This window comes from Ambystoma mexicanum, chromosome 3q (genome assembly GCF_040938575.1).
Source record: "Ambystoma mexicanum isolate Mex_15411 chromosome 3q, UKY_AmexF1_1, whole genome shotgun sequence".
Lineage (NCBI taxonomy): Eukaryota > Metazoa > Chordata > Amphibia > Caudata > Ambystomatidae > Ambystoma > Ambystoma mexicanum.
This window is the reverse complement of record NC_090926.1, coordinates 353,817,900-354,971,332: the sequence shown is the minus strand read 5'-3', so window position 1 is coordinate 354,971,332 and position 1,153,433 is coordinate 353,817,900. Positions and strand designations below refer to the sequence as shown.

The following is a 1,153,433-nucleotide window of genomic DNA, read 5'->3' as shown; positions in this document are numbered from 1 at the left end:
TGCACACCCTAACCTACTCCAGGCGTCGGAAGCCAGTGTGACTGGCTTACAAGGTGAAGCAGTGCAATAAGACGGTTTAGGTAAACTGTACACTTTCAGCATGACTTCCAGTGGAACCCAATGAGGTTTACTTCTCCAGACCAAATATCCACCTCTCAAATCGTTCCTCGGTTGAGGTCAGGAAATGCTGGCCATGGCCTGCCTTCTGACATCACCACATGCCGCAGCTGGAATACGCAGTCACGATATCGAAACCGCTACTACTGCAGTGACTTTGTACTGAAATGCAGTGCTTCTCAGACCCCTGCATCCCATCATCCCATGAATGTCCCCCACCACTATTCCCTAATCCCACCGCCCCGTCAAGCCCTTCATTCTTTTGTTTATGTCTGCTTTGTGCTCCCCCAGTCCCCAGAGGGATTCCTTGGTTTTGCTTCATGTTTCATATAACTATGCCTCTCTATCGCTCGTGTTTCTTTGGGTGGGAGGCAGGGGGCGGGGGGAGAATCTGTTGCTATGCTATCTTTGCGGCTTATGTTGATTTAATTGCCATATTGTTTGCTTTGAGCATGTTGAATGTTTTTACTCTTGTTTTCAGAGAACAGGAAAACTACATGTTGAGGTTTCTTTGACCTATTTTGCATATTTCTGTAAGGTGCTTTTGAAAAGTTCATGAATGAGGCAGGAAACATTGTGCCTCATTATGAGTGTGCTGGTGTGGTGATAACATTCTGGTAACATGCCGCACGTTACTGCTCCGTCCCACTTAAAGTTTGGTGGTGGGGTGGCCGGCACCCCACCACCAAAGAATTCAGGCATTACCGGCACCACAGTTACCGGTGCCAGTAATAGCGGCAATTCCCCGTACTCCATGGAATGGGGAATTCCAGCACTTACCACTACTGTTAAACTGCCGGTAATTCTGGCTGGCCAAATGGCAGTAACAGTATTACAGTTTGGTGGAATCTTGCCAGATTTACCAGCGGGATACCACCAAACCTGCAATGAGGCCCATTGTGTCAATTCTCTGCATGTATATGCAAGGTTCTATGACTACCTGTGGGTGCAGATGTTATATAATGGCATGCTCTGTTGTGCTATGCTAGGCACTGTGTTTCATTCCACGCTCCGTTGCCATTTGCATGGTCTCCATGTGCTCCGGTGGATCTCAAAGAGCAGGGGTGTGTTAGATAGTGGAGATAGAGAAGGAACATGCAAGCTCACTCTGCTCTGGATCATGGGGCCCTGTTTGGATTTGTGCCTATGAAGACAATTCCCATTGGGCAACAAATGGTGTTTGGGAGCCATTCATCAGGCATTTAGGGCAGGTGCCAGAGTCTCATGTCACTTCCCCCAGATGTCTACTCCAGTGTTTCCTAAAGGCAGCAACCCCCTCTTACAGTGTACAAAGCCAAAGGCCAACTATGAACTTCCTATGAACTCCCACTGCCTTCCCTCCTTATGTGGTGGTGATCCACTTCCATAATTACATATTGAGTGATGCTGCAACCCAACAGGGGGTTCTTAATGTGGAAATCAATGAAATAAGGAGCAAGAAAGATAAAGCATGGTGTGCAGATTTCTCGAATTGCCCCACAATGCTGTGTGCACCATCCCTTCTCTGGAATGAAGCACCACAGTTCCTGACAGTAAATGAAAGTAGGTTTGTGAGGTTTCGGTGGGATTTGGGGGCTGGATGGCAATGCACCAATACTGCAAACTCGAATTTGCTCTGTAGCTGGCCCCAGAGTAGCTCATTGAAAGTTCTACACAGAAGCTAAAGAATGAATCATGGCACAACACACTAGGACAGGTGGTTCCTTCACAAACGAGAAAGATTGGTTACTCCAGAGTCCTGGAATGTGAAGGCTATCTTTCTGTGAGAGTCTCCTCGTGGGAGAATCTGGCATCCAAGCCTAACAACACAGTAGGCCAGTGAAGCTTGCCGCGGAAGCACGGTTCAAGGGTTGTTGAAAAGAGGTCCTGGTCATGAGTGGACTGGAAATTAGCAGATTAGACGTTTGGCTGGCTGGCCTGCAGCCTCTAGGCGGGGGTCTGCAACCTGTGGCTAGCCAGATGTTTTAAACTACAACTCCCATGATTGCTCACCATTAACTGTGCTGGCTAGTACTGATCTGAGTTGTAGTCCAAAATTTCTGGAGAGCAATAGGTTGCAGACCCCTGATCTAAGCCTTCAGGGCTAATCATTTTCTGGTTCAGGGAAGTCTTGCTGCATGAGATTTTCTCCATCAATTCAAGGGCTGCCCCAATAGAGAAAAAAACTATCTAATAAAGAGTTATTAGCATAATGTCATATCTACTGCGCACATTATGGCATGCCAACGTTCCACTTTGGAAAGCCATCACATGCACACTTGTTATGATAGTGACAGTTGGCTACAATTGTCATTTTCCAATCTGGACTTCCTGGTATTTAGACCTGTATGGGGTCTAGTTATCATATACACTTCCCAGGTGATGATGGATGGGGATGCTGTCCGGATGGTATAGGTGCATCTGAGTGACACACTTATCGTGTAAACTGGGTGCACCCAAAAGCGGAGGAGCTGGAGTGTGTGTTCCAGTGTTCCCCTCCTATACGAGGGCAGGTGCGCTCTTATGCAGTGCTCATCACCTGCAGATCAAGGAGGGCATTGCACATATTGGGCCTGCCCATAGAGCTTTAAGAGTAATGAGTCCAGCTGTAGGAGCGCATATATCGGGGCTCCGATTGGGGCTCTTAATCATAATTAAAATAAAATAACCATTGTCTAATGCCGGGTTTCAGATTCCCATTCAAGGCACATCCAAATAGTGTGCACTCAATCAGGGTTCCAGTCGGAGCCCACGGTGCAGGTTGGTGGTTGGTGATCCTCGGCATGTATGCAGAGGGAGGATTGTGGTTGGCGGTCGAGTCATGACTAATGTGATGAATCAACTTCCGGGGCACCAGTGGTCCAGGGATGAATATCGGTCTCTAAACCATCAATCAGCCCCACATCTCTAGTACACCATTAGGGATCGGAACAGATTGAAAACACGAGAAAATTATAAACATCCTTTTCCAATTTTGGTAACGTGGCCGGAACGGCAGGTTTATCTCTGCAAGGTCGTTGATCGCTGGTTGGTTGCAACACCGCGAAAATACAATTATTACCCAGTGATAAAAGGGACTTCCAGTCAAGTTTGTATACAAATATCTAATTTATTATTACTCAACAGCACTACAAAACTGTAAAGGGATGCAGAGGACAGACAGTTCAAGAAGAAAAAGGGATGCACTCTGGAGACTGACAGGAGGGTAATCAGTAAAGTAATTAATCACAATAGTTCAACGATACTTGGTTTCAGCACAAAGGGAGCAATGGCATATAATGTCAGTAGGGGCCTTTGTAGAAGGCCCAGGGGGGCAGAACCACAATATACCCTCTGCATGTAGACGTTATTGTTGCTCAACAGGGTCGAGTCAGTTTCAGGGCACTTTGCAGCTTCTGTGACAGAGTTCAAGATGGGAGACAGCTGCGGGTATCAGGGGGCATGTAGTTTGATGAGCGAGACTGGATGTAGGACTGTAGGCTGGCCTGCGCAGCGGCTCGGGCTCAGGAATCATTGTCTCAGTGCTGGTTGGTGGTTCTGAAGCACGGGTCAAGGCATCTTGGATGGCGTGAGTTACTGCAGTGTGACAACAGTTAGCGGTTCAGTCGATTGCAACTCGAGGGGGTTGATGTCCAAAAAATGTCCTGTAAGGTGGACACCAGTTGATACTTGTCGGTGCACTCCTCCTAAATTCTTCGCTGGGCTTGTGGTGTGTTTTAAGGTGGATGGCCCAAAGCTGAGGAGAGTGTTGGCTCTGGTCCTTCTTTTGGTTCAGAGACTCTCTGGCACTTTGCACATAGGAAGCTTGCTTGCAAAGCCTAGCAGGGCATGCTGTTTGCTGGCTGGGTACCGGTTTGACAGCTGCTAGAGGGTCCTCTGGATTCAGTATCTCTCTCTGTTCCCTGGAAGATGTTTAGGGGAGTGATTTTGCTTCCATCTTGGAAATCCTAGCATTCCTTTGCTGGCAGAAGATGTAAGGCAAATTGTACCTTCAGCATTGGTGCAAATTAGTTCTTCTTGTTACTTCTTGCAAAATATATAGATGATCTGCCAAAAGAGGGGCTCAAACCTATTTTAAAGCCAAATGCCCCAGTGAATGGGTCCACACCAACAATCTTCTGTTGTTCATGAGATCATAACCAGAGTGCTTTGCAACTGTCACGACCGCTGGGCACTGGCGGCTGTGGGAGAGGTGGAAGCGAGGCCGCCATTGATTGTGCCGCCACGTTTTCTCCTTGACAGTATTATCGGTCTAGTCTTTTTCAACATGGCCGCTGCCTATGCGTATTTACTTCCACACGCTAGGCAGCTCGGCGCGTTGCAACTTCGGATTTCCCTCTGTTGCTCTCGCTCCCTTATTGTTTTCTCCTTGGCGGTGCTCCGCCCTTGCTGTGTTGGGGCTCCCTGGCCCTAGTTGCTCTTTCCCTTGTGCGCTTTCTCTTCCAGCCTTTCCATTGTTTCTCTTCCCAGTTGGTATCCATAATTCTCTCCCTTTCCTGGCTGTCTCTTTCTCGGCTCCTTTCTCTTACTCAGCTGGTCCCTCGTGTACCCTCACTCTACCTTGGATATATTTCCGATTGTGCTCCCCGAGAGTCCCTGTTATCGGGTTCCTGTCTGCTCAAGTACTCCAGAGGGGTTTTTATGCCATTCGGGCTTTTCCCCTCTCTCCGTTGTTAGTCCGTCGCGGAGGGGGGTCACCGTGCCTCCTGTTATCGGAGCCGCGGTGGCTTCCTTTCGAGGCCGACCTTACCTGCTACAGAAGAAGAGTCTTCCCACTCTTCACGCCAGAAGAAAGAAGTTTAATTCGAGCTCAGGTGAGGAGGAAAGGGAACGGGAGTACGACCGGTGTCTTACTGATGAGGAAGACTTTATTGAACAATCTGATAATTTGGTTAGTCCGCCAGCCCATATTGACAGCAACAGGAAAGGTAAAGGAGTGAAACATGTACTACTAAGTTCCACCCACCTTCCTGTCTGTTGTGGATCAAAGGATCTCCATGTTTAATTGAGGTCTCTGTGGTTCCTGATTAAAGGCAGGTCTCCCTTGATGTTGTGGTGAGTACAGACTTTCCGTCTCCATCAAATCACATACTCCTACCCTCTGAATTGTGTCCCCCTGCTGGAGTTGCCTACTGTAAACACATATACCAGACATGACAGGTCACTGTCATTGATACTAAGAGGCGGGAGCTGGCTTCAGGTTGACAAAGATGCATATCAAAGGTGTTGGGGATTCCAGTCTTTTGTTAGCCCCGTGACCAGGCCTCTCCTGGACCTGCTTAAATTAACTCTCATCAGTATGTGCTGCCACCAGCAGAACTGACAATAGGCAGGGTATATCCATGGAGTCTTTGATAGTCAATTAGGCTGGCCACGGTGGGAGGAAGGTTTTGCCCTCCTCCTCTTGAGATGCCTTCCTGTACTCCTGGCTGTCATATTCCAACTAAATGGGCCGGGGGGGGTGGGGTGCACACCTGTAGGCTGTGTCCACCCAGAGTACACGAAAGTATGTGTTTGCTGTGCAGTGAGCATAGGCAAATGTGTACGGATTAGCCCCACACATTTTCTGAGGTTGATCTCCCATCATTCAATTTCTTGAAAAAATAACAAAAAAGGCCCAGACGAGTGCACACCCACTGTGCAGATGGTTGAATTCTTCACAACTAATCCACGTCCCTTCACATGCAATTTGCAGCGGGCTCAGTGGGATTTGGCAATATGTTGTGCTGATAATCTCCTTAGTTGGGATCCCTGTTTGAATTTTGCAGCTGATTGGGCTTTGAAGCCCAGGTTGTGGCTGGCGCCTAAACACATGTCGTAACGTGTGAGACAGGAAGTTTGACATACCGTGGGGGGCGGGGTTGTGGGGGGTGGAGCGACAGTGGATTAGTTGCTATTAAGGTTTTTTTTTTCTTCATTAAAACTGTTCCTCCCACAGTCAGGCGGCAGTGGAGGAGAGGCTGATGATTGCGTGGAGGAGGCATTGTACTTTCTTAACATGAGCATATTTTTCTGTATGCAAGTGAGTGTTTTAGACATTTTGAAGTGTCTGTCTCTGTGTGTTCACGTCACCTGGAGGCAATCCATTGTTCTTTCAATAGGTATGTCGGGTTGGACACAGGAACTTCACAGAACGTTTTTTGGAGGCAGGCAAAATTGTATTTAACATTTCATTGCAGATGATGTTTATGGACATTAATAGTAGCATTTTATATACTATTGTTATTTTCTCATGTACAATTTTTCTTTTTTCTGCATATGTTTCGTCATAATCACTATAATGTTGGGCTGCGCAGTGGATGTGTACACTGCATAGGATTTGATGGTGGGAAGTGTCACTCAAGGGGAATTTAAGTGGACAGTATTGGTTAGTACATCATATTATGTGTTGGGTGGTCACATGTCTAACTTTTGTTATTAAGTGTGATGCACATTTTTTGGGGGTTGGTCTTTCTCTTCTTAGTGCTGGCCCTTATAATATTGTATCAGTTTCCTAGGATTGGGGGGTACTGTCACTACACGTGCATTCACCATTTACTGGGGGGGTTTAGTGTTGTCGATATACGGGGAATGGAGAGGATACATCATTATATTTAAAGGTTCTTGCATTGGTTACCATGCAGAACCTAGACCCAAACCCAAAATGTTTAGCTATGCCATGGGAACCACCAGTTCCATAGGAGGACTGGAAAGAGTTCTTCAAATTGTATTTTGTAGCATCTGGATTCGAGAGATTCTCAGAATAAAGGACATTTTCTACTCGAATGTGTTGTGTGGGGGCAGTAAGGATAATTAAAAAGCTCCCGGATGTGCAAAGAGAGGATGGCGAGGATGGTGCGAGTGGGGATGGTGATGGGCTATATGGGAAAGCAATGAGAAAGTTTTAGGCTCAGTACGGAAAACAGGTAAATATTGTTTTGGAAAGGTATACATTCTTTTTGAGGAGGCAAGGGATTGGCGAGTCTGTAGATGCCTTTGTGGCAGACCTAAGAGGGTTATTGACTTTGTGTGAATTCACTGGAATGAAGGATGAATATATATGTAATTAACTAATGATGCACACATCTAATCCCAGCATTCAAGAATGGTTATGGCAAGCAAAAAACCTTCCATTACAGGAAGATTTAACATTGGGTAGGGGTATGGAGCTTATAAGTAGATGTTCGAAGAAGGTGAATGCAAAAACTCCCAAAGAGAATGTAAATATAGGAAAGGATAATGGGGGAGTAAAGGAATCTGTTGAAGAGGAGGAGAAAGTGTGTGCAGTTAGAGAGTTCAATAGACCAGGGGCAGTCACAATGCACAGCAAGGTATCAGAAAGGCACATTGCCCCAGATGTGGATTTGAAAAACACACTCTCAACCTTAAGGAATGCCCAGCTATGAGAGAGAAGTGCAGGAAGTATGGAAGATCGGGACACTTCACCAGGTTTTGGAAAAACAATGATATCATGTGTGAGGGTGTGTCCCGTGCAAACTGTGTTTTGGAAGAAAATAATGACGGGGCTAACAATTTGTGCACATCATGGGGGAGGTGGGAGATGAGAAAGAGGGAGAATACAACCCACCTGAGGTGGAATTTGAGCTGGTGGGGTGTCCAGTGAAAGCACTGGCAGATTCAGGGTTACCATACACTATTATTTCAGAGAATACATATTTAGAAATTTGGGGTGGCAAGAGTCATAAGTCACATTCATCTGATACACGACTCAAACCGTATGGTGGTGGGAAAATTGGTATACAAAGTTTTGTATGGTGTAATGTTACATACGGGGACAGACATAACCATGCTAAGGTGCATACTGCTGAAAAAGGTGATTGCTTATTTGGATGGAAACATTAAGGGAAGGTGGGAATGGAATTGCCCACAGGTTAAGAAATTCAAGTGAGAATGATTGGCAAAAATAAGTTGGAGACATTTCTGTAACAGTTGGAGAGGGTGTTTAACAATGTATTCTGTAAAGACATTGGAAAATTGTGTGGGTATTACCAGAAGATTCAGTGGTGGCCGGTGCGAGACTGTATGTACATAAAGTGAGGAATCTGCCATTTGGGGTCAGAGAGAAGGTGAGATTGGAGTTGCATGGTTTGTGCGAACAGGGGTCATGGAGCCCATTAAATGTAGCAAATAGTTATCCCCATTGTGGTAACACAACACCCATATGGTAGGATCATCCTTTGTGTAAATTTAAGAGACCTTAATCATAACATTTTGATCAATAGACACCCTTTACTGAGAGTAAATGAAATGTCCACAATGGAGGAGGCTGAGTACCTTTCTACTAAAGATCTATCGGCAGCCTGTCACCAGGTGGATTTACACCACACATCAAGGTCTCTTACTGTTTTCATCATGCCCATGGGGGCTTATCAGTTTAAAGAACTACCCTTTTGCTTAGCGTCAGCATCAGTTGATTTTCAGAAAATTATGGAAGATCTTTTGAGGGACATTCTGGGCACAAGATTCTTCCAAGATGATATTGTGGTAATGGCAAAAAAGAATTGGAGCATGATATGAGGGTGAAGGATGTTCTCAGAAGACTTGAAAAGGTGGGAATGAGTTTGAGGAAAGACAAATGCCAGTCTGAGGTACAGCATGTGTTATTTTTGGGCCATCATTTTTCTGGAAAGGGATTAGAAATTCGCCCAGAAATGGTGGATGCCATTTTGGAAATTAGTGCACCAACTTGCAAAGAGGAGCTAAAATCTTTCCTAGCACTGATTGAATTTTATGGCAAGTTTATTGAGAACTTCTCAGCCAAGTGTGCCATATTGAGGGATTTGTTCAAAGTAAGAGCAGAGTTCATATGGGGAGAGAATGAAGAGAGGTGAGTTAGCAAAGTGAAGAAGAAGGTGGCAAATGCACCCACATTACATAGGTTTGATCCGTTGGCAGATACAAAAATTACAGTTGACACATGTGCCCCCAGTTTAGATGCTGTTCTGAGTCAGAACAGAAAAGGGGTGGAAGTACTGGTTGCATTTGCATTGCAGGCCCTCACTCCCACTGAATCTAGGTACTTCACTATTGAACGCAAAGGTTTGGCTTGCTATTGGGCTTCAGATTATTTTAAGACGTATGTATGGGGCATTCCTTTTGTCATCAAAAGTGATCACAAGCACTTAGCCCATCTATTCACCACAAGGGGTTCAGATTTAGCCATGCCCAGAATTGGCAGATGGTCAACTGCTTTGCAGGATTTCACCTTTGTGGTCACATTTCTTCTGGGGAGTTGCAATCCTGTTGCTGATTGCTTATCAAGGTCCCCTAAGATGTGTTCTTTGGAGGTAGAATTGGAGGCTGATGAGTGTATCGCACAGGTTGTGAGTACTGTGGACTGTGCATTTTCAAAAGAGATCTGGTTGGATAGCATTGATAATGAAAGGCAGTTGAAGGATTCAACGTCCTGGACGGAGAGTGGATGGTGCCATGGTGAAGAGGTCAGTTCACCATTTTATAAGATTAGGGATGAGTTGAGTAGTTCTATGTGGGGAATGGTGAGAGAAGAGAAATTGGTTCCTCCCACATCGCTTAGGAGGGAATTGATCATGCAGGCACATAGAGGCCACATAGGAAAATGTTTGACCAAGCACAGATTGAGGGCAATATTTTGGGGGCCTGGTACGGATGACATGGTGGATGAAGTAGTGGGTGCTTGTCCTCCTTGTGGAGCGAGTGTTAAATCTCTTAAGACCCAGAAAATGGAGATTGGGAATTTGGACATACCAGAGCAGACTTGGGAGAAAATGGACATAAATTTCATAGGACCCATGAGTGTATCGGTTCAAGAAAACAGATTTGCTATTGGAATGGTTGATTATGTGGTTTGAGGTGGAGTTTGTTGAAAGCATTTCTACCAAATATGTAATTTATTTCATGGAAAAAGTATTTGCAAGAGAAGGATACACCAAGATCAGCATTTCTGACAATGGTGTGCAATCAATGTTTCGAGAGATGTGGGAATACTTGGAAGGAAATGGAATTGAAAATCACTGTACAGCATTGTACAATCCTAAGGCAAATTGTTCAGTTGAATGAACAAGTGGCATTATTAAGGAAACTATCCTACTAGCATTTGCAAATGGCTTGGATTGGGGGAGAAGTATACATTAGATAATGAGGGCATTTACAGACATGTCACATGTTTTGACTGGTGTCACAGTATTCGAAAAAATGAGGGGTAGGAAGATGCGCCCAGAATTTTATCCCCAATGGATTTTTGTGAACAGTGTGACGATGAGCAAAGATACTTGGAAGGGACTGGTGTGTGTGTGTGTGACATGTTACGGATTAAAAAAGCATTTAACATACCAAAAGGATGTTCCTGATAGTTTGAGCCCATTGAGGTGGTGATTGTGGACAAGAGGCATGTTGTCACAAGTGATGAGAGAAGGTGGAGTAAAGACTGTTTTGCCATTTTATGCCAGCCTCAAATGAGAGAGAGTGTTTCTGTGGAAAGAGATGATGATGTGTCATGAGAAGTGGAAGATGTTTGGTACAAAAGTGATAATGACAAACAATTTTTGGTTAGATGAACAAATGTCTACATCAGCTTGTGTAATGAATCCTGATGGGATCGGGATGGTTCACAGCAAGGGACACAAGAGTGGCACGAGTTGGTTGCAGAGCGTAATGTCAGGGAGTGAGGTCATGAGGGCACCAATTGCCATGTGAGAAGAAAACCAATGTAATTTAATGACTATGTGACATGATTGTGTTTTCTTTTCTCTATATGTATTCCAATGAGTTCCATTGTCATCCAATGTATAACTTTCAAATTGTTTATTCATGGACAGTTTTATTGTTATCTATTTCTACCATGTTTTACTGTCATTGTTCGCATATGCCAAATGTAAGAGGAAACATATGTCATATTGCCACGCACGCATTGACATGCCAACGTTCCACTTTGGAATGCCATCATCTGCGCACTTGTTATGATAGTGACAGTTGGCTCCAATTGTCATTTTTGTATCTGGACTTGCTGATATTTAGACGTGCATTTACTCTTGTTATCAAATAAACTTCTCTTAAATCTATATGTATCACTAATATGGTGTAGTTGCACTAGCAAAAACCTATGAAAGTCAATGGAAAAACAGTGTTACAGGGATGTTATGGTTACAGGTAAAACTGAAAACCCCCCGAAATTCGCCAGTTATGGTAAGCTAAGCAACCATAACTCGCGCCACCAGTGTGCACTGCAAGGACTAACACCCATGACATCAAAGATGCCATCACAAATCTCATTGATGACATCACATGTGTGGCTGCCCCTCTTTTGTTCACTGACATAAGTAGGCAGGGTGCTTTTCTTCACTAACAGTCAGGAAGTAACAATTCAAAAGTTTCTATCTTTGTGTACGGCACCCTTCTCACATGTTCTTGCACTACTTTCCTCAGGGTTCACTGAGATCATATCATACATATACATATAGGGGAAGAAGAAAGCATAAAACACAGCAATAATTTCTGTGCATGAAGATAATCAGTTATGTTATGAAGAGTTTCTGGTAATACTGCTCCTTTTTTGCTTACTGTAATTTCCCTGTATATGCTAATATTTGTATGCATTGTGGTGTCTTTATGTTTTCTGTGCAGCAGTGCAATTATATAGTTATTAAGGCAATGGTAGCTACCGCTTACATGTTTCACAGTACCCGAAACTCTAAAACAAAAGCGTTCATGATTTCACTATGTAACATGGGAAGATTTTCAAGATTACACTTCTATGGGGCATGGTGCAGACAATGGCTATGTGTCCACATGAGTTGGTCCATGTACTGCAAGGAAGTTTGTAATACAATGGTGTGTATAGCAATGCATTGCGCAATGAACTGCTTATCTCATGATAGTTCTTGCAACGATCTTTGATAGTTTTCTGCCACCATTACAATAACAATCCCTTGTGGAGGATTTCCATGAAAAGTAAATACACATGTGATGTCATCAGTGATGTCATCAATAAGATTTGTAATGGCATCTTTGATATCAAGGGTGTTAATCCTTGCAGTGCACACTAGTGGTGCAAGTTATGGTTGCTCAGCTTACAATAACTGGCAAATTTTGTTTTTCTTTCTGTTTTACCTGTAACAATAACGTCCCTGTAACAACGTTTTTCCATTGAATTTCATAGCTTTTTGCTAGTGCAACTTAACCATAATATCCCTTTAACAACGGTTTTTGTTAGTGAATTTCATAGGTTTTTAGTAGGGCACTGTAACGAGAACGTTGCTGTAGCATAGTTTTTTCAGTAAATGCAATCGTTTTTTAGTAGCGTAACTTAACCATAATGTCCCTTTAACAACGTGTTTTCAGAGAGTATGGACTGGAAAGTACCAAGACCAGAATGTTACTACAATGTAGTAAGCACACTGAAGTTTGTCTACTAATTGCATAGGTGCTGCAGTAAACAATAGTAGAAAAGCATAATGTCTCATGTCTTACGGAGCAGTGGCAAGCACCTTGAGTGGCTGGAAGAAAATTCCCCTCATGACGCAATGACTTACACAACAAACCCCATTGGTACGCACAATACTGTGAAGTGTACATTATGTAATATATATTGCTATATGTACAGTAAACATATTTTCTTATCTGTGAGAGAACATATTGGAAAGGAAAGGAAGGCAGCACAAGCGGCAACCCTTCCACAACAGCACACAGTCATAACAAGGGAAAGAAACTCTGCATAGCAAAAAGGACATGCTGCAAGCCAAAGTGGAAAAATTGGTGAAGAATTGTGCCGGCTGAAAGGTTGCGTACAAGGGTGTATTATTTACAAAATGAAGCAGCACTAGCAGACCTGCCCTTCCCCATGTCAAAGGTCGCCATTCCCTCATAATCCGTGTGATGGGAGACATTAAGGTGATACCTCAATGTCTTTCTCCCCTCACAACCAACTTGAGGAAATCCCCAACTCCCCACAATACGTATCCACTTATGCTACCCCTTCCCTTTGCTAATGGTGTGTATGACTGTGTACAAGTAAACGTTAATAAATGAAAGGTTGTTGCGTGCATATGTATTTTTATTGTTGATGCAGCGGCACACAGTCCCCGTTGGAATGACCGCAATTAAGGAAAAGGTAGGTGTCCTACGGACACTGCAGTTGCCTGGCCTGTCCACAATGATAATGGAGGTATCCGTATGACGGCAGCACACTCCGCATGTTTGCATGTTATCCTCCACCTACAATGACATGTGGGAGGGGACATTTGGTTGTTGTGCAAGTACATGCATGTGTATCTGTTCCTCTGTGTCCTGGTAATACTGCCAACGTGAAGCATATGAGAACGAATGTTGATTAGATTGCAGCGCCCACCCACGGCCTACAGGCACCTGTACAGGTAAACTTCCCACCTGCTATCCCCTAGTAACAGCCAGCATCTCCCAAAATGTTGGGCACACATATGTATTCAGTATAGAAGTGGCAACGGTATGCATATGCGCACAACGTATTCTGCACAAAATGCGTCCTGCGGACAGCAGTTCAAAAAGAGAGCAGTGGCGACGTCACCATGCGACTTCACCCACGCTGCCCGTGGGCCCTTATTTCGGTGACACGATTGGACCCATAAACAGCAGCAAAGTACAGTGTTGTGGAATGTAGGGAGTATTTTTCGGAAAGTACACGCTTACAATCACACCAAAATGGGCCGTTGTAAATGTATTTAGGTTTTTGAACAATGTAGGCCTGTTTTCCAGGTGCAAGTTCTCCCCAGCAGCTCTACAAAAGGCCACACCCCAGAGCTGCTCCGCAATCTGTTTGCAGCTTTTCAGAACACAGTAGCAGGCCACATAGGTTTGGTGTGTAAGTGATGTTGGACCAAAAGGGCTCTGCTTCATTGCGTTTGCAAGTAAATGCAACCATGTCAGTCCAGCTCACTGTGCACAGTGATGCAGAAAATTAAGAACGGCCCTTCCTGTGACCCACACCCGCAGGTGTGATAGTCCCCAATGTCCCAATGTCATGGGTAGCAAGCTGAAACTGGGAATATGTGCACATGCATTTCCCCAAGGACGGCGAGGCCCATGCCCCAATAAAGCTGAAACATTCCTTCTTCCCTTTCTAATGTCTTCTTTCCAGCACTCCGTCATTGTGTACTGTTAAAAAGTTGCACATGCATTCACCAATAACATTGAAGATCTCCCCTTGTAACAGTATCAGTTCTGACCAACAGTCCTCTGCGTACACAACACACCCAGAAACATTATTGCGCAATCCCTCTGCCTGCATAGTCCCCATTACCGCCATCCTGGATGTGGCTTTCATGCTGAGTGCAGGTGTGGGGTATACATTGCAACCAGTGTAGGGGTAATTTGTAGTGAGGGTCAGCTCTCAAGAGAGCTTTTTTTTGTAGATGCTTATAGAGAAAACCCTTTTTTTTGTTTTTTATTTGATTTTGTGTTTTTTTGTGCTCACATTATTACAGTAATCTCTTTAGCGCATCCTGTAGACGAGCAAAGAAAACTGCATTCCTAATGGACGACAACAAAATGCCATTTGCTTGGAACAACTCTGCATTCCATAACTGATGGGGTCATTGTTGCAGAAGAATATCCCACAATCGGACAAAAAAGTATACATGCTTCTGTTGAGACCCCTTCCAGCATCTAGCTGGTGACAGCAATCATTGGAATAGGTGCATGGTCATTTTGGTGGTATACATGAGAAAAGCACCTTGGCAGCAATAGCAAGCTGGGTAGGGGATTGGGTCTTCCATCGTAGATGTATAAAGGCTTTTTTTGGGGTGTTTTATGCGTGCAAATAACTTTTTCTAGTTTTTATCTTTATATGCGTGTCTGTTTGCCTCTCCTCACATTTTTACCATATTCTGGTTAATGCTTCTTGCACAGTGTAAAAGAAAACAGCATTGCCAATGGCCCTCAAATAAATGCCATTTCTACGGAACCACTGCATATTTTGCGACCTCATGATCTCATAGTGGGTGGAGAACATGCCAGCAGTCTGCATAAATTCACACATGCCTCTGTTTATACCACACCTTCCGACCTCTGGCTGGGGACAAATTACACTGTCATGGGCCCATACTCCACTTGGTGTTATGCATGAGAAAATTACCTTGGCAGTAGGAAAAATCCACATCATTGCGTTCAGCAACCTCTTCAGGTGACGGATTAAACGTCCATGCGACATGTAACCCAAATGTAGACTTCCATAGTGCACCACGACAAAGTCTACGTTCGTGATGGAGGCCACATATCTGCAAAGGCGAACCATCCCGCCGAAACTGCGGTCACTCTGACAGCCCCAGAAAGCGTCCACTCCTTCCAACCTGAAATTACCAGCGAGACCTCTTTGCACACAAGACCTGTGCAGATGGCGCACAAAGTGCGACTCTCCATCTCGACCAACCTCACCACACGGTATTTGGAAGAAATGATACCACCCCTTCCGGTCAACCACATCCTAAACACCTATGCCTATTTCCCACAATTCCATTTCCATGGCCACCATGCTCATAATGGCAGGTTGTGGCACGTGTACTTTCCCATCTACAGTGAGGGCCATGGGCCAGTAAAGCAGACACAATACTTCTTCCCTTTGCACTGGCATTTTTGCAGCACTCCCTCATTGGGTGCTGTCAAATTTTCATACATGCATGCAGTAAGCACCTACAAAACCTCTGCATTTCACACTATAATTTCTGTACACCACTCCATATTTACCATTAAACACTCAGTGCACGTTCCATTTGATTCCAAAGCCCCAGAAACTTCTGATAAAGAATGCATGATTGCAGAATCCACAAAGATCCTGAGGTGCAACGACCACACCTTTGGCCATGCACACAACGGTGCAGCCCTTGCCCACACCCACCATAACACTATGGATCCATGCATGCGACCATGTGGGCAGCTAACATTACACACATACGCAACATACGTAGCAGCACTTCTGCCCAACTCCCCACACTAAATAACACCCATTCATGAAAACGTGTCACAATTAGCAGAATCCACAAACATACCACAGGGTGCAGCACCCCTACCCACTGCCATTCACAAAAGTATTGTGTCACTGGCACCCTAAGCACAGCATCTTCACAACATTAGGCCTACTTCCATAAATCTGCACACAACAGAGTAACCAAGCACATGTAAGCTGCGCTTCAACCATACTCTCTTCCATACTCACATTATATAAACACTGCAAGCTGTGGCTACAACAAAAAACTTCTCACTGCACGTCTACAATGTGCTCCACATCCATTCTCCAAAGATCACCACCCTGTGCCTGCTGCACTGTCAAACCTGCATTGCTGCAGTGGGTGTGCTCCTTGCACACATTCCCCGTACCGTAATGCAACCATGCATGTCAGCATGTCACCAACTACCACTATGCACATATGCACCACTGGCACCAGCACTCCTACCCAACCTCTGCACCGCAAAGTAGCTATTCAGCATAACATGCAACAGTTACCATAATCTTCAAACATTACATCTCTGGCACCCCTATGCCCTTTCATTCACATACTATGGTCTTTCCCACTTCTACTCAGAAAGTATTGTGTCACTGCCAACCTAACCACAAAATGTTCACAACATTGCCCCTACTCCAAGCAACCTGCACACAGCACACGATCCAAGCACATATGAGCTGCACTTCAACCATAGTCTCTTCCATACTGACAGTACAAAAACACTGCACCCAGTGCCCACTGCATGACTTTTCACTGCACCATCTCCAACACACATGAAAAACGTTACCATGTTCTAACAGTGACCTCACCTGCGAGACCAAACATACACGCATGGCAGCTCACTTCTGCTGCTCTGTTGAGTCTACAAGGTACTCCACAACCATTCTGTACAAGTTACCACCCTCTAACTGATGCAGAGTGTAAAATGCATTACTGCTATGGGTGTGCTCAAGCCCTAGGCTCTTGAGTGCATGGCCTATGACCATGCACCCAATAGTCTAGGCCTTGAGCACACCCACTGCAATGTAATGCCACCATGCATGTCACCATATCAGCAACTACAACAATCCACATACACACCACTGCCACCAGCACTCCTACCAAACATGCACACCGTCATGGAACTATGCAGCAATAAATTGCAACAGTTACCACAATGTAGAAAGAAAACACTGTCTCCTGCACCCCTGTGCACTTTCATTCACATTCTATGTGTGTACCTACTTCCATTCACAAAGTACTTTGCCACTGGCAACCTACCAACATACTGTTCGCAACATTGGCCCTACTCCAACCAATCTGCACACACCACACTATGCAAGCACCACCCTCGACCAGATGCAGAGTCAGACATGCATTGCTGCGGTGGGTGTGCTGAAGCCCTAGGCATTTGAGTGCATGCCCTGCAGCCTACGGCCTTCGGCCATGCAACCAGTAGTCTAATCCTTCAACAGACCCACTGCTACTTCATGCACCCATGCATGCCACCATGTGCCCAACTACTGCAATCCATCCGCAGAGCACAGCCATCTGTGCTCCCACAAAACCTATGACAAGTGTAATTCACTCCCCTTCTGAAAGTCACCTGCCACCACTCACCACGGAAAGAGGTCACCGCAAACAGGTTGCAGCACAATCTATCAGGCAGTTATGACAGCTGCCTCCAATCACCACACAAAGTAGTCGGCTGTCTAGGTACCCGCAAAGTGGCGCAATACGCACAAATACTGCTGGCACTCCTCCGTCTTCTTCCACCTATTTACATATGTCACATGAACCACTTCTCACTCGCCCACCCTTTCCCTCCCTTCTTGCCGCCAACACATGGTGTACGGCAAATTTTTCAGACCCTTCCGGCTTCGCACTGTCCTACTACACAGCATGGCGGCGTTAGCCAAAAAATTTTGACATTCAGCACGCTTCCCTCCAGCTAACCACCAGCCCATCCAAAGTTCTCCGACAGCACGCCGTTCCGCAAGTCAATGACACGTCTGTCTGCGGAGCGAACAGGGAAATGGGCCCGTGCAGAGGACCCAGATATCACTACTTTTTAGCGACGTACATTTCAGTTGTTTGCAACAAAAGTACTGATCGGATTCCCACCAAACACACAAAAGCACGCTTTCTGGCCCAAGCCCCCACTCCTGCCGCTAATTTAGTGCAAACCCATCCAGCTGTTTAGGCTGTAGCCGTGCGCAAAATGTTTTCCCATTCAGTCTATAGAAAAAAATAACATTTTGGGACCCCCCTATAACTTTGCCCCCCCTGCACAAAACCTCAGCCAACTTGGCGAAAAAATTCAGAGCCGGTCATATGCCTGTTTTGCAATTTTTGGGGAGGATTTCTCCAGGAGGAGCGAAGTTATAAGCCACCAAAAAACTGGTCTTCCTATGAGTTTAGCACCTTTAACATAACTACACGGCCGCTACCGCGGGCCGTATAATACTCAGTGGTTTATGTGTATCACTTACCACACATTACCTGTGACCATTTCTGCATTATTATAAACAGTTTACTGGTCTTTAATATCTACTCAGCTCATGCCCACCGGCCGTACAGATGCTCACTCAGGGGCTCAATGCTGAGATCTGTTTACACACCGATCAAGTGCCAGAAGCACCATCTCAGTTTCTTTATCTTTCAGGGATAGATACATTGTGTACCATGGAAATGGTTAATAGCACTGATGCTAAGAAGCAGGGTATCAAGCACTATGTGAATAAATAAGTCGTCGGTTATGTTTCGTTTGACCATGGTCCATGCACAGTACCTTTTTGCCTAGTGACAGAGCCATTTTAGCAATCGGCGCAAGATGTTTCTTTTTTCTGCTGTAGAGCCTTTGAGTGCAGAAGCATTGATGGTGTGGAGGGGGATAGTTTAAGGTTTTCAAAACCAGCCTGTTGTCTACTATTGCCCACGCTCCCTGTGGCATCGCATTTTGCCACTGATCCTTGCAGAATGTGGCCATGCAAGCACGCGTTCCGCCACACACACAGCAGGCGTGTCCCGAGGCCTCTCAGAGTGTGGCCATGCAAGCATGGGTTCAGCCACACACATAACAGGAATGTCCGAGGCCTCTCAGATGTGGCCATGCAAGCATGGATTCAGCCACACACACAGCAGCCTTGTCCCGAGGCCTCTCAGAATCTCGCCATGCAAGCATGAGTTCAGCCACACACATAGCAGGAATGTCCGAGGCCTCTCAGATGTGGCCATGCAAGCATGAGTTCAACCACACACACAGCAGGCGTGTCCAAGGCCTCTCAGAGAATGTGGCCATGCAAGCATGAGTTCAGCCACACACACAACAGGCGTGTCCAAGGCCTCTCAGAGAATATGGCAATGCAAGCATGAGTTCAGCCACACACACAGCCAGCGTGTCCCAAGCCCTCTCAGAATGTGGTCATGCAAGCATGAGTTCAGCCACACACACAGCAGGCATGTCCGAGGCCTCTCAGAGAATGTGGCCATGCAAGCATGAGTTCAGCCACACACACAGCCAGCGTGTCCCAAGCCCTCTCAGAATGTGGCCATGCAAGCACGAGTTCAGCCACACACACAGCATGCGTGTGCCGAGGCTTCTCAGAGTGTAGCCATGCAAGCATGAGTTCAGCCACACACACAGCATGCGTGTGCCGATGCTTCTCAGGTTCTCTGCCTCATGGGCCCTGCGACTATTCGGTTGCGGACGATGGGATGAGCAGCAAAGGGATAGAGCCCACCAGGGGAAGGGTCTGTGGTGAAAACAAGTGACCGTGTGCGTGCCGTTAGCCTTTGTTGGGCAATAAGAATAGTGAGTGGCCTAAATTGAACTAGTGAAAGCCATTGCAAGACACCAGGAAGATGATGTCAATTCTCCCTCGCGCCCAAATGCACAGCCCACTGTGACTCTGTAAAGGTGAAAGATGTTTTCTTTAGCAGGCGTTGCCAATGGCATGACTTCACAGCACTGTATCCTTGTCAGAACGTGCAACAGCTGTATATCTCAGGTGTTCCACAGAACAAATCTGGTGTCTGCATGAATGCGGCCTTGGATACACGTGGCCTATATGTGATGAGTATCAGGTGCAAGGTGGACATGGATTATACCCAGTGCTTTAAGTGGGGTAAGAAATTGAGGGGGGGCCCTCATTTGGAGGCATGGCTTGCCTGATGGACGTGGCCTAAAACTTGAAGGCGTGGCCTAAAGAAGAGCATGTAAAAATGAATAGGGGTGGTCTCGTCTACTCTCGTCTACATAACTGAGCGCATACTGTAACACAGCTGGTACAACCAAAACGTGTGGTCCTAGGCAGATCATTTAATTTGACTGTTGAAGGTGAGGTTTTTTAAAAACAGAGAAAGTTGACTGCTTTTAATATAAAATACAAGCAGTCCTTGCATGTTGAGACGGGGGCCAACCAACAACTTTTTGACTCAGGGGGCTTGACATAAAAAAGTGTGCATATCACTGCCCTTCCCCAATGAGGCCAGGGCATGGTTGCAGAGCCCAGAACCTGCAAGTTTCCCAATCACTTGGGCATGATTGTTTTAATGTAATCTGGATTGATGCATGCTTGCTTCATTGGGTATTGCACAAGCAATACAGCTAATTCTAAATAGGTCTTTTAGCACCGGTGCAGACTTAATTGGCCGCAGATGGTGATGGATTACAGGAATGCTCGGTCTGAGGTGACCAACTGAGCTATCAAATCCCTCACCCTACAGAAGGACATTCATGGGCGTTGCGCGGCCCCCTGGTTAGGACCGATTTAAGGTCACCTCAAGACCTAATCTTCAGTTAATATGGAAAGCGCTCTGTGGACAATGAGCACTGCTCAGGACAAGGAGATACATTGAATGACCACTTGTTGAAGCTCATTCCAGCCTCTTGGAAAGGAGCATATATTAGCACAATAGCAGGTAAGTAAAACGGCTCAGAGAGTTAATGCACGTGTTCGAGAGAGAGCGATCTATGCTTAATTTGAGGATTCCACCTTTAAGTAACAGTAGGGTTTGCTTAGCCTTTTATTCTCAAGTGATTAATGAAATTGGTTTTCGAATTGGGTACTAGTAACATGAACGTGTATTATAAATCAGTGTGACCCAGGCTAAAGCCAAACTCTGCCCTTTGTTATGTTGTCCATGCTTTTTGGTATTAGGGAAGTGACGACAAGCCACATGTTCCAATTATGGAACACACATGGCCAAAAAGCTCCAGTCCAGGCTCAGGATGTACACCTCTCGGTAGATCGTCTTCATTGTGCACCCTTCTCGGGTGGAGGGGACAGGCACCCTTAATTTAAAACCCTCTGGGGACTCAACAACGTAAGCCGGAGTGTGCTGGTTTGTCTTTGCAAGAAATATGGGGTTAATGGGTCAAACATTAACACCCTTTTGTTTCCACTCCTGTTGTGCATGTTACTCTCAGCCCTACTCTGTAAAAGGCACAACAGGGTTTGGAGACAAAAGGGTTTTAATGGTGGGGATGTTGTGCATTTCCTGAGCTGTGACTAAACAAGTGCCAGCCATTGCAGCTTATTGCAAACTAGTTTGAGCGAAGCTGTGACTGCCCTGCACTTCTGTCAGTCACAGCTGCCTGACCTGATGATGGCGGGCTCATCTCCCATCGCGGCTGCGGCCATGGCGAGACAATGACCCTTTGTCAAGTGGTGGGACTGGAGGGCCCTGGCAGGGCCCCGGCTCGCCTCACTTTTTGGAGACTGCCGGGGCCCAGCCCCGTCTGGCCCTGGCCCACTTAAAGCACTGATTATACACAACCCAGTCTTTCAGCTGGGCTCTAGTGGCGCCACCTGACTGTCCTTGCACCCGCCTATCCAGCCCTGCGGTTGTGCTGCTAGAGCACCTCGAGCAGCAGCACTCCACCCCTCCTCAAGTGGCCCTACCTCATCTATCTCTAGGTAAAGAGGGGAATCGGAGAATTGCTTATATCGATGAAAACAGAAGTGCATTAAAAGAAGATGAAACAAAAAGCACCCTGCTAAAAGGAAAGCATGTAGAAACCACACACAATAAGCTCTCCCTTATCACCTGTTCTTTTGGTGCTTGTGATGAAGCCATTCGCAGCCACATTAGAAAGAGCACCGAGGTTGGGGGTAGCCAGTAGGCTAAGGTGTCTCCTGAACCCTGCTTGATTTTTATCCCTATGCTGTCGGACCCCCTTGTTAAGCTGTGCAATGGTATAGGTTGAGGTAGAAGTCAATTGCCGGGTCTTGGGATTCAGGGTGAAGACCGAATTGGACATATCAAATGTATTCTTCTCCAGAAGTGACGAGGAAGAGAAGTTCCTTTTGGGGATGAGATCATTCAGGTGGGCAGAAAGATTCCCTAAAGATCCGGGTATGCATCTCACATGAATACGCTTTCCTGGATAGAGCAAACTATCCAAATCATTTTGGGAGGATGCCGAATGATCAGTCTAAATGGAGGCAGAAAGTCTATCCAGGAGATGTAGTAGGGCTCAGAAGGAAACCTCTAAACAAGTGCCCAAACAAATGAGCCTCGGCTCATTCTTCACCAGCACATCGTAGACATCAGCTGGATCATGATACCATTTCAACCACCATCAAACCAAAGTTTATTTATTAAAGAACTGCAACCATTACAAAAAAACATTTTTCATTATCAAGGGTATTAACCTCATGTGCCAACTAACAGTGCCAACTAACAATAGATCGGAGTCTTAGTAATTCAAAGATCAGTCAATTGTTTTTCAATTTCTTCTCTCAATCTCTTTATTGTGTCCAGTTTCACAATTTATAATAGTTTCCAATTTTCACATTCAATTATTTCACATTGTAATTACATTTTCATCTTGGTTGATCTCATTTTTTCTTTCTCATTTTTACTCTCTACACGTGTTTCACCACCTTCATACAGTGGCTCTTCCAGGAGCGATTTCTAAAACAATAATCACAACACAATTCAACATCATAATGCTAGCAATAAGCCTTCTCATCATAGGGTCTTAGAAAGCTCTGAATATTTTATGAAACCTAAGGGTTAACCACTCACCCTTAATCCAATTCCAAATATAGCTTGTTCCTTTTTCAAAAGTGCGTTTCAAAAATGAGCTCTTTTCTGACATTTGTCATTCCTAATTTATACAAATGATTGCTGCAATGTACCCAAAGTAAAGAAGAACATAAAAGGAGATTAGTAGAGGTTTCACACATTGATCTTTCTCTCAGATCTTCTCAATAGATGCAAAAAACAACAGGATTCATCCAGGATGCAGCAAAGTGGAAACAACATTTTACACCCTAATCTGTTACTCAGATTTACTCAGATTGAAACAAGAAAATAGAAACATTATGCCACAACGCTCAACTGTGTCTGTTTTTGTCAGGTGTTTCATCCCAATTTTATTCGGGTCTTTACAAAAAAACGCTCACAAGTGGCGGCGTCTGAGATCGTTCTCTGGTGTGCGCCATATCTCAGGCCTGCTTCACTCTGGCAGTATGCTCCTCCCACGGCACGTGGTCATTTGTGCAGCCCTAAGTATTTTGACTGTACCCACATTGACAGGCTTAAATGCTGTTTGTTTCCCGTATAATATGTTTGTTTATTTAATATGTGTTTTTTATTTTTTATTTTGTGCAATCAAAAATCATAGAAGGAAACCGGGAGAACCACCCTGGGCCCCACTCTATTTCCTATAGTGAATAAGGTGCAGAACAAAGGGAGTGGCATTGAATGACTTATTAGTGCAAACCATCACAAGGCGGTGACAGAAGCATGGACCTTGAAAACGTTCCTCTTTAAACCCCACTCCCCTGAAGACCTGGCTGACTCCTGAATCCCACCTCAGACCACTCTGAAACAGTCACTGTTCCCTCTTCATCAGTTCCTCGTGTGTTCTTAGTGTCTTCTTGTCACGCTGCCTCTAATCCTTGCTTAACACCCTATAGATACCCCAAATACAGAGCATGCATTGGTCTTCTGGAATGTCTTATGTGAGTATTTGGGTGCAATTTAATACAAAGGAGAGCCGAGGCCATCCTATTGGAGGTTGAAATACGCAAGAAGCAAAGTCAAAAGAAATTGACATGAGACACATTCCTGACAATGATTGCGGGGGCTGCTGTTATCCTGCCCACAGCAACAAGGTATTAACATTCCCGTATAGACCGAGGGAGGGGTTCACATCGGGCCATATGTTGGGGAAGGGTCACTATCCCAAGAGATAATGACCCCTCCCAAGAACTGTAAGGCTAGTAGCACATATCACTAGTAGCAATACTTCTGCCACTACAACTACTTGGAGTTTTGGTGGTGAAGTAAAACATTTTAATTTAATAGTGAGTAAGACAAATAGACAAACTGACAGTCAATTAAATGTGGTTTTATTTTATAATATGTAATTAACAAGGTTGTCTTCAAAAGTTCATCATTTTAATTTCAAAATGCATTGCACTGAAACAGGTTTAAAATGAGCATTCATTAGGTGTCAAGTAAAAGTAAGTGTGTTTTCCATAACAAAGTGAAAGCATTTTCCCGTGTGTTAGCTTTCTCTCTCCTGTGATGAATCGCATGTTGTAGCAAGAAAAACATGTCCTCCCAGTGAGGAAGTGTCTTGTTGAAAGAAATCTAGCCTGTGAGTTGCAATGTTGCTTCCCTGTCTGCTTTTGAATCCAGAATCTTCAGAACGCAATCACTACCCGACGTTATTCATTGCAATCTGAACATGCTGGTTGGCTGAGAGGAGATCAACCTTGATTTCCATCTGCTAGTGCCAGGGGATCACAGTGATCCTTGGGCCATTCCAAGATGGTCCTTAGCATAGACTCTCTGGTGGGACTCTTTGGTAAAGAGTCTGGCAGCACAGGAGGGCGAAGCCTAACTTCAACCAGTGGACGCTGGCACGTAGGAAGCCATGTTCCACGCATGGGGAAATGTGGCTACCACCTGACTGGGTGGAAGTAAAAGAAGGACTGGCGGCTTGGCTGCGAGAACCAAATGCGAGCTCGACTCACGTACAGTCTGCCCTCTGCGTCTGTGCTTAAAAAGTGGGAAGCCCAGTTTAACGTTCCTTTCGCTGGAAGCCGATGATTTTATGCGCGAGGCAGTGGTGCCTGACCCATCCCAAAAAAAGAAGAGGAGATGAAAGAAATCCCATTACGATCAGGCGAGGTTTGCCAGCTGAGGCTGACTCGATTCCGAGCCTGATGAGCTGGGTATTGAGACAGGCTGCCAGGGGCTTGTCAAGCCACTGATCTGTGTCGTACCAAAGCCCAGTCCTCGCAGCCCCCTCTTGCAAAGAGGCACAGGATTCGCGTTATGGTATTCCCAGCGGGATTTGAAAACAGATCCTGCCCTCTGAATGGCATCGAGCTCTCAGAGGACTGGGGCAACACACTCTGTGTGGGTGGCATTACGCTGCACTATAACACCTATTATTATAGTGCCTAGAAGTGCGAGAAATCTGGCATGAAACACTATACGCAAATGCAAATTCATTATGATCATGATAATAATAATAATAATAATAATAATAATAATAAGCTGTATTTAATGTTATTATCATCATTATTATAGGTGTGCAGACCTGGCTGAAGATGTGTGGAGGCCCATTTTAACATGATGGTTGGAGGCCCCCGTTGCTTAGAGCAGAAAACAGTCTGAGGCACCTGTGGGGTGCATGCATTATAATGGGGACAAAGAAATGCAGCCGGGGGCTAATAGCTGTCGATCATCATGAGGCGACCAGCCAGCAGAGAGGTGAAACACTAAATGCTCCATGAAACACTATACATCCTTCTTTGTCAGCAAGCGGGTGATGTGGAGGAACTGGTGTTAAAAGGCAACAAGGTGATAGCACTTCTGATTACCCCGAGGGAAGTGATGGCCGGATGGGCTTCCGCAAACGCAGCTTATAAGGCGAGCACTGAGGAGTGCACATTTAAGGTGCCAGAATCAAAGTAATATAGAAAGGAATATACTGCTGTGTTATAAGACTGCCGACTGGCAACATGGGACAGTTGCTTGGGGCCCCCAGAGGCTTGAAGCCCTTTTCACATGAAAAACGTTGAAAGGCCCTGACACCGTCCCTGTAAGTGTGACTGCAGGAATATAAATAGCACTGCTATTTGCAAGCACCAGCAAAGAACTTGCCTGAGGCCTAGTCCTGATTGATGTCATTTGACAGGCATATACAAAATCTACTCCTCTGGCTATAGGCCAGTCCCCTCCCCTTCCTGCCCACAATTCCATATAACTGTGAATGGATGCACTGAATGGGGTTTGACTCTTTCAATGGACATACAATGGATTTACCAGGGGGATACCACCAAAACTGTAATGAGGCACATTAAATCCAAGTTTTGAATCTTTGGCACACAATTCAAGGGAAGCATTACCTCCTGCCCCAAAATATTGTGGTCTGATCAGAGATTCATTTCTAACAAAAAGCAGACACTACTTAGGCCCGGCTGATGTAGGAAGATATCTCTGGCTCCACCTGTAAGCTGCGAAGGGAGGGAATTTGTAAGGCAAGACCTCCAGACAACCAGGCAATAAAAAACACTCATCTAAGGAAAAGTCTCAGTGCACCTATTTGCAAGGAAAACAAGATTTATTTTGCCTACAAAAAGGAAAAATGTGACAGAAGGTCCCATAGAACTAAACTGACACAGAGCTCACTGTTAGTTCAAGGCACTTGTGACACAAACAATATACAGTGTTAACATCCCGCCCTCATTGGCTACCACCTATATACATACTACCAGTCCGCCCCTTTGTCCGTTGACCGATTGGCCACATCCTAATCTACCCCTGCCCACTAACATGTGGCCCCCTACTCCATCACCTTGGTTCCCGCTACTGGATTGACGGGTTACCAGGAATGTTAACCGCCCCATTGTCCTAGTCACATGTTGTGCACCTGGTCATTAATATGAGCTCAGTGGACAACTCTGAGGTCAAATTGGCTCCTTCAGATAATACTGCCTTTCTCTTGATACCAGACACACAGCTCTGGACTACATTTGTTGGCATCACCTCTTGCTCCTCATATCACAGATCACTGAATGTTCTACTCCTCACGCCTCCCTTTTCAGTTGCCCACCCGCGGTTCTCCTCCTTGCTCTCTCGAGGACCCCATTAATCAGCCCAATTATGATGGATTTAGGTGCTCTGTTTTCCAGCTCTCTGGCAGTTCAAATTGGACAGCCATTGTCCCGGGGGGTGAGAGTGCCCTAAATCTAGACTGATCATATTGGCAGCTCAAGATCTCTAACCTGTCTCCCATGAGATTATACGTCAGAATGGGCACAACCCTACCCTTGCTCTGCTGTTCACATTCCATTTTGATTTTGCAGACCAATAGCTGGATACAATGAAACCATTATCTGGTCAGCGTGAAGGACACATTTCTCAGCTTAACTCTTCAGTATGCCACACTGCTGCACCCTCCATCAGAGAATATGAAATACTAGGCCTCAATTCCAATATGGCAATGCTTCAGTGTTTCCCACACCCAGGCCCTATGTTTACATCCCTGTTATTACACATTATATTTCACTACTGCCACACAATATCACCCACATCCTATACCTGGGCCTACCAACACTTCTATGACTACTTGAAAAACAAATAGATTTGTTGTTTCCATTTGCACTCAGTACCCCCCCTGCAGCTGCACACATTCACTTTCTCTGTTTGTGTATATTGGTTTTTTGTGATAGGAGGGGCTATACATGCCCTTATTGAAGCCATCTTTATGGCACTGATTGGGAGAGTCTTAGTGCAGCATTGGAAACCATCTGGCCAAGTTGAGGCCCTGGAGAACATGACGTCAAACCAGTGGTCACCTTCCACTCCTGCTTCTGTTTCCATACCGGTCTTCACCTTGTGTGGTGCCCCTATTATGTGGGACAAGTACCCAATGTCTGCATCTGGGAGTAGTATGTGCAACATGACAATCCTATCTTCTTGCACACGCCTGCTTCCATACCCGGCAATAAGTCCAAGACATATGTATTCTGTAGGGTCACCAGCTTTAATCAGATTTAAACCCTGCATTGTATCATTCGCCAACTGGATCATTTCCCCCTGCACAATCTGCAACCACTTGGCATTGGCTGCAGCCTGGACACCTGGAAGTAACAAGGAGGCAAAGAACACTTCTGTCTTCTTATAAAGACAACATTTGTCTGGAATTGCTTTCAACAGTTTATTGGAGTCTTCAGACAGGTAGATAACCATTTCCGGTGCCTTTTCCTGATTGAGAGTTTATTTATTATTACTTGTGGAGGTTGGGTTGGTGCTGCTCGTGGCGTATTTACTATGGACAAATGTGCATCAGGAACCACTAAGAGGGCTAACTGCAGGGTAGTCAGTGAGCAAGTGCCTTTCCATGATGGCGGAAGATGCATGTATGCCTGTTGACCGCACGCTCAGAAAATGTCCATGAGAGCAGCTGTTCCATTGTTGAGATCAGGAATTAAAAACGTCTTATTACACTTGTTAATCCTTACTAGGATGGCAACATTTCCTCAAAAGCAAACCTCATATTCTGCTGCTGCGTGCACCGCGCTGGAGGCTCTTTTGCTTCAATCCATGTTGATTTCAACTCATACATACCCCATATGGAAAACCGTTCTTATTCACGTTCTGTATTCCTTGTTCGTCAAACCCCGCCAAACCCCCTACTGCACAGCTTACTACTGCCACCTCCTATTTGTTGGCCATGGACAACACTCCTTCCTTCTTTAGCAATGGGCATGTCTTGCATTGTGGGTGCTTTGTTTTTTTTTTCACATGCTTCATCATCTCTGTCCATACACAAAACCTGTGCTCTGTGCCTTTAGAACATACTTTGTACCCGGCACAGTGCCAAATGAACTAAACACTGGGCTACCAGAGGTGAGTTTTCTTGGGGTATTAAAATCTTGGGTGCCTCTGATGCATGAGGGATGAGAGAGCAAACATAACAGTTGCCATTTGACCTCTCCATATCCACTAAGCGCATGTGACTGTACCATATATTACTGAATTCTGGATGGTGTACATGGTCATTGTAACAAACACCACCCCTTTGTATTGGTTGTATTTCCTCTCCTCTTCAACACCCCATCCAATGAATTGTTTTTTAAACCATGTATTGTTGTCTGTTATTAGATTTCTTTTCATGTTAGCTACATCATTTTCTATATCAGGTTCTACAGACCATGTACACCCTCCTTTATATTCCCCCACCATAAAACCTGTCTCAAAGAATATAGGAAACTCCTACAACAAATCCTAAACAAATATACAATATAAACATTATTACACAACGCTTCTGATGGGACATCTGTAAGGGGCGAGAAGAATGAGACAACCATGCAGTGATTACAGATTTTTTTCCATGCTTTGGCGCATGAAGGCAAATCTGTTAAACCATTGAATGACTACAGCCCTGAGAGGAAAACACATGTTATATTGAGAATGTTTTTGAAAAAAGTATCGATTACTGTAAATCATATTTAAACAGTTATATCTTAATTTTGACACTTACAGTGAGTCTGGCAAAGGGGCAGTTATATGAGGTACCTTCCGCTATCATAAAGGTGAACCCAATACTACAACTCCTTTACCTTGGCAGTGGCGTAGACAACTGTAAATGTACTGTTGAATCTGGGTTGACTTCAACACTGTATGAAATTTCTGACATAGATGCTGCACCCTGGTATGAGCTGCAGTGGTAGGCTTGCTTCGTTGGGCGCCAAACCGGCCTCTGGATCTTCTCTTTTCTTTGCAATCTGTCAAGAGAGAACTTTTATGTATCTGGCTTACTGATACAAAACCCCATAAACTCCTCCCCCAAAATACTCACAGACCTGTGAGCATCAGATGCATGATATTTGGGTGAAAGTGGCATATGCATTCACCTCTCCATCACAATTTCGTCAGGCGAGAGGTGATGGTCTTTGCAAGGTTGCATTCTCTAACTGAATAACGCCAGTGGCCAAAAGTGGACCCAATTGTTTTTGAAGGTCCCAGACAATTAGGACAATTTCCCTTTAAGGAGTGTGTTCATCAGTTCAATTATTCCTTTGGACTAGTGCAACAGCCTCTTTCTAAATCTGCCTGCCTCTACTCTCCGCCCTGTGCAACTCATCCAAAACAGGACTGCAAGACTTGTCCTTGGCCTCAAGCCCAGGGATTGTATCTCTCCAGGACTGAAATCTGCACTGGCTCCCAGATTAGGTTCAGACCTCCCACCATTGTCCACAAGGCCTTTTGGGGCCTGGGACCTCAATACCTTCAACTCTCTCTTTCTAATTATCTTCCTTCTCGAGCTCTTCGCTCATCCGCCTCCAACTCCCCCAGGGTCAGTGGCTTATCCAAGTAACGAGTTGGTGATAGATCTCTTTCTTCGGCTGGGGCCTCCCTCTGGAACAGCCTCCCTGCCTCTCTGAAACTTGAGGAGAACATCACCAGTTCCAGAAGCACTTCAAGACCTTCCTCTTTGCTTCTGCTTTCTCTTCTCCTCTCCCCTGCTGATCTCCTGGCTGAGACTGAAATTGCACTGGTTACCTGGCTACCCTCGGCTCCCGGGCCTCCGTCCCCTCCCTGCCAGTTGCACACCTGCACTGCCCCCCTGGCAACCCCTGCACTTGGGGGCTGTTTCTCTATCCCTACAGCCCCCTACCAGTACTTGACACCTGATGTCTGCACTTGCACCTCCCATGACCCCACCTGTTGCCCAGCCCCAGTATCCACAGTATCAGCAGATATCCCCACCTGCATCCAATGGCATGCCGACATATGCCATAGTGTGTTCACTAATTACCAGGGGGCCCATGTGGTAGGGGGAATCCCTTCACATTTCCTGGGACAAATACATACCCAGATTAGGACAGCTCACAGAGGGCTTTAGTTTGCCCAGTCCTGTCAGTCAAGGCCAACCCAGAAGAGAAAACATTGGTGGCTGTGGAGATGGGAAATAAATCATTTGTTTTCATGGTAACACTGGAGCAACAGAGTTATGTATCAAGGAGGGGCGCTTCCCATTATCAGGTGAGGTAATGGATATGGAAGGGTTCTCTGGGGCAGTAAAATATGTTCCATTCACAGACAAATGACCCATTAAGGTAAGCAACAAAGAAGTATGAGCACCATTGTTGTTCTCAGCTACGTCCCCTGTGAATTTGTTGGGGATAGATGCGCTCAGCAAACTGAACATGATAATATAGTTCATGGAGGAAGGCACAATTTCTTTGACCCCAGGTATATGCTGTGTAAGGGCAATGGTCATTGTGCACGCATTAGGGAATGAGGGAACAACCCGAGGAGTTCCTGTGCACACAGACTTATTCATGTACGGGGTCACAGTTTTTCTTAATGCTATGCCAGGTGTGGCCAAGAGGCTGTGGAGGGTAGCATCCGAATTCTTGGCTGACCAGCATTGCCCCAAGACCATGAAGCAGGTCTCGTGGGTGGTGCACCATAGGGAACATTCAGAGGTGCCATGGTTTATGACTGTGGTAAGAGGCTGGCCCTCCTTGCACACATGGGGGCATGTGCGAGTAATATGCAGCTTCTGGTCTGCTTCTACACTCTCGCAAGAATTGGCCCATCTTGCCACATGTCCAACATTTCCCCACAATCCCACCTCTTGGGCTCATTCCTCCAAATCCTCCTCTGCACCTCATAATCCTGAAAATCGCGCCCCTTCCTCTGGAGTACCCACCTTGGGGCCCTCCTTGGTATTGCCCCTGATGCCCTCATACCAGTCAAACCCTCCTCCCCAGGATTTGCCAGCTATGCAACCATAACTCACACTGCTAAGACTAATACCCATGACATCAAAGACATCACTGAATTTGAGCGGTTATTCTTTAGCGCAACTTTACCATAACATCCCTTTAACAACATGTTTTCACTGAATTCAATAAGGTTTTAGTAGCGCAACGTAAACATAATGTCCCTTTAACAATGTTTTTTCACTGAATTTCATAGTTTTTAGTAGTGCAAATGAACCATAACGTCCCTTTAACAACTTTTTGTTCACTGAATTTCATGGGTTTTTACCAGGATACCCTTACTTTATGTAGATATACCATACAACATACTGAACCCCCTAGACCATGCTAATAGCCATGGGGACTGCGGACTATGCAACTGTCCGCAGACCTGGGCAACATCCACATTGTCCATATGCTCAGCGGGTATATTACATTCTTGTAGCATACAACAAAAACACTGAACATGTTCAAAGAGCAGCACATAAATGAATTACAAACAAAAATAAACTAGAAGTACAAAGTGTATACTTAAGAAACCAACAAGGCAGTTCTATAGGATATACAGCATAATGGATCATACCAAAAACAAAAGTAACCTATGTCTCCAGCACAATTACCTCACTGCTGCTTTATACAGAAAGTGCACAGCAAATATCAACAGCACACCTACAAAGCACTAACAGCAAAACTGAAAAACAAACTGGTAAGTACACTACATTAATTCCTATAGCTATACACTTTGTTTAGTAGGATACACTAAAACATAATGTATCTTTTTTTGCACAGAAATGGCTAGCACCCTTTCCCCGGGATGAAATGAGTGAAGACTGTGATACTACTGGTACACACTGCATTTTCCAAAGTAAGCCAATTAATGCACATTATTGCACATGTACCTAACACTTTCTTTTCTTTAACAGAACATACAGAAAATAACAACAATATTCCAAAAACAGTACATCATGTAGTACTCCAACAACATATGGAACAACATACTGACACTGGAAAATCATCTAGTGCATTTAGAATTAAAAATAAATATCAATTATTAAACAATTTCATTGATTTGAAAGACTTTGTGCAAAGACATATCATGGAGAAAATTAAATATCACTGCCCCACGTGCACCTGTACCCTGTACCCCTTTTCCCTGTCCCAGTCAACCATCCCCAAAAATTCCCCATCACCAAAAACATTACAATGAGACCTCAATCCCTTCTTCTCCTGACACCATACCTCTAGAAAACCCTGATTCCCTGTATATGTCTACCTTTCTGCTTCCCTCTCTCTTTCATAATTTGTTTATTTTTGCATATTAATAAAGCAATATGTATCCTGTTGCTGTATGTGTCTGCGTTTTTTTTTAAAGCACGTTTGAGAGTCCACGGACAGCGCGACTGTGCTGAATGTCCACAACTAACCAAAATGGGGGTGTCCTACGGACACTTAAACTGTCCGGTCTGCCCACAATCAAAATGGAGGTGTCCGTAGAACACATGCCCTGTCTGCATATCTGCAAAGTTGTGACGCACCTTTAATTAGTTCGGGGGCATTAGCCCTGTCCGGCGAACACTTGTGTGCATGCGCATCCCACCCTTGTCCAGAACTGTCTGCTGCACGTGTGTCACACTTTCAATTAGTTCTAGGACCCAAACCCTGTTGGTAAACACCCATACGCATGCGTGCAACCAATCCCGTGCAATAGCTGTCCTACGGACAGCCGTCCCATTCACGAACGTGTCTGCGATGTCATTATATGACCGCACCCATGCTGATAATGGGCCCTTGACTGCGGACACTGAAAAAGCACTTTTCCGAGCAATCCAAGAGGTTTTTCTATGAAACTTCACCCTTGTAGAGGTCCCAGACTATGCCCCTACCAATCTGGATACTTTTTGGAGGTTTTTTTTGTCCCTTTTGGTGTTCAAAGTGTCTGCTGAAGGTGCAATTGTCTGTGGAGTGCTCCCCAGAAACCCTATAAAAGGCCACTCCCCAGAGCTGCTCCTCATTCTGTCTTTGGATACCAGGACAAAGCATTGCTTCACATTGCTTTTGGCTTACATTGCTTTTCATACTGGACTGAACTACTTTTGGAAAACTTTCCAGATCAGATGGCAACCATGGCTACTCCTGCTGCTTCTGCCTCAGCACCATCCACATGCCCTCCACCACCACCACCTTCCCAAGGGCCTGGAGAGGGGAGCTAGCGTGGAGACGTAGAGAGGGATGAAGAGGAAGATGAGGATGAGGTAGTGGAAGTCCTTACTACTACCGGCCAGTGTGAGTCTTGGGTGTAGAGGCTCTTTACCACCATTGGAGGGGTACCCAATGCGCGTCCCACATTGAACTCGTCATGGCAAACCGGGTTTGTACAGCAACGGGACCACTTCCATGCAGCGACACCTGAAGTCGTACCACAAGGCAGCAGTTTGAAGGGTCATCCCCTTTGAACGAAGTAGTAGGTTGAGTTTCTCTAAAACATCCTCCAAATCTGCTCCTTCCCCCACAAGAGACACTCCTGGGGTACAGCGCATCCCTGAGCCAGCCTTGCAGGCCTTACGCGACACAGTAGACCCTTACCTTTCGAGGTTCACTGTATTGTGTATGTACTGCGATGCAGTACTCTGCAGGGGGGAACAATTTCTGAGTGCTTTCGGGGCTTCGGTCCGGGAGCATGAGAAAGAGTGCCACCTACCCAAGTGAAGCCCACCCAACATCTTCCTCTCTCCACTTGTCCTGGTTGGTGCCCCTACCTAACCTTCTCTTCCATTCCTTTCCTTATGAGTCATGTCTGAAAACCCCCAAAAAATACAAAGCTACAACCTCCCCCAAATAAGGCTCTTTTCAGAGCCACCTTTCACAGTTTAAAAATAGAAGTGCCAATGAAATGGTGCAGGGCCATTGGTATTTTTAGAAGTCTGCGGACAGTCCGCAGACTTTTAACATTTTTGGGGTGTTGTCAGTGGTGACACTGACAAGAGCCTTTTGTTGTGTTTTTTTGTGTTTTGAAAATATCAAGTGGTAAACACCTACTGGAAAAAGGATTGCTATACTTTCAAAAAGGGTTGCAATGCATTTTGTATATTTCACAGAAAAATCTGATTCTCAGCATCAGTAAAATGGACTGCATTTATGCAAAAAATGTTTGTGCTACGAAACATATATTTTCATTGTGAAAAGAGGACATGCCAACATCTCTCAAAAAAGCGTAAACAGCTTTGTTGACATTGCGCCTCGCTTTCTCCATTTGCGGACCAAATGAAGAAGATCCCAGCCACATTTGTCTCTGTGCAATACGAAAACAAATTACTCGGGAGTTTGGAAACATGTCCATGACTTTCCCAAGTCCTTCTTTCATTGCAAACTGCAAGGAGATTCCAGTAATATGTCCTAAACTGTTCCCTCCACAATGAATAATAATAATGTCTGGATGATAGTGTGTCATCAAAGTGGCACAAAGAGGAACTAAGTCTAGCCACTTCATTCCGTGCACTCCATGCCAGTGCACATCCGCATGAGAGAATCCAAGATGTGCAGCCACTCCACAGCGCTCTGCATGCAACTCCAAACAATTTATCCAGGAGTCGCCCAAAATCCAGACACTCTGCCTACTGAAAGACACAGCCATTGCCATCTGCTCTCCTCTCAGCAGACAAACCTTCTGCCAAAGTCTCTCCTTACATCACACCCAGTAAACCTTATCGACCAATCCCCTGGCCTGCACATTCGCATTTCCATGCTTGCCAGATTCAAAATCCCCAGATGTGGCATGTGTGCTCTGCAGACTACTGTGGTGTCCGCTGACATATTGTGCAATCTGTAAGGGTGGGGAAAGAAATTCCAACTAGGGTACTCCATTTCCTCGTTGATGGTGTCTCTGAAAAGAGCCTTTTTTCATTTTTTTTTCTTTTTAAAGGTGCTTCTAAAGAAACACCTTTCATTTTGTATTTATTTATTTTTTTCACTTATTTTCCTCCAGATTTCTTTACATTATCCTCTGTAAAGCATTCCTTATATTTTGAAATAACATGTAATTTCCCAGTATGGATAAAGAAATGCCATCTGCTTTGAAATAATGACCATTAATAGAATCAATATTCTCATGATTGCAAGACAGCATCCCAGCTCTAAACAGGAAAATAGACAGGCTTTTGTTAACCAAATACCTTGCACCATTTTGCTGGGGACAAAAAGCATTACAATTGTCCCATACTATTCTAGGTAGCATTTCAGAAAAACTAATCTTGGCACTTGGAAGAACCACCATCCCTGCCTGAACCAATTTTTCAAGAGCACTCAACAAAGTAGGAGCACTGATGTATCCCAAATGGACAGCACCCCAATGCAGTACCACTACATCTGGACTGTTCCACATGGACATACTCCTACAAACTCCAACAACTGCCTGCATATTGAAGCCAGGCACAGTTGACTACAAATCCTCCACTCCTTCAAACCAAAATTAGCAGCCATATCTTTAGACTTAGTATACCTCTCTAAATCATTTACAAACAGATATCCAACTACCAACACCCTCACTTTCTTCACCTGTGCATTCCTCAATACACACAGCCTCTCTTCCTACAAAGAACAACTTTAAAACCTGTCCGTGGACTACTGCGGTGTCTGTGGACCCCGTAACACAGGGGCAGCCCTTTTTCCCTTTCCACATCACTCTCTGCACCACTCCCTCATTGGCTACACATAAGCAGTCACACAACCTTCAACCAATCACATCCAAGAACTCTAAATATAACTCTGTCATTATAATTCAGCACTTTAGATGTATTGTTTGTCACTCTGAGTACAAGTCTCCAGTGATTGCAAAGCATTTACAGCAAAAACTACTGTAAAACCCTCCAGGATTTCTCCTTCTAGATTCATCCACATCTACATACATCAACACAAACTACAGGTATGACTATTGTGTGCGCAGTACACTTCCAACTCCTTTATAAATGCATTTGAACAGGGCACCTGCCACTTCTCCTGCATAATCTGCAAAAAAACATGCTGTCATTTCTCCCATCTCCTATAATCAAGTTCACTTGCAAATCTGTCTGCTTTCCAGGTTTTCATGTACCCCTATCACTCATTGTAATGTCCAAACTATTATTCTTTTATTTCCTTCTGTCATTTTCACAACCACTTCTCCCTTAACACACTGTTAAGAAATTCCTAGAATGCACACAAAACATGAAACCACATTGTATCTTACCAAAGCATTGCAAGTACATATATTGCATGCATTTCAACAGAGTGCCTGCCACTTGCCATTCTTGTAAAACCAAACAAAAATATGTGTGTACATTCAGAACAGTGCTAATTGAAATGTGGATAAGTAAATCAAATAACTGAAAGGTTTCCTCCACTCATGTTGCAAGCATCTATGTGCAGAAGAATTAATGGAATTCCACACACAACAAAATCTCTTTTCCAATCTGTACATCTTTCCAAGCTTTTTTCTCGCCCTACTACAACTTCCACCAATCCATTTCCACACTAAATAGTGCAACAGCAACACATACACATTCAAAAGCGCACCTCATAGGACACACTTATAAATACTCCACTAACCCCGTTAGCAATGATGTGGATGCTCCAAAATCCCCATTCATATACAAAACTGTGTAATTTAACACATACAGTACCTCTTCCTGGAATGAAATCCTTCTGGAAATGTAACTAATCTATTCTTCAAGTGAAATTACTGTGCCATTTACACACCTTTGTACTTACTTCCTTCTTTCACAATTGCAGTGAAGACCACACTCCTGAAAGCCAGTAGCACCTCAGGTACAAAACAGAACCTAGAAGAAACCTACTCTTTGCATCCAACCAAGTAAGTGCAATACTGTTGTAGTGTTCTGACTGTTACTCAAACGGTGTAGTGTTCTTGTATTGTACAACAAACAATTGTATCAACCCTACAGCATTAGATTCCGTATTACTGATTGCACCTCAGCTGGTGCACACTTAGTATTGTCATCTGAACACCAGTATAGCAACACACATATACAAGTAAAGCCTTCCCAACCTGAAGTAACAGCCCATTCCACAATCACACACCTCTACATGTATGCCTACCGTCATACTCAGACACTCATGTACAGTTCACAAATACATTGCACAACCTCCCAACCCACACTTTCTTTTTTCTCCAAAAGACACCAAATAATGCCTACCAAAAAGCAACTCCGTAGAAAGCAACTCAGAAATAGAGCAAATCAAACTAAAAGTGTACAAAATAGGCATCCGCCTCTAGCAGAATGTATACAAAAAGTTCAAACAAAACAGCTAATACAGTCACTAAGCCAAACTAAAGCAGCTTGCAGGAAAGAAACTTTGACTCCTCTTTCAAAGTGTAAAACTAAACAGAAATATGCTGAGAGGACTGCAACTACCACTAGTGCTAACACTGCACCTATACATCTTGATGTAGCCACAGTAAGCATACCAAAATAATTATTTTACAAATAATGTTCCACCACAGAACCCTTCAGAACCTTATAAAAACTGGGGACAAATCATGCTGAACCCTTAAAACCTACCGCAGAAAACGAATCCTGGAAGCTCTGATAGACAGTGTAATCCTTCTCAAAAGGAATTTATTTATATTAGTTTAAAACAGAATGAAACCACTAACAAAACTCATTACTAAACTACAGAAAGGATTTCTGAAAAAAACGGAATATCAACAAAGATAGCTTTGCAAACATCTGTGCAGGTGAGAGGAGTCACACCACCAGCACAGAGCCATATTTCAATGAAGAAGCATACAAACAAAAGCAAAGAAACCCATTTGCCATACATAGCAGTGGACAAGGGAATGAAAAGGTTAACAATACCATCATATAACAAGAAACGCTGCTCACAAATATATCCCCAGCAAACTTAGCATCAAATGGCCTTGCACGTCAATCTGTAACATACGCAAAACAGATTACAAATAAGTATGACACCAATAATGGTATACTTACTGTTTGTTTGTATTGTTGAGGGTCTATGCAGTTTTGAAATAGTATGTCTAGAATAGGGTACAGGACCTTAGGTGGTTCTCTTATTGGATTGAAGAGTGTGCTGACTGGTTGTACGTACTGGAATACTATGTGTACAGAAGTGGACAGGGCCTCAGGTGGTTGGCTCATGTGTGTGGGTTATGGCAGTGTATAGATTGTTGGCTGCATGGCTGTATTATCCTGTGGTGATTGTGACCAGCTACTAGACTCTTGGGTGTATGGCTTGAGGCCATGTACCAAAGGGTTTGTGCATTGCCTGTAAGTAGTGTGATATTATGTGTACAAGAGTGGACAGGGTGTGTGTCAGGTGGTTTGTTGGACTGTCTCGAGATTTTTGGGTGTACGATACTGTATGCAGTGGCATGTAATTGTGGCCAGCTACTATAGTTTTGGGTGTACGGCTGCAGGTGATACGCTCAAGAGATCAAGAGTGTGTCCACAGATTGAAGTACTGTAATGGTATGTGTAGAAAAGTGGACAGGGCCTCAGGCGGCTGCGTTATTGGAGTCAAGAGTGCAGGATTAAAAAAAATCCCTTGTACGTTTATTTGTTGTTATGTTGCACAGTCCATTTTAGTGACATGTGCACTAGTTATAGCAATGTTTAAGGTGCACTGTTGCAGTAGGAGGAATTGAAATGGTGTATGATTTTCCTTTTGGGAGTGGTAGTAGTATGGTTGCAGTTAGACACCATTTGGTGTATTTTAACAGTTTCAAGTTTTGTAAGTACTGTGGAGCACAGTAATATTGCAGAATTGTGGGGGGTGTTAGGTACCTGTTGGCGTATTCTAACTGTTAATAGTTTACACGTTGTTGAGGGTATGTTTGTAGCACTGTGATTGATGAAGGTTCAGTTTGGCATTTTGACTGCTGCAAGTAATATTAAAGTATTATGGTTACAGTTAGATACCAGTTGGCTTACTCTAACTGTTTATAGTTTCTCATTTTCGCAGAGTATATTTTCAAACACGTTTATTCTTGTTGGTACATTTACAGTTTTCTGAATAAGTGCCTACGCTCAATGTGGGTGCAGTCACATGGTGATGTCGCGGATGCTCGTGGATGGGACAGCTGTCTGCAGGACACTTATTACGTGGGATACTTTGTGCGCATGAGCATAGGTGTCCTGCGGACAGAGTTCGGCTCCCCAAACTAATTAAAGTGTGACACACGTGTGGCGGACATTTGCGAACAGGTGCTGTGTTTGTAGAACCCAGGAGGTAGTATGCGCATGTGCCCAGGTTACTGCTGGACATGGGTGGGCTCCCTAAACTAATCAAGGTACGTCATCACTTTGCGGACATGCTGGACAGGGGATATGTTCACAGGATCCATGAAATGCCATGTGTCCAGGTGTCCGCCAGACATGAGTGTGCTCCCCAAACTAATGAAAGTACGTCGCCCCTTTTTCCGGACATGCCGGACAGGGACGGTGTTCGCAGGACCCAGGGAATCAGATATGTATGCGCCAGGTGTCCGGCAGACATGCGTAGGCTCCCCAAACTAATTAAAGGTGTGTCACAACTTTGCAGACTTGCGGACAGGCGCTGTGTCCTATGGACACCTCCATTTTGATTGCGGAAAGACGCGGTGTCTGTAGGACTCCTCTATTTTGATTAATTACAGACATCCTGGACAGACATGCGCTCCGCAGACCTTTAACAGGCTTTATAAAAAAGAAAGATACACACAGGAACAGTATACATATAGAATTTTATTTATACACATAAATACACAAAATTAGGAAAGGGGTAGCAGAAATGGAGACATATACAGGGGAATTTGGGTTTTCCACTGGGTGGGTATCAGGGGAAGAAGGGATTGAGGTATCATCATAACGTCTTTGCTTACAGGGAATTTGTGGGGATGGTTGGCTGGGAAAGGGGCAAGGGGTACAGGTGCAGGTGCATGTGGAGCAGTGGTATTTAATTGTCCATGATATGTCTTTGTACAAAATCTTTTAAATCAGCGAAAGTGTTCATTAATTAATAATTTTTTTCTTCTAAGTTCAATAGGTGATTTTGTATGATGTTACTTAGCTTTTCTATGTGGTCATGGACTTGTGGATGAGCTACTGCTTCTGGGGCATTCCCTTTTTTTCTGTATGTACTGTTAATGAAAAAAATATTTGTGAGGTACATGTGAAGCAATGTGCATTAATTGTCTTACTTTTTACACTGTACTGTGTACCAATAGTATCACTGTGTTCACTAATTTCATCCCAAGGAAAATTGTCTTCAAGCCACTCCAGGGTGCTTGCCATTTCTGTGTAAAAAAAGAGAAATTATTTTTCAGTATTGCACATTGAAGAAACTGCACATTTATAGGAAACAATGTGCCTCATTACACGGCAGGCGGTAACCATGGCGCTATTAGCACCATGGTTGCCACCGGTATTTTACCGTGTCCGCCTTGGTGGATGGCGGAATTACCGCCCTACTCCAAGGTGAGAGGGGGCGGTAATTCCCCATTCACCAAGGCACTTCCCCATTCCGATTTTTTGCCCCCATAGGGCATAATGGGAATGGGGAAGGAGCTAATTAGGGTACCGCAAATTGCGGTACCGTAATTAGCTCCAAGGTCCATTTGCGGTACCCTACTTTAACGGCTGATAAAACCAGCCGTTAAGGTCGGGTCCCGCGAAGGGAACTCGTAGTAAGGCGGTAAGGGTTTAACAGTACCATTGCCCTTACCGGTACCGGTAAACCCTTACCGCCTAACATGTAATGAGGCCCAATGTAGTGCACTTACCAGTTTGTAGTTCAGTTGTGCTGTCAGTACTTTGCGTTTGTCCTGCTGACAGATGCTTTTTAGTTTTGGTGTAAAGCAGCACTGAGGTAATACTGCTGGAAGCACAGTTGGTTTTTGTTATTGGGGCATTCCATTATGTTGCATACCCTATGCAATTGCACTGTTGCTTTCTTAAGTATAGAGTTTGTACACCTACTTCATTTTCCTTTGTAATTTACTTATGTGCTGCTCGTTCACCATGTTGAGTGCCTTTGTTACACGGTACAACATTGTAAGAGAACCCCTGAGCTTTTGCCCAGTGTTGATGCTACCTGAGGTCCGCGGACAGTTGCATGGTCCATGGACCCTGTGGTTATAAGCATAGGGCAGGGGGTTCCATATGTTGTATGGTACAAGTATAGAAACTAAGGGTATCCTGGTAAAAACCTATGCAATTCAGGGAAAAAACTTTGCTAAAGGAGTTGCGCTACTAAAAACCTATCAAATGCAGTGAAAAAACTTTGTTAAAGGGACGTTATGGTTAAGTTGCGGTACTAAAAACCTATTAAATTCAGTGAAAAATCTTTGTAAAATGGACATTTTGGTTAAATTGCACTACTAAAACCCTATCAAATTCAGTGAAAAAATGGTGTTAAAGGGACGTTTTGGTTCAGTTGCCTTAGGAAAAACTTATCAAGTTCAGTGCAAAATCTTTTTTAAAGGGACATTATAGTTATTTTGCACTAATAACAATGTATCCATAGAATGTTTTTTACAAATAAAACAGAGGAAAAAAAAACAGAAATTCACCAGTTATGGTAAAATAAGCAGCCATAACTCATGCCACCACCGTGCACTGCTAAGTCTAGCACCCATGACATCAAAGATGACATCACAAATGCCATTGATGACATCACATGTGCATTTACTTTTCATGAAAAGTCTCTACAAGGGATTCTTATAGTAATGCTGACAAAAGTGTCAAGGATCATTGGCATAAATATGAGCTATGTAGTGCATTAAGCAATGCATTGATATAAATATATAAATAGCATTGTATTATGAATTTCTTTCCAGTATACTAAGCTACTCATGTAGAAACATAGGCATTGTGTGCAACATACACGATGGAGGTGCAATATTCATAATCTTGCCATGTTGAATGGTGAAATGAAAAATGCTTTCGGATTAGAGTGTGGGTACTGTGAAACATGTAATAAGTAGCTAATAAAACCCACTTACTACACGATTGCATTACTACAAACAAAATATAAAGAGACCACAATGCATACAAATATGAGCATATACAGGGAAAGTGAAGTAAGCAAAAAAGCAGCAGTACTACCATAAAGTGTTTATAACCTAACTCATTATCTTCATGCACAGAAATGATTGGTCTGTTTCCAGGCTGCTACTTCCTCTATGTATATGTATCATATGATGTGACTAGACCCTAAGGAAAGTAGTATGAGTACAATTTATACAAATGTGAGCATATACACGGAAAGTACAGTAAGAAAAAAAACTGCAGAACTATCAGAAAGTGTTAATAACCTTACTGATTATCTTTATGCGCAGAAATGATTCTTTCAAGCCTGCTTCTTCGTCTATGTATATATATCATATGATATAACTGGACCCAAAGGGATTTACTGTAAGAACTTATTTGAAGGATAAGTCTACAAATATAGTACCTTTTGAATTTTTAGATCCTGACTTACTGAAGAAAACCACATGGCCTAGATATGTCAGTAAAGGAAGGAAGAGGGAGCCAGACATGTGGTGTCATCAGTGATATCATCAATGACATTTGTGATGTCATCTTTGATGTCATGGGTGTTAGTTTTAGCAGTGTACGGTGGTGGCGTGAGTTATGGCTGTTTATATTACCATAACTGGCAAATTTCTGGGGGATTTCGGTTTTATTCGTAATAACCATTATATGGATACGTTATTAGTGCAAAATAACTATAATGTCCCTTTAAAAAAGTTTTTGCACTGAATTTGATAGGTTTTTCCTAGGGCAACTGAACCATAACGTCCCTTTAACAACGTTCTTTCACTGAATGTGATAGGTTTTTAGTAGCACAACTTAACCATAAAGTCCATTTAACAAAGTTTTTAGACTGATATATATATATATATATCTTTCTCCTACTGTAGTGTGTGACTTACCCCTGTATCAGCACATTCGTGTGCATGGTATTCTGGGCTGACCCAGAGTGTGGAGCGACCATTGATTTGTTCCCAAGCTGGGGGGGACCTCAGCATGGCTCGCAGGGGTGCCCATACATGTTGTGCTATGCCACTGATAACCTATAAAATAAGCAAATGTTAGACGAAACACTCTTAAGGGATGCTGTGCCAGGCCAGTCAAGCTTCACTCAAGGGAGGAGATGAGGTGGGTGGGTAGGTACAATTAGTCCCAAGCGATAACACAAGAGAATACACTACACAGTTATACTGGAAAATAGGCACTCTGTTATAGAAGTATGCATGCATTTTTATACATAAACAACACAGAGCTATTGGACTTTGCTGTTTGTGGCTTTACCAGCTAGCTTCACCAGAGCTTTAAAAGGCTGTGCCTATCCCAGCCGTGACCCGGTAAATCATGCCTTCACTATACTCAAGCCCCTCATTCATCCGGACTCAACATTTACAATTTCACTATTTCCACTCACTGGGCCTCATTACGACCCTGGTGCTCCCGTAATGACGGGTGCCGGTACGGGACCGGCACCGGTAATTACGGGTGCCTTATTATGAGGTCCCCTAGCGGGACCTGCACAGAACATCTGGTCAGACCAAACGTCCTTAGCGGGTCCCGCAGGGGGACCAAGGAGCTAATAACAGGCCGTTATTGCTCCATCCCCATTCTCATTGAGCCCTATGGGGGCTCAAATGGGAATGGGGATTGGTTTTGTGAATTGGGAATTTCCGGGTCTTCCAAGGTTGGAATGACCCGCTAATTCCTCATTCACAGAACCAGGAGCTGGAACCCAGTATGGAGGCCCACTGTCTTCCTCCTTTCTTCCTATCCTACTTTCGATGCTCCTCCATCCCAAAGTCTGCATTTTCATTTCCCTCCAACAGATTAAGTTCTGGTGACCCCTGGGTGGGGACACAATTCACCCTAAAATCTCAGACAAGGATAGGTGCTTTGAGACCACTACAGTGTTGATTCAAAGCAGTATAAAAGCTAATTCATTAATTAATTAATTAATAGTTAAATGAACACTCCAAAACCTTTTGTCTTAGATTTTAACCTAACCTTGTTAACGCTGAAGCTGCTCTGCCTTTCTACTGGGGATCTATTATGATCAAACAAGCACATGGTGTTCTCTCGAGTAGCACTGCTGATGTACACAGATGGAACGGAAGAGTTGCAAACTCGTCCAGATGGAATGGGCTGTATATTAACAAAATGTACAAGAGCTGTGAACTGTACAAGAAGCCCTGCAAAACATACTGCATGAAATGCACACTCTGCAGCAGGAACTGCAAAGTGTACAGTGGAAACTACAAAATGGGTAGCATGGCGTGTCTTAAATTGCAACTTTTACTGAAAGAACCCGAGAAGGTGAGCCATAAAATTGCCTTGGGAACAAGACGATGCTGTGCAATATGGGTTCAATCCCCAGTCTGGTGCTTAGGAGCTGGAGGAGCTGACAATGGCCCTCATTACAAGTCAGGCGGTGGACCATGGTGCTATTAGCACCATGGTCCATGCCGGATTCCGCCATGGTGGATGGCGGAATTACCGCCCCATTCCAAGGTGAGTGGGGCGGTAATTCCCCATTCACCATTTGCCCTTCCCCATTCCCATTTTTGCCCCATAGGGCATAATGGGGATGGGGAAGGCGCTAATTACGGCACAGTAAATTACGGTGCCGTAATTAGCACCAAGGTCGCTTAGCGTCTTGGACTTTAACGCCTGCAAAAAGCAGGCGTTAAAGTGTGAATCAGGCGTTAAGGGTTAACGGCGCCAACCCTTAACGCCTGACTTGTAATGAGGGCCAATAAGTGCAATATAAAAATAAGAACAATAATAGCAATAATATTGAAATTCAAAGGACAAGTAAGTATGCAAGAGGAACAAGAAAATGTACATCCAGAATTACACAACTTATAGAAAAAACGAAGGGACCAATTCATGGAATTTTTTGCACGATTAAGTGACTTTGCACTGCCGCCAGAAACCCTGATTCATGCAACCTTGCAAAATGTATTTTTGTTGTGAAACGTCTGTGCATAGTGTTTTTTGCAGTACAAAACGACTTTACACTGGCTTTGCACTGCAGAAATACAGTTTGCACCGTTCCATGAATCAGGGTTTGTGTCAGCAGTGGGTAGAGGAGGAGCCAAGTGCCTCTACCGGAAGTCCCGCCCCCATTCTGCCTATGTGTTAGAAACCAGAAATTGCGGCATGCATGACACCAATAATGGTCCCTATACTGCAAAGATCCTCGAAACAAGGTATCCATTGAGAAAAACCCTATATAATGTGCCCATAGAGAAATTACAGTCTTTCAAAGGAGGTTCTGGAAGAAGTGTGAAGATGAATGAAAGAGAAGACTGGTGACATCACATGAAGCAGAAATTACGCACCCAGAAGAGATGGCAACAAAGAGACTATATAGACCTTATAGAACCTGTTGGTGAAGTGAAGAATTGAAGAATATTTCATATGCGGAATGAAGATTGCACGTGCGGGGAGCAATGAAGAAAATGCATACCATTTTATAATTGTACAGATGCTGAAACGCAAGGAGACTAAGGCTGGCTAATCATAAGGCTGGCTATACGTAGTGAATAGACTGTAGGAAGTGCAGCCAATATTTAGAAGTGTGTATAGAATTTGGATGTTCCACAACTTATTTAGGCAAACTAGAGCCCCATGAACAGAAGGGCTGAAAGTATGGCGCAGTAGAAGAAAAACAGCTGACAATGAAGGAAGAGTCGAGAAAGGTTGCCTGGCCCAGTGTCAAGGGTTGGGGCAGCCAAGAAACTAGTTATCTATTCGAGAAGATACAATGAACGTGAGAAGCGAGGCGAGCTCCTGATGAGGTGTAATGGAAGTGCCAGGTTTGTTAAATTCGATGAAGGAGCTCAAAACACGGTCTCCTGTCACATGGTCGAGATGAAAATAGACTTTGGGCAATCTACACTGAGACTTGAAGATAAGACCATGCTCACACTCCCTTCTATACTCAGGCACAGTGATACTCGCAAGGCCAAGTTTGAAGACTAATTTGAATGGCAGAGAGCAGGAGTGATGATGGATGATGGGCTAATAGGGTGGGGAGGCATGGTCAAGTCAACCCTCCAGCACCTGGTGTACTAGCTTGTGTGCTGCTAGCGAGTGGAATATTCCAGAAGGGTACAATCATGCCAACCAATCATGGAGGGCTACGTAGTAAAGAGCCCTTTAGTTTGAAAGCCAATGAAACGTTGTCTATTTCATTACAGAGAAGATGACTTGCACTAGGGGTGGGCATAGCTGTCCACCTAACCTTAGAGATCCTATCACATTCCCATCCCCCATAGAAAGTATACCTATATATTCCCCTTAAGCCTATCACGATGTAACGTATGACGAGTTTATGCTATAAAAGTAATGTTTTTTTATGAAATGCGTTGAACCTATGCTGTTGGACGTCCGTTGACACCCGTTGTACTCCCTGTTTTAGATAACTGCAATTAAAAACAGTAATATTTTTGCCAACTTCCTGAGTCGGTCTTAATATTGGTGTAAGAGTAAAATCTGCATCTCCATCCATCCCATAGAGCGCTACCTCATTTAAAGGGCCTGCGGGTTCATGTGCAAAGTCACTTTTCTGCAGTGCAAAGTCACTTTGAACCGTGCAAAAAATTACATAAATCGGACCCTAAGTGTATAGTGTATGGCACAATGAACAGCAAGAATTTATGCAAATGTGCAATGAAATGGGAATGTCTGCATGCACTTTAGAAAATGCACAGTATGAAAGAACTGTGAAACATAGAGCTCAAAGTAGAAAATGTGCTAAAAGCACATGATAAGAATTATAAAATGTACAAGTAGGAAATTGACCTTTGCTCTCAGTACCACACCTGGGGGTGAGCCTAATCACCATCCCCAGACAAGTAGCTAGAAATTGCCCTTCTACACCAGCCAAAATTCCATGTATAGCTTACAAAATACATTCAGCCAAAAATCAGAAACCAGAAGTTTCTTGACGGGGCCAGAATCAGAAACTGTTCCTTATCCAAGACCCTGAATAAAATCCTCAGTCAAGAAACAATACAACCATTTCATTGCAATCAGAACACCTGGAGTCCAGAAAAACCTAGGGACATTGCGCATAAATAGAATCCTCTCTCTAGAGTGGACTTCAGCATCAAACGTCTAGAAATGTTTCTTGATGAAGGCCATGAACCTAGTATTCTCTACCATGGCACAACAACTGTTGAACAATCACCACCCATCCTCTTCAAGACACAACTAGGAACTACGCTTTCTCTACCACAGCTGCCAAATTCCGGAGTAGAGGTGGATGTAGAACAGCATTTTAGGGCTGCATTAAGCCTTGTAATCTGGTGGTATTTATGCTGGGGCAATATACTGCCAGCCCCGTAATGCTGTGGGTGTGGAAAAGATGACATTTGTACAATACTGCACGTTTTATAGTTCCGATCATACCTGTAATATGGCCAAGTCACTTTATAGATTATATGGTCAGGAACCATCGCTTTGCGTGATTGACATCCAGTGTAATTGCTGGGTTCGGGAGTCTGCTGTTTTTTGTTGTTCATATGTCTCATACAGAATCTGTGTTCTTTAGACCCTGTTACCTGAGCATTCCTATAGCTGCAGATATGTCAATCTTACCTCCCACTCTATCAAGGCACATTATATGCTTAATATTTGCTACGCCAAGATGCTGGACCTGGCATAGGCATCGCTTGGGGGTTCGGGGAGCTATAGCCCCAGGTATTTTGGTTGTAGCCTGAGTCCGGACATTAGCGTAGCTCCGGATCTTTTCCAGACCTAGCAACACCCCTGGTGCCTGGTAGTTTGTCCAACATGAATGGCTTCATGATTTTGCGCCCTGAGGCCTTCGGCGTGTGGCGCGGTATATACAAATTCAAATAAATAAATAAATATGGACCTATTGCCTCCGAATGGGAGAAATTCGTTTTTAATGTGCTAGAGCATGTGAGTGAAAGGCTACTTTTTTCCATACACTCTCCCAATCCCCAGAATTCCTAATTATAAAGCCGAAAGTTTCAAAATAGCTCACCTACTCAATGACCTCAGTGCCTATATTTATTACAGTTTTTTTTGTTTGCTTGGTCCTTCAAACCATCATTTTTGTGTTGTTACTCTTGATCTCGAGGCCCCCACAGTTGCAGAACTCACGGTACATCACTCCTTTATTTTTTTTCAGGCCCACTGGCATTGTTTTAGATTAAAACTGCATCATCTGTGTAGAGTAGACTACCAATCTCCTGGCTGTTCAGCTGGAGTGCATATGCTTTACGACTCAAGCTAGCATCAGCTATCTCCTTCATAAATAGATGAAATAACCAATGGGACAGCGGGCAACCCTGGCGGACTCCTTTGTCTCTCCTCCCATCCCCCATCTCAGGCGAGGTCTGTTTTCCAGAGTACATGTCCCTGATGCTCACCCGGAGTGAACGGGCTATGCTAATTGATAAGAGATCATTCCATAGCATCACCCAACGGATGCTGCCAAAGGAAGCCCTTAGATCTAAAATCAGTCAATACAAACAAGTCTTCCATACAACAGCATATATGTGAATTGGTAAAAAGAGTCTAAGGCAGTGATCTGTAGTACCAAGGGCCTTTGGAAACCCAATTATCATTTACTCAAAACGTATTGTACTCCACCCATGATTCTAGTCTATCTAATGTTCCCATACATATTACTTCTGGAATCTATAAATGATATTGGAAAGTAATTTGCCAGGTCAACACTCACACCCTTTTTATTAATAGAAACAATTGGTGCTATTTTGCAATATTTATGGATTAAATGCCATGTCATGGTTGAATGGGAGAGTGAAGTATGAGATCCATATCACAGGCTGATCTCTATAGAGACAGACGGGGATACTCCCAGCTCCTGGGGATTTTCCTCAAACTAATTGTTCTTCATTTATCAAAAAGCTTTCCAGATTAGGGGCTGTTTCTAGTAAATCTATGAGCAATGTGTTGCTATTAATGGACGGTGTCCTGTCCTCTTTCTAAAGTCTGTGGAATGACAAAACAACCCATTGTCGTGCTACAGCAATCTCAACCACAACTGGGCATTGGGCCTGCTGGTATTCCTTGAGGAAACTACAATATTTAGGAAACTTCTCTTATCTTCTGCATGAATGTGCTTCTTATGGTCTAGTAGCTTTTTTTGTTAAAAGTGGCCCACCACAGCTGCCATCTTACCTTTACCCAGACTGTGTTTCAGCAGAAAGAGGAGTTTACCTTTGACTTCTTAACATTCTGTGTCGAGCCAATTGCTCTTCTGGTTTGTATACCCCGGTTGTGGACCAATCAGAGATTTTGCGGTTAGAGGTTGAACTATCTCAACCATTCACTTGAACATAAAAAAAACACAATAATGAATAGCTCTCTAACAGAACGGTTCGTGGTTGATTGCAAAATGGGAGGACTGAGCTACAAAGTGTGGGAAGGATTATCTTTCTTTCTAGATCACGCCATTTTATTTGTCTATGATTTATTGATGGAAAATGTGGGACGACAGAATTATTCCTGTTATTAGGTGTCTCCGTCCTTATGACTTCAAATAACAGGCTCATGATCACGTTCCAGTCGTCCCCCTACCTAGCAATGCTCAGCCCTCCCCCAGGCACTTGCAGCAACCAATATATAATATATTACATATCTTTTACCCTCGACCTTAAATCTTCCCTTGGCCGGGATGTGCCCTTCTACCCTGCCACTGCACGGAAGAAGCCCGCGTTTAATGCGTAACGTTGTCGCAGAATAAACCTATTTCATGGCTTCTTTTAGCTCAGCAATTATTTCACATTGTATATATTTCTGAATATACAAAAAGATGCCAACCCATACGCTGGCTGCCCACCCCCTGTAGAGCGCTCCGCTGCTCTCGAGCTAGGTCCTTGCTTTAAACAATCAAATAAAAAGAAACAAAACATACCGATTTCAGTAGAAATATGGGAGACCATGGATCGGGTTTACAAGGTGTAGTGGTCAGATTTGTACTTGACAAGTGTTGCATTTGATTATTTAGCAACGGTTTTGATGGACATATTTGGGAACACTATTGCCTGGGTTCCATGCCCATCATACACTCATATGACTAATAGAAAGGTATCTCGGAATGTTTCTCCATGTAAATCCCCCTAACAGCTCCAGTATGAGGCTTGGAAATCTGGCCAGGCCCATCCCCCCTTCTTGAAGCTGTGCCTTAGCTTCTTCTAGACCATTCTGCGTCATTTAGCATTCTAGGCACAATTGCTTCCAATGCCCTGTAAGGCTGTTACCTTCTTTTAAATACAATCACACATGGAGGAGATACATTTGAGTTATTGTTAATTCTGATTATTAACAGTAATGACTACTGTGCAATGTTTGTATGTCTTTCTTCAGCTGGATGGACCCGTTATTGCAATTAATATTAAGAATGTCAATCCTATTATTACATATCAGAATGCCTGAATATCAAAACCATGCACATCTTTTACCCTTCATTGTTCCGTTTGATCACCTCTGTTTTTTTTCTGGATTGAGTTTATTCCTTGACATTTCTCAAACCCTAAGCTATTTCATCACTATCCCTCAAAGAGCCGTGAACATGTAATATGTCCCTTTATAAGGTGCCATTTGCACTGGGGCCATCATTTTGCTGTAATTGTATACCAAGAAAGAGAGACAAATATCGACTCATTCTTATCTTTTTTTGCCATGGGTTTGATGAATAAGTGGCCAATATGTGTGACAATGGGACCCATGTCAGGCTCCCCTTCTTACTTGCATTGTTAATGGTGTGTTATGTATGTATTCATTTATTTTAAAAAAACATTTTTATTGGTTTAACTACAAACCTTTAAAATAAGACACATCATAACAAACCCCATTTCCAGATGTACACACTTGTTTTTCCTGGTTCTCATAGTCCATACATTCTTAGTGAATTTTACATACATTTGAAGTCAATTGGGGCAGGTCCACCAATTTTCAATTAACGCCAGGAAAGATGTTAAAGGCAATACTAGTTTCATGTCCATTCCATTAAACATTTGTTGCCACCAGTCCTCAGCACAAAAAGAAGGGTGTATCAAGCTCCATGGGCCCAAGTATTGTGTTCTTTCTGTTCGTAGGTCACTGCAAAATAACACCAAATGTTTGAGCGTTTCCTTCTGCCCAACATATATATATCTTTCGCCAAAGCGCTTTGTATCCAACATATTTACATACAATATCATCCAACCGAGGTTGGCACTCATTTATCGACATCAGAAGGATGAAAGGCTGAGTTGGCCATGCCAGAATCTGAACCTGAGACCTGCAGATCACACACATATCGCAGCAGCGAACGCTCAAACTGCTGAGCTACCTTACCAGCATTGAAGATTTATATTATTCTAAAGCATTTGCTAACTTGTCTCCAAACCCAAATTGTCGCATTACCATCCCATGATACCTCTTGCCCTGCCAAATGCGTTTTCCTGTGTCTACTGATATGGTATGGGGAGGGAGCTGGAGCGTTTGGGTGCCATGTATTTTAGAAATCACAGGTGTCGTCGTGGGATAAAACATGTCTGGTGGGATTAGAGCAATGTAAAGATACATATATGAATTCATATGATAATGTAGAGTGCTGAAACAGTATGTAATAAGCTAGCTGGAGACTACGTGAATCCTCGCCTTCAAGTTGCAGGTTCTACAACCACCTTTCAGACGGGCACCAGCTAACACGCATGCAACACTCACCCCAGCTTCCCATCCACAGGCATCCATCACCACTGCATACAGGCCAGGTCACCGCATCTCTTCTCTGCATAGACACGCAAGGCAGGGCGCCCCAATCACTATGTAGAGGAGACATGGGGAAAAGGCAAAGAGGGGAACCCTAAAAGTTAGCTGAAGCAAAACCATAACGGCACCTGTTCTTTCTTCGTCATACGATGAAACTCTCAGACACACTCATACCTACTCAGACACTATAATGAGGCCTCTCGAGAGGGCAACGTGAAACACATTCAACTTCACACCGTTTGAATAGAGGAAACCATGGCTTCAGGTGGGCCCGGGGTAGTCTGGGCAGAGCCTTGGCAGTCTCCAAGAACCACCTATGAGCCGGGGATTCCTCCATAAGTAAATACCCTCGCACGATTTTAAGTGAGTTCATGTCAAGAGGTTGAGAGTGCACAAAGGTGACTCAACCTAGGGACAGATTGTGTGAATAACATGTTGAGACAATGAAATATGTGCACAGAAAGCCATCAGCCAATAACCGACTCCTGAAAGCTGAGGCTGGCCAAATGTCTATATATGATTTATGGTTTGCAGTCATATTACTGTTTCGATATTACCATAAATGAAAAAAGTAGGCAGGGAAGCGTGCACTATGTACTCAGAATGGCTCCAGGCTTGAATCACTGAGCCTCATTACAACTTCGGTCATGAATTTACCGGTCCCTGGGAATGGCCGCGGCAGACCCAGTAATTGCCCATTCTCGGGTGCCGGTAAATATTAGTCCCCATTCCCATTGGAGTCCCATTGGGTCCCATTGGACCCCATTGGACTCAATGGGAATGGGGAAGCAGGATGCTCCAGCTCCATTCGTGAATGCTGCCAGTGCATCCGCCATTGTCTGCGAGCGGGTGCCGCTCCGCCCGGCAGGTCAGACCTGCTGGGCTGAAAGGCACCTCCTTGCAGACCTCGTGGTTTGCTGGTCCGGTAACAATGGTACCGGCAAGCTTACTGGTACCTTGTAATGAGGCCCACTGTCACAAATATGTCCTATATAAAAATGTGTTGTTCTTATGTTTGCAGATTTTATGTAAAGCAGCAAGTAGCTGACATTGGTTATATAGTTCACCCTCCTCTTTCACATGTGTGATTTCAGGATCAGCTGTGGTCAGTGTGTGGTCCATTTCAAAATGATGTCTGGAGATCCCCTAAACACCTTCTGAGGCAGCTGTGTAGTGCCTCAGGTTATAATAGAGATCTTTCCTAATGCATATATCAAGGAGTGGTTTCCCTACGTTTATCATTGGGGGTGCAGAATATGAACCCGGCCTTGAATTTCATTATTTCCAAACATTTTCCTTACCCCACACCAAATAACTGTTTGCAGGGCCTCATGATGTATTGTTTGGCACAAGTAGTCCTTTCCTAAGCCACCTGCCGCTCCTTTGTCCGACCCCAGCACTATTTAGCCATTCACCCTTTCTAGATACCTCCTCAATTTCGAATCCCACTTAAAGCATTGAAGAAAACCATGCACTTCTACCAATGTAGAACGTCTCTGTACACTCAGCCATACACCTTACACCCTGAAAATGCAAATTTTCAATGAACTCTAGCACAGACACCCTTGCATGCACCTGGCCCCAGGTGCAAACTTGGGTACACCAATTAATCAAGAGGCAATTGTTGGGAATCAGGTGTGATCCCACGCCCCCAAGAGGTTTTGAATGTGCAGAGGCCCAAGTCTGTGTTGTAGATGTCTGGGGAGGGTATAGGGGGGCACCAATAGAAGATGCATTAGGGGGTAGAATACAGTGAAACTGGGGGTGTAGACTGCACTAGACACAGAATGCCATCTTGGAGAGTTGCAACCATCGTTTTTGAGGCCTGGCTTAAAGCTGCAGCAACAGCGGTAAACCCAAACACAGAAAATATGGGAACGCGTAGCAGTCTGGCGGGTAGTGGGGACGGCCAAATTATCAAGGACCCATAAACCTTTCATAGTTTTATATTATTAGCACATGTAACCAAAATGGAATGTGCCCTACAAGGTCATGGGGGGCCATGAGCTCCCTGCAAACAGTTATCCCCAGAAAGAGGGCACAAGCTTCCAACCTGGTTCGGCCCAAACACAAAGTTATAGTGACCAGATGCCCCCATCCCAAGACCCTAACATTCCAGAATACGAGCCAGCCCAAGACCCCAGACCATAAATCTGTTCTAAAGAACATTTCTTTTGTTCTAAAGATCACAACTGAATATTGAAGGCCTTGTGATTTGTGCTGCGAGGTGCCAGGGAGGGAAAGGAACACATTTAACATTCAGGGTTGGAAGGCCTGGAACGGTGCTGATGCTTCTGGGATCGAGTTGGGGTTTGTAAAGTTAACATGACCTCGAATATAGCCGGTGCGCCCATGTCTGCCGTACCAGGTGCACATTAGAGCGCTGATAGGGAATGCTACGAGTTGCACACTTAATTGCTAGTTATCGAGCCTGGCACTTGATGACTCATTGAAAAGAAGATGGACAGGAGGAGCTGGGACCAATAATCTGGCATCCCATATGGAGCAGGCCACCTATGTATAGGGTCACACCAGCCAACTATATGGATTGGTACCCTATGTAATATACATCAGTTGTGATGCTTTTCGCCCTTATAAGCTGCCGTCCATGTTGCATTCTTTAGAGCGCTCTGCGGCAGCATAGTTCTTTACTATTGCGTACTTGACTTTTATGAGAATCCTTGTTCTCCTTGCAAGTGGTGTGCTGGGTCTTTTTCCCTAGTGCATTGTATGTGTCTGGTGTGAACAATGAGGGGCTTCTCTACACAATGAAAAGTGTATTCTGACATGCACCCGTGCACACTTTATGGCGCAACCCCAATCTTAAGCAGGTCTGACCCAATAATAATATCACTTGGTCCACCATGAACACAATTGAACTGCAGAAGGCACATACAGGTGGTGAAATGCATGCATGTGACTGTGAGGAATTCGACCATGCACACCGTGGGTGTGCGCTCGCCTGGGTTTTTCGAAATTTTAGGTTGGATATGACAGCCAGGAGTACACCATGTCGTCACAGAAGAGGGAGGGCCAAACCTTCCCCCTGCCATGGCCAGCCTAATTAAGTAACAAATGATCCATGGATCTGCATTGTCCTTTTGTTGGGCCCAGCAGCTTGTGCCAGCAATTAACATAATTAGCATACTAATAGAGTATACTTCAAACAGGCCCACATGGGGCCTGGCTTCAGAGGTTAACAAAGGATACAGGAAATCCCAACAACCTTTCATATGGGCTGTGTCAACCTGAAGCCAGCTTCTGCCATTAGTATTGCTTGACAGTGAAATGTCATGTCGGGGACTGCATGTTTAAAGTAGTTATCCCCACAGGGGGACCCCATTCAGAAGTGTGCGGATTATCGATGCCAGAAAGTCTGGTCTTGCCGCAGCTTCAAGGGAGACCTGCTGCTTTTTTCCATGGAACCACAGAGAGCTCCATTGACCAGAGAGATGCTTTCATACACAAAAGAAAGAAGATGGGTGGGACTTAGTATTCCATTTTTTCACCCCTTTAACTTTTCGGTTGCAAAGAACTCTGGTTATAACTTTATGCATACAGGAGATTGTTGGTGGGGACCCAGCATTGGTTAATTAAGTTAGGCTTAGCCTACACCAATCCCTGTCGTCCATTTGGCTTTAAAAGATGGTTGAGCCCCTCTTTTGGGAAGATCATTTGTATTTTTATTTTATTTGGGTTTTATATAGCGCTGTACATAAAATAAAAAATTTGGACAATAAATGAAGAGTAGTAAAACATAATGTCAATTTAACCAAAGTGAAGTAAATGGGATCTCTGAGAGTAACGAAACACAGAATGAGGCGAGACTAGAAAGAGAGCCAGCCAAGAGGCGAAAGAGAAGAAGAGATAGAGCCACGGGGGTACAAGACAGAGTAGACGAATAGCAGAATTAAAGACAGATTTAAGAGGAGCTAGATGAGCAGGGCCATCGTAAGCACTTTTGGGGCCCTGGGCATGAACATCTTTGGGGCCCCCCTCCACCAAACCAAAGGAATTAAGTGATCAAGAATATCTGCCCTGCCACCCCACCGCCGAAATCACAACCCATAGGTTGATATGTTGCCTCATAGCATTAAAAATAAGGATGTTTACTCCCTTTAAGTCCCCTTACCCTCTTCATTATTGCTCTAATCAGAATGATGAAAAAGTACCATTTGAAGGCCAACATTATCAGTTTATGAAGAGGTTACCTCTTTTCTAGCATAGATTCAGGAGACTTTTTATCAATAGAATCCAGAAAGTTATGGGCCTGTAGTATTAATGCAGGACTGTATGTAAAAGGTACATGTAACCCAGACTAGACAGAGAACTCACATTTTCTGCCTCACAGAATGCAGACGTACTCAAGCATGGATAGAGGAGACCAATAGGTAGGAAGGAAAAAGCTACACAAAGCATGGATAGTGGATTCAGATTAGAAGCTACCAGGAAGGTGTCTGCATCCAGACAGACAGAGATTATAAATTGGACATGGTTTTCAAATCGTGTTGCCCAGGGCTCAAGTCGAGGGTACATGCGGGGGGACGGAGTCCACCCACTTTTTTCAGAGGGTGAACTCAGTCCCCCCCAGCTAAAATGAGAAACATTGAATGTCCTCTTTTAATGTATGCATTAAGGTTGACCACGGTGATCGAACCACAGTCTGAGTTGTAGGCTTCACCACTGCACTATATAACCTGATGAAGAATAACAAACAACTAAAGATACTTTGTCCCAATGTGGTACTGCACGTCTCAGGGAAACATTTCTATTGGTTCTTAGAGTTTAAAACATGCACATCTTTTAACATTTTCAAAAACACTATTTGAAGAAAATATCCTCTCTTGGTTTTATGTGTGTGTTGTTTTTATGAAAGGCAAATGCCATTTGTCCTGTGCAATTTGGGTGGTTATGCAAAGCAAATTTAATGAAATGTGCATATTTTACCATGATCTGCTAATTTCTGGTGACATCACATCCCATTGCATTTGAAATCAAGAGTCTGGTGGATTCAAATGTCAAAAATGAATGAGTCTCACGGATATTGTACAAATAAAAGTGGCAGGCACGTGAGGACAGAGAAATGTGATGCTTAAACGAGAGGTATGAATCAAAGTAAAGCCCAAGATTATGAGCAGTAGAGGGGATAACTAGTTGAGTAGGGCGAAACGAGACAAAAGCGGGATGAAGAGGAGGGGGTATAGTGTTAGCAAAAAAAGAAAATTACTTAACTTTTAGTAGTGTTGATTGTCAAGGATGGCACTCTGTCAAGAGTGGCACAGGGCCCCCAGGTATGGTTTGGGTGGCTGTATTGATGTAAGGTGACAGATAAGTACACACACAGCAGGAAACTCATCAAGAAAGAAAAGTAGGCAACTGTAGTTGTGAACAGAAAGGGACAGGAAATACAAAGATACAAACAAACTGGATTCCCTCTTGGGGTGTATGGAGATATGGAAAAAAGAGTGTTCCACGGACCTTTGGAAACTCCAGCCTTCTGCACGGATTACTATTACAGAGGCCCACTCTGTCTGCTCATGGCTGGGAACAACAGCTGTGGGTGTCTGTTAAACAGAAAACGCGACAAGGGAAGGGGCAGAGGTTGCCTGCCGGAAACCAACAGTCAAGCTCTGTACAAAGGATCAACATAGGACACAAGAGAGACAAGAACAGAAATAACCAGGGACAAGGAAGTCTAAGGGAAATCTAGCAGAAGGCAATGAAGGAAGAAACAGTACAATAGAAATGGGTAAACTAAAGGGGAGGACAGAGGAGTCAAGGAAGAGAAGGACAGGGATCAAGAACAAGGGGTTGCAACAAGGAAGAGAGCAAGGGAGCTGCAGCCAGGAAAAAGGGGGGCTGCAAACAAGGAAGCAGGGCTGTAGTACCAAATGGTACAAGGGACAGAAAAACTGTAGTGGATTGCAGAGGACTGTAGTAGGCTGCTAGGCAGAGAGTCCAAAGGAGCAGGACTGAGAGCTGTAGTAGGCGGCAGACAGAGAGCCCAGAGGAGTAGGGCAGCAAGGAACGAACCCAAAGGAACAGGGCGTAGAGACAGAGAGACCCGAGGGTCAGGGCTGAAAGCAGAAGAGAGTAGCAGGCTGCAAGGCAGGGAGCCCAGCGGAGCAGAGCAGCAAGGAGCAAGCTCCAAGGAGCAGAGCAGCGAGGCAGGGAGCCCGGAAGGCTATGGCTGTAGGCAGCGGAGTGTAACAGGCTGCAAGGCAGGAAGCCCAGAGGAGCAGGGTTATGAGGCAGGGAGCCCAAAAGGCTAGGGCTGCAGGCAGCAGGGTGTAGCAGGCTGCAAGGCAGGAAGCCCAGAGGAGCAGGGCTGTGAGGCAAGGAGCCCAAAAGGCTATGGCTGTAGGCAGCAGGGTGTAGCAGGCTGCAAGGCAGGAAGCCCAGCGGAGCAGGGCTGTGAGGCAGGGAGCCCAAAAGGCTAGGGCTGTAGGCAGCAGGGTGTAGCAGGCTGCAAGGCAGGAAGCCCAGCGGAGCAGGGCTGTGAGGCAGGGAGCCCAAAAGGCTAGGGCTGTAGGCAGCAGGGTGTAGCAGGCTGCAAGGCAGGAAGCCCAGAAAGAGCACTGGAACAAAAGCAGGAAAATGCAGCAGCAGGAACAGCATACAAATTCGAGACAAAAGGCAAAAAGGGGCTGGGAGGACTCTTGATGCAAGAGACTGAGCTCCTGCAGGCAGCTGCTTAAATACCGCCCTGACCTGTACTGAGGCAGGCTAATTGGCAGCACCTGGAGCAGCACACCTGAAAACAATCTGCCTCCTCCCTCTCTGGTCCTGAGATGGTGGAAGCAGCACTGATCCCTAGGGCTTCTGGGGATTGTCGTTCCAATGCCGACGAATGGGAATGGCCAGGAATTGATAGCTGTAGCAAGGTGCATTGTGGTACATGTAGTTAGTTGAGTTATATAAGAAGGCACCAAAGTCACGCAAATGGGAATTAAGTACCAAAGTGTGAATAGGGATTGTTCCAAGAGTATTCTGAAGATAAATGAATTACAAATAGTCCATGATGGTTGCCAATGTGTGCGCCCATGGCGCAGGCATGACATTGATAACCAGAAAGTGAGCTGACATCCATAATTGAATAGCCAAAAGACAAGTACAACGTTTGCTATGAATCTCGGGGGAGAAAGATGAAAAAGATAGAAACAACTGAGTATCATTGACATAGTAGTTATGGGAAAGACCCAAAGCAGAAATAATACCAGCTAAAGAAGAGGTGAAAAGGGTAAATAGGAAATGTCTTCTGAGGCGGAGCCTTGGGGGACACCATACGTAAGGTAGAGTATGACATTACTAATGAAATTATTCCTGAAGAAACAGGAGTGGGGAAGGTAGCAGAAAGATGAGAGGTGGAAGATTCAATAGCAGAGCGAAGCAAGGCCACCTTGGAAAAGAAAAATTGGCCAAAAGCAGAAGCTGATAAGGAGATAGAAGATGAGTTTGAAATAGACATCTGGGGAGGGCAGACTCTGCACGTAAAAGATCAAAGAAATAGGAATGTTTAGCTAAGAGAAATAAATTATCATAGAGAACATGATATCAATAATAACTGTTTTTATCCTCAGTCTTGGATTTCAGCCAGTGTCGCTCAAGGCACTGGAGACCGCATTGCATTGCAGGAAGACAGGAAGAAAGCCATGGCTGAGGAGGTTTACGAGAAGGGTTAAAAAAAGAGGCAGGATAGTGGATGTCAAGTGAGTAAGAAAGTGAATAAGAAAGAAGAGATGCAGCTTTGTCGGCTGAAAGGGAGGTGAAAGAAGAATGAGCAGGAAGAGTAGAGATACAGGATGAAATAAAATGAGGAGTATTAAAGTTGCGCAAGTAACTCCAGGAGTAGAATGAAGAGGCAGGAGGAGGAGTGACTGGTGGCGCTTGGAGGATTGAGGCAGAGGGCCTCATTACAAGCCTGCCAGTAAATGATTGGAATTACCAGCATGCCGGTGCTACCGAGTCCGTGATGCATCGCTGCCGGAATCAACGGGTGATTCTGAGTCAGCATGCACAGGCATTCCAGCATTCCAGAAATGGTAGCACCGGCATGCCGGTAATACCATCAAAAGGCCCCAAAAAAACATACCAGCATCCTCGCTGACGCTGCCTCTGATTCCGGCTTCGCGTACACGAGAATACCGGCACCACTGTTACCGGTACTGTTATTACCATGACCAGAAATAATGTTATCGCCGGAACAAGAAATGGACCGGCGAACATTAAAAACACAATCCATTGCAATCCTCAGTGCACAGGAGTCAGAGGCACAGTCTGGGCACTGAAAAACATACAGAGACATGTCCTCAAGACAACTTGCCATACAGAGACGCAAGCCAATATTCATTGAGCCAGAACCAAACATGTTGGCGGACACGCTGGTTGAGAACTCTGCAGAATTCTTCTGCAAGGACCTACAGCGCCAAACACAAATCAGGAAGAAGGGCATCTGGGAGGAGGTTGCCCAGAAGGTGTCAGCGGTGGGGACAACCCCCAGAACAGTTAGGGACTGCAAAAAGAGGTGGGACTATCTACGTCACTGTGTGCATAACCTCCTTGCTGCAGAGCATGCCCAGGGCACGGCCAAAGGAGTGGGACCGCCATCTCCAAAAAAACTGCAGGCCTGGGTGGAAACCTGCAGCAGTATAATTCACATGGAGGTGATAGAGGGAGTCGGAGATGCGGAGGCTGGAGATGTGACATCCAATGAGGCTGCTGAGTCCCTGTAAGGCCAATGTCACATCACAAACTTTGTAACCCCAATGCCAATGGGTGGGCCAATATGTCAAGTATGTCGTACCCGAGGACAGTATAGCCCTGCTGGCATTCCACCCACCGTCAACCTCATAGCACTCATGCACATCCTACTTGCCTGCAACCCACACCCATACACCACTCACACATCACACAGGTCCCCTGTATTGCCACCACAAGTTGCATCTGCAGGCACTCAGACACACATCCCCCAGACAATGCACAACTGCTGTCGTCACTGCCATGCTACCACATGCCCAAAGTCACCTTAGTGTCACGTGCCCCCACCACTAGCAGATGACAAGATGCACACATCAATGATACATGTGGCACACTTGTCCAACCCACCATGTTCCATCCCCCTAAATCACCATCAACGCAACAACTGCCATAGGCAGCAGTCACACGTGAAACACATCCGTGTCACAAACAGACACAACACCATGTCCACAGCTTGTGTGGCACACCCATAACACCCAAAGTGGGAAACACCAGTACCCCAGGCAACAGACACTGCTCACACCATGGCCGCACACCACACATGCACCCACACAGCATCCCCAACACATGCATGTGTGCACCATGCCATGGCCGCAACCATGTCCATGACAATAGACATACATTGGAAAGTACTAGCATTTATGTCTGTCTGATGAATCCACACCCATCACTGAAGCCCTGCCTTACTGTCCCACACAGGCACATCATCGGGCAATGACGGTGAACAGCAAAACACATCCAGGGCCAACAGGCCATGGCCCCGCCACCGGACAACCACCACCTCCAGCCAGGATACCAACGCATCCACCGTAGCAGGCAAATACTCCTGCCAGCCACCCATACCTCCAGCAGGAGGCACCTGCCACCCACCCACCCCTCCAGGAGGAGGCACCTGCCACCCAGCCACCCCCCCAGCAGGATGAACCTGCACCCCTTCCACAAGCGGGTGGACCGGACAAAAGTAGAGTCGACAATATACTCAGTGACCAGAGCTATGCGGATGCTGCTGGATTCAGTCCTGTGCGACCTTGGAGCCCCCAACCAAGACAACCACCACCCCTACGCAAATACACGTGACATCGAGGGGTGCCTCTCTAGGATGGAAGAATGACAGAAAGCCATGCACACAATGGTGCAACAATACCTTGCTCAGGCCCGGCTAATGCGGCAGACACTGCAGGACACCTCCAGGAACACTGCGCTGATTCTGGGCAGAGCCAAAGAGGGAGTTTGCTATCTGGGACGGCTTGTGAGGGAGGGGAATAGAGGAATTTTAACCCTGGTAGAGTCCATTGCCGTGTTGGTGCAGGCAGTTGCGGAACAACTGCACATAGCCACTGGCACCATCCTCCTGTACCACTCCCACAAGTTCCTTGCAAAGCAGCCCTTTGCGTAGAGCACAGCGGCTGACTCGCCCTGCAGAAGGGCGCACCCCTCTGACTAAAATGGGACATAAATAGGACAAGGATTGGGTGTGTGTGGGGAGGGATAGTTGGGAGGGTGCATGCGGATAGTTGGGGAGGGGTGCAGGGATACTTGGGGAGGTGGTGTTGTTAAATGGGACATCATATTGTGCCTCCTTTTGTAATATATATTGGCCTAAGCCCAGTCGCTCTGCGAAGAAAACCGTGTTTCAAAAGTTCCGATTTTAGATCAACTTCACTGCCATTTTAGGTTCATCCGCCATTCTGATTTCTGTTCAAATGTAACTTTGTGTTCTAAAATGGTGGACTGTGTTTCCCGCTTGTAACCGAGCCTTCCCGAACCTTGCACCATAGTTAATGTTAGACTGTCCGTTGGCCGAATGGTTAGGCTGAGTAAAGAGACCTTGTCCCATGCCTGACTTGTGGTTTAGGGCTGTCTGCACCAATAAGTCTGATCCGCGAACATACATCGAAACAATGTGAAGTAAATATCGAAACTGCATTGTGAGGGACATGTGCTAAGGCTTACTGCTAAATCTGGGAATACACTGTTGCCATTGTAACTTGTTTGTACGTAAACCAAAGATGATCCGTGTGCATATTATTGTATAAGCCATAAGTGAACTCGGCACGAACTCTAGACCATGGATTATTAACTTGCAGAGGGGCTAGATATTATTTCTAAAATGTATAAAATGCACAAATGTCTAGATGTCCAGTACCTCTCACTTCTCACACTGAAGGACTGGTATTCACTGTGATATACCGAGGGCCAGATAGCTATCTGTTTTGTTTCTTTGTAATTGCGCAGTAATAGAATAAAGATCTGTGAATCTTCATAAGGCCGTGTTTGGTGTATTTCCTTTTGTGGTATTCAGCCTCGATATGTCCTTGCTTTTACAGTGTGGGGAGGGATAGTTTGGGAGTGGGTGTGGGGAGGGATAGTTGGGGAGGGGGATGGGGAGGGATAGTTGGGGAGGGGGTTCTGGGGATAGTTGGAAGGGATCTTATAGGTAGTTAAGGCCAATCACAATTGTACATAGTTATTCTTGTCAAAATATATCTGGTGTTGCAAAAAGAAACATGACTGGACATTGATCTTTCAGTTTGAGTGCATCTATTCATGTCCAGTGCCCAGTGTGATCCATGTCCAGTGCCCAATATGCTTGTTGTCCAGTGCTGTGTGTTAATAGGTGCCCAAAAGTAGTGGTGTATAAGTTCTCACTATGTGGCACGTCCATCATTGCCATTGTGGCGCAGTGCATGATCCTCCTCCTCATCATTCTCGTCCTCATCCTCTGGTGGCAGCATGTCCATGTCAGGGGCAGGAGGATGTTGAGCCGGATGCACATGCTGTGCAACATGGCACATGCTAGCACAATTTTGCCCACCTTCTCTGTGCTGTACATGAGGGCTCCCCCAGATCTACTGAGGCAGCGGAACCTGGACTTCAACAGGCCAAAAGTCTGCTCAATGGAGCAGCGAGTGCGTTCATGGGCACGGTTGTACGCCTGTTCGTGCCTGCTGTGGGGTTGCCTGATGGGGGTCATTAGCCATGGCATCAGGGGATACCCAGCATCACCTGCATGGGAGCAAGAGAAAGAGTACATGTCAATTTCCTGGGCATTTCATGAAGGCACAGGCTGTATAGTGTTAATTTGAGAATACTAACATGCAGAGGCAAAAATTTGTTTACATTGCATATTTTCTTTTTCGTGTACTCCAAAGGAGATTTGTCAGGATGCATGTGGAGGGGGTGTATTGTGCAGTTGCATTCACATGGAACATTCACAGACAACTTGACCTCTAAGTATTTCCATACAACTGACACAAATGGATGTAAATGTCATTAATGTGTCACAAATGAAAATTAACTGTCCCTGTACAACGCTACTTTGAGCATTTAATTGAATTTAATTTGTGATTTAGTGGTAGTAACGGTATGCAGTCTTTATTGACAATCCTTCATCTAGACATCCTTATATATCGTAACCCATATGATGAAAACACATATTGATCAAATATGTGTGTGAGGGGTAAAGGGTTACATAATTTCAATAAGGGGTGGGGGTGAATTTAGGGATGGTAAATGCTGAATTCAGTGACGCCACCACCTTCAAATCATGTATTAGTGGTAGCCAAGAATTTTCTAAATTTGAAACATTTGGTCTAAAAGCATTCAATTTAAAGGTGTTCCTTAAGGTGACATGACACAGGTACTAACAGGCAGTGTACCTGTGAAATGTGTGTGCACTCCCAAAAAATGTTTATGCGGCCGCTTCTGGAATCTTGGCTGAGCATCATGGCTTGTGTGTTTCCTTGACTGTGTTATTGCTTGTAATTTATTCTGGTGCATGTGGGTATGGTTTATTGCTGGCCCAAATAGATGTAGTCATGTATGCACTGTACGTATTACATACATGGAGACACATTGTCAAGGCTTTGCGCTTTGGCATACTACTACTGTGTTGCACCTTCAGTTACACCACACAGTTGCACATTTCATGCCCTCATAACGCTGAGTAGGGTCATGTCCTGTTCTATGTGTGAGGTTTGTTATTGTGCAGATTGTGGGTAATAAGGTTCCTTGCTCTTATTCCTCATCTACCTTTACCTTTTAATGACCTATCCGGCCTCTGTGCACTTTCACAGAGGTTTGGTAAAGGTTAGCGGAAATTTCAGTAGGAGTAATGATGGATGAATGCATTCAGTGTGCACATACACTGGTTATGCATCTCATACTGGGCCATATTTCAACAGTCCACATGGTTTTGTAGACAGACTCAGCCAGGTTGGCTATGCTGATTTCTGCCCCCGCCCCAATTCAACAGTCCACTTGGCGTTGTAGCCAGACTCAGCCAGCAGCCAGGTTGGCTATGCTGATTACTGCGCCCCCCCAATTCAACAGTCCACATGGCCTTGTAGTTAGACTCACCCAGCAGCCAGGTACGATTTCCAGCATGTCGTGCCATGTAGCGGGCCAGCGTGGAGTTCTGCAGCACCATGGAGTCATGTGTAGAGCCGGGGAATCTTGCACAGCATTTTGTGATGAGTTGGTGGGCATCACACACCATCTGTACGTTAAGGTAATGGTACAGCTTCCTGTTGTGGTACACTACCTCCCCAGTATGCCTGACCACCAGTTCCACATGTGTGCACTCAAGGGCACCAATTACATTAGGCATGCCTGCAACTGCATGGAATGCTATTTTTGTGGCATTCACCTCATCTGCAGTCCATGGTAAGACAATGTAGTCACGTGGGACAGGAGTGCATCTAGCACCTGGAAGAGCACACGCGAGAAACAGGGTTGGGAGATACCATGCAGCTGCCCCAATGTGTGCTCATATGTGCCTGTGGCAAGGAAATGTGGCACAGACACTACCTTCAGCAAGGTGGGGATGGCTGCCCGGATATTTATGGGGCTTACTAGGTCATCATGTATCAGGTCCACTATAGTGGTAATGTTGTCCCTGTCTAGTCGGTACAGAGTGTTGATCTGAGCGGGGGTGTGATTAAATGGGGTGGCCCTTAGGCAAGAGATTGGTGGCTGCCTGCAGGGTACAACATGCTGCACATTGGGGACTTGCTGGGCCATGATGACTCTCCTTCTCCTCATGCGCCTCCGCTGAATCCTCCGCCTCACTGCCTCTTCAATCAGTAGCTCTGCAGGAATGTCCTCAAGCTCCAGTACTGCTTGTGTTAATGGTAGCATTGTGGTTTTGGAAGGGGTGTGGGGTGTGGGAGTGGTCCTTTTGTGCTGGAGCACAGCCCATTGGGTCCACCTGTGCTGATTTTGAGCACCTGTTGCAACACCAGAATCCACTTAAAGCCTGGTCCACGGTGCCTGGTGTTTCCGGCATCATTTTCACGTTGTTACCGGCATGTCCATGCCAGTGGTTGTGTGTCTGTGCACCTCTGAATTTGAACGTACTTACGCCATGTCGATATCACTGGCACAGCTGCCGCGTGTCTCCGTAGATACCGGCAACGGTGTTGCGTGGTGCGGCGGGTCCCTGGCAAGTATGGCTTTACCAGCGTCGCTACTCGGACTACACCAGTCTGGAAAAAAATGCCGGTATGGATATACTGGCAAAGCTATTTCCTGACCGCCATGCTTGTAATGAGGCCCAGAGAGAAGAAAGTGATCAGAGAGATAGATAGGTAGTGACATCACAGGGGAGGTAGAAAGGGAAGATGTAAAAATAAGGTCGAGACAAGAACCAGAGGTGTGTGAAGGGGGAGTAGAGTGAGGGGAAAGAAAGTAGGAATCAAGAATTGCAAGAGGGGAACAGAAGCATGAGTGGAAGAGAGATGGAGATTAAAGTCTCCCAAAAGTATAAAGGGAACTGCAGAGGCAAGAATAGAGAAAATAAGAGTAGCAAAATCTTCGCAAAATTTCCCAATGAAACCCGGGGGACAATAAATAAGCAGAAACTATTGGAAACAGCTTCAAGAAAACCATATGTGAGAATTCAAAGGAAGAGAAAGACGGAAGATTAGAGATAGAAGGAGAGGGCACAAAAGTTGAGCAATAGACAACACCAACCCTGCCGCCAAGGCGGGAAGGACGTGGAGTGTGAATAAAAGAGGTAAGGGACATGAGAAGAGAGAGCCGGAATAGTTGTGTTAAATGTGGGAATCCAAATCTCAGTGATACAGAGGAAGTGCAAGTTTACCCTTAAGAATAGATCGAGTACAGAGGAAGATTTGTTACATAAGATTTTTGCATTCCAAAGGCCCAGGTTAATAACACTGGGATTTGCAGTACAGGGTTGCTAAATTAGATTTGCAAAGTTCCGAGAATGGGAGCTATGTAGATTAGTACATAAGGGGCACAATGACATAGGCCCCAACTAGTGATCAAAGAGTGAGATGGCAACTAGGAGGATAGATCGACCAAGCTCAAAGGTGGTAACAGCAGGATAATCAACAGATTGAGTAGCTGGGTGTGTCGGAGTTGGGAGAAGAGGATCGGCTGTCAGGAAATGCATTGGCGTCACTAGGGACGGAGTCTCTCATGGTGAAGGAGTAGACTGCTGGAGCTGCTTCTTGCCGCGGACAACCGCAGACAATGGGGTCAGACCTCTCCTTCATCTGAAGACTTTGCTAGGTGTAGCATGAAGAACTCAGCATTGGACCTTGGCTGAAGGTACAGTCTGCCTTACATCTTCCGACAGTGAAGGAGGGCCCATACCTCCAAAGAGGGAAGCAAGATCCCTCCCCTAAAAATCTCCCAGGGAACACAGGGAGATACTGAATCCAGGGGACCCTCACCAGCTCCAGAACAGCTACCCAGCCAGCACACAGCATGCCCTGGTAGGCTCTGCAACAAGCTTCCTAAGTGGGAAGTGCCAGAGTTTCCCTGCACCAAACCAAGGACAAGGCAGACGCCTGCAACACTCTCCTCAGCTTTGGGCCATCCGGCTTAAAGGACGATGTGAGCCCAGTGAAAAAGCTAGGAGGAGTGCATCGACAAGCATCTACCAACGTCCGCCTGAAAGGACATTTTTAAGCCAGTCGAGCCACTCGAGTTACAACCGACTGCACTGCTGACTGTTGTTACGCTGCAGTCGCTAAAGCCACCCGAGATGCATTTAGCAGTGTTTCAGAAACGCCAACCAGCACTGAGACTACAATTCCTGACCCTGAGCTGCCGTGTATGCCAGCTTGCAGTCATCCGTCCAGCTTCACTCGCCGAACTGCCTGCTACCTGATTCCAAAGTTGCCTCCCATATTGAAATCTCTTGCAGAAGGTGCAAAGTGCCCTGAAACCACCTCGACCCTGTCAAGCACCAAGACCTCCTACAGCACAAGATATATTGTGTTTCTGTCCCACTGGTCCTACTCAGAAGGCCCCTAGTGAAATGTTATGACCCATTGCTCCCTTTGTGTTAAAACCAAGTATTCTTGAACTATTGTGATTATTTACTATACCGACTACCCTCCTGTCAGTATCTAGAGCGCATCCCTTTTCCTTCTTTGAAACTGTCTGGCTGCTGCATTCCTTAAAGGGTGTACTGTATTTCGCAGTGTGCTAGAAATGTCTGTTGTCATAATAATAAAGTAGATATTTGTATACAACCTTGACTGGACAATCCCTTTTATCATTGGGTAATAATGGTATTTTCACTGTGTTACAACTCATCAACGATCCATACCTTTCAGAGATAAGCCTGCCGTTCTGTCCACATTACCAAAATTGGACAAGGAGGTTTATAATTTACTTGTGTTTCCAAACTTTTCCGATTCCTTCTGGTGTACTAGAAGTGTGGGGCTGATTCATGGTTTAGAAACCGAGATTAACCCCTGGACCACTAGTGCCCCAGAAGTTGATTCGTCACAGTGACCCCATGCACAAGATGGGGCGAAGCATTAACAAGCAGTGAGTTAATGCACCCGAACATGCGACACACACCTACATACCCCTCAACTGGCTGTTATTATCCACCGGATGCATTAAGCAGTGGATTCTGAAGTGGCAACTCGCACATGACAACTAGACGCTGATTTTACCATTGGCAACACATCAGCAATGCACAATGCATCTTTGAATCGAGCTAACCACCCGGCATGTCACCTCGATACTGTTATTTAGGAAACATGATATGAAAATTGCCTGAATCATTTGCTCAACTATCTGCGCCGTGCGGGCACAACATGGTGACTCACTGACTCCCTCCATTCTTATTCCCACCCACTCCTGTAAACATAGATGCAGTTCCATGCCGCATGAATGCCCCTCTGTATTGATGAACCCCCACAATCACATGTCAAATAACGAGCAGCGACACAGCAAATGGCAAGCCATGAAACAACTTCGACCCTAAATTTTCTCCCTGGTCCTTAAAGGCCTGAGGCCCTCGTGAAGAACCAAGCGGATCATGGTCGTGATGGAAGGATTAGGTTGGTTAGTTGTGCTTGTTATGAAGATAAGCAGTATACATTGTAATTGAATAATAAGTGTTACAATCTGCACTGGATGTAAAAGGCATCGTTTAAAATGTAAATAAACAAAAATAAAATAATTTTAAAAACCTTCAACCCTCTCTAGTCCCTACTCTACACATGGCGTATCAAAGGTACACACCCTCTACAGGAGTGCCTGGGAAGCCGTGATGGAGCCTTACTGGTATGTGGGTATATGGAATCTGTACATTAGCCAGACACCCCTGGCAAAAAGGCAGACATACACCTAAATGGCAAGCGAGCTGCACACATCTTTGCCAGTTGAGCTGCATACACTTTTATCTGCTGACACCCAAATTGCATCCAGGACAAAGAATAGATGCTGACTTGGTCAAGATGGGCTGCATACATTCACACTGGACCTGCAGGGAAGCCATCACAGACTGGGCAGACAAGAGTGAATATGACAGCTCCCCCACCCCCCGCGGCGTTCCTGAAGCGGACCTGAGTGGAAGCTGCACCGTTCACCAGTTGTACTATTCACCGCCACATATGCGATGCCTCTATCCGTGGGATCTTATCGTCAAAATGATCAAAATGATCGTAAATGTGTGGAGCAATGCAGATAGTGGTTGCCATGGTTGCCATGGTTCCCATAAGAATTGAATTTTTGAAGAATTTTAAGACCATGCGGATTGATTGTGCTGCCAGCCGGTTTCCTTCCCTGAATTTTGGTGACACTAAAAACAGTCTCTATGCCTTCCATGTCTGCAACTCCACAGGTCAGCCCAGCAGCGTCCCTGCCCCAGTGCAAAAAATGGACCGGAACAAGACGGAGCGGAGCTCTGGAAAAAACCCAGAGAGTTCCAGACATATCCTGTCTGCGCTTCATCCCACCTGCACACAACCCATTTTTCGTGCGTTCAGAACACTGCACACAGAAACTGACAAAGGTCGCAAACAGTCGTGGAACTGTTCAAACGGGTATATATGTCCTGGTTTTTACAGAAATCTCTTTATTAGGGTGAGTATTGTGACTTATTAAAACAGAAGCGTTCATTATTTGCTTTAAAGGTTTTCTTAATGAATCACTATAAGACATGTTTAACATTTTATATTGTTAACATTATGTTGTTCCCATAATGCTTTTTGCTTTTATGCACATTGACAGGATTGAGTTCTATATAGAGGTACTGTGTTGTGCAACTTGGCTGGGGTCCACGTCCCTTGGCCCCGCCCCTCCATCCCAAAGCCCTGCCCCTCCTAAGAAGTGAGGTTCCCCCAATAAATGTTCTCCCTATCCAGCACTGCCTGTGACTGGTGCCGTGAGCACAAGCGGAGCTGGATTCAACATTTTTGGAGGGGGCCGAGTGACAGTTTTGAAAGCTGGTCCTGAGGGGGTCCAAGAACTCATTGGGCGCCCCTCCCCCATCCTCAGAACCATAGCCGTTATGCTGACCTTTGGCCCATATGATGCATCTTTCCTGCCAATTCAGAGGATATTTAGTTTCACAAAGCAATACTAATCATTGGAGATGTGGACCATCTAAAAGGAGAGGCCAGCAGGTAAGCCTTTCACTTCATCAAAGGATGTATACTGATATCGCCTGGGCAGACTTATGCCCTCTGGCTACTGCTGCCACGTAAATGATAAACACTCTGCTGTCCCAGGTAAGAATTTGACAGGCTCCTGCTGTAGCGCCCCTTTCCAGTCATTGCCCAGGGCTGAGAGTCACAGCAGAGGGCTGCCTTCTGCCTCCGTCCTCCTCATTGTGGGAGGCCAGAAGTGAGCACCACCCCTGGCCGCGCCTTCCATGCAGGGCCTCCTGGGTTGTCTTGCACCAGTCTGAATGCACAGTTCATTCAATAGTCTTGTTCTCCTGCGCCACGACTGTACTAGGCGGGAGTCAGAAGAGGTGTTTCTTTGTGGTTGGAGGGCTCTCCAACAGATGTGGAGATGTGACCTGCTTCCCACAGCAGCAGCGTGTCGTCCACTGTTTCCGGTATGGCAGCAGAATATATCTAACTAGACCCGCCTCTACAGCGGCTTCATGAAAGGTTCGAAGTGTGCCATAGCACACGGCTGCAGGAGCACGATTAAACACCAATACAGAACATGTAGGGGAGGGCAGAAACAGTGCCCGAAGTGTACGAAAAGAAGTAGTGGAACTATGTTCCCGCTTGGCCTGCCCCAGCTCCCTACAAATCCCATTGGCGCCCCCCTACCACGCACAATCCAAACCCCCAAACAAACACACCTGCTGTTTAAGGGGAACATTCAGTATAATGCACTGAAATGCAAGTTTCGACTTCTTCCTACACTTCTGTATTAAATCAAAGCCATTCTGGAAAGCTTCTTTTTAAAATAAAAGTATAGGAATAGTAAAACCTAATTTAAAAAATAGATGGGGGACGCTGTTGCGCACACGAGAAATGGCTGCCTGAATGAGCTGCTCCGACTTGAGCAACATCCTGAGACCCGACAAATCCTTAATGGTGCCCCGTTAAGCACAGTGAGACAAAGGAACTGGTGCCTGATAGCATTGTGCTCAAGCTGCCAATACGCCGCCTCCCGCATTGGAGCAGAAACAGAGATATTCCCCTTGATTTGGCCGCCGACTGCACCCTGACTTGGGCTTCCACCGACTGGACAGGCGCTGCTGTTATGGCCTTATTGGGGGGAGGAGCCTCATCTCCTCTGTGGTCCGGACTGCAGAACCTCTTCTGAGGTGCCATGTCAGCTCGGACTTCACTTTCCAGACCACTGATCCTTGGAGCGGGGAGCTGCCTGGTGGTTCCCTGCAGCGACCCGTTCAACGTGGCTGCGAGTCTCATGTGCCCTTGATCCGGCTGCTGCGCCGACCGCTGGGCTTCCCCCACCCAACTAGCCTTTGATAATAGTCCTAATGCTGCCCACATATGGGACGCCTTGCCCCAGCCCAGCACGACCCACATGGCCATCCAGGTTGCAGGGGGCCCCAGCGACCCTATGAGGGATAGCGGCCGTGCAGACAGGAGTCAGCCTGTGCATTTGGAGTGCAGGGACTGGACTTTCACTTCACCTCGCCGGCCCTACGAGGAGATCTCTGGGGGTTTGCATGGTCCCAGACAGTTATCTCCTATCTGGGTCTAGTAGTCACCAGTGACCGGATCCCTTTTTATGATCTCAACTTTGGGAACTACCTCACCTCTCCTACCTGAAAAATGCCTGATTAGACTAAATTGCCGATCACACTAGCCGGGAGGGTGGCTGTCCTCAAAATGATTGTCTTACCACAACTCCTGTATAGATCCCAAAATATAAAACTCTGGCCAGGTCAGGAGTTCTTTAAATCACTGACCCGGACCGTTAACGCCTTCTTGTGGCACTCCAGGGCTATTCGCCTAAAATATGAAACATTAACTTCTCCAACTGCGCAGGGTGGGTTTGGTGCCCCCAACTTTGAGGGCTACTGGATCACTGCGCAAGCCCACTTTGCAGCATTCTGGTTTGATTCATTCTGATGGATCCCCCCATGTCAAATTCAGGTGGTGAGCGGCTGGAGAGCTGGACGTTTTCTTCTTGGTTCTCCCTTCCCTAGGTCTCAAGCTAGACCCTATGGACTCTACCGGTTATACAATGATGGCATGGAACAAACTCTGGAAAAATATAGGCATCCCACGCCCATTTCACAGTAACTTTTCCTCGTGGAACTATCTCCCTGATTCCCCACGTGTAGATTCCACCACGGTTCACCACTGGGTCACTGAAGGCTCTGCCACCCTTTAGGATACGCTCACCTTGGGGACCTTCACTGAATGGCCAGCCTTACCTGCATCCTTATGTGGAAGCCCTTGCCGCTGGCTTCAATATGGGGGGCTCTGCCGGTCCCTCAAGAGCAGATGGCCTGTATTACCCTCGATTCCTCCTGACGATTCCCTGCTAGCCGAGATCATGATGGCTAGTGCCTCCAAGGGGAGAGTCTCCAGACCGTACAGCCTCCTTCAGGGCAAAATGGTCCATTGGTGCGAGGGTGATGAACGCTAGGAGTGTATGTGTGCCCATATCCAAGAAGTCTCCTTCAACTCTAGAGTTAAATTAATCCAGTCAAAAATACTCTGCAGATACCAATAAACCACAGTCAGGCTACACTGCATGCCAGCTGATCATCCCTCCGACTGGCCCAGGTGCAGAGGGGCCAATGCAGATTACATACATATGCTCTGGTCCTGCCTGAATCTTTCACCACATCCCCATCGGCCTGCTTCTTTCATGAGTTTCCTCGTATGGGTCGCAATCGCAAGAAACTGGCTGGATTGTGCATGCTGCTTGCGGCTCGTTGTATTCTGCTGCTCTGGCTGTGCCCTAGAACTCCCACACTCACCCAATGGCTTCTGGCTGTCACCTGGGCTTCTGACACTGAGATGCGCTTGGCGAGCTTGCAGCCGGCAGTAAGCAGACCATGGAATATCTGGATCCCCTTTTGTTCATATTTACTTTCTTCTTCCAGTGAAGATGACGACGATATTGATGACCCCTCGTCCCCTTAACATAACCTCACTTAAATCGTTTGTCTCCTCCTTAGATGCATACCTCACCCAATGTAAGATACATAAGTGTTGTTTGCATGGTCCTGCGAGGCAACAGTAATTGACTATTTACTTTCCTGTGAAATGCTGATTGCTCATGAGCTACTTGTTGTTCTCTGTTGCATTATGAAGCAAACCAAATGTTTTGAATTTTTTAAAAGGAGAGGAGCACCGCTCAAAACGGCTCCTGTCCACTTCAACCACTGGGCAGAAATCGCACCCCCATTCCCTAATTTCTCCTTTCATTCTACTACCCTGGATCCAGGCCCTCATGCTCCCTGTTATCTACTTGGTTGGGTGCTGGTGGCCCCTGGCCCCTGAGGTCTGGAGGACTCAGAACTTCCTAGACACATGAAGTACAGCCCAATTGGCCCTTCAATACAGACAGTATACCCGAGCACATGGGTGTTGCTAGGTCTGGAATAGATCCAAGGCTACGCTAATGTTTGGACTGCCAGGACTCAGGGTGAGCAAGCCTTTTAGTTGTAGCCCCTGAGCTTCTATCTGGGGCTACAACCAAAAGACCTGGGGCTATAGCCCTCTCAGCTCCACCCACCCCAGCAACGCCTCTGCCCGAGAACCTTGCTCGGCTGGGTGATTGATGGAGCACAAACCCTCAACCTTGCAGGGTAGTGGAGAGTGGGGACTCTGTAGTGAACCATCCCTTGATACTTACCCGAGTCGCCAGTGAATTCCTCACTGCCTGTCTGCCCCAGAGTCCTCCTCCAGTGTGTTGGATGCATTCTGTCCAGTTTTTAGAGTGCCAGTGCAGGTTTTCATAAGCATACTAAAACCTTGTATTCTCATCTTCAATCTGCATTTTACACAGAACAAGACAGACGAGGGAGCACTGGCTGGTTGATACGCCATTTTCTGACACCAGCACCAATTAATGTACATGCAACACTCACCCTAGCTACACTCATGACATTCTACAATGCAACACAGCACAGCATGTTACAGGAGTACAGTACACGCAGGGCATCACATCTCTGCTCTTCACAGACACGCAAGGCAGGACACCAGGAATTTGCTAAGAGTATACCAATAACCTTTACGTAGTATTTAGGACTCAGGTTCGGTTGTAGGGTATGAATTGGGTCAGAACTGTATCTGGCATAAGGACTGGCATTATTGTATCCCATCCGTATGCATCTGCATACTGCATCTTGAAAAAGAGCATTTGTAGGTGACGTAATTCTGGGGCTGATTAAATGCATGAAATGGTGTTCAAGCTCTTTTAATTCTTCCATTGACATCTAATGCTTTTCTCTGGGAAGTCTCAAACTTAAGATGTTCAAATACAAAGGGATTGTGAGATGATAATAACAGATTTCATAGGAATCTCTCTTTGTCAAGCATCTTCCGATAGATCATTTTAGGTAGAACCTCATAAATAGCTCCTGAAAGCTTTCTGCTGTCCCATGGTGAAGGTAGGCACTATCCTGGTTCTTAGAAACCATATAATGTCTTTATACTTATAGCATGTATCGTTCTTTGTTTACCAATCAAGCACCCTGACTCACCTTTCTCCAGCCTCAAAGATATTAATTTTATAATGTGTATAATCGTTTTCCCTTGTGTGTAGAATCCATCTCATGGAATGTTTCTATTAAGGAATAACTTAACTGTAGATGGGTACCATAACCCCCCCCCCCTCAACTGAGCACAAATAACATGATAGGTTGATCAATGGTTCCAGTATTGCAAAAATCAGAATTATAGTGTTGATAGAAGGTGTATGTGAGGTGACACATTTTTTGCGGTCAGAAGGACTCAGGAAGTAACGGGTGTCTGCAGTATTACTCACATACCATGAATATATTAAAATATTATCTGAAAACTGGATAGAAAAGGAGTTATGCTCAAAGGTAAATAACTCAATTCGTAGCTGAACATCTAGGCTGAACAGACTGAGATAGATTTTAAAATGGATGCCAAATACAAAATGGTGTCTTGGGAGCAGCTGTCAAAAGGCCTGAATCATGCTGATGATGAATATTTTTTGGCAGCAGTTCACTGCGAGATAAAGCACGTGTGGGATGGTATATTTAGAACATTTGGCAAGGAAAGCAGACAATGATTGATAGTAGATAAGATAAAGGAATGGGAAAGCTATCAATTAGACAGATTAGCTTCTTACTTGGCAACAACTAAAATGAGCTCATGGAGCTTTTCACAGTATGAGATGCCAAGTAAATTTGGCAGGAACTCGAGAACCAGATAAAGATTGGTTCTTGACAGGAGTTGAAGGATAGGTAATTAGGTCAGGCTGGGTCGCAAGTAAGCTTATCAGTCTATGTGACAGTCAACCAGTGCTTGTCAAAATGTGGGCTTTGTGGGTGACAGATAAGCCATCCCATCAAAAGGAAAGGAGGGCTTATATTAAAGCATTATGTCATTCGAAAAAAGCCTATAAAAGCAAGCTGAATGTAATAGTTCTGTGTGCCCTCAAGAATGTCTTTTTAAACCATTATTAAAGACTGTGAACTCGCATCTGGACGTCAGTGTCATGCACCCGGGTGCATGGACACTATGGCATAGGTAGAAGAGGGGACGCCACCATTGAAGCTTCCCACCACGTTTCTTATGTTCCTTCTGCGTGCGGTCTAGTTGCTCTGTGTCAGCGCCGCCGGAGGTATGTATTCACTTCTGTGTCTGCAGCTGACGCGTTACAACTGCAGATCTTCTGTTCCTGCTACCGTGACGCTAAGTGTTTCTCTCGTTCTCGTCCACTTACGTGGACTTTTCTCCTTTCCTTTTGCCCTTGTTTTTGTTTGTAGCCGACTTTCTGCCTTCTTTGGCTTTCCCGTCTCCACTTTCCGCTTTCGCAAAGTTATTTGCTTCTTTCCCCGCTCTGCTTTTTTTCCTCCCATTCTGTCTTGCCTGACTTTGTTTCTCCTTGCATGGCATCCTATTGTCCTGCTTCCTTTTATTTTTGGACAGTTCTATTGTGGACCTCAAAATCTCAGTGATCATTGCTTTAATGCTCCTCTCCATATACTCACCCTGGTTTCTCCTTCTCCGGTCACCTGGAACCCATCCTGCTGTTGTGTACCAAGGCTCTTGGATTCCATCTCTACTTACCAACAGGGTTTTTTTATGCTGATTGGCTTTTTCCCCTACAGGCTGTTCCGGAAGGGGGCCACATTACCTTAGTCTGTCAACAGACGGTGACAGTGGCTTCCTCTCAATTTCAGTACTTGGAGGAGAACCCTAAAGAAAACCTACAGTACAGACTCAACGGACACAGGTGAGGAGGAGGAGGTTGGGAAATTAGGGGAAGAAAGACCATCAGTTGACAGATTGCAACACCAAAAAAGAAACATGGCCTCTGCGGAGCAAGTTCAGGAGCTCGTGGGAGCCATTCAAGTATTGAACCTAGAGATGCAGAACATAAAGGCAGAAAATGCTGTACTAAGACAATTGGTTACTACCAGAGATAGACAACCCAAGGAGTTACCCCCAATGCCTTTGTCTTCAGGTAAATACAATGGCATTCCTAAGAAACTCAAAGAGTTTCTGGATGCTTGTACAATATATTTCAAGTTCAGGACCACGACTTATACTTCCGACCATGCACAAGTCAGATTAATGATCTCAAACCTAACTGGAAATGCTTTAGCATGGGCTACTCCTTTGGTGACATGCTCTAGTCCTTTGTTACAAGATTATGAGGGCTTTGTCGCTCACCTCAAACAGGCTTTTGTATGACCAGAGATCACATACCCCACGTGCGAAGAATTGCTGGATGTACGCCAAGGGTCCTCAGACCTTTTTTCTTATATTACTACTTTCAAGAGATTGGCAATCACGGTGGGTTGGCCGGAACCAGCACAGTATTCCTTATTTTGCAGAGGTTTGAAGGAGGAAATAAAGGATGAACTAGTAAGAATTCCTCGGCCTCCTACCTTCTATGACTTGTTGTCCTCACCGCTACAAATAGAGTACAGAATACAAGAACGGCGTCAGGAAAGAAGACCCCACTGAGGCTTCCTTCCTGCTACGGATCTTCCTTCTCTGGCCTCGGTACCACTACAGCCTAGAGAAGAACTGATGCAAATAGACGTCACAAGATCCCCACCCAAACCAGAAGAAAGAAAACATAGAGGAGACCTAGGCCTGTATGCGTACTGTGGTTCTGATCGACATCTTCTTCGTGATTGCCCTGAAGTACCTCCTAGACATTCGGGAAACGTCAGACCTCGGCCTTAGGAGGGACGGGTTACCGAGGTGAGATTTCCAGTCCCTATGTTACTCTGACTGCGTCTTCATCTACGATTCCGGAGGATGCCAGACTCATAGTAGTTACCGTACAGGTGTACTGAGGTGATAAGAGAATTGAAGCCTTAGCACTTCTGGACTGTGGTGCCACAGGCACTTTTGTTGATACTGTTTGGGCAGAAGAGATGGGATTCCACCGCATACCAAGACCTGAAGGACAGAGGGTGGAAGGGGTTGATGGTACCCCACTCAGCTCAGGACCCATAACCCAAACCACCGAGAAGTTCCGAGTAACTATTTTGCAACATTCTGAGGTACTTTCCTTTGACATTATAAGGGCAGCCCATTTTCCCATCATCTTAGGGATCACCTGGTTAAGGAAGCACAATCCCCATATTGACTGTGGCCGGAACCATTTGACGTTCAACTCAAGTTATTGTAAAGAACATTGTCTCAGTGTAGCTCAGTATAGCACTGTACGTGCCCTCACGCCAAACCCAGAGAAGGTGGTGGGTGTTCACCATATACCCACGGAATTGAATATTTTCAGGCAGGTTTTTTTGGAAAAGATCCCCCAAGTACTTCCACCCCACAGACCGGAAGATTGTTCTATTGACCTTATACCTGCGTCGCTGGTTCCTTTCGGCAGGATGTTTTCCCTTTCTCTCACTGAGAAGGCAGTCTTGAGATCTTATCTGGACGCCAACCTAGAAAATGGCCTAATTAGACCTTCTCATTCCCCTAGAGGGGCATCTTGGTTTTTGTTCCAAAAAGGTATTCATCTGAGCTTCGTCCATGCATTGACTACCAAGGGCTTAACAAGGTGACCATATGTGATCGGTATCCCATGCCCCTTATTACCGATATACTCAAAGCTTTCAAAGGGGCAATAGTTTTCACCAAACTAGATCTCTACAGTGCCTACCATCTCCTGTGAGTCCGCTCAAGCGACAAATGGAAAACAGCCTTTTGTCCTCTGTTTGGATTATTTGAGTACCAAGTCATGCCATTCGGTCTAGTCAATGCCCCTGCAATATTTCAAAGATTTAAGGACCGCATCTTCTCAGACCTTTTGTTTCTATCTGTCATAATATAGTTGGATGACATTTTGATCTATTCCTTCACCCTTCAGGAACACATGAAACACCTACACCAAGCGATGGAATGGCTTCAGTCTAATCACCTCCTGGCTAAACCAGAAAAGTGCTTATTTTGTGTTACCTCAGTTCCATATTTTGGATTTATCCGTTCACTTAAGGGCATCCAAATGGACAAGAGGAAGGTTTCGGCCATCCTTGACTGGCCAGCGCCATCATGCATTAAGGAAGTTCAATGATTCTTGGGGCTGGCCAATTTTTATCGCCAGTTTATTCCCCTGTTTTCAGAAGTGGCCCTACCCATACCTGCTCTGTTGAAAAAGTCTGCCAAACCATTTAAGTGGAGCTCCCAAGCCGAAAATAGCTTCAAACACCTGAAGGATCTCTTCTGTACAGCCCCAATACTCGTGCAACCAGATCAGTCTATGGGCCTCATTCCGAGTATGGCGGTAAGGGATACCGGTCACCGTTAGCGAGACCGGTGCCGGTAATCCCTTACCGCCACATTCCGAGCTCCCTTTGCGCCCTCATCCTTAACGCCTGCTTTTAGCAGGCCTTAGGGACGAGGGAGCAAAGGGGCTTTTTAGCCAATTACGGTGACCGTAAAGTACGGTCATCGTTATTTGCAATTTCCCAATTCCCATTGAGTCCTATGGGGGCTGGGAAATTACCGCCCTGGTCAACTCGGAATAGGGCGGTAATTTCCCATTCCACCAGGGCGGTGCCGGTACGGGTCCGGTGCCGACCAAGGCGCTACTACCGCCATTGGTTAGCGCCGGACTCGGAATGAGGCCCTATGCCTTTTATCCTGGAGACAGACGCCTCCGACTCAGCGATAGGAGCAGTGTTGTTACAACAACATAAGAACTTGGTAAACCCTGTAGCCTATCTATCTAAGACCCTTACGTCAAGTCAAAGAAATTATTGAATTATCGAAAAAGAGTTACTCGCCATGAAACTGGCTTGCGAAGAGTGGAGACATCTCCTCCATGGCAGAGTACATCCTTTTACTATATGCACCGACCACAGGAACCTTCAAGTCCTTCAAACAATGGACTGCGTCAATTCACGCCAGGCCAGATGGGCGCATTTATTTTCCCAATATGACTTTCAAGTGACTTATCTGCTGGGCAGACTCAACTTACTAGCAGACACCCTCTCTCTTAAATACCCCAAGGAGACCACGGTACAAGCAGAAAGGATTATTCCCCACAATCGTATTGTGATTCATGTTGCCTCTTTCATTCAGGAGATCAGACAAGCTACCTTTCAGGAAAGAGGCACTTTGCCTACTAATATCTCTTCCCACTTAACTGATAAAGACGTTTCACTGTTCTATGGTTCTCGTCTTTTCATACCAGCCGACAAACTGCATAGAAAGATTCTAAGTTGGTGTCATGATAACAAGACAGGCAGACACCGGGGTGAGTTTGGAACTACGGAATTGGTGGCTCGGTTTTTCTACTGGCCTCGGACGAAACAGGGGGCCTCATTACAACCCAGGCGTTAAGGGTTTAACGGCGCCGTCGGCACCATTAACCCTTAACGCCTGATTACCATTTTAACGCCTGCTTTTAGCAGGCGTTAAAATGTTTGGCGCTAACCCGCCTTGGTGCTAATTACGGCACCGTAATTTACGGTGCCGTAATTAGCGCCTTCCCCACTCCCATTATGCCCTATGGGGCAAAAATGGGAATGGGGAAGGGTAAATGGGGAATGGGGATTTACCGCCCCACTCACCTTGGAATGGGGTGGTAAATCCGCCATCCACCATGGTGTAAACAGAGTTTACACCATGGTGGTAAAGTAGGGAACTTACCCCCTGGGTTGTAATGAGGTCCCGGGTGTCCAAAACTATGTTTGTTCATGCCCAACATGCTCTAAAAGTAAATCCAGATCTACAAAGCCTTTGGGATTGTTACATCAAGAAACCGTACCCACTAGACCATGGGGAACCATCTCCACAGACTTTATTGTGGACTTGCCTGTTTCACAATCATGCACCTGCATCATGGTTATTGCGGATTTGTTCACTAAGATGGCGCACTTTTCTCCATTACTCAAGATACCTTCTGCTACTGAGATGGCTGGAGTTTTTCTGACAGTTATTTTCCGTCTACATGGTCTTCCCGACAAAATAATATTGGGTAGGGGAAGTCAATACACATCTAAATTCTGGCAGGTTCTATGTGAGAGGCTGGGTATCAAACGGGCTTTGTCATCAGGTTTCCATCCTCAAACAAATGGACAAGTTGAACGTTTAAACTATACTCTGGAACAATATTTAAGATGTTATGCTAACCAACAAGAAGACAACTGGGTGGATCTCTTAACTACTACAGAATTCACATACAACAACTCTCTACACTCTGCCACAGGTATAACCCCCTTTTTTGCTACATTTGGGTGTCATCCTCGGAGCATCTTCCCTCCGAATATTACATCTACTAAAGTTCCCACCATTGATACTCTGCTCTCCAATATCTCAGATGCACATCAGAAATTCAGAAAGAACTTGGAAGACAGCCTTCGGAGGTATAAAGTACAAGCCGATAAACATCGCAAAAGGAACCCCGACTGGGAAGTGGGCGATAGGGTATGGCTCTCTACTAAATACCTGCCTAGGTTGGTTAGACCTTCCAAATTATCGCTTAGATTCATAGGTCCTTTTGTCATCAATTCTAAGGTCAATGTAGTGGTATTCCGGCTGTCTTTACCTTCCTATCTCAAACGTATACATCCTGTGTTCCATGCCTCCCTACTACAAAAGACGGCGTTTGACCCATTGTTCAGAAAGGTTCCCAGATTCTGGATCACTCAACCCCTTTTACCTGATGAATACAAAGTATCCCATATAAGGGACTCCAGATACCACAGAGGCAGACTTGAATATCTAGTGGGGTGGAAGGGCTATCCACGCTCGGAAGAGCATGTGAACCTGCTACTCATGTCAATGCCCCACGTTTGGTTCACAAATTCCATTGCTTTCATCCAGGTAAACAGGGATGCCCTAGGAGTAGGAGGGGGCATTGACACTATAGCATAGATGGAAGAGAGGACACCACCATTGAAGCTTCCCACCACGTTTCTTACATTCCTTCTGCATGCGGTCTAGTTGTTCTGTTTCAGCGCTGCCAGAGGTATGTATTCACTTCCGTGTCTGCAGCTGATGCTTTGCAACTGCAGATCTTCCGTTCCTGCTACTGTGATGCTAAGTGTTTCTCTCATTCTCGTCCACTTATGTGGACTTTCTCCCTTTCCTTTTGCCCTTGTTTTTGTTTGAAGCTGACTTTCTGCCTGCTTCGGCTTTCCCGTGTCCTCTTTCCGCTTTCACAGAGTTCTTTGCTTCTTTACCCCGTCCGCTTTTTTTCCACCCATTCTGATTTTCCTGACTTTGTTTCTCCTTGCATGGCATCCTATTGTCCTGCTTCCTTCTATTTTTGGGCAGTTCTATTGTGGACCTCAAAATCTCAGTGACCATTGCTTTACTGCTCCTCTCCGTATACTCATCCTGGTTTCTCCTTCTCCGGTCAGACAGACGACAGTGACGGTGGCTTCCTCTCAAGGCAGACCATTGGTCTTAAAAAAAAGATGAGATTTCAGTACTTGGAGGAGAATCCTAAAGGAAACCTACAGTACAGACTCAACGGACACAGGTGAGGAGGAGGAGGTTGGGAAATTAGGGGAAGAAAGACCATAGGTTGACAGTCAGATCCTTTGTTCTTGATCCAATGCCAGAGTCTACAGATGTCAAAGCTGATGAAGCACAGAGGGTTCCCCTTTACATATGGTGACCATACGAAGGGACCCTTAAAAATCTTTCAGGGACAAGAACCCAGGCTTCATGCTGACATGCTGACAGAGATGGGGAGATACCTGGGGAAAGTGACAGGGTAGTTGAATGAATATGCTGTGTGCCCTCATTTTGCCAGAGAGTGTCTTCCCATGACTGTCAGCATATGATGATGCCACACTTTGACGTCTGTGGAGTATGTTATTTATTACAAGGGGACAAGGGCAAGGGAAAACATTATAAAACATATTATGTATAAAGGGAAAAGCAACAGGGTAGTTTAGATAATGAATAGGGTGTATAAAAGTAACAGGGACCTAGAAAATAGTGTAGAAAAGATAAATGAGTGGCTGTTTTACTGTATATAGACAAGAGATAAGGAGATAAGAGGCCCAGAGAGTTCAGGTCCAAGGAATTACAGAAGAAGTCATTATACACTTCAATTGAAGTAAGCCTAGGAGATGCAGAGGACAGGTCCCTGTAAAATAAGGACTTATGCCCCTGTCATGGTACATTTAAGGGCAGAGATAAAGCAAAGAGGGCTGAGGATTAATGTGAAGAGTCAACTAGTTTGTCTGTCTGTCTATGTGTCTGTTTTTAAATGAAGGTGTCGAAGAACAACAATGAGTTGTATAAAGTGAGATGAAGTCAAGAACTTACGTGACTTATTTAGAGGAGATGCTTTACACCAACCCAGAAATAGACAGAAAATAGTGAAAAAGGAAGCGGTTTGAGCAAACTGTTGATGGACATGCTCATATGCTCTGTCTGAAATGTTATGAAGAAAAAACCAGAGGAAATAATAAAAATGAAAGTCAGAATTGTGACTCACTTTGCACCCTTGAGGCGAATGAGTGGAGGTAGCTAGTGGGTTAAATTATATATACTTGTACAGATAACATCCTTAAGAAGCCCAAACGTTTTGTATGGTAGAAATCTGTCAAGTATATCATAGAAACGAAGGAAGGATAAGACATGACGTAAGAGAAATTAGTCTTGCTTCAGAAATGGAAATACACAGTTACAAAGAAGGGATAAATAGGGGTTTTAAATTAAATTGACAATACATCCAATACCAGATTCCTTTCCTGCTTGGGAAAGTGAAGCTAGTGAGATGTATGGCTGTAGTGATACACGAAATTGCAACCTTGCCAATCAGGGCTTTAGATGACAGCATTAGCCGCTGAAAGCCAATAGTGTATTCAAAGTATGTGCTAAAAATGCTGACAGTAGTCTGTTGTAGCACTTCCATTATGCAGTAGTGAGCTACAAGGAATATGCAGGCCTAGTATGAAATAGGTCAAATTAAGCATTGTTGATAGACAGGCAGGGAGGGCCCCTAGCTATGTAGCTAATAGGTATTTTTGGAGTGTTTGGAACATCATGGCACCTATATAGCGCTTAGATAGCCAGTCTTAAGCGCTATAAACACTAAGCTATGAGTGCATGCCTTTTAGAGCTTGCAGATGGGGTTAATACATCCCTGCTTCCCTTAGAATATTCAGCCTCACTAACGGTAGGCCTGGCTCCAAGCTAATCTTCCTTTTCTCTGGGAAGGTACTGATAAGACATTCCTCAGCCAGCGCAGATGGGAACAAGGGAGGGGGTAGGAGCGAGCAGGGAGCATCTCAGAGAGAGCTGGGTTTTTTCCATGAACCAGCCTCACAGAGAAAGTTCTGGAACTATGCGTCATGGTGACTGACAGCAAGAGATTATAAAACATCCATGCACACATGGGATCAGGGGGAGATCGCCTGTGGACTTGATTCGTGCAGAAACAGGTGCCCGGCATTGGCTCATACGGTGTCCTTCAGCATTGTCCTCTGAGCGGGGCTTGTTTACAGCTAGCTTATGAGGGCCCAAGGTCTCCCCAGTGCTGCTTAAAGGGACGTAAGACTGTGTTTCTCTATGTTTCTCTATATTTCTCTATGTTTCTCTATGTTTATCTAAGTTCCATGTTTCACTATATTTTGCATTGCTCTTTGTTTTATGCTTTGTAATATTCTCTAACTTGAATCCCAAATGTATATGAAATTCACTGCTTAGAATAAATATGCTAAAGCTTTGAGGGTGTCATTTGTCACTAGCATGAGATCACTGCTCAGCACAATAGAACCTGTATTTTGGGCTGAATTGGGTATTTTTGCTCTCAAAGGGCTGGCCCCGAGGAAGATTTTGCCCAATATCAAGACATTTGGTGGCAGCTTTGTGGGATTTGTGAAGAGCAGTGCCATGACATGACAAATGGTGTGAGAGAACACAGTGTAGAGTGGGGAGCAGGCTGTCGCATTTCCTTGATGGTCTCACTGCAGCTCTGAGACTTCAAAAGGCAGCAATGTTGTGTCGGCTTGCCGTGGCCGATAGCTTGTGTGGTTAAGACTCCCTTCAGTAAATCAGTCGTGACTGACTTATTGCATGGGATTGGTGCCAGGGAGTACAAGGCAATAAACGAGCGGGAAATGGCTTTGTTTAAAGCACTCCGATGAATGGTTAAGAAAGATGTATGCTCAATTAGAAAAAGAATTTTATCATGTGGTTTCCCAAGTTTAAAGTTGTAATTTGGAATGCATAATGAGACGGAGTTCTCATCTCTATTCTGTCATGAGGGCAGGAAAAAATAAATAATTGCAGGGATTTGACATGCAAATTGTGAATAGTGATTTAACCATTGACTCAGCCCCAGTGTGCTAGCGAGTGGGGGCTGTAATGTTCGGAGGCGAAGGTTCGTCTTTTTTGATATATGCTTTTGAAGGGTTGGCATTCCTGAATAATGAGGAAGGGGAATGAGCCATGCTTAGGAGAATGAGTAACATCTGTGCTGAGAGCCTAAAGAGTTTTTTCTTTCTTTTGGCAACTGTAAAATTCCATGTGCTAATGGTGGCAAATTCTGTTTAAAGGAAACACACTAAAATGGTTATATTGCATTTTAGGCTGTGCCATGCTTATATTGGGTGAGAGACTCACTTAAAAGGAAAGTGAGTGAATGTTATTTGGATTTTCGATTTTTGTGTACTGATTTGAAATTGCAGAATCAGCTTGCAATGGTTGGGGAGAAAAACAATTTATATTTTTCTAAATTGCCCCTGGAGTATTTTTGACTGTCCCCATGCTATGCCATGGATTTGTGCTGTTGCCTTATAAGTGATGTATGCTTTGGAAATAGTGACCTGTTGACTGTGATACATGGGGAAAAATGTTGTTGACACATTAAACAGCCCACAAGCAATAGAGTGTGGGTTGTTCTTGCAGAAAAAAAAACGTGCAGGGAGCTGCACTAAATATGGCATTTTTATTTTTTAAATGCACTGAAATGAGTGGTTATAGTTTGGCAATGGTACAACAGAATGAAACATCTGTGTGTGATAAGATAGCACAAAGATTTAATGGGTTGTGAGTTCTCTTGAAAGATCGCACATTACAAGAAAAAAAAGACGCTTTGACATTTTGCAAAATTACATGGAGTAGAAAAATGACAAGAAAAGTGCCGCTTTTGAAAAACAAGAGTCTTGCTGTGTGTGCAGAGCTTGTGCCTTGAAGCTGTCTTGGGCGAGGTGTGTGAAGGCAAACAAAAGCAGAAACAGTACAAGAAAGAGTTAATTTGGATGAACTGTCTGAAACGAGTGAAGCCGCCACAGTATAAGAGTTATAGGCAAAAGAGATAAGCTGCGTGCTAATGGCGCTGCCAGGTGCACACGAAAGATAAACATGCCTGCATTCCTGAGGAAGGGGGAGCAAAAACAGAGAGCTGTTCAAAAAGTAAAGAATTTGCCCAGTAAACTGTGGTACGGAGCAAAGGCTTCATGCAGGATGGCAGACGGGCACATCACATCTGAACATTTACCTATGCATCTGTGAATGGGCCAAGAAAAGACAGCTGCCCATTCCAACAGACATTACTGTGCAAACCGCATTCCCATGTGATGTGATGTGAAGTGAAGTAAAGCGCTATTGCTGTGCAAGCTGCATTCCAATGCTCCATGTGATGTGAACTGAAGTAAAGCGCTGTGCACTGGAGAAGAAACCTCTAGGCGCTTTGAGAAGAGAAAATACACATCTGGCAAACTGCAAGCTACATTGCCAGGGGATGGAGTAACTGACAAAGACATTATGGCATTCCAGATGGAAGCAAAACTGACAAAAGTGCTTAGCCGGTTTGCAAGAGACAACATGCAGAGCGGGGCTTTGAAGTACAACATGAACACTGCACATTAGCCATGATCCAGAAGCCACACGGCTTAGTGCAAGAATGAATGATTTGTTGAAGCAACAAAAGAAACTGACTCAGACTATCGCACTCAAAGGAGTGGTTCAAAAACAGCAAACGCCCTTTGAAAAAATGACAAGTGAAAAAACCAGAGGCTTGAAAAGACACTGCTAAGAAAAGAAAGATAAATAAACAAAGCTGCTCGTACAACTGCAAGCGGTATTGGACTGAAAGACTTTACCTTTGAAAAATGGAGTGATGCCAGCAGGGCAAACTGAACCAAGATCATGAGACACTGGAAGCAAGTTGGCGCCTGGCATTGGTGATCGCTTTGGTGAAAAAGAAAAGCATTGTGCGACCTGGGTACTTACTATATGGCTTTGTAAAAGCACAGATCAGTCTGAGGTACCATTGACCAGCTATGATTGCATTGCACAAATGAGTTTGTGATTAGGCAGTTACACCCCGTATGGTTGAGTGTAAATAAGCCCCCAGAAACATGCAGAAAGGTGATAAATAATTGCAGTAGCAATGACAAAGTGTGTAGTTACCTGATGAGACTTTTTGAAGATGGGGGTGGTATTATGGGAAGGGGTGGATAACGCTGATATTGAAGTTTTGATGACATCCTAACATTTCTGTTTGTATTTTGCCTAGGCAAAGCACAACAAGACATTTTACAATATCAGGAAGTTAATATGCAGTTTGTGGGTGACACTGATCAAAGAAGGGTCAGACGCATTCTCAGAGAAAGCGAGCCACTGCGACATGCTATTTCAACTTTAACGTGCCCTGCACCGCACTCAATGCTGTAACCTGCGAATAGTGTCCAACAGAGTAATAACTTTTGCTGAACTGGCACGATGCAGACTTGGCTAATTATCAAGTATTTGATGCTACACATTTAAATGACATGTTTTGCCCTTTCTTGTTTAAAGGACTATGGACAATGAATTGTGGACTGTAACATCAGGCACCACATACAGCTGTGTGACACAGCAATTGAATGCTAACACATTGAAAAATGGTTTTTAAATGCACTGTTGAGATGAATCTGAAAAAAAAAACCAAATGGTTTTACTCTTCCAACTGAATGGCTTTAACCAGAGATGTTTTGTTTTTTGAAAAAAAAAAATATTCTACATTGCACGTAGGCAGGAGAATGATTTATGAACTGTTGGGGCAGCAGAATTATGCAAGCAGGAGCGTAATTTATTTTGAGATAAGATGAGTGCGCACATCAAAGTCACCTGTGCGTAGGTTAAGATTCTTAATTGAAGTAATGCTGCCAAGTGTATGAGCTATAATTTGAAATGGTAATCTTTGAAACACTGGATACTTTTACAGCCAGCTTAAGGCAGGTAAATGAAACCATGACTGACTTGATGTTTGATTTTATGACACAGAGTGTGACACGGTTTTTTGTTAAACCAACCAGTTTCATGTTTTTGTGGGGACAGCTGTCTCCAGCACACTAATGCAAAGAGTCACCTTTTGATTGTAAACATTTGGAATAATTCTTTGGAAAAGCGCTACAAATGAGTATCCACATGGAATTGCTAGTGTACTGGCCTGGCACATTGTCAGGCATCTTTTGTCACTGAATGGATACCATTTGTTTAATTTGTCTAATGTGATGTTTTTCTGACCAAGAACTGCAGCGAGTGTTCTCGCCAAGATTTAATGAACTATAACTTGACTAAATGAATTTTTTCCATGGTGTGATGAAACAGCCACTGCCGGATAGTAGTATGGTGTTTGTGGCTAAAGTTATTATTGTATATGGTAGATATCCCACTTGAAGAAGGGTATTCTCCAAGTCACAGAAGGTAGACACTGTGAACCTGTTAGATTTTCCAGTAGTAAGACAACATGTAAATTGTAGACTGGTAATGCACACCTTCATTATTACAGTGCTACACTTAGACATAGATTTATCATGAGGCAATGTTTCCTTAGTACTACCAAGCTGCTACAAATGGAGTCCATTTCTATGGCCCATCACTAGAGTGCGCGTAGCTAGGGAGCTAGATTCATTAATTGCAGGAGCTTTATATGCTTGTGACATAGAAACTGTGCACAATAAGCTAGCCACTATGGGTTCTGATGCCAGCTCTGCTATAGAACTCCTGGCCTAGTGGGGCCCATTGATATGCCCAGCACTGCTACAAGTATTGACAGCCAATTGAAGATGACAGAATTTTAGACATGAAGACATTTTTGTCTGCCATAGGGCAGGTCAACAAGACTGCTAAATACACACAATGCATTGTATGGCAAACATTGTTAAATCAGCAGGTGTTGGCTTTTTACTGGGTGGGGGCAACCATCCTCCACACACTGGCACGCAGAGCTACAGTTACCAGCATACATATGGATTGAATTGCTTGCTTTTTGATTGCATGAATAACACATGCCATGCTTTGATGTAAATTAGTAGAATTGTTTTTATTTAGACAACCTGGTGCCCATGGGTTCACCTTGTTCACGAAATTAGATGGTCTCTGGTTGGGTTCCACCTACCTGGGGGAAGTGTCTAGTCACACAGCCCATAGTCACGCTTGAATGCCCTGGGATCAGGGGGAGGGTAGGCCCTTAGGGTGAAAGGCTGCCAGGTTTTAGAATTGGTAACCATACATAAATGCAATAGTGCATTGTAGATTAGACTACACTGGATTGCCTTGACATTTTAACTGCATGCTGCTTTTTAACTGACAATCAGTTATACAATATTGATTTAGGTATTTTTGTGTAGGCCAGGTTTTGGCTAGAGTAAATGTCCATGTTCACTTGGCGTAGGTATTTTTGTGTAGGCCAGGTTTTGGCAAGGGTATATGTCACTGTTCACTTTGTGTACATTTTTGTTTAGGTAGTGTTTTACCTTGCATGCCACGCTAACTAACCGCTAGAAGATAGTTTGCTTAAACCTCTTGCAAAGCCCCAAGGTCTTTATCACTGCACTAAATACTATATTGATAGGTATTAGTCAGCATTTTGTCGCACAAACGTTGAATAGGGGTGGAATGTAGTGATACACGAAATTGCAACCTTGCCAATCAGGGCTTTAGATGACAGCATTAGCCGCTGAAAGCCAATAGTGTATTCAAAGTATGTGCTAAAAATGCTGACAGTAGTCTGTTGTAGCACTTCCATTATGCAGTAGTGAGCTACAAGGAATATGCAGGCCTAGTATGAAATAGGTCAAATTAAGCATTGTTGATAGACAGGCAGGGAGGGCCCCTAGCTATGTAGCTAATAGGTATTTTTGGAGTGTTTGGAACATCATGGCACCTATATAGCGCTTAGATAGCCAGTCTTAAGCGCTATAAACACTAAGCTATGAGTGCATGCCTTTTAGAGCTTGCAGATGGGGTTAATACATCCCTGCTTCCCTTAGAATATTCAGCCTCACTAACGGTAGGCCTGGCTCCAAGCTAATCTTCCTTTTCTCTGGGAAGGTACTGATAAGACATTCCTCAGCCAGCGCAGATGGGAACAAGGGAGGGGGTAGGAGCGAGCAGGGAGCATCTCAGAGAGAGCTGGGTTTTTTCCATGAACCAGCCTCACAGAGAAAGTTCTGGAACTATGCGTCATGGTGACTGACAGCAAGAGATTATAAAACATCCATGCACACATGGGATCAGGGGGAGATCGCCTGTGGACTTGATTCGTGCAGAAACAGGTGCCCGGCATTGGCTCATACGGTGTCCTTCAGCATTGTCCTCTGAGCGGGGCTTGTTTACAGCTAGCTTATGAGGGCCCAAGGTCTCCCCAGTGCTGCTTAAAGGGACGTAAGACTGTGTTTCTCTATGTTTCTCTATATTTCTCTATGTTTCTCTATGTTTATCTAAGTTCCATGTTTCACTATATTTTGCATTGCTCTTTGTTTTATGCTTTGTAATATTCTCTAACTTGAATCCCAAATGTATATGAAATTCACTGCTTAGAATAAATATGCTAAAGCTTTGAGGGTGTCATTTGTCACTAGCATGAGATCACTGCTCAGCACAATAGAACCTGTATTTTGGGCTGAATTGGGTATTTTTGCTCTCAAAGGGCTGGCCCCGAGGAAGATTTTGCCCAATATCAAGACAATGGCATGTTTTAAAAATGAAATTACACAGAGATATTACCACTTTTGTACGCGATGAGTAGTTGGCGGAAAGCCAGCACTGACATACACAAGTGAAATATGTTCAAATGCACGCTGCTGGGAGCAGCCAGAATGTCTTTTCAAAGCATGAGATAACAGTGAAGCAGCCAAAAGGAATGATTCATGGTTGCAGGAAAAAAACAGAACTGTTTTACAGTTAGAAGCAGGGATTGTTCTGTGAGTTAATGCAGCTGAACCAGCTTGCACAGAGAAACAACAATATGCAGTTGGCAAATATTTTTAGCGAAGCCATGGGAAAATTAGGAAAACATATATATGAGTATTCCTGTTGTAAACAGGAAAATATATAAAGAGGAATGGACAGGTGATTGAAGCAAGTAGCAACTAGCAAAGATGGAGCTAATATGTGTATACATGTGTAAGGAACATGTTTAGTGATTTGGTTGTGCAGTTTAAAAAAATTCTGAGTAAACTGACAAATGAGTAGGCTTTGAGAAACAACATTTTTTTATAACATTAGTGCGTGATTATTAAAATCAGATGCTAAGAGAAGGGCTGGATTGGATTAATAGGTTGTGGGGTAATTAAACTCCCTGGTTGTTTAGTTAAGCGAGGGTGTATATTTTGAAGAAATTGTACATTTTTGAAAGGAAAATTATATATGGTTGAACTTTATTTTTAAACATACTATTTTTGAATGAGAGGCTACTCCCAGTTATTGTATGTGTGTGAGCTGGAGATACCCCATTGAGTCATTGTTTAAGGTCATTCAGATCACTTCCCATTTTTAGGGGGTTGGATGGTCATTTAGTGGGGTTAGCGCTGGATGCTTTCTTTGTTGTGAACACATTGGATCACCCCTGATTTGTTGATTTTATGTTGGGCAAATAGCAGTTTTTTGTTGGGAATTGAAGGGACATTTCTGAAAGAGTATAGCTCATAAGACATGCATGTGCAAATTGCCCACATTAGAACAAGAGGGAAAATGTTTTGCTTAGGGTTTTTCAGTGCGCTATGAAAAAAATAGACAGATTGCATATGAAAGCACAGGAGAGTGATGTGGGTGATCAGAATGGTCAACTATTGGTAATTGCGAATAAAGAGAAGGCATGGGATATGCACTACAATATAATGTAGATTCATGGGATTATTTAGGAATGTGCAAACGGGCCAGAGCAGATTGGACAGGCGTCAAGAGGGGGGACAGTGGTTTTCCCACAACACAAGTACAACTACGTAATATAGGGGCATTTGAAGAAGAAAGAGAAAACATATGTCCAGGATCACACAAATTGTGAAGCATGGCGCTGAGAGTAAAAATGCAATTATGAGTGCAAATTCCATACAAAGATAGGTTGATGTAATAATGGATGACATTAAACTAAGCACAGTGAATATTTATGGGGGACAGCAAGAATACCTGAAACAAAAACACCTTTTTTGGGATAAATATCAGAAGAGCATGTATGGATGCAACAGTTTGTATTTAGAATGAGGAAGCAGTGGGTGATGAGGGGAAGTGCTCGCAAAGCGCACCAGGACTAAGGTCACACACAATATCGGCAATGGGCATGATATATTTAAACAGTTGCATTGAGGAGATACCTCAGTAAATAAGTAGGAGATAATGTGCACTAGTTTTAAGGATCAGGATATATTTTTAAAAGGTCTGAGCATATAAAGCAGTATTTTTTACAGAAGTACAACATGAATTATTATTATATATGATGAATTGATTTACCAGGGAAAATAGAGATGATTAAGGTTAGAATCTCTGTCATGGTATGCTTATAAGGAGAGGAGGAGTGACATGCATACATACACATACACATGCGCACACACATGCATACATGCACACACACACACATGCACATACGCCTACATGCAGACACACACATGCGCACATGCACATGTATAGACGCACACACATGCACACACACACAAACACATGCATGCATGCACACACACATGCACAGGCACACATACACATGTAAACATCATCTTGTGGAAGTGCAGGCAATCAATGGATTGCAGGTTCAATGCACACAAAAAACACACATAGGTAGTCAGAAGAAGGAATTCAATATTTCAATAGGAACACACACACATACATACAGGATGCTTTCACTTTATATTGGGAACGCCAGTTAGGGATATCATGTTGTGCTAAAAATATAATATATATAATAATATATAATATATATATAATATAAAAGATGTTTTATTTTTTGAAGACTATAAGTTAAAAAAAATGAACATCCGCTTGTTTATATTCAAGAGAACTGAACTCTTGAAGAGCGTGAACAGGGGTGAAAACAGTGGCAGTATTTTACCACATTTTATGTCAGGGATTGCCTGGGTAGGTACAGAGGCACTTGGGAAGCAAGTGGGAATGGAAGTGAAATCATGGCTTGAGATACAAGTTGACTATAGTGCATCACTGTTGGCTGTTGCAGGAGAGAACCAGGAACAAAGACAATGTTAGAAAACTTGAGGAAGTCAAGTTAGTTCAGAAGAAATTGTCAAAGTGTGCCACAAAAGGGGTGGTAGTGACAAAGCGGAGAAGGACTGGGAATGCAGCAAGCAGTGGGTACATCACAGGCGAATTATCAGCGCCAAATGGATCAAGGAGGGAATGGGTTTGTGCCACAAGGCAGAGGAGTGGGAAATAGAGAAAGAGGTGGTTTGCAGAATAACCAAGGCAGTTTTCAGAATATGCAGAATAATAATCTGAATGCGCAAGGACCATTTAACCAAAGGGGACTAGTCAGAAGGGCTCCTCCTCTGTATTGGTCATATGGGTTGACAGGGCACAATGCTCGCACATGCAGGAGCCAAGAATATGTACAAAATTGACAATTCTCAAGAGGAGGGACAGCTTATCCTCCATCATATAGCCCACAAGTTAGGGAAGGGTTTGCCCAGGATCAGACATTGTATCAGACGCAAGCGTTGAGAGTACGACAGGTACAGCAGCTTGAGCAAGTACAAAATGTATTCACTACAGGGGCGATTACAGCAAGGCCCATGCAGATTTAACTGTATGCAAACACAGGATAGGTATTGACACCCAGTATAGGAGGTGCCACTATGGTTGGAGGAAATCCTCTCACAGGAACAGGGGTATGAATGCACCCACAATAGGACAGTTCACAGGACGACTTGATGTGTCCTGAATTTTCAGTGATATTAAGAGGAGCCAAGGTTTAATGTGATGGTAGGAGGCAAAACCTTTGCTTTATTAGCAAACACTGGGACTGCACATCCACAAATGAAGAAGGAAAAGTATTTAATGGTGGGAATTGCCATAAATGATTAAGCCACAGGTTGAGTTCATTTTTATGATGAATTATTAGTCTCTATAGGAGAATGTGACGTGACGGATCTTTTGTTATATTTGCGACAGACAGCAGTCAATATTTTGGGAAGGGATTTAATGACAACACTTAATATGATGATTTTATTTATTGACCAAGGGATAGGGTGTTCCGTTCTTGGAATACACTATTTAAATGTGGCAAATTCATTCTGGCACTCACAGGGCAAGTAGCTCTGTATGATGTTCCAGTTGAGTTGGAGGTTTTTCTCTTTTTGGGGTGAACAGTATGTTAACATGGATATCTGGTCTAGTGGAGAAAATGGTGAGAATACGTGATGAATTTGTGTTTAAATTCATAGATATTTATGGCTGAAGAGGGGGTATAAACAATCTTTGAAGAAGTAAATACAGCCACAGTGCGAGGGGAAATGGCAATGTGCAAATGAATGGACAATGAAAGTAAACCATGGATGACAGTAATAGCTCTTGCAGAAGGGTCTAGGTTGCTTGACATCATGGATGATGACATATTTAGAGAAGACCAAACACATGTTGAAGTGGTATTTCTTTAGGAGCATCACACATTGAAAGAGAAAATAGAAATCTTATAGCGTAGGGCAATGATGCAGCAGCGCTCAGTATATTTTCAGGAAGACTTGGAGAAAGTGTCAAATGTTCTGTGAGACCACATGCCCTTATGACATGGGTCTATTGAAATGAACAGGGGAACAAAATAAAAGTATGAACATGTACGGGATTATACATTGAAACATATGAGGTTTTGCATTGTAATTAGACTAATTAATGTAAGATAATCACAAATAGATAAGGATAAAAGTGCAGAGGTAAGAAGTTCAAAATTAAGAGATTGAAGACAATTCAGGGGTGAAATAAATGATGAATGAATGAATGAATGAATGAATGAATGAATGAATGAATGAATGAATGAATGAATATTGAATCAGCGAAAAGCACAAGTGGATAAGATATCCACATTTGTAAACAATGAGTACAATGGATGGTACAATTGAATAGTGTAGTGTATTTTATTAAAAATTAAATATGATTAATGAAAGGCCAAAGGAGTGTGTATGGCCGAGATTGATCTAACAAATATGAGAAAAACCTTTTGTGGAACTGCATGAAAGAACATAAGCGTAAGTAACAAAAACATTGTCTGTAGTCAATTTATGTTTTATAGATGGAAAATATTGTCATTTTTGGAAAATGGGAAGTATATGTACATGGCCTTAGTGGAAAATAGCAATATAATGGGAAGAGACATTATATTACGACAGAGGTAAGTGCTAGTGGACAAGTAGAGATAAAATAGGTAAGTGTAAAGGAGGAAACAGGCAGCCAGGGATATGGAACTAAAGCAGCCTTTATTCAGGAAAAAGGAAATGATAATATAGCTCGGGGTTCCAATATAGCTTTCCTCTTCTGTCTGTAGTAAGGATGTGCCTTGGAAAAGTGACGACTAGTCTTCATAGGCTCAGAGCGTCTCAGGTCCAGCTCTCCCTCTCTCTTCTCCAATATTCTGCAAGAGATCGGAAAAGACACACACAGTCGTCATTCGTTTCACCCTTATATAGGGGCTGGAGTCGGCTGGACCAATCAGGAAGACTATGTTCTGTTTCTCTATACATATCCCCATAAACCCCGCCCCATTTCTCTTTGATCAAAGGTTGCCACACTGTCTCACCCGTCAATGCTGGAAGACCGCGGGGAACCCCCGTCTCGAAGGAAGCTGGCACCGCCAAGGCTCCCGGAGCACTGCAGCTCCCCAAGGAAGGTGAGTGATAGGTGGGAAACCAGGAAAAGTTACTGTTTCTAAATGTCTGCTGTGTTTTCCTGCTGTGTAGGAAGGCGTACGACATGGGATGCACCTGGAGGGCACGCGGGTGCATGTACAGCACTGTTACCCTTGGTCCTGTCTTCCCGTTTGTCGGGAATGATGTTCAAGTGATGTGTAGAAAACAGGGGAGCGGGTACAGCCGGGGCACTCTCATTCGGGTCTCCTGTGACCTCGGCTCCAGGTGTCTCACCGTCGTCAGCCGCATGTTGTTTAGTCCCAGGAAGCCAAAGACATCATTGTTTTTCCCACTCTCTGTGTTTCGCACTGAGCAGGCACTCAAATGGTTTCCCTTTGCTATCGCGGTGTTCCAACTTCGGCAGCGCCTGCGTCTGTCCTTTTTCCTTGCACTTCTCCATGTTCACTTCTTTCCGTTCACAATAAGTATCACTTCACTCAGCACGTGTATGAAACAAACTATTGATCATTATTGGAGTACTAGGCCCCAGATGAGTACAGAAGAAAGGCAGTAAGGGATATAGGGCCTCATTACGAGTTTGGAGGTAAGTAACGGCCCTTACCGGCATGGCGCAAATAGCGTGTCCGTGTAGTCAATAGCCCGCTAATACAGGGCTATTACGACTTTACGGGCACAAGCTTTGCGCCATGCCGATAAGGGCATTACCGCCATGCCGTTAAAGGCACAAAAAATGACCTTAGTGGCATTATGCATAGCGCAGATAGCACTATCGGCATGAACCAATGCAGCATTAGCGGTGACCGTAAATAAGCGGAACCGGAAGACGCGTCATCGTACAGGAACGGGAAGGAGCAGGGCGGCCATCTTTAAAAACACATTGCATTGCCATCCTCAGCACACAGGACCTGTGGGACTCTGCTGTTTGTTTGAAAACCTTCATCCAACACACCACAATAAGAAGGGAGCTGCCTGCCAGCGCAAGGAGCGCTTGAATGAGGACGAGTTGGAGAGGCTAGCCGGGACACTACAGGAACATGCTGAGATTGTTTTCGCCAAACAGCATGAAGAGGGAGGCCATCATAAAGAAAAAAGAGATATGGGCACTTGTGGAGCAGAAGGTGAGTGCAGTCGGAAACACCCCACGCACCACAAAAGACTTCCGGAAGCGCTGGGACGACTTGCAGCTCAGAGTAAGGAACATACTCTCCGTCAACAGGAGCCAGGCAATGGCAACAGGAGGTGCCAGCTCCCCCATCAAGCTGACCCCATGGGAGATAATCTGCGCCAGAATGATTGGCAGGGAGGGAATAAATGGTGTCGGTGACATGGAGTGTGGCGCCACAACATCGGCCGGTGCACGTGAGTGTCCTAAGAAAACACTGTAATGCAGAGTCTGATGAAAGTCAACCAATATGTCCGTCCAAAGAGGCAAGCCATGGCCCAACACACACACACACTCCCAGCAAAGTAGCCAGACGCATCACAGACACATGCATATGCCTGCAGCAAGGCAATACCGTACCTGACACATACCACACAAAACGTAAATGCCATATGTCATACAGCATGCAGTCCCCAACAAATACACATGTCACATAGCATAGGTCTTGGCCAACATGAGTGACCCTGAAGTATGCCTGCATAACCCACCCATGTATCAAACAACGTGATCATCCAAACTCAAATGCCTATTACCCTGGATTGTGTGGATGATCAATTGTACAAATGTATGTATGATGCCTATCAAAACATCACTCATGCCGTCCCTCTCTTCGACCCCCACAAGCTCTGACCATGACAGCAATGCCCAGGAACCAACCGCCGTGAAAACCACACCCCAGAAGAGGTCCCGGGATGAGGCCAAACGGCCGTCCACCTCGAAGGGCCAACCCAAGGGCTGCCGTGCACCACCAGTGAAGACACCCCAGGTTACCAGTGCACCGGTGCTGCCAAGGGCCGTAGAGGCGGAAGTGCAAACACCCATTGGCCAGCCAGAGAAATCAGCTGAGGCACCACACTCGGAGGAGTCAAGTTTAGCTGGGGAGGAGGCAGCCACAGCGCCCCAGGCTTTGGAGGCGGCACAGGATGATGTATGGGTGCCCGTTGAGGACGATTCCTCAGAACTGCTCTGCACGACCAGTCCACAGGCATCCCCCCAAATCTCATCCCTTGAGACAGACCACGTCACCACCCCGGAGCAGTCTAGATGGGAGCTAATTGAAGGGCCCTTTAGTCCGATAGTGGCGAGTAGTGAGGCCGAGCAAGACACCCAGGAACCGTCGACCTCCACAGATGCACCCGCAGGGCTGCAGCGTGCTAAGCAGCTGACTGCCCTTGTGCTGCAGTTTGTTGAGGACAATGCACAGGCTAGGCAGCAGTGGTCAGAGAACATTGCCTCTCTAAGCAGGACCATCTCGGACAACACTGCCTCCATGGGCAAAATATTTGCGGAGAACACTAGCCACCTCTGCGAGGAGGTATCCACCCTGCGCCAGGTACTAAGCCACATAGCCGATGCCATGGAGTCAGGGCGTCCGGCACACCAATTCGAACAGGTGGGCACACCATCCTCATCTATCTCTACCCAGATGAGCCCACTCCACAGGTCATCATGCATCCTGCGCGGGCCAGACATGCCGCCACCAAGTCCAGGGACTGCTAATTAATAGTCTGGCAGCCTGATGTAGGCATTAGAGACTTGATGGGACATGTGTGGGGGAGTTGTGGGGGGAGAGGGAGTGGGGTGAGGGTATGTGGGGGAGTTGTGGGGGGTGGCGGAGAGGGTGAGGGTGTGTGGGGGAGTTGAATTTAATACACCCGTTGTGTCAAAAGCAAGACCTGAGTGGACATTCATCATTGCGCATGTGTCATTTATTCATATACAGTGCATAGTGTGCATGTACCCACACACCCATGGCCTCTGTCAAAATATCATGTCACCCTCTGCAGCCATGTGTGTCAGTAATATTGTGAAATCACTGACTGACGCACAGCACGTCCCTCCTGTGCATCGGCACTGCAATGATGTGCAGCCACTTCTTCTTCATTCCCTTCATTATCACCAGGTAGTTGCAGTTCAATGTCAGGGGGCAGGGGCACGATGCGTCGGATACACATGTTGTGCAGCATGACACATGCCATAATGATCTTGGCCACCTTCTCATGGCTGTAGAGGAGTGGCCCACCTGATGGGCTAAGGCAGCGAAACCAGGCACTCAACAGGCCAAAGGTGTGCTCAATGACCACACGGGTACGGGTGTGGGATTGATTGTAGTCCTCCTCATGCCTGTTCTGTGTGTTTCGGACAGGGGTGATGAGCCATGGCATCAAGGGATAGCCACTGTCACCTGCATGGGAGGCATAACAAGCTATATGTCAGTCGATTGATGATGGACAGCTGTACTAGTCACACATGCCGGCAGATTATCGTTGGTCACATGCACATGTCCCTGGTTGTATGCACGCCATTTTTAGGCCCTCAATGTGTCCTGTGCCATGGAATAATGGTGTGGGTTGCATCTTCAAGATGAAACACGGAGTGCTCTGCCGTCTTGTAGCTCATGCATTGTGTACGCATACAGCTGTGTGTGTGTCATTTTAGTGATGTGTTGTGTTCTGTAGGATTTCCTGATGAGGAGCATTGGCTCTGCAATGTTAGGCATTCTGCGCTGATTTTTGACATGGTGACATGCAGCATTCCTGTGGTTGATCCGGGATATCGGGCACAACAATGTGTTATGATCTTGCTTGCGTCGCCTTCCATCTGCACCTGTTTGGAGTGGTATTGCTTGCGATTGCGGTAAACCACCTCCATGGCATGGGGCCACCTGTTGTTTCAAGAATCTCCTGGGGAGTCCGTGGTAGGGATATGTATTCTGTTGTGTGCTTGAGGAGGGCATCCAGCACTTGCTTCATAATGCGAGTGAATAAGGGTGGTGATATGCCATGCATGTGCCCCACTGTGTGCTGGTAGGTGGCTGTGGAAAGGTAGTGGAGCACCATCACTACCTTCACTAGAGGGGGGATGGCAGTGCGTATTTCTATGAGTCTAACAATTGTTTATCATGTACAGACGGTACAGGGTGTGGTTGTGCTCCGGGGTTGGGTTGGAGGGACTCTGATGTTTGGAGTTGGGGGCTACATGCGTGGTTACGCTGGCTGCACTGGTGGGGCATGCTGTGCCTGTCTCACCCTCCTTCTCCTGCTGTGTCTCCTCTGAGGTGCCTGCTGTTGGTGTTGGTGTTGTTTCTGGTGTTGCAATGCATGCATGTCCTCCAGCTGAAGTGTTGATGCTACTATTGGATTAATCTTGGTGTGGAAAGGGGTGTGGTGTGTGGGTGTGCTCCTTTTGTTCAGGCCCAGACTCCATTGCCTCTACCTGTGCTGATGGTGTGCACCTGTGGCAGTTGGGAACACTGCACATGGCATTTAACGGTTGGTCAGAGATGCCAGTATTTACGGCATGCTGGAATCCACTTTTAGCGCCTTCATGATGCCTGTATTTGCATGCCCGCTTCACTTGTGATGTCCTCCAGTTTATGGCATGCCGCTATTGCCAGTATGATGGTCCGCGTGCCCGCGCCAATGCCACTATTAGAGGCACCGTTATTTACGGTGCCGCTAATAGCGGTTTGGCTGGTCGGAATAGCCCGGAGCGGTAAGCGATGCCGGTAATCCTTTACCGGCATCGTTTATCCCTTACCTTGAACCTCGGAATGACCCCCATAGTCTTTCAAATAGATAGCATTTTCCCAAGAAAGGTGCAAACTGGTGTGAGCACAGGATAGCATATAAAATATACAAGTATGGCCATATCTAACGACGAAAATGAAGAAGAATTTGGATAGGGGTCTAGCAATTGTTTCGTCATTCTGGTAACAAAGAAATGCCAAATAGGCGCATTTGGCAAATGCATACAGTTTTGAGGATCGACAAAACGATATATGCCTAGATGTTATACTTGCATGCACTTAGAATCAATGCTGGGTTCCAAATAACATGGGTACGCAAGATAAGAGTAGATAGGACGATGATAAATTATAATTATGTCTCAACAGAATAAACACAACAAAGAAAGAAGAAGACTGTGGTTCCACGCCAGCAGGAGGAGGACTTGAAAAGTACAGAGAACATTTTCAGTGTGGTAGAAAAAACTAAAGAAAGATAGGCCTGATTGCTACATAATGACAGGTCATTTAAAAAGTGCACCAAAAAAATGTTTAACTTTACAGAAGAGCAGCTTATAGTTCAATGGGCTGAGAATGTTATGTTTGTTATGTTATACAAATGTGTAGAGCGCACAAACGCCCGAAGGCACCCTTGTGCTAAAGTGTGAACAGAGCAGGAGACAGCCAGATTTAAAACACAAATGTTTTTAGCCGACGGTGAAAGGCCAGGTGGTCAGTGATCATGCGCAGCACCAGAGGAGGGGCCTTCCAAGCCTTAGCGGCAGCCACCGAAAAAGCATGTCCGCCAGTGCGCATCAATCTGAACCAAGGAACCACAACAAGAAATACAGATTGGGATCAACAGTGAAATTTATCCTGAATATATTCAGGTCCATGGACATTAAAGGCATGATGAACCATACACAGAGACTTAAACAAAATACGCTTTTCCACCGAAAGTCAATGGAGCTGCCTCAGCAATGGAGTCATATGGCTGACAAAAGGGGGACGTAGAACAGCTCTAGCAGCAGTATTTTGCAGCAGCTGAAGGCTGTTAACCAAGTAGCATGGCTGAGCCAGATAGAGTGAGTTACAATAATCCAAGCCGCTCTTAACAAGTGTGGCTACCACCGGGAGTGGACATCTTTCAGGCACAAATGGGATGACATTCCTAAGTATACAAAGTTTAAAATGGCCGTTCTTACAGACAGCCGTCACCTGACCATCCATGGCAAGGGAGGAAGAAATAGTGACCCCCCAGATTCTTCACTGATAAAACAGGTGCCAGAAGAAGCTCGAGGGAAATAGGCCACCCGTTGTTAGTCCAGAACAGAAGAGGCGAGGTAGTACCAACCACCATCACCTCGGTCTTACTGCCATTTAGTTTCAACCAGTTGGATGTCATCCATTCCCCTACCTCCTGAAGACATATACTAAACCGACTGGCCGTGTCAGCCTGATTTAAATCGAGATGGACCAAAATGTGCGTATCGTCAGCGTGGGAATAAAAGCGGAAACCATGGGACTGGATGAGAAACAGAAGATGTCTAATATAGAGATTAAATGAGATAGGGGAAAGGGCATATCCCTGTGGGATGCCACATGAAAGTGAAACCTGGTTAGAGTGAAAGGGAGCAAGTGAGACCGATTGTGAGTGATCGGCAAGAAAGGAAATTAACCAGTCCAGAACTTTGCACGAAAGCCAGACAGTGGACAGCCTGGAGATCATGGTAGTATGATCAACCGTGTCAAACACCACCAACAGGTCTAATAAATAATAAAACAACTGCGTCAACACCCCCCTGATCCACCAGGCAAGCCAGATCATCCAGCACTGAATTAAGGACTGATCCAGTTCCACTTCCAGGCCCAAAACCATACTGAAAAGGGTAACAATAGGAAGAGGATTCGAGAAAAGTAGACAACAGAGGAGAGACCAAGGCTTCCAACAATTTCATGAGAAAGGGGTGTAAGGAAATGGGGCGGTAGTTGGCCAAATCCTCTGGATCTTACAAAGGTTTCTTTAATAGCAGAATCACAAAGGCATGTTTAAGTGTGGGAAGAATCACTCCAACAGCAAAAGGAGGCATTAACCTCTACGGTAATCTGCGAAATAATAGCCCTCAAGTTTTCCTTCAGCAGTGCCAAGAGGATGGCACCAGTTGGGGAGGCAGATTTCAGGTGCTGAATAGAAGCCGGAATGTCAGATTCTAAAAAAGTAGGAAATGAGGACCACGTCCCCTCCACTGAAGGGCACTGAAAGTGCTACTCCATTATTGATATAAGCACGAATGGAGGAAATGTTGGATACAAAAAAGAGGAAAGAGAGTCACAGAGGGCTTGTGATGGAGTAGCATGCGTGCTGGCTGCAACAGTGGTAGATAGCAATTGAACAAGCTGAACGAGAGCCATACGCTGAATAAAGGCACCTTCGATCTTGGAGGAGCATCAATAACTGATTTATGGTAAGCAGTAAGCAAGTGACGAAAGGCAGACTTGGCTTGCGCGGAATAGTCAACCCTCCATTTTCTTTCGGCCTGTCGATATTGTAACTTCTCAGCTCTAAGTTGTTCAGTATACCATGGCTCAGAAAGGCAGGCTTTCTGCTTGCACACCTTAAGAGGAGCTAACTGGTCTGCAGTAGCAGAAAAGGCAGCCTCAGTGCAGACAAGAAGCAATTAGTACTATGAGTAGAATGCCAAACAGATGATCTCAGTGATATTATTTTGAGAGGAAATAATTGAACGCTTTGTCAGCTAAAACATGACTGTGCCTCTATTTTGGTTTTCTACAGAGAGCAGGAACCCACACCAGCATCTTCTTCTTCAGCTACGGATGCACCAAAAAGAAAGAAGGGGAACAATTGAAGGAGACAAATGCTTTTTCAAACAAAATGTGGTTTTGAATTTGAATTTGTTATGTTGTCTGTATTGTTGTTTATCATTTTTATCATGAGGAAGGAGTCTGCATGACTCTTTGGTTTGAGAATGTCAAACAGAGAGGAAATGGTTCCTTCAGTGCAGTATGCAGTTGTGGAAAAAGAAAGAAGTCCATGAAAAACAGGGCAATGCAGAACAATTAAAGAAATGTATATCTATTATGACCTCAGATCATAGCCAAATCCTGGTATCAGCCAGTATGTATTAAGTCTAAAGTAACACCAAAATGTGCGAAAAGAGAGAAACGAGCAGCCATCCTATTATTTTAAGAAAAAAGGAGAAAACGCAGTAGAAATTGTTTAAGAGGCAGGAGTGTTTAAAATAAACACATAGGTGTTTTAAGGGTTGGGTTTCAGGAGGCAGTACAGACGATAAAGACATATTTATTTTTCAAAAGAGACTCATTCAGTTTTATATTACAGATGGACGAGCGATATCTACACACCAGGTGATTGACGGCAACCGATCCTGAGACCAGGGAGAAAAACTCAGTATGAAAAGGGTTTCGAGGGACTCAGCCAGATGCTCAGTTGCAAACGTGTTTGTGAAGGTTTGTCCCTAAGAGACTCCGCCATCCTTGTGTTCCCCATAAACAATTGAATGCCCACCCCCTTTTCTAACTTTGAATCAGAAGATTGAGAATTTGAGTACTTTATGATGAAATGAACAATGAACCCAAAAGGACTGGCCTAAGAACTAAGGGGCTCTAAAACTTTCTGCAAGGCCGCCCAAAGGACAAATAAAATGGACTGATCATCAAAAAGGTCAGTGGATGTGGAATAATATAAAACAAGATGAATCGGGTGGAAGATGTACTGATGGAAGAAAATGTGTATGGGGAGAAAGCAGGAAACAAGGACATTTTGTGGGGTGAGAGGAAGGAAAAAGTGTACAGTAAAAGTTGCATATGGACGGAACAGAAAAGAAATGGGCTGGTGGGTCCCCTCAAGGAATGATTTATCTTGATTCTCATGGTGGCCAAAAGGAAATAGCCTGTTATGTACGATATGTCTACAATTAATTGGGTAATATGGGTGTGTTCCAAGTAGGAACAAATACAATTATCCTTTAAGGATATGAGTAAGTAAAAGTCAAGAGGGCAAAACATTGCAATTTATTTTTAGCAAAAGGAGATACTTGTATGTTTTAAATTAAGAGAGTACAAAATGATTAAAGTCAATGTTGATTCTGTAGAAATGTGTTTTTTATGAAACCTCCCATGTGGAGATAAAGCACCACAATGAGGGGGGGACTGGGACAAGTAGGCATAGGTACACTGTACATGGGGAGGGTGGACACTGGGCGTATTGCTCGTGTATTGAACAGTGGTCAAATACCGACCAGAGGGGGTGTGCAGTGGGGTACCAGAACCCCTCCTGCCTCAAACTGAGCACAGATAACATGACAGGTTGATCAATGGTTTCATATAGATCTTTCAATTTTAGGTAAAAGGTGTATGTGAGGTGACACTTTTTGGGTCAGAATGATTCAGGAAGTAAAGGGTGTCTCCAGTATTACTTACATATCATGAATATGTAAACGTATAATCTGAAAACTGAATAGAAAAGGAGTTATGCTCAAAAGTAAATAACAACTCACCGTTGGTAGCCAAACACATAGACTGAACAGACTGAGATAGATTCTAAAAGGGATGCCAAATACAAAATTGTGTCTTGGGAGCAGGTGTCAAAAGGCCTGAATCATGCTGATGATGAATTTCCCTAGGCAGCTGTAAGGCAGAATCACATTCAGTACCCTTTGGGAACACTACATGCTATTAAGACTATAAGTGTCAGTACAATTTCACCTTTGGCACAAGCCTGTACTACACAGTATTGTGGTAGCAGTGGCTGAGCAGACAGACTTATCTCAAGAGTAAAGTGAGCAGTACAAGGGGTTGCACAAAGGACCAGCAATCAAACCAACACTTACTCAAGGTTTCTTGGTAAAATAATATACATTTATTTACACAATCATTTGGAAAACATTCCACTAGCAAGAGCAGCTCAATATCATACACTAATATACTACAATACACAACCAATAAGTTACTCAAAAAGTTCAGCTCCCCTGAAGTGGGAGCAAAATGGCACTTCAGTTACTTTTAAAAGGGGTAAAAAGACAAGGTTAAAAGAAATCAAGGCACAAATACTTTCATAGGGAGGGCAAAAGGTTTCAGTTCACTGCAACCAACAATTCAATTCAATAGGCTTGGGCCAAAGTCAATGGTTCAGAGTCTTGTATAGGATAGCACAGTTCTGGTAATAAACAGTTAAGTCTTCGCCACAGATTATACGAGTAGTTGGTCAGACGAAAACGTAGATGTTGGTTTAGGGAAGGACAAGCCTTCAAAGTTGAGAAAGTTGCACAAATTTTCACTTCGGCTGAAAAGATTTCCTGACCGCTTTTGCACAATATGTTTAATGTGAAGAAGAGATGTAGCTGAGGCAGTTGTTGCTGGCAGTTCCTCAGACCTTGCTGTTCCTGAGCTTCAATCATGGGGACAAGAAGGAGGACATCGGGAGGTTTCTGCACTGCCCATGGAAGAGGCCACAAGCTTGGCAAAACGTTGGTTTTAGGTGTTAGTGCCTTAAAGACCACGAACTGGCATCATTCCCACAGGCTATCCGGTTTTCCACAGCACTCTGCAGAAAATTCGACCAGGATGGGAATGGTGTCCAGGCCGCTTACGAGTTGATTGTTCCCACCAAACTCAAGGGAAGAAGTTATCCTTGAAGGGCTTCTCTGTTGATGGAGTTTCAGACCATTCAGACCTGCATCAGGGCTTCACCGGTGGACCAGGAGTTGCAGCACTTGTCTTCCTTCAGCTCGTCTTTGGTTCTCTAATTCAAGTGGTCAACTCTGCTTTCCAAGTCCCAGAAGCCTGCTTTTAAACAGTTTTCCCCCATTCATTCCAGCCTAGCTGTCACTCACACAGCAGGGTGGCTGTCCTTGCCAGACAGCCAGCCGGCCAATCACGCCAGAGTGCATTCAGGTCTCCTAGCACAGGGAGTTTCGGGCACCTCACTCGTATCCTGTCCACCCCAGACACTCAGGCACCAGAGGAGGGTTTCAGCATTGAAGCCTGCCAAAGGCCAACAAACGAAGGGACCAAATCTGGTTTGGCGTGCAGAGTTGGACACTAGAAGGACCTTTCCTAAAAGAAACGGCAAAAAAAGTTGACCGGAGTCTGTTTTTACAGATAGGTCTTGGGCGCCATGTTGGAAAATATGGCTGACCCGATTTTTAGCTACCGGTGTTCGCGGTCAGGAAAAATCATGGTAGTTTCTTTAAAACCACTACCACCAGCCATTTCAAGTAGGAAAGGGTAACATTTGACTGTTATATGAGTCTTTAGACTCAGGGGATGCTAGGCAACCCTTCCAGCACTCTATAGGAATACAGTATGTGCTGGGTCTGCAAATGTCAAATGACTAGTAAAGTCAATTTAACTTTACATGCTCTGGGACAGTAGTCAGTTTCAGAGAAGGTATTTAAACCTTGCAGAGTTTGAAAGACACCCTTGTGCCACTGCACTAAAGGTGCTGTGTGACACATAAGAAAAAGATGATGCCAATGGAGTTGTTTTAAAACTCCATAACCAAAGAACACAAAAGTAGAACACACATCAAAATACATGAAAGAGTGGGGAAAAAAGGCTCACACTCTTTCCAGGTAAGAAAACAAATCCTAGAAATCCAGCAAAGTTGCTGGGGGTTTCAAAAGGTGAAGGAAATTAGCACATGTTGAGAATTGTCCCTAACAGCAGCAGTTCACTGTGAGATAAAGCACGTCTGGGATGGTATATTTAGAAATGTTGGCAAGGAAATCAGACAATGATTGATAGTAGATCAGATAGAAGGCATGGGAAAGCTACCCATTAAACAGAACAGCTGCTTACTTGACAACAAATAAGATGAGCTCATGGAGTTTTTCACAGTATGAGCTGCCATGTAAATTTGGCAGGGCTTCGAGAACCAGATAAAGATTGGTTCTTGCCTTTTAGTGGGCTTGGAATCGGCAGAGAATCTATAGCTCCAATTAGTTCACAGAAAGCTTCTAGTTCTATTTTGTGTGCCTCGAGTTTCTTCTTCAAATGGTAGAGGTCTATTAGTTGTCTAAAGTATAATGTTTTCATTTATTCTGCGCCCTTCCTTCTCATCTCAGCTGTGTGATTATCAGAGAATTTCATCACCTTTTTTGGGTCTTTTCATTGGCAGTTATAGGCTCTTATGAAAAAAACATAGTAACTTTTGTATCTGAGGTCTACCAAAAGGAATATTTCCTACCAAGGAGGTAAAAGAATGCATACTTGAAATACTGAATAACACAAGAACTAGTTGGCATGGAAGACATGGATTTGGCAACCAAGATCCAAAACCTACTTGTATGTGTAACTACAGGATACACATAGGGAGCCACTGCATAGAACTCCAATCAGAAAGGAACTGAGAAGAGTGTTAGTACATTTCCGAGGATACCCAGATAGCAACCATCGTATAGCTCATATCGGCTGGTAGATTCACCTTCATGCAATGGTAGCTGCCACCTTATACGCAGGATTGACAACAGCTGTTGGGCAAACCTGCAAATCATTTTGAGAGGTGTGCCACTGACCACATGATAGAGTTTCAACAAAACTAAAGGCACTGTTAGATAGCAGAATGTGTCTTCTTAAAACTGTGGAGAGGAAAACATGTCTTGCTCGAATAAAATAAAGATGAAGACAAAGCTAAATGAATTAACCTATGCTTAAATATTTCTCTCAGGAAAGAGATATCTAAGGAGGGCTGCATAAAACACCACATAGAGAGGATGAAAGGGACCACTTGTGGGATTGGAAGGAAGACGAGAAGGAACTGATTGTGGGAACATGGAGGGAAACAATATGCACATTGGCATCTAGGAGCGTTTGCTGTTTCCTCTTATGTGTTCCTTTTTGTAGGGTTAATACATGAGTTAGGCATCAAAATAGAAAAAGGTATATAAAGGGAGATATTAGAAATGTATACTGATGGATCATTTTTATGAATATTTAGGCTGAGACCAGAGTAATAAAGCAAATTTCAATTGATGGCTATTGACATGTGAAAGGTGTGTCTTGGAAAATAAGTGATGCATTAAAAGGAATGCGTTGTTAGAATGTATCACCTGAATGGAACACAAAGTTTTAATGATCGGAGTGCCTAAATCTACACTTTAACTTTAGTACACAGCTTGCCTTTTGCTGCATGCCTGATCGGTGGAGCTAGAACATTTAGTCACAAATCTTGCATGCTCAGTGGGCTTCATTGGCTGCTGTAAGCAAGGTTGTCTTGCCGTCAAAGCCTTTGATATGATTTAGCCCACCTATTTGGATGAAACACTGATTTCCCTCCGTGGCTCCATGTCTGCCTGTAATAGGATTGTGGTCTGCCTGGATGGCCTTGTGTGACAAATCAACTTCTGGGGTACCAGAGGTCCACAGGTGATTATCGTTTTTTAAACCATCTGTCATCCCCACATCTCTAATACACCAGAAGGGATCTGAACAGATTTGAATTACAAGCAAATGAAAAACCCCCTTGTCCAATTTTGGTAGCGTGGACGGAACAGCAGGCTTATCCCCGAAAGGTTGTGGATTGTTCGTTAGTTGCAACACAGCAAAAATACCATTATTACCCAATGATAAAAGAGACTGTCGAGTCAAAGTTGTATCAATAATATCTAATATATTCATATCACAACAGACAATTCTAGCAACAATATGAAATACAACCCACCCAGTAAAGCAATGCAGAGGAGAGACAGTTTCAAAGAAGGAAAAGCTATACACTCTGGATACAGACAGAAGGGGAGTCAGCATGGTTAATAACCACAATAGTTTGTTAAGATATCTTGGCTTTGGCACAAAGGGAGCAATGAGTCATAACCTGTCTCTAGGGGCCATCTGGAAAGGACCAAGGGGACAGAACCACATTTTACCTTGTGCTGTAAATGTTCTTGATGCTGAAAAGGGTTGATTCAGTTTCAGGGAGCATGGCAGGCTTCTGCAACAGAGTTCGAGACAAGAGTAAGTTGCAGGTATCAGGCGGCAACATGGTTCGGTGAGCGAACGTCTGCCGGCTAGCATACACAGCGGTTCAGGTTCAGGAATCATTTTCTCAGTGCTGATTGGCAGTTCTGAAGCACTGGACAAGACATCTCAGATGTCTTTAAGCAATGGCCACCTGACATCAGTCAGCATTGTTGTCAGTTGCAGATCGAGGAACGCAACTGGGTCGAAAAGTCAGACGTCAGTAGATGTTCATTGAGGCACTTCTCCCAGCTTTTTCAAATGGCTTGTGTTCTCCTTTAAGGTAGATGGCCTACAGCTGTGGATTGTGTTGCAGGCAGCTGTCTTGTCTTTGGTTGTAGGGACAAAGACCTTCTGGCACTTCCTATCCAGGAGGCATGCTGCAGAGCCTAATAGGGCACTCTGTGTGCTGCCTGGGTATTGGTTCTGGAGCGACTGAAGGGTCCTCTGTTCCCTGGAAGATGTTTAGGAGAGGGATATTGCTTCCCACTTTGGAGATCCTGGACTTCCTTCACTGGCAGAAGGTGTAAGGCAGACTGTACCTTCAGCCAGGGCCCAAGGCTTAGTTCTTCTTGATGCTTCTTGCAAAGTCTTCAGATGCTCAGCCAAAAGAGGGGTCCACAGTGAATGGTGTAGGCTAAGTGTACCTTATTTAATCAATCCACGGATCCCTACTAACAAAGCAGTGTATGTGTAATGTCATATCCACAGTGATTTGCAGTAGGAAAGGTAAAGGGGTGGAACTGCGGCAACTAACAACATGGCCAAACCTTTCAAAATCTGCAAGGAACTGACCAATCCTGCTGCATTCTCTACCTCTCCTGTTCCCTCCCAGGCCCTCTGCACGGCCCTGGCCTTTCATTTCACTAGTAAAACTCAAGACATCTGTCCACCTTCTCTTCCTCTGCCTCCTTTTCCTCCTCCTCTACCACCCCTGGCCCGTCTGAGGCATCTCACCTCATCCTTTCTCCTCCTTTTCCCTGTTCACCCCTGGCAATGTTTCTAGACAAGTCCGATCTATGAAAGTCTCATCAAAGCAGGTTCTCCCCTTCTCATCCAGAACAATCAAGGACCACATTGACACACTTGCTTCAGCCTTGGCCAATTTCTGCAATCACTCCTTTGCCACTGGAAATTTCCCCTCCCACTTAAGCACTCTCTTGTGCACCCCCTGTAAAGAAGCCCTCAGCTGATCCTTCCTCTCCGGCTAACTATCACCCGATCTCCAGCACTCCTTTCCTGGGCAAACTCTTGGAAAAGCTAACCATCTCCCTTCTTCATTTACATACTGAATCTGTTGGTTTCCTCCATGACCAACAGTCTGGCTCAGAGCTGCCAGAAGCATGTAAACTGCTCTGCTGAACACCCGTGAAGACTTGCTCTTCCGATCTTGACTCTAATCTCCATTCTGTCCTCATTCTGCTCAATCTATCCTCTTCTTTTGACAAGGTCAACCATTCCATCCTGCTCAATTGTTACTGTGACAACCTTGGTATTACTAATCAGCCCCTGGCCTAGTTGACCACCTTTCTCACCGACCGACCCTATCAGGTCCAACGGGAGTCTTTCCTCTCTTCTATCTCTCCCTCTCTCTACTTGTGGTGTTCCCAGGGGTCTAACCTCTCTCCGTGGCTCTTCAACCATTTCCTGGCACCTCTTGCCCACTGCATCGCTATTTTCTGCTCCAATTTTCAGTTTTATATGGATGACACTCAGCTCTCTTTCAGGCTCCCCTCAGCCGCCTCTGCGTCTTCTCTCATAGCATACTGTCTGCCCACAATTCAGAATGTTGTGCCACCAATGATCTCTGCCTTAATGCCAGTAAGATGGAGATCCTCCTCATTAGAACACCCGCTCCATCCTTTCTTCTCTCTCTCTGGCTGCCCACTCTGGGACCTTTTCCTACTCCTTCCTGTGAGGCTAAGAACCTTGGTGTCATCTTCGGCTCCACCCTCTCTTTCTCTCCTCACATCTCTGATGTCTCTAAGAAGTCAAAGTATCAGCTGCACTTCCTCAGAGGTATTCTTCCATTTCTCACTTCCCCAGAAGCTCACTGTCTCCAGAACTCTGGTCCTCTCTAGGCTGGACTTTTGCAACAGCCTCTTTCTAAATCTTCCTGCCTCTACTCTTTGACCTTTACAACATATCCAGAACAGGTCTGTGAGAGCTCTGAAATCTCTTCACTCGCTGCCCGTGGCTGCAAGAATCAACTTCAAGAACCTCTGCATCATCCATAATAATTTTTGGGGGCTGGGACATTCTACCTCCAACTTCTCTTCCGAAACATCTTCTTGCTCGAGCTCTCTGCTCATCTACCGACAAATCTCTGAGGGTCAGATGCTTCCCCAAGCAGAGAGTTGGAGGCAGAACTTTCTCCTCGGATGGGGCCTCCCTCTGGAACAGCCTCCCTGCCTCTCTCAAACTTGAGCAGAATCACCTCTGGTTCCGGAAGCAACTCTATACCTTCCTTTTTGCTTCCGCTTTCTCTCTTCCTCTTCCCTGCTGATGCACCTGACTGCTCCATGCACTGCTCTCCTGGTCAACCTCTGAACTCGGGCCCAGGCTCCTGCATGCCCAGTTGCCCTTGCACTACCTCCAGGCTCCCCAGCACTTAAGGGTCTGTATCTGCAACCCTACAGTCCCTTCTCTCTGCACTTAGGGCCACCTGCTGGTGGCACTGGTGAGTTAACTGCACTTCGCCCTTCAATTCCCCCCTGGCACTTCTCCCCTTCACTCTTCCCCACACTTGCGCGATCTGAATTACGCAAGGCCTAGTAAGATCATTATTTTGTCCTCCCTTTGTTTCATATCATATCATATCATATCATTACAGGAACAAGGTGTGCCCCAGTACTATAATGGCAAAACCTTTTCTCAACAGAAAGCTCTGGCCACACTCCCTTGTGACACTAAGTCCCACTCATCTTCCTGTATGTTGTGTTCAAAGAGTCTCTATGGCTAATGGCCCTCTCTATGTCGTACCTCTTAAAGCAGTAGGTCTCCTTTGAAGCTGCAGCAAGACTAGACTCTCTGCCTCCTGGAAACCACATTCTTGTACCTTATGAATGGGGTCCTAATAGTGGGGTGGCTTACTGTAAACAGAAGTCCCAGACATGAAAGCTAACTGTCATTGAAATTGAGGACAGGATGTGGCTTCAGGTTGACAAAATTACATATGACAGGTTGTTGGGTTTCGTATCTCCATTGTTAACCTCTGCAGCCAGGCCCTATGTGGGGCTGTTTAAAGTACCCTCTAATGGTATGTTAATCATTGCAACCAGCTGCAGGGCCTAACAAAAGAGCAGAGCAGATCCATGGAGCCTTCACTAGTCAATCAGGCTGGCCATGGCAGGGGGAACGATTGGTCCTACCCCTTCCTGGATATGAAATAGTGCACTCCTGGCTGTCAGATTCCAACTAAATATGACAGGGCAGAATGTGCCTGTAGTGCTGTGTCCGCCTAACTAGAGTACATGGGTCTATGTGTTTGTCATGGTGTGAGCATAGGAAAATGTGTGGGGATTAGCCCCACACATTTTTCTGAGGTTGGTCTACCATCATTCCATTTAATTAAACATTTCAAAAAGCCCAAAGGGAACGCCCATCCACCATGCAGATGGTCGTATTCCTCACATGCCCCTAAGCCTCAACATGTGAACCACCACCCTACTGAGGATCTGGTTTGTCATCCAGGGCTGTACTGTAGCAATCACACCTACATCAGGGGTAAGTACATGGCTGGTAATGGCCTGTTAGCCCGAGCCTCTGCAACTGGGAGGGGTTACCTGTTGCCTCCCCACAATCAAGATGGCAACACCCAGAGAAGGGTAATGAGTGGATGGAGAAATGCAACACTTTGTGTTCTCGCCTGTATTTCCAACCCCCTGATTGAGTGAGTAATCGTGCCCAGGGGCGAATTTATATTCAAGCAAATACTGGACACTTCTGGTCTTTATGGAGTAGTTTGAAAAAAGTATGCCTATATACTTATTTAGCAGCGAACATTAAAAAAGAAACTAACTATCCTTCTACACTGCAAAATTCAATACAATGTAACAGTCAATTAATGTATCATTTTTGAACAAAAATCATGCAATTTATTGTATTTATTTTGTTTTATTGTGCATTTGTGATGTGCTTACACATCTAGTAAATCGCGGTTCCAAGCGCCCACAGGGCAACAAGGTTGAAACATGGGAATGAAAATCAGATAAAAACAATGAAAGGAAGAGGCAGACCTACTGGGCCTTGTGAGCATTCAGAACGTGCAAGTGCAAGGAGAGAAAGAAGGGATGAGAGAGTAGAGTAAGTGCTAGGTGTTCTAACCCTTGTGGACCAGGAGCCCACCTTTTGTTGAATCTAAAGTGCAGTTATTCTTAAACTGGTAGTAGGCTGCAGGGGAGAAAGACAACCCTGACACTAGGTTGTGTTAATAATTATACAAAAAACAGATGTCCACAACTTTGTGGAACACTCGTGTCCCCTGCACACCGAGTTTTAATATAGTCCAATCAATATTTAGATTTTTGATCATGCAACTTTCTGTAGTCACTTTCTTCTACAATTTATAAATCAACAGTTAAAATTGTTCTAAAAAAATGCATTAACATCCGATTATCATTTCTTAAATATATAATTATATTTTTAGTTATCTTTCAAACTAAACTGAAAATACTTAAATCAACAATTCATAAGTCATCAATATAAAAATCACATGCTCTACACATTTAGGGAAATTCCTTCTCTTCTTCAGGAGGCATTATTGATACTTAGTGTTAAAATCCATACATAACCTTGCTCTATATGTACATCAAGTAGTCAATATCTATCTATCATTATGTTTGTTAATAATCATCTGGTGTCAGCCTGTTGAGCCCTATTCAATCTGTGAGCAGTATGTTCAGAAAGTATTATTACAGCTGGTAAAGTTGCCCAGCATATCCAGTAATCCCTAATTAGTAGAAAACAAACTGGAAGCTACATGGTCTGATATGACTAGTGGTCCTTCTTAGTTACCAAACCCATTAAAATCCTCCACTAACATAGGACTTCTCTCACATAGATGGCCCGTTCTAAATGGTAAGTTGAATCAGACCAATAAGGCTAATGGTGCAACTGTACTGCAATGGGAAATTAAAATATAATGTAAATAAGGATATGTTTACCTTATGCTCCTTCGTGGTATTGTTTCAAATCTTCTGGTACCTGTATACCTCCCACAAACAATTAGAGCTGGATAAATCTCAGGCAGGTCCTAATCGCCTGTCGGTGTAAAAAGGTATGCTGAATGTACTGTATTTCTCATACAATGCATAACAATGCATTTATAGTGTGTCAGAAATACTATATCGCACAGACTATAACTACTTTATGAGAACTACTTAATCTCTGCATCCACTCATGTCTGTTTGGATTGCTGACTGAGTCTCAGCCGATTTAAAAACGGCTGCTATATGCCACGTGAAGTCATCACGTCGTGGCGTGATGACGTTATGTGCGTTACTTGTTTCGGGATGCTCAGAGCGTTGTATGTTTGTTCCTGAATGTGTATCATATAATATACTACGATTCCCAATGTTCCTTTGTCAAGGGAACCTCCAATATCTGAGTATCTTACTGGGGAGAAGTGCCAATCTACTGCCTAAAATCTGGATGTTATGAAAATAGCTCAACCTGACGTAAGGTCATTAGAGTGGTTGTTGAGTACACCAACTTGCCTGTATGTCGAGAAGGGAATTATATTTCACATCATAATTCAGAAGAAAGTAATTTTAGTGATGTTGACCTCTCCTTGTGTAATATTAATGAAACACCAGGCTTCCATTCTCATATTTTTGTTGTTATACCCAATATCATAGTGGGATATAGACATAGTATTCTCAACTACCCTAGGTCAACATTTAAATTTGTAGATTTTTCAATCTCCTTATACTCACTAATTATTCTACTAAATGCATTCAAGTTTCCAGTCTATGCCAAAATAATTCCTTCATACTGGTCCAGGGTATTTAACATTCAACCTATAGTCATAGAAGTCTGTGGGCCCTGTAGTTTTGCTCTTCACTGGTATAAATGTATTCAATTATGCTACATGTTCACTACATATATCAGAGTGTCTTTATTTGGCAACGCTAAACTAGTTTATCTCTGAATTAGACCTTATTAGTCACCACATATAATGTGGATTGTTGTTCAATCTGATGTGAGCCTATGTAGATGTCTGCTATAGATGTATATCAGGTTAGTTTCACAGAAAGGCCCCCAAATAGAAATCTTCATTCATCCCTCCCAGAGTTAAACTGTTAAGTTTTTCTATCCAATTTCTTCTCCATCTTTCCTCCCCTTTGTGGTTTCTATACCACTTCCAATATGATAGCTTTGATTTGGGCCACTGTGCGTCTTTGTTCTGTGAAATGTCTGGCTACTGGGGAACATATATTTTTGGTTCTTATGTTGCTTTTATGTTCATTCCACCTTTCCTTTGCTTTCCTTATTGTCTGCCTCACATAGAAAATCCCACATGTGCAACTAAGACATAGATGATTGATTGTGAATCACAGGTAGCAAAGTCCGCGGATGTCTTACTGTACTCTCCCTCATGATATTATTAAACTTATTGCAATTGAGGCACGGGAATGTGACAGTCTTTCTTTTCTGGAGTGTCCGTTGTTGGTTTACTCTCGGTTTCTCAGCCCTCACAAGATGATCTCTGAAATTGCGACCTCTTTTGTATGTGATGATGGGGTGGTTTCGAAAATAGTGTCTGTAACTGTGGATCCAATTGTATAGGTTTCAACTTTTTCTTGATGAGCCTTGTTACATGACAACTTTGGCTGGAATACCTTAGAGCATACAAAAATGGTATTTCTTTATCTTTATTTTTTGGCATGATGAAATCCTCTCATTTTAATGTGCTTACTTTTGTCTGGGCTGTTTAGACTATCCTCTCTGGATAACCTTTTTGAATGTATTTCTGGGTCATTTTGGCATTCTCTGTTGTCAATGTTTCATGTTCGGATACTATACAATTCACCCTAAGAAACTGATTGTAACGATGGTTGATTTTCAAATGGAGAGGGTGGTCACTGTGGTAATGCAAAGAATTATTTACATCAGTTAGTTTGTGGAAGATGTTTGTTATTAAATTGCCTTCTCTTAGCTCTAACTCGACATCCAAAAAGTGCAGTTTGGGCATGCCTACTTCCATGGTAAATTGATTGTGCTCATGTATAGTATTCAGGTATTTTAAGAACTCACCTAATTCTGTTAAATTTATCGTCCATATGACAAAAACATCATTATTATAATTATAATTGATTATTTATAACGCACTTAATACCAGAAGTTTTTTTAAGTGTGTACCCAGGGATCGCATCTGTGTTGCTCCGCGTTGTCTTGCTTCCAAAGCGAGCGCGTTGCCCCTGAACTATCCTCCGAGACAAATCTATGTATCATTCCCATGCCCTCAGTTTCAATGACCAATCTGGATGATTTAATGCATGTTCACACTCTAGATTATACATAAACACATTTGCATAGGATGGTGCCATTGATGACCTCATACGTGTGCTAACACCTGAAGGTAGAACTGAATTTGGTAGCAGAAAGCATTGTTACATAGTATGATTTTTGTAAATTCAAGTGTGAAGATCTTGTTTGTCTTACAATTCTCCTCTCGTAGTAATGACCACTCCAGTGCTTCATGTCCATCATGGTGGGGAATTGATGAATATAGGCTTTGTACATGAAAGGATACCAGTATGTAATCCTGTTGCAGACCTTCTATTTCTTTCAAAGTATTAAGGAAGTGTGACATATCTCTTAAATACAGAACTGTTCTTTGTACTGTTGGTTGTGGTACTTTATAAACATAAACTGCCAGAGGATTGAAGATATTTTCAGTCCCCGCTAAAATTGGTCTGAACAGTGGATTTCTCACATTCTTATGTATTTTTGGGAGACCATAAAATACAGCAGTGATAGGATGGTCTTTAGTAAGACATCTCTTTGTTATTGCATTAATCCAGTCATTCTCCAGTGCTTTCTCTGAAGTGTCATGGATAAGTGTTGCTATAAAATTGATTGGATCATGAACAATTCTAACATAAGTGTTAGTGTCATTCAATGAGCACACACATTGTGAGTCATAGACGGTGGCTTTTGGAGGGGGTCTGCTATACTGATAATGCTTCTGCCAGGTATAAACTATATCTTGTGAATAGCCTAGTGTATCTCTTCTGAATCTACTTACTTTCCTTTATTTAATGTCCTTTTGTACCCTTCCAATGTGGTATGTATATCAGTAAGAATTGTCTGTAATTCTTCTCCACTTTTAAATGGCGCTAACTGCTCCGTTAATTCCTTAATCTCTATATCCAAATTTAGTACTGATTTTGAGAGTTCCTCAGTGGTTACTTTTATAAGATCTAGTGAACATTTATTCAAAATATACTCCCATCTCTTTACAAATTCTGGATTGTCTTTGCAGAGTGTAGGTCGTAAGTACACCCTCAAGCCTCTCAGGATTCTCTGTGCCCTGTAGTATTGGCCAAGTGTGGTTGCATGCAGTTTCTGTGAATTGTCGCTCCTAATATATTTTTTCTAATTGAAATATGATACAATCAGGTTTGGTTGCTGTTGGTATACTTGTTTCTATGTCTTTTATCAGTCCAAGAATATGTGTTGCTTCATTCTTATCAAACGCACACGTATTTGCCTGTTTTTCTGTGATTGTGTTGATTTTAGAAAAATATATATCACGTGTAGTGTCGTGCAGGGTGTACCTTGCCTTATGTGTCACACCCTGTCTTGAGGGGAAACCTAATAATACTAATCCCTATGGACCAAGGGTACACCTTTTGTTGAATCTAAAGTGCAAACCACTAGTCTCAATGCCTTGCAGAGGACCCTGCCCTTCTGAGCCTTTAGAAGTGTGCCTGGACTGCCCAGTCGACTGACCAGTTTTATTGTATGCTACCTTGCTAGAAGTGTCACTGTTCATTGTTGAAGCCCAGAACTTCCGTGGTCGACAGCTTCTGCCACTAGTCACCTTCTGCATTTCAGGGTCCCAGCATCAAGGGATCTTGTCTTGGAGCAGCTTCTGTGGCCATGACTGGAAGGACACCTGTCATTGCCTGTGTCTGGAGACCATCGCTGGAACTCACCTTTCTTCATCTTGTGATGAGTCCTGGTGAGGTCTGCATCAGTGTTTCTTGCATTTCTTCATCGACAGAGGTTGCATCTTGCAGCTGCACCCGATCAGAAGAATCCTCGAGCCCACAGATCCTGGGCACCTCTCACCAGAACCAACAGCAGGAGAGCAAGCCCACAGCACCCCCAGATGATCTGAAAAGTCATCTGAGAAAATCAGAGTCAGGAGGGTAAGTAAACTCAGTTTATCTATCCCCTCTGTCCTCCAAAGGATAACATTGGGAATAGGTCCCTTTGGCTCCTGCATTCCATTCCACTCACCTTTTGGTCATCCAACCTGGATAGAGTGACCTGAAATATAAGAACACATTTACTTACCCTTAGTAAAATTGTTTAATAACTTCTTTGAACTATCACCAACTCAAGTAAATCAAAACTTACCTACAGAGACTGCCTTCAGGGGAGGAACACAGCGGTTCCTGTGACTTCTGAGCAGGAGGCCCCATTTTTCATAAGGGTTGGAATGCTCAGATGGTTTATGGTGACCTATATTAAAACTTTTCTAAAACTCATTATTCAGCTTGTGGTGGGTACTTGAAATTCAGCTACATCCCTATTTTAAAACAAGCGTTGGCAACGCCAACCGTTTGTGTTTTAATGTAGGCATGGAAAAGGCACTTGCCAGGCACCGCCACAGTGGTATTAGGTACCCTCTAATGGTAGAAGCTGCAAAATGGTGCAAGTACCTGGACATTTAATGGCAGTGCCTGGCAAACACTTGCCATTGCTGTTTTTTAGCAGGACTTCAGTGAAGGAAATGCAAAGTGCTAATAGAGTGGCTAAAGGCATCCCTGGAAAAGACATTTGTATTACACGAGTAGTATGTTCCCAGCTCCAATTAAGTTATTAACTACATATGGCTTTGTAGTATGATATGATATGATATGATATGACATTTATAACCCGCCTATACACAAGTGTTTCAAGGCACGACGAGGCAAGGGAGGGGTAACAGAGGAAAGACAGAAAAAATCCTACTAGGCCAGGTGTCATTCAGATCGTGCAAGTGCATGGGAAGGGGAAGGTGGAAAGTGCGGAGGGGGTGCGGGAGGGGACAGTGCAGCACATGGGATAATAAGATAAATAAAAAAAGTAAAAGTAAGGCCAGCAGGTGGAAAATACAAGGGTAAGTGCAGACAACAGGTGTCAAGTGCTGGTAGTAGGAATGTAGGTATACAGAAAACAGTCGCGAAGTGCGGGGGTTGCCAGGAAGGCAGTGCAGGAGTGCGTCTGGCGGAGGAGGGGACCTGGGTCCGAGATCAGAGGGTGCCAGGTAACCAGTGCAGTTTCAGTATGAGCTAGGAAGTCAGCAGGAGAGAGGAGGAGAAAAAGCAGAAGCAAAGAGAACGGTTTCGAGGTGCTTCCGGAACCGGAGATGATTCTCCTCAAATTTCAGGGAGGCAGGGAGGCTGTTCCAGAGGGAGGCCCCAGCCAAAGAAAGAGAACTACCACCAACTCGTTGCTTGGAGGAGCGTTTGATCCTGAGGGAGTTGGAGGGAGTTGGAGGCGGATGATCAAAGAGCTTGAGAAGGAAGATATTTTGGAAGAGAGAGTTGATTGTATTGAGGCCCCAGGCCCCAGAAGGCCTTATGGACAATGTAGAGGATTTTCAATGTAATCCTCACAGTCACTGGGAGCCAATGCAGAAATTTCAGTCCTGGAGAGATACGATCCATGGGCTTGAGGCCAAGGACAAGTCTCGCAGTCCTGTTCTGGATGAGTTGCAGAGGGCGGAGAGTAGCAGGCAGATTTAGAAAGAGGCTGTTGCAACAGTCCAGCCTAGAGAGAACCAGAGCTCTGGGGGAAGGAGAGAAATGGAAGAATACCTCTGAGGAGGTGCAGCTGGTAGTGAGACTTCTTAGAGACGTCAGAGATGTGAGGAGAGACGGAGAGTGTGGAGTCGAAGATCATGCCGAGGTTTTTGGCCTCACAGGTGGGAGCAGAAAGAGGGCCAAGAGAGGCCGGCCAGAGAGTGACCGGAAAGGAGAGAACGGGTGTACCAATGATGCAAATCTCGGTCTTACTGGCATTAAGGCAGATATCATTGGCGGCACATCACTCCTGTATGGCGAGCAGATAGTCAGAGATGAGAGAGGGAGAAGAGGTGGATGAGGGTAGCCTGAAAGTGATCTGAGTGTCATCCGCATAGCATAGCACTGGAAGTTGGGGCAGAGCGTGGCAATGCGGTGGGCATTAAGTGGCAGGTATTGGTTGAACAGCTAGGGAGCGAGGTTAGACCCCTGGGGAACACCACATGTAGAGATAGAGGCAGAGATAGAGTAGAGGAAGGACCCAAGTTGACCCTGGGAGGGTCGATCAGAGAGGAAAGAAGTCAGCCACGCCAGGGCCTGACCGGTGATCCACAGGTTATCACGGAGGCAGTTGGGTAGGATGGCTTGGTTGACTGTATCAAAGGCAGAAGAGAGATCAAGTAAGATGAGGACACAGGGGGTGTTGGAATCAAGGTCGGAGAGCAGGTCTTCACAGATGTTCAGGAGAGCAGTTTCTGTGCTTCTGGCGGCTCTGAAGCCACACTGATGATCATGGAGACAACCAACACATTCAGTGTGAAGATTGAGCTGGGAGATGGCCAGCTTTTCCAAGAGTTTGCCCAGGAAAGGAGTGATGGAGATTGGGCGATAGTTAGCCGGGCAAGACGGGTTGGCAGAGGGTTTCTTAAGGAGAGGGTGCACAAGGGAGTGCTTCAGGGTTGAAGGGAAGACTCCAGTGGTGAAGGAGAGGTTGCAGAAGTCGGCCAGGGCAGGAGTCAGGGAGTCAATGTGCTCCTTGATGGCTTTGTAGGAACAGGGATGAGCCTGTTGTGATGAGACTTTCATAGATTGGACTTGTCTTGAAACCTTGTCTGGGGAGAACAGGGGAAAGGCAGAGAAGGAGGGGGAGAGGTGGCCGAAGAAGGGTCAGATTGAAGAGAAGGGAGTAGAGGGAGGAAGAGGAGAAGAGGAGTTTTAGAGATGAAATGAGAAGCCAGTGCCGTGCCGTGCAAACATCCCTAAGTCAATGGCTTTATCCTAACCCGAAGCACATCCTATGCCATTTCTGCCCTACACCATTCTCCCTGTGTTCTAGTCTTTCCTGAACCCCTCTCTCCCCTGGACACACTGGTCACCCCGTGCTGCAAACCATCCCCATCTTTCATCTGCACTCCGTTCTTGTTCCCATCTCTCCCCTCCCTTGCTCCTCTCTTTTTCTGTCCTCTGCAGCCTTTCTACCCTTTTTGACTTTGCATTCCCCTACTCTACTGCACCCAGTCCCTCACTTCCCATTCCCCCATGGACAGAACCCCACCACTCTCATCTGTACACTTACTCAGCACGTTCTCCTCAGTCTTCAGAGCACCCTCGATATCCTTGGGCGCTTTTCTATAACTATTAGTCATGCTCCATTGTCGTACCTCATTTTGGGGTCTTCTCCAGGTCACTGTCGAGGCAAGGCCCAGCCAGTGCTGTGCACACATGCTTGTATTTATTATTTACACTACAATGCTGTTTGCCGCTTGTCGCTTGCCGGATGATGCCCCCCCATACCGGCCTACACCGCACTGGTCTGAGACCACATGTTTGCCTCGCCTGCCTCACCTGCAATGTATGCAGTGTCAGTATACATACACTCATCGCTCTGTGGTGATGAAGTCTGGGTATGGACCCAGCAGGAGGTTGAGAGGGGCAAGTGGGTAATGGGGATTATAAGCCACTTGAACTTCCATGAGCTAGTGCACTGTTCTGGATGTGCTAAGGGAATGGAAGGGAAGATGGCAACATGCTTCTTCTCATAGCAACAGCATTAATACTGCATATACCATAGGGACCCCTGCGAGCTCTGGGAGGCAAACACACAACACAAGGGAAAGGAAACTGCAACGGAGAATGGACAGGAATGTGCACTGGCACCAGGTCCATGGGGGAAAGAGGCCCGCTAACAAGGCCATACAGTGTTGTATTGGATCACTGTCGCTTATTTTCGGGGTGTTGAGCATTGGGGTCTGGTCTTTGTAGTATTTATTGTAGCATCTGCAGTGCAGGTCTAAGTAATTTCTAATGTCTGCATTCATGTAATACAGACTATTCTTTGAAGTCGACACGATTTCCAAACGGTCATCTACCTATCATGGCTTTTTAATTCCCTCAAGGCGCAGGTGGCATGGCGGGGGTGGTGGTGCTCTGACCTCACACTACACTTATGGTTCCTAAATCTGAATTCGAGCTCTGCAGAACCTAAACAAGCTCCCCCCTAGTCCCGGGCCAACTGCTCCCTGCGTTGCACACCTCCCTTCAGCCACAGCCACCTCAGTACCGTAGTTGGGTTCAACTTCTTCAAATGAATCCACAGATGTGTGAGCACATCCCTTTGCCCCGGGTACATGCTGAGGCAACTTGCATTTCACACCCACTTTTGTGGTCCTCACAATGAGAATGCCCTCATTATTGGGAAGACCACACTGCACAATGCACCCCATTATGAGCTTCAACATAAACAAATAGCTTAATTTTCCAAACAATTGAGACCTTCCAAGATTAGCGCACCAGTGTATGTGCTCCAGGTATGTTACCACAAACCAGTTTGCCTGCGGCGACCTACAAAGAGTTCAACCAGCGGGTAAAAATCGGTAAATATTGAATCCCTCTGAGCTGGGGGCTTTTTTCTGAAGTCGCATAGTTTTGCGATGCACTCGTGAGCACGTTGCGCAACACAGGGGTCTTGGGTGTTGATTTATCATTTATGTTCTGTAATGGGGCTATGCCAAACCTGAACAGTGCATGCAACACCTCAGGGACGTATATATTTTGCTCATCATTTAATAGTGCACATTGCATACACAGAACAGCCCAATTTAGCACTTGCGTGCTGTTGGGTCACCTGCATGCAATTTGAAACATTCACGAGGCATGGGGCAAAGCCTGTCTTTTCCTGTTATCATGAAATAAAATGAGGGTTCCACCTTCAGGTTTTTCAATTCATGATGAAACATTAGGAGGCCAGGATTCCCTGATCAGTTTGCAACGCGCTGCACATGTTTAGAAACTGTATAAATATGACTTAGGCACATTCCCCCTAATAAATTCTCCCTATGCCGGCCTGCACTGCACCTGGGAGAGGGGGCCATTTGATTTACCTTAAGTACGGTAGCTGAGGTCTCAAGAGGTTGAGTCGCAGTCAGAGTCTCACTCTGTCTCCCTCGATATCAACACACTTTGTCAGTCAGTCACTCTCAGCAGGAGCACGCGTCGCTGCATGGCTTCTCCTTCATTCTGGAAGCTGAGGCTGGGCAGCAGTGTACTGCGCAGGTGCACGTGCAGTTAGCCGGCTTGTGCACATTCCAAATGCACAGGCACGGGGCACGCATGAGCAAGCAGCAGAAGTTCTTGTTTTAGCCCGCTGCAGCAGACAGTCTGAAGTTAACTTGTACTTTTGCATGGATGACCAGGGATGTCATTGCACCAAAATGCCAGGGGTAGTGGAAGTGACATCACACAACCCTTGACCTCTGATGACATCACAGGAGGTGATGTCATTTGACCCCACCCCGAAGTGATATCGCGAGAAGTGATGGAACTCAACCTTTCACCCCTTGACAAAACAGGAAGTGGCATCACATAGCATTAGTCCTAAGTACACCGTGAAAATTATGTTTACAATATCACTATAATGTGATGTACATTTCATACAAGAATGGATTGCCATTTGTATCGTTAGGATCAGTGTGTATAGACTCATATTACCAAATTACTGTGAATGCAAGCAGACGTCCATGGCCAAATGATAATGATGTGTTATTATATAGCACTTACGCTTAAGCGCTTTATATAGAAAAAATATATACCCAATATCACCCAACCTATGTTGGTACTCATTAATAGACCTCAGAAGGAAGAAAGGCTGAGTTGAGGTATTTAAGAACAGAGAAAATCAGTGATTCACCCTCTGAAGTGTGCCTGAAATGAACCTTTATTGAATCTAGCAATTATTGTATAGAATTCCAGAAAGACACATTATTTGGTTTTCCTATTCTTTCTCATTTAGGGTCAGTGCTGAAAGTGTTATACTTGTGGCACCCCTGTTATTTTTGTTAGAGGCCTGAACAAGAAAGCCAGCCACTCCAGAAGTAAAGAGCCACAGCCCAGGAGCTTGAATTACAAAAACAAAAAACAAAAATGTTTTTTCTTCCATTTTTTTTAGGGGTAGCAAGGGAGACCACAGGGGTAGTAAGGGAGACCTCAGAGGTCACAGTTGTGACCTCTGGCGAACCCTAAATGACGTCCCTGGGCATGACATCTGCAGCCTGCAGTGCAGACTGCAGACGTATTTTACAGGTTGAAGTGACACAAATGCTGGTGGGGGATAAATGACATTATATCTCCCCACTTAAAATTGTGGGGGGGGGTTTGTCCCCCCTGCCTTCCCCCATGTGCTACGCCCATGAGATGTGTTACACACTGTGTAGTGCCTAATTATACAGGAGCAGCAGAGAGAAAGAATGTGAGCGAGGGTGCATCACAGAAAAAGAGGAGTCAGCAAAGATAAAATAGTTTTGGCAGGGACAAATTAATACAGAAACAGATGTAGCAGCAGAGTTAAGAATCAGCAGCACAGATAGGTAACGACTAAATCTAAAATAGCAGCAAGAGGGAAGAACTGACAAACAAATGTAAAAAAAAGGAAAGCAAATTAAAGAGAACGTAAAAACTGAAGACTTGTAAAGCAATAGGACAAGAGACAGAGGATTCAACAGAAACAGTCAGCAATACAGTACAAGACATAGGAAGAGGAGTTCAAGCAATGTGCATTTTTGGGTGCATGCCTCAGCATGACCAAAAAAAGAAAGTCCCACTGTCTTTCAGACACGCCGTTCATGAGGCAGAACTTTAACAGCCCCTGTGCCTCAATGAGTAACTCCTGCTCGGAGGAAAATCTTGACATCCAGGAGCTAATTCCAGCTCAAGGTCCATGAATCCCAATTTTGACCCCTGACATATATATTTGTATCATAGAATATTGTGCTTACCTGTTAGATGCATTGTTTAGTGTATCCAGAAAGCTTATAATACATACCTGCATGTTTTATACTTACTGTCTAAATTGAATCATTTTTAAAGTCTTTTTCTTTATTGGGGGATATTTATAATGCGCCTATACAGTAAATGATGTCTCAAGACAAAGAGAGAGGAGTAGAAGGGAAGAAGAAAAACAAAACCAGTTCCACTCAGCTTTGTGTCATTCGGATCATTTAAGTGCAGTAACAAGAATTGCGGTGGAGAGAAGAGGAAGGGAAGTGCCGGTCAGAGCAGGAGGGAAATCAAGTGAAAGGTTGGGGGGGTAAGTGGGGACAAGGGCCCATGGGTTAGGCGAGTGCTAAGGTGAGTCCAGGTGGACAAGTAACAGGTGAATGCAGAGAGTGCAGGAGAAGAAGGTCCACGTACAAGTGTGAGGAGCGAGGCTGGATGGGCTCAAGGAGTGCAGGCCCAGCCAGGCTAATTCAGAGGAGGGAGGGATCCTGGGAGGGCAAGTACAGGCTGTGGGGAGGGGGCAGGGAAGACCATGTACAGGGGTAGACTGGTCAAGGAGGGCTTGGTGCCCTGTAGGAATAGGAATGAGCCAGGGAGCCAGTCAAAAAGAGACAGAGGGGGACATTAGCAGGGGATGGGAGAGGGAAGGAGACAGAGAAAAGGAAGGTTTCAAGAAGCTTCCAGAACCTAAGGAGATCTGTCTCAAGTTTGAGAGGGGCAGGGAGGCCATTCCAGAGGGAGGCACCTGTGGAAAAGAGAGATCTACCCCCCCACTCTCTGCTTGGAAAAGTGTATGATTTTCAGAGAGTTGGAGCTAGAAGATCGAAGGGCTCTTGCAGGGGGGATTTAGGGAGAGAGAGTTGGGTGTGGCAGGGTCCCAGACCCCAGAAAGCCTTGTGGATGATGCAGAGGGTCTTGAACGTGATCCTTGCAGCAAACTGGATCCAGTGGAGAGATTTTAGAGCTGGAGAGATGTGGTCCCTGAGCTTGAGGCCAAGGATAAGTCTTGCAGTCCTACTCTGGATTAGTTGAAGCGGCAGATTGAGGAAGAGGCTGTCCAGCCTAGAGATGACCAGAGCTCTGGAGACATTGAGTTTCTGGGAGAAGGTGAGGAAAAGGAGAATGCCTCTGAGGAGGCAACTTGAAGTGGGCCTTCTTGGCAAGGTATGTGATGTGAGTAGAGAAGGAGAGAGAGGAGTCAAAGATGGCACCAAGGTTTTTTGCCTCACAGGAGGGTGTGGTGCGAGGCCGATGGAGTGAGGCCAGAGAGTATGAGGGAAGGGAGGAGCAGGGGTCCCAGTGAGAAGAATCCCAGTTTTACCAGCATTACGGCAAAGATTGTTTACAGCACACCATGCCTGAATAGCAGTCAGACAGTTGGGAATGAGAGAGGAAGAAGAGGAGGCAGTGAAGGAAGCTTGAAGGAGAGCTGTGTGTCAACTGCATAACACTGGAAGTAAGGAGAGAAGGCAGAAATCAAATGGGCTAGAGGGGCAAGGTAGATGTTGAAGAGCCATGGTGAAAGGATAGAGTCCTGAGGGACGCTGCAGGTGAAGAGTGTAATGGGGGAGAGAAAAGGGCTGAGTTGAACCTGGTATGGTCGGTCATTGAGGAAGGCGGTCAACTAGTACAGTGCCAGGTTTGTGATGCCAAGGGTATCATGGAGCCGGTTGATAAGGGTGACATGATTGACCATATCAAAGGCAGAGGAAAGGTCAAGAAGGATGAGAACTGAGGGAGAGTCTTCAGGGGTGTTCAGGAGTGCAGTTTCCATGCCTCTGGCTGCTCTAAAGCCAGACTGGGGGTCGTGGAGACAACCAACAGATTCAGAGTGGTGGATCAGCTGAGAGATGACTAGCTTCTCCAAGAGTTTGCCCAGGAAGGGGGTAATGGAAATAGGGTGGTAGGAGGGGTTGGCAGAAGGCTTTTTGAGGAAAGGGTGCACAGGGGAGTGCTTGAGGAGTGGAGGAGGGAGCCAGTAGCAAAGGATTGATTGCAGAAATCAGTCAAGGCTGGAGCAAGGGAGGTAATGTTGTCCTTGATAGTTCTGGAGGAGCGGGGGACCACCTGTTTGGAGGAGACTTTCATAGAGAGGACTTGTCTAGAGACCTCATCTGGTGATATGGGCAGGAAAGAGGAAAGTAGGAGGGAAGGGGAGAGGTATTATTGTGTGCCATACTGTGTGGATTCATTAAGGGCCCCTGATCCCATTAACACTCTCCTGAGAATAAGCCTTGACTGCTCATCCACATACCTCGATTGTGTTTAGGCAAATCTCTCAGAGTCCCCTCTTAACTATTGGGGAGGAAGGATAGGCCAAGGGCAACATGTTTGTCTTGGAAGCAAGACAACGCAGAGCAACACAGGTTTGAATCCCGATCGCACGCTTAGAAACCACTTTTTGATATTAAGTGCGTTATAAAAGAACAATTATACTAATTATAACTAGGGTGGCCTCCTACATTCTGTCCACCAGCCAGATTCTAAAAATTCATCTTAACACTCAGGGAGCTCTGACCTCACATCTGGCATTCAATCTCTACCTCCAACCAGTGATCAGTATTATTTACACTATTGACAAAGCTTGCTATAGCTATGCTGACATCTGCTAAATTCTCCTTCATCTGGGTGGAAACTCCTTTTCCCCCATTCTGACCTACTTTGGGAGTGGCAGATGCCATAGCACCTTACAATGTTTGTAATGTTGTTGTCACCATTGACAGCCAGATAACTTTAAACCAGCAGAAAACTGGTAAGATCATGTTTTATGCAGATAAAGCAGCCCAGACAACTGCATTCACTCTCTTTTCCCACCAAATTCGAAAAGGGAAAGAATTAATCTCTTCCAGAACGGATGTTTGTATTGCACTCTACCAGGACTATTCAAGTAACTAATATGCAGACTACAGAATGTGAAGTATGCAACCTGTGTCATGAACATGTCTTGAGTGAAAAAGTGGATCCTCTTTGAAGCTCTGTAGGGCTTTCTGCAATGTAGGGCTAACATCTCCTCCACAGATATTAATCTGATTGCTGTTCCAAAAATATGTTATGTTAAATGGGGACATCACTTCTTTTCAGTCCAAGACTTTTCACCTAGGAACTTGATATCAAATTCTTTAAGGAAAGAATAATAGAATACAATATTCAGGAGAATAATTAAAACTTTCCTTATCTACTTGAAAAGCAGAGCCTTTTGACTCCTAAGAATGAATTTCACATCTGAATCATCTAGCAACAAGGTGGCCAATTGGGCGCAATCTGCACTTCATAAGCACGCACCCATTCCACCTCTCCAGATTATGCCATGTGAGGGTAGTGTGATGAACCATGAATGTGACGTTGACAGTAATGTTCATTGCTATAGACTTTTATTCAAATAATAAGAGGGTTGGAAAATGCCTTGCTGTCCCTGCTCTAAGAGGTGTTTCCCTAACTCAACCAAACCAAAGGGTCTGTCGGGTGTCAAACTTTCCTGTGGCCGAAATCCTGTTCTGGTCCTCACATTCTAAAAGTAACTCTTTGGCTTGCAAAGTGCACAAATGTTCAAGTTCAACAGAAATATAAGATTCCAACAAAAAGGCTTCCAATTAGATGGTGTTCACAAGTCCTGGGAATGTGTCCCTTCCCCAGGTTTCATTCCAGAAAAAACTAAAGTTCCAAAATGTAATAAAATTATTTATAACTCAAGAAGATAACTTCCTCTTCCTGATTTCACTCCACAGACTTGCACAATCCCAAGGGCATGGATTCTTCCTCAGGATCCTTTTCACACAATTGACATTGCCTGGTATACTTCCTTGCCAGCACTTTCTTACACAGTTCACTTGATTCACAATCCCATTGCATGGGTCTGCCTTAGGATTATTTTCACACAATTGACGTTACCTGGTACACTCACTTGCCAGGACTTTCTTACACAGGTTGCTTTATTCACAATCCCAAGGGCATGGGTCTTCCTTAGGATTCTTTCAAACAATTGGCTTTGCCTGGAATACTCCCCAGCCAGGATTTTCTTACACAGTTCAATTGATTCACAATTGTGGGTCTTAAACTTATATTTAGTTGCAGGCTTCAGCCTTTGCCATGCTTCTGATATGCAGTTAGTCAGTGACCCTTACTTAATCATGTTTACTATAGCCCTTTCCCATAGTGTGGAGTACTTGCAGTGAAGCGCCCCAGCCTCCCAACATTCCCAGCACAGCTCACCGATTATCTCGCCCGCACTGGTGTACTTCGTGGACTTTCGTGGTTGCTGCAGCACTCCAGTAGGTATGGAGAGCATCTCGTCTCTTCTACGCTGTTCGCATGGCTTGCGCGGGCTGGAGGCAGTGTTCTTCTGTCACTGCACAGGCAACGTGAAGTCCCCCGTTCTCACTCTTTTCCTTCTTGGCAGGACCGGGAGTCCTTCCACGTCACGCAGATCTCTGTCTGCTCCTCCCTCCTCTGTGGGCCTTGCAAGCAGCTGGGCTCTCGCTAAGCTGTTTCTCCATCCAAAGGGAGACACCTTCTTCTGTCAGCATCTCGCTTGACCTCAACAGCTGTTGGAGATTTAAAGCTCCCATCACAGTGCCACTCCTTCCAACAAATGGAGCGCGAAGCAGGCTTGCATGCTGTAGTGATCTTCATAACTCCATTCCTCCTCTTCATCCCGGTTTCTTTAAAGGACTGATACCTATGAAATGGATAGTCAGTCTTTGTCATTACAGGATTTGGTTGGAGGCCATCAGCAAGTCTTGTGGGATGTTGGGGTGATTACCACAATATGCCATTAAGGTCGGAGGAATGGGTGGGACATCTCTAAAGGAGAAAGTGGAATGCCATGTGACGCCATCATCCCCCCAGGAGGGTCACTTCCCCTCTCGAGGACCTCCCTCAAACAGCCACCCCCAGGGTCAGGATCCACCCCCTTGCACATGAGGAGAGACTACCCCCGGGAAAGAAGTGATGGCATAATCAGATTCATCACCATAGTCATGTGATCTGAGAGTGCTTTTGGAACACTGCAACCACCCACCCCCCGCCAATGGAAGCTTAGAACGTATGGGAGCACATCTACTACTGCTGTTCTTCTAACTGTTCCTGTCATTCTTTCAGGTCCAGGAGGATCAGAGGTCACAGGCATGATCTTTGTCAAGGCCCAAACAGTCTATTTAATTTAGACTGGACAAGCCAGGCATGAATCATTGTCATCCCAACATAGATAGCCAAACACTGTCAAAGCTCATTGAACAGCTACATGCATGGAATCCACATAGTATTCAGGGACTAGACCCATTACCATTTTAACTCCACCCATATGCTATTTGGGGAAATGCACAAACAAGTGGGATTTGGAAACACATTGAAACTGCAGTTGAGTTCCCAGACTACCACTACCACTAGTGAATCCATGCCCAATTCCATGCACGCTGAAGATGCAGAATCATATTGGAACACGTTAGAGCCTTATAGCACATATAAGATGCTTTATACCACACAAAGCCAATGCAGTGTGCATGGAATTAGAGCCACCACCTTTCTCTTCATAACCATGAATACTCATATATTGGACGCAGAGTCAAAGACAATGTTGCAATATTGTTTCAATTTAAAAAAGAATGTAAGCCCACAACGTAGAATGATTAAAGTTATAGCCTTTAACTGTTTTGGAAAAGCCCCTGAATAGGTAAACACTTGTTCTCACCGCTACCGAAGCTGGTGGCAATCTCAAAGAAGTGAGTGGGTGCATTGTGCAAAGGTCTTTGCCCTTTAATAGCTCATAAATGAGTAGTGTGCTTGCCTTTTGTTGTTTTTCCACCAATAACATCACTCTTAAAGGTCATATGTGAGCCTGCTCTCACAAAGCTTTGCAAGATCAAGAAACTACACAATGACATTGGAAACATTTCTTAAGTCAAGATTTCTTCAGAGAAGTGATCATGTCAGGTTCAAAACAAATTAAATAAAACAGCCCCTCAGCTCCCTTCCCAAGAGGTGTTGTTGCTTCTCACGAATGCATAAAAACATCTTCAGTTTGGGAGGTGAGGGTTTCACGTGGCAAAACACTCTGTGTGTCACGATACTAAATTCCGGAAGCCTTCCTAGGATCTTCTTTACTTTCAGTCATTAACAGTACCGGGGGTTTAAGTGTCCTCAAATGCCTTTCTTGCCTGCTGGTTCCACTGGTTTGATCCTCTGTGTCTCATCCTGGATGTCTTGAAGATCCCTGTAGCCGAGTCTCTAGTCCCATCACATACTTTCACATTAGGCATAGAGAGCAGTGGAAGGTGGGACTTGTTATGTCCAGCAACGACTCATAGCTTCTGCCAGATGCTGACCACCTGTGTTTATCTACAGGCTACGTCAAGCTACATACTCCTTCCTCTAATCTCCAACACCCCGCCCTCACCTACCTCTTCGATAAATAATAAAAGTCTCATGATTAACAAGGCCTCTCATCTCCATTGTACTCCTTTCTTAACTCCTTTTACACCTCTGAAATGTTTTACCATGTGCCTTCGTCCCTCCTCAGCACTCGCCTTCCAGGCTTGCATCACACCTTCTCCTTCACCCTAACTTTTTCAAGCTCCCCCTGATGTCTCGTCATTCCTCCTGCTCCTTCTCTCTTACTTAGAATGGTCCACCTTGCCTCCCCTGAGGTCTTGATCAGACTCCTCCAGACTACCCACCTTTATGTTCTTTCTCCCTACTTTCCTCTCAGCAGTCTTCCACCAGTCACATCAGTCCCTTTTCTGTTCCTCCTCCTCTCTCCCCAGAACCCACCTTATTGTGGTATCCTGGATGTTATGTTATTGCATGTGTGAGTGCTCAGGCAGGAGGCACGATACATCACTTATCCTTGTTTGTCACCACCTCTTTGCTGCCCACACACTCCTTAATCTTTCCCATCTCCTTAGCCTCCATTCCCATCTCATTCTTCACCACATCCTGGATCTTCACCACTCCTTTGCCATTTGCAGGCTCTTTGCGTTCCACTTATCCTGTGATCGTCATCCTATTTTTATTCTTGGCCACCTTTGTGCTCTCCCCTACTTCCTTCACCACATCCTTTCTTTACACCTCTTCTTACTCTCCACTCTTTCTAAAATGCTCATATGCTCTTCGGGCTTCTCCGTACAGCCCTCTTCCCCCTGTTCCACCTTATCATGATCCTCCTGTTCCAGGCTCCAGAACTCTTCACAACCTTTATTACTTGCACCCCAAGCACCCCAACTACTAGCACATGCCACAGTTTCCATCTGTGTGCCAACTGACAAAATCGGGGTTTGCCTGCCTCTCTTCATGGAAGAAGTGTGCGTATCACCATCACAGCAAATGTTATCACTGCATTGAACATGCATCCCCTCACAGTGGATGTCAGCTGACCCATATAGTGATCCACAGCCCCAACGCGTGGCCAACTCCGGTGTTGCACCCAGTTATCTTACCATTGTGATGCCAAGTCACCTCCAGCTCCACCACTGTGATGTCACAAGACAAATACAAACTATTACCAGTTCTAGCAGCATATCATTCAGGCACCACCCAGGCCACGTCTGGCCCATTATCTACGACCAACAGAGCACACAAAAGACTGTATCAAATTTTATAATCGACCATCCCCACACTTGCTTGCATCTAGCTCGACCCTTCAACAGCAACATGTAGCCAATGGAAACTGCTCTGAAGTTCCTGCTAACATCAGAGCAGCCCAAAATATCCTGGAAATAATGGTAAGATGTATAGTTATTTTCCACAGGCTCCTCCTGTCTGCAACTGCACAGGTACAAATACACACTAATGCACAGATTAGGTACAGCAGCCTTCCATTCACTATCACCCTCCTTGCTGATGCTGTGGAAATACATCACTTTTATCTAAGATCAAAAGGAAGGAAAAGCTACTGGACAATGTTTGGGTGTCCTCAGACCGTTGGCACTGTTATGTGACTTTGGGAAATTCCTCAACATGCTCTGAAGAGATCAATTATTGGCACATGTATGGGACAGACAAATAAGTGAATGACTGTGGATGAGCCATGGGGTGAACTGCAACCTGTATCAAGCCATGTATTAGGCGAAAAGTATGATGAGCTAGCTTGCGACTTGCCAAGGACCTTGTTTGGAACAATTGAGAGTAAGTCAAGGTGCACTTTATTACGGGATCACCATTTACCATCGTAGGAAGACATATTTATTAAAGTCAACTCAAAGGATAAGTACGCCTTCTATAAGCATAGAACATCCCAGAGACTACACAAGGAAAGGAATAACCATTTTGGGCTACTGCATTACTAAACAACAAAACAAAGACAGACATGCCCAAGTCAAAATATACTTTGCCAACAAATGAGCGTCTCTACTAGGGTGGTGCCTTGAAGCCATCCTAAAAGTGAAAATAGATCCAGCTGGGACCCATGATATAATGCAAGTGCAAGCAAAAAAGTACAAGCTTACAAGTACAAGAACCTGCGAGAGACATAGTCAGTATTTTCCCGGAGATCTTTACAAACAAACTGTGCTGTCTTGAGAACTTTAAACAGATTGAAAGAAGGGGGCATCACCATTAAGCACAAGACTTCTCTCGCTCCCAGTCTTAAAAGAGGAAAAGTAAAATGCATGATGCAAGAATGATTACAGGCCAAGACAATGGAAGAGTGTGAATGAGCAAAGTTGGTGGCTCCAATTGTTCTGGTGAAAAAACTCAATGGTGATATGGGCATATGTGTTGACCTGCCCAGCTTCAGTAGCAACATCATTTCTGATGGCCACCCCCTCTCACAAATCAGAGTACCTCTGGATCTCATGAGTGGAAAAGCTTGGCATTCCACCCAGGATTTATGTTCAGCCTACCATCAAGTCCCACCTCATGACAAAAGAAAATACTTTGTCATGTTTGTCACTTCTGAAAGTGTACTATTTCATCAGAATGCCTTGCTGGCTGGCATCAGTGGCCATCATTTCCAAAGTATAATTTACAAGACCTATGAAGGGTGGCAAGCATGTCAAGTTTTTAATTTGACTTAGTGGTGTTCTCCCCCAACCGGAAGATGCAGGTGACTCATCTGACCAAGGTACTTAAGCTATTGAAGGAAAATGCCTTACTCTCAAAACTGAATAGCGCAAATTGTTTATTTGAATTGTATTTCATTGCTTATAGTGCAAGCCCAGCTCAAAGACACCAGAGCGCTTTACAACAGAATTGTACCAGAAATTGTCTTGGCATTTTATATGGTAACGCAGTACTGTGGTTGGAGGGAGAAACAGATTTGTATTCCTTCATAAAGGACGAAGAACATTTGGGAAGTATGATTTCTGCAGAGTGAGGCTTCTTTAAAGCACTGTATATGTACCATTAATGCAGCACCAACACCTGATAATAAAGAGCAGCTAATGTCATTCATGTGGCTATGTGAGTACTGTTCAAACGTTGTGAACAACTTCACCATCATCATGAGGCCTCTTACAGTGCTGATGAGAACGGGGGGCATATTCGAATGGGGCCCAGAACAAAAGAGTAGTTTCATGGTCATCACGACAAGATTGTAAATTGCCCTGTGCTACAGTCCTACAACACCAGATGCCAAAGCATACTAACTGTCCATACAAGTGCTTATGGACTTATGGACTGGGTTCCATATTCACCCAGTCCCAAGAAACTGGATGTGGCATTTACCTTTAAGGTCCTAAGGATGACAACATTAATTGCTCAGTCATCTAAAGGGAAACCCCGGTTTGCTTATGGGCAGTAGGGAAGTTCAGACAATGTCTGTGCAAGGGAGACTGCCTTCTGAGTACATCAGATTAGTGGATGTACTATCCAACCCACCCCCTTGAGAGAAATTGTCCCCATGCATGACGAGACTCAGCTCTAGGCTTCAGCAATATACATTTCAAGTGATGCCCCTGATGACCAAAATGAATGTTTATGACGAGCGCTTACTATATCTACCATGTATGATGGTGTGACTGCGATATTGATGTTTGACTTGGACGTACATGGCATGTGTGAGAAAAGCAGTGCGTGATTATCATGGAGGCAATTTACTGAGAGAGACTTAGCCCAAGCAGAGGGGGCTGAGCCTGTCCTCTGCAATGTACAAAGGTGCACACAGGACGGTTGGCATTGGGCAAAGTCTGCAAAGTGGGGTTAAATCTGTACCAATAGGTCAAGAACGAGTTATCAATTGTAGGAATGTTGTATTCTGGGGCCAAGTTATAGTACCACCAGAAGCATTAAGAGCGTAGATCATCAACATGGCACCTGGCAGAGACATGTTTACTCAGAAGCCACTTATGATGGCCTTGGATGTACAGAGGAATTGATCAAGTGGTGAGGCAGGGCGCAGTGTCTAGGGGTAGTGATAAAGTATTGAGATCCAGAGTGCCCCCTACTTCTTGTTGAGTTTCCAGGTACAGTATGGGATTAAGTGGGCATGGGCATTGTGGGGCAAATGAGGAATGTGCCAATGCATTAGCACAATGCCATTGTAGCCATTGAATATTTCAGCAATTGTACTGAAGTATGCTACTTGGACACCCTCACCACACCAGTGCTATATTTCTTTTCCAGGCTGGTTTCAGTCAGGAGTTTACAAAGTTCATGGTTATGGACAATGGTGTACAACTCTGCTCACATTATCAGGCCAATTCATGTATTTCCTCTCAAAAGTGTCGCACGCAGCTGGCGTACAGCGTGCCCGTGCGAATGTCTGCGCCAGCCGCGTGCGATAAAATCAATTTCCGCGCACAGCGTATTCATGGATTCTCGCCTCCAAAAGCAGACGTGGCGCAGAGTGGCGGAGCGACCCTGCAGCAGCGCCAGTTACGCCCCCAAGAACGCCCTTGCGCAAGGAAAAGCCATCAAGATCGCAAAACCATCGCAAAGGACCGAGCCAACCCTGTACCAGTTTACCAGACTGGCAAACAGCAAACGCAAAGCGGGGAACGCGTATTACGGGTTTCGGGAACACGCGTGCGCTAGAAGTTTCACACGCGATCTGGCCTGGGGGAGCGTTTGCGTGTATTTCAGGGGTGCGCAAGAAGTTCCACACGCGATCGGGCCTGGGGGAGCGTGTGCGTGTATTTCAGAGGTGCGCGAGAAGTCCCACACGCGATTGGCCTGGGTGCGTGTAGTCCAGAGGTGCGCAAGAAGTTCCACATGCGATCGGGCCTGGGGGAGCGTGTGCGTGTATTTCAGAGGTGCGCGAGAAGTCCCACATGCGATCGGGCCTGGGGGAGCAGGGTATGTGTATTTCAGGGGCTCGCGGGTGGTTCTACACGCGTTCGGGCCTGGGGGAGCGGGGTACGTGTATTTCAGGGGTGCGCGAGAAGTTCCACACGCGATCGGGCCTGGGGGAGCTTGTACATGTATTTCAGGGGTGCGCGAGAAGTTCCACACGCGATTGGCCTGGGCGCGTGTAGTTCAGAGGTGCGCGAGAAGTTCCACACGCGATTGGCCTGGGCGTGTGTAGTTCAGAGGTGCGTGAGAAGTTCCACACGCGATCGGGCCTGGGGGAGCGTGTGCATGTATTTCAGGGGTGCGCGAGAAGTTCCACACGCGATTGGCCTGGGTGCGTGTAGTCCAGAGGTGCGCGAGAAGTTCCACACGCGATCGGGCCTGGGGGAGCGTGTGCGTGTATTTCAGAGGTGCGCGAGAAATTCCACACGCGATCGGGCCTGGGGGAGCATGTGCCTGTATTTCAGAGGTGCGCGAGAAGTTCCACACGCGATTGGCCTGGGTGCGTGTAGTCCAGAGGTGCGTGAGAAGTTCCACACGCGATCTGGCCTGGGGGAGCGTGTGCGTGTATTTCAGAGGTGCGCGAGAAGTTCCACACGCGATCGGGCCTGGGGGAGCGTGTGCGTGTATTTCAGAGGTGCGCGAGAAGTACCACATGCGATCGGGCCTGGGGGAGCGGGGTACGTGTATTTCAGGGGCTCGCGGGTGGTTTTACATGCGATCGGGCCTGGGGGAGCGGGGTACGTGTATTTCAGGGGTGCGCGAGAAGTTCCACATGCGATCGGGCCTGGGGGAGCGTGTGCGTGTATTTCAGGGGTGCGTGAGAAGTTCCACACGCGATTGGGCTGGGTGCGGGTATTCCAGGGCTGCGCGGGAAGTTTAACACGCTCGCCTACAACACGTATTCATGGAAACGAACGTGGCCAATCCGGAAACACGTGCGCCAGCAGGAAGTAGGCGTACGTCCACCCGCACAGCATAAAAGTGCACGCAAACAACAAACAAGCTCAGACGCCAGGATGAACATACCGTTCCTAGCAGCAGTGGCCGTGGGATACCGCAGGAGGAGGAGAAGGATAGTCCGGGCCAGAAATTTTACACCCAGAACCAGCCTATTTGGGATGCCTGATGACCATGTGTATGGGAGGTACAGGTTTCCACCTCACATAATACTCGACCTGGTCAGTGAGTGGGAGGATGACCTCACATCAACCACCCTGTGCTCCCAAGCACTCAGCCCCCTGGAGAAGGTCCTCAATGTACTGCACTTCCTGTTCACTGGATCATTTCAGCGGAAAAGTGCCATAGTGGGGGGGGTGTCACAGGCCACGCAGTCACGCTGCCTACACCAGGTCTTGGCCATCATCACTGCACGCCCATCAGTCCGCAGGCACATATACCTGCCCAGAACACCTGCAGAAAGGCAGGCTGTTGCCCAGGATTTCTACAGGGTGGCACAATTCCCCAAAGTGCTAGGTACCATTGATTGCACCCATGTGGCTCGACGTCCCCCCAGGGCAACTGAGCACATCTATAGAAACCGCAAGAACTGGCATTCCATCAAAGCCCAGGTAGTATGTGATGCCAAGGGAATCATCACCTCAGTATACGCCAACTATCCAGGCTCCACCCACAACAGTTTCATCTACAGAATGTCTACCCTAAACCGGGACATAGAAGCTGGGTGGCATGGCGATACATGGCTGCTCGGTGAGTATAAATGCCACTGCGCATGTATGCATGTCAGATACTGAGTAATGTCACAACCCCACTTATGATACCCATCGCCACCTCCCCAGGGAACAGTGCCTACCCTCTCAGCACCCACATGATGACGCCAATTCGGAACACCACCACGCCACCCCAGGTAAGATACAACACAGCCCACATTGTAACCCGGGGCATCGTGGAGCGCATATTCGGAGTGCTCAAGTCACGCTTCCGCTCCCTTGACCGTTCTGGCGGGCAGCTGTTATACGCTCCCCCAGTAGTGTGCAGGATCATAGTGGCAGCATGTGTCCTGCACAACATTGCAACACGCCGGGGCCTGGCCATGGGCATGGTGGTGCCCCCACATCCCCAACCACATGCATGCCCACTGCGCATGGGAGGGGAAAGGGCATGGGGTGAGACAGCCCGTACGCAGCTCGTGGCTAATTACTTCACATAAAATCACACCCCTGTGGAGTGCACACAGCCCTGGCACATACCAGCTGACAATCAATGATGATTGTAACTGACAATTATGATGTGTCAATGGACAGTCAACTGTCACAACCATACCAGCCTGTGATTGTACATCTGGAAGAGTTCCATTGTGTGCTTCCCTACCTACACAAACACCACCAATGCTGTGTTCAAAAGACACGCTTCTATGCTGCTAAAATCATTACCCCCTTGCAAGACACAACATGACAACAGTGCCATGTCACCCAACCCCTCCCCAGCACCGCCACCCAACACACCATGGCATGATATGCCATGTGAGAGCAAACAAAGTCATCCCTCAAACATGACACGTGCCACAAAGTACAGTGTCCCTAATGGAAACTGGCCACACACAATATGCACACATAAATGTAGAAACAACAACACACATGATCAAATACTTACCACAATACAATCGACATAGCATAAACATGACAGTACTAAGGCAAAGGATACGTAGTCTTACAACATGAGAATGCCAGCACATCCACCACCTCCAACTGTACAGTGTTGTTGCCATGCACATCTGGAAGTCCACTGCTCACAACATGAGCTCCATCTCCAAAGTGGACGGCCTTGTGAAGACATGAGGAATGAACCTGCAAATTAGGAGGGAGACATGGATGCACAAGCACACATCAATACACCATGCAGTGCACAATACAACAACAACATGCACTAGGAATGTATACACATTATTGACAACAGACTGCCCACACAGCTCATGGGAGTCCAACGTCACTGTGTAATTCACTGTCACTTAGGCACACCCTTTGCAAGCCCATGGAAACGGGAAGCAGGAGGGGTGTGTGTCTCACGAACCCAAGCATCTAACCCAAACTCAGGACAAGCCTGCATGTGCCCAGCCGGAATACAGTGGATGCCCACCGGAGCCACACAAGGCAACACACTGCAACTAAAAATCAAAAATCAAAAATGGCCATATGTGGGGGTGGAGAAGGCCACCCAGGAGGTCCGAGGACAGGGTGCCCACTAACAGCCACCTGCGTGAATGTTGCAAAAAAAAACACCTCCATGGGCTCATGGCCTGCACGGCTACTAAATAGTGGGAGATTCACTGCTGGATTCGCTCTCCTCAACCTCTGCTGCTGCTGCTGCTGCCACAGGAGGTGGTGGTGCTATGGGAGGCAGCCCACGCGAAGCCCTAGTTTGGTCCTCCATGGCAGCAAGCATGCGGGTCTGGAAGGCCTCGTTCTGGAGGGATATGGTGCAGAGATCCCCATGCAACACCCGACGTGTTGCCCGGACCTCCGCCCGAGTTGCCTGCATCTCTGCTGAGAGCGTACGGGTGACGCGCTCCAGCAGCTGTTCCGTCCTGGTGACAGTGGAAGCCTCAAGGTCCACAAGAGTCTGCCTGAGGTGCCGGACCTCTCCTCTCAGGGCTTCCCTCTGTCCCTGGGCATCTATAGAAATTGATTCCCTCAGATTGTCCAGGGCCGCCTGTCTGTCCCCCGTTGGATGCCAACATGTCCTTCCTGACTGATTGGCAAATGGAGTCTGTTGCCTGCTGTAGTAGCTCCATCTGCCTTTCTGGGGGGACAATGGAAGTGGCCACCCTCTCCATGGCTTGAGCAATCATTTCTGATGATGCTGCCTGTTGGTTGGCCATACCGTAAATGGATTGCTCCCATGCGGTATTGCCTGGTGGCGGACGGCCACCGCATTGGTGGGCACCACACCTGTCTGGGGCAAGGCGAACTGCGCCTTGCTGTGTCGGCACTGCCTGAGACTGCAGGACTGCATTTCCCCTCTGAACTGCTGGCCCAGGAACAGGATCAGATGTTGCGGAGTGTGGCCCTGCATCCGTAACCACCACAGGCGCACCTACCAACACTGACATCCCCATAGTGGGCTCTACCCCTGGTGCAGGTGGGTCGGACAGAACAGTATCCCTTCCATGAACACATACCTGCGAATCCACATAGGCCTCATCCGAATCAACACCTGAAAAGAGTTCTGGGGAGGTGCAGCCAGGGAGACCCCTGGACAGTATGGCCTGCAGCAAGAGAGGGTTCTCCCCCACCACCAAACCACGTCCCCCACTGGTGCCTGGTCGTGCTTCAGATCCCTCCTGGGCCTGCACCATCTCCTCCCCCTCAACAGCATCAGGTGCGTCATCCTCTGCAAAAAACATGAAAGACAAAAAATGGGAACAGGCATTAGCACCATGGCACGCTATTAGGCCAGACAAGCTACAGTACCAGTACTTTATTTACACATGTCCCACATGACTATAACCCTCCCACGCATGCACTGTCCACGAGTTGGAAGGGGAGGAAAATGTCAGACACTGATGACACCAAGATGGGAGAGCAACACATCAGCTGCATGCTGGCTAGCAGTGCCATCACACATTGGCCTGTGAGTGGCATGTCCAATACACATACATGAAACATGCCATCACACAGATGGCATGTCCCATAGGCATGTCGTATATGTGACAATAGGGCAGAGTGATGCGCAGTAGAACCAGGTGAATTCCTACAATCAGCCTGAATGAACACAGCTAAATACGGAACAATGTTGTAGCAAGATGCCACTTCAAGGGCAACTGGCGCGATGTAGTGCAAAACGCCTACTGTGGCCAGAAGGGATACTGTAATACCCAAATCCCGGGGCGCCAAATGCATTGGATGAAGCACATGGGTGGGCCAAAACACTCAGGTATGCACACCCTGACCTGGCACTCAACCAGAACCCTCCCACAAACAACATACACATGGATCACACACACATGCATGTGCACTCACTGGACAATGTCTCGTAATCTGGCAGTTCTCCCACACCTTGGATCTGCTCCTCTGTGACGTAGGTCCCAGCAACATGCTCATGTAGAGTGAGTTCTATGTCCTCTTGTGGAGACCCACCTCCAGTCACCAGAGTTGCGGCATGACTTGAGGCCAGCTTTTTCTTAGCCCTACGCTTAAGGTCGTTCCAGCGCTTGTAGCACTCACCAGCTGTGCGCTTCATAAACCCAAGGGCACTTATGCTGTCCGCGATGGACTGCCAGTGTGCCTGACGTCGAGCAGGTGTAATCCTACACCCTGAAGTGACCAACATTTCGGCGTCATGTTCGGACACATACTGCACAAGTGCATCCAGTTCGGCACCATTGAAGCTAGGCTTCCTTGCCGTGCCGGACCATGTAGCAGTGTCGGGGTCATCAGCCTGTACTGGACGAGCACTCTTCCTCTTTCTTTTTGTGGGTGGTAGGGATCCGGAGTGCCCTACGCCGCTCTGGACACTAGAGGCAGGAGCACCGGTGGACTGTGTAGTAGTAGTGTGCGATGGCACACTGACCACATGACTTTCTGCAGGCATTAGCTGAAGTGTGATGATGGCAGGGGGAACCTCAGTCTGATGTACCGGGACCAACACTGTCCTTGCTGGGGGAGTCAGAGCTGGGGTGGACGGAGCTGCAGCTGCCCCTGCAGCCTCCCCACCCCGCCTACTCGGGGCAGCATATGACATGGCTGCCCCTGTACCACGTGGCCTGGTGACACTGGCTTGCGCCGCCACCCGTGGCCTAGACTTGGCGACCTGGAAGTCATCCTGGGAGTCACCCTGTGCTAGGTCAGGTGCCATAACGGGCCGGTCCAACAAGGGCTGAGCAGGGATGGTGTCAGCCACGTTTCCCTCAACCATGGGGGGGGATGTGTGTCCCTGACTGGTCCTCCACATGTGGGGGGCTAGGGGGAGTCTGCAAATCCTGGCCATGTCCCCTACCGCGCCCACCACGCCCACCTCTTGAGGCTCGGCCACCTTTGCCACCCTTACCACTTGCTCGCCTCCCAGCCATGGCACTGATGGAGTTGTGCGTATGGGAGTTGCAGTGGACAATTGTCCTGGGCAATTGGGGGTCAAAGGGGTAGGGTAATAGATGGAATTCATACCCAAGTGCTCTAGCAAGGCTGTATGGAACCGCTGCTGTATGGAACCCCTGGGGAAAGATGACGGGTCACGCAACGCACAGGCACCCCTAAAACAGAAAATGACGTACACGGACCCCTCGTAGACCACGTGCGTGGGAAAAGGGACCTGCACTACGCTGTGGCACCCAGAAACACAAAAATGAACGTATGCGTGTCACACGCAGCCTACAATGACCTCTGAAAGGGTACGCTACACACGGGGCTAGCACAGTTGGTAAATACGTGCGCGACTCACCGTCTGCCTGGGAAAAGAGCGTGAAAAATATGCGCGTGTGCGCATTGGCAACACCCCCGCCAAAAGAAGAATTGTACACTGTCTGAGGAGACAGGACAAAAGGAGAAGTCAACGCTGTTTGAGGAAACAGGTCGAAGAGAAAATCAGAAAAATACTGACAGAGGTAACAGGGAGTACGAACTAGAAACGCTGTGAAGTAAATCGCGTGTGAACCGACAAGAAGTACAGATTTCACCCACTCGCTCTCCACAGGAAGCACATACAAGGAAATGACGTACTACACGCACCTTTTAAACCGCACCACACGTCCAATGTCACTTCCGCGTATACGCACTGAGGCACTATCCTCCAATTACGCGGGCTGACACTCGGACGTGCAGTTTTTGGTCTTGTAACATTCCCCCGGGTACATGGACACGCCCGCGCGTGTCACGTCACAGACGCGCCTGCGCTGTCAGGGCCTTTGGTCCAATGGAAACGCGTACACAGGCAAATCACGTGTGGAACTTCTCGCGCACCCCTGAAATACACGCGCCCAGGCCAATCGCGTGTGGAACTTCTCACGCACCTCTGAAATACACACGCCCAGGAAAATCACGTGTGGAACTTCTCGCACACGTCAGAAATACACGCACACGCTCCCCCAGGCCCGATCGCATGTGGAACTTCTCGCACACCCCTGCAATACACGCGCCCAGGCCAATCGTGTGTGGAACTTCTCGCGCACCCCTGAAATACACGCGCCCAGGCAAATCGGGTGTGGAACTTCTCGCGCACCCCTGAAATACACGCACATGCTCCCCCAGGCCCGATCGCGTGTGGGCCGTCTCGCGCGTGTAGGACTTTGGCGCACATTTTTTTCCTACGCAGGGATGCTACCGCCTGCTTTCGTGTGGCGGACATGTATGGGCCTGTGCGCGTCTTTGGCCGTGCGCTGTTTTTCCCTATTCGATTCCATGAATACGTGTTGTAGGTGAGCGTGTGGGCGTTCTGCGCACTTGCCTCCTATACTTCCCCCGTGATGCCCACATTTTCACGAGTTGTTCCCCATTCTGCATGTGACGCCCCGTGTTACGCCTACTTTTGTTATGTGCGCCGCGCTATGTGCGAATTCGCTGTGGCCTTATCGCACGGCGTTCGATGACCTGTGCGCCAGCGTGCGCCAGCGTGCGCCGCGCACTTTTTCAGCACACATCCCACATTTTCGCGCGTGCACGGACTTCCATGAATTGATGTGCGATGTTTTCTGTGCGATAATCGCACTTGCACTGCGATTTTTGCTATTTCACTGTGAATCGCACGTTTTGGCACGCGTGGGCCGTTTTTCGGTGCACATTAATTCCATGAATCGGCTTGTATATGTGTGTACCTTGCTTGGGAATGTATGCCATTATGGGATCTATGTGAAGATACTGCATCCACTGTGGATGCGAAAATATCTTATTTTTATAACGGAATTATGCAAAACTAAATACGGGGGAGACCCCGGTACACCGCCCCAGATCCCCTCACTTTAATGAATATTTTCGCATTTGTAGTGATGGTCTACGCAGTAATGGTGTGATATCCTATTATTCATTACAGAGCACCCCTGTGCCACCCCACATGCAATTGACTTGCAGAAGGATTCAATTCAACTGGGTTCTGAAGGAATCCATGCAGCTGAGTACTTGGAATCGTACCAAAATGTCGACCTGACAATTGCGACGGCCGAATAAGGTGACTTTTTTTTTACCCCCCTTACACCACATATATATATGTTGGGGGTATAGAATATAATATTAATATGGGGAGGCTGTGGGGGTCTCCCCCCGCATATATATATGTGGTGTAAAGAGTTAAAAAAAAGTCGCCATTTTCGGCCATCACAATAATCACGTAGATCCCCTGCAAGAAGGTTTTCCGTGGGAGAAGCGGGTGCAAGAGATGATATGATATGATAAGGGATGATTTGGGTACGTCTCGCAGTTGAGCATTCAGTCACTGGCCTTCCGTGGGAGAAGTAGGTGCAAGAGATGATTTGGGTCGATCTCGCAGTTGGGCATTCAGTCACTGGCACATCTCCCTTTGAACTCATGCAAAGCCGCACTGCTGGCACCAAACTACACCCTGGGTGGGTGTTTGGTGCTACTGGCAAATACAAGGAGCCACCATTTCCAGAAAGAGAGAAAGGGTCAAAGTGGCACAAGAGATAAGCAAAAGGCAACATGATGGCACCAAGGGAGGTGTTCTGCAACCCAAGCTCTTTGATAACTAAGACTGAAACTTTCTGAGGTGAGGAGAGGGGGGTACTCGAGGTACCCCCCTCCCGCTCAGTGTTTTTAATATGCCTGGTAGTAGCAGGACCACATAGGTTGGGCTCAAGTAATTGAGCAACCAGGGTGCATGTGCCAGGGATGACGAACTTGCAGCCCTTCTATGGCTGAGTGGTGGAGTTAGTGAACACAACCCTTTGACAAACCAGCCCTGCAGTGCAGAACATCAGGTTGCTAGTCAGTCCACTGGGGAGCCTTCTGTGGCAAGCATAGTGTTAGCATGCAGAAGAGTGGTTTGAAACCCCATCAGGGTCGCCAAGCCCCATTTTCTCCTTGACTGGTGTTTTTTATGTTGTCTGCTTTACATTGATATAGGGACTAGAGAGGTGTGACGTGGTGTTGTAAGCATGCTTGCTATGGGGCACATGGGCATCAAAGCATGAGTTACAACATAGAGTGCCGCTACCCCCAGCTTCAAAATGTCCAGCAATTCAAGGGAAGACCACTGGAGGCAAGCAGCAACTCTACAGACCCTGCTGCTAGAGAGACATACCTTCTAACAAGCTTGCCTACAGTGCCTTCTTCGCTGAGATCACAACGTACTGCCTACTGCCATGAGCAACATTCTTAACACAAGGGATATAACATTGGCAATGAGTTTATTAAACCAAAGTCCTGAGATATATTTGAGGAACCCAACTTCCTCCCAGACATTGCTATCCACAGATAACATGAGCTATTGCCTGCAAGCAGTGTCTGTCCATTTATAGGCAGTGTTGCAGGCCAGCTAGAACATGTTATGCAACATGGTTGCTGATTGATGGCATCAGAGCTGGTTTTGCCTGTCCCGAATGTGGCCAATGTTGCAAGAGGTAGCTAACTTTATTGTGGAACCCAAGCCCGACTTGATAACCCCGTAGCATGCACCTTCGTTGATGTCTATGATAATAAGTTCAGCCATTGGTGCGTCACAGATGGTGGTCAACCCCAGTGTAGCACACAGCCAGCGGTGTGTTTCAGCAGCCTCCCAAGATGGCGGTTTTACACACTGATGGTAATGCTATTTCACTGAGCACTCACTCATTGGAACACGAGGACTTGGCTTGGCAGAGCTGTGTGCTTTGACCCTGTGTTCCTGCAATGATTAACTGGATCTCTGCAGTAGGGCGCTGACATTGGAGTATGCAAGAATGCAATCTCCCCATGAAATGGGCTTCAGAGTGTTCTGGCGATGGGGACTTGATAATCGCTGCACAGGTGTTGAGAGCTGCTGAGAGAGGCGGATTAATTGAACTACTAACAGGTGTCTGTAATGCAACTGTAAAATAGGCCATTCTTATCTCTGAAAACATGTAATGGGCGATATTGTATGCAACAACCTTACTTCCAGCTGCTTTGTGTCTATCCTAAAGAGCTATTGCTTTTAGTTAACACCCTGTGGTTTGCAGTGAAATTCTGTGGTAATATTTGGCAAGTTTGTATTGGAGCGTTTCTGTCTCTAAATTCAAAGCCCTGTAGTTAAGTAATTATAACACATCCCAAAACGTGGTAAAGCCCCTTTGCCCAGGTTAAAGGCCCAAGAAAAGCAAGGGCATTTAACAAGAGACATTAACACCTGGTAATGGCCCAAAAAGGGGGGCATTATTGATATTTGAAAATTCCACCCAATATGAGTAGTATTTTCTGTTTAAAACTAGGCGAGGCAAAGGAGAAACATTGGAATGTTGGGACAATGGAATTATACCAGCCATTATTGCCCTCGGACAGTGCATTGTTTGCAAAGAAACTGCCAAAATTCCAATGTTCTTATGTGGCGTTAAGCCCCTGTTCCAATGGCTGGAACAGGGGGTAATGGCCTGGCAGCTCAAGTTAACGGCCCGAGCGAACCTTGGGCTACCAAAGCGGTAACCTGGGTTGCTAAAAAAATAGTATTTTGAATCATTGAACGGGACGCCTTATGCATCCAGTTCAATGACTGAAAATACTGTGCTAAGATGGCCACCATGGAAAGAGAAGGCTGGGCTCCATACAGAGGCTCTCTGCCCTTTCCATAGGGGCTGGATAAGCTGCCGCAACAAACAGGTAAGTGGAGTTGGGGAGGGGCATGGTAAATGGAAAAAAAAAATAAGGCAATGCAGGGTGGAAGGAAGATGGGGTGGGTGGGGGAACCAGCCATCAGGTGGCTTGAAACACGGGCTGAGATTGTAGGTTTCAGCCTCGTTTCTAGTCACCTGATTGGCTGGATTCCATGTGCCGGGTGCTAATGCAATTAATGAAACCATCTCAATGTCTCAGATGAAACTTTGATGTCGAGCTTGTGCTTTTCGTTCATCTTTAATGGTGATGTGCTTCAGTTAGCATAGACGCGTGTGCTGGAGAAGATTTTTTTTAGTTTATGTTATGAATGACAGCTTTACATGATTATTGGGGAGTTGCCAGCTTCATTTGTAAAGAAGGGAACATAAAGGACAGCATAGAATGTGATGATTGAGGTGACTTTCTTTACAAGCCAACCCCAGAATACTTAGCTGTGGAGAGTGAGCACTATGTGTGTGTGTTCCATACACACAAAGGACACGAGTTAACTTTATAACTATCAAATAAGCCCTGTGGCCCAGTGCATAGTGTTAAAGAAAAAGTCTAAGCCCTATGTGTGGGGTGGGTTAAACCCCGGGTCGCAGATCTTGTTGTCTCCATTGAGACTTTGCCGGGGATAGTCATGTGGGGTGTGTGCCCTATTTGGCACCCAGTTAATGCAGTGTGTTTATTTGAAGTGGCACATAGTTTGTTTCCTGTCTTGCTAACACTGTGTGCTAAGTTGAAGTGAGACACGTGTTGATACTTTTCAGTACACCGTCCAAAACATATTCTATGACAAGACAGGAGGCTCATATTATGCATTACAATCTTTACTCTGAAACCACAGCAGCAAAGAATAAAACTTTTACAAACAAAAAAAGTTGTAAAGAACAGAACTAAAAAGAGTTCAATGTCAATGGGCCTCATTACGAATCAGGCGTTAAGGGGTTAACGGCGCCATAAATGGCGCCGACCCTTAACGCCTGATTCCGAGGTCCCTTTGCGCCATGGTGAGTTTAACGGCTGCTTTTTGCAGGCGTTAAAATCCATGGCGCTAAGGGACCATGGTGCTAATTACGCCACCGTAATTTACGGTGGCGTAATTAGCGCCTTCCCCACTCCCATTATGCCCTATGGGGCAAAAATGGGAATGGGGAAGGGTAAAATGGGAAATGGGGATTTACCACCCCACTCACCTTGGAATGGGGCGGTAAATCCGCCATCCACCATGGTGTAAATGTAGTTTACACCATGGTGGTAAGGGTACGACCCAGGCGGTAACTTACCGCCTGGGTCGTAATGAGGCCCAATGTAAGGGAGCTCCCCAATCCATCATGGAGGACAGGTCATGCCCTGCAGGAGACTAATGAGCAGGGACCCCTCCTTATATAAGTTCATTACTCTAAACCCAATTCCTCTTTCTTTGCTGCTGACACCACAGCTAAGTCACGCCTTTCAGTTTGTGCTTGCATGTTGTCAGTAGTAGGCCTTAAGGCTTTAAGTAATATTGTAAATAATTTTGTAAATACATGTGTAACTATAGGTTAAGTTACCTTTATTATAAAAGAGGTTTTTTTGCTGGATTCATGGTGTTTGGGAAGCCGCGTGCGGCCGTTGCTTTTGTTATGGTGTTTTTTGTTTGAAAAGATTTATTACGTGTGTGGCTCATGTTTCATGGACATTGAGTAATAATGCATGATGAAAACACTTGCATGTGTAGTGTTACGCGCTGTTCATGCAGATTTGAAAGTCTTTGAACTTGTACGCGCCGGTCGAGCTGAAGCCTCTGCTTCCCTCTCCCGGCGCACGCAAGCATAGTGGATTAGTATTGAATGGGCGTTTCGCCCTTTCGATTCCTGTGAGCGCCGGTCGGGAAGAAGCAACAGCCGTTGCTTCAGTTCGGGGCGCGCATGGGTTTCTGCATTGAACTCGGACCCCGGGGGGGGTTTTACAGTTGCCTGGGAATTACAGGTGCGGCCGGATGTCGGGCGGGCTCTGCCCTCTATGGCCTTATGTTTAGAAACCATGCTCGTTGCATGTAGGTGTAACAAAGCCTCTGCTTCTGGTCAGAGACAGGATAGCTCAATGATAGAGCTGCAAGTCTTCCATGCGGGAAGACCCGGGTTCACTTCCTGCCAGATACAGCGCATATTAATTTATTTTCGTTTTATTTATTTTTTATGTAATAGGTATTATTTTAAGATATTTTAAACAATTCTATTTTACAATGTAGGTATTTTGATTCAGTGGCACCTTTTTGGATCAGAGTTTTGAGCATGAATTGCCTAATGGGGTTGTTGATTCAAAATCTTCGTTAAGGATTTATAGTACAGAGGCAACCCGCTGGTCTGGGAAGCAGCCTATGCAGAACAAATAGGGTTTGAATTCCGGATACTCCTTAGGAATGGACATATTTATATTAATCATGTTGTTCTGTCTAAATGTTTGGTATTTTGTAATACTGGGGACACAATGACATTTGCTGTCCTTTAGTGCTGGGGGAAACAAATTGTATACTGATGCTCTGTGTGTTCGTTAGGTTAAAAAAATGTTGACCCACCAGAGCTACAGCTGGATGCGCTGCCAGCCTGCAATTTTGGAAGTGCTGTAAATGGATAGGTCATTACCTTCAATTTAAGTGTGCCATACCTGCTTGGTGGCAGGTTTGCCTATGTTCTAGTGCAGAGTGGCCCCTCGGGTACGGCTGGTTGCCACACCCTGCTGGGGTGTGCCGTTGAAGTGCACTTGCTCAGTGTATTATTTGTTTGAATTTGGCAGGTTTGTTGATATGGCATAGGTCGTTACCTTCTCTGTAAGTATGCCATAACCTACTCGGTTTCAGGTTTTGCCTGAGTTCTAATGCGAGGCTACTCCTCGTGTACTGCTGGTTGCTACACCCTGCTAGGGTGAGCAGTTTGAGGTGCACTTGCTCAGTGTATTCCTCACTTAAGTTGGAAGCGTTGTTTAAGTGCTGCTTTTGTCATGGGTCATTTCCTTCCCTGTAAGTGTGCCATAACCTGCTCAGTTTCAGGTTTGCAGGAGTTCTATTGCGAGGTTACCCCCTTGTGTACCGCTGGTTACCACACCCTGCCAGGGTGAGCAATTTGAGGTGCACTTGCTCAGTGTATTCCTCACTTAAAGTCGGCATTTTTGTTAGGTGCTGCACAGGGCAGTTGTCATTGTTTTCCTGTAAGCGTGCCGTAACCTGCTCGGTTACAGGCGTGGCCTGGATTCTACGGCGAGGTGCTCCCTCGTGTACTGCTGGTTGACACACCCTGATGGGGTGAGCAGTTTCCTGTAAGCGTGCTGTAACCTGCTCAGTTACAGGCTTGGCCTGGATTCTACTGCGACGTGCTCCCTCGTGTACTGCTGGTTGACACACCCTGCTGGGGTGAGCAGTTCAGGTGCACTTGCTCAGTGCACTCTTTTGCTAAACAATATGTTTTAATGTTGACTGGAACACATTTGCGTTTTTCAGAATGGTCAGTAGCCCGGATAGCTCAGTAAGTATCAGCTTCCATAAGGGCCGGGGGTTCGGACCCCTGTGAGGGCGTAACCCCTCTTCTTTGGATGTTTTTTATATATTTTATATATTTTATAATATTTATTTATTACGTACTTTAAAGAAAAGAGTGTGAGGAGGGAGTTATAAACATACTCATGTGGGGGTTGTACCTTCCCCCTTTAGCCATCACTATGGTGTTAACCTTCGTCTTTTAGTTAAAATTCTGGTGCCCGTTACCTTAGTTAGTTTCAGGACAACTCAGTCCTTCCTTAGGTTTTTGCTTTCCCCAATAACAATTGCTCCACCATATACCCGGGCTGATTCAGCTGCAGAAATGTTCTCTCGACATGAGGAAGACACAATTATGCTTTATGCCCCTATTGAGGTCTGCAGGGCTTGAGGCTCTCTTTAATGGGGAGGTGTTTCCCTTACTATTTGTCCCATTTTGACATTCTTTTTACTATTGAACTACTGGTGGAGGCAAGGTCAGCTTGAGCGTAACTGTTCAGTTTTGTTGCAAGGCACGTTGGCAGCCATGTTCTGCTTGGATGGAGTGTTTGGAAACACTTGCTGGTATCAGATGGACGAGTTTCCAAATAATAACTTTCTAGTGCCTGCCCCTTGGGTTCCCTCCCAAAGTTTTGCCTATTGTTCAGCTAATTGTCTAGCAGTGTGTTGCAATTTCTCCTCTGCTCGAGGAGTACAAGCAGGCTTCGGTATTCTCAAGGGAGTTGTTTAGCCTTCTTTCGTTTTATATATATATATATATATAATTTTCTACAGTGCAGCGAATAGAGTGCTGGCTTTCACAGCTCTGCAGAGCCTACTGATGCAGGTTCCTAACTTGGAATAGTCTCGATCAGTCTTTTATCCTGCTGCAATCGATAAGTAAACACCTCACACCACACACTGTTGGTAGTAGTGATGTGCAACACTAGTATACCTGAGGGTTCGTAGCACTATACAAGTGCTATTTTTGCTATGAGCAATGTGCTTAATATTTTTTCCTTTCCCTGATCCCCTTAGTGGCCAGTTCAGCCTCACACGCATACAGAGACTCTGACCTCAGGGTTTGAGGGGACTGTGGCCCCAGTTTTCCTTCACAACCTTTTCATTTACGGGACATGATAATTACCCCTGTGTCCTTTCCCCCCTCATTTCCCCGCCATCCTTGTGCCCCTTCCACGGTCAGGGGGTTGGTTAGAAGTGGAAGAGTATAGTTATTTATTTTAAGGGTGTAAAGCAGGGCTTTAGCGAGGTCCTCAGGGTAGCCTTCTTCTGGGTTGCAAGGTTTTCCTTAGATAAGTGGGGGAGGGTTCTCCTCCTTTGGGAAGGCTCAATCGCCCTCGGTGGGATAGATGAGTTTGGGGAGCGCTATTGATCTCCCATACAAGTTTTACCACCCTCTTATCACAATGCGTTCCAGCGTCCCTACATTAACTATCAGAAGGTGTCTGCCAGTACGATTCCCAGAGGGCTTGGATATATATTTAGTTAATGACTTAATTCTCCTAGTCACCTGCATGACAGGTGGACCTTTGGGTTCTCACAAGAGTTTGTTTTTGCAATAAGGTGCCAGCTCAGTGTGCTGTGAGCTTCAAGGATCTTCAAATTGGCTGAAATAGAGGTTAGACCTCTTCTGGTGTGCAACTTCAGTTTAACTGTTTAGTATCAGTTCTTTGCAGTTTAGAGTCTTGCTAAGTCTTTGGAATTAGGTGTCCTCCTTCGGTTAGTTTTTGATCATCTAGGGGATTTATCACCCAGGGAAGAGGGAACAAGGTTCAAGCACCGGGCACATCTATAAGGGGGTTCAAATATCACTATGGTAATAATGGTAGCGATTGGATGTAAGATACATTTTTTCTCCTTGCCAAGTTTGGCCTCTTAAGTATCAGGTTTGTAAACATCTGCCTTTTGTCATGGTAGCAGAGTCCTTCTTCAAGAGTTCGGGAGGTCTGAAGGTCTCCATGTTGACGGTTTGACAGGTTTACCTTCTCAGATGGGCCAACTCTCTTCCATTCTGCTTCTGCCTCCAGAAGACATCCCTCCTTAGTATACACATATGTCTGAAGACAATTGTGAGTTAAGTTTATTGCTTTTCAGCTCCGCTCAGGATGGTTCGTCCTATTCCAAATTAATAAAATGACTTTTTACTCTCATTTTACCTTTTTTGAAGATTTGTCTTTCCCACTTGGCTCCCCGGTGTAGTTATGTGGCATGCCCTGTTTCTAATGCGATATCTTCCTTTAATGCATGGGTTGGTCCATACAAGTCTTTCAACCCTATGGGGTATACCTTTTCTTTATCTCCAGGAGAGCTAGGTGCTTCTTTTCTTTAGTTGCTATCTAGGTTCCCAAAGATGGTATGAATTGAAGTATTTTAAATGTTTGATTGGACAACGGAGGCGTTTATTTCAGATGAGTTTTTTCCTAACCTATAAGTATAGGAAAACTTTGTTCAATGTTTTTCCCATCTTTTAAACAGTTGGTTTTTGTGGCCTGTAAGGAACGCTGGAATTGGCACATTTTCCTGTTGTCTTTCTTGCAGTGGATTGACTATGCCTTCTAAGACAATTATTCAGGCAGCCTAGACTTGGGCAATTCTCTTGCGGTCAGCTGATTGATTTAATGAAAACATTTAAAACATTTTCTTTCCTATTATTTTATTATATTATTTTCTTATATTGTCTCTATTGTATTGATCATGTTGTACTAATGGGATGCAAGGGCTTTGAACTTGCATAATATGAGCCTCCTGTCTTGTCATAGAATGGCTAATCCCCCCCGCTAACGTGAGATGGGGGTTTAGATTCTATTAAAGACAAGGAGGCGATTATTATCCCACCCACCCACCCTGGATATGATATGATATGACAGTTATGACACGCATATACACAAGTGGTTCAGGAAAGAATATTCTTTGGTTTGTTGTTCTTCCCAACCACCCACCCTTCTTGCTTGTTGTTCTTATAGCTGCGTGTTGAGGCTCTGATCAGGAGTGTGGCTTGCAGTTACAAGTTATGGAGTGCGTGGTGCGAGAGCTTCGCTGGATTTACCTTCATCGTTTATCATCTGATCTGTGCAGTGGACGTCTGGTTCAAGACAGCTACAGATAGAGGAATTGGGTTTAGAGTAATGGACTTATATAAGGAAGGGTCCCTGCTCATTGGTCTCCTGCAGGGCATGACTTGTCCTCCATGATGGATTGGGGAGCTCCCTCACATTGACATTGAACTCTTTTTAGTTCTGTTCTTTACAACTTTTTTTGTTTGTAAAAGTTTTATTCTTTGCTGCTGTGGTTTCAGAGTAAAGATTGTAATGCATAATAATCGCCTCCTTGTCTTTAATAGAATCTAAACCCCCATCTCACGTTAGTGTGGGGGATTATCCATTGTGCCCTTTTGGTTAGAACTGAGCACGGTGGGGGTGTGGCCGAGCGGCTTTGAAGATGGCCACGTAGCTGGGGAGCTCCAGAGCAGGAGGATTTTATTTTTACCAAAAACACACGTTATTACAACTGTGTATCATTTTCGATACCTGCATTCAACTCCAGAACAACACTATGACTGGCAAACTGGTTTTTAAGTAAGGCGCTCGCTACGGGCTTCGTAACACACAAGCTTGTGCATAGGAGACTTTTTACCTCAGGGACAAGCTTGCTTCTCTACAACAGGATTTATCTGCTTCGGTAGGCAACCGTGTGGACCCCAGTGTGCTGTAGCTGTATTCTCTCAATGCCATCCCTCTTCTGCTTTGTGTTCTTTGAGTTCCAAGTCAACGCTGAATGGAACGTTGAGGAGGCCCTCAGCAGCAACGTCGAGTACATGGCCACCCGACTCGTTTAGTCAGCTGATCGGCAAGACGCGCTGAGTAGTTACCACTCAACACCGGATACGAACATTCCACATAACAAGGTACTGCTGATGCATTTTGAAAAACGGGCTTCTTCTGCTTAAAACAGCTTCATCTAAAAACGGAAAACGAACCTTGTATTATTGAATACATGTTAAATAATTGAAATAAATAAATGGAGCCCCTGAAGTGTTCATTAACACTGAATTCATTTTAAAGTCACTACGTTGTTGCTGCACTTCAAAGCATGCTGTATGGACTCCATTTTAAATGATCTCAGAGATTTTCTTTTATGAAGACAAGAAACCATTATTTTCCTGCTCGCTGCAACAGGATATATTTAACTTTTAATCACTTTTCTATTCACTACTGGAGATACCTGGACTAGTATAGTCTCAATCTTACTTTCACAACTTCAGCCACAAATTGGTATTCATGTAAGGAGCATTTCCATCACATTGCAAACCACATGATCTCTAATTTGAACCAAATATATTGTGGATCATTGCTTATTCACTCCTTTTCGCAATTACACTCACATTTGCCCTGTTTTAGTGTTTTTCTTACGTGCTAGTACATCTTCGATATTTATAAAGCATCACATTTAGCAACTTATTGCCTAAAGTATCTCACTACAAGTGTGCCATTACTTGGTATCACAGGAACCAACGTGAGCTTCTACTGGCTCAATCTTCACACGTTAGCAACTGCATTTGGCTCACAATTCATCTATTCTACTTTTTATGATTTAAGTAAAGTAGACCTATTCCATTTACATCAATATACATTTCAACTATTTGTTAAGAATCTTAGACATTTACATACAATGTCATCCTCAGAGATTCCACCTTTCAATGCTTGTATGGAAAAGATCTTGGAAGAAATCAGCAACATATGTTCTTCTATCTCCACACTTGACTCCCGTTCATCTTCCATTCAAGAAGAACTCAAAGGATTCAAAAATGACATTAAACTCTTTTCTGGAAGACTTGACGAAGTAGAGGAGAGAGTCAGTACTGCAGAAGACAGAGGAGAAGAATTAGAAGGTGAAGGTACGGAATTGGATGACACAAATAGGAGGGACAACTTATGTTTCTATGGAATTCCTGAAAAATCTGAAGGTGATGATCCTATCAGCTTTCTAACTAACTGGATCCCTCCTATCCTTGGTATCACCTTCTCACCACCACTAGAACTTCAACGGGCCTATAGAATAAGACATCGTTTTACCAGCACTGACTCTTCACAAAGACCTTTCATCACTTCTTTTCTTCATCATCAACAGGCTTAGCAAATTCTACAAGCGACCAAGAAGAAATCTCCTATTCTCTTCCAAAACAAAAGAAGTTCATATCTCCAGACTTTCCCAGTGCTACTCAAGTGAAAAGGAAAAGATTCCTAGACATGAGGGCTACTCTCAAATCGCTCAACATTAGATATGGTTTACTTGACCCCGCAAAAATGATCATCACAATTCCTGATGGACCCACCAAAGAGTTCACAAATCCTGACAAACTATATAACTTACTCCAAGCCTTACAAACTACTATGATGGATACCTCATTACTTAAATCGACAGCTAATCCTTCAGCAGAATCACAAATATCTATACCTAATTTCAGAATGCCCAAGAACCAACATATAAAATATACTACGAAGCGCAACAGATCGACTTCATCAATCCCTTTGGAGTTGCCTTCCACCTCAAGTCATCTTAGAGATAAATATAGATCAATTAAAACTTTGAAACTCTCTTTTACTCCTGGATAACATTGTTTCTTTTGCATATTAATGTCTTTCCTTAGATAAATTATAATATCAGCTTATATACTTGCTTAAGCATTATCTCTTTTCATAACTCAACAGATTCTCTGTTGTGTTTAAATTCTTTCTATCACTTTGTTATTCCCTCTTTGCTCCTATCTTCTTCAGTTGCTTCTGCTACATCCTCTGACAAACTGGCCTGCCACCTGCTCCAAAGGCATTACCGGCTCTCTGTCTTCGCCAAGAAGAGAACTCACATCCAAGCCCGCGTCTCTGCGGCTTCTAACAACTCAGCTGAACTCTTTAAAATCTGCAAGGAACTGGCTAATCTCTACTTCTCCTGTCCCTTCCCAGGCCCTCTGGACGGCACTAGCTTCTCATTTCATCTAAAATACTCAGGACATCCTTTCCTCTCTCTCCTCCTCTACCCTTCCTCCCTCTACTCCCTGCTCTTTCTCTGGCCCTTCCTCAGCCACCTCTCCACCCTCCTTCTCTGCCTTTCCCCTGTTCTCCCCAGATGAGGTTTCTAGACAAGTCCGATCTATGAAAGTCTCGTCAAAACAGGTTCATCCCTGTTCCTCCAAAACCAACAAGGACCACATTGACTCCCTGGCTCCTGCTCTGGCTGATTTATGCAACCACTCCTTCACTACTGGTATCTCCCACCCCCCCGAAGCACTCCCTTGTGCAACCTCTTCTTAAGAAACGCTCGGCCGAACCGTCCTGTCCGGCTAACTATCGCCCAATCTCCATCACACCTTTCCTGGGCAAACTAACCATCTCCCAGCTCAATCTTGACACTGAGGCCCTCATTATGAGTTTGGCGGTAGCCATGCTGCTATTGGGTGCATGGCTTCTGCCGAAATCGCGTCCGGGTCCTCAGAATGAGAAATTACTGGGCCATTCCGAGTTCGGAAGGCCAGGTAATTCCTCCCTCCAAGGACCCGGACCCGGTCCTTTCCCATTCCCATTTCAGCCCCCATAGGGCTGAATGGGAATGGGAGAGGGAGCAAACAACGGGCCATTACGAGTTGGCCAGTTGTTTGCTCCCTCTTCCCCTCGTGGGACCCGGTAAGCACACCTGGTTTGACCAGGCGTTGCTTCCTGGGTCCCGCGAGGGGACCTCATAATGAGGTGGTATGGGGTAAACGGCACCAGCACTTTTTACAGCGCTGTTTACCCCGTACCGCCAGGGTCGTAATGAGGCCCTGAATCTGTTGGTTGTCTCCATGATCACCAGTCTGGCTTCAGAGCTGCCAGAAGCACAGAAACTGCTCTCCTGAACATCCGTGAGAACCTGCTCTCCAACCTGGATTCCAACACCCCCTGTGTCCTCATCTTACTTGATCTCTCTTCTGCCTTTGACACGGTCAACCATGCCATCCGGCTCAACCGTCTCTGTGATAACCTGGGTATCACGGTCAGGCAGTGACATGGCTGACCTCTTTCCTCTCTGATCGACCCTCCCAGGTTCAACTTAGGTCCTTCCTCTCCTCTATGTCTATTTCTACCTGTGGTGTTCCCCAGGGGTCTAACCTCTCTCCCTGGCTGTTCAACCAATACCTGGCACTCCTTGCTCACCGCATTGCCGCGCTCTGCCCTAACTTCCAGTGCTATGCGGATGACACTCAGCTCATGTTCAGGCTACCTTCAGCCACCTCTTCGCCTTCTCTCATCTCTGACTGTCTATCTGCCATCCAGGAGTGGTCTGTCGCCAATGATCTCTGCCTTAATGCCAGTAAGACTGAGATTCTCCTCATCGGCACACCCGCTCCCTCCTTTCCAGTCAATCTATGGCTGGCCTTTTTTGGCCCTCTTCCTGCTGCCTCCTGTGAGGCTAAAAACCTTGGGGTCATCTTCGACTCCATGCTCTCCTTCTCTTCTCACATCTCTGACATCTCTAAGAAGTCACACTACCAGCTGCACCTCCTCAGAGGTATTCTTCCATTCCTCTCCTTCCCCCAGAAGCTCACTGTCTGCAGAGCTCTGGTTCTCTCTAGGCTGGACTATTCCAACAGCCTCTTTCTAAATCTGCCTGCTTCGACTCTGCGCCCTCTGCAGCTTATCCAGAACAGGACTGTGAGACTTGTCCTTGCCCTCAAGCCCAGGGATCGTATCTCTCCAGGAATGAAATCCCTGCACTGGCTCCCAGCGGCTGCGAGGATTATGTTCAAAACCCTATGCATTGTCCACAAAGCATTCTGGGGCCTGGGGCCTCAATACCTTCAACTTTCTCTTCCTAAATATCTTCCTTCTCGAGCTATCTGCTCATCCACCTCCAACTCTCTCAGGGTCAGTCGCTTCTCCAAGCAGTGAGTTGGTGGTAGTGTCACGCTTACCTGGGTCTCTGCAGGAGCAATGGAGTCCCCTGGTTCTTCTCCTGTTCTACATCTCCCTTCTGATAATGGAAGTCTGGCCTGCCAAAAGAGTGAATTGTTAGGGGTTGGCTCAAAGGGATTACTACCCTCCTCCGTCCCAACCCACCTAGGATGTCTGAGTGCCCTGGTTCGTGCCTCACCTGTGTGTTTAATGTGGTGCGCCCTCTATCCTGCTCTTGCACAGGTGCTATTTCCTGGAAGCTGCTGCTCAATGCACTGCCTTAGCTCCAAGAATTCGATTACCCAGTTTCTGCACTGGGCCTCCAGTTCAGGCAAGTTTGCAGGTAAGTTCAGGTAAGCAAAAGTCTCTATGTTTGTAACTGCCCAGTTACCTCACTGAGCAATTCTGGTGTTTCCTTTCCACCGCAGTGCTATGTGTCAGTTCACGGCACTGGCCTGTAGCTACTGTGGTAACAGAGATGGCGGAAGAAACTAATGTCTTTTCTCTTTCTTTTGCAGGTTTCCCAAGGTGGGTCATAGCTGCTCGTAATGAAGATCAGAGGGTTCTGCTGCAGCGACTATCTTTTCTCTTTCCTTGTACGATACCCAAGGTGGGCCGTATGTGCGTGAGCTGAAGAACAGCTGTTTCTGATGCCAGCGATTTTCGAGGTTTGAAGGAGACCCTCTGACCCGTAATCATGACAGGTAGATCTCTTTTATTCGGATGGGACCTCCCTCTGGAACAGGTTCCCTGACTCCCTGAAACTTGAGGAGAATCATCTCCGGTTCCGGAAGCACCTCAAAACCTTTCTCTTTGCTTCTGCTTCCTCTCCTCCTCTCCCCTGTTAATTTTTCTGCTGAAACTGAAACTGCACTGGTCACCTGGCCACCCTCTGATCTCGGGCCCAGGTCCCCTCCCCAGCCAGTCACACACCTGCACTGCCTTCCTGGCAAACCCTGCACTTGGTGACTGTTTCTATATCCCTACAGTTCCACTACCAGCACCTGACTCCTGATGTCTGCACTTACCCTTGCACTCGCCACCAGCTACCCGTGCTTTTACATATTGTTTATTTGTTCTTTTTATCCCATGTACTGCACTGTCCCCTTCCCCATCCCCCCGCACTTTACCCTTCCCCCCTTCCCATGCACTTGCACAATCTGAATGAAACCTGGCCTAGTAGGATCATTATCTCATCTTCCCTCTGTTTCCCCTCCCCTGCCTCGTCACGCCTTGAAACACTTGTTTATAGGCACGTTATAAATGCCATATAATATCATATCATTTATGTTCTGACCAAGAGAATCTCAAGATTAAAGCCCCTTGTACTAGTCACACATTTTTTGCTAATGCTCTAGATAAGAAATCAGACATTTCTATTTTGATCAATAAACGTGTACATTTCTCTCTTGTCAATCAGGAAAAAGATCCAGAAGGTAGATGGATCATTTTAGAATGTATCATTAATAATGTGTCTACAACTATTACTAATGTATATAGCCCCAACACTCCTAACCCTTCTTACTGGTCCTCTTTACTAAGCAAACTTGTTCAGAAAACTTCAGAGATATGAATCAGATAGTAGATTATGTCCTCAAGCATAAATCCTCAACTAACTTTATTAACTCCAAATCCAGATACAGTTTTCAAAATCTAATACAAGATCTAAGCCTATTAGATACTTGGCATTTTTGCCACCCTGAAACAATTTACTTTACATTTTACTCCCCACCTCATCAATCATTTTCTAGATTACATTTTTGTAAACTCATCATTAGCTCCTTCTATTCTAAATTCTGAAATTGATCCTATAACAGTTTCCGATCATGCCCCAGTTTCCACTATTATTGAATGGTCCCCTATCAATAAACTCTCACCTAGACGGAAATTCAATACATACCTCCTCAAAGATCAATCCTTTATAGATAAAACCAACTCCTTTGTTAAATAATATTTCTTCAACAATCTTCCTCAACATACTTTGGTACACAATAATTGGGATGCCTTTAAAGCTTCCCTACGGGGATTCATAATCCAGTACGTTGCTATAAAAAAAGACAATCTGATTCAACACATAATTCTTTCTTAACTTCAATAAAAGAACTTGAAAAATCTTACTATGCAAAACCAGACCCAGATAAATTAAAAACTCTTTTAAACAAATGCCTAGAATTTAATACATTTTGCACAGCAGCCAATTCTATCCTCAGATCTAAGACAAAATGCTATAACAACTCTAATAATGCAGGTAAAATGCTAGCATCATATTTCAAAAAGAAAAAAGAAAAATTGTTTATTTCCCACATACAAACTCCAGAAGGAAATAGACTAACAAATCAAAAAAATGTAAATGATGCATTCATTCACTTCTATTCTCATTTATATTCAGAAGTCTCCTCCATTAACTCTGATAACAATAAATCTTTCTTCCTAGCTAACAAAAACACTAATACACAGAACAAAATAAAATGTTCTCCAATTAACTCCCCTATTTCTATTTCCGTTTAAAAAAGCTATACTTGACATTAAACCTAAAAAAGCCTCGGGCCCTGATGGATTCACTCTTGATTTTTACAAAACCTTTGTTGATTCTCTAGCCTCTAAATTGTGTAAATTATGTTCACATTTTATCAATATAGGACCAAGTCCTGGATCCTTTAGTGAAGCCCCTCTTATTCTTTTTCCTAAAGATCCCTCGTTGATCATTATCGTCCCATCTCTCTTTTTAATTCGGACTCAAAAATCTATGCAAAACTTCTGGCCAAACTTTTAGAAACCTTTCTCCCGAATCTTACACTTCCTGATCAATTGTGGATTCATTAAAGGATGCCATGCCTCTTCTAATAAGAGACTATTATTGAACATTCTAGCACACTCCCAAAACTCAAGTGAACCCTCTACACTTGTAGCCTTAGATGCTGAAAAAGCTTTTGACGGCGTCTCCTGGCTTTCTTGATCCAATCTCTAACTTGGCATGTACTCCCTACCTATTTCATTAACTTAGTCAAAATTTTATATTTCCCACCCACAACTTGTATCCTCATTAATAATTCTCTTTCATACTCACTTAGAATTGAAAGAGGCAGTTGTAAATGATGACCTATATCTCCATTATTATTCAATCTTGCTCTTGAGCCACTTCTTCAAACCATCAGACTAAACGCATATATCAAAGGAATATCTATAAATAATATCGAAACTAAGCTCTCAGCCTATGCTGATATTCTTATATATCTTTATAATCCTGCTTCCTCTATACCACATTTAATTTCCATTATCAATAATTTTTCTGATGTTTCGGTTTATAAATTAAACTTTGATAAATCAGAAGTCATGCACTCGTGTACACTTGTAATAAGAATAACAATCCTTTATGAGGTCTTTAATGGCAATCGTCTCACATTAAATATATAGGACTTTTAGTATCTAATGACAGTTTTACCACTTTTAATCTAAATACTAATTAATTATTTGAAAAAATCATTGATATGACTGAAAAAGTCACCCCTTTTTCTCTCTTGGTGGGGGCATTTAGACACTATCAAAATGATGATAAGTCCCATTATCCTTTATTTGCTTTCCATGATCCCAGTCAAAATGAATTCCTCCTTTTTCAAAAGAATTGACTCACTACTACTAAACTTTCTCTAGAATCATAAGACTCCTCACATTGCTGCTAACAAACTGAAACTTCTTAGGTCCTCAGGTGTAGTTAAATTCCTGAACGTTTGTTAAGTATTTAAATCAGGCGATACCCCCTGGTCTCAGCCTAGTATGCAGCGCACAACTGAAATGCCTATTTTGTTATATATATGGATTCAATATTTGAGAGATACACCACTCATATCACACCCCTTTTTCAAATACCCTGGGTCACAATGGACCAGGAACCAGGCTGGTTGGTAAAGGCAACATTTATTTATTTATTTAAAATTCAAAGAAATCATACACTTGTTAATATGGGGCAGTCACCAATAATCACCAATGTGATTATAATACAATAGGATTGTAGCCAATGCACTTAAATTAACCCTTTAGCAACACAGATAGAAAACACCAGAGAATAGAGACACTTTTGAATTTTGGGAAAGATAGCACTCAAGTTAGGATTTCCCCCTGCAATATTCCTCAACCCACAAATAAGCAATTATAAATAGATATAAGGAAGCAGCAGGTAATCAGGAATAAGGAATAAGAAACCAAATTCAAATCCAACCTTCCCTCCCCAAACAAGAGAGAAAAACAAATCTGAAACCCTTGCAATGTTAAAGTGGCACTCGGAAATGACTGAAGAAAACAATGAATGTGTGCAAAATATCTAAATCAGTGCAATTCTCTATGGGAGCAACACTGGAAAGTTACAAGCAATCATGAGCAATAGATTGAGCAAAAGCATACAATTCGAAAATGAATGGAATGTTTAAAACAATTTATAGTAAAAATAACATGTGTAAAAATGCTCATTCCCGCCTGAAATTAACCAAATGGTTTTTTATGAAAACGGGTGAAATATCTGGATGTGTTTTTTTGGTTGGGGGTAGCTATAGATCCTAGGTACAATATGAAAGTGGAATGAGGTCTATAGCTGTTAAATTGAGTGAGTTATGCCAGATAGAATGAGGTGCGTTTTTGCAAAAATAAAGGCGCGAAAAAGGAACAGAAATCAATTTTGACAAGGACAATTTTACTTTACGCTCGGGCATTCAGGCTAGGCTACCAGCTTGAGACACAGTAAGCTCCAGAGTTGATCCGCAGGATCAACCCTAGCACCTCCGCACCCGCCCTGGCGGACCCATTCCGATCACCCGAGGGAGGACTAAGGGTTTAGGATTTCTCAAGATAAAATTATTAAAGAAGTTAGCACTAGCTCAAGGAATCAAAGGCAGGGTTTCAGGAATGGTTGTGACAATATTACAGTTATCAGGATAAGGATTGAATGACTTAGAGATTGGGATGGAACAAAGTAAGGCAAGGTTTGGTTAGTATGTATGGTTCCTATTGATACTCACAGTCCACTTTTAGTTTGGATTGTGGACAGTCAGCAGCTCTGGTTGCCACACGGGTCTGGTCTAACACAGGGCAGCTGGACAATCTCAGCTGGACAGAGTCAGTTTGGCAGGGACTGGATACCAAAGGATAGTTCTTCTGGGCTGGCAGTTCTGGTTACTGGATCATATAGGGCATCAGGATAGCAGGATAGCAGTGAGTGGCAGCAAGCCAGGTAAATTCAGGATGCTTCCCCAAAACGCCACAGCGCTTCCCTTGGTTATGGGGATTATTTTAGAATGGAGGCCTAGCTGAAGCAGGATCAGCAATTGTTTGGCCTTGTGGTTGGGATCTGGAGTTTAGATGGATAGATGCAAGATGAAGACAGGAACAGACAGGAACAGGACGCCGGCGTAGGAATCAGGAATCAGTGTCTGTCATTTTTTTCTTCCCAGCTAATACCAACTGCCAGTTTCTTCCAAGCAGGATGGGGGCCCTCTCTCTTAATTGAAGGTTTTATTGCCCTTCACACTTGACAGGTGAGTGTCCCAGGACTGCTATTGTCCCAGCCTGGAGCAAAGACGAATGTCTGATGAGCATGTGAACTGTCATTGTCCTATCCCATTCAAAGGTTTTCAAGCTGGGACTTCGCACCTAAGTGTCCTGCATTTAGGGTGTATCTCCCTTCCTATGAGGAGTTTCATAGCTGGTAACTGGAATTACAGGTTTCTGAGCGCTTGCAAATCCAGCCTATGGGGGTCATTACGACCCTGGCGTTAAGGGTTTAACGGCGCGTAAAAGGTGTCGGCGCCGTTAAACCCAACAGCTTTTACGCGTCGTTAAACCCTTAATGCCTGATTACGAGGGCCCTTTGCGGCTCCCGACCTTAACGGCTGGTCTGCACCAGCCGTTAAAGTAGGGACCCGCAAAGGGAGTTCCGAGGTAATTACGGTACCGCAATCTGCGGTACCGTAATTACCGCCTTCCCCAGTCCCATTGAGCCCTATGGGGAAAAAATGGGAATGGGGAAAGGCCAATGGTAAATGGGGAATTACCGCCCTGCCAACCTTGGAATGGGGTGGTATTTCCCCATTTACCATTGGCGGACTTGTTACAATACCGGCAGCAACCATGGTGCTAATTGCGCCATTGGTTACCGCCGGTGTTGTAATGAGGGCCTATGTGTTTTAAACTGTTTATTTTCTTACTTTGTCTTGAATTACACCATCCTATGACAGAAGCCACCCTATGTGTGTATTGTAACCACTAACATAACTCCTTTACATTGCTAAGTAAGCAGGCTTTTATTAACAATTGAGTTTTAAACAGTTGTTTTTTTCTCTTCAGTCAGCACATCCCATTTTTCCACATGTGTCAAAAACTGCTATCATTTCTTTCTTTAATTCGGCTTGCAGCTCCTCCGATTGCCACTGTCTAAAATATATATACAATTCTCCTTGACCTGGCTCAGAGTGTATAAAGTCTCTTCGGACTGCTGCGCCTGGATACATTATGTCAAGAAATAAACGCGTGTTTCCTGTGCGAGTGAAAATGAAGTTGCTTTTGATTTCTCTGAGAGTTGGTTTTAACTGGACCTTTTTACTCACAGTGGTTTCTGAATGACAGATGAAGTTGGCATCAAAGCAGCATTTTGAAAAGGTGAAAATGGTTTCATTTTGAAGGAGATTTTGGCTTTTGCATCAATGGCAGGCTTTCCTTTTCACTTGATTCCATATATGTTTCAGAGCACACTGGCATATTTTCCAGTGTGCCCCCTTGTTCCATTTTGCCCGAAGTGTGTGAGGCAAAATGGTGCAGCCATTTTTCTGTTGGTGCTGCCAAAAGCAGTTTTGAGGTCTTGGTGCGCACAGGAGCCAGCGCAGCCAGGTCACTGTTTCTTGCGCACAGGCAGCTCAGTGACGTAAGGCAATGCTGTTGAGGGGGTCAATATATCCCACATGTTCAACACTATAACAAAGCCTTTTCTTTAAAACAACTTACCTTTTTTAATTACCATGAATCCCACTTAAACAAAGCCCCTCTTTGGATCACCATTGAAGCTAACATTATTTCACCACTATCACTTTCCCATTTTCTAAGGACATCCTCCTGGCCCAATATTACATCATATCCTTCACTACATTTCTTAAAGAACATTTCAAACAAACTTCCTGTCAATTCCTTTAATAAAACCAATCTGGCAGAAATGCTTTTATGGTTTAATAAACAAAATTCGACCAAATCTAGCATTATAACCCTACATAGATGGTATACCTTAGGGATAAAATACATCAGACAACTAATTCAAAATGAAACAGTAATCCCCTTTCCAATAATCTCTGAGCAGTACAAAATTCCGTTGTCGGATCTTTCTTTCGACACGTCACTAATCAAATCTATTACTAAATCTCTATCTGTATGTATGTCTACAAAAATCACCATCTCTTTCTCTAAAATGTTTTATTAATAATCCTTTGATTAAAGCTGCAAAGTGGTATATACATATCTGAATGACCCTCCCTCTTCTAATTCACTTAATCTCACTACTATCCGACATTGGGAAAATTATTGGAATCTTCAGTATTCCCCAGATATCTGGACAAAAACTTGGAAAATTGGCATTCCACATCACCTGCTTCTAAACTCACCCAAACCTATTTTTTAAATTTTCACAGAGCTTATCTCACTCCTTCCCATATTGTAAAATGTTTAGTTGATGCTTCCAATAAATGTTGGTCATGTAACAAACCTAATAATCTTCAAATGTACATATGTTTATGCTTTTTGGTCTAAAGTTTGGTATCAGATGCAATACAAGTTTTACTTTTCCGAACCGTTAACATTAGCTAATTTAATGATCAGACCCTTGATCAATCCTTTATAAGTCAAATCGATTCTATATTACTGTTTTACCCGTTTATTAACATTGTTTTTTATAATATTACTAGCAACTGGAAAAATGCAATCTCTGGTGGAATTCAATATGCTCAATTCATCGACTAGAACGATGCCATTATTTGATTATTTACATAAAAACAATAAGAAATGGAATAGATAAATACAATATTTGAATACTAAGGCACAATAAACAAGTTTTTCTAATCATTTATCCTTCCCCTTCTTTTCCCTTACAGTTTGTGTCTGTCGTTGTGTCTAAACTCCCCCTAATATTATTACCATTTTAATTTTTTCTTTATTATGTATTATCATAGCAAATTAATAATAATCCTAGCAATTGATGTATGTGCTTCACATATACAATTTTGAATGTACTAAGGTTATGTATTTTCTTGAAATCATTATTAACTTTGTTTGTAATTTTGACTTTATCTATTATTAATAAAAATGTCTAAACATAAAAAACTGAGCACAGTGAAATTACATGGGCACAGGAGCACAGCTCATTTGATGCTCTTTGATGAACATTTAATATGTTGCAATCCATTGAATGTAACGTAATGTGGCACCTTGTTTTTACAAATGTTAATGTTGTCTGTGTAAACTAGCTAATTAGCTGTGATGTGTTATACTCACTGGATGGGATAGATGTGTGTGCATGTGTGTGCACACACATATGTGTGTTGTGTGGATGGAGGTATGTAATGTCCTGTCTTGAATGCATGCACTTGTATGATTTACAGCAAAAGTGAGGTGACAGTGCTGATGATGAGTAGAGCCCTGGGTGTCGGCAGTGGTGAACATGGAAACAATTTGAAGGGGGATCCCACAAGGGCCGGGTTGGGGGTGAAGTTTGGAGTTCTGAGGAGGCGGTGGTAGCAGTGAACTCCAATCAAAGGAAATGCTCAAAATATGACTTTTAAAAAGGTGCCAATTCTTTCATGCTGCGTCTTTCCAATGACTTCGATTAAAAAGGTCTAAAAGGTGCTTGCTTTTTAAACCCAGCAATCTATAGTGCAATATTCCCATGAAAACAAAATATCCAAATATGAGACATGTACTTTGATGACAATTTTATTTGGTCTTGTGGGTAAGTGTCACCACTTGGAATGTGACATCCTGGGTGAAATCCTGGTAGTCAAACACTTGAGAAAGCTAGCCAGCCTAAAAAACACCCAAGCAGCGCTTAGTCTGCCCTCATGTATCCATTCTTTCTTCCCTGAAAAGTAGCACAGGGCCACAATCAGGAAAAATATCTGCTCCAGTTTCCAGGATTGCAAACTCTCTTGCCACATCCTGGGAAAATATTCACAACTCACTTGCAGTCTCATCATTTCCCCTCCTCATGCCCGTTTGGCTTTCAACAATACTCTGCTTAATAAAGATGACGTGCATCCGAAGTGCCGATGAAGTGTGGTGTTGTGATGCCATGCCGCTCTGTCCTCTTTGTTTTCTGTGGACCATTGTGCAAGGAAGCAAACCCTGTAAGGAGAGGAGGAAGGCCAAGCTGAGCTGCGCAAGCGAAACTCGCATCATATCTGGACTCGTAATACCAAAATACACCGCTGTATTGACCCGCCCCCGACCTCCCAGAATACACTTTTACACCGGTGCATGCGCATCTGTGCATCTGCAGATGCATCAGAAGTGCAGACGAAGTGTGGTGTTGTGGTGCCATGCCGCTCTGTCCTCTTTGTTTTCTGTGGACCATTGTGTGAGGTAGCGAACCTTGTAAGGAGAACAGAAGGGCAAGATGAGCTGCGCAAGCGAATCTCGCATCGTATTTGGACTCGTAATACCAAAGTATGTTGAATCACTACCCTGTTGGTTGGCCTTTATTGTTGTGGGCTGGTCTTACAATTGGAAGCTACAATGTAGTTACAACGTAGTGGGTTGGGCTCTGTAGAGTGCATCCATCTTCTGGGTTTTTGTGCTACGTTAACTGGATAGGCTTTTGTGTCACTCCCTGTGTTTGTGTGTTTCTCATTTAGATACACTGCAGTATTGACCCACCCCCCCGACTTCCCAGAATACTTAGACACCGGTGCACGTGGATCTGCGCGCGCATCTGAAGTGCCGACGAAGTGTGGTGTTGTGGTGTTTGGGTGTGCAGGTGTGCGGTTAGTGAGTAACCGTTTTTGATGTTAATGATACGCTAAAAAATATAGATATAAAGAAACCATGGGAAAAACTAACTTAGTCGGAATGGCAAGCGGTTGAGGAGTGGGCGGTGTACCGGTATGGCGTCCTCACAATGGATGCTGGAAATGTTGCTGGCGGCGCCATAGGTGTATTGGAGGGTACTGGTATGAATGTAAATAACTTCGATCTGATGGATGTACAGTTGTCAGGCTGAGTTTCTGGTCTTGCGTCTGCGGAAGCTGCTGAACCCCCGACAATCCACCTAAAATGTAGCACTCAGAGCTCTGGACAAATTACTGCTCAGTTTGCCACACTTCAAGGGGAAAGGGGGAAAGGGACAAATTAACAAACTCCAGGCTGGAAGCTATCGACTAGCTGGTTCATCACCTGTAGTTGAAACATAAGCATATAAAAACTCCTCAATTTCTCATTGAGTCACTGACCTTAAAATACTATATCCTTTACTAAAAAGTTGTAAAGACCACACCTGGTACTTCTCTTCAAAATGCCCAGAGAAGTGATTTAGTAGAATAGACTTCCTTACTAGTTTCCATGAAACTCAATGATCATTCTGCCTTCTTTGTTAGGTCCTTGAATGCATTAGAAGTCTTTTCCTGTAACTTCGTATTCTTCTATTTACTTAAACAAAGTCTTAAAGTTTTCTATGAAGTAAAGGAAGTTCCAATGAAAACCAATTTTGTATTTTCTTCTTTTTTTTATGTAAAGATAGTCTTTAAAAAATGAAGAGCTTGAAACTTGCCATGAAAAATTCACGTGGTGAAATTCATGCACAAGCGCTAAAATCCAAGTTGCGAAAAAACATGCATACGCGCTATTAATCCAAGACGCGGAAAACACGCACACGCGCTAAAGTCCCATGTAGAAAAAACACACATACGCGCTTTAGTTTCACGTAGCAATGTTCTCGCACACGCACAGTAGAATCCACGTAGCAATATACTTGCGCACGTGCGGTTAATTCACGTAGCAATGTTCTCGCACGCGTGCAGTAGAATTCACGTAACAATATTCTCGTGCACACGCGGTTAGTTCCACGTAGCTCAAAGTTCACGCTCACGCTAACACACAAACGCGCTGAAGCTTATTAACGACTCGAGCATGCGCTAGCTTTGAAAAGACACGTAGCTTATGAAAACATGCGCTCGCGCTTCAGTTTGTGCATTTGTAAGAAGATCGTGTTCGTGCTCTTGAACCTTTAAACACAATTTAACCTTTTTACAAAAAATTAGTAGAAAACGAGTTCAGAACTAAAGTAATCTTCCACTTTGAAATAATTTAAAGGCACTTATCTCTTGAAAGAGTCTTGAATAAGTTCTTCTCTCAGGAAAATTGAATTTTCGCACTCCTGTCCTGTCCCATGCAACTCCAAACTCAATTCCTGTTATTTTCTCAAAGAAGCCGCTCGACCGCTTGAAACTTGAAGCCCCTGATCAAGTTAAGCAGGAGCAGCTTAGCACACATCCTCTCAGCTGGGCTACGACGATGAAAGGCAGTTTAGAATGTTCACTGTCCTCTCTATAAACAATCACCAGCCAATCAGAATTTAGGCTGAGAACTTCCATCTTGGCTTGGGGCATTTTCCATAGTCTGCAATTAAGGTTAAGGCCAAATTGTCTGTTTCAAAATAAAAACCCATCATAACTCACCCAAACCATTCCATACTATATATGTGTCACACCTGACCCAATGTATGTGAAAATATGTCACTGTATGTAATTTCAATGTATGCAACACCTGACCAATGTATGTATGTAACACCTAACCCAGAGTATATAAGGATATGTCAACCTGACAACAGTTTGCTGATACGGATCGATAACGTTTAATTGAGAATGGCGTAGCTTCGTATAAGGATGAGAAAGATAGCATGACTGACATTATGGCAAAACTAAATAGATTGGATGGCTTTGTGATGGCACAGGAAGGTGCGATGAATTGGCAATCTCCTGCTGAAATTATGAAAATAATAATTACCCATGAGCAAGCCAACCAATCAAATGATGCACAAATTACAGATATATGTAATGAAGAGTGAAATGTTAGATACCTTGATGAAGGAGATTGGGATGATTAACATTTCCATATTGGACCTTAGAAAAGATTTTGGCCATATCAATGTTAATGACTGTGTACCCACGAGGGAGGTGCTAGTAGATAGTCCTTCAGCATTTGACAAATATCATTGAACAGCAACTAAATGGGGAACTACCTGTAGAAGTTGACACAAACTATTCAGGATTTAATTCACAATGTTGCCGTAAAAAACAACAACGTGCAGTGAAACGTGCAGAAAAAAAGAAATCTAATAACTTAAAAAAGGCATAAATCAAAAAATAAAAATTCTATCACTGGTTATGAAAAAAAGATTACCCTACTGTTGCTAGTGGTGGGGAGGAAGATGTGGTGGATGTTGATCAACTTTCTTGGTACAAAAGGTGGGAAGGTGAAAATATCAAATGAAGTTAACTCTAAGGTACTTAATTGAAGTGGTGATTTAGTGACAACTGCAGAGAATCATGAATTATGTATTGCCACTTTGACGAAAATGAAATCTAAATGTGCTCCTATTGTTCAAAACGAATCAGTAGGCGATGTGTTGAAAATCCAAAAAACCCTTCCCAACTACTTCCAAAGTGATGGAGGAAATGTACTTGTCCCAAGGGAATTCTATCTCAATGATTGATTTAAATAATACAAGTATATGCTGCCAACCTAGATGTACTGTGGGAAACTCTGAAAAGGGTCAATTAGCTTTATATAATCCGAAATTTGCAGTCAACCGAAAAAAATGGACACAAATTCACGTGAAATAATCCCCAATGATACCATTGTGTTGACGGGGTGGGTAAATGTAAGAAACTGGGATCTGTGATGACAATGGGAGCTCATGCTCAATCTAAAAGCTCTGGTGTTAATGGTACGGCCTCCTCAAAATTGGTTATATGGTCAACCTAAAGTGCAATACAGTTCAAGATTTAACAGGTGGTTCAGTGGTTACTACGATTAGTAGTTCCGATATAGGAATGAAAAGGAATATGGTACAATCAAAGTGCTATGACCGTGAGGCCCTTGAGAAGGCCCTAAAAAACAGTACTTTTTCGCTGGAAACTGTAAATAAATCAGTTAATAAATCCAACGTCAATAGGTAATTTGGTAAGTAAGCAGCACCGGACTGCGCAGTCATTGGCAAAATGTCATAATGAGGCTACAAGAAACCAAGAGAGCCTTATAACCTTGGGTGAAATACCTAAGGGAGGAATATATCCAGTAACAAACTATCAATCTATCAGTATTGGTGGGGATTCAAAAGCTACCTCTAATACTCAAGAGGTGTAGGCAGTTAAAGCATGTACGAATGGTATTAATATGATAGGGTTGGCGGGTCAAAAGGAAATTCTGGGTAAATTATGAATCAATCGTAGTACCTCCTAGATCTACTTTATACTATGCCTCCCCTAAGATTTTGTCCTCCAATGATTTTGACAACATCTCTCTAGCCTTTACTAATAACTATCGAATTACATGTCATTTATATTCTGTACATGTATTGAAGTTAATATGGTCACATAGAAATGAATTGGCAGACATGGGATGTTCGCTTTCTACTTTTAATGATGTAAAAATGGCTGATTAATTTCTTTACTATAATCACATGACAAATATCCCAGAATGCGCCCAAGGGCAGGGTGAGTCTAATAATTTGAATATGGAAACATTATCAGGCCGATTCATGGAATAATTAGCGCGGCGCAAGTGGACAAAAACGTGCGAATCGCAGTGGAATAGCGAAAATCGCAGTGAAAGTGCGAAAATCGCACGAAAAGCAGCGCACGTCGATTCATGGAAGTCCGTGCGCGAGAAAACCAGCGGATGTGCGATAAAAAGTGCGCCGCGCATGTTGGCGCACAGGCCATCTAACAGCGTGCGCCAGGTCACAGCGAAAATCGCACAGGCCACAGCGAAATTCGCACATAGCGCGGCGCACGCAACAAAAGTAGGCGGAACACGGGCGTAACACTCGGAATGGGGAACAACTTGCAAAAACGTGGGCGTCACGGGGGAAGTACAGGGCACAAGTGCGCGGAACGCCCACACGCTCGCCTACAACACGTATTCATGGAATAGAATAGGGCAAAAAAGCACACGCTCAAACCAGCGCACAGGCACAAACACGACCGCCACAAGAAAGCAGGCGGTAGCGTCTCTGCGGCTGTAAGAAATGTGTGCCAAAAGGTGCGCCAACAAATAGCACCCATATACTGCCATGATGAATGTCCTATACTGTGGCCCTCCTGGACAAATGACGTGCAAAGGGGTACCCACAAACACGGACACGCTGACAAAAAATACGTGTGCGTGTATACCGGGGTGCGCGGGAAGTCTCACACGCGATTTGGCCGGGTACGTGGATTTCAGGGGTGCGCGGGAAGTTCCACACGCGATTCCATCAGGGTAGGTGTATTTCAGGGGTGCGCGGGAAGTTCCACACGCGATTCCATCAGGGTACGTGTATTTCAGGGGTGCGCGGGAAGTCCCACACGCGATTACAGCAGGGTACGTGTATTTCAGGGGTGCGCGGGAAGTTCCACACGCGAATAGCCTGGGCGCGTGTATTTCAGGGGTGCGCGGGAAGTTCCACACGCGAATAGCCTGGGCGCGTGTATTTCAGGGGTGCGCGGGAAGTTCCACACGCGAATAGCCTGGGCGCGTGTATTTCAGGGGTGCGCGGGAAGTCCCACACGCGATTACAGCAGGGTACGTGTATTTCAGGGGTGTGCGGGAATTTCCACACGCGAATAGCCTGGGCGCGTGTATTTCAGGGGTGCGCAGGAAGTCCCACACGCGATTACAGCAGGGTACGTGTATTTCAGGGGTGCGCGGGAATTATCACACGCGATTTGGCTTGGTATGGTATTACAGGGGTGCGTGGGAAGTTACACACGCGATTAGGCTGGGTGGGTCCTCATAGGTGTTCCCTGTACACCCTCCACGGCCCCTGCAGGCAGCCCACAAAACAGGGGACTACCCTGCACACCTGCTCATGTCTACCACCACCCCCACCCCCCACCATCCAGGGGCACCCTCCACCAGGCCCCCACTCATGTCTCCCACCACCCCCACCCCCCCAGACACCAGGGGCAGCCTCCACCAGGCCCCCACTGATGTCTCCCACCACCCCCACCCCCCAGCAGTGCAGGGGCAGCCTCCACCAGGCCCCCACCCATGTCTCCCACCACCCCCACCCCCCAGCAGTGCAGGTGCAGCCCCCACCAGGCCCCCACTCATGTCCCCTATCACCCCCACCCCCCCAGTCACCAGGGGCACCCTCCACCAGGCCCCCACTCATGTCTCCCACCACCCCCACCCCCCCAGTCAACAGGGGCACCCTCCACCAGGCTCCCACTCATGTCTCCCACCACCCCCACCCCCCAGCAGTGCAGGGGCAGCCTCCACCAGGCACCCACTCATGTCCCCTATCACCCCCACCCCCCGCCACCAGGGGCACCCTCCACCAGGCCCCCACTCATGTCTCCCACCACCCCCACCCCCCAGCAGTGCAGGGGCACCCTCCACCAGGCCCCCACTCATGTCCCCTATCACCCCCACCCCCCCAGTCACCAGGGGCACCCTCCACCAGGCCCCCACTCATGTCTCCCACCACCCCCACCCCCCAGTCACCAGGGGCACCCTCCACCAGGCCCCCACTCATGTCTCCCACCACCCCCACCCCCCAGCAGTGCAGGGGCAGCCTCCACCAGGCACCCACTCATGTACCCTATCACCCCCACCCCCCCGCCACCAGGGGCACCCTCCACCAGGCCCCCACTCATGTCTCCCACCACCCCCACCCCCCAGCAGTGCAGGGGCACCCTCCACCAGGCCCCCACTCATGTCCCCTATCACCCCCACCCCCCCGTCACCAGGGGCACCCTCCACCAGGCCCCCACTCATGTCTCCCACCACCCCCACCCCCCCAGTCACCAGGGGCACCCTCCACCAGGCCCCCACTCATGTCTCCCACCACCCCCACCCCCCAGCAGTGCAGGGGCAGCCTCCACCAGGCACCCACTCATGTCCCCTTTCACCCCCACCCCCCCGCCACCAGGGGCACCCTCCACCAGGCCCCCACTCATGTCTCCCACCACCCCCACCCCCCAGTCACCAGGGGCACCCTCCACCAGGCCCCCACTCATGTCTCCCACCACCCCCACCCCCCCAGTCACCAGGGGCACCCTCCACCAGGCCCCCACTCATGTCTCCCACCACCCCCACCCCCCACCATCCAGGGGCACCCTCCACCAGGCCCCCACTCATGTCTCCCACCACCCACACCCCCCCAGTCACCAGGGGCAGCCTCCACCAGGCCCCGACTCATGTCACCCACCACCCCCACCCCCCAGCACTGTGGGGCACCTGCCAGCAGGCCCCCACCCTTGTCACCCACCACCCCCACCCCCCAGCCACCAGGGGCACCCTCCACCAGGCCCCCACCCATGTCACCCACCACCCCCACCCCCCAGCATCCAGGGGCAGCCCCCACCAGGCCCCCACTCATGTCCCCTATCACCCCCACCCCCCCGCCACCAGGGGCACCCTCCACCAGGCCCCCACTCATGTCTCCCACCACCCCCACCCCCCCAGTCACCAGGGGCAGCCTCCACCAGGCCCCCACTCATGTCTCCCACCACCCCCACCCCCCACCATCCAGGGGCACCCTCCACCAGGCCCCCACTCATGTCTCCCACCACCCCCACCCCCCCAGTCACCAGGGGCAGCCTCCACCAGGCCCCCACTCATGTCTCCCACCACCCCCACCCCCCCCCAGTCACCAGGGGCACCCTCCACCAGGCCCCCACTCATGTCTCCCACCACCCCCACCCCCCACCATCCAGGGGCACCCTCCACCAGGCCCCCACTCATGTCTCCCACCACACCCACCCCCCAGTCACCAGGGGCAGCCTCCACCAGGCCCCCACTCATGTCTCCCACCACCCCCACCCCCCAGCACTGTGGGGCACCTGCCAGCAGGCCCCCACCCATGTCACCCACCACCCCCACCCCCCAGCCACCAGGGGCACCCTCCCCCAGGCCCCCACTCATGTCTCCCACCACCCCCACCCCCCAGCAGTGCAGGGGCACCCTCCACCAGGCCCCCACTCATGTCCCCTATCACCCCCACCCCCCCAGTCACCAGGGGCACCCTCCACCAGGCCCCCACTCATGTCTCCCACCACCCCCACCCCCCCCCCAGTCACCAGGGGCACCCTCCACCAGGCCCCCACTCATGTCTCCCACCACCCCCACCCCCCAGCAGTGCAGGGGCAGCCTCCACCAGGCACCCACTCATGTCCCCTATCACCCCCACCCCCCCAGTCACCAGGGGCACCCTCCACCAGGCCCCCACTCATGTCTCCCACCACCCCCACCCCCCCCCCAGTCACCAGGGGCACCCTCCACCAGGCCCCCACTCATGTACCCCACCACCCCCACCCCCCAGCAGTGCAGGGGCACCCACCACCAGGCCCCCACTCATGTCTCCCACCACCCCCACCCCCCCAGTCACCAGGGGCACCCTCCACCAGGCCCCCACTCATGTCTCCCACCACCCCCACCCCCCACCATCCAGGGGCACCCTCCACCAGGCCCCCACTCATGTCTCCCACCACCCCCACCCCCCCAGTCACCAGGGGCAGCCTCCACCAGGCCCCCACTCATGTCTCCCACCACCCCCACCCCCCAGCACTGTGGGGCACCTGCCAGCAGGCCCCCACCCATGTCACCCACCACCCCCACCCCCCAGCCACAAGGGGCACCCTCCACCAGGCCCCCACCCATGTCACCCACCATCCCCACCCCCCAGCATCCAGGGGCAGCCCCCACCAGGCCCCCAGTCATGTCCCCTATCACCCCCACCCCCCCGCCACCAGGGGCACCCTCCACCAGGCCCCCACTCATGTCTTCCACCACCCCCACCCCCCCCCAGTCACCAGGGGCAGCCTCCACCAGGCCCCCACTCATGTCTCCCACCACCCCCACCTCCCAGCAGTGCAGGGGCAGCCTCCACCAGGCCCCCACCCATGTCCAACCCATGTCTCCCACCACCCCCACCTCCCAGCAGTGCAGGGGCAGCCTCCACCAGCCCCCACCCATGTCCAACCCATGTCTCCCACCACCCCCACCCCCCAGCACTGTGGGGCACCTGCCAGCAGGCCCCCACCCATGTCACCCACCACCCCCACCCCCCAGCATCCAGGGGCAGCCCCCACCAGGCCCCCACTCATGTCCCCTATCACCCCCACCCCCCCGCCACCAGGGGCACCCTCCACCAGGCCCCCACTCATGTCTCCCACACCCTCACCCCCCCCAGTCACCAGGGGCAGCCTCCACCAGGCCCCCACTCATGTCTCCCACCACCCCCACCTCCCAGCATTGCAGGGGCAGCCTCCACCAGGCCCCCACCCATGTCCAACCCATGTCTCCCACCACCCCCACCTCCCAGCAGTGCAGAGACAGCCTCCACCAGGCCCCCACCCATGTCCAACCCATGTCTCCCACCACCCCCACCCCCCAGCAATGTGGGGCACCTGCCAGCAGGCCCCCACCCATGTCACCCACCACCCCCACCCCCCAGCACTGTGGGGCACCTGCCAGCAGGCCCCCATCCATGTCACCCACCACCCCCACCCCCCAGCCACCAGGGGCAACCTCCACCAGGCCCCCACCCATGTCACCCACCACCCCCACCCCCCAGAACTGTGGGGCACCTGCCAGCAGGCCCCCACCCATGTCACCCACCACCCCCACCCCCAGCCACCAGGGGCAGCCCCCACCAGGCCCCCACTCATGTCACCCACCACCCCCACCCCCCCGCCACCAGGGGCACCCTCCACCAGGCCCCCACTCATGTCTCCCACCACCCCCACCCCCCCAGTCACCAGGGGCAGCCTCCACCAGGCCCCCACCCATGTCACCCACCACCCCCACCCCCCAGCCACCAGGGGCAACCTCCACCAGGCCCCCACTCATGTCTCCCACCACCCCCACCCCCCCAGTCACCAGGGGCACCCTCCACCAGGCCCCCACTCATGTCTCCCACAACCCCCACCCCCCAGCAGTGCAGGGGCAGCCTCCACCAGGCACCCACTCATGTCCCCTATCACCCCAACCCCCCCGCCACCAGGGGCACCCTCCACCAGGCCCCCACTCATGTCTCCCACCACCCCCACCCCCAGCCGTGCAGGGGCACCCTCCACCAGGCCCCCACTCATGTCCCCTATCACCCCCACCCCCCCAGTCACCAGGGGCACCCTCCACCAGGCCCCCACTCATGTCTCCCACCACCCCCACCCCCCCCAGTCACCAGGGGCACCCTCCACCAGGCCCCCACTCATGTCTCCCACCACCCCCACCCCCCAGCAGTGCAGGGGCAGCCTCCACCAGGCACCCACTCATGTCCCCTATCACCCCCACCCCCCGCCACCAGGGGCACCCTCCACCAGGCCCCCACTCATGTCTCCCACCACCCCCACCCCCCCAGTCACCAGGGGCACCCTCCACCAGGCCCCCACTCATGTCTCCCACCACCCCCACCCCCCACCATCCAGGGGCACCCTCCACCAGGCCCCCACTCATGTCTCCCACCACCCCCACCCCCCACCATCCAGGGGCACCCTCCACCAGGCCCCCACTCATGTCTCCCACCACCCCCACCCCCCCAGTCACCAGGGGCAGCCTCCACCAGGCCCCGACTCATGTCACCCACCACCCCCACCCCCCAGCACTGTGGGGCACCTGCCAGCAGGCCCCCACCCATGTCACCCACCACCCCCACCCCCCAGCCACCAGGGGCACCCTCCACCAGGCCCCCACCCATGTCACCCACCACCCCCACCCCCCAGCATCCAGGGGCAGCCCCCACCAGGCCCCCACTCATGTCCCCTATCACCCCCACCCCCCCCCCGCCACCAGGGGCACCCTCCACCAGGCCCCCACTCATGTCTCCCACCACCCCCACCCCCAAAGTCACCAGGGGCAGCCTCCACCAGGCCCCCACTCATGTCTCCCACCACCCCCACCCCCCACCATCCAGGGGCACCCTCCACCAGGCCCCCACTCATGTCTCCCACCACCCCCACCCCCCCCAGTCACCAGGGGCAGCCTCCACCAGGCCCCCACTCATGTCTCCCACCACCCCCACCCCCCCAGTCACCAGGGGCACCCTCCACCAGGCCCCCACTCATGTCTCCCACCACCCCCACCCCCCACCATCCAGGGGCACCCTCCACCAGGCCCCCACTCATGTCTCCCACCACCCCCACCCCCCAGTCACCAGGGGCAGCCTCCACCAGGCCCCCACTCATGTCTCCCACCACCCCCACCCCCCAGCACTGTGGGGCACCTGCCAGCAGGCCCCCACCCATGTCACCCACCACCCCCACCCCCCAGCCACCAGGGGCACCCTCCCCCAGGCCCCCATCCATGTCTCCCACCACCCCCACCCCCCAGCAGTGCAGGGGCACCCTCCACCAGGCCCCCACTCATGTCCCCTATCACCCCCACCCCCCCAGTCACCAGGGGCACCCTCCACCAGGCCCCCACTCATGTCTCCCACCACCCCCACCCCCCAGTCACCAGGGGCACCCTCCACCAGGCCCCCACTCATGTCTCCCACCACCCCCACCCCCCAGCAGTGCAGGGGCAGCCTCCACCAGGCACCCACTCATGTCCCCTATCACCCCCACCCCCCCCCGCCACCAGGGGCACCCTCCACCAGGCCCCCACTCATGTCTCCCACCACCCCCACCCCCCAGCAGTGCAGGGGCACCCACCACCAGGCCCCCACTCATGTCCCCTATCACCCCCACCCCCCCAGTCACCAGGGGCAGCCTCCACCAGGCCCCCACTCATGTCTCCCACCACCCCCACCCCCCCAGTCACCAGGGGCACCCTCCACCAGGCCCCCACTCATGTCTCCCACCACCCCCACCACCCACCATCCAGGGGCACCCTCCACCAGGCCCCCACTCATGTCTCCCACCACCCCCACCCCCCCAGTCACCAGGGGCAGCCTCCACCAGGCCCCCACTCATGTCTCCCACCACCCCCACCCCCCAGCACTGTGGGGCACCTGCCAGCAGGCCCCCACCCATGTCACCCACCACCCCCACCCCCCAGCCACAAGGGGCACCCTCCACCAGGCCCCCACCCATGTCACCCACCACCCCCACCCCCCAGCATCCAGGGGCAGCCCCCACCAGGCCCCCAGTCATGTCCCCTATCACCCCCACCCCCCCGCCACCAGGGGCACCCTCCACCAGGCCCCCACTCATGTCTCCCACCACCCCCACCCCCCCCAGTCACCAGGGGCAGCCTCCACCAGGCCCCCACTCATGTCTCCCACCACCCCCACCTCCCAGCAGTGCAGGGGCAGCCTCCACCAGGCCCCCACCCATGTCCAACCCATGTCTCCCACGACCCCCACCTCCCAGCAGTGCAGGGGCAGCCTCCACCAGGCCCCCACCCATGTCCAACCCATGTCTCCCACCACCCCCACCCCCCAGCACTGTGGGGCACCTGCCAGCAGGCCCCCACCCATGTCACCCACCACCCCCACCCCCCAGCATCCAGGGGCAGCCCCCACCAGGCCCCCACTCATGTCCCCTATCACCCCCACCCCCCCGCCACCAGGGGCACCCTCCACCAGGCCCCCACTCATGTCTCCCACCACCCTCACCCCCCCCAGTCACCAGGGGCAGCCTCCACCAGGCCCCCACTCATGTTTCCCACCACCCCCACCTCCCAGCAGTGCAGGGGCAGCCTCCACCAGGCCCCCACCCATGTCCAACCCATGTCTCCCACCACCCCCACCTCCCAGCAGTGCAGAGGCAGCCTCCACCAGGCCCCCACCCATGTCCAACCCATGTCTCCCACCACCCCCACCCCCCAGCAATGTGGGGCACCTGCCAGCAGGCCCCCACCCATGTCACCCACCACCCCCACCCCCCAGCACTGTGGGGCACCTGCCAGCAGGCCCCCATCCATGTCACCCACCACCCCCACCCCCCAGCCACCAGGGGCAACCTCCACCAGGCCCCCACCCATGTCACCCACCACCCCCACCCCCCAGAACTGTGGGGCACCTGCCAGCAGGCCCCCACCCATGTCACCCACCACCCCCACCCCCAGCCACCAGGGGCAGCCCCCACCAGGCCCCCACTCATGTCACCCACCACCCCCACCCCCCCGCCACCAGGGGCACCCTCCACCAGGCCCCCACTCATGTCTCCCACCACCCCCACCCCCCCAGTCACCAGGGGCAGCCTCCACCAGGCCCCCACCCATGTCACCCACCACCCCCACCCCCCAGCCACCAGGGGCAACCTCCACCAGGCCCCCACTCATGTCTCCCACCACCCCCACCCCCCCAGTCACCAGGGGCACCCTCCACCAGGCCCCCACTCATGTCTCCCACCACCCCCACCCCCCAGCAGTGCAGGGGCAGCCTCCACCAGGCACCCACTCATGTCCCCTATCACCCCAACCCCCCTGCCACCAGGGGCACCCTCCACCAGGCCCCCACTCATGTCTCCCACCACCCCCACCCCCAGCCGTGCAGGGGCACCCTCCACCAGGCCCCCACTCATGTCCCCTATCACCCCCACCCCCCCAGTCACCAGGGGCACCCTCCACCAGGCCCCCACTCATGTCTCCCACCACCCCCACCCCCCCAGTCACCAGGGGCACCCTCCACCAGGCCCCCACTCATGTCTCCCACCACCCCCACCCCCCAGCAGTGCAGGGGCAGCCTCCACCAGGCACCCACTCATGTCCCCTATCACCCCCACCCCCCGCCACCAGGGGCACCCTCCACCAGGCCCCCACTCATGTCTCCCACCACCCCCACCCCCCCAGTCACCAGGGGCACCCTCCACCAGGCCCCCACTCATGTCTCCCACCACCCCCACCCCCCACCATCCAGGGGCACCCTCCACCAGGCCCCCACTCATGTCTCCCACCACCCCCACCCCCCCAGTCACCAGGGGCACCCTCCACCAGGCCCCCACTCATGTCTCCCACCACCCCCACCCCCCCAGTCACCAGGGGCACCCTCCACCAGGCCCCCACTCATGTCTCCCACCACCCCCACCCCCCCAGTCACCAGGGGCACCCTCCACCAGGCCCCCACTCATGTCTCCCACCACCCCCACCCCCCAGTCACCAGGGGCAGCCTCCACCAGGCCCCCACTCATGTCACCCACCACCCCCACCCCCCAGCACTGTGGGGCACCTGCCAGCAGGCCCCCATCCATGTCACCCACCACCCCCAACCCCCAGCCACCAGGGGCACCCTCCACCAGGCCCCCACCCATGTCACCCACCACCCCCACCCCCCAGCATCCAGGGGCAGCCTCCACCAGGCCCCCACCCATGTCTCCCACCCCCCTCACCCCCAGCAACCAGGGGCAGCCTCCACCAGGCCCCCACCGATGTCCCCCTGCCCCCAGGTCCTGACGATACACAATCATGGCAGTAATGGGCAGCCTACCCAGCACAAACACCCAGGCAAGGATTGCATCCACCCACATAGTGAATGCAATTACATGACACAACCCCAATGGCAAGTATGTAAATGAACACATGTCCGTCAAACACACATACACAATGGCTGCAAGTGAATGTCAAAACCCATATCATGACATGTATGAAACCAAAGACAAAATAACACAAGTGGAAGTAAAAATAAAAATGTATTAAAGATCAAAAATAAGTAAACAAATCAAACATACACCTATGTGGATAACAAAATAAATGGTCCATGTCGGAGAACAAAAGTAAAAATCAAAAAATGAAAAAGGAATACAAAAACAAATGTTGACCAAAGCAATATCAAGTAGAAGGAAAAGAATGAAAAACCATTTCCACATGGTGAACACAATAATGAAAAAAAGAAAATGTTCCTTCAAAAAACAAACTAAATACAGGAATGTACCAGGGTCCATGAGCCCAACACCATAAAGGAAACCTACTACTACCTAATGAAAAAAATATATACAAAAAAGTGGCCATTGTACGAGCGGTCCAAAATAATAAAAACAAATAAAGGAAACCTAACACTAACTAACTATATAACTATATACAAAGGCAGCGGGCAAGTCCTGCGGCTCACTTGTTGATGTTGCTGGCCAGGGCATCATCGAACTCCATGTCGATGTCGTGGAGGCGGGACTCTGTCCTGGCCCCGAGGTCTCGCAGGGATAACCTCATGTTCAGCTCAAACTCCCTGCGAGCTTCCTCGAGGCACTCAGCCCACCTCAACGCCCGACGCATGGAGAACTCCGCCCTGACCATGGCGAGCCGCTCCTCTTCCGCCCGCTGCCGCTCCGCACCTATCCGCTGGACCAACTGCTCCCACACGGAAGACACCACCATCCCAGGGTTGCCCTGCCCTCCGGCCGATGCCTGCCCCTCTGATCTTGATGGCCCCGAGCCATGATGCCTCCCACGTCGAGCCCGCTGCTGCCTCCGACGCCACTGCCTCTGCCAGCACGACGGCATCCAGGCTGATGCAAACCACCGACGCCGTCGTGCACATGCCCTGCCTGATGATGCTGTCACATCTTCCATCTGCTGGGGTCCAGTTGCTGTGTTGTCCACCCCTGCTGGACCTCCGACTCCCAACTGTGGCAGGGATGGGATCCCCACCGAGCTGGCTGCATTGGTCGGGGCAGGTCCACAGGGGGCCCTGGTAGCATCTGGGCTGGAAGACGGCAAGGAGAACGACTGGTGTATAGCCTGCACAGAGGAGGAGAGGGCCGCCACATTGGCCAACACATGCAGGAAACCCCCGAACATGGCCGATCCCAATTGGGCCACGTCGGCACGGTGCACTTCGTGATGACGTGCGTGCTCCTCCCGGGAAGCACGCATGGCATCACGAATCACAGCCGTGCGCATCGCGACCCCAATCAGGACCTTCTCCGCACGGCCAGGGGTTCCCACGTCCGCAGGTGGAGGGGAGTCAGGTGACATGGACATCCCCTCTACCTGCGGACGGGCCTGGGACGGGGCATCCCTGCTGGTGCATGGTGGTGCACTCACAGGGTCAGGGACAGCGACATGCACAGGCCCCTCCAAGGTGACCTGTGCTGCCTCCTGCCCCTGGCCCTGGACTGCACCACTTGCACCAGCAGGGATGCCCCCACCAGGCCCCATGTGTGCCCCAGTGGCGGCCTCCTCCTCCTCTGTGCAAACCACCAACCTGGATGGCTCCTCACCGTCTCCCACCGTAGCAGGCCCCTGTGGGGGCTCACCCACCCCTTCCGCTGCAGCCGTGGGGGCATCCCCGCCGCTTTGCTCCACAGCGCCGTCTCCGCCCTCTTCTTCACTAGCCGCTGCGTAGAGGGAGACAAAGAACACAAGCATCAGGGTACTGTACAATGGTCCCCTAGACAGGAAGCAATAGCAGATGACCACCATTGTCAAAGTACACTTCCATCATGTCCCTCCACAACACATGGGTCAGTCCAGGCAAAACACACACAGTAACAGGCATGCTGCATGCCATGGACATTTCCATGCATGTCCAATGGACTCTTGAAACATTCAATGATATGGAACTCACATGCATCATGGATCATGCCTTTCACATGCACACACTTCACCTCAGTCACATCCATCTGGCCCCAAACACAACAAACACAGCGGATACAAGGGCAATTTGGCTGCTTCACTGAATCTGTGCATTGTCACACACATGTGTCATGCATCCATGGCATGCACAAGTCACAGACACGCAGGTCAGCCACACAGACATGGCTACCACATATGTACCGGGCATCAGCACCCATCCCTCACCCCCACCCATGTCCCGGTACAGAGACTGGCATGCTCTCATGTCCAAAATCTGCATAGGGGTCCCCATGCGGCATTTGAACACATGCAACAACCATGTGGGTCACACATCACTGGTTGCACATGCATTACCATGATGTCCATGCACACATACATGCATACATGGCCTATGGCACACATACAGGCAAGTATCATAGACCCAGCACACAGCAACATGCCCTGTGTCACACAGTAATGCTTGGACACTTACCGCTCAACTCCAGACGGGCCTCCCTCTCAAGGATCTTGGCGTGGAGCGCTGGGCGTACGCGTTCCAGGACCCTCATCTGGATGGAACTCATGCGGCCCCGGCCCCCCTCCACGAGGCGCCGGGCCTTCACAAGGCTCCTGGACCTCAAGTCCTCCCAGCGCTTCTTGATCTTCTGGACGTTGCGGGTTGCCACCCCCTCCGCGTTGATGGCAACCACACAGTCGGCCCAGATCCTCTCCCGTCCATCCTTGCTGGCGTGGGACGATCCAAAGAGGGCATCATACTGCCCCAGGACATGCTCCACCAGGACACCAACTTCGGTGGCAGTGAAGCTGGTGCCCCTCTGCCCCTCTGGCCTGGGGTTGCCACTGGTGCCAGATGTGGAAGTGCCCGACATGGCAACCCCAGAGGCAGGTGTGGGTGGGCAACTGGGTCCTGGGGCTGGGCTGTGGAGCGATGTAATCCCAGTCGGGAGTCTTCAGTTCCAGCAGGGGTGGACACAGCAACTGGACCCCTGCAGATGGCTGATGTGCAGGCACCAAATGGCAGGGCACGTTGGCAGCAGGCAGGCAGGCAGGCAGGCAGCAGCAGATGGCACGTGGGAGGCTGCTCGGGGCACGGGGGGCAGTAACTCGGCCTTCTGGGCAGGAGCGTGGTCTTCTGTGTGTTTTCGCGTGGCCAGCTTGATACGGAGTGATTTGGCACGTGAAAATTCGGCACGTCAGCGTGAAATCCGAGGAAAGGCCCTTAGCGCGTAAGCGCGTAAGCACGCATACGCGATTCTATTGGTCCAGAGTCCCTCAGCGCGTAAGCACGTATGTGACGTGCCCCGCACGGGTGTTCCCCACCCAGCACGTGATGACGGAGCACACGTGTAAATACTGCACGTCAGAGTGTCATCGCGTGTAATTGGACAAAAGTGCGCATACACGCGATTGGCCTATGTATGTGTATTTCAGGGGTGCGCGGGCACTTACACACGCAAGTGCGTCAGCGCACCTGTATCCCGTTTTGCGTGTGAATTTCCACACGCTATTGGACTGGGAACTGGATTCCAGGGGTGCGCGGGTCACACGCTCGCCTAGAACACGCGCAAAGCATGAATTTGCGCACTTTAACAATAACAAGCCAGACGCCAGGATGAACATACCGTTCCTAGCAGCAGTGGCAGTGGGCTACCAAAGGAGGAGGAGGAGGATAGTCAGGGCCAGAATATTCACACCCAGAACCAGCCTTTTCGGGATGCCTGATGACCAGGTGTATGGAAGGTACAGGTTTCCACCACACATAATACTGGACCTGGTGAGTGAGTGGGAGGATGACCTCACATCACCCACCCTGTGCTCCCAAGCACTCAGCCCCCTGGAGAAGGTCCTCAATGTACTGCACTTCTTAGCCACTGGATCATTTCAGCGGACAAGTGCCATAGTGGGTGGGGTGTCACAGGCCACCCAGTCACGCTGCCTACACCAGGTCTTGAACATCATCACTGCACGCCCATCAGTCCGCAGGCACATATACCTGCCCAGAACACCTGCAGAAAGGCATGCTGCCGCCCTGGATTTTTACGGTGTGGCACGATTCCCCAAAGTGCTAGGTGCCATCGACTGCACCCATGTGGCTCTACGTCCCCCCAGGGCATCTGAGCACATCTATAGGAACCGCAAGCACTGGCATTCCATCAACGTGCAGGTAGTATGTAATGCCAAGGGAATCATCACCTCAGTATATGCCAACTATCCTGGCTCCACCCACGACAGCTTCATTTACCGAATGTCCACCCTATGCCGGGACCTAGATGCTGGGCGGCATGGCGATACATGGCTGCTTGGTGAGTATGTATGCCACTGCACATGCATGCATGTTGGATACTGAGCAAGGTCACAACCCCACCAATGATACCAATCACCACCTCCACAGGGGACAGTGCCTACCCTCTCAGCCCCCACATGATGACGCCAATTCGGAACACCACCACGCCACCCGAGGTAAGATATAACACAGCCCACATTACAACCCGGGGCATAGTGGAGCGCACATTCGGAGTGCTAAAGTCACGCTTTCGCTCCCTTGACCGTTCTGGCGGGCAGCTGTTATACGCTCCCCCAGTAGTGTGCAGGATCATAGTGGCAGCATGTGTCCTGCACAGCATTGCAACACGCCGGGGCCTGGCCGTGGACATGGTGGTGGCCCCACATCCCCAACCACATGCACAGCCGCTGCGCATGGGAGGGGAAAGGGCACGTGGGGAGGCAGCCCGTACTCAGCTAGTGGCTAATTACTTCACATAGAAATCACACCCCTGTGGAGTGCACACTGCCCTGGCACATTCCATCTGACAATCAATGATGACTCAACCTGACACTGATCCTGAATGTCTGGAGAATGAACCGTGAATACCATATCAGCCTGAGATTGTTCACCTGGAAGTGTCACAATGTGTGCATCCCTACCCACACAGACACCACCAATGCAGTTTTGTGGAGTTACACATTCAAGCAGCTAAAAAGAATATCCACTTGCAAAATGCAACTAGAGGACAGTGCCATGTCAGCCAACCCAACCCCAGCACCGCCACACGACACACCGTGCCATGTCATGCTATTTGCAGGTAAACAAAGTAATCCCCACAACATGACACTAGTGTCACTATGTACAGTGTCCCTATTAGAAACCTGCAACACCTGAAATGCTCACAGCAATGCCGGACCAACAACATACTTGAGCACGTACTACCATTAACATGACATCACAAATTTTACATATTAGTAGTCTCACCACCTGGAAATGCCTGCACTCCCACCACCACCAACTGTGCAGTGTTGGCGCCATGTAGAGTTGTAGGTGCACTGCTGCCAACATGGACCCCATCTCCAGACTAGAGGTCCTTGTGTAGACATGAGGAAGGGACCTGCAAATTGGGAGGTAGACACAGAAGATGAGTTACACATCAATGCAACATGCAGTGTACAACACAACAGCAATATGCACTAGGAATGTATACACAGTATTGACTACAGACTGCCCACACAGCTCATGGGAGTCCAACGTCACTGTGTAATTCACTGTCACTTGGGCACACCCTTTGCAAGCCCATGGAAACGGGAAGCAGGAGGGGTGTGTGTGACTCAAACCCAAGCATCTGAACCAAATACATTACAAGCCTGCATGTGCCCAGCCACAATGCAGCGTATGCCCACAGGAACCACGGAAGCCAACAAATCGTCCCAAAAAAATAGGGAATAAAATAAATAACAATAAAAATAAAAATAAGAAACAATCAAAAATGGCCATTGATGGGCCCGGGGGGGTTGGGGAGGCCACCCAGGAGGTCCGAGGACAGGATGCACACCAGAACCCACCTGCGTGGATCCTGGGAAAATAAAACACCTCCATGGGCTCATGGCCCACACGGCTACCCTGTTGTGGGAGTATCACTGCTGTCGCTATTATCACCCTGTGCAGCTGCATCCGGAGGTGGTTGCACTATGGGAGGCAGCCCACACAAGGCCCTAGTCTGCTCCTCCATGGTTGCAAGCATGCGGGTGTGGTAGGTCTGGTTCTGGAGGATGAGTGTGCGGAGGTCCCCATGCAACAACTCACGGGATGCCCGGACCTCCGCCCTCGTTGCCTGCATCTCAGCTGAGAGCGTACGGGTGAGACGCTCCAGCTGCTGTTCTGTCCTTTGGTGTGTTGAAGCCTCAAGCTCAACAAGAGTCGTCCTGAGGTGAAGGAGCTCCTGCCTCAGGGCTTCCCTGTGGCCCTGGGACTCAATGGAGATGGCCTCCTGCAGAGTCGCCAGTGCCGCCCGCCTGTCCCTGTTGGACCCCAACATGTCCTCCCTGTGTAAATGGCAGATGGAGTCGGTTGCCTGCTCTAGTCGCTCCATCAGCCTTTCTGGGGGAACAATGGAAGTGGCCACCCTATCCATGGCCTGAGCCATCATCTCGGATGATGCAGCCTGTTGGGTTGCCATACCGTAAATGGATTGCTCCCATGCGGTATTGCCAGGTGGCGTACGGCCACCACGTCGGCGGGCACCACACCTGTCTGGGGCAAGGTGAACTGCGCCTTGCTGTGCTGGCACTGCCTGAGGCTGCAGGACTGCATTCCCCCTCTGATCTGCTGGCCCAGGAACAGGATCAGATGTCGCGGAGTGTGACCCTGCATCCGTAACCACCAAAGGCGTAGCTGCCAACACTGACATCCCCATGGAGGGTTCTGACCCTGGTGCAGGTGGGTGAGACAGAACAGAATCCCTCCCTGGAACACTCACCTGCGACGGCACGTAGGTCTCATCCGAATCAACACCTGAGTACAGCTCGGGGGAGGTGCAGCCAGAGACACCCCTTGAGAGCACGACCTGCAGCACTTGTGGGTTCTCCCCCACCACTACACCACGTCCCTCACTGGTGGTTGGTCGGCCCTCGGACCCCTCCTGGGTCTGCACCATCTCCACAACCCCAGCAGTATCAGGTGCGTCTTCCCCTGCAAAGACATGAAAACAAAGAAATGGAAACAGGCATTAGCACCATGGCACACAATGAGGGCTGAGAAGCAAGAGAACCAGTACTTGTTTGACACATGTCCCACATGACTAAAACCCTCCCATGCATGCACCCTCACTGCGTATGAAGTGCAGGCAAATGGCACACACTGATGACACCAAGATGGAAAATGAACACATTTTCTGCATGCTGCCTGGCAGTGGCATCACACATTGGCCTGTGATTGCCAGGTGAAACACACATGCCATCACACAGATGGCATGTACCATTGCTATTGAGTGAAGATGGAGAGGAGGGCAGCACCTATTCATTCAGTCCAGTTCCCGCATGTAATTGCTTTTCTAATTCTAACAGGTCAGATTTTTCACCTGGAGCTGCCAGTCTGAAATGGTCCAATTGCACAGGGACATGTGTGTACAAATGATATCCAGGTAAGAAAGTCACTCCACTTTACCATAGCCATGTCAGACATGTGACTAGTGGACAGCGACATGGCTAGTAAAAGTGGGGGAATGCAAACAATCTGACTGAATGAACAGTGAAAAATAAGCAACAATGTTGTGGCAAGGTGACACTTCAAGGGCAACTGGCGTGCAGTTGGGCTAGATGTCTACTGTTGGCAGAAGGGATACTGCTATGGCCAAATGCAGCTGTGCAGGAAGTATTGCATGAAGCACATGGCTGACCCATACGACTCAGGCGCACACACTCTCACCTGGCACACAAACAGAAGCCCTCACACACACACCATGCACATGGATGACACACACATGCATGTGCACTCACCGGACAATGCCTCGTAATCAGCCAGATCTCCCACGCCTTGGATCTGTTCCTCCGTGATGTAGGTCCCAGCGACTGACTCATGTGGAGTGAGTTCCATGTCTACTACTGGAGACCCACCTCCAGTCACTAGAGTTGCGGCATGACTTGAGGCCAGCTTACTCTTTGCCCTGCGCTTTAGGTCATTCCAGCGCTTATAGCAATCATTGGCTGTGCGCCTCACGATTCCAAGGGCACTTACGATGTCCGCAACGGTCTGCCAGTGTGCCTGGCGTTGTGCAGGTGTGGTCTTGGATCCTGCAACAATGACCATCTCGTTGTCATGTCCGGACACATACTCGACAAGTGCATTCAGTTCGTCATCCGTGAAGCTGGGCTTCCTGGACGGGCCGGACTGTGTAGCCGTGTCTGGGGCATCAGCCTGTGCCGGACGAGCACTCTTCCTCTTCCGCTTGGAAGGTGGTGGTGATCCTGAGTGTCCTGCGCCGCTCTGGACACTAGGGGCAGGAGCCCTGGTGGACTCTGTATCAGGAGTGTGGGATTGCACACTCAGCATGGGAGTTGGTGCAGGCATTGGCTCTAGTGTGATGGTGTCAGGGGGAATGTCAGCAGCATGGACTAGGACCGACACTGTCCTGGCTGGGTGTGTGAGGGCTGGGGTGGATGGAGCCGCAGCTGCCCCTGCAGCCTCTCCGCCCTGCCTCCTTGGTGCAGCAGATGACCTTGCTGCCCCAGATCCACGTGGCATGATGGCATCAACGTGCACCAGCGCACGTGTCGTAGCCCTGCTGACCTGGAAGTCAGCCATGGAGTCAGCCAGGTCTGGTGCCACAATGGGCTGGTCCAACAAAGGCTGAGCATGGATGGTGTCAGCCACATCAGCCTCAACGGGAGGGGGGGAGGGAGGGGGGATTATGGGTGCCCGTGACTGGTCCTCCACACATGGGGGGACAGGCTCACCCTGCAAGTTACGACAACGTCCCCTACCGGATCCACCACGGCCACCACTTGTGGCTCTTCCACCTTTGCCACCCTTACGGAATCCTCGCCTCCCAGCCATGGCACTGATGTTAATGTGCGTATGGGAGTGGATGTAGACTATTGTCCTGGGCAATTGGGGGTCAAAGGGGTTGGGTACCAGATGGTAATTGTACCCTAGTGCTCTAGCAAGGCTGAATGTAACCCCTGGGGAAAGATGACGGGTCACGCAACGCACAGGAGGCCCAAAAAAGGGAGATGACGTGCACGCAACCCCTCCTAGACCACGTGTGCAGAAAGAAAAACCTGCACTACGCTGTGGCACCCAGTAACACAAGAATGAACGTATGCGTGTCACACGCAGCCTAGAATGACCTCTGAAGGGGTAGGCTACACACGGGGCAAGCACAGATGTTAGATACGTGCGTGACTCACCGTCTGCCTGGTAAACGAGCGTGTAAAAGGAGCACGTTTGGTTGGCAACACCCCCGCCAAAAGAAGATTTGTACGCTGTCTGAGGAGACAGGACAACAGTAGAAGGGAACACTGTTTGAGGGAACAGGCCCAGGTAAACCAGTAAAAGAGAAAAAAGAGAAAAAGCTGTCAGAGGTAACAGGGAATACGAACTTGAAACGCCGTGAAGTAAATCGCGTGTGAAACGACAAGAAGTACAGAATTCACCCACTCGCTCTCCACGAAAAGCACGTACAAGGAAAACGTGTTCTACACGTACCTTTTATACAGGCCCACACGTCCAGCGTCACTTACGCGGCGTGTACGCGCTAGAGCCATTTCCACCAATTACATGCTTTGTCACTTCTGCGTGTAGGGCCATTTCCACCAATCACACGCGATTGCACTCTGACGTGCAGTCTTTCCACGTGTGCTCTGTCATCACGTGCTGTGTGGGAAACACCTGTGCGGGTCACGTCACAGACGCGCTTATGCGCTGAGGGCCTTTCCTCGGTTTTCACGCTGACGTGCAGGATTTTCACGTGCCAAATCACTCCGTACCAAGCTGGCCACGCGTACGCACACGGAATACCACGCTCCTGCCCGGAAGGCCTAACTACTGCCCCCCAGAGCCCCGAGCACGCTCCCACCTGCTGCTGCCTGACTGCCTGCTGCCCCTGCACTGCTGGGGGGTGGGGGTGGTGGGAGACATGGGTGGGGGCCTGGTGGAGGCTGCCCCTGGTGGCTGGCGGGTGGGGGTGGTGGGAGACATGAGTGGGGGCCTGGTGGAGGATGCCCCTGCACTGCTGGGGGGTGGGGGTGGTGGGAGACATGGGTGGGGGCCTGGTGGAGGCTGCCCCTGGTGGCTGGGGGGTGGGGGGGTGGGAGACATGAGTGGGGGCCTGGTGGAGGCTGCCCCTGCACTGCTGGGGGGTGGGGGTGATGGGAGACATGGGTGGGGGCCTGGTGGAGGATGCCCCTGCACTGCTGGGGGTTGGGGGTGGTGGGAGACATGGGTGGGGGCCTGGTGGAGGCTGCCCCTGCACTGCTGGGGGGTGGGGGTGGTGGGAGACATGGGTGGGGGCCTGGTGGAGGCTGCCTCTGCACTGCTGGGGGGTGGGGTGCAGGGGGACATGAGCAGGTGTGCAGGGTAGTCCCCTGTTTTGTGGGCTGCCTGCAGGGGCCATGGAGGGTGTACAGGGAACACCTGTGAGGACCCACCCAGCCTAATCGCGTGTGTAACTTCCCACGCACCCCTGTAATACACGTACCAAGCCAAATCGCGTGTGAGAATTCCCGCGCACCCCTGAAATACACGTACCCTGCTGAAATCGCATGTAAAACTTCCCGCGCACCCCTGAAATGCATGCGGCCAGGCTATTCGCGTGTGGAACTTCCCGCGCACCCCTGAAATACACGCGCCCAGGCTATTCGCGAATGGAACTTCCCGCGCACCCCTGAAATACACGTAGCACGCTGGGAGACATGAGTGGGGGCCTGGTGGAGGGTGCCCCTGGTGGCGGGGGGGTGGGGGTGATAGGGGACATGAGTGTGGGCCTGGTGGAGGCTGCCCCTGCACTGCTGGGGGGTGGGGGTGGTGGGTGACATGGGTGGGGGCCTGGTGGAGGCTGCCCCTGCACTGCTGGGGGGTGGGGGTGGTAGGAGACATGGGTGGGGGCCTGGTGGTGGGTGCCCCTGGTGGCTGGGGGGTGGGGGTGGTGGGTGACATGGGTGGGGGCCTGCTGGCAGGTGCCCCACAGTGCTGGGGGGTGGGGGTGGTGGGAGACATGAGTCGGGTATGAGTGGGGGCCTGGTGGAGGCTGCCCCTGGTGGCTGGGGGGTGGGGGTGGTGGGAGACATGAGCGGGGGCCTGGTGGAGGCTGCCCCTGCACTGCTGGGGGGTGGGGGTGGTGGGAGACATGGGTGGGGGCCTGGTGGAGGCTGCCCCTGGTGGCTGGGGGGTGGGGGTGGGGGGAGACATGAGTGGGGGCCTGGTGGAGGCTGCCCCTGCACTGCTGGGGGGTGGGGGTGGTGGGTGACATGGGTGGGGGCCTGCTGGCAGGTGCCCCACAGTGCTGGGGGGTGGGGGTGGTGGGAGACATGGGTGGGGGCCTGGTGGAGGCTGCCCCTGGTGGCTGGGGGGTGGGGGTGGTGGGAGACATGAGTGGGGGCCTGGTGGAGGATGCCCCTGCACTGCTGGGGGGTGGGGGTGGTGGGTGACATGGGTGGGGGCCTGCTGGCAGGTGCCCCACAGTGCTGGGGGGTGGGGGTGGTGGGAGACATGGGTGGGGGCCTGGTGGAGGATGCCCCTGCACTGCTGGGGGGTGGGTGTGGTGGGTGACATGGGTGGGGGCCTGGTGGAGGATGCCCCTGCACTGCTGGGGGTGGGGGTGGTGGGAGGCATGAGTCGGGCATGAGTGGGGGCCTGGTGGAGGGTGCCCCTGGTGGCCGGGGGGTGGGGGTGGTGGGAGACATGAGTGGGGGCCTGGTGGAGGCTGCCCCTGCACTGCTGGGGGGTGGGGGTGGTGGGTGACATGGGTGGGGGCCTGCTGGCAGGTGCCCCACAGTGCTGGGGGGTGGGGGTGGTGGGAGACATGGGTGGGGGCCTGGTGGAGGCTGCCCCTGGTGGCTGGGGGTGGGGGGGGTGGGAGACATGAGTGGGGGCCTGGTGGAGGCTGCCCCTGCACTGCTGGGGGGTGGGTGGTGGGAGACATGGGTGGGGGCCTGGTGGAGGATGCCCCTGCACTGCTGGGGGGTGGGGGTGGTGGGAGACATGGGTGGGGGCCTGGTGGAGGCTGCCCCTGCACTGCTGGGGGGTGGGGGTGGTGGGAGACATGGGTGGGGGCCTGGTGGAGGCTGCCCCTGCACTGCTGGGGGGTGGGGGTGCAGGGGGACATGAGCAGGTGTGCAGGGTAGTCCCCTGTTTTGTGGGCTGCCTGCAGGGGCCGTGGAGGGTGTCCAGGGAACACCTGTGAGGACCCACCCAGCCTAATCGCGTGTGTAACTTCCCACGCACCCCTGTAATACACGTACCAAGCCAAATCGCGTGTGAGAATTCCCGCGCACCCCTGAAATACACGTACCCTGCTGAAATCGCGTGTAAAACTTCCCGCGCACCCCTGAAATGCATGCGCCCAGGCTATTCGCGTGTGGAACTTCCCGCGCACCCCTGAAATACACGCGCCCAGGCTATTCGCGAGTGGAACTTCCCGCGCACCCCTGAAATACACGTAGCACGCTGGGAGACATGAGTGGGGGCCTGGTGGAGGGTGCCCCTGGTGGCGGGGGGGTGGGGGTGATAGGGGACATGAGTGTGGGCCTGGTGGAGGCTGCCCCTGCACTGCTGGGGGGTGGGGGTGGTGGGTGACATGGGTGGGGGCCTGGTGGAGGCTGCCCCTGCACTGCTGGGGGGTGGGGGTGGTAGGAGACATGGGTGGGGGCCTGGTGGTGGGTGCCCCTGGTGGCTGGGGGGTGGGGGTGGTGGGTGACATGGGTGGGGGCCTGCTGGCAGGTGCCCCACAGTGCTGGGGGGTGGGGGTGGTGGGAGACATGAGTCGGGTATGAGTGGGGGCCTGGTGGAGGCTGCCCCTGGTGGCTGGGGGTGGGGGTGGTGGGAGACATGAGTGGGGGCCTGGTGGAGGCTGCCCCTGCACTGCTGGGGGGTGGGGGTGGTGGGAGACATGGGTGGGGGCCTGGTGGAGGCTGCCCCTGGTGGCTGGGGGGTGGGGGTGGTGGGAGACATGAGTGGGGGCCTGGTGGAGGCTGCCCCTGCACTGCTGGGGGGTGGGGGTGGTGGGTGACATGGGTGGGGGCCTGCTGGCAGTTGCCCCACAGTGCTGGGGGGTGGGGGTGGTGGGAGACATGGGTGGGGGCCTGGTGGAGGCTGCCCCTGGTGGCTGGGGGGTGGGGGTGGTGGGAGACATGAGTGGGGGCCTGGTGGAGGATGCCCCTGCACTGCTGGGGGGTGGGGGTGGTGGGTGACATGGGTGGGGGCCTGCTGGCAGGTGCCCCACAGTGCTGGGGGGTGGGGGTGGTGGGAGACATGGGTGGGGGCCTGGTGGAGGATGCCCCTGCACTGCTGGGGGGTGGGTGTGGTAGGTGACATGGGTGGGGGCCTGGTGGAGGATGCCCCTGCACTGCTGGGGGTGGGGGTGGTGGGAGACATGAGTCGGGCATGAGTGGGGGCCTGGTGGAGGGTGCCCCTGGTGGCCGGGGGGTGGGGGTGGTGGGAGACATGAGTGGGGGCCTGGTGGAGGCTGCCCCTGCACTGCTGGGGGGTGGGGGTGGTGGGTGACATGGGTGGGGGCCTGCTGGCAGGTGCCCCACAGTGCTGGGGGGTGGGGGTGGTGGGAGACATGGGTGGGGGCCTGGTGGAGGCTGCCCCTGGTGGCTGGGGGGTAGGGGGGGTGGGAGACATGAGTGGGGGCCTGGTGGAGGCTGCCCCTGCACTGCTGGGGGGTGGGTGGTGGGAGACATGGGTGGGGGCCTGGTGGAGGATGCCCCTGCACTGCTGGGGGGTGGGGGTGGTGGGAGACATGGGTGGGGGCCTGGTGGAGGCTGCCCCTGCACTGCTGGGGGGTGGGGGTGGTGGGAGACATGGGTGGGGGCCTGGTGGAGGCTGCCCCTGCACTGCTGGGGGGTGGGGGTGCAGGGGGACATGAGCAGGTGTGCAGGGTAGTCCCCTGTTTTGTGGGCTGCCTGCAGGGGCCGTGGAGGGTGTACAGGGAACACCTGTGAGGACCCACCCAGCCTAATCGCGTGTGTAACTTCCCACGCACCCCTGTAATACACGTACCAAGCCAAATCGCGTGTGAGAATTCCCGCGCACCCCTGAAATACACGTACCCTGCTGAAATCGCGTGTAAAACTTCCCGCGCACCCCTGAAATGCATGCGCCCAGGCTATTCGCGTGTGGAACTTCCCGCGCACCCCTGAAATACACGCGCCCAGGCTATTCGCGAGTGGAACTTCCCGCGCACCCCTGAAATACACGTAGCACGCTGGGAGACATGAGTGGGGGCCTTGTGGAGAGTGCCCCTGGTGGCGGGGGGGTGGGGGTGATAGGGGACATGAGTGTGGGCCTGGTGGAGGCTGCCCCTGCACTGCTGGGGGGTGGGGGTGGTGGGTGACATGGGTGGGGGCCTGGTGGAGGCTGCCCCTGCACTGCTGGGGGGTGGGGGTGGTAGGAGACATGGGTGGTGGGTGCCCCTGGTGGCTGGGGGGTGGGGGTGGTGGGTGACATGGGTGGGGGCCTGCTGGCAGGTGCCCCACAGTGCTGGGGGGTGGGGGTGGTGGGAGACATGAGTCGGGCATGAGTGGGGGCCTGGTGGAGGCTGCCCCTGGTGGCTGGGGGGTGGGGGTGGTGGGAGACATGAGTGGGGGCCTGGTGGAGGATGCCCCTGCACTGCTGGGGGGTGGGGGTGGTGGGTGACATGGGTGGGGGCCTGCTGGCAGGTGCCCCACAGTGCTGGGTGGTGGGGGTGGTGGGAGACATGGGTGGGGGCCTGGTGGAGGATGCCCCTGCACTGCTGGGGGGTGGGGGTGGTGGGTGACATGGGTTGGGGCCTGCTGGCAGGTGCCCCACAGTGCTGGGGGGTGGGGGTGGTGGGAGACATGAGTGGGGGCCTGGTGGAGGCTGCCCCTGCACTGCTGGGGGGTGGGGGTGGTAGGAGAAATGGGTGGGGGCCTGGTGGTGGGTGCCCCTGGTGGCTGGGCAGTGGGGGTGCAGGGGGATATGAGCAGGTGTGCAGGGTAGTCCCCTGTTTTGTGGGCTGCCTGCAGGGGCCGTGGAGGGTGTACAGGGAACACCTGTGAGGACCCACATAGCCTAATCACGTGTGATAATTCCCACGCACCCCTGTAATACACGTACCCAGCAAAATGGCGTGTGATAATTCCCACGCACCCCTGTAATTCACGTACCCTGCCAAATCGCGTGTGATAATTCCCGTGTACCCCTGTTTTACACGTGCCCTGGCTAATCGCATGTAAGACTTCCCGCGTACCCCTGTAATACACGTTCCCTGGACAATCGCGTGTTGAACTTCCCGCGTACCCCTGTAAAACACGTTCCCTGGACTATCGCGTGTTGAACTTCCCGCGTACCCCTGTAATACACGTACCCTGGCTAATCGCGTGTAAAACTTCCCGCGTACTCCTGATATGAAGGTTGCCCGCTTTGCGTTCCTTGTTTGGCAGCCCTGTAAAGTGGTCCAGTGTTAGCGCAGCCCTTTGCGATGATTTAGCGATGTTGATGGCTTTTCCTTGCGCGAGGGCGTTCTTGGGGGCATTACTGGCGCTGCTGCAGGGTCGCTGCGATTCTCTGCGCCACGGCTGATTTGGGAGCATGTAATCCATGAATACGCTGTGCGCGGAAATCGGTTTTAGCGCACGTGCCTGGCGCACACAATCGCACGCGGACACTCTGCGCCAGCCGCTTGCGACACTTTTCTGCGAAATTCTATGAATTACCCTGTATGTGTTTTCGCAATTTCTCTCTATAGCACGCAACAATAATCAAATGTCATGGATTGAACCATTAATAAAAACAATATTTGCTGCCAATCCAGGTCTAACCACTTCATAAACTAATGTGAAGCCATCAGCCAATATCTATTCATGGAATTCATGTGGATTCTATAACATCCCAATATGGATCTCATCATTTGCCTATAATGATCGACCTGCTGTTATTCTTTTCAGGAAACTATGAAATTAGACTTGCTCATTATTCCTGAATACTGTACTTGTTGTTCGCTTACTATTAAAGGAGTTGAGAGACGGCCGTTTGGAGGGATTGCAATTTCTATTAATAATGCCCTGGATTGTCAGCCAATGTTTGTTTATTCATCAGTACATGTACTGGCTTACATGCACTGGCAGTCACTATGAACATGAATAGGATGGGTACTAAACCTATATTGGTTATTAGTTTATATGTGGAATACCCTGAAATTTAAATTATGTGAAATACTTGACGATATTGACTTATGTCTGGATCATGCTTTTAATTTTAATCCCTATTTTGAAGTTATAGTGGGGGGTGATTTTAATTCACTCTGCCAAGAATGATGTGCATGCCTCAATACTAGTAAAGCTTATATGGGAAGGATTAGCTGCAGGAGGGGTGCTGAATGGTGAGCCTATTTTTCTAATTGGGAGATGTCCTTTGTAAGATTTAATGAACTTTCACCACTATATACATGGAAGCGAGGTATGGCTAGCTCCATGATAGACTTCTTTTGCATAACTGATTCATTGTTATTGATAAAAGTAATGGCGAGTATTGATGAAATTAAGTATAGTGACCATGCACCTATCCACATATCGCTTCCTATCTTTTTGAATATTTTGAAGGTTGATCATATCCTGCAGGAAATTGAGACCAGACAGAGTAAAATATCCTTATGATGGAATCCGCTGTTATGTAAGCGTTTAGCAGAAAAGGTGACGGCTGAATTACAATGTAGAGTAAACCTTAGAGTCCCAGAGGTATATTCTGTGCACTATCTGGATCACATTATTACTATGTTGGTTGCGGATGCCCTTGAATATTTTCAGACCAAGCAAAAATGATATGTGTCAAATAATAAACATATATTTGATTACAATATCAAAAATATGAAACGTCAAACAATAGAGGTATAAGAAAGCTATATAAGGATCAGCTGAATGTAGCACAATTTGTGGACATAAAAAAATGTATTATCCAATCTTATAAGAATAGAATTAAAGGTATTCATATTGAACAAAACAATAAACAAAACTGCGAAATTATCAGAGCAATTTGCAGACATAATACTCAGGCAATCTGGACTGCAATTAAGAATCCTAATACACATAATCAACATCATCCTAACAAGGTTATTCAAACTGAAACATGGATGGCCTTTATTAGGAGTAAATATGCATTACCCCTGCGATTTGCCCAAATGTGATATCATGTGTTGCTCCGTATAAGCAATTTGTATGGCCCGTTATTGACATCGAATGGGTTATTAAGAGATTATCAAATTTGCATGCGTCAGGGCCAGATTGTATTCCATCTTGCGTCTACAAGGCAGAATCTGTATTTTGGGTTACGATTTTAAAAAGCAAGTTTGATAATATTCTAACTTTGGGATAGTTCCTCAGTCGTGGGCCACCTCTATTTTGATTCCTATTTATAAAAAAGGTGATCCCACTATGCCAGAAAATTATAGACCAATTTCCCTACCAGATGCAGCAGCCAAAGTTTTCTCAATCCTGCTAATAGCAGAATTGGAAAAATACCTCGCCAACCACAACATCTACTCTAAATTTCAAGTTGGTTTTAGACGAGGGATGAGTACTACTTTGAATGCCACAATTATGGCGCATCTATTAGATGGGACAAAAAAGAGTGAACTTAGCACATTATATATTGTGTTGATAGATTTGTCATCAGCTTTTGATACAGTTGTCCATAATATATTATGGGCTAAAATGTATAAAATGGGTATCCCTGAACACCTAATATATTGGATTGTAAAATTTCAATCTAACACATCCTATAAAATTCGACTCACTCAAGGTGGAGCCATTACGGATCCCGTACAATCATTTGTAGGGCTTAATCAAGGATGCAATTTTGCTGCAATATTGTTTAATATATATCTATCCGACATTGACGAGATTTGGAAATCAACTTATTCTTTTGCAGCAAGGCTATGTTCTTTACGGTTGCATTGGCTGGCCTTCATTCACGATATTATCCTCTTTAATGTGACACCAATAGGCTTGCAAACAAAATGAAAGTTCTCAGAATTTGCATATCAGCATAATTTGAAACCTAATTCATCTATAACTAACATTATGGTATTCAATGCTGGCAAAACCCAAAAAATGTACTTGGAATATTGATGGTGAATTGATTCATCAAAATCATGAAATTGCATATCATGGTTACCGTTTGAGTAATCTATCATCAATAAAGTTGTGGGTAGACTACTTACATTTGAAAGTAAGGCCCCTACGAAGTCAGATAAAATTTAATTTCCCAAAATATTGTAAATCTTCTTTAATTCCACTACTAGAATTTTTTACTCTAAAGGTGAAACCACTTCTTTTGTATGCTCTAGATATTTGTGTATGTAATTTGAAAAAGCAACTTGATTCTATGCAGGGAAGTTTGCTGAAATCTGCTTTGCATATTTCCTCTGCTATCCCCAATTGTATTGTACGACATGAGATGGGACTGATTTCTTTATCATGTAGATTGGTATGGTGAGCTCTTGCAAATTATAGTAAAATTTTAAATCCAACTGGCAACTCATTGTACCAAGACTTATTACTACTGACGAAGGGATGTACTTCTAGCTCGCTTATGTCATATAATCTTAGTATGCTTAAAATATTGGAGGAGCTTGGTGTTGACCAGGATGATTTATATATTTGCCCAGGCTACGTGAAACGTAAAATTTTTGAATTTGATAGTTGCAGGACCTTAGAAGAAATTAAATCACGGAGTACTAATAAGGAATATGCCAGGTTTACGCGTAAAAGGGATGGCTGCTGTGCGTATCTCGCAATATTTCCCTGCAATATTGTGCGTATGTATTATCTAAGGTTCAAACTAAATCAGTTTGATACAAGGGAAAGGACAAGGCATTGGGGGAATTTGCAAGATAGCTATGTTACAATGAAATGGCGATTTCCCAATTGTGATGATGCTAATGAAACCCTAAAGCATTTAATTTTAGAATGTCCATATTTTAGAGATGCTTGAACCAATTTCTTGATGAGATTTGTGAATTTTGAATACATTGATTGTATGGAGTCGTTATGGAATCGGATGATGCAAGGGCAAGGTAGAGCCTTCATTTTTGCGCTAGTGGGGTTCTTAAGAATAATTGAAAAGTAGATTTCCTTACTGTAATTACTTTCTCTTTGTTTTAAAGATTGTTAGTGTTTGTTGATTAATACGCTTTAGTATCACACTCTTTTAATGATGAAATGTTGTATTAAGAACGGGGATGTAACTTGTAAGTCTTATGTATCATTTATGAAGTCGATTTGGAAAATGTATTTGTATTAATTGTATTATATATGTGTAAGTATTTACATTATGCTTTTCTTTTTTGTAAAGGTTTGTAATAACCATAAAACAAATTAAACAAAAAAGAAAAAAGAAAAGATGGCTTGAAAAGGTGTGTGAGGGGGCTGGGGCCTGAGAAGAGTTCAAGAGGCTGGGGGCCAAGAAGAGAGCTGCTAGGGGGGCTGGGATTTGTCTCAAAGCGGGATTATCTAGATTGCAATTTTTCAATTTCTATTCCTGCCACTTTAGGAGACCTGCCCCCTCACACATGGAACTATGACCTGAGTCTTGACAGTGGTCAGCTGCCATTTTGAAATGCATGCTCATGCAAATGGTGGCCTTGATTGGTGCAGTAGGGCCTGGTGATCCATGTACAGAAGTGGAGTTTTTCTCCCATTTATATTGGTTAGACACCTGATTTTGTGTTTAATTTTGCCCCGAAACAGGATTACGTGTTTCCACAGCTTGCTTGTATTTCTTGGATTATAATGCTTCTGAAAGAATTACAATCCCAACTTCCCTGGCCACCATAAGGTTGTCATGCCAGAGGTAATGACTCCCATCTTTGAAGAGTGTAGCCTGACTTTGGCTATCATTATCAAAAGGCAGGTGAAGGAGTTATATTGTTCACTTTCTACCTGTGTTTCCTTCATGACGGCTGAGACACTGTTTGGCCCAGTTGTAGTAGAGGTTTGAGCATAGTGCTTCAAAGAGCTTGCTGCCACCCACTCCAAAACTCTCTTGTATCTTGATCAATGCCAGATACATTGTTGCCCATTCCGTGGACATCCATGACCTCATCGCATCCAACACCACTGCCATCCTCGCCATCACAGAAACATGGTTCAACCCAACAGTGGGCCGAGCCCGATCCATTGCATTGGCACCTGGGTATGTCATTATCCGAGAAGACAGACTTACTGGCAATGGAGGAGGAGTCCCCTTTATTTATAAAAACTCCCTTTCCCTCTGGCCCACAGTCCTATCCCCTATTCCACATTGCAAACTCATCTGTGATAAACTAGTTTGCTCACCTAACTCAGACATTGCATTTCACCTCATCTACTGAGCGCAAGGCCCCCTATTATCATTTGAAGATGACCTCATCCAGCTTTTATCAGCCACTTTGAAAACCTCTAGCCAGCTCATCATCCTAGCTGACTTCAATGTGGGATACAACGACCCCACTGACTCAGAGGCAGGAGCCCTTGCAAAAAGTATGAATGCTTCTAGCTGCAGCCAACTGATCCTTGACTCCACCCGCGTACATGGCCAGACACTTGACATGGTCCTAGACAACCATTGTAACATCTCAATTCTGTCTAACACACCCTGCCCTTGGACCGACCACCACTTTATTAGCTTCATCATCCTCATTCCCACCAGCCACCTGAAAGGCCCACCCTGATGCCCTTTACCATAGCATGCAGCTCTAGCAACCTGACCAAAGAGTGCCTACTACACTTACTCAGCCTCCACACACTGAATAACTTAGATACCAACACACTAGTTACACATTACAATTCCATGCTACAATTCCATGCTAACCCGAGGCCTTTGATATCCTTACCCCTCTTAATCCCTGGAAATCTAAGAGTCCCAGGCACAGAAATGATTGGTTCACAGCCAAACTAGAACTGCTTGCACAAAAACGGGCAGGAGAAGTTGCCAGTCAGAAATTCCCTACTAGCCTCAATAAAGCACATTTCAGAGATGTATCAGGAGAATATTTAAAAAAAACATCCACAAGTCTAAAACCACAGCCCACAAGAGGATCACTGAAGCTGCATCAAACTCCCAAAAATTGTTCTCCATCCTTCGCACACTATAATCCCTCATCACTCCACCTTCTAATGTCCTAAAGGACACCACTTGGTGTGACAAAATCCAAGAAGCATTGATCAACAAAGTCACACAACTACAGGACAAAATCAAATCTAAAGCTGCTGCCCACCCTTCAAATTGGTCAGGTCATTCCTAGACCAACTTGACCCCCATCACCCAACCCTTCACGTTTCAACCCATCTCAGTGACAGACCTAGCTACCATCATCAATACTCTCAAGCCAAGGGTGACATTTGCCCAGCCACATTGTTAAAGGAATGCATGGACCCTCTGATCCAAATCATCACCACCATTGTCAACTCCTCATTTGACTCCTGTTCCATCCTGACTTGTCTTAAAGAGCTGTGGATCATCCCCTCCTCAAGAAGCCCTTTTCTGGACCCTACAATCCACACTAACTATAGACCTATCACTACAATGCCATTCGTCCTGGAAATCATTGATAGAGTGGCATTCATCCAAATTCAGGCCTTCCTGGAAACCCAACACATCTTCAAATCGCCAGAGTCCAGCTGCCATCCCCACCATGGGACAGTAACAGCACTCCTTGACTTGAGGAATCAACTCGACAAAGCCAATGACGCAGGAGAGCTATCTCCCCTTCTTCTCCTGGACCTATCAGTGGCTTCCGACTTGGTCAACCACCAAACCCTCTGTAGCCATTTCACCAAGGTTGCAGACTTCTCCCCCGGAGCAGCCAACTGGATTGCATCCTTCCTCGACAATAGAACTTCCAGAGTCTTCATTGATGAAGCAGCAGCTAACCATATTACTTTATCCTGTGTTGTACCCCAGGTTTCCTGTTTCCCCCCCACCCTACACAACATTTACATAAAACCTCTCTTTGACCACCTAGACTCTGTCCAGTGCGACTGCTGGTCAAAGGACCTGCTTTGCTTTTGACTCGTGTGCTGGGAGGCGCTGATCCTACATTGAATAGCACGGTTGGAAAATAGGCACTTGTGCCTTTAACAAAGAGGGACGCTGTGTGAGCGAGAAGGGCTCCACCCCCTCTCTTTCATCAAAACCCTACGGGACCGTGAACCGGCTGCGAAGTGGGTAACAAGTTGACTGCAGTCAGGCAGTCAAGCAGGCTACATGTGAGGGAGAGCTTCTCTTAATTATTCTTATTGGTTATCCATCCACTTTGAGGGAGATTTCACGCTCAGAGAGTACTTTAATATTCAGTATTCAACACTTTAAATAAATTGCCTCTCGTTCACCTTACAAGTGGACGGAGGTGCTGTGTGCAAAACAGCTAGACTCCTTGCCTTGCCTGATGATCATAGACAAACCTTAAACTTGGCTAACTGTTGGCACAGACTTTACTCGCAAGCACTGGTAAGCACTGCATGGAAACTGTGGGGCATAGACCCTTTGATCTGCTTGCATTCAAACAAGTACGGAAAGTGAGCATTGGAACCGAAAAGCACATTTCATCTTATTTGACACTGCAAATTCTTTGGTAAAAATTGTATCTACAAACATGGGTGAGATGGTTGAAACTGAAGAATCAACAAACATTCATGCCTCACCGTCGAAGAAGGATCACACTCCCTGTCCAATAGACATACGGGTGGAAATCGGGTTGAAGACAAATTCTCCCTGGAACATTTTAGAGTGTCCTCTTGACAGTGACGCCTCACATTCACCGGCAATTACATCTGAAGTGACATCCAGTAATAACACAGAGTGGCCTCCTCGATCCACGGAAGTCCCAACATCCCAGATACAACTCAAAGGGCACAATAATAGTGACATCACACCATGTCATTATTGGAGGATAACAATCCTTTGTGTAAAGAAGGGTTTGCGTAGCAAGAAGCAGCTCCAAAGTTATACACATTTGGAGCCTTGGCCTAAAACAAGCTAAAGAAATCTTATTACCATACATCTGGACCAACAGCCTGGAAACCAAGGTGCTTTACAGGAAAAGCAACATTTTTTCTATACACGCCCGCATTCTGCATCAACATCTAATGGCATGATTGGTTCATTAGGCAATAATTCCTCTATGACCTGTGCAAGTTTGACACATCAGGGGACAATGCTCTTAGAGAAGAAGAGAGGACGACTCTCCATGAAGGACAAACGGGGACCCCTCCTCTTGAGCGGAGCAGTCTGCAGGTGCACCAAACAAATACATCATCCATTGAGCTACTGATGGGGATGGAGCAGAATGCCAGCTTTACGCTGGACAAAGCAGTGGGTAGTGTGTTGACTACTTTAACAAGGGCCCTTGAAGTCGCCGATGGTAGTGAAACCACGTAAAAACAACTAAATAATAGGTTGACTTCTGAAACAATCGCTAGGACTACAGACTAATCATAAGGCCCGGATTGCCACACTCAAGACCCTTGGGATGGCTGAACACTGCTACTAAGCACCTCAGATTAACAACTTGTACGGATGATCCAAATGCACCTGAGGCTACAACCATGTCAGATGAAGACCTGTTATTAGATTTCGTTGCATCACAAGTTGAGGAAAAAACTATGCCCACACCTATTATAGATGCCAGCATGATTGCAGCCTTTCTCTTACAATGGCTCCCTTTATGAAGCTTCATGAAAATGTCTCAGAACAGCTCAAGGACCAAACTACTATTTTAGAGATGTTACACTCGAAAATGGTCTTTGTTGAAGGCTTCATTTCAGTATTACCCTCATTGTTTGTTTACAATTGTTTGAATGATACAATTGTTCGAATAAAAGAGGTCCGAATTGACCTTCTGCACAATTGACTTTATGGTCATTTTTATATATATTATGGGTTGGGTTGGGGTAATAATAATATAAGGGGATTGGATGAGGGGTTGGGGTGGAGGTTGGATTGGGTGGAGGGTGCGGGGGGTTTCCACCTGTATATATATCCTAATTGACGGTTTAAATTCGGTCAATTGTGCAGAAGGTCAATTGTTATTCGAACAATTGTCATTCTTACAATTCGTATACAACCTTCATTTTGGCACTACAGGGAAATATGGACAAAAACTCAGAGCATATAACAAATTTCTTAAAGAGTATTCTGGACCCCATAATAAAAGAAAAAGACAAAAGCAGGTCTTCTTTGCTAGTAAACCAACGGAAAGCCCCCCTCTTGACAAAATAAACAAATGAAAACAACATCCCTGTACAAACTGACAAGGACATGCTAATTGTGGATGACACCACTATCCATTTTGAAGAGGACAAACACAATGGTAATAACCTGGACAACAAAGAAGACACGGACAGTTTTAAACCATTAAAAGCTAGGAATGTCAAAGGAACCAGACCTAAAGGATGTTCAAGCACGACTGTGTCAAAAATAGAGACACAAAATGGATTGATCAACAGGAGACACAAACTGGGGTAGCCCCTATAAATTCAATGGCCAATTTCCATATCAGTGTAGAAACCGAATGTGAAGTTCAAAGCCCAATTAACGGAATGCAGATATTGGTAACAACGAGGGAATGCTGTGACATGTCACAAAAGGAGGCACCAAGCTTGTCTGAGGGCTTGATTAACCTCTCTACTTACTCGGATGACTGGGACAAAGCTTGACCAACTAGCGAATCATTAGCAGAACACTTGGTTGTCCTGAAATCTAATAGTCGGCCTAGAGTTCAGACAAACAACACAATAGATGAAGTAAGCTTTTACGAACAAGAAGATGAACTTGAGTGGCAGGTGGACAACTGTGACACATTAAAGTGTATCTCTTCACTGACTCTGAATTTGAGTCCCAGAGAAAAGGTCAGAGTGAGCTCAATGGTCCATATTTGTAAGTTCAATCCAGCAGACAAGCGAGAAACATCACCAAAGAATTTGAGGGGATGTTACAGGACGTTAGAAGAAAGAAGTTGGGAACTTAAAGGGCAAGCCCATTGGTCAGACAAAGGGAAACCCTCATGGATGCCCAGAGAAGATAGAAAATTTGACCAATTGAATCGTTTGAACCAGGTTGCAGAAACAAAAGGAACAGACACAACTAGAATGCAACTTGAAAGAATACTGCACATAAAAGATGATTTGATCCTGAATGGAGCATATGTTCTAAGACTTGTCCAGAGTGTACCATCATTAACTGCTATTCATTCTAAGGACCTTCATTTGATCGACTTTGAAAAGACAAGGTGTTCATTTACTTCTCATCGGCTAAAATTAAGCAACTTTTAGAGAGGGACACCTCTCAACTTACTAGAATGGGCTTCTACATTAAAAAGGTAGACCTACCTGAGTTAAGGGATATTGGAGAAGCAGAAGATTTTACCCGAAGATCATTGAAAGTACAACAACAACTGAAGAGTAGATCTAACAGCCTGGGGGAAAAAGATACTAAATGGAATGTAACCGCTATTGAACGATTTTGCGAATATTTGCTGATGCAACCGAACAATTTCCAGATTGTGATAGACAAATCCAACTTCTCACGGGATAAGAGGAACCCTCAAGTAGGAATGCAGAAGGTAGAGGATGAAGAAGGATGGGGTTGGCTAGCATGTGCCCTAGCGTCCAATTCATAAAGTACAAAGCTTAGGATGGAGGGGGGACAGCAAGATTTCACACAATGTTGCTGGAATACCAGAGACTTTAAGCACCTGTTTGGTGAAGGGAATCCGCAGTTTGAGGGGTTTGATGTAGTCTGCCTACAGGAGACTTTACTAAGAGATACACCTCATCTCGAAAGATTTGTGACACATCTAAACCCAGCTACAAAAGGGTCGAAGGGACGACCCATGGCAGGCTTCCTAATACTAATAAAAAATACCAGTGGCTTGACGGTAACCAGGGTGAGGAATTTTCCCCTCTAATTCAAACTGCATTACTGGAAAGAAAAAGTCAACAAGATGATACAGTAGGGCCGATGCTAATCTGTATTCTGTTTTGGAATCTAAAATCAAAAATACCTAAGAACTTCGTCCAAAAAGTTATGGATGAGATTGACAATGCCAGGGTGATAAGGCCTGACCTAGACATCATCCTTTGTGACAACCTTAATATCCACTGCTTTAATAACAAACTAACTCTGATAGAGAATCCTGCACTTAAATCTGAGGAAGCCGTACTAAGAGGCCTGACGTGGAGAAAGGAGCTATGCTTAAGAAATATTGTATTAATTGATGGATCAGCAGTGGGAGACACACCACCTACCCTGAACTGGAAGAGGGGCAGTGAGATTCAGATACTGGATACATCTTTCTCTTGGATAACCTCCATGAAAACGTAAAGGACATGGTGGTTATTCATACCACGCTCAGTGACCACAACATCTTGAAGATGCGAATCTCAGGCAGGTCAATCAAAGGGCCTCCATTGAGGATGGTAGGCCTTGGCATACATCCCGGGAAGGAATAGATTAAGGCTGATGCATGAAAATGTCATCACCCTAACAGCAGCCCTTACCACCCCCTCAAGGCATGTTGACTTAGACTATTCAAGATACCTGTGCTTATACACATAAAGGAGAGCTACGTGTGGAGAAAAAAAACCTCAGCCATCGCCACAATTTGGATTTAGTCGTATCCATGAGGAAGAAACAGTTGAACTGTTAAAAAAAAGCCTATAGAAAATTACCGTCACCAGAAACTTTGGACGCCCTTTAGAAAGGCAAGCAAACTTATCAAACTGGCTAAAACCACATAAATATACTCTAAACCAACAAGATTGTGGAGTATATGTTGAAGCTTGTATCGACTAAAAACTCTGGTGAGATTTGGTGAATTTTCAAATCAATGGATGCCCCCCAGCAGTCCTTGTTGGCAAACCCAATTTCCGGCAGGAGAGAGGATAACACACTTTATTACTCTCTTCTGTAGCCCGATAGCAGACCGCGTTGACAGTGAGGAACTGCATCTGTCCCCATGGACCTTTGAGACAGGAAAGGAAGACATCAAAGAGCTAATCAAGAATTCTAGCAACTCGAGAGCAGCCGGACCAGATAGCCTGATGAATATGACTCTTAAGAAGAAACTTGAAAAATTGCAACCTTTATGTATGGCCTATTGAATCTAATAAAGTTCAGGAACAAAATACTGGCCTCTTGGACAACTTCAATCGTAGTCTCAATCTTTAAGAAAGGTGACAGTTCATTGCCAACAAACTGCAGTCCAATCGCCCATGTGATCGCTAAAATATCTGCAGCAATCATACTGAAACACCTTACTGCCTGGAGTAAGAAAGTGAATCATCATGATCGATGGCAGGTGGGCTTCAAAACAAGGAATTGGCACTGATCTGAATTCGTTCTTAATCAACCTCTTGAAGATGAGAACTACATTAAGGAATAGTACAAAGCTCTACTTAGCCTCAGTAGACTTGTCACAGGCTTTTGACTCAGTGAATCCACAAATCCTGTGGTCTAAGCTGAAAATTTGGGGCTGCCCTAACTATTTACGTGAAGCTATAGAGGCACTCCATACGGCCACTACAGTCTGAATAAGACTGAACAAACTGGGTGATTTGACAAACCATATCACGACAACAATTAGCCTTAAACAAGGTTGTCGCCTGGCACCAGCGATCTTCAATTTGTACACATCAGATATGGAAGATACATTTAAAAGCATTAGGTGCTTCCCACCGTGTGTAACTGGAGCACCAGCAAGCAGGCTTTTATATGCGGACGATGTGGCGATAATGGATGAAATGATTGGACTCCAATGAAAACTAGATGCACTCGCTTCATACTTTTCAGCAAATGACCTGCGGATAAACGCATCAAAATCTGGCGTTCTAATACTCAGCAGGACTTCAGGAAGAGAAGCAAAAATTACTGGTTGGTGCATAAATGGATATAAAATCCCAGAGATAACCCAGATGACATATTTGGGAGTATCAATAAATGACAGCTCTATAGATGCACCCACAGAGGCAATCTTGAGAAGGAAAATGAAAACCTTGCCAGTACAGGCAAAGATTATCAGAGTCTGATACTGCAAATTCTCATTTGTTCCAGTAATCAATTTTTACTGAATGAAAGTAATCCTCATCTTGACATACAGGGCAGAAGCATCACTCTCACTGAGTTGGAAAGTGTGGTCAATTATAGAGGGTCTCTTCTGGAGATATGTTCTTTCACTGCCAAACTCCATGCTTATAGTAAAAATCAGAAAAGAGTTGGGCCTAAGATCTTTGTTCATAGTAACAGTCTGGGAGACTCTCTCCTTTTACCGAAAGTGTTTATTACCACCATCTGACGGAGGATTAACCTTACTTAGTGAGGTTCTCCATGCAAGAAGGGAATGCACAGTTGTAGAATGCAGTGATAAATGTAAAGAAACACTAGAGACTATAGGCCTAACAGAGACAACATTGAAAGAAAACCCTGAGTATGTAAAGCGAAGACTTTATGAACAGGATTGGACTGAAACATTGGACGCAGTCATTGGTCTTAAACTTTATGGGAAGCACTGTATGGATCTCAAAAGGCAAGGAACAACTTTACCTTGTTTGATAAGATTGATAAGATGCCAATTGAACTACTCACAAAACCAATTTCTAAGACTCCATCTCAATTTGCTGCCATAAAAGATAAGGAACAGAGAGACTATCGCTGCAGACTTTGTAGCCACACAGCTGATTCCCCGCACTACTTGATTATGAGTTGTTCGGGTGTTGGTGACATTAGATCATATCCGATGGGGACATTTTTCAATGAAAACCGGACCTTAACAGAAAGGGTCATTTGGCTACAGTTGATGCAGGTAACTAGGATTTCGCTAACATTCGCCTTGCTGGAATTTGTGTCAATAATTTTTGGGAAAATTGAAGGAAATTGTCATCTGATTCAGTTTTGATCTGTATTTAATTAGTTAAGTCTAATTGATGTTTTATCATTTTATTTTTCGTAACGATTCTAATTGTTTGAACTGTAAAAGCTGAAAGGTTTCACTTGGAAATCATATGCTAATAAAACAAGAATTAAAAAAAAATAATGAAAACATGAACAGGTGCCAGGTCACACAAAACAATGCCCTGGCGGCAGCACTGGAACTAAGCAAGTTTGACCGTTTCTCTGAAGCCAGGAAATCAGTCCACTGGCTCCCTGTCACAGAAAGGCTTACTTTCAAAATCCTTTCAACCACTCACAAATGTTTGTCTAACAATGCTGCACCCTACCTTCCCCATAAAATCATTCCTCACACGTCTTCCAGACCTCTGAGATCTGCCCAGAGCCACTGTCTGCTCAAACCCAGATTCAGACACAAAAGAGCTGGGGGATCCATCTTCCCTGCCGTGGCAGCCATCCTCTGGAACAACCTACACCTGCACTCTGAACCATTCTACCTCTGCTTCCGAAAACCTTTAAAGACTCATCTGTTTAACTAAGCTTAATGCAACTGTACCTAACATGTCTGTAACCAGCGCATAGATGCCCCCGAGCTTTGCAGGCTCCTTAAATAGAAAATAAATAAAATCAATAAACTCATTGTGATATATGGGCTGCATGTTGATCCAGCCAAAGTAGTTGGCAGATCGGGACAGCAGAAATTAGGTGGATACGATCTGAGGTGTCTGAAAGAGAATGTCATATTTACAAGAGAGGAGTTTGGGAGAGGTAAATAATTCCCCCATAAAACATACTCCAAAATAGTAATTCTGGGGCTGCCAAGCCTGCTGATCAAGAGGGGCCGAGACAAGAATAGAAATGCAGGAAGTAACCCGAGCCTGATGGTTTGTAGCATTTTTCTCCCCTTCAAAGCGGCCATGCTACAGGTGAAGGCCAAGGTTGCAGATCTGGGAATGTCAGAGTGGTCTGCTTGAAGTGACTGTTCTCACTTGATTAGCCATGTCTGGCATGGCTGGAGCCTCCTGATCATGGTCCATCATAGCCTACCAATGGTCATTGAGCTTCTAAGTATGATGTTACCAGATGATCAAAAGGCATCCCTGAGTGTTCTTGTCTCCTTACCACCTGTGTGTATGTTCATGTCTTGTGCAGGCAGCTCTGTCCTTGAGTATCGTGGGCCACGCCGGTTCCTGTTCCCTTCCTGATCAGGTCTGGGTGTTCTTATCTCCTTCACGCCTGTGTGTACATGTCTTGTGCAGGCAGCTCTGCCTTTGTGTGTTGAGGGGGGTTCTGGTCCTTTTCACTTACTGGGTTTTCACTTACTGGGCATTCTTGGGTGCACATGTCTCCTCAACATGTAGGTATACATGTATTCTGTATTCAGCTCTCCCTTTGTGTGTTGTGGGCCACTCCAGGTCCTCTTCCTTTCATGGCATCCATGGGTGTTTGTATCTCCTTAACATCTATGTATACATGTATTGTGCAGTTAGCTCTGCCTTTGTGTATTGCGGACCGCTCTGGGTCTTGTTCCTTGCCTGGGCAGCTGTCAGTGTTTTGTTTCCCTACCACTTGTGTGTACATGTCTTATGCAGGCAGCTCTGCCCTTGTGTATCGTGGGCCACGCTGGGGCCTGTTCCCTTCTTCAGCTTGTCTGTGTGTTCTTTTCACCTTAACACCTGTGTGTACATGTATTGTGCAGGCAGCTCTGCCTTTGTTTATTGTAGGCCACTCCAGGTCCTGTTCCCTTCCTGGGTAGCACTAGATGTGCTTGTCTCCTTAACAACTGCGTGTTCATGCCTTGTGCAGGCAGCTCTGCATGTGTGTGTTGAGGGCCAATCGGGTCCTGTTCCCTTATTGGGAATCCTTGGGTGTTCTTGTCTCCTTAACATCTGTGTGTACTAGTATTCTGCAGGCAGCTCTGCCTTTGTGTGTTGTGGGCCACTCAAGGTCCAGTTCCCTTCATGACAGCCATGGGTGTTTCTAGCTCCTTAACACCTATGTGTACATGTATTGTGCAGGCAGCTCTGCCTTTGTGTATCATGGACTGCTCTGGGTCCTGTTCCTTTCCTGGGCAGCCCTGGGTGTTTCTGTTTCCCTTCCATCTGTGTGTACATGTCCTGTGCAGGCAGCTCTGCCTTTCTGTATCATGAGCCACTCTGGATAATTTTCTCTCCCTGGGCAGCCCTGGGTGTTCTTGTCTCATCAACACCTGTGTGTACACGCCTTGTGCATGCAGCTCTGCCTTTGTGTATCATGTGTTGCACCGAGTCCTGTTCCCATTATGGGCAGCCCTGGACGTCTGTTTCTCCTTAACACCTGTATGAACATGTCTTGTGCAGGAAGCTCTTCCTTTGTGTATCATGTGTTGCTCCGGGTCCTGTTCCCTTCCTGTGCAGCCGTGGGTGTTATTGTTACCTTAACAACTGTGTGTACAAGTATTGTGCAGGCATCTCTGCTCTGTGTACTGTGGGCCGCTGCAGGTTATGTGCCCTTCCTGTGCCCTGGGTGTTCTTGACTCCTTACCTCCTGTGTGTACTTGTCTTCTATTATTATTGTTATCATTATTATTAGGGTATTTATTGGCCGTGGACCAAGCTACAGGAAGCAACAGAGTGCTTTACAATCATAGGGGGAGGAATAAGGCTAGGGAGCATAGAAACAAGGGAGTGGGGTTCTAATGCCAGGGTAGGGAAGACAATAGTCAGCAATGTATCTACAAGTAACCAGGGGAGAAAACAGTGGGTATCAGATCACATAGTCCCAGGTAAGGTGGGAAATGGACGGTGTATGGACCAAGTAGTTAGGTGGGAGACATTCCTTGAAGAGGAGTATCTTGACCTAATTCCTGAACTTTAGTAGCAAGGATGCGAGTTGTATGTTGATTGGGAGGACAATCCAGAATCTTAGGGTGCAAACAGAGAAGTTCTGCCTTCCATTTTATCCTTCCTGCACTGGCACAGTTCAAGTCTGCACATGTATTTACATCTGGTAAATCATAAGGCTCCGGAGATGCTGAGTTTCTGTGGTGCTATGCGGTGTTTGAAGGAGAGGCATCTGTCAATGTTGAACCCAAGGGAATTGGCTCAGGTTACCAGCCCCCAGGGTGCATGGCAGAGAACCATATCTTGATGTATGGATATTCAGTGTTGTTGGTCAGCAGTAGGAATTCAGTCCTGGAGGGCTTGGGCTTTAGGAAAGCACTGGACATCCATGAAGGGATCAAAGCCTTGAGCCTGTAAATGTTTTCAATGGAGGATATATTGAAGTAAAACTGTGAGGCAGCTGTGTATTGCTGGATGTTGATGCTGTATTTAGCAATGAGGGATCCAAGTGGTTCCATGTTAAGATTGATGATCACAAGTGTAGAGGATGGATCCTTGCAGGACTCTACAGGGGATGGGTTGAGTTGGTGATCGGGAGGAATCCATTTGAACAAACTTGTGGTGATTAGCAAGGTAGGATTTGAACAAGCTAGGGATAGTTTTGCTGATCCCCATGCAGTGATGTAGATTGTTGAGTGTCTGATGGTCTACTGTGTCAAATTCTGCTGAGAGGTCAAAGAAACCAGGAGGCAAGGATGACCATCATCAAGGATTTCAAGAGCATTGTCCATCACATTAATGGTAGCTGTTTGTGTGCTGCATCTGGGTATAAAGCCAAATTGATAGCACTGAAGGACGTTGTTGACTTTGATGTGCTGAAGGAGTTGTGTGGCTATTGCTTTTCAAGGATCTTACCTAGGAAGGTAAAATGGGTGACAGGGCAATAGTTGCTCATGTCATCAGGGTTCAGTGTTGGTTTCTTGAAAAGCATGAGGATTTGTCAGATCTAGAATGTTGAGGGGAAGGTGCCTTGCGTACGGTAGCTGTTGATGATTGTCAGGTAAGGGAGGGGTACTTCAGTCAGAAGTGTCTTGAGTACGGAGGTATGGAGGATGTCATCCACATATGATGTGGCCTTGAGGGATACTACATTGGCAGTAAACTCTTCCATAGGGAATGTCTTAAAAGTTGTCCTGGTGGTTGTGGTTTTGCGAGATGGGATGTGTAGTGCACTTTTAGTTGTAACATTGGTGTATATGTGTTGACAGACCATGCTGATCTTTTTCAGGAAAGTGCAAGGGGAAGGGGAGGAGTGGGAAGTGCTGAACACATGATCAAAACAACAACAGGTAGTGCGGCCAGCAGGAGGCAAGTGCAAGATTCAAGCTCAAACAAGGGTGTCTAATAAGTGTGGGTAAGGGGACTGTAGGGTTGCAGATACAGACCAAAGTGCAAAGGGTTGCCAGGAGGCAGTACGGGTATGCAACTGGGTGGCCAGAGATCTGGGCCCGAATTCAGAGGGTAGCCAGGTGGCCAGTGCAGAAACAGACAGAGATCAGCAGGAGAGAGGAAGAGAAAAGGAGTTGGCTCAGAAGGATGGCATGGTTGACCATAAAAAAGGCAGAAGAGAGATTGAGTAGGATGAGGACAAAGGGGAGATTAGAATCAAGGTTATAAAGCAGGTCTTCACAGATGTTCAGGATAGTAGTTTCTGTGCTTCTCGCTACTTTGAAGCCAGACTGATGGTTATGCAGACAACCAACAGAATCAGTGTGGAGGTTAAGCTGGGAGTTAGCAGCTTTTCCAGGAGTTTGCCCAGGAAAGGAGTGATAGAGGTCGGGCAATAGTTAGCTGGGCAGGAGTGATCGGCTGTTGGTTTCTTGAAAAGAGGGTGCACACGAGAGTGCTTCAGAGGGGAGGGGAAGGCTCCAGTGGAAAAGGTGTGGTTGCAGAAGTTGGCCAGGACAGAAGCAAGGGTATCAATATGGTCCTTGATGGTTTTGGATGAACAGGGAGGAACCTGTTTCGACAAGACCTTTATAGATTGGACTTGTCTAGTAATCTCATCAGGGGTGAACAGAGGAAAGGAAGAGAAAGAGGGAGGCGAGGTGGCTGCAGGGTGGCCAGAGGTATCAGAGAAAGACGCTGGTAAAGGAGGAGAGAATGAGACGGTGGACAGGATGTCTTCGGTTTTAGAGATGAAATGAGAATCCAAGGTCGTGCAGAGGGCCTGGCAGGGTACAAGAGAAGTAGAGACTGCAGCAGGATTGGCCAGCTCCTTACAGATTTTAAATAGTTCGGCCGAGTGGTTAGATGCCGCAGAGACGGGGGCTTTCTTCTTAGTGTGGACAGAGAGCCGGTATTGCCTTTGGAGCAGGCGGCGAGTTTGTCAGGGGATGAACAAGATGTCAACCATTTCCTCTCAGCCGCCCTACACTTGCGTTTAAGGGTGGCGAGGTCAGAGTCGTACCAAGAGTTGCACTTGGCTTTGGACTTCAAGCAGATACTCTAGACAGGGGCAAGAACATCGAGAGTATCAGAGATATCAGAGTGGAGCTTGGAAAGGTCAGTGTTAGGATGAGAGTCAGCCAGAGGTGGAGGAGGGGGAGAGAAAGTGCCAGCAAAAGCCTCAACTAACGCATGATTCATGGGCCAGATGACCGAGAAGGTAGGTGGCGTTGCTGGAGCTGGTTCAGCCTGTAGGGTAGAGAGGGAGAGATGGAAGGAAAGGAGAAAGTGATCACTCTAGGAGAGAGGAGTGGTGTGAAGGTTAGAGTGGTGGAGGTCAGACGAGATGACAACATCCTGAGTGTGCCCTACAGAGTGAGTCGGGCCAAAGGGAAGAATAGAAAGAGAGAGAGAGTCACAGAGGTCATGAAAGAGTCCAGAGGAGGGACAGGAAGCACCCAGGAAGATGTTGAGGTCTCCAAGGAGGAGGCATTGAGGGGTCGAGGCCAGGAAGGAGGAGGAGAGGTCAGCCCACTCAGAGAGGAAAGAGGTAGTAGGACCTTGTGGCCGATAGATAGTAGCAATGGTGAGAGAGTGACCAGGAGAGCGAGAAAACATACAGACAAGGCATTCAAAGGAGAAGTAGGCATGCATAGGAATCACAGAGGCAGGAATCCACTTTGGGAAGATCAAGGCTACACTCCCCACTGGGACAGTTGGAGCTGGGCGCAGAGAGGATCTTGTAGCCATCAGGGAGGAGAGCATCAAAACTCATGACAGAGCTGGCCGTGAACCATGTCTCAGCGAGACCGAGAACATCGACGTCGAGTTCTTCCAGGAGGCGGCTGATGTCAGAGGAGTGTTTGACAGCCGAGCGAGAGTTGTGAGTGGCAAGATGGAGTAGGTTGCAAAATGATAAGTTCCCGGTTAGGGAACTCCCATCCCCTGCACACTGTCAAAGGCTAAGCAAGCTAAGTAATTTTAGTAGTAGTGTTGATGTAGTTCAGAATTCGTAGGAAAGGTTATAATCATAGTTACCATGTGTATCATCTATCATCTGGTTCTGGTGAGGGAATGACAAAAAGGATGTCAGTGAGGGTCTCTCCGGAGGAAGCGCTGGTGTAGGTGTCAGTGATAGGGAGATCAGGGTTAGAGACCAAGATATCCTTTTTGTACTTCTTCCTGCCTGACGTAGGAAGAAGGGCAGGATAGTCAATGGAAAAACAGTTGGAGAAGATAGGTGAAACTGAGAGAGCCATAGGTGATGCGGAGGAGGAAGAAGAGGAGAGCGAGTGGGGGTGGACATAAACCATTAGCCTATTATAGTGGGATGTTAAACCGAGTAATGGAAGGGCATTATTCTTGCAAACAAGCATTAGCTGCTGCTCCTTTCATTATTGAAAAGGCTGCAAGTATTACAATCGCTGCTCAATGACATTATTCATTGAACATTCTTTATTCGCCATTTTAGAGAAACCCAAAAGTTCAATTACTGCACAAAAGCATCAGGGTATGAAGTAATTATTTCAAAACCAGCAATCAGAATCGTAAGATGTAGAGTAGTGAATCTGGTGACATTCATAGCAGAACCAATAGGGAAGGAAAACTATGTACATGACTGCACAACGTATGAGTTCTATGACGATATTCTTCATGTTTGAGAAAATGCTCTGGGAGGGGGCGGGAGTTCTATTTTCTGATGTTTCTTCAAAAATTGACCAAAAATCAGGCAAACTACATACTGGATCAGCAGTAATGAAGTTAAAAGGTGATGGTTAATTTGAAGTAGTGACAAGTGCAAGTCTGCCTTCACTTTGCTCAGCACAGGCTGCAGAATAAGTGGCGCTTATCGCCGCACTCCAGAGATATGAGGATGAGGAAGTGACAGTGTACTCTGACTCTGCCTTTGTGACGTCAACCGTACATGCAGGATTGTCATGCTGGAAAATGAGGGGTTTTCTCTGTGCAGACGGCACATCAGTGCAACATGCGCCTCTATTGGATAATCTCATTAAGGCACTAAAGCTCACATTGGCTATCACTGTGGTGAAATGTGCAGCCCTTCCTAAGAGGGCAGGCATGAATTCACACAGTAATGATTCACACAGTAATTAAGACACAGAAATTGAAGCAAAAAGAGCAGCATATTTTCCAAATATTTCTGATTTTGAAGTAGAACTTGTTAAGCAAATGTCAGGGCGATGTATGATGGTGAAGGAAGGTTTTCATATGTTATCCATTATACTGCAATTGAGCAAATTGAGCTACAAGGTCGAACACCACAAGAAAAACAGGATTCATGGAAAAGACACTTTATCCCCCAATGTGGCTTAATGGAGACAGGACGGCACTGGAAAGCCAGTTATGCCTCCTGCATTATTGAAGGTGGTCCTGGAGCATATTCACTATCCAGTGCACACAACTAGAGAGAGTCTTGCCACCATGATTGCAGAAAATGGTTACCACCAAATTTCTTAGAACGCGTGGCACAGTTTATTATGAACTGTATCATATGTCAGAGGTTCACAGCAGGGCACTCCTTGTGAACTGTGTGAGGAGCAATCCCCAGACCCAATGGTCCTTTTCAGCATCTAGATTATGTGGATATATTATAAACAATCAATGGTTACAGATACATGTTAGTGGTAATATTTCCAATTCCAGATGGATTGAGGCAGGTCCATGTACGCACCCCAATGCTGCACGTGCTGCCAGGTTTCTCATATGTGAAGTGTTTCCTAGATGGGATGTGTGTGAAGTTCTGTGGTTGTATAATGGGCCGCATTTTGTAAATGACCTTGTCAAGGGAACTTCCCTCCTTGCGATCCCCTTCTGTTTTGCCGTTGTTCTTCTCTCATTATACTGGCATCTCGGAACTGCTGTTTCCTCATGTGCCTTACCGTGCTCAGAGTGTACTGTGCTGCTCTGCCTTTTATCCATGTGGGGAAGCTTAATGGAAGTCAGGTGTGTGTGATGGTCAGTAATTGCCTGACCTCCCCTGACCATTGTATTGGGACAAGTCAGTTATACTGCTCAGGTGTTAGTCTGTTTTCCTTCATAGCATGCTGTCCATGTGGAAGTGCTCATATAGTAAAAGGGGGGTGGAGTTCCTAAATATTTTACTTGGTAGGATAGGATAAACGTGTTACAGGGAATGGGATACCACGTCTTTCAATCTGTTGTCCCACTCTGCGACGACCCCTCATCCAGGTGATCCTCCCGCATTGGTCCACCCCCAGAAACTGGATCGCAAAGCAATGGCCATGTTCTGGCCAACTGGTTGACAGATCCCTGGAGGCTAGTGGGTGAGACACCTTCTGGTTTCTCACATGCCCTTCCCTTATGCGATGTAGACTGTAGACGCATCTGTTACACCGGAAAACCGACAAAGGAAATCGACGTTTCCCTGGTCTTTACCTTTTTGGTCCTCCACAGTGAAACAGTAGGGTTTCAGGTCTAGGAAATATTGCATGACTTGAGGGTTGGATTCCTTCCGCTGGCTGATCCACACTAATGGAGAATGATCCATGATGAGTGTGAACTTCCTTCCTAGGAGATATTATCTTAGATGGATGATGACCCATTTGATGGCAAAGGCCTCTAATTCTAACAAAGAGTCATTTTTTACACGTGAGAAGAGTTATTGACTAGTGAATGGGGTAGGGTGTTCTAATCCATCACAAACTTGTGACAAAACTGCTCCTAACCCTGTAAAGGAGGCGTCAGTTTGTAACACAAACTCCTTTGAAAAATCTACTATGTTTAGGATCGGGTTCTGGCACAGGGTTTGTTTTAAACTGTTGTAACATACATCGTCCTCCTCAGTCCAATGAATCTTCTAGGGTTCTGTGTTCTTTAATTTGTCTGTCAACCTAGCTGTTCTGTCGAAGAAAGTAGGGATAAACCTATGGTAATAACCGACTAACCATAAGAATGCTCTGAGGTATCTCTTGGTCTTAGATGTGGTGGTATCTAGAATGGCTTTCTTGTTGAGGCTGGGCACTGCCATTCCCTACAAAGAAGTTGGGTTATTTCATGGCTGATTGAGCCAGCTTACATTTGGATGGACTGGCAGTTAAGCCGGCTTCTATGAGGGCTCTCATAATAGTATAGAGATGGAAAGAAAGATGTCTCAAGTCTTACTATAAATGACTATGTTGTCAATATAGGCCCCACAGAAATCGGAGTAGGGCTGTAATATCCTGTCCATAAGCCGTTGGAAAGTGGCGCAAGCCCTGTTTAAGGGAGGACTTTGAACTGGAATAGTCCCTGGACATTGATAAAGCTGTCTTTTCCTTATCAGGTCCATGTACTGGGACCTACCAGTACCCCTTGGTTAAGTCTAGGGTTGATGCACGCCATAGGATAGGCATCGGAGTTGGAGATGGCATTGACTTGTCGGAAGTCGGTGCAAAACCAAACTGGTCAGTTTTTGTGACCATGACAATAGGGTAGGACCATGGGCTTGAAGATGGTTCGATAATATTTCCCTTAACATTTTGTTCACTTTCTCAATCATTATCTGTCTATGGGCTTCCGGGAGTCTATATGGTTTAAAATGGACCACTTTTCAATTTTGGAGTTTTGATATAATGATAAGTCTTGTGTGCTCTCCCTGATTTCTCAAAGAATACATTGGGGAATGTTGTAACTAAATCTTTTCAGTCTTCTTGTTCTTGACTTGATAGTTATTGGGGAATTGTTTCAAAATTTCAAAAGGAAGGATTTTCTTTTCACTCTTTTAAGAGATTTACATGGCAGTGGTGGGTCTTGTGTTTCCTGTCAGTTTGGGTGATTTCATAGGTATCGGTCCCTGTTTGGTCTAATACTTCATATGGCCCGTTCCACTTAGAGACAAGTTTATTTTCAGAGGTAGGTAAGAGTACTAATACCTTTTGTTCTACTGAAAAAGATCTTAAGTTTATCTTCTTATGGTATGTGGACTTTTGTTGTGCTTCGGCTTTTTCCATGTGAATATAGATTTTGAACCAGTTTCATATGCTCTCGCAATCAGGTAGCTGTTTGTGAGAGAGGAATATGTGCCTCTTCTCTTTTTTACCAGGTCTCCCAGAGCATGTCTAGGACATCTCTTAGTTCTCTACCATAAAGTAATTTGAAAGCAATGACTCTATTGGATGCTTGAGGGGACTTTCTTACTGCAAATAGGACCCAGGGAATCATGTGGTCCCAGTCCTTCCCGTCCTTTTCTACCAACTTTCTTAGTATCATCTTATCCGTTTTGTTAAACCTTTCTAACAAAATTGTCAGTTTGGGGTGGTAAACTGAGGTTCTTAAGGTAGAAATATGGAGCAATTCCTTGACTTCACCCATGAGTTTGCTCATAAAATTGGAGCCCTGATCCATTAGAATTTCCTTGGGGAAACCAACCCTGGAAAAGTATCATAATAGATATTTTAAAATGTGTTGGGTTGTGCTGTTCTGCATAGGAAACGCCTCAGGGTATTGGGTAGGATGTAGTTGGTACCCAGTCTAGATGTTTCCAACGGTCCAATGATATCTATCCCAATTTGGGAGAAAGGGATTTTTATTATTGGTAAAGGGTTTATAGGGACAGGCAAGGGAATGTGCGTACCGGTCTTCTGACATACTTCACATGTCTGTGGAATTTCTTTATATCAGCATGGATACCTGGCCCGTAAAACCTCCCACTGATATGTGCCTGGGTAATACATTGTCCTAAGTGTCCCCCTGTCGAAAGAGAATGTGCAATCTCTAGCATAATCTTATGATGGGTTTTGGGGATTAATACCTGAGTTTTACTTAGGCCTTCTCTGGAGGTTTCCTTTCTATACAGTAATCCCTGCTTTAGGAAGAAAAGGGAACTGCAATTCTCTGATGCTTCCCCCTCGGGAAGCACCTGCAAGACAGCCTCTGCGAGTGCTGGATCATTTTGCTGGGTGAAGACTAGATCGGGAAGGATGGTAGGTTCTTCTTCCCTCTTTGTCGCAGTGGTAGATGGTTCATCATCTTTCCCAAAGCCTAAGGTACCTCTCTTAGTTTTTTCTGGTTCACTCTCTATGAAATGGGAAAATAGAGCCCTTTCAAGCATTCCCTGTGCAATTGTGTCCCCACAATGTACTTGAAATGGAGTTTTGCCCTAGTTCTGTAGGAGACCCTTTATGTTGGGATCTATGACGCACACTAAGACATCCAGAATGAACTTCCAGGCCAAGCCAGATTTTGAAGCCAATCTTATATAACACCCAGAAGGTGGTATTAGAACTAAATCTGTGGGAATCATTCCTCTTTTCCCCAGAGGTAGAGTAGCTTTTCTGCTGCTACCTATATCAAAGCCTATGGATTCGTTCATGGTAATAGAAGGATCTGAGGCTCTATGACAACGTTTATGGAATTTTAGTGTTCCTCAATTTGTCTCAATTGAGTCGCATCAAGTGATCACAATTCAAGGGTGTTAACTGAACTTCAATTGGGTTTGGAAAACTCCTATCAAACCCTAAATCTAAATATGGGAGCAAGCTACGACCATCAAATAATAATAATGTAGTCCTAGTCGAGTCTGTCAAAATAAAAGGGCTTATACTAACAAACCTATGGCCTATCCTTACTTCTAAATACACATAGTGTGTGAAATGTTCTGCAAAAGAAAAGTGTGCAAGAAATGATATGTCATCATATACAAGCCATTGGCTTCCTTTCCTCATATTTTCAGTACGGGACAAGGCAACACACTCAAGCTTAACGCAATAGTTGGCTTCTCTAGCATGAGGATGCAGTTCAAAACCTCAGCATTAGGGCCTTCAGTGCCAAAGTCTCTTTGCCATTCAAAGTTTCTCATTTCGGAGGGCCAGATGCAATACAAAAAACATTAAAGTTCCTTGCTTCTTTGGATTTCACATGCGCAACTTCTTGAGTGATTTTCGATTCACCCCGGGACCCCTGCCAGGCACAGACCCACTTTAACAAAAAACCTTTTCAGGTGATTCACTGTTCACTCAGGATCCCTCTCTGCCGGGCTCAGACCCACTTTAACACAAAGCTTTCATTTGATCTCCCTCCGCTGGGCTCGGATCAACTTCATCTACTTTAAGCTTTCTTTACTTAAAAAATTGAAGACCTGCGCTGGACTTTGCTCAATCCATCACAGGACCACTTAGATTCACAATTACATGCTTCTTGCTATGATCTCTTTCTCACTTTCACTTTCCCAATTCTCAGATGGATACTCGGCTGGATACCTTACAGAGGCTTTAAACTGCGCACCCACGCAGTGACGGACCACTCTGTCAAAGGTATTGTATCTTGCTTTAAAAGTTCAATCACTCATCACCAGTTCAACTTTACTTGCGTCCTTTATCACACGCGATTTAACAATGTTCGCTCCAGCTCTCGTCATACAATGTTGCTGCCTGCAATGTTGGCTTCAACACAGATTGGTCTCCCAAACTCACCGGCTGTGTTGATTTCACAGACACTGCTTTGTTCTTGGAGCCAAGGACAGTACCATGTCAGATGGCGCTTCTCCTCACCTTCATTAGTGACGCGGGAGTGCCTCTAGTACCTCTAACACACAATGCAGGATTCTGCTGCCTGCTACCTGGTTTCCTGGTATTACGCTTTTTATTCTTGATGTTTCAAGAAAGTAACGGTTCTTTATCGAAAAGGTCAAGGGAACTTCTTGCAATCCCCTTCTGTTTTGCCGTCTTTCTTCTCTCGTTAAACTGCCATCTTGGAACTGATATAGTCTTGTGTGTGCTGCCTTGCTCAGAGTGTGCTCTTGTGCTCTGCCTTTTATCCGTGTGGGGAAGCTTAGTGGAAGTCAGGTGTGTGTGATGGTCAGTAATTGCCAGACTGCGCCTGACCATTATATTGGGACACGTCAGTTATACGGCTCGGGTGTTAGTCTATTTTTCCTCATAGTGGGCTGTCTGTGTGAAAGTGTTTATGTTGGAAAGGGGGAGTAGAGTTCCCAAATATCCTGGGGCAAAGGTATTAGAGGGAAGGGGATACAGCATCTCTCCATCCGGTGTGCCACTCCCACTCCACGAAGACCAATTCACCCAGTTGATCTTCCCGCACTGGTCCACCTTCAGGAACTAGGTGTTTTGAATTGCTGCTGTGTTTAAAAACTAGGCCCTTTTCCCTCTTTTTCGAAAAAGTTGAATCTGGGTGTTTTGCATTGCTGCTGTGTTCAAAACAGGGCCTTTTTTCCTCTTTTAGAAAAGTTGATTCTGGTTGTTTTGCATTGCTGACATGTTTAAAACTAGGCCTTTTCCCCATCTTTTTAGGAAAGTCAAAGCTGGTTTTGCATTGAGGTAACTGTGGTACTGTTAAGTGGGTCTCATTAGGCTCTCTCCCACTCTGTAGGTCCCCACCCCACCAAGGAGTACCTTGCACTGTTGTGTGTACCTGTCTGCTACTTCTGTGTGTTCCCTACTGTATGACCCCCCACCCCACCTGCGCATCCTGTGCTGTGTGGTGCTGGGTGGTGCATCCCTCCTCTTTCTTTAGCTCCCTCTTTTTCCTGCTTCCTCCTCGCATCTTCTCTAACTGCTACTCTATCTCCTATCCTATCCGTCTCACTAAGTCGGCAAGGAAGAATCTGGTCTCCAACCCAAGCCTCCCTATCATTGATAACTACATCAGCACTTCCTCCAGACAGACTCTCACCGACATCCTCTTCATTGTTCGTTTTCCAGACCTATGGACCTCTCGTATGGTCTCTGTTCTTTCTCCTTTCTCATCCTCTCTATTAATGGTGGCACTCGGTTTGGGGGTCCTCCTGGCCTCCTTCCACTCCTCCAAGACCACCGTTAATGTCCACCTTAATGGCACTGTCTTGTTCCAGGGCCCTCAGCCCAATCTCCTCCTTTTCAATAAGCATGTACTGCGTTTTATCATCTTCCTTCTTTTCTCCTGCTACTCCTACTAGCACCTCTCTGGCTCCTCCGCAGGCATCTCTGCCCTTGTTGTCATGAGCCACTGCAGGTTCTATCTTTCCTGGGCATCCTTTGGCGCTCTTGTCACCTTAGCACCTCTGTCGACATGTTTTGTGCAGGCATCTCTGCCTTTTCGTGTCGTGGGCTGCCCAGGTTCCTGTTCCATTACTGGGCAGGCTTGGGTGTTCTTGTCTCCTTAAAAACTGTGTGTACATGTCTTGTTAGGCTAGCTCTGGCTTTGTGTATTGTGGGCTGCTCCAGATCCTGTTCCCTTCATGACCATCTATGGGTGTTCTCGTCTCCTTAACACCTGTGTGTACATGTCTTGTGCAGGTAGCTCTGCATTTGTGCATCGTGGGCCACTCCAGGTCCTGTTCCCTTCCTGGACATCCTTGGGTATTCTTGTCTCCTTGACACCTTTGTGTACCTTTATCGTGCAGGCAGCTCTGCCTTTGTGTATTGTGGGCTGCTCCAAGTGCTGATCTATTCTGGGCAGCCCCAAGTGTTTTTTTCTCCTTAACACCTGTGTGTAAATGTCTTGTACAGGCAGCTTTGCCTTTGTGTATCGTGGTCTGCTCGGGTTGTGTTCTCGTCCTGGGCGTTCTTGTCTCTGTAAACCTTTTTGACCCTGATTTATGGAATATTCTTCGTGGAAAATTGGGACTTTACTTGCCATTCTGCCTGCAAAACCCTGTTCATCGATTCGTGGAATTGACTGTGCTGGACTTTTCCTGGCCTTGAAGGGAGTTTGCGCCGGGCCAGCACATCTCTACGAGTGGTCGAGTGCCTTGCGCGAGACTCAGAGCTCACTGTGGACCGGGCCTACGCAGTGACCCAAATAGGAGGCGAAACATGCAGAATGAGGAAGAACACGTGAAAATGTGGGCATGTTGAGGGACGGTCCATGGCTAAACAATCGCACACCCATTCCAGCACAAATCCAACCGATTTCATGGATTTCAACGAGGAACATAGCGTCACAAAAAAAAACATGCCACCCTATGATCTATCTGCCACACAATAGCAGGCGTAAGCTTCAACATGCACAGGAACCAATGCGAATAAAGCATGTAATGCACAACAAAGCATCTTCTACAGCCACAATGAACCCAGTAATAGTAGGAGTTAGCCTGCACGGACAAAGCAGGAGGAGGAGGATACCCAGACCCCGGATCTTCACACCACGCACCACGCTGTTTGGGATGCCGGATAACCAGGTAGATGCCAGGTCGAGGTCCCCCTCATATAATCTTACACCTTGTTAGGGAGTGTGGAGCTGGATTAGCATCACCCTCCATGTGCACCCTAGAAAACGTTCTGACTACACTCCATTTCATTGCAACTGGGTCCTTCCAGCGAACCATTGCAATAGTTGGTGGGATATCGTAGGCCATCTTATCCTGTTTTCTACACCAGGTATTGTCATGCATAACCGCACTTGCATGTGTGTGCAGGCACATATGCATGCCACAAACAGCAGCAGAAAGGCTGACAGTGATCCAGGAATTGTATGCAGTAGCACACTTCCCCAGCGTTTTAGGTGCAATTAACTGCACACATGTTGCGCTATGGCCACCTCGAATGACAGAGCACGTCTACCGGAAATGTAAGCACTGCCACTCCATTAGTGTGCAGGTAGTATGTGATGCCAGTAGAATCATCATGGAAGTGTATGCCAATTTGCCAGGCAGCACATATGATAGTTATATCTTCCGCCAGTGACCACTGCACCCTGGAATTTGGAAAACATGGAATGTATGGCTCAATGGTGAGTATGAACGGTCACGCACATGCCTGCATGTGACACACTGCACAATATACCCTGACAATAAATGACAAACAACCATGTACGCATTTACAGAGGACAGTGCCTACCCGCTGTCCACATTCGTGATGACACCAATCCGGAATCCCACAACACCAGCTGAGGTGAGATACAATACAGCACATGTAGCCACTAGGGCCATAGTGGAGCGCACATTCTGATTGCTGAAGTCACGGTTCCGCTCCCTTGACCACGCTGGTGGGGTGTTGCTATATGCACCACCGGTAGTATGTAAAATCATAGTGACTGCATGTGTACTGCACAATGTGGCCACACAACGTGGTGTACCAGTGGAAATTCAGGTGAGACACCGGCCGCAGCCACAGGCATAACCCTTGCCAATGGTTGGCCAAAGGGCACGTGGAGAGGCTGCAAACACACAGCTGGTGCAATCATACCTCACATAAAAAACAGCCCTGTGGAGCACACACTATGAAGCCACATCCAAAGTTGCAATCAATGATGAATTGTGACCTATCCTATGTCTCTACATTAACACCCTCAGAATGTGCCTCTGGGAGGGCAAAATTGTTTAGGTCCAACAGACATAAAACAACATGCCCAAACTGAGCCCCAGATAGGATTTGTAAGTGGGAGTATACACTCCAACTTTGCAAATTTGGGGGTAAAATTATTCTGGAGGCAGAATAAATTTACAAATGTGAAAAATACATAATCAAGTAAAAGCATGTTGGAACTGAAAAATGAATCAATTTGGCAACATTCAATTCTTAGTAACTAGTCATTCATGGCCATCAAAAGCAACATGTTCACTAAATCCAATCAGCCACTCAAAATATAATTGTGCACCTGTGGGAGTAATGCACTACAGGTTCAAACCTATCTATGTTGCTGTGAGCATGAAAGCAGTGGCACAAGATTCCACATGTTATAGACATACTGTGAATAGGGAGACTTAACACCTCATAGTAAAATGACTGCTGAGTATGAGCCAATGTGTAAGTGAGCAAAAGTGGATGATACACCCCAAGAGCCTGATTCACAGAATCATCAAATAATTAAGCAATCCCATAGGGAATCACTCTGTGGATCATGCCCCAATCTGTATGGCTGTGCAAAATTCACCAACACAGCAATTGAAACTTGAACCAACAGTGTCCATGTAGTACACCCAAAAGCACACAAAACAAGCAACAAAGTTCCTGACCACCATCACATGGACAACAACTGTTGTGCACATAGACACCAAACCACACATGAGACCACACATAGGAAAGCATAGACCAACATGGATGCAAACTACAAACACATGTGAGGGCAGTCCAGGACCCAGTATGTGTGTTCCGCAACAAGAAACAGGGTGAGTGGCCAACCCATTCCCAATAAAAACTATGCTCACAAAAAAACAGTCATATCAAAGCTGTCACGTAGATCCAGGAAAACTCAAGTGCACTGCAAGAAATATACACATCTCACCTTATCCCTTATGTGCCTGCACCAGCTTGACTGGGCAATCCATGGATGGCCCCCTCTGTCAGCCTGGAAACCGCCAATCAAGGATGCTGTGTCCTTTACACACATACAACAGCAACTCCACCTTCAATTGCAGCAACCATATTCACATGCAGAATGCCCTCCGTAGAGAAAGACAAAACAATGTGAGGGCAGGCAACACATCTATATGCCCAAACATACAGCAACATGTGCCTACCTGAATGACATGCAAAAAATGCAAACAAGAACTGACCCGCCACCCATCACCATGTGTCCTGGCACCCATGCAGCCAGATCTGCCCACACACAGCACAATGATGGAACGGACAAGGCATGTGCCTGTCAAGTATCAACTGACAGACACATACATGCCCCTCACACCAGACAAGTGTCTTAAAAAGTAAGTCGACTGACATACTTGAACATCTACCATGCATATGCATAGCATGTAATGCAGCCAGGCACACTCATTGCTACACATGATGTAAATGAAGTACCACATGTGTTATCTACAGCCATGTGATATTCATGTTGCAAGGATGCCGACCTCTGCATGAAAACCCAACATCATCTATTGTTCACCATATAGTGAATAGCGTTACCCCTTAATACACTCATTTGTATGAGCACCAACATCATGCCTGTAACTCGGGCTGTGTTCTGTGGGCACTTATGCACCTTCACTATGGGCACACCATAAGGCGTGGTGACAGACAGCTCAGATATGCATCATGACAAGGGATCCCATAGGAGCAGGTGACAAATGGAACATGCAACTCTTCATGACATGTTTTGATAGTTCAACATCGATCACATGCACCTGTGTAGAGGAACAGCTACATGCCTCTGCAGGAAGTCCCCCCCCCACTGCCTGTATGCTGGAAGACTGGGATCGTACCATGCTTGGTACCAGCAGTTGTGAACAGACCACAGTGAATATTCGAAAGAAAGCACCCACTGAGAAAACCCTATCAAATGTATCCCTGAAGAGATGGCAATCTGAGGGGGGAACTCCCCAAGGGGATATAAAAATGAGAGAAAAGAGGAGCTGGTGACGTCATGAATGACAAGCGTGATGTCCTGAGAATACTGGCTGAAGGAAATGCATAGATCATACAGAAACTGATGATGAAGTTAAGAATCGAGTAAACCTTCATATGCGAAAAGAAGAATACATATGCGAGAAGCACTGCAGAAAATGCAAGCTGTTCAATTAGTGTTCAGATGCTGAAGTAGACTAAGTAATCTTAGAAGCTGGCTATAAGTAGTCAATAGGCTGCAGGCAAAGCCACAATTTTATAGAAACAGGACATCAGTGTCATGAATTCAGTAAGCTCGGACCAATGGAGAGGAAAGGCTGAGAGCTGTGTGGCAGCAAGAATTAGATAAGATAGTGGACATGAATGGCGAGGCTGTCTGGCCTGATGTCAAAGCTGAATCAGCCAATGACTGGTTATCTATTCTTGAAGGAGGTGAACGTAAGAAGCTGAATCATTCCTTGTTAAGGTGGAAAGAAGGAATACCAAGCGTGTCAAGTTTTATTCATTTAAGACATTTAAATTCTGCAAAATGGACCAAATCGTGGTCTCCTGTTACATGAGCAAAAGATGGAAATAGAAATGAGCATGGAGTTCTAGAATAACGATAGTGTGTGCTCGCACTCCCTTATATTCCCAGAGACAAGAATACTCTGCAAGGCCAAGATCAAAGACAATCTTCATGGCAGAAGGCATGGGTGATGAGAGATGATGGGCTAATTGGGTGTGGAGGTGAAGTCAAGTCAACCTCCTGGCACCTGGGTTTGAGCTTATGTGCTGCTAAGGGAACCGAATGTTCCAGAATTGCACAAGCATGGCAACCAATTATAAATGGCCGTATAACAAAGGGCTTTATAGTTTGAGAGCCAGTGATATACCTTGTACTTGATAGTGTTGAAGATGGCATGTTGTTTGAGGTAGGCATAAGTTGTCCACCTGACAGTAGATATCCAATCACAATCCAACCCATTATAGAAAGTATAATTAGATGTTCCCCTTGAACCTATCACAACCCCTCATAGGTTTTTCTTATTTGCCATGTAGAATGATGTCACGGCTGATGTATTTTTTTGTATAAAAAGTTAATGTTATGAGAAGTGCGCTGAGAGACTCGAGCGAACATCCGTTGATGTCAGTTGTAATTCCCTGTTTTAGAGAATTGTTAATAAAACAGTAACCTTTGTCATCTTCCTGAGTTGATTTGATTATTTGGTGTCAGAGTTATTCTGCATCCCAACCACTGCATGCACGCTATCCAAACGGCCCTACCCTCCCGGGGTAGCACTGCGGATGGTTCAAGATGCAAACTAGTTTGTCTCCAGAGTTTCAGACGATTAGGCATACTCTGCCATTAGTTGGAAGATCGTGGGTTTCCTGTGGAGAGTCTGTCGATAGAAATAAACTTGCAAGAAGAAATGAGACGTTGGACAGGTAACCCTTTGAAGAAATACCTGCCCGATTTCCATGGACGCTCTGCATAGAGAAGGCGAAGTGGTCGGATTGAAGGAGGAGTTGATACCAAAGGCCTTGAGTCAATTAACAAATGAATGGTGAATGGACTAAGGGGAATGGCAAATTAAGAAGACAGGATTGTGATCATTTTTGAGTAACAGGAAATATTGTGTGAAGAGTAGAAAAGTGCCTAGAGTCCTAGCTCAAGGGAGTTCAGATGGAGACGTCTCAAACTCCAGAGGGAGTAGAGTGAAAAATATAATACGTGAACAGGTTTACGTAATGTGATGTCTCAAACCCTGTAAAGGGTATTTCAGTAAAGGTGAGAGAGAAAAAGGTGATCACTGTGTTTATTAATGTATAAAGTCGACTAGTCTGTATGTTGTTTGTTACATAAAAATATTGAAGAGCGATAAAACGTTGTGAAGAAACTGAACAAAAGTTGAGGAGTAATAGTGATTAAACCTAGCAGAGAGGTTGGTACCAATCCAAAGGTAGATATAGCTAATTGAGAAATTAGAGCCTTGAGCAGCGATTGATGGTGCATGCTCCTATTTTTTTGTTTTAAAGGCATTGAACAGAGTGGTGATTTAAGCAAAAGTATAAAGGTTATTTCATATGTCGGGTAAGTATTGACAGTCAATTGAGACTTGTCATTATGGGTGATACCCCTCTGAGGCACTTATGTAAGACTTTGCCAAAGCACATGCCCAAGCTCAAACGGTATAGTGCGGAATGGCTGACAGGCACAGCAGATCAAATATTCATGCCTTGGCCTCAATGGTGATCATTGTGAAAGGCGGTACTACAACACATGACTGCATATTTGCACGCTGCGTACACAGGGAACAAATTAGAGAAAAGGTTAGCAATTCTAGACCTATGGAAAATGTACCAGGAAGAGAGGGAAGATCCGCCACCTGAGGAGTGGATGCTTAGTCAGCATAAGGAGGAAGGTGGTGAGCCCTCAGCTCCCCTTACCTCGCCCGAATTAAAAGATGCAAGTGCAGAAGATATAGGGTTGTATCCTTTAAAGGAGTTGAAAGCAGTGATGGGGTGTAATATTCCAATATATGAACCTACCGCTCATAGCAGTGATGATAGTCCAAAGGAGAATAAGAGAGAAAAAGAGATCTTTAAGATCATACAAGACAAAGAAGAAAAGAGTGAGCAGTTGAATGTGTCAACAGAAATAGAAAGGGAGATTAAGAGATGAAAAGGAGAGAAGGATAAAGCTGACGAGATAGCGCTCGTGCTGAACAATTGTTGTGAGGACAGATATTACTTAGACTAGATGGGAAAAGCATTGAGGAAGTTAGGCAAAGGTGAAGAGAAGGATGAGCAAGACAAAAGACTACAGAGATGAAGAGAAGAAGAAATAGGAAGGGAAGGAGTAAGGCGAGAGGTACAAAGGCAAGAGGAAGAAAGAATTAGAAGGGAAGTGAGAAAGTGAAGAGAACTAGATGAAGAAATAGAACAAAGAAGTAGACAGCAGGGTTTTGATGCCAGTTGCATTTGCAATGAACCAATAGGACAAAGCCCAGAAATAGGATGGGACAGAGTAGAAGTTCCTTCCGATAAAGGAAGCAATGTCAGGGGCATCTAGAATAGTATTGAAAGAAAAAGAATGTTATGCATTGAGCATCGGAGAAAGGATCAATAAGGCGTATCAAGAATTAAAGGAAGGTAGCAAGTATAAAAGTCGAGGGAGGAGGGATCAATCCCTAGCATTTCAATCACAAAGCAAAGAAGAAATTCCGTTCAGTCATGAACGTAGAGCGTTGTCCTTAGGCAGACTGAACTTAGACAAAGTTGAGGAAGATCATAGTCACACTAGTTGTGGACAAGATATATCAGATGAGGAAAGAGAATCCTTCCTTGGGGAAGAAGGAGTGAGTGATGTGCCCCTGAAGGATGCCTGAAAATAGATAAAGAAGTAAGATGGTCAGATCTAAAACAACCTATGGATAGGATGCCAGATCCCATAGTGTATCCAGAGCATCCCTGAGGACAACTGTATAGTGAGAATGGAAAATCACTGCCATATGTGAGCAGGTTAAGGTCGCTACAGACAAGGAGATTGACAGGGACGATTGTCCCTGCAATGGATAGATTTATGATGGGAGCTGACTCTGGGGTGGGGCTAACACAGTTTCCCTTATTGGAAAAGGGGGAGCAAGACCACTGTATATTCCATGGCCATAGATGGACACAGATAATTTAAGATGTAAGCTCCCGAGTTTGACTTCGGGCGCTGGGAAATGGATATACGAATTAGAATAAAACGACAGGAAGACATAAAAGGTCTCCTGGCAGCTATTCTTGGGGAAAGGGCTGATGACACATGGAAGAGAGCAGGATATTCATGTATGACAGCATAAAAAAACAAAGTGCATGACGGATCGCCGTTTAATAATTCTAGAGCAAATGTTTGGAGGGCTCTCAGGGTACAGTACCCAACACGTCAGATATGGGTGAAATTATGACACTTAAGATGAAGGAAGATGAAGACCCTATTTCTTACATTCAGGACATTCAAGAGAAATGGCATGTTGAAACTCGCGAGCCGTGGGTGAAAAAAGTGGCATTTTTTACCACATCATATGTCAGGGGTTGCCTGAGCCAGTGCAGAGACAGATAAAGAAACAAGCAGTGATGGAAGCATGTGCGGGAGTCAAGGGAATGTACAGAATGCCATTTTTCAAAAGGGGGGACAGCTTATCCTCCACCATATAGCACACAAACTATGGATGGGTTCGCCCAAGACCAGACATTGTATCAGACACAAGTGTCATGAATGCAGAAGTTACAGCAAAAGAGCCAGTGTAAATTAATCCACCACAAGGGCAGTCATAACAAGCCCCTATATAGACGCAGCAGTATTCAAACACTGAGGACAATTGTATAGTGAGAATGGAGAATCATCGCCATATGTGAGCAGGTTATGGTCGCTACCGACAAGGAGATGGACAGGGAAGATTTTCCCTGCAATGGATAGATTCATGATGGGAGCCAATTCTGGGGTGGGAATTACGCAGTTTCCCTTAATGGAAAAAGGGGGAGCAAGACCACTGTATTTCCATGGCTACAGATGGACAAGGATAATTTAAGATGTAAGCTCCCGAATTTGACTTTGGGCATTGGGAAATGGATATATAAATTAGAAAAAATGACAGGAGGAAACACGCTGGCCATAGGGGACGTAAAAGGCCTCCTGGCAGCTATTCTTGGGAAAGGACTGATGACACATGGAGGAGAGCAGGATATTCAAGTGTGACAGCAAAAAACACAGCGCATGACGGAGCGCCATTTAATAATTGCAGAGCAGATGTTTGGAGGGCTCTCAGGGTACAGTACCCCAAAGATACGGGTGCAATTATGACACATAAGATAAAGGAAGATGAAGACCCTATTGTTTATATTCAGGAAAGTCAAGAGAAATGGCAACATGAAACTCACAAGCCGTGGGAGAAAAGTGTGGCATTATTTTACCAAATCATATGTCAGGGGTTGCCTGAGCCAGTGCAGAGACAGATCAAGAAACAAGTTGGGTTGGAAGCAAAACCATGGGCTGAGATACAGCTGACGATAGTTCATCACTGCCGGCTATTGCAAGAGAAAAATAAGAAGAAAGATAAGACTAGAAAAATCGAGGAAGCCAAGTTAGTTCAGAAAAAATGTACAACATTTGCCACAGAAGGGGCGGTTTGACGAGCGGAGAAGGACTGGGAATGCAGGAAGCAATGGCTACATCACAGGTGAATAATCTGCGCCCAATGGACCATGGTGGATATGGGTTTGTGCCACAAGGCAGAGGTATGGGCTATAGAGGAAGAGGTGGATTCCAAAATAAGGTGGGTTTCAGTATACACAGAATGAGAATCAGAGTACTCAGGGAGGATATAACCAAGGAGGACTTGTCAGATGGGCACACCCAATATGTTGGACTTGTGGGATGACAGGGCACATTGTGGAGACAAGGAATTGTACAGATTGGCCATTTTTTTCAAAAATGGGGATATCTTATCCTCCACCATATAAAACACAAACTAGAGATGGGTTTGCCCAAGATCAGACATTGCATCAGACACAAGCACCACGAGTGCAGCAGGTACAGCAACAGGAGCGAGTGCAAATTAATCCACCAGAAGGGCAGTCATAACAAGCCCCTATGCAGACGCAGCAGTATGTAAACACAGGACAACTGATGACACCCAGAATAGGAGGTGTCACTGTGGTAGGAGGAAGGCCATTTTCAGGGACGGGGTGAGCCTGCACCCACAATAGGACAGCTCACATGGTGACTTGATGTGTTCAGTACTACCAGTGACACCAGACCCCAAGAGGAACCAAGGGTCGTTGTGACCATAGGAGACACATCTTTTTCTTTTCTAGTAAACACTGGAGCTACTTGTTAATGTATACGAGAGGGAAAATATCCAATGTCGGGAATTGCTATGAATGCTCAAGGGTTCTCTGGAGCTACAAGTCGAGTTCATATTATTGAAGAATTACCAATCTCTAAAGCAGAGTGTGACATGTCTGTTCCTTTGTTGTATTCACGACAGACACTGGTTAATATTTTTGTGAAGAGATTTGATGACAAAACTAAATATGACAGTTTCATTTACTGATCAAGGAATAGTGTGCTCTACTCCGGGAATACACTATTTAGACGTGGGCAAATTTATACTAACATTCACAGGGCTAGTGGCTCTACGAGGTATTCCAGTGGAAACTGAGATCTATTTTTATGGTGTGAGTATTTATTATATAATGATTAATAAAGAGATAGAACACCAAACAAAAATGAACAGTTGTAGGTATCAAACTAGGAACACAGTTGCTTATATAGATGATGTACCGGTACTTTTATCTTGAAAAAAATAGATAAAGTACAACCAGATTATTCAAAAATATATAATTTATTGCACAAATAAAGGGACCCTAAAAAACACACACAACAGAAAATCGTATTAAATACAATTGCATTACTCAAATTTCATTAAAAAACCACACCTTAGACAAACACATGGACACAAATATAGCAGCATATCACAACATCACAAAACGAATGTGTCAAATAAAACATATATATTCCCGACATGTAGCATGTTTCAGTTCTTTGTGCCTTTGTGTGGCGGAACTTTCTTCAGGGGAAAATACTTCTGTTGCTTTAAAATTCCTTCAACATTGTGTGGTAGGGGTCCAAAAACCATCCGCCAACGGATGTAATGAATAAGCTGAAAATATAGAAAAAGCCTTCAGTTCCCAGTAGTACCATCCTAAAAACAAATTACACCCTCCACCACTACAATCATACCTAAGCCCAAAAAGTGATAGGGGTAAAAAACCCTGTCACCATGACAGATTCTACAAGAGTCTCCAAAGTCACCCTTGTAGATGGAAATAATTACAGAAAGGTAGTTACAAGGAGAGCCATTTATCACCACTTCGATTCATCTAGTAGTTTGTTCGCCTAACCACTAATATAGAGGTCCTTTTCATAAGTAAGGTGAGTGAATCACCAGGGATTAAAGAGAGGGGTGTGGAAACCACCACCGTAAGTACACACAAATCCATTAAAATCATGTTTGAAAAACCTGAAGTACACACAAATCCATTTAAAAGCATTTTTGAAATACATGAAAAGTCTCCAAAGATGGATACTAAACGGCACTCAGACGTGTGTATAAATACACCATTAATACCAAAAGCATCAACCTCGACACCCAAAATGGTCTGTAGTTCACTGACGCATTCGTAATCAATGGGTAAGACAAGAGATGACTGTCTGAAAAACAACAACGTGCCCCGTTAAGTGGTAGTACATTCATGGCATTAGCAGTGAACAGAGCGTACACAATAAGAGTCCTCCCCTGGGCATACATATAAAAATAAGTTAGAAATACCTGAAAAGTCGCCAAAGGTGGATAATAACAGACTCTCTAATGTGTGTAAGAATACACCATCAATCTCAAAAGCATCAACCTCAACACCCAAAATGGTCCATAGTCAACTGTAGCACTCGCTATCAGTAGGTAAGACAGGAGATGACTGTCTAAAAAAACACAATGTGCCCCATTTAGTGATAGTACATACATAGCATTAGCACTGAACAGAACATGCACGGTCAAAAGCCCTCTCATGGGTCTCATATTCTATGCCAGTGCAAAAAGCATCTATCTTACAATTGAAATCACTCAGTAAACAAACTGCCGATTAGTATTAGGAGCGGCTCGAACCTTTTAGGCTCCCAGCACTCCTAATGTATCTGGCTCCGTGCCTATGCAGTCACAACCCATAAGAAAAAGGCAAATAGTACTTACTCTACAGATGTGTCTTGAGTCGTCACCATGGGAAAACGCACTCCCCTCCTCAGACGGCACCTTTTTAAAGGTTTAGCTAGTACACTTCCTACAAATGCAGCAGTATAGAAAGAGGACTAGGTAGGTGAGCTGAATCAGTGCCTCGCCATATTGGATGTAAAAATGGCAATGCGCACCACCAAGCATTGCACTATTGCTAAAAAAGACGCCCTATGATGCACAATGTTGTCGAAATGCCTGAAGCACAAGGAATGCCATCCAATATAATATTATAATGTTCAAGTTATAATAGCACCAATGTTAATCTGAAAAATTAATTAACAGATGGATTTTGACACAATTGTAAATGTCACTGGACAAAATTATATATATATATGGCTCCATATGTTTGCTGAAGTAAAGTCAAACCTTACAGCAAGAAGACCGACAAGAATGCCCTGTTGCATTACAATAGCCATCATGACAACCATCTGAAATCCAATGTGCCTTTTGGGCAGTTTTTGAGGCTAAAATGAAACAGCAGCCTCAAAGAGGACTTTGTGTCTAGTGCCAACATCCTGTCTCAGAAACTGTTGGCAAAAGGATATCCTGTTAAACTGGTTAAAACCAGGAAAGGAATGGACAATGAGGGTAGACCATGGAGGACAGTAATAGCACTTGAGGAAGGGTACAGGTTGACTGACATCACTGATGACGACATGTTTAGGGAAGACCAAACAGATGATGAAGTGCTGTTCTTTAAGAGCATTGCATACTGTATAAGGATAAAGAAAATGGAAGTCCCACATCCAATGGCGATAATGCGGCAGTGCCCATCTTTTTTTCAGGAAGACTTGGAGAAGGTCCCAAGCGTCCTTTGGACCACAGGCCATTATGACGTTAGTTTACTAAAGGGCCTAGGGGAAGTCAAAATAAAGCTGAAGCAGGAGCGATTTTACCTCGAGCAAAACAGTACCCCGTGTCTCGAGAGGATGAAAAAGGTGTATTTCAGACTATTTCAACACTGAAGAAACAAGTGATTCTGGTGCCATCAGAATCGTCATGTTATACTGCGTTGTGTCCGATCAAAAAATCTACAGGAGGGTCATGGAGATTTATACAAGATATGAGACCGATTAAGCAAATTATAGATGCAGAGTTTCCTTTAGTTCCTAATACGGTGATGATACTATGCAGTATCACGACGGAAGATTGATACAGTGATCGATTTGAAGAATGAGTTTTCTTTCTATCCCATTGCAAAAAGACTCACAAGACTTGACTTCCTTTACGTTCCATCAGACTCAACTGAAGCATACTTGTTTGGCTCAGGGGTACTGTGAGTCCCCACCAATCTTTAATAGGGTCCTACAGATGGATTTAGGCAATATTGATCCAAAGAGTGCAGTGATTCAGTATGTAGATGACATGTTAATTTATAACACAACAGAAGATGAGTGCAGACAAGATTATATTCAGTTGATGACTATTCTAGCAGAGAAGGATTACGAAGTAGACAGGGAGATGTTACCATACTGCCAAGAAGAGGTGTTATACATAGGACAGCTGATTTCACATGAAGGAAAGAAGGTGACACCTGAAAGAGCTGAGGCGATCATGAAAACCTCAAAGCCAAATACAGTGAAACACAATCAACTGTTTTTGGGGATATGCAACTAAGTTAGAGCCTTGGTGTTTGATTACAGTACATACATGAGAGCCCTTATAGCAAGCTTTGAAGAAAGCACAAGTGGACAAAGTGAAAATAGAATGGACAGAGGAAGTGGAGGAAGGGTTTGAGGAGCTAAAGAAAGCAATTTGTACAGCCCCTGTTTTGGGAATTCCCAATTCTGCTGAGGAATTTTCATGTGTTTTCACACACAGATGGGTCAGCCATGACAGCAGTGCTTACACAGAGAACTACATTGGGGTACAAGCCTATAGCTTATTACAGTGGGATTTTAGGCCCTGCTATGAGAGGACACTTTCCTTGTGAACAGCCATTTGCATCTTCTGGGTTTGCAATTAAGAAATCTACAAGTATTGTTATGGGCTGCTCTATGACTCCATCAGTCTCCAGAAACCACAGGTTTCGACAAATACAACTGAACTTGCTGTATCGAACATATGTAACCCCGCTCAGGTTGGCAAAGTTTAAAAACTCAATACAATCTACCTGCATCTGGTGCAGTGCGGATGGGGCAGACTTGATTCACATGTTTTGGTCCTGCGCCAAAACACAGTCCTTCTGGACCATCATACGACAAACAGGTGAAAAGGCTGGGATGATTAGATACCATTGGACCCCAGTCGAATGCCTTTAGGGACATACCCCAGGCCGGCCAAACTTAAATATCTGGCCAAGCTAATGGACATTATATGTATCTTGGCAAAAAGGACAATTTCAATGTCCTGGAAGAAACCCGCCGGGCCACAACACAAGTTGTGGTACAGGGAGCTGGAATGATGGGTCCATGCCGAAATGAAGGCTTGGGAAAGCATTGTTGCCAAATCCACAGATGCCTTGAGCATGACTCTGGAAGCTTGGAAGGAACTCACAGGGTCGTTGTTCCACCCATCAGACGATAAGCCCCCATGAACAAGGGAAATTCCATGGACATCGGATAGTAACCCATAGTTGCAATACCACCGAGTTGAGTGATCCTAGATAAAGAGGATTCTGTTGTGGTGGACCCCCTGCCCCCCCTTGTCTGATCATCTATTCCATACATTTTGCAGCTGATACTGAACTGCTACACTTGAAGAAATATTCGGAGACAGTTAAAGTTAAATTGTTGTAAATGTTAATGTTGTTGTTTTACAATGCTCATCATCCTTGAATTTGAAGTGCATTTGATGCCATGTAAGCGTAAATAATGATGAATGCCAATAAACAAATTTAAAAATTAAATGACTCTCTTCATGGAGCATGTTCTGTTTGCCATTTAAGGGAGAAACCCAAGGGTACATTGACATCCCAAAGAGCTTCAGCATATGATTTTGAACCCAACAATTAAAATTGTAAGATGTAAATTAGTGAATCCTGCTACGTTTATAGCTGAGCCAATACCAGAAGGCGATCAGGTGCATGACTGTGCTAATTATGTTGAGTTTTATGATGATATACCCTGTGTGAAGGAAAATTCTTTGCAAGTAGGGAAAATTCTCTTTATTAATGGTTCTTGGAAAATTAATCAGACTACTGCGGAAAGGCATTCAGTCGCAGCGGTAGTGAGACACAGATTAAATGGAGAATTTGAAGTTGTAGCAAGTGGAAGACTACCGTCTCACTTTTCAGTGTAAGAAACAGAATTGGTAGCGCTTATTGTTGCGCTCGAGAAAAACAAAGGACAGGAAGTGATTGTGTACAGTGACTCCGCCTATTTGAAGTCAACCGTTCATGCAGGGTTAGCACATTGGAAAAGGAGGGGCTACCTCCGTGGGGACAACACTCCATTGCAGTATGCATCCTTATTGGACAGGCTTATTAAGGCACAACAACTTCCAGTAGCCATGGCGGTCATTAAATGTGCAGCTCATCCTAAGCGAACAGATTGAATTCTTGTGGAATGAAGACACAGATGAAGAAGCCAAGAGGGTTGTATATTCTCCTGATTTTTTGAGCTTTGATACTGAAAGGATAAAAAAAAGTAGTCACAACAATGATCATGCAAGAAGGGTTTAATAAAATGTCCTAACCCAACTAATGGAGATTCAAGGGAGTGCACCACAGAAAGAGCAGGAAATATGGAAGCAAAGGTGGTGTTCTTTATCCCCCACAGAAGCATTATGAACAGGACAGCACTCAGCACTGGAAAGCTGGTGATGCCAGTAGCGTTATTAAAGGTTGAGCTTGAACAGCTGCATTACCCCGTGCATGTAACTAGGGAGAGTCTTGCTGCAATGATTGCAGAAGACTGCTTCATTCAGAATGTGTTGGAGCATGTTGCACTATTTATAGTGAACTGCATCGTGTGTCAAAGGTTTACTTCTGGGCTTACACTGAGAACAAGTAGAGGGGTAATACCTGTGGGATATTTTGACGCATTCCAGTGTTTCTCACTACATCTCTTTACTGCAATGGTGAAGGAATCAGCCAAAAATGACAGCGCTGACTCCTGTGCACGCTAAAATCTTTAAAACTGCGTGTGCAGAAAAAGGCTGCACACCCTGCCACACACAGTTCAAGGAGGGGGGCGAAAACAGAGGCCTCACGGCAGGAGCATGCTAGTGGGATCTGCCACAGTCAACATGGAGAAAAGTGAATGAAACAGCATCATTGTGCTGAAAACCCGAAAATGCCTTTTAAAATGACATTTTCCTAATCTTAATAAGTGCTGTTTTCATGCAAAATCCATTCATTTCTACTGAATCATTGAGATTAAAGGGCCCTGCAATGCCAATGGTCATCCAGTGTGGCTCAGAGGAACCGGGCCTGATTGGAATGACAGCTCCTACAAAATGTATCTTTGAAAAAGCAACCCGGGAACCCTTGTTTTCATTTTCCATGGGAAAAATGTGGTTATTTCTTTGCAACAAATATCAAGAAACAGCTGTCCAGAGAAACTCTAAACAAAGGCATGATACATGTTTCCATGCTGCAAAAAACTCCAGCACTCAAGGGAAGAACTAGTGCTGACTAAAATGTGTATTTGCTTCAGATGAAAACCGGATTTAAAGAAATAAGTTTAATGTGATTTTTCATGAATGGAGAGCAAAATTGCCAGTTTTTAAAGTATATTCTTGTGTAAAGGCTTAATTAATTAAGAAATTGAAACTATTTGCTAATGTTAAAAACCCACCTGTAAGCTGTTTTAATTTTATATGTTTAAAGGAAAGATTTAAAATGTGAAATTTATGCTAAACCAAGTCTGAGTTAATCAACTATAAACAAATAAAACCCTACTCTGACAGTTATTAGCCCTGAGAAAGGTTGACACCTCCACTGCTGGCACAGGAAAGGCTAATTACTGCTGGGAGGCCTTGAATACCCATGAAAAAGGGACTTCATTACACATTCATCTTTGCCCCAGGCAAAGACAATAGCAGGCTTGGACACTCACCCTTCCAGTGGGAGGGGCAGAAAGCTCCACACTCAAGGGAGACGCCCCTCATTCAACTTCAAAGGATTTGACATTTGCTTACAGTTGAAAGAAAGAAGAAGAAACTGACATGTGAATTTTGGGTTTAAAATGCTTATTTTACTACTGAACTTCAAGACTTTTAACTTGGCAGCAAGAATGAGAACAAATGTGAAAAGTGCATACATCGAAATCTGATTGTATGTTATTCATTTGAAAACTTGGTAGGACTTCTCACTGCGTATGGAACAGAAGTTATAAAGAATGATTAATTGCGCAGAAACTATTAACATTGCAAACATAACATTGTGTACGCATATTCTAGGCGCAGATACGTACAAAACTGGGAAACGTTAGGCCAAACCTTTCCAGGTTCAAATTGAGAAACTTCATTCAACAGAAAGACTAAACCAAGTCCCGCAGACTGGGGATTTGGATTGAAATATGATCCACGAAATATGTAAACTGTGCATCTGATTTTCTCAGAGGTCATAACTACATAAATATGTATGTGTGGGAAAGTTAGATTTTGGTTCCAGTAGCTATGGGAGGTTTCCAGATCATCTCATAAAACATGACATTCCTTTCTGTCATCCAATCAGTGAAAAGTAAGGCAGAGATTATGCTTTTGCCCAATGCTAGCAGTAGGGGTGTGGACAGTAGGCTTGCCCCTGTCATAAACTTTAGTGATGTCATTTGGCATGATAAATAAGGAAACCTCACAGCACACAGACACACTGATTCCTGACTTCAAACTGCTTTCTGTGTGGCACCCTGTTCCTGAATTCTCCATCTTTGTTCCTGATTCCAGATTTCTTTCCAAAGTTAAGGCCTCTGCATTGCTGAACTCCTTCTTCAGCTAGACCCAAATTCTGAAGAAATCCCAAAAACCTAAGGGAAGAATTTTGATCCAGTTTGGCTTGCTACCACCAAATGCTTGCTTGCTCCAAACTCGCCATCCCACTGACCTCCGGTCTCCAGTACACAGTGCAGTCCAGTGCAGTCACCGGTCCGAGGTGCCAGTCCAGGTGACCAGAACTGCCCAGCTGATTCTATTCCATCAGATGTGCCCTGCTGTCCTGTGTTAGACCCGATCCGTGTGATGCCCAGAACCCTGGGCAGTCAAATATTTTAAATTAATGTTGATTGTAAGTATTAATAGGAATCATGGTAAACCATGGTATATCTTGCCGTGCCTTGTCCTATCCCAATCTCTCAACCATCCTATCTTTTTCTTAAGAACCTGTAATATTGTCACAACCATTTGTGCAACCCTGTCTGTGATTCCTAGTGTTAGCACTGATTTTCTCTTCATTTTTGTTTTACTAGACCATAAGCCATTAGTGATTTTGATTAAATAAAAAAATGTCCATAAAGAAACCAGGTAACCACCACGTGAAGGGTTACAACGGCCATGTAACTATAGAGATTCATGGTGGCATTCTCTTGTTCTTAGCCATTTAATCTAGTTTAAGTAAAATTAACCTGTCATTTTAAAACCGATTTTCTGTTTTCTCTGCTCTATTTTCTTAATAACACCTCTCATTCAACATTGCATAACTTCCTCAATTTAATAGCTAGAGACTTCATTTTAACTCTGACTTATACATAAGACCTGTAGCTACATCTCAACACAAACATCCACATCCAAAAACAACAGGGCCCACTCACCAAGGCAGAAAGGGAGAAAAGGAGACAGCAGCAGCTTTGTTTGTACTGTGGTAAGGCAGGTCACTATCTCTGAGAATGCCCGGTGAAACCACTCAGGAAAGCAGTTGGAGCAACTGACAAGGGTGAAGAAGAAGAACAGGACTCAGGAAACTCCAACGCCCAGCAAGTGTGGGGGTCCACTTGTCGAGCAGTGAAAAGGAACCTATACAGACCTCACATCTAGTCATCACTGAGCTCCTGGTAAACCACAAGCAACCATCGAAAATACATGCCTCGGAGGCATACATTGACAGTGGGGCTTTGGGAAATTACATGGACCAAGATCTGGCTACCCGGATAGGCCTTCCTCTCCGACAGAAGCAGGTTTCAGAAAACATCACAGCAGTTGATGGATCTCAGCTATCATCCGACCCAGTGACGCATTACACCGAGAAGGTCATGCTTCTGTGTCAGGACTTTCACCAAGAGGCCTCCCTCACCTTCAATCTCATCAGCACTCCTCAGTTCCCGATTACATTGGGAATGCCCTGGCTGGAGACCCACAATCCCAGGATTGACTGGCGTAAACGAGTTCTGACCTTTCCCTAAGACTGTGCCGACACCTGTTATAGCAAGGGATTCTCATTAAAAGGTCTTACCAACCCAAGTTTGTCGAAGAAAGAAACCATACTGGGCCTCACCAGTTCACTACCCCCTGAATACCTAGATTACCAAGATGTCTTTCAAAAAGAGCAAGTGAACACCCTACCTCTGCACAAACCGAATGACTGCCAAATTGATCTGGTACCTGGAGCTCAAGTTCCGTGCAGCCAGATTTACACCCTAACAGAACAGGAAAACCAGCATTTAAAAACCTACCTCGATCAGTATCTGGCTAATGGATTCATTCGTCTGTCCAAGTCCCCTGCATCCTCGCCCATCTTTTTTGTGCCTAAAAAGGAGGGAGACCTGAGAACTTGCATTGACTACAGAGCACTTAACCAGATCACGGTAAAAAAACGGTACCCATTACCGCTTATCCCCGAGCTCTTGGATCAAGTCAAAAACGCTCATATATATACAAAACTAGACTTACGAGGGGCCTACCATCTAGTAAGAGTCAAAAAAGGAGACGAGGGGAAGACGGCCTTTCACACAAATATGACCTTTATGAATATCAGGTTATGCCCTTTGGACTATGTAATGCCCCGGCGGCGTTCCAATTTTTCATGAATGATGTGCTCCACGATCTGTTGGATGTCTGCGCTTTTTTGTCTATATTGATGACATTCTTATCTTTTTGACCACCAAGGAGGCCCAAGTCAACCATGTCCAGGCAGTTTTGGAGAAACTGCAGCTACACCGGCTATATGCCAAATTGGAGAAATGCTTCTTTCATGTGACAGAGGTAAAATTCCTCGGCTTTATTCTCACACCATGGGGCGTACGCATGGACACGTGCAAGGTAGACGCTATCCTTAACTGGCCCTCACCGACATCCATAAAGGGAGTACAGAGTGTACTCGGGTTCACCAACTTTTATCGCCGGTTCATTCCAGGGTTCTCCCAGAACGTCGACCCAATCACCTCTTTACTACGGGAAAATAAACAATTTAATTGGTCTGCAAAGGCAGAGAAAGCCTTTTAGGAGCTAAAATAAGCCTTTACCACAGCATCAATTCTATGGCATCCTTGACCAGAACTACCATACGTGGTCGAAACTGATGCTTCCAGCATAGCAATGGGAGCAGTCCTGTTACAACGAGACCCCAAAACAGGTCAGTTGCATCCTGTGGCATTCTGGTCTCACACGTTTTCAGCCCCTGAATTGAATTATGCAATCACTGATAAAGAACTGCTAACAATTAGGCAGAGTTCAAAGCCTGGAGACATTATATTCTTGGAGCTAGACATATAGTCACTGTCGTCACGGATCATCACAATCTACAATATCTGAAGACTGCTAAAGCACAATCATCATGCCAACTACGCTAGGCTCCCTTGTTTGTAGAATACGACTTTGTCATCACCTATAGACCCACAGTCCGCAATGGAAAAGCGGACATCCTGTCTTGCATGAGAAAGGGAGAAGAGGCATTCACTACACCAGACCCCATGGCCATCATCCTGGAAGGACGAATCGAAGGCATGATTGCTGTAACCACCACTCTAGACAACTTAAAATCTGACCTGCAACACTTGATGAGACCACCAGCGCAACAGCAATGGCTAGGGAAGGGAGACAGTTATACAATCGTGGACAAACTACCATAATGTCATGATGCCCGCTCCCGGGGAGCCGGTTCAAGCCCTGCGTCCCCGAAAGCGGACACCCAGTCCCCAAGGAAGGACCCAGCAACCCCATATAGGAGCCCTTTGGACAGTGTCCTGGCGCCTATGACGCCAGGCTCATAAAAGACATCAGTCCTGGCGCCATAGGCGCCAGGCTCATTATGGGAGTGCTTGGGTGCACTTACCTGATGCAGACCATGCTGCAGGATCCCGGCCTCCTTGAGGCCTGAAAGGAACTACTTTACCTGTGGGACTAATTTACCCTCCGGGCGTGGTCGGGGAAGAATACATACCTGATTGGAGGAAGGATACATACCTGGAACTTCTTCCAAGGCTATTTAAACCCCACCCGAACAGCCACACGTGCTTCGCGTTGTCCTGCATCTAGCAGCTGGACGCTCACCGTGTCTGCTCCTGCATCCTGACTTCTGCCACGCCTGCCAGCATCCTGGATCACCTGCAAAGGAAGAGAAGAAGAGAACAGAAGAAGGAAAAGTCCTTACCTGCTAAATCCGCATCCCGGAGACATCTCGCCGACAATCCTGAAAAGGAAGACTTTTATTTAAAAGCTCATGGCGTCGATCGCTGCAGCGCCGCATTCCACTCACCTTTACAGGGCGCCTCCATGTTCAGCAGCGATCATCCGGATTCACAGTCACGCCCCAGCGCCTAGGGAGAAAAAGACAAGAACAAAAGGTGAGAGAGAGAAGGGAATAAGGAAAGCTAAATCTCCATGTTAAGACTTACCTGTTGATTCATTCCCTCTTCATTTCGGGTCCGCGCCGCATCCTGGCATTTCCGGACCCCGGCCCCTAAGGGGAAAAAGAGACATCAGCGTTAATGAGCGAATGAAAAGACATTACCAAAAAACGCTCATTAAAGACTTACCTGATTTCTACAAGGATTTCACCTCTCATTTCGGGTCGGTGCCTGTTCCCCGGCATTCCGTACCCCGGCCCCTATGGGGAAAAAGACACTAGCATTAGTACATTAATGCATGGACACAAGGGAACCTCTTATCAATAAAACTTACCTGGAAGCCAAGCAAGTTTGGTTCTCACCAATCCGAAAATCCAGTGAAGTAACTGGATACCAACGCGCCCCTGCATCAGAAGCAGGATGGAGAGCTCGTCCTTCCAGACCCTAAGGTGAGACGCTACGGGGAATCACAGGAGGGTTTCGAGGAGGGTGAGAGGGGAAAGTGGGAGGCCGATTGCATTACCCCGCAGAGAGTTAATCCCCTATTTTCGCCTACAGAAGGATACTTCTGCGAGCCAGACAAGCCAGATTTGGGGGCCCGGTCCAGTCCATCGTCCGAACCCTGCGCATCACATTAGAAGAGGTCACAGCAGCGCGAACCAGGCCAACGCCTCCGTGGGAGTCAGGTGAGCGTTACAGAATGCGAAGCCTTCCTACAAATTCCCACCCAGGCGCTATGGAAAGTTCTGAGACTGATCAGTTGGCCCAGTTACTGGGGGAATTACGGGCCGAAGTACATGCCGCTCGTCAAGAGACTAATGCCCTCAGGAGGGAATTAATAATATCAAAGGAAAGAACTGATGACCTGGCCAGTCAGCTTTTGCAACGTCAAGCTGGGCAAACTCCTCTACCCGGTTCCGGAGGGAACCCCGCTCCTGTGGTTTCCAGTAACCCTGTGCAGATTAATCTACCTGGAAACATGCCGCTGGCCACACCCGAACGCTTTGCTGGGGACCCCAAACGATTCGCCGTATTCATGAATCAGTGTCGTTTGCACTTCCTATGCAGACCGGGGGCCTTCCCTAATGATCAGACCAAGGTAGCCTTTGTATTGTCATATCTCAGCAGCTGCGCTGCCGATTGGTCAGTTCCACTGTTTACTCAAGATGACCCGATTCGCCGCGATTTTCAAGGGTTTCAAGCAAGCATGGAAAGGTTATTTGCTCGACACTCTCAGGGGCAGGCTCTGGATGATGAACTTCTATCCCTGCGACAGGGCAATCAGGACATCCTATCCTATATTGCAACCTTTAATAGACTAATTGTGGAAACGGGATGGCCAGAGGATAAAAGAGTCACGTTGTTTTATCGAGGCCTACGCGGAGAACTTAAAGATGTCTTGGCCCAAGTTGTAAATCCGCCCCAAGAATGCAAAGGAGTATATAGACTTAGTGGTCCAATTGGATCACAGACTTCAAAACAGAAAAGCAGATCGGTCCAGGTTTGAGACCCGGGTGTTGGTCAAGACCCATGCTAACCCCAAGGGAGTTAATGTATCTGAGCCTATGCAAATTGGAGTGGTTAAAGGACCCTTAACTCAAAAGGAACATGAAAGGAGGCGGCAGTTAAAATTATGTCTTTATTGTGGACATTCTGGACACTTTCTACGAGATTGCCCGGCAAATCCGCCCCGAAAGGCGGTAGGAGCCGCTGATAAAAACCATGAAGACTCTGTTTCGGGAAACGACTCCGCCCGACAAGCGTAGGGGTCCGCCTGCCGAGCTTGAAAACTAACTCTCAGACCTTGCATTTCATTGTGCCAATGGTTCTCGTAGATCCAGCACAGCCTAAGCGGTTGTATGCAATAAAGGCATACATTGATAGTGGGGCTATTGGAAACTATGTGGATCGTGAATTGGTCTCTAGGATTAACCTCCCTCTCCGTCCTAAAACCAGCAAAGATGTCATCACCACAGTCGATGGAACTGAAATTGCCTCTGGACCGGTAACACATTCCACTACTGAGGTGACTCTTATTGGTCCCGACGACCATCGGGAGGGTGTTGTGTTTGATGTAATCAAGGCTCCACAGTTTCAGGTTATTCTTGGAATCCCTTGGTTAGAGACACATAATCCTCAAATTGATTGGCATGCTAAGAGAATAACCTTCCCGGATTGTACACAAACCTGCTACCCAAAAAACCTGAAGATTTATCTAGCATCTGTAACCTCTGCCTCCATGCAACTACCTCCCGAATACCAAGACTTTCAGGACGTCTTCCAAAAGGAACAGGCCAACACGTTACCTCCTCACAGACCGTACGATTGCCAAATCGATCTGGTGCCCGGTGCACAACCCCCTTGTAGCAGGATTCATGTCCTTACCGAACCTGAGAACCTGCATTTGAGACAATATTTGGATCAATACCTAGCTAATGGTTTTATTCGCCCTTCAAAGTCCCCGGCATCCTCGGCTTTGTTCTTCGTGCCCAAAAAAGAAGGCGACCTTAGAACTTGTATCGATTACCGCGCATTGAACCAGATAACGGTTAAAAACCGTTATCCTCTGCCTCTGATCCCTGAACTCCTTGACCAGTTAAAGGACGCTTGCATATACACCAAGTTAGATCTCCGGGGGGCTTATCATCTGGTACGAGTTAAAGAAGGCGACGAATGGAAAACTGCCTTCCGTACTAAATACGGATTATTCGAGTACCAGGTGATGCCTTTCGGATTGTGTAACGCCCCGGCTGTCTTCCAATACTTCATGAATGATGTCCTTCGGGAACTCATCGATGTTTGTGTAGTCGTATATATCGATGATATTCTGGTGTACTCCTCTTCGGAATCTGATCACAGAAAACACGTCAGGGCAGTACTTGAAAAACTGCGCCAACACAAACTATTTGCTAAATTGGAGAAATGTGTTTTCCATACCACAGAAGTCGAGTTTCTAGGTTTCATCCTGACACCCAAAGGAGTCCGAATGGACTCAAGAAAAGTGGATGCCATCCTCAAATGGCCATCACCTAGCTCTGTAAAAGGGGTTAAAAGCATGCTCGGCTTTGCCAATTTCTATCGCAGGTTTATCCCGGAATTTTCACGTGTGGTACAACCCATTACTGCACTCTTGAGGAAAAATAAACGTTTTGAATGGTCTGAAGAAGCCGAGCAGGCCTTTCAGGATTTAAAAGCTAAGTTTACCTCCGCACCTATATTGAAACACCAGCGTCCAGATCTCCCTTATGTCGTCGAGACTGACGCATCCAGCCTAGCCATGGGAGCTGTCCTGTCCCAAAGAGATCCCGAAAACAACCAACTGCATCCCGTAGCATTTTGGTCCAGAAAATTCTCGGCACCCGAGGTTAATTATGCAATCACTGACAAAGAACTGTTAGCCATTAAGTCTGCTTTTAAAGCCTGGCGGCATTATCTGCTTGGCGCTCGACATACCATCACAGTGATCACTGATCACCGGAATTTACAGTATTTGAAAACCGCCAAGGCTCAGTCATCACGGCAGCTCCGATGGGCTTTGTTTTTCACTGAATTTGATTTCGTGATTACCTATCGACCTGGCTGCAAGAATGGCAAAGCAGACGCCTTATCCCGAATTGGAATGGGAGAATCTGATACAAACTCAGAACCAGTACCAATAATTCCCAAACAGAGGATTCTAGGCATGACTTCGTTACAGACGCTTGAAGACATTCAAGCCAGAGTGAAACAACTCCTGGACCCTACAACCTTACAGGATTGGATACAAAAGGGATCAGACTTTATCATAGATAATGGTTTACCTTATTTCCAAGGACGCTTATTCCTGCCACATAAGGAATTACACGAACTAGTTATTTCCGGTTATCATGATACATTAATAGAGGGACACCCCGGTATTCCCAAGACAGAGGAAAAGGTGAAACGACAATTTTGGTGGCCCTTTTGGTGAAAAGATGTTAAATCTTTTGTGATGTCCTGTGGTGTTTGCGCCCAAAATAAAAGTCAAAAGAGAAGACCAGCCAGTCTCCTTCAACCTCTAGACATACCGCCAGCACCCTGGCACACCCTATCAATGGATTTTATTACGGACCTGCCTCCTTGTTCGGGGTACAATACTATTCTGGTAATTGTGGATTTGTTTTCCAAAATGGCCCACTTTATTCCTTTGAAAGGTTTACCTTCGGCTTTTGTCCTAGCCAAAGAATTCCTCGAAAATATTGTTCGGCTACATGGATTCCCATCTATACTAATCTCTGACCGGGGAAGCCAATTCATTTCCCACTTCTGGCGCAAATGTTGTCAAATGGCGCTGATCGACGTAAGATTATCGACCAGTCACCACCCTCAGACCGATGGTCAGACCGAGAGGACAAATCAGACCCTTGAGCAGTACTTACGGTATATGTTACAGCAATCTGAAAGCAACTGGAAAGACATTCTTTGGATAGCCGAATACGCATATAATAATTCGGTACACTCTGGAACTGGCCACAGTCCTTTTTATAATTTGTTTGGGCATCACCCTCGAACCTCAAACCTTGACTCACCTCAGAACCTCGGAATGCCTGCAGTAGAACATCTGCATTCTACAATTATCCAAGCCTTCAAAGAGGCAACTACGCATTTACAACAAGCCAAGAGAAAATACAAGGAGAATGCTGATCTACATCGGAGTGAAGCACCTCCGTATCAGATTGGGGATCAAGTGTGGTTAGCTACCAGACATTTACCACTCAAAGGGCCTCGAACTTTTAACCCAAAATATCTGGGACCTAATTCTATTACGGCAATAATTAACCCAGTGGCTGTTAAACTTGATTTACCAGCTAGTATGCGAATTCACCCTGTTTTTCATGTGTCACTTCTGAAACCAGTGGTACCCGGAACCCGACTACTCAAACCTCCAGAACCTATTCTAATAGATGGGGAGCCCGAATTCGAAGTGAAGAACATTTTAGACTCAAAAATGTTTAGGTCAAAACTGTTCTACCTAATTGATTGGAAGGGGTACGGACCTCAGGAGAGGTCGTGGGAACCCAGCGACCATGTGCATGCACCTCGATTAGTCAGGAAATTCCACCGATTCTTCCCAGACAAACCAAAACCCCCGGAGGGAACAACCTTGGGAGGGGCCTTGGGGGGTAGTGCTGTCATGATGCCCGCTCCGGGGGAGCCGGTTCAAGCCCGGCGTCCCCGAAAGCGGACATCCAGTCCCCAAGGAAGGACCCAGCAACCCCATATAGGGGCCCTTTGGGCAGTGTCCTGGCGCCTATGGCGCCAAGCTCATAAAAGACATCAGTCCTGGCGCCATAGGCGCCATGCTCATTATGGGAGTGCTTGGGTGCACTTACCTGATGCAGACCATGCAACAGGATCCCGGCCTCCTTGAGGCCTGAAAGGGACTACTTTACCTGTGGGACTAATTTACCATCTGGGCGTGGTCGGGGAAGGATACATACCTGATCGGAGGAAGGATACATACCTGGAACTTCTTCCAAGGCTATTTAAACCCCACCCGAACAGCCACCCGTGCTTCGCGTTGTTCTGCATCTAGCAGCTGGACGCTCACCGTGTCTGCTCCTGCATCCTGACTTCTGCCACGCCTGCCAGCATCCTGGATCGCCTGCAAAGGAAGAAAAGAAGCGAACAGAAGAAGGAAAAGTCCTTACCTGCTAAATCCGCATCCCGGAGACATCTCGCCGACAATCCTGAAAAGGAAGACTTTTATTTAAAAGCTCATGGCGTCGATCGCTGCAGCGCCGCATTCCACTCACCTTTACAGGGCGCCTCCATGTTCAGCAGCGATCATCCGGATTCGCAGTCACGCCCCAGCGCCTAGGGAGAAAAAGACAAGAACAAAAGGTGAGAGAGAGAAGGGAATAAGGAAAGCTAAATCTCCATGTTAAGACTTACCTGTTGATTCATTCCCTCTTCATTTCGGGTCCGCGCCGCATCCTGGCATTTCCGGACCCCGGCCCGTAAGGGGAAAAAGAGACATCAGCGTTAATGAGCGAATGAAAAGACATTACCAAAAAACGCTCATTAAAGACTTACCTGATTTCTACAAGGATTTCACCTCTCATCTCGGGTCGGTGCCTGTTCCCCGGCATTGCGTACCCCGGCCCATATGGGGAAAAAGACACTAGCATTAGTACATTAATGCATGGACACAAGGGGAACCTCTTATCAAAATAATTTACCTGGAAGCCAAGCAAGTTTGGTTCTCACCAATCCGATAATCCAGTGAAGTAACTGGATACCAACGCGCCCCTGCATCAGAAGCAGGATGGAGAGCTAAGACCAGACCCTAAGGTGAGACGCTACGGGGAATCACAGGAGGGTTTCGAGGAGGGTGAGAGGGGAAAGTGGGAGGCCGATTGCATTACCCCGCAGACAGTTAATCCCCTATTTTCGCCTACAGAAGGATACTTCTGCGAGCCAGACAAGCCAGATTTGGGGCCCGGTCCAGTCCGTCTTCCGAACCCTGCGCATCACCTTAGAAGAGGTCACAGCAGCGCGAACCAGGACAGCGCCTCCGTGGGAGTCAGGTGAGCGTTACACATAATTCCAAGGACGATTGTACATCATGGATAAGAAATTACAGAATCAAATCATCACAAAATATCATGATTCATTGCACATGGGTGATGAGAGATGATGGGTTAATTGGGTGGGGAGGTGAAGTCAAGTCCACCTCCTGGCACCTGGGTTTGAGTTTACGTCTTGCTAAATTAACCGAATGTTTCAGAATGGCACCAGGGTGCCAACTAATTATAGAGGGCAATATAACGAAGGGCCTTATAGTTTGAGAGCCAATGATATACCTTGTACTTAAAAGTGTTGAAGATGACATGTTGTTAGAGCTAGGCCAAAATTGTAGACCTGACAGTAGATATCCAATCACAACCCAACCGCTTATAGAAAGTATACTTAGATGTTCTCCTTGAACCAATCACAACCCCTCATAGGTTTTTCTGATTTACCACGTAGTATGACGTCACATCTGATGTCTTTTTTGTATAAAAAGCTAATTTTACGAGAAGTGCGCTGACACACTTGAGCGAACGTCCATTGATGTCCGTTGTAACTCCATGTTTTACAATAATGTAGCACACAACGGTACATGTAGGTGTCTCATGGTGCTCAGGTACCAGGAGAGCATCCTGTGGGTGATGTGTATTGTAACACAGACATGTACCACACATGTCCACAACACAGGGTACTCACAATATGATGGCCATGTGACGAATCTGTATGTAAAAAAACATGCATTACCCAGGGATGTCACACAACTGCAGCCAGATGTGCCACTACACAAATAAGGTGGGTTTTTGGTAAGAACCCCATTCACCTGGGCGCTGGAATAGTGGTAATAATGGTTGTAGCTTGACTTAAATTGTCAAGCAATAAATGAGGATTCTTGTCACTTGTTTCTATGTAGTCTCCTCATTTATTGCTTGACAATTTAAGGCGTCTTCATGCAGTGTCAGCTGCTCCTCCTCTGGTGGCCCCCCTCCAGTTGCCAGTGTGGAGACCAGGTTGACGCTGAGCGTGGGCTTGGTGCAACGGGTGCGATCATTCCAGCGCTTCTGAACCTGTATAGTAGTGTGCATCTCCACCCCTAAGGCGTTGATCTGGTCAAAGAAATGGTACGCGATACACAGAGGCACACGTAGATTGACAAATTGCATACGTGACAAACCGGAGGCCTCAGAAAGTTCATAGAAAAATGCGCGTATGCGCAGAGGCAAACCCCCGCCCCAAAATAAATGTGGTACGCTGTACTGGAAGGGAAGGATTGCATAGCACCCCAATATACATCTGCGCAACTCGTCAGGATCGTAACCTTCATGCACACATCCAGTGATGTGTGTCACACGCCTTATATCACCCCATCATTGTCGTGAGCCGTGTAGGCGTGCTGCATAGGTGGGCTGCGTCACCGTGCACAGGACGTAACTTGCACGCTAAGGGCCTTTACTCTGCTATCGTCTGCTGCGGATGCAAGATGCACACCACTGTTCCTCCTGCCTATGTACTGCTGTGTTTACCTTCTCTGGCCCTGCTTTGCTTCACTCACTCCTATAGGGCTGCTGCCTGATTGAGAGTGAGTGCCTGCCTGCAACCAACACGGTCTTGGTGTGCTAGTTGCAACCAATTATGCCTGGACTTCTATAATCGGCCTGGGACTACCTTGCCTGTACTTGTCGGGACTTCCACCTCTGCCAACACCACCAAAGCTCATCAGTACCTACGAATGACTCAGGAAGCCCATACCTGCCTTGGGAGTGCTATGTCTGCCCCATCTACGTCATCTTAGGAGTGCAATACCCCCACATTGAGGCAGAGGGCTGACAACTTCACTGTCACCGAAGTTGGCATCCTGGTGGGTCAGGTCCTGTGCGCCGATGATGCCCTCTTCAACCCAGCTATGCAGCTGCGCAGCGACGTGTGGTTTAGAATCTTGGATGAGATCACAGCTGCCATCAATTTGAAGGAGGTGGCATTCCACCCCAGGAACACTGTCCAGAAACTTTGGGATGACCTCATAACCTGTAACCATACCAAGGTGGTGGCAGCCCTCGACATGGAACCCACCGTGTAGGTGTACCTTCCTGACTGCCACTGGTTCACCCAGAAGGGAGTGCCACTCCCTGATCTTGGCCTGGAGAAGACGTCTGGAGGTCGCTGGTGAGTAGCCATATGGGACAATACTGTATGGCATGCATGTTTGCATATGCCACATCCTGTTTGTGGCTTGTGTATGTTGTGAGACATAGCTGATTGTTGCCTCATGCCAATGCTGGGAATTTGTGGCATCATTGTATACTGGCATTTGCGAGAGTATTGGGAGACTGCGCATGAATGGCTTATTGTACTTGGGCACATGCAGTATGTGATCCTGGAGCAAGTGCTTGGACATGACAGATGTGGACATGCTATGTTGTGGGCATGTGAGTGACATACATGTTGTACGAGTCCATGTGTGGCACACCTCACAGTACATCAATGAAGTCACATCTGCTAATAGTGACACATATGCATTGATACCTGCATATGTGGAGCTGATGCATTGACGTCTCCGGGACTGGGATGTGACCTCTCATCCCACTGCATTTGTGACACATGTGTATGTGTGTGTACATACAGAATGTGTATGCTTGGCCATCTGACATGTGCAATTTGTTCACAGATATGTGTGCTAGTTGCTTGCTTGCAGGTCATGATGTTGAATATGCACATTGGTGACTGTGTTTGTGTGGGCAGGTGCCCTGGTAATGTACACATTCTCATGGCTGCATGTCATTCATGTGTTTGTTATTCATTGCTATGCTGGTGTTGCCTGTTTTTGGAGATGTGTTGCTGGCCACTGTAGAAAGAGGTTTGTTGACATGTGCATGTGTCATGACTGTGATGGGGCCTTCACGTAAAACTCGTGCAGCATTTGCATTGCAGTTATCCGGGACACGTACATGTGTGTGTCTGTGCATTGTTTTTGTGACAGTTCATGTTTGGTACATGTTGCATGATTGGTCATGTTTATTTTGTGTATGACACACATCCATTGATGGCGGTTACTGATGTCATTGCTTTTTTGTCCTAATTTTCAACAGTAGCTGCAGCTAGTGAAGAGGGCGGAGACATTGCTGTTCAGTGTAAAGGCATGGACAAAACCACCAGACATAAGCGCACACCCCGGCCAGCCCGACTTGACTCCACATCATCTGAGGGTGAGTTGCCTGGTGGAGCACAAGTTTTATCAGGCGCAGATGCTGGGGGTATGGCCCAGGAGGTTATTGTGGTGAGGGACTCCTCAGTGGCTGTGGGCCAGGGTGAGCAAACTAGGGACCATCCAGGGAGGAAGGCTCTCTGGAGTCATCTAGGGAGATGGAGGGGTGGTGAAAGAGGAGGCAGGTAAAAGCCAGCACACAGGTCCAGGTGGGAGCATCCAGGAGGCTCTTCAGGCTACACCCCTGTGCCAGGGACAGGAGGTTGTGCAGTGCAATGTGGAGGGACCTGCCCAATCTTCTGTACCTGTTCCATCTGATGCAGCAATGACCACCGCTGTGGATGCCTCCACCCAGACCGTGCCCGCCCTTGGGGCCACAGGAATCCCCTTGAGATGATGATATGATGTTGACCGGATTAGTATTGCCGGTCTGCTCAAAGGACCTATGTGGGTAAACCACTGCGTTATCTTAAAAATATCCGTGAATTATAAAAGTATGTTGAAAAAAGTTCTTGGATTGTCAAGGGTTTTGCCCCATTTTGAATCAATAGACTGGGTAGATGTTGGGATGAGCTGTCGCCGCCCATTATTCTATCCCAGAACAAACTAAATCAATAGACTGGGTGGATGTGGGGATGAGCTATCGCCGCCCACATTCACGCCAGAATAGGAGAATTGCGCAGGTGGCACAAGACCACTCTAAAGATACAACCTTCTTGTGGGGGGTTCCACATCACCACTCTACTGTAAGGATGCCATCAAAACAATGTTAAGCAAGGGTCCTATAATATCAAGCAAAAGACCACTCTATTGAAATGCAGTAATTCAAGACAACTCAAAAACGGATGCAGTACCGACAAATTCCCCAATGTGGCGCTAGCGGTCTAAACTCTGACAGGGAAACTGTATTTAGGAGTTGCAAGAGGGGCAGGGACTTCAAAGCTTGTTAGTAATTGAAAATCTAGCCACCTCCTGTTCCCAGAGGCCAAGAGGCTGGGAAACCTTAACACCTCAGAGATTCCACCCCAGGAGGCAGGATATCACATGACCCTGTTGATTGATTGAGGAGAGACTTCCAGGCAGCCTGCTGGAGCCCACACAAAAGGCTCTTTCTGTTGAATGGGGTATGTTAATTTTGAGTGTTTCCTGTCAACAGCCCTCTGCCAGCAAGGAGAGACATGTGATCACTGACCCACCCAGACTCCTGGAGGCGGACCTAAACACTTTGGGGGAGTTGAATTGCAACAAATATATATTTTATAAAAACAGTGATAGAAACAGTGATAATTTATTGTAACCAAATGACAGGAATGTACAACTTTGAGAGTCTTAGTTTGAAAAATGCCCTCACGATTTGAGTCCAAACTCCAATTTGTACCATGTTCTGGGGCAAAACCGCGCTAATTATGATTATTGTAGACAATGTGTTTAAGCTAGAGACATGGAAAGTTACTGGGATATATGTGGAAGGGAAATGTACCTTTGTATAATTTTTGATGAAAAACTAATGTTGCAAAACCCACTAAAATCGAAAATAAGTTGCCATTTTTTAATGCAAGCTCCTAGAAATGCCAGAGTCGGGACAGGGGCTATCTTTAGTAATATATGATGTGTGTATGTGATGTCAAACAACTGTGTACCTGGGAAATATGTATTTGGATCAGGAATAGATTTGTGTGAACATTGACCAGGGGAGTGTCATTTCTGCAGGTCATAAAAAGGACATCACTCTGACACACTATCCCTTCCCAAATCAGGGACCAAAGAATCTATTGACCTATCAAATCAAGAGAGGGGCAGGTTTAGGGATGCTAGCCTCTCCACCGACTTTTTAAAACACATAAAAAGACACTGCTGGAACAGGTAGGGACATTCAATTCCATTTGCTGCGGAGCATGCTGACCGACGACTTCACATCCAGAGATCCAGCGTTCAAATCCATCAATCTCCAGAACCTGTAGCAGAAATTAACTCCAGAATTTTTTAGCAGAGAGGCCTGAATCCACCAGCTGAATCCTCTTCAGCAGGCCTCAAAACCAACCAAACTATTCAACAGCCGGGCGAGCTGTTTGAATTTTTGCCGAGAATTTTTGCAAGAACCTGTAGCAGTACCCAGAAAGCAGTGTTACATCCAGAATCCAGAGAGGCTAGACCAGCAGAGCAGAGCTGACCCAGATTGCTGTGAGCAGAACCGGTGCCTGATTGACCCGCCGAGCGGACAGAACCACAGCCGGACGTGTCGAACCAATCTCTTAGTTAAAATAATCTGAAAGCTTAGAATCTAGGCTTTCCAACGAACCTAGAGCCGACTTCCTACTCCTTACACTTTTTCCGCAATCACGATTTACGCACTCGCGAAATTTACCGCGATTTGCGATTTTGGCTCAATTTCTCCACTTGTCAAAATAGCAGCTCCATTCTTTCTTTTGTTAAAATCCGTTTGCAACTTGGTAATAACTCATATAGCATTGCTAAAGTGAGCCTGAACTAATACCAACACGCATCTCCCACTCACCCTGAATCTCTAGAGGGAATTAAAATCAGTTGGCACATTTTCCCATCCATTGCCATCACATTTAAAAAGCATTTTGGGCCTGTGTTTCAAACTCCTACCTGTTACCTCTAAGCTTGCTGGGGGGGGAACTGAATTTCGTATTGTATTTGATTGCATTCCTGAGAACTGTGTGCTCCTCTTTCCATCTCCTTCCATTTCTTACATTGCATAGGGGAGGGGGGTGAATTGCCAGAGAAAAAGTGATTATCTTATCTTTTGCTAAAATCATATCAAGTATTTCTGTACTGCATTTTATTCCTCATTGCATTTCCTTGAAACCATAAAGCATTTTCAGCTACCTCATCCTCTATGCTACTCCTAAGTAATCAAGTGTACCACTGTAACATTACCCATTGTGGATCCACATCATATGTCTCAGTGTACTATCAGATATTAATATATTATAAAAGTGTGATAGATATATATTGTTGAATTGTCCAAATAAACCTTTTAATTTGCAAACCAAACCTACTTCCATGCTCAGTGGGGTCAGGGAGATTCTAAGGGGGGTGTTATACAAGGGTTGTCATCCAGAGTACTGAACTGGACATAAAAATACATCAATAAGGGTGTTCCTCAGCATCCCAGACTAGGCATTGACTTAGCTGTAGTGTTGATTGAATATCGCTTATAGGATTCGATGAAGTAAAATATATATGTATTTATTGTTGATACATCATCTTTGTAAGGGCGTTTGCAACTATTTTATTGTCCAATGCATTTCGGTCTATCCTAGACCTTCTTCAGGGACTGATAACAATAAAGAAAACAATAGAGAATGGTGAATAACTAAAATATTCATAAGTCTTATCATTCCAAATTATATGCATTTTATCTTGTGTATTTTCACTTCAATGCCATAACGTTTTATATACTTTTGCTTTAAAACCATAATATTGTACAATATAAATAAATGTACCTGTACCATGTTGCTTAATAACTTGAGCCTTGTTTATGTTTAACTTTCTTTTTGGATATATTCCAATTCCTGCTCCACCTGAGCATTCTTGCCTGGGTTTTGCTGGTGTGAAACCTCTCAAAGTCTTCTTGTGTGTTCTGGCAATCTAAGTTGTAACAAATGTAAATATAAGGTCTGAAGGGGAATTGTTATTAAATGGATGTTAAGTCAATATTCTAACTATTAGAACTTTGCCTCCCCGTGAGGGGATTCTTACCTGTGATTGGGCAGTATTGCAGCCGCAGAGCACCTCGCTCGTGTGGATACGCGTTGCTGGTAGCCCCGGCTGTTTATGGATTGAAAAAATGGCGCCGGCACGTACCGCGGTGACGTCATCAACGTGATGACGTCATCGCGAGCCGGCGGCCATTTTGAAGTGCTGTTCATTGTTGCTGCGGTGTTCGTGTATTGTTGGTAATGTGTAACCTTTGTAATAATACCAAACTCATAATTCTGGGCACACCATTCGTATTTCTCAGACAATAAGTGCCCATACACTGGGTCAACCTTATATGACTCGTGCTCAACAAAACGTGTTGTTCAACAAAACCTGTATATATTATAATACAATCTTTTATACTAAGGTAGTTCTGCTGATATACTTCACTTGTTGATATTGTTAGTTAAAGGTACATACACAAATGAGACAACTCTCATTGAAAATTACATAATGTACATATTAGATAATGAAGATATGTTGAATGCTCCATTGTGTACTGATGGACCTCATAATACACTCTAAGTACATTTCTTTCATAAACATCGACCTGTTATTCATATGGTAAGTCGTTTCACAAATACTTACCAACATTTTTTTTCTCTTTGGTTTAAGCTTTTTAAACTCATGAAATAATACAATAAGGATTAAAGAAAACATGCAAAATTACACTCTTCATTGAGACCACCTGACTGCATAGAGTTGAGCTTTTCAATCCAATACGTTTCTTTCTGATTTAACAGTCTGTTAATGTCCACATTAGTGCCACGGGTAACTTACAGTACGTCAAGGATTTGGAATTTCATCTGTGCCATTTGGTGTTGAGCTTCCTTGAAATATCTCGATACAGGCGATTTCATATTGCCTGTCCGGATATTGGATCGATGTTCGTTCCATCTCACTTTTGCTTTGCGAGTAGTTTGGCCCACGTAATATCTGCCGCATGGGCACTTGATGCTATATATAACATTCATGGTGTCGCAAGTAGCAAATTTCTTCAAGTAAATTTTTTGACCTGAATTTGGATGGAACACAATGTCTCCCTTCTGAACCATATTACAATTCGAATAGTTCAAACATGGGTAAGTTCCCTTTCTTTTTGGTCTTGGTTTCTGTACTTGAGTATCACTGAGTATTAGCATGTCCTTGATATTCCTGCTTGTTGTGTAGGCAAACATTGGTGGAATGGTATAGAGATGTCCCAGTATCCTGTCTTCTGCCAAGAAGTGCCAATGTTTCAAAACAATGTTTTTAATCTTGTTACTTTGTGTTGAATATTTGGTCACATAAATAAATGGAATTTCTTTAGTGTCCTTAGATTTAGTCAATATCACTTGTCTATCCATCGTAGCCACTTTAGCAATTGAATCTTCAATTTCTTGTGTCGAGTACCCTCTTTGTGCAAATCTCGTGGCCATTTCTTGTGTCTGTTTTTGACATTCAGCTTCTTCTTGCACTATTTTTTTAATCCTTAAGAGCTGACTATAAGGGAGACTTCTAAGAGTGTTTTGAGGATGAAAACTTAGACGATGTAAAAGGTTATTTCGATCACTAGGTTTGCGATACAAGGTTGTGACAAGCTTCAATTTTTTTTGCATCACCCTGAGATAACACACGCCCTGCTGGGTGGGATTGCATGGCGGGTGGCTTTGATTTGTGATGATGTGAGAGCTTTGCGTTCCAAGCACTCACAGAATCACGAATGAATCAATGGCCTTCTATCTGGGCCTTCTGGCACATGACCTGTTTTCGAGTGGTCCCTGTGTGCTGGCACATTCAGTTGCACCCTCCTCCGCTGCCTGCTCTGTACCCCCGTCATCCTCTGGGGGGCCTTCCTTGCCAATTTCCTTCACTGCCCCCTAAACTCTAATCCCACACACACCACCCAGTCTGGTGGTAAACATGTCACTGCCTCAAGTGGAAGTCCTGGCAAGTACAGAGGTGGTGGTCGCTGTGCCTGACCAGGCACCTGCATGGGAACAGGCATCGATGGGACAGCTGGCACATCAATACAATACTAATGCTGTACCCCTCCAAGATGGCAGGGGTACTTGTGCAGTGTATGCTTGGCCAGACAGCTGTAGTATAGGAGTGGCCTGGGGAAATCCTCTCAGGGCCCATCAACATCGAGGAGGCAAGCGGCACAGCAACATACAATCACCTGGCAGGAGGAGCACAGGCGCTTTCGCAAATTGGTGTGCGTCCGGATGGACTTCGGGATGCAGCTGATGGTGGAGAGGCAGCGGGCTAGGATGGCACAGGTTGCTAGTGCAATGGCAGAGGTGATGGAAGGAAGAACACAGAGGCGGTCGCCATACTGCTGGAGGCTTGCAGGGATACAAACGAGGCTGCTTGGAGGTTGAGTGAAAGCCTGCAACCCGTCCAGGACCAGACAGCAGCCCACCTTCAAGTGGAGGACAATGAATGTGACTCTGCCATGGAGGATTTCATGAGGGACTATTGAGCCTGCTGCCCGTGTATATAGTTCATTGTGTTGTTTTTATTTTTGGACTTTGTTACATTTTTACCCTTGTACATTTCCCCCTTCCACATAGTTTGTTGTCATAGTGTACATATTTTTAATACAGTTTTCTCTTTGTTCATCACAAAGTTGTTGTAGTCTGTTCATGTGCTGCATTTTGCATGCTTTCATTTCCTGATGCATTTGTACTGTGACTGTCACATGGGTTGGGTGCCTAACTGTGGATGTATGTCATGAACTAGTCAATTGTGAACTTGGGGGTGTTGCCTCCCAGTGCATGGCCACCAACCAACACACATCATGTAACAGCCAGTGGGTGCACTCATGTCCTGCTGCACATCTGCCACTGGAATGCTTCATCACATGTGAGTTAGTTTATATCTGGCCGTACACATCATCCATCTGCTTGGCTCACACACTGTCAGGCTTCCTTCGCATCACCCCGACACATGCCTGTTCAACTTGTGTTATATGCAGGGGCTTTGAATGCTATGCTTTCCTATCTGAGTCCCTTCAGTAATTCATTGTTGATTGCTACTTTGCCCTCACATTACATGTGACTCCATTCTGTCAGTGATGTCTTGAACTTCGGTCATTCACATACGGCACTTTGGGCCATTGCAATGGCACATGGGCACAATGATACATCACATTGAATTCCATGGCTTTATTGTGTCACATGCATATGGTACTTTCACTGTGTCGCTGTTACTACATTCTGTTGTCCTGTTGCTGTGCCACTGGTTGTGATGTTCCAGGGAGTCCTGTGATGAGCTACACACATGTATTCTGCATCAATGCCCCCAGTTGTTATGCCTTGGGTGGGTAAGTGGTCAGTGTGGCTCATGTTGGTGGCAAGGCAGTGGAGTTGAGGTAAACTGTTGTTCAACATTGGACTGTTAGGGGGTTACGTGGCAGGGCCAGGCTGGGGTGTCATCAGAGGTGAGAGGGGCTGGTGTGTGGTGGGTAGACCTGTGGCGCTGCTTGGCAGTGGTGGCAGAGGTCAGGGGGGCTGTGGGTGGTGTGTGGACCTGTGGGGCTTCCTGGGGGTGGTGGCATAGGTCAGGGGGTGGTGTCTTGATGGGGCTGCCTGGGGATGGTGACAGAGGTCAGCCGGGTGAGGAGGACGGGGTGTACTGTCAGGGGGCTGCCTGGGGTAGTGGCAGAGGTGAGGGGGCTGGTGGATGGTGTCTGTACTTGCGGGGGCTACCTCGGGTGGTGTTAGAGGTAAGGGTAGTTGGTGTGCAGTATCAGTACTTGAGGGGATTGTGTAGGGGTGGTGTCAGAGGTGAGAGGGGCTGGTGGTGGTGTGAGGACCCGTGGGGCTGCCTGGCAGTTGTGTCGAAGTTGAGGGGGGCTGGTGGGTGGTGTATGGACCTGTGGGGCTGCCTGGTGCTGGTACAGAGGTGAGAGGGGCTGGTGGGTGATGTCAGTACTTGGGGCTGCCTTGTGTTGGTGGAGGTCAGGGGTTGAGGGGAAGAGGTTGTACTGTCAGGGGGTAGCCTGGGGTAGTGGCAGATGTGGGTGGGCTGGTGGGTGGTGTCAGTACTTGAGGGGGCTGCCTAGGGTGGTGTGAAAGGTGTCGGGGGCTGGTAAGTGGTGTGAGGACCTGTGGGCCTGCCTGCGGGTGGTGTCGGAGGTGAGGGGGGCTGGTGTGTGGTGTGTGGACCTGTGGGGCTGCTTGGTGGGGGGGTGTTGGACGTGAGCATAGCTGGTGGGTAGTGTCTAGGATTGAGGTGCTGTTGTACATTCTGGGTATTTGTCAGCTATTTTGGTGCGTAGAGAGTAGGATGGAGGGTTTACAGGATCACAGGGGTGCAGCAGTTACATGGGGTGTTGAACAGATTGGATAGGGCGCTGCTGTTACTCATGTGGGAGCTTGGGCAGGTTTGCAGGGGTGCAGCCATTACTTGCGTGGGGTATCATGCAGATTGGATGGGGTGCTGACGTTCTTTACGGGGAGCTTCTCAGGTTTGCAGGGGTGCAGCCGTTGCTTACATGGGCCATCGCGCAGATTGGCTGAGGTGCTGATGTTACTTACGGGGACCTCATGCAGGTTGGCAGGGGTGCAGCCATTACTTGCATGGGCCATCTCACAGATTGGCTGGGGTGCTGACGTTTCTTTACGGAGCAGCTTGCGCCGGTTCGCAGGGCTGCAGCCGTTACTTGCGTGTGGTATCGTCCAGATTAAGTGGGGTGATGACGTAATTTACGGGGAGCTCGCTAAAGTTTGCAGGGGTGCAGCTATTGCTTACATGGAGCGCTGGGCAGATTGACTGGTGCTGACGTTATTTACGGGGGAAATCAGGCAGGTTTGCAGGGGTGCAGCAAATACTTGCATGGGCCATCGTGCAGATTGACTGGGGTGCTGAAATTACTTACAGGGAAGCTTGCGCAGGTTCACAGGGATTCAGCCATTAATTGGGTGGGGTAATGCTCAGATTGGCTCTGGTGCTGACGTTATTTACGGGGGAAATTGGGCAGGTTTGCAGGGGTGCAGCCAATACTTGCATGGGCCATCGTGCAGATTGACTGGGGTGCTGAAATTACTTACAGGGAAGCTTGCGCAGGTTCACAGGGATTCAGCCATTAATTGGGTGGGGTAATGCTCAGATTGGCTCTGGTGCTGACGTTATTTACGGGGGAAATCGGGCAGGTTTGCAGGGGTGCAGCCAATACTTGCATGGGCCATCGCGCAGATTGGCTGGGGTGCTAAAGTTACTTACTGAGGATCTTGCGCAGGTTCGCAGGGTTGCAGCCGTTACTTGCCTGGGTCCACGTGCAGATTGGCTGGGGTGCTGGGTGTTGAGTCAATGGTATATGTGGAGGTTTGCGGAATGGTTGGTCTATGGCTATGTTTTTGGTTTGTATGGGGGCATGTTGTGGGAATTCCTCGTGCAGCTCATTTTCATTTGCAAGTTGGGTTGAAATGCACTTTTGAATTAATGAATACATGAAGCACGCATTTTAAACTTTGCGCGTAAAGCCACTCAGAGTCGTTCTAGGCGCGCAGGCTTTGCGGGATCAATGCGCCCTTTTCCATGAATCGGGCCCTTTGTGTACATGTCTTATGCAGGCAGCTCTGCCTTTGTGTGTGGGGGGGCTGCTCCGGGTCCTGTTCTCTTTCTGAGCAGCAATAGATTCGAACTCCTAGTGTGCTTGGACGCATGAACTTTTGACCCAACACACCTTTTTTTAAGAACTGGACAAGCGTCAATGACAGCACAGTTTCCTTTCGTCTCCCTTGGATCCTCACGCAATGGCAGGCAGCCGGATTCCTGAAGAACTGAGAAAGGGAGGGAGGGGGCAGTCATGTATGTGGGAAACAGGGTTCATTTGGATGGCTAAACACTGTTGCTGTGGGGTAATGGTAGATGAGGGGCATAGGGTGCAACAGCTGTGCGGCAGGTGTAATGGGAGGGCAATGAGCATTCATGCAGAGCGAGCGGGCTCGAAATCACCGGTGGGGGGTAGTATTGTAGCACAAGAACATTGGACTGACTGGGCCCAAGCCTCCCCCCCGCCCCCTGAAATTTCGGGCTTTGTTGATACCTGGCTGGCCTAGAAAGCCGTGGCTGGACAGAAGAGGACACAGATGTTAAACCACACCTGGGCTTCTCTCTTGACAAAGGCCCACAATTACTAACGTATTGGTATGCATACATTTTTAGGCAATTGAATTCGTGATGTGGGGTTGGTACTTGTATGCCAGGGGAGTGATTGGGAGGATAGCGAGGGGGCACGCTTATTCTCACAGTAGCCCTTAAGTGGGGGCTTTCAGACTTAAAGGAGAGAGTTAACTGCGTGTAACATTGAAGCTGCACTAGAATGGTCTCATTAGAATGCGCAAATGCCCCCACACAAGTAAGTTTGCCCATCCCCCACAGTCTAAGGAGTGAGCACCTCTCCCAACATTTGAAGCTTTATCCCACTGTCCCCCACCCACCCACGCAATGTAGATTTCGTTGCGCTCCCCCTGGGTCAGTCCGCTGGGTGTACAAGTCTTTCCCGTGCGTTCTATCGTCTGTGTCTTCGCCATTTCAGTCTGTGATTGGATCGTGTTATTTTCCTTGTGTTTATTATTTCTCTGGTCTTTAATTTTCTTTGTCGTTCTAGTCACTCCTAATGTTTTTTCTCTTTCGAGCGTCCCAACTTTAACTACCCCCCTTCTGCGCTTTACGATGTTCTTGTGACTTCTCGTCTCTTTCTTTCTCTCGCGATCTTTCTGTCCTCCATTTCTCTTCTTTCCTCTCATGCTCTATTTCATTTTGTCTTTACCTCTCGTTTCTATATTTCACTCTTTCGTTCTCTGTTTTCTCTTCTATGTTCCATCGTTCGTTCTTTTTCCTTTTCTTTCAGTAGCTTCCTTTCCATGCTTACCTTTTTCTTTCTTTCCCTCGCGTTTTCTTCCCTCCTTTTCTTTGTTCATTTCTCCTGGTGGTTTCTTTCGTGCTCCTCGTCCCTTCGTTTCTTTCTCCTCCTCGTCATCTGCTTTTCTTGAGCCCTTTTTCTTTGTCGACGCTCTCATTCTCGCTAATGTGGCCATCTACTTCCCCTTGCCCTCTCCTCCTCTCCCCTGTGTCTACGGCCTCTGCCCCCTTCCCATCCTCCGCGCGCTCTCCCCCTGTCTCGCCGTCATCCTTCGCATTAGTCCCTTCCGTTTCTTCTGCAAACGGGGCGATAATTACCCAGGCACTATCTGCGCGGCCGCCGCTCTGCCAAGGGGGAGATGCTGGCAACAGGAGACTGGCATCTGGGCACCCATCGCTGCCGCTGATTTTTCTCGAGAAGGGTTAACGTTGGCAAAGCTAGGGTCCCCCAATAGCGCACGCAGGACACGGGGTTGGCGTGGAATCTGGGGGCTATGCGCCTGGCTTGGGAAAGGAAAGCGGATTATTAGCCCGGCGGAGTGCAGGAAGAGGGGGGAGCCTGTGAATGAGGAGGGCTCTCTCCTCCTCTCTCGCTCTCTCTCGCTCTCTCCCCCTGCCACAGTTAATCCTGCTGTCACTTGTGGTTAAGACGGCGTCTCAAGTGCTGGATGCAGAGAGGCAGAGGGGGGACACAGCAAGACCACGGGGAGCAACAAGCAGCACCCGGGAAAAAAAGCAGAGCCCCACCCCCGCCCTGGTACCCCGGACGGCTTCCCGCCCCCCCCCCAAGCAGCCGCTAAAAGGATCCGTGGGGGCGGGGGAGCAGCTCCCAAAGGGGGGAGCAGAGCCTATGGTGGGAGGCTGGGCGCCCTCTGCTTCGCCAATGCTAGAGGAAGGATGCAGCGGATCCTGGCCCTGCTCTGCACCAGCTTGATAGGCGCCGTGTGCGGGGTCAACTTCCCCAACAACATCCAGATCGGTGAGTGCGGCGGCGCCTGGCGGGGCGCAACAGGAGGGGCGCGGCGGGTCACCGGGCCGCGCGACGCCCCTCTCTGCACGCAGCATGCATGCGCGGTATGCATAGTACGGATTCTAAAGGTGGCTGTGTGGGGTGTGAGTGTGGGCATTCTCATTGCCCTCCTCTAATCGCCCCCTTTCCCCCATCGGACTCTTGCCACCACATCTGCATTGTGTAATACTGACTAGGATATATCATGGATGTGCGCATGGTGTGTGTGGTATGTTGTGCAGCACCCAGGGGTGCAGTAGTTTGGGCGTGGGGGGGGGGGGGGTGTGATCATTGAAGTCTTTTGGAACCTGCGCAGGCTGAGAGGCGATTTCCCCTGGCTGGCACGGGAACCCCCTACTTTTTGGCATCGTCAACCATTATGGCCAGAACCCCCCACCCAGGTCCGGCGAGCGGCAGAACCAGTGGGTGGGTGCCCGTGTGTCTTCTCGCCGTTCACGCTCGATGCGCACGGCGAGTGCTTACCGGAACATGAAGCTGCTGTCACTGTGTCTGTGTGTATGCGGGGGTCGGGGAGGGGGCGAGGAGGAGGGGGTCTGCTGTCTTCGGTGGTGGGGCCACGACTGAGGGGGGCTCGTGTTGTATCTTTCACCACTGCAATCTGCACAAAGACGCCTTGGTTTTCGGGTTGTATCAGTCAGGTGCAGCCCCCCTACCGCCACCAGCGGCTCTGCCTGCTGACATCCCTGCGTCGCCTTTCCCTGAATCCCCAAGTAGCCCCCCCCACCTCCGATTACCTAACTACCCCCCCCTCCCCGCCTCACCCTTATTCCCCTGCCCCCGCTGTCACCGATCACCCCCATGGCGTTCACTTCTCGATAACCGCTTGAGATGGAATCGGGTGGCAGCCGTTCCGGGGGCACCGCCGGAGCCTCGGCGATTATGAAAATGACAGTCCGAATAATGAGCTCGCGGATAGCGTTCTCCTCCCCCGGGACGCGCGCCCGGCTCACCCCCGCCCCGTCCTTCCTCGAGACACATTTGTGCATGCATGCCTGCCTGGTGCGCTTCACGTTTGCAGAGAAACTTGCACAGACCACCCTGTTGAATGGGAGGGGGAGGGGCAGCCGTTCTTGTCGCCAGTGGGGCTGGAAACCGCTTCTATAGTTTGCGATGGATCGCGTTTTACCGGGATTGCTGTTCCTATAGGATCGCCAGGCTCATAGCGTGGAGGGTGGGTGCTGCTGTCATAGGATGCGTTGGACAGGGGTGTCTTGCACGATGTAAAGGAGCGCCTTGTGTGGGAGTTGTTTTGTATGGAATAGTGCTGGATGCCGCTCTTGTCGCCTGATGGTGGCCACTAAAAGTTGTGATCATTTGGTTGGATAGAGATTGGAAGTCGTTTTCATTGGAAGACGGTGCGTTCTTCATTGTATGGGTTGGGGCACATGTAGGTTGTATAGGTTCGGGGTCCTGTCCCATCTTATAGGATGCGAGTGTGTGGGTCTCTTATAGGATGGGCTGGTGCCACCCCCATTCATGAGATATTGGGTGCCATGCATAGGTGATGAGGCTGGGCGTTGGTCCCATATGATGCAATATTACAGATGGAGAATGCAGGTTATTCTCAGTTGAAGGTGAGCGTGTAATCCTTATGGATGGACTTGTGTCATTCTTATACAATGAAGTTGGATTGTGCTTTTGTGGGGTTAGTTTGGACGCTGTTCTTATAGTTAGAGGGTTGTTGTCATATTTCTCGAAGGGGTGGGATTTGGTTCCTGTAAGATGCTGAGTTTAAGGGATGGACGTGGATTTAATGGGAGGAGACTGTATGCCACTCTTACAGAACGAGGCCGGATATGGCTTTTTATTGGATGGGAGCAGATGTCACTCTTATGGAATATGGTTGGACAATGTTTTCACGGGGTGCTGCCCGCCCAGGCTGTTCTTATTCAGTCAAGCCCTGATTCATAGAACGTTTTCCAAATGTGTGTTTCCATTATAACACGCTTCTGTGAATTAGGCCCTGAGATATGTGTGCCCTGAGATATGTGTGTTTCCATTATAACACGCTTCCGTGAATTAGGCCCTGAGATATGTGTGCCCTGAGATATGTGTGTTTCCATTATAACACGCTTCCGTGAATTAGGCCCTGAGATATGTGTGTTTCCATTATAACACGCTTCTGTGAATTAGGCCCTGAGAGTTCATGTTCCTCCTGTTGGATGGGGTGAGGTTACATGTAATTTTTGTTTGATCGGGTGAGTGCATGTCTAGCCTGTCCATGTTGTGGGTATTTCAGTCTTCCAGGATGTGGCCAGATCTCATTATTCATTACAGGACTGGAGTTCTTTTAGGATAGTGACTGCATAGTACTCTTGCTGAACTGGCAGTAACGGATGCCATTCTTGTTGAAAGAGGTATCCTCCCTCCCATGGCATGTGGGTGGGTCATTCTTATTGGAGGTTTGATATCATTCTTCCAGAATGGGGTTTGAGGTTGTTATGGTTATATGGTGGTTAAATGTCCCTGTTTCCAGACAAGGGAGTGCATTCTTATTCTTTGGTTGAGTTCATGTCTTTCTTTTTGGCTCCAACAGGAAGTCGTAAATCAAGGCAGGGTTGATGCTGTTCTTGGTGGATGGGGCCTGGATGTCCATCTTACTGGACGTGAGTGGAAGACGTTCCTCTGGCCTTGGTGTGGTTTTGGTGGAGGGGGTGGATGTCATTCTTATTGAATGCAAATGGAAGTCCGTCCTCTGGGGTTGATGCTGTTCTTGGTGGATGGGGCCTGGGTGTCATTCTTATTGGGTGAAAGTGAAAGTAATTCCTCAGGGGTGGCTGCAGCTCTTGGTGGAAGGGGCCTGGATATAATTGGTATTGTATTGGAGTAGAGGTCGTTTGAAGAGAAGGTCCCAGGAATGCCCCTCCCCACCCCCAGGTACATGATGGGATGGAGAGCCAGGATTGCTTGAACTCACCCATCTTATTTCGGACAAATCCCACCAATGGCTGACTTGCACACTGAACTGTACTCCCTCAACCAGCCATACAGACCAAATCCACTACATGTTTTTACAGGTATAGGGGACGAAACAGAGATTGTGGATGGAAATACCCTAATGGACAATCTGGGGAAGGGTGTTGGGCCCTTGGGAGTCAGGCGGACCCTCAGATGACCTCTGGCATACCCGGGAACCATCCCAACACGTTCCTCTGGGGTTGGTGCTGTTTTGGTGGATGGGGCCTGGATGTCATTGGTATTGTATGTAAGTAGAAGTCATTCTTCCTGGGTTGGTGCTGTTTTGGTGGGCAGGTGGATATCATTCTTATTGGATGCAAGTAGAAGTCGTTCCTCATTCTCATTGGATGTTAGTGGAAGTCGTTCCTGTGGGGTTAATGCTGTTCTTGGTGATTGTCATTCTTATTGGGTGTCAGTGGAAGTCATTCCTCTGGGGTTGGTGCTGTTTTGGTGGATGCGGCCTGGATGTCATTGGTATTCAATGCGAGTAGAAGTCGTTCCTCTGGGGTTGGTGCTGTTTTGGTTGATGAGGTGGCTGTCATTCTTATTGGATGCAAGTGCAATCATTCCTCAGTCTTAGTGGATGCTAGTGGAAGCCATTCCTTTGGGGCTGATGCTGTTCTTGGTGGGTGGGGCTTCGATATCCTTCTCAATGACTGCGGGTGGAAGTCAGTCATCTGGGGTTGATGCTGTTTTGGTGGATGGGGCTTGGATGTCCTTCTTACTGGTTGCGAGTGGAAGTCGTTCCTCTGGGATTGATGCTGTTTTGGTGGATGGGGTGGATAATTCTTATGGGGTGTGAGTGGAAGTCATTCCTCTGGGGTTGATGCTTGTTTTGGTGGATGGGGCCTGGATGTCATTCATATTGGATGCAAGTGGAAGTTGTTCATCTGGGGTTGATGTTGTTCTTGGTGAATGGGGCTTGGATGTCCTTCTCATTGCCTGCGAGTGAAACTCATTCTTCTGGGGTTGATGCTGTTTTGGTTGATGGGGCCTGGCTGTCCTTCATGTTGGGTAGTGGGGGTACAGTATTTATGGTAGATGGAGGTGGACATTATCATTTTCAGATAGGAGAAATGTATCAGATAGGCATAAGAAATGCCTGCTTGTAAAAATAGAGGGGCTCAATATCATTCTGGTCAGATGTGAGGATGTCATTTTTCTTAGGTGAGCGTAAGTTTGTTCTTGTTTGATGGGGAAGACATGATTTTTTCCCGCATCGGGGATACCATTCTTGTTAGATGGCTTTTTGATGACATCCTTGCCTAATGGGATAATGTTTCTCTGCGTCGATGAGGGATATGGAATTTGCCAGTGAGTGGATGACATCAATTTGATCAGAATGGAGCAAGTCACTCTTATTGGTTGTGCATGGTGTCATGCTTGCCAGATCGGTACATAATGTCATCATTCCAGTTGGATGGTTGAATATCATTCTGTTGGATGGGAAGAATACTACTTCTATTTGATGGGGTAGGTGTGGGTTTTGTCCGATTGAAGGAGGGCATCCTTCTTGTTGGGTATGGAGGATGGAATTTGTTCCGGATGGGTTTTTGCTGTCAGTGTCCAATGGGAAGATGCTACACTTTTTGGTAGGGGAGTATGGTTCTTGTTATTTGACAGGGTTAAATATGTTTGTCGTATGCCGTCAATGTTATTTAATTGGACGAGCATTTCATGCCATTCTTATCGAACTGATATATCAGCATTCTTGGTGTATTCCCATGATGCCATTGTTGCGAGATAGGCCGAAAGCCGTTCTTGTGCGTTGGGCTATTGTGCTCATTCTTGTCAGATTGGCATGTTGCAATTCTTGTTGGTTAGTTGCTTGAAATACTTCTTGTTGGCTTGACATGATGTCATGCTTGCTGGATGAGCAGAATGTCACTCTTGGTAGCTTGCCGCGTGATATCAATCTTGGTGATTTGTCATGAACCTATTGTTGTTAGGTGGGCTGCATGCAGACCTGTTAGCTTGCCGCTTGATGTCAAACTTGTTGATTTGTCATGAACCCATTATTGTCGCATGGGATGCATGCAGACTTGTTAGCTTGCAGCTTGATGTCAATCTTGTTGACTTTTCATGAACAAATTGTTGTCAGGTGGGCTGCATGCAGACTTGTTAGCTTGATGTCAATCTTGTTGATTTGTCATGACCCCATTGTTGTCAGGTGTGCTGCATGCAGACCTGTTAGCTTGCCGCTTGATGTCAATCTTGTTGACTTCTCATGACCCCATTGTTGTCAGGTGTGCTGCATGCAGACTTGTTCGCTGTCAGTCTTGATGGTGGTAAGTGGATTCATTGGTTACTCTAGAAAGCCCTGCGGGCAGTAGGCCTGCCCTATAGGCTGTTACACAGAAGACCTCTGTCATGCGTGTCAGCAAATTTTAAGATAGCTCAGCAGGTTAATGCTGATGAAATCTGCATGTGACATATTGTCAGTGAGTTCAAATGCTGACCCCAATAAGACGAGGCCATTGATTTGGGTAACTCAAACATGTATTATTGCATTGCTCCTATACCCAGACAGCATAAATCAGGCATCTGGTCACTATCTGAGCCGTCACAGCCAGGGATGACGATTTCCTTTGGCCCTTGCTCACTGTAGCCCCGGGCTGTTAGTGGGCCTGCACCGAGACAGCAGGTTCCGCTGCCGTGGAAGTTCATCCTTTATGCGTTGGAGGGAGGACTAGGGACTCCCTGGAGCACTCCCTCCTCAGTCCTGCCTCTGCAGACGCAGATTGTGAGCATCTTCATAGTAACTGCGAGTTGATTTCCCCAGCCTGATCATTAATGGGGGCGCAGTGTGCAGGAATCTGCATTAAGCTGCTCCTGAGAAGCTTTATGACCTGTGGTGGGCGGGATATGAATCTGAAGGCCCGCGGGATGGCGGAGGAGGGGGCTCGCTTCTTTGTGAATCTGTGTGTGATTCTGCATGGCGGTCCTTTTGTTTGTGTTTCACTTTGTGAGTGTGTTTAACTAGGTGAGTGTGCTTGTATGCTTTGGTTTCTTTCACTGTGCTGGTGCCCGTGTGCGTGCGTGGTTGCTTCCCAGTGTGGGCTGCAATTGACTGCATGCTCTGTGTTCTTCTTTAATCTGTGCATGTGTGCATGCCACCGTACCTGCTGTGGCCTGACCGACAGCATGGCCATCCTTCTGCCTGCGATGTGTCCCTAGCTGTCTTTTTTTCCTGGGAGGAGGTTTGTGTAATTATTTGATTCAGCCGTGTGTGTGTGTGCTTGCTGCTTCGTGTGTCTGTGTAAGAATAGCCGGGCACGCTGTGTTCGAGTCTGGGCTTTTGTTGCGTGTGGAAGGAAAACTGGTCGACTGTGTATGGTAGATGTCCGTGTGTGTGGCCATCTATGTGCATATTTCTATGTTTGTGTTTTGGAATGTGCTTGAGCATCAGTATGTGTTTCTGTGACTTTGTGTGTGTCAATTGGTCAATGTTCGTGTGACAGAGAGAGTGACAGCGAGAGAGAGAGAGAGAGAGAGAGAGAGGAGAAACAGCATGCTTTCATTTGTGTGCACATTTTGAGATATGGGTTTAAGCGTATGGCCACTTCTTTGTGTTTGCGTTTGGCGGCATTTGTGAATGTGTGTTTTATCTCAATGTGTTAGCTTGCAGTTATTGTTATTGTTGTTATTGTTATTTGGCATGTATATAACACTATATATATCATTGGTATGACCTCAAAGTGCTTGTAGGTTGAACGCCCTCGGGGACCGCAGTCCAGGTCAGTTGAGAGATTAGGGTAGAATACAGTGCTTGGGTGCACTCAATATGTGTGCTACCAGTGAGATTAGCGTGATGGAGGCAGCATCCTAACATTAGGTGTGGTGGTAGTGAGAGATCAGTCAAATGTGTGCAGTCAGGCGGTAGGTCTCTGGGACTGCATTCTGGCGGCATTAGGCCTGTGTAGGAAGTTTATGTGTGCAGCTAGGCCGAAATTGATCGAGGTATATAGCTGCATTCTATTGTTTGTTGGTGTAAAGTGGAGAATGAGCAGGATGATAGGAGAGGTGAGTGTCTGGAGTGGGTGGTGTACTTTTGAAGCTCCCTGGTCCTGCTTACTTCTGGGTCAGGTTGAGCTGGTAGTGATCATTCTCATGATTCGTGGTATAGGTACTCAAGGGTGGTTCCACAGGGTGGACTGATCTGTTTAATCAGAGGGTCATTATTCTGAGGGTCAGTGCTATGCTGAGGTATTCCTATCAATGAGTTATCCCTAGATGTGCTTCAGAGGGGCACTGATTTGCAGGTTTGTCTGTGGCTTAGTTTGTCTGAATATCAACATACTCTGAAATGTTGAGTATCTTTTATATACATGCGTGTCTGAAGATCTGTATGCTTGTGGGATTCTGTGGTTATGCTTGTGGTGTATATGTGCGCTGTGATGCTTGATACAGAGCTAATATGCTGTCTAATTTCCTCTTCCGAGCGCTGCCGAAAAGCACAAAAGAAAAATGTGGGGCAGGCAGCCGCATTAGACAGAAGAACTATTAGTGAACCATACAGAATGGCCTGGTTCCCAAGGAGACCCTCCACCCCTAATTACTCGCCAATACCTTCTTTTACAGACGGGATTATTCTACATGCCTCTAACTACACTCTCAAGTGGGGGTCTGAGTCAATGTGTTATTCCCCAGCTTACTTCAGTGCCATGTGCCTGCTCTACTCTCAGCCCTTCTTACACAGGTGGTCTCCTCTTGGGTTTACACTTGTGTGTACTGAAGATAGGCCCTCTCTGAAGGCAGTGCCTACTCCACTACCCTGCACCTGCTGTAGGCCCATACCATCTTCCCTGGTCAGCTTCCTTTGGGGTTTTCACTGATTTTAAGAAGATAGGTCCCCTCTAGCCATTGCTTACTCCACTGTCCCATGTCTGCTCTACTCACAGCCCTTCTTATCCTGCCAGTTCCCATTGGGGTTTTCACTGGTTTAGACGAGACATGTCCCATCTAAACCATTGCTAGAGTATTTCTGAAATGAGCTGCATAGACAATCCTTTCCCAGACTCCTACTCTATGATGCAGTTACCTCCTTTTTAGTTCGGGTTATTCAATGTTGCTAGCGACACTTATAATCTTAAACTATTACAAAGGAGTACATATAGGGAGGAATGACCTATGAGGAGGGACGCAGAGGAATGACATATGAGGAGGGAGACGCATTCGATAGCTGTTGTCTGTATATTTGCCCACCCATTGACTGCCAATGGCCATGCAAATCCCTATAGCCATTCCCACCCATTCCTGCCTCTCCTCGCCCCAAAACTCCTCCTCATGTGAGCTCTTTGAGCTTGCTTTAATCAAGCATTACCCTCAGACTTTGCACTCAAAGTGCCTGCCAGGGTTTTTTCAAAGCATTCTTCTGAGAGTTAATGACTCAATTGGAGTTGTAAATACGCTGCTGGTGTAATAAAAATTTCTTACGAGGCCGGCCTTCAGGCACTCGTTTTATAAGCACTCTGTGTGTCCTTCACTGAAGCCCTGTTAAAAAGCCAAAACCAGGGCTGGACAAGCAATGGCTGTATGGAATGGAAGTTCCACAGAGAAGCTCAGCCTTCATCGCTCCCACCACCATTATTTGGCTCATTCTGACACGTTGTGCTGGGCGCGGGCATCAGAAAACGATGATTGGGGCCTTCGTATCTACAGCTGTGAAAACCTGCCTGTATATATATGTTCATACTAAAAAGGCATTGATCTGGTGTAGTCTTAGGATTTTAAATGCAAAAGGGCAGTTGAAAAATGGTAAACCCGTTATTTGGGGCACAAGCAGTTTCAGTTGATGAGGTTGTTTTTTAAATCCCTTTCTGATCACAAAATCCATGTATCATAAGGAATGGGAAGAGTGAGTTCAGTGCAGCCCAGGTAAAGGGCTTGTGTTAGGGGAGGCAGCTGTGTGGTGCATAGATTATAATAGGAGAATATGTTTCCTAATGCAAATTGAATTCATGGTTTTCCTGGTTTCGATTTAAGGTTGGATAGCTTAATGAGTGCCACTGTTAACTTTATTAATTTCCCAGCATATCAGATACCCCACTCCAAAGAGCTAATAAAAGGGTGAAACATGTCTGTGATTACTGAACAGTTTTTTGAGTGGTCTGTCTTTGCTCAACAGTGCACAATTAAAGGGCACCAGCCTTCAATTGGTGAGGACAATTGTTTCTTTAGGGCATATCTGTATACCTTCCACTCCACCCTGTGACCTCATCCTTTGGCAAACCCCATAGGTAGCACTAGAGAGGACCCTGAAACAACTGATTATCACAGGACAGGTTTACTGTCTTCTGCATGGCAAAAGACATTTAAAAAAGGCAGCCAGCAGGCAAGCTTTAACCCCCAAATGACCACTTAAGAGTAGCTATTAAGCTTTCTTGTCAAATTTGAAGGGGCCCTCAAAAAGAGTAGAGCCCCATTCTAACTAAATAGCATGAACGGCCTTGATGCCAGGCCTGATTCTGAATTACCTTATTATCCCATTTTATAATCTTGAAACTCTGATTTCTAAAGTCTGTCAATTCATGGTGCACAGACCCAGAATCCATAGGCTTCCTCTCCAAGCTGAATGCTTGGTGACTGAGCATAACTGGTTTCTTGAAGTATTTCTAGATTTTGTAGTACAGCAGTGTCTCTTGCTCGTGCAGTAGAGTCTCTAGGAAGGGCTGGGCAGACCCCTTCCCCTCCCAGCACTGAGCAGCAGGAGGCCTGGTGCTGGGGACATGCAGAACACAGAAACTGTGTTTGTTACAGATTCAAGTAATGTGAAATGTGTGCACATTGCATTTAATGCAAGCAGCAGTTTGACATTCTCACACAATTCCCCTACCAGGAACCCTTTCATTTCATGTATGTTTTGGCTTCCTATCAGTGGCTAATGTGTTTTTTTGCAATGGTACAGGGAGAGATTAGGGGTTCTCTATTTAGGGCAGGCAGACTGGATACTGATGTTAAATTTGAGCAGTAACTAGTGTCTAATGACGCCACTGTTTTGGTGTGCCACAATGTAATTTGGTTTGAAGGCCCAGAGCATACAACATTGGACATATGGGCCACTGTTTGCGTTCATAGCTAATCGAATCAGATTGTTCTCAGTGCTATATTTATGAAGTTTCTGTCTAAGCCAACATTTACGCGACCTACATGTTAAGTCACTGTTTGTCTGTCTATACCCTTCAAACTATTTGTTGTGTATACTCAGTATCTTTCCAATGGTACCTATATTTACGCATAGATCTAGTTTGATAAAAGCCTGACAATAAATAACCATAATGGTTGCGTTCTCCAGATGTAGCAATCTTCCATAACACATGGCCACTCTGAAAATGAAGGCTGCAAAGCTGCACTTCAGATCAAATTCCAATAGTATGTACTCAACTGATAGTGTGTTTGGCGAGCTAAACAATTTCCGCAACATTTTCGCTTCAAATTTACGTATTTCACTACACAGAATATGGCCCCATACCTCAATGCCATACACCAGGACTGAGACAATCTTGGTGGTATATAAAAGTAAGATTGTCTCTAGAGAGCAGCCTCCATTTCTACCAATAAAGGCATTAATGCTGTTTACTATCTTTGTACATGTGTTATGTGTTTCTTCCCAGTGTGTTTGCCATTTAAGCTTATCATCAACCACCACTCCTAATTAGTATTTATAACGCCTTACTCGTTCCATGACATCACCATCCATCTTCCATACCAATTTATTATTACTTTCTTTTTACTAGTAAACACCATGGTCTTACTTTTTGGGATATTAACACGTAGGCCATTGTTTTTAGCATATATGTGCCCAAAGCAAATAGCATGTTTTGCAGGTCCTTGGGGGTGTGACCAAGGAGAAGTAGATCATCTGCACAACTCAACCAGCTGATTCTGCGAGTCCCCACTTTGATAGGGAAGTGGTCTATACTATCAAAGGCATTGACCAGGTCAGCTGTGTGGAATTACTACCAAATGTAATGCTACTCAATTTATCAACTTCAGACGGGTGAAGGGCTGATTAGGCGATGCCAAGATTTGAAATTGCAAAGTGCAGGGACAGTTCACAATTGAGCATTTAACTCACTGATCTATGCACTTAGTGCAGATGAAAAGAAACAGTTATCGTATTTGCCCCGCACCCTCTCCTGATCTCCCTTCCCCCAGTCCTTTTTCAATACAAAATATACCAGTAATATTATCTTATTTATAAGAAGTGTGCCGTGACATATGTGTCCTGATTCGAAGCACTGTTATAAAAAGTGAAATAATAGGTGTTATGTTAATAAAACATGTAATCCCCACAGTCAACGCCTTACCAAAAGTTGCGGGTATGCACATGTAAAGAGAAATGTCTAAATGTTAGCATCAATAATTCCATACAAAGGTTCAGAATCATGCTGCAGTCTTAAACCAGTGTTGTCAGTGTTGATTTAAGTGTGACTGCTGTGAGTCTTACTAAACTTCAAACATGCCCCTACAAAAATCATATCCCAAGCAGTTTTTTTGCTTCTATGAGATATGCACTAGTGTAATTACTTTAGGCTATTGGGTGGCACTTGCTGAAACGATTGCATTAGAGTGCAGATAGGAAGAAATGCACGGGAGGAGGGGCACACAGCTTGTAGGTGTTTTGTTATGTGCCCAACTATTGACTGTCCATGGCCATGCGAATCCCCATGGCCATTGCTGCTTAGTTCCTGTCCATTGCCACCCATAACACCTCCTCATGGAAACTCTTTGTGCTCACATTATTCACGCCTTACCATCAAACTTTAGACCTGAAGTGCCTGTTAGTGTTTTTCCAAAGCAGTCTTCTGAGAGTTAACAACTAAATTGGGGCTGTAAATGCGTTAGTGGTGTAATAAAATCTCATAACCAGGTATGCCATCAGCCACTCCATTTACAAGCACTATGTGTGTTCTGCACTAAAGTCCTGTTAAAAGCAAGTACTGGCAAAGCCAACTGTTTTGGCTTGTGCATAAGTATTTGGCATATGCCAGGCACTGCTATTAAATGCCCAGGTACTTGCACCATTTTGCAGCTGCTAACATCGTTGGCAAGTTAATAATGCCTGGCAATTGCTTTTCCTGTGCCTACAAAAAGCCCAAACTGTTGGTATCGCCAATGCTTGTTTTAAAAGGGGGCAGCAAGGTGATCACTAAAGGTTTTCTTAAGGAACTCGGAGTTGTTGAGAGCCCGATCTTTACTGGAAAAGATGCACAATTAAGTTGGTTTCAAGTCTGCTGGGGAGGCATGGGGCGAGACAAATAGAGTTAGCCAGTATTACTGCCATGTCTGAACAAAACCTGAAAATGCCTCAATTTGAGGGTTCTAAATGGATGTAATGGTTGCTCTATCGTGCTCCATCCTGATGTGACAAGAACTATAGCCGTTAAACCTGTGCTGGCGAATTGTGCTTAGCCTTAGAGAAGTCTGTTTCTCTTATGTCATGCAGTCAATTATTCAAATTGTGGTTTATTTTGCTTGCTAACGACAGCCAACACGTGTTTCGACACTTGGTCGTACACAAGGCTGTTAAATGCATTTAAAAATAATTATATAAAGTCATGTTGTTCACAAGATATGATTTAAACATTACAGTTCATATTGAAAAACAAGTGTTCAGAATGGTGTTACATATCAAAGACGTGCAGGTTGTTGGGACATAAAGGAAATAGACACGGTATGGTTTAGTTAGAGTCTGAATATAAGACATATTGTGGCTGATTCATGGAATTTGTGCGCCGAAAAACAGGGATTTGTGCGCTATTCTGCCCGCAAATCCCTGTTTAACAAATGGGGATTTGCGGACAGAATGGCACCCAAATAACCCATTTTTCGGCGCACAAATTCCATGACTCAGCCCCATTGTATATTAACAATATTTAACAGCATTAATTGATTCAGTGCTCATACATTCATTATTCGTGGTCCTCAGTTCTGCCAATGCAACCGGTTATTCAAATGTTGTTTGAATCTTTGCGTGGCACCCCATACAGTCTAAACCAGGTCATGTATACCTAGGTGTGTGTTCTAGTTGGCATATATCCAAATTGGTGGACAGGTGTTAAATGGTAAGCTATCATTCATACAGGTGACATGCAGTTTATTGTGTCACCCATTAACTCTGTGGCAGCGTGCATTAGTGCTCCGCGAGCAATAGAGATCTTACCAGCTATATCTGGGCGAGATTGCCTGTTGGTGTGCAAGATAACAAATGAATCCAGCCCACATTAGATTGCTGCTTCTGAATCGCACTAGATAAAGGACTCCATTGTAGTTGCAAATTGGGTCACTTACCTCTGATACATGCAAAATACGTGTTCACTGGTCCAGACTGGCTCGTGTGTCCATCTGGTGTTGTCAGTAAGTATCTTATTGCTTGACAGTGCGGCAACTAAGTACATTGTTTTGTATGGCCTGGAACTGTAGACTACATTATATACTGTTAGAGTGAGTTACTCAAATCTGAAATGTTGGGGAATTGCTTTTGCGCTTACCTACAGGCGTCCTCTTAGTTTCAGTGCCAGTCAAATAACTTAAATGGAGAATAGTTTCCTAGTAGCCCCTCAGACCTGTAAACTCTAATATCCCAATTAGGATGTTTCTTGGTGTGCCGCAGTGCCATGGGCAACCCTATGTTGCACCTGGGCAAGTTTCCTAGTTGTTTTCTGTTCCCATGCATACCCTCATAATAATATTATGTGATGGTTAGGCCTTCAGTGCCCTTACCTGATTCGGTGTAGACCTGTTCTGCAAGGTAGTTCCTGGGCACCGCAGTGAGATAGAGGCACGCCGGTGCCATTTTGATTTGGTGTTTATGTTTGGTATCTTGTGTTTGACATCACTTCATTGTGCTACGCTATGTTTACCCTGTACGGTCCCATCATTCTCGGGTTACTCCGGTAATGGTACGTCATCCATGTTTTGGTTGTGGGAATGTTAAACAATTCCCTCATTAAATATAACAATCTTGTGCCTCAAATTCTGGCCAAATCGGTATATTCTGCAACAATAATCCCCATCATGCTAAGTGCATTCCATAAGAGAAACCTTTACATAGGTGATCCTAATCCTAATAGATTAGGTTCTTCATAACTCTAAGTGCCTGACAATTCTGGAAGTCATTCGTAGTGCCTCGTGTATCCCGTACAGGATAATCATTGCGCTTTGAAACGTCAGTACATATCTTAATGTGTGTGATGGAAGCTATATGTGTGATGTCCAGGTCTGTCGAGCCTTGCTCTAGGTTATCTCCTGTCTGACTCCAATTGACGTGTGTTCATTAGTATTCATGAACACTAATCTTTACATCTGTTACTATTCTGCTCATGTGCCAGCTGGTGCATACCTGGCAAGGCTAATGGGGCGCCTGGGTGTCAGTCTCCGAGCAGTAAGCCTTTAAAATATCAGCATCTGGATACATGCATTCATTAGCATGGCATTCATAGGAATACGCTCATTTCATGATGGGAATTGAGTCTGAACTTCACACACCGCAAATAGCATATACATCTTGATTCCATTTGCCGCAGTTCTAGTTCCTGATCTTCTCCTCTTTTGTTAAGTTTGGCCCTCATGAGGCCTATGAATCTCAGATCTTCTTTTATCTGCCAGCTGATGGCATTCCTGCCAATGATTTGCCAATGGCAGTTAGTGATCTTGACTACTTAAGCTTGTCAGGTGTTCCCTGACTCTCATCCGGAATTGTCTGATGGTGCTTCCTATATACAACCTCTTGCATACACAGATGATAGCATAAACTACAACATGTGTTTTGCAATTCATGAACTCCTTAATCTTTATTGTTTTGCCTTCATTGTCAGTGTTTTCCCGGCGGTCTGGGTGTTCCTACCTGCACATGCTACAGGTACCACTTTTGTGAAAGCCGGTAGTGGGTTTTAACCAATCACTCCCACGTGTTGCGCTAATGTCCAAAAATGAGGGGCAGAGTTTATTCCTGATGGTCGGTGCCCCGGTGAATGCAGATTTCGTTTTTTTGTCCAGTTAGGGACATAGGTCTGGATCCATAAGTGATACGTCCCAGTGTCTTTGCACTATTGTGTGTAGTGTATGTGCATCCTTGGAGTATCCCGTCACAAGGTTAATGGAAGGGGGTACCCAACTAAGGTTATCACACAAGCACAACATCAAATTAGAGAACAGGAAAGATCCAATATGTTCAACATCACTAAAAAGGAGTGAAAACACAAAACAACACTGCCACTGCCTGGATACTCTAAGGCCCCATTAGCCTTGCCAGGTATGCACCAGCTGGCACATGAGCAGAATAGTAACAGATGTAAATATTAGTGTTCATGAATACTAATGAACACACGTCAATTGGAGTCGGACAGGAGATAACCTAGAGCAAGGCTCGACAGACCTGGACATCACACATATAGCTTCCATCACACACATTAAGATATGTACTGACGTTTCAAAGCGCAATGATTATCCTGTACGGGATACACGAGGCACTACGAATGACTTCCAGAATTGTCAGGCACTTAGAGTTATGAAGAACCTAATCTATTAGGATTAGGACCACCTATGTAAAGGTTTCTCTTATGGAATGCACTTAGCATGATGGGGATTATTGTTGCAGAATATACCGATTTGGCCAGCATTTGAGGCACAATATTGTTATATTTAATGAGGGACTGTTTAACATTCCCACAACCAAAACATGGATGACGTACCATTACCGGAGTAACCCGAGAATGATGGGACCGTACAGGGTAAACATAGCGTAGCACAATTAAGTGATGTCAAACACAAGATACCAAACATAAACACCAAATCAAAATGGCACCGGCGTGCCTCTATCTCACTGCGGTGCCCAGGAACTACCTTGCAGAACAGGTCTACACCGAATCAGGTAAGGGCACTGAAGGCCTAACCATCACATAATATTATTATGAGGGTATGCATGGGAACAGAAAACAACTAGGAAACTTGCCCAGGTGCAACATAGGGTTGCCCATGACACTGCGGCACACCAAGAAACATCCTAATTGGGATATTAGAGTTTACAGGTCTGAGGGGCTACTAGGAAACTATTCTCCATTTAAGTTATTTGACTGGCACTGAAACTAAGAGGACGCCTGTAGGTAAGCGCAAAAGCAATTCCCCAACATTTCAGATTTGAGTAACTCACTCTAACAGTATATAATGTAGTCTACAGTTCCAGGCCATACAAAACAATGTACTTAGTTGCCGCACTGTCAAGCAATAAGATACTTACTGACAACACCAGATGGACACACGAGCCAGTCTGGACCAGTGAACACATATTTTGCATGTATCAGAGGTAAGTGACCCAGTTTGAAACTATAATGGAGTCCTTTATCTAGTGCGATTCAGAAGCAGCAATCTAATGCAGGGCTGGATTCATTTGTTATCTTGCACACCAACAGGCAATCTCACCCAGATATAGCTGGTAAGATCTCTATTGCTCGCGGAGCACTAATGCACGCTGCCACAGAGTTAATGGGTGACACAATAAACTGCATGTCACCTGTATGAATGATAGCTTACCATTTAACACCTGGCCACCAATTTGGAACTATGCCAACTAGAATTCACACCTAGTTATACATGACCTGGTTTAGACTGTATGGGGTGCCACACAAAGATTCAAACAACATTTGAATAACTGGTTGCATTGGCACGACTGAGGACCACGAATAATGAATGTATGAGCACTGAATCAATTGATGCTGTTAATTATTGTTAATATACAATATGTCTTATATTCAGACTCTAACAAAACCATACCGTGTCTTTTTCCTTTATGTCCCAACAACCTGCCCGTCTTTGGTATGTAACACCATTCTGAACACTTGTTTTTTTTTTTTTTATATGAACTGTAATGTTTAAATCATATGTTGTGAACAACATAACCTTATATAATTTTTAAAAAATGCCTTTAGCAGCCTTGAGGATGACCCAGTGTCGAAACAAGTGTTGGCTGTCATTAGGAAGCAAAATAAACCAAAACTTTAATATATTGATTTGGTAATGTATTGCATGACATAGGAGAACAGACTTCTCTAAGACTCAGCGCAATTCTCCAGCACAAGTTTAACGGCTATAGACATTGGAAGGAGAGGTCACGGGGTATTCCTCTCAGTGCTGTCGATGCAGCTGACCAATAGCAATACCTAACGGCTAAAGAGCACCAAAACCACAGGTATACCCCAATCTAATTTCAGACCTGATGTGAGAAGGACTGTCTCTTTAGCCCAAATTTGAGGTGAACGTATGGGCATGAAGGCCCTGGCTATATATTGAGGGCCACTGTAAGTCTATGGTTTGAGTGATGTGCCGAGTTCTATGTGTCACCTTGTAGCTGCCCTGTGAATGGCGTTTGGGTGGACTTTGGGGCCGCAGTGATAAGCCACTGGACTGTCTGATGGGCCAATGGGTTAATTCATCTTGGACTGAAGGAGAGAAACCAGCACAGTGCTTCCAGACTGCTGAAGTCCTTTCGGAAGTATGTGGGTGTGTGAGGGTGGGTGGGGTGGTCTATTTCCGGTCCCCAACCAAGAGAAAGTTATGTGTTAGTTCCCTTCCATGCAAGAGCTGGGAGGGTTTAGATACTGCAACATGAGGTAAAATGAGACAAGAGGACATGACATAGCCTAGTAAAACACATTCAACTGCATATGACACCCCGGTAACTTAACATAACATAGAATACCATAGCATACCAAACGTATAAAACATAACATATCGAAACAAGGCCTTCAATAGCAACCATAGCACGAGTAACCTCATATAGAAGTTGGCATAGCAGAGCTTATCGAACATAGAAGGCCATGGATTTGATTAATAGACAAACACAAGAGGCCTATCCTAAATAAATGAACTATTAGAGTGTGTGCTAGAAGCAAGGAAGAGGGTGAGCTGCGCGTTCTGTTTGTGTGTGTGTTCTTGCATTTGTGCTCGCTCGTATTGTCTTCTTGTGTGTTGGAAAGTCAGTGTGTGGGTGTGAGTGGGGCTGTGTGTGAGCGCGCCCGCGTGCACGCGGGACAGCATACCCACCCCCATTCGATCACCTTCCTCTAGGATCACACCCACACCTTACTCCACCCCTGCCCCTCTGACCCCCCGCCCCCCACACTCTGCCCCGGGCGCCCATTGCTCTCGGGTGCCCCAAGGCCTGGGCAGTACACGCAGACCTGTGGGATGCACGGGAAAGCGCTGCTGTTCACCATATCTCTCATTTGGCCTCATCTCTGAAACTCTCACACGCGCGGCACGGGTTCAGTTCTGCTGCCAAGTCTTCAGCGGGGCATACGCCAGGGCGCCTACTAGCTGCACCAGTGTGTGCAGTGTTATAGGCGAGGGAAGGGGATTGGCATGGCCCTGCGCGATCAGCTGGTAACAATGGCACATGTTTGGGGGGCTACCGCCACGGGAATACGGGACGCTATATGGCTGTAGGGACATTCAGAAAATACACACAGACGCCCAGTATTGCCTGTGTATCGCGGTCCCTTACATTCTAGGTAGTCTTGAAACCTAGCACGCGAAACCACCACTGACTTGGCGAAGGCAAGATTTAATGTTCTTGGGATGGCCGTGGCTGTGGCTTCTTTTCGGAGCTTGTCGTCTGGCTGGAGTCGCGCGCTATGGCCCCGTGCATTCTGCAGCCATGTCACCGCTGCGTGCGAGGGTCGGTGCCCTGATGAGTCTGTGGAATTAGAAATCAACGCTAAGTCGCCGCCAGCGCATGAGCTAGTAAATCTCGTTATGATTGGATGCTTTGCGTGCACGGGGGTGATTGCACTGGGAGGTAGAGATTCAGCAGACTTTCAGGGAGCACACATTCGCTCATGGGAAAACCTAAAGCTTGGTGTGCAGAGGTATTTTGGGGCCGAAGGAGGGGGGAATTGGGAGTGGAGGGTGAGTGCATGTGTGAGGCTAGAGCAAAACCCTTTATTGCATCTAAAATAGAATCAAGATATAGTACAAGAACTACAGCCTGGCTTAAGGAATACAAGGACTACAGGCTATGTTAGGGAATGGAAGAACTGCAGGCTACCTCAAGGAATACACGAACTATAGGCTATCTTTAGGAAGACAAGAACTGCAGGCTAGCTTAAGGAATACAAGAACTATAGCCTCGCTTAAGGAATACAAGAACTACAGGCTATGTTAGGAATGCAAGAACTGCAGGCTAGTTTAAGGAATACAAGAACTACAGGCTAGATCAAGGAATACACAAACTACAGGCTATCTTTAGGAAGACAAGAACTGCAGGCTAGCTTAAGGAATACAAGAACGATAGCCTCGCTTAAGGAATATAAGAACTACAGGCTATGTTAGGGAATGCAAGAACTGCAGGCTAGTTTAAGGAATACAAGAACTACAGGCTAGCTCAAGGAATACAAGATCTACAGGCTATCTTTAGGAAGACAAGAACTGCAGGCTAGCTTAAGGAATACAAGAACGATAGCCTCACTTAAGGAAAACAAGAACTACAGGCTATGTTAGGGAATGCAAGAACTGCAGACTAGCCTTAAGGAATACAAGAACTAAAGGCTATTTTTAGAAATACAAGATCTGTTAGGCTAGTTTCAGGAATACAAGAGCTGTAGGTTAGTTTAAGGAATGCAAGAAGTGCAGGCTATTTCAAGGAATACAAGAAGTACAGGTTAGTTTAAGAAATACAAGAACTGCAGCCTAGCTTAAGGAATACAAGAACTACATGCTAGATTGAGGAATACAAGAACTGCAGCCTAGCTTAAGGAATACAAGAACTACATGCTAGATTGAGGAATACAAGAACTGCAGTCTAGTTTAAGGAATACAAGAACTACATGCTAGATTATGGAATATAAGAACTGCAGTCTAGCTTAAGGAATACAAGAACTACAGGTTAGTTTAAGAAATACAAGAACTGCAGCCTAGTTTAAGGAATACAAGAACTACATGCTAGATTGAGGAATACAAGAACTGCAGTCTAGCTTAAGGAATACAAGAACTACGTGCTAGATTGAGGAATACAAGAACTGCAGTCTAGCCTTAAGGTGAGCGTGCTTTGCTACAGCTGATATCGTTAAGACAGTGAGATAGCTCAGCAGGTTAATATGTTTGCTGCATAAACATGTGGACAATTCACACATATAAATCCCGAACGGAATGTGTCAGCATTTAATTCTTAGCAAATCGATTAAATTAGTGCACGAGTTTGGCAACTCTACCTTATGGTGACCAAATGTCAGGTTTTCCCGGGGCAGTCCAGGTGTTTCACACCATGTACACATTGTCCTACACACTTCTGTGAAACAATGAAGGGTCCCAGTGTTTTGAACAGGCTTTGGATTTGGGTGCTTATCAGAGTGCCTCAGTGAATCTCTGCGATAAAGAGTGATTCCAGGCCATGTGACCCCCTGGAACGAAAGCCTGTCTTACGGGAGAAACTGCACCTCGTATTGTTGCCAGAAGATGAGACAGCTCCTAAAAGAAAGAGAGGTATTGAGGCAAATGGCACGGAGAGATAAAGGAAGGAAGAGGCGGCAAGGAGCTGTGTAATGGAGAGGGGAGGTAACAGAAGGCCAAGTCAAGGAAATATGGATGTAGGGGAGAAGGCGGCCTTGAAATGCTAACGAACATATGTACACCCAGTGCTCCAGATAGGTCCAAGTAGGCCACAAGCAGAGAGTTTCTTATTAGTGCACTCAGGTACCCGGAAGAAAAACATCCCAAGCCTCCCTGAAAAAGAGGATACTGCGGAAGGTGCCTGCTAAAAGGGGTGCAGGGGGAGGTCAAATCTAGGTGGCGTGCACAGCTTTGATGTGCCTGTGATCCCAGCCCATCTGTTGGCTTGCCTGTTCTGGTGCTGCGTATAGTGCTCTGCCTTTTAGGTGTTTCTTCTATCTCTATTTTATTGGCTTTACACAATTGCTTTGCTTTCCATTTGCAAAATATGCCCACCCTGCTACAGCTAGGGACTACCCCCCTTTTTTTTACAATCCAATAAAGCAAAGTTAAGCCTGTGACTGGAAACACCAATTAAAAACCAATGGGTCCCATTACAAGTTTGGTGGTGTGGTAAAAAAGGGACAGCAATTAAATTACTGCACCTTTATTTGTTGGTAATGCAATTACCAAATGTTTACCACACCACCAAATTGTGAGTTTGATCTTGAAGTGAAGGATTTACCCCCCCAGTCATCAGCTAGAGGTAAATCCTCCAATTACAGGTAAAAAATAACAGAATTACTGCAGCGTAATTACCACTCATGGTAATTCCGCCTAATCCTTTGGACTCCAAAAATTGGGAGCTGCACAGCCCTCCCACCACTCATAATCCTTTGGTAACTCCACGGAACCAAGGCGTGGTAAACAAGTTTGGTGGTAATTCTGAGGATTTCCTGCAAGATTACCACCACACTTGTAACGAGGCGCAACGTGTTATCTGTTTTTTGCCTGTCTTCATTGAATGCTGCAGCCTTGCGGCTGCCACGGGCCCTATGCCACTGGTGGAGGGCGGGGAGCTGCACACTTTAGAATCAGCCAAGATGCACACTTGGTTTCCGTCGGGCTGATGCCATCACGTACGCCATGTGCAGGGCGAATAACTCCAAGCTTCGCCATTGGTATCCTGTTAATGTCAGGAAATCCGTGCGTGTGTGGACCTAACCAATTCAATGCCATGGGTCGTGAAAACATATGGCCCACAGCATGCGGTAAGCATAGTAGCAACCTCTCTAATGATCTACCCGCCAGACTCTCTCTGCAGACATCCCTCCTCTATTGTGATCTCACAATTCTTTTAGAAATTCAACCTTACACGATTTGCTTACCGTGTTTCTGTAAGGGTTCCTTATTTAATGTCCTGTGAATTTCTCAAACGATGGACGTTCTTGGTAAGGAAGTTGTATTTAACGCAAAGACACCATTTAGGTCTACAAAGACAACTGTGTTGGAAGCATTATGGCTTGTTGTGATTCCAGAGACCACCAAACCGTTTGATCCCGGGCATTTCATTTGACGTCACCATTCCGTAGTGTCTTCATTTGCCAAAGTTGGAAACACCTTGGAGTTGACAGTCGGCGCCATGTGTGCAGTGTGCTCCATTTGTACATTTACATTCATTTGTGCAAAAAGCCTTCTATGTGCATGTTTTAATGGTCTGAATTGTGTGACATCTATATTGAGTGCATTGGTTGAGGGTAGACATGTAGAAAGAGCACCTACAAAATGAGATGCTGACAGTATTTTATCTGTATCTTTGTGGAGTGACGTTTGGTAATCATGCATTGATCAAAATGTATCCATATACAAAATGACCATCCTAGTGTCTACTCATTGGCATCCATCTTTTTATCTTCATCTCTGTATTTGACCCGTAGTTGGTAAACAGGCCTCTGGAGGCCAAAAAGTGAACAGTACTCACCTCTTTCCCCACACTGGCTGAATGTGGTTACGTGGGGCGCTTTGTGGAAACCCAGTGGTTAGCATTTAGCTAGTCATGTATTGAGATGTCTTACACGTTGGCAACATGCTGCCTTTGGCTACTTAGGAGGGATATGGTGATCAGCACACATACATAAATAAATATATATATATATATATTTTTTTTTTTAAACAACTACAAAACTCAAGAAATGCAGCGAACACAGTTATTATTGTCTGGTGGCAGAGCTCAGGTGAGGGTGCTGTTGATGTTGTAACACACTACGGAAGTGTTGTGCTGCAGTGGTGCCCCTTTCCAGGGGCACAACGAAACCTACATTTCAAGGGAGGGGGGGGGCTAACTGGTGATTGGAGTGGCCAATTCAAAAACTGGGTGAGGCAAACTTGGCGGTTCCGTCCCCTCCGTCCTTGCCCAGGGGTGCCTAGCGTGGAGTGCAAATGGTACTTTTCAAGCGCAATATGCCAGTGAGAATGACCAAAGTGATTTAAGGATAACATACACATTTAGTTGCTTTGATCATTTTTATATCTAAAGTCCAGGTATCTGATCATGCATCATCCTCGGAGATAAGCAACCAGCAGGGGACGAGGCGGTAGTACAGTGTGCCACCCCCCCTCCCCACTAGTCCCTCTCCCACCCACCCTATGCACCCAGCGCCTACCCTCTGCCCACCAAAATGAGCTCCTCTGGCCAGCATTACACATAAGCACGCACACACACACATTTGCACATTCACTCACTCATTTAAGCATACCATTCACTCGTACCCCCATTCACCGTACACTCGCTCATTCACACACGCACCCAGTCCTCCGTTCATCATGCACTCCTTCACACACATATTACAGAATACATATACGCAATCCTTGCACACATGCATACATTCGTAATGAGCTAGCATGCAACAATGCTCCCCTACCCTCAATGGTGTTGCATGCCTGCCCCTCACATATACGACAACACCTACGGTATGGCTAAACTCTTGTCTAGAGGTTTAAGTTAGTTCAAGTCCAGTAGATGGTCGGATCTAGGTCAGGATCAGTGTCTTATTATTGTGTCCAGAGGGATAAGGCTAATGGATGTGTTGTTCAAATTGAATGAGTCCAAAAGATACAAGAACATCCTTTTGTTTCCTTCAGTAACAAAGTTGCATTTGATCACATAGAGCAACTGAGTGGGAATGCAAGGAGAGGGCGGAATTTATCGAGGGATTTAAGAACTCACCCTCTTTGGATCACGTTCAGAGAAGGGTCCTGCCTAAGCCCTCCTTCCTGTCCTTTCAATTTTCCAAAAATGTGTGCTGTCATGAATGAATGCACCATCTCTGATTGCTTCATTAATTCCACCCTCTGATTCACAGGAATAATGAAACATCACCCCGGGCAGTGCGGAATTCTCGCAGTCTCTTCCTGTGGTAGCTTCCCACAAGTGAACTGAACCCATGGGAAGAGGCCACCCCACGGCCTCCCTAGATGCTCTGCAAGGGCAACCATCATGGCCGTCAGCGTCTTCGGTAATGATTCCGTGCAAAGGTCTGTGGGCCCGTGTCTTAAGTTATGGAGAATTGATAAGTGTCTTAACTCCGCAGTCATCTCACACCATCTTCTAATAGTCAAGTATGAAGTTGGATACTCAGTCTGAGGAGACCTCCTTCGGCAAACCTGCTTGTGCGAATATACCCCACGGTGACTTGCCTACAACTGGGGCAGTCCTGCTCCTGAGAGGTACAGACTCTGGGCAATGCATGGCATAGTCCACTACACCAAGAATTAACTTGTTTCCAGAGGAGTAACATTCCAAGTGACGGAAAATGCCCTTGGCCAACCTCTCAAAAGGCACTTGCCCGAGCGTTAATGGAATAAGGGGTACCATTGTTCCCTCCTACCTACACAGGTGCTGGCAAACAAAGCAATTCCTGCAGGCAGGCTTGAAGTGCGGAAACATCCGCTGTCTTGTCTTCATCACACAGGCGTGTTTGGCTAAGTATACCTTGTGCGCCACCTGGGGCATAACCAGTCAACAGGGGTTCCCAGTTGCATGATTATGGGTTTTCTATACAGGCGAGCATCTTTCAACTACACTTGAAACAACTCGGGTGGCATCCCTTCTGAGAATGGCTCTGCCTTCTCAGGCCCTCCGAGGTGGCATGTTCATGTTCATGAAAGCCATGTGTGGGTAGCCACTGGTAGCGGATGCTACCCCTGGCTCTCCCTTTAGTCGCCTTGGTTCTGCTCTTGTGACCCCAGACTCAGAAGTCACAGACACAGTATCAGGAACAGAAACTAAGAACAGCTCTGGAAGAATTGCTGCAGCAGCAGTGCTTTGATTTACCATGCTGCTTCTAAATGTGAACAATGCCCCTATATAACCCAACGGCACAATAATAGGTGCACGACTATGAGGAATTTTACCATCTGCATGATGGATGTGCTCTCGCCTAGGCTTTTTTAAAATGTTTAAATAAATGAAATGATGGTAGACAGACCTCTGGAAAATGTGTGGGGATAATCCACACACATTTTCCTAAACTCACACCACAACAAAAGCATAGACTTGTGTACTCTGGCATGGACGCAGCCTACAGGCACAGTCCACCACATCATGTTTAGTTGGAATGTGACATCAGAGGAGGGCACAATGTCATTCCAAGGAGGGGGGAGGACAAATGTCTCCCTGCCATGGACAGCCTGATTAACTGACAAAGGCTCCACAGAACCGCCCTGCTCTTTTGTTAGGTCCTGCAGCTTGTGGCAGTGATTTACATACCAATAGAGGGCACTTCAAACAGTCCCTCACAGGGCCTGGCTGCAGAGAATAACATAGGAGGCAGGAAACCCAACAAACTTTCAAATGTAACTGTGTCAACCTGCAGCCAGCTCCAGCCCTCAGTATCAATGACAAGGTCGCAGCCAGCTCCAGCCCTCAGTATCAATGACAAGGTCACTGACATGTCTGGGTCTTTTGTTGCAGTAGGCCACCCCCACTAGGCGGACCCCCATTCAGAAGATACCAGAATGTGGTTTGCGGAAGCCAGACTGTATGGTCTATCAGCATCTTCAAGGGAGACCAGTCACTTTAAATAAGGAACCACAGGGAGATCCATTAACCAGAGAGACTCTTTGATCACAGAACACAGGCAGATGGGTGGGACCTAGTGGCACAAGGGAGTGAGCCTAAAGCTCTTTCTGTTGAGAAGAGGTTTCCACCATCTTGTTTCTTTGACAGCCCTGGTTCCCGATCCACCCATGTACCATTTCCTGTTGCAAAGCACTCTGGTTATCACCTTACACACATAGAAAATTGTTGGTAGGGACCCCAGGATTGGTTCGCTAAGGTTGGCAATACCTACACTAATCACTGTGTCCCACTTGGCTTTAAAAGAGAGCCGACGCCCCTCTTTAAGCAGATCATCTGAAGACTTCACCAGATTTACAAAGAAAAACTGAACCTTAGACACTCGCTGAAGGTACAGTTTGCCTTACATTTTCCACAAGTGAAGGAATGACCGGGTATCCAAAGAGGAATGCAAGATCCATCCACTAAACATCTCCAAGGCAACATAGGTAGATACAGTACTCAGAGGACCCTCCAGAACCGGTACCCAGCCGGCAAAAAGTAGGCCCTGCTATGCTCTTCAGCAAGCTTCCTGGATAGGAGGTGCCAGAAGGTCTCTGAACCTACAACCAAGGCAGCTGCCTGCAGCACACTCCACAGCTGTGGGTCATCCACCTTAAAAGACGACACAAGCCCATTGAAGAAGCTGGGAGAAGTGCCTCGACGAACATTTACCGACATCTGCCTTAAAGGACATTTTCGAGCCAGTCGAGTTCCTCGATCCGCAACCGACTCCAACACTTACTGTAGTCCAGCCAAAGCTGCTTATAGAACCTGAGATGTTTTCGATCAGTGCTTCATAACCGCTGGACAACACTGAGACAATGATTCCTGACCCCAAGCCGCAGTGTAGGCCAGCCAGCAGCCATTCATACAGCTTCACTTGCCGAACCGCCTTGCCGCCTGATACCCACAGCTGACTCCAGTCTCTGACTCTGTCGCAGAAGCTTGCAAAGCGCCCTGAAGCATACTCAATTCTGTTGAGCACCAAGAACACCTACAGCACCAGGTACATTGTGGTTCTGTCCCCCTGGTCCTTCCCAGAAGGCCTCTAGAGACATTTTGAAGACCCTTTACTCCCTTTGTGCTGAAGCCAAGAAACCTTAAACTATTGTGGTTATTAACCATACCGACTACCCTCCTGTCAGTATCTAGAATGCATCGCTTTTCCTTCTTTGAAACTGTCCGTCCTCTACATTCCTTTACAGGGTGGGTTATATTTCTTATTGTTGTTAGATTGTCTGCTTTGTTGGGTAAACATTGTATTTAAGCTGTGTTGCAACTAACCAACGATACTCAACCTTCAGGATATAAGCCTGCCGTTCTGTCTCCGTTACCAAAATTGGACAAAAACGTTTATAATAAGCTTATTATTCCAATCTGTTCAGATCCCTTCTGGTGTATTAGAGGTGTGGGGCTGATTGATGGTTTGGAAACCGATATTCATGCCTCAACCACTGGTGCCCCGGGAGTTGATTCATCACAACGAGACTGTCCGGTGCTGCAAGGGTGTGGGACCTGTGACCAAACAATTATTTTTTTTGTTATCCTCACTAATTTAAATGGCTGTTGGCAGTGGTTTAATTTCTACTACCAGTGTGCATTCTACTGCAGGCTGAACCCTCAAGTGCAGTACAGCACCCATGGGTGGCCATTTTGTCAAAATGGCCCCTTTCTTCTTTTTCTGCCATTTTCTGTTTGTGAGGTCTTTCAGGGCTTTTACTTTGTGCGTTGAGACATGTTTGAGCCCTTTGTGTGTTTTGCCTTTGGCAGGCTTCAGCCCTCAATCCCACCCCTAGCTTCAGTATGTCTGGAAGGACAGGATGTGAGGGAGGGTCCCGAAACGCCCCTATTCTTTGTCTTCAGGAGTGCCTGAACAAAACCAGTCCTGCACCCTGCTGTGTGATTGAGAGCCTAGGCTGTGAATGAATGGGAAGCTTGCTTAAAAGGCAAACGTTTTGGGAATAGAGGCAGACTTGACCACTGGAAGAAACATACAAAGCAGAAATCATGAAGAGAAGCCCGCTGCATCCTCATGGACTTTGAAGTACTGGTGAAGCCCTGCTGACCAACTAACCCCGAGATGTACTCCACTGTAGTGCAATCCCCGACTTGCTGTGCCTCTCTGTTGCTACAGAAGCCCAATGCCAGGGGTTAAGTGTCCATAACTGAGTGCAACATCTGCTGCGGAACAAATCTGGCTAAATGCTCCAGGTGCCTCCTAAGGGCATTCCAGAAGCAGGAAATCCTGATCCAGAGTCTCCTCACTAGAGTCCCAGACCGAGGGAGCAAGGAAAGTCAAACCAGAGATATTCAATCTGCATCAGTGCTGTTTGGGAGGCGCTGAAACCGCAAAGTGCCGCTGAATCGAAGAGAGCCCATAGCTGCCGAAGTCCTTGCCGAGTACCGCCGCAGAAGCCCTCCAGACGTCCTCCTTCTTGTCCCTATGACTGAGGCTCAGAAACCAGGGTCTGCTTGGGTGTAGCAAGACGACATTCAGCTGAAACATTTTTCTTGTAACCAGAGGTACTTTTTGGGTTTAGGGTACTTGCCTTCTTGCCTTAAGTCGTGCTCTCTCACTTGAGATTTTCACTTGAGATTTTCACTTGAGATTTTCACTTGCTTAACTTTCTGAATTGATTTCAACTCCCTTTTGCACATGCTTAACAGCTTGTGTCCTGCTGTGATTTTCTGAACTAACTGACTTTGTGAAAGACTTTTATCCAAGAAGTTCATCAGAACTATAAACTTTGTCCAATTGACTTTGGCTGTCCTGGCTCCCAAAAGGCACCTTTGTGAATCCATCGACTTTGGCAGTGCTTGTCCTTCAATAGGTTGTAATTTGTTGAACACTTTTAGTGCTGGGAAAAGCTTAACTAGATTTCATTGGGGGATTCAAACTGTCCCTACTTGATAAGAAAGTATGTTCTAACCTTTCTATGTTTCCTTAAACCTTCCTTTCTGAAACCGAGTCTACAAAGTATATTGGTGTTATATATAAATGCAGTACTGTCCTTGTTATTGAAGTCACTTCAGGGTTATAGGAGAAATGTATTAGCATATCCAAAGCCTGTTCACCAACTTTATTGATTTTGAAAAGTGATTCCAAAGTTTGCTTGACTGTTACAAACAATTGCCTTCTTAAAGAATGCTTAATTAAAACTTGATTTGTAAATAAATATATTTATAACAGCAACCTTGAGAGTAAGTGTTACTTAGTTACTTGTATTGACGGATTTCATCTGTACAGCTCTACAGCTCACATTTACCCCTCTTGAGATAGGCCTGGCTGCCCAATGACACTACCAATTTGTGTAGTACAGACCTATACCAAAAGGTGGGTTACCTAATACCAAACAGATAAGTCTTGTTTAGTCTCAGACAGTGTGACTGCACCTACTCTTACCTAACAATGGGCCTCATTACACGGACGGCAGTAACAATGGCGCTATTAGCGCCATGGTTACCGCCGGTATTTTACCGAGTCCGCCATGGTGAATGGCGGAATTACCGCCCTATTTCAAGGTGTGTGGGGGCGGTAATTCCCCATTCACCATGGCCCTTCCCCATTCCCATTTTTGCCCCCATAGGGCTCAATGGGAATGGGGAAGGCGGTAATTACGGTACCGCAAATTGTGGTGCCGTAATTACCTCCTAGGTCCCTTTGCGGGTCCCGTCCTTAACGGCTGGTGAAACCAGCCGTTAAGGTAGGGTCCCACAAAGGGACCTCGTAGTAAGGCGGTAAAGGTTTACCGGCACTGGTACCCTTACCGGTACCAGTAAACCCTTACCGCCGTCTGTGTAATGAGGCCCTATATGTTGTTAGATCCCTTGGACTGGTGGAGTCTGCAGGCATTCCTTTGGAATACAACGGATAGTGCGGTGGTCCTGTTTATGTCCTCCCATGTTATGCTGTTATGCTCTGAAGCTGTATGTACTGTGCCAAATACCACTACCGCGGTAGTAGGACTTTAAAAAATAATACTAACTTGCTTTTTGAATAGCACTTGTTACCACGGATCTAGCCATCTCATAGAACTGCAATTAACGGGTGCTACTAGCACCCAAACTAATGGTGCGTCGTTTGTCGATCCCTGTTGAACAAATGGTGGGATTAGCCGTGCTGTGCTGCTAACATGCAACATGAGCACGGGCAGGGTGGAACTGGGACATAAAATTGTCTCGGGCACCCCTGAAAGAGAGGCCCATAGTTACAAATGCTAATTCATTCCTTTTGTGAAAGACTATTTGAATAGTACCTAAGGGGGAGTTTTTTAAAAATAAAATCTAATGCAAATTGTGCAATTTGAAAATTATTTATGCAGCAACAATGGTCAAAACGACTAACCGCATAGTGAAGTAACTCATCAAACTGGCCCACGTTGGCGTTTTTGGTTTGGGCATTACCCTATTGCCCTGTAGGCTACTAGGTGCCTGAGCACAGGTCACTGTCCCGGGGTCACTCACATTTAACAAACTGTCCTATGTGACTGTGCCCGGCAGGGCCGGCCTTAGGAGTGGGCCACCCGGGCGACCGCCCGGGGCACCCTGCCATTAGTCCCCCACCACGCCAGCTCGGGGGCGCATTTAATAACAATAGGAAGCTGATGCAAAGCAAAAGCGATTATTGAAACATTTGGCGTTCTACTGCCCAGGGCGCTACGGACGCTAAGGCCGGCCCTGGTGCCCGGGGATCCGCTTCCGCTCTGGGATTATCACGAAAAGAAGGGGAGGTACATAGCAAACCGGAAACAGCCGTGTAGAAATTGCACACTTCAACTGACATTCAGTAGGAGGAGTCTGGAGGGCGTGACCCCATGAACGTGTTTCCTGTGCAATATTCCATGGCTGGATTGTTCGGTGTAATAACATTCCTGTCACGACCGTGCTTCGGTTCAACGTCACCAATCGCTTTCTCAGCACGTCACCTCTTTGTGCTGTGCCAACACACGCCTTCCGTTAGCGGCTGGCTGTTTGGTTGCCATAGTGATGGTGCTTGCATTCATTTCGTGTCGTTTTCCTATATGTCACATCACAGCCCCCGCCATTCAGAGAGCAACGTCTCTAAGCACTGTACACAATAACGACCGTGATATACTAATTCAGTGCAAACTAGATTCACCGTGCACAGTGCGCAGGATGTAGCGAATAAAATAGCCAGTGCACAAACGCAAGCAACAGTGAAACTCGGCGTGAACCCCGGAGTACCCTGCATGGCAGGAGGGGGGGGGGGGGGTGAATGGTACAGAGGTCCTACTTTTGTGGGCGTCTGAGACTCCCAATGTGTGGTCAATTAAGGTATTCGGACTTCACTGGGCACCTCCTTGGACTCATAGCCGACGACACCACTGTGCAAGGAGTCATCTTCGTGCCAACGGCTTAGTTCACAGCACTGAAAACATAAGCTACTATTGCCAAGTATATCGTCCGTAAACATCCGGAAAACATGGCGGCCACCATTAAAATACATTCCGACGGACTACGTCTGCTTTCTAGCATTCCTAAATCCTTGAGAATGCAGAATCGCAGCAGGCGTCAGGGCCTGGATCCCGGGCAGAGAGAGGCTTATGGATTTCCTGCCCAGAGTGGGACACCCGTTCAGAGTTTCCTCGCAGGGTTGCCGCTCCTTGTGGCCAATCCTACCAAAATGGGGCTGATCTGGAAGTAAGGCAGAATCGGCTTTCTTCGGATGTTTCTTCAGTACCTGTGTCCATCAAAGTAAAGGTGTAATCTCAAGTGCATAAGGATGAAAGGCAGCAAACTCATGCGAAGCATCTTCTGAGTATGCCCATTGTAAACGTCGCCCAATCAAGCACCATGCTCAAACCGCCAGCCACTTTTCTCACCTAACATCACAACTTCATTCATATTCTAGTTTCTCAAAACGGCGCTGACGTTTAATGCTAAAATAATGTCTTTCATTCATGGCCTTTTAGAGCATGCCATTTAGCATTCCTACACGCTTTATAAATATAGGACTTCAAGTACCAGAATGCAATATAGCGTGCCTAAAAGCTAGAAATGGTTGGTTATTTCAAAAGTGACTTGGCACGCGTTGTGATCTGTGTATTTTGCCCCATATGGCTTGCTATTTTCAAGGATTAGACACATCTCAAATGAGCCTTTGTGAGAAAGGCACCTATCTGCAGTCATTGTTTGGCGCCGGCATGCCTCTTTTGTGCATAACACATATACAAATCAAAGAAACAGCATTAATAAGTAACATACAGGAGCTGGGTATTTTTCATTGCCTGCCTCAGTCATTATTAAAAACGTGGCCGATAGCTAGTGGACTATCGGCGGCGGCCCAGCTGCCCATTCCGAAGGTTTGCAGCTAGCTTGCACCTTTAAGCCGGGATGTCCCCAATATATGACCCTCCGCTTTCCAGGTTTGGCGCCTGTGACTGAGAGGAAAAGGAGGGAACTTGACGTACTTAAGAATTCCTTTCTTGCTCGAGCCTTGAAAGAGGGGGTCCTTAGACCTGCTAAATTGAGAGTTACTCGGGAAGATATAGAATGTATTTGGGAGGACACGGAGAGAGCTGAAGAGCTGTTAAAATCGATCCCTGAGAAAGTCCTCACCAACATAGAAGTGGTGTTGGTATAGACGATGGTGAAGTTAAACATCATTTAAGGGGAGGCGCCTTTTATTCCTTTGTTTCTCAGCTTGCTCAGTCAGTCATTGGAACTATATGTCCTGCAGAGGAAATGGTAAACAAAAGAGAGGGTGTAGTAGCCAGACTTCTCGGAATCAGAGTTGGCCTGTACAGAATGTTTAATCTCAGAAATATGATTGTGTCTACTCACTCAGGCTCCAGCCGGCGGTGCTTCTGAGCACTAATAATCGTTGGGAAGTTTAGTTATCTATGGATCTTTAAGACTGCGACATAACATATGCAAAGGAATAAGATCTCTTGGTATTACCTTAATGGATTATACGCGGTTTGGGGACATGGCAACATGCATGACATACGCATGGCATAAAATCGCAATGTTTCAGAGATGATTTGTTCTCTATTGTTTCATCACCCCCGCGTGGTGTGCCAAACACATCCCTATAAGATGTCAGTGAAACCATTCCAAGTTACACTGCATGAGTCATGTTTGCTTAATTTTCTGAGGGTTTTTCTCATTACCCTTTGTTATTTATTGTCTATTTCTCTTCGTGATTGAAGTGATACAAACTTTGTGAGTCTAATTACTGTGTCCTTATGCCTGCCTTCGGGTGGCGTAGTGGTCTAGGGATTTGTGTGGCCATTTCTGTGCTGAAAAACTGCGTGGGTGGTTCCATGAATACTTGTCATTTGGTGCATTTGTGGGCGTGTGAGGGACTAACTGTGGGCCGTCCCTCGTAACACCCACTTTTTTGCATGTTCTTCCCCATGTTCTGTGTTCCCCCCCCCTTCACTGCCCTCTGAGCAAGCCATGCCCGTGCTCTGAATGATGTCTCGCACAAGGCACTCGGCTGCTTACAGCGACGTGCCGAGCCTGCGCAAAAATCCATGCATGTCCTGGAAAAGTCCCATGCATTTGATTCCATGAATCGACAAACAGGATTCTGCACGTAGTTTGGCGCACAAGTTCCCTATTTCCAACACAAATAATTCCATGAATCAGGCCCATTTTGTCTAAATAAAGAAAAATGACAAATTAGGTCCTGTGCTAACATAAGACACATCTAGGCAGCTGCACCGGACACTCTGGTGCTACAAGCAGCCGATCTGGCCCCTCTTTAAGGAGTCAAAGGGCCCCAAAAAGTCACTTTGTCGGTTGAGCCTAATTCTTTGCATCAACCAGTGCCTGAAGTGATAAAACACAGTGGCCAGCAGAACATACAACAATTTACATGTTTGCTCCTTCCATAAAGTATAGCGGGAGGCAGGATGGAAGGATTGGGGGAAGTCAGGCATTGGCTTTCCCAATGGCCTAAAGTCCCCTCATGTTTTCAGCTTTTCTGCTGTACTCACAGAGTCTACACTTGGCCGCCCTGAGATATTAGCCAATGAGAGAGTGGATTGGCGGGCTTAGGCACAGGGCTTACAGTATTGCGCAGCTGACTCAATACATGGGCGTTTATAGTAGCCCCCAACAAGGCAAATGCATTTTAGGCCATGCAGCCATTTAGGAGTTGCTCCACCCTTTCAGAAATCATAATCAAGTACTACATTGCCCACAATGCACAGTGCTGAGCCACTGGAAACCTGTTACTGGAATATGTATTTTTAATATGTTTAATGCTGTTGTACCTGGTGACTAAGAGGCAGACATCACATCTTCCAAGATATATTGTGTCGAGCTACTGGATGGCCTGGAACTGGATTGTGCTCTTTCCTACCTTCCTAATGCTGCCTGGGTGGTTACGTGCAGCCAGAAGCAGCATATGCCAGCACACACTCCGCTGAGCTACACGCAGCTGGATAGTGCATTGCTCAAGATGCATGGTGCTGAGCTACTGGAAGCCCCACAACCCATCCCTTTGAATCCTTCCTGATGTGGTAGTCATGGAAACCTTACACCAAAATGTGCATCTTACAAGATCCATTGTTCTGAAATGCTCACATACCCAGAACCAGCATTTGTGCTTTTCAAACGTCCTGATGTTGCACACCCGGAAGTCAGAACCTATAGAACATATACCTCTCACGATGCCTGTGGCAGGGCACAGCTGACGTCCTCACATCCAAAACATTGTAGAGTTGAGCTAAGACAGCATGAGCTTAGACATGGACAAGCATGCAACCCTTTGATTTATAGAAATAGATTGCTATCAGCACCCCACTTGTATACCCATGAGCTGTTAATAGCAGTAAACGCCCTTCTGCAGGGCTGCACGGGCTCTAACAGAGCCAGGGCCCGACATTAAGCCCTAGCTTCACTTGGGCCTATAACCTGGGAGGGACCCGGGCCGTTACCGGTCTGTGAAGCCATGCAGAGGGGTGAGTATTGCTAGATTCCTCACCTTGCTCTTCAGCAAGATCTTTTACACGATCTCCTTTGCCAATTGCAGAGGAAATAATGAGTGCAACTCCTCTGACAAGCCATTCTACTTTGAATGCATTTTCCCTGCAAGGATCTCTGTACAGTCTCTCTCATAGGTATTTTGGACAGACACCTCAATATGACGTCAAAGCTGTGTGGAGCCATCTAATAGGTTTCTGACCCATAGCCTATCCAAAGAGATACAGCGCGACCGCGCCATGACACATTTCTACAGCCGGTACGCGACTGTCATCTCAGTACGAGACTCAATTTATCTCCACTTCAAATTCCTTCATGCAGCAGCGATGCAAAAGACTTCTTCCGGAAAAAGTCATCTATATTGTCCTACTTTGCTCAGTTGGAGTTTTTGCATTCATTATTTTTGTAAAGGCAGATAAATTGGCATGCAACATTGGGAGGCTGGGCATTACAAAAGCGAGGATGGATGTGGTATGGTGTCCTTTCTGAAAGCGAGGATGCATGTGATATGGTGTCCTTTCTCAAAACGAAGATGGATGTGGTATGGTGTCCTTTCTCAAAGCAAGGATTGATGTGATATACTGTCCTTTCTTAAAGCGAGGATGGATGTGGTGTGGTGTCTTTTCTCAAAGCGAGGATTGATGTGGTATGTTGACCTTTCTCAAAGCGAGGATTATGTGGTATGGTGTCCTTTCTCAAAACTAGGATTGGTGTGGTATGGTGTCCTTTCTCAAAGCGAGGATGGATGTGGTATGGTGTCCTTTCTCAAAACGGGATGGATGTGGTATGGTGTCCTTGCTCAAAGCGAGGATGGATGTGGTATGCTGTCTTTTCTCAAAGCGAGATGGATGTGGTATGGTGCCCTTTCTGAAAGCAAGGATGTATGTGGTATGGTGTCCTTGCTCAAAGTGAGGATTTATGTGGTATGCTGTCCTTTCTCAAATCGGGATGGATGTGGTATGGCGTCCTTCCTCAAAGCGAGAATTGATGTAGTATGGTGTCCTTTCTTAAAGCGAGGATGGATGTGGTATGGTGTCCTTTCTCAAAGCAAGGATTGATGTGATATACTGTCCTTCCTCAAAGCGAGAATTGATGTAGTATGGTGTCCTTTCTCAAAGCTAGGATGGATGTGTTATGTGGTCCTTTCTCAAAGCTAGGATGGATGTGTTATGTGGTCCTTTCTCAAAGCTAGGATGGATGTGGTATGTGGTCCTTTCTCAAAGCGAGGATGGATCTGGTATGGTGTCCTTTCCGAGAAGGTGGAAACTTTGTAATTTGGCTTTTTTTAAATGTCAGCTTTTACGTGCAGTTCATAGAGGGTCAGAGGCTGAGAGTTGGTCTGTAAGCGTGCAAGAGACGCGGGGATGTCCACAAATGGTCCTCTTTAATCCAATTGTTTTCCTAAAATATATATTTTTTTAATCTGAAGGGATTTAAATAAGCTCCTGGTTCACCTTTTGTTAATGAGGCTGAATGCTTAGCTGGTACTCAAGCAGACAGGCGGATGGGTGAGCTCAGCTTAAAGCATTTAACAGAAATTCAATATCAATAAAGAAATATGTATATGGTAGCATACAGTATTATGACAATGCAACTGTTTATAGCTGGTGAAATATCACACAATTATGTATTAGAAACATTACAAATTGCAAAACACATCAGAATAGAAAAGCTGCATTTGTTCCTTAAACCACAGCAAACATAGGCAGTAAAATAGCGCAATGGGTTGAGCGCCTGCTGCTGTAATCTGTGTGTGATGTACATGTTGCACTATCTAATCCAGGCAAGGCAAACTCACCTTTTCCTCCTTCAGAGGTTGATAAATGAGTAACAACTTTGGTTGGGTAATATTGTCTGTAAATACGGTCTATGTAAACCACTTTGTTGAAAGCGCTATATAAACAACACAATATTATAGTTTTAAAATGAAAAGTGCAGGAATAGCATGTATATGCGTTCTGCTCATGATTGCAGTTGAACGTGTCTTTGCTGAACACTTGAAGCAATGATCTTTCTCTTGCTGGTCTCTAGTCGTGCTGGAGACCACCAATCCTTATTGCAGTCCAGCTTCTGTTGTGGATGCTCCCACGGCAACCAGATTGGTAATGTACCAATATTGGGTGCTCTCAGAGGTCTGCAACCTTTGGCTCTCTAGATGTGTTGGACTACAGCCATGTAGCTAGCTAGCATAGTCAATGACGTGGGATCATGGGAGTTGTAGTCCTGAACAGCCTGATTGGCCAGGGAAAGTCTTTCCCTTGCTCTCCCTTAGGGACCACTGCAGATTTTTTCCATGTATTCTGTCACACCTTGGTTAATGGATCCAACGTAATGTATGCAAAATTAAAGGGAGCATTCGTGCAGCCCACTGTGAAGTTCTCCTCAGCCACATAAGTGTTTAAGATATATTACCCAACTGTTCAAGTCAAATACTGGGGTGCATCTCTCCAGTTTCAGGTAGGGATATGACACATAATGGGGAGTCCGTAGCACTGTGGGGGGGGGGTCAGCTACTGTGTAGCGCCAGGCCTTGACCTGCAGGACTGTGCTGACTTTCTCCCCCACACGAAGAGCATCCGGAAGCATCTGGTGCTGGGGAGAACACGCTATGTACAGCAAACAGGTTAAGAGGATGTTCCCTCAAGCTTTGACCAATGGGCACCTCGTCCCAATAGCCAACACGCGTGGGAATGCCCGTGTACACAGAGGCTTGCGGGTTCATTGTTCTTGTAGGAGCTTCTACTGGACAGCTTGAGACACCTACTCTTCGCACTTGTATACCTACATCTCATGGTCCAGAAGGATTCCAGAAGCAAGGCGGCGCCAGTGGTAAGGGGAATGATCTGGCCAACATTGGGTGATGACCAGCCTCAGCTTTCAACAAAGCATAAGTGAGTAACTCCTGCCAGTCCAGGAAGAGTTGATAAATGCTTCTCAAGAGTGCCCATTTATGTAGTTCCAATGGTCACCCACGGCGACTCTGTCAGGAAACAGTGCACCATGCATGGGATTTTCCTAAAAAGCAATGCTGCTATATTTAATCTGACATTTCATTCAGGGTTGCCTGGAGTTTCTAATGACGCTCGAGAAACTCCCTGGCGTAGCTGTGGAATTGCCACTGAGTGCTGTCAAGCTGTGTTCAGCAGTCAGCGGTACAAGAGATTAGGTAACACAGAAAACAGTACAAATATGGGGTGTTTCTGAGCTTTTCAATAAAAAAAAAAGTATTGCACACCTCAATTACGCTTAATCAGGAGCAGTTGCCAATAGCTTCTGTTCAAAACTCTACACAGTATTAAGTCCCTGCCGACAAAGGGATGTTATTTTTCATATGCCTTCATTGCAAAAAACGGCGGTGACGATTTTTATGAAAACAATAATGTCTGTGACTTTTGAGAAGCCACTTGAGAAGGAATGACGTTACATTGTCATGAAGACATAACCTGTTGCCCTTCACTGAGTGATGCAGCAAATCCTAGGACTCAAGCACTTCCTCGCTATCAGGTGACTAGCCATGAAGCTGACAACAGAAACGATAGCGTTTAGTTACCTGGGCCCGAGGCTTGAGCACAGGCCATAGATGTTCTCGTTGATTGAAGACAGTCTTGTTGGATGTTCCGGCCTAAGCCTGAGGAAGAAAAGAATTTAAGTCTAATGCTTTTTCACGCAACCTCACTAACTGCCCCAGGTCATCATGGAATTACCCATCATCAAATGTGTTGAATCTGTCTGCCACCGTGACACAGCACCATTGAGCTCACCGGGCTGCAGTGCTCCCTGCCCCGCACCCCGAAATGTTGGGCTATGGTGACTTGGCCTGTCTGATCTAGAGAGCCTGGTTGGACTGAACAGGACACAGATGTAATACAGCACCTGGGCTTTGCTGCAAACAAAAACCTTGCAATTACTAACATGGAGCATTTCACTGTTAGCACCTGCATTCAAATGCATACATTTTTAGGCAATTGAAATCGTGATGTGGGTTTAGTACTTGCATGCCAGGGGAGTGATTGGAAGGGTGGAGAGCGGATAGGAGACCACTCATTCTCACAGCAGTCCTTAAGTGGGTGCTTTCAGATGTAAAGGAGAGAGCTAACTGCTTATAACATCGAAGCAGCACTTGAATAGTCTAATTATAATGTGCAAATAAGTTAGATGCCCCCACACAAATAAGTGTGCCCCTACCCCACAGTCTATGAAGTTAGTGCCTCTCCCAACCTTTGAAGAGCTGCCCCCCCCCCCTTGTTGCGCCCCTAGTCTGCAACATCCAAGGAGATTAATTCAAAAAAAGGTAGCAGGCGCTCCTCTTTTTTAAGTGGAGTTGTGCCTCTCTGAGCACTTTGAGCAGGGAGTTGTTTAGGGGGAGATTAAGCCGGCCTCCTCTTACCTGAACCGCTCTGGATATGCAGCTTCTCTGCTGGTCGATCGAAAACAGCAGAATCAGTGTTCAGCGAAGGATTGTCATCAGCCACTCCTCTTCTGGATATTCCTGGAGCTGATTCCTCAGCCCACCTTCCATGACACGGGAGGGAGGATAGTTGCAGCTCAATGCACAGGCGCTCCTATGCCTTGCAGCCAAGTACTGCGGCTGGGAACCCATGACACACAGCACATTAGGCACTTCAGCACGAGGACAGCTCCGCTGCATGGAGAGGCGCGTGCTTAATATAATACCTGCTTGAATTCTAAATAGGAGGGATAGCAATTGCACTTGGCCTGCGGTGCTTGCTGTGAGAGCAGTGTGCAAAACCGGCCTGCACCCGCAAAACTTCCTATTGGAATTGTGGCTGGGATGACCTATGAGGACTACGGAGGACCCACAGCCTCGACAGGTCACACCGTCTTGCATAGGAGTAACCACTTAGAGTCTTTAAAGATGACAAACTAGTTCACTGTGACTTTGCACCTTTTCCACGCCTTGCATAGAGCCCTGCGTGGGCCGAGGCATGAAAAACCACAATTCAGCAAAACAGTCACCCACCTGGGCAGAAACATGTGCCACTGGCTTTGTAGATGCAGTTGAGCTCTCTTCGGCGCCGAGAGTGCATTTATTTGTCAGGTTAAGACCCGCGTTATAATTTGCAGCATTTGAATAGCACCTGAGTTTGTGAAACACGTGCATTGTACAATTTCAGCACTTGGACAGCAACCTATCGGCTGGAAAAATGTGTCAGCGCTCGACATTTTAGCACACTAAAAGAAACACAGGCACTTCAGTACATCCTTAAATACTGTGTGGGTGTCTTTCCAAAGGCAGAATCCCCACTGAAGACCCCTCACTGAAAGGCTTCTCACTGAAAGACCCCTCACTGAAAGGCTTCTCACTGAAAGACCCCTCACTGAAAGGCTCCTCACTGAAAGGGGCCTCACTGAAAGGCCCCTCCCTGAAAGACACCTCAGTGAAAGACCCCTCACTGAAAGGCCCTCGTTGAAAGGCTCCTCACTCAAAGGCGCCTCACTGAAAGACACATATGTAGCTGTTTAGATTCTGTCACCCCCCGACCCCGCAAGGAGGCGAAATCTTCAATGACTGGTAGCTGATTAGTTCCTAGTTAATATCTCTGGGGGGAGGGAAAGACCCCCACTGTGCCTCAGGTGTGAGGGTTGTGCACATAACTCAGCACCTGAGAGCGCCCTTTCGGTGGCAATGCTGTGTAATATTTAAGTACTATACAAGATCTCCACATTGACAGTTAAACAATGCGCGAGTTTGGCGGTAGTCGCAGTACTAATACCCCCAATCTGAATTATTGTTACCGCCAATGCTAATGGTTATTTGCCTCCTCGTTATGGGTTTTGGTTACTGAACATTAGAGGTGGGCAAGCCTGGAGCCGGCCCTGGCAGAAACGGGGGCGGCAGCCCGACCCTCGCTTTGGGCCCGTGTCCTCGGACGCCTCGGGCCTACTAAGGGCCACACCATGGCTGCCCAGACCGATTCGGGTGAAAAAAGAAACGTGTAAGAAATACAAAAAAATGCATCCTACGCTGCCTGCTGGGTCCGGGTGTTGCTAGATCTGGAGAAGATCCGGGGCTACGCCAATGTGGGGCCTGTCAGCACTGGGGGCTAGCTAGCCTATTTGGTTGTAACCCCTGAGCTGATATCCAGGCTACAAGCAAAAGACCTGGGGCTATAGCCCCCTCAGCCGCCCCCTAGCAACGCCTCTGCGCCCACATATTAGAAAGCCATGACTCCCTGTCCTGCGCCCGCACAAGGGGGGAGGGGGCAGGGGCGGGGATTGGGGGGATGCAGAACCAACAAGTCGCTGGAGCAGCCTGAGAGCGGCTGATGGAAGACTTTCCCCATCAACTCTTTAAGGCTGTTTCCGGCGTGACAAAGGCAAGAAAATAAATGCAGCCCTGGGGCCTTCCCGGCACCCCGGCCGCCATTAATGTTCTTTCCTTTTCGTGCATTTATTTCCATTTTGCCCGCGCCGCTGCAATCCGGGAAGAGGGGACAGCTGCAGCGTGGGCAACATGGAAATAAATGTATAAAATGGAAAGACAAACTATGCGGCCCTGGTGCCCTCCTGGCACCCGGTCCTCCATGTATTTACTTTCCTTTTGGTGCATTTATTTAGAGGTTGCCTACAGCGCTTTTGTCCGGGAAGAGGGGACTGCAGCAGCGTGGGAAGAAAACAAGTAAGTCCACAAAAACAAAAGAAAATACTTGCGGGCCCGGCTGCGCCGCACATATTTTCATTTGTAGGCATTGATCTTGCCCATGCCGTTGCAGTGCCCTCTTCCTCCCGTGTATTCAATGGGCCGCCACCAATCCCATTCCACCGTGGAATGGTGGCAGCCTATTGCTGGGTTTTAAGACTGCTCTACTGGCAGTGGTACACCATTTATTTATTTATTTTAATGTTTATAAAGTGCCGCCCACTGAGCGCTAATGCACAGTAAACAAAACATAATACAAAGTCATATGGCAATATATAAGCAGATCCAAATCAGAAATAGAAAAAGGCAATTAACAAATCTAAATAATCCTGCGAGACACTAAAACAAAACATTACATCAAAAAATTAGACTTCCTTCAGATTGACTACTAGTCTGAGATTCAAGGAGACCCTCGGCAAATATTGGCGCATGCTTAAGAAAAATGGCAGACTAGTGGACCCACATCCCACACGAACACGGTCCCAGTTCTTCTGGGCACACCAGTCATCCAGCTCGAGCCTGCGTAGAACCTTCAGGTGAGAGGTTCTGATGATTCCTGGCCCAGTTCTCTGGTACAGCCAGGCCAGTACTTTGCTGCAGAGAGCCTCTCTAGTTTGCTTCCCAACAGGTTAGCAATAATAACATTTCACCGGTCCTTGAAGAGTCCTCCTTTATGGTTGTGTGCATTATCGTTGGCATTTGGGATTTACCCACCCGCAGACTTTGAAAAGTGGCAGAATTAGTCTTGCCACTCGCGAGGGCCATGAGGATCTTGATGCTGATTTGCAAGTGACAGTGGAAGGATGTGGAGTCGAAACCTGTGTTTGCTCTTTAGTTACTAATGATGAAGCTTGTCTCAAGTTATTAGGCGAATCCCAACGTGGACCCCTTGCTCACTATTCTTAGAAAGGCACAGCTCCACCTCACTGATCAGGTCCAACCAGACCGAAACACGTGTCTGGGGATGCTGTTGGCACTCTTGTTCAGAGAATTGCCTAGCATTTCGGTGCTGGACTGCCCCAGGGCAGGACAAAGACTGATATGTTTTGAATATTTTTCTTCTGTGAAAGATAGTGAGCTAAAGACTCTGGGTAAGTCTCTCGTAACCAGGACTAATGTCTGGCAGAGGCACTCGCAGGACCCCCCTTGTTAATATGCAGGTAATGTATAACTTCGAGTTCCTGGCAGCAATTTCCCGTTTGCGAAGGCTGGCCCATCCTATCAGGTTTAGGATCTGTTTGGCAAGAATTGTCCATTGTATCCAGATAGTAATGTGCTGCGCATTTATCCAGCAAGTCTACCCATTTGCTGAAATCGGAAAAGCTGTTACATAGGTTTTCCTTGTGGTTTTATACTGGCCATAACTCGCAGCTACTGTGCAGGGGTGATATGCTCTCTAGGAGGCATAGACTCCTCAAAACTTGCCCGGGGCCCCAACAAAGCCTGTAATGAGGGGGTTACCAGTGACTCTTGAGAAGCCTTCTCACTTTTTCCAAGAAGTGCATATGGCCATACAGGACGAAGCCAGGGAATCCCTGGTACTTCTTGATGGAGCTTCAATAATAGCCACCCCCAGCGCTTCCCCAATATTTGCCTGACAACTGGGTCAGTTGTTTCCAATTTCTTGCTTGCTGTAAGCATGTCTGAAACCAGGCCATAGAGGACCATATCTACGATGCCTGAGGAGATATCCACTCTCCGATGCTGGAGTCTCTGCCCCGTGCACCAACTGAGTGCCAGGACCTCAGACAGTGGGTTACTAATAGGTGTTGGGGAGGTGGCCTTAGCACCATGCACTTCAGATGTAGAGATGGGCGCATCCTTTGCCAGGTAAGTGGGTGACTTATTAGCTACATGGGATCTAGTAGTGGGCATATTGTACTATAAGCATCGCCCTTCCCAGTGATTTTAAATACAATCCAAAATGTCCATGGAGTGTGCCCTACTGCAGCGTGCATAAGTGCAGATAGTCTAGGAGGAAAAACACTCCTCAAGCGAAAGGGTTGGCGTGCGGCACAAACTGCAGTAGTTTATAATCCCACCCTCTGCAGAGGACACCGGCACACACTCATTGGATTCGGTAAAAAGAGCAGGGAGACCGTGGGCGCCGGAGCGCTAAGGTTCCGGTCATCAAGGAAGTCAAGGCCAACATGGCAGGGAGGACAACACAATCTTACTTGTCATGGTGAAGCGAAGCAGGAACACTGAAAAGGCTTACAGCATAGTGCAGATCGTGCTGTAGCCCTCCCCTGCGCCCCTAAAGGTTTAGGCTAGATTGACTCGACCTGGATGACCTACAGAGCAGTGGCCGGACAGAACAGGGCACAGAAGATAAAAGCATTTAATTGTTAATATCTGCTTACATTTTTAGGAAATGTAATGAGGCATTCGAATTTTCCATTCCAGGTATTCCATGTATTTATTTATTTATTTGGTATTTAGAATGCGCCTATACAGAAAATGGTGTTTCAAGGTGCTGCAAGACAAAAAGCATGGGGGTGGGGGATCAGGGATGAATAACAAAAAAACGGCCCTACTAGGCTTGCGTCATTTGAATCGTGCAAGTGCAGTAACAAGAAGCGCAGGGGGTTGTGGGGGCATATGAGGGTCCAAATGAGTGCGAGGATGGGGTTGGATCTGGCTAAGTTGGGGTGTGGGCCCTGCCAGGCTAGTACAGGGGGAGGGAGCCCAGTAGGACAACTGCAGGTTTGGGAATGAGTGGGATCTGTGGAGAACAAAGTGCTGAGGTAGACTGGGCGAGGAGGGCCTGGTGCCCTGTAAGACTCAGAAGGAACCAGGCAGCCAGTGAAAATGCGGCAGAGGGGCGGGGGAGAGGGAAGGAAGAAGAGGATGCATATTGCAGTGCTTTTGGCTGCGCCCAGGGTGGGCTCCTGGGGCCAGGCCTGACCCCCAAGCGTGGCCTCGGCCCTATCCATGAATTCCCTGGCTCCCCCAGCCCTACTCAACATGCTGCTGTCCCCAACCCAAGGGCTGTACTGGGGAGTGGCGGTATTACCACGGCAACAAAGAGAGAGAGAGTCATAGGCTACCCTAGACATAGGCGTGACTCGAGGTCATCACACAATTGCAGCGAGGCCAGGTGACTGCTGGCTCTCAGAAAGGAATATCACCGTAGACTACAGGAGTGATAAATGAACAAAGGTTTATTTTTAACTAACAAAAAGACATATATACAAAGGGTGCCGTAGCACGTGGAATATGCATGGTCAAGTATTTTGTGGTCTGCATATTTAGTGGGTTATTAGATAGAGTGACAACTTATTTGATTTCTTGCATTGTTTTACAGTAGCAATGCGATAACATTACCGTTGCGCCATTACCATCACTTTGAATCAGCGGTTGTATTGTTCCTATGTGTTGCGGAGCCCATAATCAGGTGCAGTAGTAACACGGGCGGAATTCAGGAATGCCACCCGTTTCTACCGTTACCACCACACTTGTAATCCAGCTCAAGGAGATATTGAGATGCCGTGGCGTGGGTGCTAGGGGGCCCCTCACTGGCAGGAAGACCCACCGACACAAATGCATCTTCCTGAGCTCTCTGCTGAAGATGTATTCCTTGGGCTGCATTCTTCAGGGCACGCATGGCATGGTGTACCCGGCCAATCGAGTCACGTACCTGACGGTCCTGCAGGGGCAGATGCTCAGGAAATCTGTCACGAGTAAGATGCGTACTCACCCCCCAAACCCTCCACGCCCGCCTCCTACACGCCTACAAAAATATGTTCAGTCATTCAACTTGCCGATTTTCTCTCGATTATCTGCGCTTTGCCGTCCCTGGCCTCTGAAAGTGCCAGTGGGTGGCACGCAGTGAAGTGCATAATTCATGTGGCATAATTTCACTCGCGCGCACGCTCGCACGCACGCGCTGAAGTAGCTGCTCGCGTACACGTGAGCCGTCGGCGAGTTCAGGAAGAGTGGATTCTGCGCGTGATTGCAGAAGCTGGCCCTGCGCGGTGCTGCGGCTCGTGTAGCCGTGTAGCTGTATTGCTGAGACCAATAGAACGTGTCCTAACTTTGTGATTATGTGGCTCTTGCAATAAACTCTCTGTCCCAGATTCAGGGAAGCTTTCAAGTCTGGGTCTGTTTAAATCGCACACTGGTTCTTGATTAGCTCCCTGCCCGTGCATTGCCACGGGGGAAACCTTGAGAATAGACTTCTGCCTCATATGTAATGGACTGCTGCTAACTGGGACAGCTTTGCTTATTTTCCTGCCAAATGTATAGTTTGCAGCTGTTGGAACCGGGAGTTTGTTTGTAAGCCTCAGGGCGATTTTGGAGGGAATCCGAAGAAATGATCGACTATAAAATAACGAATCGGAGAAATTACCGCATTTTTGTACCGAAACATTTCGCATCTTTTGGACAGTTTTGTGAAATATAGCTGTGGGTTAAGATTAATAGCTTAGGTAAGGCGAGAAGGGGCGGGGGTCTCCCCTGCATTAAGTAAAAAATAAAATGTGCTAATTTCTCCCATTCGTTTATTTCTCTGATTTGGAGAGCTCCATATGCACATAAATTCCATGATCATAAACAAGAAGCTTAGAAGAACACGTTCTTCACCATTTGGTAGTGAGGCTGAACGCTCAGGCTGTACGCAGTAAATGGTGGATTGCCTGGCTCATATTACAACATAGCGCAGAGATGTACTCTCAGTAACTAATTAGGGATAAGCAAAAATACAAACATTTGCAGAAACATTTCACATAATGTACTTTAGCTATACTGTGGATAATCGAAAGACATATGCATATTAACGGTGTCAATGGTCTGACAACAATAGCAAAGATGGGTTTCAATACAAAGACATGAGCATCTCTCGCCTCAATGAAGCTCAAGCAGTGGCCGCTGTCAATACCCTTTCTGAACACTCATGATGAGTCTCTGCAGATCAAGGCAGAATGCGCGGACTTGGTCCCACACCAAGAGAGAGAACTCCCAGTCCAGAGCTAAGGCTTTCCCAGCGAGCATCCATGGAGAAGTCAGCATCCTCGGGGCCTGGGGGTGGAGGGGACTTGCCGTGGAGATTCAGCAGCACCTCAGTCAATGCTTATAAACAGAACAGCGCCACAGCCATCCTCAAGTCTCTGAGCATCTCATCGACACACAGTTGGACCAGAGTCTGAATGGCTTGCGTGAAGCACTGAGCTCAGGTGGAGGCCTCTTGAACACGAGTTTGACTTTCAGGAACTTTGCATCACAAGGTATTGCACCAAAATACTGTAAAGAAAATGCTGAATACGTGTTTGTTGCGCATTCGGTCTTGCAGAAAATATTGAAGCCAAAAATGCCGAGCTAGGTCAGCAAAGGTTGCAGGGGGTACCCCTGCTTGCCTAGCTCGACATTTTTGGCTTTCGGGTTTGCAGGGATGTCCCCTGCATACATTAAATGTAGAGTGGGGGACATAAAATGAAATTACCAAAATCTTGAGTTACAAAATGCGAACAAGCCGGCTTCGAAATTTTGGGATTTGTTATTTTAACGGAGATCCGAAACACAAGTCTTCGCAGGCTGCGCATTGTCTAGGTTACAGGGCTGGCCTTGGCACTAGGAAAGATTCTAATACAAGTGGATCACGCACCAAGCAACAGACAGCGTGAGTGGGGAAATAAATACCCGAAGCCCAAACAATGCATATGGTGCTGCTAAACAGGGGGCACCTTGACACCAAGGCAACCTTGCAGGAATGGCGACTTTGAAGGTACTACTTATGCACAGCACTTTAAGGTGGGTGCCAAGCGATTACACTTCTTGTCCAAGATAAGCCACAGAAGACTTTGTATTCAGCAATCCTCTGAAAGGCATGGCCACTTGGTTCACAGCAAGAGTGGCTGGATCAATATTCTCACCAAACATCCTGCCAGCGTTGTCACTTCAAACACTTACTTACAGAGAAAATGAATGTGCTTGACTCCAATTCAGGATGCTGGCCATTCAGCACTGGACAGGTCTTATTGAAAAGTAACACATCCGCCTTGACCCGTTCCTAGTTCATGAGTACGCATATGTATAAACTACGGGTGGGTATATCCCGAAACTCATAGACACCTGGGGTCCACTATGAATGTTCTGATATTAGTCCATGATCTGTAGTACTTTGGGCCATTGTGATCAATTATGCATTTATTGTTATGTTATGTAATGTGATGTATCTAGTGCCAATTTCTGCACATGTATAATAACTGTAGGTGTTGTTTGTGATGCTGTATTTTGCACAAGAATCATGTTTACAGTGTTTATAGTGGGAGGGTGTTCATGACCCTTCTTAGCACTTTATCTTCTGTCTGTGTGTGCAGTATGTGATCCAGAAACTAGCTTTTAACAATGTGTTTCATGGTTTTCCATTAAATAGATAAATGCATTTAACATGACTTAAAAGTGATGTCCCCTAAGCCACCTTTCGGTTGCTCCTCCTGCTTCCTAGCAGATGAGTGATGTATCGATTATGCAGTTGACATCCTTATCTTGAATTGTTTTCTTCTTGTGCGACGCGTTACTATTGTTGTTGGCATATTTTATAATGGGGACATTAAAGCCTCACAGGCAGGCCAGCCTGTCACACACTGCTTTTGAAAAGAAATATTACATTGAACAATCCGATTTTTAAAGTAAAATAATCCCTACAGTTCTGATGCATCCTTCACTCAACTGTCATGTGTCATCTGTTTGTCTGGGCAGGGGAACTCCGCTAAGGCACCAGTAACACCACCTTCTGCCGGGATGGTGTTTGTTCTGGCACTTTCTAACACTTTTCTCCAAGTAGCTATTGCACACACCAGGACGGTGGCAAGGTATAGGAAGCTCTTTATGGGCAGAACAAAACTCAACCCAGTACTGGCCGAGGATGATCTTATGCCACTTGGACAGTGCATGGAAAATACAAATTGGCCGGCTTGGACTGACCGATAGGGCAATAGGTCCATGGGCAAACCAAAAACACAAAATGCTGGTGTAGGCCAGTTTTGTTGGTCAAAGTGGCCCACTTTTTTAGGCCAACGTGGGCCAGTTTCATTAGTTACTTCACTATGCGGCTAGTTCTTTTGACCAGTGTTGCTGAATAAACATTCTTTCGAATGCACAATTTGCATCACATTGTATCAAAAAACTCCCCTTTGGGTAATATTCAAACAGTGCACAAAAGGCATGAATAGCCATTTGCAACTGTGGGTCACCTTTCCATTGGTGCCTGAAACAATGTTATGGCACAGTCCGACCTTGCAAATTGGTAGTTCCCACTAACTTCAAAAGCGTGGGTGAGCTTGTTTCTTTATGAGTGAAATAATGTGTGATTTTACTTTGTTTCCGGGCACGGTCCTTGTTTCTGAGGTTCCTACAAGTGTTGTAACCTCATTAGGTAATCACTGCAACTTGTTTAAAACATCAGTTAAACTAAAATATCTGAATTGCAGCTTCCAATTTTATAGGAGACCATCTACAAGCAAATACAGCAGTCTCTGTGCAGCATTTCTCCCAAAGGTGCAGGGAAATAACTGACGATTGAACTAATTTTAAGGAAACACTGAATAAAGTTGGGGATTTATTCTTAAGTAAAATCAGCATCTCCAACAGCAAGGGTGAACGTTTACATATTGCCATCGCAAAATACGAAAAGGTGCAAAGTGGGAAAATGCATAACTGCTGTTTTGCGTTATCTGCTAGTTCAAATGATATGACTTTTTTCATCCCATCTGTCATGAATTCGAAAGCCTCAGCAACGAGGAATGGATAGCGAGTAAGGACAACAAGGTGCAAAATATTACAATGCTTCCGAAAAGTACAGTATTCCTGAACCAAGGGGCTGAGGCAGGCAGTCACTTCATCCCTTGGTGCTGAATCCCCAGGTGGTAGAGAACAATGGGGCATTGTTGGGCCATTAGTGTCTCAGCAGTGACTGAGAAAAATTCATGTCAATTCTCCAATCATATTTTAACCAAATTAAGCGTCCACCGGGTAAAGGCAACACAATGCACAGAGTGCAAGTAGTCTCCTTTACCAAGAACCACACCAGATATTGACTAACTTCTACCTTAGCTATGCACTGGTGTACCACAACCTGGCACTAGAATCCGTGGTGGATATGCTGCTACCCAGTGAAGGAGAGTCCTCTGGGAATAGCTTGACCATTTCCACATGTGTGAGTTGTGTGGGGTGAAATAGCTCCAGGATGTTAGAAAATAAAAGGCCAGCATCAGTTCTAAGGGCTCACCAAAATGAAAGGCCTGCGCATAAATGATGTTGGACATAAGGCCTAGTGAAGCCAAGCCAGAAGGAAAGGAAGTGGGCCTAAAAAATTCAAGATTCTAAAATGTGGGCAATACATTTCATAAAGGAAAGACATGTGGAAATATTTGACAAGTCGATGGAGAGCTGCACTGATATTTCCATAAAAACAGCAATGCACAGAACCCTCAATGGGATGTCAGAATTGTGTTCAGCTGCTCTGCAGTGAAACAGAGTTCATTTCATGTGTAAAATAAATAAAATGTCATCTCGTTTTTCCTCCAAAAGTGACAATCTACATAGCAAAATTTTCACCAAATCCACTAAAAGTCCGAATATGGAGTTTGTATCTACAGCTGTATGCAAGGGACAACTTAGTAGTGACACCTATATATATATGCTGAAACTGTGTGCCTTCTAAGAGCTTATTTAAAAGTAAAATGTGAGTTTAAAAGGCAATATGCAGCTGGGTGCGTGAAAGTTCAGTTGTTTTTTCAGAAATTAAACTGACCCCAGCATTCTTTCCCCTGCTGCCCTGAAGATCTGGCCTGGGTGTCACCATCGATCAAACCCAGTACTTGACTATATAGAAAGATACTACAAAAAAGGTAGCAGGCGCCCCTCTCTCGGAAGAACAAGGCATGATACCCTGTTCAGTGGTTATTAACCACATTGAGAGTTCGCAGCCATTGCTTTTTGCTCACTGTACCTTCACAGATGGGAAATATCCATTTGCATATCAGTCTTTGTCCCGCCCACAAGGGCAGTCCAGCACCGAAATGCTATGGCAATTCCTCTCTGAACAAGAGTACCATCAGCAACCCCATACACGTGTTTCAGCCTTGTTGGGCATCATCAGTGAGGTGAAGCTGAGCCTCTCTAAGCACAGTGAGCAGGGAGTCCACGTCTGGTTGCCCCCAGGTAACCTAGGGTGACCAACCCCAAGTTCCTTTCAAAATTACAAAAAAGGTAGCAGGCGCCCCTCTCTCGAAAGAACAAGGCATGATAACCTGTTCAGTGGTTATTAACCACATTGAGAGTTCGCAGCCATTGCTTTTTGCTCACTGTACCTTCACAGATGGGAAATATCCATTTGCATATCAGTCTTTGTCCCGCCCACAAGGGCAGTCCAGCACCGAAATGCTATGGCAATTCCTCTCTGAACAAGAGTACCATCAGCAACCCCATACACGTGTTTCAGCCTTGTTGGGCATCATCAGTGAGGTGAAGCTGAGCCTCTCTAAGCACAGTGAGCAGGGAGTCCACGTCTGGTTGCCCCCAGGTAACCTAGGGTGACCAACCCCAAGTTCCTTTCAAAATTACAAAAAAGGTAGCAGGCGCCCCTCTCTCGAAAGAACAATTCATGATAACCTGTTCAGTGGTTATTAACCACATTGAGAGTTCGCAGCCATTGCTTTTTGCTCACTGTACCTTCACAGATGGGAAATATCCATTTGCATATCAGTCTTTGTCCCGCCCACAAGGGCAGTCCAGCACCGAAATGCTATGGCAATTCCTCTCTGAACAAGAGTACCATCAGCAACCCCATACACGTGTTTCAGCCTTGTTGGGCATCATCAGTGAGGTGAAGCTGAGCCTCTCTAAGCACAGTGAGCAGGGAGTCCACGTCTGGTTGCCCCCAGGTAATAACCACTGAACAGGTTATCATGTCTGTTCTTGCGAGAGAGGGGCGCCCGCTACCTTTGTAAAACTATTTGTTAAGGAACCTGGGATTGGTAACCCTAGGTCTCCTGGGGGCAACCAGACGTGGTCTCCCTCTCACTGTGCTTAGAGAGGCATCAGCTTCACCTCACTGATGATCCCCAACAAGGGTGAAACACGTGTATGGGGTTGCTGGTGGTACTCTCGTTCAGATTGGAATTGCCATTGTATTTCGGTGCTGGACTGCCCCTGGGCAGGACAAAGACTGATATGCAAATGGATATTTCCCATCTGTGAAAGGCACAGTGAGTAAAAGCAGTGGCTGCGAACTCTCAAGTGGTTAATAACCACTGAACAGGTTATCATGTCTGTTCTTGCGAGAGAGGGGCGCCCGCTACCTTTGTAAAACTATTTGTTAAGGAACCTGGGATTGGTAACCCTAGGTCTCCTGGGGGCAACCAGACGTGGTCTCCCTCTCACTGTGCTTAGAGAGGCATCAGCTTCACATCACTGATGATCCCCAACAAGGGTGAAACACGTGTATGGGGTTGCTGGTGGTACTCTCGTTCAGATTGGAATTGCCATTGTATTTCGGTGCTGGACTGCCCCTGGGCAGGACAAAGACTGATATGCAAATGGATATTTCCCATCTGTGAAAGGCACAGTGAGTAAAAGCAGTGGCTGCGAACTCTCAAGTGGTTAATAACCACTGAACAGGTTATCATGTCTGTTCTTGCGAGAGAGGGGCGCCCGCTACCTTTGTAAAACTATATAGAAAGATATACAATGCTTTTAGATTGAAAATACGCTGGAGCCCTGATAAGCCCTGTCTGTTCTGGAAGAACTTGTGACCTCCAGATCACAAGTATTATAAAAAACGTCATTAGCTTAGCTATTAGCCCTTGAAGGGGTAGAGTAATATAAACACATATCCCTCTGCTCATGTCATACGCCTGAACAGGAGAATGCAAACTTTAGAAAAGGTGGGGGTCTAGCAAATGAGTAGGGAGGCTGTCCATTGCTTTTAAATGGGAGAAATGCAGTTTATCATGTGAAATAGATAATATACATTGCACAACAGTAATTCTAAGATTTTATTAAAGATGAAAGTTAACCCCTTCTAACCATTCTAAAATTTCAGAGATGTAAAAAGTTGATAAAAGCATGCCGATTATGATTCATATGACGTCCATAAAGTGCCATATTTTTCAGTGATATAGTTTCAGGGTAAATGAAGAAAAACGGTTCCTCTGCACAGGAATGACGTGCAGACTCATAAACTAGTTTCATTTGACTTGTATTAAAATGTAGTGCCCAAAAATGTATTCATACATATCAAGATGTGAAAATTAAAGGTACTTGCCATGTGGTGAGATTTTCAAGTCCAAATGCAGACCGAGCCCACCTGTCAAAGTGAGATGATGAAGTTCTCTCCTCCCCAAGCTGTCCCAAAGCACTCCCCCATCCCCTTGTCCTATCAGCACACAGGTGGGAGTGGGGTAGTGAACATTAACCAATCCCTTTTGCAGGAATTATGACAGGTTAGTGATGTCATTTGCCCTATAAAAAAGCCAGCGTGCCTCAGAGCTGGGCTTTTCCCACTAATTCCAAGAGGTGACCTGCTTCCGAAATCTGGCCAGAACATCCCAGCAGAGTGAGGGCTAATCTTGCTCTCCCTGTTGCCCAGTTCAGACCTCTCCTGTAAGTAGAACTACCCCAACCCATAGATTGTATAAGCCTTGTATTCTTTCAGCATTGTTTGAGTTATTTCCCCAGTGAAAAATCCCTGGTTTGCCTGTGTAGATCATCATCATATATATCAAAGTAAATCAATTAATTCCCCAATTTAATTCACGAGATCTGTATTGTTGTCATTCGAAACCAACAATCTTTTCCCAGTGTTTTGTGAGCCGTTATAGTCATAAAGATTTGCCAAAAGAAGTAATTCCAAAAAGTCCTACTTCCACATGCGTGTGCAGGGTGTAAGGTAAAAACAAAATTGTCCCTGTGTTCCCATTGTGCAAGGTAAAAATGAAATTCTCTGTGTTCCCATTGTGCAAGGTAAAATCGAAATTGTTCCTGTGTTCCCACTGTGATCTGCAAAATGAAATCATCCTTGCGTTCCCGTTGTGGTCTAAAAGACAAATTGCCATTTGCATTTTCTTTCTCCCATTGCAATTGTGCTAAACATCCCAAAATCAATGTTTCCATTCTGTTGTGATAATAACCCTAATGCCCTGTGTGTTATTTTCAGGTGTGGCAAAACCATTTTTCCCATTGTGTACTGACTAAAATCCCAAAGCCCTGCATATCCATTTTTAGGTGTAGAAATTTTTTTTCTATTCTTTTCCATAGCAGTTTTGCTAAACAATTCAAAATCGATTTTACCTTTGTGCTCTGCAAAACAATTTTTCTCATTACCTTTCTGTCTCCCATATTGTTTCTGTGAGCCCTACCCTAAAACCGATGTTCCCATTGTGTTTCCACTCCCTGCCACTGCCTTCCATTCAAAATAGTCAAACCTAGTGGATGTTTGGGGGGTGAGTGTTCCTGGGAGAAAAGTATAATCCTATTCATTTTCATTGTGTGCCTTGCTTGTATTGGGAGGTGATATATAAAAGACACTATTGTATCTGCATATTCTAGTGTTATCTCTGTGTTGGTATTTTACAAAAAGTTATTTTGTTTTTGTGTTGCCAAAACATTGGCGGCTGATGTAATTTGTTTGTCCTAATTTGACTTTAATTAATTAATCTTATTAATACACACCAGCCTTGTTCCTAGTCCATTGCAGCCCCAGGTATTTGTTGGGGTTGTGTACGAGACCGGTTGGAGGCCTTACCGTAGTGAAATCTTTTCACATAAATCAAAAGCGCTTTTATTGCGTGCCACATTCATTGTGGGGGAAGGAGATCCCTGACTTGAGTGTGACCGTGTAATAAACCGCCACTGTTGGGCTTTTGCCTGGGGACCTGGCTCTGAACACCGTCCTTGCAGATGCAGGACATTCATTCTTTGTTGCTCCATGCCAAGCGTGTACCGCTCCACACCCAATTCTCTGCAATGACCAATGGTGTGGATTACTGGCCTCACACATGGTCATTCCAGCGAATTACCTGGGCTGTGGGCAGCACAATAGATGCCCAAACATACCAGGGATAGATGGTGGGTCCACTCACAGAAAACTTGTTAGGTTTCTAAGGTGTGTGCACGTTATTTTACTGCATTTCACATTGCTGTGGAAACACTGCATATGGATCAAACACACACAAGGACTGGAGAAAGCGGGGGAAACGTTTTTTATGCATTTTTCTTCCCCTTCAGTCCACTACCTCGAGCATCAGTACCACAATGTCGAGTGATCTGCTGGGGTGGGGGGACAGGGATACTTCCCGGTGCTGCTGTGGTAAAGCATCCAGATCCCCGGAAGTTCAAGGGGATCATAGGTGGTCAGCCTCATGTTCTTGGCCGGATTCATGGTGCGTCTCCACTCCAGATTCCTCTTGATAACAACATGTGTGCTGTCCACATAGTAGCCCGGCTGAGGGATGCAGACATGCACTGTCATGTGCCTCGGTGTTGTGTGATTTTATTGGATCAAATGCATTGCTTTGGCGTCTTTGCAAGCTCGCATTTCAATGTGTATGAAAATAAAGTTAACACGGAAAGACAACAAGTGTTCACGTTCATTGCAGTGAGGGACAACAACTCAGTACAAAAAGGAATGATGTCTACGTGCAATCAAGACTCGTAAAACATATACCTCCCTTAACCTTCCATTGAAGGGGGCAGTCCCCAGTGTAACGTCCTTCCTCATCGCTCTCGCTTCTCCCGCCTCACCCGGCTGCATCATGGCCGTCTGCACAAAATACGCGCTGTTTCCTATAAAGAGCCAGAGGAAGGCCCATGGCTCTCAGCCCTGATGTCCCCAGCCCCAAAAGTTTGTGTGTAAAACCATATCTTTCCAGTGCCATTGGAAAAATAGAATTTGCTTGAGGTGAAGCACTCGTGTAATGAAATTGGCATGGAATGGAACTGACACCATCTAATTGTTCTGGGCTGAAATTGACACTACCTAAAGCCAAGTGCCTTACCCTCCCCATCTCAAAGACCGGATTCTGCCGAACAGTCTGGGCCAGAAGGCATGCACCAGCTATTACATGATAACTGCCAGCCTTTCTCTCTCATGCAAACTCTCTATATGGCATACATCCCATCACATTCGCTTTCCCTTGCCATCTCTCACTCGATCTTGCATTCTATCACCTTCCTTCCTTCCTTCCTTCCTTCCTCCCTCCCTCCCTCCCTCCCTCCCTCCCTCCCTCCCTCCCTCCCTCCCTCCCTTCCTTCCTTCCTTCCTTCCTTCCTTCCTTCCTTCCTTCCTTCCTTCCTTCCTTCCTTCCTCTCTCTCTTTCTCCCTCCCTCCCTCCCTCCCTCCCTCCCTCCCTCCCTCCCTCCCTCCCTCCCTTCCTTCCTTCCTTCCTTCCTTCCTTCCTTCCTTCCTTCCTTCCTTCCTTCCTTCCTTCCTTCCTTCCTTCCTTCCTTCCTTCCTTCCTTCCTTCCTTCCTTCCTTCCTTCCTTCCTTCCTTCCTTCCTTCCTTCCTTCCTTCCTTCCTTCCTTCCTTCCTTCCTTCCTCCCTCCCTCCCTCCCTCCCTTCCTTCCTTACTTCGTGTCTTCCTCTTTCCCTCCTTTCCTTCCTTCACTCCTGATCCACCCTTTCTAAATGGTAAATCAATGAGAACCAGCTCTATGGACGCACCCCAACCATGACCCTAATCCCACCGTACATTCCCAGTACTGGCGGATTGATAATCCCCTGCCAGTGCATTTCAATTCAGATCTGCCACACTGCACTGCTCCTAGTGATGGGATCCTGTGACTGGTAGTCCAGTGCTGATTTATGGAGGTTCAAAGATGACCCTCGTTAGTCCCCACGTGACCCCTGTATACAGAAATCTTAATCAAAAGTAAAATAATGGGTTCATAACAATACTCCAGTGCCCTTTAGTTAGCAAGAGACTGGACATTCCCGCAAGCATATACTACAGATGTTACCTAAAAAATATATAGTGTCCTAAAAAGTTATCCTGAAAATATAGCCGTCTATTCACATTCACATGTTTATACATGTCACGCAGTTATACTTAAAAAACATTAGAGCTCACGAAAGACCTCAGACCAGAAAATCAGTGTTCGTTCTTAAAATAATATGAACAATTGGTTTAGAAATCAGAGACAATGAATATCCCACTCCGTGACTCAGCTCAAGCTACGGTGGTTGGGAATGTCTTCCTCCGAAAGCTCTCGGCAAGGGCAAGCTCTTCTCCAGTCTCTCGCCTCGTGGCAGTGCAGAGCCATGTGTGAGTTATCCCACAGCCAGCTGATTGGTATGGTATCAATGGCATTTTATGGGCTGTGAGGTTCCCCTCGTGAAACAAACATCAAAGCGGCATGACCTTGATGCTCAAGTAAGATAGAGTTCATTACAGCTCTACAGTCCCTGGGTTGGCTATGATGCACAATAACAGTGTCCAGGTGCACTCAGAAGCAACAGGGACGATTTAGAACCAGCACCTCAACTACAAGATGGTGTCCAAGCGGCACATCTTCCATCACCACAGGTAAGGCTGCCACATGTGACCAGCACCTCACCTACAAGATGGTGTCCAAGCGGCACATCTTCCATCACCACAGGTAAGGCTGCCACATGTGACCAGCACCTCACCTACAAGATGGTGTCCAAGCGGCACATCTTCCATCACCACAGGTAAGGCTGCCACATGTGACCAGCACCTCACCTACAAGATGGTGTCCAAGCGGCACATCTTCCATCACCACAGGTAAGGCTGCCACATGTGACCAGCACCTCACCTACAAGATGGTGTCCAAGCGGCACATCTTCCATCACCACAGGTAAGGCTGCCACATGTGACCAGCACCTCACCTACAAGATGGTGTCCAAGCGGCACATCTTCCATCACCACAGGTAAGGCTGCCACATGTGACCAGCACCTCACCTACAAGATGGTGTCCAAGCGGCACATCTTCCATCACCACAGGTAAGGCTGCCACTTGTGACCAGCACCTCACCTACAAGATGGTGTCCAAGCGGCACATCTTCCATCACCACAGGTAAGGCTGCCACATGTGACCAGCACCTCACCTACAAGATGGTGTCCAAGCGGCACATCTTCCATCAACACAGGTAAGGCTGCCACATGTGACCAGCACCTCACCTACAAGATGGTGTCCAAGCGGCACATCTTCCATCACCACAGGTAAGGCTGCCACATGTGACCAGCACCTCACCTACAAGATGGTGTCCAAGCGGCACATCTTCCATCACCACAGGTAAGGCTGCCACATGTGACCAGATAACAGCAAGGCAGTGATTTAGGCGACATTCAGGCTGAGGGAATCCATTCAGAACCTGCAACAAAAACGGACCTGGTCCAAAACAACTTTCAAGGAACAACACTGCGTAGAAAAAAGAGCAGGGGTTTCCAGGAATCCCTTTCTTGAATTCCCAGGTTGAGACTGTGCCCAATTTTTCAGAACATGGTTTATTATATGAATGCCCTTTCTGATGACACGTGTTTCGGTCTATTATAGGACCTTTTTCAATTCAGGGCTAATTTTGTATATAGCCGAAAAATCATATAAGTATTTTCGGATTGAGCACGGACAATGAAATTGTGTCCTTCCTTTAGAGGACCTGTTTCCATCTCATAACTAAATCTGATTAAATGAACTAATAGGAATATACTATAATTTATGTAATTATCACTCTGGACAGGAAACAGGACGTATTTTTCAATATTGTAAATTTACTTGAGATTTGTAATGCTCACATTGGCCCTTTTAGAAAGTGACAATTGTCAAAATATCAATATCTGACAGCGCACCCTAGGTATTTATTTGTTCCATTAGTAATCAAACTATAGTACAATACAAGACTATACTGCATGTAACGCATATAACTTTACAATCATCAAATTTCAATTTGATACTATTGTTGAATTAATCCCTGAACAATGTAGCATACGACATAACAATTTTTAGTATTTTATACAACTTTATCAATAGCTATTGAGGACAAAATCCAATCTTTAACATGCACAAGAACTAACAGTGCAAGGTTAATAACACCATCTTAAAATGGCCGCCTTAATAACATAGGAAAACAGTTGCCACTCAATTAGAGAAGGGACTAGTGCTTGGATCTGTTCCCATTGCAACCTGAACACAATAATGAGGGAGAAGGCACCGTTCTACGCCCCCTCTGGATAATCAGCGGTACGCGATTAGGCGCGAGAACAGTGTTGGCAGGTAAGAGACCGTCCTTCAAGTGCAGCACACGCGGCCATTGTAGAAATGCCTGCCGCGAGTCCGTGTTTAAGACTGTAAACACTTGGAGGTTTTATTACTTTCTTGCCGTGCGCGGCTCTCACGCGCGCACTGATTTTTGCTTTGAACACTGACAGAAGCTTTAAAGCTCTGTCGGCACATACTAATCTGAAAACATGAATGAGCATTTCCCTAAAGCTTAAAAGGAATATAAAGGCAATACATAGGACTATACCTTTTCTGTTACGGATACAAAAATATTTGTAGGAAAACTATTGAATACATATATTTATAATGAAAGGTACAAAACTAATGGATACTTATAAACACCTTAATATATGGTTACGAGTCCAAAGAATCAACGTTACCATCAAAACGACCATCCCATAATAATATGAAACACTTGTGATGATTCTGCACACACAGCTAGAGATGACAATATGTTTGATTTACATTTTTTTTAAAGGGATCTAACCCGGGACTTGATGAGCGACTACTATTTGCTTTAACCCATTAAGGGGCAGTAGGTGAAAACAAGGTAAAACAGTCCAATTAAATTTATTTTTGATTAACAATGTGACAATACATCTAGCAGTGGCTAATGGAAATGTGTCTTGTTTATCTCTTGACCCCTAACATCCCTCCCTATCCCCCACTCCATTTTTTGCTAGCATTTTGGTTTATTTGATGCAATAACTATTATATTTTCTGTTTAAAAATTATTTTTTCTTATTATTTCAATGGTATCTTTTGTTAAATATGTGAATGAACATTTTTATCTTTAATTTTGCTTTTGTTGTGTTTGGAAAATACTTATATGATTTTTCGGCTATATACAAAATTAGCCCTGATTTCAAAAAGGTCCTATAAGGGACCGAAACACGTGTCATCAGAAAGGGCATTCATATAATAAACCATGTTCTGAAAAATTGGGCGCATTCTCAACCTGGGATTTCTTTCTTGCTTTAAACATTTTTGATGTGGTCTTCGCTTGGCTAAACCACTACCCAAGGGGACGCGACCGAAGGTTGAATTCAACGGAAAGAAAATAACATTCTCAATAATTACCAGAAGAAATATGTCACCATGCTAGACCTGACCAACATAGCCAAGTTCTTGTAAAACCTTTCTTGAATTCAACTGCATGCCGGGAGATAGTATTTATTCTTCAAAGTCCATTCACGCGCTCCACATGATGTTTGGGGTAATTTTTGAGGTAAGGCAGCATCTGTCAATGTGGGACATTGATCTGGGGTCGTGCCAACATGCGCGCATCAGTGTCTTCTCAAGACCATATTTAGACAAGCAGGTGATGTAACATAGCTTTGCAGCTATGGTTTTGGTAATCCCAATGCTAGTAGATCAACAATCCCACATATGATATAGCAGAGATCAGTGTCTCCCAATGCTCCACAGGATTGAGAAAGGCATGAGTTGGGCATCATACAGGCACGCATCCAATCACCCCACTCTACTCCGACAGGGAAACAGCATCATACAAGGAATTTTACCAGAAGAGGGAATCCCCACTGTAGAAACACTTGATTTCTGTCTTTACTATAGGTTCCACTATCAGGGAAGACTTTCCCATTTCATACTCTCAAGCACAGGTGCCATGCTGTATGTTGATTCAACTGCCAGCAGAACAAGACTAATCATGTAAGATGCGAAATCCCTGCCTGCAGGAAGTTTATTAAAACATTTCTCAGTCATGTGACCATTGTCAGTTGGCAATGGTTTTCTTGAGGGGTCTCTTATTTTCCTGCATTTATTTACAACACTTCATTCGTGTAGCTACGTGCTCTTGCTCTATGTCACTGCCACCAAATGTGGTTGCCTCTGTGTGATGAAATATCTAACTGAAATTAAGGCTGTGTTGAAAAGTGAATTTACTATTCTGCTGAATACCGAATAGTTGGTCCAAGTATTCGTTCGGGGCTGAATAGTGAGCCAAATAGTAATTATAAAAGACAAACAGATGGAGTCCGTGGGGGCAAGGCCTGGCAACCAATGCCACCCATCCCCAATTGTTGGGGGGCTTTAGTAGGGCTTGCCCTGGTGGCCTTCCTTATTGTTTTGCCTTTTAAAACTCTGTGCAACAGGGTCACAGGGTCCTGTCCTGACCAGTAGTACCCCCAGGGAAAGAGCCATTGAACCCCATCAATAATTGCCGGGGTCACCAGGTGTTGCCTTTGCTTCCCCCGCGGATGCATTTTTTTAAATGACTGGGGGCAGAGGAGGTTGCGAGGCCTTGGCTGGGTGGCTCCCAATGTTGCTTTTCCTTTTTTTAATGCAGCATTGGGGCTGCCAGGGCAAGGCCTGGTGACCCCCTCAACAACAATTTCGGGGGTCGCTGGGCCTTGCCTTGGTGGCCCCAATGATCATGCAGCTTCTATAGATGTCTTGGGGTTCTGCTAGGGCTAGGCCCAGTCACCCAGCAGGAACAATTACGGCGGTCACCGGGACTTGCCCTGGCAGCCACCCTGTTCATGCATTTCTTTTTAAATGGCCTGCAGTGCCGCCACGGCAAGTCCCGGCATCCCCCCACACAATAATTGGGGGGGATCAGTGGGCCTTGTCCTGGCGGCCTCAGATGCTGTTTTTTTAATGTATTTTTGTAAAAAAACGTAATGGGGGCTGCCAAGGCAAAGCCTGTCAAACCCTTAGCAACAGGGATCAAAGGGGATTACCTTGCGGCACCCAGAGGTGGGGGGGAGCAGGCTGCAGCAGACAATAAGGAAAGACCTCATTTGGCTTCTGCAACCTGACCCTGCATTCTATGATTGGCTATCCCTCTCAAATACAGACGTTCGGCTTTGAGTCAATACTATATGAGGGATTGTGCCGAAGCAGAATAGCTGGATTTTGGCAGAATTTTGGATCCAGGCGAAATTCGGTAGACCCCTAACAGAAGTCGCAATTGTTTATTTCAAATGGCACCAACAACAGCCCATTACAAAGGTCAGACAACCGTTCAAATTAGTTTTCCAGCTCTTCACATTGCGTTGAACGAGAACAACTAATGCATGCGCTGAATGTGTCAAACTTAATCTGGACTCATTGACACAAACAAAGCTGTAAATTCCCCTCTATCCTGATTGCCAGCTCCTGCCTATCTGACACTGGGCACCACTACAGATGCACCTAAATCCTGAAATATATCCACCCCTCCGAGTCAAGCATTGCTCCCCTCAGTTAGCTCACACAAAGCTTTGTCAATAGTGTCCTGCATCCATCTCCTGCTTGTAGTCCCTGCAACACATCCAGGCCAAAGTGTCACCTGCCATATATGTATTAGCATCAAATCCCAGCTCTGCATTTGAAACTCAGAGCAACTTATGCACTTTTATGTGTAGGGTCCACACACGACTCTGTTCTATTAGTCGAGGCCGGATCCTTGATTTGCAAACTATGAGCGTTCTCACCAGGCATGGCCACCACCTGGGGATGCTAAATTTTGACTTGGCTCCGTGGATGAAAAGCAGGCCCTGCCAACCTATAAACCAGCCGGTGCTCACTGTAGGCTTTGGAGTTATTGCGCTGACCAAGGCCCAGATGTTGGTCTGCTCGGCACTGTCCTCGCGAGGTCGGTCTCACTGGTCCGTGTATGGTGCAGTACGGTGGCGACAGAGGCTGGGGGTTGGCAGCAGGTTTCGGTGCAGACTCACTTCTTTAGGTGGCACACAGGCAGATGCAGGATCCATTGATCGGGAGTTCTTGTCCAAGTCTACCCAATTGAGAGGGAAGCAGACCTTTTTGGGAAGGTGCCTTTCAGGGATCCTTGTGGATCCCCAGCGCAGGTCTTCCGCAATCTACTGGCTCTGATCCTTCAGTATTTATCGAGACGTTGGCATTGGCAAGCTGATCACCGCCCATATTGATAACAAAGATGCATTGACATCTGATGGTCCGGGCAATTCGGGGCAAAGCGCATACCAGTTATGTGTTGCAATGCTTACACAGCAGCTTTCTGGTGTTATTATGTATGCAATGATAGGTTATTAATAAGGCACTTAATACCAAGAGGTTTCTGAGCGCGGACCCGGAGATCGAACCTGTGGTGCTCCGTGTCGTCCTGCTTCCAAGGAGAGCACGTTGCCCCTGAGCTATCCTCCTTTGCCAAAGGGATGAGCCATGGAAGCCAGGCTGAGAAAAACAACTCCTTCGATTGTTTCTGATACTGTTATGTGGCTTTTCTGATATGCAAATCTGGCTTGTTATCGTGCCACAGCATTGTGCTCTTTGGGTGTGCCCTGATGCGTGGCTCTGGGCTTCAAGTAAACACTAGTCGAACAATAGATGCCAAATGTCCATGGATAAAACACATGACATATTTTCAATGCACATGGGCAAGTCAAGGGACAGTGCCAAGAAGACAGGAACTTGTAAGAAAGGCTATGATTTTATATCATCAGTATTGCGATAACATAGAGTTAATACTTCATGAAGATATTGGAAATAGCCTAGTAATGCTGAACGTTGGGTTGTGCGGTGTGGCAGTGCGGTGTTTGGTAGGCGATGCCATTTGCTTGTGCGGGATGTGGCCAGAGGCATAGACGGGGTAGGGCTTGAGTGGACAAGGCCCTCTCAACACCTGTAAATGCCCAGTAAGCAGCGCTGTGTGAGCATTAACAGATGTTAATGTCACTGCGGTGGGCCCAGCTGCATTAGCTTCAGGCCACACTTGTTGGACAATCCTGGCTACTCCTCTGGATGTGGGAGTGGTAGGGTTGTTTTGTAACCTGGTGGAAGGTTGTGTGGTGGTGTGATTAGGTGTCCTTATGTTTGCGGAAGACAGTTGGAGTGAGAGGCCTGTCCCAGGTTCTGTGACGGTGCAGTCCCGAGGTGAAGGCCTCGCTTGGAACATACAAAGGAAGACGCCGTGGAACATGATCATTTAATCTGCATGAGGTTATATGGAAGAGTTGTGCCATTTGCGCTTGATCAATTGTTTAGCCCCAAGAGAGATGCGAATCCGAAATGCATTGGCTATAGGACACTGTGGCAAATTGGACTGCCTTCTTGAAGCAATTAAATGCGTTACAAAAATACCAACCAGAGGAGATGCGATTGAATTACTGAAATGTTTTCAAATGTTTAAACCTTTGCATTGAACTCGCGAAACGCCCTCGGATGAGACAAAGATGAAAGGCCGTGCAGGTTGAGATGAGAGAGAGAGAGAGAGAGAGAGAGAGAGAGAGAGAGAGAGAGAGAAAGAACAGCTGGGGACACGTGTGGTGCAATGGTCACAGTGGCAGTTTTGGCTGAGTGGTAAGGAGGAAGGCGGGATGGTGTTTTAGAGGCAGTGAGCAAGGACAGGATAGGATTTGGGCAGGAGCAAGGTTAAAGGAGGACGATGGAAAAGAGGGGCGCGAGGCATGGCAGAGCAGGGAGGCACATGAGTGGGTGGAAGTTGAGGTGATTGGGTGCAAGTGTGTCTCATTACACCATGGTTCCCAGTGCCCCTAGAGGGGCAATAGGAGGGCAATGCAGCTCTGCAGGACTGGCTAAAGGTGCTACACGTTATTAACCGTATGAGTGAGCTGCCATTGGGCCTCATTACGAGTTTGGAGGCAGCCATGCCCTTAATAAGGGCATGGCTGCCTCCAAACTCGGGTCCAGGTCCAGGTTCCCTGAAAGGGGAAATACCGGGCCATTCCGACCTTGGAGGGCCCGGTATTTCCCCATTCAGGGAACCCGGCCCCTGACCATCCCCATTTGAGCCCCCATAGGGCTCAATGGCAATGGGGAGCATGCTAACAACGGGCCCGTTAATAACAGGCCCGTTGTTCGCTCCCTGGTCCTCTCACCGGACCCGCTAAGGATGTCTGGTAAAAGCAGACGTCCAGAGCGGATCCCGCAAGGGGACCTCGTAATAGGGCGGTATGTGTTTAACGGCACCGGGACCTTTACCGGCCGGGTCGTAATGAGGCCCATAGTCTCATAATTCCAACAGCCGCATGGACGCAATGACGTCTGTGGATTGCAGGGTCAGGAAGAATTGTCTTGCTTTCCTTCTGTAGCAAGCGTTTCATCTGTAATAAATGCTAGTCTGCTTACCTTAATGATTGTTGCCGATGTGAGGGTTCGCTCGGGCACATTGCAGTGGGCTGCAGGCGCATGCCAGGCCTTCTTTGCAGCACGTGAAAAACAAAGGAAACTACACCTGAAACTGTTTGCACTGTGGCACCATGTTTACATGTTTAAAAGTGACAATATTTTACAATAGTCAGGGGGGCACATAAAAAGTCGTTAATGTCACATATGTTGATGGTGTACAGTGCGTAGAATTCCTGTAGATTCGTCCTATTTTCCCAGGTTCTGTTATTTTATTTTTCAACAGGAATTCGGCCAAAGTACTTTACTTCGCCTGATTTCTGATTTCCCATCAAGTTTATTTTTATTTTTATTTGCAGGCACCCCCCAAATCCCCCTTTTCCCTACACTAAGCCCCTCCCCACCCGTTTGAAGCCCTTACTCCTCGCCCCCATATAATATGCTGTATTTTTTGCAGCAGAATTCTGTCGAAGTAAAGACCTTCGGCAGAATTCCTATCGAAAAAAAATGACTTGATACCAATTTCCCATGCAGAAAATGTAAATACTCCATGGGGATTCCAGTTGCAAAGTTAGAGATGCGCTAAGATATTGGTGGTTCACCCGTAGCGTGCAGGAAAACACAGGCACGAGATGTTATGCTCCATGACCCTGCTGGATCCAGAAAAATAATCTAAAAGGGCATGGAAAAACAAAAATAAACAAACAGAGAGTTTGTTTCTGTTTGTCTGACGAATCTAATTCCAAGGTACCAGTTGTCCAGGGGTGAATATCGGTTTCCAAACCATAAATCAGCCCCACACCTCTAATGCACCATATGCATCTAAACAGATTGGATTACATAAGCATACAATTAAAATTATAAACCTCCTTGTCCAATGTTGGTAACGTGGATGGAACCGCAGTCTTATCTTCGAAAGGTTGTAGATCATATGTTATTTTTCGCCACACAGTGAAAATAAAATTATTACCCAATGATAAAAGGAGTGTCCAGTCAAGGTTGTATACAAATATCTACTTCATTATTATCACAACAGACAATCTAATAGCACTACTAAATAGAAGCTACCCTGTGCAGGAATGCAGAGGACAGACAGTTTCAAAGAAGGAAAAGGGATGGACTCTGGATACTGGCAGGAGGGTAGTTGGTATGATTAATAACCACAATGGTTTTTAAAAGGCTTCTTGGTGGCAGCAAAAAAGGAGACATTGTCTTCAAATGTCTGTAGGGGTCTTCTGTGAAGGACCAGGGAGACAGAGCCACAATGTACCACTTGCTGCAGTTCTTGGTGCTCGACATTGTTGAGTCGGCTTTAGGGTGCTTTTCAGGCTCCTGCGACAGAGTTCAAAAGAGGAGTCAGTGGTGGGTATCAGGCTGCAAGATGGTTTGGTGAGTAAAGCTTGGCCAACGGCTGCAAGCTGGCCTGCACCGCGACTCAGGGTCAGGAATCGTCGTCTCAGTGCTCATCAGCCATTCTGAAGCACTGGTCGAGACGTCGCGGGTTCATTCAGTGACTGCGGCTGGATGACTGGAGAATCTTCTAAGTTCTTTTCTCTCTCTTTTCCTTGGGAGATGTTATGGGGACAGAGCTTGCTTCCCTCTTTGGCTGTTCCTGGCCTTCCTTCATTGGCGGAAACTGTAAGGCAGACTGTACCTTCAGCCACAGTTTAAGGATGAGTTCTTCTTCATGCTTCAAGTGAATTATTCAGATGATATGCCCGAAAGAGGGGCTCCAACCCTCTCTAAAAAAACCAAGTGAGCCACAGTGATTGGTGTAGGCTGAGCCTACCTTAGTGAACCAATTCAGTGGTCCCTTCTCTATGTGTGAGGTCATAACCAGAGTGCTTTGCAATAGGAAAAGGTGAGGGGGTCCAGCAGGTACAAGGGGTGTCCCAGAACCAATGTGGCTGAAACCTTCTCTCAACAGAAGGATTTCTGGGCTCACTTCCCTGTGATACTAGGTCCCATCCACATTCTTGTCTGTTGTGATCAAAGAGTCCCTCTGGTTAATGGATCTTCCCGCGTGGTTCCTTTTTAAAGCAGCTGATCTCACTTGAAGATGCTGAGAGACCAGACTCTTTGGGTTCTGCAAAACACATGCTTGTATCTTTTGAATGAGATCCCCCTAGTGGGCATTGTCTACTGCAAAAAGACTTAGACATGTGAGTTCACTGAAATTGAGACTGAGGGATGGGAGCTGGCTTCAAGTTGACACAGTGAATGTTTTTGGGATTTCCTGTCTCTTTTGTTATCCTTTGCAGCCAGGCATCATGGGGGCCTGTTTGAAGTACCCTCTATTGTTATGTTAATCGCGGCCACCAGCAGTAGGCCTAACAAAAGAACAGGGTGGTTCCATGGAGCCCTTGTCAGTTAATCAGGCTGTCCATGGCAGCGGGAAACTCCCCCACACCCTCCTTGGGATGACATTGTGCTCTCATCTCCTGCCATATTAAAACTAAATATGACAGGAACAGACTGTACCCGTAGGCTTTGTCCAGGCCAGAGTACACAGGTCTATGCAGTTGTTGTGGTGTGAGCATAGGAAAATGTGTGTGGATTAGCCCCACACATTTTTGTGGGGCAGGTCTACCATCATCCATTTAATTAAAGGTTTCAAAAAGCCCAGGCAAGCCCACGCCTACCATGTGGATGGTCTAATTCCTCACAGCTTGTCTATTACGTTCTTGTCACATACGGCACAATCAAACTAGGCCCCTTAGAGTTAATAAAAAGAGAAGTGTTTAAGCTAATATGGAGGTTATTCTGTCAAGAGCTCAGTCAAGACATGCAAAGTTGTCATTTTGTGTAATTACACTTTCATCACCGATAACGACCACCCAACAAACTCAGAGCAGATCTGCACCCGACCAATGAGAATGTTTCCTGATTGTAGCATTATGAATGCCTAACTAATATTAAAGTGTAAACATAGCACAGGCCTCAAACTCTCTGCTGATCCACATAGTGAATCATGGCCTTCCAAACTCGAAGCATTTTCTGCCATAGATAGCAGAACCTCCGCCACCTATGCTCCAATGACATGGCCCTGTTTAATCCACCAAACTGCAGGAGGCTGGGGGGGGCCTGGAGGAAGGAGCTTGCACCCTGAAGGGGGCACGGGATGCCATTCTAGCCGTTGTCTGGTGTAAGCTAAGAAAGAAGACCTCTCCTAAGAGCCCTTCCCAATACACACCCTCTGCAGTCCTGCTGATCAGTGTTTCATTGTCTTCCATGTGCAGTATCTTCACAGTGCTCCACCCACAAGTGCCCTGAATAAGCGCTTCAAACACTTGGCGCTAGAAGGAACATGATAAGCACAAATTAGTAAACCAGTAGGATGTAAAGGCGGGGAGCGCAAAAAAGCCTAACGATTTATAATGGCCCAACCCCAGTGGAAAACGCTCTGTGAATCAGGTCCTCTAGTCGCTGGTACAGGTATTTTCTTTGTAGCTGGTGGCATGCGGTTGTTTCTAATGGATGTGTTGTACCTACAGCTGGCCATCCCTATTCCCAACATTCCGTCTATCTGTGCTCCTTGCAGGCCACCCATCTGATTATTTGGATGACATCTTTCTACATATATGAAAGCAAGACAAAATAATTGGATAATTGGGCGCTTCTCTGGGAAGGGCCGGGAGGATAGCTCATGGGCAACGTGTTTGACTTGGAAGCAGGACAGAACAGTTCGCATCCCGGTCTCGCGCTGGTATTAAGCACGTTATAAAAGAACAATCATAATTCAATTATTATAATTATACCCATTATACTAACTATCAAAGTATAGAAATGAAAAAAACACTAAATATGCTCCCTTGTAATAGTAAGACTTGTCGCAGTACTGATATAATGCAAAGTGTGAAGCGCTTATATAGTGCAGAGTACAGTGGATGCTGACAGTGCATAACCGTAGTAGAGCAAATATTACATCTTTAGAGAAACATGTAAAAAAAGCAATTAAACAGTTCCCAGTAATTAAGTAGCACATATTGCTTAGACAGAACATTGCACCGATACAGCACATTGTCCTTTCATAGCATGACGTTTTTACACAGCAATCTCATATACCAAATGTGTCTCTCTAGGCATTGAATACAGACGGCCTCGAGGCGTTCTTTACTATATAACATTACCTAAATAATTTGGTGTACAGTGGGCCTCATTACGTGGTTGGAGGTAGCCATGGCGCTATTAGCGCCATGGCTGCCTCCAAACTCGTTCCGACTCCGCACTGGCGAATGGAGCAATTACCGGTCCATTCCAAGGTTGGCGGGACAGGTAATTCCCCATTCACCAGGGCCCTTCCCCATTCCCATTTGAGCCCCGATATGGCTCAATGGGAATGGGGAAGACGCTAATAACTGTACCGCAAATTGCGGTACCGTTATTAGCTCCAGAGTCCTTTTGCGTGTCCCGTCCGTAACGCCTGGAAAAACCAGGCGTTAAGGGAGGACCCACAAAGGGAACTCGTAGTAGGGTGGTAAGGGATTACTGGCACCGGTGCCCTTACCGGTGCCAGTAGTCCCTTACCGCCCGCCTCGTAATGAGGCCCAGTGTTTGTAACTACAAGAATGAAAGGCCTAGCAGGCCGTGTCAAGATTCGAACACCTGAATTGTGGGTTCTCAAACAGAGCTCTGCAACAGGTGCAGGTCTCATTAGCAGCCAATGACAGAAAGAGTATAGAAAAGCGTGGTCCAATTTCATTACGAGTAGACTTCAGTTTTTTGGGACTCAGCTGGGGGTTGTGACGCACGGGACTGCACTGTCATGGGGCATCGTGTTGCAGGTTGGCTCAGCCGTCCTTATTTAATGATGTGACTGGTCTTTCTTTCTCTCCTCAGGGGGACTGTTTCCGAACCAGCAGTCGCAGGAACATGCCGCTTTCCGCTTTGCGCTCTCGCAGCTCATGGAACCCCCGAAGCTGCTGCCGCAGATCGACATCGTGAACATCAGCGACAGCTTCGAGATGACCTACACCTGTGAGTACCTGCCCTGGGGCAGCAGGGCGGAGGCTGGTCATTCAGCCACGTGTCCTGCCAGGGGACATGGAGGCCGGTTGGGAGTAGGTGGAATGGTGAGGTTGACAGCAAGCTCCTTGAGTGGCACAGCTCTGTGTGGCCTAGTGGGGAGTGAGGGGTGCCATGGGGCGCTGAAGCTCAGCATTGTGCCTTGACACGGAGGAGATCTTCTCATTGTCTGCGCTTCTTCAATGGTTTGGGAAAATGTGATGTAATGCTATGAAACGTACTTGAAATCAATAAGGACAAATGCTGTCCGACTTCTTGATGCTTAGTTGGTTCACATCCTCCAATATCGATCCTTTCTTCTCTGACTGCCTCAGTCCGCCATCTGTGTTTCTCATTTCCTTTCTAATCTGTCAACTCATTTACAAAGTTGCTATCTCTCTCTCTCTCTTGCTTTCTCTCTTGATTGATTGATTTTTGAATTGATATTGCGCATATCCACGTGGAGCCGAGCAATTAATTGCATCTGGGCGCATATGGGATTTAGCTAATAACTAGAATGCCAAATGTATCTTGAACATTTTAGGCAAAAAGGTAAGTCTTAAACTTTTTCCTGAATTCACAGTGAGATTCAATTCTCTGGAGTTCATAGAGCATGGAATTCCACAATCGTGGACCCACAACAGAAAATCGCCTATCACCCCAGGACACAGATGCAGATGGTGGGAGCATCAATAGATGATCTCCTGTGGATCGTAGACAGCGATCAGGCCGGTAGAAGGACATTTTAGAGCAAAGGTATTTAGACGCAGTCCCCTGAAGGCACTGAAAGACCAGACAAAGGGTCTTAAACCGGACCCTCTGCTGTACCCGCAGCCAATGACGGTCTCTCCGGAACTGCAAAATAGGCGAATATCTGGGCAGCGGGAAAAGCAGCCTAACTGCTGCATTTTGAGCTACCTGCAGGCGCTGGATTTGGCCCTTTGGCATCCCCATCTGTAGGGCATTACAAAAATCTAACCTCTAATTCACTAATGCACCAACTACTGATGTACGATCTTTGTCCAAAATAAGCAGCAGCAGGGGTTCTAGTAGTTTAAGCTGGTAACATACTGATTTGACAATTTCATTTATCTGTAGATTGCAGCTCAGATTTTTCTGCCAAGTGCATCCAAGGTTCTTTACTTTAGCTACAAATGGTGTTGTAACCTCAAAAAGTTCTGGACATGATAATTGTTGTGACATTTTAGCCAGTTCAGACTTTGATCCAAATAGTATGATCTCCATTTTATTTGGATGTAATTGGAGCTTGTTAGCCACCATCCAACTCTTTATCCTCTCAGCACATGCAAGTACTCTCTCCGTTGCTTCCACTGGTTCTTTTACCCGCAGGTAGATCTGGGTATCACCAGTGTAAGAATGGTATTGCAGCCCAATTTCCCCAAAAATTCGCAACAGGGACAAATATAAATGTTAAATAGTAAAGGAGACAAAGAAGACCCATGGGGCACACTGCATTTGACAAGTAGAAAATCAGAAACAAATGTACCCAATTTGACCTGTTGGGTTCGGTTGGGCAAGAAAGAAATGAACCACTGCAAGGATACATCTGACAGCTGAGCCATTGTGGAAAGTCTCGAGGCAAGAATCTCGAAATCGACCGTATCGATAAGTCCAGCATGACTAACATACGAATGTCACCCTCATCCGCAGCCCTCAAAATGTTGCCCTAAACTGACACAAGTGCCATCTCGGCCCCGTATCCAGGCCTAAACCTTGATTGATGAAGATCCAGTACCCCATGGATTTCTAGGAATTTCTGCAACTGCATTGTGATAATTGTTTTCAACATTTTCGATGGCCAAGATAGGACGATAATTGGCAAGTATCTTATAATCCAGTGTATTTTTCTTTAAAAGTGGTTTGAGGTATGACTTCTTCAGTTCCATTGGAAAATGCCCCTGCGTTTCTCTCTCTGTTCTCTCACTTTCTAACTCACTCCCGCTCTTTATACCTACATATACCATCCTCTCCTAGTCCATGTCTCTCGCTTGCTCTTTACCTGTCGCTCTCACTTTCTTTTGTTTTCTCTCTCGTTCTCTCTCTTTCTCTCTCTCTAAATATAACTCTTCCCTGTCCCCATCTCTCTCTCTTCCTATTACTCTCTCTCGCTCTCTTGCCCTTTCATTATCAGAGGCGTAGCCCGGATTATCTAACAAGTTGGGTCTAAAGCTAAAGTAGTTGGGCCGACAGCAGTGACATTAACATCTGTAAATGCCCACTCAGTGCTGCTGAATGGGCATTTACAGCTTTTGGGGGGGGGGCTTGCCCGCTCAGCCCTGCCCTGTCTACACCTCTACCCTCCTCTCTTCCTCCACCTCTCTCCCTCTCAAATCTATATACTCTCCCCTATATCTCTCTCTCCCCCAATTCTCTCTCTTTCTCTATGTTGGACCCTCTCTCACACCTACGCACCTGTACGCTGAGAGAGGCTCTTCCCTAGAACGTGGATGGCGCGTCGGCTGGGAGATTTGTATGCGGGCCGTGCACAGTACCCAGGTGAGAGACAGCACCCTTCTGGCACTCCCATCCTTCTCGCTTTACAGGGGTTAATTGCTTAACCCGGGAAGCAGTAACCTGGGGCTAAAGTCGCCCTCTTGAAAGAAGGCCAATATAACAGCAATAAAGAGCATGGACCACACCAGTTCATTATGAGGGTGATGGGGGGAGGAACGCATGTCCAAAAGGATAGTGCTGGCTTGCAAGGTTCCCTTGGCTCAGAGCAGAAAAAACACATTTAAAAGGAAATTATTTGCATTGATAACCATTAAAACAAATCATCATTGCTGCTGTGAAATTCCCATGTATGTAGAAGGGAGAAAGAGATAGAGAGAGAGAGAGAGAGAGAGAGAGAGAGAGAGAGAGAGAGAGAGAGAGAGAGAGAGAGGAAGAGATATAGAGATAGAGAGATAGAGACAGAGAGATAGAGAGACAGAGAGAGAGATAGAGAGCGAGAGAGCAACGGAGAGAGAGAGAGACACAGACACACACACAGACACTGGGGTCGTTCCATCCTCTACAGGGGACATGTGTGCAGGATGGCCATCATCACTTTGTAGGCATTTGGTTCTAGTAGTTGATTGGCTCTCAAGATGGCCCGAGGAAGGTGGCCCACAGATTGTTTTTTTTAAAAAGTGAAATCCCCAAACCTGTTCTAGGGTAAGTGACGTCAAAGCATCTCAGTTCACCAATGAATTTAGTATAAACTTCTTCACTCCAACCCCATTTACTAGAGGCAAAATGGGAGAATGCCTAAAAACTGGCTGGACGGCTGAGCAAATCATGTGTCCCATGTTCTGTCTGAACAAGTCTACAGGAACCCTTGGTGAATAAAAGCTCTCCTGGGCCTAGCGGCTCTGCTGGGAGCAGTGTGGCGATTAAGATGATCCCGTTACCTCTCGTTTGCTCTCTCTCAGTCTGTGCCACCGCTGCTTTGTTTTTGCTAAGTCCTATTGTGGTTCAGTCGTTATTACCTAATGTGAATTTCATAGGGAGTCATTACGAGTTAGGAGGTAACCATGCCGCTATTTCGGTATGGCTACCCCCTTACCGGGTCCGTGTTCCTTGAATGAGGAATTACCGGATCATTCCGACCTTGGAGGCCACAGTAATTCCTCATTCAATGAACCCATCCCCATTCACATTCAAGCCCCCATAGGACTCAATGGGAAAGGGGAGGGTGCTAACAAAGTAACGGGCCCGTTGTTAGCAACCTGGTCTGCTTGCGGTACCCGCTAAGGACTTCTGGTTTTCCCAGGCGGCCTTAGCGGGTCCCGCGAGCAGGATGCGTAATGAGGCGGTAAGGGGTTGACGGCTCCGGCACCTTTACCGGCACTGTTAACCCCTTACCGCCTAGGTCGTAATGACCTCCATAGTCTTTATCCGTCTCTCTACAGTGCTCTCTTTTTCTTTCCTTCTTCCTCTTTCTTTTTTTTATCTCTCTAGCTTCTTAGCTTTTTAAAATGTTCTTTCTTTCATTCAATTTTTTCGTTTCCATTTTCCTTCCTTCTTTTCTCTATTGCGGCATAAATGTTACCCTCGCTCACTCGTCCTGTTTGCCTTCTCTCACTATTCTTCCTCTTTCTCTGTCTCCTACTGCTCACCATGCCCAGCCTATTTCATTGTCTATTACCATCGGTCTGGCTTTTTTACCCCTTCCCCTCCCACATCAGTGTTGTGGCCTGTCCGATCTGGTTACTCTCTCGTGTGTTGCCTTTGTCTTCTTGGCCTCACTCGTGCCTTGTTCCCCGACTGCGAGTCATGCGCGTGAGTGGAAATTATCAGAATGTTTACATATGAGAAGGGTTAACGGCAAGGGGAAGTTGTAGGATGAAGAGAAGAAAAGGGGCGTGGCATGGGGCGGGGACAATGGGGGGACGGAGACAAACACGCGGATAAGAAAGGCCAAAAGAAAGGGAGGAAGGCAAAGGTGAGAGGGAGCAGCGAGTAGAGTATCAAACATCCACAGAGGAGACAGTTTTAAAGAGATGATGTGTGCAGAAGTGACTTCTCTCCTTGCTCTGGAAGTTGGGGGTTTTAGACCCACTTCTCAGGTGTTTTCATCAGGCAGATGCTGTGATTTCCCAATGCACACATCAGAGAGGCACATATGCAGTGACAAGCAGTGTATGCAAGTCAGTGATCCTTCCTGAAAAAAGCAAAATGGCGTATTCTCTTTGGCAAAACATGTTTTCACTATGGCCCCATGGTGCCTGCAAGAACCAGGCAATTTCAAACCTCCGGGAATCTATCTCTGTATGAAGATCCTGTCATATTCCGAAAGGCTGTGTGTCCCCTATCGGTAGTTCAGCTTTAGAACATTGTGCAACTGTTGTCTGCAGCAATGTTACATTGCAATTCATTTAACACAATATACACAATGCTTTTATATCAATCATGCCAATTCTGTCTTTCACTTCTTGTTCGCTATGGCGTTAATCCCCTGTTCCAAGGGCTAGAAGGAGGGGGAATGGCCCGACAGCCCAAGTTATCGGCCTGAGCAAAGCGAGGGCGGATAATGAGGTCCCCAGGCCATTACCCATGTTCCATCCATTGGAACAGGGGATTAAGGCTATTAGCACCCGGATGCCAAAGCGGTAACCTGGTGGGCTAAAAAAAAGCGTATTTTCCAAGATGGCCGCCATGAAAACGTTAGTGGAGCTCTGTATGGAGCCCCTCTTCCCTTTCCATGGCGGCTAGATGGACCTGGGGAGAAGGAGCGGCTGCAGCATCAGCACTCACCGCCACAGAAATAAGGTCAGCAGGGGTTGGGAGGGTGATGAAAAACAAACAAAAGATGACGGAGGGTGGGGGGAGTTTGGAGGGGGGGTGAGCTGGGCATCAGGCAGCATGGAACACAAGCTTTCACTGGTGGTTCAAGACCCTGTTCCTAGCCACCTCATCGGCTGGCTCCCCACGCCAGGGTGCCAAAATCTATTAACATTTGTCATGCAAAAATGCAGTATGTGTCAGTAAATCACTGGTCTGATGGTGACCCTCTTGGATGGGTGGCACTGTGGCATATTGCTCGGCGGGTGCCCTTGTAGGCAGGCACGCTGTGGTGTGCCTGTTTGCCTGCACCCATTCTTTTACTGGAGATCTGACACGCTCTCTCTCTCCCTCTCCCCCACTGGGGGCTGACGTGTCCCTTGGGCCAGTCTTCCAGCTCTACACACCTCTGAGGCCGGCTGAGCTGTGCTGCACTGTTAAGGGGTGGTTGTGACACTTCGATTGCTTCGAAAGATAGTTTATATCCATTGTGTTTCCCCTTGATGAATTGGTAGCAACTACTGCAGGGTGTCAGTGAGAGACATGAGGCCTGAGAGGTGCTTTATAATGGCACAATCCCATTGAAAAACGATCTGTGAATCTATTCGCAATGGGGGCACTGTTGCTAGGAATGCTGGACCGCCCTGAGCAGAGCCACTTCGGCGATGAAGTCCAGGCCCATGGATAATGCCTGCGTGTCGCTGGCGGCCACAGGACCATTCTTAGAACCGGCTCCACCTGGTCACCCAGCCAGCGCTTGAGCCAGAATGCCCAAGTAGGTGTACATTAAACTGTGTAAAGACGTGCGCAATACATACACGCAGTGTGCCTTACATTCTCGAAGAGGTTTCTGGTAATAAACATAGGCGTTTTTCTAGAAACCTGGGTGCAATTTAACAAAGCACATTTTCATTTAAGGTTTATAATGTGTCGATCATTTTCGAACGGGCATAACACAAGCAGCATTTAATGTCAGGCGCTCATTTAGTCCCACTGCTGCTTTTCCCGAGGAGCATTGAGGTTATTGCAGAGCAGGAGCTGCGGAGCGCTTCACCGGTTCTGCGGCTCTGGAGAGTTGTCCTCGGTTGTTGCTGGGGCAGCTGACCGATGTCTGACCCCCACTTCCATTCATGGGCAGACCTCGGCGTTGCCACAGTTTGGCTCCAGACAGATGTTACGCTTCCGACAGCCTATATCCTCAAGCGCGCAGCTGCACTGCTGAGTCACGCTAAGCAGGGACGGATGGGGCGTAGGACCGAAGAAAACGGAGGTCTCCCCAGTGACCAGCACGATTCACCAGTTAACATCCAAGTGTAAGTACGTATCCTGACAACACAAATCTACATTACACTTTCCTGGGAATCCGTTACGTCCCTGGTGTCAGGCAAATCGAGGTGAAACGTTCACGTTCTTAACGAAATAATCAGTGCAGGCAATTAAAGATGACTATGCTATTTCAAGTGACAGCATTATTAATAACATCCGGGTGAAAGGCTTCACTTCCATGTGACAATTCCTTGGTTTGATTGATTTCATTTATTGGGCATTTGTTACGCCCTTATATAATAAGTTAATTCTGTTTCAAAGCGCCCACAGGGCAGCAGGGTGGGAACATGGGATTGAAAAACATGAATAGAGTGGAAGATAAAGACAGACCTACTGTGCCGTGTGAGTATTCAAAACGTGCAAGTGCAGCAAGAAGAGAGGAAGTTGGGGGTGGCGTAAGTGCTGGAATGTCCATGCTCGTGGGTGGGCAGCAGATGAAGTGCATAGTATGGTAAGTGCTATGCAGCCTGGGACCACATTGGGTAGAAAGTGGAAGCCTACAGGATTGAGGATGGTGGGTGCCGAGGCAAGTGCTGAGAGGCAGGCAGAGGCTGCGGCGATTGGGTATGGGAGGCCAGATCCCCGAGGGATGCATAAGGCCCCTGGCCACCAATCACAGCGACTGGGAGATTAGCAGTGGTGGGAAGAAGGGAAGGAGGAAGTAAAGAGGAAAGTCTTGTGGAGCTTACAGAATTTGAGGAAGACCTGCTCACGATGAAGAGGAAGGGGGAGTCTGTTCCATAAGAGGGAGCCAGCTGAAGAAAGTGATTGGCATGCGGCCCTCTGTTTTGCGAAAATGCTTTACACACAGAGAGTTGGGGCCAGAGGACCTCAGAGGGCTAGAGGGAGAGAATTTAGTAAGAGAAAGTTACAGATAGTGTGGTCCCAGTCCCCAGACAGCGTTGTGGATGATACAGATGGATTTAAATTTAATCCATGCTGCAACCGAGAGCCAGTGAAGAGTTTTTACGGCAGGGGAGATGCAGTACGTGGGCTTAAGTCCAAGGATAAGTCTTGCTGCCCCATTCTTATTTAGCTGAAGTGGTTGTAGAGTGGAAGAAGGAGAAGGCTATTGCTTTAGTCAAGCCTCGGGAGAACCAGGGCTCGGGTAGCATTGAGCTTCTGAGGGAAAGTGAGAAAAGGGAGAATTCATTTGAGGACAAAGAGTTAAAAGTGGGACTTCTTGGCAATGTCCTGAGCGTGAGGGAGGAAGGAGAAAGAGGAGTCGAAGATGACTCCAAGGTTTCTGGCTTCTGAAGAAAGAGCAGCGGGAGAGCCCATGGAGGATGGCCAGAGTGAGAGTAAAAAACAGTCAGGGGTCCCAATGGGAATGATCTCAGTCTTGCTGGCATTGAGGCAGAGATCGCTGGAGGTACACCAGGATTGGATGGCAAATAGGCAGTCAGGGATGATGGAAGATGCAAGAGGGTCAGCAGGAAGTTTGAAAAAGAGTAGTGTGTCATCTGCGTAGCACTGGAAGTTGGCAGAGAAGGAGGAAATGAGGAGTGCTGGCTGAGCAAGATAGGTTTTGAAGAGCCAGGGGAAGAGATTTGAGCCCTGGGGGACATCACAGGTGGAGAAGGAAATAGGTGAGGAGAGGGTGCCCAAAATGACTTGGGACCAACGGTCAGTTAGGAAGGAGGTAAGCCAGTCCAGTGCCCATTTCCGAGATACCAAGGGTATCATGGTACTGTTTTATGAGGACAGAATGGTTAACCATATGGAAGGCAGAGGAGAGATCGAGTAGGATGAGGACAGCTGGAGAGTTAAAACCCAGAGAAACTAGCAGTTCTTCACAGGTGTTCAGAAGAGCAGTTTCCATGCCTCTCGATGCTCAGAATCCAGATTGATGGTCGTGGAGACCACCAAGTATGGTGTGTGAGGTAAGTTGTGGAAAGGCCAGCTTCTCCAGCAGTTTCCCAAGGAAGGCGGTGATAGAAATAGGGCGGTAGTTGGCTGGACAGGTGGTGTCTGCTGAAGGTTTTTTTCAGGAGGGGGCGCACAGGGAGTGCTTGAGGGAGGATGGGAAAGATGAAGTGGCAAAGGAGTAGTTGCAGAGATCAGCAAGTACAGGGGCGAGAGAATCAATGTTGTCCTTGATGGTTCTGGAGGAACAAGGGGAAACCTGTTTGGAAGAGACCATCATGGAGCGGACAACTCTGGTGACTTCTTCAAGTGTGACATCAGAGGAGGAGAGAGAGGACGAAGGAGGGGGAGAAGTTGTAGGAGGCAAGGGAGTGAGGAGGGGTTGGGTGGGAGGGTAGCAAAGGTGCTCAGGATGTCCAGAGTTTTAGTGGTGAAGTGTGTGGCCAGTGCATTGCAGAGGGTCTGGAACGGAAGAGGAGAGGAGGAGACTGCGGAAGGGTTGGCTAGTTCCCTGCAGATTTTCAAGAGTTCAGCCGTGTTCTTGGATGCAACCGATACTCGTGCCTGGATGTGGGCCCTTTTCTTGGTACGGATGAAGAGTCTGTATTGCCTTTGGAGCAGGCAGCAGGCCAGTTTGCCAGAGTGTGAGCCTGAGGTTTGCCACTTCCGTTCCGCAGCTCTGCTCAGTTCATACCAGGTGTTACGTTTGGAAGCATGTTTCAGGTGGTTACTCATGACTGGGGCAAGAATGTCAAAGGTGTTGGTAATCAGTGTCGGATTGGCCCCTCTGCCTTTCGGCCTGTGGCCGGGCTGAAATCGTCCCTGGGGAGTGGGAGCCGGTTTCTGGCCATGCCTGGGCCGGTTTGGAAGAAAAAAATGCAAAAAAAAGAAATTCTCTTTTTTCTAAAATTAATTTTTTCAAAAAGCCTTTCATCCTTCTTAGGTCGATAAATGAGTACCAACACAGGTTGGGTGATATTTTATGCATATTTGTTCTATAAAAAAGAGCTTCAGTGTAAGTGTTGTACAATAACATACTATCATTTGGCCTTGGTCGTCTGCTTGCATTCAGAGTAATTTGACAATATGGATCTATACACACAGATATTAATGATACATATGGTGATCCATTCTTGTATGAAATGTATATCACATTAGTGAAATCATAACCATATTTTTAGCTGTGTACTTAGGAACAATGCTATTTGATGCCACATCCTGTTTTTCAAGGGGCGAAAGGTTGTGTTTCATCACTTCCTGGGATGTCATTTTGGCGTGGGGTCAAATGACATCACTTCTGGTGATGTCATCAGAGGTCAAGGGTCGTGAATGCGAGGGGTGGGCCACTTTTTTGAGACAAGGGGTGGGCAACTTCTTTTAGGTGACTGGGCCCATTTCTTGTCCCAGTCCGACCCTGTTGGTAATGGCCAAATGGAGGTTGATGAGAGCAGAGTTGGTGGTAGATTGGCAGTGCTTTTGGAGGGGCGGTCAAAGGGTCGAGGGGACCCAGGTGCGAGGAGTACAGAGAATCGTTTGACCAGGAGAGTGGAGAGACCAGAAGGGGGTAGAGAGAGAGGTCAGAATGGATGAGGGCATCCAGAGCATGTCCAGGCAAGTGGGTTGGGCCGGAAAGGGAGAATGGAGGGGGATAGTGATGTGCAGAGGTTGAGGAAGAGAGTGGATGCTGTCACAGGGGAGTGCAATTGGATGTTGAAATAGCCCACGAACAGGAGATTAGAGTGGTTGAGACAAGGGAGGAAAAGAACTCAGCCCATTCAGAGAGGAACGGGGTGGTAGTGCCAGGTGGCCTGTAGATGGTAGCAATGGTCAGAGAGGAGGGAGAGATGACCGGCTTGCAGGCCAGGCTCTCAAAGGAAGAGTAGAGCTGGGTGCATAGGACAGAAGAAGGATCCCACTCAGGGAAGATTAAGGCAACCTCACCGCCAGCGCAGTGAGGTCGTGGCTTGGAGATGATCTTGAAGCCATCAGGGAGAAGGGAGTCAAAAGCAGGGACTGAGTTTGCATTGAACCATGTCTTGGTAAGAGCAAGAATGTCGAGGTCAGTGTCTTCAAGAAGGAGGCAGATATCGGCAGAGTGTTTGTTGGCTGAGTGGGCATTAAGAGTAGCCAGGTTAAGGCGGTCTCTGCCTTTGAAGGTTTTCTAAGGTGGAGTACAGGGGCGTTGTACACCAGTCAGAGGGGGAGGGGCAGAGAGAGTGATAGGTGGTGAGGTAGGTGGAGGAAGGCAGTTAATGAGGGACATCAGGTAGCAGTCAACGAGGAGGAGGTTGGGTTGAGGACCCTGAACGAAGATAGTGCCTGTGTGGTAGAAATTAAGGTTGCAGCGTAATGATGAGAAGCCAGCCAAGAGGACTTCCCATTTGATGCCACCATTAATGGGAGAGGATGTGAAAGGGAGGATTGTGGAGATGAAATGAAAAGTCCATAGATCTGGAGAAGGGACAGAGAAGAGGATATTAGAGAAGACCTGTCTCGAAAGTCTGCAATGGGTAGGCCAGGGTTCGTGGACAGGGTGTCTTTTTTTGTGCTTTTTCCTTCCAGACTTCATGAGAGAGGGAGGATAGGGGATATTGTAGCAGTTAGAGAAGATGGGGTGAGATGTGAGAGCCATGGGACGATAGAGGTTAGTAGAGGAATGAAAGAAGAGTGGCTGCACAGCACAGGTCTAGCTAAACTCACCAGTTGGAATAGTAGCTACAAAGGGCACAAATGCAATCCAAAAGGAAATTTGAATTTAAAAAATGGTGGCACAAATGCAATGCAAAGAGGGTGCAGAGGTGTAAAAGCACACACGCCCCAATTCGAATTTCAAAAATAGTGGCACAAATGCAACGCAAAGAGTGTGCAGGGATGTAAAAACACACACACTTACATTCCAATTAAAAAAAAATAGTGGCACAAAAGCAATGCAACGAGGGTGCAGAAATGTAAAAGCACACACACCTAAATTCAAATTTCAAAAATAGTGGCACAAAAGCAATGCAACAAGGGTGCAGAGCAGTAAATAGGCACAGTAATTGGTTCAGAAAGTTAGTGGAGGAGGCAATAGGAGAGTTCAGTCATCACTCACTGGTAGATCTGCAGGGAGCGTAGAGGTCCAGGGGTCCATGGTCATGGGGGTAGCAGTATGTAAGTCTGGAGGCCGAATCATAATTTGAGGATGGGGACAAAAGATGGAGGATATCCTGACCCTCCTCGCCCGGACAGGCTCAGACAGGGTCCTTAGGAGAAGGCCAGCTACCACCTGCGGGTGTTTGAATTAGCCTGATGAATGCTGCCCTGACCAATCAGGAAAAAGAAGGCAGGTCACAGTGAGGCTTCAGGTGCCTGGTTGCTGTGAATGTAATGTCAGGTGTCAGTAATTCACTATTGCTCATAAGGCAGGAGGGTGAGCATGTGCGTGGAAGTCTGGCAGTGCCAAAGACTGCATGATCCATGCCTCGTCTCGCTTTCGCTCCTTTTTCCCTACATTCCCCACTCCACTGAAATGCTCTCCCCCGGCCATTAAACCCATTTCTTCAGCAGGACTCTTCAAAAAGAGTCTGAAACTCGACCTTTTAGCAATGGATGTAGGCCCCAAACCTCTCCACCCTCCTATCCAAAGTAACCACCCAACCCACTTCTCCTGCATTATGCCCTCAAGACTACTCTATGTGATTTATAAATATGTACATTCTGTCCTCAGGCTCTCCATGTTAAAAAAGTTGCAATGTCCTCCAGTGCCGGTCCCTGTTTTATGTTCCATGTATGGGCATAGCGTTTGCTTGAGCGGTGGGGGGCATGGGGCATAGTTTTTGCTTGGGGGTCGGAGCCATTGGGCATAGTGTTTGGTTGAGGGGTGGGAGCCATGGGGCATAGTGTTTGCTTGAGGGGTGGGGGCCATGGGGCATAGTGTTTGCTTGAGGGGTGGGGGCCATGGGGCATAGTGTTTGGTTGGGAGTTGGAGCCATGGGGCATAGTGTTTGCTTCAGGGGTGGGGGCCATGGGGCAAAGTGTCTGGTTGAGGTGTGGGAGCCATGGGGCATAGTGTTTGGTTTTGGGTGGGAGCCATGGGGCATAGTGTTTGCTTGAAGGGTGGGGGGCATGGGGCATAGTGTTTGGCTGGGTGCAAGGGGGCCATGGGGCATAGTGTTTGGTTGGGGGTGGGAGCCATGGGGCATAGTGTTTGGTTGGGGGTGGGAGCCATGGGGCATAGTGTTTGGTTGAGGGGTGGGAGCCATGGGGCATAGTGTTTGGTTGGGGGTGGGAGCCACGGGGCATAGTGTTTGCTTGAGGGGTGTGGGCCAGGGGGCATAGTGTTTGCTTGAGGGGAGGGGACCATGGGGCATAGTGTTTGCTTGAGGGGTGGGAGCCATGGGGCATAGTGTTTGGTTGGGGGTGGGAGCCATAGGGCATAGTGTTTGCTTGAGGGATGGGGGCCATGGGCCATAGTGTTTGGTTGGGGGCAGGAGCCATGGGCCATAGTGTTTGCTTGAGGGGTGGGACCATGGGGCATAGTGTTTTGTTGGGAGTGGGGGGCATAGTGTTTGGTTGGGGGTGGGAGCCATGGGGCATAGTGTTTGTTTGGGGGTTGGAGCCACGGGGCATAGTGTTTGGTTGGGGGTGGGAGCCATGAGGCATAGTGTTTGGTTGAGGGGTGGTAGCCATGGGGCATAGTGTTTGCTTGAGGGGTGGGGGCCATGGGGCATAGTGTTTGGTTGGGGGTGGGAGCCATGGGGCATAGTGTTTACTTGAGGGGTGGGGGCCATGGGGCATAGTGTTTGGTTGGGAGTGGGAGGGATGGGGCATAGTGTTTGGTTGGGGGTGGGAGCCATGGGGCATAGTGTTTGGTTGGGGGTGGGAGCATTAGGGCATAGTGTTTTCTTGCGGGGTGGGAGCATGGGGCATAGTGTTGCACTCCAAGAGTGAACTCAATAATAAACCTAAAACAGGCACAGTTAGAAGATGTACATCTTTTGCTTTTTGAGGAAACCTGACTCAACGAAGGCCATACTCCTCTTGGGCAACCCAAACAGCAAAGTATAGCAGTACAAAATAACGGAATGTCCAATCAAGGGTCAATAAAATATATATAATTTAATTAAACAGACGAGATACAATAACTAAATAGAAATAAATAATAACAATGGAAAATGTTTAGTACAAAATGTAAGTTTGAAATACAAATAAAAATCATTACACCTCAAAAACGTATTCTGTTTCCATGTGTTTAATACAAATTGGGGGTTGAAAAAGCCTCCTGCCACGCCCCGCCTACAGCCCCACCCACATTTACTTTTTGGCCCACTATAGCCATCATGTAAGGTACTTTCATCCCTCTGTCAAAATCAGTTGTGCACCCCTGATGTAGTGATATGAAAGTTGCATGTAAAATGGTTGAATTGTTGGTTTGCGAGAAAATACTGATAACGAAGCAATGTGACCAGTGTTCCACGGTTTCATGTCACCGTAGCAATCAGCTAAGTAGCCATGATGCTGCATAGTCAAGAGTGGAGGCTCAGATCTGGTGTAACTCCACATGAGGATCAGGTCCAATGCAGTGGTAAAACATATAGAGAAAATCCGGGTGTCATGCAGGGTGTCCAAAACTGCAATACATTGGTGACGTCATACAATGTCACGCCCATCCCCATGTAAAACTCTGACCACCGGCCACTTCCATCCTCACCCAAAACTCCACACCCCTGCCCGCCCACATGTGTACAAAATGACTGTGCTGTTGACCGGGCCTGGTCATGTTGCCATATACAGGAGGAATTCCCTGCCCACACCTGCATGTGATTGGCGTGTTTGTAGCCAATGACATGGAGGCATGCGCAGATGCGGTAGCACTGCCAGGATTCCAGAGACTGCCGTCTCTTCCTCAGAGACCTGGGGGCATACCTGCCTAGTCTCCGGGTGTATCCTGGAGACTCATTTTTTACGCTCTTCTCTGGGTCTCTGAGGAAGAGTGTGGAGTCTCTGGGATTTCTGGCTCTTCCAGTAACTCTGCCCACACCTTGATGTGATTGGCTACAAACAGACCGATAGTAGCCAATCACATCGAAGTATGGGCAGTGAGCGTAAATATCGCTCAGATTGGTGTCATTTGATGTTGATTTTTGTTTTTAAAAATGTTGGTGCCGTGGGTGGTCTCGGGAAAAGGGGCGGGGCACCCAATGAAAAGTCATGGCATAACAGTGTGGGGGGTCACCTGCCTGCTCATTAGGCCAGGCCCCCTTGATGAGCCCCTTCTTAAAGGCCTACCGGCACCGCTGCCAGACAGCCCTTTGTACAGATCAGCACCCTCTCCCCTGTTGTGGGAGAGGGTGCTGATCTCTTCATTTATTAACAGCTTGTTGGAAGTCACAGCCTTTCTTCCTAAAGCTTGATGCTCCCGTGAATGAATGGGAGCTACAGGCTTTAGAAAAAAAGGCCTTGGCTTCCAGCAGCCTCACCTTTTAAGCCTTAATGGTGCTGCTGTCCATCCCCAGGTATGATGCCTAGCGAGGGGGAGCACCCCTATTAAGGCTGAAAAGGTGAGGTGCTGTCTCCTGCTAGGCAAGCTATTTTTTTCTGACGCCTGAGGATTTCACACATGAGTGAGAGCTTCAGGCTTTAGAAAAAAAAGCCTTGTCCTCTAGCGGCTGGAGCTTCCAGGGGACATTAGTGAGTCCCGGCAGTGCCCTGCTTCAGAACAATATTTCTGAGTGTGGCAGGGCCCTGTCCTAGTTATCCCCGGCTCACTTAAAGCCCTGGGCAGGTCTGATAGGAAGTAGAGCAAACTGGCAGACTGCATGAGCCCAGAACACATTCTCTTTATCCGGCTTTGGAATGACTCAGCCTCAGAGATAGAAAGCAGCCCGTAGAGTAGAGCATCGGTGATTCAGTGTCATGGCCTGCATCCACACACTGTCATTTCTTGGGTGAGGATTGGGCGGACAGAGCTGCTGGATGCATCTTCCACCCATCGCTTGTGGGATAGAGACTTCCCAGCCCAGGGCGGTGGTGCGCCTCGCCGTGCGCGAAGCCTGGCTGCGTAAACCCTTGAGTGCTCGTGGCGTCTGAATACCAATGGAAACGGCTGACTGCGTCCATTGTTGCAAGGCCCGAGCTCGACCAGAATCCATTGTGCTTTTTTTCTCTGTGAATCGTTGGATGGTAGCATTTAATGTGCTTTTTGGTGCCCGCTTTGCTTTTACAGCCTTGCTTTTGGAGGCTGTTTGCTCATCTGTTCAGGATTATGCGTTTGGGGGTGTTCCTATTGAGGGCGCCTCTATTGGGCAGGTTGAAATGTTTATTTGGGGGTCGAGGAACTTGAGGCCTATAGTAGGGCTTTAAGCCCCAGGGAGATTTGACCGGGCGAGTAATGATAATCAGTATGCATCACCTGGTCAGGGCTGGTCAGGGCTGGCAAAGATGGATCGTGGAGGTCAATTTCAACATGATGTTTGGGGGCCCCCTTGCCAGTGCAGGACAAAACAGGCCAGAGTGCCCATGGGGTGCATATATTATGGAGAAAATGAATTACAACCAGGGGGTTATTAGTTGCAGATCGTCATGAGACGGGCAGCCGGAGGTGGTGGGGTAGTGGCAAAACATCGAATGGCCACTGAAAAGCTATTAATCAGTCTTTGTCAGAAAGCGGTTAAAGGCAAAGAGGTGCTAAGAGCATTGCTGGCTACCACAGTGGCCTGCGGGAGGCGAGGCCTGGGAGCACCAGCAAATGCAGCTTGAAGTATCAGGACTGCAAAGCACACATGTAAAGTCCCAAATGAAAGGAGTAGCTTGCGGTTTTATAGGACTGCCAACATGGGGGCAGCTGCTGGAGGCCCCATTGAGACCTAGAACCCGTTTCAACTGAAAAAGCTGAAAGGCCCAGGCCACTCCCTCTCTGTCCCTGGTACACAAGCATATGCAGGCCTAAACGAAAAGTCAAAATGGCTTCCAAAAACACCTGCTAGCAGACTGAAGGCTCCCGCTGTACCCTGTGGTGGCATGAGATTACAGCTTCGCACAAGAAGTGAGTAGGCTCTTCGCAGGTTATATAATTTATTAAGAGAATAATATCAGGCAGTTATACTGTAGAAAATCTGTAGGCAATTAAAGCAATCCGAAAAGATACCCCTGTTTGTACATCATTAGCAAATACAGGCTCAGAATACAAAGTACAAGAATAGCTCTCCCCTGCCTTCTGCTCGAGCAGAAGCGGGTTTAACACTCGACACAATGACAGTCTGTATGCAAACAAGACGCCACGAATCATTGCAGCAAATTACTTCATTTGGGTGCACTGCCACCTCAACCCATTTAGCCTATACCCAGATGGGAGGGGCGTGCCGTGAAGAGGGTAAGGTATACACAGAGAGTCGGCCAATGGAAGTCAGGCGTTCGCTTACGTCATATCCGAGCTCTTGCCAGACGTGCCAGTGATGATGAAGCACCCGAGTCAATGGGTCCACAGTCATGCACCCGACAAAGCCGGACAGGGCACAGCTGTCACAAGGCTGCACAGGTCGCCTTAAAACACGAACAGCCCTCAAAGGTGCACACACCGACGCTTCACATAAAATGGGTGTTACACAGATCATCCTTAACATGGAGGCCCGTGACGTGCAAGATGGCCAAGGGACTTGTACACTCTCCAGGGCGACATCAAAGGCAATGCTGAACCATTTCGGCACCTTCGGGTTTCTGGCTCTGTTTTATTTTTTAAACACAAGCACAGCTTCGGGTGTGGCTGGCCTTGAAGACGAGGCTTTAGTTAACAGTCAGGGTTGGGGGATGGCTCTCGGAAATGTGCCACACAGAGACAGGAGGTCACAACTACCACGTAGAAGGCCAGCGAGGCCACGGTTCTTACACTAGGGACGGGCCCTGTTCTGGGGCCGGGGAGGTGAGCTGCTCCCAGTCCACTCCAAACATCAGGAATTAAGTCAACACGGTAAACTGTTCTTACATAGAGCCCAGCCTGCCATTCTTGTGGCCTCACTGCACGTGGAGAAAGGAGGAGGGGACTGGGGATGGGGGGTTGTTAATTGGATACAGGGAGAGGCAGGTGCGTGATAATGAGTGCCGATCTGACGCGCCCAGTTCTTGAATGTTGGTCTGGTTCTGTGTGTTTGACTGTGACACTTGGGAATATGTTTATCTGCAGGGGAGCTCCCAAAATCTGATCAATTGGAAATGCGGCTGAAGGGGTGAGTGTGGTCGAACTAAAGAGGCGAGCTTCATAGCAGCCAATCAATGTTACTGTGGTAGCACATAGGCCCGAGGTGGCCATGTGGGGGTTATGTGTGTAGTGTACGGTGGTGGGAGATTTTAGAGTGGAGCATGCCAGTCTGGGTGAAGAGGGTCTGGAAAAGGGCACACGAGGTGCAATATGGTTGATAACGGTTAGATTAGATATGGAACAACAGATCTGGAGAACCAAAAATTGAACTTGCTGTGAATAAAATCAATAAAAAAAATGCAACAATTAATCTACCTATCAACAAACAATCAGGGTGTGCAACGATCAATCGAGGTATACAGAAATAAGTGTGTGCGATATTTAACCTGGCTATGCAACAAATTAACAAAGTTATGGAAGAATTAAACCAGTGGTGAAACAAATAGAGTACCAAGAAAAGGAGTGCAATTAATCTGTCTTTGTATCTAAAATCAAGCTATGCAACTATAAATATCGAGGTGAAGCAATTCATCTGGTCAATCAGATCCCGACAATATAACGCAAAATAGTTAAGCTATGCAGCCAATAATTCAGGTATGCAATTAATGTAATTATGCAGGCAATAATATGGATGTGTTTCGATATATGTATGAAAAAATCAATATGCCTACCAATAAATAATCAAGGTATGCAACAATGACACTGGAAATGCAGAATGAATCTTATTATGCATCCATTAAGCCAGCTGTGCAACACATAAGATCGAATAGCTGTGTAAACCAGACACCATCGTTCATCTGGCAATGCAGCAATGCATCCAGCTATGCAACTATCAATCCAGGGCTATTAATCAATACCGTGGGGCACATTTCAATCCATGGCAAACAATTGTTCTTTCTAGGATATGAGGGAGCAAAACAGAGTAGGGCAAACCTGAATGCACGGCAAACAATACAGTTCTAGGGCAAACAAATGAATCTAGTATGGTACTGAGCAGAAAAGGATGGGGCAAAAAATACCTACAACACATAATTAATACAGCAGGGGGAGCAATTCATATGGGACAGACATTTCTACAGTCAGGCCAACAATTCATCTTGAACCACTAATTAATATAGTGGGGCAACAATGACTACAGTGGTGGCAACAATTAATGTAGGGCAACCAATTAATACAGTGGAGAGAACACCTATTCCCGGGAAGACAATACATACATTGGGGAAAACATTAATCTAGAGTAAACAAATAATGCAGTAGGTGGAATGGATTGTCATCTGTGCTCTTGCAAAAGTCCTATCTTTTGTTTTCATTAAGATAAAATGATGGGGGTAATTCTGTTTCTAAAGGGATATCTGCGAATCAGACCGCCTTGCATAAATGCCCCATGTCAAAATTATACTGCAAATATGTGCCATTTCTGAGATAGTCAACAGGCACCCTGTGCACACGACCTAAGAGCACAGGGCTGGTTTAGAGGGCACATGTGTATTCCTAGCAGCTTCTGGAACACAAAGTGACAGCAGGCTGAGCTGGCTTTTTAAATGTTTGCCAATGTTTCCAAACAGAATAATTGCATGCCTTAGTCAGGCTGGTGGCACACAAACCTGTAGTAAGCCACGCCTGGTTGTGACATGGTGACTACTCATAGAACCCAATTATACAGCCAGAGACATTTAATCTCACAATGGTATCAGCTCTGTGAGCAGAGCCCAGCTATGATATGACTGATTTATATTAGTGTCTGGTCTGACTACCTCCACTGCTATCAAGTGGAACAATGACCAGGATGCTGCCTCTGTGATCCCTGTGAAAGAAGGGCAACATCTTTTTCCCGGGCACAGCAACCCTCCACAGGAGATATTGGGGGAACTCTTGCCTCAATGGCAGCAGTGAGATAACAAGCCACATTGACAGCAAGGTGCTGGCCACAGGTGTCCCTTTGAAGTCTGCAGGCATGGCAAGGGGTTGGTGTTAGAGTAGCCAGAAGGGAGAGGGGGGCTGAGAGAAGGGTTCCACTGTCTTGGTTCAAGTTAGGGCTCTCTACCACTTCCTATACCCCAACCCCGATTTCCTGCAGGGCAAGGCAGCCTTGGTGTGATGTCAGAAGGCAAAGAGCATATGTTAAAACAGCCTAATTTGGCCCCTAGTAACAGGCTTGTTTTAGACCAATCCCCTGTGACATCTTGCCTTTATAAGGAAGAGCCATCCCCTCTTTCTTTGATTTATCTTTGGACTTTGAACGGAAAAGGAGTCATCTGAAAATCTGGGGATACAGTCTGTTCCAAATTCCTCTGCCATACAAATGAAGACAGGCACTTTCAAGGCAAAGGTAAGCCCTGCTCCCAACCCTCCCCAGGTATAAGTAGAGGTGACACTGTTGTTGGACCACGACTTATCTGTTGGCTTTGCACTGGAACCGGTTTCCTGCTCACTGTAGGTGTCAGACGATGTTATGGAGTGAAAGTGCAGAACTACAGACACACCAAGATCCATGTACACCCTGAATTGGGCCTCCCAGCAACCAAGAAGTCAAGGAAAAGCTCTGGACTGGATTCCCGCATTGAACCATGTGTGAACTACACTGACTCGCACACCTTCCTGTCCCAAGTTTCTTCGTGCCATGTGTTGTCGTTGATTGGACCACACCACGTGTTGGACCCAGCTGTCCAGTTCACCAGCCTGATGCCAAATCACCATCTCAGGATGCTCCTAGAAGCCTGGCTCGATGTTGTTGAGACCCCAAAGACAAAACAGCAAAGGTATCATGAAGAGAATCTCTCCACTTGTCCACTTTTTGCGACTTTTAATTTTCTTCCTTTTTTCTACAAAGACATATACTTGAACTATTGACATTTCAAAGCCTCTTAGTTACATGTGATTATGTGGAATCACAAAATAACTAATCCAATTAACAAATTCCTTCTTCGTTGTTTTTGGGGGTTCACCCCCAACACCCACCCTTTTTAGTGTCTAATACTTTTCCCAACCCCAAAATCACTATTCCCACTCCCAACCCCATTTTTTGGTTTTCCGAAATTCGTTATTTTGTATTTGTTGTAATTGGGTTCGTTATTTTGTGATTTCACATAATCACTACATACCAGTCTCATGCCTGACCCTGACCACTGCTGCTGATCAACCCGGAGTGCCCTTAAACAGCAAGTTCTGTATTTCCTTTACAGGACTGTGTCTGTACTGTTTTAAATTAGTTTGATGCATTGGTTGTTTTATATAACCTTGATTGGACATTCTTTTATTTTGGAGCCATTGTCCTAAACTTTTGGGGTTAGTATTGTTGTTACCTCACGACCCGCCTGAAAACATAGCTTGACCTCACCCTGTGCTACCTAAAGAGGCGGAGGAGGTATACCTGTCGGGCTGTGCCTGTTTCACCTTTTAGACCGGGATCTTTACAGGTTTCGTGATAGTGTGGCCTTGAGTAGAAGCATTAGCCACTGCTCATCCCTGAACCCATGCAGGGCAGTATCCATTTGTTCACAGTGGGGCATAATATTTAATATGGGTAAACAATGAACACAGCGGGAGCCACATCCAACTGGCACACAGCTTCTCTGACAGAAAACACCTCTTGCATGCAAAGACTTTACCAAATTGGGAAATCCTCACTAGAGTGAAGCTTGAATGTTTACTTCGGGCTCAATGATTGTTCAATGAGGGCTGTACATTCTGCTCACCCAGTTTCTGAAAAAGAAGGGAAAGCAGGTCAATAGGGTCATTGCAGCCAAATGCTCTGACAGCTCCCTAACAAAATCTATAGCAAAAACCACGTGTTCTTTTTATAATAGCAGTGGTCGAAGTGAGCGGGAACGGTCGGGAGCGATGTTCCACTACTTTTATTTTTTCCTGTTAACAGCTCTACTACTTTTTCCAACCATTTTCACCATCCCAGAACTGTTCTTTGTGAAGTTCAAGTCCACCTCTCCATTTTACCACTGGATATCAGTCACTGCTAAACTGAAATCTGTTTCAACTCAGTTGGCTGTCAAGCAGCATGCCTGCAACCCTTGAAAACGTGTTGCATGTTGCTCCCTTCCTTCCTACTCTGCCCCCCATTGTAGCCACAGTTCCACTACTTTGTAATAGCCACCACTACCCACTGTGGCTGTTTGACATAACAGTGCTATGCACTTTCAGGACTAATGCTGTCTGTAAATCTAACATCTCTACACTGGCACTCAAAAGGGGCATATGAAGTTCTAAGACGAATCAAAAAATATAATGTAGGCACTGCAGAGCAGACCCAGCATCTCATTACAACTTTATAATTGGTGTTATAAAATATATTTTTTTCGCGCTAGCGACAGATGAGCATAGTTATATGGAGGATGTGATATTTCTGATGCCATAGTGAGGTTATATTTTGAGGTATTTGTTATAAACAATTTGCGAATAGTTCACTTTGAAAATATATGCAACACTATGAATTGGTAATCAGCTAAAGATGAAATGATGGGGAGGTAAATTTGTAATTACCAACAGATGAAAGGATGATGAAAAATTGAACACATACGTTTGAAAAATATGTCTGTATAGGTTGCGGCAATGCTACCATAGGATTGTATGATTAATTGGAACTATCTGTGCAGGACGCAAATGATTGATCTTGATTTGATAACACATTTACTCTTAAAAACAATACATTTATTGTGTGCTGGTGCTGCATGTATTGTTGTCACATCTCATCACAACTGCAGAATAAAAACGAATGCAGCACAGGTGAGGTTTCATCTAGCCTTGCAGGGATGCTTTGTGATCGGGCATGCATTGTCAGAATATCAACGTGTGTCTGTCGTCGACGTTTTCTTCATTGGGTTGACTTTTCAGCGATAGAGTGAAATATCCACATTTGAGAGAAATGCCAGAATGATAACCCAGCCAATAGTGCAAAGCAAACCTTTGTCAACTGTAAAGACATGTCTGGAGACCAAGTAGTATCAGTAACTGTGAAGCGGAAGAAGGAATAGACAGATTGGGTCCAGCGTGATCCTTGTTAAGCATGAAATTCCCTTGTTTTTCTCAGTGTGTGTGACGTCATGACTTTGGGCAAATAGATTGTGAAACCACGTGTACCACTAAAGGCATCTTGGAAGGTAGGGACATCTGAAGAGAGTTGTGATTGGCTGATCACCGCCAGCCAGATGGATCCTGAAACTTCAGTGGGTACAAGGTTGCAAGCACCCCCTGGAAAGATTCCTGAAACTCTTTAAGAGGGGAAAAAGTTATTTACCTTTACTAATAATCCTCAAGTGAAGGTATCCACACCGCATTCATAATCTTAAAATTATCCCACACCATCAGATTGGATCTGAGAAATATTCAATATAAATGGTTCCTTTTCTATTAAAAGTAATATCTAATTCAGAGATAGAAAGATAACTAAGTCGCACGACATTCAACTTTTGAGCGACTTAAATGAACACTGACAACGTAAGAACCCAGGCTGTGTGGATTGTGAAAAACGGGTTTAATTACATCATGAGGTTGAGTGGCTCCATTATACAGAAATGGTTGAATTATAAAGGAGGATCTGGACGGTGCTCCTGAAAAATGTTTCATGAAAGAGAAAAACAGTCTATTTCATAAGCTCTGTTAATATTCTACATCTTAGGATGGTTCCAATTCCCCCCTTTTCCTCTTGTCCATTGAGTGCCTCAGGGCTCAGTTTTGGGTACCCTTTTCTCATCATTGTATACTGCTCCATCTCTGCTATTGCCTCTTCTTTTGGGCTGCTGGCACACTTCTATGTGGGCAACTCACAAATCTTAATTTCCTTTTCCTCATTTTGTGATTCTTTACATTCAAGGATCTGACTACTTAGTTGCCATCCAGACATGGATGCACACTCATGTTCTCCATTTTAATTCTTCTGAAATGGAAGTTCTCTTTTTTCCAGCCTCTACTGTTCCGCTCTCTCTCCACTTCTGTCAGCTTTCCACCTGTTCTTCTGGCCTTTTCCTCTTCTGCCCATAATCTAGGTGTTTTATTCCTCTCTTTCCTTCACGCGGCTGCATATCTCCAACACTGCACGATCTTGCCCTTTTCATCTCTTTAAAATTAAATAAGCGTGTTCCTTCCTCACTTTTCATGCTACTACCCTTGTTTTCTCCCACCTTGACTGTTGCTTCTGCCTTCTACTTGGTGTTCCTGATTCCCATCTGGCTCCCCTGCGCTCTACTTTTGTCTCTGCTCTCCGTACCCTTTGTTCTATCCCCCCCTCGTTCTTCTATCTCATCTGCTCTTCTTTTCTCCGGTGGTTATCCTTCAAAGCTCGTCTTCAATTTCACTTACTTTGCATTACGTTTGAATGTCTCCATTGGCTAGCATGGGGATAGCTATGCTCCTTGGTTTCTATGTATGTCCCTCTGCACCCTCCCCGTTCTCAAGCCCAGTTTCCTCTAGCTGTCCCTAAACCCCCTTGTGCTCAGTCTCGTTTCTGCTCTTTTGACCTCTTTGCTCCTAAATTCTGTAATGACCTACGGCTACACATTCAAGCTATCCACTCATGCACTCTTTTTCGCACTAGCCATAAAGCTCACCAGCTCTACTATGTTTAAACTCACCTACTTTTGGTGGAAATTTGTGTTGATACTACAAGTATTTCAACCGCTGCAATACGCTATGTATGACGCTTTGGCATACGCGCCTTATAAATCAAATAAATTACAAATTACATTGATTACAATAAAATCATGAAAGGATTCAAAGAAATTTCATGAACTGCCCCAGCTTTTCTAACAGGCTTTGCGTAACCTGTGAAAAATGTCTAACTGCGTATAGGCGTTTTTGCGCTTGGCAGCACAAAGGGGACGTCTATAGCAGAACAAACCTGCTGCCATGCAATTCGTGAAATCTCCCCTATGCACCATGACATTTCCCTCACAAAACCCCTTTCCCTCAGAATCCGTCTCCCTACGAGTAGCCATAATAGTTCCTTGTATCAAAATGACATTGGAACCTTTATAGACAGGAAATCGCATGCACAAGAGACGCGTGAAATCAATCCAAACTGACCATGAATTTTCCCACACAAGGCATGAAATTGTCTCTGTGAATAATTCAGAAGTATTCATGCACTCTTCAGAACTTTGGTGCCAAGAGAAAAGTGAATAATTACACTAACAAGGGCAGGAATTTAAATTGCAAGAGATAATGTAACTAAGGTGGTGCAGTTATCCAGGCAAGTTCCTTGCAGGGTGGTTGAAGGAGTGGGCATGTTTAGAGCAAGGCCACAATACCACGGGACGTGTTATTGGCCCCCGCAGGATACACGTGTTCATCTAGAATGTTCAGATCCTGCGTTCCTTCATTGTTTCAGCCTGCTGGCGTAGGGCAGATTGTCCCTGTAAAAGGTAGAGCAGAGAGAGACAGGAAGGGAGTAAGGACGTTTACAGGATATGCTGTAGGATTGTGGTGCGCAATGGCTCACAGGTTCAGAAGGGGGAGGCATTAACGCATAGGCTGAGCAGGGGGACGGTGAACAAGTTCTTGAATGGGACACTACACCAGCGCAGAATAGGGGGCAGTGCACTCGCTCATGAGTAAGGGACAGCCCACAGGCTCAGAATGGAAACACAGAGTCGGAACAGGAACTGGCTCGTAGCCTCAGAATGAAAAGCAGCGCAGCACCTCAGACTAGGCGGAGAACAGGCAGCGTTCACCGGTTCACAGAATTGAGGGTAGCAGGCAGGTGAGGTAAGTGGCAGCATGAAGGCTCACATTGGGGCAGGCACAGCTAGATTGTGGTGCAGGGTCTTGGATAAGGGCAGCCCAGGGTTTTAAATAGAGGGCAGAGCAGGGGCTCAGGTGAAGGGCGGAACAGGGTCTCAGGCAAAGGGCAGCACGGGGGCTCAGATAGGGTCATGATGATTTGCGTGTCCGTGTTGTCACAGTGCTCTCCTTGGTATGCTCAGCCTTCCTACGACTTATTAACAAATTGTCAATAAACCGGAAGTCTAAATCTCTGCCTGCTCTATTCAGTGCTGAAGGGGAAAGTGTCAGGATGGGGAGTCGTCGTAGTACACATGCTTTCCGTTTTAGCCATTCTTTGCTCACAAATATTGTGATTCCAAGAGGTTAGGGGGCACCGGAGTGATATTGGACATGATGCCGTGCTGCACTGGGTGCTAGATCAGATAGAGTGTCAATTCTGCATCAGGCAGAGGAAGTAGATAACTACCGGAGAGCCAAGTAAGGCCCATGTACAGTTTACAATGCAAATGCAATGCAGATGCAGAATTAAGATTCAAATAATCCACCGGGATCTTCCCAGGTTTAGTTTTCAGTCTAGGGAGGTACCAGGGTGGCATAGAAACAGGAAGCCCACCTGACAACTCAACCCTGCATATGAGGTCCTAATCTGCATTACCCCTGTTTTTGCAATGCTCCCTCATCTGGCGCTTGAGGCCAGAGGCTTCACATGCTCAGCGACGGCCATCCTGCCTCCTGGTTGTCTTCAACCTCTCAGCAGCGTTCGACACAGTAAACCACCGGACATCACTGGCATTTTACATCTCTGCATGGGGAGCAGTGTGACTGCCCTCAGCTGGCCAAATCCTACATTGCTAAATGCCACCAATTCGACCACTCCACCAACTCTACCCATTACCTCTGGAGTCCGGCAAGAATCCATCCTCTCCCCATTGATATTCAAACATTACATTAAACCACGCAGAACACTCCGCAATCCTCAACACATGCACACACACCAATACGCAGATGACATCCAGCTCTACCTCAAGGCATCCTCTATCAAAGACATCCACAGGCTCAAAGCATGCCTCACATTAATCCAGTCCTGGATGTCCAGTGCTTACCTGAAGCTCAACCCCTCCATGACCGAATTCCTATTGCTGACCAACAACACCAAACCCACTGACATCCAGAACTGACTCTCTACTGTGAACATTGAGGGATTTACACCACAGCTGGCCGCCTGCACCAATTCCATTGGGTTCTACATTGACAGGCACCTTTCTTCAAGGAGCACCTAGCAAGGAAGACAAAAATAGCTTTCTACCAATGTTCCCTCTTGCAGAAAATCAAGTCCTTCATCCCAGCAAGCAACTTTTGATCTGCTGGCCATGCCTTGGCCCTACCTGAGCGGGTGGTGGCAATGCCCTTCTGAAAAGGCCTTCCAGTGATCACCCTAGCACACCTGAGAGGTGTTCTGCATGCTGCAACACATCTAATCAATGGACTCTGAAAGTATGACCACACCAGCCTGATCCTGATCGTACTGCAATGGCTCCTGCTGACTGAAAGCACACACCATCTTCAAATCCTGCTGGATCGGGCCATCACCCTCAAGTCCTCAAGCTACCTCGCTGAGAAGCTCAGCATCTCCAGAGAAGTAAGGACATTTCAGATTTCTACTCTTCTGGTGCTGGAAGTAAAGAACCATGGCCCCAGACTCTAGAACCTCCTCCCCATCAGCACAAGACTTGCTCCTTCGCTTTTAGAGTTCATGGGAAGGAGCTGAAGAACCTTAGCCCCTCCCTACCACTGAGGTCCCCACGCCCTCCACTCTCCATTTAACCTGAGCCTGGGTGATCTGCTCCCTCCTGTTTCCTCCCCTGGTTGCTTGTAGATCACTTGCTGCCACATTGCCTACCCTCCCCCTGTTATAAACTCCCCACTGCCTTGTATCTCTGCTTCCCTGTGTACTTCCCCCTATGAATGATAAAGCACCCTATTGCTTACTGAGGCTCTGTCAGCACTCAAATACAATAGTAATAATAATAATAATAATAATAATAATAATAATAATAATAACAGGAGGGCTGACACTTAAAGTAACTTTTTGCATCAGGGATGGTATCTGCGATGTGGCTCAGTTGGCCGTGTGCTGATGTTCTACTCAACCCTCTTCCCTTCCCCCTTTATCAGTCATAAATTAGCACAGGAGCCCCAATTTTACTTATTTGCAAGGACTCTGGATGCCTCACTCACACACAGAGCATGCTTGGGTCTTGCACTTACTAATGCATTTTAAGGTTATCCTGTTCTTAGATACATTTGCCCATCCGTGTGATGAATGGAAATGTGCCAAGCACAAACTGAATAAACCAATTCTGGTTTTCTATTTCAAGCCTTTCGGTTCCAGGGGAAAGTGCTACTTATGCCCATTACATCACAAGGCGCATTATTCACAGATGGACGGGAATGATAAGAGTGTTGCCACAGTAACAGCACTTCATTAATTCCAAAGTATGATCAAGAGTCTGAAAGAGCTCCAAGGTCTAAATTCAGTGGCTTACCTGGAGCCTTTCCACACGGAGGGGCACCAGGAACGTCTTTTGACACTACTTTCTCATTGGCACATACAACTGTTCCAGTATCTTCTTTGAAATTAGTGAAGGGCGCAGCATCCTGCTCTATTTTCAGAGAGTTGCCATGCTCCGCACCATGATGTCAAAGAAATGTTCAGGTATGTATAGAAGCAGATGTGTACATTATTGATAGAACCCACCCCCTCATCTCCGACATACTGGATGCAGAATAAGAAGACACTGTTCGTGACACCAGGTATCATTCCAATACTGCAGCGGACGTCTGAGAGATGGAATGCACCCAGATAACCGCACCGTATGTATCCTCAAAGTAAAGTGGTAGCAGTAGATTTGCAAACACCACTGAACACTGAAGAGCTGAGCTGACAGGTGCAAAGTGATGTCATAAGGACAAGATACATTGATTCACTAAAACGATATGAGGATACTTAAAGAATAAAGTTGAAACTTAAGAAAAAAGAGTAAGCCTTCATACAAGTGAGAAGAAACCATATACATACAGAAGATAGGTAACCAGGTGTGTAGTAAATGTATATACGCAGAAACGCAAGGTAGATGAGTAACAGAGCAGCTTGATGCAGTAGAAAATATAACACGGGTAAAGCAGCCATGTTGAAAAGATGGACGTTGACTCTGAAAAATAGTGCCCAAAAAGCTTGAAGGAGAGAGACCAAGGTTGCAGACCTGACAAATGCTGAAAAACGGATTTGCATAGCAACAAAGGATCGTTCTTGGCCAAAGATCAAGGATGCCACAGCAAGAAGCAATTGCAGAGCACAGAGGGATAAGCGATATACACAGGACATATTTATCTTAGATTAAGTAAATGAGCCAACATTTTTGAATGCCAAGTATTGAGCAACTAAAGATGCAGAAAGCATATGTAAGATGGAACAACCAAGTGTCCAGAGGCTGAAGAGGGTAATGATACCTGACATAAATGAATCAAATAGCACTAAATAGAAAGCAGAGATGGACAAAACCATGCAGGCCGATTCATGGAATAATTAGCGCGGCACAAGTGGCCAAAAACGTGCGATTCGCAGTGGAATAGCAAAAATCGCAGTGCAAGTGCGAAAATCGCACAAAAAGCAGCGCACATCGATTCATGGAAGGCCGTGCGCGAGAAAACCATCGGATGTGCGCTAAAAAAGTGCGTGGCGCACGTTGGCGCACAGGCCATCTAACGGCGTGCGCCAGGTCACAGCGAAAATCGCACAGGCCACAGCGAAAATCGCACATAGTGCGGCGCACACAACAAAAGTAGGCGGAACACGGGGCGTAACACTCGGAATGGGGAACAACTTGCCAAAATGTGGGCGTCACGGGGGAAGTACAGGGTGCAAGTGCGCGGAACGCCCACACGCTTGCCTACAACACGTATTCATGGAATTGAATAGGGCAAAAAAGCGCACGGTCAAACCAGCACACAGGCACAAACACGACCGCCACAAGAAAGCAGGCGGTAGCGTCTCTGCGCCTGTAATAAATGTGCGCCAAAAGGTGCGCCAACAAATAGCACCTATATACAGCCATGATGAATGTCCTATACTGTGGCCCTCCAGGACAAATGACGTGCAAAGGGGTACCCACAAACACGGACACCCGCTGACTGAAAAATAACGTGTGCATGTATTCCGGGGTGCGCGGGAACTTTCACACGCGATTTGGCAGGGTATGTGGATTTCAGGGGTGCGTGGGAAGTTCCACACGCGATTTGACCGGGTACGTGCGCGGGAATTTCCACACGCGATTTGGCAGGGTACGTGGATCTCAGGGGTGCGCGGGAAGTCTCACACGCGATTTGGCAGGGTACGTGGATTTCAGGGGTGCGCGGGAAGTTCCACACGCGATTTGGCCGGGTACGTGCGCGGGAATTTCCACATGCGATTTGGCTGGGTACGTGGATCTCAGGGGTGCGTGGGAAGTCTCACACGTGATTTGGCAGGGTACGTGGATTTCAGGGGTGCGTGGGAAGTTCCAAACGCGATTTGGCCAGTTACGTGCACAGGAATTTCCACACGCAACTTGGCTGGGTACATGGATCTCAGGGGTGCGTGGGAAGTCCCACACGCGATTTGGCAGGGTACGTGGATTTCAGGGGTGAGCGGGAAGTTCCACACGCGATTTGGCCGGGTACGTGCGCAGGAATTTCCACACGCGACTTGGCTGGATACGTGGATCTCTGGGGTGCGCAGGAAGTCCCACACGCGATTTGGCAGTGTACGTGGACTTCAGGGGTGCGCGGGAAGTTCCACACGTGATTTGGCCGGGTACGTGCACGGGAATTTCCACACGCGACTTGGCTGGGTACGTGGATTTCAGGGGTGCTTGGGAAGTCCCACATGCGATTTGGCAGGGTACGTGGACTTCAGGGGTGCGCGGGAAGTTCCACACGCGATTTGGCTGGGTACGTGTATTTCAGGGGTACGCGGGAAATTCTACACGCAATTTGGCTGTGTGCTCCCAGGTATTCCCTGTACACCCTCCACGGCCCCTGCAGGCAGCCGACACCACAGGGGACTACCCTGCACACCTGCTCATGTCACCCAGCACCCCCACCCCCCAGCATCCAGGGGCACCCTCCAACAGGCTCCCACTCATGTCCAACTCATGTCCCCCTGCACCCCCACCCCCCAGCATCCAGGGGCACCCTCCACCAGACCCCCACTCATGGCCCCTATCACCCCCACCCCCCAGCAGTGCAGGGGCAGCACCACCAGGCCCCCACTCATGTCCCCCTGCACCCCCACCCCCAGCATCCAGGGGCACCCTCCACCAGGCCCCCACTCATGTCCCCCTGCACCCCCACCCCTCAGCATCCAGGGGCACCCTCCACCAGGCCCCCACTTATGGCTCCTATCACCCCCACCCCCCAGCAGTGCAGGGCAGCACCACCAGGCCCCCACCCATGGCCCCTATCACCCCCACCCCCCAGCATCCAGGGGCACCCTCCACCAGGCCCCCACTCATGGCCCCTATCACCCCCACCCCCCAGCAGTGCAGGGGCACCCTCCACCAGGCCCCCACTCATGTCCCCCTGCACCCCCACCCCCCAGCATCCAGGGGCACCCTCCACCAGGCCCCCACTCATGGCCCCTATCACCCCCACCCCCCAGCAGTGCAGGGGCACCCTCCACCAGGCCCCCACTCATGTCTTCCATCACCCCCACCCATCAGCAGTGCAGGGCACTCTCCACCAGGCCCCCACTCATGTCCCCCTGCACCCCCACCCCCCAGCATCCAGGGGCACCCTCCACCAGGCCCCCAACCATGGCCACTATCACCCCCACCCCCCATCAGTGCAGGGGCAGCACCACCAGGCCCCCACTCATGTCTCCCACCACCCCCAACCCCCAGCAGTGCAGGGGCACCCTCCACCAGGCCCCCACTCATGTCTCCCACCACCCCCACCCCCCAGCATCCAGGGGCACCCTCCACCAGGCCCCCACTCATGGCCCCTATCACGCCCCACCCCCCAGCAGTGCAGGGGCAGCACCACCAGGCCCCCACTCATGTCCAACTCATGTCTCCCACCACCCCCACGCCCAGCAGTGCAGGGGCACCATCCACCAGGCCCCCACTCATGTCCCCCTGCACCCCATCCCCCAGCATCCAGGGGCACCCTCCACCAGGCCCCTACTCATGGCCCCTATCACCCCCACCCCCCAGCAGTGCAGGGGCAGCACCACCAGGCCCCCACTCATGTCTCCCACCACCCCCACCCCCCAGCAGTGCAGGGGCACCCTCCACCAGGCCCCCACTCATGGCCCCTATCACCCCCACCCCCCAGCAGTGCAGGGGCAGAACAACCAGGCCCCCACTCATGTCTCCCAACACCCCCACCCCCCATCAGTGCAGGGGCACCCTCCACCAGGCCCCCACTCATGTCTCCCACCATCCCCACCCCTCAGCATCCAGGGGCACCCTCCACCAGGCCCCCACTCATGGCCCTTATCACCCCCACCCCCAGCAGTGCAGGGGCAGCACCACCAGGCCCCCACTCATGTCCCCCTGCACCCCCACCCCCCAGCATCCAGGGGCACCCTCCACCAGGCCCCCACTCATGTCCCCCTGCACCCCCACCCCCCAGCATCCAGGGGCACCCTCCACCAGGCCCCCACTTATGGCCCCTATCACCCCCACCCCCCAGCAGTGCAGGGGCAGCACCACCAGGCCCCCACTCATGGCCCCTATCACCCCCACCCCCCAGCAGTGCAGGGGCACCCTCCATCAGGCCCCCACTCATGTCCCCCTGCACCCCCACCCCCCAGCATCCAGGGACACCCTCCACCAGGCCCCCACTTATGGCCCCTATCACCCCCACCCCCCAGCAGTGCAGGGGCAGCACCACCAGGCCCCCACTCATGGCCCCTATCACCCCCACCCCCCAGCATCCAGGGGCACCCTCCACCAGGCCCCCACTCATGGCCCCTATCACCCCCACCCCCCAGCAGTGCAGGGGCACCCTCCACCAGGCCCCCACTCATGTCCCCCTGCACCCCCACCCCCCAGCATCCAGGGGCACCCTCCACCAGGCCCCCACTCATGGCCCCTATCACCCCCACCCCCCAGCAGTGCAGGGGCAGCACCACCAGGCCCCGACTCATGTCCAACTCATGTCTCCCACCACCCCCACCCCCCAGCAGTGCAGGGGAACCCTCCACCAGGCCCCCAGTCATGTCCCCCTGCACCCCACCCCCCAGCATCCAGGGGCACCCTCCACCAGGCCCCCACTCATGGCCCCTATCACCCCCACCCCCCAGCAGTGCAGGGGCAGCACCACCAGGCCCCCACTCATGTCCCCCTGCACCCCCACCCCCCAGCATCCAGGGGCACCCTCCACCAGGCCCCAACTCATGTCCCCCTGCACCCCCACCCCCCAGCATCCAGGGGCACCCTCCACCAGGCCCCCACTTATGGCCCCTATCACCCCCACCCCCCAGCAGTGCAGGGGCAGCACCACCAGGCCCCGACTCATGTCCAACTCATGTCTCCCACCACCCCCACCCCCCTGCAGTGCAGGGGAACCCTCCACCAGGCCCCCAGTCATGTCCCCCTGCACCCCCACCCCCCAGCATCCAGGGGCACCCTCCACCAGGCCCCCACTCATGGCCCCTATCACCCCCACCCCCCAGCAGTGCAGGGGCAGCACCACCAGGCCCCCACTCATGTCCCCCTGCACCCCCACCCCCCAGCATCCAGGGGCACCCTCCACCAGGCCCCAACTCATGTCCCCCTGCACCCCTACCCCCCAGCATCCAGGGGCATCCTCCACCAGGCCCCCACGTATGGCCCCTATCACCCCCACCCCCCCAGCAGTGCAGGGGCAGCACCACCAGGCCCCCACCCATGACCCCTATCACCCCCACCCCCCAGCATCCAGGGGCACCCTCCACCAGGCCCCCACTCATGTCCCCTATCACCCGCACCCCCCAGCAGTGCAGGGGCACCCTCCACCAGGCCCCCACTCATGTCCCCCTGCACTCCCACCCCCCAGCATCCAGGGGCACCCTCCACCAGGCCCCCACTCATGGCCCCTATTACCCCCACCCCCCAGCAGTGCAGGGGCACCCTCCACCAGGTCCCCACTCATGTCTCCCATCACCCCCACCCCCCAGCAGGGCACCCTACACCAGGCCCCCACTCATGTCCCCCTATCACCCCCACCCCCCAGCAGTGCAGGAGCAGCACCACCAGGCCCCCACTCATGTCCCCCTGCACCTCCACCCCCCAGCATCCAGGGGCACCCTCCACCAGGCCCCCATTCATGGCCCCTATCACCCCCACCCCCCAGCAGTGCAGGGGCAGCACCACCAGGCCCCCACTCATGTCCCCCTGCACCCCCACCCCCCAGCATCCAGGGGCACCCTCCACCAGGCCCCCACTCATGTCCCCCTGCACCCGCACCCCCCAGCATCCAGGGGCACCCTCCACCAGGCCCCCACTTATGGCCCCTATCACCCCAACCCCCCAGCAGTGCAGGGGCAGCACCACCAGGCCCCCACTCATGGCCCCTATCACCCCCACCCCCCAGCATCCAGGGGCACACTCCACCAGGCCTCCACTCATGGCCCCTATCACCCCCACCCCCCAGCAGTGCAGGGGCACCCTCCACCAGGCCCCCACTCATGTCCCCCTGCACCCCCACCCCCCAGCATCCAGGGGCACCCTCCACCAGGCCCCCACTCATGGCCCCTATCACCCCCACCCCCCAGCAGTGCAGGGGCAGCACCACCAGGCCCCCACTCATGTCCAACTCATGTCTCCCACCACCCCCACCCCCCAGCAGTGCAGGGGCACCCTCCACCAGGCCCCCACTCATGTCCCTCTGCACCCCCACCCCCCAGCATCCAGGGGCACCCTCCACCAGGCCCCCACTCATGGCCCCTAGCACCCCCACCCCCCAGCAGTGCAGGGGCAGCACCACCAGGCGCCCACTCATGTCCAACTCATGTCTCCCACCACCCCCACCCCCCAGCAGTGCAGGGGCACCCTCCACCAGGCCCGCACTCATGTCCCCCTGCACCCCCACCCCCCAGCATCCAGGGGCACCCTCCACCAGGCCCCCACTCATGGCCCCTATCACCCCCACCCCCAGCAGTGCCGGGGCAGCACCACCAGGCCCCCACTCATGTCTCCCACCACCCCCACCCCCCAGCAGTGCAGGGGCACCCTCCACCAGGCCCCCACTCATGTCTCCCACCACCCCCACCCCCCAGCATCCAGGGGTACCCTCCACCAGGCCCCCACTCATGGCCCCTATCACCCCCACCCGCCAGCAGTGCAGGAGCACCCTCCACCAGGCCCCCACTCATGTCCCCCTGCACCCAGGTCCTCACAATCCCCAATCATGTGCGTTATGGTCAGCCTCCACAGCCAAAAGGCCCTACCAAGTAACCCATTCACCCATATGGAAATGGAAATTACATGTTACACCCCCAATGTTCATAAAGCAAATGAACCCATGTCCGTCACACACAATGGTTGCAATTGAATGGGAAAACACCCAACATGACATGCATGAAACCAATGAGATGATACCACACAGTGAAGTATGAAAACAAAATTGTATTAAAAAAAATTGAATGCAAATGAAATGAAACAAACTACAATGGCAATGAAAAAAAGATAAGCTGCATGTCCGTCCAAAAAAATCAAAACTACTAATCCAAATCCAAAAAAATGTTGTCCAAAGTCACATTAAAAATAAAATCAATCCGAGAGAGAAAAATAAATGCAAAGACCATTGCTCCATGGTGAATAAATAAAAAAATAAAACAATCCAATGAAGAACTATGTACAAAACATCCAAGGGTCCATGAGCCCAACTGAACAAAGGAAACCTACAAAAAAACCTAACTTAAATGCAACTATATACAAAAAGTGGAGCAGTGTCGACTCCAAATCATAAGAAGAAACAAAGGAAACCTAAAACTAAAGAACTATATACAAAGGCGGCGGGCAAGTCCAGCGGCTCACTCCGTGGTGTTCCGGGCCAGGGCATCATCAAACTCCTCGTCTATGTCCCGGAGGCGGTCCTGTTCCATGGCCCCAGGGTCCGCGAGGACGACGCCATCTGCTCCTCCAACCCCCTGCGGATTGCCTCGAGGCACTCGGCCCGCCTCAGGGCCCTCCGCATGGAGTTCTCCGCCCTGACCATCGTGAGCCACGCCTCTTCTGCCCGGCGCCGCTCCGCACCTATCTGCTGGCCCAACCGCAGCCACACGGAAGACACTTCCTGTCCTGGGTCCTCCTGCCCTCCGGCCGATGCCTGCCCCTCCGATGTTGATGGCCCCGAGCCATGATGCCTCCCACGTTGACTCTGCTGCTGCCTCCGACGCAACTGCCTCTGCCAGCACGATGGCATCCAGGCTGATGGAATCCACTGCCTGATGATGCCGTGCCCTGCCTGATGATGCCGGCACATCCTCCATCTGCTGGGGTACAGTTGCTGTGATGTCCACCCCTGCTGGACCTCCGACTCCCGACTGTGGCAGGGATGGGATCCCCACCGAGCTGGCTGCATTGGTCAGGGCAGGCCCACAGGGGGCCCTGGTGGCATCTGGGCCGGAAGAAGGCAAGGAGAACGACCGGCGTATAGCCTCCACAGGGGAGGAGAGGGCGGCCAGATTGGCCGACACATGCAGGAAACCCCCGAACATGGAAGATCCCAATTGGGCCACGTCGGCACGGTGCTCTTCGTGATGACGTGCGTGCTCCTCCCAGGAAGCATGCACGTCATCCCGAATTGCACCCGCGTGCATCGCGACCCCAATCAGGACCTTCTCCATACGGCCACGGGTCCCCTCGTCCGCAGGTGGAGGGGAGTCAGGTGACATGGACATCCCCTCTACCTGCGGACGGGCCTGGGACGGGGCATCCCTGCTGGTGCATGGTGGTGCACTCACAGGGTCAGGGACAGCGACATGCACAGGCCCCTCCACGGTGACCTGTGCTGCCTCCTGCCCCTGCCCCTGGACTACACCACTTGCACCAGCAGGGATGCCCCCACCAGGCCCCATGTGTGCCTCAGTGGCAGCCTCCTCCTCCTCTGTGGAAACCACCAACCTGGATGGCTCCTCACCGTCTTCCGCCGTAGCAGGCCCCTGTGCGGACTCACCCACCCCTTCCGCTGCAGCCGTGGGGGCATCCCCGCCGCCTTATTCCACAGCGCCGTCTCCGCCCTCTTCTTCACTAGCCGCTGCGTAGAGGGAGACATAGAACACAAGCATCAGGGTACTGTTCAATGGTTCCCTAGACAGGAAGCAATAGCAGATGAGTACCACTGTCAAAGTACACTTCCATCATGTCCCTCCACAACACATGGGTCAGTCCAGGCAAAACACACACAGTAACAGGCATGGTGCATGCCATGGACATTTCCATACATGTCCAATGGACTCTTGAAACATACAATGATATGGAACTCACATGCATCATGGGTCATGCCTATCACATGCACACACTTCACCTCAGTCACATCCATCTGGCCTCATACACCCCAAACACAGCGGATACAAGGATAACTAGGCTGCATCAGTGAATCTGTGCATTGTCACACACATGTGTCATGCATCCATGGCATTCACAAGTCACAGACACGCAGGTCAGGCACACAGACATGGCTACCATATATGTACCTGGCATCAGCACCCATCCCTCACTCCCACCCATGTCCAGGAACAGAGACTGGCATGCTCTCATGTGTAAAATCTGCATAGGGCTCCCCATGTCGCATTTAAACACATGCAACAACCATGTGGTTCACACATCACTGGTTGCACATGCATTACCATGATGTCCCTGCACACATACATGCATACATGGCCTATGTCACACATACAGGCAAGTATCAGACAACCAGCACACCGCAACATGCCCTGTCTCACACAGCAATGCTTGGCCACTTACCGCTCAACTCCAGACGGGTCTCCCTCTCAAGGATCTGGGCGTGGAGTGCTGGGCGTACGCGTTCCAGGACCCTCATCTGGATGAACTCATGCGGCCCCGGCCCCCCTCCACGAGGCGCCGGGCCTTCACGAGGGTCCTGGACCTCAAGTCCTCCCAGCGCTTCTTGATCTTCTGGACGTCGCGGGTTGCCACCCCCTCCGCGTTGATGGCAACCACACAGTCGGCCCAGATCCTCTCCCGTCCTTCCTTGCTGGCGCGGGACGATCCAAAGAGGGCATCATACTGCCCCAGGACATGCTCCACCAGGACACCAACTTCGGTGGCAGTGAAGCTGGTGCCCCTCTGCCCCTCTGGCCTGGGGTTGCCACTGGTGCCAGATATGGAAGTGCCCGACATGGCAACCCCAGAGGCAGGAGTGGGTGGGCAACTGGGTCCTGGGGCTGTGCTGTGGAGAGATGTTATCCCAGTCGGTAGTCTTCTGTTCCAGCAGGAGTGGACACAGCAACTGGACCACTGCAGATGGCTGATGTGCAGGCACCAAATGGCAGGGCACGGTGGCAGCAGGCAGGCAGCAGCAGCAGATGGCACGTGGGAGGCTGCTCGGGGCACTGGGGGGCAGTAATTCGGCCTTCTGGGCAGGAGCATGGTCTTCCGTGTGTTTTCGCGTGGCCAGCTTGATACGGAGCCAAGTGAAAATCCTGCACGTCAGCGTGAAATTCGAGGAAAGGCCCTTAGCGCGTAAGCGCGTCAGCACGCATACGCGATTCTATTGGACCAAAGGCCCTCAGCGCGTAAGCGCGTCTGTTACGTGACCCGCACGGGTGTTTCCCTCATAGCACGTGATGACAGAGCACACGTGGAAAGTCTGCACGTCAGAGTGTCATCGCGTGTAATTGGACAAAAGTGCGCGTACACGCGATTGGCCTATGTACGTGTATTTCAGGGGTGCGCGGGCACTTACACACGCGAGTACATCAGCGCACGTGTATTCCAGGGTGCGCGGGAATTTCCACACGCTATTGGCCTGGGTACTGGATTTCAGGGGTGCGCGGGAAGTTTCACACGCTCGCCTACAACACGCGCAAAGAAACACATACGCCAGTAGGAAGCAGGCATACGTCGACCCGCGACGCATAAATTTGCGCGCAAAAAACTAACAAGCTCAGACGCCAGGATGAATATACCGTTCCTAGCAGCAGTGGCCATGGGCTAACAAAGGAGGAGGAGGAGGATAGTCAGGGCCAGAATATTCACACCCAGAACCAGCCTTTTCGGGATGCCTGATGACCAGGTGTATGGGAGGTACAGGTTTCCACCACACATAATACTGGACCTGGTAAGTGAGTGGGAGGATGACCTCACATCACCCACCCTGTGCTCCCAAGCACTCAGCCCCCTGGAGAAGGTCCTCAATGTACTGCACTTCTTGGCTACCGGATCATTTCAGCGGACAAGTGCCATAGTGGGGGGGGTGTCACAGGCCAAGCAGTCACGCTGCCTACACCAGGTCTTGAACATCAGCCCTGCACGCCCATCAGTCCGCAGGCACATATACCTGCCCAGAACACCTGCAGAAAGGCATGCTGCCGCCCTGGATTTTTACGGTGTGGCACGATTCCCCAAAGTGCTAGGTGCCATCGACTGCACCCATGTGGCTCTACGTCCCCCCAGGGCATCTGAGCACATCTATAGGAACCGCAAGCCTTGGCATTCCATCAACGTGCAGGTAGTATGTAAAGCCAAGGGAATCATCACCTCAGTATATGCCAACTATCCCGGTCCACCCACGACAGCTTCATTTACCGAATGTCCATCCTAAGCCGGGACCTAGAAGCTGGGCGGCATGTCGATACATGGCTGCTTGGTGAGCATGACTGCCACTGCACATGCATGCATGTCAGATACTGAGCAAGGTCACAACCCCACCAATGATACCAATCACCACCTCCACAGGGGAGAGTGCCTACCCTCTCAGCCCCCACATGATGACGCCAATTCGGAACCCCAACACGCCACCCGAGGTAAGATATAACACAGCCCACATTGCAACCCGGGGCATAGTGGAGCGCACATTCGGAGTGCTTAAGTCACGCTTTCGCTCCCTTGACCGTTCTGGCGGGCAGCTGTTATACGCTCCCCCAGTAGTGTGCAGGATCATAGTGGCAGCATGTGTCCTGCACAATGTTGCAACATGCCGGGGCCTGGCCGTGGACATGGTGGTGCCTCCACATCCCCAACCACATGCACGCCCGCTGCGCATGGGAGGGGACAGGGCACGGGGGAGGCAGCCCGTACACAGCTAGTGGCTAATTACTTCACATAGAAATCACACCCCTGTGGAGTGCACACTGCCCTGGCACATACCATCTGACAATCAATGATGACTCAACCTGAGACTGATCCTGAATGTCTGGAGAATCAACCGTCAAAACCATATCAGCCTGAGATTGTTCACCTGGAAGTGTTACAATGTGTGCATCCCTACCTACACAGACACCACGAATGCAGTTTCGTGAAAAAACACATTCATGCAGCTAAAATGAATACCCACTTGCAAAATGCAACATGAGGACAGTGCCATGTCACCCAACCCATCCCCAGCACCGCCACACGACACACCGTGCCATGTCATGCTATGTGCAGGTAAACAAAGTAATCCCCACAACATGACACAAGTGTCACAATGTACAGTGTCCCTAATTGAAACTCGCGACACCTGAAATGCTCACAGTAATGCAGGACCAACAGCACACTTGAGCAGGTATTTAGCAAAAACACTTATCAGCTACTGACCCTCAAAACTACCATTAACATGACATTACGAATGTAAGGAATTAGTAGTGTCACCACCTGGAAATGCCTGTACTCCCACCACTTCCAACTGTACAGTGTTGCCGCCATGTAGAGTTGTAGGTGCACTGCTGCCAACATGGACCCCATCTCCAAAGTAGAGGGCCTTGTGTAGACATGAGGAAAGGACCTGCAAATTAGGAGGTAGACAAGGATGATGAGTTACACATCAATGCAACATGCAGTGTACAACACAACAGCAATATGCACTAGGAATGTATACACAGTATTGACTAGACTACCCACACATGTAGTGGGAGTCCAATGACACCATGTACGTCAATGTCACTTGGGCACACCCTTTGCAAGCCCATGGAAACGGGAAGCAGGAGGGGTGTGTGTGACAAAAACCCAAGCATCTGAACCAAATACATGACAAGCCTGCATGTGCCCAGCCACAATGCAGCGTATGCCCACGGGAGCCACACAAGGCAACACATTGTCCAAAAAAAAAAAAACATCAAAAATGGCCATTAATGGGCCCGGGGGGGTTGGGGAGGCCACTCAGGAGGTCCGAGGACAGGGTGCACACCAAAACCCACCTGTGTGGATCTTGCGAAAAAAAAACACCTCCATGGGCTCATGGCCCACACGGCTACCCTATTGTGGGAGTATCACTGCTGTCGCTATTATCACCCTGTGCAGCTGCATCCAGAGGTGGTGGCACTATGGGAGGCAGCCCACGCAAGGCCCTAGTCTGTTCCTCCATGGCTGCAAGCATGCGGGTGTGGTAGGTCTCGTTCTGGAGGATGGGTTTGCGGAGGTCCCCATGCAACAACTCACGGGATGCCCGGACCTCCGCCCTAGTTGCCTGCATCTCAGCTGAGAGCGTACGGGTGAGACACTCCAGCTGCAGTTCTGTCCTTCGGTTTGTTGAAGCCTCAAGCTCAACAAGAGTCGTCCTGAGGTGAAGGAGTTCCAGCCTCAGGGCTTCCCTGTGGCCCTGGGACTCTTTGGAGATGGCTTCCTGCAGAGTCGCCAGTGCCGCCCGCCTGTCCCTGTTGGATGCCAACATGTCCTCCCTGTGTGACTGGCAGATGGAGTCGGTTGCCTGCTGTAGTCGCTCCATCAGCCTTTCGGGGGGGACAATGGAAGTGGCCACCCTATCCATGGCCTGAGCCATCATCTCTGATGATGCTGCCTGTTGGGTTGCCATACCGTAAATGGATTGCTCCCATGCGGTATTGCCAGGTGGCGTACGGCCACCACGTCGGCGGGCACCACACCTGTCTGGAGCAAGGCGAACTGCGCCGGCACTGCCTGAGGCTGCAGGACTGCATTCCCCCTCTGATCTGCTGGCCCAGGAACAGGATCAGATGTCACGGAGTGTGACCCTGCATCCTTAACCACCAAAGGCGTAGCTGCCAACACTGACATCCCCATTGAGGGTTCTGACCCTGGTGCAGGTGGGTGGGACAGAACAGAATCCCTCCCAGGAACACTCACCTGCGACCGCACGTAGGTCTCATCATCCGAATCAACACCTGAGTACAGCTCGGTGGAGGTGCAGCCAGAGACACCCCTTGAGAGCACGACCTGCAGCAGTTGTGGGTTCTCACCCACCACCACACCACGTCCCTCACTGGTGGTCGGTCGGCCCTCGGACCCCTCCTGGGTCTGCACCATCTCCACAACCCCAGCAGTATCAGGTGCGTCTTCCCCTGCAAAGACGTAAAAGCAAACAAATGGAAACAGGCATTAGCAGCATGGCACCCAATGAGGGCTGAGAAGCAACAGAACCAGTACTTGATTAACACATGTCCCACATGACTAAAACCCTCCCATGCATGCACCCTCGCTGCGTATGAAGGTTAGGCAAATGGCACACACTGATGACACCAAGATGGAAGATGAACACATTTTCTGCATGCTGCCTGGCAGTGGCATCACACATTGGCCTGTGATTGCCAGGTGAAATACACATGCCATCACACAGATGGCATGTACCATTGCTATTGAGTGAAGATGGGGAGGAGGGCAGCACTTATTCATTCAGTCCAGTTCCCTCATGTAATAGCTTTTCTAATTCAAACAGGTCTGATTTTTCACCTGGAGCTGCCAGTCCAAAATGGTCCGATTGCACAGGGACATGTCTAAACAAATGATATCCAGGTAACAAAGTCACTCCACTTTACCATAGCCATGTCAGACATGTGACTACAGGACTGAGAAATGCCTAGTAAAAGTGGTGGAATGCAAACAATCTGCCTGAATGAACAGAGAAAAATAAGCAACAATGTTGTGGCAAGGTGACACTTCAAGGACAACTGGCGTGCTGTTGGGCTAGATGTCTACTGTTGGCAGAAGGGATACTGCTATGGCCAAATGCTGCTGCGCAGAATGTATTGCATGAAGCACATGGGTAACCCAAACGACTCAGGCGCACACACCCTCACCTGGCACACAAACAGAAGCCCTCACACACACACACCATGCACATGGATGACACACACATGCATGTGCACTCACCGGACAATGCCTCATAATCAGGCAGATCTCCCACACCTTGGATCTGTTCCTCCGTGACGTAGGTCCCAGCGACTGACTCATGTGGAGTGAGTTCCATGTCTTCTACTGGAGACCCACCTCCAGTCACTAGAGTTGCGGCATGACTTGAGGCCAGCTTATTCTTTGCCCTGCGCTTTAGGTCATTCCAGCGCTTATAGCAATCATTGGCTGTGCGCCTCACGATTCCAAGGGCACTTACGATGTCCGCAACGGTCTGCCAGTGTGCCTGGCGTTGTGCAGGTGTGGTCTTGGATCCTGCAACAATGACCATCTCGTTATCATGTGCGGACACATACTCGACAAGTGCATTCAGTTCGGCATCCGTGAAGCTGGGCTTCCTCGACGGGCCAGACTGTGTAGCCGTGTCTGGGGTATCAGCCTGTGCCGGACGAGCACTCTTCCTCTTCCGCTTGGAAGGTGGTGGTGATCCTGAGTGTCCTACGCCGCTCTGGACACTAGGGGCAGGAGCCCTGGTGGACTCTGTATCAGGAGTGTGGGATTGCATGGGAGTTGGTGCAGGCATTGGCTCAAGTGTAATGGTGTCAGGGGGAATGTCAGCAGGATGGACTAGGACCGACTCTGTCCTGGCTGGGTGTGTGAGAGCTGAGGTGGATGGAGCCGCAGTTGCCCCTGCAGCCTCTCCACCCTGCCTACTTGGGGCAGCAGATGACCTTGCTGCCCCTTATCGACGTGGCCTGATGACATCAACGTGCACCAGTGCACGTGTCATAGGCCTGCTGACCTGGAAGTCAGCCATGGAGTCAGCCAGGTCTGGTGCCACAATGGGCTGGTCCAACAAGGGCTGAGCATGAATGGTGTCAGCCACATCAGCCTCAACCAGGGGGGGTGGGGGGGTATTATGGGTGCCCTTGACTGGTCCTCCACACATGGGGGGACAGGGTCACCCTGCAAGTAACGACCACGTCCCCTACCGGATCCACCACGGCCACCACTTGTGGCTCGTCCACCTTTGCCATCCTTACAGATTCCTCGCCTCCCAACCATGGCACTGATGTTAATGTGCGTATGGGAGTGGCTGTAAACTATTGTCCTGGGCAATTGGGGGTCAAAGGGGTTGGGTACCAGATGGTAATTGTACCCTAGTGCTCTAGCAAGGCTGAATGTGACCCCTGGGGAAAGATGACGGGTCACGCAACACACAGGAAGCCCAAAAAAGGGAGATGACGTGCACGCAACCCCTCCTAGACCACGTGTGCGGGAAAAAAACCTGCACTACGCTGTGGCACCCAGTAACATAAGAATGAACGTATGCGTGTCACACGCAGCCTAGAATGACTTCTGAAGGGGTAGGCTACACATGGGGCAAGCACAGATGTTAGATACGTGCGTGACTCACTGTCTGCCAGGAAAAAGAGCGTGAAAAAGAAGCGCGTTTGCGCGTTGGCAACACCCCCGCCAAAAGAAGAATTGTACGCTGTCTGAGGAGACAGGACAACAGTAGAAGGGAACGCTGTTTGAGGGAACAGGCCCAGGAAAACCAGAAAAAGAGAAAAAAGAGAAAAAGCTGTCAGAGGTAACAGGGAGTACGAACTTGAAACGCCGTGAAGTAAATCGCGTGTGAAACGACAAGAAGTACAGATTTCACCCACTCGCTCTCCACGAAAAGCACGTACAAGGAAAAGGTGTTCTACACGTACCTTTTATGCAGGCCCACACGTCCAGCGTCACTTCTGCGTGTACGCGCTAGGGCCATTTCCACCAATTACACGCTTTGTCACTTCCGCGTGTAGGGCCATTTCCACCAATTACACGCTTTGTCACTTCCGCGTGTACGCGCTAAGGCCATTTCCACCAATTACACGCTTTGACACTCGGACGTGTCTTTCATTTTTTAACACGCAACATTTCAAACGTGTGCCATATTCAACGTGCACGTGACTTCATAGACGCGCATACACTGGTGGCCTTTGGGCCAATGAATGTACAGACGTGTGCTGACGCGCTTACGCGCTAAGGGCCTTTCCTCGAATTACACGCAGACGTGCTGGATTTTCACGTGCAAAATCACTCCGTATCAAGCTGGCCACGCGTTCACACACGGAAGACCACGCTCCTGCCCAGAAGGCCGAATTACTGCCCCCCAGAGCCCTGAGCACGCTCCCACCTGCCATCTGCTGCTGCCTGACTGCCTGCTGCCCACGTGCCCTGCCATTTGCTGCCTGCACATCAGCCAGGGGTGCTGTTGCTGTGACCAACCCTGCTGGAACCGAAGACTCCCGACTGCTTTTCCATCGCCCCACAGCCCAGCCCCAGGACCCAGTTGCCCACCCACTCCTGCCTCTGGGGTTGCCATGTCGGGCACTGCAACATCTGGCACCAGTGGCAACCCCCGACCAAGGAGGCAGAGGGGCACCAGCTTCACTGCCACCGAAGTTGGTGTCCTGGTGGAGCATGTCCTGGGGCAGTATGATGCCCTCTTCGGAAGGTTGCGCGCCGACAAGGAAGGACGGACTCGGATCTGGATGGACATCGTGACTGCCATCAACGCGGAGGAGGTGGCAGTCCGCAACTACGAACGTGTCAGGAAGCGCTGGGAGGACTTCAGGTCCAGGACCCTCAACAAGGCCCGGCGCCTCCTGAAGGCAGCGGATGCTAAGGGGCGCCGGGGCTACTTGTCGGAAGATCAGATGAGGGTCCTGGCACACATATCCCCAGCGCTCCACGTCCAGGTCCTTGAGAGGCAGACCCTTCTGGAGTCGAGCGGTAAGTGTACATGCATACTGATTGTAAGCTGTGCGTGTGGTGTGCCAGGAGTGTGCAGGTTGAACATGTATTTTTATGTGGGCAAGTGGGGGGGGTGTACAGGGCCGTGAGGGTGACACATGCGAGGGGTCTCATGTGTGACACATGGATGGTGCTTGTGTGTGTGGGCTTGCATGGCACAGGATGTGGAGGAATGATTGTCAGGTGTGACATGGATGTCGATCGGAACATTGCGACAGTTGGCGGAGGTGTACACATGCATGCAAGTTTGGTGGTGTGTGTGCATGTGTAGTGTACTCCCTATGTTGCATGTGATGTGTGGATGACCTTTGGCTGCTCATGCTGTTGTATGTGAATGGATGGTGCTGGCTGTTGCAATATGCCTGTGGTATGGCTCATGTGCAAGTTGAAATGACATGTGTGTTGGGGATTGTGATGCCATGTCTGAGGTTTACCAATGCCACTCATGTATGACTGTCATGTGTGTATGAGTCCATTGGACAGTGCCCTGATGCCTATGTTTTCTTTCTCCCTGTCTGCAGCGTCAACTGATGAAGAGGGCGCAGAAGGTACTGTGGAGCACAGTGGCAGGGGTCGCACCACCAGCCGGAGACGCAAGGCCCGGATCCCCTCCCAGGTTCTGATCTCGTCGGGGAGTGAGGAGTCCGGTGCCGTGTCCCAGGCCGCAGCTGGCGAGGGGAGGTCCAAGAGGTGGAGGTTGGAGTTGGACTCCTCGGCAGCAGAAGGGGCAGCTGGGACCCCACAGGGCCGAACGGAGGAAGATGGCACGGAGTCATCCAGGTTGGTGGGGGGTTTGGAGGAGGAGGAGGCCGTGCAAGCGACAGAGGCGGGGTCTGGAGGTGGGGATTCCACTGGTGCTAGTGGTGCAGTGCAGGATCTGGGACAGGAGGCAGCACAGGCCGCCGCGGAGGTGCCTGTCTGCAATCCTGTCCCTGCTCCTGTCACTGCATCATCTTGCACCAGCGGGGATGCCTACCTCCAGACCCGTTCTCAGGGAGGGGATTGGCTTACAACACCTGGCCTTCCTCTCCCTGCGGATGTGGCTATCCTGCACCAGGTTGAGCCTGTCCAGGGTGGGGTGGCGTTGCGTCAACGGGCCATGCGAGCTGACCTGCACTCTTTTCATGATGAGTCTGCACGTCTTCTTGCATGGCTCGTTGACTGCGTTGACCCACTGGGACAGCTCACCAGGGCTGGATTCCTCCTTTTCCTGGACCTTGTTCCGACCCCCTCCTCCACGGAACCCCCTATGCCCCAGTCATCCTCCATGCCATTTTCCCACCCATGTGTAACCTGTGTGCCCTGTGGAGCTGCTTCCGACCGTGCGGCCAGGCTGGTGGACAACAGATCCCTGCCACAGTCGGGAGTCGGACGTCCAGCAGGGGTGGCCACATCAACGACTGCACCCCAGCTGGAGGAGGATGTGCAGGCACCATCGGACAGGGCACATGGACAGCAGCAGCTGCAGCAGCAGGAGGCTGTAGGTGGGAGCCACGATAGCTCGGGGCCTTCAACATCGGAGGGGCAGGCATCGGCCGGAGGGCAGGAGGACCCTGGACGGGAAGTGTCTTCAGTGTGGCAGCGGTTGGGCCACGCGATAGATGCGGAGCGGCGGCGGGCGGAAGGGGCGCGGCTCACGATGGTCAGGGCGGAGAACTCCATGCGGAGGGCCCTGAGGCGGGCCGAGTGCCTCGAGGCAATCCGCAGGGAGTTGGAGGTGAACATGTCGGCGTCCCTGCGGACCCTCGGGCCATGGAACAGGACTGCCTCCGGGACATAGACAAGGAGTTCGATGATGCCCTGGCCCGGAACACCACTAAGTGAGCCGCTGGACTGGCCCGCCGCCATTGTATATAGTTATTTAGTGATAGGTTTCCTTTATAGTTTATTTTTATTTGGAGTCGACGGACACTGCTCCACCTTTTGTATATAGTTCCATTTTAGTTTTTTGGTAGGTTTCATTTCTTCTGTTGGGATGATGGACCCTGAATACTTTGTACATAGTTGGACTTTGGATTTGGACATTTTTTTTACTATGAATATTTTTTCCCATGGAGCAATGTTTTTCTATTTCTTTTTTCCCTTCATTTCCTTTTTATGGACTTGCACTTTGGAAGACATTTTATTGGATTATCATTTATTGATTTTAATTTGAAAAGGGACAGCCAGCTTAATTTGTTTTTTTTTACTTGTGTATTTTGTTTAATTTTGATTGCCATTACTGTTGTTATGAATACATTATTTGGATTTTTTATTCTTCAATGTGTGGTTTCATCTCATTGTTTTCATGCATGTCATGATATGGGTTTTCAGGTTCACTTGCAACCATTGTGTGTGTTGATTTACATTGTTTCCATTGGAGTAGTATCATGGGCGCATGTAATACTTGGTTGTGTCTTTGGGCTGTGGTGGCTGGCCATGAGGCCCATGCTTGAGGATTGTCAGGGCCTGTGGGCAGGGGGACATGTGTGGGGGCCTGGTGGGGGCTGCCCCACACTGCTGGGGGGGTGTGGTGGTGGGAGACATGAGTGGGGGCCTGGTGGAGGCTGCCCATGGTGGCTGGGGGGTAGGGGTGGGTGGGAGACATGAGTGGGAGCCTGGTGGGGGCTGCCCATGGTGGCTGGGGGGTGGGAGTGGTGGGAGACATGGGTGGGGGCCTGGTGGAGGGCGCCCCACACTGCTGGGGGGTGGGGGTGATAGGGGACATGAGTGGGGGCCTGGTGGGGGCTGCCCATGGTGGCTGGGGGGTGGGGGTGGTGGGAGACATGGGTGGGGGCCTGGTGGAGGGTGCCCCACACTGCTGGGGGGATGGGGGTGGTGGGAGACATGAGTGGGGGCCTGGTGGGGGTTGCCCATGGTGGCTGGGGGGTGGGGGTGGTGGGAGACATGGGTGGGGGCCTGGTGGAGGGTGCCCCACACTGCTGGGGGGGTGGGGGTGGTGGGAGACATGAGTGGGGGCCTGGTTGGGGATGCCCATGGTGGCTGGGGGTTGGGGGTGGTGGGAGACATGGGTGGGGGCCTGGTGGAGGGTGCCCCACACTGCTGGGGGGTGGGGGTGGTGGCAGACATGAGTGGGGGCCTGGTGGGGGATGCCCATGGTGGCTGGGGGGTGGGGGTGGGTGGGAGACATGAGTGGGGGCCTGGTGGGGGCTGCCCATGGTGGCTGGGGGGTGGGGGTAGTGGGAGACATGGGTGGGGGCCTGGTGGAGGGTGCCCCACACTGCTGGGGGGTGGGGGTGGTGGGAGACATAAGTGGGGGCCTGGTGGAGGCTGCCCCTGCACTGCTAGGGGGGTGGGGGTGATAGGGGACATGAGTGGGGGGCCTGGTGGGGGCTGCCCATGGTGGCTGGGGGGTGGGGGTGGTGGGAGACATGGGTGGGGGCCTGGTGGGGGCTGCCCATGGTGGCTGGGGGGTGGGGGAGGTGGTAGACATGGGTGGGAGCCTGGTGGGGGCTGCCCATGGTGGCTGGGGGAGGTGTGGGTGGGAGACATGAGTGGGGGCCTGATGGGGGCTGCCCATGGTGGCTGGGGGGTGGGGGTGTGGGAGACATGAGTGGGGGCCTGGTGGGAGCTGCCCATGGGGGCTGGGGTTGGGGGTGGTGGGAGACATGGGTGGGGGCCTGGTGGAGGGTGCCCCCACACTGCTGGGGGGTGGGGGAGGTGGGAGACATGGGTGGGGCCTGGTGGAGGGTGCCCCACACTGCTGGGGGGGTGGGGGTGGTGGGAGACATGAGTGGGGCCTGGTGGAGGCTGTCCCTGGTGGCTGGGGGGTGGGGGTGGGTGGGAGACATGAGTGGGGGCCTGGTGGGGGCTGCCCATGGTGGCTGGGGGGTGGGGGTGGTGGGAGACATTGGTGGGGGCCTGGTGGAGGGTGCCCCACACTGCTGGGGGGTGGGGGTGATAGGGGACATGAGTGGGGACCTGGTGGGGGCTGCCCATGGTGGCTGGGGGGTGGGTGTGGTGGGAGACATGGCTGGGGCCTGGTGGGGATGCCCATGGTGGCTGGGGGCTGGGTGGTGGAAGACATGGGTGGGGGCCTGGTGGGGGATGCCCATGGTGGCTGGGGGGTGGGGGTGGTGGGAGACATGGGTGGGGCCTGGTGGAGGGTGCCCCACACTTCTGGGGGGTGGGGGTGGTGGGAGACATGAGTGGGGGGCCTGGTGGGGGATGCCCATGGTGGCTGGGCGGTGGGGGTGGTGGGAGACATGGGTGGGGGCCTGGTGGGAGGGTGCCCCACACTGCTGGGGGGGTGGGGGTGGTGGAGACATAAGTGGGGGCCTGGTGGAGGCTGCCCCTGCACTGCTAGGGGGTGGGGGTGATAGGGGACATGAGTGGGGGCCTGGTGGGGGCTGCCCATGGTGGCTGGGAGTGGGGTGGTGGGAGACCATGGGTGGGGGCCTGGTGGAGGGTGCCCCACACTGCTGGGGGGGTGGGGGTGGTGGGAGACATGGGTGGGAGCCTGGTGGGGGCTGCCCATGGTGGCTGGGGGGTGGGGGTGATAGGGGGACATGAGTGGGGGCCTGGTGGGGGCTGCCCATGGTGGCTGGGGGGTGGGGGAGGTGGTAGACATGGGGGGAGCCTGGTGGGGACTGCCCATGGTGGCTGGGGGGTGTGGGTGGGAGACATGAGTGGGGGCCTGGTGGGGGCTGCCCATGGGGGCTGGGGTTGGGGGTGGTGGGAGACATGTGTGGGGGCCTGGTTGGAGGGTGCCCCACACTGCTGGGGGGTGGGGGTGGTGGGAGACATCGGTGGGGGCCTGGTGGAGGGTGCCCCACACTGCTGGGGGGGGGGTGGGGGTGGTGGGAGACATGAGTGGGGGCCTGGTGGAGGCTGTCCATGGTGGCTGGGGGGTGGGGGTGGGTGGGAGACATGAGTGGGGCCTGGTGGGGGCTGCCCATGGTGGCTGGGGGTGGGGGTGGTGGGAGACATTGGTGGGGGCCTGGTGGAGGGTGCCCCACACTGCTGGGAGGTGGGGGTGATAGGGGACATGAGTGGGGTCCTGGTGGGGGCTGCCCATGGTGGCTGGGGGGTGGGTGTGGTGGGAGAGTGGTGGGAGACATGGCTGGGGCCTGGTGGGGGTGCCCATGGTGGCTGGGGGCTGGGGTGGTGGAGACATGGGTGGGGGCCTGGTGGGGGATGCCCATGGTGGCTGGGGGTGGGGGTGGTGGGAGACATGGGTGGGGGCCTGGGGGAGGGTGCCCCACACTGCTGGGGGGTGGGGGTGGTGGGAGACATGAGTGGGGGCCTGGTGGGGGATGCCCATGGTGGCTGGGGGGTGGGGGTCGGTGGGAGACATGAGTGGGGGCCTGGTGGGGGCTGCCCATGGTGGCTGGGATAGTGGGGGTGGTGATAGACATGGGTGGGGGCCTGGTGGAGGGTGCCCCACACTGCTGGGGGTGGTGGGGGTGGTGGGAGACATAAGTGGGGGCCTGGTGGAGGCTGCCCCTGCACTGCTAGGGGGTGGGGGTGATAGGGGACATGAGTGGGGGCCTGGTGGGGGCTGCCCATGGTGGCTGGGGGGTGGGGGTGGTGGGAGACATGGGTGGGGGCCTGGTGGAGGGTGCCCCACACTGCTAGGGGGTGGGGGTGGTGGAAGACATGAGTGGGAGCCTGGTGGGGGCTGCCCATGGTGGCTGGGGGGTGGGGGTAATAGGGGACATGAGTGGGGGCCTGCCCATGTTGACTGGGGGGTGGGGGGTGGTAGACATGGATGGGAGCCTGGTGGGGGCTGCCCATAGTGGCTGGGGGGTGGGGGGTGGTGGGAGACATGAGTGGGGGCCTGGTGGGGGCTGCCCATGGTGGCTGGGGTTGGGGGTGGTGGGAGACATGGGTGGGGGCCTGGTGGAGGGTGCCCCACACTGCTGGGGGGGTGGGGGTGGTGGGAGACATGGGTGGGGGCCTGGTGGAGGGTGCCCCCACACTGCTGGGGGGGTGGGGGTGGTGGGAGACATGGTGGGGGCCTGGTGGGGGCTGCCCCACACTGCTGAAGGGGTGGGGGTGGTGGGAGACATGAGTGGGGGCCTGGTGGAGGCTGCCCATGGTGGCTGGGGGGTGGGGGGTGGGTGGGAGACATGAGTGTGGGCCTGGTGGGGCTGCCCATAGTGGCTGCGGGTAGGGGTGGTGGGAGACATGGGGTGGGGGCCTGGTGGAGGGTGCCCCACACTGCTGGGGGGTGGGGGTGATAGGGGACATGAGTGGGGTCCTGGTGGGGGCTGCCCATGGTGGCTGGGGGTGGGTGTGGTGGGAGACATGGCTGGGGGCCTGGTGGGGGATGCCCATGGTGGCTGGGGGGTGGGGGTGGTGGGAGACATGAGTGGGGGCCTGGTGGGGGCTGCCCATGGTGGCTGGGGGTTGGGGGTGGGTGGGAGACATGAGTGGGGGCCTGGTGGGGGCTGCCCATGGTGGCTGGTGGTGGGGGTGGTGGGAGACATGGGTGAGGGCCTGGTGGAGGGTGCCCCACACTGCTGGGGGGTGGGGGTGGTGGGAGACATGAGTGGGGGCCTGGTGGGGGCTGCCCATGGTGGCGGGGGGGTGGGGGTGGTGGGAGACATGGATGGGGGCCTGGTGGAGGGTGCCCCACACTGCTGGGGGGTGGGGGTGGTGGGAGACATGAGTGGGGGCCTGGTGGAGGCTGCCCATGGTGGCTGGGGGGTGGGGGTGGTGGGAGACATGAGTGGGGGCCTGGTGGGGGCTGCCCATGGTGGCTGGGGGGTGCGGGTGGTGGGAGACATGGGTGGGGGCCTGGTGGAGGGTTCCCCACACTGCTGGGGGGTGGGGGTGGTGGGAGACATGAGTGGGGGCCTGGTAGAGGCTGCCCTGCACTGCTAGGGGGTGGGGGTGATAGGGAGGTGACATGAGTGGGGGCCTGGTGGGGGCTGCCCATGGTGGCTGGGGGTGGGGGGTGGGAGACCATGGGTGGGGGCCTGGTGGAGGGTGCCCCACACTGCTGGGGGGGTGGGGGGGTGGGAGACATGGGTGGGAGCCTGGTGGGGGCTGCCCATGGTGGCTGGGGGGTAGGGGTGATAGGGGACATGAGTGGGGGCCTGGTGGAGGCTGCCCATGGTGGCTGGGGGGTGGGGGGGTGGTAGACATGGGTGGGAAGCCTGGTGGGGGGCACCCATGGTGGCTGGGGGGGTGGGTGGGAGACATGAGTGGGGGCCTGGAGGGGGCTGCCCATGGTGGCTGGGGGGTGGGGTGGGTGGGAGACATGAGTGGGGGCCTGGTGGGGGCTGCCCATGGTGGCTGGGGGGTGGGGTGGTGGGAGACATGGGTGGGGGCCTGGTGGAGGGTGCCCCACACTGCTGGGGGTGGGGGTGGTGGGAGACATGAGTGGGGGCCTGGTGGAGGCTGCCCAGGTGGCTGGGGGGGGTGGGGGTGGTGGGAGACCTGAGTGGGGGCCTGGTGGGGGCTGCCCATGGTGGCTGGGGGTGGGTGTGGTCGGAGACATGGGTGGGGCCTGGTGGAGGGTTGCCCACACTGCTGGGGGGGTGGGGGTGGTGGGAGACATGAGTGGGGGCCTGGTGGAGGCTGCCCATGGTGGCTGGGGGTGGGGGTGGGTGGGAGACATGAGTGGGGGCCTGGAGGGGGCTGCCCATGGTGGCTGGGGGGTGGGGTGGGGGAGACATGAGTGGGGGCCTGGTGGGGGCTGCCCATGGTGGCTGGGGGGTGGGGGTGGTGGGAGACATGGGTGGGGGCCTGGTGGAGGGTGCCCCACACTGCTAGGCGGGTGGGGGTGGTGGGAGACAGGAGTGGGGGCCTGGTGGAGGCTGCCCATGGTGGCTGGGGGGTGGGGGTGGTGGGAGACATGGGTGGGGGCCTGGTGGAGGGTGCCCCACACTGCTAGGCGGGTGGGGGTGGTGGGAGACAGGAGTGGGGGCCTGGTGGAGGCTGCCCATGGTGGCTGGGGGGTGGGGGTGGGTGGGAGACATGAGTGGGGGCCTGGTGGGGGCTGCCCATGGTGGCTGGTGGTGGGGGTGGTGGGAGACATGGGTGAGGGCCTGGTGGAGGGTGCCCCACACTGCTGGGGGGTGGGGGTGGTGGGAGACATGAGTGGGGGCCTGGTGGGGGCTGCCCATGGTGGCGGGGGGGTGGGGGTGGTGGGAGACATGGATGGGGGCCTGGTGGAGGGTGCCCCACACTGCTGGGGGGTGGGGGTGGTGGGAGACATGAGTGGGGGCCTGGTGGAGGCTGCCCATGGTGGCTGGGGGGTGGGGGTGGTGGGAGACATGAGTGGGGGCCTGGTGGGGGCTGCCCATGGTGGCTGGGGGGTGCGGGTGGTGGGAGACATGGGTGGGGGCCTGGTGGAGGGTTCCCCACACTGCTGGGGGGTGGGGGTGGTGGGAGACATGAGTGGGGGCCTGGTAGAGGCTGCCCCTGCACTGCTAGGGGGTGGGGGTGATAGGGGACATGAGTGGGGGCCTGGTGGGGGCTGCCCATGGTGGCTGGGGGTGGGGGTGGTGGGAGACATGGGTGGGGGCCTGGTGGAGGGTGCCCCACACTGCTGGGGGGGTGGGGGGTGGGAGACATGGGTGGGAGCCTGGTGGGGGCTGCCCATGGTGGCTGGGGGGTAGGGGTGATAGGGGACATGAGTGGGGGCCTGGTGGAGGCTGCCCATGGTGGCTGGGGGGTGGGGGGGTGGTAGACATGGGTGGGAGCCTGGTGGGGGCACCCCTGGTGGCTGGGGGGGTGGGTGGGAGACATGAGTGGGGGCCTGGAGGGGGCTGCCCATGGTGGCTGGGGGGTGGGGTGGGTGGGAGACATGAGTGGGGGCCTGGTGGGGGCTGCCCATGGTGGCTGGGGGGTGGGGTGGTGGGAGACATGGGTGGGGGCCTGGTGGAGGGTGCCCCACACTGCTGGGGGTGGGGGTGGTGGGAGACATGAGTGGGGGCCTGGTGGAGGCTGCCCATGGTGGCTGGGGGGGGTGGGGGTGGTGGGAGACCTGAGTGGGGGCCTGGTGGGGGCTGCCCATGGTGGCTGGGGGTGGGTGTGGTCGGAGACATGGGTGGGGGCCTGGTGGAGGGTGCCCCACACTGCTGGGGGGGTGGGGGTGGTGGGAGACATGAGTGGGGGCCTGGTGGAGGCTGCCCATGGTGGCTGGGGGTGGGTGGGAGACATGAGTGGGGGCCTGGAGGGGGCTGCCCATGGTGGCTGGGGGGTGGGGTGGGTGGGAGACATGAGTGGGGGCCTGGTGGGGGCTGCCCATGGTGGCTGGGGGGTGGGGGTGGTGGGAGACATGGGTGGGGGCCTGGTGGAGGGTGCCCCACACTGCTAGGCGGGTGGGGGTGGTGGGAGACAGGAGTGGGGGCCTGGTGGAGGCTGCCCATGGTGGCTGGGGGGTGGGGGTGGTGGGAGACATGGGTGGGGGCCTGGTGGAGGGTGCCCCACACTGCTAGGCGGGTGGGGGTGGTGGGAGACAGGAGTGGGGGCCTGGTGGAGGCTGCCCATGGTGGCTGGGGGGTGGGGGTGGTGGGAGACATGAGTGGGGGCCTGGTGGAGGCTGCCCATGGTGGCTGTGGGGGGTGGGTGGGAGACATGAGTGAGGGCCTGGTGGGGGCTGCCCATGGTGGCTGGAGGGTGGGGGGTGGGTGGGAGACATGAGTGGGGGCCTGGTGGGGGCTGCCCATGGTGGCTGGGGGGTAGGGGTGGTGGGAGACATGGGTGGGGGCCTGGTGGAGGGTGCCCCACACTGCTGGGTAGGTGGGGGTGGTGGGAGACATGAGTGGGGGCCTGGTGGAGGATCCACCTGCATTGCTGGGGGTGGGGGTGATAGGGGACATGAGTGGGGGCCTGGTGGAGGCTGCCCATGGTGGCTGGGGGGTGGGGGTGGTGGGAGACATGAGTGGGGGCCTGGTGGAGGCTGCCCCTGCACTGCTGGGGGGTGGGGGTGATAGGGGACATGAGTGGGGGCCTGGTGGGGGCTGCCCATGGTGGATGGGGAGTGGGGGTGGTGGGAGACATGAGTGGGGGCCTGGTGGGGGCTGCCCATGGTGGCTGGGGGGTGGGGGTGGTGGGAGACATGGGTGGGGGCCTGGTGGAGGGTTCCCCACACTGCTGGAGGGGTGGGGGTGGTGGGAGACATGAGTGGGGGCCTGGTGGAGGCTGCCCATGGTGGCTGGGGGGTGATAGACATGGGTCGGAGCCTGGTGGGGGCAGCCCATGGTGGCTGGGGGGTGGGGGTGGTGGGAGACATGGGTGGGGGCCTGGTGGAGGGTGCCCCACACTGTTGGGGGGGGTGGGGGCTGGGACACATGAGCAGATGTGCAGGGTAGTCCCCTGTATTGTGGGCTGCCTGCAGGGGCCATGGAGGGTGTACAGGGTACACCTGTGAGGACCCACCCAGCCTAATTGCGTGTGATTATTCCCGCACACCCCTGTAATACACGTACCCAGCCAAATCGCGTGTGATAATTCCTGCACACCCCTGTAATACACGTACCCAGCCAAATCGCGTGTGATTATTCCCGCACACCTCTGTAATACACGTACCCTGGCTAATCGCGTGTAAAACTTCACGTGTACCCCTGTCATACACGTACCCAGCCAAATCGCGTGTGAAAATTCCCGCGCACCCATGTAATACACGTACACTGGCTAATCGCTTGTTTAACTTCACGCGTACCCCTGTCATACACGTACCCTGGCTAATCGCATGTAAAACTTCCCGCGTACCCCTGATATGAACGTTACCCGCTTTGCTAAACTGGTCCAGGGTTAGCGCAGCCCTTTGCGTTGATTTAGCGATTTTGATGGCTTTTCCTTGCACGAGGGCGTTCTTGGGGGCGTTACTGGCGCTGCTGCAGGGTCGCTGCGATACTCTGCGCCACGGCTGGTTTGGGGGCCTAAAATCCATGAATACGCTGTGCGTGGAAATCGGTTTTGGCGCACGCGCCTGGCGCAGACAATCACACGCGACACTCTGCGCCAGCCGCTTGCGACACTTTTTTGCGAAATTCTATGAATTACCCTGATGGTCTCTTCACGCTTGGTGCAAGACAAGAAAACAAGGCCTATTCACAAGCTCCAGACGAAGATAACAATGTACCTTAACTCTCCTTAAAGTTCCAGGGAAGAGTATTCAGCAAGGTCAAGTACAAAGAAGAAGCCTTGGCTGAAGGCTTGGCTGAAGAAAGATGGTGGACTAATTGGCAAGTGGGCAGTATTCTGACCTTGTTCTATGCACCTGGTTTTTGTTTTGCTTACGTGCTGCTAACAAGCCAAATGTCCAGGATTGGGAGAGAATGCCTACCAATTATGAGGGCCTATGCAATGGTGAGCATACATTGTTGCAGGGACCAATCCGCTGTTGTTATGCTACTATAATCTGTATTATACATCAAGGGAGGTTCAAGGTATGCTTGCCATGTGAGGGGTAGACAATTATGTTACTAACACCTAAATTATATATAAGTACATATGTTCCCCTAACCAATCCGTCTGTCTGATAGGTTTTATTATTTACCACGTAGAATTACATCATAGCTGACACACATTAAGGTGTAAAGGCTTTGTGTAACTGAAATGTAACTGAGAGTGTGTGAACTACGATTTGATGTTCGCCAGGTTTCCCTACTTTATTGAACTGATAATAAAGTAGTACTTTGCCATATTCTTTGAGTCTGTCTAGTTATTTGGGTCCGAGATCATTTATTATGGCAATCCCATTCTGCACATAAGGACGCCCAATGGTGCTACTGCACAGGTCACCCAGGGGTACAAAGTTTGGAATCTGCAAGGGAGACGAGGCTGCTGCCCTTAACCATAGTGTCCTCTACCATGATCATTAGTGCTGCAGGGGTCTACAAAGCCCCAGTAGGGAAGTTGACAAGTAAAACCCTTTTTCAGATGTCCAGTGCTCTTGCAGTGCTGTGGAGGGAAATCCATAGGTGCCAGTAAGGGATGGAGGGACCACAGAGGTAGAGAAAGGTGCTTGGTCATATCCCCAATGTTGACCCATCAGGATTCATGGGTCACTAAGCGTTTTGCACAGTGGCTCGGGAATCCTCAGGCCACTTTTGCCAAGGTTTGCCCAACCTTGTGGGGTACAACTTCTAGCCGACACCTGGAGAATCCCCCAGACCTCTGTTTACACTGGAGCCTGGGCCACCCTCCAGCCTTGTGCTATGATGAACACCTGAGACATCACATTGCTTCCCATATGCCGGACTCTGTGTGTAGCCATACACCTGGAAGAGTTCCATGACTTTTCCATTAAATTATAACCTGAAGCAGCTCTGTCTGTAGATGTTTACTAAGATGCTTACCATGTCTGTTTTTAAATATTCACCTAGAACAGTTTAGAGGTCTGGCTTCACATATGCACCTGCAGCAGCTCATGGCTCAGCCCATGGAGGAACACCTGGAGCAGCCCATGCTGCTGCCTTAAGATGGCCCCCAGGAACAGCTTCCCGTTGTGCTTCATGGTAGGGAGCGTTAAAGAGATTGCTCGTCTGTTGCCTTAGATGAGGCAAGTGAAGCCTCTACTGGACCTCGTCTTAGAGGAGCTTCTAAAACCTCCAGAGTCCTCCCTGGGAGTTTTTACTGGAACAGTGACCCCTTCTGCCTTTGCATGGACACCTGAAACAGTTGCTGACTCTACCTTCTGATGGGTAACCCGGACACTTGTGTTTCTGCCATAACGGAGAAACCTGGAACATCTCAAGACCTTAAATGTCGAGCAGCGACAGGCACAGTCTTAAAATCGGAATGTGGCACCTAGAACATTTAAACGCCTCACAGATCTAGATTCTAGGAGCAACTGGAACAGTTCCAGGTATTGCTCTCAGGAAGACCATGTGGAACTCCTCTTGGCTGTAAATCTGCACGTGTGATAGCACAAGGCGCTGCCTTGAGACGGGTGACTGCGGTGACTGCTGGCCATCACTTTTTGCAGACATTTGGTCAAGCTTTGAGCCATGTCTTCTGATGAGCTCAGTGGAACCCATGCCATGCCTGACAGTGTTGCATACATGTGGGACAGCACTACACGTGCTGACCTTCACTGGGCCTTGTGAGCTGTTGTCAGTTTTATCCCCAGAAGTGAAACTGGGGCAGCTTCCAGCCCTGTCTTTAGATGGAACAACTAAAACTGTTTCATGCATTGCAATCGCTTGGCCCTATGGAATACCCTTGCCTTTACATGGGAACCCACAACAGTTCTTGTTTCTGCCGTTAAACTGGCAACTAGAATAGCTCTTTGTTGTGTCTTCTGAGGGACCCTGGGGACAGCTACTGGTCCTATCTTTAGCAGGTCATCTGGGATCCACAACAGCCCCCACCCTTGTGTTAAGGGGGCACCTTAAACAGCTCCTCTCTCGGCTATCAAATGAGAAAATGGAACTGGTGAGCACTCTTTAGTGTATGACAAGTGGGACATTACAACCTACAAATCATCAATAATTAAATAAACAGGTGTGGACCCTGACTTTAGTGGGGAACCTGGATCATTGTATGATCCTCCCTTCAGACCGACTCCAGAACCTTTTAGCCCTGACTTTCGACAAGACCAGCTGAAAAGGTACAGATCCCCCCCTTATAAGAGGGACATCCGGAACAGCTATTATCCCCATCTTTAAATGGCACTTGTACCAGACTCTGGAACTACCTTAAGATGGAGACAAGGAACGGTTGGAGACCCTGCCTTTAAAGCCCCATGCACTTGCTTTATCTGGACATTGGAACTCCTCTAGCCCTCCGATTAGAGGGGCACCTGGAACATCTCCCAGGTCTACCTATGAACAGGAAGTTGAACATTAGAGGGCACGTGGGCAAGTACCTGGCCCTGTTTTTAGATGGATCCTGGGCCAGCTTTAGGAATTCCTTTGCAGAGAGGTCTGTGGAAAAGAAACAGTGTTGCCTTAAGACGGGTACCTGCAAAAGCTGCTGTCCCTGTCTTTAAATTGGCACCTTACTTGGGCACTTAGATAAATGCCTAGCCAACAATTTCAATGTATCTTAGGTCCATGTTTACCCTGCCTTGGGAAGAGACCTGTGCAAAATCCCCAGGTCTTGCCTTTTAGAGGGGCACCAGGAACAGCTCTCAGGTCTATCTATAAATCGATAGCTGTACATCAGATGGCATTTGGAAAGTGCCTGGCTGGGTTGTTAGATGGGTCAGCATTTGGCTCTTCCTCAAGGAGAGGTCTGTGGAAAAGGACAAGGCATTGCCTTTCGAGTGGTACTGGCAACACCTCCTGGTCCTGACATTCTTTTTTCACTTTGGAGAGACCCAACCCGGTGCATGGAAGAGTTCATGAGACTGAGCCAGGCGCTTACTTTGAATGAGCATTAGAGACATCGCCAGGCCCGTTTGGATGTCACATGGGACAGCCCTTGGTCATCTCCACATAAGATATACACACAGCTCCAGGCACGGTCTTCTGACACGCTAAGTTCAACTATGCCTCTGCATAATAACCAGAATCAGCTTATGACCATGCCTTAAGAGATCTCCACCTGCAACCACTCGATGGTCTGATTGTATCTGACATGATATGATACAATATAGCAATATGGGTTGTAGAGGTTGTAGATTTAGAAAGAGGCTGTTCTAGAAGTCCAGCATAGATAGGACCAGAGCTCTGGAGACAGTGAGCTTCTGGGGGAAGGAGAGGAAATAAGAATACCTCTGAGGAGGTGCAGCTGATAGTTTGACTTTGTAGAAATGTCAGATATGTGAGGAGAGAAAGAGAGGGTGTAGTCGAAGATGACACCAAAGTTCTTTGCCTCGCGGGTAGGAGCTGGAAGAGGGCCCAGAGTGGGTGGCCGGAGAGAGAGAGGAAAGGAGGGAGCTGGTGTTTCGATGAGGAGGATCTTGGTCTTGCTGGCATTAAGGCAGAGATCATTGGTGGCACACTATTCCTGAATTGCAGCCAGACAGTCTGGTATGAGTATGGTATGTGAGAAGGGGAAGCAGCGGCTGAGGGGAGCTTGAAAGAGAGCTGGGTGTCATTTGCATTACAATGAAAGTTGGAACAATAAGTAGCGATGCAGCGGGCAAGAGGTGCCAGGTAGTGGTTGAAAAGCCAGGGAGAAAGGTTAAACCCCTGAGGAACACCACAATTAGAGAGAGAGATAGAAGAGAGGAAAGACCCCAGTTGGACGTGAGCGGGTCGGTCAGTGAGAAAGGAGGTCAGCAAGGCCAGGGCCCGATCAGTGATACGAAACACTATCAACTTCTAAATATTTGAAAAAACTTTCAGCCTTGTATCAAAGGTGCCCTCCAACCACTCTCTTCCTCTATGTGTGTGCATAGGAAGAGACAAGTACCAGAAAATAAAATTAAAACGGTGTGTTTGTACTGAGGTGCACAGACATCCACCGGGTTATAGGTCCATTTATTGTCCCAGGGACTGTGTGTGAACAACAGACACCGAATTCTAAAACATGTGGCAAAAATGCTACAGTTCCGGATATGAATCCTCCGAACCTGTGCCTCTCAAACCACGTTAAGAGCAAAAGAACAAAAACAATCCATTTTACCTTATCCTAGTTTCACTGTTGTTCTGGTAGGTGGATAGTAATAGAAATTGCTCATTTATAGAAGATGGATTAGTGTCTATAAGTTGTAGCAATTGCTGTCTACCGGTTTCAGCGGCACTTTTTTATTCTGGCCACTTTCTTCAGGATAGTCTTTGTATATTGCCAACATGCAGGTAAGTAATTGATTAATCTACCAACACGTTGATTTTCTGGTAAGGAAAGTGGGTATTTAATACTTTACCACCTCCTTGGTGTACCCGAGCTGGGACAGACTGGTGACCTGTATCAAAAACAAATTGTATATACATCACCGTTGGTGACTCACTGTCAATCAATGACTAATGAATAGACAGTGTACTCAATGCTATTCATCTTCCATCACATACTACACAAAGCGTGTTGTAATTTACCTCATATCATACATATTACTTTGCTGCTTTTTAATCATGTCATATAGTTCACAATTATAACATGCTCCACTCAGTTTTTTAATAACCGGGTTATTTCCTGCATCGTATTGAGAGCTGACAGTATGTTTGTAGCTGTCCCAAGCTAGTAATGACCCAATAGTGTGATTCATATTGTGGCAGTACATATATTCACTAACCTGGATATAGAGGGACACTTGACCTGTTTGTCTCCTCATTTTACGGGCATTTAGTATCCCCCAGATCTCATGTAGCTGGAAACAGCTTCAGTATCCAGGTCCTAGTACAAAGATAAAGGAAAGAAAAAACACGCTATTTCCACTATTTTTATGGCATAATGTTAAAAGACAAGCCCCTGTTGAGATAGTAAATCACTTATATTTCACGGGGATTCAAAGTCGAATTTTGGCGGTGGGCATAACGGAATGCACTGTATTAGTAAAATAGAGTGTCTCGGTTGTTTGACTTACCGGACTGTTTTTCGGGAGATATCTTGGCCCCTGCTCGCTCCGGATCTCAGGTTTGTGTCGGAGTGTGCTAATAGCCTATTGTCGAGCACGTAACTAGTCACGTGATAGATATCGAGCACCTCACATGTGCGAGTACGTATCGTGTACGTGCGTTCTGAGAAATACGGAAGTCAGGCATCACTCTCGTTCGTAATTGTGACGTCCTCGGGTGTATCAATGAAATTATATTTGCCGAATGCGTCTAATGTCAGAAACTATCCATATGTCTCGGAATAGCACAGATGTAAAAGTGAGACCAGCCTTTCTAAATTATAAGATGTACTGATTGCCAATATGATATTCTTGGCACTCTGGGTATCATCCATAGTGATGAGAATATAGCCCAACTATATATCAGAAAAGCCATATATATTTTTCAGTGCTTATAGACACTAATCCATCTTCTACAATTGAGCAATTTCTATTACTATCCACCTACCAGAACAACAGTGAAACTAGGATAAGGTAAAGTGGATTGTTTTTTGGTCTTTTGCTCTTAACGTGGTTTGAGAGGCACCGGTTCGGAGGATTCATATCCGGAACTGTAGCGTTTTTGCCACATGTTTTAGAATTCGGTGTCTGTTGTTCACACACAGTTCTTGGGACAATAAATTGACATATAACCCGGTGGATGTCTGTGCACCTCAGTACAAACACACCGTTTTAATTTTATTTTCTGGTACTTGTCTCTTCCTATGCACACACATAGAGGAAGAGGGTGGTTGGAGGGCACCTTTGATACAAGGCTGAACGTTTTTTCAAATATTTAGAAGTTGATAGTGTTTCTTCTTATCCTGTCCCTTTTTGTAGGCGGCACAGCAGCGCTACATAGGGACAGATGAGGTATACAAGGCAGGGCCAATCTAGAATTCAATTCTATCCTTTTCCTGTTCTCCCTACACAGCCTTGTCACTGTGGGTGCTAAAACCCACAGCTAGCATCTTACTCTCTTGTAAAAATAAAAATAAAAATAAATGTGCCCTCAACCACGGTGGTTTTTAAGTTAACAAACAGGTGGATCACCTGGGGTGGGAAAACAGACTTGAGTTTGATTTCTTTCACTAAAATCACAATACAGTTGGCCATTGCCCTACCTGTTCGTGTTAAACAATTGATTAAATAAGGGCAATCCCTGTTAATTTACAGTTTAGCTCCCACAATTTTGATTAATGCCTGATCAGTGATAACCAGGATATCATGGAGGCGATTGAGCATACCTGCTACCGGCAACCGCAACCACTCCAGAGTGGCAAACGGAGGACTTCCCAGCCCTGCCTTTACATGGAGAATAGCAAAGGACCCAACTTGGTGCAAGTGGGAGACTTTCTGCTTCTACGAAGGGTGTGCTTGGAAGAATCGAGCATAAGTCTCATCACTCCCTCCCGTTGCTCCTGCCCTGACAGTAGGGAGAGATAATAAGTATTTGACGGGGGATCAGGCTGTTGCCTTTGCTTTATTAGAAACGTTTTCATGGCCGTGTAGACCAACAGGCATTCAACTGGCTGATAGCCACCAAATGTCCCCGACAGAACAGAATCTCCTCCCCTTTAAAGCGATTCCGACGAGAAGTGGCATGAATCTTCCCCACTGAAACATTTCTGGTGATTTGGCTGTCATGAGCACTCTGGGTAATCTTTGCAGCATATAATTATAGGCTGCGGAATGTCCATAATGGCCATGATTGGGTTGGCTGAGAAACGTTGGTTTTGCTTTGCAATCAGCGCAGGCCTTTGTGCAGGTGTGGTCCTCCGGCACCAGCAATGCCCGGGGACCGAGCAATCACTGCGGCATTGACTGGCAGTCGCGCCTTCTGTGCACGCGCTTTCACAGGCAATAACAGGCGGGGTGGACAGGCCAGCTGCAGCCGGGTGGACAAAATGGCAGACAAAAGAGTGCAGGGCCTACGAGTAGTGGGCATCTGCTAGCAACAGAGAGGTGGCAGGGAACCAGAAGGAAGCAAACATTAGAGTGAGATGCAGTCCTTTGTTTAAATCCGTCAACCACTCTTGGCGGTCACTGGCTGAGTTTAGTGTGGGTGTTATCCTCAGTGCCTTTGACCCACTGCCAACCAGGAGGAACTACCTGCCGCTGGACCAACTTTTAAAATGGACTATTTTAATCTGAGGAAATGTTTCTGCAATTTGCTGTATGCGTTCCTCAAGAGATGGCCTTGTCTGGCTAAACGAACTCCGTCCAGTCCTAGATTGTCGAACAAGCGACTGACCAGTGGAGCTCGGGTGCAGGCTATTTCTGAAAAAATACTTAACATAATTACTTCTTTCCTGGCCCAGTGCAAGGCAAGTGCCTCATGTGCAGCTGCACTTGGCTTTACGCTCATGGGGCCCCGCGCAGGAGGTGACTCTCTTTAGGGTCAGAATCTGAGCAGAGGCTTTGCCGCGGGTGGGGGACAGGGGAGCCGAGTACGTGGGTGCTTTGGGGCCCGGAAATAACCCCCACCCAGAAACGCTATTTTCATGAAAGCCCCTATTCTTAGAATGGGAAGTTTTTTTTTTGTTTTTGCCGCTGACTCCCCCTGGTAAAACCAAAAGTCAGCTCCCCTGACTGAGGGGGCTATAGGCCCAGATATTTTCCAGACCGAGCAACACCCTTGCCTCTGAGAATATCCAGCGCGGTAGTCAGTGTGGGATGCGGCTGCACGACCCTTTTTGCCCAATCCTGGCTTCTTTCATAACGGGAATGCACATCAAAAGAGGACGGGACTTTGGTTCTCATGTGTGTTTACATTGTGAAAGAAGCCAGGATAGGCCAAGAAGGGTCTTTAAGAAGAGGGGCGTGTGGCTTGGTGCCGAGGAGGATGGCAGGCTAGCCCTTGAGCTCCACTCAGGTGGAGCGCTTTTATATTTTCATACTAATTCACTTACCTTTATTTAGATCTTCTTACCTGCCATGTGTCCTCTGCTTCGGATCCCAGACGTCGGTGGAGGTTCGTGGATGTTCAGGCGGCCTTCCTGCATTGAATTCATCTTCCGGGAGGCTGGGCCCTCAAGCCGCGTCATCCCATTCGCGGCGCAGCCCACTCTTCTTGTCAGCTGTACGGCCGCGGTTACGGATGCGGTGGGCTGCTTTTCACGGGAACCCTGTTCACCTACAACATGGGAAAAGGAAAGAAAAAAAAAGGATTTTAAGAATTCTGCTTTGTTATTAATTGACTTTCCCTGCTGACTTATGGTTATAAAAAAAATAGGGGAAGAGAAAAAGGAAGGAAAAAGGGGACATACTGCTATTTTTCCTCCCTTCATAAAAAAAAAAAATGTGACTGTCCCATTTACCTCAGCCTGCATAACTCCAGCATTATTCACTTACATTATTGAATGAAATGAATGAAAAGTGAATGAAAAAGAGGGGTAAGAAAAGAGAAAGGAAGGAGGAAAGGGAGAAGAAAGGAGAGAAAAAAAGAGAAGAAAACCACATATCAGGATATAGAGTGCAAGAGACAAAGGAACAGAAAGAGAAAGTGAGAACAGGGAAGAGAAAAAGAAAAGCTGTGGAAAATTGCAGAACGATAAAATAAAGAGAGAAGTGAAGAGGGGAAAGAGAAAGTATATTGTATATCACTACACTATGGCAGCAAAGAAAGCACAATCTAAAGACGGGCCACCCTCATCATCTACTATGCTTAAAAGGCAAAAAAGTCAATCTCCTCCACCCATAGAGAACTTAACTGAGCTGATTATGCAAACTATATTATTAGAAATGAGAGCTCTTAAACCTTACATGGAAGACACTAATATTAAGTTACAGCAACTAGACAACAAGTGGTCTATCTTTGAGGCCAGGATGAATGGGGTGGAGAGGCGGGTTGGGAATACATAGGATACTTCTAATAAAGTCACCACACTTGAAGCCACGGTATTAGCTCTACAACAACAGACCGAAAAATATTGAAAATTGGAATAGAAGAAATAATCTTTGTATTATCGCCTTCCTGAGGGGATTGAAAAAGACAACCCTAGTGCCTTCCTATATATGTTTCTGCCTAGAGTTCTTAGCCTCTCAGCCTCAGTGCAACTAAATATCCAAAGAGCTCACCAAATCGGTCCTCTTAGACCCTCACAAAGTTGCAGGAACCCACCCAGGACCATAATACTAGCTCTCCTTGATTTTCCTCATGTCACTCTTATTATGGAAAAAGTTAGGCTAATCAAGAACTTGACATGGGAAGGAAAAATAATCTTTATAACTCAAGATTTAGCCAAAGCAACCGTAGCAAGAAGAAAAGAGTTCCTTGCCTTCAGGCCAGCCTTAAGGCAAATGAATGCTAGATATGGCATCATACACGATGCCTCTCTTAAAGTTACTCTAAATGGGCAAACTTCAACTTTTCAGATTTCAACGGATCTACGTAGATATGTCCAATCTCAGAAAAGGAATGACAGATTACATTACCTCCTATCACGTAAAGACTATGTAATCCACTTTTCTGTTCTCTTGTTTTCTTTTACTGTAGCATGGACTAGTGTGGCTGTTTTTTTGTCACCACCTTTTCTCCAATAACTCTTAAGTATTTGTCACTGTTGCCAAGCTCTATGCTTCTTCCTTCTGTTGTATCCCCTTCCTCATGTCTCTCCCCCTTTGTGTCTTCATCTGTTATGCTGGATACATTGTTACACAGCATACCAATTTGATATGTCATTTTATTCTATTAGTACCATAATGTCTGCCACTTTTACATTGCCTCTTCTTATATATACCTTATGATTAATGAACACATAGCCCCGCACTCGTGCCTCTAAATATAGTTTCTTGGAACATTAAAGGATTACATAATCCAATTAAGAGACAACAAATACTATCTCATCTAAATAGATTGAAAACTTCAGTTGCCTGCATCCAAGAGTCACATCTTTCCAATGAAGAAGCAGCTAAACTCAAAGGGCACTGGGTTGGTCAAGTATTCTCCAGTGCTGCAGGTGGAAAAATAAATGGTGTCATAACTTAAATTAACATATCTCTCAAATGTAACTTACAATCTAATGAATCTGATGATATGGGTAGATGGGTTTTGCTCAAACTATTGATAAACTCTAAAGAATATTCCATACTCAACATTCATAGCCCAACATCTCCTGATCCTAATTTTTGGAGGTTACGTAGAAATCACATGCTTCAGATAAACCCTCACAATTTGATCATTTGTGGTGACTGACTGTAATCAAGTTATAGCCCCTTTTTTAGATAGTAATACCAGTGTTTGTTTCACTAATAGAACATCCCATAAACAATTCATTGATTTTGTATCGGAACTGGGCCTTAGCGATGCATGGCGTCTGCTTCACCCCACTGATTCTGATTTTACTTTTTATTCTGCAACCCATAAATCATTTTCAAGACTAGATAAAAATGTTATTCCCAACACCATGGCTAGCCTTCTCCTAAAAGCCCAAATAGAGTCCATCACAATCTTTGATCATGCTCCCGTTCCCATTCAATTACAATCTCCCAGTAACTCTAAACCCTCAAATAGATGGCGACTTAACACTAGCATGCTGAATGATATCTTATTCACACCCTTTATTACCCTGCGACACAATAATTACTTTGCTGTAAATAAATATCAAGACACATCCACTTCAAACAACTGAGATTGATATAAAGCCGTTCTTAGAGGCAATATTATTTCATTTGTTGCCAATAAAAAGAAAAAACTAAAGCAGAAGTCTGATTCTATTCTTAAACAACTGAAACCCCTGGAAATTCGATTTGCTAGCACTGACTCCCTCACAATTTTTAAACAAGTTCTAAAGTTAAGATTTCAATATAATGAAATTGTAACCTAATATTCTTGTGTAAACATGCTCAAATATAAATAAAAAATCTCCAAACTTTTCAATAAGGCGGGCAAATATTTAGCATCCTGCCTTAAATTCAAAACAAGAAAAATCTAGATTTGTAACCCTGCAAGATCATTTAGGAAGTAGAAAGCACTCAGATACAGATATTCTTCAAATCTTTTCAAATGTCTACTCTAAGCTATACTCCTTTGAAACTCCTCCCAATAATACCTTTATTGATGACTTTTTGCACAATTTACCCAGGAACTCCTATCCCCCGTTAGATCTTGAATCTCTTAATGCTCCAATTACCCCTGCTGAAACTCTTCAAGCCATCAAACATCTTAAGAAAGGCAAAGCTCCCGGCCCTCATGGCTTTCCCACTGATTTCTACTCCCATTTTTCATATCTATTAGTTCCTAAACTTAGTGATCTTTACTCTCACTTCATCTCAGAAGGGAGAGCGCAAGGTTGTTTTCTTGATGCTATGATTATTGTCTTTCCCAAACCCAATAAAGACCCCAAACTCCCTCAAAGCTATCGCCCAATTTCCCTTATTAATACTGACTGGAAGATTTATGCGAAAATTCTAGCCAACAGACTCCTCCCTTTTCTTCCCAATCTCCTTAAACAAGATCAGGCTGGATACGTCAAAGGCAGAGTGTCCTCTTTCAACATTAGACTCTTTCTAGACATTATAGATTTAACACACCAATCCAAGGATTCCCATGCTGCAGTAGACCTAGATGCCGAAAATGCTTTTGACAGAGTTGAGTGGGATTTTACATTTAGAACCCTTAAATGGCATGATTTTGGTCCACCTTTTTTTTATCCCTGATCAGCATACTTTACTCAATGCCCAAATCTGCAATTTTTGTTAATGGTCAATTATCTGCTTTTTTCCCTCTCTCTAGAGGAATACGTCAAGGTTGCCCTCTTTCCCAATTCTTTTTATTTTAGCTCTGAACCTTTCTTAGAGACTATCAGACAAAATGACAATATATGAGGAATCTAGTGTAAACACCTGTATATTAAAACTACAGCCTATAGGGATGATTTTCTTCTCTTTCTGAAAAACCCAGAACAAAGTGGCCCAAATCTATTACAGGTTGTCTCAAATGTTTCTAAAGCATCTGGCTATAAGCTTAATATTGATAAATCGGAAATCCTTCCCATTAACATATATTGTACACCACATCATATGTTATCCTTTGGAATGAAATGGTGTCCTCAAGGCCTCAAATATCTTGGGATCCATATTTCTACTTCTGTTTATAATATGCAGAAAAACAACATAGATATAATTCTATCCAGAGTTAAAGAACGTGTCACTTCATGGTCACCCCAAAAGTCACCTGGTGGGGCCGGTTAGAATCCATCAAGATGAGGATCTCCCCCGTAATTCTATATCTTCTATATATGTTACCTATTCCCCTTCCTCTTTCCTTTTTTAAATCCTTAGATTCATGCCTAATTGGATTTTTATGGGGGAAAGGAAGACATAGAATATTGCTTAGTAAATTAAAAAAACCTCGCTCTATGGGTGGCGTCAACTTTCTAGATTTTAGAAAATATCACATGGCCTTTGTTATTAAGCAAGTACAGATGTGGTTTGTCCAAGAAGAAGTGGAATATATACCCAACTGGAAAGAGCCATGGCTTCCCCAATTCCCCTGTCGGATATTTACCTAATTAAAAACAAGAATAAACGCATGAAATATTCATGTATCTGCCAATCTGCACTTTATCTCAAACTATATATGTTTCCATCTTGAACCAACATTTCTGCTTTTACCTCCCCTCTTATCTGGCTTAATCCCCTAATTAAGGTAAAAGGCAAATGGATCTTGTGGAAGCCATGGCTATCTAGAATCATTAGGGGGGTAATTCATAGAATTTGGCACCCAAAGCCCATTTAGGCGCACAGCGTATTCATGTATTTATACATCCATAAGCAGCCGTGGTGCAGAGTGGTGCAGCGACCCTGCAGCAGCTCCATTTACACCCCCAACCCCACCCCATGCGCCAAAAACATTGCACAAATCCAGTACATGGCACAAAGTCCAGTGGACCAGCATACAGCCCCCCAACCACGAAAACGCGTGTAAAACTCCCCGCCTACCTCTCGCAATACACGTACCCCACTCACACCAGCGAAACCACATGTAAAACTCACTGTGCACCCTTCGGAATACACGCACCCCGCTCGCTCCAGCGAAAACACATGTAAAACTCCCTGCGCACCGCTCGGAATACACGTAACCCGCTCGAGCCAGTGAAATGGAGTGTAAAACTCACTGCTCACCCCTCGCAATGCACGCACCCCGCTCGCACCAGTGAAATCGCATGTAAAACTCCCTGCACACCCCGCGGAATACACATACCCGGCTCGCGCCGCTCGCGCCAGGCCTATCGCGTGTGAAACTCCACGCGCACCCCCGGAATTCACGTACCCTGCTCGCGCCAGCAAAATTGCATGTAAATCTCCCCGCGGACCCCTCGGAATACACGTACCCCGTTCGCACCAGCGAAAACACGTGGAAAAAGCCCCGCCTGTGGAGTGGGCTGCCTGCGGGGCATGCCCAGGGGTGATGGGCTGCCTGCGGGGCATGCCCAGGGATGATGGGCTGCCTGCGGGCTACGGAGTGGGGTGATGGGTTGCCTGCGGGGCATGGGGAGGGTGGATGGGCTGCCTGCGCATATTCCGGGTGTGTGTGTGAAGTTTTACACGCGATAGGCCTGGCGCAAGTGGGATACGTGTATTCCGAGGGGTGCGTGTGAAGTATTACATGCAATTTGGCAGTGTGTTCCCTCCTGGGTGTGGCCCCCTGGGCACCTTCCAGCAGGCCCTAACTTATGTCCCCCACCCAACACGTCAACACAATCCAGATCCATGGCCCTTATGGCCACCCAATTCCCACCACACGCCACCCCAGTCCAAAAACCCAACCAAGCATTCCATCCACTCCAAATTGAAATCCCCATATCATGATAGATCCCAAATAACCAGTGTGCACATGAGTACAAGTCCGTCAGACCCACACAATGGCGACACATGACTGAGAAAACCCACATCGTGACAAGCACAAAACCAATGAGAGAAGACCAAATGAAGTAAAAAATAAAAATGTATTATATACAAAAATGAATGAATGAAACGAAATTATACAAGAATAAAATGATGAATAAAAGGATGTCCGAAATGAAGGAAACATTATTAATGGTGAAATGAATAAAATGCAAAGAAAAATGCCTCCAAAGTGTCTGTCTATAACACCAAATCCAAAGTCAAAATAAATACCAAACCAAACCAAAAATATGTAAAATCAGGCCCATAACTATATACAATGTAAAATAATTCAAGGGTCCATGCGCCCAACAATCCAAAGGAAACCTAAGAAAAAACCTACCTAATAAATAACTATTAACAAAAAGGCGGGGCATAGTCCATGCGCCCCAAAGGAAAAAAAGAAATAAAGGAAACCTATGACTACATAACTATTTACAAAAGCGGCGGGCTAGTCCCATGGCTCACTGTTTGATGTTCCGGCCCATGGCATCATTGAAATCCATGTAGATGTTCCGGAGGCGGCCCTGTTCCCTGGACTCGAGGTTTCGCAGGGATGCAGCCATGGAATCCCTCAGCTCCCTGCGAGTTTCCTCGAGGCCCTCCGCCCACCTCATAGCCCAGTTCATGGAGTTCTCCGGCCTGACCCTCCTGAGCTGTGCCCTCTCCGCCCGCCATCTCTCCGCATCTATTTGCCGGCCCAACCACTGCCACATGGAAGACACTCCCAGTCCGGGGTCCTCCTGCCCCTGGGGTGTTGATGGCCCGAGCCATGATGCCTCCGACGCTGAGATTGTTGCTGCCTCCGACGCAACTGCCTCTGCCACCACGATGGCATTTGGGCTGAAGGAATCCCCCGCCGCCATCGTGCACGTGCCGTGCACGTGCCCGATGATGCCGGCACATCCTCCATCCGCTGGGGTCCAGTTGGTGGGGTGGCCACCCCTGTTGGACCTCCGACACCCGACTGCGGCAGGGATGGGTTCTCCACCTGGCTGGCTGCGTTGGTTGGGGCAGATCCAGAGGGGGCCCTGGTGGCATCTGGGCCAGAAGACAGCACGGAGAATGACTGGCGTATAGTGTGCACAGAGGAGGAGAGGGCCGCAAGACTGGCCGATACATGGAGGAAACTCCCGACCATAGACCCTACCAACTGGCCACGTTGGCACACAGCTCTTTGTGATGACGTGCGTGGTCCCCCCAGGAAGCACGCACGTCATCACAAATGTCACATGTGCACAATGCAACAGCAATCAGGACGGACTCCATCCGGTCACGGGTCCCCTCGTTCGCAGGTAGAGGAGTGCCAGATGACGTGGACCTCCCCCCTACCTGCGGATGGGCCTAGGACAGGGCATCCCTGCTGGTGCATGGTGATGCAGTCACATTGTCAGGGACAGAGACATGCACAGGCACCTCTGCGGCGACCTGTGGTGCCTCCTGCCTCTGGACTGCACCACTTGCACCAGTGGTACCAACCCCACCAGGCCCCATGTGCGGCTCTGTAGCAGCCTCCTCCTCCCCTATAGACACCATCAACCTGGATGGCTCTGCTCCGTCTTCCGCCATTGCAAGCCCCTGTGGGGGCTCATCCGCCCCTTCCGCTGCAGCCGTAGTGGCAGACGTGGCACCAGTCCCCTCGCTCCCGGATGATGGAATTTCCTGGGAGGGTGACTGGGCCTTGCATCGCCGGCTGATGGAGGCATCCCTGCTGCTTTCCTCCACAGCGCCATCTCCTCCCTCTTCTTCACTCGCCACTGTGTAAAGGGAGACATTAAACACAAGCATCAGGGTACTGTACGATAGTCCCCTAGACAGAAAGCAATAGCACATGAGTGGCACTGTCAAACGTCACTTACATCATGTCTCCCAACAACACATGGGTCAGTGCAGGCAACACACATGCAGGAACTGGCATGGCACATGCAACAAACATTTGCATCCATGTCCACTGCAACGTAGAAACATCCAATGGTGGGCTGAAACTTGCATGCATCATGGGACATGCTGATCACATGCACATGCATCACCGGAGGGTCATGCATATGGCCCTGTATGCCCACAGACACAGTGGATACAAGGGTGAGCAGGCTGTATCAGTGATTCAACACATCGTCATGGACATGTGTCATGCATCGATGGTGCACAGACTACTCAGACACACGGACATGTACATCATGCATGTCCATGACAGCAGCACACATCTCTCACACCCCTAAAATGTCAAAGTACAGACACAGGCATGCATACATGTGTGCATTCCGCATGCTGCTCCGCATGATGCATTGTAACACATACACCATTCATGTGGGTCATGCCTGACTGGACTCACATGCAGCACCATCATGTCCCTGCATACACACATCCATACATGACCTATGTCACGCATGCAGCCAAGTAGCTAACTACCAGCACACTGCAACATGCACTGTTTTAAACGTGAATGCATGGCCACTTACCCCTCGATTCCAGACGGGCCTGCATCCTGAGGATCTGGTGGTGAAGCACTGGGTGAATGCACTCCAGGACCCTCATCTGCTGGGTAGTAAACGGGGCCCGACGCCCCACTGCATCCGCTGTCTCCAAGAGGCGCCGGGCCTTTGTGAGGGTCCTGGACTTGTAGTCCTCCCAGCGCTTCTGGTTGTGTTTCATGTCGCGGGTGCCACCCCCTCCGCGTTGATGTCACCCACTATGTCCTTCCAGATCCTCTTCCGTCCTTCATTGTCGGCGCGTGATGGTGTGAAGAGGGCATCATAATGCCCCAGAACTTGCTCCACAAGGATACCAACTTCCTTTTCACTGAAGCTGGTAGCCCTCTGCCTCTGTGCTGGGGTGTTGCTACTGATGCCGGAAGGTGTTGTGTCGAACATGGCAACCACTGAGGCAGGTGTGGGTGGGCAACTGGGACCTGGGGCTGGGCTGTGGAGTGATGGAACACCAGACGGGAGTCTTCTGTTCCAGCAGGGCTGGTCACAGCAACTGGACCTCTGCAGATGGCAGATGTGCAGGCACCAAATGGCAGGGCATGGTGGCAGCAGACAGGCAGGCAGCAGCAGATGGCTCAGGGGAGGCTGCTCGGGGATCTGGGGGGCAGTAATTCGGCTTTCTGGGCAGGAGCGTGGTCTTCCATGTGTTGTCTTGTGGCCAGCTTGATACAGAGTGATTTGGCACGTGAAAAACAGCACGTGTGCGTGAATTCCGAGGAAAGGCCTTTAGCGCGTAAGCGCGTAGGTGACGTAACGTGCGCGCTGGCATTTCCCTGGCACGGGTTGAAGGTCCCACATGGGTTTCCATCGCTCTGTTTCGTGGAAAGCGGTGCGTGTGTTTTTCAGGCGTTGGGGTTCACACGTGATTACTTCACAGCGGCTACAGTGCGTGTTGGCTACGCATTCTTCTTCTACACGCAAGCAGACGGTGAGTCACACACACTATTTTTCATAATACGGGTGTCCCTGTTAGTCGTGCGCTCCTTTTTTTCTGGGCATACTAGCCTGCGTGTTGATCATGTATGTATTTTTTGTGTTCCTGGCTGCTACAGCGTACTGCGTATGTTTGTTTAACATGCACGAGGGCTACAGGGGTCACTTATCTATTTTTCTTGCTTTTTTGGGATGCCTGAGCGTTGCGTGACACGTCATTTCTCCTAGGGGGCCACAGAATGCGGCATTCATCATAGCTGTATATACGTGTTTGTTGCTTGTGCACACTTTTGTAATGCGCACGGATGCTACCGCCTGCCTTTGTGTGGCAGACGTGTTTAGGCATGTACGTGTCTTTGGCCGTGCGCGGGTTTCCCCTATTCGATTCCATGAATACATGTGGTTCGCGTGCGTGTGGGCGTTCCGTGTACTTCCCAGCAGTACATCCCCAGTTACGCCCTTATTTTCATGCGTTGTTCCCCATTCTGCACGTTCCGCCCCGTGTTCCGCCCCCTTTTTGGTGTGTGCGCTAACGTTGTGCGCTTTCGCTGTGGCGTTCTGGATGTTGCAATGATGTGTGCGCCCGTGTGTGCCATGATTTGGAGCACATCCTGGGGAAAACACGTGCGGGCCCTTCCATGAATCGCACGCTTTTTCATGCTTGCGCCAGCTTGCGCCACGATTTTCGGTGCACATTTGTTCCATGAATCGGCCCCTAAATATTGTAACCAATTTTTCTCTCAAAATGTTCCCATTACTTTTGGAGACTTTGCTATCAAATACCATTTGCTTGCCTCTGCAATGAAACAATATTTGATCATTACTGCTGCTCTCTTTGAAAATTATGAACTACTTATTCACAACTCTAGCACACCTGATGCACTAAGATTACTTTACATACTGAGGCCTAACAGTACTGCTTCTTTTTTCTATAAATACCTGACATCTACTCCAGCAGTTGATCTGCTACACAATGACTGTAAATATGATTGTACACTGCCAAATCCTCAATTTGATTGGCCTCCACAGTGGAAATGCATCTAGAAAATTACCTCATCAGCCAGCCTAACTCAAACCCTTTTTTTCTTTCGCCATAGAGCCTTTACTACTCATGTCTCCCTCTTCAAATGCGGCCTTCTACCTAACGACCTTTGCTGGAGCTGCTCACAAGTCCCAGGCTCTTTTAAGCATGTATTTGTAGAGTGTCAACATGTTAAACCTTTCTGGATCTCTGTATGGCAAACAATCAAACTCATTTGTAAAACCCAACAAGATTTTTGTTTTGATATTCTCATTTTTGGAAGCTCCCTCTTACAAACTGCAATAGCCAATGATCATACAAGATTGCTCTTTGATTTATGTGTCATAGTGGCACTCTAATCTATTTCTACCAATTGGAAAAATCGACATTGTAATTGTTGGTGGAATAATATTCGTAATATTCAAAGGTTAGAAAATTGTATAGCTTCCTCTCCTGCTCTACTATACAAACATACGTTGAAATGGCAACCTTTTCTTGACTTTTTATCTAATGCAGATTATTATTAATGTTATTACTATTTATCCCCCTATCCCCTCGCCGCCTTACCCTGTGTTTGTGTTATGTCCTGTCTGTCATGTCAGTTATATGTTTTGTTCGTTATTGTTATGTCACCCACTTCCCCTTATCTCTCAAGCTTACTAGATTCATTCATTTATACATGCTTGGCATTAATATAAGTCATCTCCACTTTCCTAAATAATCATGTTGATAATTCATGTATATTCTTTGACATTTGTTCTTGTTTATTATTCATAATTATCGATTGTCATGCATGTTAATTTCTCACGATAAAATCTTTTGAAACTCAAAACAAAAGAAAAGGAAGAAGCGAGTTCAGATGAAAATTGGAGAGAAGAGAAGAATCAAGAGATGGCTTATTAAGAATGCTAAGAATGGATGCATGTTTGAAGGAAGAGGGACAAATAGAGCAGGATAGGGATAGATTAAAGAGGGTGGTGAGATAGCCAATAATGGAGGGATAGGTAGCTAGAATTAGAGAAGAAGGAATGTAGTCACCAGGAGCAGAAGTAGGATGTGCTAGGACAAGAGAGGAAGAGACATTTGTTTTCAAAGTGAGTGAAAGGAAGTCATCAATGAACCTGGGGTAGGAACAGAAGGTGAGGAAGACAGGATGGAGTGATGAAGAAGAGAGATTGTGTAAGAAAAATAGTTGGCTAAATTAGCAGAAGACAGAGATGAAGAAGAGTCGTGGTTGGGGGAAAGAGAAAGCGCAAGTTTGAGGTTTTGGAAGAGACAATAAGAAGAGAGAGAATCAAAGCTAGTACTGAAATAGAGTTGCTTAGTGGACAGTATCATAGGATGATGTAGAAAAGACATAAAGGTCAAATCAGAAGCTGCCCTTGTCTTGAGCCAGCGCACCTCAGTCCAACACAGCTCAGCCCAACACAGACTCCGACAGGCCAAGCAGAGGGCAGGAGTTATCCAAGCTTGGGATGGTTTATATGACATGAAAAAGAGAGCAGGGGGATAGAGAAGGTCAAAAGTATTCATTAGGCTGCAAGAAAGCAGTAGGGTAACAGAATCAACGAAAAAGGAAGACAAGATATCAAACAAATGAAGGAGAGAGGAAATAGCGGACACAAAGGAAGTAATATTATATGCATGAAGATCCCGCCAAAGAAAGCCAGTGGGAGAGGAGGAAAGAAAAGAAGAGCAAGTGGTGGTCAGAGAACTGAAGATGTAACGCAGTGACAGAGGAAGAAGGAGAAATAGTAGAGAAAAGAAGATCCCGGGAGGAGCCAGAGATATGAGAAGGAGGAGTAGGTGAAAGGTGATATGAGTCTACGATCTAGAGGAGAGGATCAGAAGCCTGGGTCGAAGAGAGGTGAAGATTAAAGTCATCTAAAATAATCAAAGGATGGCCTAAAGGGAGCATGAGGGAAAGAAGTGAATCAAGACCATCGCAGAAATTAGAGACAGGGCCCAGAGGACGGTAGATAACCAGAAAAGTGAGCTGTGAGGGAGAAGAAAAGGAAGAACAATTATATTCAAAGGACAGAAAAGCAGCATGTTAGCAGATCAGGGAGGAGGGGCAGCATGAACAGCTGAATGAATACCCACACCACCCCCGCGACCGGAGGAGCGGAGTGTATGAGAGAAAAAGACGTTGAAGGTGGCCGAGCAGCAGGGGTGTCAGTATTAGATGGGGAGAGCCTGCCTTCAGTGGGTCATACCAAGTGTAACTGGAAGGGAGAAAACAGATCCAGAACAGATGGGCTTTCTTGCTAATGGAACAGGAGTTCCCAAAGGCCACATTAAAAGAAAAGGAAATAACAGCACTGGGGGATAAAGGAGGATATCATAGTTGTGAGGGGAGGAGTGAGCAGCGGAGTAGCAACTGGAATGGGGGTGGACATTGAAGGGAAAAATAAAGGGCAAGAGGAATTAGGGGAAATATTAGCCCCCACTTTTGTCCCCCACTTTTTAGGATTTGTGCCCTGAACCCCTGTGACAATGAAGCTTATTATTTGACTGCATAACTACTCTTCCGTCAATTCAACCTCCTTTGCTATGCAACATTTGGAAGAATGTACCCCTTTTTATGGGTAAACCTGGAACTCTACACACTGCTAATTTCGTATTCTCACTTGGATGGCACTGAATATATGTAGGTCCTCCCAAAGCCCATGCACTCAATTCACTCGTGTATAGGCTGGCTCTCTTGAACCCCTGATGATGAAGCAAGGCAAGCTTACTCTTTGAGCTTTACTTGCGGACAGATTTATATTATACTGCGTTAGACCCCAAAATCATAGGCGTGGAGGCAAAGACATAAAATGTGGCAAGTCGGCCAAGGGTACATCATGGCTGCCAACTGGCAGCTGATCTGTACGTCTGCGCTGCGCGTAAAGAATGCTTTAGGCTGATACAAATGTCCACTTTAATCCCTCAAGGCAGAACCACGGCTTGATTGATGATTGCTCCCACCTGAAAAATATATATTGTTGTCCTCTTTGCAGAGCTCACTCTCACTGAGCAGGCCTCGCACGGGGGGGCAAGGACGCAGCAACAGTGCAGGTCCACCACCCTCAGCTTAAATGCAACGTTCTGTGGGCAGGCAGCATTTGCATGTCTCAATTCAGATGTGCGCTTTCTGTGTTTGTACTGGCAAACATGCTGTTTTAATGTTACTGAAAGTGTCCTGACACTGTAAAATGCAATATAGTTTGATCCTCTCCATTGGTGTATGCATGCATATTGAAACATAGTTAGCATGCCATTACAATGTCACATTATTCCCATGGATCAAACCACCTCATGCACACTTGGCACATCATTACTAGTATTACATTATGTCTACTTTCCACATGACATCCAGTGTCTGCATCATGACCATTATCAATGAAGTTATTTTAACCCATCATTGCCTGGCCTTAAGTGCCCACTCTCAGTGGGTGTTGTCTTATGTTGCTGGGAATCAAATGATCCTCATGGCGGTCTAGGGCCTCATCAGAAAGTGAGGCGTCAGCCAATGGCGAATGCAGTAGTGTAGCCTGTGCCCAGGGCAGTTCTGCTATTTGCTTGCAAGCTGCCTGTGTTAGGATGGACTTCCATGGTCCTCGCACAACAGTCACTCTCAAAGCAGGTACAGTAGGTCTAGGTTTGGCCTCTGGCAATTCTTTTGCCTGGGTAAAGACAGTTTGTCACTGTTCCTAGTGCTGGAGGAGCTACTGGATTTGTGCAAGTTAGTGCTACTGAGAGTAAACGAGACGGCTGAGTTTTGCACTAGAGCAAGGCCAGGATTTCCACCGTTGGAAAATCCAGCAGCTCTCATCTATTTGTGCAAGAGTGAAGACAGTACCTGTTGAGTGATTGCATATATATTAATATTTTTAGCCCTATCAGAATTACCATATGTGGCTGGCGTTAGTCCTGGAGCAATGTTCATATTTGCTACAGTGGTTATTGCAGTGGTTATTGCACTAGGCTTCATTGTGCCAGTGCTAGTATGGTATCTGGTAATATTTTCCACATATATATGGTTGCCATGCATAATGTCGCCGGTAAAAGGTTGTGGCGACATTATATATGGTGACCATGTATATGGGGTCAAGGGGAGCAGAGTTTGCGGGGCTGTCCCCCAATCCGCTTGAAAAACATTTTTTTAATGTAATAATGTCCTTGCAAAAAACACCAATTTTGTGGTGTCTTTTTTGCCAGGTGACATTTCTGCAGGGACTTTATTACATGGAATCGCTAGTAAAACTCTGGCCATTGTTCTGGCACAACAAACAGCAATTCAGTCCTACCATAAAAGTAGTCCCAGACAAACCTGGCTAACTCCCAATTGTAAATGACATGTAACAATAATAGTATCATGTTTGTATATAGTGCTTCATGTCTGAATCCTTCCATTTCTAAACTTTGTAATACATGTATTATTGTTACCCAGTTTGCTGGTATCATTTTATTAACCTCATGAAGATGGTGGGCTGAGTGTGCTCTGCCATGATCAAAACCTGTGAATTTTAGGCTTGCCCCATGTCAGAGTGTGTGCATAACATCAAAGCCATTCATCATGACATGCCATGCCTTGCAATGAAATGAAACATCATACATGATATGACAAATCATGACATATCACGATATGTAATGTTATGATGTGGCACGATATGTCATGTCCTGTTATGCTACTTCATGTAATGATATGGCATGATAAACCAGTTTAGTGGATATGACTTTTGTTACCATGCTATGTTGTGTCATGATATGTATTGACATATCTGCAAAAGAGAGCCCTCTTTGACATATTTCTAGTTTGCCAGCATTTTCATTCGTTGTCTATTTCCTCGGGCTGCACCTTCCTTCGTCTTCTGTCATCCCTTGTTCCTGGACCCTTTATAGCTATGTGCAGCTCAATAGATTTGGCTGTGTCTTATATTGAGGATATCTAGTCATTTCTGGGCTTTAGTATTCCATGCTATGGCACTGAAGTCACCAATTCTCTGCAATATTCTCTGTGCAATATTCTTAGCATGCCCTTGAGGAAAAAGTACCTCTAGGTGTCCTCCATGTATGTCTTCTTGTTCCTCATCTATCAGTATTTCTCTTTAACCTATCTAATCATGTCATACCACAGTAGATCATTGTACTCCATACCTAACAGCAGTGGTTGTTTTTTTGTTCTTTAAATATTCGAAACTACTTATAATACTCTCGATTAGCATGTATTACTTTCAGATCATGTTATATTACTTTTAGATTACCTTAGAATGCATTAGATTACCCTGGATCATTTTTAGAGTACCTTAGATCACCTCTAAATTACCTTTGATTGCTTCCAATTACACTTAGAGTTCCTTGCATTACTTAGTAATTTTAGATTTGTTTTGCTTATCAATAGATTACTTTGTATTTCCCGACATTACTTTTATTTTAGCCCAGATTACATTGGGTTGATTTTAAATGATCTTTGATTACCTTCGACTGCCTTGTGTTACTTCTATTTTAGCATATACCTCCTTGTATTCTCTGGGAATACTTTTAGATAGTATTTTTGTATGCACTGGGTTTTTATTTAGCAGCAACCCAGCTGTCAAGCAGCCGAGCTCTATTCCACAAGGGATACAGTAATACAGCGAAACAGTGTGGATTAAATCAGAAGGATACACTCTTAAAGGTACACTTTTATTGTCTTTAAATAATCGTATATGTAATTAGGTTATTTCAGAATACATGTCTTTTATCTACTTTAGATTAATTTAGATTACATTGGATTACTTTGAATGCATTTTTGATTACATTTGGATTAACTTGATTTACCTTGGTTTACTTGTCAATTACATTAGAGTGGCATTGGTTACTTTCAGATTATATCAGATTACGTTTCAATGATGTTCACTTCCCTTAGATTACTTCCATATTACCCTGGATCACCTCATATTACTTTCAGTTTACCGTGGGTTGTTTTAAATGACTGAGCTACAAGAGGACCGAAGAGGATGTTCAGATTAGCCCAGATTACATTGGATTACATTGGATCATGTTTAGATGACCTTGGACTGATTTTAAAGTATTTTAGATTATATTAAATGACTTCAGATTACATTTAGATGGCCCTAAATTACCTCACATTATCTCCAGCCTGCTTTTAATAATGACTTTAAACGTTTCTACAGTTCACCCTGATACACAGCCACAAAGCCCCCTCCCTTTTTCCTTCTCACGCTTGTCTGCCCCTTCCTACCTTATTCCTAACACCACCCCCTCTGCTGTTCCCCTAAACCTGATATGTACATAAAACGTTCAATTTGACATTCCCAGTAAATGTGGCATTGCCAGTTAGCTCCCAGTTTGGTGTTCAGAGTAAACCCCTAGCTTGAAATTCCCAGAAAGCCACCACTTTGAAATTCTCTGTGAGTTTGTACTTCCTAACAAGCTTCTAGTTTCACATTAACAGTAAGCTAAACGTGGCAGTCCCAGAAGCTCTCAGTCAGCTTTACATTTCCACTAACCTCCCAGGCTGGCGTTCCCAGTGAGCCTCCGGGGTTGACATTCACAGTAAACTCCTTCTTTGGCATTCCCTATAAACTACCACTTTGTACAATTCCAATATACTGCACTGAGGAAACTCAAATCAACCCCAAATATCAAGCTTGTGCAGCAGAAGCCAAAACACACAACACATATCCCTGTATCCCATACACAATAGCATCAGGTAATGTGATAAGGCATGTGACCCATCACCCTGTAAAAAAGGCTTTCTAAATACTCTGAACAGAGTGAGTACCCAAGATGCTAGTAAGTTACAGCAACCTCCCGGTTAGTACCTAGAAGCTCAAAGTCTTTGTGCCCACATTTGTAACCTCAGTCACTTAAGATGATAGCAAACCAATAGCATTGCTCCCAAACTTGCAAAGCTGACGTCCTGGACCGCAAACATGAAAATGCTTGCCCAAGGGGTACCCTGGTGTGTACTTCCCATCGAAATGTATTGGGCTTGGTGTATATTTTAAAGGGACATGTCATTTAACTAAAAGTGAAGGTAAAATTAGGGTCAGGCCCCCAAAATGAAGGTCCATTTGTAACCATGAGTCTGTGGGTATGTGTTTGGATGCTTTATAAGGGTGGGAAAAGCGTTCCCTTTGTAGCTCAACTCTGCACTGGGAGCAGAGGTCAGAGGTCACCAAGCAAAGGGCCATAAAATGGACTAACTGATATAACGTGGTTGCAGACCCTTCCCAAAGAACATGTTATTTGATCCTAGTCTTTCTTGGTAAAGGGGCTCCCAGACCTCTTTTTTATGTTTAGGTACTTGGGGTTTCACCCTAAATTGCCCAGGGTAATCCAGACGTGGACCCATTGCTCACTGTGCTTAGAGAAACACAGCTTTACCTCACTGATGAGGCCCGACTAGGCCGAAACACGTGTCTGGGGTTGCTGTTGGTACTCTTGTTCAGAGGAGAATTACCTAGCATATCGGTGCTGGACTGGCCAAGTGGGTGGAACCAGACTGATATGCAAATGGGTATTTCTCCTCTGTGAAAGGTACAATGAACTAAAGTGTGGTTGCAGACCCTCGCGAGTGGGCACCTTCCCAAAGAACAGGTTATTTGGCCACGTTCGTTCTCAGTAGAGGGGCTCCCATACCTCTTTTTGTATGATATATTATATAGTGAGAACCTCAATCACCATCCTAAGAGTGAGCTTCTATGCAAAGAATCCAATCAGTTAAACATGCATTGGGCATGGAGGGGCATATCAGGTTTGTTAGGAAGGAAAGGGTTGTGCAAAGTTTCCACGTCCTTACCCTCAAGCCCTTACCAATGATGAAGAGGGCAGTGGAGGCAGTGGAGGATCTGGAGCCTTGACGTCATTGTTAAAGAGCTCACCCTTTGGTGGCGGAAATGATTTTCAAAGTGGCCCCATATTGCAACTTGTGCTACTTCCCATCCACTTTTTGAAGTGTTTGGTAGGGGTTCCCATAGGAAAATGTGGAAATAAAATGGGTAACCACACAAAGGAGGCCCAGGGTCCAGTGGCAAACCGGGAAATCTCCAGAGTTCCCTGTAGGCCTGTCCACCCCTGAGCCTGAGGTACCCTAGTCTTGCCCTAAGCACAACCTTTACTCACTTGTGTGTGGCACCTTCCATCAACACTTAAATAGGACACTAATTAGGCGTCAATTTAGTTTGCTAAGTGCAATTTAAAAAAATGATCACCCTCTATTTGAAGTTAACATTGCTGCATACTATTTCCAGCTAGTCCAACTTTCAGCCAGTCTAATAAAAGGTAAACCACTTTTATTATGCGTCAATTTAACAACAAAATCCAGAAGCACAACTGCCTAGTCAATGGTATCAGACAGAAGGGAATTCTCATGACTGGCCGGGGCCCCTATTACCTAGACTGTGATGGTCGACCCGTCCCTTGGGGCTTTGCAAGACTGACAGAAGATGCGGATGTACAGGCAAAGCAGATGAGTGAGTGGGCGAGCAGGGGACGATAATGAGGCACCAGACATCCCAAAAAACAAACCTGCCAGAGACGCAACAGTCTGCAAGAGAGCGTGGCAAAGGGAAAGCTTCCAGAGAAAGCACGGAGGCTGCGCAGTGGTGGCTAGGCAGGCACGGCCTATTTCAGTTCACCCTGGAAGCTCTACCTCCCAATCTAGACATTTGAAGGGGGACTAGTGACAGTCCCGTAGAGGAAAGCCAAGAGGGGCTCTTGATCAGCCACCAAAGAGTTCCTGAAAGAAGGTACTGTTCCTGTCTTTCAGTTTCAATGTTCCCTCGTGCACTTTGGGGTGTGTAATGAGGATCGCTGTCGCTCGTGACTTGTTTGTGGCTAGGGTGGCACTTGGGGTGATATCTGTGCTCGTAACCTTCAGGCTATGCATGGAACTCTGAAGTACTGAGTATCGTTAATGATGTGGACATGGCCTTGGTAGCCCTCCTGATTTGCTTGGTGTGCACATTGCTCGTGGCATGTGTACATAGCTAGGCTATCACTCGGCTAGTGATCAGTGCACTGCTATCGCTTGAGGTGTTAGCAAAGTGTGTGTATCCCTCAGGCCTTCCGCAGGGATCCAGTATCCCCCAGGGTATGTACGGAGAGCTGGGACCCCTCAGGGAATTTATAGAGCTCTGGTAATCTTCAGGGAGTGTGTAGAACTTTGGTGTATGGGGGAGTGTTGAAAGCTCTGGTCCATCTTGATTTGTTTAGTATTGCCCTTGGGTGTGTACATAGTTATGCTATCCCTCATGGCGTGAGCAATGCTCTGGTATCCCTGGGTGTGTTTATAGTGCCCCTGTACCATTCAGGGCTCTACTAAGATCCTATGTCCCTCAGGGCATTTACAGAGATCCTGTACGCCTCAGGGTGTCGGATAACCCTTTGGGTGTGTAGAGTTCTCCTGTATCCCTGTGTATATAATTTATCCCTCAAGGTATTTACAGAGCCATGTTAACCCTTGGGAGTGTAGAGAACTCTGATATTCTTCAGGGTTGTTGAGACCTATAGTATTCAATTCTAGAGGGTGTGTCCAGATATTAAGTATCTCTTCTGGGTTGTTCACTGATCTAATTGACCTAAGGGCATGTACAGAGATATACTAACCCTGCAGGATTAATAATTGCTCTGGTATCCCCTATAGTTTGTAAGGACCTCTGTTATCCATCTGGGTATGTACGGAGTTCTTGTATACCTCAGTGTGTGTCGATAGTTCCCTCTGTGTATATGCTTCCTAAGGGAATGCACAGTGATCCCGTAGCACTCAGGCCATTTCCACAGCAGCAGTATACCTTAGGGTGTGCATGGCAAACCTGTGTCCTTCAGCATATTTACATAGCTCCAGTATTCACCATCCAATCTCCATCACTCAGCGTGGAGACATAGCTCTTGTATCTCTCAGGATGTTATGTTATGTTATGTTACTAGGCTTTTATACTGCACCAAATCACCATTGTATTAATTTCAGAGCACCTAGGCCTGTCCTTGGACTGGTATACTCAGTGGTGTGGCTAGGTCTGGAAATGATCCAGGGCTACATTAATGTTGGCACTGTCGGGACTCGGGGCTAGCAAGCCTTTTAGTTGTAGTCCCTGAACCTCTATCCGGGGTTACAACGACACCCCCTAGCACCGCCTCCGGGTATACTGTAACCCCATCAGGGCTATACAGACCCTAGTCTGCCAGAGAAAAGAAAATAATTAGCAATGGGGAGATAAGTGGATGGCAACGTGGGAACTAGATATTATAAACAAAGAGCAGCAGTGATGTTTCAGTGTTTTGTGATAGCAGTGTTGAATGCCAGTCCTCTTAGGTTGGCCATAGTTCTGCAGAAGGGGGGAAGGATATGTCCTAAACTGTTGTTATAATTGCTTTATGTTACCAAGTCGTATTTGGAGAATTGTAAGTTAGTACACAATGTAATGCTGGATGCACAGCAGACTTGAGAGTGGGCTCAGGCAATCCTGGAAGTTTGGTGACTTATTTGGCCGTACATCTCTATACGTTGCGCACCAGGCCAAATGCAGAATGTTAATTCTGGGACTGCCGAGAGATACCTAGTCAACAATAGACTCTGTATAAAGGTGAATGTTGTTGGTAAAAGAGGGTAAAATAGAAAAAGCATTGCACCTTGATGTCAAAATTATTATTAGTAAGAATTTGTAATGTTAGAATTTTATTTTAGAGGTAGTTATCAAGTATACAAATATATACTAGTCCATAGTAAGAAAATATGTTGTTAGCTCTTAAGTAGGCTGCACTTAGATTCTTCAAAAGGCAGAAGTTGATGTGTGACAAACTGTTTAGACAGAGATGCAGTGATAGTATGACACCCTTTGTGTCAAATGGTTTAATGGTGTGAGTATGCCTTTGGTGGTCAGGCTTTTGCACCTTCCATGGCAACAGGGTACCATGTTGAGCCTGGGTGTGTCATAACCCTGCAAAAGGGAACTGAAGAGAAATTGACCTTCTACTTGTTCCTTATATGGAGGGAGTTCTACAGACAGGAAAAGGGGCGGAATTACAGGACCTTTTCACTGGTGGTGGGATTTGAACCGTGGCTCCTCTGGGAGCAAACCCTTGGACCAGGGTTCTTAGGAGTTCAAGAGGTTTGCTAGTACTTCAAGGGGATGGTTATAGTGATGTGGAAGGCAGATTTCCTCTTGGCCTGAGACTGGTCTCTTCTGGGAGTTAATCTGAATACTTTCACCTTGCCTACCCTTCTCAACTTGCACTGCAGTTACCTTGTCCTGTTAATAGAGGGCAGCATGTGGCCCTTTCAGGAACTTGGATGTTTTGTGGAGTTTTACCTATCCTCTTATGGCGGCTTTAAAGTGATCAACATTTGACTTTAATTTAAAATGACACAACGAAACATGACACATAACCTGATGTAACACAAACTACGCGGATTGCATAGCAAAACTGGCACCACGTCTCAAGAAATAAAATCAAAGTGTCAATAAATACATTTTACACAAAAATGCTGAATGCAAACGTCCTTAAAAAACTAAATATTTAAATTTGGTTATGAGATAACAATTGGGATGGGAGATTAGATGCAGACCTGAAAACAAAAGGAAACATGTACATCGAACGCAGAATTTCAAGGCAAACTGTTCTTGGCAAAGCTGAATTTGGGAATGCAACACACAGATATTAACAGACTAATATTGGACAAGTCTCTGCAGCTTAAACATGGTGTAGCATAACAAAGCATAACATACCAAACCAATGAGAGTATGGCAAAGTAGGGTAGAGCATAACAAAGATAGCACCACATAGCCACTTAACCAAAGCATGTCAAAGCGTAGCAAGTCAAACATACAACAATCTAGCCTAGCTGAACAGCACACACACGCACATACCCCTAGTTCCAGGCTCACAGCTTCTAGGTTTGAGATCTGCTGGAGAACAAGGCCCATAAATCAAAAGCAAGTGGACTCCACTCTTCATACGTTCCCTTCACCCCACCCTGAGCCAAATTGTTTTTTCTTTTCATTACAATATACATTGATGCGTTTGTATCTTATTCCTGAACTATGTTCCAGGATGTGGGTCTTTACAGCCCTTTGGGTCTGTCCCATGTCTCTTAGATGATATGGACATGAAATGCCATAAATAACCTCCTTAGTGTTGCAGACATGTGAGCTGTTTTAGTTCCCAGTTAATGGATGCATATATAAACTGCTTAACACAGTTTGCGTCAGAAGCAGCTGTAACGTTGCAGTATGGCTTGGCATGTCTTGATTATTCGAGGGTCCCTTCCTTTGATTTGTTCCATGCTGCTCAGACCCGCAATGTCCGGATGTGGAAACTAGCTCCGAAGGCTGATGCTGTAGCGTTCTGCTGCCAAATAGGTTTGCGGCTTGGTGTGCGGCTGTCGAGGCACCTGCTTACTCCTTAACATCTGGTACTGAGTTGGTGAAGCTTTCCAGCGTGGCCGGCTCTTGGGCGGCATACGTCTGATGAAACTAGTCTGCCGGTACCTCCGCCGTGTACGACTGAGTGTTATATCCCGGTATTTTTTTCTCCTGTAAGCAGCAGTGTTTTTTATGTAAAAATGTCTGCTGCGACTAACCCTGCTGCACAGACCTTGTTTAACTCTCTGGCTAAGGCCATCTGACTCTCTTAGAGCATGATACCATTACTCCCAATCTCGGGGTAATTTCAAACAATGATTGTCTGTCTGAGGATTTGGCATTAAGCTTGGACAGGAGGCTAAGACTCTGCACCAAGAGAATTGAGTTGCACTTTAACACCCGTGGTACCCATGACAGGGCCACTGACTTGTTTCTGGGGCTATCAATGTTGAACACCACTCAGAAAGTATTTATGGTTCTACAGTGTCCATAATACCTCCTAGTACAACATATTCTTTAGGTGAACAGAGACCTAAAGTCAGCTTTGATCGTACTCTGCAGTTGCTGTTGGATTTTGAGGAAAACACTGCTCCTGAGCATTGGAAGTATTCCAAGGCCAAAATAATTAATGAATTAAACAAGTGTGACAGTTTCTTTGATTTTGGGGTGTGGCTGGAATCAATGGATAATTTCGTTATGAAATGTCAATTGATCAAAACAGAAAAATGTTGTCAAACAGACCCCCAAGTATTAACTGTGGTATTCGCGGTTACTGATAAATAGTTCTTCTCAAACGGACCTTCCACGCGGAAAGTGGATAATCATTCACAAACAACCATATTGGATATGTCAGCCAGTTTGAATTTTATAGCAACATCTCCACTGAAAGTAATATTACCTTCACTCCCCATTATAAGAAGTGAGGGTTCACAGAACTATAATCTTTTATATTCTACTGTTACGGCCAAGGCTGAGACATTTCCGGATAGCACTCCTGGATCTGTGGATATCAGACCCAAACTGGCTGATCTTCAGAGTTTGCGATTAAGAAAGTCTCTTATGACAATGCCTGAGTATGACTCTATTAGAGACCTAGTTATGGATCATAGGAACCTTATGATCACTAATGTGGAAAAGCAGTGTGAGAGAGAACCCAGAGAAGCTTTAAAAAACAAAGTACTGTCATAACTTTGCTCAAGAACTGGTCCTGGGGTAGTTAGAAGTTCTGACTTGAAATACTTACACAAAATAGGACTTGATGATTGGTGCTCCCTGAAGAATAGGGATTGTATTCTGGTGGGATGTGGAATTAGCAACCTTCCCAGTTTACTAATTATGTGTAAACATCTGCACGTGGGTTGCCCGATTCTAAGACTTGTAGTCTGATATTTCAATTGTCATTGCTGAAAGATTTTTATTTTCAATCGGGATTACATATGGTTCCCTCCTTTTGATGCTTTTTTCCTATGTATTTCTTTGTTTACTTATTCTATTTGTTATTTTTATCAGTTTTGTTTTTTGTAGTGCCCTGAGGCCTATGGGCATTTAGCGCTTTATAAGAATTAAATAAATAAACAATTAAGTGATTGTGCAGGCAGCACACAAGCCACACGGAAAATTACCTAGTAACGGTTCTGTGGTAGTCATTCTGAGCTGTGCATCCACCATACAAGGACTGGTGTGATGGGAGTGAATTAACAGACCCCTCAAATCACGTCCTCTCTTAAATGCAAAGAAGTCTCAAACTCTTGTGATAATGGTCTTAGAATAGACTAATATTTGCAAATGGTTTGTCAGATTTTGTCGGATTTTGTTTGTATGGGGATTGAATGTGGTTGCGCACACCATTTTCTCTGGTAATGTTTCTTTCTTTCACCCTCTGGTTAACTAAAAGCTCTCGATTTGAGTATTTGGCTCTTTTGTCTGAAGACCCTAGTAACCTTTTGGGTATCCACCACGTTCCAGGAGTCTATGATCTAAGTGTGATGCTTAATGGCTGTAATCATCCGCAGATGAGCACATGCCTCTGATTCTAAGTCCTGGCCATGAGGTAGGTTATCTCGAAGCTCGCCGGTGATGCATGGGGTATTGTAATAAAGTATTTATGTCATTTGGTTTCCTAAACAGTGAAACATGGACTTTCCCTTCATGGTATGAAATGCGTAAATCCACAAATTCAATACTATCTGCATTGACAGACAAAGTAAATTGGATATGATGATTGATGGTATTAACCCACTCCAAAAATGGTCTTAATGTCAGTAAGTTAATTATTGGAGTGGCTTAATGGTATCATTTTTGTATGAAGTGTTGTGACTATCTGATTGATGATTTTGTGTATGCGTTTTGATTTACTGATAGCCTATTGACAGTCTTACACACTTTGGTTTTTTCTAATTTAGTGATGTTTACTGTATTTGTTTTGACTTGTTTATGGCTTATTGTCAGCACAGTACACCTTTTTGGAAATAATAATGCGTGTGTCTCTATGTACACATGTTTATATGGCTTTGTTTGATTTTGGTGTTATGAAGAATTTACAATACATCATGTTCTTAATTTTTAATTTATGGACTATTTTGATCTGTTCATTTGGGGTTGTCTCACAAAAGCTTTTAGAAGTTGTTTTCCCTGTTTAATATTTAGAGGAAGAGACATGTTGATGTATTTGTGTTTAGAATCCCAGCTCTAGTTCCCCATTAGGGAAGTAACCTTGAGTATAGTGACTGTTTGTCAACGGAGGCATGTCTGATCATTTGAAGGAAATGGTGGCTTTCATATTATGGTATTTTTTACGAGAGTGCAAGTGGTGAGTAGACACTCTATGTCATAGTGTTACATAGCTGCAGCCTCCCCTGTGGCGTGTGCAAAGGGCACGTAACCATGCGAGCACATGCAGAGGTTTTGTATCTCCCCAGGTATGTTCAGTGGCCCTGTACCCCTGTGGGTACATACAGCTGTAAAGGATAGGCAATGTTGTTTGACTAACACACCTGGGGCGAGATTACAGAAACTTTGCACTGGTGTAAGTGAAAAGTTGCACTGTATTAGCACTATGGAATAGTTTGCCCTAGTGAAAAATTGCATAGAAAATGCATGTTTTTTTCCACTGCGGCAATGTTTGCCCTAGTGCTTATACCATGAAAACATTGCAAATGTTTTCTAATATGGCCCAATGTTGTTTTGCAATAGGGCAAACTTCGCCCAGGTGCTAATACGCTGCAATTTAGCTCTTGCACCAGTGTAAAGCTTCTATAATCTGGCCCCTGACAGAACTTTCCTCGTGCTCTTCCCTCAGCCGCCTTCACTTTCACTCTCACAACTGATGGATGGAGACGACCCAAGCAGCGCAGCAATGATGATTAGTAACACTTCTATAAGCAGAGTGGGGAATGAAGCCTGCGCTGGGCATAACTGAAACAACTTGAATGAAAGACTTCAATGTAAACCCCACCAACCTGCAGATGAACCCCATAAGAGATTAATGGTGGCAATTAGTAGACCCCAGTGTTCTGAAGCATGGGTTTCTTATTTGCATGAAGGGGGGCATGCATTCACTCTGGCTCCTGTGGATAGCAGCCCGCCTTCCCCGTGTCAAATACAACCGAGGGAATAGCCAGGGAGGGTGGGGGGCAGTGGTCGAAGTGTATAAAAAGAAGTAGTGGAACTATGTTCTCTGCTGGCCTGCACCACTCCCCACGGACCCCTTTGGCGCGCCCCTTCCCATGCACAATACAAACCCGCGAACACATGCGCCTGCTGTTTAAGGGAACGTTCAGTGCAGTGCGGTGAAGTGAACGTTTCAACCTCTTCCTACACTTTTATTTTAAGAAGAAACCATTCCAGAACGGTTCTTTTAAAAAACAAAAGTATAGGAACAGTAAAACATAATAAAAAAAAGTATAGGAGCACCGCTCCCAACCGCTACCACCCACTTCGACCACTGGTGGGGGGAGCATGCAGTTGATGAGACACCGGAGTGCAATGGATGCCACCAGCCTTGCACAAGAGGAAAATGGGGGATTGGGGGTGGAAATAAGGACGTCTGTTTGCCGTTGTTACTCTGGGTGCCATGAAAGTTGCCAAGAAGGTGCCACTTTTGCCCGGGACGTCATTTCACCAAAATGCCAGGGGTAATGGAAGTGACACCACATGACCCTTGACCTCTGATGACATCACAGGAAGTGATGTCATTTGAGCCCACCCCGAAGTTATATCGTGGGGGACGATGTAATGCAACCTTTCACCCGTTGACAAAACAGGAAGTGGCATCACATAGCATTGATACTAAGAACACTACAAAAAATATGGTTACGATATAACTATAATGTGATATACATTACATACAAGAATGGATCACCATATGTATCGTTAAGATCAGTGTGTATAGACCATATTACCAAATGACTGTGATTGCAAGCAGATGCTCGTGGCCAAACGATAATGATGTGTTATTATATCGCACTCACGCTTAAGCGCTTTATATAGAAAAAATATACATACACTATCACCCACCCTGTGTTGCTATTCATTTATCGACCTCAGAAGGATGAAAGGCTGAGTTGAGGTTTATAAGAACAGACTAATTCAGTGACTCACTCCCTGAAGTGTGCCTGAAATAAATAATACAAACCTTTAATGAATCTAGCAATGATTGTATAGAATTCCAAAAATACATATTATTTGGTATTCCTATTATTTCTTATTTATGGTCACTGCTGAAAGTCTTAGATTTGTGGAACCCCTGTTCATTTTATTTTAAGAGGCCTGCACAAGAAAGCCAGCCACTCCAGAAGCTCTGGCCACAGCCCAGGAGCTTGCTTTAAAAACAAAAAAACATTTTAGGGGTAGCAAGGGAGACCATAGGGGTAGCAAGGGAGACCTCAGGGGTCACAGTTGCGACCCCTGGCGACCCTTAAATGACATCCCTGACTCTTGCCAAGTGATGTTGTGGGACAAAATAGAGCAAAGATTCAGTCATGAGTTGTTTTATGGCGTCTGAATCTTTCAATATGGGTTGCACTACTAAAGCTAGAAAAACGGCGTCTCGCGAGACCCTGCTTCAAAGTGCAATGCCCCACCTAGACGACTTAGTAACCCCAGACCTAACTTTTGAGTTGTCCCTCCTGACACCTTAAGGATTAAGCTGGACACGCTGGGACCTTGAGGCGTTCCCCCACCCCTACCCGCTGTGTTCTTGCTTTTGCTAATAGAAGTGCTGGACTTTGCATTGTGTTCTGTCCTCGGCTGATCCTTCGTCGCTGGGCTCACATATCCTGTAACGAATCATCAGGCAACGACCAAGAAGCTACCGCCAAATGATGGTCCTTATGTAACATCTGGTTCTGAGACTTGGCAAAAGGGAATTGGTGCACCCGGCGATGCTCCCACTGCAACAGCTCCCAGTTCTCTGGACCTAATTTTGAAACCACTTTGCATGACACATGGTTGATTTATTTATTTATTTATTCATTTGTAAAGTGCACCTAACCCAGAGGTATCTGGACGCATATTTGTTATCTTGGTATTTGGGCGCAGTTTGTTATCTACAGATCACGATGTTCATTAGGGATGAACTAACTCTGCAGTATCCCCTTCCTCAGTACAGGGTTGCATCCTGCATTAAATGGTATAATATTTATAATGCACACAAACCCAAATGGGTGAGAAGCCCAGATAAATGCAAGAAATGCAAAGAAGGGCATGACCGGCACTAAATGTCAGTGCCCCCAATCTGAGTATGCTGCCACCGCTCACTAGGTCCCATAACACAACTGCATAAAGCAACCCTTGAATATCTTAGTTCTCTGGGCAGCAGGGCTCCTAAATGTATGTTCTCCTACCCAGGGGCCCAGTCCTAACGCTGAGATAGGCTTGCCTTTATAAAGTCAGGCAGCATCGGGTGACAGTCCCTTAGTCTATGTCACTGACACACTATGTGGAGAGTTTGTACTTTAGTGATGTTGTTAGCAGTGCCTCTTTCCTCAGCCATCAGTTTTGGCTCCCTCCACTACGCATCGCTTCTTTTATCACTCCCTTCTCAGCGTACCCTCCCTGTATGTTCCCAGCTTCTCCATAAGTGCTGAGCTCTTTCTCGCATGCTTTCTGCCAACGTTGGGCCTCAGGCAGCAGAGTTTAGCATCACAAACCTGAGATGACTGGCCTCAGGACTTATGGTCCTGCCATGCCAGCGCAATGTGTGCTGTACCTACTATTCCTTCCGTTCATGTACACCACTGTTCTCGATGTTTTAGGCAGTGCACTGCTCAGGTGCACAACCAATAAACAGGGCACCTTTGACATTTTAGCGCATATGTAATTCTTAAGCAATAAGCCCCTAGCAGTGGGGGCATTACCACTTCAGGTAATGCCCACGAGCCCACAGTTACATGCCTGAGCGAAACGAGGGGCTTATTGCTGTTAGTACCCTGGGCCGTTAGACCGGATAATACTAAAAGCATGTTTTTTTCTGTTCTGAAACTTTCCAACCTTTTGGAACCGAAAATAAAATGGCCGCCAGGGAAACAAAAATGAAGTCTGTTTTCCCTTTCCATGCCAGCCGTTGAAAATAAGTTCACAAAAGTAAACTAACAAAATGGGACTACACTTCTCCCTTTCCATGGCAGTCATCAAAAAAACAGGGAAAAATGTAAACAAAAGAAATTGCCACCATGGAAAGGAGAGAAGGGACTACGTGAAGTCTTGGGAAAGACACCTAATTCCCTGGGAGGGGAGATGGCTGCTGCCAGCCCTGTGAAGGCTCAGGGCGGCAAGGTTACTGTCTGGCAACGCCTTCGTTCTGAGCCTCCCCATTGGCTCGGAGGCCACCACACCCCCCTCGCCGGGTACTAATTTCACATAGTGAACTCCCTGAAAATGCATGTAACACAGCATGTTTTCGTTCCCCGCTCTCTAATGTCTTTGGTTGAACAGCAGTAGAAGGGAGTGTATTTTGTGATAGGTGTGTTCATTGAAATACGTATACCACAATTTACCAACATGACAATTCTACCTTTTTTTCTACTTGCATGTCTCGTAATTTCTAGCAAAGATGGATTGTTGACTCTATCAAAGGATGTACATGTGATTGGTGACCACTGAGCGCTACTACTCTTCAGGGTTCTTTTGGTTTCACATTCTCTTTTCAGGATGGGGCATGTTAACTTCGAGTACTACACGGGAGTGAACAAGGCCTTTTTTCCACCGGGTTATTCAGGAAGATTTCCCGTCTCGGGGATACATTGAAATCCGCTTTAAGACTTTAAGAGATCTGTAATCTCACCTTCTGGTCCAATGCTCCATCTTATACGGGGTCACCACTTCCCAGATGATGCATCACATTTGAGGCCTCGTGGCACTCCTATTGACCTAAAGCAACTGGGACTCAACGTCTTATCAAGAGGTATGGCTTACAGATATCATACCCCCTCACTAAAATGAGTAGTCTTTACACGTATTCCTTCACCGCTAACTAAGACGTTTCATCTTATGATGGCTTTCATATTTGCATTAATCGTGGGCGTCATTACTCCTAAGTCTCTGACCAACCTAGCTATTAACATCACCCTCCAAGTGAATTCTCATTGCCGTCTCGCCGGGGCCCTTGCCCCATGACTCCTCGGCTTAATATATTCCATAGAAAGTCACTGGAGTCTCTTGGTTGCTGGCTACATTCATTGCTGTAAAGTCTTTGTTAAATGGCATCCATGAGACCCAATGATACCGGATAAGCAAATGTGTCATATAACCAAATGGCATGTACCTGGGTGGCAGAGAGCTGATTCACAGGGTGAAAAAGCTCGATAACAAAGCTTTGCGGCCATTTTGCTCTGCTAACGAACATTCTACCATCTGCTCATTCAGTGGTATGTTATTGGGAAATATTTGTTATATGGCTTTTTATTAACCAGACAACTCCATTGCTGACATAGAAGATGCTGGATAATGACTTGTGCCAGTAAATAAGTGCCAGATAACAAAGCTTTTGCTGTCCCAGAACATTTTCACACTAAGTGCCAGGCTTTTGCACATGTATTGGAATTTCAGTCATGCAATCAGAACAGGACCACCCCTCCCTTTTGTTATCCAGCTGCATTCAACTTGAACTCATGACTGGGCTTCTGTCTGCCTGGTGGTTTGGCTGCATAAAGCAACCCTTGAATATCCCAGGATTACTATTCCAGGGTTTGTCAATGGAAAATGTAAGGTAAACTAGGCAAAACGCCTTTGAACTTCAAGGGTTTGCTTGAGCATATCTCGGGTTCATAACACAAACACTACATGATAACAATTCTGTAGTGTTCTTTGAAACGCTCCACATGTATAAAGTCGCAATACCTATATTCACATTAGAATATACCTTTTTATTTTCTGCAACCCTTTCAAAGTTCAACACTAGCTGGATCATTAGCCCATAAGCTATCACAAAGCATGTCCCGTTTGCCTTCAACCTTCCTCTTGTTTTGTAGCATCTGCGCCATCTTCCCCTTCCTTCTTATCCTTATGCCCTGTTCTGTTCCCTCTGCAGACTAAGGTCAGGATATCTTCCTTACACAGGGTCTCAAAACGCCAATTCCCACACAAGCCTTGACCCTCTGAAGCCCCTATGCTAGTGATTTAGCACACATATCGTAGTTGTTCCTTTCCTTTTTGTCACAAATCAACTTATTATGCCATAATAACGTTCTCGGGAGGATAGCTCAGGGGCAATGTGCTTGCCTTGTAAGCAAGACAACACAGAACAACACTGGTTCAATCCCCGGGTCAGTAATTTTTCAAGAAGCATTTTTTGAGACAAATGTGGGGCAATTCACATTTTGCCACCTATTGTGGTGTTTTGACTAAAACCCAACTGGCTCGCTTTAGGACAAAGAAATATTGCTCACTCCTTTTCTGATTACAAACCCTTCTTTTGGGCTCAAAATGTCTTATAACAGGAGACCGTCCCTCAATATCTTCAACAGCTTTCACAACACCCTTTGCAGCCTTTAAGATCCCTTCCTCGTGGCAATTTTACTGTTAGGGCTTCCATTCACCTTCAAAGAAGAAGCCATAACTCCATGCAGTTATATTGTGAGGCCGTTGGGCCATTGCAAGTGATCAGCACGGCTCTATAAACCACTGCACTGCTCAGCTGTGCCCCCACATGCACGGAACCTTTGCTCCCTCCACTCAATGTGCATCTCATGATGATAACTAATCTTTGTCTATGCAATGCCCTGATTACTAAAGTTCCCTCGCCTACAATAAATAAAACTATGAAAAAATGAAAAACAGTATTAAGTCCCCCCAAAGTGCAGCACTCCTCGTGCTGAGGCGTTCACGCATTCCGCGGCTAACTCACCGCTTGCTCACAACGATTTGCCTTTTTTTCGTAAAGCCATTTAAAAACATGAGGGAAAGGCAGAGAGGAGGTGGAGGAGGCAAAATTTAGGCGGAAATAGAAAAAGGACCTTGTTTTCCTTTCACTTGAGCATTTTAAAACTTATATCGGCCATCTTAGCCTAGTATATTTCGATATTAAAATACTGTGTGTTTCCATTTGTTATTGGTGCTCTATCATACTTGCATACTAGTGTTTGCTTTTTCATGCATTTGTAGATGTAACTTCCATGCCTCCGTGCATAATGGAGCACCACTGTTGTGTAATTTATGAACAGTTGTACCCGCATACTGTGGATTATTATGATTCAAATGGTCAACTGGAACCCAAACTCTTTTTGTAACGTGCTTTTTAATATTCCATAAAGTGCTTATTGCATTAGCAGCATTACCTTTTAAATTTTAAGGTAACAATTGCAATAGCGCCATATTTCCTTAAAAGAGTAAAGTGCCAAGTGTAAACCAACAGATCAGCCTTTTTCAAGTGCTTCGTGCATTATCAGCATTACCTCTTAGATTAAAATGACAAGTGCCATGGCCGAATATTACGTTCGAGAATAGGGTGCTAGATGTGAATCTTCAAATTCAACTTTCCCCAGTAGCATATACCACAGTTACGTCATATTGGATGCCTAATGCCTATCCTTGACACATTTGTTCCGCATATTCAAAATCATTGCTGTATACACTTTGAACAATTCCAACCACTTAGTGCAAGGTCTGGTTATGGTAATCACCTGGAACCCATCTAAACTCTTTCTATGAGATGCCTACATAAAGTGCTTAGTGCATTAGCAGCATTTGCTCTTAAATCTAAAAAATGACATGATTAAGAGCAGTATGTTTAGTTCAGTATAGGGTGCCAGAGTAAATCTTGATAATCAAGAATTCTTCGATTATGTATACCATAATCCCATCATGTTTGGCCATCTATAAAAAAAGTCTCATTCAAATGTTATGCCACCTTTTTTTTAAATGTCCATACAAATGCAGAAAGTGTTCAGTAAAGTGCACAGTGCAAGTCTTAATGGTCAGGGTTTCTCCAATATTTCTTTTCATTAGCCCCATAGTCTCAGAGTTTGTCACATCAGCAATTCACAGCACAGTTTCTTCAAAAACGCCACAGCATTATTCCACTATTTGTCAACACTGACCACAATAAGTGGGTCTACGACCACTTTCAGTATACGCGTGACCTCCTACCCCTGATCTGTTTGCATCTAGCCCTCCTGCAAATTTTGTTGAATTTGTATTTCATTCACAAAAAGTGTATTAAAGCAACCACTAATACCCCATCATTTTTTTTTGGGTGAATTAAAACTATTAAAACAACAACTTATTTTTTTCATTTTTTTCCTCTCTCATTAGTCAAGATTAGACATTTTTTTACATTCGTCCATTATTTACAATTTGACCGATCAACATCAAAAACCTACGATGGATAGGATAAAGCTGATTACGTAGACACACATGATTACTGTCTCGAATTTTCTTAACATGATTGATTCTTGGACAGGGAACATAAGCATTTTGTTAGCAGCCCAGAAAGGTATACAATTCTTCGTCTATGTTATGCCCATTTGGCTGTTTACTTTCGAAGTCAAGTATACACCTAGTTTCTTTTTGTCTGAGCAGCTTCTCCTTGTCGCCTCCCATCGGGCCCATTTCTATTTTATATACACCAAAGAATCTGAAACTGTCTATTTCATTATTGTGAATTTCATTAAAATGTTTTGCCATTGGGTAGTTCACATCATTATGTAAAATGATACGCACATGCTGTTGTATGCAGATTTTTAACTTACACTTCGTGCTGCCAATATACCATTTCTGGCATGCACAGGTGAGGGCATATACTACATGATCAGTTTCGCAGGTGATCCACTGTGGGATCGTCACTGTATGTCCTGTCACCGGATATGTAAATGTTCCACAGTTGATAGCATACTAGTAGATATTACAGCGTGTGCACTTATGAAAGCCTTTCTTTTTTACTGATAGCCAGTTTGTCAGTGTCTTTTCTTGTTCCTGGGCCATAAAACGTTGGACCAGAATGTCTTTAAAGGATCCGTTTCTTCTAAAACTGATCTCCGGGTGTGTTTTAAGGCTTTTGGCCAAGTCTGGGTCAGCTAACAGGATATTCCAATGTTTCTGCAGAATATGTTTAATTGTTTTCGCTTGGCTATCAAACGTGAGTATAACTCTTGTACTGTTATCCACCTCTGATTTTTCTTTCTTACGATTGCCAGTTAATAAGGTTTGTCTTTCTATTAGTCTGGCTTTGAGGAAGGCTCTCTCAATGACTTTTTTGGGATACATCTGTCGTTTGAAACCTGCGGCAGTTATCTTGCTCTCTCGATCGTAGGACTCTAAGGTGGTGTTATTCCTTCTTAGTCTCACGAATTCCCCATAGGGGACACTGCAGATCAGATTTTTGGGGTGTCCACTAAATGCAATGGGGTGTTGGAGCCGATCTCTTTCCTATGCAGCTCGCAGGTTATTTCATCATTGACGATTCTGATATTCACATCTAGAAAGGTAATAAATATTCCTGGTTGGTACCATGCCTCTAGTTCTTCCCATGCACCCATCATCAGATTGGCATATGATTGGGGCAAAAGTCGTTCCCATTGCGGTCCCCTGTACCTGCTTGAAATACTCGTCATTAAAGAGGAAGACGTTGTTCGTTAGGCATAGATTAATCATTTTCATCACCATTTTAGTATGTTATAAAAAGTTTAATGATTTGGTATTTAGATAATGTAGACATGCTTTTTTGCCATCCTCATGTCCAATGGATGTTTATAGAGAAACAACATCCATTGTTGCCATTAAATATTCCGCTTCCCAGTGAATGTCCTCTATTTTGCACAAAACGTCTGTAGTGTCTTTAATGTATGAAGGAAGTACAGAAACAAAGGGAAACAATGCCTCATCGATGTATTTGGACACATTCTCCAATGCTGAGCCAATTAGGCAGACTATAGGTCTCCCAGGTGGTTTCTTTAAGTTCTTGTGGACCTTGGGTAAAAAATATATGGTCGGTGTTATGGCATTAGTGATACGTAGAAATTTAGTAGTGTCTTCTGATATAATGCCCATTTCTTCGTATTTCTCGAGAAAATATTTCACCGTCTGTTCTAGTTCTTTCATGGATTGGCTTTTAGTCTCTCATCACAATTAATGTCATTGAGTTGTTTGTATGCCTCCTTAATGTAATCATTTTTGTTTTGTAGGACAAAGTTACACCCCTTATATGAAGGTTTTATAATACAATTCTTCAGTTCCTGAAGGTCTTTCAGTGCTGTTCTTTCATTCATAGTCAGGTTATCTTTAGGCGTTTGATGTTTGGATCTTCTGCGTAGACTTTTAAGGTCCTCTATAACAAGGCTTTGAAACACCTCAATGTTGCTCCCGGTATTGGTCATCGGGTTAAACCTCGATTTAGATTTTAGGTTGCTTTTGGCCATCCAATCTGTGTTGATCCCTGCTTCTGTAAGATCGATAGGTGGGGTTTCTCGTCCTATGTCAGTTTCTTTCTCAAGTTCCATAAGATCTGTGAGTATGTCCAATTCCCTTATTGCAATTTCTGTTCTTCCTGTTTGTGCTTCCCTCTTATATATATATTAATTACACAGCCTGCGGTAGCGGCATGTAGTTATGGTTAAGTTGATCAACTCATAGAAAGAACACTTTTTGGGTGGCTTATAACTTTGGGCTAGAGGTGGGGGGATGGGCAGCTTGAGGGCACCAAGTGAAATTTGGCAGTAGGAGGGGATCTAGGGACTGAGATTGCAACACCAAGCTTTCCATCTCAAGGCAGAAACAATGTGTATTGTGGGGGGAAATGGAGAGTGCAGGCCATCTGGGGTGGGGAGCTGGCACAGATGAGGAGGGCATTTTTATTTATTTATTTATTTTATTTGTACCACGCTGGCAGACGCGCCCAGAGGCATAATAGCGCACTACTTAAACAGACAAACATACAAAAACAAAGAGATAACCACAGAGCAAACAGGCAGTAAGAGGGAAACTTCAGAACAAGGAGAGCAGAGTCAGATAAACATTGACCATTATTCAAAGAGATGTGTTTTCAAACTGCTCTTGAAAGGTTAAAGATTGGTATATGATCTCACATTTAGTGAAAGGATGTTCCACACCTGTGGAGCTGCATGTGGGAAAGATCTACACTCCACGTAAGCTAACTGTGCTCTTGCTGTTTCCCAAAGGCTACTAGAGTTAGACCTTAATACTCTACTTGCCGGCAGGTGCGAGATATGACTAGCCAAATACTTGGGTGCTTGCCCTGAGAGACAATTATGTGCGATACACATAGTACGATAGATGATCCAGCTGCGAATAGGGAGCCAAAGTAGAGCTTTCCTAGTTGATGAGGCAGGTGCTTTTAGTATCAAAAGTTCTGTCTTGGAGCTGTTCAAGGCTAGTTTGTTTACTTGCATCCCAGCCTGGAATATTTCACAGTGTTGCATGCATAATCACCAGTCAAGGGCACAAGACACTGAGTGTCGTCCGCATAGTTTGCGTACACCACACCCAATCTGTCAAGTTGCTCAAAGAGCAAAATCATGAAAATGTTAAAGAAGGTGGGTGCCATACATGAGCCCTGAGTAACCCCGCATAGAACAGAGAACTCCTCCGCCCTGATGTTGTCAGAAAAGACCCTAGCCCTACGATCAGCAAGAAAAGATTTTACCCATTCCATTGCTGGCTCAGAAAAATGTGCGGATGTCCGTAATCTCTCTGCCAGCACAGAGTGATCCACAAGATCAAATGCAGCAGTGAGATCTAACAGCATAACCATCGTGGTGTTGCCCTCTACCATCGTTTGCATTTTAGTTATCGTGAGCTCAAGTATGGTGGATTTGGTGCTGTGAGCTTTTCTAAAGCCTGATTGTTTAATCCCCAAGATGTCATAAGTGGCCAGAAAGGTTTCAATCTGTAGATGTGCCACCTTGTCTAAGATATTCAGCAGATAGGGCACGTTCGTGATGGGACGGTAATTGCCCGCTATACCAGGGTCAAGATATTGCTTCTTGATGATTGGAGAAATCCATGCTTACTTTATGTTTTTAGGAACAGCATTTTCCCTGAACGACGCATTAATAAACTTGATAATCAAAGGTACCAAATGTAAATCACAAGCTCTGATGGTAATTGCCAGGCAAATATCACCCCTACAGTTTGTAGGCTTGAGTTTGCCCAGAAACTCAAACAGATCCTGCTCCGAGATAGGCAAACAAAAACTCTGGAAAAGATTTGGGGGCTGCATGGTCTGGGGTAGCCTCCAATGGATAGTCCATATTTTTCTGCTTAATATGTTCCTGTATTTTGCCAAGCTTATCCAGCAAAGCTTCCTGTATATTATTGCACAATGCAACATCCTTTACCACATGACTAGGTGGTGATACAGGCGTTTCCAACTCCTTAAGGATCTGAAAAAGTTCCTTAGAGCTGGATGCTGCTCCAGAGATACGGCGGTTGTAATAGTTTCTTTTGGCACCCACAGTGGCCAACTTATAGGCTTTGGTGGCTTTCACATAGGTGAGTTTATCCTCATTCCTATTGGTGTTATCCCAAAGTTTTAGAGCCAAGCGTGCATTGTTTCTCAAAAGTCACATTTCATTTGCCATAGATGCGAAGAAAGGAGCCATAGCTGTCGGGTGAGCTTGCAGGTATTTCTAAAGGATGCCTAAAACCCTTCATTGGAGATTTTTTGGACTGGAAAGATGGTCACATTGCAGTCGAAAAGATGGTGATCTGACCATGGATATTGAATGTTATGCACATAATTGATGGTGCGCAAAGCATATTATTCTGTCCATTTTGATGATATTTACAGCTATATAAAAGATAGCCATGGGTAGGTGCACCCTTAGTTACAGTTTTGTTTTTATTTTTAAAGCTATAGTGATATCAGGCCAAAGGTCATGGCCAGTGACACAATTACCATGCAGGTCTCCCATTTATGTAGTACCCAGGATAGACCCTGTTTAGCTTCAAAGTGAGGAAGGAGCCAGCGTCCTCAGGCCATGTTGCCCAACAATTGAGCCAATGTTACAAGACCACTTAGAGAAACAGGCTGGCCCTTTCCTTGCTTTGAAGCTAAACAGGGTAAGTCCCAGTTATTGCATCAATGAGTGGCCGAATTGGCATCCAAATTATTTTATTTTGTTAAACCGTGTTACTGACAGTGCTCGAAAGTTTTGCACACAAAGACCATTTTTTGCATTTTGATGAATTGCATTCTGGTGTTTGTAGTCTCCCAGTCAATAATAAAAAAAAATAGATTTTTTCACAACCACAGTTACTTTGCGACCCCGGCAGTAACTGAGACAAACCCTGCTTATCTTCAAAGGAGGAAGGGGTCAGCCCCCCAAGGCCCTGTTGCCCAATATATGAGCTTTCTTTTTAAGACCACTTAGAGAAACATGGTCTAAGGAGGCTGGATCCTTCCTTGCTTTGAAAATAAGCAGGGTCAGTCTGGGTTACTGGATGTGTGGTACACAAGGAATAGTCCCGAAGGCTGTGAGTTTTCTTAGTTTTAAATATCTCATAACACACAGCATCCACATTAATTTTGTAAAACCAGCTACTGTCATACCGTGAAAGTTTTGCACTCATAGACCATGTTTTTGCCTTTTGCTGAATTGCATTCTGGCAGTTTCACCAGTAAAGGACACATGTGGGTGGACAGCGTAACTTTTTTTCTGAGGGCGGATGCAATCCCTTGGTTTTTTCTGAGGTTGGCAAGCTTGCTCCAATATTTGGCTACCAGGATTTTACTCAGCTTGTCATATTCCCAGTGCAGACGCTTACTCACAAGACCACAAGCACTTGTTTCATATTGGATTTTCGTTTTCCATGGAATATTTCACGACAGGTTGCTGGGTTTAAAAGATGAGCATCTTTTATACTTTGCCAAAACATTTCCTCTCTGAGGTTATTGTTCTGGTGTTCATTACTTTTTTTAAAAGTCTGATGCTATTTTCTCTTGCGCGCTTTCATCTAAGGAGTAGGTCTATTGAACTAGATGTATATTGTTATTGTTATTGTTATTTTGCACTTATATAGCGCCTTATATACCATTGGTATGGTCTGAAGGCGCTGGTAGGTTGAACGCCCTTGGGAACCGAAGTTCAGATCAGTAGAGAGAGTAGGGAGAGTCAAAAGGTGCGTGTGAGCACCGGATATGTGTGCAGCTTGTGCGGTACACGTGTAATAGCTGCTTCTTATCGGTAGGTGTGGTGGTTGAGAGATCAGGAGAATGTGTTCGTTCTGGCAGGATTTATCCGGAACGGATGTGGCTGCGTTAGGCCTGAGGAAAACGCCTGGCTGGGGGTGTGGGACCAGCAGTGTTTACATAGAATGATGTGTAGTAAGCGGTGGATGTTCGTATGAGAACAGTTATACCGAATGGTGTCATAGTATCTCTGTGTTCTAGTTGAGTGGTGATGTAAGGAGAGAGTAAGCGTGGGGTGTGGTGTGATGGGTTATATGCTCTTTCAGTGTGCAACTTCTAAATGCAATTTTCCCAGAGAGGGAACTGGGCGAACTTCTAAGTACAATTTTCCATACAGAGTCTATTGGGAATACTTCTAAATTAATTTCATCAGAGAAGGTATTGGACTCGTATCCGCAGTCATCCGCCCTCCGCAGTCATCCGCCCTCCGCAGCCATCCGCCCTCCGCAGCCGTCCGCCCTCCGCAGTCGTCCGCCCTCCGCAGTCGTCCGCCCTCCGCAGTCATCCGCCCTCTGCAGTCATCTGCCCTCTACAGTCATCTGCCCTCCATAGTCATCCGCCTTCCACGGTCAGCCGCCATCCACGCTCATCTTCCAAAGGTATCTGCCCTCCACAGTCGTCCGCCCTCCACAGTTATCCGCCCTCCACAGTCATCCGCCCTCCACAGTCATCCGCCCTCCACAGTCATCCGCCCTCCACAGTCATCCGCCCTCCACAGACAAACGCCCTCCACAGACAAACGCCCTCCACAGACATCCGCCTTGCACAGTCATCCGCCCTCTACGGTCATCCGCCCTCTATGGTCATCCGCCTGCCACACTTATCTTCCACAGGCATCCGCCCTCCACACACATCTTCCCCAGGCAACCGCTCTCCACAGTTTTCCTCCATCCATACCCCTTTTCCAAAGGCATTCGCCCTCCACAGTCGTCCGCCTTCCCCAGTTATCTGTCTTCCACGGTCATCCGCCCTCCACAGTCATCTGCCCTCCACAGTCATCTGCCCTCCACAGTCATCTGCCCTCCACAGTCAACTGCCCTCCACAGTCATCCGCCCTCCACAGTCATCCGCCCTCCACCGTCATCGGCCCTCCACCGTCATCCGTTTTCCACCGTCATCCGCTCTCCACAGATTACCGCTTTCCAGCGGACATCCGCTCTCCACAGTCATCTTCCACAGGCATACACCCTCCACAGGCACACACCCTCCGCAGTCATCCGCCCTGCCCAGTCGTCCGCCCTACCCAGTCACCCGCTCTCTACAGTCGTCCGCCCTCCACAGTCATCCGCCCTCCACAGTCATCCGCCCTCCACAGTCATCCGCCCTCCGCAGTCATCCGCCCTCCGCAGTCATCCGCCCTCCGCAGTCATCCGCCCTCCACAGTCATGCGCCCTCCACAGTCATCCGCCCTCCACAGTCACCCGCCCTCCACAGTCATCCGCCCTCCACAGTCATCCGCCCTCCACAGTCATCCTCCCTCCACAGTCATCCGTCCTCCACACATTCCGTAATCATCCGCCCTCCACAGTCATCCGCCCTCCACAGTCATCCGCCCTCCACAGTCATCCGCCCTCCACAGTCTCTACAGTCATCCGCCCTTCACAGTCACCCGCACTCCGTAATCATCCGCACTCCGTAGTCATCTGCCCTCCGCAATCATCCGCCCTCCACAGTCATCCGCCCTCCACAGTCATCCGCCCTCCACAGTCATCCGCCCTCTACCGTTAGCCGCCTTCCACAGTCATCCGCCTTCCACAGTCATCCGCCTTCCACAGTCATCCGCCATTCCACAGTCATCCGCCCTCCGTAGTCATCTGTCAGCAGCGTTCATCTTCCACGCGCATTCCACTCGTCGGTGCTCAGTCGGTCTCCCACTTCCGGCCTCTCACCCTACACATTCCTCTGCTTTCGACATTCTTCCGCTCTTCCACACCCTGTCGCTCCCCCATTCAGTCGCTGATACTTTTCTCTATTTATTATGCGCATCTGCTCTAGACGTTCTTCTGCTCTGTGTGCTCTCTTCGATCAACAAGCTCCTTCGCTCTGTGTGCTCTTCCAATTCTCCACCTTCCTCCACTTTCTACACATAGCCGCTCTTCATACTTGGACCGCTTTCTACAGTCAATTGGTTTACATACTCATCCCTCAACCCCATCGATTTTGCTCGTATTATTTATCGGGTCTCCAGACCCAACCGTCTGCCAGACGCACCGGTCAACCGCTTTCATCCTCCACATTCATTTATACTTGTCTAGAATCATCTTTATTCATTCGCCCTTCTCAATCATCCGTTCATCACACTCATCGTCTTTCCAAGCTCGTCCATGCTCTATTTTTCTTTTATCAGTGGTCAATTCGTGTTATTGACTTCACTGTTTACATCTTCACTTATATATATATATTTCACTTTAAGATATATGTTCACTTACTGTGCATATATTCCTGGTGCCAGCTTTTGATTTGCGCTATGGGAGCAAAAGTACCTCGGCATATGTTTTTTCCATTTTTACGTGCTGCTTAAATGCGGTTTGTTGGGGTTGTGCAACGCATGACAACAGTCACCAAGAGACCGGCCATAAAACAAGTGGCTTGTAGCACGCTGCTTAACTACATACAGTGTGTGATTGTCTGCAAATAATGTAATCACACAGAGCATTAACTAAAAACATTTGGAATTCTCAAAGCCTGAAATGTTTTATGCATAATAAAAAGAAAGATATTTTTACAACTACAGTTGTTTCGGGGGTGAAACATCACTGGTGACCCAGGGCTCCCGTCCATGCAGTAACCAGAACAGATTTTGCTTTGTTTCCAAGTGAAGGTAAGTGCAGCCCCCACAGGCCATGGTGCCTAACAAGTGAGGCAAGGTTACAAGACCACTTAGAGCAACATGGGAGACCAGCCCCTTCATCACTTTGAAGTAAAGCAGGACTGTGCGTATATTCATAGGTGCCAGCTTTTCATTTTCGCTATGGGTGCAGAAAGTACCTGGGCATATGTTATTCTTGCAGCCGGTCATTTTTTTCCCAGTTTCCGTGCTGCTTAAATGTGTTTAGTTGGAGTCATGCGATGTATCACAACAGTCACCAACAGTCACCAAGGGACCGGCTATAAAACAAGGGGCTTGGAGCACGGGACAGGACATTTTGGTGTGGCCAGTTACGCGCACGCAGCCAGTTGGGTGCAGGGACCTCTCGGCACAAGGATGTTTTTGTCACAAGAGGTCGCAAATGGCAAGGCATGAAGTTGCAGGCACTTTGCTTTTTGTAATATGGATTAAACATGAAAACCATTTATTTACTGCAACATTATAAAACAGAAAGGAACACATATTAGACCGTCTCTGGGCAACATTATAACACCGAAAAAAACACATTTGTGCTTAATGCTGTCTTCAAGAACCCTGATCAGCAGAAGTTCAAGACCCAGCACATAACCATTATGCTACAATGATATTATTGTTAGGATTCTAAAAAGATTCATACTTAGCCTTTTATAATTGGACATATCAAATTGTAGGCTAAGTATGAAATGTATGCACTGTGAAGCACTAAGCCATTGTTGTGTAGTGGTTGAATGCTGGTCCTTGAACTCTGCCAGATAAAACAGTATATTTTGGTAAACACTCTGTATTCTGGACTTTGTAGTCTTAACAGGCATGCCTTTGGTCCATATGGCCTCCTTCATGGAATCATTCATCCAATCACTGCATGATTTTAAGATGGTATTTTGAGCTGCACTACCAATGGGTTATCAGTAGTTGTGCATCTTCTATTGCACGTGAGCCAGCACAAACAAGATTTTCTTTGCAGCTCAAGGGGGGCTTTGCCCCACAGTCCCATTATTCCCTTAATAAATTGCGCTACTTTTAGACTTTGAAAATGGCGGGGGCAAGTAGACACAACTCCTCTGCAGCCCATTATTCTCACTTTCCCCAGCTAAGAAAAACATATTTTAATTTCCCCCCTCCTCTGATTCTACACTATGTACCTCCTCCCTCAACATCTTACAGCTCCCCTACTGCCATTCAACCCAAACAAATGGAGGTGCAGGAGAAATCGTGAATATAGCCAAGTTACATGTCTTATATATATTGTTATATGCCACACGTCCCTTGTTATTTGGAAGATGATCATTCAGATTTCCTTTTTTCTTTGCATTTTGGGACCTGTAGTACAGGACACTGGATGGACAAAACAAAAGTACAAGTCACAAAATGCAACAAAACAACAAGAACTGAATGGGCATCTTCCGAATTACATGGAGACACTCACACACACCCACACACTGACACTGAAAACTCACACTCAACGTGTCACAATGCTCACATACACACACTGGTGCACAAGTGTGCACACTACACTTGCATTCACCGAGAAAATGCACACTGCACGCACAATCCCTCACACATACCTTCACACCATGTACACACACACATGCTCACATCAAACACACACATATTGCATGAACACCCTCTTGGATGACATACACAACCTCAGACCACACATTCCCCCTTACACTGCACATACATCCAAAACGAGGACTGCATAGTCTCTGGGCAACATTATAAAATGGAAAAAAATTAATTTAAAAGAAATCACATTTATGCTGAACACTGCTGCCATCAGAGAACCGTGGCCTGCTGGTGTTTGAGATGCAGCACTTAACCACTATGCTACAATGATGTAATTGTCTGGATTCTCAAGAGTTTCATACCTGGCCTTTTATCATTGAACTTATTAAATTATAGGCTAAGTATGAAATGTATGAGATCTTTGATGTCATCATTGTGGTCATTGGCTGCGCAACAGATGGTGTGAAGGTAAGGTGGCTTCAGTGGTTTTGCTGTGTTAAGTTCTCACCTTAATGTCCCTGCAACTAAAGTTTTTCCCCCATAAATATATATATATATATATTTTTTCCATTTAGCATGATTTTGCCAACATGATGGCATTTGCTGAATTTCGTGCACAATTACACAAAATTGCATCCTTTCAGTCACCCCGAGATGCTACTTAGTTTTAAGCTGTTGTTGTCCCTTCTTTTGGGTCACCTGAAGAAGCAATGCAATCTCCTTTCTTTGTACAGGCTATGTAACTTGCTGTACCACATTGCTGGAGGCAGATGTTACAGTGCTTGCAACTTTTTCAAATTCACAATATTTTATTTACAATTTTTGTTACAGCATGAACCTTACCACAACTGTCAGACTGAGCGCTGTAAAAAGTGCAGTTCGAATAAAAACAGAATCCATGATTGAGATAGATATATACATTACACAAACTAAAACAGTAAGGAATCAAAACGATAGGAGAACGGGGGACTATCGGCAGTAACACAAACATTCAGCCAAGACGACATTCTCAAGATACTTGTGAAAAATAAAGTACGGTTTGTGAATGTTGGATGGCAACTGGTGGACAATTCTAAAGACAAGCTCACCCATCTTAAGACAAAATATGGCACTCCTTGGGCATCCAGTTAAGGTAGTAGATTTGGCAAAAGTTCCCAGTGCTGCTTGTCTCAGGAGGATAGTTCAGCAGCAACGTGATCGCCTTGGAAGCAAAACGACATGGAACAACACAGGTTTGATCACTGAGTCCGCGCATAGACAACCTCTGGGTATTAAGCGCGTTATGATATGATATATGATATGATAGTTTATTTATATAACTCCTATACACAATATGTTTCAAAGCGCTTCAAGACAAGGGAGGGAAAAAGGGAAAATACAATGACATTCTTACAGGCCATGAACAGTAAGGATGTGAAATTAACTATCGTACTCGGCCTGACAACATTTCAGATGCAAGTGCTAAGACATAGACAGGGAAGGGAGGTGGGAGAGTGAGAAGGAAATGGAAACAGACAGGTGACTACCGGACTAGGCCTGGTGACATTTCTGGTAGAGCCGTAGAAATACAAAAGGTGATAGAGAGGGGTGCAAAAAGGGAGGGGAGGGACAAAACAAGCCACTATCGTACTAGGCCTAACAACATTTCAGATAGTGCTGGAGGGAGGGGGAACAGGAAGGGGATGGTGTAGCAACAGATGAGATTGCTATCATACTAGGTCCAGGGACAATTCTGATAGAGTAAGTGCATAGATGAAAGTAAGGGGAGGAGGGGAGGAGATAGGAAATGGGAGAGGGGATGGGAGGAGAGAACAGAGAGTAAGCAGTCAAAAAGAGTGGAGAACTATATGGGTGACAGAATGAAGACCTGGAGTACCCCTTCCCCACAGAAGAGGTGAGGACCTTCATGAACCCGATCTGGATGCACTGAGTCTGTCCGGAGAGGAGAGATGTAGAACTTTCCCGGTCCACCCACTCCACCTCGATGTGGCCTGCTAACATGGTGGAAAGGAGCCCCCCATTTGTCCACTGTGTCAAAGACTGCAGAGAGAGCCAGACAAACTAACCAAAAAGCACCCCATTACTAATCTCACAAAGGAGCTCGCCCACCACCTGAATAACGTCTACCTCGCTGTCCTGCAAGGTAGGAAACTGCATTGGCATGGTCTAAATTAAGATGATAAAGATCTATATAAGAGATCTAACGTGGTGCATTGAAAGAATGCCAAATTAGCGTTTAATTATTATAAATTACCCAGAACAGTTTGGATGGGGCTTCTACTTGCAATGGGAGAGAATATGTAAATTGGGGATGTCATATCAATCCCTCAGTTAACAGATGGTGAAACACTCTCCCCATTATCATGATTTGACTGTGGAGGATTGCCTCTGGGGTGGAAGGCAAGGAGCAGTGGCAAACAAAGGCCTTCCTGTCCCAGCACAGGAACCTTTTGCCACCCCTCCCCAAAAGCCTGGCTGACCATAAACCCAGAATGGCCATGTGTGACACAAAAGGGAGCAAATGCTTGTCCGCGGTCGAGCGGCAGGGGCCATCTCAAGTGGCCTGCATTACTCTCTGGATCGGTCTGTAATGGAACTGCTGAACTCCAACATGTTGCCATCCTGCCAATGTGCCATGGGCGCTCACCAGCATCCCGAGCAAGTAGAGTGCCTTTGGGGTGAGTAAATGGCCTCTAAACCACCGTGGGGAGCCAAGAACACCTGAATGCGCCCCCCCCACCTGGGGAATAACTGAATTGAGCTTACGTCATACATCAGTAAATACAATCTGCTCTGCTTCCAGTGTCTCAAAAAGTGGTTGTTCTACATCAGAATCGTCGCAAATAAGGGCTGTGGCAACCTGAAAAGAAGCTTGAGGCCCCAACCCTATTTTGTCAGACCCTGGGGTATTCCTGAAGGAATGGGGAATTGCAATTCCACCAGTTTTGTTCAACCCAGGTCACATCTTCAACTTGAAAACCCAGAATGAGAAGTTTAAGGCGGGACTGGTCAAGTGTCTCCCTGTTGGATGTTGCCATCTATGTATGGGCCCACTGAGAAAGCTCAGCTCACGCCCTTCAGCCAGATACATTCCCTTCCTGACAGCCTTAAATGCACGTGATGGTCAAACTTCATCTCGCACGTACACATCTGAAACTTCCTGGAGAATATTGAAGCATGGCTAGCACTGCCCCACAGGTCCCTATGGCAGCAGTCAGCATAAACTAAGGTTGGCTACTGCCACCTGGTTGGCAGAGGGGGGTGGTCACTGCCATGAAAGGGGGATTGTGCACGTCCTGTTCTTCTAACCCCCTATTACTCTAATGGTTTTTATTATTTGGATCTGAGTGGGACATTCTATCCCACTTTGTCCAGCTTTACTCTTGTTAGTTTTGTTAGTTACTGTTATTTAAAAAAACACTTTTGAGCTGGACTCTGTCCCATTATATGGACTGGCTCCACTCGTTCTTAGGCAATATGTCACAAAGACCAGAAGGTTTGAATTATTCATACCATAAACTTGAACATAAACAGTCCCAGTCTTGCCACAGATCGGAGCAGTCTAGTCTGAACTACGGGACCGCGCACCATTCGGAAAAGGACACAAGCAAAGCCAACCATGTTTCACCTGTGTTCAGTTGGGTCTCATGGGTGGGATGCGGCTTGGTTACCTGTGGCGCAAAGCTTCGCCACCCATCACGATTCAGAGCTGCAAAGGCACTGTGAGTGCACGGGTCTCCCAAAGAGGTAGGCCGCCCGAGCTTGCTGCACCTCTGGTGATCGGAGCCCCAAGCGACACATCCCTCATGATGCCCAATGAGGCAACACATGCCTGGGCTTGATGGCGGTCCAGTGTAGAAGGGGTGTGACCAGCAGCCTTCTGGGGTGGGGCCAAGACTGATTTGCGTACGGAGACCCCCACCCAGTAACAGTCTAGCAGACAGACAAATGATGAGATTGTAGTTGCCCGGAGCAATGGCAGTACTTATGTTTGGAAAGCGTCTCCGTCCGTCTACTGCCGAGCACGCGCCCGCGCTAGATCACACTAATGAGAACTCATAGATCTGGGTGGGCACACAAGCTCGCCCATCTCATGCCGCAGGCCATGGTGGCATCGCAGCTCTGTCTTCCCCGTTTAATCAGACCCCCCTTGCAGACGTCCTTCCCTGTTCTCTGGCACAGTGCAGAGTGCTGGCAGCCTGGCACAGTGCCTTGAAACCATAATTTTATGAATAATGTGTGACAGATGGAAGTGCCGCACTTAAGCCGGGATTCATCCCTTGCAATTCACATGGCATCAAACAGCGAAACGTTTCACTGTCCATTATAAATCCTATCTCGCCTTGCGGTGACAAACTGGCGTGTGAGGAAGCAGTCCCCGAGTTTTCAGGGGCACTGGAAACTAATATGTTAAAGTCCCAGTCATGCCACATTTCTACTTTAAATTTTTCCTCTTCAATAGTTGCTTTCCCTGTTATTTATTAATGTTGCCTAATGACATATTTTGCTATTTCTTTCTTTGAGTTTTCATCAGTGCCAGTCATGCCATATTTTTAATTTCAAGTATTCCTCTACCATAGTTGCTTTGTCTATTATTTATTGCTTCTGCCTAATGACGTATTTTGCTATTTCTTTTCTTTGTATTTGTATTTGTATTTATTGTGCTTATATAGCACTTTAACCCAAAGCGCTTTACATTATAACAACAAGATACAAAGAAATTATAACAGTACAAGCAATTTACAAGACATGAATCAAACCAATAAAACAGTAGTTAGGGCAATTAACCTGTGAGGGTAAGTAAAGAAAGGAGGGGGGGTGAGGAAGAGAAGGAGGAGGGAACAGAGAGGGTGTTAGGATGAGGAGGTAAGGAGGGAGAGGTAAGGTTGAGGTAGGGGTGGCCTGGGAACTAAATGAGGCCCTGGAAATAATTACTGGGAACCAAAAGAGACCCTGGAAATAATGTTCAAAGTGGCCCCATATTCCACATTTTCAGCAAGCCTAATGCTTTTCCTATGAGAAAATTTAAAAATACCACATAAAAGAGGCCCAGGGTGCAGAGGCCCACCGGGAAATCTCCAGAGTTCCCTACAGGCCAGTCCATCCCTGGGTTGAGGGGAAAAAAGGAGCGGGTAGGGAGAGGTAAATAAGGGAAGAAGTGGGGGAAGAGAGAGAGAGATGAGGGGGGTAAAGGGTATCAGGCAGGGGAATGGAGAAGGAAAGATTTCAAGGAAGAACGGAAGGAGGTTTCTGTGAGTTTTCATCAGTGCCAGTCATGCCGTATTTCTGATTTCAAGTATTCCTCCTCCACAGTTGCTTTCTCTGTTTCTGTGTTCCTCTTGCTTAACGACGTATTTTGCTATTTCTTTTCTTTGAGTTTTCATCAGTGCCAGTCATGCCGTATTTCTGATTTCAAGTATTCCTCCTCCACAGTTGCTTTCTCTGTTTCTGTGTTCCTCTTGCTTAACGACGTATTTTGCTATTTCTTTTCTTTGAGTTTTCATCAGTGCCGGTCATGCCCTATTTTTAATTTCAAGTATGCCTCTTCCATAGGTGTGTTCCCTGTTATTTATTGCTGATGCTTAATTAAATATCTTGCTATTTCTTTTCAGTGAGTTTTCGTCAGTGCGAGTGACATCCTATTTCTAATTTCAAGTTTGCTTCTTCCATAGTTTCATTCTCTGTTACTTATTGCTGGTGCTTAATGACGTATTCTGCTATCTCTTTTCTGTGAGTTTTCATCAGGGCCAGTCACGCTCTATTGTCATGTCACCGTTTGATATACGATTACTGCAGTGACATCACAATCCCATGTTAGGTTTCTGAAGAAAGAACACCTTCTCAGGTCAGTTTCTATAAGCAATACCACTGTCTAGTGTCAGATTCCTGTAATGACCTTAGTGTTAGGTTCTGGAAGTTATGCCACTGTCACCAGCTGCTGGCTCCATTTGTAACATTGAAGTCAAAATGTAGAAGTGATGTCATAGCCATATGCAAAGAATAATGTCAGATTCTGATGTACAATTTCTAAACAGATGTCACACTCAGTAAGGTGTTCGGTTCAGGAGGTTATGGTACATTTTGAGGCCAGAATATTTTAGTGCTGGCGTTGTCCCGTGAAATGCTAATGAAATAATGACACAGTCGGATGTCAGAATGCAGGGATGATGTCACAGTCTAAGTTCAGCTTGCAGGGGTAATGGCAGGCTTGCCATCAGATCCCTGCAGTGATTTCGCATTCTCTGGCGTTGTTTGGCTGAAGGTGACCAGGATGTCACCCCTGCACTAACATAAAGAGACTCGAGGCCCAGCGGAGTTTAAGTCCACCGCATGGAAATGTATGGAGTATATATAGAACATGCTTTAAAGTTGAAAAAACAAGTGTGTGTTTTGCAGATGTAAAACACGTTTTTAAAAAAGAAAGAACTATAGCAAGCTAGCCAAACGTTCAGGAACTGCCCATTTTAAAAATCAAAACTGTTTCTGTAACGTGGGACATATCTTCCCGAAATCACAGAAACCCCGAACTTATAGGGCAGGAGTCCTGGGCACAACACTAGTAATGTAATGTAATGTAATGTAATGTAAAGCGGTCCTGCGTAGCACCCTTCTGTCACCTTGGTAGCCTGGCAGTTAGTGGGACAGAGGGGGAGGCAGAGGTCCATCCTGAAATGTTGGTGTGTGTAGGACGGAAGCTCTCGAGTCCTGAGCGACAGTACGGTTCTAGGTAGGTAGTGGCGGAGACACTTAGGTGTGTTCTTCTGCCATAGAGGAGAGCCCAAGTTCAATCCATTCAAAGTCAGCGGATTAATGGTGTGGCTGGCCCTGTGGTGTGTGATAGGACCAGGGAAGTGACCACCGGCAGTTCTCTGTTAATGTGACAGTGTTGTGTTTTGTATTTGGTTTATTTATAGAGTGCACTCAACCCTTAGGTATCTGTGTGCATTTCTTAGAGTTGTAGGAAGCTTGCTGATGTAGGCGGGAGTTGATATTGCTGGTAGTGTAAGGTGGTAAGAGAGAAGAACATGGGTTGCTTAGTTTGAGGTTAGGGGATGGGATTGGGTTCACAAGAATGAACCGTTTATTTCAAGATTATCATTCAAATAGCGTGGAGAGTTTGTCAGCTATCTCTTATGTTGACAAGTTCTTACCCCTCCAATTCTATTTAAAAGGAGAGCAGGGAGACCGACCCAAAGGAGTCCCGATTGCCAACATTCCTTGGCTGATGTAGTGTGCAGGCTTGTGGCACGTTGGTGTGAGTACACAAAGAATGTTCTGGCTGGTGGATGTCTCGGAGAGGGGGAAGCTTCCTGGTTCAGTATGTTGGAGGGTGATTAGGTTTGGTTCAGTCTTTATGGATGCCATGTCTGTGTGTCATTTCAATATCCATGTGTTCAGGGCTTTTCTGAAGACTAGATGGTTTTCCTCTGCATAGAGATGGTTGGGGATACATTTCCAAAGCTTGGTTGAGAGGAAAGAGAACCATGATCCTCCATGGCCATGATGATTGAATGTTAGCTCTGTTTCCCGAGCCGTATCGCTCAACCTGAGCGTTCTGGTAGGTCTGCAGGAGAAGAATGTCTTTGTGGTGGATTGCAGTCTGCCGCCACGGAAGGCATGATGCATAGGGATTTGAATGAATCATGGATTTGATCGGGAGCCAGTCGAGCACACTGTAGGTTGGCGTGATATATTCATGTCTATGAAGTCCCATAAGAAAGCTCCAGATGTTTCCAACTCAGGCGAGGTGCAGCTTGCAAGCAGGCACTCGTCAGTGTGGGAAACAGGCATATGGTTGAAAGATCTGTGCAGTCAGATGCAGATATAGGGCTGTATTTCCATTTCCCAGAAGGTTCCTCAATAATGCCTGCACTATCTCTGCATCTTGTTTGTCATACAAATCCACGCAATGTTTGGCCAGCATGAGGATTGACTTCCATGTTGCCGCCTTGCACCTCTCAGATATTGGGACATTTCTCAGCAGTGCACTGCTCTCCTTGTGGAGTGGGTGCTAGGCCTGCCAATCATTGATTTGTGTCACCAGCATGGTGGTGCCAATCTATTCCCACTGATTTCTGTGCACAGAGTTGTGCAGTCACACCTCTCAGCAAGAGAAGACTTCTGTATCTTGCAGTCACATACAGAGATCTCCCAGCTGGACCGTTTGAATGCTAAGGTACTGGGAATGCAGAGGACCAACTCTTCTAGAAAGGGCTTTCAGATGCCTAGGGCGCCAATGGAGGTAGGCTGCTTTGCCGACAGAGGTTTCAGGATTCCTCGGTATACCTGGCGGTGGTCAGGAGACCGGCATCTGTCCTACAGGATCCATTCAGCAACATAGTTCATTCCTGGAAGGAAGGTAAATAGCAGCCAAAGATCCTTTGGAGGCACTACACGCTCTACGTGTTCCAATAAGTGAGTTCCCAGCTTGACATTAAATAAATAATGACTGGATTGTAATTAGTGATTATTTCATCCTACCTCAATAGCCAACTTTGTACGACTCTTGCCCAGGTGACCACCCGGTGGTACAACGGATTGGAGGCACCTGGTGGCATCTAATATGACAAATGAGGGGATTCAAGGATTCCGGTGTAGAGGAGCAGTTACATTCCTCTGCAGGAAATCCCGCCCCCTTACCTCCTATATGTTGGAAGTCTGAGATCTTGCTGTGTTTGACACCAGCATTCATGCCAATATTACAGCCTATATTCGAAAGAAGATACCCATTGAGAAAATTGAGACAACCCTATCGAGACAACCCTATCGAGACAACCCTATCGAATGTATCCCCAATCTGAGGGAGGAACTCCCTGAAGGAATATGAAAAAGAGCAAAAAGAGAACCTAGTGATGTCACAGGGGACACGTGCGACATCCAGAGATATTGGCTGAAGAGGATGCATGGATCCTACAGAAAATAAAGACGAAGTAAAGAGTCAAGTGAACTTTCAAATATGAAAAAGAATATTGCATGTGCATCAAGTGCTGCAGAGAATCAACCGTTCGATAATTGTACAGACGCTGAAACGCAAGTAGACTAAGTCATCATAGCAGATGGCTATACATAGTGAATATAATGCAGGCAGAGCTGCCATTGTACCGGAGCTGGACATCGTTGTCATGAATTTAGTAAGCCAGGACCCATGAAGAGAAAGGGCGAGAATTGTGTCGCAGCAAGAATACGCTGAAATCATGGAGCTGCATGGTGGGGCTGTCTGGCCTGGTATCAAAACTGAAGCAGCCAAGGTCGTGTGGGATGTTTCAACCCACTGATCCAGGCCCTGCAACATTACTGTGCATTGCTTGCAGCAGAAACATCAAAATGACCGACGGAAAGCATGCTGCTCGCTAAAAATCACCAGAAAGTGCGCAGTAAAAATCTGAAAAATAGGCCGCCATCCACTTTTGCCTATCTCAGTGGTAACACAGGAGACCACTGCCAAAACCCATCATTTAGCTGCCCACAGAGCAAAATCATTGCAAAAGAAACACAGAGCTGTGTTAAAAATCTGTTTTCCCTGGCTGTCAAATTTGCAAAAATCATGGCTCACAAACCACCCAAAAAGATCCAACCTCCTTGTTGGGTGCTGAACATCATTCTACTTCGAGAATCCACATAAATACAATGTCCACAGAAGTATAGATTATCTGAACAAAGACCACTTTTGAGGATGGTTGAGCTGGAAGAAATCTGTAAAAAATGAGTGTAGTACCGTTACTCACCTCTGTCAGAAGCTGGCGATTTAAAACGTGTCATGTGTAAAGTTGTACGTTGACTCAAACTATGCCAAAGAAAGACTTGCTATCAGAAGCCTAAGAGATGGATACAATTCAAAACTATATTCTAAAAAGACTGGAAGTAAAGATATGTTTGCTTATTTTAAATTTATAAATGTAATGTTTTCACAAGGAATTATGTTACAATTGACCATAAGGTAACCTGATTTAGCTAAAACTTCCAAGAGGCTTTCTTTCCCTGAGAATCTCACACCTTGTTCATTCCCACCAAAAGGAGAGTATTTTGCACTGGCATGTTAATCAGAAGGGGAGGAGACTTCCTCTGCTGCCCTGAGCAAGAAACAATGGGTTCCTTGAACTGAATAGAAAATGCTAATTTGGGTGTGACTGACAACAACAGCTCTGGCAGGAAGGCAAGCCATGTGACCCTCTGACTCAGCCCAGCTTTGGAGGTGGGCCAGACTGGAAATGTGGATTGAAGATTGAAGTAAATGTATGTTTTATAGAAATGCTTATAGCAAAGTGTACTGAACTGACAAAAATATGAAACTTAGAGATTGTTAAAATGGAAAATTCACTCACAGTTTAAGACTAAGCTGGAATCTTAGCGATGTTCTGAGACTGAACCCCAGAAATTATTGATATTGTAGCCATGGTATTTATGTTAGGAACATGAAAAATTACAGGAATGTGCCCGGACGGGATGTGCATGCATGTATAAAAATTGGTGCAGAACTAACATTGAGAAACCCACCAAAAGCACAAAAAAGTTGTCATTTATGAACCAAAGCTCGTAGGAAAATGAGAGTTAGACAGAAATGTACCTTAGGCAATCTGTCATGTAATTATGTATTATGAACAACGTGTGTATCTTGGAAATATGTTTGTTGGGAAAAATAGAGTTTCTATGTAAAAGTAAAGGGAAGGGATTTCTTTTGGATCATAAACACAGTGTCACTCTGACTCATGATGACACACTGTTCTCTTCTCAAATCAGGGGACAGGGAATTCTCTGACCTATCAGATACTTAGAGGGTTGGGCATAGATAATCAGCCTCCCCACCCACTTTGGAAATGGATAAATAGGGACTGCTGAGGACAGACAAAACACACACTTTCCACACATCAACTGATTTCTTTGCGAAGCACCTTGCAGGAAGATCCAGGCTCCAGACATAGATCCAGAAACCAGACTCTAAAACTTTGAAGCAGAAAGGCCCAACCCAAAAGCTGAACTCTTCTCAGCTGGCCTTCAGAATCTTAAGCAACCTGATTTTAACCCCTAAACCTCCAAAGGGCACCACAAAATCCAACAGCCTGGCTGAGCTGGTTTGCTGTTCTAGGTAAGAACCTCATGCTAGAACCAAGATCCAGACCCGCACAGCAGAGCTGTAACCCAGAACCCGTCAGATCCAGTCCAAGAGGCTGCACAGACCAGAGGGCCTTGCTGAGAGCAGAACCCAGTGCCTGAGACCTGTCCGGTGGCGAGTGAAGTCCAAACCATTGACCAGATCTTTGACGGGCCTATTCCATTCCAAAGCCATAGGAGGGAGTATTTAGTAAAGAACTGTCCATAGTCATCTCCTAGCTTAAAGTAATCCTATTTAATCCATTTCAATCTATCCAGAACTGCATTATAGAATCTTGTGTCCATCCTGAATTCTTCTCATTATATAGTCTGTGATAACTGTAGCGATAATCATCCGTGCGCTGAAATTTCTGAAGAAAGTCAAGTGTCCTGGAGCACAGCAATCAGAGCGGAAGGTGCCCTGGTCTGGTGGTTGTCCCGTTGGGTATCTCGTACTTTCATAGCTCCTTAGTATAAGTCCATCTTGGTTCTGAATCTTTAAAGCACAATCTTTAATTTAGAAATCTTGACTCAGTTTCTGAAAAATCTACCTTCACAAAAGCCTCTGTAACTTTTGAACCGCCCGTACTAGAAACAAAATTTGGCTCAATTTCATTCTATGTAAAAATAGCTATTTCTCGCTTTCAACTGCTGAATTTCGTTTTCCATCTGCTAATCATTCTACAATCATTGCTAGTGTTGACCTGAACCAATCCAAAGCAACTCTCACTAGTTCTGAATCTTAGTTAGCGAATTAACATCATTTTTAGCATTTTTCCCATTTAATTCAAATCACATTTAAGAGCATTTTGACCTGTTTTTAAAGCATTCCTGTTCTCTCTAAGCTTACTGGGGGAAATGGGATTGAACTGCATTCTTTCATATCAGTTGTTCCTGAAACCTGTGTGGCCTCTTCCACCTCTTCATATTGCATACTGGGGGGAGTGAGTAATAACAGGGGGAAAGAGTGATCATATTGTCTTTTGATTGAAGTTATATCAAGTTTTATTTCTGTGTTGCATTCTTTCCTATCATTGCATTTCCTTGAATCTACACAAAGTATTCTCTGCTAAATAATTCTTCCTATTTCTACTCCTAATTGATTAAAGATATTATTGATATTGTAATATTACCCATTGCTGATCATTGTTCATATTCATAAGTGTGATATTCAGATATTATTCATATTCATAAAGGTGTAATATATATATTGTTTAATTCTTCAAATGAATCTTTTAATTTGCAAAACAAACCTATTTCTTGGTTCAGTGAGACCAGGGGAATTCAAAGAGAGGGGCGTTATATAAGGGTACATCATCCAGAATGAAAAGAACTTAGACATAAAAATATATAAATAAGGGTTTCTATTAGGCATCCCATACTAGGCCTTGACTTAGTTGGAGTGCTGGAATGAAATCACTTACAGTCGGTTATCTATTCTTGAAAGGAGTGAACGTGTAAAGGATGTTAAGGTGTAAAGAAAGAACACCAAGAGTGCCAGGTGTTATTCATTTAAGACATTTAGAACTTGCAAAATGGACCAAATCGTGGTCTCCTGTCACTTAAGCCAAGGATGAAAATAGAGTCAAACTTGGAGTCGTAAAACAGCGATAGTGAGTGCTTGCACTCCCATGTGTTCCCAGGGACATGGATACTTTGCAAGGCCAAATTCAAAGACAATCTTCATGGCAGAAGGCTTGGGTGTTGAGAGATGTTGGGCTAATTGGGTGGGGAGATAGGGTCGGCCCACCTCCTTGCACCTGGGTCTGGGCTTACTTGCTACTAAAGTGAACCAAATGTTCCAGACATGGCACAAGAGTGCCAACCAATTGTGGAGGTCCATATAACGAAGGTCCTTATAGTTTGAAGACCAATTGAAAACCTTGTACTTAATCGTTTTAAAGATAACATGTTTTAGAGGTAGACATATATTGTCCACCTGACAGTGGGCAGTCAGTCACAATTCTAGGTCCAACGTAATGCATACTTAGATGTTCCCCTTAAGGCTATCATAATCCCTAGTAGGTTTTCTATTATTTGCCATGTAGTATACATTACCTATTTTTACTATACAGTCTATTTTTTGTGAAAAGATCGCTGAGAGAAATTGAGCAAACGTCCGTTGATGTCTGTTGTAACTCCCTGTTTTAGATCATTGTTGATAAAATAGTACTTTCCCGTCTTCCCGAGTTGGTTCAGTTATTTGGACTCAGCGTTATTCTGTGAACCCATCCCTTGCATGAACGTTCCTAAAGGGCCCTAAGCTCACGTGGTAGCAGAGGATGGTTTAAAGATCCAAACTAGTTTGTCTCTAGATTTTCGGACGATTGTGCATCCTTCCCCCATTATCTGGAAGAATGTGGGGTTTCCTCTGGAAAGCTTCCGATAGAAATAAACTTGCAAGAAGAATCAAGACAGTGGGCAGGTCCCCCTTTGACGAAATCCCTGCCCGGTTTCAATGGGCGCTCTGCAGACGGAAGGCAAATTGGTTGTATTGAAGAAGGAGTCGATACCGAAAGCCTCGAGTCCATTAAAGAATGGTGAGCAGACAAAGGGGAATGGCAAATAAGGGGACGGGATTGTGATAATTTTTGTGTAACTGAAAAATATTGTGAAGAGAAGAGATAGCACCTAGAAGCCCTGACTCTCAAGGGAGTTAGAAGGAGACATCTCAATTCCCAGTAGAGGTAAAGTGAAATATAAAACACGTAATCAGGATTACGTAAGGTGATGTCTCAAACCCTTTATAGGGTATAAATTAAAGGCAAGAGAAAAGGCGATCACAGTGTTTATAAATGTGTAATGTCTAACTAGTCTAAATGCTGTTTGTTGAGAAAACTATCGAAGAGCGATAGAATAGTGGAAAAAAGTTGAGGAGCAACAGTGATTAAATATAGTAAAGCGATTGGCGCCAATCAAGAGAATTGACAATTCAAGTAAGAGAATAGATAGGTGTTGAAATAAAAGGATTGAGCAGCAATTGATGGTGCTTGCTCGAATTTTCTGTTTTACATTATTTTTATAAAAAAGGGGTGATTTAAGCCAAGGTTTTACATTTATTTAACAGTCTGGTAAGTATCAGCAGTCGATTGACACTTGTCATTATGGGGGATACTCATCTCATGCACCTATGCAAGACACTGCCAAAGCATATGCCCAAGCACAAACAGTATAGTGCGGAATGGGTGAAAGGCACAGCAGATAAAATGTTCATGCCGTGGCCACAGGGGGGATCATTGTCAAAAGTGGTATTACAGCACATTACCACATATTTGCATACTGCATACACAGGGAAGAAGTTAGAGAAAAGATTAGTGATTTTAGAGCTCTGGAAAATGTACCAAGGGGAAAGAGAAGACCCACCACCTGAGGAGTGGATACTTAGTCAGCATAAAGGAGAAGGCACTGAGCCCTCTGCTCCCCTAACCTCACCTGAAGCGAGTGTTACTACAGAAGAAATAGGGGTGTATCCTTTAAAGGAGTTGAAAGCAGCAACGGGGTACAGTAATCTGATATATGAACCCCCCATGTACAGTAGCGACGATAGTCCAGAGGAGAATAAGAGAAAGGAAGATATTTATAAGATCATACAAGACAAGGAAGAAAAGAGTGAATGGTCAAATTTGTTGACAGACATAGACTGGGAGATTACGAGATGGTAAGGAGAGAAGGATAAGGCTGACGAGATAGCACTTGTACAGAACAAATGCATCAGAGGACAGATATTACTCAAAATAGATGAGAAAAGTATCAAGGAAGTTAGGCAAAGAGAAGAAAGAAAAGATAAGGAACAAGAGAAGAGATTGAAAGAGGGTGAGCAGAAAAGGAAAAGCAGGGGGAAATAAGAGCAGATATATCAGGAGGAGCAAGAGAAAAAAGCAGAACGGGCAGAAGAACAAAGACAGTACTACAATGGACAGAGGGTGATAGAAGAAAGGTATAGAAAGGAAAGAAAGAGAGAGGAGGAAGAAGCACAAGGATTAAGAGATAAATGATTACAGAAACAAAGGGAAGACAAGGAGCGAAGAGAAGGAGTAAGGGGGTGAGAAGAACAAAGGCAAGAGGAAGACAAAATTAGATGGGACGTGAGAAAGTGAAGAGTAGAGAAAGACATATAACAGAAAAGGAGACAGTGAGGTTTCTATGATAGTCTCATGTGTAAAGAACAAATAAGGCAGGGCACAGAAATACGGTGGGACAGAGTGGAAGAGATTCTTCAGATAAAGGAAGTAACGCCAGCAGCATCTAGAGTAGTGCTAGGAGAAGAAAGATTTGATGCGGAAAGTATCGGAAAAGGATCGATAAGGTCTATCACCAGTTAAGGCGAGGGACGTGAGAAAGTGAAGAGTAGAGAAAGACATATAACAGAAAAGGAGACAGTGAGGTTTATATGATAGTCTCATGTGTAAAGAACAAATAAGGCAGGGCACAGAAATACGGTGGGACAGAGTGGAAGAGATTCTTCAGATAAAGGAAGTAACACCAGCAGCATCTAGAGTAGTGCTAGGAGAAGAAAGATTTGATGCGGAAAGTATTGGAAAAGGATCGATAAGGTCTATCACCAGTTAAGGCGAGGTAGCAAGTATGGAGCTCGAGGGAAGGATGATCGATCCCAGGTACCTCAATCACGAAGTGAGGAGGGAAACCTGTTCAATGATGAACGTCAGACATTGTCTTTGAGCAGACTGAACTTAGACAAAAATGAGGGGGATGATGGTCACACTAGTTGGGGACTAGGCGTGTCAAATGAGAAAAGAGAGTCCGGTCTTGGGGCAGAGGGAGGGAGTGCGTGCGCCCCTGAAGGAAGTCTGCAAATGGATTAGGAAGTGAGATGGTCAGATTTGGAACAACCTAAAGATGGAACGCCAGATCCCATAGCATATCCTGAAAGCTCCAGAGGACGATCATGTAGTGAGAAGGGAGAGTCGCCACCATATGTAAGCAGGTTAAGGTCATTACCCACAAGGAGACAGACAGGGACAATTATCCCTGCCATGTATAGACTAATAGTGGGATCCGACTAAGGGATGGGGTTAACACAGTTTCCCTTGTTAGGAAAAGGGGGAGCAAGACCATAATATATTCCATGGCCACAGATGAACAAGGATAACTTAAGATGCAAGCTCCCTAGTTTGACTTCGGGTGCCTGGGAATGGATATACGAATTAGAAAAAATGGCAGGAGGAAATACGCATGGCTATAAGGGACATAAAAGTTCTCCTGGCAGCTATCCTTGGAGAAAGGGCTGATGACATATGGAGGAGAGCAGGATATTCAAGTGTGACAGCTCAAAACACAGAGCCTGATGGACCGCTGTTTAATAATTGTACAGCATATGTTTGGGGGGCGCTCAGGGTATAATACCCAGACACATCAGATATGGGTGCAATTATGAAACGTAAGATGAAGGAAGATGAATACTCTATTGCTTAAGTTCAGGATATTCAGGAGAAATGGTAGCTTGAAACTCGTGAGCCATGGGGAAAGACGGTGGCATTATTTTACCACATTTTATGTCAAGGGCAGCCTGAGCCAGTACAAGGGCAGATGAAAAAACAAGTAGGGATGGAAGTGAAGCCATGGACTGTGATACAGCTAACAATAGTACATCATTTTCTATAATTGCAAGAAAAGAACACGAAAAAGGATGAGAATAGAAAATTGAAGAAGCTAAATTAGTTCAGATAAAATTGTCAACATTTGCCATAGAAGGGGCGGTATTGGCAAGCAGAGAAGAATTGTGAATGCAGGAAGCAATGGCTACAGCACAGGTAAACAATCTGCGCCCGATGGATCAATGTGGATATGGGTTCATACCACGAGGCATCCCAAAAATAATAAGGAACACCAAAGATCACCTCAAATTCAGAAAATTACTAAAAACCTGGCTCTTCAAAACCAGAGACTAAAACCGAAACAACAATAAGACAAATGACTCAACAAAAAGGACCTTGACACAGGGGTCCACCTGCGAGACCCAGGGAGACGGAGGCAACGACTCCAGCCAACCCTCACCATCCCCCATCACCCGTACAGCCACAACTAGGTACCACGAGCTGTGGAACGGACAAGACACAACTAATCACCACACAAACGGAAGTATGGACACTAGCAGCTGCGCTAGTCATGTGGGGGGGTGAGGAGCATGCAAAGTTATTAAGGGAGCGGGCGGAGGGGACAGCTAAATCCTCAAACGGCCTCGAATGGAGAAAAACAAAAAAAACGAGCACGTACCTCCTGAGGCACAGGGTGTACAAGCATCCCGTCGTGTAAGATTACACGAGCCCAACCGGCTCAATCCAGGATAGAGATGCCAACTAACCAATACCACTAACAACTTCCTTCTCTGCATACACCTCTCAAACTCCAAACCAAACACAACCACAAACCTCCAGCACAGCAAACCGCACGAACTTCACTACACTGCAACAACAAAACAAAAACACACATAGACTCGCACATCAGCACACGACGACTACCGGCCGCATACACCCCAGGCCCAGCCGACGGAACCACCGGGCTGAGGCTGCCAACAACACATCACTGCAATCTTGCACTTTTCCAGCCTCCACCCACTAACCCACCCCTCCCTCCCTCTTTAAGAGTCGCCAGAGCGCCAGGGGACCACTCCGGTGGTGATAGTGCGCGGTACAAATGACCTTTAACATTAACATTAACATTAACATTAACATGGGAATAGGAGGCGGATTTCAAAATAATCACGGTGGGTTTCGAGGTACACAGAATGAGAACCAGAATTTTCAGTGAGAATATAACCAAGGAGGGACTAATAGGAGAGTTCTTGCAGTATGTTGGAATTGTGAAATGAAAGGACACATTGCTTGGGTATGTGGGAACCAAGGGAATGTACAGAATGGACAGTTCTCAGGAGGGGGGACAACTTATCCTGCGCCATATAGTACACAGACCAGAGAAGGTTTTGCCCAAGATCACACATCTTATCAGAGACAAGCGCCACAGGTAAAGCAGGTACAACATCAGGGACAAGGGCAAATGAATCTGCCACAAGGGCAGTCAACCTTTACAGAATAATTCAAGCACATTATACTTTGAGGGATTTAGGTTCCTGAAATATGGTCCAATTCTAGTCCATCTCCCAACTGGCTAATCTGCATAGGAATTTGCCAGAACCCCTCTTGACTGTTGACAGCCACTGAATCTAACCTGCAAGAAAGGGGTATTTTCAACATTGAATAGCAACTGCATGTCTGAATTCCCAATAAGTAGCAATGAAGAGCAAAGAAGAGAAAAGGCCAAACCCAGACTGGGCAATCAGAGCATTGACCGCTTATCTGTCTTGAAGGCCACTAGCCAGTGGGTGTTCCACTTAGTCACAGTGGTGTAGTAAACCTCTGCATTTGAAGGGATTAAGCATCCCAAATTGAGGAAGTTGAAGGCGAAAGATTGCACTGTGCCATTAAGCGCAGCCCAGGGCTTGAATGGTGAAAGGAGCACTACATATAAAGCGTGTCAAAGGGCTGGCCAGTGGGAGCGGCCTGTCTAAATTTAAACAATCATTTGCATGCAACACCTACAGTGGCACAGGATAGACACCTGCACATATAAATATACCCACCCATGAGAAAGCCAAAGATTCTGCCCGGCTTTTACATGGCTACCACCTTTCAGTGATTACCATCTCTTTGTGAAACTAAATATTGTCTCAATTGGGGCAAAAGATGGATTGAATTGGTCAAAGGAAGGCATAATAGATATTCAGCCTCCTTGTCTGAGTAGAAGGGGACAGGTCCTCAACGCGATGGGTTAATGCACCTACTGCAGGTGTGTGTAACCCGCTGGCAACACACCCAGTTACTGTTGAGGTACTGAGACATGTGTGCTTGCTGTACTGGCATCTGTAGTAGTCTAACAGCACCTAGAGAATGTGCCCAGTTTTTATTCCCAACACATGTAACTTCTCAGCACTGACCCCATGCTTCAGGTTTTCCTCATTTCTTTCACACTCATGGCCCCACTTGCATCCACCGCCCACACCACATGTTTAGCCTGGCTCCACCTCTGCTTGGTTATGTAGGATTCTGTTTGGCACAGATTGTATTTGAGCAACCAGAATTCAGAATGTTAATATTTGGAAATGTTCGGTAGTGTAATTTATCCCAAAAGGCAGTGGATGTTACATTTGGAATTTGCCCACCATGAGTTTTTTGTGAGATCATGGGGCTGTGAGGGTGGAACCCATCTCCTGCTGCCTTCGCTCTAGCAGGTGCGTTTGCATGATCATAGAGGCGGCTAATGGGAATCATTTCATTTGGCTCCCAAGTTTCCATCTAAGAAGATGTGGCTTTACATATCATGGCCTCGTGCAGAAATCTCTTGGCTGGCGAAGGGCCGCGCGTGCCACATCCGCAGTCCCACAAACCTGGAGGAATTGATTTCACATACATTCGGATTCAAGGCCCTTTCTGAAGCTGCGGCCTAGGCTACCTCTCGCATCCTGTCGAAACGGCCGCCTGCCAGCTGTGGTGGTGTGCCACGTGCTCCCCTGCACGGCTCTGTGTGCCCTCGGAATTGGTATATTTGTGTTTTGTTTATGCAATGAGACATGACAGAGGGGGGTGGATCACTCTGGGCTTATTGTGTTCCAAGAAAGCGCCGCCATGTGACTTCTGCTGCTATCTCTATGGCAACGGTTCCCTTCGCTAGCGTTGACCTCACATAGTGCAGCTGCAAGGGTCTCTCCGCAGCCTGCAGCAGGAACAGAAATACCAGGGACACTGGTTAGACTCCTTCCACGCCGTTTCCTCCACAACCCCGGGAGAGAGAAAATGGTTGGTGTCGAGTCATCCACATGCCCGACTCAAAGAATTAGGAGGGCGTAGCCGTATGTGGCAGGCTTCAGCTTTCCTGAGCACAGCCCGCAAATGTGGCCTAATCAAGGAAAGAGTAGCAAGGAATGCACGTCCATAGATGACAGTCTCCATCTTTTCCATTGCAAGGCAACATTCCTGATTCCTCTCGCAGAGCAACTCCATTGTCACCTAACGTGACTACCGTCGGATAGCGCCTCTGAACTGGAAGGAGCTGTAGTGCCCATGTACAACTCCAGAGGAACCTGTTCAACATATGTAAAATAGGATTTGGCAAAGCTATTAGGTTAGGGCTGTCACATGTCAAGTGCAGCCTCAGCATCCCAAAGACATCATGGCAACACTAAAGGATAGCATTATATGGTTTCGCATTAAAAATGATGGTCATCCTTAAAGTGTATATGTAACACAAAAAAGCATACACGAAAAAGTAGAGCAAAGCACACACTGTTCTGTCAAGGCTCCATTATAGTGACAACAGGGGCAAGTGATTGTAACTGAGGCCCGCACAGAATATACCCATGTACACAGGAAAAAATGGCATATCGCAAAGATGGAAGCGTGTTCAGATGTCTACTGCTATCTGCTATCCATACCAACAGTTTGAGCTTCATTAGGTGTCATTAAATAGACAGAACCCCCAAAGAAGTAGGGATATCCGACATTCCACTTTTCTGGTTACCCTCCATTTCCTTATTACCCCTGTGTCGTCATGATGTTAAAGAAGGTGGTTGAATCTTGCACTACACAACCACTTCCTGACTCTCCCACGTGGTAAACATGAGGCGATTTTTGCTTTTGTATTGATTTATTTGTATTATTAATTTATAGAGCACTTCCACCAATGCGCTATGCCAGAATACAACGGTACAAAATCATGAAAAACCAATGTGCAAAACAAAGAGAAGATATTACATTTCTAAAGGAAGTGAATGAGTTTTGAGAGCAGAATGGAAAATATAAAGAGTGGGAGAAGAACAAATGGTAAGGGGAATAGCGTTCCAGTGCTTGGAGCTAACAATGAAAATGAGTGGAAGCGTGATTGCGCCCATGATGGTTTAGGGACCGTTAACAGAAAAAAGATTGAGAGCATACTGCGGGTGCTAGATAGGAAAGCTAAGGAGAGGCAATACCATATATGCATTTATAAACAACGCATACAAAATGGAAAGAAAAGTGTTAAAATTCAAAGGCGAGCCAATAATGGATTGAAGAGAAGTGGAGAAGGAAGTGTGCGTAGAAAGATTAAATGGAGTGCGGATGGAAGAATTGAAAATGGATCGTAAGGCAGGTAGCTACATGGTAGACAGGGAGGCCAATCAGAAGTGTTGAGCAACTGTCAAGTCATGAAAAGACTGAAGTAGAGATGAGGAGTTTGGTAGCTTGGAAGGAGAGAAAGGAGTGAGCTTTCTGAATATTACAAAGCTGTAGTCGACAAGAACGAGCAGTGTTGGAGACGTGAATAGAAAATGAACTTGAAGAATCAAAGGTAACACCAAGTTTGCAAGCACATAGAGATATATGGGAATAAAGGAAGGAGCAATTTCAATAGTAAAAGTGGGACAAAGGGATGGTGTGGTAGAAAAAGGCATCCGAGAGATCTAGTGTGATCAGTATGGAAGAGTGTTTAGCACGGTGGGCTGAAAACATAGAGCTAGCGACACTAAGGAGAGCGGCTTCAGTATAGAGGACGGAACTCAGATTGAAAAGACAAAGCAAAGGTCAAGATCAGTGGAGAGTTAGGTGTAGATCATTCATTGAATAATTTTTGAGAGATAGGGAGGACGAAAAATAGGATGAAAATTGTTCTGAGATAACAATTCAAGGAAAGGTTTTTTAAGAATAAGCTAAACCACAGCATGCTTAAAAGAGGAAAGGAAGCATGGTGTGAGCAGATAGATTAAAGATGGTAAATATAAAGGGGAGAAAGAAAAGAAAAACATTAGGAATACGAGAAGAGGGAATGGGATCAAGGTGAAAGGCAATAGGATGGAAATGAGCAATACATTGGTGTCAAGTTATGAAAGAAGAGAGAAAGATGAGAATGTGGATGTTACAGGAAAAGAAAACGATGGAGGAATATATGCTGATTGAGTGGAGGACCACAGAAGAATAACTTTGTCAGTAAAGAAATTAGCAAACTCAGAGGGCGTAGGAGATGAAGAAAGGGATGGCAGGGGGAGATATAATGTGATTCATAGTCTGGAATAGACCGTCTGGAAGAGGAGAGAGAGATAATAAGATGGCAATAGTATTGCTTCCTAACAAGAGTATTGCTTCCTAGGAATAGATGGAGAGGAATCATGAGTAGAATATAAAGAGAAGAGAGATTGATGGTCAGCAGATGACTGAGATGTTCTCCAATGTCTCAGCACAAAGATGTGAACAGTGTAGGAGCAAGAGGTGAGATGCTAACCAAGGTTGAGGAAGTTTACGAGACGGGTGAAAGGGTTGGGTAGGATGAACAATCTTTAGAGTAGTGTGGAGACCAGTGTTAAGAGAGGGTAAAGCAGAGTCCACAGAGAGTTGAGAAAATGCAGAGAGAAAGACGGGAGAGCACTTGTAAATGTTTGGACAAAGTAAGAGGTAGTAAACAAGGGGAAATTAGAGTAAGCAGGAAAGTGAGTCTGGGATAAGCGAGGGGTTTGTGATCGATGGTAAAGTGGAGAGTGAACTAAAGAGAAATGATAATAGAGAACTCTAGAGTATGACAGGAAAATATGAGATCAAGTGAGGATCCAGAAATATGAGACTGGGGATATGGATATTGGAGAAGAATATTCAATTGAAGTAAAGGGAGGAAGTATATTAATTAATTGTTGATAGATAGAGGTTAAAGTCACCAAAAAGAAAAACATGGGAGGCAAAGAGGTAAAACTGGAGGTAGGGGAGAGTCGAGGTCATCACAAAAGAGGAAAGAAGGCAAGGAGGGTGATACATAATCAAAATGGCCTGGGGCAATGGATGAATAGTACAAGAGAAATGGTACCCTAAGGAGGAAAACATGACAGGAGGAGAGGTGGGCTCGAGTCTAAAGGGAGAATGAAGCAAGTGTCTAGTGCAGGGATGAGGGATTACATCCTGCACTAGAGTAGGTAAGTGATGATCGGGTGGTACTGTCAGAAAGTGGAATCCAAGGTTCAGGTAGTCAAAGGAATTGTATGTTTCGCCAGAAGAAAGTATCAAAGACTAGGTGAGATTTATTGCAGATGGATCAGGCCTTGAGTAAGCCGATGGATACGGAGTGAGCGATTGAAGAACAGGCGACAGCAATAAGGGTAACTGTGTTGCGGAAACATATACCAGTATCTGGCTGTACACAAAGTGCAGTAGCTGGGGATCGGAATAGGCATGAATGAGAGAAACAAGACTGTAAGAATGATCAGAAATCTGACTAGAGAATGATAAACATGCTCCTAGATGTTAGAATTAAATTTAGAAGCCTGTATATGAATAGGCAGGCAGCAGCTTCGGTCGTTGAGGGATAGATTGTGAGAAAGGGCGCAGCGTCATGGAAGCTTAAGGGCGATGATTGCCATCAGATATAGATGTCCCAACAGTCCCAAAAAGGAACAAACAGGCGAGGCTTGAGACCTTAGAATTGATGCCCTTTGAAGCGGATGCCAGGACGAGGATGCCCTGGGAAGGCAGCTTATTTAGGTGGTGCTATTCAGTCACATGAGCATACTTTCTTGGTGCGGGTAGGCAGGGTAATGGGGCGTCCCGTGGCAGTGGTGAGACATGGCCACAGCTTGGAGAGGATCTGTTGATGGGCAGGAGGAGGAGCACACCCAGAGCCAGAGGGTAACTGCAGTAAGTGCAGCGAAGCAAGGCAAGGCTGGGTCTTTAGAGTGCCAATGAGAGCCTCATCGTGGTAAGAGAGTTGCATGACCATAGACCAGTCAAGTGACCAGCCCATGGTGGTGGTGACGGAGGGCTGACGCTGGGAGAGGATCGCAGAAGATTCACTTCTTTGGTCGGTGAACAGGAGGAGGAGCAAATCAAGGGCCAGATGCTATGTGCTTCCCCGGTTACTGTATCACTTGGTGACCCATCCTCCACTCTCAAATGGAGTGGAATACACCATCATAGTCCATTATCGTGGCAGACATTCTGGACAAAGTTTCACCACCTATGCACAATACGCATACCAACTAAGTCACCCACACACGGCAATTTAACACCCCTCTGAACAGACATTAAACATCATAACCCTACACCTCTTCAGCCAACGTACATACCACAGCCCTGCGCCTTTTTCTACTGTCCTCTCTATCTTAGCCCTCGTCTCTGTAGTACCAGGCATGCAATATAGATTCATGGCATTGACAAGTATGTCACTATTTGCAGCAAAATAAACCCACCATACACCTGTCCTTTCCCCAAGTACAATGCTTATAAAGAAACTATGCCAGATACAGTAGCACCAGTGAAATTAAGGCTGGGCCCTAAAAAGTCTCAAAAAATATAAAAGACGAGAGGCCTAACAGACACCTTTGAGATTTTGTATCTAGAATGAAAGGGAGTAAATATATATTTTTAAATGGGTGCTATATATAATATAATTATCTAGATGTACCCTACATATCATACTGATCTAGTGTTCTCTCTCTCTAACGCTACATCTTTCTAACTCTCTCTTTCACACACACACTCTATATCTCTCCCTCTCTTTATCTATCGCTCTCTCTCCCCCTCTCTCTGTCTGAGAGTTACACTCACAGAGGCTCGTTTGTTAGACCCAGCCCAGCCATAGCTGACACCAGTGCCTCCAGAGAGCAAACACAGATATCTAGAAAGCGATGATGTTTTTTTTCACTGTTAAAGGTAGAATGAGAAAAATAGCAACAGGAACAACCACCAAGGGGCGGACAGGCATGGTATTTGGAGACATACATCATCGAGTTTGTTCTGAAGGATGGCTGCAATCACACTCCGGGTTAATTGTCCAAATGGTGATAGATGGAGTGGATGCAGGTAGTCTCAGTGGGTGGCGATGGGGTTCTGAAAGACTTGTGAATGACCAGGGGACTAAGCTGAAAGGTGTATAATTGCGTTTTTCTTTTTTTTTCTTTTTGTTAATTATTAGTGTTTGTGCATACTGTAACAAATGAATGAGTTCAGCAGCAGTACAAACAAATCAGCGTCCAGCACACACAATTATTCTTTACCTCAATGCTCAGGGAAGACACTGATCATTGGATTTGATCTGAGGGTGACACTTTCTAAGAAGGAAGGACATTTTGAGAGACAAAAGTGTGTGTATTCTCAGCAAAATAAGCTATTAAAGTAAAACACATTATTTCATTGTATGCAGCCTTCCAACTGAATCGTTTAAAAAGTGTACATTATGTATTTATAATGATCACTGTCTGAATATATATTGTTGTCCTTTTACAGTTGACTTACTGAGCAACACACATAATCAAACCCTAGAATAAAAATATACCTTATTTTGTGTTACATTATCATTCCAAGGTGGATAGTCTGTAAATGTCCTCTGTGCTCTGTCACAATGCCCCAAATGAGAAAGGGAAAGGGAACACATTGCAGCAAGTTGGGCCCCTGGCTGCTTCACGGACACTCAAACAGCCTTTTGGGAAAATAAGAATGACCACAAACCGTTATATTTGTAAAATATGCCTGTGATGGAAGGGTTGTCTACCCGAACCACTGGGTAATAATTCACACGAGGCTCAGCGCTTAATTCATTTCCCTCAACTCTCACCCTATCATTAAAGTGTTTGTCACCATGAACTGTATATACGCCCATTCAGCCAGATTATTTAGATATGTGGGACAATACAATAGCTCTGGCAGCATAATGTTTCCTCTTCCATATGAGGAGAATCACAGTATTTTAGGAGGAGCTGGGTCACATGGTCAGGATACCTCTGCATATGGGTCAGCACAGGCCATTTGAGCTCACTGTGTAGAAATAGGATCTGCAGTGAAATAATTGACTTAAGGAAAAATATTGTCTGAAACTGCTAACGTGATTTTAAGCAGGGGGAAGAGTCATAGCCTGTCAAAATCAGGCCTGTGAATTCGTAGCAGTGGGTCGCAGAGCTGAAGAGCAATTTTTAGAGACGCCTGGGCTGAGCTCTGGCCATCCCAGCCCACTTAAAGCCCTGAGCACTTGCACGGTGAGGTCCATCCACTCACACATTAAGCTTCATTCACGCACATGCAGATCAAGTATGCCACGGGCAGTGGCAGTGCAATATTCGTTCACACGCGCAAAATGGACACACGCAATGCAAGGGCGACTCTCAAACAGGATTCCTTCTGACGGCAAGAAAGCAATGGACATCCTATGTCTCAAAAAGCGCTTTGCTGCTCCTGGAAATATGGCAAACTTTCGCCCTTTATCAAATGTCTAGATTCGGTGACGCTTCTGGCGCCCAAAGTTTGCCATCTCATATCGCACTCAATGCTCTGCTTGACCCCTTCACGTGAGTTCTCAGCCAACACAATGCCTCGCTAACATGATATGCGTAAATGCCCCAGGCCACCCACTGACTCCAGGCAGGGCCCACCCACGTTTCCCTACTGCTGAGGTCAATTAACAGAGTACTATAAACTGATTAATAGTATATACACTGCTGTGCACAGGGCTGCAAAGTTAAGGCGGCATGCACTTTGTTATATTACACAACTAAACATAACATCTGCCATGGACACGGCTCCTTGGTGCTGAAGATTGTCACGGATGTTCTGCACGCTGCATGGTCTTTTATGGGCATGTTATGGTGTGTGTATTTGTCTGTCCGCGAGTGTGTGTGTGTTGGCTCTCGGTGAGGAAGCACCCCCCTGTGGAGATCCGTGCTGGGTTTAGCATTTGATGTTTCTGAGTGGGAGGTGTTTTGTGACTTTCATGTAGTATGTGGTTTCGGGTTAGTTGTGTTGTGTGCTGTATTACAGTTTAGGAAAGACTAGGTTGTCTGGTCCTCTGACACGTGTGGTTTATTCAGGGGTGGGGAGTAAGAGCTGTATTTGTGGGTGTGGGGCTTTACACATGGCACTCAATAGGGTAAGGTTTTGGGGGCTGACTAGTGCCCATTTGCAATATCGATCAGCACTGTTATGATGTGTAGTTTCAGGTGGTACGATGGTTGGAATACAGCAGACTGGTTGAGGAGGTAGGTTGGTTTGCATGCATCTGGACTGGTTGAGGTAGTAGGATGATTGGCATGCAACTGTATTGGTTGAGGTGGTAGGGTGGTTAGTATACAGCTGGTCTGGTTGAGTTGGTACGATGATTGGCATGCAGAGGACTTATTGAAGTGATAGGATGGATGGCATGCAACTGTGCTTGTTGAGGTGATAGGATGATTGGCTTGCAACTGGATTGGTTGAGGTAGTAGGATGGTTGGTATGCAGCTGTACTGGTTGAGTTGGTACGATGGATGGCATGCAGAGGACTGGTTGAGGTGGTAGGATGGTTGGCATGCAACTAGACCGGTTGAGGTGGTACTATGGTTGGAATGCAGTGGACTGGTTGAGGTAGTAGGATGATTGGCATGTAACTGGATTGGTTGAGGTGGTAGGACGGTTGGCATGCAGATAGACTGGTTGAGGTGGTACAATGGTTGGCATGCAGTGGACTGGTTCAGGAGGTAGGTTGGTTTGCATGCAACTGGACTGGTTGAGGTGATATGATGATTGGCTTGCAACTGAATTGTTTGAGGTGGTAGGATGGTTGGCATGCAGCTGGACTGGCTGAGTTGGTACGATGGCTGGCATGCAACTGGACTGGTGTAGATGATAGGATGATTGGCATGCAGCTGGACTGGTTGTGGTGGTAGGTTGGTTGGCATGCAACTGGACTGGTTGTCCTCTTCAAAACAGTTGTTGCCTTTGGTTGTCCAATTGTGTGAGCATTATTCTCGGAGTTGGATGAGTCAGTGTGTTTGTCTTGTCTGGTGATAACCTGGGATGAATTAGGTCTGTTGATGAGTTGGTGGTGGTGTCTAGGTGGTATCTGTGTTGTGTTTGGTGGAGAGTCAGGAGTTGGTGGTTTACATCATGTGCAGAGTGTTTGATGCGTGGTTGCTAGGGTGAGGAGAGGAGGAGAATGTGCTCGACAGTATTTGTGTGGGTAGATTGAAGTGAGCCAGGTGAGGTTGCGGGGGGTAAAATAGTGAGTGGCTAAGGTGAAGGATGGAGGTGGTTAGGTGAAGAGTATGAGGCGGGGGTTAGTGAGGTGAGTTGGTGGGCAGAGGGAGAGAAGGTGTGTGATTGGTGTGGCATTGTGGGTAAGGTGCGGAGGATTGTTTGGAGGGGATGAGTGGTTAGAGAGGGTGGATGTTTTTTTTTTTTCTGGACAGAAGGGTGTGCAGTGGTAGAATGTTGGAGATGGGAGAAAGGCGGTGTAATGTTTGAAGTGCTTGAGGTGGTACGTGGGTAGAGAATGGGTGTTCTAAGCATGCGTGTTCACAACATTACGGTGGTAGGAACAGGGGGAACGCATTCTGCGACAGAATATTGGCATGTCCAGAGAGATGTCCCGTGGCATTGCTAGGCAGTGAGAACCCCCACCCACCTCCCCCAATACCCTGCACTAGCAGGCACATCATCACCAACCAGGTGAGGATTCATTTCGTTGGCCCAGTTGTTGCCAAGCACATTAACACGCACATCAAAGGAGGGTAATGAGGTAGCGATAGAGGCGGCCATGCCACTAGTCCTATAGCATCAATATTAAGACAGCTGTTGAATAGCTGAGATTTTGGGGAAAGGCTGTGTGGGGGACCAGAAGAGACTGCAATGTGTCTGGGGCAGGCTGGAGTAAATGAAGAATGGCAGCACCGGGCATACTACAGCCTATATGCCAGTGCTTCTTCACAGCCCGCACTATAGTACATGGCGTGGGATCTATCTAATTACTGCCAGAACAAAATACAGCCTACAAAAATGTTGATTTTTTTTTTTGTATTCGATCAATTATGTGTGCGGGTGGGAGAGACCCCCGCAGCCACACGCCCCCCAGCACCCAGACTCCCTTTACATAATTGATTAGCCTTACCCACCTCTCACATATAATTGCTTGGACAATCTAAAATAAATCCGCTGCATTTTTGTAGTCGGTATTTTTGAAAGCGCATAAAATGAGTGATTCCTATGGGCATGCGACGGTAAACGTCACGTATGAACATACACAGAGCAGAATGGGGCTGTGGAGGCGGAAATGAAGTGGAAGTGCTGAGATGAAGTGCATTTATGCTACATAAAGTGCAGCGACCATTACAATCCGTGCAGTGCAGAATGGCACAGCACATGAACAGAACCTGGGACATAATAAAGCCAAGCAATGAGATGGGGAGCGCCATTTCCTCTGCCCCCCTGTTGCCTTATAGGTCTAGCAGTTACTCATTAATGTGTACTCTTATTGGTGCTATGTTTAGCCTTAAAGTCATACAGACCTAACCTTCCCCACACCCTCTGCCACAACTAGGGATCTGTCTGTGCACAAAGAACATGGAATGCCACATTCTGCCGGTCCTCCCCACCCACCAAGATCGATCCGTGACATGTTGTGAGCAGGCTTATCATGCTCCCCTCCCGCCCCCCCCCCCCCGAGTAATCTGCTCCAGACTTCCGGTACATGGACCAGGGGCCCCCTGTATCGCGAGGACACTTGCAGGAGAGTGAGGCCCACTGGCTTGCGAGGCTGCTGCACCCCCAGAATCTTAGTACCCAGCTCAATATGAGTACCCTACTTCGGGAGGCTCAGTTTACTCAGACAGCTAATCCAAAAGCCTACCGACCAATGTTGAGCCTTTCTAAGTGCGCCCGCACCCCTTGGCATGATCTGCCTCCCATGCCGACCTGCCCAGGATGAGGCCCAGAGAAGCACAGCACGAAGGCCCATGTTCAGGCAACCCACCAAAGCCCATCAGCATATGTCTACTCTAAGCTTTCCAGGTGGCTCCAGGCCCCTGCAGGAGTTGGGCACTGTGTGACAACAGCCGGAACCTACCCACCAAAATTGGAAAGTGCATGGCCAACAATTGAGGAGGCCATGCAAGGTAGGGCGGTAGAAGAGAATAGGCAAGGGGAGGTCTGTGGGAGGTTGGGGCAGGTGAAGTAGGGAGAGAGTGGAGGAGGAGGAGCCCGAGTGCCACAGACAGCCACAGTTGGCGCTGGTACTGCAGAGCGATACTGCCAGGCGAGAAGGGCAGGACTAGAGGGATTGTTCAACCAAATACGTTCACATCATGAAGGACCAAGCAGGGGGTCACCATGAGAGAGTGGCGAATGCCTCAGGGACAGCCAGAGGCGCCCGAGCCGGAGTGCTGAGGTGACTGTGGCCAGCAAGGCAAAAGCGCCAGCAAGCTCCCCCAGAAACGGGTATGATGCGGAAGGCGGGGGGCAGGGAACGGCTGCTGCAGACGGAGAGGCAGGACCGGATTATCCATTAGGCCAAGTGGGCAACGGCCTATGGGCCCCACTCCTTCAAGTGTCCCTGTGACAACAGATAAATAAAAACCGGGGTGCAGAAATTTCACAACGCATTAGGAGATCAGTTGCGTGGGGGCGTGGGGGGGGGGAGGGGTGAAATTTCGACTGCCTATGGGCCTCCACAGGGTTTTAATACGGCAGTGTGGAAAGGAGACCCCTGGCTGTAGACCCACGCCTAGTGGATTCAGGCCAGTCTTCTTGGTGACTTTAGTCTATCCTAAAATCATATATTCTTACGGGGCACAACTGGGCAATCATGTAACCCTTCAATATCGCTCCTCCTCATTCCTGTCAGAAGAACCCAACGTGTTGCCCAGCGCCCCTATGTATCATGCACGGCGCTAGTGCGGTGTCCCAACCATGACATTAATGTATCTACTCCCTTCCCCTGGCTGTCCATGTGGGCTCCTCTAGGCTCCTTTCAGTCATGTATTTATGTTTTTATTACAAACAGGTATTAGGGTGCATGGAAAAGACTGCAAAGCCGCTGCTGCTTTGCTGTGATTCAGGCTTTCTCGCGTTGCATAGTAACAAAGCAGATGCAAAGGCGTCTGGTAGTAATACATAGCTAGAGACACACAGCTGTGTTCATCCTCCCTATACACCTGTCCAATCCCTTTTCCATCGCTAATCAATCGGGGAGGTTTCTGTGTGTTATGTGCCGAGAATTGAAATATCTCATATCACAAACCCCAGCAAAGAAAAATGTCTTTTACTCAGTTTACATTTGGGCTTACTGCACAAAAACACCCCGACTCGCTAGTAGTGGAAAAGGTTGCTTTAATGCGACAGGCCAGAGCTCACAAATAACCGCTACCCTGGCTCCCTGGACTTACAGACTAACACAAAATGTTTTAACAACCAATTTAATAATTAAACACTTTCAGTTCCCCCAACATATAATTAATTAATTCATTAATTAATTCCACTTCCTCTCTACCTATCCCTTGGTTCCTACCACCTCCTACCATCTTCTCAAGGCGTCCCGATTTCTCCCCGGGGCCATGCCCCTCCATCTTCAATACCTGTTCCCCCGGAGTAGCCCGTTTGTGCAAACGGCACCACCCCCATCATTTACCATGCTATTCCCCCATTGTGATTCACTCCGCCCTCATCTAAAGTGGCCATGTCCCCGTCAACCAACCCCCCCAATACTCTAGGACTCCCCTCTACACCAAACTCCGTCTTCCTATGACCTGCAGCCAGGCTGACCTGACACATCAGCAACGAAAACATTATAGCACAACTCCCCCCAACTAATGCCCCATCCTTTCACAGGAAAACTGCCCACAAAAAGCTCCTACGGGCCTTCAACCCTAAGCATAAAAACCCAAGAACCTTTGGGGGGAAAAACAAACCCAAAAATTCCTAATTAAAAAAAAAACCACGTCCCCTGAAATTTTTTGATCCCTTGCCGGCCTAGAAAAAGAGGGTGGGCGGGTGGGAACAAACGCTTGTCCTAACCGTCACCTGCTCTCAAACCTTCCCTGCCCCCTTAAATACCCGTGAGGTGCTCTATGCGCAGGCCAGCACGCTGGCCTGTGCAGCGGCCAAAATAACCCCGGGGGAAATGCTTTGCGTTCCCCCCGTGTTCCCTCTTTGGGCTTACTACACAAAAACACCCAGACTCGCTTGTAGTGAAAAAGGTCGCTTTAACGTGACAGGCCAAAGCTCACAAACAACCGCTACCCTGGCTCCCTGGCCTTACAGACTAACACAAAATGTTTTGACAACCAATTTCATAATTAAACACTTTCAGTTCCACCCAACAAATGAATAATTAATCAAATAATTAATTATTTCCACTTCCTCTCTACCTATCCCTTGGTTCCTACCGTCTCCTTACCATCTTCGCAAGGCGTCCCGCTTTCTCCCCGTGGCCATGCCCCTCCATCATCAATACCTGTTCCCCCAGGGTAGCCCGTTTGTGAAAACAGCACCACCCCCATCATTTCCTGCACTGTTCCCACATTGTGCTTCACTCCCAGAAAAACCCTCCACGAAATGTTCTTTCTGCCCCACCCCTACCAACTTCCTTCTACTTCCAAATCCTTATTATCTCTTGCACTTGAAAAGTCAAATCCAAAAGGTAATAACTGTTCACATAAATGGACAGGTGAACGCCATTCTCCCTGAAAATCTCGTAGCCCTCATATACTATTTCCTTGTGCTCCAAAACATTCACTGTCGCCAAGCCACAACATGTCACCATCTCTCTATTTATCCCCTTCCTCGCCCGTTCTATTGCTCCCTCACTTACCGCTCCCCTCCGTACTCTCCTTGGCAACAGTTTTGTCCACACTACACTATCCTTGGGCCATATATCCTGGACCCATACCAAAACCCTCTTCATTTTTCTCAGCAGAGCCACCTGTGTCTCTTCCTAGGTCATTCTCCCCTTCCTCAATTATCACCCCCACTGGAGACCCGTAGCTCATTCAACCCCGCCAACAAAGGCAGCAGCTTATCCCAACAAAGCCCCCTAAACATAACCACCTTACCTGCGCCACTTTGTAGCTGCACCCCAATTGAGTCCCAAAAACCCTTTCCTCCACCTCCCTCCCCGCCCCCTTAACAATAGAGTGGCCCACAATCCAAATCTGCAGCACCTCCCCCGTCCTCCGCACTGCGTCTGGAAAACAAATTACAATGTCACTTTCCAGTCACGATTACCCCACAACATTCAGCCCTCCTCTGGACCCCCTGTCCGTATTTCAAACCACCCCTTTACCCAAGTACCTAATATACCCGTTATACTTCCCGGACCTCCACCGACCCCAACTTTTCATCCTATCTTCAGATAAACCCAACCTACTACCTTCAGATGCCGCACCCATCCTAAAGGAATGAGTCCCAAATTCCTACCTTTTTCCCCACCGCTACAACTCCTTCCTCAGACAAACCATCCTCACCTGACCACCTACTTATTCCCACTACAGAAACACCCCCTGGTCCTTTCCTAATTGGTCCCTTATAATTTGCACCTTTAACCCTCATCCTTTAAACAATGTACCTACCCCCATTTAGATCCCCTTCCTCCTCTATCCTATTACCCTCCTGTTCACCCTTGCCCCCCCACCCTCCATCACCTTCCTACTATGGCCCGTGTTGCCCACCCTGCACCGGGGGCCCATGTGCACCCCGTCTATGCAGGCCCTTTTCCTCATTACTCCTCTCCACCACTGCAGTCCAAACCAAATAACTTACTCTTCCAGTACCTTGCGTCCATTATACCATGTTTCCCACCTGTGCACCCCTGTCAATGCAGTCACATCTCATCACTTCCCCTGGCTGCACCAGGGGCTCTGTCGCACCCCCGTCCATGCAGTCACCTCTCCTCATTCCCCCAACTGCACCAAGGGCCAAACGAGCCATGTTCCTCCCGTGCTGTGCATACTCAATTCCCGCCCTAGCATGTGCCCTGTCTCCTGCCCCTCCCCGAACCGGGGCAACTACCGTACGCTTGAAGTTGCAATATTCTCTTAACCTCCTTAGGTTTCTCCGTATTAACTCTGTGCTGCTATAACCCTCTCACGTCCCCCCAAAGCTTGCTCACCTTGTCGTGCGGCAAGCGTGAAGGCTTCACCACCGTTTTCCCCACCCTCCCAACGCCAGCCACCACTCCCTAACGTTTTTCACAGTTACCTCCCTTCTGAAGCCCACCCCGCCATACCTAAATGTCTTCCTTCTCACCCCTCTCCTACACCCTTGGGATCACCCCCAAAACCTCTCCCCAACCTTTGCGCCCCCCTCCCTTTCCTATAAACTGATGCCCCACCTATAGGAACCACCACTTTAACTAGCATACGGTCCTTCCCCCCACCTCCCTGCCACGCTACTCGCCCTTTCCCTCTGTCCCCTGCCTGAAAACAATGTGTAATCGGATGCTGACCCGCACACCTGCTGCAGTCGTGTTTAAATTTGCTCATCATCCTCGTACAGCCTTCTTTATTGAATGCCCAACATGCTACTGAGGGCTGACCTCTGCCTCCTCCCCCTGCCCCTTCTGGGGCAGGGCAACCAAGAAAGGGCCGGTGAGGCACAGGTAAACCGCTTGCCGTGTGTACCGTTGGAGCTGGCCTCGTCGGCGCCATCCATTGCAACCAGAGATCCATATCTATCTCCCCCCAAACCACCTGACTGTCCTCCGCCAACCTTGCTCTAAACTCCTCATCATAACGCACCCATGCAAAGCCCCCGGAAATCATGAATGCCTTTCTAATCACATCCATGTATTTTAACAGAGTCACACATCTCTCTGGAAATTTCTCACAATAGACACTTGCATAGATAATAAAAGCTGATGTCCAATTCTCGATCATCACTGGCACCTTTGGACACGAGGCCAGCTCCCTCTCCTCCTCTTTAGAACCCTCTTTGGCTCTAACCTCCCTATGAAGCAGCTTGAACATGTCCACAAATTCCCCTGCCCATATCTTTTCCTTTGTCGATGTCATCAAATGTGCTCCCAGGGGTTTCGTAATGCCCATGTATGGCATCTTTTTCTCCTTGCCCTTTCCCTCTGCATCTTTCTCCTTTGTAACCTGTACCTCGGACGCCAAGGACTCAATCACCCTGTCTGTCTGTACCTCCACCAAGCAATTCTCCTCCTCCCCCACCAAGGCTCAAATAGCCTGTACACCAATCTCTCTGCAACCCTGACCCTTCCCTTTTTGACCCCATCCGCGTGTCCCTCCTCTTCCAAGCCACTGACCAGTCCCCTTCCCGCTCACCTCTTTCTGCCCTGCCATCGCCCGTCTGCAGCCTGGCCTCCACTCCGATGCTCCTCATCTCCTTCCTTAATGGGCTCCTGCTGCGGGGACAAAACATAGAAGTATCACAATTAGGTACTCACGAATGTCCGGAAACAGCAGAGGAGTAGAATAGCTCCGAAGTATATAGGTAATTCCCCCAAAGTGTTCAGAGGCCAGAGAACTGGACTCAGTGCACTCCGGGGGCAGTACCCTTGGGAAACCCTCGTGGGGAAGAAAACCCAATTGTGTCTCGTAGAGGATGGTGTCTTCCGAGTAGCTGTGGAAGAATGGTAAGTACTGCAGGCTGAAGGAGGAACGATTCCAGGAATCCGCTCGGGAAGAAGGGTCGAGTAGCAATGTAGAGGAAGTCCTGTGCAGCAGGCTTGTGGACGGAACGGTTCAGGAATCCGCTCGGCGAAAAGGAACTTGAGCAGCAACGTGGAAGGAAGTCCGGTCGAGCTCTATGTAGTAGGCAAGGAGAAAAGTAAGGAAGGAAGCGAGGAAGGAAGTAGAGTAGAAATGAACCGCACACGAGTGCACGGGGAACGAAGGCAAGAGGAGAAACGGGGAAAAAGTAGGTAAGGAAAAGTAGAATAAGTTGAGACGGAACTCAGACAAAGTACGCAGAGTGCAAAAGAGAGGATGAGAGGCTTAGAAAACCTCAGCGGTAGTATTGCAGAAAGTTAGAAAAAGCACCAGCGCGAAGCGGGGTGAAGCGAACAGAAGCGACGCGTCTGGCCCAACCATAGAGAGGAAGATATAGAATGGGCAGACGCGGTCGCCATGTTGGAAACAACTAGAACGGTAATCGTCGTGTGGTAATAGCGCCGATGAGCCGCCATCTTGAGTTCCATTGTTGGTATCTTGAATGACTCATTCTCCATTTCCGCCTTGTGTGTCGATCTGAATTCCTGACAGTATGCCCTCCCCGTGGGGTGATTGGACCAGGTTTCCAAGGGTGAGATCGATGGAATTTGTTTACCAGTCTGGAGGCATGAACTGTTGAAGCGTTTTCCCAAGTTCTGTCTGATGGATTGTAGCCTTTCCAATCGATTAGATATTGCAACTTCCCATGATAGTATCTGGAGTCGCATATTGCTGCCACTTCGTACTCAGGACCTTCTTGAGTATCCACGGGAGGGGGAGTATGATTGAAGCCCCTATTGAACCTATCCAGTATCTGTGTCTTGAGTTGAGAGACATGGAAAACATTATGGATCCGGTGCCAGGATACTGGTAGACGGATTCTATATGCTACCTTCCCGATGGCCTCAATAACGGGAAATGGTCCAAAATACTTGGGTGAGAGTTTCGATGGTACCAAATGTTTAGGAAGGTATTTAGAGGAGAGCCATACCAGATCTTTAGGTTTGTACGTGGGTTCCTGTGAGCGTTTCTTGTCAGCTTGTTGTTTTATCCTGTCTCTGGTTTCAGAAAGGGTAGCAAGGGCTGTAGCATGCCCTTTCTGGATGTTGGAGACTAACTCATCCACCGCTGGGATTTTGGTGGATCGAGGAGTTACGGTAGGGAAGCTGGATGGATGGAACCCATATGTGCATAAAAAAGGTGTCATTTTGATGGCAGTGTGAAAGGAATTATTATATGCGAATTCAGCATATGGTAGAAGAAGACTCCAGTTGTCTTGAGAAGCTGAAACAAAGCAACGCAGATACTGTTCTAAGGATTGATTTAGTCTCTCTGTTTGCCCATTGGACTGCGGGTGATACCCAGAGGTGAGGTTTCTTTGTATACCTAAGGTTTTGCATAGTATCTTCCAGAAGGAGGAAACATATTGTGAACCTCTGTCAGATATGATGGATTTTGGAAGTCCATGGAGACGGAAGATAGTTTGTGAAAAACAAGATGCCATCTGAGCTGCTGATGGTAATCGGCTCATGGGAATGAAATGTGCTAGTTTGGTCAAAGTATCTATAGATACCATGATGGTTGTATTGTTTGAAGAAGGTGGTAAATCTACGATAAAATCTGTAGATATGCATTCCCATGGTTGAGTGGGAAGTTTAGGTTGTACTAACCGCCCTGTAGGCAGATGTCTAGGAACCTTAGACTGCTGGCAGATGGAGCAAGAGGACACATAATCCTTGATGTCTTGTGTAACTCCAGGCCACCAAAAGTGTCTATTGATGAGTTCCCAGGTGGTTTTGATTCCTCTATGTCCTGCAACTTTATGGTCATGACACATTTGTAATACTCTCTTTCTTGATGTACCTTCAGGTATGTATAGTTGGTTAGCTCGAAAGTAAAGTCTGTCTTCCATTCTTAGGTCATGATCACTGATTTCTGTCTGATTCAGTTCTTGGTATTGTTTTCGTATAGTTTGTAAGTAAGAGGAAACATAGAATAGAAAAGTGGCGTGTGACCACATCTTTTCCGGGAGGAATGACAAAGTATTGTGTGTACTTCTGGATAGAGCATCAGCGATTTGATTATTGGTTCCAGGTATGTAAGTAAGGATGAAGTCATAGGATGAAAAAAAATATGCCCACCGAGCTTGTCGACTGTTTTGGCACTCCATGTTCTGTAACACTCTCAAGTTCCTGTGATCTGTGCGAATTTGAACAGGGTGCTGAGCCCCTAAAAGGAGGTGTCTCCATTCCTGGCAACTCCTTTTTATAGCTAAGAGTTCTTTTTCAAGTACGGTATAATTGCGTTCTGATTCTGTAAGGGATTTCGACATGTAGGCAATTGGATGTTCGATCCCTTCTTTTGAAACTTGTTTGAGTACTCCTCCTATGGCTGAATCCGAGGCATCGGTTTCCAATATAAAAGGTTTTGTCTGATCTGGTAACCGTAATATCGGTGCTGTAGAGAAGGCTATTTTGAGACCTTCAAAGGCTTTCTGAGTGTTTGGATTCCACTCAAAAGATCTTCCTTTTTGAAGAAGAAGAGTGAAGGGTTTGATGATTCTAGAAAAATTTGGAATAAATTTTCGATAGAAGTTAGTGAACCCTAAGAACCGTTGTACCTCCTTTACGTTCTGAGGAGGTTTCCATTTGTAGATGGCTTCTACCTTCCTTGGATCCATAGCAGCTCCTTCTGCAGATAAAATGAAACCCAAATAGGGGATACTGGGTAGATGAAACGAGCATTTTTCAATTTTGGCAAACAATCTATTTTGACGAAGCCGTTCTAAAACTTCGGAAACATGGATAATATGTTCTTGCAGATTGTTAGAAAAAATGAGGATGTCGTCCAAGTATACGATCAGGGTATGAAGGAGTAAATCTGCAAATATGTGATCAACAAAACGTTGAAAGACTGAAGGGGCATTTGCTAGCCCAAAAGGCATCACCCGATACTCATAATGTCCGAAAGGCGTGCGGAAGGCTGTTTTCCACTCATCTCCACTTTTAATTCTGATCAGATGATATGCCCCTCTAAGGTCGAGTTTTGTAAAGATAGTTGCTCCTCGGACTGCTTCCAGAATGTCCTGGATAAGGGGCAGTGGGTATCGATCTTTGTATGTAACTTTGTTTAGGCCTCTATAATCGATGCAAGGGCGGAGCTCTTTACAATCTTTTTTGGGTATAAAGAAGAGTGAAGCACCTGCAGAACTTCTAGACTCTGTGATGAGACCATGACACAAGTTAGTTTGTAGGTATTCCTTTAAGGCAACCTTCTCGGAATTAGAAAGAGTGTACATGCGACCAAAGGGTACTTGCGCATCTGGTAGTAATTCGATAGAACAATCGTCTTTTCTGTGGGGTGGTAATTCCTTGTATTCATCATTTGAGAAAACAGAGCTGTACTTGTGGTAACATTCCGGTAGTAGATTCAGGTGGGATATGGTAGATAATACCGGGCTTTTGTCTGGGGATGCAGTTGTAGTATACAACCCCACCACCCCTTTGGGTAGGCAAGAATGCAAGCAGTGTTCGGAACCCAAAAATAATGTTCCTGCAGTCCAATTAATGAATGGGTTATGTTTAACAAGCCATGGGAGACCCAGTATGATTGGATAGTGAGCGGCTTTTATCAAATCGAATGATAATTCTTCTTCATGAGTAGAAATCTTCATGGTGAGAAAAGTTGTGTTTTCTTTAATGGGTCCTGATGATAAAGGATTTCCATCTACTCCTTCCACTGGCAGACTCAGGGTTTTAGTCACCCGGGGTATGTTGTTTCTGAATGCCCATTCGGAATCCATAAACAATCCCGCTGCACCACAATCTACCAAGGCAGGTATTTGTTGGATATGATTGTCTAGAAATTGTAGAGACACATTGATTACCACCATCTTATGGTGAGTTGAGGTTGTTTCCTGGGAACTTTGTACCAAAGACCCACTCATGGTTCCCTTCATGGGTGGGAGTTGTCGTTTCCCTGACGTCTAGGAGTAGTCAGGTGACAATTTTTTAGAACATGTTTATCGGAACCACAATACATGCATAAACCTAATGTTCTTCTTCTTTGTCTTTCTTCCGGTGTTAATGGTCCTCGAGCTATTCCCAATTGCATAGGTTCCCCTGATTCTTGGTTTTTACTGGTCCTTGTAATATCCGACTTGTAAGGTCCTAACAGTGGACGTGATTTCCCTTTCTTTCTTTCTAGATTTCTTTCTTGTATCCGGTAATCCATCTGGAGTACTAATGTAACCATTTCTGCAAAGTTATGAGGTCTAGGAACTCTAGAGACGTCATCTTTGAGTTCTTCACATAGGTTCCGACGAAATATGGTCAGGAGAGCATCATCAGCCCATGCCGTCTCATTGGCTAATTGTTTAAACTGTGTGATGAAAGTTAGGATATCAGTATTCCCTTGCTTCAGATCCAAGAGATTTTCTTGTGCTGAGACCACTAGTTCTTTTCTCCCAAACATGGCTTGCAGACTATTGGTAAATCCGGCGTAAGAATCCATTAGCTGATTGTTGGTGGTGACTAATGGTGTGGCCCAGGCCAGGGCGCTGCCGGCGAGATTAGATATCAGAAAACTTACTTTAGCTCTATCGTTTGGGAAAAACGAGGCTTTCAAAGTTATTTGCACCAAACAAGAATCCAAGAATTCTTTTAGTTTTTTAGGGTTGCCATCGTATTTTCCCATGGGTAATGATCCTGGAGGGATCTCTGCCCTGTTTGCAACCATTTGTCTCAATGTAGCATTTTCGTTTCTTAACATCTGTACTTCAGTACTGAGACTCTGCATGGCTGCCATTACTTGTTGCATCTGCTGTTCCATCTTTTGGGCGTCGCTTTCTATCACAATTAGGTACTCACGAATGTCCGGAAACAGCAGAGGAGTAGAATAGCTCCGAAGTATATAGGTAATTCCCCCAAAGTGTTCAGAGGCCAGAGAACTGGACTCAGTGCACTCCGGGGGCAGTACCCTTGGGAAACCCTCGTGGGGAAGAAAACCCAATTGTGTCTTGTAGAGGATGGTGTCTTCCGAGTAGCTGTGGAAGAATGGTAAGTACTGCAGGCTGAAGGAGGAACGATTCCAGGAATCCGCTCGGGAAGAAGGGTCGAGTAGCAATGTAGAGGAAGTCGTGTGCAGCAGGCTTGTGGACGGAACGGTTCAGGAATCCGCTCGGCGAAAAGGAACTTGAGCAGCAACGTGGAAGGAAGTCCGGTCGAGCTCTATGTAGTAGGCAAGGAGAAAAGTAAGGAAGGAAGCGAGGAAGGAAGTAGAGTAGAAATGAACCGCACACGAGTGCACGGGGAACGAAGGCAAGAGGAGAAACGGGGAAAAAGTAGGTAAGGAAAAGTAGAATAAGTTGAGACGGAACTCAGACAAAGTACGCAGAGCGCAAAAGAGAGGATGAGAGGCTTAGAAAACCTCAGCGGTAGTATTGCAGAAAGTTAGAAAAAGCACCAGCGCGAAGCGGGGTGAAGCGAACAGAAGCGACGCGTCTGGCCCAACCATAGAGAGGAAGATATAGAATGGGCAGACGCGGTCGCCATGTTGGAAACGACTAGAACGGTAATCGTCGTGTGGTAATAGCGCCGATGTGCCGCCATCTTGAGTTCCATTGTTGGTATCTTGAATGACTCATTCTCCATTTCCGCCATGTGTGTCGATCTGAATTCCTGACAAGAAGTGTCACCCAGCCACTTATCACCCCGACCTCTTGCCTCCAAGCCCCCTTGCTTCTGTCCTTCCCCTACCCATCTTAGGCCCCTTCCCACCCTCCCTCTCCTCCTTATGGCACTGTACCCTTCATCCTCCCACTGCTCCACATATTCTTCCATCCCTTCAACATGCCCCATATAATACCATTGCTGCTGCGAGCACCTGCTCGGGCTGGGCAGATCCTCCTCTTGTGAGCCGCCCCGCCACTTCATCGGTGACTTCTCGGCGGGAGCGCAGAAACTCCTTCCTGGTCCTCTTCTCTCAGGCAAAGGGTCCTCTCCTCCACCCTGTGGTTTTCCTCGCTAGGGGCCATGCTGTGCCCTCTAGACTGTCCTCGCGAAATTCACGGAGGGGCCGTTCTTAAACCCTCTCCGTATTCCACCTCTGCAATAGCTGGGGCTGCTCTGTGCCCTCTGCCCAAAATCCTCCTAGTTGGGGGGGCCGTTCCACGCCCCTCCCTAGCTTCACTAATGGGCAGTGGCCGCTTTGTCCTCCTCCCACCCGCACTCTTCTGCAGGTATTTTCCTCCCTTACCCCTCTGCCCTGTCACCTCTCTATGCACCCCGTAACCTCCACCTTCATGCCCCACCCGACCTACACCTTTTTGGAGACTCCTAACGTCCCCTTCATCCACCTGGTCATTATTCCCAAAACCCCTATCTAACCCCTCTCCCAACTGCACTTCCCCCCTGGACTCTCTCCTGTCAATCTCCCTCCTCAACTTCCTGCAAGCCACCACTGCCGTGAGAGCCCCATCTGCTGCTGCTCTCCGCTGCAGCCTACCTCCACCGCCCTCCCCTTCACCCATTACCTCCCCACCAGCCCCCTCAAGATGGGCTTTGGATGCCCTGCTAATGATCTCTAATGCTTCCCTAAGGGCCTTGGCATCCACCAGCCCCTTCTTCTTGGACCCCTGTCCCACCATGACAAACCAAAGTTAGTAAAGCTGGGCACCAAAATATGCCCCTATATGCTCTCCCCTAAATTTACTAAATCCCCGAGCCAAAACCTATCCGAGGAAAATATGTGTGGGGGGGGATAGGTGGCAGTGATGCCAATAACTGGTATACCCCTAATACAAACCTGAGAAATAAAATATATAATTATGGAATAGTATTATCTTATTCATACCCCTTATTGATAAATGTTTTTTTTTGATTTTATATATTTTATTGCCTGCCCGAAAAATATTCCTAAAATGCCCCCTGGAAAAACCTTGCCCAACCACTAACACTGAAAGGCTGGGAGGCCCAAAACAAATGGTTGCCTACAGCCCCTACACCAAAACAGATGGCACACTCTAATGACCTGGCGGCGCGTTGCTAGCAGCGCTCTGGAGCGCCATTTTATAAAAGGTTGCCGTGCCTTTATTCACACATACATGCAAACTGAGCGTGGCCCCTTTAAATGCTTGGCTCTGCCCTCTCTGGCCGCTCCGTGATATTGCACAGAGGAGATGGAAACCCAACCGCCCGAGCCCACGTGCCAGGAACAGACGCTCCCTTTACCCAGCAACCCGTCAAACGAACGTTCCGAAATGGGGAAACTGTCCAGAACATGCCGGGAGGACGCAGTCCTGCTGGAGCCTCCTCACCCCATCAGAGTCAACGCCTGATACTTGACCATAAAACACGGTGGAGCTGACACATACACCACGGTAAGGGGGGTTACCTTATCTACGGTACACCCTGATATATTATACTTAAATTATTAAGAAATAAAACTGAGGCTAACTTAATTTCAAAACAAAAGAAAATGACACTAAACCTACCACCAAATAAAACTCTGCAACTCCTCACCTCTGCTAACCCAATTACAAGGCCCCACACGCAGGGAAGGCTCGGGAGCAGGCAACAGGACAAACGCTGACAAACGCTCGTCCTAACCATCGCCTGCTCCCGAACCTTCCCTGCCCCCTTAAATACCCCTGAGGCGCTCTATGCGCAGGCTCTGTGCAGTGCCCAAAATAACCCCAGGGGGGAAACGTATTGCGTTCTCCCAGGGCTCCCCTTATGAACGATTTCCTGTATTGGAATCCGGTATGTCAAGGTGCCTTTACTGGCAAGCTTATCAAAGTGTTTCTCTTTTTTGGTTTTCTTTTTTCTTGCACTCTAGCCAATATCATGAGGTTATCTGTCAGACCGTCATGTTTTTGTCTTTCTTTCTTTCTTTCTTTTTTTCTTTCTTTCTTTCTTTCTTTCTTTCTTTCTTTCTTTCTTTCTTTCTTTCTTTCTTTCTTTCTTTCTTTCTTTCTTTCTTTCTTTGCTCCTTCCTTCCCTCCATTCCTGCGTTCCTTCCTCCCTTCATTCCTTTATTCCTTCCTTCTTCCCTTCTTTCCCTCCTCACTTCCTCCATTCTCTTCGTCCCTTCCTTGCGTCCTTCCTTCCTCCCAACTACTTCTGACTCCCTCGCTTCTTCCCTCACTCACTCCCTACCACCCCCTCTCCCTCTTCGACTCCCTCCCTCATTCCTTCCATCCCTTCCTCACTCCCCCTCATGACTTCCTTGTCTCCCTCCCCCTCCTTCCCTCAGAACTCCCCCTCTCTCACTCCCTTACGCCTTCCCTCCCTCACTGTAACCTTCCCTCTCTTCCTCACTCCCCCTGTCTCTCCCTCCCTTATGACATCCCTCCCTCAACCCTTACGACTTACCCCACTCTGTCCCTGCTTCACTCCCTCACACTGTCCCTCCTTAATCCCTCAATCCCTCCCTCAAGCCTCCCCTCTTCACTCCCTCAATTACATCTTCCCTCCCTTCCACCCTCACTACCTCGTTTTTTTTCTCACTCCATCTCTCATAGCTTTCCCTAACTCCCTTCTTCTCTCCCTCCCCGAGGCCCACCCTCAAACATTCATCCATTTCTCCCATCCTTCTTTTCTCATCATCCCACAATCCTTTGGGCCGCCCTCCCTTACCTATCTGTGTCGTCTTTGCACTGTTGTTCTTGCCCCTGGAGTAATCCCCCCACCCCCTGTTCCGTCCCGAAATGACCCCCAAGGTGTTTTGGGTAACGGCCCCAGCAAATGGATGTCCCCGCTGCCGACTTGTGTCTATGAACACATGCAAGCTTTCATTTACAGAAAAGACCCCTCTTCCTGGAGTGCTCTGTAAACAGTCCTCTGTCTACCGGAAACGCATTAGACAGAACGTGCACTTGGATATTACAGCATGTTATGGCTGTTGTATTTGTCTCTCTCAAAACTTCATTCTGTGTTACACATTTCAACAGGCAATGGCAGCTCGCCCCTCAAGTATGCCTTCTTTCCACACTCTGTTACTGAAGGCAGTGCTGTCCTTTTGCTGCAGAGCGGTAGTTGGGGAGCTATGGATATACCGCACTTGCTTCTACATCTGAATTTGCCGAAGTAGAACGAAAAGTAATTTCGGGTAAAACAATAATAACGGCGCTACCTTATTTGTAAGCACCTAGAAGGTACTCAATTTCTCAACCTTAACACGTTGAAAGGCTGTGTTTTGTCATGCTGCGATTTGAACCTGTGATCTGCAAGTGTTTCACACATTTGTACAGCAGGTGCTCCAAGTCACCGAGCTGTTGTATTTAAACATGCATCTTTAACTTGCAAGTCAGACATAGATTTTTGTACAGGTTCTGTGTCGAATCAACGTTCTGGGCACCAGTGGTCCAGGGATGAATATCGGTTTCTAAACCATCAATCGACCAACACGTCCAGTACACCAGAAGGGATCAGAGCATATTGGAATATAAGTGAATTATGTGACCTCCTTGTTCAATCTTGGTAACGTGGATGGAACGGCAGGCTTATCTCTACAAGGTCGTGGATCATTGGTTAGTTGCAACACAGCAAAAATATTATTATTACCCAATGATAAAAGGACTATCCAGTCAAGGTTGTATAAAAATATCTACTTTATTATTACTACAACAGACAGTTCTAGCACACTACAAAATACAACCCACACTGTAAAGGAACACAGATGACAGACAGTTTCCCGATAGAAAGGGAAACACTCTGGATACTAACAGCAGGGTAGCAGTTAAAGTAATCAGTCTTACTGTTCAAGGTTATTTGGTTCCAGCACCAAAGGGGCAAAAGGTCATAACTGTCTCTAAGTGCCTTCGGAGAAGAACCAGGGGGCAGAACCACAACGTACCTAATGCTGAAGAAGTTATTGGTGCTTGACAGTGTCGAGGTGGTTCCAGGGGGCTTCACAGTCCTTGAGACAGAGTTAGTGGCGGGAGACAGCTGCAGGTACCAGGCGCAGGCAGTTCGGCAAGCAAGGCTGGACGGATATCTGCAGGCTCTCCGGCGTGATGGCTCAGGGACAAGAATTGTTGTCTTTGTGCTGGTTGACAGATCTGGAATGCTGGACGAGGCATCTCAGATGGCTCTGGTGACTGCGGCGAGACAACAGTCAGGGGGGCAGCTGGATGCCGTTCTAGGACTCGACTGCCTCAAACATGTCCTTAAAAGAGGGACTCTGGATGATGCTTGTATGGCACTCATCCTAGCTTCGCAGGGCTTGTGTCCTTTCAAGGCGGATGTCCCAAACCTCAAGAGAGGGTTTGCAGGCAACAGCCTTGTTCGAATACTCTCTGGCACTTCCCACATGGGAAGCTTGCTGGCAGAACTTAGCAAGGCACACTGTGTGCTGGCTGGGTACCGGTTCTGGAGCAGCTGGACGGGTCCTCCTAGTCCGGTATCTCCCTCTGTTTACTGGGAGATGTTTAGGGGAGGGATCTTGCTTCGCTCTTGGAACTCCTGGCCTAACTTCACTGGCGGAAGATGTAAGGTAGACTGTACCTTCAGCTCGCGGTCCAAATGAGAAATTGTTCTTACTCCTTTCAAAGTCTTCAGATGATCTTCTAAGCGGGGGGTTCAGCCCTCTTTTAAAGCTAAATGGGCTCCAGTGATTGGTGCAGGCTAAGCCCACCTTATGAACCAATCCTGGGTTACCACCTACAATCTACTGTTATGCATGAGGCCAGGACCAGAGTGCTCTGCAACAGCACAGACAAGGGGGTGACAACATATACCAAAGTCCCACCCATCTCCATGTCTGTTGTAGCTCAAAGTGTCTCTCTGGTTAAGTGAGCCCTCTGTGACTCTTGATTAAAGTGCAGGGTTCCCTTGAAGTTTGTGCTGGGAGCAGACTTCCTGTCTCCCCCAAACCATATACTTCTCCCCTCTGAAAGGAGTCACCTCTGCAGGGGTTTGCCTACGGTAAATAGCGGACCCAGACATGCATTTCACTGCCTTTCATACAGAGCGGTGGGAGCTAGCATCCAGTTGGCACATTGCATATGAAAGGGGTGTCAACCGCATCTTCCTGTTGTCTCTTCGGCTTGCCTGATCTCGTTAGTATGCACTGCCACCAGCTGGAGTACAAAAGGAAGGCAGATCCATGGAGCCATTGATATTAAAATGAGGCTGCCCATGCTGGAGAAAGGTGTGTCCCTCCTTGAGATGCTTTGATGTACCCAGGGCTGTGACATTCCAGCTGAATATGACAGGGGAAGTCAGCGCCTGTAGGCTGTGTCTTCCCGGAGTACACGTGACTAAGCATTTTGTGAAGAAAGCAGATGGACTGTGTGTGGAATGGCCTCACACAGTTCTCTGATGTTGGTCTCCCATCATTCCTTTTCATTATTAAAAAATCAAAAAAGCCCAGGCAAGTGCACTCGGATGGTCGAATTCCGCACATGGACAATGCTACTTTCTTGTGCACCATGGCCGGTTGGCATGTGCAGCTTAGCCTGCTCTCAGCAGTGTTCTGCTATTTGGTAACAAACCTGCAATGCTTCACCCTACACAATTGGGGAAGGAAGGTTCAAGCTTTGACTTCTTGCTGGAAGCAGAGTTTGAAGTGGGTGGGCACTAAAGGGAATAACCTTATCTTACTTTTTGGGGTAAATCCACTTTATGTCACCCACTACACCATATCAGGATGGGAGGAAAGAGCACCTTTTTTTAAACTTCACCCCCACTCGGGTTTCTAACATAACTCCAGCTGGTAACACTCCAATGTCACCTCTTACCGAGTCATCTTGCGCTTCCAGTTGCTTGCTTAGCACCTTCCCGAGCAACCACAAAGCCCGGCTGGCAGTGATCTACCTTTGTCTTCTTATCTATTTAATAGTTTTTTATAACATGCTTAATATAATTGCAATTAAGCATGAATTGATGAAAGATCAGTTGTCTGTGCAGGTCAGGGGATGTGTGACTATACACCTTTAGAGGTGCTAATGGTGGGTGATTAGAAATGGGAGGGGGGCAATGATTAAAACTAATAGCAGTCATTGGGCTCATTACAACCTTGGTGCTAAGTGCACCAACTTTACCACCATGGTGTAAACTCTGTTTACACCATGGCGGATGGTGGATTTACCTCCCCATTCCAAGGTGAGTGGGGCGGTAAATCCCCATTTCCCATTTTCCCTTCCCCATTCCCATTTTTGCCCCATAGGGCATAATGGGAGCGGGGAAGGCGCTAATTACGCCGCCGTAAATTACGGCGGCGTAAGTAGCACCATGGCAGGTTAGCGCCATGGATTTTAACGCCTGCTAAAAGGAGGCGTTAAAATCAGAATCAGGCGTTAAGGGTTAACGGTGGCGTTAACCCTTAACGCCTGAGTTGTAATGAGGCCCATTGAAATAATCGTTCTTTAACTGTATGAATACATTTTCTTTCAATGGCCCTCATTACGACCCTGGCGTTGGACCATGGTGCTATTAGCACCATGGTCCATGCCGGTAACTTACCGACTCCGCCATGGCGGAATGGGGAATTACCGCCCCATTCCGAGGTTGGCGGGGCGGTAATTCCCCATGCCGCCATGGCCCTTCCCCATTCCCATTTTTGCCCCATAGGGCTCAATGGGAATGGGGAAGGCGCTAAGTACCGTGCCGCAAATTGCGGCACCGTACTTAGCACCAAGGTCCCTTTGCAGGTTGGTTTTTAACGCCTGCAAAAAGCAGGCGTTAAAATCTCCAACCCGCAAAGGGACCTCGTAATCAGGCGTTAAGGGGTTAATGGCGCTGCCACCTTTTACGGCGCCGTTAACCCCTTAACGCCAGGGTTGTAATGAGGGCCAATGGGCCTCATTACGACCCAGGCGGTAAATTACCGCTTGGGCCGTGACTTTACCACCATGGGGTAAACTATGTTTACGCCATGGTGGTTGGCGGACTTACCGCCCCATTCCGACCTTGGCGGGGCGGTAAGTCCCCAATCCCCCTTCCCCATTCCCATTTTTGCCCCATAGGGCATAATGGGAGTGGGGAAGGCGTTAATTACGCCACCGTAAATTACGGAGCGTAATTAACTCCATGGTGCCTTAGCGCCATGGATTTTAACACCTGCTAAAAGCAGGTGTTAAGTCCGCCATGGCGCTAAGGGACCTCGTACTCAGGCGGTAAGGGTCGGCGCTGTTTACGCCGCCGTAAAACCCTTACCGCCTGGGTCGTAATGAGGCCCAATGTGTTTTCTTTAGTCTTGTTAGTATTGTTGTAAAACACAGCATTGTGGAGTGGAGGAAAGGCAGGACCCAGGTATGAGGTTTGAATTGGAGGGATGAGGTTGACTCTGTGGTTGGGGGGAGGCGGAGGAGAAAGGGGGGCCAGAGGTAAACATAGTTCTATTTTGTTTTTTTACACTCAGACGCCTGGCTGTAAGCCATTTCTTCTAATGCAGAGTGGGGTGCGGGAGCCTGTCCATAAGGCTATCCAGCAAAGCAGCCTTCAGGCGTGGGGGAAGGAAGAGCTCTGAGGATGCTGGGTGAGCATTCCAACCCGCCTCTCTGCACAGGAGGGCTCCCTGAGGGGCCACTTTGTGTGACCGCCTCTTGTAGAACTGTGCACAATGGGAAAGTAAAGGTCCTCCTGGGCCAACGATTTACAGGGCCGGCCCTTCAGTAACAAGCGGTGCTCATGCTTTTTCCCGCCCTAATTGAATCTTCCCCTGTAAGACCTGGCTACCTGGGGCCCTTTATGGCTTCTGGAACGTCTGCTGGAAAGTATAAATAGAGCTTAAAAATAAACCAGCCATGGTCGCTTAACGCATTTGCCAACGTGTCTATCTGCAGTGTCTCTCGTGCAGCTGGTTCTCCTGCATCCGGCCACTTGCTGGCCTTTTTGCAGCATTCCGCTTCCTTCTTTCTCCCCCAGGAAGGACCTGTCTTTTGCCCATGGACACTTGCAGGCCTTTCTGCGGACCCCAAGTTGCTGTTGTGTGCAGTGGTGTAACCCAAAGTGAGGGGACCCCTCTGCAAGCCCTGCAGATGGCCGCCCCTAAACTCCTCCAAGACACGTATTCTGCACCATATCCTCTCGTGCCGGCCTCGGCCACCACTCATGCCTAATGATGAAGATGGCCCTGCTGCGGCAGCCGCGTGCCCCAGACTGTGCTAGGTGCAAGATATAAGGTTATTGATAAAATGCGACATCTCACACCCAATAGAGAAACAATGGGTGTGGCACCTGGCACCTTACATTCACATGTTCCAGCCGTTTCTGTGTGCGGCCAGCAATATTAGTTTGTGCCTGGTAGTTGTGCAGGAGGAAGCTTCTGGTGCCATGGTGTTGGGTGGATCCCAAGAGGTCACTGGCATTGAAAATGATTCATGGTCAATACGCAGGTGGATATCTTTAGTGCAGAGACATTCAAATCTTCCACAAATTAGTGTGAGCAAACATAGACAGCGGGCCCTAAGTAATTTAGGGGAATCGGGTGTTTCTCCTGAGAAAATGTTTAAAATAATCTCTTGAAATGGTGCATTTTAAAGCACATTTTTATGAGAAACAATGGGTTATTTAGTCACTCAATTTACAATTGGTTCTCTATGTTAATGCATGAAAGAATTTAGTTTATGCCGTCTCACCAACAATATACGGGAGCATCTGACAACTTTTTCATGATGGCTGAGTTCACAATATATATCAGCATTGACATTGTAAGTCATTATAATGCAGCTGTGCCCACAATATATCCCAGCATTGCCCGTTTAAATCATAAAGCTGAATCGTTAGTAAATGCCAGCATTTCTACTGTAAAATACTTTGGCCCTCATTACGTGTTTGCCTGTATCCCCCCGGTAAATCCGGCAGGATACTGGCAAACTGACCTACCGTTGCCAGCACCTGATATGCAAGAATTATGGGCATATTTCATGTGTCGGCAACGGTAGGTTAATCCCCATTCCATGCAGTCCACAGGACTCCATGAGGGATTGCCGGTATTACCGGCACTGGTAATACCGTTGCCGGTAATACCGGCTGTTTTTTGCTGGTTGGGTGCCAAAGTTACCTCCAGCTCTTGGCTGGAGGTACACCAAGCCACCCCACCAGCAAACTTGGAGTATGCCAGTCCAGAAACGTGCCGGTAAATGGAATTACTGGCACATTAGTTCTGAACCGGCATACTCCTAATGAGGCCCTTTGATTTTGTGGCCACAATCTAGTTCACTATAGTCACTGTAAAAACATTTAATTAAGCCGCAAACACAATTTAGGCTTGTATGGTCACTATACATCACTTTTGTGAAGCTGCGGCCACAGTCTATGCCAGTATGGTCACTTTAAGTCACACTGATGAAGCTACAACAACAATCAATTCCAAAAGACTCAATATAACACTACAAGCCAGCATTGTCACTATCAATAAATTCCATGATGCAGCACCCTGTCGTCAAATATATAGATGCATTGTGCACACGCACACATTACCCACAAACACACACACATCTCCCACACAATAAATCTGAAGCAAGAAGCAATGATACGTGCTGACTTGAACTCTGCCAGTGCCGGAAGGAAAGAACAAGAAGCCAGGCATTCTCTATCTATCCCCACAGACTCTGGAACCTTTTCTTTGTCAACATCAAACACACCCCCTCACTTTTGCCTTTCCAAGTGGACCTCAAGACCCTCCTCTTCAATTAATGGCTTCTCCCTAATTCGCAGGGCCACATACCTTCCACTCTCTAGCTAACCTGTGACTTGTCAATCTGCTCCACCTGGTTACTTTTAGAACCATTGGCGTCATAATGCCTGCCCTCTCCGTCCCCTGTTGTTAGTTCCCCACTCCCTTTTATTGATCCCTTGTGATCTGCTTCCCTCAACACGTACTTCCCCTATGACATGTAAAGTGCTCTGTTGCTTCCCAAAGCTAGTTCCATGCTCCATAAATAAGATATTAATAATAATAATAATAAAATAAAAATCACGAGACACAGGAAAATGTATTTTGGGTCACTTAGCATGATCTTGGATGGTTTTATTTGCATCTACTCTGCATTTTGTAAATACATTTCTCTGGCTTAATTTGTAAATAAATCACTGTTTATCAATATAGGTTTTGCATTCTGTAGATAAACAGTTCAATGCATGGGTAACTATCGATCATCCTGTAAATAAATCTCCTATGTGAAACGTTAAGTAGATAAATGGCACACTAGGTCCTGGCTGCTTTGCATAAATTCAAAAAGCATTTTAGGAACATGAAAATGGTCATAGATTTTTTTTTATATTGAACACATATGTCTGTGATAATGAGATTAGCATGCCACTATTTTGACACGCAATGCACAGTGAGCATGGTTTTCGCTTGTCACAATATTTACCCTAACAGTAACATGTCTGCAAAATATGAGTCATATATTCCAATTTTCCCACAGGGGAGTGGCAGCTCTGAGCATAAAACACTGTCGGACACATGGAACACATTGTTTGGGGAAAACAACTCATTACTGTGGTCTCTTTTAGTGACCACCTCCCGCACACAGCGGCCCTTGCTATGCTAGTGGATACATGTCCTTGTCATTTCTCTGTCATCATTGGGTGTTCATCACGTCTTTGATAACTTCTAGCCAGCTGCGGTCTAGTTTTGTAATTTCCCTCCACTACTAATCACATAGAAACCCTTCCACAGTCTCTGTTGCCCATCTTATGGTCTCACTCCTATCCGTAAAGATGCAGAGACCCTTCTGCAATCGATATGTAGCAACCTGCTGCTCTCTCTCCCCATAGTATCCCTCCTATCCGGAGCATTCTGAGGGTGAATGCTTCTGCTGTCCCGTCTTCCTGTCCTTTGTCTCTGTTTCAAAGTGACTACTGCTCTGCAGGAGTATTGGGAGGTCGTAGAGGTTTCTAAACTCCTACTCAGCCTCACACCACCATGAAACATGCAATGACCCCTAACATGAAGGGGAAATAGGCACAACTTGAATGATGCACCTCCTTCCCTCTTTAAGGTAGCACGAGCCAAGGGCGGTCTATGTTCTTGAGGACGGTTGTCAGTGAGCAAAGACGCATACAAACAACAATAGAACTGTGATGCCAAAATCAAGGAAATGTCCAGTCAAGGTTCTATAAAACGATAGTGGACTTAAATTAAACTAAAAACACAAGCACACCAAGAAAACCACAAATATCCCACTCTAGTAAAGGAAGACACAGAATATGCAGACCTTCGCATGAAAGGGACCACCCTGGGTCTTAAGAAAGGGATAGGCAGGCCACAGTCTTTGCAGCAATGTTCAAATTCAAAGTATACATCTTTTAGAAAATATCATTAGTACTCTCAAAACCATGCCATGGGGACAGGACCACTACAGATACCGTTCAGTCTCGTTCTTTGGGTGCAACAGGATCAATCCGGGAGTGTAGGAGCTGTCTGATGAAGGGATTCTGCATTGGGCTGTTGAGTGGGTAAACTGGGTTCAAAACGTAGTGAAGTTCAGCAAGAAGATGCTTGGGGCAGGCTGGCATTGTCTGGGTCGGTGTAGCTCACAATCGGTTAGAGGCAGGGGCCAAAGTCCAGAAATGTTCCTTTGTTCCTTGGTTGTGGTGAGACACATTCATGGGTCTAAAATGATAGGGTGAGTCCTTCTTCTGCCCTTCCCAGCCAAGAGGTTTGCAGGAGATCACTTGCAGTGGGTCCCACATCCAGCGGACAGAGTCCTGGTTGCCAGTTTTTAGGCAGCAGCCAGGCCTTTTCCAAACAGTAGGTCACCCCAAATGATTTTCTGGAATGGGTGAGAGGGTGGTCATGCTACTTCCTTGGAAGTCTTTATGTTCACCTCTATGATAGAGGTCTTTGGATAGACTATACCCCAACAAAGTTCCAGCACAATCCTTCTTCTTCTGAAGTCCAAAGATGATTAGATTAATGGGTGGTCTCACCCCGTTAAATAGACAATCTGTCACAGCTTATTAGTCTGTTTCAAGCCTTCTGGAAGGGTCCAATCTTAGCTGCTATGATCACTGTCTTTGTCTGGTGATGTCAGTCCCAGAATGCTTTGCCCACAGGAAGAGGGCACAGGTAATGTGAGCAGCCTAAGAACATTCAGTATGGTGGAATCTTCTCTGGGCTGTCACCAGTCTCTTGGCTACTCTGACACCACCTTCTCCTGGCTGTCCTAAACAAAAGGAGACGCTTGTAATTACCACATGGTCTGGCTTCCTCTTCCTGGCAGAGCATACCTTTGATGTCCTTTTTTGTCTCCTCCTTGCACCCTGGACGCAGATCTTGTTCTCTGGGAATGTGACTAGCCTTCCCAGGCATGAACCAAGGAAGGCTCTGAGGTTGGGTGTGATATCATGTTCCGAGAGGATTCCAACCCAGACAGGACAATGCACTAGCTGTGACAGGAGAATGAGTACCTAGAAACTAGGCTGAAGATAAAATGACAATAACAGGTTTAGACGACTGTAGCTTTCCGTAGGCTAGCCTATCAAACATGGGATATTTATTTATTTTATTTTAGTGTTTATATAGCGCGCTGCAACCCAAGGGCATAGAGGCGCTGAGAAGAATATGTATGCAGGCTTGCTTAAGGGTTACAAGATAGTGTCACAGTACAATGGATAAATACAGTTACAAAGATTTACAGTAGGTTACAAGTCAGGTGCAGTAAGCAGTAACAGTCATCAGATGATGGCGATAGGGGGAGGCAAGTCACACAAAAAGCTTAGTCTTCAAGGCTTTACGGAAAGTTGTGTGTGATTCGATCATCCTGAGTTGGGCAGGGAGGGTGTTCCAGTGAGTTGCAGCCAAGGTAGGGAAACTGGAGCCACCGGCTCTCACTCTTCGTGTATGAGGAACAATGAGGTGATTTGCGTATACAGTCCTGGAAAGTCTAGAGGGTGTTTTTTTGATGATCCTCTGAACTAAGTAGGTGGGTGCCAGTCCATGGATGCATTTGTGTGCAATGGCCAGTGTTTTGAAAAGGATCCTTTCTTTGACGGGCAGCCAGTGGACCTGCCTTCTAACCCCAGAGATGTGATCCCTACGATCTGTACCAGTTGCGGCCCTCAGAGCATTATTTTGAGCCACATGAAGTTTTGATAAGTTCTTTTGGGAGGTACCGGCATAGAGTACGTTACAGTAATCTAGCCTAGATCCGAGAATGGCCCTCGCATTGTTGATGCAGTTGTCTTGTGACAGGAATGGCCTAACTGCATTGATTAGTTTGGAATGGTAAGCAGCTGAGGAAGCGATGGCTTTAATCTGTCGTTCCATGGTCATGCTAGTTTCCAGGTATACACCCAGTGCCTTGATGGCTTGGGACATGGTAATGGGAATGTTATCTATTGTAAATGAGCTGTACTGCGCGTCGAGTTTACTGAGTGTGGCTGTGGATTCAATTAGCAGGAGTTCTGTTTTCTCACTATTTAGGCACAGCCAATTTTCAGCCACCCAGGACTGGATTGTGGAATAGATGTGATTGAGAGTATTCGTATCTGTAAGGTAGTCACCAGTCAGTGGGATGAGCAGCTGGGTGGCATCAGCATCGTTAGTATATGAGATGCCCATGGCATCAAGACGTTGGAACAATGGCCTAGTGAAGAAGTTGTAGAGAGTTGGTGATATGCAGGACCCCAGAGGGACACCGCATTTGATAGGGCTGGGGACAGCACTCGCTGGCTTAATATGTATTGTTTACCATTGACATCTGCCACCAGGACCATAATCGGTAAAGTTATCTATAATTGAAACTGTTTGATTACTTTCAAAGGGATTCCTGTGTTTATTCCAACATGGCCAATTAAGAAACAAGAATAACTTTTGTTCTGTACATGCCAGTAATACATCTTTTGGGAAGTATCTTTCTGAGGTAGTCCTGAATGTTGTAGAGTGCTGCACACGTGTAATGGATTTGGCAGCTACAGATAGGTTTACACGTTTTAGTGAACAGTGGAGCAGTTTTTAAAAGTGAAGCCCCAATGCTTCCCACAAGTCGCTAGCATGTCGATTGCTGATGCTCAGTAGCAAGTACAATGGTGTGTTATATTGGTAGGTTCAATTACTATCCAATGACTGTTAGTCCCATCTGTGTACAAAACTCATCAACACCATCTTTGACAGTCTGTTTCAATAGTACCCAAGGGGGAGTTTCAATTGCAATAGTGCATATTAAAGAATATTTGTTCAGTAACAGTGACCAAAACTACTAGCTGTCCCGTGAAGGAACTTATCAAATTGTCTCACTTTGGCCAAACAACTGGCCCACTTTGACCAAATAACTAGCCCATACCAGCATTATGGGCATGTACTTCAGGCATTACCTTATTGTCATATAGGCCACTCTGAGCCTGACCATGTTTAATCATGGAGTCATCAAAATATGAGAACATTAATGCTGACCTTAAGCGCCTTTTCTGACTCCACATCAGAGATCATGTTGACATTGACCAGATGGTTTCATGCAGAAATTATTTAGAAAAAAATCGAAGTGCCAAAATGCATTTCAGACCTTCTGCCCCAGAGAACCCAAAATAGGTCCAAGAGCTAAAAGAAAATTGAAAATCTGTTAATTCACTATTATTGTTATTTACCATTTGCAGTGTGCACATTTTATTAGATACAGCCTCAGTTTAAGGGTGGTCTCTGTAGCCTCCTTTTTCTCTAGATATGTTAATGGCTGGTGTGCTATGGAAAGAGTAATTACATTTGAGAAAACACTGGGATCTTTAGAGAAGGGATGGAAGAAATGTTATGAAAAAATGTGTTTGAATCCATGTTACATGGTCTGCGGCAGTGACCCTGTAGTTATGATTAAGTTGATCTTCTCATAAGAACAGCAGTTTTTGGGTGGCCTATATCTTTGTGCCGTTAGACGGATCCTCACAAAACTTTACAAGAAAGGTATACAGCTAACTCTGAATTATTTTGTGTAGTTTTGTGTGGTTTTGTCAAAGGGCAAAGTTATAGGGGGGGTCCAAAAACGTTTGAAATCCCCATAGAGAGGAATTGAAACAAATGTTGCTTTCGGCTACAGCCCAAACCACTGGACAGATTTGCACAAAACTTGCGCAAGGAGCAGCTGCCTGGTCCCAAAAGTGTGCTTTACAATTTTGGGGTTAATCTCTCAGTAGATTTTTTAAAAAGGCCCAAAATGTAGGTCCCAAAAAAAAAGTGATATCTCCATCCGCTCCATGGACTCACTTCCTTGTTCTGTGTCCACGGACGCCTCTAGAACAATCAGGGAGCCGCGTAACATTTGCTTATTGGTCAATTAAAAATGTGAGGGATGTCAAAACGTTTGATACGAATGCCATCTTGTATACACGAACTGCCAACGTAATCCTCGAACATCGCGTAAAACATATTAAAAAACACAACATTACACTTGTCAAACAAATTAAACAATCTCTGGGGAGGTGAGGTGTGATGAGGAAGGCATGGATATGTCCAGAAAAAGCCAGAATGGGATGTTTTTTCTTCTGCAGTGTCCGTGAACATCTCAGATATTCGGGGACATTGCTGTGTTGTTTGTGAATTTGACAAATGTTTGAGGACATCTATGCATATGTGTGCATTACATGGCCAGAGAAGAGCAGGTTTTAGATGGTGTATCACCTGTTCAACAAAACTGCACACAAGTTTACAGTAAACATATAGACCCAAATTTGAGTTTTGTTGCAGAGTTTGCTGACATTTCATCTAGAGGGGGCAAAATTAGAGGTAGGTCCCAACATTTTTAGATGGCTTATTACTTTGCTGCCTTCTGGCGAATCTGCACAAATGTTTGCAAAATGATTATAGATCCAATGTTGAATGCTTGTGCAAAATTTGGAGGGATTTTGTCAAGACGGGGCTTAATAGAAGGAGGGGTCCAAACCTTTTTGAAATCGGGCTAGGCTTGAATGTGAAAACAAATTATGCTGTGACTACAACCTGATGTGTTGGACTTTTTTGCAACAAACATGTGTGAGGAGTTTCAGCAATGACCTGAAAGCATGTTTTTTGCAAATCTTTCCTGTGTTTTATTTTTTCCAAAGTGTCAAGATGTATGCACAGAAAATAGTGATATAACTTTGGTGCCTTCGCAGTGGGCTTACCCTCCGACAAGGACAAATATCTACTCTGATTTGCTTATTGGGGCCTGCAGCATGGGCTAAGCTCATACCCCAAGGATTGATTATGGACAAGGGCCAAGGCTGCAAGCCTGAACACTGGCCATTGGTCACATTATGGGGGTATAGTGGACACTGGACCAGGGGATCTACGCTAAGTGCAGAGGGTGGTTTGATGGGGCTAGGGTCATGGTTGCTCCTCCTGCCTTAGGCATTTCACAATGACTTGCAACCCGAGCATGCACTACTGAAAATAAACATCAGGATGCGCTGCAAAAATATGTTTGTTAAAGGAGGCTTATTGTCTTTTCATATATGTTAAAATAGCAATTGTTAATAAGTTATATACAGTGCTGTAATAACATGAAACATTTTCACTTACAAAAACCATACAAATTCAGGGGAAAAACGTTGTTAAATGGATTTTATGGTTATGTTGCACTAATAAAAACATGAAACTCGCTGAAAACACTTTGTTAAAGGAATGTTATGGTTAAGTTGCACTAATAAAAACCTCTGAAATTCATTGAAAAAAATGTTATTAAGGGGACATTATGGTTGCAAGGTAAAATTGAAAAACCAAAGAAATGTGCCAGTCGGGGTCAGCTATGCAACCATAATTCGGGCCACCACCATGCACTGCTAAAACTAACACCCATGACATCAAAGATGACATCACAAATGACATCATCAATAACATTGCTGATGACATCACATATGACACTACTCCTCTGTAACAATCCTAATGGAAAACCCCTGCAAGCGGTTCTGTGTAGAGTGTTGCTAACAAAAGAAAACGGGTGATCGGGAGGCCACTCCTGAACTACTCCAGGTATCACAAAATGAACTTATTGAAACAGAAACAATCGACATAAACTTTGTTTTTACAACAGCAATCTAATAATACATACACATTGGCAATGACTGCAGCATGGGCCGTAGAAGTAGAGTATTCGGAATCTGATATGTTTGTGCATTGGAATCATAAGCCAATGCCTATCAGAATTTTGATTAATGTTAAACTTGAAATTAACAGTTTACAATACAAGAATTACTACACACATGTGAAGAGGGAGAGACCCAAGTGGGGCCCTTGTGACCCCACCCGACTCGCAGCGCAAAGACAGAGAAATGAGAGGTGCACATCACTCGTAGGCCCTTCCTCACCATTGCTGATGTATCGCAGATTTGAGAAACGCTATTCGCTCAGATAGCCATTGAACCGTACCCGACTTACAATATGGAGGAGATACCGTTGTCATGGACCGAACAAGTTGACCGACTATAACCTTGAAGAAGCTGATGATGTCACTATTGACATCATGACATAGATGGGTTAGACATGAAGCATATAGACATCCATGCATGAAGTTACATGTACACTATAGTTTATAGCAGATAGACACAAAACAAATGTTTATAATTCATATAGATAGAGGACTGACACATACACAAGTATATCCTTTGCTAAGCGGGACCAGCAGGACGCCAATAATATGTACAACTAGCTTGCTCATGCTTAATTGTGACTAATATGGACAGCCATAAGAGAAAAGCTGGTAGCCATAGGTGCATTGAAGTGAATGGGGAAAGGCTGACAGCCTGATTCAGCTGAAAGCAAACAGACAGGGCTTCCTGCTCAGACATGGTGCACATCCTCATCAAGGACAAGCAGAGACAGAAGGTTTACAGTTCACCAAGGTTAGAAACAACCTGCAAGGAATATAACCTAAAAATCCTCATAATTACAAGCAGGAGAGCTCCATTTTATGGTCCCTACAGACGTGACCTGAAAGCAGGGCACAGAGCCTATTCATTTAATGTGGATGAGGAAAGCTACAGCTTCAAAACCAAATTTTTTGTCTCAGGGCCTAGTCGATCAGAGATGACAAATTGTCAGGCACACTCAGCACCTTCGTGATCTTTCCCATTGCCTTGAGCAGGTACATGTGGCCTGGGAGCTGTCCAAGGTCCCAAGGCTGAGAAGACCTGTAATGCCCAATCCCTGACTGCCTTTCACATTAAGCACGCTATGTTGCGTGAGCCAATTACCTTTAGGTTAACGTGCAAATTTGTATTCCTGACACATAGTTGGTCGTAGGAGGAGCCACCAGATATGGCAATCCAATAAACAGACTAAACCCTATTGATTACATACATAGTTTTCCTTGATTAACCAATCCCTTTCCCTGATAGTTTTTTTGGGATGCAACTTGTTTTTGCGACTTCACTAGCAGTTAAAATGGTGTGACACATGTTTGAAGGATCAGAATTCTGGAAACAAGATGCTGTTCTAGTGTGATCCCTGTCATTTTGATTGATATTAAAGACAGTAAATTGTGCCCTATGGTTGAGTCTTCCATTCTTGGGGCAGGGATTTTGATGGGGCCAAGTACCCTCTTGCTGGTAATTGGTGTAGCTGTTAAGAGTGCCCCCACTACTCCTGTAGAGGAGCAGATGGACACGTTATCCCTAGCTCCTGCCCCCTCACCTCCATCATACTGGAATCACAGGTGAAGAGCCCTATGTGGCACACCAAGTATCATCCCAATACTACATCGAGTGTATCAGAGACGATATGCACTCAGACAACCGTATCAAATGTACCCTCGCACTGAAAGGGTGGAAGGATGTCAGCACACACCATTGGACATCATAGAGCTATATGTGAAAACTGACGAGGGCAGAGTGACGTCATGAAGTAAAGATAATGAGGCGTACTGAAACGATATGCAAATACTTAAAGAATAACAATGTAAATGAAGTAACAAGAGAAACATGTCAACAAATATGAAGAAATCTTATATGCAAACAAGATAAAGTAACCTGCTAAGCATATATACTCAGAAATGCAAAGAAGACGAGACATATAAAGTCTTGCTGCAGAAGAAAACAGAACGTGGTTAGGGCGGCCATGATGGAAAGATGGATGGCGGACTCATATTGAAACCAATCAAACTACCTCATAGATATACCAAGGCTGCAGTGTCAGGAGGCGCTGGAAAAACAGCTTTGTGTGAGGCATAAAGAGGAGTCTATTGGGCTGGGATCAAGGGTAATACTTCAATGAATAATTGCAAGGCACAAGGGGCGTCAAAACGAAAAACCATGTATGTAAGAAATATTTCTCTTAGATTAAGTAAAGAGGAACGCATCTGCAAGAGCCAAGTATTGGACAGTTAAAGATTTTAAAACTCTATGCAAGGTGGAATGCGCAAGTCTCTAAAGGCCAAGAGGAGTAATATCACCCAGCACAATTTACTCAAATAGCAGTAAATAGAAGGTTGAAATTGACAAATTTGGGGTCTCCTCACAGGTGATTCAGAAGTAAAAAACAATGGCTATTCATTAAGTGTCAGACGAAGATAATGGTGTACTTACACTCGCTTAAAAGTTCCAGAATAGAGAACAGGCTGCAAGGTCAACTACAAAGGAGAAGCCTTGGTTTAGGGCAGAACCAATGAGAGATGATGGACTAATTGGGAAACTGGGGAGTAGTCTGATGTTACTATCGGCACCTTGGTTCCATTTTGCTTACGTGCTGCTACAAGCTGAAAGTCCAAGGTTGGGAATGTATGCCAAAAAATCAGAGGGTCTATGTGGCAACATGCTATACTATGTTGAATAGGCCAATCCGTTGCCATATATTATGCTATAATCAGTATTATATGTATTTAGAGGTGGTTCAAGGCATGCCCACCAGATAAGGGGTATCTTGTAATATTGTTAATACTTACATGATATATAGGTATATATGTTCCCTTAACCAGTCCCGCCCTTCAATAGGTATTATGGTTTGCCACGTAGGATGACATCATAGATGACGCATATCAAGGTATAAAACCTTTGTAAAATCAAATTTGGGTTTGAGTGTGTGGACTACAGCTTGTTGTTTGCCAGATTGCCCTACTTTATTTTATGCTGATAATAAAGTAGTATTTTGCCATATTCTTTGAGTCTGCTGGGTTATTTGCATCCGAGATCATTATTGGTAATTCCATCTAGCACACAAGACACTTCAAGGTGAAGGGCATACTCCTTTACACATGTGTTGATATAAAAAGTGTATGTAGAGCATCAGTGAATACAACTCTGGGGCACACACAGGGGACGTCAAGTAAGAAGGAAACAAAAACTATGACCAGAAAATGAAACTAAGATTAGAGTTTATCATCACATATAAAAATTGTATTGTCAGTCTGGGGTCTGCTATTGTTCCATGTATGTGTGCCATGAGGTCAGGCCAAACCTCAAGGAAAGTACCTTAAGAACATAGCACATGGTTACTGTCTAAATATACAGCACGTTTAGACTATTGTGTATCATGTTTTTAATGCAGTATGACCAGATCAAGTCCCCTGCTTAAAATTCATACTATCACTGAGCAAAAACAACCACCCCAGATATGTGATGTCATAGAGGGTACCTCTTTTATGTTAGAAGATTTTAGGACTCTACACAAGATACTACACACCCCTGTAGAATGTCCTACATTGTTGTGTTTAAAGGACAGAAACTTGTCCAAGTTGGGAATCTATAATGTATTAATAAGAACAAAAAATAGCCGAAAGTATTGAGGCCCACGGATCCTAGTGTGAATAAGTTACACGTTTTGACACACAACCAACTACATTATTAAGATCGACTTATGCTGTTTTCACTTGTGTTGTTTTAGGTTTTTGTAATTATTGTACGATACATGATAATTTTTATGATTGTTTTTTAAGGAAAATGATGTTGTTTGATTAATAAAATTTGATTTATTTTGTGAACGTGATACATATAGTTCTCAGTATCATTGCAACAGTTTAATAAGATACCCTACCATTAGGCACTTTTTAGACATTTGAACTTCTTCTAGAGAAGCAACATTACATAAGAACTTCCTAGAAAACGTAGTCACGTTTTTTGCTTTACACCACTTTTCTGTTTTTTGGTCTAATTTTTCTATCAGGTCCCAACCTCTAGATTTTGAACTAGAGATTTCTCCCCAGGAGATCCCTGGTTCAAGGGAACATCCAGGTCACTCAACTCAACTCCAATGATAACTCCCCCCGATCTCTGATAAGCGAGCCCTCTATCTGTTCCATTCACATTACTGTTTTTCACCTGTATTCTTCTTTGTCTATCCAAAGCTATCTTTTCCAAAGAGAACCGTCGGCTTAATATAATATTTAAATGACCTGGTTGTTCCTTCAACTCAACACACATGTTTTCACACAACTTCTGAAAAACTACAATGGGTGAATGATAATCTATCCAATTTGGGGAGGTATTACAAGGTTGCACCTGAGCTGAGGTTATGCTGCCTTCAACTACCTGTTCATTTTGTAGATGGTTCAGCTAGAGCTAAAATTGAGGGGGATATTCAAAATAGAGGAATTCGGAGCCCCTAAATTTGACTTGCATTACCTTTCCCCCCTCTTTTCTCCTTCCCCGTATCTTTAACATCTAATAAGGCAATTGGTTCATCCACAGGATAGGGGGGCAGGGGAAAAGCCATTGCATGACTCAAACTGTTGCGTCTTTGAGTAAAAGATCAGAGGTGCTGTTATAATATCGGATCTAGTTACACATGACTTATCCTTCTTCCGCATTTCCAATAAATCAGCTGCTACAATTAGATTTCTTTGTAAAATCCGAAGAAATTAAAAATAACTTCTTCAGCAAAAATAATTGAGCAAACAAAGATAAACTCCACTGATCTGCCCCCGCCCCAAAAATATATCAATGAATAAATACTGAATCTTTTGTGTCCAAAGCCTCACACTGGCTCACACTGGCAGAGCCTTAAACTTCTTCACCTTATTGAGGTTGCCATCAGTTCAGGAGCAAGAATTACGGGGCATCACAAAGCCAAGATGCGTCTATGATAAAAATGTTCTATAAGTCTATAGGTCTTTGATGCGACTCCCACTTCAGAGAAAATCACATACCAATGTCACAGACACTTCTGCTGGATGTGCCCTCCCATCCAGAAAGAAAAACGGGTCAATAGACCAATACAATTAATGAATATCATGCGGGCAGCCAATCAGCTAGACGCTCCTCCAATAGGAGGGCACAAGAGTTGGTCGACCAATGACATCAATGAAGTTTCCTTACATAAAAATATGATGGCAGAAGGTACTGGCTCAAAGGGAAGATGTAACAACCTCAATCCCACAGACGCCATGACCCTACCGTCAAATCACTTTAGGTGCCACTCCTTCAGTTGGTTTCGACCAAGCCCAGATGAACCGCCACAGAGCCACAGAACACTCCGCAGCACTCCCCAACGCTCCGTTAGGTAGAGGGTGTTTTATGCAGGTGAGACCTCCTCCAGGAGGTAGAAATTGAAGACAGCTTGTCAGGTTGAGCATAAAAATGGCATTACTGGCAAACAGAATACTCTGCAGCACTCCGACAGATTATTTTAATTCCACAACATCAATAATCCACTGTGGTATCTTCCAGGGTTGCTGCCTATCTCCACTTCAGTGTAGATGTTTTTTTTTTCATTCTATATAGATGACACCAAGCTCTTCTTTAGGCTAAAAGGAATGACCAGAGGACAATCAATGTCCACACAAAATGTATTTGATATCAATAAGTCATGGATGCATTAAACTTGGTTGAGTCTGCACCAGTGCTAAACCAAATGCCTATGTCTTGCCAGCAAACAAACTCAAAGTAAAGTAGAATAGGAATAGAATTGGGTGATTGTTTCTGACGCATCTACTGTCAAACAAAATCAGACTAAATCCCATAGAGTAATAATTGTCTCATCACGCTCCATAGTCAGTTAAACCAATACTACCATCAGTTCAAGCAACTTCAATATGCCCCAATGTCATTTGAGACCATTTCTCTCTGAAGCCAACTGTGCACCCATTGCACACATTGCACACACCATCAAAGGAGCCAACATAGGCTACCCTAATGGTCACTTCCTAAGCACACACCGATGTATTTTTCGACATGTGCTATTCAATAGATTGATCAGAATTATAAGCAATACCCCACGGAAAGACTATTTTTCAATAGTAGTGAACAATGACATTGGCTCCCCATAAAAAAAAACAGCGTGCTCTTTAAACCCTGTAACCTCTTAAACTCTTAATGCTTTAATTTTCTGCCCCATTCCATCTTGGTGCTTAGTTGCAGGTATGCCATTATCATTTCAACATTATTTAAAGAAAGACATGAGAATGAATATAAAAGCGCTGTCTTATGAAATCTAGATAAGCCCATTCCTGAGATACCAACATTTTGCCCCATTTTGGAAAACATTCTGGGTATAAGGCAAAGCTGAGGAAGAGTGAAGTAGCGGCATCTCGGACACCTGTTTTGAAGAGCATGTGAAATCATGTGGATTTAGATGGTCAGGTGGTGAGATGAAATATCTGCCCATTTAAATCAATAGAGCATTAAGTAAAATTGATCAAATTAAGCTGGGCCCAATTTTGGGTAGAATATGCTTGACTGTAATGCATGGACTTTGGTTAGCCCTCATCTATGGGGTAAAGTGAAAGCCAATAAGCTGATGACCCTCCAATTGCAGCATATTTTTAGATCTCTTGCCATTGTTATCAATAGAAAGTTGATTAAAAACATATCCAGTACTTTGGCAATGCCCTAGGCCCTGCCAGGCTACCCAAAGTTGCCACTGGGCCTGGACACTTTACTAATGAGATCATGAGTCGATTACCTTTCTGTTGTACGTCTCTCTTGGCATGCACTACACATACATAGAATGTGTCACTCTGATGGGTAGTTTCCTGTGAAATCAAACCAACAGCTATGTCATCTGTGAAGCCATCAGTGTGCTCTAGTTTCCAGTGATGTCATTGATGATGTAATAAGTGATGTCATAAGTGATGTCTTCATTAATGTCATCTATGATGTAATCAGCATGCTCATGGGACAAGGGGATAGACTTACTTTTTTTAGTGTCCAACAATTGTTAAATTTCAGGGGGTTTGTTGCATTAAACCGTACCTCAATGTTACTTAAACAAAAGCTTTTTCACTTAAGTTAAAGGATTTAGTAGATATAGCAGAATTGTGGAAAATGAAACCGTAAACCACAAGTGAAAAATAATTTAAAGACGTAATGAGTAAATTTTACAAACTAAAATGACAAGATGTAGAAAAACATATTTAAATTTATCACAGACAAGTGGATTGAGGAATGAAAAAGCTGATTACTACTTACTACTTACTCCACCACCATTGTGACAGCCTCTAACAAGACCAAAGCCCTCTTTGTAGCAGTAAATCATTGTATCAAACCCTCATTCCGACCCAAAAGTACCAGCAATTCAGGGAAAATGTGACAGAATCAACACATTTTCTATTGAAAAAAATAGACAAAATCCGAGAGACAAGCTAACCCACCTGTCTACACAACCACTTGCCAGAATCAAACAACTCTACCTCCTAAACTATTATTATTATTATTATTATTATTATTATTTAATTTGTATATCATGCTACATTACATGCCCATATTATTATTATTATTATTATTATTATTATTATTATTATTTAATTTGTATATCATGCTACATTACATGCCCATATTATTATTATTATTATTATTATTATTTAATTTGTATATCATGCTACATTACATGCCCATGGGCCTCAGAGCGCACTAAATGACTATCAGTCAGGGTTCCACCCAAAGTGTAGCATCAAGACAGCCATCATACAGGTGGTGGATGATGCTCTCCAAATCATGGATAAGGGTGAATCATGCCTCCTCATCCTACTTGACCTCTAGGCTCCATTTGACACAGTCGACCCCTGCATCCTTCTTTCCCTCTTTGCTGACAGGATGGGATTCTCTGGCACTGTCCTGAATTGGTTTACTTCCTACATTTCAGTCTGTCCAGATTAATTTATTACGTTCTAACTGAATCCAGGTCTCCAGTGGAGTCCCCCAAGGCTCCATACTCTCACCAATCCTTCTTAACCTTTACATGGAGCCTCTGTGCACTGTCCTCAAAGATCCCACTATAGCCATCCACCATTACGAGACGATACTCAGTTGTACATGAGAGTAAATAGGAGCAGGACATCATTCTTCTCCACTATTACCTAGCCGTCATCCCGTGCTGGATGTCAACTGCCTACCTCAAACTAAACCCATCCAAGACTGAATATTTCCTCATCGGTCTGCCTACTAAATAACATCTTGTCCAACAATGGCTCAATGATATGTGCCTAGAAGGATTTCATCCACAACTCTCAGACTCAGCAAAATCCTTAGGCCTCAACATTGACAGCAATTAGTTCTTCCAGAAACACATAGCTAAGGCCCAAATAGCCTGGCTCTGAATCTTTACCCTTCAAAGAAATGAAACCCCTCATCCTGCTGCAGGACTTCCAGACCATAGTGTAGGCCCTTGTGGTCTCTCACATATATGGGGCAAATGCTCTCCTGGCAGGGCTCCCAGCTGCTCACTTGGCTCCCCTAAAAGCAGTCCACACGCTGTAGCACGTCTTATTACGGAAGCATGGAAATTTGACCAAATTATCCCATTCTACGTGAACTACATTGGCTTCCAGTCCAACCCAGGATACTGTTCAAGACTGCATGTATCATCTACAAAGCAGTTATGTGTAGCACACCAATATACCTGGTGGCTAAGATCCACATATATGGTGGCACACACTTCTCACACAGCTGATCAACAAACTGACTTGAATCATAACTTGTCCGCAAAGAGAGGACCAGTAAACAAACCTTCTCTTGTCATGCACCCACCCTCTGGAACTCGATCCTGGTTTGACTCAGAATTCCCCCACAATTCTCCAATTTCACAAATCTCTCAATACATGGCTCTTAAAACAGCACCTGACCAAGGACTAATTCCAATGGACACACATATGGACCCATAGACCTCAAAGTTCAGAGCTACTGTAAAAGATGCCAGCCCAAATGCCAGCTACACACCCTCATTTCAGTGCTCTGTAGCCCTCAAGCTAGGTCAACGCGGTAAACAATAACATTTAAAAAAACATTTTTAAAAAGGAAAAATGTGGGTACAAAATGGTGTATTTTGCAGTATTCATACTAAATCAACATAGGCATACATGACTAATAAACATACAAAATTGCTGTGCTTTGGTCATTTTTGTGCACCCTTATTGAAACCAAGCTCTCACAGTGAGAGTTGACAAATTAAAATAATGTTTTCAATGAGCAGCAGATGGGCAAAATGCCTAATGTTAAGCCGTTTATACTGATGGGGCATTTTTCTGCATGTTTAAAATGATATTTTTTTTTGGGCTGAGTGCAAATGAGCCTTGAACTAAATGATCTGATTACTTCCCAAAATAAATCACAAAGTAAAGATAGATAGATAGATAGATAGATAGATAGATAGATAGATAGATAGAGCACACTGACACCACTGGAGTAGCTTCATTTCACTACAGAGCAAAGAATGAGGACTCTCTGACTTATTCTCTCTCTGAACTAATTAGACCTATGAATACACATGTTCTTTGAGGGTTTTTCTAAACTGCAAGTGATCCTCATGCATTCACAATGAAATTGGAGCAATCACCGAAAAGGAAGGTTCTCCTGCTCTTCGAAGGTTAGATTTTGGGGTGACAAGTAGTAGAGAACATACTATATCTAAGTGCACCAAAAGGAGTGTGTTTTTACAAGATTCGATTGTATGAACGAGAAGCCAATTTCACATCAGGCCATGTGTGTCATGCACAGAAACTTAAACTTCTATCTGATCTCTTCCGGCAGCCAGCGAAAGGCCAGCAGGGACGTAGTTATCTGCTTCCACCGCTTAACTTGTGTCAGCAGTCGGTCTGCTGAATTCCGCTCCCACTGCAGGTGACTAATGTGATATTTAGGAAGCCCACAGTAAACGCTATTGGAGAAATCTAATAGAGACAAAACCAAAGATATTGTGACATGTACTTTAGTAGGAAAATGTTATGTTATGTTGATTTATACCATGCACCGCTGCCACCCAAGGGCAGTCTCCAGGCACTCACGTGGCTCTGCAAGTAAAGGAATGGGGTTGGTTAGTGAGGGAAGAGTGATAGGATAGGTCCAGAGCCAGGAGAAACTGGCATGTGTGTGTGTTGGCTTGCGGGTGGTTGACTGCGTGCACTATCTTATTGTAGCCGTAATAGTAAGGGCGAATGCATGGGTTGTTTCTATATGACTGTTATGTAGGAGCGTGTCTGTGTGTTTTATGTGCAGATTGGATGCTATTTCAGGTTGTGCGCACTGGCTTGTTGTTTCCATATGGGTAAGGTCCAGTGTCAAGGTTTGTTGTTGTAAGCTTGTATTACTTGTCTTGGATATGTGTTAGTGTATAGGTTGGCTAGCCCAGTGGGTGTGTATAGTGTTTGGTGGTATGTTGGAGGAAGCAGTAGTGGGGTGGTTAGCAAATTGGCTACTCTCCAAGTTCTTCTATGTTGCAAATCTACACAATTCTGTATAGGGATACACATGGTACATTTTCGCAGTATATTTAAGTGTGACGTGTGGTTATTCTTCAACAAATGTATGTAAATGTGCTGTGTGGCTAATCTTCACAATCTATCTAAGTGTGACCTGTGGCTAATCTTCACAATTCACAGCGGCCATTTTCTTTTGTAATCCCTGTTTTTTAACTTGCAAAACAGCTAAAATGAGTTTTTTTTAAAGCTATTTGCACGCCAGGTGTTGGCTCCCCGGCCCCATTGCAGGCCTCTCCAACCAGTAACAGCACATGGTCCCGGGGTTATAACTTTGGGTCAGGGCTGTTACCAGCTGTTGAGACCTACAGGAGCAGGTATTATTGCTTAAGTAAACACTGGACCTGAGCCCAAAACAATCTGCGTTCTTGCTTTCACCAAATGGGCATGTAAGAAAGTAAAACGGAACACATGTTGCTTTAGGGTAGATTCATAAAAGCAAAAACAACATGCGCACTTGCCTTGAGCATGTATTTTGGCCCTAATGCAAACTTTGCATTCATCGGGTGTGCTTGGGGTATAGGAAGTGAATCCCAGCCCACATTATTTATTCACTAAGAGGAGACCGTTGGTGTGTGCTCCCTTGTGGCATCTTCCACTACATCTGCTCTGCTTTGTAACATGAAAGGCACCAGGAAGATCACAAAGCAGACAGAGGTCTTTCAGGCTCCTTCACGCCCGGCCGTGTCCAGAATAGTGGTCTTCCACTACATCTGCTCTGCTTTGTAACATGAAAGGCACCAGGAAGATCACAAAGCAGACAGAGGTCTTTCAGGCTCCTTCACGCCCGGCCGTGTCCAGAATAGTGGCGACCATGCCCAGTGTCACCGTTTCTATTATTATTTTTTACATTCCCGACCCTTAAATAAGACAGAAACATAAAAACATCCCCTTAAGGAATGTCTCCTGAAATGCACGCCGAGAACAAAAAAGGATCCAGTGTTCCAATGCTTACTTGGGCGCTGGGCACTCAGATATGCAAGGGAGACTGGGCTGCGGACATTTATGTTCCAATTCTTCTACACCCTACGAGGGCACACAGGTGCCCTTTGTGAATTTGGGACTATTTGCTTGCCCGGATGGTGTCGGGAAGCGAGAGGTTGCAGTGTTAAACTTTGGTTGACATTAAATACTGATTGGCTTTTGACAACTGCAGAGCAAATATTGCCAGTGATATTGACAGGTAGACCTATCCCAGAGGTGCTTTGTTTGTGTCTCTGACCGTGTTCTTGGTGTTTAGCCCATTATTAATTAAGCAATAAGCCCCGAGCTGGAGGGGCATTATTGCTTCAGGTAATGCCCCTCTAGCAAGGGGATTATTGCTATTAGTACTGAAGCAGTAATGCCCCCTCCCAGCAAGGGGCGTATTGCTATTAGTTCTCTGGCCCACAAGACCGGAGTACTAATGGCATCTTTTCTGAATTGCGAGACGCTCAGGCATTTGGGTACCACAAAAAAAAGATGGCCGCCATAGAATGGGGCAAAGGAATACACGTAGTCCCTTCGCCTGTTCCATGGTGGCCATTGAAAAGATAGAAACAAAAAAGTAAACCAAGAAAATGGCGGCCATTTGGAAGGAACCTAAGGCACATGGCTGCAAGCAAAGCCTTGTCGGGCAGGTAAGTACCCAGCGAGGGCCAATCAGATCATTTGTAGCAATCTAATTGTGCCTCGCTAGATACTAATTAGTCATTAGACCAGTAAAAGGTGAGATGGTTTCTGTTCCCTCTTTGTCTTTGATGTATTGACAGATGTGATCAACAACTAACCAGTTGATAAAGACGATCCCGAACATGATGATCAAATGTTTGCACAGGTCCTGATGAAGGTGACATTAGTAACTGTTAGTCACTGAAACCGGTCGACCCATACTGCTGATATCCATTAAATTACTTGAGCTACACTGAGGAAATCACAGTTATTTTGTGCTCCATCCTTCCAGTCTTTGGGCCTTTTGGGAGGTGGTTTTAATGTGGCTAATAACTAGATACTCTGGTACATACTCAGGTGTGGGTTTAATAAATTGACTAAAATCCCCTCCTGACTGCACTAGAATAATCTCATATTTCACCTTGAGTAGTCGCTCTGATCCTCTGCCTTTGAGTACATTTTAACACTGTGTTGAGTTTAGTTTTAGGGACACCTTTCCTTGCTATCCCTATTAAATAGACAGCGGACCATCGGTGTATATGTATCAGAAATATACAGGATTAGTTATTTCTTCCTGAGAGACAGAACTCGTTTAGAAATAGGTATGGGTGAAGTCATTGACTAAGTGTCCACCCTTGTGTGATACAACATTGTTCCTCGTTGGTGGAATGTTTTCATATATGCAGAGGAAGTTTTTAATTGACCCTCTTGTGTTTCATCCATCGCGCTTCATGTTGGACTCCTAATGCAGGAACAAAACATGTGCAGATCAGCTTAGTCTTGTTAGTCTTGTTTCGAAGACGTGCAGATTGCTTCTGAGCTCTACCCTTGTCTTTACTTGTGAAATCCTTTGTTTAGCTGTGCACGTGAATCAGGATTACAGAATACTTTGTGAAATAGTTAAGATGAGCCCCCGTCCCATTCCCGGGAAAAAGGCAATATCTAAAACACTTTGTAAACCTATTATCTAATAAAACATCACATTCTCTTTACTTTTCAACAGGCTCTTAATGGTTGCTTGGCAACAGATACAGGACTTTTAGGCTTTTTTTGCAAAAAGATATAATTGTGTTTTTATTTTATGTCTGTTTGACATCCTAAAAAGAAATGTTGTAAAGAGATAATATAAAATGAACATAAGAACGTTGTGATTAATAATAACAAAAAAGAGTATTCGGAATACGAGGCTGTGGGAGAGATATTGCAAAACAACAACAGAAATTACAATGAACATGTAGACACAAATGTCTAGGCTGGTGGCCTGGGCTGGTTGCTATCAGACTGCTGGCTGAGTTAATAGGCCTGAGAAAAGCAATGGTCTTCAACAATGGCAGAGAGTTATTACCTTGTTGCCTGCTATTCCATAAGGCATTGCCATTAACAAACTGGCACAACACCTGAGGTGCTAATTTTATATTTTTCTTGAGGCAAAATGTGGTCACATGGACATTCTGTCTCGCAAAAAGAAAGAAAACTACAAACAAGATGGCCAGCATTAAAATGGAAAATTCGAGCTCTATGAGAACCCCTTCTACGTGTCCAGGATGACACACACAGAAGACAGCAGCACAGTGGGTTTGGTGTATGCCAAGGTTTTTTAGTAGCCCCACTTTTCTTCACGCTGTAGCTAAATGGTTTGAGTGAGCATTTGAATCGCCTAAACCCATACAACGCTCTGCTGGCTAGAGGTGTTATCTCAGCCTAGTTTATGTGGATGCTGATATCCTGATGGCCACAATTCAATTGACATTTCAAAAGCGGTTGTAAGAGTACTATGGGCCTCATTCCGACCCAGGCGGTAAGGGGTTTACGGCAGCGTAAACAGCGCCGACCCTTACCGCCTGATTCCGAGGTCCCTTAGCGCCATGGAGGATTTAACACCTGCTTTTAGCAGGTGTTAAAATCCATGGCGCTAAGGGACATTGTTGTTAATTACGCCACCGTAATTTACGGTGGCGTAATTAACGCCTTCCCCACCCCCATTATGCCCTATGGGGCAAAAATGGGAATGGGGAAGGGTAAATGGGGATTGGGGACTTACCGCCCCGCCAACCTCGGAATGGGGCGGTATGTCCGCCAACCACCATGGCGTAAACGTAGTTTACGCCATGGTGGTAAAGGTACGACCCAGGCGGTAACTTACCGCCTGGGTCGGAATGAGGCCCTATGTTTTTTTGACTACTCAGAAAATGGCTGTCAATTCTGGAAAATAATAAGTAATACGTTTTCAACAAGGCCGAAAGAAGCTAAAAATGTTTTTATGGTTCAAGTTTATTTGGGAGTTCGTTTATCAACCTCCAAAACCTGTAAGCCACATATTGACAGCCTCGTAGTTAAACTAGCATAATATAGTGCTGCTATTGTATGATTCATTATGCTACGATGGAGGTGCACTAATTCATATGATCTTAAGTCTGAAGGCATGGCTTGGTATGCTGCAGGTGTTTGGGCCACATTTTATCAGGAGGCTATTCCAAGAGTCGAGCGTAGACTTCTCAGATCCCTTCTGGGGCTGAGGGAGTTCTCTATGGACGAGCGCCTGTACTTAGAGCGGTGCTTGTGATACTGGCCATTGCTTCAGCTCTCTTATAGGCTGCAGCTTGCTCTAAGGAGAAGGTGGTTTTAAACAAATGGATACTTACAGATTGTAAGTTTTATGATAATGAACAATTATCTAAGAGGGTTGCCTATGGGAAAGCAATGCTATCCAATTTGGATCTATCTGAATTCGTTTATGCCCCGTCACTGATTAACAAGTCTACTAAAAAAGCCAAGTCTCAGGTCTTTTTGGAGAAGCAAGATCGCACTTTTATGTGAACGGAACGGCCATGACTATTTCGATACTCCACTGTATATCCGCAGGATATACTTTTGATCAAGCGTACTTGCCAAATGTATGATAGGGTGCTGCTAGAAAGTCAATCGCAAGATCCTTAATAAATTCTACATTCGATTACTATAATGCCCTTATTTCAGGGATTGCAGCAAATAAAATCCACCTCTTGCAAGTTGCCCAAAATGCAGCCATCAGACTTCTCTTTCATCTGCCAAGATCTGCACCTGTTTCCTCTCATCATAGAACACTTTGCTGGCTTCTGGTGCAGCTGAGGACCTTCTTTAAGATCCTCTGCCTCTTTCTTAAGCACCTTCATGGCATGGCTCCCACTTACCTTGTCACCAAGCTCAATCTGTATTGTCCAGCACCATCCCTACTCTCTTCTGATCAGAATTTGCTAGCAGTACCTACATGATGTTTGGCACACAAAGGCGATGGATGTTTTTCCGTACTCGATTCTCATGTTCGGAACTCTCTCCCTCTGGATCTCCAAAAATCCAACTCTTTTCTCTTATTTCAGAAGAAGCTTAAAACCTATCTGTTTCAATAATTCTATTATGCAGTCGGCTATTTTTTTTTTTCATAACATCATTTTATTGATCTTACAAGATAGTATGTTCCATACAACAATGCAATACATATCAGTTTAAACATTAATTAGTGCCTTATAGTCTCTTGTGAGTTGGGGGGTAGGTGAGATGGTTGGAAAGGTTCCTGGTGGTGGCAGTTGGGCGGAAAAGTCCTGAGAGAATGTTCGAGTAGTTCCGGAGTGCTTGGGGCCCGGCCCAGGGTTATTAAAGGGGGCTGCATTGGAGCCATCTTGTGAGTGGAGGCCTCCTGGTGAGAGTTGGGTATTTGGCTGCATATTCCAAGAATGGGTCCCATATATTCAGGGTTCTATTTAGGGAGTCTGAGCGAATTGCTGTGATTTTTTCTGATACTGCGATCTCCCAGCATTTGGCCCACCATCGGGCGATCGAGGGGCCATTTTTGTCTTTCCATAATCGAGCCATTGCAATCTTTGCAGCTAGTAGTAGGTGGTTGCATAAGCGGGAGATATGACCTGAAATCGCGAATGCTAATACGTGTGCCCATATACAGTCGCAGCCACGTCTTTCTTATATTGAGGAAGGGGAGCGTTTTAAACAAATCAAATTAAATCACAGTTGTTTTTTTACAATTACCCTTTGCCACTCAGATGGCTTTATAGAAAAGAAATCAAACTACTACATATGAATGAGATTTTATGAGTGAGAAAACTACTATGCACTTTTTATTTTTTGCAGGTGGTATGAGGATCCAAGAAAACACTTTATTGATCCTTTACCGAAAAATATGAATTTTAGACAGTGCCACCTGGATTGTATTCACTTGAAGCAAGCCAATCATATCCATGATTGTTGAAGCTTGGCAAGGTTTTTAATCGATGCACTGAATACAAGACACAAGAAGCGTTTACATGCTATTAAGATATGAGGGTTTCATGTAAATTGTCACATCTTTTCATCTTTGCATGATGCACTTTGGCTTGACACTAGTGTTATGGATTGTTTCTAAATATTTTATATGTTGTACGTGAAATTGTAATTGGTTATATGAACTGTACATTTTATTTAAAATTCATTTTTAGATATAAACTTTTCTGATACTGATACTATCTTTGTATATAACGATTGGGGGAACAGATGGCAGAGGACTCAAAGGTGTTTCTCACTAATTGAGCTGTAATACATGTTGCTTGTGTTTATTATATGTATTATTATATTTATTATTTTTGACGTGTCATGTGGATTATGTACGAGTCAATTGATGGGGCCACAAAGAGAGAGGTCCTTAGAGGAATATTTACTCACCTCGGTTGAGTTACAGTGATTACATGAATGCACTCACCATAGCTGGAAAAAATACAAATTGGGACAGTAGAAAGGCGTAGAGGGTTCCGCGGATGAGTTTCTTTTTACTGAGATGATGAGAGTGGTTATCCAGCAGGCGAGAGGAACCCCAGAAAGTTTGGACTGATTCGAAAAACAAGGCAGGGAAGTATGAAGGTGAAGTAGTTTAAGATTTTAGGGATGACGGGAGAGACCTACAGTGGTTACCTGATTGGAGGATAAAGGCACATTCAACCATTCATGGGGGAGGCATTGCAGAGTGGTCGGGATGGTTGAGGGAGGGAGTTGAAGGAGAAATGAGAGTAAAGCGGGAGACCTGGATGTTTAGCTTTCTGTTGTGAAGAAGGTAGCAATGTTGTTGTCATTGGAGAGAAATTTCTAGAATGAAACGTGGAGTGGGGATATGGCTGAAGTCCACGCCCCACTTCTGGCAGTGGGAACACATGCCAGTTCCCTTGACGAACAGCGGGGGCATCCGGGTATGGCAACAAGGGATGGATGGGGTGAGGTTAGGTTGGGCTAAAGCAGTCTCGCAGGTTGTATAGGGTTGGTGAGGGGTTGTGAGGGTTGTTGGAGGGCAAATTGCGGTGGGTCACCTCCAAAGAACAGTGTGTGTGAGAGAGACCTGAGCAATTCGTGCATACATTGTTCTTATGTGTACTTCAATGACAACAGTGTGCATGGGTACACAAAAAAGCTGTTCTGCTGGTAGGCAGACAATGCTGTTATAATGACTTGTCAACATTTACGCAGCTACACACGTGCCTTTTGCTCAGCACGAAGTTCAAACACAGTACAAGTGTGGTGGTATGATAACAACATGCAAGCAATGTCCAAGTGAACGCAAAACATGGCATGTGATGTGCTGAGGCATAAACTTCCAATGTGCAAAATGGATGCCTGTGAGCACGTTTTCATCCCAGTTCACATCACGACGCATCTATATTGGCATTACTACTTTGGATTTTCTGGGCTGCGAGCGGTGGTTGCAGAGCTTGTGCCAATTATATCTGTCACTATCATGTGAAACAGCCCTCTTCTGTCGATTTGTGAATGCGACAGGCTCTTGCATCTACTCAAGGGGTACCTTCTTTGACTTGAATTCAAAGCAAGTTGTTTTTCCACAACAATTTCTGTCCACAACCATCCCCTTATCCTATCAGTGTCACTCTGGAATGGCCATGTCGCTGTTAGGCCAACAGAACGGGCCATCCGGGGGTTCACGGATATGACATATCAACCCCTGGCCATAGAAAAGTCTCCATCTATGAATGCTGGAGCTGTGTGCACCCCCCAAACATTTTGGCCTTCCCGTACCACACAGAGGACCACCTGGGTGACTTCTGAGAGGCAGCCCGGCTCAGAAAGCGAGCATTTGGTGAGTGTGCACCCAGATAAACGAGGAAAGGGAGGGAGAGGAGCGCGTGGAAGGCTCACATCAAAGAAAAGAAAATGAGGTCCATCAAATCAAAATAAATTGATGTGATTTCTTGGATTTGACTTACGATAAAGTCAAAAAGTACCCAAACCTTGATTTGAAAAAGATGATTAATGACGCTAGTGGACTGTTTGATGCTATGGTTCCGGAGTGGGTGATTTCTTGGTGTAGTGGAACATTTAAGAGCTAGTCTCCCATTAGCGGGGCCTGATTCTGCTCCATGCACCTTTCAGTGCAATCTGTGCCTTTTCTCGTGTCCCCTCTTCCCGGCTCATGAGCTGCTCTCTGAGATGAAAGACCCTCAGATGCGTGTGAAGCTCCCAACCAGGATTGGGGACTCCAGTGTTAGAAATTGCTAGCTGTGCCCCCTGGATTTTCTGAAGGAACAGGGCGCCCTCCCCTGACCCACAAGACCCTTCATCCATGCATGACCTTAGATTAGATCGAGTGTTCATTTATGTCATTTCACTGAATCTCCATAATGGAGTGATATTACATTATTTCAAAAGAGAAAACGTTGCATGGAAATTAAAACATGTAACGGTAGTGCAGTAGCATGATAGCAGTGTAGGGGTGCTACGGTCGAGTACGTGGGTCATGGGAGTGTAGCGGTATTGTGCACTTTACGAAGACTTTGCCATTGTATGCATGTTGCGGTAGAAGAGCAGGACTGTGAATGTGCAGTAAATGAAGGTCGGTGCTTAATGATTTAGGCAGTGTAAGAAGTACACTACAGCTATGTGGGGTATGGAAGGTTTCATGAAAGGTCTTTGGTGTGCAATGGGAGTACAAAGGGCTGGGGCCGTTCAAAAACAATTGGCAACGTGAAAGGGTGTGATGCCAGAGTGAGCCTCTGCTGTTGCCCCATGGCCGTGTTTGATGGCTTCCCTCTGCTTTGGGAGAAGCTGCTATTACTGGTATTCTGTATCCGCCTTATAAACGGCACCTGTCCGGGTTGCTGCTGCAATTCAGAGATGTACAAATGCCTCTAGTGCTGTGAGTGCCCCAGGATCATTTTAAAGCCCCTGGAATGGCCTTAGTGGTGTCAATTGCAAAAAGAGCAGATATGATGTTCACAGGTTATGTCAAAAAGGCCAACAGTGGTTGAAGTCTGAATTGTTTTGTCCTTTGATTTTCCAGCAAGAGTACTTTGTTCCTATTTCTCTATTTGTAGAAATGTTAAAAAGCATATCAAATAGATAAAACACAATGACGGATATGAATAAGTATATCTTCTTTATTGCATAGAGTTCAGCGCAGGCAGACGAAGAAAATAGCTAGGCATGAAAACAGCAGCCCTTACAGCGAAAGCCTCCAGGACATCTTATGCAGTGGCGTGAAATAGCTCTGCAACCTTGGCTTTAAAAATAATGTGCAGGGCTTATCCCACATATGACTCCCTGCTTGGATCAAAATAGGATGTGAAAAACTTCATCGCAGGAGCAACCAACCATCACAGATCAGACATGACACGACTCATCCTCACAGCGTTCATCGCAATAAGCTATATTGACTGGTTTTGAAGGGGCCTTTCCCCAGTGGCAATGCGTTCATGCAAAGCCTCGTTATGCATTTACCGGGGACATCTGACCTCAGGTCTGATGAATAGCTTTTGCAGAAGCCATTGGCTTTATGCTGCTGATGTAAAGCTTCAGAAGGCAACATTCTCAGAGGCAACATGCAACATGCTCAGAGGGCAGACATCCTTCATGCCTGTGTGTTTGCATGTAGGTCAAAGCTACTGTCTCCTAAATTTCCAACAGGATGATCCCTTCCAAGCATCCTCTGCTTAGAATAGCTCTGGTGAGGCCTCCATTTCCGGAATAAAGTGTGCTTGGGAAATTACTACATTGGTTTCAATGGGTGGGCGTGGAGCAATATCCAAGCAAACTCGGCAGAAGAATCCAAGTGGGTGGCTGAGAATTCCACGCAGATATTGTAAAGCGGAACCCGACAGCCCTTAATGTCTCATTCTCTCTACAACTCCAGTGAGCAGAGATGAAAGCCCCCTGCATTGTGGCATAATGGCACAGCATCTGGAAATGGCCATTAAGGAAGAGCTGGTTTCTGCCAGAGAAATGTTACGTGATTCCAAAGCTGTCCCGTGCAATGTGCACTGCTCTGGAAACAAAATGTCATTTCGTAGCATCCCCCATCCTCCATGCCAACCTTTCAGAGGTGATCCCCCAGACCTCTTATTTGTGCAAAGGTCTATCATTCTGAGCAGCCCCCTGACACTTTCTCTCGTTGTAGCAGTTTTGTGGCTTTTGCCTAGAATGCGTTCTGGCAAGACCCTACTATGATATGATATGATATGATATGTTATTTATAACACGCTTAATACCTAGAGGTTTATAAGAGACGACCCGCGAATCGAACCTGTGTTGCTCCGTGTCATCTTGCTTCCAAGGTGAGCAAGTCGCCCCTGAGCTATCCTCCCGAGACATGGCATTATATGTGCAGGGGGAACTGCAGTGCATCATATTTGGCTTGAAATTAATGGTTCTATGGCTTAACAACTGGTTATGTCTGAAGGAGCCTCTATACGATAAATCGGTCAGCCAGTGCACTGGCTCCCTTTCTTACATCTTTGGCTTAAAGCGTGAGAATGCACCTGTATACCTACGGGAACCCTCACAATGTTAACCCCCTTATCGCCTGGACAGGAAATCTCCACCTTCTGACTGAGCTTAATGAGCAGTTTACCCACCTTCATACATTACTAAGACCCCCTTGCTTGCTCAGTCGCTGTGACAAATCAACTTCCACGGCACCAGTGGTCCAGTGATGAATATTGGATTCTAAACCATCAATCAGGCCCACACCTCTAGTACACCAGAAGGGACCCGAACAGATTGAAAACAAAAGTAAATTATAAACTTCCTTGTCCAATTTTGGTAACGTGGATGGAACGGCAGGCTTATCTCCGTAAGATTGTGCATCATTGGTTAGTTGCAACACAGCGAAAATACAATTATTACCCAATGATAAAAGGGACTGTCCAGTCAAGGTTGTATACAAATATCTACTTTATTATTATTCAACAGACAGTTTTAGCACACAAAATACAACCCACCCTGTAAAGGAATGCAGAGGACAAGCAGTTTCACGAAGGAAAGGGAAGCACTCTGGATACTGACAGGAGGGTAGTCGGTAAAGTAATCAATCACAATAGTTCAAGTATACATGGTTTCAGCACAAAGCAAACAATAGGTCGTAAAATGTCACTAAGGGCCTTCGGAGAAGGACCAGGGGGACAGAACCACAATGTACCTTGTGCTTGTAGAAGTTCTTGGTGCTCGACCGGGATGAGTCTGTTTCAGGACACTTTGCAGCTCCTGTGACAGAGTTCAAGATGGAAGACAGCTGCGGGTATCAGGCGGCAGGCAGTTTGGAGAGTGAGGCCGAACAGACAGCTGCAGGCTGGCCTACACGGCGGCTCAGGATCAGGGATCGTTGTCTCATTGTTGGTTGGTGGGTCTGAAGCACTGGTTGAGGCGTCTCAGATGACATTAGCGGCTGCAGCATGACAACAGTCAACGGTGCAGTCGGTTGCAGCTCAAGGGGCTCGACTGGCTCGAAAAGGTCCTTTAAGGCAGACGCTGGTTGATGCTTGTTGATGCACTCCTAGTTTCTTCACTGGGTTCTTGTCGTCCTTTAAGGTGGACAGCCCGAAGGTGAGGAGAGTGTTGCAGACATCGGCCTTGTCCTTGGTTTAGTTCACAGACTCTCTGACACTTCCCACCTAGTAAGATTGCTTCACATTGTGTGCTGGCTGGGTTACCGGTTCTGGAGCTACTGAAGGGTCCTCTGGATTCATTATCTCCCTCTGTTCCCTGGGAGATGTTTAGGGGAGGGCTCTTGCATCCCTCTTTGGAAATCCTGGCCTTCCTTCACTGGCGGAAGCTTTATGGCAGACTCTACCTTCAGCCAGGGTCCAAATGAGTTCTTCTTGTTACTCCCTGCAAAGTCTTCAGATGTTTTTCCAAAAAGAAGGGCTCAACTCTTTTTTAAAGCCAAATGGACCCCAGAATTGGTCTAGGCTAAGCCTACCATAATAAACCATTCCTGGGTCCCCACCAACAATCTCCTGTATGCATGAGGTCATAACCAGAGTGCTTTGCAGCAGAAAAGGTAAAGTGGTGAAAACATGTAATACTAACTCCCACCCATCTTCCTGTCTGTTGTGGATCAAAGGGTTGCTCTAGTTAATTGAGCTCTCTGTGGTTCCTGATTAAAGCGGCAGGTCTCCCTTGAAGCTGCGGAGGGACCAGATGTTTGGTCTCTGCCAAACCACATACTTGCTCCTTCAGAATGGGGTCCCCTGCCGGGATGACTACTGTAAATACATAGTTCCAGACATGACAGGTCTCTGCCCTTGATACTGAGAGATGGGAGCTGGCTTCAGGTTGGCAAAGTGCATATCAAAGGTTGTTGGGGTTTTCCTGCCTTTTGTTATCCTCTGCAGCCAGGCCCAATGTGGGCCTGTTTGAAGTATACTCTATTGGTATGTTAATTTTGTTAATTCCTGCCACCATCGGCGGAGGGTAAACAAATTGACACGGTGGATCCAGAGAGCCTTTGATAGAGTTAGGCTGGCCATGACAGGAGGAAGGTTTTGGTCCTCCCCCTTCTGAGATGCATTATGTACTTCACCTATCAGATCCCAACTAAATACGACAAAGAGGACTGTGCCTGTAGGTTGTGTCCACCCAGAGTACACAAGTCTATGTGTATGTCATGCGGTGAGCATAGGAAAATGTGCGCAGATTAGTCCCACACATTTTCCAGAGGTTAATCTACCATCATTCAATTTCATTTAAAATTTCAAAAAATCCCACACCCACCGTGAAGATGATCGAATTCCCCACAATCGTTCCTACTGTAAAACAAATGGCAGCAAGGTTTGTTAGACCCCATCTCACCTATTCACTGCTCAGAGTCTTAGCACCGCTCATCAGTGGAGAGATAAATCCTTAACTGTGAGTGAATGAGCAGAATTAAGGATTGAGATGCTCCTGTACTTTGTCTAAAAAACATATGTGTTGCCATTATTTAAGCAATAATCACCAGTTCGCAAAGCTGCACTAGTGGTAAAAGCCTGGTGCGCACATTTATAGAGACGCGGCCCTTTAATAAGAGTCCTCGAGCCATTACCTCCAGGATTGGCCAGGAAATGGGTTATTATTGATATAAGCACAGTGGTTTTGCAAACCTGGGTGTTGAGAGAAATAATGATGTCTGAAATAATGGTCTGTGACCTGTTCTTTCAGACAAAGAAAAAACGCACCTAAAATGATAGAAATAGAGAAGGGGCCCTGTTCGGAGCCCCTCCTCTATTTCCATGGCAGGTCTCAGCACATTGGAGCCGCACCAGAGAAGAGGTGAGGAGGAGTGGCATTCCAGTAAGTAAGACTGAGGGTTGGTGGGGCATGAGAGTCATGGGAGGAGGGTGCGGGGAGCGAGGGAAGCGCAGCAGTGGTGTTTGGGGAGATAAGGAAGATGGAAATGGGGGTAGGAGCAGTTGCAGTGTGGAGCTTCCTTAGAATGCACACCTGGATCAAAGGATTCAGCCCGCATTTTGAGCAACCTGAATTTCTGCTGCACCCACCCAGGGTGCTAATTTAACAACAATTCCAGCTATGTAATTCCAATTACATTTATTATCTGTGTTTTTGGTGAAGTCCTTATTTATTTTTGAGATTGCAGTTATGTATCAGGTTGCAAACTGAGACTGTCCATCTGCTTTCTACAGCACACAGCCTGAGTGTTCAGCCTTGCTATCAAAGGTTGAACGAGGTGTTTTTGCAAACGTTGTGTTGTACTGCATAATATGGGGGGTGAATGTTGCAGTATTCATGATTTTAAGGTGCAATCACACATGTACCTCTTCAGGGTCGGACTGAGATAACAAATAGGCCCGGTCACCCCAAAAAAAGTGGCCCACCCCTCGCCTCAAAAAAGTGGCTCACCCCTCGCCCCAGGACCCTTGACCTCTGATGACATCACCAGAAGTGATGTCATTTGACCCGACCCCAAAGTGACATCCCGGGAAGCGATGAAACACGACCTTTCACCCCTTGACAAAACAGGAAGTGGCATCAAATAGCATTGTTCCTAAGTATACTAAATTACTGTGAATCCAAGCAGACGTCCAAGGCCAAATGATAATACGTTATAGTATAGCACTTACGCTTAAGCTCTTTTTTATAGAACAAATATGCATACAATATCACCCAACCTGTGTTGGTACTCATTTATGGATGTAAGAAGAATGAAAAGCTTTTTGAAAAAAAAAAATATATATTTTTTTTTCCCCCAAATCGGCCTGGGCATGGCCAGAAACCGGCCCCCACACCGCAGGGACGATTTCGGGCCAGAGGGGCCAATCCGACCCTGTACCTCTTGAAATCTCTTAGGAACTTACAGACCAACTTTCTGACAGTACAAAGTGCAAAAGGGCTGAGGAAATGTTATCGTCCTCGGATACTCAGAAAGGGTTTCAAACGTTAAACACTTTGGGGCTGGTGGAAAGGCCTCGGGCAGTGTGAAAGACGTAGAACGATATGAAATGCCAAGGACCGAATGAAAGGCTTAGGGCAAATCAGCAGATAAGGGTATTGTGAAAGCCATTGGGGTAGTTACTAGTGTGAGAGCTCTAGACAGGTGGGGACTAGGAACCAAAAGAGGCCCTGGAAATAATGTTCAAAGAGGGCCCATAATTCTCATTTTCAGCAGGCCCAACCCTTTTCATATGAGAAAATGTGGAAATAAAGTAGGTTACCATACAAAAGAGGCCCAGGGTGCAGAGGCCTGCCAGGAAATCTACAGAGTTCACCATAAGCCAATCCACCACTGGCTCTAGATGATATAGGCGTGTCCAGGGAGGGTCCTGGGGTGGTACGTGCTACCCCTGGAATATGATTGATCACCCCAGGTGCCACCGCATTATCCTAAACTATGATCATTATCTGGCTGGACTTTAATTTGAACGGTATGAAGAGTTCAAGTATGCCATACCTGCATAAGTCAGTGCCCCACTTCGGACACCCCAATCAAAAGAGTCTAGACACGCCATTAGTCTGCAAGTGCTGTGTCACTTTGACAAGTTAGGGTGGTGTGAATTGGCAAGTAGAGAGTGGTAGTGTTGGTGCAGCGTCTGTCGTTGAAAGGTGGATCAATGGTGGTGTTTGCTGCAGGGGGCGGCAGCCCGAGTCTGTTTTTATTTTCTTGCGTCTGTCTTCTAGTTCTTTTCGTTGTAGCCGCTCAGAGGCAGGAAGTGCTTGGATGGATTTATATAACTGTGCAGCATAAGATGAAGTGAGGTTATGTGTTTTACAGCTGCGTGGGGAATATGTGGAAGAATAGAATGTGTATTTCTGTGCAGACGTTTAATGGCGGAATGGGGTTTTTATGGCCTAAAAAAAAAGGTTTATGGCAGAGCAATACATTTATGAAGGTGCATATCTGTACATGTGAGTGGCGTAACGAGAGGCAGGTGTCCCTGTGGTGGAGCGGGCGAGAGGTAGTGGTTGGGGGCTCTGCGGAAGGTGCATGGTCCTGTGTAGGGTGATGGCCGTGCAGGGACAAGTGTGAACGGGCTTTCGAACGGTGCAGGGGGTTTGTGCAGGACGCTGTCCTTGCGACGGCTTATTTGCGTGCAGAACATTAGCTGTAGATTCCACGCACGGGTGGTAGATGGCAGCGGTCCAGGTTCAATGTATAGGAGAAACGGAATGTTGTGACTAAGGCACGCTACCGTGCAATCACGTAGCGCGGTTTCAGTGATCTTTGCACATCTCTAACTGAGACGGCTGTGATCACGTGTGATGCCTTAATGAAAGGGGCGAGCGGCTTCCCGCTCGCTAGTTACTTTCATAACAAGCCGTGTTCATTTATTGTTTGTGTGCAAGAGTAGGGCCCGGCCTCCCCGGGAACCCTGAACAACTAGCGACGAGGGTCTAAAAGTACCCACGTGTGTGTCGACCTCCCCGGTGCACACTCTGGCTCCCGTGGGGTGGACCTCCCGGTGGCAGGGGCATCATGTGGCCCGGTCGGCCTTCCCAGCGCATCACTGGTGCCTCCCGGTGTAAGTGCCCCAACCGCCCCTGTGGGTGTTCGTCAAACAAACAAAAACAGAAGGAAAAGGAAAAAGAGCCTTGGTGATCGGTCGGCACAGCATTTCTTGGCTGCCCAGCTGTCCCCAGGGATCCCGCCTGGAGGAGTCCTCGGCAGGGGAGAGCAGGGAGACAGTCGACGTGCGGTATGTCCTACAGGGACAAACAAGGTCGCATCAGTGAGCCGGATGCCATGCCGCAAGCTGCGGCACGGCTACAGGCTGGTGCTGCCTCTTGGTGGCGCATCTCCGTGAGGAGAGAGCAGGCGAAACACCAAGTCCCAGATAATGAAAGGCAGCATTCCAGGGGGAGAGTTGTGAGGATCGTGACTGTGACAGCCTTCCTCTTATGTGGCAGATATCCACTGTGGTGGTATCTAACATCCATACCAGGCCCAGTGTCTAGCATAAGGTGGCCAGCCAAGTCGTGGGCGGGCACTGAAGCCCCTCCTAAGTGGAGGAACCTTGGACTGCAGGCCCACACACGTGGTGAGTGGTGCCACAGCTACAGTGAATACATGCTACAGCCTGAGGGGACAAGGGCCTGAGTCCACTTGAATGGAGGTTTGCATAGCTGCGACAGCAACCCAGCACTTCATGTCATCTAGCAGTAACGCTCCACAAGGAAAGCAATTGGGAGCCTGCCAATTCGTTTTAGACCAGACTCCAAGCACATTGGTCTCCCCAGCTGCAGCCCTCCAGAGGGTACCCCTGTGGCCAGGACCTCCCAGACACAGAGCAGGAGCTCCCAGGGTCCCTAGGGAGATGCACCTGTGCAGGAATAAGGTGCAGCAAGGGCCCACCATGCAGAGGGGCTGCAGGTTCGCCAGCAGTGGCAGAGGCCCCGTTGGCCAAAGCACCAGACTCACAACCCCAGGGCTTTTCAACCTACAAACAGAGTCCAAGTTTCACAGACACCTGGTGTCAGAGTTTGACATGAAGGCAAATCCAGTGAATCTCTGCCCCAGCTGGACACACTTGTTGCAGAGGCTGGACATATTCTTCGAAGTGGCTGACGTAACGAACAATGCGGGGAAAAATGACACTCCTGCTGTTATGCGCAGGGAGGGAGGTCCACAAGCTGTACAGGGTGCTGCCTCCAGGTGATGGGTCGTATCAAGCTAGGGGGAGGACACTATGCAGCTACTTTTCCCCATTCGTCAATATTGACTATGAAAGATTCCACCTCTGACAGACTGTGCAGGGGCCCACAGAGTCATTGATGCATTCTGCACATAGCTGCGCCAGCTGGCAGTGGCATGGGCATTTGTTGACGCAGAGGGATAGTTGAGGGGCTAGGTAATTCAAAAATGTTGGTCCAACACACTGCATCCAGATCATGAAGGAACCAGAGATTCCTCTGACGCGAATCCTCGAACTCACAAGAGCCCAAGAACTGGCTGAGGTGCGGTCGACCTAGATGGGGGTGGCAATGAAAGGGCTGCAAGTGGAGGAGGTGCACACTGTCAGGACACCAAGCAAGAAGGCCGCTCCAGTGATAGGGGCTGGAAGTGGAACCACGCCAAGGAAGGGCAAGGATGAGGCACCCCAGAGACTGTGTGAATTCTGTGGAGGGTGTTGCCGCATGTAAGGCTGTGTCCGACATTGGGCCGGCAGTGTGGTAGGTGCCACAAGGCAGGACATTATGCCAACTTCTGCAAGACCTCCTGGGTATCAATTACCGGGATCAGTGAGCCTGGGCTATGGAGAAGCATGGGGGCTGAAATAGCAGCCAACATGGCACTCATTGTAGAGGACAACGACTGGCTGGAGGACGATGTAATGCCAAAATGAGGACAGAGTAGTAGCCTCAGTCGATTATGACTACGATATCGAAGACGTGTTCAGTATGTCAGAGCAGGTGCTGATATCACCAGCAAGCGACCTATGGGTGGCAGAGCAGAAAAGACAGAAGAAGAGGTCAAAGAGGGCGCAGAAGTGCAAGTGGCCAGGGCTAGATGCGCAGATGAACACTGAAGCTGGATCCTAGTGACATTACAAAGGTTTATGTTAAAGTTTTGTATTGCTACCCTTGGCATGGAATGTTGCGACTAAGGCACACTACCGTGCCGTCACGTGGTGCCGTTACAGTGATCACAGCACGTCTCTAACTAAGACGCTCTGATCACGTGTGAGGCCTTAATAAAAGGGGAGAACGGCTTCCCGCTCGACAATTACTTTCACCACAAGCTGGCTCTGTGTGCAATTATTGTTTGTGTGCAAGAGTGGGGCCCGGCCTCTGTGGAGCCCTTAACACAGAAGTTCACAGCCTCTCGAGATGGGTGCTTGGTCGAAGGTAGTGTGGGGTGTTGGCTGAAAAGGTGAAGTCTCAGCAGTTATGGTTTATAATAGTGTCTGAAGTGTGGCAGTCTGGGGAAGTATTTCTCTGGGGGTGTAGATACTGATATAACATGCAGGCTGTTAATAGGGTGTAGCTGGTCGTATATTATTTAGGCACTCTATGGCAACATGAATGCTGCTCTACCTGTAGGCTTTCTAGAGAAGCGCTGGGTTGTGCTCTGTAGGTTAGGCTCTCTGAGGCAGTGCAGGTGGCACTCTGGGGGGTAGCCTGCCTGTTGCATTGTAGATTGCGCTCTTTTGTGCAGGGTGTTTAAGGCAATGTAGGTGGTGATCGACAAGGCATGGTGTCTATGGTACTGTAGCTGGTGCCCTATGGCAGAGGCTGTTCATGGTGCTACATAGTGAAGACTGCAGAGGAAAATCTCGATAGTGGGATATAGTCAGCGGATTAAGTGGGATGCTAAATCGACTGGGGCTTTCATTAGGGGGCGTGGCCTAAGTATGTGTGTACTGAGACCAGGCGCCTTAACGAGAGACCCTCTCGCCAATGGGGTTAGTGGGGGTCCTTGAATGAAAGGGCTGCCTGCTGCATGATGATTATGTACTCCGAAACAGGGGGAGGGCCGGCAGACCAAGTCTCTCCTTTTGTTTCTGAGTAAAGAGTCATCACGCATCACGAAACCTCGTTTAAAAGGCTTCATGCTACACAATGACTCTTTACTTGGAAATAAAAGGAGAGACTGGGCCCTCCAGCCCTCCTTCTGTTTCGGAGTTCAGAGTCATTGGGCAGCCATGTAGCCGAAGCCACGGTTAAACTGGCTATCTGCTGAGCTCAGTACTTCGAAAGTGCTGGCACCTGCAGGAAGTCTGTGTTCCTGTGCAGTCATTCAGATACACGGCTGCCGTAGGTGTCGACATGGCTGGGGCTAGTCCATGTGGGACCCGGCAATGCCCTGGATCTGCAGCCCTTCCTGGAGATTGCCACGGCTTGGCCTCGGCCCACTTAAAGCCCTGGATATAGTGTTGTGTGTCCATGGCAGTGTGGGTTTTGCTCTCTAGTGCAGGCTACCAATGGTAAATATAGGCAGTATTCTATAGTATAAGCTGTCTATGGAACACCAATTGTGCTCTAAAGTGTAGGATGTTGATCTATGCTGTGGGTTGTCTGCCGTGGTGTAGATGTTGTGCCATAGTGTAGGCTATGAGCAGGCCAGGCTGAAGATGTTTGGGGGCCCATTTCAACATGATGGTTGGGGGCACCTCTTGCTTAGAGTGGAAAACACTCTAATGCAACCGTGGGGTGCATATATTATAATGGAGAAAAAGAAATACAGCCAAAGGTTAACAGCCGTCGATTATCACAACATGGCCAGCCAGCAAGAAACTGAAACACCAAATACCCACTCAAAAGCTATACATCTTTCTTTGTTAGCAAGTGACTGGTATGGAGGACCTGTGTTAAAAGGCAAGGAGGTGCTAACACCTCTGTATAACACGAGGAGAATGAGGGCTGGAAGGGCTCCAGCATACGCAGCTTGTAAGGCAAGCACTGAAAATTGAACATGTAAAGACCCAGAGCGAAAGTAACACAGGAAGGAATATATTGTTGCTGTGTTATAAGACTGCTGACTTGCAACATGGGATCAGTTGCTGGGGGGGGGGTGGCGGGAGGGGAGAATTTGTGAGGGTCGAGGCCCATTTCAATGAACAAGTTGAAAGGCACTGATACCTTTCTTGTGTATGAGTGTTTAGTTTAATTGTGGTCTTCCGACCACAGGGTTGAAGCACAATGCACAAAAGAGTGCGGCACATTGTCCGATACGCAGTGCGTTGTGCTTAAGCCCTGAAGACTGACCTGAAGTTTACTGAGAAATATAGGAGGGTTGGTAAGTGGTGGAAACAGAAGAAAATGGGGTCAGAGAGGTGGGAAAGAGGGATGAGGGTGCTGTGCAGCATGAAGGGGGAACACAGAGGATGACCTTGCATGAGGCATTCTTTAGCAGGCAGCCCTCTGACACGTGGCACTTCTGCAGCCTTTGGACCACGGTCACTAACTTCTGATTTCTGTGGGGGGTGCCGCCTCTCCCCCAAAAAAGCCCCATTAAAAGTATAGGGACTCCTACGCAGACGGCCTTTCCCAGTATGCAGAAGGCCTTTCCTGAGGTGAGGGGCCGGAGCACATGCCTACTCGACGCCCTGCTTTGGACCTAGTTCCGTTTAGTTGGGGTGCCATTTTTCTGGGCTGTTTATGGAAGTATGAATGCTAATGGTGTTGCTGCAGTGTGTCTGATGGGGAAAGGTGTGGCTGGCGTTGCAGACAGTCCAGGCTAGTGATAACGGGTTTTAGCGTCGTGAGAGGCCTATTGAGGGCCGCGATTAATAAGAGGACTGTGCAGCAAGCAGCATGCGATCCTGCCCCCATGCTGCCTCCATTACTCTAGCTCACGTTTTGGCAGCTAGCGGGCAGTTCGTTAATAAAGATATCACCTCTGGAAGATTGCATGTTGTTGTTTTTTTTTATTTTTATAATTGCTTATCGTTATTATTGGAAGCACGCTGTCCTTTTCTCATGCAGAGGCGTAGCCAGGATTGTCTAACAAATGGGGCATGAAGCTTATCTAGCTGTGCCCACCGCAGTTACATTAACACTTGTAAATAGCCACACTGCTGCTGAGTGGGCAGTTACAGATTTTGGGTGGGCCTTGCCTGCACAGGCCCTAACCTGTCTACGCCTCTGTTCTCATGGCTACCTTGGTATTTCCTTCTGCTATATGGGAAGGGGCTGTTTACACATATGTAGCATTTTAACGTGACGCACATCGCACACTGCCCAGGTGAGTTCTTCGCGTAGCCATTTTGAGAGGGGACGTGGCTACGATCACCATCTCCCACTGCGCTCATGAGCACTTACCTCGCCGACTCTCTTTCCTTTCCGGCCTCCCTTGCCAGGCTGCAGACGTCACTCAAATGGTGATGGCCCGGAAGTACAGACTGTTCTCGAAGGAATCGTTCAAAAGATTCCCCTGTCAGCTCCCGTAAAGGCGACGAGACAGTGAGCAATGGGGCCAGGCCCGGCTGGGCCGGCGCTCATAACTGGAGGGACCTGAGGAGGTAAATCACACACGTGACGTACTGAAGGCGGCGGCCATACTTCACTGTCACCCAAGGAGTCTGAGGTGAACAACCACACACAGACAAATGTAGGTTCGTGCGCAAAATATCCGGTGAGGAATGGACTAAAGGTCAGGACTGCCTCGCGTCCGGAAAATATCACCTAGCCCCCTGTGATGAATGGGCCCAGCTGTGCAACATTTATACCCCCTCCTAAAGGAGGCTAAGGCGACGGGGCCTGCCTTCTGTTCCTGTGATTGATAGAAATAGAGCTGGAAGGCCTTGTTATTGTTGGGAAAGCACACGCACTCCCAGCTACTCTTCATCTAGCTATTCACCATGTGTCAATGTCACACCTATATGCAATACTTTTACTATATTCTGCCTGTAATATGTATTGCCTGCCTGTAACGTGTATTGTATGCATCCAACCTGTACTGTATACCTCATGTAATTAAGCTCTTTACAAGTAACAGCGTCTCGATGCCCAAGGGCTGTTTGAGCACTATACACATATAAATAAATAAAATAAAGGCAGGACAGGGCTACTAACATAAATGTAGGACTAACTCTTGAAAGTAGCTGTCTAGGAACTACACTTCAGTAGCGGTTGGAGGAGATTGAGGTTTAAGTGCTACTGGTGGAATAAACACATATTATAATTAATTTATCACAAACTCCCACCATCTTAATTTGTAAAATGCAGCATTTCTTTTGTACGAGATTGTGCTTTCCTGCCTGTGCCTTCCTGCCTGCCAGCTATGAAGACCTACTATCAAAAACCGGGACCACTGCAGTTTCCAATGGAAAAATAATCTTGAGAAAGGGGGACAGAGCACCCAATTCCGGGACAGTCCCGGCAAAACTGGGACGTCTGGTCACCCTAACTCCCAGGCATGTCTTGTGCATTTGGCTGGATAGGCCATTTACAGTTTTGGCTAATAGACGTGGCACTATCCACCTGTATGAGAGAAAAAAACGATTGTTATTCGAAGTGCATTTGGCATATGGTACCAGTACCATGGGCAGCAGTGAACTAAATATGTTGACTTGATAATTATCACATTGCAATGATTAAAACAACCGTTTCAAACTGAAAAATAATCTGTCAGAAATGTAATGGGTTAATTCCTGTCATGAAATAGCATCTATTAGTACCAGGCGTGGCGCAAAAAAAAAAGCCACTTACTTGGTCCATTTGCAAGTCTTACCTTCTGGCAGTCCCGCTCACATCGCGCTGCATCCCTCGTGCCGGTCCTCGCCTGTCTTCCGTGTTTCTTCATGCTGCCATGGTCTTCAGACTACATGTAGTCCCTTCTTCCTGTTCCATGATGGCCATTTTTTTTGTTTACCTTTTTTACATATGAGTCAATGGCCTCCATGGAAGGGGAAAAGGGACGACTTACGTTTTGCAGCCAGAAAAAAAAGTAAAAAAGTAAAAAACGTAGTCCGTTTTCTCTTTTCATGGCGGTCATATTAAACAAACAAAATGGCCGCCATGGAAGGGGAGAAGGGAAATGGAAATGGTGGCCATTTTCTTTGATTAATATGGCCACCATGAAAACAGAAAACGGACTACGTTTTTTACTTTTTTACTTATTTTTTCGGCTGCGAAAGGCAGCACATTTCTCAGCCAGAAAAAAAACACCATTAGTACGGGCCGGGGTACTAATTCTAATAAGCTCCCGGGGCCTTCGGTAAGTCCCTCGCCATGCTCAAAGCCTGTAACTATGGGCCCCGGGGAAATTACCTTATGCAGTAATGGCCCGCAGTCTCGGGGCTTATTGTCTAAGCATAATATCTTTCCTATCATCTATCTTCCTCTCCACCAGTGGAGTTCCCCAGGGGTCTAACCTCTCACCCTGGCTTTTCAACCAATACCTAGCAACTCTTGCTCACTGCATTGCCATTTTCTGCTCAAATTTACAGTGCTACTCAGATGACACTCAACTCATTTTCCGACTGCCCTCGGCCACCTCCTCTCCCTCTCTCATCTCTGACTGCCTAACTGCCATTCAAAATTGGTGTGCCGCCAATGATCTTTGTCTGAATGCCAGCAAGACAGAGATCCTCCTCATTGGCACACCATCTCCATCCTTTTCCCTCACTCCCTGGCCGGCCTTCCTTGGACCCCCTCCTACTCCTACCTGCAAGGCTAGGAACCTTGGCGTCATCTTTGACTCCACACTTTCCTTCTCGGCCCATATCTCTGATGTCTCTAAAAAGTCAAACTTCTGACTGCACCTCCTCAGAGGTATTCTGCCTTTCCTCTCCTTCCCCCAGAAGCTCATGGTATCCCAAGCTCTGGTTCTCTCTAGCTTGGACTATTGTAACAGCCTCTTTCTAAATCTACCTGCCTCTACTCTCCGCCCTCTACAACTCATCCAGAACAGGACTGCGAGACTTGTCCTTGGCCTCAAGCCCTGGGATCGTATCTCTCCAGCTTTGAAATCTCTCCATTGGCTCCCAGTGGATGCAAGGATTAAATTCAAAACCCTCCTCATTGTCCACAAGGCTTTCTGGGGCCTGGGTCCAAAATACCTTCATCTATCCCTCCGCAAATATCTCCTCTCTCGAGCTCTTCGCTCCTCTACCTCTAACTCCCTCAGGGTCAGTCATTTTTCAAAGAAACGAGCTGGGGGTAGATCTCGATCTTCGGCTGGGGCCTCCCTCTGGAACAGCCTCCCTGCCACTCTAAAACTTGAGGAGAACCATCTGTGGTTCCGGAAGCACCTCAAAACCTTCCTCTTTGCTTCTGCCTTCGCTCCCCTTCTCCCCTGCTGATCTGCTCTCTTGGCACTGTGCACCTGGCCACCCTCTGTCCCCTGGGCCCAGGTACCTGCTCACTCTGCCACCTTCCTGCACTGCCTCCTGGCCACCCCTTGCACTGGGGAGGACTGTATCTGTACCCATACAGCCCCCCCATTTTTCTTCTTTTTCTGCACTTATTCAGACTTACCCAGTCTGCTGCCTTAAACACAGCACTTGCCACTTGCTGGCTGCACTACCACAGTTTGCCTCAATTTTCTATGTATTTTATTTATCTGCGCTCCTCGGCTTCTGCACTTTCCACTCTCCCCCTTCCATGCACTTTTTCCCTTTTCCCTTTCCCATGCACTTGCGTGCTGTCAATGTCACTGGGCCTAGTAAGATCGCTTTTATGTTGTGCTGTGTTCTCCCTTGTTCCCCTCCCTTTCCTATTCGCGCTCTGAAACACTTGTGTACGAGCGCGATACAAATAAAATATCATATCATCTCAGTACACATTTCTTAACCAATTGTGTCTTGTTATTGAGTAGCCTTACCTCACACACAGAGCTGAATTAAAATACTTGGCTTTTCTCTTTGACAAAAATAAACAGCCAATTACCTCTGTGTCCCTCTTCCTCGTCACAGTCCTTAATTTATGAGGTTGCACCTCCTCGCCAGCTAAAAACAAAAAGACTCCTCCCAGTCCTGTCCTGGGCTTGCAGAAAAGGAGGACACTCGCGCACAAGACACCTGCATTCTCTTGCCTGCCAGGGAGGTAGGCCCTTGGCTGCAATCTACCTCTGCAACCTAGGAGATCTCTCGGCTCAGGGCCTTTTTGAGGGTTGGGACCAACATTGTCTTTTTGTGCCCAAATAAGCAAGGTGGTGCCCCTGATCCCCAGTAGGTCCATGCACAAATTGAGTCGGGATCTGTGAGCCCAACAAGTGTTTTGGGAGTTGGAGCAGCTATGCCCTGGTGCTTTTTGCTCACCTCGGTTGCCAACAGTGCACCCGCTACATAATTGCCTGAGAGTATTTTTCTGGTAGCATTGCATATTGTAAACCACGACTAGAAGTGACGACGTAAGATGGCCGGCAGGCAGCTGTTGCCAGTATGGTGCACGAGCTGAGCTGTGGGCTGCACTCTTCTTATGCAGAGAAGACTGCACTTGTGGGTGGATAAATTGAGATGCTCCTTGGTTAAAAAGGTTGATTCAGTCGAGGGAACTTGCATCTGATGGGACTTGCTGCAATAGGGTCTCCCGGAAAGCGACCTGCTAAGATGCATCACAGTTCTGGGCAAGAACAGTAGCAGGCATCAGCACAATGGGATCCACCGCCATCATAGGGAACATAGAGAACGTGGTGTTTCTCCCACGCCCCCACAAGATTGTAATTGCTTATTTATAACGTGCTTAATAACCAGACCTGGGATCGAGCCCGGGTTGCTCCACTTCGTTTTGCTTCCAAGGTGAGCACATTGCCCCTGAGCTATCCTCCCAAGTCATGCACTATTACCTCCAACTGACCCAGTTATTTTGCCGTTGGCTCCTCATGTTCTGCAGGTGAAGGTAGTGCCCCAACCGCCCCTGCTCCCGTATGAGGCCGTAATGCTCCCGTGCTGAGGGTGCTTGAACATTTAAGGGCCATGTGGAGGAGCACACGATTTCCTGCTGAGCCTGCACCAAAGCGTCCCAGGCTTGATGAGGGCACCCTTTCTGCAGGGGTCCTGGCCAACGTCAATGTGGAAGAAACTCGAGACAAAAGGCACATAGTGCCACATACATTAAAAGAAAAGTTCTGCTTGAGGAGTGTGTCCATTTACATATAATTTAGGTTTAAATTAACCTGGGGTTGCCTCTACTTCGCAGATTCAAATTGGGAGAAGGGCACGAATGATAGGGTTAGCCCTTCACTGGTCACTGGCATGGGTCTTCGGCAGGGAAATAAGTGAGATAGTCCTTCAAGAATAGAGTGATGCTGAGAAAGCGTGTGGTCCTCAGCAGTGGTGGAAATGGAACAAATGTGGTGGGGGATCCCTCAAGGTCCGGGTGGTGGCGGTGCCCGATGAGGCGGAGTTGGGGGGCGGAGCTGGCAGTTGACCTCAGATCAAAGGAAATGTCCAAAATAATAGTTTAAAAGAGCGCAATTTTTTTACACATATATCAATTCCACTTTAAACCACTTCCATGTCACTGGTGATGAGTTACTTCACTGTGCGGATAATAATTTTGACCAGTGTTGCAGAGTAAATATTATTAAAAATACAAAATTTGCATTCAAACGGGGTGATTTCTGTTCGCCAGAAGCCCAGAAGCAACGTTTTATTTTACTTGAACTGCATCCACACAGCTTCTGCAGCTCCCCTCTGAAAGCAGTTGGGTGACTGCATGGTGTGTAATTGTTTTAATTTTAATAGGGCTATTTATCTATTCATGCAATGTTTGTGGATACCTGTATATTTATTTATTTATGCAAGGTTTGTCGGATACAAGCATCCGACAAACCTTGCTAAATAAATAAATAATCTGGGTCCATGGATCCAACAAACATTACATAAATAAATAAATAAACTGGGTCTTGGCTGATGACTGTAACTTCCACTGGTGACCACTTGCATGGGGGTCATCAGAGGAAGTTACAGTTTGCTTGTCCTACAGCTGTGACCTGAATCAAAGTCCTGTAAGGGGGCAGAGCAGCTCAGATTTTTCTTTTCTTTTTTTTTCAAATTTGTTTTTCCTTGGAACGCAGCGCAGAGCATGGGTTTGGGATTTCTGGTGGCTGACTCTGGCCAGATCCCGAGATCCGGCTGCACATCTGGTGCCGGATCTTGGATCCGGCGAGAGCTGGCCCAATGACCAGCACTGGTCCTCAGTACTGGCCCTGCTTGTACCCCCATCAGTGATTCGAGACGGAATTCCCTGATGCCCTCAATAGCCATGCATTACAGGCATCTGCAAACATATCTATACATGCTAAAGACTGAGAAACATGCACTGCCCAGTGCATCCTGGGAGGACGCCCCTCCCCTCTTCTTGCTCTGGAGGAGGGTACTGGATGTTTTAGCCTGATAGATCTTATCGAGAAACAGATGAATGTTGTGCCTGGCATTGCTCTTTGCAAAGTTGCCATCATCAGGGCAACCTTCTTATGAATAACACGGAAGGGTATACTGGGACCGCAGGAACATGCTCATACAATGAAGATACTCTTACGGTGGGAATTACCACAAAATGGCAGTGTCGCAAAATGTCATTACTGGGGTGGGTTTGGGTGCAGACAGTGATGCAGGAACATGTTTCACACCCACTTTTCAGAACGCGGCGTTACTTTTTAGATATAGCTTTACATACAGGGTGCTGAGTACGCGAGTGATCTGTGGCCCGCCCACCCCAGGAAATACCATCTGCGTAACGGGAAAGGCAATCTGTGCAAGAGTCCATATACTTTCAATGGGACATTTTTTGGGGGGCATTGGCACCTTCCGGGAAAACCAGAAGTCGATGCCCCTTGTTACATATGGAAAACTGGGTTTGGAGGTCAGGATGACTCTCACCCTAAAATATAGAGTGGAAAATTAAATATCTCAGTGAGAAAGACAGGGATGTCATTTAGTGGTCACCAGGGGTCACAACTGCAACCCCTGACGTCTCCCTGGCTACCTCTGTAGTCTCCCCTGCTACCCCCAAAATAAAAAGAAATTTAAAATATATTTTATTTATATGTATTACATTTTTATCGTGGCACCTTGGCTGTGCCCAGCTGTTCATGGCTCTTTGTTTCTGGAGTGGCTTGTTTTCTGATAGTTAAAGCTGGTAAGATAGCTCAGTGGGCTGCTGCATTGTGTGTGTGATCTGCAGGTTGCAAATTCAACTCTCGGCAAGGTCAACTCAGCCTTTCACCCTGCTGAGGTTGATAAATGAGTACCAACACAGGTTGGGTGAAATTGTTTGTATATTTGTTCTATATGAAGCGCTTAAGCTTAAGTGCTATATAATAACATATCATTATCGTTTGGCCTTGTACATCTGCTTGTATTCACAGTCATTTTGTAATATCGGTCTATACGCACTGATATTAATGGTACATATGGTGATCCATTCTTGTAGGCAATGTATATCACTTAACAGTAGGGATGTAACGGTATAACGGTATATCGTTAAATATAGCGTGAACAACTTAATTGAACAATAATAACCGTCACATTCTTTATACCGTTTATACCATTAAGTGTGCCTTTCAATCTGATTGGGAAAGGCTGCAGTAAGTAAATGCTGCGCAATCTTGGTCTTGCATTGTCGGATGTGACGCCTGCCAAGGCGGCTTTGTTTGGCAGACAAGAGCATAGGGAAAGTGAGGCCACATTAGTAAATGCAGCTTTGCTGCTGTGACCGCTCTTTCTCTGTGATCAGTAGAGTCAGATCAAAGATCAGACGACTTTCCGCAAATTGTGTTGAAAGCTGCCCTGTGCCTGAACCTTTGTGTTCCCCATGAAAAGCTGGTAACAATGAGCTGGCTGACTGACTGGCTCTATAAGCATAACGGAGACTTCAGTTCATAGACTCCCCCAGGCCTGTATTTCATGTGCAAACTAGAACAAAGTTATTTTGTTTCAGGTATTATTTATTTGAAAGTCAGCATAAAGATGTTAAACGTTTTCACACAGTCATGCTGCTCCGTGCTACAGGTCAAATCTTCTAAGGTGATTTTCCCGATTTTCAATTTGCAATTAGCAAGACCACAGGGACATCACAAGGGTGAGCTGAGGGCCTGAAATGAAAGTGAGCATTTTATTTTTTCTTTTGTTCATATGTAAACAAATGTAATAAAACGTTCAGTGACTTGCAAAAAAACAGTGGAGCCAGGAGCACTTTGCTTAGCATTCAGCCAGCAGGAGCGGAAATATCTTGATTCAGCCTGGCCCAGCATCATGTGCCATTAGTTCAGTAAGTTAAGGTCCTACTGCACTGAGCAACCACACACTGGAACAGCTCTTGCTCTGGCTTTGCAAATTGTTTAAAAAAAAAGGACGGCCAGTGAAGTCATGCATATCGAATTACTCTCCCCAAGGTTTAGATTCAAGTAACTTAAGTTTCTCAGGGTCATGGATCAGATAGCCATCCAGTTCTGTTTTAGCTTAGAATTCTGGTATTTGTAGTTTTCCCACCAATTTGAAAGATGACATCCCAGAATTCAAAGGGGGGAATGACTGGATGCCCATCTGATGCATGTCCACAAACAACTTTAGCTCTGTAGACCAGGCATGGACTGGACTTTAGGGCAATAGGCCCATGGTCGAACAAAAAATGTGAAATGCTTGTGTGGGCCAGTGTTTTAAATGTAAAATTTGCATTACATTTTGTCAAAAATCTCCCCCTTGGGTACTATTCAAACAGTGTTCCAAAAGGAATGAATTCCCATTTGCAACTGTGGGCCACTTTTATGTTGGTGCCCGATACAATTTTATGCCCCGATCCGACCCTGCTGTAAACTGTGTAAACACTGGGCCTATCAGTGCTTTCTGCTAGTAAATAAACTCCCCCCGCCCCCTCTCCTCTGTATAGATTTGCACATTGGCAATAGAGTTGCTTCTCTTTATCCTTCACCTACCTGCCTTCTGCATATGGCACTGGACTCAAGCAGGCAGGACAGATTCTGCATTCAATTTGAAGTATCCAAAGCAATGGGGGTGAAATATTTCTTAGGTCTATTCTCAATTTGTGACACCACCCATGAGAGCATTCCTCCCTCTCAACTCGCATCACAAGGGTCCTAATGCACATAGACCTGGGGAAAACGGTAATGATGGGGCTGTGGTGAAGTGGTGGTCTAAACCATATTTGTGCCGATATGTATTTTAACTTTGTCATTTTCAAAGGTTTTATTTTTTTGCCACTATCTTTAAGAAGGTAAATGAACATATATTGCAGGAGTCAAGAAAGAAATCAACAGCGCCCACTAAACGCTGTCCCTTTAGGATTACATGGTCAGTGGTGACTCCGACATCAGACCTTCATAATATACCAGGCAGATGGTAAACAAGCTATAGTGATTAGATCACTATGCAATATTTCGGTCTGTCTATGTTGGCTATGACATTTTGACAAAAGAAACACAATGACATGGGCTTTCAGACACAAGTGACTTTTCTTCCTTTAATGGGATAAAGAGTTGTCAAAATAAACTTTTTGTGGCAGCGAGGGATCATGATGCCCATGCCATGTGGTTCCAAAGAAAATGCAAGTCAAGGCCAATTTTCAAAGCGATGACCTGTGAATGAGCAGCAAGCTCATTGCTCAAAATGTGCATTATAACACTTCCACTAGTCACTCTTTCATTCAAGGCGATCAACGAGTGAGCGCCATGAAAGACCATTTCTGCAGCCGCCTTAGATTCCTAGAGTATCAGCTAAATATGTGCAGACAAGTTTCAAAATGCTACCTTGCTACAGCTGGAAAATCCTGCCTGCGTATTTGTAAGTTAACTAAAAAGCATTGACTTAATGGTACGTTAAAGAACATCAAATGCAAAAAGGCTATGTTAAAAAAAAAGTTCTTTTTTTGATACAAGTAGTTTCAGTTGGAGCAGTTTTTAATGCCATTCCGTAAACCACACCTGCCTGACACAAAGAATATGTTAGCAATAGGAAGAATAAATACAGTGCCAAAAAGGATAAAGATTTACTTTGGGTTGGCGGCTTTGGGGTTTACATATTTATAATGGATAATGTTTCTAAACATATGACAATGGGGTATTTCCCTGGTTCTATTATTGAATGTACATACAATAAGTCACAGCGTGAAATTCACTCATCTCTGCGGGTATTCCCTGCTGCCATACCAAAGGTTAAAATGTCAGTGATTATTGAACACCTTTTGGCCCGCAAGTAAACTAAAGGCTGTAACGTCAAGAGAGAGCGTGTGTGCGCGTGTGTGTGTGTATGCAGATTATCAAGATGGCAACATGTTCATCTTCACCAGTAGCCAGTGGGGGAGTTAAAAGCCTAAATGACCACTTAAGACAAGCTATTATTTGTTTGTGATGATAAATCTGTCAATGTATGACCTTTTAAGAAAATATTTGTTAAGATTAGTTAACTCCACCTGCTACACCGCGATAACCATGATATACCGTCATTTGGCATTTGGCAAGAAGGTTATTGTACCACCATAAAACTAATACCGTGACACCCCTACTTAACAATGATACCTTAACCATATTTTTCGTAGTTTACTTATAAATAATGCTATGTGATGCCACTTACTGTTTTGTCAATGGGTGAAAGGTTGTGTTCCATCACTTCCTGTGATGTCACTTCGGGGTGGGGTCAGATGACATCACTTTCTGTGATGTCATCAGAGATCAAGGGTCGTGTGATGTCCCTTCCGCTACCCCTGGCATTTTGGTGAAATGACGTCCCTGGAGAAAGATCAGCTTTTCCTCTTCAAAGGCAGATTGCTAAGCAGCCCACAACCAACACTCTTACCAGTGCCTCGCAGGAAAGCAACATTAATTGGTAATCGCTGCAGTGCATCGAGGACACCAAATAACACAACATATTTAGGCAATGTTTCTGGGGTGGGAAATCATGTCTAGGTTCAGAAAAATGCATACAGGGCTTGCCAGCTGTGTGCCAAAGGCCAGAGAGAGAGGGCTGTGTCTGTTTCAGAGCGGATGAGAGATGGTTGAGGGGCAGAGCCTAAGGGAGGAAATTATGAAAGCGTGAGGGATCTCCCCTGGGCAGAAGGATAAATCTTTTCCTGAGGGACGGGTCGATCACGGATGATCTGCATGGCAACGCATGAGATGACCTAAGTCAAATCACACTCCTTTTGCAAAGGACTGGAATTTCAATGGCCATTGAGACTTTATTCCATCAATAGCTTGAATCCTTCCATGAGAGAAGGTGTACTACAATCAACATGTTTCTAGCATAAATACATAATTAGGATGGACTTTTTTTGAAGAAAAGCCTGCTTCCTGTGCATTTTATTGTCTAATGGCCTGGTAACCAGTGGCAGAGACAGCTGTTGGTGTAAGGGGGTTCGGATATTAGGGTGCCAGCGGGATACTGAGGGGCGTACTGGGCACCAAGGGGGAACCAGACAGGGCAGCCACCCTCCCTGCCCCCCCACCGCCCAGCTCCGCTACTGCTGGTAACCGCTATCCGGGATGGCTTAGCTCTTTGTTGCTCTTCTCAGTAACTCCACTGCCTGTCCTCTAAAGACTAGATCTACTGCAAGATCCCACCCCCTGTGTCTAATGCAAGGCCACCCAGGCACCTTGCGAATAAAGAAGACTCAACATCATGCCAGTCATGGAAATAGTAAAATCATGAGAGTGGTCAACATATTTCTTAGATGATATGGGCTGGCTCTTGGCCTGCGGGCACTGTACCCTATACGGGTCCGGGACAGCTGGTGGGGCACATTATCTGTGCGGGGATGTCTGTAGGACATGATTTCCATTCATAGATAGTGTGGGGCTCTATCAAAGGTAGAAGTGGGCGGGAACTAAATGGTACAACGTTCCCTTTTCAGGGAAATGTGCCATCGTTCCATACTTTAAGTGACCCAGAGCACCGTTGCATGGCAGCTGGGGAAAGGCACCTTAGTTTTTTTTGTACTTCTCCCCTACTGGTCACACTCCGGTGTCAGACACATCATACTATCTCACACGCGTGCTTTGAACATAACGCCCATTGCCAATCAACCAAAAAAGCTCTGCTCAGCAACGATCTGTGGTTGTCTTCTGCAATTCAGCACAGACTTCTGCAGACACAGCTGTCCGTACAGGGAATGGGTGAGGGGAGGCAGCTATAGTCTTGGGTATGTCTCTTTGTATTCGCTCTCCCATCTTGCTTTGCCACTTTTTTTGACTGCTTACTCTCTGTTCTCTCCTCCTCTACCTTTCTCCCTTTTCCTTTCTACTCCCCCCTCCCCTTATTTTCTTCTATGCACTTACTCTATCAGAATTGTCCCTGGACTTAGTATGATAGCAAGCTTGTCTGTCTCCTCTCCCCTCCCCTTGCTCGCCCCAGCACTATCTGAAATGTCGTCAGGCCTAGTACCATAGTCGCTTGTTTTGTTCCTCCCCTCCCTTTCTGCACCTCTCTCTCACCTTTTGTTTTTCTCCGGCTTTACCAGAAAAGTCGTCAGGACTAGTACCGTAGTTGCATATCTGTTTCCATTTCCTTCCCACTCTCCTCCTCCCTTCCTTATCCACGTCTTAGCTCTTGCACTATCTGAAATGTCATCAGGACGAGCACGATAGTTAATTTCACACCCTTACTGTTCATGGCCTGTAAGAATGTCATTGCATTTTCCTTTGTTCCCTCCCTTACCTTGAAGCGCTTTGAACCACATTGTGCTATATAAATAAACTATAATATATCATATCATATATTAAAAGGTGTGAATGGGGGGGGACTGCAAGAGGGAGGCTGCTTAAAATTGTATGCTGCAGGGGTCAATGGCAAAACAATGGTGGTCATTTAAATGCATGTTCTTCCTCTGTCTTGACAGTACTGTTAGCAGAACACAGCAGGGTGGTGTGGAGGAATGGAAGAACCCAGGTATGGGGTTTGGATTGGAGAGTGAGTATGTGGTCGGTGGGGAGCGAGTTTAGAGGGGTAGGAGAAGGAGGGTGAAGAGCAACATAGTGGTACTACTGTGTTTTTACACTTCCACCCCTGGGCTGTATATCCAGTGAAGGGTAGACATCACTTGTATCATGGCACTGTCCAGTGCCGCGGGATGGGGAAACCAAGACCGCTGAAGGGCACGGGCACGTAAACTGGGGCAAAGGGGCAAAACGCAGGCATACAATATTTCATAAGCAGAAATGGGGAAGGGGGGTCATCTCCCGTTCCACCGACCTGACGTTTTTTCCGTTCCGCGCCTGCCCCTTACCATTTCGTATCCGCATGCAGGCGCCCAGGTAGTTAGTCAACACCTGTAGGACAGGAAAAGAGCTCTCACACCAGGGTGCTGAAAGGGGCCCGGCGACTAGCATACACCAACAGGGGGAAGGAAGGGAGGAAAGGAAAAACAAAAGAAGAAAAGGTTACCGCACATAAGTGTGGATGACCGTCGGCACCATCCGGACGGCACGGGTTATAGGTTAAAGGTTTGAATCAAAAGGTTCCAAATACAATAGGGTTGAATCAAAAGGACCGAAAACAAAAGGTTCGAAATTATTATTATTTTTTATTTTTTATTTTGGGGGGGCTCTTTTTTGGTGTGGTCCCCCCCGTTTTTGTGGTAAAAAAACCCTTTTTTTACCTAAACGGAAACCCAAAAAAATATATAAAAACAAAAAATTCGAACCTTTTGTTTTCAGTCCTATTGACCTGATCCTATTGCATTCGAACCTTTTGTATTCGCACCTTTAACCGGACACCGCCGGCAAGGGCAACCGAGCCTGCAGCCAAATGCATGGCATCAGGCCATGTTGTACAAATAAAAGGAGGGCCGACTAGCGCTGATCTACAGCTTGCCCAGCACTCTGAACGGAGCGCAGCAAAGTTATTCTGCGAAGCAGAAGACTACAGCACCCAATCCCGTCCACCCCTAAGGAAGAAGGAGAACACGTGGCAGACGACGGGGGGCGTGGGGAAGGGGGGCTAGAGCAAGACAATAAACAGTGTTGCACAGTCATGGGAGGAAGATGGCGGCATGGGCGGGGAGGACACCCCCTGCCCACGTGTCCAAAAGTACAAGAGATGAGACTTTTTTCATGAGTGAATTTTACAAATACAATTACAAATATGTTTTATTACTTGTAAATTGTGCAAAAAAAATTCCACAGCCTTTAATTGCCAACACAAAATCAATGTCTCAGTCATCATTAGGGCAAAGCCCAAGAGGGGTGGCTTTTGGATGTCTTGCATCCACAGTTGCCAATCTCTGCTCCACCCACGGCTTATGTTGTGACATTCAGCTTTACAACCACAGAGGGAGCCATCAACTTGCTTTCAGGGATGGTCTGACTGTTGTCATAGCGGGAATTACCCCAAGACTGGAAAGCACATAGTGAGTGGGGAAATGCCTGTTATTGTTCTTAGGGAGGGGGGCCAAGCTGGGGTTTGCAATCATTGTGCTGGTGAGAGCCATGGGCTATGCAGGGCGGGCCGTGTTGCTGCCAGGGATAGCTGGCGCCCCCTCCACAAGCCCAGCGGTAATGCTCCACTGCACTAATGGGCTCCGGGCCCCCTGTGTAGGTTATAATGACTTGCTAAGGGGGTGTTAAGGAGGCCGGGGGGGGGGGTGGGCGGTGGGGGGGGTTGGGGCATGCCTCCCTCCTGGGCATGGGGATCACAAAGGAGGATCGGAAGGGGTCAGAAGGGAGTGTGTTTAGGTGGGTGGGAGAGAGGGAGAGAGGGAGCGAGAGAGAGAGAGACGGAGGAAGGGTAATTTACCATTGGTTTCTCGGATATCTGTGAGCCGAAACACGCCTCTTTAGGCATAACAATGAGGCGCTTTACATAACGAGCTCTTCAGGATAAATAGGGCTCCTGGAGGTGCCTGGGGAGGGGGCGAAATGGGTGCCTTGCCTTATTAAATCATCTCGTTCCATTTGTGCTTTTCTAGCCCACCTGTTGCCATGGCAAAGGAGACGTAATCATGTTTTTCTCAAACTGAACAGGCTACATTTTGGGTGAAATAATTTTCTCCTGCTTTGAATTCCGACGAGGGTAGTAAAACGGGAGAACAGGATGGGCCTGGACATGGGTGTACGGATTCCTGGATAGGTGCTGTCCCCTGTCTTGCCCGAAAAAGCTCAAGGTATATAGACATGAAACGATAGATAGAAGGTGCAGCATAGCTGTGCTGGACTACTTTTTTTATGGGGGGATCCCACCAGGCACCAGCAGGGTGGTAAGGTGTGGGGGGTTAGGGGTTGGGGTATTACTCACCCCCCATATACAGTTGCCTCTCAGCCCCTCAGAAGATTAATCATAAACACATGGAAAATACCCCAGACCCTCTCTTTAAAACTAAAAAGATGCTCTTCACTATTTACTGTAGATTGCAATATTTGACAAATCCCGGCCCTGCAGCATAGTTTAAACCAAACTCATTGCAGGGTAGATTAAAGCAATGAGCATTCTAAAACAAATATAGAGCGCACATGCAGGCAGCCTGATCTGAGAGAGACATTTTTTGGCGGAATCCGGATCCAGGGATGTCCGGAACAATGCCAGCAGTGGCGGCTAGGGGACATAGAGTCTTTCTGAGTGGGTACGGGGTAAAAGAGGGAACTGCTCCTAGACCTAGCTGGACTCAATGAATTGGCACAATTATACAGAGTCTATCACCTGTAAGCCTGTATGCACGCAGGGATCTACCCACAGTGGGCGAAACTGGATTCACCAAATCCATCTCTCATAAACATAGTGGTGGCTTATTCTGAACTGTTTAGAAGAGGTGGTAAAGGGGATGATGTTTTGTGGCAGAGTTCCCACCTGCTGTGCTGCTGGGAATGCCACGTTTAAATCATGCTGAGATGGGCAATGTTATTTATTTTTTTAGCTTTTGTGGCAACGCACTGAACCCTTAGGTGCCAGGTGCTAGTTACAAAGGGGAATGAAACAAGCAGTGCAGTCAATACATAGAATGGAAGTGTCCATTTAGGTGATGGTGCGGGAGCAGGGTGGCTTAGGTAAAGAACCAGGTTTTCAGATTTTTCCTAAAGGTCCATTATGGAGGAGCTTGTGCCTCCTGTAGATTTTCAGTTGAAGCTGGGCACTTTGAGGTAAAGGCAGTTTGTGGATCTCAGTTGCTGGGAGAGGATGTATTTCTTCACGCGTTGAATGCGGTATGCCGGGGCAGTGTTAGTGAGACACCGTTGTGCTATGGACAGAGTCTTGAAATTGACTCACTTGCGATTCTTCAGCCAGTGAGCATTTTTTCTAGCTTCTGAGACATAGTATTTGGAGAGACCTAAAGCAGCCCGGAGGGTGTTGTTTTGAATGGTTTGTAGTTAACACAGGTTTCGCTCGGAGGTGCCAGCAAAGAGGGCATTGCGGTAGTCAATTTTAGCTCTCATAATACCTCTGGCTATGGAGAGGCGTTTGGACGCGGTGAGGAATGGTTTGTTGGTGGTAAGTAGTTGGTGGAGCAAAAGGAAGGAGTAGACGGATCAGCCCCTTGTCCGGTGGCACGTACGTAAGCTTGTGTCTCGTGGGAGTATGAGTGAAAGTGGATGGCAATGGTCAGACATGGAATAAAAGGGGTGCTCAGATGGATTCAAAACATGTGAAGGGATATGTAGCACCACTCTATGGCCCCATAGATCATTTCCCTTTGGTCACAAACACATTCCCCCAACCTTACCCTATGCACCCTGTTATCAAAAGGCTACAACTATCACTATGTCGATGCTACGACCCAAGCAACTATCTCAAACTCTCTAAAACAAATCAAGGGGTCCATTGTTTTAAAGACATTGATTGTTTAAAAAAAGATGAACATAGAGAGCAAGTGGGAGTCTGCAATGGCCAGAAATTTGTCCTATAACAATACTAGGGCATATTTCATATCATGGTTTTTGCAAAACACAGATTTTCTATGGTCCGAGAATAACATGCTTTCCCCATGTTCAGGAATCGTGTATCAGTGCTGGTCGGTGGTTCTAGAGCACTGGTCGAGACATCTCGGATGTCTTTCAGCAACTGCAGCTTGACAACGGTCAGCATTGCTGTCGGTTGCAGCTCGAGGAACTTGACTGGCTGAAGAATGTGCTTTAAGATGGACGTAGGTAGATCCTCGTCGAGGCACTTCTCCCAGCTTTTCCCATGGGCGTGTGTCGTCCTTTAAGGCAGACGGCCCACAGCTGAGGAGTCTGTTGCAGCCTTGACCTTTGTTGTAGTTTCAGAGACCTTCTGGTGCTTCCTACCTACGAAGCTTGCTGTAGAGCCTAGCAGGATACAATGGGTGCAGACTGGGTACCGGTTCTGGAGCAGTCAGAGGGTCTTCTGTGGTGTTTATCTCCCTATGTTCCCTGGGAGATGTTTAGAGGAGGGATCTTGCTTCCCTCTCTGGAGGAACTGGCCTTCCTTCACTGGCCGAATATGTAAGGCAGACTGTACCCTCAGCCAGGGTCCAATGATATGTTCTTCTTACTACTCCTTGCAGTCTTCAGATGATCTGCCAAAAGAAGGGCTCAGCCCTCTTTTAAACCCAAGTGGGCCACAGTGATTGGTGTAGGCTAAGCCTCCCTTAGGCTGGGAGGATAGCTCAGGGGCAACACATTTGTCTTGGAAGCAAGACAACACATAGCAACAGAGGTTCAAATACTGGCCTCATGCGTATAAACTTGTCCCCGGTCTTAAGCATGTTATGAAAGAACAATTATACCTTAATGAACCCATCCTGGGGTCCCTTCCAACAAGGTCCTGTATATATGTGGTCATAAACAGAGTTTTTTGCAACAGGAAAGGTAAAGGGGTGAAAACATGTGATACTGAGTCCCAACCATCTGTCTGTCTGTTGTTGACCAAAGAGTCTCTCTGGTTAATGGATCTCTATGTGGTTCCTCATTAAAGCAACAGGTCTCCCTTGAAGCTGTGAGGGAACCAGTCTTTCTGGCTCCTGAAAACCACATTCTCCTACCTGATAAATGGGGTCCCCAACCAGGGATGCCTCCTGTAAGCGCGCAGTTCCAGACATGACAGCTCACTGTCAATGATATTGAGGGCAGGAGCTGGCTTCAGGTTGACACAGTTGCATATGAAAGGTTGTTGGGGTTTACTGTCTCCTTTGTAAACCTCTGCAGCCAGGCCCCATGTTGGCCTGTTTGAAGTACACTCTATTGGTATGTTAATCACCACCACCAGCTTCAAGGTCCAACAAAAGAACAGGTAGGATCCATGGAACCTTTGTTAATCAGACTCGTCATGGCAGGGGGAAGGTCAGTCCTCCCCCTTTCTGGCAATGCCTTAGTGTACTCTTGGCTGTCATATCCCAACTAAATATGACAAGGCTGACTGTGCCTGTAGGCTATGTCCGCTTAGAAAACACAGGTCTGTGCATTTGTCATGGTGTGAGCATAGGAAAATTAGTGGGGATTAGCCCCTCACATCTTCATGAGGTTGGTCTACCATCATTACATTTAATTAAAAATTTGGAAAAAAGCCCAGGCAGGTGCACACCCACTGATGGTCGAAATGTTCACTCTGTTTCTGTGCTGCATGTGAAGTTCTTGGATTTGATGTGTTGGAGGAGTTGCATTGCTACTGCTTTCTCAAGGATCTTAACTAGAAAGGGAAGAACAATAATGGGGCAGTAATTGCTGGGGTTGTCAGGGCCCAGTGATGGTTTCTTGAGAAGTGGGAGGATTTGTCTGATCTTGAGGGTCAAGGCGAAGGTGCCTTGAGTTAGGGAGTTGTTGATACTTGTCAGGTAAGGGAGGAGATACTTGTCAGGTAAGGGAGGAGTGTTTCAGGTGGAAGGGTCTTGAGTACGGAGGCAGGAAGGATGTTGTCTGTGTATTACGTGGTCTTGAGGAATGCTAAGGTGATACTGAGGTCTTCCATTGTGAGTGTCTTGGAAGTTGTCCAGGTGTAGTCGTGGTTTTGCGAGAAGGGATGTGTAGTGTGCTGCCAGTTGTGGAGTTGGTGTATAATTGTTGGCAGATCATGCTGATCTTGGTGATGAAAAAATAGTTGATTGCAGCAATACATTTTTAGATAGAGTGTGGTTCGGGTGGGTTGGGCAGAAGGTTGGTGTAGTGCATTTTGGCTTTTAAGAGGGCTCTGCTTTAATTGTTGGCCTTGGCAATGGTGTTTTGGTGGTAGTTTGCCTTGGCAGTGGTGATCAGTCATCTGCATGTAGCACAGAGTTTCTTGAGCAGGGTATGGTTCGATGCACTGCAAGAGTTCTGCAAAGTCTTTTCTTGTTTTCTGATGGTTTGTTAGTTGAAGTTGGGTTGTTGAGTGTAGCAGGGTGCAAACGGTTTAGGCTTGATGGCAGTTAATCTTGGTTGTGTGGGTGGTGTTGAGTTCTGGGAGGAGTGAGTTGCAATAATGGAAGGTGGGCAGGGCAGTCATGATGAGTCCTGTGAGAACTGCCCACCTCCGCCCCAATCTTGCCCAAACATACGCCCCACCTTTAGCATTTGGGCAATTTTAGTGGCTATCTCCCTGAAGTGCTTACGCTAACCAAGCCTTTTGGAGATTGCAGCATCTCATTTTTGTTTTTGACGAACATTTGAGACTTGTATGACTTTACATGACAGACATTACATCTATAATACACTACACTGTTAATGCACGATCTACCTCTAGAGGTGCTTGACCATTTTCGTTTCTTTTTTAATTGCAAAGTCAGGCCATTTCTCCTTATCTTCTTATTATCTTCTTATATGTGAGCTTCTTATCTGTACCTCAACACTTGCTATGGAAGAGCTGTCTTGCCTCTCCAGCCCCTACCATAATGCAGAATAATAAGGGTGCTTTTCGAATGTCTCAGTTCGTAGCTCTGTTGGGTTGGGTTAGCTGGGAATGCTGGTAGCCGAAAGAGGAAAATGTGGATGGAAACTAAAGGGTACACCATTACGTCACTTTTTGAGGAATTCTGTGATTGTTCCCTTACTTTATTTAACCCAAAGCACCTTTCCAGGACGGCAGTGACTATCACCTGTTTTAATGTAATTAGTAACTTCTTTCCTACTGGGGATTTGAACCTTGGTCATGCAGTTAACACTCTAGTGGCACGCCATGCTGAGCTATCTTGCAGGCGGAGGGTTGTTTTGCTTCCTTTGTACAGACGGCCTGGGACATAGAACTCATTGTCAAGCAGTCACAAAGCCCCATTCCCTGCACTGATATGTGCCTTCTGCAATTAATCATGGATTGCTGTAGACACAGGGCTCGATTAATTGAATTTCAAAGTTCCTTTGCACTGCTGAAAAGTGACTTTGCACTTTCGACACAAACCCTGATTCATGGAACTGTGCAAAGTGTATTTTTGCAGTGGAAAGTCAGTGCAAAGTCAGTACAAAGCCATTTTTGCAGTACAAAATGACGTTGCACTGACTTTGCACTGCAGCAATACACTTTGCACAGTTCCATGAATTAGGGTTTGTGTCCACTGTGCAAAGTCATTTTTCAGCAGTGCAAGTCACTGTGAACCGTGCAAAGAATTCCATGTATCGGGCCCACAGTGTCTGTACAGGTAAAGGGCAGGGGTGTGTGGCTATAGCCCTAGGCGTGTCCCTTAAGAGGTGGGAATGGTGGGTGATTGTAAGTGGGAGACTGCTTAAAGCTGCAATTTGTGGGGAACAAGACCAACTAATGGTTGTTATTTAAATGCTGCATTTTCTTTCGGTGGGTTCTCGTCTGCTAATAGTACTATAAGCACAGCAGTGTGGGGTGCAGTGGAAACAAAAAAGGTATGTTGTTTGCATTGTGGGAGGGTGAATTATGGGGTCTCTGGGAAATGAGGGGGCGGGGCGGCTGGTGCAGGAGAAGAAGGGGGCGGGTCAGGGGAACATATTTCCACTACTGTTGTTTACACTTCGACCACTTGTAGCCGATACGATCATGTGCTTGATGATGCTTGACTGAGGCTGCCCTTTTCTGAGGCTGGTAGAGTGCCACACAGAAGCCATGGCTTCCATGCCTGCATAGCGCAGGGCATTGCAATGTGCATCTCCACAATCTCACTTTCAACTTGCGCACCGGTTCAATTCCTTCCTCATGACCATCTTCCCACTCCACGATAATCTGTTGCAACGCCATATACAGTTTTTTCTGCAATGTTAAAGCACACTTTCTCTAGCTATGTAAATATTTTATGTAACTCAAACTTTCAATGGTGATTTTCTGTGGTACACTTTGTTTGATTTATTTATTTATGTATTTATTTATTTCTACCGCGCCATAGCCCGCAGGCATTAGGGCGCAAAACAGACAGCATGAAACTAAAAGGCTGAAAGGGACTAGTTTATTCGAACAGAGTTGTTTTCAAATTTTTCCGGAAAGTAATGTAACTTTCTTCTGATCGCATAGACATAGGAAGTTTATTCCAGTTACTTGCTGCTTTAAGAGGGGAAGATCTACCTTTTCCTAGAGCTTTTTTAGCTTGTGGTATAACCAGAAGGTTTGTGGCACTTGAGCCCAATGTCCTATTTGGTAAGTATTATGCTCTTTGCACATTTTCACAGTCTTCCTTAATAGGGTTAATGCCTTGAGTGAAGGCCGGTCGGTGTTTCCCAAGATCTGTATAGCTCAAAGAATGTTTTGGTATTGTGTCCAGCCTGTTCAATTTGTGCATCACAGTAGGTTTTTTTTGGCCTCGAGAATCGTTGTCTTGTATTTTGTTTCTATAGTTTTCCATTTGTTTCTATTCTCAATATTCAGATTGTTTGCCCATAAGCGCTACGCTTGTATTTTTTTCTGTTTTAAGATCTTTAAGTCAGGGTTAAACCAGCCTTGTTGATTAGGGTGGTCCCTGATGATCTGTGTCTTTAACGGCGCAGAATTGTCTAGTAGTCGGGTGATTTGAAATGTGTACATTTCTGTAAGTCTCTCTGAAGGATGTAGGTCCGACGATTCATTCATGACAGCTTGCATACAAGTTTCTAGGTATCCTGACTTGAGTTTGTTATAATACCAGTTTAGAACTTTCTTGGGTAACTTACAAAATAATTGCTTGGGTGCAGGCAGACAGATTATGCATTTGACCTTGCAATGGTCTGACCAAATGCAGCGGTTAATGTTAAAGTCGCGTATTGCCATATTTCGGGTTGCCACCAAGTCCACAATATGGCCTCTGATGTGAGTCGGTTTGTCGTTGGGTATTATTAGTCCTACATTTGTAAGATGTTGTTCCAGCTCAAGAGCTTCTTTGTCCTTGACATCCCCTGGCCACTGGTTCAAGTCTCGTAAGAGTATAATAGAGGAGTTTGAACAATTGGAGAAGTTAAGTAAATGACTCAGGTCTTCGTTAAATGAGGGCATAGCATAAGTTGGACTATAAAGTAGACAAATGTTTATGCATGTGTTACTAGTCTGAGTTATTTTAGCATAGAGAGTTTTGCATCCCGCGCATTCGGTTTGAGATTCAAAAATGACGATTTCCTTCCTGATATTAAATGCAACTCCATCCCCTTTTCCCTGTAAGCAATTCTTGTTAATCAGTTTATATCCTGGTGGGGTTGCTAAATCAATACACTGCTTTCTTGCAGCCACTGCTTTCTTGCAGCCATGTCTCTGTGAGACACAAAATGTCAATCTCATTGTCAAGGATGTAGTCATGTATGTCCAATGCATGTTTAGGCAAGGACCATGTATATAGTAAGGACAGTTTTAAAGTATCATGCATTTGCTTTGTGGTTTTACTGTGCGACTCTGAGCGAGAGACTTCTTGATTATTTTTGGGCATGTTTGTAATGGAAAGTCCATTTGCTGTAGAGATAAGCTTGGCAGAGGACAACACAGTTCCTTGTGTCTCGCAAGCAGCCGGTATGGGCATACTTTTGTGAAAGCGTCCCATGTCGGTTGAGTGAAAAGAATCAATATATAAGCTATACAATATCTTACCTAGAGAGAAGCTCACCGGAATTCTTGTTTCCGGACCGGCAAACTACATGTCGGCCAGCCGAGGCCGCTGTGATCGCCCTGCCCAGCGGCCATGGTAGGCAGACTGTTCACAGAAGGGCCGGCACTGTTAACAATGGCGCCGGCACTTCTGATACCCCACTACCATGGGACTTACATTTAACCAGCACCTGACTTCCTGGGCCACCGGACTTGTAATCTCCCAATGGCACCAGGAAGCCAGGTGCCGGTAACATTTTACAAGTCCTGCGGCAACCCGCCAGTAGAACCAGCAGGGTTACCGCCAGACTCGTAATGTCTCAAATAAACACCATTTTGGCATGTCTACTGTAAAAACAAATATGGAAGTGGGGCAACTGAAGGGATGGTAGCTTAAGTCGTACAAATCAATCAGCTGGGAAGAAATAGGTCATCCCCCTAGAATGGTTTTGTCCCTCAACTTCCTCTCCTCCATAATAGGTCTATGCCACATAGGGTGATCTGGAGACCTTGGTCTTGATCCCAGCTTTGACCTCTAACCATATAAATTGTGTAATGCTGGACAGATGGTGGCCAGTCCTGATGAAGTGTGTTCTCACATGAAACATGGGCGTACTACAAGGACAGATGTTACTTTTTTGATTTATTGAAATTCAAACTTTATTTTTAACCAAAACCGATGGATGTCAGTGTTTTCTTCTAACCAAACACTAATTTGCACAATTAGTACCAGGTGAAGGACAATCAGATTGTTACAAATGATCTGATTGGCCCTTGCTGGGTCCTTACCAGTCTGACAAGGCTTCAGTTAAGCCGCATCCCTCTGTGTTCCTTTCGTGAGTGGCCACCATGGAACGGAAGAAAGGACTATGTGCAGTCCCTTTTCCTGTTCCATGGTGGCCATTTTCTTTGTTTTCTTTTTTTTAATGGACACCATGGAAAGGGAAAAGGGACTATGTGCAGCCCCTTCTCCCGTTCCATGGTGGCCATCTTCTTTTTTTCTTTTTCTTTACTCCTCTTCTTTTTTCGGTTGCTGAATGCTGGAGAATCTTACAACCAAATGAAGACACCATGTGTACCCTGGTCAAACGGGCCAATGTCCGGGTACTAATAGCAATAAGCCCTTCGCTGGGGTGTGGGGGGCATTACTATATCAGGTAATACTGCTGGGCCTTTGTTAAGGCCCAAGTGAAGTGAGGGCCTGTAAACCATAGTTACAGGCCTCAGCAAGTGAGGGCCTTAATGAAGGCCCTGGGGCATTACATGACACAGTTATGCCCCACCAGACGGGGCTCATTGCTTAAATATAGACTTGAGCAAGACAGGTCTTCAGAACCCTGCAGAAACTTCTAGAAAATGCCAAAACAGAGATGGTAGGGCGTGAAAATGAGTCTTTGTTTCTACGTTCCATTTTCTGCTTGACAAATCCATTCATCGCCCCTGCCTTAAGGTGTAAATATGACTTAAATCACAGGTGTGAGGGTTGCTGCCTAGCACTGTCCCAATAAAATGTTCCTTTCCCGCTGCGTTCCTGTGTGTGTGCTGCCGCCATACCAATAGGCACCACTGCTCTGGGTAGAGTTCCTACTACACTACACCTGCCCTGCAAAGCGGCCCACTGCGGCCTAGTGCTAAACCGGGAAATATCAACAACGCAGAGAAAAAGACATCTTGTTACGGTCTCATCAAGCTTTGCAGCCCTGTAACTCCATCACTCCCTCCTTCCTCAGTGCCCAGTGGGCTTTGGCTGAGCTCCCAAGGCAGTTGTACTCCTGAAAAAGCTGAGCATTGAAGGTATTTAGACTTCCAAATCAATAGAGGGACCTCCACATTTCTAGGCGAGGAAGTTTATCACTTCCTTGCCAAAGAAATAAGTGAACATAACCGAGGAAGAGAGGCCAGATCCCCGGGGAGGGCGGGGAGCCGTTCTGCTGCCTGACAGAATCGCTATGTAAATGGAGACAGATGGGTCTTTTAACGCCATTAATGGACTGGCTGTGCCATTACAATCAGAGAGGGGCTCTGTTCAAAGCCTTCCCTCATGGGGACTGCTCTGAATTATTCATGCGAGCTCCGGCTCGGGTACACTCTTGGCCTGGGCACACCAGCCGAGCAATCTGCGTTGACGATGGCTCTGGCACACCAGCTTCCTCCTCTGGGTCCAGCTTGTTCTTTTCCCACCACTCGAAGAAACCCTAAGTAGATCGGAACGTTTCTTCTGCTCGTGCCTAGCCAAACATATCCTAATCCCCCAAAAATGAGCGCTAACAATGGCCAGTGACCACGTCCTTGCTCTCCTCTCTGTTCTAGGTGTCTGGCAAGGGTTCAACTTATTTTCAACCAACATCAATTGCATCGTTGGCTTTCCGTAGTTTTCCTTTTTCATCTTGCCATAGTTTTAGTTCAAGTTACAGGTGGGCCGCGAAGGCTTGGTGCTTTGAAGGTAACAGGAGGAGGGCTATGGACATCTCCAAATTATTCTCAAGCGATGTCTGGTGGGAAAGGGTGATGGAATGAGCTAGAAGGGGGCAGTGGCTAGGGCAAGAGGACCTAGAAATGCAGTGCTATGCAGGGAGGGCAGCACTGGGGGTTTGTTTGATTCGTGTCCCCCATTTTGTGGTTAGTGTCGAGGCATTCCTGAAATAAAGAAAGGGGACATGAGCTTTACAATGAGAGGTTTTTACATTGCAATAATTTCGATGCTTTAATTTATTTTTAAACTGGGAATATTACGGTATTTTTAAATGTAAAACTGGGAGAACAAACATCTACAATACAAGGCGCCAAAGATGCAAATGCAGAGCTGAGATGACATAGAAACATTGACATAACTCTCAGAATGGCACTCTCCACCCAGTGTTTCCCTTTCTTATTCTTTCCAGCTTTCTTTTCTTCCTAAATGTGGCTGTTCGTTCTGCTTCTGTCTGTTTCTTGGCTTCTTTTCTCCCTCTGCTCCCCTTATTCCGTGCCCCCCTGCCCTGCTTCATGGCTTCAGCCCCCGCCCCCTCTCTTGCTCTTGATCCTGGCACTAATACCTGTTGACCAGTTCTGTTCTCCCTGTCTTGCTGATACTGTTGTCCCTTCTGCTCTTTCCGTGGCTTTTTTAATTCCTCTGTTGCTTTTTCCTGGTTGTCCTTCTTTCCACCCTCTCTTGCGCTCATAGGTGGGTGACTTGCATTGTTGCTGTCTCTTTCCATGAGTCTATTGCTTGTGTTTTTCTTGCCTCTGTTGAGGTGAAACCCAGGATTTGGAATCCGTGGATTTGGAATCCCTGATGGACAATGTCTTGATAGTTGTAAATGCTGGCACCAGTCCGCCATTTTGTTTTTGAGTCAAAAGTAAATGATTGCTTCCCTTAGTCTGAGCCATGTGTCATGGAAGGCGCCTCGCTATCATGTGTCCATGGGTTCTGCTGTTGATTTCCTAAACACCTTTCACTCGTGTTTGTTTTGCCATTTCACTCCTATTGAGCTCCTTGGGTCTCCCGCACCACCTTTGCTATCTCACTCTAAATGTTCTCATTTCAGTTATCTGGACCATGCTAAGCTTGGGCCATTGAATGCCCAACAAGTTCAATCCTATGATAATTTGGGGCTAGCTGTGGATGAGTCTTTCACTTGGTAAACCAACTGGACAGATTATTTTTATTTATTTATTTATTTTGAAATTTGTATAGCGCACCCAACACGTAGGCATCTAGGCGCTGTGGTAATTATAGGTAAAGACTAAGCGGCGTGTAGCTAGGATTTAGCGATTTGCACCAATGTACACTGGCCACTCCCTGATCAGCTAAATTCATCTATCTAAAAGCAAAATGAGGTGGGTGGTACTATATGGTGCTGAAAGGAATTGCGATAAATTGGGATTGATTGAAAGGTGCTGTTGAACATCTTTGCTTGGACTTCCTAATTTAACCCCTATTGAATATATTTATTTGGTAGCAATGTATAGTGCTCTGATTGTTAGTAAAAATTAATCTGTACCTAAAGGTGGTGTCAGCTGAAGAGACCCTGTTTCGCATTAATGGCAAGCTCTTGTCGTCAGATATATCGGGGTGCAGAGCTAACCCGGTTAGTGTATTATGCCCTTTGGCCTCTAGTTGGTTGCAAAAACCTGGGTTCTCCCCCAGTAACTACCTATTTCAGAACATGAGACTGGCAGATAAAAGAGCGCTATGCAGTGCAGATTATGAGCAGCCCCGGGTTGACTTTTCTCCCAAAAGACTTATGGGAGAGTGCGTCTCGCATTGCCTGAGTGGGTTGGAGGAAACCGGTATCTGTATGGCTGCCCTCATAATCGAATTGCCATTATGTATATGCACATTACATTTGATTTAGTATGCACGTTAGAAGTGTTAGGAGGTAGGACGGGAGTTCCAATACACCACCGTTGCTGCAGACTCTGCTGCACCCCAGTATTGGAGACAACCACGCAGCTAAGGCTATAATGGGAGGCCCTTACAGATGACATCATCTATCCTTTCGGGAAGGCGTACTTGGCCCAGGAGTACCTACTCCTATATGTGTGTGGTACAGGTTCTTAGAGGGAGATGATGTTAACTGTGGTGGGCTGAGCAAGGGGGCATGCCTAGGTGTAAGGAGAATACACGAGACATGTATCTCTTTTTGGATGCCAAAACCATCCACATTTTAATTTCATAGCAAACAACAAATGCATTCCCAAAATGTTTACATTACGTATACAATATCATATCCATAATCCATAAACAACATTTTTTCACTGGCAAGTGGTCCAGGGGAACCCATTGCTCTCCGCCCCGCCAGGGTGTCGAATGGTGGTGAGGCCCTACCCAACCCCACCATGCCCTACACAGAAGGCATCAACGAGAGGCAGCCCCCGTTTCCTTACCAGGCCGAGCTGCCCCCGGTCCCTCGGCACCCCCGTCCCCACCACCCCCCTCTGTTTGCTGTGCCCCATTCTGACTCCGGAGTCCCCGGAAAGAGATCTCAGTGTCCCCATGGTTCTCCCCCACTCACCTAGCCCCCTTCCCTTCCTCCTGAGTAGCAGGCTGAGTGGGATGGGAAAAGACTCGAAGGTGGCTTCGAGGGCTCCAGGTGGGTTGCAGGCACGGCGGCGATAGTCAGCAGGACGAGGCAGAGACAACATGCTCTCCTCGTCCTCCAGGGCTCTATTTAAGCCCCAGGATTGGCGCTGCCGTGCACACCCCCCACCGCCTGAGCCTGCGAAAACCGCCTTGCCTGCCTCCAACTGAGGGGCTGGCCTAAACAGGCATCGCCTGCTCCCTCACCCCTGTCCGCCCGCTGCCCGCCCAACCCGGCATCCCTGTAATGGTGGGGTTTTGCCTTTCTAATGTCGCAGGCGCTGGGGTAAATTTGGTGGAATTTAATTTACAATGTTTTTTTCTGTATGTATTTATTAATAATGATTGTAAGAAAACACATTAAGCAAGTTTAGGTATTTTTTATCTGTTTATATGTAAATACATATATGTTCAGTGTAAAATGAGTATATGTATTTTAGGCGTTTCTCATATTTATGATTTAAGGATGGACAATATGATTTTAAATGTGTGATACCTGTATAAAAAATCCGGTATTAGGATGTAATATACTAATGTTAAATAAAAACAGTCTTACCTGGAAAAAATGTGCAACTTGTGACTGCTTTTGTTGAATATGGATTGATCATATCTTGTAGTGCTGGCCTAGGTGTCCTTTGTGCCTTGGTTATGAATGTAAACCATGTATATACTAAGATTATCTACTATTAGGGTGAACCCTGAGAAATAACACTGATTGATTACTAGAAACCTACTAGAAACCTAACCATGAGGCTTAACCATTTCCTGCAACCACAACTAATGGCCATAACGATAACACCTAACAGTAAGCCCCAACCCCTATGTCAAATGAACAACTCAAGCTGCTAAACCTTATCATTAATCCTAACTCTAGCTACCAACCCTCAGCATTAGTCCCAATGCAAACGACATTGCTAGGAAGTAAACAAAACCATAGACATAGAACAGACTATTGATTTACCTCCAATCATTAGCCATCAGGCCTAAGAGCTCCCCCTAAGCATTAATCCCAAGGTTACACATTAACTCTAACCAGTAACCATAACAACGAACTCTAATACTAACTCTGACTGCAGTCCTATCCGCTAGCTGCAACCCCAACTCTCGCCACAGCTATTTACACCAGCAGTGCATTCTAACACTAACCCTGAATGTAATCACTCTCTAAATGCAAGCCATAAACACTAAGCATCAACCACACCCCAAAAGTAAAACTCTATCTGTTACCCGGGATGCTTTCCTTGCCACAACCTCTAGCAGTAGCAATCAACCCCTACCGTATCACCACTGACCCTCGCCATCAGCTTCGCTCTAACCATAGCCACCAACAGATAGCTCTAAATCCAACCTTTGAACCTAACCCTACAGTTAGAGCGAATCATCAACATTCACCATGGCTGCTTATATGAATTACTAAGCCCAACCCGTATCTTTGCTGCACCACTATTGACTGTAACTCTAGCAGTACTCCGCCCATTAACCCATCTTTCTATCATTAACTTTAAACCTAGTTGCTGACCTTAAATATAACGTTAACCCTTAGCACTGGCCATTATGACCACCCGTAATCCGCACTCAAACCTTTGCAATACTTGTTTAAGCTACCCATTGTACCTTCACGTCTTCCAATTTAGAGCTATCATTGGGCGCACTGCTCAAAGATGATCCATGCTTAATTCCTCATTCAGAGAACAGAGTCATTCTGGAGACGCCCCTTCAAAAGAATAAGAACTGAAGAAAGACTGTCTAGGTGGTCAAACGGGTGCACGGCCTCCAGAAGAAGCAATGCAATGTAATGTAACTGGGGCTTGTTCCATGCGGTCTGCCCTTGGGGCATCCGCTTCCTCGGCCCACATTGGTCCTCTGAGCAGGACCCTGAACTGCAGCATGCACACACCCAAGGAAACGTGTGTCAAGCTCGGGATCAAGGAGTCAGACTTGATGGCATTCCAAAATAATATTATAAAATGGTTTATACTCAAATGGATTGCACTGCGCAGTCTTCAGCAGAAGAGGCAGCGATAACAGCAGTACATGGGTTGAAAAGGCCCGAGGCAGATAGAAGTGAGCAATGGTAGAGAGAAAGCAAATGCAAAGCTGGAGACCGCCTAGGACATGCACTTGCAGAGTATGCAGGCATTATGTACTGTAAAACCCCTAATTGGGACCCAGTTTACTCAAACTTACATCCACGCCTGTATATTATTTGGGACAATAACTGGATTTTTATACAATGCTACATTTGGGAGGAAAGTTTACAAGAAACGTTCGGTTCAATCAGCGTTGGTAATCAGCTGCAGAGAGATTATTAGATTTTTTTTCCGGGCAGATTTAAAATGAAGCACTGACATAAAGTGTGCCCAGAAGTTGCTGTCCCACTTCTTCTTGGTTGCTGTGGGCTGTAGAGGCACTTGGTGAGTATCAGGGATTGTCGGTCCACCTGCGGCGTCGGTGCCTCTATGGAGGACCACCTACCAACAATGAAGTGGAACATTAGAGTATAGTTATAACAGGAGCGCTCCGGTACCGGTGTAACAGTGACACTAAGTGGCTGTTCCAAAGTATAGCATGTTTTGGTGCCAATGAACACTGATGCAGCAATGCCAACCAGTTTATAATATTGGCTGCAATCTTCTTGAGGAGGAAGACTTCTGTCTAACTGTACATTTCATTTTATGTGGATAAAAGGCCAGAACATGTCTGGGGATGCTTGTTGTCTCCTGCAGAACGGATGTGACCAAGCATTTTGGGCTGGACTGCCCCTTTTGGGGTGGGACAAAGCCTGATTTGCATATGGTCTTTCCCCTTCTGTGAAGGCTTGGCAGGCGGTGGACGGTGGCCTGGAGGGTTGCCTAGAGCACTGCCAGAGATTAGGATTAATTCTAAACCTTCCAGCCATCACCTCTTTTGTTTTGCCATGAGGTTAAAGTGACATACAAATAAATGAAATCTTCAATGAAATGCTCACATTGGCTGATGTCTCGGAAGGTGAAGGCAGCATTTGTGCTCCAGTGACACCCAGTGGCTGATTATAGAATAACATAGAGTTGAGGTTCTTCAAAGGGCAGGCGGGTAGAAGGGCTGCACTAACACAGCACTAACAGCAGCAGTAAACTAATCAAAATGAGTGTGGAATGGGTTTTAAAAACATGCAAGCATGCAGATTGAAAGAAATACTGCACGCGGAATGTATGTAAATCTGCATCTGTTACAGCCAACTTGGCAGATTTCTTGTATTGATGGGGATTTGCGGAATTGTTACATGCACTAAGAGTAATTACTGTATGCGGTAATTCCAGAATCAAAGCTGCCATACTCAAAATGAGGTTGATAGAGCTTTGTGTTAGTATGGCACTGACTGACCTCCTGAGTGGCAGCTACCAGTACAGTACCACAGTGGCATGCAGTGACCAGTGAAAGCATGGTACATCCTGATAGCTGGTATGCAACAGAGATGAATGAAACAGTGGCCTCTAGTGGCAGGTCACACAATGGCATTGGCTGAGTTCCCAAAGGGGGCAATGTCTGCTCGCAGGTGCAGCATTGACACCCAGTGCACTTTCTCATCATTACATGGATTGAGGTCCTGGTGGAAGCGTGCAAGCACAGCTCTCCTACAGTGGCATCAAGCAAAGAGGACTTAGGGTATGGAGTGTATGTAGGTGTTGGTGGACTTTGTTAGCGATGCAGCAGTTCTTCAAGGTAATGGAGGGCCTCCCAGAGCAAGATTGTCAGGGCAAGGCTGATGTGGTGGTACTTTCTCAGTCTCTTAATGAGTGGGGTCAATGTGGCTTCCAATGGTGCATCCAGCTACGGTAGCGTCAGTGCTTCAGATGGATCTGGTAGGTAGGTCTTCGTGTGGTGAAGGAATAAAAGCTGGCACGGAGCTGTCTGGATCTCCTTGGTGGTGTAGGTCTTGAAGGAGCCAAGCTTGCTGTTTTGTGCGACTTTGAGGGACTATGCGTTTGAGATGAGTTGTGGAGCCATTCTGTTGCGCTTCATGTCTGAGAGCCTATTCTGGAATCTATTGAGGGCAGAAATATGTTCTGTCTATGCAGAGTACTGCTGTAGGTTGTCGCTTGACACACGGGCTTGGATTAGAGCAATGCGGTCTTTGAGTTGATGCATATCAGTGATTGAGATCACTTTCATGTGTACTGATGACTCTTGATTCTAAGGTGCATAATAGGTCCTCCAAGGAAGTACATGTACATGTTGATGATGCCAGGTCCAGGATGCCTGCTTAGGGTACCTAAAAGCCTCTGGGTGTTGCTGGGTTCTACAGGTGCACATCTGGATGGGCTGGTACCAATTGATGAGGTAGGAGAAGAACTAATTCTAGACTCTGCAGTCCAGTTATATTTGAGTTCACATGATGCTTCTAAGGCTTGGCAGTCAACGGTGTAAAGGGTGTTGTAAGATTATGCAAGAACATAGGTCAGGGGTCACTGTTGTCCATTAAGTGGAGGATGCCATCAAAGATCTGGATAGTCGGCTACTTAGTGCTGCATCCTGGTCTGATGCCTCAGTGGTTACAGGAAAGGAAGGTTTTGATTGTGAGTCTTTTCTTGCGGTTGGCATTTGCTTTTTCGATGGTTTTCCTTGGGATGGAGAGCTGAGTGATGGGTGGGCAGTGGGTGAGGCCATTTGGGCACAGTGTGGGCTTCTTCAGCAGCGCATCGATCAGCACTGCATCACATAAGATGTCTTGGGTGAGTTATATGATGACTATGTTGAGGAGCGTGTGAGTACTACTTTGGAGAGGGACTTTATGGTGGTGGATGGTGGAATGTTAAGGTCTTTTCGTTCTCGCCAGGTTGCTTTTCAGGCATAAAGGATGTTAGCCAGGTCCTGGCTGAGTCAGAACATCTTGAAAGGGGTTCCCTCTGGGGTGTCATACGATGAGATGGAAGGTGAGGCTTGCTGCGTGGCCCTGTCAATGTGGAATCTCATATTGTCTATTTTGGGTGTCAGGTAATATTATCCTCACAAATAGTGTCGCCATATATATGGTCGCTGGGAAAGGCCATAGGTGACATTATTTGTGGGGATAATTTATAGGGTAAATAGGAGCAAGGGATGCGGGGGTGTGCCCCGCTCCCTTAAAAAAAATATGGGGGTTGCAGGAGTGTCCCCCGCAGGTGCCATAGGTTAATATTGCTGCAAAAAACGGTACCATTCTTGTAAGGCGATATTTTTGCGGGGATATTAACACTTGGAACCCTATTTTGTAAGTAGAGCTCTGCTTGATGGCGGATGGGTGAAGAATCGGTGATTCTGGGATTGGGCTGAGGCAGTGTTTTGCTTTGCGTTGGAGATGGTTGTGTTGGCGGTCTCTTAATATGCAGCACCAGCTGCACCAAAGACATTGCCAACTGAAGAACAACGTTTTTCAATTGTTGGCATTACGTGGTATGTTGCAGGGAGCAAAACGCCCCCAGTCATGCCACCACACCAAGTTGTCAGTCACAATATGACATGGGCTGAAGCAGCAGGCAGACACAGGTTAAGCTCCTGCTCTAAATATCTAGCTTGACAATGGCACCAGGGGAGGCGTGGAAGGGGCACACACTGCAGTGACACCCAGTGGCCCGTTAAAATATAACATGAGCTGAACTCCTGGTGAGAGTTGGCTGATATCATTGCAGCAGTGACATCCAGTGTGACCAGTCGGAGAAAGTCATTGGCTGAAGACCACAGGGAGCATGCCAATTTTGGTGAATAATTGCCCCAGGCTGGTGAATCATTGCCCCAGGCTGGTGAAACGGAACATGACAATGTCCAATGCCTAATGCCTTGTAGGTGGCAGTTAAACCAAGCAATTCAGTAGCAACTGCCAGTGTGCAGAGTATTAAGAGATTGGACGAGCAGGGAGAACAGTGGCCATCTTTGCAGATGCGACACTCAGTGGCCAGACATACTATAGGACTATCTGAAATACTAAGGGAGCCAGAGAGAGACGCAGCACATCAGTGGGCATCAGTGAACAGAGAGAGTAAGGCATCTGGAAGAGATGCTATAAATGGGTCTGCAGTCTGACATCTGAATCACTGACAGAAGCCAGAGTGTCCACTGTGAGGAAGGGAGGCGAGTCAAATAGAGGGAAGCGAACGCTGAAGCAAGATCCCACATTTGGTGTACAGAAGCTGCCATTTTTGTGGGCTTCCTTAGCATTCACCATCTCAGGAAGCAATGCAGGCAGTTGACAGATGTCTGCCCGTCCCTTCATCATCTGCTGCCTTCGAATGTCCTGGGGTCTGCAGTTATCTTTAAGGGCTCTGTCCTGCGCATCTGCAAGGCAGTCTATTCCTAACTCTCCACGTGCGAGGTATCAGTAGGCTGTGCCCCAAAGCAGCTTTGTGAACAGGGGCAAAGAGAGGGAGCAGATCAGGGGAGACTAGACCGGAGCTCAGAGTGAACAAGGCAGACTATAATAATAATTTGGCATTTTATATAGCGCTACGAACCCTCGGGTATCTGAGCGCTGCTTTTTATTACCCACGGTGTGTGGTGCTTATTTATCGACCTCAGAAGGATGAAATGCTGAGTTGGGTCCCGCTGGGATTCGAACCTGCGTTAGCAGGCTCTGCACAGATGTCAAAGCGAGCGCTCTACTGGCTGTGTCACTATTCCTAACTCTCCACCTGCGAGGTATCAGTAGGGTGTGCACCAAAGCCGCTCTGTGAACAGAGACGGGGAGACTAGACTGAAGCTCAGAGAGGAGACGAAAAGATTGTTAGCTTAATTTTTAGGCAGTGTGAACCAGACACTGTCTTGTATGAAAGTTGTAAGAGCAGGTAAATATACAAAATATACACAGACGATACTTATTTCAAAGTAATTGTACTTTCTTGACTTGGCCTTACCCTAAGCATATATGAGATATCGTGAAGTGTTTTGGCAAACATTAAATACAAGTACCCATGTCCTCTTTATTCACATTTAATTTTGAATGAACATAAGATATTATGAACTTTCCTGGCTACCACATTTCTTAATGGCTACGACATTATTCACCAAATTTTCATGCACCAATCTATTTACAGAATAAGATGATTCCGGAAATCAACTGGTAAAGACAATAGATGTTGAAGCTTGAATTAACATAAAGCAATGAGTCAAAAGTGATAGAGTGCAAAATAAAAGTCAATCACTTTGAAGACGTCCAATCTAGATCTAGCAATGTTTCCTCAATGACATGACATCTTTCTGAGGATAGGACCTTTCTCCAGCATGGGGTCTGGCATGGATTCACATGCTCATGAATATTCCCCGTCGTCAGGCTGGGAATCCTCGGTAAAGAAAAAACCAGTATCAGTTTCGTTTCTGATCTGTCTTTCGTAGTAATAACCAATCACTGGTCTCTGCGTCATACTGACCACAGCCAATGACTGCCCTCTATCTAAGCACCGCCTCTGGCAGCCATCTTCAGATTTTTACCGCACGTTCATGTGTTGGGATCCTCGTGCTATTGCTCTCGAGCGTTAGTGCTATTTTTTTCACGTTTCTTTCTCAAAAACTTCGTTTTTTCGGTCAAAAGAGCCTCAAGCTCCACCGACTCTCTATCCGATCAACGGGGACCCGTGTCGGATTCGTCTGCGCCCCTCAAGGGTGAAGATTCGTCGAGCTACGCTTTTGGAGGACTCCAGAAGTTTCTCAGGCCCGGTCATGGCCCAGGAGAAGGGAAGCTCGACGCCCGGAAAGCTGTTCAGGGTCTGCCCTGGATGCCAGCTGCAGAACGTCTTCAAGGAGGACGAACACTCCTTTTGTCTCTACTGCCTACATGAGGACAAGACGCATGTGGAGAAGGACTGTGCGTTTTGCGGCAGCATGTCGGAGCGGACCATGAAGGACCGCCATCAACGTCTCGCCAACTGGCTAGAAGGGAAGAGCCCGTCCGGCGAGAAGAAGAAGAAGAAATCTGAGCGGTCTTCTAAGACCTTTGAGGACGCCCCGGCGACGGGGGTCCAACATAAGGCCAAGCACCGCGAGTCCGCTGGCACCGGGAGCGCCGAAAGGTCGGGCTCTACGGGCGCCAGGCAGGGCGCACCCTCCCCGGCACCATCAACCACGAGCCAACGCTCTGGGTCGGGTAAGAGGAAGGCCGAGCACCCGGCGAAGCTCCTGGAGAGGCCCCGGTCGAGCTCGAAGGCCCCATCGGAGGGGGAGCGAGGCGGTGTCCCCCCCCTCAAGGATAAGGCGGTGAGCGCACCTATGGTGGTGAAGGCCTTAATCCATCCGGCCAAGCCCTCTATCGAAACTGTCGCGGCGGCCCTGGCTCAGCCTGTGCAGGCTACACCAGTGGTGGCGACCTCGGGGCTCAGAGTCTCCCTGCCACCTCGGAGGGAGTCCTCTTTTGTGCCCATCGATAGGACCCCCGTGAAATCCCCCGTGGGGAAGAAAAAGGGGGGGCAGGGCGTCGTCGTAGATTCGGCCTCAACCTCGGAGGAGGAGCTGGTCGAAGTCTTAAGCCACGGCCTCGGCGTGGAAGAAGACCGACCCGTCGGGATGGATCGCGACGCAGGTGACGACGACATCGTCGAGGGTACCGACGGGGCCCCTGATCGCCCGTCGGATTCCCCTCTGCCAGCGCCGCGAGACAACTCGGCGGCCATTTTGTTGGCTATACAGTCCTTATGCTCAGAGATAAGGACGAGACTACCGTTGCCGACGGAACCTCTCCCGTCGGGGGACCCAGAACCGGGACCTTCTGGTGTTCCCCCTACCAAGAAAAGAAGGATCCACCCTCCGCCTCCTTTTCAGCCGTCGCGCCCCTTCCAGCCCTCCTCCCCGTCCACCCGAGGGGATGATACGGGGACTGACACGGCAGCGACGGGTACGGACGACGAGGTATACGACGAGGATGTACCGTCGTCGCCTCCCACCAGGGCTTCTCCGCCCGACGAGATTGGATCGTTCCACTCCATGATCTCCAGGGCATCCTAGCTTTTTCAACTATGCCCTGAGGAGAAGAAGAAGGAAGGTTTCCTTTATCAGCGGCGCGAGGCCAAGAGGAAGACGGTCCTCTCAGTGCCTCTATTGGACGACATTTGGGATGAGGGCCTCACCCTCCTCAAGAACCCTTCCACGACGCCAGCTAGAAGAGACCGGTACGAGAAGAAGTACCGGGTCCCGGACACGGCCCCCCTGTGCCTCCGGGCGCAGCCTACCCCGGACTCCGTCGTCTCCGCGGCGGCCAGGAAGAAAGCGGGGGGGGGGGCGGCCTCCACATCGACTTCCCCACCGGACGGTGAGGGAAAGAAATTGGACGCTATGGGACGCAGAGTCATCTCGTCGGCAGCGACGACGATTAAAGCGGCCAACGCCTTGGCTATCGTGGCCCGCTACGACAGGGAGCTCTGGTACAAACTGGCTCCCCTGCTGGACTTCCTGCCGGACGACAAGAGGACAGAGGCCCTGGAGATCCTGCAGGAAGGTGAGGTGGCTTCGGACCACGCCATTACCGTTGCGACGGATATCGCCGACACTGGGTTCCGCCAGTTGGGCAACGGCGTTTGCCTTAGGCGGCGTGGATGGCTCAAGGCTACGGACTTCCGTCAAGACGTTCAGACCAGAGTCCTGGACATGCCCTTCGATGGGAACAACCTGTTTGGCAAAACAGTGGACGATTCCCTTCAGGCCATTAAAGCGGACACTGAGACGGCCCGGGCCCTGGGAGTTCTGAAACAACGACGGACGCCCTTTCGGAGCAGCGGAGGCAAGGGCGCCTCCAAAGGTTCCGGCGGCGGTTTCTCCACCTACCGTCAAGCGGCCCGCTCGTCGTCTCAGGAGGCCTACAGAGGACGAGGCAAGTCGGGCGGACCCCGCCGTCGTCGCCAAGGAGGTCAAGGCGGCAAAGCCTCGGCCAAGCAGGATTGAACCGGCCGTGGGGTCGGGCCCCCACCGAAGCACCCCGGTGGGAGGCCGGCTGGCGAGCTTCGTCAGCGTGTGGGAGTCCATCTCCACCGACCGTTGGGTGCTGGACGCCTTGGCCCGGGGCCACGCGCTCGAGTTTCAAAGAAGGTGTCTGCGCGTCCCCCCGTGGCCAGGAAAGAACTTCACGTCCCTCAACTTCTCCTGGAGGTAAAGGCGATGCTCAGGAAGGGCGCCATCGAACTCGTCCCAAAGAAGCTTCGGGGCTCCGGAGTGTACTCAAGATACTTCCTCGTGAAGAAGAAGACGGGGGGATGGCGCCCCATCCTGGACCTGCGACGTCTGAACAAGTTCATCAAGGCGCAAAAGTTCCGGATGGTCACCCTCCAGCACGTCCTGGGCCAGCTGGAGGAAGGAGACTTCCTGTCGTCGTTGGATTTGGAGGATGCCTACTTCCATATTCCCATCCTAAAGGGGCACCGAAAATTCCTCAGGTTTGTGGTCCAAGGGCGTCATTACCAGTTCAAAGCCCTCCCCTTCGGTCTACGGTCGGCACCCAGGGTGTTCACCAAGTGCCTCGCACCGGTGGCGGCGCAGCTGCGCCGCGAGGGGATCCACATCTACCCCTACCTGGACGACTGGCTCATCCGAGCCAAGACGAGGGAACTCGCCGTGGTTCACACGGCAAGGACCGTCCAACTTCTCACGGACCTGGGATTCTCCGTGAACTACGCCAAATCCCACCTGGTACCCGCGCAAGACGCTCTGTTTCTGGGAGCGAGGCTCAACACAGTGTCCCTTCTGGCCTCCCCGTCGGAGGAGAGGACCAGGACCATCCTGGGCAAGGTGCAGCGGATGTTGGTGGCCGACGCGGCCAAGGTGAGGTCCATCAAGTCCCTCCTCGGAATGATGTCTTCCTGCATCTACCTCATTCCCATGTGCAGGCTCCGGATGCGCCCGTTGCAGGAGTTCCTGGACGCGCGCTGGATCCAAACGACGGGCAGCTTCGAGGAAAGGATCACACTCGACGAGAGTTTCCGACGAGCGATCCGGTGGTGGGGCACCCGCGCGCATCTGACGGCGGGCATGGACTTCCAGACCCCAGCCCACCAGGAGACAGTGACCACGGATGCCTCCCTGGAAGGGTGGGGAGCGCACACCGAAAATCTGCACGCAAGGGGCCTTTGGCTCCCGACTGAGAAATCCTTACATATCAACGTCCTGGAGCTCCGTGCAGTGTATTGGGCCCTCAGGTCCTTTCTTCCGTCCCTCAAGGGCAAGGTGGTGAGGATCTTCACCGACAACACCACCACCATGTTTTACATCAGAAAACAGGGCGGAACCAGGTCCCCAGCACTGCCCAAGGAGGCACAGGACCTGTGGCATTGGGCAGTCGCCCAAGGGATGTTTCTGGTGCCGTTTCATCTGGCAGGGATAAAAAACACCATCGCCGACTCACTCAGCAGGGAGCTGCGCTCGTGCCACGAGTGGGAACTACGGCAGTATCTAGTGGATCGCCTCTTCCGACGGTGGGGCACACCCCAGATCGACCTGTTCGCGACGGCGACGAACTCCAAGTGCCGGAGGTTCGCCAGCAGGTTTCCCCAGGCGAGGAGCATGGGCGATGCTTTCTCGTTCCCCTGGGAGGGCCTGTTCCTCTACGCGTTCCCTCCTTTGCCACTGCTAATCCGGCTCGTCAACCAGCTCAAGAGGTCACGGTGCAGGATGATCCTCGTCGCACCTGCGTGGCCGAGGCAGATATGGTTCCCGGACCTTCTGGACTTGTCAGCGTCCCCGCCAATCAAGCTGCCGGTGGACGCGGATCTGCTCTCCAGGGAAGGAGGCGCCATCCTCCACCACGACCCGAAATCGCTGAACTTGCAGGCCTGGCTCCTGCAGCGCTAGAGTTTGGAGGATACGACATACCGGCCGACTGCAGAGAGGTTCTTGCAAAGGCCAGGGCATCCTCGACTCTTAAATGCTACGGACACAAATGGAAGAGGTTCTCTGTCTGGTGCCACGCACAGAAGATTAACCCTCTACGGATTACGGCCCCCCAAGTTCTGCCGTACCTGCTGACGCTGGCCAAAGCTGGACTGGCACACGCGTCCATCAAGATTCATCTTGCTGCGATCTCCCGATACACCAGAACCACGGGACGGACGTCCTTGTGGTCTCATCGTCTGGTGAAAGAGTTCATGAAGGGACTGTTCAGATCGTTCCCGCCGGTGAAGGCTCCGGCCCCGGCGTGGGAGCTCAACGTGGTGCTGACCAAGCTCATGGGACCTCCGTTCGAGCCTCTGCACTCGGCCCCGTTGAAGTTTCTGTCGTGGAAGACAGCGTTTCTTGTGGCCATCACCTCCGCACGATGGGTGGGAGAGATCCAGGCCCTTTCCTGCAAGGCCCCGTACTTGACTTTTCACGACACGAGGGTAGTGCTCAGGACGCTCCCCTCCTTCATGCCCAAGGTACCGTCGGACTTCCATCTCAATGAACCCTTGGTGTTGCCTGTATTCTTCCCGTCGCCTTCGTCGCCGGCTGAGAGGACTTTGCACTCGCTGGATGTGGCTAGAGCGCTGAAGTTCTACGTGGACCGCACGAAGTGTTTTCGGAAGACGTCACAACTCTTTGTGAACTTTGGACCTGTCAATCAGGGGAAGGCTCTCTCGAAGGCTTCCATTTCCAGATGGCTCTCCGGCTGTATCATGTACTGTCATCGGTTGGCAAACCGACCGCTGCCCGGCCGTCCGAGAGCCCATTCCACCAGAGCGATCGCAGCTACCACGGCGTTCCTTTCTGGTGTGCCCCTGCTGGACATATGCAGGGCTGCTACGTGGAGGTCGACGCACACCTTCACGAAGTTCTACTGCGTCGATCGGGATTCCAGGGAGGAGTCCAGGGTCGGCCGAGCAGTGCTGCGCAACCTGTTTGCCTGAGGTGAGCCTGGTGAGGAGGTAAGATGCTTAATGTTGAGTTTGATGCAATGCTTAATGTTGAGCCTTAGCCACCTCCCGTGGTTGTGCATGTGTGTACTGCTATGTATTCTTTATTCATGAGCATGTGAATCCATGCCAGACCCCATGCTGGAGAAGGAACAAGTTACTTACCTGTAACTGTTGTTCTCCAGCATGGGTCTGGCATGGATTCACATGCGAACCCTCCCGCCTACCCCTCTGCGGCTCTTCACTTGGTCATACTGCCACTTCACGTGCTTCCAAATCTGAAGATGGCTGCCAGAGGCGGTGCTTAGGTAGAGGGCAGTCATTGGCTGTGGTCAGTATGACGCAGAGACCAGTGATTGGTTATTACTACGAAAGACAGATCAGAAACGAAACTGATACTGGTTTTTTCTTTACCGAGGATTCCCAGCCTGACGACGGGGAATATTCATGAGCATGTGAATCCATGCCAGACCCATGCTGGAGAACAACAGTTACAGGTAAGTAACTTGTTCCTTATCCTTATCTTTATTTAATCAAATGCTTTTGCAATCAGGCTTTACCACCAGTTACATAGGAGCATTGAAAACTTGGGAAAACAAAAGTTAATATTTCCGAACAGTAAGGCTAAGGAAGTAGGGAAGGGGAAAATACAAATTGGGTTAGTAGGAAGAAGATACACAAAAATAATAGATCTTATATTGAAATGGAAGGTAAAAATAGATTCTGAAACCCGAAATCAAAGTCCAAATGACGATAGTACATATGGGTGTGCCACTTGAAAAGGGGGATTTGGAAAGTAGGGGAAAAGCAAAGTTTGTGTTATTGGCATAAAGACTACCAGTGTCCAGATTGTGCTATTGCGATGCAGGCGTATTAGGCTGCAGATCGTGGGATCAAGCTAGAAATGCTTCCAGATGTGCACCCTTTCTGCACGAAAGTTTCATAAATGTAGCCGTGGTCACTGCCATTCCCTGTCTGTCAATGGCAGAGGAATGGCTGCTTTTGATAACACTCTATGACACTTTAATTATTGGAGGTGTTTTCCAGACAGGTTTCTTCTTTGGGGATCATAGTGTGGGCAGGGGATATATAGAAGGGCCACTGATTCCTGCGGTGCAGAGCTGCTGACACTCATGGGTTTAACTATATTAGCATGGGTGCACCAGTAGGATGTTGTTGACAAACGGTTCCATCTGGTTTTCACAAAACGTCTCTGCTCAAAATGGCCTTTTCAGGAGAATTTCGTAGATTTCGATTTTTCTGATTGCAATGATTGCACTCCAAATTATACCGTGTACAGCCACAGCTTGTTCCAGAGTGAAAAGGCCTTTTCTCAACCCCATTGTAAGGCAGCCCAAGATGACATGGTATCAGGTAATAATGTCCCCATACATAATGTCCCCATACATAATGTCCCCATGCATAATGTCGCCGGGAAAAGCCATCGGCCACATTATATATGGTGACATTATGTGTGGGAACGGGTTGGTGACTTTTGTCAGGAGACATTTTTGCAGGGACATTATTACAAGCAACCAATGGCAAATGGTTGTCTATAGGTCAGATTGGCAAAGCTGCTATTAGTATACTCCCACCGTGGGTTGTAGATTCTGATCTAGTAAGATCTATATTTGAGAGTATAATCTCTTCATGTGTAAGACAAAGCATTCTGCCTTCCAGTTTCTTGTAATCAGTGTGATGCATGAGTGGACTGGCAAGGGGGGCAAAGGGGCAATTTCCCCCAGGCTGTCTGGGTGGACGCCCCATGGGCCAGAGCTACAACATGTTAAAAAAGTAATAAAAAACGATGAAATCCTTCGGAAACTAGCTTGCCACAAAGGAACCAAGTCCTGTAAAGCCTGTTCAGATTCTTTGTAAATGGGGCACGGCAATGTTGAAGATGTGCCTGGGTGGCCCCCCACACATGGGCCTACACAGCAAGTGAGAGGTAGAGGTGTATAGGTGTCAGCTGCGTGTTCATACCACCCAGTGGCATTGTTAAATCAAAGATTCTGTGACCCTCAATGGGACTGGTGGCACCACTGCTCTCCATACACCATAGGTCTGTTACAATCCACATCAGCTTACAACGACTCCTACCTGCCAAGGGAGTAAGGGTGCATTTATTATTAGAATTGTTCCTTGGTTTGAGTCGGTACCAATGCTTCCCCTATGTTCTGTTCCAGTGTGTTCATATGGAAAGAGTTTTATAGCACCCATGGATGTTACTTATATAGTGATTATAGAGATGACTGTTGGACTGTTTGTGGCACTTACCTTTAGACATATTTGAAAAACACAACTAGAAATATGTAGTATTCAGATATAAATTATTAGAAGACTACAAACTAAGTGCTGCACTTTGAAGCAGTATTTTACTTGTTGCATAAGCGCCTAACAAATACAAATTCAAGAAATAAAATAAGGGGGGGCATCATTCAGAGTTGGGCGAATATTTTATTACCACTGAAGGAAGTTACCAGCTCCGACTGTGGTATTTCTGGAAATCCATCCTACTCATAGTTTACCACCAGCAGAGATCGTATTTATGGAGTACTTACTGCCAGTGCTTTCTCAGAAATCCCACCTTCTATGGCGGCAATGTAAAACGGTTTTATCTACATTTATTTCAGCCATTTTCAGCATCAATGTGATCGGCGAAATGGATTATGTACAGTAGTGGCTCAAATCACTTCTATACAAAAGGGTCAATTGTGACATTTGTATGCATTATATGGTGGAGGTGGTGAGAGGAGGCAATCAGAGATGCCTCAACATGGCCATTTGTAAAAACATTTTTCACGCTATTTAGGTGCTTCCGTTCTGTACTGTAAAAAGAATGATTTAAAACATTTGGGGGCAGTTTGGATTTCTTACCTCCACCTTCAGAATATACGTTTCAATTACTATGTCTCTTATATTTTTTCAGATTGGTTTATCATGTGTCTTGGTTTTTCGAAAGTACACAATTGTACAGACTCTGATTATAATTATAGTACGTTTTAATTATAATTATAATCTTAGTTTGCTTCTCAGATGTTTTTGCCCCAGGATACAGGTGATGAACAGGCTTCCTCCTTCTAGATTGACAACCAGATGTATTGAACAGCACACTAGGTTAGCCCTTGAATAACAGCTTGGCAGAAATCATTCTTTTGTTTCTAATTTTGAAGATGGAATAGGCGAAGATTACATCCCTCCTGCTTTCTGACTTGGAAACTGTGGAACCAGGAAGACGGAGCTCAAATCCCCACCTTTCACACTTCATCTGTTATGTCATCCTGAACAAACCAGTTTTCATCAATGTGCCTTATTTTCCTTAACTATCTGTAAGGAAAGCCTCACTCATATGGGTATATACTTTTTAGTGCTACTCTCTAAAGTAAACAATTTGTTAGGCAGGGTAACAAGTGAGGTTCTTCTGTTGTGTGAGGTGGGTACACAGGGTGCAGGTATGGGTTTTGTGTTGTGGGCTGAGGGGGCAGGGCACCATGTATGGGTCTTTCGCTATGCCAGCTCATGTCTGATGCTGAGAGCAATCCTAGACCTCCTAGTTCAGCAATGTCTTTGCTTTACCATTTAATTTTCTAGCTTCGCACCATCTTTACAATGTTCTTGTAGTATGCTTACTGCCTTTATGATCTACCGGAATGTTGTGTGTGCCATGGAACCTGAAGAACATGGAGGTTCTAGGTTTGATGGTTTACCTGGACTTTCAGGATGGGAGCTAGACATGGGTGGATGCCATTGCACATTGCGCCTGTTCCCCACCTATACTCTACCCTGTAACTAATAAACTAAGTTTCCTTTTTACATAAACCTGACTGCTGCCTCATTCATGATCCCAGTGTGACTTACCTGAGGAAGTATTATACTTCAGTTCTGAAACTAAAGATGAGATGGGACGGGAGGAGATGTAGCCGGCTGTAAAAATTACAAACTGTAACATATTGAGAACTGGGCTCAAATCCCAGCTTTCCCATTCCACCAATTATATTATCCTGGTTAAATGTTGTTATTATGTTTGGTAAGTAGAGAATTTCCAGGGGTCCAGGTCTGTAGGAAACCACAAACATAACTGTAAAATATGTTGCTTCGAATGACAATAATGTCAATTGTGCCTATTATATATACATGCGAATGTGTGGGAGGGGGAGAGGCTGGAATTGAGTTTACATCTTCTGGAAGTTGGGACAGCTGAACTCTGGGCTTGGGCCATTGCACTATGAGCCAGAAAAGTGAACTTGCCCCCTTACGCCAAATGTTGCCATTCCTCCCCTCGTGTGATGTTGGTTTCCAGCAAAGTAGTTGGTTCAGAAGGTTGTTGCCTTAGCGTTTGTCTTTTCCTTTGCGATTTCCATTCCAGATGTAAGCATTTTGCAGTTGTGGCTGAGCGTACGCATATTTCTGTCTAATTGTAGGTGAACCCACTACATTTGCCTGTAGTTTACCACTGAGCTGTTGAATCGGTTATGTAGAATGGTGAGGAATCTATTTGAGGTACTTGTGAAACAGAACTCTGCGCCCTTTGTCTTGATTTGGGCACTTGGTATATGAGGTCGCATTGACCCGGGTAACAATGGAGTCCTTGATTCCTCTACTCCATTAGGAAGGTGCAGTTTGTGGAAGAGAAAAGTTACCCTTCGGGTGTACTCATGCGCCCAGTAATCGTAGTATTTCTGAAATAATATTTGCTTCCACACGATATCAAGTGGTGAGAGATTTATTGCCCTATATTGATGACACGTGTTTCGACGTCTACAACGTCTTTCTCAGATCAGGGCTTCAAAAATTAGTATAAAATGTGATTTTTACAATTTATTGTTTATTGTACAATGCATGCATTAATACTTATTTTGCTTAACAACAAACATGGCATTGTGAAATTCTGTTTGTCTATTTACCAAACGACATGACAATAATTGTGCTATTTGCAACCAACTTTGGGACTATTTGTTTTTATTTTTCTTAAATTGTAAAAATCACATTTTATAAATAAATCTCTCACCAATTGATATCGTGTGGAAGCAAATATTATTTCAGAAATACTATGATTACTGGGCGCATGAGTACACCCGAAGGGTAACTTTTCTCTTCCACAAGTTGAATCGGTTATGCCTGCGTCACGCCACAAGATGGAGGGTTGCTTTTGACACGCTCCCTGTTTTCCAGGTTAGGTCCATTGTATCCTTAAAATGCCTGGGTAGCATGCAGCACACTACGTAAGAGTGTGCCATCCTGCGCCGGTGGACCACCGCCAAGAGTATGCGTCCCACCACGTGGCGAGGAAGAAAGGAAATGATACTAGAAAATGGCCCCACAGATCCTTACACCCTTTTGCAAAGGGCATGTTGCAGCCAGACGCCATCACCACCTTTCCTAGATGAGTACTGTTGGATGTTACGTGCTTTCGCAAGTGCCTCCAGGGCTGTTTCTAGGATGCCCTTCATTCATCAAAGGGGCTGTCAAAGAAAATAAAGAAAGACATCTGGTTTCTAGCCACCGGTGATGAAGGCTTTTTGGAACAAGTGCAGGTTTAGCAATTATTGATAACTTTCCAGAGAGAAAATCGGTGCAAATAATAAACTATGTTAGTCTTTACACTGACAAAACAGGCATATCAACATCTATTTCTGAGAAAGCAAGCTTAAATAGGTGTGTTGAGAAAGGTGGCTTTACATAGTTTATACACACTTTAGCGGGAGTTCTGGCCAGCATGAGTAGAGTGATGCACAGGGAAAGGAATCTGGACCATCCTGTGTGATGACTGGCTGTAGCTTCCCAATGGAGGATGTGGTCCAGAGTCATGGCGATCGAAGTGTTAATCACAAAGTGTGTGAGATTCTGCAGACTAACGTGCAAAAGCATCGGAATCCACAAGAGGACATCTATGTTAACAGATGCAAAGTTTCCAAATGAAAATGTCCCTTGTTGAAGCTTACAGTCTTTTAAGTCTGATGTCATCATTTAGCGCTATTTTTCAGTCTAGTAACTTTAAATATGCACATGATAGCAAAATAGAACATGAAAGCAGAATCATCAATAGGATAAGCATTGCAGAGCGGCGACACTGCACACGTTTCAACAGTGGCTTATCCATATGTCAGAGCTCAGCTTCAAGTTTTTTTTTCAAATTTGATAACTTTGAATATTAAAGTTTTCATGGATTATTCATTTAAAATTGCCTTTGAAGGCTAAAAAAAGAAGTTGCATTGTATTGTAATTGTCACTTATATCGCACCTTTTACCATTACTATAGTCTCAATGCGCTGTTAGTGGGAACACCCTCAGAGGACCGAAGTCCAGAGTGTTGGAGGTCAAGGATCTATTAGCAGTTTTCAACCTCCTTGACCACAAAAGGCTGTTGCAAAGTCTGACTGACATCGATGGCTTCTTCCAGGAAGCCGTGTCTTGGATGGAGTTGTTTCTCTCGGGGCATAAGTCCAGAGTCCAGTGGGGAGATGCCTCCTCAAATGCTGAACCAATTCTGTGTGGTGTGCCACAGGGGGCCTGTTTATCCCCATCCCTTTTTAACCTTTATATTCGGCCAATGTGTGAAGAAATTGTGAAACTGGGGGTCTTTTTTGCAAATTATGCAGGTGATTTCCAGCTCTCCCTCGAATTTACTGGGGACTATGTGGTAAACCGAGGGAAATTAGATGAAATCTACTTACTTATCAAAGACTGGATGTCTCTAAACTAGCTTTGTTTAAATGCCAGTAAAACTGAGCTTATGGTTTATGGATCGAAACATGCCTGTGATGGTCTAGGACAGAAGTATGTCAGCTTCAGCATTGATGGAGGCCTTGTGTCTGTAACCCAAGAGGCCAAGCTCAATGCTGATGCCCAAGTAAATCATACTGTCAAGAGATATAATTACTACCTCAGAGTCTTAAAACAGATCTGTCCGTTGGTCTCAAAGGCAAATCGAGAAAAATTGGTCTGAGCTATTATCATGGCAACGCTACACTACTGCAACTCCCTACTTGGAGGTGCTAGCCTGGAAAGTATAAAGAAGCTTCAGAAGCTCCGAAAGGATGCAGTGTGTATAGTGTGCAATGCAGAGTCCCAGTATCTAAAACTCATAGGGAACTTCATTGGCTCCCAGTTGCAGCCAGAGTCAATATTCAGATTCTTACACTGGGACATAAGTGTCTCTTTGGAACCACCCTTCAATACTTGAGGGAGAAGCTGGAGTTGTATACAGCAGTGAGAACTTTGAGATCTTCTGATGCTTGTAGACTAAGGGTCCATTGGTTCAAGAGAACCCGGGGAAATGGTTGGTTGTTCCCCATTTTCATTGCACAGACCTGGAATGAACTCCCAGAGTCTTTACATAAAGAAGAGGACTACCTTGTTCTCAGAAATTCCTTAAAGACTAGACTGTTTACTTAGGAAGGTCCATAGTCTACCCTATTTGCTTACTGTTCCTGTGTTGCTATGTTTTCATGTCTTCTTGTCCTGGTGGTTTTATGTAGCTCTGGATGCCTACGAGTATGACGCATGTGTGTTTTTCGCCAAATAAGGCTTAGCAGGGCTAGCCACGCTCCAGTAGAGAACGACCCATGCGGACAGGCATGTGGATGTGTGGTGAGAGGAGTCAGGAGGTTGCGTGAGTGCTAGAGACTAGCTATCTCTTCAGCATTCTCGAATTTGTCATAGGTCTGCGCTGCATTCTGATGTCAGAGGTGGTGAGGCATAGTCTGGTGTAAATAGGCAGAGAATTATGTGAACAGCACGACCACATTTTGTCAGAGTCATCGCTGTATTCTGATGCGTGCGGGTAGCCATGCCTGCGGCCAATCTCGTTAAACACACCTAGCAATGATTTGGTAGAGATTTGTTGTTTGTGCGCCCGCTCAGGAACATGACTTCTTCTGTCGATTCTTGAGGCTGTGGGATCAGCGGTGAAAAGTTAAAACATGCCTTCTTTGCCTTTTGTAGCAACATCAGCTAAGGGAAAGCTATACTCTCTAAAGGTGTGTGATTGTGATTAAGTAGTAACCCAAACATCACTAGTACAACAGTCCAAAATAAAGGGAATGTCCAATCAAGGGTCTTGGCTTTACTCAAGAATGTGGAGTGACCATCTAGGACTGGAGTAGTCAGTAGCCAAACGTCTGGAAGATTTAAAATTTTTATATATCGAAAGACATCAATAACTGTCCCTTTTGTGAAAAGTGCTGAAATACTGGAGCCAAATTACATAAACTTTGCACCAGTGCAAGTGCAATTTTGCATAGTCTTAGCACGAGGGCAAAAACATATTCTTTTAATGCAAAATGCTTAACTATTAGTGCTAATACAGTGCAAAATTGCACTTGAAACTGTGTAAAGTTTCCGTAATCTAGCTCCTGTATGCACGATACAGGGTTTGTAGTTGGTTTGTAGTTGTCGATTAATGAATGTTTGTGGTGGCTGATCTGTGGTATGCTAAATGAATATTTGTCCCTGCAGATGTTTTGGACTGCATCTCCCATGATCCTTGCCCTGGCTATGCTGGCTAGAGCGGAGGGGAGTTGAAGTCCAAAACATCTGGGATGTCACATAATAAATAGTAACCATTCACTGTCGTGTTCTGTGCCACGCAAAGCTTTCACATTGTAACGAACACTACGCGACACTGGGTGAAACGTAGAGACAGCGGTGACACTGTCCTCATGCGATCCCTACTCCTACATACAATCATAACTAAAGTTCCTGTGGCAGACAAGGCTTACAGAAGAGGAACCATAAAACGAGCAGGACTGAAGGCACTACAAAATCCATTTATGTTTGCAGAGACTGTTGACTTGTTGTAGGACCTAAGCCAGCAGACCGAAGACCGAGGACCTTCCACAGTGACATTGATAAGGCCAATCTGACTTTGACAGGTAGGGATTCTTCACATTGAGGTGGGTGTACCAAATCACTGTGTATTACTACTCCATAGCATATACTCCTCTGACCACTGTCCCAAGCACAACAAACAATGGAGTGATGGAAAGATTCATACCCACAAAATCCAGGCTGGACCTAACTGAACACCATAAAGGTCCACCCAGAGGCCACAGAGCAGTCCGCTGTATGTCCCACAGTCCTACAGCCCAGCAACGCTCCCAGAGAATGGGCTCAGACAAGGGGTCAGGGGACCAGAAAATCGCAGCACTCTGTGCCACGCGTCTACAACAAATCTCCAATCAGACAGATGAACAGATAATGCAAATGGCCATTCCCAGAGGGGACCTTCAAAATACAAACTGAAGCAGCAGGTGAGCTTCTCCCATTTCCCATACACCACCAAACACTCTCACGGCTTTTTAGATCATTAAAAGCTAGATCCAGACACAGCAGGGGTGAAGAGTTAAATGGCAGATTCAACCACCAGTTGCTATTCCATACAGAGAGTCACAAAGAATTCCCTGAAATATAACTCCTATTGATGAAGGGAGATACAAATTATGGGAAACACGTTGGCCACAGGGATCTGGGCAAAACCTACTGAATGTGCAACACACCCCGGAGCCACGAATAGTGTACACATAATCAATTGCAACTGTGTCACACCTGCATACCCGACATGGTGCATTCGATGCCCGACAGGTCAGCCTCTGGGAGGGGTCACACTTGCATGGCTCACATCAGGATTCTCCAGCAATAATCTGTTTCAGGTCATCGACTTGGAGAGCAATTGCTTTCTCGTAGGTTGGACTCAAGCATGCCATTTGCTTTATGGGTCACTGTAGGGCCCTTTGAAATCTTAATCACTGCAACATCCCTTCTCTGGACAGCAGTGCACCACTGTGTATTATTTTACATTAGTAACCGGCGCGCGCTGTACACCGGGAATACTATGTGTGGATTGGCTCTTTTCCGAGCCATACCACACAGTATTCCTGTGTACGTTAGTACGTCCCGCGCGTGCCGGGTAGTCTGTTCCCCGTGAAGGGCGTGGCAGCCCCTTAGCCAATGAGGAGGCTCGAAACGGGGCAATCCCCGCTGTGAGCCTCCCCATGGCTGGAAGCTACCTTCGTCCCCCGCCGGGGACTGAGGTAAGTTTTTTTTTCCTCCACCTCTCTCCCCCGCAAACTATCCCCTCCCACCCTCCCAACCCCACTTACCTTCTTTTTTCTTCTTTTCTTGGGAGTGAACACGCTGGAAACACTTCTGTTCCCAGCGTGTCCGCTCCCGATGGCCGCCATGGAAAGGGAAAAGGGACTACGTTTTCCCTTTCCCGGCGACCATTTCTTTTCACCTGTTTTTCTTTCTGTTTCGAAAATGGCATTAGTGCCTAACGGGCCGGGGTACTAATGGCTAGAAGACCCTCGGCGGCAGGCCAATACAGCCCACGGTAATGCCCCCAGGGCTTCGTTAAGGCACTCGCTATGCTCAGGCCTGTAAATACGGCCCTGGGGGCATTAACTGGGGAAGTATTGGCCCGCCGCTTCGGGTCTTATTGCCACAATCATTTAGTGTGTAATTTTGCGTGTATGAAGAACCTGCATGTAAATGGCGATATGTTTTCTAGCTTTTATCATGACCGCCGTGCTTTGAATCAAACACCTGGCAAGTTCCCTGTAAGAGCACAAAATACATCTTTCTTTGCAGCCTGTATCTCCAGTAACTGACACAATATCTGCCATGTGTGAGTTCTCCCATCTTCGAGAGCGCTTTCAGGCATTGACTGACTTAATTGGAAACTGAACCCTGCCTGCTTATTTGTTTCATGTCTCATCCGATTTCCCTAAAAACGCAGATAGTCATTTTCCAAAGTCAGATGTGCTTATTTATCCAGTTTTATTTAATACGCAGTCGGATTTGAACCGCGTGAGAAGGCCCCGTCCCGCCCCCGCCTCCATGCCTCACTCTGAACGTTCTGCTCCCTTTCATGGTCTTCAAACAGTTCATCCCCAAATGGGTTCAAAGAACTGGCTACAAAGGTTGGTGGCCGGTCTCTTTGGTGACAGGGCAGAGGGTCTGAGGGTGGAAGGGGTGGGGAGGGGGGACTCACTGCATTGATGTAAATTAGACTTTGCAGTAAACAGGATCCAGTGCTTCGTAATGTGACTCCTCTAAAGTTAACTTTCATTTCTTCCACCTTGCATGGATTTAAGGGACAGTATAGATTTTCCCGTAATGTTTTATTTATAGTTTTTTCTAACCTTGTTGGCTATTCAATGAGAACACATTTTAAATACAGGGACAGGGTCGGACTGGGACAAGAAATAGGCCCGGACACCCAAGAAAAAGTGGCCCACCCCTCGCCTCATGACTTTTGACCTCTGATGACATCACCCGAAAGTGACATCCCGGGAAGCGATGAAACACGACCTTTCACCCCTTGACAAAACAGGAAGTGGCATCAAATAGCATTGTACACTATGAAAAATATGGTTATGATTTCACTAATGTGATATACATTTCATGCAAGAATGGATCACCATATGTATCATTAATATCTGTGTGTATAGATCCATATTGTCAAATGACTGTGAATGCAAGCAGACGTCCAAGGCCAAATGATACAATGTTATTGTATAGCCCTTACGCTTAAGCTCTTTTTTATAGAACAAACATGCATTTATTTTAAAATGTTTGTATTGGCATTTAAACAAACATCTCACAACACAAAAAGCATGCAACCAACAACATTATAACAAAATAGCAAAAAAACAAAAAATTAAAGAAAACAACCGCTTCACTTGTGAGGTGTATCACATTTATATATTCTGTGTCACAGGAGTGTAAGCCAAACCTGGAGGAAAGTGTTTTGTGCTAGCTAATCACCCAACATGTGTTGGAACTCATTTATTGACCTCAGATGGATGAAAGGCTGGGATGGCCCTGCTGGGCCTCGAACCTGCAACCTGCAGATCACACATATTGCAGCAGCGAGCACTCAACCCACTGAGCTATCTGTAGTGGATACCATTAAACATGTAACTGAGATTTAAGAGGAGACCATTTAAGTTAATCTGCAGGTCTGGTGCAAAGGTGGCAGCATTAAGCCTTTGTGCATCTACTTTCAGGCTTCAGAGGTTGGCAAAATAGGGAAAGCAGCACACTCGCAGGACATCCCATACTCTGAGCACTCTACCTCATACTGCATGAGGTAACGAGTGATCGGAGTATGCAAACACACATCCTGAACAGCATGCCAGGGAGATGGAAAAGATAGACACATTACAACAAAGCATTCATTGTTGCACAATGAAGTCAATGGCCACTTGATGTGCTATGGTCAAATATTTCTAAACTTCACAGAAGCTTTAAGGCACTGGATTTTTTCAAGTGACCGAGGACTCCGAGATGGAATGTCTTGTGATGATCGTAACAGACACCGGCAGAAGAAAAAACATGCTTTCACATTATTCTAATTCTTTTTCAAATCACCCAGGCGTGAGCAGAAACGAGCCCCCAGGGACTACACATGATTTTGGCCGAGCCATGGGCACAGTGGCTACTGGGCCAATCCGACCCTGTATAGAGAGACCCCAGGATGAGCCACCCCCAGGGTCGGACTGGCCTATAGGGCAGTAGGGCAATGCCTGAACTATAAACGCAAAATGCTAGTGTGGGCTAGTGTTTTTGGTCAAAGTGGGCCAGTTTGAAGAGTTACTTCATTAGGCGGCTAGTATTTTTCACCATTGTTGATGAATAAATATTTTTTAAATTGCACAGTTGCATTACAATTCATAAAAAAATCTCCCATTTGGGTACTATTCAAACAGTTTGTCACGAAAGGAATGAATTGCTTATGCAGCTGTGGGCCACTTTTCATTTGTGCCCGAGACAGTTTTATGCCCCAGTGCAACCCTGGCCACAGCTTTTTCCATCATACATAGAGTTTGGCTTGCTAACATTTTGAACAATAATAAAGGATAACGCCATCAGGGACTTCACGGGTGCCCCTCACACCATCAGCACAGGGATGCATACTATTGTCCTGGCTGGCTCCCGACACTGCTAGGATATAGCTCTGATGCAAGGGGCCCCCAATAAATGGCCCCTCACTGCCAGTGGACAAGCATGGCATTACCAACTTGCCGTGCAGATAATGTACTCCTGAAGAAGAGTCCTTTGGCTGAAGCCAAGACCCCAGCATAATGACACAGCGTTCCTGTCAGTACCTGCCCCAGTCCATGCACTGATACCACAGGTTTATGCCTCCGTGTCCATGCCGCCTCCCGCAGCCCTGCTCTCCTCTTTTATCATCCTCCTAATCTGAAGGGGCATTTGGTTCATGCAAGACCCCAGCATAATCACACAGTGTTCCTATTAGTACCTGCCCCACTGTATGGACTGATACCACGGGTGTATGCCTCCGTGTCCATGCCGCCTCCCGCAGCCCTGCTCTCCTCTTTTATCCTCCTCTAATCTGAAGGCACCTGTGTGCGTGGCGCGTTATAAAACGGCTGCAAATGCACAGCATTGAACTAGAGACCAGAGAACCTCTATTTAGTTGATTTGATTTTGCTTTGGAGTGAATAGCACCACAACTCATTAAAGCCAGACGCACATTCCTGATTTACAGCGACAACTGAACTCTCACCAGGTTCTTTAATAAACAGTCTCCTTAGAAAAGACTTGAGTCCGGTCTCGTGATTTTTCTAAATTCTGTCACTTTCATGCCCATCACCTGGTCCTGTGGCCATTTTCTTTCGGTTTCTTCATTCGCGACTCCTGTCCCCTTTTGTTTTCTAATTGTTCAGGACTCAGCCAGGCCTTGTGACTACTTTCCTTCTCGCACGTCGGACAAGTTAAATGTTAAAGGTATTTGTACCGTACACCGTCACTAACGGAGTTGGTCCCCAGGCGCTCTGGCGGATCTGCAAATGAGAAGGTGGGATGGGTTAGTAAGGTGAAAAGGGAGTAGGATAGTGAGAGGAGTGGTGTTCTGTTGGCAGCTTCAACTCGGTATACCCCGGGTGCTGAGCTTTGGTGCATGTATCGGATCTATGTCAGCTCGCGTGTGCTGTTGGTGCGGCTTATGTGTTTTTGCAGTGTTGTGAAATGCGTGCGGGTTGTTGTGCGAGAGATGGTTGTGTGAGTTTTTTGAGTGAGATAAGTATGTAGAGGTGTTAAGTATTTTAGGTTAGTGGGTTATATGATATTGAACATGCTAATATTCACAATTCTGTCTAAGTGTGGCATATGCTAACATTCACAATCCTGTCTAGATGTGGTGCAGGCTAGTGTTCACAATTCTAGGTGTGGCACTTGCAAACCTTCACAATTCCATCTAAGGGTGGCAGATGCTAACATTCACAGTCCTATCTAGATGTGACACAGGCTAATGTTCACAATTCTAGGTGTGGCATTTGCTAACCTTCACAGTTCCATCTAAGTGTGGCAATGCTAACATTCACAGTCCTGTCTAGATGCGACGCAGGCTAATGTTCACAATTCTAGGTGTGGCACTTGCTAACCTTCACAATTCCATCTAAGTGTGACAGATGCTAATGTTCACACTCCTATCAAGATGCGATGCAGGCTAATGTTTGCAGTTCTGAGTGTGAGACATGCTAACATTCAAGATCCATCTAAGTGTGGCACCTGCTGACTTTTACAATACTATCTATGTGTGGCATGTGCTAACATTCACAGTCCTGTCTAGATGCGCGCAGGTTAATCTTCACAGTTCTCTCTAAGGTGTGGTACATATCAACATTGGCAAGTGTGTTAGTATGTAATGCAAGACAATGTTTACAGTCCAGCCATGAGTAGAGTTAGGCTTGTGGGCACTGTAAGCGATATTCAATCAACACTACAGCTAAGTCAGTGCCTAGTCTGGGATGCTGAGGAAGACCCTTATTGATGTATTTATATATCCAGTTCAGTACTCTGGATGACAACCCTTGTATAACACCCTCCTCTTAGAATCCCCCTGACCCCACTGAGCCAAGAAGTAGGTTTGTTTTGCAAATTAAAAGGTTTATTTGGACAATTCAACAATATATATCTATCACACTTTTATAATATATTAATATCTGATAGTACACTGAGACATATGATGTGGATCCACAATGGGTAATGTTACAGTGGTACACTTGATTACTTAGGAGTAGTATAGAGGATGAGGTAGCTGAAAATGCTTTATGGTTTCAAGGAAATGCAATGAGGAATAAAATGCAGTACAGAAATACTTGACATGATTTTAGCAAAAGATAAGATAATCACTTTTTCTCTGGCAATTCACCCCCTCCCCTATGCAATGTAAGAAATGGAAGGAGATGGAAAGAGGAGCACACAGTTCTCAGGAATGCAAGCAAATACAATACGAAATTCAGTTCCCCCCCAGCAAGCTTAGAGGAAACAGGTAGGAGTTTGAAACACAGGCCCAAAATGCTTTTTAAATGTGATGGCAATGGATGGGAAAATGTGCCAACTGATTTTAATTCCCTCTAAAGATTCAGGGTGAGTGGGAGATGCGTGTTGGTATTAGTTCAGGCTCACTTTAGCAATGCTCTATGAGTTATTACCAAGTTGCAAACGGATTTTAACAAAAGAAAGAATGGAGCTGCTATTTTGACAAGTGGAGGAATTGAGCCAAAATCGCAAATCGCGGTAAATTTCGCGAGTGCGTAAATCGTGATTGCGGAAAAAGTATAAGGAGTAGGAAGTCGGTTCTAGGTTCGTCGGAAAGCCTAGAATCACAGCTTTATAACGGTTCCAGAGATACGGACGATTTAATAAAAGTAGATTTTCGGATTTAAAGTAAAACTCAAAATGACAGGTGACAGCTTGCAGCTGCAGAATTGACAGATGACAGTGGTGCAGCTTTAAAATGACAGATGACACGATTTCTAGGAGGCTGTTCTACTTAGGTTAAAATAGTTTGGATTAGATTATTTTAACTAAGAGATTGGTTCTGCACAGTTCTGCTAGGTACTAACAATATCAATTTGAAATAGGCCTCGTCACGGTCTGGTCAGGTTGGACGGGACTTCCGGCGAGTGGTTCTGAAGTCCCGGCTATCTGGGTCAGCTCTGCTCTGTGGGTCTGTCAAGCACCGGATCTGCTCACAACGGTCTGGGTTGTGGTTCTCTCGGGTTCCGGATACAGCACTGCTTTCTGGATACTGCTACAGGTTCTTGCAAAAATTCTTGGCAAAAATTCAAACAGCTCGCCCGGCTGTTGAATAGTTTGGTTGGTTTTGAGGCCTGCTGAAGAGGATTCAGCTGGTGGATTCGGGCCTCTCTGCTACAAATTCTGGAGTTAATTTCTGTTACAGGTTCTGGAGATTGATGGATTTGAAGTCTGGATCTCTGGATGTGAAGTCGTCGGTCAGCATGCTCCGCAGCAAATGGAATTGAATGTCTCTACCTGTCCCAGCAGTCTCTTTTTATGTGTTTTGGAAAGTGGGTGTGTGCGTTGGTCATAACTAAACCTGCCCCTCTCACTTATCATTGGCCATTTCCTCCTCTCTCCCTTGATTGGGGGAAGGAAATGTGAGTCAGAGTGATGCTGTAGGTTTATGGGTCAGAGGATCCTCCCCTAGTCAATTTGCACACAAATCTTTTTCTGACCCAAATACATATTTATCTATGTACCATTTTTCTAATATTATAGGTCCAGTTAACATATTTTCTGTAGCACCAAACCATCCGATCCCTGTCTTTGTACGATGTTGTTTCCACTGATGACAGAATTCTCCCCTTTTCATCCAGATAACGACCTCTAAACCTTTCCAGATTTTACACAAATGTGCACCAGGGATATGGGTTACAGATGATAAAGTGTCAGATTTTTAACATGCATACATTTGGAGTAACAACCTTTTTTCCGCTGCTATCCCCAGGAACATACCACAGGGTCCCAACACCTCTTAAAACGCGCACAGAAAAATCACAAAAATAATGATATTATTTATATAATTTTGACAGGTCCGTTCTATGAATTATCCATCTTTTTAAAATTATGCCCTGGTCAAAAAGGGGTGTGGCTTCCCACATCACATGGTGGAATAACTGGTTTATCCACTTCCCCCAAGCCAGCTTGTTCACAGAGGCACAGCTGCCCCTCCCAGTTTCCCCAAGAGGAAGCCACTTTATGACCCCCCAATATAACATTTGCCTGAGTCCATTGTTCAGTTTCCTGCAGTGCCCCTCCCCTAATCTAATCAGAGAGGTGTCAACTCCTTTTGGTGGGGAAGCAGGATGCAGCTAGGCCTGGGAAGAGTGGCTGAGCAGGTTTCTCCTGTCGGGGGTAGTTGTCAGGCAGAATCCAGTTTCATTAAGCCAGGTTTCAGCTAAATGTCACTTTTTGTTCCCAGTTTTCTACATTCAAATCAAACTGACATTTTTACCTATATATTAAATAATTACTTCCTTCATGTCATTTCAGAATATAGTTTTACATTCTTCCACCTCTTAGCAAGTACCGGTATTGCAACCATTTTTGGGATTAAGAAAATGAATTCCCCACAGTTCTGAGTTGCTTTTTGGCAATCAGCATTGCCATTCCCAATGGTTTCAGGCTACTGTGTGTGTAGCCCAATGGTGGTTTTAGGCAGTGCCCTCCTGTGCTCACAACATAGGCAAAAATGGGTGGCAGCCTATTCTTCATGTTTTCCCTGTGCACTCTCTGGGGAGTTCTGGCTATCATGATGTTTTCCATGCCAGTACTGCACAGTTTTATGGTAGGGCTTGGATGCATAGGTAAAAACATCCCACAGCACACATCTCTCTAACTATGTATGGTGTAAGTCTATGGCAGTCTGTTATGGAAAGGTAGGTAGAGTGGCAGGGGCTTTCTGGAGTAGAGTAATTGCTCTACACCCCACCCATGACACACTTACAGTTTTTGTTGGTGTCTGTTGTTTGCTGGCTTCATTGGCTTCCCCCTGTGGACACCTGCAGACACATACATCTTGAAGCCGCTTATGTCAGAACCGCCCTTTGCCTCTGGCCCTTCGCCTCAGGGGCTGTCGGGCAGAGGGTTGCCCTGGGAAGGTCAGTTAAGACCAAGTGTCCCACCAGTCATGTCCTTGGGAGAGGGTTGGTGGTAGTGCAGGAGTCTGCTGTATGGTAATGATCTTTCTCCAATCACGCTGGGGGGAGGGAGAGGGAAGTGGAAGGGTGCCATTGCTGCAAGAGGCAGGGGCCGCATCAGGGTACAAACAATGCCCTAACCATTAAAAAAGCAGGCCCAGGAGGGTCGCTGCACTAGATGGCTCACCTGCACTCGCTCCAGATGGAAATGGGTGAGCAGGGAGGCGCTGGTGGGTACACCAGCCATGGCTACGAACTTTCTCCAATCAAGTTGGGAGGGCGGGCTGGGAGGCGGGAGGGGGCAGAGGGGGGAGGGAAGTGGAAAGGGTGCCGGGGCTGCAAGCGGCAGGGGCCTCATCAGGGTACAAACAATGCCCTAACCATGAAAAAAGCAGGCCCAGGAGGGTCACTGCACTAGATGGCTCACCTGCACTCATTCCAGATGGAAATGGGTGAGCATGGCGGCGCTGGTGGGTACACCAGCCATGGCTACGAACTTTCTCCAATCAGGTTGGTGGGGGCGGGCTGGGAGGCGGGAGAGGGGAGGGGGAAGGGAGAGGGAAGTGGATGGGTGCCAGGGCTGCAAGGGGCAGGGGCCACATCAGGGTCCAAACAATGCCCTAACCATGCAAAAAACAGGCCCAGGTTGGTCGCTGCACTAGATGGCTCACCTGCACTCGCTCCAGATGGAAATGGGCGAGCAGGGAGGCGCTGGTGGGTACACCAGCCATGGCTACGAACTTTCTCCCATCAGGTTGGGGGGCGGGCTGGGAGGTGGGAGAGGGGGGAGGAGGAGGAAGAGGGAAGTGGAAGGGTGCCGGGGCTGCAAGGGGCAGGGGCCGCATCAGGGTACAAACAATGCGCTAACCATGCAAAAAGCAGGCGCAGGAGGGTCGCTACACTAGATGGCTCACCTGCACTCGCTCCAGATGGAAGGGCACTCTCATTACATTTGGCCTTTCTACACTCCCATCCGCCCCTTTATGCCTGCACTTCTGGACTGCTCTAAACGTGGCACAGGATGGAAACCATTAAACTGATAGACAAAGACTTGCAAGGCCTTAAATTAACTTGCAGGCCCCCCCATTGGCCCTCTGCTCTGCGGGATCCAGAACTCTCGCCAAGGGGCACACACTTCCGCCCTCTCATCTTCCATTCAGACACATTCGGACACATGTGATATATGATGTGTGGACCAGGAGAAAGCTGCTTAGTGGACCAAGCTTAGAACATACTGAAAAACTGCCATATATACCTTGTTCATGACTGCATATCACCCCCATGCAATCGTAGAGAGTGTTCCACCCAGATAGAGAGTGACCCACAGAATACCTGCTCTACCCACACTCTGAGCTTGGCGCGTGCCAAAAGCTGGCATGAGTTTGGCAGCTCATCTCACGGTGGCTTCCAAAAACAGCTGCCCGATTGTATTGGGTCGCACACACTAGTCTTTCCTTGACCACCCCCTGCTGTTCTCTCTGCCTCTCCATCACACTGGTGGCATACAGTCACCACCTTCTCCTTTGCCACCTGATTTACTGGGATGAGGCTTAAATCAGTGACTTACTGTAGATATGGGTGACACAAAGCCAGCATGAACAGTTCAACCATCGCCCCTCAGTGTGCAGGGCCATTTTGAATTTCTTTCAGAAGGTTGATGCTCATCCACGGTGTCCTCCGGCCTAACCTTGACTTGGCAGTGTGCTTCAGGATCCTTTAGCTAACACCCCATCATGAACCCGTCATCGCTGGGCAATCCCCCTATCCGGGCCTTAGTTCTCACAGACACTTTTGGCCCGGCTCTAGGAATTTTCATCTGGGTGGGCCAGGGTTGTGATCAGGGAGGCCCACATTCCATTGGGTGTGGGTCTCGGAGTACCCTCAACAAAGTGCTGCCGTTGATCCAAATTTCCCAGATCCGTGATCCAGCAAACAATGTCTTCCCAGATAAACTGTACATAGCAAAAGAGAAGCAAGGAAAATAGCGTTGCAACATCTATCTACCTATGTTCCCTTCCCATCTGCTCTCCCCTTTCTGTTATTTCTGTTCCTCCTTTACCTTTCACCATCCAGTCACCTTCCTTCAGCAGCCCTAACCACGTTCCCATTTACCTCCCCTCCCACTCATTCACCCCAGCACCCAGCATGCCATTCGTGGACTGGCTTGGGAGAATTGAGGGTGATGCCGCCTCCTCCTCCTTCCCCTCCTCCTCTTCTTCTGAGAGGGCTGATCAGTGAGGTCCGCAGTTTTAGTACCATCTCAGATGGTGTCTGCCCAACAATATCTCCCTGAGCACTGTGGCTACTCCCAGCAGGCCCCGGAGGAGATGCTTGTGGTCCCTCCATCTTTTGAAAGATAGACACCCCCACCCAAAATACTGAAGCAAGGAATAGGAGATTTTGTTTTCAAAAACATTTGAAAAAATTCAAACTTCTTTAAATTTCAAGAACAGAACATATGTCCAATCAATAGAGATAGTCTTGTTGATCTTAACAATATTTCGAGCACAACAACATATCCTCCAAAAACACACACAGGTATACAATCCTCCCTTCACCCACCCATTCCACAGCCCCCCTTTCCAGCTGAACCCCTACGGTAGTCCCACTGTGATTGTCTCCCATCAATGGTTACATGTCCAAAATAACATTTTAAACACACAATGTTATTTTTTGTTGCATTTTTGGAGCACATTTTAATTGAGTTGAGAGTGCAAGGGAGTGCTAGATCTGTAAGGGCTTCATCAGGAGGCAGACAGTGCTGGTTGAGGGGTTTGTGGCCTCCTGGTATTGCTCCTGGTGGGGTGTGCCCCTGCACCTCATTGTCTGGTACAACTGTTTATATATTGGCTATAATATGCAAGTGTCCATGATGAATCTGTTTGATGTGTTTACTTTGATTTCCTATTGAATGACACAATTGTGTTCAATAAATGTGGCCCGGCTATTTTCAAAGTTAGATTTGTGTGTGTGTCCTAATCCCTGTGTTGCCCATCTATGAAACCATGAGTGAGTCTTTTTGGAATAGCTTATAATGCGAACTGAAACACTTCTAGGGGCACCTAATTTTAACAGATAAGGCATAGTGAAATTAGAAAATATGCCCAGGATCACACACTTTGGTCAAGTGTTGAAGCCATAAGTGTAGCCTAGCTGGAAATGTATCTACTTGACCACACATCTTCCGAACTCAAGTTGGTACAAATATGTGTTGAAATTTGGCTTTCAATACCTAAAATAATGATACATTTTATACAGATTACTTTAAAAATACACAAGTCACATGATACACCAACCTGACAATGTATTCATCATTGTAGAAACATGTTGATGAAAAGATTAGGGGTAGAGGGGGCATTTTGTTTTGAATCCTAAATTGCACAGGTCAGAATTCTCATGTTTGCATTTTTTTTTTTTTTGCAAAAGGGACCATTCATTAATTTTTATTGTTTCCACCAAGTGCTGGACGAGTAAAGAGTAAAACACAAGCAAAAATGGCCTTTGATCTTTACTTTACCACTACGTGTCTGGAAAAGTGCAAATCACTTCCACAATTAACGATTGTGGGAGCCATTCACAATGGATTCCTTTGGACTCTGCCCACTTTTATTCCAGGTGTAAATGTCAGGCAGGTCCCACAGGAATCTATTGGTTTCCTGCCAATGTAAAAATACATGCTGGTGGAATACCAATCTGATTTGTTAGGGGGACCTTGTTAAGTCCGATCTGCTCTCCAACTTCACCTGTCAAATCATACAAAATCCTGCAGTGTGCATTTAGCCCCACTTCTTCCACTCTGCTTGACCTGGAAAAATATCCCCTATGACTGTAACTTTATTTCCCCATCCTGAATGGAAGCCTACAAGCTCAAGCATAGCAATTAATGAGAACTTACAAAAAATCATATACATACACAAAGTGAAATGAAATGCATGACAAGGTTATTGTTTCACAGAGCTTGTTCTGTATCCCCTTACTTACTAATCACCCAACAATCACACTTAAATAGCTTCTTAAAAACCTAAATAATTACCACAGCAATGGTCACTGCCTTTTTACCTTTTTCAATCTCTAATTGCTTCCTTTTGTAAATAATCTGTCTCTGCGACACGTTAAAAAGATAAGATCTCACTGGGTGGGCCTGATCAGCCCTGGCTGTATTTGAGGGGAGAGAGTAGAGCAGGTGGAACATGGGGGGGCATTGGCATGTATCCCTTGTCCAAATGTTAAATCCACCTCTGATTGCACACTTTAAAAAATAGTTAAATACTGCTTTTAGTTATAAAATATGTACACCTTTTATACTTTGCCCGCAACATTATAGTAAACACTCTTCTTTTTTGTTATTTTATGGGTGTTCATGTTTTATTTCCGGCACTGCCTAAGCACCCAGCACCCAGAATTAGCATCATACTTTCCAAACAAACCCCACAACACACATTCTGTTTGCATGCAAACTCTGTAAAGTTACTCAATCAGACTTAGGTTATCAAGTCAGTACTTATCAGTTTGAATCATGAAATGTTCAGTCAGAGTAGACTAGGCTTCCAAACAAAGCTACATTCTATTTAGGTCAGAGCCCCACTGGTAAGTATGCATGAGAAGATCTGAAACTGGTCAATACTTGCCAACCTAGCCTTATTTCAGGTAGGACCTTGTTGCACCAGCTCAGTGAGGTGCAGCTTGATTCCCTAGGCATAGCAAGCAAGACACCCACATCTGGGCATACACACATTCACTTAGGGAGACAAACGGAAGCCAACATGCATTGGCAAAGCCCACAGCTTGGGCTTTTGATTAGGCATGGATAGGCATTTGCCAAGCACTGCCATAAGGGTACCACCTGGCCATAAAATTGGAACAGCTGGAAAATGGTGCTAGTAACTGGGCATTTGATGGCATTGCCTGGCACATGTCTGCTAATACCTATACACAAGCCAAAACGGCTGGGTTTGTGATTGCGTGTTTAAGACAGGACTTCAGTGCAAGTCGCAGAGGCATTGACAAATATATTGCTTATAAAATCAACTGGCTGAAAACATAAAGAGAAATGTACTACACCGGGAACTCATTTACAGATGCAATTAAGTAATTAAACACTCAAAATAATGCTTAGATATAACACTGGCAGGTCCTATACAGCAACACATGTGTTGTTACTTTGTGATGGAGCTTGCTCAAAGAGTTCTAGAAAGGTTAGGTTTTGGTGGTGAGGCATTGACATAGCCATGGCTAGTCGTTAGGTGGGTAAATGACCAGATACACTCATAGGATGTGTGTTTCTCCTCACATTTTATTGCCATCCTATCTGTGTTCCACAGAATGTGTTCCTGTTGTATCTAATAGGTAAAAGGTCTCTGAATAAATTAGAACTCCCGTCATTGCTCTGGCCAGCCTTCCATACCATTGTTTGCATATCAGCCTTAGCCCTGTCACTAATGTCAGAAGCCATTCCCAAACTGCAAGGCGACAGGGCCTAAAAATGTGTGTGGTTGCTTGTGTTCCAGTGGAGAAGGAACACGGCCTGGCAATTCAGATTGAACTGCACCTTTTGTTGCCAGCACCAAATGTCCTTTGCTAATGGCTTGTCCCCTTCTCTAATTGCACAGACATACTACAGAATTATGGCATGGAATGTTGTGAAGAGCAACGGTAGTGGAAATGTTTAATTCAAAGCCTTGCATCTATCACTTTTTGATTTTACTTCACTCTCGCCTACATAATTATATTTTTGTTACTACCAACCTTATCTTTTCACTTATACTCAAGTAGTTAATGCAGCAGAAAATATATTTTGAATGAAATTTTTCAGGGCCCCCAGTCAGTTGACGCACCTTCTGCAGAAATCTGTGTTCAAGCAACTTTACCTGTCATTTATTGTTTGATATAGTTAACCATTTTATTAAGCATAATGTGAAAAAACACTATATTCCCACAAAAAATAAACACACTTTAAATTACAGAAACCAACATTGTGATTTTAGGTTTGAGAAAATAGTTGTAGGTAGCCTACTTGAATAATTCTGCTACCTCACTTAGATGTGTGACTGGCCCTCCATCTCCCTGGTCAGTTGTACTTTTATGGCTGTGGGTCATAAATCATTGTCTACGACAAGAAAACAAATCCTGGCTGGGCCTCCTGAAATTCAGTTTCTCAGAATGATGTCTCTGAGGTTACTGCTTAATGTTTAGAGTGGCATCCCCCCCTCCACCCCCACTCCCTCGGTTACCAGTGGCCTCCTTTATAGGGGGGCCAGAGGCTAGTTCTGGGGGGGGGGCTGGCCCCCTGCCCCTCCTGCTGGAGCCGGGCCTGACTTTTATTCCAGTGCCAGTGCCGTCTATGTGACTTACATGAATCTGTTATATTTTGGTTTTATCGCATCCCCCATGAACATCTGAAAAGAAAAATACGGCAGAATCCGATGAGGAGTGCAGACATGAAATATAAATGAGATGGCCGCAGCAGATGAAAGAGGCGGGCTCTCAGAGAAGAGAATGCGCAAGAGCCAGACTCTGCAATGTACCGGGCGCAGTTCCGTGTTCTCCCTGGGCAGGATGTCTATGGAAGGAGACCTGCTCTCCCACAATTTGTTCGCCTACCCTATACCGCACTCCACCATCAAACGCACACATGCACACACTTTTCGCTCCCCTCTATCACAGCCATCCTTCCCCATCACAGACACTTCTTATCCCTCCCGCCACTGCCTGCCTCTCTCTCCATCACACACATCAGTCTTTTCTTCGCTCCCCCTAAAACTCTCTCTGCTTCTCCTCTTCACTTCTTCTCCCCTCTCATCAGCCTCTCTTTCCTATTCTAACTTCTAGTGGACCGTTCCAGACCACCACCATCTCACTATTTTGAGTTGAAAGCAGAGTCGAAGACAGCAGGGTTAGGAATGTTGCTATATTGCCACTTCCTCATTTGGAGTCAATTGTTTTTTATTAAGGGTTAGAACCGATACAGCCACAAAATCTGCATTTCACGGGAAGGGGATCTCTTTATAGTTGTGTCCAACTTGTGTGTTGCTCTCAAATGGTCGATATCAGTCTTGACCAACAAAAACCCAATTTGGGCAGAGAAGATGTTTTTTCTAATGCAGGCGTTTTACCATCCTCCTGCTCTGATCCCTCACCTGACCGCCAAATCCAAGAAATGCATTGCCTACAGTGGTGTTGACAGCGTCTGGTTAGACTCCCATCTCCATGGTAACATCCAATGGTGTCACAATGGAGACCTCCCCTGGTTCAACCATGGTGCCCTCCCCTGCTCGCCAACTCCAAGAAATGCATTGCCACAGTGGTGTTGACAGCGTCTGGTTAGACTCCCATCTCCATGGTGACACCCCAAAAACATCCAAAACAGACTGTTATAATCAATAGCAATCAACCCAATGTGAGGCTGAGATCTGCATTGCATCGACCTCCAAAGCACTCAGGCGCTCAGTCCCCAAAGAAAGGGAGACCAGATCCCAACACATGTTTCAAACAAATTAAATGAATCTACCACGTAATTCCACAAATGACAACAAAGGGTTGAGCAAAAATCTGAATAATCGGTAAAGTCATCAAAAACACCACCACGTGATTGGAAAACCCATTGTCAGACTTTCCCTCACCAACCAATTCGTTCTTCCGGGTGCAGAAAATAAATGGCAACAGAAAATATGAAACATCATTAGTGTCACAAAAAGCTTATTAGAAAACTCAGCCCCTGTGATATTGACAAGGCTGCCGATTGTTTGTGGCATGCTCACATCAATGCGTCAAGGTGCAGTCATCGCCACAGCAGGCCAATAATTGAGCTCCTCAGAGCTTTGCCACAAATGTTGCAAATATCAATAAGCATAACAATGTGATATGAGGCGGGGAAGCAGAAGAGCCGGATGCTAACGATGTTCAAGGCCTAACGACTGCGCGCCGGAGCATCTGTCGGGGGAAGACTCGGTGCTGCCTCTTTGATAATGGCAAATATGAATATGTAGAGATATTGAGCCTGCAAATATTAACAGCGTGCTAAAGAATCAATTCTGAAACCTGCGGTGAACAATAAGTAATCACATGAGGCTGACAACCGGACTAGCATACAGGTAGAGCCTGTTGCACCAAAACCCCACACTATCCACAAAAACCCCAGAGAGACTAAAACGCCATTTGAAGGCACACATCAACACTGGTACAATGCGGTCACAATGAACGGCACCTTTAGCTAAGCATCGACAAGATGGAGGGCTGCACAAGCATACACCCTGGTATGTTCACCTGGAACGCCCTTGTCTGCGTGAGTGTGCTAAGGCGGGGCCACCAGCTACCCTTATTGTGTTACAGTAGCCGTCTTCTTGTGAAGAACACTTAACTTTGGGAGCTCTGCCCATGGAGGAAAAGGAAGGCTTGGGGGAACGTGTCAGCATAAGGAGGTACGGGATCCGTACCACCCACAATCTCGCTGAATGACCTGCCCCATAGGACTTGACGTGGGGCAATCACCACACAGCGTGAACTCACTCTGTTCTCCATGAATTACTGAGCAGCCTTGTACACAGACTTATCTCCCCTTTGCCGCAATGTAACGTAGAGCCCTCAGAACCCCAGCATCCAAAGTCATGAGTGACCCATTGACTTGGCCTCTTGATTGTCTGCATCTCTTTGCTTCATATGTGAAATAAGGCGTGCTCCTCAGGCTCATCAGGTAGGTTCCAGCACAGTTAATTTAATCTGCTTCAGTAAGTTACATTAAGATGTCACATTAAGAAAAACCACTGGCTCCCATCACCCAGGCACGGGCTCTCCAACTGACATGGTCTGGAACCTTTACTCCGAGCATTCCCTCACTCACACCATAACATTCTCTCTGACACACCGACATTCTCTCTCACATCACCCAGCACCTGCATTCATACCAAGCACAATACAACCATATATTTGCCTGTTGCTATGTGGTTTATAGTCTGTGTAAATAAGCTAAGCAATCTTAGAATTCTTCAGACGGGGTGACTGACTATGTTCTGAGCCCAGACTCCACCGTAAATCATTAAGGACGCGCGACTTTCTGGCGACGCTGGACCCATTCCCCTGATTTACTGAGCTACTTGTACAAAGGGTCATTCGCGGAGTCTTAGGAAAAAATGAGCCTCGGTTGCGTCATGGCACGCAGAAACTCATCTCTGCAGTGAAGCGGGTGTATGTTCTGGCAAATCAATTACCCCTAGGGCATAGCGCGAATCTTTTGGAGGTGCCATGACAGAGAAGCTCAATTAACTGCTTAGGTTTATAGTGAAGCTTCGAGGCCACAGCTCAAATGTCCCTTTATTCCCTAGCAAATGGTGAAAGCAGAAAGTGCCTACTTTGAATGGAGATTGGCAGAGATTGCCACGAACTCTGCTGTTTTTAGCTTTCGATGAATCTAGGACCGACTTTCAGCGGCACGATTTCACTTTCCAACTTTTATGCAAAAGGTCTGGGAGCCCCTCTACTGAGAATGAACAAGGCCCAATAACCTGTTCTCTGGGTAGATTTCCACTCGGGAGGGCCTACAGCCACGTTTTATCTCTGTGTACCTTTAATGCAGCGGTATTCAAACTGTGGGTCGCGACCCCCCAGGGGTCCGCAGGTGCATCCCTGGGGGGCCCTGAGAGCTCAACATGAAATATGTAAAAAAAAAAAAAACTTTCTTTTGTTTTTTTTATTTTTTTAGATTGGAAGAAATGGGCAGGGGTGGATCACATGGTCGGGCTGAAGCATGAAACTGTCTCAGGCAACAATGAAAAAGTGGCCCGCAGTTGTAAATGGATATTCATTCATTTAGTCACAGACTGGGCCTCATTACAACTATGGCGGTACGGTAACAAGGGTGACGGCAAGCTACCGGCACCGTTGCTACCGTACCGCCATAGTACGAGTTGTGCTCGCGGGTGCCTGACAGCCCGCCAGGTCTGACCTGGCAGGCCGTGCGGCACCCGCGAGCACAGCTCGTTGGATGCACCGGCACCATTATTAACGGTGCCGGTGCATCCGAGCTCCCCTTTCCCATTGATCCCTATAGTGCTCAAATGGGAATGGGGATCTACCGGTACCAGCACCCGCTAAAGGGCAATTATCAGGTCTGCCTAACTCGGCATGACCCAGTATTGGCCCATTCGCGGGTGCTGCACCCGTATGCCACTCCGGCGGCAGCCGTGCCAGTTTTATTGGCACAGCTACCGCCAGAGTTGTAATGAGGCCCATTGTTTCAATAGTACCCAAGGGGGTACTTTGTGTTAAAATGTAAGTAAATTGTGATGTATTCAGCAACAATGGTCAAAATTACTAACTGCATAGTTAAGTAACTCATCAAACTGGTTCACATTGGCCAAAATGGTGGCCCATTTTGACTGGCCCACATTAGCGTTTTACATTTTTGGTACAGGCATTGCCCTATAAGGTCAGTCCGAGCCTGGCAGCTCATCCATAATGGCGAGGGGTCGCCCACCCAGTGGCCCCTCACCCATATTGGAGGAACTAAGGAGCCAGCCCAGTGAAACAGTGAGCACTCCCTCAACTGTTTTTTCCAGCTGACGGAGTGCTCCTGGGTTGGCTGAACTGTCAAAGGGAAACAGTGTTTCCCTTTGACAGTTCAGTTTAGTTGCCCAGCCGCACATGATCACTGAGCCATGCAAGTGCTGGGGCGTTTTGCTTCGCCAGCATTGCATAGCTCATTGAAAATGCTGGCTGGGGCACTGCATGTCTGTATGTCCGAGGGGGAGCTCATGCGCCTCCTCGCACATACGGACAGAGCAGCCTGGAGCAGGGCGTTTCAGCACCCACACGCAGGCCAATGCAGAAGGTACGTTTCTGTTCATTGTTTTTATTTAAACATGTGTATGGATGCGTGTATGCTTATGTTATGAGTGAGTGTTTGGTGATGGATGCTCGTGTGAATGATAGTGATTGCTGTATGAATGTGCAGCGCCTTGCATACACACATAATCATGTTGATTGTGTTAGGTCCAGTGGGGCCCAGGGGACAGGGATGGTATCTTTTTACTGGACATCTATCATAGATGTCCAGTAAAAAATGTCATGCCTGCCCCCTGGGCCCCACAGCACCAATTGCAAACTGTTTGGCTATTTACCCATTTATTTGTTAAAAGTATGCTCTACAATGCAACCTTTTAACCCATTATTTAAAAGAAATTCACAGGGAGAACCCCCCCTCCCCCCCCCGAACCCCCTCTTTATTGGTTCGGGCTCCCTCACTATGCTCGGTCGCTATGGCATTTTTGGGGGAAATAGTTATGCCCCTCCACTTAAAAAAATCACCAGCCACCACTGACCCTCAGACTGTGTTGGGAACGGGATGGGGGGAACCCAGGGACTTTGGTGGGAGCACAATGGGCGGGAACGATGGGATAGTGGTGGGAGCAGAGTGGGAAGAGCCCAGGGTGTGAGATGGGGTGGGGAGAGACCACTGACTGGGTAGGAGTAGGATGAGGGAGCCCAGCGACTGTGATGGGAGCAGGTGATGGCACGCAATACATACTGTCTATTTGGCATTTCTGAGGGGGTCCTGACCTGCCAAAATTTTGCCCCGGCCAAAAAAGTTTGAAGACCACTGCTTTAACGGAAGAGAAATACCCATTTGCATATCAGGCTGGTTCCACCCACTTGAGCAGTCCAGCACCGAAATGCTAGGTAATTCTCCACTGAACAAGTTTTTCGGCCTATTCGGGCATGCTCAGTGAGGTGAAGCTGGGCCTCTCTAAGCACAGTGAGCAAGGGGTCCACACCTGAATTACCCTGGGTAATTTAGGGTGACACCCCAAGACCCTAAACATATATGCAAAACACCTCGGAGCCCCACTACAGAGAATTAACACAGTCAAATAACCAGTTCTCTGGGTAGGTTCCCACTCGAGAGGGTCTACAACCACGTTTTAACTTTGCAACTATGCAACTGCATAGCTATGAAACTGCATTAGGTAATTTTGTAAACATATAACCGAATAAGCTATGCAAGTAGAGAAGGGGAAAAGTGTCCAGCCTCATTGTGAGTATGGCTGCTTCATGTGTGCGCCTATGGCTCGTTGATTCTTGACTGCATGTTTTTCAGGAATGTTTTCTCTGTCGCTTGGCCCTTCACCCCATCAGGGCAATGCAAAGATGGTTTAGTACCATTTCATTATCAAATACGTTAAGTAATCTGACCATGATCAGGTGGAGAGTGGCCTAATCGTGGTCAAAATAGAAGAGAACCCCATGGAATAGTATAGGATTAAAGAAAGACAGTGCAATCATAAACAATCATTCCGAAGTTGGAGGAGGCGCACATTATACAGTATTTCCATTGTACATCTTTGCCAGAAATTCAGATATGTCCCCTGAATAACTGCAGGGCAGCAGGCAATTTCCCAGGCTCTGCAAGACCTGATTTACTCAGGCATATAATGCACTTTTCCCATTGGCCATGAGTCATTTCGGTCTGTCCTCTGTTTGGTTGGGATGATGTCCAACCCTTTGGAATCTATTCTGGTACATTGTGAGGCCATGTGGCTTGGAACTGAGGCTGTGACCACTGATGCTGGTTTCTGGAGGCCTTGACAAATGGAACATCTAATTGTCTGCTTCCTTCAATGTCAAATCAATCCTCAGGCATGGATCGAACGCCTCCTTTCCACCTTAACGATGCCACCAAAAAGGTGGCTTCAGTATCTCTTTAACTCAGAGTCCCGGGAAGGCACAAAAAGACTCCACGCCAGAGGTAATTAGCAAAAGAAAAGACTATCATTCCTATCACTATACCATGTATAGGGAGCAGTGCCAGATTACCCAGTAGCCCAAGTATGCCACAGCCATGGGCCCCACTCCTTTTAGGGGCCCCGTGCCCACCAGTGCATAATTAGGATTTTGTATTTGTGACCCGGAGCTGGACACCGGTCTGGACGCCTGTGCTGTGATAGCATTTTTTTAAAAATCACATTAGTCTGTCTCCCACCCGCGCCTGTGTGTAGGCCCACCTGCCAAGTCCGACTTGCATTTTCAGTTTTTTCAGTTTATTTTTTTTACTTGCGCACCCGTGCATGCCAGCCAGGGCCCAATTGTAAAATCAGTGAGTCTAAGACACACCCTAGCTGGTGCACATGGGCAGGCAGGCAGGAGCTATCCAGTTATGGAACAGGCTTCCTTTGAAACTACAAAGTATGTCAAATCATCTGGCCTTTCGTCATCATTTTAAAACTCTTTTATTCCAGTAACGGTATATTCTCCGCTCTTTACCATTGTCTCACTGTTACTCTTCAGCGCCTTTGCGCCTTCATGTGTATGTTGCACTTTACAAGATCATCTAACAGGAGCACCGCCACCAGCAAGAGGACTAGACAGTAGTCAAGTCATCAGCGGCCCAGTCGGCGCTGGCCGGATCAGCCACGGCCATCCTACAGTAGGATGCCTACTGGGCCAGTGAGTGGGCATGTGAAATGAGCTGGGAAAGTGACTCTCTTGTGTGACGTGCCTGGGTGGGTTGACTGCACCGCCAGTACTCAGACAGGACATGCGACCCTCATCTGGTAAGTGGCCCCGCCAGGCTGTAAAACACAGTGTAGACACATTTCATTCAGTCCCTGCTGTGTATGACGAATATGGAAATGTAAAGTCCAGGATAATGCCCAGTTGTGTTCATGTCTGGGATGTTAAAAAAAGCAGGGTGCTTCGCGGATCCCCTGTGGGGGCCTAATCTACTAGGCGGACACAAGCATGATGGACTATGTTCTTTGAAACTATTGAATCTGCTGTCAGCGACCTCTCCCACTCAGTTAGGAAAGTCGGAATCTTTCTGCTTGTGAGCTTCAGCCCATGTTGCAAAAAAGTCCACCGAATGCAGAAAGCAGGCTGAAAATGTTTTTGGGGGGGATCGTCCATAGTCATGCCAGGGGTCATGATTTATTCAAAACCTCTCAGCCATGATTCTTCAGTTTTGAAAAAGTCACCATAATTGAAACGGGTATGCCGAGACATGTTCCTCGAGCTTGCCCTTCCAAAGTTTCAAGTGACACCTCACTGATGATGCCCATTGGGGCCGAAACATGTTGATTCCGGCCCCGTGAAGGAGTGCGCTCCAGCCGTTTTAGCTGGACTGCTGCTGTTTTTCTAAACTCAGGTCTTCAAGTTCTCTGAGTCAACGAATAAACTTACCAGTAAGGTAACATTAAAATAAGATTGGAATGACCGTAAGAAACTTACCAGTAAGGTAACATTAAAATAAGATTGGAATGACCGTGCAATATCTGTTGGTGTTTTTCTGGAAAGGGAACATTTCAATACAGGTCATTTTTTTCGGGCGTTGACCATTAATTTTCTATAAGGCACATTCTTCTATAAAGAAAGGCCAATTGAATAAAGTTTGAATGTTTCATTTTAAAATATAGTCACTTCCATTGATGTCACTTCCCATCGCTTATGTTGAGTCCCCCGCTTTATTTTTAGTTTTGGCTATTGTGTGGTGCCTAGCAAAACAATAAGCTGAAACTATTTAATTGGAGTTCAGATGGGAGATGGGATTTAAGGGACACATAGAATGTGGGCATGGTTGTTTACCCACCCACTAACCGCCCATGGCCATGCCCATAGCCCTTCCCACTCACTACCTTCCTTTCTCCACCTAAAACACACCGCCCTGAACCTCTTTCATTTAGCTCTATCATCAAACTGTGTGCTGTAATGGGCCTTCCAGTGTTATTTCTAAGCAGTCTTCTGGGAGTGAATGTATTCATTGTCACTGTAAAGGAGCTCTCAGTTTAATAAAAGCATGCTGTAACCAACTTTGCCTTCAACCACTTGATTTATAAGCACTGTCTCCTTGCAACTGTTCCTTTCACTGAAGTCCTGTCAAAAACAAGCGCTGTCAAAGCCAACAGTTTTGGCTTGTGAATAGGTATTCAATAGTCATTTGCCAGGCACTGACATATGCCCAGGTACTTACACCATTTTCTTGCTGTTGTCACCTTATGAATAGGTAACAGCATTATAGCGGTGCCTCGTCTTTCCCACAAAACAATTGCAGCACAGGACCTTAGTGCACTGTGCTTGCTTCATGGGAAAGAACTATGCAACAGTGGAGGCAGGGGAGTGGCTGCATGTCTGGGGAGTGGGAAAGAGGAGCGACGTGAACGGTATTTGTATGTGGGGGCGGGGTGGGGGCGCTGGCAGATATGGCACACAGCAGGGGGAGGAGAAACACAGAAGCCGGACAGGGGCAGGTTGGTGGTGGGGTGGGTTTGGAGGAGGCAAGACAGGAGGGGAAAGGCAAAATACATTTGACAAAACGTACAGTTTTGTCAATTTACATGTACTGTATCAAAGTACTATAGCGGTGACAGCACGTAACAAGCCCGTACAATACATGCTAAAAGGCATAAACAATTTGCCAATCATTTTACCCATAAATATCCACGGATGGTGGTGAGCGGTTACAGAGCACCCCTGCAAGTGTTCCTTATAGAATTGCGGCAAAACCTACCGTGGCTGATGTCTTTTGGCATTGATGACTTTGCTATAAAATGTCCTGCAAAACGATTTTGGACAGTCGCCGGCCAACCCTGAGCTGTTATGATAGCATTAAGAATGCATAGGTGTCTCATGATCACGAGCGCTACTGGTGAACAAACCTTTTAAAAGTTAAAACTACTGAAAAATTGTCATCGATCTTCAATGACACAAGAACGACAGAACTCACTTGCCGTTATGGCCACTGAATATGATGTCTTGCAAAAGGTAGGCTTCCAAGATATCCTGAAAGATTTCCCCACAAACAAATTGAGGAAAGTGAAAATGTAAAGTTTTGTTGGATTATTAAAATTTTACAAAATGTTGTTTAATAACATTAATTGTTAATGTTTAGTTAATGTTTTGTTTTGCGTAATAATATTGTAATACAATTTATTGAAATTGTTGGTTGGTGAAATTTAAAATGTATCAGGAGATAATTTGCGGGGAGACCCCGAAAGTTTGACTGCCTATGGGCCTCCACAGGGTTTAATCCGGCACTGATAGGGAGTGCTGGGCACTGTTTGGCTTTCATGGCATCATCCAGACCTGCTGTGCAGCCAATGGTTTCTGTAGGAAAAATGCAGTGAGAAGTTTGGATGATGATGTATGGCTCTTGTTTACCAACAGCAGACAACCAGCGCCCTTGTCAGTATCACACTGGCATCATTTAGCAATAGGCTGAATGCGACACTAAGGAACTTTCACATTTTCAGGTGCCAATTATTTCTGGTGTTCATTATGTATTCTCAATTATTCGGCCTTCATTTGTTGTCTTTTGTGGAATTAGGTGGAGGATTAATGTAATGTATGTGGAGTGTGTGTGATGATCTGGTCTTCCTTTCTTTGTGGAATGAGCACCTGTCCAGATGCCTGTGTATTTAATCATTTGGAGGCCGATCAAATGAACATTGCGCCCTCACATTGGGTTGATAGAAATTGCTTAGAACAAAGTCTATTTCGAGTATCATTGGGAACTCCCAAATTTCCCAGCTCAAATTGACAGGGGTGTTACTGTGAGGATGGGAGCCTAACCAGTCGCTCTTAACCCCACTTTGCACATTGCATTTCTTGGAGCTGTGGAGTGATGGCAGGGTCAGAGCAAGAACATAACAAAGTCAAGTATTTTTTTTTTAAATCTTCTTTGGTTTTTTGATACCAAATGTGACCATTTGATAGCATTCAACACGTTTTACACGATTATCAAAGAGATCACCTGCCTGGTGACTGTATCGGTTCTATTTCGTGATTAAAAAATATATAAATTCCAAATGGGAAGCTATCGCATCGCAACATTGCTAACCCCTTTGTCTCCAGCTCTGCTTTTGACCTAAAATAGTGAGAGGTTGGTGATTTGGGAAGATCCAATTGGTGTTTGATGAGGGAAGAGAGCCTGATTAGAATGGAGAAGAAGGAAGGAGGAGAAGCAGAGAGTGCTTTGGGGGACATTATGGAGAAACTGATGTGTGTGATGAGAACAGGAGAGGCAGCGATGGGTGTGAAATATGATGCTTTTTTTGTAACTCATTTTTGTTTGTTGCCGAGCTCTGTACTGGTCCTGTACTCCAAGTGCTGCCAGCTTCATGGCATGTCGTGGGCCCGGCTGGCAGAGCGCTACCCCCTTCAGACATGTGTTCTGCCCAGCTAAGTCTGAATTTCACTGGATTGCGTGGGTTTTGCTTTTTAATGCCCCAGCGTGTTTAAATGGGCGAGGAGGCGTCCTTTCTTGGATTGGTGATCCGATCACAATTTCACGTTTAATTGTGAAACTGATTGCATTTTGGAGGTTGAAGTCTTGTTTAACTTATAGTTAATCTAACAGGCTCAATCGCTGTATGTGAATTGATGTGTGAAAGTAAGGTCAGGTCATGAGAAAGTGCTGCTACAAAGCTAGTGATTTCCGGACCTATAAATTGATCGTTAGGCATTCAAATGATGGCAGCTTTCTTTAGGGCAGCATATGCCATCGCCCCGTTTGAGTGCCAGCATCTGATCCATTTGAATCTGGAATCTGAGTGGGCTTTGCCTTAGACCTAAACTTGCCGATATGGACATTGTGTTAAGATGACAGTGCAAATCCAGTGGGGGAAGAGTTGCTCTTAATGGTGGGGTCCGCAGTGATTGACGTGACTGACGTAGCAGAAAACGGATCCTGCGAGAGAGGAGTGCGCAAGTCGGTTTCTTGCTTCTCTGTGGAGTGACATAACCCGGGGCTGCATGTCTCATCCTCACCAGAGTGTCTCTGAAATTACAGATAGAGCAGAGCAATTGCAAAGCACCACTGGTTTAAAGGAAATGCACAGTAATGAGTCACACTCGTTCGGGCGGAGGAACCAGTCGTATCGGAAGATAATCACAAAGATATTGCAGCCCTTTATGGACTGTGATTTGATTGGTCATGGTGCTAGTGTCTATAACATATGTGATCATGCTCTCAAACTGCCAGACTGTGTGTGCCGGCCAGGAGAAAGAGCATATCCAAAAATCTGTATGGAGTGAATTAGTAGCATGGTGTTTGTGTCTGTGGGTATATGTGTGTGTCTGAGTACTATGACATGTCATGCAACGCTCTGTTAAGATATGTGTTTTCTCCTCATGCATCTTTGCTGGTGTGACAAATCAACTTCCGGGGCACCAGTGGTCCAGGGATGAATATCGGTTTCTAAACCATCAATCAACCCCACACCTCTAGTACACCAGAAGGGATCCGAACAGATTTGAATAGGCATGAATTATAAGACCTCCATGTACAATTTTGGTAACGTGGATGGAACGGCAGGCTTATCTCAGCAAGCCCGTGGATCGTTGGTTAGTTGCAACACAGCAAAAATACAATTATTACCCAATGATAAAGGGCACTATCCAATCAAGGTTGTACACAAATATCTACTTTATTATTACTACAACAGACAGTTCTAACGCACTACAACTACAACCCACCCTGTAAAGGAACAAAAGATTCACAAAGAAAAGGGATACTCTCTGGATAATGACAGGAGGGTAGTTGGTAAAGCTATCAGACTTACTGTCTAGGTCAAGTGGATCTGGAATGCTGGTCGAGGCGGCTCGGATGGCTCTTGTGACTGCAGCGTGACAATAGTCAGCGGTGCAGTAGGGTGCGGTTCAAGGATTCGACTGTCTCAAAAATGTCCTTAAAAGATGGGTGCTGAATGATGCTTGTGTGGCACTCCTCCTAGCTTCTTTGCAGGGCTTGTTTGCTTTCGAGGCAGGCAGCCCAAAGCTCTGAAGTGTTATTGCAGGCAACATCCTTGTCCTTTGTCCATAGACTCTCCAGCACTTCCCACCTACTAAGCTTGCTGGCAGTACCTAGCAGGGCTTGCTGTATGCTGCCTGGGTACTGGTTCTGGAGCTGTTGGATGTGTCCCTTGAGTCTGGTATCTCTCTCTGTTCCCTCTTGGAACTCCTGGCCTTCCTTCACTGGCGGAAGATGTAAGGTGGACGGTACCTTCAGCTCTGACCCAAATGAGTCATTTTTCTTACTCCTTTTGAAGTCTTCAGATGATCTCACAAGTGAGGGGTTCAGCCTTCTCTTAAAGCCAAATGGGCCCCAGTGATTGGTGCAGGCTAAGCCTACCTTAATGAACCAATCTTGGGACCCGGTTATGCATGAGGTCAGGACCAGGGTGCTCTGCAACAGGACACACAAGGGGTGACAACATAGACCTAAGTCCCACCCATCTTCCTGTCTGTTGTAGATCAAAGTGTCTCTCTGGTTAACTGAGCCCTCTGTGACTCATGATTAAAGCACAGGGTTCCCTTGAAGTATGTGCTGGTAGCAAACTTCCTGTCTCTCCCAAATCATCCCTCTGAAAGGGGTCTGCTCTGCAGGGAAACCTGTGGTAACTGCTGAACCCAGACAGGCCACTCACTGTCTTTCATACAGAGAGGTGGGAACTAGCATCAAGTTGACACATTGCATACCAAAGGAGTGTTAGTCCTGTCTTTCTGTTAACTGGGCTTGCTTCAAATATCGTGTTAGTGTGCACTGCCATCAGCCGGAGTATCCAAAAGGAATGCAGATCCATGGAGCCTTTGAAATTTAAATTAGGGTGATCATGGCTGGAGAAAGGTGTGCCTTCCCCCTTCTGGGGATGCTTTGAAGTAGCCAGGGCTGTCACATTCCAGCTGAATAGGACAGGGGAAGACAGCGCCTGTAGGCTGTGTCTTCCTGGAGTAGATGTGACTATGCATTTTGTGTGGGAAGCAGAGGGACTGGGTGCGGAATGGCCTCAAACAGTCCTCAGATTTTGATCTCCCATCATTCATTCTCATTATTAAAAAATCAAAAATCCCAAGCAAGCGCACTCTCCCCGTGCGGATGGTCGAATTCCTCACATCTGGAAAAAGTCACATGATTATATTCTTTTTAATGTACATCTTTTTTCTGCCTTGGTGGGGTGACCCTCTCCCACTCACACTCCGGTTGGGACTTTCACTTCTTTCCATCCTTGTTTTATTATAATCCTTCTAAGTGTTGATTTTGTAATCCACGTTAGCAGCCCTTAGTTCAGGCAAAGGGCCACATCAACAAAGTAAATGTAAAATGTCTGCTGGTAAGCAGACTTTACAACCTTTTCGGAAGCTAAGATTCACCTCCTTCCCTCTATTTATAGGACTATGTAAGGGTAGTCCAGGATGAGAGGGGGGCACGTTTGGTGCATACAGAACAACTGCCAGCAGTGCCCAACCATAGTGCAAGAGGAATCCAACCACCCAAAACACGATTACTATTACAATAAGGCTCATAGCAGACCTCTAGAACTCCCCAGCAGCCCGGTGCATGGCCCTGCTCCCAAACGACCCACGGATCAAAACCCACCCTTTAGTAGTAGTAGTGGTGCCCGTAGTTCCTCCCAGGTTTCCTGTCTATACGCAGGAAAGTTTGGTCCAAAGTGTAAATGGACGTGTGTGTGTGTGTGTGTGTGTGCTCCCCTGTTCCTGGGCGCATTGGTTGAGCACATCTAGGAAGTGCAGGAAGGCTTCTAAACATGTGCCTTAGGTGCAAGACATTATCTTCATACAGACCGTATAGAAGACAGCAGCAATCCTTGAGTGGGGTTCTTAATGCAGGGAACAAAATGTGCACTCATCAACAGTCATTAGCTAGTGATAATTGACTCTCGGTGAGTAAGAATTGCTGTGCCACATCATATCATATCATAGAATGGAGGTGGGAAGTGACTTTTTATGGCTAGCTGGTAACTTGCGACTTGAAATGTTTGCCACTCCTTCATTTTATTGCACCACATGTTGCGACTTTAGTTCATATGGTTTTGTCTTTTGCATTTCCCAATCTTCCCCTTTTCCGTTCTCCTTGGCCCACTCTTGTTTTCACTCAAAGCCACTGTCTGGCTGCCATCCTGGGCATGATCACAATTCACCTCTACTCAGAGAAGGCTTTTATGGCCACTGCACCAGTGATGTGAGCAGTTTAAAAAACTAATAACATTTGAAGAATGAGTCAAAGAGGGAGGAGGGTTGGATACAACGTGGGGTGCAGGTTATAGGAGAAGGGTGGCCCAGATTGTGGGTGTGATCTTGGGCAGATCACGTACTCACAATGTTCCTTATCTGCCAAAATTGTGACGATGTATTTTTGTCCCTATGATCTTCTACATTGCACACCTGTTGTTTGACTTTCATTTTATTTTCTTGTACATTGGAAGGATGCCAAACCTTTTGGCCAAGAAATTGCATGAATGACTTTTAACCACTGAGCAACATCTTTATATATTTCTCTTTGAAATTGTTAGCGCGGACGTCAGGGAATCCTACTCGGATGGATGGAAGCGTGAGACTCCCTCACCCCTGTGAGTTAGGAAGTGTAACCAGGACCGACATTGTTTGGTTACATAGGAAAAAGTACCAGGGTAAGATTTCTGCAGTGGATCCAGAAGGCCGCTGCTCGGGATGGAGTCTGAATGCACATAGGACACTGAATCACCTGTTTGCCACAGTGCCCGTGCATGTTCTGCAGAGGCAAGCCCAAATCTACAGAGCATGTCCTCTGCTGCTGCGATGATCGGTGTGGACCGACTGGTGGAGTACTGAGCAAAGCAGCATGAAAGGCTCATCATCAGAGTAAAGAAGCCTGGTCGTTCAGCATGCAAGTCGATGAGGTGATTGGGTGCAAACACATCACAAGTAGACTGGCTGCAATGCACAGTCACACACTAAGGAGAAGACAAAAATAAGCAGCAGGTGTCAGTGCGAAACAAAGTTCGGGAGCATATGCGCGCTGTTGCCCATGTTACTGCAGAACTGCAAAAAACACTGAAAGCCACGCCGTTACAATGCGTGTTGCTGAACAGGAAGCATCATGCCGCGTGTTTCGCACTGCCGCTAAAAAAGATCAATATGGTAGGCCGTACCTAGCTGTGATGGTTGATGCGGATGTACTAGAGCAGAATGTAGGGAAGTTATACACTCAAACAATTCCGGTGCTGGTATCATAGAGAACATTGCAACAGACACGGGAGAACGGCTTGCAGAGGATATACTACAAAAGAAACAAAATATACGTCTGGTACTTGATGACTCCGCATCATCTAGTGGAAAGTCAGCGCTTGTACTATGGCTGCGTGCTGCAGTTGCTAATGTATCCAATGAGAAGACTTTTTATTTTGACTTGCTTGATCTTAAGGGTGCTACAGCTTTTGATATTGCTAATACCTAAACTGAATGTTTGCACTCACACGGTTTTCATGAGGACTTAGTTCGAGAATTCCTTATTTCCCTTGTGTGTGACGGTGCACCTGTCATGCTTGGAAAGCAGGTTGGGGTTGCAGCGCAGCTTCAGAAGCGTCATCCAGGTTTATTTGTGCAGCAATGCTCAAATCATCGCTGTAGGTGATGTCATGAAAGAGATTTCTGGGCTAAGTCATTTCCACATTGTGTTCGATAAGTTGCACTTTCTATAACATGCATCCCCAAATAGTCAGAGGGAACTGAGGCGATTCCTCGTTTTTCGACGTATATTGTCCATTTGCTCACTAGCTTCCAGTGAAAAGGAGTATAAAAACGGTTTGCCAGAGCTTCTCTGCACTCCATCAGCATTTTGCTGACCAAAAGTGAAATTCCAGAGACAGAGCAAAATACGGTGGTCTTGATAACATTCTAACCTTGTGTACTTTTTTAAGGAATGTTGGCATTTTGCTTGATGGCTTATTTGGATTAAGCGATTTTTCAAGGCACCTGCAGGACCATGACACAACACCCGCAGACTATGATAAACATCCCAGGTCCATTTGCGGAAGAGGCCATGGAGTCCGGCACCAATTTATCTTTTAGAGGAGTGGTACTACGTGACCGTAGTAAAATTCTAGCAATACATGCAGGACAATTTTATAGGAGTTTGTCAGAAAACTTAAAAACAAGACTGGCTAGCACAACCTCTTCACATGTAAGCTGTAATGTGCGGGAGTCTGATATCAGGGAAAAGTCTAAAACTCCCATGCAACAGGTTAAGGCACTCTGCCCAGCACACTGGCAACAAGGGCAAGAAGACATTGGGCCTCATTCTGCCGCCAAACTTCCGAAAATTTCAGGTGCCCGTGAATGGGCAATTACCAGGGCATTGTGGCCCCGCCGGACCCAGTATTGGCCCATTCGCGGGTGCCGGAAAAAAGATGCTGCCCATTCCCATTCCACCCCATAGGGCCGAATGGGAACGGGGAGGTGGGATGCACGGGCACTGTTTATAACGGTGCCGGTGCATCCGACATGCTGTGCTCGCTGGTGCCGCTGTGCCCACCAGGTCCGTAGTAAGCACTGGTACCGTAGTTCCCGGACCGGCAAACTTATAATGAGGCCCATTGATATTCAGCACAGGAACGAAGATGTGCAACAAATTTGCCAAATCCTCAGGGTAAATGTCACGGAAGGCTTAAGGGGATTTGGGGAATGTGAGGAATGTAATGCTGCCGGCATCCCAGCAGAGTTCCTGCCATCACCGAAGCCTAGAAACCATGGCTGTGTCTACCAGTGGATGTGAACTAAGTTTCAGCTGCTGGAGTGATCTTCCAATTGCAAAAAGAGACTCCCCTGGCACGCAGCGATTGTCGTCTCTTATATTTTTGAAATGCGCGGGACCACCAATCCAGAGAGCTGATCTACTTCATGGTCACAGAAGGGTGATGAGACAGCGTGCCCCTCTCGCAAACACGAGCTGCCAGCTTTCACCGCATGAGCCAATGTAGGCACTGCCCTGATTTAATGTGCTCATTTGAGATTGACTTTTTCTGAATTCTGAACCATAAGTAACACCTAACTTCTTTATGAGGTAACATGATTAGTTCCCATATCAGATACCTTGAGCATCCAAAGCAAGCCTGTAAGAGGCCATGACAATTGTACATAGATAAAGATGCTTACATATGACACTATTTAAAATGAATAAACTTGAGTTGTTCCATTGTTCTTAAGTGTGGAGTGCCCTTGTTTTTAGTATTTGATTCAAAAATGTGTGATTTTCATTTTACCCTGATGAACATTACAGCACTTGTGGATAAACAAAATGGCCAGTATGCACATAGAAGTGCACTTAAACAGGTACCCAAAAATGTCACATGGAAACCTGCACACGTTGCTATGTGATGCTTCACACAGTGGTAACGTCGCGAGAATCGTCACTTTCCTCCAAATGCATCACATGTTTATAGCTGAACAGGACTCTTCGTGAGCACCTGCACTTCTTTTTTTTCCATTTAAAGCACTGGGCACCAGTCCGCCCACCAGCCCATCTCTTACCTGTAGGCATGCCATGGCACCGTTTGCGTGACAGTGTAAGCAAATACACCTGCCACGGGAGACAGGCACCTATCCCCTACCACTAGAAGTGTCATAGTATAGGTGTGTGTGGTTGGTGAGGCTAGAGAGCGTGGCAGTGGACTCGGGGACATATGGACCCAGCCCATCTCCTACCTGCAGCAGTGTTATGTTTTAGGTTTGTGGCTCGATGAAGGCGGTAAAGTGAGTAGTGCTGGAGGGGTCAGCATAGACCCTTCCGCCTCCTGCGTGTCTGGCTTGCGGATGTGCGATTTCCCCTCGGTGTTCTGAGGAGTGATTTCGTGTGCACCCGCCTTTGAAAGACATGCCTAGGTCTTGGATTGTTGGATGGAGCAGGTGTGCAGTCACACCTGGGTCATGGGGGTAGAACAAGAGTGCAGTCCCGGCATGGGTCGATAATTCCTGAAGTCTTTCAAGATGTCATTGATGGGGCATTCATGATGTCAGTTACGATTGCAACCACACTGTCATTCGTGCTGTCATTACTTTTGCGATTTGTACAGTAATGCATCATGTCATTTGTTGACGTATTACTGATGTCATTTCGGGGTTGCTTGTAGCGTCACCCGTGATTTCCTCCTGAGTGGTAACTGTTGTGGACTCGCAGATTTAGCGGCCGTATAGCAAATGTTAATGCTGATGTTTGCGGTTTTTTTCTGGAGAGCCTTCAAAGGTTGTTTTGTTCTGTTGACTTTAGATTGCTATTACCCACGCGGCATTGCCGCCTTGTTTTGCACTGTCTGGCTTTATTGCTGCCCCGCCTCCCCCCCCCCGCACCTCTTCTAAAGTCAGTTGCGCCCCAGGGCGCTGCGAGGTTTCTTGGAAGCTCACGTCAATAGACGCGTCTTCTCTCTGGCGAGCATCCAGCACCTCGTCGCGTACGGTGTACCCCGGCCCCAGACCCCGACTCGCAGCCGAGGCGCCGGTTTCGGAGCTTGGAGGACGCTTCTGAAGGGGAAGGCTGGCGGTGGGCAGCGCTGGCCCGGGCTCCTGCGACGCAGCCTGGCAGATGAAAAGAGACGATATGGCGGCAGCCCGAGAGCTTCTCGCAAGCAGAGGGCAAACTAACTCTTTCTGACATGTCTGTTGTTGTAACGTCTCATTTGCGGCTCAGCTGGCTCCTAATAAGCTCTCTTGCTCGATGTCGCCCCCTTTTCCCCTCTCTCTCTCCCCTGTTTCCCTTTGCATCCTATCCCAGTCTCATATTACACCCCGCCGCGTGTTTATCTTTTCTCCCGCCATCTTCCATAGTGTCATTTGGCTTCCTACCATCTCTCATATTCTTGTCTCTTCATTTCTGCTCTTGCACATCTCTCAAGTGTTCTCTTCCCTCTTTGAAGCCGTCTACCCCTCTCTCTCTCCCTCTCTATCTCTCCTCCATCTGCTCTGCGTTGCGTTTCCTCCATTTAACCCTTCCATCTCTCTCCTCCCATATCTCAACTCGATGTACCTCTCACATTCTCTTCTATATTGCCCCTCTTGCCTCACTCGTTTCTTTCTTACCATTCCGATTTCAAACCTCATTTTTCTTTTTCTCAATATCCCTAGTATACCTGTACCCCTGTGTTTCTACCATGTCCGTCCGTCCGTCCGTCCTTCCTTCCTTCCTTCCTTCCTTCCTTCCTTCCTTCCTTCCTTCCTTCCTTCCTTCCTTCCTTCCTTCCTTCCTTCCTTCCTTCCTTCCTTCCTTCCTTCCTTCCTTCCTTCCTTCCTTCCTTCCTTCCTTCCCCCTCTCTCTTACGTTCTATTTCTCCTTCCTTCCTTCCTTCCTTCCTTCCTTCCTTCCTTCCTTCCTTCCTTCCTTCCTTCCTTCCTTCCTTCCTTCCTTCCTTCCTTCCTTCCTTCCTTCCTTCCTTCCTTCCTTCCTTCCTTCCTTCCTTCCTTCCTTCCTTCCTTCCTTCCTTCCTTCCTTCCTTCCTTCCTTCCTTCCTTCCTTCCTTCCTTCCTTCCTTCCTTCCCCCTCTCTCTTACGTTCTATTTCTCTTTCTCCCACTTTCTCTGTTCTATGTTTTTCTATTTTAAATGTCCTCATCCATCCCATCCGATCTATCTAACTATTGCTCTATCCATCTATCTCGCCGCGGGTCTGTCTTTCGATCTTTGCAGAGGTTCCCCTCTTTTTGCACCCAGCTTCCTCCAATTAAATGTCTCCCGCTTTGCCCAGCATCTTTGGCGCTGCCACCCAGTCCCAGAAACAGTTTCACGGTTTCTTCCCTGACAATATGAACACCCTCCCGCGACACTGAGGCTGCTGCGTTATTAACGGTGCCCTATTCGCTGCAGACGGGGTAACTCTGCCCTGCTGGCACCTGCTTTTCTCAGCGGCCTCCTGCCCTATGAACCATGGCCTAGTACTAAATATGTTACCATCCAGCTGGGACTGGATGGCACAGTTCTGTCAGACCGCCATGGGCGTAATTTTACGGGGGGGGGGGGGGACAGGGGTGTTTGTCCCCCCCAACTTTCATGGCACACCATTTTGTCCCCATTCATTTGGCTGTGGCACCTTTTCTTCAGATGTCATGTCCCCCCCAACATTTTCAGAAAAGTTACTCCACTGCAGACCGCCCACCCCGCCTCTTTATCTGATAGACCGCGTCCCTTAAGAGTGCCCCCCTGTGGTCCTCTTCCCATCGCTCTTTCTTTGAGGAGGGGCTTGAGGTCGTTTCTGTCCTGCTCAATGTCTGATGTATATGGAACTACTGAAAGTGTTGTTGGCCCATTATGGCACCCCAAAACCCCAACGTGTATACAACCCCCAGCGATCCCTGTTGCAACAATCAGGGGTGCTGACAGGCAGGGGGGTCAAGGATGGCGAGATGCCAGGCGAAACTCGGCAACAGCATTGTATCTCATTTTGCGTAATTCTGTTGAAAAAATGAATTTACGTCACACGAGAGCAAAAGAGGGACCAGAGGAGACCGGCCTTATGGAGCGCTGGCCCGTTTCCTAGCAACATGGATGCTTGAAAGCGGTTGGTTAGCAGGGCGCCGGCCAAATCAGTCACTATTGGTGGAAAAGTGTCCGCCACCAGTGTAATGCGAACTGTGGTCCATTGTATAAGACCCAGCCCCAAAGTTCATAAAGTGCACTGCCGCCAGGCAATTTCGCACTGAGATTTGCACCAGCGCAAAAAGACATTTTACACAGGCGCTGCCAAGTACTAATGACCAGGACTGGTGCAATTTATGTTAACCAGGTCCAGATTACAAACATTGCACTGTCCCTGGATGGTGTATAGCTGCCCCGGGAAAACTGGCACTCACATTTGCAAGGGGTGCAAAAGGTCTTATTTGTACTGGCCACTTGGTGCAAATCTGTTCTGTTTTTTTTAAACTGGTCTGTGAGCGGAAATGTTATTATGAAACATGTTATCACAAAAAAGGTGACACTTACCAAGTGCTCTTGAAAAGATACACACATTTTAGGGCTTAATGGGAAATCAGTCAATCCGTGCTAGTGTTCACAAGTGCGGCCTCCGGTGACTTATGGCATTGTGCTGCATCATGCATTGTTATGTTATGGTATATTATGCTATGTTATGATATGTTCTGTTATGGGTTCTTACCCTACCTCACTGCCGATTCCATGGTTTCTTTGTTTGGTTAGGCAGGCAGGAAGATGTACCTGGTTCATGTCTACCTGGCTCAAGAGTACTTGGGGAACCTGTATCCAGAGGGGTGCTAGGTGGGTCCCTTGTGCAGGAATATATTGGTCGGGCCTGTTCCAGAAGGTGGTGGTAGAGATGCGTTATTACCACATATTGCCACATATTCTGGTCAAAGACTGGCATGATGATCAGGTGGTGCTTTTTGTTAGGTGCTTTAGTAGGTGTGTGCTCTAGCACCTTGGAGCATCTCATGTGCTCGATGGAATTACCAATAATGATCTCCGACCAAAATAACCGGACAGACTCAAAGAATATGGCAAAGTACTTCTTTATTATCAGCTCAATAAAGTAGAGCAATCTGGCGAACAACGAAATGTAGTCCACGCACTCACACTTAAGTTTCGATTATACAAAGGCTTCTACATCAATATGCGTCATCTATGGCGTCATCCTACCTGGCAAACTGTAAAGCTTATTGAAGGGAGAGATTGTTTAAGGGAACATATGTACCTAAATATCATATAAGTATTAGTAATATCAGCTGATGCCCCTTATCTGGTAGGCACAACTTGAACCATCTCTAAATATGTCCAATACATATTATAGCAGAATAACAGCAGCGGGTTGGCCTGTGCAACATTGTGTAGCATGTTGCTGCACAGACCCTCTGAGTGGTTGGCATTCTCTCCCAACCTTGGACGTTCCGCTCGCTAGCATCACGTAAGCTAAATGAAACTCAGGTGCAGATAGCCATGTCAGACTACTACCCACTTGCCAAATATTCCATCATCTCTCATCAGTCAAGCACCAAGCCAAGGCTTCTCCTTTGTAGTTGACCTTGCAGCCTGTTCTCTGTTCTGGAACTTTCAAGGGGGTGTAATTACACCATTATCTTCGTCTGGAGCTTAGCGAATAGCCCTTGTTTTCTACCTCTGAATCACGTGTGAGGAGACAACAATTTTGCCCATTTCAACCTTTTATTTAGTGCTTTTTAATTCAATTAAGCTGGGTGTCATTACTACTCTTGGCTTCTGGAGACTTGGATGCTCTACCTCACATAAGCTTTCTGCATCCTTGACTGTACCATATTTGGCACTTACAGATGTTTTCTTATTTGCTTAATCTAAGAGAATTATGTCTTGCATACATGGCTCCCTGTGTGCCTTGCAATTATTCCTTAATGTGGCATCCTTGATCCCAGGCCAATAGATTCCTCTTTACTCCTCACATAAAGCTGTTTTTCCATTCTCTCCTGACTCTGCAGCCCTGGCCTGTCTCTGAGGTGGCTTGATTGGTTTCAACACTAGTCCGGCGTCCATCTTTTTTTCATGACTGCTTCAGTCACGTTACATTTTCTTCTACAGCAAGCCTCTATATGTCTCATCTATCTTGCGTTTCTGCGTATGTACATTTACTTAATGTCTACTCACTTATTTCTTTGGTACAAATGATGTCTTCATATTCAATTCCATGTTTCCCTTGTTACTTCAGTTACATCTTCATTCTTTAAGTATTTTAACATTGTTTCAGTGCGTGTGTCTTTCCTTCATGACGTCACTCTGCCCTTGTCCGATTTCACTTATATCTCTTCAATGTATAATGGTGGGTGCAGACATCCTTCCACCCTATCAGTGCAAGGGTACATTCAATACGGTTGTTTCAGTACATATCATCTCTCATACACTCGATGCAGTATTGGGACAATACCTGGTTTCCCACATAGGGCTCTTCTACTGCTATTACAGTGGTTTATAGTCAACATCTCGAAAAGTAAAATCTCGAAAAAAAAAGCACGAATTTAAAATCTCGAAAAAAAAAATAGCAATTTTTTTTTCAATGTGTTTTTTTTCAAAATGGGGGGGTTCCCCCCAACCCCCCTTTTTTCATTTTTTTTTATTTTACCCCTTTTTTTTACTTACCTGACCCCAAAAACACATATAAATAAATAAATAAATAATTCGATATTTTTTTTTTCGAGATTTTTATTTCGTGCTTTTTGTAATTCGAGATTTTATTTTCGGTATTTTGACCGACCACCATTACAGTATGACGGAGGTGAGGGTGCAGGAACTACAGATGACGTGTAAATCTGCTTCTCTACATGTGCATTTTTTTGTGTGTTGTCACTGTGTTATTCACAAAAAGACTTGCAAATGTGTTTTGTGCTGGTTAACACATGCTGAGAGTAGCACGTTTTGTACATCCGTGAGAAAAATCATGATAACTGCTGCCAGAAGAGGGTCTGCTTCTGTGTAAGTCCATGGTCAAGAGCTGGATTGTTGCAAACCTTTCCTGCATTGATGAAAACTATTCCAGCACTGATGAAGTATATGTGATCCGTCCCCACCCTTTATTCTCCCTCTGGCTGGTGGTCTGTACACAGCAGGTGATTTGTGGAGTTCTACAGGTGATGCTCCTTGTGCTGCTCAATTCCTCTGCATATGTAACTCTTAATCTAAAGTAAAACAAGAACCCCTGAGTCACCATTTGGTAGCGAGGCTGAACACTGAGGCTGTGTAAAGTAGAAGGTAGTTGGGAGTACTCAGAATAGACCACAGCACACAGATACCAACTCAATAAATAAGCTGGGTCATAGCCAAGTATTTTAAAAATATAACCAATGTTCACTAACGTATAATACACACTTTTATTGTAGGAAAACTACAAATAACATAAGACAGAATAGAAAAGCTGTCCCAAATTCTAAAACTATTGCAAACATAGGTTTGGAGCACATGTAACATTTGACGCATGCATCTCATTGAAGCGATCGAGGAAGAGATATTTTTGCTGGGTTTCCGGATAATCATTAGCTGAGGTGGTGACTAAGACTCCTTATGGCAATCCAGATTTAGTATTTGAGATGCTAGGAGCTAGCTTGGCATCTTATATCGAACCAGGGTGAGATCGCACTTCAGGGACACCTGGTCACTGCAGCCGATAGCCAGACATTCAAAAAAAGCTTATTATGGAAAAGAGAAGCGCACCACCGTATAAAATAGAAATCGTGTTTAATTTAACACGAAAAGTGTTTTCTTCAAAAACATTCACTTTTACGTATGTTCATACAAAACACAGGCGGCGGGTATGGGAACAGGCGTCGCGCCAGGAGTCTTGTTACTCTTTAGGCAATGCAGGCACCAGCTTCACCTGCAGCTCGTGGTTTTTAGGCAGGTCTTCCCTTATGCAGTCTCTGGATTTTATTTGGCAACCTCTAAAACAAGGGTCTCAAAATGAAGGTGATCAAATGTGGTGCAATGGGTGTTCTTGAGGTTTCAAGGGCCTCCATGTACCATTAACTGTTCAAGCAGTACACAGCACACAGCACGTCAGCCACAGGCGAGATGCACTAGATGGGCTTTTAGGGGCTGTAGCATGCATGGCACTAGATGCTGCACAATACCAACGCGGAACAGCATGCAGCCAGCAAGGCTTCGTTTTTTGTGTATTTTATTTTATTGATTTGGTTGAATGAAAAAGAAGTATCAACCTTTCAGTTTTTACAAGAAAAAACAATGTGAAATATAATTTTTAAAACAAAAATATAAAAAATATAAGTGTAAATGTGACAGCATCCATTGTGGCTGAAGACCATGCCTTAGACAACAGCCAGGGTGGGTGAAGCTCTCTTCAAAGCGCTATCACAACACCTGGTCCTATAATTTTACACAGAGAAGTAGAGAGATAAATACAACATGTATTGCGATGCAGTGGGTCAAACACCAACAAGTTAACAAAAATAAACTTTATTCAGAGAATTAAAAATGGAATAAAATATCAATAAACCAATGAGACAGGTAATAGACAACAATTGGTAAACAAAACGCAACAATGTATTGTACAATTTATATACTAGAAAATGGACTCTGGACCTTTCAAGGTTCTGTAACTCTTCTAAATAGAGGCTGTTGTGGTTATAGAAACATATATTATTTATAATCTCCAACAAAGTATTGATAACTTTGTGTAATTTATTGTTATATCCACAAATTGCCTTTGCTATGGATTTTAGGCACATTCTCAACATGTTTCTCTTCTTGATCCAACAAGATGTAAACATTTGTCAGGAGATTAGTAGTGAGGTCACTAGTAATAACACGACCATGGGGTTTGGAGTCCCATCGGTCTCTGATAGGTCAATGTCCAAATTGAATGATACTTGTAGCTGCTATCACATTGCATGCTCAGTTGGTTAGTGGGGGTAGTCAGGTAGTGAAGAGTCTTATAGATAGACCCCCTTCTAGATACACTCTGAAAAACCCGCTGCCGGTGGATCCGTGGGTAGGCCTCAGCTGGTAAGATATGGAGTGGCTGAAATGGCCTCAGTGGTAGGCAGTATGCCTATGTAATTATTTATTTCTATATAGTCAGTGTTTTAGGATGGATTTAATTTCCTCCTGTGCTTCCCTGCCCGTTTGTATACGTCTCTCCCGTAATGTCTGGTGGAGCTCTGTGTAGCTATTTTGTACAGGTTGTATTTATCTCTCTACTTCTCTGTGGGAAATTATGGTTTTCCCCCAGGGAAGAGGTAGGGACCGCACGTTTAGAGTAATAAAACAAGTGCGCCCCAGTATTCCCCAATATTTACTAAAACACCTGGTCCTAGGCAGAAGAGTAGCCCTTCATAGAGAGGGGGTCGCCGCAGACTCAATGTGTTTGATGGGGCTGCCTCAGGATGGCGCTCGGAGCGCTGGCACGGCCATGCCATTTCTTGTAGCGCGTCTGTCTGCTAGTTGAATATTCGTGCTGCTGCTTTATGCCTCTCCTCTTGGACCGCTCCCCCTAGGGGTGCTGCACATACAGTAAAATGATGTTATTACTCGCAGTGCTTACCGGTTGTAAGTGCCACCTTGACTTCCCGATTAACCTTGCGGCCCGGCCTTCAGGTTAGATGAAGGAGCCCTGTGGGGGTTTTTACCCCCTGGCATATGGGCAAGCACCTGGGCCTGGCCCTGGATCGATGGCAGGCAGCACTTCTATGCCAGCCAGCAAGGGGCGTTCTCATAAGGTTCTGGCTTGAATATTGCAGTCAACAAGTCTATATTTCCATTTAATAATTCCGCCGTCTTAAACCAGTCCCAGCCTTTTTTCAGCTTCTGCTCTTCTCGCCCCTCTCCATCTGTTTCGTTTTCTCTCCCTCTTCCTCGCCCCTCTCCCTCCCTATCAACCTCCCTCTGTCTCCTTCTCTTCCTCCCTCTGTCTCCTTCTCTTCCAGGTATGTTATGCCATCTCTTTCCTCGCTCTATTATTCACCCCTCTTTGCTTTCTTTGACTCTGCCCTGGGCACACCTGTTTGCCATGTCTCTTTTCCCACTCATCTGCCCATCTTTCTAGCCTTCCGTCCGTCCTTCTGTCCGCATCCCCCTTTCTCTCCCCCATTTCACTCTTCTTCTCATCTCTCTCACGCTCTCCTCCTCTATTCTCTGTGCCTCTCCTCTTTATTGCCTGTTTGTCTCGATATCTGTATGGTCCCCTTTTGCCCACTTTCTTTCTCACTTTGCTGCACCTCCCTGGTGCCATTCTGCCTCTCTTAACCTCACGAGCTCACCCCCCTCTCCACCTGCCTCCCCTCTCCACCTGCCTCCCCTCTCTCTCTTCCGCTCCCCTCTGCTGTTCTCTTTACATCCCCCATCCCGTGTCGCCCACTTTATGATTCCCCTGTCATTGTCCTTTCTCTCTTTCCTGCATCTCGGATTCCATTGTGTCTCTCTTATTACCCCCGCGAGCTCGCCTCCCTCGCGCTTTTCCTCTCCTCCTCCTTCTCCCACACAGCTCTCTTCTCGTGCTCTGTTTCTCGCGCACCCTTATTGCTCCCCCCTCCCAGGCCCTCTTGCTGGGCATAGACTTGTCCTACTTTGACAGTGCCTTTTCATTTGACAGTGGATTTCGCAAAGTTCTGCTTTTTGCGGAGTCTCGTGAAACAGAAACCCTAATTTGCGTCACCACAACCCCCGCACCCTTCTGCTATGTCAATTATTCAAATCCCAGGCTGGAAACGAGTGCCTTCATGGGGAAGCAGAGAATGGATTTCGGCACGCAAGGCGCCTGGGGGTGGATGGGAGCACTTGAGTGTGGGGGCTGAAGGCTGGGGGCGGGGAGGAAGGAACTGCTATGGTTCATTAGGACCACCAGACAGTCACAGGGATAGGCTGCGGCTGCCTAGCTCACCATCCTCTCTCTGTGCCCTTTGCAGATGGGCTCCATGCCGCTTATCCACTACCCTGGGCAGGGAGTGCAGGAGTTCTGTACTCTGAGTCGGAGTGTTAAGGGCACAGCTGATGCGACCTTTACCCCATGATCATGATGTTATCACAGGGCAAACAAGATTAGTACCCCATGGTCACACTGTTTGGCACAGAGGGTGTGAGATTGGTACCCGCCAGTCATGGCGTTGTCACGGGGCCAGCATGACTGGTACCCTCTCTCCAACCTGTCAGATTGCTTGTCTGGGGGGAAGTGGGTGGACCCCCTTTGTCAGAAGGCTTGACACAGGAGATATGAGACTGGTAGCCCTCAGTCATAGCACAGTCACTGGGCTAAAGAGATGGGCGGCCCTCAGTCAGATTGATTGGCACCGGGTGTGAGATTGGTACCCACCAGTCATGGGGCCACCACGACTGGTACCCTCCCTTCCCCCTGTCAGATTGGTTGTGTGGGGAGAAGAGTGTGGGCCACCTTTATCAGAGGGCTTGACACAAGAGATTTGAGATTGGCACTCCCTCAGCCCCCCGTTAGATTGCTTGTGTGAGGAAAGGACTGTGTTGTCCCCATTTGACAGAGGCCTTGACACAGGAGTTAGGAGATTGTCACCCCTCAGTCATAGCGTTGTCACAGAGCCAAAGAGATGTGTACCCTCCACATAGATTGGCACGAGGGAAGGCGATTTGCACCCCTCTGTCATAGTGTTGTCATAGGGCTGAAGAGCTTGGCCAGACTGCTTGTCACATGACCGACACAAAGAGTTCAGTGCGTCAACGCTAGTGGCACAGGGTAGAGGTTCATTCAAAGAATTTAAAAGCCTTGCCGTTGAGCTAGTATCACCCGTCCTCTGAATTCATTGTGCCGGTCACTAGATGGTCAAGGTGAGTACCCCTGAGTTGATGCTTTTGGCACAGCTGGCAAGCATGCCGTCCCCTGAGTCAGACTACTGAGCAGCACGCAGAAGAGATCTGTACCCCGTGAAGGAGATTTTTTTTTTGTCACAAGCCACGAGACCTTCATTCCACTGAATGAGACTACTCACCATTGCAGGGAAGAGAACTGCACTCCTCGGTCCAAGCCTTTGGCTTGCATTAGCAGACACGTGCTCCTATGACTCGTGGTACTTTGCAATGCCTGGGAGAAATTCATGCCCCTTGTTCGAGCCTTTGGCACAGGGTGACAGACCTGTGTTCTGCTGAGTCAGACCACACAGCTCTGGGAGGAAGAGAACCAAACCCTTCGGCTGAATCCCCCGACCCAAGTCAGAAGTCCTTTATTCCCCTGAGTCAGGATACTCAACACCGGGCGCAAGAGACCCATACCCCTGGATTAGAACCTTTGTCACAGGTCAGAAGACCTTTGTTCCCTGGGTCACGCTACTCAACACTGGGTGCAAGAGATCCATGCGCCAGGCTTAGTGCCTTTGACTTAGGTGAGCAGACCCTTCTGGCTCTAAGTCATGCTATTCAACACTGAGGTCCATGTTCCAGGGTTAGAGCCCTTTGCACAGGTCAGAAAACCTTTATTCCCTGGGTCACGCTACTCAACACCGGGCGCAAGAGACCCATACCCTTGGATCAGAACCTTTATCACAGGTCAAAAGACTTTTGTCCCCTGGGTCACGCTACTCAACACTGGGTGGAAGAGATCCATGCGCCAGTCTTAGTGTCTTTGACAAAGTCATGCTACTCAACACTCAAAAAAGCAATATCTTTTGCTGCTCACCTGTACTAGCCACCAATAAGCCTCACGCCTCAGCCACTGCAAATCAGCTGCCATTGCCAGATATCAGCAAAGACTACCCCAAGCCCAGTCCAAAGCATGTTGTGGCTCAGATACTGCCTCACCACATCCAGGCAATCTTAAGATCCTCAGAGTGGTAACTGCTGGGGGAAAGCACCCTCCAGGCAGCCCAAGATTCTCCCAAAGGCCTGGGTGGTATCTTCTGAGGTACCATAGCACAACAAACTCAAATGTGTGACTGCCGTGTACACAGCCCTAACATCCATTCGTGTGCATCCACCTGAACCGACTTCAGATCCAGCCTGGAGGTCCATCAATGTGGCCCTGCAGTGCTGCTGCCCCCATCTTCCTGAACGATGGTAACCCGACAGTGAATCGCCAAATAGAAGGGTCACCCTGCAGTGTCACGTCTGGGCTTGGCAACATTGACATCCAGCTTAGGTCAGGCCAAAAAGTGGGTCTGGAACGGCACTGGTATTAGACCAAAGGTTCTAGCAAAACCGAAGCAGCAACCCTGCTCTGCAAGGCCTCCCTTTGCATTCCCCCGTCCCTGCCTGTGAGTCTCCGATCACTGGGTACTGCTGAAGGACAGCAGAAACGGCAAACACGAGTTCCCACCACTACATTCCAGTGAGAGAGGCCTGAAAACCACAACTGGGAAGACACCAGCCCTCCTCAATTTAAAGGCTCCAACTGGGAGGTCCAGGAACCACTACAAAGGCAGTTTCAATATGGACGTTTGATCGTCCTGTGAACCACAAGCTTAGTGCCTCAGAAAATAAGCAGGGGATAAATGAAAATGCAACTGCGAGGACCCAGGCCATCCGAAATACACAGGCAGTCAGAAAACGTTGAACAAGGCAACAGGAAAACACTACTGCATTAGATACCATGGCACTACCAAAGTCCCACCTTCGTTACAAAGCCTGCTTAGAGGCCTACATCTGTAATTGTTAGGTTTAGCAACTTCTGCTTAGTTCCCAAACAGCATTTTTATCAAACAAAAATCTCTTTGTGCGTTTAATGCGCTATTCCGTTTATAGAGCAGCTCCACACTCTTGACATGTACCATTATTGCTTTAAGCAACATTGTGCTACACTCTATCTGGCTCCACCCTCCAAAACCCAAATATAGAGCTTGACCCTTGATTGCTCTGCCTCAGCTACCACAGGTGAGCCAATGCAGCTAGGCAGATGGGTTAAACCACGGCAGGCATAAGAGCTGGGCTTGGAGCAGAGAGAGCCTATCAGTACTGCCATAAAGACTGCAGAGGATCCCCTTCTTACACAGTATGGCAAGACTTACTGTAGATTGCCTTAGCAACCATAAAATTGCACTATATTTGTGTGCACTAGTATTTCATGGAACACAGCTGTTTGCACCTGCATATGTTCTCGCCTATCTTTTCAGCTAGGTGATTGCCCCAGTGTATGGCAAAGACTGCACAGAACCCTGTATTCAGGAAGAGACAAGAACCCACCCGAAGAAAGTGGGGCAAACCACATAGATAGGGCCGTAAAGTATTATATGTATGTTGTGTCCCCTAAGCCCAGGGGCTTCCAATACTTTGCTTGAGGTCGTCAGCAGCTCTTGTTCCCAGGGAGTATTCATGGCTTTCTGAACCTCTGCAAGCACCTTCCTTCACACCACTCTGCTCTGTTTAGGAGTAGCCCAGAGATCATGCAACCTTTACTGCACCTCACTCTACTCTATCCAGAGCTTTCCAAACCCTTCTAGCACCTTCCTTCACACCACTCTGCTCTATTTAGGTGTAGCCCAGGGATCATGCAACCTTTACTGCACCACACCCTACTCTATCCAGAGCTTTCCAAACCCCTCTGGCACCTTCCTGCACAGTTCTGTCACCTATTCATGAGAATCCCAGAAACCCTGGAGTTACGCTATACAGCACTCCTCCATGCATGGCTATATCAGAGACCATGGATCCGTTGCCAAGCCTTATCATACTCTATCCAGAGCTTTCCAAAGCCATCGAGCACCTTCCTGCACAGTGCTATCCTGTAATCATGGGAATCCCAGAAACCCTGGAGGCTTTACTCTATACAGCACTCCTCCATGCAAGGCTATATCAGAGACTATGGATCCGTTGCCAAGCCTTATCATACTCTATCCAGAGCTTTCCAAAGCCCTCGAGCACCTTCCTGCACAGTGCTATCCTGTAATCATGGGAATCCCAGAAACCCTGGAGGCTTTACTCTATACAGCACTCCTCCATGCATGGCTATATCAGAGACCATGGATCCGTTGCCAAGCCTTATCATACTCTATCCAGAGCTTTCCAAAGCCCTCGGGCACCTTCCTGCACAGTGCTATCCTGTAATCATGGGAATTCCAGAAACCCTCGAGGCTTTACTCTATACAGCACTCCTCCATGCATGGCTATATCAGAGACCATGGATCCGTTGCCAAGCCTTATCATACTCTATCCAGAGCTTTCCAAAGCCCTCGAGCACCTTCCTGCACAGTGCTATCCTGTAATCATGGGAATCCCAGAAACCCTGGAGGCTTTACTCTATACAGCACTCCTCCATGCATGGCTCTATCAGAGACCATGGATCCGTTGCCAAGCCTTATCATACTCTATCCAGAGCTTTCCAAAGCCCTCGAGCACCTTCCTGCACAGTGCTATCCTGTAATCAAGGGAATCCCAGAAACCCTGGAGGCTTTACTCTATACAGCACTCCTCCATGCATGGCTATATCAGAGACCATGGATCCGTTGCCAAGCCTTATCATACTCTATCCAGAGCTTTCCAAAGCCCTCGAGCACCTTCCTGCACAGTGCTATCCTGTAATCATGGGAATCCCAGAAACCCTGGAGGCTTTACTCTATACAGCACTCCTCCATGCATGGCTATATCAGAGACCATGGATCCGTTGCCAAGCCTTATCATACTCTATCCAGAGCTTTCCAAAGCCCTCGAGCACCTTCCTGCACAGTGCTATCCTGTAATCATGGGAATCCCAGAAACCCTGGAGGCTTTACTCTATACAGCACTCCTCCATGCATAGCTATATCAGAGACCATGGATCCGTTGCCAAGCCTTATCATACTCTATCCAGAGCTTTCCAAAGCCCTCGAGCACCTTCCTGCACAGTGCTATCCTGTAATCATGGAAATCCCAGAAACCCTGGAGGCTTCACTCTATACAGCACTCCTCCATGCATGGCTATATCAGAGACCATGGATCCGTTGCCAAGCCTTATCATACTCTATCCAGAGCTTTCCAAAGCCCTCGAGCACCTTCCTGCACAGTGCTATCCTGTAATCATGGGAATCCCAGAAACCCTGGAGGCTTTACTCTATACAGCACTCCTCCATGCATGGCTATATCAGAGACCATGGATCCGTTGCCAAGCCTTATCATACTCTATCCAGAGCTTTCCAAAGCCCTCAAGCACCTTCCTGCACAGTGCTATCCTGTAATCATGGGAATCCCAGAAACCCTGGAGGCTTTACTCTATACAGCACTCCTCCATGCAAGGCTATATCAGAGACCATGGATCCGTTGCCAAGCCTTATACTCTATCCAGAGCTTTCCAAAGCCCTCGAGCACCTTCCTGCACAGTGCTATCCTGTAATCATGGGAATCCCAGAAACCCTGGAGGCTTTACTCTATACAGCACTCCTCCATGCATGGCTATATCAGAGACCATGGATCCGTTGCCAAGCCTTATCATACTCTATCCAGAGCTTTCCAAAGCCCTCGGGCACCTTCCTGCACAGTGCTATCCTGTAATCATGGGAATTCCAGAAACCCTGGAGGCTTTACTCTATACAGCACTCCTCCATGCATGGCTATATCAGAGACCATGGATCCGTTGCCAAGCCTTATCATACTCTATCCAGAGCTTTCCAAAGCCCTCGAGCACCTTCCTGCACAGTGCTATCCTGTAATCAAGGGAATCCCAGAAACCCTGGAGGCTTTACTCTATACAGCACTCCTCCATGCATGGCTCTATCAGAGACCATGGATCCGTTGCCAAGCCTTATCATACTCTATCCAGAGCTTTCCAAAGCCCTCGAGCACCTTCCTGCACAGTGCTATCCTGTAATCATGGGAATCCCAGAAACCCTGGAGGCTTTACTCTATACAGCACTCCTCCATGCATGGCTATATCAGAGACCATGGATCCGTTGCCAAGCCTTATCATACTCTATCCAGAGCTTTCCAAAGCCCTCGAGCACCTTCCTGCACAGTGCTATCCTGTAATCATGGGAATCCCAGAAACCCTGGAGGCTTTACTCTATACAGCACTCCTCCATGCATAGCTATATCAGAGACCATGGATCCGTTGCCAAGCCTTATCATACTCTATCCAGAGCTTTCCAAAGCCCTCGAGCACCTTCCTGCACAGTGCTATCCTGTAATCATGGAAATCCCAGAAACCCTGGAGGCTTCACTCTATACAGCACTCCTCCATGCATGGCTATATCAGAGACCATGGATCCGTTGCCAAGCCTTATCATACTCTATCCAGAGCTTTCCAAAGCCCTCGAGCACCTTCCTGCACAGTGCTATCCTGTAATCATGGGAATCCCAGAAACCCGGGAGGCTTTACTCTATACAGCACTCCTCCATGCATGGCTATATCAGAGACCATGGATCCGTTGCCAAGCCTTATCATACTCTATCCAGAGCTTTCCAAAGCCCTCGAGCACCTTCCTGCACAGTGCTATCCTGTAATCATGGGAATCCCAGAAACCCTGGAGGCTTTACTCTATACAGCACTCCTCCATGCATGGCTATATCAGAGCCTATGGATCCTTTACTGCACCTCACTATACTCTATCCAGAACTTTCCAAAACCCTCTGGCGCCTTCCTGCACACCGCAGTCATGTATTCATGGGTAATTACAAAAGCCTACAGAGCCATAGCTGTGGACCCTCTTTTGCTTTTGACTATATGGTGTGCACTGCAGTGGCACAGAGTTTCTGTTGACTGGTTTCAGACCCTGTGGAAAGTGTGAAGCCTGCTCTCTCCCCGCCCCTCACCGAGTGCCACTGGAAGACGCTGTGGGTCAGGTGTGCCCACCCCTGTCACTACAGGATTGGACATGTCTGTCTTGTTTAGTAAACTGTCTGTCGCGTTGCCCCAGTGACATGAAGTGACTTCACCTGTCGCTCGCTGCCTGTCGCTTTGCAAAGATTGGATGGACCAGGAAATACCGAGCAGCATCAAACCGCTGGGAGTAAAAATAACTCGTAGCTGTGAAGAGCTGTCAGCGGTGGAAGACGCAGCCTCCAGGGACTCATGTGCGGCAATCTACGGATTCATCATAGCAGTAGGGAGATTCATTTGCAGGGCCATAGGCATCTACCTCCAGAGATTGCCAGCATTCTTCCCAGGAATATAGGCATGACTTCCCAAAAGCACAAAGACACATCTCCAGGAATATGGAAATTAAATGCGAGGATTTCCAGGCATACAAACAGTGTGTTTTGCAGGGATTATGGAGTTAAGCGCTATGAATGCAAACACCTCTTTCTATACAAATATTGCAGTAGCGGCCCTGTAGCTACGGTTAAGTTGCTCAACACATAGGAAGAGCACGTTTTGGGCAGCTTCTAACTTCGCCCCCCTAGACCAACCCTCCCAAAACTGCAAAAAAAGTGTATGGCCCCATCAGATTGATTTCACAAAGTTTGTTGAGGTTTCATGTGGGGGGGTGGGGTGGCGCAAAGTTATAGATAGGGTCCCAAAATGTGTGTTTTTTCCCATAGATGCATTGGAAAAAATATATAGCTCACGCGTACAGCTCAAACTGCTGGATGGATTTTCACCAAACTTGTGCCGGGAGCGGTGGTTTTGTCCCAAAAGCGTGGTATTGTATATATATATATATATATATATACTCAGTGAAGAAAGCATTGTTAAAGGGACGTTATGGTTAAGTTGCACTCATAAAAGCCTATGAAATTCAGTAAAAAAAACTCTGTTAAAGCGACATTATAGTTACAAGAAAAAACGAAAACCCCCAGAAATTCGCCAGTTATGGTAAGGTAAGCGACCATAACTCGTGCCACCACCGTGCACTGCTAAGACTAACACCCAGGATAACAAAGATGACATCACAAATGTAATTCACATATCTAGGCCACTTGTTTTTGTTCACTGATATATTTAGGCCAGGTGATTTTGTGAACTGACAGAATATTAAAATTCAAAAGGTGCTATATATCTACACGTTAACTGCATCGTATGTTCTTAAAATACTTTCCTCCGGTTTTGGTATGAGCTCATGGTGCACATACGCGGGGCTAGGAGCAGGCCTCAAACACACACTTTGTTTGTATACATGAAAATTAACTTTAATGTTATTGACATTTTCTGGTGATGTAGTTTCTTTCTTCCTTACTTTAGTTTCCCTGTATGTGCCTCAGGTTTGTATGCACTGTGAGTCCTTATATGTATTATTTGTTCTAACACAAGTGTGTAGTAAATCTTCAATTGTTAGCTATTTGTTTAATGTTTAACATTACTGAAAACTCTGATAAACTAGCATTAATTATTTTACTATCGAAAATTACCAGATTCAACATTTTGTACTTCTATGGTGCATGCTGCAGCCATTGCCTATTTGTACGTATGATTTTGTTTGTGCATTAACAACACACCAATGTAATATTTTGTTTGGATGAGTACATTCTTTAATACATGAAGTACTTTATGATAGGTCTTCTAATCACCTCTGACATCTTGCTACCAACATTTAAAACACAACCCCTTGTTCAAACGTTTTATCATAATTAATAGAATATGTCATGTAATCAGTGATGTCATAAATTACATTTGTAATGTCATCTTTAATGTACTGGGTGTTAGTGTTAGCAGTGCACGCTGGTGGCGCGAGTTACTTACTGTACCATAACTGATGATTTTCTGGGGATTTCTAGTTTTATTTGTAACCATAACATCCCTTTAACAACGTTTTTTCACTGAATTTCATAGGTGTTTACTAGTGCAACTTAGCCATAATATTCCTTTAACAACGTTTTTTCACAGAATGTCATATGTTTTTACCAGTGCACCCTAATTTGCTACAACTTCCTAATAATATACTTACCCATAATGTAAAAGCATTTACAGCCGATCTAGAAAGTTTCACCTTAAAACTGTGCAATTCCCCACCTTCTAGCAACATTTTTAACACTTGTATGAACTTTCTGCAACTTTTTGCACCGTTTTTTGTTCACTAAGACTTGCAAACTTCTGGCGTCATCATGGACCTTCCAGACAGTGTCTCATGACCACCTGCGCGCGGTGTGATGACATGTTCGCAAATGGGTCCGCGCTTTGTGAATGGGTTTGTGCTTTGCGAACAGTTTGAGACTGCATTTTCAGCTGATCTAGGAAGATTCTAACTGAAAATGTTCAGTTGCACAGCTCCTAGACCTATTTTTACTGATTTTCTGTCTGCATTATAGGAGAGAACACATGCATGGAAGAACATTAGCACAACTGCTATTTAACTTCACAAAGGGAAGGAGCCATCATCGCCAACTCCACCACCACCAGCTTGAGGGCCTAGACAACGGAATAGTGCAATCGTGCAGAAAAGAACCAACAGGACCAGGAACATGAGATAGAGAAAATGCCTACCTCCAGCACCAAGAGAGAATCATCAGTGTGGTGGTTCTTTACCACCATTGTAGGTGTACCAAAGGCTAAGGCTACCAAGGTCAGATGCACTAAGTGTACTTAGTCGCAGACAACCCGGGCAGTACTCCTTCAGGACCACCTCAATGTGCCGTCACACCAAATCCAACCTCCGGGATGCTCTGAGAAAGACTGTTCCGTTCTCACGAAGTAGTAGGCTGTCTTCTTCTACCTCATCTTCGTCAACCAATTCTGCCACCACACAGGCTACTCCTGCCACACAGGCTACTCCTGTGGGGGCACAGCATCCCACCAGCTACCTTGCAAGCCATTAAAGAGTCTGTTGAGCCATATCTTTCCAAGACAGCATTACTCTGTATATACTGCAACACACCACTCTGCAGAGGGGCACAGTTTCGAAGTGCTTTAGAGGGTGTAATCAAGGAGCCTGGGAAGCACTGCTTCTACTTTAGATTTAATGCACACCCAACATCTTTCCCTGTTCACTTGTCCCTCCATATCGCTGGGTGGTGCCCCTTTCCTTATTTGCCTCCACACCTTACTTTCTAGTCTCTCTTGCAAGCAACAAAAAAATAAAAAAATACAAAATAAAAAAACAGCTGAAAATAAGGTTCCTTTAGGAACCACCCTTCACAGTTACAAAATAGAAGTAAAAAAGAAGCTTATAGACTCCATCTACTTTGAATTGTTCAGTAAAATAGCAAGACTCAATAAGATTTTCCAACATTCCCATTAGCATTTTCTACTATGCTTAGGGAAATGATGGAACATTTTATGCTACAGAAAAAGAAAAAAAACACAGAAACAAGTTGCTGTCCCAAATATATTTCTCTATCATGCAATAAGGGCCATAATCCATAGACCTTCATGACGCACCTCACAGTTTTCAGGATCCAATTAGTGGGCACGTATGATGTCCGCAGACATCACGCCACCCCCTGATTGGCCCTGACATGTCCGCAGACCCTGAATCAGGAAGTGAGTCTACAAACTGGACCCAGATATCACTAATTTTATTTTACATACAATTCAGCCAAATTTAATAAAAATTACTGGACAGATTTACACCACATTTCCAAAAGCACGCCTTCAGGACAAAGTCGCCGCTCCTGGCGCAAATTTGGTGAAAATCCATCCATCGGTTTGGGCTGTAGGCACCAGCACATCTGTTTTTCCATTGCATCTATGAGGATTTCCTCACATTTTGGGGCCCCCCTATATGGTTGCCCCCACCCCCGGACGAAACTGCACCAAACTTCGCAGAATCATTTTGAGTGGGCCATATACCTTATTTGCACAGTTTGTTGAGGATTCGTCCACAGGAAGCAAAGTTCTAAGCCACCCAAAAAGTGTTCTTTCTATGAGTTCAGCAACATAACCACAACTACAGGGCCACTGTTGCAGGCCCTGTAATATATATTTAATGAAAAAAATTTAGTTGGAGGGATGTTAAGGTGAGAACTTAGTGCAACAAAACCCTGCAAATTCAGCTAAAGCCACCTTAACTTCACAACCCCTGTTGCAGAGCCTATGACTACAAAGACGGCATCATAGATCACATCACTGATGACATCACTAATTACATCACTGATGACATCACTGGTGACAACACTAATTACATTGTATATAACTGATTGCATTAATAATTAAATTAAACATAACATCATTTATAAGTGAACTCATGAAAACTTTAATTACCTTAATAACAATTTCAGTACACGGCCAAAACAGAGCAGAAGAATTACATTCATTTTTTAATGCGTGTGGACTAGGGAAGGATACAAACCGAGTTCGGTCCAATTTTAGCCAGGTGGTTATTGCATAACGGTTAATACCAAACTACGCAAATGGAGCAAAATAATTGTGCACTGTCTTTACTGTCTTTGCTTGTTTGCAGAAGGTAACAAGGAATGCAGCAACTACATTCTGCTCCACTGTTCAAATGTGAAAGAGCGTACTAAGGGCCTGATTCACAGAGCGTTTTCCAATGGGATTGTGCCATTATAAAACGTTTCTGTGAATCACGCCCTACATTTCTACCAAAATCAGAATATGGCTTGCAGCATATCCGCTCCTTTGCCTATTACACTGTCATCAAAATAGCAGGATGTGGTTCGATTCTCATGTATTTGCTGTCTGGTTACCCTCACACAATAGAGGCAATGGCGTTACATATTCGTGTCTAAGGATAGGAAGAAAATTCGTCCTACTGTTGTTTATTTAAATCTTAAAATGTGTAATGGTTGACCGATCAAATATAATACAATCTGTGTAAAGGTACCTTTAGCCGCCCTTCGTGATTGGTTAGGGAAGGGTAGTGTAAGCGATCGTGTGGAAGGTGGTAATCATTTTCAATTTCACCCTAGCCCCCGGGGGGCAGCTACAAGAGTTTTGTGAGCATGGCAGCGTTTGTGTGAATTTTCTCGCTTCCATTATTTTGAATGCTGCAGCATTTTCAGTGCATGCAACACCATTTGAATAAGTATTTCTTTATATGTGCTGTACCGCATCGAATTAGCAGGGATGAAAATTCGGCCGAGCTGAACTACCTATGAAAATTATTCAACACCCAGGTGGTGATAGGTGACTTTTCTGACTGCAATTGGATGCCTAGCAGTTATATTTTCTTCACCAGAAGTGTTTCCGAGGCAATTTTTAAAAAGTGCTTTTAGACTTTTTAGACTAAACGATGATGGAGAGCTGGAAACAGTGTCCTTTTACCAAGCAACATAAAGAACCGCCTGATCTTACGATGCATAACCATCAGAGAAGAAGGAGACAGGAACTGAGGAGAGGGAGTGGTGAGAGGTTTAATGATTTGAGGGCGCGTGGAGGCGACCAGGAGCATTAAACAGAATTATAAACATTGGCTGAAAGCTTACAAAATCTCTATATAAAAATGATTAAAAAATCCTGGGAAATGTGGCTTCTCGTGACATCAAATGTATCTGGCGCCTCATATATGGACAAGACTTACAACAGTTTTCTGTCCAAGTGAACGTCACTCTGGAATCTTCCTGGCTCAACCACTTGTCTGCCCTCTTTAATAAATGTAGGGTGAGGTGGCCTCAGTGAGTAGCACATTGCAAGACTCAGTGGACCCTGAATTTTAATCAGGAGGGCCCGGAGGAGGCTATCCTGAAACTTAATAATTCCCGAGCATGCGGTCCGGATGGTGTCTCCAGCTTGGTTCTGAAAGCGAATCCTCCTTTGTGGGCAGGTATCCTATTCTCTCTATTTAGGCGGGGGGGCTGTGCTCTGACAATTCCTAAATCGTTGCATAGTGCAGCCATTGTCCCTATTTTTTTTTAAAAAGGAGAGACATGATGTCCCCAAAAGTCCTATGTTCCTGATCAATTCAGCAAGCAAACTGCCAGCTGGCTTTGTAATCAAAGACCTCGTAAACTGGATTGATAAAACTGATAGACGGGTTTTAGGGAGGGGATGGGTACTAATCTAAATGGATTTATGTACCCACTATGCCATTCAAAGGCGCTACAGCCTAGGGGCCATCCACTCTTTTCAGCACGTTTAGATCTTTCCACTGCTTTTGAAAGGGCAAACAGGGGGTTGCTGTGGTCAGAATTAGCCAACTAGTGTATCCTGCAGGGTCTTTTAAATGTGCTTTTAATGTTCAACTCTGTCTCAATTCTGAAGGTCTACCAGTACCTTCTAAGGAAATCCCAGTAGAGACGGGTCTGAGACCGGGGTGTGTGCCGACCCCCACTTTTTTGAATTTTTATGTCTCAGATCTCCAGTTTACATTACAAAGCTCCTTTTTGTGTCCACAAAAAATCGGGTCATTAAAAGTTGGCTGGTTGTCTGATGCTGACCAGTTTATCCTTCTTCATGCCACCCCCATTGGCCTCCAAAGTGGTTTAGACCTTGTAGGTAACTATGCTTTAAAAAACGTTTCAGTAATAAACCCTGCCACGTCTCGGATCTCAGTTTTTAATAAAAAAGGTAAAATGCAAAACATTTGACTGGTAAATACATGAAAAATATATTGAGGAGGTAGGTCAGTGTATTTGGTTTTATTTTTGGAAACAAGAATCATTTAGGACTGATTAATGAAAAACTGGCATCCATACTAGTGATCTTCATTAGTCCAATGAAGATCATCCAGGCCAAAACTTGGCAGGTTTCCTTACTGCTATTCATTGAGTTTTACTAAGCTGTGGTTCTCCAACAATATTGTATGGCCTTGAACGTTTACCAACTAGTAAAAGGAAATGGCTAACTGTGTTTGAGGGCAACATTTGGTGCTCGGTACTTGGTCTTCCTCTATCTTTGCCTATTGGGATTCTTTGCTTATAGTTAGGGTTAGGCTCCTTATGGCAAACACGCAAAAGTTATCCATGTATTATAAGATAAGGGAGGCTAGTGGCATCTCCTTGTTGTCGAGATTGGATGAAGTTGCTCAGCTGAAATTGCATCCCTCTCTAAATGATTTTGTGCTGATGTGTGAAAGCATCCTTGATGAGGCCGGCATTAAATTAGATTCTGACATGTTGGTATGCAAGAGGAAGCTTAGGGATTGGGATGCTATCCAGAAGCGAGATAGTCTAATTAATGCAAGACTATCTGAAGCATATATTAATGATCTCCCGCCCTGTAAGAATCCAATGCTGTATTTGATTAAAGCATCTTGTGTCTTGTGGACGTGGCTCTTGAGATTTAGGTGCAATTGCCTAAGCACTTTTAGAAGTGGTGGGCCCTAGAATTGATCTACCTCGAGCCGGTCATACACGTGATTTATGTACAATAGATACAGTAGGAAGTCTTTACCACTTAGGTATGGACTGTCTGGCTTTATTGCAGAGAAGAAGTTTTCATTTTGAGAGATTTATTCCCTCCTCTTCTGCTGTGATACCATCCATTTTATGGGGGTGTTTGATGAGAGGTGCCCAATTATATCTATCCATAGTGTTAAAAGCTTTCTTAAAGGTGATATGTATTCTTCTGAGGGCTATACCGGTGTTAACCAATCTACTTTTCAGTTTGTTTACTTTTCAAAATATTCTTTGACAAGATATGCTTTTTTGTGAATTTGTGCATTTATTGTGTACCAATACTTCTTAACGTTTATGAACTATTTTACGAGTGTTCTAAATCTATGCTTTTAGCAATGTTTTTCTTATCAATTTTGTGATGAGGAAGTCTTGTATTGTGTATAGCACTTATAAAGCCCTTTGCAAGTATTAGCATGAGAGGGCAGAGACACAGCCATGAACTACTGGCAACGAGTCCTCAACAGCCGCCGACATTCGCAAGGCCCATTTAGTGCGCTATAGAACGCATGCCTCTCAATGCCAGCCAGAGGCCGGCTCAACCTAGATGGAGAAGTGACGGGCAATTTAGACTGGTTGATAGGCATAATTTGCCCAGCTGACACGTAATTCTGAGCTGATATTTGCATCGAGTTACCAATGAAAACTGACATTGAACTGAGCGACAAGTGCAGAAACAGCATCTGCATAGTCTGAGGAATGCAGGCACCACATTTCACCAATATTTGATCAGTTTAAATCTTGTTGCTAAATTGCCCACCCCTTCTGCAAAATTCCCCGTCATCGGCGCAAACATTTGATCGGGCCCTTAGACATTGTGCAGTGGACCGGCTTTGGAGCGGTGCAAACTCCTATTCCATCTGGCACTCGGGTTCTGATGGGTGGCAGTGGGGGTCTTCAAGCGACAGGTGCGTGTTACTGGTGGGCGATTCTTTGATCACAGTGCTGCAGCTGCTTAGAGCATGTCTGTTTTTTTCCCCCCCAAATAACACAAAGCACAGAACAGTGTTAGTGCAGTGCTCCTTCCCTTCCCATACTGTAGGAGCCTGAGTGTATCAGGGAAGTGTGTACACACACCCTTATTGTGCAAGGCTGCCCGTACTGTACCTGTTCTGTGCACGCCAGCTCATTATTCTTCATTTTGTAGCCACACCACATCATCATTATTAAGAAATGTGCTTACAGTAAAGCAATCAATGTTTCATCTCCTCCCCTTCCACATCGCCCCCGCGTCAAGGCAATCCTGGGCGGCATTGTGTGATCACCTCAAGGGATATGATGGAAGAAGAGGGAAAAGAACAAATCGCTAAACGCCATGCTCTAAACCAATCCCAATCCAGATCGGTGACGGACCATTGGACGCTTAAATCTATGCTTAACAGCGTCCCAAAAATTAATCACATTACACAGAACTTGATTATTCATAGCTCTCATTAAAAATGCAGTGTTTCAAATCGAGTGGAAATATCATGTGCTAAGAATTATGGGTTTGAAGGAGGGTTCCCCGTAGACATGAATTGCATGCTCAGCGGTTGTTCAGCGTTGAACACTTGTGAACACGCGTCTACCTGTGAGGAACAACCTGCCCCTCTCATTTTTACTGTGGTGGAATTACACGTTTTCTAGGAAAATCCTGAAAACCTTGCAGAGTAATTCCTTCCGGTTATGTAGGGTTGGGAGTGTCTCCAATTAAAACACGTGATATTTGGCAGCACAAGGATCTTGGTGAACCATCGTAAGATTATTTTTTACCAAAGTCAGCAGTTTTTTCCATAATTTGCCGTCCTCTTTACTAGGACCTGAGAGGAATTCGACACTGCGCACGTTGGGTGTGCGGTAGCCTGGGTTTTATTACAATTGTTAAATGAAATTGAATGATGATAAATTAACCTCCAGAAAATGTGTGAGGCTAATCCGCACACATTTTCCTATGCCCACTGCACGACATACACCTAGACCTGTGTACTCTCGTTGAACAAAGCCTGCTGGCACAGTCCTCCTGTCATATTTAGATGAAATATGACAGCCAGGAGTACACCATGTCATTTCAGAATGGTGAGGGCCAAACCTTCCCCCTGCCGTGGCCATCCAAATTGTCCTTTTTGTTGAGCCCTGTAGCAGGTGGCATCATTTGCATACTAATCAAAGTTTAATTTAAAATGGGCTACATGGGGCCTATTTGCAGTGGCTAACAAAGGAGAAAGGTAACCCCAACGCACTTTCATATGCACTTTGTCAACCTGATGCCAGCTCCCACCTTCAGTATTGATTGACAGGGAAATGTCATGTTTGGGACTGTGTGTTTACAGTAGTCATCCCTGAAGGGAGACCCAATTCAGAAAGTAGGAATATGTAGTTTAACAGAGACAGAAAGTCTGGACTAACCACAACTTCAAGGGAGACATGTTGCTTTAATCAGGAAGCACAGAGAGCTTAATTAACCCGAGAGACCCTTTGATCCACAACAGACAGGAATATGGGTGAGACGTAGCATTACATGTTTTCACCCCTTTAGCTTTTCTGTTGCAAAGCACTCTGGTTATGACCTCACGCATGCAGGATATTGTTGGTGGGGACCCAGGATTGGTTCATGAAGATAGGCTTAGCCTACACCAATCGCTGTGGCCCATTTGGCTTTAAAAGGGCTGAGCCCTTCTTTTGGCAGATCATCCGAAGACTTCACAGGGAGTAGCAAGAATAACTCATCTTTGGACCCTGGCTGAGGGTACAGTCTACCTTAGGTCTTCTGCTAGTGAACGAAGGCCAGGACCGCCAAGAAGGAAGCAAGATCCCTCCCCTAAACATCTCCCCCAGAACAGAGGGAGATACTGAATCCAGAACACCCTCAAGCAGCTCCAGAACCGGAACCCAGCCAGCCCACAGCATGCCCTGCTAGGCTCTGCAGCAAACTTCCAAGGTGGGAAGTGCCAGAGAGTCTCTGAACCAAACCAAGGATAAGGCAGCTGCCTGCAACACTCTCCTCAGCTTTGGGCCGTCCACTTTAAAGGGTGACACAAGCCCAGTGAAGAAGCTAAGAGAAGTGCATTGACTACCCTCCTGTCAGTATTCAGAGCTGTTCCCTTTTCATTCTTTGAAACTGTCTGTACTCTGCATTCCTTTACGGGGTAGGTTGTATTTTGTAGTGTGCTAGAACTGTCTGTTGTGATAATAATAAAGTAGAAATTTGTATACAACCTTGACTGGACAGTCCCTTATATCATTGGGTAATAATTGTATTTTCACGGTGTTGCAACTAACCATCAATCCACGACCGTTCGGAGATTAGCCTTCAGTTCCATCCACGTTACCAAAATTGGACAAGAGGTTTATAATGTGCTTGCGTTTCCAATCTGTTTGGATCCCTTCTGGTGTAATAGTGGTGTTGTGGGACTGATTGATGGTTTAGAAACCGATATTCATCCCTGGACCACTGGTGCCCTGGAAGTTGGTTTGTAACAGGTCCTTATCCACGATGATTGAGCCTGCCCCGTAGAATCCCCCACTCTGCCTGGCTATCCTGGGAATTTTGCACTGCCGCTGCATGTGTTATACATTTTCACTGATTTTGCTGCACACGCTAAACCTGCTCTGTATGTAATAGATAGCCTCACAATTAACCTTGTGCAGTGCTTGTTTTATGTTTGTGAATGTGCACTTGTTCTGTGTGTGTGTGTGTGTGAGAGAGAGAGAGAGGGAGAGAGAGAGCGCAATAGAGACATAGGGCCTCATTACGAGTCAGGCGTTAAGGGGTTAACAGCGCCGTAAACGGCGCCGACCCTTAACGCCTGATACCGAGGTCCCTTTGCGACATGGTGAGTTTAACGCCTGCTTTTTGTAGGCGTTAAAATCCATGGCGCTAGGGGACCATGGTGCTAATTACGCCACCCTATGGGGCAAAAATGGGAATGGGGAAGGGTAAATGGGAAATGGAGATTTACCGCCCCACTCACCTTGGAATGGGGCAGTAAATCCGCCATCCACCATGGTGTAAACATAGTTTACACCATGGTGGTAAGGGTACGACCCAGGCGGTAACTTACCGCCTGGGTCGTAATGAGGCCCATAGAGAGAAGAGTGTCCATGTGGTGTCCTCTTCATTGTATGAGGGAGGTTGAACTGCTGCTGCCAGTGCTGTGCAAGTTACACGTAAGTGAAGCTTGCACTACGTGTAACTCATCCATCGACATTCTATTCACAAGGGAGACTCCCATTGATCTTGTCTGTACTGCAAATGTTTCTGCTTGTGATGGAAGCTTGCACTGCTGCTGTCTATGCTGTACTTTTTCTCTGAGTGATGGAAGCTTGTGCTGCTTTTGACTTTGCTCCTCCTGTTCCCTGTGAGTGAAGGTTGCCCTGCTTTTGAATATCTGCACCCTGTTCTTTGTATGGGGGAAACTTGCTTTGATGTGTGCCGTGCCGTATAGATTTTGTCAGTGAGAGAAGCATGCACTGCAGTTTCCCATGCTAGGCCTGTTATTTGTGTGAGGTAAACTAGTAGTTTCTGCAGCACAGTCCTAGAGTTAGTTCTACGCAAGCTGGACTACGACAATGCTCTCCACACTAGACACCCCAACAGCCCCCTCACCTCTCTACAAGTGATAGAGAACACAGGGGCGGGACTCATCCTGCACCTACCCAAGCACTCACACCTCACCCAGCTGTCTCCCAGCTGCACTGGCTCCCCGTAGACCAGAGAATTGCCTTCAAAGGACTTTGCATTATATACAAAGCCATTCGCCTCAAAACCCTATTATTCCCCCACAACAAACTGAACCCCATCAGCCACACAAATGCGAAACAAGCTAGCCAACATGCCCTACACATTCCACTCAAATATAAGCATGCACATGGAGCCTGGAACACCCAACCACTTCACAGCCGCACCACACCCTCCATCACCACTGGATGAAACTCAGAAAATTCCTCATTCCCCAGACCTCCAGCCTCACTATCTCCTCTCTCCTGTCCTGAAAAAATGCACAACTTCTGTTTCACCTCCCACCTCTCTAATTTCTGAACCTTTTAATGTGTTCCGAGACCCTCTGTGTAGCACTGATCAAACATTCCGATAAAATAAAATAAATCCAATTATATGACTACTGTAAAAATAATTTGAACCAGTCGGCATGTGATTGGAGTTCCGGCTCATCTGTGCCGGGTTCTTTCACGGTTCTGTGCATGTCAGGGGTCGACGTTTCTGCATGCTTCACTTTGCCAATTCTTCTCCTGTTCACCTCGCCTCAGGTATTTTAACAGTGCTCTTAAATCTGGAGATAGTACTGTAATACACTTGCCGCCGTACACCCCCTTCGGAATGCTTTCCATTTGCTGGCAGCCAATTGGGAGTGGACGCAGAGGTCAAGGGGTGGACGGGCCTGACTTTAAAGCATGCAGTCGGTTTCAAGCCATTTGTGGTACTTCAAGAAGACGACGAAGCATATTTGCTGGCACCCGGGCGACCGTCCATTGAGTAGAGGCTAGCAAGCGCTCGGAATGTTCTCACCACTTTAGTAGCGAGGGATCCAACTTGTTAAGGAACCTATTTTAGGATGCTGGATGGATGGCAGAATTCCGGTGAGATGGGGTGCGCTAGCCCAAAGCTTTTGGGGTCCATCTGTTTCTGCATGGGGAGCCAGTGCAACGATTTCTGAGTGTGAAGATGTGTCTGGATCACTAAAATAGGTGATCCAGACACATTCTGTTTTTTCGGGGACTGTCTCAGAATTGGGCCCTCTGTCCCCCTGTCCCAAGAGTTTTTTTTTTTTTCATTCTCGGTTTTGGGGAGAGGGTCAGGTAAGATTGCAAAAATCCGGCTGAGACTGCAGCAAGTATATGAATCAGCGTACTGATCATGGGGTAGCACGCAGTTTAGCAACAATTCAATATAATGGTGATGAATAAAATAGTTGTATGTCATTTTAATGAATAAATAAATAAAGAAATATGTTTTAACAAAACCCAAAACAATGATACAAATACCAAATTCCCTGTTTCCCCATGTTGACAACCCCACTCCAAACCCCTCCCCACCAGATTTAATCCCTACCCCACCCCCACATATATATCTATTTTAATTCAGAATTTTGTCATTGTTTTTTATTCGTTAAAAAGGCATTCTTTATTTGGTATTCGTTATAATCATTGGATACCAAACAAGATAAATGTAAAATGTGAGTCATGTTAAATAAACAAATAAGCCAGATCTCCGTCATCTCAGGTTGCACTTGAACAACCAATCTTTCAATTGGCAGTCACTTGCACTAACTGAATGGGCCACAGAGGCCGCTACTGAAATATCATTGGAGCAGCAAGGCCTGGAATAGCTATGAGTGCACAAGCTACTTTGCTTTTAAAATGCTCCACCAACTCAGCCAAATGTGCACAATTTATATCCAGGGCAAGTCAGGAATCCCCCACGGCCCTTTTACCACTACTGAAGGGTTGTATTGGCAGATACTCTCAAATTGAAGTCCTACTTTTATGTTGCTGGCCTGTCCTGTTTTTTTGTTATTAAAATTCTGGTCATCCTTCATTAAAGCCAGTGGTACAACGACTATTGAGCAGATTGGGCTTTAGCCCCCACCCCGAAATGTTGGGTTACATTGACTTGACCAGGCTGGCCTGCAGAGTCGTGGCAGGAAAAGACCAACAATAAAACTGTGCCTTAGCTATACAGTTAACAAAGACTTGACAATTACTAAGGAAAGCATTTAATTGCTAGCATCTGCGTTTGTATGCATACATTTTAGGCAATTGAAATCGTGAAATGGGTGTTAGTACTTGCATATCAGGGGAGTGATTGGAATGGTAGGAGGACAGGAGAGACTGCTCATTCTCACAGCAATCCTTAAGTGAGTGGTTTCAGACGGGAAGGAGAGAGTTAACTACTTATATCATTGACGCTGAACCAGAATATTCTTATTAGAATGTGTAAAGAAGTGTAATGCCTACATAGAAGTAAGTTTGTCCCCCCTCCCCAGTCTCTGAAGTTAGCCTTGCTCTGAAAATGTGAAAGGTTAGCATTATAGTTTAGATGCATCCCTGATGAAAGCCAAAGATGAAGTAGGCGGTGTGTGTCTGTGCTCAGTGCAGTAGCAGAGCCTGCCACCTGGATATGGGCATCAGTTAGGACTGGGACAAGCAGATGCATCCGGACCAGCCCGGGAAGGATCCCATGAAAACAGGGAAGCTACTCTCTGCACTTTTTGTGACTGCATTGACTTGGGGAACACGACTTTCTTTGAAAATGATTTATTGGGGCATATAGTCTTTGTGGGAATTAGTGGGCTCGGGCAAGGGGGGAACCCAGACCTTTTAGAAGGATATATGTATTTTTCACATTGAGGCAGAGCAGCTTATCTTGAGTCCACCCTTGGGCTTCTGTGATGTCTCCTGTAATTTAGAAGTAGGCCTCAGTTGCCTCTTGTAACCAGATGTTGGCCTGAGTGGTATCAGCGTGCATGTGGAAATAGAGGTAACAGCTATCTATGATGTGAGTCCGCCAAGCAATCTATGCTGAAAAGGATCTTTGGTATGTCTGCCTCTTGGCACACACCGCTCGTGATGACAGCAATAGCAGAGGAATATGTTACTAGTTTTGCCCACTGGGTGCAATTGGTCAAGAAGAGGAGACCTGCTACAATGTGTTGCATGGAATCAAAATGCACAGTACGATTTCATCTGTGTTAAGAAATCAATTTCCTCCCAAAATATGTTTCTCTCCATCCCACAGCCCACAACCCTGAGGAGTGCGGAAGCAAAGCTATTCTGTGCGCCGGTTGCAGGGCCCAGGCGGATGCCTGGCTCAGATCCCGCTCCCGGTGTTCATTAGTCGGCTTTCAGCCAAGAACAGATTTACACTTCAAAGGGATGAAACACCAACTGGAAAAGATCCGAAGGATTCCCGCATTGAAGGCAAGGACGGTTCTGCTGTGGTCAGCAGCGTACCTGCCTCCGCAGGAGACCCATCAATACTTTCTGCTCTCCGCCGTTGCTCCAGCTCAGCAAAGGGAGCACAGGCCCTCCCCATTAATGGAAAAAGCAAGAGAACTCAGCAGCTGTACGAACAGAAAGCCTTCGGGCAGAACTGGCTGTAAGACACAGGGATTCTTTGCCGATATTCAATTACTTCTTCAGTAAAGAACATGCTATGAGCTACGCTTCGACCGTGCAGGCAAATACACATCTAGTGGGGCCATCTTAAGCCCTCTCGTTCCCAAGGTTTGCAAATAGCAACATTGTTTGACTACACATGCTGCAGGATCTGTAATGATCAACACATTACTCTATACAAATAAAGAATGATCCCTGTAAACATTAGGACGCTATAAACATCAGAATGGAGATTTGTAAACTTTAGTTCACTGACCCCAGAAATTGCCTTTATACATCATTGCACGGCCCAGTAATTTTAGGAGACTTCCCAGTGCTTATGTGTACACCAAGCCATAGATAGAAATATAAGGGAATGCACATACCGGGAAACCACCCTGCATTCATACAAATACTCCCAGCAAGCATCCGTATACCATTCAGTAAACATCAAAACACCACACCATAAGCCACAGGAAACAAATGCGTAAACATCAGGGCACTACCGTGCACATATTTGGTGGAAATGGTGTAGACCTCAAGTAAACCACTTGTGAACTTCACAGTAGCTTAACACAGCCACATTGCAACTTCGTCTTTTAAAGCAGTATCGCCCATTGGCTATTGTCAATGAGTGCTGTCACGCCATGTCGACTTTTTGCCTCACCCACATAAAGGCCAAGATGGAGTGAGAAGTGTCTGCCCCCTCTCTCCCTCCAGAGCAGGCTCTTAGCCCTGGATGGGTGCTAATGCCCTCACCAATCTCCTGGATCTGCCTCACATTATTAACCCAAAGCTACATTCAGCTCAAAGTTCTCTTTAGCCCCTGGAGGCGATTTCTTTCACAGTGCGCTTATCCATAAAATCGCTCACTGTGGTTGAAAGGGAGAACAAATACTGGAGGTCTGTGGAGATGGACAGCAATACAATGTAGGAAGGTTGGAAGTCATACTTGAAGGCTTGCGTGGTTTGACTTAAGGTTTTCGAACCTTTGTTTTATCGAGTGGACTTCCAAACTAAACATGAGTAGTGCATGTACTAGAGGCATGTGAAGTTATATTATGGTTAATGTGTCGGTGTGCAGCATGTACATTATAATTTTAATACTGAAAAGAAGTTCTTCTTGCATATACATTTGTTGTGAGCGGGCGTGACGTCACATGCGCGGCGTGTATTAATTAGGTCACCAAATGGCAGTTAGTGTTTGCACGCCGCGCGAGATGCCTAGCCACGCAACAAGGTTCTGTGCTCTACCGCGTACAGTTAATTTGAGTATCGAAGACTACAACACAATAGTACACAATTTAGACAGTTTTAATTATAGATGTTTAAACTTTTAATGGGTAATTTTCTCACCAGTAATTGGGTACAGTTTATAGTGCAAGGATTTGGGGTACTACACCCCCAGACATTAAGAATCAAACAACTAATGCTGAATGGCGAGAAACTGAATAGTTCAGGTATGTCAGACATACCACAGGGTAGTGCACTTCAGCAAGGAATGCATTCTCTGTTTTGAATAGTTATGGATGACATGTCTTTTTCGTTTCTCGGTGTAAGGAAAGTGTGAGAATTGGAGCCAGTCCATTGAAGAGAGATATTTTGTTACAGAACAAGAGTAGAATTGGTGAATATGAATATGAATGTGTTGGGGGGGGGGGTGAGTGATAAGTATATCACAATCCAAGGACACTTCCTAAACATTATGGTGCCGATAGATTTATAGATCATTTGAACCAATGGGGTTCAATGATAGGCAACTTACTTAGTAGAGTAAACGTAATGGGGCGAGATCACGTACCAAGGTGGTGAGTGATATCAAACAGGCAGGTGTTGGAAATTATTGGCACTGTGGCAGTTATAAGGCACGTGAGAAATATGATCATGTGACTAGATGCAAAACCTTATAATTTTGTAATGGTTGTATTTTTACCTCTCTCCCCCCTCCCTTGACCCTCTCTTTTTTAATTATTTGTATTATTGACGTTTATTCCTAATTCCATATAATTTCACTTTTGTGGCTATGAATCCTTTTTGCTTTCAATAATTAATGTTACTGTTGAATCTGTCAATTTAAATTGATGTCAATATAACCCTGGTTTGTTTTGGATATATTTTGGTTGATGACTTATTGTGCTGGCATTTATCCGTTTTTTCTTTGTGGTTATGTTTTGGCATACACGTCTACAAATAAAATATTCTGTGGATGTATTTTCAATGCACAAGTGGTGTTTATAAATGTAATGTATGGTGCTATCAACCCTGATGAAGGCAGTGTACAGGTCAAAACACGTGTCGGCTGTTTTTGGACATTAAATCTTGAAAACATTCAATAGTATAAGTGCTAGAGGTCCACAGTCAGGTTAAGGCAGAAAGATCCTGGTTATCGCAGGCAGGGCTGTTCCTGGTGGGATTGACAGGCAGGTCATTTCGCCCAGAGCAGCATATCCCTCACAGGAGCAGTGGAAGAAGCAAAGTGTCCTTTCAGTGTCCACCTCAGGAGTATGCGGTCATGAAGGACTTGGTGCACCCTGTGTAATAGTTATTTGGCTCCATCTGTCATGCTATGAGTGGAGCACTTTAAAGTGGAAGAAGAAGGAAGTCGCCAGCTTGCAATCAATCACCAGCTCGCATCAATGCAGGGAAGAAATTAGCCCATTCACTGAGGACGCAATGGTTACTGATGGTAGAGTCGACTGCATCTGGTCTCCGGTTTCGCTTTTCAGAGTAGAGGATGAAAAGTAACTGCTTTGTGAACTGGATCTTCTTGAATGTGTAGTAGTTTGAAAAAGCTAACTACCACAGTACTACAAGAACTGTGAATCACCCATATATACCTCTCAGATCAGTCCCTCACCCAGGCCGTAAGCAGCGTCATGCCCCTCATTGCGGCGTTGAAGATTACATAAATGCTCCGCAATCAGGGCACAGTTTGGAGATCCCTTGAAGATGTCCACGCCTTTCTAATGAGATAGGGGTCCATTGTCTTAACACAGGACGCTTAAAGGCATGACATGCTTGGAAAATGATCTCACAAAGCCCATTCAGAATGCACGTTTCCAAGTCCACTTTCTACTGCTGCTCAGTCTGTGTATTTACTGGATAACCCAATAAATAGTCTAGGAGAAGAAGGACATGTCATTCCAATGCTAGAATAGAAAAGGGAACACTGAATTCTTGCTACGGGCCCACTGGGCCGGTCATCTCGATGATGGGTGGGTGAGGATCAAAAGAAGTGGTGGTCTGCAGAGGATAGCAGCTTGAACTGTTTTCTCTTTTAGATGATTGAATCCCGGTAGCCAGGTCATCTCTCAGATTACCACTTTTATCTTGGTGGCTCCAGGAAATGTTACTTGGGTTCCATCTATCAGTCGTTACCAGAGGTAGAAAGGAACCCTGGGCTGGGGCCTCCTCCACCAGGAGCCGTTGCGGTGTTGCCGGGATTTCTTTATATACATTATGCAGCATACTACAAACCTTTTAATGTTCCGTGGGGCCAGGACATGCTGCTATGAGATCGTTCTTCAAACTTTAGTGCTTGTTTTTGGCAGTCATCCAGGTGACACTCTCGAAACCTCAATTTGAGTGAGGTAGCTTTCAAGTGTGTACATTGTACCAGAAAGTAGATATGTATAATTGTAAAGCTCACCTGGGCCGCCTGACTGGTGGCTGGGGAAGTAGTCTGCTGGGTTTGTTGGGCAAGTGTGTGGGTGCTACACTGCATAATATTTGTATTTGAATGTATGTTATTTTGAGGGTTTGTAAACGGCAAACAATGACTCTTCAATGCACCTAGGGAGAGGTGGTAGAGACGTAACACTTGTAGCCATGTCTTCAAGTGGTGACAGAATATATGTGTAGGTTGGACAAGTTGCAGATGTCTTGTGGTATGGAGTTCCATAGTGAAGCTCCTCAAACTGCAAATAGTATGCCATTCCATACAACAGTTTTGAAGGGAGTCCTTGAATTTGTTAGATGAAAAGTGGTTTGTGGGGATTATCAGGTTATTAAGGTGGTGCGTTAAAAGCTTTATGCACAATCACCATGACATTGAATTTGCATTTTCTCCCATCAGTGGCCATTGAAGTGATGGTAGAGAAGGGCAGATCGATGATCAAGCAATTCGGGATGATTTTCAGCTTGTTCAATAGAGAGGAGTTTCAACCATCATGGATGGCATTGACAACGTACAGTCTGCGTTGGTGATGTGGGCTTGAGTTACAGAATGGAAAAGCATAGGCAGAATGTAAGGCTTTTTGTTGCATAGAAGTTTCAAGAACTAGTAGTCAGTAGAAAGGATGGCATTAATGTGAGTCTTGGAGGAGAGTGATGGGTTGAGCATCCCACAGAGGCTCTTAGCTTTTGAAGCTTTAAAGAGGACCTTGTTCCAGATGGCAGTGTTTTTACATGTTGAGCAGAGGTTAAGGGTAGCTTTGGGGAATTGAAGGGTCTGAAATTCAGTTTTGGCAATGTCCAAGGTAAGCATGTGCCCATTCACCCATGCCTGGAATAGGCTGGGGGTTGGTATCATGTGGTCATTTTCTTTTGAAGGGGTTATTGCTGGGAAGTCCTCTATAAACCTTGATCAGGAGGGTTCCTATGGGATTCATGTGGATGTGGAAAAGTGTGGGTAGAGAATTGCCCCTTGTGGGGACTCCGCAAGTAGAGAGAGAGTACCTGGCACAGAGATAGAAGCTTGGCATACCCTAAGAGCACTTTTGGAGAGAAAGGATGTGTACCAGTTTGAGGAATTCGACCATCCGCGTGGTTGGCGTGCCCTTGCTTGGGCTTTTTGAAATTTTGAATTAAACGGAATGATGGTAGACCAACCTCATTTTGCAATGTTCACACCACGACAAACGCATAGACCCTAGTACTCTGCTTGGACACAGCCTACAGGCACAGTCCACTCTGTCATATTTAGTTGAAATGTGACACCGAGGAGCGCATTATATCCTCTCCAGGAAGGGGGAGGACCAAGCTTGCCATGGCCACTCTTATTAACCAACTATGGCTCCATGGATCCACCCTGCTCTTTTATTATGCCCTGCAGCTGGTGGCAACAATTAACATACCAATAGAGGGTACATCAAACAGGCCCACATAGGGCCTGGCTGCAGAGGTTAACAAATTAGACAGGAAACCCAACAACTTTTCATATGTTATTGTGTCAACCTGAATCCAGCTCCTACCCTCAGTATCAATGACAGTGAGCTGTCATGTCTGGGACCGCTGTTTACAGTAGGCCACCCTACTAGGGGGGCCCCCTTCATAAGGTACGAGAATGTGGTTTACAGGAACAAGAGTCTGGTCTTGCTGCAGCTTCAAGGGAGACCCGCCGTTTTAAGAGGGACCACATAAAGAGGACAATTAACCAGAGAAACTGTTACAACACAACAGACAGGAAGATGGGTGGGACTACTTAGTGTCAAAAGGAAGTGTGGCCAGAACTTTCTGTTGAGAGAAGGTTGAGGTGGTGAAACCCTTAAGCAGAGGAGGTGACTTCAAGACACGCCTTTCTTCAGAGAGAAATGTTTCGGATACATTTGTCGGCTACAGTATATCCAAGGGGTATAAATGAAGAATTCTGTTTAAACTGCTTCATTTGAAATATCACATTTGATTAAGAGAAGTTTTGCTTTACTATGCAAATACTCTGTTTGCTTAGTTATATTTGCCATATAATGGTGATATGTATGGACTGTGTATGAAACCACCAGCAATGTGTGAGGATGAATAGAACCAACTGTAAGTGAAATGCTTTAAAGGTGCATTTTATTGAGAACATACCACAAGGTGAGGAATCTACTATGCGTAGATTGCCATATACTATGTCAACCAATTCGTATTATTTTGAGGATTTGTACATCATTCTTTGGTAGTGTTTTATGCATAAGGATTTTGGATATTTCTTGATAGAGACTATACTTAGAGATGTATGTTCTTTACCCTTTGTATTTTCTACTATGTGACCCCTGGTCTTATTTTTCCAAGTTTGTCAAATCTAGACACATACTAATATCTTAGGATACGTCGTGATGAGTAATGATTTAGTCCTTTTAACATTCACCTCACTCCTGGGTGTGATCTCTTTCTGGACCATGATGTGGGCGCAAGAGTGTGTAATAAACGTATGTGATCACATTAGATCATGTTTTTGTAAATAATGACTCTTTGTTTATTTGTAGTATTTACATCCGTATTTTTCACTTTTTTCACTTTTCATCTTTTCCATTTTCGAGTAGTCATGTAGGACGCTTACAGATAGGTTAAGAAGAGAGAAACATATACTCCTTCAGTAGTGCACTCGGATCATGTTCGTTCATATCCATTATGACTGGTTATACCATATGTTGCGTTTGAAGCTCTGATACTCCTCTTTCAGATGGCCACCATGACTACTGGGGTTAAGGTACCTTAGTTGAACACATGGTGGTCACTGGAAGACGGCTCATGTGAGCGTTCCGGGAAGCATTAGTACCACGGTCTCCGGCACGGTATCAGTTTGACCGGAGACACGAGAAACGGCTGGAAAGAGACTTGCGAGTCGGGCTGCTATCTTTAAGGCAGAAGGGGACTCCGCTTGCATTCACACTGAGACATTGGCTATATTAGCCAGCTTTTGTACGTGCAGCTCTTAACAAGGGCGATGTATATACTGTTACAGGCATTGTGCTCCTGCAATACAGTGATTAAAGGCGACTAGGCGAACGTCCTGAACAAAGGTGTTGTCTTTATGTGATTGGAATTCTTTTTGAAGGTATGTGGGTGACTGCATATTTTATGCCACTCATTATTGATTTTGCGGAGAGGTTAGTCTAAGTGTTCCGTTTTTGCGGCAGTTTCTGAAATTGACTTTTATTTTCCACAGTACATATTGAGACTGGTTATCTACAGTATGTCAATAGACCTGACACCATTTGGGAACTCTGGGTAGTCCCGCATATCACTGGATCAGGTGGGTGTTACAGAGCCACTAGTGGTAGATCCTTTAGACTGCACAATAAGTGCATGGACACTTCAAAATTGTGGTGCGCTAGGGTGCAACTCTTGGTGATATTATGGAATGTATGGGTGCAGCACTTTTAAATTGTGGTGCATTAGAGATTGGTGGTGGAATATCTCTGTAGATGTGGACATAATCAACAATTAAGTGGTGACGGTAATCTTTGTACACTTTGAGAGGTGCCTGGAATTTGAAATTGGGATCACTGTGTAGTGAAACGGTAGTCTGTAAACCTGTGGCATGTTGTAGACTATGGTAATTGGTTGGCAAAGTGATGAATATGATCAGTTAAACTACTATATTGAAAGTAAGATGAAAGACATATGGTCTGTTTTTGTTTGTATATAAAGTTCGGCACCTGAAGAAGGCTAATAGGTACCCAAAACGCGTTGAGCATATGATAGACATCTAAACAATAGAGACAATTCTGGATTAGAATATTTGAAGACATTGTGATCTTATCTCTTTGTTAAAACTATACATTAGTTTGATTGAAAATTGTTGAGCTTTTTAGTCAGCATCAAGGTGTGCAGGGGACGGGAATGTCCATATATTGGGCCCCATTGTATGTATTAAGTACCAGCTTTGTGTCAGGGATGTGATTACTCCCCTGCATCCAAATTTGTTTCACACATTTAACTTCCAATTTAGAATTAAGTCTGGGTGTGCATTGTTGAATATTACTTTTGTCTCATAGATCTAGCGTTCACCAGTGCATAGTTAAGCGGGCGGACGGAGTGGCAGAGGTGCCTACTCGCGTATTGTGTGTTTTATTTGTAATAGATTCAAGTTTGGACTTTGGGATGCTCTGGATATTGTGGGAGTAGGAGCTGGGCACACCAGCCTGGATAAGACATGCTTTGCTGGCATTGTTGCTGGTAAGGACATCAGGCAGTGCCCTGGGCCGAGCGCATCAGTGAAGCTTGTCTTGAGGGAGGCCAGGGGATGTATGCTTGGAGAGTGGGTGCCTTGGGAAGGTCGTGCTAGTATTCCCTCTGAGCTTTCATGGATTACTTGGGCCAGTCGCTGTAGCCTGGAGCAAGCCACTGTGTGGGGCCCAAAGGAAAGGAGACCGAAGACAACTGTTCCTCAGAGCATAGCATGGCTGCACCGTGAGAGGGGCGTATATGCAGGTAGTACATAACGTTAGGCACAATAATATAGTTACGCTACAGAGCGGCAAGCTAGAAGGTGTGAGTTGCCAAGGAGCACAGCCCCTTTCTGAAGGTTTAGCTTGATTAGCGGTGGGAAGGTCATCAATGTGGATGAGTGAGAGTGTAAGGCAGGGTGGAAGGAAAAGGGTTGTGGTAATGGTCGAGTAGTGCGGTATGAACTATGGGAGCATACAGGATGGCTTGATATTGGGTAGAGGTGCCACATACCTTTCCAGCAGCATGGCATGGCTGCCTGCCTGGCCCAGACAGGATGTGAATCAGCCCTTTTCAGCGACCCTTCTCTGTGAGCTGGCAATACTGCCCACACAATCAGGTGATAGATGAAACCAATTTCATTAAAGATGCAGGAATCATCACCCTGCACCCCAGGTGACAGGATCCCCCAACTCTAGTGAAAGGGGTGCCATTCAGGGGGTCAGCGCAGCAATTAAAAGCCAAGGGAACACTTACCTGACCTGAATGCTGGCAGTTAGGCCATGGCCACCCCCCTTTTGCAAGATGGAGCCGAGACTCTTACGGGGTTGTGGCCTAACAGGCAGCATTCAGGCCATGCCGTCTTCTTCTTCGTCTTCTTACTGATAGATTTGTATCCATCAGCGGAGATTTTTGGATACTGAGGCTTGAGCCTCATTACTCCATCTTCTCGGGTTGAGTGTGTAGTCGTGGGTTAGGATTCTTCTTGGTGGTTTCACAGGGTCTTCGCAGTGGGAAGTGTTGCCTCTTCATTGAGGCACTGACCCCCTGCCAGGCCACATCCCCTGAGAGCCCCTGCTCCAGTCTTCAGGCCACTTAAGGCACTGGATGAAACAGTAGTCAAAAGGTTCACCACATTGAAGCAAAACATAGAAGGGCAGGGCTAATGCATAAATATAGATGTACACCTAGGAAGAAACAGATAGGTGCACAGGCAAACACACATAGCTATTCCAATGCATGCATAGTGCTAGCTATGTTTCCAATATATTTAGTGATATACGGAATATCCACACGAGAAGAGCGAGAATGAGGAGAGAGAAAGAGAGAGAGGAAGAGAGATGAGTGCTAGGATGAGTCAGCTGGCTACTCCCTGCCCCCCCCCCCCACGCCCCCATCCGCATATTGCATTCAAGCCGTCCGCCATCACACACTAAGCTGCGCACAGCAAAGCATTGCAGTCGTCTAAGCCCCACTCACTTTCTCCAAATCCAAATGCAACTGGCGTGCGAAGTCACCTCTAAGGTGAGCGCATCCTCCGCGCCCTGCCCAGCCACCAGGGACGCACCTGCTGGGGAGCTAAGCACGCGACGCGGCGCAACAATCTACAACAAACATCTCAAGACGCACCTGCTCGCTCGATCACGAATAACTAAATAGAGGGAGCGTGGCCTTGCTGGCTCCGGCGGGGGAGTGGGACTATGCAAACACGCGTCAAACAACCAGGAGCTGTTCGGGCTCTGATACATAATCACACGCGCAGTCCCTTCAGGGAAGCGCACGCGTCCTGATGCGCAGGCACTGAATCTCAGCTGCAACATTCCTGTGTGAGTTCCCGCGCATGCTTGCGCCGTCTCCATAGTAACAGCACACCGCAGCCATGCGCGAGGGGGCAGCGATGGGCTGACGATTCCCATCAGGTAGGAGGCTCGGGGAGCGGAACGAGCAGAGCGCAGTGAGTGACAACCTGCAGCCGAGTACAGCAAGATGGCACAATCCAGATACCGGGCCGGTCCCGGGATTGGCATCTCCATCTGCGGCACAAGACGTGCAGCGCCCCCCGCCCCTCCCCCATGTCATTTGCATATCGTCTGACATCACTAGAAGTGACATCACAGAAATCCATATCAATGTTTTATATTCGAGACCCCATGGGAAGTTATATTGCAAGAAGCTAACAAGAGTAAAGCAAGAGCAAGCCACACGTGCCTTTCTGACGTGCAATATATGAATAGTCACTGCAATTAATATGTATGGAGCCACAGTGGTGACGATTTAAGCATGATTGAGCTTAATTGTGCTAGTGGACACTATGCAAATGATTAACTTTCAGGGCTTCCCTATTTTGGCAAATAAGAAGCCACAGTGAGATGCAATCAGTTTGCCCAGGACCACAAGCTTTATTTAATGGGGAAGCCAGGAGTGTCATGCCATTTTGTCGATTAACCACATATCTCCTCTGCTTTGGCTGGTTAACATATGCATTAATGTGTTGAGTTCAAGTGCTTAAAAATACTGTTTCGACGAATTGACTTGAAAAGTAAACAAATGAAATACTAAACCAATTGGATGAATATACACATATGTATAAAAGCGCATAGACATGTATAGTATGATTGAAGCGATAGTTTTCCAGTCTCGATGGAAATGGTAACTGTGCTTCTAAGACCTAATGGTACACCTCAAAGCAAGCGGTGTGGTATGATCATGTGCTTGAGGTCAACGTTTGTCACAGACATGCAGAGTATTACCTGTTGGCAAATACCAACACACATGCACTATTGACATACAGTAGGTGGTTTAAAAAGCGGGGTATACTGTGTGATGACTCACCTTAACGGTGTTTAGAAATAAACACATGTTGAGTGACAAACTGGAGCTGTGTGTGGCTAATACATGCAAACAGCACTGTCGCTTTTCTTTACACTCTTACTTGACTTTCCCAACCCCGGAAGGCACTATAGTGTGACATGTCTATGTTTTCACAAGGGCATTTAGATGTAGCTCCAGGGCCTCACAGAGGGTTGAAGGGGAGTGTGCAGGTACTTGCAGGGGGTTGATAGGGAGTGTGCAGGGACTTGCGGGGGTTGATAGGGAGTGTGCAGGGACTCGCGGGGGTTGATAGGGAGTGTGCAGGGACTCGCGGGGGTTGATAGGGAGTGTGCAGGGACTTGCAGGGGTTGATAGGGAGTGTGCAGGGACTCGCAGGGGTTGATAGGGAGTGTGCAGGGACTCGCAGGGGTTGATAGGGAGTGTGCAGGGACTTGCGGGGGTTGATATGGAGTGTGCAGGGACTTGCAGGGGTTGATAGGGAGTATGCAGGGACTCGCGGGGGTTGATGGGGAGTGTGCAGGGACTCGCGGGGGTTGATGGGGAGTGTGCAGGGACTCGCAGGGGTTGATAGGGAGTGTGCAGGGACTCGCAGGGGTTGATAGGGAGTGTGCAGGGACACTCAGGGGTTGATAGGGAGTGTGCAGGGACTCGCAGGAGTTGATAGGGAGTGTGCAGGGACTAGCAGGAGTTGATAGGGAGTGTGCAGGGACTCACGGGGGTTGATAGGGAGTGTGCAGGGACTCGCGGGGGTTAATAGGGAGTGTGCAGGGACTCGCAGGGGTTGATGGTGAGTGTGCAGGGACTCGCAGGGGTTGATGGTGAGTGTGCAGGGACTCGCAGGGGTTGATAGGGAGTGTACAGGGTATTACAGGGTGTCGGGAAGAAGGAAGAAATCCATCACGGGGGAACAGCCCCTCTGCCGCTGTTGTCAAGCCCAACAATAGGTCTTTTGCAGGGGCAGCTGCTGCCTGTGGGGCCCCCATTAGAGTAGGGCCCTGGGCCACAGTACAGACTGCTCCCATGCCAGCTCTGCTGAGTTAAGAGGGCGCCCAGTGGGTACTCTACAAGCTAAGAGCATACATTATGGTGTACTACGCACTAAGCTAAGATTGTCCGCAGTGTGTATTAGGTGGGGTATGATCATGCACTAGCATCGAACCACTGAGTTCAGGGGGTGCCTGAGTGAGAACCCATTGAGCTGGACGTAACCATAAGGGTGTACCCACTGAGCTAAGGGTGCGCCTTCTAGGGTATTTGTTAAACTGAGAGCACTGGCGTAATGGGGGCCCGGAGCCCCCACGGTGTCCTGGGAGGGGGCCCCACTTGGAGAAAAGAAAATGCAACATTTTAGTTTTCAACAATTAAAAAAACGTTTTTTTTTTTAATTCACTCTGCATTCATAAAGCAATTGTTTCTGTAACACAAATTATTTCTTTATGTAGGCAGAGTGACTACAAAAAGAAACTTTGCTTTTGCAGTCCGAGGGCTCCCCCCACCCCATGACATGGAAGATCCTAGGCTGGAAGCCTCTATGTCATGGGGTGGGGAGAGCCCTATGACTTAAAAAATAAATAGTTTATTTTTGAAGTTCCTCTGCCTTCATAAAGACATTATTTCCATTATGGTTCGGTCCTTAACGAAAATAATTTCTTTATGTAGTAAGAGTGACTTCAAAAAGAAACAATTTATTTTTGAAGCAATAGGGAGCCCATGACGTGTGTGTGAGTGAGTGTATGGTGAAAGGGTGCACACTTAAATGTATGGATGGCTTCCTGTGTGAGTGTATGGTGAAAGGGTGCACACAAATGTATGGGTGACTGGGTGGGTGTGTGTGCGTGTATGGTGAAAGGGTGCACACTTACATGTATGGGTGGCTTCCTGGGTGTGCCTGTATGGTGAAAGTGTGCACAATTAAATGTATAGGTGGCTGCCTATGTGAGTGTATGGTGAATAGGTGCATACTTAATTGTACAGGTGGCTGCCTGGGTGTGGCTGTATGGTAAAAGGGTGCACACTTAAATATATGGATTGCTGGGTGTGCGTGTGTGTATATGGTGAATGGTGTGTGAGCTTGTGTTCAGGGGTGCAACAAAAACCACATTTTGGTGGCTAACCCTTCAAATGTTGGGAGAGGCGCTAACTTCACGAGTGGTGGGGACGGGCAAACTTATCTGTGTGGGGACATCTAACTACTTTATGCATTTTAATGAGACTATTCTAGTGCAGCTTCAATGTTATGAGCAGTTAACTCTCTCCTTTAAGTCTGAAAGCACCCACTTATGGACCGCTGTGAGAATGAGAGGTCTCCTGTTCCCTAACTACCCTTCCAATCACTCCCCTGGGATGCAAGTACTAAACCCACATCACAATTTCAATTGGTTAAAAAATTTGGCATATGAATGCATTACTAACAGTGAAATGCTTTACGTTAGTAATTGCTGGGCCCTTGTTAACAGCAAAACCGAGGTGCCATTTAACAAATGTGTCCTGTTCTGTCGGGCAACTGCTCTGAAGGTCAGCCAGGTCGAGTCAACATAGCCCAACATTTCAGGGGAGGGAGGGCTGAATCCCAGTTAACTCAATGGTGTTGCGCCACTACTTGTGTTTAATGCCTTCATTACTTATTGGTAATTTTCTTTATTCCTAGCCCTATTCTTCCTCGTCCCAGTACTAGTGTATGAGGCAGTACTTGTGTATGAGGCAATTTGCCTCATACTCAAGTACTGGGATGAGGTAGAGGTATATGGAGGTATGCCTGATTTAGCTACTTGTAATCTTCATTACTCCTAGTCCCACTCTTCCTCATCCCAATACTTACCTATGAGGCAAATAGCCTTGTACGTAAGCTCTGGGACAAGGAAGAGGGACATGGAGGTAATTATATGCCAACAAGCTGATTTTGGAGGTTGGGGTAAGGGGTGGGAGGGAGAGGGGATGTGTTGGGGCAGTGGGAAAGTGCAATAAATTATAATGTTTGTCCATGTCCAGGCTAAGCAGGCATGATATTTGGTTTTAGTGGCTAGAGAGGCATTTTGGTGCAGCCAGTCTAGTCATTCCTCAGTTTGGTATGACTTTTTTTTAACTGGGCATTTATGATAAAGCAGTCCTGCTAAGTGTAATTACCTTGGCTAGACAGGCATTTGGGTGCTGTCAGTCTAGCCGTTTCTTACTGGGTATTGTATATTTTTCTGGGCATCTGTGATCAAATTATATGATATGATATAAGTCATTTATAACTCGCCTGTACACATGTGTTTCTAGGCGCAACAACACACGGGAGGGAAGATAGAGGGAGGACAAGACAAACGATCTTACTAGGCCATGTGTCATTCAGATCGTGCAAGTGCGAGAAAGAGAAGTGCAAGGGGAAAGGGAGGGGGGAAGTGTAAGGTAGAGGGGAGGGGAAAACAGGGCAGTAATGCTCTGAGTAAGTGCAGCCAGGGCAGCGCGGATAAAGGTAGTGCAAGGTGAACAAGGGACTGTAGGGTTAACGTTGCAGCCCCTACATCCGTGGTAGGCCCGGAGGCATTGCAAGGGTGACTGATCAAGAAAGCGCCTGGACTCAGTGCGACTCTGAGGGTAGCCAAGCAATCAGTCGGTACAGCAGACGGGTAGGTCAGGGGAGGGAGAGAGAAAGCAGAGAAGAGGCACGTTTTTAGCTGCTTCTGGAACTTCAGGTGGACTTGCTCAGGTTTGAGAGGGACAGGGAGGCCATTCCAGAGGGAGGCACCTGCAGATGAGAGAGATCTACCCCCGACTCTCTGCCTGGAGATGCATCTAACCCTTAGAGAGTTGGAGGTAGCTGAGCGAAGGGCTCAAGAAAGTAAGTATTTTGGAAGAGAGCATTGGATGTAGTGTGGGCCCCGGCCCCAGAAAGCCTTGTGGACAATGCAAAGGGTCTTGAACTTGATCCTTGCAGCCACCGGGAGGCAGTGGAGGGATTTCCCGGCTGGAGAGATACGATCCCTGAGCTTGAGGCCAAGCATAAGTTTTGCAGTCCTGTTCTGGATTAGTTGCAGAGGGCAGAGAGTAAAGGAAGGCAGATTGAGAAAAAGTCTGGTGCAGTAGTCCAGCCGAGAGAGAACCAGGGCTCTGGAGACTGTGAGGTTCTGGGAGAAAGTGAGAAAGGGGTGAGTCCCTTTGAGGAGCAGCTGGTAGTGGGACTTCTTGGAGACGACGGAGATGTGAGGAGAGTAAGAGAGAGTGGAGTCGAAGATGACACCAATGTGTTTTGCTTTGTAGGAAGGCGAAGGAAGAGGGCCAAAGGTGGGCAGCCAGAACGAGAGAGGGAAAGCAGAGGCAGGGGTCCCAATGAGAAGGATCTCCGTCTTACTGGCATTAAGGCAGAGATTGTTGGAGGTGCACCAATCCTGAATCACGGACAGACAGTCAGGAATGAGCAAGAGAGGAGAGAAGGCTGAGGGGAGCCTGAAGGAAAACTGATTGTCATCCGCATAACACTGAACCAGGGTGATAAGATAGAGCCTTGTGGAATGCCACAGGTTGAGAGAGAGAGAGAGGTGGTGGAGGGAAAGGGACCAAGTTGGACCTGGGAGGGGTGGTCCAAGAGGAAGGAGGTCAGCGACTCTAGGGCCTGATCCATGATGCCCAGGTTCTCACAGAGTCAATTGATCAGGATGGTGTGGTTGACTGTGTTGAAAGTTGAGGAAAGATAAAGAAGGATGAGGACAGAAGGAATGCTGGAATCAAGGGTAGAGAGCAGATCTTCACAGGTGTTTAGGAGAGCAGTTTCCATGCCTCTGGCAGCTCTGAAGCCAGACTGATCATCATGGAGACAACCAACAGATTCAGTGTGGAGAGAAAGCAGGGGAGATGGCCAGCTTTTCCAAATGTTTTCCCAGGAAATGGGTGATGGAGATTGGGCAATAGTTTTCCGGACAGGTAGGATCGGCAGATGGTTTCTTGAGGAGTGGGTGCACAAGGGAGTGCTTAAGGGGAGAGGGGAACGTTCCACTTGAGAAAGAGTGATTACAGTAATCGGCCAATGCTGGAGTGAGTGTATCAGTATGGTCCTTGATGGTTCTGGAGGAGAAGGGGAGCAGCTGCTAGGACAACACTTTCATAGATCGGACTTGTCTAGGAACCTCATCAGGTGTTGACAGAGAGAAAGAAGAGCAAGGAGGGGGAGAGGTAGAGCAGGCCAAAGGGAGGTGGCGAGAGGAAGATGGTGAGGAAGATGAGATAGATGACAGGATGTCCGGAGTTTTAGCAGAGAAGTGAGAGGCCAGAGCCATACAGACGGCCTGGGAGGGAACAGGAGAGGTAGAGACCACAACAGGATTGACCAGTTCCTTGCAGATTTTAAAGAGTTTGGCCATGTTGTTGGAGGCCGCAGAGACATGGGCTTGAATGTGTGCTCTCTTCTTGATGAGTGTTATTGCTTCAACTGGCATTTTGGTGCAACCAGTCTAGGTATGTCTTAATGTGGCCTGACATGTTTTACTGTAATGTTATTATGTGTCTACACTGATCTACATTGTGCAGCCAGTTGAACATGTTTTCATTGTGGCATGGCATTTTTAATAGCAAAGCATTAATGGTCCTATGCACTGTTGGTGACTTGCATGTATTGAATTGGTGTTACGCTGCAAAACAAATGTAAACACTCTGTTTTTTAGCACATTTTTCTCAGAAGGTGTGCTGTATATTCTATTAAAACACATATTTATATCTTTCTCCTAGTGCAGTGTGCAGCATACCCCTTCAGCAGCACGTTTGTGTGTATTACACAAGCGTGAAAATCTAGGCTGGCCCAGAGTGGTGCAACCAATGATTTGTTGCTGTCTTGTGGGGGGACCCTCAGCTTGGCTTTACAGGGGGGCCTCCACATTTTGTGTTACGCCACTGACTGAGAGTATGAACCAGGGTGCATAAACAGCTAAGAGGGTGCTTCAGGGTGCGTGCAGTGAGCTGAGAACATGCATTAGGGTGCATCCACTAGGGTTAGGGGTGCCTTAGGGTCTACTGGCTGAGGTAGCAGCATGCATTAGGGTGCATCCACTATGGTAAGGGGTGCCTCTGTGTATTGGGTGAGCCAGGATCATGCATTAGGGTGCATCCACTATAGTAAGGGGTGCCTCTGTGTATTGGGTGAGCCAGGATCATGCATTAGGGTGCATCCACTATAGTAAGGGGTGCCTCGGGATGTGCTGGGTGAGCTAGGAGCATACATGCGGGTGCATCCACTATGGTAAGGGGTCCCTCAGGGTGTACTGGGTGAGTTTGGAGCATGCATTAGTGTGTATCCACTATGGTTAGGGGTGCCCCATGGTGTACTTGGTGAGCTAGGAGCATACATGAGGGTGCATCCACTATGGTAAGGGGTGCCTGTGGGTGTACTGGGTGAGTTAGGAGCATTCATTAGGGTGTATTCACTATGGTTAGGGATGCCCCGTGGTGTACTGGGTGAGCTAAGAGCATTCATTAGGGTGTATTCACTATGGTAAGGGGTCCCTGGGGGTGTATGTACTGGATGAGCACACACACACATCACACACACATACACACACACACACACACACATCACATGCACTCAGTCCTGTGGACTCACCACGGTATTTGGAGAGGTGGCACTGTTGGGTCAGTCCCCATTTTTGTGCAAGCAAGGTCTTTATTGGGGTTTGTATCGGATAAACTGCGAGCAGTAACTCCACGTGGTAAATACGATGCTTTAGAAAAAGGTAAACCCTCCACCTTAACACCAAACTTGTAGTATAATGGGCAGTAATGTGGCGTTAACGGAATTACCATCAATGTACTGCCACTCTTTACAGCTCCGCCGTACCCGTAAAGAGACCCTAAGTCTTCGTTAGTTAAGGCAGTGATATTGTTTCTTGAAGGGATGGGGGTTGGACTGTGTTCTCTGAGTCCCAGGAGCTCCTGTGTCTTCTGTGAAGGGCTTTCTCTTGAGGTGCGACATAAACATATTTATAAAAGCAGAAAACAAATATTCGCTGAGCAGGTAGCAACATATCAGCTCCAACAAAGACTGGCAGTAATTAGCCTCGGCCCATCTGTGTTGGTGCAAAGCAAATGGCAATGAATTGCAATTGCAGTTGATATCAACATACACCATGGCAAGTGTGAGACAAAACAAAAGCACCTCAATATTTTGGTTAAACCACATGTGATATAGTTTAAGTTAAGTTATCTGGCTCTTATTAAAACCTCTAGGTATTCTCATTTTTCTTTTCCTAGCTTGTGCACTTGTATCGGTAAGTAAAACATTTAATATTTTGCTTGATTTTGTTTATTGTTGTCGCCTGATGACCGCTTTTGAGCTCTTGTCCTAGAGGTGGAAGTTGTTAAGGTGTAAATTCGGACTTCCGGACCAATGGCACAAATCTGAACTAGGTTAACAGAGAGCACAATATGCATTTTTAGATTCACATCCATAAGCATCACATCCATAAGCACCCTGCATGTGGGTTCTGGCCAATCAGGATGCTTGATACGCGGGCTGTATTGTCTGGTACAAGTCTGCACTTCAAGCAATCTGCGTGCGGCAAACCAGCTCCCACTTCCCCACTCCTCCCTCCCTCCCCCCCCTCATCTCTTATCACACGTGTACTCCCTACGTGGCTGCTAAGAGTGTGTATTAAAAAAAAAGTAAACTTAACTTGTGTTGCGGTACTGCGCAAAGCCATAGTAATCAAAGTCAATTTCCTTGTTGATGATGTCACGGTCATCAACATAGAAAACAGACCTCAGGTACTACGGTTGCTGCGCTGTACCACAAGGTAAGGTTTAAAAAAATACAATATTAATAAACACCATTAGAACCCGGTAGGGCACTATAGGGGTGCTAATGGCAATATACAGCTCGGCAGCGGGCCGACCGTGTCGCTTCGCTCTTGCCCTTAACTTTGGCAGCGGGCTGTTACCGACAGCGTCGGCCCGCCGCCTTAGTATATATCGCCCCAATATGATTCCTGCAGAGGATCTGACATTAAGAAACAGAGATGGCTAGTGAAGGTCACGTGATGGAAAATCTGTCTTCCCTCCATGCATTATCCACTGATGGAGAAATTGCATTTTTAGCTGAGATAAGAATTTTAAAGGGCCTGTCCCGAAAGCTCCTGCCGTGTATTCATCCAATAGAGAATTGAATGGCAGAAAGATAAGAAACCTAAAGGAGGACCATTCAGTTCCTCATTTCTATTTGCTTGATAGTTTATTTCCTGCATCAGATAAACACGAGGCCGTTTCCCCAGCCAAGGATGACACTCTGAGCTTTATCCGAGGAGCATATGTTGGCATTCAAGATTCTGCTTAAACACCATTTCCCTCAACATGCTCAAAGCATCTTGGTCTGATGCTTGGCTATCTGGGTAAACATTAGTGCCTGATTTCCCAAGTTTTGCATCAAAGACATTACCCACTGAGTGACTTTTTATGTGTTCACATGTGGCCGTAGTGTAGCACTATAATTGCAATAGCATTGCGAGTTATTCGGCTGGCCATTTGCCATAGTCAAGAAGACGAGGTGTTAATGTAATGTATTATAAGAGTTTTTTTTATGCAGGATCTTGACTTTCTTTTTAATTCACATATAATGAAGACGTTTAGCCTGAAAAACAAGATGCTCCATAACCTTTGGAAATGTTCCAGCTACGCCAGCAACACAAATCCAGGTGAACTCCTTCCCAGCTCTTAGCTTTGCTGGAAGCCCTGGTCCTTCTGTGTTCAATTGTGAGCTCTAATGGCCATCTCTTGAAGAAGCGCGAGGAACGGATTAGGCGATTTATGTTAAAGGGAGGTAAGAGGCTTGCACACACAACTCCACCACAAAAGGCCTACCCTTAATTGCACTGGTTTCATCTGCAGAATCGCCGTCAGGCCTATTTGCTGTGTCTCAAACTGTTAAATGTATTCTTCACACTTACTCTGCCTGTGCAGACTATTATCGCCCAGAATTTCAATGGCTCTGAGCGACTGTTGTTTTTCTCCCCATGTTCCCAGCCTCCTTGAGCGCTTTGAAACACTTGTCTGAGTGTAGGCACTTTATAAATAAACAAAACCATACCATAACATCAGACAATCACTGTGCAATACCGTTAGGAGCTAAGGGTGCTTAAGTCTAAATAAAGGTGTTATTATCACATTGAAACTAGATTGCAATCGTACACTAAAAGGTAAAATGGGAGAAATCAGAATAAAACTAGCTTTAATAATGCTTTTAAAAATGTGGATAAAGTTCAAAATCAGAATACGCTACTTGGTGGAAAGAAATCATTTCCATTTTTCTAAAAACATTAAAAAGATTTTTAAAAAGTAAACTCATCAAAAATAGTCAGCAAGAATTCTAAGTGCCCAGAGAAGGGCCTCAGTGAGCGAGGAAGTGATTACCATTGCAATTTCTCACTATATAAATGATCCCTTCCACAGGACGGAAGTTTATACCAGGGAAGGGCCTCATTTCCTGAGTGATGAGGTTTTCTTTCATACTTTGCAATAGTGAAGTATATATGCATTGCAATGCAAACAGTTTTGGCTTTTGCCTAGGCATGGTACAGACATTTTCCAGTCGCTGCCATAACGGTACTACGTGGTCATAGGTTGGCTTTGCCAATGCGTGCTTTTTAGCAGGTATTCAGTGAAAGGATCAAGTGACTGAAGGCACACTCAGTTTAGACTTTCTTTGAATGACACCTTTAGCACAATTACAACTGCTTCTAAGCTATTACCTCTCAACAAACTGCTCAGAAATAACACTAGCAGGCCAACGTGCGAGGTTACCGCTGGATAGAGCTAGCTCAAAAGGAGGAGGATGTGTTTTGGCTGGGAGGCGAAGGTAGTCGATGGGAATGGCCCTGAACATTAGAGGGATTGGAATGACCATGGACAGTCAAGAGGCGGGTTAACTAAACAGACACCTTTTTCCATCAAATTTTTTCCATCAAAGGTAAGTACCATCAAATTGTTTCCACTGAAAAAATGTGCATCGGATGCATGTTTTTTGGGGGGTCTCCCCAACCCCCGTTTTTAACCCTTAAAAACACACCCCAAACAAAATTAACTCTTTACCCACGCACAATTATGCAAAAATATGCATTTGATACAAATGTTTTCATTGGAAAAAATTGATGGAAAAACCCTTGATGGAACATTTTACGATGGAAAGTCTGCATACCCTTTCCTAGCTGTAGTCCAGTGTAATGTTTTTGGCTTAAAGTGAGGGTTACGCACCACCTAATAGCCAAAACTAAAATTGCAGGTATACTTTAAAGCTACTAAAAGGAAATGCTCTCAGTAGATGTTTAATTCTTTACTGACAAATCAGCCCAGTCCATTTCTTGGCACTGAGTGACGTTTTCACATCACCAAGCCCTCCCTTGGACTCCAACACCAGATGCCAGAATCCTGGAGAAACCTGGCATCCACATGTTGGCGCAAATAACCAATTCCAACTGTAGTTGTGCAGAGTGATTGGGTCCAAAGCTTTCAGCTGCATGGAACTACATCACTGCCTTCATGTAAAGAACCGATAAATAATCTGTCTAAATGCTCCTGTTTCCTCGCCTTGATGTTTTGATCCCAGTAAGGCCAAGATCTGCTCATCGATCTCCAGCTGCTTGGGATCAGCATTTAGCATGTGCCGGTTTGCACACAGGTTTGCAGGATTCCTCATACGCACCCAGGGAAGGGCGCTCAGCCAATCAGGTGGCTGGAAACATGGACAAGAACTGCTAATTTGCTGCCTGCGTTCCACCAGTCACCTAAGCCGCCTACCCAGGTGATGCCCTTTTTTAAGGCGTGCCACAGCCACACCCACCAGGCCCTTCCACTGTCTCCAGTGAAATAAAGCAAATAAATCTTTGCAACCCGAGGAGCAAATAGCTATCGCCCCGGCTTCGGGTAGTGCGCAATGGGCACAGGGTCAGTGATGGCTCTGAGCGCTTCCAGAGGCCCTCATGCTGGCAGACCATTACTAGCCTGGTGCACCCACTGATGCAGGGTTGATAGCTATATTAGTTCTTGAAGTGGTCAGGACTTTCCTGTCCCAGCTTTGGCAAGCAATCTTTAGCCCAGCAAAGCAGGGCAGCCAGGACAGCAACTCTTGCCACAATGACTGGAGGTCTCCATTGATCTTCTGGGCAAAATATCCCTTCAGGTGTGCCTAAATGGTACCACTCGTGATCTGTAATATAAGGGGAACTACGGCTATGCGATTGGAGACATTTTAGCCTATCAGGCGATAGTGTACGTTCCTTGCTCTGGTTACCTTTCACCTTTACCTGCAGAGATGTGGACACCAATCTTCAGTCAGTGATCCGATTAGTCCTTCCTCGCTGTCCATTCCCAGAGGCGGATCAGTGGCCTTCTTTCCAGTTTGGCCCGAGCTGGAGGCGGGGACGGGGGAGCTCTATCAATTTCTCTAGCCATCTTAGGTGACAGGTTCACACTCGCTTCAATGACCTTTCAACAGAGCTTCATAGATTGTTTCATTAACCTCGCTGGGCCAGGCAACAAGGGTGGTAAAGGTGCTGGGAGGAGGTATAATTGCCCTGATAGCCCCCTGCCGCCGCTGGTGATGGGCAGAACCACAACAAAGACGAAAAATGCAGCAAGACACACTCCTAAACCGAGGCCTGTATTCAGTTGCGCCACAAGTCAACCAGAATTCAGAGATTTCTAGTTGCATTCAAATTGCAGTTTCCTGTTGGCAATTGATGAGCATTTATGGGTCCAGTTTGGTCAATGCAGATTTAGATTGTCCAAAGAATGATTGGTACTCTGAATCAGAAACATCAGCAAGTGTTCCATCGTCCCAAACCATCCACATTTTTCATTCTAGATAAATACAATCAGCATCTTTGGTCAGCCGTCATTCGCACCTGGAAATGGCACTCAGCCAGCCAGGTCGCTGGAAATGTGGAGAATAAGTGCAATGTCCCACCCGTGTTCCACCAGCCACCCAAGCCCCTTCCATGGTTGCCACTATTTTTGTAGTGAGGCTCCTCGACCCTTCTGCCAGCCTTACCACCCATACACATGTCAACCTTCAAACTCTCTCCTCAGCCTTCCACCCACACGCCACCTCCGAACTGCACTTGTTAGCCTCCTGTCGCTCTTTCCAGTAGGACCACCCCTTTAGAAATAGAAAAGGGGCTTTGTAATTTGCAGGAGGATAATGAAGCTTCACCTCGGTGGCATAAAAGGTGGGGAGTTCTAGGCTGTTGTACTCAAAAACACACTTTGATGACAATTTGTCAATGGTGTTTTCTGATAGTACCTGTATGATGATTTTCTAAATTTACATTAAATTAATAATATTTCTACTATGTGTACACCATTCAGATAAGCTGATATGTTAAAAAGTGAAAATGGATTAGTTTGGGGTTGGCTAAAGCATTTTAAAACATTATTAAGTTAATTGGACATGGGTAATCTCTGGAGTGAAGACGTAACATCAACTCTGTGTGATATTAAGGTATTTCATTGTGCCTTTAAGGAACCTTTCAATAGCCGACCAATAGGAAGGAACCCATGTAGTCAACAAATATCTTGGAGTTTTGAAAATGTCCTTAATTGGATGCTGCACCAATTTCTTTTTTTTTTGCTTTTGGCTTATTAAACCTCAAAATGGTATCTCGGATCGTCTGAATACTGCCCGATTTGTCAACATACAAATGAGACGATAATCCATAATATTATCTGATGTTCATTTAATTTTAATAGTAGTTTTACATCAAAGTGGATCTTGCCACTTTTAAAAAGCAAAGGGATTAGGTGTGCAGCAGAAGTCATATTGTTCTTAAAGACAGCTGATACTCCCCTCTGGACACTACCTGTAGCAAATGTATAAGTAAATATGGCCTAAATGCAGAATTATTTTTAAGGGTGTGTTCTGTTTTGTAAAGTGCTACTGTATATGACTGATAATGCTGATGTTTTCATATGTTTAACATGATCGTATCTCTTCTACTGCAAATTGATAAAAGTGTTTCTATTATTATTATTATTATTATTATTATTATTATTATTAGGGTATTTATTGAGCACAGACCTAGCTTCGAGAAGCAACGCAGCACTTTACAATCATAGGCGGAAGAACGCGGGGAGTGCAGGGTGTGTGGACCTGGGTGTTAGGGAGGAGCCATTCCTTGTTCTATTGTTTCCGAACAAAGGTTTACGATGATGATGATGATGACGGCCTACCGATTATACTAACGTTAATACATGTTAAATTACCTAGGCTTTCCAAGGAGCCCCATTCTTGGTTAATATTCCTGGGCCAGTATCATTATTCATCTTTGTTATTATAAACCACCTTATCACTCTTTCTCCAAAAGCACCCATACCTCAAAGAACGCTGATTTCCACAATGTGTCCTGGGCTTTCCCTTGCTGCACTACCTCTGGCACCCCATCTCCACCTTTTCTCCAAGTTAAGACTTTTGTTTGGTAACATCCAAGTTCTTCCCATCCTTACCAAGAGACGTGCACATCCCTATCATAGTGATTTAAGGCATATCATAGCCGTAAACAGCACATAATCAATAAACCTTAAAACATATTTTACTTACCTTACACTAAACACTTTTCTTCATAAATTATAGTATGACTTAGCTGGTTTCTTTAATATTTTCTTTTGGGTATGCAGTTTAAAATCAGGTTAGCTGGGTGTTTTTGTTTTATAATGTTTGATCAACTCTTTTTACACATTGTAATAATTCTTGATATTACTCTTCTGTGTATTGCATGTTTATAGCACATCCAAAAACCTATTCTTCTGAAAGTGAAGTCATTACAGGTGTGTGCTGAAATTCGATATTGATGTATTTTCTGTAACTGTGTCTAAACATATGTAGTTTCTATAGTCGACGAAATGAGATTCATAGCTGAGGCTGTAATAGGACAGTGGTATTAAATGCAATTAGTACATGGAAGCCATTATCAAACTCCCTATCCTCAGCCAATCAGAATGGTCAGTATACAGTCAATAACTACTGTTACTACCTGCGCTCTGGACATTCTCGCATAGAGAAGCGACAAAGAAACAGCAGAAAAAATGTCTTTACATTCAAGAAACAGAACTGTTATTCCACGGCAAGATTACTTTCAACAAGACTCTCCTTTTCTGTGAGGATCCTTTACCACAGTGCCTTCAACATAATAGGCAACATACAATTAAACACACAAAGTGAACACAAAAACGTAGAAAACATCTTTCACTTCCAGCTAGAGTACTATGAACCTTTGAATTCCACCCAATGTATGCTCATGTTAAAACTGTTTCATTCCACCTAAACTTGAAATCAAAATGCTTACAGTGGTCGAAGTGAGCGGGAGTGGTTGGGAGCGGTGCTCCTCTACTTTTTTAAATTAAGTTTTACTGTTCCTATACTTTTATTTTAAAAAGAAACCGTTCCGGAATGGTTTCATTTTAAAATAAAAGAGTGGGAAGAAGTCGAAGCTTTAACTTTCAGTGCCCTACATTGAACGTTCCCTTAAAAAGCAGGTGCATGTGTTTGGGAGTTTGTATTGTGTTTGGGTCGTGGCTTGGAGATGGGGTTTATGGGGAGTGGGTGCAAGCCAGCAGGGAACATAGTCCCACTACTTCTATTTGTACACTTCAACCATAGTCTGTAATTTTAATAATATAGCCTTGTAGACCTTGTGAGGGGTCATTATCGAGAAATTATAACCCACTCCCAAGTTAGTGCCCGAGGCAAAGAGAGAACCATAAGCAGGCAAAGGATCACTATTCCAAGTGATAAGTGGTACCAAGTGGTGGTATTCAGCTGTGCTGTTCATCAGACCGGCGTCAGAGGTAAAGAATGTCATTTCTATTTGGGTGAGCACTACAGCTGAAATTATACAAAATAGAGGTGGTATGTAACTCCAATTTCATTAAGGATGGATTTGGTACTCTTACTAAAATAAAACAAAGGATTTAATTAAAGTCCTCTTTAGCTAAGGAGCCTATCGCAGTGTTTGGAAGATGTACAATTATAAGGTATACTCGCATAAAATGATGAAACTGTAATCAAAGTGTGCTTATTGACAGGTTGTTTTGTTTTTCTGTATTTGTCGGTCTTGGTATATATTTGTTTTGTTCTTTTTTGTTATGTTTTGACTGCATTAAACAGGTTGTTGTTTTTTTCAAATCAACACCATTTTCTTTTTTCATAATGGTGGTCTAAAAATAAAAGTGAAGAGGCAACTGTGAGGCAGCAATTTCGAAAGAGGCTGAAAAATAATAAGAAAACTGATTTTCGTATCAGACAGTTTGAGTCAAAATCTTGCCAGGCACTGATGCACTTTCCGCGGAGGCCCGTCACAATATCAAATAAACCACGAAAAAGAGATGAGCTCCATTGTTTGTACAGCATTGGGTGTCATGGTCCCTTTGTGTTACAAAGTAGAAGAGTTATTCCTTTTGGACCATTGATTAGAGGTGTCAGGGGTAGGCACATCGACATTATGGAAAGACGGCTTCTCCGGTCAAAATCCCACCCTCAGCTAAATACGCCCATATTTCCATCCAGCTTTCCCATCTCTAGAACTTGGCAGTTTGTGGCCATTCGGGGCTTAAGAGAATAAGTAGAAGGGCATTTGCCTGCTGTGGCGTCTTGGGCATGAGCTTTAACATGCCTCGGCTCACCATTACACTGTGGACGACTGACAAGACTAACCACTGCTGAGTTAAAGATGGTCTTTGTGTCCTTATGCGCTTTGCTCAGAAGCACAAAGCTAGGATATGGTGAAGTATTTAAAAACAAGTTTTGTGGTAACCCTGACATAACTGAGGCAATCAAAAGAAAAAGCACGAAAATGTTTTGCTCACTTTTCAGGGAGATTTTGCAAACTGGGAGAATTCGGATTTCTGACATACAACGGCCCACGGAAGTAAGCATGATGGCTTTGCCATCTGTGTTTTCTTTGGCATGGCATCGACATGCCCAGGCTCACCATGACACTTTTGAAGGCTCAAACACTTGACCACTGATGAGCCATAGACAGGCTTTGTGTCCTTAAGCACAGAAGCACAAACCTAGGGCCTGGTCAAGTATGCCATCCTTGTGGAAACCATGACATAAAATGCAGACTCGAGTCATAATAAGGATGGTGGTGGAGGGTAAAGTCATTGTCCATTTGGTCTTGTTTATGAGGGTGATTGTTCCTCTTTTCTTGCTGCTGAGGGTGACTAAATGGGTACAACATTTTTTCATCGCCTGCTGTTTCACCGCCAGGCTTTTAAACGTGCACATTACATCGTATGTGGTCATCGAATTTTTTAGGGGGGGTGGGAAAGGGCAAATAAGGGTTTGGGGGGGTGGGCAATAGTAAAAAATAAGTGTGGGTGGGGGGCTTTAGGGGGGACCCCCCAAAAAAAAAGAATCAATGAGCACATTCGATGGAATGTGCACGTTTAAAAGCCTGGCGATGTAAAAGCAGGCAATGAAATCACATGGAACCGACTAAATGCATCGGGTAGAACAAAGATTAAATATGTGCTACCATAAAGGAGTAGTTAATAGATGTCATTTGGACACAGAGTGAGCATTAATGGGAAGGCAACTCACCCTGTAGTTGCTTTCTGTCTGGTCGGGACGATGGTGCTGTTAGGTATCTAGTGCGCGTAGGAGGACATCCTGCAAGAGGCTATACATGTTCTGCTAAGGATTGTAATTGGCTGTCTAGCTTGATAGCTGGATGCTTGAGCTATTTTCTTATGGATGTTATTGTATTGAGTTACAGTGAATTATACCTAACGCACTGCTTCCAGAATCTAATATTACGGGACTCAAGTCCATCATGTCTCCCCTTCCCTACAACTTAACCCATGTTTGCCGGAGGCATGCTCCCATACACATCCATCTCTTGGCGCCAACGCTCCTGTCAGCTGGCTTGGCAAAACAAGTGCTCTCCCTTGATGTAGGGATTGTTTCCCATACACTAAACTGGTTAAAGCCTCCATGCTAGCAGGGCCCCCACAAGTGAGTACCTCTCAAGTCCATCATGCAACCACTTAGAAACTAACTACATCTAGTGCCATGCTTCATCGGTTCTAGATATTGCCATCCCAATAAAACTATGCTCTAAACCGAGCTGGACACTGCATTGTGCCTCATAGACTAGTGTACACGATATAATATATAAATATAGAGCACATTGACCCCCTCACGATCCGCAACCAATGCCATACTCTTCCTGAGTGCTAGGGGTCACTGCTCCCTTATCCCAACACTATAGTGACCTCTGCAGCTGAGAGAGGAACGACCACAAGAACACTCAACACTACACAGCCGCTGCTTCTATACACACGGCAGTGACACCCTGTGGCCGAAGGACAGGTTGCAGGATCTCATACAATGTTCCATTATAATGAACGCTACAGTTTCGAGAAGAATGGACATTTTTGGCAACCTTTGGCTGCACCAATCAGGATATAAGAACAAAGAGATGTCAAAATTGCCATCTGACAAATATTGAAAAATCTTCTTTAATTGGAAGAGAATTAAAGGTTCATGGAAAATACAAGGAACAAATATGGGATACTCTTAGAAATAAGTTATATATGATAATCCTGAATACTGAAGGCCAATTTGGTGGAGCCTTCAACTGCAGGATTATCACGATTTGGAGGGATTACTCCTCTCTCAAACCATACGTGCAGACAATCACTGGCCGCTCCTGCCTTCTCTTGTGCTGGCAGGACTTCCTTTAAATCAAGGGTTTCACCCCCAATCCATCTTGGCTCACCTGCCCCCTGCATTCCCCTCCCAAAACATTCCCCTTCAACTTCCACACAGTCACACAAACGCAGATTTACACTTACCTCCTACGCCCAGGACTTCTGTTTTCATGCCCAGTCCCCCCTGTCAGCCCTCTTCTGCCGTAAGGGGCGTGGCTGGGTGGTCAAAAATGTGGCTTGAGTCGTCTTCGTACCGCATATTATTAAGGTCGATGTAGATGGCCGGAGCTGTATTTCTAAATCAGCCTTAATTATGTGCGATATAAACCAAGCACATTTTATAATACCAATGAAAATAGGTTTAGTTGGAGAGTGCCTTTTATGGTGTTTTTGGAGGCCCAGTGTACACTGCACACCAGGATGAAGATAATGTGGTTTATTGAGCACCTTGCATAATGCAGAGAATTAGCTGTACCCAAATTTAAATCTTGGAAAGGTCAGTGCATTTGGCTTCACAGCTCTGAAGTAGTAATCGCTGCCTCAATGTCTCAACTATTTACAAGAGCTCCCAAGAGACTTAATCTATCAGCCGTGGAATCACGCTCTGCATAGTAGATGGGTGCCTGGCTGCTCAATAGCATCTGGCACTGTTCTTCCCCTTTTTGCGCTTCGCGCGCGTGTTCTCGTGGCATCTCGGAGCTGCGAGCTCTCGCGGGATACGTCTTCACAGTGTTGCCCTACTACCTCCTGCCTGTAAGTGGGCAGCCCTCATCATTCGTCCTGCTCATGTGGGTTTGCTGTGTGAGCTCCCAAGGATGAGAAATCAGGCATTTTTTCTCAGCTCCAGCTGCTCGCATTTTGTTCTTCAAAGCTGGGTTCACTCTCTTACTTCTAGTGGTAATTGTGCACCTGTATGTGCCTTTATGCCTCCAATTCATTTAAACGGGATATGTATATCTTCATGTGCCACCTAAGCCTTCAAGCGTATTTGAATGCCTTCGGTGGCTTTAAAGCCGTCTATGCCTTTAATGGGATCCATGCTTTCAATGCCTTTCAACAGCATCCTTCTTAAGCCTTTTAATGGCACCATAGCTTTAAATCAACGTTATGCCCTTTCATGCCTGTTAATGGACCCATGTTCCCTTCTTGTACCCTCCAGGCCTTCTAATGCATATTGCATGCCTACCTATGACTCCCATGCGTTTAATGCCTCATGTGCCTTCAATGCCTTCATTTCTTTGAAATGTCTTTCATGGCATTTACTGGACCCTCCATTCCTTATAATTATTGCCATGCCTGTATTGCCATTTTCGACCTTTGCTTACTTCAATGCTCATTAACGTACTTTATGCATTCTTATACCTTGTAATGTGCCTTTATGCCTCTCGTGTCTTTGTGTGCACATTTTACACATCTGTGTACTTTCGATAGAATAGGTGCACCTTTTATGCACATATGCTTCTCAATGCACCTTTATATCTTTATGCCTGTTGCCCATTGACTCTATGATAACACCTGTCCCCACTCTCTCCCTTTCACCCTGTCTTCCCTGTCCTTTCCGCTATGCAATGTCCCCTCTTTTTGAACAGTGTGCAGTTGCTTGCCAGCTCGGTTTTTGTTGTTGACTGCAGAGAGGAGGCGTTGGTATGTGCTTCTTTCTTGCGTGGGGATCGTTTTCATGACTCCTTTCATCTCTTTGCCTGCCAGGTTGGCGAATATGTCCACCTTGTTTGGCAGGTTGTGGTCTCCTATTGGCCGCACGAAGTCCTCAAATTCTTTGACCCATTCTTCCCACCTTTGGCTTTGGTCGTGGTGCGGGTGAAGGGTGAACGGGTCCAGCCATCATAGGAACGTGACACGGGAAGTGGGCCCTAACTTTGCAAGGGTATGTGCTCCTGCGTCGGCAGCTTGTTGTGCTTGGTCTCCCATCTTGTTGAGGCTTTGCGGTGTCTCTTCTTGGGTGTTGTGTATGGCTCGCAGGTGTGTTTACCTGTCATTGGTCTCCTCTGCCAGCGTGCTCCCACTTGGCCCCCAGTGCTGCTGTCAGTGTGGGTGCTGCTCTAGAGTTCCCAGGTCTGTGGGTGGGTGAGGTTCTGGGCCCTCCTTTGAGGTGTGGGCCCTTGTTTGTGGGGCAACTGTTGCTGTGTTGTGTTGACTTGCTGTTGCAGGCATTCTCCTGGGGCTCTCCTCTGCGTGGTTATGCTTGCATTGATATATGTTTGTCTTATTGTGTGGCTGTGTGTAGTATGGTTACTCGTTGTCTCAAGTGGGCCTCTTCCTTTGGCCTGGTGTGCCCTGCCGTGGCGCGGTTGGCATTATTGGGGGCCTGGCAATCTTGTTTTCTTGTGGGGTTTCCTACTTCCCCTGCTGAGACAGTGGTGTTGCTTGCAATGGTGGTCGTGGGACCTTCCTGTGATCTCGGGGAACAGTGGTTGCGTGGTAGGCTTTTGCGTTGTTTAAGGTGCCTCGTTGCCATACTGAGCTGCTGGGCTATAGTTCAGGTGCTGTTGGTGCCACATATTTTATCTTTGGTGGGTGGTAATGTCCTTTAATGAGCTGTGGTGGTGCTTGGTGCTGTAGTGGGTGGGGTGCCGCATCTCCCGCTGCCCCGCTTGGTTGCTGGCCTGTAGGTTCAGTCGCTTTGGTTTAATTTTCTCTGTGGTGGGCTGCTGCCCATCACAGAGAAAATTAATGTGGAATTAATTACCACAGAGTAAGTTACTTTGATAAAGCCACACACTGGGCTTCAAGCTTTTTTTGCAAGTGCTGCTGTGAGTAGGTGGAAACAGGAAGTATCTGCCACTAGGGCTACTCCTGATTATTATTATTATTACTATTATTATTATTTTTTATTATTGTATTTATTGAGCGTGGACCTAGCTTTGAGAAGCAAAGGAGCGCTTTACAGAGGTATACACCAATACAGGTAAATAACAGAGTGCTTTACAGAGGTTTACTACATTACAGATGCATAACGGAGTTCTTTTCAGTGGTAACAACAGAATAGTCTGATGCTGATGGGGAGGAGGTGCCATAGTCTTGGGGCATAGTTAGAGTAGGCTTGTTTTCTGGTCCTTTCCTTTTTTGTAGCATTGGATTTCAAATCTGCACATGCCCTGGCTTCTGGTGGTGCGCTGTCTGCCAGAGATGGTAAGTTTCTCTGCGAGGTAGCTGGGTGACTTGAATGTGACTGCCTTTTATATGATGCAGCAAGACTTGAAATTGATTTGTACATGCAGTGGGAGCCAGTGAAGGACAATGAGGGCCAGAGTGATGTGGTTGCATCTTCGTAGACCATTGATGACGCATGCGGCAGTGTGTCGGACATTTTTCGGTGGCACAAGGGAGGATGACGGGAGGCCTTCGAGGAGTGATAGCAGCACCCAAACAGCTAAGTTTTGAACTAGCCAACAGGAAGACAGCAGAGTGGGCAATACGAGCAGGAGTAAATCCCTACCCGGTACAATTCAAACTCCTTCAGGATGCTTTCCTTCCTACAGATGCCTCCGGGCTGGTTTGTGCAAGTGAAATAAATAAAATAAATAAACAATAGCGAGCAGAGAACACAATATCTTACAGTTAAAAAGCCAGAGGGACCTCCATGCTTCCAAGGGTCAGCCCCTTTCACCATTTATGTTTTAGCCCCTTACGGAAGTCTTCACCTGTCAGTAAGCTGAGTATGTTTTCTTGGGTGATAGTTCATAGGTAAAAAAAAAAAAACAGAACTTTCTTAGGAAAGCCTTCTATCCAACTGGCCGGAAGAGTCATCTATTCTTTCCTGCTTGAAGCATGAAAAGGTACCACTACATCCTGTGATCGACGATAAGTCCAGTCTCAGATCCTATTTATTCTGCGTTGTAGTGCTTGGTGGAAATGCAAAAGCCGATATTGCACCAGTAAAAGAGGAACTTCAAAAATCCCTCACTGACAGGGGATTCCTGCCCCCGGTGTCCCAGGGAGAATCAAAGAGTGGTTTGACTCACACTACCTCACAGCCACTTTCTCTTTGTCATACAAGGACCGACAAGGAGATATATGTCCACCTGCCTGGATGCCCTTCCAACTATGCACGCTTGCATTGGGGTCATCTTCCCGCCTTCCACGACCCAAAGACAGTATTGCAGAGTCCAATGTCTTAAACAGCATGGCTTTTCCTATTCGGCCTTTGTTTTAGATCAGCCAGATGAGATCTTTGAGATTAAAAAAACAGAAGATATGCCAAAGTACAGGGCACTCAAGTGGATAACGTCATTACAGACAGGAGAACAATCATGATAGTCAATGCCCCCAAACATACAGGACAGGAACTCTGGCTGCCATGCGTAAGACAATCTCAATCTCCGAATGGCACAGACATAAGGCTGTGGAAGAAGTCATCTGCCTGAATTTCTATGGAGGAGTAACCTCTGTAACAAGAACATTTCTGGCTTTAAATGTGTACTAGAACACCCCCCTTCACTATGCTGATGTTCATTTCTGATGTTTCTGTAGTTTCATAATTGGTTGTTGTATTTTTTAAATTGTGATTTGTTTTAGCAATGGGGGTTGTTTTTCTTTTGGTATCCTGTTGTTCAGTGCTCCCTCTACTCTTCAGGGCAATGTTAATGCATGTTTTGCAACTTAGACACTAGACCCTACGTTCTTTTAAAGCACGCTTGACCAAATAAGTCTGGTTTGGTTGCCGTAGTATGTTGACCAGTGCTGCTGCCTCATTTTTCAGACTCAGTAAGGGCCACCATTTGTTGTTTGGGTGATATTCAGAGGTGGGCGGCCTACTAGAAGGTTGGAAGACTCGTAGAACAATGTTCTTGATAGGATGGGATTCCGCACTCTGTTGTTTTATTCCTGATCACAAGTGGGGTCCTGCCTCACAGAGACCCAACATTCGTGAGGGTACTTAGAGGGAATGCTTTCTATGACCTCTCTTTCCAGAGTCATAACAAGACACACAACTGTCTCTCCCCTGCAGGCTGGGTAAGACTGCCAGTTGGGTAAAGGGCTGTTGACAGATATGTATGGGACTTTTTTTATGGCACATTTTCAAAGATGTTTCCATTTTTACTATTGTCAAATAAACATTTTCAAATGAAAATTCTCTTGTTACAAAGTTTCCAGACAAGTCTTCCCCTAACCCAGGTATGAACGTGCTGTATGCAAAAAGAGAGATTGAGCGTACTATACATAAAGGGACATTCATATACAAATCGGTTTAATACAAATATCTCTGTAGCACAATCAGTGAAAAAGAAAGACAAAGAGAAAAAAACAATAAAAAAGTTGTTTTTATATAAAAATACAAAAATGATATGTTGTTTTAGAAAAGTTATTTATCCGTTCCAAAATTGCCCGTACATCAACAGAATACAAACATTCTCAAGAAAAATCCAATAGATATCCAAACCCATTCGTATCACACTCAAAACTCACAGTTATACGCCTTCTACAATAACGCCATATCGGATCTATTGAAAATAATGACTTTGAATGCATTATCCACTTTTCATTTCTTAGTCTCAAATTAATGCAAAGTTCATTCCGAACCAGGAGTGCCAATTTCTGGCAGTGAATGAAACATTTATGTCCTTCCATTTTGTCCCTTCATTCTTAACTTCCTCCCCAAAACCTCCAAATGGTGAAATGTGTTGACGGCATGAATGCTATACTCAACTCTTTTGATTGGTTACTTTGAACATTGCCCAATGCCCCTCGCCTAAAAGTGAAACTGATGGAGAAACCTCCTTAGGACTATGGGTCACCCTGTTCAGAAGCACTTAGCCCTTGCCTGCCTACCTATAGCTCTTCTCTGAAGAACCAAGAAAAGGAGCTTGCCAAGTCTTGATTTTAGGTGCCCACCAAAGACCACCATCAATAGCTAGCATCACTCTCTAAAGATTATCCTGCCAGGTCTCAGTGTGGTAGCAGCCCACTGTGTGCCCACGGATCCACCACTGACTTGTGCTCAGCTGAGCATCTTCCCAGCCACACTGACAGAGTGGCCAACCTGCGGCCACTAAAGTGAGCCCACTGCCCAAGGGAGTGCACTGAAGCATGTCCAGTGTGAGGAAATGCCAAACTGGCCCTTAAGAGGCTGCTGTGCTGTTTGCTGTCTCTTGTCTGCCCATTCCCCCTGCCTCGCCTCCCCCAGTGCATACATGGCAACATGGCCCAGGGGGCAAGGAGGGTGTATGCTGAGCCCTAATCTTTCCTTCGTCTTCTTCGACTTCTGAACATGAATTCAGGATAACAAATCCCAGAATGCATAGAAATACAAAAGACTTGATAGCACCTGGCAAATTGAACGGGGCAGCTATGCCAATGAGCTGCTGTGCCGGACAGTGCATTGAAGAACTGGCAATGTGACAGTAATTAAATTGAAACACTCGGCTTGTGGCATTGTGGCAAACCTCAGGTGGAGACAGGCAGCTTTATTGATGTAAAAAAGGAGCCTCATTCATTTTAAGAACTCAAAGAATTCTTTACTTATTGATACGCAAACGTACTTATCTGCAGATTTCCCTTATACCCACATTTCCATGACTGTCAACCGCATCATGTGATAGGTAGAAACGCATATCTGCTGACCCGACGTTCTAGTTGGACGAAAGGGTCTGAATAAGAAAATCTTCAATGAAGCGTATATCCCCAATTCATCCATTCCACTCTCTGTAGTGAGTGACCTAACTCTGCTGCCCAGCACATGCCCTCACTGTGGCATCCAGAACCCTGCTGTGTCTGCTAGTACACACTAACATTGCCCCATTGCTTTCTATTCCATCATTTATTTATTTATGTATGTATTTATTTATTTATTTAGTTATTTATTTATGTATTTATTTGGTTAGTTAGTTGTTTGTTTGTTTGTTTGTTTATTTATTAATTTATTTATTATGGCAATTGTAAAGCGTGCCTAACCCTGGGGCATCTGGACAACATCAAGCAGCCACTAACATTGAGCCTCTGTGGCAGCAGCCTCCTTTCTGGTTGGTGGAGAGCACCCCAAGGTTGAATGCTAGTTTATATATTGTTGTTGCAGCCAGTTTAAACCTATGCGACATTAGTAACAATAGTGATGATATGATTTAGATCCTGGTTCTGATGTATCCGCCTACTTTATGTATTCTTGATATTGGAATAGTAGTGATATGAATGTATTCTTATATTTAAATTTAAACTAGGCCTTCTTGCTTTTCCTGAAATTGCATTACTGCCCTAGCACCACTCGCCGATGGCCAGTCTTGTCTTCAAGAGCAGGACTAAAGGAGAACCAGGGTCCCTTAGGACGGATCCCTGTGTGCCTTTGCCAGTGTGGACACCTGGCCTATAGGGTTAGAGTGGAGATGGTATAGTACATGTGACTATCGAGCTGGCGCTTGCTACGCCAGTTTAGGGTCTTCCTGACAATTGATGACCTCTTTGCAGGTCATGGTGTGGGTGGCGTGGAAAGGGGGGGAGGAGGGTTGTAGATAATAGGTGTCCGGTTTGTAGCACACCTTCAGCATTAAGGGGCTACATAGATCATGTATGTTGTGTAGTAAAGACAGTAAATGTGTCAGTATTTGCTTTCGTTGCATATGTCCGTGTTATGATTACAATTCTGCATTTGCCCCTCAAGGTTCATTGCTTATGTATTGAAATGTTTACAGTGCCATTGGGTGAGGTATTGACCTCAGCCTACTGCCGTAGACCATCTCTGCCCCCCTATTGCTGTCGCTGTATGCTCAGCGTGGCATTCCCTTGCATGGTAATGGATTGTGGTTGCCATGTTGACATCATCACCCTACTCTGGTTGTACGGTCGTTGTCCAGAGCAGCGATGTTCTGATTGGATGGGGGTTGGCGGAGCATGTCATTGCAACTCATCTTCCTTCTCTCTTGCAGTCTGCTCGCAGTTCTCCAAAGGAGTCTACGCCATCTTTGGCTTCTACGACCGGAAGACAGTCAACATGCTTACATCCTTCTGCGGGGCACTGCACGTCTGCTTCATCACGCCTAGCTTCCCCGTCGATGCCTCCAACCAGTTTGTCCTGCAGCTGCGGCCAGAGCTCCAGGACGCGCTCATTAGCGTCATCGAGCACTACAAGTGGAAGAAGTTTGTGTACATCTACGATGCTGACCGAGGTAAGATGGCTCTGCTCAGAGCATGGGTGGCCCTCAAAAGCTCTGACTGGTCAACTTAAGCAGTTATATTTTATGAATTGCAAACTCCATGCCATAGGCATAGGGTCAACTTGGGATAAAGGGATTTAACACTATTAAGCTCCTACACTAGTGACCAATAGGATGACCTGCAGATATTCAACACCCAAGGCACGACCCTTTTGACAGTCGAGCTTCGTTGTCACAGTGGCCTTGTACCTATTGCTTCCAGGGTAGAGGAGTACTTCAGTGATGTTGTGTTATACAGAAGAAAAGTACTGAATGCACCAGGATATCAGTAACTAGAGTCACCATCAAATGTTGCAACTACCACTCAGGTCCACGACCGTACCATACACGACTGACACTTTGCGGCCACTGTTACCATACTATCTGGCTGTTTTCCACCGACTTCTACCAAGAACATATTCCAGCTGGACACGTAATGCCACTGCTGCACCCCTGTCTAGTCCCTCCAGCACCTCAACCAGCGCCACACTATGATCAGCCACAGGGCGCCACGGCTTAAGAGGATTCCCTAAATTGCACCATACTCAGATTTGTCCCCCGATATCATTGCATCACGGGAGGATAGCTCAGGGCAACGTGATCGCCTTGGCAGCAAGACGACCCGGAGCACCACAGGTGCGATCCCTGGGTCCACGCTTAGAAACCTCTGGGTATTAAGCGCGTTATAAATAACCTATCATATCATAACCTATCATATCATTGTACCTACCTGGTGTCCAGGAGCTCGGCCAGTGCCGGTCTCCGACCAGGCCCTAGTTGTTGCTGTCATCTAGTGTATGTCTGCTTTTTCCTACCAGCACCTAGGCTAATACTATGCTATTATTAGTACCTGGGTGCCACTGATGCACCAATGTAGATCTTTTCTCTCCCTCTAGTATTAATCGAAAGCCAGTCAGAGTGTAGCCCCAACATAGGCCCACGAGGATGGAGAAAGGCATGGAGGCATCAGTGACAACAAGTTACTAATCAGAGCCTGGCTTTCGGTGAATTTTCTCCTTCCTCTTGGACCTATGTTGGTGCTAAACTCAGACTGCTTGCCAGGTGTCACTGTTGTGCCAGTGTGGGTCTGCTTTTTCATGCCAGGGATTCAACCAGCTCAATGCTCTCACTGTCCACAAGTTGTCTTGACAGTAGCAGTGTTTGCCTGCACCCTCCGTGACTTCACTCGCTCCTATACTAATGCTGGTCCCAGGGTACCAACACTGCACAAGTGTGTCTCTACCTCCTTCAGCACCTCCTCAAAAGCCATATTTTGCCCAAAAAGTTCACTGCCACCCCAGTCTTTGCTTTTAATATTACACCTGGTCCGATTGATTGCATAGAGAGTACATCTAGCACGTTTAATGAGGTGATGTTCACCGAGGTGGTGCTGGCGCTGCCTGTGATGGCCCTACGCACAAGCTAAGAGCCTGAATGAAGCGAGGGTGGCGGTGCTGTTACCAGCAGATGTAGCCCACTGCAAGTTGAATATTGCCATTACCACCGGCTAAGATCATACACAAGTGGTAAGTGCTTGATGAAATAAAGAAAAAGCAAAAAGAAATCCTAAGAGGTGATGACTAAAGCCACGCTGCCCTTCGGAAATCCGTTTTTCTTGTTGATTTCTGTGACATTGGCCTCATTACAAGTTCGGTGGTATCTTAGCGGTAAATCTATCAAGATACCACCATATGGATTTACTGTTATCGCCACTTGGTCTGGCAGAATTACCGATGGATTAGAAGTGGTGGTGGGCCGATGTTAGTCGCTATTGATGGATTCCATAAGACTCTGCAGAATTACCACGTGGTCCATTCAGCTGGTGGTAATTCCACCAAAATTGCAATTGCAGTTTTTTGGCAGTAAGGTGGCAGAATTACTGCCACCATTTTCCCAGAGCTTTTTCCTCCACCGTACCTCCAAAACCATAGTTCAGCAGTGCAGTAATGTGGTAGTAAAGCAGTGGTAACTATGTTACCACTGGATTACCACTATTTTTGAACACACTGCCAAACTCGTAATGAAACCGTGACTTCAGGGATATGGCACAGCTTGAGGGATCCCCCCATAAGATTTGTTTCTTCATTTTCTGTTTTGTGTATTTGTGTGATTTGCACGGGTGATAAGGTACCTTGTGTGAGCAGGCAAGGGGGTGATGAGAGAGAGAGAGAGAGGATGGGAGAGCATGCCGAGCGTGCTGTGGTGGGCCCGGACCTCCCGCCAGGGTGCTAATACATTATGAATCACAGCGAGGAGTATGGCAATTTTCAGAAATCTTTAGAGACGTCTAGAAAGGAGAAAGAGAACAAAGTAACTTGAAGAAATCTATCACTGTCGCTAGATTTTCAGGGTCCAGTTAGTGTGATAATTGGATCTGTAAAGCTTGAGGGGGAAGCCGATCCCAGCCTGGTCATGTTCGAGACGTTTCTTTTTACCAATTGCTGTTCTACCGGTGACAGAGGTTGGAAAAGTGAAAAGGGATTTGCAATTTGCAAAGGAATGCTACCACTAGAGAGGTTGTGGATCATTTAAAGCAATTCTCTATAACTGGCAAGGTCCTTCGAGGTTGAGGCCACATGTCACATAGGTCAGAGAATGTACTATGGTGCTTAGAGGTGAGCCCATCAACAGCACCAAATGCATCACAAAGTCACGGCATCGCACACTGCACATGCTGCTGTACGATTGCCAGCAAAAGCTGGGGACAGCTGAGCGAGTACATGACATTCAACGCCGCATCAAGCCAACTCCTACACACGCCACCATAGCAACGGAGAATAAATGTGCCAGAAGGGATCAGACGTGTAAGGATGGTGTTCCTGCTACACCGGCTCATTCAAAAGGTGAGGCGTTTCATGGGAATTCGGCATCATGCTAAAAAGTGGTGCCAGGTGGAGGAGTTTGAGTGCATGAGGGTGCTGGAAAGGGCAGTGGTGGCACCTCCTCACTTCCCCTTCTGATAGTTGCCCCCTGATCTTCTTGGCATGGGGTATAAGCTTGTCCAGTTGTTGCTGATATGGATCTGGCGATGTAGAAATGGTGTCCAAATCGCTCCATCCTTGCGTCAGGCATCACAAGGACCTGTCCACTGAGCTCCTGCAGGCCGCATTAGACATTACCAGCCCTTACCTACCGGACTCTGCACAGAATGGTTGGGGAGAAGGCCCGGTAGGAAAAAGCCTGTTTCTGTGCCTGTTCCGAGCACGGTTACTTAGGGTAGCCAATACTTTCTCTGCTACCTTTGACTTGCCCAATCTTACGCGAGACATTGGAACTTACCCAGTGCATAAACTAGCAATGCCCATGCACGAGCTACAAAACTGTATGTTCTCTTAGTTGTGGAAGCTGCCCGTAACTATAACTTCAACATGGTCTGTTGCTAATACCTTAAGCTCCGTTCACGCCGCCCGAATACCCGTAAGCATTTTATTTGCAAATGCCTCATTATATGCTTATATATATTGCATGATTTAGAGAATCGTTTCATGGTTTTATAATTGCTGCCTGACTATTTGTCCATCTATATTACCGCCTATACTCCCATACTTGACTGCATAGCATGTTAGCTTACTATGTAACGGCTTGTATATAATTGAACTAGCTCACATGTCGACTTCGACACTTGCATTCCTTAAACACGTTTCCATTCATTCACTGCCTTAGCTCATCTACGGACAGCTAACAAATGGAACACGTTTATTGCATTATACTTTCTGCAGTTTTTTTGATTTTGCTCATACTTCACAGCGTCCTCTGTAATTTGAATCAATCTCCTATGTTAACTCTAGCCTTGAATTAGTACACTTTGCTTACCTGTTACTGAGCCTGCATACTTCATTACATCTTACGCTACGCAAACGTGTTTACGCGCATGACTCTATTGTAACTTGGCTTAGCCTGCCGGAAGTATCTAGCATTGAACGAGTCGATTTCTGCATTTGTATGAACTAAACTAGCCTATGTCTGAGTATTTCTGATAAATCGAATTAGCCTACTTGTGATTCCAGTACTAAGCCAGCCTCTCCTGTATTCACTATAATTGAACGAGTACCCCATACAAATGAACTTGCACACTCTTGCTTAACGGTAATGACTCTACTAATATTAAGATATAGCTTCATAAGCCTATCTAATTATTGTGCCATTACAAAAGGCATGCTTTAGGGGTATTTGTACTCTTCCCTGTACTAATTACAACCTTAGTCTGCTCACTTAGGATCTGCTTAGTTGTTGACCACTTCTTAGTCCAAAATACAACTATGACCCAGTCCCCTCAGACACACGTACAATTCCCAATTAATATTAACAATATGGCTAAACTACAACAACCACTCACCTCCAATACTCAACCATGTAATACGTCTGCCAGAAATGTACGACTTCATGCTAGACTAGTGAAATTATTTGTACCATTGGCTAGAACTCTTCCCGCTACAAATGATAGGACAGCTACCCCACTTAATGAAACATCCAACAACTGTACCAAAAAACCATGCAGCGTACTGAAGGCATATGTGACAAAAATACACCCCACTCCCAAAACTATACCTTTAGGAACTTCCGATAACCTGTTTTCTATTAGTTCTCACCTCAAGGGAGCCTTAATAAACGCTAGATTGATGGTAGCACATGCCATCGAAATAGCCGACCTTATCCAGAATGACAACCTTGATTTTTTTGGCCATTACCGAATCTTGGTTGCACAATGCGGCAGGCCCTGCCCTTATGTTAGCCATCCCTGATGGCTACACTATTCTTAGATCTAATAGAAATGAAGCATGTGGAGGTGGCATAGCCCTTATCTTCAAATCAAACATTTCCATTAGATTAGTTCTGTCATACTCACTCCTGTGAAAGACTCACAGCCAAGTTACTTATTAACAACTCTCAGACTCTCACAATACACTTGATATACCGACCTCCAGGCCCTATGGGAACTTTTGAGAAGGACCTATCAAATATTCTTTCGCACAACCTAAAAAACTCTTCACAAGTAATTTTACTAGGGGACTTCAACTTAGGCTTTAATGACCACAAAGACCTTCAAGCAAATAGCGTGGCCAATATCCTAACTGAACTCGGCCTTACCCAATGAGTACTTCGTCCTACACACAATAAAGGTAGAATACTAGATTGGGTGGCAGATTATAATTGTAACATCTCCATCTCATCGCTCTCCCCACACATCTGGACAGATCACTACCTTGTGGCATTCTTTCTATTAACCAAAAGACTGTCCCCTAGTCACACTCAAATGGCTCCGCCTATTCCAACTAGAAACAAAAGGAATATCACCACTGACAACGTACTCCCCCTGATTCTCCCCAAACTCAATTCCTTGCCTGACACCCTGGCCCCGGAAACACTGGTGAACGAGTATAATAATATTATGTCTACTTCACTAGACCGAATTGCATCTCTTAAAATGAGGCAAAGCAAGCCCAAAGCTCACTTTACTTTGTCGTACACACCACACTTAAAAATCCTATGTACAAAAAAAAGACAATGCGAGGTATCCTGGAGATTACTACCTTCCGATGAAAATAAAACAAACCTAAGCAACATAACTGCTCTCTACAAAAATGAAATACTATTAGCCAAACGTGGCACTTATAATACTAGAATATCCCAAGCTAACTCGAGTACAAAAGAACTTTCATTATCTTGAAAAAACTAGAAACTCCCACCCCAGTACCAGACAATTGCGTCAAAGATAAATCCTGGTGTTCAAATATACAGCAAGCACTGGCCAATAAAGTAATGACTCTACAAACCAAAATTGCTAAGAAAAAAGTGCCACTTGCCACTATACCTGTCTACAACAGTTCCCCGTCACCCTCCATTAGTACCACAGGTCACCCTCGATTCAAGTTTTCTAAAGTTTCTATCATTGAGACTCAAAAATCTATTCTATCACTCAAGCCTTCGAACTGCAAGGGAGACATTTGCCCTGCCCAAAAAATAAAGGATGCAGCCAGAGAATTGTCCCCCTTTATTACTAAATTGATTAATGCCTCATTTTCCACGGGCACTATACCAAGCAATCTTAAAGAATCTTGGGTGCTACCTCTACTTAAAAAACAGACGCTTGACCCCGCCATATCTACTAACTACCGCCCTATCACTACAGTGCCATTTCTCCTGAAAACCATAGACAAAATGGCCTACTTACAAATTCAGAAGTATTTGGAATCTTACCATTTGCTAGGTGTTAGACAGTCCGGTTTCCTCCCTCAACATGGAACTGAAACTTTTCTAATTGACTTAAAGGCCCAAATTGACTAGCTCAGGGATCAGGGAAAAACAGCCTTACTCCTCCTCCTGGACTTATCAGCTGCATTCGACCATGTGGACCATAAGGTCCTTTGCAGTCACCTGGACTTGGCCGTTAACTTCTCTGATGAAGCTATAGTGTGGATCCAGTCCTTCCTCAATAATAGGACTATGAGGGTCTTCTCCCCTACAGCAGCGGCAGACCCCATACCTATTACTTGCAGAGTGCCCCAGGGATCATGTGTCTCTCCTACATTATACAACATTTTCACAAAGCCCCTTTTCGATGATCTGGACCATCTTGGTGTCGCCTACACTAACTATGCCGATGACACCCAGATTTTCTTACCACTTACTGGGGATTATGACAAGGATTTGGCCTTGGTGAACAGTGTGTATCTCATCATCCAGGCATGGATGGCTACCCATGGACTATGCCTGAATGATGATAAAACAGAGATTATCATCCTGGGCACCTCCTCCACTCCAAAAACTTGGAACCTAGATACGCTTCCTTTAATGTGGACAACCTTATTACTGCCGTCTCAGAAGTGAAAACTTTAGGTGTCTACTTGGATTCAACCCTTACCTTTAATAAGCAGGTCAATGTGATGTCTTCCACGACCGCATACACTTGTAAATTAATTAGAGCAGGTAAACCTTTCCTATTCAACAAGAGCTGTATCACCTTGGCCAGAGCACTTATTCTGTCGAAGCTGGATTACTGCAACGCTCTTTACATTGGAGCTAACATGGCTACAACTAAGAGAATCCAGCTTCTCCAGAATAACGCTTTGAGAGCAGCACTAGGGATTTCAAGGAGAGACCATATATCTGCAAATAGAAAATCAAACAATTGGCTTTCAACGCAGGAAAAAATCCAGTTAAAAGACGCTTCACATGTATTCAAATGCTTAAATGAGGCTGCACCCTGCTATCTCTCAGAGAGATTCACCAAAACCATCCCTATCAGATACACCAGATCATCTTGTACTAACTGCTTTGCAGTACCTAGATTCAAACTCTCTAGAGTTGCGGGATGTAGCTTTCAGGTCAAAGCAGCTCTCCTTTGGAACTTACTAACTACCCCCTTCCCTGCGAATGGATCAATCATACTCTAAATTCCGTCAGAACATAATAACGTGGCTTAAAGCCTCAGACAAGTAATATTTGCCCTGACGTCCTATGTACCTCCCTATATGACTACTGTGTATATATATGTATATGATCTTTTTTTTACTGTGTAACTATGATGTATATTGCCTGTGTTTATGATATTTGTGTAATAAGCAAACAAACAAACATAGGGCCTCATTCCAAGTTGGGCGGTAAGGGATACCGGGCACCGGTAAGGAGACTGGTGCCGGTAATCCCTTACCGCCCTACTACAGGGTCCTTTAGCGGGTCCCTCCTTTAATGCCTGGTCTGACCTGGCATTATGGACGGGACCCGTTAAGGGACCAGGGCGCAAATAACGGGCTTGGCATACGGCAGCCCGTTAATTGCGCCCTCCCCATTCCCATTGAGCCCTATGGGGGCTCAAGTGGGAATGGGGAATGGCATTTTCAATGGGGACTTACCGGTCCCGCAAAGGTCGGACTACACCGGTAAATCCCCATTGAACTAGACCGGTGCTGGACCTGTTATTGGTGGTAGTCATGGCGCAAATAGCGCCATGACTACCACCAACCTCAGATTGAGGCCCATAGTCTACTCAGGTGTTTTGGAGACAGGTCTTGTCATCCATCTGTGGAGTGCAGGCCCACAGTGGAGGTGACATTTTGCCACACGTGCTGGGTGGCACTTTGTTCTTGGCGATTGCCCTCCTGGGCATGCTAGGTTGCTTTCGGTACATAGTTCTCATATAAATGTAGATATGCATCCCTTGCCAGTACACATTTCCAGTTACATGTTCTGCTGTCCCCATGCATAGGCCTCCTGTGCCAGATGAAGGTTTTCCACGCCAGCATATAGACTTCCTGTGCCAGTACACAGGGATTATGTGCCAGTGCACAGGCCCCCATGCCAGTGCAGCCGCTCCTGTGGAAGGACACTTGCCCTGCGTGATGATGCCTATGCACGTTCTGCATGGTGGTTTGGTCCTCTGAGCTTTGCAACTGGCCTCTAAAGGCCCCCTTCCACTGACTGGTGTAGGAATGGTGGACCTATATGTACATATAGCATGGAATGATGCTCTCCGTGTGTGGTGCATGCATGAACGTCTGTGTATAAGCTTGTTGCGTCTCTTCATGGGCCTGCCTCGTTGATGTTGGCTAGCATCTTCCACAGCCACCATTGCATGTGCAGCAGATGGCTGCGGCGGCGGTAGGCAGCTGCACAGTCTCCAATGCAAGCAGCGTCTTGATTGACGGGTATGCAGTGGTTCAGGTGTGGCTGCCTATGCTCTTCCTGGGGAGCTGCAGGCATCAAGCTACCCTAGGGATAACCACTTCACATCAGGCCAGTTTCTGGACCCTAGGGTGCCCAGGGCGGAGCTCTGGTATGTGCCCCCCAACGCCTTCCTCTAAATACCCCAAACTCCACACAAGAATCACACGCTAACGTCATAAAAAGAATGCAGTTTAAAAATAGAGTTAATGACTTTTACTTAAAAGTAATAGCTAGACAATAATATCTCAACCAGGAATCATTTGTCCTCTTCTCATGGTTATGTTAATTGTCCATATACCTAGAGTTTGCTGCTACATAATCTCTTCATGCTACTGGATTCTTCTCACCACTCACTCCATCTATTTTTTACTTTGTGAAGTTAAATCACACCTCGTCACTTTACCACCTTATAGAAGGTGCATCTAAACTGAAATCGGGCTGAACATGTATGAATCCTAAATGACTCCACCTGGCTGGACTCTAGCTGCTGCATCTTAGCCAATGGAAGATGGAGGCGGTCCTGCCAAAAATAATAAAGAATCTCTCCTCATACTCCATCTCCCCCTGATTTATTTTTTCTTGTCAAGTTGTTATCTTGGGTAAAATGTTCAGACAATCATATTTTTAAAGTTCCATGCCATTTCCAATTAATATCAGGTGGCCATGCATGATTTGTCTATTCATGTCCCAAGACAAGTGTAACGCTGTATCGGGAGCCTAAGTGACTACTTGCGTGGACTATTGAAATGCACTCCGGGGGATGGGGGTTCCTTCAATGAGACTTATTAGCATACTCCAGGTGGCTCAAAGCTGATTGGTTTCTGGACAAAGGAAAAGTAATCATGGCACGCCCAAGCTGATCACAGGAACCAGGCGGGGCTTCCAGTAGGTTAGACAATTCAGCATAAAAACCTTAGTATCCTTTTCACATGCATCGGTGGCACTGCTCCTGCATATCTCCAGGATAGCCTGGTACGGCGGCCCTCAGGATGGCACCTTTGCTCTATGGAGGATCACAGACGATTCATAGAACTCTCTGTAAGCTCAGGCCAGAGGAGATTAGACTTTCATTCTTGGGAGCCAGGATTTGGAGTAAATTGCCCAGTCCTGTTCATGACAATGTCAAGCTTTTCCCAGTTCCAGGGCCCTATTGAAGCAGTATCTGTTCAGGTAGATGTTGGGTATGAATTCTAGTGGAGTTACAATCAGCAAGTCCAGGCAACATTGAAATGATCCCACTGACTTGGAACAAAATAAAAATGCAGTGGCACTGATTTCTTTCACCTGTTCATCCATTTGGTTGTCAACCTGCCCCAGCCATAATGCCTTGTCATATTTTGCACTATGCTCCCGGCTACCCCTTCCCCGCCAAGGTTCCACTCCTCTTTTCTACACTTCTACCACCACTGCTCTCCCTAACATTTGCCTTAGCAACGCTCAGCCTCCTAGTCCACCTAAGTGTGGATATTCCCATCCCTCCACTGCTTTACATGTTTGTCTACTGTCTGCTTTTTCAAGATCTCCTTCTTCTGCCCTTTCCTTCATCTGACTATTTTCTTTCGGTCTTTCTTTCCCTGTTGCCGCCTTTCTGGCAATCCTGTACACTCTTCTCATTCCGTCATCAGTGACCTCTTACTCTCACCCATCACGGAAACTAACTTAGTTCCAATCACTGGAGCGATACTTCCCCCATATATCTGCCCCGAATGATGATCCACTATGCCCACACGTAGACACGGCACTGCATGCCATGTAGAGTTGGAATCAGCGATAGGGCCCCTTCTAATGTCTGGGCCCACCATTGCTCCGATACTGTACCAGGTTCTGTGGGATATGGTAACCATGACAAGCTCAGCTCATCAGGTGTGTTTTGTCTGCCACCAAAGTTCTATCCGCACCACCCTTGCAGCAGCAATAGATATGTGCATCAATGTGTTGTCCTTTTCAATAATAACTACACATCTGTTCAATGTTGTGGGTAAGCCTTAAAATGACTGCAACTTGTAAATCTCATGCTTCAAGTGTGTAGCCAATGACTCTGGATGACCTCTTACTCTGTGCAATGGCTCGGCATGTCCCAACATCTCATGTACTTCTCTGGCCTTCTCTGCCTATGCCTTAAGACTCTGGAACCTCCTCCACATTAACATCCGACTCGTCCTACGTTTCTAGAGTCCAGGATGGAGCTCAAGACCCTCCTCTTCAAGGAAGGGCTCCTCCCTAACACCTAGGTATATACACTGTCACTTCATCATCCTACCTGAGACTGGGTGATCGGAACCCCACCTTTCCCTCCTCTGGTTACTCGTAGATCTATTGCTCACTATTGCCCTCTCTCCCCTGTTGTTAGATCCCCAATCCCTTGTTTCTATGCTCCCTAGCCTTGTTCTTCCCTCTATGATTGAAAGGGGCTCTGTTGCTTCCCGAAGCTAGGTCTGTGCTCAATAAATACCCTAACAATAATAATAATAATAATAATAATAATAATAATAATAATGTGCTAGCAGGATGATTGTGTGTCACTGTTGCAGTTCTGTTGAACCTGGGCATGGGTCAGACAAAGAGCAGAAGATGGGTTGCATCATTGCGTTGGGCCTCCATCCAGGTAGGTATTGCACGTGCGGAGGAATAGCGGGTAGGAGGCAAACCTGCTGTGACCTACGGAGGAATAGCGGGGAGGAGGGAAACCATGCAGTGATGCTGTAATAGCAGGTAGGGGGGAAAAAATGCTGTGACCTACAGAGGAATAGCGGGGAGCAGGGAAACCATGCAGTGACGCTGTAATAGCAGGGAGGAGGGAAACCATGCTGTGACCTACGGAGGAATAGCGGGGAGGAGGGAAACCATGCAGTGACGCTGTAATAGCGGGTAGGAGGGAAACCATGCTGTGACCTACGGAGGTATAGCGGGGAGGGGAGGAGGGAAACCATGCAGTGACGCTGTAATAGCAGGGAGGAGTAAAACCATGCTGTGACCTACGGAGGAATAGCATGGAGGAGGGAAACCATGCAGTGAGGCTGTAATAGCGGGTAGGATGGAAACCATGCTCTGACCTACGGAGGAATAGCGGGGAGGAGGGAAACCATGCAGTGACGCTGTAATAGCGGGTAGGAGGGAAACCATGCTGTGGCCTATGGGGGAATTGCGGGGTGGAGGGAAACCATGCAGTGACGCCGTAATAGCGGGTAGGAGGAAAACCATGCTGTGACCTACGGAGGAATAGCGTGGAGGAGGGAAACCATGCAGTGACGCCGTAATAGCGGGTAGGAGGGAACCATGCTGTGACCTACGGAGGAATAGCGGGGAGGAGGGAAACCATGCAGTGACCCTGTAATAGCGGGTAGGAGGGAAACCATGCTGTGGCCTACGGGGGAATAGCGGGAAGGAGGGAACCCATGCAGTGACGCTGTAATAGTGGGGAGGAGGAAAACCATGCTGTGACCTACGGAGGAATAGCGTGGAGGAGGGAAACCATGCAGTGACGCTGTAGTAACGGGTAGTAGGGAAACCATGCTGTGACCTACGGAGGAATAGCAGGGAGGAGGGAAACCATGCAGTGACGCTGTAATAGCAGGGAGGAGGGAAACCATGCTGTGACCTATGGAGGAATAGCAGGGAGGAGGGAAACCATTGCACTGACATAGACGCAACAGTCTTAGCTTCTCTGTTTGGGCCAGGGAACACCTATGTACTTGCAGGAAAAGCATGTCCAAGCTCCATGTGCGTGTTCCAAGCAGGTGGGCTCGTTATGCTAGTGATGAATGGCTGCATTGTTGGATTTCTACATGTTCTGAACATGCATTGACTCACCTCTGCTCTCATGCGATATATATCCGTGAAGCTTAAGAGTACCAAGGCCCCTCTCTTTATGGCCAGGATCCAGTCTTTCACGTTGGCCAGACATGCATTATTCGCCTTCCTCCTCCACGAACACTCTTTTCTCTGCCACACAATGTCACTCTTGCTAGCAGCGACCATCTCGCCCTGCACATTCAGACAGATGTTGGCTTTTGCCAATGGTTAATGATTCAAATTTTGGTTGACCCTCAAATACCCTTGGTCATCACGTTGAGTTTGGATTTGCTGATCCTCACCTTGGATATCCATGCAGCCATCTCCCCTGGGGGACTGGTGGCCCCCTAGCTGCACAGGGAACAAGTCCTGTCCATTGGGCACCTTTGAACTTTATAGAAACACACCCAGCTCAACACAGCAGTAAAACAGCAATATCATTTAGAGTACCATAATGGCATGTTTGTTTTATACATGTGTTTACATTGTGCTTAAACTAATTGTATGGCCTGTTCCTAAACAGATTTGTCGAGGATCACACTCCATGACCAAGAAAGAGAGACAGAGAACAGAAACAGAGAGAGAGAGAGAGAGAGAGAGAGAGACATGGAGGAGGGGAGGATGGTATATATAGATATACAGTGTGGGAGCGAGAGAGAGATGGGATTACCACTCTAATGTTCTATTTCCTCGGCTTGTAACCGACGAGACACTGGATCTTGAATACCAGCTCCCGCCCCTCCCTTTGTTGGTCACATTAGCATGTACTTATCTGCGCTGCTTTTATTTTCTTCCCACTCAAAATGCTTAAAATAACAGTCTCCAATCTGTTAATAAAAACGAAGTCTTTTTTTCTGGCTACTGTAACTCCAGATTCAGCTTAACCGGTGCTCCCTGGATGTGGCCATTGTTGCGTTTGTCCCGGTGAGGTGCTAGCGCTGCCACGCGGTGTCTACATTTGCAGTCTGTGCTTTAGGTTGTTGATAAGCCCCTTTGTCCTTCTGATACTCCAGTTCAGAGATGTAAAACACCTCTACACTTTGCATTATAAACCATTCTTATGCCAAGCCTCTGCAGTGGGCTGACAGTGGAGTTCTTCAACAGAATAGACATTAATTCTGGTATAAGGATTATTATAGAGAGGTCACAGCATTTAGCTTCCATGACCTCATGTTAAACAACGTCCCCATTGCCACGCTGTTTACCACCTGGCTTTTCAATTACCTGGAAAAACTTGGCAAACACATGTCACGTAAACAAAGAGATGGACTTGAAGGTATGAAAGGAAGGACCTTTACAGATATCCCCCACCCCCCAATTGACAGAGTTCACTGTGTTAAGAAGTGTTCACCGCTGGGTGCAGTATCAGGAGTGCTATCATCTAGCACCCCTTTGGGCTACAGCCGGGACCTGGCTCACGATGCCAGCCGGTGCATTGCTGCACCAGTGAAGTCTTAGGGGGTCATTACAAGTGAGGCGGAAAGGGGTTAACGGCGCCGGTAAAGGTGCCAGAGCCGACAACCCCTTGCTGCCTCATTACGAGTCTGCTCGCGGGAACCCGCAAAGGATGCCTGGTTTTAATAACAGGCCCGTTGTTAGCACCCACCCCATTCCCATTGAGCCCTATGGGAGCTCAAATGGGAATGGGTTCCTTGAATAAGGAATTACCCGGCCCTCCAAGGTCAGAATGGCCCAGTAATTCCTTATGCAAGGAACCCGGACCCGGTACACGGTAAGGCATTAGCCATGCCGCTAATAGCAGCATGGTTACCCCCTACCTCGTAATGACCCCCTTAGATTTGCAGATGGTTGTGGTGTGTCCCACCCACCAGTGGGGTTTGTTCCTCTTCTCACACCTTCGCACCAATCACAGAAACAGGACTGACCATTTCTGCAGCCTTCCAGAGGAGATTGTTGCGCCATCACCTCCTCAGCAAACATTGAAAGAGGACTGCTGAATGGATGCTCTCTCCATTGGCAGCCTCCTGGACTTCTCTTAGTTGGCCTAACAGCTGAACTCTACTGCTTTCTGTTCTGCCTACCAGTCCACCTTCCTCTACTGCTACAGAAGGGAAATGTACTGATTTCTGTCTGTAACTCTGAGCATTAGAGATAAACTCTACTGCTTTATTTCCCACATCCTTATGGGATGGCTATGTCTGCAGCTTGGTGCAGTTAGGATCCCATATGCCCACCTATTTCAGGGCTGCTTATACTCTCGACCTATCCTAGACCCTTGCAAGCTCTGGAACACACCCTCGTCCATATTCTATTCCAGTGAATCACTTTTAAAACGAACCAACTCATCGGCAAATCAACCATCAACTCCATATGTCGAAATAGCCACTGCATTGACCCCTGCACCATAAACTTAAAATGTGTTTTAATGCCAGGTCAGATGGTTTTAAGAGTAATTGACGTTTTAATACGGAAACCAGGTTCACTGATAGGTCAAAATCTACTTTTCATCTTCTAGTGCCCTTATCCTATTTGATGACCTTCTGCAAACGCTTGGTTGGAGGGGTGGCTGCCATATGCCGGTCTACCCTCAAAATCTCACAGTTTCTGTTCAGTGCCAATCATCTCAGTTTTGAACACCTAACATCCAACTGAAGACTCTCACAGCACCCAGCACTATCCCATCATTGTCTACCACCCTCGTGGGGATGCCAGGCCCTCACACAATGGCTTGTGCGGATTACTTGCTCCCCTTTTACTCTCAGACATGTCCACCCTCACTGTCGTAGAGTTTAACCCGTTGATAGGAGGACCTGCCAAATCAATCCCCCAAGAATTCACAGACCTGCTCGACTCCCTTGGCTTCATAATCCTTACCTACAGTGCCTGTCACAATAAAGGCCTCACTCACACAACTGGACTGACCAGTTTCTCCAGTGATTTCGCAACACTCTCCCCAGACCCCACAAGTCCAGCAACCGAGCTCTGAGCCAACATTTCTCACCTTAACTCAAAAATGCTATACACATCAGCACTTCTGAACTTACAGGAGGAATCCTCAGCCACCAACTGAAACGCAATCTATGTCCAATTACTGTGAAGACCAGGATACTCCAATGGAGCCAGGTCTGACAGAGCGTAGAGTCCAGCTGAGCCCCCATGCGAAAAACAGAGAAAAAATAGGATGAAACACCCATCCATACAAAGCATTCTAAAAGGTAAGAAGGCCAACAACTACACCTCAACCCCCTTTTATCAAGCAACAAAATCATTCTTCTCACTCAAATGTCCTCAGCTCCATTAATAAACTCAAGGAAATCTTCCACACTATCTGCAAAATGTACTCTTCAATCTGTGTTCTAAAGAAGGTTTTGTGTAACAACCTAACCCCATTATTTTGCAAGCAAAGCAATGAAAATCATTCAAAATGAAGGACGGCTCACATGTCTTGGTACCAACTTGCCCACCTGTGGAAAATGAAGCCCTCCATCCCAGCAAACAACTTCAGATCTGCTGGCCAAGCTTTGGCCGTCGCCCACCTGGATTGTGTCAATGTCCTGTTGGAATTCCTGCTGGCCACTACCATGGCACCCCTGAGATGTGTCTACCTACTACAGCATGAATCCCCAAAGGACTGCAAATTAGACCATATGACCCTGACCCTCATTGAACGTCACTGGTTCCTGCTGCAAGCACGTATCACCTTCAATTCTGCTGCTTCATCTACAAGGATGTCGCCCTGAAGTCCCCAAGCAACCTCAGCATCTCCAGAGGTCTACAATCCACCATAGGCAAGGTCATTTGAAGTCTTCAACTCCACGAGTGCAGGACGAACCAGAAGACATGCATTCTCTATCTACACTCTCAGACTCTGGAAACTCCTCCGCATCAACACCAGACTCGCCCCCTCACTTCTGCATTTCAACAGGGAGCATTTAACTCTCCTCCTCAAGGAATAGCTACTATGTAATACTGAGATCCCCACCCTCTCCGCTCACTACCTGAGCTGAAACTGGGCGATCTGCTCCCCCATTTCCTCCCATCCCTTGCTGTCAAATTGGCTTCCCTGCCCTATTATTAGCTCCCTCCACCCTTCTATTGATCACTTGCAAGCTGCTTCCTTCGCCATGTACTTTGCCTATGACATGTACAGTGCTCTGTTGTTACCAGAAGCTAGGTCCATGGGCAATAAATACCATTAGGACCCTGGTCAGGAGAGCCAGCCAATCAGGTGGCTAGGAATGCTGGCAATAAATACCATAAAGATAAGAATATGCATCAGCATCTGGCTCAAACAACGTCATCTCTACAGTCACCCTCAGCCCTGAGCACGACCCAAAAGCACATTCCTCCTGTAGGATGCTACATCCCAAAGATATCCTACCACTAACAAAAAGGGTCAACTCGGCCAAAGAATCCACTGACATTCTAAGAAACTCGCTAAAGGATTTCATTACTCTCTTCCTATCCCAAGGATCATTCCTGGACATTCTGCAGGTTACCACACCACTCAAAAAGCCTTCTCTTGATCCTTCAACTATGAAATGACATGCACATTGCAGGACATTCATCAAACACTAAAATCCTCAAGGAAGTTGCCATTAAACATCTCTGGGCACGTGTCAAAAGCCCACCTGGCTTTAAGGCAAAGGGAGCAACTTCATACTGCTTCACAACTCCACTCCTGCACGCCCTGAAGGCAAGACCCATCCTTACCACCCCTTGAAAGCCCTCTGTTCCACAGATGAACTCCTCCACATCAAAGTACTCCAGGGGTGACAGAGGATTCTCTGGGGCTGCCCCCATGCTTTGCAAGAGTCTTCCCCTCTGTATTCACCAAGCCAACTCCAGACCCCAGTTCAGAGTGGTGCTCAAAAACGGACTTTTCTCAGCGTGTGGAAATATACTTCCACTTAGGTGTCCCTCTTCCACTGTTTACCCTACGTGATCACTGTAGCACCTAGAGGCTATTAATGTAATGGCGTGAGCTATACAAGCATTTAAGATCAAATAAAGATAAAATAAAGTGTTGGATGTGCGTTTCACCAGATATCTGCCAAGGGGATGTCCACACCTCTACAAGATACATTTGCTGTGCTACTTTAAGTTCCGAAAGTGTCCATGAAAAGAGCTTGCACGGTCTTCACAAGCCTAAGCAAAGAACCATGGCGCCCCTCCAAAATAAAATGCTGTCAGAAAAGTGGTGAGCTGATGGGATGAGTGCCTTATTTGCACGATGCATGGACACCACTCTACATTGGCATCGTCACCATAAGGAGTAGCTCTGAGCTGCTCACCTCGGCTTTGCTAGAAGCAGGAAGCTGTCCTACCAGAGTTGGAATGCCGGGAGTCACCCTCCACCCGTGACCACCTCACGCAGCCGAGACTCTGTTTCTCGCATAGTGGCTCGAGTCGAGACCGGTGCTTGCCATCACTAGGGGTGTCCTTCATTCAGGGAGACCCCTCCAACCCCACCCCGATTTTGGTGTATCTCTGGTCCTACTTTGAACATGGAGTATTGCTGTGTGGCACCCCCTGTGTGTGCTGTTGTGTGGGAACCGCTTGTGAGCCTGAACGTCGCCTCTACAAAGGTCAACCCCGCAAAAGAACCACAATTACACAGTCCCTGAAAGAGAGCTGCTGCCTGGAGCCCGGTGTTTTGCGAAAATAACACTAGCTCGTGGTGAAGAAGATCCTCTTTCCTGCATGTTCTCCAGGGCATAACCATTTCCTGTTGGATGGTGCATGGTGCTGTCCGCGAGCGCATACAGGTCCCTCTGGTCCAACACAGCCCTCCCATAAGTGAAGGGCTGCAAACACACCGCACTTAACTTGAAGCTAAGCCATCTCCAAGCCAACTGTGACAACTCCTTGTGTGTCTTAGATGAGAACCGTACAGTCTTGGGGACATCCACTGCGAGTTGCAGCATCGCCGGGAACATCTGCAGAGACCCTGCGGCCATGCAGGTGAATGCCTGGCTTTCCCACTGACTGTTTGGGTAGGTAGGTCCCTAGCCTCTGGATTGCGAGCTAACCATCCTTCGTACAATGCAAAGCCTGCTGGCTGTGGGATAAGCCACAAGTGAACCTAAACTGCTCAAGGGGTTCCAACTATCCAGTTCAAGCACTTATCATGACTTTCAAACAGGGGCAAGGGATCTCAGCCGATAGTGCTTCTGGGGATTGCAGGAGTGAGACGCTTATGTACTTTGGATTGTGAACCTATTTATGCTATTGTTTAAAGAACAGTTATATCTTGATCCATTTTATTAGCCCTAGTTTTGGTAAAGATATTCAGTCTAGCATTTTGATATGCATGAAATCCTATATGTTTATAATATCTTGCTAGGGCCCTATTTATTTACTGAGATTGCAGCTGTGAGTTTTGATGTATTCGCACCCGGGGAAGGGCACTCAGCCTATCAGGTAGCCGGACACATGGGTGAGAGCTGACAGTGTATCGCCCATGTTTTTTCCAGCCACCCGAGACACTTTCCCGGGTGCCACCATTTGTTTAGGTGGCTCAGCACCTTTACTGCCAGCGCCTTTCCAGGCCCTCTCACCACCTCACCCCACCTGCCTCTTCACACATCACCCCCCGCCTGTCCCCGACCCGCCTTACCTGCCGGGGCTCCTGACTCTGTCTCCACCCACTGCCAAAGAAACATAAACGAATGGGATGGAGCTGAGAAGATGGAGCCAGCAGCCCCGGCACGTATGTGAGGGATGACTTGTGGGGAGGGGACGAACTGAGTCCCTTTTTTTATTTATGGCGACCATCTATATTTTTCACTGGAGATTCGGCTTGCGCAATATGAGCCGAGCCCTTCTCCATTAAAAAATAAATATTCCCAACCCGGATGGAATAATGGGGTGCAAATGGCTAACAGACCCTTTTGGGGGTGCATACATGGCCAGTAGGGGCCCCAAACCCTTTCCTAGGCTTGCGCTCACAGGCCATTACCAGCAACCTATGCCCTGTTATCCTTAAATATGTAGATATCCGGGCAAGAACTACAGGACACCGTCTTGCTTCAACAGTCATTTTATTTTTACTCACAGTTCAGGCTCTGGTGTGGTTTATCTTCTTTCTCTCTGACCGCCCATCCAAGGTGGAATCCAGAGCCTTTCTCTGGACTATTGCTCTCTCAACCTGTGGCGTACCTGAGGGATTTAACCCCTCCCCTTGGTTCATCAACGTCTATATGTGATTGCCACTTTCACTTATAACTTCCAGTGTTACGCGGATGACAGGCAACTATCCTCCAGGCTACCCTCAGCAGCCTCCTCCTCCTCGCTCATATCTGACTGTCTGCTATTCAGTCATGGCGTGCTGCAAACCACCTCTGCCTCACTTAGATCGTTTGCATTCAGTTCCCTGCTCCCGCTTTTCCACTTTCGCTCTGGCCGGAATCCCTTGGCCCCGAACCCGCACCCACCTGCGAGGGAAAAGACTTTTTGACTCTATTCTCTCCTTCTCCTCTCACATTTCTGACATCTCTAAAAAGTGTATCAGCTACATCCCCTCAGAGGCACTCTTCCTTTTCTCACTTTCCACCAGTATCTCCAGAGACTTGGTTCTCTTTAGGCTGGAATATTGCAACAGTCTCTTCCTCAACCTTCTTTCTTTTGCTCTGGGCCCTCTGCAACTCATCCAGAACAGATCTGCAAGTCTTATCCGTGCCCTCAAGCCTAGGCACCGCATCTCTCTGGCACTGAAATCTCTTCACTGGCTCCCCGTGGCTGCAAGGATGAAGATCAAGACCCTCTGTATTGTCCCCAAGGCTTTCTGTGGCCTGGGACCTACCTACCTGCAATGCTGCCTTCCTAAATACTGTCCCTCACAAGCCCTCTGGTCATCTACCTCCAACCTTCTGCGAGTGAGCCGGTTCTTCAAGGTGAGATTTGGAAGGTGATCCTTATTCTCAGCAGGTGCCTCCCTCTGGAATAGCCTCCATGCGGCCCTCCGTCTTGAGCTTTACCTTCTTAAGTTCTGGAAACTCCTCAAGGCCTTCCTCTTCTCCTCTTCTTTCGCTCTCCCTCTACCCTGCTAACCTAGCCCTCTGCTCTCTCCATCTCTGCCTCCTCTTCCTTACAGCTTGCTGGCTGGTCGTCTGGTGAACATGGTCTCACTGGTCCCGGGAACCCCTGCCAGTCCTCTCTCGCAATTGCCTCGGCGGCCTACTCCCACCCACCTTCACTGCACTTAGAATCACCCAAGAGAGTGGCTCTCTCTGCACTCACCCCAGTCTCTGCTGACTGGGTGCACTTGGACCTCCCCTCCCTGTGACCCTCTATGCACTTGCACGATCCAAATGCAATCGTGCCTGAAGATCGTCTGTCTGTTCTCCCCTGTCTTCTCCCCTTAATTGCACTGTTATAATCTGCAGAATCTCTGTCAGGCCTATCTGCTGTGTCTCAACTGTTAAATGTATTTTACACACGTACTCTGCCTGTGCAGACTATTATCGTCTCAGAATAACAAGGGCTCTGAGCGACTGTTGTTTTTCCTCTTGTTTTCACCCTCTTTGAGTGCTTTGAAACACCTTCATGTGTATAGGCGCCATATAAATAAATAATACAACACAAACAATACAATACTGAATCCCCTTCCTCCCTGAGGCTCCTTCTTTTCCTCGTGCTAGAGCTTGCCTCCAGAACACTTTGGGTTGTGGATACTTTTCCTAACAACACGCCCCCTAACACGGAGGCTATTGCTATAATTGGAGCCAGCCTATCCACATTCTCCTGTGAGCAACATGAATGTTCAGCCTTGCTACCCAAGAGTGAGCCATGTGTTCTTATGCACCATTTGTTTGACTCCAGATTTTGCCCTGGAATCAATCTGCTTAGAGAAGGCAACCTCTGGGCCTTCCCAAATCTCACTGAATTTAACACACAAACTCCTCTCTCACCAGGATAGGCAAAAGATTTCTCACCAACAGTGCGATCAGTTTAAGTTTTTTTTCCAAAACATTTTCTGCTTATTGGACATTTGGAAACTCCAGTAACTTAGTCTGTGCACGAAATATACCATTATCAATGTTTACCATCATCATAGCTGGCCTGTTATTGGTGCAACAAGCCCATCGCCCGTAGCCAGTGTCGCCTTGGTACACGCTCGAATGTAGCAAAATGTTGCCTCATGGACAAGTAAAAGCTGCTAAGAAATGTGTTGCTGTCAATTGGGAAAGGCTAGAAATGGATGGAGCACTTGATTGCTTGGGATTACAAGCCTCTGCCTCCATGTCATCGCTAGCAAGGGGCTGTTAAAGCAAAATAACCCGCAGGCAGACCTTGATGGGTCGGCCCTGCTCATATTATGTGACATGGTGACTTAAATCCTCAGTGTGTGCCTCACATGTTATTCACTACAAACATAACAAGGTGCCGTAGGGTCTTATCAGTATTTAGAAGTAGTGTATCCCTTTGATCTATGGTGCCTTTAGGTTACCCTATCTTTCGGATATATGCCCCCATTTGTGCTGCAGCCTGGCTCGCTTCACTCTCTCTGCGGCGCCACTGCTAGCAAGCCTCTTTCTTATGTTGTGTTCTTGTGTCCCTTATTTCAAGAGCTTTGAACCCTCAATTTAGAACAACAAACACAAGGGCAATTCATGAGGTTGTGGTATTGTGCAGAGCAAAAGTAGCTGAGAGTACCATGGGTGGGCAAGCCAATGGCCAAACCATTGCAGACTCGAGCCCGGTTCAAGCCAAATGTCCGGCTCTGGCTCTAGGATCCCTGGAAATCGAAATCTAAACAAGAGCCGAGCCAGACATTAAGGGCCTGAGTCACAGTACGTTTTCCTATGGGATTGCGCCATTATAAAAGGCTTCTATGAATCAGGCCCTAAGTGTGCTGCCCTTACCAGAGGCGGGATTTTGGAGGAGGCAGAAAAGACAGAGACGGGGAGATTATTACCAAGAAAAAGGAGGGTTAGAGGGGGTAGAGAATGCAGATGAAGATGAGGGAAAGACAAGGCTGGAGAACAGAGACGGGATAGACAGATAAGGTGTGTGAGCAGAGACTGAGAAGAACATGAGGCCATTGATGGAGACATGTGTTTTGAAAAACGAGATGAGAAGGGGACGATTGTACACCTTTCCTCGCTGCAGTGTAAGGCATTTGTCTTGAAATGGCACTAAGGTCCCTGGAGCAGAAATCAGCCATTTAGGGACTCATACAGAGAACTGCAACAGCACAAGCACTGGCAATGGGCCCCACTAATTCCAATATTTACACTATGCAGACCTATGTGGGTGACATCCTCATTTTGAAAGCTCAGTGAAAAGATGTGTCTTTAATGAAGACTCAGACACCATGCTGGGAAAGAGTAAAGTCTTTACTGAAGTTCAGATGGCAAGGGTAGAGGTTTCAGGTAAGTACTTAGGTACATTACAAGGAAGACATAGGAGACATCCACCAGCATCCTTTGTCACAGACACTCAGCTCACTGGCTGACAACCAGTGAAGACTCAGAGGCACTCACACATCAACATTCCACTCATGAACATTCCAGAGACATTCCGTCAGCTTGCATGCACACAGCACTAGGGTATAGGGCACAATACTCAGTCCACAAAATGTGGACCGGGGTGCAGCAAACATGGGTGTAATTTTAGGGTGGGACGGGGGTGTTTGTCCCCCCCCAACTTTCATGGCACACTATTTTGTCCCCATTCATTTAAATGGGGTACCTTTTCTTCAGAGGTCATATCCCCCCAACATTTTCAGCAAAGTTTCTCCACTGGCAACACATATCTCAGAATGCAATGAACAATCTAATCTTGCTGTGAAAAAGATGTAAAAAGCTTTGGTAAGGACTCATTGAATACCAATAATAAGTGTCAGCACAACCTCATGAAAATCGTGTCACTGGATTGTGCTCTGAGCAGGCACACTTTTGTCCAACACAAATTGCCTTTTTTGCATTTATTCCACTCTAACATCAATTTTCACCATTGCATGAAACAGGCAGAGAAGCCTGGGCATAGGCTAACTGGGAAAGCAAATCTGTTACAAATATTGTAGATATAGCGCAGCCATAATAGGGACATTCAAGTTGGATATCCCTGTAATTTTGTGAGATTTTTGATCTCTATACCGTGAAAGCCACCAGTAACTATCCTTGTATACAGGATCCCCTCCCTCCCTCTATCGTAACCTTCTACTTATCTCCTAAATCATTATGGAACATACACTCAGCTTTTCGGAAGAACAAATCAACAATATTATACAAGGACCCACACTTTTCAATATGGAGGACCAATCATCTGGGTATCCCTTTCTAAGCCAGGCGACAACAGACCCTACCTTTTTTAGGATCACCGTCCACTTTACAGTGGACCAGCCCTACTGCTTTATAGACTCATTATGAACTATATATGGGCTAAAGAGTGTGTATATTTATAACACTGACTTTATTTGCTTTTGTTGAATGCATTGAATACAAAAGTGCTTTTTTCACTACTGTGTTTATATATTTGTTTTCCCATTGCTGCTTTTATTTGAGAAAACTGTAATCCATTTGATTGAAAAAGGTTCTGCATTTGTTTATTTCTTATGTTTGCAAAGCTATACATGTAGCCTAATTAAAAAAGGTCACTACATTATAAGCCCAACGTTTGGATAATTTCCCTTCTCTTCAATAGAAGCATAATTTGTATTGTTCTGTTGTTCAAACCTTGGAGGTTTTAAAATGTTCATTGCATGTAAATCATTGCAATCCCAAATGTCTGAAGGCAGGACCACCCCCTTGTATATAACCAACCGGGAAAGCACATATCAGGCAGCCATGTGTAAGCGATATTCAATCAACACTACAGCCAAGTCAATGCCTAGTCTGGGATGCTGAGGAAAACCCTTATTGATGTATTTTTATGTCCAGTTCAGTACTCTGGATGACAACCCTTGTATAACACCCCCCTCTTAGAATCCCCCTGACCCCACTGAGCCAAGAAGTAGGTTTGTTTTGCAAATTAAAAGGTTTATTTGAAAATTTAAACAATATATATATATATATATATATATCACACTTTTATAAATAAATTAATATCTGATAGTACACTTAGACATATGATGTTGATCAACAATGGGTAATCTGGCACTAGCACACTTCTTTACAATCAATGAGGAGTTAGTATAGGATGGATAAAGTAGCAAAAATACTTTTATGGTTTCAAGGGAAAAGCAATGAGGAGTAAAATGCAATACAGAAACACTTGATATGATTTTAGCAAAAGATAAGATAATCACTTTTTCTCTGGCAATTCACCCCCTCCCCTATGCAATGTAAGAAATGGAAGGAGATGGAAAGAGGAGCACACAGTTCTCAGGAATGCAATCAAATACAATACGAATTTCATTTCCCCCCCAGCAAGCTTAGAGGAAACAGGTAGAAGTTTGAAACACAGGCCCAAAATGCTTTTTAAATGTGATGACAATGGACGGGAAAATGTGCCAACTGATTTTAATTCCCTCTAGAGATTCAGGGTGAGTGGGAGATGCGTGTTGGTATTAGTTCAGGCTCACTTTAGCAATGCTCTATGAGTTATTACCAGGTTGCAAACGGATTTTAACAAAAGAAAGAATGGAGATGCTATTTTGACAAGTGGAGAAATTGAGCCAAAATCGCAAATCGCGGTAAATTTCGCGAGTGCGTAAATTGTGATTGTGGAAGAAGTATAAGGAGTAGGAAGTCGGTTCTAGGTTCGCTGGAAAGCCTGGATTCTAAGCTTTCAGATGAAAGTTAAATATCGTTCCTAGCCCAAACGGTTCAAGAGATACAGACGATTTAATAAAGGTAAATTTTCGGATTTAAAGTAAAACTCAAAATGACATGTGACAGCTTGCAGCTGCCGAATTGACAGGTGACAGTTGTGCAGCTTTAAAAATGACAGATGACACGATTTCTAGGAGGCTGTTCTAATTAGGTTAAAATAGCTTGAATTCGATTATTTTAACTAAGAGATTGGGTTCTGCACGGTTCTGCTAGGTACTCACAATATAAATTTGAACTAGGCCTCGTCACGGATCTGGTCAACACGTCCGGCTGCGGTTCTGTCTGCTCGGCGGGTCAATCAGGCACCGGTTCTGCTCACAGCGATCTGGGTCAGCTCTGCTCTGCTGGTCTAGCCTCTCTGGATTCTGGATGTAACACTGCTTTCTGGGTACTGCTACAGGTTCTTGCAAAAATTCTCGGCAAGACTTCAAACAGCTCGCTCGGCTGTTGAATAGTTTGGTTAGTTTTGAGGCCTGCTGAAGAGGATTCAGCTGGTGGATTCAGGCCTCTCTGCTACAAATTCTGGAGTTAATTTCTGCTACAGGTTCTGGAGATTGATGGATTTGAAGTCTGGATCTCTGGATGTGAAGTCGTCGGTCAGCATGCTCCGCAGCAAATGGAATTGAATCTCCCTACCTGTCCCAGCAGTCTCTTTTTATGTGTTTTGAAAATGGGTGTGTGCCTGGGCCTAGCTAAGCCTGCCCCTCTCTACTTGTCATTGGCCCAATTCTCCCCTCTCCCATGATTGGGGGAAGGAAATGGATTGTCATCATGATGAGGTCTGTTTATGGGTCAGAGGATCCTCCCCTGGTCAGTTTGCCCACAAATCTATATTTGATTCAAATACATCTTTCCCAGATACACAATTTGTAGAAATTACATGTACACATTATATATTCCTTATGGTCCATGCTTGTCCGCCTCTGATCTTCCTGGGGGCTTGCATTAAAAAATGACAACATTTTTTGCTTTTTAACTGGTTTTGCAATATCGGACATTTACCCAAAATTACACACATGTGCGCAAGGAGTATGGACATTAATTGATGAAGTGTCAGATTTTTAACATGCAGACATTTGGAGTAACAACCTTTCTTTCCGCTACTATCCCCAGGAACATACCACAGGGTCCTAACACCTCTTAAAATGTGCACCGAAAAATCACAAGAATAATGGCATTATTTATATAATTTTGACCAGTCCGCACTATAAGTTATCTATCTTTTTAAAATTATGCTCTGGTCAAAAAGGGGTGTGGATTCCCACATCACATGGTGGAATAACTGGTTTATCCACTTCCCCCAAGCCAGCTTGTTCACATAGGCACAGCTGCCCCCCAGTTTCTCCCAAGAGGAAGCTATTTTACGACGCCCCCAATATAACATTTGCCTGAGTCAAGGAAGTTGCATTGTTCTGTCCTTTCCAGTTCCCAGGTGCTCCACCCCTAATTTAATCAGTGAGGTGTCAACTACTTTTGGTGGGGAAGCAGGATGCAGCCAGGCCTGGGAAGAGTGGCTGTGCAGGTTGCTCCTGTCGGGGGTAGTTGTCAGGCAGAATTCAGTTTCACTTTAGTTCCCAGTTTGAATCAAACTTACAATTTTTACATATACATTACATAATTACTTCCTTCAAGTCATTTCAGAATATAGTTTTACATTGTATCCACCTCTTAGCAAGTCTTTCCTTGGCCTGGTTTTGTTTCATTTGTTCAGTTTTACACAAAAGTCTGGTGGTTTTAAAACGCCGGGTTTCTGATAGTGGTGAGTACCGGTATTGCAACCATTTTTGGGATTAAGAAAATGAATTCCCCTCAGTTGTGAGTTGCTTTTTGGCAATCAGCCTTGCCATTCCCAATGGTTTCAGGCTACTGTGTGCGTAGCCCAATGGTGGTTTTAGGCAGTGCCTTCCTGTGCTCACAACATAGGCAAAAATGGGTAGCAGCCTATTCTTCATGTTTTCCCTGTGCACTCTCTGGGGAGTTCTGGCCATCATGATGTTTTCCATGCCAGTACTGCACAGTTATATGGTAGGACTTGGATGCATGGGTAAAAACATCCCACAAGCCCCCCCTCTTGCGATGGCCATTCTCTCCTTTCGCTGATGGAACTCGCAAGATCTGGGATGTTCGCCTCCTCTTCTTCCAATTCCATGGATGGCACAGTTCAGCATCTTTTCCTCCCTCCAGTCGATCAATCAATTCTCCTTGCTGGTCCTGATGGGAGGATTGGGCGGTACCCCGGGCCCCTCGGGTCTCTGCTCCCGGTCCCCGGTCGTCCTCCTTGGTCAGTCTCCATGGTTTCATCTCTCCTAGGATGATAAAGCAAAGCGGCAATACACATTCCTAGACATTTCTTCCCCACCATTGATATGGTGGGGTGGCATATACATTTTATAGTCAAAACATTTGCGTTCTTCTTTTAACCAAAACAAGATACAATTATAAGACATTTTTTTTCCAAATCATAATATTTTAGAGACTATATGTGGAATATTTTAGGGTTGGAATTGACGTACTCTGGAGCGGTTCGCTCTGGTATTGCAGAGGACTCCTCCAGTTGTTGCAGAGTGTGCCTGGGATGGCAACACTTTAGCTGATTTATATGGACCCACTTATCTTCCCCCTCTGCCAAACTGCCTTTGGGGATGCATTTCTTATAGGCAACAGGGGAGATCTTGTCTATAATTTCAAACGGTCCCTTCCATGTAGGCAAAAACTTTCGCTGTTTGGCCTGGTTCCTTTGGAAATTGTATAGATAGACCCGGTCCACCACAGTATATTCCTTCCTGGTGGTCTTCAGGTCGTAGTGGGTTTTCATGCTATCAGCTGATCTTTCTAGATTCCGCTGAGCATAGGCAAAAGCATGTTGAAGGTGTTTCTTTAAATTCTCCATATACTCATGAGTTGTGGAGGCATTTATCAGTGTCTGCTCTTGGGTCCTGTAGAGCAAATGCTGGGGAAGCACCATCTTGCATCCCGTCATCAACTCAAATGGTAACATTTTAGTTGCAGATGAAGGGGTAGATCTGATGGCCATTAGGACCAGAGGTAATCGGATATCCCAACTTGGCCCAGAATCTGCCAAAAACGTTTTTAATATGCTCACAATGGTTCGGTTGTATCTCTCCACTGCTCCAGAAGAAGCTGGCCTGTAAGCAATGTGTAGCTTCCTTTTAACCCCCAGTATCTCCCACATCTTTGTCATTACTTCACTGGTGAAGTGGCTACCTCTGTCTGATTCAATCCTTTGAGGTAGACCAAAATGGGAAAAGATGTGGTTAATCATCAGGGCAGCTGCTGTTTCTGCATTGCAGTTTGGGGCTGGGAGACATTCCACCCACTTGGTAAACAAGCATGTAACAGTCAACATGTACTTGTTTCCTCTAGACGAGCGAATTACAGGGACTACAAAGTCGATTTGCAAATCTGACCATGGCAGTGTCATCCCCCTCTTTTGGAGAGGTGCATGGTGTGTGAGGGATGATTGCTGAAATTGTGCACACACAAGACACCCCTTCAAGTATTGGTCGAGGTCCTGCCCCATGTGTGGCCAGTATGCAACCTCTCTAAAGATTTCCAGTGTTGTGTGAAACCCCCTATGACCGGCGGTGGCCGCATCATGGGCGTGACTTAACATCAGGCTTCGGAATGAGGTAGGAACCACCCACTGATCATGGCCAGCTAGGGATTTCCTTACCAACAAACCGTCTTGGATTCGGAACATTTTTGGACATTTCATCAACACTCTTAGGTCCTCTTTCCCAATGTAATCGGTATCCGTCAGGGGAAAGTTCTCAGGGTCCTCAAGGTGTTGGTAAAACTTACCAATAATTGGATCCCCCTTCTGAGCTGTAATTAAATCAGCATCTGGGGTCTCCTTACTCCATTGTGCAGTTGAAAGATCATTGTGAGCATTTGTCTGGGACCTAGTGATAGCAGTGACCTGGATTTCCCCCAACAGGGACTCTATTTCTATTAGATCCCCTTGGATAGCCCCAGTTTTGGCCAGCTGATCAGCTAAGTCATTTCCAGTTTTGTCTGGTCCCTCTACTTTGGAATGACCCTTGATCTTTTTCCAGTAGATGGTCATCCCATTCGATGTGACCAGATCATCAATGTTTTGAATTAACTTCCCATGTTTCAAGGGTTTGTTATTAGCACATAACATGCCTCTGGTTTTCCAGTTAACCAGGTGCTCCACGAACCCGTTCCATACATAATCCGAATCTGTGATTATGACCAGTTCGTGGAGTTGGTGTTGGACAGCAGTGAGGATGGCCTGATGCACAGCCATCAATTCTGCCACCTGACTACTTCGGGGACCAATTTTGTATCCAGCGGAGGGTTCTGGAAACTCCCTCACCCATGCATTCCCTAAGCCGGCAACCAGTTCTTTCTCCCCGTTGTTGTCAACATGGTAAGAGCATCCATCCACATAGACAGTGGGCATTCCCTCACACTTGTCTTCTTCAAAGACTTTGTGTGGGGAATTAAGGTATGCCTCCATGTTGTCCTTGATTTTTAGACTTTCGTCCTCGAGACAGTTTTCTCTGGCACAATCATGCAAGTCAGCCAGACCTAGCGCGAGGGAACTCTTCTTGTTTCGGCCATATCTGACCTCCACAGGAAAGCCTTGCATTGACAGAATCCAGGAAGTAATTCGGGAATTACTCACATTTCCGGCCCGGATTCTGTCACTTTGGAGATATTGCAGAGGCTGGTGTGGAGTCTCCACTATGATGTGTTCCCCCTGGATAAACGGGCGGTAATTCTTCAATGCCCACACCGTTGCCAGGAGTGCCTTCTCACAATCGTTGAATTTTTCTTCCACAGAGGATAAAGTTTTGCTCGCATAGGAGATTACTTTATTTGACCTTGTCATGCTTTTGGTATAATACTGCCGTCAAGCACGTATTAGAGAACCCCGTCTCCAGGAATAACTCCTTGTTTCTGACAGGGTAAGCTAGGCAAGGCGCTTGTGAGAGGCTTCTTCTGAGTTGTCTTACCACCTCGGATTGTTCTGGACCCCATTCCCACTTGACCCCCCCCCTTCAAGAGATGAATCAGGGGTCTAGTGATCTCTGCGTAGCCTTCAATGAACTTTCTGCTGTAATTAGTCAGTCCAAGGAGGCTCCTTAGTTCCCGCAGAGTTGTGGGGTCTTTCAGTTTCTGGAGTGCTTCCACTTTCTTTTCTTGGGGACAGAGACCCTGAGGAGTAATCTCATGCCCCAAGAAATTAACACAGGTTCTACACCACTGTGCTTTCTGAAAGGAAAGTTTTACTCCGGCGGCCCTCAACTGTGTCAGAACATAACGGATCTCCTCTATGTGTTCCTCCACAGATGAACTTTTGATGAGGACATCATCTACATAAGCCAGGTTACCCCTCGCACCCAGGTCAGCCATGGCCTTATGTAGGAAAATGTTGAATTAATTGCCGGAGTTGAGGCATCCGAAGGGAGTCTGGGTCCATGTGTACTGCTGGCCCCCAAAGGTAAAAGCCCGTTTGTATTGGTCCTCCCTACTGACAGGCACGGTCCAATATCCATTGGTCAGGTCTATTGCTGTGAATACCTGCAACCCCTGAATCTGGGCCAGCCCTTGGTCAATGTAGGGCAGAGGCCATCGGGAAGTATGGACCCGTTTGTTGAGCTCCCTAAGGTCGGCGCAGCGTCTCCACTGGCCGTTTGGCTTCAATATTCCCAGCACCGGATTATTGAAAGTGCTGTGGACTGGACGGATTATTCCCCGGGACTCAAGGTTCTTAATTATTTCAGCAAGGGACTCCATGGATGCGAGAGGCAAGAAATATTGCTTCACAAACACTGGAGTCATTCCAGGGTCCGTGGGAATTGTTGTGGTGTGGATGTCGGTGGGACCACAGTCATATGAGTCTACCGCAAAGAGATCTTGGAAATCCAAGAAAACTTGTTTCAACTTTTGCTTCTGTTCCAGAGTCACACAGGCATCAGCTAGGTTGACTCTCTCTTCCACCATCTGCCTGAAGCCTGGAAAGACTTCTGGTTTGGCTATCTCAGTGGCCTCCTCCAGCTGGGTGGAGAAGTCCCTGGTCAGAGTGCTGATTGGGACTGGAGGCTTCAGGTGGGAAAGGCATCCCTCATGGACCTGGAAAATCACCTCATCCCTCCTGAAGTCACAAGTCACATCTTCCTTACCATAAGGGCAAGAAGTGTAAACCAGGAAGTTCCCCCCATGCCGGGTGAAAATCCTGTCTGGTGTTGTATTGTCCTCACTGTCACTGTCAAAACAGTCCTTGGGGATTTGTCCTAACAGTTCATTTCCTAAATCAATGGAGAAATGTCGGTCATCAATCGCCATTCCAATAATGGTGCCTGCGGCTAGAATAATACTCTTTAAGGCGCTGTTATCCACCTCTATTGGAATGGTGTCATGCTCTATGTTGACTAATGGTGTTGGGTTTACCCCTAACCCTTGCTGTTGGAGAGAAGCATTTAGATGGATATAAGCATCAGGGTTTTTCAATGTTTGTCCTCTTTTAACTTTCACTTCCAGGCAGAATTGTCGGGTCCTTTCTGGGATGGTGACTTCCTCTTTGATCTGAATTTCAACTGCATAAGGTAGCAATTGAGCTGACCTAAATGCTTTTTCTGGATCATCAAAGCCCATGGGAGTATCCGCTAATCGGGACCAAGCTTTGAAGTTTATTAGGTCCAAACTAATGGCAAAGCGATTGAGAATGTCACTGCCTAAGTAAAAGGCGGCAGTGACGTCGCGCACGACCCAACAATTATGGACTATGCTCTTGTTGCCAATGGAGATTTTGAGCATACACCTGCTTGGCAGGAGATGTTTGGAATTAGGTGCTTCCAGGTCCATTTCCCGTTTGTCTATCAGTTTGAATGTGGGAATGGCTGGATCTTTTGGGAGTTGGCTTCGCTTATGAAGCTCTTACCGTTGTTCACACACACTCGAGCGAGAACAGAGTCCTTCCCATCATTTAACTGAACAGGGATGAACAACTGCTCTCCAATTTGCTGAATATCAGCCAGGCTCGGAGCTGATTTCACATCTTTCTGGACAATAGGAGTGGGAGTTTCTGATTGTGGATTAGTAAAGAATTTCAGGTTGTTTCCTTCCAGTGTGGAATACCACCTTAAACTGGAAGGAAGGTTGATTTTCAGAAATAGAGAGGACCCCCCATCACCAGTCTGTTGTCCTACTGCTATTACTGTCACGTCTGGAGTTTGGTTGTTCTGGAAGTGAAATTCTACTTGGTCAGATTTTTGTTCAACCATGTGGCAGGTGCCATTTAAACTAACATGGTTGACACTCTGTTTTAATTTTATTGGTCGGCTAGTCTGGGTCCAGAGGACCTTGTTTACGGAATCTATTAGGGGTGACAACCTTCTCAGGAGGTCATTCCCTAGTAAACAAGGGGTGCCCTCTGGAGTCACTACTATGACCGGGTGTTTCACCTTGTGTCGCCCAATTTTGATGTCCAAATCTGCAGTCCCCTTGACAGGAATTTCCTTCCCGTCAAAGTTCTGCAGTTGTCCAGGAAGAGAGGTGAGAGGAATACGGTAATTCTCCCCCCTTCCTTCATTTAGTTCCTCAAAGGCCCTTTTGGACAGAAGGGTAGCTTGGGATCCAGTGTCCACCAGTCCCAAAATTGTACCCTGCCCCTGTACTTGTACCGGGGCATAGTATCTTCCCTCCTTCTCCTCAAGGGGGCACAGATAATGCACATTTTTGGACAACTGATGGGCTAACTTTCTGGTTTTGGACATTGCTAGCGAAGAGATTTGGGCAGAATTCTGTGGAGAGCCTTGGGAATCTGAAAGAAAAAGTTGGCAACTGGAGATCAGAGCCATTGTGGGTTCCCCTGGTTCCGGTTCTGGGCCGCCCCCCCCTTTTTGGAGGCAGTCACCAGGATGGGTTTGAACCAGGGAATTTCGGTATTGTGGGTTCTGGGATGAGATGATGGGCGGCGGTAGCTCAGTCTCCACATCTCCCCAGTCTGAATTGGCGTCCCTTGGGACCCATTTTTCCTTGGGAGGAGTTCCCCCGTCTCTAAAGGAGAAGATCCTTTCCCCAGGATCCTCTGAGGATCCCTTTCCCTCAAATTGGAAGATCTGTACCTCCTCCACAAACTGTGCCTGTTTGGGTACTTTGTTTCTCCTACCCCCCCTCTGCTCCTTGGGAGGCAGACTTTCAGGGGTAGGAGATTTTGTTTCCGGTTCCTAGTTTTCCAGGGGCTGTTAACAAGTTGGGAAGGAAGCTTCCTCCAAGGCTTTACACCCCCCTTCCCCTTGTGCCTCCTCCCTGGGAACCGGTGGGTTATCGGGTGCTGCCCCTGTCAGTGTTCTGGAGCACCAGGTCCAGAGTTTGGGGCATTCTGCGGTGGCATGCTCATCTGAGGGTTCTGTTGAGCCCTCAGTATGTGACCCAGATCTCGTGCCATATTTTGGACCTGGCACTCAAGTTGTGAAACCCGCTCAGGCTGATACGGGGCTCTATTTTCTCCCCTGTGCTGATCCCGGGAAGGGTAGCTATCCCTTCTCTGGTAGTACCCCTGGTTGTGAAGATTTTGGTACCCCTCCACCCTTGGCCTCCCCTCTCCCGGATTAGGTTGTCTGGGCTCAGGGAATTGGGGAAAGAAGGATGGATGATTTTGGGGCTGGAAATTGGGTGGATACCTGGGGAAAAAGTTCTGCCCAGCATCTGGAGAATTTCTGCCCTCCTGTGGGAAGTTGGGAGGGACGTTCCCTGGGTTAGGTGCTTGGCTGGATCCCCCCCTTGGGCTGGAGGAGTCCACACATAACCCAGGATTGGTCGGTTTCCCTTGTAGCGGGGACTTACATAGTCAGGGGGGCGGGGGACCCCATTTGTGGGACTACCTCCTCGACTCCCTGTCTGTGACTGGCCCGAGGGCCTTCTGGGCTGTGAATTATTTGGTGCAGGCAGGTTTTTAGGCCCCCCCATCTCCAAATCTAAAACGGGGGCAACCTTTACCTCTGCCACCTTGGCAGCAGCAGGGGTGCTGTTGGTTTTGGGGTTTTTCGGCGCATTATTTTTATTTTCGATGGGCTTCTGCACCTCATAGATCCGGGTAGCCTGTTCAATGACCCAGTCTAAAGATCTTTTCTCATGAAAATCTCTCACGAGCTGGGTCATTATGTATTTGGGTAAGGCATGGAAAAACATATTGATACATTCTCTGCTATCCGTGCGCACCCTTCTGGTGGTCTGCGCAAAAGCACGCTTTAATTCTTGCACAAACTCTTGTGGGGCCTGATCCTCCCCACATTGCAAATTGTAGGCTGCCTTGCGAGCCTCTTGAGGATTTCTGTGCACAGAAAAATGTTTCAAGATGGCCGCCCTGTATGTGGACCACCTTGAATAGTTTTGATCCTCCAGCCCCGCAAAGAAACTGGAGTATTCTGGTGAGAAGGTCCACTTTACATATTGAATACAGCTTTGGCTGTCCTTCAAATGGAAAGTCTCCATCATTTGCTCATAGAGCTCCAAGTGTTCCCAAACAGAATACTTGGCGTTCTTATGATAAGGCGTGATGACACTCCTTATTGCCTTTATTTGTTTCACTGGGTCCTTAAGCAAGGCCCTTTTTGCCTTATTGGCCTTTTTGGTTCGGGTAACCCTGGCCCATTCATCCTCCGACTCAGAAGCGCTGCTCCCAGAGGTGCCCGTCTGATCTTCCAGGTTTTCCCGGATTCTGCGAGCCTGGGAATGGCTGGCAGAATGTGGGGACCTGGTCTCCTGTGTCCTGTAATGCTCAAAGGAGTCTTCAGACCCCTCCTTGCTGCCAGGATTTGATTGGTACCCCCCCACTGACCTAACTGGGCAGAGGTTTTCAGGATGCCCTTAATGGGCCTACTCTCCTGGGGTTCCCCACTAAATTGCACTGTGCTTGGGTGCCCATACCCGGAAGCCCGCCCATCCATTCCTGGGAGGTGCTGGCCTATGAGCCCCATACTTCTAGCTGGATAGTAATCTGCCATCTCCGTGGCCCTGGGCTCATGTGCGCGAGGGGACATGGGGGTGGCAGAGTCCTGGGACTGGGAGAGATGAAGGCCTCTGGTACCAGGGCTCCTGAGGTTATGCCCAGGCGTTTCCCTTTGCCAGCGCACCTCGTCTCTATCAGCCCCTGCTCCCTGTTGCAATGCAAGAGCCTGCGCTTTCAGTTCCTCAGTTAAGGCCTTGCTAGACTCTATCAGTCTCTCCTGCATGGCTACCTGTTGCTGGAGCCTATCATTGTGCTGACAGCGAGCCTCATTTTCTCTCTGTGCCTCCTGATTGGTCCTGGAGTACTGGGCCATTCTCTGCTTCAGGAGGGTTACCTCCTCAGTTGTGTCCCTATTGGCCTGCTCCTTTCTTGCCAGAGCATCCTCCACCCTCCTGGTGTGCTCTAACAAGTTCTGGTGTTCTTTTAGGAGGTCACCCAGTCCCTGGAGGGCCAGGTGATTTTCTTCCATTTTCCTTTTTAAGTGGCAGACTTCCTGGCCTAAGGTATCCCTTTCCTGACTAATCTGTGCCGCCAGGTCGTCCCTTTGCCTTAGGAAGGCACCAGCTTTCTGGCGCTCCTGGTCAAACTCTGCCTGGGTATCCAGGTCTTTCAAAATCAGTTTATTGCTCTCTGCCTTCTCCCTATCTAGGTGGCTTTGCAGGGTGACTACCTGCTCGGCACATGCCCTATTGAAATCTAATTGTTGCTCCAGCTTTTTCTGGCTCTGCAGTAGGAAGTCCAAACCTTCTTGGTACTCCTTCTGCAAGGCCAGAAATCTGGTATCCTGGTCCGCCTTTTCCTGTTGCAGCACATCCATATCCTCCTTTATTTTAGTGATGTACTGTCTGCTGTCCTTTTCTGACTCCTGGCTCCTGAGCAGCCTCTGCTCAGAAGAGTCCAGATCAGATTGGGCCTTCTCTACCGCCATCTGTTGCCTATTTGCCAGATCTTGGCCTTCAGCACATTTGTCCTGCATGGCTCCCATATATAGATACAAATATGCTGCTATCCTGGCAATCTTATTATGTTCATCTTTGGCTTTAGGGGCCATATATAGTTCACTCAGGGCCACATGTAGGGGACCCTGATCTCCCCATATATCTGACCTTGTTTCAGTGACCTGTTGCGCGATTGCCTGCAACCAGACCGTTTGGTCCTGATGAGTCCACTCACCTCTCACAAATAGCTTATGTAAGAAGTGCTCTCTGGCTATTTTCATATCTACCAAGGTCGTCATTCTGGAATTTGAGTTCCTTCCTGACTTACAGAATTTTGTATTTTATTTTGCAAAACAGACCGTTTCCTTAGAGCGTTCCTTTGAGTGATGCTTTCACAGTGTAAAACAGCGTGGTGATCTAACCGGATATGTGTATCTGGTCAGTTGGCACACTGTATTAATCTGCACAAGTGGTAATTCTAACCCAGAATATCCCGGCTCCGAGCCCCCACTTTTGTAAGCGATATTCAATCAACACTACAGCCAAGTCAATGCCTAGTCTGGGATGCTGAGGAAAACCCTTATTGATGTATTTTTATGTCCAGTTCAGTACTCTGGATGACAACGCTTGTATAACACCCCCCTCTTAGAATCCCCCTGACCCCACTGAGCCAAGAAGTAGGTTTGTTTTGCAAATTAAAAGGTTTATTTGAAAATTTAAACAATATATATATATATATATATATATATATCACACTTCTATAAATAAATTAATATCTGATAGTACACTTAGACATATGATGTTGATCAACAATGGGTAATCTGGCACTAGCACACTTCTTTACAATCAATGAGGAGTTAGTATAGGATGGATAAAGTAGCAAAAATACTTTTATGGTTTCAAGGGAAAAGCAATGAGGAATAAAATGCAGTACAGAAATACTTCATATGATTTTAGCAAAAGATAAGATAATCACTTTTTCTCTGGCAATTCACCCCCTCCCCTATGCAATGTAAGAAATGGAAGGAGATGGAAAGAGGAGCACACAGTTCTCAGGAATGCAATCAAATGCAATACGAATTTCAGTTCCCCCCCAGCAAGCGTAGAGGAAACAGGTAGGAGTTTGAAACACAGGCCCAAAATGCTTTTTAAATGTGATGACAATGGACGGGAAAATGTGCCAAATGATTTTAATTCCCTCTAGAGATTCAGGGTGAGTGGGAGATGCGTGTTGGTATTAGTTCAGGCTCACTTTAGCAATGCTCTATGAGTTATTACCAGGTTGCAAACGGATTTTAACAAAAGAAAGAATGGAGATGCTATTTTGACAAGTGGAGAAATTGAGCCAAAATCGCAAATCGCGGTAAATTTCGCGAGTGCGTAAATCGTGATTGCGGATGAAGTATAAGGAGAAGTTAAATTTCGTTCCTAGCCCAAACGGTTCAAGAGATACAGACGATTTAATAAAGGTAGATTTTCGGATTTAAAATAAAACTCAAAATGACAGGTGACAGCTTGCAGCTGCAGAATTGACAGGTGACAGTTGTGCAGCTTTAAAAATGACAGATGACACGATTTCTAGGAGGCTGTTCTAATTAGGTTAAAATAGCTTGAATTAGATTATTTTAACTAATAGATTGGGTTCTCCACGGTTCTGCTAGGTACTCACAATATAAATTTGAACTAGGCCTCGTCACGGATCTGGTCAACACGTCCGGCTGCGGTTCTGTCTGCTCAGCGGGTCAATCAGGCACCGGTTCTGCTCACATCGGTCTGGGTCAGCTCTACTCTGCTGGTCTAGCCTCTCTGGATTCTGGATGTAACACTGCTTTCTGGGTACTGCTACAGGTTCTTGCAAAAATTCTCGGCAAGACTTCAAACAGCTCGCCCGGCTGTTGAATAGTTTAGTTAGTTTTGAGGCCTGCTGAAGAGGATTCAGCTGGTGGATTCAGGCCTCTCTGCTACAAATTCTGGAGTTAATTTCTGCTACAGGTTCTGGAGATTGATGAATTTGAAGTCTGGATCTCTGGATGTGAAGTCGTCGGTCAGCATGCTCCGCAGCAAATGGAATTGAATCTCCCTACCTGTCCCAGCAGTCTCTTTTTATGTGTTTTGAAAATGGGTGTGTGCCTGGGCCTAGCTAAGCCTGCCCCTCTCTACTTGTCATTGGCCCAATTCTCCCCTCTCCCATGATTGGGGGAAGGAAATGGATTGTCATCATGATGAGGTCTGTTTATGGGTCAGAGGATCCTCCCCTGGTCAGTTTGCCCACAAATCTATATTTGATTCAAATACATCTTTCCCAGATACACAATTTGTTGAAATTACATGTACACATTATATATTCCTTATGGTCCATGCTTGTCCACCTCTGATCTTCCTGGGGGCTTGCATTCAAAAATGACAACATTTTGTGCTTTTTAACTGGTTTTGCAATATCGGACATTTACCCAAAATTACACACATGTGCGCAAGGAGTATGGACATTAATTGATGAAGTGTCAGATTTTTAACATGCAGACATTTGGAGTAACAACCTTTTTTTCCGCTACTATCCCCAGGAACATACCACAGGGTCCTAACACCTCTTAAAATGTGCACTGAAAAATCACAAGAATAATGGTATTATTTATATAATTTTGACCAGTCCGCACTATAAGTTATCTATCTTTTGAAAATTATGCTCTGGTCAAAAAGGGGTGTGGCTTCCCACATCACATGGTGGAATAACTGGTTTGTCCACTTCCCCCAAGCCAGCTTGTTCACAGAGGCACAGCTGCCCCCCAGTTTCTCCCAAGAGGAAGCTATTTTACAACGCCCCCAATATAACATTTGCCTGAGTCAAGGAAGTTGCATTGTTCTGTCCTTTCCATTTCCCAGGTTCTCCACCCCTAATCTAATCAGAGAGGTGTCAACTACTTTTGGTGGGGAAGCAGGATGCAGCCAGGCCTGGGAAGAGTGGCTCAGCAGGTTTCTCCTGTCGGGGGTAGTTGTCAGGCAGAATTCAGTTTCACTTTAGTTCCCAGTTTGAATCAAACTTACAATTTTTACATATACATTAAATAATTACGTCCTTCAAGTCATTTCAGAATATAGTTTTACATTGTATCCACCTCTTAGCAAGTCTTTCCTTGGCCTGGTTTTGTTTCATTTGTTCAGTTTTACACAAAAGTCTGGTGGTTTTAAAATACCGGGTTTCTGATAGTGGTGAGTACCGGTATTGCAACCATTTTTGGGATTAAGAAAATGAATTCCCCACAGTTCTGAGTTGCTTTTTGGCAATCAGCCTTGCCATTCCCAATGGTTTCAGGCTACTGTGTGTGTAGCCCAATGGTGGTTTTAGGCAGTGCCTTCCTGTGCTCACAACATAGGCAAAAATGGGTGGCAGCTATTCTTCATGTTTTCCCTGTGCACTCTCTGGGGAGTCTGGCCATCATGATGTTTTCCATGCCAGTACTGCACAGTTTTATGGTAGGGCTTGGATGCATGGGTAAAAACATACCACACATGAGCAAGGCTGTCCGGCTGAAAAATGATACAAGATGCAAAAAGTGTTCTATTCATCACTCCTGAGTGAAACACTCTGTAAGCATACACGTGTAAGAATAATGTGATAGCTCAATGGGTTAAGCACTTGTCACAAATATCTGAAACCCAAAGTCATAGGTTAAAATCCCAGCAAGGTTTTCCAGCCCTTTATCCTTTAGAAGTTGTTAAATGAGTACCATTAAACTGGAAAGTAACCACACTAATTATTACATCACTTAGAAGTGGGAGGAATCTGGCATGAAATGCTATATAGAAAAATTATATTAGTCTGTCACCCAACCCTTTAGCAGCTTGCGTGACTGTTGGACAGTCCTGTATAAATTAATGGCATACTTTAATGTTACTCTCTGGATAGTTAAAAAGTATAATTTTGTATTGTTTAGTATGATGATGATGATGGAAACTACATCATATCACTTCTGTTGTTCTGCCTACACCACAAATGTACTTGTTGTGGGGATTGGAACCCTGTTGCACGTTGATGCTGGACCAGGATTTGGCCCGTTCTCCTGTGTTGATTTTTTAGGTCATTTTTCAAAAATCTTTGACACTTTTCTTGGCTTTGAGACGCTCCAACCTCAAACGCCAAAACTAATCCGTGAACTCCCAGAACTTGGACTGCAGGATCTCTGTCCATTTGGAAACCCACGCACAGGCAGCAGGAAGAAATCTTCTCCACCACATTTAACGAGAACCAACAAATGCGCACAACGTAGCGCAGAGATCCACAGTTCCTAAAAGCTCCAACCTCAAACGCCAAAACTACACCACAAATGTACACACCTTTTTCCAATGGCTTAGCTTTTCTCAGGTTTCTATATATCTCAACCTGTGAAGGTTGGAAAGTCTGATGAGGATTGTGGGTGCATTTTTAGTTACATTACCCTTGAATCCCCCTTTCTGGATTACGGTAAGCTAACCCTGTAAAAGGCGATGGGGACCCATCTGATCATGGAGTGGGATGCCAACCAGGGTGTAAGCGAGAGCCAGGCTTACCCCAGTGGGATCCTGTGGCTTTGGGGAGGGCCCCAATCCATCTTCCTACTTGTAATGCCAGTTTGTGGATGGGCTGTCAGGCCTGCAAGGCCCTCACACAAACTGGGGGAGTAAACAAAATCTAAGAAACAGGAAGTTATGGTCAGAGGAGACTGAGGCAGACCAAAGACCTGGCAGAGGAAGGACTGTGCAGAGGAGCGTGGAGGAGAATTATTCAGGCTGTGTGCAAGGATAGGGTAGAGGCAAGCTATAATGCGATAAAAGGATAGAGGAACATTGGAGGGATAGGAGGGGAGTGTAAGGGAAGGAGAGGAGAGAGGGTGGGTGGAGTAGTAGGAGGAATGATAGAGAGATAGGTAGAGGAATATCAGAGCATGGAAGGTTCAGAGAGGGTGATGGAAGCACATACCTTTGGGAAGTTGCTGGAAACCCTAGGTTTTTCCCTAATAAAGCCTAGATAGATAAGACATTTGCCCGTAGGCCATCATAAGAAGGCAGGCAGCTTGTAGTAGGACTTACACATCTCTAGTACAAGCCTGGGTTTGGGCGACGCCTGGGTCAGGGTGTGACTTCCAATCCCTAGGCTAGACAGAGATGGACAACCCCTGGAGCATAATTTCCATCAATATCAAAATAAAAACCTGTGAACTGTCTATGGGATTTGGTGTGTTATTAGGGCCATCTGCGACACTTGGCTCCCCAATACATTTCTTGGCTTGCCCACCCCTACCGAGTACTCACATTTTAGGGGAAAGCATTCTAAGAGAAACACATTAAGCCTCCAGCGAGATGTCAACATCACTGCAAAGTTTTCAAGTGTTCATTAGTGAAACACAATAAAAACAACAGTGGAAATTAATGCACTATATGACCATTCCATGTAAGGTATTTCATGAGCAAAACACTTAAACACATCTTAAGAATAAAAACGTTTTACGGGCAATAGTAGGGGCGTTAGCTAGTTTTATCTATGTTACATAAAAACGTAAAATTCTAAATCGCTACATGGACTAGCATGAAATATGATTGTTTCAAATGGAGTCCCTAATGGACGACCCACACAACAATTGTGATTCCTAAAGATTTGCACAACACGGAACAAGTCCTACAACAATTCCCACCGACCAGATTTTTACTAGAAAACAAATTTTATTTTTATTCATGATATAAAATACTTGGTATAGAAAATACAAATATCACTATAGTTTTCTTCAATTAGAGTTATTCCTCGACTTAATGTTACATGCACGTGAGTCTCTAAAATAACTAAGGCTCACTGTATTATGATATTTATTTTTCCAAATATATCCATACTGATTTTTTTATCTGTTATTATCCATATTGATTTTGTGTGTTTTTTTTTTAAATGTTGAAATGCGTAATTTCCCACATGCATTCAAATCAAAACACTCACACACACGCAGAAATCCTGTTCACGAATGGAGCTGTGATCTTGCACATAAATCTTTCTCCATTATTACTTTGAAAACAAATGGCTTCCCCAGTGATTGCTGCTGACCTGAGACTCACCTCGGCAGCAATTTTAACGGCTTCATCTGGGACAGGAGCTGCTTTTGTACACTCTCTTTGCTGCCAGCCTGCAAAGACATTGACCTGCGAGGCATGGCTGGCAGCACGGGGAGGCAAGCAAGAAGACATGTGTTTTTTCTTCATTCTTGCAAATACATATACAGACAGAAAACAGTTTGATTTCCATCCGTGTTTATGTGTAAAAATCAGTAGAAATGGGAAACTGGGAGGTTCCAATATCATCTAATCTGGTCGAGATATACAGAGTCTAGACACGCATATATCAACTCAGTGCAAACTGAAGACATTGCATAAGGCAACAGAGAACACGAGACAATGGGCCTCATTCCGAGATTGGCGCAAAGGGATACCGGGCACCGGAAAGGACACTGGTGCCGGTAATCCCTTTGCGCCCTATTCCGAGATCCCCCAACGGGACCCGTAACGTATGTTTGGTCAGACCAAACGTACCTTACGGTTCCCGTTAGGGGACCAGGGCGCAAATAATGGCCTTGGCATGGGCTGGGCCGTTATTTGCGCCCTCCCCATTCCCACTGAGCCCTATGGGGGCTCAAATGGGAATGGGGATTGCCATTTTCAATGGGGACTTACTGGTCCCGCAAAGGTCGGTATAGACCGGTAAGTCCCCATTGAACCAGGGCGGACTCGGTACCGTTATTGGAGGCAGTCATGGTGCTAATAGCGCCATGACTACCTCCAATCTCAGAATGAGGCCCAATGACAAGACCTACAACTCACAAGATGGAACAGGTACTTGTGACACCATTAGAAGGAAGCAAATGCTAAACATATCAGGCAATGGACCCGCATGTTCCCAAACTCGGAGCCTTCCTTTAATCCCCGGCCTTTCCCAGGGTTGCCATCAATTCATTAGGGACACGATAACATTAACTAGAAGGAAATAAATGTTGGTGCGTTGTTTATGCCTTCTAATTAGAATCTTTAGCTACATTTGCCTTAAAGCCCAGGAGAATGCTAACTATGCTCATGTGATGCTGGTTCAGTTATTTGCATAAATTGTTTCCATCCATTTTAAAGGGTTAAAACCTTAAGGAAAAGGTACATTAAGAGGCAGCAGGAGATGATTAAGGTGAGGCTTGTCTATCTCGTATGATTAATAAGTGCCTAATATGTACTATCTGTATAATCATACCAAGGAAATGCTTTAACAGGTTTCATCTGGACTGTTCTCTGCCTATAATGGTATAGCCCGGCGGGTGGCTGCTTTTCTGCTTTCTATACTGCGCGCGCTGCCCGGAGCTTTCGCGCAGTTTGATATCACTGTACAGAGTGCCTTGAAGTTTAAAATGCAAATGAGTGATTCCACCCTGATAAGCTGTTTTCTTCAATCAAAAAACCTGCGGGAAGTTCTTTTTACTTAGTTTCATTTATGCTTTTTTTATATATTTGTAATTCAGTTGCGGTTATATATTTCCCGCAACAATCATTGGTTTTGGCATTCCAAATCCAATGCTTCAAAGCAAGGCCTGAAAAATCAACACATTCCCAGGAGACCAATAACAAGCCTGGTAGGTTAATGGAACTGCTAGACCCATGAGCGTTCACTAAACCTCTTGATTTTGCAGATCTGTGTAAAATGTAGCCCTCAGTCATTAGTGTTTGTGTTACTTTTCAAAATAAGGGAAATCTATCTTGCTAGACTTATTGAAGACATTACTTTTAGCCTGGCGAAGAAAGAGATGTGGCGGATTCAGTCATATGTTAGGATTCCAACCAATAGGCTTTCAAATGTGCTGTGCAGTTCGAAATCTCCAGATTGCCAGTCCATTATGCGGTACAAAACAGAAGACCTTTTAGGCTTTGCCATTGCTGCCCAAGTGAGCACATGGGTTCTCTTAACCTCCTTAGCTCTGCTTTGAGATGGCAAGTGCATGTAGCCATATTTGATTGGGAGCATGAACCATGTAAAAGACCACCCCGGGATCCGCTTGCTCCATGCACCAAATCGTTACTACAGAGATGAGGGCCATGGCTTTGCACATTGCCTTACCAGGCTGTGTTCACAGACCAATCGGATTGCCTCAAAGCACAAGCAAAAAAAGCAAACAGAAATGGCATAATGACTCCCCATCTTAAGCAAGTGATGAGACAACTCTGCTGAGCCCATTTAACTGTTTCACTGCGACATGTCAAACTATGACACTGTGCCAAGTACTTTAAAGTTTGCTCTAAGGTCGCTGGGGTCTAGTTGGTGCATAGGAGGTTCCAAGTCCCCTAATTAATTAGGTCAACTTTGCTTATCCTAAATTTCACAGAGCACAGAAATCTGAGCAGGTAAAATAGGGAGAGGGGTGTGTTGTGTTGAACAGTGTGTTGTCATAGTCTCTACCTAAAATAGGAGAGCCCAAAGGCCTTTCTCCTAATTTGCATCATTCACACTTAGCTCGAAGCTCTGAGCAGGTACATGAGAGAATGACACTTTGCTCCTTTGCTCGCTTCCACTATCCCTTGCAGTGCTGCCCTTTCCTTTGCAAATGTATTAGAAAAAAAAGCTTCATTAAATTCAATAATAGAAATGTTTGATCAATTATTGAAAGCAGTACAATAGGTTAGTTACATTTTTAAATCACACACGATTCAGGATTGTATCCCTTTTTTTTTTGGACTAAATGAAAATGCTATCCTAAGAAGAACTGGGCCTCATTGCGAGTTTAGTGGTAATTTTGTGGTAATTTCACTTAATTACCACCAACACCATTTACCGTTACCGCCACTTGGTCCCGTGGGTTTACCACTGGATTACAAGTGGTAGTCTCCATGGGGATTTTTAGCAGATTTAGCACCGGCAGTATGACTGCATGGTAAATCTGCTGATTTTTGGAGGTAAAGTGCCAGATGTAGCTGGAGGTTAATCCTCCTTATTTCCTCAAAAAATTGGCAAATTTACCGCACAGTAATATCACCGGTGGTAAATCTGCCCAAAATTAAAATTTGACGGTGTGCGGAAAATGGTGGTAATTCCGTTACCGCCAATAAAAGTAGTGGTAATGGAATCACCGCCACTTTTTTCCAGCACTGCCAAACTTGTAATGAGGACCAATTGATTACCATTCGAAGTCCCACAGACCTCTTTTTCAGATGGTGCAGAGTGAAATGATTTATATAGAAAACCCCACAAGACAGTTCATTCTCAATGGGAAGGGGACACATTTGCATTTGAAACTTCATTGGCCGAAGGAACACAATGCATGGAATGCAGGTCTCGAATTGGTGTCTTGTCTAAAAGACCATAACATTCCTAGAAGCAGGGAGCGCATACAAAGAAAGGTTTGAAAACAGTCCACATTTCCAGTTCAGAGCCGGATTTTAAGAAAATACATCTTTTTAAAATGTAACTTTGAATGTTTGAAAGGTTCCTTTTTTCCTTTACTTCGCGAATTAACAGTCGTTTAGGTTTTTATTTACCAATCATGTCACTCTGCACCATCTGATGAAGAGATCTGTGTGTCTTTCAAAGCTAATGAACTGTTCAATGTCTGCATATTATTTCCAATTAGTCCAATAAAAGGTATCAACATCTGCATATCATGGGATTTCAAAGCAATCCCACATTTGCATTGACATACACTGCATTGTAGTGTTTTCAGTGCACAACAATGTACTGTTCTGGTGTATTTTGGTTAATTTTTATTGTATGGCTTATGTATTCTATTGCAATTAAATACATATTTAAAAATGTTTACTGGTGCTGAATTTAGGCAATGACACATCTAATAAAGTGTGTTTACAGATCACCAATCAGGTGATTAGCTTGGGGCCTGATGAGCAGTGGTAACAAAGGCATCTGAAGATGAAACCCTTGTATGGTACTATGAGCTGGATTCAGGGATGGAAGTAACAATTTAGCCTTATGTAGCTGTAGACACTTAGGTGTGGACATTGGGACTGAAACATAGAACTCTAAAACTTACTCATCAAGCCCCATTTTCTCTGACGATGTTGTAATATTACAAAAAAATACGTGGAAGGGACACTTTCCAAAGATAAAGTGTGGCCATTATTTTTTTAGGAGGTATTATCTACCATTGATTTTAGGTATTAAATGGTTTTTACAAGACATTAACATTGAATGTATTTAGTCAACTTCTTTGATTAAGTTAATTGAAGTAATATATATCAACGAGTTTCATTCACTGTATCTCAAGATGAACAATCATGATTAATTTATGTTTAATCTATGTATTTTAAATGTGTTTATGTATTTTGTTATTCTCTGCTTGTTAAAAGGTTGTGAACTCAAGCAAACAATAAAAAAAGAAAAAAGAAAGGGACACTTTTTTTAGCATAAACAGAAAAGTTGATTTGTATAAATAGCATTTTAAAAGCAATGTAAACAATCAAAGTTGCATACATTTTTGTCTATTTACATCTCATTATTTGAGTTGTTCTAAGGGCTCACGTGGAACATCAAAGGGGGATTATTTTCAGTTGGTTTGTGTTCAGTGTTGTTATAGTACCTAAGCTCTTGCAGTAGCTTATTTGGTCAATGCACCTGTGTGTAACCTGGGAATCAAAGGTTCAGACTTTGATTGCCGTCTTTTGTGAATAGCACTTGTAAGCATGGCTTTATGCCTCACAGACTCCATAGTCACAGCCCACTCTGCTTGTTTTTTTTTTTTTTTTTTTTTTTTAATTTGCATCATGAACAAGATAATGGCATAGAAATTCGGGTAAATTCCCAGGTTCCCGAGGCATTTTCCACTACATATGCATACAATCCACTTGATTATTGTGGTGCGCACCTTCGTGCATGGAAATGATCAGGGATGGCACCCATAGTCATTGAAGGGGAACCCTATTGTTTCCACCTGCTCTTTTGTGATGCAAAATAGCAGGCAAACTCCATAGACATTGCAGCTGCAAGTCCACGTCACAATATGAGTATTTTGTATTTTTTGTATTTTATTTGCTTCTATGTTCTTTTTTTCGACAGTCATTTTTTCAATGTTTTTTTTTACTAAATTCTTTTTCTGAAAAACCCATCGAATTTTGTTTTCTTTTTGGGGGGTTCCCCACTAATGCCCCTAATGATTTAACAGTATTCTCAATCCCCTCCACCCCTGGGTTCCCCACACACCCCTATTTCTTCAATGGGTTTTTTCAAGAAATACATTCAGCAAAAAGCCCATCGGAAAAATGACTGCCGATCAATGAACATCGTACCATTTTATTTTTGTGGGTCCAAGATATTTCACCCAGACACATTGCCAAAAAGGACACAATAGTGAAATGGTCATTCCTGAGTGGGTGGCCATACCTAAAGAGGAGTGGTCATGATCACCTGACCAGTGGGTGACCGATAATACATGAAAGAGACACCGGGAACTGAACAAAACAGGCATATTACGTTAATCTGAAGGGACTTAATATATACTGGGTGGTACGTACAAGAGCGGGTGGTTGAAGGGTAGACAGGGAGATAAATGTGTGATTAAGTGGAGACGCTCGCGTTGGTAAAGGAGGTGGAGCGTTAGTGCAGATGTGCAGCGGTGGGTTGTAGATGTGTTTTTCACATGAAGAGGGAGGGACTTAAGTGGTGTGGTTGGAGGAGAGAGAAGAAGCAGGACTGAGAAGAAGGTTCTATGTCATTTCATCGCCTGCAATTTCATCCCCTGGCATTTTAACGTGTACATTCTAATGAAAACGCTCTTCGTTTTTCTTTTTTTGGGGGGGTTTCCCTCCAACCCGCCCCCCCTAACTTATTTTTAGATTTTCACTACCACCCCAAACCCTTGTCTGCCCTTTCCCACCCCCCTAAAAATTAAATGAGCATATGTGTTGTAATATGCACGTTAAAATGCTTAAAAACTGAGTAGCCTACTAGAGTGTAGGTTGCACAGATGTGAATAGCGGGTGAAAGTGTGAGCTTGGTGGGGGAGCCAGCTCATGCTGGGATTTGGAATCAAGCAGTTGAAATTTAAGGAAGGACCACATCTTCATGCAATGCTATCAGGCATAGCGGTAGTCTTCGGAAGTGGGAGAGGAGCAAGGACAATTGTAAAGGGTGGTTGAGTAGCAGGGTCTGCATGAGGGTTTTTGGTAAAGTTATAAGTGAGGAGTGGGCAGTTTTTCCTGATATTGAGCAGGTGAATCCTGGCTAGAATTGTATTAGAATGAACAAATGGTGGCGTTTGTGTGCCTCAGTGGAAGGAGAGAGAAAGTCAGATCAAAGTGCACGGGTGAATGGAGGAAACAGGAAGATAGATTACTGCAGTCCTAGAGTCATGAGCAAAGACATGCTAGGAGAAACTAAAGGAGGAGATCAGCTGGCTGAGGGGGGAGGTAAACAGGCTGAAGTATGTGTGGACAAGCAGGGAGTCTTGGGTTACCCCAAAGGGGAGAAAAGTTGTCTCAGACTGGGAAGAGTTCCAAGAAATGGAGACGGGCCAATGAGACTTGTAGGAGGCAACCCAGTCAAGGGCAGTGTCCTGGAATTGAAGGTCAGTGAGGGTATGAAGAAATGAAGAGTGATCCACTGTATCCAAGGCTAATGATGACTTTGGTAGGATTTAAAGGATCACTTTCAGTGGTGAGCAGATGTCAGACACAGATGTGGGTGAGGGCTGATTCGCTGGAATGCTGGCTGCAAAATCTAGTTGGGAGAGGGTCCTAGAATTAAAGATGAAATATTCAAGGATTTAGGGGAAGTGAGGAAGGAGAGGAATGGGCCAATATTTGATGGGATTGTTGCAGTCAGCGGAGGGTTTCTTTAAGATTAGGAGTTGCCACCTTGCAACAGGCAGGAAAGATTCCTTTGCAGAGCAAGAAGTTGCAGAGGGAGCAGCGATAAGAGTAGGTCAGAAGTGCCAGCCCACTGACTGCTTATGGGAAAATGGGTCAGCACGGGTGCAGGAGAAGCTGCTGTTCCTTAGGATTGGTGCCAATTGACAGGGAGGGGTTGAGAGGAAGACGAGGAAGAAATTAGTGGTAGAGATAGATGTTGGGGGAGAAAGAAGAGAGTGGAGGGCGGGGGTAGACGTGAGGTGAGGGCATCACAAAAGTTTTCAATTTTAGAGGGGAATTAATGGGCAATGTAATTTACAGATAGTGAAGAGGTGATAGCACAACAGTGAGGAGGAGCCAGCACACCCGCATAGCTTGAAGAATGGAGGAAAGTTTGCGGTGGTGAAAATTAATGAGATTGGTGACGTATGTAGTTTTGGAAGAGTCAAGAGCTGAGATGTGAAGAAGGCAACCTTTTTAAGTGTGTAAAGGAGTGGGTGGCGAGAGCCGCTGAAGGATTTCCTGCATTGAGCATGCAAAAACATGAAGTGGATTTCTCGCTTCATGCCCCCACCCAAGAAATGTCAATCAAAATTGTCAAAAAGCACAGAAACAAGTAGAGAGTTTGGTTCAGAATTTTTAAACAACTCCATCGCATTTTACAGCTGTTTCAAAATTAGACAATACGTGTCTTTAGTGTTTTGGAAGATGTATGTTCACCTTCATTGACTCATCTGTGAGACACTACCTATGCTGTTCCAACAGCTTAGTGGGTGAATGTGCTGTTGCGGGCAACTGGGTATAAGAGCTATAGGTTTCGATCCTGGTGGGCATGGCAAAGTACGAGAAGATATTATTTTCACTATGTTATTGTATGCCAAATGAATCAGCAAAGTGGATACAACATTGATCAAACTGTTTGTAACTGCTTAGTCTTTTTTTCTTTTCTTCACATTACTGACCGGTCCACTCCGTATTGCTTGTCAGAGGGATGTCTTTTATGATCCATGAATGCATGTGTTTTCTGAGAAGGTTCCCCAAAATGATGCAGTCCTGCCCACTTGACCTATTCTCTAACTCAACAGGCCTGACGGTCCTGCAGAAAGTCTTGGACACAGCAGCGGAGAAGAACTGGCAGGTGACGGCGGTGAACATCCAGACCACCACTGAGGAGGGCTACCGGCTGCTCTTCCAGGACCTAGACAAGAGCAAGGACCGGCAAGTGGTCATCGACTGTGAATCGGATCGGCTGAATGCAATACTAACCCAGGTAGTGTTAACCAGCAGTTGCCGGATCATGGGGCTCTTGCCTCCTGACATTAATCTGGAGAATTGAAATATCGCTGAAAGTGGATTCCACTCTCATCCCTCCCGAAAACCCAGAGGTGCCTGCCCCAGCTGCAGCTCCCCCATGGTGTATGCTCGCCTCTCTCTGCAACCCCAGAGTGAGTGTCCTCCATTAAACAAGCAGCAACAACCAGATGAGATCTTGAATTTCCAGCTGCTGTCCATTGCATCTATTGCTGGTGGCCCAGAGGCAAGCGTCAAGTCGCTGTTTGGGAATGCACCTGGGTTGTGGTAGCAAACTCTGCCAGGAGGGAGAAAACATAGGCATGAGTGGGGATTCGAAATCGGTACTCCCTGCACACATCTGTATCATCCCTTACCTTTCGGTATAATCAGAATTTCCGATGGGGAAATGGGTACTGGAGAATATTACAGCAGGCATTACCTGAATTAGAGCAAGCATGCCCAATATTGAATCAGCAATTATTTAGTCGTAGGCTGAACAGGAACAGGAGTCACTCCCATGGCAAACCCAAATGCTTGAACACAACGGTATTTAATTTGTGAAATTTTAGATTGATCTGTTATAAGCAACACGTAATTTCATTAGATTTAAGTAAGTCCAGAGATACTATTTCATGGAATGAAGCTGCCCTCCCTCTGCCCCACATCCATGCCACTGCCCTCTCCCTCCCCCACATCCACACCTCTCCACAAACCAAGATATCAGGTAAGGGGACAATGGCATAACACAAACATGAAAGCAGACCCCAGAAACATGCAATAAGTGGCCAGAGAATCCATCTTGTTCTAACACAGAAATAACACAGTTCTTGGCCCAATCTGTAGGACCTAAATAGGTTGCACCCCACTATGTCATGACAGGGCGGGGGCACAGTTAGGTCTATTCTGTTTCTGTTAGTGACATCTGAGAGCTTTCCATTGAAGGGAGTAGAAAGATTGAATCTATCAATTTACGCAGGAATTTTTTTTTCCCTGTACTGACATCTATGAAGCGTTGAACTGCGGTAGCGATGCTTCAAGTCATGAATTCTCCGGCTTCAGGCGTATGATGCTGTAGAAGCATCAGATGATCTCAGACACCCTCTGATCCTACATATCAGGGCACCTGATCCAAGATGCAGGGTGGTTCCTGCTCTGCTGACAATTGACCAGTAAAGGAAGTCCAGAGAGGAAATATTGAAAACATTGCCTACTAACTGGAGATAATGACATCTTGATGATCACTTTATATCCGGGGGAGCAGAGTCGCAAGTGCAATGAGCTGGAGATCCATAGACATGTACAGAATCTACTTACATAGTTTCCTCCACATGGAATACACTCATGAGCACCAGGATATATCGTTAAAGCAAAGTCACAGTCCCACACACCATACTGTGTAGGAAAAAGGGGGACAGGTGTGACCATGAGAAATCATATAGAACAATAGTCGAGACAAAGGAAGGACAGAACATATTAGAGATGATGGACGTCGAATAAATATCAATTGTTTCTTTGTGGAATAAATACATAGCAAGTGAAATAAAGCACAACCAAGACGGCAGGTGCCGATGGCCACAAAGAACCACTGCAAGGTCTTACTTGGCAACACAGTGGACAAGTCGGTCTCCATTGTGATGTCACACGAGGTCTAGAAAATTGCAAGATCCTTTTTTGTAACTTTCTCGCCCCACTCTGTAATATCTTGATACTTAGGAAAGCTTTAAGGGGCATGATGCGATTGGGCTGTCACTGAATACGCGTTCTCTCTCCCAATGATCACAAACTAACTGCAGGTACTGCATTGCGTACTATATACCGCGCGGATCGCGGATCTTGCATGGTCCAGCTAAGGGGAAAACACTTGCACTCCTAGATATAGGAAAAGTGTTTAAAATCATGCTTTAAACACACATTCTTGGAGCAGCTGTGATGTCGAGCAATTCCCCCACAACCCCAAAGCTTGGATCACACGTTGCATGTGTTGAAGCTGCATCTTGAATTAGGAGTTTTGTGGAGGAAGAGTCCATCTCTCCTGATCGGAGAGATGTGTGAAGTGGGAAATACTGTCTCTGCAGGCCGCCATCTTGTGTGGCTGATGACCAACAGCCTCTTTCCACTCCCCTCTCTTTCCCCTTCCCCACACACACATGCACACACAAGAACAGCTTATAGCACATACATCGTTTACAGCGTGGTGATAGTAAATTGTGTGTAGTAGATCTAGTGGGAAAGCATGTGGCCCGGATCGCATATTTATATTTTTGCCTTGTGTGTTTTGGCTGTTGGTAAATTGGAGGGGGTGTAACATATCACATACAATTCATGTTCTATCTATATATGTATTCAATGTATCGCGCCACTCGACCGAGGTCCTCAGGGCGCTCACAGGACAGAAACAACATAGAACATAAAAGGGAATCATACCACGGTCAAAAAGATGAAGAAGTTCATCAGTACCTGTGTCCTTTTCACCACGCATACATTGCATAGGTTTCCTTTAGCAGACATGATTTCACATGAGACACACACAAGCCTCCGATCCCATCACCCCTGCGTCACGTCACAGGCGGTAAAGAAGCACAATCGGGGCGAAGGAAAGAATGAAGCACTGTGTACACATCTTTACTGGCAAACATCAACTGTCAGAGCACGGTGCTTAGCCATAGGGAAAGCACGTGCTAAATAAGCCTGTGCAGGTGATGTCACCAGGCCCTGGGCCTCGCCCAATGCAATGAGCATTGAAATGAATGCTTCAAGTGAAAAGACATGTAATGTCTCTTGACTTAGTTTAAAGCTAATGAAAATACTTGTCTATAAAACCTGATCCAGGAAAACCTTAACACACCAGATAAAAACCCGAATTCATGGAACTGTGCAAAGTGTATTTTTGCAGTGTAAAATGACTTTGAAATGCAAAAATACACTTTAAGTGTTGTCGTAACCTGTGCGCTGGGTGGGGACATTTATTGATGTGTAAGGCCCTTGGGATTCTTTCCAGCATGGTTGCAGTATGTTGGATATCATTGGAAAAACACATCATAGCAATGTTGATTTTGGACTCTAGGCCAACTTAGGTCACATGAAGCAGCAGATGACTTGTACATGTCCATGTTTATATGCATAGCTTAGTCCTGGCATTGAAGGCATTCCTAGGCACTCCCAATGTGGGCAAATCAGGGGAGGGTGCCACTTATAGAATAAGCGATGACCCAGGGTCGCATATCTCGTCGAGCAGGAAAGGTAGGATGAGAACTCAGATGCTCTCATCTCCTGGCTGACCCCGAGGCAACGCCTACTGTACGTTGGGGCAAGCCTGTGCTTCTTACCTCTGGAGCAGCTGGAAGTACCGATTAGCAGAAATGCTGGTGAGCCTGCCTGCCACCTGGGTGCTTGTTTCCAATTACTGTAAGTAAAGCTTCTCAACTACCAGGACGGGCTCTTCACAGCGGAAATCGGGAAATGGAGTACGAGTTTGCATGTAATTCAGGCTAGGACAAAGGAAAGCGTTCTCAAGACCTGCATTAAGATGTAAGTCTCACGACGTGCAAGAGTGACCCCCCATTGCTATAATAGGACACATCTTCACAGGCCTGCACAACCGCGAGGGATGACTTTTCAATCCTTTGATTGGTGGACCAATTGGACCTTCTCTTTAATGCTAGAGAGGCCTCTCAGTGGCTTTTGCTGAGACACGCCTGGCATGCTATTGACATGTGAGAGGCTCTGACCTACCATGTCTTTCACAGGCCTTTTCCTGTAAGACGATGGTCCTGTTCTCTAGCAGGCATGCCCACCCTTAGTGCCAGGGTGCTTGGAAAAAAAACGTGCAGGTGATTCCACTCAGTGCAGTACACACGGGCTCTTCAGCTGCCCCCAATGCCCCGCAAGCCTCCCTAGGCCAGGCTCCTGACACTGTGGACTTGTTTTAGTAGCAGTTACACTGTCTTGCAGCATGCCAAGCACAGTTATCCCCTCCATCTGTTTCCTGCAAGGCTATCTCTCAAATGGTGGCTTGCTATGTAGACCCTCATCCTCCTCCAGAAGGAGAGTTCCCAAGGAATGGTGCTCTTGTGTATTTCTGGGGAATTATCTTGTCTCTCAGATCCTTGAGGTTGAAATACCTCCTACCTGCATGAAGTGTATCTCAATGGTCCCTCTAATGTGCGTAATGGCAGGCATTGCACACATCAGACAGAAACGATGGGAAGTGCTGTCATAATAATCCCCTAGTTCCCTAGGCGCCGCCGCACACATCGCAAGCCACTGACCGAGCCAGTCAAGATGCTCAATAAGACCTCATAAATTAGAATTTCAATGAATTCCGCCAGGTCCTTAATCGGGCAAGTGTTGCCCTATACCCAGGATATCTGGGGGTATCTGGAAATTCCATTGAGCGCAGAATGCCCAGATATCTGCACTGGCCCTGCATTCTGGCTTTAAATTCTCAGGTGCAGACCCACAAAAGTCCAATCCACAGACAAGGTGACTAGTCAGCCACGGTGAAAAGCACAGTCATGATGTTGCTGAATTTTTCCTTGCACTCACAGAGCAGACAATGAGGATGTTTGCCTCAACATTTTTTCTTGAATTCTAATTATGTGGACTGAATCCTTAATAATTGTGTAAAATATTCTGTGCTTTGTCCGAATTCTGATTTGTAATGTCCAAATATCATCCACGGCATGTCTGTGTTCTGTCCAAGATGGCAAGAGTTGTAAGCTGCCCACTGGGCATGATGCTTCAAGACCCAGACAGCTGTCCATGCATAACTTATAGGATATTGAGGAGTGATGACAAAACACCAATATTAATCCCCTTTTCTTCCTGTTGCCAGATCATCAAAATGGAGAAAAACATCATTGGATACCACTATATTCTGGCAAACCTGGTAAGTGATATACGCTCTTCCTTGTTTATCGGCCCTCGGGGGCTCTGGGATGTGGTGATGAATGGTCTGTGGGATTGATGTGGGGATGCCTAACCTTCTCTCTACCATTCCATCTAATGCAAACCTATCCATCACTTTACGCAGATCTGGCCGGCTCTTGTATTAACCAACAGAGCTTTCCTTCAGGTTACAGAGAATTTACAGTCAAAGGCATAATGCGGCAGAATGTCCTCTCAGGTGAAGCAGATCATAGTGGGTCAGCCTTGCACATCAGTTATGTTTTAGGAATAGAAAGATCCTAAAAGCTCATATCACAGAAAGCAGAACACACCTGGAGGCTCCGCAAAGTGAACAGGCTCTGGTCTTCGACAGGCAACTTATCCCTCCAGCTAAAGGGATCCTACAGACTGTAGCCCCAGCCTGTGAGGTTTCCCTGTAGGTCATGGTGTTGCCCAGTCAGGCCCACATTCATATGGAGTCAGACGAGTGTTGTTTGGGGTTATGTCAACTCTTAGCCTCTATCAGATGAGTATTGTGTCTGCATGAGCTTTGTCGCCTTAGATAGGTGAGAGTTGTGTGCTGAAGCCTTCTGCACCCATAAGAGTATTTCACAGGAAGGCTCTGCCAGTGTCAGGAATGTTTGTCCACGTTGGAAATGTATTCCACAGTCCTCTTTCACGGGCATTGTGGGTATTTGCAGGCTTTGCTCCTTAATGGCTGTTACAAAATGGACGTGTCTATGCGGGCCTTGTCCTTTGTGAGTCTCTCAGAGCAGATCAGTTATGAAGTAATTATGTATTGAGATAATGGGCCAGTCCCATGTGATACTGTTGTCTTAGAGATGATGATGTGCACCCGCCTACGGGGGATACCTCTATTATGCAGATAGGCCAATGTTGCATACTACTCTTGCATGTTTGTGGGTGTGACCCCAAAAGAGAGGCTAGGCGATCCATCCAGCTGAGCCACCACTGAGCATCCCATTATGCCATATGCCCTTCCCAGAAGGTGTGCTTTTTAGGACTTGATGACATAATGTTGTGTCTAGATGGCTTTGACCCCTGAAGGGCGTGTCCAGATGTGTTTGTATCTAGGTGGGTTTGGACTTTTAAATGTTGAGTACAGGTTGAAATAGCACACAAATAAATTGTTGCGATAGCATTGTACCTAATTTGTGTTGCACATTTAACATCTTGATGGAACGTTGTTCCACGTAAGTTGAAATGGCCTCTTAAGAACACGTTGAAATAGTTCTGTGAATATTGGATTATGTCCTCTAAGAGAGGCTGTCTTTGATGCCACAGTTCCTGAGTGAGCTGGTCCCTCACTGGATCATCCTCAATGTGGAGGAGTGTGGTATTGCCTTACGTATTTTGAGCGTGTCCTACCAAGGAAAGCATTACACTTGTGGGAACTGTTCCAGAGGAATGTTGCCCCTGGATGGCACGACCTTTCCAATAGAGGACATTGGAGGAAAGGAGATAAACATGTACATCAAACACCCGCATTACATCCAATGCTCCCTTTGTAAATACCTTCCTTCCCGAGCTCTTCGCTCAGCTGCCACCAACTCTCTAAGGGTCAGACACTTCTCCAGGCAGAGAATGGAAGATAGATCTCTCACCTCTGCAGGCACCTCCCTCTGAAATCTTTCCTCTGAGCCAGACCGCCTGGAGTTCCGGAAGCAGCTCAAGACCTTCCTTTTGTCCTCTGCTCTCTCTCCCTCCCCTGCTGGCCTATCTGTTTGCTGCACTGACTGGTTGTTTGGCTACCCTCAGAGTCTCACTGGGTAGCAGGCTCCTCTATGATCAGTCTCCCCTGCACTGCCTCTGGCCTACCGCACACTTGAGGACTGTAACTGTAACCTCTTCAGTCCCCTGCCTCCTTGCACTTACCCAGAACTGTGCTGCCCTGGCTACAGTTACTAAGAGCAATGCCACGCTGATTGCACTTCCCGCTTCCCTATCTGTGGTACATCAACCACTCCTTTCTACTGCGCGTTTGCGCTGTTGCACTTACTTGATCTGAATGACACAAGGCCTAGTAAGATCGTTTGTCTTGTCCTCCCTCTGTTTCTCTCCCTTGTCTTGTCGCGCCTTGAAACACTTTTGTATAGGCGCCCTCTAAATGACATATCACATATCACCTTTAATGAGCATTCGTATAATATGGCTGAAAAGCACTGCAGTCTTTGAAGCAATATTCATCGTTTCCAGGGTTGCCATTGTCCACTATGTTATATTCTCTCAAATTCAGTTAATCCAGAAAAGCAACTTCTAGTCATAAACGATTGTTGGTCTGGGTTTTTCTAAAAGCCGTTGAGAGTGTGCATTAAATAAATACAACGTAAATTTGATGCAATCTATATGTTTACGGCTCTTCTTTTGAAATATAGTCATGGAGGCAGAGAGATTCCAGTGGCTGACAAGAGAGCCAGCTGAAAGGTGAAGTGTTCACTTCTGTTCTGCTATCCTATGCAGTTTCTACTAAATACACAGTCTGCCATTCGCACGGCCTCTTGGCACTGTTGGCTGTCTGGAGGAGAGGCGGTGTGGTGTGTACTTGGAGGAGTGTTACAAAGAGGGCTTGGATCTGTAATAGGTGTCCCTGTTTCGGGGCAGGAATCTTGTTACCAGTTGTGGGCTGCCACACTGGCAGATGCCTGTTGCTGGAGGGATGTATCCAGCAACCTGCCCCAACAGCTGTATGAGTGGAAGACACAAGTGCTGAGCTAGTAGGGCAGGAGGGGGAGTGTGTGTTTCAGATATGTGATGCGATGGAGGCAGTATGGGATGTGGTGGAAATGGCATGATGTAATAGGCTAAATGTGAAATGATGGGGTCTGGTGTGGTGTGATTTGATTGAACATGTTGTAAAGTGATAAGGCACTGTGGGAAGTTATGGACACAATCTAAAGTACTGGGGAGATGTGTGGTGTGAAGGGGTTGGTTGTGATGTAATGTGGTCGGGTGTGACATGGTGATGCATGTTGTGATGTCATGGGGAGGCTATGCTGAGATGTGAGAGGGTGTGCTGCACCTGAATAGCTAAGGTGTACTGTCGGGAGGATAACTCAGGGGCAACGTGCTTGCCTTGGAAGCAAGATAACAAGGAGGAACGCAGTCGATCCCGGGTCCGCGCTTAGAAACTTCTGGGTATTAAGTGTGTTATAAATAACCTATCATATCATACAGTGAAGGAGAAGGTTGCGATGTGTAGGAGCAGGTTGTGATTTGAAGTGCTGACGTGCTTACTGATGGCACAGGGTGTGATATGATAGGGTGGAGTGTGATGTGATGTGACAGGTGTGACCTGATGGAGTGGTCTATGGCATGTGGCACCACAGAATGTGGTTGATGTAATGAGAATGGGTATTTCGGGATGGACAGAGTTTGAAATTATGGAAATTATCTATCGACCACCTGGTCAGGTTTCTTCCTTCCTCTCTGAGTGGGCGGACCTCTCCTCCTCACTCCTGGCCTCAACCACTCAACTCCTCTTCCTCAGAGACTTCAACATCCACCTGGATGCCTCCTGTTCCCCCTCTGAACTCTTTCACGACCTCTGCTACTCCCTCTCCCTCACTATTCTCCCCTCTGGCCCGACTCACTCTGCAGGGCACACTCTCGATGTTCTGATCTCTTCAGACCTTCCCCTCTCTATCCCTCTCTCCACTCCTCTCTCCTGGAGTGACCACTTTCTCCTTTCCTCCCACCTCACCCTCCCCACCCCGCAGGCCAATCCACCTCCGTCACTGCCACCCACCTTCTCGGTCACCCGACCCATGAAGCGTCTGTCAGTTGAGGCTTTTGCTGCCACCTTCTCACCTCCTCCTCTCCCCCTGGCTGACTCTCACCCTGACACAGCCCTCTCCACTCTCCACTCTGCTATATCTGATGCTCTTGACATCCTTGCCCCTGTCATGAGAATCCGCCTGAAGCCCAAAGCCAAGTGCAACTCCTGGTACGACTCAGACCTTGTCAGCCTAAAAAGTGAGTGCAGGGTTGCCGAGAGGAAATGGCGTCCTTCAAGTTCATCCTCTGACAAACTGGCCTGCTGCAAAGGCAATACCGGCTCTCCGTCCTCACCAAGAAGAGAGCTCATATCCAAGCCCACGTCTCTGCAGCATCTAACAACTCGGCTGAACTCTTTAAAATCTGCAAGGAACTGGCCAATCCTGCTGCAGTCTCTACCTCTCCTATCCCTTCCCACGCCCTCTGCACGGCATTGGCCTCTCACTTCACTTCTAAAACTCAGGACATCCTGTCCTCACTCTCCTCCTCTCTCCTCCCTCCCGCTATTCCCTGCTCTTCCTCTGACCCTTCTGCTGCCACCCCTCCTCCCTCCTTCTCTATCTTTCCCCTTTTCTCTCCAGATGAGGTTTCTAGACAGTCCGATCTATGAAAGTCTCGTCAAAACAGGTTCACCCCTGTCCCTCCAAAACTATCAAGGATCACATCGACTCCCTAGCTCCTGCCCATGCGGATTCTGCAATCACTCCTTCGCCACTGGAGTCTTCCCTTCCCCCCTGAAGCACTCCCTTGTGCACCCTCTTCTTAAGAAACCCTCTGCCGACCCCTCCTGCCCGGCTAACTATCACCCAATCTCCATAACTCCCTTCCTGGGCAAGCTCCTGGAGAAACTGGCCATCTCCCAACTCAATCTCTACACTGAATCTGTTGGTTGTCTTCATTACCATCAGTCTGGCTTCAGAGCTGCCAGAAGCATGGAAACTGCTCTCCTGAACATCCGTCAAGACCTGCTCTCCAACCTCGACTCTAACACCCCTTGTGTTCTTATCCTGCTTGATCTCTCTTCTGCCTTTGACACTGTCAATCATGCCATCCTGCTCAACCGTCTCTGTGATAACCTGGGTATCACTGGTCTGGCTCTGGCGTGGCTGACTTCTTTCCTCTCCGACCGACTCTCCCAGGTCCAACTTGGGTCCTTCCTCTCTGACATCTTTTGCTCTACCTGTGGTGTCCCCCAGGGATCTAACCTCGCTCCCTGGCTGTTCAACCAATACCTGGCACTCCTTGCCCACCGTATCGCCACTCTCTGTCCCAACTTTCAGTGCTATGCGGATGACACCCAGCTCATTTTCAGGCTACCCTCGGCCTCCTCCTCCTCCTCTCCTTCCCTCATCTCTGACTGTCTGTCTGCCATCCAGGATTGGTGTGCCGCCAATGACCTCTGCCTAAATGCCAGTAAAACTGAGATTGTACTCATCGGCACACCCACTCCCTCCTTCCCTGCAGCTCTCTGGCCGGCCTCTCTTGGTCCTCCTCCCACTCCCACCTGCAAGGCAAAAAACCTTGGGGTCACCTTCGACTCTGCACTCTGCTTCCCCCCTCACATCTCTGATGTCTCTAAGAGGTCACACTACCAGCTGCACCGCCTTAGAGGTATTCTTCCTTTCCTATCCTTCCCCCAGAAGCTCACTTCTCCAGAGCCCTGGTCCTCTCCAAGCTGGACTACTGTAACAGCCTCTATCTAAATCTTCCTGCCTCCACTCTCCGCCCTCTGCAACTTATCCAGAACAGGACTGCAAGACTTGTCCTTGGCCTCAAGCCCAGGGATTGTATCTCTCCAGGACTGAAATCTCTGCACTGGCTCCCAGTGGCTGCGAGGATTAAGTTCAAAACCCTTTGAATTGTACGGAAGGCCTTCTGGGGTCTGGGGCCGAAATACCTTCAACTCTCTCTTCCTAAATACCTTCCTTCTCGAGCTCTTCGCTCATCTGCCTCCAACTCCTCTGGGTCAGTCGCTTCTCCAAGCAACGAGTTGGTGGCAGATCAGTCTCTTCGGCAGGGGCCTCTCTCTGGAACAGCCTTCCTGCCTCACTGAAACTCAACGAGAACCACCTCCGGTTCCGGAAACACCTCAAAACCTTCCTCTTTGCTTCTGCTTTCTCTCCTCCCCTCCCTTGCTCAACTCCTGCACTGGTTACCTGGCCACCCTTCTGATCTCTGGCCCAGGCCCTGTCAACTGCCCACCTGCACTGCCTCCCTGGCAACATCAGCACTTGGGGACTGTTTTCTGTATACCTTCAGTCCCCTTTCCAGCACTTTGTCCGCACTTCCTTGCACTTGCCTGTTTTTTTATGTATTTTATTTATCTTATTTATTCCACTTTCCATGTACTGCACTTCCCCCCCCTCCCTTTCCCCCTTTCCCATGCACTTGCACGATCTGAATGACACCTGGCCTAGTAAGATCATTGTCTGTCCTACTTTTGTTCCCCCCCTTGCCTCGTCGCACCTTGAAACACTTGTGTATAGGCACGTTATAAATGCTATATCATATCATATCATATCATAATGGGTTGATGTGATGTGTTGGAGATTATGGGATTGGATGTGTTTTGATGTGGTTGGGCATAATGTGATGAAAGGTGGAATGGTGTGATGTGATGGTGTTTGGTGTACTGTGTAGTGGCAGCATCTGATGTGGTGTGTTATCAGGTGATGTGGTGGGTGTGCTGTGATGTAAGGGTGTGTGTTGCAGTACGGTGTGTCATGGGATGCTGTATGGTGTGGTGTGATGGAGCATGGTGTGATGTGAAGGGGCATGGCTTGATGTGCTGGGGCTTCTGTGATCTGATAAAGTGGTGTGATGTGATGGCTGGTGTGATGAGATGGGTCACTGCATGATCTGATGGGGCTTGTTATGTGATGGTGTCTGGTATAATGTGATGGGATGTGGTGTTCTGTGATGTGGTTTGGCGTCTTGCACAGGTTGGCGATGTGATAGAGCTTTGGGCAGTGTGATGAACATGGTGTGATACGGTGAGGGGTCATTGGCTCGCATGCTGTGATGGGGCATGGAGTGGCTTGATGGGGAAAGGAGTAATATGATGCAGCATCATTGTGTGATGTGGATGATGGGGAATGGAAAATGTGATGGCATGGAGTGGCGTAACGTGTCATGGGCTGATGTGATCATTGTGTGACACAGATTGGTGCTAAAAGTATGGGGCTGTTGAGTTTGGTGAATTTGATGGTGGGTCCATTGTGCAGCTGATATATTTGCATTGCAATGGAAATGTAGAGACAGTCAGTCTATCTTTGTTCTGTGAGATGTGTGTCTGTGTGGTGGGTGAAGGGTGGATCTATGTGGTGTGTTTTAATATGTATTTTTAACATGCTTCAGACAGAATAAACTGCATCTAAGTGCAGCTGTTACTCATAACTCAACCATTCCAGTGTAACTAGTACTCCTAGCCAGGGGGTGACAAAAGAAGTAAGACCCGGTGATTAGGCAAACAAATATGTCGTTAAAGATTTCCGAAATGAGACAGTTGAGGTAATACGTTGGATATCACGTGGCACTGAATTCCATGAACTGGGTCCATATGTTGAAAATGGTCTGTCGCCTATATGAATAGATCTAGTAGGAGGGGTCACTAGTAGATCCTTGTCAGAGGATTGTAGCAAGTGCTTAGGCTTGTAATAGGTCAGCCTGCTGGGCAAATAGCGTTGGGCCAAATTGTTTAGGCATTTAAATATCAGGCAGAGGATTTTGAAATCCTCTGCTTTAATGGAAGCCAATGGAGCGTCCTGTGCATAGAGGAGATGGGTGCCATTTTAGATGCATTAAAAATGCATTTTGCATCCTCTGCATGTGATTGTTTTGTCTATCAGGAATGGCAGGAGGAGTACTGTTCCCATAATCTATCTTAGATTTGACCAGCACTCCTACAACAACTGCATTCTGGGGATGTAACGGGAAGGCATGACGTACGAGACATAGCTGAACACCAATTGAACTTTGGCTGCAACTTGCAAGTCGCATCCTAAGTTGGACTGCCTTCGACATCCAGCATTTTAGACCTTATGTACAAAGGTCACAGGTGTTTAGGCCCCATCAGAAGCAACTCAGTTTTATTTGGCTTCAACTGAAGTCTATTAGTTGTCATCCCCAGCCCACCTCTTTCACACACTTTACCACACTCTGCAGGGATTCTGCTGTTTTGTTCACTTTCAGATATGAGTGATATCACAGATCAAATTTCTTGAAGATGGCAATTTGTGGCTGCAGATATAGATTGAACAGGAGTGGTAAGAACGAGGAGCCCAGAGTGGCCCTGCATTCCATTAGAATTACATCTGATAAACAGCCTCCTAATTTAACATGCTGGTACCGATTCATCAGAAATCAACTGAACCAATTCAACGCATGAGCAGAGACTCCGGCAACCCTGACCAGTCTGGAATGTAATATGTCAAAGTCCACTGTGTCAAACACTGTCGCAAGATTAAGCATTACCAGCAGTGTTAAATCCCTTTTGTCAGCAGTTTTTAGGATGTCGTCCCATCCTGCTACAAGGGCATTCTCGGGTCCATGACAGGGAATTGGAGGGTGTCAAGCAGAGAAGACTTCTCAACATGTTCCTGGAGTTGAAGAGTGACTACTTTCTCAGGAATTTTGGATAGCCAAACAGACCTTCTACTGGCTGCTAATTCTGAAAATCCGAAGCGTTCAGAGATGTTTTTTTAGGAGAAGAGAAACCGTGGACAGTTTCAGGTTCGGGAGAAATATTAATAAAAGTAATAAAAAACTGGGCCAGTGACGTGGCATGTGCTTGTGCTTGTAGGCTGAAAAGCATATTGTTGCTAGGTTTCAAATGTTGTTGCATTTTGACAATAACATCAGGGGTGACTGGCCTTAACTCAAAGTATGTGTCCTCTCGTGACTCAATGTCCTTCGAGAGTTCGGTCTGAACACATGCTTGATCTATCTTTTCCTGGATATTTTTTATTTTGCTCACAAGAAATGTGTTAAATTTGTTCTCTAGTTGCTTAGAGGGTATGATGCTGGCAGAAATGCTAGTGGGGATTTAGAAATTTGGAAATTGTTGAAGACTTCTCTGGGTTTCTTCACTGAAGTAGAGAATTTGTTCTGCAAATACATTGATCTCGCCTCAAGTATCGCTTTCTCATATTTTTTCATGGCGGTTGTCACATATTCTCGTGTAGTCAGGTTTTTTTTGTATCCATGCTCTTTCATTTTTGTGCTACTGCTGCTTTTTTGTAGCTAACCTGAGTGAGTACCAGGAGGTAGATTGTTTGTGTTGTTTCTATGGACTCGTAAGGAGCAATGGAGTCACAGATTGATTTCAGTACTAAAGACACATAAACAAAATACTCTTCACTTCTAGAGTAATTGCCAATGGAAGCCAAGGCAGTCACTAAATCGGCCCCCGACATCTTAAGAAGTGCTTCACTAGGGTTTGTTAATACTGCCTTACGATGGCTAAAGCTGTGCAATTTGCTCGCAATAATAAATTAAAAGAATCGAATAGAATGGTGAGACCAGGAGGTGTCCCGAGTGTCAATCATTGAGACTCCAGGGCCGAGAGCACGTAGCACGAGATACAGACAATGTGCATGTTGGTAAGAAGGGGATAGAGTTAATGGATGACTGTTCGTGATCTCCCACAATTCACGTGAGTCAGGAATAGAGGGAGCCTCCAACCAGATGTTAAAATCTCAGATAATCAGTAGTTGATTATACATTAGGGCAGAAGTGGCAAGAAATTGGTCCAAGCTTGCTAGACAGGCTCTGGCCAGACCCAGAGGTTTGTTACATAAAATTATTTAAAAAGATGGTGGGATAGTGCAAAATTGAACAGTCCAATTTGATACATCTCATCCCAATTTCAGTGTTTCAAGGTGTGTTATAGTCCGCTTATTTTTGTTGATTACCACAATACCACCTGCCCTATGAGTAGAGCGATTAATTCATTTGATGGAGAAGTTTTGAGGGGCCAGGGTATGGTACAGGGTAGGGGGACGTATCATTAAACCAGGTTTCTGTTATGAATAGCATATCCAAATAATATTGTTCCAGCATGTCAAGTAACTCTATAGCATGAGTTCTGTTGATTCAGCGTTAATTAGAGCCATTTTAACATAAGTTATCATAACGCCTATGGGAGTAGTTTGTGGCTCAATGGGATGTTATATTCCCAAATCTTATTTAATGTCCTTAAAGAGATTGTTTCAGTATTGTGTATGAGGGATAGAAGCATATTACTAGAGTAGTGCACCATGGTATATAAATAAACCATCATATCATAGTAAGAAGTCCAAGGGCTGCCCAACACGTATCAGTAATTCTTACCGGCCACAGCCCACGCTACTGCGAAATTCTGGATTGGCCTATAGTTCAAAAAGTCCCCAACTATCAAAGCCCACAACCTCAAGGATAGAGGCTGTGCCTGAGGGGTGTCAGGGGCTGAAAACATCCCTCAACTACAGGCAGCATCCCACGCTGAATGCCTGAACACAGCCAGAACAGGTGAGTCAATTAAGGACTTCAGTCACAGCATAATGGTGTTGCTTGAGTGTGCAACCACTGAGGAACATGGGAGATGAAGTTCCAGAAAGTAGAATATCGAGAAAGTGGTGAAAGGATGCACAGAGATATGCCACAAAAACAGGTCAGAACTCAGTGCACAATAGTTATATCTGCAGTTTCATGGTTCCGTCCATAAAACTGCCTCCAGCACTCCAGTATTGCTTCGACCAGTGAAGATCCTGAAGGATCGCTCACTCAAGAATAAGTCGATCTAGTTGGTTGCTTCATTAGAGAGGTTGAAGGTGGAGGTGAGATGGTGATACAGGATATCGTGGTCAATGAGATCAAAAGCCACAGAAAGGTCAAGTAGGAGGAGGATGGCGAGATCACTTGCGTCATGGATGATATCCAGCTGAATCTTAAGGTCAAGGAGAGCAGACTCTGTACTGTGTCTTGGTCTAAAACCAGATTAGCACGTGCCAAAGAGGTTGTAGGCTTCTAGGTAGGTTTGGAGTTGTGTGTAGGTGGTGCAGTCCAGAATTTTTAAGTGACGGGATGGTAATTGGTACGGAGGGTGGGATTGAGCAATGTTTTTTTGAGGAGGGGAGTGACCCAAGCTTCTTCAATGTTTTTTAGCACCCTATTGGAATCAGAAGAGGCATTGCTAAATGTAGCAATGATTGGAGCGAGGGATTCCGCGACCATCTTCATAAAGTGAGATGGGCAGGTGTCTCATTTACAATTGGACATTTTTAGGCAATTGATGATAGTGATCACTTAAGGTGGAGACACAGGGGGGAAGTGTAAGGGGGGCATGATGGCTCGAGGTGAGCGATGGAGTCTGTGGGAGGCGTAGCTTTTAATGGGAGCAAGGATATTTTGAGGAGAGTTTTCTCTCTGAGGTTATGAGTTTTGTTGGCAAGCGTGGACTGGACCAGGGAGCACCAGGCTTTATCTTTTGGGAAGCTCGTTATAGGCAGAGCTGGGGATTCAAGCTCTTTGAAGATTTAAAAAAATTCTCTAGTTGGAGAGCTGGCTTCAATTATACTAGTAGTGTAAATACTGGCATTGGTGGAAACAATCACCATTTTGTAGGATTTGCCGGTAGTGAGTAAGGCTTTCTTATGGGATGTGGAAGGGTTTTTTCTCCATAAGTGTTCCTGGGCACGTTTCAGTTTCCGAAAGGTGGTTAGTGGTGGCTCCTGACATTCAAAACCTAATCACCTTGAATGGTCTAGGCACCCTTGCCATATCTGAAACCTGTATGCATGCAGCTGCTGGTCCTGCCTTAACTATTGCCATCCCAGGATACACTTTCCCCGCAGTGACAGAACAGCCAACACAGGTGGTAGCACTGCATTGATCCATAGAGAAACTCTCCCCATTATAGCATTCAACACCAGCCTCCACCTAATTGCGACCACCTGTCAGATAAACTCTCTCTATCCTCAACTGCCACCGTCACCTTTCACATGATCTACCGACCCCCGGTCCTACCCTCTCCTTCGAAGAGGACCTCCTGTAACTCCTCACCACCGACTTGAAGTCTACTCTAGATTTTTTAGGAAATCTCAACCTAGGTTTCAATGATACTGTAGAGAGAGACACTATCTTCCTAGCCAGTGCTCTAAATGCCCTCAGTCACTCTCAGTGAATACTAGCACCCTCTCACATCTTAGGGTGCATGCTAAAATGGCTTGCAGACCTAAATTGCGGCACCTCAAACTGATACAACACACCTTGCTCTCAGTCTGACCATCATATCATCTCCTTCTCCCTCCCCACCACTAAACAGCCCACCAGAGCTACTGTTTCCCTGCCTCCCGCCTCATCAACTGGGCCTGACCTGGCCAGAGGCCACCCGCGGTGAGGGACAACTGGCACTTTGGAAGGGAATCCATGACCCATGTCTGTGTTTTATTTTGGGTGTTCAATACCCAGAGGTTTATCTGGGAGCGTTACCTGTTGATGCCTTTGGATATGCTGTTAGGGGAAACCCGGTACCCTTCAGGGGGGCAGTCTTTTGGATCCATTAGTGCTTGGTTTTGGGTTTCTGTTGCCCTGTGATTTAGATGGTATGGTGTGCTGTTAGTTTCGGCTGTGTTTATTGACTGTTGTTGTTTGAGGAGTGTCTGTCTTTGCAGTGCACTAAAGCTGGTTGGTGGTGCGATGAGGAGAAGGTTGTGTCTGTGATTCATGGTTTTGGTTGTGAGAGATGGAGTTGGGGCTGGTTCCTTTGTTTGGTGCATCCAGCTGCAGGGCCTGCATTTGTGGACTGGGATGGTTTGGTTAGGTTGCCTGTTCTTGTAGCAAGTTTGTGAGGGGAGATTGGTTGGTGGGAATGTGGCTCTGTGTTCCTATGTGGAATTGTATGCAAGGATGTGGGTGTGTTTGCTTCGTGGCTAAGGGGATTTGGAGTGCTAGCGGTTTTGTAAACTTTAGGTTGCTGTTTTGGATAGTTTCCCTTTTGCTCTGTTCTGTACGCAATTCTCCTGTGTTGTGTTAAGGAGGGAGAGGTGTTGTGTCATACATAGTCTGCCTATCTAGTGCATTGGTGTTTCTTCCCTCTGTTAGTCGAATATCTTGGAATGTGGTGAGTGCTGGAGTGGTGTGTGGTGGGGATTCTGAAGTTGTCAGTTGGGGAGAGACTGGACATGAGTGAGGGGGCTGGTGGATGTTTCTCCCATGTACCTTGCCTACTTGTGTTCCTACTAAGATTTGTCCTATGTATGTCCATCCTGAACGTAAGTAAAGAGCTTACTCTCACCTCTCGCTCCTGGCTCATCTTCTCCGGAAGGCCACCTCTCAGTAGAGGGTTCCGCTAGGAAAGACAGAGTATCTATCTTCTTTAGAAGAAGAACTTTCCAGTTTGCCAGAATATTGAATTGCTGGCTGTCAAAGTAAGATCTCTCTTCCAAAAAACGATCACCTTGTCAGTAATGAAAATCATGATGCCCAATATGAGAATTCCAGCTGGAACTCCTTAGTGTTGGATACTTATAATTCTCCCTTATGTTTGGGTTATGAAGACCAGAATACAACTTTAACTCCTTAAACAACCTTCCCTCAAGATGTACCCAGTACATAAAGTAGAAACAGCGGCTTTTAATGGAAAAAGAAACCAGAACATTGGGACATCCAGTCTCACAATCCCCTAAGTACTGGGACCATGAAGAGGTCCAAAACTACATCTAGTGTTTCTAATGACATTAGAGCAAGAAGGTGGAGATGCAGAAAGAGGGTGCAGGCCACCACTGCAGCAGCAGGAGGAGAAAAATTACGATGCTGGAGCTGCCGCTGTATCTTAAGCGGGTGCCGGCTCTGAGAGGGTCTTCGTGTTGGCAGAGTGAAAGTTCAGAGGCCACGCAGTGGGAAGCGCTGTTTTTAAAGGCTTTCGCCATGGAAAGAGAGACTCTCCTGATTGTGCATCTTGTTTCGGTGGCCGGCGAGTACCGGAGCACTTTAGGATCGAGAAGAGCTCTTTTCCTGATCACCGCGAGCCGCAGTGAAATGACCGAAGCTGTTGGTCAGGCAGCAAGCAGGAGGAGCAGAGTTGGATGCAGCGGCGGATCGAGCGAGCGTGTATGAGGAATCTGGTGTGTTTATCATGTTTACCGTGGAGAGGTAACCCTGCTTGTTAATTTTCCTTATTTTGAATACCAAACTAATTTAAGAGAATCATATTTGAGTTATAATAATGTTGACAAAGGACAAGAAAGGAAAGGTTGCGATTATTTTTATCCAAGCCAAGAATATTGTGAAAACTGAGAAACAGCAGGATTGAACCAAAACGGAAACACATATTGACAAAACCAAGAGAGGGCAATAGTGAAACAAGTTAACCATAACCACCATTACCAAAGCGATGAGAGGGCAATACTGAAGTCAGCTAATTGTAACCACTATTGTAAGAATAAGGAAGAGGTAATTGTTGCAAAAGACATCAACCAGCATTGCCTAAGCCAAGGTGTTACAAGTGTAATAAAGAAACATTGTCAGCAGTTGTTTGAAGTAAAAGCGGGACACCAAGAGTGGCAGGAGAGAAGCCCTCCTGATAGAAAGTATCAAGGAGAAGAGGATAATAACCTGCATTGTCTGTGGCAAGTACAACAGTGGAACAAACAGCACCAATGTGTCTCATGTTTCCTGAGAAGAAGTTGTGAATTGTGATGTTGTTGAAAGTGAAAGACTTTTCTAAATGTTTGACGTAAACCTCAGCACAGAGTACTTGTAGTAGTGTTGGGAGATTTTGTCCTTGCAGGCGAGTATACCAGGATAGGGACTTGTTAGTGGTGGTCCTGGTAGGTTAGTGGTATCCTGAAGGAGTGAGTTATTAAATCTCCATCTGTTTATACCCTTCTTAAAACACATCCCAAGTCTAAACTAGTGATTACGGGAGCATGGTCTGATATTAGTGAACTTTCTATAGTGGAGTCAATTATTGTACCTACTAGGGATTTGGCAACACATATGTAATCTACACGTGATAACGAGTTATGTGGGGAGGAGTGAAATGTGAAATCTAGATCAGTAGGATGTGAGAGCCTCAATGAGTCAACAGCTCCAATTTCCGTGAGACATTTAACAAATTTAGTATGTGATTTATTACATTTGAATTGACAGGGGGACCTTCTGGCTAAGAAAGGATCGATAACATTGTTGAAATCTCCACATATTACCAAATTGGGAAGATCTGATTGCAGAATCGTTTGTTTCAACTCTATCAAGAACTTAGGATGGTGTTTGCGGGCCCATAAACATTAAGGATTGAGATAAAGTTTGGCCAAATCCCACCAAATCCCACCTACCCTTAGATTCTGAGTCCTTGTGTAGGATTTGATATTTAATACTTTTTAAATTAAGATTGCCACGCCGTTATGCTTACCATCAGCCTGGCTCGCAAATACCTCTCCCACCCAAAATCTTTTCAATTTTATGTAAGTATAGGTGGGTTTCCTACAAAGCAAGCCACAGTCGGTTTAAATCTAATAATGTGAGCTTGGACTTTGTCTCTTAATAGCATTATTAAGACCTTTAACATTCCATGTCATAAACTTTAAAGCCATATTCTAAAACAGAACAATGATAGTAATAGTAACACAGAGTAAGCACTTAAGACCTGTCTACACATTAAGTACATTTCACTTATCCAGAGGCTAGCATATGCCAGAGAAGGAGAAAGGTTCCAAACATTGTCACAACAAGGTAAAAATAGTTGTAAAAAATGAAAAGAGAAGGAAAAAAGAAAAAACAAACATCGCAACATCTGACGATATGGTATTAAGGAATAAATAAACATAAATTGGTGGTGGTTCAAACTTTCCCACCCATCCATAGTGAAGTAATGAAGTCGAGCAAAAATAAAAAGCTCAGAAATCAGAGTTGCAATGTCTAGTGCCAAACGGGGTGTAGGCACATGCCATATGGGATGAAACGGCAGAGAAAAACCAGAGAAACAATCTGCTCCGAATAATTCTCAAGTTGACAGTTCCATAAGGATTATTATTACGAGGAGGCCTCCTCTTGAGCTGAATTATGAGTCATAACCGGTAAGGGAAGAAGGTATATTATGTGTTACCAGTAGAGCATGTGTTCATTGCTTCATCTTTTGTAGTCTCGTTTCATTTTTTATATCCGCTGGCTCCTCAAAGGAAGAAGTGTTGCCATTAATAGTGACCTTGAAAGTGCATGGGTGGATCGGGCCATATCGCGCATTTTGTTGCTTGAGGGCAGTACGATATGAGAGTAAGTCTCTTCTGCACGATCCAGTGGTTTTGGATACGTCCTGTGGAATAAAAATCCTGTGACCATTCCAGATAAGGTGCTCCATTCCTTTGGCTTTATGTAGAATCAGTTGAAGTTGGGTGTACTCCAGAAACAAGAAAATCATTGTTCTTGGCACATTGTTCTTGTTTAACTCTGCCCTTCTAGGTCCAATTCTATGTGCTCTTTGAATGTTAACCTCTTAAATGCCAAGGACGAGGTATCTCATCCTTGAAATTACCTTTGTAGTGCCAAGGACGAGTTAGCTTGTGCTTTTTGGCATTCTGTTTTGTGCGATTCCTGCAAAGCTGGGATCGCACAAAACTGTAATCCAACCCCCCGTGCTATGTGAGGAGGAGGTTCCTCCACTCGATCCACGCCCAGCAATGCCACTAGACCACAAGGGATCTGTTTGTGATGGTGGGGGGCAGAGGGGGCTCCTTACAGTAAGCAGCCATTTCCCACCCGGCCCCCAAGGCATTTGGCCACAAGTACACAGTCACTTGATTGCTGTGACATTCTGACAACTCCAGGCCCTGTTCTTTGTTGTAGCCATGCAAGCACCTTGTTTCGCAGTGCTTCTATGGACTCTTTTCCATCCACCTTCTTAATGTTGGTGATCACAAAGTTCCTTTGATCCATGACAAAGGTTTTGGTACATATGTTGTCGATATTAGGCATTTGTGACTTCCTCATGTACAGGCTCCTAAAGGTTACCTGCTTCGATTTGGCGTTCGCCAATGCGATTTGCTTGGCAGGAATATGACTGAGTTTAGGGTCAGGCAAGAGGTCAGCCTCCCGTGGTAGTTCACCCACCAAAGAGGGAGCGGGCATGAGTGCCTTCATTTGCAAGGACAGGACTCAGATGGGGTACTCTGTAGGGTCTGTTTGGCAACCCTGATGGACACCATACTGGTAGAGGGAAGTTTGTGATGATTTTTCCATTCCTTCAAGTTCAGGTACTAATAGTATCGGCTTCTGAAGGTGTGGAAGAAATGGGGTGAGCGTGTTTTGGCCTACAGAGGCCACCCATTTCCGAAAGTCTTCAAGGTTAGAACAGGCCGCAAGGTCCTGCATCATTTGTTCCTTCAAAGGTCGCCAAGTCGCTGATATCTTTGGGTCAGCCAACCCCATATCTGTACTTGCTACTGGATTTTCCCTTATCTGCTCCCCTTTTAGTATTTATTGAGTTAACCCAAACTGTGCGCCCATCGGGATGTGACTTACAGGGTTATCAGGTTTCATATTCTTGGGATGGATCCCATCTCTCACTCCTTGATCGTGGGGGTAATCTACTTTTAACTGTGAAAGCTTAGGCGTCGGTGAAAGGAGGCATGCAACATTATCGTCGTTCTTCAGTTCATTCTTAAGATCTTTGCTGATAAGCAAAAGTTTGGAGAAGGAAAGTTGTTCTTGCTGGAGCTTCTGTCTCCTTTTGGCACTTAGTGCCAAGACTTCTGATAGCCCATCTGCCCACTCATTTGAGAAGATGTGCCCATCTGCCCCTAGGAAAGGGGCAAAATAAAAATAAATAATAACTTGTTTGGGTGGGTGTGGGGGGCCACTAAATGGCAATGGACATTTTTAGTGGAAAGGTGGGTGGCCCTCTCCCCCCCCAACCCAAATGGATGGGGCCCATCTCATGTAGCACTGCCTGGGGGCAGATTGCTAGTGCCACCATAAAAGGGCCACCATAAAACATTGGAATGGCCCCCAATGCATGTGGCAATACGTTTTGCCCACCCTTGCCTTTTGAGCTCACGTTCACTCCTAGGTTGTTCCCAGTCTCGGATTGGGGTGCGCAAGATGCCCTTCTATTTGCCGTGGTAGATGGTGAAAGGTTCATTGATGGCTACCTTAATTTTAGTAAAGCTCCTAAAACTTTCCTATACCGTCACTGATCTAGATAGTTTTCCTCTTCCTCTCTCTGATTTACCCTTACGGCTTTCAGCTACAGTACCTAGATACCTCTGGATAATAGTTTGCACTATAGCAAGATGTTGTAACATAACATAAAAAGGATTCTGCAAATGTAATAGGCCCTGGACATTGTGATGGTCAGGAATGTTTTCTCCAGCAGCCGCACCACCTCTGTTCCACAGTCATTCTTAAAGGCATCAGTTGCCCCTGGTTTGGTGCTATTGATAATAGGAGGTTGACTTTCGGATGCACACGCTCTCAATAATCGCAATAGCTTGCATACGTTGGAAGGCAATTTCCAGCTATAAGGGATTCCTTCTGAATGTCCCAGGTGTGGAGTTGCTGAACATTTCGAGGAGTGTGACAGGGCCTCCCCTCCCATAGAGTCTGGGGCTATTACATGCCTTTTCTCTGAGTGGAAAAACTGGTGAGGAACGCCCCCCATGAGACCACCTCTTGCTGCCCTTCCGAAGAGCTTGGGTTGCCAGTGGCTGAAAGGACACCTTCATCTCTGGCGAAATTGAATGCAGATGGAGCATGACACCTGGAACACACAAGGCCATCAAAATGCAAATAGCCAAGCTGCTAAGCAGGGGGAAAAGAGCAACTCAGTAAGTATAGCGGTTGATGTCGAGGGGGCAGTGCACCTATATCGACTCGTTAATACCACAGAGGTGGTATACACTTTAGCCGAATGGCATTTTTGCCGAATTTTGTTCCACTTTTTTCTTTACCTCAAACTTGCAGATGGTGCGTATGGGTAAGGGATATAGTAAGGAGGGAAGTAGGGGGGCTGCAAAGGCGGGCGGAGGGGCTCGTTGATTAAAAAAAAGTGCAACATTCTGCAAAAATGCATTTAGCAATAAGAGCCATTCGAGAAACAAAATGTAGCCAATATTTATAGAACCACACAGGTCAGGTTAGGCAACAAGAGAGGGATACTGAAGCCCGGAGGAATTGCAGCGTGGTGCCTTTCCTGTAAGCGAATGCTGTTCATTGAAAGTAAGGCTGGACTCGCTGACCCACCTGAATAGAGAACTCCACTCAAATTCATTGAATGTGTACTTTCTCATAGACATTTCCATTGATACCTTTAGAACCGTTGGTGGACCCATGGCTTGGTTGGTCTCATTTGTCACACAAGAAAAGCAGTACTGAAGCAATGACATGCTAAGTGGGTGGCCCTCTGTAGTGCATGCTCACTGTCTACGCCCTGGGTGTGTCACTTTGTATGGTTGTGCACCTACTCTCACGGGGACAACGAAGGTCACTGCCGCACAGTATTCATTGGGTGCGTCTGTGGATTGTGCATGTTGTAATGCAATATGTATAATGCGATGTTCATATTCTGAACATTATTGTGTGTTTCCCCTGACTGAGCACACTATAGTGCAATGTGGCTATGGCAATTGTCCATATGTGGACCACTAGCTTGCAACTTTTCCGTGCTGGCTCAGTGGATCGTGCACGCTGCAGTGCACTGATCCTGCAGTGGGCGTGGGACACTTCAGTGCAGTTGGGCGTTTCACGCCATCATCACTTCTGGCTCCAAACATTGTGGATTATTTGCCCTCTGAAAAAATAGAAACCGGACCAACATCTGAAATGCAGATAGAATTATGGCAATAAGATTCTGTGCCATTCAGCGCCCCATGTAACAGAGCGAGAAAATGGACAGCAAGTCCCGTTATGTTGCTGGCGTCTAGCCTACCGTCGTCGTTTTATTTATTTTTTGTTTTGTTTTTTTCAAAGACTCGTTTTGTTCCAAAATCCCTATTTTCTCTTTCAATTCGGGATTTGATACACTTGATTGGTAAGTTGTTCTTCAGATGCTTCTTTAATTCTGCACATCCCACTGCTGTCTTCATCCACACAGCATCAGGGTTATCTTATTCTCTGCATAGGACCATGAATTTCATCCATCACAAACCTTGCCGCATCCTGTGTTGTGAAGGGCAAAGCAATACAAGGGCGGCTCAATGTGCCAAACAGGAGAATAGTGACTTCCACAGGAGGCCTCTCTCTGGGTGACAAGCTGCTGTCAGCCCTAAGCTGATAAAGCTATGTATAAAATAGCAATGCCCTATATGACAGGGCCATTTATCTCCTATTGAGCAACTCTGATAGCTTTTCATTCAATGGTGTACACCAGGCTTGTCCAACCTTTTTGAATGTGGGGCTGAAGCATTACCTTTTCGTCACCCAACGGGCCGGCGAGCCAAAAGTCAACAACCTCACCCAAAGCAGTATATTAAAAAGCGATAGTGTGTGACCTTTGACACAATAGCATCACAGGCAGTGATAGCCATGCAGTCCGAAAGATAGCTTTTGGTGTCGGGGGCAGTGATCAAAGGTTAGTTGTTTGTGATTTATTTCAGTGTGTATGTGTTAATATTTTTCTGAAATAGTGGAGGTGACCGAGTGTAGTGAGGAAGCTATAAGGATCTAGGGAGGGTTTGTGGGGGGGGCAGACAAGATTTTTTTTCCAAATATGGGGTTGAAATGCTGCATTTTACAGCAGAAAAAGTGACCAAACAGCCATAACTTTACAATCAGTTCTAAAGGGGAACATGAAAATTCCATGTCACAACAGCAGACAAGAACATTTTACAGCACAACACATTTTAATGGTCCATGTGTCCTCGGTGTAAGACAGCACTGTCACTGATGTAACACATTGTCATGCTGGTTGTGCCCAAATTATGCCTCTGTAGAAACATGTCTATGCTGGCTGTTCCCAATTTTCAGCATTGTCCTGTACCAAGCATGATTGATGCTGCCTGTGAAGTGTGCCCAATACATATAGCAGCGTATGTCTGTAATACACATTCATTACTTCTGTGGTAATTAAAGAAGCATAATCCAATTCAACAGATAAAATGTGGAAATTTGATCACCCAAAGGTAAACCTAATTGAAGAAGTGCAATGTGAGCACAATCTAAAAGTGAAGAACTTTTTTTACTGCATGATTAATAACTTGTTGATAACCTTTCCTGAACAGGTTAAACCACATAATCAAACGACAAACAGAAGTAAATGGAAGTAAACAAAAGCCAAAAATAGTGGACACAGTGGGTTTCATACTACATCTGGGATAATCTGCTCCAAATACGATGGGGCCAAGATTGCCAATTCTCCTGTCTTGTGCATATTATTAAGTCTTTGAAAAGCATTCAGCACAGTTAAGAAGAAGTCCAATAATTTCTACTAACACTGCAAATGTTTTTAGTGTGACACTTGGCATTGTTTTCGTTTGCACAAGTTCTCAATATCTGCGGGCACACTTGACGTGGCAATGCAGGGTATTCCAGATAGGTGTCCATTTGTCAAACGTGATCTTGATTTTGTTTTTATGCTCTTCAATTTTGAGAAAAGGTGTTCACAGCAGTACGTGCTGCCAAAAAGTGCAATGAACCGAAGTGCATGTTTTGACAGATTTGGTAAAGAGTCCCATGTAATGTATTTACTACAAAATGTATGCAGGGTATGTTCTGAAAAGGCTCCCTTCAGGTCGCCATTACTTTGGATGTCAATTAATTCTATTTGAAACATGTCAGGGGCATTGGTGACATTAATACCAAATGGATCTGCAAACATCTTCAGCTCATCACTGTGCCCCCCGAAATCTGAAAATTGTATTTTAAATTCATCCAAAAGATTCACAATCAGTGCAGAATACTTGTCATGGTTGATGCTGTGAGTAGATCTAGTTATCAGGACTGTAAAATGAGTAGCATTTTTTTCATTGAGCTGTTTCTGAAACAATTCCAGCTTATGAACAACGTATTGGATGTGCTCATACAACCTGTTCGCAAACTGATCCTTCTCTTGCAGTTTTATATTCAGGTCCGAAAGATATTTTGTTATGTCAACAAGGAATGCCAAGTCATTCAACCAGCTCGCATCATCCAAGAAGCTGACATCTTTCCCTTTGTTGGTCATGAATGTTTTAATTTTATTAAGCAGTGACCAGAATCTGAATAGTGTGGCTGCCCTGCTAAGCCAATGAACTTGGCAAAAGTAAATAACACCATCATGTTCTGCTCCCATCTCTGCAAGAAATGCTAGGAACTGTCTATGATTAAGCCCTTTTGACCTTATGAAACTCATTGTAGAAACAACCTTTTCCATCACGTGCTTCATCTCCAGGGCTTTTGCGCACAGTTGTTCCTGGTGAATGATGCAGTGATGACATTCTGGGGAACTCACTTTGGCATTAAACTGACAAATCCATTGTGTTTGCCGATCATAGCAGGGGCCCCAACAGTTGTTAGACCCCAGAGTTTGTCCTCTGGCAGATTGAATTTCAACAAGACACGTTTCACTTAATTGAAAATGTCTTGTCTCGTTGTTTTGCCTTTCATTGAACCTAGGTCAAGTAGCTCCTCAACAATTTGGAATTATTTGGTCACTCCTCGTACAAAGATCGCCAGTTGGTCGGTATCACTCAAATCTGTCCTTTCATCCATCCCAAGCTGTAAAACTGACTGGCACTCAGTATTTTCATCAGTGTGTCTTGGTTCATAGTCAAAACCTCGAAAAAATAAATGTCGAAAGTCAAAATATCGAGAAAAAAAAGGTAGAATTTTTTTAATGTTTTTTATTCGAAATGGGGGGGTTCCCTCCAAACCCCCCTTTTTTTATTTTACCTTTTTTTTATCTACGAGAGCCAAAAAATAACTATAAATAAAAAAAGAAATAATTCGACTTTTTTTTCGACTTTTTTTTTCGATATTTTTGTCATTCGACATTTTTGTTTCGATATTTTGACTGCACACCGTGTGTCTTCAATGTTTGATGATAGGTCATCTACTCGTCTAGTAATTGTCTGCTGGGAGAGACTGATTTTCTCCACCATTGCTTGTTTGTCAGGGAATGCCACAGAGGTAAATATTCCCAAGCAATCTTTGACAAATTCTCCATCAGACAATGGTTTCCCTCTCCTCGCTATGGCCTCGGATATCAAGTAACTTATCTTGGTTGCTGTATCAGAGTTCTCCCTGGCAGCTTTGAAGAAAGATTGTTACCCAATCAGGGTCTACTTTATTGAGTTCACCTGATCAATCCTAATCTGGCTAATCAGGTTGTCAAATTCAGTTGCATGTTCTGTAGTATAATGCTGCTTAACGTTGTATTACTTGCAGACAGCTCCTTTTCCCTGGCAAATCAGACACATGAAGTTCCCCTTTTGTTCCAACACAAAGCAATCCTTGGCCCAACTATCCTTGAAAACACGACGCTCAGTATCAATTTTTCTATTCTTCTGATTCGCCATCTATTGAGAGCTGGGTAGGTTTTAGTCACATGAAAACTACTTTGGCACAGTCCCATAACATTAAAAACAATTAAAACTTAGGTGTATTACTATGTAATAATGTTGTGGTTTTAATGTAGGCAGAACATTGGGTCACACTGTATGGCATGAATAAAAAACGCCTCGCTCATAGTATTGTTCCATAAATCTATAACAATGCCTGTAGAGAAGCAGTGTTTGGCCTGTGATATACAAGTCAGTTGGGGTGGGTGTGGACACAGTCTGTGGCACCCTTGGGATGCTACTTAAATATGAATTGATACAAAGGAATGCTCTTATTCTCACGTGGCAGGCAGTCAGATGGGAGCTGAAACACTAAACTGCCACTGAAAAATTAGTAATTGCTCTGTCAGCTTTGTGCTAACACAGATAAACTCAGAGGATAGTGCTCTTACCTGATGGAGGGCAGAGAGGGAGGTCAGCGATAGTATCAGGGAAATTGGAAAAGGTCTTGCTGCAGCAAGCTGATCGAGTTGGAGATGGCCTTGCTTACTTAATAAATTATGCCTGTTGTGGAGACCAAAAATGGGCCTCATTACGCGGTAGGAGGTAGCCATGGTGCTACTAGCACCATGGCTACCCCCTTACAGCATATCGGGTCTGGGTTATCAGAATGGGTACTTACTGGGTCATTCCAACCTTGGAGGACCCGGTAAGTCCCCATTCTGAGAACCATTCCCCATTCGAGCCCCCTTAGGGCTCAATGGGAATGGGAAAGTAGCTAATAACGGTACTGCAATTTGCGGTACCGTTATTAGCTCTGAAGTCCCTTAGCTGGTCCCGTCCTTAACATCTGGTCAGACCAGGCGTTAAGGAAGGGACCCGCTAAGGGACCTAGGAATATGGAGGTAAGGGATTACCGGCACCGGCACCCTTACTGTTGCCGGTAATCCCTTACCTCCTACCTCATAATGAGGCACAATATGTTTTATTTTGTATGTCTGCTTGTGGCCAGATTCGTCCAGCTTTGTAGCGCTGCAAATTAAAGGCAAGGCTATTAACCAGTACACATAATGTAATTATATGTTGACTCGCATAAGTGGGGAGGCACAATTTCTTTCATGATGCTTCTTTTCCAAACTATATATCAACTCCACTTTAAACCACTTCCATGGCACTGGTGATTAGGCACTTCACTATGCAGATAATAGTTTTGACCAGTGTTGCCAAGTAAATATTCTTTAAAATGCACAATTTGCATCCCATTTTAGTAAAAAAGAAATCCCCCTTGGGTAATATTCAAACCGGGTGATTTCTGTTCGCCATAAGCAATGTTTTCTTTTAAACCACACCAAGGGAGGGAGGTGCGTAGGACAGTAATTGTAGTAGAAGAATAGTGAGCAAAGTCCCCCCCACATTAACTTACATGCTGGGGAGTGAGAAACATTTGCAAATGAATCACAACTCAACGCCCTTTCTTTCTTGGCCCACTCAAGACAACACCACAAATCCCTGCCTATGGTCAAGTTTGTGCCACTCATATTAGTCTATCAATGCTGTGGTATATGCACCTTTCCCCATTGCTTCCAATCTCTCTCCTTCCTCCATGCCTGAGCACTCGTACATTCTGGCAGGGCAACTGCTTATATGAGTTCTGTATCTATGTTGACCATGGCATAGCCTTTGTAAGTAAACTGTAGTTCGCTCTAATGAGGGCGCTGTGTTGACATGTGCCGCGTGGATGGCACGACAACTGCTCCCCGATTTCACTTGCCTCTACCAAATTGAAAACCTTCCTATTTCTTAAAGGGCACCGATATTCCCTTCAGAGTCATCCACAGTGGCCTTGTCAGAGCACTCATTTACCAAGCCCCAAGTTAAGGGGATAGCCCCGCTCCTACCAGTACAGCAATCCATCGGCCTCTGCAGTCACTTGTAATGAGCCTACAGGCACCCTCTTTCACATCCTGCCAACTCAGTACCTCATCCACAATGTAATATATCAGGCGTTCAAGCAAGAGTTTACCCCCAGTCTCGTTGCGTCCTCTCCTGGAGGGCTTCCACATGTACTAATTATCCGGCCTCAGGGGCCTGCGGGGCACAATCGACTGCCAATGTCTGGAGCCTGCCAATTTACACACACACCCAAGCTTATGCAGCCTGTTGCCAGCCCCTCCAGTCATGATGCCTTGAACCAGGGATCTGCGCACCAACTTAGCGCTGCCTCCTTATCGCCGATCGCATAGGTAGCCATCCCTCCACAATGCCGGCCCCAGTGCAGCAGGGCTTCCAAAGGTATGCTGTGTCTACAAATAACGGTCCACTGAGCAACCCTCTTAAATAAATAAATTAACTGGGTCGTGGCTGAGGACTGTAACTGCCTCTGCCACGTCCCGGTCCTCAGCCACGCCACGGTTAATTTATTTATTTCTGCAGTGTTTGTCAGATACAGGTACCCAACAAATATTGCAGAAATAAATAAATCTGCCGGGTACACGGATCCGAGAAACATAGCCAACACTTACCAGAACTAGGCCTTGGTCACTGTGATGCTGGGCTGCTGCTAGTAGGCCTCAGTCACTGTTATGCTGGGCTGTTGGATCGCACGCAGGCTGCTACTAGGCCTCGGCCACCGTGATGCTGGGCTGCTAGCTCACATGCAGGCTGCTACTAGGCCTCGGTCACCGTGATGCTGGGCTGCTGGCTCACACGCAGGCTACTACAAAAGTGTGACGGTGGCACTGTGTGACCTTCACTCCACCCACAAACATTACGTGTTATGATTTCCTTTGGCTGAGAAACAGCCAATTGAAATCATAACACGTAATGTTTGTTTGTAACACGAAATACTGTTACCAGGCAAGGCATTTTTTTCCCACTACTATGATGTGCCTTGCATGGCAACAGTATTTCCATTGGCTGTTTCTCAGCCAATGGAAATCACAACGAAACGAGAAATGTAACCCGGCCTAATGATTCCTTTGTCTGTCTCTTGAGCCTTGAGGGCCACATAAAACGGCTTGGAGGTCCGCATTGTGGCCCGCGGGCTGTATGTTGGACAACCTTAGTGTACACCCTATTGACTTGCCCTGTGGCTCTCAAATGTGGGTCAACTTCCAGGGATAGCTACTAGATGGCACCGCATGTGGGGCGTGTTAAGTGAAATGCTCTATTCTCCTTACCTTGCAGGGGAGAGTTTTTTCTGCTTGTATTTGTCACTGACTCCATAATATTAATGGTGTTTGATAAAAGAGCAAGAATGCTCAGTTTCAAGGATCTCAACTATGCAACACTGATGATCCCCAGTGTGCACGAAATGTGTTTGCGCTTCGTAAGTGGTGTCGGTCTGGGGCTGATAAGGCTGTGTATAAGAAAGGGCCGCCCTATAAATCAATGGTCCTCATTCCGAGAACAGTGGTATGGGATAAAATTCTGGTAACAGGATTCCTGCCACTTTACCACCCCCTTCCTATACCGCGTGGCTGGGAATTTTGAAGGTGAAGTGGAGGATGTAGCCCAAGCGAGACGATGGAGGTAAATCATCCTCTTCACCTCCAAAGATTCACCGAATTACCACTTGCCTTAAATCTGCAAAAATCTCCATGAAGTCCTATGGACTCTGAAAAGCAGGATTAACACCACCTTGCCACCACTCGTAACCCCATGGTCATTCCACGGAACCGAATGGCCGTAAAACATACTGGTGCTATTTCCACAGATTTAACATCGAATTATGTCCAAACACGTAATGAGTCCCAATGGCCTTGATCTCAGGTGGAGCAAAAAGGCAAGTTGTGGATTTAATGTTTGAATCCCAGTAATGGATTGCTCCGAAGAAGAGATGAACGTCAGGGGGTGGCTACAATGTGGTGCTGTGACGTGCAGTGACGTGTGTTTTTGTTCAAATGACATTGCCTATTCTACTCCCCGTATAAGATAGAAGGGATTTTTTCATGCGTTTTTTAAACCGGTCATACTATTGATGCTGCTTGCAGGGATGCTGAAAGATACAACACCATGGACAGGGGCAGCTTCCTGCGCCTGAAGAATTCAGCACCATGGACAGAGGCGGCAGACTCTGCACAAAGCAGAGCTTAATTGTCATCGATATTGGCCGGTATACGGCCACCTGTTTTTAACAATAAAATTCTCTCTGTTTTTCTGGTTTTCTATTTATTTATAAAACTGAGAAGATACGCTTAACTACATTACATGCAATATGGGCATATTTGGCGTGTGATTGTCCTTGTTATTGACTAATGGTACATAGGAATCAAAGTAGTAAATTCCAAGATATCTCCGCACTTAAATGCTAGTCCAAGGCGTATGTGTTGAATTCAGAAGAACAGGCGTGTACCCCTTCACGGTGGACTCAGCCAGTCACTTCACAGGGCAGTGCTTGAGTACCATTAAAATGGGCAAAAACAGCAACAATTATTACCGTGTTTAGAAGCAGGAGGAATCGGGCACGAAGTGCTATATAAAAACATGATCTATTGAAGAAATATGGTATATCGAGTTTACACTTTTTTTTTCTTTGTTCTTGATTTTTTAGTATTGTGTTAAACCCACAGTAGGGGTGGGGTCTTAGCCAGTTACGGCCCGCTAGCACAAGTGATTTGTTGTTTATTTATTTTTTATTTCATTGTACATTTATAACGCACGTAATACCAGCGAGTGGTTTCTAAGCACGGGATCAGAATAGGAACCTGTGTTGCGCCGCATTGTCTTGCTTTCAAGACAAACGCGTTTCCCTGGAGCTGCTATCCTCCATCCCCTCGAGAGGGCTTAAGGCAATTATCAGTCAAGCTTCGCTCCCTACTGGGTGCTTAATTCTGCTGGCGTCACAGGCACCCTCCGGGGTGATAATACTTACTTATTTTTAATGGAAGGGAATCCGGTGCACATTGCAAGCCCAGGCCCGATTCCCTTTGAAAAAAGGTGGCTGAATGCAATGTTGAAATGAAATGCGTCCCTTTTCTATGTTGCTGGCTGGCATCACATCAGGAGGAAGTGGGTGTTGAAGGCAGAGGAACAGCAGGCAAGTGGGAGAGGTGGTGGTGTAAGTAAAATAATTGAAGTGGAAGAGAAGAGGATAAAGGGGGCGGGACATGCCCCGGAGATGAACATAAATGGTGCAGAGGCTGCACCAGATTGCTGGATTATAACATATGTGCAAGCCCATTGAGGTCTCATACTCCTTCAGGTATATCACACAGGAACCATACATGAGGCAGGTGTAAGGTGTAAAAAGGAAACGTGGGTTTATTTGTTACAGGCTAAGGTCTAGGTGGGGAACAGGAGAGCAGCAGAATGGCATCCACCCAAATCTAGCTCCCAAGTCCCTCCAACTGCCAAACCTAGAACCTACATGTTCCTAGGGTTCCAACTCACATATAAGACTCTGAAAGTAATGACAGTACAAGCAGTGAGCAGTAAGCATGCCACGCCCATGTTCCGATTCTCCTGACTGGCTGGTTCCACTCCCCCAGGTACGAATTATAATTACTGATCTGTGTAGTATCTCCAAATACTTTTGAAAGTCAGACAGATCTAACTCGAAATCCAGCCAGTGGATATTTGCTTTCTGTGCATGCATTTGCATAAGAAGAATGGAGCGTAAATGGCTGATTCACAAAGGGAATCAGTGAGGCATGGAACTTATGCAACGCAAAGGTTACACCTACCAGCGGCTGAAAATGAGGCGCGTGCGTTCACGGAGAACATGCTCTGTCCTTTGCGAAACTTATGCATGTAGTATATGTTTAGTGCCATTATTTGTATGCACAAGGAATCGGTGCCTGCTACTGAAAATGTGAGCTTACTTGCTGTGTGCACTGTGTGCAGTGCTCGAGGCGTGCATGTAAGAAAGAAGGAACTACAAGTGGTAGCTTTATAATGAGTAATAGCCATCGCATGTTTTATATAGTGCTTTATTTTGTATTCTTTACACTCCAACGCGCTGTCATGTGGAGTTATTAATAATCCAGCCAATGGTAGTCAATATATCACCATTGGAAGGATGGATGCATGGATGGATGGATGCCTGCTTGCTCCCGCACTGCAGATCTTTTAACCTAAGTTCCACACAGATTTCTAGAGCCAGCACTTTAAGTCCCAGAGCTGTCTTGCTGGCAACGACTTTTCCTAGGGCAACGGGACAGTGAGCAAACAAACCTGGCCTGATGCATGGAATTTGTTGCACAGTGCAAAGTGTCTTTTCACTGGTGCAAATTGTCTCTGCCCTGCCAACAAAAACCCTGATGCATAGAAACGGCAAAAAGACACTTTGCACGGTTCCATGAATCAGGGTGTTTGCTGGCATCGCAATGTCAATTTGCGCCAGTGAAAAGTCACATTGCACCGTGCAAGAAATTCCATGAATCAGGCCCTTTGCCTCGGAGACTTGACCAGATTTAAATCCACTTTTTATGAGCCATTCCTTACATGTACGCCCGGAAAGAGAGTTGTGATTCCACCCCTGCCTGCTTAATCGCATGACTCCCTGCATTCTGGCTGTGAGTTGGAAGCCGCAGCAATCCCGTGCTCTCAGTCTTCTGTGCTTGCCACGTGCAGCTGTCACCTGCCTCAATGTGCGCAGGCAGGCCGGCAACTCAATGGCCTATTGTAGCAACCGAGCTTTCAGCATCCATGCCAGCAAAGGGAGCTACGTTTGCTGTGATAAACATTCGACATGGTTTTACGGGCACCAATGCTATCTAATCTACTGGCGACTAGCGACAGAAATAGTAGTCACTGCACAGTCACTGCACAGGAGCAAGTTGGCCAATAGGAGAAACACGGTTTTACTCTCCCGTTTATAAATCAGTACTGCGGTCTGAGCTGTCAATACTACCGAGTGCATTAAGTGGGATGCTAAACCGATGGCGTGGCCTAAGCATGCGTTTACTTAGGCCACGCCCCTGAATGAGAGCACCCCCCACCCTTAGCCAATGGGGAGCAGGAGGGCTAGTGTAAGCTGGTGGCGTACTGGCATTATTGCCTGTGGTGCGCCCAGTGCCTCTGTGTTGGGTGCACGAAAGGTGTGCCACCTGTGTCACCCAGCTCTTACAAGCAGCAGGCAGCCTTTTCATTCAAAGCGCCAAAACACAGTCTCCTTGAATGAAAGGGCTGCCTGCTGCGGGATGACTCTGTACTCCGAAACATAAGGAGGGCTGGAGTAATCACTCATCATGAAGCCTCGTTTAAAAGGCTTCATGCTGTATGCTGACTCTTTACTTGGTATCAAAGGAAGAGACTGGGCCCTCCAGCCCTCCTCCTGTTTCAGAGTTCAGAGTCATCTGGCAGCTGTGCAGCCGAAGCCATGGTTCCACTGGCTATCGGCAGTTGTCAGTACGTCCGAAGTGCAGCGCAACAACGTGGCGCTACACAGGTTTGAATCCGGATCCGTGCTTAGAAACCACTTGCTGGTACAAAGTGCGTTATAATAGAACAGTAAATAAATAAATGTTCAGCACTGAGGACAGGGAGATTGTTGGATGCCACGGACAGACTGGGGTGTCACTGATGGCTGGCAACGAGTCAGCAGTTACAGGGCGGTTGCCACTGTACTGTTGAAGAAAGGTCCTGTTCTTTAGATAAAGGATGATGGATTTGTCCCTGGACAGAGGTTCAGCGCCACAGACAGAGGAGGATGTTCCTGCGTCACGTGCAGTGGCAGATGACATGTTGCTGGTAAAAAGCGTGACCCCTGGAGCAGGCCAAGCACCATGTACAGGGAAATGGCGTGGCACCCGTAGAGAGGCACACATCACTGCACTGGAAACACATGCACACCCATTGACTGCTGCTAGAATATTTTACCTGAGAAACAGGGGTGCGAGTCACTGCCAGAAAGTCCAGCATCAGGGGCAGTGCTGCTAAAAGGGGAGTCACTTTAGATAGATAGCGCTGTAATCATTGATGGAGGCTGCTGCGAGCGAACAGCTCAGCCCTGCTGCAAAAAAGAACCAGCACCCGCAGCCTTGACGACTGCTGCTAGTGCAGTGCTTGGATGGATGGGGTTAATCGCAGCACAGTATCTCGACAGCTGGATCTGGCACACTATGGTGAAGTGGAGGAAGGATACCTCAGGGGTAACAGGTTTGTTTTGGAAGCAAAACGACGTTGCGCAACACAGGTTTGAACGCTTGTCAATCGCATAGTAACCACTGGTTGGTATTAAGCGTCTTATGAATGAACAATAAAATAAATATTACGGTGGTAAGTTTGCGAAGTTGCAGTGCAGCATTCCTGCAGTTGCTAGGTTAAGTATGGTACTAGAATCTGTGCTTGGCATGCAGCAGTGCAGCATTCCTGCAGTTGCTAGATTAGGTATGGTACTAGAATTTCTGCTTGGCATGCAGCAGTGCAGGATTCCCGCAGTTGTTATGTTAGATATGGTACTAGGATTGTGCTTGGCATGCAGCAGTGCAGTATTGATGCATTTGCTAGGTTAGGCATGGTACTAGGATTTGTGCTTGGCATGCAGCAGTGCAGTATTACTGCATTTGCTAGGTTAGGCATGGTACTAGGATTGTGCTTGGCATGCAGCAGTGCAGTATTACTGCATTTGCTAGGTTAGGCATGGGACTAGGATTTCTGCTTGGCATGCCGCAGTGCAGGATTCCCGCAGTTGTAATGTTAGATATGGTACTAGGATGTGTGCTTAGCATGCATCATTCCTGCAGTTGCTAGGTTAAGTATGGTACTAGAATCTGTGCTTGGCATGCAGCAGTGCAGCATTCCTGCAGTTGCTAGGTTAAGTATGGTACTAGAATCTGTGCTTGGCATGCAGCAGTGCAGCATTCCTGCAGTTGCTAGATTAGGTATGGTACTAGAATTTCTGCTTGGCATGCAGCAGTGCAGGATTCCCGCAGTTGTTATGTTAGATATGGTACTAGGATTGTGCTTGGCATGCAGCAGTGCAGTATTGATGCATTTGCTAGGTTAGGCATGGTACTAGGATTTGTGCTTGGCATGCAGCAGTGCAGTATTACTGCATTTGCTAGGTTAGGCATGGTACTAGGATTGTGCTTGGCATGCAGCAGTGCAGTATTACTGCATTTGCTAGGTTAGGCATGGGACTAGGATTTCTGCTTGGCATGCCGCAGTGCAGGATTCCCGCAGTTGTAATGTTAGATATGGTACTAGGATGTGTGCTTAGCATGCATCATTCCTGCAGTTGCTAGGTTAAGTATGGTACTAGAATCTGTGCTTGGCATGCAGCAGTGCAGCATTCCTGCAGTTGCTAGGTTAAGTATGGTACTAGAATCTGTGCTTGGCATGCAGCAGTGCAGCATTCCTGCAGTTGCTAGATTAGGTATGGTACTAGGATTTCTGCTTGGCATGCAGCAGTGCAGGATTCCCGCAGTTGTTATGTTAGATATGGCACCAGGATTGTGCTTGGCATGCAGCAGTGCAGTATTGATGCATTTGCTTGGTTAGGCATGGTACTAGGATTTGTGCCTGGCATGCAGCAGTGCAGTATTACTGCATTTGCTAGGTTAGGCATGGGACTAGGATTTCTGCTTGGCATGCCGCAGTGCAGGATTCCCGCAGTTGTAATGTAAGATATGGTACTAGGATGTGTGCTTAGCATGCAGCAGTGCAGCATTCCTGCAGTTGCTAGATTAGGTATGGTACTAGGATTTCTGCTTGGCATGCAGCAGTGCAGGATTCCCGCAGTTGTTATGTTAGATATGGTACTAGGATTGTGCTTGGCATGCAGCAGTGCAGTATTGATGCATTTGCTTGGTTAGGCATGGTACTAGGATTTGTGCCTGGCATGCAGCAGTGCAGTATTACTGCATTTGCTAGGTTAGGCATGGGACTAGGATTTCTGCTTGGCATGCCACAGTGCAGGATTCCCGCAGTTGTAATGTTAGATATGGTACTAGGATGTGTGCTTAGCATGCATCATTCCTGCAGTTGCTAAGTTAGGCATGGTACTAGGATTTCTGCTTGACATGCAGCAGTGCAGGATTCCCGCAGTTGCTTGGATTTGTGCTTGGCATGCAGCAGTGCAGGATTCCTGCAGTTGCTATGTCAGGTATGGCACTAGGATTTCTGCTTGGCATGCAGCAGTACAGCATTCCTGCAGTTGCTAGATTAGGTATGGTACTAGGATTTCTGCTTTGCATGCAGCAGTGCAGGATTCCTGCAGTTGCTATGTTAGGTATGGCACTAGGATTTGTGCTTGGCATGCAGCAGTGTGGCATTCCTGCAGTTGCTATGTTAGATATGGTTCTATGATTTGTGCTTGGCATGCAGCAGTGTGGCATTCCTGCAGTTGCTATGTTACGTATGGTACTAGGATGTGTGCTTAGCATGCATCATTCCTGCAGTTGCTAAGTTAGGCATGGTACTAGGATTTCTGCTTGACATGCAGCAGTGCAGGATTCCTGCAGTTGCTATGTTAGGTATGGCACTAGGATTTGTGCTTGGCATGCAGCAGTGTGGCATTCCTGCAGTTGCTATGTTAGATATGGTTCTATGATTTGTGCTTGGCATGCAGCAGTGTGGCATTCCTGCAGTTGCTATGTTACGTATGGTACTAGGATGTGTGCTTGGCATGCAGCAGGGCAGGATTCCTGCAGTTGCTATGTCAGGTTTGGTGCTAAGATTTGTGCTTGCAATGCAGACGTGCAGCATTCCTGCATTTGCTATGTTAGGCATGGATGTGTGCTTGGCATGCAGCAGTGCATCATTCCTGCAGTTGCTATGTTAGGCATGGATGAGTGCCTGGCGTGCAGCAGTGCAGCATTCCTGCAGTTGCTATGTTAGGTATGGTACCAGGATGTGTGCTTGGCATGCAGCAGTGCAGCATTCCTGCAATTGCTATGTTAGGTATTGTACCCGGGTGTGTGCTTGGCATGCAGCAGTGCAGCATTCCTACAGTTGCTATATTAGGTATGGTACTAGGATGTGTGCTTGGAATGCTGCCATTTGCAAGGTGCTCCGGGTGTTGTATCTTATCTCCCTCTCTGCACGGAGGCCTGCATGAATACTGTGATGTCATTGGAGAATGTTATGTGGGTGTGTGGAATGTGTCTGTTTGTCCTAGAGTTCCAGCACAGGCAGTTGGTGAAATGTAGCCTGGGTGGTGCGAGCCGGCGGGCTCTCCCTTTAAGACCTGGGCTCTTAGCTCTTGATACTTTATATCTTGATGATTCCTGATTGCCATGTAACAGAATAAATACATGAAAACCGTCCTGCTGCCTGAAGAACTTGCTTTATTACACTGGCGAAGAGCTGGCTCTGAGTCCCCCCGCCCCCCCAGGAGGAGGGGCCCAACCTGTCAAGAAGTAAGGAGAAGGGAAAGGTGTTACTGCTGAGGGGGGGTTCAGTCCAAGGGAGCAAGACAGGGAGAAGAGGGATACCCACTGCCCCAAACGAGATGCGTCCCACCACCCAGGGTGAGAAGATAGCGTCAGGGAAAGGAGGAGATCTTTGCTGAAACTTCCATTGCACTCTGAAGAGAGTGACTGGGGAAGGAGAGTGAGACTGTCCCTGCACGCTGAGAGGAAGGAGATAGACATTGAGGGACTGTCCCTGCACAGGTAAAGGGACAGAGGTGCTGCCGCATCACCCAGGGTGTGAAGAAGTGTGTGATTGATACCTGGGAGAAGCACCCTGGAGGAGTAGTGCTGTGCCTGCACCCCGGGGGGGGGGGAGCAGGGTGGAGAAGTTGGGTGGCGCAGGTGAAGGGAGAGGGAGATCTCAGGAGCAATCCTGCCAAGCCCTGGAGAGGGCAGAGCGCCCCCTGTCCACTGAGTCTAGAGCAAAAACCTATGGGAGGAGATACTCCAATCCTGTTGAGAACGGGTCCGGAAGTCTGGTGCAGAAGTCCGCGAACACTAACAAGAGATATGCTGCCCCGAGATGTGCTGGTACTGCGTGTGGGGAGGGATGTCATTCTGCACCTCTGGCAACAAGGCCCTCGTGACTGATGTCTCTAGGACCCCATCATATGGGGTGCCACTGGAGCGTGGTCATTAAGAGTAACATAGGATTTCATTACCTGTGAATGCCCTGTGCTTGGGAGGCAAGCGCTGCTGCCGGGAGAGTACAAGGAGAGGCGTTGGTTACTCGGTGCTTGGGTCCCACAGTGCTGACGCCACAAAGTGGGCAACTTTTTGATATCCTATTGCGGGGCACTTGCACACAAGGCAGTGATGACGTCACAGCGTTGTTCATGTTTGGCCCGCCCCATTTGTAATTTAAATTTGTTAATGGCTCTTAACACCTGGCTTAATTGCAATGCAAATGGTTTGTCCTTGGGAGGTGATGGCCACGTTTTTTAACTGCAAACATGACCATCACGACCCCAGGAACAAAGCATTAGCATTGGAATGATTGGAATGAAGACAGGTGTCAGAGCGTTAGCAGCTCGACTTGCAGGCTCAAACGTAGCCGGGGCTGCGGAGCCGCCCAGAGTTGGAAAGCAGCAGGTGGCAGCGCCGTGGTGTGTAGATGGCCACTTCAGTGTGCAGAGTGGCTGTGCTGGACGCAGATTGTCCCGACTTGCTGTCTTCTGAGAGTCACACTCCAGGGAACAAGCAAGTCAGGACAACCTGCGTCCCGCACAACCACTCTGCAAACTGTGGGTCAGGGTCCCCAATTATGGGACCATCCTGCAAAATACGGGACAGTTGGCCACCCTAGTTGGGATCTTGGAGCTCTGTGCGCCTCGGTGGACGTTTTTAGAATGATGACGTCACCATGAGGGCAGGAGGGGTTGGTGACCGCTAAGAATGCAGTGCCTGTGCATTCATGACGAGAAGGAGAAGGCGACAACACCGGGCGTATCGTTTAAAGTATGACGTTTTCTTGACTAGAGGAAAGGCCGTCCCGACGTACCCGATGTGCCTGTGTGATTACATTTCCCTGTTTTTGTGACCGTTGTGAAGCTCACTGGACTAGTATGTATACCGTCTTGCCCTGGGCGCTGATTCGTCTAAGGTGGTCTCGCCTACTCTGTAAACTGAATGAATTTAGATTCAAGTCAGCGGCAAGTAGCAAGTACTTCGTATGCCAGCCCAAGGCAATGCATGCGATCGCATAAGCTTTTACGACACTGTTGGATTTGGGGCAGTCTCTCTCTCTCTCTCTCCCCTATGTCCACTGCCTGTCTGGGAGAGGGATGATGACAGAGAGAGGGGGATGTGACACGGATGCCCCGTTGCAACTACCTCGTGACTATGTTTTACATGCAGGATCCTCCGGGCACTCTGGCGGATCTGAAATATTGTGGGCTGGCAGAGTTAGTCAAGAGGAAAAGAAAAACACAGATTGTTCTGCTGATTGTTGCATGCAGCCCGGAAGTAGCATGAGCTCTGCATGCATGTGAGCTTTCTATGACTTTTGTCATTAGACTTGCCGATGGCTTTGTATCCAGCGAAGATAACTTGTGCCTGTGCGGTGCAGGGATGTATTGCCTGGGGGCTGTCATTGTTAGTTTAATTGTAGACGTGTAGAGTTTGGTGAGTTAAGTTGTTGGATATCATGTGATGGTCTATGAATAGCCGGGTGCAGTGACTACTTTAGGTTTACATCTGATGAGTTTTCTGTAGAACTTGAGGATGAGTGTTGATGCCTTGGTATTGCCCTCCCACAAGTGGACGGCCTGCCATGATAGCCTGTGCTGCTTTATGTTGTGAAGGGGGGACAATCGTCGCAGACCCTAAAGCGGTTTCGAATGAAGCAAAGGCCTGGAAGTTTTTAATAGGGGATTTAGGGTGTACAGGGGAAGGGTGTGGCAGCAGGAGCTATGTGAGATTTAGGGGAAGGGTGTGGCAGCAGGAGCTATGTGAGGAGGGTAGTGCATGTTGTGGGTTTAGAACACACTGGGAATTGGACGCTATCTTAGGCAATAGCATTCATATTGAAATCGAGGCCTAACGCTGCACTGCAGCCGGGACTGCAGGCCTAGGCCACAAACATGGAAATAAGAGTAAATAAGGTTGTATCGTGGACAATTGTGAGAAAGGACAGAGCTGCAAAGATTCATAGATCTTTCATTGTTTCATGTTGCCAGCATTTTGTATCCAAGTAAGAATGTGCCCTGTAAGGCCACGAGGGTCTTGAAAGCTCCTTGCAAAAAGCAATCCTACAAGGAGGGCATGAGCCTCTGACCTCCCCACATCCCAGCTCTAAGTGAAAGTGCCCAGCTGCGCCCATCCCAAGACTTCATCTTTCCAAGGTACCAGTCGGTCCCAGACCACCGACCATAAATCTATTAAACCCCCCAAACGATCAGAACAGATCGGAAAGTAGTGACAGGCTACCTTCACCATGGGTCATGTGATTTGTGTTGTTAGGTGCCGGGAGGGCCAAAACAACAAACATAAAATGAGAGTGGGAAGCTTTGGAAGGGTGCAGACATGTCTGGAATCGAGTTAGGACGACCTTGAAGTATCGTCTTAGCCCCTGTCTGCAGTATCAGGTGCACACTAACTTAGAGACAAAGATTGTATTATTTTCTTCACCTAACGAGCAAGTAATTGTAGCCTTCTGCCTGATGACGTAAAATGAAAGCCCGCGTGGAAGAAGATGGACAGACGGGGCTAGGACCACTGCCCTGGTATCCCCTATGGAGCAGGTAGCCTATGTATAGGGTCGCGCCAACCAGCCAACCGGTTTTGCACCATATGTAACTACGTCATTGATGATGCTGTATGCCTTTCTGAAGTATTGCTCATGCTGATTTTGCCAGAACATTCCACTGCAGCAGAGTGCTTTGCTGGTGCACCTCTATTTTTATGTAAATAAACTTTGTTCTTCTTGCAAGAGGTGTGTTGGGCCTTTTTCCTTAGTGGATTGCATTTTTTCTGGTGTGAGCAGTGAGGGGTTTCTCTAAGTTGTGCCTGGAGTGGGTTCCCTGTTCCAGTGCTGCATGGTGTTTTGTGGTTTGTCAGTGCTTTGCGGTGGTGGTGTGGTGGTGGGTGTTTTGGTGCTATTAGATAGTTCTCCAGGCGCCTCTTAGTGATTTTTCGTGAGCATTGTGAACTGGCATGGTGTTCCATGTTATGAGTCTGAGTATCAGACTCAGGTGAAGGGGTTTTGTTTCCTTTATTTAGAGTTGGTTGTTGAGGTCCACTGTCAATTATGCATTGAACTGCCGTGTGTTAGGATTTTTCCACAATTTAAGATGCTCCTGTATAGTGTGGACTTCTCTAGGCAGTTTGTACCAAAGTTCTGTCACCATGATGAAGAATGCAGTTCCTTCATGTCTTTCTCTGGACAATAGCCGGCCTTTGATTTATAAGTCATTACTCGATCTTAGTTGATATGATATGATATGATATGATTTGGCATTCATAAAGTGCCTGTACACAAGTTCTCTTGGTTGGTTGGTTCTCTGGTTGGTTGGTATTGTGAAAGTTTGGATTTGATGAATTCAGCTCCTTGACATTGAAGTGCTCTGTGTATGATGCTAAGTGCCTTGACGTGAATTCTTTTCTCAAACGATAGCCAGTGCAAAGTCATTGAGCAATGGTAATGTGTTCCCTCCTGCCAGGCATGAGTAGTAATCTGGCAACTGGGTTTTGGATGCACTGAAACGTCTGTGTTAGGTATTCTGGCATACCGAAATAAATGATGTTAGCGAAATTGATTCTCGATAGAACTAGAGGTATGACAGCTAGCGTTCTATGGGGGATAGTGAGATGGGCATAATCCTTCTGATTGAGTGTAAGTGGTTGAAGCACTTTTTGACTATCGCATTGACTTGTGATGCCACTCTGGGGCTGTTGCCCATTGGTATACCAAAATGCATGATCTGTTATATGTTCTATGGCAGTTGCCCGTTTCCAGTGGCCATGCAATTGGTACCTCCAGTGCACAGGGTGTTGATCCTTCAAGGCCCATGCAACTGATTGTTCATGGATTCGAGCTCAATGGTGGAAACCAGGTGATTTCAATGATGTCCATTAGAGAGGTTCTGATCCATTGTGGAGTGGTGTTATGTAGTCCTGTTTCTTCCGGTATTTCGGCGGTGTACAATGACTGAGGATGTTAAATGCCATTGAGACGTCCAGGAGTGTCAGGGTGGAGGTAATGTCTCCATCCACTGATATTTAGAGGTCATTCTGGATAGTGAAGAGTGCAGTGTATAGCGCTCATTGGCTGCAACCTGCTTGTGAGTGAGCTCTTAGATTATGAGAGTCTACACGTCCCAGGTCTTGTCTGTATGAGTAGCTTTCAAGTAATATAGCTGGGTTTGATATATATTGGAGTTGTGACACAGGCTTTTCAAACTAGTGTAATGTATTGTAATGCCCTAATTTGGCACGCTGTAGTGCAGTGTCCTAATGCTAATGTTGCAGATTTAGCAATCTGACGTACTGCACCAAAATTCACTTGACACGCTACATTGAAGCATACCTATGACGTGCTGTGGGCATGGAGCACTGCAATTGAATTTTTCCATGGTAAATGCTATGGCTTGGCATGCTATATGCAGTTTCCTTATTATAATGAAGCATCAGCACCTGGACCAGAGGGCTCTATCGTGTGGTAGGTGTCTGACCACCCAAAGTAGTGGTCGTAAAACAAAAATGAGGGCCTCTAACGAGGGCAAAGATCCCCTAGTACTGCGTAGAAAGCCACGTTGTCGCAGTAAAACCGGTTATGCTATTATGTTTTAACAGAATGACAGGAATTGGCATAAGGCACACAAATACCATGATTCAGAGGGACAGTGAGCATATGCTTGTACTATAGTTAAACAACGTACACACTCTTTCTGGAATTTAGTTAATGGCCAAACCATGTCTCCACAAGCTTTGCAGCTGAATCGGATTTCTGACTCTAGTTGGACTGCCCACTGCTCTAAATTGCACTCTGCAAAAAGAATTCGGCCTCCCGCATTCCCTACTAAACTTCTGTATTACCTTTGACTTCTGAGGACGTTTTTACGAATGTTAGGAATTTAAAGAATTATCGTGCCGCAGAGCCAGACGGTTTGCCAAATGTTGTTCTTAAAGATAGTTCAAATCTGTGGGCCAACATGCTCTGTACATTATTTACTTCGATTATATCTCGGAAGGAGATTCCCACTTTGTGGCAATTTGCATTTGTTGTTCCGATTTTTAAAAAAGGGGATCGGCTGGATCCTGCCAATTATTTTCCCGTCATTCTCTCGGACACTGGTTGTAAAATCTGTTCTTTCCAGCTACTCCAACAGATAGTGGCCTGGGCTTCTGGAGCGGGCAGCATGGACATGTATCCATGCGGATTCCGAATAGGAGTGGGGCCAGGTCTTAATGGTTTACTACTAACTAGGCTGCTTCGCCAATCCCTTTCTAAGCACATTCCGTTTTATATGATACTTGTTGATAATGCCTTTGATAATGTAAACCGAACAAAACTATGGACAAAATGTAACCTACCCTTCTGGACATTACAATAAACATGCATGTCAATTCCTCACTTAAGATGAAATTGAATTTTTCTGGTAAAATGAGGGATACAAATACCCACTTTTGATGGGTTGCGCAAGCGGTGTGTTTTGGCGCTTGTGTCGTTTAATTTTTATATTTCACATCTGAATCTCTATTTGGTAAAGGCTAACTCATTTCCTGCTAAACTTGGGTCCATTTCTCTAGCATTTTTGCATATGTAGACGCCTTTGTTCTTTTAGACAGAACTCCTATTGGTCTTCAGATAAGCGTTAATGCTTTTAAAGATTATTGTAATTCTAATGGTTTAGTTATTAAACATCGAACACGAAAATCCACAGGATCTCCAAGGCCAGGAAGTCTTCCGTTTATGGGAAAACAGGCTCCACCAGATTGGAGTCTGTTAGTGAATTTCCCGACTTAGGTTGTCGGGTTTCTTAGAAACCACTATACGTGACATCTATAAGATGGTTCAGCAGAAAGTCATGCTCTCTGCAGCCCAGATTCACAGGCTTGACCCTAAGAACAGTCGTTTTCCGGCCCTCTCAATAGTACTTTTTTTAAATAAATCTATGCTTATGCCATCCCTGCTTTATGGGGCAGAACTTCTTGCTATTAAACCATCTCTTTGGCATTATCTAGAGGATTTACTTCAGATGAAAGTATTGGCCCTTCACGATCCAACCCTATGTGCCCTAATTAGATTTGAATTGGGTTTTATGTCATGGGTGGCTAAGATTAACTGGCAAAATATAATTTTATTTCAGAAAATTTGGGATAGCGCTGCAAATTCTTTATTTTCCTTACTTCAAAATTCAGTGATGAAAGGGAATTCATGGATTCAAATGAAGTGGGTCAGGAAGTCCCTCTAGGATTCGAATTAGTGTCCAACCTACAATTTGGAGTCATCCTTTAGGTTATTTCGATGTTTGGCTCTAGAAGAGAAGAAACATAATGATATTCCTCCTTACCTTAGCAAATGTACTTCTAAGCCTATTTGAGCCAACTTTATGAGAATTAGATTACATCTGCATCCCTCTCATTAAATCATGGAAGATGGAGAAATTGGGACATTGGTTTCTGGAATGCTACAATTGCATGATCGGAGAACTTCAAACTTTGGGCATTTTGTTCATGATTATGTATCTATCTTTACACACACACGCATTTTGAGATTGTATTCTGAATGGACAACATATCTCTGATCATTGCATCATCCAACTTCATTTCAACTATTTTACGACTTGTCTAAATATTTATTTGTTATGACTGCTTAATAATGAATCAGCCGTGCTTTTTGTTTTTCTTTCTCCTTTTAGACTTTGCAATTGTATTAGCTGTATAAGGGGAAAATCAGGAAGCCGCAACTCCCATAATGCAGCTTGTCCATGTCTCCTTGCTTAGTGCCCAGTGTATACATCACAATGGGGAGCTTGGAATGCAGGCTTTTGCGTGGGGTTAAATCCTGCATTCAGGCTTGCTGATAGGCTAAAGAGGTGGAAAGAATGAGAAGAACAAATTAAAAAAGAAATTTGGAATGGAAGATTCTACTGGTGATTAGAAGCTGTGTTCGTGACTTTCTGATTGTCTATAAAGAAGTAAATGTGCCTGAATGCTCTAGAATCAGCGAAGTGTAGTGCAGTATTATTAGTGAAAAACGCACATTTTAGCTCATTATAGAGGCATAAGCTCTGAAGGAGAGGCCAGTGCAGCAAATACTGATCAATTCATTGGCAAATAGGCAGCCTTACCCTGAAGCCAAGCACTGCATGGGGAGAAGTATGTGCTTAAACAACTGATATGTATGTTGCAGTTTGCTACTTAACTTGCTGTTTATGTTTTTTCTCACTAGGGTTTCATGGACATAGACCTGCAAAAGTTCAAGGAGGCTGGTGCAAATGTGACAGGATTCCAACTAGTGAATTACACAGATGTCGTGGCATCCAGGATTATCCAGCAGTGGAGAAGTTCAGATGAAAGAGAGCATCCTCGGGGAAACTGGAAGAAACCAAGGGTATGCCATCAGAGCATGCATACAATCCTGGGCAAACTCCTGGAGAAGCTGGTGATCTCCAAACTGATTCAACCCACTGAATCTGTTGGTTGTCCTCTCGACCACCAGTCTGGCTTCAGAGCAGCCAGAAGCACAGAAACTGCTCTATTGAACATCCATGAAGACTTGCTCTCAATTTTTGATTCCATCTCTACATCCGTTCTTATCCTTCTGGTTTTTTCCTCTGCCTTCAACATGGTCAATCATGCCATTCTGACAAATTGGCTCTGTGACAGCCTTGGCATCACGGGCCTGGCACTGGACTGGTTGACCTCATTCCTCACTGACCAACCTTCCCAGTTTCAACTGGGCCCTTTTCTCTCCCCTATAACACTCTCCACCTGCAACATCCCTCAAGGCTCTATCCTCTTGCTGTGGATCTTCTACATCCACCTTGACCTTCTGGCCTACCTGCTCGCCTCCTTCTCTCCTCACTTGTAGGGTTATGCAGATGACACACAGCTATCCTTCAATCTTCCCACTGCTGCCTCCCCTTCCTCCTCTCTCATCCCTGACTGTCTGACTGCTATTCAGGCATGGTGTGCTGCCAATGATCTCTGCCTTTATGCCACTAAGACTGAGATCCTTCTCATTGGGACCCTTGCTCCCTCCTTCCCTCCAACCCTCTGGCCGCTCTCTATGGGTCCTCTCCCCTCACCCTCTTGTGAGGCAAAAATCCTTGGTGTCATCTTTCACTATTAGCTCTCCTCTCCTCACATCACAAACCTTGTCAAGTAGGCCCACTTCCAGCTGCAACTCCTCAGGGGCATTCTCCACAAGGGTGGATGCTGACCAATGAATGACAGATAACGCTATCTCATGGCGAAGGATCCAAACCCTAAGAATGTAAGCAAGCACTCGCCCAGAGAGAAAAGAACTCAACCAGAAAGGACTTAAGCAAACATACACCTGAAAAACAAGTATGAGGCTCTGAGTTGTTTTTGTAAGACACATGGCAATTGAACGAGGTCCAAAATACAATGGTATTCCAGGAGAGGCAATCTTTAATGTAAAGTCAAGCAAGAGTTTGCAAGAACAAATCACTTACCTTCTGATAGCGAGGCTGAATGTTCAGGTGTTCAGGCTATACTCCATTAAAGGCAGATATGTGCGCTAAGATTACAGCATGGTATATGCATACATTTTCAAGAAATCCATAGAGTTCCAGCAGTAAAGGATAAGTCATTTACTCACAGGAATATATTATACATTTGTACTTCAGCAAACCTATGCATAGTAAACAAAATCGGAATAGATAAGTCATATCCATTCTGAAGGCAATAGCATAAAAAAAGGTTTTTTGATGCCAACTAAGGATATTGCGCACATTATAGTCAAATGAAAGTCACAGAGCAATCTCTGGCCAACCTGGAGACTAAAAATCTTTATTGGAGCTCAGTTCTGTTGTGGGTACTCCCAGGAAGAGTAGTTTTTCTAAGGAAGAAATCCGCACTACAGCAAAGGGTCATAGTTCATCAGACTCTGCAGGAATTTCCATTGAAAGTTTTCATTTTCCTTTCATGACCAAGGGACATTCCCCAGCTAAACCCTTCCAAAGAGGGAGCCATTCAGCCTAGACTTTCACCACTCGAGAGAACAAAGTTACTCAATAGCTATTATTAACTATTTTGAGTCATGGCCAGAGGGCATGCGAGCAGGTGATCTGACATGATTACTACATTGGCCCTTTAATTGGCCACTTCGGAATTTCCTAGGGAATTTCCTGCCATTCGGTGTATGCACTGAATTTAAATCCACAGTTAAAGTATAAAAAGGGCTCTTTCCAAGGCGTTCTTTTTTGAAATGGTGGAACTGTACGATCATATCCATCCGGTGATGGGTATTTGCAAACCCTGAGGAGAGAGCAAACAAAGTGAAGGATCTGTCTCTAATAAAACACAGAGCAAAACTCAGATCTGTTCTGAATAATATCCCCATCACCATCCCATTGCAGATTCACTCTCAGGACAAGAGATATTTGTACATCTCTGAACTGTATCTTCAAAAGAATGGCGTAGTTTTCCAGGTCAACCTAATTCAGAAAAGAATAACAGAGGCACGGTGCGCAGTCAAAAGTAGAGGAAATGTGGAAAACATCTCGAGGGCAACACGGCTGAAGGTTGATGCAGCATCACACAAGATCCCAATCCAAAGATCATCAGTCATACAGTCATTAAGTCCCGATGCAGGCCTAATTCCAACCCAAAGAGCCAGAGGCAACACCCACTCACAGTGGCTGGATCCAAATGCAAAGAACAAAAGAATCTCTCCCACAGAGTCTGGGTCCACTCACAAAGAATTCTGACAACACTCACAAACAGTAAAAGGCCACAACCAGAGAAAATGACACATAAATCATGCAGTGAAGAACAATGCAAGCCCCAAAAAACCCCAGAGCTTGCACTCAGTAATTGAGTGTTTATGCCCATCCCCAATACAGGTCAGCAACCATCATCTAAAGGGGTGGGCTTCTTATACAAAAAGGGGGCTTCTCTTTCCCAGTGGGCAGGATCCACATCCAAATGATTGGGACCACAATACACCCAGATAAGTAGGGGCTTGAACTCTAACAGCCTGGGTCAGCATGCAACCAGAGGACCAGGCCCAAAACATATACATTCTCTGACAACACTCACCCATCGGTTTAGCATACCAGCCCAAAAAATCCTGAGCCAACCCTCCCTTGGTGAGAGTTCATCAAACAAAAGACTCTCTGCCATCACACACCCAGGACCCATACATCCTCAGGGTCAAACTGCTCAGCTCAAGATTCTCAGACAAAATGGACACACACAGGCAGAAGCTTGAGGTCTGTGTATTTGCAAAGTTACCAACATGACCCATTCCAATCTGTAGATGCATATCCAGTCCTGTTTTTTTCTGTGCATTCTGGGACTTGTAGCTCCACTTTTCCCATTATAAAACTCAGACTACAAGTGCCAGAATGCAAAGAAAGAGCCAAGACTAGATAGGCACCCACAGATTGGAATTGGTCATATTGGTAACTATGTACTTGGGCCACCTTTTACAGGCAACGCAGTGAGCTCAGTATGGGGTTTTCTGGACCCACTACTGAGTGATCCTTTGAGTGCTCATCTGCGGATATAGTTCCCACAGGGAAACGCTCCGGCATCATCCACTTTAATGGATCTTCTTTCATGCCTTCCATCACCAGAATTGGACACTTATAATGTGTAACTGAAATACTACTATTCCCCCACATTTCTTCTCTTCAGAAACTTCCTTGGTCTTTCACTCATTGCCCTATGACAGTCCTTATGCACTTCAGTAGTGCCTGCCTCACAATCACACCACTGACCTTTCACACTGCAGTGGTGCCGCCCTGAGTGACCTCTGCCCTCAACTCTTCTCATCCACAGTATACATCTGCACTGACCTATGACGGGGTCCGAGTAATGGCCGAAGCCTTCCAGAACCTTCGGAAACAGCGGATCGACATCTCCCGCCGTGGGAATGCTGGAGACTGTCTCGCAAACCCAGCCGTGCCCTGGGGGCAGGGCATCGACATCCAGAGAGCACTACAGCAGGTCAGTACACTGCTGCATCAGAAATGCTGAATAGCCACCAGCTGGAAAACACTCTCCCGTTAACCCTTCCCTGTCTGGGATTGTACATCCAAACATTGCAGCGGTCCTGCCTGCAAAGAGATACTTGCGCTGTCTCCAGCATTTAAATGAACCGGCTACAACCGGCCCTCCGTACCTGTTGTTTTTTTTGTTTGCCATATTGAGCGAGGGTGCAACGGAACCTATAATCGGGGTGTGGGGGGCTAAGTGGTGATGGGAGGGGTCACTTCAGAAAATAGGCAGGGCATAGATGGAGGCTCCTCCCCCATTGTTCTGCCCCTCCCCATGGTCTAGTGTGGACCAACTATCAAATAGTATATTTTAAAGCTCAATATGCAGAGAGGCGATGGAAGTCTTTCTTGAAAGAAGCAGCTTTAAGGTTTTACTGCGTTTGTTCAAGTAAATATTTCTGAACAAACACAGTAAAACTTTAACATCAGTTTCGGGAAAAGGCTTCCCTCACCTGTCTGCCTAACAAAATGCAAGTGGGCACATCCAGGGGTGCCCCTAGGCTAAAACGTAGGTGGGGGCTAAACCTTCAAATGTTGGGAGAGACGCTAATTTGACAGACAGAGGAGGAGTGGCAAACTTACTTGTGTAGGGGCATCTAACTTCATTACTCATTGTAATGAGATTATTCTAGTGCAGCTTCAATGTTATAATCAGTTACCTCTCTCCTTTAAGTCTAAAAGCACCCACTTCTTGCAGATCCTGGAGGTCCTAGAAAATTTGGAAATGGCAAATGGTGTGCAATGAAAGACTTAATATCATAGCATAACATGACATAGCAGAGTGTGGGGCAGTACTCTGAAAGGCCCAAGCAACTTCAGTGGCTGGGAGCAACAGGGGAGAAAAGGTAATGTTGGTTTTACCACAGTTATTCCGCTATACTAGAATCTGTGGTGCACTGACTGGTTGGTGAGACTATGGGCCTCATAACGTGGAGGACGGTAAGGGGTTAACGGCGCCGGTAAAGGTGCCGGAGCCGTTAACCCCTTACTGCCCCAATACGATGTCTGCTCATGGGAACCGCTAAGGACACCTGGTTTTACCAGGCGTCCTTAATGGGTCCTGCGAGCAGCCCAGGATGCTAACAACGGGCCTGTCATTAATGGGCCCATTGTTAGCATCATCCCCATTCCCATTGAGCCCTATGGGGTCTTAAATGGGAATGGGGATGTACTGGGTCCAAGTTCCCTGAATGGGGAAAGACCGGGCCCTCCAAGGTTGGAATGGCCCAGTACTTCTCCATTCTGGGAACCCGGACCCGGTGCCCGGAATGGAGGTAGCCATGCCGCAAAAAGTGGCATGATTACCTCCTTCCTCGTAATAGGGCTCTATTTCTGCCTGTCAAATCAAGTGTTACGAAACTGGGGGAGGGCCAGTACAGCACTAATGCTATTCTATGTGACAGTATTGGAACCACAGAGGAGCACGAGGATACACCAATTTGTCCCTACACATATTAAAACTGTCCTATTGTTAGGATGTAAATGTAATCACCAATAAGCACTCCAATTTTTGCAGTTGAATTCAGGGTGAGATTACATTATTTGCCCGGAATCACACACTTACGCTAAACAGTGAAGCAGCGATTTTAAAGCACTCTGCAATTTGGGCACGGCCACCTTCTTCCACGCTTTAATTGAAACAAATATTTAAGTTTTGGGTGTCAAGACTTACAATAATACTGTCCTATAGAGTTAGAGTTTACTTGCAAAATACACACATTGAATAGTAAAGCATCATGACAATATGTAAATCTGTTTAGTAGCATGTTGGGCCAAAATAATGTCAGTGTACCTTTATTTTCCACATCTTGAATGTAAAACTATAAGATGCAAAAGGCAAAATATCTATTTACCCACTTTATTTTCAGCGCTTGAAGACACACAATAAAATAAGTTGCGTCATAAACTCACTTAGGTTTGGAGATTCGTCACAAACTTTCAGCTTGTTATGTATGGTTTTAAGAACATTCAACTAAGAACATCGAAGCAAACTTTACTTTTTATCATATCAAGCATTTAGACGTTATGGGCATGAACACATTTTCAAAGGGTGCTTTATTGTGCTGCTCACTTTTACTGTCACAGATTTGCAAGGGGGTTGGTGGTCTTTCAGTTGGAAATTCACCATCATGCATAAAAAAGGCTATGCTGCTGATGACAAAAGAACCGTGTTGTCGAGTTCATTACGGCACTGGCTGCAGAGCCAGGGACGCAGCCTGTGTGTCTAAGGGGTCTGTGATTCGGGGAAACGAGCAGTGCTTGATCATCCGAGCCAAGAAGATTGTAGATTTGCCTGGAAGAAACAAAATGCGCCCAGCAGCATGTTCCTGATCCTTTGAACTGTTAAAGGGCACCGAAGCCCCACCCCTCAGCTAACATTTCAGAGAAGGGGAAGGGGCTTCAGCCCGCTCAGCTCAATGATGTTGCACACCTGATATTGAGGACCAGGACTTCCCCAATCTGTCTGATCTAAGGAAAGCCTTCCCGTCTCTGCGTTCACACCTTTTCCTGTGAAAGGTCAAAGTACAGGGAAGCACAGCTGCTCCCCCTGTGGTTTTGCTTTATGTCAACAAAGCATAACAATAGGCGAGATTAGAGGCTGATATGATAGCCGGGGCCCAGGGGTGACTGGGGAAGGACTCCTGTGCTTCAAGAGGTGTGGATGGTGGGGGTGGTAATAAGGGGGATGGAAGTATATCGTTCCATGCTGCATGAAATAAAGATTCAAGCAGGATGACGTTTTATTGCGTTGCATGGTCTTTCACTGTTAAGTCAGTTTCAAAACCCATTTTCATTAACTGTGAAAACAGTATTAAAAACGTGCACGATTGTGGAGGCTTTTATTGTGATCTCCAAGTCAGGATGGGTAAAAGAAAGATATAGGGCCTCATTACACGGTAGGCGGTAACCATGGCGCTATTAGCGCCATGGTTGCCGCCGGTATTTTACCGTGTCTGCCTTGGTGGATGGCAGAATTATCGCCCTACTCCAAGGTGAGCGGGGGCGGTAATTCCCCATTCACCAAGGCAATTCGCCATTCCCATTTTAACCCCCATAGGGCATAATGGGAATGGGGAAGGAGCTAATTACTGTACCGCAAATTGGGGTACCGTAATTAGCACCGAGGTCCCTTTGCGGCACCCTACTTCAACGGCTGGTAAAACCAGCCGTTAAGGTCGGGTCCCGCAAAGGGAACTCGTAGTAAGGTGGTAAGGGTTTACCGGTACTGGTGCCCTTACCGGTACCGGTAAACCCTTACCGCCTAACGTGTAATGAGGCCCATAATCCGGTTTTTCCATGATCTATTTCTAAAACGATGTATATAATGTCAGGCTGTTGTTTTATGTAATTTATGTATTTTTAAATGCATTGCTATAGAACTATTAGTATATCTTTTCACACCAAACCCTTAACAAATACTTATATGAACTATTGATGGGGAAGATATGGGCTTCAATCGCTGATTGGGCCTAAATTCTGCTTTCACCACTTAAGCTAGGTGTGTGATCCTGGGCAAATCAATTAATCTCAGTCTGCCTTAACTGAAAACATTGGCAGTCCTAGTATAAAGAAATCCTCCCTAACAATGAGGCAGATATAAGTGATCATTTCCCAATCTCCCAGCGTGGTAAATGAAGTGTAAAAACCGCACGTGAAAGATGTGCGCATGGTGTTTGGTCTAATTTGCCACTGCGGGGTATTTTCAAGGTTTTGACTGGCTCTGGTGGAGTCCCAGAACAAACCTTGCATGCCCATCACCACATCTGTTCCCCTTTATAAAAACGAATGCAAATCCGCCTGCATCTGATCTGATGATGGCAGCTATGTATTAGATTCATATGGAAAATGGCAGCTTTTAGCAACTGGTAAAAACTGGCGGATTCCATAGGAATTCACGTAAATCACATACATGGCAGGAGGCATTTACAATAGGAATACGAAGTGCAAAGAATGACTAAAACTTGGCTTCGCCTGAATTTCCATGCATTTGCGCTTCCTTGTGCAAGCAATGAAAATGTAATTGGTGGCCTACTAACATGCAAGCTTTAAGGAGAGCTGTCCTCCCTCTGCAATTAGGAGAGACCCTCTGCAATTAGGAGAGGGAAGAAAATGACCCCCTTCAACCCAAAGAGTAAGCACACTATGTTGCCCTTAGTAACATCTGCGGAGCAACTTTAAGGTGGCTAGGTGTGAAGCCTAGTTACACTACACTACTAGCAGTCTGCAAATCACTTCACCACTTAATTAGGGTGGTCAGGTTTGAAGCCAAACTGCACTACTAGCCGTCTGCAGATCATTGAAGCCAAGTTGCACTACTAGCAGTCTGCAGACCACTTAATTAGGGTGGCCAGGTGTGAAGCCAAGTTGCACTACTTGCAGTCTGCAGACCACTTAATTAGGGAGATCAGGTTTGAAGCCAAGTTACACTACTAGCAGTCTGCAGACCACTTAATTAGGGTGGCCAGGTGGTTTGAAGCCAAGTTGCACTACTAACAGTCTGCAGATCATTGAAGCCAAGTTGCACTACTTGCAGTCTGCAGACCACTTAATTAGGGAGATCAGGTTTGAAGCCAAGTTACACTACTAGCAGTCTGCAGACCACTTAATTAGGGTGATCAGGTTTGAAGTCAAGTTACACTACTAGCAGTCTGCAGACCCTTTCATTAGGGTGGACAGGTGGTTTGAAGCCAAGTTACACCACTAGCAGTCTGCAGACCACTTGATTAGGGTGGCCAGGTTTGAAGCCAAGTTGCACTAATAGCAGTCTGCACACCACTTAAATAGGGTGGCCAGGTTTGAAGCCAAGTTACACCACTAGCAGCCTGCAGACCACTTAATTAAGGTGGCCAGGTTTGAGGCCAAGTTACACCACTAGCAGTCTGCAGACCACTTAGTTAGGGTGACCAGGTTTGAATCCAAGTTACACCACTAGCAGTCTGCAGACCACTTAAATAGGGTGGCCAGGTTTGAAGCCAAGTTACACCATTAGCAGTCTGCAGACCACTTAATTAGGGTGGCCATGTTTGAAGCCAAGTTACACCACTAGCAGTCTGCAGACCACTTAATTAGGGTGACCAGGTTTGAAGCCAAGTTACAATACTAGCAGTCTGCAGACCACTTAGTTAGGGTGACCAGGTTTGAATCCAAGTTACACCACTAGCAGTCTGCAGACCACTTAAATAGGGTGGCCAGGTTTGAAGCCAAGTTACACCATTAGCAGTCTGCAGACCACTTAATTAGGGTGGCCATGTTTGAAGCCAAGTTACACCACTAGCAGTCTGCAGACCACTTAATTAGGGTGACCAGGTTTGAAGCCAAGTTACAATACTAGCAGTCTGCAGACCACTTAATTAGGGTGACCAAGTTTGAAGCCAAGTTACAATACTAGAAGTCTGCAGACCACTTAATTAGGGTGGTCAGGTGTGAATCTAAGCTGTAAACCTAGCTGCTCATTGCTTCAGACATGGAGCCACCATGTGCCCCTCTGCAGCTTTCAATGGGGATTATAATGAGTGTAATGGGGTTTTCTCTTTGAAAACCATAGTTTAGCCATAGATCATAGCTATCCATATAGTATTAGTTGTCTTTCTGATCCTCCTTTCTGTCAGAGCCTGCCAACTGTTATACCAAAACAGGGCAACATCAGTGTGTGATTGATGGACGTCTTTGAGAGATGACTGCATTAGACTGACAGAATCAAATGTCAATCGCATGCCTTAATAGTACACCATTATACTGAGCTTTTGGTTGGAATCAATCATTGTAATGTTTGTGTGCCTTGGTCCCAAAGGACTTACACCTTGTGAAAGAGGGAGTGAAATATGATTGGAGCGGGGGTAAATGGGTTGAGAGAGAGCTAGAAAGTGATAAAAGTAGATAATGAAACACAAACAGCATGACACACATAGAAAGTGAGAGAAATAGAGAGCTGTATGACTGAAATGGGTCAGGGACACCCAGTCGAGACCGGGTAAAAGAACACATTTTGCACCTTAGTGGGTCTGAGCCCTGGCCCACTTAAATCTTAGATTGGTGGTACCTGCACTTTTTCTTCTCCATTTAAAGCACTGGCTGTCTCTATGCACATCGCGGAAAGGTCTGCAGAAAGTCATGCATGCCAGCATTATCCATTTAATTTGGGAGACACGATTTGACCCCTTTTAATTTTGCATTCTGAGAATTGTAGTCCTGGATTTTCCCTTTAAAAACCTTGGACTACAAGTCCTGGCCAGTTCTTCCTCTTCCGACTGCGTGATGATCTGCTCCTCTGTCGTCCAGTTTGCTCATGACAATGCTTATTTTACCAGGTGCGCTTCGAGGGCCTGACGGGAAACATCCAGTTTAACGAGAAAGGGCGTCGGACCAACTACACACTCCATGTGATTGAGCTGAAGCACGAGGGCATAAGGAAGGTAAGATGGTTCAGCAAACAGCACCCCTTGCGTGCGAGTCTATGTAGGAGGCGCGCGCCCTGCACGGCAGTCTCAGACACCCTGGGAGTACAGGACTCACCCTGTGCTTACAAACCCACACCGCGCATGAGAGAGCTCGCTATCATTGCCTGTAATATTTCCCTCGCCACTAGGGAAGCAGGTCGCTTTTACGCGGGCACTGTTGTCTGCGGCCAGCAGGGTGCAGAGACCTACGCAACAGGATATTGATGTTTGCTTAAATATATTGTCAACCGAAGCATCTGAAAAACGCAGCGCTTTGGGTGACAGTTTGGGTGACAGCTCAGTACATGGTGTGTACTGTGAGTGAACGATCCATTCACAAATAGGTTGCTGTGTCCCGCAAATAAGCGAACATGCGGGACACAGCCACCTATGTGTGCATGGAGCGTTCACCATAACTGCCTACATTTGTAAACCAGAAACCCGGGGAATGACGTCACCAGCAAACTGCACCCTTTTCGGCAAGACTCTGTCCACCTGTTTTACACACACAAAAAACAAAACCCGCTGCATATCATGTTGAAATGGGCCTTCGACACATTTTCAACCGGACCTGGAAGCGCGACTTCTTCTGCTAACACAATAGAAAAAGATAAAATGGCCCAGTGACTCGCAGAACTCCATGCGATGGCATGTTCAAGTAACGACTGCCACTGCAGGCTGACCGCTGTGTCCGGAAAACGGCCGCATGGAATAGGCAGTGGGACAAAGGAGCCGGCAAACACAACACAACGCAGGCAGCAGCTTCAACAACGTGTTTCCCAGGCACATCCCACCCAAACGTGTGCGCACTGGCAGCGTCCCTGAGCGTGCTGAGGATAGAAACATCTTGCCAGCAGATGGCAGACATCCCATTGACTCCACGGTCTTCCCCGGAGAACCGGAGAAGAGCGTAAAAACCCTGAGTCTCCGGGATAAACCTGGAGAATGGATAGGTATGGTGTTCACTCACAGTACAGCTCCATGTACTGAGCATTTAGTGTTTGCTTAAATATACCGTCACCCAAAGCACTGCGTTTTTCTGTGATTTGTTTGACAATATATTTAAGCAAATATGAATATACCGGCTCTTAGGTCTCTACGCCCTGCTGCATGCGGCCAACAGGGCGCGGTCTAAAAGGGACCCGTGTCCAACGCAGCATGCAAAATGGGCAGCAGTGAAAGCACACTTTTGGAATGTCCTTGCTGCATTCTGTCCATACCTGCCTAACCTCCGGAATTGTTCAAGAGACTCCGAAATTTCAAACATTTCTCCGGGTCTCCGGAAAAGTTCCTTGAATCTCTCAGTAGCCAATCAGGGGGAGAATATGACGGGACCCGGAAACGGCGTGAAATGTTCATGCCCACTGCCTGCACCACTATAATAACAGTGCTGTCAATCCATGTCTTTGGAATGTAGGCAGTATTATTACGGCGGCGGCGTTGCCACGTTCATTTTGCTTACCATAGCACTGAAAATCATTCATTCAATGCTATAGTAAGCAAAATGAAGGCGGCGCCGCCGCCAAAATAATGCTGCCTTCAATCCAATGACATGGATTGAAAGCACTATTATTTCAGCGGGGCCGCCGCCATCATTTTGCTTACTATAGCATTGAATGAATTATTTTCATTGCTATAGTAAGCAAACTGAAGGCTACAACAACCGAGTTTACCTTTTTGACAGGTGGGCGGGCGTGTGGGCGGAGCCGCATGTAAATGGGCGGAGGCTTGTGTGACTGTGGGCGTGGCATACATCTCAGGAATTTTGATTTTCAAATGTAGGCAGGTATGATTCTGTCCCAACGCTTCTTAAAGGAGCTCAGGACACAGCCACCCGAAGAAGATTCCTGTCACCACAAGGGGGCGCTCATCCTATCTCTCCTCCCCTGCAATCCTCCTTCCCCCTACTAAGGCAGTGGTCATCAAAGTGTGTGGATGTGGAGAGGCATGGCACGCTGCATCATCCCGAGGAGCTAAAGGGGATGCCCAGGAGATGGAAAACGTTGGCAAGAGGGAAGAACTAGTCTGCATCTGCCATTTCAAAACTGAACATCCATCTTAAATCCTGGCTTCCCATTATTAACTCGTTAAATATGTTATTAAGAGAACATAAAAAGGCGATGCCAAGCACCATTTTAATCACATTATTTCCATGTGTTTTTCCTCATTGTGTAGCTGCCTTACTAACCTTTCCAACAATGTTTTAAAATTGCCATTGTTATTGTCAGTTGCGTACGGAGAGATGGGAGTGGCAAGCTGTCCCCCCACAGGCTCTTTTGAGAGCCTGACCTGGACTTTTGTCAGTGGGACACCTCTCCCGTTCGGCACCTCAATGAGGGTGGTCGAAGTGTACGAAAAGAAGTAGTGGAACTAGTTCCCTGCTGGCCTGCACCCACTCCCAGCAAACCCCATCGCCACGTCCCCTCCCACACACAATACACACCCCAAACACTTGCACCTGCTGTTAAGGGAACCTTCAGTGTAGTGCACTGAAAGTGCACGTTTCAATTTCTTCCTACACATTTATTTTAAAACAAAACCATTCCGGAACGGTTTCTTTTTAAAATAAACGTATAGGAGCTGTAAAAGGTCATTTAAAAAAGTAGAGGAGCACCGCTCCCGACCACTCCCGCTCACTTCGACCACTGGTGCTGAGCAATTCCTGCTCAGCACAGCCATTGCCCTGGCAGCAGGACACCTTATCTGTCCCCCCTCCCCCCGTGCCATCTTCCTCTTCCCACAACGACGTGGGCCTCGTTCGTTGAGTGTTGCCAGGTCAGAATGAGAAAATAAGCTGAATGCCCCTTCAAAACAAGCCCAAAACAAGCTGACTCCAATATGGATAAGCTGAAAAAACAAGCACACACCTAAAACGCTCCGGATAAGTCACAAAAGTCAGATTCACCACACTAAATTATAAACCTACAGAAAGGACATAGACATAGTGTTTTACAACAACAAAAAAGGCTTTATTAAAGCTTCATGTTTTTGGCACAGTCCAATAACTATGTCAGGGGAAGTGAAAGAGACCATCATCTGCTTCCTCCTCCACGTTGTTTTCTTCCCCGATTGTGTAGATATGCTGATTAAAACGTTTCAGCATTTCTGTGCTTGGCTCAAAGTTCGAACAGCAAATTGCTAGTCTTCGCAGCCCAAAACGAATGTTCAAAATGCTGCTCAGTGTTTGCTGCCTCATTCGGTTCCGTGTTTTAGACTTGACAATGTTCATCTGTGAGAACACTCTCTCAACGTCTGCATTACTTAGCGGCATTGCAAGTAATGACAGGGCAAACAAGGCCAGTTCTTTGAAGCACCGCTCCCCACTGGCATCTGTAAAATCGAAAACTTCCACCCAGAACTCAGTTGCCTGCCTGTCATCTTTTACTTTCCAGTCCTGGAAAGAAACCGCACGATACTGGCTGTCCAACAACCCCACATCTCCTCTGAACAGCTTCAGCATGGATATATCTGACAGGGTGGGTTTTACCTGCGACAGTATCAAAGATGGTGAGAATGCTGCCATGGATTTCCACACAGCAACATTTTCGGGGAGTCTTTGCTGCACCTGTCTGGCAGCCTCAAAAAGAAAGTCTCTGCATCTTCCTTTCACAGTCAGCTCCTGCTCCTTAGAAATGACATTGTCTGCAAGTGCAATGTTGAACATTGTTCCAAATGAAATTGCAGGTGTCGGCAAGTGATTACGGTTGTCTCCCAAATCAATTTCAATCAGGCCTGCATCAGATGGAGGGATACATTTGGGGATAATAATTCTCACAATTATTCCCCTGTAGAAGCTTTGCAGAGAGTCCAACATTTTAAATGCATTGCCACAATCCAGTTGGAAGAGTTTGTTTAACCGTACAAACTCTTGCAGTATTGGGGTCAGAAAGGTGACATATAATTTGTTCACCGGGTCACAGTACATTTGATACAGCAGTTCTGCATCATAGCACCGTTCTTTGTCCTTGCACAACTGGAAATGAAGTTTTAGTGCATCCCACTGCTGTAAAACACGCACACAGCAGTCATAGATAGAAAGCCAGCGGGTGGCTGACAGCTGCACAAGCTTCAACGGCTCCTCCCCATTGTTAATGAGAGCATAGATCTTTGCATACTCCCTTTGCCGCTGTGCACTGCGTGAAAACCAGTTGTAGGTACTACCCACAAGAGACTCCAAGTTGCGTGGTAGCAGTTCAACTGCTTTGCTTGCGCACAGCTGAATAGAATGGCACACACACTTTATGAGGATGAGGTGCTCGTTCTGTTGCCGAAGTCTTGTGTAGACTGAGTTGTGCCTCCCAACCATGACACTGCAACCATCTGTTCCAATCCCCAGGCAGTTGCTGAACTTCAGGCCAATGTTTCCAAGAAACTGCAGAAGCGAGTTGGCAATGGCTTCTGCGGTTTCCCCTTCCAGGGTGACCAGCCCCAGAAAGGTTGAAATGATCTTGTTGAGAGACTGACTGAAGTACCGTACCACAACACACAGCTGCTTCAATGTCGTTATGTCAGTGCTCTCATCAATCACCAGAGAGTATGAAGTGTTACCAATGTCCTTTATGAGTTCTTTAAACATGCATGGTGAAATGACTCTGTTTATTAAGGCTGTACACTTTGTACGGTGCAGTTTGATTTCCTTTTTGCATGCGCTTGCAACCAGCTCCCCCAAATGATCTACTGAGCGGATTGCGGTGTGACATGAAACAAAACAGGCCATTTGAAGCTCGGTCTTCAGCAGGGTCGTGTCACCTAGTTTGGGGGTAGCAGAAATGCCCATGTCCGTGAGTCGGGCTGTAGAAAAAGGCAAGCAATTCTTCCTGTGCTTCTCTGTATTTTTGTGCTGCATCAGGTCAGCATGGTGTGCACGGACTTCTGTCTTGCAGAATCGGCACGCTGCTTTTGTTTGGTCACCCTGGACGGGCCGGATCCAGTCCTTTAAATCTGAGCTCCTCTCCCAGTCTTTGCGGTATCTCTTTCCGTATTTGCCCCAGCGAGACAGTCCAGCCATTCTAATAGAAGAACATGTGTGGGTCATTTGATCAGTTCCTTCAGCATGTGGATAGTAGCTTTGATCAATCTTACAGAATATTCTTTAAAATACAGAATTTGCTTCACATTTTATCAGCCCCCCCCCCTGCTTCCTTGACACTATTAAAACAGTCCGTCACACAAGGAATGAATTGCCATTTGCATAGGTGGCCCACCAAGAGACCAAGAGAGGGGAAACACACACAGCAATGGGCGGGCAAGGCATCTCTGCTTGCGGAGGCCAAGCTTCCCGGAGGCCTAGGGTCATGGCATGCGCTGTCTCCCACCTGCTAATTGCGAAACTGAAAGCCCACAAGCACAAGGTTGGAAGTTTGAAATGTACGGGGTGCAGAAAAGTGGAAGTCTAAAGTTTAAACCATAAATACAACACGCCAGGACATTTTATGGTGTGCTGGTGGGGCTATGTACCTGCTGCCGGGCTGCTGTTGGAAAGTACATTTAATTCGGATCAGTTAATTATAATGCTTCAGGGGTCGTACATTCACTCTAATATATCTATTGCCACGTGAAACACCAAAGTCTGCATTCATATCCATACATGCGAGTGCTGCTATGGCTCAGGCAATAGCTCAGTGTATTAAACACGTGTGGCAGAGATCCTAGCTATGCCGGATCACTGCACCAAGTTCGGGCAGGGCGACTCTGCCATTCCCATGTTTGAGGATGGCCATGCCCATCAACTCATCACCCAAGCCACGCACCCAACTGAGAGCCGGCCCTCGACATCCCTCCCCACCTAAAACATTGAAATCTCCCTACCGCCCGTTTGCAAATAAACTCTTCACCGAAAGTCAGAGTGGAAGATGAATTACTGTTTCAAGAACACAATTCAGTACGAAAACATCACTGAACAATGCAGGCAGCGTGCGCAACGCTGAGAATATGCTGGATTCACTGCCAACAGCGTGACACAACCATTACACTAACGTACACAAACACACTTTGTACGATCGCACTTCAGATCGAATGAAATCATGGTGCTGCTGTGCTGTTTAGAAACCAGTATGCCCACGTAAAAAGCTTTGGAAAGAGGGGATAACATAACGTTGCAAAGGGTGTGTGAAGAAAAGGGGGAGGGGGAGAGAGCAAGAGAACTGGGAGATAAAGTCGTAAAAAGCTGAACACACATGACTCACCTTACTGAAGATACTGAATGAGGGGGGGGGTGGGTCGCGACTCCCGGTCAGGCTGCAGGCTGGATCCTCCCCTACCATTACAATAACAGCACGAAACCATTCAGTGACTAATGGCCCATCATTAGCAGTTTGGTGCTGGCATTGTAATGGGAGGGGCTGACCTTAGGTGCAGGGAGAACTGAAGTGTTCTTATTGTTGTGCTTATGAAGAAATAAGCACAACAATAAGCAACTGAAACACACGATAAGCAGACTAAACCCGCGACAAGCGACCTATAAAAAAAACACGCGACTTGGTTAAAAAAAAAGCCCAAAGTCGCTTGTTATAAGCGGACATGGCAACACTGTGTTGCCCTGTGTCTCCTTTCTTCTCTCTTTTCCCTTCTTCTTGGGCGGGTGGGTTCTGGGAAACAAGGAAAAGTATTTTGCGTGCGCAGACTACTTCTTTGGTGCTCCATGTGGTGTACCAAATGAATTGTGTTTCTCTGCTGCATGAGCAGCTCCTTATATTGTTGTAGAATAGCCCTGGGCTATGGCTGTTTGTGGTGGACTTTGCCAGGCACCACTACCCTGCTCCCCCAGCCAGCTGGAGTCTATGACAGTTAGCACCTTGTAGTCCTCTTTGTTCCTTACCTGGACACTTCCTGCCTCCCTGATCTTAGGTGCTTGACACCTGTATTGTGCTGTGGCCCCCTGTTGTGTCCCTCATCCTGCCTGGCTCCATGTGTCTGTGGGATGAAAGGGGCGGGGGCGTTGGGCTTCCCTTGTGCTAACCTTGCCGCAGGCCTTTTGCCCCTCTCCCCTCCTGTCCTCCTTGCCCCCCCAGGTTACTGGCCCACGCGTTTTAGCTGCAGGGTGCCCCCTCCGCAGCGTTGGCTACACCCACGGCAGACGTAGTGCACGCCTTGGCAGCAGAGCATGCATACCACATAATAGAAACACAAGCTCCTCGCGGGCTGCCCCACATACGCAAGAGATGCACTCGTATAACCAGATTCATGTCCATACTAAGCACGAGCAGATGCACCCCAAGCACACCCAAGACAATCATAGAGCTTAATGGGTTAGTGTGAAAAGTTATTTGTGGGCAACCCGGAGCTCGCAGGGGGCAATCCCGCCAGAGTTATTCAAATATTCCTAGTTAGGAGAGAATGAAAAATGCACCTCCGAGATGCACAAAGCTGCACCCCGCGTCTCCAATTGCTATCAAAACCGAATAACTATAACACTAAAAATAATATCAGTAATACATTACACACACACACTCAGACACAGCAGGGAGGCGCCCGTGTACACACCGCACGTGGCAGTTACAGAGCGCGGCGCCGTGTGTCACTGAGTGGTTGTTTGGGAAGGACCAGGAACAGGCGTGGATATTTTTTGGCTGGGCCGGCTGGGCTCTTGACGGGTGTCAGCTCGCCAGCCCTTTGCCCTGCTGACAAGCGCGGAGATGCCTCTGGGCATGTTATCTGTGCTCTCGTCGGGTCCCAGGCGGGGAACGATAACCTTATCTGATGGGATGCCGACTGCACAATAAGGTTTTCAGATTCTGTAAGGGGGGGCAGCGGGGGGCTCTGATGCAGCTGGGCAGCGGAAGTTTCCGCGAGGATCGGCAACCCTGCTTCCAAGCGAGGCCTGCCAGAAGCAGAGCTGACGGGCTGCCATAGCAGACCAAAGGGCTCCAGAAACAGAACCTCCATCCCTGAACGACACAGAACTACAGCCCTCCGTAGCCACCCCCACCCACCCTGAAAGACGCTGTTGAGACAAAGCTTCCGGATGGAATCCCCAAGCACCAGAGGCGGAACTGCCAGGACCCCACCCCCAAGCGACAGGCGGAGCTGCTGGGTCTCCATCACCAAGCTCCAGAGGCGGAATTGTCAGGACCCCACCCCCAAGCAGCAGGCAGAGCTGCTGGGTCTCCATCACCAAGCACCAGAGGCGGAACTGCCAGGACCCCCACCCCAAGCGACAGGCAGAGCTGCTGGGTCTCCATCACCAAGCACCAGAGGTGGAACTGTCAGGACCCCACCCCCAAGCGACAGGCAGAGCTGCTGGGTCTCCATCACCAAGCACCAGAGGTGGAACTGCCAGGACCCCACCCTCAAGCGACAGGCAGAGCTGCTGGGTCTCCATCACCAAGCACCAGAGGCGGAACTGCCAGGACCCCACACCCAAGCAACAGGCAGAGCTGCTGGGTCTCCATCACCAAGCACCAAAGGTGGAACTGCCAGGACCCCACCCTCAAGCAACAGGCAGAGCTGCTGGGTCTCCATCACCAAGCACCAGAGGCGGAACTGCCAGGACCCCACACCCAAGCGACAGGCAGAGCTGCTGGGTCTCCACCAAGCACCAGAGGCGGAACTGCCAGGACCCCATCCCCAAGCGACAGGCAGAGCTGCTGGGTCTCCATCACCAAGCACCAGAGTCGGAATTGTCAGGACCTCACCCCCAAGCAGCAGGCAGAGCTGCTGGGTCTCCATCACCAAGCACCAGAGGTGGAACTGCCAGGACCCCCACTCCCAAGCGACAGGCAGAGCTGATGGGTCTCCATCACCAAGCACCAGAGGCAGAACTGTCAGGACTCCACACCCAAGCGACAGGTAGAGCTGCTGGGTCTCCACCTCCAAGCACCAGAGGCGGAACTGCCAGGACCCCACCCCCAAGCGACCCCACCCCCAAGCGACAGGCAGAGCTGCTGGGTCTCCATCTCCAAGCACCAGAGGCGGAACTGCCAGGAACCCCACCCCCAAGCGACCCCACCGCGAAGCGACAGACAGAGCTGCTGGGTCTCCATCTCCAAGCACCAGAGGCAGAACTGTCAGGTCCCCACCCCGCAAGTGACAGGCAGAGCTGCTGGGTTTCCATCAGCAAGCACCAGAGGTGGAACTGTTAGGACCCCACCCCCAAGCGACAGGTAGAGTTGCTGGGTCTCCACCAAGCACCAGAGGCGGAACTGCCAGGACCCCACCCCCAAGCGACAGGCAGAGCTGCTGGGTCTCCATCTCCAAGCACCAGAGGCGGAACTGCCAGGACCCCACCCCCAAGCGACAGGCAGAGCTCCTTATCAATCCCAGCCCCTGTGCTACTCCTGCATCCTTTCCTGTAATCCTTGGCTGCATCCCCTATATATAGCTTTCAAGTACTTCCAAGATAGGCTTGTACTTTACAAATCCCATACATACATACATGCATACACATTCAGTGCTGCCCAGCCCTCGAGCAGCAGGCATAGCTGCTGGGACTTCACCCATTAAAATAGGCAGAGCTGACAGGCATCTCTTAAAAAAGTGGCATTTACAGAAAAGCTACTGGGTGCCTATTCATCGTGAAGCAGGGGTTCTAGTAGCAGATGCGCCAGGTCTCCATCCTTAAGCATAAAGGAAAGCTCTTAGAACTCCATCTCTCAACAACTGTCACCCTCAGGAAAGCTATGGATGGTCTCCATCAATGAAAAGAAGTACAGTGGAGGCTTTAGCACCAGCGGTACTCGGCCTACATGTCTCACAAATAGGCTCTGCCGCAGAACTATCAATAACTAGACCTCTGGAATAGAGGCTCTGGTAGCAGAGGTATTGGGGCCCCTGTCTATACATGGCAGGCTCCAGTAGCACAGTTCGAGGGCCTCCATCCATTAGGGGGAGAGAGCGAGAGTCTGAAAGCCAAGCTACTAAGGTCTTCACACAGGAACTTCAAGATCAGTGCAACGCCTTCAACAATAGAGCAGAACTGTAGGAGCAGAGCCTCCAAGTTTTCCAAGACACGACAAGATGCTTTAGTAAAAGAGCAATCGATGCTCATTCACTGGATGAGAGGATTCTGCAGCAGAGCTAGAAGCCCCTCAGCGGAGCGAGATAGCCAATCGCCTCTCTATAGGAGGCACCAGGTGTGAGCATTCCTTAAGGAGTTCCTGGAGAGTCTAGCTGCCATTATTTTGGGCTGCAGTATTGGCAATCGACTATCCTGCCTGGGAGATATAAAGCAGAAAGCGCTGTGTATTGGCACGCGTGCGTTTGGAGCAAGTGTTTGCAAGTGTGAGCAGACCTGCATTGTAATGTCAGCTGATATTTGCAGTATCTGGCTGGTATTATTTTTGGCTGCGGTACTGGCAATCGACTAGCCTGCGTGGGAGATATAAAGCAGAAAGTGCCACCCATTTGCACGCACGTGTTTGGAGCCAGTTTGCAAGTGCGAGCAGACCTGAAGTGTATTATCAGCTTAAGTAGTACCTGAAGTATCTGTCTGTCTTTATTTTGGGATGTGGTAGTGACAATAAACTATCCTGCCTGACAGGTGTGGATTGGAAAACTAAAGAAACACGTGAAATAATGTTCAAGTCGGCCCCATATTACATTTTCAGCAAGTCCAACCCTTTTCCTATGAGAACATTTGGATATAAAATAGGGTACACCACAAAAGAGGCCCTGGATCTAGAGGCCTACCGGGAAATCTCCAGAGTTCCCTATAGGCCAGTCCACTCCTGCTGCCTGGGAGATATAAAGCAGAAAGCGCTGCATATGTGCATTTGGGGCAAGTGTTTGAAGTGCGAGCAGTCCTGCAGCTTATTATTGGCGTTAAGGAGTACCTGGAGTATTGTCTGCCATTATTTTGGGTTGCAGCACTGCCAATCAACTGTCCTGTCTGGGAGATATAACTTAGAAAGCGCCACCTGTGCATTTGCGCACGCGTGTTTGAAGCAAGTGTGTGCAGTCCTGCAGTCTCAGTCAGTGTTCATATGGTATTACGGAGGACAGGGCTCATCGAGGCTACACGTGGGTGGACGGAGTCCCCCCACTTTTTTCAGAGGGCACCTTAATATGCTAATTTCTGGTGACGCCACATTCAATTGGTAAGTTAATGAGTCCGCCTACTTTTTTTTTAGGACTTAATCCCTGGATCCTTGGCCGACGATTTATAAGTGACCTTACCTGGGCGTAACAGTATTTTAAAGACTAGCCATCATACTCGCTCGGCATTGTAGCTAAAAGTGACTGTTATGCCTGGGCGGAGCAAGGCTAAATCCAGGAAACATAACTTGCTGGCAAGTTCCAGGAAGGCAGGCTCTCCCGCTCACCTGCCTGGAGCTGAAAACAGCGGCAGTTGGGATAGCGGAGGAGTAAAACTGGGGGGGGTAAAATTATGGACTATTTTGGAATAGACCCATGTAGCCAGCCCCCTATTGCAATACGATTGGTCTGCGAGGTGCAATCTTCCTCTTCTATGATCGATAACAGCAACTCTTTACTGTAATGTTATTGACTCCAAATAGAAGTGGATAAAGTTGAACAGGGGCCTGTAAGAGCTGACCCTGAACAGGAACCAGGGACGTTTTTATGGGAGGGCAAAAGGGGCACTTGCTCAGGGCCCCCACCTTGGATGGGGCCCCACAAGGCTAGCTGATCTGAAGAAGTAAGATTCTTTTGTTCACCAGTCTTAAATAGCACACGTCAGGATATTTAATGGGGTGCTGCTGAGGCTCTAAACCCTTTGCCTTTCTGTTTTGGCACATTCTGCCTTGATCAATTCATCATGTATTGTTTTCTGTGTTCACTATGGTATACATAGTTTGTGTGTTCCTTATGGCACAGCTCTGTAGCATTATTTCCTTCCTGTGGGAATTATGTTGATCATGTGCAATAGGCAATGGTGAAATCAGGGACGTCATTTAGGGGTCGCCAGAGGTCGCAACTGCGACCTCTGAGGTCTCCTTTGCGACCTCTGTGGTCACCCTTGCGACCTCTAGAGAAAAAAAAGAAAAAAGTTTTTTTGTTTTTTTTTTATTTCTTTTTTTTTTTGTAATGTAAGCTCATGGGCTGTGGCCAGTACCATGTGGCTCTTTAGTTCTGGAGTGGCTGGCTTTCTTGTTAAAGCCCCTTAAAAAATAGAAGAAAAAGAAGAAAAGGAGTGACACAAGTCTAACACTTTCAGCACTGACCCTAAATAAGAAAGATTAGGAATACCAAATAATGTGTCTTTCTGGAATTCTATACAATAATTGCTAGACTCATTAAAGGTTTATTTCAGGCACACTTCAGGGGGTTAGTCACTGATTTAGTCTGTTCTTAAACGCCTCAACTCAGCCTTTCATCCTTCAGAGGTCGATAAATGAGTACCAACACAGGTTGGGTGATATTGGGTGTTTATTCTTTCTATATAAAGTGCTTAAGCAAAAGGGCTATATAATAACACATCATTATCATTTGGTCATGGAAGTCTGCTTGCATTCACAGTAATTTGGTAATATGGGCCTATATACACTGACCTTAATGATACATATGGCGATCCATTATTGTATGAAATGTACATCACATTATAGCGATATCATAACCATATTTCTTGTAGTGTACAATGCTGTGTGATAGCACTTCCTGTTTTGTCAACGGGTGAATGGTCGCGTTCCATCGCATCGCGCAATATCACTTCGGGGTGGGGTCAGATAACATCACTTCCTGTGATGTCACCAGGGGGTCAAGGGTCATGTGATGTCACCTGCGCTACCCCAGGCATTTTAGTGAAATGACGTCCCTGGGTGAAATGCATATTGAAAAATTTAGTGCCACAATGGTTCAGAAGTTAGCTCAGTGTGTGAAGCACCCATTGCAGAGATATGTGTTCATATGCAAAATTAGAATATCACATTTCAGCAAGGCTGGATGAGCCTTTCCTATGTTTGAAGTTTATAAATATGCCTGCATATGTACTTGGTTTTGCAGAACAACATCTGCTATTATCAGCAATGTATCTGTACCAGATAGGGGTTGCTATAAAAACGAACATATCATCCATATGGTGAAGGTCTAGAAATTGGTTTGTTCAGATGAGGTGTTGTAAAACCTAGGCAATCGCCTCCAACAATGGCATAAACTGTTAGTCCAAGAGGAGAATAAGTATCAAAATTGAAGACTATGGAAATACAGCGTTAATGTTTGTATCCTGGATTTGCCAGCAGACAATACAGTGATCCTGGTCAAATCATCTAATATAGCTTACATTACTGTGCTGTCTTCTGTGAGGTTTGGCTTCTTGCTTGCTGGTGGTATTGTTTAGCCCATTACTTGATCTTTCTTCTTATGTAGGACATTTGGGTGGAAGGGTTGCTAGACAGAAGAGAGCGGACCATATGTTGAGGCCTCAGGCAAGCATATTTTAAGGTCTGCTTGTTTGACACAAAAACAATTTGCTAAAAGGTTTTTATGCACGTTTATAAATGAAAATGTCACAAGCCATTGTTTTGGAAGTATTTTACGCTTTAAAATACAAAAGACAAACCCAGTTTAAATTTGTTAAATCACATCGCTTGGCATGCTGTTTCTTATATTCTTCCCTTGATAATGGAGAGAATGAAGCTAGAATAATTCCCATTTTGCATTACACCCTTCTATAATATTTTGTTTAAAAATGGTCATGTTTGGCAATGTGATTTGTGTACTTTCCAAGTCCGTTTTTTAAATAAAATGAGATTGTTTTAGTTCATGGTAAGAACCGGAAAGGAAAGTGTTCAAATGCCGACATTGCAGTGTTGGCACAAATCCCAGCTGCACCCCTTCACCAATGTGTGATCCTGGCCATTTTATATAATCTTGTATTGCCTAACCTCTCAATAATCCCAGTCCCTAAACCTTTCAAAATTGTCAGCCCTTCCAAGTGATTTCCTTCTCATGATCTTCATAAAAGCCTTAGTCATGGTTTCACTGTGTTAATAGAGAGCACACAACAGGCATTTGTTCCTTTGATATCTAATGGCAACACTTTTTGAAAACCATATCCCACTTCTAATCTCTGTCTGGATAAAGAAACCTTCCTGGTAGCTTCTAATCTGTCTCCACTATCCATGCTACGATATGTGTAGTGTTCTCCTTCCTTCCAATTGGTGGTCTCTATCCATGCATAAGCACTTTTGCATTCTGTGAGGCAGCTAATGTGAGTTTTCTGTCTATTATGGGTTACATGTACCGTTTCCATACGGTCCTGTATTAATACTACATCTACCGTCCTGGATGTTATTGATAAAAAGTATCCTGCTTGTAGTAGAACAGTAACCCCTTTGTAGACTTGCTAATGTTGGTCTTCAAATGCTACTTGTTTATCATTCTGATTAGAGCAAGAATGAAGTGGGCAAGGGGACTTTAAGGGAGTATATGTGCTTATTATGCTGCGAGACCGCATATCAAAGTATAGGTTGTGAGCACGATGGGCTCACCAGTATTCTTGATCCCTTAATTCCTTTGGTTTGGTGGAGGTGGACCCCAAAGATGTCAGTGCCCAGGGCTCCAAAAGTGCTTAAAATGGCCCTGACAGGAACCCTCACTTCCGGTCTTAACTGCAGACGCCAAGGAGGCAAACGATATCCGTGTATCGGCTTCCACTGCTCTGGTCGCAGAAACATCTCGGGGTGGCAGTGGACCGACTGACAGCAGGCATCTGCACCACGAGAGTGAGCCAATTGAAACCTCACAATTTCCTGTTAAAATAGTTTTCAAACTTTGTAATAGTAAACTGCAATCAAACCGCTGCTCCTGCAAAGATTGAACATTTGGGAACAATATTTCGAGAAAGAGCAAGCTGACCAACTGCGAAATGAGGTTCCTGGGGCGGAGGTGGAAAAGCATGAGCCCTAATAGTGGGGTCATAAGTCAAGGCGGAGGTCATGAAATCCTACCAGCAATGCTGTAAATGCCAGGCAGAAATAACTGGACAGTGGGTGGCGAGCGTTTCTATATGACACGGAAAGAACGGCGTCGCCTGAGAAGACTGGCTGCACCAGCAAGAGTCCTTAGACGTGCAAGTCTGAAAAGAAAGAGATCAGCAGCACAAGAAAGGCGAGAAAGAGAGCCAGGAGGAAACTAGAAAGAGCGAGTACAAAAGCAGGCACATTGTCCCGCTGGCTGCTAAGCACAGCGCCCCCAGTGACGTGAGCCAGAGCAGCTCGGACTGTGGAAACGGAGAGCTGGACGAGTCAGAGGGAAGCTCTCCATTGGGGAAAAAAACACCCAGAACCTGGGTGCAGCAAAGACCAGCTCTCCTTCACCAAGTAAGGGCAAAAGCAGGAAGTTTAAAATCAGCAGCCTTTCCCCAAACAGTGCAGAGAGATGGATAAACAGAGACGCCATTATGCAGATCCTGCACAGTATCCCGCACTGTGGATTCTCTTCACCAGAGATTGGGCCTCATTACGGATTTGCTGGTCTGGTAAAAAGAAAAGGAAAAAAGGAAAAGGAAAACATGCCAGTAATTCCGGCACCAGCATTTTTTCCAGACCGGCAAAACACAAGTTTCACAGTAGATCAAGTAGATCAGTAGATCAGGCCCATACCGGGAAATTTTCTTTCAGGGAATTTTCTTTCAGGGAAATGCCTGGATCACCGGCACAAATCAGATAATCCCATCCCATGGAGCCCTGTCGGACTCCATGAAATGGGAACTTACTGTCGTCTCCGCCACCTGTAATGTCCCGGTAATACAGGGATATCGGGCGGTGGAGACAGTACGGCAGTTTCGTTGGTATCCCACCGGCAATACCATTAATACCGCCGGGATACCAGTGAAACTGTAATGAGGGCAATTGACTGTGTGGAATTGCTGGAGAACAGACAAACACCAACATCTATCGCTCACCGTGTTACGAGTGCGATGGTTGATTCGGTGCTATCACATAGACATAGTTTCCTGAGGATGGGTTCGATATTGAACTGTTAAACAGTGGCACTGAGGCTAACAAACGAAGATACGGTCTCCTGCCTCCATGTAATAACCCAAATGGGACTCCTGATCTATTGGGCAAAAAGGCAGAAAATACGTTTCGCCGGTGAACGGAAGCTAACTATTGGAACCTAGGGTCGACAGGTGATGTGCGAGAAGAATAGTTTGGAAAAAGATTTCGAGGGACATGAGTGGGAATGGCTTGGTGGTTTTCTACCTGCAAACCCGCAGCACAGACAAGTAATCTGTCATGGAATACACGCGCTTACCGTAATTTTCCTTGTGGCAAGCGGGGGTGCATAGACTGCTGTGTGGAAATTACATTTTTCTGATACAAGCATGCTGGCTTACTCGCCCTACTGTTATTGATGGATGCTCAATTATACAGGCATTGGCAACGAGGGGCCCGATTGGGACACCCATGGGGGGCCTGTTGATTGGGGTGACAAATGAGCTAGCAGAATCTGAAATGAAGTAACTGGATAATGGGCCGAAAGTAATAGCTGAGGAGGTAATTGTACCTCTTGCTATGTGTACAAGTAATCTAGAGGTTATTAACATATATGACCCTGCCCAAGGGCACCATACAGAAAGTATACAGGAAACGCTGGGAGAGATCTAGGCAAGATGGCACCAGGTTCATGGGTAAAAGGAACTAATAATGGGTGGGGATCTAAACGCCCACTGTTCGGGCGATCAGAGCATTGGAGCAATGGAGAGTGTTGTTGCCCCAAGTACCCTGAAACGAATGACTCCCAATGCCCAGCGCGAACGCTGGTCGCGTTTTACAGAAAAATGGGGACTGGCTATGATGAATGGCAGAGTGACGGGAGATGTACCTGGTAACTACACACGGCAGGTGGGAGTGGGTGGGGGGGCAGGAAAGAAACACTGGACTGCTTTTACACTAGTTTGCAAGATATGGACAGTATTACGGCCATGAAGGTCCAACCCACAGTATAAAGTGACCATGCACTGGTATGTTTGTATTTCACGCTCGCTAAGGCCCAACAGTGCCCTTGAAAAATCGGATCTATTGAAATAAATATGGGGAAAAATCAAATATGCTCAACGAGTGTTGATACAAAAAAATACGACATCTCAGCACAAGAAATGATCAAATGGTTCTCCTATTGTGTTTCCAAAGCGGCCGTTGTTATCAATAGATACGTGTCTCTTGATGCAGCTAAGCATGACCGCATGCATGATCCTGTAATCAGAGAGGCTAAAATATGTCTCTGACGAACTATAAGAGCGAGTTTGACAGTGGATATGCTTAGAGTTGTCATACAGGTCAACAGAGGGAAATGTGAATATAGACATTGGTTAGAAGGTTCCATGTGTTAATATCCCCGCAAAAATATCGGCATACAAGAATGTCGCCATATTATTGCGGCAATATTAACCCATTGAACTTGTGGGGGACACCCCCGCAATCCCCATATTGTTTTAAAGGGAGCGGGGAAGACCCCCGCACCCACACTCCCATTTACCTCCAAAATTATCCCCACTAATAATATCGTCTATGGCCGTTCCAGACGACCACATATATGGCGGTATTATTTGTGGGGACAATATTACCTGATACGGGATAACAAGGTGGAAAATGTCAACAAAAACTCGCAATGGCAGCATATGATGGGCACCTTATGAAAGGGTGACACTAATAGCCTTTGAAAAACGTTTAACTCTATAAAGAGATTGAAAGCATCAGTGGTAACAAACCCCATAAAGAAGGACACTTGGGTGGGATATTTATCAAAAACATATGGTGGAAGGGCTGCAAGTGATAAAGGTGGGAATCAAAAATAGAGTATTATATTCGACCTTAGTTTTGATAAGAAAGATATTTTATTAATGATCAAGAAGTTTAAAAAAATGAAGAACTCCCGGCCCAATGGGCTCGCCAATGTTGTAATAAAGTAAAACCCGGAAGCCTGAGGACAATTGCTTATGAGCCTGTTGACTCATGTTTGCGAAGAGGGACTCCTACCAAGGTCCTGGAGATGTGCGACACGGTATCCAGTTACATTTTCGAAAACACATTTCCGAAATGCCATTTTGTCGAAACAAAATTGCCCAAAAAAAAAATTCAGAATGTTTTTTTTTGTTTATGTTTTATTTTTGTTTCGTTAGTAAAAAAAAAGTGTTAATAAAAAAAACAGGGGGTTGGGTGGGGAATCCCACCCATTTAAAATATACATTTTTAAAAAAAAAAAAAAAATTTCCCCCTGCATTTTGGTGTTGAAAAAATGGCATTTCGGAAATGTGACGTTCGAAAATGTCACTATAAACCATGCAACACTGATTCCTATATAAAAAAAAGGGTGAGCGGGGTGACCCGCAAACTATAGCCTTCTATCAATGCTCGATGTGGCAGGAAAAATGTTTGCCGCCATTGTTCTGAACCAACTGAAAAAGTGGGGCAATGTAAATGAGATACTTGGCCCCTTCCAGATTGGTTTCAGGTTGGGCTGTTTGGCTAGCCACAATATACCCCCAATGGGCACGCTAATAAAAAGGGTGTGTAAAAAGGGAAATACCCCCTTATACTTGACTTATGCCGATTTCAGGTCAGCTTTGAGAGAGTCGACAGAGAACGACTGTGGGCGAAACTGGAAACATGGGCTATTCCTTCGACCTTGTTTAGAATCATGAGGCAGTTTTGCCAGGACAGCTGTGTCCAGATCAGATTGAACTGCATGGGTGCCTGCTCTAAAGAGGTGTGCACGAGTAGGGCCTGAAACAGGGGTGTGTGCTGGCTTGCATGTTGTTCAATCTGTATCTGGCAGATTTGCCGGCGCGAAAGACAGACATGTTGATTTCCACCAATCATAGGAGGGTTTCACACAACTTGGCTTTCTTATGCCAACAATGTCGTGCTCATGGATCACACCAAGATAGGCATGGTGAGCACAATTCAATTATTCAAGAATTATGCGATCGAAAATGGATTGATCATCAACTATGGGAAAACCAAGTAAATCGATCTGTGTCCCGGCTAGACTAAAGACGTGGAATAAAATGCAAACCATTGGTTGGAGCATCGAGAAGGTAAGGGTCTATGAGTATCTGGGGATACATAAAATCTGATAACAAATGTGAGGGCCTGATTGAGGCAAAAACCAGCAATGTGATTGCACTAGTGGTAAACAGCAATGCTTTTCCAGAGAAAACAGCTGGCTATAGTCTTGAGGGAGTCAGTTTGGTCTATAGACAGAGTATAGTACCAGCAATACTTTATTGACTTGAAACTACTTATATGGCTAATATTGGGTGGCTAAAAAAGTTGGAAGGGAAAATATGGTGAAGATTCCTGGGGCTATGGCAGTGCATACCGATCGAGGCCATACGATTAGAGCTGCGATTAACCTCACTGACTGGCTTTTTCATCTACAATGAGGTATTCTATATTTAAAAGCCAGATATACTATATTAAAAGGCTAGGAAGGGTCCAGGTTGTCCTCAGGTTGCTATACTTGGTAATTATAAAAATTCCCTGGCAGGGTATCCTCTGCTAGAATTTGCGAGGTTGCATGAAAAAACATTTGCAGATGTTTGGTGGCTGCCATGCTGGGGAAGCGACTTTGGTCCATTGAGTGGGGAATGGACTAAGACAATTAAATTATGGGACTGGTTACGTAACCATGAACCTTTAGCTAAATAAATGATGTACAACGATTACCTTGGCTGCCAAACCCATTTCCTCTCACCCCTAAAATACATGATGAGGGCACGTGCCCCGAACTCAGAAGGGGTTTGACGCTTCATCGTTTTCACCAACTGCCCACACAAAAATGGGTATTGCCAAAGATGAAAGAAGTTGCTGGATGGGCAAGAACCGGCAAATGGTGGAGACCAACAGACACGTGCTAACATTATGTAAATCTTTGGGACATACATGTATGGCATATCTTGGCGACTTCGTCCATGATTATAAACAAATAAAAACATATTCATTCTGGAGAACATGCCTAGTGGCCGAGAATAACCATCCTAACACCGCACTCCATAAACCGTGGCAACTCATTTTAAGTCAGCTTGAAATAAGGAAGTCCTTTCAAGATGGTGATGGAATAAGACTTCTGCTCTGCAGTAGCATTAGAAAGGTTCATACATTCCAACCAACGATTAGCTGGTTATGTAGTGATTCTTTAAAAATAAGCAACAGGGAATGGTTTTTAAAATGTAAATAAGGGAAATAGGATGTAGTGTTTTTTTAATGTTTTATAGAGACTAATGTATAATATTGTATGTTCATTCATTTTTATTGGATTGAAAATGACTCTGACATTCTCATGCCCCTTTCTGACTTTGTGTGTGTTTGTGAACAGATTGCGTACTGGAATGAAGATGACAAATTGGTGCCTTCCACAACAGATTCACAGGCGGGAAACGACTCCATGGGGCTCCAGAACCGAACCTACATCGTGACCACCATCATAGTAAGTTTGGCAATGGGATCTTCTGGGCAGTTCTGGATTATAATGGAAACACTAGGACTATGTCTGTGATAAATGAGGCAACACCCACCCGTTCTGGGGTAGTATGGCACTGTGTGCATCATACCTGTTGCGTTGTGGAACCATTTTGTAGATGTTTGGTGCCATTTATAGACTTTCGTTCCAGGCCCATAGTTTTCACCATCCCTGTGGTATTGTACATAGATGCACTGTTCAAGTTCCTGGGATATCATGAACCTATTACCATCACTGCACATCATCACAGGAGCATTTTTGGGATTTTCTATCACAACGTCCATATGAAGGTGTTTTATGAGATGATTATGAACAGTGTGAATTTATACCTGGCCCCTCTAAAAGTGTCAGATGTGATTGACCACAACACTGCACAGGACACACTTGTATAGTGCCCAGTCTCTACACGGGTCCTGTTTTCTAGGCAGAATTCCGCTTTAAATTGGTCCTCGCGTTACCTCAATGCTATCTAAGGGACTTTCTCAAACCCCTATCTCTGTGTTTGAGATTCTAGGGGTGATTGACACTATCTCAGAGTCTTCCATCAATGGTGCCAGAACCCAACCAGTAGCAAGCAAGCCTCCACCCTTGCACCAGACAACCCGCATATTTAAAGAAAACCGATGTCCACCGCGCCCCTTGAACAATCAGTATCCAGGGCCTGAAATCTTAAGAATTTGAAAACCAAGGTCATTCCTTTGCAGATGTGGAAGAGAGTAGGGAAAGGTCACCACTGGTGGTCCAGAGTCTCCCACCCTGCCCTCTTCTTGAGATATCCATCCTTAGCCCCATTGACAATGTCGCTCTCTTCTCCGCACCCATCAGGAGTCACCGTACGTGATGCTGAAGAAGAATCACGACCAGCTGGAGGGGAATGAGCGGTACGAGGGCTACTGCGTGGAGCTGGCGGCGGAGATCGCCAAACACGTGGGCTTCACCTACAAGCTGGAGATTGTGAAGGACGGCAAATATGGCGCCAAGGATACTGACATCAAGGCCTGGAATGGCATGGTGGGAGAGCTGGTTTATGGGGTGAGTGTCTTTAGGTTCTACTTTTTCAATTGTTAAGAAATAACATGTCTGACTACTCAAGGCAAAAGGACACTGCACAATCGAATTAACAATAGTGCACAACACCAAATGTTTGCATAAATTGCAGACAAACAAAAGAATTGAGAAACAAGAGCCATTATTACCTATACACAAATACCTTTTTGAAAGATGTTTCTTCCTAAACATACATTTCTTTTGTTTTGTAAGACCTGATGGGAGGCTCATCTACATAGAATGTTTATACCCAGTCAAGTCCCCATTCTTTTTGCTATAGTTTTGTAAAATGTAGAATGTAGGGGAGGTTGCGTTTGTAATACATTTATATTAACACATTACATTTTGTAAGACAGTTCTATGATAATGCACTTTGGGAACATAAAGGTTAAACAAGAAAAACACATGGGGCCTGGAAAAAGGTGATATAGAGTGTAAGGAATATGGGGGGAAACACAAGAATGTGCGGCTGGTTTCCCTCTAAAAAGGAAAAATCAGAAAGATGGGTTGGATTCGTGTAGATGAGGTCAGTAACCGCATCTTCATGAATGGGTGATCGCCTAGAATGACATAAATCTGCGTATAAACACTGGCAACAGAAGACCGTAATAACCAGCCTTCCCGCTTGAGAAGATGGCCTTTAGAGAAGGATCAGTTAAATGAATAAACCTAGGCCATCCAATGGAGAGTGTGGTCCAGAGGCCACCCAGGAGTAGCGCAGATCACAAAAGAGTGGTGAGCATAGGCCGACATGCAATATTACATCACGCTTCTCCCTTGCAGCCTGGAGACATGGTAGGGGTGGGGGAAAGGTAAGTTGTGAGAGTGGGAGATTGGCATAAGAGGGAATGGGGGCCCCACACAGTGCTAACTGGTCGTGTGGGGGAAAAGGCTAGCAGCAGGGGCTCAAATGTGAAGCGTGAACTTGTGGAGCTGTGGATGACCGATGGAGGCCTTCCGCAATATAGCTCTTCTATGAGTGGCATTTATACCTAGACCCTCTAACAGTGTCAGATGTGATTGGCCACAACACTCCACAGGACATCACTTGTATAGTGCCCAGTGAGCAATTACTGTATTTCCACCAGCCTTGGAGGCGGTAGTAAGATAGGTGAGAGGTTTTGCTTGACCAATACATATCTAAGGTCTCTGGACCAGTGGGTTTAGTGGCAATAAGGCCTAATCATTCCTCTTTGTGTTCATTATCCGCCATTGACTGCAAATTCTTGCAGTTCAAGCAGGAGGTGGAGGTAGTACTGGCTAGACTGCCTGGAGTCTCATGTGGAGGTCCTGTAATTAGGGACAGTGGATTCAGGGTGCAGATGGTGGGGCTAGGGAGGTCCCACCAGTGATGCCAAGAATGCAGGTCTGTGAGCAGCTCCTACGGGACAAACACAGATATGGGCTCATCGTCTCTGCCTGAAGGAATGAGGGTAGTGCAACCCAACATCAGCCACCCAACAACAGCAATAGACCTCCTTAAGAACACACCAGATGGCAGAGCTGCCTTACTTAACTCAACTTACCATGGGGGCTTGCTCAGTGCACGCACTTCAGGAGGTCACTCAGGGAGCCTTCACTTTAAAAGCATTAGCCATGTTTGATGGCGAAACATCTACGAGTTACTGACAGTGGCAGCATCCACAAGCTGAAAAGGGCCCAAATGGATCCAAAGGTTTCCAGAAATGCTCAATGTTTTCATCTAAAACATCAAGTATTCTATAGGGAAACATTACAGATTAGCAGCTTGATTCCTTATTGACCTCCTTTTAGTCAATCAGAAAGCTCAGAATACAGTATACAATTTCTTCTTCTTCTTCTTAATTATCGGATGCGTGGGCGGACCCACGCAAGCGCTTCCCCCATCCTAAAGGATGATGTGCACCAGACCCACCAATCAATACTTAGCTCACGTAAACTCACAACTCCTCCCACCGCCCCGTCTGCCTCACAAAATCCAACATCACACTGCTCAGTATACAATATAGTTTTAGATCTCACGCCAAACATTCTGATTTGACAAGCAGGCTAACAAGTGGCTTAGAACCACATGTCTTAAGCTGTGTAAAGGCAGAGTGGGGCACGTGAGTTTCACTTCCCCAAAGTAACAAATAGCAATGAAGCCCAACATGTAGAAAGAGTATTGTTACTAGTTCCACGTTCCTATCCCCTCTATGCTTCCTCCCTCACCCCCTACATCGCCCCTACATCAGTTTCCTTTCCCCTTCCTCGCTTCCTATTTCTTGCACAGCCCATAATGTAGGCATTACTTTGACACTGAATGTTCCTTTTGTCATCTAATTTCTATACTTTCTCGTTCATGTCGCTTTCATCTTTTTAACATTTGTAAGGGTAGGCCCTTTCTTACTTCTGATTTCTTCTCTTATTTTTTCCTGTTTGTTTTATTGCTCTTGTACCCTTTTCAGACTTCCTCTTTCCCGCTTGACTCCTCTTAAATCTATTTTCAATTCTTCTGTTTGTTTGTTAGGCTCTCTTTCACCCCGTGATCTATTTCTATGTCATTGCTTTCACTTGGCTGGCTGTCTTTTCCCTCCCGTCTGAAATTACATTTTCTCTGTATGGTCTTTAAATCTCTCCATGGTCTTGCTCCTTCATATCTTTCATCTCTGGTGTCTTTCTATCTCCCCTTGCACTCTTTGCGCTTTCAGTCTCTTTTGCTCTTAACTCTTCCTCGTCCTCACTGTGCTCAGTCTCACATTCGCCCTTTGTCCTTAATTGCTACTTTGAATTGGAATGCCATGCTTCTTTCTCTTCATTCTCTGTCTTCTTACCCAATGCTCTGTTCAGACCTTAAAAATCATCTTCTTTGTTCTGAAACCCCCTTTTCTATTTTGACTTTATCATATTGTACTGATTTTAATTGTACTGTAAAGTGAAATCTGTACAGCGCTTTGGCGTAAGGCGGTTAATAAATGCAAAAAAAGAAATACAAATATAACCTTATACTTTGCTTGTGTGTAATTCTTTCCCCACAATAAAAACACTTTCCTTTTTAGTTGCACATCTCTATGTGCTAATAGCCTTAAAGACCTCAGAAGAGGTCAATATCGCTTGGGATAATGACCCTTCCCCAACTTAAAGCCCTCAGCTTGCCCCAGGCAATAACTTGTGGGTTGGTCATTATCTTGTGATAAGGCCCCCTCAATAAGTTAATGAGGCTTAAGTATTGTATGGATTTGGAGGAGGGGTAGGTACCAGACACAAGGATCTAAATAGTGCCTGAAAGGAACAGAGGTTAGAAGAAGCCCGGGCAGCGGGTAGGGAGGATTGAGACCGGGTGCTCCAGTGTTTTAGAGGGTCCCAAGCACAAGGCACAAGGAGCACAAAGGTTGAAAATGTGAACATGAGAAAGATTGATCACCCATGGTGACCCTGGTGGAAATTCCAATTACAAATGGATTAATATTGCCACTGAAACACTCGTTTTTGGACGAGTTATATTTGCCCAAAGGACAAAATGAAGGCTCTTCTACTGGTTCCACAGAAATTCCACCTGAAACCAATAGACACCATTCACCAACAACAAACAGCTTCATGGTGCAACTGGAATCGAGAGATACTTTTGCCAGAGCATATCAATAGATGTCCCGAGGCTCACTTTCCAGCAACCGTGAGGAATGTGTGTATGTACAGTACGGGATAATTTTGGCAGCAGAGTGAAATATCAGTCGCCAGGGAAAGAAATCATAGAACCTCAAATCAATCCATTCTGACTGAGGAATCTCCCCCCCCCCCCAGCCACTAGCCTTCGGGTGATATCACCACCAGCGGGCTGCGGCAGGGGCTCACAGTCATTTGGGGGTTAGATATCTTTCTTAGAACCAGATTTCCTGTTCGATGTCAACACCTGAGGAGGTGGGCTGCAACAGCTAGTAACGGCCCACCGGTCTAGCTCTTCAATAAAGGGAGCAAACATGGAAAAGAGAACAGGCTCTCTCAAGAAAGCGCCCCCTTTCCATTTCCTGTGCGGCGGAGGGGGGGGACAGGATGCTGCAGCCCAGCAGCAACTCAAAGCTCAGTCGCCACTAAGTGACGACAACACAAGAGGACAGTATATCAGACGCCAAAAGAGACGGGAAGCAGATGGAGAAAGAGTAAAGGGAGGTGCAGAAGAGAGTGACCGGCAGGTAGATAGCTTAAAACAGCGGCTTCTATCACCTCATACATCCCGTGTTCTACGCTTCCTGGTCTAAGCTTTCTGATTGCCTGGGAGACGGGAGCCAGGTGCTGATGTGTGTTTGAGGTCATAGTGTAGTGTCTTGAGATGACTGCATAATTATAACGGCTACAGTATCATAAGAACTGTGTTTCATTGGAGTTTCTCTCTAAAGAAAGAGTCCCCCTTCAGTTTAACTTGCAGCAGAAGAAGCGAAAGGAGGAGGTAGCTGCCAGAAAATCCAACCTTATTTGCCTCTGAATGTTAAAATAACTAGAGGAGAATGCTATGTGTAACTGACTGGAAATGGGGTACAATGTGGGGTGTAGAAGGGAGCGACTGGAAGAAAGTATAAAGGTGCAGTAGGAAGCGACTGGAAGAAAGTGTAAAGGTGCAGTAGGATGCCACTGGAAGAAAGTGTAAAGGTGCAGTAGGAAGCGACTGGACGAAAGTGTAAAGGTGCAGTAGTAAGCGACTGGACGAAAGTGTAAAGGTGCAGTAGGAATCGACTGGTAGAAAGTATAAATGTGCAGTAGGAAGCGATTGGAAGAAAGTGTAAAGGTGCAGTAGGAAGCGACTAGAACAAAGTGTAAAGGTGCAGTAGGAAGTGACTGGACAAAAGTGTAAATGTGCAGTAGGAAACGACTGGATGAAAGTGTAAAGGTGCAGTAGGAAGCGACAGGAAGAAAGTATAAAGGTGTAGTAGGAAGCGACTGGAAGAAAGTATAAAGGTGCAGTAAGAAGCAAGTATAAAGATGCAGCAGGAAGCGACTGGAAGAAAGTATAAATGTGCAGAAGGAAGCGACTGGAAGAAAGTATAAAGGTGCAGTAGGAAACGACTGGAAGAAAGTATAAGCTACTGCAAGAAAGTATAAAGGTACAGAAGGAAGCAACTGGAATTAAGTATAAAAGTGCAATAGGTAGCGACTGGAAGAAAGTGTAAAGGTGCAAAAGGAAGCTACTGGAAGAAAGTGTAAAGGTGCAGTAGGAAGCGACTGGAAGAAAGTGTAAAGGTGCAGTAGGAAGCGACTGGAAGAAAGTATAAAGGTGCAGTAGGAAGCGACTGGAAGAAAGCATAAAGGTGCAGTAGGAAGCGACTGGAAGAAAGTATAAAGGTGCAGTAGGAAGTGACTGGAAGAAAGTGTAAAGGTGCAGTAGGAAGCGACTGGAAGAAAGTGTAAAGGTGCAGTAGGAAGCGACTGGAAGAAAGTATAAAGGTGCAGAAGGAAGCGACTGGAAGAAAGTATAAAGGTGCAGTAGGAAGCGACTGGAAGAAAGCATAAAGGTGCATTAGGAAGCGACTGGAAGAAAGTATAAAGGTGCAGTAGGAAGCGACTGGAAGAAAGCATAAAGGTGCAGTAGGAAGCGACTGGAAGAAAGTATAAAGGTGCAGTAGGAAGCGACTGGAAGAAAGTATAAAGGAAGTGGCTGTCATAGAGCTTAACTCAGGAGCTTCTGTCAACACATATATCCTATGTTCCAAGCTTCCTGATCTATGCTTTCGATTGGCTGCGCCACGGGGGCCAGGAGCTAGTGTGTGTTTCAAGGTGTACACTGATGTCAGGGGACCATTCACGAGGGCTGTTCCATCATCTCACCCTCAGTATCATATGGTCTATGTTCCATTTGAGTGTTCATAAAAAGAAACAGGATTGGTCGGCCATCAGTGTAAAACACATTTCCAAACACTTCTTTCCTCAGGAAACAACCACTCTGCTCTTTGAAAACGACACAGGAACTCAAGGGTTTACTTTTAATACAAACACACACAGAGCAGGGAAGGAAACACAAATGATCAGGCACACAATGCTAGGAACATGCTTGAGTGGTCTGTAAGAGGATTCAATTCAGCACTACAGCCAAGTTAACGCCTAGTCTAGAATACTGAATGAAAACCCTTATTGATATATCTTTAGGTCCAGTTCATGCGTTCTGGATGACTACCCTTGTATAACACCCCTCTCTTGGAATCCCCCTGACCCCACTGAGCCAAGAAGTAATTCTGTTTTGCAAGTTTAAAAGGTTTATTTGATAAATTAAAATATATATCACACTTTTTAATAAATTAATAATTGAATATCACACTTAATCTGATATGGTAAATATTAACAACGGAGAATCTGGCACTAGCACACTTCTTTAATCACTAATGAGTTGACATGAAATGGATAAGGTAGCACACTGGTAAATAGGAACAAAAGTATAATGTGGTAGAGGATGCTTTATGTAGGCTCAGGTGGATGCAATATTCAATGAATGCAGTACAGAAAATACGCAATATGATTTCAACCAAACAATGTAATCACTTTTCTCTGGCTACTCCCCTCCCCCCCTTGATGCAAGGCAAGGAAATGGAAGGAAAACACACAGTTCTCAGAAATGCAATCAACTGTAATTCAGTTCAATCCAGCAAGCTTAAACAGAAGTTTGAAAACACAGGCAAATGCTTTGATAGGTGCTAGCAATGAATGAGAAATATGCTGGAAACGCTCTTAATTCCCTTTTAGAGGTTCAGGATGAGTGGTATCTAGTTAATATTAGTCCAGGCTCACACTAGCAATGATGCAGGGATAGTTAGCAGGTTAAACGAATTTCTGGCAAATGAAATCAGGCAGCAGCAGTTTTTTTACATGTGAAGAAATTGCAAATCGCGGCAAAATTCGCGGATGCGCCGAGCGCTATTACAAAGGAACCGCAAGGACTATCTCTACCGTTTTGGGGTCCTAGGAAAGCCTAGGATCTCAGGTTCCAAATGAAAGTTATTGCAAGTCTCTAGCCCAAACGGTTGCGGAGATATGAGTAATTTAGTAAAGGTCGTTTTTGGTTTTGTAAATTTTAAACGCACACTTTTTCAAAATGACAAATTTTACTAGAAATGACAGGTGACAGATAGGAGGCAGTTCTACTTAGGTTAAATAGATTGAATTAGATGAATTTAAACTAAGAGATGTGTTCTGAGTTTTGCTAAGTACTCACAAGAGATTTTGAACAGGAAAGCGACTTGGTCACGATCTTCAGTCTGGTCAGGTCTTTCCGGATTCTGCTCACAGCGCCTGGTCTGGTCTCGGCTAGGCACAGCACTGCTTTCTCTCTGGTCTGGTCTCTGCTAGGCACAGCACTGCTTTCTCTCTGGTCTGGTCTCTGCTCTGGATAGATTGAAGTCTCTAGTTTGGCTTTCTGGAGTTTGATGGAGGTAAGTATGGATTTTTCCGGCAGGGCTTCCAGCGGCAGATGAAATTGAATGTCTCTATGTGTCCTGACTCTCTGCTTTTATCTGTTTCTTGAGAATGGGTGTGTGTGTTGCATCACTAGACTTGCCCCTCTCATTCGTCATTGGTCAGGCTTCCATTCCTCCGCTTGATTGGCAAACTGAACTATGAGTCAGATTGATGTCATTTTATGATCTCTTGAAACAACCTCCCTTATCATCTGTGCACCCAAATATATATATGATCAAAATCCATACTTCAGAGTTACACAGTTGTTTGAAATTACATATACATGGTGTGGCTGAATTTAGCCATGTCTATGTCCAAATCTGCTCATTCTCGGAGCTTGCATTCAAAGAGTGTACATAATTGACTTTTTAACTGCTTTTTCAATTTCCGACATGGACCCAACTTTACATACATGTGTGCAGGGGGTAGGGACATTAACTGATGAAGTTTCAGATTTTTAACATGCACACATTTAGAGTAATATCCACTTTTCCGCTAAAACCCCCCTGAACATACCACCGGTTCCTACCACGTCTTAAACTGTGGGCAGAAAAATCACAAGAATTATGGTATCATTTATAAAATTTTCACATGTCCGCACTATGAATTATCCCCCTTTTTATAAAACCATATCCTTGCTGCAGGGGTGTGTCTTTTCAGGTCACATGGTACAGAAACCAGTCTTTCCAGTTTCTGCCAAGCCAGCTTGCTTCTCACAGGCAGTGCCCCTCCCAGCTTCTCCAGGAGGAAGCCACTTTTTACGACGTCTGTAATAAAAACCTTTGCCTGAGTGGAGAGGGCTTTGTTCACTCTCTGGCAGAGCACAGGAAATTCAATTATCAGATAGATGGCATATCCTTAGTATGGGCAGCAAAAGGAACATTGGCCTGGGAACATAGTTGTGACTCAAGTTTCACTCCTGATGGGATCCGTTGCTAGGCAAAATCAAGTTCCTTAAGCCAGACCTTCAGCTAACTTTTTGTTGCTTTTAAAATAACTTGTAATTTTACACATGCAGCTAGAATGCTGATTCTAAGTGCAAAACTATGACATTTCAACAGTTACAAAGGCATGTGACACCAAACATAGGTCACTCATTTAATTTAACATTTTCGATTTTGGTGGTTTTAAATCCAGTTGCAGTTAGGCTTAAGCTGCTGACTCCATAGCATTTTTGTTATAAGCATTGTTTTTGGGCTCTTCATTTCCCAGATTTTGTAGGCACACAAAACTCCATTCTGCCAAATGTCTGCTGGTGTTCAGTGAATATTTTGCACATGTTGCAAGGTTTGAAATAGGCATTTTGCTTGCCTTCAGAAAAACACACAGTGGGTTTTAAAACGCCGGCTTTTGGATAGTGGTGAGTACTGGTACTGCACCCATTTTTGGGATTTTCTTGGATTAATGCATTCTAAACAGGAATGGTTCTTACATGGTAGTAAATCCTTGCTTAACATTGTTTTGATGGGGCTCCTTACAGTAAGATGGTTATGTGGAACCCCACACAAAGGGTTGAATCTTTAAAGTGGTCCAATGAGTCACGATTTCAGCAACTTTTTGACATCAGTAAAAGTGGATTTTGTTAACAAAGACCTTTCTTTACCCTGGTGGGTGGCAAGTTAGGTAACCATTTTGGTGTGCGCACAACTGCGCAGCTTTCCTGGATTTCGGCGCACATGTGGGTTTTCCGCCATCTTGAATTTCCTAAGCCCACAGCACCAAATGTTGTAGCAGGGTAGCTTAAACGTGGGTCAGGACACCCTACAAGCCCCCCCACGTGACTGCACTTTGAGTTTGGGTCGATGGGGAGTCGCGTGCCCAAGGGTTTTGACCCACGCACCGGTCTGTCCGCATAATCTTCTTCCTCTTCTGTAGATGGCACAGTTCAGCATCTTCTTCTCCATCCGGTCAGATCGATCAGTTCTCCTCGCCGGTCCTGATGGGAAGATTGGGCGGTACCCCGGGCCCGTTGTGTCTTTGCTCCCGGTCTCCGGATCGTCCTTCTTGGTCATCCTTCATGGTTTCATCTCTCCTAGGATGATAAAGGAAGAGCGGCAATATCTACTCATAGACGATTTTTTTTTTCCACCACTGTTGAGATAGTGGGGCAGCATATGCATTTCATCGTAACGAAATATTACATTCTTATTTTGAAAAAAAAAAAAACAGCATCACTAGAGACAGTTTCATGTAAATCACAATATTTTAGAGACTAGATGTGGTACGTTTTATGATTGGAACTGAATTAGTCTGATACAGTACCCGCTAGGATTCCAGAGGATTCCTCCAGTTGTTGCAGAGTGTGCCTGGGATGGCAACATTTCAACTGGTTTATGTGGACCCACTTGTCTTCCCCCTCTGCCGAACCACCTTTGGGGATGCGGATCTTGTAGGCCACAGGGGAGATCTTATCGACGATCTCAAAGGGTCCCTTCCATGTAGGCAAAAATTTGCGCTGCTTGGCCTGGTTCCTTTGGAAGTTGTATAGATAGACCCGGTCTCCCACCTGATATTCCTTCCTGGAAGTTTTCAGGTCATAATGGGTCTTCATGCTATCAGTCGATCTTTCTAGATTCCGCTGAGCATAAGCAAAAGCATGTTGGAGGTGTTTCCTTAAATTCTCTACATACTCATGAGTAGTGGAGGCATTTATCAGTGTCTGCTCTTGGGTCCTGTAGAGCAAATGCTGCGGAAGCACCATCTTGCGCCCAGTCATCAACTCAAATGGTGACATTTTGGTTGCAGATGAAGGGGTAGATCTGATGGCCATTAGGACCAGAGGTAATCGGATATCCCAACTTGGCCCAGAATCTGCCACAAACTTCTTTAATATGCTCACAATTGTCCGGTTATATCTCTCTACTGCCCCAGAAGAAGCTGGTCTATAAGCAATATGCAGCTTTCTCTTGACCCCCAGTATCTCCCACATCTTTGTCATTACTTCACTGGTGAAGTGGCTACCTCTGTCTGACTCAATCCTTTGAGGTAGACCAAAACGGGAAAAGATGTGGTTAATCATCAAGGCCGCTGCAGTTTCTGCCTTGCAATTTGGGGCTGGGAGACATTCCACCCACTTGGTAAACAAGCATGTCACGGTCAACATGTACTTATTCCCCCTAGCCGAGCGAATCACAGGGCCTACAAAGTCGATTTGTAAATCTGACCATGGCAGTGTCATTCCCCTCTTTTGTAAAGGCGCCCGGTGTGTGAGGGATGATGGCTGAAATTGTGCACACACAAGGCAACCCTTCAGGTACTGGTCGAGGTCCTGCCCCATGTGTGGCCAGTATGCAACCTCTCTTAAGATTTCCAATGTTGTGTGAAACCCCCTATGACCGGCAGTGGCCGCATCATGGGCGTGACTTAACATCAGGCTTCGGAATGAGGTAGGAACCACCCACTGATCGTGGCCAGCTTTGGATTTCCTTACCAACAAACCGTCTTGGATCCGGAACATTTTGGGACATTTCATCAACACTCTTAGGTCCTCTTTCCCAATGTAATCGGTATCCGTCAGGGGAAAGTTCTCAGGGTCCTCAAGGTGCTGGTAAAATTTACCAATTATTGGATCCCCCTTCTGAGCGGTGATCAAATCAGCATCAGGGGTCTCCTTACTCCATTGTGCAATTGAAAGGTCATTGTGAGCATTTGTCTGGGACCTAGTGATAGCAGTGACCTGGATTTCCCCCAACAGGGACTCAATCTCAATTACATCCCCTTGGATGGCCCCGGTTTTGGCCAGCTGATCAGCTAAGTCATTTCCAGTTTTGTCTGGTCCCTCTACTTTGGAATGACCCTTGATCTTCTTCCAATAGATGGTCATCCCATTCGAGGTGACCAGATCATCAATGTTTTGGATCAACTTCCCATGTTTCAAGGGTTTGTTGTTAGCACATACCATGCCTATGGTCTTCCAATTAACCAGGTGCTCCACGAACCCGTTCCGTACATAATCCGAATCTGTGATTATGACCAGTTCGTGGAGTTGATGCTGGACAGCAGTGAGGATGGCCTGATGCACAGCCATCAATTCTGCCACCTGACTACTTCGGGGACCAATTTTGTATCCAGCGGAGGGTTCTGGGGACTCATTCACCCATGCATTCCCTACGCCGGCCACCAGTTCTTTCTCCCCGTCGTTGTCGACATGGTAAGAGCATCCATCCACATACACAGTGGGCATTCCCTCACACTTGTCTTCTTCAAAGACTTTGTGGGGGGAATTAAGGTATGCCTCCATGTTGTCCTTTATTTTTAGACTTTCGTCCTCGAGACAGTTTTCTCTGGCACAATCATGCAAGTCAGCCAGACCTTGCGCGAGGGGACTCTTCTTGTTTTGGCCATATCTGACCTCCACAGGAAAGCCTTGCATTGACAGAATCCAGGAAGTAATTCGGGAATTACTCACATTTCCGGCCCGGATTCTGTCACTTTGGAGATATTGCAGAGGCTGGTGTGGAGTCTCCACTATGATGTGTTCCCCCTGGATAAACGGGCGGTAATTCTTCAATGCCCACACCGTTGCCAGGAGTGCCTTCTCACAATCGTTGAATTTTTCCTCCACAGAGGATAAAGTTTTGCTCGCATAGGAGATTACTTTATTGACCTTGTCATGCTTTTGATATAATACTGCCGTCAAGCACGTATTAGAGAACCCCGTCTCCAGGAAGAACTCCTTGTTTCTGACAGGGTAAGCTAGGCAAGGCGCTTGTGAGAGGCTTCTTTTGAGTTGTTTTACTGCCTCGGCTTGTTCTGGACCCCATTCCCACTTGACCCCCCCCTTCAGGAGATGAATCAGGGGTCTGGTGATCTCTGCGTAGCCCTCAATGAACTTTCTGCTGTAATTAGTCAGTCCAAGGAGGCTCCTTAGTTCCCGCAGAGTTGTGGGGTCTTTCAGTTTCTGAAGTGCTTCCACTTTCTTTTCCTGGGGACAGAGACCCTGAGGAGTAATCTCATGCCCCAAGAAATTAACACGGGTTCTACACCACTGTGCTTTCTGAAAGGAAAGTTTTGCTCCGGCGGCCCTCAACTGTGTCAGAACATAACGGATCTCTGCTATGTGTTCCTCCACAGATGAACTTTTGATGAGGACATCATCTACATAAGCCAGGTTACCCCTCGTACCCAGGTCGGGCATGGCCTTATGTAGGAAAATATTGAACTCATTACCGGAGTTAAGGTATCCGAAGGGAGTCCGGGTCCATGTGTACTGCTGGCCCCCAAAGGTAAAAGCCAGCTTGTATTGGTCCTCCCTACTGACAGGCACGGTCCAGTATCCATTGGTCAGGTCTATTGCAGTGAATACCTGTGACCCCTGAATCTGGGCCAGCCCTTGGTCAATGTAGGGAAGAGGCCACCGGGAAGTGTGGACCCGTTTGTTGAGCTCCCTGAGGTCAGCGCAGAGTCTCCACTGGCCGTTTGGCTTCAATATTCCCAGCACCGGATTATTGAAGGTGCTGTGGACTGGACGGATTATTCCCCGGGACTCAAGGTTCTTAATTATTTCAGTAAGGGACTCCATTGATGCGAGAGGCAAGCGATATTGCTTCACAAACACTGGAGTCATGCCAGGGTCCGTGGGGATTGTTGTGGTGTGGATGTCGGTGCGACCACAGTCATATGAGTCTACCGCAAAGAGATCTTGGAAATCCAAGAAAACTTGTTTCAACTTTTGCTTTTGTTCCAGAGTCACACAGGCATCAGCTAGGTTGACTCTCTCTTCCACCATCTGCCTGAAGCCTGGAAAGACTTCTGGTTTGGCTATCTCCGCGGCCTCCTCCAGCTGGGTGGAGAAGTCCCTGGTCAGAGTGCTGATTTGGACCGGAGGCTTCAGGTGGGAAAGGCAGCCCTCATGGACCTGGAAAATCACCTCATCCCTCCTGAAGTCACAGGTCACATCTTCCTTACCATAGGGGCAGGAAGTGTACACCAGGAAGTTCCCCCCATGCCGGGTAAAAATCCTGTCTGGTGTTGCGTTGTCATCACTGTCACTGTCAAAACAGTCCTTGGGGATGGGTCCTAACAGTTCATTTACAAGATCAATGGAGAAATGTCGGTCATCAACCGCCATTCCAATAATGGTGCCTGCGGCTAGAGTAATACTCTTTAAGTCGCTGTTATCCACCTCTATTAGAATGGGGTCATGTTCTATGTTGACTAATGGAGTCGGGTTTACCCCCAACCCTTGCTGTTGGAGAGAAGCATTTAGATGTATGTAAGCATCAGGGTTTTTCAACTCTTGTCCCCTTTTAACTTTCACTTCCAGGGAGAATTGTCGGGTCCTTTCTGGGATGGTGACTTCCTCTTTAACCTGAATTTCAACTGCATAAGGTAGCAATTGAGCTGACCTAAATGCTTTTTCTGGATCATCAAAGCCCATGGGATTATCCGCTAATCGGGACCAAGCTTTGAAGTTTATTAGGTCCAAACTAATGGCAAAGCGATTGAGAATGTCACTGCCTAAGTAAAAGGCGGCAGGGACATCTCGCACGACCCAACAATTGTGGACTATGCTCTTGTTGCCAATGGAGATTTTGAGCATACACCTGCTTGGCAGGAGATGTTTGGAATTAGGTGCTTCCAGGTCCATTTCCCATTTGTCTATCAGTTTGAAGGTGGGAATGACTGGATCTTTTGGGAGTTGGCGAAACATGGCTTCGCTGATGAAGCTCTTACCGTTGTTCACACACACTCGAGCGAGAACAGAGTCCTTCCCATCATTTAACTGAACAGGGATGAACAACTGCTCTCCAATTTGCTGAATATCAGCCAGGCTTTGAGCTGATTTCACATCTTTCTGGACTATAGGAGTGGGAGTTTCAGGTTGTGGATTGGTATAGAATTTCAGAGTGTTTCCTTCCAGCGTGGAATACCACTTTAGACTGGAAGGAAGGTTGATTTTCAGAAATAGAGAGGACCCCCCATCACCAGTCTGTTGTCCTACTGCTATTACTGTCACGTCTGGAATTTGGCTATTCTGGAAGTGAAATTCTACTTGGTCAGATTTTTGTTCAACCATGTGGCATGTGCCGTTTAAACTAACATGGTTGACACTCTGTTTTAATTTTATGGGTCGGCTAGTCTGAGTCCAGAGGACCTTGTTTACGCAATCTATTAGGGGTGACAACCTTCTCAGGAGGTCATTCCCTAGTAAACAAGGGGTGCCCTCTGGGGTCACAACTATGACCGGGTGTTTCAACTTATGTCGCCCGATCTTAATGTCCAAGTCTGCCGTCCCCTCAACGGGAATTTCCTTCCCGTCAAAGTTCTGGAGTTGTCCAGGAAGTGAGGTGAGAGGAATTTGGTAATTCTCTCCCCTTCCTGCATTCAGTTCATCAAAGGCCCTTCTGGACAGAAGGGTAGCTTGAGATCCAGTGTCCACCAGTGCCGAGATTGTACCCTGTCCCTGTACTTGTACCGGGGCATAATATCTTCCCTCCTTCTCCTCAAGGGGGCACAGATAATGTACATTTTTGGACAACTGGTGGGCTACTTTTCTGGTTTTGGACATCGATGGCGAAGAGATTTGGGCAGAATTCTATGGAGAGCCTTGGGAATCTGAAAGAAAAAGTTGGCAACTGGAGATCAGAGCCATTGTGGGTTCCCCTGGTTCCGGTTCTGGGCTGCCCCCCCCTTTTTGGAGGCAGTCCCCAGGATGGGTTTGAACCAGGGGATTTTCTTGCTGTTGGTTCTGGGATGAGATGGTGGGCGGCGGTAGCTCAGTCTCCACATCTCCCCAGTCTGGATTTGCATTCCTAGGGACCCATTTTTCTTTGGGAGGAGTTCCCCCCTCTCTGAAGGAGAAGATCCTTTTCTCAGGATCCTCTGAGGATCCCTCTCCCTCAAATTGGAAGATCTGTACCTCCTCCTCAAACTGAGTCTGTTTGGGTCTTTTGTTTCTCCTACCCCCCCTCTGCTCCTTAGGAGGCAGACTTTCAGGGGCAAGAGATTTTGTTTCCGGTTCCTGGGTTTCCAGGGGCTGTTTACAAGTGAGGAAGGAAGCTTCCTCCAAGGCTTTACACCCCCCTTCCCTTTGTGCCTCCTCCCTGGGAACCGGTGATTTATCGGGGTGCTGCCCCCGTCATTGTTCTGGAGCACCAGGTCCAGAGTTGGGTGCGTTCTGCGCCGGCATGCTGATCTGAGGGTTCTGCTGTGCCCTCAGTATATGACCCATATCCCGCGCCATGTTTTGAACCTGGCGCTCTAACTGGGAAACCCGCTCAGGCTGATACGGGGCCCTGTTTTCTCCCCTGGGCTGATCCCGGGAAGGGTAGCTGTCCCTCCTCTGGTAGTACCCCTGGTTGGGAAGATTTTGGTACCCCTCCACCCTTGGCCTCCCCTCTCCCGGATTCAGTGGTCTGGGCTCAGGGAATTGAGGAAAGAAGGATGGATGATTTTGGGGTTGGAAGTCGGGTGGATATCTGGGGAAAAAGTTCTGCCCAGGGTTTGGTAAATTTCTGCCCTCCTGTGGGAAGTTTGGAGGGAAGTTCCCTGGGTTAGGTGCTTGGCTGGATCCCCCCCCCTTGGGCTGGAGGAGTCCACACATAACCCAGGATGGGTCTGTTACCTTTGTAGCGAGGACTTACATAGTCAGGAGAGCGAGGGACCCCATTTGTGGGGCTGCCTCCCTGGCTCCCTGTCTGCGACTGGCCCGAGGACCTTCTGGGCCTAGCATTATTAGGTGCAGGTAGGTTTTTAGGCCCCCCCATCTCCAAATCCAAAACGGGGGTGACCTTTACCTCTGCCACCTTGGCAGCAGCAGGGGTGCTGTTGGCTTTGGGGTTTTTCTGGGCATTGCTCTTATTTTCTATGGGCTTCTGCACCTCATAGATGCGGGTAGCCTGTTCAATGACCCAGTCTAAAGATCTTTTCTCGTGAAAATCCCTCACGAGCTGGGTCATGATATATTTGGGCAAGGCATGGAAAAACGTGTTTATGAATTCACGGCTATCCGTGCGCACCCTTCTTGTGGTCTGTGCAAAAGCCCGCTTTAACTCCTGCACAAATTCTTGTGGGGCCTGATCCTCCCCACATTGCAAATTGTAGGCTGCCTTGCGAGCCTCTTGAGGATTTCTGTGAACAGAAAAATGTTTCAGGATGGCCGCCTTATAGGTGGACCATCTTAAATGATTTTGGTCCTCCAGCCCCGCAAAGAAACTGGAGTATTCCGGGGAGAAGGTCCACTTTACATATTGAATGCAGCTTTGGCTGTCCTTCAAATGGAAAGTCTCCATCATTTGTTCAAACAACTCTAAGTGCTCCCAAACAGAATACTTAGCGTTCTTATGGTAAGGCGTGATGACGCTCCTGATCGCCTTAATCTGCTTTAAGGGGTCCTTGAGCAAGGCCCTTTTTGCCTTATTGGCCTTTTTGGTTCGGGTAACCCTTGTCCATTCTTCGTCGGACTCAGAGGCACTGCTCCCAGAGGTTCCCGTCTGTTCTTCCAGGTTTTCCCGGATTCTGCGAGCCTGGGAATGGCTGGCAGAATGTGGGGACCTGGTCTCCTGTGTCCTGCGCAGTTCAGAGGAGTCTTCAGATTCCTCCTTGCTGTCAGGATTTGATGGGTACCCCCTCCACTGACCTAACTGGGCAGAGGTTTTCAGGATGCCCTTAATGGGCCTACTCTCCTGGGGTTCCCCACTGAACTGTATTGTACTTGGGTGCCCATACCCGGATGCCCACCCCTCCATTCCTGGATGGTACTGGCCTATGAGCCCCATGCTTCTGGCTGGATAGTAATCTGCCATCCCTGTGGCCCTGTGCTCATGTGCGCCAGGGGACATGGGGGTGGCAGAGTCCAGGGACTGAGAGGTATGAGGGCCTCTGGTACTAGGGCTCCTGAGGTTATGCTCCAGAGTTTCCATTTCCCAGCGAACCTCATCTCTATCCGCCCCTGCTCCCTGTTGCAATGCAAGAGCCTGCATTTGTGCCTTCAGTTCCTCAGTTAAGGCCTTACTCGACTCTATCAGTCTCTCCTGCATCGCTACCTGCTGTTGGAGCCTATCATTGTGTTGACAGAGGGCCTCATTTTCCCTCTGTGCTTCCTGGTTGGTCCTGGAGAACTGGGCCAGTCTTTGCTGCAGGAGGGTTACCTCCTGAGCTGTGTCCCTATTGGCCTGCTCCTTTCTTGCTAGAGCATCCTCCACCCTCCTGGTGTGCTCTAGCAAGTTCTGGTTTTCTTTTTGGAGGTCACCCAGTCCCTGGTGGGCCAGGTGATTTTCTTCCATTTTCCTTTTTAAATGGCAGACTTCCTGGCCTAAGGCGTCTCTTTCCTGACTAAGAGCCTGCATTTGTGCCGCCAGGTCGTCCCTTTGCCTTTGGAAGGCACCAGCTTTCTGGCGCTCCTGATCAAACTCTGCCTGGGTATCCAGGTCTTTCAGGATCAGTTTATTGCTCTCCTCTTTCTCTCTGTCTAGTTGGATTTGCAGGGTGGCTACCTGCTCTGTGCATGCCCTGTTGAAATTGATCTGTTGCTCCAGCTTTTTCTGGCTCTGCAGTAAGGAGTCCAAACTGTCTTGGTGCTCCTTCTGCAGGGCCAGAAATCTAGTATCCTGTTCTGACTTTTCCTTTTGCAGCACATCCATATCCTCCTTTATTTTAGTAATGTACAGTCTACTGTCATTTTCTGACTCCTGGCTCCTCTGCAGCCTCTGCTCAGAAGAGTCCAGATCAGATTGGACCTTCTGTAATGCCATCTGTTGCCTATTTGCCAGATTTTGGCTTTCAGCACATCTATCCTGCATGTCTCCCATATATAGGTACAGGTATGCTGCTATCCTGGCGATCTTATTGTGTTCCTCTTTGGCTTTAGGAGCCATATATAGTTCACTCAGGGCCACATGTAAGGGACCCTGATCTCTATATATATCTGACCCTGTTTCAGTGACCTGTTGTGTGATGGCCTGCAACCACACATCCTGGCCCTGTTCGGTCCATTCACCTCTCACAAATAGCTTATGCAAGAGGTGCTCTCTGGCTATTTTCATGTCTACTAAGGTCGTCATTCTAGAGATTGGTCTCTGTCCTGACTTACAGAAGTTAGTATTTTATTTTTGCAGAACAGAACTTTTCTTGGAGTGTCCCTTTTGAGGAATGCTTCACAGCGTAATGCAGCGTGGTGATCCGACCGGGTGTATGTATCCCGTCAGTTAGCACACTGTATTAAGCTGCACAACTGGTAAATCTAACCCAACATCTCGGCTCGAGCCCCCACTTTGTAAGAGGATTCAATTCAGCACTACAGCCAAGTTAACGCCTAGTCTAGAATACTGAATGAAAACCCTTATTGATATATATTTAGGTCCAGTTCATGCGTTCTGGATGACTACCCTTGTATAACACCCCTCTCTTGGAATCCCCCTGACCCCACTGAGCCAAGAAGTAATTCTGTTTTGCAAGTTTAAAAGGTTTATTTGATAAATTAAAATATATATCACACTTTTTAATAAATTAATAATTGAATATCACACTTAATCTGATATGGTAAATATTAACAACGGAGAATCTGGCACTAGCACACTTCTTTAATCACTAATGAGTTGACATGAAATGGATAAGGTAGCACACTGGTAAATAGGAACAAAAGTATAATGTGGTAGAGGATGCTTTATGTAGGCTCAGGTGGATGCAATATTCAATGAATGCAGTACAGAAAATACGCAATATGATTTCAACCAAACAATGTAATCACTTTTCTCTGGCTACTCCCCTCCCCCCCTTGATGCAAGGCAAGGAAATGGAAGGAAAACACACAGTTCTCAGAAATGCAATCAACTGTAATTCAGTTCAATCCAGCAAGCTTAAACAGAAGTTTGAAAACACAGGCAAATGCTTTGATAGGTGCTAGCAATGAATGAGAAATATGCTGGAAACGCTCTTAATTCCCTTTTAGAGGTTCAGGATGAGTGGTATCTAGTTAATATTAGTCCAGGCTCACACTAGCAATGATGCAGGGATAGTTAGCAGGTTAAACGAATTTCTGGCAAATGAAATCAGGCAGCAGCAGTTTTTTTACATGTGAAGAAATTGCAAATCGCGGCAAAATTCGCGGATGCGCCGAGCGCTATTACAAAGGAACCGCAAGGACTATCTCTACCGTTTTGGGGTCCTAGGAAAGCCTAGGATCTCAGGTTCCAAATGAAAGTTATTGCAAGTCTCTAGCCCAAACGGTTGCGGAGATATGAGTAATTTAGTAAAGGTCGTTTTTGGTTTTGTAAATTTTAAACGCACACTTTTTCAAAATGACAAATTTTACTAGAAATGACAGGTGACAGATAGGAGGCAGTTCTACTTAGGTTAAATAGATTGAATTAGATGAATTTAAACTAAGAGATGTGTTCTGAGTTTTGCTAAGTACTCACAAGAGATTTTGAACAGGAAAGCGACTTGGTCACGATCTTCAGTCTGGTCAGGTCTTTCCGGATTCTGCTCACAGCGCCTGGTCTGGTCTCGGCTAGGCACAGCACTGCTTTCTCTCTGGTCTGGTCTCTGCTAGGCACAGCACTGCTTTCTCTCTGGTCTGGTCTCTGCTCTGGATAGATTGAAGTCTCTAGTTTGGCTTTCTGGAGTTTGATGGAGGTAAGTATGGATTTTTCCGGCAGGGCTTCCAGCGGCAGATGAAATTGAATGTCTCTATGTGTCCTGACTCTCTGCTTTTATCTGTTTCTTGAGAATGGGTGTGTGTGTTGCATCACTAGACTTGCCCCTCTCATTCGTCATTGGTCAGGCTTCCATTCCTCCGCTTGATTGGCAAACTGAACTGTGAGTCAGATTGATGTCATTTTATGATCTCTTGAAACAACCTCCCTTATCATCTGTGCACCCAAATATATATATGATCAAAATCCATACTTCAGAGTTACACAGTTGTTTGAAATTACATATACATGGTGTGGCTGAATTTAGCCATGTCTATGTCCAAATCTGCTCATTCTCGGAGCTTGCATTCAAAGAGTGTACATAATTGACTTTTTAACTGCTTTTTCAATTTCCGACATGGACCCAACTTTACATACATGTGTGCAGGGGGTAGGGACATTAACTGATGAAGTTTCAGATTTTTAACATGCACACATTTAGAGTAATATCCACTTTTCCGCTAAAACCCCCCTGAACATACCACCGGTTCCTACCACGTCTTAAACTGTGGGCAGAAAAATCACAAGAATTATGGTATCATTTATAAAATTTTCACATGTCCGCACTATGAATTATCCCCCTTTTTATAAAACCATATCCTTGCTGCAGGGGTGTGTCTTTTCAGGTCACATGGTACAGAAACCAGTCTTTCCAGTTTCTGCCAAGCCAGCTTGCTTCTCACAGGCAGTGCCCCTCCCAGCTTCTCCAGGAGGAAGCCACTTTTTACGACGTCTGTAATAAAAACCTTTGCCTGAGTGGAGAGGGCTTTGTTCACTCTCTGGCAGAGCACAGGAAATTCAATTATCAGATAGATGGCATATCCTTAGTATGGGCAGCAAAAGGAACATTGGCCTGGGAACATAGTTGTGACTCAAGTTTCACTCCTGATGGGATCCGTTGCTAGGCAAAATCAAGTTCCTTAAGCCAGACCTTCAGCTAACTTTTTGTTGCTTTTAAAATAACTTGTAATTTTACACATGCAGCTAGAATGCTGATTCTAAGTGCAAAACTATGACATTTAAACAGTTACAAAGGCATGTGACACCAAACATAGGTCACTCATTTAATTTAACATTTTCGATTTTGGTGGTTTTAAATCCAGTTGCAGTTAGGCTTAAGCTGCTGACTCCATAGCATTTTTGTTATAAGCATTGTTTTTGGGCTCTTCATTTCCCAGATTTTGTAGGCACACAAAACTCCATTCTGCCAAATGTCTGCTGGTGTTCAGTGAATATTTTGCACATGTTGCAAGGTTTGAAATAGGCATTTTGCTTGCCTTCAGAAAAACACACAGTGGGTTTTAAAACGCCGGCTTTTGGATAGTGGTGAGTACTGGTACTGCACCCATTTTTGGGATTTTCTTGGATTAATGCATTCTAAACAGGAATGGTTCTTACATGGTAGTAAATCCTTGCTTAACATTGTTTTGATGGGGCTCCTTACAGTAAGATGGTTATGTGGAACCCCACACAAAGGGTTGAATCTTTAAAGTGGTCCAATGAGTCACGATTTCAGCAACTTTTTGACATCAGTAAAAGTGGATTTTGTTAACAAAGACCTTTCTTTACCCTGGTGGGTGGCAAGTTAGGTAACCATTTTGGTGTGCGCACAACTGCGCAGCTTTCCTGGATTTCGGCGCACATGTGGGTTTTCCGCCATCTTGAATTTCCTAAGCCCACAGCACCAAATGTTGTAGCAGGGTAGCTTAAACGTGGGTCAGGACACCCTACAGGTCCTAATAACACTGCCTTATTGCACATTTCCATCGCTCTACTCTTCTTGTATGATAACTAGAATAGCCAAATAAATAATGAAGGGATCCATTATTCAGATTTTCAGCATATGCGGGCTGCTTATGCCGGATATTAATTGGGAGGGTAGGAGTAGGCGAGCGGCTAGAGGCTTAACATGCTCTAGCTGAGCACCAGCAAAACATGTTTCAGCTATTCACAAACAGGGCAAGGACAAAAAGGACCTTTGGATACTATTGCCAGACCTTTAAGTAGTGCAGGCCAACACAAGGCTTATCTCTGCCACTTCACAGACCCAGCTCTTGTGTGTCAACCTCTCATACTGATGCCACCACTGAAGACATCCACCCCAAATCTGCTCCTTCTGAACAATGATCACTCGATTGATGCCTTTGCACTCTCCAATTTTGCAAAGGATGGTGGTGGCACAATTGTAATCAATTGGGAAAGAGGAGTAGCTTTAATCAGCCTTCTTCTCCAACACGGAAACGGAGTGGCTTGTTAGCAACGAAGAAGACCCGTTGTCTCAAGCAGAGGCGTGATATTTGCCACTCTTGTTATTGGTTGAAGCCACACTCTCTTCTGCTGAAGTGGTGCAATATAGATGCCCTGGCCTCCGCGTTGGCAATACAAGGGTTTTGTTAATTCCTACAATACCGTGAGGAGCATGCAAGATTGGGTGAATTGGCATCATGCCACATTCATGTGGATTGTGACTCTTTACAGGGCTACCCCCTATTCCCAGGACTCTTTAATAGTCTCCTGTAGCGTGACCTTCTCAGCGGCGCACGGCTGTGTTCTTACATCGGGAAAACACAAAGATGTCTCTGCGTGCTGGCGGCCCTTAGGAAAGCTTCCCTTCAGTGGCTGTTTTAATCCCAAACTGGATGAGCACCAGTCGACCAAAGGTGCATGTTACAAATACAGAGTTTTTTTCTTTCGACCCTTCTTTTTGAACTCAATATCTTATTAACAATACTGCTGCATTTCCGGGTTCTTGGTTCACATTGGCATCAATACAGTGCTTGCCAAGAAGTTCAAGAGCTCAGGAGTCATCTGGAAAAAAACATAATCTCAATGCTGGAATAGGGGCAGTATAAGAGGCTGTGTTGTTATAATTACTGTATCTCCAAGGAATGTGTTCCTGCATCCTGACTGAATCTTGGCTCGTGGCTGGGCTCATTGGTCAAATCCAAGTGAAACTATGTCATTGCCATTTTGTTGAAGCACTTCCCAGATATCAGCTCCAGAGACTCCATGCATTTAAAAAATGCACCAAAACATATGCTGTTTGGTTTGAAGTAATCAGACTCTGTTGGTCAATTTAGACCCAACAGTCGCTTTGAGAGGAATGGCACCCATTAAGATCAGATTCCTTATATTTAATTATCTTTTATTTATTTAGGTTTTTATTTATTGTGCTTAGTTTTATATCAAGCCTTTCACAATGGTGACAAAGATTGGGATTGAGATTACATAACCAAGCACCTGGAATCTCTGGTGAAGCTTTCTGGCCAAGGCAACATTGACATCGGGAGTAGTATATTAATAAAGTCAGGGCAAATAACAACTATTACATCAAGATGGCTAAAACTGTTTGCATGAGAAGCACTGAAAACAGAGAGCTCAGCCCCTTTGAAATCATTAGTTTAACAGGAGTGTAGGAGCCCCTCTACTGAGACTGAACATGGTTCAAATAACCTGTTGCATGGAATTTCCTCCACCCAGGATTGCCTACAGCCACGGTTTAGCTCGCTGACCCCTCACAGAGGAGACAAATGCAGCTGCATTTCAGTCCGGTCCCACCCGCAAGGGCAGACCTGCATAGAAATTCGAAGCAATTCTCCTCTGAACAAAAGTGCCATCAGCAACCCCAGACACGACTTTGGTCCTTGTTGGACATCATCAGTGAGTTGAAGCTGAGCCTCTCTAAGGCATAGTGAGCAAGAGCTCCATGCCGAGATTACCCAAGGTTACGTAAGGTGAAACCCCTACTTTTACAAATGTAACAAGATTGTGGAAGCCCCTCTACTAAGAACAATCATGCTTCAAATAACCTGCTCCATGGTGAGGCTAGAACATAGTTCAGAGGTGTTCAGATGAGCAAAGGCACATATCATTTGTACCATAGAGCTGCAGGCTCTGAGCTCCACAGGAAGGATCACTGGCAGGGCTGCCTCACTGTGAGCTGGAAAGTCATCTCTTTGCCTGGCTCTGAGGCCTATGGTCATGTAGCGTCGTATTAAGAATTAAAACTAATTTAAAAAATAAAGAAATAGGAGTTAAATGCTATGCCAGTCTAATCACGTGCCCAGAAATCTAGTGCTGGACAAACAACATAGACAGCATGCATTGACTATGGCTGTGTCTAAAACTTTGGAATTTCAGCTTCACAGATGCCTCTCCTTCCCCAGACTTTGGGGAGATTTCAGAAGCCATTCTTCCATATAATAACAGCCCTTGCAAGAGGTAATCGTCCCACCCCCATCATCTGGGCCTAGTCCCACCCTTCCCTAAAGCCGTAGGGTATCATCACTCAGTAGGACTCTGCAAGCTCTTGTCAATGGAGGAACTCAAACGTCAATGTGATTTCAAGTAAGTGGTCAAAAGGTTGGCACTATAATGGAAGAATCTTTACCCATTTTAGTCGGTTTTCAAGTCCCTTTACATATTTCATCACACCTATTCAAAGCTGGTATATACACCCGTTCCATGACATAAAAGGGCAGGTCTCAAGATTTCATTTACTGGCGCCCACATCTCATATCCCATTTTTTATCTGAAAAGCTACCCTGCAGAAGTCTTAATGCATAAAATGCCCCCTTTGTTGTCTTCTCATGATCATGCATCAAAGAGAAGTTACACCTGCCAGTCGCGGAGTGAGTAGGGCATCCTCATGTGGCGTTGATGCCAGTCACTCGCGCGGTGATGGCGGAGATGGTATATGAATAGATTCTTCTCCCCAGACACATCAACGAGGGTAATTGACTATTCTCTGGGACATTAAATAGTAACTCCACGGAACGTGACACCTAGATGTCACCTGGCAGGTGAAACCTGTCCTGGGGCAAAATAAAGGTCCTGCTGAATTATTAGGTTTGAATAAATATTCCCAACATTTGTAAACACTCTCCATTAAACTATGCAAAAAATTCACATTTTGCAAACTTTCCCATTTAGTTGATGGTTGAGTGAATAATGTATCCATGGAAGTGAAGCGCTGAAGAAGTTGGGCAAAATGCACCGGTCCTGCTCCTCAGCTAAGTTTACAAATCTGATTCAATCATGCAAAAAAACACAAAAGGGAAGTGTGATTTCCTGTGGCTTTGTCTGCAGAATGTTAGCTAGCAGGTGTGTGTCCGGAAGTTTTAGATATGATCTGAAAGCCCAATCGCCTGGACCTCATGTCTGCCTTTCGCTGCATGTGTACGGGCCTCGAGATGGACAGGCCCATGGGGAAATCTTCTCAAGCCAGTGCCTGTAAAAGGCCATCAATGCTGAACCCCACCACTGCTGGCTTTCCAAGCCAGAGGTATCAGGATCATTGTTTTCCATACATCCATCCCATCTCTGCTAGTCAAGCCAATAGTGGAAAACCAGTGAAGGTTGCTTATGACCTTCCTCGACACTTTCCAAATATCCTTTTGCATTTTGTAAGAGATGCTGACAAAGCCCTACAGAATCGACCATTGCATATTCAAACTGGGGTTTTCATTTGCTTGAGCAATGGGCCGGCGTGCTGTCTGATCTTTTCCACTTGATGTTTCAACATACCATTACATTTGGCCATTGGAATAATGCACACCAAAAACTACATTCTTGATAATATCATATCATGTTTAATATAGTGCTGCATGCTAGAGAGTTGCCATTATTTCACAATTTAATTGTACCTAATTTATCAACCCTAGGCAGACGGATCAAGGGCTGCAGGCTGGCCCTAAATATGACACCACACTTTAATGTGGGAGCTTTCCAGCCATTGTCATGTAGTACGGGAATACTAAACGTTATTATTACTCAACTCAGCCATGTTCACCTGGGTACTGGAACCCTAATGTAGTCTGCAGAATCGTCTCGAGTACATCAAGCAATAAATGAGAAGTCTTGTCACTTGGGTTGGGAGTTTAACAGTGATTTATTACACACAAAAACCAACACATGTTTTGACTTAACAGGGGTCCTGCTTCGTTGTGAACCCATGTTAGTAGCTTAGAGTACTTGGCCCATGACTCTAAACACATGTAATTTACCATTTGCCCTATGCTTACTGGTTCTTTCTTCAAGAAGTGTGCAGGGCAAGATAACATTCCTTCTTCCCATCCTGTACTGCTGGCAACTAGTCCATGCACGTCTCTCCAGCATCCTGGTACTCCTGATCTTTCCACTATGTATGAACATTCCATCTTCTTCATTTCAACAACCTTTATTCGTTCTCCAATCAGAGATGGATATATACGTTTTTTGCTTGTCCAACCCATCCCTTTCTCCAGCATGGGGTCTGGCATGGATTCACATGCTCATGAATATTCCCCGTCGTCAGGCTGGGAATCCTCGGTAAAGAAAAAACCAGTATCAGTTTCGTTTCTGATCTGTCTTTCGTAGTAATAACCAATCACTGGTCTCTGCGTCATACTGACCACAGCCAATGACTGCCCTCTACCTAAGCACCGCCTCTGGCAGCCATCTTCAGATTTTTACCGCACGTTCATGTGTTGGGATCCTCGTGCTATTGCTCTCGAGCGTTAGTGCTATTTTTTCGCGCTTTTTACAAAAAACTTCGATTCTTTCGGTCAAAAGAGCCTCAAGCTCCACCGATCCTACATCCGATCAACGGGGACCCGTGTCGGATTCATCTGTGCCCCTCAAGGGTGAAGATTTCGTCGAGCTACACTTCGGAGGACTCCAGAAGCTTCTCAGGCCCTGTCTCGGAGATGGCCCAGGAGAAGGGAAGCTCGACGCCCGGAAAGCTGTTCAGGGTCTGCCCTGGATGCCAGCTGCAGAACGTCTTCAAGGAGGACGAACACTCTTTCTGCCTTTACTGCCTTCATGAGGACAAGACGCACGTGGAGAAGGACTGTGCGTTTTGCGGCAACATGTCGGAACGGACCATGAAGGACCGCCATCAACGTCTCGCCAACTGGCTGGAGGGTAAGAGCCCGTCTGGCGAGAAGAAGAAGAAATCCGAGCGGTCTTCTAAGACCTTTGAGGGCGCCCCGGCGACGGGGGCCCAACATAAGGCCAAGCACCGCGAGTCCGCTGGCACCGGGAGCGCCGAACGGTCGGGCTCTACGGGCGCCAGGCAGGGCGCACCCTCCCCGGCACCATCAACCACGAGCCAACGCTCTGGGTCGGGTAAGAGGAAGGCCGAGCACCCGGCGAAGCTCCTGGAGAGGCCCCGGTCGAGCTCTAAGGCAGAGGAGGAGCGTGGCAGTGCCCCCTCCCTCAAGGATAAGGCGGTGAGCGCACCTAAGGTGGTGAAGGCCTTGATCCATCCGACCAAGCCCTCTATCGAAACGGTCGCGGCGGCCCTGGCTCAGCCTGTGGTGGCTGCACCAGTGGTGGCGACCTCAGGGCCCAGAATCTCCCTGCCTCCTCGGAGGGAGTCTTCCTTTGTGCCCATCGATAGGACCCCCGTGAAACCCTCCGTGGGGAAGAAGAAGGGGGGGCAGGGCGTCGTCGTAGAGTCGGCCTCAACCTCAGAAGAGGAGCTGATCGAGGTCTTAAGCCACGGCCTAGGCGTGGAAGAAGGCCAGCCCGTCGGAATGGACCCCGACGCAGGTGACGACGACGACATCGTCGAGGATACCGACGGGGCCCCTGCTCGCCCGTCGGATTCCCCTCTGCCAGCGCCGCAAGACAACTCGGCGGCCATTTTGTTGGCCATACAGTCCTTATGCTCCGAGATAAGGACGAGGCTACAGTTACCGACGGAGGAACCTCTCCCGTCGGGGGATCCAGAACCGGGACCTTCTGGTGTTCCCCCTACCAAGAAAAGAAGGATCCATCCACCACCTCCTTTTCAACCGTCGCGCCCCTTCCAGCCCTCCTCCCCGTCCACCCGAGGGGATGATACGGGGACTGACACGGCAGCGACGGGTACGGACGACGAGGCATACGACGAGGATTTTCCGTCGTCGCCTCCCACCAGGGCCTCTCCGCCCGACGAGATCGGATCTTTCCACTCCATGATCTCCAGGGCTTCCGAGCTTTTCCAACTCTGCCCTGAGGAGAAGAAAAAGGAAGGCTTCCTTTATCAGCGGCGCGAGGCCAAGAGGAAGACGGTCCTCGCAGTGCCTCTGTTGGACGACATTTGGGATGAGGGCCTTTCCCTCCTCAAGAACCCTTCCACGACGCCAGCTAGAAGAGACCGGTACGAGAAAAAGTACCGGGTCCCGGACACGGCCCCCCTATGCCTCCGGGCGCAGCCTACCCCGGACTCCGTCGTCTCCGCGGCAGCCAGGAAGAAAACGGGGGGGGGTGCGGCCTCCACATCGACTTCCCCGCCGGACGGCGAGGGAAAGAAATTGGATACTATGGGGCGTAGAGTCATCTCGTCGGCAGCGACGACGATTAAAGCGGCCAACGCCTTGGCTATCGTGGCCCGCTACGACAGGGAGCTCTGGTACAAGATGGCTCCCCTGCTGGATTTTCTGCCGGACGACAAGAGGGCGGAGGCCCTTGAGATCCTGCAGGAAGGTGAGGTGGCCTCGGACCACGCCATCACCGTGGCGACGGACATCGCCGACACTGGTTTCCGCCAGCTGGGCAACGGTGTTTGCCTTCGACGTCGTGGATGGCTCAAAGCTACGGACTTCTGGCAGGACGTCCAGACCAGAGTCCTGGACATGCCCTTCGACGGGAACAACCTGTTTGGGAAGACAGTGGACGATTCCCTTCAGGCCATCAAGGCGGATACTGAGACGGCCCGGGCCCTTGGAGTCCTGCAACGACGGACGCCCTTTCGGAGAGGCGGAGGCAAGGGCGCCTCCAAAGGTTCCGGCGGCGGTTTCGCTTCCTACCGTCAAGCGGCCCGCTCGTCGTCGCAAGAGGCCTACAGAGGACGAGGCAAGTCTAGCGGACCCCGCCGTCGTCGCCAAGGAGGTCAAGGCGGCAAGGTCGCGTCCAAGCAGGATTGAACCGGCCTTGGGGTCGGGCCCCCACCGAAGCACCCCGGTGGGAGGCCGGCTGGCGGGCTTCGTCAGCGTGTGGGAGTCCATCTCCACCGACCGTTGGGTGCTGGACGCCCTGGCCCGGGGCCACGCGAAAGAAGGTGCCCGCGCGTCCCCCCCGTGGCCAGGAAAGAACTTCACGTCCCTCAACTTCTCCTGGAGGTAAAGGCGATGCTCAGAAAGGGCGCCATCGAACTCGTCCCAAAGAGGCTTCGGGGCTCCGGAGTCTACTCGAGATACTTCCTCGTGAAGAAGAAGACGGGAGGATGGCGCCCCATCCTGGACCTGCGACGTCTGAACAAGTTCATCAAGGCGCAGAAGTTCCGGATGGTCACCCTCCAGCACGTCCTGGGTCAGCTGGAGGAAGGAGACTTCCTATCGTCGTTGGATTTGGAGGATGCCTACTTCCACATTCCCATCCTAAAGGGGCACCGCAAATTCCTCAGATTCGTGGTCCAAGGGCGTCATTACCAGTTCAAAGCCCTTCCCTTCGGACTACGGTCGGCACCCAGGGTATTCACCAAGTGCCTTGCACCGGTGGCGGCGCAGCTGCGCCGCGAGGGGATCCACGTCTACCCCTACCTGGACGACTGGCTCATCCGCGCCAAGACGAGGGAGCTCGCCGTGGTCCACACGGCAAGGACCGTCCAACTCCTCACGGACCTGGGATTCTCCGTGAACTACGCCAAATCCCACCTGGTGCCCGCGCAAGTCGCACTGTTTCTGGGAGCGAGGCTCGACACAGTGTCCCTTCTGGCCTCCCCGTCGGAGGAGAGGACCAGGACCATCTTGGGCAAGGTGCAACGGATGTTGGTGGCCGACGCGGCCAAAGTGAGGTCCATCAAGTCCCTCCTCGGGATGATGTCTTCCTGCATCTACCTCATTCCCATGTGCAGGCTCCGGATGCGCCCGTTGCAAGAATTCCTGGATGCGCGCTGGATCCAGACGACGGGCAGCTTCGAGGAAAGGATCAAGCTCGACGAGAGTTTCCGACGAGCCATACGGTGGTGGGGCACCCGCGCGCATCTGACGGCGGGCATGGACTTCCAGACCCCAGCCCACCAGGAGACTGTGACCACGGATGCCTCCCTGGAAGGGTGGGGAGCGCACACCGAAAATCTGCACGCAAGGGGACTCTGGCTCCCGACGGAGAAGTCCCTACATATCAACGTCCTGGAGCTCCGTGCAGTGTTTTGGGCCCTCAGGTCCTTCCTTCCGTCCCTCAAGGGCAAGGTGGTGAGGATCTTCACCGACAACACCACCACCATGTTTTACATCAGGAAACAGGGCGGAACCAGGTCCCCAGCGCTGTCCAAGGAGGCGCAGGACCTGTGGCATTGGGCCGTCGCCCAAGGGATTTTTCTGGTGCCGTTTCATCTGGCAGGGATAAAAAACACCATCGCCGACTCACTCAGCAGGGAGCTGCGCTCGTGCCACGAGTGGGAACTACAGCAGGATCTGGTGGATCGCCTCTTCCGACGGTGGGGCACACCCCAGATCGACCTGTTCGCGACGGCGACGAACACCAAGTGCCGGAGGTTCGCCAGCAGGTTTCCCCAGACGAGGAGCATGGGCGATGCTTTCTCGTTCCCCTGGGAGGGCCTGTTCCTCTACGCGTTCCCTCCCTTGCCTCTGCTAATCCGGCTCGTCAACCAGCTCAAGAGGTCATGGTGCAGGATGATCCTCGTCGCACCTGCGTGGCCGAGGCAGATATGGTTCCCGGACCTTCTGGACTTGTCAGCGTCCCCGCCGATCAAGCTGCCGGCGGACGCGGATCTACTCTCCAGGGAAGGAGGCGCCATCCTCCACCACGACCCGAAGTCGCTGAACTTGCAGGCCTGGCTCCTGCAGCACTAGAGTTTGGAGGATACGACATACCGGCCGATTGCAGAGAGGTTCTTGCAAAGGCCAGGGCGTCCTCGACTCTTAAATGCTACGGACACAAATGGAAGAGGTTCTCTGTCTGGTGCCACGCACAGAAGATTAACCCTCTACGGATTACGGCTCCCCAAGTACTGCCGTACCTGCTGACGCTGGCCAAAGCTGGTCTGGCACATGCGTCCATCAAGATTCATCTTGCTGCGATCTCCCGATACACCAGAACCACGGGCCGGACGTCCTTGTGGTCTCATCGTCTGGTGAAAGAGTTCATGAAGGGACTGTTCAGATCGTTCCCGCCGGTGAAGGCTCCGGCCCCGGCGTGGGAGCTCAACGTGGTGCTGACCAAGCTCATGGGACCTCCGTTCGAGCCTCTGCACTCGGCCCCGTTGAAGTTTCTATCGTGGAAAACAGCTTTTCTTGTGGCCATCACCTCCGCACGACGAGTGGGAGAGATCCAGGCCCTTTCCTGCAAGGCCCCGTACTTGACTTTCCACGACACGAGGGTAGTGCTCAGGACGCACCCCTCCTTCATGCCCAAGGTACCGTCGGACTTCCATCTCAACGAACCCTTGGTGTTACCTGTGTTCTTCCCGTCGCCTTCGTCGCCGGCTGAGAGGACTTTGCACTCGCTGGATGTAGCTAGAGCGCTGAAGTTCTACGTGGACCGCACGAAGGGTTTTCGGAAGACGTCACAACTCTTTGTGAACTTTGGACCTGTCAATCAGGGGAAGGCTCTCTCGAAGGCTTCCATCTCCAGATGGCTCTCCGGCTGTATCATGTGCTGTCACCGGTTGGCAAACCGACCGCTGCCTGGCCGTCCGAGAGCCCATTCCACCAGAGCGATCGCAGCTACCACGGCGTTCCTATCTGGTGTGCCCCTGCTGGACATATGCAGGGCTGCTACGTGGAGGTCGACGCACACCTTCACGAAATTCTACTGCGTCGACCGGGATTCCAGGGAGGAGTCCAGGGTCGGCCAAGCAGTGCTGCGCAACCTGTTCGCCTGAGGTGAGCCTGGTGAGGAGGTAAGATGCTTAATGTTGAGTTGATGTGATGCTTAATGTTGAGCCTTTGCCACCTCCCGTGGTTGTGCATGTGTGTACTGCTATGTATTCTTTATTCATGAGCATGTGAATCCATGCCAGACCCCATGCTGGAGAAGGAACAAGTTACTTACCTGTAACTGTTGTTCTCCAGCATGGGTCTGGCATGGATTCACATGCGAACCCTCCCGCCTACCCCTCTGCGGCTCTTCACTTGGTCATACTGCCACTTCACGTGCTTCCAAATCTGAAGATGGCTGCCAGAGGCGGTGCTTAGGTAGAGGGCAGTCATTGGCTGTGGTCAGTATGACGCAGAGACCAGTGATTGGTTATTACTACGAAAGACAGATCAGAAACGAAACTGATACTGGTTTTTTCTTTACCGAGGATTCCCAGCCTGACGACGGGGAATATTCATGAGCATGTGAATCCATGCCAGACCCATGCTGGAGAACAACAGTTACAGGTAAGTAACTTGTTCCTTTTCCATCCTTTGTGTTTTCACAAAAGCATCTAATTATGGCAATGTTCTCCTTGATGGTCATGGTAGGGTTGACCATTTTCCTTCAAATTGTTCTCTGGTTGTGCACGCTGCCAGATAACTGAGGCACTTGGCATCATGTGCAGATATCTCTTTTGCAATAAAGTTTCTTGCTGCATTCATGTCATAGGGGATGAGAGAACACACATAGCAGCTTTCATCAGAAGTTCTCTCTCTGACCTCCTTCATGTGCTGGTACCACAGGTTATTCTTTAAATAAGCCAAATTGTCAAGATATGTATTTGTCTTAATGATCCTCTCAAGCATCTCTTTTAAGTCGAACAATGTGTTTAGTAAAATCAGGGAAGATGCTGCTTGTGCTTTTATTAGGGATCATAAAGAATATTTTGTTGTCCCCCACTGTCTCTGCATGTTTAATCAGTATGTGCCTAAATGCCACAATAATGAGAAAGAATAGACAAATCATAATACAGAATGAAATTACAATTACTATTCCAGAAAAACAAATTGATTTTCTTGATGGTAATGCATCCCTCATATTTTGAAACCTCTCCATCTTGTTTTAATTCAATGTGTAATTTTGTTATCGTTAATAAATCAAACTTTTATATAAAACAAAGTGCAAAATAATTGACATCATAATTCTAAAAATAATATGATTGTTTTTAGGATTGCCAAGAAATGTAATAATGCCCACATGTCGTCTTATCAGAGCTGGGTAAGACCGTAATATATAGGTGAAAACAGCATACAATAATGTGTGCAATATTATTACGATGGGTGGCATAGAAGAAGCGGTGTGCTCCTTTTCTTTTTGCTCTGGTACATCAACACATTGGGGGTTAATAAGGGCATGGCTGCCTCCAAACTCGGGTCTGGGTTCCCTGAATGGGGAAATACCGGGCCATTCTGACCTTGGAGGGCCCGGTATTTCCCCATTTTGGGAACCCGGACCCGGTACATCCCCATTCCCATTCGAGCCCCCATAGGGCTCAATGGGAATGGGGAGGGAGCTAACAACGGGCTCATTAATAACAGGCCCATTGTTAGCTCCCTGGTCTGCTACCGCGACCCGCTAAGGGCGCCTGGTTTCACCAGGCGCCCTTAGCGGGTCCCGCAAGCAGACTCGTAATAGGGTGGTAAGGGGTTAACGGCACCGGCACCTTTACCGGCGCCGTTAACCCCTTACCGCCCACCTCGTAATGACCCCCACTGTTCCTTTTTCCTATCTAAAAAAAGTTCCATAATAGCTGCAAGTCCATTAATTCCTTGCTAGTTTTAAGATTTAAGTGCTCTTGGTTGCTAATCTTGTCTGCAGGCACAGAACTTCTTCTCTTGATTCACTGTCAGTAGATGCAGGAGGGGTGAGGTTTCTCCCATGTATGGGTTGAAGTCGTGCAGATGGAGCCAGGCTCGTCTTCCTTGTAGCTTAACAGCTGTGGGAGCAACTCCTTCCACCCCGTAGTGTCCCTAAAAACAGGGTTTATTTAAATGCAGATACATTTGCGTATCAGCACCTGGTCCCCTGGATATAAACGAGGTTGTTTCAATAGGCAATCTGGATCAGTTGGCTGGCTTTCTTCAATCCTCTTTGACCCCTCTCTGCGGTTCTTGATCTGTTGAGAAGTTAAAGAAACACTAGCGGTTATAGTTGCCAAATAATCATGCATCTCATCACCTAATGTCTTCTCTACACAATGGGCATCAGTTTCTAACCAGGTTGGAGGAGCAAAATGTGTTCTCATTCGGCGTCCAGTCACCAACTCATGAGCAGTTAAGTGGTGATATGAGCCAGATTGATTTCACAACACATATAGTGTGAGGGGCAGGCATTGTAGCCACCCCTTCTTTAAAGTAATTTTAATCTTAGCTATCCTCTCTTTAAGTAATCAATTTAAACATTCACAAATCCCATTCACCTGGCAGAACAGAACTTGTGTTTATCCCTAATAAAAGATTGACCTGCTCAAATAGTTCATTTGCAAAATGCAGTCCATTGCAGACCGCAGGACCTTGCACACACCTCATCTTGGGAAAACTTCACGCACGAGGATCTTGGCAGCGCATGTGGCATCGGAGTGCGTACATGTACCTGCCTCAATTCATCAAGAAAAGGGACACACCATGACAGCATATATCTATAGCCATTGCATGTTTGCAGCATATCTGCGTATCTATATGTAGATGCTGAAATGGGCCATTGGGTCTAGGGAGTGCTCCTCTCACTGTTTGCAAAGTGTGTCCTGCAGTACATTTCTGGCACATGATACAATTCATAATAAACTGTGCTACATGTTCTAATAAATTTGGTGAAAACAAATCTTCAGCAATTGTAGCAGCAAGACTCGGTAGTTAAGCTGCTCCAGCGCCAACCTCAATACTACTAGAGGTATAACTGGCTTTCCAGTGATATCACACAACAAGATTGTCTGAGTGGGGGATAAAGAACACCCCTGTTTTCTCCACCAATCTTAGTCCTCCTTCGAGGCTCGACCTTGTATCTCAATTAACTGAATAATAGACAGCATGTTACAACCATCCTTTACCAACATACACCGTCCTGTCATCTATTTAACACTCCTTATTTCAAAATCAGAAATATTTGGGAAATATGCTGCCTTTTTGGAGTCTGAGTCTGCGACTTTGTTCCTGTGAGAAATCATGTCTGTTCTTTTAGTGTGTGCTGTGCATTTTATGATTGTGATAGTCAATGGGGGCGTTAAGGCCACAATGAGTTCATGCAGTAGGGCCGCATGTTGCACTGGAGTGCTGTCTGTGCAGAGGAAGCCCCACCTTTTTCAGCATGACAAAACTGCATGTACAGTTGATGCCTGTGTGCACAGTTGACACCTAGGCAGAGTCAAAGTACACCCTCACTTCCTCATCCTCGTATCTTTGGTGTACAGCGAGATGTGGCACTAATTCTGCAGTCTGTGCTGAACAATGCAAAGGCAATCTCGCCCTTGCAACTACTTGAAATTCACCCTCTCGTTTCAGCTTTACTACTGCTGACCCATTATGCCTTTTGTTTGTCATTTGGTACATTTTTGAAGAACCGTCAATAAAGAGAACTACCCCCCTCCAAGGGAAATGTCATCATAAAATTCAGTATACGTTGTGCAGTCATGTACATAATCGTTCGCCCTTACTGCTTCTGCTATGACTGCTGGGTTCACTATCCTGCATCTAACAATTCTGATCGCAGGGTTCGAGATAATTACCTTGGACCCTGATGCTCTTTGTTTGGGAAGTGTACTTTTAGGGTTTTCTGAAATAGCAAATATTGTGTGCTCAACAAATAATGTTACTGAACACCCCATTGTAATAATTGAAGTTTTTTCAATTGCAAATGCAGCAGCAGCTAAAGCTTGTTTGCAAGGATAACACCCTTTCATAATTTGATTTAAAATCCCAGTGTAGTAAGCCAATGGTTTATGTCCATGTCCTAATGTCGATTTCTGTGTAAGGACTGTTGTCATGACTTCTCTATTTGAATGGGAAAATAGATACAATTCTTCCTAACACAGGGGCTGTACTGATTGCCTTTTTTAATTCCTCAAATCCTTCAGTCATTTTGTCTGTCCTTGTTATTTTCCTTTTATACACCTGTGCTTCTTTAAGTCCTTTTACATAGGCCTAGAAACTGTTGCATTTCCCTCACTGTTTTAGGTTCTGAAGTCTTCATAATTGCTTTTCGTTTCAGGTGTCACTTTTCTCCCTTTTTGAGAGATTAACTCTTCTATGTACATGACTTCTTCCTAACAATATTGTAGCTTCTCCTTGTCTACCTTGTATCCTTTCTGTGCTACTATGGTCATTAGTCGCACTGAGTCTGATCTGCGCCTTTCTTCTGTCTCACTACACACTGAAATGTCATCCACGTACTGAATTATTGCACTTTCGAGCTGAACATTACACAAATCCATCGGAAGGACCATGTTAAAGATTGACAGGGACTCACAGTACCATGGAGGCAAACAAGTATGTTTCAGGTGAATATTTCTATATGAAAAGGAAGTCAAATCTTGTGACTCCTCATGAAGGGTAATGAGCAGAATGCGTTTTTTAAATCTATAACTGTAAAATATTTAGCCTAAGATGGGATATTACAGAATATTATCACAGGATTTGGAACTAAAGGAAACTCGACAATATTGTTTACGGGCAGAGAGCCTGACTTAATTTCCATGACCCCCTAGTTGATTTATTCACTGGGTACACAGCCATATTACTTGGGGACTCAAGTTTCCTTGCTTCATTAAAGCAGAAATGGTCTCGAATATACCTTCACCCGCTTATCTAGACATGGAATATTGTTTTGCTCGTGGAACACTTGCTCCTGGTTTAAGCTTGATTTTAACTGCTCCTCCTCCTTGCAATAGACCCACGTCATATGGACTGGTCTCCATAAATATTTGGCACTTTCTCAAAATCCTCCTGGAAAAATGACGGGTTCTTTTTACCATCACCATTCTCTGCAGTATTTCTCTATTCTCCACTTTAATCCAATAAGTGAGATTTATGAAAAATACTAATTCATCATCAGAATAATCATCCCTAAAAAGCTTGTTGTCTGTCAAGTCTGTCAATCTATATCCTTTACTGAGGGCTATCACTGCTCTTCATCCTCTCCCCTCATCTGTTACATGGACAACCACTCTTTCCACTCTTTCCTCTCTGACCACTGCTGTTTCTAGCTCTAAAGGGATAACCTGACTTTCTTCATCATCAATAGGTAGTTCTGGTCTGATAAAAAACGTTTCAGGTATTCTCAATATATTTCCTACCAACTTGGGAAACCATAATAACAAAACAGCTGCTCCATACAAAAATACTTCTGGACCCAAAGGGATGCCTAGTAATGTCCTCTGGCCTGTAAAGGCTAATATGAATTATTTCACTGTCATGTAATGTATCCCTGGAGTGGAGCACACTATTCCTTTATCAGTAAGTGATATTGTCATATTAGGTTTTGTCATCAAGTCATGCCCTAACATGTTAACTCTTATCTGGCGAGAATATAATTATGGCATTGATATGTTGTGTTCTCCTATAGAGATTGGTAATTCATCTGTAAAAGGAATGAAGCTCATCACCCCAGAGAATCCCTGTGCATTCATGGCAATGCCTGACATTGTATATTTCCCCTCATGGACATAAGAACGAGTTGCTCCAGTGTCTACAAGGAACGAAAATGTCTTGCCTAATACTGTTACCTTGACCCTTGGTTCCTCTTGGGGATCTGGTTTCACTGATGGTACTGAACACATCAGGTTGCTCTGTGGGCTGTCCTATCGTGGATATAGATTCATCTCTGTACCTGTGAAAGGATTTTCTCCTACCACGGTCACACTCTCTAATCTAGGTGTGGGTGCTTGCAGGAATCCTGCATCCGTGTTCCAATGTGGTACCATGGCCTATTGTATCTGCGCTTGTATTGTTTGTGTTTGCATAGGCACTTGCTGTGTTTTCCCTTGTGGTGATTGCATTTGTAATGGAGCTTGCTGTGTTTGCTCGGTTTTGGCGCATGTATCTGATTCTGCATGTGATGTTGGGTATAATACTCCTGCGGTTCTGTATTATATTGTGCAACATAGCCTGTCCCGCCTCTTGGAGATTGCCAGTTTTGCTGCATGCCCCCTCAACCTCTACATGTTCTGGCTATGTGTCCCATCTTCCCACAGTTCGAACATTGTTGCGGCTGTCTGCCATTAAATCCTCCTCCTCCTTGAAGGTTCTGAAATCCACCTCGTCCTTCCCTAGGTCCATTCCCTCTTCCTCTTGAACAAAAACATTACACGCTGTGATCCATATGGTATACTACATTACTTTGCTGTGCTTGCTGCATCTCTTGTGTCGCCACACCTTCACCACTCGTCAATACCGCTACCTCTGTGGCTAGTTTTGACAATGTTTTCTGAACTAACTTTGCTTCCTCTTGCTTTCCACTCTCAGCTTTCTTATGATTCTTTTCCTGTAACAATTGGCAATGGTGCACAATAGCCAATTGGATTTCTGCCTGTGGCTTCTCTTCCATCCCTACCTGTTACTTCATTTTCCTTTGCACTGGCTTGGGCAGTCCCTGGCACAAAATGTGGTAAAATAATGGCACCACTTTATCCCATGCTTCTCCCATCTCAAGATGCCATCTCTCTTGAATATCCTGAATAAAGGCAACTGGATCTTTATCTTCACCCAACTTCCTTGTCCTAATCACACCCATATCTGATGTATCGGGATAGTGTACTTTGAGTGCCCACCATACATCTGCTCTGCAATGATTAAATGGTGCTCCATCGTGTGTTATGTTTTGCGCAGTTACACCTGCATACCCTGCTTACTTTGAAATGTGTCAGTCCTCTCCCCTAGAATGGCTGCCAACAGACCATTTATGCCACCGTTGGCTAACGTCATCCCTCTCTAACTCATGAATCCATTTTCCTGCACCTGAAGTCAAACTATGTAATTTACATTTCAAATGATGCTTATCCATTTGTGGCTACTGTGTATATTGTGGTCATCCTCCTCCTTTCTCTAATAATGGGAATTGTGAATACCCTGATCCATAATCATACCCACCTACACTAGATCTAACAATTTTACCCCTTTTTCCACACTTGAATCTTTTGAAAATTTACCTGCACCCTCTCTTCGTGCTCTCTCATTTTATTCCCCTTCTTCATCTGACATTATTATGCTCCAACTTGTATGGCTTCCATCCCCTTCCATATCATCAAGATCTACTCTACTTAAAAACAGCATTCTGTGCTCATCTGTTATGACTTCATCTGACCTACCTCATGTTTCAACGATAAAGATACTTCGACATTCTCTTTGTTTTTGCACCCATCCTTATCCCTCATTTTCCTATATAAATCCCCAATCCTCTTCCCTATTTTTTATGCTTCATGCTCATCAGCCCATGCTTGTATTCTCTGTATTCCTTGCAGCTCCCTATGGGGCTGGTCTGACCCTCTCTCTTCCTCAGATCATTCTCATGCTTCGATCGGCCCCATATTTCTATTAAATAGATAATCTATCTATTCATCCTTTAGTCCCCCACTTTTGTTAATCTCTTCTTCTCTTCTCCTCATCTCTCTCAACTCTTCATCCTCTTGCCTTCTTTGCAACCTATGTACTTTCAATCTTTGTATTTCTATCTCCTCTCATTTCTTCTCTTCTAGACTCTCCTTTTCTTTCCTTTCCTTGTCTGTCTTCATTCTCCCTTTCGCTTCTCTCTTTTTCCTTATCTTCTTTGTATGTGCTATCATGTTCTCTTTCTTTCTTTTCTTAGCCTGTCTTTCACTTACGTTTGTCTCCTTGTTTCTTCCTCTATCTCCATCTGTCTATCCTGCCTGTCCTTTCTCTCCTGCCTGTCTTTTGTTTCATCAAGCTGTTTACTTTATTCGCGTACTGACATATATCGGTGTTCTCTACTTTTGCCTTCTTCAGCATTATCCTCACTGTTATAGCGTGGGGCTCATATGTCGGATTAACATACCCTGCTGCTACTTTCAATTCCTTTAAAGGATAACATCCTTCCCATGATTCAAACAATCTTTAAAACCTGGTTATTTAACCATTTTAGCAAATAAAAATCAGACAGCATAGGTCTTGCTAGCTGCTCTAGGGTTAATAGTCAATGTATCTACTGGTATTATGAGCTGATCACTGTAAATAATTTCTACTGCTGTATTGTGTCATTCCATGTACATGAATATTCTTAATATTCTATGTTATCTGCTGATATGTAAGTAAATATACCTAAGCTCAATGTCAAAGATGTCTGTAACTACATCATGATACCTAAGGGTTTGGGCGTGTAATAAATGCACTAAATAAATAAAATAAATAAATAAATCCCTGCTCCTCGGTATCTCCACTCTTATTTTCAGAAGGGGAAAGAAGACCCGAAGGCGTTACACCCACCTCTTTATTCTTATTAAGCACCCACTCCTTCTCAGGAGGATCTTCTTTCTCACTCTAGTACTGTAACGCTCACCTGATTCTCGCAGAGGCGCCGGTCTTGACTGGGCGACTACCGTATCTTCAAAGGTGATGTCTAGCACCCGGTTGGCTCTTTGGGCTGGACCTCTGTGCACTGTATGCCTGACGTGTAGAGTAAGATGTCTGCAGATAGAAAATATGGGGTTAATGAACTGGGGTTATTGGGGTGTCCCTATCTCTTTCCTCTTATCCTCTCCTGTAGACCCCCAAAGGTTAACGCTCTCACCTTAGGTAAGTGAATGCCGAGCTCTCCATCTGCCTCGGGGCAGGGTGCTGTAACCAGTTTCTTCACTGGATAGGTAGCGCAGGCCTCTTGACTTCAGAGGACTGCTGTCCGTCGTTTACTGCACGAACGGTAAGTTTCGAGTCATTCAAATGTCTTTAAAGTCTTTAGTAATGATGTCTCTTGTTTTGCAGGGTTCCGGCGATGGCGGATGACGGGCTGAAGTGAGTTGAAGATGGAGCCCGTGTGATGAATAGAAGCGCCTGGAAGCACGTAAGTAAGCGCTTGTTGCCTGCTTCACTATGCGCTCTAACTGTCTTTTTATTTTGCAGGTACGAGTTCGGAGCGGCTGCAGGGTGCCGGAATACCCACTGGATTAGATGTGGAAAGGAGTAATGGCACGTGAGTACCAAAGTTCCCCAATGTCTTTAAACGCACCTTGCTTTGTCTTTCAGATGCGGGATGCAGCGCCGAAGGCCTCCGGAGCGTGCGAAGAGTTGGTAAACTTTTGTCTTTCAGATGCCGGAATGCAGTGTGAAGACCTCCGGAGCGCACGAAGAGTAGGTAAACTTTTGCCTTTCAGATGCCGGAATGCTAACCTGTTCTTTCTTGTCTTTATAGGTGTTGCTGAAGACTGGATTCAGGATGGTAAGCCTTTGCCTTTCAGATGCCGGAATGCTAACCTGTTCTTTCTTGTCTTTATAGGTGTTGCTGAAGACTGGATTCAGGATGGTAAGCCTTTTTCCTTAGGCCCAGGACCGGATGCAGAAGACACGATGAGCGTTCTGCTGCAGAGGTTGCAGAATAACGCAAAGCAAGATTCATCCACCGGGTGTGGTTTAAATAGCCTCCTGTAGTGCTTAGGTGTCTCCTTCCACAGCCACGCCTAAGTAAGAAAAGAGTTCCTGGTAAGAAAAGAGTTCCTGCCTTCCAGAAGAGTTCCAGTGTTCTGAATCTAGGGAGTGGCTCCAGCCCCACCCAACAGGAAAAGTAGTTCCAAACAGAAGAGGATCAGAGGCTCAACTGGCAGGCAAGTAAGCAGCATGGTCTGCTGAAGGTAAGTCCACCCAAGCATTATGAGCCCGGCGCTTCCAGCGCTGGGACTGGGCATATTTATGAGCCTGGTGCCACTGGCGCCAGGACTGGGTCCAAAAGGTCCCAATTGGGACTGGTTGGCACTCGGAACCTGGGTTATGGATCTGCTTCCAAGGGAGTTGGGAAAACCCTGACCTTTTGGAAGCAGAGATCATGACAGTACCCCCCCTCAAGGCCCCTCCCAAACCGGGCTTCTCCGGGGGTTTTGGCTTGTCAGGAAATGTTCGGTGAAATCTTTTGATTAGGCAAGGAGCGTGGACATATTCAGCAGGTTCCCAGGATCTCTCTTGGGGGCCGTAGCCTTTCCAGTCAATTAGGTAGAATAGTTTAGATTTGGAGATCTTGGAGTCCAGAATGCTTTTGACTTCAAACTCGAGTTCTCCATCCACTAGGATAGGTTTTGGAGATTTGGTTAGTCGGGTTTGAGGTTGCACGGGTTTTAATAGAGAGACGTGGAAGACCGGATGTATCTTCATGTGCGGGGGCAAGTCCAACTTGACCGCTACTGGGTTTACTATGGTAGTGATGGAATAGGGACCAAGGTATCTTGGGTTGAATGTGCGTGGCCCTTTTAGAGATAGATATTTGGTGGATAACCAGACTTGATCCCCTACTTGATAGTGAGGGGCTTCCTTCCGATGTTGATCTGCTCCTTTCTTGTATTGTTCTTTAGCCCTTTGAAGGTGAGAAACAGCTTCCTTAAAGGCTTGGGTGATTGTAGAATGCAGGTAGTCTACTGCTGGTGTTTCAAGATCTTGGAGGGGATCCAACTCCGAGGTTCGAGGGTGACTGCCGTACAAAAGAAAAAACAGGGTTTTCTCAGTTCCCGAATGGACAGAGTTATTGTAGGCATACTCGGCTATCCAAAGGATATCTTTCCAAGTTTTTTCAGTTTGTTGCAGCATGCAGCGTAAATACTGTTCCAGAGTTTGATTGGTCCTCTCGGTTTGTCCGTCGGTCTGAGGGTGGTGACTGGTCGATAGTCTCACATCAATTTGAGCCGACCGACAGCAACTTCGCCAAAAGTGAGAAATAAATTGACTACCTCGATCCGAAATTAGAACCGAAGGAAAACCGTGCAGTCGGACGATGTTTTCGAGAAATTCTCGGGCCAGAGTTGCTGCTGTTGGCAAGCCTTTGAGCGGAATGAAATGCGCCATCTTGGAGAATAAGTCCACGATTACTAGAATCGTATTGTATCCGGAGCATGGAGGTAGATCGGTGATGAAGTCCATAGAAAGCGTATGCCAAGGGCGATGTGGGATGTCAATAGGGCGTAAGAGGCCTGCTGGTCTTTCCTTTTGACTCTTGTTTTGGGCGCATACTCCACAGGACATTATAAAGTCTCTGATATCTTTTTTCCAAGACGGCCACCAGAAGTAGCGCTTGATCTTTTCTGAGGTCTTGGCTATACCGGGATGACCTTCCATTAAAGAGTCGTGATAACAAGAGATTACTTTTTTCTGTAAATCTGTGCTGGGTAGGTATAATCGTTCTTGGAAATACAATAAGTTGTCCTTTACTGCAAAGTCCTTTCCCTGCAGATGCCAATTCTGTATGTCTGCTGGAGTTACAAGTTGCCTGGCTTTATCCTTAACTTCCTCTATGGATTCTGTGGCGATTACACCCAGAATTCTTTGTTCGGGAATGATTGGTACAGGTTTAGGGTTGACCAAGTGTTCTTCCACTCCCATCCGAGAAAGGGCATCGGCTTTACCGTTCTTTGTACCAGGTCGATAGGTAATTATGAAGTCAAACTCGGCAAAGAATAATGCCCAACGGAGTTGTCTAGAGGATTGGGCTTTTGCGGTCTTCAAATATTGCAGGTTTCGGTGATCCGTAATCACAGTAACGGTGTGTCGGGCCCCCAGCAGATAATGCCGCCAAGCCTTAAAGGCAGACTTGATAGCCAGAAGTTCCTTGTCAGTAATCGTGTAATTGATTTCAGGAGGCGAGAATTTGCGGGACCAAAATGCCACGGGATGCAACTGATTGGTTACCGGGTCCTTTTGTGATAGAACTGCCCCCATGGCAAGGCTTGAAGCATCAGTTTCCATGATGTAGGGTAGTTCGGGGCGAGGGTGTTTTAAGATTGGTGCAGAGATAAATTTAGTCTTCAAATCCTGGAAAGCTTGTTCCGCCTCGGTAGACCATTCAAAACGTTTGTTTTTCTTTAACAAGGCAGTGATGGGCTGGACTATTCGAGAGAATTCGGGGATAAACCTGCGGTAAAAGTTAGCGAAGCCTAACATGCTTTGCACACCTTTTACGGAGGATGGTGATGGCCATTTGAGAACTGCATCGACCTTCTTTGAATCCATACGCACTCCGCCAGGTGATAATATGAATCCCAAGAATTCAACTTCAGTCACGTTGAAAACACATTTTTCCAACTTAGCGAAAAGTTTGTGTTGACGCAATCTTTCGAGGACCATTTTCACGTGTTTCCGATGTTCAGATTCCGATGAAGAATAAACGAGGATGTCGTCAATGTAAACAAAAACACATACATCTATGAGCTCTCTGAGGACATCGTTCATAAAATATTGAAAGGCGGCCGGGGCATTGCAAAGTCCGAAGGGCATGACCTGATATTCAAATAGCCCATACTTGGTGCGGAAGGCCGTCTTCCATTCATCGCCCTCTTTTACTCGTACCAAGTGGTAAGCTCCTCTAAGATCCAGCTTTGTATATATGCATGCTTTTCTGACTTGGTCCAGGAGTTCAGGGATCAAAGGTAACGGATATCTATTCTTAACGGTGATCTGGTTCAGGGAGCGATAATCGATACAAGTTCTAAGGTCTCCTTCCTTTTTTGGAACGAAGAACAAAGCTGAAGAAGCAGGGGACTTGGAAGGACGAATAAACCCATTTGCCAGGTATTGATCCAGGTATTGTCGAAGGTGAAGGTTCTCAGGCTCGGTGAGGGCATAAATTCTACTACAAGGATGAGTAGATCCAGGTATCAGGTCTATCTGGCAGTCATAAGACCTATGAGGAGGTAGAGAGTTAGCCTGATCCTTCCGGAAAACATCTTGGTATTCTAGGTATTCGGGAGGTAACTGGGGAGTCTCTGAAGAAATTGCGGCCAGTGCAACACCAGGTGGAGGGTGACAAGTAGAGACACATTCTGGAAACTGGACCGTTCTTGCTCGCCAATCGATCAGAGGATTGTGTTTCTCTAACCAAGGTATTCCTAGAATAATCTGAAACTGAGGGGCCTTGATCACATCGAACACGATCTTCTCATGGTGTCCATCTTGACTTACTAGCGTCACCTCTTGAGTGGTATGCGTTACTGGCCCGGAGGCTATCTCCGTACCATCCACCGTAGTAATGACGTCCTTTACAGCCTTGGGACAAAGAGTTAGATTCATCCTCAAAACCATTTCATGATCCACATAATTGCTGATGGCACCGCTGTCGACGTAAGCTTCAATTGCATGTAATCGATCCGGATTATCAGGGCTAATGAGGACCATAGGTATCACGAAATGCGAGGTCACGGAACTGGTTTTCACGCTCGGCAAGAGGACCTCTATTCTTGTCGGGCGAGGTCGTTTCCCTGCTCAGAGTTTGTAACTTTGGTAACTGCAGCTCCTACTGCCTTCTTGGCAGGTTTCACCGGACAGTCTCGAAGAAAGTGCCCTGAGTTTCCGCAATATAGGCATAATTGCAACTGTTTCCTCCTTTCCCGCTCCCTTTGTGTTAGAGGACCTTTCAGACCCCCTATTTGCATGAGTTCCCCGGAGTCTACTCCTTTGGAAGGAGTTGGCGGTTTGGAAAATACTCGAGCATCAAACTTGGAACGATCGGCCTTCCTGTTCTGCAGCCTGTGATCTATTTGAACGACCAAGTCTATATAATCCGAACAGTCTTGTGGGGGATTCACTACTTGGGCTAAAACGTCTTTGAGCTCTCCACGTAGACCTCTATAAAACAGCGTAATCCTTTTGTCCTCAGGCCATTGAGTTTCCACTATTAGTCTATTGAAAGATGCAATATAAGCCAAAAGGTCTTGATTACCCTGTCGCAACGAAAGAAGCTCATTGTCCAAGGCCTGCCCCTGTGAATGTCTTGCGAACAGTTTTTCCATACTAAGCTGAAAGGCTTGAAAATCATGGAGAACCGGATCATCTTGATTAACTAGAGGGATCGACCAGTCTGCCGCATTGCCACTAAGGTACGAAAGTACAAAAGCTACTTTTGCTTGATCAGTTGGAAAAGCTGCTGGCCGGCATAAGAAGTGCAACCGGCACTGATTGATAAATACTGCAAACCTCTTTGGGTCACCAGAAAATCGTTCGGGCGGAGCCAGAGGTACATTCCCAGGTAGGTTGATCTGCACTGGATTCATAGAGGATGTTGAAGGAAGATTTGCCCCTGATGCGGGTAACGGGGTCTGTCCGGCTTGTGACTGTAGCACTTGTCTAGCAAGATTGTCTGTTCTCTCCTTGGAAATAATTAGTTCCCTTCTTAGAGCATTAGTTTCCTGACGAGCTGCATGCACTTCTGCCCTTAGTTCCCCAAGTAACCGGGCTAGGGGGTCAGTATCCGAGGTTTCCATAGCGCCTGGGCGAGAGTTTTGCGGTAGGCTTTGCGTTCTGTAACGCTCACCTGATTCTCGCAGAGGCGCCGGTCTTGACTGGGCGACTACCGTATCTTCAAAGGTGATGTGTAGCACCCGGTTGGCTCTTTGGGCTGGACCTCTGTGCACTGTATGCCTGACGTGTAGAGTAAGATGTCTGCAGATAGAAAATATGGGGTTAATGAACTGGGGTTATTGGGGTGTCCCTATCTCTTTCCTCTTCTCCTCTCCTGTAGACCCCCAAAGGTTAACGCTCTCACCTTAGGTAAGTGAATGCCGAGCTCTCCATCTGCCTCGGGGCAGGGTGCTGTAACCAGTTTCTTCACTGGATAGGTAGCGCAGGCCTCTTGACTTCAGAGGACTGCTGTCCGTCGTTTACTGCACGAACGGTAAGTTTCGAGTCATTCAAATGTCTTTAAAGTCTTTAGTAATGATGTCTCTTGTTTTGCAGGGTTCCGCGATGGCGGATGACGGGCTGAAGTGAGTTGAAGATGGAGCCCGTGTGATGAATAGAAGCGCCTGGAAGCACGTAAGTAAGCGCTTGTTGCCTGCTTCACTATGCGCTCTAACTGTCTTTTTATTTTGCAGGTACGAGTTCGGAGCGGCTGCAGGGTGCCGGAATACCCACTGGATTAGATGTGGAAAGGAGTAATGGCACGTGAGTACCAAAGTTCCCCAATGTCTTTAAACGCACCTTGTTTTGTCTTTCAGATGCGGGATGCAGCGCCGAAGGCCTCCGGAGCGTGCGAAGAGTTGGTAAACTTTTGTCTTTCAGATGCCGGAATGCAGTGTGAAGACCTCCGGAGCGCACGAAGAGTAGGTAAGCCTTTGCCTTTCAGATGCCGGAATGCCAAACTGTTCTTTCTTGTCTTTATAGGTGTTGCTGAAGACTGGATTCAGGATGGTAAGCCTTTGCCTTTCAGATGCCGGAATGCTAACCTGTTCTTTCTTGTCTTTATAGGTGTTGCTGAAGACTGGATTCAGGATGGTAAGCCTTTTTCCTTAGGCCCAGGACCGGATGCAGAAGACACGATGAGCGTTCTGCTGCAGAGGTTGCAGAATAACGCAAAGCAAGATTCATCCACCGGGTGTGGTTTAAATAGCCTCCTGTAGTGCTTAGGTGTCTCCTTCCACAGCCACGCCTAAGTAAGAAAAGAGTTCCTGGTAAGAAAAGAGTTCCTGCCTTCCAGAAGAGTTCCAGTGTTCTGAATCTAGGGAGTGGCTCCAGCCCCACCCAACAGGAAAAGTAGTTCCAAACAGAAGAGGATCAGAGGCTCAACTGGCAGGCAAGTAAGCAGCATGGTCTGCTGAAGGTAAGTCCACCCAAGCATTATGAGCCCGGCGCTTCCAGCGCTGGGACTGGGCATATTTATGAGCCTGGTGCCACTGTGCCAGGACTGGGTCCAAAAGGTCCCAATTGGGACTGGTTGGCACTCGGAACCTGGGTTATGGATCTGCTTCCAAGGGAGTTGGGAAAACCCTGACCTTTTGGAAGCAGAGATCATGACAAGTACATCTTCCACATCTCTAAAACGGCCAACCTTTTCTGTAACTTCTTCCCCTTATATGTAGCATGCACATACGTTGTCATATGTTGCAATACTGTTTTTGGCAACGAAGGCTCTTGAGGCCACTGCACAAGTGTTTTATTAGTTGTGCCTCTGACCCACTCTGTGTGATATTGACTTTTCTTTGGTGTATATCTCAGCAGTGTCCTACATAGTTGTAAAAAAGGAGTGGCCCCCATGATCACAAGTCGATCTCGACTGTCAATACTTAGCAGATCTTTTATTCTTTTATTTATTTTATCAAGTATACCACACTGATTAATTTGGATAGGCACTATCAATCGCCACTTATTACCAAAAACAATCTTTTTACTGCTTTAGAAATCTATGCAATGATGTTCTTTTTGTTCCTTCGATTACACTTTCTATCAATGTTTGCTATCTCATTGTTTTATTATTGATGTTTTAAGATTCTATTTTTTAATTATTTTTCTTCTTTGATTTGTACCCTCCTGATTGACATCAATCTCTTGCTTTAAAAGAATGATGATCACCTTAATTTTGTTTACTATTGTTTTATATATCCTAATCTAGACACAATAAAAGTTGTATACTGACATATTTATAACCCAATACACATGTGCACTTTTTTAATTTTCTGCAGGCACCTCCCTTTACTATTTCTAGTAAATGTATCTCCTCTCACTTTTGACCCCATTTTGGAGTTTGATTTGCACCCTTCTTTTTGTCCTTGCCTCAGGAAACCTTAATACCCCTACTTGGAGTTGGTAAGCACGTACCTTTCTGCCCCTCTTGGAACCAGGAAAACGAGGCATCTATTTCTCTTCTTTATAATCCCCCAAAATCCTGTTACCTCTATACATATATTTACAATACAGACCCTTCCCCTATGTTTGCCACTTTCGATGTTCTACTTACATCCGTGGCTCAGCTCAAGTTCCTCGGCATCGACCAGTTCGCCTTCAGTCCACGGGGCACCTGCGGGGACAGGACAAGAATTTCGTCAAAGGGGCAACTGCCAACCGATTCTTCTCACACATGTGTTTTTGCGCACCAATCTCCACAGGAAGCCCCACTATCTTCTGGCTAATGGCAAAAGCAATTGAGAGTCTGAGACTCTAGCTCTGGGCCTAGGTCGATCAGAACAGAACCATCCGCACCACTACCAAATTGTGCTCTAGTACCTTGAAGCGTCTTCTGTGCTAGATGGAATTACCAATAATGATCTCAGACTCAAATAACTGGACAGATTTAAAGAATATGGCAAAGTACTACATTATTATCATCATAAAATAAAGTATGGAAATCTGGCAAATAACAAGCTGTAGTCCACAAACTCAAATTTGATTATACAAAGGTTTTATACCTCGATATGCTTCATCTTTGATGTCATCCTACGTGGCAAACCGTAAAAACATATTGAAGGGAGGGCTTGTTTAAGGAAACATATATACCTATATATCATGTAGGTATTAACAGTATTACCGGATGTCCCTTATCTGGTGGGCACATCTTGAACCACCTCTAAATATGTATGATACTGATTATAGCAGAATAAATGGCTGCGGACTGGCCTATGCAACACTGTATATCGTGTTGCTGCATAGACCCTCTGATTGGTTGGCATGGTTTCCCAACCTTGAACTTTTGGCTCATTAGCAGCACTTAAGAAAAATGGAACCCAGGTGCTGAGAGTAACGTCAGACTACTCCCCACTTTCCCAATTAGTCCATCATCTCTCATTGGTTCGGCCCTAAGTAGGTACACCATTATCTTTGTCTGAAGCTTAATTACTTTGCTTTGTTTTTTACTTCGGAATCACGTGTGAGGAGACCACAAATTTGACAATTTTTACCTTCTATTTTCTGCTATTTGATTAAATTGTGCTGGGTGTTATTAGTTCTCTCTGCCTTTAGAGACTTGCTCACTCCACCTTGCACAGGATTTTCACATCTTTAACTGTCCAATACTTGGCTCTTTCAGATGTTTTCCTCTTTACTTAATATAAGAGAAATATGTCTTACGTACATTGGTATTTCTTTTGACTCCCCTTGTGTCTTGCAATTATTCGTTGAAGTAGCATCCTTGAACCCAGACTAACAGACTCCTCTTTATTCCTCACACAAAGCAGTTTTCCAGCGTCTCCTGACTCTGCAGCCCTGGTCTGTCTCTGAGGTAGCTTGATTGGTTTCACTAGGAGTACAACGTCCATCTTTCCATCATGGCCGCCCTAACCACGTTATGTTTTTTTCTGCAGCAAGCCTCTGCGTATACACATATTATTATGCAGGTTACTTTATCTTCTTTACATATCTGATTTCTTCATATTTGATTGCATGTTTCTCTTGTTACTTCAGCTACATCTTTATTCTTTAAGTATTTCCATATCGTTTCCATATGTCTCAGTATCTTTCCTTCCTGATGTCACTCTGCCCTTGTCAGATTTCACGTATAGCTCTATGATGTCCAATGGTGTGTGCTGACATGCTTCCACAATTTCAGTGCAAGGGTACATTCGATATGGTTATCTCAGTGCATAACGTCTCTATTACACTTGATGTGGTATTGAGATGATGCCTGGTTTCCCACATAGGGCTCTTCTCCTTCTATTCCTGTATGACGGAGGTGACGGGGCCGCACCTAGGGATAATGTGTCCACCTGCTCCTCTACATATGCATATATTTTGGCTGTGCTTACTGAATGTTCAGAGGACACTTCTTGAGGAAGAAAGCTAGATTTAACGCATGTTGTAAATATGTTCATTCCGTTACTGACTCACTCATTTGGTTTCTAAAGTAAAAACCGGCTGAATGAATCAGTCTTCCTGTGTCAGTGAGCGAGGACTCCCCAGCGAGCGCCCAGATTTTACTGCATCAAATCTTGGCACCTGATCAGAAAAGAAATTCAGGGCAGGTGTTGGTATTTTAGAACCTGCGGGGGTAGCGGACAGTTGTTATTTCAGCTATAATTGCAACAAGCTCCCCTGCTTACAGGGCTGTCGTGGAAATCTTGCCATCATGAGCTCTAGTAGCATCCTGTCAACAAAGTGGTCTCTATTCCTAGGAGCATTTGCTGACGTCCCCATAACTTTTATCCATGTTATTAAAAGGGATTTGTATAGAAGTGAGTCAAGCGGGCAATGGCCCAGGGCCCAGAAAGGAAGGGGGTGCAGCAGGAATAAAGTAACCCATGCTAACAAAAGCCTGCCATCATCTGCATTGTCTAGGCTTAACATCCTGTTGGTAAAGCTTTACCATATCTTTGCCTTGGGAGGATTTAACATCCCCCATAGTTAAGCACCCATTCAAAATGAAGTCTCTAATGCCTCTGTGTGACAAACCAGAGACAGACTCTCAAATTGAGGAATGGGTGAAGGTCAGGTGGAGCACAGGAGTCAGACAATAAGAAAGAAAGAGAGAAACTTAAGAGAAGGAAAAATAAAGAAACAGCGAGAGGAGGTTAGTAACGGAAAGAGAGGGAGAAAGGAAGCAGGAGGTTGGCAAAAGAATTTTGGAAAGCAATGGGTGTGTGAAAGATATGGGCCGAAAGGAAAGTAGAAATAAAGGGTGAATTAAAGAAAATATAAAGTGAAAAAGACGTTGCAAGAGACTAAAAAAAAGGTGACAACAATAAAAAACAGAAAGGAAAGACTGAAAAAATAGATCAAGAAAGGTAAAAAAAATAGAAGACAAGACGGTAAGGAAATAGAACATAAAGGAAACAAATGAAAGAGAGGGATTGAACAAAATGATAAAATAGGGAGAAGAAAAAGACAGAAAGAAAGTAGGAGAAGGAGGCCACAAATAAGGAGACAGTATACAAAGCTCTATGGAAAATAATTGAAGAAGATTATCAAAGGGCAAGGAGTTGAAATCTGTGGTATGGTATGAGATAGGGAGAGCAGCAAAAACATAATGAATTGGGTGAGATGTTGGGAGGAAAACTGAGATGAGGCAAGTGGTGACACACATGGTTAGAATAATAGATTACCCAGCAGCAGATGTTTTTGTGGCAGCAACATCTAAGAGAGGACCCTCAATTTAGATAATTAACTTAACCAAATGCCAAAATAGCTTTTTAGGGTTAAAAGCTGTGCACCTTTTACACTTCACCAGCAACATTGAAAGAACAACTCCTCGCTTGGTTTATTTTCCAGCTGTTCACGATTAATCTTCTGACAGCTACATGTCTATGGTGGGTGGACCTACCGTGGACGCGAATGTGTTGGGGGAACTTCCACCCAGTCTTTAACATCCCTTTCATTGCTAAACTATTGGAGAAAATATCAGCCCAGAAATCCAGAATACATAGAATCGAACAGCCTTCTTAATGAAAACACTCTGGCTTCATACCAGCCCACAGCACAGAACCCACTTTGCTCCATAGGAAATATGTGTTCCTGTGCAGCATAAGTAAAAACCCAGCAGCAGCTCTATTCCTATTAGCCTCTCAGGAGCATTTGACACTGTCCTTCACTAAATCGCATGGCAAAGACTCCAGCGCCCATTTAGCATCAATGGCACGAGATGCTAAATGGATGGCTGGAGATGGATCTCATCCTTTCTTCAGGATGGAAGAGCCCTAGTCAGTTCTGGCCCCAACCAGCGTCAAATACAGTGCCACCCAGGGCTCAGTCACACCACCATGGCTGTTCATCTTGGATGTGAATCCCCTGGCAGAGGTCTTGGAATCCATCTTAAGTTCCTCCCATATTTAGACCAACGATACACACATTTCAGTCAAACTGACCAATCTCTCCAAAAATGCCCAAGATCCCTTCTTATTTCAGATCTCTGCACGATTACATGGTTGCTCAGCACTCCTGCATGGACGCCTCTAAAACTGAAGTCATCTTCTTGGGTCATAAGAGTCTCACCACCTTTGCATGTGTCTGACCTACCCCCTAGTGTCCCCACCAATGCCTGCGACTGAAGACAAAAACCTGGATTTCTTCTTTGACCCTATGACCTCCTCCAATATAGTTGTGCCCAAATCCTGCCATTTTCACCTCCATCTGTTCATAGGCATAGTGCAACATGTGCAACATACGTGGATGTCGCCAGAGCGGTAGTGCTTGTCTGATTGGGCTATTGCATGAGCCTGCATTTGGGACTCCCTAAAAGCTGGTCCATTCTTTCCATATGATCTAGAGAAAGGTGGTACAGTTTATCGTGGGGTTAAACCCCCAAAGATCCCAACTCCCCAGCACTGAAAGATCTGCGATCTCTCTGAAGGAAAGCATTGACTTCAAGTTTCTGTGTATCATCCACAAGGAGGCCATCAGCGGAACTTACATTAAGATATGTTGCCCACCACAGGAGTTGAGACACGCCTACAAAAAATAGATCTTCTACTTCAAGAAACTTGGTATGTGATCCAACAGCTTAGGGCGCACAACCATTTGGAACATTCTCATGATAACACCTAGTCCGAAACAGTCACCTGAAGTCTTAATGCTAAAAATGAACCTCTTCAAACAGGTCGTCTACTCCGGTTGTAAATCTGCGTGGCAGCCAATAGCGGGTGATTTACCAGGCTTGCCTACTCCTCTACTCCCCGGCTCACACATGGCTGTACTGTTTCCTCCCATGCCTGTACAAGACTACTTGTTCTTATTGACTGGCAGCTTGCGTTTGCCATTCCTTCTCTTAACCTTGGCCCCCCTGCACTTATGTATGAATGACCTGTATTTGTTTGTCCCTTCCCTTAACTATGTAAACCCGCCTCCTCTTCTTGGAGCGCCACAGGGCATTCTGCGGATTGCAGCTGGTGCCTTACAAATCAACAACCAATAAATAAATACCATTACACAATCAAGGATGGAGGCATGCAGCAGCTGCTAAGCCGCTTCACACCTCCCAACGCAGCTTCAGCTCCGGAGACAGCCAAAATACAAGTGCACTGAATATCTCTTGGTGGTTTGTGATTCTGTTAGGACCAGGTGCACAGATTTTACATTTCCAAATGCCATTAGTGAGGAATTCATCCAGTTTTTCTGAATTTAAAATGAAAAAGAAAGAATCTGCAAGTCACAGAATTCCTTGGGTAAGCTCAGGCCTGGTGTTAGGTAAGATTTTGATAGTAATGATAAATCTTTCTGACCTGTGTCAACCCCAGAACTCTTTGTGTTACTGGTGGATTATTTTTCCTTCTACCTCTGTGAGTGGCAACCTTTTTCCACACTCACAGAATCTTTTACTCCTTTTATGGGTGTCATTTTTAGACTCTTGATCGTGTCTTTTAAAAGCTATCCTCTTTGACTTTTTGGCAATAAGTGCCTGTTGTTGCTGGGTTTCCCTAGGGGTTCCCCTTTTAACTTTCCCTGGCTAACGTTGAGAGAACTACAGTTCCCAAGGGTAGAAAAGATCTTTGGACACTTTTTACATTTTATTTGGTGAAACCAGCACACCCCAAATTATGTGGAGTGCTGGGGAGATACAATGTATCCCCTTTCATTCAAAAAATCTAACAATTCTATTATAGGGACAAGCTTTCCTTTAATGGCTGGTGGCAGTGATACCTTTTTACTAATTCAGTGCACCTTTACCACAGGCTGTGTTTACAGCTGCAGTTAAGGCCCCCAGGGGTGCCCATTTTACCACAATAGCCACTGTCTTGTATTTTCGTCATTTTAGTGTTCCATGTCCTTCCTTCTTTCTTCCCCTGCCATCCAGGTCAGAAAATTACTTTGTGTGATTCTTATCTTCGGCGGGAGTCCCCTGGACTCCCCACCCAGTCTTCAGTCAGTCTGTGAAGGCAGGAAGTGAGGGAGGAGTTCAAAACTCCACAGCCCTTTGTCTTCCTTCTTGCCTGAATGGGGACAAATCCCAGTGGGGGGCTGGCTGTCCTGATTGGACAACCAGACCACCCCTAGTTGTAAAATGCAGGGAGAGAATACAGAAGATGTGCTGTAGTTCCTGTTGCATACTCCGAACATGGAAGATGAAGGCAAGTCGACCATTGGAACCAAAACCGAAGAGGATGATGAGGGAAAAAGGGCTTAGACGATTTCCAGTGACCGGAGAGACCGCTGTGTAACCAGAGCCTGCTTTAGCCCTTCCTTCAAATCAACCTGGGGACTCCGGAAACAAGACCCTGACCCAAAGCCTGATGAAACCCACTAGTCTCAAAAAGATCTGCATTTTGAGCCATCCCACGCTGTGCTGCAACCTTGCGGGGCTGCAATAGCTTAATTCCCTGGGACCTCAAGCCATTGTACGGTGCACGGTCTTTCGAATTCAAAATCTGACTGAAACTTTGTAGACATTCTGCTGGATCTCCAGAGACACGAATCAAGTCCAAAAACTCCCCTTATCAGAGTGCTGAACCTTTGTAACAACAAAAATCCAACCAGCGATATTCTATCTTCTTCAGTGCTCCTGAAAAAGGTGACAAATCCACAGAGCCACATCCAGCCATGTGGAAAACCTTGCCTAGAGCCTTCCCCATTGATCTCTGCTGCAGAATCCCTTCCAAGGTCCTGTTTTCAGCTATCACGACAAGGAATCCACCGACCAGGTTTTTGGCTGCAGATCCTGAAGTTCTCCTGCTCTACAATCTTCTCCTGTGCTGAGGTACTGTGTTGGGTTGGGTATTTACTTTCCTGAAGTCTCTTATGATTCTTGTGATTCCTGTGTAGTTGTGGTGTGTTTTTTGTCATTGGGAGTCCTCTCGTCCAGTGCACCAAGGCCCACTGCTAGAATCCTCCTAGGGTGTCTTCTGTGTAGCCCCTGGACCCTCAACTAACTCTAAAGTAAAAAAAAAACTCTTTTCTTAACAGTCTTCTTAAGGAACTCTGACTTTTGCTACTTAAGAACCTATCCTGACACTGCCTGTGGGACACTAGACCCTAGTGACCCCCTTCTGCCACTGCCACTGAGAACACTCATGCTCCAAGAATAAGGGAATTACTTTTTTTTAAAAAATGCTTAAAAGTTACTTACTTGCAAAAGAAGTTGGTTGGTAACTGTAACTCTAAGAGTGAACAGTTAAACAAGTTATTACTTACCTTACAAAGGTTCTACCATTCCTGTTGTAACATTGGGGTTTGCTTTACCTGGTCTGTTGTAGACAGACACAAAAAGAGTCTTAGGTTTATCCCTGTCTTGAAATGGCGAATAGCTCCTGTAAAAAAGTGTATAGGTTTTACTTACCTTGAGTTTAACTATCCTAAAAAAAGTTAGAGTGAACTGAAAAGCAACTGTAATTGAATATTGAATATTGCACCCAAGGTCCAACTCCCCTAGAATAACTGTGTTATCCTGAATCAGAGTGATAGATTTATACTGTTCCTAGTATATGTGTTTCACTAGATCAGAAAAGTATATTGTTCAGTTTCAATGACTATGTGATTCCTTGCTGAACGTCACGGTACAACTGATAGGGTCAACTAACTTGGTATTACTGAAAGTAATCTAAAAGTAACTATTGGTTTTGACTCCCTCTAAAACCCCTTTAAGGTGTTCCAAATAAGGTTATATGCTTATGTCTGTGTACCTTCAAGCATTGTGTTGAGATTTTATATTTATGGTTATATATAATGTGACTGTATTTGTCTCCCCCAAGATTTATCTGGGCCTACATGTATTTAAATAAACCATTTATTTTTACAATACATACTGTTTCAGTGTTTCCTTGGACTGTCATTTGTACTGATTCTACAGCCATCTCTCCAGCCTAAAATAAGCCTGGCTGCTCTATATACGCTACCATGTACTCAGGTGGTACAGCCTTATACTAAAAGTGGAGTCTTGTACTGCCGCAGTTGAATGGTTTTAGTTGGACTTTAGAAAAACTGTCCTAACACACGGCTGCTCTTCTGACACATGGTATGGGAAGTCTGACAGATGATCAGGGGCTGGTAATTGAAGGAGAACCGGTTAATAAATTCTCCTGTAACTATGTTTACAATGGACAGCCTATCCCGGATTCCTGAATTATGCATTGAGGACCGGTTTAAACAGTGCAAAATAAACCTGCATTGATTCTGGGATTCCTACTTTGTTTCAGATGGAGAAAAAAAATCTAGCTTTCACTGATTTTTCCATTGCTTTTTGTACCAGCCTTTGCATAAAATGTTGTTATTGTTTAAAGAGAGGACCTAGCTCAAGAGCCGCTGAGCGCTGTACACAATGCGCGCAGCCAGCATTTGGGCTGGTATCTTTTAACAGTAACGCAGTACTGTGATTTGGGGTCTGTGTGTCATTATGTGCGTCCATTGGAATTAGTCCTTGTTCAGGTGTTGAAAAAGTAACGTTTTGAGAGTTTTGGAAAAACTGACAATTAAGAAAATAAAAGTACTTGCCATGTAAAATGGCAGCCATGGCAGCCAGGAGCATTCCTGGATTCTCATCTCACAGCTGGGCAGAGCACTCCCTTCAGGTGGCCCAAGCTTGCCCCTCTACTCCATTAAAATGCGCATGAGGGACGGCCTGTTTAGCATGGTGTCTGCCACGGGGCCCTCTTGGCAGCAGACATCGATGGCCCTCGCTCTGCCGCAGATTAACCCCATTTCTGGTTTTACATTTTAATTGGAATTAAGAAAATGAGCATCGAAAATAGAAGCCGTGTGCTCAGTAGTGCAGAAGAAAAAAAAGAAGCCTCATCACCCATTCATAGTACCACCCTGGCAGACCAGTGCTCCCGCAATAACTAGCATTGCCACGTGTGCAAGTAAAACCACCTCTCCCTGCCAGGCCATGCCCAAGCCAAGCAGACTCTAGCTCCCTGCTCCCCATATCTAGTCAGCAGGCCAGCGCCCCTCTGTACTCCCAAGTACTTAGGCCAGGCCTACTCTATGGGCCATCCATTCCCATCTGGCCAGGTGCAAAACCCAACCCTCCCCAGGTTCTCAGGCCAGGTCATCCCTCAGTGCACAGACCTGCCTACACCTAATGCGCAAGCCAGTCTCCCCCACTAATTCCATGACCCAGTCCTCCACAATAGACCAGCCAAAACGCCTCCAGTGCTAAGCTACCCCTAACCAGTGCACAGGCTAATATATGCCACACTGTGCAGGCCACCCTTCCCCATGTCAAAGGCTAGCCTTCAGCGGTGGAGAGGCAACAACTAGCCCACATTCCCGAAGACCACCATTGCTACCGCACAAAGCATACGTTCTCCCTGCCCACACACTCCTGTGGCAGTCCAACCTCCCTTCAAAGTGCACAGGCCAGCCTACACCTAATGTGCAAGCCAAACCTCCCCACTAATTCCATGACCCACTCCTCCACAATAGACCAGCCAGAACTCCTCCAGTGCTAAGCTACCCCTAACCAGTGCACAGGCTAATATATGCCACACTGTGCAGGCCACCCCTCCCCATGTCAAAGGCTAGCCTTCAGCGGCGGGGAGGCAACAACTAGCCCACATTCCCGAAGATCACCATTGCTACCGCACAAAGCATACGTTCTCCCTGCCCACACACTCCCGTGGGAGGCCAACCTCCCTGCAAAGTGCACAAGCCAGCCCTCTTAAGAGTGCTGTTCAGCGGCCCCCAAGTGCACAATCCAGCCCTACAATGCACAGCCCAACGCTCCTCAAGTGCATAGGCAACCCCCATGAGCAGACAGCCCTGCAGTAGCAGTTGGTCCATTTTGTAAGAGGATGGATATGAATATGCTCAGTGAATTTTCCCGAATTAGCACTGAAATCAAGGCCAGACTATGTATGTGGTTTCGGGAGTATTTCTTGTTCCTAACAGGTTGAAATGGTAAATTTAACAGCACACCATTCAAAATAATTTCTTAAAATACAATTACATTTACAATCGATTCTTTAAGGGAACTACACACAAACATCACACATCATTATGTGGCAACACACTGTCACACTGCCTGTGACCAAATGAAAACTACAAAGCCAGATTCCACAATACATGCCAGCAGTACCCTGAGAAACACATTCGCATGGTGTCAATATCAAAAAAATATCAATATCAAAAAAAATATGTACGCCAGTGACTACATTTGTATGCCAATATTGACATTGCAAAACATGTTCAATTTGGCTGGGCCCAATGTATGCCAGTATACCACTGCAAGAATGCAACAATGTATGATGGTACTGCCCTGTAAAACACATTTTCATAAAGCCAGTGGGCATCAATGTATGTCAATATTGCTACTGTAAAAGCATGTTATTGCTGCCTCAGCTCAATGTATGCAATCATGCCAATGTAAAATACTTTATCCCGCTGGGTGTGCCCAATTTATGTAATGTCACCATTGTAACAGCCCATTTTCCTCTTAGTGTGCCCATTTGTTTGCCACTATTGCTAGTGTGTGAATGCATGGTCTGATGATTGTGGCCCATAATGGCCAGCAAGACCATTGTAAAAACATCTTTCCATGCTATATATGCGCTGCATATGCCAGTATGCCCTCTGTAACAGCAACTTTATTTCCTTGCTGGCCGTGCCCAATTGCGGTGCTACTATTGCCGTCGTAAGAACACATTTTCATTCTGGCTGTGAATAATATATGCCAGTAATGTCACTGTAAGAATACCGTTTGTTGCTGGCATCCAGCACCCATTATATGCCTGAATTGCACTTTAAACAGATTTTAGTTTGTCTGCATGTGTCAGGTGTGTCCAGCAGTATATGCCAGGATTGCTAATATCAAAAATAATTTTAATTTCACATAACCCCTTAACTCGCATACACTTTGCAAAAGTGCATACACTCACAGACTTCACTCTGCAGCTTTATTGCTCTCTCTCTCTCTCTCTCTCTCTCTCTCTCTCACACACACACACACACTTCCACAAATACAATTCGTGGATAACAAAAAAACAAGATGAAATACGGCACAAATGAAACAGAAATCATGATTATTCCTGTAAATTACACACTAAAGAGATTGGTACTTGCCCCGAGACATTGAAAGTTGCTAGGAACCTAAGAGTTCTGATGGACACCACATGATGCCTCCCTCAACCCGAAGGGCAATACCCTTCCCCACCTCCCACACTGGACGCTTGCAGCAATGTCTCTGGTTGCATCACAAATCGGCGGTGTCAAACCATAGACCATGCCATATAGGAACATCTACTGAAGAAGCTACAACAAGTTCAGAACACTGCCACAGGGATGCGACTGAACCTTGACAGGAGGTATACCACGTCCAACCAGCATTAAAAACACAGCACTGAGGATTGGTCAAGAAAACAATACCCTCACAGCCATGGGACTGAATGTATTCCTGAGCAAACTCCTATTATCATCTGAGACCATTCAGATAAAGGGATGTCCTTCTAACAATGCCTCAACACACCAGCGAGAGAGAGTGGCAGAGGAGTCACTTATTCTAGCACACCAGTCAAACACCTAACCTACTAGAAAACTCCAAATACCTGGTGATTTACACACCTCGCCCTCTTCACACCGCAGCTCTAACCACCTCCTTGGAAGAGCTGCTCGAAAGGAATGCAACACTCTGAGTTCCACACTTGGCTTAATACCAATAATGTTCTCCCAACCATGGTAGCCAAAAATATGGGCTTCGGGACTTCAAACTGCACAAAAGATCCTGAAGGAAAGCTGGACCACCCAAAGCCTTACCGAGGAATTGCCCCTGCACTCAATGTTGCACCTCATTTTCCCCAAAGCACTGTGGCTTGATACCTCAAGAACAGGGGATCCTCTGCGAACCTCACTAAAATATTATCTCTGGACTGCACCCCATGCCGTACTTTCTCCCCCAAACTGTGTCTTGTGCCACCACCCTCACTGCAGGACACTGCCATAGCCATTGAGCAACCCCTCGGGTGTCCATTGGGACTCTAGCTCTTGAAACACATTGTGTGTAGGCGCTTTATAAATAAACTATCATCATATCAGGGCCATTCCTGGCAAATGCACTGTATATGTTCTAATGGGTTTACTGTGATGCGCGCGCATTGATATCCGTTCTGCGGGACGCCACCCCCAAGGTGCCCATTGCAGTGCAAGCATCTACCCCTATAGGGCCCACTTTAGGATTGGCACTGCAACACAAAACCTTACTCAGAGGGGCTACAATGCAATGTTTGATCCTGACGGTTCCACTGAGATATCTGCACTAGGACCAGAGGGTGCAGAGAAGGATATTTGTATTCTGGTCTGCTCAAGGTTGGGGGTCACCAGTTGTGACTGTCCAGCCACGCTTGCTCCTCGGTGAGTCGATCCATGGTACTTGCTGTGATGAGACCCCACAGTGTTTAACATCAGCAATGTAGCACCTGCCCTCAGATGGGCTGCATTCTAATGTGTATTCCTGCTGGGGTATTTGCACTGGGCTCTGTGGGAGCCGAGCGGAATCCAGTTATTCGATATTCAGACTGGGATGCTTGCTCATGGTTGAGTCGCTGCAATCTCTACACTAGTGTGCCTGCTCCTCTGTAGGCCATCTGTGATGTTGACTAGTGGTCAAGGTATGGATTGTATGTCCTCCTGAGTGGGCTGTAGTGATAACCCAGGTGCATGCTTGTGCCAATCTCTGCACTAGTGTGCCTGCCTCTGTGTGGGCCATCTGTGATGCTGACTAGGGGGCAGGGAATGGATGATATGTGCTCCTGAGGGGGCTGTAGTGATAACCCAGGTGCATGCTTGCGCCGTGGGGAAATCTTTTGTGATGTTTGCATGATGGTTTTGGACGCAATCCTTTGAGTGCACAGTGTGGTGGCGCCAGATTTTACTGATGTATGACCTGCTGAGATGCTTTCTTTCCACCGCACACGATACACATCAACTAAGAAACAAACACACAGCAACTGAGCAGTCCCAACCATACACACCGAAACTCTACACCGCTCCCACTCTTCCACTAGCTTCTATAGCACAGTCCCAGCCCATGCATCCTCACACTAAAGACACGCACAGCTCCCTTACAGTTGCAGATACATCCAGTGCATTCAGCACGAGTCCCCTGGAATCACGCCTGCATAGAAAGCCCGGGAACATCTGAACCGCATGCAGCAACACAACAGCAGAGCTATCCTGCATTTTCCCTCTGTCCCTACGAACCAGACCCAACCCACTTTATTTTCATAGCCATAGAACAATGCCTGGTATACAGCAACAATGCATGGTATACCTCTCGCTAACGTAACATACATACCACAGACAACCACTTGCATGCACAAATTCACACGCAAACGCACCTTTTTTTCTACTCACTTCTGCCGTATCATGGATTTCTTGCCATCACCAGCACCTTGTGCAGGAATCCAGAAAAGCCAGACTTGTCAATCAATGTCTCTCCATAGGTCCTGCTTCTTGCAAATGCATAAGAGCGTAGAGGCAGGGACCTGAGAGTTATGTAAAACCTGGAGTTCTCTTGAGGGCCCTCTCACACGAAAGGAGCTTGCTGTACACCAGTCTCGCCCTTCTTAGTGAGCGAGACAGCCCTGCCTAATTTCTAGCCAATCACCCAGAGGAACAGCTAGCCTTCCCCGGCGCAAGGCCATACCTTACGCTATCACGCGGGACCTGCTGTTACTGTGTCCGAACATCACTGATCAGAGTCGTTCACACAAAATTGTAATTTAAGGGCTTCTTAAAAGTTCATAAGGGTGTGCATACTGAAATCATTTAACCATAACTGTTAAACATTTAAAAGGGGTACAAGTATGGATAGGTTGAGTGCTGCCAGAATCTCGCTTTTTTGTCAAAAATATTGGGTCTTGAAAAGCTTTTGCAAGCCACGTATTTCGTGGGAATAAAACACATGTTTTTCAACCGTGCCTCCAGGCTCGCACGCTGATTGGAGGATCAGGCAGGACTAGTGCTGCAAAACATAACAGGAGACACAGTGATGGTCTTCTCTAGCAGCTCTTCCTGTTGTCCTTCACATGGAACTCAAGTCAATCGGAGCAGAGCATGCAGACAGCGCATCTCTGGCCAGGGCTGTTGCCAGGTCTGGAAAAGATCCGGGGCTACGCTAATGTCGGGACTCGGGGCTAGATAGCCGTTTGGTTGCAGCCCCTGAGCTTCTATCTGGGGCTACAACCAAAAGACCCAGGGCTGCAGCCCCCTAAACCTCCCCCTAGCAACGCCTCTGCCTGTGAGGCAGACCTGAACTTCAGGGCACTGGTTGGTTGTCTTCTTGGTTCTCTTCATGATTAACCAATTTACTTACAAAAGGCCATGCAGACCCCAACGACTCACCTGCTATAATCTATGGACAAATAGTCAATGAGCATGCAGCCGCGAGGCGCCAGGAAGCATCTGGAAGGCAGGGGAGGACACTCGTTAGCCAGAAATAATGTCTGCTTCTACAAGCTACTTACTGCCTGCTAAACAACCATGGACAGTACAGCCACATTTGACTTTACCACTTCACATGACATTGATGTCCCTTCCGTTACTTATACTTGGTTGAGGGGTGATTCGGCCCTCCCTCATAATGACCTAGCACCCCTGAACCACAGATGGTGGGCTAGGGAGGTGGTCTGACTGTCATATCCAGACCTCGGGGTCGTAGCAACTCCCTGAACTGAAAGGATATTTCAGGAGATAGGTCTTGTAATGCTTCTGCATCTTTGTACCTACAGTGGCTTTCGACTTGACTCTAGGCCTCCAGTGTGTTACCCCTTAGTCTCCAGTCTGCTATGCGACTTATTTTATTTATTTGCATTTTTAAAGCGCTCACACAGCCCGGGGCATGAGGCGCCATTACAGGAATATGTTTTAGTTGCGTATTTATAATGCGCTTAATACCCAGAGGTTTCTAAGCGTGGACCCGGGGATCGAACCTGTGTTGCTTCGTGTCGTCTTGTTTCCAAGGCGAGCACGTTGCCGCTGAGCTATCCGTAGATCTGTAAGCTTCCCCTTCCGCTGCCATGTACAGACCATTCAGGTATCCGGTTGGTTTGTCCCTTACCACAGGCTGCCAGCCATTCTGACAATCGTCACTTTAAGGGTCTCTGGCGCCCCTGGAAGACCCTGCATCTTCCCTCTCTTATAGAACATTTCAGATCAACTAACCTCGTGACTTTTGAATCCGAGCTGTTCTTGGATCATGCATGTGAGATCCTTATGGTAGAGTCCAACAGGGGCCTGGATGCATTAATTTCAGAACTAAATGGGCATCAATTAAATAAAGATACATTTATAGAGAGGACGGGAGGTTAGCTCTGTGGCAAGCAAGACCACGCTGAACAAACACAGGCTCGAAACCCGGACCCGCGCTTGGGAAAACGAAAAAAAAACACAAGCGTGTTATAAATGACCTACCCTTCCACAATGAAACTAGCGCCTAGATACCTACGGGTTATGGGCGCTGTAAATAAATGCAAACATAAATAAATAAATAAGAGTACTTCTTGCTGGCAAAAAGGATAAAAATAACATAGAACTTGCTCAAAGAGCTAGTGTTTCTCCTGCCAACAAACTGAAATGTACAATGTTTATCAGACACTCGAAAAACGGATTATTTGAGCTAAGAAAAAGAACTGCCATAACCGCTTACCCTTATCCAAGGACCCTCAGAAGATATTTCCCATCATTTGTACGTACTGTCACCCTTTTGCACAGGGGTCTTCAATCTTTGGCTCTGTAGATTGTTTGGACTACAACTCCCATGACCTCTTTCCACTCGTGCTGCTGACTAGGTTGATGGGAGTCGACCAACACATCTGGACAGCCAACGTTTGCAGATCCTCTCTCTTAAGAATTCAAAATGTGATCTGACCAACACAATATTGCCTGTTTTTCAAAGAGGAAATTAAGGAAATCCATGCTGTAAACATAGGTCTGGAAAACATGATACCACTGCCTATCTCAGAACTCAAAGAGTCGAATCCACGTGCACAGATTTTCAACTCTTAATCCTCCCCCAGTTTTATTAAACCAACTGAGCAAACTTCGCAGCTCACCGTGGGACCCTCGTCCCTCTACAGTGCTTAAAATAAGGACACTTTGTGGCAACTAAGTCCCAACTTTGGCAGCACGGTTAGGGAATTATTAAAATATTTTGCAGCCAGAGGTCAAAGTGAACAGGAACAATTGAGGACTAAGTTCCACTGCTTTTGATTTTTACTATCAACAATTCCACCACTTTTGACATCAATGTTCACCATTCCAGAATAGACATCTTAATCTGGATGGACACTGGATGTCTTCGTCTTCGCCAGGGAATATAGAGGAGGCTCCAGTATCACTGAGAATGAATCCCTCCTCACACCCCGCTCCCACTGTCTTTTGGAAAACATGTCATCAAGTTGTCATCTCAGGTAAAATGCTTAGACATTATAGTTGATGAAGATCCCAGCCATTCAAAATGGCTGCTATTTTAATATCAAGTGAATTTGTGGGATGTGTCCCTTCATACCACCCAAAAAGTGTGCAGTTGTAGTGGGAGCCTTAGTGACTATTTGTTTGGATTATTCTAATGCACAACTTGGGGGCCCCTCATTAGCAGACTTCGAGTAGCTCAAAACTGGTTGGTTTTTGGAGGCAGGAAAAGTGACCATGTCCAAGCTGCATATTTTAGTACAGTAGAGAATTCAGCTTAAAATTCTTTGCATCATATTCAAACGCAACAATGCACCTATGTCTGCCTATGTTAAGGATAGCATCGTCCACTGTATGCCAGGATGAAACCTTTGGTCTACGGAGGATCACACACTGTTCAGCCTCATCATAAAAAAAATTCTGATTTAGGACCCAGAGCTTGGATTGAATTATCAAATTCTATTCATGACAGTGCACGTGTTTCCAGTTTCTGCACCTTGTTGAAGTAGTATCTGCTCAAATAAATGTTAGGTATGTGCTCCAGCTGAGTCGAGATCAATGAATGGGGGCGATTGATTTCACTAAGGGGATATGCAAAGGTTCTGACTGAATAAGAGAAAAAGAATTGCAACACTTGGTTGTCAACATGTCCTGGCCATAACAGATGTATGTGATTTCACTAAATTTACTTCACTTAAAGGTGAAACCTTCGATTTCTTTTCTTCAAATTCTTTTTTTTATTATGCAGGTGGATACCCCCCACTTCCTCCTACCTTATCCTATCCTCTTACCCCACCCCCATCTATGTTTTAAAATGTACCCAATTACCCAACCAAATTCGAAGACATTTCTTTTGGAAGATTTCACATTAGGTGAAACTGGATTTGGTGAAATACACTGATACCTTGGCCGATGTGTTGCACCCTGTTCCTGCCTTCCCCATCCCACTGTAGTCACAGTTCCACTACTTTTTTGGTACAGTCTGCCACTGTCCAATGACACACCTTCTACAACCTGTTGAAGAAGACACCACTTTAGCATGGAGAATGCCAGTCTAAGTGAAGTGACGGCCTGGCAAGGCCCTGAGGGTAAGGCCAACAACTGTCCTAAGACTGTCCCGAGCTGACCAGAGCCCAGGGCCAGACCCCCCCTCCCGTGTACCTAGAGAAAATTGATGCCTGCTGGGTACATTAATAGAGGTAACTCTAGCTATACGCCATAGGTTTCAACTGTCCACCTCTACAACCTCTACAAACTCTCTAAACTGGCTTACCACTTGCAACATGCAGAACCTTAACACAGAGCCTCCCCATTCAGACATGCTCTCCATGCCTATCAAAGTGCTGTGTAATCTACTGTGATTTATGCTGTTTTTGGTAATTTCGCATCTAGGTGAAACACTGCCCGCTTTACTTGCAACATGAACTAACCTATTGTAACCTGGATACGCGCTATTATAGCCATCAGAATACCTTAATGGGAAGAAAGCCTTTCTCCCTGAATGCTGTATCTCTAGTCATTCACCCCCACCTCTGCTCCACTGTTCCTACACGCTATACCTGCTACATACCCCCATTTTATACTTGCCCATAGTAGCACAGCTGTATTGAATACTGTTTGAGCACCAGCCTGGCCATGACCTACAGCAGCAAAGTTATATCTAGACTGCCTAAGAATCCACCACACCCCAGCCTATATTAGCACTACTGCATGCATATTGCATGAAAACGTGCTTGTTTACTGGCTACATTAGCAAAATCGCATTCAGAGTGCCCAAGAACTTGCTACATTTTGGACTATTTTAGTAAATTGTATCTAGATTGTCTGATTATTTTAGCAAATTTTATCCAGACTGCTTGGAAACTTGTTTGATTACTGGCTACTTAGCAAAATCACATTTAGAGTGTCTAAAAACTTGCTACATTTTGGACTATTTTAGTAAATTGAATCTAGATTGCCTGACTATCTTAGCAAATTGCACCCAGATTTCCTGAAACTTGCTTACCTGCCTGTTTATTGGCTACAATAGCAAAATCGCACCTAGACTGTCTAAGAACCTGCTATATTTCCATAGTGATAGCTTTGCATAATGTCAAGACTACGCAGTATCTATTGTATAATAGCTATGTCCACATTCCTTGTCACTAGCAACAAGGATTGCCACAGTGGAATCCCCCTATGTGAGTCAGCATTTATCCTACCAAATATGTCAGCATTTATCCAACCAAATATGTCAAATTCAAGTAACAACTCTGACCACGTCGGCTCAAAGCACCATGTTGTACCAGGACCAGGAGCCTATGCCTCCCAGCCTAGCTCATCTAATGATAGAAATAACAAATTACGTGCCAGACTCAACAAACTACACAAGCTGCCCAGAAGACTTCTCCCTTTTACTAAACGTGAAATGAAATCCCAACATAATAGGGAATGTAATGCTCCTAATCCCCCTCCTGCCCCATTAGCCACATTGAATTCCCAAATCCTTAAATTTAAGCCTAAGCCTAGTACTAGAAGTTTACCAAACTTTGTACAAATCAAAGTGGAAACAGAAGCTAATTCCTACAAAGGTGCGCTCCTCAATGTAAGATCACTAGTTGCCCACACCCTTGATATAGCTGACCGTATCACTGAAGCCAACTTGGACTTCATTGCTATAACTGAGACCTGGCTACATAACGCGGCAGGGCCATCACTTATGCTGGCTATCCCCGACGGCTATACTATAACTAGGCAAGACCGAGAGGGCTCCCATGGAGGTGGCATTGCCTTCATATCCAAAACAAACTTATCGCTAAGGCTAGCCCCTCCCCAAACCTTGCAATCTTGTGAATCCCTTACCACTAAACTCCCTATAAACAACACCCAATCACAAACCATTCACCTAATTTACAGACCACCGGGCCCGCTTGGGACCTTTGAGGAGGATCTGCACAGATTATTATCCAATAATGTTAAAAGCACCTCACAACTGTGGGTACTAGGGGACTTTAACCTAGGATGTAATGACCAAGCAGATGTGCACGCCTCGACCATTGCTAATACTCTCAACTCACTACGACTATCCCAACAAGTCAACACTCCTACCCATTTGAAGGGCAGAATATTAGATTGTGTCACTGACTCCAACTGCACAGCTGCCATCTCTTCCATCTTGCCATTACCCTGGACTGACCACTCACTGGTCTCCTTTTATCTCCTAACAACCCGACCATCTACCATAGCCTTACCCACGGCACCATCCTGCCCTACCAGAAATAAAAAGAACATGACAGTGGACAACATCATTCCTGCTATCCTCCAACTCTAAAAGCACTGCCGGATAACCTAGAGCCTAGTGCACTAATTCATGAATACAATAAAATCATGCTTGACACTATGGACAAAATTGCCCCACTTAAATTGCGAACAAGCAAACCCAAGGCCCATTTAAATAAATGGTTCACGCCTGAACTTAAGACCCTACGCCTTACAAAGAGAAAAAATGAATCGACCTGGAAACTATGCCCAACTGATGAGAATAAGGCTAACTTAACCTCTATCTCCCGCCACTATAAACATGAAGTCTGCCTGGCAAAGCGAAACTCCTACAATAATCGCATTGCCAACTCTAATTCCAGTATGAAGGAACTTTTTTCCATACTGAAAGAACTTGAGTCACCTATTGCCACACCAGACACTTCTACCAAGTATCAGACCTGGTATGCAGATATCCAACACGCATTAGCAAATAAAATAAACACTCTCCAAAATAGAATTCAACTAAAAAAAGACTTGCTAAACCTTCCTAATCAGCCTCAGTCACTGCCTAATGTTATCCTCAATGACCAAACTAACAAATTCTCCTTCACCAAAACCACCACAATAGAGGTAGAGAAAATCATCCTCTTCCTTAAACCCTCTAATTGTAAAGGTGATATCTGCCCAGCACAGATAATAAAAGACGCTGCCAGAGATTTATCACCTTTAATTTCCAAACTCATTAATGCCTCCTTCTCTACAGGCAATATCCCTGCCAACTTAAAACAATCCTGGGTGCTCCCGCTTCTCAAGAAGCAGACCTTAGACCCTCTTATCCCTACCAACTACTGCCCAATTACTACGGTACCATTTCTATTGCAGATACTGGACAAAGTGGCCTACACACAAATTCAAAAACACCTTGAACTACATAAGCTACTGGGAGCTAGACAATCCGACTTCCGTCCTCTACATGGAACCGAAACAGCCCTCATTGATTTAAAGACCCAAATAGATGAACTGGGAGATCAAGGAAAGACAGCACTCCTCCTCTTACTTGACCTCTCAGCTCCATTCGATCTTGTGGACCACAAGGCCCTCTGTAGACATTTGGACTCTGCTGCTCACTTCTCCACCCAGGCTATCAGATGGATAGAATCCTTTCTGAGCGAGAGAACTATGCGAGTTTGTTCCCCTTCGGCAGCAGCAGACCCCACACCAATCACATGTGGAGTCCCCAGGGCTCTTGTATCTCCCATCTAGGTATCACCTACACTAACTATGCAGATGATACACAGATTTTCCTCCCGCTTTCTGGGGATCATGGCATGGACAGGGAGTTGGTGAATAGAGTGTATCTCATTATTCAGGCATGGATGGCATCTCATGGTCTATGCCTGAATGATGATAAGGCAGAGCTGATCATTCTGGGCACACAGGCAATATCAATAAATTAGGCCCCGACTATTCCGTGTTCAGCATAGACGGCAATGTCATTAAGGTCTCTAAGGAAGTAAAAACACTTGGTTTTTACATTGATTCTACCATGTCATTCACTAAACAGGTCAACTCCTTAGCATCAACCACAGCCTATACCTGTAAATTAATAAGAGCAGGTAAACCCTTATTATCCAATGATATTTGTATGATCCTAGCGAGAGCCTTAATACTCTCCCGACTCGACTACTGTGATGCCGTTTACAGTGGTGCCAACAAAGTCATTACCCAAAGGCTTCAAACTCTACAAAACAATGCCCTTAGAGCTCCACTTGGCATAGATAAAAGGGAGCATGTCTCCTCTATCAGACGCCAACATAAATGGCTTTCTACTGATGACAAAATCCATCTAAAAATGATCTCACTGACCCACAAAGCCCTCAATATCGCGGCTCCTAGCTACCTGACGGATAAAATAAAGAGAAAAATATCTAGCAGACCGTCAAGAACTGTCAACTCCAACTGTCTGGCAGTACCAAGATTTAAACTCGCCTAAATTGGCGGCATCAGTTTCCCTGTGATAGCTGCCAAACTGTGGAATGATTTACCACATAACCTGAGAGTAGACCAACCATTCTCACATTATAGAAGGAACTTTATCAAACACATCAACTCTAATAATTTGTATTCACCCCCTTAGATCCCTCTGTATCCATAGCCTAACTGGACTATATATATGTATTATTAGAAATCGATAAACATTTGTATATAACCTAAACACAGATTGTAAACCTTTCTGCATCCTGTTTATTAATTGTCTTTAACCATTTGCCTACACTGCATCAGTGTAAATATGTAAATATGCAAACCGTACATCTCTGCACCATTGTACATTTTGTAACATTGTAAATTCCAGATTCTTGTAACATTGTAAGCTTTGCATATCCTTTCCTGCTGCGCCCGGTTACCTTTGGGTCTGGTGCGCATTATAAATTAATAAACAAACAAACAGCACTAATAAATCTGCTAACACAGACACAGTGAAATGCCTTTCAAGCGAAGAGGACGTTTGTGGCATACCACTTGCCGACCAAGAGCTTCAAAATTGCAACCGTTTTTCAAAGCTACTGGGCAAGGAACAATGTAATATAGCCACCCTCTGAGACCCTTGATTTAAAATGACATAGCTACCAAAGTTTGTGGAAGGTTTAACTTATACAAACATGCTTGTTTCTGCTGTACTAGAAGACATGACAGGTTTGGCAGAGTATTGTGATGTGCCCACTGGCCCCCAAGAAACCACTTCCACCCAATGTCGCCAGACAACGAGTAGAAGTGCCAGCTCAGGCACAATATGCACCTTGCAAAGTGCTTCACACCAGATACTACAAACAGTGCCTCTTAAGAAAGCCTTTTGGGCCAAGTTACTCATGCCCCACTGGTTGACACCATGTTTGTGTCAAGGGAACTCTCTATATAGTACACTGTTGGCACCTCATGGAAGTGCTTCAGGTGCGGCATCTTGGCTCAAACAAGATTAAGTTGATATGTCAATATATGTCTATTGTTCACAAAGCTTTAATCCAATTTGAGTAATAGAGAGACCTTTTGGCTTACAGTGAATCGAGACGATTCGATCCGGGTATGATTTGAATGGGACCTTTACCATCTCGGCTCAATTCCACTATTGCGCCATTGCTATGGAAGCTCGGTTGGCTCGAGGCGAGTTGGACAATTCTTTGCATTGCTCGAGCAGCATTCAAGTTGAGGCTCCCCAAACCTCACCTATCCAAAGTCCTATCTGAAGAATTTGTTGTGCGATTTGGTTGCCAATTTTGAGTATGTTTACTGTGGGCTAGTTTTTCTAAAGTTTGATTAAAAGATATATGTATGTTCTAGTCAATGCATTTGACTGCCGATTTGTGGGCTTATCTGGTGTTATACTGCATATCACTTTACTGAATCCTCCAAGGGCACCCATCCGTGTGCTTTGGCCACCACTTCCAAACGTGAGCCACAGAGTCGTGCGACACCTGATGTCCCTTGACATCCAAAATAGACTGTTAGTTTGCTGGGGCTCAGGTAGCAACACCAGTTGCCAAAAACAAGTGAAAGCCTAAACATTGCATGTGGCCGGTGAAATGGGAATGGCTGAGGCGTCACTGACGTCACTGAAGTGCATGGGTCACTGAACTGAAAAGGAATTGCACTCTGTTGAAGCCAATGATGCGTGACATAAGTGGGACTTGGCCAAAGTATGGGACATTAATGACGCCTCACTCTAGGGCTTGACGTGTGTAATGCTGGAGACTCCATTGAAGAACATAAATTCGATGGGCATAAGACTCATTTAAAGTGTGTGAGGACTGTGATGTGGAATGAGCGATTCAATGAGTGAGGCTTGATTGACATTTGCGGCCAATGATTGCAAATGTGTGCTTGAGCAAGGCTTATTTCCACTGGATGGTGCATAAGGTGATAGAGTGTTCCCTGTCCTGCGCCCTGGCCATGTTGTGGGAGACACACAGCGCTTTCAGTCCCTGTGCCATTATTTGCTGGTATAAAACACTTGCAGGCCACTCTGCACTTTCCAAGTCCCCGCAAAGCAGGCTTCGGCGGCCCTCGGTTTATGCGGACGTGCAGAACCATTCATTTATTAATCATGTTTGCAGAATGAATTGCCATTTAAACAGCTCTGCCTGGCTAATTCCTGATCTCCCTGCGGTACCGTAGCACACATAGAGCGGGTGGCTGCCCCTCCATGAATGTATTGGGCATGCTTCCGTGCGTGCCGCCATCTCTCCCCGTTGCCATGGTGAGAACGGAACAGTTTCTGGAGGCCATTTTAGAAGTGCCTGTGGATGCCTGGGTTTCTCCCTGAGTTGGTACATAATATGTATATAATTTAGAGGCAAACTGGCCGGTAGGGAACTCTAGAGAGCCATTGACAAGTGGGTTCCCAAGAAGGTCAGGCTGGGCTGGGGAAGAGTAATTCATACATCCCTTGTGACTGCCCCTTGGATGCCAAACCTTTAGAGGCAGGTGTAGGTTTGCTTTTGATGTGCAGGAATCTTCAGTGTGTTACATGGGCCCGGTGGTGGCACTCTCAGTCTAAAGTTGTACCCATGATCATCTCCATTTTTTTAAAGAGCCTCCTTTTCCTTGTTTTCAACATTCATTTTAAAACACCCTTATTCCTTAAATCAAGGAGTCAGTAAAACAATTACACCACCCTCATGCTTGATAATGTCTTAACTTCCAAGCGACAATCAGACATCTCTGTATACTGCCTTTCTCTATTCACAACACAAAAGTCACTGTTTCGCACAAGAAGGCCGCATATAAAATGTGCAAGCACGCAATGCATTGTTAACACACAGTTTACATGTCAACAAATTAGACACTTCAGAGACTAGTCAGAAATGGCAAATTAAAATAAACAGGCTTATGTGGTGGAGGTATTCACAGGGGAGTACACACAGGATGAGGGGCTTTGGAATGCTAATTCCAGTCAGCTGTGACTTCACAGAGAAGGGGGACATTAGCTCGCTTCATTCAACACTTGCGTCTGCCCCAGCTCATTAATTAAAGAAAGAACTTGAAAGAAACAGACCTGTGGAATGACCTGGGGGCTGTGGAGCCCGGCTTTGCCTTCACCGTCACATTATGTGAAAGCCAAGGGTCGGATTGGCCCCCGTCCTTTTGGCCTGTGGCCGGCCCGAAATCATCCCTGAGGAGTGGGGGCCGGTTACTGGGCATGCCTGGACCAGTTTGGAAGAAAAAAAAATGTAAAAAAAATATATTTTCTTTTCCACATTTTTTTTTTTTAAACCAAAAAGCCTTTCATCCTTCTTATATCGATAAATGAGTACCAACACAGGTTGGGTGATATTGTCTCTATAAAAAAGAGCTTAAGTGTAAGTGCTATACAATAACATATTATCATTTGGCCTTGGACGTCTGCTTGGATTCACAGTAATTTAGTGTACTTAGGAACAATGCTATTCGATGCCACTTCCTGTTTTGTCAAGGGTTGAAAGGTTGTGTTTCAACGCTTCCCAGGATTTCACTTTGAGGTGGGGTCAAATGACATCACTTCTTGTGATGTTATCTGAGGTCAAAGGTCACCGTGCAACAAAATGTGTGCACGTGTAATGCACGTTTTCAAAGATTCTTTCAGCCTCATTTTAAGAGGTGAGGGGTGGCCCACTTTTTTGAGGCAAGAGGTGGGCCACTTTTTTTTGGGTGACTGGGCCTATTTCTTGTCCCAGTCCGACCCTGTCAAAGCCCTTGATAGGTGTCAGCCTGCAATATACAAAAAAGAAGACAAACCTTTTGTTAAGATTTCATAAAGCAGACCTCTGTATTTTACACTTCAAAAAAGCACCCTGTCATGTGTTTTCATGGACGAGGATGAGTATGAGACAACAGTTTGTGCCACCACTGTGTTCCTGGGGCAGTTGTGTTTGGGCGTACCTCTCAATAAACCTACATTTGGCGAGTTTCACCCACCCTGGTCTCAGTTCACGCTCAAAGCAAGCCCAATGGATTTCATGGTTTGGGGCCGAGGTGGGCAGGAAGAGCTCAACTTTCCAATATGTAAACCACCGTATAGGGGTAACCCTAGACACTATGCTCAAATTACCATTAAATAAATGGCATGCATGTGAGAATCGATGCAGATGGGTGACCTATTCTGTCAAAGGGAGGAGTGATGGAATGTGGAATGCTGCGCAATCAGTACTAGAATTGGGCCTGATTTAATCGGATTTGGAAACCAGGGAAAACTATTTTACTGGATTACTAATCTGGGGAAATGAAAGACCCACGATGCAGCCACTGCACCGCACACAGTAGCCTCAGTGATCAGCTATTCTTAACGCTTGAGAAAAACTTCCGAATACCGAACAACACTGCTCCGATTTTTACTTTTTTGCATTGATGCACATTAAAGTACAATTGTCAATAGATGGCGGTAGACAAAGCTGCGAGTGGGTGATTGAAAAGCTATTAGGCCTCTTTATGAGTTGGCCAGTACATGGCTAAAGGGGTAGTAATAAAGTTTACCAGCACTTTTACCAGCACGGCCAACCACAACTTTGCCAGTAGGGGTTAAGAAATCCCCCCATGGAGTCCCATGGGCCAAATCTGCTGGAATACCAGCAAATGCAATTACCATTACCAGCCCTTGTCTGCCAGTGTACACAGTAAATCCCCATTCCATGGAGTCCTACATCACTGTTCTGTTTGGTTTCATGCCTTTATGGAATGGAAGTGGAGCAATGTGTATTTGGCCATCACCGCTCCTCGTCCATTCATTCTCATGCCTCTGGGCTATAAGGGGGCCGTGTTTGTTCCAACTTTGTGCTTATTAAGTGGCCGGTCCCACCCTCGGACACCAAGAGGATATGGGCCTTGTATGCCGTATCATGACTGAAATTGGTCTTGCCGCCCTGTTTCCTCACTGAATGGGTCTCATCCCTGTGTACTGACTGAAATGGGCCTCACCTCCCTATGTATGAAAGGGAATTGACTGGTTTGAGCATTAAAAAGGCTGACTTTAAAATCACTTAATGAGCCCTTGTACTGGCCTTTCTGAAAACAATTAAAAACTATCCAGTTCCACTAACTCTGCGTTGGCCTCTCTGGAAACACTTGAAGTATCCCTACCCCACTGACACTGTACCTGTCCAATGATCTGTGCAACCAACTACGTAATGCTGTGATGCCTGTGGGTTTGTGTGCTCTTTACAAATGTAAAAATAAATAAATAAATAAATACAGTAAGGGTGGAAACAAATTGGGGAAACAAATTTGAATTTCAGCCATTGAAAGTGCACAGCTATCTTGAAGAAGCTGACAAATGTGTGGAGAATTCTCCTCGAGGGCAACCCTCCTACTCCCACACATTAATTCAACCTTGACTTTTTGTTTTCATAATGTTCATGGATCACCTGTCTAAAAGTGCCTCTATTTTAGGATGGGTGATGAGTTACCTACCTATGGCAGATCATCATATAACCAATTCTGGGGTTTCGTTTGACCAAATATTATCATCTGATGCCTTAATGCAGTTAGTTGAACTGATATGAAGCAAGTCTTCAACTCCCGGGATTCATTAAGCTGTAAAATAAAATAACAGGACTCCAACATGGTGGCATGAAGTATTTGGCTTTCCTTACAGTAAAATCTCTCAAACATCTTCAGATCTGTGAACACTCTTTTACTTAGTACTCCTCCTTATCTTTTCTTTTTCCTTCCACCTTGCAGAGGGCCGATGTGGCCATCGCTCCATTGACCATCACTCTGGTGCGTGAAGAGGTCATCGACTTCTCCAAGCCCTTCATGAGCCTGGGCATCTCCATCATGATCAAGAAGCCCCAGAAGTCCAAGCCTGGCGTCTTCTCTTTCCTGGACCCCTTGGCCTACGAGATCTGGATGTGCATCGTCTTTGCCTACATCGGTGTCAGCGTTGTCCTCTTTCTAGTCAGCCGCTTCAGCCCCTACGAGTGGCACAGCGAGGAGCAGGAGGAGGGCCACGAGCAGCCTTCTACCGAGCAGACCACCAACGAGTTTGGCATCTTCAACAGCCTCTGGTTCTCGTTGGGGGCCTTCATGCAGCAAGGGTGTGACATCTCTCCAAGGTGAGGCTACACAGACCTGGTCCAGAGCAATACCCCCCTCCCTGTGAGGGGGTGACGCAGTGTTTTTTTTAGGGTCACAGAGTCTTTCTACTCTAGGTCTGTTGTCTGGAGCTACCTCTAGCTGACAATGATCTAAAGTCATTGCCGTCCGACCGTTTTTAGCAACCTCGAAACTTTAAGGGGTTCTGGGGTTCTTCAGCAGAGAGGCCGGTGTCTGGGCTGTCATCTCGCTGCTGGAATATGGGCCTCTGTTTGCTGGAGGTTCTAGTGAGTAACTGTAGCTTGAATTTCTGTACAGGTTCTCAATATAGAATCTTGCACCAGCACTACATTCGCCCTTAAAATAATGGTATCAGGTATCTACTGTGATAGAAATGCAGTTGGTGCTACACAAAATGGACACTCGTTCACACACTCACCTCCGCATTCAACATTATGAGTGCCCCTTCTTTGTGCTATAATTGACTGTTTATGCTTCATTTTGAATGTTAAGTCGTATGACATGATAGCTCAATATGGACTGCTACGAGGAAGGCTTTCATATAAAAATACACCATCAAGGAGTGTGTAGCCATGGACCTTACAGGTTTCCTTTCATTGTTTATTTTCCCAGTATGTGTTGCTTTTTGTATACACTTTGAGAACGTCTATGGCAGTCTTTTGATTTAGTTTAATAATGCCACTTGATGAGTGGTGTCGCCATCAATGTGGGGCATGCTACAGTTATAAGTGAGGTACTTCCGCAGAGCTCACATGACCAGTAGGCAGGGTCAGATTGGCCCCTCTGCCTTTCGGCCCATGGTTGGGCCGGATTCATCCCTGAGGAGTGGGGGCCAGTTTCTGGCCATGACTGGGCCGATTATTTAGTTTTCCTTTCAAAAAGCCTTTCATCCTTCTGAGGTCGATAAATGAGTACCAACATAGGTTTGGTGATATTGTATGCATATTTGTTCTATAAAAAAGAGCTTAAGCCTAAGTGCTATACAATAACATATTATCATTTGGCCTTGGACGTCTGCTTGGATTCACAGTAATTTAGTGTACTTAGGAACAATGCTATTTGATGCCACTTCCTTTTTTGTCAAGGGGTGAAAGGCCGTGTTTCATCGCTTCCTGGGGGGTCACTTTGGGGTGGGGGGTCAAATTACATCACTTCCGGTGATGTCATCAGAGGTCAAGTGTCGTGAGGCGAGGGGTGGGCCACATTTTTGAGACGATGGGTGGGCCATTTTTTTTGGGTGACCAGGCCTATTTCTTGTCCCAGTCCGACCCTGCCAGTAGGTCCCTGTACTGAAGTCACTTCAGGTGGTCCCTATTGAGATGCCTTCAGCATGGTCTAAATGCTGGATGGTGGAGGAGATACATGTGAAGACTGAAGTTCATGGACAGCCTTCTCTACACTGTGCTGGGCCAAGGGGTAAAACCAAGATTCTGTGTGGGGGATGCATTACCTCCATCATCGGTAGATCTCGGACACCTGTTAGTGTTACTGTGGTAGAGCAGATAAGGCCCACTAGGAAAAGTTATGTTTCATAAGAAGGATCAGCATTGCTCAGGAGTCTGCACTAAAGAGAGTGAAAGGTCAAGACAGATCTTAATGCAGAGCATATGCAGATGGCTGTGGAGGAGCCAGATGATTGAGGAGAGAATTTGAAGATGAGTTATTGAGTAACCTGGCAGAATAGTGAAGGTTACAGCAAAGTAGCACACTTAAAAAGTGATTGGTTCCTATTGTCCATAAAATGAGACTATACCACAGCAGATGAGGAAAGCGTTAGGTGAACGACTGGTGCCTTGTCATGGAGGAAATGGAAATCTCTAGTCATGTGGTGCCCATTTATCTATTTTAACTTATTGTGCATTTGTAAGGCGCTCATACATCAAGTAAATTGTGTTTCAAAGCACCCACAGAGCAACAGGGAGGGAACATGGGAGTGAAAATCAGAATATAACAATGAAAGATAAAGGCGGACCTACTAGGCCTTTTGAGCAATCAGAACGTGCAAGTGCAGAGAGTGAGAAGGGATGAGGGAGTGGGGGGGTGAGTGCTAGGTGTCCCAAGAGGGCAGTGCTAGGGAGTGAGCAGCAAGTAAGTGCCTAGGTGAGAGTGGTCAGCTGCCAATAAATAAGTGCAGGCCTGCGGTGGCAAAGGCCAGTGGGTGCCAAGGCAAGTGGTGGCAGCGCCCAGAGGCTGAAAGTGATTGGGTGTGGAAGGCCAGGGCCCAAGAGGACACAGAAGGGCCCTGGTCACCAATCTCAGCAACTGTGGGGTTTAGCAGAGAAGTGTGCAAGGGAAGAAGGAGCTGAAAAGGAAAGTCTTGAGGAGCTTCCGGAATTTTATGAGATCTGGCTAAAATGAAGAGGACGGATGAGGCTGTTCCATAGAAGGGAGCCTGCTGAGGAAAGAGATCGGCCACCGGCTCGCTGTTTAACGAAGCGCTTGACACACAAAGAATTGGTGCCGGGGGCCTGTAAAGATCTAGAGGGAGAGTATTTGGTGAGAGCCAGTTGTAGATAGCATGGTCCCCTGCCCCAGACAGCCTTATGGATGATGCAGAGTGATTTGAATTTGATCCTTGCAGCAACCGGAAGCCAGTGGAGAGTTTTAGGGCTGGAGAGATGCGGTTCCTGGGTTTAAAGCCCAGGATAAGTCTATCAGCCCTATTCTGGATTAGCCGGAGCTTGACTATTAGTGCCTGGGACATGTCGGCCAATGTGCACAGACCTTAGAGGATTTAAGGACTCCACATGAGTGGAACGGTTCCTCTTGCCTGATCTCAGCCACCTTGGGACATTCCTAAGTATGTGATCTACACTAAGCACACCAACACATTACATGAAGTAAGGGAGTCCCAGGTTTTCGTAGGATGCTGTCCAAGATTCCCCTCTTGCTTTATGACTGCGCTTGCGAAGAACCCAGTGCTTCATAAATAATTATGTCTGAGGAGGAATGGGTTAACTGTGCAGGAGCTGGTGTACCAGATTCCACAAGAAAGTCATGTATTTAGGACACCCTGAGTTAGGTGAGAATCGCACCATAACGAAACACCGCATTAAGAACAGCCGTGCTCTTTTTAGGCCCAAAGAATAATATTCCAATTTTGAGGACAGGTTTGCATATAGCATGAATCCGTTGCAAGATGTTAGTAAGGAGGGGACGCATCCGGGATGTAAGGCTGCATATGAAATGGCAAGAAGTATTTGTGCACCTTACCCACTTAGGAGGAGTTTGAGTCCAGAGCAAGGAATTGGGGTCACTTTTGCATCGTGTTCTCCTAGAGACAAAGAAGAATGACTTGGTGTTGGGAAGTAAGCCTTGCAAGGTTGCCATTTGATATTTAACATTGTGCGTGTGAGGCGTGAGACCTGTTCAGAGGTTTAGTCCAAGTGCTGCGAAGCATAGTGCAGCCTGGGACCACGCCTGGATGTCAAGATGGCTCCTTGGCCTGATATGGTGCCTTTGTCTCGGAATACACACGAGCAGTTGGTTGTCTGGAGTGCCTTTGAAAGGAGAAGGGAGAGTTAACATGATGATGATAGTGGGGGCGATGACGTAGCAGCTGCCATCTTTGAGTTGTTGTTAGCGAAGGTGAGTGGGTTGAGACAAGTGCTGGAAATGAAGTGTTGCGGGATGTCCAGGATACCCTCCATCTTGTGGATTTGAAGGTTTCCACGGATGCTATTAGTAATAAACAAAGGACTTTGAGTGAGTCTTTAGATGCCCAATCAGGCCACTTGGGCACAGGGTTTGAATGACCTTATGGTAAGCAGATCGAGGGGGCGGTCTGTGCTACATGCGATAGGATCAGAGTTTAGTTTGAACCCCCTTAATCACCATAGAGCTCCCGGACGTGCCCGGGAAACTAGGTCGTGATGCATCGTGCATCTTGGTGTTATCAGATTACTATTCGAAATGGATGTTAGTTCTGTCGGAGATGGAAAGAATTGTTACTTTTTGAAAGGTGTGTTCCTTAATGAGGGATTCCCATTAGAGAAAGTGGCCCATAATGTTGACCAATCACATTTTTCGGAAATGCCGACATTTAAAAATGGTGTGGTTCAAAGGATAGCTGGGCAGCACTGTGCTGTCTTTAGACAAATGGTCTGGTTAAACCTTTGAATCCCATTGTGTATCTGCAACCTTTGGCTCTCCAGATGTTTTCAACTCCAACTTCCATCAGCCCTTACCAGTTTAGTCAATGGTGGGGGATCAAGGGGATCAGAGTCCAAAACGTCTGGGGAGGCACAGGACTTGGAAGTATTGAATATGCTGAAACTAAAACATGCCTTGGAGGAAAGTACTTGGGCAAATGTGAGGGTGTATTGCATCACACATCATCCAATCCCATCCTTGTCGCCATTTGATAAAAGTGAGAACAACACAAATTGAGTCATGCATTAATAGTTGTGCTGCTTTATAAATAATACATGCAAATGCAGAAGAAACACAAAAAGCAACAGTTAGACTTTGTTAGTTAAAAACTAATTTCAAGTTTTAATGTATGTATTCTGGGAAAGTGTTAAAGGAACACAAATGGAATGTTCAGATACTTCTAGAAACTGGGCATAACGTGAAACACATTGGGCCTCATTATGAGATCAGCGGTAGCCGTGCCAGTAAATCCGCCCGGCTTCTGCTGCAATCATTTTGTTTCTGGTGTCCGGGAACGGGCAATTACCAGTGCAATACGGTCCCCCCAGCCTGGTAATTTTGACTCAGGAATTGTGCCGGTGCATCCGACATGGTCTGCTCCCAGGTGCCAGTCCGCCTGCCAGGTCAGACATGGCGGGCGAAAAGGCACCCACGAGCAGACCTCGTAGTTTGCCGGTTGGTAACGACGGTACCGGCAAGCTTACTAATACCAGGGCTGAAGTCAAGGGTACACACAGGCACTTTTTTTCAGAGGGTGGACTCAGTCACCCCCAGCTAAAATGAAAACATTGAATGTCCTATTTGAATTTATGATTTAAAGCCAACCTCTGGGATCGACCAGCATTCGTAAAGTTTGCAGGCGGGACACTTCACCACTGCACTATATAACCTGATGAAAAACAACAAACAACTAACGGTGAAATGTCGCATATCGGTACTGCAAGTTCCAAAGAAAACATTTGTATTGGTCCTTGGAGTTTATACCATGCACACCTTTTAACGTTTTCAGAAACACTATTAGAAAAAAATATCCTCTCTTGGTTTTATGTGGGTGTTGATTTTGTGGAAGGCAAATGCCATTCGTTCTGTGCAATTTGGGTGGTTATGCAAAGTCAATTTAGTGAAGTGTGCATATTTCACCTTGATATGCTAATTTTGGCAGCGTCACATCCCATTGCCTTTGTTCATGAGTCCCCCACTTTAATTTTTAGGACTTGATCCCTGACCGGTACCGTTGTTACTGTACCTGCAAACTCCTAATGAGGCCTTATTTACTAAAACATTCTGAGGTTTTGAACAAATACAACTGTGGCTGACAGTAACATTGCCTGGGATTCCTCAAAAGTTACATTTTGGAAATAGGTTTTGAGCGATAGGTTCAATGCATAAGTAAAGCCAGAACTCCCCACCCCACAGCGGACTCTCTATGGGTGTCTTACTTGCGCTGCTGTGGCTCCACTCCAGCTTGCCCCTACTGATGCTGACTCGTCGGTCGCCATTGTTGCCAGGAGGCCGGGACTTGACTACTGCTGTCCTGCGATGGTACATCTTGCGCGACTGAGGCTGCACTTCGCATATGATTGCAGCACCTCTGCATATGAGGCTGCATGTAGCATATTATGACTATACATGGCATGTTGGTCTGTAACTGGCATAAGATTTTAATAACTGCCCACGTGAGGCTGTGCTGGCATATGTAGGGCCTTCCTCTAGCCTCTGATGGTTCTCTTGTGTGTGGCCCTGACATACCATGACCATATTTTTATTTATTAAAGAGAGTGAAGTACAAGAGAGTGAAGTACTTCCTTCAGAGTCACTGTACAAAAGGCCATGTTGGTGGCAGCAGTAGCAAACCAATTGCTTGTACGTTGCTAACAGATATAGTGGATGATAAGGAAATTGGTTAATCGAGCGGGTTCCGATGGGTAACATTAAAAGGGGAATGCACAGACTGTTTTGGGGCGCACAATAGTAACACCCAGGGCATAACACCCAGGGTAACACCTCACCCAGGGCATATCAAGGCAGCACAAATGTTAGAGAATGTTTTGCAACTAAAATAGCCTTTTGTCAAGTAGTCCTATTTGGTATTTTATTAATTTTACACTTGTTGGAGTTTTCTTTTTTTGTGTGTGTTTGTGATAGCACTTAAGGCTCATAAGACATTATTTCGATAATGCTGTTTGAGCCAAACGTCATGTGATGACACATCAAGTGATGCCATTTCCTCTTCCCTGGCCATTAGGTGAATTGGCCTCCCTGGCTGGCCGCATTGTTTACCCCCTCTGATGAGAAAGAGCAAGGGGGCATTCGAGGAGCCTACTAAGGGGCGCTGGGCAATACAGATTCATGGCATGTCCTTGGAACAACAGCACAGTGGCATCGCCACACTGCCAGGCATACATAATTAATGTATGCCCTGCAGTGTGGCAATTCTAAATTGCCATGGAGAGGGAAAGCTTCCTATGTATGGTACAGCTGCCCTCCCCATAAAAGGTCTGTCATGATGTGGTTGCTCCCCAACACAAGGTCCCCTGAGCTAGATCATTATGCCCTTGTGGCATACTGGGCCTACACACTCCAGGTCCCCTGACCAGGAAGACAATGGGGGTCATTATATGTTTGCCAGACTGGATTTAACCTGCCAGTAATAATGTTTACCGGCACGTTTTCGGACCAGCAAACCTGATTCACCTCCAGCCCACAGCTGGAGGTAAGTCAGGCACCCCACTGGCAAAAAACCGCCAGTATTGCCATCACCGGTATTACGAGTGCCTGTAATACCTCCTTGGAATAGGGATTAACCTACCCTTACTGCCACTCAGAACCTGGTGGTAATTCTGCCAGACCGGTTGCCAGTAACGGTAATTCCTTTTGGTGGTATCTCACCAGATTTTCCGGCGGGATACCACCAAACTTATAATGGTGACTTAAATTGTTTCTATGATCCAAAGCAGATTGATTGTGTGGGGCAGCGGATTGAGAAGCTTCTGAATGTTTCAGTGACACCTCATAACTGCCCCCTTCCCTAGCAAATTCTCTCTGTTGATTTTGATAAAGACAAGAAGTTAATTCTTAAATAAATGTAAGTTAGCTTTTGTACTGGCCCACATTACCACTATAGCTCTTTGACCCTGCCAACGTTTGTCCAGAAAGGGGTCTATTGCGCCCCTGCTTGAGGTATCCAGACCACCCAAGAAGGCCACCGATCTTATCAGTCTCAGATTGGCCATAAAACCTAAACAGGACATTCACCCACGGCATGTAGGAGATGTCCTAGACTGTGACAGCTGAATATATTATTGTGTTGTTGTTTATTATTATTATTATTATTATTATTATTACTATTGTATTTATTGAGCGCGGACCTAGCTTCGAGAAGCAACAGAGCCCTTTACAGAGGTATACAACAAGACAGATACATAACAGAGCGGGTAGGATACAGTAGGGCACAGAGGAGGGGTACATCCGTACAGGGTGGTGGGGAGGAGTGGGGTGGACAGGGGGGGAGGGCGGCGTGATGGCCTAGGTGTTGAGGAGGAGAGACTCCTTGAAGAGCTGGATCTTGAGTTATTTTCTGAATTGTAGGAGCGCGGGGCGAGTCTGATGCTGACACGGAGGAGGTTCCATAGTGTTGGGGCGTAGGCAGAGAAGTTTAATGTCTAACTACCATGATTACAGCAAGCCTCTGATGTGTGCTATTGCCCTGAAATGTTAACCACCACTGCTTGCACTTTCTGCCCTCAATCCTTCTGCCAGGCAGTATCACCTTCAGGCCGCGCAGTCCTTTCCTTGTTGCTACATGTACACCTCAGGTGATTGATATCATTGGGGTCCAGCTGTCAGATGTTATGGAATGTGTGATCAGAGACTGTGCCATGTGACATTTGTGGTCCCAGGACCTGCTTTGTTGGGACAAGAGTGTGCGTTAGTCTGATTATTGTGGTCGTGGGATCGGCTTTGTTGTGAGATTTGTGATCTTAGGCTATGCTCTTTTTGTGTGTCATTCATGGTTGCATTGTTCTTAGCTGTACGATTTGTGATGTAGGAGTATGTTTTGTTGGTGTATGTCTGATCTTATGTTGTGCGTTGTCGTGTCATTCGTTGTCTTGGGTTGTGTGATTTTTGGGGGCATTTGTGATCTCTGACTGGTTTGCGACAACTTTTGTGGTCTTAGTATGTGCTTTGCTCGGATATCTGTGATCTTGATGTGCACTTTATTAACGCTGTGCTTTATAGTGACCCTTTTGTGGTTTTGTGATCTGCTTTGTTGTGACCTTTGTGAAGCAGGATGTGTTTGTGGCGTTTGTGTTTACAGCCGTGGCCTTGGTGTGACCCGAGGTTGTTCTGTTTTATGAAACATTTCATCTGTTCTGAGCTTTCTTGAAATATGCTTCACTGCGGCGGTCCTTCAGGAAATGTGCCCCCGCCCCCCGCCCCCGTGAAAAAGCCGTGTTTTCCGTTGTGTGCTCTGTGGAATTAATTCTTCAAAATGGGTGTGCTGTTGCAGTATGATTTTTTGCGCATGGAGCAGTATGACGCTGAGAGCAGTGCTGCACAAAAGAATACTGGTAGTGCTTGCTTGCGGTCTTTCTGCGCAGGGTGTGTTCTCTGCTCTGCACGCATTACTGTGGAGCAGTGCTTTGTTCTCATAAACGTGACCTGCACAGGAATAGTTTTGTGTATGCAGCTGCTCGTTAGTAGCCCTTTGTACTGAGCTGTGGGCTTTGGTTGTAGTGCTTTGTGGCGGATTAGAGATTTTCGATGAGACTTTTATAAACATTGGGCCAGATTCAGGGAAAAATCTGGAAGGAGGAAGCGGTTGGCTGGGGTAAAACGCTGGTCAAGTCCTCCTCCTATCGCGTAGTGGCCGCAGGCACCCTGATTCTCAGAGGGGCCTTGGTGAAGAAAGAAGGCACACCTGCAAGCGCAAGGATTATGCAGTCTGCACCGTCTGTTTTATCTAAGTCTTGTGTGCCTAGTTGGTGACTTTATGCGTATTCCCTGTTGCCCTGCAGCTACATGACGTCTGGAAAGACCCCTGTCTGCATTGCATGTTCCCCTTCTTCTCGCATACATCCAGGCAGCTCGGGGCAAGCACATCCAAGATAACATCCCCTAAAGACGTATTCCAGTGTAATCACAAACGCAGAGTTATGTGGGTGGACAAAACTGCATGCATTCGGTTTGGGATTTAAGAATCAGCAGACCCCAAAAATGTGTTAATGTTCAGAGGCGGTTGGTGAATTATGTTATAAGATGGCATGTTAATGTTGCCCATGAATTTGTGGGATCAACCAAGAACATTTTCCAAATAATGGCTTGGTAATAACTGGTGCATTATACAGCCCACCTTCTTTGAAAAATTAGGTAAAAAGCCACACAATTGTCAATTGGTTGTGTGGGATAACACATGAAAAAAACCACCAGATGCCAAGTCACCAACAATGTACAAGAGCAGTTCTCAATGCATTTTCACACTACCTTTTCTAAAAATATGTGCCAGTATAGAAACATTTTATTGCTGGCTGAGCACATACATGTCCATGCTGGCTGTACCAATAAATGCCATTATTTCCATATAAGAACATACTCATGTTTCCTTCCCCCCTAATGCCAGTAATGATACGATACAAAAACATGTCAATGCTGGCTCTGACAATACAGGCCAGGATCCCCATGTTTGAGCATACTGCTGTTGACCTTGCCAGTAAAACATGCCAATCCACTATAAGAAAACATGTACAGACTGGCTACACCAGTGCTGGAGAGTGTAGCCACATAAGAAGACTTGTCATGTTGGCTTTACCCCTAATGGCAGTAAAAAATACAATGCCACAGTAAGGGTAAGTAAGCATGTCTTAAATGACTGCACAAAGGTAAGGCACCATGGCCACTTAAGAACAATCATCATGTTACCTTTAACCTTGAGGGCAGTAAATAAATGTCATGCCAAAATAAGAAAGCATGTTCAGATTGGCTGTATCAAAAATAGTCCATGATAGCCACATAAGAAAACTCATGTTGGATTTTCCCTTGATGCCATTCAAAAAAACACACATCAGTAAGAAAACATGTCCATACTGGCTGCATCAATGTAGGCCAGTATGGTCAAGTGTGAATGCTCATCATATTGGCTTTGCCTATATTGTCAAAACAACATCCCATGCCACTGTAAGAAACAAATCCATGCTGACTGCCTCAATTCACTTCCCCATACCCCCACTAATAACACTCATAAAGTTGGTCAGTAAATGATGCGATGACAAAATGTCCATGCTGGCTGCCCCAACGTAGTACCCTCTTTCCCCCATCCCTAATATTCCCCCATTTAATAAAACTCATCAAATGGGCTTTGGTTATAGTGCCAGTAAAACATACCATGACAAAATGTCCAAGTCTCCCACACCAATGCCTCCCTAGCCTCACGCACACACACACACATTAATACCCATTTACATACACAGACATAGTCACATAAAGATTCTCTCTCATCACATTCACCCTGCAGTCTCAATCACACAAGCACACTTTCACACCATTCACATTGCACTCTCATTCCTGCACACATTTACATAGACACCTCTTGCATGCATGGATTCATACATACACTACCTCACACGCACGTATACCCACACATACAAACATGTTTTTTTTTGTTGTGCATGCACCATTCCTGTTTCAGACTCAACGCTGCCCGGGGAGGTGCAGGATTGCCTCCTATTCACATTTGGGCCTGCAGTTCCCCAGCCTGCTTGCACAATTCTTCATGCAAGCTCGGTAAGAAAAACCCCAGCATTGCATGGCCCATTAGGCATGCACACCGGGAGGCTGAAATTCTAAAGAGAAACAATGTTTCCCTGATTTTGGTGGCTCCTCCATAATGGATGGCATGTCGGCGTCCCATCGCCCATTATGCATGAGCCAACCCTCAGTAGTATTTCGAATTGCATTTGAACTTTGTACATGCAAGTGAAAACATCATTCAGGTATAGGGACATTGTGTATAGAGACAGTGGTTTGCCACCGAAAAACCATTTAATGAATTCCCTTTTGTATGTTTTTACGTACGAAAACATAGGCAAAAGGAGAAAGTAATTGATACCCAAAAGTGCCATTTAAACATTTAGCATTTTGAGTAGCTAACATTCGTCATTTTGAGTAGCTTTGGTCAGGGTCATACTTTCATATTTAGGGTGGAAGGCAAACCTTTAGGCATCGTTACTTTACCCAGGTTATGTCATGATAAATTACATTCCAGGAAGCAGAAGGAGGTACCACATGCATCATCCTGTGGGAGACACACTGTTGAGGACTTATTTTTTTATTTTTTTTTAATGTTGTTCCTATTTCCACCAAAAATCAAAGAAATGGTTGTGTGGTAGGTTTTCATTGAATCGGAACCACTGATTTTGCTGTCAGCAGCCTTCCATACAATAGTAGTGCAGCATGATTACCCATGGGCACCAAGAAAGGCAGCAACATCTGAGAATACACCTTTTCACTCAAGGGGAGAAACTAAAGACAACAAGTGACGAATACAGGGCATTGCATCAATCCTAAGAAGTGTCTTTGCCTTGGGAAGCCCTGCCTTCTATCGTATGCGAATCCGGCTTAGTCCTGGTATCAATATGAACAGTCCTGCCCGAACTGCCGAACCATGCGTGACAGGGGCTAACTCGAGATGTCTCTAAGCTCTGTTCTGTTTTATACAATCTGATGGCATCACCTGCTATTAGTTATTGTCTTATGAAGTCCTGTATCGTATTCTTAGTCATGAGTTGCATGGCTACAAAAAAAAACGAATCGTTCAGTCAGTTCAATCAACTAGTAAAATCTGCTTGTGGGTTTCTATTTAAGAAGATACATTCACTTTATTTCTGTGTAATTGAATACATTTTTGTGTTTGGAATTATCAGTAAGAGGAAAAGTGCACGTTTTCTGTGTGTAATAAAATGCAAAAACACAGGAACTCACAGATATTTGTAAGCAGCCCTCTCAAGAAATGTTGTACTACCACAGGTGGGAATTTTATTTTACGTGCTAATGGTCGCCTTTCCCGCCATTAAAGAACACCCATTATTCTGTTCTTTGTCTGCTGTGAGCAGAAATAAATCACAACCCAGACTAAACAAAGAATCGGAAAAAACCGATTATTCCGAATGTTAGGCATAGCGTAAGTGGCATTAGCACCCAGGGCGGGGGGAGGTGGGGCGCAGCCAATCGGGTTCCATGCATCACAGGTTGAAACCTATAATTTTAGCCTGCGTTCCACGAAAACTCAGGCTGCCTTCCGCTGTGGGCCACCATCTTGCTCCCACCCTCCCCTATTCTTTATTTGTAAAAAAATGCCAACCCCCCCACCCCATCCCTAGTTACCTGTTTGTGGTGGCAGCAGCAGCCCCACCCACGGCCCCAGCAGCTTCCCTTTTCCGGCCGCCATTGTCATACACAAGGGGTTCTGTATGGATCCCCACCTTCTACAACCAAGGTGGCCATTTTGGTTAAGTATTTTCATTCATTCAATGAGACGCATGCAGTGTCACGCTATATAACACACCCTATATAACAAACCCTATGGCATCACAATGGGTGATGTCAAGTGACATTTGATTGACACTGATGACATCATAGTTGTAACATTGCATGCAGTTTGTACCTGCGGGTATCACCAGAAGTGGCTTACAGAAAACAACCTGCATTAGTTTAAGATTAATAAAAGAACAAAATTTACTAAAGCAGACAAAAGACTGTTTTAACTCAGCTGCTGGTAGATATGCCATGGCTGGGGTAATGATATGATAGCTGTACTGCTGACAGAACCAATATAGGCCAGGAGGAATGCTTTATAATGCCAGTAAAGCCTTGTTTGGCCAGTTACTGTTGATGGTCTTGGGACAGTTATCCTCTCACATGCATGATATGTTGATTATATAGGAAATAGAGCCCCATATTCCCAAGTGCTGCAATAATATGCACTTATTATGCAGATTCCTGTTATAGCCTTACAAGACACGTATGGGCATAGTATAAGATATGCCCTCATAAATCCTGTTTTTTTAATCATATGCCAAGTGTGGCCTCAAAAACCCCAGTAATGCCACCCAAAGTTGGTGAATGCCTCATACACTTGGTATAGTCAACATATGTTAGGGATAGGCTTTCATGTCTAATTACTGGCATCATGTGATAAGCACTGTCAAATGTACATATTTTACCATCCAAATCAGCCAATGCCTAATATGCATGATGTAAGTCACTATTTACAGTGTCAGTCTCATATGAGTAATTGCTGCCAATGTATGCCCCGCACTGCCCTAAATGCCCAGTAATGCCATCCAATGCACTTGATTCATCATATACATGGTAAAGGTCCCTCTATGCAATGCGCAGCCTCACATATAATTGTTCTCATTGTATTCCAATCAGAGACTCAAATGCTTCAGTAATGCCATCCAAGGCAGTCAATGCCCTATATGTCTAGTATAGGTCACCATATGTAAGGTGAAGCCTCGCATGTGCAGTTGCTTCTATCATATTGCAATTGCAGCCTCAAATGATTCAGTAGTTCCATCCAAGGCCGTTACCCTGATGCCTCATATGCAGGTCTACGCCATTTCATCGACAGACTTCTTTTGGATGGGTTATTTTATGAAAATATTTCAACGAAAAACTCATTGAATGTTTTATTTTTTATTTTTAGGGGGTTCCTCCTCCAGCCCCCATCCCCTATTGTTTTTTCTCTATTCCCGACGCGCCACACCCCTTACATGCACTTTCCCACACCCCTAACCCCAATATTTTTGATAGTTTTTTCGTTGAAAACGTTTCCTAAAAACATCGAAAAAACGACTGTTGACGAAAGGACGTTGTACCCTCATATGCATGGTGGTGTCCATAATCACATGTGGAGTCCTATTTAGTCGCTAGTGCTCCTGCAGTTCTCCCTTACCTTGAAGAAAGTTCACGTATGGGCCCAAACTCCCAGCAAGCAGCCATGATTCCATCTTCCAGCTCTAGGGACGGTACCAGAGCCTGTGTAGCTCCATCTCCCAGCTCTAGGGACGGTACCAGAGCCTGTGTAGCTCCATCTCCCAGCTCTGGGAATGGTACCAGAACCTGTGTAACTCCATCTTCCAGCTCTGGGAATGGTACCAGAGCCTGTGTAGCCCCATCTCCCAGCTCTGGGGACGGTACCAGAGCCTGTGTAGCTCCATCTTCCAGCTCTGGAGATGGTACCCAAGCCTGTGTAGCTCCATCTTCCAGCTCTGGGATAGTACCAGAGCCTGTATAGCTCCATCTTCCAGCTCTGAGGATGGTACCAGAGCCTGTATAGCGCCATCCTCCAGCTCTGGGGATGGTACCAGAGCCTGTGTAGCTACATCTTCCAACTCTGGGGATGGTACCAGAGCCTGTACAGCTCCATCTCCCAGCTCGGGGGATGGTACCAGAGCCTGTGCAGCTCCATCTTCCAGCTCTGGGAATGGTACCAGAGCCTGTGTATCTCCATCTTCCAGCTCTGGGGATGGTACCAGAGCCTGTGTAGCTCCATCTTCCAGCTCTGGGGATGGTACCAGAGCCTGTGCAGCTCCATCTTCCAGCTCTGGGGATGGTACCAGAGCCTGTGTATCTCCATCTTCCAGCTCTGAGGATGGTACCAGAGCCTGTGCAGCTCCATCTTCCAGCTCTGGGGATGGTACCCGAACCTGTGTAGCTCCATCTTCCAGCTCTGGGATGGTACCAGAGCCAGTATAGCTCCATCTTCCAGCTCTGAGGATGGTACCAGAGCCTGTATAGCTCCATCCTCCAGCTCTGGGGATGGTACCAGAGCCTGTATAGCTCCATCTTCCAGCTCTGGGGTTGGTACCAGAGCTTGTGCCTTTTCTTCTTTTCATCCATCCTATCTGCTTCTTCCTGCAAGTACCTTCCTGCAATAGCTTGCTGATAAGGTGCGAGTTTGTTCTTTCCTAAGACGCCTAAGAACCAATTGGAAGATGGTGATGGGCTGCGGGGGGACACAAGGTGAGAACTACTGTATCAGGTATACCAGAAGAAGTACTAGGAGTCACAAAGGAGTCACTTGGCGTATGAGCTTCTATCGTAGTGACTAGCCAAAATGACAACCCTGCAGACAGGTGGTTGCAATTCAGCTGAACTCTGGAGGCCAGCTGTTAATACTCATTTGTTCATCCTGTTACTGTCAAAATCCATTGTTGGAGCACAGGGGTTTGTAAGTGATGCGATACCCCTCCCTGGAGTTAGTGTTATTGTGCTTTGAATTCAGAAAAATAATGAGCAGTTGTTGATTCCCGAGAGTATGTTCAAATAGGTATAAACAGTCCCTATAATAACATCCTACTCTACTGACAGGGATATCAATATGTATAATACAATAAAGAGTAAGATAACACGTCTTGTTTTACTTACATCCAACCCCCTTTACACAGGAACTCTATAAGGTTTTCCGGCATCACTAGTCCTGAAAAAATGGACCGTCTGCTATGATTGATTAAAAAATGTGTATAACAAATTTTTATTCAAATAATTCGAACTGAATTTAAACATAAAACACTACCCTCACCTAACACAGTGTACTAAACACTAAAAAACAGTTACTAAAACATGAAATACAAAGTTCACTTATTTGCATGACACAAAAGATATCACATAACATAACACAAAAAAATCTCAATGTGTCTCTAAAACAACAACCATCCCAACATGTTTCTGTTCTTCACTGCCCAGTTCGGGCGAACATTCTTCAGGGGAAATTTTTTTAAAAAAAGCATCCACTAATCTCTTCAACACCGTGCTGAAAGGGTAGATTCAAACTTCTATACAGGCAAAGGAAGGAAAGAACCTCCGAGCCTGTAAGAGTAAAAGGAAAAACTAATGAGTTCCAAAAAGAGGGAAAGGAAGTACTACAAAATGTAGAAAAAGAACATGGCATAGAGGTTATGCCACGCTCACACGGGTCCCAACAGGGCACCCACAAATTTACCTTTAAATGGTGAAACTTCAAAGCGCGTCACAGGATGACAAATTCGCTGGTTTCTCGCCAAATGAGAGACCACTACTTCACAAAAGCGTCATAGTCCGCTAAAGTATCGCCACACCTAAATGAGACAGAACCAATACACAGAGACCACATGCTCTGTTATATCCAGAAAGGGGCTTCAAAATGCAATTACACATGAAAACAGGGCTCCAAATATCATAAAATAAATTACCTTCACAGATGTAGGGATCAAGACTGTAACAAGCAAAGCAGCAATCAACGTGTTTGCAAAGGAGAAATCCACACAGTCAAGCCGTAAAGTATCAATCTGGAAAACAATGGATGCATGGCAATGAACACCATATGTCTGGCATCACCCTTCAACATGTACCGATGGGAGTGCTTTTATTTCACCCTCGTGATTAAGACTAAGTGCCCGTACAATATATAGAATGCAGAAAAAACTTCCATGCTGTCCATCCTACACAACGTGGGAAACCCATGGCAAAAGATAGCCAAACTACCCCACACGTACAGGAAGGGAATGTACCGGCAGTGGGAAAATTATCACACACAGAACCACAATGCTAATGACTCACCTGTACACCCAGAGGGATTAAATCACTCTAATGGCAGCTTCCAAACGCACACAGCCAACACTGAATTCAGTGAAACCAAAAACTGCTGCACACTAACAGTACGTCTATGGTCGTGCGGCAACACAAAGAAAGGACTACACTACTCAGTGTAGGAAGGAAAGTCCATCAAAAGGAAGGGCCATGTTGGAACGGACCCGGCAACATAGAAAAAGGACTACACTACTTAGTGTTGGAAAAAAAGTCCATCAAAGGGAAGGGCCATATTGGAACGGACCTGAAGCCTACTGGTGTAGAACAGATTAGTGGACACCACAAGCACTAAACAGGTGTTTTTTAAAACAATGATATGCTGGCACCAACACAATATGGTATATGCATCTCACACTGTCAAAAATCATACTTGGCTGACCAAATGCCAATCAATGCTTTCGTTGAGACCTAGCACATTACTCTGTAATTTAAAAATAATTTTTTGCTCTACATTCAATAATTTTCGATCCGTTTCAATTTTGGTATGTCCATGCACCTTTTTCAAAATCAGCCATGTGAAATCATTAAAACCATGTTTCTTTTCAATAAAGTGTTTGACAAGGGGAGCAGTAATCACCTGGTTTTTGAGACAGCTGCGATGTTCCACCATTCGAACTTTACATTGCCTATTCGTTTTTCCCACATAATGTAGGCCACACGGGCAAGTGATTAAATATACAACATTGGCTGTGTTACAATTTGTCATTTCACTGAAGACCCACTTTACATCAGGTAGAATTTGCAATACTCTAGTTTCTTTTGTTTGTCCACACATGCTGCAATTCCCACATGGAAAATGTCCTTTCACTTCAGGCATACCCCACAGTCTAGTTTGTCTAACCTGTGGAGTTCGCATTTCTGTCACATCATTTCTGATTAGAATATTCCGTAGATTCTGATTTTTTCTAAACGCCACTAAAGGAGGCAACACTTCTTTACCACAATAGACTTTCTTCCAAGTTTTCATCACAATGGTTTTGATTTTATATGACAAATTCGAAAAAGTGTTAACAAAAACAGTGCCAATCTTTTTAGTAGTCTTGTTGATTCCCGAGAAGCACTCCCTCCCAACGGATATCCAGGTTTTCCTGAGATGCCTTATGAAGTCACTTTGAGGGCATAGTCTCCTGCCCATGGACTGGTAGAAAAACCAGAATCTACAAGCAGGTTCTGTGAGGAAACCTACCACAGCCTGGACCTCTGCAGTTTGCTGGTAGCTGATGATGTGAGTGGAGAGGCTGCTGGTGCTAGCCAGAGTGTGTTCATGACTCTGCTGGTGTACTCGATGATGAGCGGTGGTGCCGCATGTGACCTGTACCAGAGGTCTTTCCCGGTGACTTCTTGCTTGGCCCGCAGTGCAATGTGGGCTTGAGATGGTAGATGTCAAGATTGTGAAATGGTTATGGTCTGGGTGTAGTGATGCCCATTTACTGACTATTAGGCTTGCTAACAGAAAACAGCCCATGTGCATTGGCCTGCACTGTTCTTGTTCATCAATGCTGGCAGAGAAGTGGTGCACCTCTGCTCTAGTGTCCTGCTGTGACTGGACGCCAGTTACTCTGCTAAAGTAGGTGCAGCATGCTAGAACAGTTAGACCCCCCACCATTGACTAATAGTCCTGTTGAGAGGAGGTAGCCAGTAGTGCTTTGGTCTCTATGTACTGCCACTTCTGAGTCTACCAGACTGAAGGATCTCAGTGAGTGACTCTCCTGGTGCATCCTTCTTTGCTTCTGGAGGTAGTTGCACTTGGACACACTGTGGAACATGCAGGCCACTAAACGCTGTGGACTGGAATTTTGGCCTCGAAACCACTCTCTTCTCTTTAATCTCCATTGGAGGTAGTCATGGCACTATTAGCGCCATGACTACCTCCAATACCGGTACCGTGTCCGTTCCCGTTCAATGGAGATTTACCAGTCTATTCCGACCTTTGCAGACTGTAAGTCCCCATTGAAAAGGCCATTACCCATTCCCATTTCAGCCCCCATAGGGCTCAATGGGAAGGTGCTAATAACGGCACTGCAAATTGCGGTACCGTTATTAGCTCTGAAGTCTCTGAAGTATTAGCTCTGAAGTCTCTGACGTCTCTTAACGGGTTCCTTCCATAACGCCTCGTAAAACCAGGCATTAAGGAGGGGACCCGCTAGGGCGGTAAGAGACTACCGGCACCAGTGCCCTTACCAGTGCCGGTTATCCCTTACCGCCCACCTCGTAATGACGCCCCATGTCTTCATCAATGTATACAAACACTGAGCTCATCACTTCCTAAACCTTCCAAATTGGCATAAGGCTGTCAGTGAAAGAGCACACAAGCACACCAGGGATGACAAAGTATCCAGAAGGAACAGTTTTAAATTCTTATAGTGAAGCTATGTTCCAGTTTCAATCCAAGATGGCCATCTCAAATGAACAAGTGTCTTGGACAACTCAACCCTCTTTATGGAAGGAAGAAGAAGTGATGTTGTAGATATGGAGAATTTAAGGGAAGCAGGACAGAGCATGGTGTCTTTGCATCCAATTCTCTCTGCTTTGTTCCAGACCTTGTTTCATGTATCTAGATATTTTAAACTCCCAGTTCTGCCTGCTTTGAATCAACGCCTATTCCTTTTGTACCCTTTGGGTTTTAGAGTTCTCCAGGTTTATTCTGGGTGTTTGGTTCACTCATGGTCCCCTGTACTTGCTCCCTGCATTAACCTTCTTTCAGCTTGCTTGACTTCTGCTGCATTCTCTTTGTTTCTGCTTGCTTGCCGTCTGCTTGGAACTAATTTCCACCTCTGTAGGCAGGTGGCTTGATATCTGGTGTTTTGTCTTCCCACCTCCCGGTTAACTTTACACTTGCTTTATTGCTAAATATTCTTGGTTTGTGTGTGTTTGTGCCTCATAGTATGTTGGATCCATGTTGGATCTGGCTATGTCATTCACTCCTTGAATTCTCTGCACATCCCACCATCCACTCTTAACGCTCCTTTGGCTTCTAACATGGTCTTTGGTCACTGTTGACTGCTTTAAATTGACCTTTTGGAAATCTAGATGTTAGGAGAATTCTAATCTACCAAAGGTCTTTCAATTATTAATGTTCCTGTCTCTAGATCTCTGAAAAAATTATTGTGACATTCCTGAATTACATTTTCTTGAGAGCGGTGCCTTTTTCATGACTAAGGGTCCTGATAATCATCCATATGCAAGGCTTATACTTCAGTCTTAAAGCTCTTCTATGAAGACATCACCAGTTTAAGACAACGTTGTAATCCTAGGTGCAGCTCCTCTTGAGTTGCATGTGTCCCCCGGAAAGCCAGAGGTTCAAGCCAGTTTACCTCAAAAAGAGATTGGGAATAGTTCCAAATACTGGAAAAGGTCAAATGGGAGTGTGACGAATCAACTTCCGGGACACCAGTGGTCAAGGGATGAATATCAGATTCTAAACCATCAATCTGCCCCACACCTCTAGTGCACCAGAAGGGATCCAAACATATTGGAAACACAAGTCAATTATAAAGCTCCTTGTCCAATTTTGGTAGCATGGACAGAATGGCAGGCTTATCTCTACAAGGTCATGGATCGTTGGTTAGTTGCAACACAGCAAAAATACAATTATTACCCAATGATAAAAGAGACGGTCCAGTCAAGGTAGTATACTAATATCTACTTTATTATTATCACAACAGACAGATCTAGCACACTACAAAATACAACCCACCCTGTAAAGGAATGCAGAAGACAGACAGTTTCAAAGAAGTTAAAGGGATGCACTCTGGATACTAACAGGCGGATAGTAGGTAATGTAATTAATCTCAATAGTTCAAGGATACTTGCTTTCAACACAAAAGGAACAATGGTTTGTAAAATGTCACTAGCGGCCTTTGGAGAAGGACCAGGGGGACAGAACCACAATGTACCTTGTGTTGTAGATGTTCTCGGTGCTCAACGGGGTTAAGGCAGTTTTAGGGCACCTTGCAGCTTTCCCGCGACAGAGTTCAAGATGGGAGACAGCTGTGGGTATCAGGCAGCAGGCAGGCCATTTGGCGAGCAAGTCTGAATCGATGGCTCGGGTCAGAAATCATTGTCTCAGTGCTGGTCGGTGGGTCTGAAGCACTGGTTGAGGCATCTCAAACGGTGTTAGTGACTGTGGTGTAACAACAGTCAGCAGTGCAGTCTGTTGCAGCTCAAGGGGTTCAACTGTCTCAAAAATGTCCTTTAAGACAGATGTCGGTACATGCTTGTCGATGTACTCCTCCTAGCTTCTTCACTGGGCTTGTGTTGTTCTTTAATGCAGCCAGCCCAAAGCTGTGGGTAGTGTTGCAGGCAGCTGCCATGTCCCTGGTTTGATTCTGAGACTCTCTGGCACTTCCCACCTAGGAAGCTTGCTGCAGAGCCTACCAGGGCAAGCTGTGTGCTGGCTGGGTACTGGTTCTGGAGCTGCTGGAGGGTTCTCTGGATTCAGTATCTCCCTCTGTTCCCTGGGGATTTTTAGAGGAGGGGTGATCGTGCTTCCCTCTTGGAGGTCCTGGCATTCCTTCACTGGTGAAAGATGCAACGCAGACTGTACCTTCAGCCATGGTTCAATTTTGAGTTTCTCTTGCTAGTCCTTGCAAAGTCTTCAGATGATCTGCCCAAAAGAGGGGCTCAGCCCTCTTTTAAAGCCAAATGGGCCACATTGATTGGTGTAACCTAAACCTACCTTAATGAACCAATCCTGGGTTCCAACCAACAGTTTCCTGTATGCCTCACCAGAGTGCTTTGCAACAGAAAAGGTAAAGTGGTGAAAACATGTAATACTAAGTCCCACCCATCTTCCTGTCTGTTGTGGATCAAAAGGTCTCTCTACTTAATGAAGCACTCCGTGGTTCCTGATTAAAGCGGCAAGTCTCCCTTGAGGCTGCTGTGAGAGCAGACTTTCTGTCTCCATCAAACCACATACTCGTACCTTCTAAATGGGGTCCCCCTCCCGGATGACTACCATAAACACACATTCCCAGACATGACCTTTCACTGTCCATTGATACTAAGGGTGGGAGCTGGCTTCAGGCTGACACACACAGGGCATATCAAAGGTTGTTGGGGTTTCCTGTCCCCTTTGTTAACCTCTGCAGCAAGCCCCCATGTGGGCCTGTTAAAAGTATACTCGATTAGTATGATCATTATTTTAATCAATGCCACCATTCTGCAGTGCTCAACCAAATGACAGTACAGATCCATGCAGCCTTTGATAGTTAATTAGGCCGGTCATAGTAGGGGGAATGTTTTCCCTCCCCCTTATGAGAGGACATGTGTAATCCTGGCTGTCATATCCCAACTAAATATGACAGGGGGTATGGCACCTGTAGGCTGGGTTCACCCAGAGTACATGGGTGTATGTGCATGTACATACATTTTCCGGAGGTTGATCTACCATTATTCAATTTCTTTCAAAATGTCACAAAACCCAGGCGAGCACACACCCACTGTGCGGATGGTCAAATTCCTCACAGGGAGCAAGTGACATAATGACATTTACTTATGTATGTTACAAGACAGGAGCTGCTCCTTTACATGACCTGAGTGTGCCCTCTGCCCCTCATTGCACCAGGGAGACCCTGACAGATCCTTTTTCTGGGTAGTGGTGAAGGGTTTAATTTTGCCAGTTCTGGAAAGCCAAGTTCCTCATTAACTGACCTCACAGCAGCATATACCAGAAGTAAAGATCAAATCTAACATTTAAAATCTGATCACAATAAGCACACTCTGCAATTGAGCAGATAATAGCTTGTGAAATACCTGGTCTCTAGATCAGATATTCAATAAGTGATATAACAGGGACCCCATGAACCAGATGTTATCTGCTTCTGTTGGGTTACAATTGCTTAATCTGCTGACTGACAGGACCCTTGACTCTCTCTGGGTAACAGAAAAAAACAGCCCATTCCAGATAACTTCACCCATTAAACACCCAGGAAACCAAATCATTCCGGGGATGCTCCTTGCACCTAATCTTCTGAAAGTGTAGGTGCAATGTGGTTAAACTGAGGAAGGAGCTCAAAATGCGGGTGGGCGCCTTTCGTCAAAAGCTACAAACACTGACTTGTCGAGAGAAAGATTCCTAGTGTCTTTATTCAAAAGATGTGTGGTAGGCTTGAGAAGATAGGACAGAGGATGAGAGACAGAAATAATGCAGTCCTTCAGTTACTGGTCACTGCCAGCAAAGCTATTGAGGACGTTTTTTTAAAAAACAAAGATTGAGGCACTAGACTGGAGGTCCAGGAGAAACAGCATTGAGGTCATGGGTCTTCTGGAGATCATTCACACTGGTGTGATGGAGAAAGGCATAACTAGAGGCAAGAATCACCCATCGATACACCACTCCCAGGGCTCCAGGTGTTGTCTGGGTATATCTCCTCTCCCCATCCCCACATGCTTACTTAACTAGCATGATAGGAACGTAGTTCTCAAAACAGCTCATGAAAAGGGAGAGATCCAACAACAAAATGTATTTGCAAACTTCATTCAAGCTGTTCCAAATGCAGGGAGGCATTTCTGGAGGCAAAGGGGATGCTGCTGCACAGCTTGGGAGTTAAATATGCAATGTTATTGCTAGCCAAATTAAATGTTGTGCATGATGAGAACATGTATTCATGAGTGCAATCTCACTTATCACAATAGGCCAAATGAATATTGAAATATCACCTGGCGTATTGTTCCCACTCCTTAAGCTAGAAATTACACAACGTATTGTGCTCACTAATTGGTAGGACATCTTCTGGAATATGGTTTCTATATGGTTGTGATATTTCACCTGTAGTATTGTGTCCACTCTTTCATAAGAGCTCACATGAAATTGTGCCTTGATACAATTTAGTTTGTCTGTGGCACGTTATAAATTCCTATCACAAATCACAATAACACGTATACCCCTTTTTAGAACATTTCCTTTATACATTCTTCTTTTTGTCATCCTATTAGACCCCTCTTTGGAGTATAGGCACTTTCATTTGTGAGATCCCAATGGATATGTTGTGTCTGCTCATTAGTGAACCCTTAATTGGAGTGCTGAGTTCTGTCTTTAGTGACACCACACCTGGAATGTTGTGTATACACATTGGCATGACATCACCTGGAGTGATGTTCTTCAGCGTCAGTGAATACGGCATTGCAGTTTTGTGTCTGCTCATTGGTGAGCCCTTCATTGGAGTGATGTGTCCTGTCATTAGTGATACCTCACTTTGGGCTTTGTGCATGCCCACTGGTGAGACATCACCTGGAGAAATGGAGTTTGTTTGTGCTCATTGGTGAGCCCTCAGCTAGGTATTTTGTTCATTAATTGACAACTTGGAAATCCTTGGCTAGGTTTCGTTGATTAAAGCAGGACACACAGACAAACTGATCAGTATTCACAATTTGGAAACATACAGCTTGGTGGTTGAACCCCAAATGTGATTGTATCGCTCCTTAACCACAATACAAATAGAAATGCACTTCTCACTGAATGGCCACACATAACAGAATCACTTTGGATCCCACCAAGATCGTAGAAAGCAGGGTCTCAACACAGCTATAAAACATGCACCCTGGCCATCATGTACACAAACAACTTCTCCATTATTTGCAATAGGTTTCAGGTCGTCCCACTGCACCAAGGTTTTCTTGGTGTAAACCTGCCAGACCTATCCATGGCCTATGTATTACAGTGGCCAACACAATCCTGCTCCACTGCCAAGTGCTCCACTGTCTGCAAGAATTCTTAAGGAGGTCAGTAATGGCTGTAGAGTAGATCTGATTCTTCACTTAAGCTGAATTCAGCAGCTCATAATTGTTTCCACCATATTGTTAGTAAGGAAAATCATATGTGGTGCTCCTCAGGGCTGTTCCCTGTCACCACTTATGGCCGAAGTCGTATCATCTGTTTTTGTGCAATGCCAAAGTAGAGAGCCTAGTGTTGGGAGATACTAATCAGAATGCCCTAAGTTTTAACTAACCAAAGGATCTAAGAGCAAGCCCATTTCAGGTACTGAAAGCTAAGAGCAGAGACATAACATAGAACTCTGACTCTCCTTCACTCACAGGAGAATGTCATCATCAAGCAAATCATCAGCTCATATTGCTCAGGAAGCTTCTCTGGCCCCTATAGCCATATCATTGGGGGAACTCACAAGAGCTCTGATATGTTGGTCATCATCTCCACATCAGCTCACAGAAAAGAACTGCAGAAATTCAAAATTCAAAAGGGCCAGGCCCAAGAAGCCAGACACTGCTTTAATCTTGGGAAAACAGACTGCATAACATCTGCTGTGAAAACATGCCATGGGTGCCCAGTAGAAAAGAGAATACAGCAGTAAAAATATGTGCACTATTCATCAAGCATGCTGCCCCGTTTGTTTTAAAAGGCTGATCTTGTTAAAGATCCCCAATCAGAATCTAACATCGAGACGACCCAGAATAATCTGAAAAGCAAAATAGAAGCAGTACAACGCTAGAGGGGTGAGGGACGCCATGATAATTCAAGGAGCGCACTTTTAGATCTCTTTGGACCCACATTTTGGAGCCCTATCAATATTCTATGTCTTCAAGAAGATCTTGAGAGTGGCCCTATTTGGGACATATTCCTGCTGTGAATTCGCCCACAGTGGAAGCACCAAACTAAAGCTATTGAATAACTAGTTTTCACCCAAGAATCCTCCTTCTTCAACCCACCGTATGAGCAGGTAAAAGAATCAAGCCCACAACAGCAAGTAGATGAGCACACCAACATTTCTCAATGAAGCAATCACTGCAGACAGCCTGCCCATCTTTCTCAGAATTAGAACTGCAGTGTGACCACACCTGAGAAAACACAAACTAAAGTGTAGGATACTCAAGAGACTTGTCAACACAGAGTTTGCGCAAGATTTGGAGCGGAAAGGGCAGAAGCCGCAGGAAGCAGCATAGGTATCCTGAGGGCTCCAGCGCCCGTAGGTCCTCCTGCATGAGGAGCGAGAGACTACCCAGGCACACTGTGACTGCTAAGAAACCCCAGAAACTTGGACAATATGAGGCAGTTAAACTAAATGGGTCTTGTACTGGAGGGCTTAGCGACCTCTGAATGGGCCCATGAGATTCAGAGCTCGCCCTCCGGCACCTTAAAACAAGATATCTGCACCTTGAGGAGGATGGGGTGCAGGATTCTGTTACTCCGAAAACCAAATCAATAAGGACGAGTCAACGGTTTGGCAAAGGGAAGTCCGTTTAATGACAAGTACAAGAACCGGAGAAACAAATGGTAATCATCAGTCATGCGATCGCCTGTCTCGCTTCAACTTCCAAATTCTTCATGCAAGCAGTAACTTTTATAGTAAATTCTCGTCATCATTGACGTGTTTGACATGCAATTCTATTGGTTGGAAAAGGTAACTTATGTATAGGTGCTATATCTGTGTATGGTAACAGAGCGTGAGGATTGGATAACTCTTATCGGGTGGGCGTCTACGCCCATCCCTCTACATCACTCGTGATAGCACTACAATACAACGTCTTATTGGTTGTTCAGCTATAGGACCCTAGATTATTTGGTCCATTGTGATTGGGTGGGTTACACCCCTAGGCATAAATATCCACTTTAATTAGCAGCATGCAGAATGGACACCCAGGTTCCTTGTGCCCCAAGATTCACCCTGCCTCCCTTCCATCAATCAGTACTTTAGGGCTATGTGTCAATTAGTTGGCAGAGGATGGCCTTGAAACTGTAGCTTCTTATCACGAAAAGTTATGGCATCCTCGGGTTCTGGGTGACATCAGACGTTGGTTCCTCTTCGTGCCTGTCTGGTCACGTGTCTGTTCACCGTGAATATGCTCATTCTCCTTGTTTTCGTGTATTTGATTCTTTGTTCAGCCTCGCCACCTGCCTGGGCCTCCTTATCTCGACCTTCACGGGCCATGCTTCAATGCTCTTAAGTTTCAATTCTTCAGAGTTGCCGCTCTCCTCCCTTCCTTGGGTTGACCTCGAATTCCCAGGCGTGAGCTACTCCTTACTGAGTTTCGATTCCGCTCTTCCCTTCTGGCTTTAGCTGGAATATGAATCTCGGCCTTGTTGGCCCCTTGCAGCTTGGGCTCAGTTCTGCTTTTACAAAATGGAGTCGCACTTGCATAGTGTGCTTCATTGAGGTAGACATATATTTGGTGCTTGCCGCTCTGTTCTTCTACTAAGCATTGCAAGCAGTTCCGTTTTCTTGGCTTCTTGCGTTCCAAGCCTATTTACATGCATTTAGTTAGTCGCATATTTTCATCTCACTTCATGGTTACGTTTCTTTATATTAACATTGTTTCTTCTTAAACGTCCATTACCTCATTATTCTTTGCATTTCGCCCTTGTGTGTCATCTTTTGATCGTCGTTTATGTTCATCTGTACGTCTGTCTGGGCTCTTATGTCGTCACCATTTGCCCTCCATTAAGGCTCTTTGGGTCTCTTCGGGGACAGTTTGTAAGTAGTTTTCATTGTGTGTCAGCTGCTGGTACAGTTGTCTCAGTGGGTACCGAGCTGCCCATGGCTGTCTGGTTATAGGCACTTCGACAGGTATTGCATTTCTGATGGGCACTGGGCAGAGACCTAAAGTTGCTCTCCGTTGGTTCATTTGTTCCTCATACATCACATATCTTGGCGAGTATGTCCCTGGTACCTCAAAATGGGGGGCTGAGGTGCAGGCCATGTCTCAGACCTCCTCTACACTCCCCCCTCTGGTCGGTTCATCGACCACTTCTGCATCTTCCTTTGGGTTTGTCTTATTTGGCTCTTCTGATTCTTGTTCATCGTCTTCTGGGTTTGTACACGATGGTGTGAATGTAGGTCTCTTTGGAGTCCATATTTTTATCACTCCTTTCAGGCTTCCTGCTGTTTTTACATGTTCGTCTTTGTTCCAGGTCATGAGCTGACATTGTCCATTTGGGCTGCAATAGATCCACTTACCTTTGTATCTTCTTCGTTTTCTGGGATACACAAACTTTGTTCCTTCTGGCGCAAATTCGCTAGCCCTTACACAGTCTCTGATTTCTTCATCAGTCAGGTCTCTGGGCTTCCATCCTGATTTGACATCGACCATGATCTTCATTCCAATGGCTTTCTTCGTAGTTTTCTGGCATTGTGTGACGATTATCTTGATGACACAAAATCCTAGAAGTATCATTACTAGCAGGGCTCCCAAGATTTTGAATATGTCTGCCATCCATTGTGGGACCCAAAGAAATAGTTTTCTAAACCAGCAGTCATCATCAACCTCGTCAGTTTCATTGATCATCTGGTTCTGCAGGTTGGTCAGCATACTTATGGCCTCTGTTAAAGTTCCATTTTCTTCATCATGTGAAGGTATAAACGTGCAACACGATTCTTCGATTTTTGCGCAAACACCTCCATCCATAGCAGTGATCATGTTGAGTACATATCTGTTTTGGAGGGTCATCAATCGGATTGCTCTTAATTCTTCTTTGATTGCTTTGAATCCTTTTATGGTGGTGTTGATGGTCTGCAATACCTCCCATCTGGTTATTTGCAACCGTTTCGTATTTACTCCAACTTGGATGTCTGGCAAGAGTATTGTTGTGAATACTGATGAGGTGAGGCTAAACAGCCTGTGTTCATATGGGATCGCATAAAATGCTTATTCTGATTTGGCAGAAAAGTAATTCTCTCTTTTCATTCAGGATATCAGTTCCACAGACCTCCTCTTCCTCATGTGGGCATCTGCCTTTGGGAAGCTGTCAATACTCAGGTCACTTTTTGGGACCACTAGTGCAGGAACGTGGATGTTCACTATTGTGCATATGCCTCCCCAGTTTTTCGGCAGCCTTATATATGCTTTGGATCCACACGCCCAGTAATGATCCATAATTACTGCGGTTCCGTGAGTCATACCTGGAGCTTCAAATATGCATCCGCAGTTCTGATTCTATCCCATCTTCCTCATGCCATTGTTCCCGAAACACAATTTTGGGCTTTCCAGTGGCACTATCTGCAAGGGTCCTCCTCTGTCTTCGACCCATGTTAGTAACTTCACCAACTTTGGCCATAGAGGTTTGCACAGTTTTTGTGAGTTTTCTATTGCTTCTTTGCAGGCTCCAAGGACCATCCATGCTCGGCATATCAATACTCCTTCTTCCCATCTGTTGGGAGAAGGCACTGTTCCCCAAATCTGCATTTGGCCTGTATTCTTCCAAATTTGGGCTTCTTTTGTAGTTTTTCCTTAGATGTTCAGTCTTGGGTTTATCTCCCATCTTGTTCCAGCTCCTTGCGCTTCTGGTTTTGCATACCTGATCACGTGATTCCTGCTATGGGCTCTGTTTCTTGTCTTAATGTCCTGTACATAGTCATCTTCATCGGGATATGCTGTTCCGGTTGCCCATATCAGTGAGGCATCTTTTCCCATGAACTGTCCTCTGGTGTTGCACATTGCTACGTGCAACAAACAGTGTGCTGTTGGGACGTCAATTTCTACAGCCACAAAGATCTTGGATTTTCCCATGCTGTACGGTAGAAGTGCACAGACTTAGCATTCTCCTTCTGATTTCCTTCTTCCGACCTCTTTCATGTGTTGGTACCAAATGTTATTTCCTAGATGTGCTGTGCTGTCCAGGTTATCGTTTAGTTCATTGCTATCTTCGTGTGAGCTTCTCTTGATTCTTAGTGTCTTTTTGTAGTTAGCTATAAGTACATCTCTATATGCGTCTTTGTGACATTTCCTTGCTGGAGGATTCTCAGGCATGCTTGTCGGTGAAGCAGGTTTCATTGTCTGTATTGCTGTGGTAAGAGGCGGTTTTGCATTTCTCTTCCTCTCCTCTTGTATTTTCTCGTAGAGTACCTTCACCCACCATTCATTTGACATCAGCCCAACGTAAGGCCGCATCGTGGGCCTGGTGCTTGTCTTTTTTGTTGGAACTGGTATGCTTGTCACTCTAGTCTCAATAGTTTTATTTTTCAGCTCCTCATGTAGTTTCTTTGCTTTAGCTATAAACAGGGATAAATGATCTGTCAGCATTCGTGTCTTTGCAGCGAATTCTCTTGTAGCCGTTTCTGTCTTCACTAGGGCTTTTGATATATCTTCTTTAGTTGGCCTTTCACTTGCTTCTTTACGGCCGCCTTTATTATTTTCAGGGACTGGTTGTTTGGTAAGCAGTCTCATACTTTCTGTTGCCTTTGTTTGAGGTTCAGTAACCATTGACACTTGCCCTTGTTTGTGTGCATTCAGTGTGTTTGTGCGTGTCGTGGTCAGTGCTGTATTTTCATTCATTCCGTGCTGGCCCTGTCTCCAGCTTTTTTCTTCATCTGTTACCTCATATGTGTATGAATCACTGCTAATTACATTCAATTATAGTTTGTTTACCTTACCATCAGATTTTCTTGGAACCGGAATGACTATATAGGGTCTGGGTGCTTTCGTGGGATTCATGCGTACATTATCTGGTAGGTCCACTGAAATAGGAACACTTTGTGCACCAATAAAGAAAACAGTTCTGATTGTTAGTGACAGAAAAACCATAATAATCACTATGCATATACACATAATTGTGCGATACGACAGTTTGCAGCATTTTCTTCCAGGGAAGTGGCGGTGCCCCTCTGTTTGTGGGAGGACCAGGATACTGTTCTGGGCCCCCATCTCAATCATGTCAATGACAGTGTTTAATTCCTTTCACTTACTCCATTATTGTTTCTCAGAAAGTTTGTAACATAAAGTGTCTTGTGTTTCGTAAGTGACCCCCTCTTGTGGGTGACAAATGTCTTGGATTACACGATGCAGTTCCCTTGCTAGACTATGGGAAACGATTAGACTACAACCTTTGGTGAGGCACGTTCGTTATGCATATTCAAAATAAGTCAATTCCCAGTCCACCCCTCGAATTTGCTTCGGTCCTGAGACATGCTGGATCCTGTTCTATGCGAAGAATGGAAAGATGGTTGCAACCAAAATCAGAGTCAAAAATAAAATAATAAAAAAATAAGAATACAAAAATAAAACAGTGGAGTTCTTGTCTCTGCTCTCTCGATCTGTCCCTCGGCGGAAAGACGAAGAACTGTCTCTCTGTCTCCTAGATCTGTCCCTTGGCGGAAAGATGAAGGATTGTGTCTCTGTCTCCTGGATCTGTCCCTCGGCGGAAAGATGAAGAACTGTGTTGGTTTCAATCTGTCCCTCGTTGGAAAGTCTCACTGGAATCTCCTTAGGTATTTCCTTTGAAAGTTGGACAGCTCCACGTGGAGCATTATTCCATGGAGGAGTTTTCCTAGGTGTGCTACATTAGCTGGATCTCTGATGAAGGTGATGACGTCAACCTCGGCAGGTCTCCCCACCATTTCTGGATAGTCAGTGACTAGACGGAATAGGACATTATGTGCCAGGCGGCTGTCCTCGGGTGACAGGGACATTTGTCCTGTTTTACTGGATTCTGGATCACAGGCCTTTCTTTTGACGTGAACAGTCTTTACACTTTCCTTCTGCGTGGATTGCCACTATGTAGTTGAGCTTGATCCACAGCTGGTTCAAATGTTCAGTGTTTCTTGGGCCTCTAATGTAGGTGACTGTGTCCGTAGTTCTCCCGATGAGTCCTGGGCATTCCTCTATGATGCGAAAGAAAAGTGTTTATGTGAGTTTATCTATGATCACCTGTGGTGGAAGCATTTGTGTCCTTGTCACTGTACTCGAGCAACTCGGTGAAGGCCTCCGCGAGGACAGTCAGCAGTTGCCGTATTACTTTCTTGTTGGCAGGATCTTGAATAAAGTCAGTGACACTGGTTACTCTTCCTACAAGTGACGGATATGTCTCTAGTACTAAGTGGAAACAGGACAGCACATCCCGTGTGATATACCTGCTGGGGGATACCATAAGTTCTGTAACACAAAGTCTTGGTGCTGGTTGCTTCAGGTTACTGTGTTAAGCTCTAAATGAAAAGTCCTTGTTTACAGTCTATCAGAGTCTCGTTCTTCAACAATGCTTTGGGTGTGGCTTGGTTCAAAAGTACGTATTATCAATGTGTTGTGGCTTAGATACGCAATTCTCTTCTTCACCCTGCAACTAAGATGCACAGAGTGTCCATTATGTCCTTATCCCCCTTTTGCTTGGAGGAAATGTCCAGTTTAAGCCACAACTTGCAAGGGAGTTCCTTTGTCTTGGCTTTTGCTGCTCATGCGTCGTTTTTCCTCGTCATGGATCTCGTCTGCACGTGCTGAGGTTCTTCCCCGTTGTCTGTGATTTCTTCGCGGTGGGGTGCAGCTAGAGGAATATCACTGATATAGGGTTTAATGTCATTAAGGAAGATCCATGCTCGCCTGCCTTGCAATTTAATAGCTGACGGAGTGCAGTCCTCTACGATGAAAGGGCCGTTGAATCTTGGCTCGTCCCACCTTTTTCTCGTGTGGTTCTTTACCAACACGGCATCACCAGGGAAGATGATTTGCGCACATAGACCTTGAATTGTGTCTGTTTCAGCACCTCCTGCTGTGTCTTGTGCTGGGCATCACATCTAGCTCTATCTCGAGGGGTAAGGGAGGTCCTCATTCTCCTTCCCGTGACTATCTCGTCCGGTGTAAGATGATGGTCGGAGACTGGTTGGTTCCGAAGAGCATACAATGCCAGTGGTAGACAGTGCAGCCATCCCTTCTTTAGAGTAAGCTTCAATTTGGCTATCGTTTCTTTTAACAAGCCGTTGAGCCTCTCACAAAATCCGTTACCTTCCGGATGATACGCTGATGAGAACTTGTGCTTTATACCAAGCAGCAAGCTAATCTGCTCATAGACAAAGTTTACAAAATGAGCCCCATTGTCTGACCTCATCACCTCACACACCCCCCATCTAGGGAACACTTCCCTCATCAGGAATCTGGAAGCACAGGTTGAGTCTGGGTGTGTACAGGGACCTGCTTCTATCCATCTAGAGAATGGACACACCACTACAATTAAGTACCTGTACCCGTTACACACTTGAATCATGTCAATATAATAGATATGTAAGTGCTGGAAAGGCCCATTTGGCCGGGGGATGACTCCTCTCACTACTTTTAATGTGTGCCTGGCAGTGAATTGCTGGCAGATTATGCAGTTCACCATGAAGAATGCAACATACTCTGCTAAATTCGGTATAGACCAGTCTTCTGCGAGCGTTGCTGCAAGATTTACTTTCGACATATGAAATGGGTAGTGAAACTGTTCCAATGCTATCTTTAGTAGGGCTACAGGCATTACTGGTTTACCGGTGCTGTCTTGCCGCCACAACCCATCTGAGGGGTTTAAAGAACACCCTTGACGCTTCCACAGGTTCTTTTCATCCTGTGGTGCCTCCCCTTGAAGCTCCATCAGTTGACTCTGCCCCATATTGCTGTAGGCCTCTGGTGTGGCTCGAGATACCATCATTCGTTCATGGGTACGTGCCACTTCCACCTCCATGATCGTTTCACTCTTGGATGCCATACCCTTGGCTTCCGTGTCTGCTGCGTGATTTCCACGTGACACAAAATCTGTCCCGTGAGTATGGGCTGCACATTTCATGACCGCTATGCCCACTGGGAGCTGTAGTGCCTTTATCAGGCTGTCCAATAAGACTGCGTGCTGCACTGGCGTGCCATCTGCTCGGAGGTAGCCCATGCTTTTCCAGCATGCTAGTCCTGCGTGCACTGTTGACGTTACTAGACGAAGTCACTGTACTTCCTGATCTGTGTGATTCTCAATGGCGAGTATCAGCGCCAGTAATTCTGCAGCCTGTGCTGAATAATGAGATGGTATTCGTGCACTGACGAGTATTTGAAATTCTCTGTTTGCTATGTGTTTCATTACGGCAACGCCTGTGTATCTTTGCCCGTCTTCTTGGTCGATTCTCGAAGAACCATCAGTGAAAACAATCTCACCACCCGCCAGGGCATTTTCTTTTACCCTGGGGCTTTCATCATAGAATTCTTCATAGTTTGCGCAGTCATGTATTGGCCAGCCTTCAGTGACTGGCTCATCTATGAACGTAGCTGGGTTTACAGTTTTGCATCGAACTATCTTGATCGATGGATTGGATATGATCACTTCATATGCAGAAACTCTCTGAGATGTCAATGTGCCTTTTGGTTTCTCCAAAATGGCGAACAATGAGTGCTCGACGTATAACGTCATGGAACAGCCCATTACAATGGTCGTCACCTTCTCTATGGCGAAAGCTGCGGCAGGGAACTGGCCTCTCATTACTGGGTCCAGATTTGCACTGTAATACGCCAGGGGCTTGTACCCCAATGAGATTTTTTGGGGGCGAGCACTGCCGTCATAAAGTTGCCATCTGTGTGCGAGAACAGGTAGAATTCCTCTGCATAATTAGGAATCCTGAGAACTGGAGCCGTACAAATCGCTTTCTTGAGTTCTGTAAACCCTTTGACCATCGCCTGGCACCATTCCATTTTTTCCTTTGTCGCCTGGGTCTTCTTTAGGGCCTGTAGTAAGGGCTTGGTATACGAGCTGTAATCGAAAACCCATGCTCTAACATAATTGCACAGGCCTAGGAAGCTCTGCATTTGCTTTATCGTGAGTGGCTTAGCTGTGTTCCTGATAGCTTCAGCCCTTTCTGGGATCACCTTTTTCCCCTCATGCGAAAATAACTGGCCTATGTACAGCACCTCTTGTTGACAGTATTGTAGCTTTTCCTTGTCAACCTTATATCCTTTCTTGGCCAGTATAGTTAGTAGCTGGATAGAGTCGCACCTACATTGCTCTTCAGTGGTGCTGCAGATCAGAATGTCAACCACATACTGCAAAACAACACTGTCTACTGCAATATTGCTCAGGTCCATTTGTAAGCCTCTGTTGAAAATGGACGGGGACTCACAATACCCCTGTGGCAACCTCGTACTTTTCAGGAGTATTTGTCTGAAAGTGAATGACGTCAGATCTTGTGAGTCACAGTGCAGCGGGATTGAGAAAAAAGCATATTTCAAGTCAAACACTGTGAAATATTTTGCCTTGATCGGGATGTTACAGGATTGTAGATGGATTAGGGACTAGAGGGAACTCGGCTTCGACAATATCGTTTAATGCTCTTAAATCTTGGATTAAACGCTAAGGCCCTCCCTCTGATTTCTAGGCAGCGTAAATCACTGTGTTGCAAGGTGACTCTGACGTCACTAGGATGCCCTGATCCTTCATGGCGGAAATTGTCTTCGTGATCCCTTCATCCGCTTCTCTGGACATGGGATATTGTCGCGCTCTTGGTAAAATTGCTCCTGGTTTCAGTTTAATTTTCACTATCGAGTGACTGACGACAGGCACATGGGCCATATCGTCATCAAAGTATGCGGGACGGATCAGCGCTAACATCATTCTCTGAGGCACTTCTTGTTTGATCATTTTGACCCAATATATGAGATTTACTTCCACCCTTGTCTCTTCTAAGTCAGGGTGTTCTTCGAACAAATCGTCATCGGTGACGTCAGTCACTCGATATCCTTGTTCAATGGCGATAATCGCACACCATTGTCTGCCTTCGTCGCCGAAGCCTTCGACCATTGCTATCTTCCCTCGTACTGCTGCACTACGTATCGTCATGGGAAATACTTGTCCCCCTTCTTCATGCATAGGTATTCTTGGTCTGAATAGAAACTCGTCAGGGGTTCTCATGGTCCTATTTGCAAGTCCTGTCTACCATGCCATAAGCACGTGTATGCCATATGTGAAGACTTCTGGTTCTAACAGTATAGCCCTCATGGCTATGTGTCCTGAGTATACTCTGATTATTTAGCACACGTTTGAATAATGAATTCCTGGAGTGGAGCATACTATGCCCTCCTCCGTGAACGAGATCGTCATATTCAACTTTGTCATTAAGTCTCGACCTAAGATGTTTACTGGGTTTGATGTGAATACAATAAAGGTACATTCATTTCATATTCTCCTACGGAGACGGGGAGATTGTCTGTAAAGGGAACTCTACTGTGAGCTCCTGTGAAACTCTGAGTATCTATGTCCTGGCCATACAAGGAAAACTACGAGCGAGTTGCACCCGTGTCAACTAAGAAGGAATATTCTTTCCCCCCTATGATGACATTCACCCTTTGTTCCCAGTTAGGGTCTGGTGTCACTGATAGGATAGAGCACATCAGAGTTCCCAGTGAGCTGTCCCAGTTCATATATAAGTTCGGTCCACTCACTGGGCCTCATTACGACTCAGGCGGTAAGGGTTTTACGGCGGCGTTAACAGCGCCGACCCTTACCGCCTGAGTACGAGGTCCCTTAGCGCCATGGCGGACTTAACACCTGCTTTTAGCAGGTGTTAAAATCCATGGCGCTAAGGGACCATGGAGTTTATTACGCCACCGTAATTTACGGTGGCGTAATTAACGCCTTCCCCACTCCCATTATGCCCTATGGGGCAAAAATGGGAATGGGGAAGGGTAAATGGGGATTGGGGACTTACCGCCCCGCCAAGGTCGGAATGGGGCGGTAAGTCCGCCAACCACCATGGCGTAAACGCAGTTTACGCCATGGTGGTAAAGTCACGGCCCAGGCGGTAACTTACCGCCTGGGTCGTAATGAGGCCCACTGTATATTTGTGGATTTTCTCCATTCCCAGGGTTGCTTCCCCTGCCAGTGTTTGTGCCCTGAGACATTTGAGGTGGTGCCTGTTGGGATTGCCCTTGTGGCAGGTTCCCCATGTTTGAGGGTTGAACCCCTTGCTGTGCACCCTGCTGCAAGCCTGGTGCTTGCTGCTGCACTGTGTTATTCTGTGTCCCACCCTGTTGTGGGATAGCAGGCGGATTCACCGTACCTGCTCCCATTCCTTGTCCATTTTGCCACGTGCCTTGGCTTCTGCACGAGCACGCCACATGCCGTGTTATCCCACACAGCCAACATACTGGCGGTGGTCTGGCTATCTGTCAATTTGACATATCTGGACTGCCCATCTGCACGTTTTGAAAGCCTCCTTGATTATTCTGGAAATCTCCCTGACTACCTTGAAAACCTCCCTGATTACTCTGCCATCCTCTTCCTCTGAATACCCTTCCCCTCGGGAAAAATCCTGTGTTACCCTGGTTATTCTGCGGCGGGTTAGTCGCCTGTTGTATGTTCGGTTCAGCTGGGCTTGTCAGCATAGCTCCTTCGAGAGCATACTTTGATCATTTCTTTTGCACCAGCTTCGCTTCCTCACCCTTACGAGTTGCCTCTTTTTTCCGATTCTTTTCTTGCAACAACCCACATGTGCCATGAACAACTGTATTTCGGCCCAAGGTTTATTCTCTACTCCTAGCAATTTCTTGAGCTGTTTCTGCACTGGTTTTGGTAACCCTTGGCACAATATATTGTAGAATACAGGGATAGATTTCGTCCAAGATTCATGCGTTTCGAGCACCCATGCGTCTTGTAAATTCCGGATATAAATCAACGGATCTTCTGACTCCTTCATTTTTCGAGTCATTATAGCTCCCATATCGGAAGTGTCTGGGTACAGCACTCGTAGTGCTTTCCACACTGCTGCTCTACAGTTATTAAATGGTGCTCCATCATGGGTAGTGTTAATTATGTTTACAGCAGGGTACCCTGCTCGTTTCCACACATCGCCTGCACTCTCACCAAGTATGGCGATCAGGAGGCCCTTAATGTCCCCTATAGCTAACGTGACACCCCATATCATTTTTTCTAACTCGTGTATCTACTTTCTGGCTCCCGATGTCAGCATTGGAAGCTTGTTTTACAAATTCTTTCGATCCATGTGTGGCCATGGAATATATTGTGGTCTTACTCCCCCTTTTTCTAGCAGCGGGAATTGGAATGCGCAGTCTTCCTTTTCTTTCACCATAGCTCTTCTGTCTATCACTGGAGCAACTTTCCCGCATTGCCATCTACCTGGCAATGTCCTTAATCTGTCTACATAGGCAGGTGCTGACACCCCCCTCTGACCGTGGGGTGTTCCTTCATCCCGGCTGGGCTGCGCGGCAGACTCTGATGTCCTCTGTGCGGACTCACCAGCGTCTGACCTTCGTACCCCTTTGTCCCTTGGGAGCCGCTTTTCATGCCGTCTCCCTTCTCCATTTGTCTTGTCCTCCATTTCCCCTTCGGAGTCGGACACTGATTGTTCTGAATACGTACAACTCCTTGCATCTTCGTCGTTATTACTAATTTCTAGACTGTCTAGGGACAGTCTAGGGACACTCTCCTGCTCCTGCTACTTCGGGTGACATCCTCTCTATCATATAACTGAGTGCTCTCCAAGCGCTCGTCTTCCCTTTCCCCATGTGATATCAACTCCAATCCTATTTCATCATATATTTTATCGATTGTTTCCCTGATGCTTCTGGTGTCGAAGTCATCTTCGATATCCGCCCTACTTGAGCCTGGCACTGAGTCATACGCAGGAAAGAATTCTTCAATATCTTCCCATTCTACCACAGGGTTAGGTTTTTTAACTTCCTGCTTCAAATATTCGAGATCGCGTGCCCTCTGTCTATGCTTACGTTCCGTATCATCATCAACTTCCTTGCACTTCCTCGCTTCTTCTCTAGTCTTGTCTTCTCTTCTCCTTTCATTTCTACATTTTTTTGCCCTTCTAACTTCCTCATTTTCCCGACTCCTTATTCTCTTTTCAAGTACTCTTTGCTCTTCTTCTAAACTTTGCTGATTCTATCTGTACTGGTCATAGGCTGCCTTCTGTTTGCAATTGAGCGGTTTTTCTTGCTCTTCGCGATATAGCTGTTCTCGCCTCAGCCTATCTTTCCTTTTTATTCTTTCATCCCTTATTTTCTTTTCTTTCTCCTTGTCCCTTCTCTGTACCTCATTAGACCTCTCTCTCGGTCTCACATCATCACTTCCTTTACCATTGAGTTTCATCAATATCTGTCCTCCCATTCATTCGTCTTTTGCAAATGCTATCTCATCAGTTCTGTCTTCACTTCCTTTCCATTTCTTTCCTTCACTCTCTCTATCGAGAGGTGCACTAATCCGTGCCTGATCCTTCCTTTCATCGTCGCATCTCTCCTTGTCCCTCGGGACTGTGGAGGTAAGATTAATCTCCTGACCCTTCCCCTTCATTTCGTCACTACTGTATGTAGGTGACTCATATGCAGGGTTGCTATAACCCCTTAGCTGCCTTGAGCTCTCTTAGTGGGTAGAGTCCCTCTGACTTACTTCCCTCGATCTCTGGCTCAGTAGGGGCTGGTGGCACGGTAGGCTTCTCACCCCCCTCCATGCATATGTTAATATCCAGTCTGCAGGAGGCTCTTCCTCCTTTGGCTGTTCAAACATTTTCCAAAGTTCCAGAACCGCAAGGCGTTTTCTAGTTTCTTGCCTGTATATGTGGCATGCAAATAAGTCATAATATGTTGTAAGACGGCTTTAGATAAGGACCCATTCTGTGGCCACGGCATAAACATCTTGTGGGCGGCGTCCTTAACCCACTCTGTACTGTATTTCTTAAGCTTCGGTGCATGTTTAGGCAGTTGCTTGCATAAGTGCGCAAGTGGTGTAATATCCTCCATGCTTGAATTCTATTTCCAACAATATTATTATGCAATTTCAATACTCCCAACACTATGAACGAGCACCAAATACCGCAAGCTCCAATCCAGTCTTTCCCTCCAAATTTTATATCATCAATTTACTCAAGAACATCCACTGTTTTCTCTCGGGTGTCCTCCCGGTAACCACTGTTTTCTCTCCAGTGTCTATCCCGGTAACCACTGTTTTCTCTAAGGTGCCTATCCCGGTAACCACTATTTTCTATATTATACTCGAGTCATTATCCCTTTATATATATACAGTCTTCTCTACTTCTGACTATTTTATTTTCCGCCTCCCTCCATTACCTTTTCCCTTATGTGTTCTAATGCCTACAAAACTTTTGCCAAAGTATTGAATCTTTTCATTCACTCACCGCTCGCATGGTTCCTCTCTGGATCTTCGCGATCACCTGCCCCTCCGTTACCACTTCTCTGGTCTTTTCGTCCAATCAGCTGCCCGTAGGAGTGAGAAGGGTTATGCTTTGAAAGGCAGGTTTCTCCAGACCCACTGCAGATTTTATGGACTGACACTATCATTGTCCACGGGAAGCTTCTCAGTCTACTCAGCCGAATAGCGAAGGACTGGTGATATTGCCGAAGACCTAGAGTTACTTTGTGTCATCGGTCAATAGGTGTCTTATTAATAATTAATCAATAATTGGTGGTCAAAACCATCCTCTGCTACCAAGTGTACTGGAGGGCGTAGCGACCTCTGAACAGGCCCATGAGATTCAGAGCTTGCCCTCCGGAACCTTAAAACAAGATAGCTGCACCTTGAGGAGGATGGGGTGCAGGATTCTCTTACTCCAACACCAAATCAATAAGGACGAGTCAACGGTTTGGCAAAGGGAAGTCCGTTTAATGACAAGTACAAAAACCGGAGAAACAAATGGTAATCATCAGTTATGCGATCACCTTTCTCGCTTCAACTTCCAAATTCTTCATGCAAACAGTAACTTTTATAGTAAATTCTCGTCATCATTGACGTGTAAAACTCATAAGTTTGACATGCAATTCTATTGGTTGGAAAAGGTAACTTAAGTATAGGTGCTATATCTGTGTATGGTAACAGAGCGTGAGGATTGGATAACTCTTATCGGGTGGGCGTCTGCGCCCATCCCTCTACATCACTCGTGATAGACGTCACTACAACTACGACCTCTTATTGGTTGTTCAGCTATAGGACCCTAGATTATTTGGTCCATTGTGATTGGGTGGGTTACACCCCTAGCCATAAATCTCCACTTTAATTAGTAGCATGCAGAATGGACACCCAGGTTCCTTGTGCCCCAAGATTCACCCTGCCGTCCTTCCATCAATCAGACCTGCCTGGGCCTCCTTATCTTGACCTTCACGGGGTAGGCTTCAATGCTCTTAAGTTCCGATCCTTCAGAGTTGCCGCTCTCCTCCCTTCCTTGGGTTTACCTCGAATTCCCAGGCATGAGCTACTCCTTACCGAGTTTCGATTCCACTCTTCCCTTCTGGCTTTAGCTGGAATATGAATCTCAGCCTTGTTGGCCCCTTGCAGCCTGGGTTCTGTTCTGCTTTTACAAAATGGAGTTGTATAGTTGGCGCTTGCCGCTCTATTCTTCTACTAAGCAGTGCAATCAGTTCTGTTTTCTTGGCTTCTTGCTTTCCAAGCCTATTTACATGCATTTAGTTAGTCGCATATTTTCATCTCACTTGACGGTTACGTTTCTTTATACTAACATCGTTTCTTCTTACACGTCCATTACCTCATTATTCTTTGCATGTCGCCCGTGTGTGTCATCTTTTGATCGTCGTTTATGTTCATCTATACGTCTGTCTGGGCTCTTATGTCATCACCATTTGCCCTCCATTAAGTCTCTGTGGGTCTCTTCGGGGATAGTTTGTAAGTAGTTTTCATTTTGTATCAGCTGCTGGTAAGGTTGTCTCAGTGGGTACCGATCTGCCCATGGCTGTCTGGTTATAGGCACTTCAACAGGTATTGCATTTCTGATGGGCACTGGGCAGAGGCATAAAATTGCTCTCTGTTGGTTCATTTGTTCCTCATACGTCACATATCTTGGCGAGTATGTCCCTGGTACCTCAAAATGGGGAGCTGGGGTGCAGGCCATGTCTGGGACCTCCTCTACACTCTTATAAATCTGTGTACATAAGTTTTTACAGGTTCCTGTCATTAAAGCCAAAGTTGCAAAGCTACAGAAGGCCTGATTATTATACAACATAAAGTAAGAAACTGCTGGTGCAACACCCCAAACACTGATTCCATTCACAACTGAGATTGGAGCATCAGACAGATGTTTTGAAGGTGCACTGGGGGCAATACTTCTTCAGAAAGGAGAGGAAGGTAAGGAACATCAGGTGACTTACTATTCCAAAACCCTCACCCCCAGTGAGAGGAATTATTCTGTCCTTGAAAAGGAGCTGTTGGCTATCCATAAAGCGTTTGAAGAATGGTGTCACCTTTTACAAGGAGCTTCCTTTCCTTTTGAAATCTGAACAGATTATCGTAACCTCTGCATTCTTCAGCAGATGGAATGCCCCATCTAGATATGCAAGATGGGCTTACTTTTTTTCCCAATTTGACTTTGTGATTTTGTACATACCAGGCAAGCAGAATATATTGGTTGATGCTTTATCATGAAGCACTAGCAATTGCTCTAGAAATGACCAGAGTTGTGAAATGATATTGGCTGATAAACACTCCATTGGGGAAATCAAAAACTTTTACAGGAAGTCAAGGATGCCTCCAAGGTATTCAAATCTTGCAGACGAGGGGGTTCCTATCCTGCCTTGACTCCAAACAGGGACTTCTCTTTCAGGACAAAAGATTGTTTTTACCCACACAGGATTTACAGGTGTTGGGGATGTCATGGTGTCATGATCAGCAGACAGCTGCTGATCATGACACCCTGGTCCACCCTGGTCCTCAGGGAACAGGGATGTGAGGCAGTATGTATCTTCATGTCCTTGTTGTGCTCAAAATAAATACTGTACTACTAAACCCTTGGGGTTACTTCAACAAGAACCTCCTCCTACCAGACCCTGGCAACACGTCTCCACAGACTTCATTGTTGATCATCCACCTTCACAAGGACATACTGCCATAATGGTTATGGTTGTTTGATTTAGTAAACTTTTCTTTTTTCACCACTAGCAGGACTTCCTTCAGTTCCTCTCACAGCTTTGGTTTTTCTTAAGGACATAGTCAAATTACATGGTTTCCCTCACACTATCGTGTCTGATAGAGGATCCCAGTTTACTTCTTTATTCTGCGCTACTTTATGCAAACGATTGGGAATCCACTGTGCATTGTCTTCAGGATATCATCTGCAAAGCAATGGTCGGACAAAAAGACTCAATGCTACCCTAGAGCAATATCTACGATACTATAGCAACCAAGAACAGGGCAATTGGTTGGATCTATTACCCTTGGCAGAGTTTGTCTATAATAACACCATACACTCTGCCATTGGCACAAATCCATTATTCTACACCTATGGATACCATCCCAGACACCTTCCTACTACAGTGTTCCCAGCTTCCAAGATTCTGTCTGCAGATGCCCTTTTGGAAACCATTTCTCAGACCCATAAGAAAGCTCTTCAAAACCTGGAAAGGAGTAAGGAGGGTGCAAGGTAATTGCTGACACTAGCAGAAGAAGGACCCTGTCCTGGGATGTCAGCTCTAAGGTGTGGTTGTCAATTAAGTATCTACCCAGATGGGTTTGACCTACCAAGTTCTCTCCAAGGTACATCAGCCCATTTGAAATACAAGCTATGATAAATTATGTGGCTTATCGATTGAAACTACCTTACGGACTTAGAAGGATACATCCAGTCTTTCATTCCTCCCTTCTGAAGACCTGCCTTCAAGATCCATTTGGTCATAAGATTAAGAGACAAAGCAAGGAGAACACTGATACATCTAAAGAATACAATGTTTCCAGACTCGTAGATTTCCGATAAAGCCATGGAACGCTACAGTACATGGTTCATTGGAAAGGCTTTTCGGAAGAAGAAAGGACCTGGGAACTACCCGAAATATTCATGCTCCTCGCCTGATCCGCCTTTTCCACAGGAGCTACCCAAGCAAGCTTGGGGGACTTCATGTAGGGAGGGGCATACTGTCATGGCGAACTGCTGGAGCTTATGGAGACGCTGGCAGAGAGGTTAGTTTCCCTCTTCCACAATGACCATCATCTGCGGTTTAGTGTTCTCCCAAGATGGCCACTGTATGTTTATCTTACAGCCAGTCATCCTGCTTGGTGCATTTCAACCCTCCTTCTATCAGGTCAGACGCTGCCGAGTATTGCGCTCTTGTAAGTGTAATCTTTTCTGCCTTCCTGTGCTTCATTGTTTCTCATTTTTCCTCCGTTTTCCCCCCTTGATCTAGTATTTTCTTCATGTTCCAATTTTTTTCTCCATCCTTCCTTGCTTTTCATCGAAAACTCCTTGTTACTGCCCTCCTCTCATTCTGCACGCACCATTTTCGTGTTCCTGTATCTACCTGGAACACTCCTCTGTGACTGTGAACCATAGCTTATTGCTGACCTCCTTTACTTTCCTGAAATCCTACCACCATTTCCAGTCTTCTACATCAGATACACAGTCAGGGTTTTTTCAGCCAAAAGGCTTTTTATCTGTCAGGGGGTGCGCTCCATGGGGTCCCTTTTGCCTCACTTGTTCCCCAAGTACGCACAGTGGCCTACAGAGGAGCTCACCCTTATCTCTTCACTAAGAAGGAAACGATACATGGAACAAAAAGACGCAAGAAAAAGTGTGACCAGGAAGAGGTTTCACTTGAATATACAGGTGAGGAGTCAGAATTACCATTGTCACCTGAGGGCTGTCTCTGTGCTGCATCTGGGTCTGAATCTGGATTGGTAGGTTTGGAGGAGATTGGGGGTGTCGATGTGTTACTGCAGTTATGCGCCTACCGCTTTCTCAATGATCTTACCTAGAAGGGAAGATGGGTGATGGGGCAATAGTTACCTAGGTTGTTGGGATCTAGAGTGGATTTCATTAGTAAAGGGAGGATTTGTCATGTTTTTAGTGTCAATGGGAAGGTGCCTTGTGTTAGGGAGCTGTTGATGATCTCCAGGTAGGAAAGGAGAGCTTCAGTAGGGAGGGTCTTTAGGATGGATGCTGGGAGGATGTCATCTGTACACAATGTGGCTTTGAGGGCAGCCAGGGTTTGCACCAGGTCCTCTGTCGAGAATGTCTTGAATGTTGCCCAGGGTGTGGAGATTATGCGAGGAGGGACGTTTGGTGGGTCTGTGGATGTAGAGCTGGCATCTATGTGCTGGTGAATCTTGCTCATTTTGTAGATGAACAAGGTGTTCATGGCAGTGGATTTTTCAATGGAGTGTGGCAAGGCGGTGTTAGCTAGCTGGTTGATGCACTGCTTGACCACTTTGAATAGGACTCTGCTTTTGTTGTCAGCTTCTTCAAGTGTATTTTGATAGTAGGAGGCCTTGGATTTGTTGATTAATTGTCGACGGGTTGCTCGGAGTGCATTGAGGAGCTCCAGGTCAGATGCAGTCCTGGAGTGGCACCAGGCTTTCTCTTGCGTCCTGATAACTCTTTTGCTGAGGTTGAGCTCTTGTGTGTACCAGGGTGCTGACAGTTTCGGTTTGCAGGTGCGACAAAGTGGTGACCAGGTTGGTGAAGTCTCTGGTGAAGGCAGTGCTGGATTTGGGGGGTCTGCATGAATGTGCTTGCTCCCCTGAACACCAGCATCCTCCATTGTTCCTTCTGTGATTGCACTGTCACCCCTGGCCTCAAGCAGGCATGTGTCACACCATTAATGAAACAGCTATCAATGGGTCCAGCCCTCTGTTTTAGTGGCAGGACTATTTCCACAGTCCCATTTCTGCTAAAGAGTTCGGATTAAGCTGCTTCCATCCAGGCTCTCTCTATTTCTATTTAATTCAGATGGGTAAGGCACGACATTCACTTAATAATATCTTGGCATCAAAGAGGCTGAACAGAGAAACAATTCTGGTGATCAACAGGGATAGAGACAGGTTTTAATGAGGCTGTGACATTGATGCAAATCAGTAGCTGCTCTGATATATATGGGAAGCGAGTTCCATAATCGAGAATCCTAACATCAAACCCTTCTGCCTCCCATCCAGTAAGGCGGTAAAAAGGAGGCGTCAGTAACTTGTCAGTAGAAGAATGCACTCCGTGCCAATTAGATTTATTTGGCAAATGCATAGATCTGGATCTGGAAATAGACTTGTGGACTATACAAAGTGCTTCATGCCGAATGCTATTTTTCACCGGCAATGAAGATGGCAAAGAGCATGGGGCATCTGTTTACGTGGTACCAGCTGCACACACGTGTAAGAGCAGAAACTGGGGGACTAGCAATCTGACTTTAGACCTCATTGAGTCACTAAGACCACCTTGCTAGGTTCTATGGCCAATTCGAAAAAACGATGATGCTACTTGACGTGTCTGCTAGGTTATACTCCTAAAGGAGAGGGTCCGTTTCTCAGCAAAGACTGGGCAACTTGTTCCCCAGTGCTGACATCTCTCTTGTCGCTGTGCATCAGGCTAACAGACTAGGGGCCTCAATGTGAATCCCGTAGAAAGTGAAAAAAACAGGTGGCAATGATACTGTTGCATGTTTTTGTTGGTCTGCATGATTATAGGTTTGTAAACCCATTTCTGGGAAAACAGCTTGCATGTGCATGGTGATACTAGCGCCAAAGAATTTCAGTAATGGTGGTGCAAGAATTACCATCACTGCTAATACCTTCAATGGGATTCAATGTTATTGCCTCCAATGGGAATTCCAGTGGGATTTCAATGGGGTTTCAGAATGGGGATTGCCAGTAATCTCGTATTTAGGTGGTGAAGCTGCTGCTTCTACTGGTGGTAACGATAATTCAGATTGACGCTAAAAGCGCTACTAATACCACCAAACTGTAATGAGGCCCTGGGAGTCACTTTTGTTTCCCCACCATCTATACGCTCGCCCTTTTTGGAGCCAGGGCTGGCTCTACTAACATCTACCTGCAGTCCACTCCCTCCATCCACTCAGCCCTTTGCTCTCAGACCTCAACCTTGCTGTGATGGCGCGTGCATTCACAGGGGCAAGGATGAACTATTGTACCATATTTACGCTGGGAGCATTTCAGCAGGTTTTTCAGCAAGTATGCAGCCGGTATTATTACTAGCGCCCTGTCAGAATAAGGGCTTACCCCTGGTGCTGCTGGGAAAGATGGAATGTTACCCACGCTATCAGCCAACCAAGAGGCGAGCTGTACTTCTGTCGAAAACCCGCCAAGGACAAGACGAGCGCGATGTTTCATACGTCACGGAACGTCCCCAGAGGCGGGGCATGTTTTCATTCACAACAAAAGCATCTTGGAAAGGGTAACCCTCAAGTCTTAACTTTTCTTTGGTGCTACTGTGCTCCCTACCCGTTTTTCCACCGTTCCTGTTTCTTCCCCTATGATTTACCTTCTGTGCTTACTGTTGAGGCATTCCTCTTATACTCGGTTCCCGTCATCCTTACCTAATCTCCTGCACTTGCCTTCCATCTTCCAATGCAGCTCAGCTTACCTGCTTTGACTCGCTGAAACTTTTTCTTTCCTTCTTGTGAGGTTTTTTTCCTTGGACCTGGCCTTTCTGGCAGCTTTGGTGCCGCCCTTCAGCTGGATAGCTCTGGCTCCAGAGAGGAAAGGCCTTTTCTCTACAGCACCAAGACTTCAGCTTAACTACAGGAAAGGCAGTTCACTAAAAGATAGTGACGCCTAAACCCTCCTTCAGAAATGGGTCCGCTACAGGAATTGAGGCTGCAGTCCAAAACCTCACGACTAAGGTACAAACATTGAAAATTGAAAACGTATATCTGAGACAGGCCTTGCAGGCCTACGATGCCTTAACTGAGGGTTCCTCAGGGTCGGCAACCACAACAGATAAGTAATGCAGCGATTCAAAAAGATTAAAAGAATTCTTGGACACCTGCTCTGTTCAATTTTCCTTTCGGCAGGTTTCCTTCAAAACGGAATGTTCCTAAGTGGATTTCCTGATTACACACATGTCAGGTAGTGCGTTGGCTTGGGCGACCACTCTGGTGTCAACTGATGATCCCCTTCTTAATTCGTATGCAGGATTTGTGACTGCCCTTAAGAAGATATTTGACTGACCTGATCTGACATATACAGCTCAAGAAGAGCTAATGGTTTTTCACCAGGAGCCATATGATCTGCTTACATATACCACTGTTGCAACTCACTTGGACTGACGAAGAGTGCTTTGCCTTGTATCGCCATAGACCTTCTGACAAGCTAAAGGATGAGTTATCCCAAGTGCCACGTCCGTCTTCCTTGAACCAATTTATTCAGTTGGTACTTCAGATAGATTTCAGATTACAGGAATGTCGATTAGAGAAAAGACGAAACAGGCCTCCAGTTTTTCACAGCCCTCCACAAACCCCTACACCTTATGAAGGGGCCAAGGATGTTCTAGAGCCAATGCAAATTGGAACGGCACAAGGGCCGTTAAGCTCGGGAGAAAGACTCAGACGCCACAGTAACAGGATCTTTATGTGTTGCGGCTCAGCATCACATCTCTTAAGGAACTGCCTCTTGGCCCCAAGAAGAATGGAAAATGCCAATTCCCAATCCTAAACGGGACCCAGGATCACGAGCAATTCCTTAGTCCCTCACAACAAGACAATAGCATAATTTAATCAGCTATGACTGAGACTCCACTCTTACTAGTTTTGAATGTCGGTTTGCATATCTCAGAACACAGGACCGTCAAGGCACCCTCCTTGGTGGATTCAGGTGTGGCAGGAATCTCTATAGATGCCACATGGGCTAATCAGATGGATATAACATTGCATAAGAAGAACCATCACATCCCAGTAGAAGGAGTTAATGGATGACTCCTAGAAAGCGGACCTATTACAACCCTACACTCATCCGCTCCAGATGCATATACAACAGCATACAGAGACCATCGAATTTTACATGATCCAGGGAGCGCATTTCCCTATCATACTCAGGATACCTTGGCTCAGTCTGCACAATCCCTACATCAATTGGAGAGCCCTTACCCTTTTCCTAGGGCAAGAACACTGTTTGGCTTCCTGTATCATGGGTAAGAAACCTGTGTCAGTGGTAGCCATACCACCTACAGATTTCAAGAGCTCTTCCAAATCCGTGTGTTGTGCTATCCCTCTGATGTATCGGCAATACCAAGCAGTGTTCCAAAAGTAAGTAGTCAAGTCCTTCCCTCCACACAGACCCGAAGATGGTGCGATCACTCTCATTCCTGATACTACGGTTCCATTTAACCAGATGTTCCGTCTGTTACCTGCAGAGAAATAATCACCAAAGACATATTTACGAGAGGATACAGCCAATGCACTTATTAGAGAACCTGTTTCTTCTGTTGATGCTTCTTTTTTTATACCCAAAAAAAAAACATCTGAGTTAATACCATGCCTGGACAATCGTGGATTAAGCACAGTTACCATCAAAGATAAATATCCTTTGCCACTGATCCCATGTGGCATAGCCAGTGCCACAGCTGTGTTCCAGAGATTCATGGACCACATTACCGCTGACCTACTGAATGTTTACAGAAAGTTAATTCCAGCTTTTACCAAGATGGTTTTGCTGTTGATGTCCCTCTTGAAAAAGAACACTCCCTTTCTTTGGGGCCCCAAAGATGAGCAAGTCTTTCAACCTTTAAAACATACCTAGACTTCGGCACAAGTATTGGTTCTGCCTGATGTACAAAAGAGGTTTATTGTAGAAACGGATGCCTCTGACAGAGCAGTGGTAGCAGTACTTAAACAACATGCTGATAATATGGAAGAACACCCACTAGCATTCTATTCCAAAACATTATTGCCATCCGAAGTAAATTGCTCTGTGTTGGAAAAATAATTTATGGCTGTTAAGTCAGCGTGCCAAGAATGGCTGCACTTCTTACTGGGCTCGGAACAAGAAACCAAAATAAGTACAGACCACCGGAACCTGCTCTTACTACAATTCTATGTAGAGGAGCAGGTGGATGCTTTTTCCCAAGCGCCCGCCGCCTCACCAACATCAAATTGGAACAGCAGAAGAGCTATATATAGGACCCCATCTGTTATGCCTATACCGCATTGAGAGTATGAGAGATGATATGCTCTCAGGCAACCATACTGAATGTACCCCAGTACTGAAAGAGTGGAAGGATGTCAGCATGCACCTTTGGAAATCATGGAGCGCTAAGTGGAATCTGACGAGGACAGAGTGCTATCATAAAGAACATATACGAGGACATACTGAAATGATATGAAAATACTTAAAGTAACAATGGAACTGAAGTGACATTTCTGAAATGGTAATCATATATACAAAGAAGATAGACATATAGAAGCTTGCTATAGGGGAAACTATAACGTGGCTAAGGCGGCCATAATAAGAAGCTGGACGTTGTCTCGTGTCAAGCCGAGACAGACCAGGGATGTAGAGTCAGGAGACGTTAGAGAAATAGCTTTGTGTGCAAAATAAAGAGCAGGTTGTGTTGGCCTGGGATCAATGATGCTATTTTAAGGAATAATTGCAAGGCACAAGGGGAGGCAGATGGATAAGTTATGCAAGACAAATTTCTCTTAGATTAAAGAAGAAAACATTTTTAAGAGCCAAGTATTGGACAATTAACAGTGTATAAGGTCTATACAATATGGAGTGAGCAAGTCTCTAGAGGCCAAGAGGGTCAAGAACACCCAGTATAAGTAAATCAAATAACATTAAATAGGAGGTTGAAATGGGCACATTTGCTGTCTATTAACCCATGATTAACAACTAATTTAAAAATAAGGGTTACTCATTAAGCTTTGGAGAAAGATAATGAGGTGCGTACACTCCCTCAAATGTCCCAGACCAGAGAGACGACTACAAGGTCAACAACAGATGGGAAACTTTGGCTTATGGCGGGACTGATGAGAGATGATGGATTAATTGGGAAAGGGGGGAGTAATCTGAAGACGTGACACAAATACCTGGGTTTTGTTTTGCTTACGTGCTGCTAACGAGCTGAAAGTCCAAGTTTGGGTGAGAATGCCTACCAATCAGAGGGTCTATGGGGCAACATTCTTTGGAATGTTGCATAGACCAATCTGCTGCCATTTCCTTTGCTATAATCAGTATTATACGTATTTAGAGGTAGTTTGAGCCATGCCTTACAAATAAGGGGCAGCCAATGAAGTACTAACACATATGAATATCATAGGTACATATATCCCCTTAACCAGTTTTCCCGTCAATAGGTTTTGCAATTTGCCACATAGCATGACATCATATATAACACATATTGGGGTATATAACCTCTGTATAATCAAGTTTGTTTGTGAATGTGTGAGCCTCAGTCTGTTGTTCACCAGTTTGCCCTTCTTTATTAAATTGAGAATAAAGTAGCCTGTCCGGTTATTTGGTCTGAGATCTTTATTGGTAATTCCATCTAGCACAAGAGACGCTTCAAGGTGCTAGAGCACAGCTATGATGGCAGAAACAGTCGAAAGACCCGATGGGTGTATTTCTTCTCTTATAACCAGTTTCACTTGACCTGCATTCCAGGATCACAAAATAATTGTCGACAATGCTCTTTTTAGAATGGACTGCTTATCTATGAAAGAAGAACAAATCCCTTATAAGATGTTCCGAAACACCACATTTGTTTCGGCAGTGACTTCCTTCCTGCAAGAAGTCTGCAAAGCATCCAAACATACAGCCCTCGTAGGGACTATACCTTCTACATTACGCCTTACCCATAAGGACAGCTTGTTATTCAGGGGTGCAGCCTTGTTTATACCGGCAACTTCCTTGAGACAAGTAATCCTACAATTATGTCATGATTCCAAAATAGGCGGTCATCGAGGCATACAATCAACTCTTCACTTGATACAAAGGCATTTTTGGTTACCTTGACTACAGAGGGGTGTTATCTCCTTCTGTCAAATATGTGAGATTTGTGCTCAAACCAAAACTCCCAGAACCAAACCAGCAGGGAAATAGAACAACCTAGTCTCCCTACAGCTCCCTGGCAAAAGATAGCCACACATTTCATTGTGGATTTGTCTTCTTCAGAAGGAAATGCCATAGTCACGGTCACTATCAATGCATTTTCCACAATGGCTCATTTCACACCCTGTCCTACTATTCGCACAGCGACAGACATTAGTCAAATATACTTTAAGGAGATTTTTAGACATCATGTAATTCCATCAGCTATTATTTCGGATTGCGGGTAAAAATGTTGGGATGCTCCATGTAAGAACATTGGAATGGGTAGGTGTCTATCTTCCGGTTACCAGCTGCAGTTCAACGTATTAACGGAAGGTACAAACCAGACCTTAGACCAATATCTGCACTTTTTTGTTTCAGCAGCTCAAGGCAACTGGCTCTAATTGTTACTGTCTGCTGAATTTTCCTACAACAATTCACTGCACTCTTCCATTGGCATGTCTCCCTTCTTTTGCAATTATGTTTTTCATCTCTCTTGGTTACCTTATCTGCCTAGACACAGAACCTTGGCACCTGCAGTCAGGGACACTTTACATGAGCTACAAGCAGTCCAACAACAAGCTCTTCAGTCTCTACAAAAGGCTACATCTGAAGCCAGGAAATGTTCAGATCTTCAGAGAAGTCAAATGCTGTCCTTTCAGATCGGCGATCAAATATGGTCGTCCAGCCGTCACTCACCATTACATCACACTAAGGGCACGTTCTCAAGGTTGACAAGATAATTAAGCCGGTAGCCTTTAGATTGAGACTTGCTGTTTCATAGAAGTAGAGCCATCCAGTCTTCCATTCCTCTTTGCTAAAACCCTTCAGGGCACTATCGCACCTGAACAAGACCAAAAGTGTGCCACCACCTATAGTGTAGGATCAACAACCAGAAATTGATGTTGCTCAAATATGTGATTCTAGCTACTACAGAAGAGTCCTACAATATCTCAATGATTGGAAAGGTTATCACCCATCTGAAAGGACTTGGGAACCTACTAGGCATGTTCATGCCCCAGCACTGGTGTGAAAGTTCCATAGACCCAATCCCTGGAAACGATGATCATCCAGACTTGGAAGGAGGCATTGTATCGCATTGCAGGCTTGCCCCTGGTCCTTCTGGGAAAGATAGAGGCGAGTTGTACTTCTGTCAAAAATCGGCCAATCACACGATTGCCATGACCTTTCCCACATCATCATATCCCCAGAGGTGGGGCATGTTTTCATTCACAACAACAGCATCTCAGTAAGGGCAAGTCTTGTGTTGCAACTTTTCTTTGTTGCTACGACGCTACCCATTTTCCTCCATTTCTCCATTTCTGGTTCTTCCTCTGTATGTTACCTTCTGTGCTTACTGTTGAAACAATTCCTATTATACTCTGTTCCTCCAAGATGTTCCCGACCGACACCGTGATGTCCTGCACTTACCTTTCATCTTCCGATGAAACTCTGCTTACCTGTTTTGACTCGCTGAAAGTATTTTTCCTCCCTGTGAGGTTTTTTCCTTGGTCCTTGGCTTTCTGGCAGCCTTGGAGCTTGGTTCAGCCGGATAGCCCTGGCTTTCAGAGAGGATAGGCCCTTTCTCTATACCACCAAGACATCAGCTGAACCACAAGTAAGGCAGTTTGCTAAAACACTCCCAGATGATAACACAACACGCCCATATTAAACAGTCTCAGTCGGCTCCCTCTCAAGGCCAGAGTTCAGTGTAGGACCCGCAACCTGGGCCGCAACAGCCTTCCCTGGACCTCTGAATTCACACTTAAGAACACACTTGACTGGTGCTCTTCACAGAGGGCTCTTCACCCTTACAACAAATGAACTGTTGCGGTCCCCCTGCTTCAATGGAGGAAGAGCTATATGGCAGCATTTCAAGTTCTCGCTCAATGTTCTTTGTCGGCTGGCGTCAGTAACTAGATGCATGGCTGATCAGTGGCGCTATGTTAATGCTGCTAAATAGATTAGAAAGTCATACAGATCCATGCATAGATGGATCAATGGACGGATCCACACATGGACGGACAGATGGATGACAGATGGACAGAGCAGCTTGTCTATGTGTAATAGGGGCACGAGGAATGAGTGCCTTGAAGGTGTTGAGACCGACTTTTCCAGGAATGGTGTTTACTTTATTTATGGACAGTTGAGTGTGCAGCGTTTGTGAGTAGATTGGTTTTAATACTGCCCAACAGACCTAGAGAAAAATAGTAGGGGTTTAGACACACATCTGGGGGACTCCACTGATTTCATAGCCTTCTGGATTGGTTCCTTTCTGTTTTTGGTGAGACAAAGTTGTGGATGCTGTTGTTGCTCTTGCCATGGGCTGTTAGGATTTCGGAAACAGGTGGAGGCAATAGCAACAGCATAATCTGCCTGGAATGTTACTGCACTAATAGGGACATGCAGAGCACTGACAACAAGAAACTAAAAGGCCCTTAGGGTCAAATTAATTGTTTGTGTCCTGATTTCTGCTATTATGGTGCAGGGATTCCTATGTTATGTTATGTTATGTTGATTTATAAAGCGCACCGCTGCCATTTGCATGGTCTCCAGGCACTCACGTGGCTCTGTAAGAAAGTGAGTTGTGTGGGCTAAAGAGAGAAGAGGTATGGGGTAGAGGTTGTGCTGGACTGTTGATGCTCGCAGAACCGGGAGAAACTGGTTCCTGTGTGTGTAGGCATTCTGAGTGTGCTTTGTTGTGTGTGCTGGGTTTGTTGTGTCTGGCAGGGTAACGTCCGGTGTCTGGGTTGTTTGCTGTTTGTGATTGTGTGTTTGTTGTTGTGGCGGGTGTGTGGCTTGTGTGTTTTGTGTGTAGTATGGTTGGCCCTTTTTGGGCGTGTATAGTACATGGGAGGAGTAATGAGAGCGGGTTAGTAAGTAGGTTAGTGGGCTGGCTTGGGTTGTGTGGATTGTTTTATTGTCGCGTCCTCCATCACTGCTGTTCCTATGCTTTGATGTCTTCGAACCATGGGTAATTTAATCATTATAAACCAGATCAGCTCATTAATTGTACAAACTCTGCTGGCTTTTATATTCATAATTTAAAATTCTAATTACTAGATAAGAACACAAGTTGCGTATAGGCGCGTTATAAATGCCATATCATATCATATCATGTCATATCATAAAGAGCAACTTTCACAGCCTCTGTCGTCATCCTTTTGTGACTGTCATGAAAGGTAATTGTAAGTACTATATTTTGCTTGGGTCCCATAGTGATGGCACTTTTCTGGAACCATTGCACGCCACACACTGGTTCCGAAATAGTAAACCGTATTCTGGCCGGGAGTGGAAGGGACGCCGGTGACTCAGCTGCTACCCCAGCCTCCTTCCTGTAGGTGGCACCATGGCTCACTGCCATTCTAGCCTGAGTACTTAAAGAGAGGTCGCGCTTATATGGAAGCACTGGAATTATTGAGTGCCCAAACGTGTGATGGAAGCCATTGCTAAGGGGCTCGCATGAGGGGGAAACCCCCTCCAGGCACCAAAAGTACTATTTAGGAAAAAAACACATTCCAGGCATTACTTTGTGATCAAAAGGAGACTCACTGCCAGAGCGTTGCTATATAGAGGACTTTCCATTTAAAAGAAGCTGTGATCATTGTCACCCCCTCCTTGAATGCTGGTGATGCCGGCATGTTTTAGCATTCATTGACTTTACTTATCAGGTACTGTATTCTTGTTTTCCACTTTGCATCCTTGTTGACTGTCATCCCCTAGCCCCCCAATGTATAAGTCACTCTCACGCTCTCTCCTTGTTTCTCCGCAGGTCCCTCTCGGGCCGCATCGTCGGTGGCGTGTGGTGGTTCTTCACCCTCATCATCATCTCGTCTTACACAGCCAACTTGGCGGCCTTCCTGACCGTGGAGAGGATGGTGTCCCCCATCGAGAGCGCGGATGACCTGGCCAAACAGACCGAGATTGCCTATGGGACTCTTGACTCCGGATCCACCAAAGAGTTTTTTAGGGTAGGTGTCTTATCTGAAACCCGGGCGACTCAAGCGTTGTGTGTTTCTCAGAAAGGACTGTCACAAGTATCCAAAAACATGTTTTTGAGAAGGCAAATGTGCAGTGAAGTACTTGGGTGAATTGAGAGCAACCCGTGTGCAAGAGCATGTTTGGAAGATGCAAGGACTACATCAAGGATCTCATGGAGCGTCAGTGAGAAATAAGGTCTAGAATGAGTCCTCCCTCCCAGTGTCTCTATGAGAAACAGAAAGGATGCAGCAGCGTGCCTGAAAGACAGACGGTTCTCAACAGGTGGCTGACAGTGTGTCTGGGAGACGTGTGGTCCAGGATCAGTGTGCGTCAGTGTTCTGGAAGGAGCGAGTGGCACACACTTCCACCGATGTATCTGGAAGAGTTCGGGTCCATAAGCATATGCATGTGTTATCGGGGAGGAGCGAGGGGCATCGGTTTCCAGTCGTGAGTCTGGGAGAGGGGAAACATGTTCCACTAGCGTTTCTGGGAGGAATGTGCGCCAAGATAGAGGCGCATTAGTGGTCTGGGAGGAACAAGTTGCACCCGTTTCTGCTAGTGTGACTGGGACAAATCAGGGCAACCCCTCCAATTGTGTGTCTGGAAAGTGAAGGTTGTGACAAGTGCGCAATAGCATGACTTGCTGAAGGGAAAGGTATGAGAAGGATCAAAAAGTATCCTGAGGAGCAGTGATGGAAACAGCATGTGCCCTGTGGTTGTCGGGGCAAGAGCAAGAGTCCGGCCCAGGAGAAACAAAAGTCATGCCATGGTCCTGAGCCAGCTTCTGCTCTGTTGGTGAGCCCTTATCATTGATTGATCTGGGCACTTGGGGTGACTTCAGTCACACCCTTCTGCTGGCTCCACATAGACCCCAAACGGAAGGGTTGAGAAACCCTGACCAAGCGCTTCATGCCAGACTCCAGCCTCTAAGCGCAGGACTGGCTATCGAAGCCCATGCTGCTGGGCACATTGCTAAGCTATACCCTCGACCCTAATTATGTTTCGCTTGGTTGTCCCTTGTAGTCGCCACATCTTTGTTTCCAGTGTGCAGGTCCTGTAATCCAACATGTCTGATCTGATTTTTGAACTTTTTGCAGCGTGCACCAGTTACAGGTAAAGGCTAGAGGTTTGCAAGAACTGTTGAAATCAAAGCGGAAATGTTTGAAGGTGCATCCTGAAATAGTGTTATTTTGAGAGGGGTTATGTAAAACCCAACGCAAAAAAGGCACTTCTCCGCTATTTCTTTTTTTTACTCTACTGAATAAAGTCCTGAAACGTCATCAAATTTAACAAGCGTGTTCAGTTCTGAGCAAATCGGTTACTTACCAAATTTGGTAACCTTCCAGGGATGAGGTGAACAGTTACAGAGGCAAACATTTTAGAATTTACGTATTTAAAGTGCTATGTAACGATCAGTGTGATGCTGTGACTCTAAGCACTTTGAGACACTGAAACACGCAGCATGGAAAGGCATGGTTTACACAGCTACACTAAACTGAGCAAGCACCAGTGCACCACAGGTGCTGTGCTGGGGAACTCAGGGCCTGGGACATAGGCCCCTGAGAGTGACCCCTCTAGGCTACACCAGGTGCAAATGATCCTGTTCCATTAACGTCACTGCTCATTTTCAAGCATTTGTATGGGAGAGAAGAGGGGCATTGCGCAACTTGTGCTTCCTCCATCGTCCTTCCTCTCCACCATACAAATGCGTTAAAATGAGCAGTGACGTTCATGCATATGAATGGCCTATTCTAAGCTACTACAAAACATTCAAAGACACAATGCAACCAAATACTCACTTCAAGTATACCAGAGGGAAAAGTGATGTAAGCCAAATAAAACATTTTCTTAATTTTGCTACTGTATTTTCAAGACACACAACAAAAGCACCTCTCGGATATGAGCACATGTTTATAAGTATTGTCTGACAAGGGCATGCAGCGTGTTGTTCATTGTGTTGTGCAGACAGATTTGAAGTTCTAAAGAAAGCAAGCATTTATTTGTGTATGTCTGGAAAGCAGAGGTTTTAGAAATAAAGTGAGCAGTTTAAAAAGAAAGGCGGTCTACTTTGTGACGCCATTTATTGGCTTGGGAGATTAGATTTTTAAATGGGGTGTGCAGGGCATTGCGAGCAAATGCACCCATTGCAGTGTCAATCACGCAAGCATTCACACCTACTGAAAAGATGTGTCACAGGCATCACAGAAAGAATCATTAGTGTCACAAAAAGTGAAGTGATACTCGTGAATAATACCCAGCTGAGTGGTATTCATTGTATCGACTGCTTAAAGATAAAAGGCAGAGACGGCTCAGACAGAATCAAGCGAATGCATGTTCTTTCTTTGGCACAGAAAGTAAACTGCATGTAAACTAACTGCTCAATGGGAACATTCTTAAACTAGACAGTGGTAGTAATGTACCAAAAATATGATCCGCTTTTCTCGCCGAACGTCGGTACTTTATGTGCAGGGCAGTTTCTAGCCAACTTGGTGCCCATGGGCGAAACATCAAAATGCTCCCCCTCCCGCCCCCGACTATCACACGTCACTCCCAAACTACACCTCTGTCATGCACCAAAACCCCTCCTCAATATGAATACATAATTGCTATATAAATTAAGCTGGTTTCATTACATTGTAATTCAAGTACTTTACAGACGAATTCTAATGTGAAAACATGTGAAAACACAGCTGTTGCTGCCCAAGTAAATGGTTCTTCTGTGACCTGCACTTAGCGAAGGCCTTGCCTGAATGCAGTTTCAAACTGTCTGTACTGGCACACTGCGGTGTGACCAGCCTGCCGGTGTCTGAGAGCCCACTGACCTGGCCCTGTGGTGCAGGTGTTCTGTTCGTACCGCCTCATTTTTATTTCGCAAGGGGCAATACTAGACTAACCATATGAACTATTTTCTGATAGAAGGTTATCATTCCAAGATGGATAGTCTGGTACACTCTTATTGTACTCTTTCAAAATACCTCTCTGAGAGTGAGAATGGGGACAAATAGCAGCAATGATGATTCCTGTATACTTTGCATTAAATCATAGACCATTCCAGGACTATAACAGTGATCAGAGATCTCTACATTTGATAAACAAGTCTTTGATAAAAGGATTGTATGTGTGAATCTACAAATTCATAACTGATGCATGGCTTCGGGCTCACATCACGATTCACAATGCTCACCCTAGCATTAAAATGTTTGTAACCATGAATCATGCATGCTCATTTGGACAGAATAGATTTTTGAATGTGACTATGACATGGCTGCAATATCAGCCACTCAGATGGGGTACAAGGGCTCTTTTGCTTCTTGTTTCGGAAGAAATTTTGAGGAGGAAGGGCTGGGTCTCAGTGTGGGCATGCCCAACCCAATACAGAAGCATCTTTAGGGAATTATATCTACAGACAGGGCAGGATACCGCCCAAGAGAGACCCAATAATCAAAGCACAGAAAGGCTGCACAGAAATTATTGTATCTCTTTCCAGACTGGCTTCTAATGCATGATAAAGGGTCCACAGTTCCTTAGCCACTACCTCCTCACTATTACGCTGGCCTCAGGGGTTATTTCAGCAAAAAAGAGCCGGCCCATGCTTTATCTAACAGAGCTGGCATTAGCATCTCTTATTAGTGCTGGCCTGCAGCTAGTGAAAATCATGGTGTGGCAGTATAGAAAGAGTGTTTGGCCTAGTGAATTTACAATTTGAGGCAACTTCTTTGATTGCTTTATGTGTTTAAGTATGGACATAGCATGGTATACTCATCAGAGTTAGATACACAAAACATTCCAGTGTGCTCGTGTATGGACATTGGGCACATCAGACAAAAACAAGTATATGTGCTGTTACATAAGGGAGCACCACATAGACACCGTTAACCAACAGGGTGGTGACTAGTGCAGCAGACGAATCATTGCTGGACACACATCACTGCATGGACTACTGTCTGCACGGTGACACACAGTGAACACTGCTTTCCTAATCAAGGTGCCAAGTGACATTGAGTTGCCTTCTGGTGTGGACGCTAGGCAGTGTCTGGCTTGTTTAGACAATTGTTTAGACAACCAAAAGACCTTTGATACAGAGCAGATGCATTTAGTTAATGTCCCAAAGCAGCCACTAGAATACTTAAGCCTGACTAGTTAACCTTCCCAGGGATGCGCCATATGCACCTAAAAAGTAATATACAAAAAAAAATGTTTCGCCCGAAAACGTTTTGGGGAGTCAAATAAAGAGACATGAAAATAAAGAACATAGTTTAAAACTTTTCTGTGTGGCACGTTAATTCTCTTTGAAGAATGCATGGCTTTGGTCTGCGAAATTATACTTGTGCTGGCCTGATGAATACAAAGCCCCATGTTCAGTCCTTAACACTGAAATGTTAAGCACATACTGTGTAGAAACAATGGCTTGTTAAGTGAGACAAACTTAGACATTGCCCCACTTGAAAGGCTGTCAGCACAAATAATGAGGGGGACGGGGTGTGTGACTCCAGAGCATCTCACATGCTGCGTTTGGAATATTCCTTCCTTTGTTTGCATATTCTGAACACATCGTAGTCATCCGCAAGTCGGCAGAGAGCAGCCAGTTGCAAATTGCAGAGGAGCACTCACCGGCACAGCAGGCTGCTCAATCTGTTGTCTGGCAAGCTCAGAAGCAGCTTTCTGAGTGGGCCCTTTCTGAGCCCACCTCCTGAGCTATTTAGCTCTGAGCCCCAGGCCGTCACCCGCTACGCCTGGGCCAAGAAACAGGGCTGTTTATGTGCATTCCTTGTTCGTAAAAATATTTCAAAAGAGAACTCTGAAACCATATACTATAAGTCCTGACATTTTGATCACATGTAAATTTATATTCCTGCATCTATTATAACGTGTACCAGAATGCAATCTGATGTGAACCGAAAATCCTGGACTGGTTTATAACTTCACCCCTGACATGGCACAATTTAAGATCTCTGAAATCTACCCTATGCATGGCTTTGCTTCTTTCAGACTGGCACACAAGCCAGAGGAACCTGTGTGATAGTCACCTGCTTGAAGTTATTGTTTGACACACACAAGTAAATTGGTACTATGCAAAATGTGCATACTGTTTGTAAATCCACAAATGCAGGTGTTAAAAGCCATTCCAGATGAAGCCCAGATAAACCTCCTACTTGGATCTAAGCTGGGAATAGTACAGATGTTACTAGGATGTATATGTTTGCTTGTAGCATCAAGGTCTTCCTCCAGCTGCTCCCAGTGCTTTCTGTCATAGGGTTCAACGTTGGAACAAGCTCTTATTCTGGAAGTGTGCAGGCATTGTAGAACACATATCTAAAATCCTGCAGCCAGAGAAGGGAACTACTCCCAAACAAGATGTACATTTGCATCCATGCAATTGGAATGAGATGGGTAAATAATTGTACTTTGTATCTAATGATGTAAACCAGGTTGCAGACAGAGCCCTGATGGTGATGGCGCTCTGGTGCTTCATGCCCCCCCTGTCTCCTGTTTCCTGTGGGACTTTGCCTGACACTTTAAACTGTGTTCACGTGTCTACACAATGTGTGCAGTATTACTGCTAACTAATGAAGAGCAGCAGCTTCGCACTTTGCACTCCTACCCTCCCTTGGATGCCATGTCACAGGTTGGGCACTGAAGAAAAGAGGGTGGGCCCAGCTTCTCAGGCCAGAGCCTTTCTGAGCCAAAATAATGCATGTGTGTTGCCTTTTGAGGTCCCCCTCTTGCCCCCCCCATCCTCTATCCCTCTTCCCTCCTTTCTGTGATCTTTCACCTTATCCTGCCACAGCTACGTGGATGACACACAATTAATATTGAGACTGCCAAACACCAGCATTGCAGAATGTATTTTAAAAATAGGCCACTGGATGGCAAGTAACCATCTACTGCCTAAACCAAGAAAAAAAAGAAATGTATTTTTACAGGCAACCAATGCCTCTGTGAGCCCTTTCTTTCTGTCTCTATGGGGGTCATTACAACCATGGAGGTAGCCATGCCGCTATTTGCAGCATGGCTACCCCCATTCCGGGTACCAGGTCCGGGTTCCTGGAATGGGGAAATACCGGGCCATTCTGACCTTGGAGGGCCCGGTATTTCCCCATTCCAGGAACCCATCCCCATTCGAGCCCCCATAGGGCTCAATGGGAATGGAGAGCATGTAACAAGGGGCCCGTTAATGACGGGCCCGTTGTTAGTATGCTGGTCTGCTCACGGGACCTGCTATGGAAGCCTGGTAAACCCAGGTGTCCTTAGCGGGTCCTGTGAGGAGACCTCGTAATTAGGCGGTAGAGGGTTAACGGGGGCGGCAGCTCTACCGGTCCCATGAAGCCCCTACCACCATGCTCGTAATGACCCCCTATTACTCTGACAACCTTCCCCAAAAGTTACGAATCTAGGAATCTTAATGGATTCCAATATATGACATCAGCCACAGATTACCCCTGTGACTAGACAAGCTTTTCTCTTTCTACACATCAAAGTTCTTAGAATATGTTCCCATTCCTTGCTTTCACTCAAACATACAAGGGGTATGGTATTAGTCAGACTGGATCATGCAAACATCGACTACTTGGGCACCTCTGTAGATATTAGCTAGTTTGCTGAGAGTTCAGAAATGTGGTGGCAAGACTGTACGACTTTCATTCAATGACAGTGTTTTTTTGATCTTTTTTTGACGATTTTTGTTTTCTTTGAAAAACTCATCGAAAAATATAGGGGGTTGTGTGTACGGGTATATAAGGGGTGGGGGGGTTGGGAATAGTCATACATTAATAGAGATGGGGAGGTTGGGGGCATCCCCCCAAATAAATTAAGAAAACGTTTTTTGATGGTTCCTAGTGATAGCCTCGACATTCAAAGCATCCAATGCAAAAGCCTTGAAAAAAAATGCATCGGAAAAAATATTTTATTATCAAGAAAGCACTGATGTCCTGACACTGGCTCCCAGATGGATGCTGAGTAGCCGTCACCGGGCCCTGTATCATATGTAAGGCTGTTAATGGGGCTGGGCCAGACTTCCTCAAATCACAAATGAAATGATACATCCACTCAAGTCATCTAAAATCATCTAGTCCCTGATGTGTATTAAATCAAAAGGATGGGGGGTCTGGTCCTTTTCTAACCTAGCACATCACATCTGGAACTCTGCCTGCCTCAACGAGCGACATGAATGGAGTCTCCTCCTTCAAAAAAGCCATTGAGACCTGGCTTCATCCATGATAAGGTTCCTCCCACGATGGCATTAAGGGTGGAATATTTACTCTCTCGCGTTGGCATGACCATGCAATGCACAGTTGCACGTGGACGATTGTTTGATATTCTGGGCACCTGCACTTAGTGTAAAATAACCTAATAGATTGCCGTTTCCCTTTTCACTTGCTTTGGTTTAAGCCTCCTATTGCTTCGAAGCTAATACACATGTGGTTCACTTAATATTGTGTTATTCACTCTTTGCTAGGCTGTGCGTCTGGTATCTTATGACTACATGTGATAACTGTGCATGCCCCTAACTGAGGAAGCCTGGGGTCAGCCTCCTTTGTTTTGACATCTTGTTTAATATTGTGCAATGCTTCCATGTTCTAGTTGTGAGAACGCATGTTTTCCCTAGTGATCTGTTTTCACTTCCAGGCCCCTGGCTATATTGTTTAATCGTGTGTCATTGTATATGTTCTAACAGCAAGATACCTATGCAATGGAAGTACCTGCAGAATGTCAATCTAACTTTTGCTAGGTGGGTTTGTTCTGTTGAGCCTCACACCGTGACACTCGTCCTGCTAAGAATGGACTAAAGATGCTTCCATGTTGACATGTATTTGGGGGCTGGCATGCAGACTCAGCCAGGCTACATCATCTTGCACTCACCACTGTCAGGTGGTAAATCCAGCGTGGTGAGCGGAGGGTTGCGTGCTCTGTGACGGGGTGTGCCTGGAGTTTATGCTGGGGGTGGGTGGCTTTTGTGCCTATATGGTGGCTTCCAGCGTGATAGTTAAGCATTGCTTAAGCCTACCTTGGCATCACGCCAGGTCTACTAGAACCTAAGAGGATCGCCTCATATGGAGCTGTGACTCTTGGGATGTGTTCTCACAGACCGTATTTTGTTTCACTTAGTACCTATTTAATCTCTCTTTTGAGATGTTAAAAGGTATTTATACTAAACACATGTGAATATGAAATTATGAACATCTGTGGCAATGCACCCGGATGCATGCTTGCATTGATTTGACACGTAATAATCACTTGGGGCGACATTTTGACTTTGAATTGAGGTCATACATTAACCTTGGCTACACCAACATGAGTAGAGTGTTTCAGGTAACAAGGGCATATTCAGCTAATGAGAACTTCTCACGCTCATGAATTTGAGCCAGGCTTGCAGGATACTGTGGCATGCGCTCAACAGATCATTAGCTGCACATCTTACCCTCCTTCACCATCCAGATTCAGCTTTTCACATAGACTATTCTTGACTGGGTCACACTTGGTGCCGGGGTTGGCAGTTCCTGAATTATTGTTGTAGAGTTTTCCTCATCAGAAGCGTGCAACGGGCGTGAGGAGTCAAAAGACACTGCGATTTAACTGGGAGGCTGGAGCGTCTCTCGAGCCTGTCAGGCACCCAAACAATAGTTTTCATTAGGTACCTGTTCATTATCCTTTTCATTTCCGCTCATGTTAGGATATACCTTCTTTTCTGCAATCCCGATCTATGCTCCAGCCTGATGGATCGACACACACCAAAGCTATCACAAAACAACCCTCTCACCATCTACACCGCATCTTCCCTATGTCTGCTTCACTTGCACCCTCTTACCCATAGTTTTATCTTTACCTGCCTCTTTTCCCTCTTTAGAGTAAGGTCTGGATACCCCGGAAGGCGTGGAGGAGGGTGGGGTTTGAGAGGATAAATACTTCACCTTACAGTGAAACAAGGGACTCCAGAACCATTAGGGATTAGATTTGTCGTAGTATAAAAGCCTTGTAACATAACATAACATTTCTACTCTAAAACCACTGTATTACTAAAAAACACCTGCAGGTTCTGATAACCTATCTGGGCAAGTGTTCATACTCTGGATTCATTAAATGAATAATAATGAACTATCTTTTCTGAGCAAGGTCAGTCATTGTATCACATCTTTTTGAGATTGACCCTTCAGCACTTACCTTTCCCCAGTGCCCCAGGCAGTGGACCATCTCCATCAGTGTAAGCCGGCATGTCTGCTCTTCCATGCCTCATGCTGGGTGCTACCTTGGTGAGGAAAACCTAGGCCCTGATTCACAAAGATAGAGCAAAAGAGGAGATGCCTGTGAGCAGTTCAGATGTGCGCTGGCAATCTTGTACGTGGCTCGTTAAGCCTAAACTGAAGCAAATCTGGACATGTCTGTGGCATTTATGAGATGACCTTGAAATCATCTTTGTGATTTGCATTTGCACATAAAAGTCTATGAAATGCTTCCGGAATATGGAGATTTGTTCTGGTTTTAGCCTTTCTGAATAGGGAACAAAGTAAAAGGTGTAAATCACAAATGCTCACTTAAATCTCAACATTTGCTCCAGGGCAAATATTTGTCAACTCAGCCCTTAGGGCCCAATTCATGGAAATGTGTGAAGAAATCCTGCAAGTGCTGCACCGAGAAGGACACTGCGTGAGCCTGCGCACAGATTGAAAAATGCATGCCCCGCGTATTCATTAATTTGTTTGCGCAAAGTAACCGGATTTGCTAGTCGCAGCAAGAACGCCCCCGACACGCCCACACTCAGAGCATAAACAGCTAGCTCAGCCACCTTTGCGCGCTCCTCCCAGCATGAATACATGCACCCTTCGAACAGTTTGTTGGGTCCCCCGCAAGCAGTCCTGCATCTTGTGGACCATGCGCAGGATCCCCTGTAACTGATCCCGGCACTCTGACAACCTACATATGAGAAATCGTAACTCGGTCTAAACTCGCAAAATCTGCGTGCATATCACTGAAAACTGTTCCTGCACCCTGCTACACTGCTTATGCGCACCCCTAAGCAAGTTCAGAACCCCGGTTGTGTACACGCACCACGTACTCCGACATGCAACCCCACCTGCACACTGCAAATCATACACGCAAGTGGACTTATGCCAGCCTTCAGGTGGCAGCTTCCCCTCTGACCCCCTCCAGCCTACTTCTGCAGGAGTCTGTCCTGATACATTCTGGTTTCACCATCATCGTCTTGTGGCCAATGCTGTATTTGACTTTTATGGACTACATTGATTCACAGTGCGTCACCCTTTCTCAACTCTCATGCTGGACTTCCTTTGCATCTTGTACTCATGGTGGCCCTCAATAATGTTGTTCCCGTCTTCATCTTGTATCCTGGCTTGCAACATGATGTGTTACTACTGACTTCTGCAATTGTATTTTCTCTCCCTTTTTGCTGCTCCACTCTTTTTGACTGCTTACTCTCTGTTCTCCCCTCCTCTCCCTTCTCCTATCTCCTCTCCTCTTCCCCTTACTTTCTTCTATGCACTTACTCTATCAGAATTGTCCCTGGACCTAGTATGATAGCAACCTCGTCTGTCTCCTCCCCCCTCCCCTTACTGTCCCCCATCCCTCTTCCAGCACTATCTGAAATGTTGTCAGGTCTAGTACGATAGTTGCTTGTTTTGTTCCTCCCCTCCTTTTCTGCACCCCTCTCCCTCACCTTTTGTTTTTCTCTGGCTCTACCAGAAATGTCGTTAGGCCTAGCACTTTAGTCAACTGTCTGGTTCCATTTCCTTCCCACTCTCCCTCTCCCTTCCTTATCTATGTCTTAGCTCTTGCACTATCTGAAATGTTGTCATGCCGATAGTAAATTTCACATCCTTACTGTTCATGGCCTGTAAGAATGTCATTGTATTTTCCCTTGTTCCCTTCCCTTGCCTTGAAGCGCTTTGAACCACATTGTGTATAGGTGCTATATAAATAAAGTATCATACCATATCATATCATATGAAGGATTTGTGTGTCCATTTTGTGGCCGAGAGGTTGTGCTATCCAATCCTTGAATACGTCTTGTGGGCGTGCAAAGGACTGCCTGTAGGCCTTCCCTCGGAATGCCCATTTTTGAGCAAGTTCTTCCCCATTTCTGGTGTTCTGCCCCTGCCCAGCTCTTTGCGCAAGCCACGCACAACGCTCTGCGTGGAGTCTCACGCAAGGCCCTTGACCTCTCGCAGAGATGTGCCGCGCATGCGCAAACTCCACGCAAGTTCTGGATAAGTGCCACATATTTGATTCCATGAATTTACAAACAGGAATTTGCGCGCATAATGGCATGCAAGAACCCTAAATTCTGTGCAATTAGTTCCATGAATCGGGCCCTAAGTGTTTTGAAGCACCTGGCAAATTCTTACTGGATATATGCATTAGTACAGGTGCAAATTTACATTGTATTAGCACTAGAGCAAAAACATAAATTTCACCCCTGCCCTTCCCCAACATATGGCCCTTGTTTTCGCCTCAGGCTATGACTTGGTGGCGGGTCATTATCCCGCAATAATGACCCATCCCTCGGTCTATAAGGCTATTAAGGCTATATCATTGTACAGCATGCCAGTGCCACCTGCAGATAGGTTCCCACTCAATACATGCCCAACGCAAAAGTAATAATAAATAAATATTGTATAGCAGACTAGTTGCAGATGTTGATAGCCCTCTGATTGAAGATACTTCATCGCCCATCTAATAGGCTGGATTGCCAAGATTCCCATCAAACCCCCTGATGGGTTTCGTCAGACTTGAAGTTGAGCCTAAAGGTCTTCAGTTTCTCGAGAGGTAACCTAAGGCATTTGTCACCCTACAAAGCCATCTACTTTGAAGTCTTACGTTAGACTCTGGAAATCCTTTAAAAATGGTGTAGAGTTAAGTCCTCCTCCCCCCTGGGCTGTGGTATCCCAGCCACCATGCAATCAAAGGGCCGCCATCAGAGCTTCCAGGAACCCTTGGATCAGAATCACAGAAGATGCACATCTTTTAGGCAGACCCCTTAAAGGTTGCTCCATTTCCCATCAGGGTCCTCATACATTCAGTTGCTTACATCGAAAACGGTTTTCTAAGCGGCTACTGTATGAGCCAGAAGGAAAGGTTCATTTGAGCACTTATTGAATCTATCACACAAACGTAAACTATAATTCATAATATTTTACATTAAGCCCTCCCTCAAGTAAATGCTCTATATCTGCCCTTTGAACCATTATAAACTTTCTACACAATGCTTTAACGTTTCATACTTATTGCAGCGTTGTGATCACAAGCTTTCATAAACGTTACCCCTCTCCGTAGTATCTACTAGTTTAGGTTGTCCACTGTTCATCCTTCATTTTGTACTCCTTTTACTTTTACTTTACTAACTCCCTTTTGCCTCCCAGATGACGGTCTCGAACTCCCCAAACCCACTCTAACACGCCTGCAGCCGGGCACATTACTTCCAGCTTTCGGGCAAGCCTAGATGCTCTGAGACTACAACAGTGGTGATTTGGCACAGTAATCAAATATTGAAACATAATATAGCATATGTGGGGAGAGTGTAAGATAATGTCATTTTAAGGGGATGTGTACCTTTTCAGTAATTTGAAAATGTGTTTGAATTCCTTTTTTAATCCGCTTACATGGAAATATGATATATGATATGATATGATAAGTCATTTATAACGCGCCTGTACACAAGTGTTCCAAGGCATGACAAGACAAGGGAGGGAAGATAGAGGGAGGACAAGACAAATGATCTTACTAGGCCTTGTGTCATTCAGATCATGCAAGTGTGGGAACCAGAAGAGCAAGGGGAAAAGGAGGGGGGAAGTGCAAGGAAGAGCAGAGGGGAGAACAGGGCAGCAATGCTCTGAGTAAGTGCAGCCAGGGCAGCGCGGCTCTGGGTAGTGCAAGGAGAACAAGGGACTGTAGGGTTACAGTTATAGCCCCTAAGTGCGTGCTAGGCCTGGAGGCAGTGCAAGGGTGACTGATCAAGAAAGAGCCTGGTACCCAGTGAGACATTGAGGGTAACCAGGCAACCAGTCGGTGCAGCAGACAGGTAGGTCAGCAGAGGAAGTAGAGAGAGAAATCAGAGGAGAAGTGGGAAGTTTCAAGCTGCTTCTGGAACTTCAGGTGGTCTGGCTCAAGTTTGAGAGGGGCAGGGAGGCCTTTCCAGAGGGAGGCACCTGCAGAGGAGAGACATCTACCCCCACTCTCTGCCTGGAGAAGCGTCTAACCCTTAGAGAATTGGAGGTAGCTGAGCGAAGGTCTCGAGAAGGAAGGTATTTTGGAAGAGAGCATTGCATGTAGTGATGGCCCCAGGCCACAAAAAGCCTTGTAGACCATGCAAAGGGTCTTAACTCAATCCTTGCAGCCTCCGGGAGCCAGTGGAGAGATGTCAGGGCTGGAGAGATACATCCCTAGGATTGAGGCCAAGGATAAGTCTTGCAGTCCTGTTCTGGATTAGTTGCAGAGAGCGGAGAGTAGAGGAATGCAGGTTGAGAAAGAGGCTGTTGCAGTAGTCCAGCCTAGAGAGAACAAGCGCTCTGTAGACAGTGAGCTTCTTGGGGAAAGTGAGAAAGGAAGAGTCCCTTTGAGGAGGTGCAGATGGTAGTAGGACTTCTTGGCGATGTCCGAGATGTGAGGAGAGAAAGAGAGACTGGAGTCGAAGATGACACCAAGGCTTTTGCCTCGCATGAAGGCAAAGGAAGAGGGCCCAAGGCAGGTGGCCAGGGTCAAAGAGGGAAAGCAGGGACAGGGGTCCCAAGAGAAGGATCACTGTCTTACTGGCATTAAGGCAGAGATTGTTGGAGGCGCACCAATCATGAATCGTGGATAGACAGTCAGGAATGAGTGATAGAGGAGAGGAGGCCGAGGATAGCATGAAGGAAGGCTGAGTATATTCCGCATAACACTGAAAGTTAGAGGAGAAGGTAGAGGGGGACAAGTAGAGGTTGAAAAACCACAGTGAGAAGATAGAGCCCTCGGGAACACCACCGACAGAGAGAGAAGTGGCAGAGAGAAAGGGACCAAGTTGGACCTTGGAGGGATGGTCCAAGAGGAAGGCAGTCAGCCACTTGAGGTCCTCATCCGTGATGCCCAGGCTCTCACAGAGTCGATTGATCAGGATGGCGTGGTTGACCATGTCGAAAGCAGGGGAAAGATCAAGAAGAATGAGGACAGAAGGAATGCTGGAATCAAGGAGAGAGTCACGGGTGTTCAAGAGAGTGGTTTCTGTGCACCTGGCAGCTCTGAAGCCAGACTGATGATCATGGAGACAACCAACAGATCAATTGTGGAGAGTAATCTGGAAGATGGCTAGCTTTTCCAAGAGTTTGTCCAGGAAAAGGATGATGGAGATTGGGACAAAGTTTGCCAGGCAGGTAGGATCGGCAGATGGCTTCTTGAGGAGGGGGTGAACAAGGGAGTGCTTAAGTGGAGCAGGGAAAGTTCCAATGGTGTATGAGTGATTAAAGAAATCTGATACATGTCGCTACATCCTATGATGACAGACAGGTCAAATGTTTGTGATATTCCATTGCAGCATTAAAGGGCTTGTAATCTAACTTTATTTACGCCCACGATTTTGTGAAATGAGGGCACTGCAGAGAGGCTGATGCATAGAATCTGCCTAATTATAGCACTCCTAAAGACCGACATAAGGACAGCATAGAGAAAACAGCAACACCTTTAAACAACAAGCATTATCAGCATAACACCATTGACATTTTACAAAGTGCTCTGTATGGCATAAATATGGAATGAGGGTGTTAGACAGGCTAATTATTTTAGAATGCTAATGGTAACATACACTTTGTAATTCAGTGAAGATGACGTTGCTCATCACTGGCCTGTTTAGGAAATCATATGTTGATGCTACCAAGTAGCAATACTTCAAAAGGTGACAAAAACACATGGCGGGTTTAGCGAAAAATATCTCAGTGCAGTTCAAGGGGTTTATAGTCATTCCATCGACAGCCAAAGCATCCAATGTCGTACCATCAAAAATAAGCATCTTAAAAAAAAGCATCTAATGCATTTTTTTAAGCCCCCCCAAACCCACTTTTTGTAACTTTTAAAACCCATTTTTATTAAACTAAAACCTTTACCGTCTAAACAAATTAATTAGATGCTTTTTTTAGATTTTTTTTTTTAGATGGTATGGCTGTCGATGCTTTGGTTGTCAATGCAATGACCGGATACCATGTACAGCACTCTATTGCTTCCCAGCTAGGCGGGTCCCACAAGTACGCCCTGCTTCACATAGAAGATGGCACTTGTATGGATCCATAGTACAGGAGAGTGCCACATTATTGGCTCTCTACCCGGGATAGCGGGCGCAAACACAGGCCAGGGGGATGTGGCAGTATTGCGGGCCCCAGCTCGCTCAGTAGTCTGGGCAGCATTGTCGGCCTGGGTGGGGCAGTGGCTCACAGAATTAGATGATGCTTCTGCCTGGGGTGGAAAGCAGTGATGGTGAAGCCATGAGGGGATGGGGCATTGTCAGGAGCGTGGGACTGATCCTGGGTGAGTCACAGAGCATGCTGACTACACTACCTGGTAGACAGGGGGTGTTTGGGAGTCGTGTCACATAGGCTGTGGTGGTGTCAGAGCAGGACGGGGGATAACAGCGATGGGACCATCAGGAATGGAGGGAATATATCTCGCAGCCTTGCATGGTTTTTCTTGATGCCCACCTTTTTCTTTATTTTCAGTTTCAGGTGTTATCTTGATGGTTTGTTTGTTGCCACTGCCATGTTTTACTTTTGGCCAACTTCATTTTCCCGTACAATAAAGTTGTGTCATGGTTGCGTGTCTATGTATTTAATTTCCGCGGACCAGATTTTTGGGAGATGGGGGTTAGGAACTAAAATCCCCCTCCTCACATTTCTGTCAACACAAGCCAGTTAACATAAAACAAGGTTGCTTCCAGTCATCATTTTTAAAGATGCAAAAAGTATGATACTCTTTTAACGGTAGCCAGTCATTGCATTGACAACCAAAGCATCGACAGCCAAACCATCTAAAAAAGCATCTAAAAAAAAGCATCTAATGCATTGTTTTAGATGGTAAAGGGTTTAGTTTAATAAACATGGGTTTTAAAGGTTAAAAAAGGGGAGTTAGTGGGGGCCCCATTAAAAAGAAATGCAAAGAAATGCATTAGATGCTTTTTTTTAAGATGCTTTTTTTAGATGGTATGGCATTAGATGCTTTGGCTGTCGATGGAAAGACTATAAACCCTGAATATAGGTGGCGCACCCATTAGCAGAGGAGTCGGGATGCATAGGGGGAACACAGAAGGGCAGTTCTCCAGAAGGTGAGAAGTTAGGTTGGGTGGAATGATCAATGATGTCTTTCAGGAGTAGGTTCATCAGGTCCTTCCAGAAATGTAGGATGGATGGCGGAATTTGAATCTGCATTGGTACCTTGTTCTAGAGACAGGGTTCTTGCAGTTCTTTGATTTAAACTTGGCAGTGTTGTGGCTTCTGGTGGCGCACTGGCTTCTGGAGATGGTGGGTCTCTTACAGGCAATGCAGGTTGGCATGAAGATGATGGATGCTTGAAAAGGTAACTGGTGAGGCTCCTTGAGGATGTGCACGATCTGGTTGAATGTTAGGAGACATGTAATGAGGCATGGTGCAGCTTGCTGGACAGCTTTCAGTGTGGCCAAAGTAGCATCTGGGTCTCATGCAAGGAGGGTGGTACCACCGACCAGATGGGAGATACCTATGGCTTGGACAACTGTTCTTGAAATCAGGGAGGGGATGAAAGTCTTGACTTTGACTAGGAGGGCGCGGTGGTACCATGTTGCTTGGATCTTCTCTGCATTCTGTGTTTTCAATGAGGTCACAATCAATGGTAAAGCTGAGAGATTCTGAACTGGGTAAAAGATGAGGAGTGCATGCATTGAGCTTCATGCTAGTCAGCCAGTTCTGGAATAGGACACGCTTGGTGGGATTTTGTAGAATGCACTTTGTTCTGTGGCGTGAGGACCTGACCACTCTGATTCTTTATGGTCGAATGAGAAGGAAAATGATATAATGGGCAGGAATAACCTCTCAAAATAAGGAGCTCATCAACTAGAAGGCAGTAGAATTATAGCAGCTGCCAGGCCGCTTTTTCTCTCCGTTTATGATGTATGCTAGAGGCAGCCTGAAAGCTGATGGCAGGTGGGGCATGGGGCTATGTGGATATGTTAGTTGAATGCAGGATACAGCTAATTTACTGATCATAATGCACTGTTCAGTGGCACGTGAATGATAGGCATACCTATTGTCTCGAGGGGGATTGCTCAGGGGCAACGTGCTCGCCTTGGAAGCAAGACGACACAGAGCACCACAGGTTCCATCCCCGGGTCCGCGCTTAGAAACCTCTGGGTATTAAGAACGTTATAAATAACCTATCATATCATATCATACAAAGATGGGTTAGGGACAATAAGGCATGAAGTACTGAACGGTGTGCATGGCATAACCCCCCTTGACACCTTTCTCTTCACACCCCAACTCAACACACCTGCGTACTGTTGCGGTGGCACGGAGGGGCTCATGCTTGCAACCCCGTGGAAGAGATGATGTGAGTTGAGACTTACCCTATTCATCAATGTCTGCATGTGTCCCCGTGGGCACCTGTTCTCCGATAAGGCCACTGGGGACAGTGTCTTCGCATTCAGCGCACTTGCCCGAAGTCTGTGCAACTCTGACAGTAGCGGATCCGCCTTTTTCCCTTATCATCATCTGACGCATGATGGGTAGGCACATCTGGTGGCATTTTGTCTCGAGTTATACAGCACTCCTGTAGTTGTGGGCCTGTGCAGAGAAGTTCCCCCACATGTCTTCCCAGGTCTTCTTCTGCCACTCACTGTTCGTGTTCCCACTATGGCACGGCAATGTCAAAACAGGCTGTTCCCTTCAGGCCAGGTTCAGCATTTCAAACGTGCAGAAGTCTAGGATGTTCTGGTCCTTCTCTGAGGTGGAATGTCGCCATGTTGCATCTCAAGAGATCTTTGTGGGCCTGGTGTCTGTGGAGAAGGTTGTGTCAGTTGTGGATGTAATGTGCCTTGTGGCTATCAGAGGTTAACTCTTAATGGCTGAGGGTCCATGTAACAGGGTGCTGTCCGTGGTGCTGGAAAGGTCTGAACTGATGTCCTCTGTTCTGTGTATCGTTTCTACAGAGGGTCTCCCCTCCAATCTTCCTCAGAGTTTCTGGTATCATGGCATCTTGTATTTAATGAGCCTTTCAGTCACTTTCCATTACCGCATGAAATGTTGGTCTGCGTGGAGTGCTCACTCGGGTCTTATTTAGTATGTTGTAGTACAGGTGCAGCAAATTGAGGGGTCTTTGTGATTGTTTACAGGTGTTGCTTGCGGTTGTTTACATGGCACATGGAGGTGGATGGTTATGGCGCTATTGTGCATGTCCGCTGGGAGTGGTCAGGGCCTGCAGTTGTATCTTGACAACGTTTAAGTATTGGTATGCAGAAGTTTGGTGATTTGCTGAGGCCAATGCAAATCGGCAGGTTCTGGTGCTGTACTAATTCCACCCACCCTATCCCCACAATCTCTACCACCACCCACACTGTCCCCATTCAGCCAGCCTAACCCCACCCAGCCAACCTACCCCCACTCTCTATACCCCCACCCACCGAAACCAACCCCAATCTCTCTACCCCACCAACCCACCCTACCCCCACTCTATGTACCTCAACCACCCATCCTACCCCCACTCTCTGTACAACCACCCACCCTACCCCCACTCTCTCTACTCCCACCAAGCTCCACTCTCTCTATCCCACTCCCTCTGCTCCCACCCACCCCCACTCTCTGAACATACCCCCCGCCCACACTACACCCCTCAGCCACCCGACCCCACACTCTGTACCCCAACCTCCCACCCTACCCCCACTCTCTGTACCCGAACTCTCTAACACCAATCCACCCACCCTACCCCCACTCTCTCTACCCCCACTCTCTCTACTCCCACAAACCCCCACTCTTTCTATCCCACTCTCTCTACCTACCCCCACTCTCTACCGCCACTCTCTCTACCCCCACCAACCCACTCTATCCCCACTCTCTCTACCATAACCCACCCACCATACCAACACTCTCTCTACACCCACCCACACACTGTACCCCCGTGCTCTCTACCCCATCCATGCCTCCCGCACACGCTCTCTGCCCCCAACAACCCACCCCACCCCACTCTCTCTACCAACAACCACCCACCCTACCACCACTCACCCACCTAATACCTCCACTCTCAACCACCACCCACCCAACCATAATCTCTTGACCATTGACACCAACCCAACCCCACACAACTCTCTCTAAAACCTCAACTCTCTTTACCCCCACCAACCCACCCTACCAACACTCTCTACCCCCACCCACTGTACCAACTCTCTCTACCCACACCCACCCTACCAACTCTCTCTACCCACACCCACCCTACCAACTCTCTCTACACCAGCAACCCACCCTACCAACTCTCTCTACCCCACCCACCCACCCTACCAACTTAGTCTACCCCCACCCACCCAGCTGACCAACTGTGTCTACCCTTAACCACCCCCACTCTCTGAACATACCCACACCCATCTACACTACCCCCCTCAGCCAACCTACCGGAGACTCTGTACCGCTCTCTCCGACACTACCCCTACTCTCTGTACCCTCATTCTCTAACCCCAATCCACCCACCATGCCCCCACTCTCTCTACCCCCACTCTCTCTACTCCCACCAGCTCCCACTCTCTCTACCAAAACCAACCCACCCTACCAACACTCTCTCTATGCCCACCCACCCTACACCCACTCAGCGACCCTACCCCATACACCCACCTTACCCCCACTCTCTCAACCACCACACACCCACACTACCATCCTCTCTCTACCCCACCCACCAACCCTAACCCACACTATTCTCTCTAAAATCCCAATTCTCTCTACACATGCAAATCCACCATACAAACTCTCCCTACCCCCACCAACCCCAGCAATTCTCTCTACCCCCACCCACCCATCCTACCAACTTACTCTAGCCCTACCTACCCTACCAACTCTCTCTACCCCACCCACTCAACCTACAAACTCTCTCTACTCCCACCCACACGCCCTACCAACCCTCACTCTCTCTACCCCACAGCCCTCTACACCCACCCACCCCCACTCTCTGAACATACCCCACCCCCTCAGCCACCCTAAACCACACTCTGTACATCACCCTCCCACCCAGCCGCCACTCTGTGTACCCCCACACTCTCTAACCCCAATCCACCCACCCTATCCCCACTCTCTCTACCCCCACTCTTTCTACTCCCACAATCCCCCACTCCCTCTACCCCACTCTCTCTACAAACCCCCTGCTCTATACCCCCACTTTCTCCATCGCCACCAACCCATCCTACCCCCACTGTCTCTACCAAAACCCATCCACCATGCCAACACGCTATCTACCCCCACACACCTACCATACACCCACTCTCTCTACCCCACCCTACCCCACTAACCCACCTTACCCCCACTCTCTCAGCCACCACCCACCCTACCATACTCCCTCTACCCACACACCCTTTCCCACACAACTATCTTTAAAATCCAACTATCTCTACCCCACCGACCAAATGAACCAATTCTCTCTACCCCCACCCACTGTACCAACTCTCTCTACCACCACCCACCAACCCTCCCAAATCTCTTTACTGACACCCACCCACCCTACAAAATCTCTCGACCCCCATCCACCCACCCTACCAACTCTCCCTATTCCCTCTGATCCTTCCTCTCACACTCTCAGTTTATTTCTTATGCTCTCACACTCACCCTTCCTTGCTCATACTTCCTCTTGCTCATCATCTATGGCACCCTCTATCAATGGCTTCCTCCCTTGGTCTGTTCCACTCCTCATTCAATTGCACACCTGCACTCCTTATCGCATCCTCCTTTGACAATTTACACTCTCCTCCTTGCACCCTGGTACCTATAAATGCAAAGAACAGCAGTAAATGCCAAATTGGCATTGCCTATGCTGGTCTTTATATAAGAGGTCATGAAGAGCATCTAAGCCACCATGGCCTGCATATGTTTTCCAGGGATCACTGTGACACACATAAGGGTCTATTTCTTGGTACGTTCATATAAGATTTTCAATATGTAGCCGCACTTATGTTTAAAGCTGCTGGTTTCACTTATGCAAGAATACACCTCCATAAAGAGGATTCTAATAATGGTGTCAAAGCCTTCTATGCACATAATCTGAGCCTTTCCAAAAAATGTTAGCTATAACCATCATGAATATGGTAATGAGAACTTCTATCGACTTCTGGGCAATTTGGCACATTGTGTGATTCAGTCACTTCACCGTACGGGGAGCCTCTTCCTATGAGGCTAGGGAGGTAAGGCCACTACACAACATTACCCTAGGGGTGGTGGTAGTGGAACCTCACAGGGAGAGACTCCCCTCTTGGGGATAAGAACTCCCGTTTCAATGAGGAACTCCTGTATCATTATTCTCAAACATCCAGTACAACCCTATGACTTGACAGACAACTAGAGGGATCGGGGTTGAAAGCCCGAGACCGAGAGTTCGAGTAAGAAAAGACCAAAGATTATTTTTACAAAATAACCTTCGGTCTTTTCTCCCCTGAACATTTCCAACTTGGCCCCCCTGACCCTCACCCAGACCCCCACCACACCCACCTACTTGCCTTGTGGCCGCTGACTCGCAGTGTCCCTGCGACGCATGTTCCCTTTCACTTCCATGATCAGGAACCGGTACCGCATGGTCCTTTCCTTTTTTGGGGGGGGATGGGATGGCTGCGGGGGATACCCCCACAACCCCTGAAACCCCGCTCACAATAGTGTGCAAGGCCGCAGGAGACACCCCTGCAGCCCCCAGCACTGAATGCGTGAGCTGGTCAAACAGTTTGGGCAGTTCAGAATTTTTTGAATGGCCAAAATTCGGCCAAATCACACATTTGGTCATTTCAAATCAGTCATTTTGGATGTTTCCCAACTACACTCCTCTTACGTCTGTTATTGTAATGTAACAACAGTAGAAAAGCATCAGCCTGTTTCTGTGACGAGTAAAAACATAGGAGTGATAAAGAATACCTGACTGTCAATCACTTGAGATGAAGAAACCTAAAGGAGTTATGAAAAGTCCAGTTACAACACAAGGAAAGCACTATATCGAGTAGCTGGGGAACCCCAGCGTGGTGTAATAAAAAAGTGGGAGGGCCAAGATAACCAGAAAGAGAGACCCAGGAGTTTCAAAACGGCTGGCAGAGGGAAGCTGGTAACTCGGGGAGATTGCTTATATGCGTGTCGGCAAACAGCATGTGAGACGAAGAGCAATATCTAGAGAACAGGTTGCAGAGAGGTTTGAACAGGACTGGAAAGGAGCCCCAATCCTGATGTGCATGAACTGAAGGAATGGACCAGGACAGGTCTGTCCATCAGAAGAGACTTGCAGGCCCAGGAGGGAACAGAGCATGAGAGGTGGTATCCAAGATGAGGAGAACGTGAAGAACCCTTTCTTTGACATTAACACAGACAGACACTGAAACATGTCTAAAGAGAGAATGGAAGAAAACAAAGAAGCCACCCTAACAGAAAGCGGAGTAGAAAAAAGGAAGAATGCCGACCCAGTTACGCAGCCCCATTACACCAAAGGTAAAAGGGAGAGCGGGAGACCCGGGGAAAGGGGCGTCAAAGATAAATTGGACAGTAATATTTATGTGTGTCAGAAAAGTGAATATAAAGATTGAAGTAATCCTACTCATCCCAGTGAATGGCAAGATTATAAGACGTTTGAAAATCCCTCATTAAGAGAACTTTGCAGAAAAGAAGTCCAGGAGAAGGGAGTCATTCTCCGGGTCTTTAGGTGTTCAATATTGGTGGTAGGGTCAGAGCAGATTAGGTTTGGATGGAGGAAAGACATTTACTTTGGACTTCAGCATTGACGACGAGCACCTAGTTTAGTTGTATTAAGTAGGGATCCCATTAGGATAGGGAATGCTAGGCAGTTTCTTTATCATTGTCCAATAAACCTTTTCAAATTGGCACTTATTGGTCTGTCTTCTCCTTCTTACCTACGACAACCGCCATGGTTGTCCTTATGACAATAACCCTTCACTAAAACGTACACACATTTAAATGCCATAATATTTCCTACATTTTGCTTTATCTTTTAATGAATATGTTTAAAGTAATTCTTCTTAACTGTTACATACTTAGGTTTGCTACAAAACATAGAATAAGAATGAACGTGGAAGCCCGCAGGATTCTGGGAAATGTCACCCAATCTTGTTAAAGCCACTAATCCCACACAAGTCCAGTGATCACATGTGCATTTCTCTTAGAAGAACCTGATCTTAGGAGAAATGGAAAGCAGGAAGCTCTGGGCCTGTACTGATAAATTAAAATCACTGGGTGTGTCCTCATTGTTAGAGTTTCTGGCAAGGCTCTGGATTCTTCTAAACAGCATCCTCAAAGAAGTATTTGGTAAGTAAACTGAAACTAGATGGACAACCTCGAAAGAAAGATAAAGAGCTGCATAACCTATGAGTACTCTAGAGGACCCCGAAGACTAGGCATTATGCCTTGAACATAGATGGTCTTAAGGAACTACAGATGGGGCTCCAACAGAATAGTAAGGATTGGTGTGTGTGTTCGGCGATCAGACGAAAAGAGGGTCCTATGGAGAAAAAAGGTAGAAATGCATAAACCCGTAAGTTAGCATGTAAGGAGTTGGGAATCTGGATGCTTTTTGGCAAATGGATGTCAGTTTCACATGTATACATGGAGGATGGGTGGCTAATAAGATATACTTTATAAGCTTCAATTCAAAAGGCTTAAAAGGTAGTAACAAGATGGAGTGTCCTTTACAAGAGATGTTGCAATCCTAAAACAAACATACACATAGTGGTATAGATGCAAGGCCTGCTAAAGGTTATCTGTATGGTAGGTTGGCAATCCCTGAAATACTAGTTTATGGTGAAAATATCACACCAGCTTTAATATAAGGCCCCAACTGAGAAAACCCACTGATTTCAACAGTTGTTGGTAAAGCTTCTGGAATTTGGGGGCTGTGTGTAGTTGCCCGTGATTGGAGCTCTGCAAAATAGAAGGGAAAAAGGTCTCTCATGGTCAGGCACACTAAGGATATTAAAAATGATTTGAGAAAAAAAGATATCTGGAGCAATGTTAACCCATTAGTTCTTGGTAATCGTTTATAATGACATAGGCATAGAAGGTTGGTTTTGCTGCATTGTTTGACTTTGGGGCAAAAAAAGAAATAAGGGGAAAGAGGACTCCTGGGGCGTCACACAGTTACACATCTTCCTCTCAAAACAGGGTCTACTAGAAGTCATGGCAAACTCCGGTGGAAAAGATATGGCCCCAGAGAGTGTGGCATCTGAATCCTGTCACACTTGCCAATGTGGTAAGATTCAGTGGTTGTTAGGCTGCGCTTGCCAGCGCCTCTCTTTGTTGGTAATTTGTCTGCTTCTTTTGTGTCCAAATGATTGGTATTCAGTGCTGCTTACCACTGGGGAAGGCTAACAACCTGGGCCATATAGTAAAGAGTTTGTAAGAAGATTCCCTGTCATCATGTGGTTTATGTATTGTTCAAATCTGTGGGGGTCATTCCGAGTATGGAGGTAACCATGCCGCTATTAGCGGCATGGCTACCCCATACCGGGTACTAAGTCCAGGTTCCCTGAATGGGGAAATACCGGGCCATTCCGACCTTGGAGGGCCCGGTATTTCCCCATTCAGGATACCCAGACCCTGTGCATCCTCATTCCCATTTGAGCCCCCATAGGGCTCAATGGTAATGGGGAGGATGCTAACAACGGGCCCGTTAAAAATGGGCCCGTTATTAGCATCCTGGTCTGCTCGTCGGACCCGCTAAGGACGTCTGTGAGTGGGATCCCGCGAGCAGACTCGTAATGGGGCGGTAAGGGGTTGACGGCTCTAGCACCTTTACCGGCGCCGTTAACCCCTTACCACCAGGGTCGTAATGACCTCCTATGTGCGAATTCTGTTTCATTACATCACAATTTGCAGTGGGTTGGTAACTTTCTAACTCTAACATCCTGGCATGTTGGTTTAGTGTGCTGCCAACTCGTATGGCCTAAATTTTTCGCATATTGGGCTTTTTCAAGGTGGTTTGTAAATGATAAATCTTCCAGTCCTTCATCGGTTAGATCTGGTGCATTCTTGATGTTTCCATCCTTGTTGTTTTTAGTCTAGCCAAAGTTTCACAGCCTTGTATACTTCAATATTTGCGTGTTCTTGTATTCCTTTGTGCTAACATTGTTAATATCCTGCAGGGCTCTGCCTCATTACCGACACAGAGCGTCTTCCAGAATGCAGCACAGATCAGACAGGGATTTTAACCTCTGACTTTAAGGCTAATATAGAATCGAAGCAGAGCGTTGCAGGATGTTAACAACGTTGCTAACCCACTGCAATTTGTGATGTAATGAAACAGAATTTGCATATAAATTTGAACAATACATAAACCGCATGACGTGGATTATTAACGAGTTGCGCTAATAACAGGAGAATCTTCTTACAAACACTAGTCAATGTGCTCAGCAGATGGCAGAAGGAGCACAGAATAATAATTTCTGTGATAAAACCACAGCCAGCCCCCAAATTAAGGGAGCCCTGATCAACGCCAGATCGTTAGTAGCTCATGCAACAGAAATTGCCAATTTGATCCTCAAAGAAGACTTCGACTTCCTTGCCATTACTGAGACCTGGCTACATCCAGCAGCAGGTCCTATGCTTAAGCTTGAAGTCCCAGATAATTACTCCATCCTGAGGCAAGATCGACCCAACTCCAGAGGGGGTGTCGCTATTATCAACAAATGTAGTCTCACCATGAGATTAGCAACAACTACCAACGTCCTCTCTTGCGAAATACTATCAGTTATAGTCACTCTCACCAATTCCCAAACTCTCAATATCCACCTGATCTACCGCCCGCCAGGCCCGATAGGCACTTTTGATGAGGACATTAACGCTATTTTATCTAGCAACCTTAAAATCTCCACTCAAGTACTCACCCTGGGGGACTTTAATATGGGCTACAATGACCCGGAAGACCAAATCGCCAGCACTATAGCCAATACCTTCTCCGAATTAGGTTTTGCCCAAAGAAGCATGGCACCCACACATGCTAAAGGCAGAATACTTGATTGGGTGGCCGAATACAACTGTCTAGCGAACATCACCAACATCTCACCATTAGCCTGGACTGACCACCACCTGGTATTATTCATACCCTCCACCATCCGACCCCCACTCGCCGATTATTAGGGCCCCCCCACACTCACAAGAAACAAGAAGAGTATTACAGTCGAGAGACTCATCCCGAACTTACTCCCCACACTCAACATACTTCCTGATAACTCAGATCCAGAAACTTTGGTTGAAGAATATAATAAAATCATGGCCACCTCACTGAACCTAATTGCCCCCCTCAAACTCAGACCAAGCAAATCCAAAACACATCTAAACAAATGGTACACACCATTCCTCAGAAACTTAAGGCAGCAAAAAAGAAACTGCGAGGCCACCTGGAAAAAATTCCCCTCAGCAGCGAATAAACTAAAATTTTCTAAACTAGCCACCCTCTACAAAAAAGAAATCTACCAGGCTAAATGAACTTCCTTTGACTCCCGCATATCCCAAGCAAAATCAAACATGAAGGAACTATTCTCCATCCTTAAAGAAGTAGAAGCCCCCATAGTTCCACCAGATACCAGTACCAAAGATAAAAACTGGTGCTCAGAAATCCAAAACTCCCTAGCTAACAAGATTGCTACCCTACAAAACAAAATCTCCCGTAAAAAAGCCTCCTTAAATGATCCTCTCCCTCTTCAAAACTACCACAGAAGCCTACTCTAAGAGAATTCACTAGTTTCAATTTCTCCAAAGTCACCACACTTGAAGTAGAAAAAATCATCCTGTCACTGAAACCCTCCAACTGTCAGGGAGATCTGTGCCCGGCACAGCTTATTCAAGATGCCGCCCGCGACCTCTCCCCCTTCATCACAAAACTAATTAATGCCTCCTTCTCCACTGGTTCTATCCCCACTAATCTAAAACAATCCTGGGTACTCCCACTACTAAAAAAACCCACACTTGACCCAGCCACGCCCACAAATTACAGTCCCATAACGACCGTACCATTCCTTCTAAAAATCCTGGACAAGGTCGCCTACGTACAAATACAGAAGTACCTGGAAGAACATCACCTTTTAGGAGCTAGACAATCAGGCTTCCGTCCACAACACGGGACTGAAACTGCTCTCATCAACCTGAAAGCACAGAACGATATGCTCAGAGACAATGGCCAAGACGCCCTATTCCTCCTCCTTGACTTCTCTGCAGCTTTCGACTTGGTCGATCACTCTGTCCTATCCACACACCTCTACACATCAGCTCACTTCTCTGTTGAGGGAATCACTTGGATTAGATCATTCCTTAACGGCAGAACCATGAGGGTCTTCTCACCCACAGCGGCAGCAGACCCCATACCTATCACTTGTAGCGTGCCACAGGGCTCCTGTGTCTCCCCCATATTGTACAATATATTTACCAAGCCCCTTTTTCAATGATTTGGATCATCTCTGTATCACCTACACCAACTACGCAGATGGTACCCAGGTCCTCCTTCCGCTTTCTGGAGATTATGGGAAGGATTTGGCCTTGCTAAATAGAGTGTACATCATCATCCAGGCATGGATGGCTACACATGGACTATGCCTGAATGATGATAAAACTGAACTCATCATCCGAGGTACTACCACCAGTTTAAAGAACGTTGGCCCTGCCTACTGCTCTTTCCTGATTGATGGCAACAACATCAAAGTAGGCCAAGAGGTCAAAACACTAGGCTTTTACCTGGACTCCAATTTCTCCTTCAACAGAAAGGTGAGCTCCATAGCATCCTCCATGGCATACATGTGTAAATTGATCCGTGCAGCCAAACCATTTCTGCCCGACACTAGCTGCCTTACCCTCGCTAGAGCCCTCATACTGTCCCGTCTGGACTATTGTAACGCCCTCTATCTACGATCCTCTAAAGCCACCACTAGCAAACTACAAACTCTTCAGAACAACGCTCTTAGAGCGGCTTTGGGCATCTCCAGAAGAGAGCATATCACAGGATATAGCCAAATCGGCTTTCCATCAACGATAAAATTCTCTTAAAAACAGCGTCACTCACTCATAAATCCCTCAATAACGCTGCCCCGATCTATTTGATCGACAGATTCCATAGACAGTCCTCCCTGAAACCCACAAGAACAGCCTACAAAGACTGCCTTTCTGTCCCCAACTTCAAACGTTCCACAATAGGGGGTAACATCTTCCCTGTGAAAGCAGCTAAATTGTGGAACTCCTTACCGCCAACTCTCAGAATGGACTTGCCCTATCAAATCTTTTTTTGGCCGAAAACGTAGGCCTTCAAACACACACAGGTGCCAAGTCTGTCACACTTGTGCCACTTGCACACAGTGTAACCACGTGTGCCTACTTGTATATATGTATATAATCTTTGCATACCTTCATTGTGTCTATGTATATATTATGGCTGTTGTAACTAAGCTTCGCAAATTCATGGAAAGGCTGCGCCCTGATACCTGAGGGTATGCTCGCGCATTACAAATAATAAAACAAGCAAACAAACAATTTGATATGTATATCTTATGTTGACTACTACTGTGCATTGTTAGCACCAGAGAGGCGGTATCCAGGCTCTCACATGGCTCTGCAAGAAAGTTGACGGGGTGGGTTAGTGAGGATAGAGTGATAGAATAGGTCCAGAAACAAGAGAAACTGTGTGTGGTGGGTTGCAGATGGGTTGATTGTGCGAACTGGCATGTATCGGCAAGGGTGAGGCCCAATGCTTGGGTTGTTTGTTGTATGTGAATGTCTGTTATGTTGGATGCATGTTTGTGTTGTAGTTTTTGCACACTGGCATGTTGTATCCGTAAGGGCATGATCCAGTGCCTGCGATTGTTTGTTGTATGCAAGTGTTACTTATGTTGAGTGTGTGTTTGTGTGTAGGTTGGCTAGCCCATAGGGCATGTATAGTACTTGGGAGGTGTGTTGGATGGGAGCAGGAGCAGGGTGGTTAGTACATTGGGTACTCTCAAAGTTCTTCTAGGAGTTTAATCGTCACAATTCTATCTATGGGGACGCATGGTTAATCTTCACAAATATATCTAAATGTGACGCATGGCTAATCTTTACAATTCTATCTAGAGATACGCAAGGCTAATATTCACAATTCTATCTCAGTGTGACGCATGGTTAATCTTCACAATTCTATCTAAGGGTGACGAATGGCTAATCTTCACAATTCTATCTAGAGATACGCAAGGCTAATATTCACAATTCTATCTCAGTGTGACGCATGGCTAATCTTCACAATTCTATCTAAATATGAGCAAGGCTAATCTTGACAGTTATATCTAGTGTTACGCATGGCTGATCTTCATAACTCTATCTAATGTGATGCATGGCTATTTTTCCCAATACATATATTGTAACACATTTCCTGCCCCACTACACATCTAAATGCAATACATTTCCTGCACCCAAAGTACATCTGAATGCAACACAATTCCTTTCTCGCAAATAATGCATCGAAATCCAACACAACGTCTGCAAACATCTAGGAGAAACACATTTCCATCTGCAATTCAGTACAATGTCTAAATATGAAGCGCAGCACAATGGCTGAATATGGAGGGTAGCACAATTCAATACAATGGCTAAGACAACGGCTAACTATGTAGTGCAGCACAGTTCATAATAGTGGTAGTGTAGGAGAGGCCGGGTTTTCTGTAGTACAGCAATGGCTATGCTCCCCACCTGATCACCTTACGATGGCTAATTATGGGCGCTGCAGTGTTCAACACAGTGGCCTAACCACAGGGTTCAGCACAATTTAACACAGTGGCGCAGTGCGGTTCAACACAGTGGCTAGCTATAGGGCGCAGAAGAGTTCAACTTAAGTTAATTATGGGGCATGACACAGTTCAGCACAAGCTAGCTATGGAGCAAAACACAGTGGCTAACTATAGGGCCCAGCACAGTTCAACACAAGCTAACTATGGGGCGAAACGCAGTGGCTAACAAGGCGCAGCGCAGATCAGCCCAGTGGCTAACTATAAGACGCTGCACAGTTCAATGTATTGGCAAACTATAGCGCTCAGCAGAGTTCAACATAGTGGCTGGCTATAGGGTGTAGCACAGTTCAACACAATTGGTAACTACAGGGTGCAGTACAGTAAAACATGAGTGGACTATGGGGTGGAATACAATATCTAAATATATAGGGCACAGGAACATTCAACACAGCAGCTAGCTAAGGGGTGTAGCATAGTTTGACACTGTGACTAACTAACTATAGAATGCAGCCCCCTTCAGCACAATGTCCAACTATAGGGCACAGCAAGGTTTAACACAGAAGCCCAATTATGACTTCAGGAGTGCGTGGTCCACCATCCCTCCCTCCCTTGCCGGCTGCATTGTTGAAAGGGAGATCGTTCTGGGCTGTTTCAGAGCCTCCCAGCAGATAGGTGCATTTATTTAGACCAACTGCACCACCTGGTTAATTTTCTGCAAAATTGGAAATCTTTAAAAACGAGCCGCATTAATGATTTGAACTATCACCAGCGTGCTTTTCTGGCTACTCCTTCTCTGCTTACAGGTTACTTTCTTGCAGCATTTACTTGATCTGTTGTTTGCTGCCTGCATTTTGTTTCATGGATGGAGCCATGCAGCAACTGAAAGATGGCCGCTGCCTTATTGTTGTGCTCTTTGAAGATTTAATGTGCAATCTGTGTACATCCTGCCTTCCAATTGGTTGTAGGAGTGTTTTTCTATCCAACAGGGGACCGGCAGGCTTTGGCCGCCCCCTCACCAAGGCCCAATCCTAAGGCCCATGTCTGCTCGCTGTCCGCTTCAGGTACACTTCCCACCCCCTCGTGGTCACCTGTGATGCTGGTGTGTGCCCCCACACCCGCTGGTTGCCTGTGATGCTGGTGTGTGCCCCCTCAGCCCCCCATGGTCACCTGTGATGCTGGTGTGTGCCCCCACCCCCCTCTGGTTGCCTGTGATGCTGGTGTGTGCCCTGGACCCCCCTGGTCACCTGTGATGCTGGTGTGTGCCCCCCATTCCCTGGTCACCTGTGATGCTGGTATGTGCCCCCCAGCCTTCCCCCCGGTTGCCTGTGATGCTGGTGTGTGCCCCCCAAACCCCATGGTCGCCTGTGATTCTAGTGTGTGCCCCCACCCCCCTTCTGGCCCCTTGATGTCCTCCCCCTGTCCTCCCTGATTTCCTCTCCCCCTCCCCTTCTCCCATTCTTCTAAGCCTGATAGTGCCAGTCTAATTGACTTTGTCACTTGTATGTTGTTGCCGCCCTGCAACATGGTGTTAGGCTCATATATCTACCGCCTAATTGACTTTTGCATTTGTATGCTGCTGCCGCCCTGCAGCATGGGTTAGGCACCATATATCTGCCGCCTAATTGACTCTTGCTTTTGTATGCTGCTGCCACCCTGCAACATGAGGTTAGGCACCATGTATCTGTTGCCAAAATGACTTTTGCATGTGTATGCTGCTGCCGCCTTGCAACATGGGTTAGGCACCATGTATCTGCCGCCTAATTGACTCTTGCTTTTGTATGCTGCTTCCGCCCTGCAATATGGGGTTAGGCACCATGTATCTGCCACCTAATTGACTTTTGTTTTTGTATGCTGCTGCTGCCCTGCAACATGGGGTTAGGCACCATGTATCTGCTGCCAAAATGACTTTTGCATTTGTATGCTGCTGCCACCCTACAACATGGGTTAGGCACCATGTACCTGCCACCTAATTGACTCTTGCATTCGTATGCTGCTGCTGCCCTGCAACATGGGGTTAGGCACCATGTATCTGCCACCTAATTGACTTTTGCTTTTGTATGCTGCTGCCGCCCTGCAACACGGGGTTAGGCTCCATGTATCTGCCGGCTAATTGACTCTTGCATTTGCATGCTGTTGCCGCCCCGCAACATGGGGTTAGGCACCATTTATCTTCCGCCTAATTGACTTTTGCATGTTGCTGCCACCCTGCAACATGGGGTTAGGCACCATGTATCTACTGCCTAATTGACTATTGCATTTGTATGCTGCTGCCGCCCTATAACATGGGGTTAGGCACCATGTATTTGCCACCTAATTGACTTTTTCTTTTGTATGCTGTTGCCGCCCTGCAACATGGGGTTAGGCACCATGTATCTGCTGCCAAAATGACTTTTGCATTTGTATGCTGCTGCCGCCTTGCAACATGGTGTTAGTCACCATGTATCTGCCACCTAATTGACTTTTGCTTTTGTATGCTGCTGCCGCCTTGCAACATGGGATTAGTCACCATGTATCTGCCACCTAATTGACTTTTGCTTTTGTATGCTGCTGCCGCCATGCAAAAGGGGCTTAGGCACCATATATCTACCACCTAATTGACTCTTGCATATGTATTCTGCTGCCGCCCTGCAACATGGGGTTAGGCATCATGTATCTGCCACCTAATTGACATTTGTTTTTGTATGCTGCTGCCGCCCTGCAACATGTGGATAGGCACCATGCATCTGCCACCTAATAGACTTTTGCATTTGTATGGTGCTTCCGCCCTGCAATATGGGGTTAGGCATCATGTATCTGCCACCTAATTGACATTTGTTTTTGTATGCTGCTGCCGCCCTGCAACATGAGGTTAGGCACCATGTATCTGCTGCCAAAATGACTTTTGCATTTGTATGGTGCTTCCGCCCTGCAATATGGGGTTAGGCATCATGTATCTGCCACCTAATTGACATTTGTTTTTGTATGCTGCTGCCGCCCTGCAACATGGGGTTAGGCACCATGCATCTGCCACCTAATAGACTTTTGCATTTGTATGGTGCTTCCGCCCTGCAATATGGGGTTAGGCACCATGTATCTGCTGCCAAAATGACTTTTGCATTTGTATGCTGCTGCCGCCCTACAACATGGGTTAGGCACCATGTATATGCCGCCTAATTTACTCATGCATTTGTATGCTGCTGCTGCCCTGCAACATGGGGTTAGGAACCATGTATCTGCCGGCTAATTGACTCTTGCATTTGTATGCTGCTTCCGCCCCGCAACATGGGGTTAGGCACCATTTATCTTCCACCTAATTGACTTTTGCTTTTGTATGCTGCTGCCACCCTGCAACATGGGGTTAGGCACCATGTATCTACTGCCTAATTGACTATTGCGTTTGTATGCTTCTGCCGCCCTGTAACATGGGGTTAAGCACCATGTATCTGCCACCTAATTGACTTTTGCTTTTGTATGCTGCTGCTGCCCTGCAACATAGGGTTAGGCACCATGTATCTGCTGCCAAAGTGACTTTTGCATTTGTATGCTGCTGCCGCCTTGCAACATGGGGTTAGTCACCATGTATCTGCCACCTAATTGACTTTTGCTTTTGTATGCTGCTGCCGCCATGCAAGAGGGGTTTAGGCACCATATATCTACCACCTAATTGACTCTTGCATATTTATTCTGCTGCCGCCCTGCAACATGGGGTTAGGTATCATGTATCTGCCACCTAATTGACTTTTGCATTTGTATGCTGCTGCTGCCCTGCAATATGGGGATAGGCACCATGCATCTGCCACCTAATAGACTTTTGCATTTGTATGCTGCTGCGCCCTGCAACATGGGGTTAGGTATCATGTATCTGCCACCTAATTGACTTTTGCATTTGTATGCTGCTGCCGCCCTGCAACATGAGGTTTGGTATCATGTATCTGCCACCTAATTGACTTTTGCATTTGTATGCTGCTGCCGCCCTGCAACATGAGGTTTGGTATCATGTATCTGCCACCTAATTGACTTTTGCATTTTTATGCTGTTGCCGCCATGCAACATGGGGTTAGGCACCATGTATCTGTGCATCTGAACTCTTTTCTGCACTTTGCGTGTGATGTATTACTTCTGTACGTTCCTCGTTGCTGTAATCAACTTTTGTGCTTCCTTCCTTTCTTCCTTTGTGTAACCTGAAGCACTGCAACCAATCTCTTAAGTATAAGCGCCTAGATACCTCTGGGTTTTGTGTGTGATATAAATAAATAAATCAATAAATAAATACATTTGAGGTGCAGCACCATTCAATACATCGGCTATCTATAGGGTGCAGCACAGGTCAGCACAAACTAACTATGGGGCTAAATACAGTGGCTAGCTATAGGGTGCAGCACAGTTCAACACAAGCTAACTATGGGGCAAAACACAGTGGGCCTCATTACGACCCAGGCAGTAAGGGGTTTACGCCAGCGTTAACAGCGCCGACCCTTACCGCCTGAGTACGAGGTCCCTTAGCGCCATGGTGGATTTAACACCTGCTTTTAGCAGGTGTTAAAATCCATGGCGCTAAGGGACCATGGAGTTAATTACGCCACCGTAATTTACGGTGGCGTAATTAACGCCTTCCCCACTCCCATTATGCCCTATGGGGCAAAAATGGGAATGGGGAAGGGTAAATGGGGATTGGGGACTTACCGCCCCGCCAAGGTCGGAATGGGGCGGTAAGTCCGCCAACCACCATGGCGGAATTGCAACCTTAGCGGCATGGACCATGGTGCTAATAGCACCATGGTTCTCCGCCAAGGTCGTAATGAGGGCCAGTGTAACTATAGGGTGTGGAAGGACCAGTGGAGACCCAACTGTAATAAGTGTTGGCTGTTAAATGGAAACACCTAGATTTAACTTTGGTGCAACAATAGAAAACCACCTATAATCAACTTTGGCCGAGCAATGGGAAAACACTCAGATTCAACTTTGGCAGAGCACTGGAAGCACCACCTAGAATCAACTTTGGCAGGGCAGTGGAGAAATACTCTGCTTCAACTCTGGCAGAGCAATGGAAAATCGTTCACACATTAAACTTTGGCAGAGCAACAAAGAAACACTCAGATTCAACTTTGACAGAGCAATGGAAAAACACTCACATTCAAACTTGGCAGAGCAATGGAAAAACACCTAGAGTTAACTTTCAATTTTGAAGGTCAGTGAATACCAGTTATGTAAATAGACTAGGTGCATGTAGGTGTAAGATATTAGATAGTAAGAGTGGTGGGTTTTTACTGGAGTACAGTAATGGCTGCACTCCCCACCCGCACCACACTTACCCTATCAGTTGCTGTGGGTAGTCTGTGTCTGGTGTCCCAGGCAAACACGGGCAAACGCAGAGTGGAGCTGCTCCTGGCCTCTGGCCATTTGCCAATGGCTGCCTGGGCAAGGCTGGACCTTGGAGGGCCTCTGAAATGCAGCTGTTCCAGTCATGTGGTTCGACACGGATCAATGAGAACCAAATGGGTGGACAGAGGGGGAGTGAGGTAGGAGGGTCAGAGAAAGGTGGACGAGAGAACATAGAGGAAAAAGGGAGAAATGGGCGCCACAACAGAAGCTAAGAGACACCTGACTGCCTAAGCCAAACGCTAAGGGGTTGAGTGTGGAAAGGAGAAAGCAAGAAACAAGTAAACAAGTAAAATACAAAGACAGGGCACTCTAGGTTCAGATCAGCTAAAAAAAACGGATTGGAAATAAACGGAGAACACAAAATAAACCCCTCAGAAAACCACCAACCAGCCCAATAAACGGATTTAAAATCTCACACAAGTCACTCCAAATGTCCCCAAGCCACACCAAAAAACGGATTGCAAATTAAAGTAAAACACTCGCACCACACCTGCCAGGTCTTAGGACTGCTTACCAAGTGGTTCTAGTGCTGGATGGCTACAGAGTACAGTCAGGAAAGGTGGAGGAAGCAGGGAGAGCTGGCCACCAGTACAGAAGCTATTAGACACCTGACAGACTAAGCCAATTGCTGAGAGCTTGGGTGGGGAAAGGAAAAAGCCTGAGAAAAACAAAAGACTACAACACAAAGACATGGCACTTTAGGTGAAGACCAGCCCAAAAAAGTGGAATAGAAAACTCACACAAGTCACTCCAAAGGTCCCCAAACCAAGCCAGAAAACGGAATGCAAATTAAAGTGAAACACCCAGAAAGCACCAGCCAGGCCCTACAACTGCTTACCAAGTGGTCTAGTGCAAGATGGCTACGGATTACAGTCAGGAGAGGCAGAGGAAGCAGGAAGAAAAAAACAGCAATGGTACAATAACCATTCAAATCAGCGTACATCAAACCCCTCCTAAAAGATGAGATGGGAAATACAGAAGACCCTACTAACTACAGACCTCTATCAAATCTACCACACCAGCAAAAACCTTACAGAACCATGTCTACAAATAACTACTCAATCATGCAGAAAGCAACTGAATACTTGACCAATCCAAGTAAGCTTCAGACCCATGAGAGGAACTGAATCAGCACTACTTCCTTTATGGGGGGACCAAAAAATAAACATAGACAGCAGCACCCAATTGGCTTTAACACTATTAGACCCATCAGCCTCCTTGGACGCAATCAGACATACAACGCTAACAAAGAGACTGGAGTAATGCTGCGTTGAACGTTCCACACTACAATGGCTGATATGTTTCCTCACCAACCGAACCAAAAGAACATACCTACCACCATTTATATTAAACACTAAAAATATCACCTGGGGTGTGTCACAAAGATCAAGCTTCTTGCCGCTTCTATTCAACATCTACACATTCCCCCTAATGAAACTCATTCAAACCCATGAACTGACAGCCTATAACTACACAGACGCCCAACTCATTTTCAAGATACCTTCTGACAGAGACACTGACAACATACGACCCGGGACAACAAAAATCGTCCCGGGAGGATAGCTCAGTGGCAACGTGCTCGCCTTGGAAGCAAGACGACACAAATCAACACAGGTTCGATCCCCGGGTCCGCACTTAGAAACCTCTGGGTATTTAAGCATGTTATAAATATGCAACTAAGACAACAACAACAATAAAAATTCTGTAACAGCGCCTCAATGCCCCCGGGCTGTGTGAGCCCTTTAAAAATGCGAATACTGAACAAATGCCTCACCGACAAACACCTGGATAACCAAAAATAACCTCAAGCTAAATCCAGGAAAAATTGAAATAACGATCTCCCAACCAGAAGACAATATAACCTAAGCATACCTGGCCTACCACCGAGCATGGGAACCCAACTGGAGACATCGACCGCGATCTAGGAATTCTCATGGACAACTGCCTCTTTGGAACCACAAGTCAGCACAATAGCAAATAAATCTTTCTCCCTCGTGCAATTAATAAGCGGGATCGACCCTTACTTTAATTTCCCACAGAACACTTTCAATACTCTCCTTGGCATTATCAAGAATTGACTTCGCAAATAATCCATCTTGGAATGCCAGAACGCCTCACAAAAAAACAATGCATCTAAAACATTGCAGCAAGACTACTGCTGAGCCTAAATAGAAGAGACAACATCACACCGGTCCTGAGAAGTCTACGCTGGCTGCCAGTAAAGAAATGCATTAACTTCAAAGCCCTCTGCATTGCCCATAAATCAATACATGGGCAAGGAGCCAAATACCTCGTAGCTAAATCACCCGTTACCAATCAGCAAGAGAATTAAGATTGAGCAAAGACCTTTACATAGCACATATTTACATACATTATTATTACCCAATCCAAATTGGTACTCGCTTGATCAACCTCAGAAGGATAAAAGGCGGAGTTGATCTTGCTGGGATTTGAACCTGTGAACACAGATCAAACACATATCACAGCAATGAGTGCTTAACCCATTGAGCAATCTTACGGCTCAGAATGAGCAAGAGAATGAGGAGATGTTGCACGGAGTGGGGAGACAGGCAACGGAAGAGAAGGAGGATTAAATGCCATCAAAAGTAGAAAGAGACATTGCCTCAGGGAAAACAGTATAAAATGAAAACCTAATAACAAAAGGTTAATCCTGATTAGACCCAAAGTTATTCTAGAAAGTATCGAATGGTAAACCTAAACCATGTGTTTTGTTTATTTTTATTTTCAAAGAAAACTCAAAGACAAGTAGAGTTATTATACATTCATTGCCTATCTCTCAAAAATAATTGATTTTGACAAATGCAAACACCCGTGTGTGTTGTGCATCCTTTTCTAAATAGCAATTAGAAATGCCCATGCATATTGTGCTTACCACGGCCGGCCAGAGAGTCCAAATAGGGAACGGGGGCCACCACCAGGGCTAGTCAAATAAATGTCCAAGTCTATCCAGTACTCCAGGCTACAGGACTCCAATGCTCTGAATCCTAGTCCGGATTCTTCCACGCCCCTCAGATGCTCCTCCTCCGGAGCGAGACCAACAGAGGAGGGGCCAGACCTCATGCTCGCTCTTTGCTGCCCGTTCGGCACTCACCAGTCACTCTTCGTATGATCCTCCTCCACTGACACTGTGACCTTGAGCTCTGGCAGAGGTCGGGCAGAGCATAGCTTATCTCGGAAAAGGTAAAAAAAAAAAAGACTGATTTGATGGAAAAGCCATGTAGCACGAGGAGAGAATAGAGATGCTCAGGGGATAGCGTTTTATTTATTTATTTACTGCAATTATAATGCACTAAAAACCGCTCAGATATCACAGGGCGCAATATCTCAAAAGTAGGGGGCACCAGCATTTGTGCAGGGGGTACATTCTTATGAATGGGGTAATCAATTCTGCATGAGAGCTCATTCGGCCCAAATATGGGATCCCTCAGCTGGGAAGAGGGAAGTCTAGGAAGGGGACATCCTTTATGCCTTTAAGGTAATATTATGAGAGGGTATAAAGCTGAGGAATTAGGAAAGTAAGCGATTTAGATATATCGAAGTTCATTACCTCTTCCCAGATTGGAAATGATGGACTGAGCTACCTCAATGTTTCCAGATCAGAAAGGGGTGCTGGAATCCATGGTTTCACTGTCAGACTGTGACGCCGGAGATCCAGGTGCACAATGATTGGTTTGCGCACACCGGTGCGAGGAGAATGGTTTACTCTGCTGCAAGTTTTGCTCCCTCTGGAAACTTCAGCGATAGATGCTTTTTTTTTTAGGTCTCTGAAATATTTGAAAAAAGTATGTTTCAAAATGCTGGGACCTCACGCAATATCTAGGACAATAGAAACAAAATCCCAAGCATTAATGATTGTTCCGAAATCCAAACAATCCTGCCTTTCAGTGACTAGAGAACCCCTAGAATGTACTCTCCTTTGTGAAACATGAAGGACATCCCTTGACCATTAGGTGTGGCTTGCTGACTCGAGAACATTGGAAAAGAAAAGTCGCCAAATAATTCCACTCTTTCCCTAAATTCAATAAAGATGCTTTGTTGCTCTGTGGGGCCTGGAAAATCTGATGAGAGGTTGAGCCCAATGCTCTCCGTAATTCATGATAACATTTTAGCAGCACCAATAAATATTGCTAGAACTGGAGTATGAAACTCCCACTATTGTACTTGGTGAGTGGAATAAGGCTGGGGTTTTGATCTACCCGGAGTAATAGGTCTGCTTAATCCTAGGGGAGCAGGTGTGTGCTACATGCAGGGGCGTTGCTAGGGGGGGCTAAGGGGGCTATAGCCCCTGATCTTTTGGTTGTAGCCCCCGATAGAATCTCAGGAGCTACAGCCAAAAGACTAGCTAGCCCCCAGTCCCAACAATACCGACATCAGCTTAGCCCCGGGTCTTTTCCAGAACTAGTAACTCCCCTGGCTACATGAGTCTTGGAAGGTTGCACTGACCTCCGATCTTTACAGTGAAAAGAGAAGATCTCCTCATTGAGAGAATAGGGGAGCAAATCATCTACAAATGTTCATCATATGCTCTTGTTTGGAAGTATTGTACTCCAGTGTGGTGGTCAGTTTTTAACATTTCTCAGATGGAATTTGAAGGCTTCTCCTCTTGGATTACATCCGGAGATCAAAAGGTGGGCTGATTTTGTGGGGCCGATCAGCACATGCCTTTTTCCTTGATCTGTTTGTCAAGACTCTTGACAGTGAAGAATTGGATTAATAAAGATCCACTTCAGCTTTATAGACCTGGTCCAAGAGCCATATGGACTCTGAAGAACAATTTAAAGCCCTGCGGACCTCAAGGATGTTACAGGCCCATAACAGCACATATGGCGCAAGAGTCAAGACTATCAAGCTATTCTAACCAGTGACACTCTCTCATTAGGAAGAAAAACAGAGTTGAAAGGGCATGAATGATGGGTGCAAGTATTGCCTTTGTAGGCATATATAATAAGTGTGTTAGCCGTCTCCACTTCCAGAGAATTTAGCGCAGCAATGAGAGATGAAAATGCTGCCCAGTTAAAAACCACAATGTTCATGAAGAGACTCAAAGATTTAAAACGATATGCACAAGTGTAGACAATGGTATGAGGAAGGGGCAATGAGGGAGACCATAAACCTAGAACGGCACACCTTTCCTTTGATGACTCCACTTTTGGCAATTACATCAACATGGGTATGCTAAGCCTGTTGATAGTATTTGAATCAACCTGGGCAGTGATGAGGAATAGACTATGGGTACCTTGTCATGGGTCTGTTGACAATGTAAAAATCTGCCTGGGCGGTTGCGGGGAAATGGCTGTAGGTATGCTTTGCAGCAGTGTTACCCTTGAAATGAGGCTTTCTGAAAAGCCTGCCGGTTATACTAGTTCTGTAGATGTCACACATTGTCCAATTGGAACGATTTATCAACATTCAATGGGTTACAATGAATATTTGCACCCGGGGAAGGATACTCAGCCTATCAGGTAACTGGAACTGTGGCCATGAACATACCGCCCACTGTTTCCTGTTTCCAGCCACCCGGGTAGTGCCATATTGAGTGTGGGGATGCAGCATGCAACCTCTCCTTGTTGCCTCCCCACGTCCTAACCCTCAAAACCAAACCATACCCTTTCCTCACCTCCTCTCTTCCCTCCCCACTTACGTGCTGGACCGGTGCTTTGTGCTTCGGTCCGTCGCTACTCCCGCCCATTGCTGCTGACATTGAAATGGATAAAGGACTAAGTCCCTTTTCCTACGAGTCAGACATCTTGTTTTTATTTATCTTTATGGAGATTGGGATTGTGCTATATGCATGCAATCCATCTTCTTACCAATGAACCCCGGGTGCGAATGGCTATCACCTCCTTGTTGGGGGTGGACATGGCGGTCGAGTCCCTCGTTTAACTGGGGCTTGCCTAGGCCCAGGCTGGTGTACCGTTACCAGCCATGTACGCCACGGGCGCGGGGGTGATTGCCACAAAAGGTAGGCAAAGTCAAGTTGCTACTATGAAAGAAGCGTGGCTAAATCGCGAAGCAGGGATTTGTTCTGATCAATTGTTTGGTGAAGGATGGAAGACTTTCCTGAGCACACTTCCTTTTCTTCTCTGTTTCCCCTGAGCTCAGTGCCCCATACACATTTATACTGTTCATTCCAGGAGGATAAAGGATGCAAACTGACACCACTCTATACGGGTTCCCAAGGTTGCTTTTGTCACACATTTCAGTCAATACCCAATAACCTGTTGTTAAAAGAAGGAAAATATCACTTAGATATTTTCATCATAAACTATATCCCACATCTTCCTTGTTAAGGTTGTTCACGTGTCTTAAAAATATATAAGCATTCAAAAATGACAGGCCTCATGGGGATGTGAGCTTTGGGCCTACGATTAAGCCCAACAAAAAAAAAGCTTTTCAAGATCAAACCCAAAATATGGTTGTTGATAATCTCGATGGACAGTGACGGCTGCATCTACAGAATCTGGAAGGCCCCTGTGCTTCCACCTCCATGACGAATCATTGTTCTCCTCTGCTTGCCCTGGGCCCACTTTTCTTTGCCACCCTGAGAAGATCCTTGTAGCTCAGGAGTTCGTCTTGCCTAACTACTGAAATATAAATCCAGTGACGTTGTATTACTAATATATATCATGTCGGGATGCTGCTAATGCTCACCTGACAGCATGGAAACTGTGTTCAAAGGTGAACTTGAGTATTATTTGGGATATCAAAATGATGTAGAATGCATGCTCATAAACTTTTATAGTTTATGTAATTTTCAATATTTTTACCCACTGTTAAACTATGCGCAACATTCATATGTGTTGGTGTTTTAGGTATCCATTTTAATTAGTGCTGTTTTTCGCCTTCTCAAATTGTACTTCATTAGCATCAAACCGTTCGTTTACTTTATGTTCCCCGCTCCACTGGCTCTTATTGTCGCCTCTCGTTCTTGGGATGCTTTTCTGGGAAAGGAAATGAGTGCCGTGCAGTAATTATGGCCTCTCCCAATACCCTTTGCTCCTCCCATTGTCTTCACGTGTGCATACAGCTTTAAAGCTTTGGGTGTATCTTCGTGGCATTGTGGTTTGGACTGGGCGCCCTGTCCATCTGCCATCTCGGTGCCGAGTGCTCGGTCTTGACTTTGAAGGGTGTGCGGTGCCTGCTTTAGAGTTCTGCTAGTATTCTCTGTGCGCATAACTGGGCAGGCCCCCTGTGCTCCCTAGGACCACAAGCTACTGATCCACAGAAGGATGGTCCTTGGACCATGCCTGAGGTTTCTAGGCGGTTATATTGGAATATTTTACTATGTGGTAATATACTTTGTGGTCATGAAGTTTGTTTTTTCCTCCAAAAGGGGGGGTTTCCCCAAAAACTGCCACCTTCACCCATCTATCCACCACACCCCTACCTTTCCTCGCCCCTCTCTACCACCTACCCCTCTACATATGCCTATTTTATTGCCACAAACTAAATTACCACGTAGTAAATTATTGTGATGAAATCACGGTACACAATGCTTGAATACATATTTTGGAGTTGTTATTGCCCTTATATGTGTGACTCTGTGCCTCACTGATGTCAGTCAGGGAAGATATGTCTTCCCTGAAGCAGAATCTTCTCTGGGGCTGAAACCTTTGTCTTGGACGTACAGCCGAAGGTGCATGCGGGGGTCTTGGGCACGCGTCATCTTTCCGCCACACACTAGCTGAGCTACTCACACTGTTGTCCTCTCTTTCCCATGCAGAGATCCAAAATCGCTGTGTTCGAGAAGATGTGGACCTACATGAGGTCTGCCGAGCCCTCCGTCTTTGTGAAGACCACCGAAGAGGGAATGAACCGGGTGAGGAAATCCAAGGGCAAGTACGCCTACCTGCTGGAGTCGACGATGAACGAATACATCGAGCAGAGGAAGCCCTGCGACACCATGAAGGTGGGAGGTAACTTGGATTCCAAAGGATACGGAATTGCAACCCCCAAGGGTTCACCTCTAAGGTAGGTATTTTAGACTCTTCATCACCATCTAGGGGTCCCGGCTATCGGCATCCCTAATCCCGGACAAAACGTTCCGTATCCAGCCCTTACCTGTTCATCTCGTGGGAGAACCCAACTCCAATCCTGTGGAAGGGGAGAGGACCAGGTGCAGTTTTTCAAGCTCTTGGTACATTCCGTAAAGCAGCCGTGCGTGTCAGCCTTTGTTCTTCGAAAACACAAGAAATGCTAACTGTGCCTCCGACAATCACTTTAATTTCCCAAAATGCAGTACTCTTAACAAGGCAAGGACCTATAACCCCAGTGAAAAGTAAACTCATTTAATTGCATCTACTAAGATCGGGTTTCCTGTTGCATGGCGGTGCTGCCAATGGCTGGTGCCAGGGCTTCTCTTCCCATTTGCCCTCAAGATGCCTCCTCCTTGTAGAATCCCTTTTATGATCGACCACTCAGCCGGGAGCAACTTCTTTGTAATTTTTAGAAACAATCTTGAATAGAAAAGGAAGGGTCCCAATATACAGAGAGAACGTTTGTGCACCCCCTTGGCACTTTTAAAATAGATCCTTTGTTTATGTTGTTTTCATCTGATCAGGTTCTAGCGGCGGCCATTTTCTAAAAGGCCCAGCGGCGCACTGTGGAAACAACGCTAGAGGCATGCAAGGCATAGGAATACTTGGTAAGGAGTGGCACATGTGTACACGCACGTGCATTGATCATGCCTAATATCCAAGGGTGGACTGGAAACCAAAAGAGGCCCGGGAAATTATTTTCAAAGTGGCCGCATATTACACATGAATATATTGGGAAACCCTGCACTCCTAGTGCTTTATCAACTATGACATTTAAAGGATCAGTCTAAGAGATAAGGAAATAATCTTAACTAAGTATTTCAGGTGCAGAGAGAAGAAACGCACCCTGGCATATGAGTGATATTAGGAACAACTAATGGAAGAAGTTCCCTTGTCTTAGGGAACTCGCGACCCCTGCACACTATCAATGGCTCAAAAAATAGGCCCAACGTTATAGATTAAGCTAGCCCATCCATTGGACAGCTTACACATTTTATGTCTTCAATAAATATTTGTCAAATATCAACTTTTTCTCATTTCATTGCCAATTCTTTGGTGCAAAAATGTTCAATACACACATATTACATACGTGTACACGCATATTACATATTTTCAGAAGCCCAACCCTTTTCCTATGAGACAAATTGGAAATGAAATAGGTTACCACACAAAAGAGGCCCACGGAGCAGAGGCCTAGCAGGAAATCTCCAGAGTTTCTCATAGGCCAGTCCACACCGGCTAATATCTTTGAGTGACGCTAGCCTCACCCTTGCTGTGCTTCTTGAGCCAGCCATGGCATCGCTCGAGGGGTCTGACTGTGTGGTCCCTTTTACACGTGTCTGTGTTTCAATCTGTGGTGTGGTGCTTGACAGAGTGCTGCCGCCGCAGTACGTCAGAGGTATGGGCTTTACTGAAAAGTTAGCAAGATGCTCTACAGGCGGTAATCCCAAACGCCATTTACATATGGTTTTCAAAAGATGCAGTCAGATACCACATGTAGGTTGTTCTTTTTTTTTTTTAAACTGGACTAAGTGTGTACATTCGATGAAGCAAGAGTAATTTAATTGGTTCATCGAACTACCAACTGAGACTGATAGATGCCATCATGAACCAATAATCAGTTACAGGCGAAATTGAAAGGCTCACCATAACTTTTTTTAAGGGTCTCTTTCGGAAAATGGGGTCATGCTTTGGCCGGTGCCAAGTGGTAAAACTGCCGGTGGTATATTGCCAACCACAGAACGGCTCAATAATACTTCACGGAAATACGTGGCCCGCTAGATCATCGCAGATTTATCACCGGCAGTAAAAATGTTGGTCTGTGATGAATGCATTACCACCAGGAACCCCATCACAAAAAAGGGTGGTAAATAAAACCACCAAACATAGCACTTATGAGCTGGTCTTAAAAATGTCTTAGACATTAGCAGATGCAACAATATAGTGTATTTTTGCGTTGTCAGATAATTCCCATGTAATTAGGGGCAACTGTTTTTTTGTGTTGGTATTTTGGTGAGTGAACTACCTTTGCACTGGAGGTTGACATGTGTTTGTCGTGTTTTACCATCCAATTACCGCCACTTGTACGTTTTAAATACCATCACAATTCATTGAGATATAAAACACTCTGAACAATGACTTTTGGCAGTAACTACCACCTGCGGTATTTACCACCAGCAGCTTTTCTATACTGATGGAAGTAATACAGAACACCCAGCTGCCATCATTAACCTCGCTATCGATGGTAATGTTGATGCAGTGGCAAATTATCACTGGCAGAATTTCTTCCGGACTGAGACCATACATGTCCTAAAACTCAGATGCCCGTCATTGGACCCAGTTGAAACCCTTTAAAACTGGCCAAGGGAACATTCCCAGAGTACCATTTTTAGGCGCCAAAGTGATGCTGATTTGCATATCAAGAGGACTTCTCGACATCATACAGTGCAGGAGTCAGGTGAGATCTAGTCAGTCAAATGCCTGCAGTACTTTTCATCTTATCTTCCCAAACTGCTTTTGGAAAATTGAAGGAGAGCATTGCGGTGTGCTGTTTCATTTCTTGGTTTTCTTTGTGCCACAGTCTGGATGGCGTTTGGGGGAAATCAGTGGTTCAAACCCCTATACTGTTGTCTTCATGTTGCCAATGGTTAAATAACCAGATGCACACATATCTAGCTGGAGCGCACGGGTGCTTTACTAAGGCTCAGACCCAATTAACCTCTTTGTTCCCTCGCCAGTGCCCCTTTTTGTTATTTCTGCAGGCTCTTTATGCCTGATACCTGGGGCTTTAATTGAGCGAGGGCCAGCCAGGCCACAGTCCAAGCAGAGTAAAAAAAATGATCTTAGATAGAACCCTGTCCCAACTTCCCAACCTGATTTCCCCACATGCTAAAAGTCAATGATAAAACAATGAGAGACAATACTGCTTTTGCCCAGTAGATGTCACTATGGCCTCGTGTTTAGAATCACATTATCCTTTTCCTACATTTGTAGTTCAATTATTTGTTTGGCAAAACTCTGAAGGGGAAATATAATATACAAAAAGAATTGCCTGATTTTTGGAACCGATTGATACCTCAAATAACCTATATTGATTTTATTTTTTATATTTGAATATTTTATTTGAGTCCTTTTTTACTAGCAATTCATTATATTATATATAATGCACCTTTTAAGCTAGATTTTGCTGCCTAGCAGATCAGTAATAAAAACACAACCCCTGGCTTAGGTGAATTCCCTGGCTACCTATGCTACATGTCATTCAAAGGTTCCATAGCTACTAATGATTCTAAGGCCGGCCAGACACGTCATAGCCGCTGCCCTAAATATTGTTTGGTGACTCCTTGGGGCACAGTATCAATTTCTTATCCCACTTAAAGCACTGCTGATGTCTATTCTAGGAGCGTGTTTCTCTTTTGGATCAAGTGGTGCTCCGGCCAATGATGGGGCTGAGAGCATAACACCACAAAGGCGAACAGAAAAGCAGTTCTAGAAGATTCTAAAATAGACCATGTGGTTGATCCAATGGCGTCACCTCAACATCGCAGGTGGACATGTGATAAAACTCTCAGCTGATGAGTATGTCTAGCCTTTCATAAATACATTCTAGACACCCAACAAACTATCTTGCAAGAATGATGCCTTTAATAGGCTGACAAATAGTTTTCAGGTGAGCATTCTGGAGCGGAGAGGTTCCTTCTTCAAGCTGTTACGTATTATCCAACCCAAACATATGAGCCCCAGGCAGGGCAGTCATCCGGGCCTCGCCCGTCTCATTTCACTGCATCCCTCTACAGTGTTTAGAATGAGGTGTCAGCCCTCAACCCCCGTACACTTATTCCATTATTGATGTTTTTTCTGACCTCGAAGCTTAGTCTGCCCATGTGTCGTTATCCTCTAGTGCCATTCTGCACCGGGCAGTCCTGCCCGCAGATCTCTGTAATTCGAAGTGGGTTCTTGTGTTAATTAGGTCTATCACCCTTAATGCCATTATCTCCCCACCGCCCGCTGCCCCGTTCAGCCTCACTCTATAAATATTTACATTCTAGATCCTGGCTCTGTAAAACCCAACCAGAACCATTTTAGTTGCTAGCCTCTTCATTGTCTCTGGTCTCTCCTTACCTTTCTGGATATGTGGACTCCTGAAATGGCCCTAATACTCTAGATGTGGCCACCAGACCAGGGCACAATAGCTGTGAAGTGGCCTCCAGATTTGGACACCAGAACAGAGAGTGTTATCTGTTATGCCGTTGCAAGCTCTTGAGCTTACAACCGTGCTCTGATGACGCACCCTGAGTGGAACACTCTACTTTACCAGTGGCCTGCGTAGCTGGGCATGGTACTCCTGATGGAGTCTCCAGAACAGGGCACAGTACTTCAGGTCAGGGGTCACCAGTGATACCAACAGTGCTCCTAGAGCGTCCCTGCTTGTTGTAGCTTTTCCTACTGATCCCAACATCCTTCTAGGTCGGCCCGTGGGCTGTCTCATGAATGACCACACTGTGGCGGCCATTTTCTAAGTTATTCCCAAAGTATAGTTGGGGCCCCGGCAAGATCTCAGCTCCAACTCTAGCCCTGCACTGCTCCTTGGGGAGTCTGTGCCCAGACGACATGCATTTGAAAGCACTGAATCCCCTAATTAAACCACAAGACTTCAGCCAGCCTTTGATGTGTTGGCAGCCACATTCCTTCTTTAACCGGCACGTGGCAATTTACTTAAAGATTAGGTCACTGCGTCGCTCTGTGTCAGAAGGCAAATCCGTTGACTCATCATTATGCATCATCATGACGTGACGAGAAGAAAAGTACTACCTCTAGAGCCTAAAGTCAGGGAAACTAAATAATTCCATAAAAAATCAAGTATTTTAGTCCAAAAGTCTGAAATCTCCCACTTTCTGCAGTGGCGCTTTGTGTGAACTATAGTTTGGCAGCCAGCTCTCACACCATCTATGATACCTTTTGGGGTCCTGCAGGTCAACACAATATACACCACTCACTACACAAAGCTCCTCATATCCAGGACCTCGCCTTGCGGCCCTGGTATGAGCAGAGCCCTGTGGCCCCTTACCCCATGACCGGCCCACTTCCCACCCACTGCCTCGAGCCTGGAATGTACCAACCTTTGAAACTGGTGGTGGTGAGAGATCCCTTCAAGGTACAGTACCACTGTGAAGAATGAGGGGACATGCATTTGTGGACTGAAGGAGGGCGGGTGTGAAGAGGGGGTGGTCTGTTGCTTAAGTATGTGTCTTTTGTTCCTGTAAGAAACATAAACAGGTTTTAAGGGAAAGAAATAAAAATTAAAGGGCATCATTCCAAACAAGATCATTTGATCTGTTCTCTGCGCGATATCCCTTACAAAAATATAGCTTTCCATTTACTTTAAACAGATTGATGCTGGGTACTTCCATCTAAGTGCTCCCTAAGTATTCCCAATTTTGAAAGATGTCGGAATTACGTTTCAGTAAAGTGGTTTGTCGAAGATCACACATATTTTCGTCCAGTGCAGAAAAAGGGATTAGAATTCATGTCTTTGGGTCCCACGTTTCATAAATTAGCGGCTAGTCCAAATGTCCTCCTTACAGTGCATGGGGACCCATGTGCGGTCCACAGTGCCCTGTTCTCCCTGTACATTTCAAGGTGCTGGGCGGACTTGGTCCTTCCAGGCCACAGCTGGGTGTTGAGATGGAGGCAGTTAACCCCAAGTTACCTGACTGCTGCTTGTGATCCAGGATGTGGACTATTTACTAGCGGCCCATAGAGTGGCGGCGAATCACCACGGTTGGTCCATTTGAAATACCCCCTGATTTGAGACTTAAGAATTGCCATTCCTGATAAGCACATCTCAACAGTGCTTCTGAAACCGACAGCGCAGGCTTAGAGTTTCGAGATCCTGGGGTTCCATGTTTGTGAGTGTTATCTCCCTCCCCCAGTGTGGGCAGGCTGACCTGCTGCCTGCAGAAGCTTGGAGTCCTTCCTGCATCCAGAGACCTGACTATGCAACATGCATCTACCCTGCTCCCCTGTCAGGGAAGCATTGCAGAACTAAAGGGGATCTGTGTGGGAGGCAGGGAGAAGAGGCCAGCCAGAAGATATATAGGTGGACCTCTGGCGAATTGACGGACAGCAGCCCAGGTGTGCTTAGTGAAAAGTGTGAAGGTAGCGGTGATTAAGATCAAGACAATACAAAGCGTACTAATAGCGTAAGGGAGAGATGTAGGAGAGTGGGCCATCGGCTTGGAAAGGAAAGGGTGTATGGCCAGAAGGATGAAAGAGAGAGAAAAAAGGAGATAAGCAAATGAAACAAGCAGGGACAAGGGAGGAGGGAAGTAGACAGTAGAAAAAAGAAAATAAATCAGGAGGCTATTGTGAGGGGAGATAGAGCCAAAAAGGGGAGAAATTAGGTGAGAGCTCTGGAATCAAGGATTAAATGAAGAAGGCAGCAAGAAGGAATGAAAGAAATAAGAAAGGAGGGAGGGGAGAGTAGATAGGGGAAGTAGAGCAAGAAGGAGAAAGGGAACAAAGGGTCTGATGGCGTATGAAGGAAGGGAGGGTGGGGAAAATAAGCAAGGAGTGAAGAGAAGCAGAAGGGAGGAGAGTGGCAGGAGAAGGATGGGACGTGCTAACGCGTAAGACAGAACATAGTAGTTTCGGCGGCATTTCTCATGAAAGGTAACACAAGTCCCCTCAAAGGAGAAATAAGCAAACATTTAAGGGTGGAGAAAATGGCGTTTCGGATGCACCTATAGGGCGAGCTGTCATATTCGCCTCAGAGGAGGAGCCAAAGAAAATAGTCTGTTTTCACCTGTTTGGAACATCTGCAGCAAATGTGGCGTGTTTCAGTGTGCAGGGTCCCAGGGGTAAGCTAAGACTCGTGTTTGGGTGTTAGGAACTCTGAGCTTTTAGGCTTGGCACTCTGGCATCCCTATGTTTCCACTTCGGGAGATGCGCCGGCAGCTCGCCTTTCTGATGGGCGTGTAAGCTGCTGCCATTGCCGAGCCCGAGGGGTGTGAAAGGGTAATACTAAGGGTAAGGGTGAGAGGGATTCGCGGGGATTACTGAGTCAGCCCTGATTTCTTTCCGGTGACCTGTTTATGTTTCCCTGTTGTAAATAAGCCCCATGTGTGCAGCTGCTCTTGTGTGTCTCTGTCACAGACATGTTTATACATGTGATTGCTGTTGTGCTCTACCATCGTCCTCATGTGGAGTGATTAACTAACAGTGGAAGGGGGTGGAGGGGGTTGGTCTCAGACTCCCCTGGCTGCTTAGGAGCAGTGGACTGTCTTTGAGCTTTCCCCGTGCACTGATGCATGACTGCGACTTCCGGTGCACGCAAGGACGTACTGCGCTGGGAGCATTGACCTCTGCCTCAGTGCCAAACTCCTTCCTGTGGAAGGAGCATGTCCCGGGGAAGTACCGCTCACTGGTAATTGACCACTGCCCTTTTGATGGATGCCGAAGGATGCTAGTTGCCATGGAGATGGAAGCAACTCCATTCCAAGACCACTTGGAGCTGGCAATAAGAGACGCGAGGCAAGCAAAAAAAGGGAGAGGAAGATTAGGAACTAAGGGAAGGCACGTTAACAGAACAGAGATCAGTCCACTTCCCCCACCTGCCCTCCGAGCACAGCGCCTTAGCCTCCTCGACAGAGAATAAATATCAGTTCACAAAGATAGTAGGTTATGATTCGTTCGATCTCTGTTGCAGAACCCACCATCCTTTCCACTTAGATACTATATTTAGATGAGTGCCTAGAGCCATCCAAGGGTGGGCGAACCATGGGAGGGAGGTCATTGGAAGAGTTAAGATGAGGGCCTCTCTTCACTCCCAGGTCATCCTTCTCCTGCAATGCAGAGCCAACTAGATCCAGGCAGAAATAGCTCGCTCCTGAGCAGGCCAGCTATGCCCAGACAAACATAGCTCACCCCTGGGGGTTCAACTAGTCCCAGGCAAGCATTGCTTACTCCTTAACTAGTCAACTAGACCCAGGCAAACATAACTCACTCCCAAACGGGTCAACTAGTCCAAGGACAACATGACTCACTATTGAGCAGGTCAATTAGGCCCAGGCATACATATCTCACTCCTCACCAGATGAACTATGCACAGGCAAACCTAGCTCACTCCTAAGCAGGCCAGCTACGTCCCGACAATCATAGGTCACTCCTTAACTGGTCAACTAGGTCCAGGCCTACATAGCTCACTCCTCACCAGGCCAACTATGCCAGGCAAACATAGCTCATTCCTGAGCAGGCCAACTAGGCCCAAACAAACATAGCTCACTCTTGATCAGGCCAACTAGATCCAGGCGAAAATATCTCACTCCTGAGCAGGCCAGCTAGGTTCAGACAAACATAGCCCACTCCTGGGGCTTCAACTAGGCTCAGACAAGCATTCCTTACTCCTTAACTAGTCAACTAGACCCAGGTAAATATAACTCACTCTGACGCGAGTCAACTAGACCAGGGACAACATGACTCACTATTGAGCAGGTCAACTAGGCACAGGCAAACCTAGCTCACTCCTGAGCAGGCCAGCTATGTCCTGGCAAGCATAGGTCACTCCTTAACTGGTCGACTAGGACCAGGCAAAGATAGCTCACTCTTGAACCGGCCAACTATGCTCAGACAAACATAGCTCACTCATGAGCAGGCCAACTAGGCTCAAAGAAACATAGCACACTACTGAGTGGTTCAACTAGGTCTGGCCCAACATAGCTCACTCCTGAGCAGGACAGCAAGGCTCAAACAAACATAGCCCACTCGTGGGGGGTAGAACTAGGCTCAGGCAAACATTGCTTACTCCTTAACTAGCTAACTAAACTAGACCCAGGCAAACATAGCTCACTCTTGATCAGGCCAACTATGCTCAGACAAACGTAGCTCACACCTGAGTAGGCCAACCAGGCCCAAGGAAACATGGCACACTCCTGAGCGGTTCAACTAGAACTAGGGAAACATAGCTCACTCTTAATCAGGCCAACTATGTCCAGACAAACATAGCTCACTCCTGAACAGGCCAACTAGGCCCAAGGAAACATGGCACACTCCTGAGCGGTTCAACTAGGACCAGGGAAACATAGCTCACTCTTTATCAGGCCAACTATGTCCAGACAAACATAGCTCACTCCTGAACAGGCCAACTAGGCCCAAGGAAACATGGCACACTCCTGAGCGGTTCAACTATGTCCGGGCCAGCATAGCTCACTCCTGAGCAGGCCAGCTAGGTTCAGGCAAACATAGCTCACTCCTGACCAGGTCAACTAGGCCCAGGAAAACATAGATCACTATTGAGCAAGCCAGCTAGGTTCAGGCATTCAGACCCTGTAATGCGCATGACTGCCACAAAAGCAACACAGAGCACATTCCAAATACTGCTTTAAACAATAGTGAATATTCATCACTTTTCAAAATAGTACATGCAGCCAGAGTGTCATTTCCTTATGTTGTTATCTACATGAAGTTGCCACGTTAATTATATCCGTATGCCTTGCACATATACATGACGGGTACCGTGGGACCTCCATTAATTCCATGAATCATCCGAATACGAACTCTAAAAGGCAAGAGGTCACTACGGTCTACTCGGGAAAACATCCAATTTTTTTTTTCAGGGGCACGCCCCAAATCCTCCAACTCCTTTAATTTGTATATATTCCCCAACACCCACACCCAAAATATATATTTTTATAACCCCCCTAAAAATGGCGATGAATTTTTTTTTCGTTAAAAAATCTGCAGTAAAAAACCCAGTGAAAAAACATCCTGCGATGAAAGGACGTTGTACCATTTGCTGATACCCTAAATTGCACGTAGTTCATACTTATAACACTCTCACTAGTGGGTCTTCAAATTTACATTGTCTGAGAGCTGAGCGTACCTCTTGTAACAAATGCATTTGACTTACATGGGAATGAAACACTATATCACGCAGTTTACAGATGGCAAAATGGGTTCCAGGGCACTGGAAATGTGGCGTGCTCTAGAGGCGTACGATACTCGTAATGAGGCCCAATGTATTGAATATTGGAATGTACCATTGCCATTCTGAAAGCACGCAGTGCCGCACACTTTAGGGAATCACCTGCTCTCATCCACTTATTCACTGCACCTCAATATGTCTCTCTGCATTATACTCACGCAAAGCTGTTCTGCACCTCAATAGTGACTAATAGAACATGTCTCTGTGTCAATCCTTGCATGTCAACAATCAGTAACACACCTGCCTTCTTAATCAACCTTGATAACCCTCACTCAAAGCTCTGTCAATTGTCCAGTGTCTCATTTGAGGTGACTAACAATACTCACGTGTGCACATGCACACACATGCCACCATCTCCTAGCATTCTGGGAGTCCTGGGGAAGACGCTCATGCAAACACACACACACTCACAGTTCACAAGTCTTAACTCATTCTGGAAGTCCTAGGATAGACACCCCACACACGCTGTCAAAACATCACTTGCAATCCTGGGGGAGGGGGGAGTACACACTCAAATACAGTACACACATCTCATCACATTCTAGGAGTACTATAATAGGGACACACGTGCACACAAACACACACACACACTCTTGATTAACCTCACTCCTCTTCCTGTCACTCGTGGAAACAGAGACAATCGTTACACAATCCATCTGTTTCTTGGAGATACAGTGTAGCCACAGGTATACACAACCACAGTCCGCACACCTCAGCAAGTAGATGTGCAAACACAAATAAATACACAAATACGCACCCAAACAAATAGTCCCCACATTGCGTATCTTTCTTCGAGTCCTAGTGGAGAAGCACCCATTCACACACGCACGTGCTCACACAATCCACACATCTCGGTTCAATCTACAGTATACACACATCCACACACACACACACCACGTCTATACTCGTCCTCTCACCCTGGTAGTCCTAAAGCGGACATGCGCATCGCCTACGCGCACCTCTCATGCACACACCTTTTTTTTTTTTAATATATTTTTATTTTGTTTTAAGTGAAAACAGTACAAACAAACTTGTGACATTATGTACAATAGGACAATTGACACTTAAGAAAACACAACACTGCACTCCCCCCCTCCCCCCCAAGAGCTTATCAACAGGGTAGTTCTGTATCGACCTGGAGTGGCCGGGTGACTTCCTCCTCCGAGGCAGTAGGTTCTCCTCGTACCCCAAACAGACCAGTGACTAACAACCTCCAGGCTACTAGGTTGCCCACATCCTCCTCCCCGCATTTACTGCATGCCTCTTGCCAGACCATGGTTTCAGCTTCCGCCCATTTTTGCAGATCCCTCCACCACATCCCACTAGGTTTGTAGCATTGCTTCCAGTTCATAGCTATCCTCCTCTTAGCGAGTATATACGCTACGTCTCTCAGTTTCCCCAGATGTCTGGTGTTCTTCGGTCTGGGGAACCCCCCTAGGAGGCAAGCCCAGGTCGTGTCAATGCTTATCGGGACCCCTTTGTCTGCTAACTTCTGTGACACTTCTCTCCAGAAGACTTCGATTACTGGGCAGGACCAGAACATATGCGTCATGTCCGCGTCCTCCTCGTTACATTTCGGGCATGCCTGCCTGCCCGAGTTCGCAAATTTAGCTATTCTCTTGGGGGTCATATACGCTCTGTGCGTGATATATAGTTGGATTTGCTGTAATCTAGCATTTCTGGACACTTTTTTATGATATCCCAGAGCCCGTTCCCACATCCCATCAGTCATCTGAGCCCCCACCTCCATTTCCCATTCTAGTCTCAAGTCTATCAAGTCCTTTCCCACCCGGGACATCACCACCTCATACAATCTGGAGATCTCGTGTCCGCCCTCTGATATATCATATATTGTATCAATCAGGGCGTCCGGATCCTCCGCTAACACCGTCTCAGGCCAAGATTTTCGGATAATCCGTACCAACCTGAGGTATGTAACGTATTGGCCCCCATGTAACCCAGTCTCTTCTTCTAGGTCTGCAAAATCCTTGATGGCCCCATCCTGCCATATATCTCCTAACGTGGCCAACCCAACCGATTCCCAGTACATTCTGATCGTTTTCCTAAGTTGACCATCCTCCGCAGTCAAGGCGACCAGTGGCACTTGCGGCGAACACGGATCCAGGCTTTCCAGTAGCCGACATGCTCTACGCCACATTTTCCACCCAAGTAACAGCATACCAGGGCGAAGATTTAAGTCTTGTCTAGGGACCCAGATGATCTCCTTCAAATAAAACGGGGTACAATCTGTCCCAACCAACCTGGACTCGGGAGATTCCTCATCAGAGAGCCACTGTGTAACATATTGCAATTGGCTCGCTACATAATAGGCCTCAAAATGTGGTAATTTAATCCCTCATTTATCGTAGAAGTTTTGCAGCTTCCACAGCGCCACTCGGTTGCGAGTGCCGTGCCATAGGAAGTCCCTGCACATACTGTCGAGTTTGGTAAAGAACTTCCTAGGTATTAAGTATGGTATGTTGTTGAAGAAATGCAGCAGTCTAGGCAGGACAACCATTTTAAGCAACGCCCCTCGCCCTATCATCGCCAGCGGCAGCTTTTCCCAAAATCGCATGGACGCACGGATTTTATCCACAGCAGCCGCGGTATTGTGCAGATGTTCGTTTACCACAGTGTGATATATGTCTATTCCGAGGTATCGGAAGGACTCGGCTGCCCAAGGCACGGGCAATACCGGTAAGCGTTCCGTGGGGACCCTCGAATAGTACCCTAGGGGGAACATGCTCGACTTGCCAGGATTAACCGCTATGCCGGACAATTCGGCATACTTCTGCATGACCTCCAAAACATACTGGAGGTTCTCTTCCGGATATTTTAGGTACAGCAGCAAGTCATCGGCATATAAGGATATCAAATGGCTCTCTCCTCCCACCTCGATGCCCACCAGGTCATATTGCTGTCTAAGATATACCGCTAAGGGTTCCAGGGCCAATATGTATAACATCGGGGACCAAGGACATCCCTGCCTAGTACCCCTACCTAGGCGCCACTTATCGGATATCACCGATCCCGTGCGCACCCTAGCCGTTGGCTGGCTATACAGCAGTCTCGCCCATCTGATATAGCCTGGCCCAAACCCGTATTCCCCCAGGACCGCAAACAGCCACGGCCACCTCACCGAATCAAATGCCTTAACTGCGTCTAAGGAGATCACTGCCATTTCCTCATCTCTTCTGTTCCCTTCTTCTATCATCCGGTGGAGCCGCCTATGATTATGGGTTATATTCCTGCCAGGGACATAACCTGTCTGATCCGAGTGTATCAGTCTGCCGATGACCTTGCGCAGCCTGTCCGCCAAGACCGCTGTCAGGATCTTACTGTCTTGGTTCAACATCGACAGCGGTCTGTACGACCCACAGTGTTGTCTCGGCTTGTTAGGCTTGGGTAGCGGCACGATCAGCGCTTCTCTGAGCGTGTCCGGCAATCGGCCTCCCTCAAATGATTCGTTATACATCTCCAGCATAGGGGGGAGTATCTCTGCGGTATACGTTTTGTAGAACTCACTCGGGAGTCCATCAGTGCCCGGGGTCTTGCAAGTAGGCAGCCGTCTCACCACCTCTTCCAGTTCATCTATCGTAATGGGACCATCTAACTCCTCCCTTTCCTCTGCACTAATCCTGGGCAGTTCCATATCTTCCAGTGTGTCCCTGATTTTATCCAAATTGTCTTCCCCTTTGTCCTCATACAGTGCTTTATAATAGTCTAAGAAAGCAGCGTTAACCTCTTCCTGAGTGTGAGCCTCCTCCCCATCTTCCCTTTCTATCATCATGATCGGGGCCCTGGGGGTTTCCCTCTTATAAAGCCATGCCAGTAGGCAACCAGTTTTGTCACCGCCTGCATGTTGCCTCTCCACGTATTTCCTGTAGTTGAGGTCACAAAACCGCTCCCAAAGCTCCGAGCATCGTTGTTGTAATTCGAGTACTAGGTCTGTGTCCCCCCCCCGCTCTGGTACATTCACGCTCCAATTCTTTCTCCACTTTCTCCAGCTCGGCTAGAACCCCCCCTGAAGGCCCTTTGATTTGGAAATAGCGTCGCCCCTCACTACCACCTTGAAGGCCTCCCAAAGTGTACCAGCCGAATCCACACTGCCCGTGTTCTCCTCAAAGTACCTTATAATCGTCTCTCTAATATCTTCTCTAAAGACCGGGTCTCTGAGCGCCTCCGCCCGAAGGCGCCATGTTGGAATACGCCCTCTGGGGCGGCCATATTGCCAGGCCATCACCAAGGGCGAATGGTCCGACAGGACCCTCGCTCTGTATTCAATCTGTGTAGTTGCTATCGCCACTTCTGGCGTGGCAAAGAAGTAATCTAGTCTCGTGTGCAACTGTTGAGGGGCCGAATAATGAGAGTACTGCAAGGCCGTGGGGTGTTTCAATCTCCAGACATCTTCTAGTCCAAAGTCGTCTAATAGTACCCGTAGAGCCCTAGCCGCTGGGGTGGGCCTGTCCACTTTACTGTCGGACCTATCTATCTTGGGGTCAAGAACACAGTTGAAGTCCCCCCCCAGATGATCGGTTCCGCTGCGCACGGGCCCAGGCGTGTACATAGAACATGACTTTATTTCTTTTCAGGTAATTATTGAGACCACGGACGTTCCAGGTGGCAATCTTGAGGTCACCCATGGCAATTATGTGTCTTCCCACCCCACTTACGGGAACCTCCAGCGGTTCTCATGACACAGAAAGCGTCCCACTGCAGCCACTCCGCGAATAAGCTCATTCCCAAACTAACCACACACACAACCAAACTCCAACTCCCTTTCCCCTCCCTCACCCACCCTCCCCCCAACACCACACACCCCAACTGTTGCCCAGCTTCAACAACAGAGCTCAGGCACCCCCACATCTAGTTCCGCAATCACCGATCAGTGCACGGAGCCCAGTAGGGTGAGGTCGCCCTAATGGCCACCTAAGCTATTGTGGGGAAAGAGTATCGCTCCATGGGGCTCCCGTTCGATAATAATCCCAGTGTTTGTGACAAACAGTACAACCAACTGACCTTCCATACCGAAGGTTCCGAACCGACTATAATCAAGTCTCAGAGTCCATGAGTCGCGCCATCTGGCGACGCCATTTTACGCCTTCCGCAGCTCCTCCGAGTCCTTCTGGGGCCGGTCCGCCGATTCTTGAGGGCACCCCTGTGTGTCGAGCCACATGGCGTCCTCTGGGGTCTCAAAAAATAAAGTTTTATGCGCCTGTATAACCTTCAGTTTTGCAGGGTAAAGCAACATATATTTATAACCTGCCTCCCTCAGCCTCCGTTTCACAGTCCCAAAGTTCATGCGGCTCCGCTGCACAGCTAGGGTGTAATCCGGATACGCCGTGATGTTTGCTGTTCCTCTCTTGATCGTGCCTCCTTTTCAAAAATGTTCCAATATTCTTTCCCGATCACGATAGTTAAGAATTTTGGCAATGATGGGTCTGGGCGGGTTTCCGGGAGGCGGCCTCCTCGTTAGGGCTCTATGTGCTCTCTCCACTGCGAAGCCTTGGGATAAGGCCCCTCCGGATATCTCCTGCAGCAACATGGTCTCAACAAAGTCAGTAGGGTCACGGCCCTCCGTCCCCTCCGGTAGGCCCACAATGCGGATATTGTTGCGACGGGCTCGTCCTTCCGCCTCCTCCACTCTACTTTCCAAGTTGCCCACCCTTTGGATTAGGGCGTGCAGTTTTGCCTTGTGGGTGGCACAGTCCGCCGTATTCGGGCCAACTTCTTTTTCCAGGGACTCTGTGCGCTCCGCCAGAACCCTAACGTCTTGTCTCAGTAGATTGACGTCCTCCTGGACCTCCCCAACTTTGAGGTCCAATGCCGTTTTTAATTCAGAGACAGCCAGTTCTAATTTCGACTCCCAGGCCGCTCTCAGGTCCGCAATCGCTGCCAGGATTTCTTGGTTAGAGCTCGAAGTCGTCGCGCCACCCACGGCCGGTGCATCTTTATTCTTGGTGGCGTCCGGGCCCGGGGACGTTTTGGTGAAGTTGTCCAGCGTGGGCTGTTTCGCCTTGGGTCGCACTGCCTTACTGGACATGGTTCTGAGGATGTGCAGGTCTGCCGAATGATGAGTGGGCGCACTGCACGCTGACCTGGTTAGGTCTTCCCGCAACTCTTTTCAATTCCGTCTCGGGCCTATGTCGGCCATTTTGAGTCGCCCTTTGTTCTCAGCGTCTCTCGACTTTTCTTCGCCGTCGTAGCTACTATGGCCTCCAAAAGTTCACAGTGCTTCGGTAGCACCTTCACACGCTGGCATGCATATCGTCGGTATTCAATAAGCAGTCGCACCGCACTAATTTGCCCGGATCTGTTCAGGATCTCGGGAGCTCCGCTGGAACGCGTCCTCCTACATGGCTCTCGTAGCCACGCCCTCCTCTCATGCGCACACCTTACTGTGCACGTTTTAGTCAAAATGTTGGAGAATAAGTACTCACACACGAGCACTGTATGCAGAGTGTTGAGTTGACATAAGGCTGTATGAAAATTTAAAAATATGCCCCACCCGCACAAATACGGACACACACAAACACTCACTAATGGGTGCTGTTTAGAATCGGGCCAAGATGGCGGGTGCCTCCTCTTCGTGAAGGCCACAGGGACACGCCCAGCAGGACGAGGTGGTGCAGCGCCTTCAGCAAAGGCGGGTGAGGCATCAGAGAGAGCAGGAGAAAGGGAGCAAGCAGGGTAGGGGGGTATGGGCCAGGAGAGGTAAATATGCATTCCCCAGAAGGCTGCCACCGCTGGTGCTAGGGGTATTGCTGACCTCTGTGCCCGTGTGCTGGGGCAGTGGGTGGTGGAACTGGTTGTTTCAGGAGGGTTGGTGGGAGTCACCTGGGTCTGTCTCTTCAGGATAAGATGACTTGTGGTCGGTGTCCACCTTGTTCCTAGTCTCCAGAGACTTGGTAGGTGATGACTGTCGGCTTTGGCTTGTTGCTTCTGATGGGATAAACTTTTGAGGCACCATGCATTGTGTGTGAGAACATGTGTGTTGCATTCCTCAGTGGTCAGGGCTCGTTTGACTGTCACACCAGTGTATGCAGCTCTGTTATTGTAGGAGCCCCACTGTACGCCCCTGACCATCGCCAGACAGAACCTACCCATGGCCGGGAGAATAACTCAGGGGCAACGGCGTGTCTTGGAAGCAAGCCACGGCAGAGCAATACAGGTTTGAAACCAGGTTCTGCGTTTAGAGACTTTTCTCCGTTATTAAGTGTGTAATAAAAGATTAAATATTTGCTAATCCTGACCTACACTTGCTCCCTTCTCTCCCCAATAATTGACAGATTTCCAATAACTCACAGCCATTCTTTATTTTAAACCCAGATGAATGTGTAAGTCATAATTCGGCATTGGAAACCCAATGGCCGGCAGGTAGATTATTGCCATTCATTTGACTCGGCACATATTTTACAGGTTAAGCTTTTATTTCCCTCTATTGCCCCCCTGCACCCTCACCCTCAGCCTTCCTGGGAGCCTAAAGTACTACACAGCCGGTTCAGGGCCTGCTTTGTTCCCCCGGGTGTGAACTGTGAGCTGTGTGGGCGCAGTATACCCGCATGGACGGCTGCTTCCACTGCCCACATGCCTATCCCACCCATGACGTGTGGCATCCCCAGGGTGAATGGGGGCTTAGTCATAGCCCTTTCTTCTTCAGGCATCTCTTATATACTTGTATTACTTCCGGCATCTTACTCGATTATAACCAAAGTGACCTGCGTAGAGGCGTTGCTAGGGGGGGTGGGCTTAAGGGACTATAGCCCTGGGTCTTTTGGCTGTAACCCTGGTTAGAAACTCAGGGGCCACAACCAAAAGGCTAGCTAGCCCCGAGTCCCGCCAGTCCTGACATTAGCCCTGCCCCGGATCTTTTCCAGACCTAGCAATACCCCTGCGATTTAGCCAAGTGGAATGGCCTGTCCTTGGGTACTCTTCCTGGTGGGGAGAATGCGATCTGTTCTGCAAAACCCAGCAATGATATGTTCCCCAGTCCTCAGGCACTTATAGCCACGCCCCCACACAGGCTGCCTGGGTGTGGTTTCCCAATTCTTCCTGGCTCCCCAATCAGGGCTTCAGCATTTGGCTTGGCCGGCTGGTACTGGCTTCCACCAGCTTCGGCCTACCACCCGCCTCACAATACAAAGACCAACTCTCTAGAGGCTGGGCCTCTTTAAACTCTGGCTCCCCCTATCGGCCTGCCTGTGATGTCTAGGGTTTGGCTATTTTGTGTGCATGCAAGTTTACAAGTACGTTGCCTCAATGAAGTGGCATTTGTCTTGTTTGTTATCTGCCACTTTGGGTCACCACGTGACTCGAGTCTTATTGTGTATGGAGGAAAGGAAGACGGCTGGCACAGTTCGCGTGGTTGGAATGTGGTTTGTCGCACAAAGTTGCAGGCACTGTGTTAACGAGGGAAGGCCTGGGCACTGCCCAGCATGTGTGATGAATCGTGCTTTTTGGAGGGTGAGCCGGAGCTGCTCTTTTACGTGTGGCCATTGGTGTGCCCTTTGTGGCAGGAGCAGGTGTTACGCAAATCAAGTGAATTGGTGTCGGCTGAATCGGCAGCCATTGTCCGAATGCAGGATTTCAGGCATTTGATGCTGTGCAAAGGTTCGGTGGATCATTTTTATAGCAACCTCTGCAGCTGTGGAGTGGACATGTTGAGCCATGAGATGTTTTGGGAATGTGGTGTTCCTCAGGCTGTGCGTATACCAAAAGAGCAGCAGAATACACTTTCTTGTCAGCCTTGTCACAGTTTATGAGCATTAAATTCAGCATCACAAGTGCGCAAAGAGTCATTCAACCTGGAACCAACCGCACAAACAACCGAAAGGTTTTACTCTTGGCCAAAGGTCTCCTTTTCGGGTATCATAACATGATGACAGACTTCTCAATGGTGTCACTGTGGTTCTTCGAGAGCAGTCTCCCTCACATAGAGTTTGCAAAGAGCTTATTGAGGGATCCCAGATCACGCTAATCAATTATTCACACACACACACACACACACTCTGTCCGAAACCAAGGGTTACTTTTGGAAGTCAGAGCTGGCACGCACATCACAAATGTTTCATTACACACATCTCATCACATCATGCACAACTCCCCCCGCACACACACATACGGACACACACACACATCTCAGAGGCCAAATAAAGATAGTAATTGTTCAATCACAAACAAGCAATCAACAGAAACTGAGGTTTAATCTCATTGCTAATCACAAATCTACCTGCTTCTCGGTAAACATAACTGATGCATGTATCTATTTGAACTGGAAATTATCATTTTATTCTCTGCAAAGAAGGGGGGTCATGTGTCATGTGTTCAGAGGGGGGAGGGGGGTTGAAGAGAACAAAGTATGGCGGACATGCAAAAAAGTGCCAGAAAAGAGAAGCAAGCAGGCAAAAAAATGGGTCTGAATGCAGACAGGGAGAGACGATGCAGAGAAGAAGGATATAGTGGTGAGAAGGAGGAAGCAGATATGCAGGCACGAGTGGGCAGGGGGCACCAGATCACCTTGCCAGGGACACAGAGGCAATGAAGGATGAAAGGGTGGTCTGGCTAGCACAGTGTCATCCACCCAGGGTGGGAGAGCCTTGTCCTATTCCGGAGGTCAGTTCATTCTTTCATGCCTGGCTTGCCAACATATCTTCCTCAGGGTCATCCGGTGGTATGGGTGGTGCCGCATTTGAAGTATTATACAGTGCTTTACAGGGTGTCTGCCGTTGATGAAAATTGGGGATGAGCCGTTTAGTGTACTCTCTCGGGCTCCTCTGATAGCTTTCTGGTATAATATGTAATGTTTTGTTAAGGCACCATCAGGCCATAATCCAGTTATTTCTCTTTGCTAGAAATCAGTGCACCCTCCAAAATTACTGAATCGCTTTTCTTGAAAGCTACTCTACTGTCTGTGCCCAATTTAAGTCCAGTGTCTGCAAATGTGGTTCTCATGTTGTTCTCAACTACAACTCCCATGGCTATGGTTGATGGAAGCTGTAGACCAAAACCTCTGGAGATACAAAGGTTGCAGATCCCTGTGGTAATGCCATGGGCTTTGAGGGTCTTGTCCGAGGAGGGTGTTGCTTTCCTGATACAGAGGCACAAAGAGTCTATTCTACGTCAGGAAATCGCGAGGCCTTGACTATGCTGTGATATGAGTATCTCTCGGCGCAACAAGAAAATATCTGACCTCTTTGGAATAGTTTTTTTTTTTTCAGTGCCGCGTACATTGAAACCTCCATTGCATTAGCCACAGCAGCAGTATCTCTGCGGCTGCGCGGTGGGTGCACTCCCATTCAGCCCGATGAGAAGACTACTGTGTCACTACTGTCTGGCTGCATGCGTGTGCATGTAGTCTTACATTGGTGATGATGAAGAGGATGTTGTCTCCTTCCCAAGATGGGTGATCCCTCATTTTTAGTGTGCTTGTCTAGTGCATGCTAGCAGTGTTTGTCCACCATTGGATGTTCTTTTGGCTTCCGGTTTCCAGGTGCACTACACACTGAGTGATATTCCACTCTGAAACTTGGCATCCAGTCTCTTTTGCTGGGGTTACCCTGACCCATCGGCGTCCCACCACGTCCTTGGAAGAATGCCTTGCCACCTCGGGGGTCATTGCCAAGACATGTGTTACGGATCACACACTGTGGTTCACCTGTGATAGCTTCTCTCTCCTCCACCCCCCCTGTGCTCTCCCTTCTGTAGCCCGCGCCCCCCACCCCGCCGCCTCTGGCGCCTTCGCCCTTTATTCCCGCCGCTGCAGGCAGTCTCTGCAGAAGGCCTCTTCTGAATGAGGCAGATGCAGACTGCACAAGTGGCCCTGATTTCCTCATTGTTGCAAAGGATTATTTTTGCGTCGACAATCAGTGGGTCATTCTCTGAGGCAGGATGGGCGCTCGTCAGTGGCGTCTTCTGCTTCTTGAGGGGCAAGATTGCAAGATGGAGCAGGTTCTATTTATAGTCTGTGCGTTCCTTTGACGCCAAGCCGGTCATCAAAGCGTCTTTCAAAGCTCTTTGGTTCCTTCGTCTATTTTCAGTGAATCGCTTTAAAAGTGTGAACGGTTGATTTCCATATTCAAAGGACATTGGTTGCATTAAAAACCAGCAAGCCTCCGTAGCTCCATGATTCAACATGTGGAGCCCAGGATGTGTGTTGAGGAGACCGGCAACGGAGGGCTCGATCTGCCTGGTAATTGACTTCATTGAATCCCCCACCACCCTGCATCGAACTCATCCTCCTCCCAATCCCCCATATCCACAACCCTTAATTGCATCTATAGAATTATTTCCCCACATAGTAATTCAATGACGTCTTATTTATAAAGCGCTTTCGCAGAGCGCTTTACAAAGAACATATACGCATACAATATAATTTATTAACCTCAAAAGGATGAGTTGGCCTCGCCAGGATTCAAACCTGCGACCGGCAGATCACAGCAGCGAGCACTCAACCCGTTGAGCTATTTTACCAGCATAAAAGTACTGCAAAGTAATTTGCTGTGTTAAAACAACAGCATATGGCATCTGAAATGGTGCTGTCCCTTGGCAGTCACTCGTGATGTTCTGTATTGTGAGCCAAGCTAAAGAACTTGAGTGCCAAATTGAGGAACTCTATTATAGTGCTGCTCTTTGTTCTTGTTCTCTTGGCGGTGGGGAGGTGAGGCGTCCCCTCCATGCGGCACGCCCGTCAACCGGTTCCCTCTACAGCGGGGAAAGCAGGCAGCTCGCCACCTCATTTTTAAAAACATTTTTTTTTTCCTTGGGCCCAGTTGGATTTGGGCCAGCCTCACGTTTCTCTTCTTGCGGGCCCAGTTGGGCTTGGGCCCGCCCCATTTCCTTTGTTCGTGTTGCTGCGAGCGCCGGCGTTAAGGAGCACGCCCATTCCTTGCGGGGCTGCCAGAGCCCTCCACACTCTTCCTTTTCTTGTCTTTCACCTCAGCGGCATGGGTGTTATCGGGAGACGCCCCTTTTATCGGGCCACCGTAGGCTCTGTGTGCCCCGGTTCATGAGGGGAGCACAAACTCCCCTGCTCCAGAGTGCATTTTTTTTTTCGTGCGGGCCCAATTGGTGTTGGGCCCGTCTCCCATGGGGGCCGCGCCAGCTGTTTGGCAGCCCCCCTTTGCAGCTGTTCCCATCTTCTCGGTGCCGGCACACGGCCGCACCTCCCGGCCAGCTTGGCAGCCGCGGATCCCGCACAGCGTGTTTTGCGGGCGGGAGAGGTGCAACACATCCCTCCCTTGCGGCGGATGCCGTTGCATTCCTTCTTGAGGGCCTCTCCCCCACTCGGCGACCACCCGCATTCTCCCCGCAGCGGCAGGGCTGCATCCCATGGTAGAAGAGGGGCAGCATCTCACTGGGCCCGCAGCATCTCACTGGGCCCAGCCCTCCCCCATCCTCCTCCATAGTTGTGGCCAGGCAGGGGGGGGGGCGCACACATGCGCCACCTTCACGGTGCAGCGACACCGAACAGCCAACTGTCTTCACTGGGGGAAAGGAGGGGGCCGCATCTCCTCCTCCCGTGGCGGCCGCAGCAACTGCTGCTGCTTCCACCATGCGGCCATCCGCCGCCCGGGCACCATTCGCAACTCGGGCCCTGGGCCACCCGAACCGGCGGGCGCCGCTTCTGCACACGCGGCTTCCTCGCCTCCACTGAGGCATCCTCGTCGACATTGTTGGGGGCTGCTCCGGGTCACCGGGCAGCCCCATACACTCAGGTCAGGATCACCCGACGGGTCCCACTGTGCTGCGATCACGCCGCTGATAATGCCGTGGTGGTCACCCCGCGGCGCTCCAGGTCACTGGAGCCCCCACAGAGCTGGGGTCACCCAGCACACGACGGCCCGGCTCTGGGGGCACCCAGGCCAGGGTCCTCTCAAACTGCCATGCTCACATGGCCCACAATAGGGGGAGGTCGGCGTTGGCCAGCAGGGGCGCCGGCCTCGTGGTGGGCCTGGGCCCTGGGCCTACACCACGCGATGTTGTGCCAGGCAGGCACACAAAGGACGACACCGGAGTCAGCTTCAGTCTTGACTGCCGAGCGGGAAGCAGCTCGGACCTTTTATTGACTTGGTCACATGGGGAACCATGTGACCACAACACACACTCTGGGAGAGACCATGTCCCCCTGCAGGGGTGACACGCAACAGGTACCATGTTTGTCTCTTTTCAAAAGAGCCCCCACAGTTACTTCCCATTACTGCTCTGGCTCTATTCGCGCATATATTTTTGCCGAGTTAAAAATTGGAACTACCTTTACGTGCCTGGCAGAGGAGCGCTTTTCACAGTCATATTCTACCCCCTCAAAGTGTCTGTTGAAGGGATGCGTGTCGGGTATTTAGTGCCCATTTGGAATTAGTCTCCCTTCTGACCTGGGACTCACCACTCAGATTACACTCTGATATTCTCGCAGGTGACGGCTGGCCATATGCCTTGTATTCCCTTAAATTGGCTCCAGACGAACTTTGTCGCCAGAACTTGGATGCGCGGTATATTCATGTTCCTTGCTAGAAGTAAAATTGAGAGGCCCATCGGGGTGCGTTATCTCCTGCTACCATATTGTTAGCTCTCCTGCCGATCCATCAGTCCCACAGGTTCCCGTCACATGATCGGAAGGCACACAACATGGCGTCCGGTGAGTCTACGGGCAGCAGAGAGTGTCGCACTTCCCTCATGTAATTGGGCACAGGCTTTGTATTTTGTTGAGTATTTGGTCCTACAAATCACCGTTTAGGTATTTACTGTATCTTTCTTCATTGCTGAGTTTTGCCATCTCCTCGAAGCGCAGTCACGGCTGCGAGTCCGGTGATTTCAGACCGCTTATCTGCTCAGTCCCAGTTGAAACAGCTTCCCTTTTCTTGGTTGCTGGCTGTGCAAGGTTAAAGAAATACAGTATGTATTCAATGTTCCTTCCTTATATTCCTGAGAACTCTATCTCCCTCACTTGACCGCCCTGTCGAACGCCAGTGCGATTGTGTCCTCTGAAAATTGTGAGTGTGGAGACACTGCCCTATTGTGGAATGGCTGGAACAAGAGGCTGAAACAGAAAAAGCAGAATATGCTGTCTGGCTTGAGGAGGAGATAAGGGGATGGAGGATCACGAAGTGCGGCGAGAGGGGGCTCATGGAGGGGGCTCTTTGCATATATGCCAACATTCCAACCTACCTATGAGGGAGATTTTGTGAGAGAAATCGGGAGACGTAATTTTCCCCTTTGGAATACATTGGTGCTGGAATTATTTTAGGTGGGAGAGAGTGAAAAGGAGCAATATTTTTCATAGAAAAAATCATGAGTCTCCTGCCTAAATCGGGATGTCTTTGTGAAAATGTCCCCTAGGAAAAAGTCGCCAGGCAGGCGATTTTTTTCCCTGCACCCCTAAAAGCCTTCACCCACGTATTCTAGGATGGGCATTAATTACTATTCTAACTCCAGTCGTAGAATATTTGGGCAAAGTGTTTGATTTTCATGAGAGTGCAAATTTGGGGAATTGTCGGCCCTTGGCAAACTTTTCCCAGACACCTTTATCGCTGGATACCATGGTGAGAGGGAGTTTGCAGGTTGAAAAACAGAGGGTTCAATGAGAGGCGCAGGGAAGCGCGGAAGAAAATGAAATAAGGCGCTGTACAGGGATATGTGGCAGGGGAGGGTAAAACAGGAAAAAACAGACTATGCAGAGTAGTGTTGGAGACAAGGAGGCGAGGGTGATGGGGGTGTGCAGGGAGTGGACAGGGCGAGATGGGGGCACGTAGATCTTAAGAAAAAAAGGCCTTGTTAAGAGACAGGGGGGGCCGAGTAAGTAAAAAGGTACTAGACAGGGATGTGTCAGAGGTGGATGGGAAATGCATGTGGGGCCTGGCGGGGAAGAGGGAGGTATGTGGAGAATGCAGGGAATTGCACAAAAGGAGTGGGATATTAGTAGGGTGACCAGACATCCGGGTTTTCCCAGGACAGTCCGGTGAAATCACCCTCCATCCCAGGGTCCCGGGAGTTTTTTAATTTTTGTAACCCCGTCCAGGGTTTGCATGTTTGGGGGGCTAGGTAATTAAAACCATAATTTTCACTTTCAACACTTTCAGAATTTTGAAGTTGGAGGTTTGGCTCGAACCCACAATCTCTCAGGTACAAGTCAGAACACTTACTGACTGCCACAGAAACTGGCTTGGAAATTATTGTACAGCAAGCCTTGTTATATTAATTAGAGCTAAGGTTCGTTTTGAATTAACATGCCACGATTCACAGACAAAACTGCACAAATGAGATTATATACAGTTTATAGAAAGGAGAAGTGCTGGAAATATGGTAGGGGGGTGGTTGTGGGGGCGTGTTGGGGAGGGGCGGTAATTGGTGGGCTGCGATGGGGTAGTCCGTCTTTTATGTTGTTGGCCGTCCCGGTTTTTTGTTTTGAAAATCTGGTCACCCTAGATATTAGCAAAGGGCAAAAGGCCTCAGACTCTTGAGTGCCAGGTACAACATTTTAAAACAATAATTTACAAAGTTTTGTAAGACACAAAAATCATGCAATATTTGTCGTGGTCAGGTTTCACAGTATCACAAATAATTGAAAGGGACAATCACAATCAATTAAGGGACTATTTTCTCAAATGAAGACAGAAGCAGAAGGATGGAGACAGGAAAAGAAGAAATGGCCGAGACAGTGGCAACAGAAGGACATCATTACTCATGGCCATAGCCCCAACCAAGCCAAAGTTGTGGCTCAGCTGTAGGTAGACACCGAACAGTGGAACACTAATCCCAAACAGGCAGACTTAAGGCTTACTGATGAATCATTGAGATGACAAAGGGGTCCCATTCCAGACAAAGATAGTGGGTTACTTATCCCGGCCTCCAAATGAGACATACCTTTGCCAATTTCTTCAACCTAGACTGTTCCCTAGGAGGACAGTTCTGAAGGGTGGCTCTTTCACAAGTGCCCGGAAGCTGCAGGGTCAGGACACTCCATCTATAAGGCAGGAGAAGGCTTCTGGTTCCTGCCTAGAAAGCCCATCATGTCAAGTGTGGCTGTTCTCTAGATACAGTCCCAATCTTCCATTACAAGGACTGCACTGGGCTTCAGATAGCCATATTTACAAGTCTCCACGTCCGGTCCTCTGGAGCCACACCAGGTTTTCAGGATATATAAATAACTCCCATTCAGTTTCACTGTATTCAAATGCTCTTCTTGTAGATATTCTGAAAACATGGTGTGGAAATGCCCCTTGATGAAAAGACTGGGAGTCACTTGGGTGAATGATTATATGTCAATGTACTGTATTATCAATTAAGTGAGGTAGTTAGATGCACGCATATTGGGTAGGAAGGATGAACGAAAACAGACTTAGTCACCAGTTGGTTAAGAGGGGTATTACACGCAGATTGAGGTATCCATTTGTTGAGTGCGGTAGAGACACACACACTGGGCCATCGCTTGGGTGCCAGCAGAGGAGCTATCAGTAAAGCGCAAGCATGGAAACCCTTAACAGGCACATTTGGACATTTCCCCTTTGGCCCAAACAGAAATTATTGTCAATAATGCATAGATCTGACATCTGTGTATAGTCCCGATTGTTGCAGAGCAGCACCGGTTGTGGATGGCAAAATGCATTTGTTCCCATAGATATGTTTTTAATTGTTTGATGTTGATTACTTGTTTGTTAACTCTTAACCTCTTATCTTTAGCCACAAAAAGTGTGGGTCATTCTTTTCTCTCTGCACTCAAAGGGATGTGGTCTTTCATTTAATGTTAATGCCGAAGGATTGCTAAAAGTGTTGTCTTTCAATGTGTGTTCTTTGTGGCCCACGAATTACTCCCAGGGGAAGGTGAGCCATCTTCTGCCCCATTGCAATGTCCAACTTCACAATAGGCCATCGAAAACCACACATACATATGTACTAACCCAAAGTACTAATTTTTCACCCCAAACCTGATCCCCTGATGTGTTTTGGTTGACACTTTCAAACCATTGCCTCCCTCCTGCCTGTCCATACTGAGACAAACATTCTGGGAATCGGAACTCTCCATTTGGAAAAAATAATCCTTCTTACCCCGCACGTCCCCTATGACCCACATGGCTCTCTTAGACGATTATTGCCTGGGTGGGTCAGGAGCTTGGCTCATCTTTCCTCTGTCAGCCTATCTGTGCCAGTACTTCCTGGGCCTGCTACTTATCGAGTGTTATCTATTCATTTTTAAAGAAATCCAGTAAACCTGGCAGTGTTAAAACTGAACGAGCAGGGACTTTTGGACAAATTCAAAAACAAATGGTGGTACGACAAGGGCGAATGCGGCAGCGGGGGAGGTGATTCCAAGGTCAGCCCCAGTAAGAACAAACTAGCGGGTAATAACAGAGCATGGATAGTAACCAGCAACTGCACGGCCACACAGTGTTTAAAATTAATTATATTTATCAAATTAGTGGTTTCACTCTCCAGCCGTCAGTACTCACACATCCTTAGAACTATGTGTCCAAACAGCAGTTATAAAACTCTGCTGTTTCCCTCACCCGAACCGTACCCCCAACTTGGAGCACATGGATGCAACTGGCGGCCATTTTGAATTTGAGTCTTGACAGTATGTTTTTTTTTATGTTAAAGGATATTTATACCATGCACTATCACCACGGGAGTGCTCTCCTGTTAGATGGAAAAAAACAACATTTTAATCAGGCCAATTTCTTTAAACTCACATTATTGCATGTGTTGCTATTTTATTGTTGCCCTCGACTAGGACTAGAATCATGTTTCTGACAGTTGCCATTCATTATTTTTGGTCTCTGTCTACGGCCTCATGTGGGACTCTTCGATAACTCCAATTGAAAACCTTTTTTTTTTCATTCAATAGTATAGTTTCCAGTGTGAAAGTGGTATTAATCGGACGGTATCGAAAGTAGGAGAGACTAAGATGGGATGGATTTGCAATGGAAGGAAATGAACTAGTCAGATCTGAGCACAGTGTCATATTCACATCAGTCTAGTTTCATTGGTTGACAAGATGGCAAATGAGGCTCTTTTTTGAGCTAACTTAAGAACTGGCTAAAACAACCAGCAAAGAGTTTGTCTGAAATTAATATACCAGTTCTGATCCAAATACACAAAACCAAAATATGCAGTGACATTTTTCTTGCTTTACTGTGGTGCAGCCAGATGAGCCATTTGAAAACACTGCATTGTATGGTCTTTTTTATGTTTTGATTCCTTTCCCTTCCCTTGGTTTCTCTCACTCTCAAAGTAGAGGGTATGTTTTGCCTAAATACAAGATGGCCGTCAAGCGCTTCCCGTCGAAGCAAAGAAAACCCTTAATCCCATAAAGAGCAGAAGTGTGACTTTTGTGCTCCATCCCTAGTAACCTCCCCCACAAAGCCAGCATGAATGATTGAAGTGGTGGGCATAAAGGGCTAAGTTTGTTGGGACTGTTTCATTTGAACAGGGGCATGCTTATATCTGAGTAGATCAAGCACTGTACTGCTCGGAGGTAAACTCGCCTGTCGGGAATTCAAGAGAATTACTCTCTGGCTCGCGCCATTGAAAGGACTGTAGAGGTCCGGCTTTCCAGGCATGTGACAGACTTTGCAACAGCCCTACCAGCCTCTCAGTCTACACAGCCAGAAGAGAATCCTCCATATTTCCCTCCTAGCCAGAGCGCCTCCGTTATGTCAGCTTTGCATGAGCTACGATGCAGTTGAAATAACGCATACGTGCATGACCTTCAACCTCCAGGAGAGACCATTTTCTATTATTAAGAAAGAGAATAACCTTTCCCACTTAACCTTTGTCAGCAATTCCAGATGCCACTCTTTATGAGTGAGTCCCCCTCACAGTATGAGTGCCTTGCTAATGTTGAAGGCCAATGGACTTGAAGGGAGTCTTTCCTCACTTCCAGTCAATGCTACTAATTGCCAGGCCTGATTACACCCTAGCTTAAAGCGTTGCCCCCATCTTCTCAAGACAGACTCCTCTCCTAACTCGATTCATCACGTTGTCTAAGGTCTAGCTCCCAGGCAGTAAAGCTCACTCAAAATGGCGTGCTCCATTGCCCCTTTGGCCTTAGTTGAGTACCACCCACTGAAAATGAAATGCTCCTGTCAAAGTTCTACCTTTTGTAACATCCTGCACAAATATCAGGTCTTTGGTCTGTAGGATGCGGCCCACACCTCTATCAATACATTTCCTCGTTAAGACGAGATTCCAAATTGGCAAGCATATGCATAATCTTTAGCACCCCACAATATCAGTTATTTTAACATGTAGAGGCTGTCAGTGCCTGACCCACAACCTTCTACCTCTCCCCACCCCCATACGAAGTGCAAAAAAGCCCACACTTAATTGTGTAGCCGGCAGTCCCTGTTTGATCCCCATTGGCTGCCGTGCTGCAAAGCACAGTGATTGGTGCTTGAAGTTGCTGGTTACTCAAAGTGATATAAGACATACTCATCTCGCTATGCTGGATTTTGGGTGGGGGTGGGAGCATGGGCGGGGGGCTTGATGGAGTATCGAAGTGTATCACTTTGTGTATGTCGAAAACAAAATGGCAAAATGTGTCGATGATTGCTGTATGACCTGTTTCTGTGATGCCCAATAACATAAAATAACATTGGTAATGTTATTTATGTTATTTCCCCTGGTTTGAAGAGGTGCCGTAAACCTAGCGGTATTGAAGCTCAGTGAGCAAGGCGTCTTAGACAAGCTGAAAAGCAAATGGTGGTACGATAAAGGGGAGTGTGGAAGCAAAGACTCCGGAAGCAAGGTCAGTCAAACTCCCCGCAGAGCTCCCACAAACTCACAATCATAACCCTACCAAGTGTGTAACAAGGGGAGCCTGCGGTCCCACGGCAGGCGTGCACCCAGGGGTGCTGTACACAAGGGAGGGGTGGAAGAGGGACACACACACAGGCCCAGGGTTTTCATGCTATGTTCTACAGAGGCGTATTTACTCAACAACATGCTGTTATCCAAAGAGGGAATGAATTGTATTCATCTGCAGTGGTAGCTCCAATGGACATTTGGGTAACATTAGGGCATTCATGGTTAGTAGGGATACCAGATAAGTTACTGTGAGAAAATGTAGACGTATCAAGTCCATTTTCCAAACCATTCGCTATAGAGCCATTCCTTCCATGTAGAAAAACTCAATGAACATAGCTCCATCTAATCATTCCAGCAATAAAGGGTCAAGCAGTTCATAATATACACCCATCCAGTCAATATTCTCTGATAACTTGAAGTTCACATATCCAGATACGGCCATAATACCTTTCATTCGAGGTCAAGGGCTGTCCTTTACCTGCTCCTCGCCCAACGCCTGATCTTGAAGGTGAAGTTATCTCCCCCTCCTCAGCCTCTCCAAATGTCTGTCAGGTCCCTCCTCATCCTTTCCCAATGACTGTCCTTAGCTTAGAGGTGAAGGTCTGTCCCACTGCTCCTGCCTTTCCCCAATGCCTCTAGCTGGAGCTGAATCTCTCCTTCTCCTCAACCATTCCCTCTGCCTGTAGATGAAGGCGCAAGTCTGGCCTTCCCCACATTCTCTACGAAAGCCGCCAGTGGGAGAAGAACTGTGCCTCCTCCCTGCCCTCCCACAAGTTCTCCTACACCAGGCGAGGGCAGCTGCACCTGCAAAGAGGCAGCATCAATCTCTCTACAGAAAAAAAGAAAGTTAGTGAAGACCAACTGGGATGCGTCACTGTCCAGGACCACCATTTCCTCAACACTGAACCCCGCGCACACCATGCGCCACCCATTACAACTTAACTTAAAGAATAGTCTCATACCTGATTAAAGATACGCGGATGCTGGGGGTGAGCTGAGCTCAACCCAAGATGTCACTGAAAAATGAATCTGTCCTGGAAAACATTTATATGTTTGACAAACATAACCTGTGGCACAATGGTGGTATATGAAGAAGTGTGCAAGACAATGTGTTCCCTGTGTCTGGTCCTTCTCCTTGACAGGATTACTGACCACTTACTGCTGCCTTCCTGTCTCCTGGACTCCTTACAAACCACTCTGCTGCATTAACTAAACCCAATCTCCCCTTCCGCTTGACCCCGGGTGGAGTCATCCCTATATATCCCAGCTTCCTTCGAGACTGGACATCATGGCTTTTCTTTGCATGAAATCTGCAGGTTTCCATTCTGGCCGGGCCTCATAACGTCACTCCAGTATGTCACAAGTTTGATGTCATGAAGAAGTTAGTCTTCCAGCTACGTAACCCTCCAGTTTTACGCACATGCCTTGGCAGGGGCAATTTGTAAATTAAGATGTTACCAGACAGATTGATCTTTCCAAAAGTTTGCTGGGCTCGGGCACATCTCAGCCAGTCACATCTCAATCTCCTATGATTCCTTGTGTCATGGAACGTTGGGCAACATGTAGTACTGCCCCATTACCCCCAATTGTATTGTCCCAAGATCACTTTGTGCACAGTCTAAAACAGCACCTGTTCTACCTTTTAATATGCACAGGAAGCAATAGCATGGGTCCTCTTCTGTAGCATCAATTGTCCCCATTACCAGCAGAGTCCCTAGTCATACCTTTTGGGCATGTGGTGACAGGTTCTAGCTGTTTTCTGTTGCCAAAAGCCTCCCACTGCTCCCTACCAATGACTGGTGGGAATGTCATTTGAGGTCTGCAGAGCAAGAGGACTTTCATCGGCTGTTTCTCTCATTATCCAATGGCTCCCGTAGGCTGAAGTATACACATATGCACTGAGTTAAGCAGGCCATCCGTTCCAGAAGCATGCAGCTCCCTTTGTACAGGGGTAGGAAAATCGAATTATTGATGGGTAAACAAATTGTCTGGTGTAAGGACAAGAAGACCACCAAGTTAAGGAACAGTCAGACCTGCATTTCAAGGGTCAAGCAGACAGATGTGTTGAGGGTCAAACAGAAACCTGGTATGAGGGTTACGCAGACATCTAGATCGGGAGTCATTCTCTCTAGTGGGTTCTGCCTCCTGAATGGGGATCGTGTATCAAGTGGAAAAATTGGTCAAGTGTCAAGTAAACTTCTAAACTGAAGACCAAGCAGATCTCCTAGTCAAAAATCAAGCAGATATCTTACCAGAGGAGGAGTAACAATGACCAATTTAGGATTATTGGACACAAGTTTTGTAAACTGCACAGTATGAAATCTGGACACCTTGGACAAAAGGACATTGGAAAGAATAATTTATCTGTCAGAACTCCAATTCATGCTTATTATAACATGGACTTCAGTTCCTCCATACATGTATGTGTCGATTATGTAAGGACCAACGTTTTGCTGATGGCCATTCACTGGTGCGTGCTCACTCTAGCACACAGCATTTTTGCCTTCCAGAAGAGGCAGGCTGTCTCCTACTCTCACAGCCCAGTCAGCCATTTTAGTGCACTGGCATAAAGGACCATCCATATGCTCTATGGCACCTGCGCATTTCCGCAACACCAACAAGTCATTCAGCAATTGCTAGATTATGCCACCAGTGTACATGGCATATCTGCCACTTGACAGGAGTCGAAATGGCAATTGACATTGCAGTGCAGTAAAACCCCATCTAAGGAGGATTTATGGTTCATGTGACACTCTCTTTAGTGACTGTTTTGTTGTTGAGTAAGTCGTTTTATGATATCTGAAGCAGGTTCTGTTATTTTTAGGACTTGAGGAATTGAAACAATGGGCTATCCTTTTCTTGTATGCAATTTAATGTTGTAATTTCAAAATCAAAATCATACATTTATGAATAGTATATGCAATGTCTTTAATCATTGAAAGATGGTGCATTGTCAGGCAATCGAATACTTACATATTTATTAAATATTGTAATGTTTCAACAACAAAAAAACTATACATAGGATGTCATGTGAAGAGACCTGCTTAAGCAATCTATGATATGTAGCCAGGCTCACGTCTGATATCATGAGATGAGCCAGAGATGATTACTTGTGATGTGTGATTATGTCATGAGCAGAGCCTATTCTGAAGAATTCTCCATCCAGGCCTAGTTCCCGGTGATGTCCTGGCCTAAGGACACTCATCTCCAGTTACCAACTTTATAATTGGTGATGTCTTACACATAGGCATCGCCAAACATTTCTTCCATGATGACCAGACTTGTTTCTGCTAATGTCACGGCACAGAGAACAAATTGATAGTTCATATCCGATGAGAGGCAGAACCTGTTCCCCGCGGGGGTGGCGGTGGGCACCCATGAATCATGACTATCCTGGATTTCCTGCCCAGCAGTGGAGGAAGCCCTGCCCCTATCTGCAAGTTTAAGTGTGGCATCTCTCCTAAAGGAGACGAAAGGAACGGGTGGAGGCAAGGATCTGCCAGCCGAGCAGTTAGAGCAGGGCCACGTATCTAGGGACAGGACTGGGCATGTTAAGTAGAGTTGAGGCCTCCTATTATGTGTCCTTTACTAGAATTTGAAAATGTGGGTAATCCCGCACTCCTGTTCTATTGGTTCACTGACAACACAGTAAACGAAAGGTATCTCTAAGAGCAAGACTTTGTACAATTTATTTGAAATTAATGGATCGCCCGTGGCTTCTAAATTTAGGGAAAACATGAATTTGGAAATGATTTAGAGTGATCCAAGAACTACCTGTTCAATGATGCCTTTGACTGGCCACATTCACCTCTGGCTTGGTCTATCGCCATCTGTGCACTCCGAAGATTGCCATTTGATGAGCACCTTCAAGAAATGTGCACCATCTCCACTCACCAGCCAGAGGAAGGCTACAAGAACACAAAAGAAGTCTGTGAGCTAACAAGGTTTGATAGAGTAGAATTTGACAGTGAAGTATAGGGTCATAGTTACACCATCGTCACTCATTGCATCATCCCGAGAAGACCTCGAGGTGGTGTGTATGAGGAAGAAGAGGCCAGACTGAACAGAACGCGAATACCTTGGATGGAGCTTTGAAGGACCAGGAAAAATGCACAGAGAGATCAATGTGAGGACTGAAAGCAAAGCTAGCTAACAAGATAACTCAGTGGGCTGAGCACCTGCCCAGAGTCTTGCAGATCACAGTTTTGACTCATAGCAAGTTTTGCAACCAGGCAGGACCGGCGTTCCCTTTTTTCTTGCCAATCTTTAAACACGAGTATCATTTGAGTGGGGAAACAGTATCACGTATTACCAAGGAGCCTGGAGACAATTCACTTTGCAGTTTGTGCTATCTTAATTGCTCATATAATTCATAGGTTGCAATAGTCAGGGCGGGGCTTGGGGGCTGGGGGGTCACCCAAGTGGATCAACTAATGTCTTGACCTCTGAAGCTGCAGTTGGCGAAAGACTCTTGAAGGTTGTCAAAAATGGATGATTTTGTGGTAAAAACAGCAGAACCATGGATCATACTCAAGATGACCCCTGCCTTTCACTGTCAGGGGAACCGAACAGCTACACCACAAGATGCAGATTCTGAGAGCAGATGCACTCCTGAGCAGGGTATGTGTGCACTATCTAGGGATTGTGTCTCATATGGGCCAGAATGTAGAAGATCTATAAAAAAAAAGTGATTCTTGGTCATGTGATGACACTTCAAAGAGAGCTTGGCACGTTGCACCCATTCAGACGTTGACTTCTTAAGAAGAGAGAACCAGTTGTACACGAGGATCATCCTAGAGTCAAGTAATATGCCACGTGAGCTAGCAGAGAGGAATGTCGAGTCCTCATTGTTGTACCGGGGACATGGCCGATGGACGGACAAGAAATTCATAGAAGTGATGGACATGGAGCAAGAATACTTGAGGGCAGAGATGCCTTTCCAGACAATTGGTCATTGGCTTGGCCGAAGCTCCAGGAACTTAAGCCTGGCAATTGGGACACCATTTGAAGCCAACACTCTCATCATTGTTTGCTATTCAAAGGAGTTATTTTCCTAAACTGGATTCCCAAGGCATTGTGCGAAGCAACCCATGGATTGCAAGTATCTGAATTTGGTTTTTGCTTCTCTTTCCCGCACATGAGTAGTCTTTGTTTCCATTTGAGCATATTGCAGCTGATCTGGGGCATACTACAGCATCGTAAGATCCAGTGCGCTGGTCCCAAGACTGCCCTAGGATTGCAATGAAGACCATGAGCTGACCTGACATTTGAGGCCCAGAGCTGGCCATTCTACGCATGCAAGTTGCGAGCCATGTATAATTCTGTCTGTCGAGTTGCATACACATCATGGTGCAGTCTATGAACCCTGATTTCTGACCACCCACCTCACCATGCACGCTTGATTGCTGCTGTCCGAATAAGCCACCATACGCACTAAGCAACATACTCTTTCTGTTTCTCCAGGACATCGTCCCTGTAGCAGAAAATATGAGTTAACCCAGAACATTTGGAGGATCAGTTCAACCGCAGTGGTCTCCATAACCCTGTTAACACTCGGAAAGGTACAAGCTGCACACTACCTTCCCATACCCCCACTCAATGGTGACACACTGCACATAGCCTCCCCTCCCCAGTGAGTACCCATGCACAGCCCACTTTCCCTGCAGGTTTATTTTCCTGTATTTCCTTGCGTCCTGTCTCGCCCTAGTTCAGCTACTATTTTGTCAGGGATCCACACCACCAATGAGAGAGTTTAGAAACCCCTCACCAGCGCCACCTTCCACCCCGCTACCATTGCACATCGTTTATGGGGAGGCCCACACTGCAGACCTGGTGTTTTAAAACAAGTTAAGCCATCTCAGCCGTAGGAGGTGGTCATAAGGGTGGGTATTTTGCTCAGAATACTGGGAATTCTCTGGTACACATGGGAAGAGTGACATTTGCAAGGTATGCATGCTACACTTGGTTTACGGGTGGCACCGTGGGGATGGCCACCAATGTCTCTGATGAAAATTGTGACAGATTATAATGAAATGTGGGTTCAACGGGGATGGGGCATGCTGTTGAGGGTGGTATGAATGCATGAAGTTGTGTTTAAGGCTGGGAGTTTTGGCTTATCTATTCGACCCGTTTTTGCTTCCCAAATGGGGTGCAGGCAATACTCAAAGTGGGAGCAGGAGACTTAGCAAACCAGTGCAGTATAAGCCAGTGCAACCTCTACACATGGTGCATGTCAATGTGGGCATCCGCTTGGCATTCGCTACACTCACACGCTTATCTTGAGCCAAAATTGAAGAAACGTTAACCCAGATGCGATGGTCTGTGGTACCACTCACCCTCAGCCGCCCCCAGGCTGCAGATCACCATTCTGTGGCCATAGGCAAACGGCCCAAACTCCCTGCAGGGAAATCGTGTGTGCCTTTCGATCGCAAGGCTGCAGAAGTGTACAAGTGGGGGAGGCATATAGCCTGCACATGCTGAAGGTGAGCTCCCACAGTAGCTAATTTCAGCATTGAAACATCAATACAGTAAAGGTTTTAAGAGCTTAAAGTCCAAACAAGCGCATCATTAAAATATTACAATTACATTATTTCAGTACCAGACAAAAGCGCCTGATAAAAAAAACGGATACAAATCATTCTAAACCTTCATGAAGTTACCTGTTTCGACATCACAACAGTATTGTGCAATACAGCTGAAACAAAGGAGCTCAAATCACCAAAATGGTGCAATACTTCCAAGTGTCCACTAGAGGGCCTCAGCATACCTGATTCCGCAAAGAAGCCAGAAAGCCCGGGGCGGAGTCAGTCAGCAGCAAGCTGATTTGTTACAAAAGTTACCTTTAGACTTTCACATATTTGCTGGTGGATAAAATGCTCTCTTTGTTCTTGCAATGCGACCTTTACTTTACCTTTAAAGGCGATGGGTCTTTTGCAGATCACATTCGAAAGAAAGGGCCGGGCCGCCAGTGCACCTTTGGATGCACCCCATGCATCAGGGAGCCGTCTGCTGCGGTAGCCCCCGGTTTTCAATGTGTGTTCAAATATGCTTTTCAGACACCAGTACACATGTACAAGCTCAACAGAAGCACCTGGCAAAATGTTACATTCTTTAAGCACTGAAAAACGCATTTTCAGAAATAACAAAACTGAAACAACCCAATGCGAACTTAGAGGTTTAAAGCAGTTATCTGATGCAACTAAAATCTTTAAAAATTTTAATTTGAATGATTTTAGGGGGCAAAAGATTAATGTAGCCAGAGGCCCGGTGTGTTGAGCAACGAGTGCTGTAGCACACACACAGATAAGCTATCATATTTTAGCACTGGATTACAGAAACTCATTTCTATAACCTGCTTTTAAAAGTTTCATCTTGGCAAGCACCTCTCGACTGATGCATGTCACACTGTAGCCTCGTTTCAGGTGCGCTTAAAACATGAAAATTCAAATATAGGCCAGGAACGTCCACTACAAAAGAAGTACCGGCCCTGCTGTGTCCCAAAGAAGAGGCACCTTCTTAACCAAAGGACTACATCAAGGGATCCCAATCATTAGGGGCTCGGGGAGAGAGGAAGGAAGGAGCGAATAAAGAGATGCTCCATGGTAAATTGGCTCTGTCCTTTCCTTTTACATGTGCAAGCCAAGTGCGTGTGAGTGAGCTGGAACGTTGCCCCAGGGGTCAAAACAACTGGTGAGGAGTAGGAGGAACTAGCACGTCCGTTCCCAGCACCCGACAAGCCCTCCTTCTATCTCGGCTCAAGGCGACTACTAGTCGCGCACCCACGTCTCCTGCTCGGCTCTGGCCGACCCTCCACCTGCACCGACGTAGACCAAAGAAGCCTGCAGCCGGTGAATTGCTACAAGGCCTGGGTGTGCAGTGAACGGGCAAGCATAGGCGCCCCACGGCCACACTCAATCCATTAATGGCCCACCATTACAGTGCTCCACAGCCACTACCAACCGCCGCCATTAGGCACCATTTTGCCCCAGCTTCACGGCTCCCTGCCGTAATACGTTTCCCGCCTGGAAATCATGAACGCCACTTCACGGCCACCCACCACGAGGTCACATCCAAGGACACAGCCCAGCGTATGGGAACTCAAGGCAGGCCCAGCAGCTGCAGAACAAGCCAGGAATACCCTGGTGCACCAGCCGCCCACAGCTCCTCCTCCACCCCAACAGCAGCTCTGGCATTCCACTGTCCTCCACAAGCCAATAAGACACTCAGCCACCCCTGCTACCACGCTTAGACTACCCCCAGAGACAAGGCATTTCTGCTTCGGCACACCCGCCATCCTCCAGAGAAAAGCACGTCCGCCTTCCTTCAGATACATAAATGGCAGATCCGCCATCCACCAGCGATAAGGCACGTCTGCCTCGGCACATCCGCCATCCTCCAGAGAAAAACATGTCTGCCATCCTCCAGATATGTAAAAGGCACATCCGCCAGCCTCCAGAGGAAAGCATGTCCGCCATCCTCCAGATACATAAAAGGCACATCCGCCAGCCTCCAGAGAAAAGCATGTCCGCCATCCTCCAGATATGTAAAAGGCACATCCGCCAGCCTCCAGAGAAAAGCACGTCTGCCATCCTCCAGATACATAGGCACAGCCGCCATCTTCCAGATACATAAAGGGCACATCCGCCATCCTCCAGAGAAAAGCACGTCTGCCATCCTCCAGATACATAGGCATAGCCGCCATACTCCAGATACATAAAAGGCCCATCCGCCATTGTCCAGAGAAAAGCATGTCTGCCATCCTCCAGAGGAAAGCATGTCCGCCATCCTCCAGATACATAAAAGGCACAACCGCCATCCTCCAGAGAAAAGCATGTCCGCCATCCTCCAGAGGAAAGCATGTCCGCCATCCTCCAGATACATAAAAGGCACATCCGCCATCCTTCAGAGAAAAGCATGTCCGCCATCCTCCAGAGGAAAGCATGTCCGCCATCCTCCAGATACATAAAAGGCACATCCGCCATCCTCCAGAGAAAAGCACGTCTGCCATCCTCCAGATACATAAAAGGCACATCCGCCAACCTCGAGAGAAAAGCACGTCTGCCATCCTCCAGATACATAAAAGGCACATCCGCCATCCTCCAGAGAAAAGCACGTCCGCCATCCTCCAGATACATAAAAGGCACATCCGCCATCCTCCAGAGAAAAGCACGTCCGCCATCCTCCAGATACATAAAAGGCACATCCGCCATCCTCCAGAGAAAAGCACGTCTGCCATCCTCCAGATACATAAAAGGCACATCCGCCATCCTCCAGAGAAAAGCATGTCCGCCATCCTCCAGATACATAAAAGGCACATCCGCCATCCTCCAGAGAAAAGCACGTCCGCCATCCTCCAGATACATAAAAGGCACATCCGCCATCCTCCAGAGAAAAGCACGTCCGCCATCCTCCAGATACATAAAAGGCACATCCGCCATCCTCCAGAGAAAAGCACGTCTGCCATCCTCCAGATACATAAAAGGCACATCCGCCATCCTCCAGAGAAAAGCATGTCCGCCATCCTCCAGAGGAAAGCATGTCCGCCATCCTCCAGATACATAAAAGGCACAACCGCCATCCTCCAGAGAAAAGCATGTCCGCCATCCTCCAGAGGAAAGCATGTCCGCCATCCTCCAGATACATAAAAGGCACATCCGCCATCCTTCAGAGAAAAGCATGTCCGCCATCCTCCAGAGGAAAGCATGTCCGCCATCCTCCAGATACATAAAAGGCACATCCGCCATCCTCCAGAGAAAAGCACGTCTGCCATCCTCCAGATACATAAAAGGCACATCCGCCAACCTCGAGAGAAAAGCACGTCTGCCATCCTCCAGATACATAAAAGGCACATCCGCCATCCTCCAGAGAAAAGCACGTCTGCCATCCTCCAGATACATAGGCACAGCCGCCATCTTCCAGATACATAAAGGGCACATCCGCCATCCTCCAGAGAAAAGCACGTCTGCCATCCTCCAGATACATAAAAGGCCCATCCGCCATTGTCCAGAGAAAAGCATGTCTGCCATCCACCAGATACATAGGCATAGCCACCATCCTCCAGACACATAAGCGGCACATCCGCCATCCTCCAGAGAAAAGCATGTCCGCCATCCTCCAGATACATAAAAGGCACATCCGCCATCCTCCAGAGAAAAGCATGTCCGCCATCCTCCAGATACATAAAAGGCACATCCGCCATCCTCCAGAGAAAAGCACGTCCGCCATCCTCCAGATACATAAAAGGCACATCCGCCATCCTCCAGAGAAAAGCACGTCTGCCATCCTCCAGATACATAAAAGGCACATCCGCCATCCTCCAGAGAAAAGCACGTCTGCCATCCTCCAGATACATAAAAGGCACATCCGCCATCCTCCAGAGAAAAGCATGTCCGCCATCCTCCAGAGGAAAGCATGTCCGCCATCCTCCAGATACATAAAAGGCACATCCGCCATCCTCCAGAGAAAAGCATGTCCGCCATCCTCCAGAGGAAAGCATGTCCGCCATCCTCCAGATACATAAAAGGCACATCCGCCATCCTCCAGAGAAAAGCATGTCCGCCATCCTCCAGAGGAAAGCATGTCCGCCATCCTCCAGATACATAAAAGGCAAATCCGCCATCCTCCAGAGAAAAGCACGTCTGCCATCCTCCAGGTGCATACACTTCCACAACTCCACAGGTACACTGTAAAGTTTGCATTAGAAAGGGGCTGCAAGTGCCGCACAGAAGGGAAGGCGCAAGAACCAATCAGGAAGAAGAATAGCAGCGACACAGAAAGTCCAAAGGGAGATACACTAACACAATTGCCATGGTGGAAGAACAGGCAATCCAAGAGATGGTCCAGGCAACGTGTGCATCCTGAGCCATATTCCTCCGGAGACCCCAACCGTTCCTACTACAGCTGCAACAGGGTAGGGACCCACGATGGGAAGAATGGCTGGAAGAGTTCTCCAATTTCGAAATGGCGACAGGGGATGATAAATCACGAGCACTCCTGGACATATTTACTACCATTGCGGGCAAAGAGGTGATAATAATCCTCACAACAATTCCACCACAAGAGACAACAGCATACGATTCTGCTGTCACTGCCCTAAACAGAAGACTAATGACGCAAATGAATAAAGGCTTTGAAAGATACACTTTCAATCAATGCGATCAAAAGCCTCGTGAAACAGTAGAAGGGTTTGTTATCAGATTACAAAAGAAAATCACCCATTGCGAATTTAACACATTCATGGATGACAAAACAATAACCTGAGAATAACCAAGGGCTGCAGTTCGTCCATATTTCGAAAAGACTTAAAAAAAACTCCTGGTCAAAGAGATATGGGAGTTAGCCCACATCTACGAAAGGGTGGATGTCCAAGCAGCCAAAATCAAAAGCCCAACGGAAAGTGAGAAGATTGCAACCATGCACGCAGACCACACAGTGGTGCCTCGAGGACATGTTGGTGCAGATAGGATGGAACGCCTTCACGCATCCCAGCAGAGCGGAGGGGAGCGCACTTACTATAGGTGCTGGCTGTCATTCCCACACAGAAGCCTGTGCCCAGCAATAGGTCACCAGTGTGCCAAATGCGGAAGAGGAAATCATCTCCAGGCGGGGTGCATGGAAGGAATACCCTACAAACAGCTACGTGGTTCTGAACATGTTCATTTATTTCAAAACAGAAGAGTTTTTTTAAATTCTCAATTATTTTACAAAACTTTCGATAAGCACGAAAGTGACAACGGACAGGTGTGATTATATACAGTGGAAATACAGGTAAGTATCAACCTCTATAATGTCGAGGTAAAAACTCCACAAAAGGGCACAGTCACACATGACAGTAGGATAGACCTTTAGTAGGTCTATAATTGAGAATTTAAAAAAACTCTTGTGTTTTGAAATAAATTAACATGTTCAGAACCACGTAGCTGTTTGTAAGATCTCTCATCCTGATTTTTTGACATTTATACATGTACCCACCTGGCTATATCAGGACCCAGCCAGGCACCCTAAAAAATTAACTGGAAGATATACCCTACGCACCAAGGTGGGCACCCCCTCACCAAAGAAGTATGATCAGAGCAATAGAGGATGTGTCTATACAGGATCCCAAACCAGTGGACAAATACTCCAGAGAGTATATGCCAATACACCACGCACGAATGGGAGACGAAGACGCCTGGCACTAGATCTGCAACCAAGTGAAGAGATCGGAAATCAAAGGATCCGGAGCAACACATGTTCCCTTAACATCGCGATGGAACAGAGCATAATCAAGAGACTTGCTGAGGAAATGCATGAGCAGCTTGATGATAAGTGGTGGGGGGAAGAGTTCTGTCCCAATGGCGAGGTTCCTCCTTAACCAAAGGACTACCTTAAGGGATCCCAATCATTAGGAGCTCGGGAGAGAGGAAGGAAGGAGGAGGAGCCAGAGAAAGGATGCCAGTTCGGAGATGAGAGAATAAAGATAGGTTCCATGGTAAATTGGCTCCGTCCTCTCCTTTTACATGTGCAAACGGATTGCGTTTTAGTGAGGTGCTATGCTGCCCCACAGAACAAAACAGGCCCCAGTCAGCAAAGGACAAAGTTAAGCACAGAAAAATTAAAACCCTGTGTGCTCACAGTGGGCAGAGTGAGCTCTTCATAGCAGGCCCTAGCTGAAATGCAAAGGCGACCACTTTGAGAAAAGAGAGGTTTTGAACTTGACATAAAAGGCCGAGACTTTGGTGCCACCATTTTGAGAGCCTGCACGGCCACCATAATTAGGAGGGAATCGTGGTGTGTACAGACAGGGCAACCTAGGAGCTCTCCTGCTCTTTGGCACCAAATACCATTTCATAAATAGCCCCATGAGAGCACAACAGAAACAAATTAGTGGGCATTTAGGGATTGTATTTGAGTTTGCAATTTTTTTGAAAATACAAGGGAAAAGCCTTTTCCACTGATTTTGATAGTGGATATTTAAAAAGCAGTCATTTGTAAGCAAAGAACGGATCGAAGGGCTTATGAAGTTCCAATCCACACGGTGCCAACTATGTTAAAATTAAAACAAACACTGGTTGAATTTTGGAGTAATGGGGGGGTTGACTGCGGGAAAGTGACATGTGAAGCCATGTGATGTTTATGTAAAGGGGCGGAATGGGTGTTTCATGTGTACATTGTCATGCCAGCTTTTCTCAGTTTAATTTGTTGTTTCTATCCCCTGTCCCTCTTTCGTCCACCGGGACTTTCCCTCTCTACCTGTCTTGTCTCATTGACCACAGGATAAGACCAGTGCGCTCAGTCTCAGCAACGTGGCCGGCGTTTTCTACATCCTGATCGGTGGGCTGGGCTTGGCCATGCTGGTGGCCCTCATCGAGTTCTGCTACAAGTCTCGGAGCGAGTCCAAGAAAATGCAGGTGCTACTGCGTGCTGCTTTAGAGGGAGGTGTTTGTGAGAGCATGTACATTTTTCATAAGGGGTACCTAGGTAATGTCTTACACTACCTCGGTGGCCAACACGAATGAAGCGAACCAATTACTGAGACTAGGGGCAATTTTAAGGGATGCATTTACAATTGGAAAAAGAATTAATATGTGGAAGAAAATCCTCGGCAAGAATTAGAGCCCTTACTTTGTTAAGCTTCTGGATCAGGAAGAGCTCATGCTCGGATGGCACCTAAAAGGTGCAGTCAGCACCTGACGCCAATTGTCAGGGCCTGCCAGGAAGGACAGAAAAGGCAGGGCAGAAATTGACCAAGAACTAAGTAGGATCAACAAACTAAAATTGAATGACCCCATTAAAACAAATCAGATCGGTGTGTCATTATGTAAAGCGATTTAGTCAAAATATGTCATCATCACTAGCCGGTACAGCAGATAGCGACAATCTTCTATATCAATGGAGCCGACATGCAGCTCTATAGAAGATATTATGGCCTACAGCTCCCTTCAGACCCAACTAGCAGTCAGTGGTCACAGATCATGGGAGTTGTAGGCCAAAACATCTGGAGGGTAACCGGTTCGCTACTCCCGTCCTACATACACCTACACATTTAGCCTCATGGTCATGATTAAAATATGCTTTAACAAAGCATCTGGTTCCATAACGCGACTAATTTCACCCAGCAACAACTATCTGATTGCGTAGAGGTCAGGGGTTGGGGGGGGGGCAGAGAGAGACAATTGCATCAGACTCTACTTTAAGAACCCCTTCAATGTCACTAGCCCACCTTGTCCTCCCCAAATGAACGGCAGAAGCACTAACTGACATGCCTTGAAAGAAAGTGTGATTTCTGTCTCAAAAAAATGTGACTTTCTGAGAAAGATTATCCAAGCCTCTTTCCACTCAAAGCTGCCTTTTTGGAGTATGTAATCATTGGAGTATGTAATCATTACATGTTGGAATTCTGGAGCCTTCTTTGATTGCATGCCATGCTGCATAATTTAAAACACCAAATAAATACAGAAATTAAATTATCCTTACCATTGCCATAGTAATCTCTTAGATTGGATTGTCAGCAATGCTCTGCAGCTAAACATCAGTCTTTGTGACTGAGCTCATTAAGTATACCATTATGCAGTAAAGCATAGCATTTCAAACTCCCCCACAAAGAATTAAATTGCATAGCCCCGTTGTAACCAGAAGCATCACCAAGGGTACCAAAGGCAACTGGAGCCCTTGTTGCCCTTAAAGGTATTGCAAATTCAGCAAATACCTAACCTGGATGTAACCGCAAGGTTATAATAGGTTAGTAACAGAGGTCACAAACAAATTAGTTCCATTACAACCAGGCCACGAAAAGACAACACAAAAACTGGTTTTCACGAGATCGTAAACGAATTAAAGCAGAGCAATGGGACACGATAAGTGAAGTGTGTAATGAATAAGTGAAAGGGCCATCCAAAAAAGATTCCTGTAACATATGAGTTCTAGTAGCAGAAAGCCTTCTTAAAGACATTTTCAAAATTCCAAAATAAGGTCCAATCTGCCTCAATCTTAACAACATCTATGAAACCATTTCTTTAATGGGACAAAAATGCATTTTACACAAAAAAGAGCATACGCTAATATCGCAGCCAGCTGTAGAAGAAATTAGTAGTAATTGCAGCTAATAAAAAAATAGCATCTCTATAAACCAACTTGATCACATTAATACATATTGCCCAGCAATCAAATATTCATCCACCACAATTTACAACACAGAAGCCTTGCCGGCAAACATGAATGTTGCATCCTGCCAAGCAGTCCCATGCCTGCCAAATGTATCAAGGATCGTGACAGCTTAATCATGCAAGTAACTCCCCACATTCTCACCAAATCCTTCCATCAGCAGTTGGAAGTTTAAAATGACAGCATTAAAAGTCTTTAATCATACGCACACTCTCCACAAACAGCCCCTTACCCCACGACCCAGAATAGCAACTGCCTTGTCTACAGAAAAGGGTCTGGATATGAAAACATCAGCAATAAGTGTTAATTGATAGATTGCATATTGATGTGTCCTGCAACATCCTCTATTGAACGGTTACAAAAGCCATGCAAACAGATTGTTATAGTGATAAACTATACACACGAACTAGGTGTGTGTTGTGGCAACATGGCCACCTTGATTTTAAATAGCATCACCTGCAATCAGGCATTAGCAGTCATGAGCATTGGTAAAGGTTTACCATGCACCCTCAGAACTCAAGATCGTGCATGGCCAGTGCATCTGCCACTGTACCATGACCTTTCTGGGCTGCTAATGTGCTCTGTTCTTTCCCAGTTGTTTTTGCTCAAGCAAAAGCACGTGCAGGAAATGGTAAATTTCCTTAATCGCAAAATGCCTTTACTTCGATGCCTTTGCATTGTTACGCACTTCCATCGAAGAATCAAAAAGCAGTGCGGGGAATAATAAACGAACTTTTATTTATTGTATGTTTTAATTTTTAAAAACATTTGTATTATTTAAGAATGAATTACTATATTGAAAATACCGAATTTGGCAGGCAATCAGGTGAACAGCCCACACAAAAGTAATGAAATTCATATGCAGAGCTTAAAAAATGTATTGTTTGAAATTCCAGTTCTCAGTTTCAGCTATCCAGCCCTGAATCATTTGATGAGAAGTTGAGCTGACTCCTGGCATGTTTTATTTTAAAACGTATGTACTGCGCCCAAATGGACGCCAGAACTTTGTGCATGATATAAAAGAAGAAAAAAAAACGTTTTCACGAAGAAATAGATACAAATAAAATATTCTGATAAATGGGGTTATTAACCTCGAGTCTAAGGGGAATTTTTCTATTTTTAGATTTATCTGTAGGAATATGCTGGCGTGGGTTACAGAACTCCAAACAAAAACAAATCCAAAATGACTCAAGTAAACATAAGCAAATCTCACATTAATTACTGGTCTCTGCTTCTATTCGTAAACAACACTGGGAATATACCTGTAAACATACTTTGGAGCAGAATGTATTAGATTAAATTAAATCATTCCCTTACGTCATAATGGGAAAGACTTGACCAAGAAGTGTAAGGCCTCATGTGATTTCGCCAAACCAATTATAATATTTGGGTGATCAAAAATGTGGGAGGAAAATATGTAATCTCGTGAGCAGCAGAAATGAACAAATGAACATGTACAGCCATGCTGTTCAGTTTGAAGTCCACCCCCTCGAACCAAGGTACATGCAGTATAGATTCCTATTGCCCACAAAAATCTCTTTTTTTAATGTTTTCTGGCACCTTTTTTAAGATCATGAAAACGGTGGTGACCAGGTCGACACAGACCAGACGTCATGAAAGACAAAGTCACATTTGAATGACACAGCAACGCTGTGGTTATCACCAAAAGCTTTGATTGCAAAGCAATATAGTTGACAATTAACAGCGGATTGCTAGTTAGCGATATAAACCTCTTTCTGGCATGGAATACGTGGCATTGGGTCATCTTGCACTCAATGGTGCGGATGCACAGGTATTCCGTAGCCGCAGTTTTATTCACCAAACATTACGAACAATGTAATAAATGGGTGGGCCACAGCAGACGCCTTGATTTAGAACTGTGTCATTTTGCTTGTTTCATTTATTAATTTTTTTATGTAAACTTATCAACCATTATAAAGGACAGGGGGTGACCCCCTCTGTCGTCTCAAAAGGGCTTCTGTTTGATCCCCCAGCAGACCGTCACAGAGACTGTGAGGATGGCGACCCTCCCGCGAGCATCAGCAGGGGCCAGCAGCGGAGAAAACGGACGTGTGGTCAGCCACGACTTCCCCAAGTCCATGCAAACGATCCCCTGCATGGGCCATGGCGCTGGCATGGCCCTGGGAGCCACAGGGCTATAAAAAATAATTTCAAAGAACAAAAATAGCCAACTGTCAGATGCCTCGTGTTCAAGAGGATTCCCCCTCAGCCCTGAAACATTGACCCGAACCTAATGGAAGGAGCACCTCCAAGAAGATATTTTTCTCTTTCGTTTCACTTTTGCTTTTGCTTTTGGATAGTATCATCTGCAGTGTGAAGGGTGAAGCGACAGAACAAATGGCAATAAAGAGGTGATGGACAGAGCTAACCAACCCCCTGATCCCAGGGGGAGGACATCATTGGCACATGATCGGGGTGTGCCATGTTTCATTAACTTGCAATGACATTGTCATGCGGGGCCTCACATTTATGTCTGATCCTCAGTCATTTTTGCTGGATCCGAAATCCATCAGAATTATTCTGCTTTATGTAATTCGTTACTTTTTTTGTGAAGGTCTATGTGAAAGTCGTTAATCACTTCAAGAAAAAAGGCAGGCTACAATAATGAGGGGAGGGGGTTGGAGAAAGGGTGATGTGGAGTCCAGCGAGAAAGTTGCGGCTTTGCTAGCATCCAGGGCAAAAGCACAGGTGCGGGTCAAGAAGCACAGCCATGCCGTTTGGCCATTGGGACAAGGTGAAGGAAGTCATCATTTTTCCTGCAGATTGAAGGGCTGTCATATTTTAATTTATGAAATGGGTTTCAGTGAATTGATTTTGGAGGTAAAGCAAAAAAAGACATATTTTGTCAAATGAGAGACCGATAAAAAATAACTAGAAACGATCAAGAGTGAGACAAGCACAGAGAAAAGAGCTGGAGCGAAGAAGTCAACAAACTGGATTAACAATGTGGGTAAATGGACACAGAGAACCATGGACTCCTTTGGGGTAAACATAAAGAGCTGGTAGTGACTGGAGCCACTGTGAAGGTGATCAAACATAATGGTCAACACTGAGGCAAATGGTCTAGAGGATGGCAATGTACATTTGTTCCTAGTTCTGTTGAGGCTTTCATTGATGACCGAAGTCCTGAGATACCCCAGCGTTTCCAAGGCTCAGGATGGAAGCTGTAGTGGACTCTTACTCTGCTGTAGCCTTCTCTTAGAAGGAGCTATGCACAGCTGGCAATTACATGTTCTCACTTTTTGACTATGAAAGACTTGGAAAGAGCTCAACAACAACATGAGCTTGCTGAACACACCCCTTCTGGGACAAGAGTTTATTAGCTAACCTCCGAGCCTACAAGCCATTGTGATCATGTGCTAAAATGTATTGCTTGGTCAAAACAAGCTGGGACTAACCCATAAAACAATCAAACAATCACAACTTCAAACATGACGATATGGTTGCTTCCAGGAGATTTGGGTTCACCATCACAATAACAAACCATCCATTTTCACACAGGGGTAGGCTTACTTATAACTTTCAAAATCCTCCTTTTTTGGCAGGGGCTTTCATCTGAGATAGAAAAACAAGAGGACATATTGCATTGATAGGTCTCTTTGTACCACCTCAGAAAAACAATTGGTGGAAAGATTTGTTGCAATGATGTGATGTGGTGACCAAAACCTGCCTTTTCTGTGCATTGGTTGCTGGAAGATGGATGAAAGAAAGCAGACCTGCCTAAACGATGAGATGCTGCACATACTAGACAGCGAAGTGAGCCTGGGTGTTGTTAGACACATAGTAACGTTGATACCACCATGATTTAATTTAAAAATAACACCAAACATGTGTCTCACAATCAAATAAGGTAAGAGTTACCTCAAAGTTTGACCTGAGCAGATATGATGTATACCCTACAGGAAACTGCCTACATGAACCTTGTTTGGACATGCTGCCTCCTACACTGTAATGGGAAGGATTCCATTGGATGGACTGTGGCCCTCTCCTCTTACTTAGAGTGATCACTCTTCTCATCAGTCTTGTCGTAACTCAAACGAATTCCAAACAAAGGGTTGTGTGTCGTGGAGGCCTCAATCTCAAACTTTCAGGTGGTTCTTCTGATGGGTCTGAAAAGAGTGGAGCCCAGTGTTTCTGATTCCTGCTTTCTGTTCGTTTCCTTTGGTTCTGTACATGCATAGAGACTTGCAGATAAACCTTTGGATCCAGGAGGACCATTGCCACAGTATTTGTTGCTTATATCAGTGGCAGAGATTGTCAAGCATTCTTCACACAATCCCTGCTTCCTCTGCAACGGAGGTCCTTGACTCTCCTGATGTTTTGGACTACAATTCCCATGAAATCTGGCTATTGACTATGCTGGTTAGGGATGATGGGAGATGTAGCCCAAAACATCTGGAGAGAAAAAGGTTGCAGACCCCTGTTCTACACACACACATACACACACACACACACACACACACATGCACACAGAGATACACACATACGAATGCACACAGAGACACACACACACACACAAAGATACCATGCGCAAAGTTGCTCACCACACGGGACAGTAGGTGATCCACGTTTATATGGAACTGCAGAGAAATACAGATTTTGGATCAAGGTGACCATGACTCCCCTTTTCAGTAATTTGAGCTGCCGCTGCCTTGCCATTATGTAGGATGCACACCTGCAATTGGTTGGAAGGAAGGAGTGGTGTATTTACAGCAATGAGCCCTGAACACGTTCCCAATGAGTTGTTTGTTAACATGGGAGGGTCTGAGAGGAGCAGGGGTGGGCTGGGATAAAATAAGACAAACGTGGAAACAGCTATCTTGTAATATGTATTTTTACTACGCTTTCTAAAAAAGAAAACAAAAAAACTTTAAAATGTTTAAAGTCTTTATTTCATTTCAAATAGGAATTCACATTTTGATTATGAATTGTTTGGATTTTGCTTTCATTTATGTTTCTTTTGGATTTTGAACAACCTTTTCTTTTTATGTTTCCAGTCTTATGTGGTATCTTCGCAGTCCTTTGTCTGTTACTGTTGTTAGTTCAGTTGCTCTTTGAACTTTCTTTAGTAAGAAATTCTGTCCATACTAGCATGGCTTTAACAGTTACATCACATATGGTTTCAAGAAGTGGGATGAAAAGGGAAAGGGGATGCTAGAAGAAGGACTTTGTATTGTCTTGGTTCGCTTGTTAACAGAGATAGGCTGACCAGTATGGACATTAAGATATTTCTAGCAGGTTATCAGACTGATACAGATTGATCAACATGCTAGGCTTTATTAGCTATTGATCGATCTATCTACCTATCTATCCATCTATGTATGGATCTATCTTTCTGCCTATCCGTCTGTATGCTTGCCTATGCATCTATTGAACAATCTACCTGCACATCTATCTATGCATCCCTTCATGCATCTATGCATCTGCATATCTATCTAGTAGTCTATCTACCATTCCCAGTCCAACCCACCTCAATCCCAGAGTGGTCCACTCCACCCTAGCCTTCTCCCCCAATCTCAAATGCCAGGTTGGACCCAATCTTGACACCTCCAGTTTATTCATATAATGAGGTGGGGGTAGATTTGAAGAGCTATCAGAAATGTACTGATTTCTTTCACCAGACATGTGCCCTCATTAACCCCATCACCCAAGTGTAAGGTATGCCCAAAATAAATCCAAGGAGCAAAAATGAGTGCACAAATGGCAGTAAACACAAACGTAATTACATGCAATCTCGGCTGGGAAAAAAAACAAGCTTTGTTAAATGCATCATCGTTAAATGGTGGTATAAATAGAAAAGAGACATGAGGAAAGAGTGGACATTGTTGCAAGACATATGAAAACATTGTACTGGTTGGTGCTAATAGTCCCCTACAGAAAACCATACATGTTTATTGGCTCAAACCCTCCCTCATGGCCAGACCAGCACCATCCCTCTAAAAGTGACCTAATGTCTGGTTCAACTGGAGTTCTTCATCCCCATTGGCCAGTGGCCTTAGGTTCACTTTGTTGCTTTCAGTCCCCTCTCCCATTGGGCAACCCACCCTTGAGTCTCTCGTGGTGGGCTTGAACCCTCAAATTTAGCCAATCCCCTTGTGAAGTGTAGACAGTATGGCAACAAAATCAAATACCTCATCCTTTCCCATGCAACCGGAATGCTTGGATCTCCCTGGTGGCTCTCACCTTTTTAGCTGTACAACTAACAACTTACATTGCAACTTCTGTTTGGAAACGTGTTGCATTTCAAGAGCTCTTCTTACCATGGGAACAAGCGACCTTATAAAAAAACACTACTGGGACACCACTCAGATGAGGATATTGCCAGAATTTGTGAGCTCTGTTTCCCTTAGTTTCTGCAGTGCCAATTGAGCGGTCATTCCTTCTGTGGGGGCAGTGTAGTCACACCCTATAAAGTTTCCCCTGATTGCACTTCAACATTACAGTGCTCTTATTATATGTGTGATGTTTTCCTTCTGGAATGCTGGCTATGGGTTTGAAACATTATTTGCTATATCAGCTATTGTTTTACACCTTGGATCCTACCTCACCCTGTACCCTTAACCAATCACAGCGCAACATTTCACTTACTATAGTAACTTCCTTATCCAGTACTTTCTCTCACATTTGTGGTGTTGGACTTGCATCCCGACACAAAGTTGAATGTGGTCACGCAACATTATGGGTGAATGTGGTTACCAAGAGAACATTTTGTGTTTTTCTTATGGGTATATTTCATGTGCAGTCTAAAGGGAACCTTGTTCGATTAGAAACTGCTGAGGAAAGGGGTATAGACACTTGAGCTTTTGTATTGTGAAAGGTTAATAAGGGCACTGTCTTGATATTGGGAAAATCTTCCTCGGGACCAGCCCTTAGAGCAAAAATTACCCAATTCAGCCCAAAATACAGGTTCTATTGTGCCGAGCAGTGAACTCATGCTAGTGACAAATGACACCTTCAAAACGTTTTAGTATTTATTCTAAACAGTGAATTTCAGCAACATTTTGGGATTCAAGTTAGAGAAGATTACAAAACACAAACTTAGAGAAATACAAAATATAGAGAAACATAGAACTTAGAGAAACATAGAGAAACACAGTCTTACACCCCTTCAATCAGCACTGGGAGACCCTGGCCCTCATAAGCTAGCTGTAACAAGCCCCGCTCAGAGGACAGCGCTGCAGGGTGCCGACAGAGCCATAAATTCCGGACACTTGATCTTGCTCGAACCAAGTCCACAGATCGATCTCCCACCTGAGTCATGTGGGCATGCATTTTTATAATCTCGTGCTGTCAGTCCATGACGCACAGTTCCAGAACTTTCCCTGTGCAAAATATAGGCTTCCTCATGGAAAAACCCAACTCTGTGAATTTCCACTGTGCTCCTTTTCTGTGCCCCTCCCTACTTGGAGCCCATCTGCGCGAAAGCTCAGGAATGTCTTATCAGTGCCTTCTCAGAGAAAGAGGATTTGTTTACGAAGCCATGCAGGGCTACCGTTAGAAAGGCAGAATATTCTAAGAGAAGCCGAGATGAATTAACCCCATGTGAGCAAGCTCTAAAAGGCTTGCACTCATAGCTTAGTGTTCATAGCGCTTAAGACTGGCTATCTAAGCGCTATATAGGTGCCATAATGTTCCAAACACTCCAATAATGTCTATTAGCTACAGAGCTGGGGCCTTCGCCCTGCCTGTTTATCTACAATGCATAATGTGACCTACCACCCCTACTAGGCCTGCATATTCCTTGTAGCTCACTACTGCATAATGGAAGTGCTACAACAGACTACTGTCAGCATTTTTGGCACATACTTTGAATAAACTATTGGCTTTCAGCGGCTAATGCTGTCATCTAAAGCCCTGATTGGCAAATTTGCAATTTTGTGTATCACTACAGGCACTTCGCCAAATGTTTATAATTGCTCCAGGTGCATTAAGAATCCTACCACCAAACCCCATCAGACCTGGATAAAGCAGTACCTGGGAATCGAAATCAATCGAAACAAAGTGGGCCCATCTCAATGTTTAATGAACCCAGTGTAAGGGTAGAAAGCCTGCGGTTCTCCAGATGGTTTGCTCTTCAACTTCCATCAGCTCTCTCCAGCGCCGTCAATGGTGAGGAATCACGGGGCAAAGCGTCTGGAGGTGTTACCTTACCTATTGGCTACAGGACACAGCTTAAGCAATGCCTCAGTAGAATTGCACCAGCATCTGTTTGATTCCAAGTGTCCACATACTAGGAGGTCAGTATGACAAGATAGGTATGTGAGAAAAAGGGATTACAAACCCTAACTGAAGAAGGTAAGGGTCCTCGTGGGAACACACCCAGTATCACCCAGAAACCAAAGATGCCTCATGCCTTTGAAAAACACATGCTCATTTCCAGGAACTAATCTGGATGTCCAGGTATCTGAGGTACTTGAGGCAGCAGGGGGTGGGGGTTCTTTTTCGCCTAGGTTAGGCTGGGCCTGACATTGGCCCACTTTCCTATCACCCCCAAAGTTGCCTGCAGGACGTCTGCAGAATAGGAGCCAGATGTGCTTCTCAAAGGAACACCGGATGCCACCGGATGCCACCAAGACCCTGTTTTAAAATTGTTCAGAGCAGACATGTTCCTGGAAGGAGAGCACCCAGTCAGGAAAGAGCCAGTCAGGAAAGAGTCTGAGGAACAGGATGAAGTTGTCATATGGCTGCAGTTAACCTAGACTAAAATGAGTGGTGTCCTATTGCAGGGAGGCCTTGTGTATGTAGAACCCATTCCAGACACTCACTTGCTTTACTCTGATACAGTGCTGTGGGCTGTTGGTTCCAGACCGCTAACATTGAGTTATCAGGGAGATGCTCATGGGGGGGCAAACTCTGTCACTGCTCTAGACACGCTTCTTCCTGAATGCTACAAGATCATGTCCAACCCGGGGCTCTGATCTTCCCTGAGCGGGTCTCTGCCACCATCATCCCCACTCAATCCTACTCTTCCTTTTAAATCCTAGTCTGCAGGCTGTCTGTCTCCCCTTCTTTCTCTGTTACTCTTGCTACCATCTGCAGACTCCTGATTCTTCTTCCCTTTTCCTCTCTGAATGGGATGACCTCTCCTTCTCTCCCAAACCTATCTTACTTGGGGACTTTAACATCCATCTCGACTCCCCTGATGCGGCCACTGTTCTCTTCCACGACCTCTGCAACCCTCTCTCCCTCATTATCCTCCCCTCTGGCCAACCCACTCTTGGATGTTCTCCTCTCAATCGGCATCCCTATTTCCAACCCCCTCACTACCCCTCTCTCCCAGTCTGACCACTCCCTCCTCTCTTCCTTCCATGACCTCCCCTTCCCCCAGTCTCCTCCCCCTGCACTGCCAGTCTCCTTCTCCATCATTGGACTGATGAAGCATGTGTCAGTTGCTGCTTTTTCTTCCTCCTTCATCCCCCCTTCTTTGGACTCTCCTTCTGACTCTGTCCTAACTAACCTCCATCTCTCTATAACTAACACCCAGGATATACTTGCCCCTGTCATGAGGATTCGCTTGAAGCCTGTTTCCAAATGTAACTCTTGGTATGACTCTGACTTTGCCACTTTGCAACGAAAGTGCAAAGTGGCAGAGTGGAAGTGGCAGACATCTAGTTCATCCCCCGACAAACTGGCATGCCGTCTACTTCAAAGGCAATACCGTCTTTCTCTCTGCTCCAAGAAAATAGCTCATGCCTAAGCTCGCATCTCTGGAGCCACCAATAACACGGCTGAACTCTTTAAAATCTGCAAGGAGCTCGCCAATCCTACTGCAGTCTCCTCATTCCCTCCTCCCTCCTAGGCCTTATGCTCTGCACTGGCCTCCCACTTTTCCTCCCAAACACTTGACATCCTGTCCTCTCTGTCATCTACCCCCCCCACCTCCCACCTTCTCTCACCTCTTTTGGACCTCTCTGCCCCCCATACTCTCCACACTCTCTCCCATTGCACCATATGAGATCTCCAGAGTTGTCCGCTCTATGAATGTCTCCTCTAAACAGGCGCAACCCTACTCCTCGAGAACCACCAAGGACAACATTGACACTCTCGCCCCTGCCTTGGCTGACTCAAGCACTCTCTTGTGCACCCTCTCCTAAAACAGTTGTCTGCTGACCCCGCTTGCACAGCTATTGACCTGTCTCTATCACCCCTTTCTTGGGCAAACTCATGGAGAAGCTGGTCATCCCCCAACTGACCCTCAACAACAAAATGGCTGACTGCCTCCATGACCACCAGTCCGGTTTCAGGGCAGCCAGAGGCACTTAAACTGTTCTCCTGAAGGCCTATTCTCTGATATGGACTCTAACACTCCTTATGTTCTGATACTACTCCATCTTTCCTCTGCTTTTGACACTGTCAACCACTCCATCCTCATAAACCTCCTCTGTGATCACAGACAGGGCACTGGCTTGGCTTAACTCTTTCCTCTCTAACAGACTATCCCAAGTACAAATAGGTCCTTTTCTCTCCTCTACCTCACTCTCTACCTGTGGTGTCCCTCAGGGCTCTATCATATTGCCATGGCTCTTCAACCTCTACCTGGTTCCTCTGGCCCACCTGATCTCCTCCTACTCCCCTCATTTCCAGTGTTACACAGATGGCACACAGCTCTCTTTCCGGCTGCCTTCCCCTACCTCCTCCTCCTACTCTTCCTCCCTTGTACCTGTTTGCCTCAATGCCATCAAAGCAGAGATCCTTCTCATTGGGACACCTGCTCTGAGTTTCCCCGTCACTCTCTGGCCAGACTCCTTGTGTACCCTCCCATGACCCACTTGTGAGGCAAAAAGTGTTGGGATCGTCCACATACCACAGACTTTGCCAATAAAACCAATTTTCACCCTCATCTCCGCAGGGGCTTTCTACCTTTCCTCACCTTCCCCCAGAAGATCAATGTCTCCATAGCCCTGGTTCTCTCTAGGCTTGACAACTGCAATGGGCTCTTCCTCGACCTTCCTCTTTCGTCCCTTTGCCCCCTCCAACTAATCCAGAATAGGACTGCAAGACTTATCCTTGGCCTCATCTCTCCAGCCCCCAAATCTCTCCACTGGCTCCCGGTGACTGCAATGATCAAATTCAAGACCCTCTGTATCATCCACAAGGCTGGCTGGGACCTGGGACTTCTCTACATCCAGCTTTATCTCCTGAAATACCTCTCAGCCAGAGTCCTTGGGTCTTCTGGTGCCAACTCTCTGCAGGTGAAATGTTTCTCCAAGCAGAGAGTAGGAGATAGATCCCTTTCCTCTGCTGCCACCTCCCCCTGGAACTGCCTCCCGCCCGACCTCAGACTTGAACCGGATATTCTTTAGTTCCGGAAACTTCTCAAGACCTTCCTTTGCTCCTCTTCCTTCCCTCTTCCCCTCCCATGATAAACTCTTCATATGCTGCTGGACTGGGGCTGTTCTCTTCAGAGTCATACAATGGCCAGACCACCAACCACAAGTCTCCCCCCAGCATTCTCTGCCAGCACTTGTCACTGGGCTCCCTTTCCCCGACTATATCAACTTAGTCCTCCAGTCAATGGCACTCCTGCCCCCTGCCCTTTTTTTCCACTGGTACTTGCTGCCTCGGCCCAACTACCACTTGCCCGCCCCACCAATGGGGGCACCCTACCAGTGCACTTCTCCCTCTACCCGCCCTTTGCATTTATCACCTTGTTCATGCACTTGCACGGTAGGACTGTCACAAAACCAATAAAACCGTTTCATTGTTGTTGGATTCTTAGGATTTCCCATGCACCTCCCCTCTCATCCTGTGGTTCCTGGAAACACCTTTGTATAGGAGCCATAAAAATGTCCAATAAATACATTGCTGCCTTGACGGGGGAATCATAATCTCCACAAGCAAAAAGGCCAAAGATGCAGCTAAGAATTATGCACTTGCACTGTTACTAGGGCCTGCCCTTACCGTTGAGAGTGATGGGTCGGGGCAATAGAGAGAGTGGCAAATATGAGATGCCAGAAGAAATCCCTACTTCTAAACTTGGGGAATTGCACTCACAAGAGCAGACTGGATTGCAGGCAGCATGAAGACATTTAGTGTCACGGTTGCATAACACAGCACACTTCAGCCAGGGACTCCTTCCTCTGACAATGAATGTGGCGCACAATAAAACATTTTTTTATCCTGAATAAACCCTGGGTTCTTTTAATGGAATAAGACCCCAACCGTCTCGCACCCAACCTTCACACACACCCTGTGTCACCATGGACTAGGAACCAGGCCAGTGTGTATCAATAAGATAGTTCTTAATTTATGATTTAATGAAACAGAGAAATCAAACAATTTTACAACAGCCACCAAATGTTGTGGCAACACAAATGCAATGAAACACTTGTGAACGAGTGTAATAGAATTAAAATATCAATATCAATACGAATTCCTACAGAACAATTGGTTGAGAAATCCTAACACAGTTCACAGGGATCTTTAATGGCAAACAGGAAAAACCGTTTTAAAGCAAGTGATGGCACCAAGGTTAAGCACTCCCCGTGCAACACTCACCCCCAAACATTAGCTAACTAAATTCCCTTTGAATGGAAGGCAGTGGCAAGGAATAAAGATAGAGGGAGAAAAGTCGGATTTGGAATCAAGCCCACCACCCCAGGATGGGAAGCCAGAAAAGAAAGTGAAAATCTGTTTTTGGAGCAAAACAGCAGAAACAGATTTTGCTTATTACTCGCACGACTACTCACAACTGCGGTGGAACAGAATGAAAGGAAATTCGTGTTGCTACACTTGAGGAAATAGGGAAGCTTAGAGGCTACTAATCAGCACACCAGGGCAACGTGGAAATAAGGTAGGAAAATCGATTTTGGGGGGAAAGCAAATACAAAAGAGAAATACAAACGGCAAATGGAAATTCGTTTTACACAGGATTTTCAATGACAAGCAGCTAAGGTAAGGACTTAGCTTTTAAAATTGGAAATTGGTTTTCAAGGACAAGGACAGAGGCACATAACTAGTAAGATACTAGCAAAAGAGGTTGCTCTCAATGGGACTACGGTTTGTGTTATTAATCAGACAGATGCAAGTTAGATGTTTGTGGGGTAATGCACAAAATACATGGGTCAATTTAGTTTTCAGTTACACAGAGACTAACTCTGTTGAGGCTATACTTTAATGACCACAGTTATTAAAGAAAGACACTGGACACAAGGGAGTTAATTTCGAATTTTAACCAACTCGCATGTGAATTTCAATGGGGGAATTAATTGATTTACTTGAAAATAAATAAAGGATTTATACAGACGACTGAGAGATTTATCACAGGGAATATGCTAACATACCCGTGCTAGCACAGATTCTACTATTGGAAAGTGAATAAATTATACTGGCCATGTGGGACTTTCAATGGGATTTTCAATGGGATTCTCAATGGGGTTTCAATGGGATTTACAATGGTGTTTCCATGGGGGGAAATATTGGATGCAATGTTACAAAAGGAGACGTTTATGCAATTTGGGACTGGGATTATTTGCTACTTACAAAGTAAGCCTTGGTTTGGAATTCTGGAAAGTCAGCTGGATCTCAGGACCCTCTGGACAGCTAGGCAAGGGGTCTGGTCTATGCACTCTGCTGGTTGGGATTCTGGATAGCCAGCTAGATCTCAGGACTCTCTGGACAACTAGGCAAGGGGTCTGGTCTCTGCACTCTCTTGGATGGGATCAGCTGCCTCCTCTCCGTCCTCCCCAGATTCTTGTGTGTGTGTGTGTGTTTTTTGTTTGGCTAGTACAGTCCCCCCTTATATAGCCCAAATTACATAATTAATTTTACAATCTAGGGGAGTACTCTAGAATTACAACAACCCTCAGATTCCTCTTTCTGCCCCCTGGCATCATTGGTTCAAGGGGAGGGAGTACCATCTGTCTATTTGGCATGTATGACAGTTCATTGTTCTCTTGGCCAACATTTTAGCAAAACTGAGTAATGTATCATAACTACAAACGTATACTAGACACCGTCATAAGAAATAGATATGCTGTTTCAGGGGGTCATAGGGAATTAGGCAAGCTAATCGCCAACTCTGTGCGAGGTAGCATGGCCCCTTGGCACCTTTTTGTCTTTTTTATGAAATGCATAACAGCGATAATCCTGCAAATGATTAAACATGTTCATAATGTCCATCTCCATCTTTCCACCAACTTTCATATTTGTCCCATTTATAATCAGCCATAAATGAGTCTTTACTGGCCATTTCAGTCCACAAAGTCCTAGGAACATGCACTTAGTCTCTTTAGAACCCTCTGGAAATCACATGGAACAATATCATAATACGAAAGTATTTCTTATTTTGACTGATGGGAGAAGTCCCTAAAAGGAATCAATCTTTTAATGTCAATTTGAAATTTCTGTCACATGTGGGAGGGCAGGGCTTCAACCCCCACAGCCAAATGCCTCTCCCTGGTTCAGCTTGCAACGAAATACTTTTTATTACGCCCTTTGAAGTTTGTCAGTTTGTCCTTGGTAGTGGTTGATGGAGGAACTTGCACTTCTTGATCAAGCACTAGCCACACTTGCTTTCTTTGTACTCCTTGCTAGTACTGCCTTCTAGTCTGGCAGAGCAGGGAATCATCACGCCCTCAGCCACATCACATGTCATTGCGGAATGGTTCACTTTGGTGGGACTTCCACTGGGAGGCAAGGCTGTCAATTGAGTTCTGTGCCTGTGCCCACAAACTGATTTACTGGTATTCTAATCCTCAAGGTGATGGAAGTCTTGTTGGGGAGGACCTAATGTACATGGCTTTATTCAACACCTCACCCACAGCATATTTCACTGACATTTATTATGCAAGCAAAGTTCCCTTCCACAATGGTTTTTAAACATCAGTTTTCTTTATTTAGAACATGTGTGCAAGCCGTTTTTGTCATTTGCAGTGTTTTGAGTGCTGCAGTGCACATGAAAGGGAAAACAAAAGCTGTGTCGGGTTGCAATGATGACATACTTGCCCCTCATGTGAATTAACAGTAAGAAAAGGCTGTTTTGGATGTAGTGCATACTTGTTGTTATTCAGATGCATGAAAAGCAACCGCAGAGCCGTTCTGAATGCAGGGTATAACTTCCTATTATTCAGATGAAGAAAAACAAATGCAAAGCCGTTCTGAATGCAGTGCATAACCTCTTGTGATTCAGATGCAAGAAAGCAAATGCTGAGCCGTTCTTGGCGAAATGTTCACATGCTTGCCACATATGTGCCAGGGAGAACAAAGCACAGCTGTTTTTCGGTGGCACTGTTAAATGTCATTTTGCAGGTCACAGGGATTTCTGTTACGACCTGTAAATGCACCCCACCCAAGGCAGCATGTGAGTGTGACCCCTTTGGGGGGCCTCGGGAAAAAAAACAGCCACTCAAGAGAAATGAAAAAACCCCTTGTTAGAGGATCAGTGGAAAAGTATATGGGGAAAACATTGAATATGAGCTCCCACCAGACTATGCCCCTAGCAATCTCACAAACAGTGGTGAGCCACAAACTCTGTAATTGTGTGAATTGCTCACCCAGAAGCTGACCTCAGAGCAAGACGTTACTTTGCAGAAGCTGAAAGACATGTGCTATGATTCAGTGTAACACAATGACCAGCATTTAAAAGCAAGAAAGGATTCTTTATGGTAAAGGTTAGTGTAGCGAAATATGCATCTTGTATTATGAAAACAGTTGACTAAATTCATACTAAAATATTTGCCACTAGATTGCGAATACCCAGATCGCTATCTATGGGCTTGATTAAAAGTATCAATAAATCCAATAAGAGTAGAATTTCAGTACATCGACTGGGCACTGGAGGGAGATATCTGCAAATGTGTTTCACTGGTCTTAAAGGTTAAGATAAGTGGGATAGACTGCCATTATAAGGGTGAGATCAGCTGGTCAATGAGTTCAGGTATGCCAGAAAGGGTTACGATTCCCTTGCTTCAACAACTGGGAATGCATCAATCCTCCCATGGTGCGCAGGTCAGTAGAAGCACAGATTCCTCAATGCAAGGGTATGCACAGTGCCCTCGGACACCGGCCCCACCTTGAGTGGAATGTGTGGGATCCAGGTGGTGAGATGAATCATTTGTGAGCTGCAACCTGCCCTCTGAAGAGTGAGGAAAGTCTCATTGGCATGACACCCCATGAAGAGTGAGGCCAGATGAGAAACCCAAACCTCTCCCTGGTGTAGAGGCAGGCCTTGTAGCACCACAAACAGGGTGGTGGACCTTCAAGTATGTACTACAAAAGGTATCAGGGTTCCCAGTGACTGGCTGGCAGCAAGACCTCTTCAGCAAGAGAAACACCCATGCAGTACCCTTCTTAGGCCCATCAGGGGGACACGAAGAAAGTGTGTCCCAGACATTTTTTAAATCTAAAATCAGGGTCAGGGTGAGCTACTCTGTGAAGTTTAAGATGCTGGAAGCAGGCGATGTGGGTCTCTGTGCTTCTCATTGTCAGAATCCACAGTATGTGGTCTTCATTCTTGTCGGAAGAGATAGGCATCAGTCGTGATCAAATGGTTACCATCCTGGAGTGTCATATGGAACCCGAAAATAATAGGAGCTCCACCAAAGAGTCATTGCGATGTGGGCACTGCCAACCTTCCATTTTCAGGCATAGATGTACAGCCAGATGGGAAAGGGCTCAGTCCTTGGGGTTAGGCATGTTGGGATACAATAGACATAACGCTACTTCATCAGGACTACAACAAATATAAACTTCCCCTTTATGCATCTAATTTTACTACATCCCTTAACCAGCAATGAATATATTTTGATTTCTATAGTGCTTTTAACCAAAGTGCTGTAGCTAATAAAACGGTGATATAACAATCATTAAGAACAACATCTAATTCTATAGAAATAATATATAGAAACGGAATTCTCCAAAGATGTTAACTTCAGTCAGTAGTTGGAAAAGCAATATTCAGCAAATGATCTTTTAAGCATTTTTAAACAATATTAAAGTGTTACCTATTATAGTGCGGCGGTCGCCGCACTGTAGTTAAGTTTAGTATCACAATACATAGGAAACACGAAAAATGTATTGCTAATAACCTTTGACTCACATGATGGATTTGGCTGAAACTTTACAAACAGGAAGTTTGTCACCATCCCATCCCCACTCTGATTTCCACAAGGGTGGTCTGGGGTTATTGGGTCCAGTAGTTTTAAAAATATTTGATGGAGAAAGGTGTGCCCCCTTCTCCAAAATTATAGCAATATCTCCCATGGTGCTGTGCAGCAGAGTGACTTTTCAGAAAAGAAAAGCCACAATTTATTTGCTTACCTCGAGAGATAACAATGGTTAAAAGTTAATTTAGAAAATGCCATTTTGAGGTGGAAAAACGATGTAATGGCATCAGTCTAGGAGTGGGGAGGTGGAAAGAAGACACCTTGTGAAATTGGGCAGTTGAGGGGGGCTAGGGAGTAAGTTCAGAGCACAAATGTTTTCTCAAAGCTGCGGTTATTTGGCGGGATACCAGCTGTTATGAAAGAAAACGACATTGGGAATGAAATGAACACGAAGCAACAAGTGTTGGGGGCATGCAAGAGGGTTAGGGAGGGAAAGATGAGTTCCGAGGAATGAGGGAGCATGCAAGTACTGAGTGAGTGACTGGGAGAGCAGAGAAACATTTTTGATTTTGGGCAGTTTCAAAGGACAACGCCAGCTATCGGGCACCTACAGATAACTGCAGTTATCTGTAGTACATTGTTACCATAAATGCAGTTATGGGACAAACGTTCTTATTTTAAGTGAGTTAAAAAATTGATTATTACAAAAAAAAAGGATTTGTACAGCTCCAGTAGGTGGTGGGTGGAATGTTGGCATGGATTAAAGCCCTGGCCATGGCTGGCTGAAAGCCATGTGAGTGGGCACAAAAGAGATGTATAGTGCCTTCACCTACTGGGACCAAATTGAACATATGGGGAACATGTACAGTGGACACAGCCGAAGGCCGTGGCCACTGTCTATGGCAGAAGTCCATGGCTAGTGTCCCAAGAGTGTTTCAAAATATACAGTGGGCACAGCCAAAGGCCGTGATCAATGGCCAGGGCCAAAGGCCTTGGCTAGTGGACTCAAAAGAGATGTATAGTAGCCATGTCCTAGTGGGAATAAAATCAACATATTGGGGGACCATGTACAGTGGACACAGCTGAAGCCCCTGGCCACTGGCCTTAGTGTTTTAAAATATACAGCAAGCACTGCCAAAGGCCATGGTCACTGGCCAGGGTGGTATACAAAAAAGTCGCCCTCATTTGTGCACCCCCGCAGTCACTGCGACTTTGGAGGCTCAAAAAATGAGGGTGACATTTACTGCGCCCAAGCAGAGCGGGGGTTGCAGGGGTGTCCCCCTTTCTTCCTGGGCACAGTAATGGGGGTCGGGAGTTGTGGGGGTGTCCCCCGCTTACCATTTTTGAAAGCAGGGACACGTAAAAAAAAGTTTAAAAAAAAATGCATCCTGCGGCGTCAACTCCAACCCACGTTAGTGGAAAGATCTGACACCGCAGGGATCACAGAGAGCGGGCGGCACACGCAGAAGTGTGCCGCCCTAAAGGTAAGTGGGGTGGGGGGTTGGGAGGGGTAATGCAGGCCAGGGGAAGCGGGCACAGTTATCCGTATGATCACTGCGCCGCGCCATAACTGCCGTTGGCATTTTCGGCGTCGCAGTTGCGGGCGGCGCAGTGATCACATAGATCCACCAGGGCAAAAGGCCCTGGCTAGTGGGCCCAAAAGAGATTGGCCATGGCCACCTAGTGGAATGAAAAGGCACATATTGGGGGAACATGTACAGTGGACACGGCCGAAGGCCATAGCCACTGACCATGGCCGAAGGTCATGGCTAGTTGCCTGGAAATGTATAAAATATAGGTTGGGCTTGGCCAAAGGCTGTGCTAGTGGCCCGTTATTGTTTTAAAATATAGAGTGGACTCGGTCGAAGCCTAGTGGACCCAACAACCATGTATAGTGGCCACAGCCAAAGGCCATGGCCACCTAGTGGGTGTAAAAGGAACATATGAGGGGAACATATACTGTAGGCAGGGCCAAAGGCCGTGGCCACTGGCCGTAGTCGAAGGCCATGGCTAGTGGCCCGTAAAAAACGATGGTATAGCAAAACCCTTGAAATTCACTGAAAAACTTTTAATAAAAGTGCATTTAAGTTGAGCAGATTTAACGCAAGAAACCTTTGAAATTCAGTGGGTGTGGGAAGTCATGACCAGCTTAACTCGGCGTGTTCCCGCTGCAAAGCCTATGAGCACATATATATCATAAGCGAAGGAAGTCACCATGGGGGACATCACCGGGATCACGCTGAGATAAGCTGGTCATGACTTCCCATATCCATTGAATTTCATGGGTTTTGTTGGGTTAAATCTGCTGAACTTAACTAAACTTTTACAAAGGCTTTTTCAGTGAATGTGTAAAGCATCCCATAATTTAGGAGCCAACAATGGAAATGAAAGAAATTTGGAAGGCGTCCAAGGAGGGCGGTGGCAAGAGAGGAAACGTAGAGAAGAAGAGTTTAGTTGCCTAAACGGCTGGAACAAAGAAATAGGAGCAGATGATGTGAGTGAGCAAGAGCATGTATAGATTTCAAAATAATACCTATTATGTGAAACTCAAATCTAGGAATCATCAGAAACCACCAAAGAGAAACAAGAGATGGATAACCTAATCCCAAGAAAATACAAACTGCAGGGTGCAAAATAGACTGAAATGGAAGCAGCGTCACAGAAGGGCAAGTAAGTATAAGGCAGGAAGAAAAAAAAACATGTCTGCCTTCTTGGTGCATAGTCATAGATTGGGAGAAGCCATCCAATATTTAAAAGAAGATAACCTTTGGGACAAATGCTGGTGCTGAGAATCAGTATCATTGGCATAAAACTATGCTTGAAAACCACATGATAAAATGAACAGAGCTATGGTGATAGGATCTAGATAGAAAAACAGAGCACCGAGCATTACCTCCACATCCATCTTCCTCGTCCCAGTACTCACCTTTGAGGAGGCTCTGCCTCCCATAGAGGAAAATTTTCTCTGTTTTCTTCTGTGGAGGTATAAACCTCCTACTTATCCATAATCCCCATGTTTTTTTCTCCTGCCTCCGACAGGGACTGGATCTTCCGAGAGTGGGGCTCCGGGGAGCAATATTGCTGAGTCTTCCTGGTGGCCTCTCCAGCGGGGCGGCGATATGATGCTGGTAAGATGTGGATCCCGAGCTCCCAGCAGGGCTTGGCTTTCTGGTTGAGGTGGATGCAAGCTTCGTATCCCCTGCAGGGTTTGAGGATCTGGAAGCACAGGGTTTTTATTGCCTTTCGGCACATGACCCCCTGCAGGGCTTGCAGGTCATGCTGTCTGGGAAGGGGGTGTTTCAATCACCCTGCAGTTGTGGCAAGTGGGTTTGTGGCATAGGTTCCTGAGCAAGGGTTTCTGTCATGCAGGGTTCCACCCTCCTGTGTGGGTGCCGTTGATGCTGCCTGGTTGGGGGCGGATCCCCTGGCATTTTTCTTTTGGCACTCTGCATTGGGTTGGAGCGGAGCAGGACTGGGTTTCCTGCTTCCTCCCCTGGTGCCTGGCTATGGGTGGGAGGCCAACCTGCATATATTGGCGGATCGGTTGGCTCTCTCTCTGGTTCCTGCCCCCTTTGGTTGCTGAGAGACAAAATGAACTCCGGCAGTTTGCAGGCTTGTGTGCTTTCCTGCATCAACAGCCCGGAAGGGGAAACAGTCGACGAAGCACTAGCATGTGGACTCGCCTGGGGCCAGTCGTGACCATCGCCAGGCTAGGAAGAAACGTAAGAAGGCTATTGAGTTAAGATTTTCTTTATCTCAGAGGGAGATTAAGGATCTCATGTGGCAGGCCATTGAGGAGCATAAGGGGCCAGGCGGAAACACAGTACGCAGTCCCGCCATTTCTCTTCTGTTTTGTCTTCCTTCTCCTCCCCCTCCTCTGCATCGGTCCATTCATCTGTGGGGTTGGATTCTGATGAGGAGGCTAAAGGAAAATACCTTTTCAGAGATGAAGTGGATGCAGTCATTACCAGGTTTGGGACACCATGGGTGTTTCGGACCCTGTGGAGGGGAGTGCTCTACTGTACCTAAGATCCGGCAATATAAGCACCTGCCGAAGATGGGCCTTCCCTTTATCTCAGATATCCAGGCAAAGGTGTTGCAGAAGTGGAAGGATCCCAAGCGCATCTTCATGCTTTGCTTTATGGCCCACTTTTATCAGTTGAAGGGGTTGAAGGACTTTCTTCCAGAGGCGGTGACTTTGGATGATATTTTGGCCAGTTTGGTGGGGCATTCCTCCATGGCTGCAGAGAAAGCGGCTCTTCGGGTCCCAGTGGGCTGCAGGGTTAATGCTGCACTATAGAAGGCTCATGTGGGGTCCCATCTGGCGCTGTGGGTTAATATCTATGGATCCTATATGGCAGAGACGGTTTTGGGTGGGTTCAAGCTTTTCTGTAAGGCAATGGAGGATGGCACAGATTGTGCTCCGATGCTTGCAGACATGCAGCGGCAAATACAGCTCCTTTTGGATCTTTGATGGTGCCAGAGGTATTGTCATGGCCATGGGAGCTTGCAATTATGCCCAATGTCATCTTCATTTGCGGGACTGGAAATCGGACAGCTTCCAGAAGGCTGGGTGCTCCATCTCCAGGCGGTCCATTACAAGGTCCTTCAACATTTCTGTGCCTCGGCAAGGAATCCCCTGGTGGTGCAGGGGCACATGGCCTCTTGTGTCTTTCTGGTTCCTTGGGGCCACATCCATCTGCGCTCCCTGGTGGTACATCTCCTGAGGCTCTTGTCCTCCTCCTCCCAGTCCCTCGAGTTGTGGGTCCCGATTTCACAGAGTCTGTGGGTGGCTCTGGGTTGGTGCTTGCACATGTCCTTCCTTTGGATGGGAGTGGAATTGGATCATCCCCTGCGGGACATTCTTACCACTGATGCCAGCTGCGTCAGGTGGGGGGGGGGCCTTCCTAGGGTTTCTGTCAGTGCAGGGGCGATGGGACTTAGATGGGCTCCATTGGTCCTCGAATTGGAGGGAATTGGTGGCCATTCAGTGGGCTCTCCTGTGGTTTGCACCCGTGCTTCGGGGGCGGGTTGCGTTGGTTCGGACTGAGTATTCCTCTGCCGTGGCCTATTGTTTGTTTACTGTTAATTATACAGTGCTTATACAAAGGAGAAGTGCTTCAAAGTGCTTCAAGGCGGGAAGGGAACAAGGGAATACATGAATCATTCTTAGTCCTTGAAGATTTCGAATGATCAAAACAGAGAAAGAAAACTAGAATACTATGGGGGTTCTGGGTCAAGGGTCCTGAATTCTCTGGTGGGGTGCATCAGGGCCTGGGCAGAGCGGCTCTTGCTGTCCCTGAAGGCGGTTCACATTCAGGGGGTAGAGAATGTGGTGGCAGACTGTCTCAGCAGGGTTTTTCCTGATTCCCACAAGCTGGTGTTGTCTGCATGGGTGTTTGCTGTGATTTGTTGCCTGTTTGGTACTCCGGTGATGGATCTGTTTACATCCCCCTCCTCGGCCAAGGTTCCCTGGTTTTGCTCCCGGTTTTCATCTGAGGGGTTGTGGGGGGTGGATGCCTTGAATGTCGAGCAGCCTCCGGGTCTTATGTATACGTTCCCTCCTACCGTGCTCATTCCTAGAGCAATACAGATGATCTGCCAGTGCTCTTCGCTGGTGATCTTGGTGGTTCCTTTTTGGCTGTGCACGGGGTGATTGCTGTCGCTGCTGGGTCTCCAGGTTCGGGCGGCCTCAAGTATTCCCAATTGACCTTGCCCTCTTCAGGCGAGTCAGGGGTGGGGATTGCCTGCAATCCGCTGGTCTGCTTGGCTGCTGGAAGGCAGAGGTTGTTGGCGTTGGGCTTCTCGGCACCGGTGTTGGAGACCATTCTACATTCCAGGCAGCATAGTACCTTGCGGGCCTATGATAAGCATTGGCCCCATTTTTTCCACTGGTGTGAGGCTGCAGGGGTCCCCCCGCTGGGTTGTGGGGTTCCGGCAGTGTTACAGTTTTTTCAGGACGGGTCAGACAAAGGGCTGGCGGTTGCCACTCTGCGGGTCCAGTGGGCGGCACTAAAGACTCGGTTGGTTGTCGGTCTGGTCGGCTCGTTTCTTAAGAGCCTGGCTTTTTCTCTGTCTCCTTTGTGTTCGGTTTCCCCCCCCTGGGATCTGCCCCCGGTCTTGCGGTTTCTTCAACTGGACCCCTTTGAGCCTATTGACCTTAAATACCGTACCCTCAAAATGGCATTTTTGGATGCAATCTCTTGTTAGAGGATCAGTGGAAAAGTATATGGGGAAAACATTGAATATGAGCTCCCACCAGGCTATGCCCCAGCAATATTCAGCAAATGATCTTTTAAGCATTTTTTAAGAATATTAAAGTGGTACCTATTATAGTGCAGCGGTCGCCACACAGTAGTTAAGTTTAGTAACACGATACATAGGAAACACAAAAAATGTATTGCTAATGACCTTTGACTCACATGATGGATTTGGCTGAAATTTTGCAAACAGGAAGTTTGTCACCACTCCATCTCCACTCTGATTTCGGCAAGGGTGGTCTGGGGTTACTGGGTCCAGTAGTTTTTAAAATATTTGATGGATAAGGGTGTGCCCCCTTCTCTAAAATTATAGCTATATCTCCCATGGTGCTGTGCAGCAGAGTGGCTTTTCAGAAATGAAAATCCACCATTTCTTTGCTTACTGCAAGAGATAACAATGGTTAATCCGGGAATAACTGTGACTAGCCAAAAACGAATAGTTAATTTAGAAAATGCCATTTTGAGATGGAAAAACTATGTAATGGCATCAGTCTAGAAGTGGGGAGGTGGAAAGAGGACACCATGTGAAATTGGGCAGTTGAGGGGGGCTAGGGAGTAAATTCAGAGCACAAATGTTTTCTCAAAGCTGCGGTTATTTGGCAGGATACTAGCTGTTATGAAAGAAAACGACATTGGGAATGAAATGAACATGAAGCAACAAGTGTTGGGGGCATGCAAGAGGGTTAGGGAGGGAAAGATGAGTTCCCAGGAATGAGGGAGCATGCAAGTACTGAGTGAGTGCCTGGGAGAGCAGAGAAACATTTTTGATTTTGGGCAGTTTCAAAGGACAACTGCCACTATCGGGCACCTACAGATAAATCTGTAGTACATTGCTACCATAAATGCGGTTATGGGCCAAACGTTCTTTTTTTAAGTGAGTTAAAAAATTGATTATTACAAAAAAAGGATTTGTACAGCTCCAGTAGGTGGGGGGTGGAATGTTGGCATGGATTAAAGCCCTGGCCATGGCTGAAAGCCATGTGAGTGGGCACAAAAGAGATTGTTACGCTCACCTGGTTCCCACAGGGGCGTCGATCGGACCCGGACAGCTGCGGTCTCCACCAACGTGATGCGTAGTGCCGAGATGACTGTCTGGACTGGCCCACCTAATCTCGTCTGCTTGATCCATAGAAGTATTCTCCTGCGAGTGGAGAAAGGGATTTAGCCACCCCTGGATTTTAGTGATGGACCTCTCCCACTGTTCTCGTTCCCCCCACTTGTCACCTCCGATATCCCCTTTTAGTGACCTCATCTTATGTTTTTAAATGATGAGCTCTCCATCCTGCATGGCATGCAGGGGCGCGTAGATACCAGTTACTTCACTGGTTTGAAGGTACTGGAGGAGTTCCGGAGGAATATTGACTCCGGGGTTTATAAAGTTCAAAGAGTTCAATATGTCCGATGTTCACTCTTGTTCCATTCCCTTGTTGAATTGCAGCTGGTTCAAAAGAATGTTGCCTGGAGGCAGCTGTAACGCTCACCTGGCTCCCACGGAGGCGCTGGTCTGGTCTGGGTTGCTGTGGCCTCTTCAAGCGTGATGCGCAGAATTCGAACCACTGATTGAACAGGGCCCCCAAATCTTGCTTGTCTGGCCCGTAGGAATATCCTTCTGCAGATGAGAAAGGGGATTAACTGTCTGCTGAATAGTGTGCTTGCTCCCCCCTTTCCCCCTTCGTTCTTCTCTGACTTCCTCCAAAACCCCCGGTTTAAGCTCACCTTATGGTTTGGAAGGATGAACTCTCCATCCTGCTTCTGGTGCAGGGGCGCGCGTTCGTCCAGTTACTTCACTGGTTTTCAGAATGGCGTTGGCAAAACCACTTGACTTTTCTGAGCGATACGCCGTAAGTATGAAGATGCAAAAGTTCAAGTGTGAGCCTCCTTTATGTTGTTTTTCCTAACCTGTGATCTGTCCTTTATTTCAGGTGCAGAACAAAGGCGATGCGTTGAGGGGTTAAATTGCCGGTGGTAAAATCAGCTGAGTTAGTGATGAGGGCGACCCCTCTAAATGTCTTTATAATTCCCCAGTAATGTCTTTTGTCCTTTCCCCATAGGGGCCGGGGTGCGGTACCTGCCAAAGATGCGGCGCCGACCCGGGATGTGGAATGGTTCACCAAGAAAAGCCGGTAAGTAATATGGCTGAAAATTCGGCTTTCCTCTTGTGTTCCCTTGCTCACCTTTTGTCTCTTCTTCTCTCCCCTAGGTGCAGAGATGTGGCGACCGGTGCTGAGAGCCGCGATGGAGCCGGGCGGCGTCTCGGGAACAGGTGAGTGAAGCGCGGCGCTGCAGCAAGCAACGCGGTGCTTTTAAATGGAAGTCTTCCTTCAGGAATGCTGGCGTGAAGATTCCGGATGCAGGTAAGAAGGTTGAATAAGTTCTTGGTTTTCACCTTTCTCTTCTCTTCTTTCCTTACAGGTGTTCCAGGTTCGAGGCGGGCGTGGCTGGAGTCCAGGTGCAGGAGCAGACACGGTGAGCGTTCAGCTGCTGGGATGTAGAACAACGCGAAGCACGTGTGGCTGTCCGGGCGTGGCTTAAATAGCCAGGTGAGTATTCTTCCACAGCCCCACCCAAGTAACAAAATAGTTCCTTCAGAAAAATAGTCCCTCCTAAGCCTCATTTGGCTTGGTTCTTCATGCAGCATGGTCTGCATCAGGTGTGTGTGCAGCATGGACTGCTTCAGGTAAGTGCACCAAACACTTCCCCTTATGAGCCTGGCGCCTATGGCGCCAGGACTGATGTCCAACATGAGCTTGGCGCCAACGGCGCCAGGACAGAGTCCAAAGAGCCCCTATAAAGGGCCGCTGGGCTTTTACCCGGGGGCGTGATGCCGGCTCCCGGGGGTGCTGGGCCTGGCCTGGTGCTCCGGGGGTAGGCATCATGACAGCACTCCCCCCCAAGGCCCCTCCCAAGATCGTTCCCTCAGGAGGTTTCGGTTTGTTCGGGAAATTCCGATGGAACCTTTTTACTAGCCGAGGTGCATGTATGTGGTCGCTGGGTTCCCAAGATCTTTCCTGAGGCCCGTACCCCTTCCAATCAATTAGATAGAAAAGTTTTGATTTTGAGATCTTAGAGTCCAAAATGTTCTTCACCTCGAATTCAGGCTCCCCATCTATCTGGATTGGTTCTGGTGGCTTTATTAATCTGGTTCCTGGTTGCACTGGTTTCAAAAGCGACACATGAAAAACGGGGTGAATCCGCATGTTAGCTGGTAGATCTACATTGACTGCCACTGGGTTAATTATAGCTTTGATCGAGTAAGGGCCTAAATACCTAGGATTAAAAGTCTGAGGTCCCTTGAGCGATAAGTGTTTGGTAGCCAACCATACTTGATCCCCTATTTGGTATGGAGGCGCCTCCTTTCGATGCAGATCCGCATTCTTTTTGTATTTCCCTTTCGCATGTTGTAAGTGTGCAGTAGCATCCTTGAAGGCTTGAGTAATCGTAGAATGCAAATGGTCCACTGCGGGCATTTCGAGGCTCAAAGGTGAGTCCAAGTCTGAAGTACGAGGGTGATGTCCATATAGGGTATAAAAGGGGCTCTGATCAGTTCCAGAGTGTATTGAGTTATTATATGCATATTCAGCCACCCATAAAATATACTTCCAATTACCCTCCGATTGGTGCAACATACATCGTAGATATTGTTCAAGGGTCTGGTTCGTTCTCTCCGTCTGACCATCGGTCTGTGGGTGGTGGCTGGTTGAGAGTCTTACATCGATTTGTGCCAGATGACAACACTTTTTCCAAAAATGAGAAATAAACTGGCTTCCCCGATCGGAGATTAGTATGGACGGGAATCCATGCAGACGGATGATATTTTCGAGGAATTCCTTGGCAAGAACAAAAGCTGAAGGTAATCCTTTCAACGGAATAAAATGGACCATCTTGGAAAATAAATCCACCACAACCAGAATAGTATTGTATCCATTACAAGAGGGCAGGTCCGTGATAAAATCTAGTGACAAGGTGTGCCAAGGTGCTGGTGGAATGTCTAAGGGTTGAAGAAGACCGGCGGGTTTTGTTTTTTGACCTTTTTATTGGGCACAAACTCCACAGGACATCACAAAAGATTGAATATCCTTTCGCCAGGGCGGCCACCAGAATTGTCGTTTAATTTTTTCCTCTGTTTTGGCAATGCCAGGATGTCCTTCCATCAGAGTATCGTGATGACGGGAAATAACCAGTTCTTGCAATTCCTTTTTTGGCAAAAATAAACATCCTTGGAAGTAAGGTAAGCCATCGTTGATTGAAAAGTCAGACCCCCTTTTGATCCAATCCTGCAAGGCTGAAGAGTCCAGGAATAGTTTTACCCGTGCTTGAATGTCTTCAAGGGTTTGTAAAGTGGTTATCCCCAAGATTCTTTGTTTGGGAATTATCGGCACAGGTTCTGAGTTTGTGTCCATTTCTCCCATTCCAATTCGAGATAGCGCGTCCGCTTTGCCATTCTTAAAGCCGGGACAGTAAGTGATTACAAAATCGAACTCAGCAAAGAATAAAGCCCATCGGAGCTGTCGTGAAGACTGACCCTTGGCAGTTTTTAAATATTGTAAATTTCGGTGATCAGTGATCACAGTGATGGTATGCCTGGCGCCAAGAAGATAATGCCGCCAAGCCTTAAAGGCGGACTTAATGGCTAATAATTCCTTATCGGTGATTGCATAATTTATCTCCGGTGGCGAGAACTTTCTGGACCAAAATGCAACGGGGTGCAGTTGGTTGGTTTCGGGGTCTCTCTGAGACAGGACAGCTCCCATGGCTAAGCTGGATGTGTCGGTTTTGACTATATATGGGAGATCAGGACGTGGGTGTTTCAAAATAGGTGCGGACGTAAATTTAGCTTTTAATTCCTGAAAGGCCTGTTCAGCTTCCTCGGTCCATTCAAAACGTTTATTCTTCCGCAAGAGTGCAGTGATGGGTTGCACCACCCGTGAAAATTCCGGGATAAACCTGCGATAAAAATTGGCAAAACCAAGCATGCTTTGGACACCTTTCACCAAACTAGGTAATGGCCATTTTAGGATGGCATTCACTTTCTGTGAGTCCATTCGGACCCCTTTAGGTGTCAGGATGAATCCAAGAAACTCAACCTCGGTGGTATGGAAAACGCATTTTTCCAGCTTTGCAAACAGTTTATGCTGGCGCAATTTCTCAAGGACGGCCCTGACATGTTTTCTGTGATCTGATTCCGAAGAGGAGTACACCAGAATGTCATCGATATACATGACAACACAGACATCGATGAGTTCCCGAAGGACATCGTTCATGAAGAATTGGAAGGCAGCAGGCGCTTTGCACAACCCGAAAGGCATCACCTGGTATTCGAATAGTCCATATTTTGTACGGAAGGCTGTTTTCCATTCGTCGCCTTCTTTTGCTCGTACCAGATGATAAGCCCCCCGGAGATCTAACTTGGTGTATATGCAAGCGTCCTTCACCTGGTCAAGGAGTTCAGGGATCAAAGGCAAAGGGAAACGATTTTTAACAGTTATCTGGTTCAATGCGCAGTAATCGATACAAGTTCTAAGGTCACCTTCTTTTTTTGGCACGAAGAACAAAGCCGAGGATGCCGGAGACTTTGACGGGCGAATGAAACCATTGGCTAGGTATTGATCTAAATATTGTCTCAAATGCAGATTCTCCGGCTCAGTAAGGGCATAAATCCTGCTACAAGTGGGTTGTGCACTGGGCACCAGATCAATTTGGCAATCGTACTATCTGTGAGGAGGTAACGTGTTGGCCTGTTCCTTTTGGAAGACGTCCTGAAAGTCTTGGTATTCCGGAGGTAGTTGCATCGAGACAGAGGTTACTGATGCTAGACTGATCTTCAAATTTTCTGGGTAGCAGGTTCGTGCACACTCCGGAAAGGTTATTCTCTTCGCTCGCCAATCAATTCGAGGATTATGTGTCTCTAACCAAGGAATTCCGAGAATAACCTGAAATTGTGGAGCCTTGATTACAACAAACACAACTGCCTCCCGATGGCCTTCCGGACCTACAAGTGTCACCTCAGCTGTGGAATGTGTTACCGGTCCCAAGGCAATTTCAGTTCCATCAACTGTGGTGATGACATCTTTGCTGGTTTTAGGACGCAGAGGGAGGTTTATCCTGGAGACCAATTCACGATCCATGTAGTTTCCTATAGCCCCACTATCGATGTATGCCTTTATTGCATGCAACCGCTTAGGCTGTTCCGGATCTATGAGGACCATTGGCACAATGAAATGCGAGGTCTGAGAGTTCGTTTTCAAGCTCGGCAAGCGGACCCCTACGCTTGTCGGGCAGGGTCGTTTCCCGATACAGAGGTTTCATGGATTTTATCAGCGGCTCCTACCACCTTCCTGGGTGGCCTTGCCGGGCAATCTCGTAGAAAGTGTCCAGAGGATCCACAATAAAGACATAAGTGCATCTGCCGTCTTCTTTCATGTTCCTTTTGAGTTAAAGGTCCTTTAACTCCTCCGATTTGCATTGGCTCAGAGGCTTCAGCCCCCTTGAGGTTAGCGTGGGTCTTGACTAACACCCGGGTCTCAAACTTGGACCGATCTGCTTTTCTGTTTTGCAGTCCGTGATCCAATTGGACCACTAAGTCTATATATTCTGAGCATTCTTGGGGCGGATTTACAACTTGGGCCAGGACATCTTTAAGTTCTCCGCGTAGACCTCGATAAAATAACGTGATTCTTTTATCCTCTGGCCACCCAGTTTCCACAATTAGTCTATTAAAGGTTGCAATGTAGGAAAGGAGGTCTTGATTGTCCTGTCGCAGAGATAGAAGTTCGTCATCTAGAGCCTGCCCCTGGGTGTGACGAGCAAATAACCTTTCTATGCTTGCTTGAAATCCTTGAAAATCACGAAGAATCGGGTCATCTTGAGTTACCAGTGGAACTGATCAATCGGCAGCACTGCCGCTGAGATATGACAACACAAAGGCTACCTTGGTCTGGTCATTAGGGAAGGCCCCAGGTCTGCACAGGAAATGCAAACGACACTGATTCATGAATACGGCGAATCGTTTGGGGTCCCCAGCAAAGCGTTCGGGTGGGGCCAGCGGCATGTTTCCAGGTAGATTAATCTGCACCGGGTTACTGGAAAGCACAGGAGCGGGGTTCCCTCCGGAACCGGATAAAGGAGTTTGTCCAGCTTGACCTTGCAAAAGCTGTCTAGCCAGGTCATCAGCTCTTTCCTTTGTTACAATCACTTCCCTCCTGAGAGCATTAGTCTCTTGACGAGCGGCGTGTACTTCGGCCCGTAATTCCCCCAGTAGTTGGGCCAACTGGTCAGTCTCAGAAGTTTCCATAGCGCCTGGGTAGGAATTTGTAGGAAGGCTTCGCGTTCTGTAACGCTCACCTGGCTCCCACGGAGGCGCTGGTCTGGTCTGGGTTGCTGTGGTCTCTTCAAGCGTGATGCACAGAATTCGGACCACTGATTGAACAGGGGCCCCAAATCTTGCTTGTCTGGCCCGTAGGAATATCCTTCTGCAGATGAGAAAGGGGATTAACTGTCTGCTGAATAGTGTGCTTGCTTCCCCCTTTCCCCCTTCGTTCTTCTCTGACTTCCTCCAAAACCCCCGGTTTAAGCTCACCTTATGGTTTGGAAGGATGAACTCTCCATCCTGCTTCTGGTGCAGGGGCGTGCGTTCGTCCAGTTACTTCACTGGTTTTCAGAATGGCGTTGGCAAATCCACTTGACTTTTCTGAGCGATACGCCGTAAGTATGAAGATGCAAAAGTTCAAGTGTGAGCCTCCTTTATGTTGTTTTTCCTAACCTGTGATCTGTCCTTTATTTCAGGTGCAGAACAAAGGCGATGCGTTGAGGGGTTAAATTGCCGGTGGTAAAATGAGGTGAGTTAGTGATGAGGAAGACCCCTCTAAATGTCTTTATAATTCCCCAGTAATGTCTTTTGTCCTTTCCCCATAGGAGCCGGGGTGCGGTACCTGCCACAGATGCGGGGCCGACCCGAGATGTGGAATGGTTCACCAAGAAAAGCCGGTAAGTAATATGGCTGAAAATTCGGCTTTCCTCTTGTGCTCCCTTGCTCACCTTTTGTCTCTTCTTCTCTCCCCTAGGTGCAGAGATGTGGCGACCGGTGCTGAGAGCCGCGATGGAGCCGGGCGGCGTCTCGGGAACAGGTGAGTGAAGCGTGGCGCTGCAGTGAGCAACGCAGTGTTTTTAAATGGAAGTCTTCCTTCAGGAATGCTGGCGTGAAGATTCCGGATGCAGGTAAGAAGGTTGAATAAGTTCTTGGTTTTCACCTTTCTCTTCTCTTCTTTCCTTACAGGTGTTCCAGGTTCGAGGCGGGCGTGGCTGGAGTCCAGGTGCAGGAGCAGACACGGTGAGCGTTCAGCTGCTGGGATGCAGAACAACGCGAAGCACGTGTGGCTGTCCGGGTGTGGCTTAAATAGCCTTGGAAGAAGTTCCAGGTGAGTATTCTTCCACAGCCCCACCCAAGTAACAAAATAGTTCCTTCAGAAAAATAGTCCCTCCTAAGCCTCATTTGGCTTGGTTCTTCATGCAGCATAGTCTGCATCAGGTGAGTGTGCAGCATGGACTGCTTCAGGTAAGTGCACCAAACACTTCCCCTTATGAGCCTGGCGCCTATGGCGCCAGGACTAATGTCCAACATGAGCCTGGCGCCAACGGCGCCAGGACAGAGTCCAAAGAGCCCCTATAAAGGGCCGCTGGGCTTTTACCCGGGGGCGTGATGCCTGCTCCCGGGGGTGCTTGGCCTGGCCTGGTGCTCCGGGGGTAGGCATCATGACAGCAGCTGATGGCGTTCAGGTAAGAGTCTGTATTACCCAACACTGTCCGGTAAAGGTTGCATGAGTTTAACTTGGTGTTTTCTCTCCCTTTATAGGTGCGGCATATGAAAATGAGACGTATTAAAGGGTAATGCCTCCGGTGGTAAATCAGGTAAGCCTATGGTGTTAAGAGATTATATTTGTCGGCTCTCTTGGCTCACCTTGTTGTTTCTTTTGTTTTCCCCCAGTTGCTGGAGTTCGACGAAGAAAATGATGGAGGCAGCGCCGAGTCGAAGATGCTGTGGACTGGTGAGTATAACGCGGCGCTGCTGCTGGCGATGGAACGGGTGCTGGAACAGTGTCCTTTCCAGGCTCGGAGACGTGCTGGATCCAGAATCAGGTAAGGAATTAAAATAATGTCCGTGATCTAACCTTTTCTTCCTTTTTCCCCTCTTTCTAGGAGCTCCGGATTCGAGGCGGGCGTGGCAGAAGACTGGATGCTGACTTGCAGGCACAGTGAGCGCTACGCTGCAGGATGCAGAATAACGCGAAGCGTGTGCTGCTGTTCGGGGCTTGGTTTAAATAGCCTCCAAAGTAGTTCCAGGTAAGAAGTTCCCCAGCACCACACCCGAGTAAAAAATAGTCCCTGTAACAAAATAGTCCCATGCAGGCCTCACGTTGGCTTGGATTTATTTGCAGCATGGTCTGTATGAGGTAAGTAATGTCTATGAGCCTGGCGCCCATGTCGCCAGGACTGGTTTCTAAGATGAGCCTGGCGCCTGAGGTGCCAGGACTGAACCCAAACAGCCCCCAGCCGGGGCTGCTGGGGTTTTGACAAGTTTCTGGATGCCTGCTCCCGGGGCTGATGGACTTGATCCGGATGCCCGGGTGTAGGCATCATGACAAAGATGTATAGTGCCTTTGCCTAGTGGGACCAAATTGAACAAATGGGGAACATGTACAGTGGACACGGCCGAAGGCCGAGGCCACTGTCTATGGCAGAAGGCCATGGCTAGTGTCCCAAGAGTGTTTCAAAATATATATTGGGCACAGCCAAAGACCGTGATCAATGGTCAGGTTCAAAGGCCCTGGCTATTGGACTCAAAAGAGATGTATAGTGGCCATGTCCCAGTGGGACTAAAACGAACATATTGGGGGATCATGTACAGTGGACACAGCTGAAGCCCCTCGCCACTGGCCATGGCTGAAGGCCATGGCTACTTGCCCGGTAGTGTTTTAAAATATACAGCAAGCACAGCCGAAGGCCATGGTCACTGGCCAAGGCGGTATCATACAAAAAAGTTGCCCTCATTTGTGCGCCCCGCAGTCACTTTGACTTTGGAGGCGCACAAAATGAGGGTGACATTTACTGCGCCCAAGCAGAGCGGGGGTGTCCCCCTTTCTTCCTGGGTGCAGTAATGGGGGTCAAGGATTGCGGGGGTGCCCCCCGCTTGCCATTTCGGAAAGCGGGGGACACGTAAAAAAAAAAAAGTAAAAAAAAAAACCTGCGGCGTCAGCTCCAACCCGCGTTAGTGGGAAGAGCTGACACCGCAGGGATCACAGAGTGCGGGCGACACCCGCAGAAGTGTGCCGCCCTAAAGGTAAGCGGGGGGGGTTGGGAGCGGTAATACTGCCATCAGCATTTTCGGCGTCACAGTTGCAGGCGGCGCAGTGATCACATAGATCCGCCAGGGCAAAAGGCCCTGGCTAGTGGGCCCAAAAGAGATTGGCCATGGCCACCTAGTGGAATGAAAAGACACATATTGGGGGAACATGTACAGTGGACACGGCCGAAGGCCATAGCCACTGACTATAGCTGAAGGTCATGGCTACTGACCCTGTAGTGTTTTAAAATATACAGCAAGCACGCTCAAAGGCCATGCTCACTGGCCACGGTAAAAGGCTCGGGCTAATGGGCCCAAATGAGATTGGCCATGGCCACCTAGTGGAATAAAAAGACACATATTGGAAGAACATTTACAGTGGACATGGCTGAAGGCCATAGCCACTGACCATGACTGAAGGTCATGGCTAGTTGCCTGCAAATGTATAAAATATAGATTGGGCTTGGCCTAAGGCTGTGCTAGTGGCCCGTTATTGTTTTAAAATATAGAGTGGACTCGGTCAAAGCCTAGTGGGCCCGAAAACCATGTTGAGTGGCCACAGCCAAAGGCCATGGCCACCTAGTGGGTGTAAAAGGAACATATGAGGGGAACATATACTGTAGGCAGGGCCAAAAGCCGTGGCCACTGGCCATAGTCAGAGGCCATGGCTAGTGGCCCGTAAAAAAGATAGTATAGCAAAACCCTTGAAATTCACTGAAAACCCTTTAATTAAATTGCTTTTAAGTTGAGCAGATTTAACGCAACAAACCTTTGAAATTCAGTGGGTGTGGGAAGTCATGACCAGCTTAACTCGGCGTGTTCCCGCTGCAAAGCCTATGAGCACATATATATCATAAGCGAAGGAAGTCACCATGGGGGACATCACCGGGATCACGCTGAGATAAGCTGGTCATGACTTCCCATATCCATTGAATTTCATCGGTTTTGTTGCGTTAAATCTGCTGAACTTAACTAAACTTTTACAAAGGCTTTTTCAGTGAATGTGTAAAGCATCCCATAATGTAGGAGCCAACAATGGAAATGAAAAAAATTTGGAAGGCGTCCAAGGAGGGCGGTGGCAAGAGAGGAAACATAGAGAAGAAGAGTTTAGTTGGCTAAACGTCTGGAACAAAGAAATAGGAGCAGAATGATGTGAGTGAGCAAGAGCATGTATAGATTTCAAAATAATACCTATTATGTGAAACTCAAATCTAGGAATCATCAGAAACCACCAAAGAGAAACAAGAGATGGATAACCTAATCCCAAGAAAATACAAACTGCAGGGTGCAAAATAGACTGAAATGGAAGCAGCGTCACAGAGTGGCAAGTAAGTATAAGGCAGGAAGAAAAAAAAAACATGTCTGCCTTCTTGGTGCATAGTCATAGATAGGGAGAAGCCATCCAATATTTAAAAGAAGATAACCTTTGGGACAAATGCTGGTGCTGAGAATCAGTATCATTGGCATAAAACTATGCTTGAAAACCACATGATAAAATGAACAGAGCTATGGTGATAGGATCTAGATAGAAAAACAGAGCACCGAGCATTACCTCCACATCCATCTTCCTCGTCCCAGTACTCACCTTTGAGGAGGCTCTGCTTCCCATACAGGAACAAGTTATTTGTTTTCTTCTGTGGAGGTATAAACCTCCTACTTACCTATAATCCCCATGTTTGTTTCTCCTGCCTCCAACAGTGACTGGATCTTCCGAGAGTGGGGCTCTAGGGAGCAATATTTCTGAGTCCTGGTGGCCTCTCCAGCAGGGCGGCGATATGGTGTTGGTAAGATGTGGCTCCCGAGCTCCCAGCAGGGCTTGGCATTCTGGTTGAGGAGGATGCAAGCTTCGTATCCCTTGCAGGGTTTGAGGATCTGGAAGCACAGGGTTTTTACTGCCTTTCGGCACATGACCCCTGCAGGGCTTGCAGGTCATGCTGTCTGGGAAGGGGGTGTTTCAAGCACCCTGCAGTTGTGGCAAGTGGGTTTGTGGCATAGGTTCCTGAGCAAGGGTTTCTGTCATGCCGGGTTCCACCCTCCTGTGTGAGTCCCGTTGATGCTGCCTGGTTGGGGGCGGATCCCCTGGCGTTTTTCTTTTGGCACTCTGCATTGGGTTGGAGCGGAGCAGGCCTGGGTTTCCTGCTTCCTCCCCTGGTGCCTGACTATGGGCGGGAGGCCAACCTGCATATATTGGCGGATTGGTTGGCGCTCTCTCTGGTTCCTGCCCCCTTTGGTTGCTGGGAGACAAACTGAACGCCGGCATTTTGCAGGTTTGTGTGCTTTCCTGCATCAACAGCCCGGAAGACGAAACAGTCGACGAAGCGCAAGCATGTGGACTCGCCTGGGGAGTCTGCCAGTCCTGACCATCGCCAGGCTAGGAAGAAACGTAAGAAGGCTATTGAGTTAAGATTTTCTTTATCTCAGAGGGAGATTAAGGATCTCATGTGGCAGGCCATTGAGGAGCATAAGGGGGCCAGGCGGAAACACAGTAAACAGTCCCGCCATTTCTCTTCTGTTTTGTCTTCTTTCTCCTTCCCCTCCTCTGCATCGGTCCATTCATCTGTGGGGTTGGATTCTGATGAGGAGGCTAAAGGAAAATACCTTTTCAGAGATGAAGTGGATGCAGTCATTACCAGGTTTGGGACACCAGGGGTGTTTCGGACCCTGTGGAGGGGAGTGCTCTACTGTACCTAAGATCCGGCAATATAAGCACCTGCCAAAGATGGGCCTTCTCTTTATCTCAGATATCCAGGCAAAGGTGTTGCAGGAGTGGAAGGATCCCAAGCGCATCTCCATGCTTTGCTTTATGGCCCACTTTTATCAGTTGAAAGGGTTGAAGGACTTTCTTCCAGAGGCGGTGACTTTGGATGATATTTTGGCCAGTTTGGTGGGGCATTCCTCCATGGCTGCGGAGAAAGCGGCTCTTCGGGTCCCAGTGGGCTGCAGGGTGAATGCTGCACTGTAGAAGGCTCATGTGGGGTCCCATCTGGCGCTGTGGGTTAATATCTATGGATCCTATATGGCAGAGACGGTTTTGGGTGGGTTCAAGCTTTTCCGTAAGGCAATGGAGGATGGCACAGATTGTGCTCCGATGCTTGCAGACATGCAGCGGCAAATACAGCTCCTTTTGGATCTTTGATGCTGTCAGAGGTATTGCCATGGCCATGGGAGCTTGCAATTATGCCCAATGTCATCTTCATTTGCAGGACTGGAAATCGGACAGCTTCCAGAAGGCTGGGTGCTCCATCTCCAGGCGGTCCATTACAAGGTCCTTCAACATTTCTGTGCCTCGGCAAGGAATCCCCTGGTGGTGCAGGGGCACATGGCCTCTTGTGTCTTTCTGGTTCCTTGGGGCCGCATCCATCTGCGCTCCCTGGTGGTACATCTCCTGAGGCTCTTGTCCTCCTTCTCCCAGTCCCTCGAGTTGTGGGTCCCGATTTCACGGCGTCTGTGGGTGGCTCTGGGTTGGTGCTTGCACATGTCCTTCCTTTGGAGGGGAGTGGAATTGGATCATTCCCCTCGGGAGATTCTTAGCACTGATGCCAGCTGCACCTTCCTGGGGTCTCTGTCAGTGCAGGGGCAGTGGGACTTAGATGGGCTCCATCGGTCCTCGAATTGGAGGAAATTGGTGGCCATTCAGTGGGCTCTCCTGTGGTTTGCAGCCGTGCTTCGGGGGTGGGCTGAGTTGGTTCAGACTGAGTATTCCTCTGCCATGGCCTATTATTTGTTTGCTGTTAATTATACAGCGCTTATACACAAGTGAAGTGCTTCAAAGTGCTTCAAGGCGGGAAGGGAACAAGGGAATACATGAATCATTCTTAGGCCTTGAAGATCTTGAATGATCAAAACAGAGAAAGAAAACTAGAATACTATGGGGGTTCTGGGTCAAGGGTCCTGAATTATTTGGTGGGGTGCATCAGAGCCTGTGCAGAGCGGCTCTTGCTGTCCCTGGAGGCGGTTCACATTCAGGGGGTGGAGAATGTGGTGGTGGACTCTCTCAGCAGGGTTTTTCCTGATTCCCAGGAGCTGGTGTTGTCCGCCTGGGTGTTTGCCGGGATTTGTTGCCGGTTCGGTACTCCGGTGTTTGATCTGTTTACATCGCCCTCCTCGGCCAAGGTTCCCTGGTTTTGCTCCCGGTTTTCCTCTGAGGGGGTGTGGGGGATGGATGCCTTGAATGTCAAGTAGCCTCCGGGTCTCCTGTATATGTTCCCTCCTACCGTGCTTATTCCCAGGGCAGTGCAGAAGATCTGCCAGTGCTCTTCTCTGGTGATCTTGGTGGTTCCTTTTTGGCTGTGCACGGGGTGGTTCCCGTCGCTGCTGGATCTCCAGGTGTCGGCGGCCTGAAGGATTCCCAGTTGACCTTGCCCTCTTCAGGCGAGTCAGGGGTCGGGATTGCCTGTGATCCGCTGGTCTGCTTGGCTGCTGAGAGGCAGAGGTTGTTGACTTTGGGCTTCTCGGCACCAGTGTTGGAGACCATTCTACATTCCAGGCGGCATAGTAACTTGCGGGCCTATGATAAGCATTAGCCCCATTTTTTCCACTGGTGTGAGGCTGCAGGGCTCCCCTCGCTGGGTTGTGGGATTCCAGCAGTGTTACAGTTTTTGCAGGATGGGTCAGACAAAGGGCTGGTGGTTGCCACTCTGCAGGTCCATTGCGCAGCGCTAAAGACTCTGTTGGTTGTTGGTCTGGTCGGCTAGTTTCTTAAGAGCCTGGCTTTTTCTCTGCCTCCTTTGTGTTCGGTTCACCCCCTGGGATCTGACCCCGGTCTTGCAGTTTCTTCAAGTGGACCCTTTGAGCCTATTCACCTTAAATACTGTACCCTCAAAATGGCATTTCTGGATGCAATCTCTTCTGCGTGCCGGTTGGGGGAGATCAGGGCTCTTCTTTGTCATCCCCCGTTTTTTTCTCGTCCTGTCTGACTGTCTCGTGTTGTGGTGTGATCCCCGGTTCTTGCCTAAAGTAGCCTCGAAGTTTCATTTGTCTCAGGAAGTGGTCCTCCTGGCCTTTTTTCTGGACCCCCTATCCCCAGAGGAAGTGGCTTGACACTCTCTAGATGTCCTGTGTTCCATCCTGTCATATTTTGCCAGGGCGGAAGCTTTTTGGCGGTGGAACAGTCTTCTGGTGACCTTTTCGGTGGCTGGGGCGGGGAGGAAGCTGTTGGTTGTTTCCATCAGTCGCTGGATTTGGACGATTATCTCCATTGCATATTTTGTCTCTGGGCTTCCAGTCCCTTTGGGGGTGCAGGGTCGTACCACCAGGGGTATGGCTGCTTCCTGGCTGATGCTCAGGATTAATCCTTTGCATGAAATTTGCAGGCCTGCTACTTGGGCAGACCCCAATACCTGTATTATGCACTACCGGCAGAATGTGGGCAACCCTTGAGATAGTTCCTTTGATTTTGGGGGTGCTGTCCGTGGTACAATTGTAGTGGTCTGTTGTTCCCATGCTCAATACAGTTTGGTGTTTCTGCATTGGTTCATTGGTTGCTTTGTGTTTTTTGGGCCCTTCCTCTGGTTTCTGGCTGGGGTATGCCTCATAAGTGAGTACTGGGATGAGGAAGAGGAACGTGGAGGTGAAGCTCAGATTATTTACTGGTAATCTTCATTGCTCCTAGTCCTACTCCTCCTCATCACAGTACTGCCGACACTCCCCTCCCTCCTGTAGTGTGGACAGGACAATGATCTGTCTGGTCTTCCTATGAGCTGGGGAGTATGGTTAAGTAGGAGGTTTATACCCTCACAGAAAAAAGAACAAAAGTTCCCGTTTGGGCGGCAGAGCCTCCTCATAGTTGAGTACTGTGACCAGGAAGAGTAGGACTAGAAGTAATGAAGTTTACCTGTAAGTAATCTGTGCATTGAGCCTAGCTGCTGAACACCATAAGAAAAAAAGCAAGTATGGGAAGTGAACCTTTCCATGAAAAAGAAAAGGAAAACCCAGCAGTCCTAGGAATACACTCTCAAGGGCTTGCTTCTGGCCGTGGTTGAGGGGCTGCATGCACAGAACTGAAGAAGGATCAGCCATCAGCCTTTAAACGTAGGAGGTTAACCGACAAGAGATGAATGGACAGCCATTATGAGGAGTGTTTTGTTACCAAAAGTTTTTTTTTTCTTTTTCTTTTAATGTAACCCGTACCTATTTGGCTCCCATTTCACAGTGCTGACCACCTAGTTGCTATCTGGGTTGGGGTATGTGGGAAGCCCAGTATGTCTGCTGCTTGTCCAAATGCTTTGAAGAGGAGATGTTTGTCCAGGAGCATAAATGCAACAGGGAGGATGTTCTTAAGGAGGCGCATCCAATTCCCTTTTTCTTGCCACGATCATGGGGAAAGGAAGAGGTTGGCTGGTCTTAAAGATATGGAGTGCCAGTCCTTGGTGATTTTCAGAGTGATGTAGCCAGAGCACCGCCCCAGTAAACACATGAGCAAAGGATAAGGTTTTTAAGGGTATCTGCAGCGCCACAGGTGACCAGTGCCGGGATGGAGTTTTGGTGTGACATGGTCTCTAGACCTCAGGCCCAGGATCCATCGGGATTGTTCTTGATGATTTGCATCTGGTGGGTCAGGTATGTTTTAATGCTGTTCCGTGCAACACAATTCCTCTCAGGTGGCGCTAAAGCATGAGATCATCTGAGTTACCGAATTATAAGCTGTGGTAGTTTATGGAGAATTGGTTCATCTGTGTCCAGGAGCTGTATCCAGGTGTTGCATGGGAATCCTGTACTCCGTCGTTACCCACTCGCTCTGTACTCGCTACCAGCAGAGGCGCAGACTGGGTAGGGCCTGAGCAAAAGGGAGACGTGAGTCAGCCTCTTGAGCGTAGAGGAAGGGGGGAAGTAGACAGGGCAAAGGAATGAATGGCGCCACTCACTACCAGCTTCCAAAATGTCCATCTAGGCTCCCCTCTCCAAAGATTCTGACGCTGGTTCTACCCCTCTTGGTGCAAACAAAGCCCCATTGGAGGTCGTAGGAGGGTGCTGGAATAACATGGTGGATAACTGACACACAGTGAAAACGTCCAGCTCTCACTGTCACTGCTGAGGCGCCGTACATCTCCGTCAACTTTTTTTGCTTCATTAGTGTGTTGTAACAACATGGGAACTCATCTGGTTTCTACACATTTTCTGAATTCTGCCGTCATCATGAGGGTTTTCAGCCTGTTCTGGAAATCATACTTTCATCAATTGGATAATAAAAACACCTACTCCTACAGTGCTCGGAAGTGGGAGGAATCAAGCATCAGGCTTTTTATACAAATGTGGCTGTTGCATTGTCCCAGTCATATCAGAGAGCAGGCGAGTGTGAATAGTAAATGGTCAGGGACCAGAAGCTGAAGAGAGCCTTTAGACAGGAAACTCGGGGCAAAAGAAGATGTCAAATATTAGTACAGCACAATAAGTACAGAACAACAACAGTGGTTGTTATCCCCCCTTTTCACACCTAAGTTCCTGTTTTCTTGTCCTCCTCCCCTTTCATTTAGCCACACTACAAAAAAGAGACCACCGGGGGAACCAAAAGGCAGGTCAGGATCTAACACCATGGTGTCAAAAGGGCCCAGGTGTCACTCTGCAAAACAAGAAAGGAAGGGAAGCAAGTGCAGCATAGGAGGACAGGGGTAACACACGCATATGCAAAACTTTCTGTGCCAGCTGGTCGGCAAAGGCAACACGGCCACCACCAAACGAATGGCTTAAGATCACAAAAAGCAAATAAAAGGAGCCCTGCCAGCAAGCGTCTCCAATTCGCACATCATTTTGAACGGAGCGCAAAGGAGCCGTTCTGCGACCACAAAATAGGGACACAAAAAAAGAATGACAGAACAACGAATGTTGTCACACAGTCGTGGGAAAAGAAAGTGGAATGGCCCTCGTGCCCAAAAGCACTTTTTCATGTTTTTTATGCAAAATGTTATCAATAAAATGTTATTATGATATATGTAATTGTGCAGTAAAATCCACAGTCTTTTATTGTCAATACTACTTACAATGTGTCAGTAGTCTTTGGACAAACAACCCAACAAGGTTGGGTGTAGGGGCTAATAACACAATAGGCCCAGGGGAACCATTGCTGCTCCTCAGATTATGGGGCAAGCGCAATAGGACTGGGACAACATTCAATGGACTCATACAAATGTTCTTTGCAAGAACGAGGTCTTCAAAGGAGAGTCTGCAGACACCAGCACTGCGGTGTCCATTTCCACAATAGGCACAGTGCATAAGATACAAAAGGGTGTACCTCTGATCTGTACCCCTCCCCAGAAGTCCTTCAAGGATGGTAATCTTCTCCATATTTCCTCTCTAAACTCCCGCTCTGCTGCCAAACACTCCTCTGATATCTGCTGCCTTCTGGAAGAACTTGACCTCGACATCCTCGGTCTCACTGAGACATGGTTCACGGCCAGCTCTGTCACTAGCTTTGACATACTCCTACCTGATGGCTACAAGATCCTCTCTGCGCCCAGATCCAACCGCTCTGGAGGGGGTGTTGCCCTGATCTTCCCTGAGTGGATTCCTATGCAGGCCTACTCCTCTTTTGAATGCCTTGTCTGCAGGCTCTCAATCTCACCTAGTCATTCCCTTACTGTGGCTCCTACTATCGGACACCTGGTCAGATCTCCGCCTTCCTCTCTGAGTGGGCGGACCTCTCCTCCTCTCTCCTGGCCGCGACCACTCAACTCCTCCTTCTCAGAGATTTCAACATCCACCTGGATGCCTCCTGTCCTTCCTCCGTACTCTTTCGCGACTCTCTCTCACTCACCATTCTCCCCTCTGGCCCGACTCACTCTGTGGGGCACACTCTGGACACTCTGATCCCCTCAGACCTTCCCTTCTCTGATCCTCTCTCCACTCCTCTCTCCTGGAGTGATCACTATCTCCTCTGGTATCCAGTGAATAAGTCGAAAACATTATGTCGTAAGACATAATGTCGAAAAAAAAAAATCTAATGTTTTTTTTTTTTTTTATTTACATGTTTTTTTGGGGTTCTGGAAGTAAAACAAAGGGGTAAAACAAAAAAAATTACAAAAAGGGGGTTTGGGTGGCGGAACCCCCCCATTTCGAACAAAAAGCAACCAGAAAATGAAATTCGACATTTTTTTTTAGATTGTTTTTTTTAGACATTATGACTTTCGACATTATGTCATTCGACTTTATCACTATAAACCATCTCCTCGCCTCCCACCTCACCCTCCCTACCCCTCAGGCCAACCCACCTCCATCCCTGCCACCTACCTTCTAAGTCATCCGACCCATGAAGCGCGTGTCAGCTGAGGCTTACACCACCAACTTCTCACCCCCCCTTTGTCTGACTCTCACCCTGACACAGCCCTCTCCAAGCTCCACTCTGCTATCTCTGATACTCTTGATATCCTTGCCCCTGTCATGAGAATCTGCCTGCAGCCCAAAGCCAAGTGCAACTCCTGGTATGACTCAAACCTCGTCACCCTAAAATGTAATTGCAGGTTGGCCGAGAGGAAATGGTGTGCTTCATGTACATCCTCTGACAAACTGGGCTGCCGCCTGCTGCAAAGGCAATACCGGCTCTCTGTCGTAACCAAGAAGAGAGCTCATATCCAAGCCCGCGTCTCTGCGGCATCTAACAACTCAACAAACGCTTTAAAATCTGCAAGGAACTGGCCAATCCTGCTACAGTCTCTACCTCTCCTGTCCCTTCCCAAGCCCTCTGTGCGGCACTGGCCTCTCATTTCATCTCAAAAACTCAGGACATCCTGTCCGCACTTGCCTCCTATCCTCTCCCTCCCCCTACTCCCTGCTCTTCCTCTGGCCCTTCTGCAGCCACCCCTTCTCCCTCCTTCTCTTCCTTTCCCCTTTTCTCTACAGACAAGGTTTCTAGACAAGTCCGATCTATGAAAGTCTTGTCGAAACAGGTTTACCCCTGTTCTTTCAAAACTATCAAGGACCACATTGACTCCCTGGCTCGTGCCCTGGCTGATTTCTGCAATCACTCCTTCGCCACTGGAGTCTTCCCATCCCCCCTGAAGCGCTCCCTTGTGCACCCCCTTCTTAAGAAACCCTCTGCCGACCCCACATGCCCGGCTAACTATCGCCCAATCTCTATCACTCCCTTCCTGGGAAAGCTCCTGGAGAAACTGGCCATCTACCAGCTGAATCTCCATACTGAATCTGTTGGTTGTCTTGCTGACCATCAGTCTGGCTTCAGAGCTGCCAGAAGCACGAAAACTGCTCTCCTGAACATCTGTGAAGACCTGCTTCCCAACCTTGATTCTAACACCCCTTGCGTCCTCATCCTGCTTGATCTCTCTTCTGGTGGCCACCAGTTTTTGCAGGACGGGTCAGACAAAGGGCTGGCGGTTGCCACTCTGCAGGTCCATTGGGCAGCGCTAAAGACTCTGTTGGTTGTTGGTCTGGTCGGCTAGTTTCTTAAGAGCCTGGCTTTTTCTCTGCCTCCTTTGTGTTCGGTTCCCCCCCTGGGATCTGACCCCGGTCTTGCAGTTTCTTCAAGTGGACCCCTTTGAGCCTATTCAGCTTAAACACTGTACCCTCAAAATGGCATTTCTGGATGCAATCTCTTCTGCGTGCCGGTTGGGGGAGATCAGGGCTCTTCTTTGTCATCCCCCGTTTTTTTCTCGTCCTGTCTGACTGTCTCGTGTTGTGGTGTGATCCCCAGTTCTTGCCTAAAGTAGCCTCGAAGTTTCATTTGTCTCAGGAAGTGGTCCTCCTGGCCTTTTTTCTGGACCCCCTATCCCCAGAGGAAGTGGCTTGACACTCTCTAGATGTCCTGTGTTCCATCCTGTCATATTTTGCCAGGGCGGAAGCTTTTTGGCGGTGGAACAGTCTTCTGGTGACCTTTTCGGTGGCTGGGGCGGGGAGGAAGCTGTTGGTTGTTTCCATCAGTCGCTGGATTTGGACGATTATCTCCATGGCATATTTGGACTCTGGGCTTCCAGTCCATTTGGGGGTGCAGGGTCGTGCCACCAGGGGTATGGCTGCTTCCTGGGCTGATGCTCAGGATTAATCCTTTGCATGTAATTTGCAGGCCTGCTACTTGGGCAGACCCCAATACCTGTATTATGCACTACCGGCAGAATGTGGGCAACCCTTGAGATAGTTCCTTTGATTTTGGGTGTGCTGTCCGTGGTACAATTGTAGTGGTCTGTTGTTCCCATGCTCAATACAGTTTGGTGTTTCTGCATTGGTTCATTGGTTGCCTTGTGTTTTTGGGCCCTTCCTCTGGTTTCTGGCTGGGGTATGCCTCATACGTGAGTACTGGGATGATGAAGAGGAACGTGGAGGTGAAGCTCAGATTATTTACTGGTAATCTTCATTGCTCCTATTCCTACTCTTCCTCATCACAGTACTGCCGACACTCTCCTCCCTCCTGTGGTGTGGACAGGACAATGATCTGTCTGGTCTTCCTATGAGCTGGGGAATATGGTTAAGTACGAGGTTTATACCCTCACAGAAAAAAGAACAAAAGTTCCCGTTTGGGCGGCAGAGCCTCCTCATAGTTGAGTACTGTGACCAGGAAGAGTTGGACTAGAAGTAATGAAGTTTACCTGTAAGTAATCTGTGCATTGAGCTTAGCTTCTGAACACCATGAGAAAAAAAGCAAGTATGGGAAGTGAACCTTTCCATGAAAAAGAAAAGGAAAACCCAGCAGTGCTAGGAATACGCTCTCAAGGGCTTGCTTCTGGCCGTGATTTAGGGTCTGCATGCACAGAACTGAAGAAGGATCAGCCATCAGCCTTTAAACGTAGGAGGTTAACCTACAAGAGATGAATGGACAGCCATTATGAGGAGTGTTTTGTCATCAAAAGTTTTTTTTTTTTAAATGTAACCCGTACCTATTTGGCTCCCATTTCACAGTGCTGACCACCTAGTTGCTATCTGGGTTGGGGTATGTGGGAAGCACAGTATGTCTGCTGCTTGTCCAAATGCTTTGAAGAGGAGATGTTTGTCCAGGAGCATAAATGCAACAGGGAGGCTTTTCTTAAGGAGGCGCATCCAATTCCCTTTTCCTTACCACGATCATGGGGAAAGAAGAGGTTGGCTGGTCTTAAAGATCTGGAGTGCCAGTCCTTGGTGATTTTCAGAGTGATGTAGCCAGAGCACCGCCCCAGTAAACACATGAGCAAAGGATAAGGTTTTTAAGGGTATCTGCAGCGCCACAGGTGACCAGTGCCGGGATGGAGTTTTGGTGTGACATGGTCTCTAGACCTCAGGCCCAGGATCCATCGGGATTGTTCTTGATGATTTGCATCTGGTGGATCAGGTATGTTTTAATGCTGTTCCGTGCATCACAATTCCTCTCAGGTGGCGCTAAAGCATGAGATCATCTGAGTTACCGAATTATAAGCTGTGGTAGTTTATGGAGAATTGGTTCATCTGTGTCCAGGAGCTGTATCCAGGTGTTGCATGGGAATCCTGTACTCTGTCGTTACCCACTCGCTCTGTACTCGCTACCAGCAGAGGCGCAGACTGGGTAGGGCCTGAGCAAAAGGGAGACGTGAGTCAGCATCTTGAGCGTAGAGGAAGGGGGGAAGTAGACAGGGCAAAGGAATGAATGGCGCCACTCACTACCAGCTTCCAAAATGTCCATCTAGGCTCCCATCCCCAAAGATTCTGACGCTGGTTCTACCCCTCTTGGTGCAAACAAAGTCCCCTTGGAGGTCGTAGGAGGGTGCTGGAATAACATGGTGGATAACTGACACACAGTGAAAACATCCAGCTCCCACTGTCACTGCTGAGGCGCCGTTCATCTCCGTCAACTTTTTTTGCTTCGTTAGTGTGTTGTAACAACATGGGAACTCATCTGGTTTCTACACATTTCTGAATTCTGCAATCATCATGAGGGTTTTCAGCCTGTTCTGGAAATCATACTTTCATCAATTGGATAATAAAAACACCTACTCCTACAGTGCTTGGAAGCGGGAGGAATCAAGCATCAGGCTTTTTATACAAATGTGGCTGTTGCATTGTCCCAGGCATATCAGAGAGCAGGCGAGTGTGAATAGTAAATGGTCAGGGACCAGAAGCTGAAGAGAGCCTTTAGACAGGAAACTCGGGGCAAAAGAAGATGTCAAATATTAGTACAGCACAATAAGTACAGAACACCAACAGTGGTTGTTATCCCCCCTTTTCACACCTAAGTTCCTGTTTTCTTGTCCTCCTCCCCTTTCGTTTAGCCACACTACAAAAAAGAGACCACCGGGGGAACCAAAAGGCAGGTCAGGATCTAACACCATGGTGTCAAAAGGGCCCAGGTGTCACTCTGCAAAACAAGAAAGGAAGGGAAGCAAGTGCAGCATAGGAGGACAGGGGTAACACACGCATATGCAAAACTTTCTGTGCCAGCTGGTCGGCAAAGGCAACACGGCCACCACCAAACGAATGGCTTAAGATCACAAAAAGCAAATAACAGGGGCCCTGCCAGCAAGCGTCTCCAATTCGCACATCATTTTGAACGGAGTGCAAAGGAGCAGTTCTGCAACCACAAAATAGGGACACAAAAAAAGAATGACAGTACAACGAATGTTGTCACACAGTCGTGGGAAAAGAAAGTGGAATGGCCCTCGTGCCCAAAAGCACTTTTGTCACGTTTTTTATGCAAAATGTTATCAATAAAATGTTATTATGATAAATGTAATTGTGCAGTAAATTCCACAGTCTTTTATTGTCAATACTATTTACAATGTGTCAGTAGTCTTTGGACAAACAACCCAACAAGGTTGGGTGTAGGGGCTAATAACACAATAGGCCCAGGGGAACGATCGCTGCTCCTCAGCTTATGGGGCAAGCGCAATAGGACTGGGACAACATTCAATGGACTCATACAAATGTTCTTTGCAAGAACGAGGTCTTCAAAGGAGAGTTTCAGACACCAGCACTGCGGTGTCCATTTCCACAATAGGCACAGTGCATAAGATACAAAGGGTGTACCTCTGATCTGTACCCCTCCCCGGAAGTCCTTCAAGGATGGTAATCTTGGTAATATTTCCACTCTAAATTCCCGCTCTGCTGCCAAACACTCCTCTGATATCTGCTGCCTTCTGGAAGAACTTGACCTCGACATCCTCGGTCTCACTGAGACATGGTTCACGGCCAGCTCTGTCACTAGCTTTGACATACTCCTACCTGATGGCTACAAGATCCTCTCTGCGCCCAGATCCAACCGCTCTGGAGGGGGTTTTGCCCTGATCTTCCCTGAGTGGATTCCTATGCAGGCCTACTCCTCTTTTGAATGTCTTGTCTGCAGGCTTTCAATCTCACCTAGCCATTCCCTTACTGTAGCTACCATCTATCGGACACCTGGTCAGATCTCCGCCTTCCTCTCTGAGTGGGCAGACCTCTCCTCCTCTCTCCTGGCCACGACCACTCTACTCCTCCTTCTCAGAGATTTCAACATCCACCTGGATGCCTCCTGTCCTTCCTCCGTACTCTTTCGCGACTCTCTCTCACTCACCATTCTCCCTTCTGGCCCGACTCACTCTGTAGGGCACACTCTGGACACTCTGATCCCCTCAGACCTTCCCGTCTCTGATCCTCTCTCCACTCCTCTCTCCTGGAGTGATCACTATCTCCTCTGGTATCCAGTGAATAAGTCGAAAACATTATGTCGAAAGACACAATGTCGAAAAAAAAAAATCGAATGTTTTATTTTTTTATTTACATGTTTTTTTTTTGGGTTTTGGATGTAAAAGAAAGGGGTAAAACAAAAACAAAATTACAAAAAAGGGGGTTTGGGCGGCGTAACCCCCCCATTTCGAACAAAAAGCAACCCAAAAAAGAAATTCGACATTTTTTTTTAGATTTTTTTTTTAGACATTATGACTTTCGACATTATGTCATTCGACTTTATCACTATAAACCATCTCCTCGCTTCCCACCTCACCCTCCCTACCCCTCAGGCCAATCCACCTCCATCCCTGCCACCTACCTTCTAAGTCATCCGATCCATGAAGCGCGTGTCAGCTGAGTCTTTCACCACCACCTTCTCACCCCCCGCCCTTTGTCTGACTCTCACCCTGACACAGTCCTCTCCAAGCTCCACTCTGCTATCTCTGATACACTTGATATCCTTGCCCCTGTCATGAGAATCCGCCTGCAGCCCAAAGCCAAGTGCAACTCCTGGTATGACTCAAACCTCGTCACCCTAAAACGTAATTGCAGGGTGGCCGAGAGGAAATGGTGTGCTTCATGTACATCCTCTGACAAACTGGCCTGCCACCTGCTGCAAAGGCAATACCGGCTCTCTGTCTTAACCAAGAAGAGAGCTCATATCCAAGCCCGCGTCTCTGCGGCATCTAACAACTCAACAAACTCTTTAAAATCTTCAAGGAACTGGCCAATCCTGCCACAGTCTCTACATCTCCTGTCCCTTCCCAGGCCCTCTGTGCAGCACTGGCCTCTCATTTCGTCTCAAAAACTCAGGACATCCTGTCTGCACTCGCCTCCTATCCTCTCCCTCCCCCTACTCCCTGCTCTTCCTCTGGCCCTTCTGCAGACACCCCTTCTCCCTCCTTCTCTTCCTTTCCCCTTTTCTCTACAGACAAGGTTTCTAGACAAGTCCGATCTATGAATGTCTTGTCGAAACAGGTTTACCCCTGTTCTTTCAAAACTATCAAGGACCACATCGACTCCCTGACTCCTGCCCTGGCTGATTTCTGAAATCACTCCTTCGCCACTGGAGTCTTCCCATCCCCCCTGAAGCACTCCCTTGTGCACCCCCTTCTTAAGAAACCCTCTGCCGACCCCACATGCCCAGCTAACTATCACCCAATCTCTATCACTCCCTTCCTGGGCAAGCTCCTGGAGAAACTGACCATCCCCCAGCTGAATCTCCATACTGAATCTGTTGGTTGTCTTCATGACCATCAGTCTGGCTTCAGAGCTGCCAGAAGCACGGAAACTGCTCTCCTGAACATCTGTGAAGACCTGGTTCCCAACCTTGATTCTAGCACCCCTTGCATCCTCATCCTGCTTGATCTCTCTTCTGCCTTTGATATCGTCAACCATGCCATCCTGCTCAACCGTCTCCGTGATAACCTGGGTATCACTGGTCAGGCTCTGGCGTGACTGACCTCTTTCCTCTCTGACCGACCCTCCCAGGTCCAACTTGGGTCCTTCCTCTCCTCTGTCTTCTACTCTTCCTGTGGTGTCCCCCAGGGGTCTAAACGCTCTCCCTGGCTTTTCAACCAATACCTGGCACTCCTTGCCCACCGCATCGCCACTCTCTGCCCCAACTTTCAGTGCTATGCAGATGACACCCAGCTCTTTTTCAGGCCACCCTCGGCCTCCTCCTCCCCGTCCCTCATCTCTGACTGTCTGTCTGCTATCCAAGAGTGGTGTGCCGCCAATGACCTCTGCCTTAATGCCAGCAAGACTGAGATTCGCCTCATCTGCACACCTGCTCCTTCCATCCCTGTAGCTCTCTGGCAGGCCTCTCTTGGCCTTCCTCCTGCTCCCACCTTAGAGGCTAAAAACCTCATGTCATCTTTGACTTCACACTCTCTTTCTCTCCTCACATCTCTGACATCTCCAAGAAGCCACACTACCAGCTGCACCTCCTCAGATGTATTCTTCCTTTCCTCTCCTTCCTCCAGAAGCTCACTGTCTCCAGAGCCCTGGTTCTCTCTAGGCTGGACTATTGTAATAGCCTCTATCTAAATCTGCCTGCCTCTACTCTCTGCCCTCTGCAACTTATCCAGAACAGGACTGCGAGACTTGTCCTTGGCCTCAAGCCCAGGGATCGTATCTCTCCAGGACTGAAATCTCTGCACTGGCTCCCAGTGGCTGTGAGGATTATGTTCAAAACCCTCTGCATTGTCCACAAGCCATTCTGGGGCCTGGGGCCGCAATACCTTCAACTCTCTCTTCCTAAATATCGTCCTTCTCGAGCCCTTCACTCATCCATCTCCAACTCCCTCAGGTTCAGTCGCTTCTCCAAGCAACAAGTTGGTGGTAAATCTCTCTCTTCAGCAGGGGCCTCCCTCTGAAACAGCCTTCCTAGCTCCCTGAAACTTGAGGAGAACCATCTCCGGTTCCAGAAACACCTCAAAATCTTCCTCTTTGCTTCTGCTTTCTCTCCCCCTCTCCCCTGCTGAATTCCTGGCTGAAACTGCACTGATTACCGGGCCACCCTTTCTGATCTCGGGCCCAGGCCACACCAGTTGCACACCTGCACTGCCTCCCTGGCAACCCCTGAACCTGGGGACTGTTTTCTGTATCCCTTCAGTCCCCGTACCAGCACTTATGTCTGCACTTACCTTGCACTTGCCACCATCTGGATGTTTATTATCTTATTTTTCTACTATCCATTGTACTGCATTTTACCCTCTCCCTTCCCCCACGCACTTCTCCCTTTCCCCCTTCCCATGCACTTGCACGATCTGAATGACACCTGGCCTAGTAAGATCGCTGTCTGTCTTCCTGTTGTTCCCCCTCCCTTGCCTCGTAGCGCCTCGAAACACTTGTGTATAGGCGCGTTATAAATGCCATATCACATCATATCATATCATGTCATACCTTGCTGGTGCACATGGTGTACCACACTTTCAGCATCTCCATCCACCCTGACCCCTTTCGAGCACACCATCACAGGTGCCAACTGCCATTGATACTAGACGGGGGTATGTAAGGGTAAGGCAAGTGCCAAAGACCAATGCATGTGTTATTGTACACCAATATGTAACAATATGCTTATATGTTTGAACATGTAGGGCACTTACAGAAGTGTCTCACAAGTGTTTACATGCAACTATTTGTAATACATTTCTTTTCATCCAGTATGTGTTTTTTCTCCCAATGACACAATTTCATAATACCTCATATTACAAACACTTTATACTCCCACTACATTACGGAGAATCACTTTACACATATTGCTACTATGATTTTTTGGGCCTTACACCTACTACATTACCTACAATACACATACTACTACAGTAGTCATTGTGCCCAGTGCACATATTCTAGGGTGCATGGCCTCTGGCCATGCCCCCAGAATCTAGCCACAGGCCACAACACAATTAACTGCATACCAGGTATGTATCATACACAGTGAACTAATGAAACTCATCTCCAGCCTCCTGCCATTGATCTGATTCGCATTCTTTAAGTTCTTGCTGGGTTCACGGCGGCGATGAACCCAGCAAGAACTAAAAGAATGCGAATCAGATCAATCTGGTTTCCCCGGCACGGCTGATCTACACCCACTGGTGTATCTTTTCACACCACCAGACCTAGGATTTCACCCAGGTCGTTGACAGCATACCGCCTCACTCCGGTCGGATGATCTTACCCACGGACAGACTTCCCAACTAGTCTCTCCTGATGAAGGCCACCACAACTACAAGCTTCTACTAAGCCATTGTGGCCGAAACACAACTGTGTCGATCACTTGTGGCACAACTGTGAAAATACCCTTTGTTGTATGTTTCTAATTTCGTGTTGTGTACACTGTTTTTGTTTAAAACCACACCCGGGTTGAAGAACAGCCTCGGGCAGCACTTATCTGAGTTACTTGTGTCACCTACTTCATGTACTCATATGTGCTTATCACTAGGGTACTCATCCTCTACATCCCGATGAGGGTGCACAACTGCACCTCCCTATGTTTTTATTAAAATCTGTCCGGTATCGCTTTCGTGCTTAGCGAAAGTTTGTAATAATTTAAGACACTGGTTTTTGAGATTGAAATAAATATGTCCAAAAACTGTGGATTGTTGTGAGGATCTCTCATCCTGATTATTTGTGTTATCAATATATGTACCCACCTGGGCATATCAGGACTCCGCCAGGCGCCCTTTATTTTCTCTCCTAGGCACCTACATGCACACATATATACACATTTACTCCCTTTTTAAAACACAAATTCACCAGATAATAATGCAATAGTACAATAATACATCATTCTCCTAAAACATTACATTATATTTCTATCTAATTACTTAAAGGCCTTTAGATGCTTTTCGATTATAAGCCATAGACAATAAAATGCAATCTGTAAAGAAGTCGATGGAGAATTTAAGCAATTGCACCAAAACTCCTCGGACCTAATGGTTTCATAATTCTGTACAAATTCCTCATAAATAGATATATATGAGGATCCCAGACTCTTACATTCTGTAAATATATATTTGGCTGTTTCATCAATGTGTGTCATTATACAGATTCTACTAAATCTTTGCTTCAGAGGTAATTTCAATCAAGGACCGAGAACCGACAACAGAGGCAGCTGATTAATTCGAAGGCGCAATATTAATGATCGAATTGCTGGATTGAGGCTCTTGGGTATGTAGGGCTGAGGACGTAAAAAGTGATGTATAACATTAGAAATATGCTATAGGTCTTACGTTTGCATATATAATTGTAGTTGTTATTCCAATCACATCAAAGAAATGTATTTTTAAAGGATTCTTTAAGTATCTCATAATCATTTCCAGTTTCGTTTTTCCAGTCCCAGTTTATCTGCTCAAAATTTGCAAGATTTAAATCTTCCAATGTACTGCCTCTGTTAGCCGGTTTTCTAACACTAAAAGTGCCCATTACTTGCAAAAGTGGGCACTTAGGTTTAACGTTAGGTCAAAAAAATAGCTCCCTGCGTTTTCTTTGGACCTGGCTGCCCAGAGATACCAACCCCAATTCCAATCTAAGATGTTCCATTGGAGTTGAGGGCCCAAGTTTTAACATTGTTTTATCAAATAGCCAGACTGCGTTGTCCTAATCCATAAAGAATGGCGGGACAAAAGCATTGATGGTATAGCTGAAAAATTCCCTCCATCGAATATCCTGCTGACCTGATTTGCGAATCTATCGAAAAGTGAGGTTAGCTATTCTGGTTTTTGACAGCTTGATGTAACTATAATCAGCCGATATGATAACCTCCGAGCCTAAGTACAGGTAATGAGTTACATTTACTTCACTTTAATTTAATATATTTGTAACACACACATAGGTACCGAGGGGCTTAAGGGCGCTACATACAAACAGACAATCTGAACAGATATAGAGAACCAGGCCAACCAGTCTAGGAAAACGTCAGGAAACTATCTGAATAGCAGGGCCTTTAACTTTTTCTTGAACACGGCTGTGGAGCTCAGTTCTCTAATGTCAGGATGGATGACATTCCGGGCCCTGGGAGCTGCTATATAGAAAGCACATTTGGAGGTCTGAGTCAAAATGCATTTAGGGATTTTGAGTTGATTGGTATTATTAGATCGAAGGTTCCTCATGTTGGATTTATCCATTAGGGTTTCCTTCAGGTATGCAGCACTTGAGCCCACCATGCATTTATGTGTCATCACAATAAGGAAGAATTCAATCCTTGCCTCGATGGGGTGCCAGTGTAGGTTGCGTCTAGCATTAGATACTTGGTCTCTCCTCCCAAGACCGGTAATAGCCATAGTGGCGCTGTTCTGTATGACTTGTAGCCTAGAAAATTCAGATTTATTGAATTCTAGCAAGAGGCTGCTACAATAATCATTTTTTAGCAGATGATAGCTCTAACAGTTTCACAGTTGGCTCTAGAGATATGGGGGCGAAGATAGGCTAGCAGCTTAATATAGTGTGGAAGGCTGAAATAGGCTTTGGAAGGGACCAGGCTGCTTACTTGGTCATGCAAGTTCAAATTTTGGTCTAAATTATTTCTGAGTGTTTTAACTTTAGTCTTAGTTTCAATTTCCCAGTCTGCTAGCATGAAGGACTTGTATTCAGGTCTCAATTTGACCACTCTCTTTTCTGTATCTACTACCATAAGTTCTGTTTTTTCCTTATTGAGTGATAGGCCATTCTCTACCATCCAAATTCAAATCAGATGATAGATTTAATTTATATTTTTAATGTCTGCCTCAAAGTTGCCAGAGAGTGGGATGATACACTGCGTATCATCTGCATAGTTGGTAAATCCAATACCTTGCTCCTCCAGCAAATCAAAAGGGGAACTGAGAATATATTGTAGAGGGCAGGTCAGAGTTACATATTCTATGGGTCTTTGAGGTCTAGTGGGCACAACTCTATTTATCTTCATAGTTGTGACCAACATCGTCTTTCTTGGTCTTTTCCATGTTAATCGATAGCTCGTTTTGGTCAGCATAATTAAATAGTTCAAAAAGCATAGATTTCATCCCTGTGTAGGCGTGGTAGCGTATTACCAGGTTGTCAGCATCTAATATGCTAGAGACTGTGGTAACACTGATCTGGGATGAACAGTTTGAGAAGTTTGATAACCGCTCGGACATATAGCCAGATATAAATAGAACAGCAGGGGAACCAGCACAAAATTTACCTTGACTCCCCTGCTTATTTGTAAAGATGGAGTCATTTGCCCCTCATTGCTCATGCAAACTCTTGCAGTCGTATTAATGTGTAATAATTTAACAATGTAAAGTAGCCACCTAAGGCAGTGTAGAATTTCCATTTTGCTCTGCAGCAACAACCGATTTACTTGGTCGAAGGCTGTCCTAAAGTCTACACGCGTCATGTATAGACCAGGGCCTTCGTTTGTTCTTGCCCCCTGAATCAGATGGTCTTTTAGTCTAATGTTATGTATGGTGGACGAGCCTGGGTGGGAGCCCATTTGACAAAAGGGCAGACTATGCATCTCCACCCAGGCTTGCAGCTCTTTCAGCACCAAAGTAGCAAAAACTTTTCCGGTTATATCTGACATTGACAGCAATCTATAATTTTTGTGAAGGGATCTACTCCCTTTTTTGTATATTGGTATCATTATAGATTGCTGCCAAATTACCGGAAGTTGCAGACCTCTACACACCCTATCAAAAAGGATAGCCAATACAAGTGAACATCCATCAGGGTTCTTCTTAAGGACTATATTCGCTAACCCGTTAGGGCCAGGTGCCCTTGAATTCTTACGTTTAATCCTTAGTTCTCTGAACGTTCCGAGCTTAATATCTAAGGGCCGGCAATCTCTCAATAAAGGCTCAAGCATTAAGGGGCCATCAGCACTTCCCATTTTTGCCTCCACAAACTTTATCCATGTCTCCTCGCCTATTGGAGTGATGAACTGTTTCTCTGTGCAACCTTTGGCCCAAATAAGAATTTGGCAACTGGTGCGTGTATTTTTACCTCGAAGAGCGCCAATCAGCCTATGCCATTCTTCATTCTTTAGAGAAAATCTCCAGTTTCTGACCCAGATTATATATGCAGACTTTACTTTCTCTTTCTACTAGAGGGCATCTTAAAATGTTAAGGTTTCAAATCTCCCTCTGCAACTTTCGCTTAGAATCACGGATCATAATATCGAATGCTTTTTATCAATAGCCAGATGTTTATGCCTGCCATATGTCACAGTCCTTGCTACTAATCTGGCCAGCCATTCATTGATTTCTTCAGTATTGAATGGTCTAAAGGTTACTCTACAGAGGTAATTTCGATCATAGATAACACATGTAATTTTGTCAATATTAACTTTAGACTAGTATATCTGGTGTCCAGCGTGGTTGCATGTTATACCTCCGGTACCTGATAACATAGATTTATTAAGGGGCAAAGCCATGGTAAGTCTCAATATAGCATGGTCACTATTTGCATTTGGTATCACCACCAACTCGAAAACTAATGCCAATACAGCACTGTTTCCAAAGATATAGTCCACGGTTGCCCATTTTTGCCCCATCTCCAGGTACCTTGACCAGCTGCTTGATCTCCCCTAGTGTGGCCATCTAAGACTATCATTTCCCATTCTCTAAGGAATGAGATCCATTTTTTTATTGTGGTTGTTTTGCTTTTTTTTGTAATACTGAGCATGTGCCAAAAACATTACGATAAGTAGCACTAGTCTCTTTATCATAACAGCGAGCATTTAAATCTCCACCCACAGTTAGTAGATTGTGTCTTGGGCTACTTTCCCACTCATAGCATAATGCATCAATACATGAGAACAGACCATCTGTGAACAACCCCCAGGCAGGTCATATACTTAAATAATATCATATTTCTACATTCTGTACCAAATTTCAAAGTTACCTCGATTGCAAGCAAATTATTATTACTTTAATCTAGACATACAATTCTAGGATCAAGAGTTGATTTTATCCCACTTATTGGTCCTCCCGAGGTATGACCTTTCAGACCGTTCTCGATTGGTTCTTTTGTTAGACAATAACCATCATTGGTACCCGGCGAGAGACAATCAGAATCAGAATTAAGAATTAACTTTGAAATTTGGTACAGAATGTAGAAATCTGATGTTATGGTGATTACCCGGCCGAGAATCCTTCGATTCTCGGCCGGGATTCCAGCCGCCTTGTCCACGGCGGGGGCGTGGTAGCCCCTCAGCCAATGAGGAGGCTCGAAGCGGGGCCATCACCGCTCCGAGCCTCCCCACGACTGAGAAGCTGTCTTCGCCCCCCGCTGGGGACTCGGGTAAGCTTTTTCTTTTTCCTTCCCTCCCTCCCTCCTCCCTACCCCACTTACCTTTTTGCTCCTGCGTCCCCGCTGGACAACGATAGCAGGCTCCAGCAGTGTGTAGACTCGGAGCGTGCCATCCCCGCTCCACGCCTCCACACGGCTGGAGGCTAACACCGTCCCCCAGCGGGAACGCAGGTACGTTTTTTTTTGTCTTCCCCTCCTTCCCTTACACTTACCTTCTGCATCTTTTTTTCTTTTTTTTTTTCGGGAGCGGGCGCACTGGGATCACTCCGTTTTCCGTTTCCCGGTGGCCATTTTTTTCATTTTTTTTTTTTTTTATGTTTCGAAAGGCAGGAAAACAGAAAATAAAATGCCATTAGCACCCCGATCCAACGGGCCGGGGTGCTAATGACAATAAACCCTCGGCACCAGCCAATACCGCCACAGGTAATCCCCGGGGGCTTCGTTAAGGCCCTCGCGTATAACTACGGCCCCGGGCATTACCTGGGGCGGTATTCCCGCCGCCTCAGGTCTTATTGCCACAATACTGATTGGCTCAATAAACCAAGTCTCCTGGAGCATGAAAATATCATGCCCCTGCAGCTTTGACAGGGTGCCTCCCTCAGCCAGCATATGTGAATTCCCTTCTTGTATTCCAATTAGCAATGCTTAGCAATCAGTAATTTATAGCATGTGACTTGGGTAGAAAACTCTTCAGTCATTCCCAGCCCCAGTCATTCTCCACATTAGAAGGTGGCAAAGCGACACTACTTTTTAAAGCAGGTAATCCAACATTCAAACCCATCATACATTTCGAGCAGCAAGGTGACGTAATAGCATTTGGCTCTTTAGGGTCTAAAATAATGCCCAAAGGTTCCATAGTGGTCATATGTGGCCTAATCATAGTGGCAGTTTCCTTAAGGCCACAAAATATTTGTGACACACAGCCTGTTTTTCCAGTGAATTGTTCAACATAAACGAAGTCACTTGCATTCAATATCCTTAAAATGGGTATAGTATCTTCAAGAAGGCAGGTCGATTCAGCTTTGTAGTATCCTTGATAGCCTTCGCTGGGCAGATTTTGAGAATGTTTGGATGTCATTTTTCTGACTCAATACTAGACAGCATTTCCAATGGAGGATTATTATTTCTTTCACCTTTTTGTCTTCTTTTTAGATTTGTTTTTACAGTGGCCTCAGCTTCTTTATGTACCAACCACGCAGTGATTTTTGAAAGTACTTCCTGTGGTTGGTAGTTGGTTGCTTCTGCTATATTAGAGATGTGCACAGAGTCATTTTTATCTTTGACCAGCCAACTTGGTAATGTACCTGCATTTTGCTGTTGTCTTTTTTCCTATGTGAGTCTCTCCTTTTTTTGTTTCTTAGATTTTATGTAGAAGGTCAAGTCTACTGTTGAATTAAGGGGCTTTATTTCACTGGCAGCTCCAGGTGATGGCACCTCTGGCAGGGTTTTTACTGCTAGACATTCTGAGCACTTTGCCTGGCGCCTCTCCCTATGAGTTTTAAGGTTAGTAGGTGAGCAGGGAGAGGATTCTGCCAGTTCGTCCACCGCGTGAGAGGCGGGGATTAGATCACCGTTGTTCTCGGTACTGCTATAGCCTCTCTGATGCTTCCTTGTATTTTAGCATTTTCCCTATTTGCCCTAGCCATGTTTTGCGTGTACAGAACTGGTAAATAAAGTATGGCATTGCCCTGCTGTTTTAGATCTTCATGGATACACATAGTTTTAATAAGATCTTGACAGAAAATGTCAAAGCTCCAGTATTTAGGTTAGATAAGGAGCTAGCTTTGCTGGCATTCACAGTGTCCGCTGGGCTTATGGCATGGCTGATTTACCCTTGAGCTTCCTCTTCCATGTCAGGGAATACCTTTGGAGTGATAGACATGCGCTGACTATGTTCTGTTGATCGCGGAGGAGACCGCGACTTTACAGGTAGCTGTGAATGCTGTGAGAGTGCAGCAAGTTCTGAATCATTTACAGTCAATGATTGTGTTTTCCGCTGCAAGGTACAAAGGAGGTCAAAGAGGAAATTATTATCTATAATAAGCATATATTTGTTGGAGGAGCAGTTTATATTTTCAAGCACATTTGCCTCTGAGCCCCCTTTAGATAGAATTAGAGCGGCTGATTTAAATTTTGTCGAAAGCTCTTTGGCTTAGTTGTTATCGCCCCGGATTAGAAACGCAGTAATTTTTCCCCCAAATCAATCTTGTCGTCTATACAAGGTTGCTGCCTTTGGTTTCAATGATAGGAGGCGTCTGTGTACCCATGTCTAAGGTATGGACTTGCTTTGTTTTTTCGATTACGCCTGTCTTCTTGTAAGGCATAGCTTTCCTTAAATTATAGGCCTTAGAATGAATGATTGCTTTCCCAGGCATATTTACAAAGAACCAAACGTGTTTAGTGCTTTCTTATGCTGCTTTGGCCTGCGGCAGTAATCAAACTCCGAGCAACAACAATAATATGTTTAGATAGAAAACGGTGGGTCGAATCTTACCGTACTTAGAAAGAGAGAGGCACATTGATTTGGTTGGAAAGTTTAAGGTAGGATGGAAAAAGTAGGCACGGAAAAATGTTGTTAACATCAAGGTCTCCTACGGTCACAGCGGTCCACCAACGAACCACGACAGACCACTTGGTAACCCACTTGTTACCCTTGCAGAGCTCTGCATTGTGAATCAGGTTTTAAACTCGCTGCAGCAGAGTCTCTGTTAGTGGCTCCTCCTTCCTTTCAATAATCACAAAGACCAAACTCCTATAGGTTCGCCCTCGACAGACCACTTGGTAACGCACTTATTACCCGTGCAGCGCTCCATGCTATGAATGAAATTTTAACCTCGCTGCAGCAGAGTTTCTGTTAGTGGTTCCTCCTGCCTATCAATAAACACAAAGAACAGACTCCAATAGGTTTGCCCACACCAGACCAATTGCTAACCCACTTGTCACCTGTGCGGCGCTCCACTATATGAATGTGGATTTAACCTCGCTGGAGTAGAGTCTCTGTTAGTGGCTCCTCCTTTCTTTCAATAAGTACAAAGAACAGACTCTAATAGATTTGCCCACGACAGACCATTTGGTAACCCACTTGTTACCAGACATAAGTAACTCTACAACCCTGTCATCCCTCCTTGGATGTGGGTAGGGTGTATGGAAAAAAAAAAGGAAGATCATAGACCATAAATGCCTCAATCATCAGATCGTGAACCACACACATTCACTTGCACCCACATCACCTCCCACTCACATATCAGATCAATCCCATTGGGCCTCATTATGACCTTCCCGGTAAAGTCGGCACTTTACCGGCAGAGCAGCAATAACGTGTCCGAGTCCCAACCATGGTGCAATTAGCGCCCGATTACGAGTAGTCGTGCATGCGCTTACCGCCATGTCAGTAACGTCCCGCACCGCCTACCCGGTAAGGGCCCAAAAACCCCTTACCGGCAGCACGCTAAGCGTAAACACCTCCTCCGCCTACTACTAAGTAGCCGTCCCGCAAATAGCCGGGACCGGAAATATCATACCCGGCAATAGCGAGCACGTTAATGCCGGAAATGGAAATAGCGTCATTGCGCCGGAACGGGAAATGCAAAGGTGGCCATCTTGAAAAACACAATCCATTGTAATCCTCTATACATAGGACCTGCATCAGCAGAACAGCTGGCCCAAGTGCACATACAACCACATCACCACATCACCATGCCCAAGGCCCTGAAAAAATGAGGTGCGCTTTTCTGAAGAAGAGCTGAACATGCTCGCGGACATCCTGGCCGAAAATGGTGAGGTTGTGTTTGCTGCTGATCTGCGTCGACCGTCACAGTTGCGTAAGAAAGAGATCTGGGAGGAGGAGGCGCGCAAAGTGAGTGCGGTTGGCACCACCCCACGCACGGTAAAGGACGTGCGCAAGCGCTAGGATGACCTGCGCCTACGCGTCCGGAACATCCTTGCAGCATATTGTAGCCAGGGCATGGCAACAGGTGGCGAAGGTGCCTCACCCATTAAGATGACTCGCTGGGAGGAGACATGTGCGAGCACAATTGGAATGGAGGCAATCGAGGGAGTGGGGAATATGGAGCGTGGAGCGCCGTCATCGGCTGTTGGAGGTAAGTGGCCTAAGAAACCACTGTAATGCAAAGCATGAAGATGTTCCCCAAAACTGACAGTGAAATGATCCAATGCTGGGGCCACCACACACATGTACGCAACCCTGCCTACAGGCAGTGCACAGCACCATCACATCCACATGCATGCTGCACCTCATACATGTGTCACCCAGACGTATACCTGTGTGACCCACCCATATGGCAAGCAACCTGTATGTCACAACTCCAACGGCAAATACCTGCCAATCCATAGAACTGCAAATCCAATACATGCATGATGCACATAGACCCATCACTGATGCTGGCACTCTCTTGGTCCCCCACAGGCACACAATCTGACAGTGAGGCTCATGGAGCAGCCCACAACACCTGTGAAGAAGGCCTGGAGCACAGAGGGAGCAAACAGGCCCTCAACATCAAGGGGCACAGTGAAACCTGGACTTGCACACAAGCCCAAACCAACACAGGAAGCTACTGCACCGATGCGCGAAAGGGCCACGACCACAGCACCCACACCAGCCACCACCACACAGGCTGAAGGCTCTGTGTCCACTGCCAGCAGTACAGTCGGAGAAGCATCTGCCAAGGCACCTCTGTCGGATGATGATGCACACAGCCCGACACCCGGAACACCTGCCGCAACAAGCCTGCAGCAGTCACCCCACCTCTCCCCACCGAGCACACACAATGCCAGCAGCCATGAGCTGTCTGCTGTTGAGTCATGGCCAGGGAGCTTCAGCCCCACGGGGAGCATGCATGATCCAGCACCCTTGTCGCATGCTGCTTCGACATCCACCGGTGTCAGGGACAGGCAAGAGGGTATCACACTCATCCAACAGCACCAGGAGAAGCTGACAGCGCTGGTGACCCAGCACATCAATGAAGGTGCCCGGGCGAGGGAGGAGTTCCGGGAATATGCAACGTCCCCCAAAGGTGCTATTTAATCAAGTTCCAAACGCATATGCGATGAATTGGCGGCTGGGAGGCAGGTCCTCACCTGCATGGCGGATGCCTTGGAGGCCCTGCGTCCAACACAGGTGATTGACCAACCAGGCACCTCCTCGAATGCAGCTCCACACAGACCAGCCCCCTGCGTAGGTCCGCGTGGAACTTGCGCAGGTCGGACATGGGGCCACCAGATGCTGGCAGTGGACATGGGATGTAGGTGCAGCCTGCCATTCTGAACTATTGCAGACTAATGGTGCATGGAAGTGCACACCATGTGTTGGGTAGTTGGGGGGGGGTAAGGTGGGAGAGGGTGTGTGGGGGAGTTGTGGGGGGAGGAGGAGGGGAGGAGAGGGTGTGTGGGGCAGAGGGTTTGGGCACATTAAATATTCTTAATGTTCAATACACCCGTTGTGTCAAGAGAATTCACATGACTGGACATTGCTTATTGTGTACGTGTGCTTTATTGGTGAACAGTGCACAGTGTCCATGTCCCCCACATAACCAGTGCCCTAAGTCCCACCTCCATGGCACCCTCCGCATCCATGTGTATTAGAAATATTGGTTAATCAAATTCTGGCGCACAGCACATCCCTCCTGTGCATCGCCACCTGCCTGACGTGCAGCCCCATCTCCTCCCTCCTCATCCCCCTCGTCAGGCGGTTGCAGTTCAACATCAGGGGGCAGAGGCACGTTCCGTCTGATGCACATATTGTGCAGCATGACACATGCCATGATGATCTTGGACACCTTCTCATGCCCGTGCACGAGTGCCCCAACCCGACCTGCTGAGGCAGTGAAACCGTGCCTTCAAAAGGCCAAATGCCTGCTCGATCACCACACGGGTACGGGTATGTGCACGATTGTAGTCCTGTTTGTGCATGTTCTGCAGGTTCCGGACAGGGGTAAGGAGCCACCTCTTCAAGGGATAGCCAGCATCACTGCATGGGTGCAATAATGGTTATGTGTAAGTGATTTCATCAAATGGAACCTGTACCTATGACACAAAAGCATTCATTGATTTCCTGTTCTCATCCACATATACCTGCGTGAATTGAGCTAATCAAAGTAACTGCAATGTGTGAAGTCACATGATCGACAGGTGTGCGTAGCATCGTCTAGTGGACGCAGGGGTGTCCTATTCCTTGTGAGTGTTCATGCACTCTGTTTGCCCTCGGCAGTTGTTGCCATGTTCTAGGTGATGTGTAGTTAATCGTATGCTTTGATCCTGTCACCGTTGAAGCCAGCTCTTGATGATCTGCCATTCCACGCTTGATGTCCCCATGCTGGCTTGCTGCACTTCTGTGGTAGTGTACGAGTGACATTATGTATATTGGCTAAATGTGATTCCTTTGTACGCACTAATGGACACATGTCCGTCGTAATGCTGTTCATCGGTCATTTGAATTGGCCATACTAACAGCATGTCGCTGCATAGTTTTGCAGGGGCTACGGTCTGATTATGTGCAGTGCACATGTGGATGGCTATGGATGGTTGCAGTACTGCCTTGTTGTCATTGTTGTGCAGCTTACGTCTTGCATTTAGGTTTCAGGTGTCAGGTCCAGTCTGGCCTGCTTTGGAGTATGGGCATTGTTCATTCTCTCACCTAATCACAGCCAGGTGAAGTATGCATCTCCCCCCCCATCTCAGCCAGGTGAAGTATGCATTTCTCCCCCCCATCTCAGCCAGGTGAAGTATGCATTCCCCCCTTCTCAGCCAGGTGAAGTATGCATCCCCCCCATCTCAGCCAGGTGAAGTATGCATCTCTCCACCCCCATCTCCGCCAGGTGAAGTATGCATCTCACCCCCCCCCGATCGCAGCCAGGTGAAGTATGCACCTCTCCCCCATCTCAGCCAGGTGAAATATGCATCCCCCCTTCTCAGCCAGGAGAAGTATGCATCCCCCCCATCTCAGCCAGGTGAAGTATGCATCTCTCCCCCCTCCCCCATCACAGCCAGGTGAAGTATGCATCTCACCCCCCCATCTCAGCCAGGTGAAGTATGCACCTCTCCCCCCATCTCAGCCAGGTGAAATATGCATCCCCCCTTCTCAGCCAGGTGAAGTATGCATCCCCCCCATCTCAGCCAGGTGAAGTATGCATCTCTCCCCCCCCATCGCAGCCAGGTGAAGTATGCATCTCTCCCCCCTCCCCCATCTCAGCCAGGTGAAGTATGCATCTCCCCCCCATCTCAGCCAGGTGAAGTATGCATCTCCCCCCCATCTCAGCGAGGTGAAGTATGCATCCCCCCCAATCTCAGCCAGGTGAAGTATGCATCTCACCCCCAATCACCTCCCCACATCCACCGAGTAGCCAGGATCTGTGCCCTGCGTGTCGCTCCATGTAGCATGGTATCGTGGAGTTCCGCATGACCATTGAATCATGGGTTGATCCGGGAAATCGGGCACAACAATGTGTGATGATCTTGTTTGTGTCACATACCATCTGCACGTTGATGGAGTGGCATAATTTACGCATCGCAGCATAAGGTACTTTTCAGTCTTCTGTAAGCCGTTATTAGCATGTCCGCATTACTTGTGTTCAGCTCCTGTTTACACCATGCCGCTATTGCCGGCATGTAGGGTCGCGTGCCCGCGCCCATGGCGCTATTAGAGGCACCGTCATTTACGGTACCGCTAATACCGGGTTGGCGGGTCGTAATGGACCGGAGCGGTAAGCGATGCCGGTAATACTTTACCGGCATCGTTTTTCCCTTACCTCCTAACTTGTAATGAGGCCCATAATCTCCATCCCTTGTGCTGGACTTTATTCTTGGTAGCTTTTCTCAATCATTTTCATCTTTTAAGCATCTATAAGTGGAGGGAGTTATTTGCTCCTTTAGTTGCCTTTGTGAAAAAATTAATTGCTTTAACAATTTAAGCCACAGAGTGTGAAATACTTTAGAACATGAATCACGTACCAAATTAAAATAAAGCATGAATCATTAAGAGTACACATAAATGATTCAATAAGGGCAAACGTACCCTTGCCGGTAAGGGCAAACCTTTGATACCCATTTGCAAATGCGCTTCATAGGTTGGAAAGATCGCTCAATGACGTTCAGTGCAGAAAAGCTCCATTGAGCAGCTGCAGTGAAGTGTGCTAAGTGGACAGGTTGTACAGTCACAATCCGTGCGTTCCAGGAACGCAGCCAATTAACAAAATCATTTTAAGAGTTTCTGAAATGAAAATCTGGAACGTATTGTGCCTTGGGTGATTTGTCCAGCTCCAGCGAAGCTTAGATGTTTCCATCGCCTCCTCCTCGTCTATGGTTGTGTAATAAATCTGAGCCCCGGGAGTCGTACGCATCATAATAAAGGGTATACATTAACCCCGAAAGATCAAGAGGGTTGAAACAGAATAATGAAGGCGGTCTTAGATGGGGTTCTATCTAGCTTTCCTCTTCTCCTGCGGGAGCCCTGTGGGTGCCCTTTCATTTTTTTTGAACAGCAGAGTCGTGACATTTGACCCTGTATTGATTAAAGTGAATTGCATTAAATAATGAAAGAGGACTGGTATACACAAATAATGATTAGAGCAATTCTGATTTAATTGTGAGAGGCATCTGGAATTTCGACATTGGGTTTATGTGACAGTGACAGTCAGGTGAGGACCAACAAAGGGGAACAATACAACTACACCCGCCAAGGCCATGCTGAGTGGCTTAGAAAGCCTTTTGAATCCTGCAATGCATTAGTTACATTATTGCATTGTGCAGGACTCATAATTTAGCAGAGGGGGTTAGATGTGCTTGTAGCAGCAGCACTTGACAGCAGGTTCATAACAATTACAAGGGAGGGAGGGACTTGCTTAGAAGGTTTGAGAAGTGTAACATCCATGTGACAAAAGTGGGATACATAATTTCTCCTGTTAATGTGGATCAGAGTTAGTTATCACTCACAAAACGTGGAAGCCATGCAGGGTCTCTTAGGAATGGCTACCATTTACAAAGCAGTCAATGAACATTATTCTATTTTGGAAACCCCATTGACTGGACACAAGGGCTATTGCTGTTAAAAGGGCTAACTGCATGCATGGGACAACCAGTTGTTAGCACGTACATGCTGCTCGGTGCACTGCATGCAATGTTCCACATAAACAAAACAGAATGCAAAATGAATGAGAATAAGAAAGAAAATTGCCTTAACGTTTTCATGCTGCTGCCCGTCCTCTTTGAAATCTACATGCCACCTGCAAATTGTGCATTGTAGGTGGCATTTACAGTGGATTCGTATGGAATCCGCCTGCCTCCAGTAGGTGCTAAATGCAGGCATAGTCCACAGGAATCCATTACTTTGAAGCCTGAATCGTTAGAAGGCGGAACGTTAATGAGAAGGAGGAAATGTATTTCCCCTCCCATCTCCCAAGCACCCCGTAAAAGTTGGTTAAAAGACCTGAAGTGGTGAAATAAGTGTAAAGACCGGTGTAAAGTTTGAATCTCTCTTTTTCACATTTATTTTACCTTTTACCTGACCGTGTGTTAGCAAATGAGCCACAGACAAGGAATACCATGCCACTAGTGCAGACAATGTCGTAGAAATGGAAAAGATGAAGGAGGACAGCACAGCACGGTTATTGTTATTTACTCGCGGGCTGCTTCAGTAATCAACAGCCGCCCGAGCCACGTACGGATTAGCTCACATCACACCGGGCCATCTCCTGCTGACACGACTTATTTACGCTGCCCAAACCATCAAGGAGGCCACCCCATTACACCTACCACTGTAGGGGGCAGCCCATAGCAACGTCCCTTCTATTGCAGACTCCTTTGTGGTCAGACCCCAGTTTATTGACCCTTTTTTCCATCCTGCTTGTGAATGGCCATATATATGAGCCTTTCGCTCTTTATCTCCTGATGAAGACGTTGTTCAATATACACTCTACATCGAAACCGGTTGAGTTTACTCCCTAGAGATGTGATCTACACAACATTCTTCTCTTTAGATCCACCCTTGCGATAGATTGCTTTTAATTGTTTCTATTGGTGTTTGTGAAAAATTTAAAATATTCAAATAACTGGATGTGACGTGAGGAATGTTTATCTCACCCCCTACTGCTAATCAATTTTGTCATGTTTTTTAGCCATTATTGTATGGTTGAATGTCACTAAGTGTGATGTATGGTTTGAATGCTGCATTATGAATGGTGGTTGTGATGGACTAATTTTAGCCAGATTTTATGTATTCCCATGTTGTCGTGTTATGTGATATAATGATGCTATGTTAAGTAATGTGTCATTAATTGACTTTTTTGTAAATATTTTGTATCATGGTGAATAAAATTTGATACACTTTTGTGAGTAATACAGTCTTGCTCTCTGGACATTTCTTCAGACTTGTGATTCATATTAATACTCTGGTCCAGAGTACAGCGTCTTCCTGCCTGTTTCTGTTATTGTGGAGGATTTTATATAAGCACAGGGTTTAGAGCTGCCTGACTCTGGTGTTATGAGAGATGGATGCCTCAGGCATAACACTTTCAGAGGAACTGGGCTGGATGCAGGTGCATAGTAATTTAATAATTTTGCATTTATATAGCGCTACAAACTCTCAAGTATCTTATTATTACTCACGGTGTGTGGTGCATAGAACTGTGCTGCACACTCTGACTCATTTTCCCAAAGATTAAATACAACTGAATGTCACTATATTAAATTTGATAAGGATACCTTGGAAATAAAGATAATGAACAGTCATTGGTGGAAATATTTAGGAGCTGGGAAAGCTGCATTTGAAATGATAACTGATTATCATGATACATGTATCTTAAAACTAATCTATGTGTGGATCATTAACAGGTGACTGTATGCATGCTTCTCTATATTTAACTCTGTGATAACATTCTGTCAGTGACGGCTGTTGAATTATCTTCAAGGGAGCTATAATTATAACAGTTTTTTATAACGTGTTTAATACCCAGGAGTTTTGAAAAGCAGACCCGAAGAGCTGCGTCGTCTTGCTTCCAATGCGAGCATGTTGCCCCTGAGCTCTCCTCCCGGCCATAGTATATACATTCCCCAGTAATAAGCACGAACCAACCAAATGTGCTTCATGATATTCTTAGGGGGTAAATCCATACATTTACATTCGGCTAAGTGGGGTAACACTTCAACAGAGGCAAGGTCACCAAGTCACCAACAGTGCACAGGAGTCATTTTTAATGCTTTTTCTGGATGCTTGTTTCCACAATTTATGGCTGAATTACCACTATAAGGACACACTCTAGCTCATGGTGTTCAATAATGCTAGTATTGTCACTGTAAGTGAACACTTGTGTTGTTTTTGCCCGATGATTTCAGTATTGTCAATGTAACAAAACACTCATGTTGGCTTTCCCAATATACCAATTTTGTTACACTTTAGCGTTGTTTCATGCTGGCTGGGTCAAAAGGACACATTCATGTTGGCTTTGACCAATAAGGCCAGTACTGCCACCTCAAGAACACACGCGTGTTGGCTTTGACCAATTATTGCATTCCTGTAGCTGTAAGAACATACTCATGATGGCCAATACTGCCTTTTTAAGTACACACATTGCTTTTGCTGAAGAGCAGCAGTATTGTCATTGTAAGAGCACATGTGTGTTGGGAACCACATTGCTGTTGCTGGCACCACTCAAACCCCCACCATAAGCAGTGTCCCATTCCCTCCCCACCCTTGCATGCACACACTGCATGCATAGGCACATGCAAGCATGTATGCTCACACACACACGCATTGACACTTTCACACAACCCTCCCATTTAGTCACTTATTTTGCAGATGGGTCCCCCTCCTCAAGTGTCTCAGCTCCGCTCTTCACAAGACCATAACAGGAAGCAGGAAGGGAACTGTATTAGCACTTCCTTTCCAGACTCCCGCCTCCAGCATTGCCCATAGAAAGACATGGGAGCCTGCACTAGAGGTCCAATTGATGAAGCAGATGCATTACATGGATCATAGTCACTGGCCATAACTGATCTGGGGTCATTCCTACATGTTTCTACTGGAGAGAGTTGTCTATTGAGATGGCGATTTTGCACAATCAGAAAAAACATAATGCATTGTTTCACATCAGATTAATAAAGCAACTGGGTCGTTTCAGGTTGAAGAACTTCTTTTGTTGAAGACTAACAGCTTTCATGCACCATCCAAGGTATTGACTGATAAGGAAACGTAGTAAATTGATTTGCTGGACCAGATGAAAGACAATACACAACTGAATTGGATTCATGCTGGTTTAGGTGCCAACAGCGAGCAAGAAATTAAGGATTATGTGAAATGATTGAGTCTCTGTGCACAAGGAACCTCATATAAAGAGAAGTTAAGTGGTTTATTGATGTCTTCATCAACAGTCGAAGAAGCATGTTAAGCCACATACTTCGATTTAATTACAGCTCTCCTAGGTTTTGTATCAAAATACAAAAATATTGTTTGCAGGAAATATGGATGCAAAAATGGCACACTTTAAAACAATGCAAAATTTACAATCAGTAGCAAATAATGCAGGTCCTGCATTTGTCTTTAAAGAGGCTTGTTGGCCATGATCTACCTCAATGATTCCGCGTTAGCACAAAGTATGTTGTTAAAATGACTGTATATTCATTTACAGGCAGTGAACTCCAAGCAAATCCCCAAAAAAACATAAAAATTAGGCTGATACCAAGAAATAAAATTATTCAGATTAACAGATTGGGCCTCATTACGAGTTGCCCGGTAAAACAGGGTTCATTACCGGCATGCCGGAATGAGCGGGTCCATGCTCGTATGAACCCGCTAATAGCGGGTGATTACGAGTGCACGAGCATGTGCGTCCCCCCATGCCGGCAGTGGCAATACCGCCATGCCGCTAAAGGGCCTCCAACTCCCCTATACCGGCATCGTGGGACCCGCCCATAGCGGTACCGCCTCATACCAACCCCTAAATACCGGCATGGTAATACCGGCATGGTAATACTGTGTTCGCAAAAAAACAGACCCGGAAATTACGTCATCGCGCAGGAACGGGAAATGGGCCGGCGACCATCTTTAAAAACACAATCCATCCTCCATAACCACCAGCCGATACTCGGAGAGCACAGTGGAAATCCATAGAGGATGTCAAAGGCTACCAGGAAGACCACCCCCCGGCTGCGTAAACAGCGTTACTCAGACGCAGAGCTCACCATATTAGCGGACACTCTAGCTGCACATGCAGACACAATACAATCCCACGACAAGAAGCGGGAGGTGAAGCAACAAAAGAGGCAAATCTGGCAGGAGGTAGCCCGCAAGGTATCAGCCGTAGGTCCCACCCCGCGCAGTGTGAGGGACTGCAGGAAGCTGTGGGATGACCTCCGGTTGAGGGTACGCAATATCATGGCCACCAATCGGAGGGAGGCCATGGCCACAGGTGGGGATGCCCACCCCCTGCCAAATTGATGCCCTGGGAGGAGACGGCCAGCAGATTCATCAGTCCTGAGTCCATCGAGGGATTATGCGAGATGGAGACGGGTGCGGCATCATCCGCGGAAGGAGGTTAGTGACCCTGCAGATCCCTGTAGGGGAGACCATGAAGTAGCACAAGTGAAGTGGTAGAGAGTCTGGGCAAGGCAATGCATGTCCCAACACCCACATGACCATACCCAAATACAGATGGCGGGCCAAACGCTGCCACACTGAAATGCATGCTGAGTGCCCATCCCTTAACCAACACACAGTCCACACACCTGGAGCTTGCCCATGTGATACTTCACACAAACCCAAAATCAACGGCATGCCACCTGCCATGCTGTGAATGAATGCTTACATGCCCCCTCTGAATACCCTGAGTGACACACCTGTAAGGCATGAAAGCATGATCAAATGAATAATGAACAGCACTGCCACTGCCATGTCACACCATCACTGATGCCCTGCATCTCTTCTACCCCCCCAGGCTCTGATGAGGAAGAAGCAATCCAGGAGACAACTGCGAAGGCATCCACCTCACACCGTAAGAAGAGGGCAACCACCACCACCCCCTCCGCTGGAGACAAGCAGGCCACACCCACACCTGTCCAAGGGGAGTCCCTGGAAGCACCCGCCTCCACTGGAGAAGAACTTGATGCCAGTGTGGAGCCTGAGGGAAACACCGAGGTGACATGCCCGGCCACCCCGAGCCCCGTGCCCACCCCCTCGCCCCAACAGCTGCAGTCACCCACCTGCAGTGAAGTTGATCCCTGCCTCCATGACTGTGACCTACCCACCTATGAGGAGTCCAGTCCTGAAAATGCCATCCACGTGACTGCACAACCCACCACTACAGCCCCCTCCAGAACCCTAGAGACACGATTGTCGATGGTGGAGGCCCAACAGGAGGCCATGTTAGACCTACTCCGCCAGTACATAGTGGATGGGGAGGAAACCAGGTGGGGTATTGCCACAGCAATTGCAGGGACCACAGCGGCCATCGAAGCAAACACAGCCGCTGTCAGTGCATCAGCTCGGCTAATGAGGGACTGCCTGGGGGCGGTGACACAGGTGCTGACCTCAATGCTGCTTCATATGCAGTGGCCACGGCTTGCAGGAGGTGTGGAACCTGCCAGCGAATCACCTACTACCACCACACCAGCTTCATCTGTCACCACCAGCCCAGTGCGCCACACACGTAGGAGTGCAAGGCACACTGAAATGCCGCCTCTGGACAGGAAGAAGTCCCGGAAGTAGTGTGGGGGGACAATGGTAGTGGGACACAAGGTTGGGGGTGAAGGGGTGCATCTTGTGGAGTCTATTGGGGGTGTTGGTGTTTGTTGGGGGGTGTCAGGGAGTTTGTTGGGGGGGACTGGGAGTTTGTTGGGGGGGTCAGGGAGTTTGTTGGGGGGGTCAGGGAGTTTGTTGGGGGAGTCTGGGAGGGGGAGTGGGCACATTTCTGCTGTTGTAAATAATACACACATTGTGATAAGAAAAATCCATGGCTGGACATTGTTATGTTTGTGTGCATCCATAATGTGGTACGGTGTTCAGTGCCCAACTCCCAACATTCCCTGTGTGCATGTCTACGTTGGCCCAGTGTCTGACTGACACAAGTCTTTCATAGTCCCTGTGTTTCAGAAGTATTCGTGAATTAGTGCTTGGCGAACAGCATGGCCATCCCGTGCATCACGTACTGGCAGGGGGCTCCTTCACCGCCGTCTCCATCCTCATCATCCTCACCCGGTCCATGCATGTCAATGTCAGGTGGCAGTGGTACATTTCTCCGGACGCACATGTTGTGCAGCATAACACAGGCCATGGTGATCTTTGCCACCTTCTTAGGCCTATATAGGAGTGCCCCACCAGACCTGCTGAGGCAGCGGAACCGCCCTTTGCAACACCGCCCCTTGCAACACCGGTACGGGTGTGCACACGATTGTACTCCTCCTCATGGCTGTTCTGCGGGTTACGCACAGGGGTGAGTAGCCACGGCCTCAAGGGATATCCTCCATCACCTGCAAGCAGATTCAAATAGGTGTGTGTCACTCTGAACTGCCACATTCAGGGAGCACAGTCATGGCAGCAGCTATTTGGTGTGGCCATGCACATGTGCCTGTAAGCATGAAATTTTTTTATCTAGGTGCAATCTATACTGTCATGAGGTGTGGTAGTCTGGATGGCGTTCAATAGATGATGCAGGGTGTAATCATGCATGCTGAGGCAGATATGCTGTGGTAGTGCAACAATGTTTTGACTCCAATTCATGCTGTTCATTATTTACTATGCATGGTCACACTGCCCACATTGCCACACTTGCCATCCTGTTCATTCATGCATTGCTTGCCATCACCATGGTGGCCTGGTTGTGCCTCTTACTTGTTCTCATCGATATGCATTATTTGTGATATGTGGCCCAGTGAAGTGTCATGTACTGTTTGACTGGTTCAGGTCAGGGGTGTTTGGCTCTGCATGCATTCTCCAATCACCGGCTATTCCCACCCAGGTGCAGTATTTCCCCCCACCCTTTCCCACCCAGGTGCAGTATTCACCCCCCTTATGCATCCCCACACATCAGTACCCCAAAGCACTGCCATGGGACGGTTGTGCAACTCACCAAGCAGCCAGGCACGTGGTCCGGCATGTCGCTCCATGTGATGGGGTAGCGTGGAATTACCCAGTAACATGGCATTATGTGTTGATCCAGGAAATCGGGCGCAGCAATGGGCGATGATCTTCCTGGAGTCACATACCATTTGCACATTGATGGAGTGGTATTTTTGCGATTGCGGTACACCGCCTCTATGGCATGGGGGACTACCAATTCCACATGGGTGCAGTCGATGGCACTGACACAATTGGGCATGCCTGCCAGTGCATGGAAGCCTACTTTGGTTTCGGCTATCTCCTGGGCAGTCCGTGGTAGGGATATGTGGGTGCTAGCGTGCTTCAGGAGGGCATCCAGCACTTGGTTCAGCATGCATGAAAATAGTGGTTGTGAAATGCCATGCAGCTGGCCCACTGTGTGTTGGTAGGTGCCTGTGGCCAGGAAGTGTAGCACAGACACCACCTTTAGTAGTGGGGGGATGGCAGTGCGTATTCCTATGTGGCTGGCAATGTCGTTCTGTATCATGTCCACTATGGTGGTGATGGTGTCACTGTCCAACCGGTACAGGGTGTGGATCTGCTCAGGGGTTAGGTTGAATGGGCTGGGTCTGGTGCGAGGGATTGGTGGCTGCCTACGAGGCACTGGTGGCTGCGCTGGTGGTAATTGCTGGGCCAGTCTCACCCTCCTTCTACTCCTGCGTCTCCTCTGTGCTGCCTGTTGTTGCTGCTGTAGTTGTTGTTGTTGCTGCTGTAGTTGTTGTTGTTGCTGTAGTTGTAGCAGTATAGGCATGTCCTCCAGCACCATGATTGCAACTGCTAGTGTTAGCATTTTGGTGTAGGAAGGGGTGTGGTGTGTAGGTGTGCTCCTTTTGTACTGGGCTGGTCTACATTGCCTCCACCTGTGGGGGGGGTGTGGTGTGTGGGTGTGCTTAGTTTATACTGGCACAGCCTCCATTGATTCCACATGTGGGGATTGTGTGCACCTGTGGCAGCTGCCTTGTATCCTGATTGCTGTTTGCGGGTGGTCCGCGATGCCTGTATGGCCTGCATCGTGCAGCCCGTGATTACCGGCTTCGCGATGCTGGTATTTGCATGTCTGCGTAGGTTGTGATTCCCACCTATTATCGGCATGCCGGTATTTGCTCCCTGAAGGGGCGCGTGTACGCGCCTATGCCGCTATTAGCGCAACCGTTGTTTAGGGTGCCGCTAATATCGGGATTGCGGGTCAGAATGCAACGGGACGGTAAACGATGCCGGTATTACCATACCGGCATCGTTTTTGCCTTACCGGCATACCTCGTAATGAGGCCCATTGTATTTAAACGGGGTTTAGCACAAATCAATGTGTGTTTTCCTTAGTTGTATCGTTATTTTAGGAAATTAAACCTAATAAACCACTTGGCCGTTAGTGCTGAGCCCATCAACACACCCAACATCATGTTATGTTTTCAGAATTACCAATAGATGCAGTTAATGTTCAGTTATAGTCAGGAAGTATTAATTCTTAATCATAAATATTAGGTTGGAATATCCTGCAATAAACACCGGATTATACAATTCGGTGGATTAATGAACACCAGCCGCAATGGCCGTGAAATTGGATAATGGCACGCATCGACGAACACGCACAGTGATTCATAACTCACGACTTAAATCTACAAGCAAAGTAATTCTGGGTTGCAGACACAGGTTGGATAGTTCTAAAGGATTTCCTTGTCCTGGCGTTGTAGCTACTGGGTGCCCTCAGAGACGTGTACATTCTTAATTTATCTTGGGTAGGTCATAGGAACCTACGGAAGGGGTTAATGCCAGAAACGCGGGGCAATATGGTACTCACAGTAGAGTGCACATATTCCTGTGACAGAAAACACTTTGTGAGGAAAGGAAGAACTTCGAGAGGTTATATATCAGAAGAGAATAAGGCCACTCCTCATGGAAGGAAAGGGCTTATCATGTTTATACCAGTATACGCCCGAGGGAGTATCACGTTTGTGATACAGGTTTCAGTCAATTCTGTGTACAGAGTTATTCCCACTTCTGTGAGTTGTCCTTATTACAAGCTTGCTGGATCCTCCTTTATTTTACTGGGTAGAAGCCTTATCAGCCTCATTACACATTCTGTGAGAATGTGAGCCTCATTGGAAACTTGCTATCTGTCCTCCTCATCATTGACCTAGGCGGCATGGACAGCAATCATCAAACTTCATAGACTTTCTGAATATACGCCCATAAATGACCTACATAGTGTGGATCACATCATAGCCCTGCAGGTTATGGGCCGTATCATAGAACAATGGGTATGGGGATTCAGGGACCTAGAGTGTATGAGCTTCATCGAGGGTCTTCTTGGTGTGGGCCCCTGTGAGAAGGATGATGTAACAGATAACGCTGCGCTGAACATGGGGACCAAAGAGAATGTCAGCAGTGGTACGATCGACGTGGAAACAGAAAGCCCAGCATCCCATGAAGAGAACGACAGAGGTGAGGACAAACAGAACAAGCTGAGCCACGCCGCTCATCCGAGGCGTACTTAGCAATGACTATACCAATGCTGATCACAGCCTTAAATGTACAGGCGAGGTTGGAGCGAGTGGCGGAGGGAGCTAGGAAGCCTCTGGAGATGAGCAAAATAATGAAGGCAAGTTTGCCTGCGGTGTGGGCAGCACTCCTTAATTACCAGTATGTGGTTATATTCAGTAGGTATAGGTCTACGTATCTTTGATTCGAATTTTATGCCCAATGAATACACCCAAAACATTTTTTTTTTCATTAGCACCACAATTGGCTTATTTTAAGTGAAATCATTTGCAGATGCACCTACAGCCGATGCATTTCAAACTATGAAGTGCTTCTTCAGGGCTAATATTGGTTATCTGCATAGGTAGTTATTCTCTATCTTTCGTAACAGATGTTGCTGTCCAGAATCCCTCCGCAAAGTAAGCACTAGCGTTGACCGGAATGTCTGGTCGCTTCTCCGCTGACATTCCGGTCAACACAAGCACTTACTTTGCAAAACGATTCTGGACAGCAACGTCCGTTACGAAAGATAAACAGCCTATGCAGATAACCAATATTAGCCCTGAAGAAGGACTTCATAGTCTGAAATGCATCGGCTGTGGGTGCATCTGCAAATGATTCCAATTAAAATAAACCAATTGTGGCCCTAATGAAGAAGAAAAAAGTTTGGTGTATTCAATGGCCATAAAATTCGAATCAAAGATACTTAGACCTATACCTACTGAATATAATCCCATTGTGGTATTAAGGGGGTGCGGCCCACACCACAAGCAAACTTGCCTTTGTTCTTTTGCTCATTCATTTTGTGTGCCAAGTACGGAGGCACCCCACTCACAGAGGATTACAGCCTCTAGAATCTGTTAAAGTCATCAGAGACAAGTGATATTTAAGTAAATCTGTGCACACTCGCCTCAACTACTTAAAGCCAGAGGAGATGGTCATCTGAATTCTCCATGGACTGGGGCCATACCCTAGGAAGCTGGTAACTTGCAGCGGCTTACATTTGAGAAAGGAACCCTGCGGAGAGCTACGATGGACTGGGGCGGTATCATGGCCACCTGAGACAAGGATTCTATTGGTTGAAAAGGGGGTTGGGACCTATAGTTTGATAGAGGAGAACGAACAAGGGAACTGCTTTATTGATTGGCTGCATGCAACCCATTCTCCTATAAATACGAACGAGCAGGATACATTGGGTCACTCCACCTTTCGTCATTCCAGGAGGAAGGGGCTGTCACTGGGCTTATTAGACAGATAGACTAAAGGAGAGACAGGGTACAGGCTAAATGGAGCCAGCCATACCTCAGTGCTAGACTTACTCAGAGAAGAGCTTTTTGGGGAAGAAACCTGGAAGAATCTATATGAGTATACCTTATACCTGAAAAGATCAAAAATAAACCTTTAATCACAAGCAATTAGCGTCTGGTCCTCTCGATCCCCACAGCCCCCATGAACTTGTTGTTTGTGAGCGTCACCAAGGACGTACAGGGTATGGGCTTCGTGAAGGACGTTCTTGGTGTGTCCGCCACGCCACAGGGACGACTTGTGTGTAGGCCTAATCATGGACCTGCTGGGTATGGCGCTTTACAGCTGCCGAAATGGGAGCTTCCGCAGGGTCTGCTTGAGGGGTCTTGAATGCTGAATGACTTTCTGAAGAAAAACCTTTCATTGGGCTACTCATGAGCCTACAAATGCGCACACTCATATTGTGGTCCTTCACACTAGTACATCAAACATGCAGACAATTAACAAAGCATTGTGCTTTTTCCTTGCCTTGTTTGCATCTCCATTGGGGGACTGGAAGCAGTTCAAGGGAAGTGGGGTGCAAGGGTTTTCCCCAATGTCAGGACCAATATGGAAAAACACTCACTCTCGTAGTGATTCAAGCCAGCGGTGGATTTGAGCATCCCTCAAGAACTGGTTTAATTGGGGTCACGGGAGGGGTTTGAGGGACCGTAGGTTACCGGTTGGGGCACCTCATGTCTTTGTAGGAAAACGCCTCTGGGAGGAGACACGAAAACCCATTCATCCCCAGGGCTAGATGCGGCTGCTCTCCTCAGCCATTGTTCCACGCCGAGGGCTGGCAGCGGCATGAACGTTGCGTCATGTTCCATGAGCCCCAGCGTCCTGATTGCAGGTGCAGTGCAGCGTTGGCCCCAGCCCGCACGCTGCTATCATTAAATCAATTCCTTAATGCTGGAGGGATTTAACGGGCAGGCCTCAGCGCTGCTAGACAGCGGCGGGAGCTGCACCAGTAAAGAAAACACTGGCATGAGGACACAGTTAAAAATTCATGAGCTGCAGCATTCACGGGCAGTGTATAAATTGTTGAGCTACTGGAGAGGCTGTGTAGCCTGTGATTAAGCGTCCATGGATTGATTATTTTACCTGGGCAGAGACCACTTCACTGTCCTGCCTGAGTTATCTCATTCGCCTTCTATTTGCATACCGGCTGTCTGCCGCATCGGAAGATCTCCCCAGGTCGTTATCTCTGAACGGAGCCCAGTTCTCAGAGCCGGACTGGGCAAGGCACAGGCAGGTCCGATATGTGTCTACTACCGGTCACTAGCGACCTGTCAGAGCGTGCAGTCCGAAACCGCTCCATTTCCGCATGAGCTTGTTGCACTCCTCTGCAAATGACAAAGCCTCTTTAACTTTCCATGATTCTTGCTCCTAGAGTAACCAAACCTGCGGACCGCCTCCCTCACTCACCCTGGTGCAGCATTGTAAAAAGTCAGCTGCAAGGACTTGATGGGCCTCATTACGAGTTCGGCGGTAGCCATGGAGCTATTAGCTCCATGGCTACCGCCAAACCGGGCTCCTTTACCGGGTTCCCAGAATGGGGAATTACCGGCCCATTCCGAGTTTGGAGGGCCCGGTAATTCCTCCCTCTGGGAACCCGAGCCCGGACCTTCCCCATTCCCATCTGAGCCCCCATAGGGCTCAATGGGAATGGGAGAGGGTGCAAACAACGGGCCAATCACGAGCGGCCCGTTGTTTGACCAGGCGCTCCTTACCGGGTCGCGCAAGGGGAGCTTGTAATCATGCGGAATGGAGTTAACGTGTCCAAACCCATTTGCGGAACCAGTTAACCCACTCCACCAGTCTTATAATGAGGCCCGATGTCTTGTATGGCTGCTTCGTTGGATTGTGTACTGTGCACACACCAGATCACTCCGCTCAGCAAGCAGCATGCAGCAGCGTCCTCCCTGTCAGGCGGAACAGTTGAGCTAGGGCAGCTGGAAACTCTGGAGCAAACTAGTCACTCTTCTCTGGAAGATCCAAGACATCTATACATATCGTGGGCTGCACTCCCTAAAGTAAAACGCATATTTCACCAAAGTGAAAAAATGGAACAAAATACATGTCTTCCAATTGGTATTTTTTTCTTGGCAGCAAAAGGAACGAACAGGTTGCCCTCCAAACCTGCTACAAGTCTAGTTCCACATTATGCAGCGGGGTGAACAATGAGCAAACTATTTTCCACCATGCATGTTACATATATCATATGAAGCAAAAATGCATTATTGTGTAATTTTGAAAAACGAGAAGGATGGGATTATGTTTTGTTATGTTATGTTAAAGGTTCTTATACCGCGCACTGTTGCCACCTGCAAGGTTATGATTATGGCAACGTTTGCTTCAGAGGTTGCTAATGGGGTAAATAGTGAATATAGCATTTGGGGGTCTAGAGACAGGGCCTCAGAAGTCTGAGGCACAAAAGTTTGCGCACAAAAGCACGGCCTACTGGGCATTGGGCTTCCGGAATGTGGTATCTAGACAGCAGGAATGAGGAAGACGGGGGGCGGAGCCAGCAGCAGATAAGTGGGTGGCTGGAGCAGGTGGATGAGGGCGGAGGGGGCCACGCAGCAGTGGGGCTTTTCAGGGGTGGGGGTAGGCCCCCCAAAAGGGAGAGGGCCAGTGTCAAAGGTCGAGCCTGCCATGGGTGTAATTATTGGAGGGGACGGGGGCAAGTCCTCCCCAACTTTTGTGGCATGCCAAATTGCCCCCCCATCTTTTGGCTGGTGTAGAGCAGGGCCGCGAGGCCACAATGCAGCCGCTGCAGCAATTAAGTAATTTGACAGCACGAGCCTGAGTGTCCATTACATAAAGCGGGCGGCATGGGTAGCCCACACAGCTGAGTTCCTCACTTTGGCTAATGGCCTGACTCAAAGTCAGCAGCCACTGCCAGGGTGCTGGACTGGGTGGAATTCATAGTATTCATTGATAGCAGTCATATGTTTGTATTTAGTGTGTTAAATACATTTTTTTTGAGGGGTGCCTTTGTCAAAAGATGCAAAAAGTTACCATTTCACATGATCTTTTGTTATGATTAAGGACCTCATTACGACCCTGGCTGTAAGGGGTAAATGGCCCCATAAAAGGTGCTGGTGCCGTTTACCCCGTACCGCCTCATTACAAGGTCCCCTCGCGGGACCCAGGAAGCAACGCCTGATCAAACCAGGCGTGCTTACCGGGTCCCGCAAGGGGAAGAGGGAGCAAACAACGGGCCAACTCGTAATGGCCCGTTGTTTGCTCCCTCTCCCATTCCCATTCAGCCCTATGGGGGCTGAAATGGGAATGGGGAAGGACGGGGTCCGGGTCCTTGAGTAGGACGGGGTCCGGGTCCTTGGAAGGAGGAATTACCGGGCCTTCCGAACTCGGAATGGCCAGGTTATTCCTCATTCTGAGGAAGGACCCGGACCCGGACGCGATTTCGGCGGCAGCCATGCCGCCAATATCAGCATGGCGACCGCCGAGGTCGTAACGAGGCCCTAAGTCTTAAAAGACAGCCTACAAGCCATTCTTTATAATTTTGTGGAATTGCATTCTGGTATGTGTAGTCTTCAAGATGGGGTGAAAATAACGCATTTGTACTCTTATTGTTTGACATATTTCAATAAGGATTCCTATATTGCTGCAGTACTTTAATTATGATGTGTATACTTTTCAGGTCTGATTTATAAAACTGAGTTTTGCTGAAAGCCAAACGTCATGGTGAGGAGGGAAAAGGATCAGAGGGCACATTAGTTGTGATGATTTGCCAGATCCATGGATGTAGGAAGAGAGGTGTCTGGACTGAAGATGTTCTCCCTGTGTTGGTTTTCAGGGTACAAGTTGAGATTACATGTGGGTTGACTGCGTCCGCTTACTTTTTTCACAGTGCTGACTCCACTCCCCTTGGGTGTTTTTGAGGCCAGCATGCAAAAAAGGTTGTTTTTTTGCCCACCGGGATTTGAACCCAAAAAACCACATGAGTCTCCCCAAAGCACACATCTTGTATTGGTATTTTGCTTTCCATAGAATATTTCAATATAGATGTTTGGGTTAAAAGGTGCACACCCTTTACGCTTTGCCAGCAGTGTACTAGGGAAATCTCCTCTAGCTGTTTTTTCTCCAGGTATAGATGATTCATTTTGTAAAAGACAATGTTCATTTCTATTTTGAATTTTCTTCCTTAGGAAAGACCAGTTGAATTAAATTTGCGTATTTCACTGTGTCAATACCTTCAGTCCCTGTGCTTATGCTAATGAACCCCCACACTTTTCTTCTGGACTTGACACCGATTGATGACATTTGAAGACCTGTGGAATTTCTTACTCCGACTGCCTTAGTACCTTTCGGGTAAATAGGCTTTGTTACGATTGTACTATCCTGTAGCAAAAGCACTTTGCCCTGTCTGGCCCAGGACCAATCCATGCCCTTACATCCTTGGAAAGTGCAGTCATCTTAGGTATGTTTGGATTACTTACCAGTGATGAGCTTTACTCTTTGCTCTGCTCTTCCTCGTCACAGTATTTTCTTTTGAGGTCCTCATCTCTACAAATGATTCAGCTCACTCGGTCGGCTACTCCAAAATAAGCCTCGCTCCTGATATTGCTACAACCGTAATATTAACAGTTAAAATTCAGATATTGAGCGTCAGTTTATTTGATCCCTACGGATATTAATGACAATTGTTTTTACATCATTTTCTACGAGCGGACCCACACATCATTTGCCGCCCAGGGCCCCTCAAATCCTAGGGCTGGCCCTGACTGTGCGCTAACCCTGTAGTGAGGGGCTAACTTTTAGAGACTGTGGGAGTCGCCGGGAGAGGGGAAAACTTTATGGGTGTGTCTGCATATTCTAATGAGACTATTCTAGTCAATGTAAATGTTAAAAGCTGTTGACTCTCTGTGTCAGAAACACACACTTACTTAAGAACTTTGAGAATGAGCTGCCTGCTGTCTCCCATGTCCTGCTCATTCCCCTGACATGCAAGTACCAAGTTACTCATCATGATTTCAATTGCCTACAAATGTGTGCATGCAAATTCAGGTTCTAACAATGAAATGTGCTAAATTATTACTAATTGCCTGGCCTTTGTTAAAAGTGCACCCCTGCCCCCAAGGCATTGTTTGTCAGGTCCTGTCCTGCTATGGCATTATAGTTCAGCCAGGTCAAGTCAACATAGCTCAACATTTCGATTGTCTGGGCCAGGAGGGGCTAAAGCATGGTCTGCTCAATGGCTGTGAGCCACTGTTTGCATATGTTATTGGGTATGTAATGTACATATGAATGTTGTGGGCACACACTGCATTGCAATGGAGATGCTGGGTGCATGTGAGTGTGAGTAGGTGAGTGTGTACAAGCATAGGTGTGTTGACTTTTTTTTCTGAATGAATGATAAATAATGCATGGTTTGTTTGTTCTGGGTGGAATGAATTTTATGAATGTTATGTTGTGTCACTAGGTGGATGGCAGGCAGGAATGAAGATGTGTGGGAGCCCATTTTCAACATGATGGTTGGGGGCCCCCTGCTTAGAGCAAAAACAGTCTGAGGCGCCCGTGGGTTGCATACATTACAATGGTGACAAAGATAGGGTTAATAGCCACCAATTATCTCAATGCGGCCAGCCAGCTAAATGCCCACTGAACAGCTCTAAACCCTTCTTTGACAGCAAGTGGCTGATGTGGAGGAACCAGCTTTAGAAGGCAAAGAGGTGTGAACACTTCAGTGTATCCTGTGGGAAGAGAAAAGGCAGTTTTTAATGCACACATTAAGCCCCCAGAACTAAAATAGAGAGAAATTAACTGCTGAGTGATGACTGGCAACATGGGGGCAGGTGCTGGGGGCCACCCCTAAGGCTCGAGACCTCTTTTATTTGAAAAGGTTGAAATGCCCTGATGCTGTCCATGGTGGCTGGGTATGAAGTGTGTGTGTGTGTGTGTGTGTGTGTGTGTGTGTGTGTGTGTGTGTGTGTGTGTGTGTGTGTGTGTGTGTGTGTGTGTGTGTGTGTGTGTGTGTGTGTGTGTGTGTGTGTGTGTGTGTGTGTGTGTGTGTGTGTGTGTGTGTGTGTGTGTGTGTGTGTGTGTGTGTGTGTGTGTGTGTGTGTGTGTGTGTGTGTGTGTGTGTGTGTGTGTGTGTGTGTGTGTGTGTGTGTGTGTGTGTGTATATATATATATATATATATATAGGTGAGCGCGAGAGGTGCTTGCCAGGTGCAGCACTTATTTATGGGCATCGAGAAGGCAAATATGAAATATTACATGGCTAGACTCAGACTGGGATTTTGGGGCATCCAGTCTAGCCCTTTTTTACTGTGACATGACTTTACTCTGGGCATCTTGATAAAGCAAGCATGGTATGTGTTATTAATTGGCATTTTTTCTGTTGTCAATGCAGTGAATTGTAAAGACACACCGTGGTGTTATAACTTTCAGAAGACTGGCTTGTCTTTAGAATTAAATTTTAAAGATACGGCACTAGTCTTATGCAAGCTGCAACAGAGCGTTGGCAAGGGACTCTTGTGGTGTCGTAGTTTAGCGTTATCCCTCGTAGCCACCATCAACCCTTCCTCCACCCCGCCCCTTTCCTTCAGTTGTCATGTACCCCCCAACATTTTCAGTAAAGTTACTCCGCTGGAGCCTGCGGAATGCATCCTTTGTTTTCGGGAATCGCAGATTTGGCCTTTTGTAACCAGCCTTTAGACATAGACCCAATATAAGGCCAATCAGTTGCCTCCACTCGTGCCTCAGTGATAGTGCAAATGTTAAACTTGAGAGAAAGGCACCAGGCAAAATTGTTGGCCACATTTCCTGTTCACAGAGCCATAAAAATGATTCAAATTATATTTGCTCTGTGTTTTCACCAAATCAAAATATGATTTAATGAGGTTGGTTACTGTCATATAAGGGAGACTGTCCATAGCCGTACAATGGCCGTCTTAGGGAACATTTCTTAAGATATTGCCAAAGTGCAAGTGAAATCAATGCTTTTTTGCACTTTTGCTACTTGACAAAATGTATCACACGGGTCTAGAAAATCAACCTCGCTTTGCATTTCGTTCGTCAGCAGCCTTAAGCGTTGCTATCCTTGAATAACACTGTGAGGCCTGGTTTCCAGGACCAACCTAATCCCACCTGGTAGAGTCTTTAACTCACACTAAGCTAGTGACAGCAGCAGCTCGCCCATAATAGGTGATGGCCCGTCGACCCGCCATTCATTATGGACAGCCAAGGCAGCCCAGTGAAAACACTGCCCTCAGCAGCTGAGGGAGTGCTCCTGGGCTGGCTTTAACCAAACTGGCAAAGGGAAATAAAGTTTCCCTTACACAGATCACTAGCACCCCAGTGCGCATGCCCTACGAACTATGCAAGGCTGGAGCGCTGCATGACTCATTGGGGATGCAGGTTGTGGTACTGAAGGGTTAAATGGGCATGGGGTCGCTCTTGCACCTGCCCGCACTTCCAGGGCCAGAAGGTTGCCAAGATAGAGACGCTTCAGCTGCACCAAGCATAAGCAGGAGCACTCTCTGCTTCCGGGTTCCGGCTGTATGCTGTGTGGCGGGCAGATGAACTTCACTACAGCCTAATGTAGCAGGGATTCAGATTTGAACATTAAATTCACGTATGTACAGCCTCTGTGTGCGTGTATGCAGGTGTTCGCGTGTATACAAGTATCTGATCGTGAATGTTGCTTGGGTGCTCGTGGGATTGAGAGAGCATATGAATGTTTTTTTGGGTGCACCCGTTAATGTGAGAGTTTACGAAGAATTAATTCTGTAGCAGTGCTTATTCGCGTGTGTGAATGTGACAGTGAATGAAGAAGAAATCATGCTGTGCGAACGCTGATGCATGTGTGCCAGGCTGGGGAGCAGGCCTCTGATTGGGGGTGGGGCAGCAGCCAGGAGGACATGTTTCTTACTGAGGCGAGGTCATTCTTTCCTAGCATCGCGGGTGAAGGTAACCCACATTGGTGGGCTAGTCTGGGCATATGTCTTTACTTTGTCTCAAAATGCTCTCTGACTGCAGATGCCGCTTCGGGCAGTTGAGCTTGCGGCACTATGCCAGATGGCATGCTGGCCGCACCCCAGGCCCTTACCTGCTCCCACATCAGCAACAGCGTTGGTGGCATCCCAGTATGTGCAGTATGCTATGTTTGAGCCATTGCCATGGCAACAGATCAGGAGCCACTGCTTCCTGACAGCTCCTTTAAATCCAAGACAGTTATTCAGAATCACGCATCACAAACTTCTCTGTTATCTGAGCAGTGACGCTGTCCTGTTTCTCCCTTGTTGCTGTCCAGTACTCTGGCCTAGGCTGACTACTTTTCCTTGGATCCTCATTCTTATGTTATAGTGGTGTGTCCCTGTTCTTATTTCCATCTTCCGTCACTCATGCTCAGTGCTTGCACTTTTCGTCACCGTGTAAGTTCATGGGGGCCAGCTGCTCCATGGTGTTGGAATACTCGGCCCCTGTCTTGGATTCACGGTTTCCTGCAGCCCTCGTCCAGAACCAGGCAGCCTTTTACGATGCCCGCCTTCATACCAGCTGCCACCAGATCACTGCCACCAGGATTCTGAAACGAGTGAGGAGTCGCCTAGCAGGCACTAAGATACAGCACAGCTTAACATTATGGCATAGCATTTTATCCTAGCATCAAGGGCTAAGGCAACATAATAAGTGTTCCTGCGTGGTATTGGCCCACATTGATGGGTCATTTAGGTCATATTACTTTACTTTAGCATGGTATTTTCTTCTAGGCATCAAGGGTGAAGCCAACATGATAAGTGCTCCTGCGTGGTATTGGCCCACATTGGTGGGTCATCCAGGACATATGTCTTTACTTTGGCATGGTATTTTCTTCTGGGCATAAAGGGTGAAGGCAACATGATAAGTGTTCCTACGTGATATTGGCCCCACATTGGTGGGTCATCCAGGACATAACTGATAAGTGTTCCTGCGTGGTATTGGCCCACATTGCTGGGTCATTCAGGACATTTTATTTTCTTTGGCATGGTATTTTCTTCTGGGCATCAAGGGTGAAGGAAACATGATAAGTGTTCCTACGTGGTATTGGCCCACATTGCTGGGTCATTCATGACATGTTTCTTTGGCATGGTATTTTCTTCTGGGCATCAAGGGTGAAGGCAACATGATAAGTGTTCCTACGTGATATTGGCCCCACATTGGTGGGTCATCCAGGACATAACTGATAAGTGTTCCTGCGTGGTATTGGCCCACATTGGTGGGTCATTCAGGACATATTTATTTTCTTTGGCATGGTATTTTCTTCTGGGCATCAAGGGTGAAGGAAATATGATAAGTGTTCCTACGTGGTATTGGCCCACATTGGTGGGTCATTCAGCACAGATTTCTTTTCTTTGGCCTGGTATTTCTTACTAAGCATTAAAGGTAAAGCAAATATGAGAAGTGCTGTATTGCCTGGCTAGCCTTGCCTACATTGGTGCAGCCAACCTGGACATATTTTCTTACTACGGAATAGCATTTTGTATTGATAAAGCCGTGTATGTTCATATATGGTAATACTGTATGTCAGGGTCTTAGTCACTGTGAATCTACACGTCGACATTTTAATTTGTGAAGTTTTCACCGCAGACTTTTTCCGTTTTTTGTTATTGATAAACATATAGGTGCTGGGTGTTTGGAGAGGGTTGGTGTGATGGGTGGCAGGTTGAGGTGATAGGGGTGGGTTAGGTGGTGGAGTGGACAACCAGCCCAATAAATAAATAGTAAAAAAAAAATAATAAGAAAACGACTGCGGTGAAAACAGCACTTTTAAAATGTAAACGTGCAGTTTCACAGTGGCGAAAACAGGTGGAACCGGTAATTGTGGCATATTTTGGTGCAGCATCTCTTGACATGTAAGGGCGCAGACAACATGATTTTTTTTTTATACTGGCATACATTGTGGGCAACGGCATCGTGAAAGTGAGTTGTAAAATGCTCCTGTGCACTGTTGGTGACTTGCATATATTGGATTGTTTTATGTGTTAACCTACAAAACAGATTGCAAACTGTGGCATTTTACCGAATTTTTCACAAAAAGTGTGCTGAAAATGCACAATTTCAACCAAAAACTTGAAAAGGTTCTCAGGGGACAGCCTGCGTGGATCCCCATTGGTCGTTTCGGGCTCCCTCACTATGCTCAAGCGCTCCCCCATATTCATAATGGGAAACACTTAGGGACTCCAGTTACACATTCACAAGCCACTACTGCCCAGTTATCGCAACACTCTTGTTAATTTTAAAAACAGAAAAAAACATTTTTATGGCAGTGCATATATACCCAAGGTTTTAAAAGCACTTATGAACAAGAGCTCACATACAACGGAATATTAGAGCAAATAATTCAGGTGCATCCCTGCCGCGGGGTCTGGGCATCCCTACATGCTGAGGTTCAATGAGCCTTACACATCAGTCTATGGGCCTCATTACGACCCAGGCGGAGGACCATGGTGCTATTAGCACCATTGTCCATGCCGGTGTCCACCATGGCGGAATGTGGAATTACCACCCCATTCCGAGGTTGGTGGGGTGGAAATTCCCCATGCCGCCATGGCCCTTCCCCATTCCCATTTTTGCCCCATAGGGCTCAATGGGAATGGGGAAGGTGCTAATAACGGTACCGCAAATTGCGGTACCGTTATTAGCGCCAAAGTCCTTTTGCGGGTCCCTACTTTAACGGCTGGAAAAACCAGCCGTTAAGGTTGGGTCCCGCAAAGGGACCTTGTAATCAGGCGTTAAGGGTTCAACAGCGCCGACACCTTTGACAGCGCCGTTAAACCCTTAACGCCAGGGTCGTAATGAGGCCCTATGTGTCGACGGGTAAGGAGTTTTCTCACCTGCGCAAGTTCAGATGGCAAGAGAATCTTGCAACAGGGTTCGTAGGATAGTCCTCCACGTGGTTTGGTGTGGACATGTGCAGTGGCAGCTTAAAGAGGTTAGTGTTTATCTACCGTTATGTTCTGTTCTGTTAATTACATTTCGTACTGCGCCAATTCACAAAAGAGCTTAGTGTCAATTGCTTTGGTTTCTGTGACAAGGCCTGCAACCTGGCCTTGACAAAGGAGTGGGGCTCTTCTTTATAAGGAGTTGGAAGAGGAGGGAGGAATCCAGACCCAGGTCTAGCCTTGAGGGCTGATTCAGTTGCAAGGCTCTCAAATCATGCCTCCCCCCCCTTCTGCCAGCAAGTTTGAATCCAGACCCTTTCCTTCAGCCTTGACTCTTGCATTAGCTACTCTCCGGTGTCTTTCTGTCACTTTTAGAATGCCTTCATCCGCAAGCCAAGAATGAATTCCCAACAGGAAGGCAGCACCATCCATGGCACGAAGCCGGTCCAAGAAAAAGAGAGAGCCTCTGAGACCTGAAGCACAGCCACCAAAAATGACCAGAAGCGCCGTCACTTTGCGACTCAGAGACACAAAAGCCCCGGCTCGACGCAGTAATCTCGTGCCCACTCACTGGAATGCCCTTCCTCCCACTATCCGAGGTGAGGCCTCCCTCACCACCTTCCGCAAAACTCTGAAAACTACCCTCTTCACATAAGGCCCGACACATCAGCATGAATACTTATCATATAAGTTGTAATATACGACCAAATGCAATATCTGTAACAACAGTTTGATGTCTTGTAGTATTCACAATGTGTCAACAACCGCTATCATGCCTGTACCCTGTAACTAGGTTATTGCAAGTAACAGCGCCTCAATGCCCCTGGGCTGCTTGCACGCTATACAAATATAAATAAATAAAATAAATAAAGTAACCCAGAAGATCTTCTGGAGCTGTCGGAGGGCGTCCGCAAGCCCGTGCACTTACACAACAACAATCAGGACAGCCAGGGAACAAACAGGGAGACGAACCCACCCTCCCCAGAGAGACTTAAAAGAGTTCCTCACCACATGGGGGCCAGGAACAAGAGCTGGAACATTGCACATCTACGCCGCCATCGTTGCTATGGGGCAAAGTCGCAGGGATGAAATGGGCAGGGCTTAACCCCTTTTTCGAGATTTTCCCCCATGCACACAGACTCTGAGTGGGGAAGACAGGGGCATATTGGCCAGGGCAAGTAGGCCAATTTCCACAAGGGGGGAGGGGGACTTAAGGAGGGGATAGAAAGAAGAAAATGTGGGGGTTTAGGGCGGGGGCCGAGGTGGAGGCAGAGGATAACCAAGGAGAAGGAGAGAGCGGAGGCTTGGGGAGGGGATTCTTGAAGCCGGTAAGTTATTATCCTAGGAGTGAAAGTGGGTCTGCAGTTTCAGTGTGTTTGTTTGTGTGGTGAGTGAAAAGAAGTTAGTATAAGGGGTGGATGTGAAGTGAATGGTACTGGGTGTTTGAGTAGCAGTGGTAGGAGGAGAGCGGTTGTGCACGGATGAGAGAAGTAGGAGGAGGAGAGGGCTAGTGGTGAGGGAGGGTAGTAGTGGGAAGAAAAGAGGAGTAGTGGGAAGAGGCTAATATTCGTGGTAAGAGGAGGGCAGTAGTGAGAGGAGTGTAGTAGTGGGAGGAGGGAAAGAGTAGTGGGAGAAAAAGTAACATCAGATGATGGATGCAATAATAAGGGGTAACACATCAGAGGGACAGGAGATAGGTGGGGGACAAAGGAAGAGGCAGAGGGGGTAAGAGCAGAAGGGAGACGTTAGCGTGGGTGTGATTGAACCAATCTCAATCCAACATACTAAGTGCAAGCCACTCTGCCAATTCCTATTAGAACACTAACCCCTGGATAAGTAGGGAGAGTTAGAAAGTCCCAGAGGGAGCTAAGGAGCTTAGAGATATACTGCTCAGTGCCAGGTCATTATCTCAGCTAATTTTAGCACACTGGGGGACACACAATCTGTAGCACTAACCTGGGGTTAAGGACATCTAGGCTTGGGTGAACAGTGAAACAGACGAGAGAGAGTGTGTGTGTGTGTGTGTGTGAGAGAGAGAGAGAGAGAGAGAGAGAGAGAGAGAGATGGTGCCCATAGGCCCCTCAACATCTTTAATAAAACCCCTTGAACTGTCTTCAAAACCTGGAGTGGTTTCTGTGCCATTTGTGACATTACCACCACCCTCCATTTTGTAGGAAGTGTTGGCCTCATTAACTTTGTAAACACCAAACATTCCTCACAGCAGCGAAGTCCGACTGAGAGCTTATTGGGAGGAAAGGCCTCTCCAACCAAAACAAGTGTGTGGTGTGACTCCATTGCAGCCTCGTTCTTGAAAGAGATGCAGAATGGGAACTGGTCTGAAAGCCTCCAGGAGAATTGTGCAACTCTGTATCTAATGTCAAACATATGAACACTGAACTCACTATTGGTTGCGAGGATGAATACACAGGCTGCATATACTTTGGGGAAGGTGGTTGAGCAGGCTCACGTTCCACCAAAGCACATAGTCAGTAAATAATTTGGGTCTTCTTAGGTTTTTCTAAAAATGTAATCTTTTATTCACAGAAAGATATCAGATGTGTATGCTTTAGAAGAAGTATGGATGATAAAAGATACCAGAACAGAAAATGTGCATACGTTCTTAAAACAGTGGCAAAAGTAGGTTACAACAGTACGATCTGTAATGCGAGCATTGGGTTTTGAGCACGCTGGGATGGCAAAGGTCCCTTTGTAGCACCAAGTCTTCAGCTGCTCTACCCCATCCAGATAACAGGGTTTCTTCACTACATGAAGAGTGTTGAATTTAGCTGTGTATTTAAAAACCACAGAGAGACAGAATCTCACTCAAGGTGATTTAAAGAGACAACAGGTCCAAAACAATGTGCAAAGGTGGGTTCCGGTGGGTAGGCACCGGCGCAGAGGAGAGCTTCGCCACCTCGCCAGTCTTGAAAGGCTCCTCAAGAATGACACTTCCCGGGGTTCCATAAGAAAATACTTCTTTTCGCAAATAGAATACAGACGTGTTACAGTTTAGCAAGCTTGTGGATGAAAAACACATACATAAATCAAAGCATGTGAATAGAACTCTAGTGAGTGTAAAGAGAACAGTTTCTCCTCAGGGGCAGATACTAATTATATCATGCTTTTATGTTTTTCCTTGTTATCCATTCCTCATGCTTCTAAGCACTCTAATAATATGCGTTATGATTGCCCAATTCAAAGGTACTCAATTTATCAATCTCTGGAGGGTGATAGATTGGGTTGCCCCTTTCCGGATTTAAATCTATGAATTCAGGCTGAACACAGATGTCCGGAGCAAGTTCTCAACTCACTGAGCTGTCTTATCAACTAGATGGCTGTGAATAAAAATGACCCAAAGGGCTTCAGAAGAAAATCAAGACACTCATTGGGCCTCATTACACGGATGGCGGTAAGGATTTACCGGTACCGGTAAAATACCGGTACCGGTAAATCCTTACCGCCTTACTACGAGGTCCCTTTGCGGGTTGGGGGATTTAACGCCTGCTTTTTGCAGGCGTTAAAAACCAACCCGCAAAGGGATCCAGGGAGCTCATTACGGTACCGCAATTTGTGGTACCGCAATTAGCGCCTTCCCCATTCCCATTATGCCCTATGGGGCAAAAATGGGAATGGGAAGGGCAATGGTGGAAGGGGGAATTACCGCCCCGCCAACCTTGGAATGGGGCGGTAATTCCCCTTTCCGCCAAGGGGGTGCCGGTATTTTACCGGCATGAACCATGGCGCTAATAGCGCCATGGTTCTCCGCCATCCGTGTAATGAGGCCCATTTTCTAATATTGCTATATGCTTCACTGCCTCTTTGTGGCCCAGGATGAGCGTGTAGGTACCGGTTGGTTGCAGTGTCTATCTTCCTAACTAATACAATGCAATATAATGACAGATGCAAAAAAACAAGGGGGGGGGTCCAAGGAGTCCCTCTGCCGGGCATTAGATCCAGTTACGAGAGCTTTGCCCAGAGTCCTAAGCTCACTTTCTTTCACAGAGGAGAAATATCCAAAGCATATCAGTCTTTGTTCTGCCCTGGGGCAGTCCAGCACCGAAATGCTAGGCAATTCTTCTCTGAACAAGAGTACCAACATCAACCCCAGACACGTGTTTCGGTCTGGTTGGACTCATCAGTAGGGTTGAGCTGTGCCTCTCTAAGAATAGTGAGCCAGGGGTTCACGTCTGGATTCCCCTAGTAACTTGGTGTGAGACACAAGGTTACTTAAATTATACAAAAAAACAAGGGGGTCCTGGGAAACATTGCTTATCCAAGACGTTTTCCCAAAGGGGCAAATCCTCACTACGGTCAAGTTGTCATCTCATTCAAGTGTAACTTGAGTCTGTAATCACAGTGAGAGCACTTTTATATGTCTAGGGAGTATCAAAATATTCCTTTGTGTACACCATGGATGTCAATCAGGGTTAGCTGGAAGTATCAGCTGCTGGCTCTTTGAATCTCCTTGGTACTCCATGCATTCCCACTGCGACCTCTGGCCCACTGCCCCACACACTTAGATGTCAAAGAGTGGTTTATTGCTCAATGAGAAAACACTTTATGGCTGAAAATAACTAATTTGCTTTTGGCACACTAAGGGCCTGATTCATGGAATCGGGCACAGAAATGGCACAAGGGCCGCGTGCCGAGAAGGAACTTGCGCAAGCTGTGGCGCAGATAAAAAATCCTGTGGCACTCGTATTCATGGATTTCAAGAGGCATTACTAGCCGTCATGCAAGTAACAACAAGCTGCACGAGGAATGTCCCCAACTTGCACCCAAAATTCCCCCACGCACACTAAAAAGCAAGTTAAAGGACTAACACAGTGCAAGCCTCCGCACTATCCCTGGTCCAGCAACCAGCACCCCAGAGAAAATGCGTGACAAAACCTTGCAATCCCAGGCCGTACCCTCAGCGTAATCGCGTGAGAAAACCACGCAATCATAGGCCGTACCCCAGCAAAATCACACAACGACACCTCACAATCCCAGGCCGCACCCCAGAGAAAACACCTGACCTCCCTCACAAGCCCAGGCCGTACCCCAGCGAAATCGTGCAACAAAACATTGCAATCCCAGGCCGCACCCCAGAGATAACACGTGCCTTCCCTCGCAAGCCCTGGCTGTACCCTAGCAAAATCGTGCACCCCCCTTGTAAGTGTAGGCTACACCCCTTACAAAAACATGAGATCCCCCCACACCCTCACCAGCCATCCTGTCCACATACCCCCCTACTGCACATGAACCACTGTAGTCCACACACCACCCCAGCCCCTCTCATCTGTGACACCCCCCGTGGGCAGCTCCCTCCAGAAGGGGCACCCCCGACAGGCAGCCCCCTCCAGACTGGACAGCACCCCCCTTACCTGTGAAAGCCCCCACAGGCAACTCCCTCCAGAATGGTCTCCTAGCCCCCCACCTGTGACACCCCCTACTGACAGCCCCATCCAGAATGGACCCCTCCTTAGGCAGCCCCCTCCAAAATGGACACCCTCCACAGGCAGCCTCTCCAGACTGGACTAAATCTCCTAGCCCCCCCCCACCTGTGACCCCCCCTGCAGGCAGCCCTATTCAGACTTGACACCACCCCTCAACCCCCCTCACCTGTGACACCCCCTGCAGGCAGCCCCCTCCAGAATGGACACCCCCACAAGCAACACCCTCCAGAAGGGACACCCCCCACAGGCAGCCCCCTCCAGACTGGACACCAACCCCCAGCACCCCTCACCAGTGACACCCCCCACAGGCAGCCCCCTTCTGACTGGACACCCCCGAACCCCCATCACTTGTGACACCTCCCCGCAGGCAGCCTCATCCAGAATGGACACTCCCTGCAGGCAGCCCCCTCCAGAATGGACACCCCCTACAGTCAGCCCCCTCCAGACTCGACACCATCCCCCAGCCCCCCTCACCTGTGAAACCCCCACAGGCAGCCCCCTCCAGAAGGGACACCCCCACAGGCAGTACCCTGGCAGTGTGACACATCACCACTACAATGACTGTCGTTGCTCACCTGAACCTCTGTGGTATGATCACACCGATAATTGCAACATGAACATGTATCCTGCAAATCCAAACAACTACAATCACCGGAAGTCCATCCATGAGTGGAGCATCTGCTCACACACCCCTCCAGGCCTTAATTATCCCCCAACATACCCATGTGACAAGTGAGTGCAAAAACATGTGCATGCTGCCAATGCCATATTGCCATGGCATCAAAGCACAGTGACAGAATGTGTGACCACGACAGAAGCAAACCTACCAAAACTTGGTGCAAGATCCGCAAACAATGGCCAGGCATGTCACAGCCTGAGCATGAGTGAGATGGGTGGCAAAATACCTGTCAGGGAACTATCACATGAACGGTACATACACGAGTGATGGTAGGGCAGTCAGAGAGTGTATGATTCACAGAGACAGGTGAATTGTGCAGCCACTTTGGAATATCAAATATGTGCCACTACTGCATTCCAGTGGTAGAGGTTGACCAACACCTGAGAGAAGGCATTGTGTGATTGCACATGCTGGTGAAAGTTTATGCAAGAAATGTGTTTTACACAGCAATAAAAAAGTAATGTACTATGACGGTGACCATGGAACACACCCACAGTGAGCCCACCTCCCTCCACCCCACTCCACAGTGACTTCAAACACAGAATGATGCAGCACAGGTCAATGGAAATCCAAATAGACAGTGCACACACATTCATCTAATTGACATACCACCACATGTCAGGCACATGCGCATCCTGCCATCCGCAACCATCCCGGCAACAACACACAAGCATGCACGGAACATGACACATGACTTGAATGGAGAGATGCACTGGCTCAAAACAGAACTAGCAAACAGGCTGACACACAAATGAACTGCACGAAGTGTGGAATTTAACAAACAAAATGATATATATTCAATAAATATGTCCAGGAAAAATTACAAATGAAACTTAAAGGTGTCCATGTAAAAAAACATTTTTAAAAAAATCCTTAAGCCTAAATAACTATACACAGTAAAAAAGGGGAAGGAATGTCAGAAAAGTCTGGGAAAAGAAAATAACTAAAGGAAACCTACACACCAATAACTATATACACAGGCAACGGGCTAATCCATCTCCTCATCCCCAATCTCGTTCAGTCTCTCCACCATGGCTGAGTCCAGCTCCACGTCCTCATCACCCAGGCAGGCCTCCATTGTTGCCTGGAGGGCTTGCAGGGCCTCCAGCATATATGCCTCTATCCCCTCCACTTCCCTGCAAGTGGGCTGCAGGATGGCAGCCCGCCTCCTTGGCCAACGCAGCGCAACTTCATCCCTGGCCAACAAAATCCTTGCTTCCCGAGCCCGCTGCCTCTCTGCTCTGATTTCCTGCCCATAACGCCAGAACACGGAAGTCATCCTTTCCCTGAGGAACCACGTATCCCCCCCCAGCCTCACATGGTGCACCTGCCCCCTTTGGATGTTGGGCCATGAGATATGTAGCCTCCTCCTTAAAGCCTGCTGCTGCCACAGCACCTGGTGCCTGCTTTGTGTGTATGCCCTCCGGGCTGATGACGATACCCAGGGGCATAGGGCCTGTGCCCTGCTTCTGAGTGCCTGCTGTCCCTCCATTGCCAGTGACTCTTTTGGTGCCTGGGTAGGCACGGTGACACCTCAGCCGATTGACCTTCAACTCCTAGCTCGGGCACGGATGTTGACTCCACCAGACTGGGCAATGTGGGTGGGACTGGTGCCCAGGGGGCCCTGGTGGTATCTGGGCCAGAAAGCACCCTGAAGGATGACTGGTGCACAGAGGAGGAAGACAAGGAGGGTGTTGCATTACTGAACAGCCCATGCAGCACAAACCAGAACAGGCATGTTGCAAGCCAGCTGATGCGGCGGCATACCTCATCATGATAACGTGAAAACCGTCTAATTGCGGCCTGCACATCATCACGGATGACGGCTGTATACCTCACCACCCCGGTCTGCATGGGTAGCACATAGTCCTGAATGACAACAGCACATATGATATGATATGATATTTTATTTATAACGCACCCCTACACAAGTGTTTCAAAGTGCAACAACACAAAGGGGGAATACAAGAGGGGAACAAGACAGCTATATATATATTTTTTTTTTTTATTGATTTAGCTGTCGAAACAACTTTTCAATATACGAACATAATAATTTGATGAATTTTTGCTATAATCATAAAATAACAACAGTTTTAAAAGAATTTCATGATAGAATGTACAGAGTCATACAGCACAAGTGTTGTTGCCCTTCATCACACATATATACACATTTAACTAATACATAATAAAATTAAGAGATAAATACACTTCAGAGATATATAATTCAGTATTAAGAGGAAAAGAAAGAAAAAAAGAAGGGATTACCTCTTTTCCTTAACTTTTAGTTTTCAAGCTGCCTAAGACTTAGATTACATCACGTTTAGCTTTTATCTAAGCCTAAGGATAGTAAAAATTTGGTTAGTGCAATCTGCAAGAGATAGGTATTAGAGCACAATAAAAAGGTCCATCTCATTTCTTGGTCAACAGTTTCCATGCAAGGCAATACTTTCATGAAATGTATTAACCTTAGTGCATTCAATTTAGGACAGTAGCAGACTAAATGTTCCAAGGATTCAATTGTATTAATATGCATACAGAATCGACATGTTTGTAGGGCTCGTGATCGCAGATTTCGTCTTGCCTGAACCTGATAAGTGGGCCATAAATCGAATCGTGTTCTCATGAAGGCTGCTCTTAATTTACCAGCGGGGAATTTTAACAGATAAGATTCGGGACATTTCATTGGTTTGGGCCAGAAACGAAACTTACATGGTTGGCGATACTTTTGGCATTGATCGATGGTATTTGACCAATCTAGATTATAAAATGTTGTTTTGGAGCCTACGGGATTGGCTATTAACTTGTCGATTGAAATGTTAGCAGATGCTAAGGCTTCCAAACACAGATTAATCCACGATTTTACAAAGTGCTTGTCGGTTGTTAGCATGAAAGCACCTATTACAGATAACATATTCATTTTTTGGTTTTCCATAAGACATTTACGAAATAACATACAACATCGCCAAGTATAAATCGCGTGTATGGAGACAAGGCCTACTTCATATCGCAACCAAGCACTTGGAACACAATGGGGAAGGTTGAGCACAGCCCTCCAGAACTTTCCCTCAAGTCTCTCCAGATGTACATGATTGAAATTCAGTAGGGTTTCAGCCCCATACAGAATAGAGGGAATTGCTTTCATGGACCAGTAAGTAATTATCGGTTGAATTGTAAATTTTCCAAATTTATATAAGATGATTTTTGCTTGCGAAATTGCTGATGTCAATTTTGCCTCCATGCGATCAAATTGATGATGCGGTTTGAGCGAGCCACTAAATTCACAACCCAGGTAAGTATATGATTGCACAACTTCCAGTGGAGTATGATTAAATAACCATTTGGGTTTATATTTATGTAGCCGATTTGCCTTGTAAACTACAATCTGGGTTTTTTTAATGTTAATTATCAGTTGGTTCTCAATTAGGTACGCGTTGAATGCGTCGATGAGGTTCTGTAAGCCTTTCGGCGTTTTTGAAATGAGAACTATGTCGTCCGCGTAGTTTAAATTAGTAACTTTTTGGCCTTGAAGAAGTGGAGCATCAGAGGCAGTCTGTAGAAGAATTGATGTTAGATCATGGATGAAATAATTAAAAATTGCTGCAGCTAATACACACCCTTCCTTTAGGCCCCGGTCTGTTTTAATCGGGGCAGACAACAAACCATCTAAAGTGAGCCTTACACGAATCGAAGTGTCTGCATGAAATGCGTAGATAATATCCTGGAGATCTGGGGGGCAGTTGTCTCTTGTTAGTTTCCTCATAAGCAGGGCACGTGAGACAGAGTCAAAGGCCGCATGTAGATCGATGAATGCGAAATAAATGGATTGTTTGTGAGACTGGCTGAGGGCTTTTATTGCATTTAAAGTTAACAGGTTTATACAGGTACCCATACCTGCGACAAATCCCGTTTGTTGCCGATCTCGCTTGGCAGCGAGGTCTGTCCAAAGATTAAATTCATTTAGAACTAGTTTAGCAAAGAGTTTGCCCGGGACATCTAAAAGGGCTATAGGGCGATAATTACAAGGATCAGCACGATCACCCTTCTTATAAATCGGGACTATGACAGAGCATAGCCACGAAGTTGGTAAGATATGGCGATCATAATTTCGGAGAAAATGGCATGGAGCTTTTTAGCTCATAGCCTGGGATTTTCTTTCAGGATGGCATTGTGTAGGCCGTCAGGCCCAGCGGCATGTGAAGAGCTCAGCTTTGTGATCAGTTCTTCAAGTAGGGCCGGGGAACAGGTAAGGTTCCACTGAGTTTTGGATTGGGGCTTATATACGTTATGATGGAAGAGAGGATCACAATATAAGTTTGAAAAATGTGTGATCCAAGCGGCTTCGGTAACCGCACCTGTTTGAGCATGTGCCTGCGATAAGTTAGAATTCAAATTAAGGAGGCGCCATATTTCAGCCGAATTCTTGGACTCGATTGAACGCAGCATGGCTTCACTGTCTTGTTGAAACATCCATGCTCGACGACCCCGAATCCAATTCGAATATTTACATTTAATAGATCTTAATGCCCTGTGAGTATCGGTGTTGTTTAACTTGAGGATGAGTCTCTTTTCTTTGCGATATTCGGCCCTGCGTGCTTTAATTATAGGGTCGTAAAGATGTTTGTGTTTTTTTATCTTTGGGTTTGGTACGATTGTATTCCGGTATGGTTCAAGTAGATCCGTGTACTCAATTAATTCAAGTGAGTTATCAACTGCAAACAATGCATTTGAGAACTGTGTAAGGGTTCTCTCAGACCATTTTAGGCGGTTTTTTGCATTATTAACCGTTAGATGTTGGGTCATCCATTGTTTAATGAGGGGTGTACCTGACCAGTTAAGATGTAATGAGAGAAGATGGTGATCACTTGCAGCTTGTGTAATTATTTCAAATAAGATAACACTACTATACATAGATTGGTCAATGAACATGTAGTCAATGACAGCTATATTTCTAGGCCAAGTGACATTGAGATTGTGCAAGTGCAGGGGAGGGGAAGGGGGAAAAGTGCTGAGGGAACGAGGAGGGGGAGAAATGCAGGACATAAGGAACATACGAGACAAGAAGTGCAGTTAAGTGCAAAACGACAAATGATTGATAGTGCTGGTAAGGGGCCCGTAGGGTTACAGATACAGCCCTAAGTGCAGGGTTGACAAGAGGCAATGCAGGTGTGCAACTGGGAGGACAGAGACCTGGGCCCAGGGTTCAGAGGGTCCAGAGGAAACCAGTGTAGTATCAGACAGGTGATCAGCAGGGGAGCTGAGGAGAGAAGTTAGAATCAAAGAGGAAGGTCTTGAGCTACTTCTGGAATTGGAAGGTAGTTCTGCTCAAGTTTCAGAGAGGCAGGGAGGCTGTTCCAGAGGGAGACACCGGCGGTGGAGAGAGATCTGACCCCAGGTCATTTCTTGGAGAAGTGCCTGACCCTGAAGGAGTTGGAGGTGGCGGCGCAAAGGGATCTGGAGGGAAGATACTTCAGAAGAGAAAGCTGGAGATATTTTGGTTCCATGCCCCAGAAGGCCTTGTGGACAATTTGTGTCTGCCCATCACTCACAGCTGGATGCAACACATGCATTTCGATGTCTGACATAGTCATGTAGTGGAATTACAGTTGACGGGACTCTGATGGGATTGATCATCACACTGCTTGTGGACTCTGTTGAAATATGTACATAACATGTGTATGTGCACATGATGCATGTGTGTGTAGCATACACAATTGATTGGTCATGAGAGTGGCACCTAGCCTGATGTGAATGTCTGGAGTGATGGGCACGCATGTATGTGCATGGATGTGGATTGCATGTCCATATGTGTGAGGTGGAGGATGATGGTTGGTCCCTTGACTAGTCAAGTTCATGTGAATGTTGGTATTGCCACACACACATTGGTGCAGTACACTGAAGTTTCTGTTCTGTATCTCCTTTTCCACAGTTACATCTGATGAAGAGGGCAGAGGCAGTGCTGTGGAACATGGCAGCAGGGATGCGTCCACCAGGCAGAGGCGCAAGGCCCAGCCACGCCCCCATGAGACCACATTCTCGGGAGTGAGGTGGCTGGGGCTTTGCTGCCATGGGGTTGCCACTCTGGTCAGAGGATGATGGCGCTGACATGGCAACCCCTGAGGCAGGTGTGGGTGGTCAAGGTGGTCCTGGAGGTGGTCTGTGGAGCAGTGGTGGTGGTATGGCACGGTGGGACTCCGGTGAGGCAGCTGAGCTGGTCAAATGGCCAAGGACAGGAGCACTGCCAATGGCTGGACAGCAATCACTCAAAACGCAGGGCAGGTGGGCAGGCACCAGCAGATGGCTTGGTAGGAGGCAGCTCAGGGATGTAGGAGGCAGGTTAAATGGCTCAGAGGCAGGAGCATGGGTCTTACGTATATTAATGTGTGGGCAGCCAGAAACAGAGTGACGGGACTTAGCACATAAGGAATTTGCGTGGACATGTGAAATCCATGGAAAGGCCCAGATTCGGGGATACATACGCATGCATAGAAGCAACTCTGACCGTACGTGTGAACGAGTAGACGGACAAGTAGAATACTCCTATTTTGGGGTGCCACACAATTCGTTCACTTTCGGGACTGTGCAAACTTCTTATATTGGTGGCTAACAGAGAGTCGCATTCACAATTTTCCTACTCCAGGTGCCCCTGTGTATTGAGTACCTCTATTCTTACCTTAACTGTAGCTTTCCGGGGTACGGGTATGCATTTTTTATGTTGCTGGGTGCCATTGCATATCATGTACCATTATTTTTCCAGAAGCTATCCAGGCAGTCTTTCGTATGCTATTTCAATTTTTTTTGGAGTACCTGTGCATTACGCATCCCGTATTCTTGTCATCTGGGGTACATTTGAGTCTTGCTGGACCACAGAAGTGTGTTTTCCATCATGTGCATTGCCCCCTCACTCTAATTACCAAGGACAATTGCTTTGTGCGCCTTCCATTGTTCACTTACACCTGGAACATAAATGGAAAGGCCCCAAGAGGGAAAGGTGGCAGAGGCGGACGGGATTGGGGTCAGGGACGTGCAGCTGAAGCAGTTGTCCCAGGCCCAAGGGTCCAGGGGCGTGCTGTGGAAGCTGCTGTCCCAGCCCCAAGGGTCCAGGGACGTGCAGTGGAAGCTGCTGTTCCAGCCCCAAAGGTTAAGGGTCGTGCAGCTAAAGCAGCTGTCCAGCCCCAAAGGGTAAGGGATGTGCAGCTAAAGCAGCAGACCCCGCCCCAGTGGGTGATGCCATGCCCCAGGCCACTAGTGGTCGGTCATGTGGGGCCCAGAGTGGTCCCAGCCACACAAGGTCAACACCAACCCACGTGCCAAGAAGGCAAAGCCTGCACAGCAGGAACAGGCTCAACTCCATGGAACGGCACAGGACACTGCCACATTGAGGAAGAGGAACTTCGATGATGAACTCCAGATCCTCATGGACTACGTGACAGAGCACCACCATGACATGTGTCTGCAATCAGAGAGCACACATACACAGGGTCAACATATGGTGCATTGGCGGCATGTCACAGAGGAGATCAATGCCTTAGGGTATGAGAGCGCATTGCTGCTCAGGTCATGAAATGCTGGAATGACTTCACCCATCGCACCAAGTCGAAGATGGGTGGCAACCTCGCCTCTGCAATGGCAACTGGAGGGGGGTCACCAGAGGAGGAGGTGCTCAACCCCCATGAAGAGGCTATGAGCCGATTTATTTTACCGGACCTGGTGCAAGGCGTGGGAGGCCAACCAAATAAGGAGGGCACGTCCGATGAGTTACCAAGTTAGTGCATCCTGAATAAGTGTAGTGAAAGATAACAAAGATGTATGATTGTGTTGCCCTTCTAGCCAGCATTTGAATGACTGCCATAGGTGAAGCATGACATGGTGTACTGACTCCTGTCCAAGTACTCAAGAGTGCATACAACTCATGTGTTGTACATTAGTTGCACATGGCGTGTGACAGTACTCATCCACCACTTGCATGGCCAGTCAACATCTGCAACACGATACCACAACGTGCCATCTTGTTTGTTGCATCAGTCATCTCAATCACTCTGCCCGGCTAGACATGTGCTTGTGTCTGAAGCACAAGTTACACTTTATGCACTGTAGGGTGTAGATTCTATATTCAGACATGTAGGTAGGTGTTCCCATGCTACATAGAAACTCCAAGGAGATTACCAACATGCCTCACGGCATGTCAGGCATGAGTGTGCATATTTAAAGACTGTGCAGACCCACGCTGCTGCTATGGCAATGATTCTGTAGTTGATTTGCTCTGAGGCGTGATCCCTGTTACACTCCCACACTCACCACATATGCCATGAGTCCCTGTCCCTCTTGTTGGTCACTGTACCTTCTTCCTATCTCCAACTGGTGTTGCTCTTACAGTCATACTTCAACTGGGACTTTTTCCTTTTTTCAACGCTTAGGGCATGCTTCCATTGTGTGCAGTCCCTGTGCAACTTCAACACTGGTGTGGCATGTGATGGATGTGCACTAGGGTATCAATAAGTGTGTCTGCCTGTTGGTATGTCATGTAATTGCATGTTACCGAGCCACATGACCATGCCCATTTTGCAGGCATTCGTCAATGCTTTGCTGTGCCATAAAGTGCTTTCTAAGAACCATGTTTGTTGCCAATGTGTATACTGGCTGCATGGGCCTGAGCATGCAATATTGTAGCCAGTGGGCATATGCCATGATCAGATGGCTTCTTGTACATAGTCTGTGTATGCTGCTTCTCTCATGGTGACATGCCCTGCATTTTGTTGCATGACATTAATGTGATACACATGGTTACTTTAGACACGTTTCACATGACTCATCATGTCCTTTTCTGTCCTTGTGCATGTGAGGAGGCACCAGATACAGAGGGCGAAGAGGAGGAAGAAGAGTCTGTGATGGTCCAGACCACCAGTGGAGGACGTGGCATGGCCGGCCGGGAGAATAGACTGATGCTATAGGCCATCCTTGGACTTACGGCATATGACACTGACTCTTTGAACTCCAGTAGTTCTGGTGCTGAATCGGATAGGCAGTCCTCAATGCTGGCAGAGGTGAGTGCACCAAGTGTTGGAACAGTTGGGGCCTGTGAGTCTGTAGGGGTCAGGTGCCTTCACAAGGCTAGTCAGTGCTGTCAGGGCTGTCTGTGGTGGTTACGGATGCATGGCCATACTCCCATGTATTGGTTTCTGGTACTGGGACAGATGTACAAGGGAGGGTTGCAGTCCTGCAGCCAGAGACAGTGGCATCACAGCAAGGGCCATGTTCCCTTGGGTCAGGCAGGCATGAGCCCGGCACACGTGGGGGATGTGTGCAGCCTGGGCAGACCGAGTCGGAACAGCAGATATTGCGTTCCACACACCTACAGAGAGGATGCCCTTAGTGGGCCTACTCTCCTGGGGTTCCCCACTAGATTGCACTGTGCTTGGGTGCCCATACCCGGATGCCCGCCCATCCATTCCTGGGTGGTACTGGCCTATGAGCCCCATCCTTTTGGCTGGATAGTAATCTGCCATCCCTGTGGCCTTGTGCTCATGTGCTCCAGGGGACATGAGGCTGGCAGAGTCCAGGGACTGGGAGAGATGAAGGCCTCTGGTACTAGGGCTCCTGAGGTTATGCTCAGGTGTTTCCCTTTCCCAGCGAACTTCATCTCTATCAGCCCCTGCTCCTGGTTGCAATGCAAGAGCCTGGGCTTTCAGTTCCTCAATCAAGGCCTTACTAGACTCTATCAGTCTCTTCTGCATGGATACCTGTTGCGGGAGCCTATCATTGTGCTGACAGAGAGCCTCATTCTCTCTCTGTGCCTCCTTATTGGTCCTGGAGTACTGGGCCAGTCTTTGCTGCAGGAGGGTTACCTCCTGAGTCCCCTCCCTACTGGCCTGCTCCTTTCTTGCCAGAACATCTTCCACCCTCCTGGTGTGCTCTAGCAAGTCATGATGCTCTTTTTGGAGGTCACCCAGCCCCTTGAGGGCCAGGTGATTTCCTTCAATTTTTTCTTTTAATTTGCAGACTTCCTGGCCTAAGGTGTCTCTTTCCTGACTAAGAGCCAGCCTCTGTGCCGCCAGGTCATCCCTCTGCCGTTGAAGGGCACCAGCTTTCAGGTCTTTCAAAATCATTTTATTGTTTTCCTCTTTCTCTCTGTCTAGTTGGATTTGCAGGGTGGCTACCTGCTCTGTGCATGCCCTGTTGAAGTTGATTTGTTGCTCCAGCTTTTTCTGGCACTGTAGTAAGGAGTCCAAACTGTCTTGGTGCTCCTTCTGCAAAGCCAGAATTCTGGTATCCTGGCCAGCCTTTTCCTGTTGCAGGATATCCATATCCTCCTTTATTTTACTAATGTACTGCCTACTATCATTTTCTGACTCCTGGCTCCTCTGCAGCCTCTGCTCAGAAGAGAACAGGCCAGATTGGGCCTTTTCTAATGCCATCTGTTGCCTATTTGCCAGATCTTGGCCTTCAGCACATTTGTCTTGCATGGCTCCCATATATAGATACAAATATGCCGCTATCCTGGCAATCTTATTGTGTTCATCTTTGGCTTTAGGAGCCATATATAGTTCACTCAGGGCCACATGTAAGGGACCCTGATCTCTCCACATATCTGACCCAGTTGTAGTGACCTGTTGTGTGATCGCCTGCAACCATACATTTTGGTCCTGTTCAGACCATTCACCTCTCACAAACATTTTATGTAAGAGGTGCTCCCTAGCTATCTTCATATCTACCAAGGTCGTCATTCTGGAACTTGATTTCCTTCCTGACTTACAGAAGTTTGTATTTTCTTTTACAAAACAGACCGTTTCCTTAGAGCGTTCCTTTGAGGAGTGCTTTACAGCGTAACACAGCATGGTGATCTAACTGGAAATGTATCATGTCAGCTGGCACGCTGTATTAATCTGCACAAGTGATAGATCTAATCCAGAATCCCCGGCTACGAGCCCCCACTTTGTTAAAGACTCCAATCAAGCAGTCCCACTAAGTCAGTGCCTTGTCTGGGATTGCTCAAGGGAAGCCCTTATTTATATATTTTTATGTCCAGTTTGTGTACTCGGGATGACAACCCATATATAACACCCCTCTCTTAGAATACCCCTGACCCCACTGAGCCAAGAAGTAAGTTTGTTTTGAAAATGTAAAAGGTTTATGTGAGAATTAAACAATATATATATCGCACTTTTATAATAAATTAATAATTGATATCACACTTAGACATATGACAGTTAGTGATCAACACTGGATGACGTGATACTAGCACACTGGGTAATTACTTAGGAGTAGTATAGAGGATAAGGTAGCTGAGAATGCTTTATATGGTACAAGGAAATGCAAGGTGGAAAAGAAGCAACACAGGAATAAACTTGATATGATTTCAGCAAAACATAATATAATCACTTTTACCCTTTTGGCAATTCCCCACCCCTCTATGCAATGTAAGGAGGTGGAAGTGACACACACAGTTCTTCAGCAATACAATCACAGTACAATCCCAATTCAGTTTCCCCCTAGCAAGCTTAGATCAACAGGGATGATTTTAAACACAGGCAAAGTACTTTAAAGGTGGTATGCAAAGAAGGGAAAAATATGCTAAAATGATTTTTATTCCCGGTAGAGGTTCAGGGTGAGTGATAGCTACTTTAAATTAGTTCAGGATCACTTTAGCAATGCTCTATGAATGATTGTCAGGTGGCAAACGAATTTCAGCAAAGGAAAGCAAGGAGCTGCTATTTCGCCAAGTGAAGAAATTGAGCCAAATTGCAATTCACTGCAATTTTTCCAAGTGCGTCGAGCGCGATTACGGACAGAATATAATGAATAGAAAGATGTATCTGGGTCTGTTGGGAAGCCCAGAATCTTAGCTTTAAGATGAAAGTTAAATTCCGTTCCTAGGACAAACGGTTCCGGAGATACGGACGATTTCGTGAAGGTAGATTCTCAAAAGAAAAGTCAAACTGAGAATGACAGATGACAGTTTTCAGGTTTGAGATCACAGAAGGAACACAAGATTTCTAGGATGCAGTTCTCAATAGGTTAAAATAGTTTGAATTAGATTATTTTAAACTAAGAGATTGGGTTTTGCACAGTTCTGGCGGTACTCACACTATATTTTGGACAGGAATGCGACTTCGCCACGGATCGGGTCAGGTTTGGACTGCGGTTCCCTCGCCACGGACGGTCTCTGGTTACAGCGGTCTGGGTCAGCTCTGCTCTGCTGGTCTGGTCTGGCACTCGGCGCTTCACAAAGGTCTGGTCTCTGGTTCCGGGTACAGCTCTGCTTTCTGGGTGTTTCTGGCACAGGGTTTTAGGCCAGGATCAAACAGCTCAGCCCAGCTGTTTTACTCTGATGTGCCACTTGGAAGTCTGGGGTAAATCAGTTTGCAAAAGATTTTGAGGCCTGCTGACAAATTCTGAAGTCTGAATTCAAAGTTCTGGTCTCTGTCTGGATTTGAAGTCTAAGTGCTGGATCTGGTGTCTTCTGGCAAACCGCTCCACAAGAAATCAGCTTGAAGTGGGAAGTGAATGTCCCTACCTGTCCTGCACAGTTTCCTTTTATGTGTTTAGAAAGTGGGAGGGTCGGCTCATCTTCTATGCCCAACCCTCTCAACTTATCATTGGCCAGTTCCTCCTCTCTCCCTTGATTGGGGGAACTGGGTTGTGAGTCAGAGTGATGAGATAGGTTTATGGTTAGAGGATCCTCCCCTTGTCAAATTGCACACAAATCTATTTCTGATCCAAATACATATTTATCTATGTACCATTTTTCTAATATTATACATCCAGTTAACATATTTTCTGTAGCACCAAGCCATCCGATCCCTGTCTTTGTAAGATGTCGTGTCCACTTATGACAGAATTCTCCCCTTTTCATCCAGATAACGACCTCTAAACCTTTCCAGATTTTACACAAATGTGCACCAGGGATATGGGTTTCAGATGATGAAGTGCCAGATTTTTAACATGCATACATTTGGAGTAACAACCTTTTTTCCGCTACTATCCCCAAGAACATACCCCAGAGTCCTATCACCTCTTAAAATGTGCACAAAAAAATCACAATAATGATGACGTTATTTATATAATTTTTACAAGTCCGCACTATGAATTATCCATCTTTTTAAAATTATGCTCTGGCCCCAAAGGGGTGTGGTTTTCCAAAGCACATGGTGGAATTTCTGGTTTATCCACTTCCCCCAAGCTCAGCTTGCTCACAGATGCAGTGCCCCTCCCCATTTCCAAGAGGAAGCCATTTACGACCCTCCTAATTTAACATTTGCCTGGGCCAAGGACAATGCTTTGTTTAGTTTCCTGTAGTCCCCAGGTGCTCCTCCCCTAATTCAATCAGAGTGGTGTCATCTCCTTTAGGCAGGGGCAGCAGAATGCAGCCAGGCCTGGGAAGAGGGGCTGAGCAAGTTTCACTCCTGTCGGGGGTAGTTGCCGGGCAGAATTCACTCTCTTAAAGCCAGGCTTCAACTAAATGTCACTTTAGTTCCCAGTTTTCTACATTCAAACCGACTTTTTACACATGCAGCTAGATCGCGGATTCCAAGTTCAAAACTATGGCATTTAACAGTTGCAAACTATGTGCCACTCAACAGTATGTCACTCATTTAATTTAAACATTTAGATTTTAGTGTCTTTCAGCCCAATTTCACTTCAGCTGCTGACATCCACAGCTCAGCCAGTTTTGTTATGAACATTGTTTTGGGCTCTTTCTCTTTCCAGATTTAGTATGCACACAAGAAAATATTCTGCCAAATGTCTGCTGGTGTTCATTGAGATTTTTGAATATCTTGCAATGCTTAAAATAGGCATTTTTAGCTTGCATTTCAGAGAAACAAAGGTGATTTCGAAGCGCTTTTTTGTTTAGCCTCCGGCACTGCTGTTTTTCCTTTGGCACACATTTCACTCATGGCAATCCTGGCCCCTCAGGCTCGCACTGGTGGGTGGCAGGTCAGGGGACCATTTTGCTGTGAGCAAAACTGTGCGGTTCTCCAGGATTCTGTCGCAAATGTGGGCTTTTCTGCCCTCTTGGATTTCCTACGCCCACAGCACCAGGTGTTGCAGCATAATAACTTGAACGTGGGCCAAGACACCCAACAAGATACACAGTGGGCTATTTAATAGAAAGCCCTTCTGGTAGGATACAAACACATATCTAATTTGCTGTCGCAATACATACAAGTGTCTAAGAAAAGAGTAGGCTAATTTCAGTTTTGTGACAATCATGAGAAAGCATGCAGATGATAAAATATTTTGGGTAGGCTTTTCTGGTTGGCAGTAGGGATAGACAAACGGGCTGGGAGGTCGGGTGTAAACTTTGCAGTCGGCAAATTCGTAAAGATGGCAGTGAAGTGCCTGGTGAACGTATTACACTTTGCGAAAGTAAAGTACAGATAGAGCCACTTTAGTAGGTGGGAGGTAACGGCCAGGTCGAGTTACAAGCTGACGTTAGCCGCTATTCTGTCTTTTGGGTAGGTATCATGTGGTAGTTCAAAGGGACTAGGTGCATTAGAGTTGGTGTGGAGGAGGCCTCTGACTATGTAATAGTATATGCCAGGCAGTTAGTGAGTAATCAAGCGGAGGGTCTGTGTTCTCAGGCGAGTCTGGTGCTTATCCCGGTAGGAGCAGAGGTATGGCAGTATGAGTCTCCTTGTGGCTCCGATGCAGCAGAGGACAGGCAGGAGACAGGCGATGGCCTTATTAAGAGGGCCTTAGGGAGGAAGGGCTGGCTCGCACCATCCGGTGATGACACCTGGGTCAAGAAGGTGTGAAGGGCCAATCACGGGCCAAAGCTGCTTGTACTGTTGCTATGCGACGGTAAGAACAATAATACAGGCGGCCATTTTCTGGGGCATAGCTCGTGGCTTGCAATGGTTTACCAAAAAGCTCGGGCATCAGGTGCTTTTGCCGGAAACTCCTGTGAGGCAATCAGTGGATCGCTGTGGAAGATGGGCCTTGTCCTGTGCTGCGTTGAGAGGGGCGCAGTGCTGCAGGATCGATCAGCGGCTCTGCTCCTGCACTTTGGCAAAGTGTGCAGCTGGAATATGAGAGGGCTCCTGCCCTCCCTCGACGACGGCAGCAAACAAAGTAGTATTCCCTTGCTGTGGGTGCTGCAGCCTCCTTCCACTCTAGCAGCAGTAGCTGGCGAGGTGCGCCCAAGGCACCTGCCCCAGGCTCGGGGTCCTGTCAAGGTAAGAAAGTGGAAGTTGGCAATCAGAAGATAGGCAGGACCAAGGATCTCCTTTCCTGCCAGCCTGTCCCTGTACCCCCCCTTCCTCAATCACATCAGACTGACTGTGCAGAAGAAGGCCGATGCTTTCAAGCTGCTGCCTGTAAGCGTTACCTACCAGAGTGGCGGCAGACCCAGGGAAGCACGGCAGGCACAAAGGGAGAGCCACAGAGGTACCGGCAGCAGGAGCGAGGATGTCAGAGACACGGTCCTGCCAAACAGCTGCAGCTTCCTTGGCAAGTGAACGCGGTGCCAGCAGGAGAGCTGAAAGAGTATCTGCAAGGCGGAAGACGCTATTTCCTAGTGAAGACTTCATCTCAGCAACAGGCCACAGATCAGAAACGCCATGAAACACTGGTGAGTCTGCCAGTGATGATGGGGACCTGCCGGTGTACCGACAGCCATATGAACAATTAAAAGTTAATTTTGAATACCAGCCAAGTAAGGTACAAAGGGAGAATTTGCACACATCCTCATGCCTGAGATGTCAATATGGGGAAAGTTGGAGCAAATGTTATCAAAAGCAGATGAATGTTAATGAAGAAGTTGAAAGACAAGCCACCATATGAGAGGTCAATGTAGGGAAAGTTGGAGCAAGCATTGTCACAAGCAAATAAATACTGGTCAAGAGGTTAAGAGACCGAACCTGAACAAAGCTCCATACATGAGATGTCCATAGAAGCTTAGAACAAGTAGGGTATAAAGCTAATGAAGTATAGACAGTGCAGGAATACAACTGTGCTTTACTGAAAACAGAGAGAACCTTGAAAGAAGACTTGATAAAACAAATATATCAGGCAATGAGCATTTGGGGGGAGAAAGATACCGAGCAAGAGAGTACACCAGGGGATCTACCAAACCCAGAAGGGGATTCCTGGCATTGGAGTATACCAGGTAATCCATATAAAGTATATAAAAGGAAAATATATTGTGAAAAGATACCTGGCAGGGAAGTATACCAGGGGATCAAAAGATTCTAATGAAGGATTCCTGGCAGAGGAATATATCAGGAAATTGTACTTAAGTAGTTGTTGTTTAAAAGAGACACTTTTGCCATCCTTGCAGTAGTTGTTGAAAAGAGACACGTTTGCTATTCTTCAACAGTTGCTGCTTGAAAAGACACTGGTTGCCATCCTTAAGAAAGTGTTGGGTGAAAGAGACATTTCTGCTATTTTTTAAGGAAGCATTGTTTAAAAGGGACACTTTTGCTATCGTACTTGAAATAGACATGGGGAAGGGAACCAACTGCCTGGATCCAAGGATTGTTTTTGTTGGATTTTACATACTTGGTTTTTGCACACACATTTTGCTAAATCTAAAACAGAGACATTTACCTTGCACATTTGGTTGTACATTTTTAGTGTGAGGGTCGGATAAGTTTTGGACACAAGGACTGATTGCTTCATTTTGACAACACGACACAGACTGATCTTTCGTTTTAGTTTCCTAGGCAGGGCAACTTTCTTTAGGATAGGGACAAAATGGCTATACAACCGCTTTATTTTAATAAAGATTTCCAATGTTGAAAGCATTACAACTTTGTGTCTGCCTATCATTTCTAACCCCTCACAGCTAGATGAATAAACATAACAGACGTTTTGTCTGGCACCTTAATCAAGGGGTACGGGAATGCCCCATGGAACGGGTGATCTCCCAATATATCAAGACGTCTATGTCTTACCATTTTTATTTGTCTGGTCCAGAACACTCTTTTGTGACCAGCACACATTACACCTTCCTGGAAAACACAAATAAATATGATAGGTTGCTCTTACTTCCTCTACTTCACCAGATCCGAAGTGGGCTCCTCTTGCAGTTCCCTCTGCTTCTGTGAATTAAAATATGCAGAGGACTTTGCATGAAAGTGTATATTTGCAGACAATTAAAAGCCACGTGTCCATATCGTCTTCCGCTAGGCATTGTCCAAGTGCAGACCCGAGAGCCACCATTACCTCCAAGTCACCAACCACAACTTCTTTTCATGGCTGGCAGAGACTGGATGGCAAATCAAGGTTGTCTACCCTCTACACGTGAGCCAGGGCAACGCAAAGGGGTGAGTGACAATGAATATCTGTCAGGTTGCTTTATCATTTGACTTGTTAATTTGAAAGCTAGAATTATTCAAGAGAGTACAATTTTAGCCCTTGAATAACAACTTTGCAGGAAGCATTTTGTTGGCTCTAATACTGAAAATGAAACAGAAGATTAAGTCTCCTCTTGTGTCTAAACTGTAAACTGTGGAACCAAGAATCCAGGTCTCATTTCTCAACCTTCCACACTTCACACGCATGGGCGTAGGACATGGGAGGGACAGGGGGGACAAATCCCCCCACAATTTTAAGTGGGGGGATATAATGGCATTTATCTCCCCCAAAATTGTGTCTCTGCTGCAGCCTTGCAGCATGTAAAAATACGTCTGCAGGCAGTCTGCACTGTCTGCAGGCTGCAGCTGTCAGTGTGTGTGCAAAACACCAAAAGTACAAGTTATAACTAAATACTTCTGGTGCTCACTCTTGCGTGCCCCGCGCCTGCGCATTTGGAACTCGGTTTCTCAGACAACCTTATGTCCTTTCATCAGGGGTTTAAATGTTATTTTTGAGAATTGCATTTTCTTATGTGACATGGGGCCTCATTACAAGAATGGAGGTAATGAAAAAAGGAAGGCAGAATGGTAATAACGGCATCGTTAACGGGTCCGGTGCATTACGACCCGACAACCCGCCAATACCGCCATCGACGGTACTGGGCCCCCTCATACCGGCATGGGCTTGTACATGTGCCCCTTCAGGGAGTAAATACCGGTATGCCGGTAATAGGAGGACATCACAACCCACACGGGCATGCAAATACCAGCATCCCGAAGGCGGTAAATAGGGCCTGCACGATGGTGGACATATAGGCATCACGGACCACCCGTAAACGGCAATCAGCAATCAAGCCAACTGCCACAGGTGCACACAATCACCACAGGTGAAGTCAATGGAGCCTGTCCCAGTATAGAAGGATAACACCCACACACCACACCCCTTCCTACACCAAAATGATACCACTAGCTGTTGTAATCATGGCGCTGGAGGACATGCCTATACTGCTACAACTACAGCAACAACAGCAACTACAACAACAACTACAGCAGCAACAACAGGCAGCACAGAGGAGACGCAGGAGGAGAAGGAGGGTGAGACAGACCCAGCAATTACCACCAGTGCAGCCAGTAGTACCTCGTAGGCAGCCACCAATCCCTCGCATCAGACCCAGGCCATTCAATCTAACCCCTGACCAGATCCACACCCTGTACCGGTTGGACCGGGACACCATCACCACCATAGTGGACATGATAGGCAACGCCATTACCAGCTTCATAGAAATAAGCACTGCCAACCCCCGCTACTAAAGGTGGTGTCTGTGCTCCTCTTCCTGGCCACAGGCACCTACCAGCACACAGTGGGCCAGCTGCATGGCATGTCACAACCACCATTTTCGTGCATGCTGACCCAAGTGCTGGATGCCCTCCTGAAGCACGCTAGCACCCACATATCCCTACCACGAACTGCCCAGGAGATAGCCGACACCAAAGTAGGCTTCCATGCACTGACAGGCATGCCCAATTGTGTTGGTGCCCTGGACTGCACCTGTGTAGAATTGGTAGTCCCCCATGCCGTAGAGGGGGTGTACCGCAATCGCAAGTAATACCACTCCATCAATGTGCAGATGGTATGTGACTCCAGCAAGATCATCACACATTGCTGCGCCCGATTTCCCGGATCAACACATGATGCCATGGTGCTGCATAACTCCATGCTACCCTGTCACATGGAGCGACATGCTGGACCACGTGCCTGGCTGCTTGGTGAGTTGCCTGACTGGCCCATGGCAGTGCTTCGGGGTAGTGATGTGTTGGGATGCATACTACACCTGGGTGGGAATGGGGGGATGCATACTCCACCTGGGTGGGAATGAGGCGGGATGCATACTCCACCTGGGTGGGAATGGGGGGGTGCATACTCCACCTGGGTGGGAATGGACGGTGAGTGGAGAATGCACGCAGAGCTAATGACTGCTGACCTGAACCTCCCAACCCCAACATGATACATCACTGGCACACTTTTGACCAATTACGTATATCAATGACCACATGTAAGACGCACAACCTGGCCACCATGTGTATGTCAAGCAATGCATGACTAAACAGGATTGCAACTGTGCCAATGTGACTAGTGTGACCATGCACAGTGAAGTATACACAGCAAAAATGGGAGGCAAAACATTGTCGTACAACGACAGTACATGCGCATCAGCATGCATTATTTCACCCTGCATCATCTGTACAACGCCATCCAGACTACCACACCATATTGCAGTATCAAATTCATCTAAACAATATTGGTGCACACGTAGAGGGACATGTGCAGGTCCACAGCAAATAGCTGTGCCCATGACTGTGTATCCTGAAGGTGGCAGCTCAGAGTGACTCACATAGACCTATCTGTATTCTCTTGCAGGTGATGGAGGATATCCCTTGAAGCCGTGGCTACTTACCCCTGTGTGGAACCCGCAGAACAGCCATGAAGAGGAATACAATCGTGTACATAGCCGTACCCATGTTGTGATTGAGCAGACCTTTGGCCTGTTGAAGGCGCGGTTCCGCTGCCTAAGCGGGTCTGGCGGAGCACTCCTTTATGCACCTGTGAAGGTGGTAAAGATAACCATGACCTGTGTCATGCTGCACAACATGTGGGTCCGGAGAAATGTACCACTGCCACCTGACAGAGACATGCATGCACTGGGTGAGGATGAAGATGGGGGAGAAGCAGCACCTCTGCCAGTACGTGATGCACAGGATGGCCATGCAGTACGCCAATCACTGATTCACGAATACTTCTGACCCACAGGGATCTTGATAGATATGTGTCAGTGACACATTGTACACTGTGTCTATGTGGACATGCACACAGGGAATGTGGGGAGTTGGCCACTGTACACCGTCATACATTAAATTGATACGCACAAAAAGAAGAATGTCCAGCCATTGAATTTTTTTTTACACAACGGGTGTATTGATATCAACTGAAGAAAGTGCAACCCCCCAACCCACAAACCCCCCAGTGAACTCCCACAACCCCCCAGTAAACTCCCGAAACCCCCAAGTGAACTCCCCCTAATACTCCCATGCACCCCAACACCATCTGACCCACTCCCATAGTTCTCTCATACTATTTCCGGGACTTCTCGCTGTCCGGGGGTGGCATCTCAGTGTGCCTCGCACTCCGCTGTGTTTGACGCACAGGGCTGGAGGGTCCAGAGGAAGTGGGGGCAGAGGAAGCGGGTGTGGTGGATGGGGAGGAAGCTGTGGTCATTTGCACGCCTGGTGCGGGTTGTGAGGACCTGCGTGATGGCCCCTAGACAGTCTATCATCAACAATGCCGAGGTATTTGACGGCGGCTGTGTTGGCTGCTATGACAGCTGTGTTGGCCGCTATAGCGGCTGTGGTCCCAGCTATGGCCTGGGCTATCCCACTCCTTGTGTCCTCCCGATCCGCAATATACTGCCGGAGCAGGTTCAACATGGAGTCCTGTCTGGCCTTCACCCTCACCAGCTGTGCCTCAAGGCTGATGGTGGGAGCAGCAGTGGTCGAGGGTGTTGTGACGGGGCCTGCAATGGCAGTGCTGTCCTCGTGGATGCTGCTCAGTTCTGAATCGTGCAGGCAGGGATCCGCACTGCTGCAGGTGGGTGAGGGCTGACTGTGGGGTGGGGGGTGGGCACGGGGCTTGGGGAGTGTAGACATGCCACATGCATCAGTCCTTCCTGGTCCACATGCTCCTCCACTGCATCATCAGTGTTGGTCAGTGGTTCTACAGCCTCGCCTTCCACTGTTGTAGGTGTAGGCAGCTC

General features: G+C 46.6%; 1 protein-coding gene across 4 annotated transcripts; it reads left to right on the top strand.

The window, feature by feature from the left end:
* Positions 1 to 269,079: 269,079 nt before the first annotated feature.
* On the top strand, positions 269,080 to 1,043,328 carry GRIA1 (glutamate ionotropic receptor AMPA type subunit 1). Of its 4 annotated transcripts, none has more exons than XM_069653990.1 (16): positions 269,080 to 269,841; positions 339,157 to 339,294; positions 689,057 to 689,296; positions 739,386 to 739,570; positions 744,428 to 744,481; positions 786,975 to 787,136; positions 790,556 to 790,723; positions 797,082 to 797,186; positions 817,428 to 817,538; positions 818,397 to 818,603; positions 894,604 to 894,977; positions 949,980 to 950,178; positions 993,202 to 993,449; positions 1,020,684 to 1,020,798; positions 1,036,544 to 1,036,678; positions 1,040,405 to 1,043,328. In XM_069653990.1, the coding sequence occupies exons 1-16, from the start codon at positions 269,760 to 269,762 to the stop codon at positions 1,040,591 to 1,040,593; spliced, it is 2,712 nt and encodes a 903-aa protein (XP_069510091.1). In that variant the 5' UTR covers positions 269,080 to 269,759; the 3' UTR covers positions 1,040,594 to 1,043,328. The 4 variants fall into 4 exon arrangements, with proteins under 4 accessions (XP_069510091.1, XP_069510090.1, XP_069510089.1 ...); XM_069653989.1 differs by lacking the exon at positions 1,020,684 to 1,020,798 and adding an exon at positions 1,023,117 to 1,023,231 and having other exon boundaries at positions 269,081 to 269,841; XM_069653988.1 differs by having other exon boundaries at positions 269,082 to 269,841; positions 739,386 to 739,573.
* The last annotated feature ends 110,105 nt before the right edge of the window (positions 1,043,329 to 1,153,433 follow it).

Excerpts from the sequence above, each read along its gene's own strand:
- GRIA1 (XM_069653988.1), top strand. The coding sequence starts at position 269,760 with ATGCAGCGGATCCTGGCCCTGCTCTGCACCAGCTTGATAGGCGCCGTG. Across the intron at positions 269,842-339,156 it reads CCCCAACAACATCCAGATCG|GGGGACTGTTTCCGAACCAG; the intron begins GTGAGTGCGGCG and ends TTCTCTCCTCAG. Across the intron at positions 739,574-744,427 it reads ATGCAATACTAACCCAGGTA|ATCATCAAAATGGAGAAAAA; the intron begins GTGTTAACCAGC and ends TCCTGTTGCCAG.